Genomic DNA, 1,115,905 nt, shown 5'->3' on the forward strand with positions numbered 1-1,115,905 from the left:
GAGGGGGTGAGTATCAAGACTCTGAAGAGTGTTTGTCTAAATGTCCTTGGAGTCAACTGTGTTTCTGCAATCAGCAGATCCAGTGCTCCATCACACATGGGTTAGAGTGTTTGGCTCCTCGCTGTCCATTCACACTCCACCCTGGTTAATATCAGGGATCCTCAGTAGGGAATGAAAGGGCTGGAACAGAAACCCTTTGGCTTCAACCTCCCCAGCTCCAAGAGTAATGGCATCTAGGAGAAGAATGATCAGGGTTAGCTTGAGGCTGTGGCTAAATGGGGCTCAAAGTCCCACTCCTGCACTAGATAGCTCAAAGCATCAAGCTCAAGCATCAAGCATAGAACAGAAATAATAGTTCTAAGCAGAAGGTTTGTGGTGAGAGGCAGAGGGCCAAAGGGTTCAGAGACAGAGCTGCAATGACACGACAAGAGTGGAAGCCTTTGATGGAGTTCCATATACAAATCCGCCAACAAGCAGGGAACTGTTAGTGGCCATGCTGGTTTGTACTTATTGTTTTCTCAGTACCCAAGAATATCAGAATAGGAGGAGAATCTTATAGGATCCCAGACCATGCCCTTCCAAGAGGTTTTTAATTTTTGAGTTGTTTCCCAAAATCAGAATCAGAGAAGCACCGACTTGGCTCTGGGAGGAAAAGAGCACTGATGTGGAAGATGACAAAAATGATATCAAGGCAACATTGGTGATGGCACCAGAAAAAGCCCCAGGGAAGTCAGCAAAAACAGAGACCCGTCTATGGTTCCAGGAGTGGCATCCCCGACTGAGACCAATCAAGGTGAAGCCAGAATAACTCAAATACTTGTACTAATGTGTTGCCTTCACCAAGTAACATAAGTATTTGAGTTACACGAGGCAGACATAAGGCACAGTTTTCTAAAAGAAACAATCAGGATGCTACACTCTCCTGTAGTATGGAAATTCTGTACCTGTGAAGAAACTGCCACAGTTAGATTGGACGGCTACAACTTTCCCTTAAGAAGGAGCATTCATGTGAGAATGGGATTCACCTGGATGCTTCATGCATAGGCAGAGGGGCAGAGGGGCCTTCATTTGTCATCTGCATAAACATTCTTCAGCTATTCATTGAATGACCAGTAGGCACAAGATTTTGTTGTAGGCACTGGTGATAGATAGTAGTGAGTAAAAAAGGTAAAATCTCTATCCACATGGAATTTTCTTTCTACTTGGAGAAAGAGATCAATAAGCAAAATATATTTTTGAGATGGTAGGAAGCACTGTGTAGAAAATATATCAAGAAAGTTGGATAAGGAATGTTGCTTGGGGAGAGTTTACAATTGCAAATAAGGTATCCAGACAAGATCTCACTGAGAAGGTGATATTTGACAGGTGACATCCTCAAGCATTATTTTTTTACCATGAAAATGCATACTATCTTTAAATAAATATGGAGGGCTGTGTAGAAAGATCAAAGAAGAGGAAAGTATGTCACATAGGGGTAAGGTGTCTGCTGAGAATTATATGTGGCAATGGGGGAGGACCTGCAGCAGGTCCAACACTGCAGTATTTATAAGGTACTCGGGAGTTCACTGGGGTTCCCACCTCTTCCTTCAGGAAAAGGGTGCTTTCTGTCCTCTGGGTGCAATCAGAGCCTGTTCTTACTGCTGTTCCTCTTCAGAAGTGGTTCCCTTCCTGCTGGTTTCTTTGTGGGTTGCCCTTCAGGACCAGACCTCTGGTGTGGAGCTCAGAGTGTGACTGGAACCCAGGAGAGGATGTAATGGAATAGGCATCCTTTCCTTTTGCTGCACAAACCTTTTAGCTTCCATAAAAATAACTCACTAGATTGCACAAAGGCAAATTTCTTTTCTAAAGGATTAGTGGAATTTCAGAAGGGAATAAAACAGGCCGAACAAATATTAAAATTTCATCAATCCCAGCACTTTGGGAGGCTGAGGTGGGATCACAAGGTTAGGAGTTCTAGACCAGCCTGGCCAACATAGTGAAACCCTGTCTCTACTAAAAATACAAAAAAATTTAGCTGGGCATGGTGGCAGGTGTCTGTAATCCCAGTCACTTGGGAGGCTGAGACAGGAGAATCTCTTGAACCTGGGAGGCAGAGATCGCAGTGAGCTGAGATCACGCCACTGCACTTCAGGTTGGGTGACAGTGAAAGACTCTGTCTAAAAAAAAAAAAAAACAATAAAAATTAAAATATCAACTTGAACTTCTTCCTTGAGTGTCAAATGCACCTCACAGACACACATCGAGACTTAAACTTTCACAAAGGATGGTCCTGACTTTCCCTAGCTCCAAGTATGTTTCTCTTACTCTCACTTTCTCTCTCTCTTTCACACACACACACACACACACACACACGCACACACACACACACAGACTTATACAACCAACCTTCCCTGCACCACCACCTCCTCACAGATGGCTATTGATGCTAAGGAAAAACAAAAAAACAAACAATGTAAAACAATGCTCTCTGGTTTTTACAGGGTCCTAAATGTCACTTGACTGGTACATACATAAATCCTTCAGTAGTGAGTCTCCAGGATACTTTCTTATTTTTTAATATTTTTTAGTACTATCTGATAGAAGTATCTCTGTATTTACCCTGTTTCCAACCTATAACCAGCCATTTAGTTCCAAAGTCCTAGGGATTCATCCTCCCATCCTTTCCTAAATTGACTCTATTTGAGAAGTAGCTCCAAGCACAAAAGCAATGTAGAAATTCTATCACATGGGAAAAAAATGATTTGAAATAAGAAAATTAACCCAAATTTTCTTCCATACTAGAAAATATAGTTTGAGATTCATCTCTGAAAGTTCTTCTTTGAATGGACATCCAATTGAATAAAGAAAATAAAGTTACCAGTATATCATTTGTTGAACAGCTGTGAATACTCAGAAGAGTGAAGGTTGAATGATTTGCTATTAAATATTTTTGACCTAACAAACTATTATAGAGAAAAAAGGGTCAGTTTAAACATAACCCACACTGGACCATGCCTCAGCATGGGAAACACATCAGTGTGGCCACTCAGATTTGTCAAGGGTCATTTTAATATTTAGTAGAGGAAAATGTGACTATTCTTCTAACATTCAATTAGAGGAATGTCATCTTGGAGAGCTCAGGGCACTCATGTTTTCACCTCCATCTGATTTAATGAGCACTGTCCCTTTTTCTCCCTACAGATTATTTTCCTATAATTTTTTCTGGATAAGATTGCATTTTCATCTAACTAATATTCTCTTTATGCAAATAGATGTTATTTACATACATAAAACTGGTTAAGAAATCAAAATGACATTCAATTGATATTTACAGGCAATTTCATGTGCTTATTTTTCAGTTTCATAGAATTTAAATTTAGCATTTTCTGACTTGGAATCCATTAGGTTGGTATACTTAAGAGTTAAGCTGATTTTCTTTCATTAAAGTTTAGTTTCTGTGGTTTAATCAGTGAACATATAATTGCTTAAAGTATCCACTTTATAAGATTTTTCAATAAATTATCAAGGATGTTTAAATCTAAAAACTGATGCTATTTCTGTACTTGTGGTCATAGATACACAGCACAATTTTTGCAGCTAGTCAGCTTGCTGTACTTTAATCTAATAAGCCAGCTGGAAAATGGTTCTGTTTTCTCCCTGTGGATTCTTTTTCCTATATGAATATGACCATTTCATACTCTATCATTCTGTTTCAAAGGCCATCAAGCTTTATTTTGAATCATTTCTTGATTCATCAGGTATACTTAACATTGATTGAAAGCTTACTACATGCTAAGCACATAGTAATAGATTAACTCATTTGCTCCTCATAACAACCTTAGGAGATATCTAGAAATAATGCTCACCTTCCATGTCTGCCATGTCTTTAACAAGTGCAAGAATATATATGTAAAGCATGTAGCTTTGTGAGGTCTGCCATGTTCTTATTCCATGTGGTGATATATGTGAAGTGTGCAGCATAATATGCAGCATCTTCTTCGCACTGTAAGCATTCAACTAGAGTTATCTCCTGTTGTACTTTCTGTTTGCATTCCCCTATTATAGCAAGTGGCTCACCATGTTCCAATTATGTATTTAGCTAAATGAACTTAAAGTGCTTAACAGCTAGTAAGTAGCATGGCAGGATTCCTACCTAGGCAGTTCTTGCATTGAGTCCTAGCTCTTATTCAGAACAATATAGTGCTAGATAAACAATGAAATATTGGTAATTCCATCAAATCAACATATGTTCCCCCTTACTACACTATTATGAAACACAAGAGATAACCCTATTACCACAGTTACTGAGAATATCATTCATAGTCATATCTAGATGACAATACCATGGGGTAAATACCAAGGGAAAATATAAATATGAAATAAATGCACACAGTAAGAGGTGTAGTCTGTAGTGAGCACTCTATAAAACCTAGTTAAGACTGGGTAGGACAAGAGCATGAGTCACCTAACTCTGAAGAAAAGGGAAAATGCAGAAACCCTGTCCCAAAATAAGAAAGGGATAATGAAGCGTTTCGTTCATGGCCTTTGTCCTGATAAGACTTTTAAGTCAATAAAGAAAGTAGTGAAGTAATTGTAATTTGTAAAACTTTTAAAGATAGCATCATTCTTGCCTGCCACCAGATTGCTCTCTCTGAAACACAAATCCAAGATTCCTTTGCCGAAACCTTGTGGAGGCTGCTCACGACCCACGAGGTCTCCCCTGATCTGGTCCTTTCTCTTGCAGCTGTCTCTCCCTTCCTCACCTTGCATTAACCACTTAATGTGGTGGAGAGAACTTGGGTTTTGAAGCTAGAAAGACACATTGAAATTCCTTACTCCATGACTACAAACTGAGTAATCTAGAGGAATTTACTTAACCTGTCTAACCCTACTGAACCCTAACCTCGTTGATTCCTTCTCTGTAAACTGCAGGTAATTATACATACCTTCAGGGTAATATTATTAGGATTAAATGCAAAACATACATATATATGTGTATGTGTGTGTGTGTATATGTATATATGGCATGTAACATAATGTTCAACATACCATAAGTATTGTAAGCATTCAATTAGCTTTAATCCCATTATATTTCATTTGCATATTTTTCTATTATAGCAAGGCTCACACTATATTCCAATGCTTCCAAGGTCCTTCATTTATTTAGGCCCCATTTTCCTCATCTTCAAAATGGTCATAGGAATACGCATTTACCTAGAAGAATTTTGTGGGAATTAAGGAAAATAAGGAAAGTGAGCTGTGTTGTAATCACTCCACAAATGGTAGCTGTGTTTTATCACTGCTGCTGCTGTCAGCCCATGAGCTTCTCCGGGACAGAACTCTGTGTTCTTTTTATCCTGGTGTCTTACGTAGACAGCATCAAACAGATGCTATGCAGTAGGTGTTCAACAAAATCTCAAAGTGTGAACAAAGGACTTTTATTCACTCTGCCCTGGAGGCAGGATTCCTTGGGATCCTCCAACAACACTGGAATTTACAGAAGGTTCAAATCTCATATTATTAGTCCCATTGGAAATTTCAGAATCCAACTTTATTAGTGAAGGTAAATATCTACAATTGCTATAGCAGGCAACCCCCAAACCTCGATAGTTCAACCCAAAGGGTTTATTTCTTACTCATAGTACAATCTATAGCATGTTGGATTCTCAATGGTTTGTGATGGGGATAAAATTACCCAAAGCTTCTAAGTTCCTGTGGAGTAGGATCAGTGTTGTATAGTATATTTATTTATATATGTGACTTTCTCAATCACCACCACCCCCTTTGTCTATAGATATTAGCACAGTCTCTTGTCCTCTGTAAGAATATTTATTATTTACAAATCAAACTACATAATAAAGTCAGGTTATTGTCCAAATATTTTAGAAAAATGTTATCTTATTAAAGAGAAGAGAACTGGAATATAACTTTAGGCAGCTGAGCTCAGAGCCTGTACTTTTAACCACCTCCTCTACTGTAACTGTAATAAAGCATGGATTGAAGACAAAGAATGTATTTTGGTTTTCAACTACTGTCTTGGTCTTTGCAAAAAACTGTGTAGAAAACCACCTGGGCAAATTGTCATTAGAAACAATATAAGCACAATTGTCTTTTATTATTTTAGCTTTAAAAAAGCTAAAGCTTTAGAATCACCTAAATTGACAGCACTTGAGTTATGATTAGCTTGGGAGCTGCTTTCTTTGATGCCAAAAAGGCACTTGATTTGATGCGGCAAAATAATACAATCCAGTTTTAAGGGTAACATTTGAGCAGAACTCAAGATTTGCTTTTTAAAAAACAATCTGCAATCTTCAGTTACCAATGGCTGATTTCCAGGTTCTATTTTGAAAGTGATAATTAGGCCTGAAATTTTTTTTGCTAACTTTGTTATGTAAATCACACCTTTAGGGGGAAAATTGGACAAAATAACACAATAGCAATAAAAACCATTTTACCCTGAATCATTTTTTAAAATCTATTCAATCAGATGAGATATATGCCAGGCTTTTTGTCACACTCCATGATTTCTAGAGCATTTAAAATTTCAGTCCTCAGTTTAAAAAAGAATGGTCCCTATTTTTGTTTAATCCAACCTCAGATATAATCTGGAGTTCCTTAGGTCTTGAGTCTCCATCACTTGACTAGTTAGAGGCTCATTATAGAATCTCAAATGTTAAACATTTTTCGCTTTTACATCACATTCCCTTCCCCATCCCTCCAACCCCATTTGTAACAACTCTACTCTGGAAAGACTATAAATAAATCTCCTGTTCATAATTTTTCATTTCTATTTCTACACTTTTTAAAAAACTTTGAGATTAAATTACACAACTCCTGAAGACTTTTGTTATTCAAGGCAATGGCCAAGTAAAAACCCTATAGCCTGCATTGCACAACCAATGGGAGGTGGCTTGTTGGGGACAGACAAGAGAAAGAAAGAATAACTGTATCAGTTCTTTAGCTGCAGTGCTGCATCACAGTGGGAGACAAAATAAAAATGGTCCTACTGAATAGCACTGAACATCCAATTCTGACTCCTCAAGAAGCAGTGTCTGGTTTTGATGGGAAAGTCCAATTCCAATGACAGACTCAAGACATCTGCAGAACTAAATATATCTCTAAATACAGCACAGCTTGAAAAACAGACCAGATCTGGTTTCAAAACACTATGTTGTTAACCCTTTTCAAGATGTGGAATTCCTTGAAATGATTATCCTCATAGTTATAGAGAAAAAAAAGTCATAGAAAATCATTTGGATCCAAATATGTGCTTATATCTTAAGATACGGCATTCACATAGTGGCTGCATCCTACCTCAAATTACTTACTGTATGATATCCAGTGACTTACCAATTGCTAAAGCCAAGAACAAAAGCAAATGGATATAATTCTCCCATTCATATGTCGAGGTCAGAACAGAGAGACTGACTCATCATAGAGTCGTTAGCAAGTCATAGTCCTTGCTACTATCAGTTTGTTCATTTGTTATTATGAGCTATTCAGTTGCTGTTTTGCTTTATTCATTCAGGACAGAAACATAAGGTCTAGGCCAGAGAGAGTGGAATCCTTAATGGCTCTTTTCTCTCTCATTTCCCCACTTGACAGAATGGCCAGTTGGCTTACGAAGCCAGTTGGATACAAATGCCTTTGTCATTTCACATCCTCATGTCTTCCTGCATTAATCACTTGCCAGTGTGCTTTTGTCTCTTGTCTGTTGAGAGGGTAGTTTTTCTGAGCACATATGCTCTCTTTGTTGCTAGATATGACATTTATCACAGTACAGTTTAAATTTAATGTGTATTTTAACAACGCACCTACTTTAAGGATGTCACTTTCCCTTAATTGACATTCTTCCCGTTGATGAAGATCCTCCATAAATAAGGGGACCTTGCTTTTTCTAACTCCAGATCCTAGCATATCTAGGTTTCAATAAACATGCTGACTCGAAGAAATTTTCTCTAATATCATAATAATATTTCCCTTTTCTTTCCCTTGGCAGTATTATTTGGAGTACATATTTAGTATCTTATTCTATTCTTTTTTAGTCTTGGCTTGCCTATCAGTGGTTCCCAAACCTGTTGTATATTGGAAATGCTACTCCTGTGCATTCTGACTCAGTAATCCCCGAAAAACTCAGGAATTTGTATTATTTTTAGAGCTCCTACAATTTTTTCTTATTCTTATTCCCACCCACAAAAAGAGATTGTTTGCATTGCACAATGTGAAATAGATTAAGAGAAGCACAATGTCTATGAGGAGGTGATCTGGGAATATACATTTTAAGTTCCATTAATGATTCTCAGGTAGTCTCTGGGCCAGTAATTGAGAATCTTTGTCAGCAACTTAATAGTAGAAATAGGGGATGCTAAAGTGGAGATAGGAATGCAGAGAAGACTAGCGTGGCTGGAGGATACAAGTAGGGACTAAAATGATAGGTTACACTGAATGAATAAGGACCTCAAAATGCTGAGTTAAGGAATGTGGGTATATTTTGTAGATAGCGAAATGCTATCAAAGCTTCCTAGAAAATGGGTGTCAGCCAGGTGTGGTGGCTCACACCTGTAATCTCAGCACTTTGGGAGGCCGAGGCAGGCTGATCCCCTGAAGTCAGGAGTTCAAGACCAGCCTGGCCAGCATGGCAAAACCCCATCTCTACTGAAAACAAACAAACAAAAAAACTAGCCAGGCGTGGTGGCAGGCACCTGTAATTCCAGCTACTCAGGAGGCTGAGGCAGGAGATTTGCTTGAATCCCAGAGGCGGAGGTAGCAGTGAGCCAAGATCATGCCATTGCACTTCAGCCTGGGCAACAAGAGCGAAACTCTGTCTCAAAAAAAAAAAAAAAAAGAAAAAAGAAAAGAAAAAGAAAATGAGTGTCATGATCCAGCCACAATTTTAAAAATATAATTTTGAAAGGATTAGAAGGATGGAGTTGATGAGGGACGAGACTAGAGTCAGGTGAAACCATTAATGGACTAGAGATGAGGAGGGTCTAATTAATGAAGTGGGGGAAAGAAGAAGTAAATGTGAGATGGCAAAGGAAAACTGTCAGGTGTTAACATTAGAGCAAAGATGGAGAGTCAGGTGGTAGGAGGGATTGAAAACGACTCTCAAACCTCAAACTGGATCACAAGAAAGTTTGTAATCCCATCACTTTAAAAAGGAGGCACAGGTTTTGAGGGAACGATGATGACTACAGCAATGTATTTCTTACTTATAAATCAGATTCAACTTAATTTTGGAAAGATTCTCGGTAGCCAGTTGAAAGTTTAGGTTCAGAATTCAGGAGAGAGTTGGAAGCTGGAAAGGTATGTTTAGAGTCATCTACATAGAGGTACTAATTAAAATAGCACACATAACCACTTCTCAGGGCACTAGAATATTGAGAGCGTAAGGAGATTGGGGCCTTAACTTTGAGTGTAGGCTAGCTGCATCTTCTTTCCTGAATCTATCGGCTCTGTGAAGAGACCACTGTGGGGAATGTGAGAAGGAATAAATCAAGGAGGAGTAAAAGATCATCTAGCAGCATCAATGGCCATATCAGGCTTTGCCAACTGTTATCTCAGCCTCCAAAACTCAGTGGCTTAACACAACAATGGTGTATTTCTTATTTATGTCACAGTTCAATGAAGGTTGGTGGTGGCATGGGAGGAGTAAAGGATTAGAGTCAGTGATGTGCTTGACTCTGCTCTGTGCACTCATTCTGGGACCCCAGTTTCTTCACTCTTCAATAGTGGTGTTAAGGCCAACCTTGCATCATCTAACCAGAGGATGGGGAAAAGGCATATTGTGGCAGATTTACAAGACATCTTAGAATTCTGGCCCAGAAGAGATTTATACTGCCTCCATCCACATTCCACTGGTCAGAGTTCAGTTAGATGGTTTCATTCAACTGCAAGAGATGCTGGGAAATATAATTTTGCTGCATGACCAGTGGAAAAGAAGACAGACTTGGTAAGCACATGGAATTGTCTCTGCCCTTCTGGTCTCCACATATCTCTTTCAGCCCCTCCTCCTATACACAGAACAAAATCACACCCTCCCCATGAGAAACAATCCCAGTCCCCATTTAATCACCACATCCAGCCCAAAGACCAGGATCTCTGAGTCATGATCGGATTCTCCATCAAGTCCAGCTAAGGTTCCTCAAGTTCTTACAAACTATGAACTAAAAGAGACACAAATTGTCTGCCCCTCAACACACACACACTCCCGAAATTCAGTGGTAGAATGATCACAGAATGACCATCAAAAAACACCTCCCATCTGGGAAGAGAAAGCAGACATGAGTTAAAGCAGTTCTAAAATTGTGCTGGGCAGGCACTGTGAGGGCCTCCTATCCTGGAATGAGGAAGGGGTGGGGCTAGGAGAAGATTTTATTGTGCAGACCCTGATTCCACTCTTTGGGAGTTGACCATTTTATCCACAGCTACTATCCCTTATCCAACAGCTTCTCTAGCCACGTCTGAAATGGGCACTAGGGAGTATTTCCTTCTTACAGACTGCATAGATTTATAGGCTGCTTCCTGTTAGAGCAACTTGAAAGTCTAAAAATTGTCTTATTGCTTAAACAGTCAAGTTTTGTTTTTTTTTGTTTTTGTTTTTGTTTTATTTTAATACAAGTTTGCAGTGTTTATGGTTCCCTCAAAAGCATAGAATGTTTCTGGTCTACTTTACTCATGTTCATTCCATTAGCTAAATAACCATCTCAAAGTTATTTCTTACATGAAATTCTCAAATGTGCTTTGTTTCTTTTTCTTTCTCACCCTGAGCCTTGCTGTCTCAATTTAATGACAGTTACCTCAAAAAGCCATCAAGCTTCATTGTAAAGCCACATCCTTAATCTGATCTTTGCCAAATGCTTGGATCTTAACTGGTTTTGGAATTTTTTTCAATCTTACTTCCTACTGATAGGAGCTGATAGGAGCCTTTGCCAGCCCATCAAAGCCCCAAATTTCTAGACTCTTACTTTCATTTCTGCTTGCTAAGTGGCCAATTCTTTCCTGATCTGATCTTTTAAAAATATTTTTCAGAATGCAGCCAATAGGAGTCAATACACATGGATACTTTCTTTCCATCCACTTCCTCTAGAGTTATTCGCTCAACAGGGATGTCATCTGCCTCCCAAAATATAAGAGGTGATACTTTTACAAAACCATTTACTACAGTGTAACATGGAGTGCTATCTTTTAGCTTCTAATATCAGTTTACTGTCTGCTCCTTCCCCTGAAAACTGCTAAGCCAATGCCATATATTTTCCCACAAAACATGCCATGAAAAACCCATTTTCTTGTCTTTGCTCATGCTTTTCTTGCCTTTTGGAATGTCAACCCCATCCTTCTCTGCTTATCAAGCTAAGTCCTACGAATTCCTCAAGTCTCTTCCATGTCCTCCTCTGTGGAGTTTTGTAAGTATTGCAGCCCACCTCAATTCTCAAGTACTAGAACTCACTATTTTATAATATTATTTTAGCATACTATCCTTACACACCTTTTATGTAGCTTTTTTCAGTCCCCAATAGACTTAGAATAAAATGTATTTTAAAATATTTTAAATACATTTTATTCTAAGTATTTCTAAACTTCTCGGGCTTTCAAAATTCATTTGGTGGCTAGAATATGTTTGCACGAATTACCTGTTTATTTACTTCTTTCAAAGCCATAAATTGGCAAATCTTTTTTCAGTGTGGTGTCTAGATATGGCCTTCCCTGGTCAAAAGTGTGAAATAGATAATGTTGTGTAGTCTTTCAAAGCTTTTTCCTGCATATTTTTCCTTTAAAAAAAAAAGTGTACTCTCTGCCACCTTCCTACCACTGCCAGGGTATCAAGGGCTGCCTTAATTGCTGAATTGTGTAGTTCTATCTGGGATAGCTCCTATGACCATAGATATTCTTCATTTTTCTCATCTCTTTCCCCTAAAAAATATACTCGTCCTCTCTCCCACCTCCAGGTGTCCAAACTGAATCTGATAAATAATTTTAAAGTAAGGTATAGATGCTCAAGATGGCAGCAGTTTCATGGTTGCAGTTTCATGACATTCAGGATTGTTTGTGCAAATTGTAGGCAGTAAGGTAACACTGGAAGTGGGAGGGCAACGTGTGAAGAACTTTGTATGTCCCTCAAATAACAAACCACATGGGCTAAACTCAGTGGTCCAAGGGTATCCAGTAAAGTATCATCAATGTAAGGGGAAGAAAGTTCCCCTTAAAATCGATTTGAGTAGTAAAACATCATAAAATGAGTACTCTGTAGAAATAATTTTAGTATTGAGGATTTGTATTCTTGTTATAGCTATTGTGGCTGTATATATATTAGTCTACAGTTATAAAACAATTGCATAGAAGCTGAGCAGCTACTTAATATAAAAGCTTATTTTAAAAAATAATCATTTTCTGACTTATAAACATCTAGTAAGAGAGATGTAATAACAAGCAGTGCTTTAGAGAACACCTTTCTGTTTAACAGTAAATTCATCTAATAGAAAAATAATGACTAGATTTAAGCATGAAAATATCTACCTTCTCTGCAAGTCAGCTGGATGGCAGGGCCACAAATATAATGACCCAAGCCCTCCAGACATAGTCAAGCCAGGCACTGACCGCTTCTGAGAGCGAGCTGGAGATGGGCAGGCTCTACTTTTAGATTATGAACCTCATGTACCTGGAGATGACCGTGTCTCATTGATTCTCCTAGAATACTTTTGCATAGTACCATGTGCATTTTTAACACTCAAATTTCCTTCAATGCTGATATCAAAAAGCTTTTCATCTCTGCACAGCAGAGAAACCTTCACCTACACTCAAATGTTCCCATATCATTTAAGGCCCAGCAGCTGAGACGTCTTCCCCCACTCCATCATAAAATATTTTATTATGTCAATTATGGGAAACCCAATCACTCAAATAATTCACAGTGAGCTGGAGCAAAGTACGTGGAGAACCATGGGGAATAGTCATAAAACTGGCAATGGATGTGAGTACCATGGTATAAACGTCTTTCTAATTTCAATGATTCCTGATTCCTAAAAATAAAGGAAATTAATCATTCATTCCTCCCTTTTAAATGCAAACCTAGATATAAATGGATTTAAATAGAGGAGTTAGGTTGAGCATCATAATCACCAATTTTCATTATGGATGAGGTCAATTCAAAGAAAGAAGAAAAAGACAAAAACTAGCAGCATTCTCCTTCTGTTTCTCTCTTTCTCTCTGTATATAGGTAGTTCTCTATATATCTCTAGCGAGAGAGAAATATAAACATACACACACACAGTTATCCCTGGTATCCCCAGGGGATTGGTTTCAAGACCCACAAAGATATCTAAACCCTCTGATGCTTAAATTCTTTACATAAAATGATATAGTGTTTGCATGTAACCTACATATATCCTCCCATATACTTTAAATCATCTCTAGATTACCTATAATGCATAACGCAATGTAAACGCTACATAAGTATTATAATAGTCATTATACTGTATTATTATTTGTGTTATTTTTTATTGTCTTATGATTTTTATTGTTTTTCAAAAATATTTTAATCCTCAGTTAATTGCAGAAACTGCCGATACTGAGGGCCAATTCTGTGTGTGTGTGTGTGTCCGTTAGCAAATCAAGCTTCACATATTTTTATTTGATTTTTGAATAAAAGTTATTTAAGGATCTTCATTATATAACGTCAAAATAGAAGACAGAGTTAATCTCTTCTTTCTTTCTTTCTTCCTTCCTTTCTTTCTTTCTTTCTAGAACAGTCCTAACCATTTATAGGTATTTTAAAGCACATCAAAGGATAAATTGCTAATTATAAAACTAAGGCATACTGATTACCTGTATGTTTCTTAGCTATATTTTTCTTTACCACACAAAACTACTATTTTAGTTTTATTATTCTTTTTGTTTTTCATTTCAACAATTTTGCCACCAACTGAATTAATATTAACATATTTGTGAATTTTACAAACAAACCAACCCCTGTAGAATTAAAAGTCTGCCTAATAGCCTTTTTGTTGTCAGAAATTCTTCTTTTCCACATCTTTGCTGTTACCAAAAAAAAAAAAAAAAAAAGCCAATCCCACATTTTATTATAAATGACAAACATTTTAAAAAGAAAAATTGGTTTCAATGATCCTTTCTCAATTCGTGGTAAAATAATTTCTCTGATACACCAGTGACAATGTCTTGGCACCATTCTTCATGAACACTTTTCTCTGTCCTATAATATCTAACCTCTCTGGCTTCAAATAGCTGAAGGCAGATGCAAAGTTGAAAAGAAGCACACCTTTATGCCTTTACGGAGAGAAAGAATGAAGTTCTGTGGCCACATGGCTTCATCTCTGAATGGGTGATTAGTCAGCTTTCCCTTCCTTGTGTTCTCTCCTCTGCCCTGGAATGTGCACTCACAAATGTAGGTGGTGGAAACAGGTAGGGTGACTGTCACAGGTTCAAACTCCCCTACCCGTGGCTGAGTCAATGGGATCTGTTTATGGCCTCAAACATGTTTGTGATGACAAAAGAAAGGAGAAAATACAAAGAAGGGACTTCTCTACCGTTGGCTATTTGAACACTTAAAGATATCCTGCACCCACCTCCAACAAGTTACTGTTCCTGCAGAGCCCTGTTCAAATTAGAGCTTTCATCTCCAAAGAGTGGCTTTTCTAATGGTCCCAATAGATAACCTACATTCTCACAAGAAAAACACATTCTCATTTATTTAAAAAATGTCTTATGTGCTTGGAACCAAAACACTCTTCTAAACAATATCATGTGGTGAAAAGCGAAAGGAATAAAAGATGTTTTAGTAACTGGGTTTTGTTGTGTTAAATGAAGTTTACATATTTATGTGGGCGTAATGATGTAATCCAATCTCAGAAAACTCATACATTAACAAATCGATGTTGGATTATATGCGTTCCCGAACAGTGACATTAACAATGCATTTATATAAAACGATAAAAACTGTTGACGAAAAAAAAAATTGCCACTGTTAAGAGAAGAAAAATAAAGACAAAGGCCAGCCATTCATATAAAGTATCTTGATCAATTCTCTGTTAGCTTAAAATTGAATTAGCTCAATTTTCTCCTTCCAGTTTAACAGGGTCCAGCAAATTCTCCTTAAGTACTCCTAAACCATCCTGAATCTTCTTTTCCAATTCTTATTTTTTTAATTGTACCCTAAAATTTCCTCTTTTTTAAATCATGTTCTATCGTATATAGCTATCTACATTTTTTTTGAACAATGTGAAAAATACACCCATTCATATATCCTTTCCCCAGTCCCAAGAACAAGATGGCACCTACTCTGCCTTCTTCAGAGGGTCTGTGTCCAAAGCTCACCTCAGAGCTGCCTTGGGAGAATTACTCAGCCCTCGTAGCAGCTCCACTGTTAGCTTCATGTGGTGGACAAGTTTTGCAGGGATGTGTGTGTGAGCATTAAAAATCATCATGTAGAAAGCCTGGCTTGAAGAACATACAGGATCAGATACTGTATGTTAGAGCAGCTACGATTAGACCTAGCTCAATTCTGCCCCTTCTTCCAGGGGACTTCAACAAATTGATCACTCCTTCATGCCCTTTCCCCAATAACACTAAACTCCTAAGTGGGAGGATTATGGCCTCAACGCCCCAACATTCTTTGCATTCCTCTTGCATTTCTTATGACCTCATCCAATCCTGTATACACAATGCAAATATTTGTTGAGCACTTACCATATGCCCAGAACTATTCTACTACCCATTTAACATATATGAGTATTATTGCATTTAGTCACATCAACAACACTATGAAGTAGGGATTAATTTTATCAATGTTTTTTAAAAGATAGAACCAAGGTACAAAGATGTTCAGTAACTTGCCAAAGTACAAATTCACTTTATAAGTAGAAAAGTCAGAATTTGAAGCCAGAGTCTGCACTTTTTTTTTTTTAAAATAAGAGTCTTGCTCTATCACCCAGGCTGGAGTGTAATGGCTCGATCTTGGCTCACTGAAACCTCCACCTCTCAGGTTCAAGCAATTCTCCTGCCTCAATCTCCCAAGTAGTTGGGATTACAGGCACATGCCACCACACCCAGCCAATTTTTGTGTTTTTAGTAGAAGCAGGGTTTCACCATGTTGGCCAGGCTGGCTTCGAACTCCCGACCTCAGGTATCAACCTGCCTCAGCCTTCCAAAGTGCTGGGATTATAGGCATGAGCTACCACGCCCTGCCAAGTCTGCACTCTTGACCGGTAAGCAACCCTTCTTCCTATTAAGCACACTAAGGGTGCTTAATTTTTGTTTGTTTGCTTGCTTAATCAATTTTTGACCTGAAAATGGGTGATTTCAGCAAGCAAGATCATGAAAATGGGAGAAAGCAGTTGAAAGGTCAATTGTTCAAATAGAAAGGTGCCATGGTTTGGCTCCATGTCCCAACCCAAATCTCATCTTGAATCGTAATCCTCACATGTCAAGGGAGGGATCTGGTAGAAGGTGATTGGATCATGGGGATGGTTTCCCCATGCTGTTCTCATGGCAGTGAGTTCTCACAAGAACTGATGGTTTAAAAGTGTTTGGCAGCTCTGCCCTTCCGCTTCCTACTGCCTTGAGAAGAGGGTGCCTGTTTCCCTTGTGCCTGCTGCCATGATTGCAAGTTTCCTGAGGCCTCCCCAGCCAGAAAGAACTATGAGTCAATTAAACCTCTTTTGATTATAAATTACCCAGTCTCAGGTAGTATCTTATAGCAGTGTGAACATGGACTAATACAAAAGAAGAGTATCCTTGATAACTCAGAAGTTCTGCCTTATATCATGTGTTCAGTCACCATGCGATGGCACCTCTTGAGCCAGACTGTGTTGTAGACATGCCATCGCCTAAATAACAACAGAAACTGCCTACCTGGCCTCCTTGTCTCCAGTCTCTCACACTTTCAAACCATGTTCTGTGTTTTTCAAATTGATGATATTAAGGGTTCTAATGTAGATTGGATCAAAATAATTTAGTAAAATTATTTGTATCTCTTATTTGTCTCAGAATTAAAGCTCACTGAGATAGGGACTATATCTTATGATTTTTATGTTTGCTATATTGCCTTTCAAGTAGTAGACCCTCAATAAATGTTGAAATTAGTTTAATGAGAACCTTGTCAGGTTTGGCTACTTTTCAAGGAGCTGAGTAGGGTGATCTTGATTGACAGAATATTCTGGAAAGCAGATACATGTAGATATATACCAAATTATGCCTATATACAGTTTCTTCCTCCAATTCTGTACTGTTAGGAATGTGTTCAGCTTCAAGAAATAGAAAGACTAGCTACATGTTTCAAACGAATAGTTTCTTCTTCTTACATAGCAAGATTAAGGGTAGCAGTTGCCAGGATTAGCTCAGCTGCTCAAGTATACCTGGGGACCCAGGCGCTTTCTATTCTGTCCTTTCATCATACTCAATGTATTGGCTTTTCCTCTGCATAATTTTTATCCTATGTTTGAATGGTGGCTCTGGACATCACATCCATAGTCAGGACAGAAAGAAAGTAAAGGGAAAACACCAGCCATTCCTTTTATCAGGAAAGCAGTACTTTACCAGAAACCTCTATTTCCACCCCAAGTAGGCTATTACTCATGTATCACTGGTCAGCATTCTGTTACATGGCCACCCATCTAAAAGGAAAGCTGAGGCAGTACATTGTCTTTTCCAGTCTTCCTAGTGAAAGGAGACAAGAGAGAAGGGGGATTGGAAATTGCTATGGTTTGGCCAACCAGCAGTGCCTGCCACAGACTCTTCCCTTCCCATCTTCTTTGCCCCCATAAGAACGTCGTCTCGGGGAAATTCAGATATATGTGCTCTTTTCACCACCTCTTACCAGTCTACATATCAAAACTAGTTGTATGGAAAGAATCTGCAACTTAGGGTAAATTCTGAGTGACAATGACAATTCTGGTATTTACACGTTAAAATTAAACCAAAGCCTTAAGCTAGACTCTATCAGTACTTCTCACCATATGCAACATTGACGCACATTGACGCTCGGGATGGGATAGGTCGTTCTGTGTAACTGACTGCTCATGCGTAACTGACTCCTCCTGCAAGATATTCTTCATTGTCCCTGTCCCCCACCCCAACTGACTGTAGTAATCCAAAATGTTTCCTTTTATTTCCAAATGTCTCATAAATGGTTCTCCAGTTGAGAACCATTGAGCTAAAGGAATGGACCTCCAGGGTGTGATGTCAGAAACCAACAGCTGGAGACTGGGTAAGAAATTGGGTTGGGAAAAAGTGTGACAATGACAGTCTAATGAGTCCATAAGACCTCCTCAGAACCCCTGAAAAGCTAATGCCAGCTGGAAAAAAAAAAAAAAAAAAAAAAAAAAAACCTAAATAACTTTTCATTATTGTTTGCCATTAGCTCTTCAGAAAGAAGAGATCATTTGGGATTCTTATCTGACCAACATCACTGCATTCCACAATCCATCAAAGACCATAAATGGAACGAGAACAGAGTTGGTAAAGTAGGTCTGCCACCCAGTTAAGGGAATGGCCAAGGCAGCAGGCATTTACACACACAAACACACACACACACACACACACACAGGCTATGCAGAATTTTTTTTAAAGTTATATTGCAATGTCATCTGCATACCTTACAGTTCACTCACTTAAAAGCATACAATTACAGTTTTCTTTCCAAAGTGGATTTTACTCGTGTCTGAGGACTGAAAGGTTGGGCTCAATGGTCTCTAAGGGATTCTCTCCAGCTTGCTGTGCTCTTCTAATTTTCTTATTTCTGGGAGAATAAAGGATGATGGCAAGAGGATTGCCTAGCCCTGCAATCAGTGTGTGGGCAGAGACTTTTGCTGCTTCACCACCCTGCACCCAGTACACTGGGAATGCCGTGCCACTGAGCAATAATCATAACAGTTATAAATACGTATTTAATAGTACCATCCTGCAAAGAGCTCAAAGATACCATTACATAAATACAGGAGTATTTCTTTTCATGTCTGCATTAAGTAGGTTGGGGTTAAGGATGAATATATTTACTTCACTGACAATGAAAATGAAGGCATTTGTTTTAGGTGGCTTAATCAAAGTTCCATCATTTTTCACTGGGGCAACTGCACTGATATTTCCAGTGAGAGTAATCTACTTTTGGCCAGGAGTGGTGGCTCACGCTTGTAATCCCAGCACTTTGGGAGACCGAGGCAGAAGGATCACCTGAGGTCAGGAGTTCTAGAACAGCCTGGCCAATATGGTGAAACCCTGTCTCTACTAAAAGTACAAAAATTAGCTGGGCATGGTGGCAGGCTTCTGTAATCCCAGCTACTGGGGTGGCTGAGGCAGGAGAATTGCTTGGACCCAGGAGGCGGAGTTTGCAGGGAGTGGATATCACACCACTGCACTCCAGGCTGGGCAACAGAGAGAGATTCTTTCTCAAAAAAAAAAAAAAAAAAAAAAAAAAAGTGCTCTGCTTTTATCTCTTAGGAGAATAAACTTTAATGGCAGTTTTCAACAAAGTTGAAGAGAAAAATTACAATAAAATACAATTTTTGTACAATACGCTTGATGTGCTCTTTCAAACTTGATCTTTTGTTTCTAACAATGAAGACTTATCACTTACGTAGCACTTTTAATCCACAAAGCACTTTTCAAATGTTAACTAATTAAACATCATAAGCACCCTAGGAATGAGAAAGTTTTTATGTTAGAATTATATGCTTTCTGTAACATGTATATTAATTACTTTATTTTGAGTTCATCAGAATATTAGTGACATCGATGAAGGAAATTTCATCTTAACTAATTAGCTGTCTTCTTTACATAAGGCAATAGAAAATGTTATTGAAAGTATTGATTAGATATTCTGAAATTTTCATTTAAATGGAATATATATGGCTTGAGACTCTTAATGTCTATTTGGTGTGACATTGTGAATTGAAAACACAATAAAGTAGCATCATTAACTAGGATTATTTTAAATCAACCATTGAGAGGGTAAAAAAAATCATCAACAATAATAAAAATTGCTAACATTTATCAAGCCTCCTCTATGCCAGATACATTTCTAAGTGGTTTGCATTTATCAGTTTAATCCTGGGAACAACCTTATAATCAAGTATACAATTATTCCCATTGTACCAATGAGGAAACTAAGGAAGAGAGGTTAAATATCCTAAACAAAGTTATGGTTAGGGTCCCAGAATCCATGTTCTATAATTATATAATATATTATTAAATTGTACAATAATATACTATCAGTGTCAGGACTCTGAGAGGCTGAGGTGGGAGGATCGCTTGAGACCAGGAGTTCAAGACCAGCCTGGGCAGTACAGTAAGGTTCCACCTCTAAAACATTTCTTTGTTTAATTAGCTGGACATGGTTGTGCACGCCTGCAGTCCCAGCTACTCAGGAGACTGAGGCAGGTGGATTTCTTGAGCCCAGGAGTTTGAGGCTGCAAATGAGCTATGATCACAGCACCGTACTCCAGCCTTGGCAAAAAAAAAAAAAAAAAATGAGATCCCCATCTCTTCAAAAGAAAAAAAGAAAAAGAAAAAGATTTTGCAATCTTAAAAGGCCCAAAAAGCTACTAGTATAAAATCTGTCCAGGCACCTTAGAAGTCTTAAACGTATTTAATTGTGAATATAGAAAATGAGCTAAAGTTCTGGCAATGTTTCAAATTTGTGGAAAATGATAGGTTTCATATTTTTCGAGATGATTTTAATGCTTAATATTTACTTTAAATGCACATATATTAAAAGTATTCTCCAACACCAACCACAGTTAAATTTTTGAATTTGTAATTTGTCTGTTAACATCTAAAAACAACTGTTAAACCTAACATTGAGTGGAGAAAAAAAGCCATATGTAAAATGTTTCCTGTAGATATGTAAAGTACCTAAAGATGTGTGTGGTTGTGTGTGTGTGTGTTTTACATAATATAAGCTCAGAACAAGTGGAATAAAATACTTATATCAGGAAAGATCCAAATCTAACCTCGGTAAGCATATACTGCTTCAAATACCATAGTAAATTCAGTGGGTATTCAATAAGCATTCTTCATGCATGCATCATCTATTGAGCTTCTGCTGTGAATCTTTGGCAAGGAAGAAGAAATTCTTTTTAAAAAAAATTGTCTAGCATCTTATCTATAATTGAGTATATTACTACAAATATCTTCATAGAAAAAGAAATGCTCACTTGTAGGATTCAATGTGCCAAGATACATGACTTAACATCCAGGTTGAATCAAAATAATGTGTCATCCTGCAGTTGTTTCATTTTACTATGGATTAGATGTATACTTCAATTCAAATAGTGACCTTGAGTTTATCTCACTAAAATGCAGGAAAAAACCTTAAGTTATGAATGTAAATTTCATGTCTTATACCCATGTTATAACAGTGGCTTCATTGTATCATCAATGTTTTAAAAGTCATCTTTGAGAAAGCTACAGAATCCTCACCTCCTTGTTGAACCAACTCAGAGCAAATTCCCCACTCTTTACCACTCCTTTTGCCATCCTTCTCCTACCACAATGCCCTCCCCACCCCTACCCACAGAGTAAGAGGCATACCCCTAAAAAGCCATATATGGTCAAAGACAAAAAAAATAGGTCAAATTTTAAAAAACACTCTAGCTATTATGTCACTTATTTGGAAGATACATGCATTATACCACTTTGTTACTTTTTCTCCCCGTAGCAGTTCCATCACTTCCATATTCCTGGAGGTATAAACATACACTCAAAACAGTTAAAAACAACAAAATTAGTCATGGAGTTTGCAAACCAAACATGTCAATGATATTTTGAAATGCTTGTTAATGTCAGCCTTATTAACCCTCCACTAGGAACAACTCATTTCTTTTTATTTGTCAGAAAGACAATTAACTATTTTAAAGGTATATATCACGATAGCAACAATAAAACTTGTAATGCTTAGATAGTGCATAGAAAATCAATAAGACATTTCACATTTACCTTCAAGACAGGAAAGTTTTTCTTTCACTTTCCCTTTGTTTTTTAACTACAGCTTCAGGAATAAGAAACATTGTACCTAATATGTGTGTTATGTAAGGCCAGTGGAGAAAATGCCCCTCACAGGCACTTGTAAATCTTAAGCAAAGCTTTCTGATTCAAGATATGGAGCCTAACCATCAAACAAATCTTCCACTTAAGAAGTCAATCATTTTGATAAAAAGCACCAAATTTGGTGATGTTAAAAGAAAGTTACAATAAAAAAAAGGAAATGTGACAAAACAGCAGGGCACACTATATTCTAACTTGTCTCACTAGGGAATTAATGTGCTGTAATGTTTGATCACAATCTAGTTGTTAAGCAAAATGATTGTGTAACAAATGAGTGTAACATAAGTGTCGTAAGGACTATCTAGATAGGGAGTGTTTCATGCCTAAGAAGGACAACATCCTATTTTAATAACTCTATGGTAGGAAGGCATTTGTTTAATAAATATTTAGTATTTTTTAACATAAAGGTAATGTTTTCCTTTGTGTGTCCACATAGTTGACATTGTATTCTGTATAGAACTATATTTGTATTATATTTATGAGTATGTATATAGATTTTTTGTCCTGCTTTTTTCATCTTGCATCTAACACCACATTTTCTTAAGAAAGAGTTTCGAAAATATAATTAAGGGATTCCTATTCTGCTACACAGCCTACGTCAAAAGGAAGGAAAAGAAAGAGTGAAAAATGGACAGCTAAAAGCAGGACTTTCATTTACCATCCCCTCAAAAAGATTCTTATCACCATTATTGATCACCTCAGGTTTAGGCATATAAATAAGGGTGTGGTATGTCAATACATCACTCTTTATGTTGCAGATGACAGAAAACCCAACTCAAACTGCCTTCAATAATAAAAGAAATGTATAAGGCTTAAGGAGTTGGTTTTCTCTGGGAAGGCTGGATTTAACAGCTTCATTGATTTTACCAATGAACCAGTTTATCTGTATTTTCTACGTTTTACCTTCCTTGGTGTTGATTTTATCCTTCCACACCATGTATCTGCCCCTAGCGGCTGCATGTGCAGCAGCTGCAAGTCTGACATCTTCAAAACACACCAGCCAAGACAAGAAAGACTTCAAAAGTCAAAGACAAATCTTTGGTTCAGGATCTCCTTGGTCCAGGTTGGGTCACATGCCTGACTCCGAACTAATCATGAGGGCCACAAGGATGAGATATCAATAATGCAATAAAGGCCCAGTCCATGACTGAGAATAGTGTCAAGCTCATCAACCAAACCATTGCCATGGTTTAGAATGGAGGAAGATAGAATGGGAAATGACAAGGATTGTGAGATGGAATAAAACCCAATAATAAAATCGTAAAATATGTACTCTATGCCACACCAGTATTGTTCCACTGTGGTTGCTTCAGATCAGACCTTCTTGGATCCATTGTCTTCAAAAAATAAAATGGGAAATGTTAAAAATGTGCAGATGATTCTTAGATGAACAACAAAAATAACAAAGTATTTGGCCTTCTTAGCCTAAGGAAGGAAAATCTGAAATCTGATCCAACAGATTCCACATGAATTGTTGTTTTAAAAAAGCTACAATCTACTTTGTTTTCCCTTTTGGAAGGACAAAGTTGTTGATCGCTTAGATTTTTCCCCGTGACTGAATTTTTCTTGCTGCTAGACTGCCTATTCTACCACAGAGCCAGGCTAGAATGCTCTATCGCTGTATTATGGCTTAGAGTGGCAGAATTAGCCAGGCCTCTTAGCTAAGCATATTGTCACTCACAAGTGTAACAACCACAACAAGGGCCAACTTCTATTGACTGCTTACTATGAGCTAGACAGTGTGCTAAGAGCTTTACATGCATGCTTTTTAAGGTTCACAACTCTGTCGGGTGGTAACTGTTATTATCCTCATCCTATAGGTGAGGAAACAAAGTTGAGTTTCTTCTTTAAGGTCACATCCTCTAAGTATTATAGAATTCCTTCTCCATGTCCAAATGAAAAGCAACATAATGAACCTATTTATAATAAGCCTATTGCAGGACTCTTGGATAAGGTACTACTTTTTTAAAAGAAGAGACTCACTTTTCTTGAGGATGTAATCATGTACTCTTTGAGGATGGCTACCAAGTTTTACGCTCTTTGAATGACTGTTACAGCTATCCTAGGACAATGACCATAATTGGCCCACATAGACTATATTAGTGGAGGATTAATCTGGTCAAAGATAGTCTTAAACTATTGTTCAAATATATCTCTCTATTTTGCAAAGACACATAGACTTGAGTTTCAAGATTTCTTTTCATACTAAGTCTATAGGTATGGATTTTCTCTTTACAATTAAACCCTTTTGTAACAGATAGCTATTTCTCCTTAACAAACTCCCCCAACACTCAAATCAAAAAAAATATAAGCATTGATTCTTTGTCATGTGTCTATAGGTTAGCTGGAGTGTCTTTGCTTCAGAGTGGACCAGGACTACTCTGCTTCACTGCTGAAGAGGTATGACTACCTGGGGTGTATATTTATCTTGGTGGAGCCAGAAAAGAAAGAAAAATAATCCTAGTATGGAACCATATGCCAAAACTTTGCTCACATCATATTCTCTAACATCCTGTTGGCCAAGGCAAGGTACATGGTCAAGATCCACATCAATGGGATAGGGAAATGTACCTCTTTTATGGAGGCATTTGACGGCGAAGAGACTAAATGTTGTCTGAACAATAATTTGCCACAACTCCTTAAATAAATGAGAAGAAAAGATTAACATGTATTAAGCACATACTCATTTATGCATCAATTTAGAAAATATTAAAGGGTATGTACAATGTAGCAATTTTGTGCTAGATACTGAGGCTGCAGTAATGAACAATAACCTAGTGACAAAACAAATGTTTATTTCCTTGTGAGCCGTAACAGCAATCCCGCTGCTAGACACACAGTCTTCCTTATTTTGCAGCTGAAGAAACTAAGGCATCAAGTGATTAAATAATTTGGCCAAAGCCACACAGATAGGTAGCAAAGGTGGAATATAAAGACTAATCAGCCTGAGTATAAAGCCTTAATTATTTCAACCTCATCAATTTTGTTTTCCAGTAATAGGTAAAATCTTACATGGCTTCAGAAATAAATAATGAAAAATACACCACCATGGGTATGAGTTAGGGTTCAATCAGGTAAGCAGGCCTAATATGAGTGATAGAGAATAAGGAATTCATTTATTAGAGCAATTGGCCCTTACACAGTTGAGGATGTCTGTTGCCTCTAGGTCTGGTGCTGAGCCCAAGGGCCAGCAGTCAGGAGGAGAAGATGGGTATGAAGTAGGAGAGATCAAGGACAAATGGGAACCTTTTAGGAGAAACTAAACATTCACCAAATCACTCATTACCTCAAGTTCCAGTGACTGGGTGACTTGTGGGATAGGCCAGCATCCTTTAGCATAGAGCTGTATGTGCCCAGGACTCTCAGAATCTGAAGGAGTCTAAGGGAGTTGTAGCAGCTGTGGGCCCAGCAGCTGCCCCTTGCCAGCAGCAAATCTGTGATACTGCACACAAACTGCAACTGCACCTGCCTGACAGCAATCTTCAAAACCTAAAAATGGTTCCCCTCCACTTCCAAACCCTGCCCAAATAATTATCATGGCCAACCCTAACCTGAAACCACATAGGAAGGGAATTTGAGGAAATTGACATGGTCCAAAGCCAGCATACTCTGTTAGAGCTCTTACTGTGAATCAATTAAAAGTAGTATTTGAAATAGGAAGATATAAAGTAAAATGATTCACTAGAACTTTCAAGTGCTGTAGTGTGGGAAACACTGAGAGTGATCGGAGAGTTTGCGTCCAGAAGCTTTTCCCCCCGCTTCTCTTTATTGTCACATTTGGGAGTTATTCCTTTTAGGGGTTGGTGACAGATTATGAGTACTTTTCATTTATTTAACATTAAATTTCATGCCTAAGGATTCTTTTTTTTTTTTTTTTTTTTTTTTTTTTTTCCAGACGGAGTCTTGCTCTGTAGCCCAGGCTGGAGTGCAGTGGTGTGATCTCAGCTCACTGTAACCTCTGCCTCCTGGGTGCCGGTTCAAGCAATTCTCCTGCCTCAGCCTCCCAAGTAGCTGGGATTACAGGCATGTGCCGCCATGCCCAGCTAATTTTTGTATTTTTAGTAGAGACAGGGTTTTACCATGTTGGCCAGGATGGTCTTGAACTCCTGACCTCGTGATCCGTCCGCCTCGGCCTCCCAAAGTGCTGGGATTACAGGTGTAATCCACCACGCCCGGCCGCTTAAGGACTCTTAACACTTGTTTTTTGTCAGCATAATTCCTCTCTGATGTATACTATTTTGGCTACAAGTGATAGAACTCCAACTCAAACTTGCTTAAGCAAAAAGGAGAAAATTTATTGGCTCAAATGCCTGGAAATTCAAGGATGACTCTTGCTTCAGGCATAGCCTCAATTCAGGAGTACAAATCGTATCATTAAGGTTAGGCAGTATCCCAACTATGCTAGCCTCTGCTTATAAGTGTGTGTAAGGTTCACATTTTCCTATGCCAAATGGACTCTCTTCGCATGGAAGAAAACCTAAGTGCCCGTATTCCCAAGTGTGCATCTTTATAGCTTGAAATACAAAAAATAAATGAGCCATTTCTCTTCCAACAGATACACACACTGACATTCCTGACAAAAGGACTCTAAGTTGTCCTGTCTGGGTCATACGCCCACCACTTGCATCAAACACTGTAGGCAGAAGGAAGAGATACCATAATCAGACAGGCTTGGGTCTTCTGCCCATTGCTACAGCCACAACCGGCCCTTCACTGAGACTGACATTTCCATCAAAACCCCCGGCATGAGGGAAGAGCAACTCCTTAAAGAATATGAGGGTTCTGGTGAAATTAAAATGACTGGTATCTGATTCAAATGTACTTTAAGGGAAATAATTGTAAGGCCTCCTTTAATTGAGAGAGGGAGGATGTCGACATTTACGTTGTTATTTTCCCTTTTCTAGAAAGCATGGCAGTGGCATAAAGAAGCACCTTTATTAGTTTTCTGATAACAGATGGAATATAAGGAGACAAACACACACTGGCAATAGAACCAAATGCAATTTTCTATAGATAGCACTGGTCTACTACTATCCCAATTTAAAATACTTTCAAAAAATTGCCACCAGATGAACTCTTTATAGCCAGCTTTAACTTTGAGGGAAATAAAAGAAATCTAATGGTCAACTGATATCCCGTAATGGTTTGCTTTTGTTTGGGATTTTTTATTAACAAATAATCATGCATGCAGCTGTTACACATTGGTCATTCACAACTCACATTTTTATATGAATTTTCTCACATTCTTACGTGTGTGTGTCTATGTGAATGGAGAGGCTTCTAACAGTGAAGAACGGCTTCTAATTGTAATGGATTTTACTTTTAGGTAAATTGGTAAAAACTAATTTTTACAGCATGACTTTAAATGATTATTTTTCTTAATGATTTTTTTTCCAGACAGAAGGTGAATCCAGAAGTAACATAGTACTGAAGCCATTTCACAGCTAAAAGTACGAAAGGATTTATCATTCACTCCTTCCTTCACTATGTATTGCGGGGCTACCTTACGTCATGCACTGAGCCAAGAACTAGGGATACTAAAAAGAGTAAGACAGGTCCTTGCCCTGGATAAGCTCACAGAGTGATGGAGGAAAATTCAAGAAACACAGAAAGTGCTGTAAGCCACTTATGTTCAAACGACTATTACAGCACAGAAGAGCAAATATCTACCTTTCCTGAGGGTGTCAGAGAAGTCTTTTTAGATGAGATATTTATGGAAAAATAGTAATTTTGTAATCAGAAGCCTAGAAAAGGGTATTCCAGGAAGAAAAAGCAGTATCCACTACTACAGAGCTCTTTGGACTAACTGGGTTACTGGCAGGACAGGGGACAGTAGGTAGGAGTGCCCAGGAAGCTGATAGGGGTAAGATCAGACAGAATGGGACGAGAACAGTATGTCATGTGAAGGAGTTTGGAAAGATAACTCTGGAAGCAGGGAAAAGGGTTTGTGACAGATGAGAGAGACTGGTCACACTGAGACCTTATAGAGGTTGTAGAGAAGGTTTATAGAAGGTTGTAGACAAGGGGCCTAAAGGAAGACAATGGAAGCCTACAGAGACTTCTCCGATTAGAACGGAAACTAAGTAATGGATTGAAGGAAAGAGCCTAGGAGGAAGAAGGAATGAAAATATTTCTCATGTGTCTAGTTTAGGAGAAACTAGTTGTATGCAGTTACCATTAAATATATTAGGGAAAATGAGAAGAAACAGATGTAGGGGTAGAGACTGGGGCAGCAATGAACTAGAAGAGAGAACAGAGCTATGATTGCCTGTGCTACTAGGCATTAATTTTGTGTTCAGTGCAAAAGCTCATAAAATAATGTATTTTAATCATAACATATTACTCTTTGATATACTTTGATTAATGTCACTTATGAAAGTATTCATCATGTCAATACACGTGTTATTAAATAATAGTATGGATCAAGTCATCTATTTCCATATTCCTAATACTTTTTGAGAAGTAGAATATTTTGAGTAGCAGTACTCTCATAATATATTTAGTATTGTCTTCATAATTAGTATATTTATTATAGATGCTTTGGGGGAGGGAGATACTGTCTATAAGGTATATGACTGCACAATATTTTGAGACGAAAAATTTTTGCTGACCTCAACTGGTGATCTCTTTATTAAAGCTGAGAGCTAATACAGTTCATATTTCCTAAGCTCTATTTTTCATGTACAGATGTTTTCATCTATAAGGGTATAACAAACATTAAACCTTTTCAAATGGCATCTTTTGGTTTAATTTGTGAAACTGGAGGACTACGGATTCTGTTGAACTGGGATTAAACTGTGTGCACCAGAAACAATAATAGCTAATAGTTGTTGAATATACACAGCATTTTTCAATGATGAGAAGCATGCTTACCACTATAGTTTAACTTTCACAGTGATCTTAGATAAGGCAATAAAATGTACTGCAAAAGAGGTAACTAAGATTTTTTTTCTTATCAAATGTCAGGTCGCAGGGGGTGGTTTGGGTGTCTAGTCTTATTTCACAGTGAGTCTTTTTCATTTACTTTTCTTAATGCATTCAAAAGTTGTTAAAGTTTCTTATATAAAAATATGATTGATTGTTACAGTGACAGTAATTGCATTTTAGCAAAAGTAACCATTATAGTAATTTTCTTCAGGGAAGAGAAATCTAACTAACTAAAGTAGCTAGTTACTTCCTCACACATTAACTTTGAAAATTTTTAACATAAAAATACTTTATAAGGGAAGTACAGAGTGAAGAACATAAAATGGCATGCAATATTTATAAAACTACTTCCATTAGGTGGCTCACAATTTTATGTAGCTGTTAATCACAAATTAAGTGAAACAAAATGGAGAGAAAAACTAAAATGTCTTTGCTATTGGGTCAATTAAACTAAGTCCTCAATTGAAGCCTTTTAAAAATGACTCTCATATATTTTTTTTCATTTGTAAACTACAGAAGGTAATGATCTTTTAAACCAAAAAGATTTATTCATATCATGGCCTCAGAAGACTGAATAAAATAACTACATGAAGATACTATGATTGCAAAGAAAAAAACAACTATTATACATGTGCATACACAGGGTAATGTAGCATACAGTAACTTGTACATGTTAAATCACAAATGAAGCAGCATTAGCATTTAATTTTATGTATTCCACTGCACACCTGAATACTAATTAGCAACTAAAATAAGAAATGTGTGGTACTGCATGTATTGATAAAATCTCAGTTTGGTAGTCTTCAGACACCAATTTAATATGAATTGGGTACTAGGAAAAGATAGTTTATCATTTTTACAGTTTTGTTTCTAAAATCATTTTTCATTATTATTGAAAGCAATATACTAATTTCAAAATCAGTTGAAAGTAACTGAAATGCTGGCTAAATCTAATTGCATTTTTAAATATTTATTGTTAACAATGTATAGACAGCAGCTGCCATTAGGAGTACAAAGCAGAAGCTGCAAATTCAGTATGCAAATGCATGAACAGTAATTCAAGATAACTTACATCAATTGAGTCAACTCAAATTTTTCTTTTTTAGTGAGGCACAGAGAACACTGGTACTTTGTCTCTGCCCTTCCTTAACCCTGTTTTTGAAATGGCCCCCAGAACTGCAAAAGAAAGATGTATTTTGGAGACTGAGATACAGGAAAAAGAGTTTAAACTTCATGATTTTCCCCTGGCCGCCTCTATTCATCTCTCTCCATCTCCATTCCTTTGCTAGCCTCTGCATTTAAATTGACCTTTGCACTATCATTTGATTTATTTTTGAAGTTATCGTTATAGAAGAAAATTTCATTCACAAAACCACATTTCTTTAAATTAATACCTTCCTTTATTTTTCTATTATCCCCATAGATTACAGATCCCCTTCCATTCATTTGTACCGTTCTGCCCATCTATTGCATCTATAATGCAAACTAGCACTTATTATATATGTCAGGGAGTTCAGTGGGGGAAATTGCAGGGGTATGTGTGTGTGTGTGTGTGTGTGTGTGTGTGTGTGTGTGTTTGCTTTTGAGTTGCAGTTGCAGTCTAAGGATTTAGTACACAGTTGGCTTATTGTAGTCTTTCAGCAAAGTCCTATTTGCTTAATATATGGCTGGTATCTCATGTATTTATTAGCAGAACACAAAGGTAAAAGGCAATTTTAAAATAATCACAGTAGCAGACATCAAAATAAAATGTTTCAAAGAGAAGGACGCAATAAATATCTACCAAGAAAATCACAAGGACTATATCAGTTAGGATTCTTCTAGTTATAAACAACAGGAAATCCAACTCAAATTTGCATGAATAATGAAGGGAATTTATGGGCTCATATAAGTAATAGTCCAGAAGATGGGAGACTTAGGTGCAAATGATGAGCTCCAGTTCCACTGGGCTGCCATTCTCTCGGTTCTTTCATTCTTTGATTTTTAGGTCTGCCCTTAGGCTACTTTCTTTCCAGGTTGCAAAGCTTTAGCTAGCAGCAACCGGGATCATGTTATTTCTCATTTACATCTCCCAAGAGAAGGCATGTTCTCCTTCGGCCAAAAAAACATCAAAGTCTGAGCTTCATTATGACTGGTCCAATTTAGGTAATTCTTGAGTCATTTGTAGTGGCAAGAAGGAAAGATATATTGGTAGGGACCAACTTCAGCATGTACCTGGCACATGCTGATATAACCCCATAGGTATATAACATATTGAAATGCTTCTGTACCAGACGATAAGTAGCCAGTATTCTAAGTTCCCCTCTCTCTCCGCTAAAGTGTTCCCTGTACCAGCATCCCAGCCTGGAATGCCCCTGACTTCTCTACTATCCAGCAGTTAAACAGTTAATACCTGCAAAGCAAGCATTCATTTGGACCCTGTTACAGCAATGCAGCAGACCCCTCTTCTGCTTGGGTGGATCATGTACCGGTTGTTAGACATCTTGACAGTCATACAAGCCTTCAACTGAGGGCAGGATCAATCAATTATGTTGGTTCCATAGGGCTGCCATAACAAAGTACCACACACTGAGTAGCTCAAAACAATAGAAATTTACTCTCATTATTGTATAGCCCTAGAAGTCCAAAATCTAGGTGTTGGCTGGGCCATGCTCCGCATGAAGGCTCAGGGAAGAATCCCTCCTCATCTCTTCTAGCTTCCAGTTGTTGACGGCAATCCTTGGTGTTCCTTGGCCTGATGCATAACAATTCCAATCTCTGCCTCTGTCTTTACATGGTGCCTTTCTTCTGTGTCTCTGTCTAAATTTCCCTCTTCTTGTGATTCACTTAGGGCCTACTGTAATTCAGCATGACTTCCTCTTGACTTGATCACATCTTCAAAGACCCTATTTCCAAACAAGGTCACATTCACAGGTTCTGAGTGAATATGAATTTGAGGGAGGAACTATTCAACCCAGTACACTCACCCAAGTGGAATGGCTGTTATGCAGCAGAAAAGTAGCAAAGTGATGTTGGGGAAATGACCACAATGTCCACTACAGATACTGGACTCTCTGGGCCTTTGCTCTCCTCACTTACCTAGTTAAAGTCAACAGCTTCATGGTTGAACTGGCATGTCAAGTTTTATTTGTGTAAGACTTTCAGAGCTGGCTCCCATACTACTTAAACTCATTTTTAACTCTAAGGCCTGAATCCATGGACTTCAAAAAGTAGATTAGAGAAGGAGGTTGGCAAAGAGTTCTTAAATCCACATGCTAGTTCACACAACATCAGTAGAGTGAACAAGCAATACATCTCATCTGTGTAAGTACTATTATTTTTCAAGTGTATGTAGTTGTGATTAATTAAATAAAAATTTACTTAAAACCTTCTTGCATTTATAATATCTCATTGTCATTATGTATTTTCTCTATCAACAGATAATAGAGAACAATTGCTACTGTACTTTAGCTCTGGCCTCTATTAGAAGGGCCATGGGATTCAAGTCTAGCCTCTGTAGTGAAAGTGAAAACAACAATGGCTCAAATAAATAGTCATTGATTTCTTTCTTATGTAAGAGCTGGAGGGCTGGACACGGTAGCTCAAGCCTGTAATCCTAGCACTTTGGGAGGCCAAGGTGGGCAGATCACTTGAGGTCAGGAGCTTGAGACCAGCCTGGCCAACGTAAGTCATTTCTAAATGACTTATATGGCTCTGCTCACTGAAAACACTGGCCATCACCTCTCAATGTTGTTCATTACCCCACTTTTCTGCTTTAGATGTATTTGTAAGCCATTTCTAAATTTACTAATCGTTGTTCAAGGCTTGGGGTTTGTTTTATTTTTAGAGACTTTAGTCTCTTCGATATGGAGATAATTTTTTGGTCTACTTTCCATAGAAATTTCCTGAAGTTTTCTGACGTTTTCTGGAGTTCTAAGCTTCTTAACCAATAGATATGCAATATTTGTTATTTCAACGAAGCAAACGTCTCACTCTCTAAAAGTTTGAATTGCGAAGTGAGGTGAATATAGATAGATTTCCTCAAAATACATTCCCCAAATTAAGTTTCATTATGAGCAATGCATGTGCAAGCCAGGTAGTTCCTCCTCATCTCCAGCTTTTCTTCATCCTAATCCTTGGGCTAGTGGGTCTCTTGGCTACGTATATCCATCTTCTGGTATCCACAGTCTACTTATGTGGCTTAAAACCCTAATGAACATTTTCTCTTCTTAGTCTAATAAGCATTTTAATCTCCAATTTAACATACCTAAATCCACACTTCTGATCTGTCCCTCATTCTCATTTCCAAACATGTTAATGTCCCAGTCTTAATCTTTCATTTACCAACGACTCCAGTTTCTTAAGCTAAAATCTTTAGAGTCATCCAGAATTTTATTTGTCTCTTTTTTCTCACACCCTACAAAAATCCTTCAGCCCCTATATGCAAAATATATCCAGATTACAACCCCTTCTGACTGCTTCCTTTGCTACCCACAACTCTGATTCAAGCCACCACCACCACTTGTATGGATCACTACAGTAACCTCCTCATTGATCTTCCCTGCCTCTGTTCTGGTCCTTCTAGCAGTATCTTCTCAACAGAGGAGTCAGACTGCTTTCTGGTTAAACCATAGTCAGATATTATCATTCCTCTGCTCAATCCCCTCCATTCAGAGTAACACCCAAAGTCCTTACACCGCCTCCAAGGTGACACATGATGGGGCCTCTGCTATCTTTCTGGTTGCATCTCCTACTCTCCCCAGACACACCTGCCTCTTTGCTTCAGGATAAAGTACTTGCCATTGTCTCTTCCACCAAGTATTCAAATGGTTCACTCCCTCCTCTCCTTCAAGTCTCTGCTCAAATGTTACCTGCTCCTGGCACAACTTGTTCTCCTACAATGGTGATCATCATTTGATACACTATATATTTCACATGTTTATATTGTTCAATGTTTGTCTTCCCCAGAAGAACATAAATTCTTGTATAAAAGTAATATTTGTTAAATAGTATTGGTTTTTTCATTTTGTTTTTTGGGTTGGTTTGTTTGTTTGTTTGTTTCGAGACAGGGTCTCCCTCTTTCACCCAGGCTGGAGTGCAGTGGCTCGACGATGGCTCACTGCACCTTAACCTCCCGGGCTCAAGTGATTCTCCTGCCTCAGTCTCCTGAGCAGCTGGGACCACAGACATGAGTCACCACACCTGGCTAATTTTTAAATAATTTTTGTGTGTGTGTGCAGATGGGGTCTTACTGTACTCCCCAGCCTAGTCTTGAACTCCTGGATTCAAGTGATTCTCCTGCCTCCACCTTCCAAAGTGCTGAGATTACAGGCACAAGCCACTGTACCTGGCCTATTCTAAGTTTTATTTACTACATATTTTCAGCTTTTAAACCTGTACCTGGCATAAAGAAGAGCACAACAATATTTGATGTATGAATGAAAGTATATTTTTAAAATTTTTTAAACATAAACCTTTTCACAAAAATAAATAGACATGCAAATATCCCAAATAAATTTAAAAGAAACTCATACCTATAGAGTGCCAATCACGTGTCAGGCTCTGGGTAGCACTTTACAAGTATGGAATTTTCATAGCAGGTCCTGTGTGATTGGTCTTATTATAAACACTTACCAACGAGATGTTACATAACTAATTTTAGAAGTGGAAAATGTCAGCACATGCGTAATATGCTCAAAGTCTGACTTATCTGACTCCAGAGTCCATTCTTTTAACATGCCTCTTTGAAAACAAACAAACAAACAAAAAAACGCGATAACAACAGCAATAAAAAAAGATGGGGTGGGGCTGGGTGCGGTGACTCATGCCTGTAATCCCAGCACTTCAGGAGGCTGAGGCGGGTGGATCACTTGAGGTCAGGAGTTCGAGACCAGTCTGGCCAACATGGTGAAACCCCGTCTCACTAAAAATACAAAAATTAGCCTCACATAGTTGTGCATGCCTGTAATTCCAGCTACTCAGGAGACTGAGGCAGGAGAATCCTTTGAACCCAGGAGGCAGAGGTTGCAGTGAGCTGAGATTGTGCCACTGCACTCCAGCCTGAGTAACAGAGCAAGACTCAGTCTCAAAAAACAAAACAAAAAACAAAAAAACAGATGTCATCAAATCTTTGTGTAAAAGAGTACAGCTAAATGCCTAACTGGGATTCCAAGTGTGTGAAAATTAGAAACACAAATTTTGAAAAGGAAAAAAAAAACTCAGTAGGCCGGGCAAGAGACTGAGTGCAGATTGGAATGGAACACCTGTACAGTCAAGCAGATCAAGAGATTCTGGCTAGAGAAAATACTCTGAAAACCCTATCTTCTCTTCTCTTGTGGGGCCATCACAGAAGCAGTAGTAGCCAAAACAAAAGCCAGTCCCTTTGTGACATGTGACCAGAGCAAGAACTGGAAAAGTCATTTCAATGCACTTTCCCACATTCACAAGAAGATTATGTCTTCCCCACTTTCCAAAGAGCTAAGACAGAAACGGAACGTTCAATCCATGTTCATGCAAAACGATGATAATGTACAGGTTGTCCAAGGACACTACAAAGGCCAGGAAATTGGCAAAATAGTCCAGGTTTAGAGGAAGAAATATATGATCTACATTGAACAGATGCAGCGGGAGAAGGCTAATGGCACAACTGTTCCTGTGGGAATTCACCCCAGCAGGATGGTTGCCACTAAGCTAAAACTGGACAAAGAGTGCAAAAATATCCTTGAACCAAAAGGCAAATCTCACTAAGTACAAAAGGGAAAGGACAAATTCGAGGAAGAAACAATTCAGAAGATGCAAGAGGCCAGGTGCAGTGGCTCACGCTTGTAATTACAGCACTTTGGGAGGCCGAGGCAAGGGTTGCTTGAGCCCAGGAGTTCCAGGTCGCAGTGAGCCATGATCATGTCACTGCAGTCTAGCCTGAGCAACAAAATGAACCCTGTCAAGAAAGAAAGAAAAGGAAGAAAGAAAGAAAGAAAGAAAGAAAGAAAGAAAGAAAGAAAGAAAGAAAGAGAGAGAGAGAGAAGGAAGGAAGGAAGGACGGAAGGAAGGAAGGAAGGAAGGAAGGAAGGAAGGAAGGAAGGAAGGAAGGAAAGAAAGAAAGAAAGAAAGAAAGAAAGAAAGAAAGAAAGAAAGAAAGAAAGAAAGAAAGAAAGAAAGAAAGAAGGAAGGAAGGAAGGAAGGAAGGAAGGAAGGAAGGAAGGAAGGAAGGAAGGAAGGAAAGAGAGAAAGAAAGAAAGAAAGAAAGAAAGAAAGAAAGAAAGAAAGAAAGAAAGAAAGAAAGAAAGGAAGGAAGGAAGGAAGGAAGGAAGGAAGGAGAGAGGGAAGGAAGGAAGGAAGAAAAGAAAGGAAGAAGGAAATAATCTTATACACAATTTTTATTAAAAACTGCTAAAATATATTTTTAAAAATCTTAGCCCTATTCCTGTGGTACACCTGCTACCCCACATTCCCACTACTCAAAAGGTAGAGGATGGTTTTAAGTTCTTACTTAGTGATTTGATATCAGTTTGCACCAGAAGAAAGACATAATCAAAGACTTCCAGGAATACAAGTAGGGCCCTCTTTATGAAAGAGTTCTCCTCTCTTTGTCAATTATAAAACAGTAGAAAGGGCACTCCTTTGCCCTGCTGCTGACCATGTGAAGAAACCTGAGCCTGGCTCTACTTCTGTTCTTCTGGAAGTCTTCTTTACTTTGAAAGATGCATTACCTTTGAAAACAACTATGTTTTAAAAATAATCCAAAAAAGGAAAAAGAAAGAGGGCAAATGTAATGGCACACCCTAGATATAAGGAAATGTTCTTGGGAAACATTTGCAAGTAGGTACCTGAAATTTTTTTAAACCACATCAATAAAAGAAGAGATTATATGAATGACTTTTGAATATTGAAACTTCAAGTATGTTGGCAAACAAGAAGGCCCATAAAATAAGACAACACCCTTCCTAACTTCCCCTAAGGTCTCTAGCCCATAAACAGACATTCTACAGGAACATTTATAGAAGTAATTTATATTTGGAGCCAACAGAAGCCTCACAATTGCCAGTATCTCTCAGACAATAAAGACAATAATAAGTGCCTTAAGATTTCAATTCTTTATGTTATCTGATCTGAAGTTTCACTGGTTTAATTTCAGAAGTATTGTCTAGGAGAAAACTAAAATGTATATAAAAATCTGGGATTTTAAAAGCATTTTATACCTTGGCTTTCTTTAGAGAATTTTGTAGAAGACAGATAAAATATTAAAACCATAGCTGAAACAAGGCAATAAGTTTGAATTTACTAAAGTCAGAATTTTAGTACCAATAGTATAAATCTACATATTCACACATTCATTTCTCTATTGTACATATTTTATATTAACTGACACAACTGTCCAATATCCATGCTTATGTTTTCTCTAACAATTAGAAACATGGCTTGAGATGTACTGCAAATGAAAATATTCTTCAACATACTAAATTTCACATTACAACGTCTAGCTCAGTACTAAGACTTGGGTGACAGCTGCAGCTTTTCAGAAGCTAGCATTTAAAGGTAGTAATATTCTAGGAAGCACTTAAAGAAGACACATTGTCCCCATCTAATTTAAGGTAGAGAAATGTATATATAGAAAAAAAAAAAAACTGGCAGAAATTCAGCAAACAGAAGCCTGTGTCTCATAGCAAAAGACAGTTGGACAACTTCTTCAAAAGATAGTAAGATATTATTTAAGTCAAACATTTATTTCTCTACTTACTAGGAAAAATTAGATTATCTCATCAAATCCAGTATGTGCCATTTTTAAAAATTACATGCCCATAATTAAGTGGTTGAGTTCACCTACATATTTGAGCTAACATATCAAACAAAGAAAACAGGCTTGGCCACAAAGTCAATGAAAGTCAAATAAAAGGCCAAACTAAACAGATGAGACACCATGCCCTGAAGATCAACAAAGGAGATCACTGTTAGGTGAGGCAGGTTTAGAAACTTTCGGCAAGGAGGATTTGCTGTGCCCATCACAAGCACAAAGCAACTCATTCAAGCTAGTTAAACACAATCGTACTGCAAGATTGATGGATAGTTGATTGCCTACAACTGAATTTCTTTTTTTTTTTCTTTTTTTTTTTTTCTTTTTTTGAGACAGAGTCTCACTCTGTCACCCAGACTGGAGTGCAGTGATGCTATCCTGGCTCACTGCAAGCTCTGCCTCCCGGGTTCATGCCATTCTCCCGCCTCAGCCTCCCGAGTAGCTAGGACTACAGGTGCCCACCACCACGCCTGGCTTTTTTTTTTTTTTTTTTGTATTTTTTTAGTAGAGACGGGGTTTCACCGTGTTAGCCAGGATGGTCTCGACCTCCTGACCTTGTGATCCGCCTGTCTCGGCCTCCCAAAGTGCAGGGATTACAGGTGTGAGCCACTGCTCCCAGCTGCTAATTTTTCATGTTTTTTAGTAGCAACGAGGTTTTGCCATGTTGGCCAGGCTGGTCTTGAACTCCTGACCTCAGGTGATCTACCCACCTCAGCCTCCCAAAGTGCCGGGATTACAGGCATGTGCCACCGTGCCTGGTTGAATTTCTTTTACCATACTGTACTAAAGTTAAACTCCAATAAGCCTTACATAGACAGCCCAGAGATATTTTTTAAACTTTTGGTAATAACAGAGTAGTAACAAATAGGTAGTTTTGTTTTTGTTAATTTTTTTAAATAAAGAGAGGGAGATATATATATATACACACACACATATATATATATACACACACATATATATATATATGAGATGTGATGGCAAGAATGACGGCTGATGTTAAGATAATAATGCAGTATTCCTGTTTTAATACAATCCTCATTCAGGTGTATCCCTCCTAAAATAACTCTATACCTTTTGAACACCTGTCATCATGTGGTCTAGTCTAGGGTACCAAAGAGTCCATAATATAACCATATTTGCCATTTCTGGGATTTGTCAGAAGAAACCTCCATTCATTAAACTTTGCAAAGCACAATTTCTTCTCCCTCGTGGCATTCATCAGGATTCTTCCTGCAGGTATTACAATCATACACCTAGAAAACTCAATAGACTTGACTAAAAAACCGTTTAGCAAAGTATTAAGGCACAAAATTAATATACAGAACTCAAACAATAAACAGTACGAATATGTAATGGAAGAAAGGACCCACTTACATAGAAAAACAAAATGAAATACAGAAAAGTGTAAGAGACTTTTGAGAGAAATACAAGAAATTTTGAACAAAGGGAAGATGTACCTCTTCAGTGGAGTTAACATCCAAAAAATATCAATTCTTTATCAGCTAATTTATAATTTCAACATGAGACCCATAAGAAAAATATTGACAGTGGGTTTTTGTGAAACTAGGCAAACATCATAGAGTTTATAAAGAAAAATAATTTACCAAAATAAATCAGGAAAACTCTGAGAAAAAGGAGCAGAGAAGGAATTAGCACTATCTGATATTAAAACATATTATAAAAACCTAAATACTTAAAACAGTGTGGTGTTGATTCATCAGTACACAAATTGACCAACAGAACGTTATAGAAAGTCCAGAAATAATTCCAAAAGCATACTTCAATTCAATATATGATGGAGACAGCATTTCAGATCGGTAAGGAAAAGATGAACATTTTAAAAAATGATAATAGACTATCTGAAGGAAGAGATGTCTTTTTTCCTATTTAGATGGGTACTTTCTTCCATTGTATATTCATACTATTTGTTATTTGATTTCTGCATATTAATTTTGTGCCCCAATACTTTGCTAAAGAGTTTTTCTGTCAAGTCTCTTGAATTTTTTAGATATACAATTATAATATCTGACAGGAAGGATTTTAATGGATGCTGAGAGGAGGCATACTCCAGTAAAACCAGTATAAATTTCAAATGAATCAAAGATCTATACATAAAATACAGACAGCATATAAATATTAGAAGAAAGCACAGAATTTCTTTTTAACATTGCAGTGGAGAAGGGAGTTATATTTGTGACTTAAAATTCAGAATTCATAAAATATAATAGTAAATTTAACAAAAAAGCTATGAACAAAGTCAAAAGATAAATGATAAATTGAGAAACCCAAATCATAGACAAATGCTAATCTAACTCATAAAGAGCTACTAGAAACTAATAAGAGCCCAACCATATAATAAGAAAATCAGCAAAAATATGTATATTCAAGTCATAGAAGAGAATGCAAATGACTTGTAAACATAAATAGATGTAAACATACATAGATGATCAAGTTCACTTAAAATAAGATAAATACATGCTGAAACTACACTGGAATACCATTTTTTTCAGATTGGTAATGGTGTAAGAGCTTGATCGTAGGAAAACAGACCCTCTTATACGTTAGGGACAGTTGAAATTAGACAACTCTGATGGAAGGAAATTTTGCAATATTTATTAAAACCAAAATTGCATATACCCATTGATGCTGGATTGTACTTCTAAGGAATTTATACTTACAGATATACTTGCCCACACGTGAAATGACTAATGTGTGCCTGTATCCATGCCAGTATTGTTTGAAATTTAAAACATGTTTTAAATGTTTGAAACAATTTGAAATAACTCAAGTGCCCATCAGTAGGAGAATGGTTAAAAAGTTATTGTACATTTACAGAGTGGAGTACTACACAGTGGTATTTTTTAAAAAAAGAATGAGGAAGCTCCCTAGTATTGAGCCTCAAGATGTATTGTTAAATGTAAAATTAAAAGCGGTGTATAAAATAGTGTATATTTTATGCTGCTTTTTGTAAAAAGTGAAGGAATAAGACTGTATATTCATATTTTCTGGTGTATGTGTAAAGAAACTCTGCAAGAACATTTAAGAAAATAATATTGATCATGGTTGTGTGTGTGTAAGAGAGTTATGCAAATAGTATACAGAGTGAGAGCAACACTTTTCACTGTGCCTTTTAACTTTTTTTTTCAAGTTTGAACTATGTGAATATATGACATTTTAAAGAAGGGGTTTGAGTAGACTGTTTTAGCCAAGAGGAGCTGTTCCATCACAGACTTAGTCACAAGCCAAACCATTTGCTGTTAGGGAGAGTGGGAAGTCAATTAAAACTACCTTCTTCATTGACAGAGGACTCCTTCTAAAAAGTCCACCACTAATGCCACACTTTGGAAAGAGAAGTAACATACATTTTTATTTATTTTTATGGCTTTACCTAAAAGAAAGGGAATTATGACCGAATACAATGTCTTCTCCTTAAAGTTTCTCTTTTTCTTCAACTATTCTTTTTTTGCGGGGGCAGGGGGTGGTGGGACAGAGTCTCTCTCTGTCGCGAGACTGGAGTGCAGTGGTGCGATCTCGGCTCACTGCAACCTCTGCCTCCCAGGTTCCTCGATCTCTTGACCTCGAGATCCACCCGCCTCGGTCTCCCAAAGTCCTGGGATTACAGGCATGAGCCACTGCGCCCAGCCTCTTCAACTATTATTTATTTATTTATTTATTTATTTATTTATTTATTTATTTATTTTGTGACGGAGTCTGGCTCTGTCGCCCAGGCTGGAGTGCAGTGGCGCGATCTCGGCTCCCTGCAAGCTCCGCCTCCCGGGTTTACGCCATTCTCCTGCCTCAGCCTCCCCAGCAGCTGGGACTACAGGCGCCCGCCACCTCGCCCGGCTAATTTTTTTTTGTATTTTTAGTAGAGACGGGGTTTCACCGTGTTAGCCAGGATGGTCTCGATCTCCTGACCTTGTGATCCGCCTGCCTCGGCCCCCCAAAGTGCCAGGATTACAGGCCTGAGCCATCGCACCCTGCCCTCTTCAACTATTCTTAAACGTTTTTTGAAAAACCCACTCCTCACCTTCCTGGTAAGGTTAGTGGTGGTGTTTTGTTTGAAAAGGAGTCTTGCTCTGTCACCCGGTCTGGAGTGCAGTGGTGTGATTTCAGCTCACTGCAACCCCCGCCTCCCAGGTTCAAGTGATTCTCCTGCCTCAGCCTCCCAAGTAGCTGGCATTACAGGCACCCACAACCACAACTGGCTAATTTTTGCATTTTTAGTATAGATGAGGTTTCGCCATGTTGGCCAGGCTGGTCTCGAACTCCTGACCTCAGGTGATCCACCTGCCTCGGCCTCTCAAAGTACTGGAATTACAGGCGTGAGCCACCGCGCCCGGCCGTAATCTTCTTAATGTTATTTTGAAAGCTGAATTTTCGTCTATCTTTGTTGATTTTGCCATTGATGTGGGAAATGATTTCAGTTTGTCTAAAGAACTTTAAAGTTTTCTCATCAAGGTGGAAACATTGTTTAGTACAAACTTGTCAAATGAAAAGTGTAGTGGAAAGGATTGTTTCTCAAACTGAATTTATGTGTTTCTTTGTGCTTAGGCTCACCTTGTATGTGTCGCCTCTGATTTCACACTCTGGTTTCAGACTAACATTTTACCAACTTAATCAAGGTCACTTTTCTCTCCTCTAAGGTATTAATTAACAAGCCACCCAGTTCAGCTCCCTATAACAATATGTTTTGAATTCTTTCATCAGGAAATCAATGAAATATGAAAATAACTACACTCATCACAGCTTTGCACTATCATTTGATTCATTTCCTCTAGAAGCATGGCTGTAACTGACTACTGTTCAGCTGCAAATTTGCCAAATTGTTCAACTACCTAGAAGTGAGGTAAACCAGACTGTACTATTTTAGTTCTTTGAAAGTTTCTTCCCTCTTCTCACAGCTGCTGCAGCTGCTAATACTTCACCATAAGTAGAAATCCTTAGACCTCAACCTGCCTAGATTGAAACTGATCCAATCTTCTGTCCACGGGTTTCACAGAAGAATGCAGCATAGGGTAGCTATGACAACACTAGTTTGATTAAAGAAAAGTAAACTCCAATAATCTAGAATTCCCTTTAGCCATTGTTTCAAAGGGGAATTTATCATACTTTGCATTGCAACTTGGCGTATGTGGTAACAATAATATGAAAGAGCTACTGCTGGAATTAAAAGACTTACATGCAATCCATTTTTCTTTATCTCCCCTCTGCCTCACCACTGTTTTTTCCCCTTGTGTTTCAGTTTGGTTTCAGGACTGTATATAGAATAAAGGGCAGATTGATCTTGGGGGAAAACCATTTTAATACAATATGGTGACCAAAAATGTTTGTTTAAAAAATAAACATAAGCAAGCCAGGCTTGGAGTCTCATGCCTGTAATCCTAGCAATTTGGGAGGCCAAAGTGGGTCAGGAGTTCAAGACCAGCCTGGCCAACATGGTGAAACCAAATCTCTGCAAAAAATACAAAAATTAGCTGGGCATGGTGGCACGCACCTGTAATCCCAGCTTCTCGGGAGGCTGAAGCAGGAGAATCACTTGAACCTGGAAGACAGAGGTTGCAGTGAGCCGAGATGGTGCCACTGCACTCTAGCCTGGGCAACAGAATGAGACTCTGTCTTGGAAACAAAAATAAAAATAAAAACATAGCATATTATAATAATTGTAGTAGCTAGGTGGTAAATCCCTGAAGGTTTAATATACTCTCCCTCAACTTTCGTGTATGTTTAAAAATTCATAACAAAATATTAAAATCAGTAAGCATTAAAGTACATTCTCATTCTCTTTTGCTGTGGTACATCTTATCAGATATCCTCTGAATTACCCTTTGCCTCATTCGCCCAAATTGGATTTAAATCCAGAGACAGGGATTAAAATATAACTGAGGTAAAATGTGCTGTCATTTTATTGTATTTGAGAATATAATGGGGAAAGTACAGAGATAATAGCAAAGTGATAGTGATCCCTGAATGCTAGAAAATAGGGGCCACTCAGGCAAGTTGTTGATGTTGATTCTGTATGTTTAGAGACAGGGAGGAGAGAACATGGTGAGGGGTTACACAGGGTTGCTGTGAGGAAATAAGGGTTTAAAGAAACTCTGAATTCAGACAGTCAAGAACACGAGGGGAAAAAAAAAAAAAAAGAACATGCTCAGAAGGGGCTGGTAACTAAAGGTGGAGCTCAGGAGATCTCCAGATATTTTTACATTTCCGAAATAAAGGAAAGAAGGCTGATCATGAGGTATCTGTGGTTTCAATCCCAGTGGCTCTGGATAGGTTGGACACTCAAATGGCTGCAAGGATTGCTGTTTTAATCTGAAGCTCATCCAGCCAGAAAGGGACCCTGCATCTATAAGATACAGTTTTTTAAAGAAAGGTTTATTTGCCCTTGGCTTGAGAATGGAAGTAGAGTGAACTAGAAAGGAAAGTGATGTCATGAGTTAGGATTCAAGGGGGGAATTGAGATTGCTTAAGAGAGGTAGTTTATGGCTTTCAGGCTGTACTGAGCGAATGAAGCAACATACAGCAGTAACTTACCTCATCTAGCTATAGTTTGTCCCTGAGATTGCCCAAGAGGATAGTAATATAGTTGTGGAATTGTTCAGATTGTGTGTACTATATTTTGGTGAATATAATGGAAAAGTCATGCTCTGGAGAGGACTATCAGTCTGTAGAGAGGTATTTGGAAAAGAGATCCCTCCTGGCTTGAATCTTTAAATGGTTGAAAGGTAAGCTTTTGCTCAAGATGAAGGTCAGATAAAACCTAGGTGAAGTTGCTTTTTGTTTGGGATTTGAGAGTGGTGTTTCATCAAGTGTTTAGAACCTTCTTGCAAAAGTATAAATAAATTTCTCAATTCCCTTATTCTCTTTATAAATAGCAATTTCTCACTTATGTGCTATTCTTCATTTGCCTGAAAAACAAAATAAGGCTTTCTAGTATCTACCCACAAATACTCAGTAGCTTTGTGGGTCCTGCTTTGTTATTCCCATTTGTGATTTCAGAATTTATCTTGAGAATATCCCTTTGAAACTAGCCAAAGATGCAAAGTTGGAATGCCCATTACTTAAGAAAACATGATTAAATTCTAAGTCATCTTCACAAATCTGATTACCTTTAATAGGGGCAAAAGCAGATTAAATCACTTAAAAGAAATAGATGTCATAAATTTATGTAAGAAAGCAGAATATTATCTAGTGTCATGATGTATCAGAAATAAACAAACAAACAGAAACCTCTACATTGACCACTGACCAGGTCTTAATCAGGGTACTGTTTTTCAGGAGAAATCCTTGTAATGTAGATGAAATGACAAGGCAAAGATCTCTTCTGAAAAGGAGAAATTCAACCAATGTGTCAAGGTTTACTAAATGACAGGAGGAAAGCTTAAATGAAGTAGAGAAAAGATCACTAAGTTAAGAATAGAATCTAATAATCTTCAAATATCTAGAAAGGAATCATAGAATTGTGATCAATCATTCTACATTTGAATAGAAGGCAGGGAAAGAGCAAGTTGCAAAAATACTTATTATTATCATGAAATGACTTCCTTATCATAAAAAGTATGTAAGATTGTAGTGAATAAGCATGAAGAAATCTCATCAAAAGACATACTTAAGTTGGGATTAGGCACGGTGGCTTACACCTGTAATCATAACACTTGAGAAGGCTGAGGTGGGAGCATTGCTTGAGGCCAGAAGTTTGAGACCAGCCTGGGAAACATAGCAAGACTCCATTTCTACCAAACAAGCAAACAAACAAACAACAACAACAACAAAAAAAAACTGGGCAGTGGCACGCACCTGTAGTCCTAGCATCTCAAAAGGTGGAGGCAGGAGGATCGCTTGAGCCCAGGAATTTGAGGCTACAGTAAGCTATGATCACACTGCTGGCACTCCAGCCTGGTAACAGAGTATAACGCTGTCTCATAAGGAAAAAAATATATATGTTTAATTTGGATGACAAATACCCTTCTGTCTCACAGAAAGCATTAAAAGGAAGTTCAAAATTCTTTCTATCCCTAAAATCCTGAGATTATCTGTAGAATCAAGAATTAATATTGTTCTTTATGAATGACCTAACAGAGATTCTGAAACCTTGGATACCTATCAAATTTTGATAAGTTGGTGACTAATAATATTCTAAAGAAACTGACATGGCAGTAAGTGTGGTAGAAAAGCATAATAATCCTAGAGCCTTTCGGCTCTCTGATCAGCACCATGGCGGTTGGCAAGAACAAGCACCTTACGAAAGGCAGCAAAAAGGGAGCCAAGAAGAAAGTGGTTGATTCATTTTCTAAGAAAGATTGGTATGATATGAAAGCATCTGCTATGTTCAATATAAGAAATATTGGAAAGACGCTCGTCACCAGGACCCAAAGAACCAAAATTGCATCTGATGGTCTCAAGGGTCGTGTGCTTGAAGTGAGTCTTGCTGATTTGCAGAATGATGAAGTTGCATTTAGAAAATTCAAGCCGATTACTGAAGATGTTCAGGGCAAAAACTGCCTAACTTCCATGGCATGGATCTTACCCGTGACAAAATGTGTTCCATGGTCAAAAAGTGGCAGACAATGATTGAAGCTCATGTTGATGTCAAGACTACCGATGGTTACTTGCTTCGTCTGTTCTGTGTTGGTTTTACTAAAAAACGCAACAATCAGATACGGAAGACCTCTTATGCTCAGCACCAACAGGTCCGCCAAATCCGGAAGAAGATGATGGAAATCATGACCCGAGAGATGCAGACAAATGACTTGAAAGAAGTGGTCAATAAATTGATTCCAGACAGCATTGGAAAAGACATAGAAAAGGCTTGCCAATCTATTTATCCTCTCTATGATGTCTTCGTTAGAAAAGTAAAAATGCTGAAGAAGCCCAAGTTTGAATTGGGAAAGCTCATGGAGCTTCATGGTGAAGGCAGTAGTTCTGGAAAAGCCACTGGGGACGAGACAGGTGCTAAAGTTGAACGAGCTGATGAATATGAACCACCAGTCCAAGAATCTGTTTAAAGTTCAGACTTCAGTTAGTGTCAAATAAAAAGTGCTATTTGTGGGAAAAAAAAAAGAAAGAAAGAAAAGCATAATAATCCTAGAGTAAGACAATCCTGACTCTTTCCTCACAAATCTTATGACTGTCTACATCTGAATCTCCACATTTGGAAACTATTACATTTGAAATCCAACTTCAAGAGTTGTACAAATGATAAGATAATATATGTGAAAAGTTTAAAAACTATAAAGCATTGTAGGCATGTAAGTTTTTGTTAGTAGTAGTAATACTGTTAGAAACAAATCATTCCTATTTCTCAGTGACACATGTGTGAATCTCTGTACTATGAGTACAAAGCCTTTCTCTCGTTGCACAAAACTATGCAAGGGAATTAATCCAAGAATTAAAGAAGGGCCTCAAGGTTAATCATTTACTTTTATTTGTTTTTAAAGTTGTTTTTACAAGAATATACATTCATATAACAAAGTTCACAAAGTGTATTCTCAAATAATTTTAATAAATGAATATACCTGTGCATCCACCATTCAGGTCAAAATATAGAACATCACCAACATCCTAGAATGTTAACTTATGTTAATACCTCCTTCTCAAAGATAACTACTGTTCCGATTTTCATTTTAACTATCTTAGAAGTTCACATAAATAAAATCACACAGTGTGCACTCTTTTGTGCCTGGCTTCCTTGGCTCAACATGTTTCTATGAGATTCATCTATGCTGTTACACGAAGCAGTTGTTCATTCTTTTATTACTATAGGCTGTTTCAATTTAAGAAAACACCTCAATAGAAGCACTTGTGGAATGACAGAGTAAAGACCTCCGAAAATGTCTACCTCTATAAAAGCAAAAAGAACACTAGTAAAAATGGTCACAATTAACTTTTTCAAAAGTCTGGAAAGAAACAAAAAATTTACACCAATCTGAGTAGCATTAATTAAAATCATAACTGGATTTTGGTAAAAACAGTGAGTTTTGTGGCATTTTAACTTGACGTTTTACCATAGTCCTCTTCCCACCCAAATCCAGGGTAGCTTTGAAAATCAGCAGACTTGCATCATGTTTTGTAAAAACCACCTTAGCACTCACTGAAGTGGGAAGAAGGGTTTGGAGTTCCAAATACTCCTCAGTGAGTTGTCAGTATTCGATCTGTCTGGCAGCTCCCTGGAAAAGCTCTTTTCACAAAACTTGTCATTTTTACCTGACTCAAGAGTTCACTCAGCAAGGAGAGCTCTATCCAGAAGACAATTTTCAGAAGCATTCAGTGACAATTGTTTGACATTATAGCTGCCTAGGAATTTTAGCCAAATAAGAGGTTTGCCAAAAAACTTTCAATGGAAAATCTGGAAAAGGAGATATGCATAGTGGATTTTTAAAAACTCCAACACATTCCTTGAAATGTAGAAGGCCACATGCATGCCCCAGAAAGTCCTGGCAAAGCTCTATTCTTTTATCTCTTGCACAATTTGAGGCTCTGTGCAAGTAGGAAGTGAAGGCTGAGGAAGGTTTATAAGACACCTGAACACTGAAGGCATGTTCCAACACAAACACACATAGAGCCTCTGGGCAAAATCTGGGAGATTTACTATTTCAAGGCACTTAAGAAAATCTTCCTCCAATCATTAGCTGACCACTAAGCTAACCAAGCAGAGACTTCAGTGGCTACATGCAACAGAAAATACAAATTTTACAGAATTAGTCCAGGAAAGTCACCAAACAAAAAAGAACAACAACAAGCAGTAACAACATTAAATGCTGGAGGGAGAAATTCTGATTTCTGAAGTTACCACATTATATTATATAAATAGTCCAGTTTTCAAAAATAAAAACATATAAGACATGCAAAGACACAGGAAAGTAGGTCCCATACACAGCGGGGAAAAAGTGATTAATAGAAACTGCCCCTGAAGTATCCCAGATATTAAGCTTTCTAGGCAAAGCATTTAAATCGGCCACTAGAAATATTTTCAAAAAATCAAAGGAAATACGGTTAATGAACTGAGGAAAGCATAAGAAAGGTGTCTTATCAAATAGAGAATATGAAAGATATATAGAAGTTACTTTAAAAAAAAAAAAGAACCAAAGAGAAAATGTGTAATAACTAAACTGAAAAATGTATAATAACTAAATGAAATAACTAAAATGAAAAATTTACCAGAGGAATTCAAGACCAGATTTGAGCTGGCAGAGGAAGAATCAGCAAAATTAAAGAAAGGACAATTAAAGTTGTCAGTTCTGAGAAATAGAATTTTTTATTAAGAAAAATGAACAGAGCCTGTGGAACACACTCAAGAGTACCAAAACGCACCTAATGAAAACTGCAGAAGGAAGAGCGGGAGAGAGAAAGAAAGAAAAATTATTTGAAGAAACAATGGCCAAATACTTCCCACATTTGAAGAAAAACTTTAATCTATAGATCTAGGAAGCTCAACAAACCCAAATGTAATAAACATGAAGAGATGTATCTCTAGATAAATCATAGTCAAACTGCCAAAAAACAAAGAATAGAAATGTAATTTTGTTTATAACACTTTTCTTCTCCTGAATGATTTAAAAGATATCTGTATAAAATAATCATAGAACTCTTTTGATGGGTTTTGATGTATAAAAGTATAATTGGCATGATAAATACAAATAGCACAAAAGAATGGGGAGGGAAGGAGGTACAGTGGAGCAAAGTTTTGGTACATTCTTAAAATTAACTTAGTATTAATCTAACGCAGATCATTTTAACACATCAGTTGCAATCTCCATGGCAACCACTATGAAATTAATTCAAAATAATAGAAGAAACAATAAAGGAATTAAAATGTTACACTAGAAAGTAATACAAAAGCAGGCAGTGACTGAGAAACAAAACACATAAGACATATAGAACACAAATAGCAAAATGGCAGTTGTAAATTCTACCTTATCAGTAACTACATTAAATGTGGATGGATTAAGCACTTGAATCAAAATACAAAGACTGGCAAAATAGATTTTTTAAAATCTAACCTCACTATTGAATCTAAAGTCTTTAAAAGACTTACTTTAGATTCAAAGAACAAAGAGATTGAAATTAAAATAACAGTAAAAATCTCTGGGATTGTTGTAACTAAAGACACTTAGTACTCAAAAGAGACTGTGATTGGCTATATTAATATCAGAAAAATAGAAGTGAGGATTAAAAAAATGCTATTAGAGACAAAAAGAGCATTTTATAACAATAATTGGGCCAATTCATCAAGATGGCTAAACAATTATAAACATATATGCACCTACCAGCGTAGCTCCAAAGACATGAAAAGGTTATAGAATTGAATAAAGAAATAGGCAGTTCAAAAATAATAGTTGGAAATGTCAATATTTCACTTTAAATAATGGATAGAACAAAACAAGAGAAGACTAACAAGAAAATAGAAGACTAGAACAATATAAGCCAACCAGACCTAACAGGCTTCTGTAGAACATTCTCTAATAATAGCAAAATTCACATTTTTCTCAATGGAACATGGAATAATTTTCCAAGACAGACTGTGTGTTAGGCCATAAAACAAGCCTCAATACATTTTATTTTATTTTATTTTATTTTTTTTTTACTTTTTTTTTTTTTTTTTTAATTTATTTATTATTATTAAACTTCAAGTTGTAGGGTACATGTGCACAACGTGCAGGTTTGCTACATATGTATACTTGTGCCATGATGGTGTGTTGCACCCATCAACTCGTCATTTACATCAGGTATAACTCCCAATGCAATCCCTCCCCCCTCCCCCCTCCCCATGATAGGCCCCGGTGTGTGATGTTCCCCTTCCCGAGTCCAAGTGATCTCATTGTTCAGTTCCCACCTACGAGTGAGAACATGCGGTGTTTGGTTTTCTGTTCTTGTGATAGTTTGCTAAGAATGATGGTTTCCAGCTGCATCCATGTCCCTACAAAGGACACAAACTCATCCTTTTTTATGGCTGCATAGTATTCCATGGTGTATATGTGCCACATTTTCTTAATCCAATCTGTCACTGATGGACATTTGGGTTGATTCCAAGTCTTTGCTATTGTGAATAGTGCTGCAATAAACATCCGTGTGCATGTGTCCTTATAGCAGCATAATTTATAATCCTTTGGGTATATACCCAGTAATGGGATGGCTGGGTCATATGGTACATCTAGTTCTAGATCCTTGAGGAATCGCCATACTGTTTTCCATAATGGTTGAACTAGTTTACAATCCCACCAACAGTGTAAAAGTGTTCCTATTTCTCCACATCCTCTCCAGCACCTGTTGTTTCCTGACTTTTGAATGATCGCCATTCTAACTGGTGTGAGATGGTATCTCATTGTGGTTTTGATTTGCATTTCTCTGATGGCCAGTGATGATGAGCATTTTTTCATGTGTCTGTTGGCTGTATGAATGTCTTCTTGTGAGAAATGTCTGTTCATATCCTTTGCCCACTTTTGGATGGGGTTGTTTGTTTTTTTCTTGTAAATTTGTTTGAGTTCTTTGTAGGTTCTAGATATTAGCCCTTTGTCAGATGAGTAGATTGCAAAAATTTTCTCCCATTCTGTAGGTTGCCTGCTCACTCTGATGGTAGTTTCTTTTGCTGTGCAGAAGCTCTTTAGTTTGATGAGATCCCATTTGTCAATTTTGGCTTTTGTTGCCGTTGCTTTTGGTGTTTTTGAAAACTGGCACAAGACAGGGATGCCCTCTCTCACCACTCCTATTCAACATAGTGTTGGAAGTTCTGGCTAGGGCAATCAGGCAAGAGAAAGAAATCAAGGGGATTCAGTTAGGAAAAGAAGAAGTCAAATTGTCCCTGTTTGCAGACGACATGATTGTATATTTAGAAAACCCCATTGTCTCAGCCCAAAATCTCCTTAAGCTGATCAGCAACTTCAGCAAAGTCTCAGGATACAAAATTAATGTGCAAAAATCACAAGCATTCTTATACACCAGTGACAGTCAAACAGAGAGCCAAATCAGGAATGAACTTCCATTCACAATTGCTTCAAAGAGAATAAAATACCTAGGAATCCAACTTACAAGGGATGTAAAGGACCTCTTCAAGGAGAACTACAAACCACTGCTCAGTGAAATAAAAGAGGACACAAACAAATGGAAGAACATACCATGCTCATGGATAGGAAGAATCAATATCGTGAAAATGGCCATACTGCCCAAGGTAATTTATAGATTCAATGCCATCCCCATCAAGCTACCAATGAGCTTCTTCACAGAATTGGAAAAAACTGCTTTAAAGTTCATATGGAACCAAAAAAGAGCCCGCATCTCCAAGACAATCCTAAGTCAAAAGAACAAAGCTGGAGGCATCACGCTACCTGACTTCAAACTATACTACAAGGCTACAGTAACCAAAACAGCATGGTACTGGTACCAAAACAGAGATATAGACCAATGGAACAGAACAGAGTCCTCAGAAATAATACCACACATCTACAGCCATCTGATCTTTGACAAACCTGAGAGAAACAAGAAATGGGGAAAGGATTCCCTATTTAATAAATGGTGCTGGGAAAACTGGCTAGCCATAAGTAGAAAGCTGAAACTGGATCCTTTCCTTACTCCTTATACGAAAATTAATTCAAGATGGATTAGAGACTTAAATGTTAGACCTAATACCATAAAAATCCTAGAGGAAAACCTAGGTAGTACCATTCAGGACATAGGCATGGGCAAAGACTTCATGTCTAAAACACCAAAAGCCTCAATACATTTTAAAAGACTGAAATAATACAAATTATGTTCTCCAACCATAATACAGTGACATTTAAAATTAATAGAAACAATCGAGAAAATATACCAAAAATGTAAGTCATGAAGTAAAAACAGTACTCAGAGAGAAATGTATAATTATCTATATTTAAAAAGAAGAAAGACCTCAAATTAGTAATCTAAACTTCCATGTTAAGAAACTAGAAAGAGAGCAGCAAGTTAAATCTGAAACAAGCAGAAAGAAATTAAGAAATATTAGCCGAGGGAACAAATAAAACAGATAACAGAAAAATCGAGAAAAAACAAAACCAAAAGTTGGTTCTTTGAAAATATCAACACAACTGGTAATCTTTTAGCTATACTGACCCTCTCTGCCCCGTGCCAGAAAACACTGCAAATAGAAGGTTCAAATTAGAAAAATCATAAAGGAAAAATGGACCATTACTATAATCTTACAGAAATATAAAAGATTATAAAAATACATTATAAACACTGTATGGCAACAAATTAAATAAACAAGATGAAATGGACAAATTGATAGAAAGACAAACTATTAAAACTAACTTAAAGAGAAATAGAAAATCTGAATAGACCTATAAAAAGTAAAGAGCTTTAATTAATCATTTGCAAAAAGAAAAGTTCAGGCCCATGTGACTTCACTGGTAAAAATTACCAAATGTTTAGAAAAAAATTACCAATCTCTACAAGCTCTTAAAAAGTTAGAAAAAAGAAAAAAGGAAATCTTCTCAAGTCGTTCTGTGAGGCCAGTATTAACCTGATACCAAACCAGTCATCGCAAGAAAAGAAAACCACAGGCCAATATTCCTTAAAAATATAGATGCAAAATGTTCTCAACAAAATACTAGGAAAGCAAGTCTAGTTACATATAAAAATGATTATATGCCATGACAAAATAAGATTTAACTCAGGAATGCAAGGTTTGCTTAACATTCAAAAATCAATCAATGTGTTACATCCTATTAATAGAATAAAGAATAAAAATCACATTATCATCTTAATAGATACAAAAAAAAAGCATTTGATAAGATACAACACTCCTCTGTTAAAAAACACTCAAATGGCTAGGCATAGATTTCCTAAACCTGATTTAGAGTATCTACAAAATGTACAGTTACCACCATTCATAAAGGTAAAAGACTAAATGCTTCCCCACTAAGGTCAGGAATGAGACAAAGATACCTTCTCTTGCCACTACTGTTCAACATTGTATTGAAAGTTCTAGCCACAGCAATTAGAGAAGAAAAGAATAAAAGACATTCACTTTGCTAAGGAAGAAGTAAAACTATTCATAGTTGCCAATGGCATGATCTTATTATTTATATAGAATATCCTAAGGCATGTGAAAGTGCACTAATACATACATTTAGAAAGATTACATGATACAAGATTAATAAAGTCAACTGTATCTTTATACACTAGCAATGAAATTTCTAAAAATGAATTCAGAAAGACAATTCTATTTACAATAGCATAAAAGGAATAAATACTTAGAAATAAATTTAACAAAAGAAGTGCAGTGCTGGCCGGGCGCGGTGGCTCAAGCCTGTAATCCCAGCACTTTGGGAGGCCGAGACGGGCGGATCACGAGGTCAGGAGATCAAGACCATCCTGGCTAACCCGGTGAAACCCCGTCTCTACTAAAAAATACAAAAATCTAGCCGGGCGAGGTGGCGGGCGCCTGTAGTCCCAGCTACTCGGGAGTCTTGAGGCAGGAGAATGGCGTAAACCCGGGAGGCGGAGCTTGCAGTGAGCTGAGATCCGGCCACTGCACTCCAGCCTGGGCGACAGAGCGAGACTTCCGTCTCAAAAAAAAAAAAAAAAAAAAGAAGTGCAGTGCTAAAACTACAAAACATTGTTTAAAGAAATGAAAGGGATTGGACACGGTGGCTCATGCCTGTAATCCCAGCACTTTGGGAGGCCAAGGAGGGTGGATCACCTGAGGTCAGGAGATTGAGAACAGCCTGAACAACATGGTGAAACCCCATCTCTACTAGAAATACAAAAATTAGCCAGGTACGGTGGCGCACCCCTGTAATCCCAGCTACTAGGGAGACGGAGGCACAAGAATCACTTGAACCCAGGAGGTGGAGGTTGCAGTGAGCTGAGACGGCGCCACTGCACTCCAGCCTGGGTGACAGAGTGAGACTGTGTCTCAAAAAAAAAAATTGTTAAAATAGCAATATTACCAAATTGATTCACAGATTGAACATAGTTTTTATCCAAACCCCAGCTAGCTTTTCTGCAGAAATTAATAACTTTATCTCAAAACTCACAAGGAGGCCGGGTGTGATGGCTCATGTCTGTAACAGCACTTTGGGAGGCCAAGGCAGGTGGATCACCTGAGGTCAGGAGTTTAAGACCAGCCTGGCCAATTTGGTGAAATCCTGCCTCCACTAAAAACACAAAAATTAGCCAGGTGTGGCGGTGCACACCTCTAATTCCAGCTACTCGGGAGGCTGAGGCAGGAGAATAGCTTGAACCCAGGAGGCAGAGGCTGCAGTTAGCCAAGATCACGCCACTGCACTCCAGCCTGGAGGACAGAGCAAGACTCTGTCTCAAAAACAATAACAACAACAACAAAACTCACAAGAAAATGCAGAGGACTCCAAATTGCCAAAATGATCTTAAAAAGCAGGAACCTACTTGGAGGCTAACACTTCCTGATTTGAAAACTTATTACAAAGCTACAATGACAAAAATAGTGTGGTATCGGCATTGAGTTATTGGGAATCCAGATAAACTGTTACACCATCTTTAATTGATTTTAACAAGGTTGCCAAGACAACTCAATAAGGAAAGCTCAGTCTTTTCAGCAGTTTTGAGACCGCTAGATACCCATATGCAAAAGTATGAAGTTGGGCCCCCAACTCATACCATACAGAACAATTAATTCAAAATGCAACAGAGACCTAAATGTAAATGTAAAATTATAAAACTCTTAGTAGAAAACACTGAGTTAGAAAAAAATTGATGAAATGAATTTTATCAAAATTAAAACCCTAGCCGTGCACAGTGGCTCATGCCTATAATCCCAGCACTTTGGGAGGCCGAGGCAGGCAGATCACTTGAGGTCAGGAGTTTGAGACCAGCCTGGCCAACATGGTGAACGCTGTCTCTACTAAAAATACAAAAAATTAGCTAAGAGTGGTGGCACACACCTGTGATCCCACATACCTGAGGTCCTGAGGCAGGAGAATCACTCAAACTTGGCAGGCAGGATCATTTGAACAGTGAGCCAAGATTGTGCCAATGCACTCCAGCCTCAGTGACAGAGCAAGACTCTGTCTCAAAAAAAAAAAAAAAATTTAAAACCCTAAGTACTTCAAAGGAACTCCACGAAGAAACTGAAAGTGACAGCCTACAGAATGTGAGAAAATATTTTTAAATCATATATATATGGGATTACAACTCTTTTTTTTTTTTTTTTTTTTTTTTTTTTGAGACAGAATCTGGCTCTGTCGCCCAGGCTGGAGTGCAGTGGCAAGATCTCGGTTCACTGAAAGCTCTGACTCCAGGGTTCACGCCATTCTCCTGCCTCAACCTCCCGAGTAGCTGGGATTACAGGTGCCCACCACCACGCCCAGCTAATTTTTTGTATTTTTAGTAGAGATGGGGTTTTACCGTGTTAGCCAGGATGGTCTGTCTCCTGACCTCATGATCTGCCCACCTCAGCCTCCCAAAGTGCTGGGATTACAGGCATGAGCCACCATGCCTGGCTTATTACAACTCTCATAACTCGATAATAGAAAGACAAATAACCCGATTTAAAAATAGGGAAATTATTTGAAAAGACATTTTCCAAAGAAGATATTCAAATGGCCAATAAGTTCAAGAAAAGATGCTCGACATCATAAATCATTAATCATTAGGGAAATGCAAATCAAAGCCACAATGAACTATCACTCCACACCAACTAGGATGGCTAAAAAAAAAAAAAAAAAAAAGATAGAAAATAACAAGTGTTGTTAAGGAGGTGGATAAATTGGAACCCTCATATGCTGCTGATAGGATTGTAAAATGGTGCAGCCCCTTTGGAAAATAGCTTGGCAGTTCCTCAAAATGTTAACCATAGTTACCAAATGACTCAGCAATTCTACTCTTAGGTTCATACCCAAGAGAAATGAAAATAAATACTTACACAAAAACTTGAACATATATGTTCATATAGCATTATTCCTAGTAGCCAAAAGGTGGAAACAACCCAAATATCCATCATCTGCTGAATAAACAAATAATATTTATACTACACATACAGTGGAATATTCTTCAGCACTAAAAACATCAATTACTGATATATGCTACTTCTTGGATGAACTGTGAAAGCATTATGCTACATAAAAGTAGCCAGTCAAAAAATACTACGTATTATATGATTCTTTGTATATGAAATGTCTAGAATAGACAAATCCACAGAGACAGAACATAAATTAATGGTTGCTAAGGGATGTAGGGGAAGTTAGGAGTGACTGCTAATGAGCATAGTGCTTCTTTTCGTGGTAATGAAAATGTTATAAAATTAGATAATAGGGATAACTCCACAACTCTGAACAAACTAAAAACCACTGAACTGAACACTACAAAGGTGAATTTTATGAGTCGTAAATTATATCTAAATAAAGTTGTTTTATAATCACATATAGAAAACTGTTATATAGGTATCATTGTATTTATTCATCCTACTGTTTATGGTTGTTTTTAGAATTTTGCTATTGTAGATAAACCTTTATGGACAGTTTTGTACTTGTCATGCATATATGTACCCACTTATCTTGGACATAGAACTAAAATTGTATTTGCTGGGTCGTAAGTTAATCAACTATAGTAGACATGTTAGTAGAAAGTGAAGCAGCTTTCAAAAATGCATGTATCAATTTATGTTTTTGAGAGCAACATATGAGAATTTCAATTGATCTACCTTCTTGCCAACAATTGAGTGGTCATTAAAATAAAATTTTCAGCTTTTCTGGTGGATGTGCATTAATATCTCATTGTGGTTTCAGTAAGCATTTTCACTCCTTACTGATGATGTTACTTTTTCATATGTTTATGAGATATTTGCCCATCTTCTTTTGTGAATTGCTGGTTCAAGAATTTTGCCTGTTTTAAAAAATTAGTCTGAGGAATTCTTTATGTACTCTCTTTAAACAGTGTCTTTGATCACAGAAGTTTTTCATTTTATTAAAATTCAAGCTTTCATTGTTTTTTATGCTTAGGTGGTTTTGTGTTTTGTTTTGGTTATCTTTAAGAAATCTTCACCAACCCTAGGCTCATGAATATATTTGCCTGTGTTATCTTCTAGAAGGTTTGTTGCTAAATATTTCTCATGGAGGTCTATGATATATCAGAAATAGAATATGATTTTTATATATGATGTGAGGTAGGGGACAAGTCTCATTTTTATCTATAAGAATGTCCAGTTTATTCAACTATTTATAGAACATACCAACATTTCTTCACTACATTGCAATGGCACTTTTGTCATAAAACAGGTGACAGTACACATGTGGATATGTTTCTGGACTGTCTGATTTGTTTCTTCAGTTTTTTTTTTTTTTTTTTTAATTATTCTTGAGCCATTACCACACTGTTTTAATTACTGCAGCTTTACAATAAGTCTTAACATCTGGATGTAAGCCTTCTTTGCTCTTCAAGATTTTTTTGAGCATTTCAGACTCTAATTTGTGATTTCATATTTTAAAATTAGCTTGCCTATTTGTATCAATTTTTCTAAATTCTAGCATCACTTTATCCAATTGCCACCAAACTAAAAACAAAAGCACAACCTGTTGTGCTTTTGATTAGCAATGCGTTGAAGCTAGAGATGAATGAAAGGGAATTGAAATCTTTATAACATTATCTATTTCATGAACATGGTATGCCTTTATTTAGATCCTCTTTCATTTCATTCAGTGATATTTTGTAGCTTTCTGTGTAGAGGTATATTATATCTTGCATTAGTTTTAGTCCTAGGTAATGTATTTTTAGATGCTTCTGAAATTGGTGTTCTTTAAACTTTCATTTTCTAATTGTGGCTAGTATGTTGATATACAATTGCAAATTGACTTTTTATCAAGAGACTGCTAAATTCACTTTGTAATTGTAGTGGTTTATTTGTAGATTCTTTTGAATTTCCTATGTTACAATTATGGCATTTGTAAATAGTGAGAACAGTCTTATTTCTTCCTTTCTAATCCTTATTTATTATAATACTAACACATCCAGCATAGTGTTGAATAAAAGCAATGATAGCAGGCATAAGCTTTCCTTCCCAATTTAAGAGTGAAAACTCTCAATATATCATCATTAAGTCTGATGTTAGCTACAGTTTTATTTTGCTTTTGTTTGTTTTGCAGATAGTGTTTATCAGATGAAGAAAGTTCCTTCTAGTCCTAGTTTAATAATTATATTTTTAAGTTACAATCAGGTGTTGAATTGCATTTAATAATTTTTCTGGATCTATTGAAACATATCTATTGAAATCAAGGGGGTTTTTCTTGTTCATTACGCTAATACTGTTAATTACATTTTTTGATGTGAAATTAGCCATTTATTTTTAGAATAAACACAATTTGATTGTGACACATTGCTTCATTAATATATCACTGGATTTTATTTGCAAATTTTTCTATAGGATTTTTCTGTCTCTCCACAAAAGTTATTTTCCTGTGATTTTTCTTTCTTGTAATGTCTTTGTTAGATTTTGGTATCAAGGTTAAATTCTCTGGAAGAGTTTAAGTAATAATAGTGTTATTTTTTCCTGTACTATTTGGAAGAATTCACAGGTGAAATCATGTACACTTGGAGTGTGTGTGTGTGTGTGTGTATGTGTATGTGTGTATGTGAGAGAGAAATGGACTGTGAAAAGTTTCTTATTAAATGTTTTATTTATTTAATAGATATAGGATGATTTAGATTGTCTAGTCATCCTGTGTCCATTTTTCTAAGTTTTCTTTTTTAAGGAATTTTGCAATTTCATCAAAATATTCAAATTTATTAGCAGTTCATGTGATAATATTCTCTAGCCTTTAAAATATCTATAGGGTGATGTCACCTTTTAATTTATAATACTGATAATATTAATTTTTTCTTGATTAGACTTGCTAGGAGATTGCCAATTTTATTAATCATTTCAAACAACCAAGCTTTAAATATTTTCTCTATTTTATATTTTATTGATTCCTGTTTTTAACTTTATCATTTACTTCCTTTTGTTTTCTTGCATTTACTTTGCTGTTCTTTTTTTAGAATCTCGAAATGGAATCTGAGCATGATTTTCAGCATTTATTCTTTACTAAATGCACTTATGACTATACATTTCCTGCTATGCATTTTAGCTGTAAGCACTAGTTTTGGGATGTCACATTTTTGCTAACAGAATTCAAATATTTTCTAATTTCCATTGCAATCTTCACTTTGGTCCATAAGTAATTAAAAAATGTATTGAAAATTTCCTAACATTGGGGATATTTGCTTACTCTTCTGTTAATAGTTTAATAGTTTTTAGCTCAAATCTATTAAGGTCAGAGAATATACTCTGTGTAATTTAAGTGATTTGAAATCTACTGTTACTTGCTCCAATTATATATAGTTGATTTTGAGCAATGTTCCATGAGAATTAGCAATATGCTTACATTCTGCAGTTGTTAGGTATAGTGTTCTTCACCATAATTACTAAAATAGTTATTAAAAAGATCTTCAACTATGGTTCTCTAATTTGTCTATTCAATATTTTATTTCTGTAATGTCTTTCTTCCTGTATTTTAAGGCTATATTATCTTTAAATTTAAGTTTAAAATTCTATCGATCCCTTTATCGTTATGAAACTATTATTTTGTCTACTAATACCTTTTGCTTTAGAATCTACTTTGCCTGATATGAGTACAGCTGCACCATTTTCTTTTGGTTATATTTTTATGTTATGTCTTTCATACTATTACTTTCAACCTTCAAGAGTCCTTGTATTTAAAATGTATCTCTTATAAGCAGCATATTGTTGGGTATTTTTTTTCTTACTTACTCTGACCATCTTTGTCATTTAATTGGAGTATTAATACCACTAGTTTAATGCAATTATTTACATATTGGGATTTATACTATCATCTTACTATTTTCTCTGTTTTTCCATTTTCTGTTTTTCTTTCTATTAGGTTAATCAAAGGTTTATTATTCCATTTACTCTACTAGAGTGTTAGTTATATATTTATTATTTTATTGGTTACCTTAAAATAATAGATTCCAATATTAATCCTCGCTTGTTACAGACTACCTTAGTTAGTGCATTTATTACTCCTTGAATAATGCAAGGACCTTACAACGCTCTAACTTCATGTATTCCTTGTTATGATTCCTTGTAATGTCCATAATGAAATTTGTCTATTGAATCCCTAATCCCTAGCATAATAGTATTTGGAGGTGGGTGCTTCGGGATGAGCCCTGTGATAGAATTAGCGCCCTAATAAGAAGATAAAGAGATCAGAGTCCTTGCTCACTTGCGCACTCATGCCCTCTCTCTCTTCCCATGCAAAGACAGAGCCAGAAGGCAGCTGGCTGGCTGCAAGCCAGCAAGAGGGCCCTCACCAGGAACTGAATCTTTTGGCACCTTGATCTTGGACTTCCCAGCCTCCAGAACCTCGAGAAATAAATGCTTGTTGTTTAAACCACACGATCTATGATATTTTGTAATAGCAGCCTAGACTAAAATACTCTCTTTTTACTTTTTGTGCAATTGCTGTCATGTATTTTAATCTTACATCTATTTTTAAAACCTATAATACATTACTGCTATTGTTTATATTTAGATTTACTCATATATTTACCCTTCCCTGTGTTATTAATTTTTTCTGCAGTTCCATGTTTAAATATGAAAAATTAAGCTTAGGTCTAGAAACTAGAAAAAAAAGGAAACGAAAATAAAAATGAAAAAAATCCTTACATTCTCTTTTAGTGTGAGTCTACTAGCAACAGACTTGCTCCAATTTTGTTTGTCTGAAAATATACTTATTTAACATTCCTTTTTGATGGATATTTTTATGATTATAGAATTCTTGCTTGGCAATTGTATTCTTTCAGAACTTTGAAGATGTCATTCCATTGTTTCCATAGTTTCCATTGGAAAGTCAGCACTAAGTCTTATTTTTACTCCTTTGAAAGTAATGTGTATTTATTCTCTATTGTCAGTATTTCATTTTTATCACTGCTTTTCAGATGTTTGAATACAATGTTCGAGGTGTATTTATAAACAAATTTTCCCGAATGCAGATTGTGGAGCTTCTCAAATTCATGACTAGATTTCTTTATTAGTTTTGTAAAATTAGTTGCCAACAGTTTTTCAAATGCTGCTTTTGTTCAATTAATGCTCTCCTATCCTTCTGGGATTCCAATTACAGATACATCAGAACTTAAATTGTCCTATATATCTCTTATGATCTCTTCTGTATTTTCCATCTTTTTTACTCTCTATCCTTAAATCTGAATATTTGCTACATCCTTCCTCTCAATTCACTATTGTTTTTTCTGTTGTGCTTAATATACTATATACCCATATTTTAATTTATTATAATTCTTCTAATTTTGGTTACAGCATTTCCATTTGGCCCTATGTTTTACGTGGTTGGTAAGTTTTTAATGAATGCTGGGCATTGTGAAAAATTGCAAAAGCTCTCCATTAAGTTATCTTTTTCCAGAAAGAATTTAACTTGCTCCATCAGTCATGTAATGTATGGACTTATCATATCAATTTATATTTGGATTTCAGATTTTAGGGGGCTTATCAATGTCCAGTTTGTCCTAAATCTTAAAGCTTAGCCTTTACTTTGCAAAGAATCATCTTCTTGAGTTCTCATCTGACATCCTGAGGTATTTTACTTGGGCTCTCCCTCCTTGGTGGTCCCCAAATTCCCATCTCTGGTTCCCAAGGTCTCCAAAATTGCCAAAATCTTGGCAAAACTCTTTAACCTCCAGCTTGCTTCTTTACCCTTAATTTCTCTACATTTCACCCTTCATAGCTGAGGAGTCAGCACCTGCCTTGAAGGGATATTGCATAGAATTTTGGACTCCTTCCCTTTTGGTTTTCTCAACTCCTGCACCTTAGTTCCTCAAGTCCTAATCACTTTGGCACCTCAAACTCCAACATCTTTCTCCCCAACCCAGTGAAACTACGTAAGCCCAGACTGCTACTTTCCTCTTAGCGTCTCTTACTTATGCTGTGAATCTGCAAGTACCAAAGTGAAAAGCTTAGGTGAATGTGGGGCTCAATTCATCTCCTCTCTGGGTTCTTTGTCCCCCCAGTACTGTCTTCATTACTTCCTCTCTAGTGGCTTCAAATAGTTGTTGAATAAATTATTTTAAAATAGTTGTTCATAATAGAGAGTTAATGTAATACAAAGTATTCTATCATAGTCAGAAGCAGAAATAGAATTATTTACTTTTAATTTGCAATTTAAAAAGAATCTACTTTCAATAATCTTCTCATTTGTGGTTTTAAAATTACAGAGTCAAAATTGACTGAAAAACAATTATGTACCTGGGTGGACTTGAAATAAGAAAAATGAGTCAGGAAGACATTTATTCAAATATTAAATAAAATTTGTACAATTGCTATTTTTCTATGATTAGCCTAAATAACAAAGGGTAAATTGGATGCCTGAATTATCTTGGTGTTTATCTGATACAGCAAATTCACCATTCTGTGTAACTCAGGTCTAATGACAGCACTGAAAAACAATATCAGAAATTCTTTTGGTTTTATAACTATAAAATTTAGTGCTTTTTTGTAACGGTTATTTTGTATAACTTTTCGAATTGATACCAATTATTTCCTCTTTATCAAAAAGGCATGTTTAACAGTTCTGTGGCCGGGGGGGTGGTTTTATTTGTTTGTTTTTGGTTTTTTGTTGTTTGTTTTTTTAAGTAAGTAAAAGAAGTAGGTCTTTTTACTGTGTTGCATAGGCCTTCTGGATGGGACATGCTCCATTTAGAACTCTGTTTCCTGCTTGAAGGAACAATTAATATGCTTACTACTTGAGAAACAGCATGGCTCATTGGACTAAGCTTTGAGTTAGTAGTTTGGAGTTATAATCCCATTTCTACTACTGATTCAATTTGTGCCCCTGGGCAAGCCATTTAACCTTTGTATTTGTTCACTGGAAAATAGGATAAAATTACTACTTAATTTCAGGAGTAGCTAATAATAACTGCTTTTGAATATAAAGAAATGCACATGATGTATTTTGACCAGTTAAAATCACTGCAAACATTCCTACAATTTAGTTTCTCCTAAAGCTTCAGTATGGCTTTGATTAAAATTATTCTGATTTAAGTTAAAATGAAGCACAATAAAGTGCAGTTAAGTGTTTTGTTTAATTTGCATTCTTAAACAGGTGGGAGAATCCAGTGTAGTGAAGCCTAAGAAAACAAAAATTAAAAGAAAAAAAAAGAAAAACAATCGTTCTTTTCTTTACAGGCTTTAAAAAAGACTGTAAAAAGTACTCTATATTATTCTCTGTCCCCAAAGTGCAAAAATTTACATTCACACCAAAAATATTAAACTTACACCTATTATTTTTCTTTTCTTATTTATAATTCTTTAGAAATACAGAATTAAATAATAATTATTCCTAAAATGTTATGATAATTTTCTCTCAGCACAGATTGACTCATCCAACACCCTGGATGCTTTGATATCCCAATTCTTGGACCACCTCATCACCAGTGACCATTTTTTCTATCACTGCTGTGGTAACTCCCTGGCCATTGTCATTACCAGACACAATTCCTCTCCAAAACCTTGCTAATTTCTAGTCTCTGGCCACAGTTCCCATCCTTCTAGCTCACTTGCTTAAATATCTGCCAAGAAGCAATGGATCCTCCTAATGGTATGAGTCCCCTAATCCAGCGGTCCCCAACCTTTTTGACATCAGGGACCGGTTTTGTGGAAAACAATTTTTCCATGGGGGGATTGGATAATTTCAGGATGAAACCGTTCCACTCAGGTTATCAGGCATTAGAGTCTCATTAGGAGTGCACAATTTATATTCCTCGCATATGTAGTTCACAATAGGGCTCGCAAGAATCTAATGCTGCTGCTGATCTCTGGAGGTGGAGTACAGGTGATAATGCTTGCTAGACTGCTGCTCACCTCCTGCTGTGTGGCCTGGTTCCTAACAGGCCACAGACCAGTACAGGTCTGTGATCTTGGAGTTGGGGACCCCTGATCTAATCCATTCTCCTATCAATTCTTTCTATTCATGTAGCCTCTTCTAGACTGTCCTTTTTGTCCAACTCATATTCTGTGAGTCATTGTTCCAATGGCTCCCATATAATTCCCATAACTTCATTACTCCTCACTTTCTCAAAATCACTTACTTAATAAATCCAGCCATGTAAGAACTCAATCATCTGCCTTCTCCATGCCTGCCAACACCTCTATGTTGCAGAAAATAATCACACAGCTGGGTAGACTGGAGTCACCAATCTCAAATGAGCACTCAACCCTGGCAACTCCACTATAAACCCTCTCTCTCTAGTCTCACTTAGGACTCTTTTGTACCTTTTCATCATGCCCCTTTTACTTTAAGCTTGCTTTATATTTCAGAGAAAAGAAGAGCCCACAACTGGGATTGCCATCATTCTCTAGTGTTCAGTTCTGTAAACTCATCTGCTTTCTGCCTCAAAAGGAGGAGGAGGAAGAGGAGGAGGAGGAAGAAGAAGAGAAAGAGGAAGAGAACAGCTGCTCTCTTCTCAAAGGCCAACCTAACTCTCATGTTCTGAAGCTTGTCCTTTCTTGCCTTCACAAGTATTTTACCCATTCAGTTTTCCTTTCTTCAGCATTTTCAATCTTTCCTCCTATGGCACCATACCTATGAGTTTACATATATAATTTATGATGTCTCCTCTAAAAAGAGAAACAAAATAAAACCCTCTCTTGATTGTGCATTTCCCTTTAGCCACCACCCCATTTATTTGATTTTTTAAAAATAGCCAAATGTCTTTAAGGCTTTGTTCTTTTTGTATTTTGTTTTTATTTATGTATGCATTTATCTACTTATTTTTGAAACTGAGTCTTGCACTATCGCCCGGGCTGGAGTGCAGCGGTGTGATCTCAGGTCTCTGCAGCCTCCGCCTCCCAGGTTCAAGCAATTCTTGTGTCTCAGCCTCCTGAGTATCTGGGACTACAGGCACGCACCGCCACGCCTGGCTGATTTTTGTATTTTTAGTAGAGACGGGGTTTCGCTGTGTTGGTCAGGCTGGGCTTGAACTCCCAACTTCAGGTGATCTGCCCATCTTGGGCTACTAAAGTACTGGGATTACAGGCGTGAGCCACTGTGCCTGCCAAGGCTTTGTTATTTTTGATGTTTCTAAATTTTCATTTACCATTGACTTCAAATATTTCCATCTAGCTTTTGCTGACACTACCGTCAAGGACATTAATTCCTTCCATGATGCCACATCCAATGGCTTACATTTTTGTTTTTCATTTTGCTATATGCCTCTATTGGATTCAACACTGTCCCTATCTTCCTTTTGTAAAAGACGCCCACATGTGACATCCATCGCCCCTGGTTTTTATTTCATCTCTGCCCACCACTTCTTTATTCCCTTTCCTGGCTTTTAATCCTCCACTTGATTGCTACATTTCTTCTTCTCTCTCTCTCTACTCCCTATTTAGATACTCTTATTCATTTCTATGGCCTTAAATACCATTTGTATGGTGACAACTCCCAGATTTATATCTGTAGCATTGCATGTTGCTCCAAACTTCAGTCACGTAGATCCACTTGCTTATGTTATATCTATCTCCATTTGAGTGTCTCACAGGCATCTTAAATATAATATTTTAAAAACTGAGTATTTTCACTATTCATCTTTCCAGTTTCTGCCCTATAATATCTCTTCCCTTTAAATCTTCCCCATCTCAATAAATGACATGACCTCTACTCATTTGCTCAAGAAAAAAAGCAGGAGTCATCCAATCCATCAGCATATCTTCCAGAACATATCTTAAATCTGCCTACTTCTTTCTGTATTAGTTTACAATATTATCGTCTCATGTCTGACTTACTGTAATACCCTTCTAACTAATTTCTCTGCTTGCTTTGGTAATCTCTTGCAACTCACTCTCCGTGTAACAGCCAGAGTGATCTGTTAAACATAAGCCAAAACACACAACTCCCTGACTTAAAACCCTCCAATGGATTGCTACTTCACTTTGACTAAAATCCAAGGACCTTACTTTGGTCCATAGGCTGTTGCATAGACTGGAGCCTATTTTCCTCTCTCTCCTTATTCATACTACTCTCCTCATTGCCATGAGAGCCTTCTTTCAATTTCTTAAATACATCATACATACTGTTTCTTCTTCACTAGCTTCTTTCATGGTTATCTTCTTTTCATCTTCCAGGTTCCAGTTGAAATGTCACATCCTTTGTAAGTCCTTCCTGAATCATTTTCTCTAAATAGATTCCCTCTTCCTATACTATCCCATTGCTCTTTATCTCAGCATTCTGGCTGCTTTTATAAATAATCCTTTCCATTTGGGAATTACTTGTTTACTGACTGTTTTCCTGTCTTCTTCATGATACTGTCAGCTCAGTGATGGTGGAGACTATATTCATTTCATTTGACACTTGTACAACCAAAACCTAGCACAAATTCTGTACCTAATAGTTACTTGTTGAATAAATGAATGCCACAGAGAGTGTAATGAAAATGACTGATCCTTATGCAGACTTGTATTATAGAAAATTTCAGGACTATAACATCAAAGCTTTATTCAAGATTTTAAGCACTTGTCAAAATGGATGAAAGACTTTTTTTTGAGAAAGAATTGTGTATGTAGTCTGCTTTCTACTCCAGTAGGAAATCCACTCTTAGATTCTCTATGATGAATTTCCAATCTATGAGACTTTCGTGAAGTCAAAGTACAATAAAATTGAATCACTAAGAACTTGAGGCCAGGCACAGTGGCTCACACCTGTAATCTGAGCAGTTTGGGAGGCTGAGGTAGGCAGATCACTTGAGCTCAGGAGTTCAAGACTAGCCTGGGCAATATGGCAAAATGCTGTCTCTACAAAAAAATAGAAAAAAAAATTTGCTGGGTATGTTTGGCACATGTCTGTAGTCCCAGTTACTCAGGAAGCTAAAGTAGGAGGATCACCAGAGCCTGGGAAGTCAAGACTGCGGTGAGTGGTAATTGCACCACTGCACACCAGCCTAGGTGACAGAGTGAGACCTATCTCAAAAATAAAAACATAAAGCAAAACTCTTGAAAGTAAAACAATAACAAAATATAAGCTCAATTATTTTATAGTTTCAACAGACATAAATTATTATCAAGTTGCTACAAAATTTCTAAACGATTGTTGTCTATGTCCATGCGTATCTCATTAAATATTAGTAAATCGTTTGAGACCAGCACTGGTTTAAGACATACACTTTGAGTAATGCAGGTTTACTCCATCATCCTTCCATTTGATATTGGTTTAAGGTAATAGATCTCAAATCCTGAACTATTCTTTGTTGGGTATGCTAAATGCCCAACCTCCTGCAGAGTATTTAGCATCCTAGTCCCAGGACACTAAAAACCAGTGCCACCACCCTTACCAGTTATTGTCCAAACCAACACCTTTCCCATCTGCTACCAGCCAATGGGGGAGCATCAGTAATGCCATAATTCAGAACCACTTGGGGGTGTGGGTTCTGACAGTTGCTCAGTAGCGTTAGAGTAGGCACTGTGGTTATCAGCATGGGAAGGAATTGAGTCCTAGTACCCGGTCAAGAAAATTAAGCAACTGTGGTCATGAATTTAAAGTGGAGGGTAGGAAAGAATCGTTGCCAAATTAAGCGTGTTAGTTTTGTTTCCCACACATTTCTTGAATTTTGAAGGGGGTGATAGTGGGGAGAAAAAGTCAAATATTACCTCTGGGACGTTAGAGAGAAATCAATTGGTCTTTGAGATTTATATTACATCACAGTTTCTCTTAACTCTTCTAACTCACTTTCTTCACCTAAAATCTTTTGTCTTAACACTTTTCCCCTTATCCATTCCCACATTCTTATCCTTCTCGATATGTCTTTTTGACCCCCTTGGCACAGTACAGTACTATGTAGATGGACATAAGTAGAAGGGGAGGAATAAATAGCAGCAAAAGCTAGGATGTAGACAATTTTCTTCCCACCTTGGGCACTTAAGGAGAGGGGGTTATTTATAAAAGAGAAATCGATCATTTCTCCCTTCCTTGTACTCACCAAGTTACCAAATTTATTCCCCATGCATTATGCCTTACAGCATTGGCATATAAGAAATTCGTTACTTGTGCCACTTCAAGAATGCCCATGTTATCCGAACACATGAGATTTTTTTTTTTTTTGAGACGGACTCTCACTCTGTCGCCCAGGCTGGAGTGCAGTGGCCGGATCTCAGCTCACTGAAAGCTCTGCCTCCCGGGTTCACGCCATTCTCCTGCCTCAGCTTCCCGAGTAGCTGGGACTACAGGCGTCCGCCACATCGCCCGGCTAGTTTTTTGTATTTTTTTAGTAGAGACGGGGTTTCACCGTGTTAGCCAGGATGGTCTCGATCTCCTGACCTCGTGATCCACCCGTCTCGGCCTCCCAAAGTGCTGGGATTACAGGCTTGAGCCACCGCGCCCGGCCCACATGAGATTTTTATAGTAGCTAGAAAGCAGCTGAAATGCTCCTAAATCCTTCATTTAAGGGGAACTTAACATCCTTCATACTCTAAAGGTTTTCAGTCATCTTCCTGAAGATGAAGGAAAAGAGATTAGACATGTCTTGCTAAAGTGTCTGTTGGTGGGTCCAAAGTCAAGTTCAATTATAACCCAGTTCATTTCCAGCTCTACTTCAGAACTGAAGATTTAAACTTCTTCGTATCTTTTTGAGACATGAGTTTATAACACAAAATCTATTACTCTGGAAGCAGTCTGTGTCACTTATTTACCTCTATCTCCTCATCCAGCCAACACTCTAGATTGAACTGGCTTCTCAAGATTCTTCTACCTGGGAATAATTTTCAGTTCAATTGAACTTGGCAGGACTCTGAACTTCAAATTCTAGCACTGGAGTGGCCACAAGGCTAGGTCTTGGGGTTGAGAAGTGAATGAAGTTAGCTAAAGATGTTTATCTCATAATGTCCGATGCTCTCATCGATTAGAATTCATGTTTCCTTTTCCTTTCCTCTCCTTTCTCATTTTCCTTCCCAAACCAGGTTTTACACCTTGCAGTGTGTTAGGAAGTGGTTGTTGGATTTGTGGATTTAAAAAAGTGATTCTAGAAAACAGGGAGGAAAGAAGGGCAATGGGGTTAGCTGTGGCCACCTCCTTTTAAGCCTTGAAGCTCCAGTGTGAGTCAGTCATAATTCCTTGTCATTTTAGGTTACATTATTTTTGAATTAAAAAAAAGGGGGGGGGGGTAAACGAACACATTTAGGAACAGAATAGCTGCTGTTACTGGTTAATACTTTTCCCATGGGGTTATTTTTTGTCTTTGTTAGAAAGGAATGTCCTAGTGAAGCCTGGCTGCTTCTCTTTAATACTACAGAAAAATATTTTTCATGCTTATTCTTATACTGGCAAATTTAGTTGGTAAGATAAGGAATATATTTTCAAGTTTCAGTTGTATTACTCGCTATTCCAGTTATTCCACTTGCTCTGGTTTCACAATTAAAGAAATATTGAAATGATGCACAGATAAGACAAGAGTGCGGCCTGACCCTGACATGAAATTCTGTAATGAACTTCAAGTGTTTCTAGAGTAAAATATACTCTTCCATTCCAGAACCGTTAGTGCAACTCTTAATTCAACCAGAGAACGGAAGGTTTATACATATTTCTTTGACCAACTCATAAAGATGGGAGTACATGAGATCATTCAGACACCTTTAACACCAACTTGGGACTTTGTAACTGTTGCAAATTTATCAGTCAAATTCTGAGCACCACGATTTGAGAACTGGAAATCTTGGAGAGAGTTTAAAGAGCCACAGTGATTATTAATAACCCTGACAAGTTGTAGAAACGGGCAGATAATTACAGGATGAACTTAATAGACAGATATAGAGAGTAATTTAGAGGAAGTAAACTGCTATAAATATAAGTGAGAAGACTTGGCTTTGTGGGAAAAGGTGGGAATCAGTAAACCACAAGTGAAACATGAATTAGCCATATAGTACAGTTGCTTTATTATTTAAAAACCAAAACTTTGTAGAGTACATTAACAAAGACTGTATTCAAGAGAAAGGCAGTCATCCCTTAGTCATTTAAACAATTATTTATTAAGCACTTATGTGCTAGTTGATACTTCTGGGTGCTGGAATAAAATAAGGAAAAAAATCAAGATCTGTACCTTCACGAAGCTCACTAAAGTGTGGTAAATGATACAGCAACTACCTTCAATAGTCTTTAGTTTGTATTCTGCAGCCAACTACATACAGCAAATACTAAAAGCTACTTGAGGTAGGGAATCCAACCCATTTTTACCTGTTGGATCCCATTCCGTGCCTAGCACACCAGCTTATAAGCAATCAACATGGATTAAGGGGTAAAAACAGGCCCTTAAAGAGCTAAAATTTAAACAAGTAATCACTTGTCTGATCATCAAATATGTCGTTCGAAATTCTCAGTTTTTTCTTCAAATCGCAGTAAACAAATATTTGTGCACCTATTACTTGCAAAACAGTTCTCAATACAATGCTTTGTGTGTAAAAGGAACGGCGGGAATGGATTAAAGTTGTGCATCGTGATAAATGGCGTGAATATCCTGAGCGGGTGGACAGCCCTTCTTCCGTGAGTTTTTTCTTTTTTTTTCTTTTCTTTTCTAGTCACCAAGACAGCACGCGTGTGCAGAAGCTGCAGCGGTGGGACGCAGAGCTAAGTCTGGGGGCGCAGACACCAGCTCGCCGAAGCGAGCTCGCCTGGGCAGCTCGGCGGGCGCGGCGAAACAGCTCCCACGTCTGCCTTCCACCGACTCCTCGGTCTCAGAGCTGACGAGGCGTCCCCCCAGAGGAAAGACTGGGCGCCGCAGACGCCCCTTGAAGTCCCCGGCCACTCGCCCCACCTCGGGGTCCTGTACCCCTAAGCCTTCGGGCGGGCGCTCCAGAGAGGCCCGTAGGACGCGATTTGAAACGGGTCGTGCCCAGCCCAGCCCGCATCTACTCGCCCGGCCACAGCCCAGCCACAGCTTAGGGACTTTGAGGCGCCCGCGCCCCTTTGTCGCGGTATCTCTCGCCCAGGCAGGCCGGACGCCGAGGCCTCGCGGTATCGAGCCTCTGTCCGCCCCGCCTCCTCGCCTTCCACTCGGCCCCGCCCTCGCTCTCTTACCCCTCCCCCTCTCCCGCCTCGCTTCCCCGACAATCTCCTCGCGCTCCCGGCCCGGCACGCGCGCTGCGCCCGGCCGCCGCCGCCGCCGCCGCCGCTGCCGCCGCCGCCGCCGCCGCCGCCGCTGCCGCCGAGCGTTCCTCCGCTGCGCCTGGCTTCCAGCTTCGGGCCGGAACCGGAAGTTTGGGGGGCGGAGCCCGGCGGAGGCCAGGAGACCGAAAACGCGGCCGAGCCCGGAGCCCGGAGCCGGAGCCAGAGCCTGGACCAGAACTTGGCCGCCGCCTGCACCGCCGCCGCCGCTGCCGCCCGCCGCTCCTTCCCCGCGCCGCAGCCGCCTCGCCGCTACCGTCGCGAGCTCGGCCGCCAGTGGTCCTCGGACTTTAGGTGTCCGGGTTGAAGGTCGGTCCGGACGTCGGACCCAGTCGGTTCCCAGACTGTCCGGGCGGCTGCGGACGCCGCCGCCGCCGCCGCCTCCTCGTCGCCTCAGCCTGGCGTTTTGTTCCCAGAGACGGGAGAGGCGAGCGGAGCTGACAGTGATTTTGACAGTGATTTAAACCCGCTTTTGTTGTTGTTGGCTTTTCGTTGTTTGGTTTTGTGTGTTGTGCGTGTGTGTGGCGGTTTTTCCCCCGTGGTGCATTTTATTTTTTATCGTTGTGCTCTTTTTTCTTTTTTTTTAAAAAAAACCCAGTGAACGTTTTTTAAAAAAAATTTTTTAATTTTTTTATTTTTGGTCTGGGCTTCCGAATATGTTTTATGACGGTTGATTTTACACCAGGAGGTTTGTCTCCGAGGAAGACCCAGGGAACTGGATATCTAGCGAGAACTTCCTCCGGATTCCCCGGCGCCTCGGGAAAATGGGAGCTGCTGCAAAGTTGGCGTTTGCCGTCTTTCTTATCTCCTGTTCTTCAGGTAGGTGCAGGGAGCGCGGCGCGGCGGGGCTGCTCCTGCGGCCGCGGCGGCCGCTGCTGGGGGCCGCGGCTCGTGTCGGGTCGGAGAGTCGAGTGAAGCCTAGGGAGGTTGCCCACTCCCTGCGCCCCTCGGCTGCCACCCCCCTCCCAGGTCTGATTGTGATCTGCAAACCTCCATGCATTTTTCTCCTTTTGAGTTGGGTCGGCGAGCCGATAAGAGTGAGTGCTGTGTTGTTGTGGAAGTGAGAAAGTCATGTTTTGTAGCCATAACACTGGATGACAGCGCTGGTTGGGTTGCAATTAAGCCGCAGATACCACAAGTGACAATTTATGCAAAGGTTGAGATCTGGAAGGAGTATTTAGTGTGGGCTCCTCCAAAACAAGGGTTGCTTTTTGTCATCGTTTAATTAGTGCTTCACCGGTGAATATCACGACATAGATCAGGCCAGTTGCTGCTTAATTTTGGCTGTGAGAAACAATACATCCTAACAGCAATTTAATCTGGGTCTCCCCTCACGTTTTCTTCAACTTCAGTGTCCAGCAGTGTTAAAAATAGTTGTAGTGGTTGTTGGAGTGTTAACTATAACCCAGTGCAGAAGAGGTATGCCGCTTGGTGTTGGTAATGTGCTGGCGTTCAACCACCATTTGTATGCTCTTTTGGGGCATAGATTTTGCTTACCTACGGAATACTTACTTTAACCGCTTTGTATTGAAGCATTGTATTCGATTTAGAACAACCCATATGAAATTGATTTTGTTAAATATAGTGGACTCATAAAATAGGTTTTAGCTCAAGGTTGGGGGAATAAACTGGCCATTTTATATTGGAAATTTTGATTTTGTGAGGACATTCTATGGTTGCAACCAGTGGTTGGAAAAACTATCTAGTCTTTTGTATTTGAAATTCTATAAATGAATACAACATCTAGCTCAAAGGTGTGCAGATGTACATAAAAGAGAGTTAGTTCAATAGATGAAACATTTTAAATAAGTCTCATTGGATTTATTTATCGTAAAATTTAATATTCAGTTACGAGCCTGTGGCATAGAATTACAGGGGACTCTTGAGGGGGGGCGAATTGACAGGTTTCATGGCCATGTCTTTATCTCGTTTGCCACAGGAAAATTAAAGGGTGGTAGTCTTCTTTGTGTACCTCTGTGGGGTGTGTGTGTGTGTGTTTGTGTGTGTGTGTGTTTGTGTCCGTCTTCCCCACCCCCCTTTAAATAGAATCTTTTGTAATGTATAGAATTTTGCTGAATGGTACATTTCCTTGTGGTTAATAAATGGATAAAGTCTAGTCTTATGTCTGTAGTGGTATTGATCAGTTCCGGGTGGGCTGAATGTGTTGTGAAATGGCGATCATTGCCAGAGATTAACCAAAAGAATCATGTCTGTTTAAATGGAAGAAGGAACATGCTTAAGGCAGGCTGACAGTTCTTTTTGTGCACGGTTTGGGAAGGAAGCTAAACAATGGTGTGTCTGAAATGAATGAAGGCCTTGATAACACTAAACCTCTTGCTTTTGTGACATGACTTAACCATGTAGTTTTTATCTTTCCAGTAGTACTCTTTTTTTCTCTGCTTCTATATGTTGTGGCTGGTGAACTCCTCCTGTTCAAATCCCTTGTTCTGATCTCTTGCCCTTGAGGAGGGGCATCATGGCCACTGACCAAGGAATTGTGGACATTATTCCCTCCCAAACCCACCTGAGTCACACTAATTGATGAAGGAGGTTATTCTTGAGCAGTCTCAAGGTATTACTTCTTGAAAAGCAGGCTGTCGCTACAGATCTTACAGCTTCCTCTGCTTGGTTTGGTAGTAAAAATAATTGAGCATTAGTTTCTCGTGGGATTATTTTCATTGGGCCAGGATTATTTTCAGTGGGCCAGGAGGTTAATAGCTGTAATTTTGAAATAAAGTGATTTTGTTGCTATAGGGCATATAGATAATTCCACTTATATTAAACTAATACTATGTTGTTGCATAGGCTCTTTAAGATGAACATTCCCAGTTGAACTAAAATATGTGATTCTGTTGAAGATAACTGAAATAATCATAAAGACCTTAATCCATATTTATACATGAAGATTTTGAGTACTTAAAATGTCTGATTTTTAAAAGGCTTTTGTTATGGATCATATGCACTCTAAAAAAGGATTATTGTGTTTCTCCAACTAATTGATTTTTCTACAAAATGTGTAATCTGACATGTTGGAAGCAGGAGGTGACTGTTTTTATGATAATTTTAAAAATTCTCAGGTTGTCAGTTTTTCATTTCTAGATACTTGATTTTTTTTTTTTTTAAATCAAAGTGGGAAACAATAGTAAGGAACAGTTTTGTTCCAGGTATTTAGAAGGAATGTTTACTATTTCGTGGACTCTGATTTTTCAGTTTCCATCCCATGGTATGTATTGTGGAGACTGATTATGCAGACTATTCCTGTTGGATATGGCCAAGTGTATAATTTGCTCCTCTCTCTCATTCCAGGGGAAACATTTCAAATTTTGCCCCTATCCTGGAGTGCCTTCAGATTATCTTTGATTTTGAATTTTTTCATTCCTCTCATACTTCCTCAGATTCTGTTTCAAAACACAAATCTTAGTTTTCTTCTTATAGCCATTGTGGTTAATTTGTATCTTTCCCCACAGTTTGTTAAAGTATGAGAATGACTTTAATACTTGCCTTAGTACTTAGATTTATCATATCTATAGTTATGCAGCTATTGTGGTATTTGAGTTGCATTGAAGTAAGTTGAGAATTCCTTTGGATTTTGTGGGAGCTGGAGCAGTATGGTCAGTGTATTTGATGAAATAGGAAATGGAAATATGGTAATTATGTTTTCTTCAGTTCAGCTAGGCAGTACTGTGTATGTGTGAATGTGTGTGTGGTTGGAGGGGGAGTTGACAGTACAGAGAATCTTTTGGGATTCTCTTGAACTTTGACTAACAAGTGATGGATGTTAAATATTTTGTTTTCTAAAAGGCAGAATCTCTTATAAATGCTGTCTGTGGTCAAATTCAAATATAATATGTTGAAGCATGGAGACCAGAAACAAAATGGAACAAAATTCTCCCTCCATTCATTTTGTATTTTTTTTTTTTTTCCTATTTATGATCTAAGCCAATAGTTCTCAAGCTGGGGTGATTCCCCCTCCCTACTTCTCCAAATCCCCATCCTTGGGACATTTGGAAACATTTTTGGTTGTCACAACAGGGGGCGGGATGTGCTACTGGCATCTAGTTGGGTAGAGGGCAGGGATGCTTCTAATTGTCCTACAATGCACGGTACAGCCTTCCACAACAAAGAGTTATCTGGCTCAGTATGTCACTAGTGTGGAGGTCAAAAAACCCTGTTCTAAGAAAACCAAATACTACATGTTCTCACTTATAAGTAGGAGCAAAATAATGAGAAAACATGAAAACAAAGAACAGAACAGCAGACACTGGAGTCTACTCAAGGATGGAGGGTAGGAGGAGGGAGATGAGCAGAAGAGATAACTATTGGGTACTGAGCTTAATACCTGGGTGATGAAGTAATCTGCACAGCAAACCCCTATGATACGAGTTTACCTATGTAATAGACCTTCACTTGTACCCCCGAACCTAACATACAAATTTTTAAAAAAGGAAAAACTCAGTTCTAAACCCCTAAATTTTAAAAGCATTAGTTTATTAGTAAAAGGGCTCTGCTGTCTTCCCCCTAAAGTTAGTAATCTAAATTTTACAAGTACGTGGTATTGGTGATCTCCAGGGGACCTCGTATTGAAAGTTTTAAATCTTTTCATTATCTTTTAAATTAGAATATGATTAAATTAGAGAAACAGACTATAGATATGCACATTCTTTCATCCTATTATACTATAATAAAAATATTCTGATGACTTATGGATAAACTCTTCTATTACCGATTTTGATAGAGTGCTCATGAAGACTGCATGTTCCTGGACATGATGAATGATTGCTTAAGGTGTCAAGTTTAGTATATTTGCTTTAGATCCAGGATTTTCTTTGCCATGATATGATCTTTAAGGATATTTGCCTTTACTTTATTCTTACTGACATCATTGATTGCCTTATGGTGATATTCGTATGTGTTTAACGTGTTGCCTGAAATATGTTCACTATTACATGTTCCCTGAATAGTTTCTAGGTAGAAATTCCGTTTTTTTAAAAAAGATATTTCCTTTGTCTAGCTAACTTTAATTTCAAGAAACTTTTAGCCTAATCTCTTAATTACATAATTACCTTGAGAATCATTAGCTGGGTTTTGGTTACCGTTAGACTAATTTACGATACAGTAAGTAATATTTTATGATCTATTGCAGATCCTTTCCCTTATTAAGGTTAAATCTTGACCATAATTAATAAAATGCTTACCTTGTTTTGAACTCTGGTTTTAAGGAAGTTAACCCAGCCAACCAAGATAAGAATTACAGTGAAACGCTTAGCAAATTAAGTAGCATTATACCATAGAGAGGAAAATTCTGAAGTAATTCCCGCAAATGGTGTCCAGATGAGCCTCATCCCAGTGTCTCTGTAACACACCTCACCATACCCTTCACTGATACTGACATTTTCACCTTTTGGGTCCACCAGACTCACTGTTCTTAAGAAGTGAAGCGTAACTAAAGAGAATGAGATTTTAGTAATCTCTAAATTGTTTATTTAGATTCTGAGACTCTATTTTGTTGCATTTTGACTTTTTAAAGTGTTACTCTGATTTTCTCATCTTTGTTATCTCATAAGTCCGTGATTACAATTTGTCTTTTCATGGTCTGTTATGTTGCCAGTTGCCATATTGTCTCAGATTATAGGTAAGCTTGGCAACATTTGATACTAGGGTCACTGGTATGCCTTAACTTTTTGCTCACTGCTCTGTAACTCCTTGTTTTTTCCATTCCCTTTCATCATTGTTCCCTTTCCATTTTCCTCCCTTCTTTGTCTACTCCCTTTTCTTCCCCTGACCCTTCTGTACTTCCCTATACTGCTTGCTTGTGGAACCCAGTCATTGCTTAGCATCATGGGTGGCTCAAGAGGGCTTACCCATGGTTTTAATGAAAACGGATTGAATTTAGAATGCTTGAGAATTGACCAGATAGTCTTTTCCACTTTCTTTCATTGGCTGGTTTCTGGACTACCTCACACACCCCCTTGGGAGTAGTGTTACTCTCTTGGAATCAAATGGCTTGAACTTTAGATTGCTCTGATTCTCTTTTTTAATATTCAGGTTTTCCTTAACTCTTTGCTGCTTAAGAAAAAGTTTCACTCATATTACTATTCATTCATCATTTCTGTTTAAGCCAACATTTGACTGGACCCAAGAGTATATTTATTGCTGCTGATAGGACCACATTAGACTTCCTCTGTGGTAGATTTAATTCTGTTAGATTGTAAAATAGTCATGTCTAGACAGAACATTGATTTCAAATTGACTATTGAACATGAAAATTCCAGGAATAGTGTATAGAGGAAGGAGGAGGAGGAGGAGAAATCAAGAAGGTAAGAAAACTACTGTAGATAGCAGTTGACTTTGTCATTCTCCACCTAGATTTCTTTTTAGTCACTTTTGTATACCCAGTGCATCTAGAGGTCAGGCTTTGTTTTAATAAAGAGACTTAAGGGAAATATGTTTTTGTCTCTGAAGTTGGATTTTTTGAACTGTTAGAGTGGTGGGCCTAAGGGAAAAAATTCTAAAGTTCATATGGATAGTGGTCAAGAATGTGGTCATAGAGGTTGGTAGACTTGAGCTCTGGTGTCAGCACTGCCAGTATCTAGCTTATCTATCATTTTCTCTTACTTGATTGTTGTAGCACTTTTCTAACTAAGATTCACCAGTTCCCTATCACTACTTCCTTTTCTTTATAGTCCATCTGCATAGCTGCTGGAGTGATCTTATTAAAAAATAAATCTGAATATGTCGCCTTTGCTTAAAACCTTTCACTGACTGTGGGTCACCTTTATCATAGAATCTGAAGTCTTAGAATGTCATAAAAAATCCTTCATCATTTGGTTCCTGCCTATTTTTTTAACCTCTTGGTATTGGTTAAGAGTATAGACTCTGGATGTAGACTTAATTGGTTTAAATCTTGGTTTCATAACCTAGCCTTGGTCAAGTTACTTCACTTTTGTGTGTCTCAGTTTTCTCATCTACACAATGGGGGGATGTTAATAGTGCCTACCTCAGAGAGTGGTTTGAATATTAAATGCTAGGTATTCTGCTGCAGCTTCTCCTCGGGATGAGTACTATACTATATTCCATCCATACAGACTTGACTTGCAGTTTCTTAAATGTGTCATCCTTTATTATATGTCAGGATGGTGCCTTCGTATATGTTACTCTTCCTCTTCCCTTTTTGGTTTTAAGACTGAGAAGTATCACCTCCTTAGAAACATTTTCTCTGTCACCCAACCCAGATTGAGTTAGTTGCTTTCTGTTCGTCTAACACCTTGTAAATGACCTTGATTTCAGTAATTATTACAAATGTTTACTTGCCTATTTCCACTTTAGACTGTGCAAATGTTTACTTTCCTGTTTCTACTCTTTGAAGACATCTTTCCTTTATCCATACACCCATTTCTAGAACCTGGTACACAATAGGTGCTCAGCAAGTGTTTATTAAATGAATGAGATGAAATTATTTCACTTCTCTCAGCCACAGTTACCCTCTTAATGTATTGAAGTGGTGAACTTGGATTAGATAACCCCTGATTTTTTTTCCTACTCTGAAAACTTTATGATTCTATAATTTTAAGGTTAGAGTTCGGTGGTGACATTAAGAAAAGATTTTGCTGGTTGTTTTGATATCTTTAAGTTATGTTCAAATTTAAATTTTTAAAAATAATTAAAATTATAATTTGAATTATATAGATTTAGAGGGGATCTTAGGTATCTTCATGTTCCATGGCTTTCATACTTTTTTGATTATAATCCACAATAAGAATTACACATTGCATTATGACTTAGTTCCCATGTAGTAGTAGGGGTGTGTGTATATGTGTGTGTATGCATCGGAAATGAAAGTTTCATGAACTGTGTACTCTTAACTATGTGCAGGACACGTATGTATTTTTATGTTATATTTCATTTAAAAATCGTTGATCATGACCCATTAATTGATTCATTGACCCACTAATGGATTGTAAATCCCTAAAACCAGTGACCTGGTTCAACAATCCTTATTTTCTGTATTCAATACTCTTTTAGTGGATAAGGAAGCTACCTACATAAATGTGTGCAATGAAAAATATATGCACTGAAAAATATGGTCATTAATTAATCTACAATGGAGAATGTATGCCTATTTAGAGAATATAGGGAAAACTGGTCTCAAGGGACAGCGTGGCTCTTCCCTGACTAAGCTCTTCTCTTTTTTGGACTAGTCGAATAAACACGAGGGCGCTAAAACAAAATTAGATTGTAATTTTGGGGAGCTGGTATTTTTTAATTTAGGAAAGACTTGCTGGACTTAATACTGGAAAAAATGTCTTAGCAGAAGATTAGGAAGGATATTAATCTTAATATGAAGGAAAAGACGTAAAATAGCATCAGGAACACAGTAGGCATTTGAGAGTAAACTTGACCATGGATGAAGGCAAGGTGGGATGGAGAAATTTTGACTAAATCTGAGGAAGAGATTTGTGCGATGAAGAGAGTTCATAATTGCTTGATGAAGTAGGACAATCTCAGGGGATTAACTCTTAAATTCAGATGAAAACTAATTAAAACTGAGGAGGTAAGAGTGAATGATACATATCCTGATGTATGTCCCAAATACCTCATGCGTGAATATAGGACTGAAAAGCAACTCGAAGACTAAGGTAGGATGGTAGCACTACTAAATGAAATTGGTAAAGAAGTAATGAACCAGAGGAAAATTGAAAGTGCCTTTATAACTAAAAAAGTTTACAGGCAGATATAGTTATAGATGACAAGCATGAAAAAAATAAAGACATATATTTGGAAAAACAAGAGTACGTAATAAAACATGATAGCATATAATATTCTCTTAAAAGGGCAGGCTGTATGATGGATATGTCTTCACTGTGATGTCTAGTTAAAGAATTCTAAGCATTAGTGGCTCAGTATGTTGTTTATGTTTAAATGATGGTCAGATTTCAGTAATTACTCATACTGGTCTTCCAGATTATATTCTTTGAAATCTGTATGAGACCCTACAGTAAAATATACTGTTCTAAAGAAGTAGATTTAGATACTTTTCTGAACTTGGTATACGGTATTCACACTTGAAACCTAAACTTTTCAGTGACCATTCTTTTGGACTAGTTTTTTTCTTTGGTTGGCTGTAGTCACACTGGGAATCACTTTATTCCCTAATATTGCTAAAGAAAATAAATGTAAAGCAAGAAGATAGTTACTACATTAGAAGCACTGGCTACACATGTGGGGAGGGGTTGCCTTTCAAAAGATTTAAAAAATGAATCAAGTCTTTACATATTGTAATAAAAGTAAGCCTATTTATAAAGCTTAGAGGGAGTAGTTTTCCTAGTTATGATTATTAACTTTAAAATTTTTATTTTAAAGGAAAAGTCTACTGTTCTTCACATCTTCATAACTATATGTGATATATCAAGCTTGCTCCAAGGCATTATTTCAAGAGGAAGGGGCATGGACAAGTTATGAGATCTTGGCACATTTCTAAAAATCTGAGATTAACTTTTAAAATTTGTAAACCAAGATGTATTAAATGAATTGATACGCCACATAACACAGTAGCTGGTCCAGAGTAGATCTTACATATTAGTTTTTAATCTATCTTTAAGTCCCATATAAAAGGATATGGTATGTAAAACATCTTTAAAAAGATAGATTTGGTTCTTGGGGGATATTTACATTTGCAGGTTACTTATCAGTTAATGTGCAATAATACTCTGACTGAAGGATACAGCCAAAGAACATATCATTATAGAGAGCCAGATAGCTGCCAATAAATATCTAGAATATTCAAATATCGTGGTTCCTTACAAAGAGTTCTTTAAGGTCTCATTGTTTTAGCATGCATTAAAAAGAAACAATGGAGTAAATTGTCTCTATTTATTAGTGGGAATTTAAAACATCTTTTTTCTTGGGCAACTTCTCTTAAACTTTTTAAGTGTTTTAGAACTTTTCAGTAGAAGTAAAGTTTTGAAAGATTCCCAAGTCTGTTTTTAGGTACCGGCTACTTTAAGCTTTGAAAACACAAAGCTTTTCAATGACTATTCTTTGAGATCAATATTTTGAATGTGGTATAATATTTTGGACTAAAACTTAAGAGTCTGTCATTCAAATTCCTGCTTTCCTACTGACTCTTCTTTGACCTTTGACAGCCATTAAGATTTCACTTTACTCATCCTTAAATTAAAGAGGGTGAAATAGGTATTCATTCACTTAACAAATCAATATTGAACTACATGCTAGACACCATGGTAAGTGCTTGGGATACAGCATTAAATATGAAGACAGATATGATTATGCCTTTCTGGAGCTTATAGTCATAAAGTAAGTAGTCAAATGAATAACATAATTACAAATTGTCATATGTGCTCTGACAGAAACTAACAGGGTGCTGAGAGGATTACTCTTTATTTGCCTTATCACATATCACATCTGTTTACTTTATCTACCTATTTCTCTTTTTTTTTTTTTTTTTTTTTTTTTTTTGAGACTGAGTCTCACTCTGTCGGCCAGGCTGGAGTGCAGTAGTGCGATCTCGGCTCACTGCAACCCCAGCCTTTCAGTTCAAGTGATTCTCCTGCCTCAGCCTCCCGAGTAACTGGGACTATAGGCGTGCGCCACCATGCCTGGCTAATTTTTGTATTTTTGGTAGAGAGGGGATTTAACCATGTTGGCCAGGCTGGTCTCGAACTCCTGTCTCAAGTGATCTGCCCTCCTTGGCCTCCCAAAGTGCTGGGATTACAGGTGTGAGCCACCACGCCTGGCCTATTATTTGTCCTTTCCAATATTAGAGTGTAAGCTCTACTGGGGGTGGGGGAGGGTGTGACTTTTTCTTAATAATTACAGTGCATGGCACAGTTTCTGGCACAGAGGTGAAGCTCTGTAAATATTTAACTAGCTGCCTGAAGCAGTGAATGCAGGGATGGGACTGGAGAGAGAGGGACAGGATCATGCAGGTCTTTGATCTAACAGGGGAAGGAATTAGAATAAAATGCAAAGGGCAGTGTGAAGCAAAGAGTTTTAAGGAAAGCAGATGTGGGTTATGTGTTAAGAGCACTTTGGCAGCTATCTGAAAAACATACTGGAAGAGTATAGGAGTGAAGAGGTGAGAGCAGTTAGGAACCTGTTGCTTCAGTGTAAGCTAGAGAGACTCTGCAAGATCCCTTCCAGCTTTGAACATTCTCTGATTGTATTGTAAAGCTTGCCTACACTCATCAGTCTTCCTTTTGTATCTTATTTTAGTCATCTTATTTTTTTTTCCTGCTTGTCATTGCTTAAAAAAAACCGTGAATGGATAGGCTTCTTGTGAACTTCGAATACAAATTCTCAGAAAAAGAAATAATGAAACACAGACTAGAGGTTATTGAATTTTTGTAACAAATTTCTATCTTTAGAGTTTGTGCATTTGCTAATTTATACTCTTATTTACTTAAACATTCCTATTTCTCTCTGAGACTGACTTTACTCCTTTTCAGGTGCCTATTTTTTTCATAAGCTTACCACCTCTTTATTGTTTCAAATGTCATATACTATATTGTTGGTATGGTTGAAGATTCAGAAGTAGAAACTCTGTGTATTTTATATCTTAATTCTTAGAAATTTGATATCTTTTCAGGTTATCAAGATCTTACAATAAAGGCTGAAAGGATAAATACTTAATACTTTAGGCTATTAGTTTTACTCAGGGCTACAGCCTCTAACTCTAGGTATTCAGCTTGAATGTTTTTATCTGGAAAGATTTCAAGTCTCTCCTGTTGTTGGTAGAGAGGTGGTGCTTGGCACAGGGAAATAAGCTCTTTATTATGGCATAAGTTCAGCTGCAGCATCTTTGCCTAGGAAAAACTGCATTATTACGCACAGGTAAAACCAGAAGAGATGTTAAACTTTACTGAATTAAAAAAATATAATGGGGCCTGCCTCTTTCCATTATTTAATCCATTGGTTTCACTTGGATTTTTTCATTTTGGAAGCAGGTAAAGCTAACCATCTTTGATAAGCCACCTTCTACAAAGTTCAGTTTCACCCTATAAATACTATAGTTCATTTTATTTATTATTACCTTAAGTAAAATAGTTCTAGAAAAAGAACTGGATGCTAGGCCTTTCTTTTACCTGGTAGTGGAGTTTCATACTTTAGGATTAGTAAATACAATTTGCTAATTAATTTTATATAATCTAAGACTTGGAGTGAACTTGTAATAATCACTAAAATTGTATGAGGAGAAACAAAAAGTCAGTGAGTAAATGAGGACGATGATGAATAATGAATAATTGCAAGATAACATAAACAAGGTGAATATGGTAATAGTAAAGTAATTTGATTAGCGGGCATTCAAAGTAGAATAAAACACCTTTCTGAATGGCCAGAAAAATGGTTGAATAGCCGCTGACCACAAGCTTTTACTGCTGGGAGGGCCTAACAAACTGTCAGGTACTTTTTTCTCCAGTAACTACCTTTATAAGAATGATTGTTCGGAAGAATAAAATTCTCAAGCTGATCCTCACTTCTGAAGGATGGAGTAAAAGTAAAAGATTAGGGCCAGAGAAGAAGAGTGGTTATGCTTCATTTTCCTTTTGAATCATTGAAGAGTAGTTTTGACTTTTTACCACCGATCTTATTTTTCACTACTGTAGCCCTAGAATATCCCCATATCAAGAACTGTAGTTCCTAGTTAGTCTAGCAACATATATTTAGCAGTCCTCAATTAGACAGTATTTTTGTAATTAATATCTAGCCTTGCATCTATGATGGAAGGAAATCAGCTCACTAAACCAGAGCACGGAAGACTAGAGGAGCCTACTCTGTTATAGATAATAGAAGCATTGAAACGTTGTATTTGTCAGTTAGGGCTGGTTAATAGAAATAAAAGCTCATATTGTTGATACATATGTAGCTGTTTGTTGGCAAGAATGGTTTTCATTTAAAAAAACCAAAAAACAAAAACCAACCCCTAACACTTGCTTTATCTTCAAATTCAATGCAAGTAGTTAATTATGCAAATTCTTGGGTAGATATAGTAGAAAGAGCAAACATTCTGCCCGGAGAAAACCTGGGTGTTGTGCCTGTCTACCACAGTGTGGGATATCATGTGAACTTGGGAAAATTCCATAAGCTTAGTTTCTGTTTTATAGTACCTACCTCAAAGATTTGAGTAAGGATCAAAGGCTACACACACAAGCCCAAGTGTACTCACATAAAAATATATACATGCAACTTAAAAAAAATTATTTTAAGTTCAGGAGTACATGTACAGGTTTGTTACGTAGGTAAACTTGTGTCATGGGGGTTTGTTTTATGGATTATTTTATCACCTAGGTATTAAGCCTAGTACCCATTAGTTATTTTTCCTGATCCTCTCCCTCCTCCCTCCCATAGGCCCCAGTGTTCCCTTCTACTTGTCCATGTGTTCCCATCATTTAGCTTTCACTTGTAAGTGAGAACATGTGGTATTTGGTTTTCTGTTCTGTGTTAGTTTGCTAAGCATAATGGCCTCCAGCTCCACCCATCTCCCTGCGAAGGACAGGCTCTCATTTGCTTTTGTGGCCGTACGTGCAACTTAAAATTTTCTTCTTCTCTCTGACTTTCTGCTGAACATGCAGCCTTTAAAACTTTGAAATGCTATGGCAAATATTTGTAATTAATACAGTGATGTTTTTCAAGGAGTAGAGAGTAATAGGAAGAATTGAAGGGAATTATACCAGCACTTCGAATTCAGAATTTGTGATGCCTGATGGGTCGACATTTATCTTTAGGCTGTCTGCAAATAAAGGGGTTAATTCCATAAACAACCGAATATTAGATATTAGAGGGTTTATTCCTTACCGTGACCTTAAAGGCTCTGTATAATATGGACCCTTTCCATCCTTATCTTTTGCCATATTGGCCCTCTGGTAGTTCCTACAACACACCAACTGCTTTTTATTCCTCTGAGCTTTTTTTTACTTGTCTTCCGTTAATATTTATGAGAAGGGCCATATCAGACTTACAATGTAGTTTCCTCCATGCCTGGCACATAATAGATGCTTAACAAATATTTATCAATGAACGTTGAATGCTTTTGAGCACTTAGAATGGGGGTCCACAGACTTTTTTGTAAAGGGCCAGATAGTAAGTATTTTCGGCAGTCCCTTTTGCAGTTTCTCAGCTCTGCCAGCTGTAACACAAAAGCAGTCAGACAATATGTAAATAAACCAGTGTCACTGTGTTCCAGTAAAACTTTATTTGTGGGCATTGAAATTTGAATTTCATATAATTTTCATATGTCACAGAGTATTATTCTTTTGATTTTTTTTTCCAGCCATTTAAATGTAAAAACCATTGTTCAGGGGCTGTATACAGACTGGATTTTGACCTGTGGGCTGTAGTTTGCCAATCTCTTGGACATTGTATAGGTGGCACCCCTCCCCCAACTTAGAAATATGTTTAAAAAACTTTGTGCGGGAGCATTTTCGTACAGAATTATTGTTATATATGTGGGTTAAGTTCCTAGGAAGACGAATCCATAAGCCTGTTTTACCTCCAGTGTTTTAATCTAGCAATACAACTTTATTTTACCCCCAAGAATTACTCTGCCTCGCTGGGTACGGTGGCTCATGCCTGTAATCCTAGCACTTGGGGAGGCCGAGGTGGGCGGATCACGAGGTCAGGAGATTGAGACCATCCTGGCTAACACAGTGAAACCCCATCTCTCCTAAAAATACAAAAAAATTAGCTGTGCGTGGTGGCGGGCGCCTGTAATCCAGCTACTCAGGAGACTGAGGCAGGAGAATGGCATGAACTCGGGAGGCGGAGCTTGAAGTGAGCCGAGATGGCTGCACTCCAGCCTGGGTGAAAGTGCGAGACTCCGTCTCAAAAAAAACAAGAAAAAAGAATAACTGTCTCTGAGGGAAAATAGATTTAGTGTTCCTTCTTGGACCAGAGACAGCACGTATTCTCCCCAGCACTCTCACAATTTCCTTCTTCCCTGATCTCTCTTCTACCGCTGGGGTTTGCATCCTAGGAAATCCTCTTCTAGGGGCTCCTGTAGGGTGGAATGGTAACAAAACTAATAAGAGCTTTCTGTGTGTGATTAGGGAGGAGGGCATGGGAGGAGAAAGGTGGAGAGAGAGAAGAGTGCAAAGTAGTTTCTTTTCAAACTGCAGGTTACAACCCACTGGAAGGTTATAAAATCAGTGTAGAGGGTCGCCACAGACCAAAAAGGAAAGAAAAAAAATAGAAAATGTTAGAATGAATCACACATAGCATAGTATTCTTTTGTGAAACTTCAGTTGTGTGTGTGATTGTTTGTGTGTATGTACCAGGTCACAATGAAAAATGTATTTCTTACGGCGCTGTGTGGTCAGAAAAGTTTGAGAGCCTGTGTTCCAAGGGTTTGGGGTACTGATCCTGAGTTTTTTTCCCTTACTGCCTATGAGAGGCATGTGAAAAATGTAAAGGCAGCCTCTTGATTTCTTGCTACAGTACGTTTTTGGTACTCAGTTACCTTATGAGGTGGTTAACTGTTTTACAGATGAGAAAACGGTCATACAGATAAAAAGCTTCACAACTGAGAGTGAAACAGAAGCTCACCAGAAGCTCACCTTATTTTAGAATATGTTCTTCTTCCATTATACCATGTTGTTTTCCTTGTAGGGAAAGGAGTTATGTATGACTTCCTTTGTGTTTCAGAGGACAAAAATCATTCCAGTTGGCCACAGCTCACTGATTTCTTGAGACGAGGCATTGGCTTTAGTAATAGGACAGGGCCACTGAAAGGTGTGAAGAGAGTGGTTAGGAACTCAGTAGAAAGGTTGACCTAGTATCTAAGAAAGGAGGGATTTCGCCTTTATTTTCTTCTTTGCCCTCTGTACTACTGTCCCTGCTCCTTCATTCCTCACCGCCAGTTGGGCTCGTAACTCATGCTAGAAATAGCACGGAATTGAGGATGAGGTTTAGTGAGGAAGGGTAATATAATCATGTCTTTAGCTGAAAGGGGAATGAGGAGGGAAACCTAAGTAGCAGGGCCACCTGGCCACCCAGATGGGTTGGCTGTTCCCAGGTGGCAATTTACAAGTGGGTGTAGGTAAAACGGGGCCTGCTATTAATTGTGTTACAAGCAGAAGTCTTGGCTGTGGAAACTGGTAGCTTTGATATGCTAATTGAAAGTAGTTCTTTTTAAAGTTATATTAAGGGAAAGCGTGTCTTAAGCAACACTTGGTTAGTCCAGAGTCAGTTGCCCGTTTTAAGTACTTAAAAATCATAATACAGATCTTTTAAGAAATCTCTTTCTTAGTTTCTGGTAAAAACTAATTTATGCTGATTTTGATCTCTACCTTGATTTGGAATTGTTTGGGGAATAAAAAGGTTGATGGGAAGGCTGTTCTTCACTAGGAAAGTAACAGAACCATAGCAGACAGGTAGGTTAATTGAACGGAAAGATGAGAGACCCTTACAGAATGTGTTCATCTTCCCCAGGCCGAGTTGGGATTCTTGCTTTTACAATGGAAATTAGTGTTTCATGGGGAATGAGTTTTAACTATGTAGTAGTATCTGAAGACTTCGTATTTTTCAGCCCATCACTCGCCCCTACAATATTGCTTATCATTCTGTATTATAATATCTTGTTAATGTGTCAGACTCCCAGGTGACCTTAAGTTGTTACAGATTTTTCAGTGTAAAGTTAGTGTTCAGCTTAGGTTAAGAGTATTGAAGCCAGATGCCTGGTCCTCATCTGGAAGATGGAGATAATAAGGGTAACCTACTTTGTACAGTTGTTATGAAGTATAAGTGAGTTGATATATGCAAAGTGCTTTGAATGATTTCTCACATGTAGCATTCTAAATAACTCAATAAATATTAGTTGCTGATGCTGGTTGGTATTACCCACCAGTGTCTAGTCTGAACTATTTATTGAATATGAAAAAGTTATAATATAGTGAATGTGTTAATAATATTGAGGACATTCCAGTATATTTAGTGAGAAACTGTACCTTTGTAGATGGCCATGCTGTTTTGTTTAGGGTGCAAGTAGTGTTTGTTTTATTTATAATATTTATATTTATTTGACTGTGATTTAATTCTAGATCATCATCTGGTATTCAGGGAAGATACTAATATTTTCAATTATGTAATTTATTGGTATTGTTTTATGTAAAGATTTTGGGGAGAAACTTTTCAGAAAAGTGTAAAGTAGCATGTCATTCAGTAGTATACAGATTGAGCATGCCAGATCTGAACATCCAAAATTTGAAATTCTTCAAAATTCAGAATGTTTTGTGTGACAGCATGATGCTCAAAGGAAATGCTCACTGGAGCATTTCAGATTTCAGATTTTCAGATTTGGGATGCTCAACTGCTATACCACCAATATTTTGAAATGCAAAAAAAAAAAAAAAATCTGAAATCCAAAACACTTCTGATCCCAAACATTTTGGATAAGGGATATTCAGCCTGTATTCCCGAATGAGAGCACCTGAAAACCTTCTTTCCAAAGTGAGAGCAAGATAAAGCGGTGTGATTGTGTGAGGGGAATAACTGAAATTTCTAAAAGTGTATCTTGTTTTATTTTCTCAGCATCTGAATATTAACATTTCTGGGTAAATAGTTTCTGTGTTTTATAGTTTTTTAAGTGATTTCCTGTCTGTTTCTGTTGATCCTATTTGAGCCTGTTTGAACTAGGTTCTATGTTTTGTTTTAGCTCAAACCCTGAGATAATATGATTTGCCTGAAGTCACTAATCAGCAGAGATAGAACTAAAACCCTGATTTTCAAGTTCAGTGTTCTTTTGTAGTAGCAAAAAATGCTTTCTGGCTTTTAGAGAGTCCTCTTCCACTGTCTCCCACCCTTAGTGTTTGCAGTGATTTATAGAGTTGGTTGCTTTGCAGATAATCTTTGTACCACACTTTGAGATACCCATGTTTAGAGTCTGGGGAGCCAGAAGTAGCAGTATAGCAATAGTAAGCACCAAAGCGAGCTCTTAATTCTAGGGCAGAATTTTTTTTTTTTTTTTTTTTTTTTTGGAGTGGAGTCTTGCTTGGTTAGCTTGATGTTGTAACTGTAAATCCACATATGTTAATTGTTGCCTGAAGTAAATTTCTAGGTAAATCCTGCCATTGATTGCTGCAGATGTGCTTTACTCAATCACTTTTGTTTTTGATTAAGAACATTTAAAATTGTTTTCCTGGGCAGGACGCCATGACTCATGCCTGTAATCCCAGCACTTTGGGAGGCTGAGGTGGGCAGATCACCTGAGGTCAGGAATTTGAGACCAGCCTGGCCAACAGGGTGAAACCCCATCTTTACTAAAAATACGAAAATTAGCCAGGTGTGGTGGTGCATGCCTGTAATCCCAGCTACTCGGGAGGCTGAGGCAGGACAGTTGCTTGAACCCAGGAGACAGAGGTTGCAGTGAGCTGAGATCACGCCACTGCACTCCAGCCTGGGTGACAGAGTGAGACTCCGTCTCCAAAAAAAAAAAAAAAAATTGTTTTTCTAGTGGTCCATTGCTAGATCAGTCTCATTACACATGTGCCAGAATTTTACATTGTTTTCACATTGCTGCATTTCTTGGGACAAAATTGGAACTGGCGAGTTATGTCACAGCACAACCGTTATGTATAACAATAGTATTGCTAATGATTACCATTTGTTAAAACTGTTGTTATTAACCACCACTTATAGCATGCTCCGTGCTAAGTGCTATTAAGTTTTCATGATAATGTGCCTGACTAGCCCTACAAGATAATTGTTATCCCCATTTTATAGATAAGGAAACTGAGACTCAGTGACTTGCCTAAGACTACATAACTAAGTAAGTAGCACAACTTAGGTCTGTAAGGCTTAAATCTATTCTTTGGAATCTACTATGCTAAAATAATGAGTTACCAATTCCAGGACTGTGTGATGTTTTTTGAACCTGTTCTGCCAAGGTTCTATATCCTGCTCATGCTAACAGCAGCTACTGTTGCCAGCACCCCTTGAAACCTATGATGTAAAAACTGCTGACTTATCAAATTTAGGGGAATGATGATCTACTATGTTTCCTGTGGCTGATATAGCAGAGCTTTCTCCACCTCTGAAATGAAAGTACACTTGACCCTTGAACAACGTGAGGATTGGGGGTGTTGACTCCTGTGAGGTTGAAAATCCAGGTATAACTTTTGACTCCACCAGAATTTACCTAATAATACCCTGTTATTGACTGGAAGCCCTACTGATAACATAAACAGTTGATTAACATGTTTTGTATGTTATATGTCTTATACATATACGTACTATTTTGTGTGTTATATTGTGTTCTTACAATAAGGAAGCTAAAGGAAAGAAAATGCTATTAAGAAAAATCATAAGGGAGAGAAAATATTTTTACTCTTCATTAAGTGGAAGTAGATTAGTCTTGCTATCTCAGGGGTGGCAGAGGTAGAAGAAAGTCTGCATACAGGTGGATTCACACGGTTCAGACCCATGTTTGAGGGTTGTTTGAGGGTCAGCTGTAATTGTCCACAGCTGCTTAAAAACTGAATAACAGAAGTTGTTCCTTTTGGTTATATAGTGAGCCAGAATCAGAACTAGGTCAGAAATTGTTTGCTCTGATCACCACTTGAATAATTAGAGAATCAGATGTTCAAAGTAAATGCATCTTCTTAAAATGATTATACCTTGACTCAGAGAAGTTGAAATAATTTAAATTTGCTCATGTAGAAGAAAACAAATCCATGTTGCTTTTGACTCATATTTAGAACATAAGTTAATGTTAGTGGTCATTAATTGCTCATTGGTGCCTATTTCCTATGTAGGGTGAGTGAAGAACAACATGCTAGATAAGTATGAATGGTTCTGGCATTAGGATTTGTGGTTCCTCTCTTCACATTATTTTATAGACAAATTGATTAAATGATGAGCATACTTTGTTTTTCCGAATTGAAGGACCTCAACTTTCTGTTACTGTAACTTATTTTTATTTTATTTCATTTTAATTTTGTTTTGAGATGGAGTCTTACTCTGTTGCCCAGGCTGGAGTACAGTGGTGTGATCTTGGCTCGCTGCAGCCTCCACCTCCCAGGTTCAAGCGATTCTCCTGCATCAGCCTCCTGAGTAGCTGGGATTACACGTGTGTTGTACAACGCCCAGCTAATTTTTTTGTATTTTTTTTAGAGATGAGGTTTCACCATGTTGGCCAAGGTGATCTGAAACTCCTGACCTGGTGATCTGCCTACCTTTTCCTCCCAAAGTGCTGGGATTACAGGTGTGAGCCACCGTGTCCGGCCTGTTACTGTAACTTTTAAAGTATTGACTAGCTTGCAGAAACTGAGATATGAAGAGAATAGGAAGTAAGGGAGATTTCTTATCTGTGTTTTTTAGGCTAGGGAATATGAATAAAAGGTGGCAAAGGAGGAGTAATGAAGACAAGTAACAAATTCCTAGGGACTTGATTTGAATTTAAGGGGTTGAATTTATAGAAAACCAAATATAGCCATAATCCATTTAGTTATAATTTCCATTATAATTAAACAATAATCCATTTAGTTGTTGAAATCAACCAACAATTAAGGGGACCCTAGTATGTTCTTCTTATTGTGCCAGGTACTATGGAGCTTACAAAGAGAGTGTAAAGTGTTTAATTGTCTAAGAAAACAGTCACTTTGGAGTGATAAACCATACGCTCTAAAAATACACATTCTGAAACTAAAAATGCAATATAAAAACACGAGACACATTGATTACTAAAATTAATGATATCTGACACCAAGTGACTTTTTTTTTTTTCTTTTTTGGGAGGCGTGGCTTACCTTTTAGGATTTCACTAGGTGAGGGATGCATTTCAGATTCTACTCCACCTAGTCTGAGTTCTTGCCCTTGTTTCTTTTTGAATTTATTGCTGCTGAAATAAAAGCACCATGAGGATAGGGATTATGGCCCTCATGTTTTTTTACCACAGTCCTGGTGTCCAGTGCTCAATAAATACTGTTGAATAAATTAATATGAAAGTCTTCCTTTTTCTTCTCACTGTCCAGTTTCTTCAAATGGTTCCTCTGTATGTGGCTCCACATCTGTATCTTTGTTCCCTCTTTAACCAACGGTTAATCTAAAGTAAGTGACATAATTCTCTCAAAGATTGAGGATTTTTTAGTAGTGTAATCTAAAGCATTCTTATTATATTTGATTATGAATTGACTTTTCTGTAAGTTTGACGTTATTGTCTGCCTGTTCTTTCTCAAAGTTCTCTTGTTCTATTACGCTCCCAATTCTGTAGCTCCTTGCCACCTCAGTATTCATTCTGCCCATCCTTTTTGTGTTGCTGTTTCTCAGAGTTTAATCCTTAATGGAATTTTGCTCTACATACCCTTCCTGTTGAAGTAATCCCATCTCATCTTCACTTTTTATCTAAGTGTAGGAGATGTCCAGAGTTATCTTGCGGATTCCGATCCCCCTCCTGAGCTCCAAACTTATTTATTAGTCATCTGGGAAACGTTAAGTATATGTCAGAACTGGGAGAAGAGATGCATAAGACACAGTCTTTACCCTAGAGGATTCATAGCCTACTGGGAGGAGAATTATTAGTAAACTAGCATTTATGCAGCACTTGGTATCTATGTTACAGTCCCTTGGGATAGCAGAAGAGGCTTTTGGAGTGGGGTCAGGTAATTTTTCCTACAAGGACACTTGAGGTGATCTTGAAGGATGGATGATTAGGAGTTCACCAGGTAAATAGAGAGGGAGGAATATTTTATGTTTTCACTGTCAGGCCTGGTGAGTTTGCTCCCTGGTGGTGAGACAGCTCAGTATGGACAAGTTTTCCAAGGCCTAAGGACAGTTAGACAGTAGGCCCAGGGGAGCCAATGTCATGGCCAGCAAAATGGTATCAAGCATTAAAGCCAGAGGGTTAGAAGTGACTGAGAAAACAGGGGAGTTAATAACAAACGAAATACATGACTACTCATTCAAAGCAGTGCATGTAAGGGAATGATTTAGACTAAGACTCTTAAAGTGGCGTGTGCTGGGTTTGTCCTTTTCAGTGATACCTATTGTATATTGCCATAGTCATCATGATAGATTAAAGCAGTGATTCTCCAGCTTTAATATGCATAGGAACCACATGGAGATATTGTTAAAATGTAGATTTTGATTTGTTAAGTCTGGACTGGGACCTGAGGTTCCACATTTCCAAGAGGCTCCCAGTGGTTCAGGGACTCTACTTTCAGAAGAAAGAGATTAAAGGAGCCAAGAATGGCCGAATGCAGAGGAAACAATTTATACAGGCACCTGAATAATTGTTATGTGTTTGAGGAATAGAGATTAGTACAGGACACTGACATCTTAAGGCATATATGGGGGATGGAGCGGTGATGGGGGGATGAGTCTGCAGAGGTGGGTTAGGGGTCAGGTCATGAGGGGCTGCATTTGCTAGGGAGTGTTAACTTCATACCAAAGACTGTGGAGGGGCCATTTTGAGCAGAAGAGTTCTATTATCATTAATGCTTTAGAATGAAGAGATGAATTAGGTTTTTAATCAAGTTGAGTTCAAAGTACTTGTGGTCCATTCTGATAGGAATATCAGATAAGTAGTAGAGGTAGATCTAAGCTGGACAGAGAGATTTGAGTATTCAGCCAATAGATGTACAGCATGAAATCAACTAGGCAGAATGGGGAATGAAAAGAGACCAAAGATCTAACTCTGGGGAATACATTTTCAGAGCAGGGAGAGAAGTTAAGGAAGAGCTTGTAGAGAAGACCAAGGTGCGTCCGGAAAGGTAGAAGGAAAACAAGGATTGTTTCATTGTAAAAATTCTAGATGGAGAAAGTATTTAAAAAAATGTCAGATCTAATAAGGTAGAGCCTGAAAAATCACCACTAGATTTGTCAATTAGGAGATTATTTGTAACTTTACCAAGAAACATTTCGGTAAAGTGGTGGAGACAAAAGCCATGTTGTAGGAGACGAGTAGTGAAATGTAGATGAGGAAGTGGTTTCAGCTGTGGTCTATTACTTTTCAAGAAATGTTGGTTAAGAAGGGATATAAAGCGGTGGGGAAGAAAGCCAGAGTCGAGGTGTTTCTGTGCTTGAGAGTTGGGTTCAGGAGAGAGCTTACAGAAAGGGGAAAATTAAAATTGAAACCATTTGGAGCCAGAAACTTGGCTGCCATCTTCAACGTGTTTTTCATACGGTTCTTCAAAATCCAAGCAATTACTAAGTTCTGTCAATTTGACTCTCCGTGTGTTTCTTGAGTCTATACCTGCTTCCTTCCCGTTACCAACGCGTTAGTTCCATCCTTACCAACTTGTGTCTGGACTCTTAAGTGGACCTGTTCCTCCCTTACTCCAGAAACAAAACAAAGCAAACAAAAATGCACCAGAGAAACAGAAAACTTCCCTTCCACACTCTTTGCTAGAAACCGTGGAGATTACAGAAACTAAGGGATCTATGAAAATGTACAGATCTGCCCTTGACAGTTAACTTCTTAAAACCCCTCACTCACTTCTTGTCACTTACAAATGATGAAGGTCAAGTTTTTTAACATGACACGCAGTGCCCCCAGGATTATTCTTTTCCAGCTTCATTTCCTGCTACTCACTGCCTCCCACTTTGATCTTACACTACTAGAAAACTTCTGATCTTTACTACCCTTGTGCCTTGTGCCTCTACACTCCACTGATTTTGTACTTCCTGCAATTCCTGTGGGACACCTCTATCTCACCTCTTCCCTAGCAAGTTGTTAGGTGCTTCTTTCTGTGTTCCTGTAGCACCTTACTTATTTACTGATTGTTATACTTTCTACATTATTGATATTTTCTCTACTTCTCTCTCTCCACGTTAAGAACTTAACAAGTTTTTCTCATTCATCTCTGTATCCTCCATGAGTGACTCAATGCTGTTGGAATTGGCGCTCAGTTCATGTTCACTGAAATGTGAAAAGAGTTATACAAGGAGGTAGTGGCATTTGACTGGACCTTGGAAGAATGATAGAATGTCACCAAGTTCCCTTTGATGGGGAAGAGGATTCTATAGAGAGTGGCTAGCATACGCAAGAGCTTTGAGGCAGTCAAGATGATAATATTTATAGATAATGCTGAATACTCCTTTTGGACAGGAGAGAAGAGGTAGAAAATGTAATGGCACGTAACGTTAGAAAAATAAGTTGGGCACAGATGAAATGGAGCCTGGGATGCCATGTTTTAAGATTTTTCTTTCCTTTTTTCCACTGTAGCAATGGGCAACCTTTGTGTATTGTTAAAAAGTAGAAAGTAACACCAACTCTTGAATTTTGAGGAAAGGTTCTGTATTTTCTGTAAGTATCTGATGTGGATAATCTTTTTTTTTTTTTTTCCCCAAGATTTTAATCATTTCGGTGTCTGTTATATTTAATTTCATTTATTTATTTTGAGACAGGGTCTCCTTCTGTAGCCTAGGCTGGAGTGCAGTGATGGGAACATGACTTACTACAGCCTCCACCTCCCAGGCCCAAGCGATCCTCTCACCTCAGCCTCCTGAGAAGCTAGGACCACAGGCATGCCACCACACCTGGCTAATTTTTAAATTTTTTTGTAGAAATAGGGGTCTTGCCATGTTGCCCAGGCTGATCTCCACCTCCTAGGCTCAAGCAGTCCTCCTGTCTTGGTCTCTCAAAGTGCTGGGATTAGAGATGTGAGGCACCATGCCCAGCCTTTATTTTTTTTCAGTTTCCTTCCTAAAGATAAGATGTTTTGTGTTTGTTTTTTCAGTTCTCTTCCTAAAGATTATAGCATGTTGCCCATTTTGGGTATGAGTACTTTCTGTCATTGTTCTTTCATATCTTTAAAAGCAGTCCTTGACAACTTCTAGATTTCTCTCAGAGATAATTATTTAATCATGTACCTTGCATTATTTTTTCTTTAATATTAGAAAATATTCTAATACTCTACTTTAATATTCCTTAGAGAACTTTCTACATTTGTTTCCTTTCTACTTTTGTTTCCTTTTGGCTGGTAACTTGGTGTTCAGAATTGCTTGTTGAAATTGGTAAACCTGGAGGTGTTGCTATACATATGCTTTTCCAGGTTATTTGTGAAAGTGTTGAAATTGATTTTGCATCATTCTCAAGGGAGACTGACTATTCTTCCTTGATGTTTGCTTATTCCCTTAAGCCAATATCTAGTTTATGATTGCAAGACCCTCGCAATTGTGTTTGGGTGTGTTTAAATGTGGTGTCATGAAGTTGTGGAAGGAAATCCAGGGATTGAATGTGTTTGGGGAACTGTTCGACAAGATTAGGTTAAATAGGGGAATAACATATAGGGTGACAGCCATTGAAAAGCAGTGTGCCTTTTATTTTGTCGCTGTGGAGAAAACAGAAAGCTGTGGCCTATGCTTATGCTCTAGTTGAAGGGAGAATTCTATATATAAATCAACAGTAAATGTTACAATATAGTTTATATTTAAATGCAAAATTGCATGAGAAACCAGATGAATACCAGCTGAGTAACTAAGAAATCCAGGACAAAGAAAAATCAAGAGGCAAAGTAGGCTGGAAAGCTTCATGAAGGAAATGGGACTTCAGTGATCCTTGAAAGATGAGTTAAAATCTATATAGCTGGAAAAGTGGTTGTGGTAGGGGATAAGAAGTTGCGGGGAAGGCAAGGGAAAGGGCATGGACTAAGATAGGGTGGGACAGTGAGAACAGTATGTTTGCAGTGTAGGGTTTAGAACTGGGTTGGGAGGGTAAATTATTGCTAGGTTATTTATGTAGGTCCTTGAATGTCACAGTAAAAGAGTTGGAAAGGTGTTTGGGGCTGTATGAAGGAGTATAGGCAGGTGTTAGGGGTATATGGGAGGATGTATGAGGAGGGGGGATATGAGGTATGTGGGGGATGTGAAGGTGTTGTCAGGTGTGTGAGAGGGTCTTAATGTGGTATATTCTCTAAAGCAAAAGAAAAAAATTAGTAGAGTGAAAAATGTCTGACCTATAAGAAAACCTTCTCTACCATAAATGCCTATTAGTCATTGTGATTAGCATAACATTATATTAAGTATTGGCCTATTTTTTCCTCTCTTTAATATTCTACTTGGTCATCTTTACTTGTTATTAATTTAATAAAAAATGCTACTTTCAATCTGAAATAACTCTGTGTATCTGCCCTTTTTTGATTTAGTCTTTGGGTGAAGTATACCTTGCCAGAATGCTGAATTTAACATGCCACTTCTGATTTTTCTTGTTAGAGTGTTTGAGTCTTGAGAGCAGATGTCACATTTCGTACAATTCTTTGGCCTGTCTAGTACCCTGTGGGCTGCCCAGTATGGAGTTGGCACTAAATATTGGAGATCTATGCGTTAACCCTTACGTCTTCAGGCTTGGTAACCTATAAAGTCAGTATGCAGTAACTCTGAATATCATAGATAATTGTCGTGAGTCTTTTAGTTGCCAGAACTGTTTACCCTGATTTATCTCATTTCATTCTCCTGTTTAATCCACTGACTATATCGTGAAGACGACCCCATTTTTCCTTCTTCCCTTTTAATGAGTTTCCTTTTTCATTACTTCTCAGTACAGACTGCTTTCTGCATATGTGCCATTCTTTTCCCTGAGTACCCTCTTCCTTCTTTATATACTTCTTTTTATACTTTCCAAATATAGCTAGAATCTTTTTCATATACTGCTTCTATGAAGCCTTTTTTAATTAATCTTTTTTATCCCTTTTAGTCTTTCTTCACATTCCTCATGTATTTGGTTTGCCAATAAGCTATAAATTATTTTCAATAAATTTCTAAATTCTTGATATGTTTGATATTCAGGATGAATTGCAGATTCCCCAAGGGCAGAAAAAGACTCTTCTATTTCTTTTGGTGTGTTTCCATAATGTTTTGCATATTCTGAGCATTTAGATATGGTTATTGTTACAAGCTCAGTCTCCTCTCCTGTGCCCAGAGCTCATGTGTGGAAAGGTGCCTCCCCTGCTATATTAAAAGTCCTCTGGTTCTCAGACTTGATTTTTTTTTTTTTAATAATATACATTTACTAGGAAGAAATTGTTTTTCCTTTCTCTTTGTCAATGTTGAGTAAATGCCAATGAGTTAATATATTAATACTACTTAAATTAGTAGTTGAATACGCTTTATTCTGCACCTAGCTCCTGCTAATAATTTTCTTTGCATTTTAATACCTAAATTCTAAGAACCCGAAGGGACATCAAGAAATAATTTAATTTGATCTGCTTTTAGGTCGTGGTTTTATTCAAATAAGAAAATTTGCAGAATATCTAGCCTAGATGCCTCTGCATTTATGTAGATGTGATGTATAAAATTGTAAGTACCTTTTTATTATCAGATATATCAATATTTTGTGAAGAAAAAATAAAAAGAAAGAACATGCTATTTTCTGTATGTTTTAGCAAGCAAAAGTGTAGAATAGCTGCTCTTATGCCTTGCACTGCCTTTTCAGTTTCAGTGGAATTGAGCAGATACATATTGAAAAACTCATTGTATGATATTCTGAGGACTAAGTCCCCTTGTTAGCCATCTGTTAAGATTTCATTTTAAAGACAAACTTGCCTTCTAGTCTTTGGGGTCACCTAGAGAGCTACTTAAATTTCCATCTTCTTGCTCTTCTTCTTTTAATTTACATCTTGTTAATTTTTCTGCTCATTCTGTTCTCTTGTTTCCTTCTCCCCTTTGCATTCCATATGACTTGATTTCATTTGTTTGTTGGTCTTTGACATGAGTAGAAGAAAAATAATTTGTTGAATGCCTACTGTATTAGAGATTTTTATTTATGAAGATTGCTTGTTCTCCGATGCAAGTTATTTTACCCAACATAGTGACAGACCTGATCACGTATTTTCCATTTTCTCCTTTCAGTTAGCATTGAAAATATGGAGCCCGTGGTTTGATACATATTTATTTTACCACAGCAAAATTTTAATGATTGATAGCTGACTTCTTAAGTGTGTTCCACCTGCCACTTTTGCATCTACCAAAAAAAGTCATACATTATTTTTTCCACATTAGCCATAGTATGTAAAGCCCAATTAAAAGTAAGCCATGCCTTGTTGCAAAAAGCTTATTACGTCTTAATGGAAAGTTAGTATCATGGATATTCACTGTGTTGTGTAATTGATTTAAAGCATTGATAACTCACCTTATGTTGTGCTTCATATTTTCAGAATACTTTTCAACAGAAATTTCTCTCTCTTGCCCTTTTTTTAGTCTCGCAGCAACAGACTGCAGTGGTTTTTTTATTTGATGTTTTGGTTTATCACTGCCACTTGTGAAAATTCAAGAAAGTTGTCATTGATGTATTTCTTGGCCCATACAATTAAAGAAGTATTGGCTTGATCTCTTCCTTTGACATACATGTTACTAGATGACCGTGGTAGAAGTCTGTGGTCCCTGAGTCATTTTTGTTGAGCAGGATTCGTGGTAGATGTTTAAATGCATCCTTTCTGAAAATTACGATGATTTTTTTTTCTTAATAACACTCTTTTAACTCCCAGCATTTTATATGCATTTAGTTTTACATATAGACATTTTATGAGTAGAAGTTATACTTGTCTTTCTGTAGTTTCCAGGATTTTCTTTTTCCTTTGTTGGAAGTAGCCATTACTTTACCTTCCTGGAGGCACATTTTAAGTACACGGGAGAGAAAGCAATAAGAAAAGTTCCAGAAATTACTCCAGAGAGTAATTTCCAAGTACAGAATAAGACTATTTCTAGGGTAGGCAAGGTGGTTTATGTGTTCATTTGTTTGACATTTGCATTGGAGACATTCATGGTAGCTTATAGTTTTCCTTGAAATGTCCACGTATATTATTTGTGATGAGACATCTTTTTAGATTTTTTAATTGGATGAACTAGTTGGTACAGCATTGAGGAAATGGTTGAACAGATAGAGTGGCTGTGTTCTAAGAATGCCTCATATGGCATGGGTTATAATGAGGTCATTGGGACAATCAGTTGGAGTGTCTAGAGTGGTGCTACAAAAGAAATGCAATGCAAGCAGCAAATATGAGCCAAAAAAATGAAATTTCAGATTTTCTAGTAACCACATTAAATGTTTTTAAAATAAAATTAATTTTAGTCATGTATTTTATTTAACACAGTGTATTCAGAATATCATTTCAACGTATAATCAGTATGAACATGATTAATGTGGGGTTTTTTGTACTCATTTTTTGGAATCCAATGTGTATCTTGTACTTGTGGCACATCTCAATTCAGATTAGCCACTTTTCTAGGGCTCTGTGACTATACATGGCTAATGACTACTGTATTGGACAGCTAAAGTCTAGAGCATTTAGTGAAATTGTGATGATGCCAGGAAATTGGGGAAAGCATAAGAGGAGCAAATATGAATCTCTAAGGTAGACCTTGTGCAGGAAATTCTATGTGAAATGATATCTATATACTTTTGGGAGAGAGTCAGAAACTGATGTGAGATGAAACTTTGATGATGGTGAAACCATTTGGAAGATGAGAATGACAGAGATTCAAAAGAAAATGAAAATAGGAAATGGCAGAACTTGACAATGGTTAATATTCTGTAACAAGGCCAAAATATAATAGTTGGTTATCTTTTTAAGAAAAACATCTTTTTCATCCAAGGGCTTTTTAGCTTAGGTTGTGTCTACATAGCGTGGAGGAGAGAGGTAGTTATTCATGAAACACAAGAGAAACCATTGAGATCAGCAGATAAAATTGATTGCAGAGGAATAATGTGGCTAGCAGGGTGGCATGGAGGATGATTTATACTAATATAGTAGAGAGGAAGAGTCTGAGGTAAATGATTGATTTTTATAAACTAAGAACTGGACAAAGTTCTTGGTGACTTAAGAGCAAATGAAAGATTAGGCAGAATACTGTATCAGAATTTATTGCTTTGACAGTGAAATAAGAGGACCTAGTGATAGGGACTTTGGTCACAGTATATAAGTGGTTAAGAGCTCATGAACTTAACTTTAATCCAATCTTGACCACCTAACTATATTTCTTTGCAAGTTACAATTATCCAAGTCTCAGTTTTTTCATCCATAAAATGGGCAGAAACATCTGCTTCATAGAATTACGTGGATTAAATGAGATTATATATGTAGCGACTTTGACTAGTATGACACATCTTCCTGTTATTTCTCTTAGTTTAGGATGTTCAGAGGGGAAAAAAAGAGTTACCATCGTGTTTTCTTGGAATACATGTTTATACCACATCTTCTAAGCTGTTACCCGTTAAAGCAGTTTTCAGAGTTCAGCATGGTGAAATCTCTTGATTAGTAGTTGATGAAATTTCCTTATACATAATTCCTATTAGGTGAAGAAAGAAGTTTCTAAGTCTCATTTTGTGATTGATGTTGATAACGAAAATGAGGACAGACGTCTGGGATTGAATCTCAGCTCCACCATATAATGACCTAATCACTTCATCTGTGTAGGTCTTAGTAGGACTTGAATTGAGTATTTCTCCAACTGTGGTGTGAGGACCTCTGGCATTAGAATCGTTTTGGTTGTTAGATAAAAATTCAGATTCTTGAGCTTCACCTTAGGGCTGCTGAATCAATCTCTGAGAGTGGAGCCAAGGAAGTTTTATTTAACACTGAAATATAGCTGTTGCATATCACATCCAATTGGAGAGCCACTAGAATGGATGATTCTAAGATCTGATTTGGTTCAAGATGAATCTACTACTCACTGTATTAATCTAGAGTAGGAGTTGGGTAGGAATAATAATACCTATTCCTGTTTACAACGTAGGATTGTTGTAGGGATCAAATAAAGTATTTTTAAGTTTGCAAAAGTAGGATTAAGTTAAAAGATATTTGAAGTTTAGACTCCTGTAGATTGTAACATCTAAAGGGCAGTGACTTTTCTGTACTAGGTGAATCTAGGTGGATCATAGTTCCATTAAGTAGTTTTTAATGACAAATTTCCTGTCTACCAGATTATGAGCTTATTTTTATCTCTTTCATCCACATTTAATTTTTTCCTTCTTTTAGGTGTATAGAGGTGAAACAGGATTATAGATGTTGAAACCAGATGGATATATAATTTGAAATATTAATATCTGTTCTAATTTTTAAATTTAGAGGTTTAGAGTGTGTCAGTATTATAAATTCTTTTCTCACAATCTCTGTAACTCATTAATCATTCAAGGTAGATTGTTCTGTTTAAGGATTATCTGTAATCTACCCATAATACTCTTTTTCCATCAGTTAACCCCTTCTGCTCTCAATTAAAAATAAAACCAACCCAGAACAAAAAGCCACCCTACCATGGGTGTACTTTATGGGGATAAAATACAGTCTCCCATTTTCTCCATTTCCAGAGAGATATATATGCTCTCTTATTGAGCAGTGTAACTACTTTGTATTCATTACAGTGTTTCATGCTTTAAAAATTTTTGTTTAATCCTACACATAACTAATAGAATCTCTTTTTTCCCCCATGGAAATAAAAAAGCTGCTTATTAAAAATGCAGAGCCCCAGATAAACAATACACTTAGAGATAATTTCAGTGGGTCTGGAATAGGCCTGGAAGTCAGCATTTTGATGATTTTGATGGAGGTTGTACACTGTGAGAAACGTTGCTCTGTTTCTTATTACCTCCAGAGGCATAAATATATGGGTACTGGCTACATAAAATAAATTAGGAATGGTATGTTTCCAGATTGAAATGAACAAATAAATTGTACATCAGAACTCTATGTATGTTGGTGTATGTTTTCCATAGGAACTGAAGATGATATTAGCACAGATGTCAAATGAAGGGACAAACCTACCATCCACAGGTTACAAATGTTTAGTATTACAGAAAACATTTTTATAAAAAGGAAGATCATAGGACACTTAACCTCTCAAAGTTTATACTTCTCAGCCTTCCCTTTTAGGTTAGCTTCAAGGATCTAGAAACATTATCATCCATTACAGAAAACTGTTAAAGATTATGTGGCACAGTAAAGGGGGAAGCAGAAGTAGAATAGACAGTGTGTTTCTGTTAAGAAAAGTACTTATATTAAGAAAAACTATTGAGCTTTATTGTATACGGAGTACTGTGCTCTTGCAAGCATCTTCTACAGCACTAGTGTTCACCTCTTAAAAGCATTAAATGATACTGGCATTGTCTTCATTCCCTTCAGTCCTCAGTTTTTGGTCCTCTTTCCTCTTCCTCACTTAAACAGTCTACTCACTGTTATTCTGTTTTTGTAATTTGTCTCATGTTTTGACTTCGCTGACTTCTTGCTTTTTTTTTTATTGTATAATTTCAAAATGAATAAAATAACTTCTAAAAGAAAATTTAAAATATATATCAAAAGTGAGCAAAAAAATTAAATTTGGTTTAATAAAACCCATTTTCTTTATGCCAGTGTTTCTGTTTTTTCTGTTAGGTATTTACCCCAAAATTATGCCTTGAGGCATAGCCGTAAATTGCTTATTTATATTTTTAAAATGCTAATATTAAAGGCTGAGATCTTGGACTGTGTGGTACCTAGGGACATAATTCTCATCAGCCTATCACTGTCATTCACTTCATCAGACTTAAACAAGGGCTTTTAACATCTGTAGATATGTAAGTTCCTCTTGGACTTTTTCATTGCAGTTGTTTCCTCTTCTTAATTTGTTTTTAAAAAGCAGAAATGTTCTTCATTAGAAATTGGGGCAGGTGGATGAAAGTGATAAACAAGAAGAGGATATGTGAGTTCCACTAGGAATTGGTCTTCAAATTTAGTGGAAGGCCAGGGATTAGAATTGGTGACCCCTGACTCATCTGCCAGCCAGCTGCTTAAATTGAGAGCAGTTCTGATAGATACAGTTGTTCCTTCTGTCCTTTCAACTGCATTTTGTCTCCTTTTCTTCTGTGTGTTGCTCCTGTCCCTTCTCCATGTCCCCAGTGCACAGATACGCCACTGAGTTTGAAAAGGGGTAACTGGTAACCTTATTAGTAAAGATGCTGTGTCTCTCTATTCTTTTGTTTTCTTCTACACATGTCTTGATCACAGAATTTTATGCTCTGGGTAGACCTGAACCTAAAAGTTGGACAACTGTGGCCTTACTTAGTTTTTGGCATTCCAAAAGTAACTTTTAACGTGGAGAAAAGTGCCCTATTATTTGAACTTTTTTGAATCCTCTTTTGGTATATTTCAGTGGCCCACTAGTAAGAATTTTTTTGTCTTATGTTTAAATGTTTCACTAATAGAAGACTGGGAACAGTTCCTAATAATTATTATGGTTCTGTGGATCTCTGTTTTTTAAGAAAATGATGGATGTAAACATTTCTCTGTGGAAAGAAACGGGGGAATGACATTCAGGATAGACTAACAAAAGTCACAACGTTTTTTTCAAGACATTTGTTTTATTAAAACATAAGCAAGGTGCATGCTTTGGCAGCACATATACTAATATTGGAATGATAGAGAAAACATTAGCATGGCCCCTGGTCAAGATGCCATACAAATTCATGAAGAACATAAGCAAAGATATATCACCTTCTTAATTTAACTCTTCCACTATTGAATTTAAAGTAAGGAGTTTAACTGTATTCTTTAGTTCTACTTTTCCTGAACAAAAAATTTCTTTGACTCTTTGCTTAGTAAACAGTTTTTCTTGTTTTATTAGTTCACACAGATAGTAAAACTTATCAGTCATTGATTATTGTTGAAGTAAACATGACTTTTCAAGCGAAAGTTGTATTAGTGAAGTTGATAAAATTTGTAAACTAAATGTGAATAATAGGCTTTGCAGATGTTTATATGAAAGCTTTCTGTTTCTGTAGGGGGCTAGTCTAGACTATGTTGTCCATGTTCTGTGGCTGTGTCTTATCTATGTTCTGCTGTAACGTTGATCCTTTCTTTAAACTTTACATTTATCATGCTGCTTTTTTTACTCTTTTAAAACTATATTTCTCAATTACTGACTATACAGAGAAATATGAATGCTTATAATAAAAGCTGTTATCTGTTGTGTGTGATTTTTTTTTCCGTTAAATTATGAGGGCAAAATCTATAGAGCTACTATTAAAATAATTCTTTGTGATAATTAACACAGGACAGAACTGTCTTTTTGTTAGATTTTAGGCAGTGTTAATATAGCAAGACTATAAAAGTGTCAAAGAAAAAATTTTTATTTTGGTTTACAAGACAGAATTAAGCCGGATTTGGAGGAAATATTTTAAATTGTAAACATGAAAGATTAAATATACTTTGGAATATTAAACAAAAACGTGTGTGTGAATCTGATTTTATTATTCCTGCTACTCCTTTTTTATAGTACTTATGTAAGCCAGTATCGAAAACAATTTTGGTGATTGTTGAAAGGTGTTGGGTTGAGGTATTTACCTTTAAAGTGGACAGACATGACTTTTACAAATAAGACTTTTTTTTTTTTTTTTTTTTTTTAATTAAGAGGCCAGGAACTATGAACTGGATTTAGATATTTATCTGATTTAGAATGTTTATCTGAAATTTTTGGTTGCCTTTTCTCTGAGTTTGAGGGGAAGACTGCCCTTGTTTTGTGTTACAGTGACTTAGGGATTTTTAGAGAAAGGTTATTAAAGTTTTTCCTGGGCTGGGCATGGCGGCGCATACCTGTAATTCCAGCACTTCAGGAGGCTGAGGTTGGTGGATTGCTTGAGCCCAGAAGTTTGAGACTAGCCTGGGCAACATGGCAAAACCCTGTCTCTACAAAAAAATTAGCTGGTATGGTGGCAGCCACCTGTAGTCCCAGCTGTTTGGGAGGCTGGGGTGGGAAGATCAATTGAGCCCAGCAGGTTAAGGCTGCAGTGAACTGTTGCCATGCCACTGCACTCCAGCCTGTGTGACAGAAAGAGACCTGTCAAAAAAAAAAAAAAAAAAAAAAAAGAGTCTTGTCTCTTTTTGGAGGAAAAGGTAATAGTTATAGAAAAATCATATAAGCTTAACTGATTATTTTAATTTTTTAAGAGTTTAGAGATTAGTATAATAGTTTTTTGGGAGTGGACCATATGGTAAATGTATGTTTTTCAAACTTACTAAATGTAATCAAACTGTTTTCAGTTAAGAAGTATTTGCAGATTAGAGATGATATTTTGCTTTTTTCCATTTGATTTCATGAACTGATAACTGTTTTTCAACTTTGCCTTACTCTGTTTTGTGTTGCTATTACAGAATACCTGAGAGGAGGTAATGTATAAAGAACAGAAATTTCTTCTCTTATATTTCTGGAGACTGGGAAGTCCAAGATCAAGGCAAAGGCATCTGGTGTGGGTCTTTTTACTGTGTCCTCACAGGGCAGAGGGCGGAAGGACAAGAGACAGCCCACTCCTTAAAAGCCCTTTTTATAATGGCATTAATCTCTGACCTAAACACCACCCATTAGGCCCCACCTCTCAATACCAGTACACTGGCAGTTAAATTTTGGAAGGGATAAACATTTAAAAACATAGCAAACTTTTTCAAGCATTTTCTCAATGTTTTACTCCACTCCATTATCTCACCTATTAAAAGGAAGTTAGGGATGGGGAGAAAGTGGTAGAAAGAATGTATCAATGCCTGAGATAGTTTGATGTTCAAAGAGTGTCCACTTGTCTGATGTGAGTTGAGGCTAAAGAAGAGCAAAACTGTGGAAAGCCCTGTAGGATTTGTTAAAGATTTTTATTTTAAGGCCAAGGGTAGTGGGAAGCTGTTGATTGGCTTTAAGTTGAGATAGTGATTTGATTTTGTTTGCTTTAGTAAATTGACTTCTGGATGAAGAACTGATTGGATGGGATAAAATGGAAGCTGGGAGACCAGTTAAAGAGGCTGTGGCTATAGTCCAGGGAGAGATGTTGGTGACTTGCAGTAATAACCTTCCAGTGATACTCACATTCTTTACAAAACTAACTTAGATTTTCTAATTCTGGTGCTTATGCCTTAAACCTCTTCCCTCATGTTCTTTTTTTGTTGTTGTTTCAATTATCTGTAAATTCTCATTTGGCAAGCTAGATAATATGGTTTTATTGTTGTACTGATTAAGAGAGCTAGTGTGAATGGGTGATTTCTTTATGAGCAGTATGAATTCCTTTATACAGGGTTTATTTACTTTCTAACGTATCATTACTACCTACCAACAAGAAGCTGTTACAGTTACTGCTTTGTATTATCAATCAGTGATGACTAGTAAGCATTTTTTAATTTAAAAAAAAATTTTTATAGCAGATTCTTGCTATGTTGCTTAGGCTGATGTTGAACTCCTGGGCATAATTCTCACACCTCTGCCTTCCAAAGTATTGGGATTACAGGCGTGAGCCCCTGTGCCTGGCCCCAGTAAACATTTTTTAATGTCAACTCAGGATACTTCACTCATTTTTAAAATACTTCTTTATTAATCTTTTTATTTTCTAAAGTCAGTTTTAAGACAAAAATCTACTCTTTCCAGAGGTATTAACATTATTTTAAAAATAATAAAGAACATTGATAAAGATGTATACTTGAAATTCTCTGTCTTTATGATCTTCTGGTTACTTACCTATCATTCCTTCCTTCCTTCTCTCTTACCTTGCAGGATAAATTAAAATAGGCCTGAGTTTGCTGTGCAGAAGCTCTTTAGTTTAATGAGAACCCATTTGTCAATTTTCGCTTTTGCTGCCGTTTCTTTTGGTGTTTTAGACAGGAAGTCTTTGCCCATGCCTATGTCCTGAATGGTACTACCTAGGTTTTCTTCTAGGATTTTTGTGTCCTTTGTAGGGACATGGATGCAGCTGGAAACCATCATTCTTAGCAAACTATCACAAGAACAGAAAACCAAACACTGCATGTTCTCACTCATAGGTGGGAACTGAACAATGAGATCATTTGGACTCCGGAAGGGGAACATCACACACCGGGGCCTATCATGGGGAGGGGGGAGGGGGGGAGGGGGGAGGGATTGCATTGGGAGTTATACCTGATGTAAATGACGAGTTGATGGGTGCTGACGAGTTGATGGGTGCAGCACACCAACATGGCACAAGTACACATATGTAACAAACCTGCACGTTATGCACATGTACCCTAGAACTTAAAGGATAATAATAATAATTAAAAAAAAAATAGGCCTTAGTTGAGTTTTAGAAGTATTGAAAGATTTGTGAATTCTTTTACTTTCTACTTTTAGTGTCTTTTGAAAATTGAGCTCATTTTTCTCTTCCTTTCAAGAAGTTAACGATTTCTTCAACTTTGGAATTAGTTTTTTACTATTTCTGCTTAATACCAAGGTATTAAGGCTGCAACTAGTATGCCAGCATTAGATATTTATTGAATGCATAAGATGCTGTACCTGTGTGAAAGACATAGTGTCCTCTAAGATTTCTTATAGCATGTCACCAGAATAGATTTCAAAGTGTCCTGCCCAGGGGTGGAAGGGCTAGAAAGGGTAAAAGTTTCTCATCCTGAAAGGAAATCATTGGGCTCCTATTTTTCCCTTTTTGTTTAATGGAACTCTATTCCTTGTATAATGTTATAAGAAGCTTACTTATATTGATTAAAATGAGAAAAAAGCAGATCTTTTCTTAAAACCGTTTCCCCTACCCCCTTTTTAATTATTAAAAAGGCACAGGGAAGTTGAGGTCTGGAACATTTCCAGGCTTTCTTGGCCTATCCTAGCAAAGCGGTCCTAAATGTGGTCCCAGGTGCTATTTAGTTGAATGATAAATCCGAAGGTTTGTGATTTGCTCTTTTCCTGGTTCCTGTTATTCTCTATATACTTTTTGTATTTAGGAAAATGAAGTTTTTTGTTAGTTGATTTTAAAATCAGTGTCTTTGTTCTGGGCTACCAACCAAATAATAACAATTTGAAGTATATTTCTTGCCCACAAGGTGTCATTTCTTAAGAGTGTTAGAACAGTTACCTTTAAAGATGAAATGCTTCTTTGTTCTGATGCCTTCATATTGATTTTTTCTGCCTGTACATCAGTGTGTCTGTATCTGTGCCTTGAATTTTTTTTTCTTTCCTTTAGGTCTTTTTGGAGAAAACATTATAATGGATGTCTAGTTATTTAGTAATTGAATGCAGGTTAGTTAGCATCCTTTTTTTTCTCCTCCTCTCTAGAAGAAGGTGCGTAGTTGTTTTTGTGTGTGTGTGTGTGTGTGTGTGTGTGTTTTAAATTGACAGGGCCTAAAATGTTGCATTGCCAGTACATAAATTTTATTTGAAAATTTATTCTTTTTTCATATATCTAACTTGCTTATCAAAAGTCTTAAGTTTGTGAGAGGATAGGAAAAAAAGATGCTAACTAACGTACATTCAATTACTAAACTAACAACAAGCCCTGTGTACAGTATCTTCTGTATCTAGAGAAAGGTTTAAGAAATGAAGTCCTCTAAAAATGTTGTTAATACAAAAATGTACCGTTTGTATTGAACTGGATCTACAATTTAAGTGAATTAAGAAATAAACTATAAAGAATTCTTTTAAAAGGGCAGCTGCTTGTGTCTTTTATGAAAGGAAATTCTACCATTAGAAATTTGCCACTCTCTTTGGGACTCTAAAACTTTTATGTTGAGGCATTTTAAGACAGAGATTTGAGAAATTGATGGAATTACTCAAATTTTGGTCTGTATCCAGGTAGATGTGTATTTATTTGGAGCCATCTGTGTGGGGATAATTAGTCATTTAAGTGTTAACAATATCAAAATACATTTTAGGTGCTTGCCTTTGTAATTTGTCAGGAATTAACATTGGAAGCCCTTAAATAAGGCTGGATGCAGTTGCTCAGGACTATAATCCCAGCACTTTGGGAGGCCCAGTGGGATGGATCACTTGAGGTCAGGAGTTCGAGACCAGCCTGGCCAACATGATGAAACTCTGTCTCTACCAAAAATACAAAAATTAGCTGGGTGTGGTAGCAGGCGCCTGTAATCCCAGCCACTTGGGAGTTTGAGGCAGGAGAATCGCTTGAACCTGGGAGGCGGAGGTTGCAGTGAGCTGCTAAGATTGGGCCACTGCACTCCAACCTGAAACAACAGAGTGAGACTCTGTCTCAAAGGAAAACAACAACAACAGAAAGAAGTCCCTAAGTAGTGATTAAATGTTGACTTCCAAGTATTTTTACTCTCCTTCTTACACATGCCACATGCACATTGTCTGATGCCACAGCATACAATGTTTATATTTTTAGTTTATTCTGTGCTAGTTGTGCTTTTAGTTTAGTAATAGAAATATATTACTTTAGTTAGATGGATGGAATCTTGTAATGTTTTGTCAGACTGATAGTAAGTACTAAGTATGGGATATTACAGAGAAGAGGCAAAAAATTTCTGGGAAGAATGCCAGACAATGTTTGTGTTTTCTTTTAGAAGTGATTGTTCGGTGGTGGGAAGGGGCTTAGTTTAAAAAAAAAAAAACAAAATTAAATTGACAGGGCCTAAAGTGTTGTATGGCCAATGCAGAAATTTTATTTGAAAATTTATTTTCTTTCTTCATTTATCTAACTTGTCTATCAAAAGTCTTTTGGGACATTTTGGACTTTCTGCTAGCTTTTGAACAGTGTTACTTTTCATAATGCTTAAAAGCAACCCAGGGCAGCCAAGTAGGAGAGGTGACTGCCTCTAGGATGTGTATCAATACAGAAGAGAAAGGCTATCAAAAAACTCAATGTGTTTATAATTGTATGGAAACAAAGTAGTAAAATGAGTTTTTTTTTTGTTTTGTTTTGTTTTTTTGAGATGGAGTTTTGCTCTTGTTGCTCAGGCTGGAGTGCAATGGCATGATCTCGGCTCACCGCAACCTCTGCCTCTCGGGTTCAAGCAATTCTCCTACCTCAGCCTCCTGAGTAGCTGGGATTACAGGCGTCCACCACCACACCCACCTAATTTTTGTATTTTTAGTAGAGACGGGATTTCACCATGTTGGCCAGGCTGGTCTCGAACTCCTGACCTCAGGTTATCTGCCTGCCTCGGCCTCCCAAAGTGCTAGGATTACAGGCATGAGCCACTGCGCCTGGCAAAATGAGTTTTCAAGTAGGAAAGAAACTACGTAATACACAAAAGTAATACACAAGAATTTTAGATTTTTTTTTAATACTCATAATCTTGCTTCTTAAAAGTTGAAGCGACATAATTATGAAAAAAACTGTTGGTGATTATGGCCTGTTAAATGATTCTGTATCCATTGTTATTTAAGGTCATTATGAATTATCAGTTTACCATCTTTTACTGTATTTAAAGCTACTCTTAATACGTGTTGTTAATTTTCTTTATTAGCTGGTTTTAAATGACCAAATATTGCTTTGATGGAAATGTTTGTGATGAGGTTTTTGTGCTTTGTTTTATTTTTGTTCAGATTTCTCACTCTTAACATTGCTGGTTCCTCAAAGGTGATTTCACATTATCTTCATAGCAAGCAGAAGTGATCCATTTTTACTCTTTCTGTGACAGACCGATGTTTTATTAAAAAGAGGGCCTGCATCTTCCCAAGTAAGATAAAGCACTAAAAAAAACCTTAATGTAGGTAGTGTCTTTTCAGTGTAATTGACACTTTTAGGTTGGATTTAGTGCGAACTAGTAGGAACTACTGTGTGCATGTTTGTTTCCTTAATCTGTCTATTTTAGGAGCTCTGTTCTGACTTTGAGAATTTACCTTTTACCTCGTATTCTTCTAAATTTCTGCCTGGTTTTGGTTTTTGTGCATTCAAAAAAATAGCCTATAAATTCTGATTCAAGTATTGGCCTCTAGCTGCAGTCACCATTATCCCTTCTCCCCGCAAAGAAGAACATCTAATATTAGAAATCTGTTTTGCACAGTCTCGGTAAAACTTGTATTTACTTGTACCTGTTTTGATGGAATGCATCTTATGAGTTGGGGCCAGAGAACTGCGTAGAACTATTTTGATCTGAAAACCTGGGCATTTGTAGATACTGTACACATTTTGTGGCTGTAGGCAAAAATAATTTTCTGTTGTGTGTTAGGTATCTTTGAAGATATCTAACTTATTCTGGGCAATATACAGTATATTTTTCGTGATAGTAAGACTAAAATATTGGGAAAAAATTACCAATGAAGTGAAACATAGGATAAATATGTATAGAAGCAAGCTTTGTTTTCTCAGAAGTTTGTAAGATAAGACATTTAGAAACAGCTAACTACCCAACCCAATAAACCAAATCATTTTTATCTTTTGCTTTCTTATGCTTAGGGAAAACAAATAAGGGACTGTGAAAAGCAAAAGTTCTCTGTATTCTAATTTGACAATCCTTTTAATACCTGTGGCCATTTAATCAGCATAGATATTGTATACCTCTTGTTTTTATTTATATTTATTTATGTATTTATTTATATTGATTTATTTATAGTGTCCTGAGTTTTGTTCTGTTCCAACGCAGTTTACTCATTAATCTTTAAAATACTACCTCTGTTCTTTTGATGACTTTGAAACCTCTCCTGGCTATACCCAATACTACAGAATATAGAATGCTCTAGTCCAGTGAGGGCAGTCTTGTCAAACACTCTGGTTATTCACAACCCTGTTTATTTGGTCTTCATCTTCCCTACCTCTGTTCAACTTATAGTTCTGTGTCTCCTTAGTAGCCCTGCTTTAGTTTCATTTTCTCTGTAAAGCCCTCTTTTTTCTTACTATTCTAGGCCTTGTGAATTGTTGATTTAGTGCAAATTTAATTTAATTCCTATACTGTGCTAGGCACTGATGATACTTCATCTGTATACGTCCAGTATTAAGCAAAGTTTTCTCTAAAAAAAAAAGTCATCTTATATTTGAATCCTTACAAAATTTTTCATATTTTGAGCTCTCTCTCAATTATTTTGAATAGAAGTATAGTATTTGGAGAAGATAGATGAGCTTGAAATGATGCCAGTCAGTACTAGTTTTAAAAGTCTGTATAGGTTTCCTGAGGGAATAGATATAAGGGTATAGTAAAAAGTTTAAACAAATTAGAAATTGTTTGTGGGCAGGGAGTTAACACTCTTATAATTTGTTGTGAAAAAAAGCCTTTAAAATAACTTTTAAAAGAGATATGTAAGAAGTTACATTGTGAAGATCATAGTATGTACCTGTAGAACAATTAAAAAACCAACCATCTTAAAATCATGTGAATGGATATTTGTGGCTTGGAAAAACATTTTCAATGATGGTATTATGACTTCCAAAAGTATTGTTTCTCAGAACGACTTAAGTGGAAGTAAAGATCATTCACTTCATGATACAGATTTCTCAGAAAGTAATGAATGATACTTCTGGAAGATGTAGATAAAGTTTGAATAAAGTTATTTTGTAAAATTTATGTGCTTTGTGATTTTAAAACATTCATAAGACTAAATTAATAAAATTATATATTGGACTGTGTGATATACATGGAAAGGTTTGTATATTTCAAATTGGTAAAAATTTAAAAAAAGAACTTTTTATTGGGGAAAATTGGGAAATCCTTTGTGTTGAGGTTTGCCTGATACTCATTTATTTATGGTAGCTTGCAAGTTTCTGGGCAGTAGGATGATTATTAAGCGTAGTGAGAGAGTGTTAAATAATACTTACTGAACTAATAAAATTCTGTATACATTTACTTATTGATGCCACGAAAGATTATACTATACCAGAATTTTTCAATTACCTAAAATTCTTTTGTGTAGTATTTTTAATACTTAAAAAAATTTATACTGTGAGATGTTTTGGATTAAAACCTCATTCAATTTAATTCACCTTCTATAGCTGATTCCTTGGACTTGTGGTTTGTCCCCAGAGTGGCAGGAGCAATGACATGTGAAAGGGAAACAAGAATTGCTTTGTAAGTTGGATTTATTACATTTGAAACTTCATTAACTCTTCCCAGAGGACTAAGTTGCCTGTGGTAGGCACAAGTGTTGGAAAGAGATTGTTTCATACCTCTTTATACTATATCTCAATGAGTTTTTGATGGTTTCAGACAGCATTAGAATATTTTTCTAGAAATTCCTCAAATTTATAAGTTCCCAGAACAATTCTTATTTTTCTGCTTAACATTGGTTGCATACATAGGAGAATTGTGATAGGTGAGCTAGTCACAGGGCTGTGAAAGACATTGTCATCTTAATCAGAAAAAAGTGTAGTGAAATTGATAATTGTAAAAGATTTGAATTTCTTCCACCTGTTTCAAAGAGTAGAGGGAAAACAGTAGTAGTTGGTTGGTTTTTATTCAATTGTTGTAATGTGTTTTTGCATTTTATCATTTGTTAAGTACTGTTTGTGTTTAGAACTCAAGTAAGATGGATAAGTCTTAGACCCTAGTGGCATTCTTTTTTTTTTTTTCTTTTTGGAACATTTGTTTTACATTGATTTAATTCAAAGCTGCAGACCACAAAAACTTCTTAATGCCAATGATAAAATTGTTAGATATTTCATCATATTGAGAATGACACATTCTAAGCAACTGTAACTGTATACTACAAGAAGACAAGGCTGAGTGCTTGGCTCACACTTGTAATCCCAGCACTTTGGGAGTCAGAGGCAGGAAGATCTGTTGAGGCCAGGAGTTCAAGACCAGTCTGGGCAAAATAGCAAGACCTTATCTATACAAAAAATAAAAATAATTAGCAATGTGTGGTGGCACATACCTGTTGTCCTAGTTACTTAGGAGGCTGAGGCAGGAGGATCGCTTGAGCCCAGGAGCTCAAGGCTATAGTAGGCTATGATTGCACCACTGCATTCCAGCCTGGGCTATAGAGTGAGATCTTGTCTCAAAAAAAAAAAAAAAAAAGAAAAAGAAAAAGTTTAAAGAAGGGAAACTAGTGAAAATGTGATTAAAGAATGTAATAGATGGAAGAGTTTAGGAAAAAAAATGTTTAATTTTATGTTAAGCTACATCAAGATATTTTTTGATTGACTACATCTATTTGACAATTTACCAAATATTAATTGAATGCCTTCTGAGTTTCAAGAATTGTGCTAGATATTAGGGATTCAGTCATGAAAATATTACACCATTTGCTTGCAAGAAACTGACAGTCTGGTGAAGGACATGCCATTCTATCACCACCTTCTATCTTCTGTCTAAATAAAGACATGTCAGTTTAGGTCATTCTAACTCATATATCTTCTCTGGTCCTTAAATCAGGTGTCCATCATTATTTTTATAAATTAATTTTTAATTGACAAATAAGAATTGTGTATATTTATTATCAACATGGTTTGAAATACGTATATGTTGTGGGATGGCTAAATCAAACAAATTAACATATGTATTACCTCATATATGCAGTACTTATTTTTTATGGTGAGAGCACTTAAAATCTAACCCCAGTGGAATTCTCACATGTAGAAGAACGTATATAGATAACTGATTTAAAAATCAGTGAGTAAATATAAAACAGTTACATTGGATTGCAAGAAGTGTGCACTTTGGGAGAAAGAGGAGTCCTGATTATAAGATTTTTAGGATTTTATTATGAGAAAACTTGGAAATTGTCACCATATGAGAGGTTTTCCTGGGAGGCTTTCTACAAGAGCTGGGCTTTCCGGAACTACTGGAATAATAGAGTGACAACATTCAAAATGTATTTGCCTGAACCATGTCTGACTGCTCCAGCTCCATTTATTGGAAAAGCTATCCCGTTTCCATTGAATTGCCTTTGCTTATTTGTCAAAAACGAATTAGACTTATTTGTGTGTGGTTCTCTTTCTGGGTCCTGTATCTTTTTCACTGATCTATGTTTCTGTCCCTCTGTCAGTACCTTGCTGTCTTTATTATTGCAGCTACGCTGTAAGCCTTAATGTCGGGAAAGTGGGGATTGATTTCTCCCACTTTATTATTATTTTTCAAAAAAGTTTAGAATATACTTGTTTATATCTACAGTGAAACTTGCTGAGATTTTGATATGAATCACATACCTATATATCAATTTAGGGAGAATTGACATCTTTACGTTCAGTCTTCCAATCCATGAACAGTTTGTCTTTCCAAATGTTTAGGTTTTATTTGACTTCTTTCATCAGCATTTTAAAATTTTAATCATAGGGATCCTATACATGTTTTGTTAAATTATACCTCAGGATTTTATTTTTCTTCAGAGCAACTGTAACTGGTATTGCATTTTTAATTTTAGTTTCACTTGTTCATTGTCACCAAATACAAATGCAATTGATTTTTGTGTCTTGTTCATCTATCCCGTGACCTTACTTAATTCACTTATTAGTTCGGGGCTGCTGCTGCTGCTGCTTTTTTTTTTTTTAAAGATTGCTTTGGAATTCCTCCATATACCAGCATGTCATCTGCAAATAGAGATGGTTTTATTTTTTCTTTTCTAGACAGTAAGCCCTTAAGTTCTTTTCCTTGCCTTATTGTAGTAGTTACAACTTGCAGTACTGTGTTTCAGTTCAGTGTTAGAGTGGTGAGAGTGAAATTGTTGACTTGTTTCTGAGCTCACTGAAAACATTTGTTCTTTCACCATTAAGTATGACGTCATCAACTGTAGGTTTTTTGGTAGGTGCTTTTTATGACATTAAGTTCCATTCTATTCCTAGTGTACTGATAGTTTTTTTTTTAATTATTATGAATGGTATTCAATTTTATCTAGTGTTTTTTCTGCAACCACTGATATGACCATATGATTTTTCACTTTTAGTCTGTTGATTTGTTAGATTGTGTGGTTGATTTTTGAATCTTGAGAGAGCCATGTATGTCTGGAGCAGATCCCACTTTGCTGTGATATAATACTTTTTCTTTTTAAAAATATATTGTTGGATTCTCTTTGCTAAAATATTGTCTAGGACTTTTGCACCTGGGTTAATGAGAGATACTGGTCTGTGTTTTTCTTTTGGTGCTTTGTTTTTGGTACTGAGATAATACTGGTCTCATAAAATGAGTTGGGAAGTCTCTTTTATTTCTGGAAGAGGTAGTATAAAATTGGTGTTGATATATTAATCATGTTTTTAAAAAACAAAACTTGAATTGTCCTCAGATACAGTTGCTTGAGGTGGAAAGTTTCTCATAGAAGTAGACTTCTGGCCAGGCGCGGTGGTGGCTCACACCTGTAATCCCAGCACTTGGGGAGGCCAAGGCGGGCGGATCGTGAGGTCAGGAGATTGAGACCATCCTGTTTAACACGGTGAAACCCCATCTCTACTAAAAATACAAAAAAATATTAGCCAGACTTGGTGGCGGGTGCCTGTAGTCCCAGCTACTTGGGAGGCTGAGGCAGGAGAATGGTGTGAACCCAGGAGGCGGAGGTTTCAGTGAGCCGAGTTTGCGCCACTGCACTCCAGCCTGGGCGACAGAGCGAGACTCCGTCTCAAAAAAAAAAAAAGAAGTAGACTTTTGCAGAGTTATGGAAAACATTCTACCACATTTCAGGTTCTGTGTATTGCTATTTTTTTTTAATGGTAGGAAGAATGAAGCAGTCAGTACTAGTCATTAAATCATAAGCAGTATGTTGAATATAGAACTATTATATAAATTAACTCATACTAGATTATGTGATTAGACTTACTGATTTACTGTAACTAAACTGAGTGTGAATTACGGTTCTGGAAAAGAATTTGGAAATTGAATCAATCTGCTTGATTTTACAGATGTGGAAACAAGGTAGTGAGGGATTTGGTACCTTGTCCAAGGTCACAGTTTGTGAAATAGATTCCAGATTCAGGCCACGGTCTATTAAGCCAGTGGGTTTTACCTAGGGAGGAACATTAGATTACCAGTGGGTCCTTCCAGAAAAACAAAAACAACAAAAAACTCCACACATGGGCATATACTATATTCTCTATACGTAGAAGTAGCAGCCCTTCTTTTATAGAATATAGTTGAGACAGATTACCAGAGGAGTTTGCAGTATGTCAGTTCATGCTATTTTTTCTTCCGTAGTTGAGAGGAAGTCCATGGCACAATTAGTATAGTGTGTGTGTGTGTGTGTGTATACACATACGTGTACTCTCTCTATATAGTAGCGTGTATATACGTAGTGTATGTATGTGTATATTTTTATATATACTCAAAATAAACTTTTCACCTGCCTATTCCCAGGACCTACATAATGGCACTCAGATATATGAATGTGAGAAAATATAGAGGGGATTGTGATGCACATCATTGGTTAAGAACTGCTGTACTAAACCCTGCCTGCAAACCTTTTATGCTTACATTTTTTGAAAATGTCAATAGTAACTACTTAGAGTTACTTTGATAGAATAAACCTATGGGTAGAGATTTGAAGTTTCAGAAAGTTTTAAATTGGGAGATGTTGCTAAAATTTAATATACGTAAATAACCGTGCCATCCTTTTTAGAACTATACCTTTAAAGTTGTAATGTAAGCTTAAGAATATAAAAATACATATAATTTACTTATTTTTATAATCATTATGTTACTATATTGAGTTCTTTTAGACACTTGATGGGATAGAGACTGATTGCAGAATCAGCTTGAGGAGGGGTGGGGAAATTGTCACAGCATTCCCCATAAGCCATTTTCTTTCTACTTATGAAAAATATCACTCTAGTTTAGATGTAGAAAACCATCCTGAATCCTATTTACCTTTAAAAAATGGTGGAAATATCTTTTTATTAAGGAAAATGGCCCTTTGTTTATCTTTTATGTAGACTAGGATGGCAAATACAAGACACTAATGCTGCTCCCCTTCCCTTCCAACACTGTAAAATCCTCTCCAAAAATATTCTCACAATCTTCCGTGGTGTAGTGCCCCAGGCAGCCATTATTAATGCTGATTACAGTCGACACTGAAGGTAAAACCTATTTGGCATTTTTGCTCTGGGCAGTGTTCAATTTTTTTGCCAGTTTTGTTTAGTTTTAGGGGTGTTCCTATGCCTGAGTGGGATTCTTCTTTTGGAAACTGGAAATAGTTGCATAGTGGTTTTTAACATGAATGAAATGGGTGATAATTCACAGAGCCCCCTTTTCCAACAAAATAAACAAAAGTTAGGTTAGACAGACTATTGGGATTAGAACGTTATTTTAAGCCAGGAGGTAGCAGACCGCACAACCTATGGGCCAAATCCATCTTGGAGCTAAGAATGATTTTTATATTTTTGGATGGTAGCAAAAAAAGAAGTCCAAAAAAAAGAATAATATTTTGTGAGTTGTAAAAACTACATGAAATCCAATTTTCAGTATCCATAAATAAAGTTTTAATGCAACATAATCATGTTCATTCATGTATTGTCCATGGATGCTTTTGTGCTACAAGGGCAGAGTTAAGTAGTTGTGGCAGACCACGTGGCCTGTAAAGCCTGAAATATTTACTGTCTGGATCTTTACATAGAAAAATTGCTATCCCTGTTTTAAGACAACAATGGGGCATTGAATATTGCTTTTGTATTATTTGGTAAAGGAGGAAACTTACATTGCTCATATTTTCAACACGTTTCTGAAAATAATTTAGAAAGTGCCTATTGTTTGCATACAGGTAAATGGTGGTAGCAGCCTTTTTTCTTTCTTTCTTTTTTTTTTTTTTTTTGAGACAGTCTCTTTCTGTTGCCCAGGCTGGCGTGCAGTGGCACGATCTCGGCTCACTGCAGCCTCCATCTCCTGGGTTCAAGGGGTTCTTCTGCCTCAGCCTCCTGAGTAGCTGGAATCAGAAGTGTGCGCCACCATGCCCAGCTAATTTTTGTATTTTTAACAGAGAAGGGGTTTCACCATGTTGGCCAGGCTGATTTTGAACTCCTGACCTCATTATCCGCCTGCCTTGGTCTCCCAAAGTGCCAGGATTACAGGAGTGAGCCACCATGCTGGGCCTATTCTTTTATACACAGTTGAGGTAGAGTTACCAGAACATAGTTTGCACTATCAGTTCATGCTATAATTTCTTCCACAGTTGAGAGGAAGTCCATGGCACCATTACTGCCCACAAATACTGGCAACTTATAACTACATCGCTGTGCTAGTATATTGTAGAACTACTGTTCTCAAACTTTTTAGTCTCAGGACTTCTTTAGAGCTCTTAAAAATTAAAGACCCCAAAACTTTAAAAAATATGAGTGATATATATCAATATTTACCATATCAGAAATTAAAGAAAATGTTTAAATATTAACTTATTTAAAATAGCAGTAATCCGTTATGTTAGTAAAGAACAAGTTTTTATGAAAAATATTTTCCGAAATAAAATAATTAGTAAAATTTTTACAATCTCTTAATGATTGTTGTAGTAGAAGAATTATTGTATCTGTTTCTCCATTCAGTTTGTTGTGATATGTTATTTTGATTGAAGCATATGAAGGAAATCTGGTCATACACAGATACATAGTTAGAAAAAAAGTAATAGTATTTTAATAATGTTTTTTAAGATATGGGTGTGTTTCTTTGATATCATACCATAACTCAAGATATGGCAGTTTCTTTTCTATTTTTTTTTTGAAGTCAATTTTATTTACATACAATAAAATGTGCTTTTTTAGATATACAGTTCCATAAGTTTTGATGAAAATATATGAAACATACATATTATACAATCATAATACACTCCAGTCAAGGCGTGGTGTTCCCATTTCCTTCATCCCACAAAGTTTCCTCATGCCCTTTTGTAATCACCTCCCTTTCCCTCACTCCCAGCTTCTGGCAATCTCTGAACTGATTTCTGTCCCTATATTTGTGCCTTTTCCAGAATATCGTGTAAATAGAATCCTACAGGGCAGCCTTTTGAGTGTGTCTGCTTTCACTTAGCATAATGTTTGAGATTCATCCATTTTGTTGTAGGTATCACTAGTTCTTTCCTTTTTTATTGTATGGATGTTTGCCTATCTATTCATCATTGATGGACGTCGGAGTGTTTTTAGTTTTCGGAGATTATCAGTAAAGCCACTGTGAACAGTCATGTACAGATTTTTACATGGACTTATGTTTTTATCTCTTACGTGGGTATCTACACGTGTGATTGCTGGGTAGTAGGGCAGGTGTGTGTTTTAACTTTAAGAAGCTGTAAAGCTGTTTTCCAAAGTGGCTGGGCCATTTTGCTCTACCACCACTAATATGTGAAAGTTCTAGTTGCTCACATGTTCAGCAATACTTGATATTGTCCGTTTGTGTTTTTGTTTTGTTTTAGTCATTCGAGTTAGTGTTAGTATTTCATTGTAGTTTTAGTTTGCTTTTCCCTGATGATTCATAATATTGAGTAGCTTTTTTCAAAAAAAAAAAATTTATTCTTTGCTCTTTGGCAAAGGACCTATTTGAATCTTTTGCCCATTTAAATAATTGGACAGTGTTTTTTCCTGTGATTGACTTGTAAGAGGCTTTATATTTTCTGAGTATCAGTCCTTTTTTAGAAATGTGTTTTGCAAGTATTTTCTTCCAGTCTGTGACTTTTTTCGTCCCCTTAGCCTTCAAAGAGTAGTTTTCATTTTAGTGAGATTCAGTTTATCAGTTCTTTCTTTTGTAGGTCATATGTGTTGTTCTAAGAAATCTTTGATAATTCAAAGTCACAAAGATTATTCATTTTTTCTTTTGAAAGTTTAATAGTTTTAGGTATTATTTTAGGTCTATGATATGTTTAGAATTAATTTTTGTATATGGTGTGATATATGGGTTGAAGCTTTTTGTTTTTTCTTTCTGCATATGGATATTCAGTTGCTCCAGCATCTGTGGTTGCCATGACTATCATTTTTCTATTGAATTACCTTGACATCTTTTCTCTACATCAATTGACCATTTATATGTGGGACTATTTCTGGATTCTCTGTTCTGTCCCATTGATACATGTATCTGTCTTTTCACTATAACCATACTGTTTTTATTCCTGAAGTTTTATAGTAAGTCTTAAAATCAGTAAGTATGAATTCTCCTTTGTACTTTTTCAGAATTATTTTGGGTATTCCAGTTTTCTTGTTTTTGAGATAAGACATAATTTTGTAAATGCTAGTTGCAGTGGGGAAGTTGAAACCATTGATGAACTTTTCGTCTTTTGTAACATTAAAATCTGCTTTGTCATGCACATTGAGTGGATTTTTTTTTAACCCATGAATACTTTTGTAATATCACAATTTATTTGGAAAATATTGTTTCTCTGAATTATGTAGACTTTCTGAATACTGTCACATTTCATTATTCAATATTTAAAAGTCACATTTGTTAATATCACCACTGATCTCATCAGAAAATTCTTTGACTATTGGAAAGGTTGACACCATCGCCTACTGCTGATGGTAGTAGATAAAAATTTTCAAAATTTTAATTTTTGCTTGAAAACTTAAATTTTATCATTGGAAATGCATACTTGTTAGTTGCTTTTCTTGGAGTCACAGGTTCACTTGGTTTACTTTTGAGAACATGCCTGTCAGATACCCAAGTCTAAACAGCCATAGTTTGTTAGTTTACAATTCAGTCATACGTGGGCTTTTTCTTGAGGCAACCATTGTATAGTTGATCCTTGAATAACAAGGGTCTTAATTGTGTGAGTCTACACATATGTGGATTTTTTTCAATAAATATGTTGAAAAAGACTTTGGAGATTTGGGACAATTTGAAAAAACTCACAAATGAACTTTGTAGCCTAGAAGTATTGAAAAAATTAAGAAAAAGTTAGATATATGTCATGAATGCATAAAATATATGTATAAACCAGTCTTTTATCATTTACTACCATAAAATATACACAAATCTATTATAAAAAGTTAAAATATATCAAAAAACTTACACACACGCACTTACAGACCATACATGGCACAGTTTGCAGTTGAGAGAATTGTAAACAAATGTAAAGATACAGTATTAAATTATAATTGCATAAAATTAACTATAGTACACACTGTACTACTGTAATAATTTCATAGCCGCCTCCTGTTGCTGTTGCGGTGAGCTCAAGTGTTGCGAATATCTACTTAAAACACCATATGATGCTAATCATCTCAGCTTGAGCAGTTTGTCTCTCCAGTAAATTGTATATCGCAGTCAAAAGTGATCTCTTGCGGTTCTAGCATATTTTTCATTGTGTTTAGCGCAGTACCGTGAACTTTGAATAACACCATGGGACCCATACAGAGTGCCACTGGTGATATTGGAATTGATCCTAAGAAGAGAAAACTCTTGACATTACAAGAAAAAGTGGAATTGTTTGATACATACCATAGATTGAGGTCTGCAGCTGTGGTTGCCATTTGTGATTTATTTTGTGAACAGAAGACATAAACTTATGGTATTGATAAATATAGTTCAGTACAATAAATGTATTTTCTCATGATTTATTTTGTGAACAGAAGATGTAAACTTATGGTCTCGATAAGCACAGTTCAGTACTGTAAATGTGTTTTCTCTTCCTTATTTTTAAAATAACCTTGTCTTTTCTTTAGCTTACTTTAGTGTAAGAATACAGTAGATAATATTATAACATAGATAATATGTGTTAATCGACTGTTGATGCTATTGGTAAAGCTCCTGGTTAACGGTAGTCTATTGGGAAAGTTTTTGGGGAGTCACAAGTTACACACTGATTTTTATTTGTGTGCAAAGTCGGTGGTCCTTACTCCTGAGTTGTTGGGGGTCAGCTGTATTCACTATGCAGCAGAGTTATGTTTGCTTGGTTTTTGTCCCATACAGTATTAAAAAGTAGTCTGCTCAAGGGCCAAGGTTTAATAAAATTATTAATTTCAGTGGCTTTTCATCAAGGACATTCTCAAGTGAAGTGAAACTGGTGTTCAGAGAAATATTGTGATATGTATGGTTATTTCCTATTATATAATGGCTATTTTTATATTTAAAGTACAGGGATTAACCTGTAAACCTAAACCCAAAGTTATAAGTGGGAAGACAGTAAATTATTGACACTTTAGGAATACCTGAAGTTGCTATCTTGGGAAACAGTCTTTTATTTTAAGAGCTAATGTGGTTATATTGTTGTTTTTATTATCTTATAGGTGCTATACTTGGTAGATCAGAAACTCAGGAGTGTCTTTTCTTTAATGCTAATTGGGAAAAAGACAGAACCAATCAAACTGGTGTTGAACCGTGTTATGGTGACAAAGATAAACGGCGGCATTGTTTTGCTACCTGGAAGAATATTTCTGGTTCCATTGAAATAGTGAAACAAGGTTGTTGGCTGGATGATATCAACTGCTATGACAGGTAAGAACGCATTTAAGATTTTATGGTAGTACTGAGTAATTTTCATCCTTCCCCCCTTTTTGGAAGGGGAAAGATCAGTGCATGAATTTTCCCTTAAATATGTCTTGCTTTTTTAAAAATGGGAGTATAAAGAATATTATAACATGCTCTAATGACAGTATATTTTAAAGTAATAAAATAAACATGGCATATTTATGTTTTATCTTTGATATATTTTGAATAATCTACCAGGTAGTGAGAACTCTGAAATAAAAACCATTTTCCCCAATGGTGTTAGGATTGTAAATTTTTAAAATGCTAGTTTTTTAAGGAAAACATTTAAAAAATTACTTTAAAAGAGTTTATCTGTTGAAAATCTATCCTCAAGAAGAATAAAACTTAATCATGTGTTTAATTTTCTTTCAGTTTCCTTCTTTATGTATCTGGAAGAAATTTATCTTTCTACATTTTTTTCCTTTTTTTTTCTTGCAAAGTAGGCCCTTCGCTCTTTACCCTAAGAGACTTTTTTTTTTTTTTTCGGAGACGGAGTTTTGCTCTTGTTGCCCAGGCTGGAGTGCAATGGCACAATCTTAGCTCACCGCGACCTTCGCCTCCCGGATTCAAGTGATTCTCCTGCCTCAGACTCCCAAGCAGCTGGTATTACAGGCATCCGCCACCATGCCCGGCTAGTTGTGTATTTTTAGTAGAGACAGGGTTTCTCCATGTTGGTCAGGCAGGTCTCGCACTCCTGATCTCAGGTTATCCACCTGCCTCGGCCTCCCAAAGTGCTGGGATTACAGATGTAAGCCACCATGCGTGGTCTACCCCAAGAGACTTTTTAACTTGACATTCAAAATTTCATCAGAACTAACACAGTCCTCAAACTACATACTTGTTTAAATTGCTTTACTCTGTACTGGAAGTAAAATAAAGTGGTCATGTTATTGACTGCCTGTGATCTTTCTGTATGGCGTCCCATAGCAGTTAGGGTGATCCGTTCACTGCCTGGGCCACAGGATTTCTGCTGTGGGTAGGTGCTGAAGACAGGCAGAAGCTGTAAAGTCCCAGATAAACAGACATTTTGGAGCCAGAGAGTACTGCTGTATACAGTGAACACTAGATACTTCTGGATCACTTTTGGGAGCCTCAGTTGATAACCTGGAATCTGTGTTTGATTAGCTATATGTGACTAAGAGCAAAATGCATTGAATAAGCCCTTGAAAATTAGGTTAACTACACTTTTCATGAGAAATTACAACACAGTCATTTAGATTTAGATATATATTTCATATTTAGGATGTCCTTCTAAGTATGTGAATTTTCCAGGGATTATTTCTATGTACTTATATGTTTTAGCTGCGTTTCTGATTATCAACCTCTACTAACAGAAGTGGTCGAGTGATATGTGCTGTTATGAAAAGTAAACAGGAAGAAATTGGGGAAAAAAGTTTGGGAATCATCTTTATCCCAAACTGTTTTTTATCATTTAGTTGGAATCAGAGATTCCTATTCTTTTTTGTAGTAGAAAACTACTTTGCTCTTTATCTAAAGACAATACTCCAGCTACGTGAGACTCGATAGTGCCAAAAAGAGTAGTGAGCCATTTTCACTGGAGTCTGCAAGTGTGTTATTCATTGCAAATACTTGCTCTTGGAATGGTAATTAGTATACTACCTTTGTGTCTGGAGGTTAAATGCTAATTTTAAACTATAAAATTTTTGTTTTTATACTCTAAATTTGATTGAAAACAAATAGGATAGTAAGAGAAGTAAGAGGAAAAGAAGATTGAAGAATTGTCAAAGTGTGGAAGAAAAGAAAATGATAAAAGAAGAATGAATGGTGAAAAGTAACTTTATTGAATTAATTAGGCTAAGTAATCATGTTAATCTGTTGTAATTTGAGACATGATTTTAAATATCAGTTTTTAAATTTATATATTTCTCTTTATAAATTGTTAACATTTAGCTTTCATTCGTCTTTAAAAAACCTCCTGCCAAATAGATGTTGATGTTGAGTATATTTTAGTTTGATTTTGTTAAACCTCCTATCTCCCTGAAATTTCTTCAGCTTTTCACTTAAGAATTAAATTCTACATTATTATTCTGACAACTATCAGAAAAGTTCAGTTTGTTTTTAAGATACACTGTAAGTTCATCTGATGTTGATTTTTTAAAAATAGGTTTAGCTGTTTATTACCCTAAGTGGGTGATTAGGATTTGTTCTAAAGGCTAAATCCAGGTCTTTTCATGACTTAAGCTCCTATGTAGAAGGCTACTTTAGTTTTATTTTTTTGGTGTAATTCTAATCAGTTTGAGTTAGTAGGTGCTATATAATTATTGTTACATGTTTTTTTTCTACTTACTGCTCATCTCAACCCTGTTCATTGCATTTAGGGAATTTAAATCTACACTCTAAAGAACAATGACAGTATTAATTCCTCAGCCTAGTTGGGGTTTCTGATGTTGAAATGTTTCACCCATGAGATATGAGCTTTCATTTTATCATTTTATATATAGTTTTCAGTTTTTGTATTCACAAAATGGGAACGCTATATTTCCTGTGAGCAAAAGCGCTCTTAGACCAAATTGCCTCATTGACTTTATGTCCTCTTCAAGCTTTTCTAATAATTAAAAAAATAAAAAAAGATGCTTGCCTTAGGTTGCTCATTAAAAACCAAATTACAGCGATAGTCTCTAGTAGTCAATGTGATTGTTATAAAGTCAGTCGTTGATTTTTTTTTTTTCTAAAGAGATTTAGTAACAGGAATCCAGGAATATTTTTGGTTTTTAAGAATTACTAGATATTAATATGAATCTTGAAGTTGAATATAAATGACTAATTTATTTTATTGCAGAATAAAAACACCTGTTGTAGGGTCAGTATAATAATATTGATTTTAATTATTTTTTTCTCTGCTTATTTATAGGACTGATTGTGTAGAAAAAAAAGACAGCCCTGAAGTATATTTTTGTTGCTGTGAGGGCAATATGTGTAATGAAAAGTTTTCTTATTTTCCAGAGATGGAAGTCACACAGCGTAAGTTCACAGGGAAAATACATAGGTTTGCTTAACTGTAGATTGGAAACAAAATATATTTGTGTTGATGGAATAATTTACCCCTACCTCTTCATATTCTTTTTTTCCCCCAAAATTTGAGACTATGACAAATATTTATTATAGAATTTTGTAGACCAAATCTGAGTTATTTTTCCCCCCCTTTTCCACAGCCACTTCAAATCCAGTTACACCTAAGCCACCCTATTACAACATCCTGCTCTATTCCTTGGTGCCACTTATGTTAATTGCGGGGATTGTCATTTGTGCATTTTGGGTGTACAGGCATCACAAGATGGCCTACCCTCCCGTACTTGTTCCAACTCAAGTAAGTTATTGTCCTGTACTTTGTAGTGTTTTAAATTTTATATTTTTGAGAAATATTACTGTGGTGAAACCCATTAACTTATTACCAATTATTTTCCTTTGGAGTTAATTTTTTAATGTTTATTGTCATGAGAAGTCTAGCTAACTTTGCAAGCTTATTAATGTACCATGTCCTAAACTTTTCTCACTTTAGGGTTGAGGTCTAGTAGAATGAAGGGGTATTTGCATTTCTGTTCCTCTTTGGAGAGTTTTACTTTCATGCTAATACTTTTCAGTATTAACCTGCTTTGCTTCTTTAGAAGTCGTTTATGATGGAGAAGTTAAATCATAACCCTGTCTTTGCCCTCTGTCCCCTCCCCCATTTCTAAATTTCTGTGTCTTTTTCAAGACCACTTGGCAAAACATTTTATCCATGGGGATAGACCCAGGAAGGTAACCAAAAAAGTATAGAAAAGAGAGGTTTCATAAAGGCTTCAGGAAGATACATCCATAAAGATGTTTTTTTAGGGAAGGGGAGCAGAAAAGTAACCTTTCTTACCATGTGTTGTTGGTAGATCAAGTAGTTTTGTAGATCAAGTATTTTTTTTGGTTGCCTCATATCAAGTGTGTACTGAAGATTAAAAACTTTTTTAAGGCTCTTGATTGTCACACACCACACCCCAAATATTTCTGGAAATATAGGTGTGGAGGGTAATCAGATTAAATTCATTAAATTTTCTGCATTCTCTTATCATGTAGACACTTTGTGCAGGTGTGGTATTTATAAGGACTTTTCATGGAAGTAGTTAGGATTCTACAGGCCTATGAAAGCTGATAACTTTCGGTTTTACTTGCTTGAGACATCTCTGAATTCTAGTAGTTACTGTGTTTCTTTCAACTCTTAAGATCACATTACCTCAGCCTTCTGGATCTCTTGGTGTAACTTTGCTTCTTTAATACCAGAAGGATTAATGGTTAAAACTTGATAAAAGAAAATGGTAAAGTACTATAATTTAATGACCAAAATAACTCCTTCCCTCTAAGCTTTGTTTATATAACACACTTATTTCTCAGTGCTTGCAGCAATCTGTTAGCATTAGATCATGGATTCCCATAATCTTTGTAAGATGTGTATATAGAGAAATAAACCCAAAGGTAAAATACCGTGTTTGGTAATTAGGTAAACATTATTTTGTACACCTTGAGTATTTTAACTTTTTTTTTTAAACATTAGTAACTAAGTTTGTGTTCATTAAGAATCATTTCCTAAAAGTGTTTTAAAATAAAAAGTTTTAGTACATAGTCTATGTAGTTTACTCCCAATGACCATAGGATACACTCTTACCTTCTGTCAGTGATAACTTCTAAAAAAATTTGCTTTAGTATCAACATTTAGAAGAGAGATTATTCATTATTATAATAGTTTCCTGAATTTACCAGATCTGTGATATGATAGAAACAAGCTGGAAACCACATTTATAAATAAATTTGTTATGGTTTTTATAGAAGGAGTTTTAAAATGTAATCTTATAGATAACACTGATTTGTATACAGTATTGTTGCAAAAATGTGCTTAAGGCTTTTCTTAAAGGGCTTTATATCCTATGTATGTGGTCAGTTTTTAAGAAATACTAAATAATTTAAGGGTTTGGGCTTTTAAAAAGGATTGATGTTATTCATAAATAAGAACCAGGGATTTCCTGTGAGTATTCGTACATCTCTGTGGGGTTTAGCTGTTTGTTATGGTTAAAGTTACTGTACACATTTATTTAGTACTTACATGCTCTGTCATGAGTTTATATGAATTTGTATGAATTTCTGAAAAATAAGGAAGAAATGTAAAGATTTTGTGATAGAGTGACCTGGTGTGATCAAGCTTTGGTATGAAAAATACAAGACAGGCCTGACTTTCTGCTTTCCTTCTGTCATAAACTATGTTGTGGAAAAGGGGCGTTGTCATCAGTCTGAAACTTCACTTTTGTCATCTCTCGCAGTCTCTGAAGCAGTATGGTTTCGTGCTTCAAGTCTTGTTTTTGCTGAGAGGTTTATGCGAACTGTTCTGCAAGACCACTTCGTGGCCATGATGTTACAAAAGGCTTAGTTTTATCTCCTATTTCAAAATAATAATTACATAAAGCACTTATTGAACATTTTACAGTGTGCTAGGGCGCTGTTACGTTATACATAAAGATGTAAATTATATAGGAACATATAAAAAGCACAAAATATTTTTTTTTCAGTGATTTCCAAGTTGTAAGACTGATACCATCTTTGGAGTTTGTTAAAAAATACAAATTTTGGGACCACACTCCTGAAAGTATGGAATGGGGCATGGGATGGTATGTTTTTAATAAGCTTCCCAGGTGATTCTGGTGACCAGCCGGGTATGGAAAACACTAATTTACTTTTATCTCACAGACTTGTTTATGTAGTAAAATCTCCATTTTATAGATAGAAAAATCTGACCCAAGGACTCTTTGACACTAAAGCTTTGTTATTATTACTTATGCTGTTCTGCTTCTTTTTTCAGAAAGCAAATGCCTTTTGTTTCATATAATTCAGTCAACTTTTCTGCTATCTCAAAATCATCCTGTAGGCTAATTTATTTTCCTACTTTTGGATATTGAATAGTTTGTATGACTACTAAAGTGAGGAATAACATCTTATATTAACATTGTCTCACATAGGACAAAAAGAGAAGTAAAGAAGTCATAGATGTATAGAAGGGCATATTCATGTGTTTTCCATTAAAAATTTCCAAAAATTCTAAAGTACATTTTGGAATAGGGTTGATGACCATTTTTAGAATAGAGTTTATAAACGTGATTGGATTGTAGATAAAAATTTCTGTGCTCGAGTTGATACTGCCAATTCCTATTAAGACTTTTTCAAAGGGTAGGAGAAGTAGGAGAGAGAGATTCGAAGTCTTAAGGTGACTTCTGTATTTCACCCCATATTCATGTCCCCATATTTCAACTTTAATTCCATACCAGTTAGGAAAAGATCTTACAGTCTTGCCATAGAGTTTTGAAACATTCTTCCTCTGGATTCTTTAAGTGCTTTTAGACAGTGCCATAACATTTGCCATTCTTTTTCTTAGGGAGACTTTTCCTCAAAGCTTTGGCTAAAGGATGGTTTGTAAATGAACTGGTCTGTTGTAAGACATTGTTCTCATTACTAGTAAGCTGGTTCTGGCAGTTAGGTGAGGGATTCTTTATCTCTATGACATTAAATTGTTTAGATTTTTTCCTGGTTGTGTTAGTATTTTATCCTGAAGAAGTGCTGTAGGGGTTTAAGTACTTTAAAATCTGGTCTTTCATTATGGTTCCTAATAACCAATAAAAATACAAATTCTGGAATAAATTTAGCACAGTTGAAGGCATAGAGAAAAGCAGTTTGCTGGTGGTTGTTTTTTTTTCTAAGTCCTATATTTCTATCATAGTTGCATGGTATCACTTTATTCTTGTTCATCCTGGATGAAAGTCTTGAAGACAACTATTCTTGCCTCTGTCATTTACCAAATCCTGTTCATTTGCCTTTTCATCCTGATTGATCCTATTGTAGTTCAGGACATTATTACTCCTAAGGCTAAGATTATTTCTATAATCTCATAGTTGGGTTTCTTGCTTCCATTTCTCTCCCTTCATCTGTACTATTGCCAAAATAGCATTTTACATGTTTGATTATGTTACTTATGTGCTTAAAATATGTGTGGACTCTCAGTGAGCCACAGCAAAGAATACCAAGTTTGGAGCATGACATGTGGTCTTCCATACTGTCTTTGTCTTTTGGTACTTTCTTACCATTACACCCCAAGACATCTGTCATATGCATCTAGCATTGTATTCGTTGTAATCCATCCTCGAAAGATTTGAGAAAATAGTGCTTGGGTCCTTCTTTCATTTGTCATTCAGATAAATAACCCCAGTTGAGAAGGGCTGATAATGTGTTTTGTTCTCCCAGTAGATTGTAAGACTCTTGAAGATGAGGTATATATTGTAATTACTGCTGTGTGTTACACAGTATTTGTATGTAATAATCATTCAGTAAGTGCTGAATTGCTGAATTGAGTTTGTTGCATTTGGAATTATACTGAGATGATAATGTAGTATGTCCAGGGATTCCTTTAATAAACATTCAGGTGCTTTAGGGCTTTGCCTTGAGAGAAATCTTGAGGCCATGATTTTGCCGGGGGCTGTAAAGTAAGTTGAAGTATTTCAGGCATTTATAAGAGAATGACATTATTTAGTTCTTTCTGTAATCACAGACAAAGCATCCTATCTGTTTTCATTACCCAGGTCAGTTTTCTTTTGCCTGTGCTGAAACTATCTTCCCACTTATAGGAAGATGCTTTTATAATATGCATTGAGTAAACTGAATGCAAACTGGTTTTTCTAGTGACAGTGAGTCATGAATATGAGGGAATTGATAGACTCTATTATTAAAAAGTCTTATTGTGGTTAGAGCTAATGCAGTTTCAGTAAAATGGCGCCACTTTCATAACCGTACGTGAGCTTGTTTCCTGCTTATAAGATCTATATTTGTGCTGATAAAATACCACTTGATAAGAAAAAGAATTTTAATGGTTAGAAATGACCTGCCTTTAACAAGGCACGATGTTAGCTTCTTGTTTACTTTTAAAGGCTATATAAGTAGTGCTTCAGTATTGAAAATTAATTCTTTCTTAAATAACATCAGCCTGTTCAATCCTTACTTTATGATAGTTTGTCTAGGTGTGGGTCTGATAAAGACTAAAGCTTTGGGATACCTAATTTAGGCATGCAAAATAATCCTTTTGACCTTAACATTAAAGTAATAATAGGTTGTCATTTCATGCTATGTCAGATTACTATCCACTGAGAAACCAAGCCATCTGTGAAAATGCTTTGTAGGATTTTCTTCTTGAACATGAGTTTATGTATTTAAAATTAATAAGAATCTGAAAGGGTAGGAAAACATTTTTCTGCCAAGTTAATTTAGGAGAGTATGCTGCTTCCTTATTGCGGGAGGGTGCCGGAGAAATTTACTAAATTTATTTAGTATTTAATATGCTAATAACAAGTTATACTTACAAAATAAATATTACATTCATAGAAACACGTCTTGAAATAGGTTGACTACTGATCGGAGTTTATGAACACATCTCTCTTCTGCTTTTTCTCTCATTTAAAATTCTCTTCTAATTAAAAAATTAGTTACAAATACATGTTTGTGGTATCAAGACAAACTGTACAGAAAGAAGTATGAAAAAATAGAATCATTTTCTCCTCTTCCCTTTTTCTGTCACTTTTCTGAAGTAATCATTTTTAACAGATTGGTGTGTATACCTTGGTACCTTTCTGTAACCTTATATTTTTGAGTATGTATGTTTTCTTTTTTATAAACTATAAACTATTCCACAACTGGCTTCTTTTAATTTAACAGTATATGGAGGACAGCTTTTCAGATTGATATTATTAATCTTTTGGTTTATTAAATTTTGTGTTTTTAAGTGAAATGTAGTGGAGTTTTATTATATGCTTATGAAATACCAAAATTTGATTTTTTGGTAAAAATGGTATATATTTAAGGTGTACAGTGTATTTTTTTAAGCTTAAAGTTTGTATTAAGTTTCTAAGAGATAGAACTCATATCTCACAAATATTTGCAACTTTTTTTTTAGTATGTTTAAAATATGACATAATGCTATTGTCTTATGCGTGAACATTCTTTCGTATGTGTGTGGGTGTGTGTATGTGTATGTCTGAGAAATAGTGTAGGGCTACTATAGATGTTGTTCTGTGTCCTGCCTTGGTGTGTGATTATTTTTGTATTGGTAACCTAAATTACAACTTACTTTAATATATACTTTTAATTGTGGGGAGAAGTGTCATAAGTTATCTTGACATGCAGCTTGACAAAAGAAATTACTGTCATCAAGCATATATAATTTATTCCACTTACAAATGCTCAGACAAGGCCAGTTGGAGATTGTCTAAAATTCTGTGTCCAAAAGCAAAAAGGGAGGAAGGGGAGAAGGTAAAAAATTTTAAACCTTTATCAATAACTTAAAATAAGGTAAAGTTGCACATTAAAATTAATTAATGCACCTTATTTCTAAAAGTGACTTCTGTTTAAATTTTGAAATCTTGAATTCAGGTTTTCTTTGGCTTGTACAGGGTCTCGTCTGTCAATTTACAAATGGGATTGGTGCATATGGACCAGATTATGTAATTTATCCTCCTTCTCTGGCAAGGAGATGTGTATTTAGGAGGAAGTGTGTTTGTTTTTTTCCTGTGTTCTTCATTTCCTGGACCTCATCCTAGACCTTGTTCTTTCATTCCTAGTTACTTCATTGCTGTCAAATATATATATATTTAATTAAGATAATAGACGTGAAAAACGTCCCATTGTTAGCTAAAGCTGCTTGTAGCAGATGAACTAGAAATTGTTCAGGGTTTTCGTTTTTGCTTAACTGCTCACCCAATGTTTGATTGCCTGTGGTGTGCCAGGCACCATGCTGTGTATATGGTAAAAGTGGCACGAGGACAGTACTTGTTTCCCCTTCTGGGGCCTATAGTTAATATGTAGGTGAAGTAACACAGGATGATTGTTTGATTGTAGCCTGGAAATGGAGGGTAAATAGTATAAGAAGTGAGTTACTTCAGCAATTTTAGGCAAAGACTGGAGGAAGGGAGGAAAAATGTCTGATTCCAGATCTGTACTGATTGGGAGAGGAGCCACATGTGGGTGCCTAGCTAACGCTAAGTGCTCAGTAAGTATTCACTGTTATTGGTATTAGAGTAACGACTTCAAAATTGAACTCAAACAGAATCGTTTTTACTGAAATTATTGTTGATATATGTTAATACTTTGAAATTAACTTAGTGCAATAAAAGATTCATTTTATTATGTCAGGCACTATACAGATCACATGACACATATTAACTCATTTAATTTGTTAGTACCATGGGGTTCTGTCCTATTTATCAAGTCCATTTTATTTTAGTTTTTTTTTTGTTTTTTTTTTAACTTTAAATTCTGGGATACATGTACAGAACATGCAGGTTTGTTACGTAGGTATGTGCATGCCATGGTGGTATGCTGCATCCATCAACCCGGCAACTAGGTTTTAAGCCCCACATGCATTAGTTATTTGTCCTGATGCTCCCCTTCCCTTGTTCCGCTGCCCCTTGACAGGCCCCAGTGTATGTTGTTCCCCTCGCTGTGTCCATGTGTTCTCATTGTTCTACTCCCACTTATGAGTGAGAGCATGTGGTGTTTGGGTTTCTGTTCCTGGGTTAGCTTGCTGAGGATTATGGCTTCCAGCTTCATCCATGTCCCTGCAGAAGACATGATCTCATTCCTTTTTATGGCTGCATAGTATTCCATGTGTATATATGAACCACATTTTCTTTATCCGGTCTGTCATTGATGGGCATTTGGGTTGGTTTCATGTCTTTGCTGTTGTGAGTAGTGCTGCAGTAAACATATGTGTGCACGTGTCTTTATAATAGAATGATATATATTCCTTTGGGTATATACCCAGTAATGGGATTGCTGGGTCAAGTGGTGTTTCTGGTTCTAGATCTTGAGGAATCACCACACTGTCTTCCACTATGGTTGAACTAATTTACATTCCCACCAACAGTGTAAAAGCATTCCTATTTCTCCGCAGCCTTGCCAGCACCTGTTGTTTCTTGACTTTGTAATAATCAGCCATTCTGACTGGTGTGAGATGGTATCTCATTGTAGTTTTGAAGTCCGTTTTATAGATAAGAAAATTGAGGCACTCATAGATGAAGTGACTTGGCTTAGAGTCACCCTAGTGGGTGGCAAAGCCTGGGCATTTATATCCAAGGATTATTGCCCATTGATTGAATGGCTTAATAAATAATTAAGTGGAGTCCATTAAAAAAACCAAAGCAGGGGCTGGGTGTGGTGGCTCACACCTGTAATCCCAGCACTTTAGCAGGCCGAGGTGGGCGGATCAAGTGAGGTCAGGAGTTTTAGACCAGCCTTGCCAACGTGGGAAATCAACATGGGGAAACCCCATCTCTACTAAAAATACAAAAATTAGCCAGGCATGGTGGTGCACACCTGTAATCCCAGCTACTTGGGAGGCTGAGGCGGGAAATCGCTTGAACCTGGGAGGCGGAGCTTGCAGTGAGCCGAGACCGTGCCACTGCATTCCAGCCTGGGTGACAGAGCGAGACTCTGTTTCAAAAAGAAAAAAAAAAAGCAAAGTAGGATAAAGAGATCAGAGTATATAAACTACATTTAAAATAGTTTTCATAGTGACTATATGTGGCATTGTAGGTAAACGACCATTTTACTATCTCACAATTTATTCATGTGTAACATGATCTCCTTTCTGTTTTTTTCAGCTACACTTGCAGAATACAGATATGAAAATAAATCAAAATAAACTTCTGTAGCCAGTCATAAACCTGATTCTTTTAAGCAGCAACCCCGAAAGGAAAATGGGCATGCCTGCATTTCTTTCAGACTTTTAACTCCAGTGCTGGCTACCTTGGGGTGCTCTACTTCTTAGGGAACATATCCAGAATCTTCATTTCACCTGCCTTGGCCTTTCTTTGCTTTCCTTTCAAGAGGAGTAGGATGAGAGAAACTGTAGGAAGTAGGAGTTAATCACAGAGGAATTTTGATGACCTAATAGGATGGAATCATTACTGTGCAATTGACATGTCAATATTGTTGAATCTCTTAATGTATGTCTGGCTTTCCTTAGTTCAGAAACATCGTCCTCGCATATACTGTATTATTTATAAATTCTGTTTCTATTCTGCTTGGCAGGATACTCTTTAAAATTTAAAATGGTAAAATTTCTTAGAATGTAAAATAATTAGTTGATATTAAGAGGAAACAAATTCAAAATTTGTCAGTTTTCACATAGTTGGGTAAGAGGACCTTCATTCGTCTTGGTAGTCCTAAAAAGTTGTTGAGTGAGGTATCTCCACCCCCAGAAAAAAGTCAGTTTCTCTCTCTCTAGATACAGAGATACAGATATTTCTTGGAATGGTTTGACTAGTAAGTAAAAGAAAACTTACAGTACATGTCATACATGTTTTAAAAATCTCTATTTTCTAGAAAGATTTTTTTTTTGGTATTCCAGATCTGTGTATCTGTTTGCTAAATATCTCCATTTATATGTCTCCAGGCACTTACCATTCACAGGTAATGATTGTCTCTCACAAACCTGGTTCTCAGTAAATGGAACCACTGTCCATTTGGTTGCATAAGCCAGGAAGCTAAGATGTCTCAACTCTGTTTTTCACCTTAGCTGCTTCCCCCTAGTACTTACTCCATTTCTCAAGGGTCTTCTCCACAGGGAAATCTTCTCACACTTTACCTGCCATTATAAGTCAGGTTTCTCTTCACAGATGTTGAAGGTACTGAATTCCTTTTTATTAGTGTGAATTGTTGGTTAGGCCTGCCCTGCACTACTGCAAGCTTCATGAGAGCTTGGCTAGTCAGTGCCTGGCACAGACTAGTTACTCAGTAAAATTTGTGGATGAATGAATGAATGAATAAACTATTCTTCATTCTTTTCTGATATTTGGCAGGTTTTTTTCCCCCCCACCTCAGGGGTAAGCAACAAGTCTTTCTCTCATCTACAAACCTAATAACTTGATATTAACATGCAGATTTGATTTTCACCATTACCTACAGTGATAGTATGTAATATCAAGCTACATTTTCTATGTTGTGAATCCAAAGAGTTTGTTTGCTTTTTGCTTAGTTGTATATTTCAGTGCATTTTATTTTACTTTATTTTTATTTTTGGAGAGGAGGTATCGCTCTGTCACCCAGGCTGGAATGCAGTGGCCTGATTTCAGCCCACTGCAGCCTCAGCCTCCCAGGCTCAAGATGTCTTCCCTCCTCAGACATCCGAGGAGCTGGGACCACAGGCATGTGCAGCCATGCCCAGCTCATTTTTAAAAAAGTTTTTGTAGAGAAGGGATCTCTCTATGTTTCCTAGACTGATCTCGAACTCCTGAGTTCAAAGATCCTCCTGCCTTGGCCTCCCAAAATGCTGAGATTATAGGTATGAGCTATCACGCCTGACCATGTAAAAAAATTTTGCTTTACCCCTCTTATTTTGTCATGTAGTTTATACATTCAGGACTGTCACTGGTGTCTCTGTTTATTCTAATCCTCATTTATTGAGAAGTGTATTAAGCAAACGTATATGTGGTTATTTTGTATTTATTCGTGTACTTCAGTGAGTGTTTTTTAAAATTCTGTTTTTACCGTTCATATTTTGTTGCATAGTTAATATTTTGAGGCTTGTTCTTGGTGTCAGTTTGGGTTATTTTATAGCTTACCCTAATGTTCATTTCTTGGGAAATGTATTGAGCAGAGACATACTTTTTGGTAAGATGTATGGATAGCACCTACTTGCACAGTGCTAGTATGGTGGCATCTTTATCTCTGAAAACACCTGTATTTAAACAAGATCTGAGAGATCCTTGAGCCTTTGGAAACCATATTCTAGTTATTCAGTTGGCATGTATTTCTTTCAAGGGATTAATTTTACTCTGGATACTGATAAGATGTTTTGATAGTAGGATTATCTCAGCCTTTTGGATGAATTATAAATACTCTTGAATCATTATCACAGGAATGAAATCTAGAAGGAAGAAAACTAGTTAAGCAACTGGTACAGATAAATGAGTTGTCAGTTCTGTTTTGTCAGTGCTATTGTTCTCTATAGAACTGTTGGAAACTGGGGAACATAACCATCATCCATTGGAGGAATTCACAGCTTCCCTACCACTGGTGATGGTATTTCTTTTAATTTTAAATTTAGACCTTAACCTGTTTGGGGATGACTGGAAAAATGAAAATCGTGTTCTCTGACAGTGTCTGAATGTCTTTAGAATGTGAGATGTGTGATTACTTGTTCCCAGGGCTACCACTGCTTAAGTGCTTCACCTTGATGTGCTGGGCAATTTGGTTTGATAATACTCTGTCACTATGTTTTACTTAATTCTGATGATCTTGTTTTCCTGTCTTAGTTTCTTGCCATGGTGTATTATGGTGCACGCACATAGCTACCAAAAACATTTTTCTGTCTCACCATTATGATTCTGTCTTCCATGAAAGGGAAGTGAGGCAGTTCAGGAAATTCTAGAGGTTCTTAAGACAACTGTCAGAAAGTCTGAGAAACTGATTCTAGCTATATATATAAATTTTTAGGGCTGCTAACTGGTTTTTGCTAAAGGCAGTACTGCCCTCTAGTGTCCAGAAGGCAATTCCAATTTGTAAATTTCTTGTTTTATGGTTTAGACTCTAGCGGCTCTTAGAAAAATAAATAATCATTGTTTAAGACTTGGTTTAGTTTGTTTGCAGGCATGAAGTCATTGGATCAGTTAACTTGGGATTATACTGGAGTCAAGAATATGTTTACTACCTATCTCTCATATCTAAGGGGTTCTTTTTGATATTACTTTCCTCTGTTTATAAGGAAAGTGTTCCCTATCTTTAAACAATGTAAAACATTGGATCATTGCCAACTTTTAAAATACTAAACCATTATTCTCTTTCCTTCACTTTTGTAACTGATGTGTCATTTTTCATTTCATTCTGGATATGAATCGTAATTTCTTTTGCCTGTGTTTTTTCTTCACAAGCACGCCTTTCATATAATGATAGAGGTAAGATGCATTGATGTTTGTTTTATGGTTGTGGAACTTTCTGTGGATGCATACTAAACATTTTGTTCTTAGATTTTTGTTGCTGTTACTGCTTTACTGTGCATCCTCTGTAACTTATACATTTATGTCATGAAGGGTTCTCCCCCACCCAGCTTTTATTATTAAAACATGATTGATTTGACTTAGTTATGGCTTTTAGTTTTAAGGGACTAACAGTATTTATATTTATTTAAGGTAGGATGTGGAAAAAACTATTTTACTTGATTAGAAGTTAACACTAATGACTCCATTAGTCTCAAAAACCTTGTATTGGTTAATTTTTATAATATGTCATTAGCTTAAATGTCAGCATGTGTTCATTTTTAACAGGGGTCGATTTTCTAATCCAGCCCGTTGTATTTAAATGTGAAATAGATATTTTTAGATAGCTTCATCTTTGGCATCTTTAGTAAATGAACTAGCTACAGGAGTATAACTTTTGATGATATATTGCTATCTGAGGTTTAAGCGTTTAATTAGATTAAAATTCATCCTTCAAATGGAGAACTCAGAATAAGTAAAATGATCAGAGATGACTTTGTAGCTTCCCACCTCTAATAATTTATTCCACTGTTGGTTATAGTAATGATAATTGGGTAGAGGTTTGGGGGCAGGGGATTACTTTTTACAGGTTATCATTTCAGTATGTCTTCTCAACCTGATGTCTTCTGATACCATAATTTTCATATACAAATGAGTAAAGATGAAATGTAACCAGAACCATGTTCTAATGCATATCTTTTTAGTTTTGCAAAATAGCATGGATGTTGTAAGAGAACTGGACATTTAGGGAAGGTTTTAGGAATTCTGAAATCCTTATAGTTGCCTCTCTGCTCCCCATTGGTTTCTCTGTGTAGCCAGGTAAAGCCATATTTTGTGGATGACATCAGAAATTGCTTGTCATTTATGAAATTGGTGTCTACATTTGTCTTCCCAGGGGCTTATATATTTTAAAGGTATACATTTTTATTTTTAGAATCAAGTATTGCTTTTTTTTGTGAGTAAATTACTATAATGATGCCAATTAATTAAAAATCATTTCTAATATTCTTAGATTATAGGATGAGTAAAACTTAGAGATGAATTTAAAGTTTCATTCTAGTAATTTTTTATTTAAAAAGGCTTAGAGATTTTATAATCTGTGCTACAGTTACTCATTTTTGAACCCAGTCCTTTGAGTATTAAAGAATATTATTTAAAATTCCATTGAAAAGCTCATGCCATTACTAAAGGTTTTGAGATTCTACCCCATGAAGACCTTGTAGACCTTTTTCTCACCCTTTCAAAATTGACCAGTATTCTTTTTAATTGAAGCTTTTACGTTTTAAGTCATTTTGACAATAATTTTTTTTCTGGCTGTTACTATACAGTATTGAATAAATTATGGTAAAAGGGTGAACTAAGATTATTTCTTCCTGAAATAATGCTAGCTTAGAAACTTGTTAAACAGAGCCTTGGGAATGTATGGGAACTTGAAGTATATACATTTGGAAAATGCATAATGAACTTTTTTTTCTAAATTTAGATATTGAAAATTATTATGTTTTCTAAAATGTTATACTAAAATCGTAGTTTGAATTGCTAACATATTAATTGTGGATTAAAAAATCTATATCTTATTTTATAGAGTGAATCATATTCGTGTTGTTGGTATCCTTTAGAACAAAGAGTGGGTAATGTGTAGATTAACTATGGAGACATTGCTAGTCAATATACATAAAAGCTATTAAAAATCTTAATATTGAATTTAGCGCTGTATTCCCTCTACCTAGTTATTTTTCCTCTTCAGCTTTCAGCCATTTTCTGCATACTTTAGTTTTTAGTTTTTGGCATCCTCTCTGGTTTGAAACATAACTCTCTACCTTACAAACATTTTCTATTTAGTTTAAGTATGTCTTTATGCAGTTACACAATAACTCTTTGCCCTTGAGGACTGAATGGTTTCCTTTCCTCTAGAAGAGCAGTTTTCAAGCTTTTTTTCCTCCTTTCTCCACATTCATATAAGCAGTTTGCTCCAATCAGTAGAATCTCTCAGACAGAGATGATCACTTGAAGAATGAGGGAGGGAGGGTATAGTTTTTAATACAAATTCTCTAGAGGTTCTTGTGTCCCCTCCACTGAGAATCACATTTGAGAGCCTATCCTTCCTATAAGATTTATATCTGACTTCCTTGACCCGTCACTCTACTAAACAGAAACGTTCTTTCATGTTTTGAATGTGGAAAGGACAAGCAACTTTGTAGACAAAAAAAAAAAAGTCTGAGTTTGAAATGAGTCACAAGAAGTCTTCTGTTTTATCTTACTGTTTAAATAAGAATTCTAAAGCCGTTTTATAAAGATGGTCTCATTTAGAAGAAGAAATTGCATGTTTTTCCTATATAACACCTTGCAATGTTTCTGTTGCTGAGGTTCTTTCTAGTACACAGTACACTTTTAAAACTCCTGAGTGGCACCAGTGAGCGGAGGAGTGATGCCTAAAGAAAGCACTAACTGTCTTTGAGGCATTAGAAGAAGAGAAAAAAGAAAGGCAGAGAGAGATGCATTGATCTGGGATCACATAACATTTCCAAGTGTCTGAGGTGCCACCCAGTGTCATCATATCAGTTGCTTTTGCCACAGAAATTTTAGTTCCTCTTCAAAATACTCATTATGCAGCCCTCCAAACCCTTCTGTTGCTTTTCTCTGGAAGCTTTCCAAAAGGCTTCCTGCGTCTTGCTTTAGTTGCAGATAGGGAACTGAGAGAATGCTTTCAATGAAGGGTTGCATTCTGCTTTGATAGGATTCCCTTGTGATTTGTAGATGCTATATTCCTATTTATATATTATGTTTGCTCTATTTTGAAAAATCTATAGCAGTGCACGTTTCTTTCATATACCATATCCTGTTATCTACTGTGATGACCACTTCTTTTCTGGATTTTTATTTGTACTTCTTTGCCAGTCAGTTCCAGAACACAGATAATTTTTTTATCTCAGATCAAAGGGATGAATTGTTAATATGTTTAAAATTAGAATGAACCAAACAGTTTGGTTAAAGAAATATTTACTTATTTCCTGTGTGTGCTTTGTATTTGATATACCTATCTACAATGTGTTTAAGAATGACTGTGGGTATCTCTGAGATTAATGAAGAAAAAATTTAAACAGTCACTGGAGAAAGTAATAGATCTTAAGGAGAGGTTTTTGCTGATACATAGTCATAATTTGCTGTTTCTGGCACCTTTCAAATCATCCTCCTCGAAGTACACACTGGATGAAACAAATGAAATATTGTTAGGAGTATTCATAGTTAACAGAAAATCTTAGTGGGAAAAATTAGTGAGACTGGATCAGAAAGATTTTAGATCTTTTCTCCTGTGGTACATATAAAGCAATAATGCTGAACGTTATTATGAAAGCTCTTAATTCAGGTTGCCTGCCTTGTGATCACTATAGATAATTAGTAATCTAATTATGGCAAAATTGAAGTTAATGTCATCCATATGTGTTTACTGTTTCTGTCAGTTGACTTTTCAGTATACTCACTTTTTTTCTCATTTCCAGAGTTGATATGTGTCATATTCTGCTTATTTATAGTATTATTATTATTTATCTGTAGGACCCAGGACCACCCCCACCTTCTCCATTACTAGGTTTGAAACCACTGCAGTTATTAGAAGTGAAAGCAAGGGGAAGATTTGGTTGTGTCTGGAAAGCCCAGTTGCTTAATGAATATGTGGCTGTCAAAATATTTCCAATACAGGTATGTTTATTGCAGTTTTGTCATCTTACATATATGTTTTATGGCTAGGTCATCATAACTCAGAAATAGTCTCAAAACAGAAGCCATACGTTCCAAGGTGGTTCTTTGTGATACTGGGGAAAGCAGTTAGCTCTTTTAATGCCTGCCTTTGCATCTGAGAGATTGAATTGTTAGTATAACAATCATTATGTTTGTCTGGAGTGGTGGAATTAAATGAATCCGTAGGAGATCTTTTGCCAATGAAAATTCTATAGAAATGTTAAATAAAGATAAGGATTCCAATAAACAAGTCTAATTGAGTGGTTAAATTTTAATATCCCCCTACATTGTCAGAAAAAGCAAGCAGAAAAACAAAAGAGTAGTATATTTTGTTTTGGAATTGGTATTTGGAGGTATATTACCAGACTTGACTTACTTTCATTCTACTTTGAGTGTTTAATTATTTCAGTTTTTGTTTGATGCATTTTCAGAGGCAATCAAGACTTCAGATAATTGGTTTATTGTTGAATTGTTTTTATTTTAAAGGTTGGCCGGACTTCTCATAAGACTCTGATCTAATGTACCTCTGAGCTATTCTTGTGTTTTGTTTTGTTCTGTTGGTGGTATAGATTTATGATGATTCTGTCTTCCCCGTCTCTTATATACCCTGGCGTCTCATGATATCCTTGGTACTGATGTGTTGGTTGGATTTGGTGTTACAGGCTCTACCACTACACTTAGAGAGTGGATCTTTCTTTTTCCAAAGTTGTCACATAAGCAATTTCTTTGTCTTAATATACCTAGATTTTAAGCTTTTTACCTCCTCTGTTCAGTCTTACCTCCTCTGTTCAGTCTATGAACTGTATTACATAGAGTTTGTGAACTGTATTACATTTTTTTTTGGTAGCTATAAACCACAGTTTAGTTTTCAGAGAGAAAGTGTATTCTATTGTGCCAAGATTCGTAAGTGAGATTAAGGGAAGAAATTATTTCCATGTGTAAGGAAGCATAAGGATCAGAGAAAGGCATTTGGATGATACTAACTTAAGCCCAACAACAGCAACAGCAGTAGCTAACATTTGATTGTATGTTTTTATTGGGTCAGGTAGGGGTGTTTTACATATGTGAGTGCTCACTAATATGTGTACATATATTGCCCACATGTATGTAAAATGCAACATATAATACAACAATTCTATAAGACAGACACTACAATGCCTGTTCTACTTGATGAGGACACTGAAGGATTATGTAACTTGCTAGAGGTTAGTGGGAGAGCCAGGATTTAAGTTTGAACAGTTTGGATGCAGAGGATTTCTAAGGGTTTCTAACCATTATGCTGTGGTACCTCTCACTATTACTGTCTTTTAGCAGTGAAAAGAAACTAATCTTTTATAAGAAGATACTTAGTAGACATGGATCGCTTGCAGGCACAAATGAATATATGGTGTCTTAAATTATTGCATTGCTTATCTATGCCCTTTGCTTTCTCATTGACTTTGCAGGGTATGCTAAACATTTTTTGAAGGATGTTTGATATTATGTTAGTTTTTGAAAAGAAGTTTTCTATTTAGAGGAAGTCATTCTGCCTGAATTTCATCTTTCAAGGAGATTATTCTGAATAGTACCACAAGTAGCTTCACACCGTGATGAAATTACAATGTAATACTTGCAGTAACTTATGTGTTGCCATTGTAAGATACAGAATGCAGCATTTCAGATCAACTTCTGTGTTTGTAAACTAGAAACACAGAAAAGTACGTTTTGAGGGAATGGACAGGGCAGGCATTTCATATAAATTTGTTAACCTATTGTCAGAGCTTTTTTCTTATTACAAAACAGCAAAAATTTTTTAAAATACTTTTTTGTTTTGTTTTGTTTTACTTTGGAACTTATTTGAGTAATCTCTTAGACATGGTTTATTTACCCGTATTCCTTGTGTTCTTACTATTCTTTCTTTTTGACTCTAGGACAAACAGTCATGGCAAAATGAATATGAAGTCTACAGTTTGCCTGGAATGAAGCATGAGAACATATTACAGTTCATTGGTGCAGAAAAACGAGGCACCAGTGTTGATGTGGATCTTTGGCTAATCACAGCATTTCATGAAAAGGTAAAACTATTTAACGTTTTACTTTAGTAAAGTCTGAATTGGCCTGCGTACCTAATGTTGGCTATAAATCCCTCAGAGTTATTTTTCGAGACATGTTATAGTTGATTAATATTTAACCTGAAAATAAAAATCATTCTTGAATAAAAATATTTTAAAAGGTAGTTTATTTTAATAAAAGAGCAAAGATGGCAAATTTTTAACTTAAAACCCTACTCATATAAACCACCCTTTTGTTCCTTATTTCTCGTGCTGTAATTACTCTTACAAACATTTATTTTAGTATAGGTAATGCTTAGTAATTTTCACTTACCATTTACAATTCATTTTGATTACATGAATCATTTTTTTCAGTTTTAATCAGTCTTGCTTAGTGACAAAACCAGAGTCAGGAAATTTATCTCATCTTTGATCTGTCACTAACTTGCAGGGTAATTATCACCAACACATAATTGCTAGTTTTCCTCATTTTTTCTGCTTTTAGAGTCAGTGTGAAAGTACCATTAATGAAGTAGGAAATTATGTTTTTGGTAATTGGTTTCATCATTGTGAAATGTAAGTGGTTCTTTTACTTCTGTTAATTCTTGACCTAAAGGACAACAATAATCTCTAGAAGAATATTCTGTATATTAGTAGTTGTTTTATGTTGTTACTTTGTATTCTGCTAGTCCCATGGTGTAAGAACTCTATAGTCAGGATATTTTAACTTTTAAAATATCTTCTAGAACCTTAGATATTCAGCTAGTGTTTAAAACAAAAAACTTGTCTTATGGATTGGTGGAAATTGACTATTCTTGTAACAAAAGTTTAAAGCTCTGGTATTTCTTTCTGGTCAAATGTTTATTAATGTGAAATGGAAGGAAATTTTAACCATTCCAGAAAGATTGTTTCTTGGATATTATTTTTCCCTGAAAGGAAAGATATGCTGCCTTCCACAACCTCTTATAGGTAAAAAGAAAAGTCTCCTTATATATACGGCCTTTGTCAAGAATGTAAGTTTCTATTTTTCCGTCTTTTTTTAGGGTTCACTGTCAGACTTTCTTAAGGCTAATGTGGTCTCTTGGAATGAACTATGTCATATTGCAGAAACCATGGCTAGAGGATTGGCATATTTACATGAGGATATACCTGGCCTAAAAGATGGCCACAAACCTGCCATATCTCACAGGTAGACTATATTTGTATTGTTTTCCCAGGTAATTGAGTATACATTTACTAAACTTTTAAGCCCGTGGGTAAATTTTAATTTTTCCTTTGTTATTCAGTCATGCTTTACAAGACAGTTGGTTTTCATTTGTTTTTTAAAGTTAACTTTGAGATTGGCCAGGAAGTATTTTGGATAATGTGTATGTTAACATTATTGGTAAAGTTTAATGATCTACTTCATCTCATTTCTGAAAGCATGATTGAAAATAAACTATATTTTCTCAATCTCAAAGGAAAAAGACATTTGTTTTACCTCAAAACATGATATACTTTAAAGATGATTATAAATAGGGATTATTATCCAAGGGCATGTAATGAAGGAGAGACTTTGAATGTCTCCCTTGCTTGTTTTTTGAATGACCTTATTATCTTTACCCTGAGCCAAGGTAGAGGGAGGCATCACTTAAACAGTTGTCCAGTGAAGAAATAGTTCTTAAACCCAACACTTGTCGTGCCCGCAAAAGGAAAAATGATTGCGTGTTAAACATGGAATTCAGTTTGCCATGTATTGTATTTTCTTGAACGTGGGATTCAATTTGTCGTCTTGTGTTCAATTTAAAGATGGTTGTTTGAAAAGTAGGCATTAACTGATTCATGGAACAGATACTTAGCTGAGTGCCACCAGGTGATGTTTTAGGTTGCTGGGAGCCATTATTGTAAGTCAGCCTCTAATTTAAGTTCCGATTTTGCAAACTTTAAATGACGTCTACCTCAGAAATAACTCTTTCTTCTCACTTTCTTACATGCAGTCTATTGGCCTCTTCTTGGATTTTCCCTTGCCCTACCTGGCCACATAGGGAATTAATCCTTAAGAATCCCCAGAGTTATTAAGAAAAGGTCCTGAAAGTCTTTTGAAACTAAGATTGATTGGCTTTTATAGCATTTGGGAGTGTCTACTCATGCTTTCAATATCCCATTCTTGGTCTGTGTATCTGTACGTAAATTTAACCACTAGTCATGGCATAGATGTATTTAATTAGGGTATGGTAATCTCTAGGATGAGCCAGTTGAGACAGGTGTGTAGAAGAGGATATCTTATTGCCTTAAAACTGTTACCCTTTTCAGAACACCAGGATCTAGCTAGAGCAGTGTATGTTTATGGTAAAAAGTTTCTATTTATCCATGCCGTAAGATGCTTTTCTACAACCAGGTGGAAGAATATAAGAACCTCTATAATAAGGGATTATTCTAAAATGTAGGTGTGTACCAATAAACAGAAGGCCTCAATTCAGCTATATTTTAAAAATTTCTTCATTTTGGTTTAAATTTCAGTTTCTATGGGAGTTTGCAAGTAAGAACTCTAAAATATTATCTTAGAAAACAGTAGTTTTATGATTGGTAGGTGGGTGACATAGGTAACATATCTTTTTGACATGGCAAATGTTTATATAACTGCTTTATAGATAGGATTTCTTCTTATTGTCCATGTTATGAATAGGGGTTTGTCACTGTGCTCTTGTGTTAAAGGCTACATGGGGGCTCTGAGCTTTTTCTTTCTCCCTTTCTCTGCATTTCATAATTTTAAGTAACTATTTTTTCATAGTGTACATATTCCCCCTCTTTTCTGCTTTCAATAAAAAATTTAAAAGGTAACTTGTCTAAACGTAATTTGAATACTCTTTTTATTTGTAAGGGACATCAAAAGTAAAAATGTGCTGTTGAAAAACAACCTGACAGCTTGCATTGCTGACTTTGGGTTGGCCTTAAAATTTGAGGCTGGCAAGTCTGCAGGCGATACCCATGGACAGGTAAGGATGATGATTATAAAATATAAGAAGAAATAAACTTGTCCCATATTTTCTTAGAATGGCATGTCAGGACTGAATTAGTCTAAATTTGTTGTGGTGTTTAAATCAGAATCTAACAGTGTTATGTGTTAAAGTTTCTGAGGAAGACATTTTCATATGATGGTAGAGGACTCAGGTGGTTTAGATTAAGCACTTCATAAAACAATAACTTAGACACATGTCATAGGATCGTTTTGAAAAATCGATCAAAGAATAATCCAACACCTTTTAATAGACCTCATTCTTAGGGAATTCTTCGTATGAACGCAGTAGTTTTAGTCTGTTAGTTCTTTCACCATCTTAAGAAGAGTGGAAGAATAATTAGTCACTATCCTTACTACAGTGTATTAAGATTCCCTGTCCATTTTCCCACGCAATAATAGTTTATTGCTTCTTGTTGTTTATGGCTTCATTCATTTCTTTAATCAACTTGATGGCTTTTCTCCAAATTCTCTCCAGAGTTCAGAGCACTTGTAAACCCCTGAATTAGGTAACTCTGACACCTCTGTATGCCTCTATGCCTCTATGTGCACAGAGATCTTAGTAATAGGAACCTCTAGGAAGGCCAGAAGGGAAAAGAATTTTATTCTCAGAAACTTTGAGGCTGGAAAAGATGTTTTCATTCCTACAAGGTCACCTTTCTTTATGTATGTATGTATGTATGTATGTATGTATGTATTTATTTATGTATTTATTTTTGAGATAGAGTCTCGCTCTGTCACCCAGGCTGGAGTGCAGTGGCATGATCTTGGCTCACTGCAGCCTCTGCCTCCCGAGTTCAAGTGATTCTCCTGGCTCAGCTTCCCGAGTAGCTGGGATTACACGCATGCGCCACCATGTCCAGCTAATGTTTGTATTTTTAGTGGAGACAGGGTTTCATCAAGTTGGCCAGACTTGTATTGAGCTCCTGACCTCAAGTGGTCCTCCCACCTTGGCCTCCCAAAGTGCTGGGATTATAGGCATGAGCCACCACGCCCAGCCAAGATCACCTTTTAAATCAGGGAAGCCAGTTCAACCTAAAAGGTGACATTTTCTACAAAGCTAAATGATTCAGGCCTTTGACATTATCATTTCTTCACCTTTCATATCATGTAAATTATTTGACCAACTAATTCTTAGCTTTCTTTTCCCTAGCATATCCTATTGATTCCTGAGGACACATTTTTTTAAGCAGTCATGGCATCACAATTTTTGGCAATATTGACTAACGGTTTAAGAATGTAGTTTGGGGTAATGGTCAGTAGCCATATAGCTCTAGAAAAGTTGACTGCAAATGTATATGGGAATGGAGGCAATTTTGTGGAGAATACTACCAAGGTTGTATAGGAAGCCTGAGGACAAACTTCTAAGCTAATTGAATGATTGACTATCATAAGACTAAATTCTGGGAACATATTCTTAATTTGGTACCTCATAAGCCCTCCTTCCCCTGTTTTTTGAGAAAAAAATTTGTGACTCATTCATGTCATATTTTAACTCCTTCACAATTGGGTTCTATGATTAGTTAAAAATTAATTGCTTACAGTAATGACTCCTCGACTTTAGATTTCATGGACCAGAAAATTTCAAAAATATCTGGAGGGACTTGCATGTTATTGCACATTTTATATAGTACAAAGAACACATATAAAAGAGGTGACATTTTATGTCAACATGGTAAATAAACCATAATCTTGTAATAAAAGAGGTAGGTACTTTGGATGGCATACATTTACCTTTAAGAGAAAAGTAGGTTTTAGGGAAACAGTCACTGATAGCACAATTAAAATAATTATTCAGAGTAGTAAATTTTTTAAAAGTAGAGCCACTTTTCCCTTTAATGTGTTCTCCTTGAATTTTAGTGACCTGTCTTTATTCTTAAAACAATCTCTGTTACATGTATATTTGCATAAATTGCCCAACTTTTAATCTAGAGTAGAGATTATAGCCACCTAAGGATGGACTTTATGGACGTACCAATATCTAGACTGTTCTCTAGTTCTGATATATTGCAAGTATGTTGTGATGTACCCAGCTATCTCACAAATATTTTTAAGCATTCATATATGAATGTTGTCAAGCACCAACCAAAGCTAGCTGTACTAGCTTAGTAACCATAGTTACAGTACTAAGAAATACCAAATTGTTGGGGACAGATATAAATAAAGGACTCCAAGACAGAAGAATTTATGAATAAACAAATACATAGATTTTGTACAGATAGAACTTTGTAATGTCAATGTGTCCTTTACTTAGCTAATTCTTTTTACAACATTAGTTTTTTTTTTTTAATACAGAGAAAAGGCCTCAAGAAAGTTTTTTTTTTTTTTTTAAAGCTACGTTTCAAACAGTATGCAAAGGTAAAATTGAAAAGTATGCAGCATCCTTCTCCCAGCTGACCATTGGTTCAGTTTCTTGTGATTACATCCAGAAAGGGGAACATAAAAACTTCTAAGTCTGTACCAGCATAATGTCTGTTTGATGTATTCTTTAAGTATACGCAGAAAGGATCTTACTATTTATACGCTATAGTCTGGTATACCTTACCCTGGTAATAGACCATATTTGGTTTTGATTCATCTTACAAAATCATACAGTGTTAGTTCATAAAGTTAATGAATGAGTACTCTTTGCTTTTAACATCTTTTTCAGGTTGGTACCCGGAGGTATATGGCTCCAGAGGTATTAGAGGGTGCTATAAACTTCCAAAGGGATGCATTTTTGAGGATAGATATGTACGCCATGGGATTAGTCCTATGGGAACTGGCTTCTCGCTGTACTGCTGCAGATGGTAAGGGAAAAAATATTTTTAAAAAAGATATATATGCCTACCACACATGTATGAAAAGGGATGATACACTCCAAGGTAATATTTTAAAGTACAGGTTTTTTTTTTTTTAATTGACTCCAAGAGGTGGTAGAGAATTCAGGAGGCAGAGGAGCAGAGTGTGGGGTAGGACAGGAAAGGAATTGCTATGTATTGATCCTTTACTAGCTATGTTACTGGACACTTCACATACCTTAAGGTTATTTCCTAAAAGAGCTTCAGAGACAGTTATTATGCTTTACATATGAGGAAATTGAGATGCAGAGAAATTAAGTAGTTTGCCTACTTTAGCCTCAAACTGGTGAATGATGAAACCTAGATTTGAAACTCTGATCCAGACATAGAGAGAGGTCTGCTTTAAGGTCGTATGGGTCCTGCCCCCCAGGTTAAAGGGTTTCTATTACTTGTTCTTGTTATTGAAGCCCATGTTAAGTCTTACAGATATTTGCTTTTATTTATTTATTTTTCTGGGTAAACTTTCAGACGATATTCCTAGTGTGACAGGACTATAGTGTTTCAAGCACTCTCTCTTTAGTATTCCTTCATAAGGTCTTTACTCTGTCTTCAAGTATGTTGCGGCATTTTTTGTTTTGAATAATATAAGGCAAACTTGCTGACGGCTGAACTCCTAAACAGATGTAAATGAGCTCGATCTGTTTATTAAGTTTTAATTTATAATTGTCTAAAGCCTTCCTGTGATTGTCAAAGACCATAGGAAAATTGTGAATATTTTAAGTTATAACCAACGTAACCTATGTAAAGTTACTAACAATATTTTATTTTCTGAGTACTGTAATAGGTTCTCATTGTAGGGCAGATTGCCACTGGAATATGAAATTCAATATGGGGTACTAGTAAAGGGAATTTAGTAGAGTGCTCAGAAATGGGCACATAGTCTATAGGCATCTTCCGGGATTGAGGGATTGGCTTGGGAGTCAGTGCTAAACTTACGAAAAGTTGAAGCAATTTGGGAATGATTTTAGAAGTCTTTAGGAAGAAGAGTAAGAATTCAGAGTATTTTGACTCAAAATGGAAGAGGAATTACATTTATGATGTGCATTTATGGAAGCAGAAGTAGGTTAGATGGCAGATATTATAGGAAAACATATTTTATAAGAACTTGATTAATATGAACTCTCCATAGCAAATCATTGGATTAAGTAATTTAGGAGACACAAGACCCTGTTCTCAAGTAACATACGGTTTAGTTAGGGCAATAAAGTATATCCTGGACAATTAAATCTAGAGCAAGCTAAGTGTGAGTTGTCTAGCCCATTCCCCGGTACTTAGGTATTCAGTAAATGTTTCTGGATGAGTGCAGTACTTAAGAAATACAAGCATGTGTTTTAGGAGTTTAGGGGAGAAATTGCTTTGTTTATGGGGAAGAGGAGTTATCCGAGAAGTTCTTTTGGAAAAAGAAAAGGCTAGATACTGACTTTTCTTAAATACCATGAAATAATTTCAGAGTCAGGCATTTCTGACTCTTATGTCAGAACCCAACTCTTTAGTCAGAAATTGGGGTAGAGAGGATAGTGTGAGCATTAATTGCTAAAGTAGGTGCTTTCACATTTGTTGATGGTTACTTTTTTGTTAAATGAAGTAGTTCTCAAACTTTAATGTGTCATACCAGATTCTTAGGAATCTTGTTAACATTTAGATTCTGACTCAGTAGGTCTGGGTTGAAGCCTGAGTCTACATTTCTTAAAAACTAAGCTACCAGTTGATGGCAGTGTTGCTGCCTGTAGACCACATGAGTGTTGGTTGAATAGACACCTTAGAATGTCAGTACTCTGTCACTGGAAGTGCTCAAGCAGAGACCAACTGTCCAGCCATAAAGAATTCTTATATTTGAAGAGGGGTAAGTTAGATGACCCCTTTATGATTCATTGTATTCTATCCAGGAGTATTTACTGCATTTCAAGAGCTTCACAAAATTTGTGTTTATGCACACATATAGCTGGTCACTGATATTGCTCAGTGGTGACCTGTGTCTGTCAAAGGAAGGCAATCCAGCAATTAAAACCACAGACTTCAGAGTTATTCAGAGAGTTGGGTTCAATTCCAGCTCTACCATTTAACAGCTGTATGTCTTTGTGCAAATTATGTAACTTTTCTGAGCTGCTTGAAAGGTAAATAGAGGTAGTGCCATCTTAACCCTGTGAAGTAAGTAATATATGTAAAGTTCCTGATCAGGATAGGTGCTCACTGGATATTAGTTATTATTAACTCCTAAATACAGTTTTCTATTTATCTGAGTAGGCCTAAGAAAAAAGGAATTATTTATATTGTTTAATCTTGTCTATGAAGGCACATCCTGACTTGTTGGAACCCCTAGTTGGAGAGCCTGTTTGTGATTTTCTAAAAAATAAACGTACTTTTTGGCAGCTGTTGTGAGGGAGTATAGAGAAGAGGTATGACTCTGAGGTGCATAATTCCTCATGTGGGGCATGCAGGGGGGTTGGATATGCCATAGAATAAGCATGGTTATAATACATTGAACCTAGAGCCTCCAGAGATGGAAGCACCACTGTTAACATTCTGATCTGAACTGTAAGGATTGAGTACCCTAAAGGGATATTATATAACCTTAATTTACAAATACTGATTGTTCCTTATGTCCTCTATGCAGATGGAAATAGGCATCCTTTATACCTAGATAAGAAAACTCCTTATACAATCTTTAAGGAAATTACATGCCAAATTATAGACCTTTTCATTTCTCATATGTTTGGTCACACTATGGTATAAGTACAGTTGAGAATCTGTTTCTCTTCTGTCCTCATAGCATGTAAACAGTTGGGAAAAGGTGACAGAGTATATTTTAGAAAGTTTTTACCAGTTTGAAAGTCAGGAGGATTTTAATGAAAATGATTTATTTTTCTTTTCTTACTTTTCAGGACCTGTAGATGAATACATGTTGCCATTTGAGGAGGAAATTGGCCAGCATCCATCTCTTGAAGACATGCAGGAAGTTGTTGTGCATAAAAAAAAGAGGCCTGTTTTAAGAGATTATTGGCAGAAACATGCTGTAAGTTATCCAGTTAGCTTTTCATTTGAAATTCCAATAAAACACTTTTCAGAGGAATTATTTATCTCCGCACATTTCTCTTTCTTCAAGTATTTTCTGGGAGGTGATCTTCACACAGGATATTCTAGAGTTCTGGATGCAGAATTAGGGCTATGTCTGTATACCCCTGAAGGTGATTGTAAACTTACAGAGCTTTAGAGGGCTTTTGTCTCAATGGTCCTGCACAGAAGAGTGTGTCATCTAGTTTCCCAGGGAAAAGGCATGCCAGACTCGGAACCTGTGGATAGTTGGATAACTTTGCTGGTGACCACTTCCAATATGATAACATTTTAGAAAGTGTATGAAGCACCAGGTTTTTTCCTCTCTATGGGAGTTTGTTGTAGCCTTTTGATTTCAGCTTAGAGAAGACTTTCAAGTCTTAAGAGTGCTTTAAAACTAGAGACCAGGCACACAGCAGTATTGCCTGGTTATTTTGGTCTAAATACAACTAGAAACATGGCTAAAACCAGGCAGATGCATCTCAAAAGGGGCTTTCTGCTCTTCTGTTTAATTGTAAGATAGAAATGCTGATATTAACTAAGAAAACAATAAAAATGATTAGGTCCCCCTTTATCCTTGATTTTTGAGTCAATTTGAAGGGTTAGCATTGAAATGACCTGGTTTGTGAACAAGGGAGAGTTTTTTTTTTTTTTTGGGGGGGGGGAGTTAAAAAAAAAATTCCTGTTGTGATAATCTCATGCTTAAAAAGAAAAAAAAAGTTCTCTTTATGCTTTTCTTCATGATTCTGCACATGGTATTCAATAAAAGTGAATGTTGACAGAAACTTCTTTGACCCAGAAAACTAGCCATTTCTTCATGAAATTTTTATTCTATTTCCTAATAGAAAACAAAACTTGCTGTGGCGTTTGAGTATGTTTTTCTCCTTTTAGGGAATGGCAATGCTCTGTGAAACCATTGAAGAATGTTGGGATCACGACGCAGAAGCCAGGTTATCAGCCGGATGTGTAGGTGAAAGAATTACCCAGATGCAGAGACTAACAAATATTATTACCACAGAGGACATTGTAACAGTGGTCACAATGGTGACAAATGTTGACTTTCCTCCCAAAGAATCTAGTCTATGATGGTTGCGCCATCTGTGCACACTAAGAAATGGGACTCTGAACTGGAGCTGCTAAGCTAACGAAACTGCTTACAGTTTATTCTGTGTAAAATGAGTAGGATGTCTCTTGGAAATGTTAAGAAAGAAGACCCTTTGTTGAAAAACGTTGCTCTGGGAGACTTAATGCATTGCCGACAGCACAGATGTGAAGGACAGGAGACTAAGAGAAACCTTGCAAACTCTATAAAGAAACTTTTGAAAACGTGTACATGAAGAATGTAGCCCTCTCCAAATCAAGGATCTTTTGGACCTGGCTAATGGAGTGTTTGAAAACTGACATCAGATTTCTTAATGTCTGTCAGAAGACACTAATTCCTTAAATGAACTACTGCTATTTTTTTTAAATCAAAAACTTTTCATTTCAGATTTTAAAAAGGGTAACTTGTTTTTATTGCATTTGCTGTTGTTGTTTCTATAAATGACTATTGTAATGCCAATATGACACAGCTTGTGAATGTTTAGTGTGCTGCTGTTCTGTGTACATAAAGTCATCAAAGTGGGGTACAGTAAAGAGGCTTCCAAGCATTACTTTAACCTCCCTCAACAAGGTATACCTCAGTTCCACGGTTGCTAAATTATAAAATTGAAAACACTAACAAAATTTGAATAATAAATCAATCCATGTTTTGTAACAATTTCACTGTGTTATTTAAGGGAAAAAAGGTAAGCTATGCTTAGTGCCAACAGTAAGTGGCCATTCGTAAAGCAGTGTTTTAGCATTTCTTGTGCTGGCTTGTAATGTAGGGAAAAAAAGTGCTGTTTTTTGAAAAGATGGTGTCATTTCCCCCTTCTTCCCATGTTTTAAAGCCCCATCTTATATCCAGTTCCCAAAATTTGCATACTTACCTAAGTATTTTTTTTTAGGTGTGCTGTGTTTGGGGAATATTTGAAAATTTAAAGCATGATGTAAAATTTTTTTAAGTGAGCTGTGACACTGGAAAGCTCTTCATTTTGTCTTTTAAAATAGAGTTTTTTCTATTTATATATGTAAAATTGTAGTGTATTTCTTTTCACCAAACAGTGTGTGGGACATTCTTTATCACTGTTTAGGATCACCTCAGGAAGTGTCGTTACCCAGAATTCCTCACTGTCTGCTTTGAGACTTGTAACTTTATCACTATACTTCTGCTTGGTGCCATCTTGTCAGAGTAATATTTGATGTCTGTGATATGTAAAGAATTATCCTAGGATAGAGATATTAAACTTTAAGCAGATTTCAGATGTTACTGCTTTAAAACAAATCAGGGATAACAAATTAAACATATAACTTAAAATATGCAATGACATTTAGAGGTAACCAATGTTGATATAGGTAACATAGCCTAGCCACCGCCCCAAAATTGCTTTTACAACTAACACTGATATTAATTTAGGATAGTTCATGCCTTATCCTTGCTAAGAAAATGGAATTGATGGTAGGCAGGTGCCAAAGTGCTTTTCAAAACCATATTACGTTAGAATACAATTGGATTCTTCCTCAGATTTATACAGGCCAAAGTAAAAACATTAATTTCCTGAATTTCCAGATTACCAATCAACAAATAGCCAGTATTATGCCATGTTATTTCTGTCAGGTCATTTTAAAATCCATACGTTAATTTTATAAAAGAATTTTTTACATGTCACTGTCAGGAGCTCACTGTGAATGTGTTGTCTTAAAATCGTTATTTAACCACACAGTACACTACATTTTACATATATGTATGTAATCTCTGGGAATAGTAAATTATGTTATTTATAAAAAATACATAGGTCAACAGACTTTAAGCAGGGAGGAAAAGAAGAGTAATAGCGTCTGTGTGCCACAGACCATTCAGAACTGTCATGCGTGTCCCCATGGTCTCATTGTATTCCTAGCAATTCCATTTTCAATGTTGAGTTCACCTCTATTTCATAGAGTACTTGGTCTCTCAGTTTCTTGATCTGGCTTTGCTTCCATTTAAAAACTAATCAAGAAGGGAAAATATTGAGAATGTGCATACAAGAAAATCATTAATTTCCTGAAGATGAATTTCTACCTGTTGTGAACATTCAACTTTCTTTTTAAAAGTTAAAATCAAAACAAAAATAAACAAGGGATATTATGATGAATGTTTGGCTTATGTGAGTACTAGAGATAAATTTTTTTAAAACCAGTTATTCACAATATAAAATGTTTTCAAGTTAGAAAAAATTTTTAGAAATCCTGGTTGTTGTATTTAACTGTAGCTAACCAATTTTAAAACTTGTATTCTTTTGAGAACTATGATTAATAGAAAAACTTTTTTATAAGCAGTAAAATAAGAATGTTCCAGTGACTACCTGTCCTTATACCTAGTCTTGTTAAAACTTTCTTTTGCAGGGTATTTAGTGTTTGGTTTACAGTCAGTGCAGAGTGGGCAAGTTAACAGAAAGTTTGAGCTAGAGATACTGGAAAAAAAGAAAGATCAAAGAATGAGAAAAATGGTGATCCATTTTGGGGCAAACTGAAACCCCCCAAATAACTCTTTCCTCATGTGTATGGTGCTCCTCATGACTCGTCTTGTATTTTGCCTTTCTGATACCCATCAGAACTGCTGCTGCTCTAACTTATACTCTTTACCTTGCCCAGATCTCCGCGTAAGGAATGCTTTATGATCAACTTGCCATAGGACTGATGGATTAACCAGTATTCGGCTTTATTTGAAGTCTATGCCCTGCACAGCTCTTGTATGTATTTTAGATGCTAGAAGTTTTTTTTAGCATGTGATGTGTGATTCTTGTTTGAATTCTAGGTACCTTGTGAATTCCAGAAAAAGAGACTGTGCCTCATGATTGTTAGTCCCATGAACTTGCACTATCTTTCATGGCGATGTTTTGAAAATACAATCAGGAAAAAAACCAACACCTTTGGAATTTAAAATAGAATCATATCATGAAATTTAAAAAGAATCTCTTTGGTCGCGTTTCCTCACCTCTAAGTAACAGCTACATTTAAGTAAAATGCAGGTGGTAGGGAAAAAAACCATGGCCAGATGGTGGTTTAGTGGAATAAACTGATTACTGGTCTTTTTTTTTTTTTTTTTTTTAAAGAAAGAAGCTTCATCACAGATACTTTCCAGTTTCTCTTTTTTACTTTTTTGAAAGATTACTTTTTAGGAACATTTGGTATGATATGCATAAAATTATTTATCAATTTGTGGGCAAAATGATACAAGTAGCATCTTGATTGAACATCATTTACCTCAGATATTCAACCAGCAGTACGTTTTTTATGCAGTCTCAACCCATATCCCATTTGTTACCTCTCAGAATATTGGTAAGCAGTTATTTTCGCTTTACTCTGTATTTCTTGTGTTTTGGGCACAGGTTATTGTACTACTGTCAAATCGTACTTGCTATTTTTTCTGCAAGTATTTAACAGAAAGCTTAAAATCCCCATAAAACCCCACCTTGGATAAGTGATTGTTAAATATTGTACAAATAAAATGTATGCTATTCCCATTCCATCCCCAAGTTAAATAAAAAAAAAATGAATATGGTATGATTTGCATATGCAGTTTTTATTTAGCTATGTGTTCTTAAAGAGGGGAGTGGTAGCTTTGTAACTTATAGTGAGGCTTACACCTTGACAACAGCAAGAATGAGGATAGTGGTGAGTGAAGGGAGATCTGTTAATTATGGTATTTCCCTCTATTATCGTCTAAACAGATTATATTCCCACTCAAGTATGTGTGTTGGTCCTGCCAGTATTAGGAAGCAGAGGCTTGTTGGCATTGTGTCACACAGTAGACACCAATGGATTCTCAGATTTTCTAGGGTAAAGGTGAAGGACGGGGCAGCACTTAGATTATGGTGGTTTGAAAGAAACAGAATTGCTTTCTAAACCAGATGAGGCCGAGAATGCGAACCATGGTGAAATATGCATGGAAACTCTACAGAAAATACTGAAGTGTTTCTTACAGTGTTTTCTGCAAAACAGTGATTCGTTAGGACATTAATAGGTATTATGTTTTCAACATGTACAGCATTATGATACAGTAAGTTTGGACCAAACAGGCATTCATTCCCCAGAGTCTTTCACGTGCATGAGAATCAGTCATTTTAACAAGAATTCTGTTTCTGGTGGGCCACTTGGAGGGAACACAGATGTAAAAAACACACTGAAATATTCCTCCTTCACCTGCTTTTCAGTCTGAGGTAGTCAGATTAAAAAGCAGTTTGTGCTTTTTTGGTTCTATTTTTCCTCCTCTAGTAAATGAAGAAAATATCTTGAAGCTATATGTGTAAGTTTACATTATTCTTGAACCGCTTTTTAAACTAGGGTTTTTCAGGCTTGTTTTTATTGATGACAGTTTAAGCAATTTAAGAGATGAAGTTAGCTCAAAACTCTTGCAAATAGACTTTAGCTTTTTTGTATGAGAGAATATGGAAAGGCCAACAATCAACACTGCTCCTCCCCACAAAAATGCTTTGGGAATGTAATAGGCATATGCTTCATTTGTGTAACTTTTCCTAATGTATTTTTTGAATTTGCTTTTAACTGTTTCATGTTTACCTCAATTGGTACTTAGTCTTAAAATCTGTATACTTGGTTATTGATAGATCTTCTGTAGCTCTTACGTAGCCAGTGAGACAGATGAGGGCTGCCAGCTTTTAAGTGACATCTTAAGCTAGTAAGAAATTGCAATCCTCAAGTCATTTCATGAGGCTGTTACCCTTTAAGACAAATAATACTTTCCTCAAATAGTTTAGAAAATTTTAAAAAGGGTCAGTTAGAGCATAAGTGTAAAATTCTTGCTTCTAGTATATAATAGTGATGTTACCATGTTAAGTATTTTGGTGAAATATCCCCTAAAAATGTGTAGACTATGGCACAGAATCAGTATGCAAGCCTTAGCCTGAATGAGACTGCTGAAAAGTAAATGACAGGGATCTGAATACTTAGAAGGTTTAACTTTTTGCAGGGAAGGAAAGGCTATGTATGCAAAAGAATATGTTGTAACTACTGAAGAGCTACTTTTATACACAGAAATTTTTTATTCCACTTTGTATCCAAGATTTCATTAAAACATTGTGCCTTAGAGCATACTTTAAAAACTATTTGGTAAGGAATCCACTGTCGAACTTCAGGTTTTAATAGCACTGCCTTTGGTGTTAAACTGAGTTGAATTCCAAGCCTGCTGGCTATTCCCAGCATTGCCACTGCTTTGTTAGTTTTCTAATCTGTAAATAACAGTACCTACATCTCACAGGGCCTCTAACAGTTAAATGGATTGTAAGCTGCACAAGCATAGGGACAGTCTGTCTTTTGTTAACCTCCCATGCACACAGTAGGCAAATATTCTTGAACAAATGAAGTCACTTAAGTGCTTATTAAATTTCATTTTAAATATATGCCTCTGTTAATTCATGGATCTTGGAACTTACTTAAAAGACAATGCTTTTACTGACATTTCCACATTCCTCAGGGATTTACTGTTTGATACAGGTTCAGTTAACATTGCCATACATGTCTCATTACTTTTGGGAGTGCTTTTCCAGAAATCTCTGGTACAGTCACGTCACTTCATGATGGGGCTGTTCTGAGAAATGTGTCTCTGGGTGATTTCATCATTGGATGAACATCAGAGAGTGTACTTACACAAACCCTGATGGTATATAGCCTGTTACACACCTAGGCTATACATACAGCCTAGCCTATTACTCTTAAGCTACAATGCTGTACAGAATGTTACTGTAATACTGTAGGCAACTGTAACACACTGGTAAACATTTGTATATTCAAACATAGAAAAGGTACAGTAAAAATATGGTATAGTCTTACGAGACCACCCTCATATATACAATGTCACGGACCAAAATGTTATGTGGTGCCATGACTATACTTGTTAAGAAGGCAAATTCCAATCCTTTTGACCTATGGTAAGCTCAACAATCTGTAATTTTAGAAAATCTTACAAGGGATTCTGATGTGGGTGGTATGAGTACCACATTTTGAGATATCTAGAAGAAAAATCTCCAAACTCCTTGGCCTTTTCCTTCCATGTGAACCATCTTCTGACTAAGCTGGTTAGTCTCCTGAACTAGAAAACCTGAGTCTGGGATAGAATCCAAAATTTGCTTGTGGACAGAAAAAAACCCTGCAGCAAACCTACTGTACCAAAGGTTACTTATACTTCAGTTGTTACGATTGTTTTTTCACTCCTTTGGTTTAAGGTTTGTAAAGACATCTAGCTGTTAGGTTGAAGTGAGCTCTTCAAATAGACCATTATATATATAAGTGTTAAAAAAGCACATGGTCTAGTCCCTAAAACAGTCATATTTTATTCTTCTGAACTGCTACTTACAAAGTAATCTCAATTACTGAAATTACAAATCATGTAACTGTTCATGATTAAAAGGCAAGACACAGCCAAGACAGTAGACATGCAAGTCTCACATAAATACAAAAATATTTATAGAATGTTCAGTATTATCATGTTAAAGGACAATAGTTTTTCGTTCTCTACAGAAGTATGAATGAAATGCCAAAGTTGAAGTCACTGGTTATATTCATAACCAGCTCAGTGAGGATGTTGCCCACTGCCTCACATCTGTAGGACAGTTGGGATATTTCTGCAGAGCATTCATAATTTGAGTATTATCCAAAAGCAGTTTCATCAGCTGGTACTCTCTCTGTGAATTTCCTGAAGTTCTTTCCATGGGCTTTATTAATTCTAATTGTTGCAAGTGTTCAAAAGCCTGAAAGATGAAAGAAATAGTTTAGGCTGAACAGGAGAGGAGAGTAACAACTCTCCTGGTCTCTCCCAGAGAACAGTTAGTGTTTTGGTCAGCTGCAGAACAGAGTACTGGGAAACAAACTAACAACTATCACCAGGACTAAAAAAACTCTCACAACCCCATAAAAAACTCTATTATCAGGTAAAACAGTCTCAATGCACACTTACTTGTCCATATATTGTTGAATGTAAACATGGCAAACTTTAATTCAATACATACAATAACGGTTTTCTTCCTGGCCTCATTCTCTATCATAGTTCCTCCTAGTACTTCAATTAATAAAGTGTTTCCAGTTCTCTGTAAAAACCTAAGAATCAGATAAGACTTTCTGATCGATTACCTAAGCTACTCAGATTTGCATTTATATTTTGTCTGTCTCTACCTTTGCTTTGCTATGTAAAAAGTTAACAACTGTAACAAAGAGGGAGGCAGAAAAAGACCCTTGAGTCAACTAGGCATATTCAGCTGATCCTGTAAGTAAAGGATTCAACAGGGTGGTATGGACATGGAGAGGGGACAGGCTCCTGTTTCCTCTAAGAAGTCAGACTGAGACTGTCACAACATTCTTCCATTTTCCCCATCTTAATAGGGCTCTTTCCTGTCTGCTTCCTCTTATCCTTAATATTCACATATTGTATCTTTGCTGACCTTCAGTGTTGTGTTAGGTATGTTATTAGGGTATGAAAAAATCTGAAACCATTAAATCATGATATACTAACCATTAAATAACGATACACTGAAATAGATTCCTGAGGATTCTATTATATTCTTACAACTCACTGTAAAAAACATCACTGGAGCATATTCTCTATGTATCACATAAATTCTTCTGATAGAGAAACAGCTCAGATACCTTCATATCTGCAAATGAGAAAATACTGGAGGCTGCAGGTGTTAGAGCTGAATAGAACTGTGCAGATTTAAAACATTTCTAAATAGCAAAATACTTCATTATTGAAAATTCAGAAATGAGCAGCTACAAATTATTGAGAATTTAAATGCAGGCCGGGCACAGTGGCTTAAGGCTGTAATCCCAGCACTTTGGGAGGCCGAGGTGGGCAGATCACAAGGTCAGGAGTTAGAGACCAGCCTGACCAACATGGTGAAACCCTGTCTCTACTAAGAATGCAAAAATTAGCTGGGTATGGTGGTGCACGCCTGTAATCCCAGCTATTCAGGAAGCCGAGGCAGGAGAATCGCTTAACTTGGGAGGCAGAGGTTGCAGTGAGCCAAGATTGCACCCACCACTGTACTGCAGCCTGGGTAACAGAAGGAGACTCCATCTCAAAAAACGAAAAACAAACAAACAAAAACCCCCAAAATTTAAATACTTGGGTAACCTTTCCATTTTCACAACTCTCACAGAATAAGACTATTAGGGGAAAAAAACCATCCAGTATTGTAAAATACTTTTCCTGTTTCTTTGAAGAAATGGCAATGCTCTGTGCTCATTTTTGTTGCTACAGGAAATGGAATTCTGATTACTGCGGCCGACAAGGGATGCCAGTGGACTTGGGGATCCACTGTTTTACAAAAGTTTCTTTCCTTAAAATCCTCAAGAGCTGCACTGTCCACACTAGGCTACTCAGCACTTCAATGGTGACTCAATTTTTATTTAAACTTAAAAATGGATATTTAATTCTATTAAAAAATTCTGAGCATGTTTAGCACAATTTCAAAATGTAAATTTACTTTCTCAGCTATAAATTTTATGGAATCTAAACAGCAAGAATTTCCAGTGAATATTTAGGTCACTGAGATGTGCTTTGTAAGTATAAATGTACACCAAATGTTAAAGACTTAATTCAAAAGAATGTAAAATACTTTGTTTTTCTATGATTATAGAATGACACATTTTTGATATGTTGAATTAAATATAATATATAATTAAAATTACACCTTTTTTTTTACAGGTACTAGAAAATCTAAAACTACATTACATGGCTCACATTATCTTTGTAGTGGACAATGGTAATCTACATGAAGTCCTGAAGTTGTAAAACTCATGACTCAGCCCCCAAATAACACTTTGTCTGTATCCCCTCACAGGCCAGTGAGATTTTGTCTTTTAAGTTTCTTAATGGCTCTTATTTGCATTTTTTTTCTTTTACTGCTGCGATTATAAAAGCCAATCAATCCTTGGGTTGGAAAGGGAAAGGTTGTATCTAACACACTATACTGAATAGTTGTTTTCAGGATGCAAGTGCTATGAAGAGACAGCAGAGGGCAGTATACCTCCACAAACTAAAACAACTGGTCACTTCCTCAGATTTTTTCAAAATATTTCATTTTTAGATAATTGTTTTTAAAAAAAATCTATAACACTTAATATTTAAAAATGAAAGTGCAATTTTAATACATAATCAAATTGGATGTAAAAAATATACTTGTCTGTAGAAAAATAGCAAACTAAGTCTTACCTTCATGACAACAGGTTTTTCAAAATTATAAACAGAATGTGCTTTCCTTTGAACAAACTTCTGAAACTCTGGGTAGAAAGCAATGACAACATTATACCTTCAAATAAGCAGTGGGGAAGAGTCAGAAAAAATCTACTTAAGTCTCATCTCACCATTATAGACCATTTGAAAATTAAATGGCTCTTCCTCATAGATGTCATTTAAATGTTTCATTGCTATTATAAGACAGATTTCCAAGACTGATAGACCTATAGTAAAAGGGAAAAAAACTATCAGTTTAGTGACACATAAGACTGAAATAACTGTTCTCCAAATAGCAAAATACTTCATTATTGAAAATTCAAAAATGAGCAGCTACAAATTATTGAGAATTTAAATATAGTGAAAGATCTATGGTTTTGAGGGGTGAAGAAGGTCAAGATACTAGATTTCAAATGTGTTCCAATCACTATTATCTATATAAATTTAAGTTACTTAACCTCCCTGTGCTTAGTTTTCCATATCTGCAAAATAAGGATATTTTTAAACTTTTAGAAATGTCACAAAGATTAGCGACAATATTATTAAGCACTCACCATATGGCCCACAGTAAACAAAATAAACTTCAATTTTTATGTGACTTTAAATCACACAGGGCCTTTGGATAGGATTTATCCAGAGACTTCCTAAACTGGAAATTATATCCAAATATGTGTATTCCTTTTTTCCCCTGGAGAGGAAAAGGTTCATTACGTTTGCAAAAGGAAATAACGAACCCAAAATGGCTGAAACCCAGCGAATGCTCTTCAGTAGCTCTTGATACAATGATAACATCAGCAACGTAGTCTTACCTGGATTTCCAATGTGGCAAAAGAGGCAGAGCGTCAAATTTTTTTTTCACTTTAAATGGGAGTGATAGTACCTTCAAAAGGACTAAGTTAAAGGCTATATGGATAGAAAAGTATTTTATAAAGTATTATGCCCATGTTTATTGTAATTTTAAAAACATTCCATTATCTAAATTCAAAGTTTTAAAAACCACAATTTAAAAAATAAGGCTGGGCTCTTACCATGTACAATATTTGCTTTTGAGTCCATGCTACACAGTTGACTTGCTTCCATTAGATCTATGGCAGTCATAAATGGGTGTGATGCTGTTACTCGATTTAAAGTAAGCATCTAGGGAAATGTGGATCAGAAAAACAATTACATATTTACATGGGCATTTTGGAGATACTACTGTGCAAAACTTCTTAATTTGTATAGTCAATTCTTAAGGGAGAGTAAATATTAATGCTGAGGAAGGTATTCTCAAATTCAGTTCTATTAAAATACAGTATTTCAATTTGTGTGTCACATGACTGCAGATGTAAAGCATAAAAAAAGTTTTTGCTGCTCTCTCTAGCCCATCCCACTTGCATAACTTGTTTACTTAATGCTCGGAAGAACAATATTTAAAGAGGAGTAGGTCAAGGAGAAGAAACTGAAAATAATTAAGAATACATACTAATAAAAGCCCCAAACACAAGTCCAAAAGGCAGATCTATGCCTTGTTAACTTTTTCACCACCTAATCATCCAGCCAGGTTAGTGTTAATTGAGATAGAAGTTAGCTGTTTTATGTTCAATTATACAAAAGAGAAAAAAAATAGCACATTTATACTCAGGAATAACTCCCCTTGAAAGCAGAGTCTACTTCTCTTGTGCTGCTTCTTTAGTTTCCAAAAATGAACAGAGGTCCTGGAGCAGAGCTGCTACTCAAGTATTTGAAGATTTCCTTTCTTCCTTATTTGTATTTTTCATAAAAGTTAAATTTGGTCATTTAGGGTTAGAAGATTTACTAGACAAAAATGCATGACCTCTCCTTAAATTTCAATTTCAAATAAACAAGTTTCTTAGTATAAGTATGTGCCATGCAATATTTGGTATATAATTATCCAAGAAACTCTCTCCTCCACCTTAACCAGGGCGCAAGGCGCCAATTGATTAGCTGGGCAAAGAGTCTGGCAATCCTTGTCCTTCATTCTCCTACTGGTTGGGACCTAGATTGCCAGTGCTCCCTCTCTTTCTCTCTCCTTTCCTTTTTCCTTTAATTATGAATTTTGTTTAATTTTTATTTTTTAATTTCATTTTTCCATAAGTTATTGTCATACGCGTGGTATGGTATTTGGTTACATGAGTAAGTTGTTTAGTGGTGATTTGTGAGACTGGTGCACATATCACTCGAGCAGTATTCACTGCATCATATTTGTAGTCTTTTATCCCTCGCCCCACTGGAAAACAATGTGGAGATTCCTTAAAGAACTAAAAGTAGAAATACCATTTGATACAGCAATCACACTACAGGGCATCTACTCAGAGGAAAAGAGGTCATTATGTGAAAAAGATACTTGCACACTCATGTTTATAGCAGCACAAGTCACAACTGCAAAATCGTAGAACCAACCCAAATGCCCATCAATCAACGAGTGGATAAAGAAACTGTGATATATATATACTGCGGAATACTACAGAGTCATAAAAAGGAATGAACTAACAGCATTTGCAATGACCTGGATGAAACTGGAGACTATTATTCTAAGTGAAGTAACTCAGGAATGGAAAACCAAACATCGTATGTTTTCACTGATATGTGGGAGCTAAGCTATGAGGACGCAAAGGCATAAGAAAATTTTTTTTTAACATATACAAAGGCAACAGAGAATAATAAATTAAATATCCATGACTACTTTCCCTGCTTAAGAAAATGATCTTAGAGTCCATCTCCTCCGGATTGGACTCTACTCTTCCCCACATAAAACAACCAAGCATGTCTATACTATTAGGTTGGTGCAAAATTAATTGCCATTTTTGGCACTGAAAGTAATGGTAACTTTTCACTAACCTAATACTGTATACTTCTACATATACATGTATTATACAACAGAGTAATTTTCAACTTTTATATAAATATACTTTCACAACTCTCTTCACTGTGAGGTTTTATCCATGTTGAGGCAGTATCAATTCTGGTTTATTCATTTTTTTGTTGTATTTCTTTGTATATACCCACAATTATTCATTTGCTAATTTCCTATTGACAGACATCTGTCATTTCTTTTTTTTCCCCAATTATAAACAAAACTGCAATAAACAACCTTGGACACGTCTTCCTGTGCATTAGGTAACTAGAGTTTCTCTAGTATAAGTATGTTTCTCTAGTTAACTAATTTGCTAAATTGCTCTCCAAAGCACTTACACATATTTATGTTGGCAGCAGTGATAAATATTAAGTCACAGTCACGATACCATCAAGCATAACCTTTAACCCTGCCACTAGATTGGCAAGAAAAAAAGTTTAATTGTAGTATTTCTCTGGTTACTGGAGAGGCCGAAAATCTGTAATCTATAATGAGCTTCCACAGTAAGACAATGACAACCAATAATGGGATGAGCTAAGAATATGAGTAAGCAGCCCTCAAAGTAGAATCCCATATGACAAAAAACAAGCCATTATTTAATTAATTACCAGGAATTAAAAATTAATAGAAAAATGGCAGAACAATGGTCATTAATATTGACAATATTGAGGCAGAGATATTTTCCAGGATGGAGATACATATATCTACACACATACCTCCTCTAAAAATTACTAGTCCTCAAATTCCTTCATGATAAAGACAGTTGTTGCTGAAAATGGCAGTATGCTTTTGACAATAGAGGGAAAGTAAATAGGGATAAAAAGACTTAACTTTCCTCAGCAAAAACAGCAATGAGGAAAGAAAACTTGTATGTAAACATGGATGAACCATACAGCCAAGTAGGACACAAACTTGAAGCCAGAGAGCTTTGGATTAAGTCCTGGCTTTGTTATCTACTAGTAATGTGACATTGGGCAAGGTATTAAGCTTTAAGGAGCCTCAATTTCTTTAGGGGTAAGAATAAAAAATAAGATTATTCCAATGGTCAGACATAATATAGGTACTACTAGTATCTACAATACTTGGCTCATGTGCTGGTCAATAAATGGTAGCTACTATCATTATTATTCTATTATTATTTTTAAAAATGACTTTTCTGTGAAACCAAAACTATCTTCTCTTTCAAAGGTATCTGCCATAATTTTCTAGAAATATTAGACTAAAACCAAATTACTCTTAGTGAAGAAAGTTAATTTTCAGAACAATTAAGTACTTCTTGTTTGATACTGGTATTATGTAAGCTTAAGACATAATTACTTGGCAAAACATCATAACCAAGTAGGATTTATTCCAGGTATATAAGGCTGGTTCAACACTCAAAAAATAATGTAATCAAATATATCAACAGGTTAAAGAGAAATATGATCATGTGAAACAATCAAGAACAAGCACTTGACAAAATCCAACACCCATGTATAATAAACTCTCAGCAAGTTACAAACAGATGAGGATTACCTCAACCTGATAATGAACATGTATTAAAAACCTATAGCTAACATCATACTTAATGGTAAAAGTTTGAATCCTTTCTTCCTAAGACTGGGAACAAGAAAGGATGTCCTCTCTCACTGTTCTAATTCAGCATAACACTGGAAATTCTAGTCATTGCAAAAAAGCAAGGAAAGCAATAAAAGGCATACAGATTGGAAAGAAAAAAAAAGTCTCCATTTGTGAAAAATGTAATGCTCTACATCAAAAGTCCCAGGAATCTATTAAAAAACCTCCTAGAATAAGTGAGTTCAGCATAGACTATAAGATCAACACACAAAAGTCAATCACATTTCTATATATTAAAGTGTATATATGTAATCAATCACATATTCTGTATGTAATGAATATGTGGGAAACCAAAACTTCAAAACACCATTTACAATTGTTCTAACAAATTAAATACTGGCATACACATTAAATAACTACATCATCTGTGTAGTAAGAGCTATAAAATGCTGATGAAAGTAATCAAATAAGAAATCAAATAAAAGGAGATATGAACCCTATTCAGAGATTGGAACACTCAATGTAGTGTTCCAATGCATGTCGATTCTCCCAAAATTCACCTACAGGTTTAATCAATTCCCATAAAAACTTAATTATCTAGTGAAAGACAGAAAATGATAAAAGTAGGCTGGGCACAGTGGCTGATGCCGGTAATGTCAGCACTTAGGGAGGCAGAGGTGGGAGGATGGCTTAAGGCCAGGAGTTCACAACCAGTCTGGGCAACAAAGTGAGACCCCGTCACTATCAAAAACAAAAACAAAAACAAAGAAACAAGCAATAAAACTAATACAAACCAATAGCATGTGTAATGACCGCAGGTTTTTGCTGATATTGAAATGCTTCTGTAGTACTTCTTGCACACTTCTATCTTCTGAGAGATACTAAGGGGGGGTGGGGGGGGGGGAGGAAAAGCCAAAATTGAGGAAAGATGTAGTTTAAAACCCAAATATAATCCTGTGCCTTACTGGTTGGTGTGCCTTATTAACGCTATCTAATATTAATTCATTATTAAATAGATGTTGGTCTTATTTGTAGAACATTAAAACCAAAACAAAGTTTCCAGTCTACTGATTTCCTTATCCTGTTCTTTACATTAATTCAATAAACACAATGATAAAACAATCCTTGCTAACCCCAAATTCCTACTTGAATAAAGGAAACTACAGTAATACCAGTGAAATGAACAAAATGCAGCACAAAAACACAAGCGCACGAGTTACTGTACCTAGGGAAACAAGGTAAAGCACTACAAATAATGCTTAAACTGGATGAGACAAGAGATTTAAAAAAGAAGGAAAAACATTCCAGTTACAGGGAACAGCATGAGTAGTAGGAAAATCATCACATATTGGCAGAAAATGAGTAGTCACATACTGGAGTTTCAGTTACTGGCAAAGTGAATGTACAAAAAGACAAAGGCAGAAAAACCTAATTGGAGGTAGCTGTCCAGACAAGAGGTAAGGAGGGTCTGAACTATCTGAGTGGTAATGAAGACAAAAGAGAATTAAGACACTTACAGGAGATATATCTGGTAGAGAATTAACTGGTAGCAGAAGAGAAGGAAGGGTTTGAAAGGTAGAAGATAAAAATCAAAGATAATCTATGGGAAACAAAATGGCCTGTGAAAAGTGAAAAGTGGTCAAGAAATGAATCTTGGATTATCAATATTTAAGTAGTAGGTGGGAAAAGAGAAAAACTAAGAAAGTAAGAAAAATACCAAAGACTGGAAGAGAATCTAAGACACAGCAGAGATCTAGAAAACAAGGGAAGAAAGTTTTAAGAGAGAAGTGGGGTTCAACAATATGAACTACTTTGTAAAATTAAGATATATTTGAGAAGAGGCTAATGGCTTTAGAAATTCAAAGGTCACCAGGGCCTTTTGAGAAAGCAGCATCTAAAGAGGCAAGTGACTGCAGTATGTTAGGGTTGAATGGAAGGTGAGGAACATTGGCATTGAAGAAAGGATTAGATGAAAAGAGAGTAAATTCAGAGGTAGCAGAGCCAAGAAAGGCCTGGAAAAGATCGACATAATTTTTCAAAAATTATCTGCATGGAATAAGAATTCTTTTTTCTTAAAAAAACAAACAAACAAAAAAAACCCAGAAAACTAAGCATTTCTGTATTTTCTAGAGCTGTAATTACATGTCTTTACTTTGTCCACTCTAAGAAGACCAGATTCAGAAGTAAGTTCTAGTCTACTGGAATGAAATTTTATACTCTCAGGAAATATATTATTAATTATAGTTCCAACTCCCTTGCTATTGTTTCTAGTCTTCTCTTTGTATTTTAAAGGACTTCTGGTTACTATATATATCTTTTTCTATCACAAACAGGGTAGAATTTCCTTGGAAGAACACAGGGTGAACATAAAAAAAAATAACTTTTGGAAATTAAAAAAAAAATTTGTTTAGCTTTTCTACAGTTTTAAAATTGAAATATGGAAGATATGTGGCTAAATATCACAGGCAAACTATAGTCTTTGCTTCTGTAATCTGTAAATTGTAAAAGTTGATGTGGTAAAATCGAAGCACTTAGGAAAACTAAAGAAAATCCACCTGGGACAAAATTGATTTAAGAAATTTTCTCTGCAAGAATCAATTATTTTTAAAACCTGTATTTGCCTCTTTTTGACATGATGCTTCAAAGGTTAATCTTCTATACTCCATCTTCCTACTTTATCTCTTTATTATTAGTGGTTTGACTCCAGTCCCCCCTCTTTCTAAAAGCTATCACCTTCTTGCTTCTATAATTACTTACTCTGCTTTTTGAAATGCCTACCTTATCTACATGAGCCATTTAAACAAAAAAAAAAATTGTCTAACATCGTTTATTACATTTTTAAATCCATCTTGATTCAAACACTATACCCTATTTGAGGATAAGGCTATTATCAACAACCATATGAGCTACAGTACTTTGATTTCATTTGAGGAGAATAAGGTATGATTCTTTTAAATGTTCTTTTTTAAAGGATCCCTCTTATACTGCCATGCTAAGATAGAGTCTACTCTGCTTACTTATTTGACTCATTTGAAGTAGGGCTAAAACAAACCTTCAAATTAGGCAGGATATCAAGGTTCCATCTTATCCTGAAGATATTTTGTGGTGAGATTCCATGTGTGACCTGTTATCTGTATCACTGCTATTGGCTTAATCTTGCCATTAAAAATAACTTCCTGGATAATCAGCACTAAGAGAAAGAATAGCTCCCTTAATGCAGCTACCACCCTACTCCACAAGGCAGGGACTCTGACCATGGTGCTGACAGATTTTTCAAGTGAAGCTTATTTTATTCACATACCAAAGAGAGGCATAAGATAATCAAGATAGGGGAAGAAAATATTGGAACTCAGAGACGCAAACACCAGTGATGCTGCTTCTACTTAATGAAATGGACTATTAAGACTGTCAAAAAGATGACAGGATAGTGCTCACATTCAGGGGATTTAAGGTCTGCAACAAAAGTCCAGAAAGTAGAGTAGTTACACTATTAACATATAGTTATCATTTCCTAAGTCATGCAGAGTTATACTTCTTCACCAGTAACTCCCAGCATCCTCTTTATTTACAGACCCACTTTGAGATGCTCAGAATGCAATACAGTTGGGAAGGACAGTGGATGGAAAATGGCACAATGCAACCTGGACCATGTAGTTACCTTAGGAAGATTGTGAGCAGGTATGGAAAAAATAAGAGCCCATGTAAAGTACAGAAATGTAAATACTATGAAAGACTACATTTGAATCTCTAAAACAGTCAGAAAAATATACTAGTGGAATAAGACAATCAGTTCAGGAGTTGTAGAAGATGAAAGTCTGTGAAGCACTAAAAAGTAGATCTAAAAGCTGAAGATCCAGAGGGCTGGTCCATACCAGACCCCGGTAAGAGGGGACAATGTGGGAGTACCAACTACAAAGAAAGTGCTCCTATAGATGGAATCCTATAATTAGAAATAGTATCAAAGACACTTGGCTCAGGTAATTGAACTATCCAAGTCTCAGGAATGATTAATTTGAGTAGAAGGGAGGATCATACCTAATTATATCCAGGCATATATCTGAATTTTAAAGATAATGTCAGCTATTTTTACATACAATTATGTATAGTTGTATTAAGAAAAAGAACAAGGAATTATCAGTTATAACAATGGGAAAAAGTAATATAAACATATGTAGGCTTTGAGTCCTTTATGTAAAAACAATATATTTAGCATGTATGTAAACTCTGCAATGTTATAGACCAAATAATTACTCCATAGTAGAAGGAAGGAGAATTGATATAGTCTTATGGGAAACTTCCACTGTTTATCATGTATTTTTTTTGCACTGATTACATTTTGTTCAATAAACTTTTATGACTTTTTTAAAAAATGAATTGTGTCAAAATTAATAGTGCTTACATGAGCAGACTATATTTTATAATCAAAACAATAATCATTTAAAGAACAAACTAAATGCAAAATGCTTCCAATTTAGTATTAGTATGTAAGAATTCATGGTAAAAATACAATCTACTTGAGGTCGGGCGTGGTGGCTCACGCCAATCCCAGCACTTTGGGTGGCTGAGGCAGGCGGATGACAAGGTCAGGAGATCGAGACCATTCTGGCTAACACGATGAAACCCTGTCTCTACTAAAAATACAAAAAATTAGCTGGGCATGGTGGCAGGCGCCTGTAGTCCCAGCTACTCAGGAGGCTGAGGCAGGAGAATGGCGTGAACCTGGGAGGCGGAGCTTGCAGTGAGCCGAGATTGCGCCACTGCACCCCAGCCTGGGCAACAGAGCAAGACTCCGTCTCAAAAAAAAAAAAAAAAAAATACAATCTACCACTACTGCTTTAAAATAAATCTTTTTTATAGAGTCACTGACTATAGACTATGTAATTCTATTCAAAGATCTAATTATCCGTACCAGTATTTTAATATTATCAATCAATTTTTCCCAATTCCTTTAGAGCCAAGGACTCTATATTATTTTCCACTCTCATGAGGCCAATATTTTTTGAGATTCTACCATAAGGGACTTATTCATTAACAATGTTTTTCAATTATGTTATTAAATACACATACACATGCATACTTCCTCCTTTCTCTTTGCCAACTGAAACTTCTTGACAGCATAAGATTAAAATGCTAGTGTGTTGAGAATATTTTAAGCACAGGTAAATTTATAGTCTCAAAGGTGTGGCAAATCTTTAAAACAACATATGAACCTGCCTTTGTATCTAAGATTCTCAGGTCTCCAGGGACTGAGAGATGTGATCAACTAATAGATAGTATAACCAGAGGTGCCACAGTCTGTACTGCCTCTTAAGGCCCAACAAAATGAAAGCTGAAGTTGCTAATGAAAACTGGAAGAAAAAAAATCCACACAGAATAGGTATGAATCACTAACATTTATTTATTATTATTTACTATTTATTATTATTGCTAAATATGTAAAATATATATAGTAAATTATGCAAATTCATTAATAAAATTATCTGAAATATAAACCACATAGATAAAACTAAAGCCTCATTAAAATTTACTTCAAACTAATAACATAAATCCTAAAGCTTAACTGTAATGTTCTTTTAAGATAGAACTTAGCAGATACGACATTTCAACTGTTACAAGAAAATTTTAAAAAAGCATATAATTTGTATTCCTGTAGCTTTATCCCTCAGCAATATTAGAAACTTTGTGTTAATTTACTAATTTCTAAAATTTGTGTTTTAATTGCTTTAAATCATATAGCAAGGAACATTTAGCTTTATTGCCTTTAAGCTACCTGAACATTTTCATTCCACTTCTCAGCAAAAAGCTTGTCTGGAAATTCTGCAGGTAGAGATAACTGTTCTTTAAATATTTTAACATACTGTGGAAAACCAAATGAATTCATTAAGTGTATCTGCCGGTGAGAAAATCTTGACTTCACTCTTTTTTCTAAGAGTTCCAAAATATCCTTAAAAACAAACAGAAATCTCTATAAGCAAGATGAATGTTTAAAAAAAAAAAAAACAGTACCAACATTAGAGATATAAGTACACTATCACCTATAATTAGTAATGTTTAGTCTATAACACATAATTAAACATTTAAAACATTTTATGCAAACTAAATAATCCCCCTCCAGGCATCTGCTGGCCTGGTGATGTCATGCCTTTTTCCTACCATGTTACTCTCAGCTAATCTGTAACATTCCAAGACCCACTATGATTGTTTAAAAAAACTGACTATATTAAATAGCTATATGTCACAGTAACAACAAGAGTGTCAGTAAGGAATTCTGTACATTCTATGAAGAACTGAGATTAAAAAATTAATAGCATGATAGGTAGCAGAAACCAACTTTAGGAGAGGAAAGTGCCAGAAATGCAACATGGCATTTGTAAGTTATCTTCCGGCTTTTTATTTTTTATAGTAATGCTTTTAGACTTTATTTGTATTTGTACTATTTTTCCTTAGGAAGAAATCAGGAATCAAATTTACCATCAAAGAACACTAAAAACCAAAGGATAACTAATATGTACTGCTTGTAAGGACATACGAAGTGTTCTTAAATGGAGAAAATACTTGCACAAAACTGATAGGCATTCAAACTATCCAAGATATCAAAAGCACAATAGGTAAGTTGTCTTCCTAAGTCACATAAATTGCAGGAACTGTCATTCCTAAATCTCTTTTTAATATTGAACTTGAGCAATTTTTCAAAATATATTATAGTACACAGTATAATGTATATAATATATATAATTTATATATGTATATATACATCTACATATATAGTATAGTGTAATATATATTATTTAAGTTACACTCCAAGGTATACAACCAAGACAAATGAAACCAGGTAACTACAAAAAAAGTGTATGTGAATGTTTGCAGCAGTACTATTTTTAATAGCTTCAGAAATGTAAACAACCCAAATGTCCATCAACTGATGAATGGATAAACAAAGTGTGGTATATCTATACAACAGAATATTATTTGGCAATAGAAAGGAATAAAGGGCTGATATATGCTGTAACACAGATCAACCCTGAAAACATGTTAAAGAAGCCAGTCACACAAAACTATACGTTGTATGATTCAAAAATTACTATACAGTCAGAAAGTGGATTAGTAGATTAGTGGTTGCATAGGGCTGTGGAGGGAACAGGGGATTTGGGGTGATTGCTAAAAGGTATGTGGCTCTTAAATTGTGGTGATAAATGCACAACTCTATAAATAAAAACCCTGTTAACTGTATAATTTAAATGAGTGAACTGTATGCTATAAATTACATCTCAATAAAGCTGTTTTAAAAAGCCCCCACCCCCAAATATGAACATGATGTCACTGCTGTTTACATTTCTTAAGCTATTAAAAAATAATACTGCTGCAAACAGTCACATACACTTTTTTTGTAGTTCCCTGGTTTCATTTGTCTTGGTTGTATACCTTGGAGTGTAACTTAAATAATACATATTATTTAAGGAATTACAGCTAATATAACAATTATATTAGGGAAATATATTTTTAGAGAGCCCTTATTTCCTAAAAATACATTCTAAAACACTTACTGATAAAATGATATAATGCCTAGTTTTTGCCTCAGAATAATACAGGAATTAAGGGAGATATTGAGGATAAATAAAACTAGTCTATAGTAATTGAATCTTGGCAAGGAGTGGAGAAGGGAATTCAGGGCTTATTATTTATTCTTTCCTATGTATATTGTTAAAATGTTATAGAATAAAGTTTTTTAAAAGGGGAGTAGTTTAAGCCCAGAACTATACATTTCCACATCTAGCCAGATGACTCTCATAATACCTAGGTCAAGAAATCATGATATAGAGGAAAGAATTCAAGTGATCAAAATGGGATCATGGTTAGTCTGGGAAGGAGGACAAGAAAGACTAACAGCCTGAGGTAGGAGGCGCGAGGGTGAATAAAAAATTTTGAATGTTTTTATGAGGTCAAAGAAAAGTATAGTGCCAGCATGAGAATTAAAAGAGAAGAAAGGTTATATTCAAAGATTCAGATATTGCACATTTATTTTCTATTAAGAAAGAGTTCTAGGTCACCCATATAGGTAGACAGTAGAAGTAATATCAATACAAGCAACAATTTGGGAATGAAAAGAGATGGAAGTAAATAATGTCTTTGTAGTAGGCAGTAATGACAGAAGTTGGCAATGTGGGCATAAAGGAACTAGTAAAAACAAAACAAAACCAAAAAACAAAAATGGAATTACTCCCAATGGGGAAGAAGATGCTTGCTGGCAAAGTCACTACTCCCTCTATATATCTCTCCCTATAAACATGGATACACAGATAAAATTATACTTAAGGCCAGGTGCAGTGGCTCACACCTGTAATCCCAGCACTTTGGGAGGCCGAGGGGGGCGGATCACAAGGTCAGGAGTTTTGAGAGCAGCCTGGACAACATGGTGAAACCCCGTCCCTACCAAAACTACAAAAATTAGCCAGGCATGGTGGTGTGTGGCTGTAATCCCAGCTAGTCAGGAGGCTAAGGCAGGAGAATTGCTTGAACCCGGAAGGTGGAGGTTGCAGTGAGCTGAGATCATGCCACTGCACTCCAGCCTTGGCGACAGAGCAAGACTCCATCTCAAAAAAAAAAAAAAAAGAAAGAAAGAAAGAAAAAAGATTACTTCAAAGAACTACACAGTTGGAGAATTATATATATACACAATAAAAAAAGAACATCTGATAACACTGCTAAGAAGTTACTGGCATTTTATTTGGTTCTTCATCGGGTCAACAACACTTGCCACAGCCACTTCTACCCAAAGGAAGATTTTTATTTTTTTTTTTTTTGGGTAAGCAGGAGGGTGCTTCTTTGATCCTTGTCATAGCCTGCTGCTTTTGGCAAGGAGGAATAAAGATATGTGGAGCACCAACCAGTGATGTATGAGGGGAGTTTATACTAAAGCCATACATCATAAGCTCTAGAGCACAGGGAAGGAGGGGAAAATGACAGTGACTCTATAGAGAAACAGCACTGGAAGGAGGACTGTTAAAATATGAATTAGTAAAAAGTTTCACTTTTCTGAAAAACGAAAAGGGCTGTATGAAAGGAGATGTGAATGTATACATGTGCCTGAATATGTCTGTGGAGAATGGAGGAGGAAGAGGATGGCAAGCAAGCTATGGAGGCACAGCAGTTATAGCATGAGAAAAGAGATAACTGTGCTATGGTATGGACGTGGTTTGTCCCCACCAAATCTCATGTTGAAATTTAATTGCCAGTGCAATAGTGGGAGGTCACTGGAGTGGACCCTCATGAATAGATTTAATGCCCTCTTACTGGACTGAGTTCTTGTTCTCATGGGGATAGATTAGTTCTTGAGACAGCGAGTTGTTATAAATTGAGGTTCCAACTCCCATCTGGTTTGTTTTTGCACATATCTGCTCCCCATTTGACCTTCCACCATGTCATGCAGCATGAAAGCCCTTGCAACAAATCCAGTGCCATGCCCTTGAATTTCTCAGCCTGCACAGCTGTGAGATAAATAAACCTCTTTTCTTTAAAAATTACCCGTCTCAGGTACTATGTTATAGCAACACAAAATGGGCCAAGGCACTCTTCAATGCCAGTTTATCTGAATTCAGTAAGGAAGTTCATGCTACAAGTGTGTAAGAAGGTAAACACAAAAAGGCCTGTATAGCTGTCCAAAGGTACACATGGTTCAATATGTACAGAGCCTTCACAAAGCAAAGTGATAGTGATATTGAGATTATAGTTAAAAACATTCTAAAATATCCCATGGAATGAAAAAGCCACTATCTACTGTCAGTGCTTGGTAGAATCTTTTCCATTTCTGGAGACGTGTACTTTGAAAGTTGGAATAGTATTATTTAGAGTTGATTTCAGTCCTTTTCAAAATATGGAAAAAAATCTTACAACAAAAACTATTACCAAGTTTTCTCAAATACTGGTGGGATTACTTAACTGCCTCATTACTTGATAATGTAGAAATTATATTTATTAGCATAATCTGATTTCATACTTTTTTCTTCAGTGATTTCACTGGGGGGAGGGAGGTATTCATTAATGGGCTAAGGTAACCATTAACCTGTTTTCCTAAATTTGAGTTGAAAAGCAGGATAAATACACCAGGCACTGCTGAAACAAAATTTTTAAAATGCCTAACATAATGACCTAAATAAGTGAAAAAAGACTAGTAGTGTCAGCAATTAAGCTTGAATTTTAAAATATTATAATCAACTTTTTTAATGAAGAAAAAGACTTACCAATCTACATGTAAGGCCAATAACTGCTATTGGGGTCTGTGCAGACTGAGAAATGTCAAAAAGATTATAGAGAAGTGTCTGGTTTTTATGATGAGCAAAAAGATCAAATTCATCTAATATGAAGATCACTGGGCAACTGCTAGTTCGGTCACCTAAGATAAAATAAGAGCATTACATTATCAAGAAATTATATCCACCTTTCCTAAATTTCCAAACTATTTACTGTATTTCAGTTTTTAAAACTCAATTCTACAAACATACTGATAGCCTACTTTGGGTAGGGGATTTACTGATGCATATATGTTCATTCAACAGAAAAAAATTATTCAAAGGACAAAGACAGCCCCGACTGCTCTCAAGAAGTTCAGTCTAGGCTGGGCGTGGTGGCTCACGCCTGTAATTATAGCACTTTGGGAGGCCGAGGCGGGTGGATCACCTGAGGTTGGGAGTTCGAGACCAGCCTGACCAACATGGAGAAATCCCATCTCCACTAAAAACACAAAATTAGCTGGGTGTGGTGGTGCATGCCTGTAATCCCAGCTACTCGGGAGGCTGAGGTAGGAGAATTGCTTGAATCCGGGAGGGAGAGGTTGTGGTGAGCCAAGATCGTGCCACTGCACTCCAGCCTCGGCAACGAGAGTGAAACTCCATCTCAAAAAAAATGGTTCAGTCTAGGCCGGGCATGGTGGCTCACGCCTGTAATCCCAGCACTTTGGGAGGCTGAGGTGGGTGGATCACCTAAGGTCATGGGTTTGCGACCAGCCTGGCCAACATGGTAAAATCCCATTTCTGCTAAAAAAAAAAAAAAAAAAAAAAAAAAAAAAAAAAATTGCTACTTGGGAGGCTGAGGTAGGAGAATCTCTTGAACTGGGGAGGCAGAGGTTGCAGTGAGTCAAGATCACACCATTGCATTCTAGCCTGGGCAAGAAGAGTGAAACTCCGTCTCCAAAAAATAAAAAGTTCAGTCTAGTTCCTAGACTCTAGTAGAGTTTGTTGAAAAATGTCAAAAATCATTTAAATTACTAAAGACTATTATTTTTATAATTATGTGAATATAATTCTTATTTAATGATTATAAAATTGAGAAAGAGTTTTCTATATTTGCACAGAACGAAAACACTTTAGGATTAAAATATAAGAGGAGTTATTAATTAATGAACAAAACTAATGCTTTAAAAGAGAGTTGTTTAGTAGAAATACAAGGTACATTTCTTGTAGAAATACTTGTTATAAACAAACTTTTAGATTATAAAGTTCAACTAAAGCCACTTAAACTCCCTTTATGCACAACTTTTAGCATTTCAACTATAATGCTTTTCATTGGGAAAGTTCCACATCACCCTCTGGTTAAATTTTTCTCACTTCAATGATGGAAACAACTTTAGTAGAAGAATCCCTTTTACCTTAGGCTTAATGCCTTTACGTTTGTGTTAAAAGGTAAAACAAATATCTGATAAAAGACAGACTTATTTCACACAAATAAATACAGTAGCCTAAATGATTTAATACTGGTATAAAACCAAAGGGATTACTCAAGTCTAGAAAGAGACCTATGTACTAATACAGAATTTTAGTATTTGATAAAACATTGCATTATACATCAGTGGGGAAAATTAGTCTATTCAAAGTTAGATCCCTACTTTACAGGTAAAATCAGAATACATTCCAAACAAATTATAAATTATAAATATATATATTAAATAAAAAGATGGATCAGTGTTTTTATAATCTGAAGGAGAGAAAAAACTTTCTAGATAAACTTAACTACGTGGAAAACGTAAAACTTTAGATCATCAGAAAAGTCCAAACCAAACTTAAGGGAAGAGAAAAATAAAACACAAAAATTCCGATAAATAAGTATAAGATAAACATCACCACAATAGGTCAAAGACCCAACAGGAAATACAGTCGTGTGTCCCTTAACGACAGAGATACGTTCTGAGAAATGTATTGTTTGGTGATTGCATCATTGTACAAGCATCCTAAGAGTGTACTTACACAAGCCTAACTGGTGTAGCCTACTAGACACCTAGGCTGTATGGCATAGCCTATCACTCCTAGGTTATGAACCTATGAGCATGTGATAGTGTAGGCAACTGTAACACAATGGAAAGTATTTGTGTATCTAAACATATCTAAACATACGAAATGTACAGTAAAAATATGGTTTTATAATCTAATAGGACCACTGTCACATATGTGGTCTATCATTGAATTAAAGGTTGTTATGTGGCACATGACTGTACATAAACCAGGAAATTTCAAAGGTCAATAAAAATATGAAATGACAAGCATCACCACTAACAGAATTATGCAAATTAAACAAAGAACAAAATTATTCAAATTAAACTAAGAGATGAAAGTTTTTCTATTATATGGGCAAACATAAAAATAATTGTTTTTGAGGTTGTGAAGAAAAAGGTATTATCAAATATTTTTACAAAGTAAACTTTTAGTTTTTAAATGTCTTTTAAAGACGGTGCCTTTCAACCCAGAATTCTACCCACAGAAATTTACTCCAGGAAATATCTGGATGATCATCTAAGTATCTCTTCTTAATTATAAAAAATTAGAAACACAAGTCCATAATTGGTGATTAATAAATAACACCTTATAAAACAAGATGAGAACCATAAAAATGATGCAGATCAAAATTTGCTGATTACAAAATGATAGGTAAAATAATTTTATTGTAAAAAGTTACATTTATCTCCATCAATAATATACTGATATAAACATCATCAGTATATACAGTATATTATACTGTATATATTATTGAATAAAGAAACCAAATGCTAATTGAGATAATCACTGTTACAGTGGTGGGAATACAGTGATCATTGTTTTTAATGTTTCTGTATTTTGAGAGTTTTTCTTTTGGCAAAAGCTTGTATTACCTTTATAATCAAGGAAAAAATAAAAGTTAAAACATATCTTCTGAAATGGCTGAATATGTTAATATTTACCTTTTTTTAAAGCTTCCAGAAGAAATGAAAGGTTTTCAGCAAAGCTTCCCTGAACAACAAAATGAGATAAAATGATTAAAAGTTTAGTGAAATAAAGAATAAAAGAGGGCTGATTCTCAGATTTTGTATAAACACTGTATATCTTCTAGTTATTAGAGTCACTGCCCAGACTTTGCTGAGAGTCTCTATACTTCCTATCTAAAACTTAAATACTTAAGCAAAGACGGCACAACACTGAAAATGGCAATTACAATGTCATGCTTGAAATTTTATTTCAAGCAATTATTTCAATTACAATGTCATGGTAGAAATCTGAAGGTAGTTTTGTAGAGTTGCCATATTCTAAATATTGTTTGAGACCTAGAAATGGATTCTATTTTGTGTCTTCAAACACAGTGGGGTCTTGCAAGTCTCAAATTAATTTGTACTGGTAAAGAAATAACCATAAATTTAAATGAGATACAAAAACAAAAGGCTTTTTTGAAACATTAGATACTATAACAGTGTTTGTCTATTCAAGAGTATACTGAAGAATTTTTTTATTTTTATTTATTTTTTTTGAGACAGAGTCTCGCTCTGTCGCCTAAGCTGGAGTGCAGTGGTGCGATCTCTGCTTGCTGCAAGCTCCGCCTCCCAGGTTCACGCCATTCTCCTGCCTCAGCCTCCCGAGTAGCTGGGACTACAGGCGCCCGCCGCAACGCCCGCCCGGCTAATTTTTTGTATTTTTTAGTAGAGATGGGATTTCACCGTGTTAGCCAGGATGGCCTCAAAATCCTGACCTCGTGATCCACCCGCCTCGGCATCCCAAAGTGCTGGGATTGCAGGTGTGAGCCACTGCGTCCGGCCAAGAGTATATTGAAGAGTTTATGTATATCATATCATGTTTGGCTATGTTTACTTGTAATATAGCCAAAACGTTTTTGGATACAATTAAATATTCTTGATGAAACTTAACGTAGTAGATGCCTTATCTAGGTGCTTCAGATTGTGGGTAGAAGCCCCATTAAAATATTTTTTTCATTAAAGTTATTAATTTTTATTTCATTCAGAGTTCATAATTAAAAGAAACAGCCAACTTTAAATTTGAGGAGATATAAAGGAGAAAAGAAACGCACTTATTCGTTTTCCAGTTGAGAGATCTAACATAAAAATAGCATACAGTTTTTTAAACTTTCACATATTGTGATGTTGTTATGCTATTTCCAAGGTAGGCAGACCAAGAGGTGTTATCCATAATTTATCATAATATAACAAATCCTCAAAGAGACAATCTGTTGGGAAATCAGTAGTCAGTTACTCAAAGGTAGTTTGTCTTTCAGGCTTTTTGTTTAAAAGATTATTATATCTGATACTAAGTATATGCTTCTTTTTTTTTTTTTTTCTGAGACGGAGTCTCGCTCTGTGGTCGCCCAGGCTGGAGTGCAGTGGCGCGATCTCGGCTCACTGCAAGCTCCGCTGCCTCCCAGGTTCACGCCATTCTCCTGCCTCAGCCTCCCTAGAAGCTGGAACTACAGGCGCCTGCCACCACGCCCGGCTAATTTTTCTGTATTTTTAGTAGAGACGAGGTTTCACCGTGCTCACCAGGATGGTCTCGATCTCCTGACCTCATGATCCGTCCACCTCAGCCTCCCAAAGTACTGGGATTACAGGCGTGAGCCACCGTGCCCGGCCCTAAGTATATACTTCTATAAATATGTATTTGTGCATGTATAATATACATATATATGTCTGCTTATATCAAACCAGAAAAGCTGTGGGTTGCATTGACTTAGGTTCTTATAATGTCTAGCCTCTGCCATTTTATGACCTTTGGCAACCTAATTATGCTCTCTGAGAAGAAACCAAATGTATATAATGGAATAAACTAATAATTACTATACCAGTATTTCTCTATTCAAGAGTATATTGAAGAATTTATGTATATCATATCATGAATGGCTATGCTTACTTGGAACACAGCCAAAACATTTTAGGATACAACTTAAACTAATAATCTCTATATGTGATGATAATAGCGAAGATTAGAACAGAATGATAACAAATTGTGTTTATTATTTCACATAAAACCAATATGAATATGTAACATTTAAAAATGTCAGAAACACCTATCCAGATCAACTGGGAACCAAAAGCCAAACGGAACATACTTAATAGGAACTGCCTTTGGCTCAGTATATGCCACTAGCTTCAACATCACATTTAAACAGGAGGTAGAATATTAGATTTATAGAAGGGGCATTTTGAAATTACACTTCAAAGACCTATAGACTACGGAAGGGACAAATTTACTCAACCTTTTAGATTATTAGATTAGTATTTTTATTATGTTAATATTTTCATAGATCAATATATTTATTATATTAATTTATAGATTATATAATCTATAATTATATATAATCTATTACATAATTATATAGATATAACCTATTATAGATTTATATAGATTATATAATTATATAGATTTATAGATTAATTTTCTAGATTACTGTTAATAGTAATCTATATTTTATAGATTAATTTTCTAGATTTTATAATTAATAATAATTTTATAGATTAATTATTAAAGAAAACTCATAAATGCTAGGAGTCTTACACAACTATGGCGGTATCACTGCAGCACAAAGCACACAGTTCAGAAATTACAGTGGTGCCACTGCATGGTCACCAGTAACCAGAAAATGAAGTTGGAATGTATATAATCCACTCCAACTGCATAAGCAGTATGAGGCTAGGTAATTTCATCATGAAAATTCAGCTGCAAAATTAAATTATCATGTTTTCCTTAGGCCCTATATATTAAGTGAAAGGTAAAAGTTTAAAACATTTCAAGTCAGTTTCTTTTACTGATGTTCACTGTCCTGAGACTATAAGATATGATAATGATATATGAATAAATTTCTGAAAACAGAATAACTGACATTTGTACAGCACATTACCATCCAGCAAATTATTTTTTAAGTTAAATGATGTGTAATGTTTTCTTTCTTCTTCAAAATAATCCTGTGAAGTATGGATAATAAAATAATGCCCAATTAACATGTAAAGAATCTGAATTCAGAGATACTTGTTAGCTCTGGATTATCAGGTAGTCAAAGGGTTGTAAGGCATGACTGAAACCCACCTATTGCAGCTTCAAATTTAGCACATTTTCTACTATAGGCAGGCTACTCAAGTCTCAAAAAAGTAGAAATAGGCTGCTGGAGCATGGTATTTTAAAAAATGTGTTTATCTCCAGAGATAGAGAACCAAAGTATTCACCTTACAGAAAAAGAAATAAACTCAGAATATCTACATAAACTTGGGTTTCTTAGCTATTTTACAGCTAGTATAACCTACTATAAAAAAATCCAAATATTGTAGAGACTTAATGACTAAATGTATCCTACACATTACACATTTTTATGAAAGAATCTTATATATTTCAATTTAGAATTTCTGAACCTCTCCCTACCATTCCAGAAATATAAAAATATATATGGTATAAAGACATTACCTTAAAGCCTATTTAATAAAATAACTGAAATTATACTTACAAAAACTTTATCTCCAACTACATTTTCCAGATTTAACTGCCTCGTGATTTCCTTTAGGGCAATTTTGTCATTGATCTGCAGCAGTCCTAAAATAAAGTCCATTTAAAAGTATTTAATTAAAACGAAACATGTATTTGATATAGCAGGTTGTTTTCCAGTTAAGTAAATCTTCCCAGTCAAAGCCTGTTAGTTCACATCACTTTCTTTTTAAAACTTAGCAATAAAGACATTCTGTAGAATCAAAAAATAATCCTCCTTGGGATTAGAATGATTTAAAAAAAAAGAAAAAAACCAGAGTACTTCTGAGACTCCTTCATTATTAGTATTTTAATTTCTAAAAATACTGCATATGGTGTGCTAAGTAAAACATGGATCTAGTTTTCAAAATCCATTAAAATGAATTTGAAATATACAAATGAATTCAGTTTCATCATATAAAAACCCCACAAAGTTTATGTAATCTCCAATGGCAAAATAATGGAATACTTACCATTTAAGTGAACTTGTAATACATTTTCACTCACTTCTTCTATTTCCATGAGTTCTTTCAAAGCATGATTTATTAACTAAATATGAAAAGTTTATGAGATAATAATAGGTAAAAGATAAAAAAAGTCCATATTCTTTTTTAAACTACAAGCGGTAAGAAGAGAATATAAATAAATTGACCTCTTTAACAAATAAGTTTTCAAATTCTTTACAGATAAAAGGTTTAACTAGAACATCTCATATCTGACTCTTTTTAAGAAACAAGAGCCAGGACTGATACAATATTCTCTCAATCACCTACCCAAACTTTTAATACAAATTTAGAAACAACCAAGTTTTAAAACAAATATATCTCTATATGTCACATTAAACATGTGACATGGCCCTTATAAACTTCATGTCTCAGTTAGTACATTACACATCTCTCTGACAATTACTAAATATCATTGTAATCAGTTAAAAGCCTATTGAATTAAAGGTTTCTATGCAGCATACTTTTTTTTATAACACTGTACTGCTCTCGTACTGTGATATCATATATATCTCTTCATATTACCAATGCATTCATTTGTTTAAAGAATTTGAAAGTGAACAGAATTAAGAAAAGCCAAAAATCTTTTTAAAGAGTAAAGATGGATTGTTCCTTCCAATATTAAAATATAGGTACTATCATAAAATAAGTGAACTGGGAAAAGCAGTTGTATATACAAAATATTAGTAGAGATGGCATTAAAACTTAGGACAAAAAGGATTACTCAACAAAGGCACTGGGACAACTGGTAAACTATTTTCCAAAACAAAATACTATTTGTATTTGCAATATGCTACTTATTTGTCATTGCAATACCTTATCCAAAAGGAAAAAAGCAAATATGATCCTCATTTTAAATTATATATGTTTCACAACAAGATACCAAAAATAAAAAAATTTTCCTGGTATACCTGCATGGTTTTTAAAGCATAAGGAATTCTAGGTCCTCTGAAAAGGAGACAATCTCAAGATATCACCTGTCATACTGTAATAGCCCAACTGAGAAGTGACATTTAATGAGAAGTAACATTGAAGGACTGTATAGAGGTACTTCTTCACCTCTGGATCAGGTCAGACACTATAATAAGAGTACATCCCCAGATGATATACGGTTGGTCTCTCAAAACAGTGCTTTCAGCAACCTTTTTTTTTTTTTTTTTTTTTTTTTTTTAAGCAATCCATGGTATTTTCTTTCCTCCATCTCTTGATATTTTGCTTAATATATTTTTTCCTAGGTTATGTTTTATGTTTTGATGAATTATTCAAAATTTCAAATCCTTTGCTAAAATGAATAGGGATTTTAATAATATCTTCCATTTTATATATGTATAAGGAGAGTTGTAACAGGTTTACAGCTTTCTTTCCACTCAACTTACTTTAAACACCAACTTATGCTTTGCTTGGATCAGCCCACTAATATTTTATGGGTTGTGTGTATGGTTTGAAATGATAAATATATTAGCAAGTGATCTTCAAACAATGTTACTTCTAATCTGGGTATTGCTAAAATTTACTGTGTAGTTTAGGCAATCAACCATTTAAGTTAGCTTTTTTCTTGAATATGTCGTCATCATTTCAAATATTTAAACTACATTATACACTAAAAATATTTAGTTGGTTATTAATGTCACACTGACCAACATAACCAAATTTGGTAATCTCCTTTCTACATTCTTTGTGCCTAAAATTTAATATTACAAACATACCAGGATAATTTTCTTAGATCTCCCCACATTCAGTAATTTTTATGCTCACCAATGATTATACTATTTCTAAATATTATAATAAACACAGGTTTCACCAATATGCAACTAGGAGAAATATCCTATTTAACCATCTAGGAAATCTGTCTACAGTAAATTCCATGTGTAAGAGCATTTCCTAAGGGTCGGTACAGTGGCTCACACCTGTAATCTGAGTGCTTTGGGAGGCAGAGGCAGGAGGACTGCCTGAGCCCAGGAGGTTGAGGCTTCAGTGAGCTATGATTGAGCCACTGGGCTCCAGCATGGGTGACGGAGTGAGAGCCTGTCTCTTAAAATCAAAAGGTATTTTCTAGGGCTCAATCTGTCACTTGAAGCTATATCAATTTTTTAAAAATAAAATGCTTGTAATATTATAAGCCACACTATTGCCTTTTTCAATTAACTATAGAGTTAGAATTTTTGTATTTCAGACAGTTTGGCCAAGTATAGTGTTTTAAATATACTATAATCTCGGGGTTAGGATTAGGGTTTAAAACAAACATAAGACTACAGGTCTTATGTTTTAAAATTTGAATTTGTATAATTATACTAATGAGGTTAGGCACAGTGGCTCATGCCTGTAATCTCGGCATTTTGGGAGGCCAAGGTGGGTGGATCACTTGAGCCCAGCAGTTCCAGACCAACCTGGAAAACATGGTGAAACCCTGTCTCACTAAACATAAAAAACTTATTAGCTGGGTGTGGTGGCACATGCCTGTCCCAGCTACTCAGGAGGCAGAGGTGGGAGGATCGCTTGAGCCTGGGAGGAGGAGGTTGCAGTGAGCCTAGGTCGTGCCACTGCACTCCAGCCTGGGCAACAGAGTGAGACCCTGTCAAAAAAAAAAATAAAGAAAGAAAGAAAAGAAAAAAATAAAAGAAAAAGAAAAAAATTATACCATTGACAGTTCTTGTATAAAAATAAATTGTATCTGACAATTTATTCAATCCATATTTTCTCTCAGGATACTCCCACACATACAACAAATTACAAAAGTACCAGAAGTCAAACAATGTTCATCTCTTCAACCTGCCAACATCAGAGTACATCAGGAATACATGAAACTATATCAAAATGGAATGCCAGGCAAGGGACTCTTCCAGATTCCACTGTAGTGAAACCCAATAAATGACTGCAAAACACCATAATAGGGCTCTGGTTTAAGAAGCAAAAAGTAGATAAACTGTCAGTGTGGCCAAGAATAACCAATCCATTTTTTTAAACTGATAAATACTATGACTTAATGCTTTCGCCTTTAAATTTCAGTACATTGATTAAACCTATAGGGGTTTATGAAAAGGTGCTGTAACATGGAAGGAAGGGAACAACAAGCAGATTAAAAAGCTTAAGCGCAGATTTAAAATACTAAGCAAGATGGCTGATTAGACACTCCTGGTGCTCGTACCCCGCACAAGAAAGGACCACAGCAATGAATGAACAGCTAAGATTTGACTGGCATGTTGAAGGGAGAGTGCTGGAGTACAGCAGGGAAGGGGAAACACACATGTAGTGACTGAAAATCCAGGAGGGTAGTGTGCAGGCACCTGGCCTCTGCAGCTACATCTCCTGCACCCGGATCAAATCTTCCCGTAGTCAGGAGGGACTTCCCATTTTGGGGAAAAGGTAAGCAGAAGATCCCCACCAGTCCTCACTGACACCATAAACACCTACAGTCCTTACCACAGGAGAATGCCATAGTCCTAGCAAGCCCTAAGTCAAGGTGGAGAGCTGCTGGGAATTCAAGCAGTTGCATTGCTCCAGATCATGAGAATAAAGTACGCACTCTCCATCCCTCACCCACCTGTAGGCCAACCTGCTGCAGCATGGCACTGTTGAGGCCAAAGCCACTTCTGTTGTGCGCCCTGCTCCGCGGGCCAGTAGCCACTGCACCTTTCCAGTACTAGGGGTCCATCTTCATTCCACCAAGCCCACATAGGTGGTTGAATACCACAACTCTAGCTGCATGGAGACTGAGCCTATAATTGGTTATGACTCTGGTCCTACACAGCAGGGAAACTAACCTCTTGCTGCCACACTTCCGGCCAGAGGACCAATCTGGCAGTCCCACCCAGGACAAACTCTTGCTTGAGCTGACCAAACCAGTGTGGAGCTCTCTCTCAAGAAGGACAGGCCCCCGAGCATCCAAGCAGCTGATACACCCCTTGTGCTCGTAGAGTGGCTATGCACCCATACTCAGAACCTGAGAAACAGCCCCACAATACCCTGCGCCCCTCACTCCTGCAGACATACCTCTGGCTTGCCCAGTGGTCCTGTGCCCACAATCAGGGCCTGAAAAATAGACCAGAAGGTTACCCCTGGCAGGCATGCCTCCAGCCCAGCCGAGCAGCCGTGAGCCATGACCTGTACCTGAGAGACAGCCCCGTGGGCCACCCATGGTGAATACACCTCCCAAAGGGTGGCCAGGCATCCTTGTGAACACATACTAGGCCTGAGAAGTAGCCCTTCAGGCCATTCTTGAGCCTGCCAAGCAGTCTTATACTCACCTCCCAAACCTGACAAACAGCACAGCCTTCCTATAACCCATCAGACATGCCCCAGGACCAGCCAACCAATCGTGTGCCCACGTCCCTAACCTGAGAAGTACACTAGCCAACTGCCCCTAACAGACACATTACCCTGGCTGGCTGAGCAGCATTACACCCTAGGTCTACAAATCAGCCTTGAGGGTTGCCTCTGGCAGACACTCTTTTGGGCCAGTCAAGCAGCCCTGCTCCTACTTCCCAGGTCTACAAAATGGTCCAGTGGGCCATCGCTGCTGAAAAGTTCCCAGGCCAGCCAAGCAGCAGTGTCACAGGCCTGAGAAACAGCCTCACGGGATGCTCCTAGTGGGCATGCCCATAAGCCAGCTGAATAGCCTTGTGACTGCATCCTGAACCTGAGAAACAATCCTGTGGAACCCCTCAGCAGATATGGCCCCAAGCCATTCGAGGAACTGTATCCCTACACCTCTGTTGGGATCAAGCATCCTTGTACCTGGATCCCAGGCATCTCCTGGGCCTGAGAAACAAACCAGTGAGTTGCTACTGGCAAAATTCACCAAGGCCAGCTGAGCAACTGCATGACTATGCTCCTGGCCACATTAATAGCCCCATCTGCCAGTGTGTCAGATCCCAAGGTGGTTGACCCACCATATGCATGCACATGCCCCTAAACTGAGAATCAGCCCAGCAAACCCACCCCTTGCAAAGCTGTACAGCTACCACCAGAAACTCTCAGCCTAGGCCACTGAGACACTTGTAAATGACACTAGTGTGGATTACAGCTAAAAAAAACTACACAAAGACCACATGACTGTATACAACTAGAACCAAGGGCAATGAATCACACCAAACTGACACCTCAAGACACATTCACACAAGTAAGTACTTCCTTATGACATCAATTCTGTCAGATTGGAAAAGGCAATTTTACTTTTCTACCTGAGACATACCAATCAACATAGGGACACATTAAACATTAAACATAAAAAAGCAAGAAAACATGACACTTCCAAAGGAAAACAATAACCCCTCTAGTAACAGACAAGAATCATATGGAAGTACAGAAAATGCCAGAAGAATTATTTAAAGTAATAATCTTGACAACACTCAGTGAAATTAAAGAGAATACAGATAGAAAATTAAACAAAATCAGAAAAACAATTTGTGATTGAATAAGAAATTATCAGAGATACCATAAAAAACAAACAGAAATCCTACAGCTGAAGAAGTTAATTAATGAAACAGAAAATATAATTGAGACCTTCAACAACAAACTACACCAAGCATAAGGATTTCTTAAATTGAAGACAAATTGTTTGAAATAACACAGGCAGATAAGAAAAAAAAATAGAAAGAATGAATAAAGTCTACACGATTTATGAGGCTTCAGTAAGTGAACAAATATTTGTATTATTGTCCTTTCAGGAGGAGAAAAGAAGGAAAAGGTGAGAAAAACATATTTAATAAAACAGTAGTTGAAAACTTCCCAGTTCTTGAGAGAGGAATGGACATCCAAAGGAAGCTCAAAACTCCAAACAGACCCAACACAAACAGAAGGTCTTCTCTGAGGCATATTATAGTCAAATTGTCAAAAGTCACAGACAAATAATTAAAGCAGCAAGAGTAAAGTGTCAAGTCACTATAAGGGAATCCCTATTATACTAACAGTAGGTATCTTCTTCTTTATAGCAGATTTTTCTAATTAAAAATTTTAAACTCTTTATCATTTCTAAAAATGATATTTTAAAACATCTTTCATCCTTCTTCTTTACATTTTAGCTGATTGTCAGAATATACAACAGCAGATTTCTTAAGAGAAACCTGACAGGCCAGAGGGGAATGGGATGATACACTCAAAGCTCAGACTGAAAGAACTGTCAGCTAAGAATATAATACCCAGCAGCTTCAGAAATAAACGAGAAATAAAATGTTTCACAGACAAGCAAAAACTAAAGCAATCTGTCATCACTAGACCAGACTTAAATGAAATGTTCATGGGAGCCTTACATCCATAAATGAAAAGATGATAACCACCATTATGAAAACAGGGGAAACTATAAAACTCACTGGTAGTGCAGATACATAAAGGAGAAAGAGAAGCACCCAACTGGAAAAATAAATGAGAGGAAATAAGAAACAAAGGATATACAAAACAACCAGAAAACAATCACTAAAATGACAGGGTAAGTCCTCACTTATCAATAATAATCTTGAATATAAACCAATTAAGTTTCCCATTTAAAAAATATAGAACAGATAAAAAAATGAAACTCAATTATATGCTGCTACAAGAAACTCACCTCACCTGTACAGACACACAGACTTTTTAAAGGTATGAAAAATTATCCTAGGAAAATGGAAAATAAAAGTGATACGAAAGTTGTAAAAACAAAGAACATTATATAATAAAAAAAAGGATCAATTCAACAACAGAATATAACAGTTGTACATGTAAATGTACCCAACACTGAAACACTCAGATGTATAAAGCAAGTATTATTAGATCTAAAGAGAGATAGATTGCAATAAAATAATAGGAACTTCAACACCTTATTCTCAGCACTGGACAGATAATTTAGACAGAAAATCAATAAAGAGAGACTGAATTTGAACTTCACCATAGACCAAATGGACCTAAAAGACATTTATAGAACATTTCACCCAACAACTGCAGAATGTATATTCTTCTCATCAGCACACAGAAGATTCTTCAGGACTGACCTTATGTTAGGATACAACAGAAGTCTTAAACATTTTTTTTTAAAAAAGCAAAATCATATCAAGTATCTGATCTGGCCACAGTGGAATAAAACTAGGTATCAATAATAAAAAGAACTGGCTAGGTGTGGTGGCTCACACTTGTAATCCCAACACTTTGGGAGGCCAAGGTGGGAGGATCCCTTGAGCCCAGGAGTTTGAGACCAGCCTGGGCAACACAGGGAGACCCTGCCTATATATTTTTTAAAGTAGTAAGAGGAACATTAGAAACTATACAAAAATACAGAAATTAGACAACATGCCCCTGAACAATGGGCAACAGAAATTAAGAATATTACAGATTCCTAGAAACAAATGAAAATAGAAACACAACACACTAAAACTTAAGGAACACAGCAAAAGCAGTATTAAGAGGTAAGTTTATACCAATATATACCTACACCAAAAAACTAGAAAAATTTCAAATAAAGAATCTAACAATGCAATCCAAAAAATTAGAAAAATTTTAAATAAAAAATCTAACAGTGTATTCCAAAGAGCTAGAAAAGAACAAACCAAACCCCAAATTGGTCAAAGGAAATAATAAATATCAGAGAAGGAACAAAATTGAAACAAAAATTGCTTAGATAGACTAAGAAAGACCAAACTAAATAAATGAGAAAAGAAAAAAGAGACATCACACTGAATATCACAGAAATAAAAAGGATCATTACAGACTACTATGAAGAACTATACATCGATTAATTACAAAACCTAAAGGAAATGGTTAAGTTCCTGGACACATAAAACTGCTCAATATTGAAGCAAGAAGAAACAGAAAACCTGGAGAGACCAATAACAAATAATGAGGTAGAATCAGGAAAAAAAAGTCTTCCAACAAAGGAAAATCCAGTACTGGATGGCTTCACTGCTGAATTCTACTAAACCCTTAAGGAATTAATGCCAATTCTTCTAAAACTACTCCAAAAAACTTAAGCACAGGAAATCTTTCCTAATTCATTCTATGAGGCCAGCATAACCCTGACAGCAAAACTAGACAAGGACAAAACAGCAACAAAAACTACAGGTCAATATCTCTGATGAATATAGATGCAAAAGTCTTCAACAATGTATTAGTAAGCTGAATGCAAAAAGATCATTCACCATGATCAAGTGGGATTTATCCCAGGGATGCAAGGATGGTTTAACATACGCAAATCAATGAACATCACATAGCACATCAATAGAATGGAGGCTAAAAACTATAACATCCCAATGGATGCAGAAAAAAATGTGATAAAATCCAACATCCCTTCATGATAGAAACTGTCAATAAATAGGTACAGAAAAAAAGCACCACAACATAGTAAAAGCCATATATGACAAACCCAAAACCAACATCATACTGAATAGGGAAAAACTAAAAGTTTCTCCTGTAAGAACTGGAATACAAGGATGTTCACTCTCCCCATTCTTACTCAACACAGTACTAGATATTCAAGCCGAAGCAATTGGAAAGGAAGAAGTCAATTCTTTCCTTTTTGCAGATGACATAATCTTACATATAGAAAAATCTAGAGACTCTACCAAAAAACTCTTAGAATTTCAGTAAAGTTGAAGGCTACAAAATCAATATACAATAACCAGTAATGTTTGTATATACTAACAACAAACTAGCTGGAAAAAAAAAAATCAAGAAGGCAATCCCATTTATAAGAGCTACCAAAAAAACTGAAGTACTGAGGAATAAATTCAGTCAAGGAAGTAAAGGTATAGTTTTGTACAAGGAAAACTACAAAGCACTGAAGAAAGAAATTAAGAGGATACAAACAAATGAAAAGACACCCATACTCACAGACAGAAAGAATGAATATTGTTAAAATTACTATATTACCAGAAGCAATCTACAGTTTCAATGATATTCCTATCAAAACACCAATGATATTCTTCACAGAGACAGAAAAAAAAAATCCTAAAATTCATATGAAACAACAAAAAATGCCAAATCGCTAAAGCAATCCTGAGCACAAGGAATTAAGGCTGGAGTCAACGTATTACCTAACTTCAAATATACTACAAAGCTGTAGTAACCAAAACAGCATGGTACTGGCATAAGAGGAGACATGTAGATCAATAGAACAAAATAGAGAACCCAGAAATTAATCTGCTTATCAATAGCAAACTGATTTTTACAAAGGCCAAGAACACTCATTAGGGAAATGGCAATTTCTTCAAAAAATGGTGCTGAGAAAACTGGATACGCAGAAGAATTAAACTAGATTCCCATCTCCCATCGTACACAAAAATCAATTCATAATGGATCCAAGACCTCAATGTTATAAAACTACTAGAAGAAAATATAGGGGTAATACTTCAGGATACTAGTCTAGGAAAATATCCCATGAGTAAGAACTCCAAATCACAGACAACATAAAAAATAGACAAATCCGATGACATCAAACTCAAAAGCTTCTGCATAGCAAGGGAAACAATCAATACCATGAAAAGACAACCTACAGAATACATGACAATATCTGCAAACTATTCATCTGATAGGGATTCATATCCAGATTACACAAGGAACTCCAGTATCTCAAGAGCAAAAAACTGATTTGCTTAAAAAACAGGCAAATTATCTGAACAGACATTTCTGAAAAGACATACATATAGCCAACAAATACATGAAGAAATGCTTAACATTATTAATTATCAGGGAAATGCAAATAGAAACCACAGTGAGGTATCATCTCACCCCAGTTAGGATGCCTATTTTCAGAAAAACAAAAAATAATAAATGCTGGTGAGGATGCAAAAAAAAGGGAACTTTTATACACCATTGGTGGGAATGTAAACTCGTATAGCCAATATTGAAAACAGTACAAAGGTTCCCCCCAAAACACTACAATTAGAACTACCATATGGTCCAGCAATCACACTACTGAGAATTTATATAAAGGAAAGGAAATCATTAGATCAGAGAGACATCTGCACCCTGTATTTATTGTTGTACTATTCACAATAGCCATGATATGGATCAACCTAGTTGTCCAACAACAGATGAATGGATAAAGAATATGTGTATACACACACAATGGAATACTGTTCAGCCATTAAAAAAAGAAATGAAATCCTGTCATTCACAGCAACATGGATGAAACTGGAAGAAGTTATATTAAATGAAATAAGACAGGAAAAGAAAGTTAAATACCATGCGTTTTCATTCATCTATGGAAGCCAGGGAAAGTAAATACTATAGAAGTCAAAAGTAGAAGAGAAGATAGGGTAGGAAGGGTAGGAGGAAAGGAGGGATAGGGGAGAGATTCAATCACGAATACAAAATTACAGCAAGATAGGAGGAGTAAGTTACAGTGTTGTACTATCAGTGTTCTGTAACTATAGGATGACTATAATTAACAATAATATTGTCCAATAGCTAGAAGGATACTGGATGTTCCCCACACAAATAAATGATTAATGTTTGAGATGACTGATATGCTAATTATTCTGATTTGATCACTATACATTCTATGTATCAAAACATCACTATATATCCCATCAAAGTGTATAATTATTATGAGTCAATTTAAAAATAAACTATAAAAATGTTAATTACTATTTAAAATGACTATTTTATGAAATAAATGTTTTGAGCTATTTAAGCCAGACTTAGACAAGAAGGAAAGACTCTTAGAAAACTGAAATGCAATATCAGATTAGAAGAAGCAAAAGACAGCACTGGCAGTAAAAAAAATCACATTGGCCATATGATAGAATGCTGAGAGGGGGGAAAAAAAAACATGAAAAAGATGGTAGACACAGAAAAATGAAAACAAAGATTTAAGAACTGAATATTCTAATATTGGATATTCATTTTTTTCCTAATCCTAAGAAAAAATGAAAGAGGATATTCAAAAATAAAAGAATATTATTCTTTAGTGAACAATACCCTCTAAATTTATACTAAAACAGTATGCAGAATATTAGTGAATTTTATGATCAACTGTTAGACATAGTCAATGAACAACTAATGCAATAAGAGAAGAAAAGGAATAAAAGGTATGGAGATAGGGAAGGAATAATTAAAAGTGTCTGCTGACAGATAACATAACTGAGTAAAAAATCTCAAAGAATTGACAAAAAAACTAATGGAATTGAGAAGCGATTATAGCAAGGTTGCAGAAAACAAGGTAATATACAAAAGCCAACTGTTTAGCTATCTCCCAGCAATGAAGACTTAGAAAAGGAAATTAAAAACACAGCACTCTTCACACTAGCACCAAAAAAAAATGAAAAATTAGGTATAAATCTAACAAAACATGTATAATATCTTTATTAAGAAAACTACAAAAACTGACAAAATTCCTAAATACATAGATACTCCATGAATGGGGAAGACTTTCCTAATGTGATGTATAAAGTCAACACAAAATCCCAGCAATTCAATACAAAGATTCCCAGAATTTTGTGGGTATGTATAAAGTGATTCTAAAGTTAATACGAAAAGGCAAAGTATGCAGACAGCCAACACAATACTGCAGAAGAACAAGGTCAGACAACTGACAGTACTTACCTTAAAGACTCACTAAAAGTCTACAGTAATCAAAACAATGTGATATTGGCAAAAGAACAGACAAAGCAAGGGAACAGAAAGAGAACCTAAAAATACACCCACATAAACATAGTCAGCTGATCTTTGACAAAGAAGCAAAGGCAATTCAATGGATAAAAGACAGTCTTTCTCCAATTCAGCATTCATTTCCAAAAAAAAAAAAAAAGGAATCTAAACACAGACCTTACACCTTTCACAAAAATTAACTCAAAATGAATCACAGACCTAGACATAAAATGCACAACTATAAAGTTTGTAGAAGATACATAGGAAAAAATCTAGATGACCTTTGGTTTGGTGATGAAGCTTCAGACATAACACCAAAATCATAACTCATGATAGAAAAAACTGACAAATTAGATTACTAAGATCAAAGACTTCAGTTGGGCACAGTGGCTCCTGTCTGTAATCCCAGCACTTTGGAAAGCTGACGCAGGATTGCTTGAGCTCAGGAGTTCAGGACCAGCCTGGGAAACATAGGGAGACCTTGTCTCTAAACAAAATTAAAAAACACATCAGGTGTGATGGTGCATGCTTGTAGCCCCAGGTACTCAGGAGGCTGAGGTGGAAGGACTGCTTGAGGCCAAGCAGTCCTCTTGAGCCCAAGAGGCCGAGGCTACAGTGAGCTGTGATCAGGCCACTGCACTATTTTCTAAGTAAGTAAATAAATAAAAACTACTCTACCGAACATACTGTTAAAAGTATGTTTGACATAGCAAATAGTATGTTTTGTATGTATACATAGCAAAATAGTATGTTTGACAAGCAATAGTATGCTTGACTTTGACATAGCAATAGTATGAAAGACATAGCAAGATCCTGTCTCAAAAATAAAAATAAAAATAAAATATTCTGCTCTGCCAAAAGACAATGTTAATATTAATAGTATGAAAAGAAAAGCCACAAACTGTAAGAAAATACTTGCAAAACAAAACTGAAAATCAGAAATATAAAGGACTCTTAAAACCTATCAATAAGAAAACAACCCAAATTAAAAATGGACATAAGACACCTCACCAAACATATACAGATGAAAAAGAAGTGTATGAAAAGATGCTCAACAGCATGTCATTAGAGAATTACAAGTACAATGAGACACCAATCTACACCTATTAGAATGGTTAAAAAGTTTCTTAAATTTAAAAATTTAAAAATTTGAAATTTAAAAACATTTCACAGAGTTCTCTTGTGAAAACCACCCAAAATAATAGTGAATTCAAATGCAAAGAAAAACCATAATAAAAAACTCAAGAATAAAGAAATAGTGATTTATAGAAGCTGAGTATGAGGACTAAAACAAATTAAACATAGATTTGAAACCTAAAAATTACTGTAAATATGATTATAAATGTGAAAATTTGTGAACTATTAAAAGAAATTACCTAGATCTAAATTCTCAATTTACATACTTTAAACAATACTTGAGATGAGTGATAACAGTAAAATCCTAACATATTCATCATAATAAATTTCAATATATATTGCTTAAAATGTTAAAAAATTTTTACTTATCCATTTTTTAAAGTACATTAGTAAAAAATTTAAATTTATTGTATATAATACATGAGAACAGATTTTACACAGACTACTTAGCATTGAAATTAATTACTTTCAAAAGTTAACACCCATAATTTGTCTCCTATATTGCATAAAGGATATGAAAGAAATGCTCAAGGGGAAATAAGTAAGAATATCTTTTTGAGGTAACTAAGTAAATACAATAAAGAGGAAAAGGAGACAGGAATGATATAAGATGTGAGCATGCATCTTATGTAAAACTATGTAAATTAGGGTTAAACAATAAATAGTAATAATGTAGGAAAAATAAAAAGAATGCATGATATGATAGTACTCTAACCTATAACAAAGGGAAAAACCCTACCTTGCAGCACTGATGTAAAGAATAAATGAGAGAACATAATAAAAAGACACATAGTACATGCTCAATAAATGCTATTTTCTTTTTCCACTGGAAATCTCTACTTCTTCAAGGACAAAAGACCATGTTGGAACAAACATCAATTGACAATTTGTCACTAGGAGGACAAATGAGGGGAAAAAAGGTCTGCTACACTCAAATATACCACCCTAACTTTATAAAGTTTTACATGTCTTCCATGATTAAAAAAAAAAAGGTAAAATGTTACAAAATAATGAAATGAAAAATATTTTCAGTATTATATAAAATAAGAATCATCATATGCCAACAAACACCAGAAATGAACAGCTTTTACCATAGTTTTTCCTGATCCTCGGGGTCCGATAATGAGGACAGAGTTACTCTCTCCATGGAGAGCGGTCCTTTTTAGCAGCTCACTTAAGTGTCTAAAATGATATAAATAGGACAAAATTTTAAAAATGAAGCTGGAATACTTTGTTAGGTTGTAGTTTTTTAAAGGGCATATTTGAATATGCATAGAAATTTCCTCTCTTCTCTCCCTCTGGGCACTTGGACTAGCCTCTGAATGGTCCTAAACAGAAAAATACAAAAGAAATAGGAGGGTAGTATAGACTCTGAAATCTTCAGGTGGAAATGTATCAGATTGGAATATATTCATTTGTATGATCGTGGGGACAGCAGTGGCAACTCTCAGGACTCTTGGATTCAAATCTCTTTTCCTACTAATACTCTGAACTTTCACTCCATAGTTGGCTGCTGGGTATTAAGGGCAAGATGGTTAGAATTCTCTCCACAGTATTAGATAACATAAACAAAACAAGATTGAACATTAAAGTGCTATTGCATTATGGAAATATTTGTATCTGCTCCTGCTTCACGCTATGTGGTGTTTCTATTCACAAAGCAAAATTTTTTACTACTATAAAAGTGTTTGTTAGGTTTATTTAATATCAAACTTGTTACATAATTTTTGCAAGACCTGGAAGGCACCTGTAAGTTGGTCCGTAACAGTCAAAAGGACAGCTAGACTTACTTGTATTGTACTTGCACTCCAAATAGGTTACTATGTGGACTCTGATGACAAAATCTTTCACGTAAAATTCTTTGTACCTGATGAAAATAAAGTGAATAAATATAAAAATATTACACATGCAATAAAAAATGATTAAGAAAGCACATTTACAATAGCCAGAATTAGTTATTAATGAATCAATTCAACCCTCCCTAAATTCTTATCCTCTAGAGTTATGGCACCATAAGTTAAAATATTAATGGTGTTCTTATCTATCTCAAGTCCCACAGGAAGAATGAGAATTTAGTTGTGAAGGTTTCAGAAAAGGGAGAATCACTGACTTTAGTTACGTTAGCAACTCAAGGGCTGTTTCAATGCATGTGAACGAGTTCAGAAAAAAATTCTTACAAGGAGCTATATTTTGAGTTCACCTTAGAAAAAGGGCCTTAGACTTAGTCATGAAAAATTATGTCAGATAATCTACCATACTCTTTAAAAAGATGGACCATTAAAGTCATTCCTTTTTGGATCTGCAGCTAATAACAGAGGTCTTTCAAGGACAACCTTAGGGTGCTATCTCAGATTTGGCCCCATGAACTGGAATAAAAAACCTCCAAAAATATTTGCTTCTCCTAGACTGACGGCATGGAACTAATCCTTCATGTATCAAAGAAATAAATCTGAGTTCTTGTTCCATGTACAGAGGCTAAGCAAAGAAAATGATTCACTAGGGACAAAATGATACATACTTGTTCATTATAGAGGAAGTTAGAGTAAGGACACTGGCACCAGAAGAGGCTACTATATGAATTTTAAAAGGTTAAGTCTGTTCTAAATTTTAATTTCTTTATCTATAAAATAGGGACAATAACACCTTGTTGCAGGCCTGTTTTAAAGATTAAAAAAGGCGGGTGGCCGCGATGGCTCACATCTGTAATCCCAACACTTTGGGAGGTCGAGATGGGTGGATTGCTTGAGGTTAGGAGTTCAAGACCAGCCTGGCCAACATGGTTGAAATCCCTTCTCTACTAAATATTCAAAAATTAGCCAGACGTGGCAGATGCCTGTAATACCAGCTACTTGGGAGGCTGAGGCAGGAGAATTGCTTGAACTCAGGAGGCAGAGGTTGCAGTAAGCTGAGATTGTACCACTGCACTCCAGCTGGGGCAACAGAGCAAGACTTGGTCTCAAAAAAAAAAAAAAAAAAAATTTAAAAAGGCAAAAGGCAATTATCTGTAACACAAATAGGCTTTGTACAGGTAATAGCTAATATCTATAAAAATACATAAAAGAACATATATATGCACTCAACTAGTCATAATGTGTATTCCTCTACCTAGATGAGATCAAAAGAAAAAACTCAATCCCTTCCTTAAAAAAAAAAAAAGATCAAAACAAAACAAAAAACCAAAACTTCATTAAAATCTCTTAGAGGCAGTAATGGGGTGTAAAACATAAGCTAGATAAAGCTGCAGTGACTAGTTAGAAGGTTCACAAATCCCAAAGTGATCTGGCATGGAAGTTAAACACGTATATACATGTATTGAAATTAATTCAGCTGTACATGCAGGATTCGTGCACTTTACATATAAAGGTACGTAAAGCATATTTCAGTGAAATTTTTTTTTTTAGAAATAGAGTTAAACAACTTCCTTCAAAAAGAAAGCCAAGTCTTATGAAGGAATACCAGTAACATTTAATTTTTATTTAAAAACTACATGTAGTTCAGGTCAAGCTAGATACATACAAACATAGAAATACCATGCTCATTTCCCTACTAGACTATAAGCTTCTTAAGGAAGAGATATACAGATAGATGTTCAGCACTTGGAATACAGTATGCACTTCTGATAACGTTCATTATAAAAACACTCGATAAACGAGGAACGTTAACGGAACTTCCTCAACTTAATAAAGGGCATCTAAAAAAATCCTACAGCTAATATCACATATAATAGTGAAAGACTGAATGCTGTCTCTCTAAGATGAAAACAAAGACAAGAATGTCCATTCTTCCCATTCCTGTTCAGCATTTGTTCAAGCCAGGGCAATTAAGGAAGAAAAGGGGGGAAAAAAAGGTATCTAGATTAGAAAGAAAAAAGTAAAAGCTTGAATTCTGACTACCCGGACTTAATAAGGATAAAATTAAATTACAGTATAAAACATTAATATTAAAAAAAATATATGAACTCACAAAAAGGATAGAGAACAATCATAACAACAAGAAAATCTGTTGGTCCACATTTAATTTTTACAGAGTCTGGAAAATTTTGCTTCCAGATGATAATGTTCTTACGACCTTGTACTGATATCTCAAGGTCTTGTACTGACATCTCCTGAAGGTTAGAAACAGTGATTCTTCTTATACGCTAAAGGGAAAATTCAAGTTAAGAAGATAACTATTTCTCTCAACACTTTTATAGGGTAAAAGGTCTTGAGGTTAATGAAAATACATACTAACCTGTGAAAGGCACTCTGCGTGAATTAAGCTGTTACTCTTTGATTTACGACTGCTCATTTCAACAAATTCAAATCCTTAAAAAAATTGGCATAAATATTATAAACGTAGTGACTTGAAGAGATAATACCTAAGAATTTACTGTTCTACAATTAAATACAAGTTTTTAAAAGTAAAAAATGCTCAAACCCTAAGACCTTCAAAATCTTTGATGGCTTCATTTTGTCCAAGTACAGGTTTATTCAACACTCTCATACCATACTTTAGGTACACTTGGTTTTATTGTGCTTTGCAGACAGTGCATTTTTTTAAGTAAATTGAAGGTTTATAGCAACTCTGTGTCCAACAAGTCGATAGGTACCATTTTTCAAACACTATGTCCCCATTTTGTCTGTCAGCATTTTTCAGCAATAAGGTATTTTAAAATTAAGGGATGTACATTTTTTAGACATAATACTACTGCACACTTAATGGACTAGTATACTGTAAATATACATTTTATATGTACTGAGAAAAGTTTTGGGTGATTTACTTTATTGTGATATTTGCTTCACCGCAATGGTCTGGAACTGAACCTGTAATAATACCTCCAGGCCTGTATGTGGTTCTTAACAGCTACTCCTCCCTTTCCATTAAATCTTCTATTCACCTTCCCTTTCTTCCTTTTTCTTTAACTTATATGCTTCCTTTATGATTATCCCACCCATCCATCCCACAGGATCATCCTTCATAGAAAACCTTCCTTTCTTGCTCCACTCACCAACCATACACAAATAATCATTACAGACTAGGTTAAATGCCTCTTCTTTAAATACTTATAAGTGCCTGTATTTCTCTTTATTATTTAATTATTTTAAACAAAATTATCTGTTTATTTGCTAGTGTTTCCAAATTGAGATTTTTTATATTCCAAGCATTGTAGCACAATACTCAAAACAAAGTTGGCAATGAATAAATGGAATGAAAAAAAATTAATGAAAAATGTATAATTCTTGTAAAATTCTCCTCAAGTTACCATACTCATAGACAAATACCTTTGACTAAAAGACCTAATTTTCTTAGCACTGATTTCCTATAGGACTACTTTAACAGTTAGACAGTAACAGCTTAAGCAGTGTTTACTTAGGTATCAGGAATTGTTACAAATAATTTGCATTTATCAACTCATTTAATCCTCAAAACTACCCTATGGGATAACTACTATTATAATCCTCTTTTAAGGTTAGAAGACACAGATAGGCTAACTATGTTGACCAAAATCAAACAGTACGTAAATGGAAGAGCCAGGATTTGGATCCAACCAAGTTAACCGCTTTTTTAAAAAAGTGTATTCTGGTCTCATCTAGTCTCCAGAAGAAACACAGCTTTGCTGACACCCTGAATTTTGCCCAGTGAAAGACATTTTGGAACTTTTTTACTGCCAGAACTCATAAAACTCAAGAAAAGCTCACCTATCATCAAATCACCAATGATTAACATTATAATAACGTGAGAATGACGGCAGCAAGATGAAATAGGAGGCCCTTCAGCTTGCATTCCCAAATAGCAACAATAATTTCACAGCCACCCACGGACAAAAGTGTCTTTGTGTTAGCCTTGAGATGCAGGCAGGCGTCTGTGAAACCCCAGTGGGGCCCAAGACCTGGGAAAGTCAATTTGAGGGCAGATCTTCATTCACATGACAGGTTCCCCAACTGTGGTCCAGGCTTCAGACTTGGAAAGGGCCCTGTCCTCCTGAGGGCTTAGCTAAAGCCTGATAGGACCTTGTTACCAGGGGCTGTAGCAGGATATGAACCCTATCTGGTGGTGGACTGGACTTTTTCTAGGACATTGGTCTGTACAGAGGATGAAGATATGCAGAGAAAAGACCTGTTACCAGGTGTGTGGATGGTGTGGCTTTCTCTGGGAACCTGGGAGGGCTCCTACTGAGTAGATAACCTGAGCAGGCACTACTGCCATAGTCCCCAGCTGAGTGGGGCTGGAACTAAGTCACAGGGTTGATTCAGGGCCTACAGTCAAGACTTAGGTCTTCAGGCCTGTCTAAGGTGTCATGAACCTGCATGCCTCCCTTCAGGTTCTTAGGTTGGTGGGCCTGCTCTCAAGCTGTACTGAGAGGGGCTGGAGCCACTTTTAAGGGGTGTTTCAGGGACTGATGAGGGACCTGGGTCAGGTGGCCTGTTGGCAGGGCTATGGACAGCCCCATCTCCCTCCAGGATGCTGGGTAGGCAGAACTGCTCTCTCACCATAGCTGAGCGGGGCTTATGCCAAGATTCAGGGTTGTTTCAGGACCTGCTGTGGGACTGATATCTGCCTGCCTGTCCTGAGGACACGGAAGGATGTATCTCCTGACTACAGGAGAATTTCTGTGCAGGATTTCTGTAAGACTGTGGCTAAGATGTGCTGGATTCCCAATTCATAGCTTTTTCAGCATATGCTACAGGACAGAGACTGGCAAGTCTGTACTGATGGCATAGACATATGAGTCTCCTAGCAGTTCCTTGTGCAGGCAGGGTTGCTCTCAGGCTGCAACCAAGAGTGGCAGGAGATGAGCTTCAGGGCTGTTTCAGGATATAATGTAGGACCAAGTTCAGAAAGCTTGACCCAGGGATTCATACCGTTTTGTCTTCTTGTGGGTCCTTGAACTGATCTCAGACCACAGACAAGTTAAAGTGTCTTATCAGGGTCCACAGTTGAGACTAAGGATAGTGGACTTATTTTCTGAGGTACCAGTGTGCATGACCTTTCCTGGGCCTCTTGGTGAATAGTTTTGGTAGCAGGCTAATATCCTTGATGAATATAGGTACAAAAATCCTCAACAAATATTGGCAAATCTAATTCAACAGCACATTAGATCAATTAACATGATCAAGTGGTATTTATCTTTGGGATGCAAAAGTGGTTCAACATATGTAAAAAAATATGTAAATGCCATAATGTATTAACAGAATGAAGGACAAAAATCACATGACTGACTCAACAGATAAAGAAAAAGCTTCTAACAGAACTCAATATTCCTTCAGGATGAAAACTCTCAATACATTAGGTATAAAAGGAATATACTTCAACACAATAAAGGCCATACATAACAAACTCACAGCTAACATTGCACCCAAAGGTAAAAAGTTGGAAGCTTTTCCTCTAAGATCAAGAACAGGACAAGAATGCCCACCTTGGCTATTTATATTCAATACAGTTCTGCAAATCCTAGCCAAAGGAATTAGATAAGAAAATTAAATAAAAGGCATCCAAGTCAAAAAAGAGAAAGTTAAATGATCTGTTTGCAGATGACATGAATTTTATATAGAGAAAACCCTTAAGACTCTACCAAAAAACTGTTAGTACTAATACATACAGTAAAGTGGCAGGATACAAAATCAACATACAAAAATCAATAAGATTTCTCCACACTAATAACTATTTGAAAAAATTAAAAACCAGTCCTAATTACAATAGCATCAAAAACAAATTAGAAAGAAATGCAACAAAGGAGGCGAAAGGTCTGTCATTGAAAACTATACAATATTGATGAAAGAAAGTGAAGACACAAATAAATGGAAAGACACTCCATGCTCACGGATTTAAAGAATCAATGTTATTAAAATTTCCCTACTACTGGAAGTGAAGGTCAAAGTAATCTACATCAAAATTCTAATGACATTTTTCAAAGAAATAGAAAAAACCCTTAAAATTCATATGGACCCACAAAGACATTTAATAGCTAAGACAATCATGAGCAAAAGAACAACGCTGGAGGTATCAGACTACCTGATTTCAATACCTAGTGCAAAATAAAGATAATTCAAAACAACATGATTCTGGCATAAAAACAAACATACACACCACCAGAATAGAGAGTCGAGAAATAAATCCATACTTTTATAGTCGACTTATGTTCAACAAAAGTGCCAAGAACACACCATGGAGAAAGGACAGTCTCTTCAAGAAATGGTGTTAGGAAAACTGGATATCCACAGGCAGAATAATGAAATTGAACCCTTATCTCACATCATATACAAAAATCAACTAAAAACAGATTAAAGACAAATGTAAGACCTGAAACATAGGGAAATAAAACACAGGGGAAAAGCTTTTTGTCACTGGACTTGGCAAAGGTTTTTTTGGATATGACTCCAAAAGCACAAGCAAGAATAATGAAAACAGACATAAAACTAAAAAGCTCCTACAAAGCAATCAATCAACAGAATGAAGAGACAACCTACAGAATAGGTGAAAATATTTGCAAATGTTACATCTGACAGCAGGTTAAAACCCAAAATATGTAGTCGGTCCTCATTAGCAGATTCAACCAACTTAAGAGAGAGAAAATTTAGAGGGGGAAAAAATGCAACAATAAAAATTAATACAAATTTAAAAAACAATACATTATAATGGCTATTTACAAAGCACTTACATTGTATTAGAAGTTATAAGTAATCTAGAGATGATTTAAAGCATATGGGATGGTATGTGTAGGTTATATGTAAATACCATGTCAATTTATAGAAGAACCTTGAGCATCTACAGATTTTAGTATCTGAGGGGGGTCCTGGAACCAGTTTCCTGTGGATACAGAGGGATGACTGTATAAGGAACTAAGAAAAAATAGCAAGGAAACAACCCAATTTAAAAAATAGTCAAAAAGATTTCTCACAGGACATAAAAATGTCAAATAGGTATTTGAGAAAATTCTCAGTGTTACTAATTTTCAGGGAAGTACAAACAAAACCACAATGAGATAACATTTCACACCTGCTAGGAAGGCTATTTGTTAAAAAAAGACAAAAGATGATGAGTGTTGTTGAGGATTATGAAAAAAAAGGAAACCCTGAAACACTGTTGATAAAAATGTAAATTAGTATAATCATTATGGAAAACAGTATGGAGGTTCTTGAAAAAATTAAAAGTCAAATTATATAATCCAGTAATCCCACTGAATATCCATCCATATATACAAAGGAAATGATTAATACATCAAAGATATATCCTCACTCCATATATACTGCAGCATTATTCACAGCCAAAATACGGAATCAACCTAAGTGTCCATCAATGGATGAAAAGATAAAGACGACGTGGTGTATATATACACAATGGAACACTAACTCAGCCTTAAACAAAAAAGAAATCCTGTCATTTGCAACAACATAGATGCATCTGGAAGATATTATGTTAGCTGAAATAAGCCAGGCACAGAAAGACAAACACCACATAATCTAATTTATACAGTAGTCTCTCCTTATCCATGGGAGATGAATTCCAAGGCACCCCTCAGATGCCTGAAATCATGGATAGTACAAAACTCTCTCTCTATACTATGTTCTTTTAATCTGGTAACCTAGATGGCTACTGAGTGATTAAAGGATACATAGTATCAGGGGAATCTGCCCCCAATATTTCAACATCAGTTCTATTTTCCGTAAATGTTGTCTGGCTGAGAAAGAGTACAAAGAGGAATTTTACAGCTGGGCTGCCAGGGGTGACATCACATATTGGTAGGACTATGATGCCCAACTAAGCCTCAAATCAGCAAGTTGTTTATTAAGGGTTTTAAAAGGAGAGGGAGTGTAAGAACAGGCAGTAGATCACATGCTTCAAAGGGCAAAAAGGAGAACTACTGACAAGGGTCTATGTTCAGCAGTGCATGTATTGTCTTGATAAACATCTTAAACAACAGAAAACAGGGTTCAAGAGCAGAGAACTGGTCTGACCACAAATTTACCAGGGCGGAGTTTTTCCCCACCCTAATAACACTGAGGGTACTGCAGGAGACCAGAGCGTATTTCAGTCCTAATCTCAGCCGCATAAGACAGACACTCCCAGAGCAGCCGTTTATGGACCTCCCCCCAGGAATGCATTCCTTTCCCAGGGTATTAATATTAATATTCCTTGCTAGGAAAATAATTTAGCGATATCTTCCCTACTTGCACATCCATTTATAGGCTCCCTGCAAGAAGAAAAATATGGCTCTTTTTGCCCAACTCCGCAGGCAGTCAGACCTTATGGTTGTCTTCCCTAGTTCCCTAAAAATCGCTGTTATTCTGTTCTTTCTCAAGGTGCACTGATTTCATATTGTTCAAACACACATGTTTTACAAACAAGTTGTACAGTTAACACAATTATCACAGTGATCCTGAGGTGATGCACACTGTCAGCTTACAAAGATAACAGGATTAAGAGATTAAAGTAAAGACAGGCATAAGAAAATATAAAAGTATTATCTGGGAACTGATAAAAGTCCATGAAATTTTCACAATCATGTTCCTCTGCCACGGCTTCAGCCAGTCCCTTGGTTCAGGGTCCCTGACTTCCTGCAACAATGTAGCATATACAGCATGGATATGCTGGACAAAGAAATTATGTATGTCCCAGGCAAGATGGAGCAGGACACTGCAAGATTTCATCACACTACTCAGAGTGGCATGCAATTTAAAGCTAATAAATTGTTTACTTCTGAAATTTTCCATTTAATATTTTGGAACCTCAGCTGACCAAAGGTAACTGAAACAATGGAAAGTGAAACTGAGGATAAGGGGGGGACTACAGTAGGTGGAACCTCTAACAGGGGAACTCACAGAATGAAAGCAGATTTTAAATTTTCTTGTTACAAAAAAAATGGTATGTGAGGTAACAGATATGTTAATAGGCTTAATTTTGTCATTCTACAATGTATACATATATTAAAACATCATGCTGTATACTATAAATGGATAACAATTTTATTCATCAATTAGAAAAAAAATACATATAAAATACATATCAAAAAGCGACTAAGTGGCAGAGCCAGGATTTGAACCCAAATAAGTTATACTCTTATTCAATTGTTACTTATTTAGCCAACTGTTTAAAAAAAGAAGTACAAACACATTTCAATAACCTGAAGGAAGATCAGCCAATATATTTTACATTCACATTTATTAATTTCATATAGTGGCAATTAGAAAGCAAACCATGGTAATGCTGTTTTCTTCTCTAGAAATGTTAACAGGTCCTTAGCTGAGCCAGGCCTTGACAGACAGACCAGCAAGCAAATCTGTGTCCTCCTTAATGTGTAAGCCAGGTAACTAACGCCTCAGCCAGCAAAAGTCCTCTGGCTCCAGGCTTCCTAACTGAAAATTAAATAACAGAGTACTCGATTATTGTCTTGACCCTTAAGCATCTTCTTTCTTAGAAGAAAAGTGGTCTTCTCAGTTGTCTTAAGATACCTTCTAGCAGTCTTTTATGTCTAAAGTTTTATCTTATTCTATTTAAGTTTTTATTTTCCCTAATAACTATTATGAGAGGGAAAAACCTTTGTAGCTACATTTTATAGTCTCAACTCTGGTTTATGATGCTCTTGACTATCTCTCAGCCAAAATCTAAAATCACAAGGAACTATGTGATAATTGTCTCCTAGATTATAAGGCTAATTAAAATGTAAAAAGGAGAAAGGGTTTTGCAGTATGTTTTATTCTGTAGAACTACATTAGCTATCTTACAGTATTCTTAGAAGTAAAAGATTTTTTTTTGCCCACTTCATGAATTAAGAAAGAATTACTCAGAAAAATGAAATAAATGTCCACAGTTCCAAGGTAGGTATCTAATCTGCCTCTTTGCATCTTATATAAATCAAGTATGCTATTAAGATCATTTTTTCTTCATTTGGGGCCAGCATTCAGAAAAGAAACAACAAACACACCACTATGGTATCTACCTTATAACCTACATAAATTTTGACTGTAAATAAAGTTTTAGTCCAAAGGTTATTTTGACATCTTGCCCCTTCATGTAATGCTCAAATATCTACTACATAATAAAGAATATTTCAAAGACAATTCTAATAGTACAGATGAGACAAGCTTCAGATGGGAGAAAACACTTGCAAACCGCATATCTGACAAAATATCTGTATCTAAAGAATCCTCAAAACTCAGTAATAAAAAAAGAAGCAATCCAATTAGAAAATAGGCAAAACACACACGTAGACATTTCACCAAAGATATACAGGTGGCAAATAAGCATATGCAAAGATGTTTAATATCATTATCCACTAGGAAAATGCAAATTAAAACCATAGTAAGATATCACTACACACCGATTAGGAGAGCTAAAATAACTCAAAGATGGTGAGAATGTAGAGAAAATGAATCCTTCATTTAACCACTGGTGGGAATGTTTCTTGACATGGTTACTCTGAAAAGTTTCTTGTCAGCAGTTACACTTACCAGGCCACATAGCAATTGCACTCTTGGGTACTTACCTGACAGAAAAACTTATGTTCACACAAAAACCTGTAAAATGTATGTTCATAATAAATTTACTTGTAATAGCCAAAACACTGGAACCAATTCACTCAATGAGCCAATGGGGTTAATGAATTAGTTCCACTGATGCTTTTTCACTGAAGTCAGGAAGTACCCAGACAGTAAGGGACTGCCTTTTAAAGTTCTTCTGATATTGGACAATGCCCCTGGCTACCCAGAATCCCAAGAGTTCAACACCGAAGGTTTTTGTCCAAATAGTCCACTGGTCCCCAAACACAAAGTCTCTAATTCAACCTGTAGATCAGGTCATAAGGACCTTTAAGGTTCATTACACACAGAACTCTATGGAAAGGAATGTCAACACTATGGAAAAACCTCCACAGAAAGAACACGATGAAAGTCTGGGGGGATTATCCCACTGAAGATGCCCTGTTGTCACAGAAAAGGCCGTGAAAGCCAACAAGCCTGAAACAAATTCCTGCTGGAGAAATCTATGTCCAGATGTTGTGCATGACTTCATAGGATTTATTACAAAGCCAATCAAGAAAATCATGAAAGAGATTGCAGATATGGCAAAAAGGGTGGGGAGTGATGGGTTTCAAGATACGGGTCTTAGAGAAATTCAAGAGCTAACAGATACCGCATCAGAGGAATTAACAGAAGACAAGTGGAGACAGATGCTTCTGAACCACTGCCAGACAGTGAGAAAGATGCAGAAGTTAACAGTGCCAGAAAACAAACTGACATTAGACAAACTGGCAGAACAGTTCTGAATATAAAAGACTGCTCTTGATTTCTTCACAACATGGACCCTTCTATGATACAGGTACTGGAATCAAAGCAAATGGTTGAGGAAAGGTTGATACTGTATAGAAACTTTTTAAAACAAATTAGAAATCAAAAGAGATAGACACAAATTACAATGTGTTTCTGTAGTTACACCCAGTGTGCCTACCTGTCTTGTCTCCCCTTCTACTTCCTCCACCTCTTCTACCCCTAGGCAACAAGATTAACCCCTCCTCTTCCTCCTCAGCCTACTCAACATGAAGACGAGTAGGATGCAGACCTTTACAATGAGCCACTTCAATTTAATGAATAGTAAACATATTTTCTTTATAGAGTAGATATATTTTCTTTCTAAATATTTTTTCTTTAGCTTACTTTATTATAATACAATATGTAATACATATATAAAATATATATTAATTGACTATGTTACCAGTAAGACTTCTAGTCAAGCAGACTATTAGCAGTTAAGTTTTTGGGGAGGCAAAGGTTACATGCAGATTTTCAACTGCTTTGGGTAGGGAGGGGGTGTTTTGACCCCTAACCCTTACATTGTTCAAGAGTCAATTGCATATGGAGGAAATTCTCATTACTGCAATTCCAGAGCACTACTATATTATACATCAGAGAGCTGCTGACCATTTTAAATTTATTTCTGTATTGACAAAGTACAAAAATTATAGGAATTGTAAAAATGTGTCATCTAAAGCTGTCTGCTCTCTGAATGGCCTATGCGCATTTCCCCATGACAGTAAGTCCCCTACAATCTATACCTTTACAAAGGAAGAGATGAATTCTGAAATATCTTCACTGACCACTACTTACTGTATCTGTATTTGAAATTTTATAGTTACATGCTAACCAAAGCAGGATGACTAAATAAGCTCAAGACTCAATCACGTGTATATTCACACTTCCCATTTTTCAACTGAGGTGGCTTATTTGTCGTAATTCTCCATTCCTATGCTTTCCAAGGGTTGCTTGTTGATAAATTCTAAAAATTATGAAGTACATCCTTTACTGCTCTTGAGATTTCATGAGTACTTATAACTCTTCTTTCTCATTATGCCTTCCTCAGATCCAAACCCTCACTCAGTGCCTCTATGTCTACCTCACCAATTCTGCATAATGTATTTTAGACTAACTGTTTGGCCAACAACAATGATAACTGTTTAGTAAACTCTCTTAACATCTAAAGACAGAATTAGAAAATAGCTGACACTAATAACTTATTCCTACATATAGCTCAATAGCCATTCAGATGTCAAATGTTTTCCTACCTTAGAAATAGAATATAAAAGCCCTCCATTTAGTTTGCACAACTAACTTAAGCTCCTCATCTTAGGTTAGTTCTAATCACTGTTTTATAGACTAACATAATCCTAAACTTTGTGGGAGAAGCAACCTGGATGAATTCCTGGTGACAGTCCTTCATGTCAAATTTGAAGTTTGGTCAATTTACCAAATACTTCTCTGCTTGCTGACTAGCAAAGGTATACAACTTCTATCTATATTATGAGCAGATTACAACTAACTTAGAATAGCTTCTTAAAAGAATTCAGAATTATCAAATCTTACAAGGGCACACACATGAGACTTGCTTTGGGATACTCCACCAACTCCATTTGAAAATAAGTTGCTCAATAAATTACTGCTGAATGAATACGTTGCAAATATAAGTTTCAAAGTATATTAATATATGTTGAATATGTTAACTAATTAATACAAAATATGTTTTCAATAGATTATTGCTTCACCTAAATAATACTGTTGTCATAAGTCACTCACAAGTCCTTTCATGCAACAGACTGTATGCACTCAACTTGCTACTGTCAGCAATGTAAATAAGATATAAATTTTCTGATGATGCTGAGTTAAGCTATGATAACAATTCATGATTAGTGAAATATGACCAAGCACCACAGATTGGCATTATCTGCTCAATTTCCATATGTGTGTTTCAGTATGGGTAATAGATATTCATATATAAATGAGTTCATGGTTTTAGTTTCCAGCATTGCTTAAAGATGTATTTTCACTAAACTGAAAGACAAATTTTTACTGGAATGACATTACAAATGATCTAGAAAATGAGCACATTTTGAAAAACGATTAAATAAAATGTTTAATCTACATAAACTGTAGTTAATAAGACAACCAAGTAGCTACAAGTCAATGCCAGACCTTCTCAATCAATTTAACCTAACATTTTAGTGTTTACTTATTACAAGGCTCTGTGACAAGCATTATGGGAAAGATGAGAAATATAAAATTTGGTCTCTAAACAAAACTTAGAATCTTGTTGGAATAATATATATGTGTATATGTATGTGTACATATGTATCTCCCACTGATAAGGCAGTATCCGCATAAAATGAGGGATACACTCATAGGGTTAGTAAAGAAAGGGACCTCAAAAAACACATAGTACTACCTATAGAAGTGAAAACAAACACAGAGATTTTAAATGACCTGCCCAAGATGACATAGCTTACTTAACAGCAGCAGTAGCTGTTAGGTCTATTGACTCCCAGAGGTTGGTTAGTCTCAACTGGCATGAAAAAAACCCTGCAAACATCAGAAAAGTCATCAAAATAATCGTTGTGCTTTTCTTTAGGAGACAAAACATAGCACGGTAATACATTGTGAAAGAACACGGTTACTATAATAGATGTTCAATACCACCAATTCACTTCTCTTTGAAGGTCTATGTGTACAATTTGTATTTTCTTCTGTAGACATTTTCATTTACAGATCATAAACTTTCTTCCCGTCACTAAAAAGGAATACATGTTTCATACAGAAACTTTAGAATTTTAACAAGGAATTGTGCAGATAAAATGGTAAAAAATGGAATCAGAGAATCTTTCTCCTCTATCTAATAAAGCAAAACAAAAGTTGTTAAACAGAAGTACCTTAGCAGTAACTAAAGAGACAGTTAATAATAAACAAGCCTAGAAAATTCTATAGGAGTTCTCCATAGCTCCTAACTTTAACCTCACTCTTAAAAGTTATACTGGCATCAATAAAATCTCCTAAATTCTCATCAATATTTCAAATATGAAAAGAAGAAAATTGATGAAAATTGTAATTCAATTATTAAATTTCAAGCCAAAAAAAAGAATTCACTGGGACCCCAGGATGAAAAACACCTACAAGGGAGGAAAAAATGCTAAAATATGGTGTCATAATATCTACAAAGTTCTGAGAGAGAAACCAAGACTCATACGTAGCAAAGATGTCACTCACATATAAAGGTAACAGGTATAGCCTTATCAAATAAGAATGAACTCATTTAGTACACAGAGCCAATAAAGCCTTGTGTTGTGGCGGGATATGGGGAACTCAACAACAAAATCCAGCCAACTAAAGCATAATTAAAAACACAATTTTACACACACACACATATACACACACACACAATAGTGACCTGTGAGTCCACTAAAATAAAAAACTAAAATCAAAAAAAGGTAAATAAATAGTAGCAGGTGGAAACATAAGCCTTCACAGAGTGAAAATAATCATTCAACCAAAAAAAAAAAAAAAAAAAGAAAAGAGTGGCATGAATGCATAAGGTTGCTAATTTCATTTTTCAGAGTAGAAAGATAATAATGTCTAAACTTAAAACATGAAGTGCAAAAAAGAAACTAAAAACAATGTTTTTTTTAAGACCCAGGGTCTCACTATATTGCACAAGCTTGATTTGAATTCCTGGGCTCAAGAGATCCTTCTGCCTCAGTCTCCTAAGTACCTGGGTACACACCTTGACCAGCTTGAAACTTTTTTTAACCTAAGATTGAGATCTTTTAAAAAAGGAACCTCTTGGGTTTAATAAATATCTGAAGTCCAGCAATTCCTATAATTTGTATTAGGTTAAAAATGTGGCATGCCTACACACACACAAACATTTTTAACCAAAATGGATGCTATTTCATATTTGTCACTTAAAAGAACACGAACCTTCCATAATTTATATATGTATGTGTGTGTATGTGTAATATATATACGTATATGTAATATACGTATATATCACATGTATTATATATGTATGTATCACATATACATATATGTATCTATGTACATATGTAACATATGCAATATATGCATACATATACATTTGTATATGTATGTGTAATATATACATATATTGATATAAGTATATATTACATATATTAATACATGCATATATGTATATATACATATATGCTTCCCTATACATATACTAATATATAAACATATGTATATATTACATATATACATATATACGTGCATACGCATACTTTACATATACACGTTATATATGTGTATATGTGTATTATATATGCATGTATGTACATATGTAATATATATGCATATATGTATGTTATATATGCATATATGTAATATATATGTGTATACATTACACATACACGCACAAAGTAACATATTTTAAATTATTTTTTCTACAGCTGCCTTAAGGTAAAAAACCAAAAATAAGAATTGTTTAAGAAAAAGAACCATGTACCTCAGCTGGATAATCAAAAGTACTTTAGTGTTATGAGCATCTTACTAGCAAGATGAGCAGGAGCTGTAACACTGTGTACCAAAAAAAGCATTTACAAGAGATAACAGGTGTGAACATGTCCTACTTATTTAGTTGCAAAGTTGTCCAAGTGCAGGTCAAAGAGGCAACAGATAAACAATTTTTCCTATATTTCATATCAATGGTCAGTAAGGTGGCTGGCACAAAATAACCCTCTGGAATAAGAAAGTATTGTAGGCCGGGCATGGTGGTTCACACCTGTAATCTCAGCACTTTGGGAGGCCAAGGCAGGTGGATCACCTGAGGTCAGGAGTTCGAGGTCATCCTGGCTAACATGGTGAAACCCCATCGCTACTAAAAATACAAAAAATTAGCCAAGTGTGGTGACGGGCGCCTGTAATCCCAGCTACTTGGGAGGCTGAAGCAGGAGAATGGTGTGAACCTGGGAGGCGGAGCTTGCAGTGAGCCAAGATAGCACCACTGTACTTAGCCTGGGTGACAGAGCGAGACTCCGTCTCAAAAAAAAAAAAAAAAGAAAGAAAATATTGTAATATGTTTACCTATAAATATTTATCTAAAAAATAATACTAAATTAAGCTTAACTAGTAAATATATAAATTGACATATTTTTACTTGGTCTTGTATCAGCAGGTCAAGTCATGTTACCAAGAGCAACCCAGAAGCCCTAAGGAAAGAGTTCAAGATCAATAACAAGAAGGGGTTCCGAGTGGCACCATCACATATTCATTTACTTTCAGCTCATTAATACACAATGTAGGTATATGAATCCAGTTTCGAGACATTACTAAATCCAGCTGACTTGTTGAATTTTTTTTTTTTTTTTTTTTGAGACAGAATCTCACTCTGTTGCCCCGGTGGGAGTGCAGTGTTGCAATCTTGGGTCACTACAACTTCTGCCTTCTGGGTTCAAGCAATTCTCCTGCCTCAGAAGACAGTAGCTGGGACTACAGGCATGTGCCACCACGCCTGGCTAATTTTTGTATTTTTAGTAGAGATGGGGGTTTCACCATGTTGGCCAGGCTGGTCTCGAACTCCTGACCTCAGGTGATCTACCTGCCTTGGCCTCACTTGGGATTACAGGCCTGAATCACCACACCCAGCCTCACTTGTTGAATTTAAAGATGTTATTATTTTTAAAATGTAAGCGAAATATTCTCAGCTGTTCCAACCACAGCTTTTTCCTGGAATGAAAAATGACTGCCTGTCAACAGCATTCTGCTTAGTAAATAAAAAACAAAAAGCAAAAAAAAAATAGATTTACTTCATCTGGAATTTTAAAATAAAAGTAGGAAAGAAACTGCTTTTTAAAAGCAATTTGTGTTATAGGACATTTTGAAAATATTTCCAACACTGATTTTATCGCCAAAAAATTAGGTATTACCTATAAAAATTCTCACATCTATACACTTAAAATAGTTATAAACAGAACTTTTTATTCTACTCACAAATATTTCTGTAAATAATATAAGTAAGTTTTATATGTGTTGACCTAAAAGGAAATTGAGGCAAAATTAATAACATACACAGAGACTGCATCTGGACCAAGATTGAGGGTTGCAACCAAGGAGCATAGATTCAAGTTGCCCTGAATATATGCTCATTAGCAGCAGTTACAAGTAGATTTTTAAAGAGAAAAAGAAATATAAAAAGGCAGGTTCGGAGTGTTCACCAAGAATCTACATTAATATAACATTAACTATCCATTGGCTACAGATCGTCAGGGGGTAGGGAGTTGGGGGTTGAGTATGGGGGCATAACTGAAGTCCCATACTACTCACATCTCTCTGGGCCAGCATAACTCAGAGCTCAGACTGCTCTCAGCATTTTTTGTTTTCTCATACCCATTTGTTAAAAATATAAAAACATACCACTTTTTGGCTGGACGCAGTGGCTCACGCCTGTAATCCCAGTACTTTGGGAGACTGAGTTGGGTAGATCACTTGAGGTCAGGAGTTTGGGACCAGCCTGGCCAACATGGTGAAACCCCATCTCTACTAAAAATACAAAAACTAGCCAGATGTGGTGGTGCGTCCTGTAACCCCAGCTACTCGGGAGACTTGAAGCAGGAGAACTGCTTGAACCCAGGAGGCAGAGGTTGCAGTAAGCACTCCCACCGGGGCAAAAGACCAAGACTCCCATCACAAAAACAACAACAGCAGCAACAACAACAACAAACAAAAACTATGCACCACTTTCCAAGAACAACTAATTTATATCAAGTTTTTCTTAGTTTGGAAGAATAACACATCAAGAGCAGATGAAATTGGCTAACAATTCCTACAAAAACCTTGGTAAAATTGGTGGATGAGACTGGAAAATATAATCCAAAAATACACAAATGATCATGTATTATTTTCTTTAACAGCCTTATTTTGAGGTAAAACCTTACAGCTCCAGCAGATGGGGGCATTACTTTGTAAAGAGAACTCTTAGTAAATTAAAAAGATGTTTAATACTACTCTGTTTCCAGATGGTGGCAGAAGAAAACACTGAAAACAATACCACTACTCCCCTCCCTTTATCAGAAAAAAGTTAAAATACAAACTCTATTACTGTTTACCTAGGACCTAACTTTATATGGCTGACATTTTTCAAAGACAGGAAAGTATGGACAAAAGGTCAGAACTTTGCCTCTTTTCAGTTAGATATAATGTTCTTGATTTGCTTACTAAACAGTCAAATAACGTAAAATGAAAGGTATTTAAGGAGAAATTTGTAGGTGGTTTCCATGTTTTGTTACTGTCCTTTGAGATGAAACTGAGACAAGAAAAATACATTTAAGCTGTTTTTCAGCCCATCAGAATTAGTTTTCATTCTTCTTCTTTTCCCAGTTGGATTGTTTGTACACAGGTAAAGATTAAAAGATAGTTAAAAGAATGGTTGAGGGTGGGGAGAAATAAGGGCCAATAGTGATATAAATTCCAAGTTAGAAAGTAAGTAAACTCTGTTAGCTCTTCCTAAAGAGATCAGCTCAAAAATGTTATCTATATCAAGTTGGGGCACAGCCTCTGGTGAGAAGTTTCCTTGAGTTCTCCAAAGGTGAAGAATCATTCCACACAAATCAACTTTTGGACCACGGGTGAATAAACCATGGTAATTACTGACAGTTTTGTAAAATCATTTTTTTTTCCTCATTTGTTGCCAGTGAATATAAAAGGACACAATTTACTTAAGGACACATTCAGATCAAATGATTCCAAGGTTTGATAATCTTCAGTCAAGTAATATGATGCCATGATATTTTCTCATTGATATTAAAATGAAGAAAAATATTTTACAATGTCTCGGTACTTAAACTGATTAAATAATTGAAAAGACTTGCAATTCTCCAGAAAAGCCATGTTCTCTCTAACCTCTGAATTTCAGTAGTCTTCACAAGTACATGGCAGCATGTCTGGAATCATATATACACAGACACAACCACATATACGTAATATATACACACATGAATATAAACATATATACATATATACACACACACACATATATATATATATATATTTTTTTTTTGAGCTGGACTTTTGCTCTGTTGCCCAGCTGGAATGCAGTGGCACCATCTCGGCTCACTGCAACCTCTGCCTCCCGGGTTCAAGCGATTCTCCTGCCTCAGTGTCCTGAGTAGCTGGAATTACAGGCATGCGACACCACGCTCGGCTAATTTTTGTATTTTTAGTATAGACGGGGTTTCACCATATTAGCCAGGCTGGTCTCGAACTCCTGCCTTGTGATCCACTCACCTCAGCCTCCCAAAGTGCTGAGATTACAGGCGTGAGCCACCACGCCTGGTACATATATTATCTTTTAATAAGTGCACTTACTTTATAAAGTACCTATTACAGCCTTGATATTCATGAATAAGACAATAAAGTTGTTTTCAAGAACATGGAAGGTCAATAGTTACAAAATAAACAACTCCCAGAATGATAATCACAGAGTTAATACTATGATATCTTCAGTAAAGAAAGACATTTCAAAATCACTACAGTTGGCTGGGCATGGTGGCTCACGCCTGTAATCCCAGCACTTTGGGAGGCTGAGGCGGGTGAATCACCTGAGTTCAGGAGTTTGAGACCAGCCTAGACAACATGGTGAAACTCCATCTCTACTAAAAATACAAAATTAGCCAGGTGTCGTGGTGCGCACCTGTAATCCCAGCTACTCGGGAAGCTGAGACAGGAGAATTGCTTGAACCTGGGAGGCGGAGGCTGCAGTGAGCAGAGAACACACCACCGCACTCCAGTCTGGGCAAGACAGAGCGAGACTCCGTCTCAAAAAAAGAAAAAAAGATATTACTACAGTTGTTTTGATTATTAACCATGGAATACACCTTGTAAATGATACAAAGTATCAATTCTGCGGTAGTGTTGATGAAGGAAGGAACAAAAAAGAAATACTAGTTGGAGGACTTCTATAAAATATATGTCTTAAAATAAAATGCATTTAGTTCTAAATTATATAGGCTAACAAAAGAACTAACACAAATTTGCAACCTATCTAGAAATCCTTTAGAAGCTTTGGAAATGCATTATATGATTTTGCTGGCAGTGACATAACTACCATACATCTTAAATATTATAGTGATCAACAGTAGTCTATGTTCTCTGAGTACATGGAAGTAGGCTACCTTCTCTGACTAAAAACATGCTGAAGAGGAGGAGGATTTAAGCTCGTGAATCCAAGCTAATGTGTTTACTTGTATGGATAAATAGTATAAGGGCAACAGACAATTGAATCAACAAAAACTTTTTTTTTTTTTTTGGTTTGTTTTAAGAGATGGAGCCTTCCTCTGTCAACTAGTGCAGTGGCATGATAATGGCTCACTGAAGTCTCCAACTCCTGGCCTCAAGCAATCCTCCTGACTCAGCCTCCTGAATAGCTGGGATTACAGGTGTGAGGTACTACACCTGACAAAAATATCATTTTTGTGAAGGATGGTTGCATTATATGGGACACAAGATTTAAGACTAGGGCACTAAAATTGGTGGGTGAGAAGGCACATGTAGACAAATTTTCCTTGAAAAGTCCCAAACTACCCATAAATTACAGAACTGTACTTTCCTGCAATACCAATTACTTCAGGGTATATGTTCATTTGAGAATAATAATGAATACAGTACTATCCACTATTCAAATAAGTTTTTCCTTTGCCGTGTTTACAGACTTGAGTTTACTTAAATGTAAGTATGATATTGTTAGGGCTCAGGAAATGATACTCCAAAATAAAGTCCTCTGAAGCAGCTCTCTCTGACCATCTCCTAACTTCCTGTCTCTGGCCTCTCATTCTCCTGAGACTAGCCACTGAAACCACAATCCCTCTTCCCCAAGGCAGTTCACAGAAACCAGAACCCCCTTTCCCCAAAGCCAGCCACAGAACCTAAATACATTACTCTAATGTTCCCTGCCCTCATCTTTCTGTGTAAAAACTAACCATAAAAAAAATGTGACCTATTCTGTTTGATTGTAGGTCATACGACCCCCATTCCAGAAATGGTGCTGTACCATACCCAGAAGGAAAGAATGCTGCACAGAGAGGCCAAGAAGAATCCATACAGGCAGGCCTTGCTGGGTTTCCCCACTCAGTACATGGCTGTCCAGACTTTGCTAAACCTAAGCATACCAATGGACAGTTTTTGCCTTTATCTTTAGGTCTTTATTCTGAAGGCTCCCATGTCATGTAAAACCATGATCAAATGAAATCATATGCCCTTCCTCCTATTAATCTGTCTTTTTTCAGCTGATTTTCAAAGGACCTTCAGAGGGTGAAGGGAAGTTTGTTCTTGGCCTCTACAATATGCTACAACGCCAATAAATTATTTAGTAAATATTAAACTATTTTTGGAAGGAAAAAAACTGAATATAACATTGCTTTAGAGATAAATTATTTAAGAATTGCTAAAAATTACCCTAGAAATTATCCTAGAAAAATCTTAAAATTTTTCCTAAAAACTTTTAGGAATAATACATCGTTTCTAATGAGACCCTTCAGCTTATGCAGAAAGCATAGCAGACCAAATTCTAGAGTCAATGAAATGATATTCTCCAATTCTGTTTTACTAATGAATATGTTGTCCACCCCCTCCATTAGCATGCTTAGGTAATTTTGCAAGAATAAATGGAAATGTCAGTTGGCATTTAAAATGAAATAGGATTTTTAGACAGTTGTGTTTTTTGGGTTGGAAAAGGACAGCTAACAGTTTGGGGTGGGGGGGGTGCTTAAAAAAGACAGTATTATATGGCTTAGAACTTTGGTACTCTACCTTCATCCTTTTCTGCAATCCCGTTTACTCCCCAAAGTTAAAAGGCTATCAATGGGACAATAACTGATGACCAACTATGAATAGGCTCAAATACACTGTTTTATTATATTTTTATCATTCTTTATATACCTTTTCTCATCATTCTTTGTCCCAATAATATGCTATGATTATGCATGTAGAAAATCCCAAAATAACAACAACAAAATCACTGGAACTAATAAACTACTGTAGTAAGGTTGCAGGATACAAGGTTAATATACAAATTGTCAACTTCTTTCCTATATATCAGTAATGAACAATTGAAATTAGAAATTAAAATAATACCATATATATTAGGAACAACAACAAAAAACACTCACCTAAAATGTAGATATAAATCTAACAAAATATGTACAAGATCTCTATGAGGATAACTATAAAACTCTGATTCAAGAAATCAAAGAAAGTCTAAATAAATGAGATCATTCAAGAGCAGAAAAAATTCATATTGTTAAATGTCACTTCTTCCAACCTTGATCTATAGATTCAACGCAATCCCAATCAAAATCATAGATAGTTATTTTGTGGATATGACAAACTGATTTTAAAGTATACACAAAAAGAAAGACCCAGAAGAGCCAACACGATACTGAAGGAGAACAAAACCTACCCAACTTCAAGATATTATAAAACTATACTAATCAATACAGTGGGGTAATGGTGAAAGAACAGACAAATCAAGGGAACAAAACAGAGTCCAGAAACAGGCCCACATAAACATAGTCAGTTATGCTTTTAGAAATAAGAAAAGGCAATTCAATGGAGAAAAGAACAATCTTTGCAACAAATGGTAATGGAAAAACTAGACATAAACGTCCCAAAACATGAATTGACACAGACCTTACAACTTTCACACAAAGAAAACTCAAAATGGATCACAGACCTAAACATAAAATGCAAAACTATAAAACTCCAAAAATGGCCAGGCACAGTAGCTCACGCCTGTAATCCCAGCACTGTGGGACACCAAGACAGGTGGATCACCTGAGTTCAGGAGTTCGAAACCAGCCTGACCAACATGGTGAAACCCTGTCTCTACTAAAAATACAAAAATTAGCCGGGCGTGGTGGCGGGCGCCTGTAACCCCAGCTATTTGCTGAGAGGTAAAGCCGCTGGACTTCCTGGGTTGAGTGGGGACTTGGAGAACTTTTCTGTCTAGCTAGAGGATTGTAAATGTACCAATCAGCACTCTATAAAAACGTACCAATCAGCACTCTGTGTCTAGCTAAAGGATTGTAAAAGCACCAATCAGCGCTCTGTGTCTAGCTAAAGGATTGTAAATGCACCAATCAGCACTCTGTAAAATGGACCAATCAGTGCTCTGTAAAATGAATCAATCAGCAGGATGTGGGTGGCGACAAATAAGGGAATAAAAGCTGGCCACCCAAGACAGCAGCGGCAATCCGCTCGGGTCCCCTTCCATGCTGTGGAAGCTTTGTTCCTTCGCTCTTCACAATAAATCTTGCTGCTGCTCACTCTTTGGGTCCGCACTACCTTTATGAGCTGTAACACTCACAGCGAGGGTCTGCAGCTTCACTCCTGAAGTCAGCGAGACATAACTCCACTGGGAGGAACAAACAACTCCAGACGTGCCACCTTTAAGAGCTGTAACATTCACTGCGAAGGTCTGCAGCTTCACTCCTGAAGTCAGCAAGACCACAAACCCATCAGAAGGAAGAAACTCCAGACACATCTGAACATCTGAAGGAAGAAACTCCGGACACGCCATCTTTAAGAGCTGTAACACTCACCCCGAGGGTTCACAGCTTCATTCTTGAAGTCAGCAAGACCAAGAACCCACTGGAAGAAATAAATTCTGAACACATTGCAAGGCTGAGGCAAGAGAATCACTTGAACCCAGGAGGCGGAAGTTACAGTGAGCTGAGATCCCACCACCGCACTCTAGCCTAGGCAACACAGCAAGACTCCATCTCCAAAAAAAACAAAAAAAACAAAAAAAAACGGCCAGGCATGGTGGCTCCTGTCTGTGATCCCATGTAATCCCAGTGCTTTGGGAGGCAGAGGTTGGTGGACCACAAGGTCAAGAGATCCGAGACCATCCTGGCCAACATGGTGAAACCCCGGCTCTACTAAAAATTCAAAAATTAGCTGGGCATGGTGGTGCGTGCCTGTAGTCCCAGCTATTTGGGAGGCTAAGGCAGGAGAATCACTTGAACCCAGGAGGCGGAGGTTGCAGTGAGCCAAGATCGTGCCACTGCACTCAAGTCTGGTGACAGAGTGAGACTCCATCTCAAAAAACAAACAAACAAACAAAACTCCAAAAATGTAACACAAAAGAAAATCTAGGGGACCTTGGTTATGGCCATGTGTTTTTAGATACAACACCAAAAGTACAATCCATGAAAGAAAATAAAAAATTGATTTAGACTTCATTAAAATTAAAAACTTCTGCTCTACAAATGGCACTATTAAGAAAATTAAAACACAAAATACACATGGGGATAAAATATGTGAAAAACACTTACTTTGTTACAATATACACATAACTCACCAAGAAAATAAACAACCCAGTTTAAAATTGGCATCAAAATAAACATCTCACCAAATAAGATATGCAGGTGGAAATAAGCCTATGAAAAGATGCTCAACATCGTATGTCAATAGGGAATTACATAATCAAACAATGAGATACTTATTACCATTGCACACTTATTACAATGGTTAAATCCAAAAACAATGACAATACCAACCAAGTACTAGTGAGAAGGTAGAGCAATGGAAACTCTCATTCATGGCTGATGGGAAAGCAAAATGGTACAGTGACTTTGGAAAACAGTCTGGAAGTTTATTATGAAACTTAACATATTCGTTTTACACAATCTAGAAATCATGTACTCTGGTTACCCAAATGAGTTGAAGACAGGTTCACATAAAGACCTGTATCTTCCTGTTTATAGCAGCTTTACTTATAATTGCCAAAACTTGGAAGTAAGCAAGAGTGTTCTTCAATAAGTGAACAGATAAACAAACTGTGGTACATCCATGAAATGGAATCTTACTCAGCATGTAAAAGAAACAAAGCCATGAAAAGACATGAAGGAAATTTAGATGTATATTGCTAAGTGAAAGAAGCCAATCTGAAGAGACTACCTACTGGATGTTTCCAACTGTATAATATTCTGGAATAGGCACAACTACAGAAACAGATCTTTTAGTGATCAGTGGTTGTCAGTACGGAACACGAGAGTTTTAGGGCAACGAAACTATTCTGTATGATACTGTAATGATAGATCATTATATATTTATCACAATCCACAGAATGTACAAAACAAAGAATGAATTCATTCATATGTTTGTTTATAAAGAAATAAGACATTTCAATAACATTTATATACCAAAGTAAGCAAATTTTTTATATCTTATTTTTCTTTGTCAACACCAATCATCACACTATTCAAGAGCATAATTCCTAATGGTTGGGAAGAGACTCTCGCAATATAAAGGAAACAAACATATTGTTATTTTATAAGTATTTAATATAATAAAAAGATGTTATCTATGATTATTTCTTCTCAAAGTACCTGACAAAGCTCTGTGATCCCATGCTGCTATTAAATGTATAAAAACATAGTTTAAAAAGACTAATATTATACATATTAGCATCTTGGAATTATTTCTGGGTGCAAAGGTTACAGGTAATTTTCATTTTTTAATCACTTTCATACTGAATGTATATTACTTATTTTTGTAACTTTAAAAATTTTCTTGCACATTTAAATCAAATCCTGTACTTTACAATTTGAACATATAAATTTCTAAGTGTAAATTACGATGCTAAAATTCTATTTTAACTTTTAAACATATGTTACAAACATAAAATGTGTTTTACCATAAATTTTTACAAACACGATGCTCACCAGATATTGCAGCAGTGTTGGTATAACATGTTGGACATAATAAAAAAAACCACGAAAGTCTAATGGGTATTAGCTGAAACCCAGCTTTTCAGGGAAAATAGTTTTGGTATTTACTCATTATAAAGTAAGTTGACTGAGACACATACAAACCATACAAGTGGTCATATTAAGAGTGCGTTTAAGACCGACATTTCTGGGTTATCTATATTAGAAAATGTATATTTTTTGTAAACAATACAAAAAAGAAACAAGGAGAAAGTGAAACTGTGCAAGTGAAAAGTCAATAGATCGGAACTTAATTTTTGAAAAGTCTGACCTCAACTCTTTGGTCATGCTATAATTTGGATATGGTTTCTTTATCACCACCAAAGCTAATGTGGAAATTTGAACCCCACTGTGGCAATATTGAAAGGTGAGGCCTAGAGGGAGGTATCTGGGTTCTAGGGGTAGATGCCTTATAAATGGCTTAGCACAATTCTGGAGTTAGTGTGTTCTGGCTCTCATGAGACTGGATTAGTTCTCTGGCGAATGGCTTAGTTCCTTCCCACAAAGAGTGGGTTGTTATAAGGCCACTATGCACTCCTCAGATTTTCCTCTTTGAATGTTTCTTTTTCTCCTTTGACTTTGTCCACCATGTTGTGAAGTAGGAAGTATGAAAACCCTTCCAGAAGCTAGGTCTATGTTCTTGAACTTCTCAGTCTGCAGAACTGTGAGCTATAAGACCTCATATCTTTATAAATTACCCAGTCTTAGGTATTCTTTTATAGCAATACAAAGGCAGGTCAAAATTTTACACTATTCTCAATTCCCCTATTAATCAAGAAAGTAGTATAGGACTAAGAATTTGCTATGTTTTATTGGAGGTGAGGAGAGACATGGGAGAATATAAGATAAAGGGTAAAAAGAGATTAGGAAAAGGTAGCAACCCCAAAATACGTTTAAGATCAGCACTTTGGGCAAGATCTGGAAAGAAAAGAGAGAATAAAACAGAAATGAAAGGATGGGAACAGCTGTCAATTCCAGGTTTCATCTGCCTTTTGGTTTATAATCTTCAACTCATATCTTATTTTTCTACTTATGCATTTAGTAAAATATACAAAGCCATCCAGTCTCATCAGCTAATACTCTAAATAATATAAACATACAACAAGTTCACTTAATAACCGGTCTTTTAATTTGGGCTAGAATTCAATGAAAAAAACATTCCTAAAAGACTTGCAGTGCTAACATGGTTTAAATTAAACAGAAGCCTCTAACCCACTTCATCAGAGGCCATGAGGCTTACTTTCTATAGAGGGTAAGACAGAAATCTACCCTAGGGACACAAGACACAGCAGAAGATGAGGGTATCAGACAAAAAAGTTTTGAGGGGGAGGAGAGGATTAAGATAGTGTTTATATATTGAATATTGAGGCTCTCCAGCTACCTTCTTTCACATAGTTCTCATAGCACTGGCAATCAGACTTATATCTTAAAGCAGGGTTTCTCTGGATAACATTTTAAACTTGATTGTTCTTCATTGTTGGAGCTGTCCTATGCACTGTAGGATGTAACAAGACCCCCAGATTCTATGTATCAGTTTTCAGTAGCAACCTATCTGTGGCAATCAAATAAGTGTCTAGACACTGCTGAATTTCTTTTAAGAGGCCAAATTGTCCCACTTGAGAATCACTGACCGAGAGGTAGAAGATTGGAGAACTCTTCTTATTACTCTTATTAGGCTTCCAAACCTAAAGATAATGACACCAGGGGTTTCCATCCAAAAATGTCCAGCCATATTCACAGAACTCTAAAATAGCTTTCTAATGCCCTTGACATAAATCTGAACATACAATCAAAGATTGCTACATAGCTGATGAAAGCTTCAAGATTAAAAAGACCAAAACATATTAACAGAAAGAATAATCTGGAAAAAAACAGAGAAAGCAGGAAGCAATAAATTTCAAAACAAAGCAACAATAATTTTAATTAAATTCATAGAAAGAGAAAATAACAGAATATAATAAGAAAATTATACAGAGATCAAAAAAGGTCTTTTGGAAATTAAAAGTATGATAGCAGAAATGAAAGTCTCAAAAGTTTGAAAAAGGTAAATTTTCCATAAAGTATGCAGAAAAAAAAAAATGACAGAAAAAAAAATAGTCCCAGGAGGTAGAATGTTTAATTAGAGTTCTAGTACCAAAAACAAAGGCAAGAAAATTAAAGAAAAAATATGAGGAACTTTCCCAGAGTTGATGGACACAAAATGTCAAACTGAAAGGATCCATAAAATGCATGGCAAAATGAATGACTATAGACTCATAATAAGTCACATCGCTGTGACATTACAGAACTCTAGATACAACAAAGAGAAACATTTGATAAGCTTAAAAATGAGATTGTATAATCTTCCCGAGAGGAGATAAAAGTGATCAGAAGAGCGATGGAAGTAAGAAGGGCTTCTAATTTTACAATAGATGCTATGAATACCTTCAGAGCTCTTAAGAACAATTTCACTTTTATAATTTGAAAGCCAGCTAAACTAATAGTTGGAGTAAAATAAAGACACTTACATAAATATAATACCACAGAACATTTGCCTTTCAGAAAGCTACTAGAAAATGGAATAAAACAAGAGAGTACACAAGCCAAAGGATTAAATAGGATATAGGAAACAGAGGAACCAGCATAGGATAGAGACTGCACCAGCAGCAACTCTACAAAGCAATGGGCCAAAACTGCAGTACATCAGAATGGTCTGGGAGAAATTTCTTGATAATGGATAAACTGATAAAAATACTTGATACCTCTGAATACATGGAGAGGCTATTTTGACAAGCAGCAGATAGTTTGGGTCTAAATGAATAATAAATATTTAGAACTATACAAATGCTAAATGGTTGTATATGAAAAATTAAGCTATCAATGGGAAGGGGGGGGCAGTGGATGGGATGCTTGTGGAAAAAGGCTAAATCTATATCACCTACAGTAAGTCAAGAGATAATGCCTAAAACCAAAAAGACAGGAGGTAGCAAAGTAAAATGTTATTTAGAGATACAGAAGTATATACCAGAAGAATAAGCCAAAAAAAGTTTCAAAAGTATTTGCCTCTAGATGGGAAAACTGGGGTAGTAACAGCCACCTCATCCAACATCATAGCCTTCCTGGGATTGAGCAAATAAGGTAATAAAGGCCCGAACATTTTGTTGCACCATGGTATCAATCTGAAGGAAAATATTCTGGAGAATCTAACCTATGACAAAGAAGTGAGAACTGTTTTTAATAATAAGCCATGGACAAGCAGTTAAAAATGTAAGCATGTGTTCTCTTATCTCTGCAAGAGTTAAAAGAAAAAGAGAAAGAGAAGAAACACGCTGCTTAAAAATATTTTCTAATTTCATTAACTTGGCTTCTTATACTGCAGAGCCAAATGTTATTTTAGAAATCTGAAACCCATCAGACTAACTACGGATCTCTCTGCAGGAACCCTAAAAGCCAGAAGACAATGGGGGTCAATATTCAACATTCTTAAAGAAAAGAATCTTCAACCCACAATTTCATATCCAGCCAAACTAAGCTTCATAAGTGAAGGATAAACAAAGTCCTTTACAGACAAGCAAATGCTGAGAGATTTTGTCACCACCAGGCCCGCCTTACAGGAGCTCCTGAAGGAAGCACTAAAAATGGAAATGAAAAACTGGTAGCAGCCACTGCAAAAACATACCAAATCGTAAAGACCATCGACACTATGAAGAAACAACATCAAATAACGGGCAAAATAACCATCTAGCATCAAAATGATAGAATCAAATTCACACAAAACAATATTAACCTTCAATGTAAATGGGCTAACTGGCCCAATTAAACAACACAGACTTGCAAATTGGATAAAGAGTCAAGACCCATTGGTGTGCTAAATTCAGGAGACCCCTCTCACTTGCAAAGACACAAACAGGCTCAAAATAAAGGGACGGAGGAATATTTACCAAGCAAATGGAAAGCGAAAAAAAGCAAGGGTTGCAGTCCTAGTCTCTGATAAAACAGACTTTAAACCATCAAAGATTAAAAAAGACAAAGAAGGGCATTACATAATGGTAAAGGGATCAATGCAAAAAGAAGAGCTAACTATCCTAAATATATATGCACCCAGTACAGGAGCAACCAGATTTATAAGGCAAGTTCTTAGAGATCTACAAAGAGACTTAGACACCCACACAACAATAGTAGTGGGAGACTTTAACACCCCACTGTCAATATTAGATCAACAAGACAGAAAATTAACAAGGACACTCAAGACTTGAACTCAGCTATGGACCAAGTGGACCTAATAGACACCTATAGAACTCTCCACCCCAAATCAACAGTATATATGTTTTTCTCAGCACAACATCACACTTATTCTGAAACTGACCACATAATTGGAAGTAAAACACTCCACAACAGATGCAAAAGAATGGAAATCATAAAACACAGTCTCTCAGACCAGAGTGCAATCAAATTAGAACTCAGGATTAAGAAACTCGCTCAAAACTGCACAACAACATGGAAACTGAACAACCTGCTCCTGAATGACTACTGGGTAAACAACAAAATTAGGGTAGAAATAAATAAGTTCTTTGAAACCAATGAGAACAAAGACACAATGTACCAGAATATCTGGGACACAGCTAAAGCAGTGTGTAGAGGGAAGTTTATAGCCCATAGGAGAAAGCAGGAAAGATCGGAAACCAATATCCCGACATCACAATTTAAAAAACTAGAGAAGCAAGAGCAAACAAATTCAAAAGCCAGCAGAAGACAAGAAATAACTAAGACCAGAGCAGAACTGAAGGACATAGAGACACAAAAACACTCTCAAAAAAAAAAAAAAAAAAAAAAAAAAAAAGAATCCAGGGGCTGCTTTTCCAAAAATATTAACAAAATAGATACACCGCTAGCCAGACTAATAAAGAAGAAAAGAGAGAAGAATCAAATAGACACAAAAAAATGATAAAGGGGATATCACCACTGATTCCACAGAAATACAAACTACCATCAGAGAATACTATAAACACCTCTACACAAATAAACTAGAAAATCTAGAAGAAATGGATGAATTCCTGGACACACACATCCTCCCAAGACTAAATCAGGAAGAAGTCAAATCCCTGAACAGACCAATAACAAGTTCGGAAATTAAGGCAGTAATTAATAGCCTACCAACTAAGAAAAGCCCAGGACCAGATGGATTCACAGACGAATTCTACCAGACGTACAAACAGGAGCTGGTACCATTCCTTCTGAAACTATTCCAAATAAGAGAAAAAGAAGGACTCCTCCCTAACTCATTTTAAGGGCCCAGCATCATCCTGATACCAAAACTCTGGCAGAAACACAACAAAAAAAGAGAATTTTAGACCAATATCCCTGATGAACATCGATGCAAAAATCCTCAATAAAATGCTGGCAAACCGAATAGCAGCACATCAAAAACCTTATCCACCATGATCAAGGCGGCTTCATCCCTGTGATGCAAGGCTGGTTCAACATACACAAATCAATAAATGTAATCCATCACATAAACAGAACCGATGACAAAAACCACGATTATCCCAACAGATGTAGAAAAGACCTTCGACAAAATTCAACACGCTTTCATGCTAAAAACTCTCAATAAACTAAGTATCGATGGAACGTATCTCAAAATAATTAGAGCTATTTATGACAAACCCACAGCCAATATCACACTGAATGGGCAAAAATGGGAAGCATTCCCTTTGAAAACTGGCACAAGAAAAGGATGCCCTCTCTCACCACTCCTATTCAACATGATATTGGAAATTCTGGCCAGGGCAATCAGGCAAGAGAAAGAAATAAAAGGTATTCAAATAGGAAGACAGGAAGTCAAATTGTCTCTGTTTGCAGATGACATGATTGTATATTTAGAAAACCCTATTGTCTCAGCCCAAAATCTCCTTAAGCTGATAAACAATTTCAGCAAAGTCTCAGGATACAAAATCAACGTGCAAAAATAACAAGCATTCCTATACACCAATAATAGACAAACAGAGAGTCAAGTCATGAGTGAACTCCCATTCACAATTGCTACAAAGAGAATAAAATACATAGGAATACAACTTACAAGGGATGTGAAGCACCGCTTCAATGAGAACTACAAACAAATGCTCAACAAAATAAGAGAGGACACAAACAAGGAAAAACATTCCATGTGCATGGATAGGAAGAATCAATATCATGAAAATGGTCATACTGCCCAAAGTCATTTATAGATTCAATGCTATCCCATTCAAGCTACCATTGACTTTCTTCACAGAATTAGAAAAAACTATTTTAAATTTCATATGGAACCAAAAAAGAGCCCGCATAAACCAAGATAATCTAAGCAAAAAAGTCAAAGCTGGCGGCATCACGCTACCTGACTTCAAACTATACTACAAGGCTACAGTAACCAAAGCAGCATGGTACTGGTACCAAAACAGATATATAGACCAATGGAACAGAACAGAGTCCTCAGAAATAACACCATACATCATCAACAACATCTGATCTTTGAAAAACCTGATGAAAACAAGCAATGGGGAAAGGATTCTCTATTTAATAAATGGTGTTGGGACAACAGGCTAGCCATATGGAGAAAACTGAAACTGGGCCCCTTCCTTACACCTTATACAAAAATTAACTCATGATGGATTAAAGACTTAAACATAAGACCTAAAACCATAAAAACCCTAGAAGAAAACGTAGGCGATGTCATTCAGGACATAGGCATGGGCAAAAATTTCATGACTAAAAAACACCAAAAGCAATGGCAACAAAAGGATATGAACAGACACTTCTCAAAAGACGACATTTATGCAGCCAACCAACATGTGGAAAAAAGCTCATCATTACTGGTCATGAGAGAAATGCAAATCAAAACCATAATGAGATACCATCTCACACCAGTTGGAATGGCAATCTTTAAAAAGTCAAAAACAATAGACGCTGGAGAGGATGTGGAAAAACAGGAACGCTTTTACACTGTTGGTGGGAGCATAAATTAGTTCAACTATTGTGGAAGACAGTGTGGCAATTCCTCAAGGATCTAGAACCAGAACTACCATTTTACCCAGCAATCCCATTACTGGGTATATATCCAAAGATTTATAAATCATTCTACTGTAAAGACACATGCATATGTATGTTTACTGCAGCACTGTTCACAGCAGCAAAGACTTAGAAACAACCCAAATGCCCTCCAATGATAGACTGGATAAAGAAAATGTGGCACATACACGTCAGAATATTATGCAGCCATAAAAAAGGATGAGTTCATGTCCTCTGTAGGGACATGGATGAAGCTGGAAACCATCATTCTCAGCAAACTAACACAGGAACAGAAAACCAAACACCGTACGTTCTCATAAGCGGGAGCTGAATAATGAGGACACATGGTCACAGGGAGGGGAACATCACACACAGGGGCCTACTGGCGGATGGGGGGATAGGGGAGGGATAGCATTAGGAAAAATACCTAATGTAGATGACAGGTTAATGGCACGTGTATACCTGTGTAACAAACCTACATGTTCTGCACACGCATTCCAGAACTTAAATTATAATAAAAAAGAAAAATTTAAAATAGATGTCTTTTTCCTCGCAGAAGAGGCAGAACAAGATTGCCGAAGAGAATCCCCCAGGAATCATCCCCCAGCAGGAACACCAAACTGAACAATTATCCATGCAAAAAAAAAAATTAAAAAAAAAAACCAAAAAACAAAACACCTTCATAAGAATCAGCTGGGCACAGTGGTACATACCCGTAATCCCAGCACTTTGGAAGGCAAAGACGAGTGGATCATTTGATCTCGGTTCAAGACCAGCCTGGGCAACCTGATGAAACCCTGTCTTTACAAAATGTGAAAAAATTAGCCGGGCATGGTGGCATGCGCTTGCAGTGCCAACTACTCGGGAGGCTGAGGTGGGAGGATCACTTGAGTTCAGGAGGTCGGTCGAGGTTGCAATGAGTTGAGATCACACCACTGCACTCCAGCCTGGGTGACAGAGTGAGACCCAGCCTCAAAACAAACAAACAAACACACAAAGAAACAAATAAACAAAAAATCCAAAATCAAGTGAGCAATCATGACCCCTGGTTTTAACCAGGAAAGAGGCACTGAAGAGGGCAGAAAAGACAGTCTTGCACTGACTACACCACCCCTCCGCCAACCCCAGGCAGCACAACACTGAGATAGAATCTGTGTGCTTGGAAGACAGAGCGAAAGTAAGTGTGGGACTTTGCACTGGAACTCAGTGCTGCTCTGTAACAGCAGAATATAACACAGGGCATTGTGCTGGTGCCCACAGAAGCAGCATTTAGCTCAGTCCTAGGCCAGAGAGAAATCCTCCACTCCAGAGGAAGTAATTGGCCTTCACCACATTCTGACTAAAGTGGTCTATGGCCCGGAATAAATTGGAGTGACAGGCCACAAGGACTGCATCCTTTGGCAAGCCTTGGTACTGCACTGGCCTTGGAGGTAATGGACTTGAGTTAAAACACAGTGCAACACCACCCGTGGCAGCTAAGGGAATCCCTGAGGCACCCCTCCCCAACCCCTTCAGCTCGGGGTAAGGAGAAGGAAGAGTACAGAGAACTTTGCTTTGCAACTAGAGTATTGGTTCAGTCACAGTAAAATAAAGCAAAAAGACAGATTTCTGAAGCTTTTGATAGCAAGCTGTTGCTCTGGGATGGCATTTACAGATTCACCATAGGCAGGAAGGGAATGACTGCCCTGATGGGATGGACTCAGTCTTGAAAGAATTCACCACCTGCTGACTAAAGTGGCCTTTGGCCTTGAATAACCAGTGACAGTCATGCAGGATTGGCCGTGGCCCTTGGGTGAGCCCCAATACTGTGCTGGTCTGCGAGGCTTCAGAGGCAACTCAGCACAGTTCCAACTGTGGTGGCTACAAAAGTGCCTGTATCATCCCCCACCAACACTGGGCAGGCCAGTACAGAGAAAGACTCCTGAATGAAGGAAAGGGAAGGTAGAGAGCAAGAGACTCTGCCTAGTAACCCAGGGAATTCTCCCAATTATCTTCCCAAGTCCATCAGAACTGTGTATGTAGGAGTCTGCAAGAGTCACAGCGCTCCTGTGCTTTGGACGCTCTTTAATACCAAAATGGCTGCAGTGACTACAGGCTTGGGTCACAACACTCAATCTGCTTTGATTTCTTGGAAAGCCCCCCTGGAGAGTGACAGGAACAAACAAACCCAAACTGTGAAGACTAGCTCTTCCATGCCTAGATATCAATGAATGTCCACAATTACCAAGAACATCTAGGAAAACAGGACCTCACCAAACAGACTAATCCCGGAGCAGTAAAGATATGTGACCTTTTAGATGGGAAATTCAAAATAGTGGTCTTGAGAAAGCTCAATTTAATTCAAGATAAAAGAGATAAAAAATTCAGAATTATGTAAGAGAAACTTAACAAAGAGACTGAAATGATAAAAAAACAAGCAGAAATTCTGAAGCTGGAAAATTCAACGGCTGAAAATGCATCAGTCTCTCAACAGCAGAAGAATGAATTAGTGAGCTTGAAGACAGGTTATCTGAAAATACAGTCATAAGAGAAAAAAATAATAAAAAACAATGAAGTATGCCTACAAGATCTGGAAAACAGCTCTCAAAAGGCATAATCAAAAAGTTACTGGCCTTAAAGAGGGTGTAGAGAAAGAGACTGAGGTAGAAAGTTTTTTCAAAGAAATAGCGGAGTACTTTTCAAACTTAGAGAAGCCAGAAGAGAGTAGGATGACAAACTTTAGCAGAAACCCTGCAAGCCAGAAGAGAGTAGAATAGTATTAGGTTGGTGCAAAAGTAACCACGGTTTTTGCAATTACTTTTCATGGCAATTAATATTGTGGCAAAAACCATGATAACTTTTGCACCAAACTAATACATCTACTGAAATTATCCTTGAAACATGAGGGAGACATGAAGATTCTCCCAGACTAACAAAAGCTGAGGGATTTAATCAACACCAGACTCATCTTTCAAAAAATGCTAAAGGGAAGTTCTCCAATCTGAAAGAAAAGGACATTAACAAGCAACAAGAAATCATCTGAAGGTATAAAACTCACTGGTAAAAGTAAGTGCACAGATAAATACAGAATACTCTAACCGCTCATATCTTTAGTAGGAAGATTAAAAGATAATCCTATTGTTAGGTATGTGTTCTAACCTCCACCTTATCTGGAGAAGCTTCTTCTTTTAGAAAATCCAGCAAAATAACTAAGCCAAGACACCTTAAAAAAAGTTTGAGGCCGGGCACGGTGGCTCACGCCTGTAATCCCAGCACTTTGGGAGGCCAAGATGGGAGGATCACGAAGTCAGGAGATCAAGACCATCCTGGCCAACACGGTGAAACCCCTTCTCTACTAAAAATACAAAAAAAATTAGCTGGGCGTAGTGGTGGGCGCCTGTAGTCCCAGCTACTCAGGAGTCTAAGGCAGGAGAATGGCGTGAACTCGGGAGGCAGAGCTTGCAGTGAGCCGAGATGGTGTCACTGCACTCCAGCCTGGGGGACAGAGTGAGACTCCATCTCAAAAAAAGAAAAAAAAAGTTTGAAAAGAAAGTTGTAAGGAAATACAAGGGGAGGGATTGTTAGATATGAGTTCTAAATTTCTTTTCAAAGAATATGTCAGTATGTTCAATTCTTTGCCTTCTACTTTTAAACTTAACTTCCTCGTAAAGCAACCTTTTTCGATTATCTACTCCACCCTGACTCATTCTGATCACCTGCTCCACCCTACATTCCAATCACCTGCTCCACCCTAACTCATTCCAATTATCTGCTACCTGCTCTGCCCTGACTCCCACCAAAGCGCTCACCCCGTCATTCTCTTTAAATTAGCCAATCGGAATTAGTTTAGCCTGTGAGGGCTAACTAAAGTCAACAGGGGAACGACAAAGCAGCAGGGGCTACATGCATCAGGGATAAGAACCCTCCCTTGTCCAAATGTGCACTCACCATTGTTCCATCTGTAAGGGCGCACCTTTCTATATAGAAGTAACTTGCCTTGCTGAGAATTAAAAAGAAAGTTTTATATTCGAGTGCTATTTCTTTTGTGGCACCGAAACTTTATATATAACATTATCAAAAACAAACAAACAAACAAACAAAAAAAACCAAAACTACTTCAAAACTTAAAAGATAATATAAAAATATATAGAGACAAAACGTCAAAAAGTAAAGGGATGGAGTAAAAGTGTACAGGTTTTAAATTTTTTTCTGTGCATTTTTTCTCTTCTTTGCAATCAGAGTTGTCATCAGTTGCAAATAATTGGCTATAAGTTGTTATTTGCTAACCTCATAGTAACCACAAAACAAAAACCTCTAATAGGTACACAAAAAATAAAAAGCAAGAAATTAAAACACTACCAAAAAATAACTTTAGCACAAAGGAAGACAAGGAAAAAAGAAAGGGGGAAAAGCCCAAGAAAAGAACCAGAACAACAATAAAAAGGCAGTAGTAAGTTCTTACCTATCAATAATAATACTGAATGTAAATGAACTAAATTCTTCACTATAAAAACACAGACTAACAACAAAAAGATTGAAAAAGATACTGCATGTGAAGAGCCCAAGTAGCTTTGTATCTATTTTCAGATAAAATAGATTTCAACACAAAAACTGTGAAGAGAGAAAAAAGGTTATCATACAATACAAAAGGTTTTAATTCAGCAAGAGGATATAAAAATGATAAATACATATCTATCCAAAACAGAAGCACTTAAGATATATAAAGTCAAGTGTATTAGAGTTAAGGAGACAGAACCCAATACAGTAATGACTTGGGACTTCAACAGCCCACTTTCACCATTGGACAAATCATCTAGACAGAAAAAAAGTAATGAATTTAATCTGCACTATAGATTAAATGAACCTAATCGATATTTACAGAAGCCGTCATACAACAGCTGCAAAATACACATTCTTCTCCTCAGCACATGGAGCATTTCTCAAGGATGGATCCTAAATTCTCCAATCAAAAGAGAGGAGCTGAAGGACTAAACAAAACAAGGCCCTAGTACCTGCTACATATAAGAAACTCACTTCATTTATAAAAACATAGATAGACCAAAAGATGGAAAGAGATATTGCATGCAAACAGAAACCCAAAAAGAGCACCATCATGTTAGGCCGCAAAACGAGTCTGATAAAAATTATAAAGTATCTTTTCTAACCACAATGGAATAAAAGTAGAAATAAATAACAAGTGGAACTTTGGAAACTATACAAACACGTAAGAATTAAACAATACGTGCCTGAACAACCAATGAAGTAATTAAGAAGGAAATTTAAAAAATTTCTTGAAACAAATGAAAATGGAAACATAACCTACTAAAGCTATGAGACACAGTTAAAGCTAACACTAAAGAGAACGTTTATAGCGATAAATGTGCAAATCAAACAGTAGAAAACCAAGAAATAAACAATCTAGTAATGCATCTTAAAGAACTAGAAAAGCAAGAGCATACCAAGCCCCAAATTAAGAAATAATAAAACAAGAAAATTAATTAAAAACAGAAATAAAATTAAGACTAAAAAAAAAATAGAAAAGATCAATGAAATGAAAAGGGTTGTTTGGAAAGATAGACAAAATCAATGAACCTTTACCCAGACTAAGAAAAAGAAAAAGAAGATCCAAATAAAATCAGAGACAAAAAAGGTGACATTACAACTGATATCACAAAAATTCAAAGGATCATTGGAGACCATCATGAACAACCGCATGCCAATAAATCGGAAAACCTAGAAGAAATGAATAAATTCCTAGGCACATACAGCCTAATAAGAGTGAAACATGAAGAAAACCAAAATCTAAATAGAACAATAAGTTTCAAGATACAAACAATAATAAAAAGTCCCCCATCACAGAAAAGGCCAGGACTTCATGGCTTCACCAAATTCCACCAAACATTTAAAGAAGAGCTAACATCAGTCCTACTCAAATCATTCTCCAAAATCATGGAGGATCTCCAATTTCATTTTATGAGGCCAGATTTATTTATTTATTTATTTATTTATTTATTTTGAGACACAGTCTCACTTTGTTCCCCAGGCGATCTGCAACCTCTGCCTCCTGGGTTCAAGCGATTCTCCTGCCTCAGCCTCCTGAGTAGCTGGGATTACAGGCATGAGTCACCACACCCACCTAATTTTTGTATTTTTTGTAGAGATGGGGTTTCACCATGTCAGCCAGGCTGCTCTCAAAATATCTGCCTGCCTCAGCCTTCCAAAGTGCTGGGATTACAGGAGTAAGCTACCATGCCCAGCCCCAGATTTATTCTGATACCAAAACCAAACAAAGATACAACAACAACAAAAAAGAAACTACAGGCCAGTGTCTCTGATGAAAACAGATATAAAAATCCTTAACAAAACAGAGCAAACCAAATTCAACAGCGCATTAAAAAGATCATCATAATTAACCGGGATTCATCCCAGGGATGCAAGGATGGTTCAACACATATAAATCAATCAGTGTGACACATCATATCAACAGAATGAAGGACACAAAGCGTATTGTCATTTCAATAGATGCCAACAAAATCCTTTTTGATAAAATTCAATAACCCTTCATAAAATCTCTCAGCAAACTGGGGACAGAAGGATCATACCTCAACACGATTAAGCCATATACAACAAACCCACAGTTAGTATCAGACTGAATGGGGGAAAAACTGAAAGCCTTTCTTCTAGGATCTAGAAGAAGGATGGGCATTTTCACCACTATTACTCAAGTTAGTAATAGAAGTCCTAGCCAGAGTAAACAGACAAGAGAATGAAATAAAGGACATTTAAATTGGAAAGGAGAAAGTAAAATTATCATTGTTTGCAGCTGATGTGATCTTATATTTGAAAAACCTAAAGACTCCAACAAACTATTAGAACTAACAAACAAATTCAGTAACATTGCAGGATACAAAATCAACATTCAAAAATCCATAGAATTTCTCTATGCCAACAGTGACAACCTATCTGAAAAAGAAATCAAGAAGGTGATCCCATTTACAATAGCTACAAATAACATTAACTAGGAATAAACTTAACCAACTACAATGCAAACTATAAAACATTGATGAAATTAATTGAAGATATAAACAAATGAAAAGACATCCCATGTTCATGGGTTGAAAAAAAAAAAATGTTAAAATGACAATACTCCCCACAGCAATCCACAGATTCAAAGCCATCCCTATCAAGAGCAATGACATTCTTCACAGAAATAGAAAAAAAACATCCTAAAATTGTATGGAACCACAAAAGATCCCAAATAGCCAAAACAATCCTGACTAAAAAGAACAAAGCTGGTAACTGGTAGCGTTATCACACTACAAGACCTCAAAATATACTACAACGCTGTAGTAACCAAAATAGCATGGTACCAGCATAAAAACAGACACGTAGAACAACAGAACAGAACAGAGAGTCCAGAAATGAATCCGTATATTTAAAGCCAATTAGTTTTTTACTAAGGTGCCAAAAACACTCATTGGGGAAAGGACAGTCTCTTCAACAAATGGTGTTGGGAAAACTGGATGCCCACATTCAGAAGAACAAAAGTAGACCCCTAACTCTTGCCATATACAAAAATCAAAGAAAAATGCATTAAAGACTTAAATCTATGAAACTACTAAAGGAAATCATTGGACAAAAACTCCAGGACATTGGTCTACGCAAAGACTTCTTAAATAAGACCTCAAAAACACAAGAAACTAAAGCAATAAGATAAAATAAAATATCAACAAATGGGATCTCTCCAAGCCAAAAAGCTTCTGCACAGCAATGAAAACAATAAAATGAAGATATAACAGGTAGAATGGGAGAAAATATTTCAAACTAATATCTGACAAAAGATGAATAACCAGAATACATAAGAATCTTGAATGAATGACTCAATAGGAAAAAAAATTCTGATTTTAATATGGTCAAAAGATCTGAGGAGACATTTCTCAAGAAGACATACAAATGGCCAACAGGTATATGAAAAAATGCTCCATATTATTAATAATCAGAGAAATACAAATCAAAACTATAATGAGGTATCATCTCACCCCAGTTAAAACGGCTTTTATCAAAAAGACAGTCAATATCAGATGCTGGTGAGAATGTGGAGAAAGGGGAACCCTTGCACACTGTTGGTGGAAATGTAAACTGGCACAGTCACAACAGAGAACAGTATGGAGCTCCGAAAAACACAACAAATAGAACTATAATCCAGCAATCCCACTACTGGGTATATACCCAAAAGAAAGGAAATGGCAAAGGATGGATAAAGAAATGTGGTACATATACACAATGGAATGTTATTCAGCCATTAAAAAAAAGAATGAAATTCTGTCATTTTCAACAACATGGATGCGACTGGCAGACATTATAAGGGAAAGAATCCAGATATAGAAAGGCAAGTATCACATGTTCTTACCCATATGGGGAAGCTTCAAAAAAATTGAAGTCATAGAGATAGTGAGTAAAAAGATGTTACTACAGACTGGGAAGGGTAGTGTTGAGAGGAGAATCAAGAGGAGATGGTTGATGGGTAGAAAAATATAGTTAGATAGAAGGACTAAAATATAGTGTTCAGTAGCATAATATAGTAATTACAGCTAAAAATAATTTAGTGTATGTTTTAGAACAATTAAAGGAGTGGAAATGAAGTGTCTCTAACACAAAGAAATGATAAATGCTTGAGGTAATGGATATCTCAATTACTTGATCATTACACATTGTATTTTTGTATCAAATATCACATACTCCCCATATTATGTATCCATAATAATTAAAAATTAAAAAAAATTTAAACAAATATATGAGTTAAGGTAAAAAATTTTTGGCTCAAAGTATAAATATCTTAAAATCAAATCTCAGAAGTAAAAAAGAAAGATAACTAGATTTTATTTATGGTAGTGGCAGACAGGACCAAACTTTCTGCTGAGGCCAACAAAAAAACTAAATAATAATGAATGAAATAAGGTAATGTGAAATTTCATACCAAATTCCACGTGAAGGTAAGCCAGAAACAAACCATACACCAAGTAACTTTTGTTCTGAGGACATTTTCCTATCTAGAAGAAAAGGCTGAGAAAAAAGGCTGAGCTAATGGAAGATGTGCAGGTCTGTGGTAAAAAAAAAATCAAAGCACAAGGCCAGGAGTGGTGGCTCATGCCTGTAATCCTACCCTTTGACAGGCCAAGGCAGAAGGATCGCCTGAGCCCAGGAATTTAGGATCATTGTGCGCAATAGTGAGACCTCATTTAAAATAAAATAAATAAATACAAAAAATCAAAATCAAAAATAAAAATAAAAGCACATGGCCCGCCAAAGCTGGGAACTCAGATAAGCTACCTAATTTACGTTCAGAGTTTAAAGACAACATCATTAGGATAAGAGCAAATTGAAGGAAAGTAGAATTCATGATCTTAAAATCTTGCTTAACAACTGTAGAATGGTCGACGTTGAGTTCTTATGTTGAGTTCTTCAGCAACTTCTCCTGTAATTGTAAGAGGATCAATCTGCTTCAATGATTGCTCTCAGTTGGTTGTTGTCAACTTCCAATGGCCTACCACTACACTCCTCATCCTCAAGACTCTGGTATCCTTTGCAAAACTTCTTGAACCACCACTGTACTGTGCGTTCATTAGCGTTCATTAAGGAATTCCAATTACTGAACATGAATAAAGCGACTTAGGACTGACAGCACTCCTAGAGATCTTTCCTAGAAAAATGTACCTTCTTAAGAGAGAGACTATTATTCTAGGGCTCATATTCCTGTAATTTTTTAAATACAACTGGTATCAAGGCACACAAGAAAAAATATCATGAGCTAGCAGACACAGACTTAGAAATTTAGAAACTGGAATTATCTCCAACAAACAACAAATGAACTACGAATATAGGCGGCCCTTCATAGCCACAGATTCACTCAACCAAGGATTAAAAATATATGTATATTTTTAAAAATATGATGATAAAAAATAATAGAAATTTTAAAAAAGTCGTGACAGTATAACAATATTCACATAGTATCTACATTGTATTAGGTACCATAAGTAGTCTAGAGATTATTTAAAATGTGTGGGAGGATGTGTGTAGGTTGTATGCAAACATTATGGCATGTTATATAAGGAATTTGAGCTGCCTGTGGATTGTGGTATCTGCATGGGGTTCTGAAACCAATCTCCGGCAGATACTAAGGAGCAACTATGCTAAGCCAACAAAAGCAAGATTGTAATTTTCAGCAGGTAACTAGAAACAGCAAGAATATCACCAACATCTTTAGAAAGATACTGATGCATTGATTTAATAATCTTGATGAATACAGGGCAAGATAAAGAATTCCACACGATGATTTAACATTTCCTCTACCCCCACAACCACACTTGACTAGGAGAAAAAAAAAAAGAAAAGAATTCCACACAAAAACATCAGAGTGAAACAGCAGAAAAATTACAACCAAAAAAAAAAAAACAGAAAAAAAAATTCTAAAAGACAGATTTCCTTCAAAGCAGCACGAATTATTAGGTTGGTACAAAATTAATTGTGGATTTTGCATTGTTGGAATTTGCCATTTGATACTGGAATACATTTCTAAATGTGGTTATGTTATATATCATTTTAATGGGCATTTCTCACTTTATGTTTTTTTGCTAATGACTTATTACTTGCTGTTTGTATTTATTTTGGACTATGGAAATGATGCTAGACAAAAATCACTCATAAGAGTGATTTTCTTATTCAAGTTCAAAATGTATCGTAAAACAGCAGAGACGACTCACAACATCAACAATGCATTTGGCCCAGGAATTGCTAATGAACGTACAGTGCAGTGGTGGTTCAAGAAGTTTTGCAAAGGATACCAGAGTCTTGAGGATGAGGAGTGCAGTGGTAGGCCACTGGAAGTTGACAACAACCAACTGAGAGCAATCACTGAAGCAGACTGATCCTCTTACAATTACAGGAGAAGCTGCGGAAGAACTCAACATAAGAACTCAACGTCGACCATTCTACAGTTGTTCAGCATTTGAAGCAAATAGGAAAGGTGAAAAAGCTTGACAAGTGGGTGCCTCATGAGCTGAGCAAAAATTTAAAATAACACCATTTTAAGTGTTGTCTTCTCATACTCTCCACAACAATGACCCATTTCTCAATCAGACTGTGAGGTGCAACAAAAAGTCGATTTTATATGACAACCAGCAATGACCAGCTCAGTGGCTGGACCGAGAAGAAGCTCCAAAGCACTTCCCAAAGCCAAACTTGCACCAAAAAAAGGCCATGGTAACTGTTTGGTGGTCTGCTGCCGGTCTGATCCACTACAGCTTTCTGAATCCTGGAGACACCATTACATCTGAAAAGTATGCTCAGTAAATCAATGAGATGCACTTAAAACTGTGATGCCTGCAGCCAGCATGGATCAACAGAAAGGGCCCAATTTTCCACAATAACACCCAACAGCACATTGCACAACCAACACTTCAAAAGTTGAACGAACAGGGCCAAAAGTTTTGCCTCAACTGCCATATTCACCTGACCTCTCATCAACTGACTACCACTTCTTCAAGCATCTCCACAACTTTTTTCAGGGAAAATGATTCCACAACCAGCAGGATGCAGGAAAAGGCTTTCCAAGTTTGTGGAATCCTGAAGCATGGGTGGATCACTTGAGGTCAGGCGTTTGAGACCAGCCTAGCCAAAATGGTAAAACTTCACCTCTACTAAAAATAAAAATATTAGCCAGGCATGGTGGCACATGCTTGTAATCCCAGCTACTTGGGAGGCTGAGGCAGGAGATCACTTGAATTTGGGAGGCAGAGGTTGCAGTGAGCCAAGATCATGCCACTGGATTCCAGCCTGGGCTACAGAGTGAGACTCCATTTCGCGGCGGGGAGCGGGGAGAGGCGGAATCTTCAAAAATCAAAAATAATAATTTAATAATTTGAGGTTAAGAAAGGTTTATGTATCTGAGTTGTTCCAAATATAAAGGTTTCACAGTAACTGAATCAAGTGTCAGTTTTTAAACTTAATTGAACACTAAACGAAACTAAAAATTCAGTTCCTCAGTCACACTAGCCACATTTCAAGTGCTCAAAAGCCACACGCAGCTTGTAGCTACTATAATGAACAGCACAAGCATAGAACTTGTTACCTGGAGTTTAAACTACATATAAAATTCAAAGAACAATGATAGCATATAAGACCTACATGAAGATAAAGTTGCCATCCCAGAAGAGAATAATGCTCCAAGCACAGAGAAGATACTGGCCATACTGCTAGAAATCCCTGAGTAAAACAGACAACCCAATTAAAACACCAAACAAACAAACAAACAAAAAAACAAACCTCCACAAAAGATTTAAAAAGACAATGCACAAAAGATTTAAGAATTAAAAAGACAATTCTAGAAAGAGGAAATCCAAATAGCCGGTAAGTTTTTGAAAAAGTGTTCAAACTCTTTAGTATCCTGGGCAGAGTAAATTAAAACAACAATAAGATAAAGCCACATTCCTCAATTTGGGAAAAAGGAAAAATAACTCTTGGTGAGACAGTAAAAGTAAAAGGATCTACCATATACTGTTGTCAGGGTATACACTGGTGTATCTACTTTGGAAAAGGCATAACTAGTGAATTTGAAGATAAACATACATACTCTACAAAAATCCATGGTAATGTACGTAAGAATACATGTACAAGAACATTCATAATAGTGTTGTTCATAACTGCTAAAAACGAAACAATCCAAATGTTTATTAATATTAGACTAAACTGTGGCTCATTTCCATTAAGACTTTTTATACTATACTTTTTATACTATAGATTACTATAATCCAATATAAGAACTAGAGCTAAATGTACTAATAGAGTTAAATCTTAGCTGTATGAAAGAAAAAGATACATAATGATATGTAATATATAATTCACTTACAATTAAGAAACAGGCAAAACGAATCTAAATTGCTTAGGAATGCTGACATAGGTGGTTAAGAAATCCTAAGAAAGAAAGCAGTAAATAATTGCCATAAAAATCAGGATAGTGTTAACCTCTGAAAGAACTGAGGAAGGGGATGATCAGGAATAGAATATACAGGGCAGCTTCTCAGGGGCCACAAACATTTTAATTCTTGACTGTGGTAGCGGTTACATAGAGTTCACACTTTATAGCTATTCATTATACTATGTATTGATGTTTGCATGCTTAAATACTAAATGTATGGAAAAAGACACAAAAGATTTAAAATTGTATCTAAGGCACATTAATTGCCTTGCTGTATTATTATTATTTTTTTCATTACAAAGTGGCAGACAATTGGTTACACTATAAAGAAAATTTTAAAGCACAGGAGTCTACTTTTGATTCCATCGGACATGATTACCGTACACAATACAAAAGATAGTAAGGGCTAAGCAATGGTGCACAAATGGGGTCCACTATCCAAATTTACAGAAAGTAAGATGTGGAAAATTAGTAACTTTAACTGAGAGTGTACCCCTAAAGAAACTACACCGGCCGGGCGCGGTGGCTCACACCTGTAATCCCAGCACTTTGGGAGGCCGAGGTGGGTAGATCACTTGAGGTCAGGAGTTCGAGACCAGCCTGACCAACATGGTGAAACCCCCGTCTCTACTAAAAACACAAAAAAATTAGCCAGGCGTGGTGGCACATGCCTGTAGTCTCAGCTACTTGGGAGGCTGAAGCAGGAGAATTGTTTGAATCCAGGAGACAAAGTTGCAGTGAGCCCAGATCGCGCCACTGCGCTCACTGGGAGACAGCAAGACTCTGTCTCAAAAAAAAAAAAAAAAAAAAAAAAAGAAAGAAAGAAGAAAAAAGAAAAAAGAAAAAAAGAACCTACCCAACAGAATTAAATACCAACATAATAAATATGAAGGATTTTAGATTCTTGGTTTTTGAAAAACGTACAAAGATGATATTCCTTCAAAATACCTTTACAAAACAACTGAGACTGTAATGGTTTATATTGATTGTATGAAAACAATGTGAAAAAGAACCAGTACTATTTCACTATAAAAGCTTTACTAATGTAAATTTATAAATCCTTTCTTAAATACTTGAATTCTAATTTTATGATAGAAATTCATTATTTTCATCAAAAACAGCTGGCATTTGGGAAACCAAAGGCCCAAAAACTAAGAATAGTAACCAGAGAAGACGAAACGGTCCTTTTAAAACTCATCATCTACACTACAACGGGAAACTTTGATCACGTCCTTTCTCTTCATTAATCGTAAAACTCAACATTAAGGACTACACAATCCCACATCCCTCTCTGAGAGAAAGCAAAGGCTTTGTGTTGTAGCAACAATGCAAGACACGGAGGGAAGCTCCACTCAAGACTTCCCTGCCTGCTCCTTCCCCAAAGCCACTCCAGAATACCAGGGAGGGTTAAGAGGTAAGGCATGAAGAGCGCAATATCCAAAACAAGCAACGCGTCTGATGCATCTGGTCAAAATGCATACAGAGGACTTGTTTCTGTCCCTAGATACAGGTCTCCCGTTCTGCAGTCATGAGGGTCAGCTGCTGAGACTTCACAGTTCCCTTCTCGGACCGTCACGCTCCTCACTTACCACCCCGATGCAGAGCTAGTCTCAGGACTCCCTGCACGTGTCAAGGATTCGTCGGCAGGCTCACGGGGGTGCCAAATGACAGAGCTCGCCTGGTCCTGGCCTTCCCGGCCTATACAAGCCTGCCCCCTTCCCAATTTCCAGTCTCCACAGCCTTCCATCCTCCCCCTTTCGATTCACCTTTCGCCACCGACGCCCCTGGCCTTCGTTTGCAGCAAGTTTACCCCACCATTACCTCTCGCATAAAAGCCTGCCTTTACCAGGGCAAAGGGGGGAACCAACGCCTGCAGGAATTGCTTCACCGGATCGGCTGGACGCGTCCTCTGCTAGGCTTCACCTGCTGTTGGCGACAGTACACAACCACTCCCAGCATGCCCCGCGCACGCACCACCTCTCCCACCCCGCCCCTCTCCCGCCCAAACACGTGACCCCCTTTCGTCTCCGTCCACGCCCACTTCCGTTCCTCCACTTTCCCTTAGGAAGGAGGAGGGAGCTGGGGGTGTTAAAAGCGTAGCGACTTCCTCCTCTTCCCCGCCCCCGCCCCTGTACCCCTTGCTACAATATCTTCCGGGTCGCGAGCGCCTCTGCGCCTTCTGGGAAAATAGCTCATTTCCTCCCCTCCCCCTCCTCCTGCCTTCAACCAACCAGCCACCCGTCAGAGAGGGACATGCGCAGTGAGTGCCTCCCGTCTCTTCTACCCGAACCCCCCTCCCCCCCAAGCAGAGAGACCCCAGCAGCAGCAGCAGCTGATGATGAAGAGAGAGGCAGTGGCAGAGGGGGGGCACCTTTTATTTCTATTTTTAAAGGGACAGGACACTAATTCTATCCCACATCAACCTTGAATTGTGGGGGGTGGGGGGAAGGCGGCTGAGTTCCTTCCCCCACCCTCCAGCCCTGAGCCCTGAGAGGGGGATTGAGCCTGAGAGAGGAGGAGAAGGAGTTTCTTCTTCTTCGAAAACCCCCATCCACGACTCCTACCCCCTCACCCCTCCAACTCGCCTCCCTCCCGAGCCCCCTCCACCCTCCTCCTCTTTGGCCGTGAGAGGAGGAGAGAAAGAAACCAAAAGCCTCTTAGCAACACAGACCCTTTGCTGCTGCTGCTGCTGCTGCTGTTGCTGCTGCTGCTGCTGCTACTGCTGCTGCTGCTACTGCTGCTGCTTGGCCCTGGCTGGAGACATCTCACTACACCCAGGAGCAGCCACTTCCCCAGCTCTCCTCCTCCTCCTTCGCCTCCTCCTCCTCCACTCCCCCCCTTTATTACCCTTTGTGTCATCCTCCACAGCTCCAGGGAAGGCACTCAAAAGTGGGGGGCAGGAAAGGTAAGTGTGTCTGTGGGGGCTTCATTGCCTTCCTCTGGCTCTGACTTTCACTCCGGGGCAACAGTAGCACCAAACCACATACGCAGTGGAGCTCCGGGGTGAGGAGGGGGTGGTGCTGGGGGGGTGGTGAAGGAGGGGTTGGAGTAGGGAGGGGTGTGTGAGATGGGGTGCCCATCCTGGCAGGGGAGGAAGGGCACTTTTATTTTTATTTGCTGTTGTCAAAAGTGGTTTCTCTTCTCCAGCTAACATCTGATTGTGTCTTGCTCCAGTGGGGGAGAATACAAAAACAACCCCCTCCTTCCTCCAATGAGGCGCCAGGGAAAGAGACAGAAAGAGGCACACTTTCTAGATGTCACTTAAAAAAAATTCATTGGAGAGCTCTTTTTCCCCAGGAAAAGCTTCACTGCATTTGTTTCTGAGTGGGAAAATGTCGGGATCTGGATTGTATTGGAACTGCTTATCCATTTGTAGACCTGAGTGTTTTCCCCTTTTTGGTCCTGTATGAGATTTGGATATTGACTTTAGTGTTGGAAGACTTGATTGGTTTTTGCTTTAGGGGTTTCATTTTCCATTTTTTCGTTTTGTCTGACTTCCATGGAAAATTTCAAATTTTTAGTTGGTAGAGGCCTTTGGTTAGGTTTTGACTTGCATTATTGCTTTTTTTTTTTTTTTTTTTTTGTTAAATGTCTGTTTCATATATCAGTATATAAAGTCCAAAGCTCTAAAACGCTTAAAGTTTAAATGCCACTAGTATTGTCTGTTCCCATATATGTTCTTGATACTTATTTTCCATATGATGAGAATATTAGCTATTTTATAATTAATCTGGGTATTTTTGTAATCTTTGTAACTTGTCTGAACAAGTAGTCCCCATTGAAAACTTTATGTTGTTCTGGCTGCATGGAAGGCCAAACCTCTCCATCAATAGTTTGCTGGATTGGTACCACTTTCAGTTTTAGCTGAATTATTTATTTACTGTTGAAAATTGAGATGAGCTTTTCATCTCAATTTCTCTTGGGGTTCTGAACCAAATTGCTCACTATATGTAAAAGGACACAAATTTCTAAAATATGTTTTGATGAGTCAAAGCAATCATGAACTTATAGTTAGTATATTAATTTCGGTTAGCTATAAATTGAAAGGTAAATCCAGATTTAAGTTTATGGAATAACAGTATTGATAAAAATCACTATTCATTTTTCTATAATATGTTCTTAGTGCATAGCTTTAAAATCCAGTGCTGTATTTTATTTCACAAATGCTAGAAAGTATGTTTCTGATGTAGGCCTTTTACTAGGGCTTATATTGGAAAGTGTTATTTTGTTTCATATATACATTTCTTTATTCTCTCCTTGAAGATGGATGCACACATGCATATACACACACTCTGTCGCTCTCGCTCTCTCTCCCTCACACCCTTTTTTTTTTTTTTTTTGTAACTGCATTGGTATCTCTGATCCCATAATTTATGTCAGCAAAAAATATTCTTCTGTAAAGCAGCAATTTTGTGATCAGACTGGCAATATGAAAACAGCAATTTGATCAACTAGAAAGGATTGAAGAAATACAAATCTAGAAGTATATTTGGCATAAATATTATAAAGACATGATAATACTTCTAATTTTTTATTTGCTTGATGGTTAAAGTTAAAACATAATATACTCCTATTTTAGTGACAGTAAAGCATTGCATATGTAGAAACTTGTTCTGTAAAATTTTAATTATCAACTGTGTGCAAAAGTAGACATTTACATACCGAAATAAAAAAGCTTTATAGCAGTAAACAATATGATCTTATTTCCCTTCTGTTATAAATTTGAACAATTTTTTACCTTTCTCTGAGATGTAATTAGTGTGCTTAAGCAGAAATCTGTGTCAAGTTCAAGTTTTTCTCCCAACATCAATACTGCAATTCCAAGTCCTTGTAAGGTTTCTTGTTCTCACCTTAAAACCTCAGCAACCTTAAAGGTAAGAGAGAGACAGTAGAACTTACTGAAGAAATTAATTTTAAGTAAGCAAATTATGTAGGTAATTGGGGTGGTAGTTGCCCAGTAGGCAGCTGAGTGAAAATTTAGTCCTGAGTTTAATGTCTTTCCTTATTTTGTTTTTTTTTTTTTTTTTAACATTTTTTATCACACCCCTCACCCTCACCCCCATGATCCTTTTGGTTAGAAGATTCCAGACTTTATCTGAGTTGGATAATGATTTATGTTTGGAAAAACCTTGTTAAGTATTAAGAACTGTTGATTCTTTAGGATTGTAATTGTTCAACTGGGTGATATCTTGGAGGTCACTTTATCCAACTCTATATATTGCTGAAGTTCTGAGAACTCGAACTTACCTGAGTTCCAAGGCCTGTAAGTGGCAGAGCAGGGAGCAGAGAACTCAGGTCTCCTGATGCTCACTATGCTGCACCACCTCATTTCCTTTGTCAGAAGTGAAACTATTATGTACAGTTCTGGGTATACCACTTGAGGGTTTCATATGGGGGCATATTATTGTACGAGTATTAAGGTGAATAGCTTTAAAGCTATTATTTTGTCTACTTAAATTCAGTAATTTGTTAATTTTTTAAAGAAGTACTAATTGTACCTATTGTAGGTTATTACTATTTTGAAGATAATTTCAGCTTTCTCTAATACTTATTTTCCTCCTGCACTTAAAATTAATCAGTAAATATACTTACTGTTGTATTAAGGACCCATACTTAAAAGAATAAATGGAATGCATATTCTATTGTAAATGCTTACTTGTGAGTCTTGCCCTATGTACTGCCTAAAAACAAACATTTTTATTTTGTTAACACATCCTTCTACTCTCAGCACAATATCTGGTACACAGTAGGTCCTACTGGTAGCTTGTCATAATCCGTGTTAGTTTTAGAGTTAGGCATATTTGAATTTCTTTACTTCCATATGTGGAATTCGTTTCCTCTCCTTTTCTTGTCCTCCCTTGCCACAATTTTCACTACCATGAACGTTTTTTCTTTATCCCTACTGTGGCTCTCATTTTATCTAATTAACAGCCAAAGTAAATACTATTAACTATATGGTACTCATAGTAACAAGACATATTCCCTTCTTATACCGGAAAAAATTTGGCAAAAGTGATTTATTATGAATAAGCAACAATGATCTAACACATTCTAGTTAAAAATATGCTTGTAAAAATTGTTCAGGATGCACTTAAATTTTGTTTCATTGACCGGCACAATAGGTTGTTGGAATGATTAGGCCGCTTTTACCAGCTCTATAAAACAAGTGCTACTTAGGTGACATGTTTCCCTGACTTTGTTTTTTTGGTCCTTACCCAGACAATTATCAACTTTCCAGTTTTCTATGGATATGAAGATATACTCCTAGTCATCAGTGGGACCCCCATGAAGTCAGCCAGAAAGCCTATATCCAACTTATGTACCTTTGCAAACTTGTCTGGATTTTGACTGTATGTGCAAAACAGATTGTATTTAGCGATTCATTAAACATCTTTTGATCATCTGCTGTCTGCCAGGCACTGTGCTAGGCATCTGAAAAACAAAGATGGTCCCTGCAGTTTAATGTGAAGAGCTATCTTAATTGTATTCCACAAGTGTATTGGTCATATCTTTGTTTTGGTGTTTCTACCTAAATAAATTTTATATTAACTAAACGGATACTGTTAGGTGGAAAAATGCATGTCTAAGAAGAATATTGCTGTTATTTTATTAAAATACAAATATATAAAGAAAAATTTTCCACTTAATACTGTATTCTAGGGATTTATATTCTGTAAATAGTTAACACATTTTAGACAATGAAAATAGTCTTATGTGGCTGCCTTTGCTGGATTTTTATTGCTAACCGTAATTCTTTTAAGATGACCAACAATGTTCATTAAATTATCTCATTAAATTTTTCCGGAAAAAACACCCCAAACTCTCTAAACTTAAATCTTTTTTTCAAAAGTAACTTTTTTCTTTTTTACCTCATATAACAGATTATCATTCGTGATTCATTGGAAGACATTGTACATTTTCATTTTGAGTTTTCAGATATTTTCTACCATATTTTAGCAAATCTAACAGCATGATTTAATTATTCTGCAGTAATTAGTGTGCACTATTTAGGAGTTTTGGAACTTTTAGTATGTAGTAGAAATATCATTGCAAAATCCTCATAAGAAACTTCCCAATTCTAGTTCTAAATCAGTTGTAATTTTTACTCTTTATTAAGTGGTATAGTTTCTATAGCTTTAGTAAAATGAATTAGAATTTTCTTTGTAGATGGATGTTTCAAAAACAAAGAATCTTATCTCAGTTCCTGTCATGGCTTTCATGTGTAATCGAAAAGTGTATTAGAGAGAAAAAGTACTGGATTCAATTTGTCCTTGTTAAAGTATACCTTTTACAAAAGTTATGATTAGCAGTTAAAAAGAAGGTGGAGATGCCCCTGCTGGTGCAGTATCTTGTGAAGATAAATAGACTCCTGAGTGGTGAATTCTGATCTCTTTCACATTCATTCTTAAATTTCTGTTTTAGTAATAATCATAGTTACCATTTATTATAAGTACCCAGCACTGTGATAAATTCAATTCACATTACATTTATTACACTTTCTAATTCAAAACACAGTCACGGTAGAGTTTTTATCAATCTGTACACTGGTAAGCGATGGTAAATTATGGCTCTGATAGCTTGACAGACTAATGGAAAATTTCTGAACGTTTACAAGGATAGAAAAACAAAGAAAAAAAACCCAGTCTTTTATAAGAAATGCAGATATAGACCATTGTACAATTTAAAATATACATAATGTCAGTCTTTTCTTTGTATGGCAAAAATGTATGGCAAGAATAGAAAAACAGAAAAAAAAACCCAGTCTTCTATAAGGAATGTAGATACAGACCATTGTACAATTTAAAATATACGTAATGGCAGTCTTTTCTTTGTATGGCAAAAATGACATCTGGGAGCTGCTCATGGTGGCTCAACACTTGTAATGTAATCCCAGCTACTCCGAGGCTGAGGCGGGAGGATTATTTGAGCCCTGGATTTTGAGGCTGCAGTGAACTATGTTCACATCACTGCAATCCAACCTAGGCCACAGAGCGGGACCTTGTCTCTAAAAATAAAAAATAAGGTCAGGTGGAATAGCTCAAGCCTATAATTCCAACAAGTGGGAGGTGAGGTAGGAGGATTTATCACTTGAGGCTAGTAGTTCAGGATAAGCCTGTGCAATATAGTGAGACCTGATCTCTACAAAATCAAAATAGTAGCTGAGCTTGGTGTGGTGCAGACTGTAGTCCCAGCTACTCAGGAGGCTGAGGTGAGAGGATCTCTTGAACTCAGGTTGAGGCCGCAGTGAGCCATGATCATGCCACTGGACTCTATGCTGAGCAACAGAGTGAGACCCTGTCTTTAAATAAATAAATAAACATAAAAATAAACAGTAAAAAAAAGTTCAGTTCAATCCTTCTCTCTATTAAACTTCCTATAACTTGCATGGAGTTACATTTAATATTTTCTTATATGAAGTTAAAGGGTTGTAACAATTTCTGATCCAATGAATATTTACTATAAAATTTTTAATATAAATGTGTTGATGGTGTAAAAGCCCATAAAAAATGGGAAGTTTGTATTGTCTTGTGCTTTGATGTATGGATACACATTATCTTCTGGACTCTATCATACATTTTCATAATTACTACATTACATATATAGGATTAAGTTTAATGTACTCTTTTTAGTATTAAAGTCAGAAATAGTATAAGAATGATCAACTTGTTGGGTTCTCTAGGTGCCTAAATTATTTCATATTTGTACTTAAAAAAAGCTACTGAATTAAAATACTTTATGATACAGCTCTCTTTGGATAGTTGAGTTTTACATCCTTTACTTTTCAGAGAAAACAATTTTTTTTCGTATTTTTATTACTTAAGTAACTTTTGTGTCTCTAAGTAAATACATGTTCATATTATAAATTTATACAGGTTGAGTATCTCTAATCCAGAATTCCAAAAGCCAAAATGCTTCAAAATCTGAAACTTTTTCAGCACTGACATGATGCTCAAAGAAAATGCTCAGTGAAGCATCTTGGATTTTGGATTTTGAGGTTAGGGATGTTCAATAGATATATAATGCAAATATTCCCAAATCTGTAAAAATCCAAAATTCTGAATACTTCTGGTCCACAAAACCTTTTGAATAAGGGATATCAGCTTGTATTGACTCTATCATCCTACAAATATTATGCCAGTACATAATGACCTGCAGAGTTTGGAAATATTTTTAAATGCTAAAGAAATATTCTCTATCATCTGTTACACATTAGAAAAAAAAGTTTATTGCAAATGTTTTTTTGCTTATAAGAATAATCTGAATAATCAGTAGTATGATCTTAAGTAATTTCTTTAAACAACCCAAAGATAATTCAGTTAAAAGTAAATATTCTAAGTCTTACACACTTAGAGTATTTCTGTTTGAAGTATTTCTATGTCATGTAAGATGTCAGAAGCTGCAATGACTCACTATAACTCACTGTAACTCTTCAAAGAGACAGTGAGATCCAGGCTTAACTTACATTAAGGTATAATTTATTCAAAGTTGGATATGACAGATTTTGATTTGCGTCCTTATTTCAGTTGACCTATATAACCTTTTATTAGAGAATTTGTAATTAAATTCAGTGTCATTGAGTAGATTATTAGAACACATTGTTTTAAAGGACTAGTATGAGTTATGTAAATCAGTCACCAACCTTGAAATGGTGAAAAGTTTGTGTACACACATGCTTCACTGAATTCTTTTGCTAACCAATCAAGATCCTAGCAATGAGAGGAAAATTTTCTGTGTGGTGCTAATGTTAAAACTTAAGTTCATGTGTAGCTTTTTAAAAAAAAATTTTAATGTCTGTATCTCAGAAGTTAGAAGTAATCCCAAAGTGTTTTTTAAGATTGACTGTGTGCTAAATTACATTTAAGGTTATCCTTGTATTCACAACTGCTGTTTTTTATACGCCATGAGTCCAAAAGTATCTACTAATCTGTTGGCCATCAACTAACTTAATACATACATTCTTAATATTATTAGGATCTAAAAATAATAATTTAGACTGTATAAGTACATTTACTGATGTTGGGGGAGGGAAATATTCCACATTCAATAAAAGCAAATATTGATTTTTAAATAGCTTTGTTACTTGGGATATACTGACCTAAAAAGAGTTCGCTGTGTAAGATATAAAGGATTCTTATTTGAAAAGTTATAAAGTATCATTAATGAGTATTAAATAACATAAAAATATTTAGGAAATCAAATACGTGCTCCTCTAATATTCAGAGGCTATTTTTTTAGTGTTATTCCAAAATCATTTTCCTTCTATATTTGTCACACTGGAGTTTGTGCTGAAGGATTTCTTGGCCATTTTAGACAATGTAATCTAGTTAAAAGGTTTGTTTATGCTTCCCATCTCTGTTCTGCTGTTGGTATTAGAATGCAGGCCAGAGCCAGACATCTAACTGTTTATAACATTCAAACTTCAATTAAAGCTACAGTGTTCAGTTTACTATGTATCAGAAAGCTCTTACTAGCTACAAATATCACTAATAGTGATGACAGTGATGTTGATTAGCCATAAGCTTTCCTAAATCATACCACTCCTTAAAAATACTTTTTTAAAAATTTAAGTGTTAACCTTTAATTCTTTCATAGAAGTGTAAAATTAAGCTTTTTTTTTTTTACTAGAATTAATATAGTCTTTTCCTTTGACACTTTTTATAATAAAACCTAACAGCGTATATTATTGCATGTATTATTTAAATGGTCTACCTTAGTTGTTTTGAAATTAATAAATTCTGTAGAAGGTGTTACTTTGCTGTTCAATTTATTCAAATTTTCTTCCCAGCTTGAAAAATATAGCAATATGTTGCCCACTAGAAAATAAATCTAACAGTCACATTAGTCAGGTGTTCTTATATGTATGAAAGGAGTCTAGTCCCACATAACACAGATTTTAATTTAACATTATATAGCTTTTCTGGGCTGCTGCTGTTATTGTTTTAAGTATTTTGGTAAATTGTTTTAGAAGGGTTTTTTATTTTTAAAAATTATTAGGAATTATTTAAAACCATTTTTTCAACAGGTTCTGTTTTTGTGCAGTTTACCTGGGCCAGTCAGAAAAAGGACTTGAATTTTATGTGTGTTTAATTTTTCTAATTAGTAGGCAAATTTGCTATATTACATTGGTTTTTTTTTTTTTTTACAAAACCAAAGTTTAGTTTTTATTAATTTTAGACCTTGAATGACTAAATCTATACATTCTTTATGTATGTACATGTATTTTTTGTTGACATCCAAGTTTATAAGAGGTATAAGCAACAGATCATTTAGGAAAGATGAAAAATCATATTAAATCTAATGAATTGCTGGTAAAATGCTTTTAATTAAGAAATACTATGATGGAGATATTAAAATAAACTATTTTAAGTAATATAAAATGTTAGGGGTTGGGTATGGTGGCTCACTCCTGTAACTCCAGCATTTTGGGAGGCCGAGGTGGGTGGATTGCTTGAGATCAGGAGTTCTCGACCAGCCTGACCAACATGGTAAAACCCCATCTCTATTAAAAATAAAAAAGTTAGCCAGGCGTGATGGCATATGCCTGTAATCCCAGCTACTCGGGAGGCTGAGGCACAGGTTGCCTCCTGAGTGCAGAGATCATGCCACTGCACTTCAGCCTGGGTAACAGAGTAAGACTCTGTCTCAAAAGAAAAAAAAAAAAGTTGGGAAATACTATCAAGTGTATCTGAAGATAAGAACGAAAAACAATCATGCAAAATTTAGATTTATAGTTTAAATCCATGGAAAGATCTCTAAGATAAGCTAGGTTGAAAAGCACATCACAAAATAATATATGCACTATGATTTCATTTATGTAAAAAATGTACAGAATAATATGTAATGTTTACGAATGTATACGTTTACATCCATACAATATGTATTTTATACTATCTATACCATAAAGACATACAGTATATGCCATATAAAAATACTTCAATACATTAAGAAAAGATCTGGAAGATAGGTATCAAATTACATGCTTTGTATATAGAAAGTATATATATGGGATGTAGGAAGGTTGAAGAATTCTTTTTATGTAATCTTTAGCATTACTTGAATTTATTTGTAGCAATAAGCTTATATTCATGTAATGATTTTGTGATGAGAAAATACACTTATGTATTAAAGAAATAAAAAATGACCCAGGAAAATTGCAGATCTAGTCTAAATAGTCACATGAATATATCCCTAGAATATCTTGAAGAGAATGTAGTATTGGCTAACAGTCATCATTGCTTGATAGAGAATAAAGTCTGTCAGACTTATCTAATCTTATCTAACAGGGTGAAAAGCCTAGTCAATTGAGGAAGGAACAATGGATATAATGTAGTTTTTAAATATTTTGCTTCTTACCGAAAAATGTACTTCTCACTGTCCTGGAAAAAATATAGACTGGACTGCTGGTGATAAAGGATGTCAGTTATGAAGTGGTAGACAATTTCAATCTGAGATAAGATACAATATATGGGAATAAAATGAACTTTATTATTTTAATCAGTGATCCAAATTATTATATGTTCACTCAAAATACAGATAGTATAATCATGTACTATTTTTGTAATGTTTTCTATAATCAGGTACTGGTTTGAATAGAGGACAAAAATAAAACAGAAGGTTTGAAGACTAAGTACTTTTTTTTAAGTGACTGAAACGTGTACTTGAAAAACACTTTAAGAACCTTTGTAAAATAACATTAAACTGAGTGTGTAAATATGCCTTGTAAAAAAAAAAAGCAATTAGAATTCTGTAGAGTTAATCACAGTGTGCTTTTGGGGAGGACCTGAGTTAATCAGGGTTTAGGTAGAGTTTAGATACTAGTTTGTCACAGAAGAGGGTAATTCAGGTAAAGACAAAGCTTCCAATGAGATGAGAGGATTGGGAAGCTTATTTTTACTAGTTTGAAAGCTGGGATTAAAATTCAGAGTAGCCTGGTAAATTAGGGAAATGCTTAGAAATATACAGTACCTTTACTTTTATGGTTCTAAAATTTTATTTCCCTGAATGTAGTTTTGAAAAGAAAGAAGTAGAGAAGGGGAAAATCATTTGCACAAAAAATAAGGAAATGAATAGGTCTTCGCAGTTATGACTGGAAAGTCCATTTGAGTCTGAAGTAAGTGTTTTCTGAATATGAGTTGGAAATGAAAACACTGTAGTTAAGGCAGCAAACATGGAAGAATACTAACTGTGGTTCTTTTTTCTTTCATAAATAAAATTTTTACCCAGGTTGATCCCTAGGATCAATAGTAAATAGTACACAGTTACAACTATAAATCATATATAAATGCTAAAAGTAACAAAGGATACAGCTTATGTTTTCTCCATTTTCTTTATAAGTTTTGTTTGCGTCTACTTTATTTCCAGGTACACTTATAATGTAAATTACCATCTAGTCTTCACTTACACCCAGAAATTGAACTTTTTTATTTCTTCTGAAAGTTTAAAGAGCTCTTTCTAATATGGCTCTGTATTTTTTTTAGCTGAAAAGTCATAGTGAATTTCTTTAAACGGTAGTTATTGTTGACTAAGTGTTTATCTCTTTTTCACAAAGGGTTTGCCAGAGTCTTTCTTTGACAAACATATGTTGTTACTATTATGTGCTCAGTGGGATAGTGAGCAAAAATAGACATAGGTCTTGATCTCCCGGAACTTATATCTAAAGATAGAAAAGGATATTAGTGAAATAATCATACAAATAAATGCAAAGTTGGAACTGTTTCAATTGTTGTAAAGAGGTACATAATATTTAATATGAAGGCTTTCAGAAGGAGAATTTACTCAGTGGGATCAAGAGGAATTTTTTTTTTTGGAGGAAGTGTTTATTTAGCTGAGATCTCAAGTAAGTTAATTTGATCAAGATGAAGAAAAGAGTTTTCTGGGAAGAAGGAGTAGCATATACAGAGGTTCTAAGGTGGGAGGGAGCATAGTAACAAATATTAAACAAAGGTCAGTGTGGCAGAATTCTAGAGCAAGAGGTTGCATGGTAAGTGATGATGCTAGGGAGTTAGATAGGAGCCAAACTGCAGAACTTTGTGTAGGCCAAGCTTTTCTTTATCCTTAGGGTTAATATTTAAACTTAGACTAATGTTCCTTAGGTTTAACAAGAAAAACCTACTATTAGTTATAAAAGGTTTGTATTATAGAAGTTCATTTTTATTTCAGTTTAAAACCAATAATGCTTTTTCCCATAGAATCATGGTTACAGTGACAGATCTCATAAGAAACCCGTTTAACAGAAATGACATGGGAAACCAGTCAACATAGTGTCATAAATATAACCAGGTAGAAGTCAGAAAAGAAAAGGAAGGAGATTAAAAATTACGTCTATATGTATTCAAAAGAGAATGCCCTAGGTATGATTGACTAAGCTGTGAATAATGAAGAAAAAAAGCCTTACTTCAAGTGCATTAGACTGATGCAAGAGATCCTAACAAATGATGGTGAGGGACACATTCAGCTGGACAGCTTAGAAGATCCTCAGCTGGCACCTCCTTATAGAACAGTGTGATGATGTCAAGCAAACCAAGGTGGAAGGAGAGTAGAAGTATCACATTCATAATTTGTTATGAATCTAGCACATATTTGTGTCAGTTGTTAGAATATAAACATTTAAAAATTTATATACTGGTAAGAAATGCAGAGCTACCAAATGTCAGCAATACAGATGCCAACTTTATTTTGATTATGTTTAGAGTGATTTCATACTGTTAGAAGTGATTATAAATTGCTCAGTTGTACTAAGTATTTTAGGCCATAATGTTAGCTTTGAATATCTTAGTGTGTATCACTTGGAGTGATACTTTAAAGAGGAAGTTGAAGAAATTTAATTTTTTAATTCTTATTTTTCTTTTAACTTATAACATTGTCAATAAATTATCTTCATTTCATGTTGATCTTAAGTTTTAAGCCTTTTTGGACACCAGTTTCTGTCTGTATTAAGTAATTAACAATCTAATAACTGAAGATTCAAGAAATGTCCAAAATATTAAGAGCATTATAAAAAAATAATTGGTTAAGCCACTTGTATTAAGAAGAAAATGTCACAAAGATGTAATAAATTGTAAGAGAAAAGGAAGATATGTACAAGTCTTCTTTAAATAAACAGCATATCATGTAACAGTTGGTTGATGAATTCTGCCAATGCATGAAGTTGAAAATTGATGAATGTACTTCATCAGGTGATCTTGAACTTAATTTTCTCGCATTCTCAGGTACAGCAGACCATGCTTTTATAGCAGATTGGCATCTAAAAATAACTATAGAATTTGGAGCTTATTTATTTGTTTACTTATATTTAAAACATTCTAATTGAGACAATACCAGCATTGATTCATTTTCCATGCAATAGCTAGCAGACTAATTTTAATTAATAGACCAACAATGTTTGGAAAGCTTATTAGAATGTTTGACAGCCTGGGCACCATGGTAAAACCTCATCTCTGCAAAAAATGCGAAAAATTAGCCAGGCATGGGACAAGTGCCTGTAGTCCCAGGTCCTTAGGAGGCCGAGGTAGGAGGATCACTTAAGCCTGAGAGGTCAAGGCTGCAGGGAGCCATGATCATGCCACTGCACTCCGGCCTGGGTGACACAGTAAGACCCTGTCTCAAAACAAAAGAATATTTGAAAAGGCAGTTTACTTAATTTAGCTAATAATTCTAAGAGGTCAGTGTACCTCTTAAGTAGAAATGAAGTTTCACTTGTGCATTTTTTAGGGATTGATAAATTTCTTCTATTTTACAGCTTTCTACTGTCATTTAGCAAAGTATATTCCAAGGTCCTCAAGTTCTGTGATAACTTAGTAGGTATGATTATTTTTGCGCCTGAAAAAACCCAAAAGGCTGCTTTATCAAATAAGGTTTTAAAACCATGATTATGATTAATGAATGCTGGATAAAGATTTTTACCGCAGTATTTTTTTCAAGAGGTCTTCATATGTAATTCTTCTGAACTTCTAATAATGGTCACTAACATTTATTGAGTACTTAACTTTGCACCACTCATTGCACTAAACATTTTATAGACATTATCTTATTTCATCATTGTAACAAACATTCTGAGGAACATACTTAAGGAAGTGTTTCTTCATATTTCACTGCTTATAAACACCCATCCAAAAACTTATGTGTAGAATACAAAAGTGAGACGAACATCATTTTCTTTTGTTGCATCCTTAACGGCTTTGAGAAAGAAAGGTCATGAAAATTATTTTTAAAGTTAAGTGCTGAGCTTATCAATATGTTTTTACACTCTTCTAATTACCGTTACTTACAGATGACCAATGATAAACATTATACCCTTTTTATTAATAGGCGACAACCTGTAGAGCTTTCAGAGACCTTCCTGGGTTTGAACACTGGCTGCATAGACTGAATACTACAATATAGAACCTTTAATGAACTGTTAAGGTTCTGAACTTTAGTTTCTTCATCAGTGAAATAAGAATGCATATCTCAGAGTTGTCGTGACTCTGAAAGATAGAGTATGAAGTCCTAGCATGTTGTGGACATTTACTAAATTTTTTCATTTTCCTTCTCTCCTATTACTTATAGCATCTACTACCATAGTAGATGAAAAAAAATGAAAAAGAAAAAAAGGATTAAGTTACCTTTATTAAGAACAAAATATCACAAAGATGTAATAAATTGTAAGAGAGGAGATATGTACAAGTCTTCATTGAATAAACAGGGTGCACTATTAGTAATAGTAGAAGGCAAAAATGAAAATAAAATTATATTACTATTAATAACTTTTAGGATCTTTATATTATGCATTAATAATTTTTTCTTTTTTTCTTCTTAGCAATAAAATTATCTGTTAATCTTAAAGCTATTTTAAAGCTTTCTTGAACTCCTACATTTTTCTGAGGACCTGATATACTTTATTGTGGGTCTGTTCTGCACTTTGCCAACAAAGTGGACATCTGTAAATGTGAAACTCAGATGGTAGAGAAATTTGAATAAATGCTCCCCAACTTGGTTAATGTAAATATTCAACTCATAACTTACAGCATTGGTTTTCGTGATTGTTGCTAAGTGAACAAATATGTGAATATATTTTCTTTTCTTGTCTTTGTTTCCTCACATTAGGTGGGCAATATTGCAAAAATGTTAAGAGCATGGACCCTAGAGCCAGACTGTCTGGATTCAAATCCCTGCTCCACCACTTAACTAGCTATGGGATATTCTGTGCCTCAGTCTGTTCATTAGTAAAATGGGCCTAGTCAGTTGTGTCCACCTTAGGGTTATTTAGTGATTTTAGATATAAACAATGCTTTAGATGTATACAATGTTTTAAAAATGCCTGGTACATGCTAAATGACACAAAAGTGTTAACTGTTATAGTGATTATCTGTGTTGTCTTTATATTACTTGTACTACAGAAAATAGTGACTATTATGGTAAAGCTTTAACTTGGTAATATTTCATTTGGTACAATAAAACAAATTCTATTTATAGTTCTTTGAAAAGTATACCAGACTTTTATGTGTCTTTTTACATTTGCCAGATTCTTTACATTATTTTTTAACTTCTTGTTGAGGGAGATAGTGGGAAAAAGATCTTTGTTGTTTCTCATAAGGAAACAGACATACAGAATGTTTAGGACCTTTTAAAGTATAGCAATAAGAAAGTCAGTGGACAGACTAAAATTAGAACCCAACATATTCCATGTGCCAATGTGTTGAGCCAAGCTATCTGTTCTCCTTATTGAGAATTCAAACAACAAAACTATTAGCTGGCATTCTCCTTATTGAGAATTCAAACAGTAAAACCATTAGTTGGCAAAGTAAATGTAAAGATAGGTTATTCTATTCTTTAAAAATTGTATTAACTTGTGTCTGCTTTAGATATATCCTGTTACTTAAGGTTGGTTCACTCAAAGATTACTTGAAAAGTTTGATTTAAATGGGTGTAGACAATTAAAGTATTGGGCTAGCTATCCCTTAGGACTTTTAAGGGCTAAATATCTTTTATAGCCATCAACTGGCTTTTTCTCCATCTTTGATGAACTAGGTCAAAAACTGCTATTTCCCATAGTCAGTACTCTAGTACTATATATGGGCTTAGTGTGCTCTTGTGAGCCATCCTAGAAACTTAACTGTCATTCTTAATGTTTCATTTCTATTATGTGATTCCAAGTTTCAGGGAATAAATTAGTGAGCAGTAAGGTTTTGAACAGCACTAGATTTATAAGGTGAACAGTATCTATATTTTAATTTACATATTAAAGAACATTTTAAATAGGTTTTTATTTTTTCTTAAATATTACAGTGTCTATAATTCATAAGTTTAAGAAAGTGATGAACAGTTTGGTTGGGGGACCCAGAAAATAATAAATATTGGCAATCAAAGCATTCAGAAGCACTTTTTAAAGATAATTATGAATGGTTGCATAGATAACAAAAAGTGTCTAATTTCAAATTTATAATTTATGCTCATAATTGCTTAAGACGTAGGGTTTTTATGTAAAGGCAGAATGAATTTTCTCTTCCAAAATAACCACACTTAACATTTAGTATACTACTCTAAAAATTGCAAACACTTAATAGAGATTTTCACATAAAGGCCACTTTTATTCTAGAAAACTAAACAAAGATAATTTTTTTCAAATAACCAAGTATAGACTGGATTCTGGTACACAATATCCCTGGTATTTTTCATACAAAATATTGCTTAAATGTTATAAACAAGTTCTACAAAATGTTCTAAAATCTTTTGTGGTATTTTCATATATTCATTCTGCATAGAATCAGGAAACCTAATCATCACCCAGTAACCCAGTTTGAAAACTCATATTATTTTGTAAATCCTGATGTAATTAAACTACTTTAACTTTCTGCTAAAAAAAATCAAGTTATATTTAAATATGCTTTTTTAAAGTTATGCCTTGTGAAAAATATTATTATCTTTAAATGAGACAGTTATAGACATCTTAGACAATTAAGGTTAACGTCAACTGCTAAGAGACATCAAATCCTGATTCAAGAGAATAGTAATACTTTCATAAGCAGAAATTTTTCTCAAAGAGAAAACACATAGAATGTGCAATGTATTCACATTATAAATACAGTTAGGAAAAATGTATTTACAGAAAGTCCTAGGACTTGAGAAGCAAGCTCAGGTTTTTCATAGTGATGTAGAGAAGCATAAACGTTCATTAATTCAGTTACTCATTCTAAAAATATTAAGTACTTGCTGTATGCCAGGTATTCACCTATGAATAAGACAGGCAAGGACTATGGAGCTTATAGGCTTTCCATTGAAGACCAATAATAAGGAAATATTTATGAGTGATATACATTACAAAAGAACAAACAGTTCTTTCAGCTATTTGGAGAATGCAGATACAAGTTGAGTTGTAAGGCAAACTTTTCTAGGTGATAATAATAGAAGCATGTAATTTTTCATTCTCTCAATGTTTTGGATAAGGAAAAAGAGACCCAGAAAAGGTCTCTTATCCAAGGTTATATAACAACTGATATATCTGGTACCTCGGTCCCCTGCCTCCTGTTGCATTAATATCTGCCATAAGAAATGAAGCAGGAATGTGAAAGAGAAGAAAGTCAGGCAGGATGCCTAGAAAGTTCAACCAGACACTGGATTTCAGTGTAGTCTATATAACAGGAGGAATCACATCTTTAAAACTTTTTTTATGCTTATTTTAATTTTAGTGGAATTTCATTAAATTTCTTTTCAGTTTCTTTTAGCATTTATTAAATCTTTCAGGACTTTGCTAAGTTCCATATATCTACAAAATTTCTAAACAGGAGTCTTATGTCCCTGGAAGCTAACTGTGTTGGTACTATGGTTCCCAAGTCTTGTCTCTACAAAAACTTTTCAGGGTTATATCTTTTTTTTTTTTCTTGGTAAAGAAAGTTGTTTTCTTTAATTACCTTGAATTTAATAAGCTACAGTCTCATCATTGCTGACAAAAAAAAAAAGGAAAAAGAAAACTTGAGGATTTGGGGATATTAAGGACACTTTTTTTTTTCCTGGGGTAGTTTTGAGGTAACACCAGTTTGAAATGCTGTTACTGTGAATTAATCGTCACTGTATCTGATAATAAAAGAGTTTATAATAAGTCAGAAAGCGTATCCCATCAATCACATTTAAGGTTTTGACTAAACTAATGGATAAAGATTTGTAAGAAAGTTAGGTGATTTTATCTTACTGTCCATTGTATTTTTTTTTAGTTTGGTTTTTGATGTTACTGTTTAAATTATCCCAGGTTAACAAAGGGTTTGATTTTTGTTTCAAAAAAATATATTAAATAGAAAAACTGAGTACACATCCTAATTCTTACTTTGACTTGGGGACAGCAAAACACAATTATAGGATCACACTTTGAGAAGTAAATAAACTGTTTGAAAATTGAGTCTGCAAAGCTAGACATAGTAACAACAGGAAACATCCCACCTACAATGCATATGGCAAAGGAGAAAGATAGTGCAGCAGACTACAGACAAAAATAATAGCTGAGAGCTGAAAACAAGTATTCTGCTTTACAACCTTGGATCTATCATCTCAAAAATAGAGATAATCTTTCTTCAAAATATAATATGATGATGTGAGCATATTTTAATTTATAAGAAAAATCTTTTTCTTTAGGTATCCCATTTCATATTTTTGCATTCTTTATAGTTGAGGGTACAATGTCTCCTGTATGTTTTAAGCCTTATTATTTTTCTGGTGTATATTTGTGGCTTTGTCTCCTAGGGACACATACTGTTTTTACTTCATTGTTGTGCCAAATTTTAAGATTTAATACATAAAAAACTGAATATGCAAAGTTTGTAAAGTAAATGGTGAAAAGATTTCACTGAAGAATTGCTTTAAATAGAAAGCTCTTCTGATGTACTTAAGTGTTTGTAAAGTCACTTCCTACCCTCGACTAAAAGAGACACAAGAAAACTTGAGGCTTAAAATGTTGGAAATCACTGTTGCCTGAATAGTAAGCGGAAATGAGGGTAAATCATTTCTGAAATTTTAAGTATAAACTAATGAAAAAATGCTCCGCTATAGAAATTGCATTTTCATCTAATTGTCTGAATATATTCATTTTATTAAGTGGGTTACTACTGTTTATTCTTAAATTTCATTATCTTCAACATTAATTTATGGAGTCTATATGAAAACACCATGTGGAATAGGAGTTATATTTTATAAGGAGTTACTATGTTTTAAGGAGATATATATAAAAAAGACATTATCTGGTGAGTATCAGTTAACCACAAGGGTACTGGCCAGTCAGTTATGTTTCAAAATATCCGTTACTTAGTTTGAGAAAAAGTGTCTTTGGGCACATATCCCTGCTTCTTATTTTGTAAAAGGGAATCCAGTGGTTTGCAATACTATGCTATTGTCTAGTTTGATTCAAAGCACCTACTCTATTCAGCCTGGGCAACATAGTGAGACCGCATGTCTACAAAAAAATTAAAAATTAAGGGTGGGAGGAGGGAGAGGATAAAAAAAACTATGTATTGGGTACTATGCTTATTTCTTGGGTGACAAAATAATCTGTGTACCAAACTCCCGTGACATGCAGTTTACCTGACAAACCTGTACATGTACTCCTGAACCTAAAATAAAAGTTAAAAAGTAGTAACTAAATAAATAACAACTAAGCTGGACATGGTGGCATGAGCCTGTAGTCCCAGGAGGAAGAGGTGGGAAGACCCCTTGGGCCGAGAGGTCAAGACTGCAGTGAGCCCCGATGGTGTGACTGCACTCCAGCCTTTTGCAAAAAAAAAACCCTGCAAACGCACCCTACTGGTAGATAATATCTTCTTTAAAGTTATAAATAATGTCATGTTCATTAAATCTGAGTATGTATACTATATGGACAGAATAGATTATCCAGCCTTTTGATTATTTAATTCCATGTTTCTGTGATCTAATTAAATAAAACTAAGTTACTTTGATGTATATATGGGTATTTATATCATTATTAATTCATAATAATTAGGCAAAATAAATAATTGCTATAAGTGACAATGATAGCTTTTTTAAAAATACGGCCAACATTATTTCTGTTATATTTATTCAAACTCCCAATTTTGATGATAAACACAATTTAATCTTTATCATATATATGTATCCATTAATTTATATTTGGCCCCATCCTTAACAGTTAAACATATTATAGCAGTAGTTTTTGTTTTTGCATGCGTTTTTCTCCTGGGTCTGGAATAATGATTCTTGACCCTGTGGGCACACATTAAAATCATGTAGGACCAGGCCCTAAATTTTAAATCAAAATCTTTGAGGGTGGAGGTCCTGGTGTTTTTTAAAGCCCCTCAAGTGATGGCTTTACAAAATAAGCCACAAAAGCATCTTATTGGTAGATAACATCTACCAGTGCTTTTGTGGGGTTTTGTTTGTTTGTTTGTTTATTTTTAAGGCAGGATCTCCCTCTGTCACCCAGGCTGGAGTGCAGCTGTGTGCGATCATGGGTCACTACAGCCTCGACCTCCAGGCTTAAGGGATCCTCTCACCTCAGCCTCCTTGGACTACAGGTTCATGCCACCATGCCCAGCTTATTTATTGAAGTCCAGCCAGTATTGAGAATTACTGTGCTAGGGCTATGATCCCCTGTGTTAACATTTTCTTACCTTGCTCTTGAAGGATCATAAAACACCAGTTCACAGGGTGTTGGAGGACTGACGACACTACAGAATCTGGACTCTGACTTGTTTTGGGAGTAACAGGAGGGTGTGATGAGGAATTTCTGTGAAGGTGACTTCTGGATCCTCAGCTTCAATTACCGAAACTATGGAGAAACAGATGAAAGCACCCCACCCTGGTTCAGGCCAGGAAAGAATTAGGAGAGGGGACTTCTGACTGGATAGGTGAAATTGAGGAAGGGTTAGAAGTTCAGGAAAGTAATACTTAAAAGTAGCAGATTGTATAGACTTTCATGTTGTGAAGTACCTTGAAATGAATTTGGAGAACCACCACCACGAGGCCATCATGGATGATCTTTCTCAGGAGAAAGATGAGAACCAGTTTACAACAGGCCATCTAGTTTAACAGCATTCACTCTTGTACCTGTGCACACGATACACACTTATGCATACTCATGTACATCATATACACAAACACTCGTTATTCTAAAGCAAGTAAGATGACATGTTTTGATGCAGAGATTGATTACTGGGGCAAAAGAAGTTTCTGCTTTGGTCTTCACTGCCTTTCTTCTACTTTCCACCCACCTTTCCTCTCTCCAAAAACGTAAAAATCCTTTAATACCTATTTGCTTGTACTTGAAATTTTTTTAAGGGGAACAAACTTTCTTCTTAAACAGATAAGAAAGGCTTAACATGGAAATATACACAGAAATCTTCTCAGAGCATTGTATAGTCTTTTAACAGGGTAAAGCCATCTTTATCCTTTCCTTTATTTTAATCTGAGAGAGAGCGATAAGGAGAGAAAAGCTCTGGCCACCTAAAGGGGACTGTCTTCCACTTCGTTGTTTACTATTTACTTTTAATTGTTTAAAAAACATCAAAAGATATGTGCAAAAGTACTTATAGCCTACCAAACCTCTGCTTAGCACTTTAGTTGCAGATACATCATTAGCATATAATACTCTTGCTTTCAAAAGATGTGGAATTTCTCTTTTATAAGAATCTATGTGGATATAAATAGTAAACACTGTAATAATGAGAAGTGTTAGATAGATATTACTATGATACGGAAAAGACATGCTTTTTCTTCCTCTCTTTTCTACATGATAACCATTAAAAAAAAAAAACTAAACATACTGATGATCAAGGCACTCTCACATTAAGAGTTCAATGATGATACATCTCTGTCCTTTCTTGGCAATTTTTCCTACCATTTATTTTTAGTGCCTATATAACATTTTAAAGTTGCATCCTCCTTTTTATGACTGATGAGAAGCATATGCCTCTATGAGGAAGAAAAGGTATTTATGACTTACAGAAAAAACATTTCTCACAGCTATGAGTAAGCTCCAGGGAACTGAAAAGAAGAGGCCAAAGAGCCTTTTTTTTTTTTTTTTTTTTTTTTAAATGGCCTTGGATACATAAAGATATTTAGACCAGCTTTCAAAAATAAGAACAGTTTTTAAAATGTACCATATCAAGCCTCAGCACATTATTCTAAAAAACAGCTTTAAAGTTCCTCTATAATCTACATTAAATGAAGAGTAAAATAAAACTACAAATTTAGGAAGATGAAGGAGGACAAAAAAAGGTGCAAATAAAGTAAATAAGAAAAATTACAAACGTCAAATCTCTTATAAAGAAAATTAGGATATTAATAGTTTCCTTATTCACATTTGGTAATTGTGTAAAGACTGCAGAGTGACTGCCTGTACATCTGAAAAAGGGGAAAAGGAACCTAACTAGTGTTGCTGAAAGAAATTTACAAATAAAGGGATCGATCTGGTAGCTGGTCAGGTTTATTTTTACCTGGGATTTAGGGCTTTCTGAGGCAATGTAGCCTTTACCGTTTTTTAGGTCTTAGCTCCCTTTGAAAATCTGATGAAATCATTAGATTTGGGGGGTAGGATGTCTTGTATGAAAAATTTTTTATGGACTTGTTTATGTATTTCTGGGAGTTTGTGAGTGCTCTGTGAAAACGAATGAGCCCCTAGACCACCTGTATCAGAATCCCCTGAGTTGCATATTAAAATGCAGACTATTGGACTCCACCCTAATCTTATTGTATTAGAATTTCTAGGCCTGGTGCTGTGGTTCACACCTGTAATCCCACCACTTTGGGAGGCCAAGGCGGGTGGTTAATGAGGTCAGGAGATCGAGACCATGCTGGCTAACACAGTGAAACCCTGTCTCTACTAAAAATACAAAAAAAAAAAAAAAAAAATTAGCCAGGCATGGTACGGGGCACCTGTAATTCCAGCTACTCCTGAGGCTGAGGCAGGAGAATCACTTGAACCCAGGTGAGGCAAGATTGCACCACTGCACTCCAGTATGGGCGACAGAGTGAGACCCCGTCTTAAATAAATAAATGAATGAATGAATGAATAAATAAATAAAATAATAGACTTTCTAGTTACTTGGACTCAGGAATCTAGATTTTAACAAGCATTCCCTGATGGTTCCCTGCTCATCACTAAAGTTTGAGAATCACTGCTCTAGAGCTTTATGGATTATACCAGTTCTGCCTTTGGCCTAGAAGCAGGTTTTCTTATTCTCTGCTCAGTGATACTCACCATACTTACCATATGTTGCCTACCAATTTCTTACCTGTGACAAAATCAGGATTGTAAAGAAAGATATTTGTGCTGGGTTGATCATTTTAATTGAAGGAAATAAGTCATTAGAAATACATATTTTAGATCCTGGGTCTGTCAGTACATATGATATGCAAAATAAGTAAATTTAACTTATTTCCAGTCTTTTGTAAAATATTTATTTGCTCTAAAAATGTATCTGCAGTTATTTAAGTGTTTAATATGTCAGACTGTGATTTTCAATTATAGCTACTTGAAAATACTGCTAACTCAGAATAATTGAGGTCGGATCCAGTGTAAATTTTGGGGAAGCATGACTTACAGAATTAAATTAAAAATATATGCAGTTTAACTTCAGATGTACATAGTGATATGAACTGTCTCCAAGAAGAGTAATCTGTATATCTGAATAAAGCTTATTTGTAATGCACATATTAAGTAGTGTTATGTAAATTAATGCTTTTAAGATAATTTAAAAACTGCTTGAAAATAATATGCAAAATTTGACCAAACATTTCCTTGTAAATCTTGTTATGGTCTTAATTTATTTTTGCTGGTTTACTTCATAGATAAATTTAGAATTGAACTTTAGACTAGTAGGGACATGCCATTATTTCATTTCCAATTATTGGATCTGGATTAATGAGTGAGTATACCCATGGGGCTGAACTATTTAGTATTAAGCAGAAACATTTTTATACCATGACACTGAGAACCAGGTTATAAGTCTAGTATTCCTGTGACTTTATTAAACACAGAAGAAAAAAATTCCTAGACAAGGATTATGCCATATATTTTAGTCAACGTTCTCATCAGTTGTGTTGTTGGGAGTCATGGGAGACCAGGTAAAATAATGTAGATGACTCAGTGAAGGATACTTGTTGCTAAGAGGAAATAAATCAATATAAGATGATTAGCGGGTAGGTCAGAAATACCTTTCCTGTATGGGAAAAATATATGCTATTGTTACTATTATTCATTTGTATAATAAAAGTACCTATTAATGTTTATCTGTGTCTTTCTTTCTTAAAAGCACATTAAAATTAGTTCAGTAAATATTATGTAAAATCTGTTATTCCTAAAGTCCTTATTTTGGGAAACTACATGAAAACACCTTATAAAAATTTTTCATGTCTCCTGTGGTCATCCAAATTTATGTAAAAATAGTTTCAGTAGTTACTCTACAAAGATTAAAATTTAGTTGGTGATTTTCCTGCTGCCTCTTATTCCTCAGTAAAAAATCATTTATGTTTTACTATAAGATGATACTGCTATTTATGGTATATTATTTGGTGACTGTTGAATTCAATTTCTTGGTTCCCCTTGACTTTGTCCTCATGTATTCCTCAGTGGCACACACATGCACACATGCACACAAATACGTCATTATGTCTCTGTAATAAGAGGTGTATTATATTTTCCTGTTTGATAAAATCAAAAGAGCTTACTTTTGATAAGCATACTAACTGGTACATAGTAAATACATACTGTGCATGCATTATGTCATTTATATCCACACAGTCACCTTCAAATTCAGTACAGTTTTTATTCCCATTTTACAGATGAGAAAGCATATTTTGGTGAACTCAACCAAGGTTACACAACTAGTAAATTTTAAATGACATTTAATTTTGGTACTTATTAACCACTATGCTTTACTAAATTTGAACATTACTTTAAAATATAACTTCTAAAGTGTTCATATTAGAAACTTGTAAATATACATAGATTTGTCTCCTCTCTTATGAAGAACACATGAAAGAAAGAAAGATACTAATTTGGTTGCTTATCATATGCCAGACATAGATATAGATGCTTGTATGTATGGCATTTAATCCTTATCTGTGAGGTAGGTCTTTTTATGCTTTTCTATAGATTTAAATTAAAGGTTCAGTTTAGTAACTTGCTCGAGGTTATACAGAATGTGGCAGAACTAATATCTGACCCCGTAGTGCTTATGACTGGTAAATAAAAAACAACTTGGATTAGGTCACTTTCTCAAGTGTACTGGAGACTAATTGCTCCAAGATAAAAGGCAGATAGACTGTTACCTACTAGTACATGTAAAGAGGAAATGTCATTTCTCTTTTTTCTTCATTGTCTTTATGCTGCTAAGTATGTTAGAATTTGTTGTATATACCAACCTAGAAATTTTGAAAACTTCCCCTCTTAATCCTAGAATGGATAATAAAATTGTTTCCTAATTTATGTACACAATCATGGTTCACACAAGTCAAACAGTTTACCAAGGGTTTGCTGTTAGTATTGTCTTAATGAAGGGCGTTTTTTTTTTTTGTCTGTTTTGTTTTTTTTGTTTTTTTTTTTGAGACAGAATCTCGCTGTGTCACCAGGCTGGAGCACAGTGGTACAATCGTGGCTCACTGCAACCTCTGCCTCTCAGGTTCAAGCGATTCTCCTGCCTCAGCCTCTCCAATAGCTGGGACTACAGGCGTGTGCCACCATACCCAACTAATTTTTGTATTTTTAGTAGAGTCAGGGTTTCACCATGTTGGCCGGGATGGTCTCGATCTCTTGACCTTGTGATCCGCCCACCTCAGCCTCCCAAAGTGCTGGGATTACAGGCGTGAGCCATTGCACCCAACCTTAATGAAGGCTTTTTATATATTAGTGATGTTATGAAAGAAGTAAAATACAAGATTTTCAAAGATTTTGTGATTGGTTGAGAAATCTACTTAAACACGTTAAAATAATTCAACATATGATTAAGTTGTAGACTGAGTGGTTAGCAGTCCTGAGGTCCTTCAAACTCAGTATTTATATAATTACTCATTAACATCTCCCACAAATCTCTTTTGCCTATATTTACTTTCTAAGATGGTGCCGTCCCTGTCTACCCCAATTCCCCAAGTTAGAAATATCATAGTCCTCTTCCACCCCTTCTTTACCTCCATAGCCTATCACCAAATCATATAGAATTATTTTCCTTCCTAATTCCTAAGTCCACTCAGTTCTATCTTTGTGTTATGCATATTGCTGCTACTTTAGTTCATTCCTTGACTAGAGAATGGCAATAAGTAGTCTCCTTAGCTAATTAATCTGCCTCTGACTTTTCTGTCCTCTGGGCCATATTCTGTCTTTTGCTGAGTTGTTACCAAACATAAACCTGGTTATGTCACTACCCTGATTAAAAACCCTGTGGGTCGTTCCTTTTTCTTGGTTTATATAAAATCCTATTTTCAGTCTGATGTATAAGCCCTTCATCTTTATATCTTATGTCAACTTAGACCTCCAGCCTCACCTCCCATTACTTTTCCCCTTATGATGTCTTTCATTGAAGCTAACCAGTCCACTTCCTCTTCAAGATTATGTTGTGCTCCTTCAGGTCTCCCTGGCTTTGTTCACATGCTGTCTTTTGTACAGTGCCTCTTGCCTTATCCACCCTCTCCCCCAACATAGTTTTACTGCAAATCCCAAATCAGGTGTCACTTCTTAGCAAATCATCGTGGCCATCCTCAGACAATTTTCCCCTTCTTAGTTAATGATGCACTTATTTAACTTTTATGGTCATATAAAAGTTGTCTTTTTACTTTTAGTGTTAATCACCAAGATTACGAAGTTCTTGCTTTGTTTTCTTTTGCACCTTCAAATCTAGCTCAAGCCATAACTAGGACCATGACCTTTACTAAGGGTCATACAAACGTGAATTGAAGTAAGGGCTCTGCAGCGAAAAGAAATGGAGTACGTTTTGTGTGGAGACAGAAGAAGTTTTTAAAAGGATCATGGGCAATGGCAATTCTAGATGCTTTTTACATCCTGCTTGGCCAGAATTAAGCAGATAAAACCTGAATCTACCAGAAGGCCAAATTGGGAGATGTAGAAATTGTTAACTAATATTTTTACCATGTGCCTTGATAAATGTTTGTGTTTGTATAACACAGGCACTAGGGGTACAGAGATGAATAAGAAAGGAACTCTGCCTTTGAAGAAATTTAGAGTGACTGGGGAGACAGAGATGTAAAGAAATGTATAAGGTCATCTAGAGTGTGCATTTAATGAAGTAATTGTAATGAACAGCAAGCAACTACTTACGATGAGAATACCTCCTTTGGCAGAATGGCCCTAAGTTCAAAGTGATACTTTAGCTAAATTTTAAGTTATGAGTTAGAATTCTACAATTGCATAAGATGGTAAGGGCTTCCTAGACTAAGGGAACAGCATGTACAAAGAGACACGAGTTACAAAAGCAGCAAAACTAGAGAAACCATTGTTTGTGAGATCTCATACATAGGGTTGTTTATTTTAGAAAGCCTCGCAAAGAAGCCTCTAGTAAGATACTAGAGATAATTCCCAACTCAAATATGCTGTCTTGAAACAATCCTCTTACATCAATTTATTCATTGTTCTTTGAAGTCTGATGTGGATAGGTGTATAAACTTTGGTGATGATTAATTTAAGTTCAGATCCTGAAATATTCAGTCTCTAAAACATCATTTTACCTGTTCAAAAAAAGGTTATTAACTACCTCCTCGTGGTTTTTTGGAAGATTCAGAGGGATAATGCATACAAAGTTGTTGACAAAATGCCTGGTCCGTCTCAGTAGGACTCGAGAAATGTTAACATATATTAAGCCTCCTGATAGGCCTTTTTTGGTTTCCCACTCATTTATTTAAGAAATGATTTTTAAAATGCTTACTACTTATTAGGTGCTGGAATTACAAAGATGAGTAAAACACAACATCTGCCCTTGAAGAATTTATAGTTTAGTGAGGATATGCACATACCTATGTTGAAAATCAAGAATAATAATACAGCCTGGCAAATGCTTTAGTGGAGAGTTTTGTGAGAAAATAAGAACGGAGAAAAGAAGCTACCAAATCTATTTTGGTACATTAGGGAAGTGTTCTTCAGGGAGGACTGACATGAAGAATGAAGAGCAGTTTGCTGGTTTGGAGTTGGAGAGTAGAGAAGAGTAAGGCTTTCCAGGAATCCGGAAGAACATATTCAAAAGGAGGGTCAAGGTAACATGATTTGTTCAGTAAAAGACAGATGATAAAAAAAAAAAAAAAAAAAAAAAAAAAAAAAAAAAAAAAAACACTAAAAGAGAAAAGAGACTGAAACTGAAGGTACTCAGGAGGAACTCTGTGATTGAAAAGTCCCCCAGATGGCCTGAAGTTACTACTTTGCTCCCTTGAGAAAAGGGAAGTGAATAAATTTCCTAGGGTGGATATGAGATAGGCCTCTCTGTGAAAAATTGCCCTGTCTCATCCTGGGATATTGGAATAGTCTAGTCCACTCTTCTGACATGAATTCTTGTGTAGTCCCAGAAAGCATTGCCATGCTCAAAGGGTGAGGCAGAAAGAGCAAAGAAATAGGGTTTCATTAGTGATGTTGGTGTCTGAGAAGTGGTGCCAGCAAGAGTAGTATTGACCACATCGTGGGAAATGGTAAAAAAAAATAATAATAATAAAAAAATAAAAAATAAAAAAAGCATTTTCCTGTGGTTGCTGGGAGTTTCTGGTAACATATGTGATGGATTGACTAGACTGTGGCCTGACTAGACAGTGGCATCAACCTGTGTATTCACTGGTTCTCAGCTGCCCAGTGGTTGTACCCAGAAATTGGAGAGCACCTTAGCTCTTTAAAAGCTGGAAATCTTGTGGCAAGTAGATTTCGTGTATCATCCATCTCTCACTTTGCTTTGACCCAAGGGAGGAATTTGGATAGCACTAGAAATTTATGGAAATCTGTGAGTGGGAGCTAGCCATAGAATAATTGTTATGTTGTGGTTTTGCACTCCAGCTGTATTTCCAGCTAGTTAGGACTATGGCAATATCTTTTGAACAAGAAAGCAAAGAGGAAAAATAACTGAAATTTGTTGAGTAATTACTGTATACCTAGTACTGTAGTACTTGCTTTCTGTGGAGGAGAGGGGTGGATTTCATTTTTTATTGAGGTAAAGTCCACATAGCATGAAATTCACAATTTAAATCATTTCAGAGCATGCAGTTCCTTGGTTTTCAGCATATTCACATTTTTGTGGAGCCATCACCAAATCTAATTCCAGAATATTTCTATCTCCCTGAAAAGAAACCCTATACCTGTTAGCAGTAACTTCCAAGTACCTCCCTCCTTCCCATATCATCTGGCAACTCTTAGTCTACTTTCTAACTATATAGATTTGCTTATTCTGGACATTTAATATAAATGGAGTTATATAATATGTGGTCTTTTGTGTCTGGCTTCTTTCACTTAGAATAAGGTTTCATTCATATGCTAGTGTGCATCAGTATTTCAGTCTCCTTTATGGCTAAGTAATTTTTCACATGAGGATGTACCACATTTTGTTTATCCGTTCATCAGTATTTGATGATGGACATCTGGGTTGCTTTCACTTTTTGGTTATGCATAATGCTGCTGTAAACATTTGTGTATAAGTTTTTGTGTTAACATATATTTTAACACATTCCTAGGAATGCAATTGCTGGGTGTCATGGTGACTCTATATTTAAAATCCAAGGAACTACCAAACTATTTTTTAAAGTAGCTGCACCATTTTCATTAGCATACAAGGGTTCCAGTTTCTCAACATCCTTACCAACACTTGTTGTGTCTTTTTTGTTATAGCCATCAAGTGAGGTTGAAATTTTATCTCATTTGGTTTTGATTTGCTTTTACTGATGGCTAATGATGTTCCAAATATTTTCATATGCTTATTAGCCATTTGCATACCTTCTTTAGAGAAATGTTTATTCAAATCCTTTTCCATTTTAGAGAAATGTTTATTCAAATCCTTTTCCACTTTTTGGTGTTTGCCTTTTCATTATCTTTTTATTATTGAATTGTAAGAGTTCTTTATACGTTTTGGATACTAGACCCTTATCATACATGATTGCAATATTTTCTCCCATTCTGTGTGCTGTCTTTTCACTCTGTTTATAATGTCATTTGATTCACAAAAATCTTGTCTCATTTATTTTTTTCTTTTGTTACTTTAACTTTTGGTGTTAATTTAATAAATTATTGCCTAATCCAAGGTTATGAAAATTTACATTATATCTTGAAGAGACTATTTCCCCCATTGAATTGCCTTAGCACTCCTGTTAAAAATCTATTAATCAAAGAATATGGGTGTATTTCAGGCTTTCAGTAATATCCTGTTGGTCTGTACGTCTCTCCTTATATCAATACTACACTGTTTTGATTACTGTAGCTTTGTGTAGTAAGTTTTGAAATCAAGGAGTGTGTTTCCTAACTATAGTTTTTTTTTGTTTCTTGCTTTTTCTAAGGTTGTTTTAGCTATTCGGGGTTCCTTATATTTTCATATGAATTTTAAGATTAGCTTGTCCTTTTCTGAAAATGAAAAATAGACTGTTGAAATTTTAATAAGAGATTGTATTGAGTCTGTGGATCAGTTTGGGAATTATTGCCATCTTAACAGTAGTAACTCTTCCAATCCATGAACACAGTATGTCTTTTCATTTCTGTACATTTCCTTTAATTTTTTAAACAGGGTTTTGTAGTTTTCAGTGGACAGGTCTCACACTTCTTGACTAAATGTATTAAGTATTTTATTCCATTTAATGCTATTGTAAACAAAATTGTTTTCTTAATTTTATTTTTGGTTTGTTCATTGCTAGTTTTTAGAAATACAACTGCTCTTTTTGCATATTCATTTTGTATTCTGTACCTTTGCAGAACTTATTAGCTCTACAATATTTTAGTGGATTCTTCCGGGTTTTTTTATGCATAAGATTATGTCATCTGCAAATAGAAATAGTTTTACTTCTAATCTGGATGCCTTTTCATTTCTGTTTTTCTTTTTTTTTCACCCAGTTTTCCTGGCTGGAATGCTTAGTACCACATTGAATAGAAGAGGTGTGAACAGACATCCTTTTTTTGTTCCTGATTACTTAAGGGAAAGCTTTTACTGTCTTACCATTATGTTAGTTTTGAGGTTTTCACAGATGTTCTGTCAGGCTGAGGAAATTTCCTTCTATTCTGTTTCTTGAGTGTGCGAGTGTGTGTGTGTGTGTGTGTGTGTGTGTTATGAAAGGATGTTATATTTTGTCATATGCTTTTTCTACATTTGTTGAGATGATCATATGGTTAATATGATCATTTAATTATGATATAATAATTCTTCTAGATTAAATTTTATAGTGTTTTGTTGAGTATTCTTGAATTTATATTTATAAGAGCTATTGATCTATATAGTTTTCTTGGGATTTCTTTGGCTTTTGTGTCAAGATTTGCTGGTCTTATAGTATGAGTTAAGGTGTATTCTTTCCTCTTCTGTTTTTTTAAAGAGCTTGATAAGGATTGACATTAATTTTCCTTGGATGGTAGAATTCGCCAGTGAAGCCATCTAGTCCTGAGCTTTTTCTTTCTGTAAGGTCAGTAGTGACATTCTTGTTATCATTCCTAATTTTAGCCTTCTGTCTTTTTTTTTCTTGGGTAGTCTAGCTAAAGGTTTGTAAATTTTTTTGATTATTTTAATGAACAAACTTTTGCTTTTGTGGGTTTAGTTTTCTCTTTTGTTCTAGCCTCAGTTTTGTTATCTCTGTTGTAATCTTTATTTTCTTCCTTCTTTGGGTTTAGTTTGCACCTTCTTTTTCTTATGGTATAAGACTGTTATTGAGATTTTTTTTTTTTTTTTTTTTTTTTTTTTGAGACGGAATCTCACTCTTGTTGCCCAGGCTGGAGTGCAATGGCGCAATCTCGGCCCACTGCAACCTCTGCCTCCCAGGTTCAAGTGATTACCCTGCGTCAGCCTCCCAAGTAGCTGGGATTACAGGCATGTGCCACCATACCTGGCTAATTTTGTATTTTCAGTAGAGACGGGGTTTCTCCATGTTGGTCAGGCTGGTCTCGAACTCTTGACCTCAGGTGATCCACCTGCCTTGGCCTCCCAAAGTGCTTGTGTTACAGGCTTGAGCCACCATGCACAGCCCAGATCTTTTTTATTGTAGGCACTTACAGCTATAAATTTCCCTCTTAGCACCGCTTTTTCTGCATACTGTAAGTTTTCATATGTTATATTTTCAACTTAATTTATCTCTAACTTTCCTTCTGATTTGTTCTTTGACCTATTGATTATTTAGGAGTATGTTGTTGAATTTCCACATATTCATGAATTTTCCAAGTTTTCTTCTATTAAATTCTCATTTCATTCCACGTAGTCTGATAAACCCACTTTGTTTGGTTTCAAACTTTAAAAGAATATATTGGTGTTTGTTTTCTATATCATAAACATGTGACTTATCCTGGAAAATGCTGTGTATTTACTTTAGAAGAATGTATATTCTGTCACAAGTCCAGGAGGCAGAGGTTGCAGTGAGCCAGTATCGCACTACTGCACTCCAACTTGGGTGACAGATCAAGAGTTCATCTCAAAAAAAAAAAAAAAGTGTATTCTGCTATTTGGGGTGGGGTCTCCTATAGATGTCTATTAGTTTATAGGGTTGTTCAAGCCTTCTGTTTCCTTGCTCATCTTCTATTAGATTTGTATGTTCATTATCGAAAGGGGAGTGTTGAAGATGCCAGCTGTTATTGTTGAACTCCTGCAATTCTGTGAGTTTTTCCTTTATGTATTTTGGGGCTCTATTGTTAGGTGCACATATGTTGATAACTGTTATATCTTCTTATTGAATTGACCTGTTTTTCATTATATGATGCACTTTTCTTTCATAACAATTGTGTCTCAGTACCACTGTTTTTATAAAATACTTTAGCATTACATTAAAAATTTCATTGCCTAATATTTAATACAAAATAAAATACACAACATGGTAAATTTTGAAGTTTAATAATAAAATAAATATCTATGAACCTGTAATACCATAATAGTGAGACTATAAACATTTTATTATCCTGTGTTGCTCTCTTATCCTATCTCCTTGACTCCTCCCAGAGGTAACTACTAATGTGAATTTTGTGTTTAATCATCTCTTGCTTTTTAAAAAAATAGTTATATTGTCTATTTATCTTTAACAGTATATTTAGTTTGGCCTGGTTATAAAATTTATATAAAGGGACTTACACTGTATGCATTCTCTGGCTTATTTCACCCAGTATTATTATTTGAGATTCACACATATATTGGTATGTGTAGCTATAGTTTGCTCATGTTCAATGATTTGAAGCATTTTATTTAAATGCATTATAATCTATTTATCCATCCTACTAGTGATGGGCATTTGAGTTATTTCAAATTTATTTATTTATTTGCTGTTAGGAATACTGATCCAATGAAGTTTTTTTCTTTTCGCTTTCTTTTTTTTGTATCTTTTTATCTTTCTTTTCTTTTCTTTCTTTTTTGTTTTCTATGACAGGGTTTTGCTTTGTCATCCCAGCCAGAATGCAGTGACACAATCACAGCTCACTGTAGCCTCGACCTCCTGGGCTCAAGTAATTTTCCCACCTCAGCCTGCTCAGTAGCTGGGACTACAGGTGGGCACCAGTACACTTGGCTTATTTTTAGTTTTTGTAGAGACAAGGCCTCCCTGTGTTGCCTAGGCTGGTCTCAAACTCCTAAGCTCAAGGCGATCCTCCTGCCTTGGCCTCCCAAAGTGCTGGAATTACAGACATGAGCCACTGTGCCCAGCGTAATCCAATGAACTTTGATTATGTATAAATTCTCTTGGTGCATATGTTCAAGAATTACTCTGAGGCTGCACTATCTGCAACAGTAGCCGCTAGCCATACATCACTACTTATATTTAAATTTTATTTGATTTAAATGAAATTTTAAAAGTTAGTTATTCATCTCTTTTATTTGTGCTTAATAGCCCACATATGACAGTGGACATAGCGGACAACGTAGATATAGAACATTTCATTTATCACAGTAAGCTCTTTGGATAACACTGCTCTCGCACAATACTTTCTAAAATGTGTCCCATGGATCACAGTGGTGATCTGTAAGCTGTCACTGGTCTGCGACAAAATAGGTACAAATATTGAGACTTTTTAGAAAATTTTACGGCAACTTCATGTTGCTGCAACATGCAAGCGCATGATCACTTTTGCAGTCATTTTAGAAATGTAGTATTCTAGAATTTAGTAATTCATTTTCACTATATTTTTACACAAGTATTAATTAGCAAAAGATTAGAAAGAAAAACAAGAGTTTGCTCACAATGGATGCTTTGAGAAACACTACCCTTGGGTATGTTTAGGTGGAATTGCAAGATCACAGTGTATGCTTATGTAAAACTTTATAGGATAAATTCACTATGTTTTCCAAAATTATCGTGTCAATATTATTATTCCCACCATTAGAGTATGAGAGCTTCCATTGTTTTGCTGTTTCTCTGTCCCTGGCTTTTATGTCCCTCATTTTAGATTTAAATTTTGCCATGTGATGGATGTGAAATGGCATCTTATAATTTTAGTTTACATTTCCCCAATTGCTAGCGAGATAAATATATTTTTATATGTCTATGATGCGTTCATGATTCTACTTTAGATGATTAGGGATTCTTTTTATGTTCTGATACTGATCTGCTTCGTGTGTTGCAAATGTCTTCTCCAAATTTGTGATTTGTGGTGTCTTTGATAAATAGAAATAGTTAATTTCAACTTAGTAGAAATTATCTTATTTTGTGTGTATGTGTGTGTGTGTGTGTGTGTGTGTTATGTTTAAGAAAGTCTCCTAGAATTCTTGTTTGTCTAAGTTTTAAAGCTTTATCTTTCACATCTAGGTCTTTATACCCATCTGCACCTTGATTAAATTTCCCTCCCGTGTTTGGGATAAGGATCTAATTATTTTTGCCTTCTTTGATTGACGATCTCTTCATTGCTTATTGAATAGGTTTCTCTTTTTCTTTTTCTTTTTCTTTTTATTTCTGAGACAGAGTCTCTCTCTGTCGCCCAGGCTGGAGTGCAGGAGTGCAGTGGTGCGATCACGGCTCCCTGCAACCTCCGCCACCCGGGTTCAGGCGATTCTCCTGCCTCAGCCTCCGGAGTAGCTGGGACTACAGGCGCCCACCACCACACCCCGCTAACTTTTTGTATTTTTAGTAGAGATGGGGTTTCACTGTGTTATCCAGGATGGTCCTGATCTCCTGACCTCGTGATCCACCTGCCTCGGCCTCCCAAAGTGCTGGCATTACAGTCGTGAGCCACTGTGCCTGCCTGGCCATTTATTAAATAGGTTTTTCTTTACCATTGATTTTCAGTGTCTCCTTGGTCTTATAGTTTATTTCCACATGTGTGTGGGTCAGCTTCTGAACTGACTATTGTGTTGCATTGGTAAGGTAGTTCTAAAACTTTCCTTAATCGCTGTAAGTTTAGGTAGGTCTTGGTAGTTGATCATGTAAGACATGTCACATGTTAGAAATTTGATAATCAGTTTGGCATGTTCTGTAAGAAATCTTGTGGGGATTTGGATTGGAATTGATCTAATTATTATAATTTAGTTTTATGTCCAAGACCATGGAATACCTCTCCTTATATTTTACTCTACTTTAATGTCTCTTGAAGTTTTGAAATCTTCCTTGTAACTTTCTTATGTGTAGTCTTGGTACTTTAAAATTCATTTTCTACTGCTTGCTTATATAAAGAAATGCAGTTGTCTTTTGTACATTTGTCTTTTATGTATTTGTTTAGAAAGCTTACTAAACATTCTTTTTAAATCTGATAACTTATTTGTGGATTCTTGGGTATTTTTAAAAGAGATGATCATTCTCAGCAAATAATAATGCTTTTGTTTGCTCTTTTCCAAACCTTATGCCTTTTATTTTTTTCTTTTGGCTTTTTGTGGGCTAGAATCTACAGTGCTGATAATGAGCATTTTCTTTCTTTCTTTTTTTTTTTTGAGACGGAGTGTGGCTCTGTCACCCAGGCTGGGGTGCAGTGGCCAGATCTCAGCTCACTGCAAGCTCCGCCTCCCGGGTTTACGCCATTCTCCTGCCTCAGCCTCCGGAGTAGCTGGGACTACAGGCGCCCGCCACCTCGCCCGGCTAGTTTTTTGTATTTTTAGTAGAGACGGGGTTTCACCGTGTTAGCCAGGATGGTCTCGATCTCCTGACCTCGTGATCCGCCCGTCTCGGCCTCCCAAAGTGCTGGGATTACAGGCTTGAGCCAGATAATCAGCATTTTCTTGTAATGTTGCCAATCATAAAAAGAATACATTCCAGGTGTTGCCTTTAATTATTACTCTTTTTTTCTTGTGGATGCCTTTTATTATATTTAGAAAGTTCTAATTTTTGTATAAAAGTTTATATCATACACAAATATTGAGTTATATTAAATGTGTTTATTGAGATGATGACTGTATAGTTTTTTCTCTTTTAATTTGTTAATGTAGTGAATTATATTTATATGATTTCCTAAATTTAACACAAACAGACTTTGTCATGTTATATTTTTTAGACTTTCTGGATTAGTTTAAAAATGTTTAGTTTTGGCATTTTGCATTTCTGTTCAGGAAGTGAGATTGGCCTGTAATTGCCCTTTTTAAAAAATGAATTGAGTTTATACCTTTTTTCTGTTCTCTGGAAGTTTTGTATAAGATTAGAATTGTGTTTCTTGAATGCACAGTGAAATTCATCTATAACCTATCAAGGTTGCTTTTTGTGTGTGAGAGAGCATTTTTAACTTTTGATGTAATTTTTTTTTTAGTTGTCAGAGGATTATTTAGAGTCTCAATTTATTCTGTAGATAATACATTGTATTTTTCTGTGAATTCATCTAAGTCATCTGTGTTTTCACATTCATTGGTATAAAGTTCTTAATATACTCTTATATGTTTAATGTATGCATTATTTGTTGTTTCATTTTAAATATTTAATATTTTTTATTAATGTTTCTCTTGTTCTTGAATAACCCTATAAGATTAGCAGTTTTATTAATCTTTTTGAAAAGGAATCAGTTTTTTTATTACTGACATTTTCTATTGTATGCTATTTACTATTTCATTTATTTTTGTAACTGTCTTTTCTGCCTTCCACATTTTAATTTTGCTTTATTCATTATATATTCTGCTGACTTTTAACTTTTAAATTTATATACTTTCTCATTAATTTTCAGCCTTTTGTCTTTTTAAACTTTTAAGTACTTATGGCCATTAATTATCCTTTTAGTACTGCTTTAGCTATATTTCACAGGCTTTGTTATGTAAGGTTTTTATTTTTTTTATAAGTGTCTTCTAATTTCTATTGTGATTTTTTTTCAGTGACTCCTGAGTTCTTTAGAAGTGTTTTTGCTCCAAGCCTGTGAGGATATCTTTTTTTGTTACTGATTTCTATGTACATTTAATGGCATTGTAGTCATGGAATGTGGACTGTATGAAGACCTTGTTACTTAATTAGTAGAATGATTATAATTCTTAGAAACCCATACTGCAATACTAGGATTAATTTTTTCCAATTTTAAATTCAGTGTGCTAGAAAACCCCACAACGATATGCTTTAGGGTTTATAATTTAACCAAATGAATGTGCAGTACTCTCATTACTTGGGTTTCTTCCCTTGAACCTGAGATCTTAAAGTTTAGCAGCTGCATGCAGAGAATGTCCACAAAATTCTTTTCTTAGTTAAAAACAATAAAGTTAGATTCTAAAAACTTACTGAGTTGTTGCTGTTTTATTGCTGCTTTGTAATTTGTTTGCTTTTGCTTTCTGGGACATGCAATAAGCACTAGTGTAAATCTGGTTCAAGTTTATTGATTTTTAAAGAACAGATATTAAAATCTCCAATGTGATTCATAATTTATTCCAGAAGACATTGTATCAAGAATGATGTTTTTTACCCTGTACATTTGAATACTTTAAACTTCACAATGAATACTGTTTTTATAGTGTGTTTTTCAAAATTTCTCACCTCCCTACCCTTTACCTCATTTTGGGTCTGCATTGTTTTCTTTGTATTTCCCCTTGCCCTTACTTTCTTCTTATAATACGTATTACATTTATGTAGCTTTTAAACTTTCGATGAATACTTTCCCTTGGCACTATTTCTTGGATACTCACAGAAACCCTACAAATTAGGTAATGTCCATCTTTTCCAGATAATAAATCCAGTACTGAAATGTTAAATTGAATTGTTCAATATTCCTTAGCTAGTAAATGGGAAGAGCCGGAATTCAAATCTGTCTCATCGCTTTATACTTAAATTTTTCTTCTGTTAATCTTTTTTCAGTATTTGCGATCTTATTAAGAAGGAAGTTTAGACCATGGGTTGCTTAACGTGCCCTAATAGGTGAATTTTTTTTTTGACTTTCCAGATTGCTTTTATTTATTTGCATTGCAAATGCTTTTTTAAAAAAAGAGGTTTTCTGAGGCTCTTAGTTGTTTACTACTTAATATTCTCCACTGTCATTTCTCTTTAATGACTTCATTAAAAATAATTGAGCAAAGTGTTATAAAGTTTGATTCTATCTCCTATTTTTCCATTATTGCTAACTACTATGTAGGACAGAAAAAGTGCTTGAAGTTTCCTCAAATAGATTTTATTATTTAATTCTGTTGTACTTTAAAAGATTTGCTTTAAAAATGTCTGTTAAGCAAAAAGTATGCTTGAATTACTAATTTAAACACTTCCTGCCAGAATGCATTTTTTTTGCTTATTAAACATGGCATTCCAGAAGAACATAGTGGCCTTATATGAGCTTGATCAGAACTTCTTTTGTACATCTGAGTTTGGAAATTGTCATTGGAACACAATGAAAGTGTTTTATGAAGTGTATTTGATGGATAAGTGAGTACATCAATGAAAAGCTTGCATATAGTTTTTTTTACAATATCTACTTACTTGCACGTGTACCTTTGTGATGTTGCTGATATTTTAGAGGCAACAACAGAACAAAGACTTCTAGATGAAGAACGCTGACAAGTACTTTGTATAAATTGTTTATTGTGATATTATTTGCTTTTATAAAAGTCATGTATCTATTTCTGTAGTTTGCATATAGTCTAACATCATTTATAAATACATATTTAACTGAAGTGTTGGCAATGGCTTTTTTAATATGAAAATATTTTCGAATGTGTGAAAGCTGGTTCTGCCAATTAAAAAAAAAGTTTTCTACTTAGTTTCTACATATACAAGAAATATACACACTTAGTAATTTAGTACTGGTAGCCTGTAAAGAACTTTCCTGTCCTACTGCTATTACCTTTACTGTTAAGTTTATATACAGTAAAACAATTTTACCTCAATGCATTAGTTTACTGGAAATTTACTGTTAAATTAGCCATGTAAATATAGTAGCATAATTAAAATGTTATTTAATAAACTGAATGTAAATACATTTAAAAATTATTTTTCGGCCGGGCGCGGTGGCCCACGCCTGTAATCCCAGCACTTTGGGAGGCCGAGGCGGGCGGATCACAAGGTCAGGAGATCGAGACCATGGTGAAACCCCGTCTTTACTAAAAAATAGAAAAAAATTAGCCGGGCGCAGTGGCGGGCGCCTGTAGTCCCAGCTACTCGGGAGGCTGAGGCAGGAGAATGGCGTGAACCTGGGAGGCGGAGCTTGCAGTGAGCCGAGATTGCTCCACTGCACTCCAGCCTGGGCGACAAAGCGAGACTCCGTCTCAAAAAAAAAAAAAAAAAAAAAAGAAAAAGAAAAAAAGAAATGTCAAAGGAGGTTGGGCATGGTGGCTTAGGCCTTTAATCCCAGCACTTTAGGAGGCCGAGGCGGGCGGATCACGAGGTCAGCAGATTGAGACCATCCTGGCTAACAGGGTGAAACCCCATCTATAGTAAAAATACAAAAAAAAAAAAAAAAAAAAAAAACCATTAGCCAGGCGTGGTGGCGGGCACCTGTAGTCCCAGCTACTCCGGAGGCTGAGGCAGGAGAATGGTGGAAACCCGAGAGGTGGAGCTTGCAGGGAGCCCAGATCGCACCACTCCAGCCTGGGCGACAGAGCGAGACTCCGTCTAAACAAAAAAAAGAAAGAAAGAAAAAAGAAATGTCAAAGGAAATTCTTCTAGTTCCTTTAAGGATTTCTTTAGCACAGGATCGGGGAGAATCTTGGTTATTGGTGACTTGTGAGATTCTTTTGGGTGTTTGGAAGCTTCAAATGCATGGAGTCATGCCTTAAAAATGTCTCACTGGAGGCAGGCATGGTGGCTTACGCCTGTAATCCTTAGGAGGCCGAAGCAGGTGGATAGCTTGAGTGTACTTTGTGAGCACCGTGGGCAACATGGTGAAACCCTGTTTCTACAAAAAGTGCGGAAAAAAAAAAAAAAGCCAGGCATGGTGGTGCAAGCCTATAGTCCCAGATATTTGGGAGTCCTGTGAGGTCAAGGCTGCAATGAGCTTTAAACACACCCATTGCACTCCAGCCTGGGTGACAGAGTGAGACCCTGTCTCAAAGAAAAAAAAAGAAAAGTCTCACTGGAGAGGGATACTTTATGTATCTTTTAATTATATGTTTTGTAAGAAAAACCAGATTTTATCATTCATTCTTGTGACACTTGATAAATTTTCACCATATGTTTCCTTACCACAGTAGTGAAGGTTAATTGTACTTGTCTGCTTTCATGGTTGTATACATTGTAAACTGATTATTTCAGGACCTAACTGAGACATGAACTGCTCTCACATATTCCAAAATATAGTGACATATTTAAACTTAAAAGATATTTACTTTTTTAAGTGTTCTTAAAAATACCCAAAATTTTGTTATAGAATTAAACAGGACTTCACAAGTGAAATGGAAAAAACAATTACTTTCAAGTTTCCTTTTTTTTAATAGTGACTGATAGGGTATGATTATTTTGTTCTGTAAATATATTTTTGCCATTTCTCCCTAAATGCCTTACTTTAGTCAAATCATATGTATGATTTTTACCACTCTTCACAGAGATACTTCTGCTGTTTATCACAACAGAATTAGAGATAATGCTGCTGTTTATCTCATCGCATGACCATTTCACTGTCTGTTCATTAGCTTACCAAAGAGGCTTTATAAGTTTCCAGTAAGATTGTTAAAAAGTTAGATAGGACTAATTCTGGTGCTGATGCTATTTATCCCTTATTTTATTCTTCGTATTCTTTCTCATACATTTTCTTCTCCATTGTAAAAAGTTTTCCCAATCCCAGAGTGAGTCATTTTTTGAAATAGATTTTGCGGTTTCATTCTGTCAAGGTATTTAAAAATCAAATACAAATAATTATTACTGACTTTTTATTTTTCTGAGTTTATAATCAAAGAGGATTTTATTTTGATCATTACTCCTTTACAAAATGTTCTTCCCCTTTATCATAACCCTGCTTTCCTGTTCATGATGTTAAGTCTCAAATAGATAAGATTATTGTAATTACAAGTAATTGGTAATAGCATTCAAATGATCAGTCGCTCAGTGGCCATTTCTTTTTTTCTTTTAGTGTTTCTCTTTTTAAGTCCACTTCATGCTCACTTTAGCAAATCTAGGAAATATTTAAAATTAGAAGAGTTTGGCATGTTTCTTTGTCTTTTCTCTACCCTTCTCCCAACCCTTCCCCCCTACGTAATTGACATATTGTGCATCTAGTTTTTCTTACTCATTTAAAAGGGGAAATCTACCATATCATAAATATATTTTCATGTTATTAAAAGTTGTCAAATGTAATATTTACTTATATGTATACATCATAATTTACTTAGCCATTCCCTTAATTTTGAGCCTTATGTTGTTTACAGTATTTCATTATTATACTACAGCAGTGTGTGTGTGTGTGTGTCTGTATGTCTGTGTGTGTAATACTTTGTCAACATCTCTATTTCCATAGACTAGAATTCTTGAAAATGAAATTCTTGCATCAGTCTATGAAAACTTTTAAAGCTATTGATTCATATCATAAACATAATTTTTAAGAAAAGTGAAGTTGATTTATCTATCCCAGCTGGCAGTATATCAGAATGTCTAGACTGTATCATTGAACGCTTTAGATTTTCTCCTCTTTAAAATCTTTAATTTTAATTTTTTCAGGTCCTCAGGATTTTAAGTATTTCCCATGGGTGTTTTTTTGCATTTTTATTTCCTTTTGTTTGAGTAAAATATATATTCGTGTACTTTGTTTTTTTTACATCTATAGAGGGCTTAAGTTTTTATTCATAAATATGTAAGGATGTATTATATAGTATGCATAGAGAACATTGCATTGTCATGATGTCTGAAAATGTTTTCCCATTTTGTTTACATATTAGATTGAAAGCAGAATTATTATAGAATTGTTCAACTAATTCTCTTTCTGTTGCCATCTTAACCTTAAGATGAATAGATGTAACAATATGTGTATACATACATGTATGTATATACATGTATCATTTTAGCTTTTTTTTTCTGTCAGAGGAAAGCTGCAAGATACTAAACTTTGACAGTAATCCCTAGAATCTTAATTTGTAAAAAGTAAAAAACTACAAGGTTTCTACTTTGAAAACAGTTATAGTCTTTATTCAAAATGTAAATTAATAAGTGTAAAAAGTTTGTAATAGTATCATAATGTATAATAACATAATAGTATAAATGAAGTTGCTTAACATGCTTTTAAAATGTATGTAATTTTATGTATTATATTTGATAACTTAAGCATGATAAGCTCTTAAGCTCTTAACTGTTTATATTCTACAAGCTCAGTATAATGTAAAAAATTTGCTAAAGTCATTTTGTTTTAACTTCAAGTTAACAATGTTTTCTGAATTTTTTTTGGCATATGTGTGATTACTGTTACAGGTGATTAAATATCTTGTTTGAACTTTGATTTAGGAAGTTTTAATAATTGATAGTTTTTGAATCATAAAATCACTCCTGAGTTTCATTAACCATGGTGGTGTGATTCTTTGGATGTTATTTCTCTTTTCTTTGCCAACATACTCTTATATGGATTTCTCAGATTTTACTGCTGTATTTACAACTCTAAAAGAAAGAAAAATCACACTTTTTCTAGAAAGTTTCTTAAAAATGTATATAGTGGTATTAACCAAATGTAAATACAGTTTCTTATATTTCTTGCATAGCTATAACCACCATCCTCATTAACACAATAAAGTACAACCAAGATGAAAAATAATTATAAATTATCTTGGAGAATGCCAAAATTTCTCAGCACATATTTGCAGATTCCTTGAGATCTATGACCCAGTTTGTGAAACAGTTCACTTAACCTCTTTGTTTTAGTATTCAAATAAAAACGTTGTTAATAATGATATCTCCTCTTGAGTATTAATTAATAAAGGAAAACTACAAATGTTTTTCAATAAAGTTGAGGTACATATTCCTTTTATAATTTCCTTTAGGAATTGTGGATGAGTTGAGCACAAATGCAGCTTCATCACAGTTTTAAGTTATTAGTTTTGAATTTGTGTCTTTCCTGAGATTTCAGTATCTTTACTCATTTATTTTCTTCATTTTAGTATAAATTTTGCTTGTGAAAAAATCCAAATTTTAATTGACCTGAGAAATAGAAATAAAATAAATGACAGAGATGGAAGTTGGGGATCCTTAGGATTCTTTCCAGATTATATTACTCTAATGCAGGGGTCAGCACACTTTTTCTGTAAAGGGCCAGATAGTAAACATTTAGACCTTAGGAACCTGGCTCAACTCTGCTTTTTTAGTGCAAAAGCAGCTATTGACAATACATAAATGAATGAGCATTGCTATTTTCACAGAAAACTTTTTTTTAAAATACAAAAACAGGCAGCAGGGCTTAGCTTGCTGACTCCTGTGCTAAGCATATTTTGGATGACACTGCCTATGTGAATAAGGGCTCACTTATTTTTTTAAGTGGAGATCTTAGTGGCCTTCGTATTGGTGGCCCTTCCCCCCACTGTACAATTTACACATCCTGAAAAGCCTGTTAATATACCAGTTATAATATTGCTGCTTTCTTATTTTCCAATATCTAAGCTCTTTGATATTGAAAACCAACAGGTTGGACTCTACCCAACTTGTTCCTGAGTCAAGGTATTTAATAATCCTTTTCTGGGATGGGGATTAATCTGTTTTTAGTCCAGTAATCAGGTGCCTATGTTGAGTCCGTAAGTGCCAACAAGTTGTAGTTTTCTCCTACCATTGCCATCCTGTTTCCTCAGATTGAAGACGGATAATATAATACTAGCAAACTTTTTTTGTCCTGAGTTCTGGTGGGACTATAGCTTCTTACACCCAAGCAGGGAGTCTTTATGCTCTTGCTCTTTCATATATAGGGTGAATCTCAAGGAAACATACTATTCCCACCACCTGTCTTTTTTTTTTGAGACGGAGTCTCGCTCTTTCACCAGGCTGGAGTGCAGTGGCACAATCTCAGCTCACTTCAAGCTCTGCCTCCTGGGTTCATGCCATTCTCCTGCCTCAGCTTCCCCAGTAGCTGGGACTACAGGTACCTGCCACCACGCCCGGCTAATTTTTTTGTATTTTTAATAGAGACGGGGTTTCACCGTGTTAGCCAGGATGGTCTCGATCTCCTGACGTCGTGATCTGCCCGACTCGGCCTCCCAATGTGCTGGGACCACAGGCGTGAGCCACCACGCCTGGCCCCCACCAGCTGTCTTTAAGTACCGCCACTCACAAAAATTCTTTCCATAGTGTGCCTTCTACCAGATTAGATTATCTAGAAACTGGTAGTACCCTGGATCAGAGCTATATTTTTCATAACCCCTTGGATACTCCAATATGGCTGCTAGATACCTCTCTGTGAGGCAAACCAATTCTCCCAGGCCCAACCCTGCCCATTCCCAGCTATTAATTATTTTGCCTAGGGCCCATCAATCCTTACACCTGAAATCAATCTTCTCTTACTCAAGTGACAAATGAATTAAAGGAGCAATAACTTTAAGATAGATTCCCGAAAAATAATTGGAGGCTTTATATTGGCTCATTTTCTTCCCCTTCATTATTTCTTAACTTACTTCTTCCTAACCTTTCTTCTTTACTTCTTCTATTTCTTTAGTAATTGATGTATGAAAAACAGAATACTTACAATCCTGACAGATTTTCTTGTATATAGCCCACTACTTTTTTTTTTTTTTTTTTTTTTTTTTGAGACGGAGTCTCGCTCTGTCGCCCAGGCTGGAGTGCAGTGGCCGGATCTCAGCTCACTGCAAGCTCCGCCTCCCGGGTTTACGCCATTCTCCTGCCTTAGCCTCCTGAGTAGCTAAGGCTACAGTCGCCCGCCACCTCGCCCGGCTAGTTTTTTGTATTTTTTAGTAGAGACGAGGCTTCACCGTGTTAGCCAGGATGGTCTGGATCCCCTGACCTCGTGATCCGCCCGTCTCGGCCTCCCAAAGTGCTGGGATTACAGACTTGAGCCACCGCGCCCGGCCTAGCCCACTACTTTTATATTAATGTATGTCTGATAACATACCTGAGAGCTGAAATTATGTATTACACTCACTTCCTAAAATTATGGTTCCTGCTTGTGTCCTACTTCTTTCAGGCCCCATACACGAGTAGGTAGGGGAGATTCTTCCCTGCTTTGGAGTCTGATAGAGATGGAGTTGCACAGCCAGCATCTGGAGATAATAAATTTATAATTATCACTTTCTAAAAGGAAGATTAGGGGTTTGATAGCTGCTGACTTTATCCACAGTCTTAAATATGTAAGCCCAACCTTCTTGGGTAGTACTCAGGGAAAGGCAAACCATTTCTGCTTTCCTCTGGGCCATGCATCTAGAGGGGCCTAGCAGATGTTTTCAGTCTTTGTGATGAGCCTCTCCTGTCTTCAAATAGCCTGGTATTTCCCAGCATTGTTAAGGTAGGAGGGGGAGGAACATTTTGTGAGAACAGCTTTAATATTGGAGGAGGCTGGACCAGTAGACCTGTGTGAACCATAGGTTCAGTTAGGAGAGCAAACCCATGAGTTTGTGAGATGCTTCTGTGTTCTCCTAGCTTTTGAGCATGCTCTGTCGTGTGGGGAAAACCAGACTATTTCCTTTAACAGTAACAGCTCAGAGGCAGTAATATGAGCATTTGAAATCATCATTCAGCAAAATATGTCAGAAAAATCAAACTCAGAAAAGGAAATTAATATTGGATATCATAGTTTAATGAAAGATCATATGAGTTGCTTCAAAGTTGAATGTGTTGAAGTTAATGACTGCCTATCATGTAAACCATAGATGACATGGAAAGTAGGGAATAGGAACATCACAAAATAAAATGCTGAAGTTTGATATTCTGTGAATTATAGACTTTTCAGTAGAAAATACTAAACTCTGAGCCTCATGTGAACTTTCTTAAAGGTAGGAAGATTATTTATGTTCATTGCCTGGAGTATATACAAAACAAAGCTAAAAAGATGAACTCTACATTTAAATTGATGTGTAGTTAATAAGACATATCTGTAATTTGTATGTTCCAAAATTAAACTTATGATATTATTAAAGTCTCAGGTTGAGGAGGAGACAAGGGACATTTCTAGCATTATTTTCACTGAGTAGATTTATAAGCACTAATTTAAAAATGCCATTGTTGGGCCAGGTGCAGTGACTTCCACCTGTAATCCCAGCACTTAAGGAGGCAGAGGCAGGGGGATCAAGACAAGCCTGGACAATATTATAGTGAGACTTCATGTCTCCAATTTTTTTTTTTTTTTTTTTTTTTTTAAAGAGCCGAGCATGGTGGTGTGTACCTGTCATCGCAGCTACTTGGGAGGCTGAGCCAAGGAGGAGGAGGTAGCAATGAGCTGAGATCACACCATTGCACTCCAAATCCAGCCTGGATGACAGAGCAAGACCCTATCTCAGTCAGTCAATCAATCAATCAATAATAAATGTGTACCATTGTTTTACTAGGTAAATATTTTATATTTATCTCCTGATGAAGCCTCATCTTTTCTTACTTCCTCACTATAGTATTTAGTGTTTTCTTCAGCAATACTAAACTGTTTTTATATCTACCGCATATACCATTTTTTTCTTTTCTTTCTTTTTCTTTTTCTTTTTTTTTTTTTTGAGACAGTGTCTTGCTCTGTCACCCAGGCTGGAGTGCAATGGCATGATCTCAGCTCACTGCAACCTGTGCCTCCCAGTTCTCCTCTCTCAGCCTCCTGAGTATCTGGGCGCATGCCACCACGCCCCGCTAATTTTTTGTATTTTAATACAGACGGGTTTTCACTGTGTTGCCTAGCCTGGTCTTGAACCCCGGAGCTCAGGCAATCCACCTACCTCAGCCTCAAAAGTACTGGGATTACAGGCAAGAGCCTCTGCACCCAGCCACCATGTTTTTTTTCACCTCAACACTTTTGCTCAAGCTCTTTCTTCAATGCAGAATGTACTTCACTTACCTGCGCTTGTCTCATTCTACGTTAGGATTTGGCCTAGACATCCTGTCAGAAAGACTTATTTTCTCATTCTTCAGTGCACCCATCCAATTTTATACTCTCTGTCATTGTATTAGAATTTTGGGAGAAGACCTGGAAAGCAAAAGTGATGTTGCCAGTACCTACAACAGAGCATGGCACATAGAGGTGTTCAGTAAGTATTTGTTGAACTAAGTGTAGATTTAAGGTTAGCTATGTCCATTCTGGTTAATGCTAAGAAACATTAATTGATACTGATAAAGTTTTGATTATATATGTAATGGCTGTGCAAAATGGAATGCAAAAGTACAGTTTCTGAATGTTCATCAATTCAGCACTTCTGTTGAGCACCCACTCTGAACCACACACTGTATTAGACATTGAAATATCTATGACCTTTAAATGTATCTACATCAAAGAACCATTTTGAACTCCAATTTAGAGCTACTCAGCAATTGTTAGTGACAATAATAACTAAGATATTTTTGTCATAATTGATTTTCTTTACAAATTATCATCAGACAGAACAAGCTAAAAAAAACTTTAAGATTTTAGTAAACATTTTATTTGCCAAGACATAAAATTTTCTTAAGTTCTGATACCTCTAAGGCTCAAGAGGTAAATCTGTATTTTATAGTTTCATTATAGATGAATTATTTAAATAAAATATTCTAGGACCTCACTCTAACCACTTGCTTACAAAATAAAAACAATACATTTGGATCTATTTTTATTAAACTGCTACCTAGAATTAAAACAAGTAGAAATAAGATGTTGTTCAGAGTTACAAGAAAATTTTCTTCAATTCATTTCCCTTGCCTTACATTATCCCCAGCTTCCTATTCTCTCCCTACCCATAGCCCCATCCCCTAAGCTGGCTTCTAACATCTCATAGTAACTGAATGGTCATTCTTACCTCAACTCTTACAAATGCTATAAAAAGGCATATTGCCCTGTGTAGGCAAAAGTTTTAACAAAATCTTTTCCTTCAGCATGAGAAGTTGACCTTCTTTTAACTCTAGCTGTGTTTCCTTGGTAATCTGATAAGGGTAGTATGTCAACTATGTTACTAGACAGCATTGCTCATGGTAGAAATGACCCCTAATTGGTAAACTTCATCTGAACTAGTAACATTACAAACACCTGGCAGGAAGCCGTATCTTTGGGCCTCTGTATGTGGTGACTTATAAGTGGACATGTCCCTTGATTCTGGCAATTGTGGCCATTGAGTTGTTACAAGAGATATTGGCTCTGGTGGGGCATGAAGCCTCTAAGTCAGTGTAGCTCCTTCACCTGCTTGATGTAAATCTCAAGTTGTACCTAAGCCATGACTAAGAGGCCAGGAAAAAAGCTCCCAGATAGCTGTGTGAACCACTACTTGGATTTTTGCAGAGACTCCTGCAGAAGAGGAATACCTGATACTGCCCTGTGCCACATGCATTGGTTCTTGTTCTGTAACATTCTGGGTGGACAGGTGCTCAGGATGGCCTATGGTTGTCCCGTGAATTTGCACATTCAGTTGAACCTAAGGAGCCCTCCTAGTGGGCATTGAAGATCTGATTACCTTTTGTTTCTTGGATCTTATTGAGAGAGAGAATGTAATGAAAGAATGAAAGCAAATATTTTTGATTGGTTATTTCACAGTGATGCTGTCTCTGTAATCATAGTACCCATATCTTCTGAATCTAAGAGCTCTTGTCACACTAGATTGTTGAAGGAATGCTTCCAGTAGGTAACTTCATGGCAGAAAGTCTGGTGTGGCTGTACACTACAGTATTTGTGTATTCATCAAATATTCTCCTCATCATGTACTGATAGGTTCCTTTTTTACTGTTTTTATGTTTTAGAGACTATCTTAAGTCAGGAGGTGACTGGTGATAATTGTAACTAATTAGCACTTAGTGGATACCTTATTTCACTCTTCACTATATTATTGTTCTCTGTATCATGTTGATAGATTCTTCTTCTAATTTTACTAATAATTTGATTCTTTTGTTTAAGATTTGACCTTTAAGGTCATTTATAAGGAAGCTATTCAGTCCTTGATTATAATTTTAAGTAATACATTATAACCAATAGGTGAGAGAAAATATCACAGTTTTTTAATAATTGAAAAACACTTAGACTAAAGCCAGTTTTTCTAGTAGTACAAGATTTACTCATTTAAATTTTTGTCTGTATTACAGAAACAATGTGTCTTCTCTTTTGGAAAATTAAAATGTATGGATACATGAGAAAAAAATTCAGAATATCTAATTCCCTTAGAGCTACTCAGTGTTCGCAAGCATGTTTTGCGTTCCAAACCTTTTGTTACTCTGTGTATAAATGGAGAGAAAGGTGAAGGGCAGCAAATAAGACAGAGGAGAGATGTGTTTATTTCTATTGTTTTTGTAATGGAATAAAAATGTGCATAATGTTTTGAATCTTTTTTTCACTTGCTCCATCTTGAATTTGTTTTTATGTCAGTGCTTTTTTCTAGATTTAACATTTATATTAAATATCATTTTATAGTATGTTACTGTGTTTAGAACTATGTCACAATGCTGGGTAATAAGGAGCTTGTGGGGAGCTAGAGCAGGCAGTTTTTGTCTATGCAAACTGCTGTTAAACGAGTTTTCCTTGACCTTTTTAATGTCTTAATTAATTAATTAATTAATTAAAATACTGAGTAAAAGCAAAGGACAAAGGCAGACGACTCTCCCTGAAGACCTCTCTTTACATTGGCATAGCACTCTACTTTGAGAAGCAAGATTGTTAAGCCATTAGTGATTCTTTTTTAATTTTTTAAAGTAATACATAGTATTTGTACCTTTTTATGGGTTACAGGTGGTATTTTTTTTACATACATTGACAGTGTAATGACTAAGTCAGGGTATTCAGTTTAGCCATCATCTTGAGTAGTTATCATGTCAATGTGTTGGGAACATTTCAAGTCCTCTCTTCAAGCTATTTTGAAATATGCAATAATTGTTGTTAGCTGTAGTCACTCTGGTCTGCTGTGGAACATTGGAATGTATTCCTTCTATCCAGCTGTATGTTAAGGCCCATTTACCAACCTCTCTTCATCCTCTCCATTCCCCCACCACAAACAGCCTACTTAGCCTCTGGTTACTATCATTCTACTCTCTACCTCCATGAGGTCAACTTTTTTAGCTCCCACATATGACTGAGAGCATGTCATGTTTCTCTTTCTGTTCCTGGCTTACTTCACTTAACATAATAACCTCCAATTCTATCCATGTTGCTGCAAATAACAGGATTTCATTCTTTTTTAATGCCAAGTAGTATTTTATCATTGGCGCTATGTGATAGTTGACATTTAGTGATTTGATATTGGTAGCATGTTTGCTACTAGTAGGGCAGAGAGCTAATCCCTACTATTTTTTCCAAAAATATTACAACAATTGTTGAAACATAAATCATTAAGAGAGCCACTATAAAAAATAAGTTTAAAAAATTCTTAGGCAAAATGACCGTTTTGTTTTTATCATGGTGGTACCAAGATTACTTAATAGAGAAATTGGTCGGATAAAGGGTATGAAAGTCTGAGGGCCTTATCTCCAGTATATATTTCACTGTTTTGTTCAAAAGTATATGTTGGAAATCTTTGGTTCATTGCTTTGTTAAACTTCATTCCATTCTGATACTACCTGGCACATTTTAGGTTTTTAGAATTATAGAAAAGCCTAGCAACTTCTCTAGTGTGAAAGTTGGAAATACAGAAATAACATTAAGCAGGATCTTAGTACTGTTTTGTTTACACAACAGTCTATTTAAAATGGAAGTGTAAAAATTAACTATAATAATACCATAAATTAAGAATTATACCAAGTTTGTTTTTTTTTTTTTTTTTTTTTTTTGACGGAATCTCGCTCTTGTGGCTCAGGCTAGAGTGCAGTGGTACGATCTCAGCTCACTGCAGCCTCTGCCTCCTGGATTCAAGCATTTCTCCTGCCTCAACCTCCCAAGTAGCTGGGATTACAGGCATCCACCACCATGCCCAGCTAATTTTTGTATTTTTAGTAGAGACAGGATTTCACCATGTTGGCCAGGCTGGTCTCAAACTCCTGGCCTCAGGTCATCCACCTGCCTCCGCCTCCCAAAGTGCTGGGATTACAGATGTGAGCCACCACACCTGACCAAATTATTCCAAGATTTAACAACATAGCAGACATACATTAAAATATTGAGAACCGTTTTGTTCAAAGTCAAAAATCACTAACACTGGCCTTTTACTTTCTCTCTCTGTGTTTAGATATATCTCTGTGTGTGTGTGTGTGTGTGTGTGTGTAGGTATGGGTTTATGCATATGTAAATGTGTGAATAGTTAGCAGGAAGCCACGGTTATTGAGGCAGGTATTATGCTAAGTCACTTTATGTTCTCATTTAATGCTTCTAATAATCTAGTGAGATAACGACTATTTTTATCCTCATTTTTGAGATGAGAAAAGTGACTTCTAGAGAGAGGAAGTAACTTGTGCAGGATTACACGGTCATTAAATTATAGACTTTGGAACTTAGATAAGATCTCTCAGTGCTTTTTGATATTGTAGCTAAGAGATTGCTCAATATGTTTTTACCTGTTGGAGAATTCAGATCATTAAAAGAAGAGATATTTGCTCTCTGATAATTCAGCATTACATTTATCTTAAGTTTTCTCAGGCTTCTCTCTGTCTTTAGAATGCATTCTATGTCTAAACTTTTGAAGAACAAAGCCTATTGCTTTTGTCCTACAAATGTGTCATAGAGGATGCTACATTGGCTATCTCTCTTTTTAAGTTGAAAATAGAATAAGAATTCAACTTTACATAAGAACATAAGAATAAGAATGCTCTAGGTTTTGTAATCATTAAGTTTAGTTTTAAAAAACTGTTCATTGTGAATTATATTTGTAAATTTGAAAGCTTATGTGAAGAAAATGTTAAAAGTTTATTGCACAGTACATTTTAAAAAGTCTGGCATGATCAGACATTCTCATCCTGTAGAGGAAATCATAGCTAAATATACATATCTGTACTTCTTGTTTTAGCCTTTGTATACCAGTGTTTATTCATCTAGAGAATTCAGTATTCTAAATTGAAGATAGATTCTACCCTGCTCATGCTATTCAATATAATAATAGCACTTATTGTCATAGATATACTGGATTGAGACTTGAAATTTGAGTGAAAAAATACCTTTGGGTAATTAAACTACACAAACATATGTGATTACCTGAAATCTACATAGTAAAAATGAATCATCATTTGGTTTAAAATAAATATACTAAATTATAACATCTGACACAATGCCATCCAGTAGGATAACATATTTAAAATGTATGGGCCACAATGTAGACTTTAGTGTTTACAGGTAAGACTTCTATTACAGAAATCATCATCATGGTTTACTTTGTGTCTAAAAACAAATTCTCTACGTATATAAGTTATATAGTGTAAATAATAGTAGTAGATCCTTTTGGGAATTACTTAGGCTTAGAATTTTTTTTTTCTGGGAGTAGAACATATATACCAACCAAAGGTTTGATTCAGCGGTAGGTTGAATGATTTTAGATTTAATATAACATGCCTCTTCAGTTCTTTGGGCACATGTGAATTAATTGTTGCATGCTGAATAAAGTGACACTTGATTGCCCCTGATAATGAGATCCTTACTTTCTGTAAGAGGTTGCTGTGTTGCGAATGCATCAGATTTAGTTATTAACTAAAAAGTTTCATTCCAAATTTTCATGTCCTATGAAGGCTAGATCAATTGGATCTGACTGGGGGTGATATTTCTTTTCAACAGTGGTAAATGTTTATGAATCTTTCCAATAAGCTGTCTAAACCACAGTGATTTGATTGAGAAATACAGATTTCTGGTTGTATTTTGTTAATGTTCTGGAGTACCTATATCCAGCTCTAAAGTTTAGCTTTATAACAAAAAATGATATAGGAGATGAAGTGATAGACAGCTGGAGTGGATATTCCACCTAGGCTTCCTTGAAAACCCAAGGCCTTAGGCACCCTCCGCCCCCACATCACCACCACAGAACTGGCTGAGAATCCTTAGATAGAAATATTTCGGTTTTTTTGTACTGATTTAATATAAATAACTTGCACTTCTTAGAAGTGTGAGTTTCTCGCTGTCATGGTTTTCTATTACTGTATGCCAAGAAGATAGATCAGCTTAAGACCCCCACTGTGGTGATGAAGTCAGTGTGGAAGAGAAAATTCTCACCATTGCCTTAATTCTAGATTTATCATTTGGGGTGGGGGATAGTAGGTATAGGCAATCACACAGCCCAATAAACATTTTCTCCTGATGTACAAATTAAACGCTTGGAGTTAAGCAGTGGGGATATTAATATAAGGGGTGGTTTTGAAGTTGATGTTAAAAGTCAGTGTCATAGTTTTTCATGAATCAAAACTGTATAAATGATTTTATCGCCCTTCCTTGCTCTTACATTTAAAAGCATTGCCTCAGTGGAAACAACTTAAATGTCTATTAGTAGGGGATTATTTAAATATATATGGTACATTCTTATAATGGCATACTGCATAACCATTAAAAATGACTTCTACATACATACAAGTAAAACTTTTAATATTTGTCAAGCACATACACTTAATGTGCTAGACACTATTCTAAGGAATGACCATGGAATGTCTCATTGTATCTACACAACAACCCCATGAGAGAGGTACTATTCTCATCCCTATTTTAAAGATGATTTACTTGAGAGTGAGAAAAATAATTCATCCAAGGTCACACAGCTATCAAGAAGTGCTAAGTTATGGACCTAGGCAGTCTGATTCTATAGCAAGTGTTACTAGCTACTATGCCATGTGCTGTAACTACTATGTGGCTAGTATGAAAATGTGCATTTTTAATAAATCAACAGGTAAAACAGCGTATCATGTATAGCTTGAACTGTTTACATAAAATTGTTGCCGCTGGTTATTTTGGGCTTATAGGATACCAGATAATCTTTTTTTTTCCTTTTAAGATTTTTTAAATCAGTGAATATTTAGGATTTTTCTAATATAAAGATATCAATAAAACTTTTGTATTTTGTAAACAATAAGTAAATCACTGCTCCAACTAATTTCTCCTCCACTTCTCTCAGTTAAGTGTTTCTTCCTTTCCCTATCAATTTTGGTGCTTCGACTTCTGCAAAGCAGCAATGATACTGCTTTGTCTGCTTACCTTCAGCAACACTCTAAGTGTTAAAAGGACCTTCTACATTTGCAATTTGTTTGTATCTTATTTTTAATTCCTTTGGATTCTTTCTCTTTCCTTTGTAAAACTCTATCATATTTAGCTTGGTGTTCATTGGACTTCCAATAAATATTGATGAGGTAAAAACAAACTCTAATGTGAGCATTCTGGTTTAACAGTTTTATAGATTATACTGTTTCCTTTTAGAAAGAGTTTTGGATATAACTGGAAACTAGTAACCTCAAAGGAATAGAATTTTTTTTATTTTTTATTTTTTTTATCTTTTTTTTTTTTTTTTTTTTTTTTTGAGATGGAATCTTGTTCTGTCGCCCAGGCTGGAGTGCCCTGGCGCCATCTCGGCTCACTGCAACCTCTGCCCTCCCCAGGTTCAAGCAATTCTGCCTCAGCCTCCCGAGTAGCTGGAATTACAGGAGCCTGCCACCACGCCTAGCTAATTTTAGAGACAAGGTTTCACCATCTTGGCCAGGCTGGTCTTGAATTCCTGACCTTGGGATCCACCCACCTCGGCCTCCTAAAGTGCTGGGATTACAGGCATGAGCCACCACACCCATCCAGGAATAGAATTTTACATGAGAATATGGCAGTAATGATTTGGAAATGATCATATGTGGCTAGAGGAATGCTGTTCTTCTCTTTCCTCCAAACTCTGTTATAGTGTTATTCTAGGGTCTTGGAGAATAAAGACCTCCTCTAGCAAGGACCACCAGAGAAAAGCATCCTCTGGGTTTCTGTTAAGACAGAGATGTCAAAAAGCATTTTTGAAGACATGAGGCATACAGGATTGTCGATTGTTAATTATGAAATATAGCAGCAGTAATAGAGATGCAGTAGAAAAGCTTTGTGGGAAGAGATTATTGGAAAGATGGCTCAGAGAAGAAGCAGCCCAGAGTAGAATAAGGCAACTAAGCAAGACTATACACTGTGGAAGAGGGGTTTATGTGTCAGTGTGTGGCCAAAGATGACAGGGCTATAAGGGAGAAACGGAGACTTAAATATTCAGTCAGGTTTATTTCTTTGTGTTTTGAGTATCAGAGGCAAAGGTAAAAACATCTTTACTGTTTGAAACCAGAATGAGGGTCTAGAACCCTGCCCGCCATATCTCTTTTCCTTGCCTCTTTTCCATCCTGTGGCCCATCTTACATCAGGTATTAGCCTGAGCTAAGAGAAATGACAATAGTTTTCCTAAAGAAGTTACAGCATCAAGTTATTAAAACACTTTTCATCCATAAATATTTCTGTATGAATATCTAAAAGATAAGGACTCAATTTTAAAATTACTACATTATCACACTTTAAAAAAATTAGAAATACTCCTTAGTTATGAGCATTGCATCAGTTTCAGATTTTTCTGATTGTATTATAAGTGACTTTTTGTGGGTTTTTTTTTTTACAGTTGTTTGTTTGAATCAGGATCCAAATAAGATCCATATGTTACAGTTGGTTAATGTATTCTTTAAGTGTTTCTGAATCTATAGGCTTCTCACTCAGGATTAATAATTGATTAGACTTTTATAAGTGCAGTTCCTCTAACTGTAGTGATTTTAAAAAGTAATAATCTATATTGCAAGAGTTAAATATATCAGAAAGATCTATTCTCAGTATGGGCTTAAATATATTTAAAATTCCACAGCTTGGAATCTTATCTAGTTTTTTATTCAGTGCCCACATAAATGTATTAATGATTAAAATAACTAGTTTGTAAGAAATCAGGAGCCACTAGTAATTGGCCAACTTATTCTATTGTAAATAACATCTATATAGTAATTTTCTTAATTTGTCCTACAATCATGGCCTTAGAAAGTAATATTATCCTGATTTTCCAATGCTAGTTAAAGAAAACATATCACAAAAATTAAATGTTTAGAGATTTTTCCTACTTTACCAACAGGAACTAATTTGAAAACTCAGTCTTTTTTTTTTTTTTTTTTTTTTTCGGAGTGATAAAGATGTTTCTGTCTTTCTGCTTTGTACTATAGCCCAGTATGGGTTTTAAAATAGGCTGCATGTAGCCTGAAGAAGCAATAATGATTGGTAGTATATCAGTCAAGATGGGCTATATTATGAAGTCATGAGAAATAACCACAAAACCTCAGTGGTTTAAAAACAACAAAGGTTTATTTCTTGCTCTCCTTGCATGTCCATCATGGTCAGCAGCATCTCTGCTTATAATAGTCACTTAGGGACTTTATGTAGAAGCCACCGTTTCAATCATTGCTTTCATCATGCTGGAAAGAAAGACCAAAAAAAAGAGGCCTCCAAGGGCTGACATCTGCAATTAAATGTTCCGGCTTAGAAGTCACACATTCAATCACAAGGAAGCTGTGAAGTTAGTCTTCTAGATGCCAGTGAGAGAAAGATCAGCTATTGGTGAGCAGTACAGATAACTAACAGAAGTTATCATTGTAATAATAGGTTAACTGATAATTCTAATTACTAGCTTCTGATGAATATGTTCACTCATTTATTCATTTACTCAGTTATTCATCAAATATTTATTAACTGCTATGTACAAGTCACTGTACTGGACAGTGGGAACATTAAAGTGAATAAAACACATCCATCCCTCCTCTCTATGTTCTCATAGTCTAGCAGAGGCAAAGGGCAAGTAATTTTATATTGGAGACTGGCAAACTATTGCCTACAGGCCACATCTGGCCTGCAGCATGTTTTTGTGTGGCCCATAAGCTAAGAATGTCTTTCACATTTTTAAAGGGTCAGGAAAAGAAATTAATGAAGGGGAATATGCAACAGAGACTGTTATGTGGCCTGCACAGCCTGAAATATTTACTGTCTAATCCTGCACAGAAAAAAGTTTGCACATCTGTACTATAATAACTGTACTTAAATTTGAAGCTCTTCAAACTAATTGCTGTCTAGCCCATTGTCAAATAAAAGTCACACAATTATCTTGTAAGCTCCACATATCTCTTAATAGTGTGCCTTTTGTTTAATCTGATACTTTATTTCATGGAAATATAAATCTTTTCCTGTGTTTTTGGAACGACAATTTTATTGATATCTTGAGTTGTCTTGTTACTGGGCATTGTAGACACAGGTGACTATTTGATTTGTTGCATAGTTAGGTAGCTGTGAGATGGCCAGATTCTTAAATGTCTTTATGCAGATATTAAGTAATGACTTGTTTTGGAACAGGAATTGTAGCAACCAAGAGGATATCTGCTTCCTTAGTTTTAGAAATCAAAATCAGAGAATGGAAGTACGTAAAAGTAGATTTTTATTTTCTCTACTATCAACTGGGTTAAGTGTATTGAGGATGATTTTAAATGCAGTAAGAGACTGTGGTTCAAAGTGTATAGAATGTAAAAACAATATATAATGTCCTGCTCTGTGTGAAGCACTTGGTGGTAATACCTAAGGATGTGGAAGAATCACTCATGGTACTCAAATTCATAATAGAGGAGGAGGGTATTCTGATTCAGACTGAGAGGAGTGGGATTGTATAAAACAAGCCTGGATTGTTTTAAAGCAGTTTTTGAGGAAAAGTCTGCAAAAGATGTGACTTTTACAGCATAAGGGTAGGGTGAGCAACAGGAGAGAAAAGATGCCTTGAACTTATACATAATATATGCTCATATTGACCATCAGAGCTCAGTTTATGATAGAGTTGGGAGACTTGGTAGATTAAAGAAGCCTGCTAAATTCCACACCAGCTTTAGGATTTACTTAAGGTGTAAGGTGTTCTGTCATGTGGAATGTAGAATGTCAATGCCAAAAACACCTGTTTAGCAACAGTTTGTAGAATTCTAGATGGTCTTGGTAAAGGACATTTCCTATGCCGTTGAGTTGCTTATAGGAACTAGATTTTTATAGATTTGGTAAAAATCCTCCTTCAGGTCTATTGCTTCAGAGCTTGTATCCTTAACCATCATTCTGAACTCTTGTAAGGATTAGAATCAATTACCTTAAGAGTGAACAAGTGTATTTTTCCAAGTGATTCCTAAGGTTCTTTCCAGTTTTTTGGCTGACTATGACAGTCAAAAATGACAGCCCTGGCTCAGATCTGTGACTCCAGTAACTCTAACCAGATTCTGAGCTTATATACTAGATGTCCTGTGTATCCAGTGGGTGCTCATTTACTTGTGTGTCAGATTGACATAGTATTTTACCAGCCTTCTATTTGTTGGAGACTACCAGATAGACACAAAATATGCCAGTGCTTACTCTGGATTATATACAGTCCACTTCTCCTGGCTATTGACTGTTGCTATATGTAATTCTGAGATTATCATTTAAAATCTCCTTTCTCTTGTGTAGTCATTTTATTGTTAATTTCCATAAAGTGAACTGCTCGACCACATAGTCCCTGCAAATGTACCATTATATAACAAGGTCGTATGACTGCTCTTTCTACAGTAGCTAAAATTGTGTAGGTATGTATTATCCGTTGGAACATCTAACACACATTCTTTGACCCTTTCAGAGCTGATATCTACATTACAAATATAATATTTTTGTTGATAATTGTGGGCTTCTTTTGGTTAATGATAATTGCAAATGTAACGTCATGTAACTGGATATCATAGCCATAAAGTAATTTGGATTAGCCAATAATCCTGTTTTTATGTTGGAAAATTTAATATTGTAAAAGAATAAGTGTGTTAATTATTTTATTAACTGCCCCATTGTTCATGGAGATGAGTGCTACAGCCTGGAACAAATGACTCCATACCCAACTTTTAAGACATGCTTATAGGAAAATGTTTAATATTGTTCACTCATTTCCCTTATGGTAGTGATCTTCTTGATGCATAGCTTTATAGCTTCCCTGTCTTTATTTTGACTGTCCACTGAAATGTATTTCCAAGTCAAAAACATTACAGTTTTAAAAACAAAATTTAAGTGGTCAAGTGTCTAAAGTTATTCATTGCCACCTAAGCCAGTGCTAATTCATAAAATGCTGACCTGGGATCTCAGCAAAATTGCGAATAGTTTGCTTCTATCTTCCAATTTCAAAACGACTGCATTTGTGTTGGCAATATCCTAAGTACTGGGTTTGGTCTAGCCTCATCCAGCCTGATATCAATGATTTTCAAATGTTTTAGACAGTGATAGTAGTGTTGGCAGCAATCTCAATGGATGAGGATATTGTTATAGTTACAGAATCATAGTCAGTTTTGATAATATAAACTGGAGAAAGTGAAGCTTCATAGAAACTTCTTGGCTAGTGAGCATTCTATTTGTGTCTACTCTCCTCTCTTAAAACTTGCTTTTGGCCTGGCGCGGTGGCTCACGCCTGTAATCCCAGGATTTTGGGAGGCCAAGGCAGGCAGATCACGAGGTCAGGAGTTTGAGATCAGCCTGACCAACATGGTGAAAACCCATCTCTACTAAAAATACCAAAATTAGCCGAGCATGGGGGTGCACACCTGTTAACCCAGCTACTCGAAAAGCTGAGGTAGTAGAATCGCTTGAACCCAGGAGGCGGAGGTTGTAGTGAGCTGAGATCGCACCATTGCACTCCAGCCTAGGCGACAGGTGGAGACTCTGTCTCAAAATCAAACAAACAAACAAAAAAAACTTGCTTTTACCCATTTTCTATAAAGTCCAGAACCCCATGGCTAGTTTAATAAAGAGTGTTGTCATGATATTAATAGGTTCTAATTTATCTCTATTAGTTAAAGACGTTGAATAAAATAGTGACTCTTCTAGAATTATTAAAACAAAATAAAATCAAAACAAATAAACAACAAGAATAATAAAAAACCCTTGGTCTTATTGTGCAAAGGAAGTTTAGGATCAAGGTGAAGGTGATGTCAGAAGGCATGGAAATAGGGGCAGCAGGTTAATCTTTTCCTCAATTATAGCAGGCAGGCATTCGTATACTAAATGTTTGAGTAAGTTGTGGTACAACAGAAGCATTTCTGTCTCGTAATACAAGAAGTATTAAAATCATAATCCTTCAATAAAATTCGTGTATATGAAAATTCATTATATTTTGTATTTAGTTTCAGACACATCTCCTATAGATAGCTAGTTTCCAACTAACTTCAAAAAATGATCTAGGAATATTGAATTGTAAGAAAAACAGAGTTTAATTTGGATAAATATTCTTTTCTTTTAAAAGTATTTTTCTTTAACTTTTGATTTATATGTTTGGTACCTGATATTTTACTACTTGCTAGTGAAATATGTTTTAAAAAGTGATCGCATTAATTTTGTTTGCCCTAGAAACTATTCTGAATGCTAAGGATACAACAACTATTCCTAGCAGACAAGAACCTCACACTATTTTTTTAAGTGATCTTGTTAATTTTATTCAACAGCAAATTTGAAGTACATATTCGTGATAATGTGAAAACAACATTTTGCTCTATATATAATAATGCTTTTTTAAAAAAATCTGACATCCACTTTTGAAACTAGCATTGTTTAGGCTTAAATCTTTTAGTATTGAACCCTAATTTAAAGACTAGTTAGGTTTAAATAGACATTTTATTTCCATTCTTAAAGTTTTTAGATGGCCTAGGGGAAAGATAATACACATTTTGCTGTTTTGCTAATTTGTGAATCTACTAAATTGAAAAGGAAATAAAATTAAGAAGTAGTGAAAAATATATAATATACAACCTAGGTCAAAGGTATTTGAAATTATTATATATTATGGTAGCAACTATGTAAATAATGCAGTGATTTAAACATTTAAAAAGTATTAGAAGCAAATGTATGGAAATTCTGAGTGATTGTATTAAGGTGCTAAGAGCCTTTTTTCTTCTAGATTCTGATTTTTCTGTAATACAGTTGTACTTTTATGATGAGAAGAATAAATATGTTTTAACAAAATGCAATATAGGAAGCTAAGATTAAATATAGAAAAGCATTTGCTGCTTCTAATTATGGAAAATGTTTCAACGGCACTTATATTAAATATAAGAATATTTCATGTACCCAAAAGACCATATTTTCTATAGAGTATATTTCAGCATAAGAAGCAGCTCACAGCTCAAGAGTGTCAGGGTGCTAGGCAATCTTCAAAATTAATGTCCAGTAAATTTTAATGGAAAAGGGTCTAAATAAATGTTAACTTGTTATTGTCTCCTCCAAACTTCCTCATTAGCTCCAACAGTTTGAATAAAAGCTGTACAAAGGTAGGGTTCTTGGCTGTCTTTTAAAATTGTTGTATCTTTAGCATTTATAACAGTTTCTGGAAGAAATTAGGAGCTTAGTGGTATTTGTTGAATGAATGAATAAATAACAGATGAGGGAGATAATGCAATTAACTCCTAATTATATATGCACAGATATTTCCAGTATAAATTAATTATGTTCTCTCACCATGTCTCCTGGTTTCGACTACAAAACTAGAGAAATATTAAACTTTTTACAAGGATTAAAGATACCTTGAACTAGCTGAGAAAGAAGATAGCAACTTGGAGCCAAGCAATACCAGCCGTGGTAAGGAGTTACATCCCATCACTCATATCACCCTGACTGTAATAAGGAATGAGAGTACAGTAGATAGGAAAGAGAGGGAAGAGGAGCATATCGTAAGTCCTGGTCTGCTTTTTTTCAAATGGACCCTGTGTTGCCGCAGAACCCATGGTGCCACCCACTCAGAAGACTTCCTGGATGGCTCTGTGCATGCTTAAGAACTGGTCTACATTTTTTTGGTCCTTCCCCATTCTTATTCCACGTAGTACATACTGCACTGTAACTTGTGCTTTTGTGGGAGAAATTCCAGGTATCTTAGAATACAGAACCATATAAAAGAGCAGTAACTGCTCATTTTGAGAGTGATTGCATTTATTTCATAAGTAATTTAATCTTGCCGATAGCTAATATACTTATTATTTCCTTTTATTCACTTCAGCATGATTCTATATAATTCATTTTTAGGCTCTTCTGAATTATTCTGCTTCCATTCTGTAGCATCATTCTTTTTGGTTGCTGTTTTCTTCAAACTTTTTTCCTCTTTGAGGAAGTACTTCACTCTTCATATGCAAAACCAGAGGCATTTCTCATGAATCCTTTAGATTATGAGAAAGCAAAATTTCTTTTCACAAACCCCACACCTTTCTATAATTTTGGGCTGAAACTGCTCTCTACAAGACCTTCTGAATGCTTATACAACAGAATCTCTTATCTGAACCCTGAGTTTTTCAATTCTTTTCATTTATTCAGTGTCTTCTGTGGTGTCTTTCCTGTTCCAGAGCACTTATCCTTCTCCATCAAGCTTCTTTCAAGTATCTTTATTCCTTTTGGCTCTAACAGGTTCTCTGAACTCTTCAGGTCTATGCCATTTACCCAGTACTACCAGCATCTCAGTCTTTATTATTCATCATCTTAGATGGTCATATTTTCTATTATTCACCTTTTTGTACTTCTGTTTCTTCTCTGATTGGCATTAGCATATTCATTCACTTACTCATCAGATATTTACTGAGTCATTACCATGTACCAGAGCTCTGCTAAATGTTGGAATAAGTGGTAAAAGAAACAGACATCGTCCTAGCCCTTACAGAGTTTGCTATCCACTTGAAGAATAAAACAGTAGGCTTACACATCTACAACTCAGTTATACCTCCATGACTTAATCTGCATGTGATTTCAGAGGAAGGAGTTTTTTTTATTATGGAATTCTCTTGTTTATTTGCAACCCAAAAAGTAGTAAACTAATCTTACCTTTTTGCTGGTGGCCTTGGAACAAATTCAAAATCATCTGGTTTCTTTCCAACAAAATACATAGGTTATCCTCTATAAAAGCATTATTAATAATTATAAACAACATTTATTAGGTATCATCTCATTGTCTTTCTTGCCCTTTGTAAGCACCATCTCCTATAGTCCTTCAATAAACTTGTGACAAAACTGGGACCCAAAGATGTTGGCACTTGCCCAAAGTCATTCAGATACTAAGTGAGATAGGGGATTTAAATCCAAGTCTGTTTGGTCCCAGAATCTGAGCTCTCTTGTCATGTTTGCTGGTTTTCATCACTAGTAAAAGGATTCAAAAGTTGAATGTCTAAAATCTGTGTTCTTCCTTTGTGCTTAGTAACCATCCAATATTCCTGCTATATAAAATGTTAAAGAATCTTCATTGCAAAAATCAGGATATCAATAAAATCCATTCACAAAGCAACTTTATAGATGGTTAATTAGTTTGGCTTATTAATGAGATTATGACTTTTGAAATACTAGAAAATATTTACTATCAAGTGGAAAATACTTTTGTGAAAGGATTGATTTCACTTTAGTGTTATTTATTATTTTAAATCATAGCCTCTGGTTAACTGAAATCAGGGAACATGTTTTCTTTGTTAAAAATGAAATTTTTATTTTATTTATTTATTTCACAAATAGGACTTTTTTATTTGCCATTTTAAACATCTGAGCATTAAACAGATTCTTGGACTGGTGGTTCATATCCATCAGCTCATTCAACTTTAGCACCTGTCTCTTCTCCAGTAGCTTTTCCAGAACTGCTACCTTTGCCATGAAGCTCCATGAGATTTCCCAATTCAAATTTGGTCTTCAGCATTTTTACTTTTCTGATGAAGACATCATTGAGAGAATAAATAGATTGGTAAGCCTTATCTATGTCTTTTCCAGTGCTGTCTGGAATCAGTTTACTGACCACTTCTTTCAAGTCATTTGTTTGTACCTCTCAGATCATGATGTCCATCATCTTCCAGATTTGGCAGACCTGTTGGTGCTGAATGTAAGAGGTCTTCCGGATCTGATTGTTACATTTTTTAGTAAAAGCAACACAGAATAGACAAAACAAGTAGCCATCAGTAGTCTTGACATCAACATGAGCTTCAATCATGTCTGCCATTTTTTGACCGTGGAAAAAAATGAAATTTTTAAAAATTGAGATAAAAAGACGTATACATGGTCTGTCCAAAATATATTATTTTAACTTTATACTATTAACATATTTTATTCAATAACAGGAAATAGAGGATCACAATCAAGGTCCTATAATACACCCTGTCCTTATGCAAATAGTTTCATTTTTTATTTATTTTTATATTATTTTATTTTATTTTTGAGACAGAGTCTTGCTGTGTCACCCAGGGTGGAGTGCAGTTGTGCGATCTTGGCTCACTGCAACCTCTGCCTCCCGGGTTCAAGCGATTCTCCTGCCTCAGCCTCCTGAGTAGCTGGGATTACAGGCACATGCCACCACACCCAGCTACTCTTTGTATTTTTAGTAGAGACGGGGTTTCACTATGTTGCTCAGAATAGTCTCGATCTCCTGACCTCATGATCCACCTGCCTTGGCCTCCCAAAGTGCTGGGATTACAGGCATGAGCCACTGCGCCCGGCCGAATAGTTTTATTTTTATTCTTTGTTTATATAGTTTATTTTAAAAGTATTTTTGTACCCTTCACATTTTCAATACCAGAAGACTTTTGTCCCTCAAGATGTAGTTTACACAAAAAGATTGAAAACTTGATGTAGAAAGTCTCTCTTGTTTTGCTGTTTGCAATTCAAGATGAAGTTTCACGTGGTAGAACACAGATCTGTGTAGTACTTATTGCATTTAAAGTCAAATACTAAGATCTTATGTCACCATTAATATTGGTCAGACCACTTAGCCTTTTCCATGCTTCTGTTCTCCTATGGGGATGCCACCAACTCCTTGTGACATGTCTAGCTAGAAGATTTAATCTTTACATTAGGATTATATTATGTAATTCTGCCCAACTAGAATTAAAAATATTCTAACATGAAGGACATATAAAAGGTATTGTATTATGATTGACGAAATAAAACAATTTTGACAGATCTCAGGTAATATCTATTCTAATTATCTGCCTTTTAAAATATAGTTTAAAAAATACTTCAGTACAATGTTTATTGATTTCCAAGTCATTATTTCAATATAGATTTTTCAGCATTGTTACATTAATCTTTTCATGAAACTTAGGCCAATTAAGACCTTTGCCTCAGAAACAACACAATTATCTTTAATAGGTTCTTTTTTTTTTTTTTTTAGGGCTAAATAATTAATCTGCAGTATGTGAATATCATATACTTTTGGTTATTTACATTTAGTTGATTTTTGCTCCTTTTCATTTTTTTAAAACTTTTCTGGACATTAAAAAGTACATTACCATGAAATTTTTGGGAATCAGCCATTATGTAAATACAGGGTATCATGTAAAATATTTTTGTCATTTTTGTTTAGTGATGGCTGGTTTTTTTAATCCTGAGGCATTTGCCCACATTCTTAAGAAATCCACTTCCCAACTCTGTACCTCTGGCTAATAATATTTCCTTGTTGCCATCATTTTTTCTTAATTCATAAACAATAGAAGGTGGAGTCCAATTTGAAGTCAAATAATTCCGTCAAGGCACAAATGAGTTGACTCCAACTACTGAGATAGAAACTGTCACCAAAAAGGTTAGTAGGAAGAAGAGAGAAGGAAACACCCATGCAGATTGACCCAGAAATAGCATCCCCTGTGCCACATATATGTGTTGGTCTGTGTAAACAACACAGCAGGTTATGACCACTGAAACAAGAGCAGAGGTGAACAACATTGCCCAGGTCCAAGGAGTTTTGCTTGAGTGGGAGGAAACAAGGAATGGTGGGTTTTGTTGGCAGTCTGGGTAAGGCAAGGTTCCCCACATCACTATTATTCTTGTTACTGGTAATTGTGGTTGATTGTTGCTAATTTAAGATTAGAAACTAATTTAAACCTCCTATTTTGAACAATGTCATTTTCTAACATCTAAAACAAGATAAATTTTGTTCTTTTCCCATTACTGAGACTCTTGAAACTTTTACAGGAATCCTTGGGCACCAGAGCAATTACTTCCAGTGCTTTAAAAGCTTTGGAGCTGGTTAGAAAGCCCAAATTTCTCTTTTAATGGTAATCATGCGTCATCCATATAAAGACATTGAGAGAATAGAAATACTGATATAAATGTTCATAGTCCTTTATCTATAATTCTGAACTTTCAAAAAGATCTGGAGGGAAAAATCTACTCTTTTATTTATAAGAAAATTTATGTTAATGTATACGTAAAACACACAGCAAAACCTGACTTGAACTAAACTCTTGGTGGAAGTACAGAGCTCAACTTCCATGAGACTGTTTATGGGCTTTATATTTCCCATATGTAACTATTCTTGTATTTCACTACAGACATACTGATGCGTGTGATTCTCAAGTGCTGCCTCATTTACTTCTGGGCTATTGCATCATATATATAGTATATGTACTATATAGCCTTTCTAAATTTAAATATATATGGTATATATTTTATATGTTTAAAATGTGTTTGTGTGTGTGTGTGTGTGGTTTGTGAAACTTTACTGGCCCCGAGGATTTCTAGAGAGGGATATTTGTGTATCATTAGTAGTATAGTCATGTGACTGTGGAGTCACATATTTTGTAACTGTTAACCATAACAAAGAGTTATACAATACTGAAGAGACAATACAGTCGGTCTCCAATTTGCATATCAGTTTTGTCATTCAGAATCGATTTTCTCATAGAATTTTTTTTACATGGTGGTTATGCATGGTGATACTATGTTTGTTTAATGTACATAAGGCATGATATTAGCAGATCTATGGAACTTATGACAGTGTTTTAATGCAAAATATTTTGAAGTATACCTGTCTCCTTACCTGACCCTGGCTCATCCCCAAACATAAACAAACCCCTATCACAGCCTTCGCATAATTTCTGAGACTCGCTTATCCCACTCATGCAATTAGAGTAGGAATTGGAACAGGCTCAGACCACTGCTAGACTTTCATTTACCCAACAGGATACAGAGTAGGGGTGGGAATCCTTTTGTCTTTCCTATCTTCACTGTTCCCTTCGTTCTTTTCTTCTTTAGATCTTAGGAAGTGCCCTGCCTAAATCCTTTCCGCTCTATGCTACCTGTAGTTCTGGTATTTATTTGGAAGTAAGTGGGAATAGACTTCCATCTCTCTTTACTACCTCACCTTTAAGTTTGAATTACCCATTTAACCCTTCTCTATCTCTCAATCTTCCTTTCATAAGGAAGGCTAATGGTTTTTACCACAATAATGATGTAAAAGAGGAAGCAAAAATACATGATAGGTGATTGCAGTTATAAAAAAAAACCAAGGTCAGAGGTAGAGGGAAGATGACAGACAGGAGACAGGGCTGACCTGCAGCTCCCACTTGGATGAACAGAACAGCATGTAGAGACTCACACCATGGACTTTTGCTCCAGGAACCACCACAGAGTATACCAGAAAAACTGAAAGAAATCACCAATCCTTTGAAAGCAGCAGCAGGCTGCTGCAAATTCCTGGAGACTGGCAAAAAAACTCTGGTGCTCTCTCCAAATTGCCACCTTCTGGCTGGAGGCCAACCAACTCAGGACATTATAGCAACTCATGAACCAATACCCCTGCTCCAAGGAAGGAGAAAACAACAGGGAATTCCACCACCTGCAACATCCTGGCTAACCAGTGATCCTGAGTTTGTCCATGTGACTGTCACTGCTACTATAACCAGCATTCGAGAATGCCAGCACACTAAACACATCTACAACCAAGGACTCTTACAGAGTCTACTTCACTCCCTGCCACCTCCACCAGAGAAGGTTCTGGTATCCATGGCTGGGAGACCTGAGTATGTATTGCATCACAGGATTGTTTGCAGACATTCCCTAGCACCAGCCCAGAGTCTGGTAACCCCACTTGGTGGCTAGACCCAGAAGAGCAATAACAATCACTGCAGTCTGACTCTCAGGAAGCCCTATTCCTAGGACAAAGGGGAATGCACCATATCAAGGGATTGCCCCATGGTACAAAACAATCTCAACAGCAGCACTCTAGTTCCACATTTTTCCGCTAAAATAGTCTACCCAAATGGGAAGGAATCAGAAAATTAGTTCTGGTAATATGACAAAACTAGGTTCTATAACAACCCCAAAGACCACATTAGTTCACTAGCAATGGATCCAAACTAAGAAAAATCTCTGAATTGCCAGATGAAGAATTCAGAAGGTTGATTATTAACCTACTCAAAGAGAAACCAGAGAAAGGTGAAAAGCATTTTAAATAAATATTTAAAAAATACAGGATATGGATGAAGAATGCTCCAGAGAAATAGATATCATAATGAATAAAACAATACGACTTCTGGAACTGAAAGACAGACTTAGAGAAATATAAAATGCACTGGAAATTTCAACAATAGAATCAAACAAATAGAAAGAAGAACTTCACACCTTGAAGATAAGGCTTTTGAATTAACCCAATCAGACAAAGACAGAGAAAAAAGAATTTAAAGAAATAAAGCCTCCAAGAAATTTGGAATTACGTTAAATGGTCAAACTTAAGAATAATTGTTATTCCTGAGGAAAAACATAAATTTAAAAGTTTGGAAAATATATTTGAGGGATTAATTGAGGAAAACTTCCCTGGCCTCACTAGAGATCTAGACATCCAAATATAAGAAGTTAAAAGAACATCTGGGAAATTCATCTCAAAAAGATCATCACCCATGCACATGGTCATCAGTTATTCAAAGTCAAGACAGAGGAAAGAATCTTAAGAACTGTGAGGCTGAAGCATCAGGTAACCTATAAATGAAAACCTATCAGATTAATAACAGATTTCTCAGCGGAAACCCTACAAGCCAAAAGGGATTGGGGTCCTATTTTTAGCCTCCTCAAACAAAATAATTGCCATCCGTTAATTTCATATCCAGCAAAACTAAGCTTCCTAAGTGAGAAAGAAATAAAGTTTTTCAGACAAACAAATACTGAGAGAATTTGCCACTACCAAGTGAACACTACAAGAAATGCTAGAAGTAGTTCTGAATCTTGAAACAGAATATCGAAATGCACCAAAATAGAACCTTCTTAAAGCATAAATCTCACAGGACCTATACAAAATACCACAGTGAAAAAAATCCAAGGTATTCAGGTGACAACTAGTATGATGAAGTACCTCAAATCTCCATACTAACATTGAATGCAAATGGCCTTAATGCTCCACTTCAAAGGTACAGAATGGCAGAATGGATAAAAATCCACCAACTAAGTATCTGTTGTCTTCAAGAGACTCACCTAATGCATAAGGATTCACATAAACTTGAAGTGAAAAGTGGAAAAAGTATTCCATGCAAATGGAAACAAAAAGCAAGCAGGAATATCTGTTCTTATATTTGACAAAACAGACTTTAAAGTAACAACAGTTTAAAAGACAAAGATGTACATTATATAATCATAAAAGGATCAGACCAACAGGGAAATAGTATAGTTGTAAAGATATGTGCACCTAACATGGGAGCTCCCACATTTATAAAATAATTATTACTAGACCTAAGAAATAAGATAAATGGCAACACAATTAATAGTGGGGGACTTCAATACTCCACTGACAGCACTAGACAGGTCATCAAGATGGAATGTCAATAAAGAAACAATGAACTTAAATTACACCCTAGAACAAATGGACTTAACGGATATTTACAGAGCATTATACCTAACAACTACAAAATAGACATTCTTTTCATCACCATATGAAACATTCTCCATGATAGACCATATGATAGGCTGCAAAATAAGTATCAATAAATTTAAGAGAATCAATTATATCAAGTACCCTCTTAGACCACAGTGGAATAAAATTGGAAATTAACTCCAAAAGGAACCCCCAAAATTATACACATGCCTGGAAGTTAAAGAATCTGCTCCTGAATGATCTTTGGGTCAACAATGAAATCGAGATGGAAATAAAAAATTATTTGAACTGAACGATAATAGTGACACAACTTATCTAAACCTCTGGGACACAGGAAAAGTGGTGCTAAGAGGAAAGTTCATAGCATTAAATGCCTACATCAAAAACTCTGAAAGAGCACAAATAGACAATCTAAGGTCAGATCTCAAGGAAATAGGGAAACAAGAACAAACTAAACCCAAACCCAACTGAAGAAAATAAATAACAAAGATCAGAGCAGAACTAAATGAAATTGAAACACAAAACAATACAAAAGAAAATGAAATAAAAAGCTGGTTCTTTGAAAAGATAAACAAAATTGATAGACCATTAGCGAGATTCATGAAGAAAAGAGATGATTCAAATAAGCTCAATTAGAAACAAAATAGGAGATATTACAAACAATACCACAGATATACAAAGATCATTCAAAGCTGCTATGAACACCTTTACATGCACAAAATAGAAAATCTAAAGGAGACGGATAAATTTCTGGCAATATATAAGCCTCCTAGATTAAATGAGGAAGAAGTAGAAACTCTGAACTGAACAATAACAAGTAGCGAGATTGAAACAGTAATTTAAAAATTGGCAACAACAAGTCCAGAACCAAATGGATTCACAGCTGAATTCTATCAAGCATTCAAAGAAGAATTGGTACCAATTTTACTGAAACCATTCCAAAAGACAGAATCTTCCCTAAATCATTCTATGAAGCCAATATCATCCAAATACCAAAACTAGGAAAGGACGTAACAAAAAAATAAAACCATAGACCGATATCTCTAATGAACATAGATGCAAAAATCCTCAACAGAATACTAGCAAACTGAATCCAACAGCATATCAAAATGGTAATACACCATGATTAAGTGGGGTTTCATACCAGGGATGCCAGGATGGTTTAACATAATGCAAGTAAATAAATGTGATACATCACATAAGCCAAATTAAAAACAAAAATTGTATGATTATTTCAATAGATGCAGAAAAAATATTTGACAAAATACAGCATTTTTTTAATGATTAAAATCCTCATCAAAATCAGCATAGAAGGGATATACCTCAAGGTAATAAAATATATCTGTGACAAACCCACAGCCAACATCATACAGAATGGGGAAAAGTTGAAAGCATTCCCCCTGAGAACTGGAACAAGACAAGGATGTCCACTTTCACCACTTCTATTCAACATAGTACTGGAAGTCCTACCCATAACAATCAGACAAGAGAAAGAAGTAAAGGGCATCCAAACTGGTAAAGAGGAAGTCAAATTATCACTATTCACTGATGATATGATTTTATACCTAGGAAACCCTAAAGATTCTTCCAAAAAGATCTGATAAATGAATTCAGTAATGTCTCAGGATACAAAATCGATGTACACACGTCAGTAGCACTGCTATATGCCAACAGCGAACAAGCTGAGAACTCAACTTCTTTTACATCTGCAAAGAAAACAGAATGCTTAGGAATCTATCTAACCAAGGTGTTGAAAGGCCTCTACAAGGAAATAAAACACTGCTGAAAGAAATCGTCAACAATACAAACAAATGGAAACACATCCCATGCTCACAGATGGGTAGAATCAATGTTCTGAAAATGAACTTACTGCCAAAATTAAGCTACAAATTCAGTGCCGTTCCCATCAAAATACCGTCATCATTCTTCACAGAACTAGAAAAAAACAACCCTCAAATTCATATAGAACCAAAAAAGAATCTGCATAGCCAAAGCAAGACTAAGCAAAAAGAACAAATCTGGAGGCGTCACGTTACCCAACTTCAAACTAAACTACAAGGCTATAGTTACCAAAACAACATGGTACTGATATCCAAATAGGCATGTAGACCAATGGAATAGAATAGAGCACCCAGAAATAAAGCCAAATACTGACAACCAACTGATCTTCAACAAAGTAAACAGAAACATAAAGTGGAGAAAGGACACCCTGTTCAAAATATCATGCTAGGATAATTGGCAAGCCACATTTAGAAGAATGAAGCTGGATTCTTATCTCTCACCTTATACAAAAATCCATTCAAGACAGAGCCAAGACTTAAATATAAGACCTGAAACCATAAAAATTCTGGAAGATAACATTGGAGAAACTCTACTAGAGATTGGCTTAGGCAAAGAGTTGATGGCCAAGAACCCAAAAACAAATGCAACAAAAATAAAGATAAACAGATGGTACCTAATTAAACTAAAAGTTTCTGCACAGTAAAAGAAATAATTAGCAGACAACTCAAGAGTATGAGAAAATATTCTGAAACTATGCATCTGACAAAGAACTAATATCCAGAATCTACAAGGAACTCAAACAAATCATCAAGAAAGAAACAGTCCCATCAAAAAGTCGGAAAAGGACATAAATAGACATTTCCCAAAGGAAGACATATAAATGGCCAATAAACATGAAAAAATGCTCAGCATCACTTATTATCAGGGAAATGCAAATAAAAACCATGGTGATATACCACCTTATTCCTGCAAAAGTGGCCATAATTTAAAAATCAAAAAATAACAAACGTTGATATGGATGTGGTGAAAAGGAAACACTTTTACAATGCTGGTGAGAACATAAACTTGTACAACCACTGTGGAAAACAGTGCGGAGATTCCTTAAAGAACTAAAAGTAGAACTACCATTTGACCCGGCCATCCCAGTACTGGGTATCTACCTAGAGGAAAAAGAAGTCATTATATGAAAAAGACACCTGCACATGCGTGTTTATCGCAGCACAATTTGCAATTGCAAAAATATAGAACCAGCCTAAATGTCCATCAGCCAACAAGTGGATAAAGAAAATGTAGTATATATGTGTATACCATGGAGTACTACTCAGCCATAAAAAGGAATGAAATTATGGTATCCACAGCAACCTGGATGGAGTGGGGACCATTATTCTAAATGAAGTAACCATTATTCTAAGTGAGTAACATTGTGTGTTCTCTCTTACAAGTGGGAGATAAGCTATTAGACTGCAAGTGCATGAGAATAATATAATGGACTTTGGGTACTCAGGAGTAAGGGTTGGAGGGTGAGGGATAAAGACTACACATTGGGTACAGTATATACTGCTCAGGTGATAGGTACACCAAAAGCTCAGAAATCTCCACTAAAAACTTTTCTATGTAACCAAACACCACCGGTTCTGCCAAAACTTTTGAAATTAAAAAAATATTGAACAAAACAAAACAAAAACTGAGGCCAGGAAGAAAGAATATTGGAGTACTGTTGCCAAAAACCTAGCTTCGTATCTATCATGACCTTTTATTTATTTATTTATTTATTTTTTTGATGGAATCTTGCTCTGTCACCCAGGCTGGAGTGCAGTGGCGCGATCTTGGCACACTGCAACTTCTGCCTCGTGGGTTCAAGTGATTCTTCTATTTCAGCCTCTCGAGTAGCTGGGATTACGGGCACGCGCTACCACGCCTAGCTGATTTTTGTATTTTTAGTGGAGACAGGGTTTCACCATGTTGGTCAGGCTGGTCTTGAACTCCTGACCTCAAGTGATTCACCCGCCTTGGCCTCCCAAAGTATTAGGATTACAAGAGTGAGCCACTGCGCCTGGCTGGTAGACTGCTTTCAAACTAATGTCCTAGAAACGATCCATGCAAACAGGCAACGTATAAAGTAATCTCATAGGAGGCTATGCGCTTATGTCATTAATGCTGCTTTGCTTAAGCACTGGAAACTCTTAAGGTTGTCTTCAGAGACTTTGCTGTGATTTTGAATGTTATTTGTATTATCAGTCATTTTTTTTGAGGGTTATGTTTCATTTTTACAGACAGCTGTCTTTGGGAGTAATGTCTGATGAGGCAGGTTTTTGATTTTGTGTTTTGTTAGATTTTTGATCAAAAGCAAGTAAAAATTAAAAATGGATTTTTGTGGAGCTTTAAAATTCATTATCATACTGGGTCGAGAAGAGAGTTCAAAGCTATTTTGAATAATTGTAGCCCTGTGATCTAATACTTTAAATGGAGCAACATCTATTTAGTGTATAGGTTTTAATGTATTGATTTAAAATACATGCTCATTATTATTCTTAACTATGTTAGTGTACAAGTGTATTTAAATATTCAGATATTGACACACATATAATATGTATTCATTGAGATGTTCACGCTATGGAAATTTAAGTGTAAAAGAAAGAATTTTCTTAAAAACCTAGCGTGTATCAATCTATCTTCGGTTGTTTTGAGATGATGAATCTATCTGGAAGAGCAGAAGAAACTGAATTGGAATAATATAATTATTATAAGAACTACTTATTAAGTACCCACAAAATAACAGGTAATTTCTGAATATTGTGTATTTGTTATCATATTTCATTTTCGTAACAATTCTTGGAGAAACTTGTGTTCTCTTTTATAGATAAAGAAACTAAGGTGCAAAGAGCTGAAGAGACATGCCCATGATCACATGATTATAAGTGGCAGAGCCTTCCAAGCCTCTTTTTTTAACTGCCCTAAATTTCTTAGACCATGCTTAATGCTACTGGCACTACACTTCAACTAACTGAATGTATATTGTTATTTGTATGATGATACCTTGTTTTTGTAAATACAGTTCCAACAGATTAATTGTAGTGCTCATTATTTGTACTCTACTGGCAGCATTTTAAAGTGTGGTGTATTGGAGCTCTTTCCTTGCATAAGACTGCAAATTATTTACTCTGACCCGAAAGACATGATTGATTTGGCCACCCTCATTTATAATCCAAATTGACCTGCCAATTTTGGACACACCAAGCTTGTTTCCACTTCAGATCATTTACACAAATTGTTCCCTCTGCATGTTCTTAGTTTCAGTCATTCAGTGGCTGGTTCCTGTTAAATCTCAGCTTGAATGTCAGTTCCTAAGAGAAGTTATCATAGAAGACTTGAGAGAAATCATTTTCATAGGTACCCTTTAAGTAGTATTCTACTGTACTTAGTGGTATGACTATATAAAGCAGTTCCAAAAAATGAATGAAGCCAGGGTGGTATCTGTATTGTTATTTTGAAATATTGATGTTTTTCCTACCAGGCACAGTACTAAAATCCTTATTTCTTAAAATCTGGATGAGAATGTTATTAAAAACATATCACAGTTATTTTTCTAAAAGTCTAATTAAATATTTAAGAAAAAGAAAAATGACTCATGGAATGCCAGCTACAAGCCAGGTACATACAACTATACATAGAGATAATAGGTATAGAATCTGCTGCTCAGAGAGTAAGATAAGTGACTTGACTAAGATTCTGTAGGTACTTTGCTGCACAGACAGGATTTAAACCTAGGTGAATCTGATTTCAAAGCTAGTGTTTTTCCTATAGTCAGTGCTACCTCATAACTCCAGTATATAAAAGGCCAGGTGAATCATCCTGAATTATTGGAAGCTAGCAGGGTATAAATAATAAATGAATAAATAAAACTGTGGCAAGTGATTTTACTTTGTTCACTAAATATAGCTAAAAGATTGACATTCCCAGCATATGCCTAATCACTTGGAAATGTTGGATCACTTTTAATAAATCCAGATTCAGCAGCCTTGTTTAACAGGTGGAAAAATGTTACTTGTTGTAAAAATGCTCATTTTCAAATTTCTAAAAGAATACAGTGAATATTCAGATAACATTTTTAAAAGTGCTTGAAAGTGAACAATTTTCCCTTATTCTGTTGCTTAATAATTAAACTACTTCTTTGTGGTATTTCTACATTAGATCTTATAGGAAATATGAAATATAAATCTGGTCAAGAAATGATTTATAGCTGACTACCTCATATTTTGTATTATTTGTTTCATTATTTAATCCCTGTAATATACATGCAATCTGTATGTAAGTAAAAAGTGTATATGATTTACTTAGTATTAAAGTGCTATAGTAATATAGGGTGTATTTTGAAGACTTTATTTTTAGGTGCATAAAACTAATTCCTCTCTTATAAAAGGTGGAAACAGTTAACAATTAGATTTAACATTATATTGTGGGGTGTGCAGAATAACGCAGATGTGTACATTTATATAAATTACTTATGAGCAATATATATCTTTATGTATAATATCTATTTTAAAATTAATTCAGTTACTCTGAGTTAGATTTTTTTTTTTTTTTTTTTACTTTTCTGGCTACCTTCATCAGACTTGAGAAAAATGCTGTGAGTGGGGAGCATTTTGAGATGTTCTGTGTTTGGAATATTAAATGTTAATTGGGATCTCTGAGCTATAAAGCCACCTTAAACCATCTTGTGTGGGGAGAAGGAAGGGAAATTGAGGTACCCTTTTCTCTTAAAAGAGAATATAGGAAAAGTAATTGAAATACTATTGAAAGTTAAAAGAGTGATATTATTAATTTTTAATTTTCTAAGGACAAATCAGTTGCCCTTGTATAATCAATTTAACATTTACATTTTTCCACTTTATTTTTCTGGTATGCTTTTGACCATTTCAAAGCAAATTATAAGAAAGCATGGGAAAAAAAAGGAATGACACAGACTGTAAACATTTAACTGGAAATTTATTAAGCATTCTGGAAGAAAGCTAGCAGATAAGTTGCTAAAATGACAAAGCTATAGAATCATACAGTATTCTTATTCCTTACTGCAAAGCAGCAGTCCGCAACTGGGAGTGATTTTGCCCCTCCAGGCACATTTGGCAATGTTTGGAAATAATTTTGACTGTCCAGACCTGAGTGCTTGGGGTATTGCTACTGGCATCTATTGAATACAGGTCATGGATGCTGCTAAACATCCTACAGTGCACAGGACAGCTCTCAATAACAAAAAAATTATCCAGTCCAAAATGTCAACAATGTGAGGTTAAAAAAACCCTACCATAGAAAGTGATGTACATCTGTCATTTAAAAAATAACAGAAATACAGAGATATGCTTGATGCCATACAACTACTGAGTGAAGTGGCCAACACTTGAACCTGGATCTTCTGACACCAAGCCATTGTGCTTTCCTTGGCTCTCATTGTTCTGAGAATCAAAACCTCAGTTGTCTTTGAAGTACTATGGGGAAAAAAATAAGAGAGAGAAAGAATCATTAAAATCAGTGCTATGTCCCCATTTTTGTTATGTTTCTTTTAATTGTACTGTCATTGGATTTATATTTTGTTCAACGATGTCTTCTTAATACAACACCCAGAAGTACCCTTTGTTTTGAAATTCATAGCTTCATTAAAAATGTAATACATATTATCAATGTTTATTCAATTCAAGGCACCTAGTGAAGCATATTATAGAGGTATAACAATATTAAGACAAAATTCAAACTTTCATGGAAACTGCAGTGTAAAAAAGAAAATGAAACCTTTGAAATATGGGGGTAGTTATTCAAAATGTAAGTTGAACAGGGATAGATACAACCTTGCATTTGAAATTGATTGCAGGAAACTACCTAAATGTCCAAGAGTAGGGAATATTTGGGTAAGTGACAGTATTTCTATAAAAAGGAATATTATATATTTATTACAAATGATATGATAAATTTGTAATAGCAAAGGTATATGTTTATGTTAAGTGAAAAAAATAAGATACAAAGTTTACACAGCTACTTTTAGCTAAGATGAAAAGTTATAGAAAAATACTAGAAGATAAAGTATTTGGTGTACAGTATTACTTATAAGTTCAAAGTGGTGGCACTACTGCATTGTACTAAACAAGGTAACTTATGTTGATCCATTCATTCATATAGTGAATAGTTTCTCAATGCCTTCTGTTTCAAGCACTTGCTGGATCTTTGTAGTCTTATTAGGGAAGACAGGTGAACAACACAGGTGTGTTAAGTCATAAAGAAGTCCTGTGGGAGTGGAAAGCTGAAGCCGTGTATTGTTATTAGTAAGGGTAGGCTAAGCTAAGCTGTAGTGACCAATTAACCCAGAAACCTTCTTAATTTATCACACAAGGTATTTGTTTTTCATTCAAATAATGTCCAATTTGCATTAGGTGGCCGTTATCCATCTTGCAGAAGCATATGGTTTCTTAGGTCGCCAAGAAAGAGGAAGGGAGAGTTTGAGAATCCCACGGGATGTTTTGAAGGACCAGTCTTGTAAGTGGTTTGTAAATCAGCTTTATTTCCTCAACCAAACTGGAAGCCAGCCTGGGCAATGTAGAGGAGGTACATTTGACTATTTGGTAAATACCAACTCTGCCTCTGGTCTTTACCGCAGATTGAACAATTCAGGAAAGGTTTCCCCAGAAGCCATAGCATTTAAATTGAGACCTGAAAAATAAAAAAGTAGTTAGCTAGAGCAGGAAGGAGGTAAAAAGATTCTTTCAAGTAAAAATTTTATGCCAGTGCCTAGAGTAAGAGAAGAATGGTCCCTTCTAGCAACTTCATGAAAGTTTAAAACTTGAACATTGAATGTAGGGGCAGAGCAGGCAGGGGCACAGTCCTGAAGGTCTTTATTAAACTGTGTTAGGGTGTTTAGAAATTATTCTGATGGCAGTGGGAAGTCACTTGCAGGTTTCATGTGTGATAACGTTTGAGTAATGTGAGGAGAGTAATGTGATAAAGTTTGCATTTTAGAACGATCACTCCAGTTGCAGTGAAGAATTTGGATTGGAGGAGAGCAAGATAGCAGGTAGGAGACAAGTTCAGAAGTTCTAGCATCAGTCCAGTTAAGCAGTGGTGGTGACCTGTACGAGGAATGGGAATAGAAAGAAATAGATCAATTGGAGAGATATTTAAGAGGTATAGTTGTTGGAATTTAGTATTCTTTTGGACTGGCAGTATAGGAAAGGTTACAATGAGAGAAAGGGAGTGATTGATTCAGTTTTGGACACATTTGAGTTGGAAACATACAAGATATCAAAATGTTTATATCCAAATGAGACAAGAGATCTTAGCTAAATATATAGATTTTTCAGCATATAAATCCATGCTATATGCTGAAAGCCAAGAGAGTACATGTGTTTGCACAGGGGGAATGCATACTGAGAGAAGAGAAGAGGGTGTATGACAGAGCCCTGTGGACAGTATTTAAGGAAGAGGTTATTAACTTTCACATTGCATCTGAATCACCTGGTAAGCTTTTCAAAAATATCATACTTAGGTTTCTCACTCCAGGAATTGCAAATCAGGTGGTATCCGGTGTGTGCTAAGGTAATCTACTGTTTCAAAAGTCCCGTGGTGATTCTGGTGTATAGCCAAGGTTGAGAACCATTGATGTAAGGGTTAGGCAGGAGACGAAGAGAGGCCTGGTGCAGTGGCTCATGCCTGTATTCCCAGCGCTTTGGGAGGTAGAGACTAGAGGATTGCTTGAACCCAGGAGTTCAAGACAGGCATAGGCAACATGGCGAGACCCTGTCTCTACAATAAATTTTAAAAAGTTAGCCAGGCGTGGTGGGACACACCTGTGGTCCTAGGTACTTGAGAGGCTGATGCAGTTGGATCGCTTGAGCCCGAGAGGTCTAGGCTGCAGTGAGCCGTGATCGTGCCACTCCACTCCAGCCTGGGCAACAGAGCAAGACCTCATCTCAAAAAGTAAAAATAATAAGACAAAGATAATACAAAAAAAACCCTAATGGGAAGTGGCCAGTGGACAGGAGGAAAACTATCTGGTATTTCCAAGCCAAAGAAATAAAAGTTTCAAGGCGTGAATTTTTAGCTGAGTCAAAAGCTGCTAAGGAGTAATGAACTTACTTATAATTAGTACTGAGGAATGGAAGTAAAAACTTACAAGAATTAGAGAAAGTAATCTTGGAATCTTTAGTTAAATGTGCATATTTTATCTCCAAAAAGAAAATTGTGATATACATCTTATAGAAGAATACTTTTGTCAATTCATGAATGTGTTTATATATTTTTATAATGATATTTCTTATAGTTTCAGACTTAATTAATGAAAAGAAAAAAAGCAATTAGTACTGCCTTGAAATGTGCCAAGTGCATGATCTTTGATCTTTTAAGTATGGGACACTTTCAGTGGCAGCTCTGGATAAGTTCGGCAATTTTGGGCATTTTGGAGGTTATCATGAGGTTCTACAGACTAGGGTAATAAAAGAAAAGTGAGAGTCAGGAGAGAAAGGTAAAATGAGCTGAGGGAGAACTGTCTGATATGTAAAATTTTCTAGAACTCAAATGAAACTGTTTTCACCTCTGAAATTCATCAGATCTGATGCCTTTGGTATATTTTGGGTGTTCTTAATTAGAAAGGACTCATTTGGAAGGATGCTAACTCCAGTTTATCTTTGTTAAGTTCTAACCTACTGAATTTCTGAATATCTACTTCCTCCAGTTTTCCAAGGTCTACTTTTTCAGTCCATGTATCTTTCAGCAGGGTATAGGTAGAAAAGATTCATTCACATAAAAATATTAATTCAATTGATATTTATTGATCATCTAGCATTATTTGATGCTAGGTATGAAATGGTAAATAAAAGTCATGCCCTCAAAGAGTTTACAGCCTAGTGGGGTAGACAGATAATTAAACAATTGGAATATAATGTGTTAACTTACTAAAATCTGATAGACAGGGCACCCAAATACATCCCTTAGCAGTTAGATGAATCTTCTGGGAGAATGTGACATTTCAAGTGAGACCTAAGATCTTTAAGGAGAGTAGGAACTTGCCAAGCAAAGGTCAGAGTGAGTGTTGGGTCACTGGGGAGGAAGAATGTGCCCCAGGCTGAAGGAATAGTTAGAGGAGAATGTTCTTGAAGCAAGAGAAAACAAAGAGCCGTATATTGACTATGAAAATTAGATCACGTTAACTTCTCCTTGGCTTCCCTAACTCAGTTATCAGATATACTCAGATTTTCCTATAAGTTCAAACCTCTATTTGTAGCCTTCGAATAATGGCAAATAATAACTGAACCTTCTTTCAGTTATCTCCTGCTGCATAACAAATTACCCCAAATTAGTGGAATAAAATAGCCATTTTATATACTCACAGATTGCAGGTCAGAATTTCAGACAGGGCACAGAAGGGATGGCTTGTCTCAGTTTCATGCTGTTTGGGGTCTCAATTTGAGGACGAGGAGGCTGTGAGGGCTGAAATAATCTGCAACATTGCTTATTCGCGTGTCTAGCAATTGACTGTGGTTGGCTGGGGGGCTCTTTTCTCCAAAAGGGCCTGTGCCATATGGTCTCTCCTCATAGGCTAGTTTATGCCTCTTCACAACAGAGTGATCAGATCCCAAGAACAAGTATTTCAAGAGGAAGGAAGCTAGGTGGAAGCTTTATCCTTTGTATGACCTGTTCTTTGCCATACTCTTTTGGTTGGAGCGTCGTAAGCCTTTACCCACATTCAAGGGATGGGCGCATACAACTTACTTCCCCTCTCAAAGGGGCAGTGTCAGTCACATTGTTAGAAGAGAATGTGGGATAGGATTGATTGATGAATTGGCATCTTTGTAAAGTACAACTTGCACACTCCTCATTTCAGAATGTTTACAAATAACAAATCTATGTTCCACTGCATGGGTAGGTCACTAATTATCATTTTTAGTTTTAGCTAACCTATTGGTTATTCATCCATGATGTCTTTGACCTTACTTTTAAGGTATATTGTAAAATTTTTTGTGACCTCATTCTCTCTTAATATTTGCAAAAATGGAAAGAAGCCTAAAAGTGGTAATAAGAAAAATTAGGTCAGGCACAGTGACTCCTAGTGCTTTGGGAGGCTGAGGCAGGAGGATCACTTGAGGCCAGGAGTTCAAGACCAGCCTGGGCAACACAGTGAGACCCCATTTCTAAATATTAAAATTAGAATTTTAAAAAATTAGCCTGGTGTGGTGGCACATGCCTATATTCCTAGTTATTCAGGTGGCTGAGGCAGGAGGATTGCTTCAGCCCAGGAGTTTGAGGTTACAGTGAGCTATGCTCACTCCATTGTACTTCAGCTTAGGAGATAGAGGAAGACCCTGTCCCTAAAAGAAAAAAAATCATATGGTTCCAATGGAAATCAAAAATACTTTTAATTAAAATAGTGATAAAACTGACTACTGCTTATGTGTTGTCACTTTAGTTGTCACATATAAATAAATGGACTTCAATGAACATTCTTTCAGAAACTGTAGGGATTTTAAGTAGAGGATGTTCAGTACTATTTTATCATCTTTACAAACATGCTAGCTAGTTAGGAAAGTTTTTTTTTTAAACTTCATCTTATTGCACTATGCTGTCTGCTAGCTTCAGATGGTAATATAGGCAGAATATTAAACTAGAAAAATTGTGTTCTCTCAGTAAAAATAGGTGCTAAAATTAAAAACACAATATATTACACTTTATTTGTTTTGTTTTTTGGTTGGCCCTGATATTCTTGTGCATAGAATTGTTTAATATCTATGTCTGTGTGAGATATGTGTATATGTGTGCATGCATGTATATACTTACACACACATATGCTGAACAATTTGAATGTCATACTTGCATATTGAACCATAAGTCTGAAATTAATCCTTTTCTTGTTTCTATCTTAACCCATCACTGACTCTTTTGATTTAAAATGTTCCAGGAAGACCTGGATTAAATTGAAAGGAAATTTTTTAAAACTCATATATCTGTTCCTGATATCAAGTTTGCTGTTCTAATACATCCTATCTGCCCTTCTCCTGCCTCAAAATACTGTAAGAACAAGGTTGAACTGTAAGAAGTTAAACAGGATGTTATTTTCACCTGCTTTGGCCAAATCTCAGAATCACAGACCTGAAAACAGCTTTCCAATTATTTTATCAGTACCTAAGTTAAGATTTTTCAAAGGCGGTTTCAAAAAAACCAAAAAACAAAAAACCTAGTTTAAGAACATGGTAGTGTCCGCTGTTTCTGTCAGGTGCTTCACATTTGTTACCTTATTTAATCTTCACAGTTCATAGGAGTATGTGTTGTTCTTTATTTCACAGAGAAGAAAGCTAAAGCTGGAAGAAATGAAGTAGCTTGTCTGTTACACAGCTGTGACATAGTGATGACTGCAGATTTCTAGGCCAGATCTCCCTAATTCCAAATACTGTGTTCTTTTAGTGGTATCAGTATTGGTTGCTTTTCTGTAATATTTCTCAGTTATTTTGATTTTGAGTTGACATTTATATGAGTCAGAATTAAATTGCTTATTTTACACACACACACACACAGAGAGAGAGAAAGAGAGAGAGAGAGAGAGAGAGAGAGAGAGAGAGATCCAAATCGTTTGTAAAGGGCATTTGTAGAAGCAGTAGAAGACTTAGGAAAGCAGAACATTGGCACTACCAGGATCTCACAGTCTGTTCACTGGCAGATCAAATGTTTTGGGGGGAATTTTTTTAGCTCTTTGTTATGACCAAAAAAGTATACAAAAGAAACTATGAAAAGCATAATTTATAATATGTTGTACAAAACCAGAACATTCTAACTCACCAAGAAAAGATAGATGAAAAAATTTAATCAGAACATATTGAATTGTCTGTAAAATATATATATATAACTAATTCTGTAAGAAATCAGACTGTTGTCTTAGAATAAATTTCTCAGATATCCCTGTAAGCTACATGAGGAAAATTAAATGTGCTTTATCCGCTTGTATTGTGTTTTTCTTTATTGTTCCCAAGCCAAACCTGGCTCCAACTGTGTTGCTACTTACTGATTGATCCTTCTGTTATTTTGCTTTCCATCAATGGCTTTTTTTTTCTCTTCAGGGTAGCATATACTCTAATGCTGGGGTTGCATTTCTAGCAGATCAAAATTAATTGGATTGAAAACATTGCAGCTTTGAAAATATTTTAATATTTACTGTAGTGTCTCCTGGGTAAATATATCTGGGACCATAGAAAAGTTAAGATAAAAGTAGTGGTGTGAGATACTCTCTCTGAAGCTCATCACTGATAGAGGGAGAGCAGGACTGTGGCCTTAGTTTAGGGAACCTTTCCAGGAAGCAACCCAACCTGTTGATGTTGTGATACATGCTACATGCTAAGTAGGCAAATTAGTGCATATAGTTTTGGAACAGCCTCAGAATTCAGTGAAGTGCCCTTTCTTTGCTCTAGACCAGAGATATACCTACCTTTTCCATCCCATCATAGATCCCCTGGATTTTTTCATACAGTTTCTAGCCATACAGTGCATAGAAAACTCAAATAAGATGGATGTGATTTTCTTAAAAAATTTCATTATATTTTAGTCAAACATGAATCTCTGAAGTTTTATTTCAAATTAAATAAAGGTATCTGTGGCAGAGCTAGGAGAATAATTTTAAAATATTGTATAATTCATATTATTAAAACTTGTTTTGGGCAGTATTCAGTAGTAAATTTAAATTCCTACTCCTTATGAAATAATTTTTATACCAAGTACCATGCTTAACCAAGGCAGTATGGCATATGTTTGCATGATGGGGCTGTGAGAATATGAGATTTTGCATCATTAACCTGAGTACTCCTCCCTTTCCTCTAACTCTAATTTCTTCTTTAATAAACAGCTTAGAAGTCATCCTTTCAGGAGATTATCTTTGATCTCTTCATTTTTGATTAGGTATATCTCCCCTGTGAACATCTGTAGTACCCTGTGCTTGCTTCTGTCGTGGTACATCTGTTTATTCTGTCTCCCTCACTGGACAATAAGACCGTTTGTTGCAAACTGACTGTTTTTCATCTTGTATCCTTAGCAGCTAATCTTGTACCTGATACTTGGTAGGTACTAACATCTTTGTTCATTAAATGCATACATGAAAAAAATGAATATGAATAGATTTACAGGTATTTTATGAAGCACAAATTCATAGAAGATTGTGTTTCCAGAGGAAAAGGCCTGAATTCATTACCCATGAAACATTAAACCAGTGTCTTTGTTATGCTTCTTTGTCCCAACCTGCAATATTATTTTTGTTCCTTTGGATCTTTAACCAATTGCATTAAACAAAAAATGATTGTTATTTAAGCTAAATTTAAATTTTACAACTTTGTCCGTAATGTTTTAACACCCAATCTTAACAGTTTAAAAAATGAGTGTTTAAAATTTTTCAGCATTCTCGATTTGCAGTTGTATTGTTAATTTTCTTCCCAAAGAATGTGGCCTTAGTTAGTGCATGCCAGTAGCAAATTAGATTTGCCTTATCATGACAACTTGACTTTTTGTTGGACTCTTTGGAATGTGTCTATGTTTAGAGTTATGGGCTTTCTGATTTAAACCTAAAATTTGGTGAATAATATTTTCAATTTTTATGACATTTTCATGTTTACAAATTGCCTTCATGTACTTTTTAATATAATTCTCAAATAACAAGCTCATGAGATATTTAATGCTTGTGAGTTAATATAATGGGACATTATAATATCCAGTTTTTTGAATAAATAAGCTAAGATTTATAGAGGTTAAATAACATCCTAAATTGTATAGCTACTCTTGGAATTTTATTTGTGGGTAGATTTTTACTGTTGAGCCCATTTATTTTATAGTAGTATTCAGATTTTTCTATTTCATCTTGAGTCAGTTTCAGTAAGCTGTATTTTTCTAGGAATTGGTCCATTTCATCTATGTTTTCAAATATATTGGCATGAATTTCTTTTAATATTTTCTTATTATCTGTTTAATGTCTGCAGCATCTATAGTTATATAGTTAGATTATAACGTTTCTTTTTCTTTCTTTTTTTTTTTCCGAGATGGAATCTCGCTGTGCTGCATAGGCTAGAGTTGAGAGGCGCGATCTCGGCTCACTGCAATCTCCACCTCCCAGGTTCAAGTGATCCTCTAGCCTTAACTTCTCAAGTAGTTGGGACTACAGGCGTGTGCCATCACACTGGTCTAATTTTTGTATTTTTAGTAGAGATGGTGTTTCACCATGTTGACCAGGTTGGTCTTAAACTCCTAACCTCAAGTAATCCACCTGGATCGGCCTCCCAGAGTGCTGGAATTGCAGGCATGAGCCACCACACCCTGCCAGTTATATCGTTTTTCATGTTAGCAATTCTATGCGCCTGCATCTTCCTTCTTCTTATTACTTTTTTGTAAATCTCTCCAAAAGTTGGTCAGTTTTTTAAGACTTTTATCAGGGCCCACTTTTAGCTTTGTTGTCAGTTTCATTTTATTTTTATTTTCTATATAATTAATTTATCTTATTTTGATTATGTCTTTTCCTTTGTTTCATTTTATTTTTCTTATTAAACCTATTCTATTCAATTATCAGATCAGTAACTTTCATCCTTTTCCATATTAAGCATTTAGGGCTATAAAATTAAAATTCTTACCAAATATTGCTTTTGTTATATACCACAAAATTATATTTAGATTTTTGTTTTCATTTTGAGATTTTTTAGAAGTGTGCTGCTTATTTTGAAAACAATTGGATTATTTCTAGTTACATTTTTGTTAATAAATTCTAACGTAATCTCATCATTATTAGAAAATATGGTTTATATGTCAATTATTTGAAAATTGTTCAGTTTTACTTTTTTATCCTAGTACACGATCAAGTCCTGCATATGTTTCATTTTGGAAATATACTTGAAAATAATATGTATTCTATAACTGTTTATGCAATTGTGTATATATATATGTCCTTTATATAAAGATAATTGTTGTTGAGATCTTCTGTATTATGGAATTGTGTTCTTCACCTTTCAATTACTGACCGTCATTAAATATCTTCCATTTTGGGGTGTTCGTATAGTTCTTGTTAAATTTTGACTTAGGTATTTTGAGGTGATGTTATTATATACGTACAAGTAAATAAATTAAATCTTTTATCATTTTTAATGATATTCTTGTATCTAGGAATGCCTTTTTCCTTAGAGTATATTTGCCTTAGACTAATAATAATATAATTTTTGCTGGCCGGGCGCGGTGGCTCAAGCCTGTAATCCCAGCACTTTTGGGAGGCCGACACGGGCGGATTATGAGGTCAGGAGATCCAGACCGTCCTGGCTTAAACCCGGGAGGCGGAGCTTGCAGTGAGCTGAGATCCGGCCACTACACTCCAGCCTCGGCGACAGAGCGAGACTCCGGCTCAAAAAAAAAAAAAAAAAAAAAAATTTTGCTAATAGTTTCCATGAAAATCTTTTTCTGCCTTATACTTTATGTTATGTAATTGTCTCTTTAAAAGAAAAACATATAAATAATTTTAAAAATCCAACCTGACAATTTTTATTTTTTATTTTTTATTTTTTGCTGTATCATATGGTACATTTATATTTATTGTATTTGCTGTTATATTTGAATTTATTTCCACCACTTTATTTTGTGTTTTTATTTTCCTATTACTTTTTACTTTTTTCTCCTTTATTGCCTTCTTTTTGTATTACTTAGTATTCTTCTTATTACTTGTTTTACCTTCTAATAGTTTGGAATTCCTGCACTTTATTTGTAGGTGGTTACTCTAGAAATGTTGTCATGTGTACTTTTTAATTTATCTGCATACTTTTACTATCTAACCAAACAAAACAAACGCCTTAATAGAGAACATTTTGATTACTTTTTTCCAATTTATATATTTCTGTTTTATTCATTTAATTCTGTCATTTTAACAATGTAATAAATAATTATTGTTTTATAATATTTATATTCCTTATGTTTACCAACATATTTATCATGTTTTTCTTACCATTCCTTTGGCATTACAGATCTTCTATTATTATTGTCCTTTTACCTGGAAGGATAACATATCAACTTATCCTACTTACTCTATCTGATATTTTAGTTGTTTTAAGTGGTATTCATCAAATAATATCCTGTGAGGATATTAGAGTAGTAAAACCTCTCAATCCTTATTTATCTGCAAATGACCTTATTTCACTGTGATTCTTAGAAGTTATTTTTGGGGGGTATAGAATTTTGGACTGTGAATGAGCTTCTTTTAGTGTATTGAAGATATTATTTTAGTGTCTTCTGGCTTCTACTATTTCTTTTTTTTTCTTTCTTTTTTTATTATACTTTAAATTCTAGGGTACATGTGCACAACGTGCAGGTTTGTTACATATGTATACATGTGCCATGGTGCTGTGCTGCACCCATTAACTCGTCATTTACATTAGGAATATCGTCTAATACTGTCCCTCCCCACTCCCCCCTCCCCACAATAGGCCCTGATACGTGATGTTCCCCTTCAGTGTCCAAGTGATCTCATTGTTCAATTCCCACCTATGAGTGAAAACATGCAGTGTTTGGTTTTCTGTTCTTGCGATAGTTTGCTGAGAATGATGGTTTCCAGCTTCCTCAATGTCCCTACAGAGGACATGACCTCATCCTCTTTTATGGCTGCACAGTATTCCATGGTATATATATGGCACATTTTCTTAATCCAGTCTGTCACTGATGGACATTCGGGTTGATTCCAAGTCGTTGCTATTGTGAATAGTGCCACAATAAACATACGTGTGTATGTGTCTTTATAGCAGCATGATTTACAATCCTTTGGGTATATCCCCAGTAATGGGATTGCTGGGTCAAATGGTATTTCTAGTTCTAGATCCTTGAGGAATTGCCACACTGTCTTCCACAATGGTTGAACTAGTTTACACTCCCACCAGCTGTGTAAAAGTGTTCCTATTTATCCACATCCTCTCCAGCACCTGTTGTTTCCTGACTTTTTAATGATCGCCATTCTAACTGGCGTGAGATGGTATTTCATTGTGGTTTTGATTTGCATTTCTCTGTTGGTGAGTGATGATGAGCATTTTTTCATGTGTCTGTTGGCTGAATAAATGTTTTCTTTTGAGAAGTGTCTGTTGATATCCTTTGCTCACTTTTTCATGGGGTTTTTTTTTTTTTTTTCTTGTAAATTCATTTGAGTTATTTGTAGGTTCTAGATATTAGCCCTTTGTCAGATGAGTAGATTGCAAAGACTTTCTCTCATTCTGTAGGTTGCCTGTTCACTCTGATGGTAGTTTCTTTTGCTGTGCAGAAGCTCTTTAATTAGATCCCATTTGTCAATTTTGGCTTTTGTTGCCATTGATATTGGTGTTTTAGACATGAAGTCCTTGAGCATGCCTGTGTCCTGAATGGTATTGCCTAGGTTTTCTTCTAGGGTTTTTATGGTTTTAGGTCTAACATTTAAGTCTCTAATTCATCTTGAAGTAATTTTCGTATAAGGAGTAAGGAAAGGATTCAGTTTCAGCTATCTACTTATGGCTAGCCAATTTTCCCAGCACCATTTATTAAATAGGGAATCCTTTCCCCATTTCTTGTTTTTGTCAGGTTTGTCAAAGATCAGATGGCTGTAGATGTGTGGTATTATTTCTGAGGGCTCTGTTCTCTTCCATTGGTCAATATGTCTGTTTTGGTACCAGTACCATGCTGTTTTGGTTACTGTAGCCTATAGTGTAGTTTGAAGTCAGGTAGCATGATGCCCCCAACTTCTTTTGGCGTAGGATTGTCTTGGCAATGCGGGTTCTTTTTTGGTTCCATATGAAATTTAAAGTAGTTTTTTTGATGTGCTGCTGGATTGGGTTTGTCAGTGTTCTATTGAGGATTTTTGCATCAATGTTCATCAGGGATATTGGTCTAAAATTCTCTCTTTTTGTTGTATCTCTGTCAGGCTTTGGTATCAGGATGATGTTGGCCTCGTAAAATGAATCAGGGAGGATTCCCTCTTTTTCTATTGATTGGAATAGTTTCAGAAGCAATGGTACCAACTCCTCCTTGTACCTCTGGTAGAATTTGACTGTGAATCCATCTGGTCCTGGACTTTTTTTGGTTGGTAGGCTATTAATTATTGCCTCAATTTCAGAGCCTGCTATTGGTCTATTCAGGGACTCAACTTCTTCCTGGTTTAGTCTTGGGAGAGTATAAGTGTCTAGGAAATTATCCATTTCTTTTAGGTTTTCTAGTTTATTTGCATAGAGATGTTTATAGTATTCTCTGATGGTAGTTTGTATTTCTGTGGGGTCGGTGGTGATATCCCCTTTATCATTTTTTTATTGCGTCTGTTTGATTCTTCTCTCTTTTCTTCTTTTTTAGTCTTGCTAGTGGCCTATCAATTTTGTTGATCTTTTCAAAAAACCAGCTTCTGGATTCATTGATTTTTTGAAGGGTTTTTGTGTCTCTATCTCCTTCAGTTCTGCTCTGATCTGAGTTATTTCTTGCCTTCTGCTAGCTTTTGAATGTGTTTGCTCTTGCTTCTCTAGTTCTTTTAATTGTGATGTTAGGGTGTCAATTTTAGATCTTTCCTGCTTTCTCTTGTGGGCATTTAGTGCTATAAATTTCCCTCTACACACTGCTTTAAATGTGTCCCAGAGATTCTGGTATGTTGTATCTTTGTTCTCGTTAATTTCAAAGAACATCTTTATTTCTGCCTTCATTTCGTTGTGTACCCAGTAGTCATTCAGGAGCAGGTTGTTCAGTTTCCATGTAGTTGAGCACTTTGAGTTTTCTTAGAAACTCAATCAAATCCTGACGTCTAGTTTGATTGCACTGTGGTGTCAGAGATAGCTTAGCCTGTTATAATTTCTGTTCTTTCACATTTGCTGAGGAGTGCTTTACTTCCAACTATGTGGTGAATTTTGGAATAAGTGCGATGTGGTGCTGAGAAGAATGTATATTCTGTTAATTTGGGGTAGAGAGTTCTGTAGATATCTATTAGGTCCACTTAGTGCAGAGTTGAGTTCAATTCCTGGATGTCCTTTTTAACTTTGTCTCGTTGATCTGTCTAATGTTGACAGTGGGGTGTTAAACTCTCCTATTATTATTGTATGGCAGTTTAAGTCTCTTTGTAAGTCTCTAAGGATTTGCTTTATGAATCTGGGTGCTCCTGTATTGGGTGCATACATATTTAGGATAGTTAGCTCTTCTTGTTGAAATGATCCCTTTACCATTATGTAATGGTGTTCTTTGTCTCTTTTGATCTTTGATGGTTTAAAGATCTGTCTCTGCTTTATCAGAGATAAGGAGTGCAACTCCTGCCTTTTTTTGTTTTCCATTTGCTTGGTAGATCTTCTTCTATCCCTTTGTTTTGAGCCTATGTGTGTGTCTGCATGTGAGATGTGTCTCCTGAATATAGCAAACTGATGGGTTTTGACTCTTCGTCCAATTTGCCAGTCTGTGTCTTTTAACTGAACCATATAATCCATTTACATTTAAGGTTAATATTGTTATGTGTGTGCTTGATCCTGTCATTATGGGATTAGCTGGTTATTTCACTCGTTAGTTGATGCAGTTTCTTCCTAGCATCGAAGGTCTTTACATTCTGGTATGTTTTTCAAATGGCTGGTACTGGTTGCTCCTTTCCATGTTTAGTGCTTCCTTCAGGAGCTCTTGCAGGGCAGGCCTAGTGGTGACAAAATCTCTTAGCATTTGCTTGTCTGTAAAGGATTTTATTTCTCCTTCACTTATGAAACTGAGTTTGGCTGGATATGAAATTCTGGGTTGAAAATTCTTTTCTTTAAGAATGTTGAATATTGGCCCCCACTCTCTTCTGGCTTGAAGAGTTTCTGCCGAGATATCTGCTGTTAGTCTGTTGGGCTTCCCTTTGTTTGTAACCCACCCTTTCTCTCTGGCTGCCCTTAACATTTTTTCCTTCGTTTCAACTTTGGTGAATCTGACAATTATGTGTCTCGGAGTTGCTCTTCTCAAGGAGTATCTTTGTGGCGTTCTCTGTATTTCCTGAATTTGAATGTTGACCTGCCTTGCTAGGTTGGGGAAGTTCTCCTGCATAATATCCTGCAGAGTGTTTTCCAACTTGGTTCCATTCTCCCTGTCACTTTCAGGCACACCAATCAGACGTAGATTTGTTCTTTTCACATAATCCCATATTTCTTGGAGGCTTTGTTCATTTCTTTTTACTCTCTTTTCTCCAAACTTCTCTTCTCACTTCATTTCATTCATTTGATCTTCAATCGCTGATGCTCTTTCTTCCAGTTGTTCGAGTTGGTTACTGAAGCTTGGGCATTTGTCACGTAGTGCTTGTGTCATGATTTTCATCTCTATCAATTCATTTATGGACTACTCTGCATTGGTTATTCTAGTTATCCATTCTTCCATTCTTTGTTCAAGGTTTTTAGTTTCCTTAAGCTGGGTACGTAGTTCCTCCTTTAGGTCTGAGAGGTTTGATCGTCTGAAGCCTTCTTCTCTCAACTCGTCAAAGTCATTCTCCGTCCAGCTTTGTTCTGTTGCTGGCGATAAGCTGCGTTCCTTTGGAGGGGGAGATGTGCTCTGATTTTTTGAATTTCCAGCTTTTCTGCACTGCTTTTCCCCCGTCTTTGTGGTTTTATCTGCCTTTGGTCTTTGATGATGGTGACGTACTGATGGGGTTTTGGTGTGGATGTCCTTTCTGTTTGTTAGCTTTCCTTCTAACAGTCAGGGTCCTCGGCTGTAGGTCTGTTGGAGATTGCTTGAGGTCCACTCCAGACCCTGTTTGCTTGGGTATCAGTAGCGGAGGCTGCAGAAGATAGAATATTGCTGAACAGGGAGTGTTGCTGTCTGATTCTTGCTCTGGAAGCTTCATCTCAGGGGTGTACCCCGCCGTGTGAGGTGTGAGGTGTCAGTCTGCACCTAGTGGGGGATGTCTCCCAGTTAGGCTACTCAGGGGTCAGGGACCCACTTGAGAAGGCAGTCTCTCTGTTCTCAGATCTCAACCTCCATGCTGGGAGATCCACTGCTCTCTTCAAAGCTATCAGACAAGGGCCAAGGTTTCTGCTGTTTTTTGTTTAACTATGCCCTGTCCTCAGAGGAGGAGTCTATAGAGGCAGGCCAGCCTCCTTGAGCTGTGGTGGGCTCTACCCAATTCGTATTTCCCAGCGGCTTTGTTTACCTACTTAAGCCTCAGCAATTGCGGGTGCCCCTCCCCCAGCCTTGCTGCCAGGTTGTAGTTAGATCTCAGACTGCTGTGCTAGCAATAAGGGAGGCTCTGTGGGCATGGGACCCTCTGGGCCAGTTGTGGTATATAATATCCTGGTGTGCTGTTTGCTAAGACCCTTGGTAAAGCGCAGTATTAGGGTGGGAGTTAACTGATTTTCCAGGTATTGTGTGTCTCAGTTTCCCTTGGCTAGGAAAAGGAATTCCCTTCCCCCTTGTGCTTCCCAGGTGAGGCGATGCCTCGCCCTGCTTCAACTCTGGCTGTTTGGGCTGCACCCACTGGCCAGCAGCAACTGTCCAACACGCCCCAGTGAGAGGAACCCGGTACCTCAGTTGAAAATTCAGAAATCACCGTCTTCTGTGTCGCTCATGCTGGGAGCTGGAGGCTGGAGCTCGTCCTATTCGGCCATCTTGGTTGCCCCCCTACTATTTCTTTTGAAAACTCATATATTATTCTTTCAGTCCTTTGAATGTTTCTCTTTGAGATCTTTTATTTTTCCTTGATTTTCTGCAGTTTCACTATGGTATGTACAGTGTGTATTCTTTTTTATTTATCCAAGTTGGGATTCACTGGGTTTCTTGAATTGAATATTTTTATCAGATATGAAAATTATTTCTCCCAGTACAGCCTCTACCTTCTGTCTTTAAATAAATTCAACTTTGATATATTTTACTTCTTGTCATGTTATTTTTCATGCCTCTTCCTCTCAAGACTACATTTGGTATAATTTTTTTATTTCTCCATTCCAGTTTTCTAATTCTCTTTTCAGCTATATTGAAGTTGCTGTTGAACTTATTCATTGACTTTTTTGCTTTAATTATCGTACTTTGCATTTCTAGAAATTGTTTTGTTTTTGAGTTCATGGTTATTTTTGCATTTTTTCTTGAAATATATGAAACAGTTATATTGTATGTATAGTGTGGTAATTCTAATACCTCCATCTTCTTAGAACTGATTCTGTCATATATTTTTGTTTGTATGTTTTACATATAATGTCTTATTTTTTAAATGAATTTAAATGATTTTTTAAGTCTTGAACTACTCGTTTTTTTAACTTTGCCTGTGAAGAGATTGTTTCTCTTTCTGTTAGATGCCTGAGAAGAGTATTAGTACAAGACTATTAATGTAGGATCACTTTAAATTCTTAGCTTGAGGTTTTGTGGATCAAATGAGTAGTGAGGATTCAAACTACAGGCTTCAATGAAGACTGTCAGAATTTGCATTTTGGGTCTAATACTAATTCATACTAATCTATACTAATTAATACTAATTTACCATGAGCAAATTATTTAACCTTTCTGTGCTTCACTGGCTTGACCTCTAAGGTGAGGATTATAATGATACCTTTTTTATAATTTTTGTGAAGATTAAACGAGTTGATATCTTTGACACACTTAAAACATGGTAAGCTTTATAAATGTTTGCTATTGTTATCATAATCAATATTGTGTGTCTAATTTATGCTTGCACTAAATTAGTAGCCTTTTGTGGTCCCAGCATTATGGATAGTTGGCTATTGGACGTCCCACCTTCTGAGGCAAGAAAAAAAAAACAAAAACAAAAAAAGCTAATGCTCAAGTTCAACTGATTCAGCAAATATTCTCAAGGTAAAAACCAATTTAAGTGCTTGCCATACCACTTTCAGTACCAGTCTTCACTTAGTCTTGTCCTCAGTATTTCTTTTTTTGCTAGCTCCTGGGTACATTTAAGAGTTTTTTTTGTTTTTATTTTTGTTTTTTCTTACTCTCTCTGGTATTTTGTTTTAAGTGGTACTCATGTTACAGTAAACAGAAGTCCATCATACAGCTCGTAAATGCCAAAACTAAGGCTAAAATGCCAACTGATTATGAACATGTGCTTCAAAAAATAGCTAGACAAAGAACATATGTAGACACTTCCTAAAGAAGAAGTGTTGCATGGTCATTACATTTGCAGTCACTGGTAATACCAAAACTACCATTTTCTTATCAAATAGGAAAAAAAGGATGGAAGGGAGGGAGAGAGGGAAACAGAATTTGAAACCTATTATTGAACATTCAAGAATTCAAATGACTTCCTGTCTTTTACTAGCAAGAATGCTAATTGCAATAGCTCCTATGCAAAGCAGTTTGGCAATGTATGTCCAAATTGTTAACATACTTATATTTGGCCACAGGCACGGTGGCTAATGCTTATAATCTCAGCACTTTGGGAGGCTGAGGTGGGAGGATCACTTGAGGCCAGGAGGTGGACGCTGCCATGAGCCATGTTTGCACCACTGTACTCTAGCCTGGGCAACAGAGTGAGACGCTGTCTCAAAGAAAAAAAATAATTATATTTGTGACATAAATTTCAAATCTAAGAATTTATAAAAATAAAGATATGTACAAAGCTTTAACCACAGTATGGTCATTGCATCACTTTATAGAAAATTAGAATATTAGAAACATAATTATTTCATCATACAAGAATGGGTTGATTTGACTGCTAAATAGCCATGATATATAGCAATTTTAAAAGATGTCTTTGAAGGATAGGTATGCCATGAAAGAAAGTGCATGATAATTTGTCTACTAGGAAAAGAGATGATTACAAATGAACATATACAAATGCTCAAAATTTTTTTTAAACCATGATTATATATAACCATAATCAAAGAATTTAAAGTATCCAAGCTCATCAAACTGTGTGCATTTAAAATGTGCAGTTTTGTCTGTATCAATTAGAACTCAATAAAGCTATAGGTTTTTGTTTAAATGGTTACAAGTAACAACTCTTGGGACAGTGGCTTGGGATGATTTTCAAAACATTCTCAGTTTGCTTATTTGTATTTTCTACAATGATCTGAACATTATTAAAAATAGATAACATGCCATTTAATAAATTCCTCAATAAGTTATATAGATAAAATTATTTTGTATCTATATTTTATAATCTGCCACTTTGTTGGCATGTTCTAAGTACTTTTCTATGTTTCTTCATGGTTTTGGAATTATCCCCTGATGACTATATCATACTCTATTTCTGTTTTTTTGTTTTTTTGTTTTTTTGTTTTTTTTGAGACGGAGTCTTGCTGTGTTGCCCAGGCTGGGGTGCAGTGGCTGGATCTCAGCTCACTGCAAGCTCCGCCGCCCAGGTTTACGCCATTCTCCTGCCTCAGCCTCCCGAGTAACTGGGACTACAGGCGCCCGCCACCACGCCCGGCTAGTTTTTTGTGTTTTTTAGTAGAGACGGAGTTTCACCGTGTTAGCCAGGATGGTCTTGATGTCCTGACCTCGTGATCCGCCCGTCTCGGCCTCCCAAAGTGCTGGAATTACAGGCTTGAGCCATCGCGCCCGGGCTATACTCTATTTCTTAAAGTACTAAAGTTAATATATTTTCACCACTGGTTTAAATATTTACTTTGTTGTCATTTACTATGAATAGTGTATCAATTAAAATAATTCTGAAGATAATAGTAACAGTTACAATTTACTAAGTACCTTTTTGTTGCTCCACAAAAGTTATCACATTTAATTCTTGGAATAATTCTATGAGTTAGGTATTATTAGCCTCTTATTAAAAATGATGACACTGAGATTCAAAGATGCAAGTGATTGATTAGAGCTAGTGAGAGGGCGAGCCAGAATTCAATCTAGGTTTGTCTTACTGTTTCTTTATTTGTCTAAATCTTTTCTGGTAGTGTTTCTAAAACTGTTTTGTGAATGTCGACAGTCAGTGTGATCAGGAATAAGAGTTAGTTTGCATTAATTCTCTTTTCAGGTTCTCATCTGTATTTCAGAATTTTTAAGACTTGTCTTTTCCTTTAGAGTATTGTTATTAATACTGATACCCTTCAGATTCTCATCTTGTGCATCAGAGCTCTCCTGTTGAATCTCTAGAAGCTTTTAAGATCTTTTTCCTTAGTGTTCTATTCTTTCATAATGATAAACCTTGTTTTTTCTTTTTTCATCCTTTGGCCTAGAAATTAAGTAAACTTCTTCCATTGGGGAATTGTTCATGTTTTGTTTGTTTTTTATACTTTCTTGTCTTCTCATTTTGTTTCTGGTGATGTTGCTGCAGGATCGTTTTTTCGCTCTCATCTTATTTGGATGCTGGCCCTCTCAGGCTGGTCCTCTAATTGTCTTACCTTTTTTTTCCCCCTATAGTTAATTTCTCTATCATTTAGTTCTACCCTGTAAGAGACTTCTTTAGCTTTGTCTTCTAACCCTCTTTTTATAAATTTATGCTATTTTTATCATTTCTCGTGAATCTTTCTTGTTCTCTGAGAGTTTCATTTCTATAGCTTCTGATTCTTGTTTCCTGGATACAACACAGTTTCTTATTTCTATGAGGTTTTTATTTTAAAATTTTTTTGAAGTTTATTCTATTCTCCAGATTTAATTGGGGGATATATTGACTTCTGTTTTCAATTCGTTCATTATTTTTTAATGTAATGACATGCTCAAAAACTGAGGAGTCCAAAGGACTCAGAAGCTAGTTTAAAGGGGATTCCCTCTGGAATATACTCACTAATTGAAAAGGAAAAGATACCTTTAAAATGGAGAAATCTGGCAGATATTGTCTGAGCCAAAAGATTAAATTTCACAGCACCAGTAAAGCACAGCCTGATATCCTGTGCCTTCAACTATGGTAAACTCCAGAAGGAAAAGATGCCACTTTTGTTCCTGCCAATAATGTTTAACCTAAGTCTAACCATGGGGAATTTACCAGACACATTCAAACTGAGGAACAGTCTGCAAAACAACTGACCTGCACTCTTCCAAAATGTTAGTGATGTGAAAAACCGAACAAGATTGTAGAGTTGCTGTGGGTGAAAGGAGAATGAGAGTGAATTAATCCTAAATTGAAGGGGAAAAAAAGCAGAAACAACAAAAGATTGTCTAGGACACTTCACAGGCAAATGGAAAATGCAAATATAGATTATAGATTATATCACATTAAACATAAATGTTAAATGTCCTGAATTTATCATTATGTTATCACTATCATATATGAGAATATCATTGTTCTTAGGAGATATCTACTGAAGTATATATTTTCATGGTGCATGCAACTAATTCTCAAATGGTTCAGCAAAAATTATAGGTATATATACAGATACACAGTAGTCCCACTTTGTCTGTGGGGGATAAGTTCCAAGGTCCCAGTGGATGCCTGAAACCACTGATAGTTCCGAACCCTATATATACTATGTTTTTTCTATATGTATATACCTATGATAAGTTTAATTTATAAATTAGAGACAGTAAGAGATTAGCACAAATAATGGTAAAATAGAAAAATTATAACAATATGCTGTTATAAAAGTTATATGAATGAGGTCTATCTCTCTCTCAAAATATGTTATTGAACTGTACTCACCTATTTTGGGGCTATAGTTGACTTCAGGGAACTGAAACCATGGAAAAGGAGCAGCAACTGTACATATACACAAACACATACCCAGAAATAAGGGAAGGCAAATGTGACAAGAGCCCAGAAATTGCTTAAACGAGATGAAAGGTAAATGTTCTATGGGAATACTGTTATTGGAACTTTTCTTAGGTTTGAAATTTTTCAGAGAATTTATGGTTTTCCTAGCCTATATAAGAAATTATGTGAATATGTGTTTGTGTACACACATGAGTTTTTGAGAACATTTAGGGTATTTACTAAAATCCTATTTCCCAAGGTATCTCCTCAGCATATGTATATTTTATTAGTAGTTCCGGTCTGTCATAAATATCCTGAACTAAAATGCTCTATTCTTCTCTATAAAATTATACCATTTATAAGATTTCTTAAAGTGTTTTCCTAAAATGGCCTAACAAACCTTTGTACCAAATACTTTCTACTTGGTGCAAAATGAATGTCTTTATGAATTTTTAACCCTTTGCAAAATAAAATAAGCATGAAGAATTATCACACGAGCCTCTTTGCAGCTCATGGTTTACAGTACTTAATAAAAATAATCTTAGATGCTATTTCTTCTCTCAACAAATTTAATTTTAAATGCTTATTGTTGAGTCATTATCTCATTTGTTACCCAATTATATTTTATTTAAATCTAATTCCCACCATATTCTGTTAATGGCTTGTCCATCTCCTTTGGTCTACTATGGTGCTGAAATTGGAAAAAAAAAAAAAATTCCATCTGGACTCAGAAATCCCAGGAGTCCCGTTCTGGCACTTACTACTTCTAAAATTCCCTGTTTGATCATCTAAAAATCTCATTGGCCAGGCATGGTGGCTCATGCCTGTGACCAGTACTTTGAAAAGCTGAAGGAGGAGGATTGCTTGAAGCCAGGAGTTTGAGTTTGAGTTCGAGACCAGCTTGGGCAACAAAGCAAGACCCTGTTTCTTAAATAAATAAATATCACATTAGACCAGTTACTCAGATAGCAATCACCAATATTCTACTTTTGCGTACAGTGAGTCAGCCATGTCCCTCATTATATATATATTATGTGGCTTCTACAGCTGTTCACTCAGAAGCTATAGCTAAAACCTTGTTGCTTTTATCACACAAACTCCTAATACTTGAGGTGCAGTTGGCGTTATAAATAGGTGGTATGACCTGCAGTTTCTTCTTACCCTTTGTAATAACTCATTCTATTTTCTAGTGATCAATGCTTCCCTTTTGTTCATAAAGTTAAACTTTTGCATAATGTTAGGTGCATTGTGTTTCATCTCCTGGGAATATTACCTTGTGAAAAACTTATTTTTTAAATAGTACTTGCTCTCTAACTTATACTATTGATATTTTTGGCATTTACTATTAACAGCTTCTAATCTTGCTCACTAAAATGTCGTTGACATCCCCAGTTTTGTTGGAGGACTAGAAGATAGAGGAGCTTAAAATAACATGTGTAGAGAAATCACTTCATTGCTTCTTCTGTTCAAGAGGAATGTGAGTAGTCTCAATATACCTTAATCTGTTATAAACAGCTAATTTTCAGCATGAAAGCAGCTGCTAGGAAAAGTTAATCAGTAGGACAGAATGGTGAAACTGGAAAATGATGTGCCCATCACTTTGCCTTTCAACTCCATTTTCTTCCTCTTTGTAAATAGTCTGAACTATGTCTACTAAGTGGTTAACATAACACACAAATTTGATTCTTTTATATTTTTAAACTAATTTTCTGTTACAAAGTAATATCTTTTTTAGAAAACATAGAAGAAAAAGGAAATAAAAATCACATACAGAGATAATCATTTTAGCCCTCATTCTTCCAGATTTTTGAGGGATTTTTTAAATTTGTTTATGTTATATTGTTACCTAATTCTTTTCATCAACAGTATATTGTGAACATCTTTCTAGGTCATTTAATTCTCTTCTGCACTGTTATTGGCTGTATAATATTGTGTATTTGGCTGTATAATATTGTGTAGTTTTTCTATGATTATTTAAACAGCTTCCCATTATTGGTTCAAATATTTTATATACTAGTGCTCTGATTACATTGATGAAATAAATCTTTGGATACAATTTCTTTTGAATAAAAAATATAATTGCTAGGTAAAGAGTATTCCCATGGCCAGGCGTGGTGACTCACACCTGTAATCCCAGCACTTTTGGGAGGCCAAGGCAAGCGAGATCACAAGGTCAGGAGTTTGAGACCAGCCTGGCCAACATGGTGAAACCCCGTCTCTACTAAAACTACAGAAATTAGCCGGGTGTGGTGGTGTGTGCCTGTAATCCCTGCTACTCATGAGGCTGAGACAGGAGAATCACTTGAACCTGGGAGGCAGAGGTTGCAGTGAGCTGAGATTACACCACTGCACTCTAGCCTGGGCAATAGAGTGAGACTCCATCTCAAAAAAAAAAAAAAAAAGAGCATTCCAATTTTAAAGTTTTTGATATGTAGTGCTGAACTACTTTCTCATAAGGACTCTATACCAAAATGGTTTAATTTAATTGTTAGAGAAAACCAGTAAGGAATGTGGCTGGTTTAAATACTGCCTGAGAATTCCAGATAACCTCTCAGCATGCTGAAAAATTGTTGATGGAAGGTCTGGAGGTGAGAACAAGTTACTTACTGTGTGCTATCATTAGAAATAACATATTAGGAATTACCAGTATAAATTGAAAGGAAGACTTTTGTAACAGCACAGGATATTTTACCAATGTATAAAAACTACGAACCATAAGATAGGTTTGATTAATGTAGTTTCCCCTTCTTTTTTCTTAAATTGTAAAGTCTTTATTTTTTATTCTAATAATGAAAATAATGTGTACGTTGAAAAACAAGTCTACCAGTATACAAATATAAAACAACAGAGAATAGTAATTCCCACCTGTAGCAGTACTCCTTATAGATAAGTACTGTTAAGTTTGTGTGTATGTATATATATGTGTATGCATATGTATAAAGTATCCACATATACATACATATATACAATTATGTATATTTAATTTTTAAAATTTATACAAGTAGGATCATACTCTAATCTCTCTCTATAAGTAGCTTTTTAAATATCTACCAATATACTGGTAACATCTTGTCACATTACTACATATAGATTTATTTCCTAATGATAATCATTTGGATCATTTTTCATTTTTCTTTGTTACAAATAATGGGTGTATTGATTATCATATACAGACATCTGTGTGCTTTATTAGTATTTTCACAAAATAAATATTTCTGCAATGGTGGAATTGTTATTGGTGAGCAGTGATAAGATTCTGATCTCTGCTAAGAGAGCTTGCATCCCAGGCTTCGCTGCCGACATGCTGTGTAATTTAGACAAGCTAATTAACCTCACTATAAAATTGATATGATTCTCGAAGTCACTTTACAGAATTGTTGAGAATTCTGTATTCTTTTTTAACAAGAAAATGCATGTAAGGTATTTAGTATGGGTACCTGGCACATAAGAAATACTAAAATATTCCCTATTGTTAGGAATTTCCTCCTTTAGTGAATTTTCTATTTATTTCTTTCATTTTCTTTTGAATAATTTATGTTTTTTATTGATTACAGGAGAATTTTGCATACTAAGAATAGTTACTATTTTGTGAGCTATAAGTATTTTTCCTAATTTATCTTATCTTTTGCTGCATTTACATTTCGTATTTTTGTTTACTCAAATGTGTCAGTCTTTCATGGTTTTTTGCCTTTGTGTCATGTTAACAAAGAACACCTCTACTGCGGTATTATAAAATATCTTTCTGTATTCTGTTCCAGAGATCTTATCATTTTTATTTTTTACATTTATTCATTGATTTGAGACAGGGTCTCACTGTCACCTAGGCTGGAGTGCAATGGCATAATCATGGCTCACTGCAACCTTGACATCATTTTTATTTTTTACATTTATTCATTGATTTGAGACAGGGTCTCACTGTCGCCTAGGCTGGAGTGCAATGGCATAATCATGGCTCACTGCAACCTTGACATCATTTTTATTTTTACATTTATTCATTGATTTGAGACAGAGTCTCACTGTCGCCTAGGCTGGAGTGCAATGGCATAATCATGGCTCACTGCAACCTTGACATCATTTTTATTTTTTACATTTATTCATTGATTTGAGACAGGGTCTCACTGTCGCCTAGGCTGGAGTGCAGTGGCATAATCATGGCTCACTGCAACCTTGACCTCTCCAGGCTCAGGTTATCCTCCTACCTCAGCCTCCCAAGTAGCTGGGACTACAAGTGGATGCCACCACACCCAGCTAACTTTTGTATTTTTTTGTAGAGGTGGAATTTTGCCATGTTGACCAGGCTGATCCCAAACTCCTAGGCTCAAGCCATCTGCCTGCCTCAACCTCCCAAAGTGCTGAGATTACAGGCATTAGCCACTGCATCTGGCCCCATTTTCTACATTTAAATATTTACATTTACCTACATGTTTTTTAATGTGGCGAGTAGTGTTCCTTCTTCCCTCCACCAAGAGACATATTGGAAATTATAGGGTTCTGTATAGGTTATCACCATGACTGAGAAGTCACTACTGGTATTCATTGCTCAGAAGCCAGAGATGTCTGCCAGAGTCCTGTAGTGCACAGGATTGCCCCTCAACAAAGAATTCCTGAGTCCGGCGTGATGCTGAAACGTCCTGCCAGACCTCAGAATCTTACTATTGCTTTCTGCCAACAACAAACATGTGAAAACTAAGCATCTAAGAATTCTAAGTAACAAACAACGGGATTTTCATCTGTTGCTTCTCAGATTAACTGAGCTTAAAAATAATTATACTTCAGGATGTGGAGGAATTCTAAATTTCATGTACCAGGGTGGGTGTGTAGATTAATTCAACTTTTTTTGGCTGTTTTATTATTGATTGCTCCTTTGCTTTGGTAGTATATTTCTGTTTTATTGACAAAATTCCTCTCCATATAACTGAAAATGAAGTTAGAAAATTTCAGTCACCTCTCCTGATTCTTGCAGTATCTCTCTTCATTGGATACCATTTATACTGATTGCTCACATTGATCTTTCTCTTCTTAGCTGCTGATTCTACTTTTATATCTGGTAATCCTTATTCATGTAAGTCTCCACTAATAGTATTGTTTGCTTTCTTGCCCTTCCACAACACCTAGGTAGGTCTGATTGCAGGGGTTCCCTGGCAGGAGTGGGCTAGGGAACAATGGTTTTAACTACTGATTAAGTGTGTGATGAACTGGTAAAATGGAAGTTCATTCCTTTTCTACATGTTAAGATAGATCAGTCATTCCTTGTTATTTTATATCTTTTGCTTTAATATAGATAATTACAGTAATTTGAGTTTCTGGTGGTAAAAGTTTATTTAAAAACAGTATCTAAAAGGTTGATAAACATATAACTAACAAATAATTTCCCATAATACCATTTCTCTCATCATAATTATCATTATTATGTTTATTAAGTACTTAACTACATGGCAGACAATAATCTATATGCCTTCAATGGATTATCTTATTTAATTCTTGTAGGAATCCAACATAGTACATATTATTATTCCCATTTTACAACTGTAGAAACTGAGACAAAGAGATTTAGGTCACTTGCTCAAAGTCTGATAGCTAGAGTAAGACCTAAACTGGCTGAGTTAAAAATGTATGCTTACAGTATCATCTTCAATAAAAAAAAAAACTCCAGCACATGGGGTAAAAGTTTTGGCTGAGTCCTGGAAATCTGGACTACAAAGCATCATAAAGCATCTTCTCCTGTGCCTTACTAGAGTAGGCATTACCAGTATTCCACTATAGCCCCTAAAGAATGGTCACCACCATTAGCCAGAACTTATCACAGTGCCAAGCTCATAGTTGGTAAGTAGTAAATATTAACAGAGAATGAGAGAATATCTGTAATCATGTTCTCATGAACTGACTAAAATGATGAACAACAGAGTCTCATTCTGCCAAATAAGTTAGTGTCAAAATGTGCCCTCCAAATTGCAAATATGAATTAATTTGCCATAGTAGCTTATTGCTGTAAGTCAATTACATTATTTTTTTATTTTTCATTTTTTATTACACTTTAAGATCTAGGGTACATGTGCACAATGTGCAGGTTTGTTATGTATGTATACATGTGCCATGTTGGTGTGCTGCACCCATAAACTCGTCATTTACATTAGGTATATCTCCTAATGCTATCCCTCCCCCCTCCTCCGTCCCGTCTCCCCACAATAGGCCCTGGTGTGTGATATTCCCCTTCCTGTGTCCAAGTGATCTCATTGTTCAATTCCCACCTATGAGTGAGAACATGCGGTGTTTGGTTTTCTGTTCTTGCGAAAGTTCGCTGAGAATGATGGTTTCCAGCTGCATCCATGTCCCTACAAAGCATATGAATTCAGCCTTCTTTATGGCTGCATAGTATTCCATGTTGTATATGTGCCACATTTTCTTAATCCAGTCTGTCACTGTTGGACATTTGGGTTGATTCCAAGTCTTTGCTATTGTGAATAGTGCCGCAATAAACATACGTGTGCATGTGTCTTTATAGCAGCATGACTTATAATCCTTTGGGTATATCCTCAGTAATGAGATGGCTGGGTCAAATGGTATTTCTAGTTCTAGATCCTTGAGGAATCGCCACACTGTTTTCCACAATGGTTGAACTAGTTTACAGTCCCACCAACAATGTAAAAGTGTTCCTATTTATCCACATCCTCTCCAGCACCTGTTGTTTCCTGATTTTTTTAGTGATTGCCATTCTAACTGGTGTGAGATGGTATCTCATTGTGGTTTTGATTTGCATTTCTCTGATGGTGAGTGATGATGAGCATTTTTTCATGTGTCTGTTGGCTGTATGAATGTCTTCTTTTGAGAAATGTCTGTTCATATCCTTTGCCCACTTTTTGATGGGGCTGTTGTTTTTTTCTTGTAAATTTGATTGAGTTCTTTATAGGTTCTGGATATTAGCCCTTTATCAAAAGAGTAGACTGCAAAAATTTTCTCCCATTCTATAGGTTGCCTGTTCACTCTGACGGTAGTTTCTTTTGCTGTGCAGAAGCTCTTTAGTTTAATTAGATCTCATTTGTCAATTTTGGCTTTTGTTGCCGTTGCTTTTGGTGTTTTACACATGAAGTTCTTGCCCATGCCTACGTCTTGAATGGTATTGCCTAGGTTTTCTTCTAGGGTTTTTATGGTATTAGGTCTAACATTTAAGTCTCTAATCCATCTTGAATTAATTTTCGCATAAGAGGTAAGGAAAGGATTCAGTTCCAGCTTTCTACTTACAGCTAGCCAATTTTCCCAGCACCATTTATTAAATAGGGAATCCTTTCCCCATTTCTTGTTTCTCTCAGGTTTGTCAAAAATCAGATGGCTATAGATGTGTGGTATTATTTCTGAGGGCTCTGTTCTGTTCCATTGGTCTATATCTCTATTTGGGTACCAGTACCATGCTGTTTTGGTTACTGTAACCTTGTAGTATAGTTTGAAGTCAGGTAGCGTGATGCCTCCAGCTTTGTTCTTTTGCCTTAGGATTGTCTTGGCAATGCGGGCTCTTTTTTGGTTCCATATGAACTTTAAAGCAGTTTTTTCCAATTCTGTGAAGAAACTCATTGGTAGCTTGATGGGGATGGTATTAAATCTATAAATTACCTTGGGCAGTATGGCCATTTTCACGATATTGATTCTTCCTATCCATGAGCATGGTATGTTCTTCCATTTGTTTGTGTCCTCTTTTATTTCCCTGAGCAGTGGTTTGTAGTTTTCCTTGAAGAGGTCCTTCACATCCCTTGTAAGTTGGATTCCTAGGTATTTTATTCTGTTTGAAGCTATTGTGAATGGGAGTTCATTCATGATTTGGCTCTCTGTTTGTCTGTTACTGGTGTATAAGAATGCTTGTGATTTTTGCACATTGATTTTGTATCCTGAGACTTTGCTGAAGTTTCTTATCAGCTTAAGGAGATTTTGGGCTGAGACAATGGGGTTTTCTGTTTATAGAATCATGTCATCTGCAAACAGGGACAATTTGACTTCTTCTTTTCCTAACTGAATACCCTTTATTTCTTTTTCTTGCCTGATTGCCCTAGCCAGAACTTCCAACACTATGTTGAATAGGAGTTGTGAGAGAGAGCATCCCTGTCTTGTGCCAGTTTTCAAAGGGAATGCTTTCAGTTTTTGCCCATTCAGTATGATATTGACTGTGCGTTTGTCATAAATAGCTCTTATTATTTTCAGATACATTCCATCAATACCGAATTTATTGACAGTTTTTAGCATGAAAGGCTGTTGAATTTTGTCAAAGGCCTTTTCTGCATCTATTTAGATAATCATGTGGTTTTTGTCTTTGGTTCTGTTTATATATGTTTATATATTATTTAAACATAAACAAATATGATTATGTTTATTGTTTTACGTATGTTGAACCAGCCTTGCATTCCACAGATGAAGCCCACTTGATCAAGTTGGATAAGCTTTTTGATGTGCTGCTGGATTCGGTTTGCCAGTATTTTATTGAGGATTTTTGCATCGATGTTCATCAGGGATATTGGTCTAAAATTCTCTCTTTTTGTTGTATCTCTGTCAGGCTTTGGTATCAGGATGATGTTGGCCTCATAAAATGAATTAGGGAGGATTCCCTCTTTTTCTATTTATTGGAATAGTTTCAGAAGGAATGGTACCAACTCCTCCTTGTACCACTGGTAGAATTTGACTGTGAATCCGTCTGGTCCTGGACTTTTTTTGATTGGTACGCTATGAATTATTGCCTCAATTTCAGAGCCTGCTATTGGTCTATTCAGGGATTCAACTTCTTCCTGGTTTAGTCTTGGGAGAGTGTAAGTGTCCAGGAATTATCCATTTCTTCTAGGTTTTCTACTTTATTTGCGTAGAGGTGTTTATGGTATTCTCTGATGGTAGTTTGTATTTCTGTGGGGTCGGTGGTGATATCCCCTTTATCATTTTTTATTGCATCTATTTGATTCTACTCTCTTTTCTTCTTTATTAGTGTTGCTACCAGTCTATTCATTTTGTTGATCTTTTCAAAAACCCAGCTCCTGGATTCATTGATTTTTTTGGAGGGTTTTTTGTGTCTCTATCTCCTTCAGTTCTGCTCTGATCTTAGTTATTTCTTGCCTTCTGCTAGCTTTTGGAAGTGTTTGCTCTTGCTTCTCTAGTTCTTTTAATTGTGATGTTAGGGTATCAATTTTAGATCTTTCCTGCTTTCTCTTATGGGCATTTAGTGCTATAAATTTCCCTCTACACACTGCTTTAAATGTGTCCCAGAGATTCTAGTATGTTGTATCTTTGTTCTCATTGGTTTCAAAGGATATCTTTATTTCTGCCTTCATTTCATTATGTACCCAGTAGTCATTCAGGAGCAAGTTGTTTAGTTTCGATGTAGTTGAGCGATTTTTATTGAATTTCTTAGTCCTGAGTTCTAGTTTAATTGCACTGTAGTCCGAGAGACAGTTTGTTATAATTTCTGTTCTTTCACATTTGCTGAGGAGTGCTTTACTTCCAACTATATGGTGAATTTTGGAATAAGTGCAATGTGGTGCTGAGAGGAATGTATATTCTGTTGATTTGGGGTGGAGAGTTCTGTAGATGTCTATTAGGTCCACTTAGTGCAGAGTTGAGTTCAATTCCTGGATATCCTTGTTAACTTTCTGTCTCGTTGATCTGTCTAATGTTGACAGTGGGGTGTTAAAATCTCTCATTATTATTTTATGGCAGTCTAAGTCTGTTTGTAAGTCTCTAAGGACTTACTTTATGAATCTGGGTGCTCCTCTATTGGGTGCATATATATTTAGGATAGTTAGCTCTTCCTGATGAATTGATGCCTTTACCATTATGTAATGGCCTTCTTTGTCTCTTTTCATCTTTGATAGTTTAAAGTCTGTTTTATCAGAGACAAGGATTGCAACCCCTGCTTTTTTTTTTTTTTTTTTTTTTTTTTTTTTGGTCTATTTGCTTGGTAGATCTTTCTCCATCCGTTTATTTTGAGCCTATGTGTGTCTCCGCATGTGAGATGGGTCTCCTGAATACGGCAAACTGATGGGTCTCGACTCTTCATCCAATTTGCCAGTCTGTGTCTTTTAATTGGACCATTTAGTCCATTTACATTTAAGGTTAATATTGTTATGTGTGAACTTGATCCAGTCATTATGATAATAGCTGGTTATTTTGCTTGCTCGTTGATGCAGTTTCTTCCTAGCATTGATGAACTTTACATTTGGACATGTTTTTGCAATGGCTGGTACCTGTTGTTCCTTTCCATGTTTAGTGTTTCCTTCAGGATCTCTTTTAGGGCAGGCCTGGTAGTGACAAAATCTCTCAGCATTTGCTTGTCTGTAAAAGATTTTATTTCTCCTTCACTTATGAAACTGAGTTTGGCTAGATATGAAATTCTGGGTTGAAAATTCTTTTCTTTAAGAATGTTGAATATTGGCGCCCACTCTCTTCTGGCTTAGAGAGTGGCTTGGAGAGTTTCTGCCGAGAGATCTGCTGTTAGTCTGATGGGCTTCGCTTTGTGTGTTACCCGACCTTTCTCTCTGGCTGCCCTTAACATTTTTTCCTTCATTTCAACTTTGGTGAATCTGGCAATTATGTGTCTTGGAGTTGCGCTTCTCGAGGAGTATCTTTGTGACGTTCTCTGTATTTCCTGAATTTGAATGTTGGCCTGCCTTACTAGGTTGGGGATGTTCTCCTGGATGATGTCCTGCAGAGCATTTTCCTACTTGGTTCCCTTTTCCCCATCACTTTCAGGCACACCAATCAGACATAGATTTGGTCTTTTCACATAACCCCATACTTCTTGGAGGCTTTGTTCATTTCTTTTTACTGTTTTTTCTCTACACTTCTCTTCTTGCTTCATTTCTTTCATTTGATCTTCATTCGCTGATACTCTTTCTTCTAGTTGATCGAGTCGGTTACTGAAGCTTGGGCATTTGTCACATAGTTCTCATGTTATGGTTTTCATCTCTATCAGTTCTTTTACGGTCTTCTCTGCATTGGTTATTCTAGTTATCCATTCATCCATTCTTTTTTCAAGGTATTTTAGTTTATTTGAGCTGGTTATGTAGTTCCCCTTTTAACTCTGAGAAGTTTGATCGACTGAAGCCTTCTTCTCTCAGCTCGTCAAAGTCATTCTCCTTCCAGCTTTGTTCCATTGCTCTCCTTTGGAGGGGGAGATGCACTCTGACTTTTTGAATTTCCAGCTTTTCTGCACTGCTTTTTTCCCATCTTTGTAGTTTTATCTGCCTTTGGTCTTTGATGATGGTGACATACTGATGGGGTTTTGGTGTGGATGTCCTTTCTGTTTGTTAGTTTTCCTTCTAATAGTCAGGGCCCTCGGCTGTAGGTGTGTTGGTGTTTGCTTGAGGTCCACTCCAGACCCTATTTGCCTGGGTATCAGCAGCGGAGGCTATAGAAGATATTGCTGAACAGGGAGTGTTGCTGTCTGATTCTTGCTCTGGAAGCTTCGTCTCAGGGGTGTACCCTGCCATGTGAGGTGTGAGGTGTCGGTCTGCACCTAGTGGGGGATGTCTCCCAGTTAGGCTACTCAGGGGTCAGGGACCCACTTGAGAAGGCAGTCTGTCTGTTCTCAGATCTCAACCTCCATGCTGGGAGATCCACTGCTCTCTTCAAAGCTGTCAGACAGAGACATTTACCTCTGCCAAGGTTTCCGCTGTTTTTTATTTAACTATGCCCTGTCCTCAGAGGAGGAGTCTACAGAGGCAGGCCAGCCTCCTTGAGCTGTGGTGGGCTCCACCCAATTCGTGCTTCCCAGCGGCTTTGTTTACCTACTTAAGCCTCAGCAATGGTGGGCACCCCTCCCCCAGCCTCGCTGCCACCTTGCAGTTAGATCTCAGACTGCTGTGCTAGCAATGAGGGAGGCTCTGTGGGTGTGGGGCCCTCTAGACCAGGCGTGGGATATAATCTCCTGGTGTGCCGTTTGCTAAGACCCTTGGTAAAGTGCAGTATTAGGGTGGGAGTTACCCGATTTTCCAGGTGTTGTGTGTCTCACTTTCCTTTGGGTAGGAAAAGGAATTCCCTTCCCCCTTGCACTTCCGAGGTGAGGCGATGCCTTGCCCTGCTTCAGCTCTTGCTGGTTGGGCTGCACCCGCGAACCAGCGCCAACTGTCCAACGCGCCCCAGTGAGATGAATCCAGTACCTCAGTTGAAAATGCAGAAACCGCCCGTCTTCTGTGTCGCTCACACTGGGAGCTGGAGGCTGGATCTGTTCCTGTTCGGCCATCTTGGGTGCACCCCCCAGTCGATTACATTATTAAGAATAACTATTAGCCTGGCACAGTGACTCATGCATGCAGTCCCATCTACTTAGGAGTCTGAGAATGGAGAATGGCTTAAGCCCAGGAGTTTGACACCAGTCTGGGCAACATAAAAAAATATATATATATATTTATGTATTCTTTAAATTAGTCTGGAATGGTGGTGTATGCCTCTAGTCCCAGCCACTCGGGAGGCTGAGGTAGGAGAATCTCTTGAGCCCAGGAGTTCAAGGTTACAGTGAACTGTGATTGTGGCTCTACACTCCAGCCTGGGTGAAAAAAAGAAAAAAAGAAACTATTAAAATTCATCATTTTGGCTTGTATTACCTGTCACAAAAACTGTGTTTCCATTAGTGATCACTCCCCAGTCTCCTTTGACCCTACTCCCAGCTCTAGGCAATCACTAATCTGTTGTCTTTCCCTATCGTTTTGCCTATCCTTGACATTTCATGCAAATGGAATCATACAATACATGGTGATTTGTGAGTGGTTTTTTCATTTAGTGTAGTTTTCATGGTTTATCCATGTTTTAGTATATCTCCTAACTTCAGTACTTTTTATTGACAAATAATATTCCATTGTATGAATATATACCACATTTTGTTCACCCATCAGTTGATGGGCATTTAAGTTGTTTCCACCTTTACTTTTATGAGTAATGCTGATGAGAATATTATGTAGAAGTCTTTTTGTGGAGATATATTTTCACTTCTCTCAGGTATATACTTATTAGTGGAATTGTTGGGTAAATTTATATTTAACATTTTGAGGAACTTCTAAAGTATTTTCAAAAAGCAGCTGTACCATTTTACATTTCAAACAACATGATGAACGTTCCAGTTTCTTCATGTTCTCACCAACATTTTTATCTATCTTTTTTAATTGTAGCCATTTTAGTGAATGTGAAATGGTATCTCATTGTGGTTTTGATTCCCATTTCCCTAATGACTAATGATATTTAACATCTTTTTCTGGCCTTATAGGCCACGTTTATAACTTCTTTGGAGAAATGTCTATTTAAGTCCTTTGTGCAAGTTTTAATTGAATTGTCTTTTTATTACTGAGTTTTAAGTGTTATTTATATATGTTGATTATAAGTTTTTAATCCGATGTGATTTACAAATATTTTCTCTTATGCTATGGGTTTTCACCTTCTTGATGGTATTCTATGCTTTTGGTGACATACCTAAAGAGATGGTATCTATGCTTTTAGTGACATACCTAAAGAGTTCTTTACCTAACCTAAGGTCACAGAGATTGATTCCTGTGTTTTCTTTTAAGATTTCATAGTTGTAGCTCTTACATAAAGGTATATGATTCATTTTGAGTTACTTTTTATGTGTGGTGTGAGGAAATGATCAAATGTCATTCTTTTTCATGTATCTCTCCACTTTACCCCGCAACATTTTTTTAAGGTGATTCTTCTGATTGAATGTTCTTAGTACCCTTGTCCAAAGGCAAGGATTTACTTTTGACTCTCTGTTCCATTAATCTTTATGTGTACCCTATACCAGTGCCATCTTGTCTAGATTACTGTAGCTTTGAAATTTGCCTTTTTTTTTTTTTTGGAGACAGGGTCTTACTTTCTCATGCATGCTCAAACATGCTCAAATGCAGTGGCACGAACACAGCTCACTGCAACCTTAATCTCCAGGGCTCAAGCTATCCTTTCATCTCAGCCCCCTAAGTATTTGGGGCTACAGGCACATGCCATCATGCCTGGCTAATCTTTATATTTCTAGAGATGGAGTTTTGCCATGTTGCTCAGGCTGGTCTCAAACTCCTGGGTCCGGGAAATACTTTTGCGTCAGCCTCGTAAAGTCCTGGGATTACAGGTGTGAGCCCCCGCACCTGGCGTGTACACATTTTGAATGGTAAAGCCTGAGTTTTCTAACTTTGTTTCTCTTTTTTAAGATGGTTTTGGTTATTCCTGCATTTCCATGTGAAATTCTAATCAGCTTGTCAGTAGCTGCAAAATCGCCAGCTTGAGTTTTGATAGGGATTACATTGAATCTGTAAATCAGTTTTGGGATTATTGACATTTTAACAATATTAAGTCTTCTAATTCAGAAATGTAACTTGTCTTTTCATTTATTTAGGTTTTCTTTAATGTCATAAAGAAATGTTTTATAGTTTTCTTAGTGTAAGCCTAACACTTTTGATTAAATTTATTCATAAGTATTTTCTTTTCCATGCTATTATAAATGGAATTATTTTCTTAACTTCACTGTCCAACTGTTTATTGCTAGTGTGCTGACATATTGTTAACTTTTGTATATTGGTCTTGAATCTTGCTACCTTACTAAACTCATTTATTACCTCTAATAGATTTTTTGTTGATTTCTTAGAATTTTCTCTACATAAATCATGCCCTCTACAAATGAAGATTGATTTAATTATTCCTTTTAAACCTGGCTGTCTTCTATTTGTTTTTCTTGCCTAATTTTCTTGTCTGGAAATTCCAGTACAATGTTTAATACAGACAGTGAAAGTCTTGTTTCTGATCTTAGAGAGAAAGCATGTAGTGCCTCATCAATAAGCATGATGGCTATGACTTTTTCATAGACACCCTTTATCAGATTGAGGAAGTTTCTTTCTGTTCCTAGTTTGTTGGGTATGCTGTTTAAGTTATTGATTTAAAAATACTCACTGCATTTTTACAATGGATTCAACATTTTATATTTTAGAATCCAGATCAGATGGAGACTAACGTAACTAAAATATCTTTCAACTTTATTAGCAGCATAGTCTGGTGCATCCATTTTCTAGCTATGTTAAATTGGACAATTTTAACTTCTGTCGATCTGAGTTTCCTCATCTGTAAAACAGGGTTTGATTTTAGTGCCTACCTCTTAAAGTTTTGTAAAGATTTACCTATTTACAAGGAAAAGATTTAGAGTAGCAGTTGTCTCTTGCTAGTACTAATATATCTGGGTTGTTATTAAGAATATGCATAATTTATGCATGGATTTCATCCAATATATTTTTCAAATGTATAGCCTTTTTACAAAGGCACGCCTTAAAAAAGTAAGATTTTATTTAAAGCTTTATTTCTATCTTTTGGTTTTGTTTTGTTTTTTTTCTTTTTACAATGGTATGCATTTCAGTAGTAAAATATTCAAGCAAACTTGTCTATGGCTACATATCTAGCACCTACAAAAGCAGGTAATGTAAGATTCAAGAAATCATTACTCAATTATTGGAAACTTTTTAAATCAATTTGGTTTGTTTTTATGCCTTGCCTGTTTTTACAGGCAGCTTCAGTTTTTCAGGTAATTTTTCTTTTAAAAAGCCATACACCATATCTGAAAAGCTTGAGAGACATCGTCCTGATTTTGATATATAGTTAGCTAAGCTGATTCCTTCGAGAACCTGAATGAATGGATATGAAAAGCAACACATCCTGCCATGAGGGGTTAGTTTCACTAAGGAGACCCTAAAAACTGAAAGAACTACATTTGTAGGCTTTTTTATCCACATTTTAAAAAAAATTATTTTGTGCTTAGAGAATTCCTTTGGATATAAGTTAAAGAAACGAGACAGATATTATATTTTCTTATTTTCTATTGTTATGTAGACATATAGGTCTAAGAAGAAATTTTAAAAAGAAGTTCTTTTGATTCTTTGGAGTCAACTCTCAGTTTCAACATGTTAATTTCTTTACATTATGGAAACCCTTGCATATGATTTACTATCATCTGATAAGACTTGCATCCCATTTTTAAATCATTCTTTTAAAACTCTAGATTTAACTGACCTCCGCATTTTTGGTCAGAAATAAATTTTTGCGCACGTGACCATTTGAGCACAACTCCTAATACAGAGGTAAAATAACGTAAAGGTCCAGAGCCCTGCACATAGTTATCACAAAACTCTTGTTAAAGCAGTTCCCTTTCTCTTTAGACCCTCCCTAAATTTATTGACTTTTAACATTCTAATTATCTGGTATATAAAAGTTTAGAAAAAATACCTGATTATAGAGATTTGTGGAAGTGTTTTGGTAGAAAAGAGATGGCCTTAATTAAAAGAGGAATCTAAAAAATGAGACACAAATGACGTGAGAGTGTATCTTAATAGATGTACTAGAGTTTTCCGGTAAAGTTAAAATTATTCTTTGCCTCTCTACTTACGAAGGCAGGGAGATACATGATATGTTTTAGAATGCTTTTCTTCAAAAGTTGTTAAAGTTCTAAAAACGGCGTAAATGAAGTATTTTATTTTCTTAACTTTTTCCTCAAGGTGGCTTGATGAAACTAATGGATACCATTACCCATTCAATAGGTTGACTGTCTTTTGCCTGTAGTTAATAAACTATGCTATGTTGTATTCAAAATGTCCAGTAAACAGTGAATAAGTGAATATGTTAAATGCAGTGGATGTGAAAATAGCCTTTGTAAACTGTGAAATACTTTATAGAGTTAAGTCTTTGACATCTTTATCACCTTCAAAGCTACATTTTATTTTACTTTCACTGTTGCCTTCTTTTGTAAGGGACATAGGATAGTGAATGAGAGGCCATATAAGAGGCCAAATGACTTGGCCAAAGGCAGAAATGACTGAGGATACACAGATTGGGGTGAGCAATGAAGAGCTGGGTGGATGTAATTAGAGCTAAGAACATGTAACTTTGTAGTCTCACCAAGTGCTGCTCTTCCTATCTTTTACCTCCAATCCTAATGGTTTTCTGAAGTCTTTCTCCTGTTTAATCACATATGTGGGCACACAATGAGTGTAATGCGTGTCCGTGTGAAGAGACCACCAAACAGGCTTTGTGTGAGCAACATGGCTGTTTATTTCACCTGGGTGCAGGTGGGCTGAGTCCCAAAAGAGAGTCAGTTAAGGGAGATAAGGGTGGGGCCGTTTTATAGGATTTGGGTAGGTAAAGGAAAATTACAGTCAAAGGGGGGTTGTTCTCTGGCAGGCAGGAGTGGGAGTCAGAAGGTGCTCAGTGGGGGAGCTTTTTGAGCCTGGATGAGCCAGGAAAAGGAATTTCACAAGATAATATCATCACTTAAGGCAGGAACCGGCCATTTTCACTTCTTTTGTGGTGGAATGTCATCATTTAAGGCAAGGCAGGGCATTTGCACTTCTTTTGTGATTCTTCAGTTACTTCAGGCCATCTGGGCATATATGTGCAAGTCACAGGGGATACAATGACTTGACTTGGGCTCAGAGGCCTGACAATGAGTACTTACTAAATATTTGTGAAATTATTAAAAACTGAAGAGTTTGAGCTCTATCATAATGGGAAACTTTTCAAATTTTAAAGTTAGAAATGTCACATGAACAGATATACGTTTTAAGAAAATGACTATGATATGAATTGACATGAAGAGATTAGAAACATAATTTAGAAAGCTATTAAAATCCAAGTATGGGGCCTTGAAAGATGGGGAAATGTTAGAAAACAATATACCACAATGGTGGCATAAATTAAACATTTTTTGGTAACTGTTGACTGAGTTGATTGAGAGCCTTGTAAAAAATATAGTCACAGGTGATTCTGAAATTTGTAGCATGAAAGTTTATGATTTTATTAACCAAGATGTAGAACAAAGGTCAAAGTAGGATGGGGGATGGATAATATACCTTGTGTTTTGAATGTGTTCATTGTGTGTTTAGTATATGATATCTGCCTAGAAATGTTCACCAGACAACTGGAAATTTACCTCTAATATTCATACATGAGAGGTTAGGATTAGTGAACAGATTCTGAATAGATATGAGTTGACACTATTAAAATAGGTGAAGTCCCCAAAGTTAAGTATCTGTGCAGGAAGAAGACTGCTGAGATCTAACACTTGCAGCAACATATGTAAAATTGAGTAGAAGAGTGTCCAGTAAAGGAAATTCCATAGAACACATAGGAAAACAGGAACTCAGAAGAGCAAAGGATCAAACAAGACAAAGGACAGAATACTTCAGTGGTGATGGCAATTAACAAAAATATCTGTAGTGATTTTTTAAAAAGAAACTTTAATTTCAAGAACAACTCATTGTGTTGTTAAAAAATTACTGCAGGCCAGGCATGGTGGCTCACACCTGTAATCCAGCACTTTGGGTGACCAAGGCGGGTGGATCACTTGAGGGCAGGAGTTCGAGACCAGCCTGGCCAACATGACGAACCCCATCTCTACTGAAAAATACAAAAATAGCCAGGTGTGGCAGAACAAGCCTGTAATCCCAGCTACTTGGGAGACTGAGGCACAAGAATCGTTTGAACCCAGGAGGCAGAGGTTGCAGTGAGCTAAGATCGCCCATTGCACTCCAGCCTGGGTGACAGGGCAAAGTTGTCTCAAAAAACAACCAACCAAACAAACAAACACCAAACAAACAAGAAAACACTGAAGGTTGGGCACATTTGCTTACACCTGTAATCCCAGAACTTCGGTAGACCAAAGCAAGAGGATTGCTTGGACCCAAGAGTTCAAGACCTGCCTGGGCAACAGAGGGAGACCCTGTCTCTACAAAAAAATCTAAAAAGTTAGCCAGGCATGGTAGCACATGTCTGTGGCCCCAGCTACTCTTGAGACTGAGGTGGAAGGATTGCCTGAGACCAGTAAGTCAAGATTGCAGTGAGCTGTCATTGTGCTACTGCACTCTAGCCTGGGTGACGGAGCAAGACCCATTTTCAAAAAACAAAAAAAGGAGAATAATTACTGAGGGTTTTAAAAGATAGAAAGTGAAAAATAAGTGTCTCTCTCCTCACTAAGTTCCTGGAGTGTTAAGGTTAGATTTCTTCTGCATATTTTTTAAATCCTTTTTCTTGCATATACAAGCATAACTATTTTCCCTATTTCAAGATGCCAAATTTATTGTATTTTCATATTTCTGAAATCTGGAGTATCCTACAATTGATGTATATATTCAGTTTAATGGAATTTTTCAGAAAGATTGGTATTTAATATGATTTGAGAATCAAGGAATAGTTATACATAAAGAATAAAAATATATGTACATATATTTATAATATATCAAATAAAATATGGTAAATAAGTATAAGCTATACATGATATATATGTAGACAAAATATATATAAAAGTGGGATCAGGAGTATACATATATATTTATTTATATTGATTTTTATTCCAGAACACACTTTTTAAACGTAAGATTTAGTTATATCTAAAATTACTGTATTTCATCAATTCTAAGAGGTACTTTCTTCATGTTTTGACATCTCTGAACTCAGGTTGTATTTAATCATTCCAGCATCTAGATGTGAGGAAAATAGTTGTTAATTCTTTCTCTTTGCTGTATTTTATTCTGTATGAATCTTTCATAATTTTTGTAACCAGTTCTTTATTTAGGAGCTAGGGATTTTTCTGTTTATTATGGTTTTTGGCTTATGTTTTGTTTTTGTTTGTAGCTTTTTACTATTACCAAAAGTGGTTTAGTAAGCATTCTTTGTCTACCTCAAATGTTGTATTTGTTTCATTTTATATAATGCTTACAAGCTAAATTGTTATTTTATATATACATTATGAAAATGGACTCATGGTTAAAATCATTTTTTACTTTTTAAATTTATTCCTCATATTACCTTAGTTGACTTTCTGAAAGATAAATATGATCATAACAAACATATAATTCAGTATATAAATTCTTATGATATTCCCTTTGCTGGAGATGCCCTTCCCAGTTTTTCACTTTCCCATTCATACTTCAGGGCTCATCTTTGGTGTCATCTTGGAAGACTATCTACAACCACTCTCCAGCACAGCCTGATGGCTTCCTATGCTTAACTCCTTTTATACTTACCACTGTGTAGTGCAAATGCATTACTTAATTTTCTGTCTCTCTTACTAGGCTTCCTTGATATCTGGGACTGTGTAGCTAACACAAGGGCTATGGCTGCCACTTAATAGGTCAATAAATATTGAAAGAATGAATCATGCTATAAAGTGTTTTGTTTCTAAATTTTTTTTTAAAGGTGGCCATGAAAAGTTCTTTGCTATGCTGAAAAGGAAAGTAAAAAGAAAGATTTATAGAGTCCCATGACTAGCTTAGAAGGAAGTGAAAAATACATTGGTAGTATAAGTACATGCTTTCTTTTCTAAAAATCCTGCTTTAAAGGAAGCAGCAATTATTAATAAAATAAAGATGTGTTCAAGAGATCTGTTTACTAGCCAGCCAGTGCATCATGGAGAATTGTAGGTCAAGAAGTTGGCCGGGCACAGTGGTTCACACCTGTAATCCCAGCCCTTTGGGAGGCCAAGGCAGGCGGATCACCTGAGGTCAAGAGTTTGAGACTAGCCTGGCCAACATGGTGAAACCTCGTTTCTACTGAAAATACAAAAACAATTAGCTGGGCGTGGTGGCGTGCGCCTGTAGTCCTAGCTACTTGGGGAGGCTGAGGCAGGAGTATCACTTGAACCCAGGAGGCAGATGTTGCAGTGAGCCAAGATCACGCCACTCTATTCCATCATGGGTGACAGAGGGACACTCCATCTCAAACAAACAAACAAACAAACAAAAAACTAGGTGTCTTTACAAAGGAAAGGTTACCAAAGATTTTGGATGAGGAAATACATTTTTAGTTATTAAATGGCTAGATATTACCTTCCAGCATTTGCTGTATATGGTGAGTGTTTTCTCCCAGGTGTTCCCCTTCCATATTCTCCATACACACCAAAAGGGAAAAAGAAAGCAATCCTTGTTCATACTTACATTTTTCAGGATGAGGTATCGTATGAATTATAGTGTTAAGAGGAAGCCCCTAATCTGGGCAATTTGAAGAATAGAATTAATGACAGTAATGCCATCTTTTTCCCCTGGCTCTTTATTCTTAAAAAGCAGTTGGCAATCTCTTATCCAACATGTTAGATAGTAGTCAACACACTGCTTACCCAAAAAAGCATGTCACAATGCACTTTTATTGAGAGAGAATATAATTCATAGTATACTGATAGTGTTGAATCTCTATAAATTAAAAATATGTAAGATGTTTTGCAAACTTCAGCAGTAAATTATTAGTAACAAAGTACTGTTGAGTTTTTGTCTTCAGCTTTTTTTCCTTTATTTATTTTTTTTTTTAGACGGAGTCTCGCTCTGTTGCCCAGGCTGGATGCGGTGATGTAATCTCGGCTCACTGCAAACTCCGCCTCCCGGGTTCAAGCGATTCTCCTGCCGCAGGCTCCTGAGTGGCTGGGACTATGGGCACCCACCACCACGCCTGGCTAATTTTTGTATTTTTAGTAGAGACGGGTTTCACCATGTTACCAGGATGGTCTCGATCTCCTGACCTTGTGGTCTGCCCACCTTGGCCTCCCAATTTTCTTCAGCTTTTATTTCAAGTTCTGGGGTATACCTGTGCAGCATGTGCAGGTTTGTTACATAGGTAAACATGTGCCATGGTGGTTTGCTGCACAGATCATCCTATCACCCAGGTATTAAGCCCAGCATCCACTAGCTATTCTTCCTGATGCTCTGTCTCCCTCCAGCCCATGTCAGGCCACAGTACGTGCTCTTCCCGCCATGTGTCCAAGTGTTCTCATCATTCAGCTCCCATTTATAAGTGAGAACATGTGGTATTTGGTTTTCTTTTCCTGTATTAGTTTGCTGAGGATAACAGCTTCCAGCTCCATGCATGTCCCTGCAAAGGATGTGATCTTCCTTTTTATGCCTGCATCGTGTTCCATGGTATATATGTACCACATTTTCTTTATTTAGTCTATCATTGATGGGTATTTGGATTGATTCCATGTCTTTGCTGTTGTGAATAGTGCTCCAATGTGTATACGCATGCATGTATCTTTATAACAGAATGATTTATGTTCCTTTGGGTATATACTCAGTAATGGGATTCCTGGGTCAAATGGTATTTGCTTCTAAATCTTTGAGGAATCACCCACACTGTCTTTCACAATGGTTGAACTAATTTACACTCCCACCAACAGTGTAAAACAGTTCCCTTTTCTGCACAATCTCACCAGCATCTGTTGTTTCTTGAGTTTTTAATAATCACCATTCTGACTAGTGTGAGATGGTATCTCATTGTGGTTTTAATTTGCATTTCTCTAATGATCAGTGATGATAAGCTTCTTTTCATATGTGTGTTAGCTGCATGAATGTCTTCTTTTGAGAAGTGTCTGTTCATGTCCTTTGCCCATTTTTTAATGGGGTTGTTTATTTTTTTCTTTTGAATTTGTTTAAGTTTCTTGTAGACTCTGGATATTAAACCTTGTCAGATGGGTAGATTGCAAAACTTTCTCCCATCCTGTACATTGTCTGTTCACTCTGACGATAGTTTCTTTTGCTTTGCAGAAGCTCTTTAGTTTAATTAGATCCCATTTGTCAACTTTTGCTTAACAAAGTACTGTTAACTCCCTGGTTAAAAAACCCTACTTTAAAAAGCATGTCTACATATATTACTTTTTATGCATATATGTGTGTGTGTGTGTATATATATATATAATACAGATATGTATTATTGATCCTTTTAATAGCCTTGTACTTTTCATAGAACAGGTTGTAGCATCCTGAACCCAATGACAAACAGTTGTCCAAGGTCACACATTAATTAGAGTTGGAGCAAAAACTAAGTCTCAAGTTTCTTTGTGGGACTGTCTTTTTTTCTTCATACCACATTTTTATGTCATGGACTGTAAATGACAGCACAAAAAAGTAACGCAAAAGTCTCTATACACATATGCATATATACACATATATGCATTCTTTTTATACTTAAAAAGCAGTTAGTAATCTCCAACATGACTATATGGTAGATAGTAGTCACATGTACAATATATGCCTTGCTCAAGAAAGCATGTCAGAATGCATGTATGTATGTATTGCCAGTGAGCCACTCTTTAAGTGTCTGAAAATTGCTCTATCAGCAAACATATAAGGCTTTACTTTTACCTACATCTTAGAAAAAAAAAACTTAGTTAAAAGTACTGGATTTATGTGCATAAAATGTTTATGTTTATTCAGTATATAATGACAATTCTTGTTTCCTTAAGAAAATGATCTAGCATCTGATTGAATGTTTCTATCAGCATAACTGTGCAAAGATCTAGTGCAAAAGTTTGATCTCTAAGAGTTGAAACTTTAGTCTAGTTATTTTAGGCTAGCAATTTCAAATTGCCTTTTGTCTTTTTTATAAGGACATTTAAAATACTATCCAACCCCAATTTTAATTATTTTCGTACTCCCAGGAAATTAAAAGCAACAAAGAACCGTTAGCAGTCTTGACCAAGAAAACAGAACATATGGATGTCTGAGGGAAACTTAAGGAACTTCTTAACCAAAATAGTGACCCAGACCGGGTGCCGTGGCTCATGCCTGTAATATCAAAACTTTGGGAGGCAGAGGCAGGTGGATCACCTGATGTCAGGAGTTTGAGACTAGTCTGGCCAACATGGTGAAACCCTGTCTCTACTAAAAAATACAAAAATTAGCCAGGCATGGTGGTACGTGCCTGTAATCTCAACTACTCGGGAGACTGAGGCAGGAGTAATCTCTTGAACCGGGGAGGCGGAGGTTTCAGTGAGCCAAGATCACACCACTGCACTCCAGACTGGGCAACAGAGTGAGACTCCTTATCAAAAAAAAGAAAAGAAAAGAAAAGAAAAAAGAAAAAAAAGAAAATAGTGACCCAGATATACTCTATCTCTAAAAAGATTGGCTCCATGAAAATACAGCTGATATATTGTACAAAGAAGGTTGTCACTGGCCAGGCGCGGTGGCTCAAGCCTGTAATCCCAGCACTTTGGGAGGCTGAGACGGGCGGATCATGAGGTCAGGAGTTCGAGACCATCCTGGCTAACACAGTGAAACCCCGTCTCTACTAAAAAAATACAAAAAGCTAGCCGGGCAAGGTGGCTGGTGCCTGTAGTCCCAGCTACTCGGGAGGCTGAGGCAGGAGAATGGCGTAAACCCGGGAGGCAGAGCTTGCAGTGAGCTGAGATCCGGCCACTGCACTCCAGCTCGGGCGACAGAGCAAGACTCCGTCTCAAAAAAAAAAAAAAAAAAAAAGAAGGTTGTCACTGTATTGAAAGTGCCACTAAGCATTAAAACAAAAAACATTTTATTGGTGGTAAGTTTTAAGAGTATACCAATTTAGGAAAATGTTGAAAATATGGGGAAGAACTTGTATATCTACTTGCCATTTTGTAGCTATATAATATAATAATTGATAATTCAGACATTACAAATATAGTTCACTGAATAAGTGAATAGACAAAGGTAGAATTTGGTATTCATAATTATTTGTTATTATAGAACATGGGCCTTTAATTTTTTAAACTTTCTGTACTAATTTCCATCTACAGACTACTTAAACAAAATTTATTAGCATTCTGAAATTTGGATTACCTCCCTAAATAACACCATCAAAATGTTTGAATTAATAACATTTTTCTATTGTTCCAATAATTGTGATTCAAATACAGTTTTCAAATTTAAGCAATTTCATGACATGGCAGACATTTAGCTGACCTCTGTAGGCCTTAAAATAACTTCATTATAGAACCATGAATGTAGAAGCAGTCTCTGAACATTTAGGAAAATAATAGCTTCAAGCCCATGCATTTTGTCCTAAAAGAGAAGACTATAACTATCATCATTATTTTGAAGAAATGTTCGTATACATTTTAATTTAATTATTTAAATAAACTTTATCTTCCATTTTCTCCCAACAACTCTCAATTTTTCTTACATAGCAGATTAGAACTACCGTACTTCTCATAGCTGACACAGTATAGCAATGGCCCTGTACACCTCAGATGCCCCTAGAGTATCATTCTTTTATAGAATGGTACAGCAAATGATGAACTGGGTCACTGAAACCATGCAAAATTATTTTTGATATGCTGTTCTTTATGATGGATATTTTTGTTCATTATTATATAAACATGTAGAAACACGCATGTAGAGAATTTTCATTAAGTATGAAACATTTGTATCGGATGGTCTAACAAAATACTGGCTGTGTGATATAAAAAAAATGCACTCTGGGGATCAGAGGAACCTGTCTCACAGACCAGTTAAATTACAATACCAAAGAGGTTCTTACGACTACTTATCAGGAGTGTGTATTAAAACACTGTAGAAGGAAAAAGCAGTCGTGTTAAATATGAGTCTCCAATCAAAGTTCCAAGGATGGATCTGCCAAATTGCAGGTTTGGTTTGCTATCCAGCTGTTTCTCACGTAGCATGCGCCAGAGTTAACAGCAGCAGGAATTTACTCACTTAGTGATGGTTAATGATTCTCCTGGGCAAGGTTGGGGAGATTAGCTAATATGTAATATATTTTTAAAAAGCTCACCAAAGGTGATTAGAATCAAAATAGTTCAGGCACTTAATAAGTGAAGCTTCACTTAACTGAAAACTGCATCCATCCATAACATCTCATTTCCTGATAATACGAGATGAAAGTGGAGTTCTTTGGCATAAAATGTAGTATACAGGTTATTCAAAGGAACATACTTCTTGCTGTTTTTATAAAGAAGAGTTATAGGTCAAGTTATATTTTCAACTAATGCAATGATTAATTGTCCATATTCTAAGATATAAATTAATGAGGGCTTACTAGTTTGACAGCACTTATTTTCCTGTCTTTACAAACATTAGACTCTGAGGTGTTTTTTGTTTTTGTTTGTTTGTTTGTTTGTTTAGTTCAGGGAATATCTCTTGGTCATTTTTATTTTATTGTTACCTCGATATGCTGTATGACATGTAATGAGTGGTCTGTAAATCTTTAATGAATGAATGAATGAATGAATGAATGTCCTTTCATCTTTTCTCACACTCTATTTGGGGTCCTTCTACTTATAAGCCATCACATGCATCTTGTCCTTTTATATCATCACAATGTCATTCTATCTGGAAAGAGATTCCATCTTATTTATGCTAACAAAGTATAAGGCTTAAGTGGACAGTTTGTGATTCCATCCTGTCTGGTAACTGCTCTCTCACTATATAGGATACCCTCTATGTTACTGAGCTGTGTGTCCTAATAATGACCAAAAAAAGCTAATATTTTAGAGAAATTATTTATCAGTCATTTATCACTATATTTAGTCATTATACTTATTGTAAACATAACCAGCATTTAGCATAGTGCTCGGCACCCTAAAAGAGCCACACAACATTTGTTGAATGAGTAGACAGAAGAGAAGAAAAAACTTTATTTTCTATTTTCCCACCCTGCAATTATTTAGGGAATTCTTTTTCAGTGGAGTGAGGGTCATACCACATAGAGATAGGCATGCTTACAGTAACCAACTAATAAGAAGAAATAAGAAGATTACTACAAAAGATTTAAGAGATCAAGAGCATGGTCATCTGAGTCCTATTACAATAAAGGCAAATAGTGGTACACTCTTGACGGCTAAAGTCACCCTTATAATTACAGCATGTTGACTATATTTGTGAACCAGAAGAGTTCACAATTTTCATAAGAACTAGCTTGCATTACCAAAAAAAAAAAGTTATTGGGGGAGTTTGGTGGCTTATGCCTGTAATCCTAGCACTTTGGGGGGCTGAGGAAGGAGGATCACTTGAGGCCAGTAGTTCAAGTCCAGCCTGGGCAACATAACAAGACAGCATCTCTTCAAAAAGATTAAAAAGTTAGGTAGGTATGGTGGCATGCAGCTTCAGTCCTAGCTACTCAGAAGGCTGAGGCAGGAGGATGATGAGCCCAGGAGTTAAAGGGTGCAGTGAGCTATGATTATGCTACTGTGCTCCAGTCTGGGTGACAAAGAGCAAGACCCTGTTTCTAAAACAGGCAAAAAGCTATATTCATTTTTTAAGAAATGAGGAAATTTTTGTATGCATTTAGAAAAATTCTCTTAAATATTTTAAATGGTAAGTAGAGTGCTATATTTTATTCATCTGGAAAAAACCTTGAAAGTTTTTTATTCCTTGATGGTTATAGATGAGTGGGATATTACCATCTTTTCAGTATGATGACTTCTTCACCTAAGGGGTGTCTGTGTTTTCGTGTGTGTGCTTTCTTGAATGCTATTCACTAATAACTGCTTTGCATATAGTCAGCTTAGAGTTAAATGTTTTTGATAAATGACATTTCCATTATTTTAAAAAGCTTTGAAGTCAGACTTGAGCTGCGATTCTGCTCATGTGACCTCTCTAAGTTTGTTTCCTCACTATCAAAATGACAATAATTATGCTTACTGCATAGATCTATTACAAGGCTTAAATGAGATAATCTACTGAGTATAATGCCTGGCACATTGAAAGTGTTTAATAAATAGTCAAAACTATTGTTAGAGGATCACAAAAAGAGAGTTTTATAAGAACTGTGGGTAGTTTTTAAGGATCTGCTCCTTCGCATTTTTATTTTTCTAGAGACCTTCAAGTCTGCTATTGAAAAACTGAAAAAGAAATAATATATATATAGATGATTCATAAATTATCCTCTGTTGCTTTCACCTTATTGTAAACAAAATCTCTCCAGGCTTTCAATAGAAATGAATCTTCAGTGAAGTACATCCATATGGCAATTCTGAAATGTAAAAATGAACTGCTTTTTTAATATTGAATAAGCATAAAAATCAAATTATGTTGCTTAAAAAGGAATCCTCATACATCTTTTCCCATCTTGCATAACACAAAAATAGCTAACTGCTTTGCTCAAATCATATTTGGAGGGTGACTAAGCATGAGACAGTTCCCAAACAAATCTTTGAGAAAGTTATGCAGGAGTGAAAGTGAGATATCAACTGTAATCAGTCTCTTAATCTAGGTTAGCTCAATGAGGGTAGACTGGTAAATTTTTAAATTCATCAATTAATCACACATCATTTTTCAAGATATTTTGGATTTTGCTGAAATACTAAAAATTGATGTGATTTCTTTTAAACCACACCTGGTTTTGTAGGCTATAGCTACTATGTACTTTTGTCTTTACAGGCACATGCACGTATTTTCATAAGAATGTTTATTAATTTACATAAAATGCATTAAACAGTGAAATCTTATCTTAAGGCTGACTTAAAATGTAATATATTATATATTGATTATATAACATATAACATATTATAAAACCTAAAAAGACTTTTTACCTAAAAATAATTGGATGACCCATGTGTAACAAAAACAGTATTTTTATTGAAAAGTGAGTATATTGATAGTACTATAACAGAATGTTAATTTTATTAAAAAATTTACAGTTCATGTCTCAAAACACATAATTTAGAAGGATTATGCAATCACTTTTAGAGGAAGCAAAAAAATCTATCTGCTGTTTCTTAGGTTCAATAGTAGTTTAATTTCTTAAAAGATAATACATATATTTTGAGAGAAATCTTTGTTTAATTTTCTCTTGGAGTTGTTAAATGCCATTTAAGGTATGTTAAGATATTTGGTATTGCAGTTTACCTTAATAAGCCTTAGATTTGTTCTCAGTAGAATATTGAGATATGAATTTGCCCTGGTTTATATCCAACTTGTGATTTCCATTTTATAAACTTTCCTAATTTGAAGCTTCTGCTTTCACTTTGTTTTATTCTTTGTTTTTTTTTGTCATTTTGATTTTCAAATATAGAAAATAGTATGTTTAAGTAAAACCATCCTAGGCTGGGCGTGGTGGCTCACGCCTGTAATCCCTGCACTTTTGGAGGCCAAGGTGGGTGGATTACCTGAGGTCAGGACTTCAAGACCAGCCTGACCAACGTGGTAAAACCCGTCTCTACTAAATACAAAAAATTAGCCGGACATGGTGGCACATGCCTGTAATCCCAGCTACTTGGGAGGCTGAGGCAGGAGAATCACTTGAACCCAGGAGGTGGAGTTTGTGGTGAATTGAGATTGTGCCATTGCATTCCAGCCTGGGCAACAAGAGCAAAACTTGGTCTCAAAAGCATAATAAAATAAAATAAATAAAACCATACTATTTTCAGGAAATAAAACAAGTTACATATACTACTTTTAACTTATTTTGAAAAGTTACTGTTCAAAACTAACATTATATTAGGAAAATTTATTTGCCAGTGTAATGAGAGCAGATATTCATCCAGTCAATTGCTGTGAATTTAATAAATATTCCTAAAAGAAAATATCCAGAATATTCCAGAATATGAAATGTTTTCTCTGCTGATGGCCATGTATTAGCCAGTCTTTGAACTAAATTTGATTTTACTTACTGCTAATAATGCCCAGCTCTTATTTAATTTTCATGATTGATTGATAGATGATTGATAGACAGATGATAGATAGATCGATCTACCTATAGAAAGTAATAGAGATACAGATGTACATACACCCATATATACATATATGTTGAAATTCTTAGTGTTAAAACAATGAAAATATTTAGTACTCTCTTTTCAATGTGTTTTTTAATAAAATATCGCATAGCTGGGCTTTACTTTTTAACCCGATCTGAAACGTTCAATATTGGAGTGGATTATATTTCCTTTGCACATAGATAATAGGGAAATTCTTTGCTTTGTATTCTGATATTCATTACCTAACATGTATTTCTCCACAGTCATCTGAAAAGTATGAACTAAATAAACACCCTACAAGTATACTTTATTCTCTTCTCCTAGATGAAGGCTTAAGAATGTTTAATTCCCTATTCCATTCTTCCCCCCAAATCAGACCTCTAGGATGCTTTTACATTTCTCCACCGTCTTCTAACCCCTCAGTTTTGCTGACGTAGTTCAATACTTTTGGTTCTAGATTTATTAGCTTTTTCCCTTACCATATGTCTCTTCTATTTTAAGAATTCTTACTTAGCTGTTATATTATGAATACCCAGTCACAATTCTTATCCATTTAGTTTTGACGTGTATATTGCAAGGCTTATTGCACTATTTTCTATTCATCTTCATGTGTCTTGAGATTTCTATTCTGATTCATATGTTGTTTGGTTCAAATGCTTCTTGAGTAGTTTCCTCAGACAGGGTATAGGGGTGGTTTTATCTCTCACCTTTGAATATCCACAATTGTCTCTCTTCTAACCTGAAAGATGAATGATAACTTGCTTGGTGGGGCATAGAATGCTTTGCTGGCAGTTATTTTCTCTCTGTCCTCAACAGTACAGTATCTTCCAGCTTCAGGTATTGAAGATGCATGGTAAAATGCCGGTCTGAATTATTTTTCTGCTGTAACTTGTTTTTTCTAGATATTTGAAAGATTTTCTCTTTATCTTTAGAATATGGGAATTTTACCAAAATATGTCCAGTTGTATGACTTGTTTTGATTAATCTACTTGGAACTTAATGAGCCCTTCTATTCACAAATAAAATTCTTCAAACCAGGGAACTTTACTTGTGTTCTTTTTTCCTAATCTCTATTTTTTCCCCCTAAAGATTTCCCTCTCTGCATTTTGCTGCGTATTTTCAGCTGTTTCTTCAATTTGATGTTAAAAGCCAGTTATTGTGGGCTCAAAGACAACATACTTTTTTTAACTCTCTATTTTTAAATTTTAAAAACATATTTTTACATTCTAGAATATGTTTTAAAGTTGCTAATTCTTTTGTATTGCTTGTGTTGAAAATTTTCTTCTATCTTCTCCAGCAAGTTTATTCTAGGAGCCCCCTAGGTTTTAGGGCTCTACTTGTTTTTTCTATCTTTGATTTGTGTCCCCTTGAATACATTATTATTTCCCTTTGCCTAACAATAGGTCTGTATATCCTTTGAGTGGTGAGGGGCCCAGGATTCTTTGCTCTGTGAGCTTTAAACATTGGTAAGCTTATTCACAACTTCTTGAGGCAACAGGATTATTCTTGGTTAAAGTTCTCCTTAGGGATATAGAGCAACTCTGACCATCTTTGTGTCTTTTTGCAAGTCTTCCACAAACACCAGATAGACCTCTTAGGACTACACATGTGGGCAGGCACTTAACTTTCAGCAAAGGCCGAGACCTCTCAGGGCCTTGTAAATTTTGGTCCTACCTTCTGACCCCCAGGCCACAGCACCTCCAATCTCCAGCAGCCTTAGCAGGGAACAAAACTGGTTATCTGATGCTTCCTTCTCGAATTCCAGAATATCCTATGGCCTTGCACGTGTTATAAACTATCTAATCATCAGTCTAGTATTCATAGTGGGAGGTGGCGGGTATCAGAATTGGGAGATTAAAGCATCAGGGACACATTCTAAGGTGACCACATTTCCAACAAGTTAAATGGAAAGAATTTGTTTAATTTCAAAGCACAACTTTTTCAGAGAACTACAAAATCATGCTCTTATATGTACTCTAATTGTGATATCTTGTTTTACAAATGAGGAGCCTGAGACAGGAACTGTATTCTGTGTTTCTGTATATTCAGATTGAATTTATAATCTGGGGAGTAGGAGGAAGAATGGCCATAGACAAGTTGTACATAGGTAAGTTAAAATAGAAAAGAGAGAAGTCAAAATTTTGGCTAAAAGAAGAGAAATTTCAGGAGATTTGATATTGGGAAGGTATACAAATGAACAAATTAAGCAGACTGTGTTGTGACAGTGGTCTCTCTCTGGGTACATTTGTTGTAGCCATCACCAAATATTTGGAATCACTTTCCAGAAAAATCTTTGGTCATGTAGCTGTTTCTTTTAATTCTTTCCTTACTTTTGAAGGCATTAGGTCAATAAAGGAGGTAAACAGTCATTAGGTCAATAAAGTTACTTGACTAAAATGTGAAGTTTCATCAGTTGCCAGTCAAGCTGTAGCTAAATTAGGCAGTACCTGGCTTTACACAGCAATCTTACTTAGAAAATCCTTAATAAAAGAATCTTCTGTCCAGTTTATTAATTATTATTTTTTTTTTTTGAGACAGACTTTCACTCTTGTTGCCCAGGCTGGAGTGCAATGGTGTGATCTCGGCTCACTGCAATCTCCACCTCCCGAGTTCAAGCAATTCTCCTGCCTAATCCTCCTGAGTAGCTGGGATTACAGGCATGTGCCACCATGACTGACTAATTTTGTATTTTTAGTAGAGACATGGTTTCTCCATGTTGGTCAGGCTGGTCTCAAACTTCTGACCTCAGGTGATTAGCCTGCCTCAGCCTCCTAGAGTGCTGAGATTATAGGCGTGAGTCACCGTGCTCAGCCCAATACCTTCTTATTTGAGTCTGTTTATACATTATTATTAGCAACTTGCAGCTCTTCTTAATTTCCTTTATACTCCTTGCCCAAGTTCCCTAAATCTCCTGTTTATAGCCAACAGGTCTGTTCCTCCTGATTTTCTCACTTAACACACAGTATTTCCATATCATACTTGCTAGGCTTAGTCTTCCTGAAACTTTTTCATAATGTTACTCACTACAAGTTTTTCAATGATGACTGGTTCAAAATCAGTCATCACTGACCATTATTTCTATTTTATCCTGAGGTTCATCCAAATTGGGCCACTCTGCCGCTCTCTATACTATCCTTGCATTGCACCACCTCTGTTCCTTTTCTGGTTTCTTCCCTTCTTCTGGAGCATCCTCCTTTTCCATCTTTGCTTATTAAAATCTTACCCATCTGTCCAGGCTTCTTGGCTCACATCTGTAATCCAGCACTTTGGGAGGTTTAAGCAGGAAGATCGCTTGAGGCCAGGAATTCAAGACCAGCCTGGATAACACAGAGAGACCCTGTCTCAGTGATCAGTCAATCGAATCAAGTCGTACCCATCCTTCAAGGTCCATTCTGAACTTTACCTCATAGGATGTGATGGATGAAACTATGGTCATGTGCCACATAACAACATATATGGCAACAATGGAGTGCAAATAGGATTTTGGTCCCATAAGATTAAAATGTTGTAATTTTACTGTATGTTTTCTATGTTTAGATATTTTAGATATGCAAACACTTACCATTGTGTTAAAATTGCCTACATTATTCAGTATAGTAACATGCTTCAGGGGTTTGTAACCTAGGAGCAATGGGCTACGTCATATAGCCTACCTGTGTAGTAGGCTATATCATCTGGGGTTTTTGTAAATATACCCTGTGATGTTTACATGATGAGGAAATTGCCTAACCATGCATTTCTCATAATGTGCCCCTGTCGTTGACACATAACGGTATTTATATATATCAGGTTACAAATTGCAAATTATGTCTTAGATAAAAAAGAAACTTAAATTTCAGGTAACAACAAGGACAAAAATAACAACAGTAAAATGTAGAGCCACTAGCAATAACTATCTTTACTGATGGCCTACTGTGTGAGAGACACTTGCAAAGACCTCATACACAGTGCCACATGAATTATAAAACTTATATGTATTTTTACATATCTTTATCCTTAAGATGATCATATGAGATATTTCTGTTATTCTCATGTTACTGATATAATAAATTAGGTACATGAAAGGTGAAGAAATGTGCTTACAGTCATTGAAATCCAGACAGCCTAGCCATAGATTTCAGGCTTAAATTTCAATTAGTATATGGAGAAAATGTATTTATCAAGGAATTTTGCCAAGATTCATTTGGAATAAATTTTATTCTTCAAAGAGAATGCACACATAACTTTTTAGAATGTAGCAGGTACCACAATGTGACTTACACTTGTATAGAAGAATGTCACCTCAGGAAAGATAATAGGGAAATTGTTATTTATAGGAATCATTATGGAACATAAAATGAAGTGGGGAGATTGGGAAGCTATTATACTAACCTAAGCGAGAGATAGTGTGATTTTAAACTAGTCAAGGCAGTGAGAATGCAAAGAAGAATTTGAATGCTTGAGATAAAGAAATTGAACATATTTGACCTGACATTTGAATGGATATGGGTAGGCAAAGATAATACTTAGGTAACTCAAATCCCCAAATTTTCTGTCTACTGAACTCCACAAGATAAATCCTTTTAGAAAGAACTGCTAAAGCACTGGGGTTTGAATTTTAAAAAGTATTTACCTTGGAAGAATGATTAAACAATTGATTTGAGTTTCAGATCAAGGCAACAGTTCAAATCTATTTCTTCTCAGGAGATGCAAATCTCAGTGAATGCAGTTTCTAGTGTTACGTTTTGTTTCTTTTTGAAAGCTAAATTCATTCTTTGTGACGTTATTAATGTATTTGCAAATTATTTTTATATATTGTCTTAGATAAATTTTTACATTTTTGAGTTTAGCAAATTTTGAAACTATTTTTATGCCCTATTGATTATCTATAATTTATACAGTTAGAGACTGGGCTCAGAGGATGTGTTGGTCCAGAAGAAATGGTCAATTTCCTGAGAATATTGTCCCAAGATGGGTGTTTTTAAACTCTTTTTTTTTTTTTTTTTTGAAACAGAGTTTCGCTCTTACTGCCCAGTCTGGAATGCAGGGGCACAATCTCGGCTCACCGCAACCTCCGCCTCCCGAGTTCAAGCGATTCTTCTGCCTCAGCCTCCCAAGTAGCTGGGATAACAGGCATGCGCCACCACGCCCGGCTAATTTTGTATTTTTAGTAGAGACGGGATTTCTCCATGTTGGTCAAGCTGGTCTCGAAATCCGGACCTCAGGTGATCTGCCCGACTCGGCCTGGGAAAGCGGTGGGATTACAGGCCTGAGCCACCATGCCCAGCCTTCTTGAAACATTTTAAGGCAATATATAGATGTGAAAGTTGTTAAGTCTCTGATGCAAAAACCAAAAAAGCAGTGTGAAATCTAGGCCTTGGTATGTGTAGAGAAATTGTCCATAGATAAGTCTTTTTCATGTCCACTCTCCCCAGACAAGAAAAAGTACAGAACCCATCATTCTCGTACCTTTCTTCCCAGGATGACTTGTCCACTTTTAAGCAATAGCTGCCCCCCTGCACCCATTATCTCTCAATATGTTCACTGGATGTACATGTACGGGTGCATCTCTGAGCTTTGGTTTTGACTTTTCCTGGCTTGGTGGCTGACTTTTCCCCAACATATCTTGTTCACCTCCCAGCCTTTAAGGTCAAGCTGCTGCTCAATAGTAATGGCAGAATGAATGATTGTGACAAAACCTAAGCATCCAAATTGAAACTAAATTCATCACACAAATTATCAACTAGTAAATATTGTTGCTGTGAAAATGATTACATTGAGGTAATTGAACTTTCAGTGATACAGTGGCCTTACTTAAAGATTATCTAGTCTAATGCTTTTATTGAATAGTGGGGAAACCTGAGGCCCAGAGAAATTAAAGGATTTGTCTGTATTTGAAATATTGGTAATGTCCTAGAACACAGATTATTTTATTCCCATTTCAGTGCTCTTTTTACCACATCATATTGGAACTATTATTTAAGTATATATAACTGAAGGCATCTTGTTTTTTTTCATGTATGTTGACAATGGATTTTTGCTTTGAATTTTAGAAAAATAATGCATTTTTAGTGTAACTAAATTGAAAGCACCAAACACTACTACTAATTTTAGTTTTGTTTAAATATTCAAATTTTGTAGGTTGTTTTAGACAAAAGCAGATAAAAAAATATGTTATACATTTACTTTAAATATTTTACCACTTTTTTTGGTAAGTTTATTTGCATTTGGCCATCCCATGTAAAGGTAGTTAACTAGTCACAATTCTCCCATTTAGTTAATCTCTTGAGGAAATTACTCAAATACTGTTTATTATTCTATAAAATAAAATAGATGATGTGGAATGATAGCTTAAAATTCTTTCTAGCTCTATATTTATCTGAGTAAGAGCTATCTAAAACTTGAATTTTAAAATGCTGTCATACAAAGTACTTTTTTCCTAATACATTTTCAGATAAGTAGGATGTATAAAACATTGCTAATATATTGTGAAAATCTTTGGAAATGTCTTAAGTAATGTGAACTTTATTGTTGGTAATGCTGTTCCTTTTTTTTTTTTTTTTTTTTTTTTTTTTCAGCGGTAGGGTCTCATTGTATTGCCCAGGCTGGAGTGCAGGCAGTGATGTGATCTTGGCTTACTGCAACCTTTGCCTCCTGGGCTCAAGCCATGCTCTCACCTCAGCCTCCTGAGAAACTGGGAATATAGGTGTGTGCCGCCTCGCCCAGCTAATTTTTTTATTTTTTGCAGAGATGGGATTTCACCATCATCATGTTGCCCAGGCTGTTCTGGAACTCCTGGGCTCAAGCAATCCATCTGCCTCAGACAACCAAACTGCTGGGATTACAGGTGTCAGCCACCGCACCCAGCTGGTAATGCATTTTAAATTGACAAATTTAAAAGTGTAATCAGAATTAACTATAAAATAATTTTCACAATGTCAGACTAGGTAAATGTATTTATGAAATATCCTTGAGATTGCTATGGGTTTTGGAAAACCTACTCAATGTAAAGTTTCAACTTGTATAGGAAAACAGAGCAAGGAAATGTCACTTCATCATTGAGACAGCTTGAATATTATTCATGCAAGATCTTCAGGTTCTTACAATTGGAGACACTCCTACAAATAGGTCATCTTATCTGATTAACCTGATTAACCCCCAATAAACTCCACCAGTTGACAGGTCCTGCCCACTCACTTCCTTTTGGTGTTTCATTCTTAACATGAATAAATGTCCAACAGTTCATTCCAACAATTTTCTAATAATTGAAGGAAAACCTTTAACATGAAACAAAATGAAACAAATAGTATAATGGAATTTGGAGGAAACTGACAATGAAAGTTGTCAGAAAATTAAAATGCAATAAGGTGATATTTAAAGTTTTCAAATTATATCCACAGGCAGAGCTTTGAAATACAAAATATGATAACATAAGTAAAAACTGAAAGCCAGGCATGGTAATTCATGCCTATGCTCCCAGCTACCCAAGAGGGTAAATTAGGAGGATCGCTTGAGCTCAGGAGTTTGAGGCTGCAGTCAGCTGTAAACATGCCACTGAAGTCCAGCCTAAGTGACAGAGCAAGACCCTGTCTCAAAAAAAAAAAATGTTTTTAATAAAAATGAAAATTCGAGGCTGGGCACAGTGGCTCACACCTGTAATCCCCCATTTTGGGAGGCTGAGGCAGGAGGATCTCTTGAGCCTAGGAATTCAAGGCTGCTGTGACCTATTATTGTGCCACTATGCTCCAGCCTAGGCAACATACCAAGGCACTGTCTCAAAAATAATAATAATAAATAAAATGATTTAGAAGCTTAAATAGGCTGGAAGAAAAACTATGGAGAACTCCTAGAAAAATAGGACAAAAAAATTGAAGTGATAAAAAGGCAGACAAAACCATGAGACTCAAGGCTTAGAAGGCCTATCTTATTGCAAATAGGAGTCCCACAAAGGAAGAACCAAAAAAATCAAGTGAATGAGACATGATCAAAGGAAGAATATGTTAAATTTTCTCAGAACTGAAAGATATGAGTCTGCACATTGAAAAAGCCCACTGAAATATCCAGCATGATAAATAATAAATAACCAAACTCAGGAAAATAATCACAAAATTTAATCATAATGGAGATAAAGAGAAGATTGTGAGGTGCTTCCTAAGGTCAAGGAATGTGGATGGTTCACATTCAGAGTAGTAGAATGGCATTGAACTTCTCAAATAATTTAAATTATGGAAGAGCTTCTTCAAAATTGTAATGGAAACAAATTTTGTTACATAGAATTCTATATCCAGACAAGTCAAGTGTGATGATAGAATAGAGAGAATACTACCCTCACACCCAAAAATACTTTCTGTGTACTATTTCTTGGGAAACAACTGTAAAATGTGATTCATCGAGATGAACGAATAAATCAAGAAAGAGAAACACATAGACAAAACAGGGTCCTACCCAGGAAAGGGGCAAAGAAAAGTACCAGCATGGCTGTTATTCAGCAAACTTAAGAGTGAAACCAAGTCCAGATTGTACCCTAAAAACAGAGCCTTCAGGAAGGAGCTCTCCAGGAAACTAAGGAAATTGATATGTTTGAACATACAAAAAAAAAAATTGATACCCAGACAGCAGTGGTGTTGGAAGAGTATATAAAATTTTTACTAAGTACATATAAACCTAGGTGATTGAAAAAATAATGCAATCAGTAAATCCAGGAGAAATAATAGCCATGTTCCTAGTTCACTTTTGGGCCTATAATATTTATAAGTCATGATAATGTAGACATTGGCCATAAATTTAGCCCAAAATTAAAACATTACTTTGGCATTAGAGATAGGTAGAAATGGCAACTATAGGGATGCAGAAGAGCTAAGTCTTCATATATGATGAGAAGTCAACCAATAGTGTTTAAAAAAATTATTAAGTGAAAAAGTAGAAGTACAGTAAGTCCTCATTTAATATCATTGATAGGTTCTTGGAAAGTGCAACTTTAAACAACCTACAGCAGGTCCTCAAATAATATCCTTTCAGCTGGTTTCACTATACCGGGTTTTGCTTAAAGTCGCAATTTCCAAGAATGTATTGACTATGTTAAGTGAAGACTTACTGTATAAGAATATCATTTAGAAATAGAGAGGCTAATCGCAGATAAAAAAGACACAAGAGTTTAGGATGTTTGCCTCTGGAGACAGAGAGAGTAGAGAGAAATGTAGCAGAAGAATGCTGTTTTTTTCCTACAAGCCTATTAATATTATTTTACTTCATACAGTATATACATTGTATTATCTTGATAAAAATAAAATCAATTTTTTATTATTATACTTTAAGTTCTAGGGTACGTGTGCACAATGTGCAGGTTTGTTACATATGTATACATGTGCCATGTTGGTGTACTTCACCTGTTAACTCATCATTTACATTAGGTATATCTGCTAATGCTATCCCTCCCCCCTTCCCTCACCGCACAACAGGCCCCGGTGTGTAATGTTCCCCACCCTGTGTCCAAGTGTTCTCATTGTTCAGTTCCCACCTGTGAGTGAGAACATGTGCTGTTTGGTTTTCTGTTCTTGAGATAGTTTGCTGAGAATGATGCTTTCCAGCTACATCCATGTCCATACAAAGGACATGAACTCATCCTTTTTTATGGTTGCATAGTATTCCATGGTATATATGTGACACATTTTCTTAATCCAGTCTATCATTGATGGATATTTGCATTGGTTCCAAGTCTTTGCTATTGTGAATAGTGCCACAATAAACATACGTGTGCATGTGTCTTTATAGCAGCATAATTTATAATCCTTTTGGTATATACCCAGTAATGGGATGGCTGAGTCAAATGGTATTTCTAGTTCTAGATCCTTGAGGAATCACCACACTGTCTTCCACAATGGTTGAACTAGTTTACAGTCCCACCAACAGTGTAAAAGTGTTCCTATTTCTCCACATCCTCTCCAGCACCTGTTGTTTCCAGACTTTTTAATGATTGCCATTCTAACTGGTATGAGATAGTATCTCATTGTGGTTTTGATTTGCATTTCTCTGGCCAGTGATGATGAGAATTTTTTCATATGTTTGTTGGCTGCATAATGTTTTCTTTTGAGAAGTGTCTGTTCATATCCTTCACCCACTTTTTGATGCAGTTGTTTGTTTTTTTCTTGTAAATTTGTTTGAGTTCTTTGTAGGTTTTGGATATTAGCCCTTTGTCAGATGAGTAGATTGCAAAACTTTTCTCCCATTCTGTAGGTTGCCTGTTCACTCTGATGGTAGTTTCTTTTGCTGTGCAGAAGCTCTTTAGTTTAATTAGATCCCATTTGTCAATTTTGGCTTTTATTGCCATTGCTTTTGGTGTTTTAAACATGAAGTCTTTGCCCATGCCTGTGACCTGAATGGTATTGCCTAGGTTTTCTTCTAGGGTTTTTATGGTTTTAGGTCTAACATTTAAGTCTCTAATCCATCTTGAATTAATTTTTGTATAAGGTGTAAGCAAGAGATCCAGTATCAGCTTTCTACTTATGGCTACCCAGTTTTCCCAGCACCATTTATTAAATAGGGAATCATTTCCCTGTTTCTTGTTTTTGTCATGTTTGTCAAAGATCAGATGGTTGTAGATGTGTGGTATTATTTCTGAGCACTCTATTCTGTTCCCTTGGTCAATATCTCTGTTTTGGTACCAGTACTATGCTGTTTTGGGTACTGTAGCCTTGTAGTATAATTTGAAGTCAGGTAGCATGATGCTTCCAGCTTTGTTCTTTTGGCTTAGGAGTGTCTTGGCAATCCGGGCTCTTTTTTGGTTTCATATGAACTTTAAACTAATTTTTTCCAATTCTGTGAAGAAAATCATTGGTAGCTTGATGGGGAAGGCATTGAATCTATAAAATACCTTGGGCAGTATGGCCATTTTCACAATATTGATTCTTCCTATCTATGAGCATGGAATGCTCTTCCATTCGTTTGTGTCCTCCTTTATTACATTGAGCAGTGGTTTGTCATTCTCCTTGAAGAGGTCCTTCACATCCCTTGAAAGTTGGATTCCTAGGTATTTTATTCTCTTTGTAGCAATTGTGAGTGGGAGTTCACTCATGATTTGGCTCTCTGTTTGTCTGTTATTGGTGTATAAGAATGCTTGTGATTTTTGCACACTGATTTTGTATCCTGAGACTTTGCTGAAGTTTCTTATCAGCTTAAGGAGATTTTGGGCTTAGATGATGGGGTTTTCTATTTATTTATTTATTTTTTTTTGAGACGGAATCTCACTCTGTCGCCCAGGCTGGAGTGCAATGGTCGGATCTCAGCTCACTGCAAACTCCGCCTCTCGGGTTTACGCCATTCTCCTGCCTCAGCCTCCCAAGTAGCTGGGATTACAGGCGCCCGCCACCTCGCCCGGCTAGTTTTTTGTATTTTTTAGTAGAGACGGGGTTTCATCAGGTTAGCCAGGATGGTCTCGATCTCCTGATCTCGTGATCCGCCCGTCTCGGCCTCCCAAAGTGCTGGGATTACAGGCTTGAGCCACTGCGCCCGGCCGCTGATGGGGTTCTCTAAATATACAATCATGTCATCCGCAAACAGGGACAATTTGACTTCCTCTTTTCCTAATTGAATACCCTTTCTTTCTTTCTTTCTCCTGCCTGATTGCCCTGGCCAGAACTTCCAACACTATGTTGAATAGGAGTGGTGAGAGAGGGCATCCCTGTCTTCTGCCAGTTTTCAGAGGGAATGCTTTCAGTTTTTGTCCATTCAGTGTGATATTTGCTGTGGGTTTGTCATAGGTAGCTCTTATTATTTTGAGATACGGTCCATCAATACCCAGTTTATTGAGAGTTTTTAGCATGAAGGGCTGTTGAATTTTGTCAAAGGCATTTTCTGCATCTATTTAGATAATCATGTGGTTTTTGTCTTTGGTTCTGTTTATATGCTGGAACCAGCCTTGCATCCCAGGGAAGAAGCCCACTTGATCATGGTGGATAAGCTTTTTGATGTGCTACTGGATTCACTGTGCCAGTATTTTATTGAGGATTTTTGCATCGATGTTCATCAGGGATATTGGTCTAAAATTCTCTTTTTTTCTTGTGTCTCTGCCAGGCTTTGGTATCAGGATGTTGGCCTCATAAAATGAGTTAGGGAGGATTCCCTCTTTTTCTATTAATTGGAATAGTTTCACAAGGAATGGTACCAGCTCCTCCCTGTACCTCTGGTAGATTTCAGCTGTGAATCCGTCTGCTCCTAGACTTTTTTTGGTTGGTAGGCTATCAATCATTGCCTCAATTTCAGAGCCTGCTATTGGTCTATTCAGGGATTCAGCTTCTTCCTGGTATAGTCTTGGGTGAGTGTATATGTCCCAGAATTTATCTATTTCTTCTAGATTTTTTAGTTTATTTGCATAGAGGTGTTTATAGTATTTTCTGATGGTAGTTCGTATTTCTGTGGGGTCGGTGGTGATATCCCCTTTACCATTTTTTATTGCGTCTATTTGATTCTTCTCTCTTTTCTTTTTTATTAGTCTTGCTAGCGGTCTATCAATTTTGTTGATCTTTTCAAAAAACGAGCTCCTGGATTCATTGATTTTGTGAAGGGTTTTTTTCTGTCTCTATCTCCTTCAGTTCTGCTCTGATCTTAGTTTTTTCTTGCCTTCTACTAGCTTTTGAATGTGTTTGCTCTTGCTTCTCTAGTTCTTTCAATTGTGATGTTAGGGTGTCAATTTTAGATCTTTCCTGCTTTCTCTTATGGGCATTTAGTGCTATAAATTTCCCTCTACACACTGCTTTAAATGTGTCCCAGAGATTCTGGTATGTTGTATCTTTGTTCTCATTGGTTTCAAAGAACATCTTTATTTCTGCCTTCATTTCGTTATGTACCCAGTAGTCATTCAGGAGCAGGTTGTTCAGTTTCCATGTAATTGAGCAGGTTTGATTGAGTTTCTTAATCCTGAGTTCTAGTTTGATTGCACTGTGGTCTCAGAGACAGTTTGTTATAATTTCTGTTTTTTTACATTTGCTGAGGAGTGCTTTACTTCCAGCTATGTGGTCAATTTTGGATTAAGTGTGATGTGGTGCTGAGAAGAATGTATATTCTGTTGATTTGGGGTGGAGAGTTCTGTAGATGTGTATTAGGTCTGCTTGGTGCAGAGCTGAGTTCAATTCCTGGATATCCTTGTTAACTTTCTGTCTCGTTGATCTGTCTAATGTTGACAATAGGGTGTTAAAGTCTCCCAGTATTATTGCTGGGAGTCTAAATCTCTTTGTAAGTCTCTGAGGATTTGCTTTATGAATCTCGGTGTTCCTGTATTGGTGCCATATATATTTAGGATAGTTAGCTGTTCTTGTTGAATTGATCCCTTTGCCATTATGTAAGGGCCTTCTTTGTCTCTTTCTTTTTTTTTTTTTTTAGAAGGAGTCTCGCTCTGTTGCCCAGCCTGGAGTGCAGTGGCACGATCTTGGCTCACTGCAAGCTCCGCCTCCTTGGTTCACACCATTCTCCTGCCTCAGCCTCCCGAGTAGCTGGGACTACAGGCGCCCACCACCACACTTGGCTAATTTTTTGGGGTGTTAGCCAGGATGGTCTCAATCTCCTGACCTCATGATCCACCTGCCTCAGCCTCCCAAAGTGCTGGGATTACAGGCTTGAACCACCGTGCCTGACCTCTTTGTCTCTTTTGATCTTTGTTGGTTTAAAGTCTGTTTTATCAGAGACTAGGATTGCAACCCCTGCCTTTTTTTGTTTTCCATTTGCTTGGTAGATCTTCCTCTATCCCTTTATTTTGAGCCTATGTGTGTCTCTGCATATGAGATGGGTCTCCTGATTATAGCAACTGATGGCTCTTGACTGTTTATCCAATTTGCCAGTCTGTGTCTTTTAATTGAAGCATTTAGCCCATTTACATTTAAGGTTAATATTGTTATGTATGAACTTGAACCTGTCATTATGATGTTAGCTGGTTATTTTGCTCGTTAGTTGATGCAGTTTCTTCCTACCATCGATGGTCTTTACATATTGGCATTGTTTTTGCAGTGGCTGGTACCAGTTGTTCCTTTCCATGTTTAGTGCTTCCTCCAGGAGCTCTTGCAGGGCAGGCCTGGTGGTGACAAAATCTCTCAGCATTTGCTTGTCTGTAAAGGATTTTATTTCTCCTTCACTTATGAAGCTTCGTTTGGCTGGATATGAATTCTGGGCTGAAAATTTTTTTCTTCAAGAATGTTGAATATTGGCCCCCACTCTCTTCTGGCTTGTAGAGTTTCTGCCAAGAGATCCGCTGTTTGTCTGATGGACTTCCCTTTGTGGGTAACCTGACCTTTCTCTCTGGCTGCCCTTAACATTTTTTTCCTTCATTTCAACTTTGGTGAATCTGACAATTATATGTCTTGGAGTTGGTCTTCTCAAGGAGTATCTTTGTGGCATTCTCTGTATTTCCTGAATTTGAATGTTGTCCTGCCTTGCTAGGTTGGGGAAGTTCTCCTGGATAATATCTTGCAGAGTGTTTTCCAACTTGGTTCCATTCTCCCCATCACTTTCAGGTACACCAATCAGAAATAGATTTGGTCTTTTCACATAGTCCCATATTTCTTGGAGGCTTTGTTCGTTTCTTTTTACTCTTTTTTCTCTAAGCTTCTCTTCTCGCTTCATTTCATTGATTTGATCTTCAATCACTGATACCCTGTCTTCCAGTTGATCAAATCAGCTACTGAAGCTTGTGCATTTGTCAGGTAGTTCTCGTGCCGTGATTTTCAGCTCTATCGGGTCATTGAAGGACTTCTCTACATTGATTATTTTAGTTAGCCATTCGTCAAATCTTTTTTCAAGGTTTTTAGGTTCTTTGCAATGGGTTTGAACTTCCTCCTTACCTTGGAGAAGTTTGATCATCTGAAGCCTTCTTCTCTCAACTCGTCAAAGTCATTCTCCATCCAGCTTTGTTCTATTGCTGGCGAGGAGCTGCATTCCTTCAGAGGGGTGAGGTACTCTGATTTTTAGAATTTCTAGCTTTTCTGCTCTGTTTTTTCCCCATCTTTGTGGTTTTATCTACCTTTGGTCTTTGATGATGGTGATGTACAGATGGAGTTTTGGTGTGGATGTCCTTTCTGTTTGTTAGTTTTCCTTCTAACAGTCAGGACCCTCAGCTGCAGGTCTGTTGGAGTTTGCTGGAGGTCCACTCCAGCCTGGGTATCGGCAACAGAGGCTGCAGAAGAGTGAATATTGCTGAACAGCAAATGTTGCTGCCTGATCATTCCTCTGGAAGCTTCGTCTCAGAGGGGTACCCGGGCCTTTGAGGTGTCAGTCTACCCCTAGTGGTGTATGTCTCCCAGTTAGGCTACTTGGGGATCAGGGACCCACTTGAGGCAGTCTGTCAGTTCTCAGATCTCAGACTCTGTGCTGGGAGAACCACTACTCTCTTCAAAGCTGTCAGGCAGGGACATTTACATCTGGAGAGGTTTCAGCTGCCTTTTGTTTGTCTATGCCCTGTCCCCAGAGGTAGAGTCTACAGATCTACAGAGGCAGGCAGGCCGCCTTGAGTTGCGGTGGGCTTCACCCAGTTTCCAACCTGCTTTGTTTACCTACTCAAACCTCAGTGATGGCGGGTGTCCCTCCCCCAGCCTCGCTGCCACCTTGCAGTTAGATCTCAGTCTGCTCTGCTAGCAATAAGGGAGGCTCCGTGGGCGTCGGACCCTCTGAGCCAGGTGCGGGATATAGTCTCCTGGTGTGCCTTGTGCTAAGACCCTTGGTAAAGTGCATATTAGGGTGGGAGTGACCCCATTTTCCAGGTATTGTGTCAAGGTTTCCCTTGGCTAGGAAAGGAAATTCCCTTCCCCCTTGCCCTTCTTGAGTGAGAGGATGCCTCGCCCTGCTTCGGCTCTCACTCACTGGACTGCACCCACTGTCCTGCACCCACTGTCCGATACGCTTCAGTGAGATGAAGCCTGTACCTCACTTGGAAATGCAGAAATCACCCGTCTTCTGTGTTGCTCACTCTGGGAGCTGGAGGCTGGAGTTGTTCCTAGTTGGCCATCTTGGAACCACCCCCCGTATTTGGGAAATTTTTTAGCTATTTAAAAAAATTATTATTACTGCCCCTTTCTGTTGCTTCTTCTGGGACTCCCTTATGCATTGTGAGGAAGCTGGATGGTGTCCCACAGATATCTGAGGCTCTTTTAATTTTTAAATTTTATTTGCTTTTTGTTTCTCATATAAGATAGTCTCAATCTGTCATTAGTTCATTGTCACCAAGTTTACTGATTCTTTCTTCTGTGTTCTGTGACTTCAAATATACTGCTGGTCAGACATCCTAGTAAATATTTTGTTTCTGTTATTGCCTTTTTCAACTCCAGGATTTCTATTCGTTTCTTCTGAAAGATAATTTCTTTCTGTTTACTGTTATTTTCTATTTGATAATATTTGTTATTTGTTTATATTTTGTTATTTGTATACTTTAATTCATAGGCATAGTTTCTTTTATTTCTTCGAACATATGTATTATAGGTGATTTAACACCTTTATCTAATAAATCTAATATTTTGGTTTCGGTGGGGACAGTTTCAATCAGCTGCTATTTTCCCTGTGTATAAGCCACACTTTCCTTTTTGCATATAATTTGTTGTCAAAACTGAACATTTTATTTATTTATTTTTAATTTTTTTTGGTTTGTTTTTCGTTTTTGTTTTTGTTTTTTCTGAGACAGAGTCTCACATTGTCACCCAGGCTGGAGTGCAGTGGCACGATCTTGGTTCACTGCAACCTCCGCCTCCCAGATTCAAGTGTTTCTGTTGCCTCAGCCTCCCGAGAAGCTGGGACTACAAGCATGCACACCCTGCTAATTTTTGTATTTTTAGTAGAGACGAGGTTTCAAGGTTTCACCATGTTGGCCAGGCTGGTCTCAAACTCCTGAACTCAAGTGATCCCCACCTCAACCTCTCAAAGTGCTGGCATTACAGACATGAGTCACCACTCCTGGCCCAAAACTGAACACTTTAAGTAAATGTTAACTATCAACTCTAAAAATTAGATGACTCCCCCCCCCCCAGTTTGTTGTTATTTGGTTTTGTTGTTGTTGCTATGTGTTTTTTGAGTGAATTTTTCCTTAAAACCTGTATTCTTTGTTGTGTGTGGCCACTAAAATTTCTGCTCTGTTATCTTTATGGCCACTTAATGATTAGTGGGAGATTAAGCCAGTAAGTTTCCCTGCCTTTGTGAAGGGCCTCTGTGTATGTGTTGGGGGATGACCTCAATGCTCCAGCAGACTGTCTACTACTCTGTCTTAGCCTTAGCTTTCACTTTCTGCTTGCACAGAGCCTCAAAGTATCAGAGATGAGAACTTAGAGTTTTCTCAGGTCTTTTGTGATCATGCACAAGTCACCAATATGCATTGCTCTATAGATTCCCAGAAATATGTGAAATATGTTAGACCTTTTTTTAGACCCCTGTGAACATTTTTCTCTACAATTTTTTTTCTTTAATTTTTTTGTAAGCCTCTTGTTAGCTCCAACTATTAAAGCCATCTCCAACACCTGCACTGTTAAACAGTTGCCACTGATTATTTTTGACAAATATTCTGTAGGTAGCACTGGTTGCATAGAGGCAGTTCTGAGTCAGCTGAAGTGAAGACAAGTCCTGAAAATGGAGCTTAGTGAGCTGCCAGATGGGTCAAATGGTGACTATTCTATGAGAATGGACATTTGGGAACTCTTAAAACTGTAGAATGTAGAATTTAAAAAGTGTTCTAACCTCTTAGTGACTATTCAGCTGCTAGTTTACACAGCTACCATAATAGTGAAGCTTTTGGCTTTTGGCCTAGTCTACAACTGGAGAAGAGGATGGGATTAGTGCAAATTAAAATGCCATGAGATTTGCTCTTCATATGGAAATTCAGCCACTTTTCTTGAATAAATATTCTTTGGATTATTTTAAGTTTTTAATTTCCAGAGTTCTGAAAAAGGTGGTTTTGACAATGTAGCCAGTGTTATTACCTCAGAGGTTCTAATCCAATAAATCTGAGTTAGGGCCTGGGAATTATTTTTTCTTCATTAATATTCTCCCAAGTCCTTTGTCTATTCCTTTTTAGATGTTTTTGCTCTTCTTCCTTTGCCTACTCCTTAAATATTTGGTATTTCCCAATTTCTATGGGTTTTATAAATTATCTTGATCCCTTATACATTGTCTATGGATATGACATGCTTGATAGAACCAGCTGAAACATTTCCCTTGAGCACCAGTTTAATGTCTCAGAGACAGCCCCTAATTTAGCATATCTTAAAATGAACTTATCATCTTCTACATTTATTTTTATCTCTATATGCCCATGTGTACAACACTGTTCAGTTCTTCATTGAATAATTAATTAAATAAATATTTATTGAGTGCCTATGAGGTTCTATAGGCCCTGAGGGTACAATAGTGACCTAAACAAACAAATATTTACCTTTCCAGAAAGGTATATTTCTAGTGAAAGAGGCAAAGCAAATAAAATATGTTGCATGTCTGATATTGATAAATTCTTTGGAGAAAAATGAGCAGGGAAGATTGCTAAGGAGAGCCAAGATGAGGATAAAAGTTGCAGTTCTAAGTAGGATGTTTAGGGAAGTCATCACTGAAAAGTCACCATTTAAGCAAAGATCTGAGGAGGCGATGGAGCAAGCCTCGTGGGTATCTGGGGGAAGACTGTTACAGCATGAGGAAACAGCAGCTGCACAGTGTGAGGCAGGAGTGTACCTGGCATTTTGGGAAAATGATGAGGTAGCCATTGTGCCTGGCTTGAGCGATAGGAGAAGGCTCAGACAGGTAATAGGAAATATGATTGTCTTGGTCCTGAATTCCTGTTTTCTTAAAAACTGAGAACTGTCCTTCTGAGATTAACTAATTTCTGTCATTCTTCTCTTTGTCCTTTGTCCTTTACATCTTGCAAGTTATCACATTTTATTGATTCCAACTCCTATGTTACTCTTCTGCCGTGCTCTTCATCCTTGATACTTTTGCCTTCATTTGGACTTTTATTGTGGTCACCCAGCTGGTCTGCTGCCAGGCTTACATGCTATATTCAACACTCATTCACGAGATATTTATTGAATACCTTCTGTGTTCTAGGTCCTGTGGTATGTATTGGAGATATAATGGTTATTAAACTTGAAATGATCATTGCCCTTAGAAAAGTCATAATAACTGGTGTATACAGACTGTTAATGACATAGCAGTGTAATAAGCACTTTGAGAACAAGCACTCTTAGTAGCACATGGGGGGCTGGTAGGTCTGATTTATGAGTGCTAACTCTCCAGAGTAAGCTATACTCCTGTTGCTATCTGAAAGATAAGTGGGAGTTAGACCTTCAGAGAGAGAAGAAACACTGTCCAAACAAAGGGACCACTTGTACAAATGCCCAGAGAATGGAACCGAAAACAGTTTAGTGTTACCAGATACAGCATAGGGGAAAGTGGCTCAAAATCAGCCCGGACAGGTACAAAGGAGCCAGATCATACATGATATCTTTAGGCTCTGTTTAAAGTATTTGGCTGATTAAATGATTTGGTTGACTAAAATGATAATTTTTTTTTTTTTTTTTTTTTTTTTTTGAGGCGGAGTCTTCCTCTGTCGCCCAGGCTGGAGTGCAGTGGCACTATCTCGGCTCACTGCAAGCTCCGCCTCCTGGGTTCACGCCATTCTCCTGCCTCAGCCTCCCGAGTAGCTGGGACTACAGGCGCCTGCCACCACGCCCGGCTAATTTTTTTGTATTTTTAGTAGAGATAGGGTTTCACCGTGTTAGCCAGGATGGTCTCGAGCTCCTGACCTCGTGATCCACCCACCTCGGCCTCCCAAAGTGCTGGGATTACAGGCTTGAGCCACCGCGCCCGGCCCTAAAATGATAATTTTAAACGATCATACAATAATTTATCTCCCAGAATTAAAACCCACCAATGATTCCCTGTTGGCTTTAGGTTAAATTTAAACTGTATAACATAGCACCTGAGGTGCTTTAATCTGGCTTTTGCCTCTTCAACATCAGCTCCCACAGGTGCCACTCGTTTGTTTATACATTAACAGCAAAGAACTGCTTATAACTACTCCCCAGAAGAAACATTTCAAGTCTCCAGGCCACAACAGATTCTAAGAGCGCTCTTTGGTCCTTGCCAACCTCATGAAATCATTTTTGTCCTTCAAAATTAATCTCAGATGTCATCTTCTATAAGAATCGTTTCCTGAAAATTCAAATAGAGCTAATCATTTCCTATTCTGTGGTACCAGCACTTCTGTCTGATCTTTTCTTGCCGTTATCATAATCTGCAAAACCTGTTTACATGTTTAACTTCTCCACTAGTGTGAGCTCTTTGAGGGTCTGTGGATTTTTTTTTTGTTTTTATTTTTAGTTTGTGCATATTTTAGCATAGTGCCTCTCACTTAACTGAACTTAATAAATAGTGAATTTAGTTACTCTAATAGAAGGCTTGGTTTATTTTGACCAAAAACCAATGACAATTATTTATAGGAAAGAACATAAATTTATAGGTCATTTAAATCACAAGACTGTGATAGTGCTCGTCACACTTGTTATTTATTGAATGATAGCCAACTTTATTATAACATAATTTTCATGAGAACAGAAAGCTTATCTGCCTGTTGACTGCTCCTCCTCCACAGCTAGCACAGTTCCTGGCACGTAGAAAGGTATTTCACAAGTACTTGTCCTGATCCCACTTGGTACATTATTATAGTTTATATGCTTTTTCAAATTCTTTACTTTCAATCACATTGCGATATGGTCACCATTAAATATTTAAATAATTTTGTAAGTTGTTATTTGAATCAAAACATCTGTTCATTTTTGTTTTACTTTATTCTTTTTTTCTTCTTATTATACTTTAAGTTCTGGGATACATGTGCAGAATGTGCAGGTTTGTTACATAGGTATACACGTGTCATGGTGGTTTGGTGTACCCATCAACCCATCATCTACATTAGGTATTTCTCCTAAGGCTATCCCTCCCCTATTCCTCAACCCCTGACAGGGCCTGGTGTGTGATGTTCCCCTCTCTGTGTCCATGTGTTTTACTATAATAATGCTTTAAAATTTCGATTTCTGGTTATTGTTTTTTTAAAAGCATAGTATTTTATCATAGACAATAGGTTATCTTCTCCAAAATGAGTACTTAAGTCCTAAAAGCATGAAACTACCTTCTAGGCACTTCAGAGACCGTGAGCAGTATCTCTTATCCAGCCCAAGCTCAGGTATTCCTTACATAGCAGCCTGCAAAGCATCCACCATAAACACTACTACAAATGCCTCACAGATAACATCTCAGAATTATCTCATCACTGGGGGCAGTTCCGAAAAGAAGAAACTTAGATAGCAAGTAAATATTTTTAAAAGATACAGCCTTACTAGTAATCACTGAAATTGAAGAAGTAGGATTTATTAAACCTTTCTCACTATCAAAGTTTTTTTATTTCTTTAATACTAATAATACACATAGAAATACACATAGAAGTAAGGGTGCTGTGAAATGGACTCTCTCAGATGCCACTGGTGAAAGTGTAAATTGGTTTAACTTTTTTATTCCAGAAGACAGTTTAACAGTATATGTTGAAAATATTTAAAATGTTCATATGCATTAATATCTCAAAAATATTCATCACGATGGAAATGTTTTAGAACTAGATAGAGGTGGTGGTTACACAATATTGTGAATGTATTAAATGTCATTGAATTGTGCACTTTAAAATGGTTAATTTTGCATTATGTGAATTTCACCTCATTCTTCTTTAATAATTATCCTAATGAAATAATACACTAACATTAATTAGAATGGTAATTTCAGCATTATTTACAATAGTAAAAATTTAAAAATAAAATAAATGTTTAATAGAATAGTGATTGTATATGATCCATCATATGCTAGAATACTGTGCAACCATTGAAAATAATATTTTAAGGAATTTTTAATGATATGGGGAAGTGCTCAAGAGAAAATGTCATGAAAAATGTTGAATATAAAATTATACAATTAAAGAGTTATGCAAAACAAGCATACACAGCAAAAGACCTAAAGAAAATTATAAGTGTTACTTGAACTCCTTTAAGCACATGAAGCCCTTATCTCAGGGGTTTAAATGGCAGGTTTTTCTTTAGTCTCTTGCTCTTTTTTGGCCATTTGGGACTCTGATTTTGTCAGTGGCCTGCTCATTATACCCAGAGCTTAAACCTTCATGGTACGAAGAGCCAAGACAAGAGAAAATGTTACTAGTATACCAACTTGGGAGGTTATACTTGGCTGTTTATACTGTCATTTAACTATAAATTGGTTAAGTATGATTTGGAGGACTAGCTTGGAGCATCAAAGTTATTGAATATTTACCATGTGTCTGACCATATACTAGATATGTTCACATCCATTATTTCCTGTAATCTTTTTTAAATTTTATTTATTTTATTTATTTTTATTTATTTATTTATTTATTTTTGAGATGGAGTCTCACTCTGTCGCCCAGGCTGGAGTGCAGTGGCACCATCTCAGTTCACTGCAAGTTCCGCCTCCCAGGTTCATACTATTCTCCTGCCTCAGCCTCCCGAGTAGCTGGGACTACAGGCGCCCGCCACCACACTGAGCTAATTTTTTTTGTATTTTTGTAATTTTTTTGTAATTTTGGTAGAGACGGGGTTTCACTGCGTTATCCAGGATGGTCTCGATATCCTTACCTCGTGATCTGCCCGCCTTGGCCTCCCAAAGTGCTGGGATTACGGGCATGAGACACCACGCCCAGCCCCATTATTTCCTGTAATCTTTATAAAAACATCGTAAAGTAAAAAACTGCCTTTTTACCTACTTTACAGATGGAGAAACAAAAATGGCCATTTACTTTCTCTGGGTTACACAGGTAGTTAATCGAGACTCAAACACTAGTATTCTGTTTCCAAATCTATGCTTGTTCTCATATACCACACAGCTGTTATTTCTCTATGCCACACTGGACATCACAACACAAAGCCTCAAATACAAACAGCCCTCAGTTTGCAGATAAGTTGTCTTCTAACTATATTTCTGTTTTGTTGTTGTTGTTATTATTGTTTTGAGACAGGGTTTCTTTCTGTCTCCCAGGCTGGAGTGCAGTGGTGCAGTTGGCTCACTGCAACCTGTACCTCCCAGGCTCAAGCAATCCTCCAGCCTCCCAAGTAGCTGCGACTACAGGCATGTCCCACCATGGCCGGCTGATTTTTTTGTAATTTTTGTAGAGATAGGGTTTCACCATGTTTCCCAGCCTGGTCTTGAGCTCCTGAGCTCAAGCAATCCACCCACCTTGGACTCCCAAAGTGCTGAGTTTACAGGCGTGAGTCACCACACTCTACCCTAACTATATTTCTCAATTAGAAGTATATATATGTAATGCTTTTTCTCATAGGTACAGCATTATACTCATTAAGATTCAACCCCCAAGAGTGTTTCTCAGGTCTGAATTGGCAAATAACTCAAAACTCATAATGCCTCTTCCATGACAATTGCTAATATTTAGTTAAGCTTTCCTTGTGCAGGTACTAACCCTTTTAATCCCCTCAACAACTCTAGTAAACAGGAGCATTATCTCTGTTTTCATAAAAGGAAGCTGAAGTACAAAGTCAGACAGGTAATTAGTACCAAAACCAAGATTTGGATCCAGGCAGTCTGAACTTGCCCTGGCTTTAGTACCCTTCTTAACATGGTGTTTCAGGCAGCAATCGAAATTGGCACTCAAGAAGAAATCTGTGTGCTGTTTAAAATTTGTCTGTGTTCTGAAAGTGTGTGATACACACTGGCTGTCAACCCTGGCTGCACATCAGGGGTTTTCTGGACATACAGAACCCAAACCCAACCATGGAAATCAGTGTTAAGTTGCTCCACAGAGGCCGGGCACGGTGGCTCACACCTGTAATCCTAGCACTTTGGGAGGCTGAGGCCGGCGGATCACGAGGTCAAGAGTCCAAGACTAGCCTGGGCAGCATGGTGAAACCCCGTCTCTACTAAAAATATAAAAATTAGCCAGGCATGGTGGCGGGTGCCTGTAATTCCCAGCTACTTGGGAGGCTGAGGCAGGAGAATCGCTTGCACCCAGGAGGTGGAGGTTGCATTGAGTTGAGATCGCGCCACTGCACTCCAGCCTGGATGACAGAGCAAGACTCCATCTCAAAAAAAAGGAAAAAAAAGGATGCTTCACAGATTATTTTGGTGCGGTATATAAGGGAGTTATGAAAATGTGGAAATGTATCCGGACATTACAATAAATAATGAGTAGTGTGGCCATTACGTGCTATAGAGAACAATCATAGCTTTTGGAATCAGGTGAGAAAGCTTCCTAGAGGTGATGGCATTTTCAGTGGTCATGTGAAATATAATGGGAAACTGTTGAGTAGCATCATTTCAAGGGATAGGATGTACTATAGGAGAAGGATAAGCAGAAAAGATTTATATGTTTTTCATTGAATATTATAATTAGGGATGAACTTGCATCTAAGCTCCTTAGTATTAGATTTTAAATCTTAGTCCACCAAATTTTAATTTGCTTTATATCAGTTCTTTAAGAATTACAAAGGAATTAATAATCCTTCCCTCTTTTTAGCTTGCATGGCATTTTATTTGTACCTCCACTTTTATAGTGATTTGTGTGTATTTGATATCCTCAACTCTGTGTTCTTAAAACATCCAAGTACCTAAAACTTGCTTTGCACGTAGTAGGAGTTCAAAATATTGTTATATTGAATTATAAGAGAAGACTCAGTTATCTTCTGTATTATTAGTTTTATAGAGGAGCTGTGATGTATATATAATGCTAACAATATGGAAGTCTAAATTGGAAACATAAATCCAATTATATGTAATATATGGAAACATATACAATAGAGTTAATAAATTATTTGTGGCTTAGAGAGCCAGGTTTATTAACAAAACAGAAAATATGTTTGGTAAGTGAGCTTTTGTTATTTGTTCAGAGATGTATTTTAGTCATGGTATTTAAATATCATTGTTAAACTGATGATATTTATTTACTATAACTTGTTTGGAGAAGTAATGAAGAAGTAAGCAATACCATATCGAATCTCTATATTTGAAGCATAAAAGAGAGGAAGAAAGGAAGGAAGATAGTTAAGCAGGTAATCAGAGAGGAGAATTTAAAATGTATGTCATTGTAATTTTGTCCCCTCATAAGAGGTTACAGTGACTGGCTTAAAGTAGAGGACCTGGAATGTCAGGTTTTCAGTAAACTACAAAGTACCACACCTACTGAGAAAACCAAAGTATGTGCTGATCAAGAACATGCCATGCAGATGGGACTGAGCCAGTGTGGATTTAAACTTCATTCCCTTTATGTATTTTCCACCACGTCTGTCATTGAAGAGACACGTGAATTTAAGTATTGACAGACACACTGGACATTTTACCCTTTAGCCCAGTTGAGGGGTGTGTCAGTTTTTCACAACAGTGAGGAATTTGTTGTCACAAGGCCCAAAAGCATTTATGGGATAAAAGCCAGGCTAGTAGTAAATCTTGTTATACTGTATACTGTTTTTATATTATGTTAAATAGATACACTTTGCTTTTTTCCAGGAGGAAATTGTGGCTTGAATTCTAATTAATAAATATTTAATTGAAAATATGTGTTCAAATGGGTTTTACAAGGTGTTATTTTGGAAAGGGCTTTTAATCCTTAGAAGTTTGAGTTTTTTATGATTTTTTCTTTTCATTTTCCATATATAATATGACCAAAATTGGGTATTAGTATAACTTGTTGAAGCGAGTTTGCTCTGATTTGAATTAAAATCTCTCTGACAGAAATATGTTAGGAACTGGAAACATCTGTGTAGGTCTCTTCGTCATTGCAGTAGTACTCCCATAGACTTTCTGTGTTACTCCATTAAATAGGAAATAACTAAAAACCCCAAGCCCCAAATTACAGATATATTATTTTTCTTTTGAAATTTTCTGTTTTGGAATTGCGAATACATTTTTACTTACAAAGCTATGTAGTAAATGGATCTAGATTTCTGGGGAAATGTTCCCAAAGATCACACCATCCGGGGCATCTGGGGAGAAGGAGGCATTGACTGATTTCAGATCATTGTTGAGAACACCACCACTGGAAATGAGAGGAGATCATGGGGAAGAAAATTCCAGAGGCAATTCATGCCTTATAACATCCCTGGGCCTCTCATGCAGTTTCTGTTTTGGTAATGATATTTTGAACAAAGCTCTACCTTGATAAAGCAGGTCTTATATATTAAATGTTAGTGTATTATCCATCATCAATAATATATTTTAAACATTCATGTCCTACTGTTCATTCTTAATCTTAAACTTTTGCCACTCATAATTTTCCTTTGAATTACTTTTCTCACTTACTTTTTCGTTTTCTTCCCCTCCCCTGCCCACCTGCAGGGTTTCACTTTGTTACCCAGGCTGGAGTTCAGTGGTGCTGTCTTGGCTCACTGCAACCTCTGCCTCCCAGGCTCAAGCTACCATCTTGCCTCAGCTTCCCAAGTAGCTGGGAGCACAAGTGTATGCCACTGCACCTGGCTAATTTTTTTCTGTATTTTCTTTGTAGAGACAGGATTTCACCATGATTCCCAGGCTGGTCTTGAGTTCCTGAGCTCAGGCGATTCACCCGCCTCAGCCTCCCAAAGTGCTGGGATTACAGGTGTGAGCCACTGCACCTGGCCTTATTTTCATTTTAATATGCGGTGCTGGCATTTTATAAGCTACCTTGATCACTTTGGAATAAAACAGAGACAAATAAATATTTTTAAAATGTGATAAATAATAGTTTTGGCACAACCATAAGCTATTTTCAGAGGAAGCATAAAACAGCATGAAAAGATGACATAGAATACTAGACCTAAGTTCTGGTTCCAACTCTGCCATTTTCCACCAGAGATTTTACTTCTTAGTCTCAGTTTCTCATCTGGTAAATGAGGCTAACACCTGTACTCTAAGATACTTTAAGTACCCTAAGGTACTTAAAGAACATTGTATTTGAAAAGGTATATGGCATAAACCAGAAACTTCGTAGTAAGTATTAGTTGGATCTGGATCAGATTTTCACAGTTTGGGAAAAAGTATTTTCATTTTTATCCCTTCAAAATCTGCCATTCCTATGGCTAAGTTGTTAATGGTTTGTTCCATTCATTAGGAATATGAGTCAGGGCACTTTAAATTCAGAGAATCTGATTCGTTAAGACCTGATAAATGCTGCATTTGTGCTGTATCTGGGGACCTTCTCCTGGAGAGGAAGTATTACTCTATGAGCCTCCATATTGCCTCTTTGCCAGTAGACAGCATCCACTACAAGAGAAAGGTGTTTTTCTAGCCTTCAAAGAAGGAACATAAAGCACATTTTCTTATAGAAGCTGTGCTATAAATAGTATTACTTTTCTTTTCTTTTTTTTTTTTCACCAAAGGCTATTTCACTCTTAACATAATTAAACAGTTGTGCATTTGTGAGAGCATAACTTTGCTCCTACATCTTTTATTGCAAATGGACTTTTCCCTCAGCTGGATGTAGACTAGTCTTGTCAGTTCCATGTTGGCCTTCATTCTAAGCCTGCTTTTTGAAGATTAGAACTTCCTTTAACCTGTTTCACATCCAAGCCAACAAACTCTCTCTCCAGATGATTTGTGAATGAAGTAGGATTATATTGTTACTTAAAAACCTTTTATGGATTAATGAAGAACCTTATGAGTATTCTTTTCACACTTGTATGTTGTTTTGGAGTGGAGTTAAAAACTTAATAAAAACAATAGGCACAGTGGAGGGGGAAAGAAATAAAGTGCTGGGATAATTTTTAAAGATGTTAGAATACCCACTTTTCCCCTTTTCCTCAGTTTGCTTTATTTTAGAATATGGCTTCATCTTTGAGACTGGTGACTTGCTATAAATTTAACAGAATAATTTAGAGTATAAATAGAGTAATTCAGATATATTTCATATTAATGGAATTGCTAAGAATACAGTCAAGGCCTAGTTCTTAATATATAGCCACATACCAACATCTTTTCTCAAGTATTCTCTTAGTAAGAAAATGAATTAAAAGTAGAGATACACAGATTCGAAATATGTTCGTGTTGGGAGGTGGTACAATGCTAATAATACTTCTTGAGGTATTATTTATGTTGAAGGTATTATGTTGTGGAGCTTAAATGAAAAGCTCTTCAAATTGCAAAAAATAAAAAAAAAATACATTAGTAATATTTTTTATTTGTTTGTGAAAAGGACATTTGAAAGAAATGGGGAGAGCTGGATGCTAGCCCTTCTTCTGTCACTGACTATGACCTTCAGCAAATCAGCCTTTTTGCTGTGTGTTCCCTTTATCTGGAAAAGGAAGGCAAACTCTCAGGGATTGCTAAGGTTCGTTTCAGATATACATTTCTGTTTCTATTAAAACGCCTGTAATCCCAGCACTTTGGGAGGCCGAGGCGGGCGGATCACAAGGTCAGGAGATCGAGACCATGGTGAAACCCCGTCTCTACTAAAAAATAGAAAAAAATTAGCCGGGCGCAGTGGCGGGCGCCTGTAGTCCCAGCTACTCGGGAGGCTGAGGTAGGAGAATGGCGTGAACCCGGGAGGCGGAGCTTGCAGTGAGCCGAGATTGCGCCACTGCACTCCAGCCTGGGCGACAGAGCGAGACTCCGTCTCAAAAAAAAAAAAAAAAAAAAAAAAAGAATTTAGTCATATACTACATAAAATGTTGCTTTTCTTGGGAGTTATTTATAGTATCTAATTTTATATTGCAAACAACTCTTTTACAATATACAAAAATTCCACTTTATTCTTTTTTCCTAAATGGTTACTGCTTAATACATTGTATTTCTTGTCCAGATTTTTTCATTTTTAGAAAGAAAATATCTTTTTTTTTTTTAAGGTAAATCTCCCTTCCTTCTCAGTTCCTGCTACCTCTCTCTCTTCACCACCTCACTTCTCCCCAAAAACCTACTCCCACACTTTAAAAGTAACTCTGGCAATCACAGAAACCTACAGAATAATGGCATAGGCACCCTGACAAATTCTGGGGCACTACTCTGCAGTAGCAATAGACCAATGCCTGATGACTATGCTGTGAAAATATAACTCAGAGGAAGCAAACGTATGCATAATTGACCCAAATAATATGATTTTATAGCATAGCATAGTTTAAGGAGAAATGTCATTTCTCCATTTTCTTGCACATACTGCTTTTCACCTTTTCTTCTCTGTACTCTGCAAAAAGTAATCACAACCATGAGTCAGTTTCACAGCTACAAATATTAGTCCTGGTACCAATATATAGTTTACATACACTTAACTTTTTCACTGATGCATTTAGCTTTCAAGAAATTACTACTCTTTAATAAACCCACATCAGTGGGCAGTATGTGACCACAAACACCCCTATCTTTGGGTTAACCATCCAGTCTGTTTTAGTCATCCATTCAGCTGTGAGCTCTAATCCAGAGTGGGACATTGAGCAAAGTGAAGATCCAGAAATAACCCACTGGACTTAGCATCTCATTGACCAAAGAAGCTCTGGCTTTATGGGGATGCTGGGATCTGGACCTGAGCCCTCCTGGTCAGCATCTATTACCTGACCCAAAGGAACACAAATGATGTTGAACAATTCAAAAGAAGGAGGCCCTAAGATTCAAGGCAAAGGACTGTTAATAGGGACCGAGAAAGACTTTAAAGCTAAGGAAAAATTTAAAGCTTAATAAGAAGAATCTTACTTAGATTGAGGAAGTATTATCCACACAGAGAAAGTATTTGCGGATCCTACAAATGACTTTAATCCATACTTGTTTTTTTTCTTAATAGTATCTTCCTTCACATTGCAGTAGGAGTGTAGCCGTTTACTAGGGGAACAGACAGGCTGATTATTTGGGACAATGTTTCACATTCTTGACTCTTGTTCTGGTGGATGTTTGTTCTTCCTATAATTTGGATCATACCAGGAACTGTAAGGAGTATTTCTTGAATGAGTTAGAGCATAGACTGATATTATTATTCTTTGAATTTTTCTGTGTTTCTAGTATCCTGATACCAGGCTCTTATTTTGTTAGCATTTTGAATTGAGAAGTTACACACTACATTACTGTAACAATACTTTGCTATTGTTAGTGTATTTTCAGCTAGTTTGCCAAAATTTCACCATCATTTAGGGCTAAATTTACTTTGTCGGAACTATCACTGTGGTAATTATGGATGCCTAATGGTTTTGCTAATGTAATAAGTAATGTGAGTGGTCTGCTCATATGGTTTGAAATCCCTTGCCATTTTGTGCACATCTGCCTTCCAAAGGCCAGCTCCTGTAAGCCTTTGAGCTTCTAGAAGCCACTAGGGGAAGACCTTAAGCAGTGATTGGCAGGTTTCAGCATACAAACACACTAACTTCTTTGGCCCTTACTTAATCAATTCTAAGGCATGTGCCTATTCTATTTTTCAGAGTTTCCTCTACAGGATTAAGCTTCAGTTGGCCCCTGTGATTGCTATCTTAATATATTAGCTGCCTTCCCTTCTGTTATCATGTTCCCCACTCCCCTGTCCATTTACTGAGACCCTCCCAAATAACTTATCTTCACTCATTCCTTGTCTCAGAGTCAGCTTCTGGAGGAACTCCAACTAAGACAACTACCTAATTAACCCAACAATTAGAATCATTCACATTTAGACTGATGTTAATTTATTTTACACTGTTAGGATAAATTGTTTAGAAAAAATTGACAATTTTTCTAAATTGCTATAAGGGTGATCTGTTTGAATTTATTTGAGATGTAAAATATTTAGGATGACAGATCTCTTTTCATTTTTTTGTGACACAACATTGTTAAAATTGCCGGCTATCAGATACTAATAAAAATTAGCAATAGTGTGTGAGTAAAAGGGTGTTACATGGTCACTGTTTTATTAGCATTCTAAACATAATTTTTAGTAAAATCAATATAAGTAATGAAGTCTTAACACTGATAGAACGAAAAATACACTCTAACAAACAAAAAAGAATATAATTCTAACAAAAAGTTTATATAGATCTATTGTCTAAACTAAAATGAACCTTAATACCTCTAAAATCCTCAAATGTAAATGTTTAGGGGCACCTAAAAATGCCAAAGAACTGAAAACAATAAAAAATGGTAAAGAAATAAGATCCTAAGACACTAAAAACTAATATTCAGAGAACTTAATGTACCAAATAAACTAATAAAATATTTAACAGCCACCTTGATACTAAAAGTAAGATGTAATAAAATACTCAAATGAAAGTATTAAGACAATCCACTTTATATCTCCACCCATCTTATCTGTCTTGGCCTGCTTTTCCTCAAACCACCAGCATGTTAAGATAATTCACTATACTTTTCTTGTTCTTTTGCTTAATTTGACCAGTTTTGTTTATATCACAAGTTGAGAAACTACCACGTATTTTTTCTAAATGTTTTGATTTTTAAAAAATGTTCTTTTATACTTCAAATAACTCCAAAGACATTGCAGTATAATGAATAGGATCATAGGTCTTAGAGCCTAAGCATGGACCTTAGGCCCATTCCTGGGTCCAATCCTGGCTCTGACACTTTCTTGCTAAGTGACCCAAAGCACTTTACTTCTTCTCTTAGCTTTGATTTCATCTGTTAATTTGGGGATGATCAGAGCATACTATCCATAAAGTTGCTTTGAGAATTAAATAACTTCCCCCCCCCTCCCCCCCAAGACGGAGTTTCGCTCTTGTTGCCCAGGCTGGAGTTCAATGGTGTGATCTTGGCTCACTGCAACCTCCGCTTTCCGGGTTTAAGTGATTCTCCTACCTCAGCCTAGCAAGTAGCTGGGATTACGGGCATGTGCCGCCACGCCTGGCTAATTTTGTATTTTTAGTAGAAACGGTGTTTCTCCATGTTAGTCGGGCTTGTCTGGAACTCCCCAGCTCAGGTGATCCATCTGCCTCAGCCTCCCAAAGTGCTGGGATTACAGGCGTGAGCCACCATGCCCGGCCGAGAATTAAATAACTTAAGTGTACAATATATGCCCGGCCGAGAATTAAATAACTTAAGTGTACAATATTTAGAATAGTGCTTGGTATGTATGAATGTTCAATAAATGTTCAATTTTTTTCATGTAGAAACAATGTATTATGGGTGAAATTAGAATTTATAAAGTTGAGTTGAGATAAAAAGTGGTTGACATATATAACCACTTTTATATAATGATTAGTTTGGGGAAAATGCATTCTAATTACCAGACTACTGACTTCAAAAATGAGTGTTTGAAACACAACTCGTTTGTAAAATACTACATTTTTTACTAATTTTTTCATGTAGTGTTACTATTTTTGTAGTAAGGCAAAGGCAAAGTGAATGGTATGCCTTCTGTGTGCAAATCAGCACTTTTATGTCATTGCATGTAATCCACAAACAGTCCTACTAGGTAGCTAGTAAGAACTTCATTTAAAAGGAGGAAGTTGAAATTTTAGAAGGGTCCAGGGATTTACTCAGATAGTAGCCCTGTTGTAATGTAGCCTCTTTAACTCCAAGCTCAAAGCTTCTGCTACTGTCTTCTGTTATTAACAGGAGAGAGGTTTGATACATGTAACAACTATTATGCTACAGGCACCAACTATTCTGGCATCATAGTGGATGCCAGAATACTAGAGGATCCCTGCTGTACCAGGTGTTAACCTTAGGGAATATGGAGGTGTGTTGGTGGGGGTAGGGTCCATAGAGAAGGGGACATTTGGAGAGCTTGGAGCAGTGGCCATTTTCCAACCAATATTTAAGTATTATATTATTTATTATTTCAACAGCTAGTACAGCCACACCTTTCTGACCAAACATTAGCCTTATCAAAATTTTGATATAACTAGTGTTATTATTAAGTATAAGAAAAAATTTAAAGACCACATTAATTTTTGTTTTCATGTTATTTCTACGAGATGTTTTTAGGACCAGGCATAATTGAGAATTTCTTCCTTGTAATTCTTGCTAAACCCTAAGTACATAAATATTTGGTCCTGTTTCACTTACATTGATTGATTAATCACTGGTTGTTTCAGTTCATTTCCTGTTGCCATAGCAGTTGTCATTGACAAGAAAAGATAAATATTTCTTACAGTTCTGAAGGCTAGGAAGTCTAAGACTGAGCAGCCAACATCTGGTGAGGGCCTTCTTGCCTTTATTATTTTCAGCCATTTTTTAAAAACATTATGAACTTGCAGTAATTTAGAGGAAGAAGCTTACATATTAATGTACTCTGTCCAAAATATTTCTTAATCTATTATAAATATCATAAAGGACTTTATTGTTTACTTGTTTTCCAAATGTGAATTTGTCTCATTTATAACTTTCCTCTTGTTACATATTCTTTATCATCAAAGAAGAATAAATAACAATCTACATACTATCTGCTCAAATTTGCTAAAAGATCCAATCTCTTTATTTTGTAATTTGGAAGCAACACAAATCACTGATTATATTTGTTCCTCTTTTATCTTTTTTATGTGGTAGAAAATTTATTTGAATTACAGATGTTACACAGTGAATATATTTTCTTCATTTATATTGTAATATTACATAGAATGTAATTCATTTCATTCTAATGCTTATAGCCTGAACCATATGAAATTACCAATATTCGACATTTTTACCAATAAAAAGGACAATTTCACCAATTCAACCCAATCTAGAAGTATATATTGCCAAAAATATTCAGTACTTTTGAGGTAATCTTTTTATTATTTTCTCCATTTATGAAGTGAATGCTTAATTTTTGTTTCAGTTACTAATGGTTAGTTGTTCTCTGTTGCAACTAGCCAATGAATAGATGTTTTTATATATTTTATATTTTATTTTTCCTGAAAATCATACTAAGATTAATTTACGTGTATTGATTTGCAGTCTTCTGTGCCAATTTAAGATTCTATGTAACGTATTTTTATATAGGGCATATTTTATTATAAATATCTATATCTATATCTGCAACAATATCTACAGCTGTATTCTTAGTGCCATAAAATCACAAGAAAATCATAGCATTATAAAGGTCAGCAACATAGGGAACATTTAATATTTGGTTAGTTCTAAGTAGCAATTGAGGCTATGTGTGAGAGGCAGTATTAAGCCTTAAATCACTCATATGGAGCAAAATGGCTGATAATATTTTGGTTTAAACGTTTGAATAGTTATTTTTCTGCATCGTCATTTCAGTTCATTATAAACAGAGAAGATTCAGCAAGTTTCTGGAAATACTTAACATACTTCACATTTTATTTTATGGCTTTTGAATTGTCACCTATGAAATCTAAAATTATGTTCCATTTATTTTTTTGTGTATCTTAAAAAACTTGACAGGACAATTCTCTGAATGTAAAAAAAAAAAAAAAAAATCTGATAAACAAGAATGACTTAGAAGTTCTTTATGGTTGCACTTGCTCATATTCAGATTTTATTTTTTGATTCACGAATTATCACCAAGTCAATAACGGCCCCATCTTTGTTTACTCCTCTACATAATTTGTATAATCCAGACATCTTTTTTTGCTTATAAGGGTTTTATTTTCATGTCAGTGTGTTATTTTCCCTGTCTAAACTCTTCATTATTTGTCAGATTGGCATAATATTATGCTGCTCTGGGTAGGATTTGAAATATTATTCTCTTCTGGTAAAAGATATCTGTTTCTAGACATGATAAAAATCAGGCATTACTGCTGGCTTACAGAATTCCTTACATAAAATGGTTTCTTTTACTGTTATGAGTGCCTGCACCAAAAATCTGCAGAAACTCAGAGCCTAGTGTTTCTCCCCAGCGCTGGCTGTTTTGATGCTGTAGTCACATTAACTTACCTAGTTTTCCTACATCACTGAGTATGATATGATACTCCCATTCTTCTGTGTATTTGCATTTTCTCTGCCTCTCATTTAATTTTTAAGTATTTTCACATGAGGGTACTTCTCCACCTCCTTGCGCAGAGTTCTGACACCTCTCCCTGCTATGTTTTTTTGTGTGTGTGTGCCTACTGGAAATTGTTGGAATTATTTGGGCCTATTGGAATTTGTTTTAGTTATGTCAGAAATTTTCGTTTTGTTTTGTTTTCTTCTGTATTTCTTTATTTTATAACTTCTTAATTTATTCCTAAGATGTAGCTACTTATTGCATTTTTTTTTCTTTTATCAATTATGCTGGCTGAAGTGTTTTCGCTTGAGGATTAATGAGGATTCTTTATTTGGGGGTTTTGTTTCTGTTTTTTTGATAATTTTTAAAGTCACATAGGCTGAAGTACGCATCATCTAAAAGATTATGCTTTACATTCTCAATGTCATAAATACTGGACAGAGATTGTTTATATAAAGTCTTATAACAAATTTGATCTTTGCATATAAGCAGTTTATTTGCTAATTTTAATCATCTATTGCTGCATTTTGACGCTACTCCTTTAAAACATATCTACAGGAAAAGAATTTTTAGTCTTTATGTCCATTAAATGGTATTTATTTAAAAATTTTTTCTATAAATTAATTCAAATATATCTGCCCTCTGATTCGTTCCCCTCAAATTAGTCTTAATTATCAAATACTGATTCATGAGTCTACCATATCTTATTGTTTAAACTTATATGATTTCCTTTTGTTTTTCTACAGAGAATGTCTTCTAAGAAGATTTTAAGCTCTGATTCAATATTTTCTGCTTTAGCTCCTACAACACCCTAGTGATTTGTTCTGTTGAACATACTGGAGTCACTGTTAGACCTATTCATTTCTTTGCTACTACCATATAAATAAAGGATTGTGGTCTACATTCTGGATTTTTTTTTAAGCATTGAAGAAGATTTATGATAGCTTAATGAAATGTATCTTTATAATAGTGTTTTTCTTGGAATGGTAGTGTGTTACATGTCTAATGCCCAAAAATGTTATCATTGTACCATTAAAATACTAGAAAATATGTGAACGTCCTTTAGGATCTCCTAATTTTTGTTGATAAAGACAACAGCACATCCCTCCGTCCTCTTCCCACTCCAGAGACAGGGACCCATTTTCTATTTTATCACCAACAAGAACGTCATTTTTTTGTTGAGCCAAATCCCAAATCTTTTGCTGTTTTTTATCTGGTGATTTGTTTGTTTGCTTGCTTTATTTTGTTTGTAATGGTGGCCCACCACCAATTTATTATGTTTGTTTTCGCTTTGGGGTTAGTTAAATATGTTAGGTAATGGACTGCTGACTGGTAAAACTAATGCCTATATTTTACCATATTGCTTAAGCCTATATATATACATATACACACACACACATACACACACACTTTAAGTTCTAGGGTGCATGTGCACAACATGCAGGTTTGTTACATATGTATTCATGTGCCATATTGGTGTGCTGCACCCATTAACTAGTCATTTACATTAGGTATATCTCCTAATGCTATCCCTCCCCCTCCCCCTCCCCACAGTAGGCCCCAGTGTGTGATGTTCCCCTTCCTGTGTCCAAGTGATCTCATTGTTCAATTCCCACCAATGATGAGAACATGCGGTGTTTGGTTTTCTGTTCTTGCGATAGTTTGCTGACAATGATGGTTTCCAGCTTCATCCATGTCCCTACAAAGGACACGAACTCATCCCTTTTTATGGCTGCATAGTATCCCATGGTGTACATGTGCCATATTTTATTAATCCAGTCTGTCACTGATGGACATTTGGGTTAATTCCAAGTGTTTGCTATTGTGAATAGTGCCGCAATAAACATGCGTGTGCATGTGTCTTTATAGCAGCATGATTTATAATCCTTTGGGTATGTCCCCAGTAATGGGATGGCTGGGTCAAATGGTGTTTCTAGTTCTAGATCCTTGAGGAATCGCCACACTGTCTTCCACAATGGTTGAACTAGTTTAAGTCCCATCAGCAGTGTAAAAGTGTTCCTATTTCTCCACATCTTCTCCAGCACCTGTTGTTTCCTGACTTTTTAATGATCGCCATTCTAACCGTGTGAGATGGTATCTCATTGGGGTTTTGATTTGCATTTCTCTGATGGCCAGTGATGATGAGCATTTTTTCATGTGTCTGTTGGCTGTATAAATGTCTTCTTTTGAGACGTGTCTGTTCATATCCTTTGCCTGCTTTTTGATGGGGTTGTTTGTTTTTTTCTTGTAAATTTGTTTGAGTTTTTTGTAGGTTCTGGATGTTAGCCCTTTGTTAGATGAGTAGATTGCAAAACTTTTCTCCCATTCTGTAGGCTGCCTGTTCACTCTGATGGTAGTTTCTTTTGCTGTGCAGAAGCTCTTTAGTTTAATGAGATCCTATTTTTCAATTTTGGCTTTTGTTGCCATTGCTATTGGTGTTTTAGGTATGAAGTCCTTGCCCATGCCTATGTCCTGAATGTTATTGCCTAGGTTTTCTTCTAGGATGTTTATGGTTTTAGGTCTAACATTTAAGTCTTTAATCTATCTTGAATTAATTTTTGTATAAGGTGTAAGGAAGGGATCCAGTTTCAGCTTTCTACTTATGGCTAGCCAATTTTCCCAGCACCATTTATTAAATAGGGAATCCTTTCCCCATTTCTTGTTTTTGTCAGGTTTGTCAAAGATCAGATGACTGTAGATGTGTAGTATTATTTCTGAGGACTCTGTTCTGTTCCATTGGTCGATATCTCTGTTTTGTACCATGCTGTTTTGGTTACTGTAACCTTGTAGTATAGTTTAAAGTCAGGTCGCATGATGCCTCCAGCTTTGTTCTTTTGGCTTAGGATTGTCTTGGCAATGCGGGGTCTTTTTTGGTTCCATATGAAGTTTAAAGCAGTTTTTTCCAATTCTGTGAAGAAAGTCATTGGTAGCTCAATGGGTATGGTATTGAATCTGTAAGTTACCTTGGGCAGTATGGCCGTTTTCACAGTATTGATTTTTCCTATCCATGAGCATGGTATGTTCTTCCATTTGTTTGTGTCCTCTTTTATTTCACTGAGCAGTGGTTTGTAGTTCTCCTTGAAGAGGTCCTTCACATCCCTTGTAGTTGGATTCCTAGGTATTTTATTCTCTTTGAAGCTATTGTGAATGGGAGTTCATTCATGATTTGGCTCTCTGTTTGTCTGTTATTGGTGCATAAGAATGCTTGTGATTTTTGCACATTGATTTTGTATCCTGAGATCTTGCTGCAGTTGCTTATCAGCTTAAGGAGATTTTGGACTGAGACGATCGGTTTTTCTAAATATACAATCATGTCGGTACAAGGAGGAGCTGGTACCATTCCTTCTGAAACTATTCCAATCAATAGTAAAAGAGGGAATCCTCCCTAACTCATTTTACGAGGCCAATATCATCCTGATACCAAAGCCTGGCAGAGACACAACAAAAAAAGAGAATTTTAGACCAATATCCCTGATGAACATTGATGCAAAAATCCTCAATAAAATACTGGTAAACCGAATCCATCAGCTTGTCAAAAAGCTTATCCACCTTGATCAAGTGGGCTTCATCCCTGGAATGCAAAGCTAGTTCAACATATGCAAATCAATAAACATAATCCAGCGTATAAACAGAACCAAAGACAAAAACCACATGATTATCTCAATAGATGCAGAAAAGGCCTTTGAAAAAATTCAACAGCCCTTCATGCTAAAAACTCTCAATAAATTAGGTATTGATGGGATGTATGTCAAAATAATAAGAGCTATTTGTGACAAACCCACAGCCAATATTATACTGAATGGGCAAAAACTGGAAGCATTCCCTCTGAAAACTGGCAGAAGACAGGGATGCCCTCTCTCACCACTCCTATTCAACATAGTGTTGGAAGTTCTGGCTAGGGCAATCAGGCAAGTGAAAGAAAAAAAGGGTATTCAATTAGGAAAAGAAGAAGTCAAATTGTCCCTGTTTGCTTTAGACCTTTTTAAAAATCATGATACCCTGTTAAGTACTTATTGGTTTCTTTTGGCTGCATCCAAAAGGGGGCAGTACAACTTTGGTGTTTAATTTGTGAAAGTATTTTTTTCTTGTTTGCTCCTACAAGTTCTAGTGATGGCTAATTCATCAAATCATGGAATTAGAAGAGACTTTCAAGGCTACCATGATGCAGAAGGAATTTAAATATGCCCTCTGGTTAAATTCCTTCTTCAATAGCCCTGTCTCTTATCCAGTAATTCCATCCATATTTTTAGGATAAACCTGAACAGTGAAATCAGCAGTAGTTGTCATTGTTGCATTTCTTCCCTTCCCTTCTTTTTTCTCCTCTATAGAACTTTCTAGTACTGAAAAATAATTTCTGGCATTCTAGAAATGTAGGCAATTCCTGTTGGTGGTCATAATGTGAAAAAGAGGAATATGATATTTGAGAAAAGTAAACGAAGATGATGTCAGTGGTAGTGATTTTTTAAGGAAGTCATGAAAATGATAAAGTGGGAAAGTAAACCTGGGATTTCAAACTGCACTCCATTGGTACCAGTGAGGAGGTATATACTGTTAGAAATGTGTACTCGCTGGGCATGGTGGCACACATCTGGAGTCCAAGCTACTTGGGAGGCCTAGGTGGAAGGATCATTTGAGCCTAAGAAGTCAAGGCTGTGGTGAGCCACAATTGCACTATTACAGTCCAGCCTGGGTGCCAGAGCAAAACCCTGTCTCAAATTAAAAAATAAGAAATGTGTCAGAGAGACCACTGAGTAAGGACTCAGTGCAGCAAGAAACAGAACCTGAGAAGATATAAAGAGAAGTTAGTATAAACATACTAGTCATAAATTTCTAAAAGTGCCAATATTTGGATGGAAGCAGACAGTAAGGTTGTGTGTGTGTGTGTGTGTGTGTGTGTGTATATATATATATGTATATGTATATATTCCAAAAGTAAAGTAGCTTCATAAGCATTTCTATAACACTTCCCAGAGGACGTTCTTGAAAGGTACTAGCAAGAATGGAAAAATAAATGGAAATTATCCCTAAAGTTAAAATATGTGAATTGTCATTGATCATATCTTTAGTTTGCTATCCTTTTAAAAATTTTGTTTTAGTGACTGTACGCCTATTGACATAGACTTTCATGTTCACATGATCTTAATCACCTAATTCTGTTTTTCTTCACAATATATTAGTTTTCTCAACCTTGAGTTCTTGATCCAGAGAGATTTTCAAGAAACTTTATTTTTGAAGTCAGGGAGAAACTATATAGAATTAGAGTAATGAATGAGCTTCCAGCTCATTCACTGAGTTCCAGCCTTATTAGATCATTAATGTCAACAAGCCCAATATATTGATAAGGTACATGTTCTTGGAACTATATTTGATAAAACATTGTACTTCTTTCTCTCAGAAAAAGCTCTCAAGATGTTTGCATACAAGTTACACAAAAATCACTCACTGGTCTTCCCCAAGTAATGGATATAATAAAGGTGGGCTCTCAGAACCAAATTGCTTACTTATTCCAGCTGAAGAGATACCCTGTGTGGATCTGATAGACATTCTTAGGAAATGCTTGTGAGGAAAAAAGGAGTGTTTCTTTTTAAATCTCTAATGAAAATATTTCATTTAATGTTAATACTCTGAATAGCCTGGTTATTATGAACTTTCACAGATATATTTTATTTCTTTTTACTTTTTTTCAGTGAGCTCACATTCTACTGAAGCCATATTGTCTGGGCAAGTTGCAAGAGGGGTAAACACAAAGTTTAATTTGGTGAACAGGATTTAGAATTACCTTTGGTTCTTTGTTTCTGAAAATGACCTGCTCATACCCAATAAGGGATTCTTCTTCTCTTTGCAACAAAAGGATAATAGTTGCATTAAAATCATTTTAAAGTAATTTAAGGCCCACTAAGAGAGTAATCTGGAATAAACCTACTAATAGTCTGAATTAGTACTAAGTAGTGGCTGAAATATGCTTAGGCTAAAATCATTCTCTGTGATAAATACAGTAAAAACAATTGATAAAACAAATCTTCTGTGGATTGCATGATTAGAGCTATGGTTATACTGAAGAAATTTGGAATATTTTAAAAAGCAAATATAAGCTAAAAAGATTTTTAATTCTTTGAATATTTGATTCCTGTTGAAATGAAAGATTCTTTGCAGTTTTATTTTATTTTATAACTTCTTGCTATGATCGGTTTCCATTCAACCATGTATGATATTTGTGCATTAGAATTTTTTTTTAAAGTCACCTATCAAATCAAAATGACTGGGATCTTGAAGGCTATGAGAAAGTTGCATAATACTAATACTATGAAAACAATCACTTACAAAAGTTTATGATTTGATATAATCAAATATGCTCAGGGAAGTAGAAAGCATATTTTATTTCTATATGAATTGCCATGTTTTAAAACTAGAATGAAATTTTATTGGAATGAAATGAAAGAGAAGACATTACAACTGATTCTACAAAAAGAGAATGGATTGTAAGGGACGACTATGAACAATTCTACACCAACCAATTAGATAATCTACAAGTGGCTAAATGCCTAGACATATGCAGCCTGTGAAGACTGAATATGAAGAAACAGAAAATCTAAACATACCGATGACAAGTAAGGAGATGGAATTAGTAATCAAAATCTCTCATCAAAGAAAAGCCCAGGACCTGATGGCTTACAGCTAAATTCTATCAAACATTTAAAGTAGAACTAATACCAGTCCTTCTCAAACTCTTCCAAAAAATCAAAGAGGAGATAATACTTTCAAACTCTTTTTATGAGGCTATCATTACTCTGATACCAAAGCCAGACAAGGACATTACAAAAAAAGAAAATTACAGACCAGTATCCTTATGTGTATATTATGCAAATATCCTCAACAAAATACTAGCAAACCAAATTCAACAACGCATTAAAAGTATCATCCACGGCCAGGCGCGGTGGCTCAAGCCTGTAATCCCAGCACTTTGGGAGGCCGAGAAGGGCGGATCACGAGGTCAGGAGATCCAGACCATCCTGGCTAACACGGTGAAACCCCGTCTCTACTAAAAAATACAAAAAAACTAGCCAGGCGAGGTGGCGGGCCCCTGTAGTCCCAGCTACTTGGGAGGCTGAGGCAGGAGAATGGCGTGAACCCGGGAGGCGGAGCTTGCAGTGAGCTGAGATCTGGCCACTGCACTCCAGCCTGGGCGACAGAGCAAGACTCCGTCTCAAAAAAATAAAAATAAAAAAAAAATAAAAAAAATAAAAATCATCCACTATGATCCAGTGTTATTTAACCCTGGGATGCAGGAATAGTTCAAAATATACAAATCAATAAATGTGATACATCACCTTAACAGAGTGAAGGACATATCATCTCATATGGATGAAAAAAAAAAAATACTTGACAAAATTCAACATATTTTCATGATAAAAAACTGTCACCAAATTAGGTATAGCAGGAATGTACCTCAACACAATAAAGACTATGTATGACATTCAGCTAACATCGTACTGAATGGGAAAAGCTGAAACTTTCCCTCTAAGAACCAGAAAAGGACAAACATACCCACTGTTACCTGTCCTTCTCATTATAGTACTGGAAGTCCTGGCCAGCACAATTAGTCAAGAGAAAGAAATATAAAGCATCCAGATGGGAAAAGAAGAAGTAAAACTGTCTCTGTTTGCTGATAACATGATCTTATGTATAAAAAACCCTACAGATTCTACCAAAAAACTATTAGGATAAACAAGTACAGTAAAGTTGCAGGATACAAAAAATCAACATACAGAAATCAGTAGCGTTTCTATTCACTAAGTGAACTCCCCAAGAATCAAGAAAATAATCCCATTTACAATAGCTACAAAATATTTAAGAATAAATTTGCCTAGGCACTGTGACTCACACCTATAATCTGAGCACTTTGGGAGGCTGAGATGGGAGGATCGCTTGACACCAGGAGTTCATGACCAGCCTGGACAGCATAGCAAGACTCCATCTCTATAAAGAATTTTGAAAGTTAGCCAGGTGCAGTGGCATGTTCCTGTAAATCGCAGCTACTCAGGAGGCTGAGGTGTGAGTGATGTCTGTGATGGCCTGTCTGGAACTGCCCTTGCAAAGAATACAGCTGCAGTGGGGGAGGTACAGCCAAAGCTGGGTGCTCTGAGGAGCCTACAGGAACCAGGAACAGCAGTGCCCCACCCTCCTGGGTGCACCTGCAGCCACCCAGCAGTGGCTGCAGACCCTGGCATCCCTGCGCTCTCAGGGGCCTGGGAAGCCCACCCTGCCCCTGGAAGCTCCAAAACACCTGCTCCTGCTGCCTGGCCTCTCCTTGCTCTGGGTGCCTGCTCCCATTTCAGAACAAGGTTGAAGGCGAGCCGAGGCACTGTTGTGACCCAGTCAAGTGTGCACATGCTTGGGGCTGTGCAGACATTCCAACTCCCCCTGCCACCTCAGCCTCCTCTGAAACTTTGGGAGGGAGGCCTGGGGTTGGGGAAGGCAGAGGGTGGTTGGGGCAGGCCTGTAAGCACCCCTCCACAGGAATAGCCTGGGTGCCCTGGTTGACAGGATTGATGGCAGCAGGAGGCAGACAGGCTCCTGGGTGGAAAGGGGCAGGTCCCTGGTGAAGCCCCACCTTCAGACTAGGGACAGCCTGAAGCATGGGGGCTAGGCTGTCAGTTCCAGATGGAGCCCGCCAGCCACAGTGAGAACTTAGGGTGCTTTTTCCAGACCCGCCATGGCTGCCCATGGACCAGTCACCATGTACTTCCTCCCTTCTGAAGCCCATAAAAACTCTGAACTCAGTCAGACTCATACAGACCGTTGGGACTACCAGCTGCGAGAAGGAGCTACCCATTTCAGGTTTCCTTGACTCTTCAAATTACCAGCCTGCAGAAAGCAGCCACCCACCATGGGTCTCTCCACTGAGAGCTGGATACTCATTCGGACGACCTGCCTGCAGAAAAGAGCTACCCACTTCAGATCTCCTGAGAGCCGCTCTGTTGCTCAGTGAAGCTCCTCTCTGCCTTGCTCACCCTCCAGTTGTCGGCATACCTCATTCTTGCTGGATGTTGGGACAAGAACTTGGGACCCGCCGAATGGCACGACTGAAAGAGCAGTAACAAACAGGGCTAAAACACGCGCCCCACTCACCACAATGCGGGCGACGAGAAAGAGAGAGGAGCTGTGGCCCTTCTGGGAGCCCAGACGAGGGCCAGTGCTGTGACACCCTCTTTGGGGCTCTGTGTATCCTAGCGTCTCCAAGCTTCCAGGCTCCACTGTGTTCCCAGGTGTCTGCGGTGGAAACTGCTTGCGGTATGCCTGGTTCAGCCATAGCCTTGCACGGAGCTGGCACCTGTGCCACTGCCTGGGGCAGCCCACCCTGCTGCAGCCAGCATGCCTGGCTCTACGCAGCAGTCGGCCCCCACGCTTGCTCATACACCCGTTGCCACTCCGTGCCAGGCTCACCCTTGGCAAGTGTGGGATCTGGGCCGGTATCATGAGCTGAACTCAATCTGCATGTGCAAGTGGGCAGAATGAGCCCAGTGGGCCTGAGCAAAATTCAGGAAAAGGCGCCACTAGCCACAGAGGTTTCTGGCTGGCAAAGTGACATCCCGAGGATCCCATGATAGGAGGTTTGCTTGTGCCCAGCAGTAAAGAGGCTACAGTGAGCTATGATCCTACTCCTGCACTCCAGCTTAGGTGACAAAGCAAGACTCTGTCTCATAAATAAATAAATAAATCTAACTACACAGGTACACTGAAAACTAAAACATTGATGAAAGAAATTGAAGAAGACATAAATAAATGGAAAGATATCCTATGTTTATGCATTGAAGAAACTAATATTCTTAAAATGCTCCTATTACCCAAAATTATCTACAGATTCAATGCAAGCCATATCAAAATTCCAACATCATTTTTCATAGAAATAGATCAAGAAATCCTAAAATTTATATGGAGCCACAACAAAAACTTGCATAGCCAAAGCAATCATGAGCAAAAGAATCAAGCTGGAGGCATCACACTGCCTGAATTCAAATTGTACTACAAACCTATAATAATTAAAAATACTGTAGTACTGGAAAAAAAAAATTAAAATTAAAATGAACACATCCCCAATGGACTGGAATAGAGAGCTTAGAAATGAGTCCAAGCATGTATAGTCAATTGATTTATGACAAAGATGTCAACAATAAGCAATGGCAAAGGTTAGTCTCTTGAATAAATGATGTTGGGGAAAGCTGGATATTCACATATAGAAGAATGAAATTGGACCGTTATCACTCCATATGCAAAAGTCAACTCAAAATGCATTAAAGACTTAAGTGTTAAGACTAGAAACTGTAAAACTACTAGAAGAAAACTTAGGGGGGAAACTGCAAAATTGGTGTGGGTATTGATTTTTTGGACTTAGACCCCAAAACTGCAGGCAACAAAAACAAAAATAGATAAAGGGATTATATCAAATGAAAAAGCTTCTGTACAGCAAAGGAAACAATGTGCAGAGACAGCCTACAGATTGGGAGAAAATATTTTCAAGTCATACATTGGATAAGAGGTTAATGTCCAAAATATATAATAAGCTCAAACATCTGAATAGCAAGAAAATTAAAAAATAATAATAATTTAAAAAAACATTAAAAATGAGAAAAGGACCTGAATATACATTATTCAAAAAAAGACATACAAAAGTCCAACTGATATATGAAAAACTTCTCAACATTGCTAATCATTCAGGAAATACAAATTAAATCTGCAATGATATATAATTTCACACCTCTCAGAATGACCATTACCAAAAAAAAAAAAATACAAAAGATAACAAATGTTGACAACGATGTAAAGAAAAGGAAACCTTTGTACATTGTTGGTGGAAATGTACACGTGTGGAAAACTATGTGACACTTCCTCGAAAAACTAAAAATAGGATTATCTTATGATTCAGCAATCCCATTTGTGGATATTCACCCAAAACATTTTAAATTAGTCTGTTTTAAGAAATGTCTGCACTTCCATGTTCTCTGCAGAACTGTTCACAATAGCCAAGTTACAGAATCAAACTAAGATGATGAATGGATAAAGAAAAAGTGGAGTATGGTAAAATTCAACATTGCTAAGAGAGTAAATTTCAAATATTCTCACCACAAAGAATATTAAATATTTGAGGGGCACATGTTTACTGGCTTCATTTAGGTTTTTTGCATCATAATTATAAATCATAACTTCACTTTGTATTTTATAAATATATATAGCTATTGTGAAAATACAATAAAACATTGAGATTGCAGTCATAGTTTAAAAAGGTATAATTTTTATAAGAGAATTGAAAATGTTTTAAAACCACAAATTTATATCTCAGTATTGAACCATACTTAATGATCTTAATGTGATTAGGCACATAGAATATTACATTTAGAAGCAAGACCAAGGTTTTAAGAAAACTCTTTGTATCATAGAGACCTTATTATTTAGATTGCACAGGAATAATAGAATGCATGTAGAGCTAAGTGGAGCTTAGTAATCATCTTTTTTGTGAGGAAGAGGAAAAGTTCCTCACATGGTAAGTGGAGCACCATGGCATTCTGTTTGCAGATGGAAAACCTGACAAAAGATATCTTCATATTAATTTCTGAGGCTTCCAGAGTTGTTGGAGATTTTAGGTTACTGGATGGGACCTTCAGGAAATACCATAGTTAATTGTAGACTGCTGGAGTTTGAAATCCAGTTCTTCCAGTTATTAGCTATGGAACCTTGGATAAGTTACGTGATCTATGTTCCTCACTTTCTTTATCTGTAAAATATAGATGATAATAGCACTTCTTTATTTTCTACTTTTTAAGAACATAAGCACTTCTTAAGATTGTTGTGAGAATTAACTATACTACTTATAATTTAGAACTCAGTAAATGTTAGCTATTATTTACTATATTTAAAAGCAAGAAATAAGTTTTAGTAATTTATATGACAAATGTTAGTGATACTTAACAATGCCTATTATCTGGAAACTTGTATTTTTAATAGAGATTAATATGATTGAATTATTTTGTGATATAGACTATTTGTGATTTACAGAGCTATTGGTTCTTATTAAAATATGTTGGAAAAGATAAACTGCAATGATAAACTGTCGATTGATTTGAATTTGTAGAAAATCTGAAATCTTTAGCATTACATGCATGTAAAAAGAATACTTTATTAAGAGTTCTTCAAACTAGGTAAGGAAGATAAGAGCTAAAGTATAGTTTTCCTTTTGGTTTAGTAGTTTTTAAGGTCTCCATCCTTGTTATGTATAACAAAGACTCAGATAATTAATTACCTCTGTTTTATTAGAGTTTTTTTTAGAAAAAGAAAAATCATAAATGGTATATGTGTATGAATGTATTTTTATTGCAAAGTATTTGGGGACCTGTTTATAAGAATTTTCTTTCTTTCTTTTCTTTCTTCTTTTTTTTTTTTTTTTGAGACAGAGTCTTGCTGTGTTGCCCAGGCTAGATTGTAGTGGCATGATCTCGGCTCACTGCATCCTCTGCCTCCTGGGTTCAAGAGATCGATTCTCCCATCTCAGCCTCCTGAGTAGCTGGGATTGTAGGCGCACACACCACACTCAGTTAATTTTTGTATTGTTAGTAGAGACAGGGTTTCACCATGTTGACCAGGCTGTTCTCAAACTCCTGACCTCAGGTGATCCACCTGCCTCGGCCTCCCAAAGTGCTGGGATTACAGGCGTGAGCCACTATGCCCAGCAACAATTTTCAAAACTAAAACATTAACAGCCTATTTCATGTTATTTTTAGTAGCTGTGTGTGTGTGTGTGTGTGTGTGAGAGAGAGAGAGAGACAGAGAGACTATTCAAGACTTTCTTTATAAAATTTTTGACTTTGTATTTAAACAGAAAATGAAGCTAGAAGTGCTTCTCCCCAGCCCGCCACCCCCACTAACTTAAGGAAGAAAAAAAAAAATTTAATTCTGAGCCATGAAGGGAATGTTTCTAGTTATATGTGAGGTTTTCAGTAAAATTTTCATTACGGAATATAACATTTCTCTCTTTTTTTGCCACCGTATTTTATTGATTGTCTACCTACACAGTTTACCTAAGAGGATAGCAAAGCTTACAAAAGATATAATCCATAAACATTATTTTAATATGTCTACATTGATTTATTGCTGAAGTCCTATTTACTCTATGTTCAAAGTTCCTAAGCCAGTGGATCTCGGGATTATCTTTAACGATTAGAAATATAATCTTAGAGGCCGGGCGCGGTGGCTCAAGCCTGTAATCCCAGCACTTTGGGAGGCCGAGACGGGCGGATCACGAGGTCAGGAGATCGAGACCATCCTGGCTAACACGGTGAAACCCCGTCTCTACTAAAAAGTACAAAAACCTAGCCGTGCGAGGTGGCGGGCGCCTGTAATCCCAGCTACTCCGGAGGCTGAGGCAGGAGAATGGCGTAAACCCGGGAGGCGGAGCTTGCGGTGAGCAGAGATCCGGGCACTGCACTCCAGCCTGGGTGACAGAGCCACACTCCATCTCAAAAAAAAAAAAAAAAAAAAAAAAAAGAAATATAATCTTAGAAAACTCAAGAAGTATTTACATAAATGCTAATAATGAGAGTCTAGTAATAGCATTCATATGTGTGCTTTACATCACAATTCTACATGAACTGTAGATCTACGTTATAATCAAGATGCCTATAAAAAATAGAGAATCTGCCTCAGCCTACTTCTGAACCAGAACTGTGGGCAAGCACCTGGGGTTCTATATTTTAAAGTACTACTTTGGTCCTTAAGTGCATTACAGTTAGAGATTCACTTCAGCTACCAATTACATCATGCTTGCATCCTTGCATCTAAGATGTTACATGGTCATTGAGGTATGTTTGTGTGTATCATGGAAGCTTTCAAATCATTTTGACATTTAGTATTTGTATTAGAAGTAACTCAGTATTTTTCATAGACATCTGTCAATAGTATTTTTGGAAGTTGATGTCTTATTAATATGTAGAAACTAAGCTAAATAGTTGCAGTGAAATTGTTTCTCAACTGGAGAAAAAGATATCCTTCCTTCATGCTTTTTAAAAATACCTGAGCCCTGGCCCTACCTCATACTAATTAAATGATAATATGTAAAGAATATGCTGAGTGTGAATATATTTTATTTTATTATTATTTTTTTTGGTGTCCAGAGTAACTTGTTGGTTTTATTTTTCATTTTCAACATAAATATCAACTGCCACTGTGTAATTGAATCACAAACATATTTGAATTCAGGAATTTTTATACTGAAATATTTCTCTGTGAGCAAATCCCATCTCACCAAACAGAAAGCTTTTGTTACTGTTTGTGTGTTCTAAAAGCGAGAAAGCCTTATGTTATATAATTCTCTGTTGGGTATTTTATGTATCTGTATACTTTTTTGTTCCACTCCCCTCTCATTTTTGTATTCCTCAAAATATCTAGGACAGCATTTCTGCATGCTTGTATACATTTAAGAATATAGCATAGTGGTTAAAAACTTGGCTTCTGCAACCAGACTGCTTAGGTTCAAATCTTGGCTCCATAATCTTTAGTGCTATGATCTTTGCGATTCACTCAAACCTCCTGTGCCTTGGATTTCTCATCTGTAAACTGGAAGGTGGATTAACTGTTGTGGATTAAATGAGTCAGCACATGTAGAGCACTTCAAGTAGTAGCTGTTACATATCAGACTCTTAGTAAACATTAGCTATTATTATTTTTAACAAGTACTTATTAAACACCTGTTACACTGAAACTGTGCTATGGATGCTGGGAATGCCACGATGAACAAGATAGTCATCTTTACTTCTATCATAGAATTTAAAGTTTCGTGAAATATTCAGGCAGACACACGGGTCATTGTAATACAGTATGATAACTGCTATCATAGGGTAGTGTGTGCTGCCACAATTGCCTAATGGAGGACACCTTACCAGAATAAGGGTATCAGGAAAGTTTTTCTGGTCTAAGCAGTGTCTAAGCTGAGATCTGAAGGATGGTGAGATAGCTTGTACCCTCCAAATCTCACGTTGAAATTTGATCCCCAGTGTTGAAAGTGGGGTCCAGTGGGAGGTGTTTGGGTTATGGAGGTGGATCCCTCATGAATGGCTTTGTCATTCTTGTGGTACTGAGTGAGTTCACACTCTTATTCCCGTGAGTTCTTGGTGTTAAAAAGAATCTGCCACCTTCCTCCCACCACTTCTTTATTATTATTTTTTTAAAGATTCCCTCCTTCTTTTTTTTTAAAGGATTTTTATTATTTTTTATTTTTTTAATTATACTTTAAGTTCTAGAGTACATGTGCACAACGTGCAGGTTTGTTACATATGTGTACATGTGCCATGTTAATGGGTGCTGCACCCATTAACTCGTCATTTACATTAGATATATCTCCTAATGCTATCCCTCCCGCTGCCCCCACCCCACAAAAGGCCCCACCCGGTGTGTGATGTTCCCCACCCTGTGTCCAAGTGTTCTCATTGTTCAGTTCTCACCTATGAGTGAGAACATGCAGTGTTTGGTTTTTTGTCCTTGCGATACTTTGCTGAGAATGATGGTTTCCAGCTTCATCCATGTCCCTACAAAGGACATAACCTCATCCTTTTTATGGCTGCATAGTATTCCATGGTATATATATACCACATTTTCTTAATCCAGTCTATGATTGATAGACATTTGGGTTGGTTCCAAGTCTTTGCTGTTGTGAATAGTGCCGCAATAAACGTACGTGTGCATGTGTCTTTATAGCAGCATGATTTATTTTTTTTTGGTTTTTTTTGTTTTTGTTTTTTTGTTTTTGAGACGGAGTCTCTCTCTGTCGCCCAGGCTGGAGTGCAGTGGCGCGATCTCGGCTCACTGCAAGCTCCACCTCCCGGGTTCACGCCATTCTCCTGCCTCAGCCTCCCAGTAGCTGGGACTACAGGCGCCTGCCACCACGCCCGGCTAATTTTTGTGTTTTTAGTAGAGACGGGGTTTCACCGTGTTAGCCAGGATGGTCTCAATCTCCTGACCTCGTGATCCGCCCGCCTCTGCCTCCCAAAGTGTTGGGATTACAGGCGTGAGCCACCGCGCCCGACAAGCAGCATGATTTATAATCCTTTGGGTATATGCCCAGTAATGGGATGGCTGGGTCAAATGGTATTTCTAGTTCTAGATCCTTGAGGAATCATCATACTGTCTTCCACAATGGTTGAACTAGTTTGCAGTCCCACCAACAGTGTAAAAGCATTTCTATTTCTCCACATCCTCTCCAGCACCTGTTGTTTCCTGACTTTTTAATGATTGCCATTCTAACTGGTGTGAGATGGTATCTCATTGTGGTTTTGATTTGCATTTCTCTGGTGGCCAGTGATGATGAGCATTTTTTCATGTGTCTGCTGATATTTTAAAAGCGTTTCAAGTGTTTGAATTTACAGCTGCAACTGAAAAACCGACATCTGCTCTAATGACCAAAAGGAGCAATGATATTGCTAATCCAAAAATAATTTATGTTTGGCTTGAGAATCTCCAGTACTCAAAACCACTTACTTGCCACTGCACTCCAGCCTGGGCGACAGAGCGAAACTCCGCCTCAAAAAAAAAAAAAAAAAAAACCACTTACTTGGGAGGATAAGATAGGAGGATCTGTTGAGCTCAGGAGCCTAAGACCAGCCTGAGCAACATAGGGAGACCTTATCTCAAAACAAAACAAAAACAAAAACTACATACTAAAAGTATGGCACTGTAGCATCCAAATCCTGTTTCCCTAACTGCATTGTCAAGGAATTCACAATCAAGTTCTTTAGGCAAAAAACACTCTCTCTGGATAATTGTGTTTGTCTGTCAGAGGGAATTTTATTTAAAGGGCTTCTTTTTAATGCTAAGTTTAGCAGGTTGGTGTAAAGTACGATTGGGGAGGTTTAAGTAATAAGAGGAATAGAATTTTGAATTTTTCATGAGGACAGAACACTGAACTAATTGATTTCTATGATTTTGGCTTTTATAAGCAACTCAAGTGCAATTAAGAATATTTTTGTAATAATTTTGTGCAGGGAAACTGTTTTCTAGAATGGGGCTCTGTTCATGTAGGACATCAGAATTTATGTATTTTAAATTATATAAAAATTTTGCATAGAAACTAGGTAGCCAGATCAAATTAATATTATAGAAAGTACTCAACTCTGTGACATGGATCATAACATGTGTTCCACAAAATATTCTGATTCTTCTAAAGGGTAAATCCTAATGTTATTGCTATTTGTATACATAAAATATGTCCTATAATACCCACATCCCTTTGCCCAGGCTTATTATAGAAAGTCATGGAGAATAATTTCAATTTTTTTATATTTAAAATAAGTGAAGCAATATCTATAATCTCAAACTCATATTTTCTTATGCTTCTCTTTTAGATGTACATTGAAGATGTCAGTTTCTACATGTGGGAAGTAGACATTGAAGGCTTTATGGTTTACAGACAAGATCTTTAGGAGTTAAGCACTAAAGGTAAATAGTAACTATAGCCCCATATATAATTTCATGTAAATGGTTAGGGTTGTCACATTATAATTTGATTTGTTAAACTTGTTTACTTTTTATCACTGCCCCTAAGTTACCTCACAACTGCATTCATTCATAGTCAGACACAAATTTTTATTCTGTAATATCATCTTGACAGAAAGTATCAGATTTCATTTGTAATAAGCTGTTGATTAAAAAATGATAAATTGTAATGCTCAAGTGCAAACCAGCTAAGAATAAAGAATAAAAAAAGTCACTTCTGGCCAGGTATGGTGACTCACGCCTGTGATCCCAGCACTTTGGGAGGCCGAAGCAGTTGGATCATGAGGTCAGGAGATCAAGACCATCCTGGCTAACACGGTGAAACCCCGTCTCTACTAAAAATACAAAAAAATTAGCCAGGCATGGTGGCGTGCGCCTGTAGTCCCAGCTATGTGGGAGGCTGAGGCAAGAGAATGGCATGAAACTGGGAAGCGGAGCTTGCAGTGAGCTGAGATCGCGCCACTGCACTGTAGCCTGGGCAACAGAGCAAGACTGCATCTCAAAAAATAAAAAATAAAAAAGTAACTGCTATCAGACCTGTGAATACAACTCAGTGAATTTAATGTGAAAAAATAATTAAACAGAAAAACTATCATCCATTGCAATGTTTTCTTTTCATGTATTTATTAGTCAGCCCCTTTAACAAGTTAAGAGCTTGTTCTTTATCCACTCCAAAACACTCTGTCATAGTTTCATATACTCATAGCATTTTAACCCCTGAATACCAAACCCCTTTTCATTTTGTCATGGCTCCTCAAAAATTTCTCTTTACCTGGCATACTCTTTCACGTAGCACGTTCTGTTCATGCCTCCCATGACTGCTTACATACTTACATGACTAAGTAAATTTCTAACCACATTTTGTTAAAATCTCAAGTGAGATACAAGTGGAATAAACCTCCAAAAACAATATTTTCATGTTGCTTGCCAAATGGGGACAATGGAAGCCTGGAGAGTGTGTGACCTGTAAACAGGATGCTCCTATTCAGTTCTAGGATCCTTGCTAAATGGAAATGAGATGCTGTAAAAATCAATTCTCAGTAGTTTTTTTAAAGAACAGAAATAGATTTGAAAAATCCTTATTTTTAAATATCAGCATAAAATATTTTCTTTGAAAAAAAGTCTACTTTTGCTACTACATAAGCCAAATAAAACAGTTTACAGCCCCTAGTGCAGGAGTGTTTTTTCTTTTTCCTATTTTTCTTTATTATTTTAGAGTGCAAGTATTTAGAGTCTATTTTTTCTCCTTACTTTGTGGTTAACTGTTTAATGATTTTTGCCAGTTTTCTATGATGAATATTATTGTCAGAAATGACTTCTCTTGAAAACATAAGTGATATTACTTATTTCTAATTCATTTACGTAGTTATATATGGTGACTTAGTTACTTGGAAGAGCTATTCAATTGTTTTTTGAATTATAATGATTAGATAACTATTTTTATGGTTCCTTTTTCTCCACAGTCTAAATCAGATGCTTCTAGTAAAAAAAAATTATATATATATAATTTTATATATAATACATAAATTTTATTATATATAAATACATCATTATATAGATATATAATAAATTTATTATATATAATAAATGATGTTATAATTGTGTATAATATAAATAAAAGATATATATATATATATCTTTATTTTAAGAGATGTAGTCTCTTTAAGTTGCTCAGACTAGATTTGAGCTCCCGGGCTCAAGCAATCCTCCCACCTCAGCCTCTCAAGCAGCTAGGACTACAGGTGTGCATTAACCATCCCGGGAATTTTCTGTTTTTTGATGTTGTTGTGTGTGTGTTTGTTTGTTTTGAGACAGGGTCTTATTCTGTTGCCCAGACCTCCTAGGCTCAAGCCATCTTCCTACCACAGCCTCCCAAAGTGATGGGATTACATGCATGTGCCACCTCGCCTGGCATCTTTTTTTTTTTTTTTAAAGACTTTTTACACAAAGAGAAAGCAGAGTTAATCACACTCCTGGGTTCATGGGGCACAGTCATTACTGGTTCATGCAAAGCACTTCTTGTTTTATTTATTTATACATTTTCCAGTCTCATTCTCCTGCCCTTGACCCATAGGAAATCATTCTAATATTATGATATTCTAAAATAATATCTATTATACTGTTCTATTTTGTTTATATTTTCATAATGAGTATTGTTTTGTATGCATAAATTTTAAAATTTTTTTACGAGAAGTTTCAATAAATAAAAAGGAAAGGGAGAATATTATGAACCACCATGTGTCTATATGTCAGCTTCAACAGTTATCATCTTATGGTACAATTTGTTTTACCTCTGACCTCTCCTTGCCCTGACTTATATACATGAAATTTAAATAAGCGTAAGTGATATCATGCTGTGTATCTTATTGTGATTCTTACTATTTTATTTCATGTAACCTTAAGTTTTAAACTTTATTTATGTTGCCATGTTTTTACTGCTTCTTACTGCTACAAGGTAATCCATAGTATACGGTGGCCATATTTTCACTGCCCATTTTCCTCAGTGTTTGCCATCCAAATTGCTTTCAGTTTCCTTTTACCACAAACATCATAATGAACATCCTCATGTTCATCATGTCCTATCATGGAACTTTGCAAGGATTTCTTTAGAGTATATACACAGGAGCAGAATTGCTGGGTGACAGAATATATGTTTATGATTAATTTAACCAATGTCTATCAGATGCTCCCCCACATAAATACTTTGGTCTTACAGCCTCCAGCAATAACCTTCTCATCATCCATGCCAACCCTTAATATTGTCCAGCTTACTCATGTTTTCAGCTTAATGTGTGTAATTTTATAGATCATTGTTTTAATTTGGGTTTTTTAAAATCACTATTGAGTTTGAGTATCTCATCATATACTTGTTGGCCTTTTGATTTCCCTCTTCTGAACTTGCTTCTACATATTCTCTATATATTTTTTCATTTGGGTCCAGTTGTTTCATAGGAATTTGTTGTATATGCTCGATATTAATTTCTATCAGTTTAGATATTATAAAATATCTGCTTCCATTCTTTCAACTTTTAAATGTTATGCATGATGTTCTTTAAATAGACATTCAGATTTTAAATATTCCATTAAAAATATTTTCTTGATGTTTATTGCTGGAGTACATGAGTGCTACTGATTTTTTTAAAAGTTTGTCTTTGTTCTAACTATATTGCTAAACCCTCTTATTCTTAACAGATTGTTCTTTTTTTGGAAATAGATGATTATAATCATTTGAAATTAATGATGATATTATTTCCATTCTTCCTCTCTTTATATTTAAACTTCTTTCTTCTTTCCTATATCTTTGGATAGTTCCTCTGGAACTATGTTAAAGAGTATTAGTGACATTGGCCGTCTCATGTCTGATCATAAAGGAGGTGAACCTAAAGTTTCTCAATTAATACTTACAAAATGTTTTTAATATATAACATTTACCAAATTAAGAAAGGTTCTTCTATTTTTAGTTTGCTAAGCAGTCTTATAAAAAGCTATTACACCTTATCAGTGCTTTTTATGATGTGTATGTTAAAATAATCATTTGGTATTCATCCTGTAGTATATTAATGTCATGTATTATGTGTATAGAATTTCTAATATTAAACCATCCATGCATTCATAGTTTGCATCATAAAGTATTACCTAATCGTGATGTATTATTCTTTAATACACTGTTGTGTTTGGTTAGCAAATATCTTATTGAAGATTTTGGAATCTATATTATTAAGTGAATGCAGTGTAATTTTCTTATTTTCCTTGTTTGGTTTTATAATTAAGATTACACTAGCCTTCTAAAATGAGATGTGCACGTTTGCTCCTTTTAAGAAAGGAATTTACTGTTTCTTTAATATGTACTAAACTCATATATAAAACTATCTGGTTCTGGGGATTTTTGTGAGGACATATCTTTGACAATTATATACATTTTTAATGCTTTTTGGTCAATTCAGGTTTCCTTCTCAGCTTCTTCCACTCGCCTTCCAGTGGCTTTTGATGGCAGCTGGTATTCTTCTCACCCTCAGGTAGACCCCAGACTGAGTTTCCTTTGAGTCAGGAAATACTGAGCTAATCTCAGTGCCCACATTCAACTGAGTCATGTAATGGTCACCCCACTTTTGTACTGACTGGGAATTGATTGTCCTAACCCTGATCACTGGTCTCTGATCTGCCTGATCTTCAGTTAAACTCCCTCTGCCATATACCTAAATTAATCCTGCACTACAACAGTATCCTGCTTTTGCATAACTAGAAATTTCGGTTAATAATGCCCTGAATTGACTTCCTTATAGCTCTTAAAACTTCTGGTTACATGTGTCAAGATGAATATTTTGATAAAAGAATAAGTAAAGCATCATGTTCAGGAAGGTAAGTGTTGCAGAAGAAATGAGCAACTATATGGTCTGATGTCCTCTACATTTGATATATAGTATGTATCTAATTGTAGTTAACTCCAGGAGATTTTCCCCTTATCTTAGAGTTTGAACCATATAGTGACCATGTATTATCAGAAGAAAAATGAAGGGTATTTCCCCTTACAAAGGAAAAAGGAGTAAAGATCATACGCAGGAAGTTCATGTACACACTAACAAAAATAAATGAAATAGTCAGTAAACATATTATAATTGTTTATACATTACCGTGTGTTTCACCATTTTTGATGTTTAAGTTTTTCCCATACTTTGAATGTTTTCTGAATTTATTTTGAATCTTTTCTTACAAAAAAAAAATTGGACGTATATGTATCTCTCCTACAAAGAATCTTGTACATTCTGACATCCCTTTGTCTCTTCATCTTCTCCTACCCCATCATTTGCTACTATCTACTTTAAATCCTAAACCATTATGCTCCTATGTTCTCCTTTTCTTAGCTGTTGGCTGTTTTAAAAAAACAACAAATTTTGCCAGGATATTTTATCAGCATTACTTCACACATCTTTTAATTATCTTTCATATTTGTTTCTATTTAAGCATTTTATCAGAAACTGTCTTCTGAGGCTTTGTATGCTTGGAAATAAATGTCATCATAGCCTCATATTTGAATGACTGCATTGCCATATGTAAAAATCTAGGTTTTAAGATTTTTCCTTCAATACTTTGAAAATCCATGATCTTCCCTAGTCACCATTGTAAAAAAAAAAAAAAAAAAAAAAAAAAAAATTAAAATTAACTTAAAAAATAAAATCCATGATTTTTTTTGTCCTGTTCAAGTCCATTATTCCTTCAACTACATCCTTGTTAATTTTTTTTTTTTTTTTTTTTTTTTTTTAAGACAGAGTCTGACTCTGTCACCTGGGCTGGAGTGCAGTGGCACAATCTCGACTCAACCTCCTCCTCGTGGACTCAAGTGATTCTCCCACCTCAGCCTCCTGAATAGCTGGGACTGCAGACACACGCCACTATGCCACTAATTTTTGTATTTTTTGGTAGAGATGGGGTTTTGCCATGTTAGCCAGGCTGGTCTTGAACTTCTGGCCTCAAGTGGTCGTCCTGCCTTGGCTTCCTATAGTGCTGGGATTATAGGTGTGAGCCACCACACCCAGCCTATTTTTCTTTCTGAGTCTCCTGTTATTCAGATGTTAGCACTGTCAATCCCTTAGCCTTTCTTTTATATTTTCTATATCCTTGTTCTTAGGTTTGAAGATTGCCTCAAACTGATCTCCAGATTCATTAATTTACTCCTCATTTAAATTCTATTATTTATCCAGTCTATATACTTCAAGTATTATATTTTTGTACCTAATATTTCTGCTTGCTTCTTTGTTCTCTTGTTCTTCTTATATGCTGCTAATATCTTCCCTTATCTCTTTTAGTATGTTTACTAGGATCATTTTAAGTTCTTGGGTTATCATATCTAATATTTCTGCTTCTCTTAGAATCTGTATGTATGCCAATATTTTATTTTTCTTTGAAAACAGTTATGCTTCTTCAATGTCTTGATATGTTGACCTGTAAGATAATTTTTCTTTGGGGATATTGGCTACTATGACATCACATGTGGGAAGAGACTAGCACTCAGTCTGTGTCATTTTCAGTGAGCTCAGAGGATGGAAGGTAGGTAGAAAAGCCCCAGGCTACTTGAGAAATCACAGTTAATTTATCAAGTCTACAAAATGACACCTCAGATCTCTGCTTCACCATCTCTCCCCTCCTCCCTGATCCCACCAGGGAGAACAGCAGTCAAAGCTATTGGTTGTAATTTACCAGCTTTATGGTTTAGTGGGAAAGGGCAGAGAAATTACTGCCTACGGTTAGTTAGTCTCCACTTGTTTTCCTCAGCTTTTTATAAGTACGGTTTACTTCTGAGGGCATTTGGTCTGTAGTCTGAGTCCCTGTAGATACAGGAACAGTAAGTTTTTTACTCAAGTCATGGAATAATCAAAAGCAGAACTCCAATAGTTCATTTCCTGTTTTATCCTCCCACATCTTTGAAGAACTGCCTCCTGCCCCAGATCCAAGGCCCAAGCCACCAGCTAGCACACTTACCAGTTCCAAATTATCCTTTTTCACCCCCTTTATTCCCTGGGAGTTTTCAGGTTTTTTTATTTCCTGGTTTTTTTTTTCTTTATATTTCCTATAGGAGTTGGTCTTTGGAGAGGGAACTAGACATTGTACTATTCCAACATCTTGGTATTATTTTTCTGAAAGAAACTCAAACAAAAGCTATACATATGTATGTGTGCACCCTTTGACCCAGAGACTACATTTCTAGAAATTTCTCCAAAATGTATTATCAAGAACTATTTAATCATGATATTGGAAAACAATTTAAATATCCAAAAGTGTGGGGTGAAATAGATATACATTCATGGAATAAACTATTCTGAGTAATATACTACTCATTTCTGTTTTATAAAAAATTGATGTTCAGGTGTGGTGGCTCATGCCTATAATCCCAACACTTTGGGAGACTAAGGTGAGAGGATCACTTGAGCTAAGGAGCTCAAGACCAGCCTGCACAACATAAGTAGAGAGGCCTCCTCTCTACTAAAACATATAAAAAGTAAAAATTAAATATATATATATATATATAAAGTAAAATATATATATATATAAAGTAAAATATCAGCCAGGCATGGTAGTACATGCCTATAGTTCCAGCTATTCAAGAGGATTGCTTGAGCCTAGGAGACCTTGATCTGTTTCTAATGACTGTCTTTTCTCTTGTTTTAGGTCACATTTTGCTACCTTTTAAAATGTCTTGTAATTCTTGAACTGATGGGTTTGCATAGGGTGGTTTTTAAATGTGGATATTTAGCATGATTTGCATATGTCTATTAAAGTACTTCTCAAACTGTAATTATTTCTTTACCTCTGTAACACATAGAATGTTAGGACTGAGAAAAGGATGACTGGAGCTGGCAGTTGAATTGCTGGTTTAGTTTCAATATAGTACTAGAATGAAAGTCAAAAAATTAATAAAGAATGAGTAATATGGTTTGGCTGTGTCACCACTCACATCTCATCTTGAATTCCTACGTGTTGTGTGAGGGACCCAATGAGAGGTAATTGAATCATGGAGGTGGATCTTTCATGTGCTGTTCTCTCTAGTGGTAGTAAGTAAGTCTCACGAGTCTTACGGTTTTAAAAACGGGAGTTTCATAGCACAAGCTCTTCCTTTGCCGTCCGGCATGATTGTGAGGCCTCCCCAGCCATGTAACACTGTAAGTCCATTAAACCGCTTTTTCTTCCCAGTCTTGGGTATGTCTTTATCAGCAGCGTGAAAACAGACTACTAATAGGAAACAAAGAAGAAGCAGTCACAATCCTTTCATGTAATTTGTCAACAAGAGGGTAGATGCAGCATCGTGGAGGAAACACTTTACAGTGCCTTGAATATTACCAAAATCAAATTGCCCTTAAAAGAGTAAAGAGAAATTAAAACAGTCATGCAGAAAAGAGCCTCAAATTAAGATAGAGACTTATGATTATTTAACAGCAGGACATTTTGCCATTGTGATTTGGAGAATGTTTTTCCTTATAGTTTTTAACCAAGTTGAGAGGAGACACAAAGAGCCAGATGGGAAGACAACTAAATCTAAACATTTTACAAAACGCTGATAGTGATCAGCATCTAGCCAAGAATGATAAGACATGAAAAAGTAGTAAAATGTAACCCCAAACAAAGAGAATAGACAATCAGTAGAAACAGAGCAAGAAATGACAGCAATAATGTAAACAGCAAAGACTTAAAAACATCTAATTGTACATATATACAAGGATATAAAGTAAAACATTAAAATAATGAAGAGAGTCTTAGAAAATATATTTTTTAGCTCTAGGAATTCCTGCATCTGAATGAAATATCCACTGGATGGGTTTCTCAATGCAATAAACATCGCCAATAAAAAAGATAAATAGACTTGAAGAATATGAAAATCTGAACCACTGCTGGGTACAGTGGCACATGCCTATAGTCCTACCTACTCAGGAGGCTGAAGTGGAAGAATACCTTGAGTACAGGAATTTCAGGCTGTAGTGATCACATGTGTGGATAGCCACTGCACTCCAGCCTGGACATCCTAGCCAGTCCTCAAGTCTTTAAAAAGTAAGTAAAGTAAAATAAAAACTGAATCAGAGAGTAAGAAAACTGAACCCTCCCCCCTCCTCTGTACCAAATAAAAACCCCCAGCACCTAAGTGTCCTGGTACCATGAGGTATAACAAATATGGAATTGGAGTTGCAGAAGGGGTGAGGGCAGAAAAAATATTTGAAAAAATAATGGCCAAAATTGTTCCACATTGTATGAAAAATAGAAACATAAAAATCCAAGTTCATTTAACTTCAAATAGAGAAGAAAACCACACCAACACATATCATTTCTCAAACCAGTGATAAAGAGAAAAGTCATAAAAGTAAATGAAAAAAAAAGGCACATCACAAACAAAATGCAAGATAAAAATGAACTGACTTCACATCAGAAACAATGCAAACCAGAAGATAATGGAATGAGATCGGTATAAAAAGATGAAGACTTATAAGCCTTAAATTCTGTATCCAGGAAGAAACATCTAAAATGATGACATTTTGAGAAAAAAAAAAATCTCTTCTTGTTACAAGAAATGTTAAATAAAGTCTTAAGGCAGAAGAAAAATTATACTAGATGGAAACTCTATCTCTGCAGAGGAATGAAGAGCCCTAGAAATTGTAAATATATGGGTAAACATAAATTTAAACATAAATATATAAACATAAATTGTTTATATATTTAAAAAGATAACTGCTTAAGTAAAAAACACTGAAAAATAAGAATGAATATGTTGTTATCACATATGCAGAAGTAAAATATATGACAACACTGCGAAGATTGGGAGGGAGAAATGGTAGTACAGGCGGAATATTCCTAATCCCAGAATCCAAATTGCTCCAAAATTCAAAACTTTCTGAGTGCCAACCCGATGCTCAAAGGAAATGATCATTGGAGCATTTCAGATTTTGAATTTTTAGATTAGGGAGTCTCAATCTGTTTAACATAAATATTCCAAAATTTGAAAACATTCAAAATTTAAATGAATTCTGGTCCCAGACATTTCAGATATTGTGTCTTAAGGTCATTATATTATTAGGTAATTATAAGCAATTATTTAAAATTAGGCTGTGATAAGTTAAAGATGCATATTTAAACCCTAGAGCAATCACCAAAGATATAAAACAAAGAAATATAGCTGATAAATCAATAGAGGAGATGAAATAGAATACTAGAGAATTGACCAGGCATGATGGCCAATGCCTGTAAGTAAACACTTTGGGAGGCCAAGGGAGGAGGATCACTTGAACCCAGGAGTTTGAGACCAGCCTGGGCAACATAATGAGACCCTGTATCTACAAAAAAATTAAAAATTAGCCAGGCATAATGGTGTAAACCTGTAGTCCCATAGGCTGAGGCTGAAATGGGAGGATAACGAGCCCAGGAGGTTGAGGCTGTGGTGAGCCATGATTGCACGACTGTGCTGTAGCCTGAGCAACAGTGTGATACCCTGTCTCCAAAAAAAAAAAAAAAAAAAAAAAAAAAATCGATCATTTCAAAAGAAGACAACATTAAAAATGAAAGAACAGGTGGAATAAGTAGAACACAAATAGCAAGGTTCTAAACTTAGAACCAACTATATCATCATTGTATTCAGTATAAATTGTCAAAAGACTCAGATTAAAAGGCTTTTTTTTTTCATCAGACCGATAAAAACCCAATAAACAACTCCAGGGGTTGGCAAACTTTTTATTAAAAGGACACATTGTAAATATTTTAGGATTAAGGTTCATACTGTTTCTGTCACAACTGCTCAACTCTCTTATCAGAGGTCAAAATGTAAACAAGTAGGTATGTCTATGTTCCAGTAAAGCTTTATTTACTGAAACATAGACATAGACAAAATAAGCAATTGGCTTTTTGTAGGGGGGTAGATATAGGGAGTAGACTCCTGCTATACTAAATCGAAGGAGTGGATTTTAAATATAAAAACACAGGTAGGTTAAAAGTTGAAGGATGTGTTAAATATACCATGCAAACACTAATAATCAGAAAGTCAAGATGGCTAAAATAATTTTAGACAAAATGGGTCTGGACAAGTGTTTCAACAGATATAAAGAGGAAATTTTATACTAAGTATTCTACTTATTTATTGATTTTACAGCTATATTTGTTTTATATCTTTGGTGATCGCTCTAGGGTTTAAATATGCATCTTTAACTTATCACAGCCTAATTTTAAATAATATTTTAAATATATATTATATATATTATGATATCATAATATATAAAGGACAATAAATAAGTCTAGGTTTTCTCCTATAGATGAGTTACAGTGATTTTACATGTTTTTGTAGTAAGTTCATCATATATATTAGATATACGCACTTTGTTTTATTTTTTCATTGTCATTTTTCTTCTTATCTTTTGATTTCATTGCATAGAAGTCATAAATGTTTATTCCTGGAAGAAATGGCAAGAAAAAAAGCTTATAAATGTTCATATGATAATTTCTTCTGCTTCTTAATGGTTAAAAGTACCTTCCATCTACCTATGAAATTAAAACATTCGTTTATAAATTATTCCATCAAGAATGCATCATGCTATGAGCTATATTAAACACAGGGATCATAAGAAGACATGATGACTTTACTAGAGTAGCTTCTAATCTAGTCTAAGAGGAGGATTGTATTGTTCAGGGTTCTCCAGAGAAACAGAATCAGTAGGGGGGAATATATATATATGTATGTGTATATGTATATATCTGTGTATATTGTATATATGTCAATATATCATATATGTATTTATCCATGTTTATGTACATTTACAGAAGTTTATTTCAAGAAATTGGCTTAAGCAACTAAGGGGCTGACAAGTATTTAATTTGTAAGGAGGCCAACGGGCTGAAAACTCTCGGGCCACACTGTACTCTTGAAGCAAAATTTCTTCTTCAAGTATATCTCAGCTTTGCTCTTAAGGCTTTTCAACTGATTGGATGAGGCTCATTCAGATTGTGAAGATAATGTCCTTTACCTAAAGTCAACTGATTGTAGGTATTAACCCCAGTATTGTTTAACTGAATAACTGGGTACTATAGCCTATCCAATTGAGGCAGAAAACTAACCATCACAAAGGCAAATAGTGTGGCAGACTTTTGACAGTAATTTTCATATTAACACATTTCAGCACTTCAATATTAAGTCATTCTTTAAATTGTGGCCTTTAATAAATAAACAAATAAAGTGAATGAACTAATATGTTGAAAGGAAAAAGATGGTCAGGCACGGTGGCTCACGCCTATAATCTAACCACTTTGGGAGGCCGAGGTGGATGGATCATTTGAGGCCAGGAGTTCGAGACCAGCCTGGGCATGATGGTGAAACCTCATCTCTACAAAAAATTAGCTTGGCATTGTGGCTTATACCTATGGTCCCAATTACCCTAGTGGCTGAGGTGAGAGGATCACTTAAGCCCAGGAAGTTGAGGCTGCAGTGAGCCAAGATCGCGCCACTGTACTCCAGCCTGGGTGACAGAGTAAGACCCTGTCTCAAAAAAAAAAAAAAAAAAAATAGGAAAAGATTTGTTTCCAATATAGATGTCATGAATTTCTGTATTATCCCAGCTCTCTATAACATGTATCCTATGAGTCTCTCTCTACAAAAAGAAACCATCATATGCAGTATACAAAGTGTGACTAAGAAATAAAGTGATTTCACTTTTAAACTACTACATCATGCCATCCAAATAAATGCTAAGTCTTCCAAAATAATCATCTTAGGAAGCTGTACATTTCTCTTATGATAGAAAAATTCCTTAATCGTTTGCATATCCTCTTTTAAAATTACCTCCTCAATCTGAAGTGCATTATTTTGACTATATTGATAGTTTCCTCACCTTCTTTAAACTTTCGCTCAAATGTTACTTCCTCAGTAAGGATTACTCTGACCATTCTATTTTAAATTGCAGCCCCCGCCCCTTACCTTGCTTTCTTTTTCCCCCCTAACATTTAAAATTTCTAATGCATGTGTAATCTACATATTTATTGTCTGCCCACACTAGAAACTACATAACACCGAGGCAGGGTTTTTGCAATCTAATAGAGATACTTTCTCAAAGAGTTTGTAGATATACAATCCCAGTTTTTATAAAAATGTAACACTTAAAAGCAAGTGTAATTCAGACTTAAGTTGTTTTCAAACAGAAATGTGATCTGGGGCTGGGCGCGGTGGCTCACATCTGTAATCCCAGCACCTTGGGAGACTGAGTCGGGCGGATCACGAGGTCAGGAGATTGAGACCATCCTGGCTAACACAGTGAAACCCCGTCTCTACTAAAACTACAGAAAAATTAGCCAGGCGCGGTGGCGGGCTCCTGTTGTCCCAGCTACTGGGCAGGCTGAGGCGGGAGAATGGCATGAGCCCAGGACGGGGAGCTTACAGTGAGCCGAGACTGCGCCACTGCGCTCCAACCTGGGTGACAGAGCGAGACTCTGTCTCAAAAAAAAAAAAAAAAAAAAAAAGAGAGAAATGTAATCTGGTTTCAAAATAGAAAAAAAAAAAAATGACATCATACGTATACTGACGACTTTTAAAAATACTTCGCGGCCGGGCGCGGTGGCTCAAGCCTGTAATCCCAGCACTTTGGGAGGCCGAGACGGGCGGATCACGAGGTCAGGAGATCCAGACCATCCTGGCTAACACGGTGAAACCCCGTCTCTACTAAAAAATACAAAAAACTAGCCGGGCGTGGTGGCAGCGCCTGTAGTCCCAGCTACTCGGGAGGCTGAGGCAGGAGAATGGCGTAAACCCGGGAGGCGGAGCTTGCAGTGAGCTGAGATCCGGCCACTGCACTCCAGCCTGGGCGACAGAGCCAGACTCCGTCTCAAAAAAAAAAAAAAAAAAAAAACTTCGCACATCATTAAGGAACACTTTAAATGTAAGAACTTCTAAAGAAGTTCTTCTAATCTAAATAGTTGGCCTTTGTATACTTTATTTTAACCTATTAAGGCAATTTTTCTAAAAGTTACTTTAAAACTTTTTTAACATTCATCATTGAAAACATCATCCATTTATTTATTTGTTAATTCATTCATTTAAAAATAAAGCAAAGTTGTGTACCAACCATCTGCCAGAGATTATTCTAGGGATACAGGATTTTTCTTGATTACTTTGCCAACCAGAGACCTCTGGCCAACGATGCCCCTCCCCAGGCCTTGCTCAGGCCTGGCTTGCCACAGGAGATGCCCTGTTTACTTGACCCGCCAGACCACGCCTGTCTTGCACTCCAGCATGGATCCCACGGCTGCCGCAACTGCATGCTCAGTCCCTGGCAGGAGCGGATGTGTGCGCCCCTGAATGCAGGGTCTGGCTGGCCATTCCAAGTGCCCGCACAAGATTGGGCTCCACATGGGGCTTGTTCCTGGACCAGGTGTGTTGCAAGCGACTTCCACAGTGGGCTCTGGTCTCCAGACGAGGGGAACACAGGGGCACCCAGGTAGGGGTGCCCACGACCCTGAAGCCCTAGAGGGGCTTGATACAACATACTAATGAGCTCTTTTGGTCCCATTGTCTGCAGCCAGACAGACAGAGGCGCCTTAACAACTCTGTCAGTCCGGTTGCCCTGCTCTAGCCTGCGCCTCCAGGGCTGCCTTGGCCTTGCTGCTGCTTCCTGTCATGTGGGATATGGCCCCTCTGCCAGCAGAGGGCCACAGTGTTACAGCCTTCTGTGTACCCGCCTTCAGTGGGTCCCAAGTTCTTGTCCTGCATCCAAGAAGAATGAGGTTATACTGACAATCAAAGGGTGAGAAGGGTGGAGAAAATTTTTATTAAGCAACGAAACAGCTCTCAGTGGAGAGGAGCTGCAGCAGTGGTCCCCCACCTGAAGTTGGGTGGTTTCTCTCTCAATGTGGCTAGGTCTGGGACTTTTATGGGCTCAGAACTGGGAAGTGTGTGCTGATTGGTTTGTGAGTACGCAAAAAAGGCTAAAACAAAGGCTCGAGGGGCACAACAGTGTAGAAAACAAATTAGGAAAGGGTAGGTACATGTAAAATAAGTGAAGGGTAGGGATGAATCAGAGGAAAGCATGCCACACAGGAAGAGAGGTTCTCAGTCGAGTCTGTGGATTTACCAGAGATTTGTAGCTAGGCTTTAAACTGTCATCGGCTTGAAGGTCGGGTTTCACTGGAGACCTGCCCCTATCTGCCTAGGCATTTGACTGCCTCCTGACACTATCACTAGGAGCTGGCATAAACAGTGAAGGAGATGGAGTCCTTGCCTGCATGGAGCTTACTACCTTATTAGGGAAGACAAACAATAAACAAGTAAATAATTACATAATATAATTTCAAAATGTGATATGTTCTAAAGAGAAAAATAAAGCATGGTAAGTAGACAGAAGGTAATTGGGTTTGGAATTGGAAGTCCTATTTTGATAAAGTGGTCAGGGAAGCCTTCCTTGAGGTAATGATATTCAAGCAAAAACTTCCAAGGTGATAGAAGTGGTGGGCAATGTCTAGAAGAGTGACCTAGGCAGCAAAATGAAACAGCAAATGAAAAGACTGTTGCTTCAGCAGAAACAATTGTACTTGAGGCTTAGCAAGAAATCTAGTCTGCTCCTATGGAGAAAGTGGGAGAGAGAGTGGTTTGAAATGAGGTTGAAGGGATTACAAGGCCAGAAATGTAAGGGGCTTATAGATCATATTAAAGAATTTAAAATTTAAGTTTAATTTTAATCATGAAGAGAAACTATTAGTGAGTTTTGCACTTGGGATTGATGTGATCTGAGAAATTTAAAACATCTTTGGAACATATATTGGATTTTTTTAGAGATAAGTTTGATGATAAATAACTTTTTTGTTTAAAAATCTGTTCTTCAGGCCAGGTGTGGTGGCGTATACATGTAATCCCACCACTTTGATAGACTGAGGTGGGAGGATCACTTGAGGTCAGGAGTTCAAGATCAACCTGGCCAACATACCGAGAGCCCATCTCTTAAATAAATAATAAAAAGCAACTATTTAAAAGCTGTAAAATAGACTGGCCAACATAGTGAAACCAGTCTCTACTAGAAATATAAAAAAATTAGCCAGACGTGGTGTCAGGCACCTGTAATCCGAGGTACTCGGGAGGCTGAAGCAGGAGAATTGCTTGAACTTGGGAGGTGGAGGTTGCACTAAGCCAAGATCGCACCATTGCACTCCAGCCCAGGCAACAGCATGAGACTCCGTCTTAAAAAAAAAAAAAAAAAAAAAAAAAAAGAGCTGTAAAATAATGAATTTTTAATTTTTTACCATAACAATTTTTAATAATTAGGAAAGTTAGCAAATGAAATTAAAAGGAAAGCTAGGAACTAATACTTGGTAGATGCAACAAGGAAGATGCTGATTTTCTTTTTTCTTTTTTTTTTTCCATTTATTTTTCTTTTTTTTTTATTATTATTATTATTATACTTTAAGTTCTAGGGTACATGTGCATAACGTGCAGGTTTGTTACATATGTGTACATGTGCCATGTTGGTGTGCTGTACCCATTAACTCATCATTTACATTCGGTATATCTCCTAATGCTATCCTTCCCCCAGGCCCTCGCCACAGTAGGACCCGGTGTGTGATGTTCCCCCTCCTGTGTCCAAGTGATCTCATTGTTCAGTTTCCACTTATGAGTGACAACATGCGGTGTTTGGTTTTCTGTTCTTGCAATAGTTTGCTGAGAATGATGGTTTCCAGCTGCATCCATGTCCCTACAAAGGACACAAACTCATCCTTTTTTATGGCTGCATAGTATTCCATGGTGTATATGTGCCACATTTTCTTAATCCAGTCTGTCACTAATGGACATTTGGGTTAATTCCAAGTCTTTGCTATTGTGAATAGTGCCGCAATAAACATACGTGTGCATGTGTCTTTATAGCAGCATGACTTATAATCCTTTGGGTATATCCCCAGTAATGGGATGGCTGGATCAAATGGTACTTCTAGTTCTAGATCCTTGAGGAATCGCCATACTGTTTTCCATAATGGTTGAACTAGTTTACAGTCCCACCAACAGTGTAAAAGTGTTCCTATTTCTCCACATCGTCTCCAGCACCTGTTGTTTCCTGACTTTTTAATGATCGCCATTCTAACTGGTGTGAGATGGTATCTCATTGGAGTTTTGATTTGCATTTCTCTGATGGCCAGTGATGATGAGCATTTTTTCATTTGTCTGTTGGCTGTATGAATGTCTTCTTTTCAGAAATGTCTGTTCATATCCTTTGCCCACTTTTTGATGGTGATGTTTGTTTTTTTCTTGTCAATTTTTTGAGTTCTTTGTAGGTTCTGGATATTAGCCTTTTGTCAGATGAGTAGATTGCAAAAATTTTCTCCCATTCTGTAGGCTGCCTGCTCACTATGATGGTAGTTTCTTTTGCTGTGCAGAAGCTCTTTAGTTTACTTAGATCCCATTTGTCAATTTTGGCTTTTGTTACCATTGCTTTTGGTGTTTTACACATGAAGTCCTTGCCCATGCCTATGTCCTGAATGGTATTACCTAGGTTTTCTTCTAGGGTTTTTATGGTATTAGGTCTAACATTTAAGTCTCTAATCCATCTTGAATTAATTTTCGTATAAGGAGTAAGGAAAGGATCCAGTTTCAGCTTTCTACTTATGGCTAGCCAATTTTCCCAGCACCATTCATTAAATAGGGAATCCTTTCCCCATTTCTTGTTTTTGTCAGGTTAGTCAAAGATCAGATAGCTGTAGATGTGTGGCATTATTTCTGAGGACTCTGTTCTGTTCCGTTGGTCTATATCTCTGTTTTGGTACCAGTACCATGCTGTTTTGGTTACTGTAGCCTTGTAGTATAGTTTGAAGTCAGGTAGCGTGATGCCTCCAGCTGTATTCCTTTGACTTAGGATTCTCTTGGCAATGCGGGCTCTTTTTTGGTTCCATGTGAACTTTAAAGCAGTTTTTTCCAATTCTGTGAAGAAACTCATTGGTAGCTTGATGGGGATGGCATTGAATCTATAAATTACCTTGGGCAGTATGGCCATTTTCACGATATTGATTCTTCCTATCCATGAGCATGGTATATTCTTCCATTTGTTTGTGTCTTATTTTATTTCACTGAGCAGTGGTTTGTAGTTCTCCTTGAAGAGGTCCTTTACATCCCTTGAAAGTTGGATTCCTAGGTATTTTATTCTCTTTCAAGCAATTGTGAATGGAAGTTCATTCCTGATTTGGCTCTCTGTTTGTCTGTTACTGGTGTATAAGAATGCTTTTGATTTTTGCACATTAATTTTGTATCCTGAGACTTTGCTGAAGTTTCTTATCAGCTTAAGGAGATTTTGGGCTGAGACAATGGGGTTTTCTAAATATACAACCATGTCATCTGCAAACAGGGACAATTTGACTTCTTCTTTTCCTAACTGAATTCCCTTTCTTTCTTTCTCTTGCCTGATTGCCCTAGCCGGAACTTCCAATACTATGTTGAGTAGGAGTGATGAGAGAGGGCATCCCTGTCTTGTGCCATTTTTCAAAGGGAGTTTTTCCAGTTTTTGCCCATTCAGTATGATATTGGCTGTGGGTTTGTCACAAATAGCTGTTATTATTTTGAGATACATTCCATCAATACCAAATTTATTGAGCGTTTTTAGCATGAAGGGCTGTTGAATTTTGTCAAAGGCCTTTTCTGCATCTATTGAGATAATCATGTGGTTTTTGTCTTTGGTTCTGTTTATATGCTGGATTATGTTTATTGATTTGCGTATGTTGAACCAGCCTTGCATCCCAGGGATGAAGCCCACTTGATCATGGTGGATAAGCTTTTTGATGTGCTGCTGGATCCGGTTTGCCAGTATTTTATTGAGGATTTTTGCATTGATGTTCATCAGGTATATTGGTCTAAAATTCTCTTTTTTTCTTGTGTCTCTACCAGGCTTTGGTATCAGGATGCTGTTGGCCTCATAAAATGAGTTAGGGAGGATTCCCTCTTTTTCTATTGATTGGAATAGTTTCAGAAGGAATGGTATCTGCTCCTCCTTGTACCTCTGGTAGAATTCAACTGTGAATCCATCTGGTCCTGGACTTTTTTTGGCTGGTAGGCTATTAATTATTGCCTCAATTTCAGAGCCTGCTATTGGTCTATTCAGGGATTCAGCTTCTTCCTGGTTTAGTCTTGGGAGAGTGTAAGTGTCCAGGAAATTATCCCTTTCTTCTAGATTTTCTAGTTTATTTGCGTAGAGGTGTTTATAGTATTCTCTGATGGTAGTTTGTATTTCTGTGGGGTCGGTGGTAATATCCCCTTTATCATTTTTTATTGCATCTATTTGATTCTTCTCTCTTTTCTTCTTTATTAGTCTTGCTAGTGGTCTGTCAATTTTGTTGACCTTTTCAAAAAACCAACTCCTGGATTCATTGATTTTTTGGAGGGTTTTTTGTGTCTCTATCTCCTTCAGTTCTGCTCTGATCATAGTTATTTCTTGCCTTCTGCCTGCTTTTGAATGTGTTTGCTCTTGCTTCTCTAGTTCTTTTAATTGTGATGTTAGAGTGTCAATTTTAGATCTTTCCAGCTTTCTCTTGTGGGCATTTAGTGCTATAAATTTCCCTCTACACACTGCTTTAAATGTGTCCCAGAGATTCTGGTATGTTGTATCTTTGTTCTCATTGGTTTCAAAGAACATCTTTATTTCTGCCTTCATTTCATTATGTACCCAGTAGTCATTCAGGAGCAGGTTATTCAGTTTCCATGTAGTTGAGTGGTTTTGATTGAGTTTCTTAGTCCTGAGTTCTAGTTTGATTGCACTGTGGTCTGAGAGACAGTTTGTTATAATTTCTGTTCTTGTACATTTGCTGAGGAGTGCTTTACTTCCAATTATGTGGTCACTTTGGAATATGTGTGATGTGGTGCTGAAAAGAATGTATATTCTGTTGATTTGAGGTGGAGAGTTCTGTAGATGTGTATTAGGTCTGCTTGGTGCAGAGCTGAGTTCAATTCCTGGATATCCTTGTTAACTTTCTGTCTCGTTGATCTGTCTAATATTGACAGTGGAGTGTTGAAGTCTCCCATTTTTATTGTATGGGAGTCTAAGTCTCTTTGTAAGTCTCTAAGGACTTGCTTTATGAATCTGGGTGCTCCTGTATTGGGTGCATATATATTTAAGATAGTTAGCTCTTCCTGTTGAATTGATTCCTTTACCATTATGTAATGGCCTTCTTTGTCTCTTTTGATCTTTGATGGTTTAAAGTCTGTTTAATCAGAGACTAGTATTGCAACCCCTGCTTTTTTTTGTTCTCCATTTGCTTGGTAGATCTTCCTCCATCCCTTTATTTTGAGCCTATGTATGTCTCTGCATGTGAGATGGGTCTCCTGAGTACAGCAAACTCATGGGTCTTGACTCTTTATCCAGTTTGCCAGTCTGTGTCTTTTAATTGTACCATTTTAATTGGACCATTCCATTTACATTTAAGGTTAATATTGTTATGTGTGAACTTGATCCTGCCATTATGATATTAACTGGTTATTTTGCTCGTTAGTTGATGCAGTTTCTTCCTAGCCTCGATGGTCTTTACATTTTGGCATGTTTTTGCAATGGCTGGTACCGGTTGTTCCTTTCCATGTTTAGTGTTTCCTTCAGGGTCTCTTGTAAGGCAGGCTTAGTGGTGACAAAATCTCTAAGCATTTGCTTATCTGTTAAGGATTTTATTTCTCCTTCACTTATGAAACTTAGTTTGGCTGGATATGAAATTCTGGGTTGAAAATTCTTTTCTTTAAGAATATTGAACATTGGCCCCCACTCTCTTCTGGCTTGTAGAGTTTCTGCCGAGAGATCTGCTGTTAGTCTGTTGGGCTTCCCTTTGTGGGTAACCTGACCTTTCTCTCTGGCTGCCCTTAAGATTTTTTCCTTCATTTCAACTTTGGTGAATCTGGCAATTGTGTGTCTTGGAGTTGCTCTTCTCAAGGAGTATCTTTGTGGCATTCTCTGTATTTCCTGAATTTGAATGTTGGCCTGCCCTACTAGGTTGTGGAAGTTCTCCTGGTTGATATCCTGAAAAGTGTTTTCCAACTTGGTTCCATTTTCCCCCTCATTTTCAGGCACCCCAATCAGACGTAGATTTGGTCTTTTTACATAATCCCATACTTCTTTCAGGCTTTGTTCATTTCTTTTTCTTCTTTTTTCTTTAGATTTCTCTTCTCACTTCATTTCATTCATTTGATCCTCAGTCGCTGATACTCTTTCTTCTAGTTGATTGAGTCAGTTACTGAAGCTTGGGCATTTGTCACGTATTTCTCGTGTCATGGTTTTCATCTCTGTCAGTTCGTTTATGGCCTTCTCTGCATTAATTGTTCTAGTTATCAATTCTTCCACTCTTTTTTCAAGATTTTTAGTTTCTTTGCTCTGGGTTCGTAATTCCTCCTTTAGCTCTGAGAAGTTTGATGGACTGAAGCCTTCTTCTCTCATCTTGTCAAAGTCATTCTCCATCCAGCTTTGATCCGTTGCTGGCGATGAGCTGCGTTCCTTTGGAGGGGGAGATGTGCTCTTATTTTTTGAATTTCCAGCTTTTCTGCCCTGCTTTTTCCCTATCTTTGTGGTTTTATCTGCCTCTGGTCTTTGATGATGGTGACCTCCTGATGGGGTTTTGGTGTGGGTGTCCTTCCTGTTTGTTAGTTTTCCTTCTAACAGTCAGGACCCTTAGTTGTAGGTCTGTTGGAGATTGCTTGAGGTCCACTCCAGACCCTGTTTGCTTGGGTATCAGCAGCAGAGGCTGCAGAAGATAGAATATTGCTGAACAGCAGGTGTACCTGTCTGATTCTTGCTTTAGAAGCTTCCTCTCAGGGGTGTACTCCACTGTGTGAGGTGTGGAGTGTCGGTCTGCCCCTAGTGGGGGATGTCTCCCAGTTAGGCTACTCAGGGGTCAGGGACCCACTTAAGCAGGCAGTCTGTCCGTTCTCAGATCTCAACCTCCATGTTGGGAGATCCACTGCTCTCTTCAAAGCTGTCAGACAGAGTTGTTTGCATCTGCAGAGGTTTCTGCTGCTTTTTGTTGTTGTTGTTGTTGTTGTTGTTTAGCTGTGCCCTGTCCCCAAAGGTGGAGTCTACAGAGACAGGCAGGCCTCCTTGAGCTGCTGTGAGCTCCACCCAGTTTGAGCTTCCCGGCGGCTTTGTTTACCTACTTAATCCTCAGCAATGGTGGGTGCCTCTCCCCCAGTCTCGCTGCTGCCTTGCAGTTAGATCGCAGACTGCTGTGCTAGCAATGAGGGAGGCTCCGTGGGCGTGGGACCCTCCCGGCCAGGTGTGGGATATAATCTCCTGGTGTGCTCGTTTGCTAAGACCCTTGGTAAAGCGCAGTATTGGGGTGAGAGTTACCCGATTTTCCAGGTGTTGTGTGTCTCAGTTTCCCTGGCTAGGAAAAGGGATTCCTTTCCCCTTTGCGCTTCCCAGGTGAGGTGATGCCTTGCCCTGCTTCAGCTCTCGCTGGTTGGGCTGCAGCAGCTGACCAGCACCAGTTGTCTGGCACTCCCTAGTGAGATGAACCCAGTACCTCAGTTGAAAATGCAGAAATCACCTGTCTTCTGTGTCACTCGCACTGGGAGCTGGAGACTGGAGCTGTTCCTATTCGGCCATCTTTCTAATGTTTCTGATTTTCTTAATATGCAAAGAGTTGTAACAATTAAATATGGGAAAGACAGTCTATTTGCATAAAAGACCCAAAAATGCAGTTTATCAAAGAAGAAATGCAAATGGCTAATAAACCTATAAAAATAATTTTCCAACCATTCCCTTGCACTCTGATGACATTTTTCTAGTGCTTGCTCGATGTCTGTGTGTTTTGCTATTCTTTTTATTCTTTTCCTGAATTATCTTTGTTATTACTACCGTTCTTCTATTGCTCATGACAGAATATAATGGTTTTACCTGGCTACCTATTTTCAAGAGGTGTGTGTGCATTAGGAAGGAGGGTCAAGGTAAGGGTGGGTTGACATTATTGTTGCAATTTTGCAAGTCTTCACAAGAAGGTAATCTCTGCTGCAACAGAAACAAAATACTTCCTATAAGAATGGCTTGTCTGTGGATCCTTTGTGTAGCCCTATCTTTTACACTTCTCTAAAGCTGAGTCTAGCAGGATTCTCCAGACAACTCGTCTCACCTTTGTTCCCGTACTTGTGATTATAAGCAATACCTGTAGCAACATAGTATGTTATATATATGATCAAAGAATAGACTGTGGACATCATTTTTTTGGATCTACACTGCAGAGCCCTTTTCCACAGATAAATTTCTCAAAGACTGCTTCTGTTCATGTATTTTCATGTGGCTCCTCCTAATTTTGCATCCCCTTTTGCCTATTTTAGAGAACAAGGGTCAAACCTGAACTCTAATTTTGCTGAAAATATAATGTTTAGCTTTCTTCAGGAAGAAAGAAAAGGAGAGAGGGAAGGAATGGGAGAAAAGAGAAGAGAGAAAATGAATAAAGCAATCACCTTTGTCAGAAAAACCTACAATCCAGAAAGCAAGGACTCTGGAAAAGACATCATGAAACAATAGTAGAAGATGAATTATGAGCTGGCCAAACTTAGGAAAGGAGGATTTATTTCAAATATGAAATCGGAAGGAGCACAAGAAAGGCTAGACATCATAGAAAGCACCTTAAGGAATATTGTGGATTAAAATGTGAAGAATGAATAAAATAACCCAAAGGAAAAAAAGATTAAAAATAAAATTTTGTGAATGTATATGGATAGACTGAGATAAAGACACAAAAGAAAACCAAAAGAGTAGAAAAGAATGAATATTTAGAGATAGGGCTCAATAATAATAATTTAAAATATAATTTTGATCTACATATTGAAAGAGCATCCCATGAACCAGGGAAAATTGACCTAGAACTGTCAATACTGAGACATGTCCTCATAAAATTGCTGTACATTAAACATGAAGAAAGAATAGTCAGGTCAATAATGGGAGGGGAAAAAGTCAGACTTGTCTCTGTCTTATCCACATCAACATTTAGTACCAGTTGGCAGTGGAGTAATAGCTACAGGATCTTATAGAAAGGAAAGTGTTTAATATTTCAAATGTAGCCCAAATGTCTTCAAGTTTAAATGCTAAAGACAGCTTTGAACTCAACGAATATAAAGACAGTTTTGAACTCAAGAAATACTTTTTGAAAACATTCTTAGAAAATAAGTTACAATAGAAGGACTGTTAGCAAGCATTGAAAGGATTTAACTGTAAAAGAAAGACTAAAATGTGGGAATTAAAGCTAAAGAACAAAATGTAGACACCATATATAAATATAGATATAAAATGTTTCCTAAAATTCCCTAAAAATAGAATATGTTCCCTAAAAATATACCACTTCTACCTGTTTTCTCCAGTTTTTTTCCCCAGCCTTTACAATTGTCTTATTTTTATTTATTTGTTTATTTTTTTTTTTTGAGACGAGTCTCTCTGTCACCCTGGCTGGAGTACAGTACCGTGATCTTGACTCACTGCAACCTCCACTTCCCAGGTTCAAGTGATTCTCCTGCCTCAGCCTCCCAAGTAGCTGAGATTACAGGCACCGTCCAGCATACCTGGCTAATTTATTTATTTATTTTTTGTATTTTTAGTAGAGACGGGGTTTCACCCCGTTAGCTAGTCTGGTCTCGAACTCCTGACCTCAGGTGATCCGCCCACCTCGGCTTCCCAAAGTGCTGGGATTACAGGTGTGAACTAATTTTCTCATCTTTAATACTTGGAAGTCAAAGAATATCAATTAAAGCTGACAAAAAATAAAAGTATCAACATAATTTAACAATACAAGGAAAAATAGTGAGTAACATTAACTGAAATATGACGGATGAAAGAAAAAGGACAGAGTAATAGAAAGTATGCCAGTATTATAATTGCTTATAACAGTGAACTAATAGATTTTGAATACAGAAATAAGGACAGAGATATAAATTACATGTTTATTTGTAAAAACAAAGTTGCATAAAATTATAAACATAACCACTGGAACAAAGATACAGAGAAATTACCCATGGAGAAAAATAGGATAAACAGTACCAATGATATTTTTGTTTAAAAAATATGTAGAAAATAGGCCGGCTGCAGTGGCTCATGCCTGTAATCCCAGCACTGTTGGAGGCCAAGGCAGATGTATCCCTTGAGCCCAGGAGTTTGAGACCACCCTGGGCAACGTGGCGAAACCCCACCTCTACAAAATATACAAAAATTAGGCCGTGGACCAGTAACTTGGGAGGCTGAGGTTGGGAGGATTGATTGAGCCTGTGAGGTGGCGGTTGCAGCAAGCCAAGATCGCGCCACTGCACTCCAGCCTGTGCAACAGAGTGAGACCCTGTCTCAAAAAAAAAAAAAAATTATATATATGTATGTGTGTGTGTGTATGTGTGTGTGTGTATAGAGACAGAGACACACATACTTATATATGTAAACATATATATTATATGCACACATATATGTATGTATACAGAGAAAAAACAGCAGAATGAAAACAGTTCTTTTTGTTAGATGTCCACTGTCACATTATCATTTAACATTTTACTAAGGGGAATCAGCCAAGAGAAAAATTAATGTAAGTGGGGAAACATAATTATACATATTTATGGGGTACATATGATGTTTTGATACATGTATACAGTGAATAATGATCAAATCAGGGTAATTGAGATATCCACCACACCAAATGTTTACCATTTCTTTGGGTTAGAAACATTCCATACCTTCCCTTCTAGCTATTTTGAAATGTACAACAAAATATTCCTATTTTGCTATTGAACCCTAGAACTTATTCTTTATATCTAATGGTATTTTTGTACCCATTAACCAGCCTCTCTCCATCTCCCTTCCCCACAACCTTCCCAGCCTCTCACTTTTTAAAAAGTAGATTTCTGACCAAATCACAGAGCACTCTATTCTCTGATATGTTTAAAAGATACAATAAAGTATCTTATAAATGTCAAAACGTAAAGATGAAAAGCCAGATAAAGGTAAGCAAGGTATTTATATTAGACCAGAGAAATTCAGTCAACAAAAACATTAGGTGAGATGAACACAGTCTCATTGTGAACACACATGAGGTTGAAGCAGTTATGAATATCTGCAGATTAAATAGCATGGCATCACTAATTGGAAAGACAATGTAGGTACCACTGAAAATAAAAACAATGAATACAGGTTCAGCTGCTTCCTGCTTGCAAAACCAAATAACAAGGACAAAGTTCAGTGGAAGAAAAGTGACTTTATTTCCAAACTAGCAGTGGGGAAATAGTCTAGACTTCCTGCCTTAAAGAAACCATTTCAAATTTTTGGCGAGAATACAATAATTTAAAAGTGAAATTTGGTATGAAGGATGTGCAGGAGGGGCAAGGAGGTGCAGGACCACATAACTTGCTTCAGTGCTTTATTCTGCGCTATTGTCTGATCTGGTAAATGGGCTGGCACTATGTTGAGCATATATAAGTTGTAAATTAACTGTACATTCACATAATCTCTTGTTGGGAGAAAATTGCATAGGTACCTGGATTGTCTCAAGATTCAGTCACAGAAACTTCTAAGCAGACATATAATTAGATAAGTGAGCAGTGCAAGGGCGTGCCTGCGGGAAAGAAGAGTAAAGGTCATTATTTTATTATTAACAAGGAACAGGCACCAAATAAGGGAGAGAAGGAAAAAAGAAAAAAGGACAAAAAAAAAAAAAAAAAAGCCCTTAAAAATAGGTTACTTGGTTACACCACCACTAGATTTGGAAAAGTTACTAATTGTCCCCTCAGTCCATAACAGATCATTCAGGGGTGGGGGATGGTGGAGGAATGAGGAAACACTGGAAGCATTTGTGCAAAAGTCAGGAACATTGCAAAGATGCCCACTGGCGTGACTATTATTTCACATTGTACTAAAGGGAGCCAGCTGAGAGAGGTATTAGAAATTAGAGGAAAAAAAAAAGTTAAACCCCCTGGGTGTAGATGACACGATTAGATACCTGCATTCACCACCCAAAATAAAATCAACTAACTATCACAATAAATTCCCTAAGATATATGGCACAACAATAATGTATGTTCATATACATAACTTTTCATGTATACCAAAATAACTTTCAGTTAAACCCTAGCCCCCTAAAGCATATTGTTTGTGTATTAATGTCCTATGGCTTCTGTAACAAATTACCACAAACCTGGTGTCTTAATGCAAAAAATAATTATTTTCTCATAGTTCTAGGGGCCAAGATTCTGAAATCAGTATCACTGGACCCAAATCCAGTGGGTCCAGTGTGTTGGCAGGGCCATTCTCCCTCTAAATAATAAGTCGTTTCTTACCTCTTCCAGCTTCTGCTGGATGCTGCTGGGGAATTATTATTAAGATTAATTAGTTAATCAATTGATTTTATGTAGTTTGTATATTATTCAATCTAGAAAACATGGAATAAGGACACTCTACCTTGTATTTGTTTCCCCTATATACCTACTTTTATTTTATTTTACTTTATTTCATTTTATTTTTTGAAAACGAAATAAATTACTCTGTTGCCCAGGCTGGAGTGCAGTGGCATGATCTCAGCTCACTGCAACCCCCACCTCCTGGGTTCTAGTGAGATTCTGGTGTCTCAGCCTTCCAAGTAGCTGGGACTACAAGCACATGCCCCAACGCTGGGCCAATTTTATTTTAATTTTTATTAGAGATGGAGTTTCACCATGTTGGCCAGGCTGATCTCGAACTCCTGACCTCAAGTGATCTGCCTGCCTCGGCCTCCCAAAGTGCTGAGATTACAGGTGTAAGCCACCACGCCAGGCTATACCTACTTTATATGACTGCTCATCTCTTTTAGGTGAAATGTGTGACTGGAAACAATTTTGTGATCTTGCTGCCTTTTTCATTTTTGGTTATCTGTTCTGTTTTTTTTTCCCCCAAGGTTGCCTGTAAACATCACTTGACTATTACAATTATTTTTATAGATTACTTTTACCTGTTGGTTACTTTAAGGGACTTTTCATTCCCCATTCCCCAGCTTTTCTCTTCTCTTTAACTACTTATTTTTTTAGAGACTTTAACTTTTATAGCAAAGCAAATATTTCCACGAATTATAAAATGAATAGAAATAGTATCATCAAATGCCTCTGTTCTATAAATTGTAATCAAAGGAATTTACTTGAAGCAAATGGTATTTTAATTGTCTCTAGTTATGTTTTCACATGGTATTGATGAAACACCTTTGTATGTGATACTAATTTTTTTCAAATCCAAATATTATTTTTAACCTTCATTATTACTTCCGTCTTTTCATTGGCATTGGCATAATATATTATAACTTTTTCATTTTGAATTTACCATGAATAGATAGTTTTTAAATTACATTCTAAAACTGATTGTGTTGACATAGAAGCATACAGCTAAATTTGCTGCATATGATCATTTTATTATATATCTCATTGTGTTATTTGAGATTTGTAGTTTTGTGTATTACTTAGTGCTCTAGTCAGAATATTTCTGTCTATGTTGAAAATTCATATGTTGAAATCTAATTCCCAACTTTGAGGAGCCAATTAGATAATGAGGGCAGATCCCTCCTGATGGGATTAGTGCCATTATAAAAGTGTCCCAAGGAAATTTGTTCTGCCATTTGAGGACACATAAAAGGCACCGCATATGAAGAAGAGGCTCTTGCCAGACACAAAATCTACCAGTTCCTTGATCCTGGGCCTCCCATTCCCCAGAACTGTGAGCAATAAACTTTTTTTTTTTTTTTAATAAATTACCCAGTCTAAGGTACTTTGTTATAGAAGCTCAGACTAAGACACTGTGTTAGGTTATTTTTGCATTACTATAAAGGAATAATGAGACTGGCATTTATACAGGAAAGCGATTTAATTGGCTCACAGTTCTGCAGGCTGTATAAGCATGGCATCAAGATCTGCTTGGCTTCTTATGAGGGCCTCAGGAAGCATACAACCATAGTGAAAGGCAAAACAGGAGTGGGTGTGTCACATGGTGAGGGGAGGAGCAAAAGAGAGAGAGAGGGGAGGTGCTACATACTTTTAAACAACCATATTTCACATGAACTCAGAGTGAGAACTCACTTGTCACCAAGGGGGTGGCACTAAGCCACTCATGAGCTATTCGTCCCCATGATCCAAACACTTTCCACCAGGCCCCACCTTCAACGGTGAGGATTACATTTCAACATGAGATTTTTGAGAGGACAAATATCCAAACACATCAAACACAAATATAAAATAGAAACTACTACCTCTTTGAGGAAGCCATTTGTTTTTCATTGCTTTTTAGTTCCAACTAAAATTCTAATGTGAACTTTAGGAAGCCTAACAAATACTTTTTGATCACAGTATGTTACATAATAGATCTTAATTTTATTTTCATTTCACAAAGAAAAGCCATAAAACTACTTATTTAGAGCTGCAAGCATTAGCCTAATTCCTACATTTTAAATAAGACCTACAGGCTGATTTTCATACAAACCAGTCGCTACTAGTAAATTATCTTCATTTATGTATACCCTACCCCTTTCTACCTCCGATGTTAAGGATGTACCATTTAGAAAAAACTGCTTACTTCTTTTTTTTTGAATACCTCAAACGTACCTCATTTATTATATTGTTCAAGACATAATAAGTCTTATAAAATGACTGGCAAGCTCATATTTTGCTAAATTACCCAGATGCAATTATATTTTATATTTTTTTAATATTGTTAAACTTTTTAAATAATATTAAACTTATATTATCTTAATAGCCCAAAACAATAACAATTTTTAAAAATTGTGATTTACCACGTATTAGGGTAAATATTGGGAGCTGCTTAAATTTAGCTCATGTCATATGCTAGAATCTAGTAATCATCTTATGATATTATAAATCAAAGTTTACCCATTTATTTTACTTATATTGCTTAACCTGAAGAACACACACAAATTATAAAAAATAACTTAGATGACTAAATAAACATTGGTAATATAAAAATTTTATCTTGTTAATTTATTTTCTATGAATATTAAAGAAAGTATGCTGAATTTTTGTTACATGTAGACTTTTTTCACTTCTACTGAACTTTCAGTTGTATCTAATTTTGATTATTTAAGATCTTAAAAAATCGTGTCTTTAGATAGTTCCCTTTTTATATGTATATACAATAGAAGATTATGTGATGGTAAATTCAGTGTAGATTTTCCCAATCTGCTGAAGTAAATTTTTCTCCTTATCCATTGCTAACCAGCTGTAATCCGCCAGTGGAAGGGATAGCATATTTTCATACGTGAATCGACAAACCAATTTGTAAGTTTTATTGAGTAATATTTCATACATAAGCCTAATAGAACATCAGTCTAGGACCCAAATGAATTTAGATAGATTTAGGGGGACTTTGCTGTCCCCTTCTTTCTTCGTTTCTTTTTTTCTCTATGAATTATCCTTTATATGTTAAAGCTGAAGGTTGTTCAAAGTTAGTTTCCAGTTTCTTCATTCTTTCATTTTTCTAGTTGAATCTTCAAATTCACATTTTCTTCAGTTTTCAGAAGCCATAGTTCACAGTGATCCTATTGTAGTGGATTCAAATTCATTTACAAACATTCCTAACCTCATTTGGTGTAAAAAGAATGTAAACTTTGGACTCAGAGAAAACTACTTTCAGCATTTGATTGAAATTTTCTATTTTTGTTATTTTTTTGGAATAAGGACACTGTAGGCCAGCCTTGTTGTTATTTCATTATTTTCCTATGTTTATTTATTCATACTAATTATAGATGTTCCATGATTATATTTATTTTAAAATGTGAAGTATCTGAAGAACTCTTTTACAATTTTTTTTTTCCAGTGGATCTTACAAGATCCATGTGGCTACTCAAAGTCACAAACAAGTATGTCCCTGTGATAATTCATCTTGACAGCCTATTTTAAATACTTTAAAATGTGCATGTTCACAAGATTAAAAAAATATGAATTTCTTTTTTGAATCAGGGTCTCGCTGTGTCATCCAGGCTGGAGGACAGTGGTGTAATCATGGCTCAGTGCAGCCTCAACCTCCCGGGCACAAGTGATCCTCCCACCTCAGCCTCCCAAGTGGCTGGACTACAGGGGTGTGCCACCATGCCCAGAAAATTTTTTTTCTGTATTTTTTGTAGAGACAGGGTCTTACTGTGTTGCTCAGGTTGGTCTCAACCTTCTGGACTCAAGCAGTCTTCCTGCCTCAGCCTCCCAGAGTGCTACAATTACAGGCGTGAGTTACCATGCCCAGCCCATTGTTTTTTAAAGAAAAAATAACAGCTTTATTGAGATATAATTCATGTCATAAAGTTCAAAATTTTAAATTGTACGATCCAGTGCTTCTTAGTATATTCACAGTGTTGTATATCATTCACTAGTGTTCAATTCTAGAACATTTCCTCACTCCAAAAAAAAACGCTGTACCCACTTCCTACTCCATTTCCCTCCACTCCCAGTCCTGGCAAACACTAGTCTACTTTCTGTCTCTTTGGATTTGCGTATTCTGAACATTTCATATGAGCGGAATCATACAATACATGGCCTTTTCTTTCTTTCACTCATGGTAATGTTTTCAAGGTTCATCTGTGTTGTAGTGTATATCAGAATTCCATTCCTTTTTATAGCCAAATAATATTCTATTATGTAGATATATGGTACTGCATTTTATTTATTCTTTGAGTCATTATCATTCGTCAATGATAAAAAGCCTGAAATTATAGTTTGGTATAGAGCAATCTTTGATGTATATTTTAGACATTAAAACGGTGTGTGTATGTGTATGTGTGTATGTTTTAATTTTTATATGTCTTAATCTTACCTTTCAAAACTCTAAAAAATCCTTAGTTCTAAAACACTGTCATTTTCCAAAGGTTTTGGATGGGGGATTTTTTATAATAACTTGAATTAAGAAGGAAGAGGATTTGGTCATCGGTAGAGGAAAATTTTTAGCATATCCCTTTTTTCTAGGTAAACATTCACTAGACCCTTTCTTTCTTCTCCTTATATCTCTAAATATAAGGCATCTCCTTGACAACAATTTTAATTATTTATTTTTCTTCCCTCATCTAATTGGTCAGGATACCCAGTGTGTTCTACCTTACCAATAATTCCCATTTGTTCTTTCTTTTCTGTTCTCACCACCAAAAACTGAGTTCATCTTTATTCTACGTGATAACAGAGTGGCTTACTTTACCTGTATCAGAGAACTTACCAATCTTTGTACTTGTCTCCTTCCAGCCACCAGCCAGTAAGCTCTTTGAAAGCAGGAGCTGTTATTTTTCTCTTGGCTTTCTTCCACAGTGGCTGGCAAAGAGTTTGTACTCATCTGTTTGCTGAAAAAATAATGATGAACAAGTGGTATGAATAATATTATCACTTAATTTTTTCCCTCTTCTTTTTTTTTTTTATTATACTTTAAGTTCTAGGGTACATGTGCACAATGTGCAGGTTTGTTACATATGTATACATGTGCCATGTTAGTATGCTGTACCCATTAACTCGTCATTTACATTAGGTATATCTCCTAATGCTATCCCTCCCCCCGGCCCTCGCCACAGTAGGACCCAGTGTGTGATGTTCCCCTTCCTGTGTCCAAGTGATCTCATTGTTCAATTTCCACCTATGAGTGAGAACATGTGGTGTTTGGTTTTCTGTTCTTGCGATAGTTTGCTGAGAATGATGGTTTCCAGCTGCATCCATGTCCCTACAAAGGACACAAACTCATCCTTTTTTATGGCTGCATAGTATTCCATGGTGTATATGTGCCACATTTTCTTAATCCAGTCTGTCACTGATGGACATTTGGGTTAATTCCAAGTGTTTGCTATTGTGAATAGTGCCACAATAAACATACGTGTGCATGTGTCTTTATAGCAGCATGACTTATAATCCTTTGGGTATATCCCCAGTAATGGGATGGCTGGATCAAATGGTATTTCTAGTTCTAGATCCTTGAGGAATCGTCACACTGTTTTCCACAATGGTTGAACTAGTTTACCTTCCCACCAACAATGTAAAAGTGTTCCTATTTCTCCACATCGTCTCCAGCACCTGTTGTTTCCTGATTTTTTAATGATTGCCATTCTAACTGGTGTAAGATGGTATCTCATTGTGGTTTTGATTTGCATTTCTCTGATGGCCAGTGATGATGAGCATTTTTTCATTTGTCTGTTGGCTGTATGAATGTCTTCTTTTGAGAAGTGTCTGTTCATATCCTTTGCCCACTTTTTGATGAGGTTATTTGTTTTTTTCTTGTAAATTTGATTAAGTTCTTTATAGGTTCTAGATATTAGCCCTTTGTCAGATGAGTAGATTGCAAAAATTTTCTCCCATTCTGTAGGTTGCCAGTTCACTGTGATGGTAGTTTCTTTTGCTGTGCAGAATCTCTTTAGTTTAATTTGATCCCATTTGTCAATTTTGGTTTTGTTGCCGTTGCTTTTGGTGTTTTTGACTTGAAGTCCTTGCCCATGCCTATGTCCTGAATGGTATTACCTAGGTTTTAATCTCCTGGTGTGCTGTTTGCTAAGACCCTTGGTACAAGCGCAGTATTAGGGTGGGAGTTACCTGATTTTCCAGGTGTTGTGTGTCTCAATTTCCTTTGGCTAAGAAAAGGAATTCCCTTCCCCCTTGCGCTTCCCAGGTGAGGCAATGCCTCACCCTGCTTCAGCTCTCGGGCTACACCCGCGGACCAGCACCAACTGTCCGACACGCCCCAGTGAGATGAACCCAGTACCTCAGTTGAAAATGCAGAAATCACCCATCTTCTGTGTCACTCACGCTGGGAGCTGGAGGCTGTAGCTGTTCCTATTCAACCATCTTGGACGTGCCCCTTCCCTCTTCTTTAGGATAGTGTTCCTCAATGTTTCTTAGCAGGTAAACCTTAAGATTTTCGAAAAAGGATATTATTATTTTTGAGTTACAAAAATTTCAGAAACTATATTGTTAAGAATTATATCATTAAATTTATTTTAAATATAAACTAATATTATGCATAATAAAGACATTAAAACATTTTCACTTTTAGTAAATGATCTGCTTTTATTTTACTTTAAATTATGTGTGGGGCAGGCAGTGGGGAATAGGAGGACTTACCAACAGTAACTATAAAAGTCAGATGATACTTAAACAGTATTTAACTTTGAGGCCGAACTAGTATTTAGGTGGATATTGAAAAGTAAATTTAAGTTGCCGCATCAAAAGCACATGCAAAACTGTGTTTATGATGCTACATTTTAGAGTTTTTTATATTTTATGCTTTCTAAATCAACTGATTTTAATTTCTAAACAAGAAAATTTAAGATTTGATCATCACCAAATTTCTTTTAACACAGACTTTTAACGTATTTGAGACTTACCTCTTTTAACTACATAAATACAACTTTTTGATGTGGTGATGATCATCTTGAGGCAAATTTATAGACATCAAAGAATGTTTTTGCTTCTCGTTAATTATATGTCACCAAGTGTTTTTTTATTCTGTCTTTAGCCAGCAATCTATGAGTCAGTAAATTATAAAATGTCAGACTGAGAGTTAAATAATTTAAACCTGTGTATTAATTAAAAATACCATGGTGTCTAGAGGTCATCCAAGTGATCAACTGAGTGGCTAAGATGCAAGCATGCTTCTTAGGCCCCTAGGATATTCATTCATATGACTCAGGTGCTTTCAAATCACTCCATTTTAAAGGGAAGAAATATTTAAATAACTATGCATTTACTCATTTTTAAAATTATAAGTTAAACAGATGTTATTACTGCCTTTAACATTAACTCTGTGACCTTCTGGATGAGAGGCCAACAAATTTTTTCTGCAAAGGGCCAGATGGTAATATTTTAGGACTTAAGAGCCAGGTCTTTGTGGAGCTACTCAACTTGGCTTTTGTAGTGTGAAAGCAGCCATAGGCAATACATAAATAAGGATGGTGGTGTTTCAACTGTATTTATAGACACCGAAACTTGAATTTATGTAACTTTTTGCTGTCAAATATCTTTCCTCTTTTAACATTTTTTGAACCATTTAAAAATGTAAAACCATTCTCACAGGCAATATAAAAACAGGTAGCAGATTGGACTTACTCCGTGGGCTGAAGTTTGCCAACTTCTGCACTAAATGGTTAAATTCATTGGTTGGAAAAATCTACTTTTGTAATTCATTCTTAAATTTCCCCAGTATCACATCTATCATACCACCCCGAAGTTCTTGCTAATGTGAGCTTATGCCTGGTAACGAAAAGTGTTCAATTTGTTACCAGTAGCTCCTATATGGCCCATGTTATGTTGCTTCTCTGCCCCATGTCACAAGTAGATTATGGAAGTAAATAAGAAATTGCAACACTGTCTGCTGTGAAACTTGTCTTTGCTTGTGATGATGTAATGTAGTATAAAGAAAATAAAACCAGGAGATGTGAAAACTAGGCTATATTCCTGGTTCTACCGCTAATCAAAGTGGTCAAGTTTGGTGAGCCTCTAAGGCTCCATTTTCTCACCTGCCCATCCTGACAGAATATTAAGAAGTTATAATAGCACATATGAAATTACTGGTAAGGTAACCTTAGCATTGCTATTTATCTTTATTGTCACTGTGGTAGTTAGTAGTTGTACTTTATTACTGTTCTTAAACTTGACTATGGCAGGGCTCCCTTCATATGTTAATATATCACTTAAAACTAGATATAGGTTAAGGATTGCACATTAATTTCCTCCAAGCATTTTGTGGTTCTTACCCTCACATTTTAAACTGCTCTAATCTCATTGTGGTACTTGTGCCAGGTTCATTACTAACAGTATTGTGAAATTTTATATTCTGCATATTCTTTCTTACCACTACTCTGTGAGGGCAAAGACTGTCTGTTTTGTCCCTGCTACATCGCCAGCACCCGAAATAGTGTCTGGAATATATTTGAGCACTTCTGAGTAAATCAGTGACATAGATAATCCCATATGTTCACTTGCTTTGCATTATCAAAAGGAGTAAACAAAGCTCAATAGAAGTAAAATGTTTTAATGCATAAAATACATAAGATTACAAAGGATATCTACTTTGTTCAGTTTCACTGATATATAGTTTATCCACAGACTCCTTCGGGCCCATGGACCCTGTTTTTTTATTTGTTTGTTTTTTGTTTTTTGGTTTTTTTTTTTTTTGAGTGGGCGGGTTGTGGGCAGGGTTTTTTTTTGAGACAAGGTCTTAGTCTGTCACCCCGGCACTGTTATATCTCAATGCAGCCTGGAACTCCAGGTCTCAAGTGATCCTTCCACCTCAGCCTCCCAAATAGCTAGGAATGCAGGTGTGCAACGTCATGCCCGGCTAAATTTTTTTAATTATATTTTTATAGAAACAAAGTCTTGCTATGTTGCTGATCTCAAACTCCTGGCTTCAAGTGATTTTCCCACCTTAGCCTCCCAAAGTGCCAGAATTTCAGGCATAATCCACCATGCCCAGCCAGACCTTGGTTTTTGAAAATATGGAAGAATATTTAACAAATATCAGGGGACACATTGTCCATAACTATAAATTGCAAAGCTACTTTGATAGGATATAAAATAAATGCAAGCTTTATTTGGTCTTGTCTTTAAGAAATCCTCCCTCTGCACTTCTAAATTATAACAGAAAAAAGCAATGGATTTTTTAAACTTGTTTTGGTTAAATTTCTTAAGATTACAAGAAGAAAAACAAATTTTGGCAAGCTTATACACAAAGGGTATTTTCTGGGGAAATGCTGGAGTTTCTTATGCAATTGACAGGTGGGAAGGAAGGGAACAAAGATAGCTCTGGGGACAGCAGCTTTCTCCAGAGTGGAGCCAATGATAGAGGTGCTCAGTTATGGGTCCAAATCTGAAAATATTAGAGGCGAAACTTGGGCTGATCAAGCTTAGATCACAGATGCAAGCCTCCATTGGTCAGCCAGAGCCAGAGAAGAATCTGCAGTAGATCTGTTAGCAGTGTGGGCCATTATTTGGTATGGGAATGAGCTGGGAAACTACCCCAAGAGATGTCTATAATGTAGTTCTTATTAATCTGACTCCAGAAAGCAGTGCATTTATTTTATATTATTGATGTCTCAAGATAAAATACATTTTACTCCAAATTGCAAGACAGCTTTGTCCATTTACATATAGACAATATAGACAAAATTATGAATTTTAATATGTGCCAGATCACTCACTAGCATATTAATACATAATTTAATATCATACAATCTAGCCAGTATAGTGTAGTGACAATATAGCATGGGACTTAGGAGTATAAGCCCTTGACCAGACTTGCATGGCTTAATATCCTAGCCCTAACGCTTAACTAGCTGTGCAGAGTTTGTGCAAGTTTCTCAATCTCTGCCCCCCATTTTCATTACCTGAAAAAAACAGAAGGAGGTTGCCACAATACAAACAACCAAAAAATCTCTCTGGTGTACCACAGTAAGCATTTAGTTCTTCCACAGAAGTTTGTGTGTAAGCTGGATAGGTCTCATCCAGGCTGGGCTCACCTGGACTTGGTTCTTGGTAGAGGGTAAGTCTAGGTTTGTATCACATACCTCTCATCTTCCTTGGATCAACAGATACCTGAAGCTTTTTTTTTTTTTTTTTTTTTTTTTTTTTTTTTTTTTTTTGTCAGTATGAAGAGCAGGATTGCAAGGGAACAGGCTACTCTGCATAAGCATATTTCAAAGTTCTACTTAGGTAATGTCTGCTATTATTCAGTTAGCTAAGAGAAGTTACATAGCCAAGCCCAAAGTCAAAGCACAGAGAGGTGCACACTTTCTGTGGAGGTATGATAGTGAAACAGATGGCAATCTACTCTACCACAGGGGATAATACAGTCATGCATCGCTTAATGACAGGAGTACTTTCTGTATTGTTAGGCAATTTCCTCATTGTGTGAACAGCATAGAGTGTACCTACACAAATCCAGATGGTATAGCCTACTAGATATTTACCCTATAGGGTATAGCCTATTGCTCCTAGGTTACAAACCTGTACAGCATATTACTGTACTGAATACTGTAGAGAATTACAGCATAATGGTATTTGTCTATCTAAACAAAAAAGGTACAATAAAAGTAAGATATAAAAGATAAAAACTGGTACATCTGTATAGAGGATTTACCACGAATGGAGCGTGCGGGACTGGAAGTTGCTCTGGGTGAGTCAGTGAGTGAGTAGTGAGTGAATGCAAAGGCCTAGGACATTACTGTGTACTACTGTAGATATTACAAATAATGTAGACTTAGGCTACACTAAATTTATTTTTAAAGTTTTTTTCTACGATAATAAATTAACCTCAGTTTATTGTAACTTTTACTTTATAAACTTTAAATTGTGTAACTTCTTGATGCTTTTATAATAACACTTGGCTTAAAACACAAAGCACAATCATGTTGTACAACTGTGCAAAAATATTCTCTATCCTTATCCTATAAGCCTGTTTCTATTAATTTTTATTTTCTTTTTAACTTTTTTGTTAAAAACTAACACACAAGCACACACATTAGGCTACGCTTACCCAGAGTTAGGATCATCAATATCACTTTCCTCTACCTCCATATCTTGTCTCACTGGAAGGATCTCAGGGGCAGTAACCCACATGGAGCTGTCATTTGCTGTGAAAACCTTGCTTTCTTCTGGAATACCTCCTGAAGGGCCTGCCTGAGGCTGTTTTACAGTTAACTTTTTTTTTTAATAAGTAGAAGAAGTACACTCTACTATAACAATTAAAACATATAGTAAATACTAGGCAATAGGAATTTTTCGACTTCATTATAATCTTATGGGAGCACTGTGATATATGCAGTCAATAGTTGACCAAAACAACATTATACAGCACATGACTAATAGAGAGTTGTAAGGTTAATGTATGTGAAAAGCTTAAAGTAGTTTCTGGTGCATAAAAAATGTTCAGTAAACATTTGCTATTATTAGGCATACAGAAACACACAAAAATTCAGTATTGTGTAACTGTTACATAAAATACATATTTGGCGAATGTGTCACTAAATGACACTTTTTGCTATCCTGAGCAAAATGAACAAAACTGGGGATATCACATTACGTAACTTCACATTATCCTACAAAGCTATAGTAACATTTAAACAAACAAACATGCTTAAATTTAATTGAAAAGCTAGTGTGAGCCAACTTCTAGGATAGTCAAATATTATCCAATTATTTACTGTTAGCAGAATCAGAGAACGGCTGAAGATCACCAAGTTTTATCCACTCATTTGACAGATAATGAATTGAGCCAAAATGGTGAGATATTTAAGTCAAAGAGGAAGAAGTGGATGAATGGAGGATGGATAGGTCAATAATAAATAGGCAAATAGTTAATAGAAAAAGGAAAGGGATGAAATCAACCTAGATCTCTAGAACTCTAGTTGAGAACTCTTCCCACTATATTACACAGACCAGGTGTTGTTTCCTGTAGTTTATATACTGTTTATCACATTTTTTCTATCCTTCTGCCTTTCAATGAGCCTTAAAAGGAGAAATAATTTTAATAATATTTTTAAAAGTTCAACTATTGCTTCAATTGAGAGATGACTGTAGGACAGGATTTACTTAAAATGTAAAAATAACACAAAGCTAATCCTTACAGAGGCCTTGATTTGTCCACTTAACTAATATTTATTCAGTCATTATTATCTGTTAGGCACTGGACTACAGAGCAAAAACAAAACAAATCTTTGTTCTTGTGAACATGCATTATGTGGAAGAGACAAGCAATTAACAAATTAATTAGTAGTATGTTCCACAATCCCTTATCTGCAATTCTAAAATCAAAAAGCTTGGGAAACTGGAAAATTTTACAACTCGAATAGTGGTAAAAGCTGAATCAGACTCATTTAGTAGTAAAGCTGATATGAGACTAGTCATAGTCTTTTTTATTTTTCATCTTAATTTTTGTGGGTACTTATGTGTATATATTTGTAGGATATATGAAATGTTTTGATACAGGCATGCAACATGTAACAATCACATCATGTAAAATGGGGTATTCATCACCTCAAGCATTTATCTTTTGTGTTACAAACAATCCAATTATACTTTTAGATTTTTTTCTAAGATATCTTGTTATAAACAATTTTTACTTATTTTTAAATATACAATTAAATTACTATCAACTATAGTCACCCTGTTGTGCTATCAAATACTAGGACTTAATTCATTCTTTTTGGGAGTTTTGTACCCGTTAACCATCCCCACTTACCCCCCGACCCTCCATCTACCCTTCCCAACATCTGGTAACCATCCTTCTATTCTCTATCTCCATGAGTTCAATAGTTTTGATTTTTAGATCTCACACATAAGTGAAAACGTGCTTTGTCTTTCTGTCCCTGGCTTAACTTAGCATAATGACCTCCAGTTCCATTCATGTTGTTGCAGATGACAACATCTTATTGTTTTTGATGGCTGAATAGTACTTTATCGTGTATCATTACCACACTTTGTTTTATTCATCTGTTGATGAACACTTAGGTTGCTTCCAAATTTTGGCTATTGTGAGCAGTGCTGCAACAAACATGGGATTGCAGATAACTCTTCGATATGCTGATTTCCTTTCTTTTGGGTATATACCCAGCAGTGAGATTACTGAATCATGTGGTAGCTCTATTTTTAGGTTTTTGAGGAACCTCTAACTGTTCTCCATAGTGCTTTTAGTAATTTACATTCCTACCAAGAGTGGGGTTCCCTTTTTACCACATCCTTGCCAGCATTTGTTATTATTGCCTTTCTTTTGACTAAAAGCCATTTTAACTGAGGTGAGATGATATCTCATTGTAGTTTGGATTTGTATTTCTCTGATTATCAGTGATGTTGAGCACTTTTTCATATGCCTGTTTGCCATTTCCATGGCTTCTTTTGAGAAATATTTATTCAAATCTTTTGCCCATTTTTAAATCAGATTATCAGATTTTTTCCCACAGAGTTGAGCTCCTTGTATATTCTGGCTATTAACCCCTTGTCCAATGGGTAGTTTGCAAATATTTTCTCTGATTCTTTGTGTTGCCTCTTCACTTTGTTGTTTCCTTCGGTGTGCAGCAACTTCTTAACTTGATATGATCCCATTTGTCTATTTTTGTTTTGATTGCCTGTGCTTGTAAGGTATTACTCAATAAATTTTTGTCCAGACCCATGTCTTGGAGATTTTTCCCCAATGTTTTCTTGTAGTAAATTTATAATTTGAGGGTCTTATATTTAAATATTTAATGTATTTCTATGTGATGTTTCTATATGGCTTGAAATAGTGATCTAATTTCATTCTTCTGCATGTAGATATTCATTTTCCCCAGCACCATTTTTGAAGACTGTCTTTTCCACAGTGTATGTTCTTGGCACGTTTGTTGAAAATGAATTTGCTGTAGGTGTGTGAATTTGTTTCTGGGTTCTCTATGCTGTTCCATTGGTCTATATGTGTGTTTTTATGCCAATACCATGCTGTTTTGGTTATTATAGCTCTGTAGTATAATTTGAAGTCAGGTAATGTGATTTTCTCAGTTTTGTTCTTTTTACTTAGAATAGCTTCGACTATTTTGAATTTTTTGTGGTTCCATATAAATTTTACAAAATTTATATATGTGTATTTGAAGAATGTCATTGGTATTTTGATAGGGATAGCACTGAATCTGTAAATTGCACTGGGCAGTATGGACATTTTAATAATATTGATTCTTCCAATCCATGGACATGGAGTATCTTTCTGGTTTCTTTTGGTGTCCTCTTCAATTTCTTTCATCAGCATTTTATAATTTTCACCATAGAGATCTTTCACTTCTTTCATTAAGTTAGTTCCTAGGTATTTGTGGCTACTGTAAATAGGATTCCTTTTTTAATTTGTTTTTCAGATTGTTCACTGTTGCATTTTGAAATGCTACTGTTTTTTGTATGTGGATTTTATATCCTGCAACTTTACTAAATTTGTTTATCAGTTTGAATAGTTGTGTGTGTGTGTGTGTGTGTGTAGTCTTTCGTTTTTTCCAAGTATAATATTATGTCATCTGCAAACAAAGATAATTTGACTTCTTTCCTTCCAATTTAGATGCCCCTTATTTCTTTCTCTTGTCTGATTTTCTAGCTAGGACTTCCAGTACTTTGTGGAGTAACAGTGGTAAAAGTGGCCATCCTTTTCATCTTCCAGATCTTATACAAAAGGCTTTCAGTTTTTCCACATTCAGTATGATACTAGCTGTGAGTCTGTCATATATGGTTTTTCTGATGCTAATGTATATTCTATATCTAGTTTTTTAAGGGTGTATTATAAAGGAGTGTTGAATTTCATCAACTGCTTTTTCACCATCAATTGAAGTGATCATATGGTTTTTGTCTTTCATTCTATTGATATGGTGTGTCACATTGATTAATTTGTATATATTGAACCATCCTTGCATCCCAGGGATAAATCCCACCTGATCATGATGAATAATCTTTCTAACGTACTGTTGAATTTGGTTTTCTAGTATTTTGTTGTTGAGGATTTTTGCATCAATATTCATCAAAAATACTGATCTGTGATCTTCTTTTTTTAATGTGTATTTGTCTATTTTTGATATAAGGGTAATACTGGACTTATACAATAAGTTTGGAAGTATTCCCTTTTCTGTTTTTTTGGAGTAGTTAGATTAGTATTGGTATTCGTTTTTTAAATATTTGGTAGAATTCAGCAGTGAAGCCATCAGTTTCTGGACTTTTCTTTACTGGGAGACTTTTTAATACAGCTTCAATCTCATTACTTGATACTGGTTTGTTCAGGTTTTGGATTTCTTATGGTCTAATCTTGGTAGGTTGTATTTTTCTAGGAATTTGTCCATTTCTTCTAGATTTTCCAATTTATTGGTATATGGTTGCTCATAGTAGCAATTAATGATCATTTGAATTTCTGTGGTATCATTTGTAATGTCTCCATCTTCATCTCTGACTTTATTTATTTGGATCCTTTCTCTTTTTTTCCTAGTCTGGCCAAAAGTTTGTTAATTTTGCTTAACTTTTTAAAAAACTATCTTGTTTATTTCAATTTTATTTATTTATGCTCTGATCTTTATTTATTTTTTCTTTCATTTATTTAGGGTTTGGTTTGCTCTTGCTTTTCTAGTTCTTTAAGATGCATTTTTTGTTTGTTTATTTGAAGTTTTTCTTATTTTTTGATGTCGGCACTTATGACCATAAACTTCCCTCTTAGTACTACTTTTGCTATATTCCATAGGTTTTGCTTGTTGTGTTTCCATTATCATTTGTTTCAATAGATGTTTCAATTTCCTTTTTGATTTCTTCATTGACCCACTGGTCATTCAGGAGCATATTGTTTAATTTCCATGTATTTGTACAGTTTCCAAAATTCCTCTTGTTATTGATTACGAGTTTTATTCCACTTTGGTCAGAGAAGATGCTTGATATTATTTTACTTTTTTGAATGTTTTAAGACTTGTTTTGTGACCTAATTTCTTCCCTTGAGAATCATCCATGTGCTGAGGAAAAAAGTGTGTATTCTGCAGCCATTGGATGAACTGTTCTGTAAATGTCTATTAGGTCTATCTGGACTATAGTGTAGATTGTCCAGTGTTGCTTTGTTGCTTTGTTGATTTTTCCATCTGGACAATCTGTTCTATCTGATGCTGAAAGTGTGGTGATGAAGCCTCTAGCTTTCTTTTTTTTGTTTTTTAGTAGAGATGTGGTTTCACCATGTTGCCCAGGCTGGTCTCGAACTCCTGAGCTCAGACAATCCGCCCGCCTTGACCTCCCAAAGTGCTAGGATTACAGGCGTGAGCCACTGTACCTGGCTGCCTCTAGCTATTAGTGTATTGGGGCTCATCTCTCTCTTTAGCTCTAATAATATTTGCTTTATAAATCTGGGTGTGTCAGTGTTGGGTGCATATGTATTTAAAATTGTGGGTTTTATTTTTTCTGAATTGACCCCTTTTATCATAATATAGTGACCAGTTTTGTCTCTCTTACAGTTTTTGACTATAAATCTATTTTTTCTGATAAAAGTATGGCTACTCCTGCTCTTTTGGTTTCCATTGGTATGGAATATTTTTTTCCATCCCATTGCTTTCAGTCTATGTGTATATTTATAGGTGAAGTGTATTTCTCATAGGCAACAGATCACTGGGTCTTGTCTTTTTTGTATCCATTCAGCAACTCAGTGTCTTTTGATTCGAGACGTTAGTCCACTTACAGTCAGTGTCTTTATTGGTAAGTAAGGACTTACTTCTGGCGTTTTGTTATTTGTTTTCTGGTTATTTTGTGGTCTTGTTTCCTTCCTGTCTTCCCTTCAGTGAAGTTGATTTTCTTGGGTCTTGCTTTTTATGTTTTGTGTATTAGTTGTATGTTTTTTTTGGTTTGAGGTTACCATGAGGTTTGCAAATACTACCTTATAACCCATTATTTTAAGCTGATAACAACTTAACACTGTTTATGTAAACAAACAAAAAACTGATAAACACTCTATGCCTTAACTTCATCTCCCTGTTGTTTTGACTTTTTGTTGTTTCCATTTATATTTTATTGTATTGTTTATGTCTTGAAAACTTGTTATGGTTTTTTATTGGTTAATTGTTTAGTTTTTCTATTTAAGATAGGAGTAGTCTACACACCACAGTTACAGTGTTATAATATTCTGTGTTTTCCTGTGTACTTGCTATTACCAGTAAGTTTTGTACTTTCCATGATTTATTGCTTATTAATGTCCTTTTCTTTCTGATCAAAATACTCCCTTTAGCATTTCTTGCAGAAAGTTCTGGTGTTGATAAAATCCCTAAGCTTTTGTTTGTCTGGGAAAGCCTTTATTTCATATTCATGTTTGAAGGATATTTTCACTGAATATACTATTCTAAAATAAAAGTTTTTTCCTTTAGCACTTTAAATATGTCATGCCATTCTTCTCTCCTGGCCTGTGAAGTTTGCACTGAAAATTCTGCTGTCAGACATATTGGAGCTCCATTGTATGCAATTTCTTTTTTCTTGCTGCTTAGGATCCTTTCTTTATCCTTGACCTTTGGGAGTTCAATTATTAAATGCTTTGGGGTAGTCTTCTTTGGATTAATTCTGCATGGTGTTCTATAACCTTCTTGTACTTGGATATTGATATCTTTTATAGGTTTGGGAAATTCTCTGTTATTATTCATTTGAGTAAACTTTCTACCCCTATCTCTTTCTGTACCTTCTCTTTAAGTCCAAAAACTCTTAGATTTGCCATTTTGAGGCTATTTTCTAGCCTGCTTTGCTTCATTGTTTTTTCTTTTCTTTTTCTTTTTTCTTTTTTTTTTTTCCTTGTCATTTCTGTGTGTTTTCAAACAGCCTGTCTTCACGCTCACTAAATCTTTATTCAGCTTGATTACGTCTGCTATTAAAGGACTTTGATGCATTTTTCAGTATGGCAAATTGCATTTTTCAGCTCCAGAATTTCTGCTTGATTCTTTCTAATTATTTCAATCTCTTTGTTAAGTTAATCGGATAGAATTCTGAATTCCTTCTCTATATTATCTTGAATTTCTTTGAGTTTCCTCAACACAGCTATTTTGAATTATCTGTCTGAAAAGTCACATATCTCTGTTTCTCGAGAATTGGTCCCTGGTGCCTTATTTATTTCATTTGGTGAGGTCATGTTTTTCAGGATGGTGTTGATTCTAGTAGATGTTCTTTGATGTCTGGGCATTTAAGTGTTAAGTATTTACTGTAGTCTTCACTTTCTGGACTGACTTGTAGCTGTCCTTCTTGGGAAGGCTTTCCAGATATTCAGAAGGACTTGATTGTTGTGATCTAAGTGTTGTGATCTAAGCTGTATCTGCTTTAGGGGCACCCGAAGCCTGGTAATGCTGTAGTTCTTACAGACTCATAAAGGTACTGCCTTGATGGTCCTGTACAGCATCCAGAAGGATTCTCTGGATTACCAGGCATAGACTCTTGTTCTCTTTCCTCACGTTCTCCAAATGAATGGAGTCCGTCTGTCCCACCCCAACCCCGTCTCTGTCTCTGCCTCTTTCTCTGTTCTAGGCCATCTGGAGCTGGGGATATTGTGACATAAGCACCTCTGTGGCCATCACCACTAAAACTGTACTGGGTCAGACCTGAAGCCAGCACAGCACTGGGTCTCACCTGAGGCTTGCTGTAACCACTTCCTGGCTTCAGCCTGTGTTCACTCAAGGCTTTGGGGCTCTACAATCCGCAGGTGACAAAGCCAGCCATGCCTGTATCCTTCACTTCAGAGTGGCAGGTTCCCCCAGGCCCTGGGCATGTCCTGAGATGCCACTCAGGAGCCAGGGACTAGAGTAAAAAATCTTAGAAGTCTACCTGGTATTCTATTGTACTGTGGCTGAGCTGGCACTGAACTCAAAAGACGTAGTCCTCCCCACTCTTCCCTCCCCTATTTAAAAGCAGAGGAGCCTCACCCTGTGGCTCCCGCTACCACATCTCCATGCGGATTACTGTACCACTGATGTTCCCTTAAGGCCCAAGGGCTCTTCAGTCAGCTTGTGTTGAATGCTGCCTGGCCTGAGACTAACCCTTCAGAGCAGCACGTTCTCCTCTGACCCAGAGCAGATCCAGAAATTCTATTCAATAGCCAAGTCCTGGAACCTAGGACCCCAAGAACCTGCTTGGTGCTCTAACCCCTGTGACTGAGCTGGTAACTAAGGTACAAAACAAAGTTCCCTCTGCTTTTCCCTTTGATTTTCTCAAGTAGAAGGAGTCTCACCCTGTACCCACCACAGCTAGGAATGTGCTTAGTCTCACCTGAAGCCAACAAGTCTCAGAGTCTCACCCAAGGCCCTCAATGTAGTTCCTGGGTATTACTGCTGGTTGTTTAGGGCCCAAGGTCTCTTCAGTTAGAAGGTGATGAATGCTACCAGGACTGGGTTCTTTCCTTCAAGGCAGCAGTTTGCCTTCTGGCCCAGGGTGTATCTAGAAATGTCATTCAGTAGCAGGATCTGGAAAGGGGGCTTCATAACTCTAACTGGTGCTCTACCCAACTGTGGCTGAGCTGGTATCCAAGATCCCAGACAGAGTCCTCTTTATTCTTCCATCTTCTTTCCTCAAGTGGAGTGGACGGGTCTTTTTCAGAGCCGTGAGCTCTACAGCCTGTGGTTAGGAGGAAGTGATGCCAACACTCCCTTCCCCACCCTGGCTGGTGTCTCAGTAAGTCACATTCCCCCGCTCCCCCAGTCCACTGTCTCTGGACCAAGTTCAATACTAGGACTTGCCTTGGAGTTGCAGTCCTTATGGCCTAGCCTGCCTTTCCAGTTTATTTTGGGCTCCAGAACACTTTAGCCTGCACTGATGAGTCTTACAGGGACTCAAGTTTGGACCACTGGGATCAGCAATTCCTTTCTGGCTAAACAGGCCCAGTTAAAATGCTCACTTTTTGGATGGACATCAGCTGCGTTTGGTCTAGTTTTGTTTTCTGTTATAATAGGGCAGCACTGAGCTCAGTGCCTCATAAATGCTACAATCTCTCTCTCTCCAGCACACCAAACATTCTCCACACCATGCTTCTGCTGCCGGAGAGGTGGCATCAGCTATTTAAGACTGTTTTTCCTGTTCAGTGCCTCATGTAGTGATAGGAAGTTAAAGCCACGTACTGTGAGTGCTCACCTGATTTTAGAGTCTTATGAATGTACTTTTTTTGATAGTTATTGAATTGATGTCCTTGCCTGGGGGGACAATCAGTGGAGATTTCCATTCTGCCATCTTGCTCTGCCCCTAGTTATAGTCTTTGAAAAATCTCACTTAGAATGAATATATGTTTTACTGCAAGGTTATTAACATATTTGACTTCACGGTGCCTTCCCAGACCTCTTGGATGGAAGGGGAGAAGAGTAGAAGATGTCGCATAATTATAGTACATGTACTATATTACCTTAAAAATACCAAAAATACTTAATTCCAAATGACATCTGGCTTCACCGGGATGGTGGGGCTACATAATATCTAGGAATTATAAATACTGTGAATGGAAATGAAGCAGGTATGGATATAGAGAATAAGGGCCAATGGCGAAAAGGGTAAAAGTCAGAGGCGGAGGTTTTTTAGCTAGACTGGTGAGAGAATCCTCTCTGGGAAGTGATATTTGAGTAGATCCAGAAACATTCCAGGAACTTTCAAGGAAAAAGAGTGCTTTAGTCAGTGGGAACGGACATGTGGTTATCTAAAGAGACATTCCAATCTGAGAGAAGACAAAGGTCAAAGACTTAAATCAAGAGCGTGCTTAGCATGTTTGAAGAATGTGAAAGCCACTAAGGCTATAGAACACGAAACAAGAGGAAGAGTCATCAGATAGGCTTTCAGAAAGGTAACCAGGATCCAAGTCCTTGCCTTAGATGTTATGGAAAGTCTTTGGGGAATTTTGAACAAGGGAGTCTGAAATTCAGTTTTCTTTTTAAAACTGTCATTCTGTTTCTCTATAGATAATTTTTAAAAATCACTCGACTTTTGTGGATAGTAGAGTAGTAGATGTTTGCAGTGGTGAGGATTGGAAAAGGTAAGTGATCATGACAATGGATAAAACTCAGAAATTTGATGATGTGTGATCATATAGATACTTTTTTTTTTTTCAAGAAAGCATCTCGCTGTTACCTAGTTGGAGTGCAATGGCATGATTGTAGTGCATTGCAGCTTCGACCTCCTGGCCTCAAGTGATCGTCCTGGTTGAGGCTCCCGAGTAGCTAGGACTATAGGCATGCAACACCATATCTCACTTTTTGTTTCTTTCTTTCTTTCTTTCTTTCTTTTTTGGTAGAGACATAGTCTCACTGTGTTGCCAACACTGTATAGATACTTTTTAATAAAATAATGTCCTAGTTATATTTTAACAAAATAATATCTTTTAGGTATCTGTTGAGTGAATGGTGTGCTATGAATTGATAATCTAAATATTATGCTATCATGCTTTTTGGGTTTTGTTCTAGATTTTTCCCTAAGTATTAGGGCTAAGAAATGAGCTTGGTCATTATAGTGCTCTTACCAGCCTGCCTCTCTTTTCTCAAAGAGGGAAAGAGCCCCAGCTCAAGGAAAGAGCCCCCAAACTTGGAGTAAAAAGAACTGTTTTCTTATGTCCAATGTGCCACTAACTGACTATAACATGGTTTATTTAACCTCTTTTGATTTTGGTTTTCTATACTGTAAAGTGGATTGAATTACCTGATTGATAATAGCTCTGTTTGAATCTTCAGTCTTAAATTTAACAAGCCCTTTCAGTTAGATTCTGCAATTCTATGATTTTTAAATGAGACTGCATAAAAATCTCAAAACTTCCTTAAATGTGAATGTAAAAGAATACAGAATAACTGGATGTGTTCAAAATTGGTAAATTTACCCTGGTATCCTTTTTAACAGGACCAAGAAAATAAATACCAGAAATCAACAAGAACACAGACTGTTTCCTTTCATCAATCCATAGAACCCTAATACTTCTTTAGTTCCATCAAACACAGAGGAATGACCACCATGGCAGATGGCGACAGAGGATGTCAACAATTTTTTGGAGGCAAGCAATGAAATATTTCTACTATGAGTTTTCTGTTATTAATCATGTAGAAGCAAGTAGAATTATATTGGGTTTTAGTTTAAAATGAAAAGTATTATTTACTGTAGGAATTTATGTATGCATAGCTATTTCTTTATTTTCTTTTTTTCCTCTTTTAACACTATTGCATGTCAGAAGTTACATTAAGATGCATTTGCCCTTACCTCCAGAGTAACAGATAGAGTAAGACTATCTTAAATCCTTAAATACAGAACAAGGATTTAAATAACCGAAATTAAGTACCTATATTTGAAAACAGGACTTTTTCACATCTATCCTGGACACATATATAACTGTAAGTACTAAATAAAATTGGAAATTATAATTATTTTAATTATTTTCTATTTATTTTAGAGTTATTCATACTATTTGTGAATTTTATGTAGTTAAAGGTATCCCAGCATTTTTCCTCCCTTTTCTTTAACAGCTAATATAAAGTGCTCCAAAATCTTGGGAAGCCATCCCTTTACAACTCTCACAGCTTTACATTTTGTGAAAATTCCATATCAAAATATTTACTTGAACTTTTAGTTAATTCTATGACAGCTCCTATTGCTCCCAAAAGAGCATTTGGGCAAGGATTGTGGATCACAATGCCACCTTCAAATTTCAAATTAATTACATTACCTTTAAAAGAAAAGCTTGCTTGGAAAGAAATTGACCATATATATTTTTAAATGTATAAGGAATCTGGCTTTTCTTCATTCATGAAAAATGAAGACTTAAGTAGATGAAAATAAAGTGAAACAAAAATATACACTTTAAAAAATTTAAGTAGAATTCTCTAAAATGTAATCTTTCAAGGGATTTTATACAAAGAAACTATATATATGCTTAGAATTTTTTATTTAGTGTTAATTCAACTCATCAACCTAAGGTCATCCATAAAAACGTGTCTGCTTTTAAGTTTCACATAAGAGGAATGCTTTCTCTAAATAAAGAAGATGATAAATGTTTAAAAATCCCAGTGTAGAGATTCTGAGTTTTCTTTCAGTAACTAGAGTCAAAATTAATTCTTGCTTTTCTGTTGGGGAAAATTTCATCTAATTACATTCAATTTATTCTGCAACTTTTTGGACAGCAAATCCTGATCACCAAAGAAAAAGCAGCTGTGTTGCCCTTGCCTCACAATTATAACAATAGTATTATTATGCAGTCACCAGAGTTTATGGAACCATGAGGTGGTTATAGCCACTGGCTGTTTTCTGACAGAGACACACCTAAACCTTTCTGAATTGCTGATAATGTATGCCTTCTATTTGTAAGGATCTTCAAAGAAATAGATTCCACTGCTTCCTTCAGCAAGCCAATTTAGTATAACAGCTCTCAGAAGCAGAAAATTCTTTCTTATAACCCTTTATGCACTTTCATCAACTGTTTCTAAAACTCATTTTCCTAGAATTGCATTTTTAATATTATTTAAATATTTTCTTAGTTTGGTATAATTCACTTAAGTATTTTTTAAAACTACTAAAAATTGACCATTGTTTAATTCGTAGAAATATTCCTATAAACCACGCTTCCTCATAAGCAGTGTACATTTCTCCCTCAGTATCTGCAGGGGATTGACTCCAGAACCCCCTATGAATACCAAAAGCCAGGGATGTTCAAGTCCCTTATATGAAACGGTGCAGTTTTTGCATATAACTCACACATATCCTCCTTATACTTTAAATCATCTCTATATTACTTATACTACCGAATACAACCTAAATTCTAGGTAAATAGCTGTTATATTTTTTACTCTGATTATTTTTTATTGTTGTCATGTAATTTTTATTGTCTTTTTTCTGAATATATTTGATCCAAGATTGCTTGAATTTTTAGATGCAAAACTTGTGAATACAGAAGACTGACTATACTATCAAATTTCTTTTTCTTTTTATTTATTTATTTATTTATTTATTATTATTATACTTTAAGTTGTAGGGTACATGTGCACAACGTGCAGGTTTGTTACATATGTATACTTGTGCCATGTTGGTGTGCTGCACCCATCAACTCGTCATTTACATCAGGTATAACTCCCAATGCAATCCCTCCCCCCTACCCCTCCCCATGATAGGCCCCGGTGTGTGATGTTCCCCTCCCCGAGTCCAAGTGATCTCATTGTTCAGTTCCCACCTATGAGTGAGAACATGCGGTGTTTGGTTTTCTGTTCTTGTGATAGTTTGCTAAGAATGATGGTTTCCAGCTGCATCCATGTCCCTACAAAGGACACAAACTCATCCTTTTTTATGGCTGCATAGTATTCCATGGTGTATATGTGCCACATTTTCTTAATCCAATCTGTCACTGATGGACATTTGGGTTGATTCCAAGTCTTTGCTATTGTGAATAGTGCTGCAATAAACATACGTGTGCATGTGTCCTTATAGCAGCATAATTTATAATCCTTTGGGTATATACCCAGTAATGGGATGGCTGGGTCATATGGTACATCTAGTTCTAGATCCTTGAGGAATCGCCATACTGTTTTCCATAATGGTTGAACTAGTTTACAATCCCACCAACAGTGTAAAAGTGTTCCTATTTCTCCACATCCTCTCCAGCACCTGTTGTTTCCTGACTTTTGAATGATCGCCATTCTAACTGGTGTGAGATGGTATCTCATTGTGGTTTTGATTTGCATTTCTCTGATGGCCAGTGATGATGAGCATTTTTTCATTTGTCTGTTGGCTGTATGAATGTCTTCTTTTGAGAAATGTCTGTTCATATCCTTTGCCCACTTTTGGATGGGGTTGTTTGTTTTTTTCTTGTAAATTTGCTTGAGTTCTTTGTAGGTTCTGGATATTAGCCCTTTGTCAGATGAGTAGATTGCAAAAATTTTCTCCCATTGGGTAGGTTGCCTGTTCACTCTGATGGTAGTTTCTTTTGCTGTGCAGAAGCTCTTTAGTTTAATGAGATCCCATTTGTCAATTTTGGCTTTTGCTGCCGTTGCTTATATAGACCAATGGAACAGAACAGAGTCCTCAGAAATAATACCACACATCTACAGCCATCTGATCTTTGACAAACCTGAGAGAAACAAGAAATGGGGAAAGGATTCCCTATTTAATAAATGGTGCTGGGAAAATTGGCTAGCCATAAGTAGAAAGCTGAAACTGGATCCTTTCCTTACTCCTTATACGAAAATTAATTCAAGATGGATTAGAGACTTAAATGTTAGACCTAATACCATAAAAATCCTAGAGGAAAACCTAGGTAGTACCATTCAGGACATAGGCATGGGCAAAGACTTCATGTCTAAAACATCAAATTTCTTTTTCTTACGTTTCCTTTTCTAACTCATCCACATACATCTTATTTTGAACTTCAGTTATTCTTTAACCATCAGACTGTATCAATGGTATATAGCTTTAACTTATTAAGAATCAAGCCCTTTGTTCTTTATTAATTTCATTCTATTTGTGACCAAGTAATTAATAAGCCATAGATATTTATAATTCTAATCCTAGGTGCTATTTCATTTATTTTCCACATTTTTAGGGAAAGTTATACTGGTAAAAACTTTTAGAGGTTAGAAAGGCAGTTGAACATAGTAGGTATGATTTATAAGAATGCTACAGGAATACCTCAGAGATATTGCATGTTTGGTTCCAGACTACCACAATAAAGCAAGCCACACATTTTTTTCCCAGTGCATATACAAGTTATCTTTGCACTATACTATAATCTATTCAGTGTGTAATTGCATTATGTCTTTAAAAAACAATGCACATTTCTTAATTTTAAAATAGTTTTCTAAAAATGGGGGGGTGCTTTGGGGGGTTGGGAGGACAGGGTCTCACTCTCTCTTCCAAGCTGGAGTCCAGTGGTGCAATCATGGCTCACTGCTGCCTTGACTTCCTGGACTCAAGTGATTCTCCCACCTCGCCTCTCAAATAGCTGAGAATACAGGAATGCACTATCACACCAGGCTAATTGTTATATTTTTTTGTAGAGACAGGGTTTTGCCCTGTTGCCCAGGCTGGTCTTGAACTCCTGGGCTCAAGCGATCTGCCTGCCCTGGCCTCCCAAAGTACTGGGATTACAGGCATAAGCCACCATGCTGGCCTCCTTTTGATAGTGAAAGGTCTTACCTGGGTGTTGATGGTTGCTAACTGGTCACAGTCATGGTGACCAGTCAGCAGCCATCAACATCCAGGCAAGACCCTTTATTATGCCTGAAGATTGGGATGGCTATGGCAATATATTGAAATAAGACAGCAATGAATATTGCCACATCAATTGACTTGACAAAGTAAATTGGTTTTCAATTTACTTTGCCCAGATCCGTCAGAGGATTCGCTATCTGTATTTGTAAGGCAGATACTATTTGTAAGGCAGATACAGCCTTACAAAATACATTTCTTAAGTAGTCTTGAAAGTAGATGGGCTTTTCAAGTTAGAAGAGTTGATCCATGGGCTACAGAAGGAATGTTATGTTACCAAGCATGAGAACAGCATGAATGTCCTTGTATATCTTAATCACAGCTCTTGGGTGACTAGGTATACTGTTAGTGAGTAGTAATTTTTCCAAAGGAGTATTTTTTTTTTTTTTTTTTTTTCTGAGCAGTAGGTCTCAACAGCAAGCTTAAAATAGTCAGCAAATCATGCTGCAAACAGATGTCCTCTAGGCTTTGTTGTTTCATTTACAGAGCACAGGCAGAGTAGATTTAGCATAATTCTTAAGGGCGCTGAATTATTTGAATGGTAAATGAACATTGGCTGGAACCTAAAGTCACCAACTGCATTAGTCTCTAACAAGAGAATCAGTGGCTCCTCTGAAGCTTTAAAGGGGGGCATTGACTTTTCCTCTAGTTATGAAAATCCCAGGTGGCATCTTCTTCCAATTGAAGGCTCTTTTATCTACACTGAAAATCTGTTATTTAGCATAGCCACCTTCATCAGTGATTTTAGCTAGAGCTTCTAGATAACTTGCTGCAGCTTCTCCATCAGTGTTTGCTGCTTCACTTTGCACTTCTATGTTGTGTAGACAGCTTCTTTCCTTAAACCTCATGAATCAACTTGCTCTGCTGGTGTCAAACCTTTCTTCTGCAGCTTCCTCACCTCTCTCAGCCTTCATAGAACTGAAGAGAGTTAGGGCCTTTCTCTGGATTCAGCTTTGGCTTAAAGAAATGTTGTAGTCAGTTTGATTTTCTATCCAGACCTCTAAAAGTTTGTCTGTATCAGCAACAAGGCTGTTTTTCTTTCTTATCATTTGTGTATTCACTGGAATAGCACTTTTAACTTGCTTCAAGAGCTTTTCCTTTGCATTCACAATTTGGCTAACTGTTGGACGCAAGAGGCCTGGCTTTCAACTTGTCTTGGCTTTTGACATGTCTTCCTTACTGTGCTTCATTCTTTCTAGCCTTTGATTCGAACTGAGAGACATGTGACTCTTCCTCTCATGTGAACACTTAGAGACAATTATAGGTTATTACTTAGCCTCATTTCCGTATTGTATTTTGGGGGATTGGGAGCCCAAGGAGAGGGAGAGAGACAGGGAAACAGCCAGGCAGTGGAGTATTCAGAACACACAACATTGATCAGTTAAGTTTGCCCTCTTATATTGGGGAAGTTCATGATGCCCCAAAATAATTACAGTGGAAACATCAAAGATCACTGATCACAGATCACCATAACAGATATTATAATGAAAAAGTTTGAAATATGGTGACAGTTATGAAAATGTGACTCAGAGTCATGAAGTGAGCATATGCTGTGTGTGAAAATGGCAATGATGGACTTGCTTAGTGCAGAGCTGTCACAAAACTTCCATTTGCAAAGCACAATAAAGCAAAGCGCAATAAAATGAGGTATGCCTACATACAAGAACACAAATCCACAGACCTGATTAAGGCTGATTTATTAACCACAACCATGCATTCTACCAGCTGTGTGACCACGGGCAAATTGTTGATTTTTTTCACCCCCAATTTGTAAGTCTTTAAAATTTGGGTGCTAATAATAATGTAATGTGGGGATTAAATGGAATAGATAATATAAGTAATAAGCTTAGGTTCTTAGCACTGCATAACATGTAATTCAATAAACAGATGACATAGTTATCCCACTCTGCAAAATAATTGAAAACAGGTTTCTTCATAGCAAGCTCAATTCTTAAAAAAGAACAATGATTCTTTTTATGCCAAACTTGTTTTACATCACTATATCTGTTTTACTGCTGCTAAATTTTGTTCACATTGAAGTGTCCAAACAAGCAGTTTAAAGTTCATGTTTAAAACTATGAAAATGTGATTTATCCAGAAACCACATTAGAAAAAATTATACCAACAGTTATTAACCTGAGTCTCATAGAAACTGTGTACATTCCAAATTTTGTTTAAAAATGTAGACAGCATGGACTGTTCTAAAATTTTAACTGAAGTCAACCACTATTATTTGGAGAAATATTCCATTTGTAGGACAGAGTGATTTGAGGAATCTTCTTGGGATTAAATCTCTTTATGTATATGTTGATCAGATGTTTATTTGGTCTGAAAAACTGATTCAATATTTCCACTGGAAAAGCAAAAAGAAACAGACAATTTTGTTCTATTAATATTAGTGTTCTGGGTCTACTGTAACAAATTACCATAAATTATGTAGCTTAAAATAACAAAAGTTTATTCTCTCACAGTTCTGGAGTCTAGAAGTCCAAAACTAAGTTGTTGGCAGAGCCTTGCTTTTTGAAGGCTGGTGGGGAGAATTCGTTCCTTTTGCTTGGCTCTGGGGTTGCCAGCAATTTTTGGCATTCCATGGCTTGTAGACATATTACTTCAATCTTTGTGTTCATCATCACATGGCATTCTCCCTGTGTGTCTGTTTCTCTTCTGCTCTTCTTATAAGGATTGAATTAGGGCCTACCCTAATTCAGTACAACCTCATCTTAATTACATCTATAAAGACTGTATTTCCCAATAAGTTCACATTCATAGGTACTAGAGGATAGGACTTGAACATATCTTTGGGGGAACATATATATGTATATATATGATAGAGTATACATATATAGATAGAGTATATAGATATAGATATATAACTGAGAATAGAATTAGAAAAGAAAAATGAATTTTGAAAACAAATTTCTTTTGTTCAGCCTCTGAAAAGAGGTTATTTCACTTGTGATAAGACATGATCTATGACTAGATCTACATGTTTTGCTTAGTAATATTTGACACCACCATTTCTTAGACATCGACAGTTCCTCGATCATTCATTTTCCTATCTACTCTCTAGCTTTATTTATTAAAATTTAAAGCAATAGCTATCATTTTGCTTGCTTTGTTTACTTGATGTCAGAGTTCAAACAATAGGTTTACAGATTCAAGACCACAGGATACAAACTACATGCATCAACAAATGAAATGCCCTACGACTTTAGAGATGGTATACCATTTATATTTATAATCATACTTATAGTTATACTTTGTAAATGAACTTAGGTCAGATTTCCTTTTCCATATTCGCTTAAACCAGGGCCACCTTTTATTATTATGGGTAAGAAATTAAGAAAAATTGTTGACATTTATGGGTAATGTTTATGGATAAGGCTTATGGGTTATATTATGGGTAAGAAACTAAGAAAAATTATTGACATTTCAAAATGAACAAGTTTATTTTATTTACTTACACAAACACACACACACACACACACACACACACACACACACACATATTGAGATAGGGTCTTGCATTGTAACCCAGGCTAGAGTGCAGTGGAATGAACGTGGCTCAGTGCAGCCTTAACCTCCTGGGCTCAAGTGATCCTCCCATATCAGCCTCCTGAGTAGCTAGGACCACAGCTGCATGCTACCATGCCCAGCTAATTTTTGGATTTTTTGTAGAAATGGGATCTTGCCCATTCATCCCATTACTGGGTATATACCAAAAGGATTCTAAATCATGCTGCTATAAAGACACATACACACGTATGTTATTTTGGCACTATTCACAATAGCAAAGGCTTGGAACCAACCCAAATGTCCATCAATGATAGACTGGATTAAGAAAACTTGGCACATATACACCATGGAATACTATGCAGCCATAATAAAAAGATGAGTTCATGTCCTTTATAGGGACATGGATGAAGCTGGAAACCATCATTCCGAGCAAACTATCGCGAGGACAGAAAACCAAGCACCGCATGTTCTCATTCATAGGTGGGAATTAAACAATGAGAACACTTGGACACAGGGTGAGGAACACTACACACCAGAGCCTGTTGTGGGGTGGGAGAAGGAGGGAGGGATAGCATTAGGAGATATACCTAATGTAAATGACAAGTTAATGGGTGCAGCACACCAACATGGCATATGTATACATGTGTAACAAACCTGCACGTTGTGCGCATGTACCCTAGAACTTAAAGTATAAAAAGAAAAAAAAAAGAAAGAAACGGGTCTTGCCATGTTTCTCAGGCTGGTCTCGAACTCTTGGGTTCAAGCAATCCTCTTATTTCAGCCACCCAAAGTGCTGGGATTATAGGCATGAGCCACTGCACCCAACCTCATTATGAATTGTTAACATTAATTCAATGGCTTATTCTAGTAAAGCTCATTCTAGTGAAGGCTCTTTCTAATCATTACTACATTTTTAGTATTACGTCTTCTTTTTGGTCATGTCCCATATAGTATTCAGGCAATTGTCACAGATATTTCATGTAATAAAACTTACACAGAACTATTCTTTAGAAATTTCTCTGTTTCTTCAAGTTCACTGGCTGGTTGCTCTGCCATGTCCAATGTGCTGTTAAGCCTATCCAGTGAATTTTTCATTTTGATACTATACTTTTTAGTTTCATAATTTGCATGTGATGCTTTTGAAAAATATTTGTTATGGTAAAATATATATAATATAAAATTTTATCCATTTTTAGGTATACTTGGTTCTTTTTTATTGGTTTTATTTCTCTGCTGAAATGCTATTTGGGCATTTATTATGATGATCTTTTTCTTTATGTTCTCAGTAACAGCTGCCATAAGGTACATGTGTGAATCATCTCAGAGTCTGTTCCATTGGCTGCTTTTTCTGTGGACTTTGGTTTGTATTTTTCTGTTTCTTTACATTTCTAAGAAATTTTTTATTGTATATTAGATATAGATGACACACTGTAGAGACTCTAGATTCTGTTATCTTCTTCTGAAGAGTATTGACCTTTTTTCTAACAGTTAAATCAGTAGCTGCTCACATTTATCTAGTGAAAGTTTGGTTTGATGTTTTGTTAGAGAGTGGATCTATTTTGGTTTTGTTCGTAATCCTTGGGTGACTTCCTTAGTATAGGGATATAATATTTACTCCTAAAACGTGGTCCTTTATGGATTTCTGTGGAAAGCCTGAGGTGTTATAATCTGCTTTTATTTGATGGGATTCAAATGTGAAACTCTTTGTCTCATGTAATGGGCAGTAGAAGAAATCCTTATTTTTGCTTTCCAGCTGTTACTTTCCATTGGGTTTTTGGAGTCTTCCCCATGCATGCATGTACAGTTTAGGTGCCAGCCTAGGTGGGAATTGATATATAAATATTGTATACTCCTCCTCTGTATTTTCTTCCTTTCTGTACTCCCCCTCCCCAACCCTTGATTTTCAGCCATTCTCTCAACCCTGAATTCTGCCCTCTGATACCTCAAGCAAGTAAGACTGTGGCTTTCTGCTTAAGTTCTACTTGCTCATATACCATTGTACCTCAGGAGAGCCATATAAATGTAGAATTATATGTTGCCCAGTGATGTTATCTTCTTTCAAGGGTCAAATCCTCACTCTTTCTATTTCTGCCTACATTTGGTCACTCTGTAGTATGTCTTCAAATAATTGTGTTTTGCTTATTGGCTTTAGTATTTTTTCACAGTTTATGGTTGTTATCAATGGGAGAATTAGTGTGATTTAAGTTACTTGGCATTACTTGAATTGGAATTACTGGGTCTTTTCACTTTCATATTTACCTGTTCGCTTTATTATTTCATCTCATCATTAGTGTAGTCACTTTGACCTAGGTTTGATTCCTGGTTCTGCTGTTTATTACTGTGTTACTTCAAACTTCTGATCTTCAGTGTTCCTGTATGTAAAGTGGAAATGATCATATGTATCTCAGAGTTGCTTTAAAATATTAAATGTGAAAATATACGTAAAGCCTGTGACACGTAACATAGAAGTTAATTGACACCTGTAAATGCTACTTCCCTTTATTACCATAATTATTTTATAAGGTTGGAAGGTCAAATATTACTATATGGGATGGATTGCTTAAGATCTTACTACTAGATACCAGAAGTATGGTTTAATTATATTAAATATATAAGGTAAATTTATGCCTACCAGTGATTCATTTCTGCTATCTATCTATCTATCTATATATATATATATATATTCATTTCTATATTATTACATCAAGAAGAATTACCTGCGATTTTGAGGAAAAATAGAAAAACAAGGGTTAATAACAGTAAGGCATTATCGCATGCCAGTGTTCTGGGCTGTGTCCTTTTTCTCTTCTGGGTACACTTAAAGCCAGCCCACTGTCAGGTTGCCAGAAGATATTACTGCAGTATTTCTTTTCTATCAAAGAAGAACGAGTCCAAGGAAGTTTGTGATTTTAGAGCCAGACGGAATTTGCAGTGAGAAATCAGGCCCAGTGAAATAAATACGTGTGTATGTGATCAGTGAAGAATATATTAAAAAATATACCACTATATAACAAGCTATTCTATCATCAGAGTTTCCTTATGACTAAAAAATGAATGAGTTGTACCCTTGCTAAACACGTAATTTTAGAAACTGCTTATTGAATGGTCTTTGCCACGAAGGAGTAGTTAACATAAGTGTCTGTCCTGCCTATTAGAATCATGTTTTGAATGTGTGTATGTATAGATTGTTTTGTGTTATTTTTAAGCAATGCATAGGATTTTATGTGTGGATTTCAAAAACATTTTGCTATAGTGGAAGTAATATTATGGTGAAGATAACAGGGGAAACTGGTTGAGGTTGCATTAACTCTCTCTGTAAGCATTATTACAGTTGCCATTCACATTTGTGCCTGTTCAAATAGAAACCCATCAATCATGTAAACTTAGGGCCAGATTCTGATCTCTAATGCACAGCATGAATTGCCACATATCTTTTTTCCACCAAAAAAAAAAAAAAAAAGTGCTCAGTCACATCTGAGATTAAAATTTGTCCTTTCAAATTGATTTTATTTTTATCTAGACTAAGAAGCAAAGTATAGTGTCAGTCCTGTCAGGATGTGATTTCTTTTTTTACATATAATTCCTACAGAATCAAGTGTTTATGTATTTCTGTAATCATAATTGCTCTGAGAAATATAGAAAAATTATTGTTGTACTTTTTAAAATGGAATCTTTTTATCCCTACGTGATCACATGTGCTAATGTGGATTGTAGGGAAAAGCTGTATTATTAAAAATAAATTACCTAAGGTTATAATATATGAAATGCAAACAAAACCTGTTTACATAGATTATTTTGTTTATAAGAATATATTTTATATTTTCCATTAAAATTTAACAATCGTATTCAACCTTACCAATAAAGTAAAATATTTAAAATAATAAAGTTACCTTGTTTTGGCATTTGTGTGAGAGTTTTTTTAAAAGTTGTGAGATAATTGACAAAAAGTTGGAAGATAACATTTTTATTTGAATTTTTTCTTATCCAAGGAAAATTAGTTCAATTTATGTGTATTTTTATATTTAGCTGTGTATATTGAAAGCTTCTTATGACCAAAGCACCAGGCTAGACCTTTTTTGGGGACCCAAAAAGATGAATCTGATATCACCCTGCCTCAAAGAAGCATATGGTTTAGTAGGACAAACAAAAGCACACATATCACACATAGATAAGTATAGAGTGGAGAAACTTTCAGACTGTACTTCTCAGCACTATGATTCTATAGAAGAATCTGGGTATGTGCCCTTTTTTTGTATGTATTTCTGAATTACAAGTGATCTTTAAGGGAACCTAGCATAGTGCCTGGAACATAATAGGTGTTCAAAAATGTTGAAAGAGTGGGCGAATATTCTCTAGTGCCTGGGATAAGACAACATGCTAGATGTAATTTGAGCCTATGTATGTGTGTTAACTGTCTCTGCTGGAAAACAAGGTATTTTCGAGTTAAACTGATTTTATCTGGCTTTCACCATTTTGTAGAACAAAATAGGCAAATTATTTCTTCGAACTCCAGTTTCTTCATCTGTAAAGTGTGGTGACAATACCTATCTTATAAGTTTGTTATGAAGAGTGAATGAGATAATGTATATAAAGCTTATATTTTTATGGTGGCTATAAGAGTTTAGGTTAGAAATTAGTGTTACAGTTACTATTACTATTATTTTTACTAATAAAGAGTGGGTAAAAGTACCACATTATGAGACAGTAGTTAAACCATAACATTGACTTTGCACGTCTGTAAGAAGCAGAATTTTTATTTCGAATGGGTAGCCCTTCATTCAATCTATATTACGTGATTTTTTTAAATTAAGGAAATATGTCATTAGCTTTAAAATTAACATTATTTTACTTTGTACTGTATCATTTTGTCTTTGTATATTGAAAACTCAAATAAATACTTAGGAATTAGTATTTACTTTTTAAAAATGTATTCATTCAACAAATATTTACTAAGTGCTATTTGCCGAGCATTGTGGTGGGCACTGATGACACAGCAATGAACAAGGCTGACAAAGTCTCTGCCCTCAGAAAGTTTACGTTTTCTGTTTCATTTTTAATGGCCCTGGATTTGCGATCTGGCCCTTCAAAACTGGTTCACAGATGGTTAATGGTGTCCTAAACAGTGTGCTTGAGATGTAGGGAGTAGTTATCATAGGAGTGAGACATGTGAGGTTTTTTTTCCTATGACCCATGAATCATAATCAGGCCAGATACCAAGTGTAAAAAGTTACTACATTCAAGCCCACATTCCTGGAAGTTATATGTAATTGTTCTCCTTTGTCATCTTAAAGTAAAGATAAATTTTAGAGCATGCTTTACAAAATTATGAGGGCCTAGGTACAAATGAATAACAGAGTTAGGTAAGGAAGGCACATGATCACTATTAAATCTAACTTGTTAGCAGTATTTTACTTTAAAGTTGAGCACTGTGGCTCACGCCTGTAATCCCAGCAGTTTGGAAGACCGAGGCAGGAGGATGGCTTGAGCTTAGGATTCAAAACCAGCCTAGGAAACATAGTGATACCCTGTCTCTACAAAAATTTTATTTTTATTTTTTGAGACAGAGTCTCGCTCTGTCACCCAGGCTGGAGTGCAGTGGCACTATCTCAGCTCACTGCAACCTCTACCTCCCGGGTTCAAGCGATTCTCCTGCCTCAGCCTCCCGAGTAGCTGAGATTGCAGGCGCCCGCCACCATGCCTAGCTATTTTTTTGTATTTTTCATAAAGACAGGGCAAAAAAAACTTTTTTTTTTAAATTAGCTGAGTGTGGTGGTGCGTGCCGGCTTGTGCCTGTGATCCTAGCTATTCAGGAGGCTGCTGTGGGAAGACGGGTTGAGCCCTGGAGGCTGAGGCTGCAGTGAGCTCTGATTGTGCCACTGCATTCCATCCTGGGTGACAGAGTGAAACCCTGTTTCAAAAAATATATGTCTATATATATTACTTTCAGTATAAAGAATTAAGTTTCTTTTTATCTTTTGAGTATTAGAAAACCTTGGGCTTTGGGCTGGTACCTAGATTCACAGTTATTTTCTGTTTGGAAATTTTATTCTATCTCCCCCACCATTAATCACCTTATAGCTAAGTTTACTGGTTAAAACATTCTACTAAGCAGAATAGACTATCACTTCTAATTTTCTATGCTTTCCTGTTTGTTTACATCAGACATTAAGTAAACTAAGAGTATACAGTTTTGTTGCTAATTTAATTTCTTACTAATAGGAGAATTTGGGCAAGTTCATCTTTTTTTGCTTCACTGTAAAGTATAGATGATAACATTTAACTGATTGGTATGTGATTCAGATTTCAAAATGAAAATGAAGTCATAGGATACACGAGGTTTCATGTAGTTATTATTGGCAAGAAGAGAGATAATGATTAATGATAGAAATTGCTGTTAATTGAGCATTTTTAAGTGCCCTATGCTACATATAGATTATAGTTTGGCCTCAAAATAAATCTGCATGATAGGAATCATTATTTCTAGATTCTATATAAAGGAATATACTCTAAAAAACATTAACTGACTTGCTCAAGGAGTTTTAAGTTAGTCAGTTAGTGAGCCAGAATTCAAATTGGGATTTGTGTGTATCAGAATCCAGCACTCATGACATCACATTGCCTTTCTTGGGTGCTAAAACACAAGGTCGAGTGAAAATGCATATGCATCGTTAGATTCTCTATTATGACCTTACTCTTTTCTCCTTTTAAAATTTTTATTCATGTATTATGTGTACATGTTAAATAGTACTGAGTGCCCCAACCCTTGGAGTTCATCTGCAGATAACTGCTTTTAATTGTTTGCTACTAGCCAGGCATGGTGGCTCACACCTGTAATCTCAGCACTTTGGGAGGCTGAGGCAGGTGGATCATGAGGTCAGGAGTTGAAGACCAGCCTGGCCAAGATGGTGAAACCCCACCTCTACTAAAAATACAAAAATTAGCGTGATGGCAGGCACCTATAATTCCAGCTACTCAGGAGGCTTAGGCAGGAGAATTGTTTGAACCCGGGGTGCACAGGTGGCTGCAGTGAGCCGAGATCATGCCACTGCACTCCAGCCTGGGTGACAGTGAGACTCCATCTCAAAAAAAAAGTTGTTTTCTACTGTTCAGGTACCTGTTCCTAAATATGTTTCTTTTTTAACTGCTAGCTCTAGGTTTGCAATATGAGACGTTATAGAAAGAAGTTATAGATCATTTGTCTATTATCACGAAAGATGACTTAGCATACTTCTACCACCTAGTACTTCTTTGTTATCCCATCCTTGAAATATAGTTAGTTAAACCAAAAACAAATATTTTCCTTATTGATGTTATATAAATATTCTCTACAACACCAAATAGTTATAATTACATTTCCTTTCTTGTAAAGCTTTTTTTTAATCTTCTAGTTTTTCTCTCATTCTGCATTCAGCTTTTTATAATATAGAAAAAAAAAATGTCTTCCGCCTATTTATTTTCCTGTCTTTATCACTATTTCTTGAAACCATGGTTGATATAAATATTACTTTTTATTCAGTTTGTTTCTTGAATAAATTTTGCAGCAGATTTTCTTGCAGACTCTATGACTTACCTCTGTCAGAAATTAATTTTAGTTTTTAAAGAGCCTCTGTCCTTGTTTCCAAAAGTTTACCAAAAACTACATTTGAGCCATTTTTGAATAAAATACACAAGCTTTAAAACAAACATTGGCAGTCTTTTTTCACATCAAATAACCTTTATGGTAGGAGGAATGTTTTAACCAGGCCATCCCTTAAATAAGTTACCACAGGTTTTCAGCACATAGCCAGAGAAAATGGTAGCCCAAAGCCAGTTCATATATTGAGTTCCTTTAACAAGCATTAACAGCTACATAGGGGCATTCTAAATTTAAGCTTGTACAGCATATTGAGTGGTGGCATACAGTGGTAAGTCCACTGAGCCTAACAATTTATAAAATTATAAATATTATATAAGAGCCAACAATTAACAGTGTCTTTTCCTTGGGGTTATGTGGAGGGAGGGATGGGGGCTACAACTCTTTACTTTCATACTTCCATACCATTTGAATTTTGTTCAAAATGAGTATTTGTTACTTTTTGAAACCAGAAAGAAAAAGGATTAAAGACATTCTAAAAGAAATAAGGTAAAGGATAAAGCCGAGGGGAAAAAAATAAAATTTAAACTTTATGTCTTGTTAGTATGGTGAACTTAGGTACCCTGATATTTCATGATAAACAACTAAAAATAATGTGAAATATAAAAATAGTGTTTATATGCAACTATGAACTGGAAAGATGGCAAATACTAAGAGGCTAAAACAAACAAACACAAACCCTACATAAAAAATAGTGTTCAGAGAGGTAAGCCTTAAGGATACTTGCTGAACCTGGTAAATTCTGGGTTACAATTTTGTTTTCATGGCCTCCTATTGAAAGAGGAACAGGAGACAGTCAAAATCCTGGACACATCCAAGGTAGAGTCTATTCTTAAGGTTCCCTCAGTATGGACGTCCAAATATCTACATCTTTATTGGAAGGGTACCTACTAAAATCAGCTATCATTTCCCATGACACTGCAAGGAAAATTGGTTGATTTAAACCTTGACATTGCGCATAGGAATGAAATATCTCTTTGATCATTTGAATATCAAGCTGGTATTGTGGGTTTGCTACTGAAGTTCACACTACATAAGTGATACCAAAAAACAAAACAAAACAAAAAACAAAAATTAAAGCCAAGAACTTAAGGTAGTCCCACATAGCTGGCAGAAGCAAACATAAATTTTTGTTGAAGGAATCTGCCTTCAAAATTTCCACAGGTAAAATTCCCCCAAAATATGAATTTACTGTCAAAAATTATAAAACAAGGCATCATGAATGAGTGTCAGAAACCATATTCTAAAGAAAGACTCATATTTTATATATTAAAAATTATCAGGGAGAATATAAAATAAGTCTGTTTAATAAAGAAATATGAGATTAAAGATAATGATATGACATTCCTGAGGAAGAAGAACAAAGTGGGGAGACTTATATGAAGATTTAATATAACGCTATAGTGATTAGTAGAGTGTGATACTGGTGAAAGATAGACAGATTGACCAGTGGAACAAAATAGACTGCTTAGAAACATCTATCTATAGGTGGTAAGTTGGTATATAAAAGAGCTAGCATTAGGATAAGGGTTGACTTTTCAATAAGTGATACTGGGATCGTTGATTATCCATTAAGAGGAAAATGAAATTTGACCCCTACTTTATATCATATGTAAATATCAGCTCTAAGTGGAGTAGAGACTTAAATATGAAAAGCAAAACTATACAAATTTTAGGAGAGTATCTTTCGAGTAGAGAGAAAATGAAATTTGACCCCTACTTTATATCATATGTAAATATCAGCTCTAAGTGGAGTAGAGACTTAAATATGAAAAGCAAAACTATACAAATTTTAGGAGAGTATCTTTCGAGTAGAGAGAAAATGAAAAAGCCATTAAGGAAAATGTTGTTAAAGTGTATTGCATTACAATTGTGATATTCTTTTCATCGAGAGTCACCTTAAAAAGAATGAAAAGACAAGTTGCAAATTAGAGAAGACATTCACAGTACATCTAATTGAAAAAGAATTATTGCAAGTTAATATAAAAAAGACAGAATTGGAAGTTGGCAAAGACTTTTTGTGTCTTAATCTGACTTTGCTTTCCAATAACCCTTTATTTCTGATCATCTCAACCTGTTTGACCACCTGCCTACCCATAAAAGGGGCAAAATCCACTGCCATGAGTTCTTCGGTTATTGTTTTGGAAAAAACAATAAATAAAATAATTAAAAGGAAAATTTTAATCAGCATACTGAAAAAGTTACTCTTGAGCTTACTCACTTTCATATCTTTTTCTCTACCCCCACACAATTCATTTTTCCCTTCTCTCAGCTTCTGACCTTTGACACAGTTCATTGCATTGCATTCATTCTTCTTGTATAGTATCAGGTATATACTGTATTATATACTGGAGAATTATACTGATAGTTTTCCTCTGACATGATTTATATAAATATATATCGTTTTTGCATTGACAAGTCTTTTAAAATTGTGCTTCTTTTTAATTGTGAATTTTGTGGGCAGTATTATTACTTACCTCACTCTTTTTCCTCCTGCCTTCTATTACCATCTAAATCAGTGGTTCTCATCCAGGGGAATTTCGCCCCCTAAAGGAACATTTGACAATATCTGGAGACATTCTCAATTGATATTACTGGTGGGGTTTGACTGCAGGCCAGGGATGCTGCTTTGCATCCGACAGTGCACAGGATAACCCTCCACAGCAAAGTATTATATAAAATGTAAATAGTGCCACAGTTGGAAACTCAGCTCTGTAACTTTTTTTTGCTCCTTTCTTATTATGCTTGTCTTCTGTTTTCGGCTCTACCTGTCATAACTACCCTAGTAGACCCACTCATCTTCCTAATACAATAAAGAATACGTTCTCATTTGGCTACTACAATTAATATATAGCCATAAGATACAACTTTTTCAAACAAGATCATGTCTTTTGTGGGAACATGGATGGAGCTGGAGGCCATTATCCTTAGCAAACTAATGCAGGAACAGAAAACCAAATACCACATGTTCTTACTTATAAGTGGGCACTAAATGAGAACTCATGAACACAAAGAGGGTAACAACATAAACTAGGGCCTACTTGAGGGCGGAGGAGGGAGAGGATCAGAAAAAAATAACTACTGGGTGACAATAATCTGTACAACAAATCCCTGTGACACAAGTTTACCTATGTAACAAACCTGCACATGTACCCCTGAACCTTTTTGTTTGCTGGGCCGCACAGAATAGTACTGAAAGTGGAGAATGGATTGGCAGAAACAGGTTTAATTGAAGACAACTAGGGCTTTTCTGCTGTTGAAGATCAGGGCTTTTTCTGCACAGAGATTATGAAATTTTGACCAGTTAACTTAACATGATGAAAAACTTCACCAGATAGTAATCCTACCTTGTTTTTCATTTCTGGGCTTTATGGACAAGAAACATTTAATGAGTGGCTGGTTTTATGTGCCAGTCATACTATGGTGGTGATTTCAGAGAGCTAGCTTTTTAATTCCCAGAACAACTCTAAGAGAAATGTTATTATTCTTATTTCACAGAAAAGAAAGCTGGGACTTAAAAGAGAAGTAGATCTAAATGCCTTGCCCAATGTCACTCGGAGGAGCCTGATCCCAAGTTTTCTAACTCAAGTTTAGTGTTCTTTCTGCCGCCCTACTTTGCCATTTTATCACTTGCAGCATGCATGCCTGTTTCATCTAGTTCTTTTTAAAGCTTTTGCTCTCTGGAAAATAAATTATTTCTTAAATAGAGGGTTTTTTAACGTGTTTTTTTGTTGTTGTTGTTGTTTTGTTTTTTGGGTTTTTTTGCTTTTTTCATTTTTTACCCTGACACAATTCAGAGTGCCTAGTATAGTGCTATAGGTACTAAAATAATGCATAATAAATATTCTTTAAAAATAAAAAAGGGTGTTGGGCAAAAGGGTACAAAGAGGAAAGGCAGAAGTGCCTGACCTCTTTAGAACAGTGCAAGAAGTCTGCCAGAGCAGTTATTTTATAACAAAAAAGCTTAGATTTTTCAGTCTAAATGAGGACTTAATTAACATTTCCATTCGACTCGAGAAATACTGTACTTCAGAAGCCCTTGTTACTTGATGTATTTGAATTGTTTATTTCACTGATTTTTTTCTGGTTGCAGTGAGGTTAAATGTTATAATAAGAAAAGCAAGAATTCCCGTGTATTATGGGCTTACCTGTGGCTTACCATTCTTATCATCAAAATACAACATGATTCGTCTTCATTTTCATAATTTTGTTTTACAATGAGAAAAAAGCAATTGAAAGTATTTAATACCCACTTATGATATTAAAAGTAAAGTTCTCAGTAACTTATACCTCATAAGCCAAAGTAGAATGGCTAACATAAATTTATTCAAAGTATACATTTTGCATAATTCCTGTTCAATTGAAAATACCTCTTGGTCATAATTCTTGAAGAGTTGTTATTTTTCAGAGTCATTCCTTCATATTTTAAGGAGTTCCAAAGTCTGCATATTTAGCTTAAATCTTAGTATGTGTAAAAATGGTTCAAAGATAACACTTAGCAAATGTACGTATGGTCAACAATTAATGCAATTGTTGACTTTTCTAACATTTGATTGCTGTATGTTCAAAATGACAGGTCATTTTGAGAGGGGAAGAAGTAATCTTTGCAATTTCCCTGCCTTGCTATCATGAGTGAGATATCAGCAGCAAAATAATAATTGTATTAGATAAATGAGTACATTTTAGAAGTTACGTGAATGATCCAATTCAAAATTATTCTCAGCCAAGTGTGGTAAATTTTGTTTTCCCACACCTCACTCCTGCCAGAGACAGTTTAGAAATGTGTAGAGGCATTGTTGGCTGCCACAGTGATTGGAGAGAGAGAACTATCAAGAGGGTCCAGGAATATAAAATTTCCAGTGGATCAGGGGATAGTTCCACATAACAAAGACTTTTGCTGTCCAGAATATCTGAAGTGTCCTTATTAAGAAACACTGGTCACGGTGACTCACGCCTGTAATCCCAGCACTTTGGTTGGGTGAGGTGGGCCAATTGCTTGAGCCCAGGAGTTCAAGACCAGCCTGAACATAGCTAGACACCCTGTCTACAAAATACCAAAAAAAAATAAAAAAAATAAAAAAAGCCAGGCATGGTGGTGTGCACCTCTAGTCCCAGCTACTGGGGAGACTGAGATGGGAGGATCACCTGATCCCGGAGAAGTTAAGGTTGCAGTGAACCCAGATCATGCCACTGCACTCCAGCCTGGGTAAAAGAGTGAGACCCTGTCTCAAAAGGGAAAAAAAGAAATACTGAAAGATACAGACTCATATTCTAGTTATGAATAGGTGTGAAATACCAGATACCAGGTATCTTTATGGAAAACCTCTGCGAGTTAGTGGATCTTTAAGGGGAAAAATAAAAAACAAAAACACTTTGTTTGTTTTGTTTTTTTTCAAGACAGAGTCTCACTCTGTCTCCCAGGCCCGAGTGCAATGGTGCAATCATGGCTCATTGCAGCCTCAACCTCCCAGGCTCAGGTAATCCTCCTACCTCAGTCTCCCATGTAGCTGGGACTGCAGGCATGCACCATGATGCCCAGCTAATTTTTGTATTTTTTGTAGAGACAGGGTCTCGCCATGTTAGCCCAGCTGGTCTCAGACTCCTGAGCTCAAGCAATTTGCCTGCCTCGGCCTCCCAAAGTGCTGGGATTGCAATAATGAGCCACTGCACCCAGTCTGGAAAATATTTTAAATTTAACAAATCTCTAGCCATGAGCATGTTTATTGGAAGAATCGCGTTTACCCGTGTCATCATGGCATTGTAGTGTCTGAAGAATGTATCTTGAACTATTGTTATGGACATTTTTCTCTAGTGTTCACTTTTTAAAAGAAGGCCCAGAAATGGAAATAGGGACTTAATCTCCTATTATGAGGAGATTATTGGGGTTTGGATTCTGAAACTGAACAGTAAAAATTGGCTTTCATCTACATAAAAAGACTCACCTAATGGCCTGGTACTTCATGCAGAAAGTCAAAATAAAAAGTAGAGGGAACTTTACTAGGAGATTGTAACACCATCATCTTCACCGCAGACTGAGAAAATGGAAATATATTGACCCCTTACTCTTTCCTAGGCATTGAGAAAAGACCTTTATATGTAGTTATCCATTTATTTGTACAATAAAATTTCACTGTAATGTACAATAGGAAAACTGCTGGGGAAATATATAGCTCTTACAATCCGGGGACATCAAGTATGGTGATGGAGACAGAGAAACAGTCAGTTGTAACTACATATGGCAAATGCTATAATATGTAATACATATTGGTTGCAGTGGGGGCATATACAGGCATACCTCAGAGATACTGCAGGTTCGGTTTCAGACCACTCCAATGAAGCAAATGTTGCAATAAAGGGAGCCATAGGATTTGTTTTGTTTTCCCAATGCATATAAAAGTTATCTTTATTCTATACTGTAGTCTAATAAGTATGCAATCTCATTATATCTTTAAAAACTATTGTCAGGTTCTAACTGAAGTCCAAGGGGAGTCAATGAGTGAGTGGCGGGTAGCTGGAAATCACTCAAGGAATTGTAGACAGTTTCAACGTGGCTTTACTCTTTCTCTGGGCACGAGCAAGCCATATGTACAACATTAGCAGGGTAATTATACCTTTTACAGACAATAGTGGCTCCAAGGCAAGCACAAGCTCATGTGGGTGATCACCTAATGTGACTCACGTGACATGGTTACATAAATGTGTGGGGTTGTGCGCCTGCGCTCCAAACCTGCTGAGTCATGATGCACTGGAAGTCTACCCCAGCCTACTCCTGACTAAAGCACAGCCATTTCCCTTACTTTCCACCCTTTAGGCCAGGGACATCCCCTGGGCAGCGACACATACCCATAGGGTAGAGCCCTGAATCCATAACTCACAACAACAATACGGAGAGCAGTAGCTCACTACTAGGATCCCAGCTCTGCTACTCATAACTATTAGGGCCCAGCATAGGCCAGAGCCTAGGATGCCCACCCTCTCTGCAGGGGTTCATCAGCAAGGCTCTTGACCACCTTAATCTCCCATAACACCCCTTGCAGGGCTGCTGTTATGTTCTGCTGATTGTTAGGGATAAAGGTACAACGTTGTGTTCGTAAAAGGGCACAGGTGCCTCCTTAGGCAGCAGTTACTATGTCTAAGGCCATTTGGTTTTGCAACACCACCTTTCTGATCTAATCAACCTCATCCATTAACAGGAGGAGTGTCACTCAGGTGGAATTCAGAATCTGAGTGGTGTGCTGTGCAAGAGCAGTAACTTGTACTTCTACAGTTATGACACCTGCTCCAGGGATAGTCATTGTCAAGGGGTAGAACCACCAGGGGGCTTATCGCACTCACAAAAGCTAAGAGCATAGCACCTCCCATTTATGCAGGCATCTGGGCAACATGGGGAGAACAGTGGCAGGTACATAAGGTCACCCCCAGGTACAGCATCCAATTCAGTCCACTGGTAGGTAAGGCCACCCTGTGTCCCCACAGACCCATAAACTCCCAGAGGGGCACAAAATCCATCAGGGACCAATCTTGGTGGGACCGCTTTTCCACCATATGTTCAGTGTGATGACATGTGTTATGTTTACACAGGCTGTGACGGATATCCATCCCACACAGTGGTGTTACCCCAATGTAGCTCTCTGCACCGCGGTGCTTGGGCTGGGGGTACTACATGTTCCCCCACTAGCCAGCTCCACCCATCATAAACACTATAGGCCAGCCAGGGGGCAGGCGTGCTGTGGGTCTTGCAGTGTCCTTTGTCCAAAGCTTGCTGCATCGTGTTCCAGGCATTGGCCATGGAACCCCAAGTCTCCAGCCATGTCCAGTTCTCCACAGATGCTGAATGCATGTGCCAAGGCCAGCCGTCTTCAGCTGCTGCTGGAAGGGTGGTACAGAACCAACAGTTGGAAACACTGGTCATCTCAGCATAGGTGTGGGCCCAGTCCACAATGCAGTTGGAGCCTGTTAACCTATGGTCAAAATGACAGAGCAGGCACAGGTACTAACAAAGGTAGACCATGTCCCTCAGGCAACACAGAGGCTAACTTTTCATCCCTAGATAACAATGCAGCTGCCAAGGTCTTCTGCCGTGGGCGATGGTACCACACCTCCTCAGCTCCCCATGGTTCCTTTGGGTCTTGTATCTGTGCCAAAGTCACAGGGGAGCTCTTAATAGGCCACACAGACAGTACATGTGTCCCCCGGAGGAGGGTTCTTTCCCTGGCCATTCCCCTATGAGCAGTCAACCACGGGGACCATGTATTGAATACCCAAGGAATCACATGCAAGTCATATTGTAGGCCCTCCACCCAGGGAGCTACAATGGCCAACCACTGGCAATGGGGGGATTGGAGGGTCAATGGCCACAGCCAGGTTTTCTGTTCCCCTGCCTTCAGGTGCACTGGGTCAGGCAACAACAGGTTACCATTCATCATCATACCTGGTAGGAGGAGGTCATCCTTAGTGTGTATCTGCGACTGAATGGAGTTGGCAGCCTGTTGTAACAAAGCCTCCACCAGGGCCGGGCTGCCTTTCCATGGCCATTCATTAGAGGTTTAGAGCACCAGGTCCAGCCTGGAACTCCAGCCCTACAAAGACAGGAGTGTGACATGCAAGTATAACCCCTTCTTCCAGAGCCCATTATATTGCTCAATCATACTTGCAGCTTGTGGGTTGTATGGCACACAGAATCTCCACTTTATGTCCTTTTGTTGTGCCCAGTGTTGTAAGTGTCGTCCAGTGAAACGTGTTCTCCTATCAGTCTCAATGGCCAGAGGGCGACCATACAGGGGACATAAGTGTTTCAAGGCCTGGATGGTGTTCTGTTGGTCAGCCACCCTGCAAGGGTAGGTGAACAACAGGCCTGTGGCTGTGTCCACATCTGTTAGCACATGCATATACCCTTGTGACTTTGGCAGCGGCCCGATGTAGTCTGCTTTCTACCTGGTCAAGGGCACTCGCCCTGTCATTACTTGTTGCATAACATTGGACAGGTGCCTCTGTCTGTTTAGGGCATGCCTGAGCACATGCCGGGCACTTCTGAAAAGCCTCCCAAATGTCTTGTATGGGCAGGGACAGACCCCAACGCTTAGTGACCTGTTGTATCAGTTTATCCCCTGCATGTCCCAGTTTCCAGCGTAGCCACAAGGCCACATCTCATGTAGGTGCCAACTCTAACCATTGGGCCTTGGCCAAGGCATCTGCCTCATCATTGCCAGGGGTGGCCAAAGGCATATGGCCTGACACATAGTAAACAGTTACCTGTTTCTGATGACCCATTTCCCAGAGGTCTTGCCACATGGCTCGACCCCAAATGGGTTAGTGGCTGACTAGCAACTTCTGTATTTTCCAGGTAGTTAACCACAAAGTTAAGCCTCGGTAGACCACCCAGCTATTGGTGCAGATTACCATCAGAGGGGTGCCACCACTTCTAAATCTGCAAGAGAATCAGTGTCACCTCCTTGGTGATCACCATCCACACTGCTCTAAGTTCAGCCCATTGGCTACTTTGTCCACACCCGGTTTCAAACCATATGGTATCAGTACTAGGTTGGACTGCAACAGCGGTCCAAGCAGTTATAGCACCTCGACTAGACCCATCTGTGTACCATGGCCTATCGAGAATGGGGGGATACCCTCCCTTAAACGCTGAAGGCTCAGGGTCTAGGGGTGCCTTAGGCCCCATGACCTTATCTTGTGTTAGGACTATAGGTCCCAAGACCTCTTGCAGCTCTGCTGCTAAGGGACTTGTACTCAGTGCACTCCACTGCTCCAAGTAGTCACTCTACTTTGCCAAAGTGGATATCTGTGCGATCCCAGTCCAGGGGGTCGTTATCCATGAACACACCCATCCTGCTATCGGCTAAGTCATCCACACGACGACTGCACCCTGTCCTGTCACACTCTCCCAAGCCTGAAGGGTGGCATATATAGCTGCTAGCTGTTTCTCTCTCAAGGAATATCCCCATAGTTGGGACCAAAAGCCCATGGTGTCCTCAAGTGCTCTGTGCACTGCCACAGGGCCCAAACAAAACTATCTGTGTTCATCTGTGGTCACATGCACATCCAGCTCAAATAGGTGCCCCTGGTCCAATACCCATAGGGCTTATGCTTGCTGAATAGCCCACTTGGCTGCCAGGAAGGCAGTCTCAGCTGCATCATTCCAATCCCAGGTAGCTCCCTTCTTTGATAAATGATGGAACAGTTTTACCATTTGAGCTAAATGGGGCATAAATGCCCACCAGTATCCCAGGAGGCCCACAAAAATTTGCAGCTGCTTCATTGTGGTTGGCTGGAGATATGCCTGAATCTTATCAACGATAGCCTCTGGGATGGCCTTTGTCTTACCCGACCAGATAACTCTCAAGAATTTGACAAATGAACCAGGCCTTTGGACCTTAGATTTGTTGACGGCCCAACTGCATGCTGCCAAATGTCGCCACAAGAGGGGTGCCACCACTTCTAAATCTGCAAGAGAATCAGAGGTTAACATATCATCAATATAATGGAATAGGTGGACCCCTTCTGGCATTGGCCAGGCAGCTAAATCCATGGTAACTAGACCATGACATATGGTGGGGCTATGCACATAGCCCTGCAACAACACTGTAAAAGTTCGTTGTCACCTGTCCCATGTGAAGGCAAACTGTTCTTGGCTCTTTGGAGCGATGTTGATGGAGAAAAATACATTGTCTAAGTCCACTACATAGTGATACTGTCCCGCTTCCATCATCAAACGGTCCATCAAATCCATGATTGACGATACAGCTTCATGCAAAGGGGGTGTTACTTTTTTCAGTTCCCAGTAGTCCACCATCATCTGCCAGTTTCTATCAGGCTTTCTAACTGGCCACATTGGAGAATTGTAGGGGCTATGGGTGCCATGCGCTATCGGCACCTCTTCCAGCTTTTTGTCTCAGTTATCTATGTATGTCCACCCGGCAAGCAGTATTGATGGGTGGAAGTAACCCATCGGGGTTGTGGCAGAACCTGAGGCTGGTGATGCATATGTCTGTGCAGCACCAGCTTCACCACATGCACTTGGAGTTTGAATTCACTGGCTGTGGTTTGTAATGCCAGGCCATGTAAAATGTCCACCCCCAGAATGTATTCAGGTATGGGAGAAACACACACAGTATATAAACAGAGAGCCACACAACTGATGGCAAGATACAGAGATACAGGTTTCACGTTCACTGACTGGCTTTCATAACCATCAAGGTAAGCAGGTTTGCCCAGATACTTATTCAGGTTCCGATAAAGAAGGCTGCAATCTGCACCAGTATCCACCAGTGCCAGCACCTGCACCCACTGTACATTGGTGGGGAACGAGTGGATCGCTAATTCCGCATGTGGCCTCCGATCATCCAGTGTCCCCCCAAACTGGGCATCTCGGCCAGTTCCCTAATCAAGCAGAAACAGCTCTACATTTCCACCTGGCTGCAGCAAGTAGTCTTTGAGCTAAAGCACCTGGGTGGGACCAGGTGGTGCAGCAGTGTCTTTCTCTCCCTTGGGCATTTTCTGGAATTGCTGCTCCGGAGACAACTGTCTCTACAAAGCTAAGAGTACTTCATTGGGCTGCTTCTTGATTTTCTCTTGGTCAACCCCAGCCAAAATCAAATCTATCCACATCCATGTCTGTGTCACTTGTTGAGGCCCCCTTTTCTCATGGAGACCCCCCTTTGGGCAGGGCATTTTCCCCTTCTTTAAGGCGCAGACCCATTGGTCCTGCCAGTGGCCTTCTGCTTACCCGAGAGCCGCCATAGCAGTGGTCACTTCATGTCTGTGTCACCCTATGTACAGGGTGGGTACAGCAGCTAGGGAGCCAAAGGCACTCGAGTGCAGAACCCAACATGAGACTCCTCATGTGGGAGGTGAAATGTTCATCATCTGGCCTCTGGGTATTCAGGTCAGACATAGCCTGCTGCATACCCATCTCCTGGATGACTTGCACCAAGTCAGCATATGACTGCCATTTACTCACAGTTTCAGGTATTTCACCAGTGTCATTCCACACAGTCCATATGGCTGCACATAGCCACTCAGTCAGGGTGTGATCACCTTGCCCTTGTGCCAACTGCTCGCCTCAGGGACTGGATATGTAGTTCTCGTAGTGCAGTCAAAATGCCCATCTAACTCTGCAAGCAAAGACTCGTTCATTCTCAGTGCTCTGTGCTTCCAGCTGCTTCAGCATCTTCTCCATGCTCGCTCGGGACCCATCTACCTCTGCCCATGTTTCCATCAGAGCCCATCCAAGCAGCACAGCTGCCACCGGGTATCACAACCCATGTTGTGGACACATGGCCGACCCGGAATTAGTGGAATCAGTGGGCTCACTCACCTCAGGAACGTATTTGTGATGCCAATTTTCAGTTCTAACTGAGGTCCAAGGGGAGTTGGTGGGTGAGTGGCGGGTAGCTGGAAAAACACTCAAGGAATTGTAGACCGTTTCAACATGGCTTTACTCTCTCTCTGGTGCAAATGAACCATATGTGCAGCGTTAGCAGGGTAATTATACCTTTTACAGACAATAGTGACTCTGAGCCAAGCATGAGCTCACATAGGTCATCAACTAATGCTCCTCACGTGGTGTGTTGTGTACCTGCACCTCAAACTCACCGAGTTATGCTGCACCAGAAGGCCACCTCAGCCTACTCCTGACTGAAGCGCAGCCATTTCCCTCACAGTTATATAAATACCTTGATTTAAAAATAGTTTATTGCTAACAATAACAACAAAAAAGCTACTGATCACCTGAGCCTTCAGCAAGTAATAATCTTTTTGCTAGTGAAGGGTTTAGCCTCAATGTCGACATCTGCTGACTGGTCAGGGTAATAGTTGCTGAATGTTGGGTTGTCTGTGGCAATTCTTTAAAATAAGACAATGAAGTTTGCCACATTGGTCGACTCTTCCTTTCATGTAAGATTTCTCTAGCATACGATGCTGTTTGATAGAATTTTACCCACAGTAGAACTACTTTCAAAACTGGAATCAATTCTCTCAAACCTTGCTGCTCTTTTAGCTACTAAGTTTCTGTAATATTCTAAATCTTTTGTTATCATTTCAACAATGTTCACAGCATCTTCACCAAGAGTAGATTCCTCCTCCAGAAGCCACTTACTTTCTAAGCCATAAGAAGCAGCTGCTCATCTGTTCAAGTTTTATCATGACATTGTAGCAATTCAGTCACATCTGCAGGCTCCACTTCTAATTAGAGATCTCTTGCTCTTTCCACAACATCTGTGATATTTCCGCCACTGAAGTTTTGAACCCATCAAAGTCATCCATGAGGGTTGGAATTCACCCCTTCCAAGTTCTTGTTAATATTGATATTCTGACCTCTTCCCATGAATCAAGAATATTCTTCTCTCCTGTCCCCATATTTTCCACACATGAACCAGGCATGGGTACAGACCAAAGGCCAAGGGATAAACAAGGGATTGCTGTATTGCTGGCTGATATGAGATGGGCACCACCAAGCAGATGCTGCTCTACCCAGGTCAGAGATAATGAATATTCCTAATGGCATCTAGATTGGTAAATCCTTTCCAAAAGTTTTTCTATCTGCTTTGCCCAGATGCATCAAGGAAACACTGTGTATGGCAGGTATAGCCTTACAAAATGTATTTCTTAATTAAAAGGACTTTAAAGTTGATGCATTTTCAAGTTGAAAGACTTGATCCATGGGCTACAGAATGGATATTGTGTTGGCAAGCATGAAAACAACATTAATCTCTTTGTACATCTCCATCACAGCTCTTGGATGACTAGGTGCACTGTCAATGAGCAGTAATATTTTGAAAGGAGTATTTTTTTCTCAGCAGTAGGTCTCTCAACGGTGACCTTAAAATAGTCAGCAAATCATGCTGCAAACAGATGTGCTATCCTCTAGGTTTTGTTATTCCACTTATAGAGCACAGGCAGAGTAGATTTAGCATAATTTTTGAGGACCCTAGGCTTTTTGGAATGGTTAGTGACCATTGGCTTCAACCTAAAATCACCAACTGCATTAGCCTCTAGCAAGAGAATCAGTAGGTCCTTTGAAGCTTTGAAGTTGAACATTGACTTCTCCTCTAGCTGTGAAAGTCCTAGATGGCATCTTCTAATAGATAGATGGCTGTTTCATCTACACTGAAAATCTGTTGTTTGTTCATCAATGATCTTAGCTAGAGTTTCTAGATAACTTGCTGCAGCTTCTCCATCAGAACTTACTGCTTCACTTCACACTTTTATGTTGTGGAGATGGCTTCTTTTCTTAAACTTCAGGAACCACCTTGCTTTTCTAGGGTCATACTTTTCTTCTGCAGCTTCCTCACCTCTCTCAGCCTTCAGAGAATTGAAGAGAGTTAGGGCCTTGCTCTGGATTAGACTTAGGTTTAAGGAAATGTGGCTGGTTTGATCTTCTCCCCAAACCACTAAAACTTTTTATCAGCAAAAAGGCTATTTCACAGCAAAAAGGCTGTTTTGCTTTCTTATTTGTGTATTAACTGAAGTAGCACTTTTAATTTGCTTCAATAACTTTCCTTTACAATCACAACTTGGCTACCTGTTCAGCACAAGAAGCCTAGCTGTCAGCCTGACATGTCTTCCTTACTAAGCTTAATTATTTCTAGCTTTTGATTTGAATTGAGATATGTGATTCTTCCTTTCACCTGAACACTTAAAGGCCATTGAAGGGTCATTACTTGGCCTAGTTTGAATATTGTTGTGTCTTAGGGGAGAGGGAGAGAGATGGGGGAACAGCTGGATTCTGGGGTAGTCAGAACACACACAACAGTTATCAATTGAATTTGCCTTTTTATATGGATATGTGTTATGGCACCCCAAAATAGTTACAGTAGAAACATCCAAGGTCACTGATCACAGATCACTATGTTAGATGTAATAATAATGAAAAAGTTTGAACTATTGCAAGAATTACCAAAATGTGACACAGACACATGAAGTGGGCACATGCTGTGGGAAAAAAAGGCACCCATAGACTTGCTGAATGCAGGGTTGTTGCAAACCTTCCATTTGTAAAAAACACAATAGCTGTGAAGAGCAAAAAAAACAAGGTATGCCTATACATTTATTCCTACACTGTGGAAATGGGAGATCAAGGAATGTTTACCAGAGGATGACATATAACATTAATCTCTTTTATCATCTAAGGTCAAAAAAAATGTGTCATACATATTATTCCTATTTGTAGAGGAGGAAGAGACTGAAGTCCAGAAAGGTTATACATTCTATGTAAGGCCATATAATAATAGCATACGTTTATATGGCTGTCACTCTACAAGAGCTTTATGTTCATTCATGTAACCCTCACAGCCACCCTATAATACAGATGCTTTTGTCATTTCAGTTTTATAAAAAAAAAACGAGCCCTGTGGAAATAAATAAATAGAAAGAAGGGGAAAAAATTGAGCCTTGTGGGGTTAAGTAATTTGTCCAAGGTCATATATGAAAAGGCAATGCTGGATTTGAACCAAGGCAGACAGACTGTAGTGTCTATGTGCTTAACAACTATGGCATACACTGTCTCTTCTTCCTAGTTGGTCATTAAGCCTGATTGAAAACTCAACAGTCAGACTGGAGAACCCATATAGTTAAGTAACAGAATGCCATTGGCATTTTAGATAGATTGTTTTGACTATAGTAAAAACAATAGACTTAGGTGAGACTGATCTGGAGGTGGGAAGACCAAATAGAGGAAAGCATGGATGCTAGTCTGACCTAAGCTAATTGCAACGAATATCAAGAGATACTTAGCAAATTCAACAATCAACTTCCTGGTTCATGAACACTGAGTGTGATTCAAAGGAAAAGGTCAGGAATCACTCCTTCTTTGACTGACGAGATGAAAAGTTGATATTTGGGTGGAGAATACAAGAAAGAGACAATTTAGGGGAAAAGTTGATGAGTTTTTTATTCTCCATAAATTTCATATTTGAAACGACCATAGGGTGCTCATATGAAGATATCCAGAAGGCTGTGGAATTTGTGAACTGAGCTCAGAAGAAATATCTGGGCTGAGAAATAGAGAAAAGGACTAATCAGGGAAATGTAGGATTGCTGAGCATTTTTAAAGACACAGTGGAGTTTTTAGATCAAAATATATCGTGGCACAAATGTACACAGTTGTGGTATGTGCATTGGGAGGCAGAGACAGAGAGGGAGATGAAGAGAGGAGGAAACTTCTTGTAAGCCATGGGAGAAGATAAAAGATTATTAATACTTAAAAGTTTATAAGTCGTTCCCTGTTTCCTGCTCAAATTAAGGGCCAATTTTTGGTACTGTTTTAGGTACTAGGAAGGGAGGAAACTTGAAAGAAGCCAATAAAACTGGAATCACTTACATTAGTAAGTTTGAGGGAGAATATAATCAATCTCGAAAGACCAGAAAAGTGGATGTATTGAAGGAAAAAGTCATATTGGGTGGAGGATAGAGTTTGAGGAATATTTCGGGGTGTGAAATAAGATCCCGGGACAGCTGCCCTGCTGCACAATTAAGGGAGAAGACAAAAGAATCTAATTATCTTTTACTATGCATTAGCAATGGAATCCTACATTAGTGTATCTTCATGAGAGTTCATTAATGATTTAAGTTGTTTTTCATTTTTCAATGATTTTTACATATAGGCTCCTGTTTTATTTGTTTTTAATCTGAACATAGTTTTATGAGTCTGGCCAAAAGCCATCTTGGCTTTTTATGGGTTACTTCTAATTTCTCTAGCAGTACTCCAGCAACCTATGTATTGAAGAAAGCAGACATTTGCATTTATTTGTAAGAGTTTATAGTTTATCCATTTAGTTTATAACCTAGTGAGACAGAAAGAGTTGATAGTATTGACAAGTAGTGTTAAAGATAATGGAGATATATACATCATTTCAAAGTGCACATGTAGATGTGGACCCTGAAATACCAGAAGAAATTTAAGAATTTGAGATAAATATGAAAGATGCAAAATGTTAACGTTGTTGGATGATCAAAAATAGTTTACAGGCTCAGTAGGATGACTCATACCTGTAATTCCATCACTTTGGGAGGCCTATGTGGTACGATCGCGTAAGTCCAGGAGTTTGAGACCAGCCTGAGCAGCATCGTGAGACCTTGTCTCTACTAAAGAAGGAGAAGGAGAGAAGAAATGATAATAATAATAATAATTTACAGATGAAGAAATTAAGACTGAGAGAGGTTAGGTCTATTGTCTAAGGTCACACACAACTGGTAATTATAGTAGCTGGTATTCAAACCTGCTCAGTCTGGCTTCACTGCATTCTCTTTCTAGTATGCTTTTGAACTACCTAGAAAAATAGTGGCAGTTTCTGAAATGGAAGACTATGATTCATGATAGTTGCTAGGCATCGTACCAATCAGAATTCTTAGTTTTAAACAACAGAAGCCAGCTTTGTCTAAAGCAGAAAAGGAATATTTGGTAATATCGTAGAGCCCACAGAATCTTTAGGGGTGCTGCAGAACTAGACTTAAGAAACTAGTAGAAATGAGGAAAGGTAAAGCCCTACCAGTGCCATACCATAGGAAAATTCTGCTTTGAAATCTGCTGCTGATACAGTTTCCACTGGACAATCTTTAACATGCCGCTGGGTTCTGCTGCCTTTGGCCACTCATTGAAGTTTGCTGTTTCAGTGTGACCGCAGCTTCCTTGAGTAATCTCTGATGGTCTTCTACACCTCTGCCTCCCTCTCACAAAATTCAAAGTCCTGGGTGGGAGCATTAGTTTGGTTAACAAAGGTAACATGACTGATGATCAATAACCAAATAACTAGGAAAGGGACTACCCCAGACTTTTTGAGATTTCCCAAAATGAAAAATGTGTTCAGACACTGGGCAGCCATCAACAGACCGTCATTTACATATATGTGTGCATGTACACACACGCATACGCAAACACACATATTTGATGATTACTTCCCAGTGCCCGAGATTTCTCATTAAATTGGTAACAGCATGGTGTTCACATACTTTTCTTTTTAAATTTATGTTTTGTTACCTAAAACATAATGTTTCATGGTCTAAAGAAGGAAAAACACAAGGAAAAGAAAAGAAAAACTTTTAAAATTCCATTACCTGATGAAAACAACAGCAACATTTTTGTGTATATTTTTCCAGGCTTTGTTCAATTCATAGAAATGAACTCTTCAGCCAAAGTAGGATGATACTACATATTATATTAGGACCATCTTTTTAAAATTCACAATGTATTCTAAACATGTATCTATGGCAATTTTAGAAGGACATACTATTCTGTTCTATGGATGTATCATAATTTGATGAAAAATCACAGATTATTGAACAGTTAGGTTATTTAGATTTTTGTCATAAGCAATGCTTTTATAAAAAATATTTTTCATCCCTTTTCACATTATTGAATTACTTCAGAAAAATAAATTGCTAGAAATGCACTTGCTTCATGAAAAGATAGCACATTTTAAAGGCTTTTAGTTGTTACCTTCAACTTACTCTTTCAAAACATTATATTAATATATGCATACCTATGTACATTTTGCAATATGGATATTATAAGTTTTTGTATTGCTAATTTGATAGATGAAAAGTAGGATTTCATTTCTTTTATTTATTCAAAAAGTATTTTTGAGACTCTGCTATATGCTTAACACAGACTTCATTTCTGGAAATAGACAAGCTGCTTACTTTTGTGGAGTTTACATTCTAGGGAGTATGTGAGGTGGCAGGCTGGGGAGAAAGAACAAGTTCAAGAAAGAGAAAAAATAAATGCTTAAATAAATTTGAAAAGAAAGGGAGGATTAAGAGGATAATCCAAATGGTGACTTAGGTTAGTGTGGAGAGGGAGAGAAGTGTTTCAAGAAAAGAGGGAAAGCTTCTCTTTTGATTTTAATATCTAAATCAGGCAAAGATAATACAAGAAAGAAAAATTATAGGACAGTCTCACATGGAAACTTCAATGCAGAAACACTAAATAAAATACTGATAAATCAAAGTGAGTTGTTTGTGTTGGTATCTCCTGACCACGAGGGCTTTATTTGAGGAATTCAAAAATGGTTCAATGTTTTTCTTTTTTAAAATCTATCAGTGTAATCTGTAACATTGAACAAATTAAAGGAGAAAAACCATATGGTCATCCCAATAGATACATTAAAAGCATTCAATAAAATTGAACAATAATTATAAGAAAAACTCTTAGCACATTAGGAATAGGAGGTCAATTTCTTAACATGATAAAAAGGTATTTACAAAAAATAAGGAAAAAAACATTTTAAGAATAGCAAGCATGCCACTTTAAAGTGTGAAAGAAAAGGTTACCTGTTGTCATGCAAAACTTTTCAATATTATACTAGAAGTTCTACCCAATGCAGTAAGAAAAAGAGAAATAAGAGAAATAGAAGGTTGACTAGCAAGACAGAACTGTTATTTGCACATGTTACTATTGCCTATGTAGAATTAATAGAAAATGTCTGCAAATATACTAGACTAAAAATTACTTTGTAAATTAGTAACTCCCCTATCAATAATCAATTAATAAAAAGAAAAAGCTTACCAGTAATAATAACAAAACCTATAGAATAACAAGGATTAACATAACAGGCACTTATAAACAATTTATCTGAAGAAAACTATAAAACTTTTCTGAGAGACATTTAAACAAATAGACTGGTAAGACTAGCACAATAAAATTCAAATTTATTCCACATTAGTCTGTAAATATAATCCTAGGTTTTCAGGTGTTTTGTTTTGTTGATTAAAAGAAAAACAGAAGAACAGATACTTATTCAGTGATTACTGTATGTCACACTCTACGGAGGCTGTTGGGATACAGCAAAGAATGAAACAAGCTTTATCAGGAATCACTGAAGATCTTCTAACTTTTAATCTGAATGCCATAAAGAACAAAAAACATGCAGGAGGTATGAGGCTAATGTTGATCTGAGAGGTGAAGGGTGTGAGTAGAAGAGGAGTTATGCAGGCTTTGACATCTATCCATTTAAAAATGTATTATAAGGGGTATTGAGACCACAGTAGACAGATAAAAAAAGAATTAAAAAGATAGAAATAGATCTGAGTATAGAGATAGTTACAGTTTGTTTTAAGTGGCATTTCAAATTAAAATAGAGAAAGGATGAATTGTTCAATAGAGTTGTGAAATTTGGGATAAAATGAGTACACTAATCTCACAATTTAGCATCAGCCCAAATAAAGATCAGATGGATTAAAGATGTTTACATTTTTCTGATTTTACTTTTCCTTATGAAATATTTTGAACATATTTAAAAGTACAGAAAATAATGACATTGGTAACTTTTAATCAAATGACATCGCATTGGTTCTGTTTTCTCTCCCACTTTTTTAAAGAAATAATATATTACTGACAAAGCTAAAGCCAATCTCCATTCCTTCCCCTTGCCTCCCTCTCCAGAGGTAACCATTATCCTGAAATCAATGTGTTCATAGTGTTCATATGAATGGATATTTTTATATTTTTACTAAATATACATTATTGTTCAATAATATATAGTGTTCTTTAAGTTTTTAAAATGTTGTTTGCTTTTATGTGTAAGTCTTTAATCCACCTGGTTTTGTTTTATGTATGACTTGGGGTAGGTATCTAATTTGATTTTTTCCATATGAATTACCTATCCTGCAGAAAAACCAATCCTACTCCCACTGATTCTAATAATACATCTTCTGTTTTATTTATTCCAGGTCTGTCCAGGTCTATATATTCTGGGTTGCTATTGTGAACTATTTTTTTTTTCTTCCTCTCTCTCTTTTTTTTTTTTGAGACAGGTTCTCACTTTTTCACCCAGACTGGAGCGCAGTGGTGTGATCTCGTCTCACTTTGACCTCTGCCTTACAGGCTCAATCAGTTCCCCATCTTGGCCTCCAGAGTAGCTGGGACCACAGGCATGCACCACCAAGCCCAGCTAGTTTTTGTAAAGCTGTAGTTTCACCATATTGCCCCGGCTGATCACGAACTCTGAGGCTCAAGGGATCTGCCTGCCTTGGCCTTCCAAAGTGCTGGAATCAGCTGGGATGAGTGCACCCTTCCTTCTTTTTTCTTTTGTACAGCCTTGTCTCCCTAAACGGCCCCCAGGCTGGTCTTGAATTCCTAATCTCAGGCGATCCCCCCACCTAGGCCTCCCAAAGTGCTGGGATTACAGGCTTGAACCACAGCATCCCCCTCTCTTTTCTTTCTGTTATACTTTATGTTATCTTTCTATTTATACGAGGCTCTCCTTGTTTTCATTTTTATTGTATATATATTTTTTAAAAGCCCATCTTTCTGAACTGTTTTATTAATTTAGTTGGTAGGCTGAGGGTTTTTTCCATGTCGATTATTTTATCATTAGTAGTTAATTGTAATTCTAAATCTTTGCCATTATTTATATATAATATCATATTCTTATCTGGTTGCGTTGGCTAATTCTTACAAAATAATGTTAAATAAATGTACCATGTACAGCTTCTAATTTGCTAGGAGTATTTTAAATAAAAGTGGATATTGAACATTATCAAATAACTTGAGGCATTTATAGTGATAGTCATTTGGTTTTTGTTTTTTAGCCTATTATTATAATGATATATTTTATTAAATTTCCCAACATAGACATTTCATATTCTCCATTTAAACTCTACTTCATCATGTATTTGGTTTGCTTATTTTTAAAATCTAATATCCATAGAGGTGGGTGGGGATTTCTATTTTTATTTACTTATTTTTATTTATCCTTCATGCCTGGTACAGTGCTTGGCATAGAATAGACACTCAGTAAATGTTTACTGAATGAATGAATAAGTGAGATTGGTTTTCAGGTTTTATTTTGTCTTGTCATTGTCATGTTTTGTAGTAAACTACACTAGTTTGATAAATAAAATTAAAGACTTTCTTTCTCTAAGATCATTGAAAGCATTGAAATATCACTAGAATCATTTGTTGTATTCATCTTTAAAAGGGAGCAGCTTTTGTTGCAGTTGTTCAAGTCTGCCTTTCTGGTTTTTGTTTCATTTATTTGTATTTATCTTTATTCATCTCTTATTTTTTTCTGTTTCTTTAGGTTCATATTTTCCTTCTTTTCAGTTTTTTTGAATTCAATGCTTGGTTTACATTTTTCAATTTTTTTAATAAACAGGTTTAAAGCGCCAAGTTTTCTTCTCAGATCAATCCAAAAAAGTCTGTAATTTATTATAGATTTCTTCTTTAATAGAGGTATTAAAGGATACATAGGAGATAAAATTTTAAGTCCTTGTATTTCTAGAAAATTTTTATTTTACTTTTGTATTTGAGAACTGCTTTCCCTAGATATATGAGTTTAAAATCATTTTTTCTCGCAACTTTTAAGACATTGTTTCACTTCCTCCAGTGATGTTGATCATATAATTGATGTGTGACCTGTTTCTATCTAGAAGCCTTTAAGATCTCCTTATCTAGTGGTCCAAAATTTTATAGAGATATATCTAGTTGTGAGTTTTTTGAGGTTTTTTTTGTTGTTGTTTTGTTTTGTTTTGTTTTTGTTTTTGTTTTTTTAGTGTAGTATACTTGGCATACAAGGACTTTCAGTCTGAAGTCTTATACCCTTTTTTGCCTCTAAAAAATTATCTTCAATTATATCTATGATTATTTTCTCCTCTATATTTCCCTACATATTCTCATTCTGGGATTCCTTTTAGTTGAACGTCAACCCTTTAGAATCAATCTTCTATAACTGTTAACTTTCTCATATTTTACCCACCTAGTGCTTATATTCCACTTATTGAAGATTTTTCTCAACTTAGATTTCCAAATCACTTATTGAATTTAGCAAGCATATATTCAATTTCCAAGACCTCTTTCATATTTGATGCTTATTCTTTCTTTAAGATATCCTCCTCTTGTTCATGGATACAGTGTATTAGAAGTTTTTCAAAGTTATTTTTGTATTTTATAAATATTCTCCCTTTTCTCAGTGGTTGATATCCCGCCCCCCATTTGTTGTCTTTCTTTTTCTCTTCATTGTGGTAGATGTGATTCATGTGTCTGATGCCTGTTTACTTTTTAAATAAAGTAATAGGAAAGCTTGAATCTCTCTGTGTGTGAACAGACTAGTGTATTGGTTGGCTTGTCTTGGATAAGGTATGCATAATGTTAGCCTTATATTTTGCAGCCACTAAATATGAAAGCTGATGTCTCTGATAGAGAGCATTGCCTCTCATTCTAGCCATCCTTGTTCTCAGCAAAATTGTGTTCAATATTTTGGAGAAGAGACCTCCATTACTTCCTTTCTATTTCTTTTTTCTTTCTTTCTTTTTTTTTTTTTTTTCAGAGTTTAACTCTGTCACCCAGACTGGAGTGCAGTGTCACCATCTCGGCTCACTGCAACCTCAGCCTTCAGGGTTCAAGCGATTCTCCTGCCTTAGCCTCTGGAATAACTGGGATTACAGGCATGCACCACCATACCTGGCTAATTTTTGTGCTTTTGGTAGAGACGGGGTTTCACCATGTTGACCAGACTGTTCTTGAACTCCTGACCTCAAGCAATCCTCCTGCCTTGACCTTCCAAAGTGCTGGCATTGCAGGTGTCAGCCACCATGCTCGGCTGTCTTCTGACTTTCAATTTTTTTTTGTTTTCAGCCTCATAGGTCTCTACTAAAGTTCATTGTATTTTGTGTTTCCAATTTCCCTGCCTTTCTTGGATTCCTACAGCAGGTTGGCCCCTTCCTCACCTTTTGTCCCTTCCTCTACTGCTCTTCTTTATCCCTCACCACTCCTTCTGATTTCCTTCTTTCTGCAATTTTTAAATTCCCTTTTCCACAAACAGATAGCCCTTTATTCCTTTTCCTTATTGTTTTCTATCCCTTTAAAAATGTATTTATTTACCAGTATTTTAAGGAGATCTCAAGAGAGAAAAGATAGGAATATGAGCTCAGCCTCATATCTCATATCTCACTCTCATAACAAAGACCCATCTTAAGAGCTTTTGCTGCCTTTATTTTTATTGTTAAAATATGGAGTCTGTAATTGATGTTTCAGTTTCATCTTTAGAGAATGATTTTTAGGCTCTAGGTAATTTTATTTACGTTCTTTATCTTTAGTCAGTTGTTTCTAGTTTTATTACCCTATGATTAGTGGCTGGCCTATAAAATTTTTAATTTTTGGAGTTCAGTGATGTTTTCTTTGTAGTACGGAATATAATCAATTTTGGTAAACATTCTCTGGACATTTGAAGAGAATTACATTCTCTGTTATATACAAGGTTAGGTACATCTGTTATGTTGGTTAATTCTTTAATTTACTTGTGGACGTTTGGTTTGTAAATGACTTTTTGAAAGAAGTTATTTTCCCAAAACAATTATTTCCATCTCTTCGTGTTCTCCTTGAATTTCAAATAGCTTTTATTTTGTATTTCAGCACTATGTTATTTCTAGTATAAAAGTTCGTAAAGTACATATCCTCATTGTGGATCTATACTTTTTAATCACTTTAAAATAATTCGTTTTGCCTATATAATACATTTTGCTCTAATTTCCATCGGTATGCTATTGATGTTTCCACTCTGCCTTTTATTATTTCTACTTTTTTAATTGACAAAGAAAAATTGTATATATTTATGGTTTTGAAATATGTATACATTGTGAAATGGCTAAATCAAGCTAGTTAGCATATGCATTACCTCCATTTTTACCATTTTGTGTGATGAGAACATTTAATATCTACTTAGCAATCATCATTGTGTCATAATACACAATACATTTGTATTAACCACAATTGCCATATTATGCAATAGGTCCCTTGGACTTATTTTTCCTGTCCAGCTGAAATTCTGTACCCATTGACCAGCATCTCCCCCATGCCCTCCTCCCCTCCAGTCTGTGGTAACCACATTCTATTCTCTGCTACTATGAGTTTGACTTTTTTAGATTCCACATGTAAATAAAATCATGCAGTATTTGTCTTTCTGTGCCTAGCTTATTTCACTTAACATAATCCCTCCAGGTTCATCCATGTTTTCACAAGTAACAGGATTTCCTTCATTTTAAGGCTAAGTAGTATTGTCTTATGTGTTCATACACCATGTTTTCTTTACCTGTTCAACTGTTGATGGACACTGAGGTTGATTCCATATCTTGACTATTAGTTGTATAATGCTACAGTGATCACTGGAATGCAGATATATCTTTGAAAGACTTATTTCATTTCCTCTGGATAATACCCACTAGTGGGATCATGTACTAGTTGTTTTAAAGTTTTTTGAGGAACTTCCGTACTGTTTTCCATAATTACTGTATTAATTCACATTTCTACTTACAGTGTACAAGTGTTCTCATGTCTCTACATCCTTGCCAATACTTATCTTTTTTTTTTTTTTTTGTAATAGCTATTCTGACAAGTGTGTAGTGATATTTCATTGCAGCTTTAATTTGCTTTTCTTTGATGATTAGTGATGTTGAGCATTTTTCCATATACTTATTCACCATTTGTATGTCTTCTTTTGAGAAATGTCTATTCAGGTGCTTTGCGTACTTTTTAATCAAGTTATTTGTTTGCCTCTTGTTGAGTTTTTTGTGTTCTGTATATATTTTAGATATTAACTCCTTATCAATTGTATGGTTCACATATATTTTCTTACATTCTATAGATTGTCTCTTCACTCTATTGATTGTTTCTTTTGCTCTACAGAAGTGCTTTTTAGTTTGATATAATTCCATTTATCTATTTTTACTTTTTGTTGTCTGTGCTTTTTGTTTGCATTTGCCTGATATATCTTTACATGTCTTTGTATTTTCCTTTAGTTTTAACCTTTGCCTAGAAATTGCTAAGGTGCAAGTATTATAAGCACGTAAAATTACATTTTGTTTCCTAGACAAGGCTAAAAGTAATATATTTCTAGACAAAGAACTGAATGATTTCACTGTTATTGTGCAAAAAAAACCATATTCTCATTTTATGCTATTTTTTACACTTCTTTTTAGAAAACATTTCTCTTTCTTTCTTTATTGTCTCATCTCCTACTGAAATCACCTTTGCAAAAATTATGACAATGAGAGAAATCTGACAGAGCTGACTCCATCATGCTTCCAACCTCACAAAATGCCTTTGCTCATTCCTGGGCATCAGTCAAACTGTGCACTAACTCTGGGAGGAATTTAGTTTACAGTTTAACTTTAAAACAAAGATGATTAACAGTCTCTCCCTGAAGCTAACCCCCACTTTGCTTGGGGATTGAAACTGCATTTGTAAAATTAGCAAATTGGCCACACAGTTAAAACTATGGTTCAAGAGTCATGTAGCTGGAGGTCACAAGATTTGTAACTCCACACTTGTTTCTGTATATAACATCATTATGGTAAAACTTAAGACTGGTGTTTGAGGTATTTTTCAGACCTTGCATTCTGATGGATGAGCTGGCACCATCCTGACCAGTAACCCCTACCAAGAAACTGACTCAGCAGGTTGTGACGCCCCCACCCTCAGGAATAGAAACAGCACAAGAATACAGCTTCGACCCCGTGTGATTTCATCCCCAACCCAACCCATCAGCATTCCACATTCTCTAGCCTCCTACCCACCAAACTCCTTGAAAAACCCTAGCCACCAAATTCTCCCAGGAGGCAGGCTTGACAATTATCTCCTGTCCTGCCACTGGCCTGCCTTGTGATAATTAAACTCTGTCTTTGCTTCAACACTTCTGCTGTTCTCATTATATTGGCATTTTTGGGCAGCAGGGAAGAACCTAGCTGGGCAATAACAATACATGTACTGGAAAGTGAGAATGCTTGGATTTTCCTGTGTCCCTTATTGATATGGGAAGTCCACTTTCATCGTTTGTACTTTTCGATGCCAGATAATACTTCTTTGCTATTTTATTTTTCTCTTCCTTTATTCTGCTATATCCATCAAATTTTTCTTAATCTTTTTCTATTCTGGTTCTCATTTGGAAGTTTTATATCATATTCTTATTCTACTAGTGCTTCATTTCTCTTTCAGTGTCAAGAGCAAAATTGTCTAATACTTTCCCATGTGTACAATGAGACATTTAACATGATTTTGCTTTCTCCTATTCTTATCCTCACCCCCGACACCACCACACAGACACACCACTGTTTTAAAAAAATGATACTCTAAGTTCTGGGGTACATGTGCAGAACGTGCAGTTTTGTTACATAGGTATATGCTTGCCATGGTGGTTTACTGCACCCATCAACCCGTCACCTACATTAGGTATTTCTCCTAATGCTATCCCTCCCCAGCTCCCCGCCCCCTGACAGGCCCTGGTCACACATCACTTTTTTGTTGAAGTAATCTCGACTTTTAACTTTGGATTAATGTTGCTTATTGTTTTACACTATGTAAATTTTGTTATTTGAACTTAGGCATAACCCGAAATTTTACTGATTTTGTTGCTAATACTCCTTCATAGTTAAAACATTTTGCATTTCTTAAAGTCCTAATTTTTTAAGAAGGATGGTAAAATTTCTGGGTCCTTGCATGACTATGAAATACTTAGTGTCTTTGGAAATGAACGATAAAGCTAGGCTGGGTTTAGAATTCTTTTATAAAAACAGTTTACAGTTAAAAATTATGGTTAAAAAAATACAGTAAAAAAAAGTGAGTGTTTTTCTTTTTGTTTTTCTTTTTGTTTTGTTTTTTTTTTTTTGATGGAGTTTCTCTCTTGTTGCTGAGGCTGGAGTGCAATGGCATGATCTTGGCTCACTGCAACCTTCACCTTCTGGGTTCAAGCAATTCTCCTGCCTCAGCCTCCCAAGTAGCTGAGATTACAGGTGTGCACCACCACACCTGGCTAATTTTTGTATTTTTAGTAGAGATGGGGTTTCACAATGTTAGCCAGACTGGTCTTGAGCTCCTCAGGTGTTGACCTCAGGTGATCCACCAGACTTGGCCTCCCAAAGTGTTGGGATTACAGGCGTGAACCACTGCACCTGGCCTGTTTTCTTACATGTGGTTGTGTGAGAGAAATCTGATGTTAATCTGATTATTTTTTTGTTTTAGATTATGTGTTTTCTTATGCAACCCATATGATTTTGTTTTCCTTTATTCTTTAAATTCGTTAAATTTATAAGCATCACTAGGTTATTCTAGTTGTCTTTTTTGACTGCATTTGAATAAGCCCTTTGAGTAGGAAAATTTATATTTTTCTTTATTTCAGGAAAATTCCCAGTATTAGTTCTTTGATTATTGCTTCCCCTCCATCCATTATCTTCTCATCTTCTCACATTTTTATTACTGGACTCCTGGATTTGTCTCTCTATTAATCAGGGTTCTCCAGAGAAACAAAATTAGTGAGATGTATGTAGAGAGAGGGATTTATTTTAAGGAATTGTCTCACAGGAGTGTGGGGTGGACAAGTCTAACCTACAGAGCAGGCCAGCAAGCTGTAAATTTCTGCAGGAGGGGATGTTAAAGTCTTGTATCCCAAAGCAGTCTAGGGAAAATTTCTTCACAAAAGACCTCACTCTTTTCTCTAAAGACCTTCAAGTGATTGGATGAGGCTCATCCACTTTACGAGAGTAATATGCTTTATTCAAAGTCTACTGATTTAACCTTTAATCACATCTAAAAATTACCTTCACAGCAACATCTAGACTGGTGTTTGAGCAAGGAACTGTGTACCATAGCCTAGCTGAATTGATGTATAAAGTTAACCATCACAGCCTAGAAATCACTTTTTTTTGGCCCTTTTTTCTTTATTATCTTAGTATGAGTTCTAGGAGAATTTGTCAAAACAGTCTTCTAAAATCACCTGTTTGCTGCTTACAGCATTTATTGCTTGCTATAAATTTGTTAATTTTTATTTAAAAGTAATATTTTCTGATTTTATATTTTTATAGTTCAAAGTTTTCTCATATTTTATTGAAAAAATGTTTTAATTTGAAATGTTTTTTGGATATTTATATTTTTGTTTTGACTATTTTTTAAACCTTGGCCAAGCATGGTGACTCATGCCTGTATTCCCAGCACTTTGGGAGTCCAAGACAGGGGGATCACCTGATGCCAGGAGTTTGAGACTAGCCTAGACACCAAAGCAAGACTCTGTCTCTACCAAAAAACAAAAAAACAAAAAGTTAGCCAAATGTGATGGTGCATGGCTGTAGTCCTAGCCACTTGGGAGGCTGAGGCAAGAGAATAGCCTGAGCCTGGGAGTTGGAGGCTGCAGTAAGCTATGATCATGCCACTGCACTCCAGCCTAAGTGACAGAGTGAGACCCTATCTAAAATAAATAAATAAAAATAGAATTTTATTTAGAAAAATGTCAAAACTGTAGAATATTTTTATGCATACTGTAATTAATATTATTCCACTTTTCACTTAATCAATTACCATTTGTCATAATTGGTTTATCTCTCACCATACGCATACATCACTTATTTTGCTAAACTATTTAAGAGTAAATTGCCGACCTTATAAACTTTTACTTAAATACTTAAGCATGTATCTCTGAACAAGGCCATTCATTTACATTATTTAAAATAGTTGTGAAATTCAGAAAATTTAACATTGATACAATATTAATAATAGTCTATGTTTAAATTTTTCCAGTTATTTCAGTAATGTCTTTTTATAACAATTTTTTCTCCAATCTGGGTTCCAGTTGAGAGTTATACATTGCCTTTAGTTATCATGTAAGAGATTTTTTGAAGTAATTTGCTCTTTCTTGACATAAATCTGTTTCACAAATATTTGATGTGACTCCTTAGAATGTGCCTCTTCTTTTTATATGTATGATGACTTTATTACCTTTAAAGAGTAGTTCTGCATGTTTAGTATCAAGATTTGAAAATTTGGGGTAAAAATTCTATTGGTTCTTATTTTTAAAAATTAAATGCAAAGGAGAAGAGAAAGTTTGTATTTTCTCTCATTTTGGTATACTCAGTTGTGGTACTTTTGGCTCTGTGGCTTCGGAGAACAATTGTGTCTCCCTTTCTTCAACATCACTCTTAAGGGGCAATTTTCAGTTGTCCACAGTATTTATAAAGTGTTATGTTAAGTCCAGTTGAGAATACAAAGTGTGTGATCTGGTTCAATGAATAATAATTATTAAGGTAAGGCAAGTAAAGAGCATTTATGAGACATGGTAAGAATTTATGGAAAGTTCAAAGCCTTGAGTCTAAAAATATGAATAATATTTGGGTATAGGGGAAACATTCCTGATAAGAGTTTAGGATAAATATAGATCATTAAAATTTGGTCTTAGTGTAACACTAGGAAGCATATTATAGAATTCACTCCTTTATTTAAATTTTACCAGAGAAAACAAAAACTTAAATATGTAGCTAATATACATTATGCATATAATACAAATATAAATATATGTATAAATTGTTCAGTTCATCTAAGCTGTCAAATGTTTCCTAAAGTTGTTTTTAATATTCTGTAACTTATTTTTTAGAGACAGGGTCTCACTCTGTTGCCCAAGCTAGTCTATTGAACTCTTGGCCTCTAGCAATGTAGTTTTTCGTCTCTACTTTACTTGTAATTACTTAAGCAATGTAGTTTTTTGTGTCTACTTTATCAGTATTATGTACTGTTTTTCATTCATAATGCCTTATATTTGTGCCTGTTTCATTTTCTTCATCAGTCCTGCTAGAGATTGGTCTATATTATCATTATTGTCCTCTTTCTTCTTTCTTACATTTACTCTTATTTCTTTTCTCACTTATTTGATTGGGACATGATTAGCTTTTGATCTTTGTTTTTCTAATTTAATAAATGCATTGAGGAAATGCTTTTTATTGTTTTAACTAATTGAACAGTTTTAATATCAGGTTAATTAAGACATAATTTGCATAAAGTCAAATCACCTTCTTAGTGTATAGTTCTGAGTTTTGGCATGTGTACACATTCATTTAACCACCACCATAGTCAAGACACAGAACCTCCGTCACCCACGAACATTTTCTTGGGTCCCTTTGTAGTAAATCCCTCTCCCAGCTTCAGCCCTTGGCAATCAATGGTTTGTTTTCTGTTCCTGTAGTTTTACTTTTTCCAGAATGTCATCTAAACATAATTACACCGTATGTAGCCTTTGATTCTATCTTCTTTCACTTAATATAATGTATTCGAGGTTCATCCGTATTGTTATGATATTGTGATCAGAGGGCTGGTTTATATGATTCTGATTCTTTGGCACTTATTTGGGCTTATTTTGAGGTTTAGCGTGTTATCTGTTTTCATGACTGGTCTGTGTGTGTGTTTGAAAGGGATTCTCTCTTTTTTAGTACAGGGTTGTATATATAGCTGATAGAGATGCTTGTTGATTGTGTTGTTCAAATCTATTTTTACTAACTTTTATCCTTATAATCCATCAGGTTTTGATAGGGTTGTGTATGTGTATGTGAAAATCTCTCACTGTATCTGTAGATTTTTCCATTTCTTTGGGTAATTTGTATGTTTTTAAGTATATTAAGGCCATCATTTTAAAATCTTCATACATTTTTTAATGCCACTTTTTTCTCATTTAATGTTTATTTGCCCTAAATTCTATTTTTTAAATTTATTTGTTTTAGTCAGGGTTCTCCAGAGACAGAACCAGTAGGATATATCTAGAGGTATGTGAAAGGGATTTATTAGGGGAATTGGCTCACTTGATTATGGAGGCAGAGAAGTCCCATGATAGACTGCAAGCTAGAGAACCAGGAAAGCCGATAGACTCGCTCAGTCCAAGTATGAAGGCCTAAGAGCCCAGTAGGCCACTGGTATCAGTCCTGGAGTTCAAAGGTTGGAGAACGTGGAGTTCTGAAGTCCAAAGTCAGGAGAAGAGTGTCGTGACTCCAGGAGAGAAGTGGTGAAAAATTGCCCTTCCTGCACTTTTTTGTTCCATATGGTTCCCCAAGTGACTGGATGGTGCCTACCCACATTGAGGGTGGATATTTTCCACCCACTCCACCAACTCACATGCCAGTCTCCGCTGGGAACACCATCACAGACACACTGGGGCAGCCTAGTCATCCTAATCAAAAGTGAAGCCATCAAGTTGTCGTAGCTCACACCTGTAATCCCAACATTGGAAGGCAAGGTGGGAGGATCACTTGAGGCCAGAAGTTCAAAACCAACCTGGGCAACATAGTGAGATCCCATTTCTAAAAAATGGGAAAAGTTATCTGGGTGTGGTGGCACGAGCCTACAGTCCTAGCTACTAGGGAGGTCGAGTCGGGAGGATCGTTTAAGCACAACAGTTCGAGGATGCAGTGAGCTATGGTTGTACAACTGCACTACAGCCTGGGCAACAAGCAAGACCCTGTCTGTAACAAATAAAAATAAAGCAAAATAAAGCAAAGCCATCTGAATTTCTCTTTCAGCAGAAAAAGGTCAGGCACAGTGCCTACTGAAACACTGAGAGTAATTAATGGTTTACCAGCTGTCTGAGTATCCCTTCATCCAGTCAAGATGACACCCACAATCCACTATCACAGTATTGCTTTGCTACTTTTCTTTTGGCTAGTATTTACTTGGAATATAATTTCCATTCTTCTTTATTTTCATTTAGCTCTAGATGTATCTCATCTGAGCATCATAAAGCTGGATTTATTTTTCTAATTCCATTCTGATAGTATTTTTCCTATAAGAAGTTAATTTAATTTATTATAGTTACACATTTGGACTCTTTCTTTTTTAAGAAGTGAGATGTCTCTGTGTTGGACAGGTGGAGTGCAGTGGCTATTCACAGGTGCAGTCATAGTGTACTGCAGCCTCAAACTTCATAGGCTCAAGTAATCCTCCTGCCTCAACCTCCCCAGTAGCACATACCACCACACTTGGCTTTGGGCTCATTTTAACCATTTTATTGTGGTTTTGTTTAGTTAATTTTTCTTCACTTTTTTCCTTCTTTCATGACATCTGTTGAACTGATATTTCTCTTGGTTGCTTCTGCTTTTTTCTTTTTTCTCATTTCCTGTTTTGGAAACTACAGATTTGTATTTCTATTCTTTTAAAAACTAACTGCAAAAAAAAAAAAGAAACAAAAAAATTAACCACCAATTTTAATGTACATGTGGACTATATTATATTTCTCAGAGTCTAAAATCATTTACTGTATCCTTTAGTTAAACAATCCTTGCACATTTTATCTGCTGTCTTTCTTTACAGGTTTTCTAGAACTTAATTCACCTTTGTATTTTGTGGACTTTATTTTAAAAGGGACAGTAGTTTGATTTCCATCCTCACAGTTACTTCTTATGTCCCTTGCCTTCCCTCAATGTTCAGTTTTCTTTTTCTCTGCTTTTTGTTTCATTTTTCTTGAGGTGAGTATCTCACTCTGTCACCCAGGCTGAAGTGCAGTGGCACGATCACAGCTCACTGCAGCCTTGATCACCCATCCTTCCACCTCAGCCTTCCGAGTAGCTGGGACCTCAGGTGCGCACTTCCCGCCCAGCTTATTTCTGTATTTTTGGTAGAGAGGGGTTTTGCCATGTTGCCCAGGCTGGCCTCAAACTCCTGCACTCAAGTAATCCACTCATCTCAGCCTCCCAAAGTGCTGGGTTTACAAGCATGAGCCACCACACCTGGCCTAAAATTGTTTTCTTGCTGTGAAAAGTAGTTATTTCGGCAAGCACATGTAGCAGGTAAACTACTTTTTGTAGTTCTGAAAATATCTTTATTTTGGCCTCTCTAATTAATGGTAATTTAGCTAATTTTAAGTGTTTAGGTTACAGTTATTTTTACCTCAGCAATGTGAAGATCAGACTCTAATATCTTTCAGTATCTTTTGAGAGAAAAGAAATCTCCCATTTAACTGTTGTTACCTTACAGATCATCTTTTTCTGTCTGATAGCATTAAGACTTCTTATTAACCTTGATTTTGTACTTGCTCTGTGGTGGATTGAGGTGTGGATATATTTTTATGGATTTTATCTTCTCTGGATTTGATGATAATGATGCTTTTAATCTAAGGTATTCTACTGACCTTTAGTACTAGGGATATCTTAGACATTATCTGTGCAAACATTCTTATCTGCCATGGCTTCTATATTCTATTTCTAAAATTTGTTCTGTGTTAAGGCTTGTATCCTCCATGACTTTTAACGCTGTTTCAGTTTTCATCTCTCTGTATCTCTGTATCACATTCTCAGTGAATTGCTCAATCCTGTTTTCCAGTTTACTATGTGCCTTTTCTACTATATCCTTTTCTAATATATCCTCTCTACTAGGATTTTTCTTTTTCAAATAATTAATTTCAATTTCCAAGAATTTTTGTCATTTTTTTGTGTACATCAATTCTTATATTTTCTTTTGATTTTGTTTTCAAAATTTCTTATTCTTTTTTAAGATATTTCTTCCTTAACTTCTGTATGAATCGTCAACTCTTATTTTTATGTTTTATTTTGATTGCTCTGTAAATATATTTCCTCTTGCATTTTTTAAAAAAATTCATGCTCTTTCAATTGTGTTTGTTGACTTTCTTAGCTTTAGTTTTCCTCAAGTGCTTTGGAAATCATTTTGCAGGTTCATCCTGACAGTGACTTTTTTTTCTCTCTATCTCTATCTCCTTCTGTTTATCCCAATCACTGAGTCAGTGGGTGGGATTGGCTTAAGTTTTAGGAGCTAGGATTTGTCTGCCTCCTCTGTCTTCCTGGTTTTATATAATGGTTTATCTCCAAAAGCTTTTTTCAGCTTCTTTTCACAGTTTGGGGAATCACATCTTAGTGCCATTTTTATGCACTGAGACTTGCTCAAGTCTTTTGCCAGGTGGTTCTTTTTAATCTCCACTAACGTGCAATATTAACCCTTGGTGCATCTAACTGCTACTAGACCTGGAGCTTAACTATTCTATAATGTCAGCCTTGCATACTACTTTGTATTCGGTTACACAGTGACTTTTACTTTTAGTATGGCAGTATCTTGATTTTTTCTTTGCTATATCTCTTATACTTTATTCTGTTATACTTTGTCAATAATGTATCTTATACTTTATCTGTAATTGCTGAGTACTGTTTTAAATAGAGAAGTCTCTAAAGTGTCTATTGCCAGTACCATCTTGACCAGAAATCCTGTCAAAACAGCTTGCACATACGTATTTGGAAATTAGGATGTGACCTAATTTCTTTGGCATATATGTGATTCATTCTATTTATTTGTTTAATGCATAGATATGCTACAGCAAAACAAGAATAAGAATACGAATTCATGTTCTCAGGGCATGACTTCCAGACTCAAATTGGGTGGATTCAAATCTGTTATTGATACTTGCTTCCTGCATGACTCATCTTTTCAATACCTTTGTTTCCTCATCTGTATTTATGACATATCTACTTCATAGACATCTTGAAAGGATTAAATAAAATCTCAAAAACTCATGTTGTTCAAGGTTAAAAAATATATATGTATATAATGTGTGTGCATATATATGTATAATTAGCATAGCTGTGTGAACCCTCAATGAATGTTAGCCATTATTTGTACAGTGGAGTTGCATGATATACATGTTTAATGTATAAATTCATTTATAGCCATTCTCTTTTGTAAAATACATGTAGCATAATATATTTTAGACATATATATTACTATATATGATATATTAAATTGTACTTTAAAATGAAATATTATCAAGGTTGTTAAACTTCCCCTACACTGTATTTCTGTACTTTCTGGGTCATTTAAATGATCCTCAAAAGTAACTTTGACTACTGGATATTTTTTCCATATAGACTGACTTTTAAGACTTAAACCACCGCTCCCCCCCATCAGATGCAATTATTAGTTGTCTCTATACTCGTCAGTGTATTTTTATGTCAGGCATTGGCAATTATATAAAGCTGTACAGTACTGAAAAATCATTTGGGCTCAAAATCAGAAGATCTAGGTTCAAGTCTGGCCTCTTCCATTATCCAGTCACCTCACCTTTCTTGATGTCAGTTTCTTCACTTATAAAACAGAGATGATAACACCCACACATCAGTGTGTGTGTAAAGATTAAATGCAATAAGGTGTGAGAATGCAATCTATAAACTGTGAATCACTAGATAGTAGCTATGATTGCATGTCTTTGTTACAGCAGCTTCCTTCCATATTTACATAGTCCTATGGAAAGTAGGTAACCCTGAGCCTGGAAAGTTATTGGATCTCCAATCCATCGTGGACTTTTTGCAGTAAGGAAAAACTCTCAGTGAGAGTTTTATGAATAATGATTCTTTGGGGATGGGAGTGAAGTAGATATACATTATCTGGTATTTGTATTTGACAGCTTTAACTGCTAAGACCAAAGTATTAGAATCCTTTGCTCTTTCAGCCACAGCATACAATATTTAGCTTTTAGCAATTGGAAGCAGAAATAGGAAACCTAATTTTAGTCCTGAGGTAAGTAGAGCAGGCATTTCCTTTCCTATTCAGATAAAATTATTACATACCTGTAGTGGAATATGCCGAACAAATCTAAGAACTAAGCCATTTATCCTTCACTGATGGCCCTATTTTAAGTCACAAGAAATGTGCTCTCCACCAAAGTCCCTAATACAGTTTTCTCCTCCTCCTTCACACGCAAACATAGCCAAAAGTACTCTAAATGGATCATATCTATGCTTCCTAGAGCAGTGCAAAGGTTAAAGTAAAATTTCTGCTTCTGGGAGCCCAGAAAAAGGTTAGCACACGAACATAGCCACACTCAGCTGCTTTATAAACCCTTTCTTTCTTAGCTATCTTCCTAACTTGCCACATTTGATTCAAAAATCAAAACAATATTAGAAGGTATACACTGTGTATCCTGCTTTTACCCCGTTCGGCCCCCACTACCACCCACTTCTGGTCACTGTTACATCACTAGTTTCTTTTGTACTCTTCTGGTGTTTGTTTATATAAACATAAATATAACAATATAGATACAGATGTATTTTCCCTCTTCTTACACAAAAGGTAGCATACTGTATATACTATTTTGTCCTTGCATTTTTTACTGAATAATTTATATTGGAGTTTCGGGGATTAAATCTCCACACATGGAGAGCTTCTTCATTTCTCTTTAGAGTTGCATCTTATTACATTAGAAGTATATGCCATTGCTTATTTAACCAGCCCCTCATAAAGGAACACTTTTTTTTTCAATCTTTTGCTGATGTAAAATCAGCACAGTAAATAACCTTAAATACTGTCATTTTGTATATACACAGGATATCTCTAAGGTACATTTCCAAAGGTATGATTACTGAGTCAAAGAGTGAATACATTTTTTAAGAATTTTCCATTATTTCAATCACCTCAAAACAACAGATAATAAGGGCGTCAGGGAAGGAGCCTGGTGGCTGTGGTGTGCAGGCAGACTTGCCTTTGATCTGGGTTTCATCCTTGACTTGGTCATGGCTTTGGGCAAGTTACCTCCCATTTCATGGAGCCTTGGTATCACCCTCTATCGAAAGTGGGGGCTGGTCCCTATCTCAGTGGAGTAATTATAAAATTAGAAGAGATAATGGCTGGATCTTGTCTGTACTGCCACCTTTAAGATGCTGGGATTATTAACCAAAAAATGGCTACAAACCTGATGCCAGGCTCACTTGCTTTTTTTTCTTTCTTTTTTGTTTTTAAATTATCAGATTGTAAAATGACTTTTTCTTTCTTTTGATGTACTATTCTATCCATTTTAATATATACATAGATTTGTGTAACTACTCAGAATCAGAATACAAAATAGTAAATGTATTTTCAATTTGGATAGATACGGGCTAGTTGCTCTCCATAAAGGTTGTCTACCCACACTGCACTCTCCCCAACAATATATGAGTGACTTTTTCCTCACAGCCTTGGCAAATGATAGAGTTGGTTATTTGTTTGCTGTCTGTTATTGTAGCCTTCCCCATGCAGAAACATAGCAGCAGACTAGGGCCACAGCAGCTGTCTGGTCCTTCTTCCCTTGATTAAAGTTCCTTAAGCCACAAATCTGAAGCTTAAAAAGAAAAATAAATACTAAACAGAGGCCTCATATTTTAATCACATTTCAGAGCAGCTACTTTCCCCATCTGCTCCTCAAACAGACAGCTTACTTTACAGCCCTCTGTTATTCTGAATAACTGAAAGATAACTGAAAGAGAGTAGAAAAAGTCATCTCAATGACAGTTGTATACCTTTGACATGGTAACTGTTCTTGTTCACAAGTTCCAGTGCACATACAACCTCTTTTTTCTCATCTGCCTCCTACCTAATGTCAACACATTAGAAATAAAAGCTGATTAAGATCTTATCGTGTTGAATTTTGTAAACATACTAAAAGAAAGAATGATATTAATAGAATTGACATGAGAAAATTGGACTAAACTGTTTGAAACATCTACTTTCTTTGTTGTAGATGTAAATTAACCAAACTTAACCAAAATATTAGATTTACAAATCTCTGGCTTATGGGCCAGATTCAGCCAACAGGCTTGTATCGCTGGCCTCACATAATCTTTCAAAATTAGGAAATATTACATTAAAATCCAGATTTTCCTGAATAATGAGAATATCTGAGAATAATATGCCCATATTATCATATCACCACTGTTAGTTGGGGCATACACTCTAAATCACCACATTTTTTTTTTTTTTTTTTAAATAGAGACAAGCTGTCACCATGTTGCCTAGGCTGGTCTGGAACTCCTGAGCTCAAGCCATCCGCCCACCTCGGCCTCTCAAAGTGCTGGGATTACAGGTGTGAGCCACTGTGCCTGGCTTCTAATTCATTACGTTTTTATACGTGATCACTTTATTCATTTTTTTCTACTTATTCTTCAGAATACTGTATAATTTAATAAAAATTTTAAAAAGTTTTAACAGCAGCAAGCACTTCTTTTTGTTATTAGTATTTTCAGATGTCCATATAGTATTTAGCAATAATATTTCAGTTGAAAGAATTTACAGTTATTATGACTAAAGTGTTTGTTCTTACAGACATGAAATCTGCCATTTGATTTAGTAGTTGGATTATTTAATATAAAGCTTTTTTCCCCTTTTAATACGTGAACATATTTTCTTACCATTTTGGGAAACTGATTTTTATTACTTTCTGAATGATTCTTGCTTTTTATCATCTGATATATTGATTATTTCATAATCATGTATGTCATTTGACTTTTAATATATATCTTTTAAAAACTTTAGTTGCTGAGAAATGTTGGGCCAAGGTTCATCAGAGTTATGATCATATTTCTTCTGCATTTCGATCCCCGAGCTGACAAGCAGACTTACCATATAACTTCTCATTGATTTTAATTTTCCAGACTTTGCAGACCCCTGTTTATTTAGGTGAGCTGTAATCACTTTCTTACCCTACTCCCTACACTCTCTGCATTGAAATCTATCATTTTATAAACAAAGATTGCAGATGATGGACATTGCTTTCTTTGTTAACACTGTACCAGAACTATGAATGCTTTGTTTATGAGCAAATTAATTAAGGTTTGCCTCTGTTTTAAAAAAGGAATTCATTTAATCTGGTTGTACTCATTTTTAAGAAGCAAAATTATTTTTATGACTTGTTCTTTGTTATTATCATTGTTGTTATCTAAGAATAATTGCTGCCAGAACAAGGAATCTAAATGAAATAGGAACCAAAGACTTATAGTAAAGGAACCAAAGATTTATGGTAAATAGTAGTGGTATGTTTAGTGGGACTTAATTATGAAAAATATTTAACAGAAGGCTATTTAAATGCAAGTTATAATTTTAACTGTGGGAATAATGAAGAGCAACAAAGGATAAATGACACTTTAATTTTCATTTTTGTAATTTCTAACAAAGTTGATGGTAATGCAATATGACATCTTGCCCTTATTGTTTATCTTTCTATTATGGTTTTTAAAGAGGTTCTTGTTTTTTGCAAAAATATTCAGAGGGTTTTTTAGTTTTCCTAAAGGTGTCTCCAGTCACTAATGTTTATATTATTCTCCTTTCAAACACCCATCGAATCATGATCCTTGCTTATTTTCTTTATTTCACTATTCAACTGCTCTTACTGGCTTTGTGATGTGAGTAGTGTTCAAATATAATTTTCATTAACTCCATGAAATCCCACATCTTTCCCAATATTGACTTTGAGTAAATTTGCATATTTTTATAGGCATAGATAGCATCCCAAAAGAACAGACATGTTTACACCATCCAATGATTAGAGAAAGACTGACCAACAAAACTTTTGTCATGAAGAGTAAGAACAGGCTCTTTAGTGTTGAGTAGGGAAGGATATTTGAGAAGGGCCCAATTAGTGAGTGATGCATGTATCAGTCAGTTTTTTATGTTGTTAGAACTTTTGATTGGGTAAAGAATATTCAGGTAATGGGACCTCTCTCCTGTTTTGCCTTCAGTCTTCCAAATATGGGAATTGTCTTAGTCCATTTTGTGTTGCTATAACAGAATACCACAGATTGCATAATTTATAAAGAAAAATGTATTTCTCATGGTCCTGCAGACTGGGAAGTCCAAGGTCAAGGGGCCTACATCTGTTGAGGACCCACTTGCCACATCATCCCAATGGCCAAAAGCAGAAGAGCAATAGAGCATGTGTATAAGATAGAACAAGAGAGGGTCAAACTCACTTTTATAACAAACTCACTCTCACAATAATGAACCCAGTCCTATGATAACCACATTAATTCATTTATGAGGGCAGAGCCCTCATAACCTAATCACCTCTTGAAACTCCCACTTCTCAACGTTGTTGCATTGGGGATTATGTTTGCAACGCAGGAACTCTGGAGGACACATTCAATCTATAGCACAAACGGTGAATTTCTGGATAGCAAGATTCTGAAGCTTTTCAAGTTTATTATAAATGCTTTCTCATCTCAAATAACTCATCAACTATGGCATTTTTTAAGTACCATAAAAGTGTGTGTTATGTTGGTGTGTGCATGTGTATAAACTTCAGACCTTTAAAAAAGTGATTTCTTCACAGTAATAAGATGGAAATTCATGCATAGCATTGACTAAAGTGGGCTGCCAGTGTTGATAGTAACATTTATTTAGCATGAATAATATTCTACTATCCAAGAAGGATATTTTGCTATGTCATAGATATGAAACAAAAGAACCTAGCGCCAATGGATTCACCATTATATTATAATAGATGCTCCAAAAAAAAAAAAAATGCATACCAAGGGAAAAAAGCCCCGATAATTGGACTAGGTGAACCATAGGTGCAAGTAACTACTCAAAGCAGGGGTTTGTTTAGTGTAATCTATTACAAGATACTTTGTTAGAAGTAGGTCTCGAAGTAGAAATAATAAAAGGAAAAAAAACAGTAATCTAAAAATGAAATGATTAAATGTTATAAACACTAAACAGAATTTTTTAAAGGCTGATGCTTATGGTTCAAAGACTTTTGAATAATTAAAGACCAAGACTTTTCTATGTTTTCTATATGTTTAGTAAGTTCTGTAATTAATAAATCTTATCCTAACCTGAAATGATCTCTCGCATCTGAATTTCCAGAAGCTTCATTTTTCTGTATTATATCTTTGACAAATAATTTTGTGCAGACCCTGAACAACTCTTCTGCTGTTTTCTGAAACTATTTGTTTAAATCTCATATGGTTATTGAACTACTTTTGTGCTAACAACTTCCCAAACAAACTATAAGCTTCCTATAATCCTTCATATTTCCTAAAATTCATGACAGTGCCTTGCTAATAGCAGAAATGGCCAAAATAGTTTTTTGATTTGAATCAAGCTGATACAAACTCATTCTTTTACACAATAAGAAAAATTAACTTTACTCTTATTTAATGTATAGTACATTTATCTCATAAAGCTATGCAAAGTCTTTATAGCAAATATTAACAATTTCTGCTTTTATGAAACTTATAATTTCTTCTTTCAATATAGGTTATGAGTGGAATTTCAGATTCATGTTCTAGAGATTTGCTAAGACAATAGTGCTCATGAGGTAACATGACATGTTTGTGAAAATGTCCAGAAACAGGTATTTTCTTACACTGTGGGTAGGTATAAATTAGTACAACTCTTGGTAAACAACTGATCTATGTATGTATACCATACCTAAAGATGTTATTATCCTTTCACCCAGTGTCTAAAAATCTGTTTTAAGGAAGCATAGAAAAAGCATTATCCACAGGAAACTTTACAACAGTATTTTTAACCAAATTTGGAAACAACCTAAATGATAAACAATAGTGAATGGTAATGAAAAAATTACGATGCAATGATGTCTTGTTATTTTACATAATTTTTTCAAATAATTTGCTTAAATGTGGACTTTCTTTTTAAAAATATACGAAATTTAGTATTATCACTACTTTGCAAAAAATGAAAGCAGAAAAAAAGTCTGAGAAAGACATGCAAAGATATCAACAGTTTAATAGTTATTTGGTTTTAAATAATAGGTCTGTTTTCATTCTTACACTTATTTGTATTCTTTAATAATCCTGTAAAAATCATGTATTACCTTTTTTTTTTTTTTTTTTTTTTTTTTTGAGATAGAGTCTCACTGTGTCATCCAGGCTGGAGTGCAGTAGCACAATCTCAGCTCACTGCAACCTCTACCTCCTGAGCTCAAGCAATTATCCTGCCTCAGCTTCCCAAGTAGCTGGGATTACAGGTGCCCACCACCACATCCAGCTAATTTTTTTGTATTTTTAGTAGAGACAGTGTTTCGCCATGTTGGCCAGGCTGATCTTGAACACCTGACCTCAGGTGACACACCTGCCTCAGCCTGCCAAAGTCCTGGGATTATAGGCATGAGTCACTGCACCCAGCCAAAAATCATGTATTACTTTTTAAATGAATGGAAAACTTAGCTGCTTTTTTTAAATCTAAGAAACAATAATCATTAAATCAAACTTAAATCATTCTCTTGGGAAACATATATTTCTTTTTTTTTAGTTTTTTAGTTTTATGTGTATATATACACACACACACACACAAACACACACATTTAAGTCCTAGGGTACATATGCACAATGTGCAGGTTTGTTACATATATACACATGTGCCATGTTGGTGTGCTGCACCCATTAACTCATCATTTACATTAGGTATATCTCCTAATGCTATCACTCCCCACTCTGCTCACCCCACGACAGGCCCCAGTGTGTGATGCTCCCCTTGCTGTGTCCAAGTGTTCTCATTGTTCAATTCCCATTGATGAGTGAGAACATGCGGTGTTCGGTTTTTTGTCCTTGCGATAATTTGCTGAGAATGATGGTTTCCAGCTTCATCCATGTCCCTACAAAGGACATGAACTCATCCTTTTTTATGACTGCATAGTATTCCATGAGGTATATGTGTTGCATTTTCGTAATCCAGTCTATCATTGATGGACATTTGGGTTGGTCCCAAGTCTTTGCTATTGTGAATAGTGCCGCAATAAACATACGTGTGCATGTGTCTTTATAGCAGCATGATTTAGAATCCTTTGGGTATATACCCAGTAATGGGATCGCTGGGTCAAATGGTATTTTTAGTTCTAGATCCTTGAGGAATCACCACACTGTCTTCCACAATGGTTGAACTAGTTTACAGTCCCACCAACAGTGTAAAAGTGTTCCTATTTCTCCACATCCTCTCCAGCACCTGTTGTTTGCTGACTTTTTAATGATCACCATTCTAACTGTGTGAGATGGTATCTCATTGGGGTTTTGATTTGCATTTCTCTGATGGCCAGTGATGATGAGCATGTTTTCATGTGTCTGTTGGCTGCATAAATGTCTTCTTTCGAGAAGTGTCTGTTCATATCCTTTGCCCACTTTTTGATGGGGTTGTTTGCTCTTTTCTTGTAAATTTGTTTGAGTTCTTTGTAGATTCTGGATATTAACCCTTTGTCAGATGAGTAGATTGCAAAACTTTCCTCCCATTCTGTAGGTTGCCTGTTCATTCTGATGGTAGTTTCTTTTGCTGTGCAGAAACTCTTTAGTTTAATTAGATCCCATTTGTGAATTTTGTCTTTTGTTGCCATTGCTTTTCATGTTTTAGACATGAGTCCTTGCCCATGCCTATGTCCTGAATGGTATTGCCTAGGTTTTCTTCTAGGGTTTTTATGGTTTTCGGTCTAACATTTAAGTCTTTAATCCATCTTGAATTACTTTTTGTATAAGGCATATGGAAGGGATCCAGTTTCAGCTTTCTACATATGGCTAGCCAGTTTTCCCAGCACCATTTATTAAATAGGGAATCCTTTCCCCATTTCTTGTTTTTGTCAGGTTTGTCAAAGATCAGATGGTTGTAGATGTGTGGTATTATTTCTGAGTGGTATTAGCTCTGTTCTGTTCCATTGGTCTATATCTCTGTTTTGGTACCAGTACCGTGCTGTTTTGGTTACTGTAACCTTGTAGTATAGTTTGAAGTCAAGTAGCATGATGCCTCCAGCTTTGTTCTTTTGGCTTAGGATTGTCATGGCAATGCGGGCTCTTTTTTTTTCCCATATGAACTTTAAAGTAGTTTTTTCCAATTCGGTGAAGAAAGTCATTGGTAGCTTGATGGGGATGGCATTGAATCTATAAATTACCTTGGGCAGTATGGCCATTTTCATGATATTGATTCTTCTTATCCATGAGCATGGAATGTTCTTCCATTTGTTTGTGTCCTCTTTTACTTCATTGGTTTGTAGTTCTCCTTGAAGAGGTCCTTCACATCCCTTGTAAGTTGGAGTCCTAGGTATGTTATTCTCTTTGAAGCAATTGTGAATGGGAGTTCACTCATGATTTGACTCTCTGTTTGTTATTGGTGTATAAGAATGCTAGTGACTTTTGCACATTGATTTTGTATCCTGAGACTTTGCTGAAGTTGCTTGTCAGCTTAAGGAGATTTTGGGCTGAGACGATGGGGTTTTCTAAATATACAATCATGTCATCTGCAAACAGGGACAATTTGACTTCCTCTTTTCCTAATTGAATACCCTTTATTTCTTTCTCTTGCCTGATCGCCCTGGCCAGAACTTCCAACACTATGTTGAATAGGAGTGGTGAGAGAGGGCATCCCTGTCTTGTGCCAGTTTTGAAGGGGAATGCTTCCAGTTTTTGCCCATTCAGTATGATATTGGCTGTGGGTTTGTCATAAATAGCTCTTATTATTTTAAGACACGTTCCATCAATACCGAAGTTATTGAGAGTTTTTAGCATGAAGGGCTGTTGAATTTTGTCAAAGGCCTTTTCTGCATCTATTGAGATAATCATGTGGTTTTTGTCTTTGGTTCTGCTTATATGCTGGATTACGTTTATTGATTTGCATATGTTGAACTAGCCTTGCATCCCAGGAATGAAGTCCACTTGATCATGATGGATAAACTTTTTGATGTGCTGCTGGATTTGGTTTCCCAGTATTTTATTGAGGATTTTTGCATCGATGTTCATCAGGTATATTGGTCTAAAATTCTCTTTTTTTGTTGTGTCTCTGCCAGGCTTTGGTATCAGGATGATGTTGGCCTCATAAAATGAATTAGGGAGGATTCCCTCTTTTTCTATTGACTGGAATAATTTCAGAAGGAATGGTACCAGCTCCTCCTTGTACCTCTGGTAGAATTCGGCTGTGAATCTCTCTGGTCCTGGACTTTTTTTTGGTTGGTAGGCTATTAATTATTGCCTCAATTTCAGAGGCTGTTATTGGTCTATTCAGGGATTCAACTTCTTCCTGATTCTTAATAATGAGATTCCTGGCTTTTAACAGGTTTTAGGAACTTCAGAATAAAAAAGGGGAGCTAGAGCAGTTTAAAGTACTGGGCATCTGATCGAATTCACCGTTACACTGCCATGACTCTTTATCCTTCTAGATGAAACAGGCCTCAATACAAATTATCAGTCTCCTCATACCTTTACTGACCTTCTCTTGGCTTATCAATACTAAGCCTAATGACTGTATGTTTTCAGTGTGACCACCCCAGGCTCTTCCCTGCTCATTATTTTCTCATTTCCTTCTTTTACTTAGTACAGTATTTTTAATGTTCATCAGTATTGTAGCATGTATCAGTAATTTTTTCTTTTATATTACCAAATAATATTTCAGTTATGAATATACCACCTTTTATTCATCTATTGATGAATATTTGAGTTGTTTCTACTTTTTAGCTATTGTGAATAATAATACTATAAATATTTGTGTACAAGTTTTTATGTAAATATATATTTTCATTGCTCTTTGTTACATATCTAGGCATAGAATTACTGACTCATATGTTAACTTTATGTTTAACATTTGAGAGACTGTTAGGCTGTTTTCCAAAACAGCTGCACCATTTACAGTCCTACCAAGAGTGTATGAGGGTTTCAGTTTCTCCACATCTTTGTCAATACATGCTGTTATTTATCTGTCATGTCTGTTCCCTTGATCTGTACGTGTCTATCTTTTTGTAGGTACCACACTATCTTAATTACTGTAGCTTTGATATGTTTGAAATAAGGAAGTAAGAGTCCTCCAATTTTGTTCCTGTTTTTTAAAATGGTGTGTTTGGGCTATTCTACGTTCCATCAATTTCCATGTGAATTTTAAGATCAACTTACCAATTTTAGCAATGAAGTCAGCTGGGATTTTGATAGAGATTATATTGAATCAGTAGATCAATTTGGAGAATTTTATCATCTTAACAACAGTAGAGCTGAGATCCATGAACCTGAGATGTCTTTGTATTCACTTAAGTCTTTAATTTCTTTCACTGATATTTTGTAGTTTTTAAAATGTAATTTTACTCTTCCTTTGTTAAATTTATTCACAAATATTTTAATTTTTAATACAATTTTAGATGGAATTGTTTTATTATTTCATTTCAGATTATTCATTGCAGTTTAGAGAAAACAACCAATTTTTTTAACACTGAGTCAATGCCAAAAGAAAATGATTGATTTTTGTATATTGATCTTGTATCCTGCAATCTTGCTGAACTTGTTAATTTTTGTAGATTTTTAGAACATTCCTTTGGCTTTCTTATGTATAAAATCAGTGTAATGCCTATCAAAATACCAGTGACATCCTTCACAGAAATAGAAAAAACAATCCTAAAATTTATATGGAATCACAGAAAATCCAAAATAACCAAAGCTGTTCTAAGCAAAAGAACAAAACTGGAGAAATCACATTACCTGACTTCAAATATACTACAGATTTATAGTAACCCAAAACAGCATGGTATTGGCATAAAAACAGACACACAGACCAATGGAACAGAATTGAAAAACCTCGAAACAAATCCATACACATACAGTGAACTCATTTTTGACAAAAGTACCAGAAGCATACGCTGGGGGAAGAGATAGTCTTTTCAATAATTGGTGCTGGGAAAACTCAATATTCATATGCAAAGAATGAAACTAGACCCCCTTCTCTCACCATAAACAAAAACCAAATCAAAATACATTAAAGACTTACACCTAAGACCTCAAACTATGAAATTACTACAAGAAAACATTGGAGCAGCTCTCTAAGACATTGATCTGGGCAAATATTTCTTGAGCAACATTCCATGAGCACAGGCAGCCATAGCAAAAATGGACAAATGGGATCACATTAAGTTAAAAAGCTTCTGCACAGCAAAGGAAACAGTCAAGAAAGTGAAGAGACAACAAACAATGTGAGAAAATATTTGCAAACTACCTATCTGACAAAGGTTCAATAACCAGAATATGTAAGGAGCTCAGAAACTTTACAGGACAAAATCTAACAATCCAATTTAAAAATGGGCAAAAGATTTGATTGAATAGACATTTCTCAAAAGAAGACATACAAATAGCAAACAGGTATATGAAAGCGTGCTCTATCATTAATCATCAGAAATGCAAATCAAGACTACAATGAGATATCCTCTCACCCCAATTAAAATGGCTTATATCCAAAGATAGGCAATAACAAATGCTAGCCAGGATGTGGAAAAAAGGGAACCCTCCTACAATGTTGGTGGGAGTGCAAGTTAGTACAACCACTATGTACAACAGTCTAGAGGTTCCTTTAAAAACTAAAAATAGAGCTGCCATTATGCTAAGTGAAATAAGCCAGACGTAGAGAGACAAACAATGCATGCTCTCACTCATTTGCGGAATCAAACGAAACAATTGGCCGGGTACAGTGTGGCTCATGACTCTAATCCCAACACTTTGAGAAGCTGAGGTCAGGCAGATCAGTTGAGCCCAGGAGTTCGAGACCAGCCTGGGCAACATAGTGAAACTTTGCCTCACAAAACAAAAAACAAAAAAAAAAAAAAAAAAGCCAGGCATAGTGGCACATGTCTGTAGTCCCAACTACCCGGGAGGCTATGGTTGTCAGAGGCTGGGAAGGGTAGTAGGGGGATTGGGGAAGAGGTGGGGATGGCTAATGGGTACAAAAACTATAAAGAATGAATAAAATCTATAGTCACAATAGAGTGACTATAGTTAATAATAACTTAATTGTATATTTTGTACTTAAAGAATGTAATGGTTTATATCTCAAAGGATAAATGCCTGAGGGGATGGATATCCCAGTCTCCATGATGGGCTTATTTCACATTGCATGTCTGTATCAAAACATCTCATGTACCCCGTAAATACATACACCTACTATGTACCTAGAAAAATTCTTTTTAAAAAGATCATATCATCTTAAATAGAGGTAGTCTTACCTCTGTCTTACTCTTTCCCAATCTGTGTGCCTTTTATTTCATTTTCTTGTCTAGTTTCTTTGGCTAGAACTTCCAGCATAATGTTGAATAGAAGTGGCAAGACTAGATATTTTTTGTTCCTGATCTGGGGGGAAAACATGCATTCATTCACCATTAAGTATGATATGAACTGTGGATTTTCCATAACCGCCCTTTCATGGGTGAGAAAGTGCTCTTCTACTTCTTGTTTGTTGAATATTTTTAACATGAAGAGGTGTTAGATTTTGTCACATGCTTATTCTGTGCTCCTTTATGTTATTCTTGTCAAATATATTTATATATGTGATAGGCCCAGCAGTACTTTATCCTACAATATTGTTTTGTACAATTTCTTTTTCAGTCAAGGAAAGAAGGAGACGAAGTATGCATTCGTTGTATCTTTTATAATTACTTTTACTTGTGCTGCCCCTTTTCGTTTTCTTGATGTCAAATTATCAACTGGATTCTTGAAGAAGTTTCTTTAGTGTTTCTTATAATGTAGATAGATGTGTTATCAATAAATTTTCTCAGTTTCAGTTTCCTTGGGAACGTACTTATTTCACCTTCCTTTTTGAAATAGAGTTTTGCCAGAATGAATTTTTTTTTTTTTTTTTTTTTTTTTTTTTAAGATACAGCTGGCTCCATCACCCAGGCTGGAGTGCAGCAGTGTGATCTCGGCTCACTGCAACCTCCACCTCCTGGGTTCAAGGGATTCTAATGCCTCAGCCTCCCAGGTAGCTGATATTACAGCCACATACCACCCGACCCAGATGATTTTTTTGTATTTTTAGTAGAGACAGGGTTTCACTATGTTGCCCAAGCTGGTCTTGAACTCCTGGCCTCCAGTGATCCACACACCTCGGCCTCCCAACGTGTTGGGATTACAGACGTGAGCCACCATGTCCAGCCCAGAATTAAAATTTTTAAGTAACAAGTTTTGGGGTTTTGTTTTCCCGTCAGCACTTTGTTTATATCATCCCACTGCCTTCTGGTCTCCATTGTTTCTGATGAGAAGTCAGCCACTGATCTTTTTGAGCTTCCCTTGTATGTGAAGAAGTATTTTTCTCTTACTGCATTCAAAATTTTCTCTCCCTTGAACATTTTCACTTTGATGTGTCTGAGTATGATTCTCTCTGTCCTCATCCTACTAGGAATTTGTTGAGCTTCTTCAATAGGTCAATTAATGAATTTTCATCAAATTTTGGAAGTTTCCAGCCATTCTTTCTTTGAGTATTATTTTGTTTCTTTCTCTCATCTCCTTCTAGTACCCCTCTTATGCATATGCTGCTGTGTTTAGTGGTGTCCCATATTTCTCTGAGGCTCTGTTGTTTACTACATTCTTTTTTCTGTGTTTTCATTACATAATCTCTATCAATCTGTCATCGTGTTCACTGATTCTTTATTCTGCCAACTGAAATCTATGACCGCGCCCCTCTAGTGAATTTCTTACTTAATTATATTATATATTTATTTCCATCCAGAATTTCCACCTTTCTCTTTTTTCAAAATCCATATCATCAAAATACTTTGCTTTATTGTGTGCAAAGAGTATTAGTGGCTTTTGACCTTCCTGCATTTTTATTTTCTTGAAAAATTAGTGATTGATTCTCTCCAAAATAACCAGGGGAGAAATAAGGCAGAAAGTATGTCCTGCTCACGGTCTCCACTCAGTTCCGAGACTAATAGAACAGAATGTAACCAGACTCTGAGTTCTTTGCGATATCTGAGGTCAATATATAGAATTCTTCAGTAATTTGTACATTCATTTTTTTCTACAGTGTCATCAAAGGACAAGCAGAAATCTTGATTCTTAAGTAGTACAATATAATGGCCTCACCTGTGACCACTTCCACAGTGAATCATAATAGCAACAAGGTCATGCATTCTGTCTGGATTGGTTGCATCCTCTGAAGTGTTACACAGACAAAGTTCCAAACAAAAAACTACCTAGTAAGAAAATTTCGTACATCCGTGAATTTAATCCATATATTTAAATCTTTTCAGATGTAGAGCTATAATCATGGGTGGTTTTTAAACTTTCATTCATGTGCTTCCTGTTTGCTACAACATTCTTCACAGTAATGTTTGTATTCACTTCATAGAGTTTCTGTGTTGCTAAAAACCCTTAAACAGTGAATAATTGATGTATTTTGTTCTACATCACAGGAAGTTCTTTAAAATCTTCATCTTTGCTCCTGTAGTTTCACAAGTAATACATCTGGTTTCATTAGTTAATGTTTTCTGAAAAATTTCATGAACTACATTGGGTCTGGTGTGCTGTTGTTATTTTCTGTATCAATATTACCATTTGGTAAGTGACCATTTTGTTTATCCTACCTTCTCTCTTCTTATGAAATATCAGCAATTGTATTTAGTAGGTAATTTAAGAACCCATGGGCATCTTGTTGCATGCGGAAAAGCTCATTTTCTTTCTGTAATCTTGTTTTGAACTTCTCGGGAGATATTACTTCAACCTTTTCCTTCTGTGTGGCTACACTGTGGAAGAAAGTTGCTGAGCACATTAAAATTTTCCTTCTTCCTAGGTTGTCTTGTATGCTAGAACTTTTTCCTGAAATGGATGACAAAAATAAAGCGTATGAAGTACTGAATTCCCAAAATTGCACATATTCCCCAAATTGACTAACCCAAAAGTGCCCACTGCAGGTATTCCCAAAATTGACTAACCCAAAATAGTGCTCATTGACTGGAAACCATTCTGGGCCAATCTCTTTCTCTAATGCTGAAGCACTGGCACTCGTGATCCAGATGGAGGCAGGGGAGGAGAGAAGCCAGGCCACCCACTTGCATTGCAAAGCACACAAACCCACACACCACACCTGGCCAGCCACAACTGCCTGATTTTTTTTTAATAATTTCTGTCTCTTTATTAATATTATATATCTGTTAAAATTTTATAATCATACTTTCCTTTTGTTCTTTAAGCATAGTTTGCTTTAGTTCTTCAAATATATCATATTTATAATGGCTCCTTTAAAATCTTTGTTTAGTCTGAAATCTGGGTCCTCTCACAGGCAGTTTGTGTTCACTATTTTTTTCCTGTGTATGAGCTGAACTTTCTTGTTTCTTTGCATGTCTCTCTCTCTCTCTCTCTCTTTTTTTTTTTTGGAGATGGAGTCTCGCTCTGTCGCCCAGGCTGGACTGGAGTACAGCGGCACAGTCTCGGCTCACTGCAACCTCCACATCCCGGGTTCAAGCAATTCTTGTGCCTCAGCCTCCCAAATAGCTGGGATTACAGGCACCTGCCACCACGCCCAACTAATTATTTTTATTTTTTGTACTTTTAGTAGAAACAGGGTTTCACCATGTTGGCCAGGCTGGTCTGGAACTCCTGACTTCAAGTGATCTGCCCACCTTAGCCTCCCAATGTGCTGGGATTTACAGGCGTGAGTTACCGTGTCTGGCCTCTTTGCATATCTTATAATATTTTATTGAAAACTGGACTTTCTAGATAGCATATTGTAGCAATTCTGAATATTAGTCCTCAGTACTCATTGTTGTTGACCTGTTTATTCATTTAATGACTTCCCTGGACTATTTTAACAAAGTCTATTCACCACCTATGTGAAGCTTCTGATGTCTCTCTTCAGAGCACAAGCGTTTCCCATGCATATAGTCCTCCTGGGATGACAGTAGCTATGACAGACTCCCTTTGACTGTCTATTTCCCTGATCTGTTATGCTGTTTGCTGCTATTGGTATCATACCTACCCGTTAAGCTCTAGTAATTGCTGGAGTAATGCTCTGTTGTTTCCAATAATACCCCAGGGAACAAATTGCTGTACAGTCTGTTCCAATTAAATTCTGTCCCCTATACTGAACTAATTTTGAGGCCATTCTTTGAAGTTTATTCTGAAGCCAGGAGGATTGTTCTTAGCTGTCTCTTTGATTCTCTCTGGCAAATACCTTCATGTTCTTGGGCGTGTTTTTCTGTTTTGTTTAATAACTGATATCCAGTCATTTCCTATTGTTCACTGAAATGACCTACTACTTAGCTTATTTCTCTCATGGAGATACTAGCCTCCTCTTGCTTACCATCAAAATCTTCATTGTTCAAGCACTCTTGGGCTTGAACTCTCCCACACTCTATTCTCGATAAAGTCAGTTCTCTTGGGGAGAGCTTTGGAGTTCTCTGTTCTTATGACATTCTCCTCCCCCTGGGCAAAATCTTGGAACTACTAGCGGTTAGGAACAGCAGCCCACTTTTCATGCAGTGGTAAACCTGTTTTATGAGCAGAGCAGTGTGCAGAGGAGTAGCCTCTAATCTCTTGACTTGCTTCTCCCAGCATGGGACCTGTGCCCTAAGGGTGAGCTGGGGCATGGATGCTCCAGTGTTCTTAGTCTACCTCACCTGGAGCAGAAGAACTTTTGCTCTACAGATAAGGTCTTGGTACAGAAAGGGAACCCCTGGCCTCTCAACTGTACTTGAGTGGAATTTTACATCTGCAATACATAGCTGGGTTCATGAGAAATGCTGATGGCTTGCCTCTCTGTGGAAGATATCAGAGCCCTTGGCTGGGAGGTGGGGAGAAGGGGAGCCCTGTAATCTTGACCACACCTGCCTGTAGTGGAGCCTCTGTCCTGCTGAACTGGTGAGTGGGAGTGAGGAAGAGAGTGGGTTGTGACTCAAGTGCCAGTGATTCTCATTGTTCTTCCCAAGAGTTAGGAAATTGTCTTGCATAAATGTTTCCTCATTGGCTGTGTGCCCTTGAGACAATTTTCAGAGATTTTAAATGATTGTATTTTTATAATTTTTTTACCAGTTATGGTTGTTTCACTGGGGAGCTCCTCACTCCGCGTCCATTCCAGAAGTGAGTCTGGGCTATTATCTTTTGGACATTATCCCATAAACCTCTCTTCTTCTTCTCAGAAGGAACTTTATTACTGTGTGATTTATAATTTATCAATATATTACTTGTAGCTCTAGAAATCGGCATCATGCCATAAACCACTTTGTACACTGCATGTCAATAAATTACAACATCCTCATATATCAATATTGTATGTATAGACTTAGTGCCAACATGTATGAATAGGTACAACCTAACATAAGTACACCTGTTTATATACGTGGCATTCTGTAGGTCATATACAAGGAAAGAGAATAAGCAATTCTGGGTTACAGTCAATCTCAGTTGTAGTCATGCTACTGCCTCCAAACCCAGTGTGACAAAGCAAGGATGGGGAAACTTTCTCCTTTCCCCATCCTTGATGGTCCCCCAGTTAACTCAGGATATGCCGGGCCACGCCAGGCCCTTTTTCTTCTCTAGCAGTTTCTTCCCAGAACCTCCCGGCAGAAGGTGGGCTTTGTTTTGTCCTCTGTTTAAAGAACTTTTTCTTTTTTTTTTTTTTGGAAACAGAGTCTTGCTCTGTCACCCAGGCTGGAGTGCAGTGGCATGATCTAGCTCTCTGCAACCTCTGCCTCCCGGGTTCAAGCGATTCTTCTGCTTCAGGCTCCTGAGTAGCTGGGATTCCAGGCATGCACCACCACACCTGGCTAATTTCTGTATTTTTAGTAGAGACAGGATTTCTCCATGTTGGTCAGAATGGCCTTGAACTCCTGGCCTCATGTGATCCACCTGCCTCATGTGATCCAGCCTCCCAAAGTGCTGGGATTACAGGAATGAGCCACCATGCCTGGCCTAAAGAACTTTCTTTAAAGAACTTTGTCTAAAGTTGTTTGGAACTTTAAGAGTTCTTCTTTGCTCCTGCAACCCTCTATTCTGTCCAAATGTTCACTGACTACTAATGCTCTATTCTAATTTACCTGAAAAAATGAAGGACCGACCTTCTGGATCTATTGCTTGATTAAGCCTTCAGGTACCTGCATACAAGATATATAAAAGGCTCAGTTTTATTCCATTTCCTTGGGTATTTTGTTTTGTTTTAATAACTGATATCTAGTCGTTTCCTATTTTGTTCACTGAAGTGTCGTGTTATGTTTTACCCACATGCAGAGTTAACAAGTTTCTATTATGTGTGATCTCCATTTTCAAAAATGTCTGAGGGCCTGTAAAATACACTTTAAATGCTTCAGGAAGTCAATCATAACCTTTTATATTTGCCATAGTTTGCTTTCTTGCCTCATCTCTGATCTCCCTGAGCGCCACTTATACTTACTGCTTTCTCTTAAGCAGACCATCTATTTTATGTGTCAGTGCTTTTGCTTTTCAGATACTTAATCAAATGATTGTCATAGAATATCCTGATAGTAATATGAGATATCAGAGATATCAGGGACCCACTCCACACCTATAAAATAAGTGACTACATTTCGGGTTTGTTTTGTTTGTTCTTTTTTTTAAGATAGAGTTTCACTCTTGTTGCCCAGGCTGGAGTGCAGTGGCACGATCTCAGCTCACTATAACCTCCGCCTCCCAGGTTCAAGCAATTCTCCCGCCTCAGCTTCCCAAGTAGCTGGGATTACAGGTGCCCATCACCACGCCCAGCTAATTTTTTGTATTTTTTAGTAGAGACAGCGTTTCATCATGTTGTCTAGGCTCGTCTGAAACTCCTGACATACGATCTACCCGCCTTCGCCTCCCAAAGTGGTGGGATTACAGACATGAGCCATTGCACTGGCCATGGGGATTGTTTTTTATAAAGCTCTTCATTTGATTCTAAAGTTGCTTAAGAACCAATGCTATTCTCTCTTCTTTTCCTGCAGTGGCCTCCCTATCATCAAGACTTTGCTTGGCAAAGTCTTGCTTAACAAAAAGTAGGAAAAAAAAAAAAAAAAACCTAGACACAACTAAAATATTACCTTCCTTGAAAAGTTTTTCTCAATTCTGTCTGTATTCCTCAGCTAGCGGATATTTGTTATTCTTGGATAATTAGTATTAGAGCTCTCTTTCTGGGTTTAGGGAGTACCCTACATTCTGAATCAGAGATATTTTCTATCTTACAAGCTTAAAATGCCTACTACTTACTCTCCCAGCCTCTCTTACACATTGGGCATAAGTCCATAGACAGGACTGCCAATCAGGCATACTCACCACAGACTTTGAAACAAAAATTAGAGACATGACAAAAACGTAGACTACAGACTCCATTTCTGGAGTCTTCATTTCTGAAGCAGCAGTAGCAGCTACTTCCAGTTTCCAAATATAACAGAAAAGTTATTATAGTGGCAACATATATCTTGCAGCTTCCAGACAGTAGCATTGCATGCTGCACGCTCCTTTCCTGGTTGGGTAACTTCCAAAGCTGTTTCTATAGCATCCTGAAGAATTCTGTGAGGTGCTTCATATCCTTTAATAAATGTATTTTCTGCTGAAATTACAAGTTGGGTTCTATTGCTGGTAACTAAGATGGAGGGACACCTCTGTACCCCCAAAGCACTTCATTCATAAGCCAATATCGCAATAAACCAAACTATCTTATCGTTAATTGCCAGTAGAATGTCAGTGAACTGAGTCAAGAAGGAAAGAAAGCACATTCTAGCCAGAAAAGCATAGCAGGAGCCTGTGTAGCTGGAAGGGACATAGAAGGTACCAGGGACTAAAGGGATAGTGTGTCTGGAAGATCAAGTGAAGTAACTGGTGAAGAGTGTCCATGGATAGGAAGTTGTTAGAAGAATTAAGTAACTGAATCATACTGTTAGCAGTGGTGAATCTGTATGGGTTTGCAACAACCTCAGTTCTTACCTCCTCAGAAAAAAGAATTCAGCAGGGCAGAGTGAGAGACTGAGGCAAGTTTTAGAGCAGGAGTGAAAGTTTATTAAACAACTTTCGAGTAGGAAGGAAACGAAGTAAAGTACACTTGGAAGCGGGCCACGCAGGTGATTTGACAGATCAAGTGCATGGTTTGACCTTTGACTTGGGATTTTATATGTTGGCATGTTTCTGGGGGAATTACGTCCCTTTTCCCCTGATTCTTCCCTTGGGGTGGGCTGTCCTCCTGAGCAGTGGCCTACCAGCACTTGGGAGGGGCTGTATGCGTAGTGTATTTACCAGAGTTGTACATGTGCTCACTTGAGGCATTCTTTCCTTACCTATCTAGTGTTCTTAGAAGAAGGTCATATACCAGTTAAACTCCGCCATTTTGCCTCTTAGTGTATATGCTTGCCCCCACTTGCCTAACTCCTGAGATCTTACCAGAAAGCTGCTGATCACCAGTTTCAGGTGTTTTTATCTATTGGGAGACTGCCTTTCCCTGGCACCAGCTGTGACCAATTATTATTGGTCTGACATAACCTGATGGTTGCCTGACATTCTTGGTTGGGGGTGGGGGCCCTCTCCTGCCCTGCTTGTGTCTGACTAGCTACCTACTGTAACAATACTAGCTGTATAAGACCATGTGAATATATTTTTAAGTTCAAGAATAACATAAAGCTATTGAGTCTTTATAAATGGCAGATACTATGCTCAGATTCATATTTTGAAAAAATCCTCTTGCTGTGGGCATGAAGAATAGATTGGAGGTGGGAAAATACTGGTCATTTTAGTTGGATTTGTGATTTGCTCATAGTGTTAAGTTCTGTATTATTGTTCCAAGTGATCACTGCCTCCAGACCATATCTTTCTATGAATGCTCACTTTTTCCTTTTGGAGCAATCTGGAATGAAGACTTTCCCTTCCCATCAAAAAGCCTTTCATTTTAACCTTTAAAGCTACCTAAGACACAGAACAGGCTAGAGCAATATTTTCTCCATGCTTCTTGCTGTTATTAATAGCTCTTGCTAATAGAGACTTAATTTTTTAAAGTCAGTGTTCTGCTGAAGAGACTTAAACTTATATCAAGTCCATTTAATTACATATAGATGTGTGACTTAGATTGGATTATTTTTCTATCCATATATTAAAGCAATTCTGTTTTGGGTTTTTGTTCGTTTGTTTTTTGGGGTTTTCTGGAGACACGGTCTTACTCTGTCACCCAAGCTAGTGTGCAGTGGTGCTGTCATGGCTCACTGCAGCCTCAACCTCCTGGTTTCAAGTGATCCGCTTCAGCCTCCTGAGTAGCTGGGGCTACAATGTACACCACCCTACCTGGCTAATTTTTTTTTAACTTTTTTAGAAATGGGGTCTCACTATCTTGCCCAGGCTTCTGTTTTATTTTGAAAGCATGGTTGCTTTCATCTTACTCTTTTCAAACTAAAGTGAAAAGTAAAATGATACACCACACTAAAATGTATATGTTTCATTATATCATATATACATTATATGTTATACATTATTATATATATTATATCTTTAAAGAGCTATTCAAAAATAAAATTTGAAGATATTATTTATATTTTTAGTTGGTCTCAGAAAGTGAAATAATGATTGCAGATCACCAGATTGCAGATGACCAGCAAAATAATTGGAGCTGCTATTGGTTTTTAGTAAGTGGAACCTTCTGAATTTTAGCAAATCCAGCAAATCATTACAAAAGGCATTGAGCAGTAAATCAGACAAACAATTTGGTGTTTCGTTAATTAGTATATTCAAGCCATTTAAGCTTCTGAAGAATAAGGTTGCCCTGCCAGAAAATCTTTCCAAGCATACTTAAAAAGCAATATTCTAAACAAAGGCACAGCATTTGGTTGCTAATATATGCAAAGTTGGTAGGGAAAAAGTCTGTGTGGCTACATGTCAGACCAGCCGGCTTACCACAACATCACAGCAGGGAGCAAGGGAAAGTATTAGAGGTTAAAGGCAAAGACAAAGAGGAGATTACCAGTTCCAGAGTGTTATTTCATATAAGAATAATTTTGTTTGCTGTTGTTGACCTTATCTGTCCACATCATTTCTTAGTTATTTTAACTGACAAAAAAAGAAAAGTGTAGAATATGAATAAGAAAAAATAAAAGCATATATTCTTTGTCTAAAGTAAATTTCAGGAAATACTAGGTTTAACAATTTGAAAAGATCTGTCATTTTTGTGAGTCAAAAATGATTGATTATGGGCAATTTCATGTGGTTCAACCTAATCAAACCTACCAGTGGATTGTAATATATCACAATATACAGCATGTTGCAAATACAGTTTGCTCACTCTGAATAGATTTGGATATCTTTTTCTTTTTTTGTTATCAAAAATTATTTGTAACAGAAAATATTTATACTTTTATCTAATGAATTAATTTTATTAGGTGTCAGAAACACTTGATGTGGACATTTTAAATAGAGATTATCAAGCTCAAAAGAAACCTTTAAAGTACTGAGGGGGCAATAGAGTACAAATGACCTCAAAGCCTAATGCTGATGAACTGAGCCAACCTATAATGCCCTCATCAATCTCTCAGCTGATATTCCAGGATTCAGAGATTTTCCACAGCCATATATCCACACTGCAGATCTCCCTGATTTCTAGGAGTCTGAAATCTCAGGAAAGATAAGAGTCAATGTAAGTAGTAATAATAATAATAGCAGCTAACAGCTAAATAGTATTTACTCTACACAGGCACTGTTTTAAGTGTTTTACATATATTAATTCATTTAATCCTCAAAGCAATCCAATTAAATAGGTAATATTAACATCAACAAATAGGTGAGGAAATGCAGGCACACAATAGTTAAGCAATTTGCCCAAAAGTGCCACAGTAAGTAAGTACCTGAGCCAAAATTTAATCCCAGACTTTCTGGCACAAGAGTCAGTACTTAACCAGCAGCAAATTGCTTCTCAATATTAAAAAAGTCTAGCATCACTGAATCAATTCTAGTACATTGTGGGTTGCAAAATTAGTTGAAATACCAACATCCTTAATAAAGCTTTTCAAGCTTCTTTTCATTCTAATAGCTAGTATTTTGGACTACATTAAAGAAAAAATTATGGATGACATTTGATGAGACAATAAAGAAGACTTTGTTCAGGGACGACTGCACTGGGGGCTGCAGTGGGAGAGAGAAATTGGGCCCAACTCTAACTCCAATAAGGGCAGTGGGTATCTATAGCCAAGGAGCAGAATGGGTGTCAGTGGATGGAAAATTCCTGAAAGGAAACATCAGAGGTAAGGAGAATTCTAGCTACACTGACTTGACAGGGTTATTTTAAAAGGCAGGCCATTTGATCAGATACCAAGGGTGGGAGATTTTTGCTAAACTGATCCAGCAGGATACTTGCTTAAAGTGGACTAAACAGGCAGAGTCCCTAGACTAAGGATGGATCCCAAGATTGAAGCCTTGTTGAGAGGAGGACTCAGAGGAGCCTAACTAATGTTTAGTCAAAGGAGGGAGTTTCTGTCAATCCTCCCTGTGGTTCAAAGGAAAGAAGAGTCGATCTTCTTTCCTTTGAATAATACAAGTCTATTCCTCGTTTGGTAGAGGATATCTGCCAGATGTATGAACAATCAGGCATTTAATGAGGGGCATTTCTATGAAACAGGAAAAGAAAAACCAAGATTAATGTCTACAAACCCAGTTTCTGTGTCCAGAAGGCAGCCAGTCAAGAACATTTCTGGATATTGGGCTCAAAGCATCTTTAAATGGTCGACTGAGGGTGAGAGAAGCAACCCAAGAAATTTCCTGGTTTGCAATTTGAATGTGTTTAGCGATGACATCGGGTGAACTTTCTGAGGGGCCCAAACAGCAGCAGCATGATGGTCGCCTGCACACAATCTGTTATGGTAATTTGTTTGAAGTTCGTGTCAAGTTGTCCAGCTTCAGCTTGCAGAGCTTTGGGAAAATGGCAGTTTTAGTTCGTAGTGATGCCAAAGCAGAAGGATGGGAGAAAAAATTAGAATGTTAGTTTGGACACTTATAGCCAGATATCAAAGGAAACTAGAATTGTGGATCCTGTCCAGTTTACCAGTTTACAAGAATATAATGAAACCTCAAAGACAATGAACAGAGCTAGAATCTAATAATAGGTCCACTATAGTTTTCCACTGAAACAAAATTTTTTACAATCTCCCCCCTTTTTAATTTTGTTTTACAAAATAAATCTAGTGTCATTAGATTTGGCCTTATTATTTAAATAAGCATAGCAAGAATGTTAATCGATCACATAGGCCTTTTAAAATTTGCTTTGTTTGAACTTTTCATAAGGAATCTCAGATTAAACTTTTAAAACCCAGGCTAGGATACCAAGCCAAGAACTCACCATCAGATTTTGCCACCTATTATGCCTACAGATTTGAGTGAATTCCTCTCTTCTCTAGGTCGCTAAGGTATCCAGAGTTTCCTGGGCCTCCCAAGAAGAGACTTCTGTATTCAATTTTAAGAATGGGAACCCTGTAAGCCAGATACCAGACTGGTATCTCAAGAGGGCTTTATAAGCAATGATTTATAAAGTTGACTCTAGTTTCTTAAATCTGTTTAGTCATATCTGATTCTGTGTACTTCATTCTAAAATATGCCATTTCAGTCAAAGCCTTGGTAATATAATCAATGTTTCCAGCTCTGTCCTGCTATAATAAAGACATATTTTTATTGAGCTTGTACGAATAACTATATTGTCATAAAAATAATAGTCAATAATAGTATCCATATTTTGGAGCGATTAGGCAGAGAGAAAAAAATAAATGTTTCATTTTGTTTACAAAGGCATAATCTGTAAGATTGCTGTAAGCTATAGATAGTTTAAGAGAAAAACATTTCTTTAAATATGGAAAACAAAACAATAAAGAACCAGCAATGTTCCAAACAAAAACTACTAAAAATTAGTTCATTCAGTCTCATGTAATTAATTTTTGTTCTGCTTGATCTTGAATTAATAGTTTTGTTAGCCCATCAACTTCTAAGGATCTGATAACAGTTTATTTGAAAAGAGAATTTGGTTGTTTCTGTGACACACAACAATAATAACTGGAAAGAGGGTTTTGACAAAGTCCTATGAATGTCATGCAATTTCTGGAATATTTATATCAAAATTCCAAATTTATTCCAAACTTCTGTAAATTTATATCAATGACATACACTCATACAAATAGAAAATAAATAAGCTTAAACATCACATTTTTTTTATTTTATTTTATTTTATTTATTTATTTATTTATTATTATTAAACTTCAAGTTGTAGGGTACATGTGCACAACGTGCAGGTTTGCTACATATGTATACTTGTGCCATGTTGGTGTGCTGCACCCATCAACTCGTCATTTACATCAGGTATAACTCCCAATGCAATCCCTCCCCCCTCCCCCCTCCCCATGATAGGCCCCGGTGTGTGATGTTCCCCTTCCCGAGTCCAAGTGATCTCATTGTTCAGTTCCCACCTACGAGTGAGAACATGCGGTGTTTGATTTTCTGTTCTTGTGATAGTTTGCTAAGAATGATGGTTTCCAGCTGCATCCATGTCCCTACAAAGGACACAAACTCATCCTTTTTTATGGCTGCATAGTATTCCATGGTGTATATGTGCCACATTTTCTTAATCCAATCTGTCACTGATGGACATTTGGGTTGATTCCAAGTCTTTGCTATTGTGAATAGTGCTGCAATAAACATACGTGTGCATGTGTCCTTATAGCAGCATAATTTATAATCCTTTGGGTATATACCCAGTAATGGGATGGCTGGGTCATATGGTACATCTAGTTCTAGATCCTTGAGGAATCGCCATACTGTTTTCCATAATGGTTGAACTAGTTTACAATCCCACCAACAGTGTAAAAGTGTTCCTATTTCTCCACATCCTCTCCAGCACCTGTTGTTTCCTGACTTTTGAATGATCGCCATTCTAACTGGTGTGAGATGGTATCTCATTGTGGTTTTGATTTGCATTTCTCTGATGGCCAGTGATGATGAGCATTTTTTCATGTGTCTGTTGGCTGTATGAATGTCTTCTTTTGAGAAATGTCTGTTCATATCCTTTGCCCACTTTTGGATGGGGTTGTTTGTTTTTTTCTTGTAAATTTGTTTGAGTTCTTTGTAGGTTCTGGATATTAGCCCTTTGTCAGATGAGTAGATTGCAAAAATTTTCTCCCATTCTGTAGGTTGCCTGCTCACTCTGATGGTAGTTTCTTTTGCTGTGCAGAAGCTCTTTAGTTTGATGAGATCCCATTTGTCAATTTTGGCTTTTGCTGCCGTTGCTTTTGGTGTTTTAGACATGAAGTCTTTGCCCATGCCTATGTCCTGAATGGTACTACCTAGGTTTTCCTCTAGGATTTTTATGGTATTAGGTCTAACATTTAAGTCTCTAATCCATCTTGAATTAATTTTCATATAAGGAGTAAGGAAAGGATCCAGTTTCAGCTTTCTACTTATGGCTAGCCAGTTTTCCCAGCACCATTTATTAAATAGGGAATCCTTTCCCCATTTCTTGTTTCTCTCAGGTTTGTCAAAGACCAGATGGCTGTAGATGTGTGGTATTATTTCTGAGGACTCTGTTCTGTTCCATTGGTCTAGATCTCTGTTTTGGTACCAGTACCATGCTGTTTTGGTTACTGTAGCCTTGTAGTATAGTTTGAAGTCAGGTAGCGTGATGCCTCCAGCTTTGTTCTTTTGATTTAGGATTGTCTTGGAGATGCGGGCTCTTTTTTGGTTCCATATGAACTTTAAAGCAGTTTTTTCCAATTCTGTGAAGAAGCTCATTGGTAGCTTGATGGGGATGGCATTGAATCTATAAATTACCTTGGGCAGTATGGCCATTTTCACGATATTGATTCTTCCTATCCATGAGCATGGTATGTTCTTCCATTTGTTTGTGTCCTCTTTTATTTCACTGAGCAGTGGTTTGTAGTTCTCCTTGAAGAGGTCCTTTACATCCCTTGTAAGTTGGATTCCTAGGTATTTTATTCTCTTTGAAGCAATTGTGAATGGAAGTTCATTCCTGATTTGGCTCTCTGTTTGACTGTCACTGGTGTATAAGAATGCTTGTGATTTTTGCACATTAATTTTGTATCCTGAGACTTTGCTGAAGTTGCTGATCAGCTTAAGGAGATTTTGGGCTGAGACAATGGGGTTTTCTAAATATACAATCATGTCGTCTGCAAACAGGGACAATTTGACTTCTTCTTTTCCTAACTGAATCCCCTTGATTTCTTTCTCTTGCCTGATTGCCCTAGCCAGAACTTCCAACACTATGTTGAATAGGAGTGGTGAGAGAGGGCATCCCTGTCTTGTGCCAGTTTTCAAAGGGAATTTTTCCAGTTTTTGCCCATTCAGTATGATATTGGCTGTGGGTTTGTCATAAATAGCTCTTATGATTTTGAGGTACGTTCCATCAATACCGAATTTATTGAGCGTTTTTAGCATGAAGGGCTGTTGAATTTTGTCAAAAGCCTTTTCTGCATCTATTGAGATAATGATGTGGTTCTTGTCTTTGGTTCTGTTTATATGCTGGATTATGTTTATTGATTTGCGAATGTTGAACCAGCCTTGCATCCCAGGGATGAAGCCCACTTGATCATGGTGGATAAGCTTTTTGATGTGCTGCTGAATCCAGTTTGCCAGTATTTTATTGAGGATTTTTGCATCGATGTTCATCAGGGATATTGGTCTAAAATTCTCTTTTTTTGTTGTGTCTCTGCCAGGCTTTGGTATCAGGATGATGTTGGCCTCATAAAATGAGTTAGGGAGGATTCCCTCTTTTTCTATTGATTGGAATAGTTTCAGAAGGAATGGTACCAGCTCCTCCTTGTACCTCTGGTAGAATTCAGCTGTGAATCCATCTGGTCCTGGACTTTTTTTGGTTGGTAGGCTATTAATTATTGCCTCAATTTCAGAGCCTACTATTGGTCTATTCAGGGATTCAACTTCTTCCTGGTTTAGTCTTGGAAGAGTGTAAGTGTCCAGGAAATTATCCATTTCTTCTAGATTTTCCAGTTTATTTGTGTAGAGGTGTTTATAGTATTCTCTGATGGTAGTTTGTATTTCTGTGGGGTCGGTGGTGATATCCCCTTTATCATTTTTAATTGCGTCGATTTGATTCTTCTCTCTTTTCTTCTTTATTAGTCTTGCTAGTGGTCTGTCAATTTTGTTGATCTTTTCAAAAAACCAACTCCTGGATTCATTGATTTTTTGGAGGGTTTTTTGTGTCTCTATCTCCTTCAGTTCTGCTCTGATCTTAGTTATTTCTTGCCTTCTGCTAGCTTTCGAATGTGTTTGCTCTTGCTTCTCTAGTTCTTTTAATTGCGATGTTAGAGTGTCAATTTTAGATCTTTCCTGCTTTCTCTTGTGGGCATTTAGTGCTATAAATTTCCCTCTACACACTGCTTTAAATGTGTCCCAGAGATTCTGGTATGTTGTATCTTTGTTCTCATTGGTTTCAAAGAACATCTTTATTTCTGCCTTCATTTCGTTATGTACCCAGTAGTCATTCAGGAGCAGGTTGTTCAGTTTCCATGTAGTTGAGCGGTTTTGATTGAGTTTCTTAGTCCTGAGTTCTAATTTGATTGCACTGTGGTCTGAGAGACAGTTTGTTATAATTTCTGTTCTTGTACATTTGCTGAGGAGTGCTTTACTTCCAATTACGTGGTCAATTTTAGAGTAAGTACGATGTGGTGCTGAGAAGAATGTATATTCTGTTGATTTGGGGTGGAGAGTTCTATAGATGTCTACTAGGTCTGCTTGCTGCAGAGATGAGTTCAATTCCTGGATATCCTTGTTAACTTTCTGTCTCGTTGATCTGTCTAATGTTGACAGTGGAGTGTTGAAGTCTCCCATTATTATTGTATGGGAGTCTAAGTCTCTTTGTAAGTCTCTAAGGACTTGCTTTATGAATCTGGGTGCTCCTGTATTGGGTGCATATATATTTAGGATAGTTAGCTCTTCCTGTTGAATTGATCCCTTTACCATTATGTAATGGCCTTCTTTGTCTCTTTTGATCTTTGATGGTTTAAAGTCTGTTTTATCAGAGACTAGTATTGCAACCCCCGCTTTTTTGTGTTCTCCATTTGCTTGGTAAATCTTCCTCCATCCCTTTATTTTGAGCCTATGTATGTCTCTGCGTGTGAGATGGGTCTCCTGAATACAGCAGACTGATGGGTCTTGACTGTTTATCCAGTTTGCCAGTCTGTGTCTTTTAATTGGAGCATTTAGTCCATTTACATTTAAGGTTAAGATTGTTATGTGTGAACTTGATCCTGCCATTATGATATTAACTGGTTATTTTGCTCGTTAGTTGATGCAGTTTCTTCCTAGCCTTGATGGTCTTTACATTTTGGCATGTTTTTGCAATGGCTGGTACCGGTTGTTCCTTTCCATGTTTAGTGCTTCCTTCAGGGTCTCTTGTAAGGCAGGCCTAGTGGTGACAAAATCTCTAAGCATTTGCTTATCTGTAAAGGATTTTATTTCTCCTTCACTTATGAAACTTAGTTTGGCTGGATATAAAATTCTGGGTTTAAAATTCTTTTCTTTAAGAATGTTGAATATTGGCCCCCACTCTCTTCTGGCTTGAAGAGTTTCTGCCGAGAGATCTGCTGTTAGTCTGATGGGCTTCCCTTTGTGGGTAACCCGACCTTTCTCTCTGGCTGCCCTTAAGATTTTTTCCTTCATTTCAATTTTGGTGAATCTGGCAATTATGTGTCTTGGAGTTGCTCTTCTCGAGGAGTATCTTTGTGGCGTTCTCTGTATTTCCTGGATTTGAATGTTGGCCTGCCCTACTAGGTTGGGGAAGTTCTCCTGGATGATATCCTGAAGAGTGTTTTCCAACTTGGTTCCATTTTCCCCCTCACTTTCAGGCACCCCAATCAGACGTAGATTTGGTCTTTTTACATAATCCCATACTTCTTGCAGGCTTTGTTCATTTCTTTTTCTTCTTTTTTCTTTTGGTTTCTCTTCTCGCTTCATTTCATTCATTTGATCCTCCATCGCTGACATTCTTTCTTCCAGTTGATCGAGACGGTTACTGAAGCTTGTGCATTTGTCACGTATTTCTCGTGCCATGGTTTTCGTCTCTTTCATTTCGTTTGTGAGCTTCTCTGCATTAATTACTCTAGCCATCAATTCTTCCACTTTTTTTTCAAGATTTTTAGTTTCTTTGCACTGGGTACGTAATTCCTCCTTTAGCTCTGAGAAATTTGATGGACTGAAGCCTTCTTCTCTCATCTCGTTGAAGTCATTCTCCGTCCAGCTTTGATCCGTTGCTGGCGATGACTGCGCTCCTTTGCCGGGGGAGATGTGCTTTTATTTTTTGAATTTCCAGCTTTTCTGCCCTGCTTTTTCCCCATCTTTGTGGTTTTATCTGCCTCTGGTCTTTGATGATGGTGATGTACTGATGGGGTTTTGGTGTAGGTGTCCTTCCTGTTTGATAGCTTTCCTTCTAACAGTCAGGATCCTCAGCTGTAGGTTGTAGCTGTAGGAGATTGCTTGAGGTCCACTCCAGACCCTGTTTGCCTGGGTATCAGCAGCAGAGGCTGCAGAAGATAGAATATTTCTGAACAGCGAGTGTACCTGTCTGATTCTTGCTTTGGAATCTTCCTCTCAGGGGTGTACTCCACCCTGTGAGGTGTGGGGTGTCAGACTGCCCCTAGTGGGGGATGTCTCCCAGTTAGGCTACTCAGGGGTCAGGGACCCACTTGAGCAGGGAGTCTGTCCCTTCTCAGATCTCAACCTCCGTGTTGGGAGATCCACTGCTCTCTTCAAAGCTGTCAGACAGAGTCGTTTGCGTCTGCAGAGCTGCTGCGTTTGTTATTATTTACTGTGCCCTGTCCCCAGAGGTGGAGTCTACAGAGACAGGCAGGTTTCCTTGAGCTGCTGTGAGCTCCACCCAGTTCGAGCTTCCCAGCAGCTTTGTTTACCTACTTAAGCCTCAGCAATGGCGGGCGCCCCTCCCCCAGCCTCGCTGCTGCCTTGTCGGTAGATCACAGACTGCTGTGCTAGCAATGAGGGAGGCTCCGTGGGTGTGGGACACTCCCGGCCAGGTGTGGGATATGATCTCCTGGTGTGCCTGTCTGCTTAAAGCGCAGTATTGGGGTGGGAGTTACCCGATTTTCCAGGTGTTGTGTGTCTCAGTTCCCCTGGCTAGGAAAAGGGATTCCCTTCCCCCTTGCGCTTTCCAGGTGAGGCAATGCCTCGCCCTGCTTCAGCTCTCGCTGGTCGGGCTGCAGCAGCTGACCAGCACCGATCGTCTGGCACTCCCCAGTGAGATGAACCCAGTACCTCAGTTGAAAATGCAGAAATCGCTGGTCTTCTGTGTCACTCGCACTGGGAGTTGGAGACTGGAGCTGTTCCTATTCGGCCATCTTGCTCTGCCCCCGATAATACTAAACATCACATTTTATTTGACAGTGCTTCCTATGTAATTTAACATGTCAAATACACCAATGTAGGGTAACATCCTTTTTTTTTTTTAATTATACGTTAAGTTCTAGGGTACAAGTGCACAACGTGCAGGTTTGTTACATATGTATACATGTGCCATGTTGGTGTGCTGCACCCATTAACTCATCATTTACATTAGGTATATCTCCTAATGCTATCCCTCCCCAACCCCATGATAGGCCCCAGTATGTGATGTTCCCCTTGCTGTGTCCAAGTGTTCTCATTGTTCAATTCCCACCTATGAGTGAGAACATGCGGTGTTTGGTTTTTTGTCCTTGCCGTAGTTTGCTGAGAATAATGGTTTCCAGCGTCATCCATGTCCCTACAAAGGACATGAACTCATACTTTTTTATCGCTATTCCATGGTGTATATGAGCAATATTTTCTTTATCCAGTCTATAATTGATGGACATTGGGTTGGTTCCAAGTCTTTACTATTGTGAATTGTGCTGCAATAAACATACGTGTGCATGTGTCTTTATAGCAGCATATACCTTTGGGTATATACCCAGTAATGGGATGGCTGGGTCAAATGGTATTTCTAGTTCTAGATCCTTGAGGAATCACCACACTGTCTTCCACAATGGTTGAACTAGTTTACAGTCCCACCAACAGTGTAAAAGTGTTCCTATTTCTCCACATCCTCTCCAGCACCTGTTGTTTGCTGACTTTTTAATGGTCGCCATTCTAACTGGTGTGAGATGGTATCTCATTGGGGTTTTGATTTGCATTTCTCTGATGGCCAGAGATGATGAGCATGTTTTCATGTGTCTGTTGGCTGCCTAAATGTCCTCTTTTGAGAAGTGTCTGTTCATATCCTTTGCCCACTTTTTGATGGGGTTGTTTGCTTTTTTCTTGTAAATTTATTTGAGTTCTTTGTAGATTCTGGATATTAACCCTTTGTCAGATGAGTAGATTGCAAAAACTTTCTCCCATTCTGTAGGTTGCCTGTTCGTTCTGATGGTAGTTTCTTTTGCTGTGCAGAAACTCTTTAGTTTAATTAGATCCCATTTGTGAATTTTGTCTTTTGTTGCCATTGCTTTTCGTGTTTTAGACATGAGTCCTTGCCCATGCCTATGTCCTGAATGGTATTGCCTAGGTTTTCTTCTAGGGTTTTTATGGTTTTCAGTCTAACGTTTCAGTCTTTAATCCATCTTGAATTACTTTTTGTATAAGGCGTAAGGAAGGGATCCAGTTTCAGCTTTCTAGATATGGCTAGCCAGTTTTCCCAGCACCATTTATTATATAGGGAATCCTTTCCCCATTTCTTGTTTTTGTCAGGTTTGTCAAAGATCAGATGGCTGTAGATGTGTGGTATTATTTCTGAGTGGTATTAGCTCTGTTCTGTTCCATTGGTCTATATCTCTGTTTTGGTACCAGTACCATGCTGTTTTGGTTACTGTAACCTTGTAGTATAGTTTGAAGTCAGGTAGCATGATGCCTCCAGCTTTGTTCTTTTGGCTTAGGATTGTCTTGGCAACGCGGGCTCTTTTTTGTTTCCATATGAACTTTAAAGTAGTTTTTTCCAATTTTTTCCAATTCGGTTAAGAAAGTCATTGGTAGCTTGATGGGGATGGCATTGAATCTATAAATTACCTTGGGTAGTATGGCCATTTTCATGATATTGATTCTTCTTATCCATGAGCATGGAATGTTCTTCCATTTGTTTGTGTCCTCTTTTACTTCATTGAGCAGTGGTTTGCAGTTCTCCTTGAAGAGGTCCTTCACATTCCTTGTAAGTTGGATTCCTAGGTATTTTATTCTCTTCAAAGCACTTGTGAATGGAAGTTCACTCATGATTTGGCTCTCTGTTTGTCTGTTATTGATGTATAAGAATGCTAGTGACTTTTGCACATTGATTTTGTATCCTGAGACTTTGCTGAAGTTGCTGATCAGCTTAAGGAGATTTTGGGCTGAGACGATGGGGTTTTCTAAATATACAATCATGTCATCTGCAAACAGGGACAATTTGACTTCCCCTTTTCCTAATTGAATACCCTTTATTTCTTTCTCCTGCCTGCTTGCCCTGGCCAGAACTTCCAACACTATGTTGAATAGGAGTGGTGAGAGAGGGCATCCCTGTCTTCTGCCAGTTTTCAAAGGGAATGCTTCCAGTTTTTGCCCATTCAGTATGATATTGGCTGTGGGTTTGTCATAAATAGCTCTTATTATTTTGAGATACATCCCATGAATACCTAATTTATTGAGAGTTTTTAGCTTGAAGAGTTCTTGAATTTTGTCAAAGGCCTTTTCTGCATCTGTTGAGATAATCATGTGGTTTTTGTCTTTGGTTCTGTTTATATGCTGGATTACATTTATTGATTTGCATATGTTGAACCAGCCTTGCATCCCAGGGATGAAGCCCACTTGCTCAAGTTGGGTAAGCTTTTTGATGTGCTGCTGGATTCAGTTTACCAGTATTTTATTGAGGATTTTCACATCAATGTTCATCAGGGATATTGACCTGAAATTTTCTTATTTTGTTGTGTTTCTGCCAGGTTTTGGTATCAGGATGATGCTGGTCTCATAAAATGAGTTAGGGAGGATTCCCTCTTTTTCTGTTGATTGGAATAGTTTCAGAAGGAATGGTACCAGCTCCGCCTTGTACCTCTGGTAGAATTAGGCTGCGAATCCGTCTACTCCTGGACTTTTTTTGGTTGGTAGGCTATTAATTATTGCCTCAATTTCAGAGGCTGTTATTGGTCTATTCAGGGATTCAGCTTCTTCCTGGTTTAGTCTTGGGAGGGTGTATGTGTCCAGGAATTTATCCATTTCTTCTAGATTTTCTATTTTATTTGCGTAGAGGTGTTTTAGAGTGTTCTCTGATGGTAGTTTGTATATCTGTGGGATCGGTGGTGATATCCCCTTTATCATTTTTTATTGTGTCTATTTTATTCTTCTCTCTTTTCTTCTTTATTAGTCTTGCTAGCAGTCTATCAGTTTTGTTGATCTCTTCAAAAAATCAGCTCCTGGATTCATTGATTTTTTTGAAGAGTTTTTTGTGTCTCTATCTCCTTCAGCTCTGCTCCAGTCTTAGTCATTTCTTGCCTTCTGCTAGCTTTTGCATGTGTTCGCTCTTGCTTCTCTAGTTCTTTTAATTGTGATGTTAGGGTGTCAATTTTAGATCTTTCCTGCTTTCTCTTGTGGGCACTTAGTGCTATAAATTTCCCTCTACACACTGCTTTAAATGTGTCCCAGAGATTCTGGTATGTTGTATCTTTGTTCTCATTGGATTCAAAGGACATCTTTATTTCTGCCTTCATTTCGTTATGTACCCAGTAGTCATTCGGGAGCAGAACATCCTTCTTTTTACAAGGTTAGAGCATTTAGGATTTGATTGGGGAACTTTGTCAAAAATGTTAAGAGTTGTAACACTTGATTAAATGGGATCACAGGTCACTGTGAAACAATACTTAGTTGTTTCTTTAACCATAGTAATTATAAAAGGTTTTGCAGGCAAATACAAAAATTTACATAATTGTAAAAAGGAAACCTTAGGTCTTTTAAAATTGATAAGACTTAGGTTTTTTAAGTAATTGAAAATGGACTAGAAAACTTTATTCTTTTAACAAAGAGAAAATTCAATTGTAGCTTTTCATCAGTAAATTATGAGCTCTATTTTTTTTAAAGAACTTTCTAAGTAAATCCATCCAATCTTAGCAACTTCACTATACAAAATTTCTTTTTCACAAAGAACCTTTTACAACCATTTTATATCCATTCAGTTTTTATCGTACTCTTTTCCTTTTTCACATCCTAAAACAACAGTCATCTTACTTTAGTAGAAAACTATCCCTTTTTCCTCAATGAAAACACATTTTTAAATCTTTTATACTAATTCTCACTAAAAACACATCTTCCTTTTCTTACACACTTTGCACACAAAGTTGTTTCCCTTTACCTTTATTATTTCTACTAGTTTAAATTAAACATATTGGTTATACTTTTTTATTATACTTTACGTTCTGGGATACGTGTGCAGAACATGCACGTTTATTACGTAAGTATACACGTGCCATGGTGGTTTGCTGTACCCATCAACCCATCATCTACATTAGTTATTTCTCCTAATGCTATTCCTCCCCTAGCCTCCCACCCCCTGACAGACCCAGGTGTGTGATATTCCCCTCCCTGTGACCATGTGTTCTCATTGTTCAGTTCCCACTTATGAGTGAGAACATGTGATGTTTGGTTTTCTGTTCCTGTGTTACTTTGCTGAGAGTGATGATTTCCAGCTTCATCCATGTCCCTGCAAAGGACATTAGCTCATTTTTTTTTTTTTTACAGCTGCATAGTATTCCATGGTGTATATATGCCATAATTTCTTTATCTAATCTATCACTGACGAGCATTTGACTTGGTTCCCAGTCTTTGCTATTGTGAGCAGTGCTGCAATAAACATATGTGTGCATGTGTTTTTATAGCAGAGTGATTTATAATCCTTTGGGTATATACCCAGTAATGGGATTGCTGGGTCAAATGGTGTTTCTAGTTCTAGATCCTTGAGGAATCACTGCACTGTTTTCCACAATGGTTGAACTAGTCTACACTCCCACCAACAGTGTAAAAGCATTCCTATTTTTCCGCATCCTCTCCAGCATCTGTTGTTTCCTAACTTTTTAATGCTCACCATTCCAATTGGCATGAGATGGTATCTCATTGTGGTTTTGATTTGCATTTCTCTAATGACCAGTTATAATGAGTTTTTTTTTCATATGTTTGTTGCCCTTATAAATGTCTTCTTTTGAGAAGTATCTGATCATATACTTCACCCAGTTTTTGATGGGGTTGTTTCTTGTTTTCCTGTAAATTTGTTTAAGTTCCTTGTAGATTCTGAATATTAACCCTTTGTCAGATGGATAGGTTGCAAACATTTTCTCACATTCTGTAGGTGGCCTGTTCACTCTGATGATAGTTTCTTTTACTGTGCAAAACTCTTTAGTTTAAATAGATCCCATTTGTCAATTTTGGCTTGTTTGGCATTGCTTTTGGTATTTTAGTCTTGAAGTCTTTGCCCATACCTATGCCCTGAATGGTATGGCCTAGATTTTCTTCTAGGGTTTTTGTAGTTTTAGGTCTTATGTTCAAGACTTTAATTCATCCTAAGTTAATTTTTCTATAAAGTGTAAGGAAGGGGTCCAGTTTCAGTTTTCTGCATATGGTTAGCCAGTTTTCCCAATAACATTTATTAAATAGGGAATCCTTTCCCCATTGCTTGTTTTTGTCAGCTTTGTCAAAGATCAGATACTTGTAGATGTGTGGCATTATTTCTGAGGCCTCTGTTCTGTTTCATTAGTCTATATATCTGTTTTAGTACCAGTATCATGCTGTTTTGGTTAGTGTAGCCTTGTTGTATAGTTTGAAGTCAGGTAGCATGATGCCTACAGCTTTGTTCTTTTTGCTAAGGATTGTCTTGGGTATACAGGCTCTTTTTTGGTTCCACATGAAATTTAAAGTAGTTTTTTCTAATTCTGTGAAGAAAGTCAATGGCAGATTGATGGGGATAACATTGAATCTATAAATTACTTTGGGCAGTATGGCCATTTTCACGATATTGATTCTTCCTATCCATGGACTTAGAATGTTTTTCCGTTTGCTTGTCTCCTGTTTTATTTCCTTCAGCAGTGCTTTGTAGTTCCCCTTGAAGAGGTCCTTCACATCCCTTGTAAGTTGTATTCCTAGGTATTTTATTCTCTTTGTAGCAATTGTGAATGGGAGTTCACTCATGATTTGGCTCTCTGTTTGTCTGTTATTGGTGTATAGGGTGATTTTTGCACATTGATTTCGTATCTTGACACTTTGCTGAAGTTGCTTATCAGCTTGAGATTTTGGGCTGAGATGATGGGGTTTTCTAAGTATGAAATCATGGCATCTACAAACAGACAATTTGACTTCCTCTGTTTCTATTTGAATACTCTTTATTTCTTTCTCTTGCCTGATTGCCCTGGCCAGAACTTCAAATACTATGTTGAATAGGAATGGAGAGAGAGGGCTTCATTCTCTTGTGTCGGTTTTCAAAGGGAATTCTTCCAGCTTTTGCCCATTCAGTATGATATTGGCTGTAGGTTTGTCATAAATAGCTCTCATTATTTTGAGATATGTTCCATCAATACCTAGTTTATTGAGAGTTTTTAGCATGAAGGGGTGTTGAATTTTATCAAAGGCCTTTTCTGCATCTATTGAGATAATCATGTGGTTTTTGTCATTGGTTCTGTTTAAGTGATGGATTATGTTTATTGATTTACATATGTTGAACCAGCCTTGCATCCCATGGATAAAGTCAACTTGATCGTGGTGGATAAGCTTTTTGATGTGTTGCTTGACTCGGTTTGCCAGTATTTTATTGAGAAATTTTGCATCGATGTTCATTAGGGATTTTGGCCTGAAGTTTTCCTTTTTTGTTATGTCTTTGCCAGGTTTTGGTATCAGAATGATTCTGCCCTCATGAAATGAGTTAAGAAGGAGTCCTTCCTTTTCTGTTGTTTGGAATAGTTTCACAAGGAATGATACCAGCTCCTCTTTGTACCTTTGGTAGAATTCGACTGTCAATCCATCTGTTCCTGGGCTTTTTTTGGTTGGTAAGCTATTAATTACTGCCTCAATTTCAGAACTTGTTATTGCTCTATTCAGGGATTCGACTTCTTCCTAATTTAGTCTTGGGAAGGTGTATGTGTCCAGGAATTTATCAATGTCTTCTAGATTTTTCTAGTTTATTTGTGTAGAGGTGTTTATGGTATTCCCTGATGGTAGTTTGTATTTCTGTGGGAACAGTGGTGATATCCCCTTTATCATTTTTTATTGTGTCTATTTGATTCTTCTCTCTTTTCTTCTTTATTAGTCTGGCTAGTGGTCTATGTATTTTGTTAATCTCTTCAAAAACCCAGCTCCTAGATTCATTGATTTTTTGAAGGGTTTTTCATGTCTCTGTCTCCTTCAGTTCTGCTCTGATCTTAGTTATTTCTTGTCTTCTGCTAGCTTTTGAATTTGTTTGCTCTTACTTCTCTAGTTCTTTTAATCGTGATGTTAGGGTGTCAATTTTAGATCTTTCCTGCTTTTTCCTGTGGGCATTTAGTGCTATAAATTTCCCTCTAAACACTGCTTTAGCTGTGTCCCAGAGATTCTGGTATGTTGTATCTTTGTTCTCATTGGTTTCAAAGAACATCTTTGTGTCTGCCTTGATTTCATTATTTACCCAGTAGTCATTCAGGAGCAGGTTGTTCAGTTTTTATGTAGTTGTGCAGTTTTGAGTGAGTTTCTTAATCCTGACTTCTAATTTGATTGCACTGTGGTCTGAGAGACTGTTTGTTACAATTTCTGTTCTTTTGCATTTGCTGAGGAGTGTTTTACTTCCAATTATGTAGTCAATTTTAGAATAAGTGCTATGCGATGCTGGGAAGAATGTGTGTTCTGTTGATTTGGGGTGGAGAGTTCTGTACATGTCTATTAGGTCAGCTTGGTCCAGAGCTGAGTTCAAGTCCTGAATGTCCTTGTTAATTTTCTGTCTAGTTGATCTGTCTAATGTTGACAGTGGGGCGTTAAAGTCTCCCACTATTATTATGTGGGAGTCTAAGTCTCTTTGTAGGTCTCTAAGAACTTGCATTATGAATCTCTCAGTGCTTCTGTATTAGGTGCATATATATTAGGTTAGTTACCTCTTCTTGTCGCATTGATCCTTTTACCATTATGTAAAGCCCTTCTTTGTCTTTTTTTACCTTTGTTGGTTTAAAGTCTGTTTTATCAGAGACTAGGATTGCAACCCCTGCTTTTTATTGCTTTCTATTTGCTTGGTAAATATTCTCCATCCCTTTATTTTGAACCTATGTGTGCCTTTGCATGTGAGATAGGTCTCCTGAATATAGCACACTGATCGGTCCTGACTCTCTCCAATTTGCCAGTCTGTGTCTTTTAATTGGGGTATTTAGCTGGTTTACATTTAAGGGTAATATTGTTATGTCTGAATTTGATCCTGTCATTATGATGCTGGCTGGTTATTCTGCCTGTTAGTTGATGCAGTTTCTTCATAGTGTCAACAGACTTTACAATTTGTTATGTTTATGCAGTGGCTGATACCGGTTTTTCCTTTCCATTTTTAGTGCTTCCTTCAGGAGCTCTTGTAAGGCAGGCCTGGTGGTGACAGAATCTCTCAGCATTTACTTGTCTGTAAAGGATTTTATTTCTCCTTCGCTTATGAAGCTTAGTTTGGTTGCATATGAAATTTTGGGTTGAAAATTCTTTTCTTTAAGAATGTTGAATATTGGTCCCTACTCTCTTCTGGCCTCTTCTGCAGACAGAGCTGCTATTAATCTGATTGGATTCCCTTTATGGGTAACCTGACCTTTCACTCTGGCTGCTCTTAACATTTTTTCCTTCATTTCAACCTTGGTAAATCTGCGTGGTTGCTCTTCTCAAGGAATATCTTTGTGTTCTTCTCTGCATTTCCTGAATTTGAATGTTGACCTGTCTTGCTAGGTTGGGGATGTTCTCCTGGATAATATACTGAAGAGTGTTTTCCAACTTGGTTGCATTCTCCCCATCATTTTCAGGTACACAAATCAAATGCAGGTTTGGTCTTTTCACATAGTCCCATATTTCTTCGAGACTTTGTTCATTCCTTTTCATTCTTTTTTGTCCAATCTTGTCTTCACACTTTATTTCATTAAGTTGATCTTCAATCTCTGATATCCTTTCTTCCACTTGATCGATTCTGCTATTGATACTTGTGTATACTTCACGAAGTTGTTGTGCTGTGTTTTTCAGCTCCATCAGGTCATTAATGTTCTTCTCTAAACTGGCTATTCTACTTAGCAATTCCTGTAACCTTTTTTCAAGGTCCTTAGCTTTTTTGCATTGAGTTAGAACATGCTCCTTTAGCTCAGAGGAGTTTGTTATTACCCACCTTCTGAAGCCTACTTTTGTCAATTTGTCAGACTCATTCTCTGTTCAGCTTTGTTCCCTTGCTGGCAAGGAGTTGTGATCCTTTGGAGGAGAAGCATTCTGGTTTTTGGAATTTTCAGCCTTTTTGAGCTGGTTTTTCCTCATCTTCCTGGATTTATCTACCTTTGGTCTTTAATGTTGGTGACCTTCAAATGGGGTTTCTGTGTGGATGTCCTTTTTGTTGATGTTGATGCTATTTCTTTCTGTTTATTAGTTTTCCTTCTAACAGTCAGGCTTCTCTGCTGTGGGTCTGCTGGAGGTCCACTCCAAACCCTGTTTCCCTGGGTATCACCAGCGCAGACTTCAAAACAGCAAAGATTGCTGCCTGTTCCTTCCTCTGGAAGGTTCGTCCCAGAGTGGCACCCGCTAGATGCCACCTGGAGCCCTCCTGTATGAGGTGTCTGTCGACCCCTGCTGGGAGGTGTCTCCTAGTCATGAGGCACAGAGGTCAGGAACACATTTGAGGAGGCAGTCCATCCCTTAGCAGAACTCAAGCACTGTGCCGGGAGATCTGCTGCTCTCTTCAGAGGTGGCAGGCAGGAGCATTTGCGTCCACTGAAGCTGTGCCCACAGCTGCCCCCTTCCCCCTGGTGCTCTGTCCCAGGGAGTTGGGAGTTCTATGTATAAGCCCCTCACTGGGATTGCTGCCTTTCTTTCAGAGATGCCATTCCCAGAGAGGAGGAATCTAGAGAGGCAGTCTGGCTACAGTGGCTTTGCCCAGCTGTGGTGGGCTCCGCCCAATTCAAACTTCCCAGCGGCTTTGTTTACACTGTGAGGGTAAAACCACCTACCGAAGCCTCAGTAATGGCAGACACCCTTCCCCGCTCCAAGCTGGAGCCTCCCAGGTCGACTTCAGACTGCTCTGCTGGCCGCAAGAATTTCAAGTCAGTGGATCTTAGCTTACTGGGTTCTGTGGGTGTGGGATCCGCTGAGCTAGACCGCTTGGCTCCCTGGCTTCAGCCCCCTTTCCAGGGGAGTGAACAATTCTCTCTCACTGGCGTTCTAGGTGCCACTGGGGTATTAACAAAATTTCCTGCAGCAAGCTCAGTGTCTACGCAAACGACTGCTCCGTTTTTGCTTGAAACCCAGGGCCCTAGTGGCATAGGCATCCGAGGGAATCTCCTGATCTGAAGGTTGTGAAGACCATGGGAAAAGCAGAATATCTGGGCTAGAACATCAGAATATCTGGGCTGTTCCTAATGGCACAGTCCCTCAGTACTTCCCTTGGCTAGGGGAGGGAGGTCCCTGACCCCTTGTGCTTCCCGGGTGAGGCAACGCCCCACCCTGCTTCTGCTTGCCCTCCATGGGCTGTACCCACTGTCTGACCAGTCCCAGTGAGATAAGCTGGGTACCTAAGTTGGAAATGCAGAAATCACCCACCTTCTGCGTTCATCTCACTGGGAGCTGCAGATCGGAGCTGTTCCTATTTGGTCATCTTGCCAGCCACCCTGCTTGTACTTTTTAGCCATCAGTAGTCTTTTCCTTACAGAGAAAACTAGGAAGTAGAAAACTGTAAACTGTCTGTCATAGATCAGCATTTTATAAACATACCATCTCACAGTTCCTACAGACATACACTTCCTCATACTATAGTTTTTCATGTGGCAAAAGGACTTTTTTTACAGACCTAGATATCTTAACTTCTTTATATTGTATGAAAACAAGATGCCAAAAGTTGATAAACTTATGTTCAGCAATTAATGTTTCAGTGTTATGGTTTTTGTTTTTGTTTTTAAGACAGAGACTCACTCTGTCACCCAGGCTGCACTGCAGTGGTGCCATCTTGGCTCACTGCAACCTCCACCTCCCAGATTCAAGCGATTCTCCTCTCTCAGCCTCCCGAGTAGCTGGGATTACTGGTGGTGCCACCACGCCCAGCTAATTTTCTGTATTTTTAGTAGAGACGGGGTTTCACCATGTTGGCCAGGCTGGTCTCAAACTCCTGGCCTCAGGTGATCCGCCCACCTTGGCCCCTCAAAGTGCTGGGATTACAGACGAGACTGGGCGCGTTCAAGGTGGTATGGCCATAGGCAAGTGCTGGGATTACAGATGTGAGCTATGGTGCTCAGCCTGTTTCAGTAGTTTTATCTTTCTTAGAAATTATTTAGATATTCAGTAACTATCTCTTACTCAACATAGCATAACTCTAAAGTTTCCAGTTACCAAAAAGATTTTGGCAACTGTTTTTAGGCATATATATATATATACACACACACACACATATGGTTATTTTAGGGATGGTTATTACTGAAAAGCTCATTTATAAGCTTTTATTGACTTATATCCATTCAATTCACTTGTTTGTAACAACTGTGTATTGTTCATGGATATGAGACATTAAACAAAGCTAGCCATTATCTTTTTTTCTTTCTTTTCTTTTTCTGAGGAGAGGGGAACTAAGAACAGAGCCCAAGATTGGAGCCTAGTTAAAAAGAGGACTTAGAGGAGCTTGATTAAAATTTTGTCAGAGGAACTTTTTCCATAGTTCTTTAGCTAGGTTACAGATTGCTCATCTCCATATTCTAGACCAACCTGCATCCTGCTGCTACATTAGTATAAGTAAATCATCACTTTAATCCTGTTGCTACCTTGCTCAAATCCCTCTTATGGTCCCACATATCCACTGCCAGAAAAGGATTTAAACAAAGGTAGCATAGCTGAAAGCACCTCCCCACAAGCTCAATATTTCCTTGAAGTCTCTTGTTTTACATTAAAAATTCACATGTTTTACATTTCACTCCAAAATACACCTGTTTGTCTTAATATAAAAAGAATGTTTTAAATTAGGTATCACTTAAATTTCTTCACTTAATTCTTCAAATGTTCAAGTAAAATTGAAGAGTCGAGAAGATGCTTCATGTTTATCCTGGGCCTTCCAGTGGACCATGAGGTATATATTTCTACTTGAAAAGCCCAAGTATACAGAGTACATTTTAAGTGACTTTGCTTCATTTTTAAGACCCTCAATTATCTGGCCCCAGTCCAACCTTCCCATCTTGCTGTTTCCCTTCATTAATCCTCTGATAAATCCATTCATCTACTCATCTACAGTTATTTACAACATGCTCACCACATACCAGGCACTGCTTTCTGAAGATGTCTTATAATGTATACCACCCATATATCTTTGCTTTTGTCCTTTCTCCTTACTTAGAATATCTTTCCTCTTTACTTCTGTCTACTAAAGTGCTAATCTTTAAGACTAATTTTAACACTAGTTGTATTAATCCGTTCTCACGTTACTGTAAAGAACTGCCTAAGACTGGGTACTTTATAAAGAAAAGTGGTTTAATTGACTCACAGTTCCATAAACTGTACAGGAAGCATGGCTGGGGAAGCCTCATGAAACTTAAAATCATTGGTGAAGGGGAAGCAGGCACGTGTTTTATGGCCAGAGTAGGAGGAAGAGAGCAAAGAGGCTAGTGCTGCATACTTTTCAACAATGAGATCTCATGAGAACTCACTCTTTATCATGAGAACAGCCAGAGGAAAATCTACCCCCATGATCCAATCACCTCCCACCAGGGCACTCCTCCAATACTGAGGATTACAATTTGACATGAGATTTGGCCAGGGACACAAATCCAAATCACAACACCTGCTTTTCCTGACTACCCCAATCAGGACTCTGAATTCCTATAAAACTTACTTGATACTTATTATATAATAGCCTATATTTTTGATATTTGTATGAGTAGGTCTTATAAATTTTTTAAGGAAGAGTTCATCATGCAGAGAAGCATGTAGATTACATTTGGGTATATAAGATGAAAGTAAACATGTATTTATAGTTTCTTATTTATTATTTGCAATCTCATATCCTCAGCTTGCTACCAAATTAGTGGGCACTTAGGAGTTGTTGTTCCCACCAGTAATATAACATTGTAACACTTGAAATAGACCCATTCAGTGACTCAAGATTTAAGTTACAGTGTAGTGATACCTTACATTTCTTAAATAAAATCATCGTATTTCTTAAAAAAATTCAACCCAGAATCTAGCATAGTACTTGGTTCATAGTTGATATTAAATAAATACTTCTTACAATAATAAATGAATGGATGAACAAATTGAAAAACATGAAGTTGATGGTTAATAATAAAAATATTTTTAAAAGGAAAAAGGAGGAAAATTGTACATAAAAGATAGAAGCTTATTTTACATCAGAGTGTTTGGTAGTAAGAAAAGTGAAGAATATGCAGAAGATTAAGTTGATTAGTCTTTCAGACCAGGTCAGTTTTTGTGTTGAGCTTGTGCTTTGTTATTTTTTGTTTTGAGGTTTTAAAAGCATTTAGATGGAACTACAGTTACACATCTTCAGTTAATGGGAAAAGCATCAGGGTACTTGAAAACTTAGACAATTTTCTTCACAACTTAAACCATGCTTAAAAAGGGACTAAATAATACCCCAAAACTTGAGCATACAGTGGCTCACACCTGTAATCCCAGCACTTTTGGAGGCCAAGGTGGGCAGATCACCTGAAGTCGAGAGTTCAAGACCAGCCTGACCAACACTGAGAAACCCCGTCTCTACTTAAAAAAAAAAAAAAAAAAAAAAAAAAAAAAAAAAAAATTAGCCAGGCATGGTTCATGCCTGTAATCCCAGTTACTCGGGAGGCTGAGGCAGGAGAATCGCTTGAAACTGAGAGGCAGAGGTTGCAGTGAGCCAAGATCATGCCATTGGACTCCAGCCTGTGCAACAAGAGCGAAACTCCGCCTCAAAAAACAAATTATTCAAGTTAGCCACATGTAAAGAACCATGTTTAAATCCTTTGAAGTAATAGATGAGGCCAAAGTAATTCTTCAAAAAAATTCTTTTAATTTTTGTATATTTAGTGGATACAAGTACAGACTTTTACATACATGTATTGTGTAGTGGTAAAGTCTGGGCTTTTATTGTACTTGTCACCTGAATAATGAACAATGTACCCAATAGGTAATGTTTCAACTCTCACCCCTTCCCATCCTCCCACCTTTTGTTGTCTCCAGGGTCTATTATTCCACTCTGTATGTCCAGGTGTTTCCATCATTTACTCCTCGCTTGTGTGAAAACATGCAGTATTTTACTTTCTCTTTCCAAGTTATTTCACTTAGCTATAATGACCCCCAGTTCCACCCACGTTGCTGCAAAAGACACAATTTCATTCTTTTTTTATGGCTGAGTAGTCTTCCATGGCATATATATACCACATTTTCTTTATCCAGTCCTCTGTTGATGGACACTTAAGTTGATTCCACATCTTTGCTTTTGTGAATAGTGCTGCAGTGAACGTGAATGCAAGTATCTTTTTGGTATAAGGATTTCTTTCCCATTGGGTACATACTCAAGTGGTGGGATTGCTGGATCGAATTTTGTTCTATTTTTAGTTCTTGAAGAAATTTCCCTACTGTTTTCCATAAAGGTTGTACTAATTTACATTCCTACCAATGGTGTATACATATTTTTATTATCCCCATCCTCTGCAACATCTGTTGTTTTTTCACTTTTTAATAATAGTGCTTCTGACTGGTGTCAGATGGCATCTCATTGTGGTTTTAATTTTTATTTCTCTGATGATTAGTGATGTTGTGCATTTTTTCATGTGTTTGTTAGCCACTTGTGTGTCTGCTTTTGAATAATGTCTGCTCATTTACTTTGCTTACTTTTTAATGTTTTTGTTGTTGTTGTTGTTGAGTTGTTGGAGTTCCTTGTAGATTCTGGATATTAGCCCTTTATTTGGATGCAGAGTTTACAAAATTTTTTCCCATTCTATAGATTGTCTGTTTTTTCTGTTAATTGTTTCTTTTGCTGTGCAGAATCTTTTTAGTTTAATTTAGTCATATTTGTCTATTTTTGTTTTTCTGGCATTTGTCTTTGAGAACTTACTCATAAATTCTTTGTCTAGATCAGTGTTCAAAAGAGATTTCCTAGGTTTTCTTCTAGGATTTTGTAGTTCCCAATCTTACATTTAGGTATGTAATCCATCTTGAGTTAATTTTTGTATATGGTGATATACAAAAATTCTTATGCATATGGCTATCCAATTTTCCCAGTACCCCTATTGAATAGGATGTACTTTCTCCAGTGTATTTTGGTTTTTTCCTTGAGACAGAATCTCACTCTTTCCCAGGCTGAAGTGCAGTGGTGAAATTTCGGATCACTGCAACCTCTGCCTCTTGCGTTCAAGCATTCTCGTGCCTCAACCACCCTAGTAGCTGGGATTACAGACATGCACCACCATGCCCGGCTAATTCATTTATTTGTAGTAGAGATAGGGTTTCACTGTGTTGGCCAGGGTGGTCTGGAACTCCTGGCCTCAAGTGATCTGCTAGTCTCGGCCTCCCAAAGTGCTGGGATTACAGGTGTGAGCCACTGCACCCAGCCTCTCAGTGTATATTTTTGTTGACTTTGTTGGACATCAGTTGGTTATATGTATATGGCTTTATTTCTGGGTTCTCTATTCGGATCCATTGATCGTTGTGTCTGTTTTCATACCAGTACCATGCTATTTTGGTTACTATAGCCTTGTAGTGTAAACTGGAGTCAGGTTATGTGATGTCTCCAGCTTCTTTTTTTTTGCTTACAATTAATTTGGCTATTTGGGGTCTTATTTTTTAGATCCATATTAATTTTAGGATTGTTTTTTCTAATTCTGTGAAAAATGGTGCTGCTAATTTGATAGGGATTGTGTTGAATCTGTAGATTGCTTTGGGCAATATGGTCGTTTTAACAATACTGATTCTTCCAATCCATGAGCATAGGATGTTTTTCCATTTGTTTGTGTCATCAACGATTTTTTCATCAGTGTTTTGTAGTTCTGTTTATAGAGATATCTCACCTTGGTTAAATATATTTCTAGGGTTTTGGGTGGTTTTCTGTAGCTATTGTCAATGAGATTGCCTTCTTCATTTGGTCCTTTACTATATCGTTATTGGCATATAGAAATGCTACTGATATCTGTGTGGTAATTTTGTATCCTGAAACTTTACTGGATTCATTGATCAAATCTAAGAGGTTTTTGGTGGAGTCTTTAGAATTTTCTGGATATAAGATCATATCATCAGTGAACAGGGATAATTTGACTTTCTCTTTTCCAATTCAGATACCTTTTATTTTTTTATCTTGCCTGATTGTTGTGGCAAGGACTTCCATTACTGTGTGGAATAAGAATGGTGAATGTGGGCATCCTTATCTTGTTTCAGTTCTTAGAGGCAATTCTTTCAGCTTTTCCCCACCAAGTCTGATGTTGGCTGTAGGATTGTCATATATGGCCTTTATTATTTGGAAGCATGTTTCTTCTGTGCCTAGTTTGTTGAGGATTTTTATCATGAAGGAATGCTGAATTTTATTGAATGCTTTTTCTGCATCTATTAAGATGATCATATGATTTTTGTCCTTAGTTCTGTTTTGTGATGTATTACATTTATTGATTTGTGTATGTTGAATCATCTTTGCATAAATCCTATCTCATCATGTGTTATGTTTTTGATGTGCTGTTGGAATTCCATTTGCTAGTATTTTGTGGAAGATGTTTGCATCTATCTTCATCAGGAATATTAGTCTTAATTTTGTTGTTGTTGTGTCCTTGTCTGGTTTTGGTGCCATACGGACCTCATAGAATGAGTTAGATAAAATTACCTCCTCCTTGATTTTCATCTGCTCCTGCACTTTTGTTTTATTGGGAGTTTGGGGTTGTTTTTTGTTTGTTTGTTTGCTTGCTTTGGGTTTTTGTTTTGTTTTGTTTTTCTATTTTTTTTTTTTGACAGAATCTCACTCTGTCACTCAGGCTAGAGTGACAGCCTGAGTTATGGTTCACTGCAGCCTTGACCTCTCAGGCTCAGGTGATCCTCCCATTTCACCCCTCTCAAGTAGCTGGGACTATAGGTGCATATGTCACCACACCCAGCTAATTTTTGTATTTTTTGTAGAGACAGGGTTTCACTATATTCACTATATTGCCCAGGCTGGTCTCAAACTCCTGGGCTTAAGCATTCCATCTGCCTTGGCCTCCCAAAGTGCTGGGACTATAGGCATGAGCCACCACACCCAGCCCTGTTGGGACTTTTTTTAATTACTGACTTAATCTTGCTGTTCATTGTTAATCTGTTCAAGGGCTCTATTTCTTCCTGGTTCAACCTCAGGGGGTTGTGTGTTTCTAGGAATGTATCCATCCCTCTAAGTTTTCTAGTTTTTGAGCATATAGTTGTTCATAATAGTTGATAATCTTTTGTATTTCTGTGATATCAGTTGTAATGTCTCCCTTTTCATTTCTTATTGTGTTTATTTGGATCTTCTCTCCTCTTTTCCTAGTCTATCTAATGGTTTATCAATTTTGTTTGCCTTTCAGAGAAACAACTTTTCATTTCATTGTTCCTTTGTATTTTTTTTCTCTATTTGATACCTTACATTTTAAATAAAGGGAAACTAAAAAAAAGTTTCAAATCAAAATGCCAATAAGAATTTTATAACCAAAGAGTTCTGTGGTCAAATTAATTTGGTAAAATATACTGGATTGAACTGCATTCTGCAAGCATGTATTGCATTTCTGTAGATGTATATTGTTCAATGAAATATAACTTAGTAAACAGTTACATTATTCCAAATTATTATAGACCAAGGGTGTCCAATCTCTTTGGCATCCCTGGATCACACTGGAAGAAGAATTGTCATGGGCCACACATAAAATACACTAATACTAATGATAGATGATGAACTAAAAAAATTGGCCAAAAATCATATAAAGTTTTAAGAAAGTTTATGAATTTGTGTTGGGCTGCATTCAAAGCCATCCTGGGTCTCATGCAGACTGCATGTTGAACAGGCTTGTTATAGACATTTGAATTATGTCCTGTCATGCAGATAGGTTCCCAAGGGCCATTTTTGTGGTACCTGTTTTTGTCCCCTAAGTATGCAGATCTGGGAAAGCAGACCCACTCAGATCCCTACTAACTTGCCTAGGAGAAACATGTAGACTAACCCTCAAGATACTACTAATACATCTATCAATCAATCACAAAAGCCTGGAATTCTGAAAATACTAGATTATAAATATTTTTAAAGCATCCCCAGTACTTTTTTACCTTTGTGCTTTTGCAAACCTTTCCCATTCCATTTACCTATTCTCTGTTTCCTCTATTTCTATATATTAAAATCCCAACTCTTTTTTTAAGAGATGAAGTCTCACTGTGTTACCCAGGCTGGTCTTGAACTCTTGACCTAAAGCAACCCTCCTACCTTGGACTCCCAGAGTGCTGGGATTACAGGTATGAGCTGCCACCCCCAGCCTCAATTTTTTAAAAATGCTATACTGTCTTTGAACCTTTCTTCAAGCTCTCCAATGGGAATTAAACTATTCCTTGTTTGGTTTACTCATTCTCACTTTGCATTTATTTCACTGATAGCACATCTAACAATCTGCTTTATTGATCGATACAATTATTGTGCATGTATGCTACGCTAGACTCCGTAATATGACCTCTAATTCTTCCTCACTCTAGAGAAGCTCATAGGCTAGCCGAGAAGGCAGATACATAACCAAATTTCTACAGTGTAAAGTGATATGTATTCATAAAGGTATACAACACTGATGGTAATCAGATTGACCTGGGAAAATATGGACTAAAGTATTTGAATGTAAATTGGCTTATACAACGGAGCTTTTAGCTTCATTTATAACGTTCAAGTCTAAAGTAGAATGTTGTCATTCTTATTGTATGTAACTTACTATTCAACAGCTTGTAAGTGCCTTGAGGACCTGACCTGTGTATTATTCATTTTTCTATTTCCTATTGTACCTAGTACTACTTCAGTCACCTAGAATACACTCAATAAATGTTTGTTAAGTTTCATTAGTTTCTAGGAGTTGCTCTTTTTTATGAAATTTGATCTTAATCTGCAGTTTAATTTATCTTCATATTCAGACTCCTATTTTTTCCTACTTTAAAATGTAATTGTAGGGAAGGAGACAACACACAAAACTTACATACTTGGATTATTATTTGACTTTCTCAGTAGCAGTTTGGAAACTGTAGACTTACTCCGTGGGCATTGCATTTGCACAAAATATTTATGGAATTGCTTTTTTTTCCACACTATTTTGAACACACATGTTAGTTAAATCAGAATTCTTAGTCCAACTCAATGTCATCTAAAACTAAGTTTAGTGGGTCAAAAGTTATGTATATATGTATATAACTTTTATATATAAAAACGTGATGAAGATAGATGCAAAAGTTATATATACCTTTTTAGATCAGAAACAACAGGGGCATCTTTAATTAAAGTTATCTTTAATTCAAAAACATCATTCTTGTTTCATTATTTTCTTTTAAAAAAGTCATTGTAGCTCAATTTTTAAATTCTTAATTGAATATTTTTAATTGAGAAAATGTATACTTACATGCTCATGATGATGATTTTTGCATTATTACATTCACTGTCATTAGGTAATGATAATGGATGTGCGACAAAAATCGGCCTCATTAGCTGATTATCTGAACCTTTACCTAAAGGAGCCTAACCTGGAGATAAAACCAAGGATATATCAGATGGAGCAAATACTGTAAAACAACAATTATTTCAACTGCACTTACTCAGTTTCTGAGAAATCAAACAGTAGTTGAGCTGAAGTTTACCTCTCCTTTAGCCAGAAAGAAAAGAAGTGCCAGTCAAATCAATCCTATAGACATAAATAGATAGATACATTTAAGAAAACAAATGCTTTTTTAAAGCCTATGAGCTCATTTGGAATATCCATTTACTTCCAATTTTTATTCTGACTTCAAAATATTTTATTTTATAAGTTTATGAAATCATCTTTTTAAAAATATGGACTAGGTACCTTTTTTCAATTTCCCCTTAATTAATGTTTTATTTATAAGTAATAAAGCAATTGTACTTCTCCAGACTGTACTAATTAAGCCTGGCAAAATTCACTTGTAAGTAATTAGTACAAAATACATATTTTCATAAGGGTTCAAATAGGTTTATGGAGCATAAATATCACAGGGTAAAAATAGAGGTTTGAGGGGTACTAGGTTAACCTTTTATGTTTGATGTATCAGAAAGGCAAATGAGCTACTGTCAGAGGCATAACCTGGAGTGATTTGAGCAACAATTGCACATTGTTATATTTTATACAAAATACATATTCACAAATAATATCCAACATGTCCAGACTTTTAACAGGGTACTTTGGTTTTTATAAAAATTATTTAGAACTGTTACAAGGCATACCTTGCTTTGTGTGGGCATTAGGCTTGTTTTATAAAAAATTATGTTAATAATAACAGTTACCATTTGCATGCTGCTTTGAGTTTACCAAATATTTTTATATTTATCATGTCAGTTAATCCCAGAAACGTTGGAGATAATACCTATAAGGTAGGCAAGAGTTAAGACTCCTTTGGTTGTAAGTAAGAACATTCCCCCCACCATACACACACACTGCCTTAAGCCCTCCTGCCATGCACACATACACACACACACACACACACACACGCTCGCTCTCTCTCTACCTTAGGCCAAAAAAGGGTATGTTGGGTCATAGGATGGAATGTTCAGATAGGCTGATATGAGACTCCCAGCTGTTTCTCTCTGGATTAGCGGCATTGTTAACTCCAGTCTTGGTAGCCCTGACAGTTTTGAGTATCACTGGCCGTGACTTGGCTAAATGCCAATCTCTGGACCCATCACTGTAGACAGAGAGAGAGAAGGATATGCTGATTGACTTTGGCAGCTAGATACATCTCTAGAGCTGGGATAAAATTTCCAAAGCAAAATCCATATACGGCTACCAGAAGTAGCAGGAAAGAATGGTGAGAAGTCAAACAACAAACATCCACTCCAGCAGATGCAATCATCTCCACTTTACAGATGAGAAAATGGATGCTCAGGCTGAATGACCTACTCAAACCTAGGTCTTCTCATTACAAATCCTGCTGTAGATTCCTTAAAGGAAAACAGGGATGGAAAAGAAAAGAGACGTGGTTTCAGGTATGACATCTATTTCTAGTCTATGTTTTGTAGTTAATCAGGCATGATTGTCTTTAGGGAGATAAGTGAGTTTGATCTATGTGGGGTGGTTGAACAAGACATTGTGTGAAATAAAATGTCCCAAGATGAGTGTGGAGGAGTAGGAAGAGGTGCAGTGGACATGATCCTTATGATCCCAAGTTAGGAATTTTGGAATACTAAATAAAAATAGCTAACAAGTATTAGCTACTTACTGTGTCTCAGGCATTTTGCTAATTACTGTTCATGTATCATTTGACAATCACCACATTCCTATGAAATGAAGATTTTACAGATAAGGGAGCTTAAGCAAAAAGAGGTTTAATATCTTATCAAGGATTATATAACTAGAAAGAAATAGAGCCAGGATTTGAATCTAGTCTAGAACCTATGCTCCTGCCCACAGTAGTGCCTGTTTTTATCATGGTTACCAAGTAAAGTAGTGATGTTTACATATCTGCCATATGCTGGCTTCCATGGCAGATACTTGTCTGGTACAATACCTGTTTTCTAGAAATTTCTCCTCTGAAGTTGTATGACACAGCAATTCATATGCAGCACACTTAAGAATTTATAAATGCCTACTAAATTTCCACAGACTATTAAAATTAATTGTATGCTTTTTTAATTTATCAATGTTACACATCACATTATTTTAAAAATTAAGTAGTCATACAAGATTTACAAGAGCAGTCTCCTAGCAGTCTCCTGCTCTAAACTTCCTTCCATCATTTTCCAATCCCCAGATGCAATCATTTTCTTTTTTCTTTTTTTTTTTTTTTTTTTTGGTAATTTAAGATTTGCTTTTGTAAAACCATGTGGACAAAGATTAAATGTTATGCTTGCATTTTGAACATTATAAATACGAAACACAAAACAGCCAATGTTAAATACTGATTGCTCATGCCTGATGTGGATTTAGATATTGAGTATTTCCCATTTTATAGAAGGAAACGTTCAAAGTTTTGTCAATGCTTAAAGTATGTACTGTTATTCCTCACCAAAATCTTCATGAAATTTAAAAGGCTGATATTAAAAGTAGTTTTTTTCTTAAATATGCTAAGACATGTGAGTTTGGATCAACCCTCAGATTTTCAAGGCATGAAAGATATACAAATAGAGTGCCCAAGAATATGTTTTAACACATTTAGGATAAGTTTGTTTACAGTTGTGGCAGGAATGCCTTTTACTTTTAGACATTGAAAAAAAAAATACCCTAAGCAAACATACAGGGTGTTTTGGGTCAAGTTACTTCTTAGTACAAATAATACATTGTAGCAATCAATTTTTAAGTCAAATTCTTAAAATCACTCAAAAAATACTTGCATTTTATAATTGTCAAACAATGCATTTATGTAATAGAAGATACAACAAAATCTAGAAATAAAAAATCTCACACTATATTCCAAGTACCAAAATAAGAAAGAAGAAATTTGCAAATTGTTTTTTAACTGTGTCTTTTGGTAATTATAAAACAGAATATCTCTAAATCACATGATTATGTTTCTACTTCTTGATTTTTTTTTCAGTTTCACAGATAATCTACTAAATCCTTACTATGCAAGCTGTAAACTTAGATCTCTTTATGATCTCCTACCCTACTGCCACAAGCACACCGTCATTTCTATATAGTTATATAAAGATTTTGGTAAGTTTAGTATTCAATTGTGCATGTTATTATAATGATATAAACTCAGTTTGTAGCTGAACCGTATCGTGTATCTAACTCTGCTTTTCCTAAACTTAATAATTGTCTTGTCATTTACTTGGTTCCCTATGTACTTATTTCTGATTTGGTTGAAAACTGTGTCCCACATTGTACAGATCCCTTTTCACTATCAACTTGAGGCTTATTTTTGTCCCTGTTTTGAGTTGGATCTCCCAGTTTTCATGTCTTTTCCTTGTTGAGTTGGTCTTCCCTGTCTGAATATGTCTTTACTGTTTACTGACATTTGATTGATATTGTGCCTGAGTATGGGATTCTGGTTTGTAATTCATTTTCTTTTGGACTTTTTATGGCTTCCCTCCATTGTCATTTAGCTTCCAGTGTTGAAAAGTTGAAAGATATTCTGATTTCTGTTTTACCTATTTTTTGTTTCTAGAAGCTATTAAGATTTTCTATTTCTATCAGAGATTTGAAATTTTATTAGGATATGCCCTTTTGGAGACCTATTTTCATTCATTCAGCCCGGTACTAGTGAGCCCTATTAATCTGAAAATTCATCTTCTTTAGCGCAGGAAAATTTTTATAAATTATTTTTTTGAATTTTTTTCTTTTCATTTTCTTGGTTCTCTCCTTCTATTATTTGGATGTTGAACCTCCCAGACTAATTTTCTAATATTCATGCCCTTTCTCTCCTATGTTCGTTTTCTTAGTGTCTTTACTTGCTGGGAGATCTGACCTTTCTATTGAGTTCTTCAATTTTATCATCATTTTGTCTCTCAGCAGTACTTTCTTGTTCCCTGAATGTTCTTTTGTTTTTGTTTAGACCATCTATTCTTCTTTCATGGATGTAGTTCTTCTCTTACATGTTAGAAACTTCTTTGAAATTTTATGTCCCTAAGGAGTCTTATTTTCTGTTTGTTTTACCCTCCATCTTTCCTGTTAAGGGCTTTCCTCAGAAGTCTAGTGGTCCTTGACTGACACCTTATAGTTAAGGTAGTAAGGAAGTGGATACCTCAATAACACATAATTGGGGCTTAATGACTATGAATTTCCTAGATCTGACTGCTGTTTTATCCAGGAACCTAATGTTTTATTGAACTTCTTTCTTTCGGGCCTGTTAGATTCACCAAAGAAGTATCTTCCACTTTCCTACCTAGAGGCTATAAGATGGGCTGCTAGCATTGTGTGAACCAAGTAGAAGAGGACTTAGAGTCTCAATATTCAGCAAATAAAATTTCATTCAGTTTTCCCCTTTTCAACAGAGTACCCTACAAAATTCCTCAGTTCAAGGCTGGGCACGGTGGCTCACACCTGTAATCCCAGCACTTTGGGAGGCTGAGGCAGGTGGATCACTTGAGGTCAAGAGTTCAAGATCAGCCCAGCCAACATGGTGAAACACCATCTCTACTGAAAAAAATATATATATAAATTGGCCAGATATGGTGGTGCATACCTTTGATCCCAGCTACTTGGGAGGCTGAGGTGGGAGGATCACTTGAGCCCAGGAGGCAGAGGTTGCAGTGAGCTGAGATCACACCACTGCACTCCAGCCTGGACAACAGAGCAAGATGCCATCTCAAAAATAAAAAAATTCCCCAGTTCAAGACTATTTTACTCATGCCAAAGAGTGAACTTTTGGTCTTCTGCTAGGATGAGAGAGGGAAAAGTACTTGGCTGGTTGTGAATGGTGGCAGTTAATTAGAAAGCATCTAATTCTTTTTAGTTTCTTCTTTGTTTGTTTGTTTGTTTGTTTGTTTGTTTGTTTTTGCTACCTATTCTTTTATTCCTCTAAAGAAAGTATCTAATTCTTAAATAAATTTCTAACCAAGTTTTTTATAGTCTTATCTTTATCTTACTTTCATAAGCACTGGCTGTCACCAATTCCTAAGTCTTTTGGAAATTGTAGTACAAAATTGCTCCCTAGCTTATCATTACCAACTGCTGGTTTAGGAACCAGCTTGCTTGGGTCTGCTAAGTCAGTTTGCAGTAGTCCTGCTTTCTAGCTTCCAAACTGTGGTTACTGTCACTCATCTCTCATTCTCCTTTTTCTTATTTGTTTTGGTTTTTTTTTAAGAGACAAGGTCTCATTCTGTCACCAGGCTGAAGTGTAGTGGTGCTAACATAGCTCATTACAACCTGGAACCCTTGGGCTCAAGTGATCCTCCTGCCTCAGCCCCACAAGCATTTGAGACAACATGTGTGTGCCACTAAACCTGACTCCTTTTTTTTTACGTTTTATAGAGGCAAGGTCTTGCTATGTTGCCCAGGCTGGCCTCAAGCTCCTGGCCTCGAGTGATCCCCTTACCTTGACTTTCCAAAGCACTGGGATTACAGACATGAGCCATTGTACCCAGTCTTGTTTCTGCTTTTTAATAAAATATTTAACATAAAATTGTATTTTAGTTTGGTTTTGGAAAGGGATAGATTTAAGTACATATGTTCAATCTACCATCTTTAATGAATAATAGATACTGTTGATTTTTATTATCTGTTGTGAAGTTTCTTCTTTTTAAAATTTGTTGGATTTGAGGCAAATACCTTTTAAAATGACAATATCTATTTGGAGAAAGTGGAAAATTATATATCCAACCCTTGTACTCAGTCTCGGGGTAAGACTTGAGGAGATTTCTGTTTATGTATCATATATTTTATATTTAAATGTTTATATATTTAAATGCTTATATTATACTTCCTTCACTGCATGTAAGGGTGTTTATTACTCAGTAAACCAGGAGCGATAACTAGGAGTCATATATTACAGAGTTTAATCTCTTTTAGTTAGGACATATGATAAGATGATCAAATATTCCAAATCAAAAGCTAGGCAACTGACCAGGTGCAGTAGCTCATGCCTGTAATCCTAGCACCTTGATAGGCCAAGGCAGGCAGATCACTTGAGCTCAGAAGTTCAAGACAAGCCTAGGCAACAAAGTGAGACCCCATCTCTACAAATATTATCCAGGTGTGGTGGCACATGCCACCTAGCTACTCAGGAGGCTTAGGTGAGAAGGTGGCTTGAGCCTGGGAGGCAGAGATTGCAGTGAGCTGAGATCCCAGTACTACACTCCAGCCTAGGGGACAGAGTGAGACCCTGTCTCAAAAAATTAATTAATTAATTTTAAAAGCTAGGCAACATAGTTTAAACTTTAAAGGAAGGCTGAGCATGCCTGTAATCCTAGCACTTTAGGAGGCAGAGGCAGGAGGATGGCTTGAACCCAGGAATTTGAGACCAAGGATAACATGGCAAGCCCTCTTCTCTACCAAAAATAAACAAAATTAGCTGAGCGTGGTGACTCTCACCTGTGGTCATGGCTACTTAGGAGCCTGAAGTGGGAGGATCACTTGAGCCCAGAGGTCAAAGTTGAAGTGAGCCATGATCGCACCACTGCTCTCCAGCCTAGGTGACACAGTGAGACCCTGTCTTGAAAAAGAATAATAATAATAAAATACTAAATAAATAAATAAACTTTAGGGAAAGAAGATAGGTCCACCAACCATGAACCAGACAATGTGCTTTGTATGTTTTATTGTCTTACATAATACATGTATGAAATGATTTTTGACTTCTATATTTTATGGATGAAGACTCAAAGATTCAGAGAAGTTGTTTCCCCAAATTCATACAGCTAGTGCATGACAAAAGTCGAATTCAAATTCAAGATTCATTTATTTCAAAGTTAATGCTCTTTGGAAGTAAGTCTGTATAAGATAAGGTGGAAGGTATGGGTTCTACATATGGGACTACAATAAATGTCCCAAAACTTGGAGAAAAGTCAAAGAAAAGTTACTATCAGAAATTGTAATCAGAAAATCACACCATTCTATTTTCTCACACCCATGTCATTGAATCCTTGTAACACCCCTAAGAGCTGGCTGTGTAAGTTTAAGTTTTGTAGTTATTGATCTTTTTTTTTTTTTTTTTAAGATGGAGTCTCACTGCGTCACCCAGGCTGGAGTGCAGTGGTGTGATCTCGGCTCACTGCAAGCTCCGCCTCCTGGGTTCACACCATTCTCCTGCCTCAGCCTCCTGAGTAGCTGGGATTACAGGCACCTGCCACCACACCCAGCTAATTTTTTGTATTTTTTAGTAGAGATGGGGTTTCACCGTCTTAGCCAGGATGGTCTCAATCTCCCGACCTCGTGATCCACCTGCCTTGGCCTCCCAAAGTGCTGGGATTACAGGCTTGAGCCACCGTGCCTGGCCATAGTTATTGATCTTAAATCTGTAAAACATTATTTGCCTATATTAAAAAATTGATTGATCTCAGTGTCTTTTCCTGGTACTCCCACCAATAACATTTCCACAGATAAATTTGAAGTTACTTGGTCATTTCTGAATTAAAATTGATTTCAGCTTTAAACTAAGATTCTACCCCTCTCTCCTATTTGTATCACTTCTACTCTTCTTTTCTTTCTGTTCTTTTGAGACAGGGTCTGGCTCTGTTGCCCAGACAGAAGTACAAAGGCTCAATCCTGGCTCCCTGCAACCTCCATCTCCTGGACTCAAATCATCCTCCCATGTCAGCCTCCGTTGTAGCTGGGACTACAGGCGTGCACCACTACACATGGCTAATTTTTGTATTTTTGGTAGAGGTAGGGTTTTGCCATGTCACCTAGGCTGGTGTCGAACTCCTGGACTCAAGCAGTTCTCCCACCTCAGCCTCCCAAAGGGCTGGGATTACAAACGTGAGCCACCGTAGCTGGCCTCTTCTTCCCTTTCATTCTTCCTCAAGTTCCTGAGGAAGACTGACAAATCATAAGGCATCATCAACATTTATGGGTTTGCATATTCTTTTCTGTCCTTGCTGGCCTCTGTTGAGTAACTGCTTGGCCCTTGGCCTTTTGGTACCATGTGCCAGCATCTACTTATGTCAGTTCCACTTGCTTGACCTCCGAACTTCATTTAGTGGATCCACTGCCATAGTCCTTGCTGTAATTTCCAATTGTGAGAACCATGTATTCCTTACCCTTCTCCTTTATGTCTTCCAGTCTCCTTTATGTCTTCCAGCTTAGTCTTAGCCACTTTTGCACCCCTCTCATGATAGAAGCTTCAATAACTTTTCACATGCTCTGCCACAATACAATGGAATGTTTAGGATTCAAAAATGTCTTCAGACAAATCTTCCCATCTACCTTTCTTAGCCTTTGTCTTTGGTACCCAATGCTCAGATACCTTAATCACAGCCCCTCCAAACTCCTCCCTGCCCAGCAGCCAGTACCTTATTTATTTGCATGAGAAAACATCTAATACATTCTCTCACATTCTTGTGTAGTCTGTGTTTTTAATGGTACTCTAAGTTTTTAGTGGTATATTTTTATATAAAGAATACAGCCATATTCTTTATATAAAATAAAATGGTTATATCCTCTTGCATTTTTATCTACTCTATGGTTTTTATCATGTAAGCTTTATACAATGATGCTCTTAAAATAACAAGGCAGCTTTGTATGTGCTGATATGATCAGTTGACAAAACATCTTACATGAAGAAAGCAAGGTATAGAACAGTATGCATAACCTGCTTCATTTGTGGAAATGTATGTGTAGTATGGCAATGCATTGAACATCTCTGGAAGGACATATGAAAGTGGTAATGGGGTTGCCTCTGGGGAGTGAAGAAAACAGATGGCTGGGGGACAAGACTAGGAGAGAGATTTTTTACTCTCTTTTTGTATCTTTAAAATTCTATGTCATGTGAATAACCTATTCAAAAAATAGATACAAGATAATTGTGAAGCATTTGTAATTTGGCTTCTTCACTCTTACTAATGTCCAGATCTCCTATTCTCAGCCACGGATAAAAAGTAGCTTTATTGGCAAAGACATCTTTTTTTCCTTCACTGCTTCCTGACCTTCCATTCTTTCTTGTAGGACTTTACTGAAGGCTGCATAAAGCAGCCAACCTGCTCCAACAATCTGAATTTTTCCCTTCCATTAGAAGGGAAAATACTTCAGTAGGCAGATGGTCTGAGTCCTGAAATGTAACAGATGATGGTTTAGTTATTTTGCTAACTTGCCAGACTGAGATAGAGGGGTCCTCACTACCCTTCACCTGACCCTTTTGGCCAAGCCAAGTCTGTATTTTAGGTTCTGTTACTTACAAGAATTTTTACCTGCAGGGTTATTACACTGAATAGGTACTTAATATTATTATAAATGCATGAATGAATAATTTTATCTAAAGAAATAAACGACCTAAGATAGTTTTCAATGTGTTTTTGACAGAGATTCTTTTAATCAATATTTAAGATTTCCCAGTTGTCCATTAATTATAGCTGTCTTTTTCCTCCTGATCTAAGGTCCTGTCAAGGTTCATATATTGTATTTAGTTGTTATATCTGCTTAATCTCTTTTAATTTAAAAAAAAAAATCCCAGTCTTTTATGTCTGTCATGTTGTTGACATTTTTTTAACTCATTTAAAACATTTATTGGCCACCTATGAAATGGCAGGCATGGTGTCAGGTTCTAGGCATTTGTACATAATAATCAGTAAAATGTTATAAATACTATGATAAAGACCATATAAAGTCCAGAAGGAGCACAAAAGAGGCAGATGTCTGTCCTCTCTCAGATTCAGGAAAGACATGTCAGTGGGGAAATGACATTTCAGCTAACTTGAAAGATAAGCAGACAAAAAAGGGAAAGCAGAAATCATCATATGAGCAAAATATATGTATTACTTTTTATGTTTTTGCAAAGCACACAGTTTAGAGATCTGAGTCACCTGTGAGGATATTACCATGAAACATGAGTCAGGAGAAACACACAGGAGCAGGCCTTTGTATGCTGGATCAATGTATCTGGACTTCCTCCTGTGTTTCAGAATTCAAAAGCTTTAAGGGACAGGCAGAAAACAAACACAAACATATGATGTGAAATGATAGACCTGTGGCAAACTGAATTGTATGAGTTCTGCCTAAAGACATTCAAATTTGGGCTGACCAAACCATGCCAATGGGCTGGATTCCACAGACAGGACCCAGTGAGGACTTTTGAGCAGGCACTCGTGACAATGTGGAGAGGAGCTAAGTTGGGGATGATGGGGACAGGAGACAGATCACAGGTTGGATATAGACACCCCAGTGTGAAGGAGGACAGACACCTCATGCCTATCAGGTCTCTGTGATGACTGTTAAAATCTCAAGCTCATTCTTGGCACTGGACATACATAGCATTCTGAAGGCAGAGGTGCTTCCATCCCCTTTTCTGCTGTGTCTTCCTCTGGATGAAACACATTCCTCACTACCATCTCAATACGTGATCTAAAAAAATTTTGTTTTTTTCACAAAAAGGATATGGTAGGCTGTTCCTTCCCCTTTCCTAGCTTTCTTTCACCCACATGGGTAAAAGTGAGAGGCCCTCAAGTCTCCAAAGTGAGTGGCCTTGCTTTGCCCCTATGTCCTTCAAGTTTCTCACCCAGGAGTTTTCATTATCTTTGACTATGTTTTCCACATTTCTTCTCAAAGTATCATTTATTTCTGTATAAATAAGCAAGAAAATGGAGCAGAGTTTGATGAATCTCAGTGAACTCATCTGTCATTTTCACATGAGCTTCAGACCACATCATGCCTCCAGATTAACAACAGTACAATACACGTCAACTCTGGCCACTCAGCAGAAGGCCATCCAAGCACTGCCCTGTCTCCCTCATCCCTAAGAGCAGGAACAAATGTCCTAGTACCTACCAACACCTGAAAGTCTTTCTTTCGTTCCTGTGAACAATGATCACCAAACATTTTGGTCACATACTGTATAAAAACAATAATAATAAATAAAATTTAAAATTTATTGTCTATCCTCAATAAAAATATACTTTAAAGGTACTAGTGTTAATCTATATTATTTATATAATCTTTTTTTTTTATTTTTATAGAAAACAGGTAAGTACTGATATTTCCTCCCCACATCAGCAGATTATTTGTGCATAACTATACCTGCTGTGTAATTCCCAGAGACCGTGTAATTCCCAGAGACTGTGTAATTCCCAGAGACTGTGTAATTCCCAGGGTTCAGAGTTTTTTCTCCTCCCCTTTTTTCTCTGTATCAGTTCTTCTACTCACCAACATCTCAACACTGATTTGAGTCCCTCTCTCCCTTCAGAATCCTTTATTCCCTGGCTGTTTATTCTCAGCAACTCCGTCCATTCTGCCTAAAAACTCTTTTAAAATCTTTAACAAAGTAACAAACAGTCCTTAGGACAAGCCAGGGTTCTCAAGTGAAATTTCAAATCTCTGTGAGGCTTCCCAATACCGTCATGCCAGAAGGTAAACACATTACTTGCCTATCCCCAGTGGGACATGAAGTTCTAGCCTTTGGGCTCTAATCTCATTGACTTTTTTTTTATTAGCCTGGGCCAATTGTTTGCAAGATGTCACTTTAGTTTAGATAGTTCTGAAATTTTTTATTGTTAAATTTAGGTTAAATATTCTTCATGAAAATACTACACTGGTGATGGTGTGCCTTCTCAAGATATCATATCATGTAAAAGGAAATTTTTAACACAGTAGACAAGCAGACTACTATGGCTTGATGGGAGGTCTAATTTGAATTTTCAATTCTCCGTGTTTTAATTTTATAGTAATGAAGTAATTTCTTGGTGGTTTGGCACTTAAGATAGACTTGATATCGATAAATAGTGTTTTATCCAATTCATTGGCTATCATTTTGGAACAACAACAAAAAAAATTTCCCTTTTAAGTTGATGAGTTTCTAATGATTGGAGGAGTTGCTAAAATCAAGTTTCTGCCTTTTGAAGCTAAAAGCCAGCTGGCAATAATATCTACCTCATAGGGTTGAAGTGAGGATTACTTGAGATGTTAACAGACATAAAATATAACTGAGAGTAATATGTTTCATGAAAGGGCTCTGTTAATATAATTAACCCCACTCAGATACTTATTTTAAACCACACATACACACACACACACACACACACACACACATATATAGCATTTATTATTGAAAATGATACCTTAGGTACTTTGTGAATGTTAATCCTTATAACACCTCTATTAGTTGGATACTGTTATTATCCTCATTTATAGATAGGAAACTGTAGCCCAGAGAAGATAAGTAACTTTCCTAAGGTCATAAGCAAGGAAGTGGTAGTATTTCCTGCTATTTTTCTGTGAGACCCCTCTTGAAAGTAAGCAGCCTGTGTAGCTACAATCTGTATTTGAGGATGATTTTCATTCAGCTTCTCCTCCTAGTTAGTTGCTTTGCCCTGTCATCCTCCTCCCACCACAGTACTCTTTTACCAGATAATGATGGGTGTTTGAATGGCAGTACCACAGTCCATACAGGTGTGTGACACTGTGTGTTTTGCATGTGTATGCATACATCAGGCGGCTTAAATGAGTTGTTTTTCTTACTTCTTTGTTGCTTTCTTCATTTTAATGTAAGTTTTTCTTTTCTTATTCTCCTTTTGAGATTTTTAAGCATTAGAATTAGGCAGACCCAGATTTAAGGTGAACATTTGTAAGACAGTGTTCTCATCTACAAAATGGTAGTACTAACACCTATATCATGAGATTGAGTGAGGATTAAATTAGGTGATATTGCCAATTATAAAGGCTATATATAGGTATTTTTCTATATATTTTATACTACATTTAGATGAGTTGTTGGGGATTTTTTGGTATTTTTTGATATTTTCCATTTTAACTTAAAAAGTTTGGAGTTTGTTTAGTGGTGATGGTGATAAGACTAGCAAACTCCTTTTAATTGGGCTATAATAGAAAGAGTAGGTTTGAAGTTAAGCTATTTAATATTAAATCCCAGAGCCTCAATTACCTCATTTTAAAGTGGGAATGTTAATGACTATCTTGTATCATGATAGTGATCACCATTATATCTCCAGTGTTTCCCGCAGTACCTGGCACAGAGCAATAAATATTGTTGAATAAATATCAAATAAAAAGATGTTGAGAGGATTAAATGAGATATAAAGGATCTAGCATTGTGTCTGGTAGATAGTAGATATACAAAATTATACTACTATTTTTATCAATGATTTTTAATTTATTAAATATATTTCTTCTGGTTATATTATTAAACATATGAAAATAAAGTATATAACATTTGCTTTAATTATTTCTGGTAGTTAATCACAGTATTTCTGAAGGATGAAGATACTAATACCTTGATTCTCTCTAGTTCTTTGGCAAACATCCATTGATGTTTGGAAGTGAAAAAATGCCAACAATACTGTTATTGATTTTGAAAACCAGCCTTTAAATAAATGTGTGTACTCAATGTTATTTCTGTTCCAGAGAGAAGAGGTACTCCCTTATAGGGACTTGTAAAGACATAGAGCATCTGGAAATTAACCGCCTCCATTACGCTGCTGAGTCACACACAACGCTTGTTATGTTTTCGTCACTTCTCTCCAGAAGGTAGGCATCATGGTTTCTCTTCATAGATTCTTCATACAATTGTAGTTTTTGTCTGCAGACTTAGTTTTTATTAAATATGGAAAGTGCCTGACATCTATAGATTAAAATGCTGTATTTCTCCAAAATTAGTATGCTTAAACACGTTGCCTCTAAAAATTATTTCTATTGGAAAATTAATACATGTTTACTATTTTTTTTAAAAAAAAAGGTAATACAGAAAAATATAGTTATCCTACTACCTTGAGGTAACTATTCTTCATATTTTGTTATATCTTCCTAAATTTATTTTTATATATGTGTATTATGTATAATATGTGGATTTATATAGTTACAATAATTATGACTAGACACCATAGGGCTTAAATGGTGTTTCCCTATCCTGCTTCTTTTACTTAGCAGTTTATTTCAGCCTTTTAAAAAATTTTATTTATTTTTTCTCCTCCACTTTTATTTTAGATTCAGTGGGTACATGTGCAGATTTGTTAACTGGGTATACTGCGTGATGCTGAAGTTTATGGTATAGATGATCTCTTCACGCAGGTACTGAGCATAGTGCCTAGCAGTCAGTTTTTCAACTCTTGCTCCCCCTTCCACCCTTTCCCTCTAGTAGTCCCTGTTGTCTATTGTTGCTATCTTTATGGCCATGAGTACCTGATGTTTAACTCCCACTTCTATGTGAGAACATGCAATAATTGGTTTTCTGTTCCTGTGTTAATTTGCTTAGGATAATGGTCTCCAGCTGCATCCAGATTGCTGCAGAGACATGAGTTCATTCTTTTTTTATGGCTGCATGATATTCCATGGTGTATATGTACCACATTTTCTTTATCCAATCCACCATTGATGGGTACCTATGTAGATTCCATGACTTTACTATTAAGAATAGTGCTTAATATTGTGAATGCATGTGTCTTTTTGGTAGAACAATTTGTTTGCTTTTGGATGTGTACCAAGTAATGTGATTACTGGGTTGAATGGTAATTCTGTTTTAAGTTCTTTAAGAAATCTCCAAACTGCTTTCCACAGTGGCTGAACTAATTTGAATTCCCACCAACAGTATATAAGCATTCCCTTTTCTCCACAGGCTCACCAACATCTGTTGTTTTTTGACTTTTTAATAATAGCCATTCTGACTGGTGTGAGAAGGTATCTAATTATGGTTTTGATTTGCATTTCTCTGATGATTAGTGATGATGAGCACTTTTTCTTATGTTTGTTGGCCTCTTGTATATCTTCTTTTGAAAAGTGTCTGTTCATGCCTTTTGCCCAATTTTTAATGGGGCTGTTAGTTTTTTGCTTGTTCAATTGTTTAAGTTCCTTATAGATTCTGGATATAAGACAATTGTTGGTTGCATAGTTTGCAAATATTTTAGCCCATTCTGTGAATTGCCTATTTACTCTGTTGATAATTTCTTCTGCCATGCAGAAGCTATTTAGTTTAATTAGGTCCCATTGCCAATTTTTGTTTTGTTGCAGTTGCTTTTGAGAACTTGGTCATAAATTCTTTCCTAAGGCCTATGCTCAGAATGGTGTTTACTAGTTTTTTTTTTCCTACCATTCTTATAGTTTGAGGTCTTACATCTAAATCTTTAATCCATTTTTAGTTAATTTTTGTATATGGTGAAAGGTAGTGATCCAATTTCATTCTTCTGCATGTGGCTAGCAAGCTATTGAATAGGGAGTCCTTTCCCCATTGCTTAATTTTGTCAACTTTGTCAAAGATTAGATGGCTGTAGGTGTGTGGCTTTATTTCTGGGTTATCTATTCTGTTCCATTGGTCTATGCATCTGTTTTTGCACCAGTACCATGCTCTTTTGGTTACAGAAGCATTATAGTATGGTTTGAAGTTGAGTAACGTGATGCTTTCAGCTTTGTTCTTTTTGCTTTGGATTTGCATTGGCTACTCAGGCTCTTTTTTTGGTTCCATATGAATTTTAGAATAGTTTTTTTCCAATTCTGTGAAAAATGACATTGATAGTTTGATAGCAATAGCATTTAATCTGTATACTGCTTTGAGCAGTATGGCCCTTTTAACAATATTGATTTTTCCAATCCATGAGCATGTAATGTTTTTTCATTTGTTTGTGTCATCTGTGATTCCTAGCAGTGCTTTGTAGTTCCCCTTGTAGATATCTTTCACCTCCTTAGTTAGATGTATTCCCAGGTTTGTGAATGTGTGTGTGACTATTGTAAATGGGATTATGTTCTTCATTTGGCTCTCAGCTTGAACATTATTGGTGTACAGAAATGCTACTGATTTTTGTATACTGAAACTGTGCTAAAGTCATTTATAACTTCCAGGAGCCTTTTCGTGGAGTATTTAGTGTTTTCAAGGTATAGAATATATCATCCTATTGCAGCAACTTTTATGCCAGTAAATATCATCTACCTTAAATTCCAGTTTAAGGTTATAACATGAATCATGTAACCACCTTCCTCTTATTAAATATATAGAATACTTCCAGTTTTCGTGCTCACTTCGGCAGCACATATACTAGAATACTTCCAGTTTTCTTTGTGTTAAACATGACTTAAGTGATATGTACTCATATCTGATGATTTTTTAAGATAATTTCTAAAAGTAAGTGTTATAGAGCATAAGGAAAGACTTATTCACTATCTTAGAGATGTATGTCCTAGTGTATAGTATTATCGTATACCAAGGTTGTAGAAATCAAACTTATTTAACCATGGAATGCATTCTTAAGATAACATATGCCTTCAAGATGTTGATAGTGAGGGAGGCAGTGTGGAGATGATTTAGTCAGCGTTCTCTTAGAGAAACAGAACTAATAGGATATATATATGTCTATTGTCTATGATTCCTAGCAGTGTTTTGTGTATACACACACACACACACACACACATATATTTGTTTCTATCGTCTATGATTCCTAGCAGTGTTTTGTGTATATATACACAGATATATACGTATCTATGTATATCTATATATGTATATCTATGTATATAGATATGTATATATGGATATGTATATATAGATACATCTATGTATAGATATATGATATATATATGTATATATACATATCTATATACATATATGTGTGTGTGTGTATATAGATACACACATAAAGGGAAGTTTATTAAGTATTAACTTGCAGGATCACAAGGTTCCACAGTAGGCTGTCTGCAAGCTGAGAAGCAAGGAGAGCCAGTCTGAGTCCCAAAACTGAAGAACTTGAAGTCCAATGTTCGAGGGCAGGAAGCATCCAGCACAGGAGAAAGATGTAGGCCTGGAGGCTAGGCCTGTCTCTCCTTTTCACATTTTTCTGCCTGCTTTTACATTTGCTGGAAGCTGATGAGATTGTGCCCATCCAGATTAAGGGTGGATATGCCTTCTCCAGCCCACTGACTCAGATGTTAATCTCTTTTGGCAACACCACACAGACACACCCAGGATTAATACTTCGTATTCTTCAATCCAATCAAGTTGATACTCAGTATTAACCATCACAGGAGGCAAGGGGTATATGGGAGTCTCTGTACTTTCCACTCCATTTTGCTATGAAACTAAAACTGCTCTGAAAAATAAACTCTATTAAAAAAAAAAAAAGCAGCAGCAGCAGCAGCAACAGAAAAACTTTAAAAAGGGAAATTTTTTAAATGACATTTGATAAATTTACATTTAAAATTAAGTTTACACTTACACAAACACAAATAACATCTATCAACATCCCACTATACACTTTGGAAAATGCTAGATTATGATATATTCTTAAGAATGGAATTGGTAGATCAAATAGTAAATAAATTGAGAGGTTATACCAATTTACATTTCTACCAACAGTGTTTGACAGAATGAGAATGTCACTTTCTCTATAGTTTTGTCAACATTTGACATTAACTTTGTTTTTTACAAAATCTGATACAAGAAAAGTATATGGCATTTTAATTTTCATATGTGTGATTACTACTGAGCATGAGTATCTTTTTATATTTTTATTTGAATTTTAAGTTCTTTTATGAATGTCCCATTCATGAGCCATGCCAAATTTTTCTTGTGGGTGGGGTCTTTGAATTTTTTCTAGATTGATAAGAATCATAATCATATTAAGAATATTAAATCTATAAATTGCATATATCACAATTATGTCTTCTTTTTTATTTTTAATGTTTTGTGTCTTTATTTTTGTTATATAATGTTATCATTTTTATGAGCTTAAACCTGTCATCTTTATCAAAACCCATGACTTTTGGGTTTTGATGTTTCTTTATACCTTGGCTTTATTTTTAAATAAAAACTATTATGGAAAGCCAGAAACAGAGGAGTTGACAGGATAATAAAATGAACCCCTATGTACCTCAAGTCTGGCTTCATTAATTGAGAATTCATGGCTAATCTTGTTTCGTTTATACTTCCTGTATTATTCTGAAGCAAATCCCAGACATTATATGATTTTCTCTGTCACTATTTCAGTGTATATACTGACTTTAGATGAAATTTTGCCTAACCCATTTCTTTACATCTACCATAGTTTGGCTGAAATCACTGACTTCCATTACAATGTACTTATGTTATATCAAACATCAGCATTAAACCTGGGCAACATAGAGCCTGTCTCTGAAAAGAAAAATTAACTGGGCATTGTGGTGTGTGCCTATAATTCTAGCTATTCAGAGGCTAAGATGGGCAGATGGCTTGAGCTGAGGAGTTTAGGCTGTAGTGAGCCATGACTGCACCATTGCATTCCAGTCTGGGCAACAGAGTGAGATCTTGTCTTTAAAAAAGAAAATCAGCATTGGATCAGTGTTATTTAATTTACTATTTTAAAATGGCCTCTATAAGAATTCAATTATTTTAATATGGCATGCCTCACCAACCTCCCTCGTGACATCCTCTCCTGCTCTCCCTGCTCTAGCCTTTTAATACCCTGAGCAAGTAAGCCCCTAGAAACTTCTCTATATGCTATTCTCTCTATCCAAAATGTTCTTGGCCCAAACTTCCCCACCTCCTATGCCGACTTATCCAAAAGGCACAGTAAGCACAGTGCCTAGGGTTCACAAAATTTTAAGGGGTCCACAAAAATGTTTAAATTTATTTTAAAATCAGAAAACAAAGGACTTCTAGGTAAAAGAAAACATTTCAATATACAGTATTAACTAACATATTCATCTTTTTTCAAGCAAGTTGCAAAATATAATTTTTAGTTTTATTTTTTATGTTAGAAGGGGCCCATGATGGCAGAAGTACCTATGACCCATCCCTCAGGTTTCAATGAAAATGCCCCTTGTTCAGGGAAGCTTTATCTTATTCTTCCAGATTATGTGAAATCCCCTGATATATGCAAGCTCATCACCTTGTACTATGAATATAAAATAAGTAATTGTATAATTCTGTATTTAAGGAAATCAGGAACTGAGCCTACCTCGTTTAACACTGTATCCCCAGCACAAAGCACAATGCCTTGTAGGGAGTGAAATTAGACCCTGGAGGACTGGTCATCTTTCACTGTGACTCTCTCATGCCCTTTTATCCAGTGGTTGTTCCTCCCCAAACCTTTTTGCACACAACTTCAGCTTGTACCTGTTCCTCTCCTTCCCTCTTGATAAAATCTAGATTGCACAAACAGTGGCTACCAATTGGCAAAGACAATTCCTCCCTCTTGCAAGAGCTATCCCTGGTTAACTCTTCCTCAAACTAGTTGGACTTTGGCTGATCCTCCTATACATTTCAACTCACTTTAAATTAGAATACACCTTTGAAGCCTTCTCATGTCCAGTATTTTCAAATAAAGGTTTATATGCCCTGGCTAATTTTGTTACACAGTGGCCATTCAATGAAGTCATACAGAATAAATTGCTGCTGCATAAATTATAGGCTTGGTGTCTTGGAATAATTAAGAAAGTTTTTGAGAGTAGTCTTGCAAATCTAAACATACTAAGTAATAGCTAACATGGCAGTGATAAATAGTTCTAATAAGAATTTCAATTTAAGTAAATTCAATTGTTTTTATTTGTGTTAACAGAAGGGGTTGCTGGTATAGATATTCCAACACTGTGAGCAATATCCACATAGCTCTGTTGTAGGTTTTTTGTTCTTGCATTCGAACTTGGGTTTTACATTTTGGGGAGACTTTAGAAGTCACCAGAAAGTTGTCCAGTTTTCCTGTGTTGCTCACAGTTCAGAACTGGTTTGCTTTCAGTGTCCATAACAGCCCCTGGAATAATGTTTGACAAACAGTAGGGCTTCAATAATTATTTGCTGAATTAACAGAATGAATATCATTTCAAACTAGTCAGGCTCAACTAGAAACAGGAGGAAGGAGGGGTAGCTTAAAAAAAAATCTGAGCCCTATATTATTGTTTTGATTTATTTTGTTATTATATTTAATTTATTCTAAAAATGAAATAGAAACCATGAGATTTTATGTTTTATCAAGGAAAATAGAAGAATAGATTTCAAAGGGTTAAAAAAAGGTCTCAGTGGTTAAAAAGCATTGCTCTAAATTCTAGGTTTCTGTAAGTAGGGTACGTATTAGTCCAATTTTCTGATCCTAGATTTACCGATGCTATTTAATCTCATTGAGTTTCTTATTGACTCAGTTTCTCATTTGTAAAATGGGGATAATGGATAATGATGGAATTATGAATTAATATACGAGTCAGAATAGTGTTGGTATACAGTAAGCCCTATTTAAAGCCTATTCTTCATATTATCAGATCATTACTACTGCACTACTATTTTTATTACTATCATCATCATCATCATCATCGTCGTCGTTACTCTATAAATTGAGTGAGTTAAGTAAATGTTTTGATTTGTTAAATTCCCCCCCTTTACTATTTATTATGTAAATATGTTTTTAAAAAGTGGGTGTCATTCACACAACTTAAGTCACAACATTTTAATGACAGAGAAGAAAACAGCATTAATATAATGACAGCAGGAAACTGAGGTTCTGGTAAATAAAAATACATAATTACCCATGAATTCAAGACTTCAGGGCTTTCAAAATAGCCACACTAACCAGTTCATAATTTTGCATGATTAGATCTGGCTAAAAGAATATTTTTGGCAATACACAATAAATCAGGATTCTCTGAAATTCAAATTTGCCATGAAAATCTAATAAAAATGAGAGGGAAAATTTATTCTCTTAAATCTTATCTTACTTGCCTTGAATAGGCACTTAACATAGTAGAACACAATTTTCAATAGTGATTTTGGGGTTACAATTTTCACATGTAATTTTTTCTGCAGGTAAATAAAAATATAAACCCAGAACAGTAAAAATAACATAAGGTAACAGTAAAAGCCTACCAAGGCTTTTGTTTACGTAAACATTTATCGTAACACTAGAGCTTCAGAATCCTGAGAAGACCCTTGGGAAAAAGTGACAGACACAGGTTTGATTCTTCCTGGTATTTCAAACAACGCCCCCACAACCTAAGGACCATTTTTTGAGGATCAATGACTGGCTCTGAGCACCAATGTCCTCAGGCCTTGCTTGGGGCCTATAATATCACCTAATCATTATTCACTCTCCCCCAGAAAAGCCTCAAGCTAAAATTGTGATTGCTATTTAGAACTCAACTTGCAAATTCATTTTTGAACATCCGTTCTTCTGCCCTCATGACTTCATTTTTTAATTCATGTGCACCATTACATAGCAGCTGCACTAAGCATTAAAACCTACAGCAACAGTCAATGTGTTCTGAGTGCTGGCCTTCTTCACTCATTTATAAAAAGATATTCTGATAACAAAAATGCCTAAGGATTACATTGAATAATTCATGCAACTGGATATATAGTCATTGAAGGGGATAGGAAATGCAGTGATAGTGGGCAATAGTTCAGTAAACTCAGAATTTTGCAATACAGTTTTTATAAGCCAGCTTTTACTTGAAAAATCAAAATAATTTTTATAAGTGCAAAAATAAGTTTAGAATGCAATGGTCTCAGAAAACCAAGGGTAAGCTAGAGTCAAATCAGGCTGCAAATTTCCTTAATGAGACCTTTCAGTTTTTCTTACATGGGCTGTAAAATATATTATTTCTTAGCCTCTATCCTGCTAAAACTTCCCATTTTTGCTTTGCTTCTAGGATTGAGCATTGCAGTCCTTTCCCTGTTCTTCCAGTAACTCTCTCTGCTTCAGTTGATAGTGAGATACAATTTCTTACTGATTATCACATTTAAGTCTCCTTTATCTCTTTTTATATGCAATGCTATTCTTTTTCCCGTTGAGGCTAACTTTGTTTTTCTTTCTTTCCTCATTGAATAAGAACCACAACTGACAATATTGTGAACTCTTTCTGGCATTAGTTATTATGCAATATTTTCCAATTTCCTATGATGAGCTATTACAGTCACTATCAAACCTTAACATTAGACCTTAAGGTATTCCTTTCTTTTAATTTTTCATACCTTAAAAACTAATCAGATATTCATCACATATAATAACACGTGAAATTTTGTATTCTATTTAATCCAAGGACTTTTTTTCATTTCAAATATACAGTTTAATATTTTTTACAATTTGGAGTTGTGCACCCATCCTCACAGTTAATTTCAGACCATTTTCATCAATCCAAAAAGAAACTGTATAAACATTAGCATTCACTTTTTCCACAAATCCTCCAGTCCCAGGCAACCACTAATCTACTACCTCTGTGGATTTGCCTGCTCTAGACATTTCAGATAAATGTTATCATAAAATATGTGGCCGCCTGTGACTGACTTGTTTTACTTAATATAATATTTTTAAGGTTCATCCATACCGTACAGGAATCAGCACATCATCTCTTTCTATTGCTAAATAATATTCCATTGTATGCACATACCACATTTTATTTATCCATTCATCAGCTGGTGGACATTTGGGTTGTTTCCACTTTTTGGCTACTATAAGTAATGCTGCTGCACACACTTGTTTACAAATATTAGTGTATTTATGTATTTTTATTTCTCTATGAGTAGAACTGATGCGTCATCAATCTGGTAAGTTCTTAAGGAATAAGGGTGTAAAAATAGACAAAAGATAAATACTCCTGATGTCTGAAACCCTTTCAAGTAAAAGCACCTCGACCCTAATCCCACACTTGTTGCCAATATGTGTCTTCCTTCTCAATGTAGAGTGCCTCCCAAGGTTCTGCTATGTAAGAACTGGGGCGTTTATCACTACTTCCCTCTACCCTTCATGTCCTTCATGTCAGATAACAGATGATCCTGGCACTGAAGTCTAAAAGTATAATCTCTGACTCTTGGTTCTGCAACCTATGTGTTTAGCGTAGAGATCCTATCTGCCGTTTGTACCCTGTCTGGCTTCCTTTTGAGGTTGTCATTAGATACTGGCAGGTTTGGTATCCACAGAAATAATAGGAGCTTGGGTAACTTTTGGAGTCAAACCCTAATGAGTGGGGCCTTAAAAAGATTTGTGTGTCTTTGCTTGACTGGTTCTCAGTTTTCTTGCTCTTACAAAGCAGAGAAAGGCTCTGGAGAACGTAGCTTTGATATCAGAGTGGCTTGATAAAGCCGTCTCCCTCTCCATGTGTCTTTCCTCCTTTGCTTGAAGGTCTGAATTACCACCACCCCACCTTCTTGCTACCAATGGAGAACAATTCATATTTTTATAATACGTATCAGCTTTTTTTCCAAATTAAACTTTTTATTTTGAAATAATTATATATTCACATGCAGTTGCAGGAAATAATACAGACATATGGTGTACCCTTTACCCAGTGTCCCCCATTGGTAATATCTGTCAAATTATAGCACAATGTAACAACCAAGTTACTGACATGGATGCAGTCAAGATAAAGAACATTTCCATCACCACAAGGGTCCCTCATGTTGCTCTTTTATAGCACACCCATTTCCCTTCCCTCACCACCTGTTTAATCCTCACAACTCCCTAATCTATTCTCCATTCCTATAATGTCATTTGAAAAAATATTTTATAAGTAGAATCACATGGTATGTAAACTTTGGGGATTGACTATTTTCACCTAGCATAATTTTCTGGAGACTCATGCAGCTTCCTGAGTGTATCAGTAGTTTGTTCCTTTTTATTGCTTAGTAGTGCAAGCTGAGTATCCATATTACGGAATGCTTGGAACCAAAAGTGTTTCAGATTTCAGTTTTTTGAAAGTTTTGGAATATTTGCATTATCAAACCCCACAGAAGACCCTAATAAGGTATTGCTGTCTTTTGAAGTGATAACATAAAAACTAATCAGATATTGATCACATATAATAACATGTAAAATTTTATATTCTATCTACCCAAGGATTTTTTGAAAAATCAAAACTGTCATGTTTCTGCAGAAAGCATATGTAAAATTTTACTCAAAAGACTTGTGAAATTCTATCATAGTATTCTCAATTTAGTACAATACCTCCTGAGGATAGAGAAATAAAGTTTATATAATGATGGAGAGAAGAGCTATAGTTTCCAACAAAATATTACTTTAGTAAAGAAGGAAACTGAGGTTTTTTCTGTATGTTAAAGGTTCTGCTTTTAACATGAGAGATAAAAAACACTTTTTTGTCACAAGTATTTAGTATAATTCTTATAGAGGCCATATTTGGGATTCTGACCTTTATGCTAAGAGTGATGGAAAACCTCTGAAGGGTGTATATGTGAGCAGATGTGTGTGTTTAAATCAGATTAAAACATGTGCATGGTTAAAATAAATGGTCCTTTGGCCCAGATTTTTCCACGTAAGCCTCGCTTCTCTTTCCACTTTTCCTTTGGTACGTACCTCTATTTTTTCAGGTAAAAGTAATTTGCTTCCACCTGAAAATTTTTGTTAGTCATTTTTAAGACATTATATATTAATAACACACACACAAACACGTAAAGGAGGCATTTTACACTAACTCACTCAACCCTACCTCCACTTTTCCTGTCTCTATCATTCAGCATTTAGTTTGTTGGTGGTGTTTTGAGACATGGTCTCACTCTATCACCCAGGTTGGAGTATAGTAGCATAATTGTGACTCATTGCAACTTCCGCCTCCCAGGCTCAAGTGATCCTCCCACCTCAGCCTCCCAAGTACCTGAGACTACAGGTGTGTGCCAGCAGGTGCAGCTAATTTTTGTATTTTTTTGTAGAGCCAGGGTTTCACTGTGTTGCCCAGACTGGTCTCAAACTCCTAACCTCAAGTGATCTGCCTGCCTCCGCCTCCCAGAGTTCTGGGATTACAGGTGTGAGCCACCATGCCCATCCTCCATTTAGTTTTATCTCTATTTTTAGTTTCTCTGTTGTAACTATAATACCTTTCTTTTTCTGTTCCCTTCACTACAGATACTTCTTTGTGATTGCCCTCATCAGATGAGGATATTAGTGCACCCACCTTCTCCTTCAACTCTTCTTCTTCCTGATTTCATTATCAGGTCTTTCATTTTTGTATTTCTAAAATTAATGCCAGTTACATATTTAAATTTTTTTTTTTATTTTACTTTAAGTTCTGGAATACATATGCAGAACATGCAGCTATGCTATGTAGGTATACATGTGCCATGGTGGTTTGCTGCACCTATCAACCCGTCATCTAAGTTTTAAGCCCTGCATGCATTAGGTATTTGTCCTAATGCTCTCCCTCCCCTAGCCCTCCACCCTCCACCAACAGGCCCCAGTGTGTGATGTTCCCCTCCCTGTGTCCATGTGTTCTCATTGTTCAACTCACACTTATGAGTGAGAACATGTGGTGTTTGGTCTTCTGTTCTCATGTTAGTTTGTTGAGAATGATGGCTTCCAGCTTTATCCATGTCTCTGCAAAGGATGTGAACTCATTCTTTTTTATGGCTGCATAGTATTCCATAGTGTGTACGTGCCACATTTTCTTTATCCAGTCTATCACTGATGGACATTTGGCTTGGTTCCAAGTCTTTGCTATTGTGAATAGTGCTGCAATAAACATACATGTGCATGTGTCTTTATAGTAGAATGATTTATAATCCTTTGGGTATGTACCCAGTAATGGGATTGCTGGGTCAAATGGCATTTCCAATTCTAGATCCTTGAGGAATCACCACACTGTCTTCCACAGTGGTTGAACTAATTTACACTCCAACCAACATGTAAAAGCATTTCTATTTCTCCACCGCCTCACCAGCATCTGTTGTTTCCTGACTTTTTAATAATTGCCATTGTAACTAGTGTGAGATGGTATCTCATTGTGGTTTTGATTTGCATTTCTCTATGAGCTTTTTTTCATATGTTTGTTGGCCGCATAAATGTCTTCTTTTGAGAAGTGTCTGTTCACATCCTTTGCTCACTTTTTGATGGGCTTTTTAATAATTGCCATTTTAGCTGGTGTGAGATGGTATATCATTGTGGTTTTTATTTGCATTTCTCTAATGACCAATGATGATGTGCATGTTTTCATATGTTTCTTGGCCACATAAATGTCTTCTTTTAAGAAGTGTCTGTTCATATCCTTTGCCCACTTTTTGATGGGGTTGTTTTTTCTTCTAAATTTGTTTAAGTTCCTTATAGATGCTGGATATTAGACCTTTGTCAGATGGGTAGATTGCAAAAATTTTCGCCCATTCTGTAGGTTGCCTGTTCGCTCTGATGATAGTTTCTTTTGCTATGCAGAAGCTCTTTAGTTTAATTAGATCCCATTTGTCAATTTTGGCTTTTTTTTTTTGGCCATTGCTTTTGGTGTTTTAGTCATGAAGTCTTTGGCCCTGCCTATATCCTGAATGGTATTGCCCAGGTTTTCTTCTAGGGTTTTTATAGTTTTAGGTTTTACATTTAAGTCTGTAATTCATCTGGAGTTCATTTTTGTATGAGGTGTAAGGAAGGGGTCCAGTTTCTGTTTTCTGCATATGGTTAGCCAGTTTTCCTGGCAGCATTTATTAAATAGGGAATCCTTTCCCCATTGCTTGTTTTTTCCAGTTTTGTCAAAGATCAGATGGTTGTAGATGTGTGATATTATTTCTGAGGTCTCTGTTCTGTTCCATTTGTCTATATATCTATTTTGGTACCAGTACCATGCTGTTTTGGTTACTGTAGCCTTGTAATATAGTTTGAAGTCCAGTAGTGTGATGCCTCCAGCTTTGTTATTTTAGCTAAGGATTGTCTTAGCTATACAGGCTCTTTTTAGGTTTCATATGAAATTTAAAGTAGTTTTTTCTAATTCTGTGAAGAAAGTCAGTGTTAGCTTGGTGGGAACAGCATTTGAATAGCATTGAATCTGTAGAGTACTTTGCAATAGCATTGAATCTATAAAGTACTTTGGGCAGTATGGCCATTTTCACGGTACTGATTCTTCCTATCTATGAGCATGGAATGTTTTTCCATTTGTTTGTGTCCTCTCTCACTTCGTTGAGCAGTGGTTTGTAGTTCTACTTGAAGAGGTCCTTAACATCCCTTGTAAGTTGTATTCCTAAGTATTTTTTTCTCCTTGTAGCAATTGTGAATGAGAGTTCACTCATGATTTGGCTCTTTGCTTGTCTATTATTATTATTTTACAACCATAATTAACCATGTACATTATTGTGTGAAAAGGGCTTTTGCATTTGATGTTCCCTCTACCTGCAACATAAATTCACTGAGATGACCATTTAATCTCTCTTTTTCTTAAGTTATTGACGATAATGGTAGCTGATCAGTAGGGCCTCCCTTGCCATACTTATTTTAAATAGCAACTTCCCATGCCTGAAATTTTTGCTCTGGTTTCCTTATTTTTTCTTCTTCATAGCTCTCATTGTTAATACAAATTATATATTTTATTTTTCTTAATTTTTCAAACTACTGTCACTCTCCCCCACTGGACTGTAAGCTTCAAGAAGGCAGATAATCTATTCTAACTAATTTAATTCATTTTTTAATTCATTACTTTCCCCATCATTACTGTATTCCTAGTAACTAAAACAATGCTATATAACCAGCTGACACTAAATATTAGCTTAATTAGTGATTAATTACAGTGCCAAGTAGTCTTCTTTGATTATATATATGTGTGTGTGTGTGTGTATGTGTGTATATATATAATATATATATATATATATTTTTTTTTTTTTTTTTTTTTTTGAGACAGAGTCTTGCTCTGTCGCCCTGGCTGGAGTCCAGTGGCACCATCTTGGCTCACTGCAAGCTCCGCCTCCCAGGTTCACGCCATTCTCCTGCCTCAGCCTTCCAAGTAGCTGGAACTACAGGCGCCCGCCACCACGCGCGGCTGATTTTTTGTATTTTTAGTAGAGACAGGGTTTTACCATGTAAGCCAGGATGGTCTCGATCTCCTGACCTCGTGATCCACCCACCTTGGCCTCCCAAAGTGCTGGGATTACAGGCGTGAGCCAGTGCACCCGGCCCTTTGGTTATATTTTCTTAAGCCATTTTTCAGTTTTCTTAGAATTTCTAATTCCCTTTTGTTTTTCTTGTATTATTTTTCTTTATCATATTCCCAGTTCTTTCCAACTCTCCATTATATAAAACATTCTGGTGTATCTCTTTCCTTTTCTTCCCCCTTTTCCTTGGGAACTGCTCTTCCAGAGTCTTGACATCCTCTGGCTGCGCAACTGTCATCCTGAGACTCCCCTTTCCTGATCTTCTGGGTGGTGCTATTTCAACCCCCATTTTTTCTCTTTTCATTTCTTCTTTTTTTTTTTTTTTTTAATTCTGCTATGATGAAGCATATCCCTTAGCAACTCCTAAGAGCAAGTGTATGGATAATCAATTTTTAAAATTTTTATGTTTGAATTTTTTCTTATTTTATTCTCACAAATTATCCACGTTCTAACATTAGAAGATGCAAGCCTAGGGGCAGAGCCTGACAGGTGGCAGGGGAAAGGAGAGAAGTAGTGAGTGTATGCATCCACATTAGAAAAGGAGAAAACACATTTAAAAGGTGCTATTTTTGGCCACCTGCTCTACATGAGACACTGTTTAAAACTGACATTTTGTACCACCTTTACTAACTGTTTTTTATAATATTCTTAACAATTCATCATGTTAAAAGTTGTAGAACAGGCACATCTTTAAAGACTGTGGTGAGAAGAAGGAGAAGAAGCAATTACTATCCATTTTAATTGTTTGCCATGTTAATTCTAGTTTATCTTGGACTCTAGGTTACAAATCTTCCCTCTGAACTTGGAAGGTAATGCTCCACTCTCTTCAAACATTCATTTTGTCCTTTGTAGGTCATCTGCTTTTTTCTTCTGACTTTTAGGATTTACTCTTTTTTTTTTTTTCTTGGTACTTTGCAATTCCTGATACGTCTAGGTGTAGGCCTTTTAAAATTCATGTTGTACTTGAATTTTAAGTGGGTACTCTCTTCTGAGGAGTTGTGTCCTTCATATCTAGAAAATTATCTTGCATTATTTTCTTATAATTCTCCCCACCTTTTTTTCTTGTTCTTTCGTTCTATAACTTTTATTATTCTATGATGGTCCACATGGGCTGATCACGTTTTTATTTCTTGAGTCTTTCATATTCTCTGTGGTCTCTGTGTGTCATTATTCATTATACAAATATTCAGTAAATCTCCCCATTTTCAGCCCTATTTCTCCCTGCTGTCTTCTTACCAGGCATCTCAGAGCCCCTGAACCTCCCTGTGGATCTACAGATCAATGGGTCCTGTATACTGTAGGCTGAGGTTTCCTGTCCCCACTTCAGCAGTTCCTATCAGTTTTCCTGCTCACATTAATATATTGAAATCTCACATCTGTTAATGGCCTATCCTCTACCTACTGTGGTGTTACTTATTTTTTATTTCTGTATTGTCATTTTATTGGGCCTTAAAAGAAGTAAAAACATGCGTGGTCCACCTGCTATCTTTAACTAGAAGTCATTGAACGTTTGTAGGCAAAAAAAATGACCAGAGGAAATGCCATTTTACAAAGATCACTCCTGATAAAGTTTGAGTTATAGCAGCATAAACTAGCAGATGAGGTTACCCTGCATGTAATTATGTGAGGCTTATAACACAGCCCGAGATATAGGTAATAGGGCTACTTATTAAAATAATATAGGAGGGATAGAATTAGTATATTTTTACATATAAAGAAATAGGTGCATTAATATTTAAAGGAATGCAACCACCTAGGAACAAGTTAAATACAATACTTTCTCCTATTATAAAGCAAAATAGGCTGGGTGCAGTGGCTCACACCTGTAATCCCAGCACTTTGGTGAGGCTGAGACAAGTGGATCACTTGAGCTGCGGAGTTCCAGACCAGCCTGGGCAACAGGTGAAATCTCCATTAAAAATACAAAAAAATAGCTGGGTGTGGTAGTGCATGTCTGTGGTCTCAGCTACTCGGGAGGCTGAGGGCAGCAGATCGCTTGAGGTGGGGATTGGAGATGGGTGGATGAAGGTTGCAGTGAGCGTCATGCCACTGCAGTGAGCGGGTGACAAGAGAGAGACCCTGTCTTAAAAAAATAAAAAGGTAAAATACAATTTATTCCCCGGGGCAAAACTGAAGTGACTCTTTTCAGAAATAATATAATCTCTACCTACTCTATCAGTGCTTTCTATCACTTGATTTCAGTGTTATTTTTGCATAGAGTAGCAGTAAGTTAGCTTTATACCAGCCTTGGACTTCTAGAGATTTATTGTCTGTTGACTGGGTGTGGTGACTCATGCCTGTAATCACAGCACTTTGGGAGGCCGAGGCATGTGGGTCACCTGAGGTCAGGAGTTCAACACCAGCCTGGTCAACATGGTGAAACTCCATCTCTAATAAAAACACAAAAATTAGCCAGGCTTGGTGGCACCCCCCATGCCTGTATTCCCAGCTATTCGGGAGACTGAGGCATGAGAATCACTTGAACCTGGAGGAGGAGGTTGCAGTGAGGCGATATCACACCACTGCACTCCAGCCTTGATGACAGAGTAAGGATCTGTCTCAAAAAAAAAAAAAACTGTAGTCTTTTATTTTCAGTTAACAGCAATAAGGATCAAAATGCTATTTCATAGGGTAGTAATGATGAATAAAATGAGATAAAACATATCATGTTCATTTTTGCCCTTTGTTTGTACCATATACCCATTTTTAAACCACCTCTAGAATATCTCCATAACTATAGTAAATTCTCTAATATCAAAATCCTCCTACTATATGAAAATTTTGGTTCTTTAAAAGGGCACTATTGCCAAATAATGGAGTGTGATATGTAAAAAGCATTTTTCTTGCCTTCTTAAGTCTTAAGAAAGGCTTTGCAGTCTTAAGCAGCTCCTTTGTGTACTCAATTGAAAGATCCTTGTAAGCTTTAGTACCATTAAAAAAAATACATTGTTTATAGCCAGTTCTATAGATCTTTTTGATAATAAGAATAAACTCTTTATCAAAGCACGATCTCTATGAATCCTAGTCATTTAAATGTGGTTTTTCAGTGTTACTCATCTTAATTGTTGTGCTGACATATGTGACTGCTCTTTATGTATTGCCTTTCAAATAGATTAAGAAAAATTCACTTAAAAAGTTGTTTTCATTTCCATCTCCCTTTAAAAGAAGTATACATATATAAAAGTCATATGTGATAGCAATTTTATTATAGATTATTAGGGACTCTCATTTTGCTGAGTGACATGTTTACTTCCTGTCCTTCACATAAAAGCTTGGAAAAGTGGGGGAGAAATTTTAAATCTATAACTGAATAAATTCAGTAGATTTCAAGGAAAATAATAAAATTATAGTAAAGATCATTTCAGGTTTCAAATATCTGTAACTCTATATTATTGTGGCTGAAAGAAATTGCAAATGCAGTGTGCATTTTTCATAATCAAAATGTATTATAAACCCTCCATGTCTCTTTCATATAAATAAAAAGGATTATAATTTCAAATATCATTATTATCATATCTGTTTGCCTTTATTGTAAGTGGAAGCTATAGTTTCTGATTACCGCTAACTACTGCTGGATTTTTCCCTAAAGTGCATATGCTTTTTGGATTAACAACACATTTATTTTTAGAATATGTTCTTTTTACCTGCTCCTGACCATTCAGTGTGCACATATGCACACACATCTCAGAGAACAGGAAAAACAAAAGACATTTTATTAAGTAAATAATACTCTACAAAGGTTTTACTTGGTTTACATAATAGATGAAAAGTTCCTTTTTAGGGCACTGTCTTCTATTTTATGTAGGAATTATTTTTAAAACCATGGTATCCTAGGGTTTTGTTTTTTTTTTTTTTTTGCATGTTATGATTTTCTGGTGGCTATACAGAAATCTTCCGGCTTTTTTTCCTCTATTCACAGTATTCAAAGTAGTCCATGTGACCCAGATATTGAAAATCTAGGTAGAGTGTGCTGCATTGCTGATATTTACTGTGAAGTGTTAGAAACATTCTGGTACCACATGCTGGAATTACAGGGTGCACACTGTTTAATGTTGCTGGTATTTTTGTGATAGTCTATATGATCATTTTTTAAGCTGTTATTAAAATTGTTGAAAAATATTCAAAAACAAATAAAAAGTAATGTTTTTATATTTCAGTTAAAATGCACATATAATCAATGTTCATTTTAAAATTTTAGCTCAGACTAGGTAAGTTTTATTATGAGTTTTCCCACCATTATTTACCTTGTATTTGGAATTATCATAATCGGCTACCTACAGAAATCTTCCCTCCCCTCCTCTCCTCTCCTCTCCTTCCATGTTTTTACTGGGAAGAAAAATAAGAAAAAAAGTGTTGGGTTGGGGCCCGGCGTGGTGGCTCACGCCTATAATGCCAACACTTTGGGAGGCCGAGGCGGCCAGATCAAAAGATCAGGGGTTCGAGACCAGCCAGCCTGACCAACATTGTGAAACCCAATCTCTACTAAAAATATAAAAATTAGCCGGATGAGGTGGCACGTGCCTGTAATCCTAGCTACTGGGGAGGCTGAGGGAGGAGAATCTCTTGAACCCAGGAGGCTAAAGTTGCAGTGAGCCGAGATCGCACGCACAACTGCACTCCAGCCTGGGTGACAGAGCGAAACTCTGTCTCAAAAACACAAACAAAACAAAAAAAAAGTGTTGGATTTACAGGCTTCTTTTCAGGACATGTTCTTCTGAACATCAGTTGGGACCCTGACTCCCCTGTTTCATTAGTATTTCCAAACAGAAATCTGTTGCAGAGCCATTTTTAAAAGGTAGGGTATAAGTTGAATGGCAGGCTTAATAATTTGTCCAATATAACTAATGTAACCTTTTGCAACATTGCTGAGGATCGAGGCTATGAAACAAGAAGGGCTCACATCATCTATATAGTCAGAAAAATAGGAACTTAACAACAGTTATTTTTAAAGACACATTGCCAATCCCGTAGTTTGGACAACAATCACTAGACGTTAATAAGAGCATCAAAATGGTAGTGGCTGCCAAGATGGCTGAATAGGAACAGCCCCAGTCTGCAGCTCCCAGCGAGATCAATGCAGAAGGCAGGTGACTTCTACATTTCCAGCTGAGGTACCCAGCTCATCTCATTGGAACTGGTTAGACAGTGGGTGCAGCCCACCCCACCTGGGAAGCACAAGGGGTTGGGGAACTCCCTCCCATAGCCAAGGGAAGACAGGAAAGACTGTGCCATGCGCAACAGTGGACTCTGGCCCAGATACTATGCTATTCCCATGGTCTTTGCAACCACAAATCAAGAGATTCCCTCAGGTGCCTACACCACCAGGGCCCTGGGTTTCCAGCACAAAACTGGGTGGCCATTTGGGCAGACACCGAGCTAGCTGCCGAAATTTTTCATACCCCAGTGGCGCCTGGAATGCCAGCAAGACAAAACCATTCACTCCCCTCGAGAGGGGGCGGAAGCCAGGGAGCCAAGTGGTCTAGCTCAGCGGATCCCAGCCCCACGGAGCGCAGCAAGCTGAGATCCTCTGACTTGAAATTCTCACTTCCAGCACAGCAGCCTGAAGTGCACCTGAGACTTCTTGTCTCAGGTTAGACAGGTAGAGCTTGTCTCAGGTAGAGCTTCTTGTGGGGAGGGGCGTCCACCATTACTGAGGCTTGAGTAGGTGGTTTTCCCCTCAACAGTGTAAACAAAGCTACCGGGAAGTTCGAACTGGGCAGAGATCACCACAGCTTGGCCATGCCGCTATTGCCAGACTGCCTCTCTAGATTCCTCCTCTCTGGGCAGGGTATCTCTAAAAGAAAGGCAGCAGCCCCAGTCAGGGGCTTACAGATAAAACAACCATTTCCCTGAGACAGAGCAACAGGGGGAAGGGGCAGCTGTGTGCACAGCTTCAGCCAGCTTAAATGTTCCTGCCTACTGGCTCTGAAGAGAGCAGCAGACCTCCCAGCACAGCGCTCGAGCTCTGCTAAGGGACAGACTACCTCTTCAGGTGGGTCCCCGACTCCCGTGCCTCCTGACTGGGAGACACTTCCCAGGAGGGGTCGACAGACACCTCATACAGGAGAACTCCAGCTGGCATCTAGTGGGTGCTACTCTAGGACAAAGATTCCAGAGGAAGGAATAGGCAGCAATCTTTGCTGTTCTGCAGCCTCGGCTGGTGATACCCAGGGAAACAGGGTCTGGAGTGGACCTCCAGCAAACTCCAGCAGACCCAATGAAAGGAAGCTAAGAACCTTTTTTTTTTTTTTTTTTTTTTTGAGATAGTCTCACTCTGTCGCCCAGGCTGGAGTAAAGGGGAAAGGTGTTGTCAAAATAAAGAGGACATCTATCTTGAGTGACTGTATCTTCCTGGGACACCTTTTTTTCTTGAGACAGGATCACACTCTGTCGCCCAGACTGGAGTGCAGTGGCGCAATATCAGCTCACCACAACCTCTACCTCCCAGGCTCAAGCAATTCTCCTGCCTCAGCCTCCCAAGTAGCTGAGATTACAGGCGGGTGCCACCACGCCGAGATAATTTTTTATTTTTACTAGAGACAGGGTTTCGCCACATTGACCAGGCTGGTCTCAAACTCCAGACCTCACAGACCTCAAATGATCCACCCGCCTTGGCCTCCCAAAGTGCTGGGATTGCAGGCGTGAGCCACCATGCCTGGCCTTCCTGGGACACTTTTACAGGTAGGAGAGTGGTTTACTTGTCTAGGAAAGTTCTGCTGAAAGGGAACAGCATTGTAGAAGCCCTTTCTGGTTCTCCCCTTAGAGCCCAAGTTTTCTGGATCTACAACTGAGAGTGTTTCCTAGATGAATTCCACTGTCCATGAGGCCACACACAGAAATGGATCAGGGCAGAGTCAGAATTGGTATAATTCAAGAACTTCTAACCTTCAGCCTGAGTGAAGCTGGAACCAGCTCTATAAATAAATAAATAGCTCAGGACTCGAAAAGTATAAACAACCTAAAATCAGTCCAATCAAGGAATGCAGAGTTCAGTACAGGGAAAAGTATATTTTTAACTTGAGAGACTGAAATTTGGGGGCTTAGATCTTGCCACTGACTGGCTCTGTGATCTGTGATTTGCTACAAGTCACTGAAAAGATCCTGGAGCCAGACTCCTAGAGTGTGGATCCAGTCATTTCAGGAGCTGTGTGACTTCAGGCAAATTCCCCTGCCTTAGTTTTACTAACCTAAAAAATTGGGATAATAGAACCTACCCCATAACATTATGTGAGGATTGCATAAATGAATACAGATGAAACACTTAGAAGGGTGTCCTCTATATAGTAAGTGCTATGTAAGTTAGGTTATTGTTACTATTATTACTGTTTTGTTTTGTTTTATTTCATTTTGTTTTGTTTTGTTTTGTTTGAGACGGAGTCTCGCTGTGTCACCCAGGCTGGAGTGCAGTGGCGCAATCTCGGCTCACTGCCAGCTCCGCCTCCTGGGTTCACGCCATTCTCCTGCCACAACCTCCTGAGTAGCTGGGACTACAAGCACCTGCCACCGTGCCCAGCTAATTTTTTTGTATTTTTAGTGGGATGGGGTTCACCTTGTTAGCCAGGATGGTCTCTATCTTCTGACCTCGTGATCCACCTGCTTCAGCCCACCAAAGTGCTGGGATTACAGACATGAGCCACTGCACCAGGCCACTAAGAACCTTGAAAAAATGTTAGACAAATTGCTAACTAGAATAACTAGTTAAGAAAAGACCTGTTCTGCAGCCTCCACTGGTGATACCCAGGCAAACAGGATCTGGGGTGGACCTCCAGACCTGATGGAGCTTAAAAACACAGCATGAGAACTTCATGAAGCATACACAAATATCAATAGCTGAATCAATCAAGTGGAAAAAAGGAGGATATCAGAGATTGAAGATGAACTTAATGAAATAAAGCGTGAAGACAAGATTAGAGAAAAAGAATGAAAAGGAACGAACAAACCCTCCAAGAAATATGGGACTATGTGAAGAGACCAAACCTATGTTTGATTGGTGTACCTGAAAGTGACGGGGAGAATGGAACCAAGTTGGAAAATACTCTTCAGGACATTATTCAGGAGAACTTCCTCAACCAAGCAAGACAGGCCAACATTCAAATTCAGGAAATACAGAGAAACCACAAAGATCCTCCTTAAGAAGAGCAACCCAAGACACATGATCGACAGATTCACCAAGGTTGAAATGAAAGAAAAAATGTTAAGGGCGGCAGAGAGAAAGGTCGGGTTACCCACAAAGGGAAACCCATCAGGCTAACAGCGGATCTCTCGGTAGAAACCCTACAAGCCAGAAGAGAATGGGGGCTAATATTCAAAATTCTTAAATAAAAGAATTTTCAACCCAGAATTTCGTATCCAGCCAAACTAAGCTTCATAAGTGAAGGATAATAAAATCCTTTACAGACAAGCAAAGGCTGAGAGATTTTGTCACCACCAGGCCTGCCTTACAAGAGCTCCTGAAGGAAGCCCTAAATATGGAAAGGAAAAACTGGTACCAGTCACTGCGAAAACATACCAAATTGTAAAGACCATTGACATTATGAAGAAACTGCATCAACTAATGGACAAAATAACCAGCTAGCATCATAATGACAGGATCAAATTCGCACATAACAGTATTAACCTTTAATGTAAATGGGTTAAATGCCCCAGTTAGACACAGACTGGCAAGTTGGATAAAGGGTCAAGACCCATTAGTGTGCTGTGTTCAGGAGTCCCATCTCATGCAAAGACACACATAGACTCAGAATAAAGGGATGGAGGTATATTTACCAAGCAAATGGAAAGCAATAAAAAGCAGGGGTTGCAATCCTAGTCTCTGATAAAAGAGACTTTAAACCAACAGAGATCAAAAGAGACAAGGGCTTTACATAATAGTAAAGGGATCAATACAACAAGAAGAGCTAACTATCCTAAATATATACACACCCAATACGGGAGCACCCAGATTCATAAAGCAAGTTCTTAAAGAGACCCACAAAGAGATTTAAACTCCCACACAATAATAGTGGGAGACTTTAACACCCAACTGTCAATATTAGATCAACAAGACAGAAAATTAACAAGGATATTCAGGACGTGAACTCAGCTCTGGACCAAGCAGACCTAATAGACATCTACAGAACTCTCTACCCCAAATCAACAGAATATACATTCTTCTCAGCACCATGTCACACTTATTCTAAAATTGACCACATAATTGAAAGTAAAGCACTCCTCAGCAAATGCAGAATAGAAATCTTAACAAACAGTCTCTCAGACCACCGTGCAATCAAATTAGAACTCAGCATTATGAAACTCACTCAAAACTGCAAAAATATATGGGAACTGAACAACCTGCCCCTGAATAACTACTGGGTTAATAACAAAATTAGCACAGAAATAAATAAGTTCTTTGAAACCAATGAGAACAAAGACACAACATACCGGAATCTCTGGGACACAGCCAAAGCAGTCTTAGAGGGAAATTTATAGCACCAAATGCCCACGGGAGAAAGCAAGAAAGATCTAAAATTGACACCCTAACATCACAATTAAAAGAACTAGAAAAGCAAGAGCAAACAAATTCAAAAGCTAGCAGAAGACAAGAAATAAACAAGATCAGAGCAGAACTGAAGGAGCTAAACCCTTTAAAAAATCAAGGAATCGAGGAGCTGATTTTTTGAAAAGATTAACAAAATACATAGACCACTAGTGAGACCAATAAAAAAGAAAAGAGAGAAGAATCAAATAGACACAATAAAAAATGATAAAGGAGATATCACCGCTGATCCCACCAAAATACAAGCTGCCATCAGAGAATACTATAAATCCCTCTATGCAAATAAACTAGAAAATATAGAGGAAATGGATAAATTCCTAGACACATGCACCCTCTTACAACTAAGCCAGGAAGAAGTCGAATCGCTGAATAGACCAATAACAAGTTCTGAAGTTGAGATAGTAATTAATACTCTACCAACAAAAAAAGTCCAGGACCAGATGGATTCCCAGCTGAATTCTACCAGAAGTACAAAGAGGAGCTGGTACCATTCCTTCTGAAACTATTCCAAACAAAGGAAAAAGAGGGAATCCTCCCTAACTCATTTTATGAGGCCAGCATCATCCTGATGCCAAAAGCTAGCAGAGACACAACAAAAATTCTAAATCTCAAGCCAATATCCTTGATGAATATCGATGCAAAAATCCTCAATAAAATGCTGGCAGACAGAATCCAGCAGCACATCAGAAAGCTCATCCACCATGATCAGGTCGACTTCACACCTGGGATGCAAGGCTGGTTCAACATATGCAGATCAATAAATGTAATCCATCACATAAACAGAACAAATGACAAAAACCACATGATTATCTCAATAGATGCAAAAAAAGGCCTCCGATAAAATTCAACACCCCTTCATGCTAAAAACTATCAACAAACTTGGTATTAATGGAAAGTATCTCAAAATAATAAAAGCTGTTTGTGACAAACCCACAGCCAATATCATACCAAATGGCAAAAGCTGGAAGCATTCCCTTTGAAAACCAGCACAAGACAAGGATGCCTTCTGTCACCATTCCTATTCAACATAGTATTGGAAGTTCTGGCCAGGGCAGTTAGGCAAGAGAAAGAAATAAAGGTATTCAGATAAGAAAAGACAAAGTCAACTTGTCCCTGTTTGCAGATGCCATGATTGTATATTTAGAAAACCCCATTGTCTCAGCCCAGAATCTCCTTAAGCTGATAAGCAACTTCAGCAGAGTCTCAGAATACAAAATCAATGTGCAGAAATCACAAGCATTCCTATACACCAATGATAAACAGAGAGCCAAATCATGAGTGAACTCCATTTACAATTGCTACGAAGAGAATAAAATACCTAGGAATACAACTTACAAGGGATGTGAAGGACCTTCTCAAGGAGAACTACAGACCACTGCTGAAGGAAATAAGAGAGAACACAAACAAATGGAAAAACATTCCATGCTTATGCATAGGAAGAATCAATATCGTGAAAATGGCCATAGTGCGCAAAGTAATTTATAGATTTACTGTTATCCCCATCAAGCCACCATTGACTTTCCTCACAGAATTGGAAAATCCTACTTTAAATTTCATATGGAACTAAAGAAGAGCCCATATAGCCAAGACAATTCTAAGCAAAAAGAACAAAGCTGGAGGCATCACACTACCTGACTTCAAATTATACTACAAGGCTATAGTAACAAAAACAGCATGATACTGGTACCAAAACAGATTTATAGACCAATGGAACAGAATAGAGGCCTCAGAAATAACACCACACATCGACAACCATCTAATCTTTGACAAACCTGACAAAAACAAGCAATGGGGAAAGATTCCCTGTTTAATAAATGGCATTGGGAATACTGGCTAGCCATATGCAGACAACAGAAACTGGACCCCTTCCTTACACTTTATACAAAAATGAACTCAAGATGGATTAAAGACTTAAACATAAGACTAAAACCATAAAAACCCTAGGAGAAAACCTAGGCAATACCATTCAGGACGTACACATGGGCAAAGACTTCACAATCAAAACACCAAAAGCAACGGCACCAAAAGCCAAAATTGACAAATGGGGTCTAATTAAACTAAAGAGCTTCTGCACAGCAAAAGAAACTATCATCAGAGTGAGCAGACAACCTACAGAATGCTCACTGAGAAAATTTTTGCAATCTACCTATCTAGCAAAGGGCTAATATCCAGAATGTACAAGGAACTTAAGCAAATTTACAAAAAAAAAATAACCATTACAAAATGGGCAAAGGATATGAACAGATGCTTCTCAAAAGAAGACATTTATGCGGCCAATAAACATATGAACAAAGGCTCTTTATCACTGGTCATTAGAGAAATGCAAATTAAAACCACAATGAGATACCATCTCACACCAGTTAGAATGGCGATCATTAAACAGTCAGGAAATGACAGATTCTGGAGAGGTTGGGGAGAAATAGGAACACTTTTACACTATTGGTGGGAGTGTAAATTACTTCAACCATTGTGGAAGACAGTGTGGCGATTCCTCAAGGATCTACAACCAGAAATACCATTTGACCCAGCCATCCTATTACTGGGTATATATCCAAAGGATTATAAATCATTCTATTATAAAGACACATGCTCACGTATGTTTATTGCAGCACTATTCACAATAGCAGAGACTTGGAACCAACCCAAATGCTCATCAGTGATAGACTGGATTAGGAAAATGTGACACCATGGAATACTATGCAGCCATAAAAAAGGATGAGTTCATGTCCTCTGCAGGGTCATGGATGAAGCTAGAAGCCATCATTCTCAGTAAACTAACACAGAAACAGAAAACCAACACTGCACGTTCTCACTCATAAATGGGAGTTGATCAATGAGAACACATGGACACAGAGAGGGGAACATCACACACTGGGGCCTGTCAGGGGTTGGGGGGCTAGGGGAGGGATAGCATTAGGAGAAATATCTAATGTAGATGATGGGTTGATGGGTGCAGCAAACCACCATGGCATGTGTATACCTATGTAACAAACCTGCACATTCTGTGCATGTATTCCAGAACTTAAAGTATTAAAAAAATAAATTTTAATAAATAAAAACAAAAAATATTTTAAAAGAGCATCAAAATGTGTTTCACAATAGTTACTTTCTGCTCTTACTAATTCTTGGTAAAGGGACTCCAACTGAAGCAGTACCAAGGTAGTCTTGTGTTAATGTAGTCCCAGCAGCCAAATGTGGGGCAATTTGAGCATTAAAATAAACAATGATAATAATGATTTATAACACACTGTATAAAATGAGAATCTTATCAATCCAGACCAATATAAATGAATACATAAATGAAGGAGAACAGAAAATTCTTTCTTACATCAGAATGCCAACTAATAGAAGGGATAATAGAGTTATAAAATCATTTTCTAACTCTATTATCCCTTCTATTAGATGCTAAAATTAGCAAGTAAAATTTTATATTAGTTTCAAAATATTCAAAATTTAATTATAAAGGAAACCTACTAATTTGGCAGTGGAGAAACCAACGGATATCACATTAACGAAGTGATCATAGTTACCACCACCAGTATTGTAATAAACTTTCATTTCATGTGTCTCCTGATACGATGCATGGAGAAGGACACAGCATCACCTCTGTAACATTCCCACTAAAATGCATGACCTAAATTGAATTATGAGGAAACCTCAGACAAATGCAACATGCAGTAAAAATTTTTAACAAAATGACTGGCCTACATTCTTCAAAAGTGCCAGAGTCATGAAAAAGAAAGACTAAGTAGTGGTTCCATTTTTTAAAAAAACTTAAAAAAAAAAAAAGGGCGGGAAACTGAAGACACTTAGCAACTAAATGTCATGTGATAATTGATTGGTTCTTGGCCTAGGGTGTTTTTTTAAATCTATAAAATCCCCCAAAGGGCATTATTGGGACAATTATAAAAATTGAATAGGGTATGTTGATTAGATACGTTACATTTTTTAATTTGATCATTGTAATTATGCAAGAGAATATCCATGTTCTAAGGAAACGAAGTATTTAGAGGTAAATTGGAACATTGCTCCAGTTTACTCTCAAAGATTCCAGAAGTACAAATTAAGCAGATAGATACTAAGATGACAAATTAAATAGAGAAAAATGTAAATCGTTGAGGAATCTGGATAAAGACTTACAAGAGTCCCTCAGCCTATTCTTGCAGCTTTTCTATGTGTTTGAATATATACTGAAATAAAAAGTTGTAATACTTTTTCTTTTTGTTGTAATACTTTTCCTTTTTGTTGTGATTGGTTTTATTTCAATAGCTTTTGCGATACTCCTGTGTTCAAATCAATAAAATTATGAAGCAAAATTACAGTGAGTAATCTGCCTTCCTCTAGAAAAGATAGTTTATGTTATATTTGTGAGCCATGTTAAATTCTTTATGTTAAATGTACCATTTGAATTCAGGATATTAATATTTTAAGTGAATGCACTTAGGGGATGTATAATAAATAGCTATTTCAAAACACATAAAACTGCTACATCCAGTCTCTTCCAATCCCCACCCCACCTACCATACATTTACTCATTCTTTATTCCCCACTTTACCTGGCTAATTGAAGTGTAACAAAAGCTTCATCCAGGAATATTTTTCTTCCTCTGTATTTTCTTTTTTTTTTTTTTTTTTTTTTTTTTGAGACGGAGTCTTGCTGTCGCGCAGGCTGGAGTGCAGTGGCCGGATCTCAGCTCACTGCAAGCTCCGCCTCCCGGGTTTACGCCATTCTCCTGCCTCAGCCTCCCGAGTAGCTGGGAGTACAGGCGCCCGCCACCTCGCCCGGCTAGTTTTTTGTATTTTTTAGTAGAGACGGGGTTTCACCGTGTTAGCCAGGATGGTCTGGATCTCCTGACCTCGTGATCCGCCCGTCTCGGCCTCCCAAAGTGCTGGGATTACAGGCTTGAGCCACCGCGCCTGGTCTCCTCTGTATTTTCTACTCAAGCATTGTCATCACTTTATAAACGTGATAGATTACATATGAAATTGAGAAACATGTGTTGTTAAAAAAGACTTTGTACAAGAAATTGCCTAGTTGTTGATACTTGCTTTGCATCATAAATTACCATAATATGTTTATATTTTTAAAATGGGACAATTATCAAAATATCCTCAATTTTAAATATTTTGCATGCATCATAGTTTTTAAAAACCTGGAACGATATATTTACAATATATTTTCTTACTTTAATGTAAATTCTGCCTTCATTGTCCTAATGAGCTACCTGGTCTGTATTACCAGAAATGTGGTATTATACCTTTCTATTCAGAAGTTAAATATTAGTGTTTGGTGGTTTTTTGACAATGAGAGTTAGTAAATTCAAAGTAAAATGTAGACAACTAAATTGCACCATATCCTATTTATTTATTTATTTACTTACTTATTTATTTTGAGATGGAGTCTCACTCAGGCTGGAGTGCAGTGGTGCGATCTCGGCTCACTGCAACCTCTGCCCACTGGGTTCAAGTGATCCTCCTGCCTCAGCCTCCCAAGTAGCTGGGACCATGGATGTGCACCACTACATTTGGCTAAGTGTATGTATTTTTGGTAGAGACAGGGTTTCACTGTGTTGCCCACGCTGGTCTCGAACTCCTCAGCCCAAGAGATCCGCCTGCCTCGGCCTCCCAGATTACTGGGATTACAGTCATGAGTCACCATACAGGCATGAGTCACCCTCCTGGCTGACAGCCTAATTTTTTTAAAGATATTTACCATGTAATAGGAAATTAGGAGAAAAAGACTGTTACAGATTCAGATATTACCTGCTTTAATTTTTTTAATCTAAGAGTCCAAACCAAAGCAAGAACATAGATGAGGGATAACTAGGAACCAAGTATTTCCGAATATATGAGTATATTTGAAGCAGGATTTTAATATTGTTTTGGTGTTTCTGTTTAAGAAGGAATATTATTATTCTCAACATTATAAACATTAAGAGAGAAAGGATTGTCTTCTCATGGAAAATTTAGTAGCTTTCTAAGGATAGATATATGTATAAGCATTTTAACAAATTATTTTTATTTTCTGCTGTTCCTTAGTTTTTTTTTAATTCCATCAAGAATTTTAAAGTCTACATTTAAGTTGTACTGCATAAAACATGTTAATACTCTTGCCCTTTTAATGACCATATAATTTCTATGAGAAAATGGTCATGTGTCATCATGTAAATGATTTTATAGAATTAAATCTTGGAGCTCTTATTTACAACAGAAAGAATTCCGCACCAATGTTGACCTACTTTTTTTTCCTCTCAATTAGATGTTTTTTAGCAAGAGAATAACTGTCTCACACCGGGATATGAAGCCAGAATTCTTATTGTAACATATTAAAAAAAGAAAAACTCTTTCTTGCTGTGTTTCTGTAATCTGAATATAAAGTAACACTGTATCAACAACCAACAGATGGAGAAAAAGAACACTCTAGGAAACTAGGCTATAAATACTACGTTAATTTCAGAACTTCCAAGATTTTCTAGATTTTGCTAAAGCATCCCTAAACTGTGTGATCTTTTAGTAAGAAATTAATAACTTAGGGTGGAAAAGAAGGGCACAGAATTTCAAGTCAAGGCCTGTTTATTGCATCAGGCGGGTTTCATCATCTTCTTATACTTAATGTGAGAGCCATTTTTGGTTCTGAATTCGTAACTTGTAGGAGTTCAAAATAATAACTCCATCAGGAATTTAAAACTGACTTTTTTCCTCCGTCAGTGTTGTGATTCTCTTGTACATATGGTGACCTTCCTATAAAAACATCAGCATATTAAATTCACCCTTGATACTGGTGATTGAATACACTATTGAAAAACCTGCTTTGGCTTATATTCATTTAGCTTATATCATATACATATGTACCAAGTAGTGTGGTTGAGCTAAAGCTGTAGACATAGAAGATACAGTCCCCATTCTGAACTTGTTTAAAATAAGCAAACTGGACCATGATAAGGTAATATAATAGATATAAAAGTAAGTAAAACACTCTACAGAGGTATGTAGTAAGAGCTGCTAACCCATATGGGGTAGTTATGAATGTCAGTGATTTTAATTAGCAAAGTTACGAATAGAAAACTATAAATGAATTTTGGATCCAAATCACATTATTTAAAGATAAATAGCAGTCTTAATAACATTACCAATACATTGAATGTCTAGGATATGCTAAGCGTTAACAACAAAAACAATCTTATCATCTACATTAGAGATCTAAAATAATAATAATGAAGATTTTTTTCCTAAGAAAATATTTGTCTTATTTCTTCTGATTGTTGGGCTCTTTATCGTTAATTGGTGTACAGCAATTCAAGCCACACAATCTCGTCATACCCTTTCAGAGGGACCTTTTCAGAGTGACACAGGGAAAAGAATATGGGTTTATTAATGAAAATCCATGCTTTACCACTAGAAACACAAGTCAAATTCATGGCCTACTAATGATTGTGAGATCATGAGGTTCATCCTTATGTAAAGGACAGTAACTCATGATTACACCATGAGCCCTCACCGGTGGGAAAAGCATTATGATATGTTGTTTGAGAGAGACAGTAGTGGTGAATTAGGAGAAATGGCCTTGGACAAAGAGGGAGATTGCCAAATATAAGAAAAAGTGTGAATATAGAATTAAGATGAAAGGCAAGAGCTTGAGAAAGGTTAGCAAAGAGAATGTGAGTGTAAGCGAAGTAAATGGAAGAGAGTATAGTGGGCTCAAGAAACTCGAAGTGTTTGATAGCTACATATCATGAAAAAAAGACTTAGTGGAAAGTAACTTCTACTTGAACCTGGAATGTTGGGCAGTCATTGTTATTCTCTATAATTTTTCCTCTGATTTTCCACCAACTCTGCTAGCAAGGCAACTGATTTAGCCTTTGAGCAATTATTCTAATTAGCTCTCTGTAGTATATTAAAGACCTACATCTTTTGGTTACATGCTATAATAAACACATAGTTTAGCTGTAGATAGTCTTTACCTTTTTTTAAAGAATTATGTTTTGATATGGCTACAAAATTGAATTTTAACTTTGGTGAATAAATAGATTTTAATGAAAAATGGAAAGTCAGTTCTATTTTACCACAGGAAAGCAAGAAGGCCTGTTTTTGAATAGGTTTCAATACTCAAAGCTTTCAGAGAACAGAGGGAAAGGGTATCTTTGATAAGATTTTGTTTATTTAAATTTTATTTCCACTTATGATTTTGGTAGATTTCCATCAATTCTGGATATAATACTCTTGTTCATTGGTAGCATTGCATTACAGTGAGAAGTGCATATTGAATAACCAGATAATGATCTAACACAGTAATGAACCTTGCTGATTTGGATTGATTATAGGGAAAAATACAAATATGTTCTTCTATATTTGTTATTGGAAGGACAAGTTTTACAAATACCATTTTAGCTTTCACTTATCATATATCATATGCATTATCCATCCAATGATAGATAAACCATAAGGCTTTCTAGAGCATGCTATTTTAGAGCCTTTAAGATTTTCAAAATTTCAAATTAATAGTACATATGTGGCATAAATATTGATGAATTTAATCTAAATTTAAAAAACCACCTCTCTATATGCAAATTACCTTTTTTAGAGACTCTTGAGATGAGTAACATTTATTAGAAGATGGTTAATGAAAACACAAACCGAATAAGCTACTCTCAGTGATCAGGTGACTATAATACTTTTAAAAATGTTTGTTGATTAGAATTATTCATAATACTTTAATTTACTTTGTGGCTTTCCTCTGTCCTCTGTCCTTATTTAGTGTGTTTCTTTTAGTGATGAATACAGGCTTACCTGATATCAGCAGTAACATAATACAGGCTGGGCATCCATAACCCAAAAATCTAAAATGCCCCAAAATCAGAGACTTAGCACCAACATAAGGCTCAAAGGAAATGCTCATTGGAGCATTTTGGATTTCAGATTTTCAGATTAGGGATGCTGAACTGATAAGTATAATGCAAATATTCCAAAATTCTTCTGGTCCCAAGCATTTTGGATAAGGGGTACTCAGCCTATATACCAAAATGTTTGATTGGGTTATAGTGACTTACTAGATGCCGATTTGCCAAACCCAGAACGTTGCTTAGCTTTGTACATTGCACACAAGGCCCATTTACTTATTCCAAACTAAATATGTTTATACATACACACACACACACAGACACACACACACACGAACATGCATATGCCCATGTATTTTCTTACTACAAAGTCAGAGGGTCTAACAATTCTGAATGTATATGTAGATATTTAACAGTCCTCAATTACCATATTGTCTCTTACAATGCAAAAGACCCTTGAGCAAGATTAAACAATATGCGACCTGCTTCTATTTTTCCTGTTACAAGTCTTACTAAGATGTCCAGTTGTTGTTTTTTTATAACTTCCATAAATTATAGTTAGTTGGCAAGTACTTATTGAATGCTTTCTAAGTGTAATGTAGAATTTAAAGTGATATTAAAGAAAATTAAGGCCTAGCACCTGTTCACCGTCTGTTTTAAGTTTTTCTCCACAGTAGGTGGGCCTGAAGGTGACCCATATGCTCCCTCACCCTGAGGTTAAGGTGCAAAAGACAAAGTACCTCGTCTCAGGACTCTGGGATGCAGAAGATGGTCTCTCAGGCAGATGTGCAAATTGGTACAGTACATACAAAATAATCATAGTACAGATTATACTATCCTCTTGAATTGTCATGTCTAGCTTCCTTTCTACCACACATGCGTATGACTATACTTATATTTTAAATTATTTTTACTCCTGTGTGTGCTTTTTTCTTAAAATTAGAAAACAATGCTTTTAAAATACTTGATCGCTTATCCAACTTAGTGATATTATTTCAAATTCATTTAAGTTCTTAGCTAACATTGTTTAATACCTGGTATGTATAACATTATGTTAAATATCTATCCTGAATGCTACAGTCTCAGACTTCTCATATTTTAGCATCTTCTCCAAAGTATAATACAAGTCATCAGTGAAAATACAGTAAGCATCCCAGCACTTTGGGAGGCCGAGACGGGTGGATCACGAGGTCAGGAGATCAAGACCATCCTGGCTAACCCGGTGAAACCCCGTCTCTACTAAAAAATACAAAAATCTAGCCGGGCGAAGTGGCGGGCGCCTGTAGTCCCAGCTACTCGGGAGTCTTGAGGCAGGAGAATGGCGTGAACCCGGGAGGCGGAGCTTGCAGTGAGCTGAGATCCGGCCACTGCACTCCAGCCTGGGCGACAGAGCGAGACTCCGCCTCAAAAAAAAAAAAAAAAAAAAAAAAAGAAAATACAGTAAGCACCAGATTCAAAACACTATGGTTTGATAGCATATCATAGGCCTCCTAACTGCTGACTCTTCAGTAACTTTTTACAAAAGAATTTAGAAAAGAAATATTTTTTACATTTTACACTTTTCTACCAGTCAGTATTCTTTATTGCAAACCACATAATCCTCACTGACCAGTATAACAGCAAAAGGAACGTGTTAAAAGATTGACAATGTTGCTAACAGATATCAGCAAGACAAGAGAGCTGGCTTTGGAGTTGTCTAATCAGTAATGTTGTGCAAGCACATTCCAGGAGCTTGATCCACTGCACACAGCACTTACAATGCACAAATCTGAACACCACTCTCATCCCCAAGAAACCTGATGACTCTTCCAACAAATCAATTCCCTCAGGAAGATTTGCATCCCCAGTTCCTTTGCTTCCAATTTCAAATCATATCTGTGGATTTCATTGCTGGGATATGGCATACTTGCCTTGCTGTTAGAAGTCTGGAAATGCTAGTTTTCTGATTTCTGCCTTAAGATTGGAGCCATTTCATAGAAAATTACCAAAATATAAGGAAAGCGTTCAAAATTTGAGGGCTGTCACAGGTGATAAATGTCCACCAATACCAATGAACTAGATTAATTTTCATCTTAAATCTTCATTGCATTATTTGAAATTTTTAGGGGTCAGATATTTCTTTGGGAAATTTACCCCTATTTTTGCCTTCAGTAATCATCCAAATTATTTTCTCAGTAAATCACTCCCACCAAATGTTAGCTGCTCTAACTATCATCATCCGTGCTTGAGTGAAAGAGAGAAGCACATCTGGGGTTGTAGTACAGAATTTTTTATCCTTAGCACTATTGACATTTGTAAATGAATAAGTTTTTGTTATTGGGGCTTTCTTGTGCATTGTAGGATGTTTAGCAGCATCCCTGACCTCTGCCTACTAGATTCCCATAGCATACATACACATACTCAGAATGATCAACAAGATTGTCTTCCCTTGAGGGGTCCTAAAGGAAATTTCCAAGGTTCTGGTTCTCTGTCTTATTTGACCTGATGCTGATTACATGGGTGTGTTCACTTTGTAAAAATTTGTTAAGCTCTACAGGTATGATTTGTATACTTTTAAAATATTCATATTGTATTGCAATAAAATGTACTTAGTATTTATGAAGAAAAAAATTGTCTTCATACGTTGACAAATACTAGATTAGGGTACTGTATTGGTCAGGGTTCTCTAGAGGGACAGAACTAATAGGATATAGATAGATAGATAGATAGATAGATAGATAGATAGATAGATATGAGTGTATATATTTATATATAGTTAGTTAGCAAGTACTTATTGAATGCTTTCTAAGTGTAATGTAGCATTTAAAGGATATATATATATAGAGAGAGAGGAAATATATATAGGATGTATATATGAGATATATATACATATATGGGATATATATAGGATATATATATCCTATTAGTTCTATCCCTATATATATAAAGGGGCGTTTATTAAGTAGATTAACTCACATGATCACAAGGTCCCACAATAGGCCATCTGCAAGCTGAGGAGCAAGGAAGCCAGTCCAAGTCCCAAAGCTGAAGAACCTGGAGTCGGATATTCAAAGCCAGGAATCATCCAGCACGGGAAAAGGATGTAGGCTGGGAGGCTAAGTCAGTCTAACCTTTCCACATTTTTCTGCTTGCTTTATATCCTGGCCATGCTGACAGCTGATTAGATGGTGTCTACCCAGATTAAGGGTGGGTCTGCCTTTCCCAGCCCACTGACTCAAATGTTAATCTCCTTTGGCAGCACCCTCATAGACACACCTAGAATGAATACTTTGCATCCTTCAATCCAATCAAGTTGATACTCAGTATTAACCATCACAGATAGTAAATTATTGCTGGTTGAGAACCAGTAAGGGACTGCTATGTCTTTGCTTCATGGGCAACTAAGCAAACAAATAGACACCTTGTATAACTATTACACTTTCTCTGCATTTCTTACAGTTTGACCACTGATGTTGTGATTATGTCTCTCTCACTGCTTCCTCTAAATTATTTTCATCAAAACATAAGAAATTATATAAATCTAAAGAGGAGGCTGAAAATTGTCTCTACTGTGGAGGCCTTCAATAGCTCACTCTGCTTCCTCCAATACTTCTTGTTTGTCCTCTGCCCCTTATGGACAGACAGTCTAAGTATTCTCCATCCCCTTCCTTCTTCTAGGGTATCCTTGACAATAGAAATCTACAAAAAGGTAAAGAAGAGAAGGATAGTTAGTTCATACTTTGAATTTGAACTTTGTACTTAAGAAATTTGGTTAGTTGGGTGAGTACATATTTCTTAAGGTTATCATGGGAGCAAATTAAATAAAAGTATCCATTTTTTCATTGCATTAATTTTGCATGAAAAAGTGTTCCCTCTTAATAGAAATTAGCTATTATGTAGCTAAGATTTGGGACTGAAGCTATAAACCAGTAACTTTCCTGTATTTCCTTTTGTAATTCAGAGTATATGCAGGAAACTGTAGATAAGCTGTATGAATTGCCTTTTTCTTTTAATGCATTCTACAGTATTCATTAATTTATACATATTTTCACTCCTTAAAAATGATACTGTCTGTGAGTAAAATGGTTTTATATGTTAATCCATAACTATTCTAAGCAAAGATAAAATACTAAAAAAAATCAGTTTAATGACATTTGGTTTCCCGATAAATTTCAAAGTTGGCCTGAGTCATATTGCTGCTTTTTCACATTAACCTCCAAAATTTCTAACCTGTTTTAAGAGTTTAGGAGCCTGCCTTTTCAAAACTGAAAAGTAATATTTCATTTCCTTACTTTAAGCATTTCTTTTACTGCCTAATAAGTTATAGCTCTGCAACTATGAGGACATGATTAAATTTTTTCCTCTCACTTTTAAGTAGAATAAATCAGTTTTTTGTCAGAGTAGTTTTAGTTTTATACTATATCATAAATAGCTCATCAGTTGTGTTTGAGAGAACTTTTTTCTCACGAGAAATACTCAGTTTCTCTACTATTAAAAAAGATACAAAATGTTTATCTTCTTATGTCTTAAATCATTAATTGTAATCAATTTTTTAAAAATATTCATTTGGCTAGCTTTGTCTTGATCTGTTTATGTAGCACCCATATTCTAATTAAAATTCACTTAGAATTTGGTATAGCTTCAATATATTTTAATAATATATGTAGAAAAATGCATATTTACAAATATGCGATTAGATAATTACAAACGTATAGTTATTGCTTTCCATTGACCAGTTTGGAAAGTAACAAATGTCTTGTGGCTTGAATCTTCCTATTTTTATATTTAGATACAGGTGAAGAGACAATTGGTGGATTGAGAGAGTTTTTTTAAATGACACAGAACATAGCATAGAAAGAAAAATACATGAAGTATATGAAAGGGAGAGATTTGTAGACTAAAATGTGAAAGTCTGAGACTAGTAAAAGATTCACAAAGACAAGATAGAGCAAATGAAAGAAAGATAATATTTAAAGAGCTCATGGCTAATGATTTTCCAAAAACAGTAAAGAACAGGGGTCTACAGATAGTGAAAACAGTGTATAACAAACAAGAAATAAAAAGAAATCCATACCTTGAGATAATATGGCAAAGCTGCAGGTCATCAAATACAAAAAAGATGCTAAAGCAGCTTAAGGGGGAAAAAACACAGATAACCTGAAAAGAAACAATGAAATTTACCACAGACTTCTCAACAGCAATAATGGAAGCTAGAAATCAATGGAATAATATTTTCAAAGTGCTGAGAGAAAATACTTGTCAACCTAAGAATGAATGCCTACCAAAACTTTCCTTCAAGCCAAAGATGAAAAAAAGATAATCAAAAACAGAGAGTGTACTATCAAAAGGCATAAACTAAAGAAACCTCTGAAAGATAATGGTTAGAAAAAATTCAGTAACTGAATTTTTATATATACATAAAATGTATATATAAAAAGGGAAAAATAATTTCAAAGGAGAATCTGAGATGCCAGAAGGAACACTGAGTGAAAAAATTGGCAAATGTGAGTAAATCCAATAAAATCTTTATAAAACACCATTGCTGCTGCTATTAATACTACTAATAGGTATTATTATCTTATCTAGTTTCAGAGATTGATAAAAAGGACAAAAATAAAATGTTAGACAAAAATAGCATGAAAGCCAGGGGAGGAGGGGGTATAGCAGGAACCATCAGTATACCTAGTAAAATGTCCAAGGTAACCCACTAAGAGATTATAATCCCATAAAGGATTGCAATCCAATAGGGGGAGGAAATGAAATAAATACAGTTTCAAACAAATAAATATAAATTTTGTAAGTCTATTTTTAAGACAATAAGTGAGATTTTAAGCATAGAAGAAGTGGCACAAACAGAAAGCAAAAAGTAAGACACTGAAAACAAGTCTAAGAACATTATACTCTGCAACATAAAAATGTGAAAAGATTGAAAATGAATCAATAGCAAAAAGTTATGCCAGGCAAACACCAACCAAAACAAAACTGGGCATCGATTTTAATGCAACGAATATGACTAGAGATAAGGAAGGTCACTGCATAATAATGAAAGGTACTACTCAGTAGAAAAATATATTTGTAAGCCTCTTTATCCACTTAATATCATAACCTCTGAATATATAAAATTCAATTAAATTAAAGGAAGAAAATGGCAAATTCAGTATTATAATAAATCTTAATATACACTTGTCTGTGTTGAACTGTGTGCCCAACAATTAGAGAATATACATTCTTCTCGAGTGATTAATCATTTACAAAAACTGCCATAGTTTTACCACAAAGTCTCAGCAAATTTCAAAGAATTGTCTCATAGACCACATTCTCTGACAAATAAAAGTCCATATCAAAAAGATAAATTTAAAATTTATTACACATTTAGAAACGTTTTAAATCTTTGAATAACTGTTTAACCAAAGAAGAAGTACTTTTAACTGGGCAAAAACTAAACATGTAAAATTTATAGATACACAGTCTCAACCACTTACATTAGAAAAAAAAGAGGCCACAAATGAATGACCTAGGTTTTCAATTTATTGAGTTAGAAAATGAACAACAGCTTTAAAAAAAAAGTAAGAATGAGATAATAAAGAACAGAAACTAATGAAATAAAAACATACCTTCAGCCAGTGGGGTCTACAAAACCTGAAATTACTTATTTTGAGAGACCCATAAAATTGACAAACCTGTGGAAGTTTATTTAGTTAAAATTTAAGAAGAAAAAACAGAGATAAGTGATGTGCGTAAAAAAGGGAAGCACACATCTCTGTGAATAGACATTTAAAAGATAAGAAGATATTTTATGCCAATAAACATATGGTATATGTTTTTATATGCCAATAAACTGTGAAATCTGAGATGAACTGTACCTACTCCTAAGAATTATACCTTACCAGAAGTGACTTAAGAAAATATTGAAAGCTAAAATGGTCCTGTAAATATTAAAGAATCAAATATTTAGTTAAAAACTTCTCATTAAAAAAATAAAAAGCTCTAGGCCTACATGGCTATAACTGACCCCTAGCCTTTCAAATGAAGGTCATTTTAAACTTACACATTCCTCCAGAGAATAGAAAAAGATGGACTATCTCTAAACTCAGCAATGTGCATCTCTATCAAACCCTTAATAGCCAAACCAGCCAAAGACACCAAGAGAAAGTAAAAGCACAAGGCATTCTCACTCATGAACTTTAATACAAAATCCTAAACAAAACATTAGCCAACTGAATATAATAATGTATATATAAAAAAGAAAATACATCATGACCAAGGAAGGCATCCAAAGAATACAAGTATGGTTTGACATTAGAGAGGAAAATTATTTAACGTATTAACAGATTAATAGAGAAAAAAAACATGATCATCTCAATAGATTGTTTTAATTCAACTGACTCATTCATGGGAAGAATGAAAGAAAAAAACCTCTTTGCAAAATAGAAAGGAAGTCCTTAAACATAATGAAGATTGTCTGTGAGAACATACAGCAAGTATCTTTCTTCCCAATGAAGTACTAGAAGCATTTACTTTAAAATCAGAGCAATATGATTGAACATTTTAGTGGAGGTCAGAGTTCTCACAGCAAGAACAGAAAGTAAACACAAAGTATAAGCATTAAAAAGAAAGAAAGAAAACTGCCTTCATTTGTCTGAAGGGCATGACAAATGAAAATTAAATTATTAGATTTAATAAATAATTAGAAATAGGAAAATTATTAAAAATAGGAGAATTTAGCTGCCATTTATTTGACTGTAAAATCAGTTTACAAAAATAAGTTGCATTTCTAATACAAAAAAGTTAGAAAAGATAATATTTACTATAGTAACAAAGATATAAAGTACACAGAAATGAAAATAACAAAAATGTGTGTGATCTCTATGGAAAAACCATAAACTTTATTGAGCAACATTAAACATCTAAATGGAGCTTATACTAATATATTAGATCCAATATAATCAAGATGTCAGTTCTCTCCAAATTGATTCATAAATTAATTTGATTCCAGTGAAAAATCCTAACAGGGTTTTCGAGGAATCTAAACTTCATATGAAAAAGCAAAGAGCATGGAAAATCTCTTCCTCAACAAGAGATGAGGAAAATAGGATGGAATTTGCTCTGTCAGAAAATGAGATTTGTTGTAAAGCTGTAGGATTTAAGAAAGTGCTTTATTGGTGGAGAAGAAGACAACTTGACCAAAGGAACAAAACATATTGTTTTGCGCTACCTAAATATGTGGTAAAAGTTTTTTTCCACAGCAAAGGAATGACGAATATAAAATTTAGAATAATGCAATTGAAAAATATGTTCAAAGTTGGATTTTGTAAATTAGTTAAGGGAGAATTGTTGATTCCGACGTACAGATAATTTAGAGAAGGCTTCGGTGACTTATATATGAAATCATTGTGGATATAAACTATTAAAAATGTTACTTTTGAACCATTTTATTTAAGAGAATTCAATGTTTTCCTGGAAAAATAATTAGGATAATAATTACTTCTGGGGCAGGGAGTTTGAGATTAGAGTTAGTATGGATTTGTAAGCATGTGTTATTATGCTTCATAGCTCCCATATATGTGTATATATATTTTATACATCATATAATTATATTCATTTTCTAGGGCTGCCTAAGAAAATACCACAGACTGGGTTGCTTAAACAACAAATATTTTATATTCTCACAGATCTGGAGGTTGGAAGTCCAGGATCAAGGTGCTGGCAGGTTTAGTTTCTACTGAGGCCTCTCTCCTTGGCTTGAAGACAGCTGCCTTCTTGCTGTCTTCTCACATGACCTTTTCTCTGTGCATGCACATCTGTGTTGTCGCTTCCCTTTTTTATAAGGACACCAATCCTTCTGGATTGGAACCATGCCATTATGACCTCATCTTTCAAAATTATTATAATTTCAGGGGATACATGCATAGGTTTGTTCAATGAGTATATTATGTAATGCTGGGGTTTGGCCTTCTAGTGAATCCATTACCCAAATAGTGAACGTAGTACCCAATAGGTAGTTTTTCAACCCTTACCTCCCACTTCTTACCCCTCTTTTGGAGTCCTTAATGTCTATTATTTCCATCTTTATGTCCCATTGTTTAGCTCCCACTTTTAAGTGTGAACATGCAATATTGAATTTTCTGTTTCTGATTTATTTCACGTAGGATAATGGCCTCCTGCTCCATCCATGTTGCTGCAGGGACATAATTTCATTCTTTTTATGGCTCCATAGTATTCCATGGTGTGTGTGTGTGTGTGTGTGTGTAATGTGATATAAATAGGAAAAAATATATATACATACATACATATACATATATGTATATATGTATATCTCCAACCAAACCCACCATTGATGGACACTTAGCTTGATTCCATGATTTTTGCTATTGTGAATAGTATTGCAATAAACATAAGAGTGCAGGTGTTTTTTGAGGAAATGATTTATTTTCCTTTGGATATACACCCAGTAGTGAGATTGCTGGATAGAATGGTAGTTCTATTTTTAGTTCTTTGAGAAATCTCCACATCATTTTCTATAGGGATTGAACTAATTTGCATTCCCAGTAACAGTATATAAGCATTCCCTTTCCTCCACATCCTCACCAACGTCTGTTATTTGTTGACTTTTTAATAATAGCCATTCTGACTGGTGTGAGATGGGATCTAATTGTGGTTTTGATTTGTATCTCCCTGATGATTAGTGATATTGAGTATTTTTTCACATGTTTGTTGGCCATTTGTATGTCTTCTTTTGAGAAGTGTCTGTTCATTTCTTTGGGCCACTTTTTAATGGAGTTATTCACTTTTTTCTTGTTGATTTGTGAATTTCCTTATAGATTCTGGATATTAGACCTCTGTGGGATGCATAGTTTGCAAATATTTTCTCCCATTCTGTAGGTTGTGTCTTTGTTGATTTTTTCTTTTACTATGCAGAGCTCTTTACTTTAAGTCTTATCTGTCTGTTTTTGTTTTTGTTGCATTTGCCTTTGGTCTTAGTTAAAAATTGTTTGTGTAAGCCAGTGTCCGGAAAAGTTTTTCCTAGGTTTTCTTCTAGAATTTCTAGTTTCAGGTCTTACATTTAAGTCTTTAATACATCTTGAGTTAATTTTTTAATATAGTGAGAGGTAGGAGTCCAGTTTCAGTCTTCAGCATATGGCTAGCCAGTTTTCTCAGCACCATTTATTGAATAGGGAATCCTTTACCTGTTGCATGTTTTTGTTGTCTTTGTCTAATATCAGCTGGTTGTAGGTGTGTAGCTTTACTCTTGGTTTCTCTGTTCTGTTCCATTGATCTGTGTGTCTATTTTTGTACCAGTAGCATGCTGTTTTGATTATTACATTATGACTTATTTAATCTTAATTACCTCCTTAAAGGCCATATTTCTATATGCAGTCACTTTAGGTGTTAGAGCATCAACATTTGAATGTTCAGTCTATAATAATAATTATATGTATATATATACTTTTTGAGATGGAGTCTCACTCTGTCGCCCAGGCTGGAGCACAATGGCATGATCTCAGCTCACTGTAACCTCGACCTTCTGGGCTCAGGTAATCCTCCCACCTCATCCTCCCAAATAGCTGGGATTACAGGCATGCACCACACTCAGCTAATTTTTGGTATTTTTTGTAGAGACGGGGTTTCACCATGTTGCCCTGGTCTCGAACTCCTGGGCTCAAGTGAACCTCCCACCTCGGCCTCCCAAAGTGCTGGGAAATCAGGCGCAAGCCACCGTGCCTGGCCTATAGTAATAATTGTTAATTAAAATTTTTAAATAAAATATACATCCTATGCACATCATTTTTGGTGTTGAGAAGTTCTTAATAATATTAATCCCTTTTGGAATTTCTTTTCATATTTCTCTAAGGAATTCAATTTCAAAGGTCTACATAGGATAGGAATGATTACAGCCTTTAACAGGCGCATTCACAAATCACTCTGCAAAGTTCAAAGTCTACATTTCAAGCCAATAAATTCAAACTCCCAAGACTCTTTAATAAACCTAGTAACCGATGAGACAAGAGAAGAAAATGTCCTGAGGTTTCTGAATATTTTATTTAATCAAGTCATGTTTCAGGGTTATTTGTTTCCTCCGTTAACGGCTTACAAAGATGCTGATTATTTTTAGATGTTTTAGAATACAGCGTTAAAGAACAGTATTTACTAGGGAAAATCCATAGCTAAAAATAATTTTATCATATTCGTATATATTTTAGCACGAACAGAAAAATTTACAGGTTTAATTTGCAGCTATATTTTTGACATTTTATTGCTTCACTCAGACTAAATGACTCAATGACTTACTATTTCTCTGCACTGCATACTAGGGATTTTAGCAAATACCAGGATGATTTGATGTAATTTATATTATTTAAATCTTTTTCCCGCCTGAATGTAATGTTTGACTTTATAATGTTTTTCTTTTGACATTATATATTTCACAAGTAATATACTTTGGGGTCACCTAAAACAAGGAATGGATTTCTTATCAGCAGACAACATTCCTGTCTAATATGTTCATCTTCCTGAGTTTAGAAGGTATATAAATAAAAATTAATGGAAGCTTCCAGATGTTTTTACAATAGGCACATTTTTTCAATTATTCTGTATCTCGTCAAAGATACAGAAAGCTAATAGATATATTGATGAAGTTATCAGATAAAAGCAAATATTTACAAATCATCATTCTGAAAACAGATAAGTTAATATTCTTAGGTTTTGCATCTGTTCATCAAGGAATAAAGATATACAACATGTATTTCTACAAAAGGATATTTCCCTTGACCCTTATATGTGTTCACTATTTTTTCCTGTTCTTTCTTCTTGTATTGCATTATTGTAAAACTTCATAATTTTTTGTTGTAGCTTGCCTCCAAGCCTAGTATAGCACATTATGTACATTTTTGTTTTTCTTTTTTCTCACAAAGTAGAAATTAGTTCATTGGGTTTTTTTCCTGCATATAACAGTGATACTATTTATTACAAACATCTGTTTTTCTAATAATGTAGACAAAATTCATATTAGACTATGGGTTTTGGAAGACATGATTATCACATTTCATTATTGCTATAGTTTTCTATAATAAACAATGTAAACAGTGACATAGCATGAATCCAAATTTCAAATCTTTGTTATGGGTTTTGATTGGCTTTTATTAACAAAAATAAACTGGGGAACTGCCAAATACTCTTATTTCTTTATGATATTATAGATCAGTGTTTTTCAGTTTGTTGTGTCTAGACTTTCACTTCTATAAAAATTACCTGGAGTTGCTCATTAAAAATACAGATGCCAAAATGCTACCCTAGTCTTCTCAATCTGGTATCTTCAGTTTGGCCTGGAGTTCTGAATTTTCACACACAATGCTGGTGATTCTTAATTATGCTGCAGTTTGAGAGCCACTTATGTACACCATGGCCTGAGTACTGTACAAGCTTTGTTCCCTGACTTTTTTGGTGTGTTTATTTTTCCAAATTACTTCTTGAGAATATTTTATCTGTCTGACAGTTATTTTATGCCTTTGTTTAAATCAAACAGTAACTTAAACCAAGGAGAGCCAGCCTCAGCTCCAGCTCTGTGCTAAAAGGCCTCCCCTACTCCAGTTTACCTGAGGAACTTCTCTTCATTCATCCTTTACTTACTGGTCTGTGTTCGCCTTCATCAGGCCTGGAGTATAGAGAGCATTCGTAAAATCGGACCCATTCTTTCTTAATACAGTGAGCTTAGGAATTATTTTCTCTTTATTTATTTAAATAAATATTTAGTCCATTGTTAACTTAGAGAATAATGGTTACAATGAAAGATTTATTTTCATTTCTTTATTTAATGTCATTGCAAATTGGAAACATTTGTAAAAACTCACTGCCCTTCAACCTCTTAAATATAGCCTGTAATCCTCTGCTAGGGGTTACAATATATTTCTTTTCTGTATTTCCAGGATTTAGTTAGTCCTAGAAATATTATAGGCCATAGGACGTTTAATATTGTTTTTGTTATAGAGAGGCCAAGGGAGTTAAAGATGAAGGCCTTCTAAAATTATTAAGTTCTCACTCCTGTGTGAGTATCTGGATAAAGGAAAACAAGAAATTACCAGCATGTTTTAGAGAATTGAGAAGTTTGGCAATCCTGTGGGAAAGTATTTCCATGTAATTTTTTAAATTTATGCCCACCCAATCTGTTTTCCATAGGTTTCAGAATCTCCTCTTCAACCTACAATGAAGAGATAAATCACCTCCAACAGTCAAAAGTCTGAAATTAAGGAAAGTAAACAGTATATTACCCAGACTAGTTAAAATAACAAGACAGTAAGTGGCACAGTCTATGATTGACATCTCCTTTTCCAAGGACATCTCTCACAGACATAATCTTCACAGGTTGGCAGGGAGTTGATGTTGAAACCATACCAAGAAACAGATTGTGCACCCCCAGAATAAAAAAGAACAAAAAAAAAATTGATCCCTGTGCATCAACGTTATAAACCAGTGCTTCTAAATTGTCTAAATTGTCCTAATTCAGGTTAACCAGATACACCAAATTTGAGTGTCAGCAGCAAACATCTCCTTGTCCTTGTCCATTACCCTGGTCTCTTCTCACTTTACCCTGGTTTTGGATTTTAGCCTCTAGTTTTCCAACTTTGATAGATACAGAAAGCACAGCCTCCTTTCAGATAAATTGCAGGCAGAACAGATATTCTTGGTGTTCACGTTCAACTCTAATTCACCTGAAGGATTAGTAGCAGTAACACAACACAGTGGCATGGGAGGGGAAGTTGGTACGTTGAGGGTAATAGGAGTTATTGAGAGTCACTGAGGATATATTGAAATTTTGAATTGAAAAGGAAAGGTCATGCTTATAACTAGGGTAGACATTTAGACAATGTTACCTTATTGCTATCTAGTGTTATTTGTAATTTTTACTGCTTTATGTTACAAATGTTCTAAGATATACAAATAGCAAATGCATTTTTGCACCCATAAATATGTGGGGTCCTATTGTTTTCTGACATCCTGAATTCACTGTGTGGCTATATTGTTTTTTTCTTTCGTGGCATTATTTTAACCTTATATTGGAGTCAAGTTTATAATAGCCTCATAAATAATAACTTGAGTAGCTTTTGCTCTTTCTATGTTTTCTGGAACAACTTAAAATAGGAATTCACTATACCTTGAAAATTTGGTAGAATCTACAGTTATTTTACTCTGGGGTTTCCTGAGAAGGGTGGTCTTTGATTGTCACTTTAATTTCTTTATTTCTTATTCAAGCTCTATATTATAACAATTTGGATATTCTATATTTTTCTGGGAATTCATATATTTCATTTCTTTTTTCAAATATTTTAGTATATAGCTGTTCATAATAACCGTTCTTACGTTTCTTAATCTCTGTGGTGTCTCCAGTTAGTTCCCTTTTTTCGTTCTATACTTTGTTTTTGTTTTTGTTTTTTCATTTTTTGTTCATTCCATACCTTATTTGAACATTCTGTCTTTTGTCTCTTTTTAATCTCAACAAAAGTGTGCTTATGTTATTAATACTTTCAAGTAATCAGCTTTTGGTTTGCTATTTTTTCTTGTTATTATTTTGTTAATGCCGTTCTCAATGTCGTTCTATTTTTATATTTGTTATTTCCTTCTTTGTTTCTTTGCATTTGCTCTGTGCCTCTCTTCTAACTTCTTTGGTTAGATGCTTAACTCATTTAATTTAAACGCATTTTGTTACATGATAAATATATTAGAGCTATGAACTTTCTTCTGACTCCTGTATCAATACCTTTTCTTACTTTCTTCCTAAGATCAATGAAGTGTAGGTTTTTCATTCCTGTTTGAGGCCAACCATTTCCACATTGACTTTTCCTTTCTTATCTCCTCCATGGCTTTGTTTTTAGTCTTTGTCTTGGTGTTGGAGTTCAGGATGTGGAACAGAAAACCCGTTCATGCTAAGAGAAAAGGTGAGTTAGTATAAGGATACCAGTGGACCATACCTGGAAAGCTATGAGATATCAATGCAGTTCACTGTCTCCCCTTAAGGGATATAGTTTCTCACGGAGCCTCTGCTTCTCTCTATTCATCTTTGGCCTGTTCTGCTTTCTTTAAAAGCTAGTGTTCTCATGTTCTACTTCACAGATGTTTCCTTTAGCAATTTACGGATTTTGTTTCATCTAACTTCAGCTTTAACATGGCTCATTACTGCTGCACCATCCTTTCTTTTTACACCACTACCCTTTCATCTGAGTTTCTAGCACTATTCAGCCAATTATTTCCATATTTCTTAGTTTATACTCCTAATAAAGAGAATCCATTGGTCCAACTTTTTTTTTTTTTTTTTTTTTTTTTTGACGGAATCTTGCTCTGTTGCCCAGGCTGAAGTGCAGTGGCGTGATTTGGCTCACTGCAACCTCTGCCTCCCAGGTTCAAGCAATTCTCCTGCTTCAGCCTCCCGAGTAGCCGGAATCACAGGCATGCACCACTACACCCGGCTAATTTTTGTATTTTTAGTAGACACAGGGTTTCACCATGTTGGCCAGGCTGGTCTCAAACTCCTGACCCCAGGTGATCCGCCCTCCTTGGCCTCCCAAAGTGCAGGGATTACAGGTGTGAGCCACCGCGCCCGGCCCCAACTCATCTTTTCATAATAGATAACAGGTCACTAACCAACATGTATGCCTAATGTTAGTCAGTCACCTATATTGATGAGGAATCACACCATATAAGCCACGCTGTCATGGGCAAGGACTGTGGGCAGGGCATTTCCCCCGCATGATGTACCAGTGAACAAGCTCCAGCAATCTCTAATAGCCCTCCAATTCTTATACATTCAGTTTTACTCCATTAGTTTTTTTTCAGCTTATACCTTAATGTTATTTGTCTTGTCACTCTAAAAAATATTCTCTTTTGATGTTGTTTTTTTCTAGCTGTGTTCAACTCATTCTTCTTTTCCCCTCATCCATTGTTCTCAAAAGTATAGAGTTTGCTGTGTTCACATTCTCATCCCTCATTAACTTTTTATCCCATTAAAACTGAGCTTCGTCTTCTATTACATTCCTGGAACTGCTCTCACTAAGGGCAACAGTGATCTTCTAGTTGTCATATCCAGGGGATATAGAGGCAGTCAACTGTGTAGGAGCCTGGTATGGAGACCTCCTTACTTACCCCTCCTTCAGCTAGAGCTTAGTGAGCTAGAGCCAGAGCTGGTGTTAGAGAGCAATGGCAGCATGGTGACCATGCACAGCGGCAGCTACAAACACAGTTCCACTGCCCTGTTTTCAATATCTAACATTCATGGCAGCTATCTTCCACAAATTTTCTACTCCCTTGATTTCCATGAAATCTACACTTCCACAGTACTGCTCATAACCTCTGGATATTCTTTCTTTTTTCCCTTTTGTAGATTCCATGTTCCCCTACTACTCTTTTTATTCTGTGTACTCTCCACTTTTGTAGATTCGAGTATCACAGATAAGCTGCTGATTCCAAAATTCACATTTCCAACCTAGACTTATTCTCCACCTTGCTCTTTGTGCAGTCACCTTTATGACTACGTCAAAGAGCTTTCTTGCCTTCTGGCTTCCAATTGGGTATGGCCCAATGGAAGGCATTTGGAAAAGATCAGAAGGTGGGAAGGGAGTGAGATTGGGGTATTCTTACAAGGTTGCCACGAGTTAGCTACATCCATTTACTGAAGGGCACAACTCCTGTCAACACCCAGGAAGTGCCCTTTTCTGACTTAGATATGCTAATGGGTCTCCAATATTGCCTGTGTCAGTTCCCCTAAATCTTACCCATGTCTTTGTAGATAAATTTTTCTGCAAATTACACTTTTGAGTGTACTGTCTTGTTTTCCACCAGGACCCTGACTTATATAACAAATGAGTTATAACTCATATGTTATAATTTATTTATCACACCTTTCCTAAACTCCTTACATTGTCCTCAGGCCCCAGCAGTCATATAATTACTAAGACTTGCTGATTTCAGATGCCAAATATTATTCAAGTACATACCTTTTCTCTCTTTTCACTCTTAAAATCCTAGAGGGTCTCAATACATCTATATGAAATTGTTTTAAGTGTGAGATAGAAAAGGCTTGATTAAGGTAAACTGTGTAGTAAAAATTGTCAACCCCCAGCAAACTGCTTATATGATCAACTTGATTATATTTGGCTTTATTATTCTCTAGCTAATACATGAATGTGCATCTTGTGGCCCCAGTGTTTCTGTCTTCTGATCCTTATATTTTAAAAGATCATTGAATTGTTTCAGTTTCGTTTTATTTATAAACATAGAATGCTTTTATCTAATGGAATGTTGACAGAATCCTTTTTTTAACTTTTTCTTTTTTACTTTTTTTAAATTCTTTTTTTTTTTTTTTTCAGTAACATGGTATTCCACAGAAAGAACCCTAATATACAAAATAAATTAAAGTGGAGCTGGTTCTAGCTAAAGCAGGGTTAGCACCTAAGACACAGCAGGAATGTTACTTCTTTATTACCAGTGCTTGTTAAGTATTTGTCTTCTCCCAGTTATTTTCTTCAACTCTAACTCTATTGCCATCCTGGCCCTGGGCTGAAACTCTTATTCACTGACATAATCAGAAACTGGTTATAATGAGATCCTAACTCCTATTCCATCTGGGCAGGATGATTTTTCAACAAAGACTCTTGTTTCAAAGGTATTTGGAATCTCCGTCCAGCGTGAAGATTGATTTATTCTTTTTTTATATAGGAATTAAAGAACTTGATGAATGAAATATGGAAAAACTTTCAGTAAATCAGAAGAGTTCCCCATTGTAACATAAGCTCTGAATATCACTTTCTGATAATTATGATCCTATTAACCCTATTACTAACTATATTGTATGAGTAGACTTACCAAACTTGCAGTTAGCCAAATGTCTTTTTTATGTCATATACTATAAATTATATCTCTTCCATTTTATCTTATATTTAAGGTGATTTTTTACCTTTTTAAGGATATTTGGATTCTACTTCTGTTCTGCATTCATTCTTGTTGATATTGTGTTCATCCTAGTTAATGGAAAATAATGTTTATTTGAATAGAACTGCAGAGAAAGCCTTTTGATCTACCAATAGAGAACTCTCTAAGAGGAAATTGAGTCATAAATCTGTGGATGGTTGTTTAGTCAATAATAAGTATATCTGACTTTTGAGACATCATCTAGCTCTTGTTTTGCCATCTGGTCCGTAAGGAGATTTTGAATGGCTTTGCCAAATACCTTCTTAAAATCAAATTAACTATGTCTAGAGCATTTTTCATATCTGCCAACCAAGTAATACTTTCAGAAAATGATTAAGATTAGTCTGACATGTCTTGTTCTTGATGAAGCCAAGCTTGCTTTCACTGCCTTCCTTTCTAAACATGTATAAAACTATCTGTTCATTAATTCCTTCAAGAAATTTTGCAGAGTTCAGCAGCATGGCTTAAAGCCTGGCTGGTTAATAATTTGAGGCCTCCACATTCTTTTCCTTTAAAAAAAAAATGGAAACAGTTTTATTCTCTAGTCTTCCAGCATGACTTTTATCTTTATAGTGCTTCAAAGATTACCATCATCAATCCAGTCATTTCATCTCCAGTTTCTTGTATTCATTTCTTCCAGGAAATCATGTGGGTCAGAATGCTTGCCCTAATTTAAAGCAGGTGAAAGATCTGCTACTATTTCTTCATCTGTCTGAGCTTATGATTTATTCTGTTTTTTAAAAAAATTATTTTGAAATTATTTTAGAGTTCAGGAAGCATTTAAAAATTGTGCAGAACATTCCCATATACCCTTTAACTAAACCCTGTAATGTTAATATCCTGCCTAACCATAATGTAATTATTAAAACTAAGACATTAACATTGGTATGGTATTGTTAGCTAAAGGTTTTCTTCTCATTTCACCAGTTATTCCATTAATATACTTTATCTTTTTCAGGATCCAATCCAGGATCCCGTATTACATTTAGTTTTCATGTCTCCATCATCTCCTCCAATCTGTTAGAATTCTTCAGTCTCTCCTTATCTTTCATGACCTTGACACTTCCAGTACTATTCAGGCATTTTGTAGAGTGCCCCTCAATTTGGGTTCTTCTAATATTTCCTCCTTAGTAGATTAAGATTATGCATTTTGATCGAGACCATCCTGGCTAACACGGTGAAACCCCGTCTCTACTAAAAATACAAAAAACTAGCCGGGCGAGGTGGCGGACGCCTGTAGTCCCAGCTACTCGGGAGGCTGAGGCGGGAGAATGGCGTGAACCCGGGAGGCGGAGCTTGCAGTGAGCTGAGATCCGGCCACTGCACTCCAGCCTGGGCGACAGAGCGAGACTCCGTCTCAAAAAAAAAAAAAAAAAAAAAAAAAAAAAAGATTATGCATTTTGAGGACAAATACTTGGAAGTGATATGCCCTTCTCAGTGCTTCATAGTAGGGTCACATGATGTTGATTACATCTTATTATTGATGAGACTAACCTTATTGCTTGGTTTAGAGGTTTACGTCAGGCTTCTGCACTGTAAAGTTGCTATTTTCCCCCTTTGTAATTAATAACTATGTGGAAAGAGATACTTTGAGATTATACAAATATCCTCTGTCTTCTTAAACTTTCACTTACTATTTTTAGCATTAATTGTGATGGATCATGCCTGCTGTAATTATTACTAAGGTGGTCATTATAATAGAGTTTTTTTTTTTATTTCCTTAGTTTCTTCTACTTTTATTAAGTGAAATTCTTCAGTAAAGAAGAGCTGTTTCTTCTTTTATTTATTTTTAACAGCCTTTTGAGATATAATTGACAATAAAACAGCACATATTTAAAGAGTACATTTTACTGTTTTAACACACGTAAAACATCACAATCAAGATAATGAAAACACAACCACCAGCAGTTTTCTTATATTTCCTTCTAATTCCTCCCTCCTACTTCTCCCCATCTTCCATGCTGTCCCCAAACACTGTACTGCTTTCTGTCACTATAGATTAGTTTACGTTTTCTGGAATTGTATATACATGGAATAATGCAGTATATACTCTTGTCAATTGGCATCTTTCACTCGGGATAATTATTTTTATATTTATTCTTGCTATTACATAAATCAATAGTCCTTTTTTCTGAGTTATGTTCTACTATATGGATATACTACAACCAGTTTATTGACTTCTTGATGGATATTTGGGTGTTTTTTGTTTTGATTATCACAAATGGCTATTCTGGCTTTCTTTTGATTAGTGTTAACAGAAGTTATCAGATAGTTGTGTTGTTTTTTTTGTTGTTTTTTTTTTTCTTAAGTCTAGGTGCTGGAGATAGAATCAGGTAGCAGAGTTATCAGGCCACTGATAATTCTGTTCATTTTATTTTCAGTTTCATTTCTCCCTCTGTTTCATTTTGGATAGTTTCTGTTGTTATATCTTCAAGTTCACTAATCTTTTCTTCTGCAATGTCTAATCTGCTATTAACCTCATCTAGTGTATTTTTTATCTCAGACATAGTTTTTATCTCTAGAAGTTCAATTTGGCTTTTTTTAAAAATAGCTTTTATATCTCTTTATCTCTTTAAACATATGGAATACAATTATAATAACTATATTAATGTTCTTTTTTTTGAGACAGGGTCTCACTCTGTCACCCAGGCTGGAGTGCAGTGGCATGATCTCAGCTCACTGCAACCTCCACTCCCCAGGTTCAAGTGATTCTTGTGTCTCAGCCTCCCGAATAGCTGGGATTACAGGCACGCACCACCACACTCAGCTAATTTTTGTACTCTTAGTAGAGACAGGGTTTCACCATGTTGGCCAGGCTGGTCTCAAGTTCCTGACCTCATGTGATCCACCCTCCTTGGTCTCCCAAGGTGCTGGGATTATAGGAGTGAACCACCAAGCCCAGCCATAATAACTGTATTAATGTTCCTGTTGCTAATTCTAAAAACCTATGTCAGTTCTGATGTTTCCATTGATTTCTAACTAAAAATTTAATGGATTTAATTGTAGATTTGCATGCAATTTTAAGAAATAATACAGAGAAATCCTGTGTGCCCTTTGTCAAATTTCCTTCAATGGCAACATCTGGTAAAATTGTAGTAAAAAATCACAACCAGAATATATCGATACAATACACTGATCTTGCTCAGATTTTCCCAATTCTACCTGCACTCTATCTATATGTGTGTGTATTTAGTTCAATACAATTCTGTCCCATGTGCAGACTCATGGATCTACCTTCACAGGCAAGGTACAGATTTGTGCCATGACCAAAAAGATCACTTATGTTGCCTTTTTATAACCATACCCACCTCTCTCTTGTCTCAACCCTCACCCCCATTCCTAACCCCTGCAACAACTAATTTGTTCCCCATTTCTAAAAGTTTGTCATTTCAAAAATGTTATATAAGTGAAATTATAGAGTATATAAATTTTGGGTATTGGCTTTTTCATTCAACATAATTGCCTGGAGGTTCATACAAGATTGATTAATTTTTCTCCTCATTATGTGTTATGTGTTCCTGCTTCTGTGCATGCCTGATCATTTTTATTGGGTGCTAGCATTGTGGGGTTTTGTGTTGTTTTTTTTTTTTTTTCCTGTTGGGTCCTGGGTATTTGTTTATGCCTTTAAATATTCTTCAGCTATGTTCCAGGATGCAGTTAAATTACTTGGAAAAAACCATTTGATCTTTTTAGGTTTTGCCTTTAAGACTCGTTAGATGTTACTACAACAGTATCAGTCTAGGTCCTCTTATTCTCCACTGCTGAGAAAGATACTTCTGAGTATTCTAGCTTATGCCTACGAGTTACGAAGTATTTTAGTTCTGAGCCCTGTGTGACTATCTTTCTTTCAAGCAATTATTTTCTCAGCCTCAGATATCCCCTCACATGCTGAATACTCAAAAGGAACCTTCAATAGATCCCTGCATTTCTCTCCCAGTGTGTTTCTCTATTCTCCAGCATTCTGTTCTGTAAACTCACACTGCATTGGTCTCCCTTGACTCTTCAGATAAGCTTCCTCTACTTAGGATTTCTGCTGAGCTCCAGCTAGGTTTAACCTCTTTGCATGCAGCCTGGAAACTCTCTCAAGACAATAAGCTAGGGAAGTTCTAGGGATCATTTCATTTGTTTACTATTTCTGAGGGATTGCTCCTTCATTGCCTGCTGTCCATTGTCTTAAAAACCATTGTTTCATATATTTTGCCTGTTTTATTTTTGGTTGTTTCAGGCAAGAGGGCAAATCTGACCCTTATTTTTCCATGTTGATTTAAAGCCAGAGTCATTACTTATTATTTTACAGTTTATTACTTATTTTTGATCTAATTTGTTTTATCACTTTGATATAAGGTTGAAAATTGAAATATAATTTTATTTTTATTTTATTATTGCATTATTCATCTAAGTAAAAGTCTTTTCCATACTATTCTTGTTGTTCTGAACATAACTTTAAAGATTTCTTTCTGTATCTTTAGGCGTTTAGTTTGTTCTGGACTTGATAAACTTTTTGATATTTTTCTCACATAGCTTTTCATTTTTTCTCCCTTTTCTTTCTACCTTTATTCCTTCTTTCTATTCAATAAATATATTTTTGAGCATGTATAATGTTCTAGATGCTGTGCTAAGCACTGGAAATAATGTCATGAAAAGGATAGAAAAAATCCTTGATCTCTTGCTTAAATTCTAGTGATGGGAGAAAGGAAATAGACACATAAATAAAATTATTTTATTTCAGAATATGTGCTATGTAGAAAATAACGTGCTTTCCAAGGCGATATTTGAGCTAAAACAGTAGCAAGTACCACACCAGTGTTTAGAATAAGTCTGCTTACTTCCCACAACTAAGTAAGATACTTCTGAGTATTCCACCCTATGCCCCATGAATTATGAAGTGATGAGCAAGAGCACTTATCAGAAGAGCTGGAAGAGCATTCCAGGAAAATGGAACAGAACCTGCCAAAGCCCAAAGTCAAGAATAAGTTTGACATGTTCAAGGAACAGAAAGAGGAACAGCATGACTGGAGGGTCATCCAGGAAGAAGGAGTGCTACAAAATGAGGTCAGGAAAGTATTCAGAAGTCAAAGCACATAAGCGCTAAAGGACTGAATCTTAGATTTTGTACCTTGCCTTTTACTCTTGAAATATGACTTCATTATACCTGAGCCACTTAGAAAAATCCCTGTACAACCATTTGAGCCTGTACAGCGCTCTCTTTAGGCTTGTATATTCACAGAGTCATTTTTTTTTAAAAAAAAAAAAAAGTAAATTAATAACTTCAAGACCTTCTTTGTCTTCCACATAACAGTTGCTGGTAGCTGGGCACAGTGGCTCCTGCCTATAATCTCAGCACTTTGGGATACTGAGGCAGATGGATCACTTGAGCCCAGGAGTTTGAGACCAGCCTGGGCAGCATAGTGAAATACAAAAATTAGCCAGGGTAGTTTTGTTTAGTGTGCTGGTTATATACTAAGTTAATTTAAATAAATAAATAATAAATAAATAAAAATTAGCCAGGGGTGGTGGTGCATTCCTGTAATCCCAGCTACTCTAGAGGCTGAGGTGGGACAATCACTTGAGCCATGAGGCAGAGGTTGCAGTAAACCAAGATTGTGCCACTGCTCTCCAGCGTGGGCAACAGAGTGAAACCCTGTCTCAATAAGAACAACAAACATAATTGCTGACCATGTACTTTTTTCTGGCTTTGAATACTTTGAAATACAGTTGTCCAATGTCTAAAATAACTGTAACACTCCCATGGTACACTTCTTAGGCTGTTATAATCTCCAAGAAAACATGACCCATTATTCCCATTATGCCTATTATTATCGGTCAGAGTTAACTACAGAGAAGCAGCTTGAAGAGACAGCTATAAACAAGGCATCCAAAATTTCATCAGATTGTCAGCTTTTATCACAAAGACTTCCAGCAGATTGCTTCTTCCAGTCAATTCTCAACATAGCATTAAGAGATACCTTCCTAAAGAGCAAATAAGGTTTTGTCACTCCTCTGCTTATATTCTTACAATGGCTTCTCATTGCAATTGAAATAAAAAGCAAAACATGATGATGGCTAATAAGTCCATACATGATTCCCTGCCTGCCTATTTTTCCAACCTCATCTCATGCCAGTCCCACTTTCCTCATTACACTCAAGTTACACTTCATTACAGTGAATTCTTCCTTCAGCTTCTAAAACATACCTACCCAGCTTTTGTCCAGCTCTGTAGTTTTTTGTATCCTGTTTCTGTTGCCTGGAATACTTTTCCCCTGATTCTCTTCTTATGGTCAGCTTGTTTACTCATCCTTTAGCTCTTGTTGAAATGCCACCCTCTTAGAAGAGACTTCCCATTTATCTAAAGCCGGTCTTTCCTACCCATATGCTCTCTTGAACCCTTATTTCTTTCATAACATCACCTGCAATTATTTTACTTATGTAGTTGGTTGTTGGTTGTTGATCTGTATGCACCATTACAATGTAAACTTCAGGAGAGCAGGGTCCAGATCTCTGTTCTTCCTTACAGAATCCCCAGTGCCTAGAATTATGTCTGATACATAAAATCCAGTAAGGGAAAAAGGACATTTAGGTGTTGTAAAATCCTCATTATCCAAATATTACTGATTCAGTATGACCTAATAACTCTTATGAATCTATTGTTGAACAAGATGAAAAAGATGAACATAAATGTTATTGTCTCATAACATGCGTTTTTACTAAGTATAATTTCATTTTTAGTTGTTTATGACAAATCTTCCACTTGTACTTTGTAAGACTAATGAAGACTTGATAATGTGGAATTTCCCAGTGGCTTTCTGAACGTGTATGTGCGTGCGTGCATGTGTGTGTGTGTGTGTGTGTGTGTGTGTCTCTGTCTGTGTCTGTATGTATGTATCCTTGAAGTAGATTGAGGCTGCCAGAAATTTCTTCAAAAAACGTAATTTATATAGTAGTAAGATGTTTGACAATGCCTGATGTAAAACTATGGTTGAAAATACAAATCAGCATGGGATTTTATCTCTGTCATTCAGCATCAGTCACTTAATACTGTTAAATTATAGCACTCATATTACAATATCCTGGATTTCTTTCTCAAAAATAATATTATCTTGTTGAAGTGTTCATGCCTGAAACACTAGAATTATCATTGCAAACACATCTATAGATTCAATTGTTTAATCTGAGTAAGAAATGAGTGGACGGTCTAAATTTAAAGTTTATTAGAGGGTTTCAGGGCTGTTTTCCTATACATTTGTTGGAATTCTTTCATTTGTCCCTCTTGTTTTTAGTGTAAAAATTCAAGGTACTTTTCCAGGTTGCCCACTGTGTTTAATAGATGACTTATATGTCAACATCTGTTTTCTGATTCCATTTTGTATATTTTTCTGACAAAAATAGCCAATCAATAGCTGGTAATACTGCTTAGCCATGAACTAGAATTAATACATGCTCCCAAACATTACATAACCTATTTCGGAGAGTGACTGTGTAGATCATTAGAGGATAGTTTATTAGCTGATTGAGTAGTCAGACTCATCAGTGTCCATCTTGAGAATCATAAAAATAAAGATTTTAAAGCATCCCAATTGATGTTAAAAAAGAAAAAGCTGCAATAAAGAATAAAATCTTCAAATGGTACCTTCTGTTCAAAATAAAGAAATCTTTATATTTTATTATGCACCTTTGCTTCTGTATCAGGTTGCCATGGAAATTTTTTCATTAACATTAGATTGATTTGCCTAGAGATAAAATTGCTTGCATCATTTTGTCTTTTAATGTTCCTGAAGCCTCCTAAGCCATCTTCAGTGTTTTAACCTCCAGGTCGTTCCAGATTCCCAAGAGTTTCTGCCATGCTGAGTATTTTTGAAACTCAAACACAGCACATTGATGTCTTCAATGTTAGCATCAACGTTGCTGTCATGTTTTCATTCTGTATGGATGCAAAAATCATTTTAAGCATTTTGTGCCATCAAATAAAAATCTTGGATTATAATCTGTAGAATTCCAAGGACATTTACATAATAAGTATAAAGAAACAAAGTCAAATGCTTGTATAAAGGCTTCTGTTTAATGTTCTAGCCTTTTCTGCTGTAAAATATTAAAATCCATGTTAATGAGCATAAAAAATAGTACGTAATTTGGGTAATTGGGCTTCATACACTCCTATTTATGTGTTAAAATTTGTGATTGAAAGGAAATATAATTGGCTCTCTGTTTCTGAGGATTCTACATCCATGGAATTAACTAACCATGGATCAAAAATATTTGGAAAAGAAAATTACATCTGTACTGAACATGTACAGGCTTTTTTTTCCTCGTCGTTATTCCATAAACAATGCAGTATAGCAATCAGTCACATAGCATTTACATTGTATTAGATATTATAAATAATCTAGAGATGATTTAAAGGATTTAGGAGCATGGACATAGCTTATAGGCAAATACTATGTCATTTTATATCAGGGACTTGAGCAGCCATGGATTTTGTTATTCATGAGAGGTTCCAAAACCAGTCCCCCATAGATACTAAGGGATGATTGTATTCAATTTGTGTATATTGTCTAAAATAAACATAATTTTGGCTGGGTGTGGTGACTCATGCCTATAATCCTAGCACTTGGGGAGGTTGAAATGGGTGGATCACTTGAGCCCAGAAGTTTGAGACCAGTCTGGGCAACATAGTGAGACCCTGTCTCTACAAAAAAAAAAAAAAAAAATTAGCCAGGCATCGTGGTACGTGCCTGTAGCCCTAGCTACTCGGGAAGCTGAGGTGGGAGAATCACTTGAGCCCAGGAGGTAGAGGATGCAGTAAGACATGATCATGCACTCTAGCCTGATGACAGAGCAAGACCTGTCTCAAAAAAAAAAAAGAAAGAAAGAAAGAAAGAAAGAAAGAAAGACAGAAGGAGAGAGAGAGAGGGAGGGAGGGAGGCAGGGAGGCAGGGAAGCAGGGAGGGAGAAAGGGAGGAAGGGAGGAAGGATTGATTTTGTTCTAAGTACTGTGATTGCTTCATGCTACTTAAGTGTAGCTCTGAAGTGGTTTCTAAAAGCTATTCCACAGATTTTGAGGGAACATACCATGTATTATTTCTCTTTTGAACACCTAGACATATATATAAGTAGATGCTCCTACATGTTTTATGCACTAACATTTAATTTTAGTTTCTAAAAATGAAGATACGAAGAATAGTTTTACTAAGGCCAACCAGGGAAGAAAAAGTTGAAATCTCAAGATATTTTGTGTTAAAGGAACTGAATTTCATCATCTGTAGATACTCAAATACTATATGTGTGATATTTAAATGTCAATATTTTTACACTCAACATGTTCTTTGACTCACTTTTCTTCACTTGACAGTATGTATGGGAAGTCTTTCAATATCACTATAGAACTAGCTTTTTTAAGTGTTGTGTTCTCCCTATAGTATGAATGTTTTATAGATCATTCATTCCCCAATTAATAGGAATTTAAGGTTTTTTGTATTTTTTACTGTAATGTTCAATGCTACCAAGAATATCATTTTATGTAACTTATGCACATGTTTATTTCTTCAGACCTGTTGAAGAAGAACAATTGTTCTTCCAAACGATATGCACATTTAAAATTCTTGTAGATAATGATACATTACCTTCCCAGAAGAATATAAGTTTGTCCTTTTACTAGTTGTTTATAACACTACTTTCTCATATCTTTGATAAAACTTCATATTAGCAATCATTTTAAAATGTTTACAAATTTTGTGAGTAAAAAGCAATACTTCTTTATTACTGTATTTTGTATTTTATGATTACTTCTAAGATTGAGCATCATTTATTATGCTTACTGGCCTTTTGCAATTTCTCTTCTTAGTCTGTCCATATGTACTGTCCGTTTTACTTTGGGGCTCTCTATCTTTTTCTTATTGGTTTGTAGGTGTTCTTTATACATTCTGGATTTTTTTTTTTTTTTTTTTTTTTTTTGAGAGAGAGAGAGACAGAGAGAGAGAGAGGGTCTCACTCTGTCACCCAGGCTGGAGTGCAGTGGCGTGATCTCAGCTCACCACAGCCTGGACCACTCTGGCTCAAGCAGTCTTCCTGCCTCATTCCCACTGAGCGGCTAGGACTACAGGCGCGCACCACCACAGCTAGCTAACTTTGGTATTTTTTGTAGTAACGGAATTTTTCTACACTGCCCAGGCTGGTCTTGAACTCCTGAACTCCAAGTGATTCATCTGCCTCGTCTCAGGAAAGTGCTGGTATTACAGGCAGTGCTGGGGTTACAGACATGAGCCACTGTACCCAGCCAGGATATTAATATTTCAACTCTTGAATATGTCGCAAATATTTTCCCCAGGCTATCAGTTGAATTTTAAGGTTTTTTTTATAGTTCTTTTGCAGAAGAGAAGTTTTCATTTTTTTAACTTTTATTTTAGATTCGGGGTACATGTGCAGGTTTGTTATACAGGTAAATTGCATGTTACAGGGAGTTGGTGTACAGATTATTTCATCAGCCAGGTAATACGCATAGTAACCAATAGGTAGTTTTTTTGACCTTCACCTTCCTCCCACCCTCCACGCTTAAGTGGGTCCTAGTGTCTGTTGTTCCCTTCTTTGTGTCCCTGTGTACTCAGTGTTTAGCTCTCACTTATAAGTAAAAACATGCAATATTTGACTTTCTGTTCCTGCATTAATTTGCTTAAGATAATGGCTTTAAGCTCTACCCATGTTGCTGCAATGACACACTCTTGTTCTTTCTTGTGGTGTCATAGTATTCCATTGTGTATGTATGCCACATTTTTCTTAATCCAGTCTACTATTGATGGGTATTTGGTTGATTTCATGCCCTAATTCTGCAATGGTCATATGTGTGCATGTGTCTTTATGATAGAATGATTTATATTCCTTTGGATATATACCCAAAAATGGGATCGCTGGGTTGAGTGGCAGTTCTGCTTTATGTTCTTTGAGAAGTCACCAAACTGCTTTCCACAATGACTGAACCAGTTTGCAGTGCCACCAGCAGCGTGTAAGCATTCACTTTTCTCCCGGAACTCACCAGCATCTGTTCTTTTTTTTTTTTTCTTTGTAGTAATTGCCATTCTGACTGATATCAGATGCTATCTCCTTGTGGTTTTGATTTGCACTTCACTGAAAATTCGTGATGTTAAACATTTTTTTAATGCTTGGATGTCTTCTTTTGCAAAATGTCTCTTAATGTCCTTTGCCAACTTTTTAATGGGGTGTTTGTTTCTTGTTCATTTGTTTAAGTTCCTTATAGATTCTGGATATTAGAACTTTTTCAGATGAATAGTTTGCAAATATTCTCTTGCATTCTGTAGGTTGTCTGTTTACTCTTGATAGTTTCTTTTACTTTTCAGAAGCTGTTTATTTTAATATTGAGTTCCATTTCTCACTTTTTGCTTTGGTTACAATTCCTTTTGGCATCTTCATCATGAAATATTTCCCAGGGCCTTTATCTAGAACAATATTTCCTAGGTTATTGGTTCTCTTCCAGGGTTTTTATAGTTTTAAGTTTTACATGTAAATCTTTCATTTATCTTGAGTTTGTTTTTCTATATGGTATAAAGAAGGGACTCAATATCAATTTTCTGCATATGACTAGCCAGTTATCCCATCAACATTTATTGAATGGGGAGTACTCTCCTCATTGCTTGTTTGTGTTGACTTTGTTGAAGATCGGATGGTAGGTGTGCAGCTTTATTTCTGGCCTGTCTATTCTATTCCATTGGTCTATGTGTCTGTCTTGGTACCAGTACCATACTGTTTTGGTTACTGTAGCCTTATAGTATAGTTGTGTGTGTGTGTGTGTGCGCGCGTGTGTGTGTGTGTAGAGAGAGAGAGAAAATATAGATAGAGATAGAGAGAGAGTCAGATAATGTGATGTTTCCACCTTTGTTCGTTTTACTTAGGATTGCTTTGGCTGTTTGGGTGCTTTTTTGGTTTCGTATGAATTTTAAAATAGTCTTTTCTAATTCTGTGAAGACTGTCATTGGTAGTTTTATAAGAATAGCATTGAATCTGTAAACTGTTTTTAGTAGTATGGCCATCTTAATGATATTGATTCTTCCTATCCATGGGCATGGAAGTTTCTTCCATTTGTTGTGTCACATCTGATCTCTTTGAGCAGTGTTTTGTAGTTTTCCTTGTAGAGATCTTTCACCTCCCTAGTTAGCTGTATTCCTAGGTATTTTATTCTTTTTGTGGCAAATGTGAATGGAATTGTGTTCCTGATTTGGCCTCAGCTTGGATGTTGATGTGTAGGAATGCTACTGACTTTTGTACATTGATTTTGTGTCCTGAAACTTTGCTAAAGTTTTTTTTGTTTTGTTTTGTTTTTAATGAGATCTAGGAGGTCTTCGGCAGAGACTATGGATTTTTGTAGATATAGAATCATATCTTCTGCAAACAGATAGTTTGGCTTCGTCTCTTTCTGTTTCAATGACTTATTTCTTTCTCTTGCCTGATTGCTTTGGCCAGGGCTTCCAGTACTGTGATGAATAGGAGTGGTGAGAATAGACATCCATGTCTTATTCTGGTTTTCAAGGATGAGGCTTTCAGATTTTGCTCATTAAGTGTGATGTTAGCTGTGCATCTGTCATAGATGGTTCTTATTATTTTGAGGTTTGGTATGTCCCTTCAATGCCTAGTTTGTTGAGGGTTTTTAACATAAAGGATGTTAAATTTTATCAGAAGCCTATTCTGCATCTATTAACATGATCATGTGAGTTTTGTTTTTAGTTCTGTTCATATGATAAATCACATTTATTAATTTGCATATGTTGAAGTAATCTTATATCCCAGGAATAAATAAATCTTAGTTTATCATGGTGGATTAGCTTTTTGTTGTGCTTCTGGATTCAGTTTGCTAGGATTTTGTTGAGGATTTTTGCATTGACGTTCATCAAGGAGATTGGCCTGAAGTATTCTTTTTTTGTTGTGTCTGCCAGCTTTTGGTATCAAGATAATGCCGGCTTCATAGAATGAATTAGGGAAGAGTCCCTCCTCGCCCACTTTCTTTTTTTGGGGGGGGGGGGGCGGTAATTTCAGTAGAGATGGTACCACGTATTCTTTATACACCTGGTAGAATTCAGCTGTGAATCCATCTGGTCCTGGTTTTTTCCTGTTTGGTAGGATTTTTATTACTGATTCAATTTCAGAACTCATTATTGATCTGTTCAGGGATTCAGTTTCTTCCTGGTTTAGTCTTGGGAGGTTGTATGTTTCAAGGAATGTATCAGTTTCTTCTAGGTTTTCTAGTTATGTGCATAGAGGTATTCATAGTAATATCTGAGAGTTTTTGAATTTCTGTGGAGTTGGTGGTAATGTCTCTGTGTCATTTCTGTTTGTGTTTATTTGAATCTTCTTTCTTTTTTTCTTTATTAGTCTAGCTATCAATCTTATTTATTTTCCCAAAAAAAGCAACCTTAGGGTTTGTTGATCTTTGATCTGACTTTTTGCCTCTTAATTTATTTCATATGATTTTGGTTATTTGTCTTCTGCTGGCATTGGAGTTGGTTTGCTGCTGTTTTTCTAGTTCTTCTAAGTGTGATATGCTGTTAATTTGAGATCTTTCTAACTTTTTGATGTGGGCATTTAGTGCTATAAACATTTCTCTATACAGTGCTTTAGTTGTGCCCCAGAGATTCTAGTATGTTGTATGTTTGTTCTCATTAATTTCAAAGAGTTTCTGGATTTTGGCCTTAATTTCATTATTTACGCAAAAGTCATCCAGAAGCAATTAATTTCCATGAAATTTTATGATTTCAAGTGATTTTCTTAATATTGATTTCGATTTTTATTGCACTGTGGTCCAAGAGTGTGTTGATATGATTTCAGTTTTTTTGAAGTCACTGAGAATTCTCTTACAGCCAAATGTGTACTCAGTTTTAGAGTTTGTGCCATGTGCATATGAGAAGAATGTATATTCTGTTGTTTTCAGTGGAGAGTTCTGTAGATGTCTCTTAAGTCCATTTTGTCAAGCGTCCAGTTCAGTCCCAGATATCTTTATTAGTTTCCTCTTTGGTTATCTGTCTAGTACTGTTAGTGGGATGTTGAAGTCTCCCACCATTATGCTGTGGGAATCTACATCTCTCTGTACATCTCTAAGAACTTATTTTATGAATCTGGGTACTCCTCTATTGGTGCATATGTTTTTAGGATAATTTGGTCTTCTCGTTTAATGGAACCCCTTACCACTATGTAATGCTCTTCTTTGTCTTTTTTGATCATTGGTAGATTTTTTTCCATCCCTTTAATTTGAGCTTACGGGTGTCATTGCTTGTGAGATGGGTCTCTTGATGACAGCATACTTTTGTGTCTTGCTTCTTTATTCAACTTGCCACTCTGTGCCTTTTAATTGGGGGATTTAACCCATTTATATTCAAGGTCAGTATTGATGTGTGAGAATTGGATCCTGTTATATTGTTAGCTGGTTATTATGCAGATTTGATTGTGTAGTTGCTCTATAGTGTCAATGGTCTATCTACTTGAGTGTGTTTTTGTGGTGGCCAGTAACAGTCATACCTTTCCATATTTAGGACCTCTTTTAAGGCAGATGAGATGGTAGTGAATTCCCTTAGCATTCACTTATCTGAAAAAGGTCTTATTACTCCTATATTTATCAAGCTTAGTTTAACTGGATATGAAATTCTTTCTTGGAATTTCTTTTTTTTAAGGATCCTGAATGTAAGCCCCCAGTCTCTTCTGGCCTTTACGGTTTCTGCTGAAAGGTCCACTGTTAGCCTGTTGGGGTTTCCTTTGTAGATGGCCTGCCTCTTCTCTCTTGCTGCCTTTAACATTTCTTCCCTCATTTAAACCCTGGAGAATCTGAGACTGTGTGTTGAGGATGTTCATCTTGTATAGTGTCTTGCAGGTGTTCTTGGCATTTCCTGAATTTGAATGTTGGCCTCTCTAGCGAGGTTTGGGAAATTTTCATGGCTGATATTACCAAACATGTTTTCCAGGTTGCTTGCTTTCTCTCCCTCTCATTCAGGGATGCTAATGAGTCATAGATTTGATCTCTTTACACAATTCTGTATTTCTTGGAGGTTTTGCCCATTCTTTATTATTCCTTTTTATTTTTGTCTGACTGAGTTATTTAACAGAACCGGTCTGCAAGCTCTGAGATTCTTTCATCAGCTTGTTCTATTCTGATGTTAATACTTGTGCTGGTATTATAAAATTCTTGTAGTGTGTTTTTCAACTCTATCAGATCAGTTTGGTTCTTTCAAAAAATGATCATTACATCTTTCAGCTCTTGTATCATTTTATTTAATTCCTTAGATTCCTTGGATTGCATCTCAACTTCTCCTGAATCTCAATGATATTTGTTCTGGGTCATATTCTGATCTCTATTTCTGTCATTTCAGCCATTCCAGCCTGGTTAAAAACCAGTGTTAGGGAACGAGTGCCATCATTTGGAGGTAAGAAGACGCTCTGGTGTTTTTTTTTTTTTCTTCTTCTTCTTCTTTTGAATTACCAAAGTTCTTGCACTGGCTTATCAGTGTGGCTTGATGTTCCTTCAGTCCTTGAAGTTACTGTCCTCTGGATAGGATTGCTTTGCTTTTGTCTTCCTTCATGCTTTTGCATTTGATTGTGGTCTAAGGTGGGTTCAGTTGATTGACTTTGTTTCTGGAAGATTCTAGGGGGCCAAGGCTCAGCCCAGCACTCACGGCCTGCATGCTGTAACTTTAAGGGGCTGGTACTGGGCCCCCAGCTTTGTTCTCTAGCTCCTTAAAGTTAGAAACCTGCTGCACCAGAGGGGCCAAGGTGTACCAAATCCACTGGCCACAGTGCTCCAATGGATGGTGCCAGCCAAAGCAGTTCATTAGGGCAGTGGCTGCAGAATCCATGCTCACACACATGCCAGCAACCATGGCAGGCAGCAGGTTGCACACATATCAGCTGGGGCCAGGCACTTGTGGGAGTGGAATTGCCAGTATCTGTGCATGTGTTTGCACAGGTACTATAAATATTTATGTAGTCAAATTAACCAATCTTTTGTTTTAGGACATTTGCTTTTTAGTTTTTTATATATTTAATTTTTTTATATCAATAGCTCTAGGGGCACAAGTTGTTTTTTGTTACATGGATGAATTGTATGGTGGTGAAGTCTGGGATATTAGTGTACCCATAACCCAAGTAGTATACATTGTACTCCAGTAGCTAGTTTTTCATCCCTCATAGACCCCCACCCTCCCTCATCTGAGTATCCAATGTTCTTTATACCACACTGTATGCCTTCGCATACCAATAGCTTAGCTCCTATTTAAAAGTGAGAACATGTGGTATTTTGTTGAGTTTTTTTCTTATGTTTTTTGGCCATTTGTATATCTTCTTTTGAGAAACGTTTATTCAAGCCATTTGCCCACTTTTTAATGGGTTGGATTTTTCTTGGGGGGGGTTGTTTTTTGTTTGTTTGTTTGTTTGGAGACAGGGCCTCACACTGTTACCCATTCTGGAATACAGTGGAGCGATCTTGGCTCATTGCAACCTCCACCTCCTGAGCTCAAGCGATCCTCCCACCTCAGCCTCACGAGTAGCTGAGAATACAGGCGCCCACCACCATGTGCAAATAATTTCTTTATTTTCCGTGGAGACAAGGTTTCACCATGTTGCCCAGGCTGGTTGAACTCCTGAGCTCAAGCAATACCCCCGTCTCAGCCTCCCACAGTGCTAGGATTACAGGTGTGAGCCACCATGCCCAGCCTTATTTGTTTTTTTTCTTGCTTCTTTGAGTTCCTTGTAGAGTCTGAATATTAATCCTTTTTCAGATGCATAGTTTGCAAATATTTTCTCCTATTCTGTGGGTTGTCTGTTTACTCTGATGATTATTTCTTTTGCTGTGCAGAAGTGTTTTAGTTTAACTAGGCCCCAGTTATTTATTTTTTGTTTTGTTGCATTTGCTTTTGGGGTTTTCACCATAAATTCTTTGCCAGAGAAATCAAGAAAGAGAAAGAAATAAAGGGTATTCAAAATGAAAAAGAGGAAGTTAAACTATCTCTGTTTGCCAATGATGTGATCTGATCTGATACCTAGAAAATGCTAAAGAATCCTCTGAAAGACTCCTAGATTTAAAAAATGTATTTAGTAAAGTCTCAGGTTACAAAATCAATATATACAAATCAGTAGCATTGGTATAAACCAAAAACAACCAAGCTGAGGATCAAATTGAGAATTCAGTCCCTTTTACAATAGCTACAAAAAAAAAATAAAATATTTAGGCATATACTTATCCAAGAAGGTGAAAGATGTCTACAAGGAGAACTGTAAAACACTGCTGAAAGAAATTATAGATGACACAAACAAATGGAAATATATCCTATGTTCATGGACTGAAAAAAACAATATCATGAAAATGACCATAGTGCCCCAAACAGTCTACAGATTTAATGCAACTCTTATCAAAATACCAATGTCATTCTTTATAGAATTAGAAAAAAAAAATTCTGAAATTCATATGGAACTAAAAAAGAGCCAGAATAGCCAAAGCAATTCTAACCAAAAAGAACAAATCTGGAGACATCACATTACCTGACTTCAGATTATGCTATTATACAAGGCTATAGTAATCAAAACAGCATGGTACGGGTATAAAAGTAGATACGCAGACCAATGGAACAGAATAGAGAACCCAGAATTAAAACCAAGTACTTACAACCAATTGATTTTCTAGAAAGAGTACAGTAATATGACTTGGGGAAAGGACACCCAATTCAATAAATGGTGCTGGCAAAATTGGATAGCCACATGTAGAAGAATGAAACTGGATCCCTATCTCTTGCCATATGCAAAAATGAACTGAAGATGGATTAAAGACTTAACTCTAAGACCTGATAACCATACAAATTTCAGAAGAAACCCTAGGAAAAACTCTGTTGGACATACACCTAGGCATTTGCTTTTTATATCTTTTAGAAGGCCATCATAAATATGGCACAAATACACAAATTCTTCTATACTTTTTAAAAAACACATATATTTTACTTTGGTTTAGTTTTTAAGTCCTGAGTCATCTGGAATGCATTTTTGTGAATTTTATGAGTTATGAAAATAACTTACTTTTTTTCAAATGGGTATTCAGTTTCTCCAGTATCATGTATTGAATTAGCCAGCCTTTTTTCAGTGGTTTAAAATGCCACCAGTGTCATAACTAAATTTGCATATTATGTGATTTTGTGGCCACTCTCTTGTTACACTATTTGCCTATTTCTGCACCAGTACTATGGCTTTTAAAGTATATTTTACTATTTGGTAAGGTAATTTACCTTGCTTTTTATATGTTAGTACTATACCCATCCACCCTACCTACCTTTCTCATTGGTTCTCATAATTTTTCAGTTTGGGTTTTCTAGGTAACTGATCCTATAGTCTTCAACTACTGACAATTTTATCTCTTTATTTCTATTAATCATACCCCATATAAGAGTTATGTATTTTCCCAAACATTTAAGATCAATCTAATTCCAGATTAACACCTGTGGAGGAACTCATTTCTATCAACTTCCCCAGAATTTTTTCTTCCTTCCTATCCATTCCTTAGCCAAATTTAGTCCTCCTCTATTCATCCAAGGTGGATTTCAGTTATTTTTCCCAATTACTTTAAGCTTGAGTTATTCTAAGCCATATGTAAGCCTGAGGGAGGTAAGGAAGAGATTCAAAAGTGAAATATCCCATTATGATGTTAACCTTTTCTGACCTGATATAGAATTGTTTTGAATTGTTTTTCCCCTTCATATGAGCATTTTATGACTTTTTTGTTATACTTTTCATGAGTCTGTGTTTGTCTCCCCAGCATTTTGTCTCTTTCCCGCCAGACTGTTCATCTTGCTTGTTATATGTCCAAAATTACTTTCCTTCTTCCCTTATACCCATACGGCAACTTCTTTAACTTCATGTAAACATTTATTATGGCTTAGAGTCTATTTTCCATATTTTCAGTAACACAGTTAGCATATCTCAAACTTTATTACCCCTCTGTCTTTTGTCCCCCAACTTCAAAACCAATCTATTTCATTTTTGTATTTTTCTTATATTTTAAAAACTTTATTTTTGAAATAATTTAACAATGACAGAGAAGTTGGAATAATTCAGAGTTCAACACAAATTCAGCAATTATTAACATTTTCCCACATTCTCTTTATTATTCTTCTCTGCCTCACCTCTGTGTATTTGTGTTTATGGTTTTAGAACAGTTTGATACTGTATTGCAAGCATCACATGATCTGTTTTGTTTTTGCTTTTTCTGTCACTATACTCAACAAGCCAGGTCCAGCTCTACCCATATTACCCTCTTGTCTGATAAGTCATGTTTTGTTTTGTTTTGTTTTGTTTTGTTTTGTTTTGTTTTGTTTTGTGACAAGGTCTCACTCCGTTGCTCAGGCTGGGAGTATGGTGGTGCTATCTCTGCTCACTGCAACCTCCTGCCTCCCAGGCTCAAGAGATCCCCCACCTTAGCCTCCCAAGTAGCTGGGACCACAGGAACACACCACCACACCCAGCTAACGTTTTTGTATTTTTGGTAGTGACAGGGTTTTGCTGTTTTACCGAGGCTGGTCTTGAACTCCTGGGCTCAAGTGATCCACCTGTCTTGGCCTCCCAAAATGCTGGGATCACGGGCATGAGCCACCACACCCATGAAAAGTGATGTTCTGCTAGATAAAGTCACACTTTGAATTCTGCTACAAATTTGTGATCATTATCCTCAAATTGCCTGTTAATACTGCCTGTGAGAGGTTTAAGCTCAAGGTGGCTGAATAGGAACACCTCCGGTCTGCAGCTCCGAGCAAGATGGACGCAGAAGGCGAGTGATTTCTGCATTTCCAACTGAACTACCTGGTTCATCTCATTGGGACTAGCTGGACAGTGGGTGCAGCCCATGGAGGGTGAGCCAAAGCAGGGTGGGGCATCACCTCACCGGGGAAGCACCACAGGTCGCGATTTCCCTCCCCTAACCAAGGGAAGCCTTGTGAGGGGCTGTGCCATGAGGAACGGTGACCTCTGGCAGATATTGCACTTTTCCCACGGTCTTTGCAACTGCAGACCAGGAGATTCCCTCAGTACTACACCAACAGGGTCCTGGGTTTCAAGCACAAAACTGGGCGGCCGTTTGGGCAGACACCAAGCTAGCTGCAGGAGTTTTTTTTCATACCCCAGTGGTGCCTGAAACGCCAGTGAGACAGAACCGTTCACTCCCTTGGAAAGGGGGCTGAAGCCAGGCAGCCAAGTGGTCTAGCTCAGTGGATCCCACCACCAGGGAGCCCAGCAAGCTAAGATCCGCTGGCTTGAAATTCTCGCTACCAGCACAGCAGTCTGAGGTCCACCTAGGACACTGGAGCTTGGTGGGGGAGGGACATCCACCGCTGCTGACGCTTGAGTAGGCAGTTTTACCCTCATAGTGTAAACAAAGCTGCCAGGAAGTTCAAACTGGGTGGAGCCCACTGCAGCTCAGCAAGGCTGCTGCGGCCAGACAACCTCTCTAGATTCCTTCTCTCTGGACAGGGCATCTCTGAAAGAAAGGCAGTGGCCCCAGTCAGGGGCTTATAGATAAAAATCCCATCACCCTGGGACACAGCACCTGGGGGAAGGGGCGGTTGTGGGTGCAGCTTCAGCAGACTTAAACATCCATGCCTGACAGCTCTGAAGAGAGCAGTGTATCTCCCAGCACAGCGTTTGAGCTCTGATAAGGGTCAGACTGCCTCCTCAAGTGGGTCCCTGACCCCCGTGTATCCTGACTGGGAGACACCTTTCAGTAGGGGCCAACAGACACCTCATACAGAAGAGCTCTGGCAGGCATCTGACAAGTGCCCCTCTGGGAAGAAGCTTCCAGAGGAAGGAATAGGCAGCAATCTTTGCTGTTCTGAAGCCTCTACTGGTGATACCCAGCAAACAGGGTCTGGAGTGGACCTCTAGCAAGATCCAGCAGACCTGCAGCAGAGGGGCCTGTTACAAGGAAGACTAACAAACAGAAAGGAATAGTATCAACATCAACAAAAAGGATGTCCACTCAGAGACCCCATCCAGTGGTCACCAACATCAAAGACCAAAGGTAGATAAGTCCATGAAGATGGGGAGAAACCAGTGCAAAAAGGCTGAAAATTCCAAAACCCAGAATACCTCTTCTCCTTCAAAGGATCACAACTCCTCACCAGCAAGGGAAGAAAACTGGACAGTGAATGAATTTGACAAATTGACAGAAGTAGGCTTCAGAAGGTGGTTAATAACAAACTCCTCCGAGCTAACGGAGCATGTTCTAATCCAATGCAAGGAAGCTAAGAACCTTGAAAAAAGGTTAGACAAATGGCTAACTAGAACAACCACTTTAAAGAACATAAATGACCTGATGGAGCTGAAAAACACACTACAAGAACTTCGTGAAGCATACACAAGTATCAATAGATGAAATGATCAAGTGGAAGAAAGGATATCAGAGACTGAAGATCAATTTAATGAAATAAAGTGAGAAGACAAGATTAGAGAAAAAAGAATGAAAAGAATTAAGGCCTCCAAGAAATATGGGACTATGTGAAAAGACCAAATCTATGTTTGATTAGCGTACCTGAAAGTGACGGGGAGAATGGAACCAAGCTGGAAAACACTCTTTAGGATATTATCCAGGAGAACTTCCCCAACCTAGCAAGACAGGCCAACATTCAAATTCAGGAAATAGAGAGAACACCAAAAAGGTACTCCTCGAGAAGAGCAATCCCAAGACACATAATTGTCAGATTCACTAAGGTTGAAATGATGGAAAAAATGTTAAGGGCAACCAGAGAGAAGGGTCAGGTTACCCACAAAGGGAAGCCCATCAGACTAACAGCAGATCTCTCTGCAGAAACCCTGCAGGCCAGAAGAAAGTGGAAACCAATATTCAACATTCTTAAAGAATTTTCCACCCAGAATTTCATATCCAGCTGAAGCTTCATAAGCGAAGGAGAAATAAAATCCTTCACAGACAAGCAAATGCTAAGAGAGTTTGTCACCACCAGGCCTGCCTTACAAGAGCTCCTGAAGGAAGCACTAAACATAGAAATGAAGAACCGATACCAGCCACTGCAAATACATACCAAATTGTAAAGACCATCGACAGTATGAAGAAATTGCATCAACTAATGGGCAAAATAATCAGCTAGCATCATAATGACAGGATCAGTTTCAGACATAACAATATTACCCTTAAATGTAAACAGGCTAAATGCCCCAATTAAAAGACACAGACTGGCAAATTGGATAAAGAGTCAAGACCCATCAGTGTGCTGTATTCAGGAGACCCAGCTTGTGTGCAAGGACATACATAGGTTCAAAATAAAGGGATAGGGCAATACTTACCAAGCAATTGGAAAGCAATAAAATGCAGGGATTGCAGTCCTAGTCTCTGATAAAACAGACTTTAAACCAACAAAGATCAAAAGAGACAAAGAAGGGCATTACATAATGGTTAAGGGATCAATGCAACAAGAAGAGCTAACTGTCCTAAATATATAGGCATCCAATACAGGAGCACTCGGATTTGTAAAGCAAGTTCTTAGGAACCTACAAAGAGACTTAGACTCCCACACAATAATACTGGGAGACTTTAACACCTCACTGTCAACAGTAGACAGACCAATGAGACAGAAAATTAACGAGGATATTCAGGCAACTCTGGACCAAGCAGACTTTATAGACATCTACAGAACTCTCCACCCCAAGTCAACAGAATATATATTCTTCTCACCACCACATCACACTTATTCTAAAATTAACGACATAATTGGAAATAAAACACTCCTCAGCAAATGCAAAAGAACAGAAATCATAACTAACAGTCTCTCAGACCACAGTGCAATCAAATTGGAACTCAGGATTAAGAAACTCACTCAAAGCCATACAACTACATGAAAATTGAACAACCTGCTCCTGAATGAATACTGGGTACATAACGAAATTAAGGTAGAAACAAAAATGTTGTTTGAAACCAGTGAGAACAAAGACACAATGTAACAGAATCTCTGGGACACATTTAAAGCAGTATTGAGAGGGAAATTTATAGCACTAAATTCCCACAAGAGAAAGCAGGAAAGATCTAAAATCAACACGCTAACATCACATTTTTTAAAAGCTAGAGAAGCAAGAGCAAGGAATTTCAAAAGCTAGCAGAAGACAAGAAATAACTAAGATCAGAGGAGAACTGAAGGAGATAGAGCTGCAAAAAACCCTTCAAAAAATCAATGAATCCAGGAGCTGGTTTATTGAAGAGATCAACAAAATAGATAGACCGCTAGCCAGACTAATAAAGAAAAGAGAGAGAAATCACCTGGATGCAATAAAAAAATGATAAAGAGAATATCACATTGATCCCACAGATATACAAACCACCATCAGAGAATACTATAAACATCTCTAAGCAAATAAGCTAGAAAATCTAAAAGAAATGAATAAATTCCTGGGCACATACACCCTCCCAAGACTAAACCAGGAAGAAGTCGAATCCCTGAGTAGACCAATAACAACTTCTGAAATTGAGGCAGTAATTAATAGCTTTCCAAAAAAAAGTCCAGGACCAGACAGATTCACAGCCAAATTCTACCAGAGGTACAAAGTGGAGCTGATACCATTGTTTCTGAAACTATTCCAAACAATAGAAAAAGAGGAAATCCTCCCTAACTCATTTTATGAAACCAGCATCATCCTGATACCAAAACCTGGCAGAAACACAACAAAAAAGGAAAATTTCAGGCCAATATCCCTGATGAACATTGATGCAAAAATCCTCAATAAAATACTGGCAAACCAAATCCAGCATCACATCAAAAAGCTTATCCACCACGATCAAGTCAGCTTCATCACAGGAATGCAAGGCTGGTTCAACATATGCAATTCAGTAAACAAAATCCATTACATAAACAGAACAAGTGACAAAAACCACATGATTATCTCAATAGAGGCAGAAAAGACCTTTGATAAAATTCAACACCCCTTCATGCTAAAAACTATCAATAAACTAGGTATTGATTGAATGTATCTCAAAATAATAAGAGTTGTATATGACAGATTCACAGCCAATATCATACTGAATGTGCAAAAACTGGAAGCATTCGCTTTGAAAACCAGCACAAGACAAGGATGCCCTCTCTCACCACTCCGATTCAACATAGTATTGGAAGTGTTAGCCAGGGACATTAAGCAAGAGAAAGAAATAAAGGTATTCAAATAGGAAGAGAGGAAGTCAAATTGTCTCTGTTTGCAGATGACATGATTCTATATTTAGAAAACCCCATCATCTCAGCCCAAAATCTCCGTAAGCAGATAAGCAACTTCAGCAAAGTCTCAGGATACAAAATCAATGTGCAAAAATCACAAGCATTCCTATACACCAATAACAGACAGAGAGCCAAATCATGAGTGAACTCCCATTCACAATTGCTACAAAGAAAATAAAATACTTAGGAATACAACTTACAAGGGAAGTGAAGGACTTCTTCAAGGAGAACTACAAACCACTGCTCAAGGAAATAAGAGAAGATGCAAAGAAATGGAAAAACATTCCATGCTCATAGATCAGAAGAATCAGTATCATGAAAATGGCCATACTGCCCAAAGTAATTTATAGATTCAATGCTATCCCCATCAAGCTACCATTGAGTTTATTCAAAGAACTAGAAAAGCTACCTTAAATTTCATGTGGAACCAAAAAAGAGTCCATATAACCAAGACAACCCTAAGGAAAAAGAGCAAATCTGCAGGCATCACACTACCTGACTTAAAACTATACTACAAGGCTACAGTAACCAAAACAGCATGGTACTGGTACCAAAACAGAGATATAGACCAATGGAACAGAACAGAGGACTCAGAAATAGCACCACACATCTATAACCATCTGATCTTTGACAATCCTGACAAAAACAAGCAATGGTGAAAGGATTCCCTATTCAATAAGTGGTGTTGAGAAAACTAGCTAGCCATGTGCAGATAACAGACACTGTACCCCTTTCCTCACACCTTATGCAAAAATGAACTCAGGATGAATTAAAGACTTAAATGTAAAACCTAAAACCGTAAACACCCTAGAAGAAAACCTGGGCAATACCATTTAAGACAAAAGCATAGAAAAAAACCTGGGCAATACCATTCAAGACATAAGCATGGGCAAAGCCTTCATGACCAAAACACCAAAAGCTATAACAACAAAAGCCAAAATTGACAAATGGGATCCAATTAAACTAAAAAGCTTCTGCACAGCAAAAGAAACTGTCATCAAAGCAAACAGGCCACCTACAGAATGGGAGAAAATTTTTGCAATCTATCCATCTGACAAAGGGCTAATATCCAGAATCTACAAAAAAGTTAAACAAATTTACAAGAAATAAAGAAACAATCCCATCAAAAAATGGGAGCAGAATATGAGCAGATACTTCTCAAAAGAAGACATTTATGCAGCCAACAAACATATGAAAGAAAAGCTCATCATCACTGGTCATTAGAGAAATGCAAATCAAAACCACAATGAGATACCATCTCATGCCAGTTAGAATGGTGATCATTAACAATTCAGGAAACCACAGATGCTGGGGAGAATGTGGAGACATAGGAATGCTTTTATACTGTTGGTGGGAGTGTAAATTAGTTCAACCATTGTGGAAGAGTGTGTGGCAATTCCTCAAGGATCTAGAACTAGAACTACCATATATACCTAAAGAATTATAAATCATTCTACCATTCTACTATAAAGACAGACACATGCACACATGTGTTTATTGCAATACTGGTCACAATAGCAAAGACTTGGAACCAACCGATATACTCATCAATGATAGACTGGATAAAGAAAATTTGGCACATATAGACCATGGAATACTATGCAGCCATGAAAAAGGATGAGTTCATGTCCTTTGCAGGGACATAGATGAAGCTGGAAACCATCATTCTCAGCAAACTAACATAAGAACAGAAAACCAAACACCACAGGTTCTCACTCGTAAGTGGGAGTTAAACAATGAAAACACATAGTCAGAGGGAGGGGAACATCACACACTGGGGCCTGTTGCAGGGTAGGTGGCTAGGGGAGGGATAGCATTAAGAGGAATACCTGATGGAGATGACAGGTTGATGGGTGCAGCAAACCACCATGGCACATGTATACCTATGTAACAAATATGCACATTCTGCACATGTACCCCAGAACTTAAAGTATAATTTTTAAAAATGCTGCCTTATATTGATGACTATTTTAAAAATTTGCAAACGTATCGGTTTTTGGCAATAACATTTTCTTATGGCATTTTATTTTTATGAGAATTTGATCAGAGGATACATTCTGTGTGATTGTAGTTGTCTGGAATCATTGAGATTTCCCTTGTGGCTAACTATTTATTTACAATTAATGAATTTAGTGCTTACTATTTAATGCTTACTTAGTGCCAGGCACTAAGCCCTTTGCAAATCTTCCTTTATTCCATTTTCTGGACAACCTATTATCTTCATTTGGCAGATAAGGAAACTAAGGGTTAGGGAAGTAACTGTCACTAAATCTCACAGCAAGTAGCAGACTAAGATGTAATCCTAGCAGTCTGGATCCAGAAATTATGCTCTTAACCAACATACTGTGCTAATTTTTTTAATTTCATATGTTGTTTTTAAAAAAAAAAATGTATCTATAATTCCTGTAAATTTATGTCATTCCCTGTGTGTTTCTAATAGATTGAGCACACTGGTTTATTATAGTTTAGATCTTGTATATCTTCATTAATTTCTTGCCTATTTTATTTATCCATTTTTGAGAAATATTTGCTGACTGACTGTTAATCAACTTCTCATTGTAATTCTATCATTTACAAATGTCAGTTGTTTTTGGGCTATTGTTAGGTATATTTATTTTCAGAGATTTTATATCTAATAGATATTTCCACTTAATATTACATACTATGTTCTTTATCTGTATGTTTTTCAAAATAATAAGAGAATAAAATAAAAAATCAACCTTAAACTCTATACAACTTCATCTCAACATGAAATTCAGATTCTCGCAATTAAGTATTACTTTTGCAACAGTAAGAAAAGACCTCTTACCCAACACAATCTGAACCAATAGTTGGTTAATTGAAAAGATTTGTTTAAACAGATAATTATCTAAAATTACTTATAATTAAACATTTTGTTTTATCTTGAATAAATTTATACTGGCTTTGTATGAGTTTACTGATTGGAGTACAGTCTGTCTTTACACATAATGTAACATAAAACACTTTCCTTTTTCCTCCCCCACTTTGGAGAGGAACAATAACTCAAAGCCACTTGCAAGGTGATCTGAGTACAGAATTATTCCAGATTTTTAGGATTCCTTTCCCTATAATTCTCCTCTCTCTCATTTCATTCAACCTTATTTTTTAAGAGGCTGGTGTTAAAACTTTGCTTTCAACTTATTTTTCATGGAAACATTCACTTTTTATATTTATATTTCATCAGTTTACAAAATATTTTATTAAATTTCCAAATTAGACCAATAAATATTATTGGCTTATAACACTTTGGAAACAACTCATGTTGGAAACCATACAACCAGTAAGAGCAGAGGTAAACATTCTGTCTGAGTTTTAACATTTATTTTAGGTTTGGTGTACATGTGCAGGTTTGTTATATAGGTAAACTGCGTGTCACAGGGATTTGGTGTACAGACAATTTCATCACCCAGGTAATAAGCATACTACCTGATGGGTATTTTTTCTGATCCTCTCTCTCCCCCAACCTCCACTCTCAAGTAGGCGTCAGTGTCTGTTGTTCTCCTTCTGTTATCCATGTGTTCTCGTTGTTTAGCTTGCACTTACAAGTGAGAACATGCGGCATTTGGTTTTCTGTTTCTGTGTTTGTTTAGGATAATGGCCTGCAGCTCCATCCGTGTCTCTTCAAAGGACACGATCTTATTCTTTTCTATGGCTTCATAGTATTCTATGGTGTATATGTGCCACATTTTCTTTATCCAGTCTACCATTGGTGGACATTTAGGTTAATTCCATGTATATCCTATTTTGAATAGCACTGCAGTGGACATACACATGCATGTGTCTTTATGATAGAATGATTTATATTCCTTTGGGTATATACCCCAAAATGGAATTGCTGGGTCGAATGGTAATTCTGTTTTAAGCTCTTTGAGAAATCAACAAACTGCTTTCCACCATGGCTGAACCAACTTACACTCCCGTTAAACACTCACTTTTCTCCAGAACCTCACCAGCATCTTTTTTTTTTTTTTTTTTTTACTTTTTAATAGTAGCCATTCTAATTGGTGTCAGATGGTATCTCCTTGTGGTTTTGATTTGCATTTCTCTGATGATTAGTGATGTTAAGCATTTTTTCATATGCTTGTTGGCTGCATATATGTCTTCTTCTGCGAAGTGTCCCTTAATGTCCTTTGCCCACTTTTTAGTGGGGTTGTTTGTTTCTTGTTCATTTGTTTAAGTTTCTTATAAATTCTGGATATTAGAGGCTTGTCAGATGCATAGTTTGCAACTATGCATACTTTCTCCCATTCTGTAGGTTGTCTCTTTGCTCTATAGATAGTTACTTTTTCTGTGCAGGAGCTCGTTAGTTTAATTAGATCCCATTTGTCAATTTTGGTTTTTTGTTGCAGTGGCTTCTGCTGTGTTCATCATGAAATCTTTGCTAAGTCCTATATTCAGAATAGTATTTCCTAGGTTATCTTTCAGGAATTTTATAGTTTTAGGTTTTATATTTAAGTCTTTCATCCATCTTGAGTTGATTTTTGTGTGTGGTGTAAGGTAGGGGTCCAGTTTCAATCTTCTGCACATGGCTAGGCAATTATCCCATCAACATTTATTGAATGGGGAATTCTTTCTCCATTGCTTGTTTTTGTCAACTTTGTTGGAGATCAGATGGTTGTAGGTGTGCAGCTTTATTTCTGGGCTCTCTATTCTATTCCGTTGGTCTATGTGTCTGTCTTGGTACCCGTACCATGCTCTTTTGGTTACTGTAGCCTCATAGTATAGTTTGAAGTTGGATAATGTGATGCTTTCGCCTTTGTTCTTTTTCCTTAGGAGTGCTTTGGCTATTTGGGTGCTGTTTTGGTTTCATATGAATTTTAAAATAGGTTTTCTAATTCTGTGAAGAATGTCATTGGTAGTTTGATAGGAATAGCATTGAATCTGTAAATTGTTTTCAGTAGTATGGCCATTTTAACGATATTGAGTCTTCCTATCCATGAGCATGGAATTTTTTTTATTTGTCTGTATTGTCTCTGATTTCTCTGAGCAGTGTTTTGTAATTCTTGTTGTAGAGATCTTTCACATCCCTGGTTAGCTATATTCTTAGGTATTTTTTTCTTTTTTTGGCAGTTGTAAACGGGATTGTGTTCCTGATTTGACCTCGGCTTTGATATTGTTGGTGTATGGGAATGCTACTGATTTTTGTTCTTTGATTTTGTATTCTGAAACTTAGCTTAATTTGTATCAGATTAAAGGAAGGGACTATGAAGTTTTCTAGATATAAAATCATGTCATCTGCAAACAAGGGTAGTTTGAATTCCCCTCTATTTGGATGCCTTTTATTTCTTTCTCTTTACTGATTGCCCTGGCCAGGACTTCCAGTACTATGTTGAATAGGAGTGGTAAGAGAGGGCATCCTTGTCTTGTGCTGGTTTTCAAGGGGAATTCTCTCAGCATTTGCCAAGTCAGTATGATGTTGGCTGTGGGTTTGTCATAGATGGCTCTTATTACTTTGAAGTATGTTCCTTGAATGCCTAGTTTATTGATGGTTTTTAACATGAAGAGAAGTTGAATTTTATTAAAAGCCTTTTCTGCATCTATTGAGATGATCATGTAGTTTTTGTATTTAGTTCTGTTTATGTGATGACTCACATTTATTGACTTGCATATGTGGAACCAACCTGGCATCCCAGGGATGGACCTTACTTGATCGTGGTGGATTAGCTTTTTGTGTGCTTCTGTATTCAATTTGCTAGTATTTTGTTGAGGATTTTTGCACTGATATTCATCAAGGAGATTGGCCTGAAGTTTTCTTTTTTTGTTGTGTGTCTGCCAACTTTGTTATCAGGATGACGCTGGTTTCATAGAATGAGTTAGGGAGGAGTCCCTCCTCCCCATTTGTGTTGTTGTTTGTTTTCTTTTTTTTTTTTAATAGTTTCAGTAAAAATGGTACCAAATCTTCTTTATACACCTGGTAGAATGGTAGAATTCAGCTGTGAATCCATCTGGTCCTGGTTTTTTTCCTGGTTGGTAGGCTTTTTATTACTGATTCAATTTCAGAACTCATTATTGATCTGTTCAGGGATTCAGTTTCATTCTGGTTCAGTCTTGAGAGGTTATATATTTCCAGAGTTTATACATTTCTTCTAGATTTTCTTGTTTGTGTTCACAGTGGTGGCCGATGGTTTTTTTGTTTTTTTGCGGCATCAGTAGTAACATACCCTTTGTCATTTCTAATTGTGTTCATTCAGATCTTCTTTTTTCTTTATTTGTCTAGCAACTGGTCTATCTATCCTATTCACTTTTTCAAAGAAATGAATTCTGGATTCGTTCATATTTTGTGTGGGTTTTCCTGGCTCAATTTCCCTCAGTTCAGCTCTGATTTTTGTTATTTCTTGTCTTTTGCTAGCTTTGGGGTTACTTTTGTCTTGCTTTTCTACTGCTTCTAGTTGTGATGTCAGGTTGTTAATTTGAGAGTTTTCCCACTTTTTGATTTGATTATTTAATGCTATAAACTTTGCTTTTAACACTGCCTTAGCTATGTCCAAGAGATTCTGGTATGTTGTAGCTTTTTTCTCATCAGTTTCAATGAGTTTCTGGATTTCAGTCTTAATTTCATTATTTACCTAAAAGTCATTCAGGAGCAGGTTGTTTAATTTCCATGTACTTGTATGGTTTTGAGTGATTATCTTACTGTTGATTTCTGTTTTTATTGTGCTGTGGTCCAGGAGTGGAGTTGGTTGATTTTGGTGCTTTGCATTTGCAAAGGATTGTCTTATGTTCAAATGTGTGATCCATTTTAGAGTATGTGTCATGTGGTGATGAGAAGAATGTATATTCTGGTGTTTTGGGGTAGAGAATTCTGTAGATGTCTATTATGTCCGTTTGGTCAAGAGTCCAGTTCAAGTCCTGAATAGCATTTTTAGTTTTCTGCCTTGATGATCTGTCTAACACTGTCAGTACGGTGTTGAAGTCTCCCACTATTATTGTGTGGGAATCTATACCTCTTCATAGGTCTCTAAGAACTTGTTTTATGAATCTGGGTGCTCCTCTGTTGGGTGCATATATATTTAGATAGTTAGGTCTTCTTGTTGAATTGAACCCTTTGTCATTTACATAATGGTAAGCATTACATGTGCTCTTCATTGTCTTTTTTGATCATTATTGGTTTAAAATCTGTTTGTCTGAAATTAGAGTAGCAACCTCTGCTTTTTTCTATTTTCTTGGTAGAGTTTTCTCCATCCCTTTACTTTGAGCCCATGGGTGTCATTGAATGTGAGATGGATCACTTGAAGACAGCATACCTTTGAGTCTTGCTTCTTTTTCTAGCTTGCTATTCTATGCCTTTTAATTGGGGCATTTCATCCACTTACATTCATAGTTAGGATCAAATCTGTACATATCAATAATGTCATTATTTGGTTAGCTGGTTTTGCAGATTTGTTTCTGTGGTTGCTTTATAGTGTCACTCATCTGTGCACTTTTTCTGAAGTGACTGGTAACAGTCTTTCCTTTCCATATTGAGGGAACTCTTATACGGCAGGTCTGGTAGTAATGAATTCTCTTAGCATTTGCTTGTCTGAAAAGGATCTTATTTCTCCTTCACTTGTGAAGCTTAGTTTGCCTGGATATGAAATGCTTGGATGGACATTTTTTTCTTCAAGAATGCTGAATATAGGGCCCCAGTCTCTTCTGGCTTGTAGGGTTTCTGCTGAAAGGTCTGCTATTAGCCTGAAGAGATTTCCTTTGTAGATGACCTGCCCCTTCTCTCTAGCTGCCTTTAACATTTTTTTCTTTCATTTCAACCTTGAAAAATCTGATGATTATGTCTTAGGAGTGGTCTTCTCGTGTAATATCTTGCAGGGATTCTCTGCATTTCTTGAATTTGAATGTTGGCCTCTCTAGTGAGATTGGGAAAGTTTTCATAGACAATATCCTCAAATATGTTTTCCAGGTGGCTTGCTTTCTTCCTGTCTCTTTCCATTCTGTCTGTGTCCAAAAGGAAATGCAATTTTGATTAATTCAGTGATTTGTTTAAATAGAAGTCAGTTAAGAGAGTTTCCTCTATAGTTCAAATCAGAATATATTCTTCAAGTAAATGAAGGCAAATTCAGTGAAAAGATATTCTACATCTGACAGATGTTATCAAAAAATAGCTACATAGGAATGAAATTGCATTTGTAAGTTAAGATACCTATAGACCAGCAATATTTCTGTTTATAAGGTGTCATGGATTTATGATACCAAGCTGTTTTTAGTTTATCTGTGTAGGGAATCTGCCTGTTTTAGGAAGATTGACATGTTTTCTTAAATGTAATATTTCTTGATACTCCCTAACACAAGTTCTCTACTTCTGTCTGATCAGGCTCTTTCTTCTCCCATGAGTGTCTAATCTCAGTAAATTTGTACAAGATTTATTTGAAGAAATCAAAAAAACTTTATAAATTATTTCTTGTGTTTTTTTGTTTTTGTTTTTGTTTTTGTTTTTGTTTTTTGGAGGCATAGTCTTGCTCTGTTGCCCAGGCTGGAATGCAGTGGTACAATCTCGGCTCACTGCAACCTCCACCTCCTGAGTTCAAGCGATTCTCTTGCCTCAGCCTCCCAAGTAGCTGAGACTACAGGCATGCACCACCACACCAGGCTAATTTTGTATTTTTAGTAGAGACGGGGTTTCTCCATGTTGGTCAGGCTGGTCTCGAACTCCCGACCTCAGGTGATCCACCTGTCTCAGCCTCCCAAAGTGCTGAGATCACAGGCGTGAGCCACCACATCTGGCCCTTGCTTTTCTAGATTATGTAGAAATGATAGAATTGAAAGGACTAGAAAGAATATCCAGTTCACAGGAGGTTCTTCAAGGTTTTCCAAATGTTGGCTGCAACATTTAAATATTTTAAACGTATTAAATAATTTAAGACTGTAATAAAAATAACATGCACACTCAGATGTGTTTTACCAAAGTGTAACACATTAGGGATCACAAAATAAAACTGAGCTACCCTATTAGTTTATATTTTTATGGACTGCCAATTAAAGCTTCCCTACTAATTTTTATGTAGGTATTTGAACTTCCTATGAATATATGTTTTTATTTATTTTTTATATGTTCGCTCTGTCACCCAGGCTGGAGTGCAGTGGTGCGATCTTGGCTCACTGCAACCTCCACCTCCTGGGTTCAAGCTATTCTCTTGCCTTAGCCTCCCAAGTAGCTGGGACTATAGACACATGCCACCGCGCCTGGCTAATGTTTTGTATTTTCAGTAGAGACAGGGTTTCACCATATTAGCCAGGATGGTCTCGATCTCCTGACCTTGTCATCCACCCACCTCGGCCTCCCAAAGTGCTGAGATTACAGGTGTGAGCCACCACGCCCAGCCCATATGTTTTTATTTTTAAGTTTATAGCTGGCCTTTTTAAATCTCGGGTGCAATATTACATATCCAAATCAAATTATACAAGCAAGACCACTGCTGCAGCATATGTATGCCATAGATTTGGGCCATAATCCCAAAAGCCACAATCCTGAAGCTATAATCCCAAATATTGAAATCCTGAAACATCAAATTCCCTAATGTCTAAAATCTTGAAAGTTACTATCTCAAAAGATCAAAATCTCAAAAATGTTATTCTGGAAAAAGTAATTTTAAAAACTCTTTAAAGACTTTTATTTACACTTTGAAAACAAAATCTATTTGATAAACATAAAAACATGTCACAACACTTCACAGGCCACTTTACACAATGAAATAGGAAATAATAACATTCATATTTTTACAAGCAGAAACAGGTGTACTAATGACAGTCACATAGGTGAAACAGTTATGAGCAGATGAACCATATTCATGAAGAAATAGGCCAAAAAGTGAAATATATAAGCACATGTTACTACAGTTGGTAATTGTTTGCACCCAGCTTTATGATTGCAATCATCTGAAATACCATGACAGACAACCTAAGTCTTTTGATGAGATTAATCAAAAGCCTTAATGGGTCACCACCACATATGCCCAAAGAGCCAAGATCACGAGAATTTTAGTTTTTATCTTTTAGAAATGCAGATATACGAAAAGGACCTCTCTTGATTTATTGAGGAAGTTTCAACATTTTATATACACCCACAATGCTTTCACACAAAGTCAACTTGTGATAATGTACTTTCGTGAAGTCAAATTTGCAATAAATGCATAAAATGAATTAGAACTCTCTGAAAGTCTTACACATTTTGTACATCCAGTATTGGAAATGATGCAAAGATGAAATACATAGTATATCATATTGGTGCTATATGTGAAGCTACAAAGTCATACACAACTAATAATTTGGTAGGAAAGATTTTTTGTATTTTTCGTCTGCCTTTTCACTTCTGTGATCTTCAAAACACTCACTGCACTTGTATTTGGAGAGTCATAGTGGTCTACACATTTTGTAAGTAAATGCTGTCACTTGAAAGTCTGGTTACTGCCCAGACATTTCAATTAAGCAATTTTCTGCTTTCACACACCAATAATAATTAGCTTTTAAACTTTGTATCTGTCATTATTAAGCAGCCTTGTACACTTACCTGATCACAGCTCTTTTGCAACAGAACAATTTCACAGATCTCTTCCATAGTGTTGTGAGGAATACAGTAAGAAGGAAGGATATTTGGCTTCTTGATACAAAATCTATATTAGACAGAGTTGACCAGAGAGAGAGAACCAAGAGAATATGTATATAGATATATGAGGGGAGATTTATTAGGGGACTTGGCTCATGCTATTATGATGGCTGAAAAGTCCCATTGCAGGCCATCTGCAAGCTGGAGACCCTGGGATGCCACTGCTGTAAGTCCTGGAGTCCAAAGCCCAGCAGCCTGTAGTTCTGATGTCCAAAGCAACAAAAGAAATGTGTGTCCAAGTTTTCAAAGAGACCAGTTTGCCTTCTGTATTACTTCTCTCTAGGCCCGCATCAGATTGGATGGTGCCTGCCAACATTGAGAGAAGAACTTTCCCAGTTAGTTCACTCAGACTCACACTCCTGGAAACACCATCACAGATACACTAAAAATAATGTTTTACTAGGTATTACTTAACCTAGTCAAGTTAACACCTAAACTTAAGCCCACCAGTCCACCTCTTATGAACCTGACATCCAAACACATCCCCTTAAACCACACTTAACTTCCAATAAAGACAAGAACAAAGTAATCGTTCCACCTAACATGATCCAACTGTCTCGTGTACAAGTGAAAATCACTAATCCCTTCCTCAATATTTGGCTTTCAGGATTTCAGCATTTGAAATTTTAAGTTTTTGGGATTCTGATTTTCAAGATTTTAGACTTTAAGGATTTTGATCTTCTGGGATTTCAGCATTCAGGATTAGGGTGTTCAGGATTGTGTCTTTCGAGGTTATGATTGGCACTAGGATGGCATATTAAGTACAAACAGAAGTAGGGGTATCTTTCTGTCATGTGTACTTTGGCACTTTAGTTTGCAATGATAAGTTAATATGATAATACTACATTAAAGAAAGTTTTCTTGCTTAATTTAAGTTTTGGGTGGTTCTTGTCTATTTTTTATATTTGTGACCAGAAATATGAATGATGATTATAGTCCCTCAGTTTTGAAAACAAAATTTTCTATACTCCTCATTCAAGCCGCTGGACCATTTTAATTGCAGAAATCTTAATATTGCCAAATTATTTTTTTAATAACTGTTACCATTTGTAATAGTGTATTTGTGGTAATCAGAATTGTATCAACATTTTAAAACCAAAACAAAATACAGAAAATGGCACTGCTGATGAGGATAATTTAAAATTGTAGTTGTCACCTGTGTTCATTTTTTTTTTTTTTTTTTAAGAGATGCACTTTAGCCCTGTTGCCCAAACTGAAGTGCAGTGGCATGATCATAGTTTATTGCAGCCTCAAACTCCTGAGCTCAAGCAGTCCTCCTGCCTCAGTCTCCCAGGTAGCTGGGACTACAGGCAGGCACCACCATGCCCAACTAATTTGTAAAAATTTTTTGTAGAGACAGGGTTCTGCTATGTTGCCCAGGCTGATCTCAAGCTCCTGGCCTCAAGCAGACCTCCCACCTTGGCATCCCAAAGTGCTAGGATTACAGGAGTGAGCCACTGCACCCGGCCCATTCTTAATAATGAATTTAAATAAGTAGTATCATAACTTGATCTTATGAATTTTTACTAATGAATCTTTTCTGTTTTATTTAATGGCAGTTCCATTTACATTTCATTCAACAATGGAGACTTCTGGTAAAATAATTTGAAAACTAGCCTAATCTATTATTTTTACAAATTAAGAAGTTAAAGATCAGTTTAAATGTTTCTTGCTCAAAGCTATAAAACTAGAAAATGGCAGATACCAAACTTTCTACTCCTTAGTTCACTGTTTTTCTGATTTGTTACTTTATTTCTGAGTTCCTATAATACATCTAGTTTATGAAATGTTGTTTAGCATTTAATGACATGGTTTTTATGCAAGCATTCATTTATTTATTCAACAAGTCATTTTCTGTGTGCCAGGCACTCTTCTAGGCACTGGTGATATCCCCTGAAGGTGGAATTGTGCTGAAAATAAAATAAGAAAAGTAGATTCAGCCTCCACTCAGTTTTGATTGAATATATACCTGCAGTTAGCATCTATCTGTGTGTATGTATTTACCACTGGGTGATTTTAATATATTATTAAGAAGAACTTTTCTATCTATGGTTCTATTTTAGGAGAGTAAAAAAGAAAGTTTTTTAGTATTTTGAAAGGAGAGAAAAATGAGTAATTAAACTTGAAGCACATTGTTTGCATACTATGTACCTGACAATTTGTTTGGAAACCAGGAACACAAAGGTAAATAAGACAAGTAATGTGTGTATATTAAAACAGAGTTTGCCAAGTGCTGTAACGTACATGTAACACATGTAGGATGAAAGAGGAATAAGCAGGTAACTCTAGGCAGGATAATAAAAGGTTACTTTAAAGAAAATGGGGGGAAGTTTTTCTATGCCCAGAGAGCAACATATGCGAAGGCTCAGAGTTGTAAACACATTGTTCAGGCATTTACAAGAAAGTTTAGCGCAACAGAATACAATGGTATCTTGGGAGGAGCTATGAGTAGGCATTTTGAAACATTGTTAGATGATTGAGAATGGAATTATTGACATGTGAGGACTTCTTTTATGCCCTTGGTATTCCTCATGTTTCTTTCTATTTCATGCTTCATCCCTAGCTCTATTCCTAAGTGTTATTTTAAATCAGAGACTGTATTTTGTACTTCCTTATCTTACGGCGACTAGTTCAGTGCTGAGGGCTTGGTATATGCCTACTAATTAATAGTGTTCATCACTCACTCAGCAAGTATTTTTGGTTTCAGTACGTGCAAGGCTTGTACTTTGTGCTATGGGGGAAGAAGTGATACAAAGCCAACCTTCAAGGAGCTAGTGAACCCAAAACAAAAATTAGCAGGGATTTTTGTCTGCTATGATGACTGCTATATCCCATGTGCTCACAGAGCTTACATTCTTGTCAGAGGAGACAGACAATAATAAGATAAATTGTAAAAAAATAGACTATGTTAGATAGTAATAAATACTAAGGAGAAATGAAAGTAGAAAAAATGATAATTACCAGAGAAAGAAAGATAGTACATTTACGTAATTTCTCATCCCATTTCCATAACTCTAGAACAGAAAAAATAAAAGCATTGCCTTATACAATTGCGATAAGGATTAAATGAGCTTGGATATCCATATATAAAAGATTGAAACTAGACCCCTATCTCTTGCAATATACAAAAATCAAATCAAAACGGATCAAAGACTCAGATATCTAAGACCTCAAACTATGAAACTACTACAAGAAAACGTTGGAGAAACTCTCCAGGACATTGGAGTGGGCAAAAATTTCTTGAGTAATACAAGCACAGACAACAAAAGCAAAAATGGACAAACAGGACCACATCAAGTTGAAAAGCTTCTATACAACCAAGAAAACAATCAACAAAGTGAAGAGGCAACCCACAGAATGGGAGAAAATATTTACAAACTACCTATCTGACAGAGATCAATAACCAGAATATACAAGGAGCTCAAACAGCTCTATAGGAAAAAAATCTAATAATCTGATTTAATAATGGACAAAAGATCTGAACAGACATTTCTCAAAAGAAGTCATATAAATGGCAAACAGGCATATGAAAAGGTGCTCAACATCACTGATCATCAGAGAAATGCAAACAAAACTAAACTACAGTGAGATACCATCTCACCCCAGTTAAAATGGCTTTTATGCAAAAATCAGGCAATGAATGCTGGTGATGATGTGGAGAAAAGGGAACCTTTGTACATTGTTGGTGGAAATGTAAATTGGGAATGTAAAGAGAGAACAGTTTGGAGGTTCCTCAAAAAACTAAAAATGGAGCTACCATACGATCCAGCAGTCCCACTCCTAGGTAGATACCCAAAAGAATGGAAATCTGTATCAGATATCTGCACTCTCATGTTTATTGCAGCACCATTCACAATAGCCAAGATTTGGAAGCAACCTATGTGTCCATCAACAGATGAATGGATAAAGAAAATGTAGTATATATACAATGGAGTACTATTCAGCCAAAAGAAGAATGAGATCCTATCATTTGAAACAGCATGGTTGGAATTGGAGGTCATTATGTGAAATGAAATAAGCCAAGTGCACAAAGACAAACTTCACATGTTCTCACTTATTTGTGGGAGCTAAAAACTAAAATAATTGAACTCATAGAAATAGAAAGTAGAAGGATGGTTACCAGAGGCTGGGAAGGGTAGTGGGGGTTTGTGGGGAGAAGTGGAGATGGCTAATGAGTACAAAAAATAGAAAGAATGAATAAGACAGAGTATTTGCTAGCACAACAGGGTGACTATTGTCAAAAATAATTTAGTTGTACATTTTAAAATAACTGAAAGAGTATAATTGGGTTGTTCATAACACAAAGGATAAATGCTTGACATGATAGATACCCCACTTATCCTAATGTGATTATTATGTATTGCAGGCCTATATGAAAATATCTCATGTAACTCATACATATATATACCTACTGTGTACCCACAAAAATTAAAAACAAATTTAAAGGATTAAATGAGCTAATTTGTGTATATATAAAGTGTTCAGTGCAGTTCCTGGAAGTGGATAAGATAAATGGAAATATTATTTATTCATTTGGCTAAAATAACTTTAGCACCATAGCCATCTTCTTCTCATAAGTTATAGACTTCTTTTATTAAAGGATGCACATTTCAGTGGTTTTAAACTACTTTATCTAAGGCTAATACTTTCTCACCCATGTGTTGCTCTTTTTGTCTTCTGAAGCAGATGCACTCACATCTAATATTCCTTTCTTATTGAAGCAAATCATCATTCTTTCATAATACTTTGTCAAAAAAACAGCATTTGCTTATCTAAATGTCTGGTCATCATTTTCTATTTCAGGCATCAGGCAGGGATCCACATCTTCCTTTGGAAAATATTTATTACTGCTTCATCACTTACCACATCTCAAGGTTAAAAAGTCTGACAAAATGATACCTCTATGTTTGTTTACCAGCTAAAAATGAATACGATATTAGAAATGTTATTAACAGACAGAAATATAAAATCTTCAGTATTAATCTTCCGGAAATAAGATCACTTGCAAAGATTAGGTGAAGTTTCAGGTCTCCTACTAACCTTTTCTTTGCCCATCTAAGCTCCATGCAGCCCTAGATGTCTCCTGCCCACACCTACCAATTCTTGAAAACTAGATTAACTCTCTCTTTAGGCTTAATTAGCACGCCATACTTAGCCCTATCATAACAACTATCATTCAGTGTTATGCCCCACTTCCCACCCCTCCGCTCCCCAGACAGTAAGCTCCTTAAGGTGAGGACTACGTTCTCTTCATGTTTGGATTCCCAGCATCCATCACAGTGCCTCACATAGAGTTGATGTCCAATACTTGCAACATTAATTATAATGCCTGGAGGCATTTATTATATCAGGATTATATAATAGAAATGCCAGTTGACCTTGTTTCCACATCCCTTGGTTGCTCCTTTGTCTCTCTTGGCTGCTATCTGAGAAACAGCACCACCCAAGCATGTTGCCACACCCTGTCCTACACTTCCCTTGTCCTGCTCTGGTTCAAAATCATTCCCTAGTTTTTCTAGTAATGATGTAGTTAGAGGAAGGTGGTATCCAAACACAAACAAACGAACACAACAATAGTCTGGATATGAAGGGAAGACCTCAATGGTGGGAGTACCCTATGGAGTAACTGTGGTCCAGGGTAGCTCTTCCAGATTAAAAACTTGATTTTGTTCTTGTTCTCAAGAGTGATGAGCCTGGCCTGTGGGATCTAACACAGACTATCAATATTTACAAGAAATTAATTTGTATACCAGATTACCTATGTGTGTGTATGTATGTATTTAATGTATTTATTTGTGTGTGTGTGTGTGTGTGTGTGTGTGTGTGTGTGTGTGTGTGACTGAAATACTTGAGCTTGCTATCCGAGTAAGTAACTGAATTATATCAGAGCACCTATGAAATCCATCAGATAATCAGAAGGTTATCCAGTGGTGGCCATGGAAATAGAACAAAATAATTTAGACTGTTCCAAGGATTATTTTACCCAGGCTGAGAAAGAGCCTTGTCACACAGAATATAGTAATATCTTCCTGATGACTAAGAGAAAGTAAACAGGTTGTAAGATCTCAAGTATACCTTTGAAAGACTTGATAAATTTTTTTATTTGCTAAAAGAAAACAATTTTTTAATCCAGAAAAAATTCAGTGGCATTTTATATATCCTAAAATAAGTAATTGTACAATTCGATTCCATAATTATTTGATTCCCAAGATAAGTTCCTGAGATAATGATAATGTGATATTGCCAATGATGGTGGAAAGAAAGAAAGAGAAAGAAAGAATTGAAGGAAGGAAGGAAGGAAGGAAGGAAGGAAGGAAGGAAGGAAGGAAGGAAGGAAGGGAGGGAGGGAGGGAGGGAGGGAGGGAGGGAGGGAGGGAGGGAGGAAGGAAAGAAGGAAGGGAGGAAGGGGGGAGGGAGGGAGGAAGGGAGAGAGGGAGGGAAGGGAAGGAATGAAAGTAGAGGATTGAAATTGGATGGTTCTCTGTATCCTTTACTTCCTCTAAGTCAATAATCACCACAGTCTCAATTTCCTTAGGAAAGTTACCTGTGTGCTTATGGTTTTAGCTGGCTTACTGGCCCTCCTACACACATTGGTAGTGCATAATGATCTACTAAGAATTCGTCATTTACCCTTTTGAAGAAACTACGAAATGTAGGATAAATGGCTATGTAGCAAAATAAGTTGTACCTCTTGTTAAGGGCTACAGTGAAACCTTCAGCCTTATCTCAAGGTACTTTCTATTCCAGAAGTTGGAAACCCAAATGCCTATAGAGGCCAGGCTGATGGGAATGAAGCAGGAAGTTATTGCAGTGAACTGGAGAGCCAAGTTGTTTCTGGAGGAGCAGCCGCTGCTCTGTTCCAGATAATTGTTGTAAGGCAGGAATGTTGGCCTAGTGTTACCATATTGTCTAGTTTCTCAGGTAAAGCAGGAAATAGAATTGTTATGTGAAATCTTTTGATTTAAATATTGTCAATTAATTTACTTATATTATTATTCTTAAACCATGTGCAAGCCAAACACTTCTGTAGGTGGGGTTTGACCCAAAGTCCTCCTGTGTATGACTGCTCTTACATTTTGCTTGTCTGTTTGTTAAATTAGAGACTTTTACAGTTTTTGCTTTTTTCAGAACATCCTCTAAAACACTGTATGCCTCATTTGGTTATATTGAAACTCCCTCCCTCTCCAACCTGAGTACTTTGTGCATAAGTTTTCTGTGGCCGCTACATTTTCTCTGCCATCCTCATCATTCCAATGAACAGTCAGTCAAGTACTGAATGGAGTCTCCTTGAGACACTTTTCATATGAGGCCATTAAACATCCATGGGTTTTACTACTTGTTTCATTCCTGATATGTGAGCCACAGAAATACAATAAAAGATCACTTATTTCATGGGACTTAGAGATTATATGCTCTTTGGGCTCCCTTTTCTAAAATCTGCACAGAAATAATCTTCCTCCTCTTGTTTTTTGAAAGACCTTACCAGATACTTTACTAGACTGTAGTTATCTTGAACATGTAATAACATTTGCTGGAGAGACTTATTGGACTTGGGTGTTCCTAGATACATATTCAGACACAGTGTCTTTGGGTATGTTTCTTCAGTGGGTGAGGAGTTGTCTTATTTTTCCTTTGAGTAACCTGATTTTCAAGGTTACTAGGGGACTAGTAGGGTGTTACTTTACCTCTGTTTGGTATTGATTTATTTATGTTTATTTATATACTTTATATAAAGTATAAATTACTTTACCTCTGTTTGGTATTGATTAATCCAAGTAGGAACTTGGCAGCCACTGTTAAATGAATTGAAGAGTACTAAATATTTTTATAGTAAAAGTGTATGTAAATATTAGTGTATATATGAATACACCATTTGGTGTGTTGCAAACCCTCAAATAGATATAATTTACATTATTGTATTCTCATCGTACAGGTTTGGGAATAAACAAAATTGATATACATCATTTTTCAGCAAAGATTTGACATTCATATATTAAGCTGCATCCTGAGTAGACAAAATACTAGTAATGCACAGATAAGATGTGAAAATTACCCCCCAAACCTTGTTCGTGTACTCTTAAATAGATTATGTAAATGCAGCCAAGTTTTTTTATCGGTATTCCTTATGAGAAATCACCATATTACAGAAAAGCAAAAAGTAACCGCTGTGCTGACAGCTAACATACAGGAATAAATCATAAATAATTTTTCCTTGAGAATTATAGTGAGTTTATCGTTTTGTTCATAGATGTTCTGGTATAACTTGTTACTATTCTTTAAAACAATTCCCTACATTCCTTAAGTACATTCCTAGGTGGGTTTGCATAAAATATAAAAGATAAATTTTTTTTAAAGATATGTATTTGAGAGCTGGTAATTGTTCACTTTTGGCTTTAATGAAAGGAAGTGTTTCATAGTAAGTATTTTCCATATATGCATACAGACCTTCACTTCCCATCTCATTATATATTTTCAAAGGCACAAAGTGAAGCTTTAACCTGAACTTCTTTGTCTCAACTGCTTTTTCTTTTGCAATATTGTAGGATGTCAAGGGCGAAGAGAAAGCTCAGTTGTTTGTAATAACTTCTGTGAAGCAAAAGAACTGTATATTATATGGGAGAATTACAAGGGGAACCTAGTTTAAAGACTCGGAAAGTTAAGTAAAGATTAGGGAGATGAGGGAAGACTTCTCTGAGAAAGTGACATTTAAACTGAGATAAATGGGCACTATTCAGTGAAGAACAAGAGGGTGAGATGGGAGACAATATTCCAAGTAGAAAAGTGAGCATGACACCCGGAGGCATTTTAGAACCAATCTAAAGGACAGCCTTAATTTTTACTTGCAGTATGTAGATCATAATAGGTTAATGCAGTATTCTTTCCGACTCTCCATATCTTTTTCTCCTTTTGAATAAAACAGAAAGAGAAATAATAGCATATTACTGGGCATGAAGCTTTCCAATAAAAAGCTTCCCTAATACTTCTAAGGATTAGGGAAACATTAATTAGCTCTTCTACAGATATAACACTTAATTTTTTGAAGATAGTATTTTCCCTGATTACAGAGCTAATATATGTTTATTACAGAAAAATTTGAAAATCCAGAAAGGCAATGAGAAAGTATGTTTATCCATTACCAGAGAACATACAGAGTATAGTGGTGTTCTATTCCTATGTCTATATAAATAGTATCATTTTGTAAATTAAGATGATAATTATATGTATAATTTTATAGTACATTTTTTCACCTAACAAAATCATGGTCTTTTTCCCAGTGCTATTAAAATTTCTGTAATATGACTTTCATAGCTATATATGACTAATAACAATTTGGATACTTACTGTGTGCTAGGCACATCTACATTTACTTACTTTTTTCCCAGAACAATCCTATATGGTTATAATCCCCATTTTATAAGAAATTGTAAAACTTGTGCAAGGTCACAAGTTAATAAAGGGTAGAGCCAAGGTTCAAACCCAGTCAGCTTCTAGCGTCTGCTGTTAACCATTAAGGCTACGTAGCCTGTCAATACTATGATTGGTTTAAGTTAACCCCTATTTTAGGCTTTGTAATTGTTTTCAGTATAGTTTTTGGCTATTTGAAATAATATTTTTCATTCTGTGAGTTGGCAGTTAAGACTGGGCCCAGCTCTAGCAGCTCATCCATATTCCACATGGTGCTGGCTATATTTACTTACAAGTCTAGGGCCTCAGCTGGACTGGCTGGACAGCTAGACTTCTCTCTTCACGTGATCTCTCATCCTCGATGGGGCTAGCTCAGATTGTTCACATGATGATGGCATTCCAAGAAACAAGAGCAAAAGTTATAAGGCCTTTTGAGTTTTAGGTGCAAAACTTGAACAGTATCATATGCATCAAATTCCACTGGTCAAAGCAAATCACAAGGCCTGCCAAGAAGATTCAACGTATGGAGTGATAAATTCATTTCCTGATGGAAGGAACTGCAATTCTGCGGCAACCTACCACACTTAGCATTTTGTTCAATGAAGACTTCTATGTGACTAGAGTGTACAAGTTCCTGAATTTTCGTAGCAAAATATGGCCTGGTATAAATAATCTTATTGACCAAAGATGGGCACAGACAAGCATGCCTGCTACCTTGACTCTGAGGACTGGCCTCATGCTCAGGAGCCTGTCTCTGTACCTTGAGAGCTGATGAAAAATATAACTTTCCTACATCATTATGATCCCTCATCTCAGGTTGTGAACTTTTACACTTTTCTGCACTGAATGGTCAAGGACATCTGAAGCTAGAGAATTTCTCTCTAGTGAGTGGCAAGGGCAAGAGAGATTTGCCTTTCTAGGGTATCCTTGTACAACTATATAAAACAAATGTAAATGTGCTGGGGTAGTTTGAGTGAATAAGTGGAGCCTGGCAGAGGTATTGGATCGCTTACAAAGGATGTATCTGAGAGGTATATTTTGGAAGAAGTGACTGCACAGTGAAGATAAGCAATGCAAAAATAACTAGGCCAAAAATGGGGCTAATCTATTGCACAGTTTAAAAATATGAAAAAGATGTAACTGCAAGATAAGTGTGCTCATAAATAAAAATGCATGTCTTCAATAAATAGGTGAAAGGTGAAACAGATGGAGGAAGGTTGACTGAGGGATTGACTAGGTACTGTGAAGGAACTGTTTGAATAATTGACGTGATGGTGAAAGATAATTAGAACGGGGAAATGTCATTTAGGGTTACTCTAACAAGCATAATTCAGTCACTAACGATGGAAAGATTATGAATATGTTCATTTATTATCCAATAAAATGATAATTATGTTGTAGCCACTCAGACTTCCCTCTCCAAAATAGTAATGTTATTATTTTTAATCCAATCATGTCTGTTGTTACATGTATATATTGTTTTGGAACATAAATATAAAGGCGGGTTTTATGTAGGACTTGTTCTCAATTGGAGAATATGAGGTGTTCACTCTTGCAGATATAGGAATAGAGTGGACTTCTTAATTACCTTTAAATATTTCATGAGCTAAATTTATAATCATAGTATTAAAAGTATAAGCCATGATTTAGATATACCAAATATCTATGTTTTACCTAATGTACATAGTCTCATCTTGATAAATCAATAATTAATTGGGTACTAATTCTGTCCTGTTGTGTCTCCCAGTAGTCCCATCCACTGAGCACAAGATCAATGTGTGATGTCATTATAAATATTTTAATAGAATTTACTCATAATATCACATGACTCAAAAACCAATTCATTATTTTTATCATTAATCATTTAATCAGAAGAATTTGGCATTTGATGTTATTCAGCAAGGTTTATGAAGAATAGCTATTTACTTATTTTCATGGTGTCACTTCATGTTTTTTTGAGTATAACTTAAGAAATTCACATTTGGCCGGGTGCGGTGGCTCATCCCAGCACTTTGGGAGGCCGAGGCGGGTGGATCACGAGGTCAGGAGATCCAGACCATCCTGGCTAACATGGTGAAACCCCGTCTCTACTAAAAATACAAAAAATTAGCCGGGCGTGGTGGCGGGCGCCTGTGGTCCCAGCTACTTGGGAGGCTGAGACAGGAGAATGGTGTGAACCCGGGAGTCAGAGCTTGCAGTGAGCCGAGATTGTGCCACTGCCCTCCAGCCTGGGTGACAGAGTGAGACTCCGTCTCAAAAAAAAAAAAAAAATACACATTTAAGCCAAGCACAGTGGCTCGTACTTGTAATCCTAGCACTTTGGAAGGCCAAGGCAAGAGGATCATTTGAGCTCAGGAGTTCAAGACCAGCCTGGGCAACAAAAAGAGACTCCCATCTCCACGAAAAAAATCAAAAAATTAGCCAGGCCTGGTTTGGGCACCTGTGATCCCACCTATACAGGAGGCTGAGGGAGGAGGATAGCTTGAGCTCAGGAAGTCAAAGCTGCAGTGAGCCGTAATTGTGCCATTGCCCTACAGCCTGGGCAACAGAGCAAGACCTTGTCTCCAAAAAATTAAAGTAAAATAAAATACCCATTCAACACTTCATAAAGTAGTGAGTTTATTCTTAGGTTAACAATAATGTCAGTAAAGCAAAATGAGAAAAAAAAAGGTCTGTTCCATTAATTAGCATCCTGTTGAAACATAAGTTTAATTTTTATTTTGCTGCATTTATTTATTTTAGGGATTCCTTTATTAATCCAATTAAAATGTGTCTGTAAACCACTTAGTAAATAAAACTGTGATTAACTTTATAAATAAAATTTAAAGTTAGCATATTAATTTTCTTAGATGCCCTATCACACTTTTTCAACACAGAAATCATCAAAGATTGGGAGATCATCAGGGAAAAATCTAGAGCAAAATGCTCTTTTGCTGTTTTATCAACATGCATAGTCATTGGCTTCTTTTAAAAACCTGTTTCATTTCAGACACATGTGTTGCTAAAATTTTATAAGCCTACATGGTAAAAAATCAGAATGTAAAATTATATTGACTAATTAGAATATGCACAGTCTTTCAGAAGTATTTAAGCACCTACTGTATGCTAGGGATTATACCAGGAACTGGGAATATGACAAGGTCCTGCTGTTAGACTGTTTACATTCCAATGGGGAGAGCTAGTCAATAAACACACAAATAAATGATAAGCAATAATAATCATCATCAGATAAAAGTATCAGTGAATTAACAAAGTGTGAGAGAGTACCTCTAGAGTTTACATTATGGTCTTTTTGAGGAGATGATGTCTAATTTGAATGCTGAATGGTTAGAAGAAGCCAATGTAAAGAAGAAAATCCAGTTGCTAAAATTCATTCCACCAAAAGCCATTTCCAGAGACTAATTTATTATAGGAATCAGGAAACTGAAAACATTGGTGGAATCGTGGCAGGTATGTCCCTCAGAACATACACACATGCACACACACACACATGCACACAATTTTGCATCTCATTATTATTGCTACAGAACTGTTTGTGAAATAAATATAAATTAAGTCCTAAGTATAAGACCTATTGTGGGTCCTGAGTCTTAGTAAGATGGAGGTACCTTCATATCACAAAATCTTTTATGTTTTGACCTATGCTTATTGGGCTTAAATGAAACCATATAAGCAAGGTGGGTCTTTGGAGAGGTGAGGCAAGATGCTGTGAAATAGATACTTCTAAAAGCATAGTAATATTAAAGTGTTAAATTTGGAAAACAGGAGAAGCTTTAGTTTTCATAATATTATAATTATAAAATTATAAAAGTAAAGCCTGACTACATCTTGGATGAGTCTATATAGAAGGTGAAGTTATCAGAATCATGAAAGCAAGTAGAATCGATTTTAATATTTAGCAAAAGAAGATATGCTTCAGTTTCAAAAGTTTAAGAAACATGGCCTGAAATGATTTCCTAGTTCTACCCTCCTGGCACTTTAAGAAGTATAAGGACCCTAGAATTATGCAATTCTATGTTATCAAATAATTTTAAATGAGTTATCAAGATGGGCGTAGATATATGTACAGGAATATTTTTATCAGATTTATTTGTCATTGTGAAAATTTGGGAGAAAAATCTATGTCCACCAAAGGAAAATTAGTAAAGAAATTATATATATATATTTATGACAAAGTTATACCCAATAATTAAAGATCATGTTTTGGAAAAGTGTTTAACGTCATAGTAAAGTGCCCAGGAAGAAAAAAAAGTGGTAATGATTCAATATTTAAAAGACACACATTTACACATAGAAAATATTTGGAATCAGTACAACTGCTTCAGAGAACAATTTGGCAATATCTGTAAAGTTGAAAATGTGCAGATCCATTAACATGATTATTTACCAATAGATGAATAGTTGTATAATCATATGATAGAATACAATTTTGAGGTTAAAAATTCATGAATTGGAATCCTGTATCTGCAACAGAGATAAATCTATATACCTCAATAGAGATGGCTCTCAAAACATGTTGAATTTTAGAAAAGCAAGTTACAGAATTATATGTACCATATACCAGTATTTATATAAAATTTCAAAATACATATAACAGTAAAATATTGTTTATGTATACATATATAGGAAACAAACATATTAAAACATGACCTGAAAGGATACAGACAAGAATCATAATACTGGTTGCTTCTGGGGTAGAAGGGAGGGGATTGGGCTGAAAAGGAAAATGGGATGGGGGTGGGGGTAGTATTTAACTTCATCTGTAATGTTTTCATCTTATGTTTTAAAATAAGCAAAAATGACAAAATGTTTACATTGTAAATTTAGAGTAGTGGACGTTGTTGTTTACTAAACTTATTTTTTATGTAAGCTTTTAAAACTTTCTAAAAACAAATGATTGAAAAAAGCATATCAATGGTTCCACAGACATTTAGGATTTTTTTGTTTCTGTGAAGAATGTCATTGGTATTTGATACAGATTGCACTGAATCTGTAGATTGCTTAGGGTAGCATTGTCATTTTAGCAATATTAATTCTTCTAATCTATGAGCATGGAATAGCTTTCCATTTGTTTGTATCCTCTTCTATTTCTTTAATTGGAGTTTTATAGTTTTTTTGTATTTTCCATGGTTATTATTCAGCAGTGAGATTACAGTTCAGTATTTATTTTCATCTTCAAACTTCTCTGTATTTTCCAAATTCACAAGATAAATGTTGAGGAAAAAAAAATGCCACTTAACAGATAAATGACAACTATATTGGATTTTTGCTATGAGGGCTTCCTAAGACCCTTACAATTGTGTTGCCTCTGGAAGGCTGAAGTAGCAGCAAAAAAGGGTTGATCCTCCCATACCCCATCCCCAAACCCTGAACAAAAGAAATTAGAGGGCTGGCTGCCTGCAAGATGTAAAGCTGTGAAACCAGCCTTTTCTTGGGAAGAGAGGCAGACGGATTAGGGTGTCAGTCTTGATCAGGCATCAAACTTTGAACAGACATCAGAACAAGAACCTAGAGGGTTTACTAAAAAATAGATTGTCCCCAGAGTTTCTGATTCATTAAGTCTGAGATTGGGCCTGTGAATTTGCATTTTTGACAAGTTCCCTGGTGTTACTGGCAATAATGATGTTTGTCCCAGAACCATGTTAGAGAACTGCTGGTTTAAGCAAAACCCAGCCATCAGATATTGGTATTTTTGATTACTGAAATGTGAGGGAAGCATTTGGCAGCAATCACTGCAATGTTGTTATCTGGCAGATCCACAGATTACTTAATGGAGTGAGCCAGCCAGTCTCAGGGAAGTTAGAGCCACATTTAAGAGCAGGCAGGAAGAAAAAAAGTATCAAACAGAAAGCTGAAAAGTAGGGAAAATGGGAATGGGCCCAGTGTAATGATGAGACCACTGAAGAGATTTCTTTGGAAAAGCAAGGTACTAAAACAGGCATGAAAAGAGACTATAAAAAAACAAGTTTGGTCATCAGAGTCTGTTGCTCTTTGACAAAACTAGGGGTCCAGGATGGCACAAAGTTCATACCACTTTCACAAGCACTAGAAATTCCATGAGGCCACAAACTCCTTGTGAACAGGGATTGACCCATCCTCATCCCTCCCGTCCTCTTTCCTTTCTGTTCTTCCACATTGAGTAGCTCATGAGAGCCAAATATTACACTGGGCTTTGGATAAATAGTATTTTACCGTCTTAATTCAGGCTGCTATAACAAAACACCGTAAACTAGATGGCTTATAAACAACCTAAACTTTTGTATCATAATTCTGGAAGCTGGCAAGATTAAGGCACTGGCAGATCCAGTGTCTGGTAAGGGACTACTTTCTGGTGCATATGGTCTTTTTGCTGTAAACTCACATGTTGGAAGAGAGCTCTTTATGGCCTAATGCCATTCATGATGGCTCTGCCCCCATGACCTAATCATCTCCCAAAGGCTCTATCTCCTAATACCATCACCTTGGGGGTTAGGATTTCAACCTGTGGATTCTGGGGGGAATACAGACATTCAGACCACAGTACTTACCATCTTTGTACTCCCAGCACCTAGCATAGTACCTAGCACATATATTAGCTACTCAGTAACTGTTGAATGAAATGTGAATAAACACAGACATGAACAGCAGGAGTCATGGTCAAAGGTATAGTAAGTGTAAGATGTTATGCCTGCAGGTAGGACATTTCTGTGAGAAGCATAGCACAGTGGACTGGGGCCAGTGATGCAAATTACCAGCTTGAGACCCTATTGGGACTGCTACTACTTGGTACTTTTCTTTATACTCCAAAAGTTTTCCCAGTAAATTTTTGATATTTTCCCCATTGCCTGCCAGTGTTTGCCACGTCCATACCCACAGTTCCTTGCTTTCAGTTGTGAGTAGATGCTTCATTACAACACTCTTAACCTGCCTCAGAGTCAAGGCTGCAAATAAGGCATATACTTGAATATATGATGCCTTTTATATATCAATATACCTGAATATATGATGGCCTTTACCACAAGATGGTCTCCTGCTTTCCTAAGGAGAAATCCAAAACAAGGGTTTGGGCCAACTTAAATACACAGACTTTTAGGAATGTAGTTAAGTAGTTATGTGTCTATTTACAGTGCTTAATTTGTTACTTGCTTAAGTTATACATGCTTATTTGAAATGCATGTTGTCTAAAATAATACATTAGCTTTTTCACTTACATGTTTTGAAATGATTTTAATTTAATACTTTCATATGAATCTCAAGTCATTTAACACAGTTTTTCAGAGTGTATCTTCACTTCCATTTAAATTTTTTGAAATAATAGTACTTTTTGAATCTGTGGACAATGCTGCCACTGAAATATTTATCACAAACCAAAAGTCCCATTCATTCAACAGTATGATAATTGTTTTTCATCCATTCTTTAGTGTAGTTTCATGAATCCCACAATGTAACTATATACAGTATATTAAATTGGTCATAAAAAGGCTTCTTTACAAAAACAAATAATACTAACAACTATGAAGTTGCATTCTCCACAAGACTGGGTACTAAATCTTCTAAAAATTTACTTGCCATGATTTTTTATTTAATAGCTCAATCAAGATAAGCTTTATAAGCATTCCACACTATCATTGATTATGACAGTTTCAAGCTAGTATGTCCTCCTCAAATAGCACCTCGTAACTGAATAAGGGAATTAAAAGAGCACCCCATAATATAAGGAATTTTGTAAACTCTTGACTATAAAGCAGATTCCACTCATGTTCAGTAATATTGGAGGGAAACCGCCTCTTATATTTGGAAAAGTACTATAAATTTATTTCCTTCTAACTTTTTATTTTAAAAAAAAATAAACATTTTCTTTTCTAGACAAAAACCGTATAATGATTAGAAAAGAAAACTGAATCAAATGGTTATATAATATTAAGAAGTTATTAAACTATGATTAGATTAACACACAACTCTGTAGTTTACAGGTCATAAGAAGTGATGGATATATTTTTATGTCAAGTTAGAAGGAGGCCTTATGTGTACGTTTGTATATTTGAGTGTATGTGTATATGTAATGCCATAATTACGGGTCTGTCTCCAGTAATTAGAAAGTTGAATATGCTGAAGAGCAAGTAAATTGGTTTAATTGGAGTAAGTGGACTAAGTTGGAAGAAGGAAACAACTTGAATTTGACATATGATTTTGATAGCAAAGGACATCAACGTCATTGGGTACACTTCATAGTTTATTCTATTTTAAAATTGTAAAGCGTCTCAGTTTTCAACATTAAATATACAAGTTCACATATTTACATATGTTTCAGGCTACATTATTGGAATTTTGAAGTCATGAAAACATCAGATGAACCAACCTGCAACACCTTGGATTCAGATTGGAAGATAAAGAGAAAGTTTAAAGAATGTGGCCTATAAAGGCGGGTACCTGGAAATATTAACCAACTCACACTGTAAAAATGAGACCAGTTTCTAAACAATAGAGATTGTTTTAGTACGACATCAAGGTTCAAGACAAATGTTGAACTAAAAACTTTACACTCCCCACCCCAGTTCACACAGGTACCAGCATTGGTGAATTATGATTTTCCTTAGTCAGAAGCACTCATTTTTACCCATGTAGACCATCCTTAGGAATTAAATATTGGTTATTTAATGTAGATTATAATGGGAAGCTGATTTTTTTCACAATGGCAGATTTCAAGGACTTGGTTCCAAACTGAGCTGAAGCTTCCCAATGAGTTTTGTACAGTCTGGGAAAAACCGTGCTGCACTGGCCCACTGTTGAAGGCCATCATGCTCTGTAATATGAGGATATCATCTTATTGCTGATATCTTTGGAGAGTCCCTAGCAGACACAGAAAATGAATGGAGGCAAAGAGTGTGACGGAGGGGACAAGGAAGGAGGTCTTCCAGCTATACAAGTTCCTGTGGGTTGGCAGCGTCGTGTGGATCAAAATGGAGTGCTTTATGTCAGGTAAGTTCTTATTATTACCTGTGGTACCTGCAAAGTTGCACTCCAAAGACTAAGGAGAGAACCAAACATGGTGACTGATGGCTCCTCATATAAATGTGAATAAGTGACCTTTGTGCTAGAAACATATGAGAGTTTTTAATTACCTTAGATTTCCAGAGAATTTTTGTGCATTACTTGTTTATGTAAGGTGTCGTTCTGCTTATCTCTGTAACAAGAATAAAGAAAAATATGATGATTTCTAAAAGAAACATGCAATCATCATTACCACATTCACAGGAGAATGTAAAATACTTGAAATATCACTTGACTTGAATTACTCTGTCCTTCAGAGTATGTCAGCTGGCTTTTTTGATAAAATTGAATTTTTATCCATAGAAAGTTTCAGTTATTAGACTTCTTAATGCCTTCTGTTAACTAAAAATACATTTCTTTTTTTCTGTATAGTCTTTAATCTATTTCCTTGCACGTAATAGTAAAAGTGAAAAAGTCATGGAGAAGGCTCTGCATCTTACAAGTAAATAGTCATACAAATAAAATGCCTACTCTTTTCAATGTCAGTGCTATACATCTCTTGTAGAACAAGTTGAATGGAATGATTAAACTGTTAAAAAGAAGTTTTAGTCTTACTTACTAAATAGTTGACATCTAAGTTCCCTACTTCATAGTTTTTCTGTAAGTGTATGAAAGAAGATACCATAAATCTTTCTTTGTGAAGTAATGAAAAACTTTCAGAAACAGACTATAACTTTTTAAAAGGTGTCACATTCCATTATTAAATGGATGCTATTACTTTCAGTGTGACTATTTATATCGTAGCTTCAACAGAATTTGCCAGTCCAGCAAGAATGTATTTATAGAAATGAGATATTTTTGGTTATGTAAACACAGACTATTTTATGGCATAATAACTCAGAAAGTCAGTTCAGATTCTGTCTTGAATTTGTTTGCTTGTTGTGTGTAAGGCATTTCTTGAGGTAAATCTAGTTGCCAATTAAAAGCATTTTGTCACATAAATTTTATTTGTATAATATTAAAGATGTGATCCATATTTATTGGGGTGAAGGGATAAGAAAGCAGAGAATATGAAGCTCATCCCATGGTAGATAAGATGAACAAACACACATGAGATAACTTCTTCAGAGTTTCTATTGCCAGTGCTGTTAACAAACTACCAGAAATACTTTGTTATAAATATAATATAGCAAGTTATCTGTGTTATACGTTTATACTTATGTTTGCTCTAGTTTGTAAAGAGCAAATGTATATTCAGCATAGAACAAAAGACTCTAAAATCTGGATAATTTTTTTCACTTCATTTTTATTCCTATGAAAGATAAATGAGCTTTTTCAATTTCTGCAAGCAAAAACCAAATTAAGTCTAGGAGTCAAAAACCAAGTTAAAGTCTAAGAAACTGTCAGTTATCATGTTCATGATTTTCCAAGTCTGACTAGACTTTATACTATCTGATATCCTTGTTAGTATGGGTTCTTCAACTTAAAATCTGTATACTGATAATTATTTTGGAAACAAACTTTCCTAGATTAGGTAAAACACTCTCAAATTAAATTAACCAGTATAGATTTAATTTGTTTGTGTATAACTAAATTACTACTTGAACATGTATAGCTCCTTCTATAGCTCCCTGCTCAATGTGCAGTTTGCTCATAATTTTTAGGTTAGTCTCCAGCTGCTCCTGCCTCAGCGTGGCATTGAGGCTACACATTAAATTTTCCACCTGCTTCCAATCTTCTAAGCTTTATCTATGCTGTAAGTTTTTTAACTATTTTTTTCCATTAATTATTACTCTGAGAAATTAATTAAAGAGATACAACTGAAAGAAAGAACCCAGCTGACTTGTTGAGAGGAAATGTTTTTAAAGCATCTGGAGTACTTTAATAGAATTAAGGAATTCTTGTCTTCAGGTTTAATTTTACAATTAAATTCCTCTAGGATTCAGTCCATGTACTTTCTTCTAAGTTAAAATGTCGGACAGTTCCTTTTCACCAAATTCATGAATGCTTCACATGAAAATTCAACAAGATATTATACTTTTTTTCTTGTTGTTTTTGAGACAGTCTCACACTGTCGCCCAGGCTGGAGTGTAGTGGTGCATCTTGGCTCACTACAACCTCCGCCTCCTGGGTTCAAACATTTCTCGTGCCTCAGCCTCGCGAGTAGCTGGAATTACAAGCACGCACTACCATGCCTGGCTAATGCTTGTATTTTTAGTAGAGATGGGTTTTCACCATGTTGGCCAGGCTGGTCTCAAATTCCTGACCTCAAGGGATCCGCCTGCCTCAGCCTCCCAAAGTGCTGGAGTAATAGGCGTGAGCCACTGCGCTTGGCCTGATTTAATTTTATTGAAATCACCACACCTGCAAAAATATCTTTTTGCCCTTCCCTGCTGTGGTTGAACTCGTCACTAAAATGAGAATTCTCTGCATATCACCTGAAAAAAATTAGCCTAAGTAAATGAGTAATTTGACAAAGTTGAGGATTTTTGTTTAGATTTGCTACATGCTGAAATTACTTTCATAACTGTCCATAAATAAAATATGAATTGCATTTTAAAGCTGGTTCACTTATAGATTTAAAAAAATACTACTTGTGTTTTTGTAGAGAGAGAATAATCTGTGTCCAGTATTGTAATGTTTTGTATATGAAATGGAGATTATTGTTTTTGGATGAACTTGATCAGAGGGCTTAAGTGAAAGTTTGGTAAATAGTCATAAATGAAAGGTATTCTCAAGTGAAAAGTATATAATTTCAAAGCATAATATGTATTTAATTTAAAACATTGACATGTTAATATAGCCCTAAAATGCAGATTGTCCATCTCACATGAAATATAACTCCCATTGTAAATAAAAATCAGAGACATCTCTTGTCATTTGAATTAGTATCTAGTCTGTATTGATGAGTATTCACATATCTTACTGACTTTTGTGATCTGAAACTTAGTAACATTGAAGCACCTACACAATTACTAGCCCAGAGACCTGCAAGGCAACTTTCTGCTGCCTAAAACCCTATTTCCTCAAGTTTCCTATCTTTTGTCAACTCTGCTTAATTTCTCTCTCTCTCTCTCTCTCTCTCTCTCTCTCTCTCTCTCTCTCTTTCTCTCTCTCTGTCTCTCTCTCTGTAGAGTTTGACTCTTCAGTGTATCTTCAGATATAACTGATCTATTATATCTTTAAAGAAACACACGGGTGAGGGGGAGAAAAAAGAAACCTGTTTTTACATAGGGACAACTTGGTTCTAGATTCCAAGATAAACAGGGACTTGTTCACTCCGACTTTTGTGGACTTGCCAACTTTCTGGTTCGAACCTCAGTATGTTTCTAAATTTCAGTTTTTCCTCAAAGAGCTTTAAAAGTAGATATTCTAGTTTAAAATGAGAGTTGTTGCTTTTATGTAGTTTTCTTTTTCTTTGTTCCTTTCTTGTCTGCTTCTGTCCTTAAGAATAGCATTTTTACCACCTTTAGTCTACTCTTGGTTTTCAAAATACTTTTATTTAATTTTCTATGGAGATCTGTATTTTTCTGAGAAATATTTTGGTTCAAAAGAAAGCACAATAGTGTTAAAGGCTATAATTTAGTAGCTAACATAATATTGACAAAGAAAATGCTTTTCCCTAGTGGGAAAATATCCCATAAAGGACAGTAAGACTATAAATTATGCCTTTTTTCATATAATATGTGTAGTCAAAATTATTTCCTGATGTTTTTTAAACTATTTTTACAGTCCCAGTGGGTCTTTGTTATCTTGCTTGGAGCAGGTTAAAACATACCTGCTTACCGATGGAACATGCAAGTGTGGCTTGGAATGTCCTCTTATTCTTCCTAAGGTAACCGTTTCACAATAGATCTACAGCAGTATTTTATTTTTTAGGTATTTTATACATTTGTCTTTCTCATTTTGCATTTTATTTCTTATTACTTCTCCAATCATACATTTTAATTCTTTATCTAATTATCATATTTTGCATGCATTTTGGAATACTTAAAAATTGTGGAAAATAATTCATGTCTGAGAGTCATTTTCAAAGATGTCAAATCTATATTCCTATTAAATATTTCATTAAAACCACCTTTGTATCTTTTCATTAGAGCTATATCTAATATTGCTCAGCATTTAATAGTGCAATATTTTCTTTCATTACTGTAACTACTCAAATCTGCAGTGTTATTGTTAGCACTGGCATTGATAAATCTGCCACATATATTCTCAGAATCACAAAACTGAACCCTCATAGCCAAAATATGAAACTGTTTTACTAATTTGTAAGGTGAAAAGTAAAATCATGTAAAATGGTAAAATATTATTTGCTATAGAAATAGGTCATTATTTTGTGAATGTCTATTATAATGCTAATTTTAAAAGTAAAGTTTAGACAATTTTTCCTTTTCATTTGTGTGTCACCACATTCAAAGAAAAGGATTTACATAATAAATAAATTTTTTAAAAAACAAGTAATAGATTTTCAAAATCAGTGACAGGATAATATTAACATAGTAATAAAATGAAGCCAAGGAAAAAGTTAAATGTAGAAATATCATAGCTTTTTGTTTTGTCTTTTTTAAGTGTATTTCATCTGTTTTTACACTGTTAGAACATCAGGAGGTATCTAAAATTTAGAACATTATCAGATATTATACCTTTTCATATGTTTATCTTGGCTGTCTTAGAATTAGGATAATATTCATTATTTACTTTGCCACTAAAAGCTTGAGTTCAGCAGAAGTACTTACTAAGTTATATAAAGTTGCCTTTCTTAAAAACTTGAGAAAGTTTTATTCAGATTTATGGCTTAATCTATGCACAACTTTTTTTTAAACAAAGGGATCTTTTTATTAAATGTTTTTACAGACATATTCTAAACAAAGGCTGTGCTTTTTCCAGGTGTTTAATTTTGATCCTGGAGCTGCTGTGAAACAGAGAACTGCAGAAGATGTTAAGGCAGATGAAGATGTCACAAAGCTATGCATACATAAAAGAAAAATCATTGCAGTGGCCACACTTCATAAAAGCATGGAAGCCCCACATCCTTCTCTGGTGCTCACCAGTCCTGGAGGAGGAACAAGTATGTAATATGGCGAAAGGTTCAGGAATTCTCCTCTCCCTAGGGAAGGAGTTGCTAGAAATCATTTTGCCAAGCATTTTCTCATTCTACTTTTCAAGCATGCACAATGCTTTCAAAATTCTGTATGTTCTATCATTTTATTACAAATAGCAAACTACTTCTGAAAAAATACAGTGAGGTTATTTCCCAAAATTTCTTATCCAGAGCATTCAGTTAAACAGGCAGAATAAACACTAATTAGTACATACAAATGCTCTGCAAGTGTGTAAAGCTGAGCTAACAAATCTTCCCTTGGTTTTTAAGAAATAAATGTAGCCTTTTTCCCGGGGGTGGATTGGAATGTGTGGTATCACGTCCCCAAAGGCAGTGTTATTCTTTTAGTTATTTGTCAAACACCTACTAAACAGAAATCACCTTGCTGAAAACGTTTTATATCCCCACCGCCACATACGCGCATGCGTGGGGGCTTGCTTTTTTAAAGATTTCAAAGCTGCAGAAAAGTTGCAAGAATAGTTCGTGGAGTATCCTTCATCTAAACTTACATTTTGTTGCAGAAGTTGCAGTTATTGTGACAATTCAACCCTAAATATTTCAGAGTACAAGGGCACACTCCTACGTAAACACAATTTAAAGCTCACATTCAGGAAATTTAACACTGATATAATATTATTATCTAACATGCAATCTATATTCAGATTTCTCCAATTGTCCTAACAGTGTCTCTCATAGTTTCATAGAAATTCAGTCTTGACCAGGTGCAGTAGCTCATGCCTGTAATCTCAGCATTTTGGGAGGCTGAAGTGAGAGGATCGCTTGAGGCTAGGAGTTTGAGACCAGTCTAGGGAACACAGCAAGACCTGTTTCTAAAATAATTTAAAAAGGAAAAAAAAAAAAAAAAAAAAACTAGCCAGGCATGGTGGTGGCTCACACCTTTAGTCTTAGCTACTCGGAAGGCTGAGGTGGGAGATCACTTGAGCCCAGAAGTTGGAGGCTGCAGTGAGCCATGATCACACCACTGTGCTCCAACCTGGGTGATAGAGCAAAACTGTCTCGATTAAAAAAAAAAAAAAAAAGAAGTCAGTCTTTTTAAAGATTTATAATGCAATCAAAGATTGTACACAGCATTTAGTGGTTACATGTCTTTATATCAATTAACAAGTCTTTTTCAATTTTTCGTGACATTGAATTTTTTGAAGAGTCTAGGCCAACTTTGCACAATGTTCCTCAGTTTGGATTTTCCTCATATTTATGTTCAGGCTAAACACATTTTGCTAGAAATACTGTATAGACGATGTTAGCTCCTCATCAGTAGACACATAATGTCGGTTTATCCCATTTTGATAACATTAAGTTTGATTGCTTAGTTAAAACTATGTCCATTTGATTTTCCCATTATTGAAGTACCCTTTTCCCTTTATGATCAATGTGTACTCTATGGAATTACACTTTTTATACTTTGGGACTGAGGAACTTCTCAGACTGAGGGATAGAATGTGAATACTCTCCAAAGTATTATAATCTAATGTTTGAATATTAATTCAGAATAAAATATGGCTAAACACCAAAGCATTTGTTTATGAGGGATTATTGATACTTTCCAACGGAACTCTGAAAAATAGGGATGAAGAGTATAACCTGTAGTTATCAGAGAAGGCTTTATGGCAGAACTCAGATTTGGACCAGCCTTAGAAAATAGTAGGATTTAGACATCTAAGGCGGATAGGAAAAACCTTCTCCATAATGAGTGTAGCATAATAAGGGATGTTGTAGAAACTGACTTGAATAGAAGATTAGACTGATGTAGGTAAATTGGGGCCAAATCACTGATTGCTTTGGATACAAAGAAAAACAGTTGCCATGTCATGCAGGTAATTAAAGATTCACACTTAGAATTCATGTGAAGAGGTGTAACTATGTTTTTGTTTTTGTTTTTGTTTTTGTTTTTTTTGCATACTACCATGGACATACTCTTACCTGTGGTTGCTTTCACATCACATTATATCATATAGTTTTATCCGTTTCTAAAGAGTCTGCTTATTGCCTTTCTAAAGACCCTGTCAGAATCTAGATCTGGCTTCTTTGTCATACCTATATATACAAGTTTAATTATTGAAATTAAAGGTAAATATTTAACTAGCACAGGTAATAATAGGTACACCTCCATTCCCTTTTAAAATGATACTCTTTATGGGACTGATTACTTTTACCAGCTTCAGACATAGCATTTATTTTAGTTTCCTAATTTTAAACTATATTATCATAAGGTTGAGATTTGAATAATTAAAAGTTCAGAAGACTGACTTAGTAGTTTTTCACCTCCCATTATTTAAATACATAAGCATCTGTTTCTGTTTATTCTTATGGAAGGTCTACCTGAATATACATGAAAGCACTTGATGGGTGCCTAGCATTTCCACTTGCCAACTCTGTAACAAAATATCAGCCTTACTTTTGTTTATTTTGTATTTCAATTGTTTTTAAGATGGTAACTATTTTTCCCTAAGTTTTGAAGAAATTTTTTCTGAACCACAGTTATTATCTAAACTCTGTTAGTCGAATATAAAAATTCCAGTGTCTGTATTTTTAATCACTGAACTGTAGATAATTATATAAATACACTGACACCCAAGAAAAAATGCAAGTAGGTTGTTTTGTCACTAGAGAGAACATGGTCGGTCATAGGATAATGCTAATGATATTAGTGTTCTCACTATATGCCAAGCATAGTGCCTAAAATATTAATATTTTTCATTTTATTCCTTTAATTGCAAACTTTAAAAATCTCTTTTTAACAAGAAAATAAGCTGCAGTTGAGTTTACCTACTGTAATTCTCTCATATCATTGGATCTCAACTTTTCATATATTCAGAAATCATTCTATCAAAGAACCTCTACTATGATAAAATGAGACAGTCCACGTTTTCCAAGAAAAACATATGTTCACTGCATTCTCTTACTAGTTGAATGTGCCCTATGTAGATTTATGTGGACCCCAGGTTGAGAACCACTATCTCAGAAATTGTTATGATATGATTTGACCTGTATAGTGTCTAGCAGATAGAATAAATATATTTAATCTTAAATGTGTAATTATCCATTTAAGTAAGCATACCTATGATTGTAGATGAATGTAACTCTACTTGCTAATATAAGTCTCAAAATAGGTATGACAGATGTATAGTTTGAATGGTGCCATTCTCATCTCCTATGCCTGTAACAGACTCATTGGCATTTTCTCATGGAGCCCAGCTAGAGTTCAGCTTCCTTTCCAACACAGCTTTCTAAGCAGCTACCACCAGTTGGTGGGAATTGGCATATGAAACAAATTTTATTTGCCATTTTCATTTTAAAAGGCATAACTTTATAAAATAGTTAGATATCGCAAGGGGCTAAAAAACTGAAATCTAGAATTCTGATGTGATAGAATGAAAATTCTGTATGATGAGTCTGCTTGCTTTTGTTGCCTGTATTCTGTCTGATCTCCAGAAAAACTGAAGGGATTCCGAAAAGCCAGGGAAGGAGAAATGCACTCATGTAAAAAGAGAATATGCAATTGGAACCCAGTACTGAAGGTTTTAGCACTTCAACTAAATTTTACATGAGAAACCTATCCTAATAAAAGAATTGAAGTTTGTGGCCATACCACCCTGAATATGCCCAATTATCTAATGAAAGAATTGCAGTCTTTTACCTAAGTTGAGGTAAAAGGCTGTGGCTGTTTTTATAACAATGACTAATTAAGGGCAAAGAAATCACAGCATTAGAAACATGATGTGAAACTAAGCATGGGTTAGTTCGCAATATCACTGCATTTATTCTTCTTATTACTCCCATTATAAGAGATTTGGAGTCCCATTAGACAGAAATTAAGTCTTACTCTCATAGTGAAAATGTTGGGGTAAAGAAATATTACTATACCTGTTCTGAGAAGGTCGCAGTAAGATAACAGAAACATTTTTTATAAGGGTGAACATTTTGTGGTGAAAATGGCAATTCATTTAAATCACCCAAGAAAATATTATGCCACACAGATCACAATTTTCTATTGTAACTGCATTCTTAAAAATTCTAAATCCAACAAAATAGTAATATCACCATTTCCATCTGGACTGCCAGTCTCGATTTTGCATATTCTAAATATTATTAGAATGGCTAATGTCATTATGTATTGCTTTAGCTGCCCATGCTTTCTCAACAGATAAAAAGTAAATAAGCACAATGAGCAGTTACCGAGCACCTTTGGTCAACAAAGGGAAAATAATGTACATTTTTTAAATCAAAATTTAAAATAGTATTAATATATAGAACTATTTTTAATTGCATAGAATCACAGCTTTTATTTACAGATTCAAATTTCCAGATGTCCTTCCTCCCTCTCCCGTCCTGATTTACTCCATTCCTTCCCTCCCTCCCCCACAAAAGAGTTGAGACTGTTAACAGAATTCTTTTTTTCTCTTTCACATCAGATGCAACTCCAGTAGTACCTTCTCGGGCAGCAACTCCAAGATCAGTAAGAAATAAGTCTCATGAAGGAATTACAAATTCTGTAATGCCTGAATGTAAGAATCCTTTCAAGTTAATGATTGGATCATCAAATGCCGTGGGAAGGCTATATGTACAAGAACTGCCTGGAAGCCAACAACAAGAACTCCACCCTGTCTACCCCCGACAGAGATTGGGCAGCAGTGAACATGGACAGAAATCTCCATTCCGTGGCAGCCATGGAGGCCTGCCTAGCCCAGCGTCATCAGGTTCCCAGATATATGGAGATGGTTCAATCTCTCCAAGGACTGACCCACTTGGAAGTCCTGATGTTTTCACAAGAAATAATCCTGGTTTTCATGGAGCTCCCAATTCTAGTCCTATTCACCTGAATAGGACTCCTCTTTCTCCACCTTCAGTAATGCTACATGGTTCTCCTGTACAGTCATCCTGTGCAATGGCTGGAAGGACTAATATACCTCTTTCCCCAACCTTGACTACAAAGAGTCCAGTAATGAAAAAACCAATGTGTAATTTTTCAACTAATATGGAAATACCACGAGCAATGTTCCACCACAAACCACCCCAAGGCCCACCTCCCCCTCCTCCACCTTCTTGTGCTCTTCAGAAAAAGCCATTAACATCTGAGAAAGATCCACTTGGCATTCTTGACCCTATTCCTAGTAAACCAGTGAATCAGAACCCCGTTATCATTAATCCAACCAGTTTCCATTCAAATGTCCACTCTCAGGTACCTATGATGAATGTAAGCATGCCTCCTGCTGTTGTTCCTTTGCCAAGTAATCTCCCATTGCCAACTGTAAAACCTGGCCACATGAATCATGGGAGTCATGTACAAAGAGTTCAGCATTCAGCTTCAACCTCCCTGTCCCCTTCTCCAGTGACATCCCCAGTGCACATGATGGGGACTGGAATTGGAAGGATTGAGGCATCGCCCCAAAGATCACGCTCATCTTCCACATCATCAGATCATGGAAATTTCATGATGCCACCTATAGGACCCCAGGCCACTTGTAGTGGTATTAAGGTTCCACCCAGGTCACCAAGGTCAACAATAGGGTCCCCAAGGCCATCAATGCCATCAAGCCCTTCTACCAAGTCCGATGGACATCATCAGTACAAGGATATCCCTAACCCATTAATTGCTGGAATAAGTAATGTACTAAATACCCCAAGCAGTGCAGCTTTTCCTACTGCATCTGCCGGAAGTGGTTCTGTAAAGAGTCAGCCTGGTTTGCTGGGAATGCCTTTAAATCAGATCTTGAACCAGCACAATGCTGCCTCCTTTCCAGCAAGTAGTTTACTCTCAGCAGCAGCCAAAGCACAGCTAGCAAATCAAAACAAACTTGCTGGTAACAACAGTAGCAGCAGTAGCAATTCTGGAGCTGTTGCCGGCAGTGGCAACACTGAAGGACATAGCACTTTAAACACCATGTTCCCTCCTACTGCCAACATGCTTCTCCCAACAGGTGAAGGGCAAAGTGGTCGAGCAGCACTAAGAGATAAGCTGATGTCTCAGCAAAAAGACTCACTGCGGAAAAGGAAACAACCACCTACGACAGTGTTGAGTTTGCTCAGACAGTCTCAAATGGATAGTTCTGCAGTTCCTAAACCTGGACCTGACTTGCTAAGGAAGCAGGGTCAGAGTTCATTTCCCATCAGTTCAATGTCTCAGTTACTACAGTCTATGAGTTGTCAAAGCTCTCACTTGAGTAGCAATAGTACCCCGGGTTGTGGGGCCTCAAATACTGCTTTGCCTTGCTCTGCTAACCAGCTGCATTTTACAGATCCCAGTATGAACTCTAGTGTTCTTCAGAATTCACTGACACAGAACATACCTTTAAGAGGGGAAGCCGTGCACTGCCACAATGCAAACACTAACTTTGTTCACAGTAACAGTCCAGTCCCCAACCACCATCTTGCAGGTTTAATAAATCAGATTCAGGCTAGCGGGAACTGTGGGATGCTCAGTCAGTCGGGCATGGCTTTAGGAAATTCCTTACATCCCAATCCACCTCAGTCAAGAATTTCAACGTCCTCCACTCCAGTGATACCAAACAGCATTGTTAGCAGCTATAATCAAACAAGTTCTGAAGCAGGTATGGTTTTATTAGAAAAAAGTACCCAAAGGTACTAAACTTTTCTACTTTTTTAAAAATTTGTACCAAAATATTTATTATGATAAGAAATGATCCTTTCCCCATTGTGAAATTCTCTTCATTTCTTTAGTATTTATAATGTTATTTACAGAATGCTAGGGATTTGTCTATTTGAAAGAGTAACAGCTAAGAGGATTCCATGTGTTTCCATTATTTGTTGTCAATCTGTGTCATTTTGAATATTGTTCGACTTTCACTTGGTTGTATAACCAGTGGACTCCAAAATGCAAAATAAGCCATACAAGGCAGGGTTTCCTGGTTCGTGAGACATGTCCTTGGTCTATGCCAATATAAAAGCCGTCTCCCTAGCTTTCGTTTGTATTCAGGTAAATGAAGTTTATCTTGGAAAATCCAAAAAGGCAAAAATAAATGGATTTTTTTTCTTGCTGCTGAACAGAAGTAGGTGAATGGATAGGAAAAGGTAACTAGAAGTTGTACGAAGTAGAAAGCTGTCTTCTAATGTGTTTTCTTATCCTAGTTTGCTATCCTTTATTATTATTTGTTTGAGAAAACTCAAAAATGGATATTGGCTACTCCGTTCAAAAAAAAAAAAAGCTAATTTAAGTTTTCTAATAAAAAAAAGGCTTGAAAACCTGATTTCCAGAATTTTTAATCTTGAAATTGCTTTTTGATCTTCTTGTAGAACTAAACCATTTTTACCATTGACATTAAGGTTTTGAACCCAAATCTATTGTATCTCTTCATCCACTATTAATTAAGGAAACAAATTTATTTAAAAGCAGGCACATTAGAAAAAGACCTGTGTTTTGTGCAATAGGGTCCTCAGAAATTGTTATAAAAGTTGTACAGAAGCACCTAAGAGGTGCTTAGGCATCAGAAAATTTGACTATGAAAACATTAGAAAAAATATTTAAAATTCAACACTAATGATTGTCAGAAATGACAAGGAGGAAATAAAAAATGATTGTAAAGACATTATTATTCACCATGAAAACAGTGTGCTATAAAAACCAGATTGCTACTGGAAATGAGAAAACTGCTGAGTTTTTAAATAATAAGCTAGTGTGTAGTTATAATACCATCATGCTGGAAAAGCATTCTAACCCACATGTCTTTGTTGCTGATAGTAAAAGCATTTTTCTTCCTGGTGTTGCCACTTACACCTGCCATCCTTCACATCTTGTGTTATGTGTTATGTTTTGATGTCACTATTTAATGAAGAACTATTCAATGACCTCTTATGTTAAATATATATATTTTATATATATATGGTTTAGAAGATATTTGAAATTATTAGTGCCTTCTTGATATTCTTAGTATAAAGAATCTCATGAAACTTTATTTTTTATGTGTCTAACAGTATACTTATCTCATGGGGGCTTCCAACTTTTCACTAACTCATCATATTTCTTTTTAGATAACTCGACACAAATGAAAATTTTATTTTATGTATTTAGCAGAAAAGTTATACAGAGTTCATAACTATTTAAAATACACCATATTTATTGAGCATACCTTAAATAATTTTGATGAGACATTTTTAGTCTCATTGTATTATACAATTTTGATACCCCTTACCTCAGTTTACTTCATTTCAGGTCTAAGTTCATGTGCAAAGTATATGTATTTCATTGATGTATTTCAATTCATCTATAATGGAAAAGACCAACATTTATTTATATTCTTGTTTCTTTTGATGGTCAAGTTTAGACTTATTTAATACTGTTTTGGTCATTTTTGTTTGTTTGTTTCATTGTAAAACATCTGACCTGTACTGTTACTGCTGGGGGTGTCAAAGCATATAGGTTAAAAATTTATTAGTGTCAGAAAAATGTTAGCATATAAATAGCTAAAAAAGATAAGGATACATGTCTAGTAATGATATGGATATGACCAACTAGTGTAAGCTAACAGGAAGTATGTGCTTAATAAATATCTAAGTATGAATTTTTTAAGTGTTAAACCTAATAAAATTAAGTACTAATTAACATTCATAGGTCTGATGTGCAGCTGGTTATGAAAACGGATTGATTTACTAATGAATGTAATTCTTTTGATGAGCTAAATATTGAAGCAGTCTCTGATGCCATGTTTCTTTTTGCCATGTAGTGAACTGTGTCAACTGAATGTACCATCACTGTAATTGCCTAGCCTAAATATCTATTTACACTGACATTTATTCATTCATCAAATAACCATTAAGCCTTAAAGGTAGGCATTCAGAATGAGACAGTAAATGATAGTCACAGCTATCCCTGTAGGAGTATTACTGAGTATTCCTGTGATACCAGAAAGACATTAGAAGAAAACCACATTTTATTCTTAAAATGTTGCTATAGCTATCTATCATCAAGGACCTATTATGTACCAGGTGATTTCCCTGTATTATTTCTAATCTGTGCGGTTTTCTAAAGTATAAAGTATTATTGTTCAATTTTACAGATCAGGAGGCTGAGGCTCAAAAAAAGTAACTGTTCTGTATCAAAACCTCAGGATTTGAACTGAGGTTCATCTGATTCTAAAATCCATTTTCCTCCCAGCTGCATAAATTCTTCATCTGAAACATTTAGTGCTCAAAAATATTGCGTTCCCTTTCAAAATCTTTTAAAATGTTCAATAGATAATGAATTAAATCACCTTAATGCATGTTAAAAGCCACATTTGTTAACTATTGATATACTTCAGATGAAAGTCAGTTATTTTTGCCAATATTATAGCAAGTAATGACTAGAATTTTTATGTCAGTGCAGAAGAAGAAATACCCAAAATGTCAAGAAAACTGCCCCTTATTAGTAAATCACATTTAGTGACTTTTCTTTTAATGAATTATCACCTCACTCAAATTAGAATGGGTTTCCTAGTAGGTGACGTGTCAGTAGGCCTTTAAAAGAGATGCAGATGCTAATCATGTCATCCCAAGCATGGTAGCACAGTGAGGATGAAAGAAACCAGCAGGTAACATGGTCCAGCTGTACTCTGTGGTTACAGAGCTTAGACACAACTCAGGTGACCTCCTGCTAAATCCAGTGCCTTTTTCCACTCTCCTAAGTAAAAGTTCAAAAATATTACATTAAGACATTAACAAGATAATAACTTGCTCTGAAAAATGCTTAGTTCCATTGGTAATCTATTTTTAAATCTTCTTTTAAAGAGAGTTTTCCTATGCAAAACAATCCAAATATTGATTTTTAGGCCTATATGTGAATTCTATGGAGCACATTTAAAACATACAACTAAAGTATGGGAATTGAAGGCAAAGATAGTAACAAAATCCGATAAAAGATATTAAATACTTGGAAGAATTTCTAAAACTTATGAATATACAAGGCTTTATTAATTCTACTTTGTGTTTTCAAGTTGCCTCTCCACTAAAGCTTCAAAATACTTTGCATTTTAAAGTTTACAGATTTCCACTGGCTTTTTAAATATCAAATTACAGATAAAGTTTAATATTTCCATGTAACAGATTTAGAAACTGATCAGTAGGATACTTGGTGACATTCCTCAAGTTGTAAAGCAAATCTCTGTTGGATCTGGCATCCAAACCCCAAAGTTCCCAATTCTCAGTCCAAACACTCAAACTGCCAAATGCAGGTATGTTCTGGAAATCCGTCAGTAGCATACATTTAAAGCAACTTACCATTTTTAAAGAGAGACGAATTTCAGCATGTGAGTGGCTATAGTACATGTCCTATAATATTACAGCTTAAGGAAAACTCCAAAATCAAGTACCCTTGCCTAGCAAACTTCAAAATGCCCAGGCCTCTTTAGTCCTCTGACTACTGCACACGTACTTAACAGATAACAAAAACACATGCCAGTAACCCAAGCCCCTGCAGAGGACTTAGCCCTGTTAGTATCCACACGGTGACCCATCCTTTCCTTTGCCCTGCAGTTTAATCTAAAAAGATTTAGATTATTCTGCCAACATACTTATTAGCAGCCCTGCCTTCTTCCAGTATGATAAAGTCATTAAGTCATTCAACACAACATAACTTTTTTCATCTTAAAATGACTTTTATGTTCTCTTATTTTTTCCTAATTAAAAAAAAAAGTAATCTGCTCTTTTAAACACATGAAAATTTAATTCTCTGAGGGGACACACTATGGGTTTGTGCCAGAAGAGAAAATAATTCAAACATTTATTTGCCTTAACTCTTAAAGATATGCATGACAAGAATATAAATAAGCCTACAAATAAATAAGTGTTCTTGAGTATTTATATACTTATATTTTTTTAACTGCAAAAGTAAGTTTTCTTTCAGCACAAAATACATTTGATTGAAACTCAGGACAGCCATTAATATGGTAGGTATAAGACAATGAAATAGTGAGACCACGAAAGAACTCTTTGGGTAAAAGACTACAAAGTAATGAGTTTGGTTTTTATGTCCTGTTTGTTCATTTGTTCTTGGAACATAGCAGTGAAGAAAATAAAGGGAGTTGTCATCCTGTTTTTTCTAGATGAAGCTACAGGGGCAGAAAGATTAAGGGATAAATTGCTCAAAGGTGGATTATACTATAAAGTATCCTTCTCAGGAGATGAGAGGTTTGTATAGAAATAATTCAGTGTTCCATAGATTAATGTAGACTGAAGAAAGAGGAAGAGCCTCCTTGATGGCTGTGACTGAATAAACATGAGTTGCTAGTGAACGTATTTTCACTCAAATTTTTAAATGCTTAGATTTTATCCCCCATCTGATGCACAAGTTTATAGGTTAAAAATTGTCCTCTGCACTTGTTTTTTAACCAAACAACAGAACTATACTAAATTCTGGATTGTGTGATAAAAATCCATGTCTATTATTTTAGTAAATTTTTGTAAAATGAGCCATTTATTCTTTGCTGTAAGATATTCTTAATATAGTCAATGCCTTGTTGTTTGAAAAGGTCTCCTAATATCAGGGTTACCCCACTTATTTTTTTTACATATTCCAGGTTTAACGTTTCCTTGTATTAAAAAAAAGGAGTTAAAATATGTTCAGCTGTAGACGTTGAGTCTATGTAATCAAAGGTGATGACAGAACTCAGAGTGGTGATGTTTGCTGATTCAGTGATCTGTTTTGTACCTTTCAAGAAATAAATTGTCCCAGTGTGCAAATTGGGAGAATTTTATTCCATTACAATACACTGAGCTCACTTATAAACCCACTAGAAATCCTTCAGTTCTCTAGAAGATGCCTAAGCTATTATTACTAAAATCAAGTGGTCCAAAAAACATTTACACAGTTGCAAAACATACCCAGATTCTACGGAGTAATGTTAATTCTGCAATGTTTGAGTCAAAAAAATAATGCTAAAAAATACTCCTGTGGTGTCATCAAAATGGATTTAGTTTTTTCATGCATGTAGTACTAAATAATACAAATCATAAAATTCTTACCTTCTAGGAACTTCTATCAAACAACATTAATGCCAGCCAAGCCAAGAGTAAAGTAAAAATTATTTCTAAGCCTTATACTACTTGCAAATTCGAAGTAACAACTCACCTTTTTACAGATTAAAAGTGGAACTAGACAACAGAAGTCTGAAGGAGTTGCTGAGGTATTCCTGGGGTTGGAGCTAGTCCAGGGAAGTCCGGAGTATCTATCCAAGACCCATGGGCACAGGTATAAGAGTGAGAATTCATCACAGACATACTAGAGCAGGACTCCAGTGCTGCATAACTCCACAGGGACCCCTTTCTCACTGTAGCCTGATAAATATGCTCCCTGGAGAACAACTCCATAGACCATCTCCTACAGAGTTGAGCAACTCAGAGGCCTGATCCTAAAGCAGTATTTTGCAACTTTTTAAAATTCTTCCCACAATAGGAAATTAACTTACATTACAGTCCATTAGACATACATTTATAATGTGTAACAAAAAGTTTCATGAAACAAATACTTATTACATGTAATAACTTCTTATGTTTTTTTATCCCATTCTATTTTATCTTATTCTATTTGGTATTTTTTAATAACAGCCATGACCCACCGAAATGATTTTAATGACTCACAAAACAGATTATTACCTAGCACTCACGTATATAAGCTAACAGAAAGAGCTTCCACAAAATACCAACCTAGCCATGCAATGTTCTTTACATTTTCTTTTCTATTTCATTGATCAAAAATATACTAGTTGGGGCATACTAAATTGATTTTGAAGCCCACTAATAGATTTCAATACTGTTTTAGAATATCCATGAGGTAATTCAGCAAATATTTGTTGAGCACCTAGGATGTGCTAGGCACTGTTTTAGCACTGCAGGTAAAACAGGGTACAGTAAAAGGATACAAAGCTAAGCATATTCATAATCTAGAAACTCAGCCTACTCTGCTCATTAAACAAAATGAGATAAGACTTCCAGTTGGAAGACTGATGAAGCGTTTTAACTATTAGGTACTGTAGTGCACATTAAAGAACAGAAATTCTACCAGCGAGGGACTTATACTCTTTCTCAACATTTGTTTTCCCACAAATATTGAGACATGTAAGAAAAGAGGCATTAAAAAAAAAAAAAAAAAACCTATGACTTGAGTAAACTGAAAAATCCTAAGCATTTTAAAGTTAATTACAACAGTTTTCAGAGTAATTATAGGTGTTAAGAAAGGGAACAATACATTATTACGGGGGGGGGGAACCTCTTTTTCTGACTCTGACTCCATCACCACCACAAGACTGAAAAGACTGATCCCCTTGATAGTCATAACTACACAGACACCATATTCCAAGACTCAAGCTGCATCCCTTCTACTGCTCTTTTCTCTTCCCCATCCTCTTGGCCCTGTTGAGTGTGGAGAGCATTTCCTCAGATACTGCCATAGCTCCCTTCCCCATCTTCTCTACCTTCTCTTAAGTCCTTTGGTTTGGGACCCCTTCCTCCCTCCCGTGACTAGAACAAAGTAGCCTCTAGTGCCTAAGATTTCCTTTCTGTTGCTGATAAAAGAATGTTAACAATGTACATCAGAATCCAGAGCACAAAGATAGAGATTTGATATGTTTTTGTAAATAGACATTACCATTCCCTCTTACTAAAGCTTGAGAAAATAAAGTCTCCTAGAAAAATGTAGTATTCTCATAAAAGTTATCTTTCAATTTATTATTGTTATCATTAAAAATCGGTCCTTTAAATATAGAGGAGAAAATTTCACTATTTCAATGGGATTGAAAAGTGAATTATATTTATTAGACTCACTAAGCCATGATATTTTCTCTTATCTCTACAAGCATTCATTTTTATTAAGGATTACCATTGTCCCTGTTTGCAATGCAAGTACACTTACCAAAGTAAATGATAAAGGTCAGATGGTGAAGGCATACACATTCTATACGACTTATTTCTTAGGTTCTTGAATTTTATGGATAAAAATCAGTGTTTGGGCATATTAATTTAGAAAAGGCTTCTTAGCATAAAGTAGCATTTGTTCAAAATTACAGCTAAACAAACCGGTATAATGAGGTTTTAAAAATACTTCATTGGTCTTCTTGATATGAGCTTTATATTCTCTGTTGTACACATACAAAGATATGTATAACAATATTATTAATATTTAAGAGACAGCCATATAAGAGTTTAGCACAATACAAACAATGACCAGGAAGAAGAGAAATGAATCAAAAGAGGTAGACATTAACTTTGTTTTGAAAAGTAGTTTTAAAAATAAGACAGATAAAACATGTCAAGGATTAAATTAATATTAGGAAAATATCCTTTAAAATTTACTCATACTATTTCTGTGTACACACACATATGCATATACATATATCATGAATTGTAAGTGTGTGCAGAATACTGTTTACATACAGAAATTTGTCTGGGCCAGGCTCAGTGGCTCACGCCTGTAATCCCAGCACTTTGGGAGGCTGAGGCAGGCAGATTACAAGGTCAGGAGTTTGAGACCAGCCTGGACAATATGGTGAAACCCTGTCTCTACTAAAAATACAAAAGTTAGCCAAGCCTGCCTCAGGAGGCTGAGGCAGGAGAATCACTTGAACCCGGGAGGTGGAGGCTGCAGGGAGCCAAGGTCGTGTCACTGCACTCCATCCTGGGCAACAGAGTGAGACTCCATCTCAAAAAGAAAAAAAAAAAAAAAGAAACCTGTCCTACTGGGCAAGCTACCACTGTCATTTCCTCACCAGACAGACTGTCTTAATCTCTGGGTGTCTAAGCATGAGATCTCACACCAAAGTAAGTTTGGGGGGCTTTCCAGTCTTCTCTCCTACTCTTGAAAAGCAACAGAGACAATGAGAAAAAGAAAGTATGCCAGTTCATGGTGCTGCTGGCCGGTGTGAAATAATCACTTTTTCCCAGTAAAGGACTACTCCAACTTACTAACTTGTTCCAGGATCCCAGCTGCCTTTTGGTTATTTAACTGGTAAACATGTAATGAATAATTTCCTTTTTAAAAATCTCGGCGACTATCCTTTTTATTCGATTAAGCACAAAATACCTTGACTGCAAAAACAAAACAAACAAAAAAAAAACCAGCTTTAACAAAACATTTTTCCTCATGGTTCAACAGACCATAGAGTTTTTGTGCAGAACTATGAAATACGTTCACCAGAGAGTGCCTATTCAAGATTAAGTGGTTCAGAAATAAGCAATTTCCAAATTTCCCTGCATCTATAAAATTTCATACAAATTCAGGGTCCTCTTTGAATGACTGTAAGCGTGAATGAGTAACTTTAAGAACTCAGAGTAATTTGGGATAGACCTCTCCCTCTGTGGGGTGATTTCAACTTCTTGAAATATCTGGAAGCCTTCTTAGGTAATTTGTCATCTTGCACCCATCTCCTTTCCAATGTCCCTTATCTCCTAGCATTGGACTAATACACTGGAGAGTTCATTTTCACTTTCTCCACAAATGGGTGGTATTCTTTCCTTTTGTCCACAAACACACCAACACATAGCATCAAACTACCTACTTCTAAAAGTTGAGTGCAAGTTTTATGATTTTACGATCTTTTTTAATACCAACAAATATTGTTTGAATGCTGATCACATGTCAAAGACTCTGTTAGGTCTTGGAAATACAGCGATAAATAAGAAATGATTTTTGTCTTTAATGGTTTGGAAAGATGATTTCAAATTTCTTCACTGTTTATCTCAGGCAGCAGGTTCAACCATGGGTAGGAGGAGCCAGAAGCATAGGGAAACCTCACAATATTTTCAGTCATATTTCTTTGTTTTGGGGAAACATAGGACTCTTCATTACCTTCCATCTACTTTATTATCACCTTGTCTTTGCTTGTTGTTTTAATCATCTTGCTTCTGCATAGAGGCCCTTTTTATTTTCATTTTCATCTCTCAAATTCCAGATCAAATGTTACACCACTTGACTAGTTTTCCCTGACGTGTTCAGTTTTACAGTGGTCTCCTTGTTATACACCTGTTACACCTCTTAGCATATTGCATTATAGTTATACTAGCAATATAAGAACAAAGCTTTACATTTTTCTAGTTCCTAATAAACTCTGAATAAATATATATTTGAGAGAAGAAAAAGACAGAGAGATTTCTGTGTTTATTTCTTTACCTAAACTCTTAATTCCTTCAGGAAAGAGCAAGGTTTGTTTGTTGTTGTTGTTTTTTGTTTTTTGTTTGTTTGTTTGTTTCTTTTTTCGTAGTTAGTTCTATTCTATTTTCCAGCAGAGTACACCTGTTTGTTGAATAGATTTCTTGAAAATTAAAGAAAAAATTTTAAAACTATACCTTTATCTTCATACTACATTTAAGCAGCTTGTGTGCTTCACCGCTTTCTTGATGGTAAGACAAAAATACACCCAGAGTATCTATACTTCGCTTCTTCTAATTCTTCAAGAATATTTAGATAGAGAGCTTTTATGTTATCCCAAAATGGCTACTTCTTTGAATCGTAAGTGTGGATACTTCTCTGTTGCAAAATAAAGATTAAAAATTATAATAATCTCTAAGGAAAGCCTTCATCTATAAAGCCTTGACATGTACACTCTAGAGCATTTTGAAAATGTGTTCTGCCTTTGGTTAGAGAAATTGTGATCTCTACATCTAAATATGTCATTATTATTTAGCAGAGAGGAAAAATTGCCACAGATATTGCCACAAGTAGTGATTACTAGTAAATAAGACTTTTTATTTAAACTCTTAAAAACATTTGTAAAGGTTTAATAAAAGTTTTTTAAAAATTTTAAAAGATGGTTTCCAAATGAAAATAATCCATCGTATCTATGGAAATAGCAACAAGATTTAAGAAGCAATTAAATGTTTAAGGTTTTGATAATTTTGTAACAAATCTGAATTAGTATTTAAAGAATTGTATACTACATACCTATTTCAGCATTTGGTATGTTTTCTTACCCTACTCTTGGTGAATGTGGTCATTATTTCATAAATATATATTTTCAAAGAGGGGTTTTTAAAATCTCATTATTTAAATAAAACACTGAAAACTAAAAAAAAAAAAAAGGTAGACCATGACAGCCAGGAAAAATGACAAATCCTTGCTATACGGATGTTTTGTAAAGTGTGTTGGATGTGCTGATTTGTACTTACTGCTGTTACCACAGCACCACTACTATGACTACTAATGTCAATAATAATGATAACTCCTTTTATTTTTATAGACTTTCACATATTTCAGAATTTTTGCTTCCCTTTTTTTGGTTCTCAAAATAATCATGCCAGTTATGAAATTTTTTCTACAGAAAAAGTTCAAAGTAGCAAAGTATCACATGTAGAAAGATATTTATCCCTGTATTATCTATAATGATGAAAAATCAAAATATGAATACCAGACTTTATCACATTGGTTCAATAAATATAGTAAATACATACACTACACAGTTAAAATATAAATACAAAGTCTATTTATCAGAAAGGAAAAATCCTTGTGTTATTCTATTAGGTGAAAAGAAAAAGAATATACAATTATATTCATATTACTGTTACAACTATGGAACATTTCTGTGTATTTGGATGAAGCCTCAATGGTAACATGATAAAATGTAAAGTTTTTTAGGATAGCATGGCATAACATCGCCCAAAATGTTGAGTTTATTTTAGATTTTCAGTGACACTGGTGTTGTTCATTATGCCATATATGTGTTTAGTATTTTTAAATAAAACTAAATGTGTACTCTTAAAATAATAAAATATTTGTCAAATGCATGTATTACATAAAACAATGCATTTACAATGGGGAAAGACCATTTACAAAAAAGTGATTATAGGTTCCTTTTCAATAGATGTGGTTTTCACCCTATCTACCTCACCCCTTGTGCATCTGGATCACCAGGGGTGATTTCAAAGAATACTACTGCCCAGGCTGTACCCCGAGAGATGAGTTTTCAACGGGTCTGGGCTAGGGCCCAGGTATTGGTTTGTTTTTGTTTTTCAAATTTCTCCAGATAATTCTGTTGTGCGGCTTGGGTTGAGCATCACAAAAACAGTTATAAATACGTGAAATTTCCTCTTTTCCGATATTAAATTCCCAGAATTTTCATCTCTAGTGTAAGACTTTTAAGAATAAGAATGCTATTTAAGACTGGTCTAATTTAAGAAATCATAAGTCCAAAGTGTCTTTATGCAATAAGAATGGTAAAAATTCTTAATTATTATTTTTATTCATTGTCAAAATTATGATAAATAGAGTATTGGTGAGAGAAATGAGCACTGTCTTCCACTGCTTATAGGAATGTAAACGAAGTGTGTATTGATCAACTTCACAGGAGGGTAGTTTGACAATATGTATTCAAAGCTTCTAAAATATGTAAACCCTTTTGTCCCTGAAATTTCACTTTTAAGAATTTATCCTTAGAAAATAATTAAGTGAACTGGCAAAGAAATATTAATAAGAATATTTGTCATAGTGTTGCTTACAATAGTAAAAGATTGGAAATAATTTAAAAACTTATGACTGGATTGATTAAAGTACAGTATATCGTACATGATACTAATAAAATGGTTCTGTAGCTATATATAAGTTAACATGGAATGATAATCACATTACATTGATAAAGCTACAAAATAACATTATAGCATGATTCCATTTTTTAAAAATATATGTAACATATATATGCATATATATATGCATACCTGCATATGTATAGATACGCAGGTAGAAAAAGCCCAGAAAGCTATAAAGTAAAATATTATCTTCATAGGTAGTTATCTTCATAGGTACTTTTTATTTTCTGCTTTATATTTTTATGTGCATTCTACTTTTGTGGGTTTCTTTTCACTAAAAGGAAGTAGTAGTTTTATAAATAAAGACAAATAACTTTTTTAATGAAAAAAACTTTTTAAATGAAATTATTACTTTTATCTACCAATTGAATGAAGAACACGGATTCTCCCATCTTCAGCTTTCACTAGTTTTCTGCCTGTGAAAAACAAGCCATTTGATAGTCAGGAACACCTATTTCTTTTTTAAATCCCCCACCTCTCCTGCCACCACAACCTACCAGCTATTTCTCAGCAAAACTTCTTCAATATATTTATTTTCAAAAGTGTACATTCTAAACTTAAGTCCCATTAACAGATGTCAAGTGATCTGATTACAATTAATCTAGTAGCAATCAATGAGGGTGCCATGTAACAAATAAATTGGAATTTATGTTAATGCATTTTTATGCCTAGTCTCACATAATATCCATGATTAATAACTAGTTTTTTATTTTTTTTTTTCATTTTAGGCGGTTCAGGACCATCATCCTCCATAGCCATAGCGGGCACCAACCACCCTGCCATCACAAAGACAACATCTGTTCTTCAAGATGGCGTCATAGTCACCACGGCAGCTGGAAACCCACTGCAGAGTCAGCTGCCCATTGGGAGTGATTTTCCTTTTGTTGGCCAGGAGCACGCACTTCATTTTCCATCCAACAGCACTTCAAACAACCATCTTCCACACCCCTTGAACCCCAGCCTCCTCAGTTCTCTACCTATCTCTTTGCCAGTGAATCAACAGCATCTCCTAAACCAGAATCTATTAAATATCCTCCAGCCTTCAGCAGGAGAAGGCAAGTCTGAGATCAACCTCCACCCTTTAGGTTTTCTCGACCCGAATGTAAACGCTGCTTTAGCTTTTCTCTCCAGTGACATGGATGGGCAGGTATTGCAGCCTGTTCACTTTCAGCTCTTAGCAGCCCTGCTTCAGAACCAAGCCCAAGCAGCTGCCATGCTTCCCCTGCCATCTTTCAATCTGACCATCTCAGATCTTTTCCAACAGCAAAATACCCCTTTACCCTCATTAACACAGATGACAGCCCCACCAGACCATTTGCCAAGCAATCAGTCAGACAACAGCCGAGCTGAGACCCTTTTAACCAGCCCCCTGGGGAACCCTTTACCAAGCTTTGCAGGCAGTGACACTACTTTTAACCCCCTGTTCCTCCCAGCTGTCAATGGGGCCTCAGGATTAATGACCTTGAATCCCCAGCTGTTGGGAGGTGTCCTGAACTCGGCATCGGCCAACACCGCTAATCATCCAGAGGTTTCCATAGCAACCTCCTCCCAGGCAACCACTACCACAACCACTACATCATCAGCAGTGGCAGCACTGACTGTCTCAACACTTGGTGGGACAGCAGTGGTGTCAATGGCAGAAACATTGCTGAATATATCTAATAATGCTGGGAATACACCTGGTTCAGCTAAACTCAACAGTAACTCTGTGGTGCCACAGCTACTTAACCCTCTACTGGGGACAGGTCTACTTGGTAAGTTAAATTTATTCACAAATTTTTTACAAAAGAAACGTTTTTCTAATTCTATTTTCTCCTTTTTAAAAACTCCATTTTGTCACACTATTTTTAAAAATGTTTTTGTTATGTCACAGCTTGCTTAAGGAACTAAATATAACAACACCCACACACAACCATAGTTATACAAACATGAGTGACTTTTTCCTTTTTCCCCTATTCTAGCAATACTAAATATCACTTTAATCTGCTTTCTCTTCTAATTCTGATGCCACCTAAACCTAACCTACCCATCATCTCTTAAACCAAGTAGAGTCTCATTTTTCAAATAATAAAGCACAGGTACATCTTAAAAATCACTTTCATTTGAATTTTCGTTGGTGTGGCATCACAGGGTTAGTATGAGCAGCTGCACTGTGGATGGAAACAGATTGAGAAAGTGTTTTCCAGGTGAACCCTAAATAAAAAAAACTAAATGCTTGTCTAGCAAAACAAGAAGTGAGACATAAAACCATGCAAAACTAAAGTTTGCCCAAGTTCAAGAGGACAGCCCCTCTAGCTACTACTAGATTTCCTCAGTCAGTATTATTTTTTTGACCTTTGTGGCTTAAAAACAAAGTGTTTCGTCTGTATTATCCTATCACAAAATAGTCAGAAAATAATGCCAGGTATATTTAACTGATGGATATAGGTAACTATAATATAAAGTGTAGGGATGGTGTCCATAAAGTCTGGAAACAGGGAAATGTACATGATGATGTCAATGGCATCTTCCATGTGTAAAAAATAATTTGTTTATTATTTATGTTTTTTTGATTTTATGGATGCCTTTATAATATAGTAAATTTAGTTCTATTTGGCATTGAAATCTTTGTAATTAAATAACCTACAAAGCATATTTCATTTACATATTACAAGTTACAGGACAATTTCTATGACATTGTCCTCAAGAAAATGTCAGAGTAATTTCAGAATAATTTTGAATTTTGAATATAAATTTAGTTATTAATCCTACTCATTATATAATATTTATTTTGAATGATTATGACAATGAATTCTTTTGTGTTGTTAGCTTCTTTTCCATTTTAATTTTAGGTGACCAACCTTCTATCACAAAACAATGCACATTTCTAAACCAAATCAATGATTTGATGTGGTATCTACTGATGATTATGGCTTGAGAACTAAATTTTGTAAACAAGGCCTGATCAGCTCACTTATTTTAATTATCTGGTCAGATACTTACAATTGCTAAAACATTATAGGACTAATTTCAACCTGTAATTTTAGGTCCTCTAAAATAGATCTAAAATCTAAAAATAATAGATCAAGGAATCATATGACACTGCAGCTCAATATATAAGGACTGCCTAATGCATAGAGCAAAGACTAAGTAGCCTTTCCATGATATAAAATTTAAAAACTAATTATAGAAGATAAAACTAAATAATAAAGCTACTCTTTCCTTATCACTTAGTAAGACTTTGAGAAGTAAAAAAGAAAAGCATTACCCAAGTAAGCATAGCACTTAGTTTTTGGTTTTTTTTTTCAGGAATTCTCAGGTACAAAGAAAGGCATAGAATCTCCAAAGAATCACATTTACTTATATTTTATGTTTTTCAAACTGTAGGTGATATGTCATCAATAAACAATACTTTGAATAACCATCAACTGACTCATCTACAGTCGCTGTTAAACAACAATCAGATGTTTCCTCCAAATCAGCAACAGCAGCAACTTCTCCAGGGGTACCAGAATCTCCAGGCGTTCCAAGGACAGCCCACAATTCCTTGCCCAGCTAACAATAACCCCATGGCTTGTCTGTTTCAGAACTTTCAGGTACTCTCCTCCCCTGTGTCACTTTAGAAGAAAACAATGTCTGGGTTTGTTTAAACACTTAATTTGCAGGAAAGGGTGAAAAAAGTAGGTTATGTGCCCTTTCACCTCTATTTAGTGTTATTTCTCAATCATGAGTATTGTTAAACATTCCAGTCTTTTGTGTGAAGGTTTTCTTTTTTTTTTAATTTTGTCTGAAGTATCTCAGCAGTTCTTTTGGAGCTGTTAGTAAAAACTGATCGTGTGACCCTCATAAGCCCTTTCGTCATTTCTCATTGTTCTCATGACTGAGACTCACCTCCCTCGCATGCCCACCTGTCCATCCTCTCCAGCGTCAGCTCTCACCACTCTTCCCCTGGCTTCAGCCACATGGTACTTCTTTAGTTCCACGAAGTGAATAAATCCCTGCTAGATTAAGAAGATAGGTGGAAAGAGTAACACTAAATCCACATGGGAAGAAAATATGGACTTTTTAAAAATAATCTTGGGGTAGAGAAGGCTCTTTCAGCATGACAGAAAACCAAGGCAGTCAAAAGGAAAAGAAACAAATTTGATTACCTAAAAATTTAAAATCTCTGTGTGATCAAGGATATTCTAAACAAAGCTAAAGACAAGTGACAACCTGGCAGAAAATATTTTCCTAATACATACTAAATAACACCTATAATGTAAAAAGAGCTCCTACAAATCAGAAAGAAAAAGGATAATTGATTAGAAAAAGTTAGCAATAGATATGAACAGGTAATTCATAGAATTTGAAACATAAAGTATTAATAAATGTATGAAAATAATCAGAGTTACATAAATTATCACAGTAATGTGTCCATCAGATTGATGATATCCACTGCTGATAAGGGTGCAGAGAAATAGATTCTCTCAGATTACTGGTGGTCTGATTACATGCTGATATAGTCCTTTTAGAGAGTAATTTGATAGCATATCAGATTTTTAAATATCTTTTGACCAGAAGTTCAGCTTCTATGTATTAATATCTCATTTTAGAGAAATCTTCAAATGTGAACAAACAAGCACATATCAAAATGTTCAGTGCAGTATAATTTGTGGTGTCAAAAATTATGAACCACTCCATCAGTAGGGAAATAGTTAAATATATTGTGGTACAGTATATCCATCTACCTCGTGGTTTAGAAAATTAGGTAGACTTACATAATCTGATATGGAAAGATCTGTAAGACTGCAAGACTCCCGTGCTATAGTATTGCAGAACAGTACTTTTAAATCTGGAAACTATGAATATAATCATACGCTAAAGGAAAGACCCAGGAAAGTGGAACATCTTTATGTTCAAGGGATAATAAATAAGGCAGGATCCCTGAGGAGAGGGTGTGGGATCCAGAATCTAGTACCATCCCATTTAGGTTGAAAGAAAGGAGGGAAGCAAGGAAGGGAGGTAAGAAGGATGCACTCCAGTGCTGGTTAGTTCTAAGAAAGGAAATAGGACTGGAGTAGGGTGAGAAACTGTGAGTGTGGGTGAGAAGTAATGATGAAGAAAACTTGTATATTTTTGACATATATATATATAATCCATAGTAAAATAATTCAGAAAGGAAGAGGAAGTGCTCAACCGTGTCACTGAGAAAAAAGGTAAGATAAAGCCTGAAGAGAATCCTTTAGATTTACCAATTAGGACATCATCAGTGACTTAGTGGAATGCAGTTTTGCTGGAGTGGTGGGAGTAGGAGCCAGATGGCAAAAGGGAGGAACAGCGAATGGGAGGTTAGGAATTAAAGAGTATAGATTAAAGAAGTATACTTTAGCTGTTCTTGACAAACACACACACACAACACACACACATACACACAACTATATGAGATGATAGATAGGCTCATTTGTTTCACTATAGTAACCCCTTTACCATCTGTGTATATATTCTATAACATTATGGTGTTAACTTCAAATACACACAACAAAATTTATTTTTGAAAAAAACTTAACTTTGAAGAACGTAAGAGAAATAGGGCAGTGCCCCAGCAGGGGGTCGGGAGTAGATGAATGCAAACTTTCAAATACGTAAGCCATGAACATAATCATGTGCTATAGGAAAGACCCAGAAAAGTGGAAGAGATTGAACGTAAAGAAGGGAAGGGATGCCGGGCACGGTGGCTCACGCCTGTAAATCCCAGCACTTTGGGAGGCTGAGACGGGCGGATCACAAGGTCAGGAGATTGAGACCATCCTGGCTAACACGGTGAAACCCCGTCTCTACTAAAAATGCAAAAAATTAGCTGGGCGTGGTGGTGCGCGCCTGTAGTCACAGCTACTTGGAGGCTGAGGCAGGAGAATGGCGTGAACCCCGGAGGTGGAGCATGCAGTGCCGAGATCACACCACCACACTCCAGCCTGGGCGACAGAGCGAGACTCTGTCTCAAAAAAAAAAAAAAAAAAAAAGAAGGGATAATAAATAAGACAGGATCCTTGAGAAGGGGGCTTGGGATTCAGAACGTAAGTGGAGGGCACACCCTCAGAGAGCAGAAGGGAACCCTCTTATGGGAAGCAGGACAGAATTTAGGACAGGTGTAGTTGCAGAGAAGTCTGCTGCCAGGGGCAGGGAGTATCAGAGTATAAGAAATTGTGAGAATTCTTGCCTGATGGGCTTTATTTTCTCTATTACGTAAGGTCATCTACTAAGAATAGTCTGGGAGATGGTGAAGAAGTTGGTGAAGATTTGAATAGTTGTGGAAAATGAGTGACAACTAACTAGAAGATCTAGGATTGATGGGCAGCAATAAGCCCTCAACTGAAGTTGGAAGCTACAAATTCCTATAGACAAATATTCAGCATCCTCAGTGTAGATGTAGATAAGGCAGGCAGTTGAATTGATCCAAGATTGGGATTTTGCCTGGTAGGTGTAGACAGGGTGATAATAGCAAGAGAGAGGCTGATGTGCTGACAGATCCTAGGTTCTGGATTAGTAGGGAAGGATGTAAAGAAAGGGAGAGATCATTGTGGAAAAAAATCTGAAACTCCAAAGTATCAAGGATCTAGAGCAGTAATTCTTAGATGGCATGGGGGTGGGGGTAAAATTAGAATAACCTTGGACACTTTTTCAAACTGCCCTCATCCTTCCTATATCAGAATTCTGATATGCTCCCCTGGTAAGTATGCTGTCCCTTCACCACTTCCCAATTGAGAATCACTTCTGCAGATAGCCATTGTCACTACTGACAGCATGGGGATATGGCCTGAAAAGGTTGAGGAGAAGGTATTACTACCCCATCTGAAAACTAGTGTCACGTTATTGTTAAGAAAGGAGTTCATATATTTTTATATTTTATATTGTATTTCACTTAGTTAAGTGGAAACATCAGTGAGTTAGAAATCACTTTCAAAATATTTTTCCTTTGATAATTTGATTACCTGTGACTTGACTCTTTTTTGAATCCTAAATTGCAAAGACCTGTAATGACACCGGATAAATGGAATCATCCCAACCTGAGTACGTTTTCTGTCCAACCACGTCAAGTTTAATTTTTCTAGAGAAGGTTTCGCAATGATGATTTTAAAAAATCTGTTGAATGATTTTAACCAAAGAAGCAGCCTGCAAATATAATCAAGACATAAGCTTTCCTATACAAAGTGACTTTTTACTTCATTTTTTGAGTCTTGTTCTTTATATTTCCTTCCTTGTTATATTTGTTTGTCTTTTGGTAAATCTTAAAGTTATAGTCTTTCTCTTTGAGGCCTTTAAAATTATTTCCCTTTCTCTCACTGCTTCCTGTCTATTTCTTCAAGGTGAGAATGCAGGAAGATGCAGCTCTCCTAAACAAAAGAATAAGCACTCAGCCTGGGCTCACAGCACTTCCTGAGAATCCAAACACTACACTTCCACCTTTTCAAGATACACCTTGTGAGTTGCAACCGAGGATTGACCCATCTCTTGGTCAACAGGTGAAGGATGGCCTCGTTGTGGGTGGCCCAGGTGATGCTTCTGTAGATGCCATTTACAAAGCAGTTGTCGATGCAGCCAGCAAGGGAATGCAGGTTGTCATCACCACTGCAGTCAACAGTACAACTCAGATCAGCCCCATTCCAGCTCTGAGTGCCATGAGTGCCTTCACTGCTTCAATTGGTGACCCATTAAATCTCTCCAGTGCTGTCAGTGCGGTCATTCATGGACGGAACATGGGAGGTGTTGATCATGACGGTAGGCTGAGGAATTCAAGAGGGGTTCGGCTGCCCAAGAATCTAGACCATGGGAAAAATGCGAACGAAGGAGATGGGTTTGAATATTTCAAGTCAGCAAGTTGCCACACATCCAAAAAACAGTGGGACGGGGAGCAAAGCCCCAGAGGGGAGCGAAACAGGTGGAAGTACGAGGAATTTTTAGATCATCCAGGCCATATCCACAGTAGTCCTTGTCATGAAAGGTCCAATAATGTCTCTACACTGCCATTTCTGCCTGGGGAACAGCACCCAATACTGTTACCACCAAGAAACTGTCCAGGGGATAAAATTCTAGAGGAAAATTTCAGGTATAATAACTACAAAAGAACTATGATGAGTTTTAAGGAGAGACTAGAGAACACTGTGGAAAGATGTGCACACATTAATGGGAATAGACCTCGACAGAGTCGGGGATTTGGAGAGCTGCTAAGCACTGCAAAGCAAGACCTGGTCCTAGAGGAGCAGTCTCCAAGTTCCTCAAATAGTTTGGAAAATTCTCTGGTCAAAGACTACATCCATTACAATGGAGACTTTAATGCCAAAAGCATTAATGGGTGTGTGCCTAGCCCTTCAGATGCTAAAAGCATTAGTAGTGAAGATGACCTAAGGAATCCAGACTCCCCCTCTTCAAATGAATTGATACATTATAGACCAAGGACGTTCAATGTTGGCGACTTGGTCTGGGGCCAAATCAAAGGACTGACTTCCTGGCCTGGAAAATTAGTAAGAGAAGACGACGTTCACAATTCATGTCAACAAAGCCCAGAGGAAGGGAAGGTATACCAATCTTTATCCATTGTCAAATACTAACCTTTATTCAGATATCAATTATTGGTTTTTGTTATCATCACTTTGGATTCTTTGGATTTGAAATTAGGATTCTTCATGACTCATTGAGGTCTCACAAGCTTCTGGAGCATAAAATGAAGAGGGGATGGTTATAGTCAACAAAATGTCATATCAACAAGGGGTGAGTTGTAAAGCATTTATAGATCACACTAGGGCTCAGGGTGGCTGTAAGCCAGGAACCAGATTTCCAGAATTTGGTCCACTCTGCCTTCCTTCTCTACAGTTACCTAGTTCTTCATTTCATACACTGAGGAGGAAGGCAAGTGTCAATGACTGGGGAAAAAAATCTGATAGCCTTTGGAGGTCCAGGTGTGTGGTAGGGGTAAGGCCCTCCCAGGCAACAGATGCACCAGGGGACGACATCTCCTGCCTGTGCTTACATGTGGCACACAGAGCTGGGAAGGGGGTACAGTCTGGGTGGAGATGCAGCCGTTTCTGGAAGCAGCAGGTAAAGTCTGAAATCAGAATTTCCTGAATACCTTTCAGGAAAAGTTCTGGGCCTTTAAAACATATGGAAATGTTTAACCCCATAGTCTGGTTCTACTTAACACAATTAGATCATATAAATTAAATGAAAACTTCTCCATGAAACTACCATTCAATTTAAAAGAAATTAGTAGGGGTCTTCTGGGCTTTTTTTTTTTTTTTTTTTTCCGGCCCTTACAAAAATGGTGGAATTGGCTCACTAGGCAAGAAATATGCAGAGTGTTTAAAGTAGATAGAAAAATTTATATCTGACCAGGAGGAGATCATTATGCACATTCCCCCATATGATGAAGAAATGTATAATTTTTCATCTTCCTAGGTAATAAAAATTACAGGTATATGTTATTCTCGTAAAGAGTATATTCTATAAAGCAATTTCAACTGTGCTCAAACTTTCACTGGCACTTAGGTTTAATGACAGGAAACCAAAAGCATTTTTGCCAGCACAATAAAAGGATTGTCTTTCTCCAAATGACTAGGAGGTCCTAAAACCTTGCTCATAATGCCTAATATATACTTGTCAGGATACACTCTGGGCATAATGTTTGTACATTTGATAAGGAAATGAATTCCATACCCCTATTCACAAAATATTTTATTCTCTATACTCTCAGAGATCAGACAAACATTCTTTAGGTTGAAAAACCTAAATATTTTTGACGGTTTATTCAAGAAATAATTAGAAACAGAAAAAGTGGGCTTTTATGATATAAATGGAACTGCTACAAATACAAGATGCAGACATTGAACTGTTTTACAATGTCTGTGCAAACGAACTAAGTCTTTTTTATGTGCCATTTTACCAAAAGCTTAACTGAAAAAAAAGATTATGGCCTCCCTTCCCTGGAAACATTCTTCCTGTCCTAAATGCCTTGTCTAAATATCTTTTTATGCCCTTAGGAGAGTAAAGGCATGTACTTTTAACACATTTCACATTAAACAATGGTCTAGATCTTCTGATTAATCTCTGCTCGAAAACTCCTGAGACTGAGGTATTCACTGATGTTAGGGGAGATGTACTTTAAAAAAAAATCGAAGAGTCCAAGAAACACTTATTTTTCTTCACTTAAATAAGCAAAGTAGTATGTAGTATTCATTCCACTATAAAATAATATTTTTAAAATTCAGATTCTTCTTCCTTAATTTTGGCAATAGATGAATTGTAATAGGAAACATAAAACTGTTGCTGTAAATTCACATATTCCTCCTCTCACTGGCTGACCTTGTCATTTTGGATTCTCAAGTAAAAACCTTATATCAAGATATACTATACACTAAAAATATATTTAGTAATTCAGAGAATTTAATTTAAAGCACACATTTAGAGGTGAAAAACTGAAAACATGCAATAAAATATTAATGATAATACATGAAACATTTATCTATCATTTAAAAAGCAAGATATAACAGCCTCAGAAGCTCTAACGACTCAGCATTTTTAAAAACCTCTGGTCTTTTCAGGACCTACCACACTTTTGCACATAAGTAAACTAAGTACTACTTCACAAACATTCTTTTTTCCTCTATAGTTCACAAAACAAGACTTCCCAATACTTTACTTAGTGATGCTCCGTGAGTCAAAGTTCTCATTTTACAACACCAGAAAAGGTAAAATCTCAAACACAGGTCCGACTTCAAGCCAAGTGTCTGATATATTGATGACCCTAGTTCATGAAGAAAAAGTAAAACTATGTTCAATACCTGTATAAGACAAAACATGATGTATTTCAGAGAGATATCTAGTAGAACACTTTTTAAAATTTGTACTCATTCAGGTGAACCAGTTTGGATGTAATTTTATTTATGTAGAACTCCTTAATGCCCAAGAATGTTGGATAATGCCTTGTACATTAATAACTGGACCTCCGCTTCTAAAAAGGTAAGCATTGCCTTAGGTTACCTTCTATACACTATGGCAATGCCTGACATTTTTATAAAGTCTAAAGCAGAAAGGCAGAGACTAGCTCCAACCTTGTTTATTATAGTAAAACCTTTCTAATTCCGCCTTGCTAATGTGGAATGTGGGATCATTTTCCATAATGTTTATCTTTGTAGTGTCTAAGAAGAAAAAATTTGCCAAACTATTTTCCTACATTATCATTTTAAACTTTCTTAGCTTCTCAGCTTTCATAGTATTTCTATGTCCACCAAAGAATCCAAGATTCTGTCGGATCCCACCAGATAAAAATCTATGTTAACTCAAGTTTTAGAATAGATTTATTACCCCTGACTCCACCCCACAACATACCATTTATTATTTTCAGTTACAGGCTTTGTTCTCAGCAAGCCACTCCAAATTCTTTATGGAAGCAGGCGAAATAGAAAATAAAGATAATTAATTGACAGGATAGAAGATTACTATTTCAAAACAAGCTGGGTGCCTCTCCTATTTTTAGGTTGCATGAATGGTCTCTGGTCTAAGGAAGTCAATGCTGTGTGATCAAAGCACTAATAATTGCCAAGGGCTGAGACCTCCCATTGTCAATACATTAATATTTTAGCAGATACCGTTAGTCATAATAGTAACTGACTAGGTCAGCTTATGATCTTAGAAAGGCCTTTTTGGTCTTTGGAGGGATAGTAAATGTAGCAGATTACTGATATGCATTAGACATGTTCTGTAGTTTCTGAGATGATTTCCTAAAAGGTATGGTTTCTAGACATCGAATACTGTATAAACACAGTCTACAGAGAACTGGAGAAAAAGCAGGGTGTAGCATAAAGAGGCATGGGTTTTGGGCACTCTGATGTGAGCCTAATCTTAGCTCTGCTAGTTACCTAAGTGGTCGTACGTAGTAGGTATATTAATGTCCTAGAAGCTGCAGGCTACTCACCTCTTTCAAGTGAGAACATTAATTTAGATTCAAATAGATGCCTTAAGAATTCAATGAAATACTGTAGATTATTATCTGGCACATCAAAGAGGTTCAGTAAACATTAACCTCCTATTCTCTGCCCTTTATGGTAGATAGTCTTATTAATTTAGGTTCCACCATTATGGAATTGTGGTAATTTGACCTTACCTCTGCATTGTCCTAAAGGATTTATTAACCAAGTTGAGAGTAAAGGATTATAAGGATTATATTCAATGAATGAAATAGTTCATAAGTATGTTTACAGCACATATACAAATCAGCATATCTGATTATAAGTTAGTGTTAGCTATTAATTTCAAGCAGGAGTTCTACTTGGAAGCGTTTTAAAGCACTCAGTTTGTTGAGTGAACTTCAAAGTTCCTCTTTCCTCAATGTTTCAAAAAAAAATCAACTCAGGCTTTCTTCCTCTACCTTCCCACATAACTCTCTTTCACACGTAAAACAATATTAATTAGTGGAGATTTTTAACAGCCTATGAAAAGTTGGGATGAATTGCTTGTATGTATTACTTTCCTAAGATTGAAGCTATGTGACAGCACTGGAGGACATTATGTGCCTTGTATTTTACCACTCAGGAAGTACTATATCCTTCCTAATATGTTTTTTCCCTTGGTTAACCATTTGTAATGAAGTACGTTCTGGGCCGGGCACGGTGGCTCACGCCTGTAATCCCAGCACTTTGGGAGGCCGAAGCGGGCGGATCACGAGGTCAGGATATCGAGACCATACTGGCTAACACGGTGAAACCCTGTCTCTGCTAAAAATACAAAAAATTAGCCAGGCGTGGTGGCGAGCACCTGTAGTCCCAGCTGCTCGGGAGGCTGAGGCAGGAGAATGGCGTGTACCCGGGAGGCGGAGCTTGCAGTGAGCAGAGATCGCGCCACTGCACTCCAGCCTGGGCGACAGAGCAACACTCTGTTTCAAAAAAAAAAGAAGTACATTCTGGGAGATAGTTATACTTGTTCTAAATAACTGGTGCAAGTTTCTCTCTGAACCATGAACCCTTTATTGTTCGTGGCTCAGTGACCAGGAATAAGACCTCAGTGTTGTGCTCCAGTACATAGCCAGAACCAGACAGATTCAACTTCCAGATCTTGGCATAATATTAGGGAATTCTTGGTAAGAAAATGGCTACCTCTGACATTACACCTCTATGCCTTAATATGCAAACATTTTTAAGCCTATGCAACTATGGAGGAAATGGTTATCTTTATGTACCTATTTCATTAACTATTTAAATATAAAGAAAATGCTTTTGTTTTCTAAACTATATTTTACAATTGTCATCTGTCATCTTTGATTTTATGTTAACTAGCTTAAAAGTGTTGCCTCTCAAGCAGTAATAATCAAAAACTAAAATTTTTATTTTTTTCAGCATAGATCATTTTTACTTTTTGAACATCCTCCCTTTGGTCTTCATATATCATTGCTCTTACATTTGATGTATATTCTGACCCAAGCCAAATTTAAGAAATAATTTATTACTAGACTGGTACCAAAATGTTTCTTTTCAATGACTGTTGTTGGACAGTTGCAGAAACACCTGATTACCAAAAAAAGTCTACGTCTCTGTTCTACACTACCTGGTTAAATGAAGACATTATTTTCAAAGCATAAGTGGGGTAGGGTGTTCCCTCTTCAAAACTGCTCTTTGACTTTCTTCCACACAGTTATTTCTGGCAAGTAGAGATAAAAACAGCTTTCTGAATAGTCATTCAAAACCGACAAAATTCATCTTTATTAAAACTCATAACCAAATTTATTGGGGGGCAATATATTTTCTGTATGTCCGTTCAGCATCACACGCACACGTGTTTTGACAGCGTGGAGCATAACCAGAGACAACTTACCTGGCATTCTGGGGGTGGGTAACTTAAGAAGTTGAGCCCGGAGAACTAACTTTGGGAGGTGTGCCCTCCTGTGATGTTCAGACATTTTACTTTGAAGAACGTTCTTTGTGTGTTTATCAGTGTTAGCTGTTTGTATTCTTTGGTACTATAATTCTCTGTTGAGAATGTTCTTGGTGTATTCACTTTGCCTTATCTATTTTCTTAACTGCTGTTGGAAATGAATCCTTTTCTCTGTACCACAGCATCCACAATACTTGGGTTGCATTTTGGCTTGTAGTCTGACAGAGGCAATCAATGCCCTGTCAGCACCAGAATCTCCTTGAAAGGGAGCAAAATAGGTTTTCAAAAGTAATAAGAAAGATAAAATCCAGGCCATCAAAGTCAATTCCTGATCAGAATTTGAAAGATAATAAAAATGAAGAACTAGCGAAGACCAAAAATGTGACTATCAAGAAAAAGACTAAGCTGAGTAAAACAACTGTAAACTTTACTATAGTGAATTGTGAAATATTGTGAACTTTTGTCCTGAGCCAGATTAAAGAGGACTAGGAGGCCTGTCTTCATTCACGCAGGTAACTGAGCCCAACGCAGACTACGTGAGCTTGTTCATACAATTTCAGATAGGAAGCAGGAAATAGAATCTCAGGTCTGAGGCAATTACTTGCTTCTGTTATATGAACTTTTAAGTATTGTTTCCTTAGAAATTACAAACTTATCTGAAACATTTAATTCTATCTATGTGTTGTGGATTGATATGCAAATTATTGTCACATTTAGAATGGATTTACCCCCATCCTGTAATGTAGTTCCCCAGTGCTTAGAAACACTGCTATGCAAAGTGAAGAAGAAAGGAAGCACCGAAAAAGGCCTCAGATAATGCCACTGACTAAATTGTGATAAAGAGAATTTGGTTAGTTCATTGGAAAAAGTTGGGATTCATTTAAAGGAATGATTAGTACTCTGCCATGAGAACTTTGTACTACTGTTGGAAAACAATTAGGTTCATCCTTTCTGTCACAGGTGAATCAACTTTTTACCCTAAATTATTTATCATATAATATTAATTCCCAGTCTTTTAAAAATATTGAAATATTGCACTTAAGTTAGCAGGAATTTTTTCAGTTTGAAGATGTTATTTTTAAAAATATATATTATTTTTAATATTTACTGTTTAATAAATGTTTGATAATGAACTTAATAAATGCCTCATATTTGCTTTCTACTTCAGAGCTATATTTCCCAGACTTCAGGTAAAGTTGCATATTACATATATTATTATTTACTTAAATTTTTTCTTTAAATTTATCACTTAATTGATTCATTCAAGAAATATTTATTAGGCACATATGTACTAGGCACTATTCGAGCCACTTTTTAAATTTAAACAACTTTAGTTTTATCCTAGGATATTGTATGTGTAAAATCATAATGGTACTTATATTTTTCTAATGTAAACTTATATGAATAATATAACTATTAAAAATGTGCAAAGGAGGCTGGGCACAGTGGCTCACACCTATAATCCTAGTGCTTTGGGAGTCTGGGATCAGAGGATCACCTGAGGCCAGGAGTTCAAGACTAGCCTGGGCAACATAATGAAACCCCATCTCTACAAAAAATTGTTAAAAATTAGCAGGCATGATGCTGTACACCTATGGTCCCAGCTACATGGGAGGCTAAGGTAAGGTGATCACTTGAGCCCATGAGGTCAAGGCTGCAATGAGCATGCCAGACATGGTGGTGCACCCCTAAAATTTTAGCTACTTGGAAGACTGAGGTGGGAGGATCACTTGAGTTCTGGAATTCAAGGCTACAATGAGCTATCATCACACCACTGCACTCCAGTCTGGGTGACAGAGTGGAGACCTTGTCTCTAAAAAAAAAAAAAAAAACTAAAAAAGAATATTTAAAGGTTTGTCCATGTTTTACCTAAAATAATTTTACATACCACCAGTGGCACTTTGGACTGCCTTGGTGTTCATAAAGCACCTTCATGTTTGTGGTCATTTTAGATCCTTTCACTAACCCGTAAAGATGTGCAGAATTATCCCCATTTTATAGATGGGAGAACTGAAGCTCAGAGAAGTGGCATCCCAAAGAATACAAATCACGGGTAGTTAAGCCGGGTCCCAACCCTGGTCTTCTACTCTAAATTTAGCACTCCTTACATTATGCCATTCCCCAGCAACAGGACTTTAAAGAAATGGAATGGGGAAGTAAAGAATGAAAAGGGGAGCTTGAGGTCAACTCTGTTATGAGATCAATGATGTGGCTAGTGCTCCATTATTCTTTGATGTTTGCACAACAGCTCTGCTTCAGCAATAAGGAGCACCAAAGAATTCACGAAGAGAGGTGTTATCAAGATTAAAGCCTGCAGAAAAATTTAATGTAATCTCCAGTTAACCAGCTGTATGTAAAAGTGATCTAGGATCATTGATCCAGGTTCTTCGTTTTTGTTTGTTTTTTGTTTTGTTTCTGAGATGGAGTCTTACCCTGTCGCCCAGGCTGAAGTGCAATGGTGTGATCTCGGCTCACTGCAACCTCCGCCTTCCGGGTTCAAACAATTCTCCTGCCTCGGCCTCCTGAGTAGCTGCGATTACAGATGCCTGCCGCCACGCCCAGCTATTTTTTGTATTTTTAGTAGAGATGGGGTTTCACCATGTTGGCCAGGCTGGTCTTGAACTCCTGACCTCATGATCCGCCCCCTCAGCCTCCCAAAGTGCTGGGATTACAGGCGTGAGCCACCTTGCCCAGCCAGATCCAGGTTCTTCAAATATGTACTATACCTCTCTTTCGAGGGTTGGTGTACCTCTCTGAAGGGTTTATGTCTTCTTTTGTCAGACTTTAAGTTTCTTCTGAGATACATGAGGTCCCACTGTGCTGACACTAAGTCAAAAACTTAATTAAATTACCAAATGTGTAATATGGGCCTTCTGAACAAAATAAGCAAATAAGCAACCAGAGATTTAGCCTTGTTCAGAAAAACTCTTAATCATCCACCACATAGTAATGTCTGGCTTTATGAATATGTTTCTATCCACACTGAACAAACTGTAAAACTATTTATGTTGAAGAATTATTGTATCTAAACAATTTGAATGAAAGAAGAGTTTTTAATAGTCAAAAAGTATTGGTAGGGCATGGTGGCTCATGCCTTTAATCCTAGCACTTTTGGAGGCCAAGGCAAGCAGATCACTTGAGCCCAGGAGTTTGAGATCAGCTTGGGCAACATAATGAGACCCCTGTTTCCACAAAAAAATTTTAAAAAATTAGCTGGGCATTGTGGCACACACCTGTGGTCCCAGCTACTCAGGAGACTGAGGTGGGATGATTACTTGAAGCCCAGGAGGTCGAGGCTGCAAAGAGCCAAGATCATGCCACTGCATTCCAGCCTGGCCAACAGAGCGAGACCATGTTCAAAAAAAAAAAAAAAAAAAATTAACATTTAACGTATGTGTATATTTATACATTAATAAGTGAACTATGAATACATATAAATTCCAGGTAACTTTATGATTCTTAAATGACATGAGTAAGGAGTTACACCACGATGGCCAGTAGTATTAGCATCATTGCTATCAGCATGAAACTGTGTGGGTAGATGATGAGTAAAGATAAAAAAGATAAAAAAGCCCTCTCCTAAATTCTCACTAAGATAGAGTTAAATAATTTGTGAAACTCCTGGCTTGTGATTGTACAAGAATACAAGATTTTAATTATAGATAAAAGTATTATCTTAAATTACTTGTTCCTTTAGTGTAAGTTTTATAAAAATATTTGTGTGTGTTTAACCTTTTTAATGTTACATTTATGTATTTGATTTCCTTGTATTTTTTAAATTTACAAGTTAGCTAAGTAATTTACAAGGGAGTGTTCATTAAACATGATTTCTATTTAACTAGAAGCTGAATTTATTTTGTTGTTTTCTGATACCATTTTGGGAGGGTATCTTTAAAATTTCTTGAATATTTTTCAAATGTATGAGTATTTCCCCAGAAAAAACATACACTCTTCATATATATTTCACAACACAGTAAAATGCTGAAATCCTGAAACAAACTAAACTTTCTTCTGAATATGTATGATCTTGTTATAGCAGAAATGCACAGCAGTATATATCTTACTTATATTTAATTTCAGAAAGACTATCTTTGCTTTCTTTTTCAAGGTCATTTAATCCTTTATAAATAATATAGTTCATTATAAGAGTATGTTAGAGGCTTAGAGGCAGATTTAAATGAAGAAACCATGGTAGAGTATTAGTTCAGAAAAAATATCCCTGGAAAATTATTCAAGCATAAAAAAATTGAGTATAAATTTGGGCAAGTTGTCATCTAAATTTTGTAGAAATATAATTTTAAATAGTTTGACCTAAATTTTTTAGTGTGCCTGTGTGTGTATTTTATATATGTGTGTGTAATTTTATATATATAAATGCTATATATATATATAAAATGACTATATTTCAATGTACGTTGGAGTTGGTATGGTGGAGAGAAGTTGAGCACGTTGGAGTCAGACCTGAGTTTCAATTCTGGCCATGTTATTTAAATGCACCAAGTCCCATCTGTAATAATATAAAAGTAATACTAGTTTGCAGTAGTATCATATTAAATGATAAAACAGTGCCTTTTTCATAATAAATGCACAAGAAATGTTTTTACTGTCCCTTATTCCATAATTAATTAAAAATAAAAATTGAAGACTTAAAAAAATACTCTGACCTAACTTTGTTTTTTAAATTAAGACCAATGGGGTAAGTTTTAATTGCTGTGTCTTGCTTTGTTTCATTGTGAATCTGATTCTGTGACCAGATTAACCCCTTCTGAGATCCCTCGCTACACCAGTTTAAGTCTAATAGAAGTTTATGTTATATAGCACAACTCCTTTCCTGCTGCCAAGAAGCTTATTTAAATATAAGTGGAATCATTTATTGATTACAAAACTGAAATATGCAAAGCATTTTTCATATCCCCTTCATGTGAGTGAATGCAGGATGGAGGCTCATTTCTAACATGAAATGTGAAAGTGCATCTAGGCACCTTTTTTTTTTTAAACAACACATGGATACATTTAGCTTACTTTTCCAGTGGTGCCAGTAACCCAATAGGACACTTTTCTTTACGTGAAGTGTTATTGGAACAAAGTTGTCTCTTGTGCTGCCACACAGTGAGTTGGGTATGTATGAACTTGTGTATAAGACATTTGTGCGGGCAAAATACAAAAACATGAAAAGGAAAACATTTCCGTTATTTGACTGTTTTTCCCACTGAATATTAGAAATGCTTGTTTCCAGACTTAATAATGAAAACCTCTCGTTAATCATAACTGTGTTCTAGATTTGAAGGGGTCATAGAGAAGTTATTTCTAAAGGACATTCATGAGTCAATCTTGAGGATACAAAGGCAAAAGTTAATAATCATTTCATTGCTTATTAGTGTTTATTTTCTTACCCATGAGGCATTTTGTTTAACTCTGTATTTTTATATAACAGTGGATTGGGGGTTGGAGGAGAAATGGGGGTAAAGTGGCTGGCTTTCACCCCAATTGAATAGCTGAGTTACTTGCCTTGAAACTATGCTTACACAGCAAGCAACACTATTTTTACTTAGATTGTGTGTGTGTGTGTGTGTTTACAGAATAAAAATAGCCATGTTTTTCTAAAAGTGTTTTTATTCCCAAGTCACATACAAGTTTTCCTAATTATTAATTGTTTTTATTGTGGGGAGGTGGCTTCAAGAACCATGATAGAGATTCTTAGGAGTGTGTAGCAAAGGTTGCACGCTCCACACACACACATATCCCCCCACCACCCTTGGTGGCTGACCTCTGTTGACATAGCTGACTACACACAGACTGGCAGGCAGAAAGCAAGATAGGACAAAGGACACACCCACAAGGCATAGCAACACCCTTTTCTCATGCTTGATGGCCTCTGTACACTGCCAAATGTGTACTAGGTCATGATCATTGCTGAATGCTAACATAAGTGTTCAATAGGACTTGTCACATTTTAATTTTCACAGCAGTTCTAGCAGGAAGGTAGGTATTATTGTCCTCATTTTACAGATGAGGAGACTGAGGCTCAGAAAATGTGTTTTACTCCTACAAGGAAGTGAAAAGTAGGATTCAAACTTTGATCTGTTGGCTCCAAAGCCCACTCACTTCATTAACTACCACTCTTGTCTTCCCCTGATACTTATATCACAGTAGTCTGATACTACAGATTTGCAGTTGCTAAGAAAGTGAACCAGGATCTCTGATTTTTATGATTTTGTGAGTTGAAGGTTGTTTAAATTCCAGATTTTATTCCCAAAATATTATTTTCAAAATGTTGACAATTTTAAAGCCAAACAGCTTTTCAGTTCCACTGATGTTGCAGCCTGGAGCCACAGAATCAACCTCTAATGATTGAGTGAGAACAGAAGATTTGACAAGGCAGTGAAGGTTAAGGCTCCCTTCCCCACCAGTGCAGCACCTGCTCGTACGGCAGGAAAGTAAACACCATGTTTAACAATTACAGGTCTGGGTAATGTGGTTTGGTCTTCATACCTTCACTCAGGTGGAGCCCGAGAAGTTGAAGACACTAACGGAAGGTTTGGAAGCCTACAGCCGTGTCCGGAAAAGGAACAGAAAGTAAGCACTTTTTAAAAATTTTACTTTGTTTTTCAAGGATATAATTTACTGTTTGTCCATCAAAGGGACAACGAAATCTCACTGATTCTGTCCATGTTGTGGCCTGCCTAAGTAAAGTTTGTTACCACCAAAGAGGACCGTTATAGACAAGCCAAATTAGCAATTACAGAAAATATCCTCTTAACAATTTATGTTTACACTCTGTGTAATATTTGCCTCTTCATCAGTTCTTTCTTCATTTCCTGCATCTTCATTCCTCTCATTTAGTGGAAAATAAAATATAATTCATATTCTCAACATATAGGAATTAAATAGGCTCTGGAAGTGTAGTGAATCATTCCATTTGCAATTCAAATAATTTGGGGAGTAAATATCCCTCGTTGTACACGTAAATAATTTTGGCAGATTAACTACTAGTCAAAGTGATGCGAAATAAAGATTTTTTTTTGTTGTTGCATGAGGGGTGTGGACTTGAAAGTAAGTTTTTCTTTGGAATTACAACAAGAAGTTGAATTTCAGGCCAGTATTATTAAAGTTTTTCTAAATATTTATTTTCTGAATAAATGTAGTACAGACAAGCAGATAATATTCGAAACACAGTTTTTACTGTGATACAATGTATGTTTATGTATCATAACTATTATTTTGTATTAAGGTAGAGAACTACAAATGTGCTTCTCTATATGTACATAGAAAGCTATTTAAAAATGTGTAATTGATATACCTGTTCCGTTGCTATACTAATTTCCACATTATCAAGCAACCAAGAATTACATATTAATTAATTTTTATTCATTTGCAAAATGATCCTCACATTTCCCCCAAATATTGACACATAGGCTTAATGTGTTTATGTATTATCATCTTCCTAAAAATACCATTTTAACTTCTGTTTGTACATCAAGACTTACAAAGTGGAGATCAGAATGATTCGTAGTGTATCTTGCATAGAAGGCTTATCTAATGATATCAGTAATATCTATTAGAAAGCATTCTCTTTCACTTTATGGTGTTTCCCATAATTCTGGCCAGAGGCATAATTTTAGAAGTCAACAAATCTTAGGAAGACTCTTCACCTCAATAAAAGGTATCTGAAAAGATGACAGCTGCAAGGGGCAAACTCCTATGTCTCTATGTCCTGGACTCCTTTAAAAGGTAGCAAATTGGTATTGGTTGTGTGAAAGGCCAAGTTAATTGCCAGATAACATCCCTCTAAACCTGGTAAGGAAAACAGGGATCAGGGTCCCTTCTACTCTTACTGAAGCACACTTGCTATGCAGAGCTTAGCAACAAGATAAGGCCACTAAAATTAATACAAGGTCTGGATGAAAGGAGGAAAATTGCAAATTACCTACATCACAAATTTGCAGTGGGCCAGTTGCTGTAAACTATTCAACAGTACCCATTTCTTTGGTATAAAAGAGCCCTAAAAATGTTTCCTACAGTGAAACATGCCAGTTACTTGGATTATGCACAAAATAAAGTTAATAACAGAAATAAAATAACTCCTCCAAATATTCAAATACACTGCCTTGAAATAAGCTGAATTTTCCCCATGTATTTGCTATTAAGCAATTTCTGAAAGGTAATAAGTAACAAACTACAATTTTAAAAATTTTTCTTCAAAGCCAGTTTCCTATTTGCAGTAAATTAATGTGAGATCTATCTAAAGGAATTCTCCTCATGATAACCATAAACTTAAAGTACAAATTGGAGAAGTAAAAGTAGAAAATACAAAACTAACACTTATAAAAAGAACTTTATTTACCATACTATTGTCTAAGCAGACAGACTTTCCTTTTCGATGCCTAGTAGAATGCTTTACATTTTGCACATGTAATTGTAAATTCATCATTTTATTCTCCCAGTCACAAGATGGGCCAAAATTACTGAGTCCATTTGCAGATGCGGACACTCAGACTGAAATAGTTTAAATAATTAGTTGAAAGTCCTACAACTGATAAATTATATGTTGAAACAAATCATTTTTTAATTTATGCATTTATTCCCAATTTAAGGAGACAAATTTAGCAAAAAATCTGTGCCAGGAACAGTGCTACAGTCCCTGAAGCTCACTGTTTAGTGAAAGAGACAGATGCAGAAACAAATAATTCAAATGTCAAAATTGCAACAACAGCAATATATATACATACTATATTTTGGGGTCATAGGGAAAGGGCAGATAAAGAAAGGGTTCCTAGAGGGGATGATATGTGGGCCAAGCCTTAAACACTACATAGGCATCAGCTACACAAAGGAAACAAAGACCAAGATGGGGTGGGATAGTGTGTAGATAAGAGCAGCAGTTGGATTTTGAGGACTATAAAGTATCGGATGGGAAGTTATAAGAGGTATAAGCAGGAACCAGATCAAAAAGGGCCTAGTAAGGGCAAATCGGATGTTTTACTGTTTTGGAAGTGCCTAAAGGGGGCAGGTGGTTGCATTTTTCACCTTAGGTATGGCGGTGTAGGAGGACAAATTTTAAGGCAACAATATTGAAGATGAAGAGATTGTTCAGGAGCCACGGCAGAATACAAGGGAGAACGAGGACCCAAACCAGGAGCTGGCGGAGTTGGGGATGAGGATGGAAGAGAAGGAATGTGGTCAAGAAATACTTAGGAGGTAAAATAGAAAGAACATGGGGTGATTGATCAGAATGTAAAGGAAAGGGAACAAAATCAAGGACAGCTCTCAGGTTTTCAGCTTGGGTGACTTGGTAGGTTGTAGATACACTGACTGAAGTGGAGGTTACAGTGGGAAGCTGTTGAGTACAGTTTGGGGTGCCTGTAGGATAGGCTGGACATACATGCCTGAAACTGGGGAGAAATGGTATTTGACAGTGTACAAATGACTGAAGTCACACAAAGATACTTTGACCAATTTGAAGAATAGTAGGCTAAGGATTGAACATGCATTAGAATGAAGAAGATGGGAAGAATGGTCAGTGAGGAGGAGGAGAATCAGGGAAAGTAGATAGAGTCTCAGAAGTCAAAGACTGCTAAAGTGATCAACAGAGGTCCAGTAAGACAGAAACTGAAAAATCTCCATCAGATTGGACAATTTGAAGGTCATTGGTAAACTTAAGTGAGAACAGTTTCCAGTAGAGTGATGCGTATACACACAAAGTGGCTATGGGTTGAAGATTAAATAAGAAGGAAATAGGGAGAGGAGATGTAGATTATTTTCTTCTTTCTACCCATAATGTGAAAATTTTCTGAAAAATAACTAAGAAAGAATTTTTTAAATGACAAAGATTTGACTGCTTTTGTAGACTGAGGGGAAGAAGAAAAGAGGAAAAGGTTGAAAAAGGAAGGTGTCATTTGGAACAAGATAATTAAGAGGTTGGTTTTTTACCTGGACTGAAGTCCTGTTTCTACCACTTCATAGCCGTATGTTCGTAATTTCCCTGAGCCTAAATTTTTCATTTCTAAAATGGACATAATCCTACTTTAGAATTGTTGTAACATAGATAATATAGAGAGAGCCTCAGCACAGTACTTGGCACATGTCATTTAGTAAATAGCTATTTTTCTTATGAAGATACAGGTGAAAGAAAGAAAATTATCTGTTATTTTTACCAGTTGAAACATTCTACCATGATATTAGATGTTTAGAATTTTATGTAGTCGTTTTAATCTTCAGTGTCCTCGAACTATACAACAAATAAATATCTTTAAATGAATGTTCTAATTATATCCTAATAGCAACATATTTATTTAACACATTACTTAGGACAATTTTGTACTTAAAAGCAGAAATAGCTTTATTAAAGAAAAATTCCACAATGTTATGGTTTTCATTTAGGCAAGGAGCAAATCTTCTGTCTATAGGTATACATTTCTTGGGAAACCTGATTTTTTGTGAATCTGGAAAACAGTAAAGTGATTAAATAAATCATACTTTCACTTTAAAACCAAGGAGTGATACTTACCATGTTAAATTTTCTTAGATCTTCATACATTCCCCAGGCATTCGGTTTCAGAGTGCAGGGTTCTTGACTTTTATGTCTCACCCATATTTGTTACGTACTGGATGAAGTGAGTCACTTAAACTCTAAACTGACAGTGAAGAACAACTTGCAATTTCTCATTTCCCTTCTATTTCTTGTACTATTCATAGATGTGTACCTGGCTTTTTTAAAAAAATTAGTGAATTTAAAGATAATATATGACAGTATAGCCAATGAAGTTGAGAAGTGGCAATTATCTCCATTAATAATTAGAAATGTGATTATATGAACATCTGTTACTTAATCAAGTAGGTTTTAGAGTGTCCATTAGTAAAAATGTTTATTATTAAATGTCAGCGGGGAATAGAAAATAGTAGAAGAAACTCCACAGGGAGGCCCTCTGGACTGAAAGACTGAATTTTGACTAATTGTTCATTTCTTGAATTCATAGAGCTTTTTCTTCCTCTTTTAAATTCATTATTCCCTGACCTGACCAGTAGCTGGTCTGCAGATTTGACATCTGGGAGAGTCTCTCTTTATCTCTCGAATCTCATGAGGTATACAAATAATTTCATGCCCCACATCTATGTATTTATTTTCTCTTCCAAAAGTAGTCATTTCTCCCTCTATTAACAACTAAGTTGTGTTAAAGGTGAAACATTATACTAGTTTAACTTGAATTAATGCAAAGTGTTTACAAATATTTTAAATATCTTGAAGAATGAGATGACAAAACTCCTGAAACTTTTTCTCAACAAGTAATGTTGAATCGTTTTTGTGCTTGAATGGTAATTTTTATTGTAATTTTTCATGGTTAGGTAAAAGTTTTTTACCTATGACTATTACTTTTGAAAACTATAGTCAAATATCCGTTTTCTTCATTACAAAATTAGAATTGATTTCACCAATTCTCCTTAAAAAGTCATGAAGTATCACATACAGTTGTCATAATACCTATTCCATCAAATTGTTGTAAGGATTAAATGAGATAATGTATATAGAGTTTTAATACAATACTTGGCATATAGACATTTTAAAATAAATAACAGGTATTTCTTTTACTAAGATTAAAGGTGAGAGAACCAAGGTTCTCTGGAGGTTTTTCGTTAAAACATTGTAACTTCATTTTAAATATTTATAACTTTATATAGTCAATTTTAAACTCCTAAGATAGTCTAATCAAAATTTATAATAAATAAATGTCTTTTAAAACTTATGTTAATACATCAAACTTATGTTCATACAAAAGAAATAGTAAGGATAAAATTATTTAACACATTACACACAGTATGATATTGTCAGGCAACATGGCAATGATAATACTGTCAGAACCCTTGCCAAGCAGCCTCAGCAAACCCCAGGTGGCCTTACAGAGTGCTCCTAGGAGCTTGCTTGGCAGACACCTCATTAGGAAAACAACTGAGACTGACTCCATGAGATGACCAGGGCCCCTTGAAACTGGAATGGGTAGGTAAATGGAAGACAGTACATGCATAATAAAAAAACTTCTTACATAGCAGTTAGAAGGAATGAATAGATTATACAAACTAGATGGTATGTAAAACAGTTATCAGGAGAAAAAAAGTCGAGTTTGTGTATCTGACACCTTTTGTGTGTGTGTATTTTTAAAAACATGCATAAAACAATACTAAAGAATAAAAGCAGACTAAAAGTTGAGGGGGGAAGGTGAGGGAAAATGGGACCAGGATGGATAACAACTGGGGACTCCAGCTTTATTTTTTTAATATAAAAGACTTAAAGGAAATAGGTAATTTATTAACATTTCGTTCCAGGAGAGGAATATGTTAGGTTTATTTTATCCTGTGTACTCCTCTGCATTTTTAAATTTCTAAAAATAAATGACAAAAATATAAAAGCTAAAGACTAGCTTACAGGGCAGCGAAAGGTAGAGGAGAAGTGGTTGATGCCATATTACCCTTATAATTTGGTTAAAACCAATACACTCATTTTTCCTTTCAGTTAAACTGACCTAAGTACATATATTTTTTTTGAAACATAGGACCATCTGGGCCACCTTTGACAACTATTTTTGTTTAGCAAATACATAGAGCATCTATGATATGTCTAGCACTATGGTACTCAGAGGTGGAAAACTCGGAGTTCTCAAAGTGTAGACAGAAACTCAGTGTATACATTGTCCAGTCCTGGTGTGTGAGGATAAAACCTAGTGAAAGCTATGGTAAACTGAACTAAAGTTCAAAAATGTTTCGAAACACCCTGCTAACCAAACTAAATACGCCAGTAAGCCAAATTCTCCCACGACTGCAAATTTCCAGTCTCCATGGTAGATGCTGAGATAGGACTTAACTCATGGAAACGCATGCTAACCGCCTGTTACGAAAACGTTACCTCCAGCAGCTTTTCTAGTAATTGTCATGACAGGATAAATGAAAAAAATCACCTTAGTATTTGGAAAAAATAGGTAATTATTTATTTACGTAAAGGAGGAAAAACAAGTTAACAGGATGGGCAAAGTGGACATAACCACAGGGGTGGGTAGCATGGATTTACCTGATTTTAGTTCAACAGCTTCATAGATTTAAGCTTCAAAAATGGTAGATGCACCGTGTGTGTTATTCAGGCCAAACATGTGTAATGGAATGCTAAGTGGAGAAAAAAGGTCAGAGAAGTGATAGGCACCCTGAGGCTGTCATTCTTTATCTGTTCAAATATTTACATCATTTTGGCTTATGGGAAAATGCGCTGGGCGGTAGGCTGGGAGCCTCAGGTGCGTTAGAGTTAAGCTGTTTTCCACCCAGGAACGGGCCCCGGGATTTCAGCCTTCACTAGCTCAACTCCAGAGCCAGAACGCTCCAGAGAGGGCAGAGGGAGCTCCCTAGTGGCCAGAGCCTGCAGTTCAGCCCCTCCGCCCTTCCTCTGGTCACACAGCCAGGCTGCCTGAGAAAGAAACAAGAAGCAATGCAGGGCCAGCCGGAGCCAGGGAGCATGAGCAGTGTCTCTGGGAGAGGGAACCCGTGGCCCAACTTTCTTCCCAAATCACCAGATTGTGGAAGAAGCATGTGGAAGAGGAAGAAGTCCATCTCCCCCCCCCGACAATCTGTTCAACTTTTCTTTTCAGTAGTTTTGTGACTTTAATCATTAGTATTCAGTGGTAAGAATCCCAGGGTGATGTTTTGTCATCTGAATTTTCCAAACGCGAGTATAAATTGGCTTTCTCTCGTGGAATTGGTACTTTTGTTTTCTGATTAGGAAATTAAATTGAGTTTTGTTTCTTTAATTTTTTAATCTGGTGTGTTGTTTTCATTAATTCCAGAAGTGGAAAGCTAAATAACCATTTAGAAGCTGCTATTCATGAGGCCATGAGTGAACTGGACAAAATGTCTGGGACTGTAAGTTAATTTATTTTTCCATTATACTGTGTTTCTTAGAAAATAAATTATGTTACACTTTTTGGTAAAGTCTCTTGAATATTGTCAAGCAACTCACGTAGCAATACTAAATTACTAGCCTAGAAAAAGAAGACAAATATCAGAAAAGATTCAAAGTCATTTAAGAAAAAAAAAAAAACCTACTGCATTAACTATGTCTTTCTTCCTGAGATAAGTAACTTTTGTTTTGCCACATAACATTCTTTTAAAATATGAGCAGCAAAATATTGATGTTCAAACCACAGCTTTCTGCACTTGACTCTGTGAATGGCCGTGGCCATTACTGTTGCCTATATATTTAGTAATGCAAATTTTGTTCTGTCCTTTGAACCAAAAGACAGTGGGGGTCAAGATCAAGAGTATATAGACCTCTCATATCCCATTTTTATTGAACTGTGCATGTAATAGCATTGAGTGTGAGAAGTTTAATCGTTATCCTCCAGTTCACACATTGACTGATGTAAATACTTAAAATATAATTTTGGTAATCTGTTAAAAATGTGAATTGTCTAGGCTATTTCGCATGAAAAATAATTTATTTTATTTGACCTTATGTTACAAGGTTATCTGAATCCCAACAAACCATCCAATGGCAATTGAATGATGGGATTAGTATGGGTTTTAGAGATTTTGTAATCCAACCAACCCATCATTTCGCAGATGGGTGAATTGAAGCCCTGAGACATTAAATTTCCTGATAAAATTATAGGAAAGATCTAGATTGGGGACTATAAACTCAAATGTTTTCTAGGGCCAGTCAAATAGTAAAGTGGGTCAGGTATGAGAAAACAGCAGTTGGAATGGATGAGAAATGCCAGTGAAGATCCATGGGTTAGGGTAGGCTACCAATCTAGAGGCTCAGCACAGTAAAAGCCATTACTCACCTGAGTCTGGTGCTCGTTGAGGAAGGGGTTGCTCCACACCAGCGCACAGATTCTTTCTTTATCTAGTGACCACCTCTCTTAGGACCTCAGAGTGCTTCATTATATCCTTTGCATTTTGCCTTGAAGGTAAAAGAAAAGAGCATGCTAAGAATACTGCCAGCATAGGTTTATGAGCCAGACCAGTCATTCTGTTGACTTTCCACTGACCTGACCTAATCACATGATCTTCTTAAGTAGAATAGGAAATAGAGCATAGAATGTGCCTGCCCAGGAAAAAGAGAAAATGAGTTTGGCCATCGTCTCTCTAGACTCTGCCTCAGGACATTTGGCCCTGGTGGAAATCAGGTAGTTGAGAGTAGTAAGGGCCGGGGCAACCTAGGAGGCATGTGCTGTCTCCAGAAGGCATTCCGTCCATGCTCCAGCAGATCTTAGACATCTGGGAAATTGTGTTCATGTTGCAAGATCTTTCCATTTTTCATACAAAACTAGAAGTCTAGAGGTAAAATTTCTCATTTTTATGTGTTGACAACTGTTTTAAAAAATATTAAAGTGCCATATGGCTAAACAAAATACCATTTCAGGCCACATTTGGTCCACAGATTACTAGTTTGCAGTCTCAGTTATAAAAAGTTTCTTTCCTCAGTTGTAAAAAGTTTTGGCTCTTTACTACAGACTAGTGGCTTTTAAAAATGTGTATGGAAAAGATTAGGAGGAATAGGCAGATTGAAAAACCCATAAATATTATTTAAAATTTGAAAATATTATTTTTTTAAAAGCATTCTGCATTTGAGTCTGGATAGCATTGCCCTTTGCTGTTGTCTAAACATTATTTTTAAGCATGTAATTGAGCCAACTTGTAGTGGATCTTGAGAGTCAATTGTACTCATCTCTTCCTAACCCTAAGTCCTGTGACATAAGGTTGGCCAGGATAAAAGTTTTATACCACAGAAACTGGCAAAATGCTACAATGGACTTGTGTCCAAATGCTGATAAAGCATTTGCTACACCACTGCCTTGGGTTCATCCCTCCTCTCCTGGGTCTTGGACCTTGCTCCTTCCCACCGATAGCTACAAGACAATTTGATCACTCCCTCCTCCAAATTATATCTGCTATCTAATGCTGCTCAGCCACTGCTCAATCTGATGAACAGCACTAAATGTTGCTAGTTCCTGCATTAGTACATAAAGAAAGGTGAATTGTATTAACTGCTCCTCCCAGACTACACAATTTCAGATCTGCCAACAGATGATAGTGGTATTCTCTTTTCCATTTTGATTCTTCTTATGAACAAACATCCTTAGGCTGAGCTATGTGTGCATGTTCTTGTAATTTGTGACCCTTCCTAGTCATTGTAAAATAAGTAGGGTAACAAAGTGAGGGAAAAAAAGGGGCATGTTTGTTGTGTAATTATTCACTCTTCCAGGCTGTAGTGAAGTTGGTGATCTAGGGTCTCTGACAGGGAAGGCTTTATTTTTGTTTTAAATGGACAATGGGGTAACAACTGCACATTGCATTTGCCATACTTGATTTTGTCCAGTTCATCCTTTGTTTTCCACTGTCTATTGGCACCCCCAGAGTGTTGCACTGCTTATGAGTTTCTAGCATTCTGCATTCTCTGTAGTGACTGTGGGCACACTGACAGCTGGGGTCTTGGTAAACATTTGAAGTGCCTCAGGATATCAGTAATTGAAAGTGAAAGCCAGAGTCTACTCCCTACCCTGTTTCTTTGTCAGAAATTGTATGGTGTTTGTGATTTCATCCTCTGTTGTTGTTGTTTTTTTCCTACCTTTTTATTTCCAGGTACACCAAATCCCACAGGGTGACAGACAAATGAGACCCCCCAAACCCAAGAGGAGGAAGATCTCCAGATAACAGAGACTACTCCACTAATGCGCAGTGTTTAATAAAGGAACATGCACAGATGTATTTGTATATAGGTATTGATATAGCCACTGTTATATCAATATTTAGACTATGGCAGATAGCTACCACCACCACAGGGTGCTAAAAGAAACAGTGATACAAAAGTTTTTTGATCAGGAAGGATAATGAATGCTGGAAAAACCAATCAAAATATCTGTGTGATGAGAGTGATAAATGGTCAAGAGATTACTGAGAAACTCTTTTTCTATAATACTAAATTGTGATTATAAGAAATAGTCCAAATGTTTCTGAAGAATTTTCAATGTTGTATATAGAAAATACAGAATTTCATGGTGATATCAGAAATGTAAATATTGTACAATATTGTCATGTACAAGCGTACCTAATGCACACTTTATCTTTTATTGTACAAAGAAATAGTGTACAAAATTCTTTGGTTTCTATGGAGTACACCTACCAGAGACTACCAGTGTAAAGTGATAAATAAAAATACAATCTAAATGCTTTTCTATGATAATGTAAAAGATGCTGTTTTTGTATTTAACAGCAGAGAAAAGGCATGATGATGTAATATCTGAATTATGACATACACTGCACACCACTGAGTGTCCATTTATATTGTGTGTTTGGAATGAACCTTGCCTGGAAGCACTGGACTCAATTTCGGGTGTCTAGGAAATTGCAACCTTGCAGATTTCTAAAGGGAAGAGGGCTCACAGGTCTAAATTAAGAATTCAGAAACTGCAACCATTTGTTGCATATTTTTTTTACCTAAGTTTTAAAATAGAATAGGTTTTATAAAAAAAAATCTTAGATGGAATATTTTACTCAGTCATTTCTGTAGTTAACGTTTGATAGCCACCTGTTGAAGCAGATAGCTTATACTGACTGCACCATCGCTGGTGCTCAGAATTGAGGGTTTTTTGCAAATGATATCTGACAAGGTAAAACTTTCTATTTCCATACATGGAGGCAAAAGCCCCACTTTGCAACCATTATTAGAGGTAAGGTTGATTATAATTCATTTTTTTTTGTAGTGGCAAAAATAAATATGAATCATCAAAGCAAGTTTCATATCCATTCATCAGTATTACTTAACCCAGAAGTTAAGGTGGCTTACAAAATTATTAGCAATGGTAATTTTTTTATCAGTATTGTGTAACATATCAGATTTATTTTATTTAAAGAATTATTTATACCATTAACAGATTCTTATATATATTAATGTGGCTAAAATGTGCAGGTTAAATCTATTAACCAAATTATTTATATTATATTAAGTAAGAAAAAATGTGAAACAAATGTAGAGAGAAAATACTACATTACAAGTATACAAACCTAAAACTGTGAGCCATTGTAAAGTACAAGGTAATTAATAAGAAATGTAGCACAACGTAATTTTCCGTCTTCTTCTCACAATTTTTGTGGTGGTGGTATTACCATATCTTCTAGGCAGTTAAGCAAAGTTTAGGCTTCCAGCCTGACTTCAGTTGATGGATTGTGAAAAGAAGGGATCTGTTATCCCTTTATTCTTGGAACCACCAGTCCCTGCCCCAAACCCTTAAACCCCTAGAGAGCACTGTCTTGTCCTCTAGCCTGGGGCTCAGGCAACAGTCTGCCACTCAGGCTGCTAGGAGGTTCTCCAATAGTAGGCTCAGCAGCTCAACCTGCCCACCACCTCACCTACTGCTCCTCTCCCACCCACCGCCCAAACTCCTCAGTCCTGTCATGTAGCAGAGTTCCAGTAACTCAGGAAAATGGAGACCAAGGTCATTCCTTGAGTTGGTTTCTTAGGGCCACAGCACAGAGCATGCCACCTGGGCTCGCTTTTGATAGCAACAGCTCTTAGTTATTCCCCTAGGTCTCCTTTGTCTCTCTGTCCCTCTGTTCCACTTTCAACCTACCCCCAAGCCTGACGGAATGCAGCTGGCTACCCTGGGCTTCATGACCTCAAAGTAGGAACCCTTCCTTCAGGGGTAGGTTCATTTTGTCTCTCTTGTAATGGTGGGATTGCCTGCCCAGTTCCTTCATGCAGTCACAGGAAGTAATCTTTTGTGTAGTTTAGTTGACACATGTTTATAAGTTAAAAGTTGATGTGGCTAATATGTTTAAACCATTAATGTCCTTTTTTTTTTTTTTTTTGCGCCAACCTGTTTTTCTACTGTTTTTTTCTACACATTTTTGTTTGTTCACAGACAGACATACATGTGTGTTTGTAGGCTGGGTGTGTCTGTATGTGTGTCTGTGTTGACATGTAGATTTTTTAGCCTTTGCTTTTCTGTCTTTAGGCTGAGTTTGTGTTGACCAAGCCTTCTTTTTGGTATTTTGAGCTAATTCAGTTTGTGCTTCCCTCCCATCGTATACTTTACATCAGTAGACAATGTAAAGTATGTTTGTGCCCATGATTTCACTGGTTGCTCTGGCTTTGATATGGGTGCTAGGTGTAGTAGTTTCAGTCCACGTGGGTTTTTTTCCTCTCTCTTACAATTATATGGTTTTGTGTAAGCCGTTAATGTAAATATTGTTAGCATTACAGGTCATACAGTGCTGTAACATTTTTTAAAATGTTGCACCTACTTTACAATTAAAAAATTGGTCACTCACACTTCAATTTTGCCCATAGAGCCATTTCTTTCTCTTTGTATTGAAGCCAATTCATTTTTTTAAATGAAGGCTAGGCCTTCTATGTTACCAAAATTTTTATTCCCTAAAATAAACTTTTTTTAAGAAACAAATCCAAGAATGGAAACAGATGAAAAAATTTTTCTTCTTTAAAGAACATAATAGTTCCTGCTGGAAAAGGAAATCTAATTTTATTTTGTGTCCCTTAACAGTCTTAGGAAGCACAAGGAGAATAAACTAAACCTCTAAGAAGGTTTTAAAAATTATTTCAAATGAGTGGAAAATTAACTGAGCAGCTTTTGTGTGATTTGTCTTGTTTGTAGCATTAAATGCAAACCAGGGTTTTTATTTATTTAAAGGAACATTTTTGGCTTGTACTTTTTAGTACCATTATGAATGAAAATGCTTTAAGAACATTCATCCCTTGTGATATCATGGGCCACTTTTAGTCTTTTATTTGGACCCTGACTTTGAGTTTTTGCTATGTCTGTTCTTTAAGTAAACACAGCCTTCTTATTGCAACGTAACACTGCAGAATTGCAGGAGGAGAAGAGGGCAGTTATTTCACTTTCTGTAAGTTTTAGGAAGATTCTTATATCCTACGAGGTGACTCATTTTTCATTTTAGACCATGATAGCACATTGTTGTTAACTTTGGTAATCTTCCATGCAGTTTGCAGTGTTCCCTTGCAAGTCACAAGCATATATGCATTAAGATTTTAAAATCTAAGATGCTTAAAATGTTGGTGGCATTGCTCTTTCTGAAAAGAAAGCCAAAAGACTAGGCCTTGCTCAAAATTGGATATCTTGTTTACTTTGCCCATTTATGCCCAAATGGTGTAATGCAAGACTCAAGCCTTTTCAATGTAGTATATCAAATGAGTTGTGCATTGATTCATTTGGGGGACATGAACAAAAATTATCAACCAGCCAGAAGTGTAATATTGAATTAGTTTATCTTTTTCTTTCATTCACTCTATCACATTTGCATTAGCCAAAGAGATAAGAACATTAGTAATTCATATGTGTAAACAACCCAGAAGTGAATATTAAATCAGTGAGCCAAAAAGCAATAAACAACTCAAGCATGGGAAATCCTGCTAACAGTGGGGAGTCTGATATAAAAAAAATATATAAAAAGCATTATCTTCAAATATGAAAGATTAATTTGTATCTACTGTAAATATGTATTACCAGCCTTATCTGCATTTATACACACTGTGTGTGTACCTCAGTGACCTTTTATAAACCGGAAAAATGGTTGATTTAATAATTTGTTATGTAAATACAAAGTTGTCTATAAATTGGAAAATTTGATGCCAGATGGCTTCATAATATACAAATGTGTTTTGTAACATCATGCCTTTATGGATTAAGTATAAATACACTGGATTGTCTATGTAGAAGTGTAGCAGTTTACATTTCACCTGCATTTCACATGGATCTTTTTGTCCAAATGGTTATACTAATAGGAAAAGAAAATGACTTGAACATTTTCAATATGAAAAACAAATATGGTTTTGATTTTACCAAAATTCCTTTCCACACCCAAGAATCTGTTAAGTTCCATGCCAAATGTTTTGCATTATGAGATTTCCACATGAGATTAATTGATCCATGACAGGGATCTACCTAGGAAAACTCTGCAGCTGAATTATTCTTTTTGAGAGACAAGCTACACATCTTTCATTCTAACAGTAGGCAGGGGAAGAGCCCAGCCTCTTATTGCTTTTTAACTTATTCTTGTCTTTGTTTCCACATGTCTTAGAAAGCACCACACAGATGAATGGGGTCTAGCTTTTGTGAGCAAAGGTGGCTACAGAATGTCGCCTCAACTTTGGGCTATTGACTTGGGCAACCTAGGCTTCCCAGCTTAGGTACTGTTGATGTTTTGGGCCAGGTCATTTTTTGTTCTGGAGGCTGGCCCATGCATTATTGGGTATTTGTCAGCATCCATGGCCTCTACTCACTAGATGCCAGTAGAGCCTCCTCCTAAATTGTGACAATCAAAAATAACTCCAGACATTACTCCCAGGGTGAGAGGTGGAGGTGGGGTAGGGGAGGGAGGGCAAAACGAGATTTGAAAACCACTGCCTTGATGGAATCAGTTAGGCTTATGTCTGTGTGAAATATGGGCATATTTGCATGCGGTAATCAACAGGAACCTGATTCCTAGAAGCAGCCAAAATTCATGCCAAATGACTGCTTCTCAGTCCGTAGATAAAGGAGTAAATACATTAATGTCAGATTTGCTTTGAACACCTTTGACACTTTCGATCCTAAGACTCAGGACGATCATGTTTTGAAGACGCTCAAATAGTAGTTTAGTAGAGATACCTAAATACTCATGGCTCAGAGTTTGCAAGAAAACTGATAGCTCTCTTTGGGTAATACAAGGAGTTTCAAGTAATGGAAGACTTCTAGATGATAGTGTAGCTGCCTCCATTAGGCCAAAATGAGGAACTGGGCTAAGGGGAGCATGTTATGTATATATTTTAACAGCTTTCTACAGCAGCCTACTTCAGGTGTCAGTTTTTGTGCAATCCTCTTATAAGTTCTGACAGAAGCAGTTCCGTAGAGCTTGGTGGTATTGTGAATACATTTATTCATTCAATACATTCTTTTTTTTTTTTTTCTTTTTTTGAGACGGAGTCTTGCTCTGTCCCCCAGGCTGGAGTGCAGTGGCCGGATCTCAGCTCACTCCAAGCTCCGCCTCCCGGGTTTACACCATTCTCCTGCCTCAGCCTCCCGAGTGGCTGGGACTACAGGCGCCCGCCACCTCGCCCGGCTAGTTTTTTGTATTTTTTAGTAGCGACGGGGTTTCACCGTGTTAGCCAGGATGGTCTCGATCTCCTGACCTCGTGATCCACCCATCTTGGCCTCCCAAAGTGCTGGGATTACAGGCTTCAGCCACCGCGCCCGGCTCGTTCAATACATTCTTACTGAGTGCGTAGCTGTGGGGATACGATGACAAATAAGACAAGCCCATTCTCTGCCCTTACAGAGCTAACGAAGGAGATGGCCCAACAAACATGTAAGTACAAGAAAGGATGATAAGGGATAGGGGAGCACAGGGCAGGGCTGCTGACTTCGTTTAATAGGGATGGGGGCTTGAACAAGGATCAGAGAAAGAAGAATAGAAAACAGGCAAAGGAAGACTGGCCTCAGGGAGGGTGAAGGACAGTGTGTTTGAGGCAGAGAGAATGGCTCGTGGAAAGGCTTGAAGGTCAGATGAAGCAGGAGAGAAGAATGGCTGTAGAGTCGCAGAGGTCAAGGCAAGTCTTCTCAAGATTTTGCCCTTAACATGGCAGTAATGGGGAACTATTGTAGGTTTGTAAGGAGGGGGTGATAGGATCAGGTTTGTGTTTTGGAAATATTTATTCTGGCTGCAGTGTTAAGAATGGGCAATTGGAGAGGGGTAAGACTGAAAAGCACAAAATACATTTATCTCATTTCAGCACAGCATTGCAAAAAGCACATCCTTCCTCGACAATTAAAATAACAATTCAGACTCACCATAATTCTTCATATTACATTTGCTAAGCAGTTTCCTTCTCACTCTTGAGGTTATTGTAAATATGTGTGTGTGTGTATATATATATATATATGTAAATTCGTGATAGTAGTCATGAAGAAATGTTCTCCAGTACACTGAAACTTACCGCCAACATTATTCCCTATTTCTTCTACACAAATGGGAAAGCAATAATGATCCTACTTTGGTGATTAAAGGTCAGGAACATTTAAAATCCTAGGACATTTTGCTAACATGGTAGGAAGCAAGGCCCACCAAGCAGAGCGCACAGGTAAGTGCAGGCCAGGTATGGGCCTTTGGTTTCTTACACGCCTCCCCCAGGACGCAGGAAGCTGCAGTGGAGAACTCAGGATGCCAGAGGTACCAGGTGAGCCCTGAGGATTATGAAAGCAAAGAAAATCAGGACCACAGGCGGTCAGCACCCAAAACAGGGCCATCTGGCTACCAGGATCTCTGCCCCACAGCAGGGGAGACCACGGTGGCCTTTCATCATCCACTCCAGCCTGTGATTATGTATATGCTCTTCAGAGTATCCCCAGCCGCCCTTACTCACCTCCTATACTCAATAAACAGTGAACTTTAGGGTTTTTTAAGTTAATTATTTTAAAAAAAAAAAAAAAAAAAACAGAGGCAGTGCAATAACAGGCACCCAATCCTACGATCCTGAGGCCAGCCAAGAGCCCCTTCCTCTAGCACAGGGCCCCGTGCACAGAAAATGAACCAACTAAGGGTAGCCCATTGGAACAGTTACAGACTGGGCCCTGAAGGGTCCCAATCTAGATACATTCAAATCTAGACTGTGCCACCAACTAGTTGTTTGATTCGGGGCAAGTTACTTAACCTATCTGTACTTAGCTTTTGACAAAAGAGGGGGTGATAACAGCACTTCCCTCGTGGGATTGATTAAAGATTGAATGAGATAACGTAGATTAGATAAAGTTCTTCATACCTGGCACATGCCAGGCACTCAGGGAACATGTATTATTAAACTGCAGTATGAAAGTTTTAGGTTAGCAAAGGGGAAAGGTGTTGTCAAAATAGAGGAGATCTGTCTAGAGTGACTGTATCTTCCTGGGACACTTTTTTTTTTTTTTTTTTTTTCTTCTTGAGACAGGGTGGCACTCTGTCGCCCAGACTGGAGTGCAGTGGCGCAATATCAACTCACCACAACCTCTACCTCCCAGGCTCAAGCGATTCTCCTGCCTCAGCCTCCCAAGTAGCTGGGATTACAAGCGGGTGCCACCACGCCCAGATAATTTTTTATTTTTACTAGAGACAGGGTTTCGCCATGTTGACCAGGCTGGTCTCAAACTCTGGACCTCAAATGATCCACCGGCCTTGGCCTCCCAAAGTGCTGGGATTGCAGGCGTGAGCCACCATGCCTGGCCTTCCTGGGACACTTTTACAGGTAGGAGAGTGGTTTACTTGTCTAGGAAAGTTCTGCTGAAAGGGAACAGCATTGTAGAAGCCTTTTCTGGTTCTCCCCTTAGAGCCCAAGTTTTCTGGATCTACTACTGAGAGTGTTTCCTAGATGAATTCCACTGTCCATGAGGCCACACACAGAAATGGATCAGGGCAGAGTCAGAATTGGTATAATTCAAGAACTTCTAACCTTCAGCCTGAGTGAAGCTGGAACCAGCTCTATAAATAAATAGCTCAGGACTCGAAAAGTATAAACAACCTAAAATCAGTCCAATCAAGGAATGCAGAGTTCAGTACAGGGAAAAGTATATTTTTAACCTGAGAGACTGAAATTTGGGGGCTTAGATCTTGCCACTGACTGGCTCTGTGATCTGTGATTCAGTACAAATCACTAAAAAGATCCTGGAGCCAGACTCCCAGGGTGTGGATTCAGTCATTTCAGGAGCTGTGTGACTTCAGGCAAATTCCCCTGCCTTAGTTTTACTAACCTAAAAAATTGGGATGATAACAGAATCTACCTCACAAAATTATGTGAGGATTGCATAAATAAATACAGATGAAACACTTAGAAGGGTGTCCTCTATATAGTAAGTGCTATGTGAGTTAGGTTATTGTTACTATTACTACTTTTTGTTTTGTTTTGTTTTGAGACAGAGTCTTGCTCTGTCACCCAGGCTGGAGCGCAGTGGCGCAATCTCGGCTCACTGCAAGCTCCACCTCCCGATTTCACGCCATTCTCCTGCCTCAGCCTCCCAAGTAGCTGGGACTACAGGCACCCGCCACCATGCCTGGCTAATTTTTTTGTATTTTGAGTAGAGACGGGGTTTCACCATGTTAGCCAGGATGGTCTCAATCTTCTGACCTCATGATCCACCATGATCTACCCGCCTTGGCCTCCCAAAGTGCTGGCGTGAGCCAGCGCGCCCAGACTATTACTGTTAATATTAGAGGCTGAGCCTCACTCAGTTTATGGGAGTGACGCAGCCCTCATGTATCTTAGAGAACCAGCGTTCCGTGTGGTGGTCACTTAAGAGGGTCCTGCTGTCCGCATTTAACCATGTAGCTCTCCTCTTTAATTTAAACATGGATAGTCTTGAGAGGAGTAAGATTTTGAACCAATCAAGAGTCAGGAATTTCCCAGAAGATTTGGGAGTAAGAGAGTGGGTGTAAGGGGGTGTTCATAACTATCTTAGGATTGGCTGTACTCAAAATACTACCATAAAAATGAAAAGAGATAATACATGGAAGAATGCTTTTAAAAGGGGAGAAGAAAGAACTAATATACTAAGTGGTAGTATTTTTAAGTGCTATTAAGGATGATTGTTTATTTCTTAATTGGAAGTTCGTGTCTAAATTCTGTACCTAGACTTTTCCAGACTGAAGACTTGGGCATATCTTGCTAAAAGAGTGGGGCAGAATGTGTTCAGCACTGGTAGAAGGGGTAGGTTTAGCTGAGCCTCTGTGAGAGTTTTAGCAGAGCCTCTGTGGGGTTTCCTGTCCTTCCAGCTCCCACTGCAGAACACTGTGTATGAGGAACACAGCCAGAAGGACGGATGGCCCTGAGGCTTTGGTCCCTGAACTGTGGCCAGGTCGCCCCAGAACATAGCTTTCCCTGCCAAGTTAATCTTAAATACCTTTGGTGGTCAGGGAGATAACCTTAGGAAAAATCTCCTGTGACCTTTTACAGATTCTGTCTCCCTTTTCCAATCAAATCAGGATTATTTAGAATCGGTAGATTCCTTTGAATTTCTAAATAAGCATGGAGGTCAGGAGCTTGTGATTTCAGGCTGATTCTCACTGTTCTAGTTTATTTGGCAAAATGGGAAGCAAACATTCACCAGAGCTGGGAGAAAAAAGCATGCAAGAATTGGAATGAAGAGATGCACTGGGCTGCTTCTGGACAAGCTGTCTGTCTAGGTAACAGTCAGCAAAGGCAAGAAGAGACCGTTTCCTCCCCCATTTCTCTTGGTTTCCTGGCTCTTCCCAAATGTCCAGGGGATCCTGAAGGGGGTGAAGTGTCGGGGTGGTAGGGGAAGTGTGTGCCTTGTGCCTTCTAAGGCAACCATGTTGGCCAAAAGAATCAAGCCATGACAATGGCCATCATGAAGAGCCCGCAGCTTTCTGAGCAGAGAACGCTGTGAAAGAGCTGTGTGGTTCCTGTCTCAGAGCATAGCTTTCCTTTCTCTAAGGTAATGGTCTCCAACCTTTTCATCAAGAATTCCTATCAGTAAAAGTAAAATTGAGGACATATTATGTACATATATATATGTGCATATGTACTTTATGTGTGCTACTGAATGCATATATCATATGTGTTGTAAAACACACAAAACAGAAACTAGGAAACACTGAGATGAACTGATAGGTTTATATTTTCCTCTCTTGCCCCAATGGATTGCCTTGCATCGTGCCCAGGGTGTGTGTATTCAACTTTGGCAATCTTGGCCTGAGTGACAGAATATTGTCACTTTGGAACACTGAGAGGCTTAAATAAATCGAGTTAAGTGACTTATGAAAGAATAGGAGATCGAGACCATCGTGGCTAACACGGTGAAACCCCGTCTCTACTAAAAAATACAAAAAACGAGCCGGTCGAGGTGGTGGGTGCCTGTAGTCCCAGCTACTCGGGAGGCTGAGGCAGGAGAATGGCGTGAACCGGGGAGGCGGAGCTTGCAGTGAGCTGAGATCTGGCCACTGCACTCCAGCCTGGGTGACAGAGCGAGACTCCCTCTCAAAAAAAAAGAATAGGAATACAGAAAGGTCCTAATAAGCTTCTCCAGTGAGCATAGGCAGTGATGGAACCAAACCATCAAAAAGAGCTCTTCAAAGAATAACCCAGGTTTTCCTCTTCAGCTGCATATGATCAATTCTAATTAAATGGTAACGGAAAGAAGAATAGAAGGAAAGAATTCTTGAAAATCTGGTAACTAACATGGAAGCTATGCTTTATATTAGGTTATGTGAGTAACCTTGATCTCTCTACAAGCTCAAAGTTTCTACCCAAATATATTTATCTGTATTCGAGGCAGGATCACTGCCAGGCTCTGTCACCTGCTCAGGAGAGTCACCTACCCAGTATGCAGGGAGATAACCACAGGGCACACCAAAGCCATTGCAGAACTTCCCAAGCCTGGGTCAGGCCTCCTGACTCTGCACACGCACGTGTACTCCCCCATTCCCAGCCTCCCAGCTTTCTTGACAAGTACCCAAGGAGGATGGTTCTTGGCAGCTCATTCATAAGGTCATGGTATTGTGGAGCAGGAGCTAACCTGTGTTCTATTTTCAGCTCTGTAGTTAGCTGTGTGAGCTTGGGCAAATGTCTCACCTTCTCTGAACCTGAGTTTTTACATCCGTTTAGGCCCTGATAGTACCCTGCCTACCCCACAGTGTTATCACAAAGTTCACATGAACATGCTTTGCAAACACTGTACAAGTGAAATCATAAGGTATCCTGACTCAGTGCTAAGGCCTTTTCAAGGCACAAGGACACATGTTCCCCAAGGATCCTATAGTTAGCTACCCTGAGGCATTTTCTCTTGAGGAGCCCAGCCCTGAGGGAAACTGGCTTATGGCAGATTTTTAATCTGAACCCAGAGCTCTGGAGGCTTTATAAGCCTAAAGACTAAACCAGGTGAACAACGAAAACATCCATAAAGCAATCTGGGTAAATTTCCATGCTTCCAGGTAATGCCTCGGTTTCTAAGGGGTCACATTTGTTTGTTCAGTCATTCAAGTATTTATAGATCATCTTAACTCTGAGATAAAGTGAAAGAAGAGCTCACGTTCCAGTGGATGAGAAAGACATGGAAACAGTGATTGTAAGACACTGACAGGATCCACAAGCCAGGTATACATTACAAAGGGCTTTGGAACACTGGAGGCTTAAATAAGGCATGGCCAGCAGGGGCTAAAGACACTCAAGAAAGAGGAAAAGAAGTGCAGAGATCAGGGGTGGGGCTGAGGGGTAAGGAGGGGTGGAGAACAGTATGATTTTCTGTGAACTGTAAGGGATTTAATAACTCTTGAATGTAACATAAGGAAGAAGAGGGGTAGACAGTAAGCCTAGAAAGTAAGCAGAAGCCATGATGGAAGTGGGGTGCTGGCAAGCCAGTAGAAAGTGGAAAAGGGCAGGTGCTCTGCCCTCAAACCCACCCCATTTTCCATAGGAGGATCAGGAAGAGATCTGGGGAGAAGAGACTTACCTAAAAGAAAGTTTTTTCTTGGAAAGCCATTTATGCCATGCACTGGGCAACATAAACTCCCCTTGTGCCTCCAAAATTCTTTAGAGAAATTGCAAAAAAAGTTATGATGGGTGTGGTATAATTGCTTTTATTGTTATAGTTAGTTTAGAGGCTGAGTTTTGTATGAAGGATGGCTCAGAATCAGCCCATGCTGATAAAGAAGGAACTGACCTCCGAGTTTTTAAATCATGCCCTGTAATGAATAGTTCATGTTCCTGACAAAGTAATCAAATTCATTAACTAGCTTTAGTCCTAGTAGGAGCCCCTTTTTTTCAGGAATTGACATCAGGCCTAACCTGTTCCAGGAGGAATAAATCTCCTCCATTGAACATATGCTTACCAAATGCCTATCACACTAACCATATACAGACATGAGGAAACTTCAGAAAGACTAAATTCTGTATTGAGGGACTGTTCACCTTTCTTGCCCACTCAGGATACCAGGCATCTATAGGAAGGGTGGGCCCATTCAGTCCAGATTTATAATAACTCCTCAAGGAGTCTGTAAAACCAACTGTACTTGTTGAGACTAAGCCAACATTCTTTGCGGTAAGAACCAGAGAAATTTTATTCTCTGTGCTTAACAACAAAGAACTTCAAGAATTGCTTCTGTCTCTCCTTCATGAGAAAAGTGGCTGGCAATCACTCTTAACCTGTCTAGTTGAAGGCATAGCTCTGGTCTGATCTAGGTCACCACTGGGCTTCCTGTGCTGTCATCTGCTGCCTCTTGCCATAGATTCTTGGTAGTATGTCTCAGCCTTTGCCTACCACAGCTACGAAATACTAAATGCCAATCGTTTCCTATAAACTGCTTTGATTTCCTCCATGAAGCTCTTTTAAAAAAATATCATATTGTGGTATTTATAGTTTCCTGTTTCTGCCACCTACATATTCTGGTGGTGGTTGTGCTTTCTCTTTGGAGATAGATAAACATTCACAGCACCAAAGGGAGCAAGGGCTTTGTACCTCTTTTTATGGCAAGAGTTAGTTATGTTTAGATTGAAGTTATAGCTTAAAAAGAGCCCTCATTGTATAGAAACATGGATGCCATGACACCTCCAGTGCAATATTTTTAAACTTCTCCCTGCCATTGGTCACTTGCATAGTACTGTTTAATCGCTTTGTGGCATATTGTTTCTGTCTTCTAGAAGCTCACAATCTATGTCAGAAGATTAGACACACAAGTGTCTGTTGAAGTAGCTGGAGAGTGAGGCAGGAGGAGCAGAAGGATGGCCAGCAGCATGGAATCCACAAGGGGAGATTTCACAGAGGAGCCTCAATGATGCAGGGGGTCAGGAAGAAAAAGGACCAGACAGTCGTGAATTCCAGGACATGAATAGGGATTTCTAGCAAATACACCCAGGTGAGTGCGTAGAACGGGCAGTCAGATGAAAGGAATTAAAGAGGGAGAGAGGGAGCAAAGCCATGCAGAAAGATTATTCCTTCAGCATGTGCAGTGAAAGAAATCATGGTGAAGGGAAAGTTGGGATTGAGGTTGTTTGGCAGGATGGTGCAGTAGGCATTCTCAGGGGCTTCTGCTCTACCTGCTCTCTCTTCTCACAGTCTACCCCTACCCATGTGCCTGCTGAGTGGAAAGGGAATTGGTTATCCCAACACTTATTCCAATCTCCTGGATGGTTGGACCAAGAGGAGCACCTTTGAGGAGGGCCAAGCTAAGTTTCCAATGACATGTCACCTGACTGACTGGGCTCAAAAAGATGAATATGGAACCATCAGATTCGTTCTCGTAGGAAGTCCACACCAAGAGGCACAGAGAGGAGATGCCCTTCAGGAATGGATCCTTGAGATGAAAATCAAGTTGATGAGAATAAAGTGGCTGTTATCAGGTCGTGTGTATGCATAAGTCATGGGGTACCACAGGAAGTAGCTGGGAAAGAAACAACAACAGATACGGGAAGAAAGTGGAGAAGCCATGAATGAGAAAGAACAATCATCTCTAGCACTTCCTGTATGCCCAGTGCTGCACTAAGTCCTTTACATTAAATTACCTTATTAATTTCTCATAGCAATCTTATGACATGGATGCTATGATTATCCTCATTTTATAGATGAGAAACCGAGACACAAACACAGTGTCCCCAAAATGACTCTCTGGAAAGCCATGATGTAAACTAAATAGGCTGGCTCCCAAGTCCTTGCTTTTAGCCACCATAAATTACCACCTCTCAAAAGGGAGATGAGATAGAAGTGATCCCTGAAGCCACCTGAGATCCAACCCTTCCTAAACTCAGGTACTTAGAGTTATTGGATTTTCCAGAGATCATCTGACCTCATGATCCTGAATGGCTTTCAGTTCCTGGCAACCAAAAGAACCCTAACCCAACTGGATAATGAGATTGAGCATTCTGGATGGGAGAGAATGATGTTAGAAAAAGGATTGTTGATGAAGCTGACCCACCTATGAGGAAGCACAAAGGGATGGGATGCATGGATAGGGAGAGATGTTTCTTCTCCGATAGCCAAGACTATCCAGCTTAGTTTTACCATCAGGCACCCACATGGCCACATGGTAAGTCAACTAGATAACCAAACCTACAGGGAGTGGGACATAACCCAGCAGCAGTGCCCTTCCAGCTGGCTCTGCCACCAGTGCAATGGGTGAGGTTGGTCCTGTTATGCCTCCTCCCTTCCAAGCCTTCATTTCTCTATCAATAAAAAGGGGATGATGACAAAAGATGGAGAGAATTTGACTTACTAGGACTCTGGGGGAGGCTGGGAAAATGCAAATTACCTTGATGGGGTGCCCCCAGGGGCAGCCAGACCCAGGTTTTCCAGAGACGGTCTCACAGAGGGAGATTGGCATGCAAGAAGTTTACCAGGGAAGGTTCTCAGGGTCAGCACATGTGAGGGTAAAGAGGCAGCAGGACATTGAGCAGAGACGAAAGTGGCAGCACAGTCATCTGCCAGTTCCATGGGAAACTGGAACTGGGGTGGCCTTTCACATTGCCCCAAAGGGAGATATAAGGGCTGTGCTTCGTACCCCCCCCCCTCCCATGGAGAAGTCACTGGGTATAGGATGCCCTGTTGGGTGAGGCAGCTCCCTTCAGTCTGGGGCAGTTCCCGGGGAAGGGCTCAGCTGTGAGAGCTTCTAGGGGCAACATCCCATGCAGATAGAAGATGGGCTCCTCGGTCCTGAATGGGAGCTGGGCAGGGCAGCACAGCATCAGCTGCACATGAGAGCAGGGCCGCACTTCCCAGGGGCCAAATAAGCAGGAGAGCACCAGCTCTGGGGAAGATGAGGGACTGAGGGCCAGGAGGAGGTCGCAGAAGTTTGTTACACGCAGATACAATCCTGTTCTGTCTCTACCTGAAACCATCTGGAAGTTAAGTGACCAAGGAAAATGCTGCTTGTGTCTGGGTGTGAGTGTGTGGAGACTGTAAAGGGATGGACTTCTGTAGCTGGTCTGAGGCCAGCAGACCTAACGAACTTAGCAAGGAGTCAGAGAGAAACTGGTGACCAAAAGGTAGGAAACTGTAGGGAGGCTGTAGAATTAAGAGTTTGGGCCAAGTTAACCTAAGCCACTCGTGTCATTAGACAAGGGCACTTTTCCCAGCATTCAGGTGGGTTTTGAGGATTTCAGACCTGAAAGAGCAGAATACATCTATTCCCAGCCCATGCCAGGGGCTGTTGAAAGAGATCCTGAGAACCGTGCCAGGCCTGATTCAGGTAACAGGAAGAGACGTGGGAGAGGATAAGCCTCCGACCAAAACAGCTTCACTTCAGAGAGTTAAGGGAGTTTTATAGACTGAATCATGTCCTCCCCAGAGTCATACACTGAAGCCCTAATTCTAGCATGACCATCTGCAAGCCAAGGAGAGAGGCCTCGGGAGAAACCAACCTTGATGACGCCTTGATCTTGGACTTCCAGCCTCCAGAACTGTTGTTTAAGCCACTCCAGTCTGTGGGATTTTGCTATGGCAGCCTGCGCTAAGACAGGGAGACAGGCCACCCACCAACTGAGAAGGTGGGTGCCAGAAGCAAAGCCAACCCGTGTGTCCTCACCTCCCTCTCCCTGCTCTTTCCTGATCCACAGTCTCTGACTCTGGAGGGGACTGCTCAGTGGCCAGCAGATGCCTGGCAGAGGCACGTCTTTCCCGCTACATGTGAACCCTGGACCCACGTAAAATGCCAGAAATCAGGAGCTCCTGGGTTGCTTTGCACATCTGCAAGCACCAGCTTCTTGTTCAGCTGCATGTACTTGACTTGGAGGGAAAGGAGCAGCTTCACACACGGGCTTCCTCGTCCCCTGCTGTTGGCCTGGTCGTCGCCAATGTCACTGACCTGAATTCAGTTTTCAAAGGAAATGTGATTCTTTTGGTTCCAGCTCAGAACTTGGATAGAAAGTATGCTCCAATTTAAGAAAAATACCCAATTCCCAAATCAAAACTGAAATCTAGAAAGGTGAAAGAGTTGACTCTCTGGGCCTCCTTATCTGAAAAATGAGGCAGTTGCACTAGATTTGTGGGTTTTCTTTAAAAGTTTTTTTTTTTTTAACCACAAGAAAACTTTCTTCAAAGAAATGTTACCAGGAAGCAGAAACAAAAGAGGGGCATAAGGGTTGAGCTGCTTGATCAAAAGGGGAGAGAAAGGTTGAATTCCAGAATTCTGCCCTCCAAGGCAAGGCTTTGCAAAGCAAAGTCTAAAAGGTATTTTACTCTCATCGCCTACATGCTCCTCTAGCTCCTGCCTGAGGATCCACAAAGAGTCTGTATTCCCACACACCCAGCTGTAACCCCACCAGGCACCTTGGAACCAGTCGCTGGGAACTTGGGCCGCCCTAAGAAGGGAGCAGGTGCGGGGCTCAGCAATGGCAAGCAAGCCCGGGTCCAGGTGAGCTTCCTCAGCTCCTTCTCCCAGACTCTCCATCCAGGAGCCAACACTGACCACAGGGAGAGGGAGGGCTGGGTGGGGAGACAGCCAGGGGAAGTAGGCCTACTGAAATTCCTGCACATAAAAACAGGAGGGGTGGGTCCAAAGTGGCACATCCTGTCACAAAGAAGGTGGAAGCAGCAGAGAGAATTTGCTCACCTCCGAAGGCCAAAATCACTTGGAATAAAGAAAATGTGGTACCTACACACCATGGAATACTATGCAGTCATAAAAAAGAATGAGATCATGTCTTTTTCAGGGACATGGATGAAGCCGGAAGCCATCAACCTCAGCAAACTAACACAGGAACAGAAAACCAAAGACTGCATGTTCTCACTCATAAGAGCTGAACAGTGAGAACACGTGGACACAGGGAGGGGAACAATACATACCGGGGCCTGTCGGGGGGCATGGCAAGGGGAGGGAGAGCATCAGGACAAATAGCTAATGCACACTGGGCTTAATACCTAGGTGATGGGTTGACAGATGCAGCAAACCACCGTGGCACACATTTACCTGTGTAACAAACCTGCACGTTCTGCACAGGTATCCCAGGACTTAAAGTAAAATAAAATTTAAAAAAGAAAACACTTGGAGACTCTCCCCAGGGCCACCTCTCCTGCGCACCTTCAGCCTCCCCTTCTCTACCAACCTCTTCTGACCGTCAGGCAAATGTGTCTCTCCTCGTGACAGATCAAACAAAACTCGACAAAAAGACCTTCAGCTCCTTGTTCTCCTCCTTGCTGACAGCTTTTTGAAAGTACAATTGTCTCCATCTCCTCGTCTTGTATTCACTTTCCAAATGTTTTCTGCATGCCCATGTCTTGATTCCTTGCTCTTTTCTGGGTTTGCATGGTCAATTCCCTGTCAATCACTTATTTTTGTGAATGGGTCACTAGAGCAGAGGTCATGACCTTGGGCTTGTGTCTTTGCAGGAAGAAGCTGAGACATCCCTCAGGCTTACACGGAGCCCCCTCCATTGAAACCAAGCACACTAAGCTCACCGCCACCCTTCTTAGTGGGTCCATTAGTGCTCATCTCCTGTTCCCTCTGCTTCACCAGAACCTCAACTCCAGTTGCTCACCAGCTGCCCCTTAAAGGCACCCCTCACTGGCCGCTACCCTGCCAGTGAAGAGCAGCTCCCTCCACCAGAAGGCTTTGCACTCCCTTTCCCCTAAGCCAATCACTGCCTCCCTAACATCTCTCAATTCTCTCCATTCCCACTGCCTCTGTCCAGTTGAGACCACCATCACCTCCAATCTGCATCACTGCTGATGCAGCCGTGACTTCTGAACTGGGCTCTTGGCTCTGGTTCCCTCCTCTCTAATTAAGAATCCACATTGCTGCCAGAGCGAGTAACAGATCTATCAAATCTGTTACTCTGTTGAGTAAAAGTCAAGGGATAAAAATCTCAACTCCTGAGTGTGGCTTGAATTGTGTCCCCCCAAATTCATATGTTGAATTCCTAACCCCCAATATGACTGTTTTTAGAGATGGGGCCTTTCAGGAGGGCATTAAGGTTAAACATAGTGAGATGGGTGAGGTCCCAATCTGACAGGATGGGTGTCATTATAAGAACAGGGTGAAATGCCAGTGGTGTGTTCTGCACAGAGGACACAGTGAGAAGGTGGCCCTTTGCAAACCAAGGAGTGTGGCTTCAGGAAAAAACAACCCTACCAGTCCCTGAATCTTGGACTTTGAGCCTCCAGAGCTGTGAGGAAATAAATGTTGCTTAATTCAGTTGTTATGCCACAGGGTCTGGTATTTTGTAAAGGCGGACGAGCTTCCTGGGATGGAGGCCTTTCATACGCTTTGCGCGCCCCCATCTTGGGCCTGCTCCCTTTCATGCCCATGCTCCAGCCAGATGGAGCTGCAGGCATGTCCTTCAATGTGCCACATCCTCCTCAAATCATGCCCTCACCATTTCCTCCACATGGATGTGTCCACTGAGCTTACCATCTCTACCACCGGGATGGCTTCCACACACATATTAGATGTGGGCTTCAGACAGCTGTCTGGAATTGTCATCTCTGCTTCGCATCCCACTTAACCTGTCTCTTTTATATGAATTAATGATGCTATATTTTTTCTTAATTTTCACTGATGCTTCTTTACAGTTGTATCATTTATTCTTGTGTGTCCGCTGTGCTTTGTATCCTTCTCCTTCAAACTCATGTTAAAACTTGACTACTCCACACCATATGTCCAGACCAGGTGACTGATGCCCACTGATGCCAGAGGGCTCGCAAAGCTCCCTGGACTCCCTAACTCTGCTCTTCATGTGCATCTCTGTGCAGGTGTGTGTATGTGCATGTGTGTGTGTTGTATGTGTGCAGGTGTATGTGTGTGCAGGTGTGTGTCTCTGTGCACGTGTGTGTACGTGTGTTTGTGTACACATGTCTGTGTCGTTGTGCACATGTGCATATATGTATGTGTCTGTGTAAGCATGTACATGTGTCTGTGTGATTGTGTAAGCATGTTCATGTGTCTGTGTACATGTGTGTACATGTCTGTGTCTGTGTGTCCATATGTGCATGTCTGTGTGTGCATGTGTGTGTCTATGTGTCTGTGTATGTACATGTGTGCATGTGCACATTTATGTTTGTGTTTGTGTGGCTATGTGCCTGCATGTATGTGTGTGCATGTGTTTGTGTGTCTGTGTACATGTGTGCATGAGTGCGTGTGTGCACCGCTCCGGATAAGCCCTCCTTCCTGTCAGTGCCCTCTCTCCCACAGCCCAGCTGGATTTGTCTGTCCCGGGAATGCTCCCACAGGGAATGTTGTGCCTGCAGGCTCTTGTTGATATCGAGCTAAAATGCAACTGTTGATGTAATTTTTTAATTTAAGATTAAAAATTTGTTAATTTAAGATTAAACTCTTCTCGCCCTCATGCACACCCTTGCCAGCCAGCTGCCTCCTTCAGTGACCTCTAGAGGTCACAAACAAGCCAGGTTTATTAGCTGCTAGTGCCCTTAGAGAAGGGAGCTTTTCCCAGCTACCCCCAGGTTGGGGTGGGGGGTGTTAATGCAAGAGCAGGAATGAAGTGGGCTAACCACCAGCCGCTGTGAGGGGCCTCTGAGCACCGGGCAGCAGGACTGCTCCCCGCCAAGCCCCAGCCCCAGGACCACATTGTCCACTGGTTCCTCCCAGACAGGCTTAAGGCAGGATAGTGCAACCCTCTGACATCCTATGGTAACATTAAAAATCCGTACATGGGGAGTTCTAACATTTTCCTCCTGAGCTCAGTGGATTGACTTAGGCTTCCCTGGCTTCAGCATCTGCTGGGCACTCAGGGGTGCACAGACGCCTGAGAGGACACGGTATTGTGCCAGAGGCACCGGAAGCCACAATAGACAGGACATGTCTTCATGGAGCATCAGTCGTCCTCAGCTATGAGTGATTCAAAATACTTTAACATAGATACAAACACCGCGGTGTTACGGAGGAGGATGCACCACCCACGCATGTTGTGAAGGTTCAGCAGGAGGGCTCGGAGGAAGCTTCCATGCTCTGGGACATTCTGGAATCTGGGCCAGATCACCAAGAGTGTGTCTTCTTCTGAGATAGGGGCACTAGGCTAAAACATTTCTAAAACAATGTGCTAAGTGGAGGCTGTGAGGCCTGAACGTGAGGAGTTTTAAGAAACTTGGAGTTACTGGGTGGCTGAGTGTTAAATAAGAACATTTGTCCTTTACCTTAAGTGAGCTTTTACTCACTCGCCCATCCATTCATTCAACAGATATTTCCTGAATGCCTACTCCAGTCCAGGCACCACGGAAGATGTTGGGCCAATTATTTGGGAAAAGTCTCATCTTAATAGTATCAGACACAGGGAGAAAGAAAGGACAATTATGTTTGGAAAATAGGAGTAGCAGTTCCTCTAAATCCCAAATACTCTTATGTATCTCTGTTTCCCTAACTGCAATGACGGTTACAGAGAGGATGATAAAGGAGAAATACTTTGAAATGAAAATTGCTATTTATTTGCAAATTAATCTAAATTATGAGCATAATTTATTCCTCTGGAAAATACGAATTGAGCCCCAGTGCATGCCAGGACTTGTGCTGGGCGTGACGGGGAGGACGAAGATGGTCCCGAGGAGAGCTGCCCACACAGGGGAGCTTGGTAAGGAGACAGGAGACGGTGCAGATGAAAAGCCTGGGATGGATCAGTGGGTGCTACCGGACTTCCACATGGGGAGAGGTGGTCTGCATTGTACACTATTAGTGGTGTGGTTACTCCTTTTTCTCCTAAGATTTCACGATGCTTATAAATAAATACAATAAACAGAACAATGGCTATACCGTGAAGGCCTGTGAGCAAGTGGCTGGTTCGCCAATGGTCATCAGCAACAATGTCTCAGCAGCTCAGACTTAGGACCATGACGAGCCTCATCACGCCTGCATGGATGAGGCACAGGCCCTGTCTGAAAAACACAAGCTGCAGGCAAGCGTGTGTCTGTGTGCTGTGCTGGTGTTGCTGGAAATACACTTGGGAAGGTGATGCCCACTGGATTAAACCCGTGATGCAGAGAAGAGTTGTAAGATCTGGTAAATCGGTTAGCTAGAATGGAGGGAACCGAGAAGGTGGGTCGTACATGCGGGTCCTCTCCTCCCCTCTGTTCCTCTCCACAAACTGTTCCCCAGCCTGAAGCATCTGGTGAGCCTCTGCAAGTCCTCAGAGCTAGAAGGATTAGAAAGAGAGAGAGACAGAGATCACATGTGGATGACACCACCGTTATTGAGAAGGGCCTCCAAGCTCACGCCTACTGGGGATGGCCTCGTTGCCATCTCTGGATCCAGAGGGCAAATGATTAGCAGTTCTATTCAGAAAAAGGGCTAGAGAGCAGGGGCAAGAAATCATGCTTGCAGTTGCTCTTGAGGGCAGATGTATTAGCTTGCTAGGGCTGTCATAAGAGTACTACAGGTTAGGTGACTTAAGCAACAGAAATTTCTTTTCTTACAATCCTGGAGGCTAGAAGTCCAAGCTCAAGGTATCAGCAGGGTTGGTTTCTTCTGTGGCCTCCCTCTCTCTTTGGCCATCTTCTCCCTATGTCTTCACGTGGTCTTCCCTCTCTGAGTCTGTGTTCTAATCTCCTCTTTTTAAGGACACCAGTCATATTGTCTTAGGCCCCACCCATATGACCTACTTTCATCACCTTCTTAAAGGCTCTGTCTCCAAATACAGTCACATTCTGAGGTACTGGGGAGTTAGGGCTTCAACATAGGAATTTGGGGGGGACACAATTCAGCCCATAACCAAGTGTCTCCTTACCTTTGGTAAAATGAAGCAATAGGAAAGAATAAAAAAAAAAAAAAAAAAAAAAAAAAAAAAAAAAAAAAACAGGTCTCTGTGCAGAATGCTATAAAGGCCTCGCTGGGTCCTGGTGTAGATGACATGAAGACTGAGCCATCTTGGCCCTTCTTGGCCAGGACCTCGGGAGGGACCGGCTCCTCACAAAGGCCTTCTCTGAAGAAGGGTGGTGAAATTTTAGGAGTTTGTTGACCCAACCACATGCACGAAAAGGGAGACCCTCCTTGATCCCAAATGTGGTTTGGTCTCACGGCCCAGTGGAGTGAAGCCATCTGCACAGACAGCTGTCAGGGCCTGGTCTGAGCTACAGGCAGCACTTCCCAGAGATGAGCCCTGATGTTTCCTCTTCTTTCCCAAGAACATGTCCCCAGATTCACGTTTCCCCACTGGCCCAGGCCAAATCCCCATCTTTTACATGTGGTGTCCCAGGAGGCCGTGTGGTACGGGGTTGAGATCTCTGTCACTGTAGAGGCCTGAGCCTTCAAGAACCTCATGGAGAAGCAGCTCCCCCAGGAGCATCACTTTCCTGTCTGGGGAAGTGTGGGCTTTCCTGGGTGCTGACAGCAGGAGGCATCTGTAATGCTGCTAACAGCGCTGTGTGGCTGTAATCTGGTTTATGCAAACCCAGTCACTTCGCAGCCCACAAGGAAGACTGGAAGGAGGGATCTGCTTTGATCTCTTATCAAAGAAGATTTTGCATTAACGTGAGAATGGCTAATGCTAAAAATATTGCTCTTTGGGAGAAATGGCCCATCCATGCCCTAAATTTATAATTTATAACGATAATGTAGCATCTTGGAACACTTGTCATTAAACAAACAAATGTGAAACTCCTCCTTTATTTTTCACATAAAGACCAAATGACAAGAGAGCAAAGCACCCAAGTGCTCATGCCTGTGTTCAACCCCTGCTCTTGTGCAAGAGTCCTCCACCACCCCGTGCTCCAGTCTGACTGTAGCTTCCAAGACACGGGAAACTGCTTTCCCTGGCCCAAGACTCTGCACAGAAGGGCTGGGCTCCAGCAACTTGGTTTCAGAAGGAAATTTCTTCTCATTCTGATCCAGCCCAAGGAAACAGGATTTAAGTCAGGAGACTGGGTCTGAATCTAAGCTCTGCCACTCACCAGTTGTAAGGGATTCACCTGGGTGAGCTCTTACCTCTGAGTCTGGACTTCCTCATTTGTAAGATGGGAATGATACGATTTGACCTTCCTCCTTCCTCCTTCATGGGGTTTGACCTTCCTTCTTCATGGGGTTTGGTGAGAATCAAATGAATTAGTGTATGTGAAGGTGCTTGTAAGCAATGAAGCTTCATATACATTGCAGGGGACATTTTTTGGTTTCGTCACCCAGCATCTTTTACCTCACCTTCTAGTAACAGTATAATGACTATACTATAACCTAACCTGGACTGTTAGTCCCCAGGCTACTGGTAGACTTGACCTTCCTCTTGTCTCCAGTGGACTTGACCTTTCCCTAGTCCCAGGAGCTGAGTGTCGCTCAAGGCCTGGCAAAGGGAAGCCTCGCCCCCCCCACACCCCGCCCCCGTCCTGCCACAAGCCTCCTCCCGTGGTGGACTGGCTCTCAGAATCCTTTCCAACATCTCTCCAGTTTGCCATCCTGTATTGCAACTTGCAAGAACTGTACAGCTAAAAACTACCTTTTCCTGACTATTCTGTGGGCAATGATCTGAATGTAAATTATTATCCAAAATGTTCCACTCAAGATTTGGAAGACAGGTATGTGACACTTGTGTCTTGGGTTTGAGAAGCAGATGGGTGGCAGTGCTGGCCTCCTGACACCTGAATTACAAATGTGGTATGTGAACTTGAACTCAGTTGTTCCCATGGCAGCCTCCTGATCCCCCATCTTGCCAGGTGTTTCAAAGACCATGCTCCCTGAAGCAGGTCAGTTCTGCTGTGTTCTGGGAGTCATTTCTGAAGATTCCACCTGGAACTCACCCCTTCAGACCACCCAATAATTCTGCAAGCATCCAGTATTGGCATTAAATCCTGCTCTGCTTTCAATATCTAGAGTGACTTATGTGTTCTACAAATGAAACCCGCCTGGTACCAATGAAATGGGCACTTGGAACCTGACTTGGACCCAAAAGTTAGATCACACAACATCATTCAAACAGCTGAGAAATGGAGGCTAAGTTTCTGATGGACTCAGAGGTTATGAGGCCAGAGCAGCTGGCAGCCCTCCAGCCTAGTCTGAGGTAAATAACCAACCTGAGAAGGGCCATGCCTAGAGGAGAGGAGCCCGTTCTTAACAACTTTTGAGTAGCTAAACAAAACAATGTCTTGTGCCAAACCTACCTCTGGACTCTCCAGTTACATGAGCCAACACATTCCTCCAGTCTAAGACAGTTGGCATCAGACTATTCCATCATTTGATCAAAACATAATGTGTGAGGGATGTGATGCTAACAGGAGCGAAACCACATGGCAGCGGTGATCAGATGGTTACAGATCACATATTCTCAGCCAGAGGCTGGGGATCTCCTGGGAGCGTTTTATAGGATACACATGAACAGGTGTGAGCCTGGGCCTTCTGGATCCCATGAGGGACACATGTGAGCAACTGGAAAACCTCACAGGTGAAGGGGGTCCCATATGCACCCCTAGAGATGGGGGCTGCTATGGACAAATGCATAGGGAAAGGAAGGCCAACAATGGATAATTCCTTGGAAACATTTGAATGTTTGAATCCCAGTTTTAGGCACTAACATTATTTTTTACTTAATTTTGATTTTCTTCTTTTAGGGTTAAAAAAAAAAAAAAAAAACCTTTGCATTAAGTCATTCGTATTATAACCAGCAGATGAGAATACTATCGAGTGAAATATTTCAGCCCGGCTTGTGTAAGCTGAAGCAGCTGGGCCATGTTTTTAAAATTGTAATAAATAAGTGAATGCATAATCAATCCCGCGAGTGTCAGCTTTCTGTTCTGTGTGCTCCCAGAGCTGTGCTTTTTCATCTCTATTCTACGCCCCTGAAAAGAAAAGCAACATAGAGGAAAAATGTTCACAGACTGTTCCCTGTGACCTTAGCCAACAGAAAAAGGCTAAATTGTTGATGCTTATTCCAGAAGGTATTTCTACCATGGGCTGGGGTGGGTGCAGATTTAGAATAATGCTTCCTTTTCAGGGATAACTGTTTAATCCCAAAAAGCCACCTGGGAAGAAAAGGCAGATGTTTTGATTTTGGGGGTCTGCTATCTGCAGAACCTAACAGTGTTGGGAACAGCCCTGTGGAGTACAGTGAACAGCCTCAGAAGAAATGTGGATCAGGCATTTTTGAAGTGCCTGGCCGGGGCTTGGATGGCCAAAGATGAACCAGGCATTCGCCATTGGTTCAAGAAATTTACAGTCTACAGAGGAGGCGGCTTGGTGGATGAGCATTTTTTGACAAATGATTTTTATCTTTGGAATCAAACAAAAATTATTCAAAGGCAAAGGTGAAGAATAAATTGGGTGATCAAACCAGGAGACTCCAAAGTATGACTCACAGAATGGCTCTGAAGTCAGTTTTCCAAGATAATTTCTGAAAGTATCATGAGCATTGCTGGAATGCATGGGTAACCTCCTGGGATACTGTTTTGAAGGGGCAAATTCATTCAATATGTAAGTTTCAGTTTGTTTTTTGTTTTTTGTTTGTTTTTGTTTTTAGAACCATCCATGGGCAAAAGGGATCACATGATGAAATGCTTGGTTGATGGCATTTTCCTCTAAGCTGAATTTCCCTAAGCCTTTCCCAGATGTGGATGTTTGTCAGGCCACACAAATATTAACATTAAATTATACTGGGTCATCGCCTCTGCCCTGGCATCACCTTGAGCCCTGCCCCTTCCCCACCTCCCCACCCCCCGCTAGTATTGCTGGGGTCTCCCCTGTGTGAAAAAACAGCTCCCCTCTCAGGATCCTCTGCCTGGATCCCTCACTGATCGCTGTCCAGGATGTCACTCATCGGCATTTTGGCCAGAATCTCCGGGATCGTGGCCATCTTCTTGAGCTCCTACTTACCTGCAGATGTGGGAGAAAAATACTTTCACCCCAATGCTGTGTTGAATTCCAACCTCTGGACCAGGTCTCCAAAGTCCTTACGGCAGGGAGCTCACTGACCTTCTGTCTGTAGCTTCTTTTTAATCCCATCTCTTACCCACAACAGGGGGACAAACACCATCATATCCGCCTCCTTCCCTCCTCCTCATTAGGCTCTGAATGGAAGTCTGCATGGGCTCCTCTCTTCATGAAAACAGATCCCTGAGCACCTGGCTACCAGCTCGGGGCAGCTCCGAGCCGAGAAACTGTGAGATTCAGCCAGGACCTCAGCTACTTAGAAAGTAAGATCAGGCAAGGGCCTTACGAAGTTAGAGTCCCTCCTGTTACTTCTTTTGGTTTCTGATGGAGTTGACATCAGGCCAAAGCTTACATTTGATGAACAAAATGGCAAACAGGCAGGAGGCTGTTCTCTGTGCACAGGGCAAGTCAGTGCAACCAAGACACATGCCACAGACTCTGGAGGGCAGGGATGTTCCACAGTCGGAGGGCTGATGGAAATGAAGATGCCACAGATACTGTTTACCAGGGGCTTCTTTAAGGAGTTAGATTATAGAGGACGTTCACATTCTGCTTTTTAAAAACCTGTAATGTTTTAGTTCTTTCACAGAAAGATATTTCCTCAAAAAAAAAAAAAAAAAAAAAAAAAAAAAAAAAAGCTACCTCATAGGGTTATGGGGAGAATTGAACAAGGTTTCAGATATGAAGGACCAAGTTCTCCCTCCTTTTCCTCGACACCCAGCCCCCTTCTCCCAGCGACTTCCTAGAACTGTATATTCTATTTGAATATTTGAGGAAATGAATATATTTATATTAAAACAAGCATGAATAGATTATGGAGTAAGATGCAAAATTCACATGAATTTTTAAGATAGAACAAGGGACTTAAAAGAAATTTCCTATCTATAGCTCGGGGGCAGGCATTTGCTCTTGTTAGGGACACTTCAGCAGAAAAGTTCGAGAAGTTCTGAGGCGGGCTCTGGGGAGCACAGAGCTGAAACAGAAGCCACTGTGAGGGCAGCATGGCGGCACAGAAGGCGCCGGTCAAGCCACTTGGGCTCAGCCCCCTAGACATAGCTGTGTACGTCTTTTCTTGAATCCATCCAGGCAGCCTTAGAGCTCAGAAATCCACGCACATTCTTTCCAGGTCCACACAACCAGCTCCATGTTATTATACCAAAGAACAGTCGGCCTTGAGGAGGAAGAGCTCGAAGTCACACGGCTACGTCCAAACCTAGGCTGCTGAACTCCGCCACGCTGCAGCGGCTGACACTGTCCCAAGCTTCCCACCCCCTCCCCCACCTATCTCCAATATGGCGGGGACCCCCCGAGCTGCTGTGGCCAGGCCCACCTGTAGGACGCCTTGATTTCTCAGCCATCCTGGCTAGGGCCAGGTGCCGGCCACTGTGCTCTTTGAAATGGAGTTTTGCTCTGTCACCCAGCTGGAGTGCAGTGGCGCAAATTCGGCTCACTGCAACCTTTGCCTCCCGGATTCAAGCGATTCTCCTGCCTCAGCCTCCTGAGTAGCTGGGATTACAGGCGCCCGCCACCATACCCAACTAAATTTTGTATCTTTAGTAGAGATGAGGTTTCACCATGTTGGCCAGGCTGGTCTCGAACTTCTGACCTTGTGATCCACCCACCTTGGCCTCCCAAAGTGTTCAGGTGATCCGCCCCCCTCAGGCTCCCAAAGTGCTGGGATTACAGGCGTGAGCCACCGCACCCAGCCACTGTATTTCCTGGCAGAACAGTCTCCGCTCTTCCACACGAAACTGCAGGATAAAGCAACTCTGATTTTTCCAGAGAGGCACATGGAAATGAGCTTCAGGTGTCTGTGGTTGACTCTGAAGAAAGGGAGTGGAAAGGAGGCTCCCCTCTCCTTGAGAAAGAGGCCAACAGCCATCCATGGAGGAGAAGGTGCGTTCCCCTGCAGCCACATCTCCCTTCAGGAAGTGAGCTACTCTAAGTGTCCATGTCCTTCCAAGGGAAGAAACCAGTGGCTCCCACACATGGGGCCTCATGGGAACCTCACCCCACCCCTGGCATCCCAGCTGTGGTTTCTCCCACCAGACCTCTCTCTGCAGCCCAGGAGAGACACTGACTTGGAACCTCCAAAGTTTCACATACTACTGAGGAGGCAGGAGGGAGACAAGGACGCCCTCTCCCCTGGCGTGTACTGCAGGGGGAACAGGAAATGGTTCCAGCCTTTCTTCCTCTCAGCCTGTGCTTTCTGTTTATCTTTGAGTGACACCAACATTTTACAACAAACAGTAAGAAACAAGTCCACTTGTGTGGAGAATGTCCAGAAATCTAACCAAGACATTTTCTCTCTGGAAGGCAAGGCTTCTCTCTGGAAGCCTTGCTTCCAGGTTCCAAACCGACTCTGTCTACATCCGTTTCTTTCCATGTTCTGTCCCCGCCAGCAGGAACTTCGTAGTTGTGAAGCTCCCTAGATGCTTAATTAAGAGGCCAAAGAGAGTCTCGAGGGGGTAGTTGGGGCCACACCTGATAGGCAGCCAGCCGATATTTATTTACTAATCATTGATTGTGTGCCAGGCACTGTGATAGCTGCTTGCGATGGAGTGTGGAGCACTGTGAACAAAATCTCTAACCTTTTAATTGAATGAGGAAGGTTTCCGTTATATCGAATATTTGAAGGAGACAGGCAAGATATGGTGGGCGCATGTAAAGAGGATGGGACTTAGCTGGAATTGGGAGACAGAGGAAGAAAACTTCTCCTCCAAGAGGTAACATGTAAGATAGAACAGAAAGGACTTGGGACTGTGGAATGAAGGGGCAGGTGGAGAGCTAACAGCTCCAAACCGAGGCATCGGCCTATGTGGAAAGCCTGAGGTGGGAGAATGGGGTGTGTGTGGGGAGTCAAGATGTCCCGGGCGTCTAATGGTGATGGGGGAACAAGGGCGTTAGCGTGGAGAACACCGTGGGCAGTGGGAAGCAATTGGCAGGTTCCAGGAAAGGAAAAGACACTATGAGATTTGCATTTTTGAAGGATCGTTCTGGCTTTTATGGAAAGAACTGAGTAGGCAAGTAGCAGTAATCAATTCAAAGAGACCATTAGGAAATATTGCAATTGTCCGGATGAGAAATAGTGATGATTTGCACCTGGGTGGTGGCAGCGATGGTAGGAAGGACAGGACAATTCATCAGAGACTGAGGAGCTAATAGAGTGAAAAGTTGGGGCTTGGCTGCGTGCAGTAGTCATGAAAGAGAGGAGAGTCCAGGACAACCCCTGCTCTCAGGTTTCCCCAGGTTGTATATTAATTGCTTCCTGAAATGCTCAACACCAGCTCTCACTGGAAACCTAAGGAGAGCTCTCTGCTTTATGAATGACCCCTAAATTCAGCCTTGCTGAGGCTCAGTTCAATGATACCATCCGCTGGATTTCAAGTCTACTTAAGCATGAGACTTGGAGAAGGCGGAAGACCAGCAACTCCATCTCTAATATGGGGGACAAGCCAGAGCCCTTTACAGGCTGCATGCCCTCCCCTGCCACAGGAACTCCTGGTCCAACGGCCAAGCCATAGTACAGCCTCCTGCTCCTGCTAATGACCTTCTCAGCATCTCGTGATAATAAAAATGGATTTGCATCATTTCCATCATGAATATTCTGTCAGGGAAAGGGTGCCGTTAGTATTTGTTATTGAACTGAACAGGGTACACTTACCTGGTGCAGCAAAGCCAAACACTGGTATCAGGATTGCAGCAAGAGAAAGTGAGGCATTTATTGCAAGGCACCAAGCAAGGAGAACTGGGCAGCTAACTCCCTGATGGCTTACAGGTAAGGGTTTTTAAAATCGAAAAGGTGGCCGGGCACGGTGGCTCAAGCCTCTAATCCCAGCACTTTGGGAGGCCGAGACGGGCGGATCACGAGGTCAGGAGATAGAGACCATCCTGGCTAACACAGTGAAACCCCGTCTCTACTAAAAAAATACAAAAAACTAGCCGGGCGCCTGTAGTCCCAGCTACTCCGGAGGCTGAGGCAGTGTAAACCCGGGAGGTGGAGCTTGCAGTGAGCTGAGATCCGGCCACTCACTCCAGCCCGGGCAACAGAACGAGTCTCTGTCTCAAAAAAAAAAAAAAAAAAGCGAAAAGGCAAAGGTTACAGGCAAAGTCATAAATCAGTGCATGGTGGTTATACACTGGTTTGACCTAAAAAGGCTTGACATCTCAAAGAGGGTCATAGGAGGATTCAAAGATTTTCTGATCTGCAAGTGGTTCAGGAGGCAAGGCTTTGTCTAAAAATTTGAGCTCACCAGCCTGGGCAACAAATCAAGACCCTGTCTACACGCACACGCACACACACACACACACACACACAAATTGGTGCAATGGTTCACATTCATAATCCCAGCTTTCAGGAGGTTGAGGCAGGAGGATCGCTTGAACTCAGGAGTCGAAGGCTACAGTGAGTTATGATCACCACTGCCCTCCAGCCTGGACGATAGAGTAAGACCCTATCTAAGATAATAAAATAAAATAATAAAATAAATTTGGGATCAGCAGGAAAGAGTGTTAGTTCTGGCCTGGGGTTGTGACCTCCTCCAGGGCCCCCAGGAAGAAATTGACAGTAGTCAGAGTTCAGTCCTCAGTTCCCCCTTATCTGAGGTCTTCGTACCAGCAGGTGCAAAGTCTGGCAGGAGGCTGGGTGTCTAAAAAACACATGTTAAGATGTGTTCTTTAATTTCTAGAGGGAACCAAACATCCCATGATTCTAGCTTCCCTGGCTATTGTTTTAAGCTACTATTTACCTTCTTGCTTATCAAGTTGCTTGCTTACTTCTCAGGGCCAGCTAGGTGCCTGGAATTCCCGTTAAAGAAACCCAGGAGTTTCCTTTGTTTCCATGCTTTTTGGCAGTGGTGAGGTGCCTGCTAGGCCTCTACGAGGGGTCCCTCCTTCGTCTCATATTCTCACAGCAATCCAAGCAGCAAAAGCCGGGCACAACTTTCCTATCAGCCCCTTGGAAGGTGACACTTAATCTTGTGTCCAGAACTTCAGGTTAATGTCATTCAAAGAAGGATGGTGTGACATTAGGAAAAACTGTCTGGGTCGAAATGGTGCCAGGGTATGCCAATGTTTCCACCTTCTGAGAGACCCTTCGTACCACTGCCTGCCTCCTGCATTCCCAACGACAGGGGTGACTGAAGGATCAGGGACCCCCTCCCTTATCTTTCAAAATAAGGAAACGGAGATCCAAAAAGGTTTAATAGCTCTTTCCACCAGTTACGGAGAGTGGTCACTCAGCCCTGGGTTTGTTAGAATAGTCTTGGTTATTTACAAAGATTTATCTCTTTGTTGTAAAAAAAAAAAAAAAAGTGGCTTGAAGGATATGAAAATTTATGACATGGGAGGCCGAGGCAGGCATATCACTTGAGGTCAGGAGTTTGAGATCAGCCTGGCCAAAATGAGAAAACCCTGTCTCTATGAAAAATACAAACATTAGCCAGGTGTAGTGGTGGGAGCCTGTAGTCCCAGCTACTCAGGAGGCTAAGACAGGAGAATCGCTTGAATCCGGGAGGTGGAGGTTGCAGTGAGCCGAGATTGCACCACTGCACTCTAGTCTAGGCAACAGAGAGAGACTCTGCCTCAAAAAAAAGAAAGAAAGAAAAAGAAGAAAGAATGAAAATGTATGATATCATGTAAAGGGGAACTGAGCAATCAGATGGACTTCAGGGCTGTTGATCCGGCATCTCAGCACTGCTGCCAAGGACTTGGGCTTCTCCGATCTCTCTGCTCTGCTGCTTAGCACATTGGCTTTATCCTGAAGCTGGTTTTCCTCCAGGTTGCAGCATGGTTGCTGGTGGTACCTGAGGCCACCTCCTTCCTCCCTCCTCTTTAGCTGAGTAGGAGAGCAGGGAGAACATTTCTCAGAGACCCACCAAACCTCTCCTTCTATCCCGTGTCCTTCTGGAACTAATCATTGGCAGGAAGGTTGGGCTCACTCTGATGGGCTGAGACTAATCGGGGCTGGAGGTGGGAATGGGTCACCTTCCCTTGAGTCACAGGGCTGTGTGTGAGATGACACCTGCATGAAATCAAGCAGTTATTTTAGGAAACAGCAAAGGAGCAAGAGATGCTGGGTGACCATCCCAGGGCCCAGCACAAGCTCTGACTGCGATGGGCACTACAGGGCTGCAGAAAAAAGATTGTTTTCTTTGTTTTTTAAACATTTTATCATGGAAAGTTTCAAACATATAAAAAGTGGACAAAATAGCATAACAGATCATCCTGTACATATAATCCAGTCTCAATAATTATCAACTCAGAGCCTGTTTTTTAAATCAATTTTCCTACCCATTTTTCTCTCCAATTTATTAAAATCTCAGATATCAGCCTGGCACAGTGGCTCATGCCTATAATCCCAGAACTTCGGGAGGCCAAGGCAGGCAGATTTCTTGAGCCCAGGAGTTCGAGACCAGCTTGGGCAACATGGCAAAACCCCATGTCGACAAAAAAAAAAAAAATTGGCTGGGCATGGCGGCACACACCTGTAGTCCCAGCTACTTGGGAGGCTGAGGTGGGAGGATCACTGCTTGACCCTAGGAGGTCCAGGCTATAGTGAGCCAAGATTGTACCACTGCACTCCAGCCTAGGTGTCAGAGTAAGACCCTGTCTCAAAACAAAACAAAACAAACATCCCAGACATCATGTCATTTCATCCCAAATTATTTCAGCATGTAACTTTAAAGGACAAAGACACTTTTTAAGACAAAATCATAGCTCACCTAAAAAGAGATTAATTAAAAGTAATTTCTTAACATCTTCAAATTATGTGGTCAGTGTTCAAATTTCCAACTGTCTTATATGTGACAAAATTTCTTTCTGCAATGCATTCAAGGGTAAGTTCTTAGAGATCAGTCTTGTCCAACCTTCTTATCTCTCAAAATAAGGAAACAGAGATCCAAAAAGGTTTAATAGCTTACCCCAAGGCCATTAGATTTCTTTTAATTGATCATTTTATCCTGCCTCTTTTCTTAATGTATTTGAGGCAGATCATCACGCAGTGGAAGACCCAAAAATTCATTCATTCATTTAGCAAATGTGAGTTGAGCATCAGCTCTGTGCTTAATTTGGTCAGTGTGGTCAACAGAACTGGGATCTGTAATTAGAAGACCTAAGCTTCTACTCACAGAGTTTCTGCCTATGACCTTAGGCAAGTCTCCCCTATCCATCTGTCTTGGTGCCTGAAATCCCCATGAGAGTCACTCTTTTGAGTTAGGGTGTTGTCTTGGGAGGCCCCCCTTATGAATGTATACACATATTATTTTACTGGACAGTTGTTCTTTTGGGCTGCCCACATTGAACACTCATCCTATTTTGGAGAAATCCTAGAATAGGTGGTGGGATGGGGCAGTGGGGGAGAAAGGGCTCCCCCCTCACTACAGAAACAAATGGATGTGCAATCTTTTCCCATTCCAGGCAGCTACAGAGGGACACTGGGTCAGGGGCTTGCAATCAAGTGCTGCAGCCCAAATCATCAAACTTGAAGGAGTGACACAAAGGCCTGGGGCCACTGAAGATGACCCACGGGTGCCTCTGCCAAGGCCAGTCCAGAGCAGTGGTATTGAGCGTCCAGAGCCACCAGGGTGGCACCAAGATGATGGTCCCCCAGGAGCCACCTCTGCTCAGCCTGGCCTTGTCTGCTTCCACGGCAATGTGGTTCCTTCCCATCTGTCCATGCCATGAGCTGCCTGTCCTTCCAGTAAGTGGTGTTTCTGCTTCAATTGCCTAGAGTCACTTCCTGCAGTTGGCAAGCAACATCTCTGACTAAAGGAGTCCATTGAGAACAATAATCTAGTAACATGTTAGGTCTTTTACAACATTGTTCTGATTGGCTTATCAAGTTCAATAATTGTCATCTATTAAGAAATAAAATAGAACCCAAGGCAGGGCACTTGACTGGACACTGCTGGAAACGTGAGAGGTTCAGAGCTGTGGAGACCCATGGCCAGGACCTGGAAGTCTAGTGTGTTACCCCAGAATGCTGGGGGCCCAGGGGTTGTGGGGGAACCTTCACCTCCTTTCCAAATTTGCCAAGGGATGACCCTGAAGAATGGGCCAGTGTAGAACAAGGATTTATGCCAGTGCTCAGCACTGTGCCTGGAAGGAGGAGACACATGGTTCCCTAGAGCCCCAGACAGAGCAACCTGCTCCACCCACTCCAACCCATTCATTCTCTACTGGACCCACAGCAGAGTCCCCTGGGGGCAGAGATCAGTAGGATGGTCTTGGGGATTATACTTTAGATGGCTGCTGGGAGTGGTGTTTCCTTCTGGATCCAAGGGAGCTTGGAGCTGTACCTGCTTTCCATAGAGGGTCTGGGACACTGTCTAGCCAGGGCCTGGGCTCAGCTCCCAAAGGAATCAGCTCCACACCCCCCAGGCAGTTCTACCAGTCCCCTTGCTGGGGTGTCTGTCAGCCTGGACTTAGGTCCACAGCTCAGGGATGTGGCTCAAAATACCATAACCCTGGCTTCTCCCATGTGCTCATCCACTTCAAAGCCACATGAAGCAAGACCATCAGCTGGCTGAGCAGAACACCCACTGCCCTTCCAACCTCAGGCAGGAAGTTGCTTAAGGAACTCCTAAATAGTTACCCGCAATAACCAGATTTCCTACACAGAGTCTGTGGTTTCCTGCCCTCCAGAAGGTGCTCCCAGCCATCCTCCTCCTTGTTCCTCACTGCCTATGAGTCTCCCTGGGCTCAGGTGCCCCCTCCTTCCCTCAACCTCCCCTCTCCTCATTCTCGCCCTACTTCCTCACTCTTTTCTCTTATTTTCTTCCTAACCTGTGCCTTTATTGTTTGTTTTCTCAGAATATTTCCACTCTCAAGGGATTTCGCAGCCATCCCTGGATCTCCTTCCTGCTAGACTAATAGCTCAGAAGGCATACCCATCTTTAACCCTAACCCCCATTTCTCCCAGATCCAATGATGTTATAGTTGAATGATATCCCCTTAAAAAGATATGTTGACATCCTAATCCCTGGTACCTCAAAGTGTGGTGTTATCTGTAAACAGGGTCTTTGCAGACATAGTTAAGAGTTGTACTGGAGTACCATGGGCCCCTAATCCAATGCAACTAGTGTCCTTGTAAGAAGACAGCCATGTGAGGACACAGGCAGCTGAATAAATGAATGACTGCCTACACAGAGGAACTAAAACTCCTCCACGCTGGCAGGGGCAAGAGAGGGAGTGGCAGGGCTGGAAATAGTAAACACAGTGAGCAAGTGACAGAGAATGAATAAAAGCTAATTTTTCATTTGTCTAATGAATCCAAGTGAGAGCTATAGTGAATGCAAGTCCTCCCTGGGTTCTTTTCCATCTTGTGATCACCATTTCTCTGCTGCTAGAGGACCTCATCTATTTGATTTTCAACTTGGCATAACCAGGTGAGCCCACCCTGGGTGACAGAGTCCACCCAGGTGGTTCCCATCCAGCACTCCGGCCTGGCATCTCCAAGGGCGACCCTAGCCAGCACAACCAATGCATCTGATGGTTCCAGACTGGAACAAGGAGGCTGAACATGAGCCCTGGGGGAGCCGTGGGGCTCATGCGTTGCATGTTTGGAGGCTGAAGTGCTCTCCCTCACACTCTGAGCCTGAGTACTGCGCTCACAATGAAGCTTTACCATTTATGAGGCTCCTGCTACTGCAAGGCATGGCCAAGACTCATCCGTAGACACACATTAGCAACTCTAAGGCAGAAATCAGTGCCATTGAACTGGGCAGTGGGCCACTGGAATTCAGAGAAAGAAGATGTCAGTACTGTGGAGGGCATGGTGGGTAGATGTCAAGAGACCCAGAAGTAGCCCTTGAAGGGAGAGTAGCCCTAGAAGCCCCTTTCCCAAAAGACCCCCCACAGAAGCCCCCATTATAGAAGGCCCCTCTCTAGAAGCCCTCTCCCTAGAAGCCCCCTTTATAGAAGTCCCCTCCCTAGAAGCCCCCTCCCTGGAAGTCCCCTCCCTAGAAGCCCCTTCCCTAGAAGCCCCTCCCTAGAAGCCCCCTCCCTTCAAGGGCGACTTCTTGAGTGGCAGGCATTTCATGGGGGGACAGCAAAGACATGGGTGTGGGGATACGTTTAGAAGACAGTCAGCTCCTGGCCGTACATGAGCAAACAAATAGCTCCAGAACACACAGTGCCAAGGTGGATGGTACCTGGACCTTCCCACCCAGGAACAAATGTGTCCTTGATGCCAAGAGATGCAGAAGGGCTGCTTTCTGAGTTAAAGAGGGAAGCATTGGCCTTTTTTCTATTTGGATGAATAACATCCAGATCGTTTTGGTAACTTCAAATAAAATATAGAGGCAGAGGTAATATAGCATCAGCCAAGTTATTATTAAAAAATAACAGAAGGCAGTCATTGGCAGTGCTGGACCAGAAACGCAATCCCCCTGAGGAGCCGACATCATCCATGGGCTGGTAGAGGGGCCTCTCACTTGCTCTCTGGCTGGTGTGTCCTTGTTTCTCTACTGGCATCTGCAGGCTGGAGGGCTATTCAGGTGACTGACCCAGGGGGATCCCACTGAGTGCTTCCCTATTGGGAAATGGACAGTGAACATTTAATGAAGGGAATGGGATGGGGGAAGAGAAGAGGCAGCGTGTGAATTATCTTCTGACAGTGTTAATATGGAATCAATTTCTACGAAGAGATGAGCATTTACCACCAAGGTTAACATGATGGAATATGTGGATACAAGCCTTCGAGACTTTTAAACCAACCGTGTTCATGGTAGGCAATTGCTTTTCTTTATAATGAGAATTGTAAGCAAATTGATAACATACTGTAGAAGTTATTAATTGATGTTTTAAAAGTTACCGCATGGCAGAAAGTTAGAGAAAATGCGTTGCTGACTTAAGCTTCTTCTCCTGAAGATCATCAAGATCTTGTCCAACGAAGTGCCTTCATTATGTCACACTTAACTCATCCATCTTCATTTTCAACTCAACTGGTTCAGCTGCTGTGTATCTCTGGGTCCCTTCAGCCTTTCCCCAGGACAAGCACCATTTACATACTCACTTGATCATTAGATGTTTAATGGCTGGGACGTTTGCCACTTCTTGGCAGTCTCAGGGCCCTCGTGTGTTAGGAAGTGGGCCAAATGCATCTAAATGGGGAGTGAGGTGAGATGGAGGGGCTTTTGTGTTAACTTCTGTCTGAAAGATGTGCATAGACTGCTTAGTGTGGAACCTGTCACAGAGCAGCAATGGGAATGCTTCTGGCTTGTCTGTCCCCATCAGTCCATCAGTGATCTTTTGCCCCAGGCGAGGAAGTCATAGGGGGTAGGGCTCTTTGCCCCCCCCAGGGCCCAATTCCCACCAGCCTCTCAGTGTGAGCCCTCCACATACAAATATGATTCTTGGGCTTAAAAAAAATACATTTTTTATACAATATGGCTCTTAGATGCAAGCCAACTACACATCCAGTGCTTGACCAAAGCAGTGATCTGTCCTCACTCAGCCAGAAGAAAAACGTGGACTCTGTATCGGCCATTTTGACAGATGGTGCCTTGGTCTCCAGTGTGGCACACAAATACCAACTCTGTGGGCTGAATTCAGGTGTTTTTTTGTTTGTTTTGGTTTTTGTTTTTTTTGAGATGGAGTCTTGCTCTGTCGCCAGGCTGTAGTGAAGTGGCGCAATCTCGGCTCACTGCACCCTCCACCTCCTGGGTTCAAGCGATTCTCCTGCCTCAGCCTCCCAAGAAGCTGGGACTACAGGTGTGCGCCACCACGCCCAGCTAATTTTTGTATTTTTAGTATGGGTTTCACCATGTTGGCCAGGATGGCCTCGATCTCTTGATCTCATGATCTGCCTGCCTTGGCCTCCAGTAATTTGGACCTCATGCAATTTTCATCTTAGGAGCAACCCCTAGTTTAGACATGACGGCCCTGAGGATGGCACTCTAATCAGTCCTAGGTTACTCAGACTACCATTACTGAGTCAACCCCTCGCAGTCCTATGCCCCCATACTAGTGAACTGCAATTCTCCAAACCCGTCTCTATTCTGCATTCCATCTGAAGTAACTGCAGGTCTAGGGAGGATGGCATGATGTGAGGAGGGGCTGATGGAGCAGAGTGTACTGGGAAAAAGGCATTAAGTCTTGCCTTGCTCATCCTTGAGCCCTGGAAGAAGGCATGCCTGGGTTTGCCCCTTTCCACTTGGAACAGGCTTAAAAATTCCAGCTGAATGAGTCTTGGAGAGCAGGCCAGAGGTCTGAGGCAAGGACACTGACAGGGCCACCCTGTCTCAGCTGGAGGGGACCCCGGGGACTGTCCCTTATCTTTCCTCTGTGGCGGGTCTCAGTTGAAGCCAGCAGTGGTAGGCAACTGAGTGCTAAGCCCAGCTTCCACCTTCTCATAGCAGCGGTCTTCAAACTGGGGTCAAGTACACCTGAGGGTGTACAGACCTTTCAGGAGGATAAATGTCCATGAGTGATTTAGAGGAAATCCACTTCCACAGTCTTAATGTCCAAAGCACTGATTTCTAAAATCATCTCATGGAAGTCTCCATGCCGTAGTCACCCATCATGATCGCAACATGCAGCCTTACTCTGGGGTGTAAAAACTTCCTTGAACCAAAAGAGGGGAGATTGATCAATTAGTTTCTGGGGGCTTCTTTAATGATTCATCAAGGCATCTTCCATCCTCAGGGCGCGCTGTCTTTCCCTGTCTTATGTATATTATTTCTGTCAAGGGTGAAGCATGGCCCACATTGAGGTGCTCTAAATTTAGAACAGCTAAGGCAGTATAGGTTAAAGCATTTTAAAATGATTTCTTTCAGATTCAGTCTGCATTATTCAGTAATTAAAACTTACTTTATCAAACCAGCTCATGAGATACTTATTCAAATTATAGTTGGTCCTCATCTTATTTCATCTTATGAAATGTTTAATCTTTTATAGCTCCTAACAAAAATAAACTTTTAAACTAAGGAGGAAGCATTTAGATGTCAACTTTTATTTCTGCAAAGAGATATACAGTTGTTTAAAACTGTTTTAGGGAGCACATGTGCAAAAATGTTTGGATACCATGACTCAAGGGATCTCATGCTCCCCACCCCATATCCCACATGTGCAAGCTCCTCCCAGCCCCTCGCCCCGGCACATCCAGGATGTGGTCACTAGCCACAGATGGCGATTAAAATTTAAGTTAAAAATTTAATTCCTTAATCGTACTAGCTGAAATTTCAAGTGCTAAGTAGACACGTGGGGCTAGCATCTGCTGTACTGGACAGATCAGATACAGAATAGTTCCATTGTCACAGAAAGTTCTCTTGGACAGCCCTGGTCTAGACTATCCTGGGAGCTGACATGGCCAGGAGAAGCTGTGACATCGTCAAAGACATTTGATCATTTAATATTTTTGGAAATGCAGTTCAAGCCCGTGACGAAACATTCAAAAGATGCAAAACGGTCTACAGGGCAAAGTCTCCTCCTGCTCCGGCCTCCAGTCATCCAGTTTCTCCCGGTACCAGCTTCTTGGGATTCCCTCCAAAGATATTCTACTTAAGCTCATGACAATACTGTACAGTATTTATGTTTCTGATATCGCCATGAAATTCTGTATTTTCTATATACAACAATGAAAATTCTTGGCTGTGCGCGGTGACTCACACCTGTAATCCCAATTCTTTGGGAAGCCTAGGCGAGCAGATCACTTGAGGCCAGGAGTTCCAGACCAGCCTGGGTAACATGGTAAAATGCCATCTCTACTAAGAATACACACACACACACACACACACACACACTAGCTGGGCGTGGTTGTGCATACCTGTAATTCCAGCAACCAGAGAGGCTGAGGCACAAGAATCGCCTGATCCCAGGAGGTGGAGGTTGCAGTGAACTGAGATCATGCCACTGCTTGCCAGCCTGGGCAAGAGAGTGAGACATTGTCTCAAAAAAGAACAAAAAAGAAAATTCTTTGGAAATGTTTGGACTATTGTTCAACACAATTTTAGTATTACCTCACATAAGTTGTCTCTGTGGCAGCTTTAAAACATGGCCATAAATCTTCCTGAACATTCCTTCCACAGAGAAGAGAGCTTTGTGCTTTTTTCCCCATTATCTGGGTGAGGTTTTGACTGCTTCCATCATTGCAACAGGGGAGAAGCAACCCTATGTGACTTCCAGGCAAGGTCATAAAAGGCCATGAGACCTCCACCCTGTCTCACTCACTCTTGGAGTCCTGAACTGCGGCGTGAGAAGTCTCACCTCCCCTACCCTGGCCACACTGGAGAGGCCACACACATGCACAGGTGACACTCCCGGCAGAGCTGTTCATTGGTGGTAGCTGGATGATTTGGGGGTGAAGAAGCAGTCTTGAATGGTTACCTGTGACTCAGGAGAGGACTTCTGCAATTTGATTGGAAAGCTTAGCAAAAACTTAGTAATTGATATTTGGAACACTAAGCAATGAGAAAATGAGGTAATTAGTAACTACAAGAAAACCAAAGTTGACCCATAAAAGAATAACAGCCTATACAGTTCAGCTGTGAGTACTTATAGTAATGCTAGCACAGAACATTGATTTAGCCAAAAATGGTACTGTAACGACGTTGGGAGGGTGGGTGGAGGGGAAATATGCACAAGGAGGGTGCAGGAAGGCAATAAGTGTCTAAAATTGAAGAACCTAAAAATAGCTGTATTATTTGGAAGTACAGATATAAATTACAGAAGAAACAGATGGGCAATACTGAAGCAGGTGTGTGTGCCAATGGGAATGATCCAGTAGCAAGGGAGACGCTGATAGGAGGGACTGAATGGATGATAAGAGGCCACTTGGACACAGCTGAGCAGAGGGAAGGGGCAGAGGAGGCCAGCAAGTGTGGCTGTGCTTGTAGGTTTCAAGGTGGGGGAATGTGAGCATTTCCATTGGACAGCGTCTCTTTCCTCAGTCATACATGAGGAGAGTTCATCAGCTGAGACTAAAAAGCAGGGAAGGGCAGTGGGAGTTTTAAGGATAAAAAAGGAATGAAAAAGTAACCTAGAAGAATACGAATGCTGGTTTTAACAGAGAAACACAGCAATATTGCCTAGGAGTTCCAAGTACCCCTTTGAGGTCTGCGATGAACTGAAAGGGAAAGTAGCCTGCTTGTTTGACTTTTCCATAGTAATGTCGAGCTGCTTGAGTGGAGAGATAGATGAGTGGGTTTGCTTAGTGTTTTGTAGGAGACTCCGTGGAAAGGCAAGGGGATTCTGAGGATGAGAGTTTTGGAGAGAAGTGTTTATGATGACGAACCATAAGCCCTAAGCTGGACACGAGGAGTGAACAGAAAGGTGGCTGACAAATTGTAAAAGGTGGTGAAGCCAACAGAAAAGAGATCAAAAGAGTTGAAGAATTGTCACAGGACATGCTTAAGCATGTGTCAAGGACAGATAGCTTATGAGAGAGTGGGGCTTTGGGCTTGCAGCAGAACAGTTTCTGGTGGTGACAAGGTTCAGGCTAGCGCCTTGAGGTGGAGTGGAGGGAGGAAACATCACTAGAGATGAGAAGGTCCAGGAAACTGAGAAGCCAGGCTGCTAGAGGGGACATTGTATGGTTACTTCAATGAAATTGTCAAGAAGGGCTATGCAGAGAAAAAGATGGGGAGCCAGGAGGTGTGGTACAGTGAATGAGTGAATGGATCACATGAATGAGGACATGTGATCGAGTGGTACAGTCAGGAAGCCAGAGCCTTTAATGGGCAGGATATTTTGTAAAAGGTAACAGAGGTTAAGTTCCAGGAGCAATAGTAGAGAACAAGCAGGCACCAACACTCCTTCCAGGCCCTAAGGTTCATGGACTGTAAGATATCAGACAGGCTCTGCCAGAAACAGCTGTGTGAATGTTGTATTCTTGGGACCAACCAGGCTCCAATTAAGGCAAGGAAGAAAGAGGGAAGGCTCTGATGTAGGCTGAGGACAGGTAAAATTGAGAGAGTCAAGGAGTGGGGCTTCCAGAAGGTACAGTGAACGTGTTTGGGAGGAAATGAAGAGAATGGGTGGGAAACTGGACCAAATCAGGTGACGAGCACAGCAGGAAGGGGATGTGAGTCCAGGTGATAGTGGATGATTGGAGAGGTCTGCTCCTCTGGGGATAACAGGAAAATGAACATCAGCTCTTGTCACTCCCCTGCTTAGAATCTTCTGATGGCTTCTATCACACTTCGAGTATAACTGAGCTCCTTACAAGGACCCGCAACACTCTCCATCAGTGGTTCTCCAAGTGCGGTCCTTGGACTTGCAGCATCACCATCACCTGGGCCTTGTCAGAAATGCCAATTCTTGGGCCCCACCCCAGAGCTACTGAGTTAGAAACTCTGGGGTAGGACCCAACAACCTATGTTTTAACAAGCCGTCTCCCAAGTGATTCTGATGCACGCTAAATTTGAGACTCTTTGGTGCACATAATCTGGCCCTTCTCTAGCTCTCTGACCTCAGAGTTTCTTAATTTGCTGAGCTTCAGCCACACCTGTCTCCTTTATCGCTGTTCTCAAGTTCATACTCTCCCTGGGGCCTTTGCTCTCACTGTGCCATCTGCCTGGAATGTTCCTGCCCCAGGTTACCATGTGGCTGCTCTGTCTCCCTGGGCAGGTCTCTATTCAGACTGATGCTGCCTGACCATTGCATCTCACCCTTGACTCCCATTCGTTTGCTAATCCATTAGAAAACTCTTACTTCTTCAGGCACTTGCCACTTCCTGACATCTTTACTTTTAAATGTGTTTATGTCTGTCTTCCCCACTAGAATGTAAGCTGCATGAGAATCAGGACCTTACCTGCCTTTTTAACCACTGTGACCCCAATATCTAGAACAGTGGGGTGTCTAGTGGGGTACCTGATAATTGTTTGTTAATAAATGAATGAGATATGATGAAATGAATATTGGTATTTCTTAGGCTTTGTGCATAAAAATGGCTTGGGGGTCTGTTCAAATGCAGATTCTGCTTTGGGAGGCGGAGGGTGGGGGCGGGGCGGGGCGGGAGGTGGTGGGCGCTCAGATCTTGTATTTCTAACAAGTTCTCAGTGGTACCTGGCTTCTGGCTCACAGAGTTTACTCTGAGTGGCAAAGTTTTACAGTGAGCCCTTGGATCTGCCTCTTGTGGTCTCAAAAACTTGATAGTTTAGTGGTTTCCAGACAATATTCTGAACATGCAGTTACATCTATGATGATTCTATTTGAAACACCTTCCAGCCAGGAAGACTAGCAGTTTTCCTAAACCAGCTCTCCTTGGGGAGATATGATGTTTGGGCTTTTTCCAGAGTACAGGGTAAGGAAAAGGAGCTTATTAAGGAGGCTACTGCTTTAAAGGTTTCTGCTGAGTTGTTCAGCAGAAACCAACTTCCAAGTTTCCAGATTAAAGAGAGCCTAGATAATTACAATCTGTGGCTCATCTGCCAACTCGAAAGTAAGGAATAGCTAAAATCTGTTTCCATCCAAATTGTTTTCTAGGAAAGCCAACAAGAAACAGCTGAGTGTCCAAAACACATTTTTGTCTCTTCTCTTCCCTGCCCAGACACCATGGGTTGGCAATTAGGTGGAGAGATATCAAAAGAAGAAAATATTTGAGGCTATATCATCTTAAAACTTGGTAACAAATACTCTAATGGAAAACTATGAGCATCAAATATGCCTTTCTCAGAATGTATTTTTAACAGGTGATAATATGCACTAAAGAGCTCTTTGACCAAAAATATTTGGGAAACCCCTGGCCTAAATGTACACCAGTCAGAGAAACTTCTTGGAGCCATGAATTTGCTAACTTACTTATGACTCTCTGAGGACTTGCAGTACACAGCATTTCCCAAACTTACTGGACTGCAGAATTTTCTAACAGTATCATGTAGAACCAGTGTTTCATGGAGCAAACCTTTAGAAGCTTGTGGAATGAGGTTGGCCTCCCCTGAGGCATTGCTTCAAAGAAGGCGGCCAAGGAGAAATGGGAAATAAGACCAAGGAAAGAGGTAAAAGTATGTGGCTTGTCTCCAGGCCCCTCACTCAGCCTTCTGCCTGCCAGGGATTTCCCAACTTGAATATCTCACCTGTCCCAGCTTTTCCAAACAATGTTCTCTTAATCCCTCTCTTCTTCATTCCCCCATATTCCCATCTCTCTCGGAGCCCTGATGAAGAACTAAAGGGATCACCCATTGTTGTGAGTTAATTTGATACCCCTGCCAAAGGTGTTAGTATTTTAAAGAGGATTTATGGAGTGAGCCTATCTGACCCAAAAGGAATGGCTCTGCATGGGACTCTCAGGCTGGTGCGAGTGGGTTTTGTTTCAAGAATGTGCCTACACTTACTGAGGGATGTGTTCTTCCTGCTCCTGATATTAAGGGGCAGAGGTCTTGGCTGATAAAGAAATGGCTCTTATGTCAATCTGTTTTATTCTGTGGAGTTTGATGGGAAGGCCTGGGATGCTACTGCTGCCCTGTAAGCCTTCAACCAGTTCTCTTTCAATAGGGTGTCTGGGAAATACCAGCTACAGTTCCAACCACTATTTTACAAGTAGAACATAGTTTTCAGCATTTTGGGGTAACGATCAATTTTTTCCACCCCACTTTGCTTATGTGATATTTCTGAATCAAATTCTTATTTTTCTTCCTTTAAACTGCACTCACTTTGACCTTGTAACTGTATTTGTCACCAAGTATATAATCAACAGCAGTACAGAAAGTGAACATACAAGTGTAGATGAATACTGGATGAACTGTTTTGCATTTATTTTCCACAACTTGGATGAAATATAACCTGGACATTTTTTGGGTTTGGGTTTTTGGTTTGCTGTAGCACAATCATAGCTCACAGCAGCCTCAAACTACTGGACTGACGCGATCCTATATGTCAGCATCCTGAGTAGCCGGGACCACAGGCTCGCGCCACCACTCCTGGCTAATTTTTTTATGTTTTGTTTTTTGTAGAGGCAGGGTCTCACTATGTTGGCCAGGCTGATCTCAAACTCCTAGCCTCAAGTGGTCCTCCCACCTCAACATCCCAAAGTGCTGGGATTACAAGCGTAAACCACTGTGCCCAGCCAGTTTTAAAAATAATATGTAAGCACTTCAAGGAAAATGACCAAGATCTTGTTCCCGTTTATTCCCCAGTGCTGAGTGCCTGGCATATAACAGCTCTGGTAGTTGTTTGCTGATTTGAATATCCCAGTTGTGTTACACAGAATTGTTTTTGTTTCACCTTATTTCTATTGTTACCTTATTGCCATTATTTCAGACCCTCTCCCCATTGAACATGGTAGTTGACTATAAATCTTTACGCATTTTGTTTTGCTGCTATTTTCGACAAAGCCTGAACACATATATATCATGAAAGGTTTTTTCATCAAGATTTTTCAAGTTTTCAAAGTATTTTTAAGATGCTAGGATATTTAAAACAATTCGACCATCTATGCATTAAGGCAATGTAGAACCAATCCAAATCGCCAACATTTACTAGGCTTCTAGCCACTGATAACACCCCAACTCAAATGGAAATAAGCGGTATAGAAATGTATTATCTCACGTGACTGGAAGGCTGGGGTAGGACCACCTTCAGGGCTGGTGGAATCACTGGCTCACCAATGGGCTCAAATTGCAGCAGCTGCAGGCATCATACCCGGACATGCCATGTCCAGGGGAGGAAGAGGGATAGAAGGGCCATCTCTTCCTGTAGCTCTCTCACGGAAGATGGAATTGTCCCAGAAACTCTCCAGATTTCCCTCTGATGTGGCCACATTTTGGACATGTCCATTCTTGGACCACTTGCAAGGGGAATAGGATTACCATAATTGCTTGGAAAAACCAGGAATGACCCCTGGATATAAGGTGGGGTCAGCTTGCCCTGGGGCACAGGTTACCTGTGGGTGAGGCAGACACCCATGTCAGACAGGCTCCTGCAGGAAACAGGTGACTCACGAAAACTGAGTAATGTGAAGAGAGGTTAACAGTGAGACTACGACAGTATGAGCGGTCTAAGGAAAGCAAAACAAAACAAAACAAAAAAACCACTGCACCTGGAAGGCCAGTAACAACAGGGCATACTGTTACCATCTTACCATCTATATTGGTTTCCTGTGGCCACTATAACAAAATAACACAAATTAGGTGGCTTAAAACAACAGAAATTTATTCTTCCACAGTTCTGGAGGCCAGAAGTCTCCAGAGGCCCCAGGTCACACTCCCCTGGGAGGCCTGAGAAAAGAATCACTCTGCCTCCCCAGCCCCCTGCAGCTGTGGGCACTCCTTGGCTTGTGGCTGCATCGCTCCAATCTCTGCCTCCTGACATTGTCTCCTTCTCTGCTGTATGTCAAATCTCCCTCTGCTTCTCTTTTGTAAAGACACTTATTGGATTTAGAGCCCACCCAGATAATCCAGAATAATCTCTTCATCTCAAAATCCTTAATTTAATTACATTGACAGAGACCTTTTTCCAAAAAAGGTCATATTCACAGGTTCTAGGGGTTAGGGTGTTGACATGATTGGCGAGGGGGGGAACCAACACCCAGCCCATTGCACCACCCCAAGGCTGGCAAAGGAAGGTGAGGGTACCACAGACAAAGAGAACCATGTGAAGACAAGCATCCGAGGGAGACATGGCCTTTTGAAGAGGGTCACAGCCAGCCTGCTGGGAGGAAGCCCGAGGGATCAACACCCAGCTTCACATTCCCAACTCCCTTTGATCTCCCACTGGTGTCCCCTACTAGCCAAACCCAGCCAAGGCTTCTGATGTTGTCCATAAAGGTCAGCCTCCCTCCAGGACATAAAGTGGGGAAGAGAGAAGTGGAGAGTGGGTCTGGACGAGTGCATGGAAGTCGCAGAGCACAGCAAAAGAGAGAACTGAAGGAAGGAAGAAGGGGGAATGAATGCTGGCAGGCCAGTAACAGAGCCCACCCAGCCCCTTCTCATTTGCCCACGGCTCCCTGACTCTCTGACCTTTAAATGAAACTAGTTTAAATAGAGCGAGTGCTACCATTTAAATAAACAATTATTGTCCTCTGTTTACAAAAAGTTTGGAGCACAGAGAAAAACATGAAGAAAACAAAGATGTTACCCACAATGCTGCTACACAGAGATAACCAGTTCTGATAACCAGTACCTTCCAAGGCCAGCGGTAGAAGTGGGTGTATTCAGCAGAGTAACTGGACTCCATATCTGTACCTGCTGTTTCTACTGTTAGTAATGCTAGCTTTTTTTTTTTTTTTTTTTTCCTAGTTACAAATATATAATGAAGGCTGGGTGCGGTGACTCACACCTGTAATCCCAGCACTTTGGGAGGCTGAGGCAGGTGGATTGCTTGAGCCTAGGAGTCCAAGACCAGCCTGGGCAACACGGCAAAACCCCATTTCTAGCAAAAATACCAAAAATTAGCTGGGCATGCTGGTGCACACCTGTGGTCCTAGCTACTAAGGAGGCTGAAGTGGGAGGATCACTTGAGCCTGGAAGGTGGAGGTTGCAGTTAGCCAAGATTGTGCCACTGCACTCCAAACTGGGTGACAGATTGAGACCCCATCTCAAAAACAAAAAACAAAAATAAATAAACAAAACAAGAAACAAATATATAATAATTTCCCCATATAAATATTCTTAAAGAATAGCATGATTTTTAATGACTACGTAGTATTCTATTACATAGCTATACTATGCTTGTCTGGGGCTTCAGGTCTGAAATCACCTGGGCCCCACCATGCCCTTGATCCCTGGAGAGGTCAACTGTCAATCTTTCCATAGGCCCCGTTGGATGCCTGGCCCAGCAGCTTAAAATCCAGTCCAGCCCATCAGGGTTGGCTTCCTCTCCAAAATAGCCAGGAACAGATACCTGGGCTTGGGCTGGGCTAACCCATCAGCTTTGAGCCTCCTTTTCTTCCTTTCTCGAGCCTGCCCCTCTTCCCCCTGAAGTGTTCCTGCAGGGATTCTGGTGTACCTCACTGCCTCCTGACTGAAGAGCACCCTACCTGTGGTACCCCTTAACTGAGTGTATAACAATGAACTTGGGGCCTCCCTGTTTATCATCACACCTCTACCCACCATCACTACCTCCTCTGTCCCCGCCTTGCTAGCAGTACCTTGCAGAAGGTCCAAATGTGCATCCTATATTAAGATGTTCTTAGCTTAACATTATCCTCTCCCTGGGTTTTTTGCAGCTGTAAGGAACAATTTCTTCATACACCATAAGAATAAGTATCAGGAGTTTGGAGGAGAAACAAAACACCTCCGTTCCTCTGTTCTGGTGAAGTCCTAGACTCTGTGCACTGAGGCCTGTCCCAAAGATCATTCCTTAAACTCAGGGGCAGATCTCTTGCTTGAGCCCGGCCAAGGGATGGGAGTGACTTCCCAGGTCTCTCTCCTTAGGCAGCCTCAGCCTTTTTCTCCCACTCTTCGTGGAGATTCCCAGGACTGTGGTACAGCCCTGACTGGCACCAACAGCACTGGCTGTGTTCCCAAAAGCGTCCCAGCCGCCTAGTAAATGGCTCAAGTTTCAGAGCATTTTCTTGCCAGAAAATCTGTACTAGCTCAGGACCCTGAACAGCTGGGAGTGATTAAGCAGGAATCAAAGGGGCAGCATCTGGGGGAGGCAGGGCCTCAAGCTAGCCCTTAGCCTCCAGGAGTTGATGAATCTGCCTCCAGGCTGAGATAAGGGCCCCAGTTGGATGTTAACATATGCTCTGAGCAGTGCTGGGCAGGGAAAGGGCAGCCCAGCCTCTAGGACCAGGGTCACTGTGGGTGGCCCTGAAAGGACCGAGCAACTGGCCCTGACGTTCCCCTTCATGCCTAGGGCACTTGCCCTTCTACGGGAATCTAGTCCATCGCCTTGACTTAGAAACCTCACCGAACCTCTCAGGAGTCAAGAGAAAGCGGACCCTAGGACAGGCTCCTAGCAAAATCAGGGCTGGTCAAGAGGTCTCATTCGGTGAGAGCTTGTGCTTCAGGCCAACAGCCAAGCTGCAAAGCCTTTTTCCCAGGGCATCTGTGAGAATTCAGGAGACAGATAAGCCTTCATAGGCCTGTGTATTCTTAAGAAAACGAGGTAATTTCTTGACTCAATTGTAGTTCCCTCACAGCTTGATTGGATGGCTACTATATTAATAGTTCCAGCCTCTCTCTCTGGAATAGCCCTGCTGGAGCCCTCCTCCAGCAGGCCGCCTCCACAGCTGCCTCCAATTCCTTCCTCTCTAACGCTGCCCCAGGCCGGCGTCTCTCCAGCAATCCCGTCCAGCAGCCTGCTCCCTCCCAGGCAGGAGGCTACTGTCTGGGAGGTTCTTTTCACAGATCCGGCTTGAGTGAAGATGGTCGAAGGCCCTTTTTCCCCCAGCTAGGGCTCCTTGAAGCCCCTTAAACTGTGGAAGGACTTCCAGCGGCGGAGAGCAGCTCCTCCTCCCTTCTCCTCGGAGAGAAAACCTGGGAGCGCCAAGAATGTGCTGGGACAGACCAGACTTCCTGCCTCAGGTGCCCTCTGACCTCCGGTAATTACAGCTTTGGAAGTGGTCGGCTCCCCATCTAGACATTGGAGATAATGAGCCCCGACTTCCTGGGGCTGCTGGAGGTTTAATTGGTTCATGGTGGCTAAGTGGTTGGCGATCCTGGCCTGGAATTCCGGGGGACGCTGCTCTGTCCACAAGGTATGGGGCAGCCCGAAGTGGGGACCTGGCTGGCTGCCTGCCAACCGCCTCTCTCAGCCCCAAGTTTCCTCTCCCCAGACATCCTCAAGCTGTTCCTAAGTGTCCTGCTGCTTACTAGAACCTCTGTCTGGCCTGGGTGGTCTATTCCCAGCCCCCTCCTATTGTCCCTTTCCTTACCTGTAATGTCCACTCCATATGTCCTTGCCTCTTGAATTTGAATCATGCCCTGCAGAAATCCCACTGTGCCAGAAGTCTTCACCCTTGATACCAGCCCTGCTTGATTTCTCTTCTATGAAGTCCTATCAACCAGCACTTCTCAAACTCTTGTGTGTAGGAAATCTTACTGAAAGGCAGATCTTGATTCAGAAAGTCTGGGCAGGGGCCGGGGATTCTGCATTTTTGCCAAGCCCTCCATGCTGCCTTTGCTGCTGGTTTGCATGAACACTTGGAGGGGCGGGTCATGGATCTTCCCGTTCCAGTGCCCAGGCCTATTTGTTAGTAGCACAGGCCTTTTCATTTCCCCCAAATGAAAATCAGTATTTCATTCAAATTTATAAGTTTAAGTTTAACATTTACTTGTAAAATCAATTAGACTGTTCAATAGATACAAAAATATGAAATTGAGTGCTGTAGATGACAGTAGTCTTTCATCAGCTTCAGCTTCCAAATTTATTTCTGCATTTTATCTCTTAAACCTGGTACACAGAAATAGTTGGAAATAATGTTTTTTTGTTTTGTTTTTTGTTTTGTTTTTTTTTAAATAACAGCTCATCTGGAAATTTGAGGAGATTCTTCAGAGTGGGTAATCTTGTTAGAAACTCTTCTCCTTTACAGTTGCTGTGCCAGCAAGATTTAGTCCAGGTTCTCCACAAAACCATTTAATCTGACAGCAGCGTTTAATCCTTTGGTGAGTACAATGTGTTAAAATTTAGTATGTAATCTACGCAAATCAATAAACATAATCCATCATAGAAACAGAATCAAAGACAAAAACCACATGATTATCTCAATAGATGCAGAAAAGGCCTTCGAAAAAATTCAACAGCGCTTCATGCTAAAAACTCTCAATAAACTGGGTATTGATGGGACGTATCTCAAAATAATAAGAGCTATTTACGACAAACCCACAGCCAGTATCATACTGAATGGGCAAAAACTGGAAGCATTCCCTTTGAAAACTGGCACAAGACAGGGATACCCTCTCTCTCCACTCCTATTCAACATAGTGTTGGAAGTTCTGGCCAGGACATTCAGGCAGGAGAAAGAAAGAAAGGGTATTCAATTAGGAAAAGAGGAAGTCAAATTGTCCCAGTTTGCAGATAACATGATTGTATGTTTAGAAAACCCCATTATCTCAGCCCAAAATCTCCTTAAGCTGATAAGCAACTTCAGTAAAGTCTCAGGATACAAAATCAATGTGCAAAAGTCACAAGCATTCCTATACACCAATAACAGACAGAGAGCCAAATCATGAGTGAACTCCCATTCACAGTTGCTTCAAAGAGAATAAAATACCTAGGAATCCAACTTGCAAGGGATGTGAGGGACCTCTTCAAAGAGAACTACAAACCACTGCTCAACGAAATAAAAGAGGACACAAACAGATGGAAGAACATTCCATGTTCAGGGATAGGAAGAATCAACATCGTGAAAATGACCATACTGCCCAAGGTAATTTATAGATTCAATGCCATCCCCATCAAGCTACCAATGACTTTCTTCACAGAATTGGAAAAAACTACTTTAAAGTTCATATGGAACCAAAAAAGAGCCCGCATTGCCAAGACAATCCTAAGTCAAAAGAACAAAGCTGGAGGTATCACGCTACCTGACTTCAAACTATGCTACAAGGCTACAGTAACCAAAACAGCATGCTACTGGTACCAAAACAGAGATATAGACCAATGGAACAGAACAGAGCCCTCAGAAATATTACCACACATCTACAACCATCTGATCTTTGACAAACCTGACAAAAACTAGAAATGGGGAAAGGATTTCCTATTTAATAAATGGTGCTGAGAAAATTGGCTAGCCATAAGTAGAAAGCTGAAACTGGATCCCTTCCTTACACCTTATAGAAAAATTAATTCAAGATGGATTAGAGACTTAAATGTTAGACCTAAAACCATAAACACCCTAGAAGAAAACCTAGGCAATACCATTCAGGACATAGGCATGGGCAAGGACTTCATGACTAAAACATCAAAAGCAATGGCAACAAAAGCCAAAATTGACAAATGGGATCTACTTAAACTAAAGAGCTTCTGAACAGCAAAAGAAACTACCATCAGAATGAACAGGGAACCTACAGAATGGGAGAAAAGTTTTACAATCTACCCATCTGACGAAGGCTACAAAGAACTTAAACCAATTTACAAGAAAAAATCAACCCCATCAAAAAGTTGGCAAAGGATATGAACAGACACTTCTCAAGACATTTATGCAACCAACAGACACATGAAAAAATGCTCATCATCACTGGCCATCAGAGAAATGCAAATCAAGACCACAATGAGATACCATCTCACACCAGTTAGAATGGTGATCATTAAAAAGTCAAGAAACAGGTGTTGGAGAGGATGATGTGGAGAAATAGGAACACTTTTACACTGTTGGTGGGAGTGTAAACTAGTTCAATCATTGTGGAAGACAGTATGGCGATTCCTCAAGGATCTAGAACTAGAAATACCATTTGACCCAGCCATCCCATTACTGGGTATATACCCAAAGGATTATAAATCATGCTGCTATAAAGACACATGCACACATATGTTTACTGTGGCACTATTCACAATAGCAAAGACTTAGAACCAACCCAAATGTCCATCAATGATAGACTGGATTAAGAAAATGTAGCACATATACACCATAGAATACTAGGCAGGCATAAAAAAGGATGAGTTCATGTCCTTTGTAGGGACATAGATGCAGCTGGAAACCATCATTCTGAGCAAACTATCGCAAGGACAGAAAACCAAACACTTCATGTTCTCACTCATAGGTGGGAATTTAACAATGAGAACACTTGGACACAGGGTGGGGAACATCGCACACTGAGGCCTGTGGTGGGGTAGGGGGAGGGGGGAGGGATAGCATTAAGAGATATACCTAATGTAAATGATGAGTTAATGGGTGCAGCACACCAACATGGCACATGTATACATATGTAACAAACCTGCACGTTGTGCACATGTACCCTAGAACTTGAAGTATAATAAAAAAATTTTTTTAAAGTAGTATGTAAGCATTTTCAGCATATCTGTTGTTTTATTACTATTTTTAAATAAAGTATAGTTTTAAAAATAAAATCAAGTAATTGTATTACCCTAGAGCAGCTTTCTCAACCTCTCAAAAAGACTGTTGCAATTTTGGGCTGGATAATTCTTTGCTGTGGGTTCTGTCCTATCTATGCATTGCAGGACGCCCAGCAGCATCCCTGCCCTGTGCCTAATAGATGTCAGCAGTGCACACCCTCCAAGGTTGTGAGAATGAAAAATGTCTCCAGACATCACTGTCCCCTAGGGGGCAAAATCATTCCACCCTTTGAGAACCATTACTCTGTAGGAACTAGGATCTGGGGTTTCCAGGGAACGCAGTTTTGAAAATAGTTTACAGCCTTCATTTAGCACTTGGAATATGCACCCCATGTTGCTATGTAGCCCCTATAATGACTCTTTTTTAGACAGTAAAATTCTTGTAAGCAGGACCATAAGGAAAACTTCACGTGAACAGTGACTTGCTCAGTGTGATGCCCAATTATTTGTTGATTGACTGATAGAGATACTAGCATCTACCCTGGCTGCCTTATACAGATATTTTGAGAGTAATCTGAGATAAGGAAAGCATAAAAATATAATAAATGTAAGGTGTTAATAAAACTGCCAGTGTGCATTTGTTCATCCACATGTATCAACCTGTTTTCTCCCAACCAGAAATAGGAACAATGTAAAATTATTTTTTGTTTCCTGAAATTATCTTTTTCTGATAAAGCGGTATCAGCTCTGCCATTTATTAGTTGTAAGACTTTTAGCACATTACTTAATCCTTTTGAATCTCAGTTTGTGCATCTATAAACCAGACACAATATTCATTTCACTACTGTTTTGAGGGTCAAATGCAGTTATATAGGTAAAGACTTTACCCATCCAAAGAAGTCACAAAGGAAGCACGTAGTAAATGTTAGTTCTTTGTTCTGCTTTGGAGTATCTTTATTCTCACTCTAAAGAAGAAAAGAGGTGGCAAAGATAATATAAAATAGCAGAAAAGCTAAACGTCTTTTCCATTTAGCTTTGCAAGGAGCCTTTCACTAACTTCACTCCTTCCACTCATATGTACACATATTTCCCTACACTCAGTCCCTCATCTTCATCCTGCATCAAGTAAGAAAGTTATTGTTCCACTTGCACACCCCTTGTCTCCTGAATCACCATGATCCACTCCAATTACCCAAACCAGAAACCAGGGAGTCATTCCTCCTCCTATCAGTAAGTTCTTCAAGCTCCACTGATTTTGCTTCCATACCTGGATTCCTGGATTCTTCTGCTTTAGCTCAGGCTTTCATCTGTCCTGCTTGAACCACTGCAGGAGGTCCATAACATTTTTCCCACTGTCTAAGCATAGTCCCTTCAAAACCATTCTACACTGTGTTTCTAAGTGGCATTCCCCTGCTCAACACCCTCTGGTGATTTCTTACAGCTCAGAAAAATCAAGTTCAAGTGCCCAGACAGGACACCTGGTGTGCTGATGCAACCCTCACCCTCTAGCCTTATCTCCCTCTCTTTGTACTTTAGGCTCAGGTCATGCTCTAGTGCCTGTGTATTCTGGACTTACCATGCTGTGCCTTGTACTTGGACCGCTAGACACATTCTCCCCACTGAGTGTTATGTCTGCCTCTTCCCTGCTTGTCTGCTTGGAACTTCTTCTTCATCACTCAGTGGCACTCACATCAAGGCATGCCAGATTATCAATAGCAGGAATATAGTCGAATGACATGTGTTCCCGCCCTTTACCCTAACGTTCCTGAGAATATATGAAGTACTGGGTAAATTATCTTCATATTTACATTAAGAAATATAATCAGGCTGGGCGCGGTGGCTCAAGCCTGTAATCTCAGCACTTTAGGAGGCTGAGATGGGTGGATCATCTGAGGTCGGGAGTTTGAGACCAGCCTGGCCAACATGGGGAAACCCCGTCTCTACTAAAAATACAAAAAGTTAGCCGGATGTGGTGGTGGGTGCCTGTAATCCCAGCTATTTGGGAGGCTGAGGCACAAAAATCACTTGAACCCAGGAGGCAGAGGTTGCAATGAGCTGAAATCATACCACTATACTCCATCTTGGGCAACAGAGCAAGACTCTTGTCAAAAAAAAAGAAAAAGAAATACAGGCTGGGTGTGGTGGCTCACACCTGTAATCCCAGCATTTTGGGAGGCTAAGGCAGGCAGATCACGAGGTCAGGAGATTGAGACCATCCTGGCTAACATGGTGAAAACCTGTCTCTACTAAAAATACAAAAAAATTAGCCAGGCATGGTGGCGGGCACCTGTAGTCCCAGCTACTTAGGAGGCTGAGGCAGGAGAATGGCGTGAACCCAGGAGGTGGAGCTTGCAGTGAGCCAAGATCATGCCACTGCACTCCAGCCTGGGTGACAGAGTGAGACTCCATATATATATATAAAAAAATTAATATTCTGTATAACATAACAACACAGATAGCACCTATAACACTCAATATTATATACACAACTGACTTCCTTGGGTGCCATCCATGTTTCCCCCCTGCTGTTAACACTGCATTCACTTCCTGGGCTGGCATGTGAAACTTTGGAGTGTTTATCCTCCAAAGTTATGGCCTTTCTCAGAAATCAAGATACTGCCATTTTGTTTCCCGTGAGCCCCTGGGCAATGCATCTTTTTGGACTGTGTAACTCAGTTCTTCTGCAAGGAGATTCCAACTTGGCACATGGAGGCATGGAGGTGCCTGGGAGACTCCCCATCCACCCAGGGATTTGCCGCCCGTTTCTCCCCTTCTCTTCACTCATCCAGCCCCATCTTTTCTCTTCTCCCCATTCTCTATCTCTTGGGTTTTGCTTTTTCTTCCACTTTTATCCCCATTGGGCAAAATGAAAAGATTCTCATCCCAGGAAGGGTAAAAGCAGATGTTCTGAGGTTGTCTACTAGCTAATTCAGCACTTAATATATACCAGAAACTGTGCTAACAGCTTCACACCTGTTAACTCATTCAATCCTCACAATAAGCTTGCCAGACAGGAACTTGTGTTTCCTCCACTTTTATAGATGAGGAAACCATGACCCAGAGAGGTTAAGTCACTTGCTCAGGGCCCCATAGCTAGCAAGGAGCATAGGCCAAATTTGACCTTGATGTCTGACTGTGGCACCCACACTGAGTCCTGCACCAGTTTTGCAAGCTGTGTCTCAACATCCCACAAAGGTGTCTACTCCATGGGGCTTCTTGACCACCTCTCCTTCAAAGAAAACAATTTTAAGAATAGAGAAAATAAACCAATAGCATTTCTTCCTATATGCTGTTTCTGTCCATGCTTTTATCATTGCATGTGCCACAACTCTGTGGTAGGACTTTAGAACTATGCCTTTTTGGCCATCTTTCTATCTTAAGAGCTTAGTGCACAGAAATTTGTCTGGGTGAAGATATTTTTCTAGAAGCAGCCTAGTCGCAGAGCCACAGTCACCAGCTCATGCCACCACTGCAGTGGTCTTGTTTCATCTCTTCTGTAGGTCAGCTGGTCAAAGCCACAGGACTGAAGCAGATGGCTGAGCCTGCAGATGGTGCAAGGCTTCTGATGGAAGGACCTAGCAATTGAGGTAAAAGTGCAGCAAAATGTTCAAGAAAAATATCTGAGCCCGTGGCAAACCACAGTCATCATTGCCCTTCTGTTAAACCAGAAGGCTTCCGAGCCTGAGAGCGGGCATGTTTGCTTAACCACAGGCTGTCCTCATTGATTAAACAGTTTCTAAATGAAAATGAAATAAGAGCTCTCTGCACTGTAGTAGAAAACATTCCCTGTGGGGCCACTACTGCCCAGACCTTGGAGTGAGTGGGAGACAGCAGCGTGGGTGTGTGCGAGCGTGTCACCTTGGCCGCATGCCACCCTGCACCACTCCACAGTGTGCCGTGGGGTTACTCAGTGTCACCATATCCTGACTCGGCTGGTGCCCGTAGGTGTAATATGGCGCTTCTCTGGGGCTAGCTTGATCAAAGGAGACTCCTGGGCCTTCTTTTCCAAGACCTTCCTTTTCCAAGACCCCCCACACCAAGTCTTGGAAAAGGAGTCAGAGAATAATGTCAGGGAGAAAAATGAGTGGGGGCTGGTGACCTGCCCCCCCAGCCCAGAGGGAGCAGAGGGGACAGCGGAACAGGGCAGGGCTGTGCTCTGCGTGTGCCTGTTCCTGTAACTGAGTTCCAGTCTTGAGATGTGAAGGCATCTGCTGGAGGAAAGTGGGCTAGATGGCTTTGCCCGGGGAATGGTCAGGAAAGAGAAAAGGAAAGTGTGGCCATTAGGATGTCAACCATGCTGCCAACAGGCTGCTGCATCAATGCGTCTTGTGGCAAACTGTCCCTGTAGTGACCTGAAGATCCTCAGGTGACACAGCAGTTTCCATCCTCCAGATCAGTCCTGGCCCTGTGTGCCCCAGAGCCGGGGAATGGCTGAAGTAGCCACTCCTTCAACGCCCACTTGGCTCTCACAATGCCCCCCACCTTCTGCCCAGGAGAAGCCAGGCTGAGGGTAGAGGGAGGGGGGAGGAGAGATCATAACCCAAATCAATGCCAAATCAATGGCAGCCTCCTGTCATCCCATCCTTGGCGTAGGGAGTGGGCACCAGAGAAGGCACTGGGTGCAGGGAGGAGGCAGACAATGCAGCATGCAACCCCACATCTCTGAACCCACTGTGAGATGCGGCCTTTCTCCCCACCTCCCTTTGTAGGATGGTACAAGGCTGGGGAAGAAGCAGCTGCAATCCTTCCTCTACCACTTCTTGTTCATTCTTCTTGCCCTTTGAGTCCTCCTCCAATTCTAACATTCAAACATGCAAACTTAAACATTTGAGACTGGAGAATCTGGCTAGAATGTACACAGTCACATTCTGGCTTTGTGCTGGGACCGAGGACCACAAGGGGACATCATCTGATTCATTCATTGCCTCTTTGACTTTGCTTCTGGTCGGCTCTCAATGTCTTTTTGGTGACCAACTCATGGATTTTGGTTAGGACACATTTTAAAAGGTGAACATTGATGTATTAGTCCATTATCACACTGCTATAAAGAACTGCCCAGAGGGGCTCTGTGGCTCACACCTATAATCCCAGCACTTTGAGAGGCCAAGGCGGGCAGATCAGGAGGTCAAGAGATCGAGACCATCCTGGCCAACATGGTGAAACCCTGTCTTTACTAAAAATACAAAAATTACCTGGGCATGATGGCGCACGCCTATAGTCCCAGCTACTCAGGAAGCTGAGGCAAGAGAACCACTTGAACCCGGGAGGCAGAAGTGGCAGTGAGCCAAGATCACACCACTGCACTCCAGGCTGGTGACAGAATGAGACTCCATCTCAAAAAAAACAAAAACAAAAACAAAAAACTGCCCAAGTCTGGGTCATTTATTATATAAAGAAAAGGTTTAATCGACTCACAGTTCAGCATGGCTAGGGAGGCCTCAGGAAACTTACAATCATGGCACAAGGCGAAGGGGAAAAGAGGACCTTCTTCACAAGGCAGCAGGAAGAAGTGCTGAATGAAGGTGGGGAAAAGCCCCTTATAAAACCATCAGATCTTGTGAGAACTCACTCACTATCACAAGAACAGCATGGGGGAAACTGCCCCCATGATTCAGTTACCTCCACCTAGTCTCTCCCTTGACATGTGGGGATGATGGGGATTTGGGGGATTACAATACAAGATGAGATTCTGGGTGGGAACACAAAACCTAACTATATCAATTGAAATGCAAAGAAATGGTTTTGGGCTTGGTAATGCTTCCTTTCAGATAAAACTACCTTTTCCGGTAGGCTGCAAAAAATATATTTAAAAAGCCGTGTCCTGCCTGGAAAATATCCCTTAGCTTCTCTTTGAGGAGACATTGACAAGCAGGCTGGAAGGAGCACTTTTATTTTCATGCCTGGCTGTCCTTAGCTCCGTCACTAGTTAACAGGAGGTGTCTCGATGCCACTACAGGTAGAATGGAATCTGCCGCAAAAGAGCAATGAGAAGCAGGGTTCTCTGGAGTCCAGCTCTGGGAGAAGCCTTGAGGGAAAAGGAAAATGGCCGAGTCTGTAGAACTCTTGGCTTCTCTCCTGCTGCTGCAGTTGTTCAAAAGAGCCACCCATCAGCCACACATGCAAGGAACGGGGGGATTCCTGGAATTTCTCTGCCACCTTACTGCACTCTCCACCCTCAGTGTCACTTTTGCCTCTTGGGGATGCAGTGGTTGGTATCCACAAAGAAGCAGGTGGAGTCAGCTTCTCAAATGTCTTATCAGCACTATTGTAGTTTGGGTTTCCTGGGAAACAGACTCTGAGATGGATGTTTGCATGCAGGGGGGTTGCTGGGGAGTACGCTCAGGAACAATACTATAAGGGAGTGGAGGAAGCAGGGTGGATGAAAGGAGAACTCGAACTACGATGCAGTTACAAGGCCTCAGTTCTGAAGCTGGGGTGGCCCTCAGAGGTGTCTCAAATTGAAGCAATGGGGTACAGGCCTTTGGGCCTCCACTTCAACTAGACCCTGGCTTACCTAGCAAAGGGCATAGCCTTGGCTGAGGTAGTTCCCTTCAGCCAAGGACAATTTGTGGGGAAGTCTCGACCAAGAACAAAACCATCAGCAAGCCCACTCCTGTACGTATCAACTGGAGGAACGTGTGCCTCAGTCCTGGACCGGGATTCTTGTGTCCACTGCCGTCTACCCCTGGTGTCGCACAGCATACCGCCCTAGCTAGAGAGTAAGTCCCTTGATCTTTGTGATAGTTTTCAGGAGTCTATGTTAGTGGATGGAACATTCTGGAAGCCCTTGGATAGTAGTGCTGGCTGAGACCCTATGGGCAGGAAAGGTGAATCAAAACATGTCACATGTATTCTTTCCAGTCAAGAGGAATCAGTGACCCTCATGGGGTGGGAGGAGTCCAATGTCCTCAGCTTGCCAGCAGTTGGTTCATTGGTCTTCATGAGGGTTGGTGCTTTATAGGGGACTTGGTGTTGGTTTCTGTTGCCAGGACTTTGGTCATTCCGCAGTGGCAGCTCTAGTGAGTGGGAGCACCGATTATCTGTTGTATTACTTGTAAATAATCAGCTTCTGGATTTATTTAGAGTAATTGTACTGTTTTCAGTTCATTTTTTCTTTTATTTTTATTTACTTCTTCTTGCTTCCTCTAGTTTTTGTTTTGTTTTGTTTTTTCTTTGTTTATTTTGTTTTTTGTGACAGAGTCTTTTCTTTGTTGCCCAGGCTGGAGTGCAGTGGTACAATTTCAGCTCATTGTAACCTCTGCCTCCTGGATTGAAGCGACTCTTCTGCCTCAGCCTCCCAAGTAGCTGGGATTACAGGCACACACCACCATGCCCAGCTAAGTTTTGTATTTTTAGTAGAGACAGGGTTTCTATGCTGGCCAGACTGATCTTGAACTTCTGACCTCAGGTGATCCGCCCATCTCGGCCTCCCAAAGTGCTGGGATTTTATGTGTGAGCCACCGCTCCCAGCCTAGTTTTTTGTTGTTGTTGTTGTCGTTTTGTTTTTTTCGTTTTGTTTTTCTTTTTCTTACTTTCCCTGCCTACCCTTATTTTTTCCCCAGCTCATCTCTTGAATGTCACAGAAGGATCTTGGGTCGGGAGTCAGCCAAAGTACTGCAGAGTCCACTGTCCCAAAGGCTCCGAAGTTCATCACTCCTCCCCACCCCTCTGAGGTTAGTACTCTCCCAGGTGACCTGTCTTCATCTTGCTCTAATTTAGGGAGACCAAACACTTTGTTAGGAAGGCATCCAGGTTCCTTGCTAAGGTAAGAAGCCTGTTGTACTTTTTGTGACTTTTTTTTTTTTTCTCAAACCTAAGGAGGAATTTTTCCTTTGTATCTTTGATCCTGCCCTTGGCTTGGAAGGAAAGTAATGGAAACCAAAACGCTGGATCTTCGGCTCCAAGGCACAGCCCTTCCTGTGAACACCACCAAATTGACAGGGGCAGCTCCAGGTTGCCCTCAACACACTTTAAGTTTCTGCAGCTCGGCTGGGAAGGGCTTTCTTTTAACCTGCTTCAGCATCAGTTCCCTGCTCTGTAAAATGCCCTCACTGGTTACTGTGTGGATTAAACAAAATGCCTAGCACAGAGCTTAGCACTCAGTCCTTGCTCAGTAAGTGTTCATTGTAATGGGTAGTACGGATAAGGTATTCCTTATCTGAAATGCTTGGGACCAGAAGTGTTTCAGATTTTGAATACTTTTGGATTTTAGAATATTTCATATACATAATGAGATATCTTGGGGATGAGATCCAAGTCTAAACAGGAAATTTATTTATGTTTCTTATACACCGTTATACACATAGCCTGGGGGTAATTTCATTTTGCCATTGGAGATGCTGAATAAACTGCATGTTGTGCGCCTGCGTTTTGACTGCGACCCATCACATGAGATCAGGTATGGAACTATCCACCTGTGGTGTCATGTCAGCACTCAGAATGTTTTGGGTTTTGTAATGTTTTGGATTTGGGGATTAGGGATGTGCAACCTGTGATGATCTTTGCACTCCTTTCAAGTCTTCCTGAGGGCAGGCAGCTGTCTTAGTCACCTCGTTATCCCCCTGAACTTTGAATATGCTCAATGAATGCTTTGGAGGCTAACAGAAGAGTTTCCATCTGGAAAATGTGGGATCCCTGTAAAAGTGCCCAGGCCTGATTTGTTTTTCCCAATAAGCCTCTTGCATTCCTACTGATTTTTCTACTGCAGCCCATGTCTTGGTGTAGGCATCAGGTCTCTTAATCAAGCACAGCCCTCACACAGCAGCACTTCATAATGATGCTGTTGGTTTGGATTTCCATCACAGTCTCATTTGGCCTGGCCAGGCCAGGTAGATTTGTTTATGATGCAAAAATTCACCCGATGCAGCTTTATTCAATATTGCTCAGCCTTGGAAGGAACTCAGGTGTCCTTCAGTAGGTGAACAGATGAATAAACTGGGGTTGATCCAGATGAAGGAATATTATTCAGTGCTAAAAGGAAATGAGCTATCAAGCCATGAAAAGACATGGCAGTACCTTAAATGCATATTACTAAGTGAAAGAAGCCAATATGAAAAGTCTGCATACTGTATAATTTCAACTGTTTGACGTTCCACAGAAGCTAAAAGTATGGGGACGGTAAACAGAGCAGTGGTTGCCAGGGGTTAGGGGCCGAGTGAGATGCATAGTACACGAGGATTTTTAGGGCAGTGAAAATATTCTGTATGATACTACAATTATGGATACATGTTATTATACATTTATCAAAAAACATGGAAAGTACAACACCAAGAGTGAACCCTGATGTAAACTATAGACTTTGGGTAATAATGATGTGTTCAGGCAGGTTTGTTAATTGTAAAAAAAGTACCATTCTGGTGTAACTGGTGTGGGGTGTTGATAGTGGGGGAGGTTGTGCATGTAGGGAAAAGGAGTAAATGGGAATTTTCTGTACTTTCCTCTTAATTTTACTTTTAACCTAAAACTACTCTGGCAAAAAAAAAAAGAAAAAAAAAGAAAAAGTCTATTGAAAAGAAAAAAGACTGCCAGATGAATGAGTGTGGAATTCTGTGATGGGGATTCTGTGTGGTCTCTGTGATGGGCCATGCATCGTGGGAGTTCGCAGGGAACATGAAAGTCTTTATGACTGGCTATCTTCCCTCATCTTTTCTTGGAAACGACCAATTCAGGAAAAATAATAGTTACAGCCACATCTCTTTTTAATCATTCAAAATGAAAATAGCTCTTTTTGACTCTGATAAGAAGCATTTTCTTACACAGAAGATTACCTATTTTATTGAAAAAAAATGTCAAAAAGAAAATTAGTGTTAGCCTGCCACAGTGGCTTATGCCTGTGATCCCAGCACTTCGGGAGGCTGAGGCAGGAGGATCACTTGAACCCAGGAGTTTAAGTCTGCAGTGAGCTGTGACTGCACCACTGCACTTCAGCCTGGGTGTCAGAGCAAAACCTTGTCGGAAAGAAAGAGACAGGGAGAGAGAGACAGAGAGAAGAAAGGAGAGAAAGATAAAGAAGAAAGAAAAGTGAAGCTGATTTTACTTTTTAATTTTTATTATCTGGTCATGTTTAGAAAGTAGCAACATGGAGGTGGGTATCTACTTTTTTATCCTGAAGTCAGAGAACTGGCTGTTGAAGCTCAGAGGATTACAGCTGGCTTTCTCAGCTCTTGATTGTGCTGGTTGCTGGTGCATGTTCTTGGATCTTATGGAAGCCAGAGCACATACAGGGTGTGGAGGACTGCGAGGAGCCACTGGGAAGCGATGAGCTTCAAGTGGTATTTTGTGAAGATTAATATGTCAGCTGTGATGAGAGTAGATTCAGCCAGGGGAGAAATGGAGGCAGGGAGACCCATTGCATGATGTTATTGCAAAGATGTGAGGTGAACAAGATGCAAATTTTGGTGAGAACCAGAGGACTATAAGAAAGGACTGTGAGCTGTGAGGATAAATGAAAAGTCAAGACATTCATGGGGAGGAGGTGTTGGTCACTGGATGTAGATGTAAGGCCTTCTCCACTGGGGGGTGTGGCATAATACCTAAAATGAAGGCTCCACCATTTTAGAAGGCTGCCTTGACAACTGGTAAAATTGGGAGGGCTGCAAGTGGCCTAATTCCAACTTCCCATCCCCACTCAACTGCCATGGGTAAGGTCCTCCAACCAAACTCCCTGCATTATCAAAGACCCCAGATATAGTTCCTGCTGGCCCTGAACACCAGGTCTTGGTTCCCTGCCAGCCCATGGAACATGTCAAACATGACAATCACATCTTTGCGTGGGAACCAGGGGTCACCTCACCCTCTTGACACTGCCCAGCCCCTGGTTGTTCACTCTGTTCCCAAGTGCAAATCCTGTGTAGCCCTACATGGCATGCAGTGTCTCCTCCCGCAAGCTGTGAGTACATGTGACTAGTGTATACGTATATGTCCACTGCCAGTTGTCCTTCCTTTGGCCATCCCCATTACCATAAGGCAGGAATCCCCCCAGCCCCCTCACTGACAGGGTGGATGGCAAGTGATTAAAACAGGATGTAACATATTTGGGGTGAGGCTGAGGCTAGTTCCACACACAGAGGCAAAGAATTTCAAAGCCAGAGAGCTGGTCTCACACTGTAGATAAGAAAACAGACCTAAAGGGCAGGGTTTCTGATTGTCTATGCCTCGTCCGCGTCTCAAGAAGATGATTTGAAAGCTAAGGGCAGGAGAGATGTATATATAAAGGTAAGTGCCACTGAATAATGGCATGAAAATTATAGATGTTCTAGATGATGTTATCTTCCTCCACAGTAGACTGACTTTTGCTTCTATAGGGCAATTAGAATAGGGCTGTTTGTCTTAATCCAACCTTGAATTGAGCTGATCTGAGGTTAGGTTTCACTCTTCCTGAGACAGAGGTATTTCTGGTTCTTTTTTATTCCTATTGTGTGGCCCTTCAGGGATCCCAACTGAGAACCTGAGGTACTTACCCATGCCCCTTCTACTTGGCTCCAACTTTTATTTCTTCAATCCTGTGAGACTACTGGAAACTCCATTCAGTCTCTCTGTCCCTTAGCCATCTCTTTCTGATTGCATTCTCAGCCTCTCAGCCCCATCTCTCCTATGAATCAAATGCCTGGATGGGATGGGGGGTGAGGGGAGTGGGTCCACTCGGGTCTGCCTCAATGCATTTCCTTTCTTTCCTGGACCTTGCCCCTAATTTATGCCTGCCTTGGTTACTCCATCTGTTTGATGACTTCTAAGAGACGGATCTTTTTAAAAAAATTTAGCCATTCTAGTTGTTTTCAATGGAGAGTTGCTCTAATACAAGTTAAACTTTTGGAGCCAGAGTAGAAATCTAGCTCATGTAGCATTTCTTGAACATTTACTATCTGCTCAGCATTGTGGAGCTTCAGTGCATATAAAAGAGATAAAAACTCATTCCTGATCTGTATCCATTTGGGGAGATAAGACAATATCCAGAATAATTATAGCATACTACAAAGAGTACATAATTGGGTGAGAAATGCAACACTAGAGTGAGCCATAGTAAGTAAAGAAAGTTTCTTTGTTCCTCAACTCCTAATCCAAAACAATAGTAAAGTCTCCCGGTCAATTTGTGAAGATGTGTACGCAGGTAGATGTGCTCCTGTGCACAGAAATGCACATTTGGAAGGAGGGAGCTGGGTCTGGACTGGAGAGCGTGAGGCCAGAGTAGCCTCAAATTAAAACCATGCATGTTGTCCTAGCCTTGCTTTGGCCAGTCTGATGCATCTGAGTAAGATCTGCCTTGCGGTGAAGTTCTAGGTGCAGACAGGTACTCCCACATTAAGCAGTTAGTTTCCTTTTCTTGCTTTGGTTGTCCCTCTTTGCCTGTTCATTCCTTTCTTGCCTTAGAATCAGGACTATATTGAGATATTTCTGTTGAAATAGGCAAGAGAATTTGCCTCCAAATGACCTGTAGAGTCAAAAACATTGTAATTCAGCCTATATTCAGTGACTTAATAGTCACTTTTGAGGTAGGAATCATTTTCCCTGTTTGACAGATTTGAAAGGCAAACATTGAGGTTGAGAGCAGTTAAGTCACATAATTAGTAAGAGACTTCTTTGTTTGTTTGTTTGTTTGTTTGTTTGAGACTGGGTCTTGCTACGTTACCCAGGCTGGACTTGAACTCCTGGGCTCCAGCGATCCATCTCCCTCAGCTTCTCGAGGCCCTCCCACTTCCAGCTGGGGCTATGGTGTGAACCACCAGCCTGGCTGTAAGAGGTGTTTTTACTCCAAAATGGATGCCCCGTCCACCACGCCCATTGGGTTATGCTCCTTGCCAGACACTTCTCAAACAAAATGTGCTTCCTCACTTTGATACCTTCTTGGTGTCCCTGGTTCTCCTGGGAAATAACCCGTTTGGAAATGCTAATACCCAGATGTATTGGGAGATGATTTGGGGTAAGCTTTTCCCAATCTCTGGGAAAACAGCTTACAAAAGTTTCTCAGAGGCAAAATTCCCTTTTATTTTTGTTGATGTCAGAGCATTATGAGGACACAGTGATTGTTACTAGTTTGTTTGCTTTAGTTGCGAGCAAACGAACCAAAAAAACAAAGGAGGCAGCTAAACCACCACTCACCTTTGCAGCTCTATTCCCCGTCTGAGACAGGGTAAAGGGTGTGCTCTCTGTAGCGAGGGAGCCAACAAGAAACATCATGGGCAGGTCAGAAGAGTGAACCTGAGGCTTCAAGCCGAGTTTTCTGGAAGGCTATGTTGACTCTTCCATTTATTTTCTGCTTCATTTCAACTCATTTCCCCACCCCCAGGTGTGGCATTTTCAGCCCATCCCGCTGACCTCTTTACTCACAGATGAGCTTATTGCTCATCTGTGGGTCAGTGATTGTCTCCTCAGTCCGGGCTGCTGAGAGAGACAAAGAGTTCACAGCAGGAAGGCTGGCATCTTGCCTGTTTGAGAAAGAGGCCTAGATAGGTGGCTTCTTTGGCTTTCTGGAAAGCAGCAGGTAGTGACTTAAGCCAGAGTGACTTCTGAGAAGGGTCAGAAGGAAATGTCAAAGGGGGTGACAGCTTGGGAGAAGAGGTGGGGAGTGGGCAGTGGGGAGGGATGAGGAGAAACGGGAACAAAGATATGGAGAGTATGAGTGAGTTTTTGTTCTCCCATAGAGATGATGGGCAGGTTCTTTGAAACCAAGTCACTGCTTTCTCTCTCTAGCAATAGCTATTTCCTTTGAGGAATGATGATACCAAGTGAGACCAATGTCAAGTGGTCAAAAGACAGAATGAAACTGGGAGGAACGGCCCATTGTCTAAGCAAGCCAGCTATTGAGGAAGGAAGACATTTCTCAGTCCAGTCATATACATACAGCACAGAAAAAGGCATCCCTGTTACAGATGGAACTATGTCTCCCCAAAGCCAAAGTCCTAACCCCTAGTATCTCAGAATATAATCTTATTTGGTGATAAGGTCTTTACAGAAGTAATCAGGTTAAAATGAGGTCGTTAGGGTAGGCTCTAATACAATATGACTAGTAGCTTTAGGAAATGAGGATATTTGTCCACAGACACACCCACAGGGAGAATGCCAAGTGAAGATAAAAGCAGAGATCAGGGCGATGCTTCTTCAAGCCAAGGAACACAAAAGATGACCACTCATCCTCCAGAAACCAGGGGAGAGGCACAAAACGGATTCTTCCACACAGCCCTTGCAAGGAACCAACCCTGCCAACACCTTGATCTTGGGTTTGCAGCCTCCAGAACTGTGAAACAATACATTTCTGGTTGTTTAAGCCACCCAGTGTGTAGTACATTGTCATGCAGCTCTAGCTAACTATTATATCACCTTTGGTATCCAGCACTAATTCTCAAACATACTTCCCTACATAATTGTAACTGTTTCCTTTCAGTAAAGAAACGGAGAAATTGAAGAATGTGAAAGGAAAAAAAATACATCAAATTATGAACAATGCAGTCAATCTTTCATAAACAAAACGCCAGGAAAATTTTGTGTCAGGAAAATGAAGGCAATATGGTTAGCACCTCATCTAATTTTCTGCCTAATAATTATTCCCTGTCAGTTAAATATCAATATAGGGAAAGAGATGGCTTGACAAATCAGTGGTTAAAAGCTTTAGAGATGCTGGAACAATAAAAGAAAGACTATTGCAAAATTACAAGAGGAAGGAGTAAAGAAATAGGATGGAAAATAAGTTGATAAAGAGGCAATTTAGCAGCAGGTGAAATGGGGCAAGTTATGATAACAAATGTAACAAAAAGAATGAGATGCTTGGATCTATGTATTTTATATGTTGTATCATATAGATATATGTTTATTTCTTACCTTCTCATTCTAGAAATCAGGTGTATTTTTTAAAGTGATAGGCAGGGCATATTGGCTCGTGCCTGTAATCCTAGCACATTGGGAGGCCGAGGCAGGTGGATCACCTGAGGTCAGGAGTTTGAGACCAGCCTGGCCAACATAGCGAAACTCCATCTCTACTAAAAATACAAAAATTAGCCAGGCGTGGTGGTGACACCTGTATTTCCAGATACTCAGGAGGCTGAGGCAGGAGAATTGCTTGAACCCAGAAGATGGAGGTTGCAGTGAGCTGAGATCGTACCATTGCACTCCAGCCTGGGTGACAGAGTGAGACTCCGTTGAAAGAAAGAAAGAAAGAAAGAAAGAAAGAAAGAAAGAAAGAAAGAAAGAAAGAAAGAAAGAAAGAAAGAAAGAAAGAAAGAAAGAAAGAAAGAAAGGAAGGAAGGAAGGAAGGAAGGAAATCTGATCAAGATCACAAAGTGAAAGTGTGAGTAAGAGCATTCATGAGAGAGAGACCAAGTGAGGAGGAGGGTAATTTTTTTGTAAAATCTTCTTCCTGCAAAGATGCCATTGTACAGAAGTGAACCCTCTCCCTGCCAATGTCCCAATTTCCAAATGATATTGTGGAATGGATCCGCGTGCAGCTCAGTCCCCCAGAATTCCGAGTAACTTGTGCTGCCTCATCAGAGCACACAAGGCTCTTTGCATGTCCCAGTAAGAAATAGTGGGTGCTTCCACTTGAGCCAGCATCTACTCAGGTGACACTCTTGGACACTCTAATTACATTTGCAATGGCTAGTGCTGCAGCAGGTGGCATCCTCCTAGAATAACCTGCGTAGAGCCTTACACACCAGCTACATAGATTAATGTCAAATAGTGAAGACTTCTTTGTCATGCAAGTATTGGAGGATGAGACTAGTATCTATCAAACAGGTGGACTATGACAGAACATGGCATAGTATAAAAATAGCTTATAATATTATATTAGTATAAGCTTCACAAAATAAGCTGGTCTCTAATATATCCAAATATGTGTAATAAAAGGTCTATTGTCTTGGGAAGCTACCATGATAAGAACACAATGTAATACATCTTGTATAGCATGTACCAAGGCAGCAGGATATGCTACATAGATTCTGGTCTCCCAAATTGTTCAAAGGAATTCTTTCATAGAAGGTGACATTTAAATACAACTTAGACTTACAAAAACACCTACACATGCGTAGTATGCCTTGATCATAGGAATTTTGTTCAATATCTGACAGCCCAGTCAGTTGTATCAAAGAGGGCAGAATTTTTCAAAGGTCAAATGGTTGACTCTAAGAAAATAAAGGAGAGTTACTCTCACAGAATTCAGTCCCTGGCTACCCAAGCCTGTGGAACTCTTTCTTCTCTCATGGTGCTAATGTCATGTCTGATTCTCCCACGGAAGGCACTCCTTACCTAATCACACTTTGACCCTGACAATGACAAGCCCCGGATGAAGCAGGGGAGGGTCCAAGGACTTCTACAGCTGCCACAGAGATAGGTTCGTGGAGCTAGTTCACTAGGCCTTCTTTGACTCAGGAAGGCTAATTTCTTTGCCTTCCTTGACTCAAGGAAGTAATGTGGTACTATGGTACCACATCGTCATTCCTTCATTAATTGAAACCTATTTATTTATTTATTTACGAGATGGAATTTTGCCCTTGTCAACCAGGCTGGAGTGCAATGGCGCAATCTCGTCTCACTGCAACCTCCACCTCCCAGGTTCAAGTGATTCTCCTGCCTCAGCCTCCCAAGTGGCTGGGATTGCAGGTGCATGCCACCACACCCCGTTAATTTTTGTAGTTGTAGTAGAGACAGGGTTTCACCATGTTGGCCAGGCTGGCCTTGAACTCCTGCCCTCAGGTGATCCGCCTGCCCCAGCCTCCCAAAGTGTTGGGATTATAGGGATGAGTCACCGTGCCCAGCTTTTTCCATTTATTTTTTATTTCTATTTTTTGTAGAGATGGGGTCTCGCCATGTTGCCCAGGCTGGTCTCAAACTCCTGGCCTCAAGCAATTCTCCTGTCTCAGACTCCCAAAGTGCTGGAATTATAGACATGAGCTACCATAGCTGGCCTCTTTTTTTCTACTTAATAGACATATATTAACCACATGTGATGGGCTAGGTGGTATCAGTATGATGTTGGGAAACTTCCCAATAGTCATCATTAAGATCTTCAACACACATTGAAGATAAGTACTGGAAATATAAGACCTGGCCCATGTTCTCAATAAGCACAAATAAAAATATTCTTTCTATTACACTGAAATCTCAATAAACTTACTACTCTGACATATATGCATGATTTTAATACAATATGATAAAAACATATATTTCAAAGTAGTAGTTCTCAACCTTGGCCCACAGGCTGATCAAATAGAGAACTTCTTAAAAACCCTGATGTCCACTGCCCCACTTCAACCAATTGAATCAAAATCTCTGGGAATGGGGTCCAGGCATTAGTATAAATTTTTAAAGATTCCAAGTGATTCTACTATACTGCCAGGGTTAAGAAGGACTACATCAGAATTTCCGTTTTAGATCCTTAGAGCCAGAAAGAGTACCAAGCACATAGTGGGCTCATCTGTGATGTATTTTAATCTACTGCTTTACCCGACTCTTAGCAGGTACCCAGCAGAATGCCTGGCACAGAGTAGGGGCACAGTAACTGGCCACTGCTTTCCATTCTTCCTCCTTGCTAGACAGTACTTGGAGAAAACTGAAGAACGTGAATATTTAGGATTTGAAATGTGCTTGTCAAAATGTACATGTTGAGGAACGCTTCCTCTCAGATAAATGATGTTACTCTTATTTGTGTGGACTTATCAAAGTCCTTGATTATATATAATTACATGAGATAATGTTCTTCATGTTTGTTTGTTTTGTTTTTGTTTTTTTTTTTTGAGACGGAGTCTCACTCTGTTACCCAGGTTGGAGAGCAGTGGTGCTACCTTGGCTCACTGCAACCTCTGCCTCCTGGGTTCAAGCAATTCTCCTGCCTCAGCCTCCCAGGTAGCTGGGATTACCGGTGTGTACCACCACGCCCGGCTAATAGTTGTATTTTTACTAGAGACGGGGTTTCACCTCGTTGGTCAGGCTGGTCTCAAACTCCTGACCTCAAGTGATCTGCCCATCTTGGCCTCCCAAAGTGCTGGGATTACAGGTGTGAGCCACCAGGCCCGGATGATAATGTTCTAACAATAACCTTTATCACCCCCAACAGCAAATGTTGAGAAGCTAGTTGGGAAAGTTTTTGAATATGCTGAAGAAATACGACACAGAAATGAAATGGTGGCAACACTGGAGCCTAGACTGTTTCGAGTTCAGACTAGAAACCTGGAAACAGGGAATGAATAAGCTAAAAATAGAAGAATTTCCTCTTATATCTAAATATTAGAGTATGGCTCATGCAAAAGGATAGAATCTCCATGGTTAGGAGCAGTCCCCTGGCTTTTGTTTGTTTGTTTGCTTGCTTTCTGATTGGCTCATTTCATTTGGCCATCCTAATATATAATTTCTGCTTAGTCATTAGAATTTTAAGAAATGGTTTTGATTTTATTTTGTTGTTAGGATGGCAGAAGACTATATCAAATAGCCTTTGGCAAAATTCCAGAGATTCCACAGGGGCTGAGAGGAAAAGGGGGCTTTCTGGGTTATTGCCCATGAGGGGAAATGATTTCACTCATTCATTTCTTTAACAAATATGTGTTGAACGTTGACTAAATGAATGAATTAAGGAAGGAACAGGAGTTCTGAGATCAATAAGAGAGCCCTCTGGGCAATGCTTTCCAGATAAGTGTTTCCTCATAAAAACGCCCATGTCGTCTCCATGTAGAGGTAGACATTTCCTTTTTTATGTGAATAAATTAACCCATACATCTTTCACTTCATTTGGATGTTTGCACTTCAGGTGTTCATTTGGAAGCTTGCATTTTGACAACATGTGACAGGTGTGTTTCAGGCCCGTGAGTGCTGGGGTGTGAGTTGGTGAGATCTGGTGGGAAGAGGAGGAAAATGAGTGCTATTTTTATGTTAACCTCAGTGCCTCAGAAGGACCACAAGTTATGGTTTGGGGTTTTGATTTTAGTTTAAATTGGTGTTTATTTTTTCCCCTAAATGAAATAACTTTCACTTCCTAAGTCTTCTGTGTAATGTGGTGTTCCTCATTAGACGGTGGAGAGGAAACACTTGAAAATCTCAAGTTTTTAATCCATCAGGATCCACTGCTTTCCTTGCTTACCTGCCCTGGGATTTGTCTATGAAGGACTATTTTTAGATAAGCCACGGTTAAGGTAGGCTTAGATGGCTTAGAGCAGTGCTTCTCAAACTTTATTATGCATACAAATCACTTGGGGCCAGGAAACATGGCCAATTGGGCCAGATTCCAATTCAGCAGGTCTGCCATTAGTACCCAAGAGCCTACATTTCTAACAAGCTCCAGGCCATGCTCATGTCTACCAATCATACTTTGAGTAGAAAGGGCTTAGAGGACCTCTGGCTGGTTGTCATAAAGGAAACAGCTCGAGTAGTTTCTAAAATCTTTTCTTCTCTAAGAGGCTTTCCCAGATTAATCAGAACAAACCTGTTTTCCTTATTTCCTAACAAAATTCAAAAACAAACTTTTTTGAAGCAAGTATCATATGTGTTTCCAAGTATCAAGAGATTTGAAGCTTTTTGCCAACATAAAGCTAATTACACTTCAAGCTCCAGTACTTTCAACACAATTATCCTTACTTTGCCATGTAAATAGTTAATAGGATTTATTTTTGTGCTTAAAGAATATGTGTCACTGTCCATGTCAGTCTTGACCCTTAGATTTTGAATTTTGGGGCACAGATGGTATATATCTGACTTATAACCACAGAAACACCAAACACAGGAGCTAAGAATATTCCCAGGGGCCAGCTAGTTCCATGTCTTCCCAACATGGCATGGCTCCCACTGTGGGTGAGAGAGATGATTTTAGGTGCAACATGAAAAAACATCTTATAAATTTTTATCATTATGTATGTATCTTAATACATAAAATATATGTTATATGTTAGGGAAAGTTACAACTAGATTTTTAGGGAAAGCTAGCGCATCTTGCCCAGGATTTCATGGATATGATTATGAGGAAAATGCCACATTAACTTACCTTTTAAAAGGGGGTTGCTGTAGAGAACAAATATGATATGAATGTCATTATTATAGCACATACAAATAGCAAAGGTGGTGAGAGTTATTTGCAAATCACTGAGGTTTGGGAAATAGTATTTAATCCACCATTAAAACTCACAACTGAGGAAACAAGCTCAGAAGAATCACCATGTTTCAGATAACTTAAGATGCCATGGATCATAGGATGTGCCTTAATTTCTGAGATGCTAAAATGTGAGGAAATTTCAAGAATAAATGAAATGTGAAAGTAGGTTACTCAAAGTCAAACATCTAAGACTAAGGGTATTTATTTATTTTTATTTATTATCAGTTTTTGAGCCAGAGTCTCACTCTGTCACCCAGGCTGGGGTGCAGTGGCTCACGGCAGCCTCCACCTCCCAGGTTCAAGCGATCCTCCTGCCTCAGCCCCTCAAGTAGCTGGGACTACAGGTGCATGACACCACGCCTGGCTAATTTTTGCCCAGGCTGGTCTCAAACTCCTGGACTCAAGCAATCTACCCACCTTGGTCTCTCAAAGTGCTGTGATTATAGGCATGACCCACCACGCCTTGCTGGATTAAGAGTATTTAAAGGGTAATTTCTTCTCTAAGAACCTTTCTACTTTAATAGGTGATAAGTGTTCACCCAAAGGAATAACATTCTCGGGATGGAATTTCAGGCATTGCCTGTGGTGAAATAGTTTCCGGCAACAGCCCTTCCAAGGTCCCCTGAAGTCATCCTTGTAGAAGCTGCCTGTTCTCCTGCCGGTGTCCTCCAGTCAAATATCACCGGGAACACAGCTGCAAATGAACGAGTTGGGTTTACTACTCATTGCAGTGAGGGAGAACTGTGAAGCATCTCTGCTAGAAGTGTTTGAAAGGACATATGGTAGGATTTGGGCTTGAATTATGTGATTTTGAAAAGGGTTTGAGGAAGCTGGGCCTTGGTCTGGAATAGATGCTGTCAGGTAGCCAAGGCAATTCTGTGATTTGGCGTCCTAATAAATCTTTGCTAGAGGGTGAGAGAAATGCAGGAAAGCTAAAGCTGGGATTAGTAAGGAAACAGCATTCACTCCTATTAGCCAGGGCAAAGGGACATTTGGCTATTTTGGTGGTTTGGACAATGTTCATGTTTTTGTCCATATTCAGACATAAGAGAGTGGTCTCGTCTTTGTGTTGAGCCATCAGGATCACAGAGTGGCCTTATCTGATGTTAATGTTGTATGAAATTGTTTATGTTCAACAGAATGAGACCTGGCTGTGAGTGCCATGTCAACCCCTGGATGTCATCGCTGCTCTTCCTTCTCACACCCAGGCAGCTCTCTCCTAAACTGTCTTGCTCCATTTAGCAGAAGGATGGTTACCAGAGGCTTGGAAGGGTAGTGCGGGCTTGGGGTGGGGAGGTGGAGATGGTTAATGGGTACAAAAAAAAAAAAAAGAAAGAATAAGACCTAATATTTGATAACTTAATTGTACATTTTAAAATAACTAAACAAACGTAATTTGTTTGTAACACAAAGGATAAATGCTTGAGGGGATGGATACCCCGTTCTCCATGACATGCTTATTTCACATTGCATGCCTGTATCAGAACATCTCATGTACCCCATAAATATATACAGCTACTATGTACCCACAAAAATTATACATTTAAATATTTTTAAAAATTTAAATGAAAACAAAATGTCAGATGCAAACTGTCAGCAAGTTAAGAGTTTTGTATAATGCTAATAAATGGAAGATCCAGACTTGGACTTCGTGATGGCAAATGCCTTTGTTTAACTGAAAGTAACGGCCCTGCTATTTTATCTCTTCTAGAGATTGTGATCTTCAGCCATCCATGACAATCAATACTCTACTTCAGTAAAGGCAATAATCTGTGTGCTCATCAGTTCATCCTTCCCCAGCCATCTCATACACACACTCTCTTTTTACATGACAAGGAGTAATTGCCCTACTGAGACTTCCCTGGGATTTCTTTGCTTGGTCAATAGCATTTAGTGGTGGTGGCAGAGCAAGAAAAGTATCTTAGAAACAGAACTCTCTCAAGGCCTGTGATGCTAATGGCTACCACCTCCCAAGGCTAGAGGCATTATTAACTAGAGGAAAGTAGGAGGAAATGAAGGTAGATTAGTAGCTGCCAGGAGCTGGGGGTAGGGAGTTTCTTTAGGGGTAATGAAAGCATTCTGGAATTAGATAGTGGTGATAGTTGCACAACCTTTTGAACATACTAAAAACCACTGAATTGTACACTCAAATGGATACATTCTATTGAATCATATATCAATTAAAAATTTTTTAAAAGAAATTAATAACAAGAGAGATCAAATAACACTTCAGAAAGACTTATCTTATTGGTCATTGTTGGATTTCTTTTTTTTTTTTCCTCAACTTTTAAGTTTAGGGGTCACATGCACGATGTGCAGGTTTGTTTATAGTAAAAAGTATGCAATGGTGATTTGCTGCACAGATCATTCCCTCACCTAGGTATTAAACCCAGCAGCCTTAACTGTTCTTCCTGATGCTCTCCCTCCACTGACCCTCAACCCCCAGTCAGTTCTACTGTGTGTTGTTCCCTCTATGTGACCATGTGTTCTCATCATTCAGCCCCTACTTCTGAGTGAGAGCATGCGGTGTTTGCTTTTCTGTTCCTTCGTTAGTTTGCTGAGGATAGTGGCTTCCAACTCCATCCATGTCCCTGCAAAGGACATAATCTCCTTCTTTTTTATGGCTGTATAGTGTTCCATGGTATATATGTACCAAATTTTTTTTATCCAGTCTATCATTGATGGACATTTAGGTTGATTCCATGTCTTTGCTAGAATTTCATTTTTATTTTTGTCCCCTAAATTGTAGAGTTTTCTAGTTCATCACTAATGTGGCATTTGATGTGATGGATTCATTTAGTAACAGGGTTACTAATAGTAATCACAGCTTTCTTCTCTGGCTAAAGGTAACCAGTAGAATTGGTCATTGCGATTGTGGTTAATTCAGTCTGCTCAGCACAGCACTATCAGAAGTGTAAACTTCCTCTTTGGAATAGTGTAGACTGAACCAGGGTAGTAGATTATATTCTGTTCTTGTAATAGGAAGCTTCATTTTTAAGAAATCAGTCAGTTGTGTTTTCAGAGAGAATCCATACTTGTCTTTTAAAATATTTTGTCATCAATTCTAGCAAAAGTCTAAACCAGTAATTTCTAAAGGATTTCTTTAAAGGCTAAAACTCAACTGAGAGTAATATATTAAGCCATTCTTGCATTGCTGTAAAGAAATACCTGAGACTGGGTGATTTATAAAGAAAAAAGGTTTAATTGGCTCATTGTTCTGCAGGCTGTACAAGCATGGCACCAGCGTTGCTCACCTTCTGGAAGACCTCAGGGAGCTTTTACTCATAGCAGAAGGCAAAACAGGAGCAGGCATATCACACTTATAAATGACCAGATCTCATGTGAATTCAGAGCAAGAGCTCATTTATCACCAAGGAGCTGGCCCATGATCCAAACATCTCTCATTAGGCCTCACGTCCAACACTGGGATTACATTTCAGCATGAGATTTGGACAGGGACAAATATCCAAACCATACAAAGAATTAGAAAAGTAATAGAAAGTATGTCATCCTGCACAGATTTATAATACATACAAGGATACTCTCAGCTCATTCATTCATCTGTGTGCCATGCATTCTGCCAGGCAGTGGGGAATACAAGGGTGAATTGGACATATCACCTGCTGCCAGACAACTTCAAGAGCAGTAGCACAACTAAGTGTGCTTCTTATGTCATCTGGATATATGGCCGGGCTGCATTTTGTTAGTTTGTTTAAGGTATTGTCTTATACTGATTTTATAATAATGGAAATTAAGACCCTGGACTTGGAAATAAAAAAGAGAAAAGATATCTTTATTCATTACTTAGGAAAAAACTCCTCTCAAAGAGGAATCTGGTCCTTCCTTGGGGCCTCTATGAATCCCTGGGATGATATTGTGTCAGTTCTGAGGGAAGGGACAGCTGCCTGGGCCGCTCTGTCTGAGGTCCACTCTGCCATTTCCTCTGGGTAGTATGATGTTAGATAGTATTCTCATGCAGAAAAGAGCTCTCAAGTATTGCAAGCTTCCAAACATTTTTTAATATGAGCAGCCCATTTTTAAAATAAAATAACAAACTTCTACATGATAGTGGTTTAAGTAGCTATTGATTGAGAAAATACATAATAAGTAGGTCAAATGAATGTAGTAATACTTTGACAAGATTGTATATTTCGACAATCACAACAGCATCTGTATACACTTGAAACATAGAATAGCATTTACTCAGTTTACACACAATTCTTCTCAACCATCAGATTTCCAAAAATTTAAAAGTTCTCTGATACTCTGTGTTAGTGAGAGTGTGGCAAACTTCTGTGCCCTGGGTGGGATAGATTGCTTTTTGGAAAGCAATTAGACAATAGCTATCAAAAATTTAAATTTAATTTGATGAGATCCCATTTGTCAATTTTGGCTTTTGCTGCCGTTGCTTTTGGTGTTTTAGACATGAAGTCTTTGCCCATGCCTATGTCCTGAATGGTACTACCTAGGTTTTCCTCTAGGATTTTTATGGTATTAGGTCTAACATTTAAGTCTCTAATCCATCTTGAATTAATTTTCGTATAAGGAGTAAGGAAAGGATCCAGTTTCAGCTTTCTACTTATGGCTAGCCAGTTTTCCCAGCACCATTTATTAAATAGGGAATCCTTTCCCCATTTCTTGTTTCTCTCAGGTTTGTCAAAGATCAGATGGCTGTAGATGTGTGGTATTATTTCTGAGGACTCTGTTCTGTTCCATTGGTCTATATCTCTGTTTTGGTACCAGTACCATGCTGTTTTGGTTACTGTAGCCTTGTAGTATAGTTTGAAGTCAGGTAGCGTGAAGCCTCCAGCTTTGTTCTTTTGACTTAGGATTGTCTTGGAGATGCGGGCTCTTTTTTGGTTCCATATGAACTTTAAAGCAGTTTTTTCCAATTCTGTGAAGAAGCTCATTGGTAGCTTGATGGGGATGGCATTGAATCTATAAATTACCTTGGGCAGTATGGCCATTTTCACGATATTGATTCTTCCTATCCATGAGCATGGTATGTTCTTCCATTTGTTTGTGTCCTCTTTTATTTCACTGAGCAGTGGCTTCTGCACAGCAAAAGAAACTACCATCAGAGTGAGCAGGCAACCTACAGAATGGGAGAAAATTTTTGCAATCTACTCATCTGACAAAGGGCTAATATCCAGAACCTACAAAGAACTCAAACAAATTTACAAGAAAAAAACAAACAACCCCATCCAAAAGTGGGCAAAGGATATGAACAGACATTTCTCAAAAGAAGACATTCATACAGCCAACAGACACATGAAAAAATGCTCATCATCACTGGCCATCAGAGAAATGCAAATCAAAACCACAATGAGATACCATCTCACACCAGTTAGAATGGCGATCATTAAAAAGTCAGGAAACAACAGGTGCTGGAGAGGATGTGGAGAAATAGGAACACTTTTACACTGTTGGTGGGATTGTAAACTAGTTCAACCATTATGGAAAACAGTATGGCGATTCCTCAAGGATCTAGAACTAGATGTACCATATGACCCAGCCATCCCATTACTGGGTATATACCCAAAGGATTATAAATTAGGCTGCTATAAGGACACATGCACACGTATGTTTATTGCAGCACTATTCACAATAGCAAAGACTTGGAATCAACCCAAATGTCCATCAGTGACAGATTGGATTAAGAAAATGTGGCACATATACACCATGGAATACTATGCAGCCATAAAAAAGGATGAGTTTGTGTCCTTTGTAGGGACATGGATGCAGCTGGAAACCATCATTCTTAGCAAACTATCACAAGAACAGAAAACCAAACACCGCATGTTCTCACTCGTAGGTGGGAACTGAACAATGAGATCACTTGGACTCGGGAAGGGGAACATCACACACCGGGGCCTATCATGGGGAGGGGGGAGGGGGGAGGGATTGCATTGGGAGTTATACCTGATGTAAATGACGAGTTGATGGGTGCAGCACACCAACATGGCACAAGTATACATATGTAGCAAACCTGCACGTTGTGCACATGTACCCTACAACTTGAAGTTTAATAATAATAAATAAATAAATAAATAAATAAATAAAAATTTAAATTTAAATGTGCATTCTCTTTGACTCAGCTATTTCACTTTCACTTAAAAAAAACAAAGGTCTGGGACATATTATTAAGAAAGAATTTAAGTTATAGAACAACACAAATGGGATAGTCCCATTAATATAAAATATATTCCTATGTTTAGTCTAAAAGCCCACACAGACACAAGAGACTTTTTTTTTAGCTTATTTGCACTAGGATTTCTCAAATTTGGGTAATGTATTGATCCCACAAAGGGAAACAGTTCTTTGGATACTTACTATTGGCTTAAAATTTTCAATCCTAAATTTTACTTAACTAGGTGTAAGTACTAGAAACCAGTGTTCTCTTTATGTTTTAGCACTGATAGAAATGTAAATCCAAAGATAATTTACAAATTAAATGCCTTAGGAATCTGTGTCATAAAAACCCAAATTCACAGATGATGTGCTAAAAATGAGGTTTCTGATGAAGTTACAATTGTAGAAAGATATACAAGTCTATCCTTAATCTTTTTTCATTTGGCTATACCAGTATTCCTTGTATTGTTATTATGCTAGAAAAACTATGAAAAAACTTGAAATCTATGTTTAAAATTCAAGATAATCAAACCACACTGAACCAAAACTGTAGAGCAGTTTTAATGATATGACTCTTGATAACTCCACATTGGTTTTGGCCTCTTAAAAGTAAGGTTAATGTTGGCCAGGCACGATGGCTCACGCCTGTAATCCCAGCACTTTGGGAGACCGAGGTGGGCAGATCACCTAAGGTCGGGAGTTGGAACAGCCTGGCCAACATGGTGAACCCCATCTCCACCAGCTGGGCGTGGTGGCAGGTGCCTGTAATCCCATCTACTTTCGAGGCTGAGGCAGGAGAATCGCTTGAAACCGAGAGGCAGAGGTTGCAGTGAGCCGAGATTGTACCACAGCATTCCAGCCTAGGCAACAAAAGCGAAACTCTGTCTCGAAAAGTAAATAAAATAAAAAGCAAGGTTAATGTTGTGATTTTTTTTTTCAAGCATTACATATTCTGGGGGAACAGAAAATAGTATCTGAATCTGCTCTATTTTTTGTAGATGTTGAAAAAAAATGCATAGTTTAACACAGAGTTAGCTCATAGTCAAAGTATAGAAAGAAAATGCTAAAAGCTGGAAATGAATCATTTATATCATTTAGAAAATAACAAAAATTCAAATATTATTGTTTCTGTCTTTTCTATAATTGAAATGTTCAAGCTAGTATCAGCATGATGTCCTGTGGCTTTCAGATAGGCCAAATGTATCCTCTTCATATTAATTCTGCTTCTAGACTTTTCTCATTACTCTTGATTAATTAAAGTAGTGCATTACTCATTTTAATTATGTTAATTTTCAGGATGTTAATTTGAATCCTCAACTTATTAAATAATTCTTAAAACTGAAGTCTTTGCATTTGAAAATGTCACTCAATTGTAAATTATCACAGCCAAAGGGAGGCTTTGTCTTGATAACGAGAGAAGAATTCAACGTAAGGGTGACAGTTATCATTTTGATGCTAAGGCGTGCCAACCTTATGGCAGTCAGGCTTGCTTTCTGACTCACAAATGATTAAAAACCAGAGAAGGATGGTCAAAGTGTTTATGGCCTGAGTGGTGGCATTATCCTTTCATGTAGTATCTGAAACTTTGTATATGATAGTGATTGTTTACATAAACTTAAAAGTAAATGATAAATCTAATTTCATTGTGGAAAAAATAAAAAGATAAAATGTTATCATTGTAAGTTTTCATTGACTCCCAAAGATTTTAAACACAAATGAAAATGAGGGCGACAGAATTGGGGTCTAGCCTTAAGTTGAATGTGGTCATCTTCTGGTATCCAGATGGTGAACATTTTCATATTTAATCATTGAGATGGCTATCCAAATGAATAGATAAAATTAAAAATAATTTTGTGGGCAGGGCACTGTGGCTCGTGTCTGTAATCCCAGCACTTTGGGAGACCAAGGCTGGCAGATCAACTGAGTTCAGGAATTCGAGACCAGCCTGGCCAACATGATGAAACCCTGTCTCTACTAAAAATACAAAAAGTAGACTGGTGTGGTAGCTGTAATACCAGCTACTCAGGAGGCTGAGACAGGAGAATCGCTTGAACCTGGGAGGCGGAGGTTGCAGTGAGCCGAGATCGCACCATGCACTCTAGCCTGGGCAACAGAGGGAGACGCTGTCTCAAAATAATAATAATTATTATTATTATTTGTGTAAAGAACTTGTGGGCCTCAGACAATATGTTCAGAATTCCCAGGGATCCTTAGACCTGGCTGAAAAAAATACTTTATATCCTTATGTGTCATTTAAAGTTTTTATAGTAAGCAAGATATAAATAAAGTGTGCTATCTTCTAGTCCCCCACCTTCTTACCTGCTCTCCCGTTTCCATTACAGGGTTCCCTCCCCTTGCGTGTCTACCTAGAACCTCTCCTGGCTCCTTTCAGTTGCTCTTGTCTCACCAAAAAGTGCTTTGATACATGGACAAGACTGCTACAGAAACAGCCAGCTATGCAGCATGTCCAAGACAGAAAGGAACAGACCAAAGACTGAGTGCCACACAGGAAGCCCAATATGCACAGTCCCAGCTAGGATCAAGAGGTGAGAGGGAGCCCGGGGTTTTAAAGCATAAAACTGCAGTTATTGGCTCCATATTGGAAAGCAAAGTCTCTGAGTGCTGCTGATTGGCAACCAGTGTCAAGGCTTGAGGTTGGGGAGCACTGAGTCCCCTGGAGGGTCTCCAGTGTACCTCTGGTGTCCACCCACAATGCCGGGTCCAGCACCTCTGCTGTGTGAGTGATGTACCTGAATTCTGGAGCCCAACCAGGTTTGCAGTTAGGTGCCCTGATTGGGATTAGTTAGCATCTAGAAGATGGTTTAAAGCACGCACTTTACAAGGAGACTTGGAAAGATAGGGGAAAGCTTAAACATTAGCTACTCTGTCTCCTACAAATGGGAGACTACGACTTTAATGGTGCTTATTACTTGCCCAGTGGATCCATTGGAAATAGAATCCAATTATCTTGACTCATCTCAGAACTCTTTGAAATTACAATGCATTGCAAAATCATCTTAAATGAGATAACCACCTTCTCCCTTTCAGAAAAACAAAAACAATGTGGGAAGTGTCCATATTCAGCAAGACATTGTAGGGAGCACCCATTAAGCCAAAGTTTTGTCAGAAAGAGTTGCCTTTTATGAACCTCCCCACTGCTTCCCCTCTCTCAGGCTGGACTCCCCAAAAGAGGACTCTGACAGAGTCAGATGCATGTGCAACCCCAGTGTCAAAGCAAGTGCTTCAGGAAACCCAAAAGGAATGGGGCGAGCAGGATGGGGAAGGGAGAGAATTCAAGCAAGGGTGTGATTCAGGCAAAGTCTAGAGAAAGGGAACTAGCCTGATCCCATAGTGGACATCTGGATTGAAAGTTACACTTCAGAGTTCTGTCCTCACGACTTGAGCAAGAGGATTACATTTCATACCCCACTGTCTTGACCAAAGGCCTGCCTGTGGTAGCTTAAACTTCTGGGTACCTCCAGCTGCTGCACAGGCAGGCAAAGCTGCTCTGAGAGCCCGAGGGCAGGCCTCTGCAGAAAGCCACAGGTGCAGGCCACAGAAGGCACAGGGGCTAGGGGAGGGGCACACAAAACAGGACAGGGAATGTGGGGAGGAGTGGCAGTGTCCACGACATGCCCAGAATCCCACAGTGCAATCTTCTGTCAGAACCTTTCCCTGTTTCTTCTATAAACCAGATTAAACAGATATATAGACTTGAAAAAAAATGCATCATAACAATGAGGCCTCTAGATCAGAGGTCGGTAAACTTTGCCCATAAAGATAGAAAATATTTTAGGCTTTGTGGACCATAAAGTGTCTGTTGCAACTACTCAACTTTGCCAAAGGCGCCACAGACAATACATAAACAAATGGGTGTGGCTGTGTTCCAATAGTACTTTATGGACACTGAAATTTGAATTTCACATCATTTTCACACATCATGAAATATCTTGCTTTTTGAATTTTTCCAAACATTCCAAAGTGTTAAAGTCTTTCTTATCTTTTAGGCCATACAGACAATAGGCAGTGAGCTGATTTTGGCTTGAAGACAGTATTTTGCCAGCCTCGACTCTGGCAAAAATCAGTGGTTTGTGGACTCCTTTGACCATAACTGTAAGCAAAGAATTTAATTTTATATTAAACCTGGAGCATACATAAACACACATACACATATGTGATTAAAGCTGAAGTTTCATAAAACAGTTCTTATGTTTTCTCTGAACTGTAAACTCTGGTATTCTCATTTTCATCCTCCTTGATTTTGTTGTGAAATGCTGTCGTGATCCATTGACTTGTTTCTCCAACCCACCATGGGTCATGCCGCTTCTGGTTGGAAAGCGCTGCTGTGGATCCATTGAAGTCTGTGCTCTTGGTAGTGGCAGGATTGCAGTCACAGTGGCTGTTTTGTATTCATCAGCTCTGACGTTACTTGGAATTTGTCAGTAAATAACATAAAGACCAAAAAAAGATGCTATCACAAACCTGTCAAGGGCAGCATGACCAGATTGCCTGCCTCAACCTGCCTGGCACCAGGTGTTTCAGGAAATTTCAGATGGCTCCCTGTCGTTCTTGATGTGTGATGCATGCATTTCATTTGAACTGAGCAGAATTCAGAGCAAAGAGAGAATTTAAAGTAACTGCAAGTCCCAGCCTGAAACCTCACGTTTGGCAATTTTGAAGGGACGCTGGGCCATTTGCATTATAGCCATGTTTGTCACCAGCTGAGGTATTTGAAAAGTGTGACAATTTCAAATAGCAGCCTCCTGGTATAACTCAGCCAAGTATTAAGGTAGACTAGACCATGGTTGGCTTAAAAAAAAAAAAAAAAAAAAAAAAGTTCACTGTGGTTAGAGGACAAAAGCTCCAAATCCAGGATAGCTTCACACTCCTCCCCTTGCAGTTCAGGGGTCAGGGCTCAGCTCTGGAAAACAGGGACTGGATGGAACTTGCCTTTGTCATTCCTCGTTGTCCATCTCCCTCTTGTCACTCTTCTCTGACCTTATTCTTGTCTTGTCTTCCTATCTAGATTCTACAGGTGTGGTGAGGGAGGCAGGGAGGGAACACTTTGAAATCCTATTAAAAGGCCAGGCACCGTGGCACATGTCTGTAATTCCAGCACTTTGGGAGGCCAAGCTGGGGGGATTACTTGAGGCCAGGATTTTCAGACAAGCCTGGGGAACATAGCAAGACCCCATCTCTGCAAAAAATAAAAAATAGTGAAATTCACCTTTTGCCTCTTTGCACTCCTGACAGCAAGATGGGTCACCAGCAGCTATCACTGGAGCCACCCGTGAAAATTCAGCCAGGGTTCTCGCTCTTATTGCGTCTGTTCAAACGGGCATGGTCTGATCCAGAAATATGGCCTCAATATGTGCTGCCAGTGTTTCTGTCAGTAAGCAAAGGATATCGGTTTCATTAAGTTGGACTAAATGATCTTCCTTCAAAGGATTCTCCAAGGCATCTGTTCAATGAAAACCCATGATAGTTATTTGTACATAAAATAAACATTTGAAAAAATAAATAAATAATGAAATTCTATTAAAAGACTTTATGCTTATTCCTATTTTCACTATTCTCCTCCCATCTCCCATTTCCCCCAACCCCTATGCATGATGATGATGGGGATCTTTCTGCTCCTTTCTCTCCACACCTTCAGTTCAGTTTGGCTTAGAAAATATCTTTTGTGCACATGACCTGTTCTAGACCCTGGGGATGGTAGTTGATGAGATATTGAGCCACTCTAAGAATTTGGGCCTTTATATGCGTGAAATAAGGAAAATGTGCAGGGTTTTGTGGAGGACAGTGGCATGATCTAACTAATGTCTTACAAGGATCATGGATGCTCCTTTAAGAATAGACTGAGGTAGGGCAGGAGTGGAAACGAGGAAACCAGTAAGGAAGCTGTTGTGAAAATTCTCATGAGAGATGATGGGCTAGAGTGTGGCAGTGGAGACAATAAGGGATGATCAGATTCTGGATATACTGAAATGTAAAACCAACATGATTTTCTGATGAATTAAACATGGACTGTAAGAAAAAGACATTAAGGATAAAGCTATATGTAGTAAGTCTCTATTGCTCCATAAAAATTAGCATAAAACTTAGTATCTTAAAACAATATCATAGTTTCTCACAGTTTCAGTGGGTAAAGACTTTGGAAGTGGCTTAGCTGGTGGTTCAGTCATGATATTGCAGTCCAGATGTTGGGCAGGGCTACAGTCATCTGAAAGCTTGACCGGAGTTGTAGGACCCACTTCCAAGATAGCACACTCATATGTGTGGTTAGTTGGTGTTGGCTGTGGGTAAGCACCTCAGTTTCTTGCCATATGAACTTCCCCTTAGGGCTGTTTGTGTGTCTTCATGACATGACAGCTGGCTTTCCCAGAGCAAGTGTTCCAAAAAAGAGCGAAGTGAGTGCAGCTGTTTTTTTTAAGATCTAGTTTCAGCCAGGCGCGATAGCTCACACCTGTAATCCCAGCACTTGGGGAGGCTGAGGCAGGCAGATCACGAGGTCAGGAGTTCAAGACCAGCTTGGTCAACATGGTGAAACCCCATGTCTACTAAAGATACAAAAAAATTAGCTGGGTGTGGTGGCACATGCCTGTAATCCCATCTACTCGGGAGACTGATACAGGGGAATCACTTGAACCTGGGAGGCAGAGGTTGCAGTGAGCTGAGATTGTGCTATTGCACTCCAGCCTGGGTGACAGGGTGAGACTCTGTCTCAATTCACAATTCACAATAGCAAAGACTTGGAACCAACCCAAATGCCCATCAGTGATAGACTGGATAAGGAAAATGTGGCACATATATAACATGGAATACTATGTAGCCATGAAAAAGGATGGGTTCGTGTCCTTTGCAGGGACATGGGTGAAACTGGAAACCATCATTCTCCACAAACTAACACAGGAACAGAAAACCAAACACTGCATGTTCTCACTCATAAGTGAGAGTTGAACAATGAGAACACATGGACACAAGGAGGGGAATATCATACACCACAGCCTGTCAGGGAATGGGGGACTAGGGGAGGGATGGCATTAGGAGAAATACCTAATGTAGATAACGGGTTGATGGATTCAGCAAACCACGTGGCACGTATATACCTATGTAACAAACCTGCATGTTCTACACATGTATCCCAGAACCTAAAGTATAATTAAAAAAAAAACAAAGAAAAGAAGAGATGGTGAGAGGTCTGCTTCTCATTAGCTGCATTGAATGCAGTTTAAGAGAATGCTACTGTGAGGGGATGATCAAGAGAATCACAGAGAACAAATAAACAAAATGTAATATATCTATATATTGGAATATTATTCCACAATTAAAAGATGAAACAAAAATGAGTCATGTACAACATGGATGAACCTTGAAAACTTTATGCTAAGTGAAAGAAGCCAGACAATAAACCCCACGTATTATATGATTTCGTTTATACGAAGTGTCCAGAATAGGCAAATCTAGAGGTAGAGAGTAGATCATTGGTTTTCTAGGGCTAGGAGAGGAGCAGGCGCTTGGGAATGACTGTTAATTGGTATGGGGTTTCTTTGAGGGTTGATGAAAATGTTCTAAAATTAGACTTTGGTAATGGTTGCACCACTCTTTAAATATACTGTAAACTAACCACATACTTGAAAAGAGATTGGCTGGGCACGGTGGCTCACGCCTGTAATCCCAGCACTTTGGGAGACTGAGGCAGGAGGATCACAAGGTCAGGAGTTTGAGGCCAGCCTGTCCAATATGGTGAAACCCCATCTCTACTAAAAATACAAAAAAAATTAGCTGGGCATGGTGGTGCATTCTTGTAATCCCAGCTACTCAGGAGGCTGAGGCAGGAGAATTGCTTGAACCAGGAAGCAGAGGTTGCAGTGAGCCGAGATCATGCCACTGCACTCCAGACTGGGCAAAAGAGTGAGACTCCATCTCAAAAAGAAAAAAAAAAGATCTAGTCTCAGAAGTCACATACCATAATTTATGCAAGTCCTATTAGTTACATAGGTAGGCATATTCAGTATGAGATGGGACAAAAAAGAGAGGAACAGGGACTACTGGTGGCCACTTTGAAGGCTGGCTATCACAGCATGTCCCCAGAGCCCCATTTGTTCATGTCCCCAACATGCATAATATATTTCTTCCTGTCCACACCCTTCCAGAAGTCTCATACCTTTATATCATTGATTCAAAATCCTGCCACCTAAATCATCTAACCATGAATGAATGGAGTGTCATCTGCTGAGATGAGGAAAACTAGAGTAGAAACAAGTTTAGTGAGGAATGTTAAGTGATGATTCAGTTATGTTAAGTATGAGATGTCTGTTGAACTGCAAGTAGAAATTTCAAGTGTACAACTTAATGTGCAAAACATGGGTTCAGAGAAAACACCTGGACTAGATGTATAAATTTTGGAGTTTTTGGTGTATGGGTAACAAAATTTCAATTGGGATAAATTCACCAGGGCAGTGAGTATACATAAAAATGAAAAGAGGCTCTCCAACATTTGGATGTCAAGAAGATGAGGAGGCACAAGAAAAGAAATACGTGATATGATTAAAAAGGAATAAGAATAGTTCCATGGCCAGACGCCGTGGCTCACGCCTGTAATCCTAACACTTTGGGAGGCTGAGGCGGGCGGATCACAAGGTCAGGAGATCAAGACCGTCCTGGCTAACATGGTGAAACCCTGTCTCTACTAAAATACAAAAAAATTAGCTGGATGTGGTGGCACATGCCTGCAGTCCCAGCTTCTCGGGAGGCTGAGGCAGGAGAATTGCTTGAACCCAGGAGGAGGTGGAGGTTACAGTGAGCCGAGATCGTGCCATTGCACTCCAGCCTGGGTGACAGGGTAAGACTCCATCTCAAAAAATAATAATAATAATAATAATAATAATAATTCCATGATGCACTCTTGCAAATCAGTCCCCTTATGTTATACTCCACAATGCTTCCTGTAGTTTCTTTCGTGCTTTTTTTTTTTTTTTTTAAGACAAGGTCTCGCTCTGTTGCCCAGGCTGGAGTGCAGTGGCACGATCTCTGCTCATTGCAAGCTCCACCTCCCTGGTTCACGCCAATCTCCTGCCTCAGCCTCCCGAGTAGCTGGGACTACAGGCGCCCGCCACCATGCCTGGCTAATTTTTTGTATTTTTTTAGTAGAGACGGGGTTTCACCATGTTAGCTAGGATGGTCTCGATCTCCTGACCTGCTAATCCGCCCACCTCAGCCTCCCAAAGTGCTGGGATTGCAGGCATGAGCCATGCGCCAGGCTTGCTTCTTGTAGTTTCTAATGTCACACAACCGTTATGACTGTATTAGCTGCAAATTATATAGCCTCAGCCTAGCTTCTAAAAGGTCCCAGTCTTATCCTAGCTGATTAGGAGTCAGAATCCAGAAGACTGTGCAATCTTCTCCTTGTATTACCATCTGGTCAGTGTCTAGTTCTTGCGCAAACAACAGAGATCCTCTCTCTTTTAGTCTCCCCTCTACTTCCTTTTTCTGTCCCTTTCTCCCCAGGGTCTCTGGCTCATTTTACCTCCACTCTTTTTATTTGCACCAGTCATTCCTGTTTGCTCTTCACACTTTTCTCAGTGGAGCATACTGGGATATTCTTAACTAGAATGACATGTTTTCATTGATGTCACTGCACCTGCCACCATCATGGCAGGCTGTACCTTCAAGGACTTTCCTCTGCATAGCACTCCCTGACAAAATATATCCACCAAAGTCCCTTTGGAACCAGTCATAGGAACCTTCTAACTTTGGAAAAATTCCAACACCACAGAGGCCAGCATGACAGAGGACAGGAAGAGCAGGGCTGGACTCTACAGCAGCTAGCCTTCATAACCAGAGTCATGTCTATGGTCCAACACCCCAGGGCTTGCCTGCTATGTGCCTATGTCACCTATTTGCCTTTCAACCCTTCAGCCTTTCTGGAAGGAGCCAGATCCAGCAAGGGGATGTGTGTAGGCTTGGTTACTCTGACAGCTGCATTGTGTTCCTCCTTTTCCTGTATCTTATCAAAAACAGGATGATGTGAACAAGGCATATGGACATCTTGGCTTCTGTGAGGCTGTGCAATCAACATTCAATGCTGATGGTTTGGGGCATGTACTCAGAGATCCGTGTCGATCCACAGAGCTGCTCTGTCTAGCCTGATGTTTCTCAGTGGGGGCTCTATTAGCAATTTGGGCAAGACAGTTCTTCATTGTGCAAGACTGTCCCAAACACTACAGGATAACTAATATCCCTATCACACTCCCACCAAAACACTAGTTTCACCCATCAATCATTTTGACAACTGGTAGCTACCCTGTACTTCCCTACACTGTCCTGGTCCAAGTAGAGCAGCTCCAGGATGACCTCTCTTTGGCTACTATGGTGCTCCTCTCCTCAGCGTTATTTTTATCTTTGAGAATAAGAAACTCATGCAGTAGGTAGAATTCTAAAGATTCCTATCTCCTGGTTATTAAATCAAATATTTAATCTAGGTTCTGCTTTGGACTTGTGGATGCAATTAAGGCAACTAGCCAGCTGAATTTAGAGTAGGGAGATTATCCTGGATTATCTGAGTGGGCCCAGTGTAATCATGTGAGTCCTTAAAAGCAGCCGCAGAAGGCAGAAGAGTCAGTCAGAGCGATGAGGCAGACGGGGAAGTCAGGGACACTTGAAGCATGAGAAGGACTCAACCTGCCGTTGCTGAACAGGAGATGCATATGGAAAGCATGAGAAGGAAGGTGGCAGCCTCTAGGAGAAAAGATCAGTCCATACTGGCAGCCAGCAAGGAACCAAGCACTTCAGTCCTACACCCACAAGGAACTGAATCTGGCCAACAGTGTGAATGAGCTTGGAAGCAGATTCATCCCCAGAGCCTCTAGAATGGAATCCAGACCTGCCAACACCTTGATTTCAGCCTCATGAGGGTCTAAGCAGAGGAACCAGCAGAACCATGCTCTACTTGGACTTCCAACCCACAGAACTGTGATTTAATAAATGGCTGTTACCTCCCTGTAAGGAAATGTCTCCTTATTTATTGCACTAAGATTTTCACTCTGTTCCTTCCACCATCAGACCTAATTTTATTTCTTGTAGCCATGTAGACTGACACTGCTATAGATTGAAGGCTATATCTGAGCCTTCTCCTCTTTGAACCAAAGATTCCCTGTGCATTCTCCACCCTGGTTACTTTTCTGTAGATGTATTTTATCTGGTTTAGGTCCCTGGATATATATTCTAGATAATGGGGAATTTACTCTAATGACAAAATAAGTTTTCAGAAAGCCCTTACTACTCTGAGGTGTCCTACTCTTGCATTACAAAGAAGAAATTTTCTATCTTTATCACCAAAGAGAAACATCGTTTTCTGGATCATCGACCATTCTATTGTCCATAGTAAAAAGGCATCATTTAGAATGACCTGGAATTGAGGAAAATGAAGTAGAAAATTGTCAGGAAGCTTTCACAAGTATGAATCTGTGTGAACATTATTATAGGTTGTGATACTTAATGAGGATTAAAATTCAGTGCTTAGGAAGTTAAAGAAATTTTGCCGAGTGAAATGAGCTCAGCAAAAAGCAGCAGCATCTGGGAATTAGGATATTGTATTCCATCTGTCCAGCTGGGCTTCTGATTAGAATCAGTTTCCTTGGTTGGTTCTTGGAACATGGGGCAGGACCAAAGGCTTTGCCAAGATATCAGGGAAGGCAGGTGGGGCCGATTATTGCCATGATCCTCAACTGAGAACTCCTGAAAGCTTCCAGCAGCATGATTCATGACTGACTAGAACAAAAATGGACAAAAAGAGAAGCAACAGCCTTATAATGGGAGGAAAACTAACAGGGTGAAGAACACTTGAGTCTTCATTAAAGTTACTGAGTATGCCATAAAAAGTGACTTTAAAGATACGCAGACATAAAGAAATCATGGCTATTGGGAATACTTTGGAAAGTGACCAAACAAACAAACAAAAAACAAAAAAACTAGATTCAATAACTAGGAAATGAGTAATTATATTGTTTACTTTGTATTGCAATTGAACCATTTCCAATTTCATACATACAGGGGTATTATCCTCAATTAAATTTTAGCACTTTTGGAAGAATGGTTACGTCTTATGATTTCTTTGAATAAGATAAATAGCATGTTCTCAGAAACTCTCAATTAATTGAACTGAATGAAATTGCCTGTTGACTGGCTGAATAACGAATAAAATCATTGTTGTTCTAATTAGAATACAAGTCCTTTGGGAGAAAGCTAGTTTGAGTTGGAAGAAACCATATGTTCCCGATTCCTCCATCCTTCTGGCTTAAATGACCTAGAGCCCTGGGGTTTTTTCAAAGTGTGGCTAAAAGACTTCTGCATTACAATTGTCTGGAGATGCTTGCTAAAAATAAAGAATTCTATACCCTACTTCCCTAGACCCACTGAACCTGGAAGAGAGGGGTATTTGCCTTTTTCTAAAATTAAAGCATAATTTACATACAACTAAATGCAGAGATTTTAAGTGCGCTTTTCAATGGGATTCAACAAATGTATGTACTCCACCACCTCAACCAAAACTTCTATCACTCTAGAAAGTTTCCATAGGCCGTTTTCCAGCCAGTCACCCACCCTCCCAGAAGTGACCACTGTTCTGATTTCTATCACATGTGTATACTCTTTTGAGCCAGGCCTCTCACTTAACATAATGGTTTTGAGAGTCATCCATGTTGTTATAGATATTAATTGTTCTTTTTCATTGCTAAGTAATACTCCACTGTGCTACATATGGAATATGCTACAATTTGTTCATACAACCACCTGCTGAGGGGCATTTGGGTGTGTGTTAGTTTTTTAGGCTGTATAACCAGTTATCACAAACATAGCAGCTTAAAACAACATACATTTGCAGGTTGAGTCTCCCTTATCTGAAATGTCTAGGACCAGAGGTGTTTTGAATTTTTGATTTTTTTCAGATTTAGGAATATTTGCATTATACTCACTGGTTAAACATCCCAAATCCAAAATACAAAATGCTCCAGTGAGCATTTCCTTTGAGCATCTTGTCAGTGCTCAAAAAGTTTTGGATTTTGGAGCATTTCAGATTGGATTTTCAGACTTAGGACGTCCAATCTATATTAGCTCACAATTTCCATGGCTTGGAGCTGAGGCATGGCTTAGTCTGGTCTTCTGCCAGGGTCTCGCAAAGCTGCAACCACAGTGTCAGCAGGCTCCATTACTGTCTGGCGCTGGAAGTCCTCTTCCAAGTTCACATGGTTGTTGGTGGAATTCAGGTCTTTTCAGTTGTAGGACTATGGATCTTGGCTTTGTACTGGCTGTCAGCTGGAGGCTGCCCTCTGCGGTTCCCTGCCACATGGCCTTTTCCAAGGGCAGCTTACAATATAGCTGTTTACTTCTTCAAGGCCAGCAGGAAAGTCTCTCTCTCCAGCCTGCTAAAATGGAGTCTTATATATGTAACATAATCATAGGCATATGACATTTCATCACCTTTGCTATATTGGTTAGGAGCAAGTCACAAGTTCCACCCACACTTGAGGGGATTATACAAGGCTGTGGATTTTTGGGAGGCCACCTTATGGTGTGTCCACCGGAAGATGTTTTGCATTCTCAGCAATTATGAATATTAGCACACAACTCTTTGTGTTAACATATGCTTTTACTTATTTTGGGTAAACACCTAGGAATGGAATTGCTTGATCACAGGGTAGGCGTATGTGTAACTTTGTGAGAAAATGCCAAACCGTTTTTCAAAAAGGTTGTACAGTTTCATACCCGTATCAGCAATGGAATAAACGTCTCAGCTGCTCCACATCTTCACCAATATTTGCTGTTGTCTGTCTTTGTCATTTTAGCCACTTTCTACTGATGTGAAATCTGCATTTTTAATATGCTCTGTGGGTGCTTCTTTCACATCCTCCACCACTGCTTTGTAGAAGTGAGTCATAGAGAAACTGCCCGAGACTACTCAGCTCTTGCTATGGGTCCCTCAGAAGTCAGTCCCCAAACCTAACTGATCAACCTGACTCACAGGGAGCATTTGTTAAGAACATGGATTCTGGGGCCTATTCCAGACCTCCTGAATGAGCATCTCCAGGGTATGAATTAGGAATCTATTTTCCAAAAACCCTCAAGGTGATTATTTGAACTCCTGGAGCTTGGAACCATTGCCTTCACTGCTTCAATACCCAAAAGTGTCTCTAGTGTGCTCCTTACACAGAGAAAATGTCCATAAAGTGGGGCTAGGACCCTGCAATGGCACCACAGCTGTCCCTGCTTGCAACATTGAAAAATTGTAAGTTGAACCATTGTACAGAGACCATCTATAAAATTAAATTGTTTCCAGCTTTTTATTCTTGATAACAATGCTGCAGCCAATAGCTTTAAACATTTTCTTTTATGCTGATGTGCATAGGATAATTTCTTAAAAGTCAGATTGCTTATTCAAAGATGTAGGGCTTCCTTAATAACATCCTTTGCATATTAGTGCTTATTTGCTTATTTGTTTCTTCTTATGTTAATGACGCAACTTCGTGGGAGAAAAGAAGTTGGGGGAATTATAGCTCAGGTGTTTCGCTTTGCTAATAAGACTTATATTTCTTATTTTCATCTCCAAATGTAACTCAATCATTGCAGGTCACATTCCCTTTCAATTTTCAGGAAGACATTAAATTAGTTTAAGAAGTAATTCATAGAAAAATACTTGTTGAGTACATATTATGTGCCTATCAGGCCCTGTGACATGATGTGAGCACTAGGTGGAAGCCCAGAAAGAAGACAGACAATAAACCAAGCAATTGCAACCCAGAGTGCTGGGTGCAGAGCCCTCTGGGGGCACACAGCAGGGACACTTAACCTGATGGAGTAGTGATCAAGATTCCCCCAGGATTTTTTTTTTTTTTCTTTTTTTGAGACAGAGTCTCGCTCTGTCACCGAGGCTGGAGTGTAGTGGCGCGATCTCAGCTCGCTGCAAGCTCTGCCTCCTGGGTTCACGCCATTATCCTGCCTCAGTCTCCCGAGTAGCTAGGACTATAGGCGCCCGCCACCACGCCCAGCTAGTTGTTGTTTTTTTTTTTTTTTTTTTTTTTTTTTTTTTTTTTTGTATTTTCAGTAGAGACAGAGTTTCACCATATTAGCCAGGATGGTCTCGATCTCCTGATCTTGTGATCCGCCCGCCTCGGCCTCCCAAAGTGCTGGGATTACAGGCGCGAGCCACCATGCCCGGCCCAGGATTCTTATTCTCTAATCTTCGTTTTGTTAAAAACACATTCATACGAATAGACATTCGTGCATTCCTCTCTGATTAAGTCTTTTCCCCTCAGGCCAGATCCAAGGATGTCTAGGATGAAACATTCGGGAAGACTGCTCAATCCCTTGCTGCCACTGCGGTGAGAAAGATGGAGGATCGGACGAACAGGAGGACAGGGGCATGTGGCCAGCTACATATTTGAATGCCTGTGGTGAACAGTTGATGGGATGTAGAGCAAGAATCAGGAGAGCCCTAGCTGTGCTGCTAGTTGATTTCTCTGGGGTTGCATACCTCTGCCTCTTCCACAGGAAAAAATAAAATATCAGTGTCTCAACAACCTGTAGATGGAGGGTGTCCAAAATGTGTAGGGATGTAAACCTATTTACATAGGTTTACATGCTCAATAGTCTCTCTTCCCAATCTCCAGACAGCTTTTCAAGTAAAATTCTTCTGAATTTCACTATATACTACAGAGGATTCACAAAAGTCTGGACACAGAGAAAACAAGAACTTACTGTATTTTTTCAAATGGACAATTGGACTCATTACTTTAAGTTGAGAAGTTCTTCACCTGAAAAGGTGTCTGGAGAATGAAGAAAAATAGATTGAGCACAGTATTGGAAAATATAACTGACATACTGTTTAAACATAAGTTTGTCCTATGTGGTCCAACTTTTCAAACACCCTGTACATTGTCCATTTAACCCTCAAAGCAAGTATGGTTGCTGAGGTCAGGGAGGTTATACAAGTTGCCCAAGGTCTCCCAAAGACTCAGTAGCAGAATCACGATTGAAACTTCACATATCTGAGGCCTAAGCTCACCTGCTTTCTCCCTGAGGGCATCACCTCTGAATTCAGACCACCACACAGTGTTATTGTAAGACCACGGTACCTTCCTGACACCTTGATTGCTGCCTGATTCTGTTCAGTAACAGGCTCATCTCTTAACATTGTGAGCTTCCGGAACCTTTTTGAGACACAAATGAAAGTTATGGACCCCCCTCTAGACAACTGGAATTTTGCGTTCCATATTAAGGCATGCATAAGACCCCAAACTCTAAACCTAGACCCCCTTGGGGATCACAGACCCAGGTAAAGAATCATTTCTTTTGGCTGTAGAGTTCCTAAAGACAAAGTCTAGACCTTATGTTCAGGTGCCTTAGACACTGTTGGAGGGAATGAAAGGAGCCAGTGAAGCAGAGAGGAAGGAAGAGAAAACCCTTCCAATAATAAGGATGCTATGGAACATCATAAGGCTCAAGAAATGATATTAATAGTTTTCTTCCCTTTCAACAGAGCCATGTAATTATAAAGGACACTCATGAGGCAGTAGCTGTCGGTGCTCCCCTTCTTGTCTGTGTTGCTACCACAGCCTGTGAGCACATGAATGTGTACCTATGCATGCACTCCAACCCGAACCTCTCTTGGAGTTAGAGGCACAAGGAAGGACAGGAACATGTACATTTGGGTCTGTTCCATGGGGTACCCAGGAGGCTTAAAAGCTATTTTCTACCTCCTATATAAATAGAAACTGCCCCTTCTTTGAGCTGCTGGCCATTTTTGATGTCAGAATTTTTTTATATTGTTGAGAATCAGAATGATCTATCATTATGTATAACTTCCTAGGAAAGGCATGCAATATTAAACCAAGCTTCAAAGCACTTTTGGGTATAGAATGTTTACTCCCTTCAAGCTCAAGAAAGATGTTGGGAATGAATTAATTTCCCTCAATTTTTCCTCCTGGGCACTCCTTTTTCCTCCCTCCCTCCGACCACCATCTGGCATCCCCTGCCATGCCCTACGCACCCCATTCTGATGGCTTTATTGCCCCTCTGGGAAGCATTTCTTACAAACAAAAATAAGCAAAGCACTCAGTTCACACAACATCTTCCATCCTTGCATGAAGTTCTCATTCACTAATGAATGCCTCCCTGGGGCTTCACGGGTTATGAAGGCAAACATAGGCCTGGGGACCAAAAAGTGAATTATTGATCACTTGGGCATAAGCATCTTAGTGAAGTGAGAACAAGCAATGAGCCCAACCCTTGGAAAGTCGTTTCCAAGCTGTATTGTCTACCTTTTTAGTACATGTGTTCTGTCCTGTGCCAGGTAAAGTAGATAGCTGCCCACAGAAAGAGATTTCGTGAGACACAAGGAGTGCATTCATTCATTCATTCATTCATTCATTCATTCATTCATTCCATAACTATGAGGACTTATTATGTAGTAGATACTAAGCAAAATGTGGTGGATGCCATGAGCTTATCATTTAATAGAAGACATTTATAAGTGTCTATACTAAAGGGAAACATAAGGGTCCCGGATACAGGACTGCTTCCAGGTAAGATGCCAACAGCTGGGCCAGGGGTTGAAGACCTGTGTGAATTACCTGGAAGTGTCTGTGGGGAAGTGGAGGGCCTTAGAGAGGTCCTCCTATGCAGAAAGAACAGAATGGGTAAAGACTCCAGATGAAGAGGTGTGCTGGAGCCTGTTCGCACTGCTGGGGAAAGGGGATCGTGGCCTTTCCTCCTACCTCCACTTTCATGGATGTCACATTACTAGCTGCAAATCAGTCATGATGAGAGTATTTACACAAAAGAAATTGGCAAATATTGTCAGGGCATTTTTTTGCCCCTGAAGAGCGAGTTGATAAACACTTACCAACATACCACTGCCCAGAGGTGAGGTGACCAAGAGCATGGTAGCCTGGGGCAAACTGCCAGAAGGCCAGCATGTCTGCTGTTAAATACTGAGACTGGTTAGCAGAGACAGGGTGGCTGGGTGTGTCAGCAGGGAGCAGGTCATAGCCACACAAAGGAATTGGGGGTGATGCTATCTTGCCAAGTTTGTTGTTGTTGTTGTTGTTGTTGTTGTGGCGGAGTTTCACTCTTGTTGCCCTGGCTGGAGTGCAATGATGGTATCTCAGCTCACCGCAACCTCTGCCTCCAGGGTTCAAGCAATTCTCCTGCCTCAGCCTTCTGAGAAGCTGGGATTACAGGCATGTGCCACCATACCCGGCTAATTTTGTATTTTTAGTAGAGATGGGGTTTCTCCATGTTTCTCCAGGCTGGTTTCGAACTCCCGACCTCAGGTGATGTACCCTCCTTAGCCTCTCAAAGTGCTGGGATTACAGGCGTGAGCCACCGCGCCCGGCTATCTTGCCATGTTTTTGTGGTGGACATTTGTTGTTTATTCTTGCTCAGCATCTATACCTCTTTCTTCCAGTAAATGCAGTTCAGTTTTCCTCTAAGGAAGCATCCCCTTCTACTTTTAGGTCTTATGGTTTCAGGGGTAGGTTTATAGCCCAACTGTGGGTAATCTAGAAACTCTTATCTATAGTCAGAGAGATGCAATGCGAGCCAGCCTTGGGATTTGTGCTGGGGCTACAAGGAAAGACACATGATTTTTCCACTGGGATGGCTAAGTCTGGAACTGTTGGTGACCATTTTACCACCTTGAGCTGAGAGCCTGCCTGGGACTGAAGCCAATGGTAAAGAAGGAACACCTGAGAGACTGAAAAAGACACATTCCTGATGATATTATTTAAGCACCTTGATTTAGTTGTATTCTAACTGGACTTCATCATATGAGACTAATACATTTTCTTTTCTGCTTCTGCTGGTTTGAATTGTATTGCAGTCTTCTGAAAACAAAAAAGTCCTAAGGTAGTATCTGAAGTCCCAATCCTACTCCTCCCAATTCCTGCACTTTTTTGTTAAACATTATCTCTCTAAGAAGTGCCTCTTAAAATACAACTACCTTATGGGCTTGGTGGTGTGCACCTTAGTCCCAGCCACTCACGAGGCTGAGGTGGGAGGATTGTCTGAGCTCAGGAAGTCAAGACTGCAGTGAGCTAAGGCCATGCCACTGCATTCCAGCCTCATGGAGCAAGAAAAGAAAAGAAAAAAGAAAGAAATCAAAAAATTTTTAAAAATTTAAAATGCAATTACATTAAAAGAGTAAAATAATAAGAATATCATTTTAGCATAGATTGGCTAATCAGCAGAAAGCATGTGTGATAAACACACACATACACATACACATACACACACACACACACACAAGCACACAAATGCATCCAAATCTGAATTAGCAGACTCTAGCATGAACAACCGAATAAATGAGAATGACAAGGAAATTACTGCGTTCTTCATTAATCTTTGTTTAGGGTCTATGCACACCTAAGATAATTACCTAGCTTCAGCATAGCTGAAGCACACACAACCTTATAATGGTCCCTTGGGCCTCAAGAGTGACAAATGGCAAGTTTCTGTGACAGCGACTTTAAGGAAAGAGAAAAGGCTTCCGGGAGATGGCTGGCATGGCCAAGAAGCCATTTCTGCCATTCTCCAAAGAGAAGCTGCCTGTCCTCATTAGAAAAAATCTGCTTAGCTTTGGAATCAGGGCCACACAGGTACGGACATCACAGCACATAATACAGTAAAAAATAATGGGGCTCTCTTGACACCCCAAAAATCGGAAGTCTTGGGACTAAAAACTGCACCAAGACCCAAAGTGACTTAAGTTGCATAATATATTTGTAAGATAAATCAACAATCACAAAGTTCTAGGTAGAGGAAAGCTGTGGATAGAGGCTGCGTTCTAATCTGAGCCCTACTGAGCTGTGGGTCACTGCACGGGTCAGGACCTTAGTTCCCTACCTATAAAATTCTATTTGTTTTTTACTCAATTGGTTCTTCAGTTTCCTCACTTGTAACCTAAAGGGGTGGATCTCACTCTAAGATTTCTGAGGTTCTTTTGAGTTCTAATATATATGATGCTATCTTTCTCAGCATGGCAGTCAGGGTCCCACAGGAAACAGAAGGCATGCTCAGCTGGGGATTTGAAGAGATGTGGGTATAGTTAAGGCAACTAGCAAAGGATGTTGAGTGTATCAGTTATCTACAGCTACCTAACCAACTACACCAAAACTTAGTGGTATATTACTTCTCATGGTTCAGGAGGTTGAATGGGCTCAGCAGGGTGGTTCTCACCAGGGTGTCTCATGCATTTGTAGTCAGACATTGGCTAGAACAAGAATCATCTGAAGGTCACCTATTCACATATCTGCACCTAGACGGGGAGGCTCACACGGGTGGGGCTAGAACAACCAGCGTCCTCAGACAGAGCTCTGTCTCTATGTGGTCTCTCCATATGGTCTCTCCTCAGGGTAACTAGATTTCTTACATGGTGGCTGAAGGCTCTAAATGTGCATGTTTTGAGAAAGCTAGGAGGAAGGTTTACCTAAAGGAGATGACCTAGCCTTGGAAGCTACATTATGTCCCTGCTATTGATTCTATTTGTCAAGGCCAACACAAAATCCATCCCAGGTTCAAGGGGGGCAGAGGGGACAGAGATTCCATCTTTTGATGCAGGAATGTCAAGGTTCTTTAGGAGCAAGTAGGAGAGGAAATTCTGTGATTGTCCTTTTGGAAAAACAATCTGCCACATTGAGGCACCCAGGGCCTAGCAAGCGTGGTATGCTGTTATCACACCCAGCTTGGCCTGAAGGCCAAGGAAAGGAAATAGTGACAGCTGAACCAATGAAAGAGAGCAAACTGATAGGAGCTATAATCCTGAAGGTAAAACCACTGGCTGACCACAGTATCAAGGGCAGGGAGAATGCGGGGTAAGAAATACTCCAACTTCTCTATTCTCTGACTCTGATCTCCTGTAGATGCTTTCCATCAAGAAACTATAGGACAAAATGGGCTTCATGAGGCAGTGTATATGGGTGTACCTCCCCCCTATCCAGAGTGCAGAGAAGGGCAGTGAGGGGTGGAGAACAGATGGAGGAAGGGTGGAGATTAACCACCATATTTGCTGATGCCCTGAAATCACCACAAATATTCACCTGAGAATTTTAAAATACAGCTAACTGATAAAAGCAACAACTCTTACTCTGGCTGATAATTCAAGTACAATTTGAAAAGTGCTGAAGATTCCATCTAAGACTTGCTCCAGACAATAAAAATAAATTGTTTCCCTAGAACTTTCTCAAGTAAGAAAGAAACCATACCCCAAAGGAAAATCAGAGCATAAGCCACTAGTTTGATTACTGCGTGGAAGGAACAGTAAAGGGTTGGAACTGAGGAGGAGGTGAAAGGTAAGAGGCACACATTTATTTACCTAACATATTTACATAGTGCCAACAATATACTAGATGTTCTGAATATCTTTATTAAAGATGTCAATATGTCACAGAAATAACAATTCAAAGCAAAAAATGGAATCTGGATCTAAACATGAAAAAAAAAAAGTCTTTGAAGTAAGTATTGGTATTAGTATTCTTTTAACTGCCAAGGGCAGAAAACAACCCTCTGGTTTTAACAAAAAGAGTATCATTGGCCCATGTATCTGGGAAGTTCTAGTTAGGGCTGGCTTTAAGTATTGCTCAGAGGGCATCACCAACCCCCAGATCTCTGTTTTTCACTTGAAGGGATAACTGTGCAGCCCCTAGGATCTGAATATATGGGAAAACAGCCAAGCTTCATCACTTAGTATCTGTTATCACAATGGGTAGATCAGTTAACTTTCTGTGCCTCAGTTCCTCCTTCTATTAAGTGGGAATTGTAAGAATGCCCTACACATGGAGGGTTGTGAGGATTATCTGCCATAAAGGCTTTCCCCCCACTTTTCAATAAGTTATGTTATTTTATTTTATAAAGTAGCTCAAAAGAATTACATGAGGATATTCTAGGTAAAGAAGCATTTCAATTATGATAGAAGAAAAAGTATCTCTTAACATAAAGTCTTAAATTAGGTCTGCTAGTGAATACGGCAGGTTCAGAAACTCTACCAATTGCCCTGAGAGAGCGTTCCAAGCAATGTAGCTTGCTGGAACTGGAAGAGGATTTGTTACTTTTGATTTGATCAGTACTTTCCAATCTAATTGGGGGCAACAGACTGGTTGACGGCACCTAGTTCATGAACAGTCCTTGGTGACAAATAGAATAAGCTCTAATTATCCAAGTGTTGGCTTCCCCTGTGATTCTGTGTTTGTGTTTGTATTGATTGGGTGGGGAATTGCAAATTGAAGATCTTACAAGTTCAACCACAACAGTGTTTATCAAACTGTTGGACCAGGCTGGGCACGGTGGCTCACGCCTGTAATCCCAGCACTTTGGGAGGCCAAGGCAGGTGGATCACCTGAGGCCAGGAGTTCAAGACCAGCCTGACCAACATGGAAAAAACCCGTCTCTACTAAAAATACAAATATAGTGGGGCGTGGTGGCACATGCCTGTAATCCCAGCTACTTGGGAGGCTGAGGTAGGAGAATCGCTTCAACCCGGGAGGCAGAGGTTGTGGTGAGCCAAGATAGCGCCATTGTATTCCAGCCTGGGCAACAAGAGCGAAACTCCATTTCACAAAAAAGTTGGAACAATCACGTCAGATCACTCAGTGGTTGTTTGCAATGATGAATCCTGGTTTCTATCCTAGAAATGCTTGATGAGAATATTTGCAAGGGATCTGCATTAACAAGTACCAGGTGATTCTTATGTACTTTGGTTTTCTGTTCTTGCGATAGTTTGCTGAGAATGATGGTTTCCAGCTGCATCCGTGTCCCTACAAAGGACATGAACTCATCCTTTTATATGGATGCATAGTATTCCATGGTGTATATGTGACACATTTTCTTAATCCAGTCTGTCATTGATGGACATGTGGGTTGGTTCAAAGTCTTTGCTATTGTGAATAGTGCCACAATAAACTTATGTGTGCATGTGTCTCTATAGCAGCATGATTTATAATCCTTTGGGTATATCCCCAGTAATGGGATGGCTGGGTCAAATGGTATTTCTAGTTATAGAGCCTTGAAGAATCACCACACTGTCTTCCACAATGGTTGAACTAGTTTACAGTCCCACCAGCAGTGTAAAAGTATTTCTATTTCTCCACATCCTCTCCAGCACCTGTTGTTTCCTGATTTTTTAATGATTGCCATTCTAACTGGTGTGAGATAGTATCTCATTGTGGTTTTGATTTGCATTTCTCTGACGGCTAGAGATGATGAACATTTTTTCATGTGTCTGTTGGCTGCCTAAATGTCCTCTTTTGAGAAGTGTCTGTTCATATCCTTTGCCCACTTTTTGATGGGGTTGTTTGCTTTTCTCTTGTAAATTTGAGTTTTTTGTAGATTCTGGATATTAGGCTTTTGTCAGATGAGTAGATTTCAAAGATTTTCTCCCATTCTGTAAGTTGCCTATTCACTCTGATGGTCATTTCTTTTGCTGTGCAGAAGCTCTTTAGTTTGATTAGATCCCATTTGTCAATTTCGGCTTTTGTTGCCATTGCTTTTGGTGTTTTAGACATGAAGTCCTTGCCCATGCCTGTGTCCTGAATGGTATTGCCTAGGTTTTCTTCTAGGGTTTTAATGGTTTTTAGGTCTAACATTTAAGTCTCTAATTCATCTTGAATTAAGTTTTGTATAAGGCATAAGGAAGGGATCCAGTTTCAGCTGTCTACTTATGGCTAGCCAGTTTTCCCAGCACCATTTATTAAATAGGAAATCCTTTCCCCATTTCTTGTTTTTGTCAGGTTTGTCAAAGATCAGATGGTTGTAGATGTGTGGTATAATTTCTGAGGGCTCTGTTCTGTTCCATTGGTCTATATCTCTGTTTTGGTACCAGTACCATGCTGTTTTGGTTACTGTAGCCTTGTAGCATAGTTTGAAGTCAGGTAGCATAATGCCTCCAGCTTTGTTCTTTTGACTTAGGATTGTCTTGGCAATATGGGCTCTTTTTTGGTTCCATATGAACTTTAAAGTAGTTTTTTCCAATTCTGTGAAGAAAGTCATTGGTAGCTTAATGGGGATGGCATTGAATCTGTAAATTACCTTGGGCAGTATGGCCATTTTCACAATATTGATTCTTCCTATCCATGGACATGGAATGTTCTTCCATGTGTTTGTGTCCTCTTTTATTTCATTGAGCAGTGGTTTGTAGTTCTCCTTGAAGAGGTCCTTCACGTCCCTTGTAAGTTGGATTCCTAGGTATTTTATTCTCTTTGAAGCAACTGTGAATGGGAGGTCACTCATGATTTGGCTGTTTATCTGTTATTGGTGTATAAGAATGCTTGTGATTTTTGCACATTGATTTTGTATCCTGAGACTTTACTGAAGTTGCTTATCAGCTTAAGGAGATTTTGGACTGAGACGATGGGGTTTTCTAAATATATAATCATGTCATCTGCAAACAGGGACATTTTGACTTCCTATTTTCCTAAATGAATATCCTTTATTGCTTTCTCTTGCCTGATTGCCCTGGCCAGAACTTCCAACACTATGTTGAATAGGAGGTGTGAGAGATGGCATCCTTGTTTTGTGCCAGTTTTCAAGGGGAATGCTTCCAGTTTTTGCCCATTCAGTATGATATTGACTGTGGGTTTGTCATAAATAGCTCTTATTACTTTGAGATACGTTCCGTCAATACCAGATTTATTGAGAGTTTTTAGCATAAAGAGCTATCGAATTTTGTCAAAGGCCTTTTCTGCATCTATCGAGATAATCATGTGGTTTTTGTCTTTGGTTCTGTTTATATGCTGGTTTACGTTTATTGATTTGCATATGTTGAACCAGCCTTGCATCCCAGGGATGAAGCCCACTTGATCATGGTGGATAAGCTTTTTGATGTGCTGCTGGATTCAGTTTGCCAGTATTTTATTGAAGATTTTTGCATCAATGTTCATCAGGGATATTGGTCTAAAATTCTCTTTTTTTGTTGTCTCTGCCAAGCTTTGGTATCAGGATGATGCTAGCCTCATAAAATGAGTTAGGGAGGATTCCCTCTTTTTCTATAGATTGAAATAATTTCAGAAGGAATGGTACCAGCTCCTCCTTGTACCTCTGGTAGAATTTGGCTGTGAAACCGTCTGATCCTGGACATTTTTTGGTTGGTAGGCTATTAATTATTGCCTCAATTTCAGAGCCTGTTATTGGTCTCTTCAGGGATTCAATTTCTTCCTGGTTTAGTCTTGGGAGAGTGTATGTGTCCAGGAATTTATCCATTTCTTCTAGGTTTTCTAGTTTATTTGCGTTGAAGTGTTTATAGTATTCTCTGATGGTAGTTTGTATTTCTGTGGGGTCAGTGGTGATATCCCCTTTATCATTTTTTATTGCATCTGTTTGATTCTTCTCTCTTTTATTCTTTATTAGTCTTGCTAGTGGCCTATCAATTTTGTTGATCTTTTCAAAAAACCAGCTCCTGGATTCATTGATTTTTTGAAGGGTTTTTTGTGTCTCTATCTCCTTCAGTTCTGCTCTGATCTTAGTTATTTCTTGCCTTCTGCTAGTTTTTGAATGTGTTTGCTCTTGCTTCTCTAGTTCTTTTAATTGTGATGTTAGGGTGTCGATTTTAGATCTTTCCTGCTTTCCCTTGTGAGTATTTAGTGCTGTGAATTTCCCTCTACATACTGCTTTAAATGTGTTGCAGAGATTCTGGTATGTTGTATCTTTGTTCTCATTGGTTTAAAGAACATCTTTATTTCTGCCTTCATTTCGTTATGTACCCAGTAATCATTCAGGAGCAGGTTGTTCAGTTTCCATGTAGTTGAACGGTTTTGATTGAGTTTCTTAGTCTTGAGTTCTAGTTTGATTGCACTGTGGTCTGAGAGACAGTTTGTTATAATTTCTGTTCTTTTACAGTTCTGAGGAGTGCTTTAATTCCAACTATGTGGTCAATTTTAGAATAAGTGTGATGTAGTGCTGAGAAGAATGTATATTCTGTTGATTTGGGGTGGAGAGTTCTGTAGATGTCTATTAGGTCTGCTTGGTGCAGAGTTGAGTTCAATTCCTGGATATCCTTGTTAACTTTCTGTCTCATTGATCTGTCTAATGTTGACAGTGGGGTGTTAAAGTCTCCCATTATTATTGTGTGGGAGTCTAAGTCTCTTTGTAGGTCTCTAAGGACTTGCTTTATGAATCCGGGTGTCCTGTATTGTTGCATATATATTTAGGGTAGTTAGCTCTTCTTGTTGAATTGATCCCTTTACCATTATGTAATGACCTTCTTTGTCTCTTTTGCTCTTTGTTGGTTTAAAGTCTGTTTTATCAGAGACTAGGATTGCAACCCCTGCCTTTTTTTGTTTTCCATTTGCTTGGTAGATCTTCCTCCATCCCTTTATTTTGAGCCTATGTGTGTCTCTGCCCGTGAGATGGGTCTCCTGAATACAGCAATCTGATGTGTCTTGACTCTTTATCCAATTTGCCACAGTCTGTGTCTTTTAATTGGAGCATTTAGCCCATTTACATTTAAGGTTAATATTGTTATGTGTGAATTTGATCCTGTCATTATGATGTTAGTGGTTTATTTTGCCCATTAGTTGATGAAGTTTCTTCCTGGCATCGATGGTCTTTACATTTTTGCATGTTTTTGCAATGGCTTGTACCAGTTGTTCCTTTCCATGTTTAGTGCTTCCTTCAGGAGCTCTTGTAGGGCAGGCCTGGTGGTGACAAAATCTCTCAGTATTTGCTTGTCTGTAAAGGATTTTATTTCTCCTTCACTTATGAAACTTAGTTTGGCTGGATATGAAATTCTGGGCTGAAAGTTCTTTTCTTTAAGAATGTGGAATATTGGCCCCCACTCTGGCTTGTAGAGTTTCTGCCAAGAGATCCGCTCTTAGTCTGATGGGCTTCCCTTTGTGGGTAATCCGACCTTTCTCTCTGGCTGCCCTTAACATTTTTTCCTTCATTTCAACTTTGGTGAATCTGACAATTATGTGTCTTGGAGTTGCTCTTCTCGAGGAGTATCTTTGTGGCATTCTCTGTATTTCCCGAATTTGAATGTTGTCCTGCCTTCCTAGGTTGGGGAAGTTCTCCTGGGTAATATCCTGAAGAATGTTTTCCAACTTGGTTCCATTCTCCCCATCACTTTCAGATACACCAGTCAGACGTAGATTTGATCTTTTCACATAGTCCCATATTTCTTGGAGGCTTTGTTCATTTCTTTTTACTCTTTTTTCTCTAAACTTCTCTTCTTGCTTCATTTCATTTGTTTGATCTTCAGTCACTGATACCCCTTTCTTCCAGTTGATCAAATCAGTTACTGAAGCTTGTGCATTTGTCACATAGTTCTCATGTCTTAGTTTTCATCTCTAGCAGGTCGTTTAAGGACTTCTCTACATTGGTTATTCTAGTTAGCCATTTGTCAAATCTTTTTTTAAGGTTTTTAGTTTCTTTGCACTTGGTTCGTAGTTCCTCCTTTAGCTTGGAGAAGTTTGATCGTCTGAAGCCTTCTCTGAACTCATCAAAGTCATTCTCCATCCAGCTTTGTTCCATTGCTGGTGAGGAGCTGTGTTTCTTTGGATGGGGAGAGGTGCTCTAATTTTTAGAATTTTCAGCTTTTCTGCACTGCTTTTTCCCCATCTTTGTGGTTTTATCTGCCTTTGGTCTTTGATGATGGTGACATACAGATGGGGTTTTGGTGTGGATGTCCTTTCTGTTTGTTAGTTTTCTTTCTAACAGTCAGGACCCTCAGCTGCAGGTCTGTTGGAGTTTGCTCGAGGTCTACTCTAGACCCTACTTGCCTGGGTATCAGCAGCGGAGGCTGCAGAAGAGTGAATATTGCTAAGCAGCAAATGTTGCTGTCTGATTATTCCTCTGGAAGCTTCGTCTCAGAGGTGTACCCGGCCATGTGAGGTGTGAGGTGTCAGTCTGCTCCTAGTGGGGGATGTCTCCCAATTAGGCTACTCGGGGTCAGGGACCCACTTGAGCAGGCAGTCTGACCGTTCTCAGATCTCAAACTCCATGCTGGGAGAACCACTAGTCTCTTCAAAGCTGTCAGACAGGGACATTTACATCTGCAGAGGTTTCTGCTGCCTTTTGTTTGTCTATGCCCTGTCCCCAGAGATGGAGTCTACAGAGGCAGGCAGGCCTCCCTGAGCTGTGATGAGCTCCACCCAGTTCAAGCTTCCCAGTCACTTTGTTTACATACTTAACCCTCAGCAATGGCGGGCACCCCTCCCCCAGCCTTGCTGCCACCTTGCAGTTAGATCTCAGACTGCTGTGCTAGCAATGAGCAAGGCTCCGTGGGGATGGGACCCTCTGAGCCAGCTATGGGATATAATATCCTGGTGTGCCGTTTGCTAAGACCCTTGGTAAAGCACAGTATTAGGGTGGCAGTGACCTGATTTTCCAGCTGTTGTGTGTCACGGTTTCCCTTGGCTAGGAAAGGGAATTCCCTTCCCCCTTGCACTTCCTGGGTGAGGCGATGCCTCGCCCTGCTTCAGCTCTTGCTCATTGGGCTGCACCCACTGTCCTGCACCCACTGTCCAAGATGTCCCAGTGAGATGAACCTGGTACCTCAGTTGGAAATGGAGAAGTCACCCATCTTCTGTGTCGCTAACACTGGGAGCTGGACGCTGGAGCTGTTCCTATTCGGCCATCTCAGCGCCACCTCAGGAATTTTTTTTTTTTTTTTTTTTTTTTTTGAGATGGAGTCTTTCTCTGTTGCCCAGCCTGGAGTGCAGTGGGTGACCTTGGCTTACTACAACCTCCGCCTCCCAGATTCAAGCAATTCTCCTACATCAGCCTCCCAAGTACCTTGGATTACAGGCACCTACCACCATGCTCAGCTAGTTTTTGGATTTTTAGAAGAGGTAGGGTTTCATCAAGTTGGCCAGGCGACCAACTCCTGACCTCAGGTGATCTGCCTGCCCTGGCCTCCCAAGGTGCTGGGACTACAGGCGTGAGCCACTGCACCTGGCCAAGAGGATATTTTAACTACATACTCACACATATACATTAGACATGTCAACCATGGTGCCTACCATTATTAATAGGAACTGCCCCCTTCATTGACTCTAAGTAGGAGACTGCCCAAGACTGCCATGGGTTGGGCATGGTGGGTCACACCTGCAATCCCAGCACTTTTGGAGGCCAAGGCAAGAGGATATCTTGAGGCCAGGAGTTCAAGACCAACCTGGGCAACATACTGAGACCCTATCTCTACTGAAAAATGTTTTTAAAAATTAGCCATGTGTGGTGGTGTACACCTGTCATTCCAGCTACTAGGGAGGTTTAAGAGAGACTATCACTTGAGCCCAGGAGTTGGAGCTTACAGTGAGCTATGAGCTTGCTACTGCACTCCAGCCTGAGCTACAGAAGGAGACTGGTTGTTAAAAACAAACAAACAAACAAAAACGACTGTCATGCTTTGAACCACATGACCTTATTCCTAGTTTACAACTGGCTGTATCCAAGGGCAATCAATCCTCAGGATGGACAGCAGTATAGAAAAAGATAAACAGGACCATCAAATTCTCTCCCAAAAAAAAGGATGAGAAGATACTTGGTGCTATGGTTGGAGATTGTTTGTTTGGTTCTGCCAAGTCCCATGGTGAAATTTGATCCCCAATATTAGAGGTGGGGCCTGATGCGAAGTTTTTGGGTCATGGGGGCTGAATCCTTATGAATGGCTTGGTAATGAGTAAATTCTTGCTCTTGATTCCTGCCGGCACTGATTGTTAAAAGGAGCCTGGTACCTTCCGCACCTCTCTCTTGCTCCCTCTCTCTTGCCACATGACACACCGGCTCCCCTTTGCCTTCTGCCATGAAACAGTCTGAAGTCCTCACCAGAAGCAGATGCTGGCCCTGTGCTTCTTGTACAGTCTGCAGATCCATGAGCCAAATAAGCTTCTGTTTTTTATAAATGACCCAGCCTCAGGTATTCCTTTATAGCAATGCAAATGGATTAAGACACTTGGTGAATGAGGCAAGGAGAAGCAAGTTCTGGGGCTGAAAGGGTATATTGAGAGAAATTGTAATGCACAGTGGATCAACACGTGGCTAGAGAAGCTAAAGGGAAACAGAAACTCTGAGTAAGATGAGGAAGCAAAAACTATGAGAAAGCAAAGATAATGAGGTAGAAGTTCAGGCCCACCAAGCGTAGCTGGTTGTCACATGGATGGCAACCCACCTGTGCGGAGCTGGACAAATTCCTCTTCTCCCTTTTACCTGACTCTACTCCAGTTCCTGTTCTTCCTGTGGCTAGGATATGTGGTTTTCCTGGGTTCCTAAATGTTTTAAATCACCAACAGCAGGAGTAGGAAAAGCACTGCTCTCAGCACACATTTTTTGAGATAACTTGAATGTGTCTCTGTCACTGAAACTATTTATAGTGTTGTTTTGAATGATGTAATTGTAGTGGGATTATTGCTTAAACACACACACACAGACAGACACTCGGTTTTTTTGTGTGCCTGCTTCCTGCATGTGAGGGAAGTGAAGTGGTGTTATGCTTATTCATTTACACATAACTTCTGGAATTCCACTCATACCCCCCAAATACAGGCCATGCCTCAAAAGTGCCCCTGGCACATTCTTGTTTACTTTTCTCGCTAGCAAGTGAACAGGTGAACAGACTTATTTTGTGGGTCTGCAACAGCTTCAAGGGATTTGGAGTTCATTGATCCCAAATAACAAGAATACTTTGCAGTAACTGTCCTCCTAAGTTGATTTTATTCTGATGAACTCTTATCAGTGAGTGGTTTTTCCCTAAAAATAGTTTCTGAAAAGGCTTATACAGTGGCTATCTCCCTAGCAAGAAACAGAATGTATAAATGGAACATGCATCTAATTGTCAGACCCCATCCTCAGTTCTTTTGTGTAATATGAAAAAGAAATGTTTTAAAGCAGTCAAGATATTTAGCTCTAAAAATTAGCCAGTAAGAGGCTACTTGGATAATGTTGAGTATTTTTTTTTTTCCTTTTACAAACCTCCCTTTGAAATAAACCAGACAGAGGTTCCTTTCACTTCCATGGGAGTTTTCAGCAAAAGGAGAAAGGAGGACTTCATAAGCTCTAAACAGCCTTGGAGGTCATTCATAGACTTCCTACCATTCTCTGCCATTTCCCAGTGCTAAGGGCCCTGAATGTAGCTTCTCACTATCGTTACTGTCCCTTTTGGGCACTAGCCTGGCAGCTGAGCTCTCTGAAGCTTATAGGCTTTGGGGTATGGGAAGGAGTTAACAACAGACACAATCACAGGCTACACAGAGAAGAGATGAGCCAGGAACTGGGGCAGTGGGAAGATGAAGAATATAGGCCTATTTTCACACCCTCCTGAATCCCATTTCCTGTTTCCTGTGCCTGCTGCTCCTATAGCAAGTCTGCAAAAGCCCCTGGGGTGAGGGCACTCAGAAACCATCCAGACATGCACAGATTTCTCTACATCTGCCTACAGAAACAAGACCTACCTAGCCTGCTGCTTCTTCAAAATATCCTCCTCATGCTCTGTTGTTGCTAGCATGGCACTGGCTTGGCTTCAAGAATCCTGTCTTTTAGGGGATCGAAGGCAGATTCTGATACCTGGCCAGTATTCCACATGCTAGTTTACTATTTCCTCTGCTAGAAAATCCTCATCCTCTTCAGGTGCCTATTTTCTCACAGGTATGATGGCGTATTCTTTTCAAATTTCATTTCTCTCTTTGAAACGTTAATAGGTATAGCTTTTGCAGTGTCCCACCACCATCTCCACCAAAACTTCTTTTGTTGTTCTGCCATTTCTGAGTGAATTCCCCAGATAACATTTTTGGCAAGCTTTCAAAATAACTCAGGACAAAATGATCCTAAGAGTAATCCTAAAAAGATCCTAACGATATTATACCTAGAGAAATATCCTAAAAGTGGGATCTCAAGATGTCAGTGCACAAATCTCTTTCAGAACTTCAGTAATGTCCATCCCTGCTTGACTCAATTATAATAGCTGAACAAATCCACACAAATCCAGAGGGAAGTCCCCATTCTTTGCCTGTCTTCTCTTCCCCACAATATGGCCCCCAATCTCGGATCTCTATGGTCTTTGAGATTAGAGCTAGGATGGGCTTTATAAGTAGGCTTATTTGAAAAAGAACCCAAAAAGATGGGGTTTTTTTCATCAACTACAAATTTATAATCTGGGAAACTTTGAAAAGACAGCTACATTTGCAATATATTGCCCTCCCTATATCAGATAGGAATACTTTTGAATACAAATCACAGAGATATTATTGCTGTTTAAACCATTATTATTAAAGACAGGCAAGTCCAGAGTTCAATCAGTGGCTCAGTGATGTCACAGAAATAGACACTCTCTACTATTCTGCTCAGATGTCCTCAGGGAGTTGGGTTTTTTCCTCCCTGCCTGCCTGTTGCCTAATGGTCACATGGCATCATATCCTCAAACCAAAGTGAATAGACAGAAAAGGGCTCAAGAGCTTTCTTCTAGTAGGAGTTTGTTTCTTTTATTTGAGAATGAAAGCCAGAACTCACTCATATGTCCATTGCTAGACCAGTCACTGGTGAAGGATACTCACATTCCTGTGACTGACTAGAGCAATCACTATCCATCCCTGGGGCTGGAAATTAGGGTTGGGTCTTACCTTCCCTAAAATCAAGGCATCTAGTTCTTTTATGAGGGAAAAGGGGTAAAGGTGGGTTGGGGGGAATGAGGAATGGTTGTTGAGTAGGCAGCCAAAAATGTCTCCCATAACCACCAAGCTTGCCGATACCTGGAATCCAATCCCATAATTTTTTTCACTGATGCTTTAACTCAACAGAGGCTCTGCCCCAGTGAAAGAACATTCCTTATATTTTTAAAGACATGTATATCCCCAAAATATTTAGTTCATCATATTTTTAGAACAATACCAAATAGGAAATTGAAAGCTAAGAGCAAAACATATATTATCATGAGCAGTGGTAGTGTGCTTGTAAATCTTTAGCCACTAGCTGGGGACGAACCCTGATTTGTGGCTGTTGACTTTTGTGGTATAAATCTTCCCACCACAGTGAGTTTCAAGCTGCCAATGGTTTAGCAGTTGGCTAGCAGAATTCCTGGAAATATAATAATCAGCTCTTGTGCGCTCATACTAATCAACTCCAGCACAGCATTAAGTGAGTCTATTCGATACTAACATGCCGTGCACTTGTTCTGTATACTTTTGTCTGTGTGATGTCTCCTTTATTCTAGCTCTTATAACACTTATGAAGTAGGTACTATCACATTTTACAGATAGGAAACCTGGGCTCAAAGAAGTTGAATCTTTTGCTAGTGGTTGCAGATTACAACCCAGTTCTATTGACTCTAGGTATAGAGGAAGCCAGTGGCAGCTCAAGGCTGAGACAGCCCCAGATGCTAGCAATTTTACCCAAGTACCAAACAAATACTTATTACTAGAATGGTGTGTACTGTCAACTATTAATGACCTTGGAGTAATAAAGACAAAGGCAAAGTGAAAGTCACTAGAAGGCTTTTTTCTTGTTTTGAAGAAAAAAGAAAAGAAAAATGTAAAGATCTCATCAGAAATATCCAAAACAAAATACCTTCTGTTCACATGGTGAATGTTCTGCATTTGAAGGAAAGGTTAGATCCTTCTTGTTTTTCGTGACATCAAAAAGAAAATTTCCAAAAAAGCATTCATATTGGCATGCGTTGCTATCTTTAGCTTTACACCAAGGAAAAGCCTTGTGGCTTCAATATGGGCAGCTTTTACAACTTGTATATTTTGTTATTTTAAAACTATTTCCCGGCCGGTCCGGGTGGCTCACGCCTGTAATCCCAGCATTTTGGAAGGCCAAGGCAGGCGGATCACGAGGTCAAGAGATCAAGATCATCCTGGCCAACACGGTGAAACCCCGTCTCTACTAAAAATACAAAAATTAGCTGGGCGTGGTGGTGGGCACCTGTAGTCCCAGCTACTTGGGAGGCTGAGGCAGGAGAATCGCTTGAACCTGGGAGGCGGAGGTTGCAGTGAGCCGAGATCATGCCATTGCACTCCAGTCTGGCAACAGAGCAAGAGTCTGTCTCAAAAAGAAAAAATATTTCCCAGCATTCCTTCAAACTGTGAGACTCACTCTTCCCTTTGCCTTCCTCATTTGGTTGTAGTGAGTTGTAACTATGGTAATATAAAATGTGAAAATGCTCCATAATGGTAAAGTGCTTTGTAAAATACAAGGCACCATTCTTTTTGTTATAATGAACAGCCTTGGCTTAGGTTGAGCTTTCTTCAATGAGCCTCTCCTCATGAGAAGAAAAACATTCTGGTTCTCTTTCCCTTTCTCCTGTTTCATAATCTTTTCTCTCTTGGCCATTGACACAGCAGATTAGTCACATTCTCTTGATTCCAACTCACCAGACATGGCTTCCAGCAGCGTCCATATCATCCATCATAGCGCAGGAACGTGAGGTAGCTGCTGACCCATTTCTGAAATTCCATCACCATGTCACCCCCAATGATCTGCCTTCACAGTCTCAGAGTAAGGCCTGCCAGTCAGTGACATTCGTCAGTGTTTCAGGCTCACTGGCCTGGTGCTACTGTGAGTTTTTGGTGGATACCTAAAATTCTCAGGGTGGAGTAAGTTCTGCCCAGCAGAACTCTGCCTGAACCATTTAGAGTCAGAGAAGATGCCAAGGAAACTCAGAAAATGTTGTTTTCCCTGACAATAGCCAAGGTGCATGGATGTGATAATTAATATAGCCTGTTATCCTCTGTCTCCCATTTCATCCAGATTCTACCTCCATGGCCCCCTCAGCCAGGCTCCCCAAGCCTAGTGCCAGCCGTGAAAACGCAACATCCTGGTTTGTTCAACATTACACATTGAAAGATGGGCTTACTCCTCTATTCACTGCTCTTGACTGTGAACACAATATGCTTATAGAGAACTGTGCTCCACCCTGAGAACAACTCTATGGCTGCAACATTCTTTAAAGGTGCTTTTCATTTTAAACCTAAAGTCTTGCCCCCCAAATTAATAAAGCTGTCCTCACTCACAAAGTAGTCCTCTCCCAAATGTCATGAGGCATTTATTAATAGCCATGGAATGCTACCATCAGCACCCCAGAGAGAGAGAGAGATGTACTGTAATTAGCCAGAAGTAAGAGCTTAAATTGGACTGGTGATGAGTAGCCAAATTTCTGCCAAAAGGCAAATTCTGGCCTGTAAGACATCTCCTCCCTGAATTCCTCCCTCCTCCTCCTCCTTTTTCCCCTAAAAACCAAACTCATATTCCTGTATATTCTGAGAAACAGGAATTTGTAGAAGGCAGCAAGACATACTGACCATGAATATTGTCACTGAAGCATATCATAGGCAAACTAAGGCAGAGTTTGTCATTCTCATCTGCTAATAAAGACATCATCTGCTAATAAACCTCATCATTCTCATGCTGCTAATAAAGACATACCTGAGACTGGGTAATTTATAAAGAAAAGAGATTTAATTGACTCACAGTTCAGCATGGCTGGGGAGGCCTCAGGAAACTTACAATCATAGTAGAAGGGGAAGCAAACAAGTCCTTCTTCACATGGTGGCAGGAGAGAGAAGAATGACAGCTAAAGGAAGGGGTAAGCCACTTATAAAACCATGAGATCTCGTGAAAACTTACTATCATGAGAATAGCATGGGGGAAAATACCCCCATGATTCAATTACCTCCCACCGTGTCCCTCCCACGACACATGGAGATTATGGGAACTACAATTCAAGATGAGATTTGGGTGGGGACACCCAAACCATATAAGTACATTGTAACAGAAATTGCCAAACCATATCAGATACATTGTAACAAAAATTGCTTATCTTGTCTATAACTGAGTCTCTCCTCTCCCACATTATTTTTCCTCTCCTAGTTCTGAAACCATTTTCCAGTCTCAGACTTATACTGTTTTACAGGGGCATTGTCTGGTCACATGATACTAGAAGACGTGCCTAACTCAGTCAACGGTATTTTCCAAGTGACCAAATACATGACATTACAAAATTACTCCTAAGTCCATTCAAAGTGCAAGATAGAGGAATGAACTTTAATGTAACAGTACAAAAATTTTCTTGATAGGGTTCCCTATTTTATATTGAACTAGCCTTTAAGAACTACCAATTGTCGAATTTTGGTATAGTATCAGAATATCCACAATTATCTAAAAGGGCTATTAAAAAATACTTCTTCTTTTTCCACCCACATATACCAATACTATATGTATATGCTGTATGTGGGTATATATACATACATGTGTGTATATACATGTAGCAAGTATATACACATATGTATGCTATATGTATATATGTATAATATATATACTTCAACCAAAACAATAAATGTTTTAAGATTTTCATTTTTAACTTTCAGTATAGTAAATATCAATAGATATAATTCTTATTACAAACTCTTTGAGGGTCGTCAATAATTTTTTTTTTTTTTTTTGGAGACAGACTCTTGCTCTGTTGCCCAGGCTAGAGCACAGTGGCACAGTCTTGGCTCACTGCAACCTCCATCTCCCAGGTTCAAGTGATTCTCCTGCCTCATCCTCCCGAGTAGCTGGGACTACAGGCACCCACCACCATGCCCGGCTAATTTTTGTATTTTTAGTAGAGATGGGATTTCAAATGTTGGCCAGGCTGGTCTCAAACTCCTGACCTCAGGAGATTCACCCACCTCAGCCTCCCAAAGTGCTGGGATTACAGGCATGAGTCACTGTGCCCAGCCCTCAATAATTAAAGTTATAAAGAGATCCTAAGTTCAAAAGGTGTGAGGACTCTAGGCTAAACAAGCACATGGAAACCCTAATTAGAAAGCAATAAAGTTATTTTAAACAGATGTGCTAGAACTTATTGCAACCAATTGAGTTGCACTCTGTAGACTGTACACTGCTGACTGCTGACATTAGGCAGCCATCAGCACCCCTCTTCTGTAGGCCACACACACACGATCTTATCACTTTATAATCACAAGGCATTTTGAACTGACATTAGGTTATCTGACTGTGACAAACTTGCTCATTGCAAATTGGACCTCAAAAGACTTTTATCTATAAATAAGTAAAACCTACCCTCAGAGGAAAAGAGAGTACTTACTTCTCAGCAGTAAGCAAACAGTGAAAAGCATTTGCCACAGACTAAATAATTTAGGTAGTATATGGAACTTTGGAAGGTTCTAAGATGAGAATACCAGAAGGGAGTCTATTCATTTATTCCTCTATTTGAAAGGTGTGATGTCTACTATGGGTCAGTTGCTGAGATGAGTGTTGGAATATGGTACTGAGCAAAACATACCCAGTCCCATCACTTGCAGAGCAAGACAAGACATTAGACAGTAAACATGCAAAAGAATATTTACTGAGATAAATGCAATGAAGGAGAAGAACAGGATGTATACAAACAGGAGAGACAGTCTAGGCCTCTATGAGTAGGACATATGGAAGCAGACTTGAAGGGCAAGAAGGAGCCCACCATGTACAGCATGAGGGAAGGTGCTCCGGACCAGAAGGCATGGCTTATATGAAGGTCCTGGGTCATCTCCTTTCTGGAGGGTGAGACACATTTTGGGCACATATAGCATAGTGGTTGAATTACAGGCTCAGAAATCTGAATGCCTGGGTTCCAACCCCAGCTCCGCCAGCAGGCTACCTGACCTTATGAAAGTCACTCAACCCTTGTCGTTCTTGGTATTTTCATCTATAAAACAGGAAAGGTAGTTTTCTCTTACATATAGGTATTTCTTCCAGATTGCATGAGATAATTCATGCAAAGTGCTGCGCTTATAGGAAAAAAATCTAATAAATATCAATGATACAATATTGATTTGTAGCAATTTGAGATAGTTGGCCTTGGCCAGGCTGATGTGCTCTTAACTTGGTTTAGCATCAGACCCCAGTCACTTCTGGTAATGATATAGAAATAGTATATATGTAGAGCCAAGATAGTGTCAAGAATTTTGAACAAGATTGGAAGAAATATATTGTTGAGAAAAGCAGTTATCACAACTTGCAATTCACACCCATGCTAGGGCTAGAGTTTGCAGAAGGGGCTCATCAAAGGCACAAACATGTGGAGGCTGAGGTTATGAATGGGAAAGAGTGCCAAGCAGTGAGCAGGACAGATGGGAGCATGGGCAACAGGCCCAGATCAGGACTCAAGAGATGATGGGACAGGCAGAAGCCAAGGCTTGATCTCAGACAGCAAGTACAGTCATCCCTAGTAGTCTTCGTTATCTTGAAAGGGAGTCTATTTGTAAGTGTGGCTGCCAGCCCATTCCTTAAATATTTGAGTCTATTAGTATGTTGAGCTGAGCTGTACTTCTTCACCCATAAACCCTTCATATTGCACTTGATGAATGTGTTTTCTCTTCCTGGAAAATGGGAATGAGGGTAAAAGAGTTTACCTAGCCCTACATTGAGGCTGGCATCTCTGAGTTCCTGTGCTTTTTGTACTTTCCTCCTAGAAAAGGCTCTCTGTCCAGATGGCCATCTGTTCTTTGCTTCTGTAGCCTACATAAAGGCTGGGATAACTTGGGGTCTCTATCCAGTTTCTTCTTCAAATAAAAAACTGGGATGCAATTTAAATCTTTTCTTAGGTGTTTTAGAAAATTCCAAAGGGAAAAGAATGTAATATTGAATGACACATGGTCAAACAACCTAACATTCCTTTTTACTCATCTGCTGCCCCGAGGTCCCTCTCATCCTAACAGCAACTGCTTCTCTTACTCCCTCCCTCCCTGCAAAAAAAAAAAAAAAAAAACAAAGCTCAAACTTTCACTCATACATCAGGCTTTGGCTTTTCTTTACTTCTGCCTCTTCTACTTCCTTCATAGCAAAGTGAAAGAGAAGATTTATGATGGTATTGTGTGATCCTATCACACCCCTAAAGGAGAGAGGTGGTGGTATAGTTTAGTTTTGTTCCTTCAGTCTCTTTCCTGCAGCCATGCTCAAGAGTGTCACAGGGGGGCTTGGAGGTGGGTGCTAGCGTAGTTTTTAGTCTGAGCCAATACAATGGCTAAATTATCAACTCCCTGGGACAGACATGTAGGATTTCTTTATGTCGTATCTACTTTTAACATATATACCATCTCCCAGTAAAAACTCTATGTCCCAAATTCAATGCTATTTTACAAATTGTTGGTGTCAAGCCCGAAATAAGGTTATGGTCCACCCTCTGGAAGTGGTACACAGTGAGACACTGTGCTGGATATTTTCTGCCACCCTCCCCTCTCCTGTTTCCATCCTTCTTCTCCTTTCCTTGGGCCCCCAAGGGACTCATCTTTGTGGACTGAATCAGCAGGCAATTTTGCCTGCTTCAGGATTCGATTGCTACCAATGAGGAGAAATAGCAGATATGGGGGCCGGGGACAGTGAAGAAGTTGGGTGTTGATTTATTTTCTGTGCTGTCTGACTGCCTGTTCACTGCATCCCTCTTCTGAAGGCCACAGCTCATTGCAGGCGGCCCCCTTTATCTATATAGTTCTCTCTCTCTCTCCGTTCTCTCTCTCCCTCCCTCTCTCTCTCTTTCTCTCCCTCCATCTCTCCCTCTCTTTCTCTCTCTCTCCCTCCCTCTCTCCCTCTCTTTCCCTCTGTCTCTCTCCCTCCCTCCCTCTCTCCTTCTCTTTCCCTCTCTCTCTCTCCCTCCCTCCCTCTCTCCCTCTCTTTCCCTCTCTCTCTCTCCCTCCCTCTCTCCCTCTCTTTCCCTCTCTCCCTCTCCCTCCCTCCCTCTCTCCCTCTCTTTCCCTCTCTCTCTCTCCCTCCCTCCCTCTCTCCCTTTCTTTCCCTCTCTCTCTCTCCCTCCCTCCCTCTCTCCCTCTCTTTCCCTCTCTCTCTCTCCCTCCCTCTCTCCCTCTCTTTCCCTCTCTCTCTCTCCCTCCCTCTCTCCCTCTCTTTCCCTCTCTCTCTCTCCCTCCCTCCCTCTCTTTCCCTCTCTCTCTCTCCCTCCCTCTCTCCCTCTCTTTCCCTTTCTCTCTCTCCCTCCCTCTCTCCCTCTCTTTCCCTCTCTCTCTTCCTCCCTCTCTCCCTCTCTTTCTCTCTCTCCCTCCCTCTCTCCCTCTCTTTCCCTCTCTCTCTCCCTCCCTCCCTCTCTCCCTCTCTTTCCCTCTCTCTCTCTTCCTGTCTCTCTCTCTCTCTCTCCCTTTCACTCTCTCCCTCCCCCACTACACCCTGCCAGGCCTAGTGTTGGCCTCACTGTTACCAGACCCTCGATATGGCACAATCCTTGAGGTTTCTCAACACACTCCCTAAACAAAACCATATCAAGCCTATCTTTTTCCTGCCCAGACCCAGCCCTGAAATAAATAAACAAATCAAAACAAACAAACAAGCAAAAATAGAGCAAGAAAATGTGAACGATTTAAGACCCTTGATTTAGGAGGTCTTGACAGCAGATAGATAAGCGGAAATACTTTAGTTCCTGTCTTATTTACATCTTCATAAAGGAAAATCATCTGTTATTCATTCATTAAAGGAAAGACAAATTGTTAATTTTGTTTCAAATTTAGCCACGGATACAGAATGTATCAAAAGCCAGGAGTAGATCCCACAATGCTCCCCTAGCTTGTGCTGGGTTCCCTTAAGGGCCACAGCTACTGCTGCTGTCGTTTTTTCATGCAGGTAGAGTCCTGCCATCTAAACGTGGTATTGGAAAGTCCTTCCTGTAGTCTAGGCATTACATGAGCCTCAGCTCCATGCGGGTGGTAGCCTCCATGGCACAATTCTTGCAGATGCAAACATCTATCTCTGTCTGTCTCTTCGTTCCCCTATAGTGTCTCTCAGAGACTTTCCTCCCACATTAGGTTCATAACTGCTTTCCACTCTCTCCCAATTACATAGGAAGAATATTATTAAAAGCACCCATCCCTTTCAAATGGTATTGCTTCTTAGATATGTCTGGCCCGTGGCTCACATCTACGTTTTCTCTGAATTTTTTAAAGTTTTGCTACTGAGGGAAGAGATTATACCACTTGTTTATGGGATACCTAATATAAGCCAGATACTGTGCTAGGGACAAAGCATACAATAGTGAGCAAAACAGAGCCAGTTTCTACTTTCATGGAGCTTACAGCTTAGGAGAAAAACAGTAAGCATGTTAATAACTGCATAATTGCAAACCTTGATACATGCTATGAGGAAATGTTATATGATATTATGAAAACATTTATGAGATCCCAGCACTTTTGGGGGGCTGAGGTTGGTGGATTGCTTGAGCTCAATAGTTCAGGCAGATTGCCTGAGCTCAAGAGTTCAAGACCAGTCTGTGTAATGTGGTGAGAGTCCATTTCTACAAAACAAAAAAACAAACAAACAAAATAGCCAGGGATGGTGTCATGTGCCTGTCATCCCAGCTACCTGGAATGCTGAGGTGGAAGGATCGCTTGAGCCCAGCAGGAGGAGGTTGCAGTGAGTCAAAATCACACCACTGTACTCCAGCCTGGGTGAGAGAGATTCTGTCTAAAACAAAACAAAACAAAACAAAAACAAATAAAAACAAAACACACACACACACACACACACACACACATAATGAGACATTAGATTTATTCTGAGGGGTCAAGGAAGGCTACCAGCAGGTGATGACATATTAGTTAAAATACGAAAGATGAGCAAGAATCAGCTAGGTCAGTGGTTCTCAGTCAGTTGTGATTTTTGTCCCTCAGGGTACATTTGACAATGTCGGAAGATATTTATGGTTGTCACAACTTGGGGATGCTACTGGCATCTAGTGGGTAGAGGCAAAGGATTCTGTTAACATTGTAAGAAACACTGGAGATCCCCCCAATGACAAAGCATTATGTGGCCGCATATTTCAACTGCACCAAGGTTGAGAAACCTCAACCAGGTCAATGATTCCAGCCAAAGAGAAGAACAGAAGAACATGTGCAAAGATCTAGCCTCACACCTAGCGTGGCACAGAAAGGGCATCAAATATTTGACTAAATTTCTGGTTTAAATTGGTTGGGATCTCATCTCTATTTTTCTTTTTTGTCATTACTTATGTTGGATAAAATCCTGTTTTAAAAGGCAAGGGTAGGAATGAATATAGCAAACCCATTTCTCTTCAAAATGTATGTATAATTGAAAGCTTGACTCATGCAAGACAGTGAAATATAGTTGCTGAATGTGAGGATTTTTCATTTACTCTAGATGAATGTTGCTTGAAAACAGAAAATGACCTCTTCCACTCAATTGGTAAAGTGACTCCCTAAAAGTAGACATTTGTGGATGGGGTCCCCATATGAGTTGAGCTGAAATGGAAATTAGGGTTCTTAGGAAATAAATGGAATACGGGATAGGAGAAAGGGTGAAAGAGAGTTAAGACTTGTGGAGTACTTGCTAAAGTCAGGACCTATAGCTACTCTATTTCTTCATTTAACAAGTATTTATTGGGCTTGACTGTCCTAGATATCAGGACTCGGCAAAATAAAAGACTCAGGATCTAGTGAGGAGACAAATAAGCAAACAAACAATGATAACACAATATGAATAATGCTCCCACAGAGTTAATTTTGCATGAAGTGCTGAGAGTAGGCCTGAATCAATGATGATCAAGGTTGGGGGAGGATGAGAGGGCATCACTGTCAGGGAGTCTTAGCAAAGAAGCAGTTAATACAGATGAGATCTGATGGTGGAATAGGAGGATACTGATCAGAAATTCCAGGGAATAGCATATGGAAAAAGAAGGAAATTGTGAAACAGCATGGTCTGTTTAGAGTGCAGTGGGTGTGTGCTATGATATAAAGGATGTGAATGTTGGGGCTTGGGTTGTGATGGATGGAACAGTGGCGGGGGGTGAGGTTGTGGAGGGCTATATGCCATGCTAAGAAGCAAAGGAAAGGCACAAACAGATTTACATGTTCAGAATGAGTACTCTGGTATCATTGTGGGAACTGGATAGGAGGAAGGCAAGACTGGGAAAGAGTATCTAGTTACGAGACCACTGGTGCTAGACGAGCAGTAGTCCAGGCAAAACCATGTAGACATGGAGAAATGGTGCCACAACTGACAGCAGGCGGTGGGTGGGTCACAGGAATGAAAAGGCTACCACATCACGAGGACTTCATTTTGTCTCATTTTGAATGGTTTTAATTTTGCAAATAATCCATTGTTAGTGGCAATAATTAAATACTTATCTTTAATCAATTAACTGTTTTCACCTGTGTGAAGAGGAAATTAATTTCAATCTGAAATGACTAGTGGCTTCTGTTTCCTAGATCAGGACTGAGTTTATTCTTTAGGGATCAGTGGAGCCGGGAGGAGTGGCCTAGAGTGGGTCTAAGAGTAGTAGTTATAAGAATAAGAAACCTGAAATAGTGGCCACCATATACAGGCCAGAGGACATATCTGTTAGAGTGTAGGAATGGAAAACAGGGAAATTTGAAGGCTGCACTTAAAACTGAATCTGTAGCAAATTGATTTAATGTGAGTTATGAGTGTGTAATTTACCAAATGTGTACACAGCTGGTATACTAGATTATGTTACATTATGTAAAATAAGTAGCTGGATTTCCCCTAGAAGCAATGGGAAGTCTCAGTGTAGGACCTTGCTTGGTCTGATGCAAGTGACTTATTCAAACTCCTTAGCTTGATGTTCAAGCCTTCCATCATTGGGCTCCAACCTACCAATAAGAACTCTATCCTCTTGTGTCTTCATTGGTTTGTGCTGCTATAACACATTGGTTTCGTTGGTTTGTGCTGCTAACACCTGAGACTTAGTAATTTATAAAAAGTAGAAATTTATCACGCCTGTAATCCCAGCACTTTGGGAGGCCGAGGCGGGCGAATCACAAGGTCAGGAGATCGAGACCATCCTGGCTAACACGGTGAAACCCCGTCTCTGCTGAAAAATACGAAAACATAGCCGGGCGTGGTGGCGGGCGCCTGTAGTCCCAGCTACTTGGGAGGCTGAGGCAGGAGAATGGCGTGAACCCGGGAGGCGGAGCTTGCAGTGAGCCGAGATTGCGCCACTGCACTCCAGCCTGGGCAACAGAGCGAGACTCCATCTCAAAAAAGAAAAAAAAAAAACAAAGTAGAAATTTATTTCTCACAGTTCTGGAGGTTGGGAAGTCCAAGATCAAAGTGCTGGCAGGTTTCATGTCTAGTGAGGGCTGCTTTCTGCTTCTAAGATGCCACTGTGTTGCTGCATACTCTGGAGGGAACAAATTCTGTGTCCTCACATGGCAGAACAAACAGAAGGGAACGAATCCACTCTCTTAGGCCTTTTTATAAGGTTCCTAATTCCATCCATGAGGGACCACCCTCCTGACTTAATCATCCCCTAAATGCCCCACCCTTTAATACTATCACACGGGCAATGAAGATGTAACATATGAATTTTAAAGGACATTCAGATCATAGCTATATATATAGCTTTTTGTGGTTTATATAGCATTTTCACACACTTTATTGCATATTCACAATAACACTGTGGGATTGTCAGGTATTCTGTTATTGGCAACAATAAAAACTGAGAATGAGAGAAACTAAGTATTTTGACTAAATAGCCATTAGTAGGCAGAACCAGGACTGGAAGCTTTGTTGATTACATCTTTGCATTTACCATCCCCCATCCTTTGGGTTCCTGATTCTGGAATGCATCCTATCCTTCCTCCCTTTTTGTGTTTGCTTGCACATTTCTTTTTTTTTTTAAATTTATTTCAATAGGTTTTGGGGGAACAGGTGGTGTTTGCTACATGGATAAATTCTTTAGTGGTGATTTCTGAGATTCTGGTGCACCCATTACCTGAGCGGTGTACACTGTACCCAGTGTGTAGTCTTAAACCCTCGTCCCACTCCCACCCTTCCCCCAGAGTCCCCAGAGTCCTCTGTACCACGTTTACGCCTTTGCATCCTCATAGCTTAGCTTCCACTTCTAAGTGAGAATTGATGATGTTTGGTTTTCCATTCCTGAGTTTTCACTTAGAATAATGGTCTCCAATTCCATCCAGGTTGCCATTATTCATTCCTTTTCACAGATGAATAGTATTCATACATATATATATATATATATATATATATCACAATTTCTTGATCCACTCATTGATTGATGGGCATTTGGGGGTGGTTCTGTGTTTCTGAAATTGCAAATTGTGCTACTATAAACATATATGTGCAAGTGTCTTTTTCGTATAATGACTTTTCCTCTGGGCAGATATCCAGTAGCAGGATTCCTGGATCAAATGGTAGATCTACTTTTAGTTCTTTAAGGAATCTTGACACTGTTTTCCATAGTGGTTGTACTAGTTTACATTCCAACCAGCAATATAGAAGTGTTCCCTTTTCACCATATCCATGCCAATATTTTTTTTTCTTTCATTTTTTAATTATGGCCATTCTCGCAGGAGTAAGGTGGTATTGCATTGTAGTTTTAATTTGCATTTCCCTGATAATTAGTGATGTTGAGCCTTTTTTCATGTTTGTTGGCCATTTGTATAGCTTGTTTTGAGACTTGTTCATTCATGCCCTTAGCCCATTTTTTGATGGGATTGTTTTTCTTTCTGCCAAGAATGAACTTCTTGCCCCATTTCCACCTGTTCACATCTTTTTCAAGGACCAGGTAGTATTTCCTCCCTACAGCTTTCTCTGACATATTCCAAAGCCCATCAACCAGTTTCTCTCCCCATAGCATTTTTTTGGTGTGGGTTTCTCTTAAGATAATAATCACTTTCTATGTTGCACCATAGTTAACTGTGTATGTGTTTTGTCTCCTATGCTAGGTAGTATACACTGAGAGTGGATACTTTCTCATCTTTGAACCCTCATAGCACTTAGTTGAAAGCCTACTTACTTAGTAGAAAGTGTGGTAGGCATTACTGAATGTTTGGACGGATGAAGTGAGAAAGGTGAAAGTCCCAGAGGCATGATCTATGGAAAAGAAATGTTTGTAACACTTTCCTCTCTCCCCAATATCGCCTCTTTATTCCAGGGATGAGAGCAGACAAGTACCCTAAAAAGTTCAAAGATGCTTAGCCAGTGTTCTTTCTATTTAATTTTTATGGAGGGTCACCCAATTTCTGACATAAATTCAACCAGGCATAGAGTCTCAAACTTGAGTCAAGATATCTGGTAAACCAGCCAGGCACAATGGCTTATGCCTGTAATACCAGCACTTTGAGAGGCCAAGGTGAAAGGATGGCTTGAGCCCAGGAGTTCAAGACCAGCCCTGGCAACATAGAGAGACCCCATCTCTAAAAAATAAAAAAAAATTTAGCCAGGCGCAGTGGCATGAGCCTGCAGTCCCACCTGCTTGGTAGGCAAAAGTGGGAGGATCACTGGAGCTTGGGAGGTTGAGGCTACAATGAACTGTGATCATGCCACTGCACTCCAACCTGGGTGACAGAGTGAGACCTCGTCTAAAAGAAATTTAAAATAAAAAAATAATAAAAAGGCTGGTAAACCAGTGTTATGGTTAGTCATAACTTTTATCTTCTCTGATTAAGAACAATAACCCTAGGGCCATGAAGTCTTTGCATTTGCCAGTGTTCCTTTCCACCACTTCCTAGTTTCACCTTCCTCAGCACACGGGTGGAAGTTTCACAGAGAAGGCCTATCCAATACTTTACAAAAGAAACGTCCCCATTGACAATTGTATCCTGGCTCTGATAGACAGAAAAAGAAAATATGTACATGCAGTGGGGCATGGAAACTGGGATCAGCTCCACAAAACACCAGAAAATGTATCTCCAATTTACATCTTGGTTTTCTTCTTTATGATTTTTAACGGGTGGTCCCTAAATTCATTTCCTGCTTTTTTATTGGTTACGTTAAATATTCAAACAAAAACAATATGGAATTCAACTTAATAACCACACAAAAAAAATTAAAAATGGGTAAATGACTTGAATAGACATTTCTCCAAAGATATACAAATGGACACCAAGCATACAAAAAGATGCTCAGTATTACTAATCATCAGGGAAATGCAAAACAAAACCACAATGAGATATCACCTCACACTGTTAGTGTGGCCACTATAAAATAACCACACAAAATTTCATGTTGGAGAAGAGGTAGAGAGATTGAAACCCTGTACACTGTTGGTGTGAAGGTAAAGCGGTACAGCTGCTACGGAAAACAGTCTAGCAGTTCCTCAAAAGATTAAAAATAGTATTGTCATATGATCCAGCAATTTCACTTTGGGGTATATCTAAAAGAAGTGAAATCAAGATCTCAAAGAGATATTTGCACACCCATGTTCATAGCAGCACTATTCACGATAGTCAAGAGGTACTAACAGATGAATGGATAAACAGAATATAGATTTTTTTTTTTTTTTTGAGACGGAGTCTCGCTCTGTCGCCCAGGCTGGACTGCAGTGGCGCGATCTCTGCTCACTGCAAGCTCCGCCTCCCGGGTTCACGCCATTCTCCTGCCTCAGCCTCCCAAGTAGCTGGGACTACAGGCGCCCGCCACCACGCCCGGCTATGTTTTCGTATTTTTCAGCAGAGACGGGGTTTCACCGTGTTAGCCAGGATGGTCTTGATCTCCTGACCTCATGATCTGCCTGCCTCGACCTCCCAAAGTGCTGGGATTACGGGCCTGAGCCACTGCGCCCGAAAAGGAAAGTAGAATATTAATCAGCCTTAAAAAGGAAGGAAATTTCGACACATTCTACAAATTGGATGAACTTGGAAAACAATATGCTAAGTAAAATAAACCAGATACAAAAAGACAAACACTGTATAATTCCACTTATATGAGGTATCAAAGTAGTCAAATTCATAGAAAGTGAATAGGGGAAAATGGGGAGTTGTTATTGAATGACTATAGAATTTCAGTTTTGCAAGATTAAAAAAATCTGGAGATTGGTTGTACAATAATGTGACCATATTTAATGATAGGGAACTATATGCTTAAAAATGGTTAAGATGGTAAATTTTATGTTACGTGTATTTGACCAGAAAAAAAAAAAACAAAAAACTAATATTGAACTATGAAATTCAAGGAAATGTCAGGCTGTTGTTAAATTTTCTAATGAAGTTCTCTGTCTGACTAGATGGGAGAAGTGAGAGCCTAATATCGTTAATTTAGTTAATTGAGTACAGGAAGTAATACCTGCTTTGTAGATCCTGAACAGCTCTTTACTCAACAGCACTTAATTCGTCACCAATACCAGGTGTAGGGTAGAAAAGGAAAGTTATGTTTATGTCTTGCAAGGGGTAAGAGGAAACACTGTTTTTTGTTTTTTGTTTTGAGACAGTCTCACTCTGTCGCCCAGGCTGGAGTGCAATGGCGCAATCTCGGCTCGCCGCAACCTCCATCTCCTAGGTTCAAGCAATTCTCCTGCCTCAGCCTCCCAAGTAGCTGCGACTATAGGCATGTGCCACGACACTTGGCTAATTTTTGTACTTTTAGTAGAGATGGGATTTCACCATGTTGGCCGGGCTGATCTCAAATTCCTGAACTCCAGTGATCCACCAACCTCGGCCTCCCGAAGTGCTGGGATTACAGGCAAGAGTCACTACACTGGACCAGAGGAAACATTGTAAATTTCATTAGTTGCAATAAAATACAAAGCAACCTGTGAAAAGAACATAGGTCAATAAGAATGGATTGTTAAAGATCGTTACTGGATTAAATGAGGGCAAAGTCCATGTCTTTCTTGTTCCTCATTCCTTGCTCAGCTCTTAGGTTAGGCATAGCAAGTATTTAATAATTATTTGTTAAATGAATTAGAAGTGTCTAGTATAGTGCCTGGTGATGAGATTGTGCCAAGTGTCAGTTCTTTTCCCCACTGCTCCCTGCGATTTTTCTGTCCCAAGAGCCCTGTATGTCTTAATTCTATATCATAGTCTAATCTTTTTTATAAGCATTAAGAAAATAATTAAAAATATTTTTTTCTCACGTTATTCAAAGGGCATCTAAATATGGGTTGTGGTAATAATAAATTGATGACTTAACCCATTCAAAGTGTTTAATTTCTGGTACTTTCTTTAAAAGATAATCAAGATTTATATATATATTTGAAATAAAGGCTCACTCTGTTGCCCAGTCTGGAGTGCAGTGGTGTGATCTCAGCTCACTGCAACCTCCACCTACCAGGTTCAAGCAATTCTCCTGCTTCAGACTCCCTAATAGCTAGGATTACAGGTGTGCGCTATCACACCCAGCTAATTTTTGTATTTTTAGTAGAGATGGGGCTTCACCATGTCTGCCAGGCTGGTCTTGAATTCCTGACCTCAAGTGATCTGCCTGCCTCAGCCTCCCAAAGTGCTGGTATTACAGGCGTGAGTCACTGCACCCAGCCTAGATAAAAATATATTCTTAATAATAAGGAAATTTAAGAAGCCAGTATTTAAAAAGCCAATTTAAAACATTAGCCTCTTCTTAAGTTTATATTTTACCATGCAGACTACTTTTGATTATGGTCTAAGAGAAGCAGTAGGAAATTTGGCAACCTTTATATTTTGACTCTAGCTTGTTTTAATTTTTTTTAAGGACAAAAAGTCACCTATTCTGGATGCTGAAAACTTGTTATCATTCACATCTGCCCTGTTTATCTTGAAGCAGTACAGAAGAGTAATATGACTTCTTTTGATTCTGTATAATTTTAGAACTAAAATGAACACTGTAGATAACCCCTCTCTTTAACAGTTGAGGACAATGCTACTGGAGAGGTTGCATAACCTAAGATCACAAGGTTGACTAATGCCAGGGCCAGGTGTGGATCCAGGTTTCCTTGCCTCCTGAATTAGGGTTTTTCAAACCATATTGCTGCACCCATGTTCAGTAAATAGTCCATGAAAGAAAACAACAGAAGCAAAAGGCCCATAAATAGATGGAGATTGGGGTCAAGGGCAGAGGGAAGAGATGAGAGCTGGAACTTCAATATTTACAAAGACCATGGGTGGGATTCTAAGACAATAGCTGCTCCAATCCCAGGTTTGCTGTAAGAATTTTAAATGCAGCATATTTTAGTTGGTGGAGAAAAACTTGGACAATTGCAAGCTCCATCTAAGATCCCTGCCCATCTTCTCTTGACTCTGATGACCTCCATCTATAACCATGACTAGAAAATTAGGTGGCATGATCTGTGCGCTACAATTAAAGAGGCACAGGGAATACATAGAGACCTTGTACTGTTTTGGAACATGGCTTGAGGCTTATGAAATTGGCAGGATTTGCTTTCTCCTCTTTTCTTCACAACTGTCCAACCAACCTTCCCATCCCTGTCACCACCCCTCCCCCAGCATCTTCCTACCCCTACCTAGAGAAAAACAGGAAAAAAAAAAAAAAAAATGGAGAAGGATAGAGCCAAAGACAGAAAGGAGACAAAAAAGTATAGGGAGAAGAAAAGAAAGATGAAAATTAGGGGGAAAAAAAAGATGAAGAAGAAAAAAGAACCAATGAGATGAAGTTGTGTAAAATATTCTGATGAAGAATCACCTGGTATATTTGTTAAATGTATATTTCTGGGCCACATTCCAGATCAGCCAAATTGGATTCTATGAGAGTAGTATCATTTAAAAATACATTTATTTTTTGATAAAATAATTTCTTAAAATAAAATAAAATAAAAGCTTTTTGATAAAATAATTTCTCCCTTTTTGTTAATTGATTTCAAACTTGCAAATCCATTTGCTTCTTTAAAACTGGCAAAAAAGAAATACTTCATTTATTTTCCTAAAAGTCTTTTCTTTTGTATTGTACATAACAGTTGATGATGTTACTACACACAAAAAAGTTGGTGTATTTTCACACACATCAAAGCAGCTCAGAGACATACCACCTTCCATCAAAAGGATCTGCTCTCATGAGAGTAGCAGGATAATGTCAAATGTGTTCTTTTCTGCCACAGGCGCTGGTGGTGTGGATGCAGGAAAATCCACACTCAAGCAGTGTGCTCTTTGTCTTTTTCTTCAGGTCCGTTTGTTGTGATGTTTTGTAAATTATAGATCTTTTGTTCATCATTAGGCTTTTTCTTACTGGCACTTGGCTAAACTTAGAATATTGCCTGCCATGTTAGCAGTCCCATTGGGAGGTCCTATCACAGCTTGTCTGCAAGGCCGTATCTGTTTCTGCTATGTCTGCGGTCAAATTTTTCTATGGCAGAGCCTGCTGTGCTAAACAACCTTCTGCAGAGTATCTACACCTGAGTGCACACGTGGAGTTAGTTATAATATAATGTGTCCCCATCAAGCTGTTCTTGCAGGGATGGTGGTTGCATTTCAGTTGCATTCGAGGTGCCTGGTATATTAGTCATGGCCATGTTAGGAATCCATACTGAAAAGGGCATGCTGTGTAGTGATCATGTTGTCTAACCATATTGAACGGTGCCTACTGGGTAAGTGATCATGTTGTGTATCCATATCTAGCTGGGCCTGCTGTGATAGTGATCATGTTGTGTGTAATTGCATGGCCACCCTGGGAATTTATTGCTATAGATCAGGCTAGAGGGCAGAAGAGAAGCCAATAATTGTGCTTGCTCTGGGCTGTTAGCTGTACTATTTAGAGCAGGCATCACCTTCTAGGGTGGGAAACATATCTTTGATTTGGGGATGAAAACAAAGTTTACATTCTCAATTCTAAGCATTTTGGGGTTATTTCCTCTTTTCTATTTCACGTAATGGCAAATTATTTGTAATTTGGGTAAGATTACTCTATAAGTAATAAAATCTATACATTTAAAGGTTACATTAAAGTTAACATATAAGCCAGGTGCAGTGGCTCATGCCTATAATCCTAGAGCCTCAGGAGGCTGAGGTGGGAGGATTGCTTGAGGTCAGAAGTTCAAGACCAGCCTAGGCCATGTGGTGAGACCCCTATCTCTAAATAAATAAATAAATAAATAAATAAATAAATAAATAAATAAGCAAGCTGTGTTTGGTAGTGAGCACCTGTAGTCCTAGCTATTCAGGAGGCTAAGGTGGGAGGATTGCTTGAGCCCAGGAGTTCTATGTTACAGTGAGCCATGATCATGCTACTGCACTCCAGCCTGGGTGACAGAGCAAGACCCTGTCTCTAAAAATAAATAAGTAAAAAAATAAAATTAACATATGAAAAAATCAAGCTTGAGTTAAGCTTATTCACATAGAATGCCTTCAGAACTGTTCATAAATTCATAAAACTAACAAAGAATAAAATATCCTGCCAGAGAACACAAAGTCAAGCAGGATATTTATTATTCTATTTTGGCTAATCTCTTGTTTGGAGAATTTTCTCACCTCTCAGGAGTCAGGAAAGATTAGTAAAACCAAGGCTACCAGCCTGATACTCCAATATTTTTCTCCTTAATTAAATTTTATCAGTGGATAATAAAAAGGAGAGAAGGTCAGTAAGTGATGGGCCCGGTTTAGTAAGCACAGCAATATACATACATCTAGATCAGTATGCTCCTTCAAAGCAAAGACTTGGGTAAACTTACCGCATTTTGGGAACTTTTCTTTTGGAAAGACTTTCAGAGTTAGTTTACAAATCATATAAGCAAACCAGTGTCATTATCTCCTTCTTTTATTACCATAAAAAGAAAGAAAGAAAAGAAAAAAAGAAGAGCATGTACTCAAATGGCTCTGGCTCACTCAGATTTGACTCCAAGAGATGTTGACTCTTTATTAAACCAGTGGATATGTAGATGGGGACACATTAGGATAAATATCTGTTAAAAACAATCAGACAAGCATTTTCAAACATCATTTGTAAATTCTTTGGGAAATCGTCCCACTATGTTATATATGTTGTATAATGACTCCTGCTAATATTCCTTGTGAACACAGTAGCCTTATTTTGCAGGTGAACATAAACTCAGACACAGCCAGTCCATGGATTATGGGGGGATTTTTCATTGGTAAGTAGCCTAGCTCTTTCTGATTTCGAATAGGAGTTAACCATGCTGCTGTTCGGAAAGAAATTTGGACTTTTAAAATTATCTTTAGAATTTCATAAATCAAGAGGAGGATAGAGGGAAGGAAGAAATGGCAAAGGAGACAGGGTAAGAGGGAAGATGGAAGAAAAAGCAGAATCCCTCCCCTCAAATCCAGTCTTAAGGTCATGTGATTCATCTCATTATAGTTATTGAAGAGAATTTTTGCACAATGAGAAACATATCTGACTTTTCAGAGTCGATTAAGTATTTAGATATAAATGTGTCTCTCCAACAAAGATACGATCTTCCCATTTTGAAGGCTCTAATGTCATCTTTTTGGCAGGGCCCTATGGCCACGCCGATTTGAATAATAGTTCCACTCTGTTCTTGGGTAGTTGATGAGCCCCAAACAAAGCTAGGGAATAAAGTGTCAACTGGGAGTGGGGAAGGGTGGGAGGGTGTATCTTCAGTTTACTCTAGTTTTTAAGAATTTAGAATGAACCATAAACTGGAGTAGAAATTCAAGATTTCATTTTTCCTATGTGCTACAGTTCTAATTTTATCTAATTTTAATCACCTCAAGCCATGTAAATAAAAACACAGAGGGAAAAGAATAGAAACAGTAGCTTTAATGTTGATTGGGCCTGTGTGCCTGGCACTGTGTTAGCCAATTTGTATCATGTTATTTCATCTACTTCTCATAAGAAGCCCATGAGATAGGCACATTATACCCATTTCACAAAGTAACAGAGGTTCACAGAGCTGCAATAATTTAACAAGGGTCATAGAACACAGGGAGACCAGCTTTGTCTCTCTCCAAAGCCCACGCCGGCTCTATTACCAGATTGTAATTCGTTTTTTAAAAATTTTTTTAAAATTTTTTTGAGACAGAGTCTTGCTCTGTCGCCCAGGCTGGAGTGCAGGGCACGATCTCGGTTCACTGCAAGCTCCGCCTCCTGTGTTGACACCATTCTCCTGCCTCAGCCTCCCAAGTAGCTGGGACTACAGGCACCCGCCACTATGCCCAGCTAATTTTTTTGTATTTTTAATAGATACGGGGTTTCACCGTGTTATCCAGGATGGTCTCAATCTCCTGACCTCATGATCCTCCCGCCTCGGCCTCCCAAAGTGCTGGGACTACAGGCATGAGCCACCTTGCCTGGCCTACCAGACTGTAATTCTTTAAAATGAGTTTTTAAAACCATCTATCTAGAACAATAACAGATAGGTTTATAAAGTAAAAAGTAAGTATTTCTTTTTATCATCATCCTTTCCTTGCAATCTCATTTCTCTCACTCAGGGGAATATTTTGGTAAAATATTCCAGACTTATCTCTATACCTAAAATAGGTTTCAAATGTTGTTTTCTTTGTTAGTCACTCAGGCACATTTTAAATGACTGGCGTCACTTCATACATGGGCTGGCACATGCTATTTAAGCCATTTCATTCCCATGAAGTAGATAAGTTGTAGGAGAAAAGACCATAAAAGTAGGGCCTTCAGGGACCAAGCTCCAGACCAAGCTATAACCGCCCTCAAACCTAGTAGAAGGCATCAATGTGGTGGTGAAAATTGGTTCTCAAACTGACATCCACTTCTGGAGTCCCTTTGCCCATGCAGATCTCCCAAGATATTCCTAAAATGGCAGGTCTGCATCATCGGTAGCTATGGGCCTATGTACCAGCCCTACAGGGGAACGCACAGTGCTAGAAGAACTGCTGCACTGGTAATGTGAAAGGTGGGGACTTTGTACATAAGTGTCCCGGGACTTAGTACATAAGTGTCCCTTGTATGGCAAGTAGGAGGACCTAATGTACTCCTTTAACAGAGGACACTCTGAAACTCAGTTTCCTTCAAAACCAGCTTTGCACAGTCTGCTGGGCTACAAAAGCTGCCCTCGAGAAGCAGCAGTTACAGACGGGGCAGCTCTCTTTCTAAGTAAGCAGAGGCACAATGTAAGCATTGGAAGCAGCATCCACTGCTAGAAAACAAAGCTTGCAAACAATGGCTATACCAACTAGAGGACAACCTTCACACGGATGCAGTGTGCAAGCACAACCTTTTCCTACCTCCCTACCCACTGATGCCATCTAACCTGAGATAGCAATGCACACCGTGTTTATGCAAAGGTCAAATTACCTCTTGGCTTTGCCAGTGGATACACCCTTAGCTCATTGCAAGAGCGGGACAAGAGCTTTCTATTCAGGCACTGGTTCTTGTTAAGCTTCTTTCTTTCCAGAAAATATCCTCCACAAGACGGTCATTTAAGGCATGTGGGCCTGCCCTTAATTGGGCATTTAGAAGAGCTACACTTCAGGCAATCGTAATAGTGCACAATTTTGAGCTCTCAGCAGCACAGTTTATCAGGAGACAGCTGAGAGAAAAACAATCTTCAGGCAGGATTGCCTGGGGCTGTAGTATCCATTCATACCCCAGATCTGTATGGGGTGGGGCTCATGGCTTCAGACATCCAGCTCCATTCTAACCTCTGCAGAATTGCTTGTGCTGGATTGCATATAATGCCGTCAGTGTATATGGAGGGTCACTATAAGAAACAGCCCTTGGATGCCCCTTTTGTATCTATTGTAAGAATACTGTTGAAATATCTGTTATATCACCTAGTTGCTCTATTTATAAAGACTCTTGGACATTGCAATGAGGACCAGGAATAACTGTAACTCTCCTGAGCAGTCATTTTATCTAATGGATATTGTGAGCTGTGAAGCTGACAAGGTTCCTAATTTCGTGTTACTAGGAAATTTAGAGCCCAAATGCTATCCTAGCGTATTTTAGCATCTCTCAAAAGCCACCTGAAATCCTTTCTGAAACAAGGTGAGAGGTGTGGGTGAGTCAGTAAACTTCCAGGTAATTAGTGTGTTTTAGTTCAATGGTCTCTGTTTCTTTCCCTGCCAAAGTCCCCTTTAATAGCTGAGGAAAGACAAGTAAATCTGTTTTCAAATTTGGAGAAAACAAAGTTGCTTTCCTTTCTACCTCCTAACAAGTCACTGTGGAATTTAGGGGGCTCTCAATATGCTACCATCAGAACCTTTTTCTTAGGAAACAGGTTATTTGTTCTAGGGGACAACAAAGATCAGATCAATAAGGCGTGGCTGTTACTAAATCAATTCACTGATTTTCTTCAATTCAGATTTCCAGCTGCATACGCCATTCACAAATCTGTGGTTATAAACATTTAATCCTTTGTTGGTGGTAGAGACTTACAAAATAGGTGAGAAGAACCACGTTTAGACTAGCAACCCAAGTTTCCTGACAATGGACTCCTCTTAGCTAACTCCTGGACCCCAGTGAACTCAGTGCTCTGAGCCTGCTTGTTGTCTGAGACGGGCCAGCAAAGTCAGTGAGACTAAACTGCCTTCACAGGGATAGAAACAACCTTCCAAGTTACCTTTCAGAGATGCCTCAGGAGAACAGGATGCACCAATGGAGACAGAAGCTGAGAAGAATATACGTTTCAGGAGCCCTAAACCAACAGTGGGTGTGCACCTGTAGCCCCGAAAGCCCCGGGATCGCCACTCCAACACCCTTATGAAAATAATATGAATCATCCAGCTAGTTCCATGAATATAATAGTGGCTTCAGCTGAATGACAGCTGTGCTGAATTTAGAGTGGGTTTCTTCCAAGTGTGGAATTTCTCGAGGGCAAGGTAGCTGGATTGGAAAGGATCCTATTTTTTATCTTCCATGGCCTTGCTCCAACAATTGTATTCCTGTTCTAAATTCAGCCATTTTTAAAACCTCACTATCATCCAATTTTATTAAAATAAGGACTTATTTTTAAAAATAATTATTTTACTTATTTTATTAAAATAAGTAGGCTCATATTTATCAGCTCAATGGAACCTAGTGCCTCTCAAAAATCCAAAGTCCAGGCTGGGTACCGTGGCTTGCTCCTGTAATCCCAGCACTTTGGGAGGCCGAGGCGGACGGATCACGGGGTTAGGAGTTTGAGACCAGCCTGACCAACGTGGCGAAACCCCGTCTCTACTAAAAATACAAAAATTAGCCAGACGTGGTGGCATGTGCCTGTAATCCCAGCTACTCAGGAGACTGTGGCAGGAGAATCGCTTGAACCCAGGAGGCGGAGGTTGCAGTGAGCCAAGATTGCACCACTGCTCTCCAGACTGGGTGACAGAGAAAGACTCCATTTCCAAAAAAAAAAAAAATCCAAAGTTCTAAAATTACATCTACATAGCTTGCTTGCTGTTTGGACACACATAACTGTCCAAGTCAGATTCATTAGCTTCGTCACAAGAGCTTTGCTTATTTCTCTTATCCCCATCCAAAAGCCTGAGTGAGCAGCGTCAATCTATTCCAAATGTGGAGCACTGGGTGTGTTTTACGGTCAGGGGTTGGGCAACAAATGAGACAGCCTGTCAGTGCAATTCAGATTGGGTGTTGTGGACCCTCTGGAGCTGTGTGTTTTCAAATCTGTTTCTTTTTTTCTTAGTTAACAAAATGCAGAGCTTTCAGGCTATTTTGGAGTCTATTTGGATCCTTTGTGGAACTGGGAAGTAAATTGTCAGCTTATACACAAGGTGGCACCCTGTGATTCCAACCAGGTCTGAGAGGAGTGATGCTGCTAAGAAACTGAGCCACAGTCACAAATTTTTATTTACCATCTCCTATTCCCACTGTGGCAAATGCAGAGATAGAAGTAGATGTTTGGCAGGTCACCTCTCAGTGTAGTCTCTGTCCCTACGTCTCAAAGACGCAGAGCTGCCTCAGAAAAGGGCACTGGAACCACGGAACTGATTCCAGTCGATTGTAATGCATACCCCACATTCAGATTACATATGGAAAACAACGAAGCTTTATTAGTACTAGGCTCATTCCTGGGAACGAGGGGTGGAGATGCAGTTCACATACTAACCCAATTAACTTTCAATTGGTTTTGCTGAAACCAGGAGCCAATTAGAAAGAACGTGACATTTACAAACACTCTGAAACAGTTGAATAGCAACTGTGTTTACTAGTTTTAAGAGTCCTTTCAAAAAGTAATTTGTCCATTATTTGGAAGTTGCCTGCCTTGATTATAGTACTGGGAGATGGACACTGGAATGTAATCCTAATTCTAACAGTTATTTGACATTTATTCTAATTTAGACCACATTTAGACAGTGATTTTATTTTGATATGGCTTTAAAACTGGTTTTAATTATTGGGTGCTTATATATTATGCTTGCTGGGCTAAATGCATGTCATTTGGAATTGGTGTAGAGTATATCTGAAGTGGACTGATTTTAGAATGACTGTACTCAGCGCATTGTATGTGGAAATTAAAATAGGCTATTATAAGGCTACACACCCATTTGAAGCAGGTCTTGATAAAAATATTTCATAAGAGAATTTTTTATTTTATAAGATTTTTTTGTTTTTAGCACTAACAATTATATGAGTATTCAACAAATCAGTCAGAAATAAACTTTATGAAAAGTGATATTTGCATAGAAATAAAAGTTATTTTCCAAATGTGAACAGGGGCTTTCTGGTTTGGGCACTGAATTGGAAGCCAAGAAAACACAGGCTGTGTCTCCGTTGAAACGCATATTGTGTTATTCGCCTCAAACGGTTTTATTCCCAGCTCTATAATCATTGCCTACAGGGCAAGAAGAAAATGGAGATTTGGGGAAGAAATCGTTTACGTGGTCAAAGTAAAAGAACAATAAAGAAACAACTACTACAGCAAAAAATCCCTTCCTGTAAATTCCAGGTTTCAAAAAGCTGTTTTTGAATTACATTAATCGGTTCTAAAATTTCTATGCCCAAAGGTAGGAAGCTGGACAACAGGGTAGGCCACAGTAAGATCAAATATTGGCAGCAATAGCTAGGTCAGGTGACAGGCCAGTAAGATATGTGAACTATAAGCTAGAGTGGCATGGGGTCAGTATCAGTGAATTTCTTCATGGAATATCAGTCAACAAATATACTTTAGATGCTTGCCATATGTAAGGCATGGAACTGGGGATACAGTGATTGACAGACAGATGTTGTTCCTGCCCTCCTTAGTCTACTACAACTTTAGACTCTGGCTTATGTGCTCTCTTGGCCGTTGGCTGGAAGGTCTTAGTAATCAACTTTGAATTAGCAGCTCTAGAATGCTGACTGGTCAATAAACTGAGGAGCCTGGATAGCAGGGTAGCACCACTGAGAAAACAAGAGTTTTGGAGTCAGGTCAGACCTGAATGTGAGCCCAGTTCTGCAAATTGTTGGAATTGAAATTTGGCAAATTATCTGATGCTCAGTTTTCTTACTGGTAAAATTATATTTTTTTCATAGAGTTATAATAAGAATTAAGTGGAATTCAACTAGTTGAGATAATATATATAACATGTTGCTACAATGGTTGGTATATTACACATAGTCAATATTTCCTTTTCTGAGAGAAACAGTAAAACTAAACACAGGGACTAGAAGAAAGCTATCCTTTCTGAACCTGAGGAGGGCTGGGCATCCAGATGAAAGCTCTGGATGACTCATTTCTTCAACTATCGCTTTTTTCTTCCCTTTCAGGCTTGAACCCAGTGCTGACCCCCTCCCAAGAACTTCTTGTTCTTGCTTCCAGAGGATTGGAACTGTTCCAGAGGTAGCACTTAGAGAGCAGGACATGCCCATAAGCTTGAGGAAGGTACTGCTTACAAGAAATGAGTCACAGCATCTCCATTGTTTCCAACAACAAAGTGGATGAAAACCCCTGAAGCCCCACTAAACAATACTCGGAGTTTTGCTGGGACAGACTGGTTAGACTATTTGGACACTACCATGAATACTATATCCGCCATTCTGCCTTCAAAGGAGGAGACTGTAGAGAGAAAAGGGAAAGAGGAAGAGGAGGAAAAGGGGGGAGGGGAGGAAGTTAATGGGAAGAAGGACGTAATAGAGGAAGAGATATAGTTTTAACGTCACACAGAAATAACAGTGGGAATCAATTTTTTCACTGTTGGTCTTTAGGAAATCATCTGCCTTTCTCTGAGTTAGGCAGAGTATTGATCGATTATTAGAAAATGGTAAAATGTGTTAAAAACTCTCTTTGTACGGTTTTGTGAGAAATGTGTAATGCTTAAAGACTAACCAAGAGCCTCTTGGCTAAACCAGGTGGATGTCAACAATAGCTAGTACTCATTTGAGTCACCTTGGTTTTCCCTCCTCTTGAGAACTTTCTCTAACCTGTTTAGGCTGCAGTCATGCCTCCTTTCTCTGAACTCTCACAATTATTGCCTAGATCTCGTTTGGTAATTAATCATGTCCTACTTACTGCCTGTGTCATCTCTTGTATTGTTTTCTTAAAATATTTACACTTTTTTTTCGGTTGTCATTTATCTTTCCAGCTGTCATTTTCTTTAACTATTTACATCTCTTACTGTTACTCATCTTTCCAACAGTCCTGGCATTCCATTAAGGTGAAAGCTCTCCGAGGCAGGAACCTTTTCTCAGACTTCTTCGAGTCTTCCACAGCACCCCACATTTGACACACATCTGCTACTTCGCAAATGTGTGCTGCCTTGGTTAAATTTTTAGAAGCTGAACTTTTAGGAAAGCGCCTATTTTTGAACTCAGAGAAATACCTACCATCCATTAAATAGCTGTACCGAAGTTTCGGTGACAGGGAACCTAAGTTCACTTGTTGCATCTGGCAGCCTCAAACCATGAACCCTCACTGCTGCCCTGAGCGTCCTCCTCGCGAAGCCGAGGACTAGCGCGCTGCTGCACCTTGGAGAGCTCTTTCGGACAGGTACGGAGGGGAGGGCGGCGGAGAGGGCTGGCATCAGCAGCGCGGCGCCCCTCGGAGCAGAGTGATGGGAGAGACCTCTCGCACCTCTCCGGGATGAGCGCCTCGGAGGATGCGAATTAGCCTGCGCTCAGGGCGCCTTGGAGGATAAGCGCTGTCCGAGTACAGGCTTGGGTGATGGCTAGTGGGGTCCGGGTCGACATCTTCCCTTCCCGCTTCCGGACTTCTGCATACACGCGCTGCTCGGCGCGGCCGTCTTTGCCCGGCGCCTTCCTGCGGGACACCCAGCGAGAGGGATGGCCGGGCGGCGGAGGCAGAGGCGCACGCTCCCGGGCGCGGGCGAACTTGCGCACCTGGCACCTGCCACACAGCGAAAGCACCGGCCGGCGAGCGGAGGGGCGCTGCAGCCGCCCCCTCTCCCTGGAGCCGACCGAAACCAGCACGCTCCCGCGGGCCGGCAGCGCCGCGTAGAGAGTGGGTGGGCAGGCAAGGGAGGGGAAGGGAGAGGAAGGAGGGAGGGAGGGAGAGGGCGAGGCGCGTTCCCGCGGCGGGGGCGCGCTCTCGCGCGGGCTGCCGGGATCGCTCGCCGCCGCTGTGGTAATGTCCGCCATGTTGGCCATGGCGCAGGGAGCGGATCGGGCGGGCGAGCGGCGGATCTAGTGTGTGGAAGCGGCCGCGGGCGGCGGGGGGCTGTTTTCGGGCGGGGTGGGCGCCCATGCTGTGGCCGGGGGCAGTGAGGAGGAGGAGGAGCGGGCCGGCCGCGCTGCACTGAGGAAGGAGGTGGAGGAGGCGGCGGGAGTCCTCCCCCCCTCCCCGCCCGCCCCGCCGCCGCCGCCCGGGCTGTTCCTGTAAGGCGGGGAGACAATGAGTAAACTCTCCTTCCGAGCGCGGGCGCTGGACGCCGCCAAGCCGCTGCCTATCTACCGCGGCAAGGACATGCCTGATCTCAACGACTGCGTCTCCATCAACCGGGCCGTGCCCCAGATGCCCACCGGGATGGAGAAGGAGGAGGAATCGGTAGGGACTCGAGTGTTTATTACCCCCCTTCCCTCCTCCCCCCTCCCCTTTGTCAGTCGGGCCTCGCCATTCACAGAGCGCTTTACGCTCGCTGGAGGGCGCCGCTGCTGCTGTAACGCACGGGACTCTACGCCGGCGGAGTAGCGTAAACCCTCTCGGCTGGCGTAGCGCCCGCCCGCGGCCGCCATGTTGTTGCGTCCCAGTGTTGTGATTAGCTCGCAGCGCTGCTTACGCTGCCGTAAGGGGGCCTTGCCGTAAGCGGCGGCCGGGAATGGCGCAGGGGATGCGCTGGCCGCACTTGGCGTACGGTCTCTGTTTACCTTCCCACCTCCCTCCCCCAGGCGCGGGGCTAATTAATGGCGGGGTATTATTTGGCTAGGCAAGATGATTATTTTTTCCACTTTTAAATTTTGTATTGGGTTCTCTTTGAAATGACTGTAGAAGGGCGCTTTCAAAACAAACATCTTCCTCCCAGCAGTGTAATCATCCTGGCTTCCCCGCCCGCGACGGTGCAGCGGGATGAGGCGGAACAGCACTGCGGCGGGGGAGGGCGGGGACCACGACTACCGACCGGGTAGTAGCGTCCGAGAGCCGCCCGCCGGCCAGTTCAGCCGACCCGACCCGAGCCGGGCGCGGGGCGGACGGGCTCTGACTGCTTCGCCGAGACGGCCGTGCTCCATGAGCAGTGTTAGAGAGGAGCCGGGGATGCCCCGGAGCGAGCTGCGGGCGTAGCGTTGTCCTCGAGAATTGTCATTGCGAGGTGATCCTTAGAAGTTGAGGACCTAGTGCATCTAAATTGGCAGTTGTAATTTTGATAATACAGCACCTTTTGGGAAAACTGCTGCTTTTCCTCCGATGGGTTAAATTTTGCAGACGGTTGAATATCTGGCTTAACAGAGAGTGTTTATGACTCGAGTGGTGTTACTTGCTTGCGAAGTTCATAGTAACTGCACCCTCAAGAATTTCTTCAATGAACCTGCAGTCCCGCCTTATTGTCAACCTCGGGTGTGTGTGGATTGGTTCTCTTGCTTCTGTGGCTGTCAAAAGGAAGCTCGAGGTTTCCGTGATTGGTTTTCTCTTTTGACTATTAATATTGCAGGAAATGCTTTTATGCCTTTGATTGGCTGGTCGAGTTCTGACCTCACTGTGTTACCCTGTTATTACTACTTTGCTCTGATTTAATCACATTTCTCTTTGATTACTTGAAAGTCTTATATTTTCAGTAGAAAATGAATATGGCCGTAGTATCAGGATGAACTTAACTGTGTGTGTATACAAACGTATATGTAATACATATATATACATGCACATATACATACATATGTGTGTGCATATATATAAATATATATCATCAAAACAGCATTTATCTCTAAGGTTTAGAGCTGTGAGAACTTTTTTTTGTATGTGGGAACTCTTTTATTTGTTTCAAACTTGACTCAGTTTTCCATGGGAAGGAAAATTAAGATAAAATTATATTATGTACAATAGTTAATTGCATTGAACCCTAATAAGCACAACTTTGGATATTTTTGCTATTTTGTGGGTCTTGATCCAAAAGAAAGATGGCCTTAAAAGTACCAGTATTGTGTGTAATTACTTGGATCCTATTATTTTAGAACTTGAGTCAAGAAATCTATTCTAGGCCGGGCGCGGTGGCTCACGCCTGTGATCCCAGCACTTCGGGAGGCCGAGGCCGGCGGATCATGAGATCAGGAGTTCGAGACGAGCCTGGCCAGTATGGTGAAACTCCGTCTCTACTAAAAATTAGTCGGGCGCGGTGGTGCGCGCCTGTTGTCCCAGCTACTCAGGAGGCTGAGGCAGAAGAATTGCTTGAACTCGGGAGGCAGAAGTTGCAGTGAGCAGAGATCATGCCACTGCACTTCAGGCCTGGGCGACAGAGCGAGACTCCATCTCAAAAATAAGGAAATCTGTTCTAGAGTGAACAGTTGACTCCTGGAAGATATCTTACTTTTTGCAATCACCAACATATATGGTCCTTAGTATGCTGCATATGTTTTGGTATTTTATCTTAATTTAGTAAGATTACTTACAGAGTAACTTTTTCATGCTTCATTAAAAATAAAAGTGCTTAACTCGTGTTGCAATTTTTTTGTTTGTTTGTTTTTTGAGATGGAATTTCCCTGTTGTCGCCGAGGCTGGATTGGCGCGATCTCGGCTCACTGCAACCTCTGCCTACTGGGTTCAAGCGACTTTCCTGCCTCAGCCCCGCCGAGTAGCTGAGATTATAGGCGCCCACTGCCTCGCCCAGCTAATTTTTGTATTTTTAGTAGAGTTGGGGTTTCACCATATTGGCCAGGCTGGTCTCAAACTCTTGACCTCAGGTGATCACCCTCCTTGGCCTCCCAAAGTTCTGGGATAATAGGTGTGAGCCACCGCGCCTGGCGGCACCTTGCATATATATATTTTTGATACTGAATCTAACTCTGTCGCCAAACTGGAGTGCAGTGACGCGATCTTGACTCACTGCAGCCTTCACCTCCCGGGTTCAAACGATTCTCCTGCCTCAGCCTCTCAAGTAGTTCGGACTACAGGCACGCGCCACCACGCTCAGCTAATTTTTGTATTTTTAGTAGAGACGGGATTTCATCATGTTGACCAGAATGATCTCGATCTCTTGACCTCGTGATCCACCTGCCTCGGCCTCCCAAAGGGCTGGAATTACAGGTGTGAGCCACCGTGCCCTGCCGCACCTTGCAATTTTTTATTAACTCTTCTAGAAAAAATTATTTTCAAAGTAGAGCATGAGTGCTAAACCTGGATACTTTTCAGTAGCCTACTTCAGTTGCCCAGTTTTAAGGAAGAAGAAATCCAAATTCTGATAAAACGAGAGTTGAAACCCAGAACCTCTGATTAACTTTGTCCTGTCCTTTCTGCCTCTTTAATAAATGCTAAAAGTGGAGGTTCTTAAAATCAATTAAGCAAACCTTAACAGTTAAGATTTATAGTCTGAAGTCTTTTGCTTCCCAGAGTGTCCCAATTGGGGTATCAGTTTTTCTTTTTCTTTCTTTTTTAAATATGTATGTCAGAAGACTTGTGTTTTCATGAGTGACAGCAAATTCATTTCTCTGGTCTTATTTACAGGACTTCTGTTATTAAGGAGAATTATGTATTTATAAAAATGGTTCTGCCTTGATAAATATTTCTAAGCAACAGTAAAATGTCATATGTTTCACAAATGTTTTGTGTTTCACTTGAATTGTATTTTAAGTAACTTTCAATGTCTGGATGTCCTTAACTCCTTATTTTTATAAGATTTTTTCTTTTGAATCAGTAGGCTTGTAACGAACAAACCAACCTTGGCTTACGGATTCACAGTTGTTGCCGGGTGTCTCTGAACTGTGCTGTACTGCTTGGTTGGCAAAATCTTTTGAATCCTTCGTGGATGGCTTTTTCCCCATTCCCTCGCTATCCCCACCCACCCTTAAAATTAAGGCCTGTCTCCTCTGTGTAGCTATTGGACTATCATTAGACTTCGTTTATATAAACAAAGTCATTGACTAGATTTTGAGTTACATTCTGACTGATTACATTCTAACAATGCTTGGATAAGGTGATTAGGTGTTCTTGGGCATTGGTAACATTGTATCGTTGATAATCATGTCATCCTGTGTAGCCTCTTCTTTTGGACATGGAAACATCTTTTACTTATTTTCTTCCCTGTCCTTATTATCATTGTCCTCTGCTGAGAGCTGCCAGTTGGCATCCTCCTTTAACTTGGTCTTTGTAGTTCTCCTCACGACACTTGGTCTAGGTCAAGTACTGTACACTTAGGTTTATTTAGAATTTAGACCAGAAAAATCAGGCAGCCAGCAGTTCTGCCACCTCCCTATGAGAGTTGTATAGTGGTCGTTGATGTTTTTACTAATACCTGCCATTTACTGAATACTTCATATATTCCAGATACTGTGTTAAGGGCTTTACATATATTGTTTCATTTAATCCTTTTTAAAAATAAACTTTCTTTGAGGTATAATTTACGTACGAAAAACGTACCTGTTTACATTGTGGAGTTTGATGAATTTTGACAAATGCATACATGCACGAAAACAAGATATAGAACATTTCCAACATTGGAGAAGTTCCCTTGTGCTCCTTTGCAACTAGTCCCTCTCCACTCATAGTTCCAAGCAACTGTTTATTTGTTTTCTTTTACTGTAGAATAGTTTGCCTTTTCTAGAATTTCATATAAATGGAATCATACATTTTTTTGTGTCTAGCTTACTTTGTTCAGCACGATACATTTAAGATTCATCCTTGTTGTATGAGTCTGTTCCTTTATATTGCTGAGTAGTAGTCCAGTGAATTTGATATGCTATCTTTATGCATTTCTCTGATTTTTGAGTTGTTTCCAGTTTTTGATTATCATTTAATTCTGGTAACAGCCCTATGAGGTATTACTGTTTCTGTTTTATAGAGGAAAAACTGAAAGATCTTGCTGCTAGTGCAGGGCTGAAATTCAGACCCTTGATATTGGTGTCACAAAAGCATATACTCATAGTCACCATGCTTGCATATTCAGGGTTCTTACAGAACCCAGAGTTACCATCTGAACTGTGATTAAGTTTATTATAGTTTTTGTAAATAATATTTTACTTTTTATAATTTCGGAAGGTTTAAAAGTGGCCAATTTGGTTAGACTGTTAAATTATTAGGAAATGTAGTTTTTTCATTACTTAATTTGGTCTGACTTTTGCTCTTGGCTTTTCAGATTTTCTTTTTTTTTTTTCTTAGCAGTTTGTTAACTTTGCTTTCCCCTGTATTGGCACCATTATATTTATCCCCGTGTTTATGTTATCTTAAGCATATAAGAAATTTGTGGGAAACTCTCCCATTTTATTGTTTAGATTTTTCTCCTGCTAGAATATAATGTCTCTAAGGGCAAAGATCTTTGCTTATTTTGTTCATTAATATATTCCAAGTGCCTGGAACTGTGCCTGGCACATAATGCATGCTGAAAAATGTTTGTTGAGTGTTGAATGGGCTTCTATTTCTTTTTTTGTTCGAAGAGCTATATTTGTGTCTCTCCTCCCCCTCCCCCAATATCTATCTATATATAAAATTTATTAGCAGAATTTGATAAATTCTTCCTTCAGGAATTCTTTTTGGTTGCTTACTTTGGTACTATGTATACCTAAATATTATATCCTTGTTTCCTCTTGAGTCAGAGGCCTCTTTAAATATAGAATCTTTTCACACACAGATATGGTTGCAGTATAAATCTTTATCTTGTTTTAAGTAACTCTTATAGGTGTGTGTAGATTTGTGTGAGATACTTTTTCATACCAGAATGTACCAGTCTACATGAATCATGTGGTTCACCTTATTTTTAAAGAAGATCCGTGACTAATTTGAATTGCCATATCTCCTCTCATATGTTGTCTAATTTTTGCCATTATGTTCATATTTTAAGTGATATTTTGAATTGGTAGGGTAGGAATATTATCAGTTTTGATACCTTTTCAGAATTACTATTGGCAGTAATATATTTCATGTTTCATAATGGAGAGGGTATAAAATGCAGTTTTGTAAATTGATACTGTAAAAACATGAAGCATTTCTTCTTTTAACAAAAGCAAATGACATGCCAGTTATTATCTAAATGCCAGTTGTTATCTAAATAAGATATTGGGAAACTAAAGTGTTCTGTATAGCAAAAGTATGTGTAAGGCTGTTTACTGAAATGTTGTTAGGAATAAAAGAAGATGCAGACTTTGATTTCATGGAACTTAAATGAACCATTAAGTCCAAAAACATGTATCTGGAAAGTTAGCAAAAACTACAGGGTTAAGACAACCTGACAGACATCAGAAGAGCATTAGAGAAAGTTAAATGTTAGTGTAGTTGAGAGGCATGAGGTGATTCATTGCGTGTTATAGAGAAGGTTTCTTGGAGAGAGTCGTAACAATTTGGGCTTTCAGGTTTGGTTGTATGGTGTATGTTGAAGCAAATATTTGAGCATAGGAATATCTAAAGCAAGTTCTGAGGATGCTGAGTAGACCAAAGGAAGGTTCTTCCATGGTAGATGTTTTCTGTCAATCATTGCCTATTCTTCCTGTTTAGAAACTTCAGGAGGATAGCACTCTGATGTTGCTGACCGTATCATTCTCCTGTTTTTGTTTGGACATGCAGACATCTTTTACTTCTGTCTTCCCATTCCTTTTATCCCTGTTATATCTTCAGCACTAGAAACTGTTTAAAACATAGAGGCACTCAGTAAATATTTGGTGAATGAAGGAGTAAAAATAGGGGTGGAGATTAGGTTGGAAAAAAGGTAGAATTATACTAAATTATAGATAGTTTTGAATGTTAGGCCTAGAAGTTTCTAGGGTGGTATAGATGAAAGACCACTGAAGTGTGGTTCTGGAGTTTTTGTTTCTAGTTCTGGTTGTCATGGGTTAACCCATTTATGCCTAAATGGGTTAAATGGCCATATAATTTGGGAAGTTGCTTAGCTTTTCTGAGCCTCAGGTTGTTCATCACAGCTAACATTTGAGTGTGTGTTTTTGAGTGTGTTGAGCATGTGCCAGGCACTTTGTTAAACTCAGTAGATGGTTTAGAGCTGATTATAACAGTAGGACATATAGGTGTTACTACTACTTTTTTTTTTTTTTTTTTTTTTTTTTTTTTTTTTTTTTTTTTTTGAGACGGAGTCTCGCTCTGTCGCCCAGGCTGGAGTGCAGTGGCACAATCTCGGCTCGCTGCAAGCTCCACTCCGCCTCCTGGGTTCACGCCATTCTTCTGCCTCAGCTTCCCAAGTAGCTGAGACTACAGGCGCACGCCACCATGCCCAGCTAATTTTTTGTAATTTCAGTAGAGACGGGGTTTCACCATGTTAGCCAGGATGGTCTCGAACTCCTGACCTCGTGATCCACCCGCCTCGGCCTCCCAAAGTGCTGGGATTACAGACGTGAGCCACCGCGCCCGGCACTACTTCTTTTTCAGGGGAAGAAACTGAAACTTTAGAAATTAAGTAACTCGCTTAAGATCATCCATCTAAAAAAGAACATGCTAGAGACAGAATTTGAGCTCAGGCTGATTGACTCTGGGGCTCTTGCTTTACCGTTGTACTGCTTCATCTGTAAAATGGGTTGAGAACTAGAAAATATCTAAGGTCCATTATAGCTTTACTGTTCTATCATTTATTATCCCATTAAAAGTTCAAAATTCCAGATTCTTGAGATAGAGAGCATTATTGGTCTGGCTTGCATCAGGTATCTACCTCCGAATCTGCCATTCAAAGAGCAGGGGAAGTTAGGATACCTGTGTTGAGAAGCATTACCTTCCCAACCTGGGAGCTGCCCTGAGAGATCTGCTACTGATGGTAATATATAGCATGATCAAAAGTTAGGAAGTTAAAGTGTTAAATTATTTTAATCCATGGTTTGTCCCAAGGTGAGTTTGTATACTTAGTGTGTTTTTGCAAACCCTAAATTTGTAAGATATTTTAATGAGCTTAGAATAATTTGTATGTATTATGTTTTAAATGAAATTTGAATCAAAGACTGTAAAAGAAGTCTCCGGTGTCCTTTTAAAGAAAGCAAACTCTTCACACTTAATACTTTTCAAAGTCGTAAGGGATGAGTTTTGTGTGACCTCGTAGAAATTATTTAACCTTCCTGGCCCTTAGTTTTCTCATTTGTGAAATAGAATTGGACTGAGTGACCTTTAAAGTACCTTTGACTCTAAAAGTTACTTGAACCTCTGAAACCACATGTCTATCTACTGGCGTATTGTCCAGGATTATAATTAGATGAAAAGAACCAACAAATGTGACATTAAATATTGGGAAGAAATTAATGCTTAAGGTTTAACTCTACTGCTGAGATGCTGTCAGTTTGGCTTGTTCTTTTATGAGGATCAATTACATTCATTTGCTATATACTATTAATTTTTCCTAGAGCTCAGTAGAGCAGTCCATTCTGTGTGTAAGTTTTGGTTATGATTTCCTTGCTTTCATGAAATTTTCTTCACTATCTTTACTAGGCTTACTTATTGCTGTAAGTATTCTGAAGTTCAGTAGTACTTTTAGTCCTTACCACTTGAGTTTATTTTAATTTTCTAGTATCATTTTTCTCACTTGAGTGTGTGTGTAAGGGTGTGTGTGTGAATTTTATATATGTATGAGAAAGCGTGTGCACGAGAGAGAGTAGACACTTATTTCCCCAACAAGACCAAATGTCTTGAGGAAGGTATCATGTCTGTTTTATTCAGTACCTAAGACAGGCAGGAGAGCAATTCAGGCACTTCTGTCACTTTCTATCTTAAGTGATAAAAAGTTTGTAATACAGGCACTTAGCATGATGCTGGTCACTTGGATTGAGTTTGGTTGTATTGGTAAACAATGCAGCTCTGCATCTTCATTTAATTTTAAGTAGAGTTGACGTAGAAAAACAGTAATAGGTGCATAGAGACAGCATGAGGAGGAGAGGCTGATAGGAATAAGCCATGAAGGAGACCAGTGTAGATGGCAGAAGATCCAGCATGATTATTTGATTTTAACTTAAAGTGAATCATCGATTACTTGCCTTGTCTATACTATTTAAATAGGATAGAACTTTAAATTTACATATTCTATCATGCAGAACTGCTTCTTACAGGGTTAACACTGTGGAGGAAGATGCCAGTCACTTCCAGTTTCTCCTCAGCACTGTTTCATTGTATCTGTCTGCTTTTAGGTTTTTGGTTTTACTGTCAGCTGCTGTTGCTATAAAGACAGAGGAATGCAGAGTGGAGAGTCATCCCTATCTGCTACCTCTCTAACTCCTATCTTTGCTTCCCTGATTGCTTGCTTTTTTTTTTTTTTTTTTTTTTTTTTTAATGGGCTAAGGACAAAGGACTCTTGGTTGGGGAGTCAACAAGCAGCATTCAGTTTTGCTGCTAATTCGGTGCAGTTGTTGGAACTTTGAAATTGTGATTTAGGTTCCAATTCTGGCCTCTGCCACTTTCCTTATAGGTGAGGTAAATTACTTAACCTCATTTAGCCCCATTTCCTCATCTGTTTAATAAGTATCTGAAAAGTTAGTTTTAAAGGTTACTTTTTTTTTTTTTTTTTGAGACGAGTCTCGCTCTGTCGCCCAGGCTGGAGTGCATTGGCGCGGTCTTGGCTCACTGCAACCTCTGCCTCTCTGGTTCAAGTGATTCTCCTGACTTAGCATCCCGAGTAGCTGGGACTATAGGCATGCACTGCCAGGCCCAGCTGATCTTTGTATTTTTAGTAGAGATGGGGTTTCACCATGTTGGCCAGAAAGGTCTCGATCTCTTGACCTCGTCATCTGCCCGCCTCAGCCTCCCAAAGTGCTGGGATTACAGGTGTGAGCTACCATGCCCGGCCAAGATTACATTTTTTTAATAAAAACTTAAGTCTGTGTCTTATAGGCAACACCTATTTTTTTGGTAACAATTTTTCACTTACACAGGGTAACAAATGTGAAAGTTGATGGAAGAGTAGAATATAGAGTATTCCCATACATTATTCTGTGATAGAGTTTCACATTTTTTTCTGATGCCAATTAAACATTTTTACAGCTTGAGGCCAGGAGTTTGAGACTAGCTTGGGCAACGTAGTGTGACTCCATGTCTACAAAAAATAAAAAAATTAGCTGGGTGGAGTGGCATGTACCTGTAGTCTCAGCTACTTAGGAGACTGAAACTGGAGGATTCCTTGAGCCCAGGAATTCAAGGCTGCAGTGAACTATGATAGTGCCACTGCACTCCAGCCTGGATGACAGAGTGAGACTGAGACCCTGTCTCTTAAAAACAAGCAAACAAAAGAGAACGCTTTCAAACATTACAAGTTAATATGTGTGTTTTCCTCCTTCTTTCTCTGTTTTCTGGCACAGCAGTTAACAACCAAATTGATTTTAAAAACTAAAGACCTTGAAAATGTTTTGCTAAGAGATCTAACTCTTCAGTTAATCTATAGAGTAATAATTGGGCCCTGAATAATTAATAAATTTTGTTTTCGTTCTTCAGATTTTTTTTTTTTTTTTGGGTAGATAGTTATGGGGAAGATAAGTTTTAGTGATGAAAATCTATGCAGTGGGTGTTGTACACTAGAGAAGTGAATGAAGAGTGACATTCCAGTATACCATTGAATTCTTGGATGAACACTTTTGTTTGGAAACTTTCAAAAGTATGGTATTGATGAGGGTAGCCATGCCATTTATTTGATTCTTGAGATGTTTCTCAACTGGGGCACTATTAGCGTTCGATTTGTAGTTGGTTGTATGGGATGGTCAAGGCAAAACAAGAAGTTTATTACTAATTTCTGAAACATTCTAGTTGGAATAACCCCAAAATGCTTCCTCCTTTCCAAGTGAAGGGTATTGGCTTCTGATTTGAGAATTATGATCCAGGGCTTCTTAACCTTTTTTTGGTGACATGGACTCTTTTGGCAGTCTGGTGAAACTCCTTAGAATGATGCCATAAATGCATAAAATAAAATCAGATAATTCAATTATATTGAAATATAGTTATCAAAGTAAACAATTTTTAATATATGTGCTTTATTAACACATTAAGTACAGAATCTACAGTGTATCTAGTTATCGTAAATTCAAAATAGTGATAAATATAAACAGTATTTTGACATAATTTGACTTGAAAAGATCTAGAATTTCTGTTGGTATTGCTAGTACTACTGTGGTCTGTTGTCTACATTAGGAATTGAAGGAAATGTTAAATTTGTTAGAAGTTTGTGTTTTCTCATCCAAGTTCATGGACCCCTTAGTTCTTTCTATGGATGTTTTGGGAACCTATGACCTGAGATTCAGAAATCTTCAGGAGAATTTGCACGGCCTAAATGGCAATCTCATTTCTGTGTCGTCTCAAAAGCATACAGGCTGCAGATTTTATTCCCATTACTATACAGGAGATGGTACTGTAGACAGAATTGTCTTATTTTCACGTTTAACACGTTTACTACTAGCTTTTTAAAATTGAAAAATAATAGATCCACATGATTTAAATATAAAAATTTAACAGCACAAAAGCATATACATAAAAAGTAAGTGTCTTCCCTCCCTCAGGTTTACAGATACGCTACAGAGGCAGCTGCTCTTAGCTGTGTGTGTGTGTGTGTGTGTGTGTGTGCGCGCGCGCGCGCATTCTAGAAAATTTCTACACAAAGACTTTTACTTGGTAAAGTAACCAAGTAATTCTCTTGTACTCATTTTGTAAGTGAGTAATATGTGATCTTAAAGTTAGCTTTTTAATCCAGAGTTACAAGGTCAGGCAATTTTGATTTTAAATTCCTTCCCTTTAATATCTTTGAGGAATTGAGAATTAGCAGAATGTAGCTTTCTGTTCATTGTAGTTTGGATAGCAAACCTTAACTCGTCATTCCTAAGTGGTTGTTTGGTTGTCAGCAAAGCCTTGCATTGTGCATAGGACTTTTGCTTGTATTCCTATTTTTATACACACACAAAAAAGAAGTTAGATTAATTATTAAGTGACTTGTCAGTGTTTTTACTGTAATATTTATTTATGGCCTCAAGTAGTAACTTGAGTCAGAAGAGCAACAATAAGATACCCTTTTGAAGAAAGCCATCCTATTCAGGTATCATGTTGGCAAGCCTGATATTTCATATGGACTGCACTGTCTCATACTTTCACTGTAGTTGTTTGTGATGTTTATTCATTCAGTAACTTAGCCCCATAAGCAAAGGGACCTTGTCTTTGTTACCTTTGTATACTCGATCATTTGGTATAGATGGCGTATTGGTATTTGCTCACTAAATATTTGATGATGGAATGTACAGCACCTGCTATGTGCTTTAGACACAGAAAGGAGTAAGATGTGGTACCCATTCACAAGCAGCTTATAGCTTAGTGGGAGAGAAAAGAGTTTTACACAGATGAACACATTTTAATGTGTTAATGTGGAAAATGAAAATGATACTGTGTAAATTTATTTCATGAGGGACATGATTTGAGCCAGAGTTTAAATATCAATTCATGTAATAGCTAATTGACTTTAATATACTATTGAATTCATTTTTACAGATTAGTCTTGAAATGATTCCTGTATGCCAGAACGCCATGAGTTTTTTTTTAGATGCCTATTGTTACACTCATAGAGGGAAGTGTGTGAGACCCAGTAGAGTTATTAAGAGGGTTGAGACAGTTTTGGGATCTAGTGTAGATTCACCTTTTAGGACAGGCAAAATTTTATTATGAACAGTGCCTATTGAACGAGTTTGGAAGAACAGAAACTGTTACGGAGGATGGTAAAGGAACAGTGCTGCTTCGAGTAATGCATAGGTTTTACTTAATTTTGGCTTAAAGTGTCGGGTCACTTTCTGTAAAACCAAGTACTTGGAAGAAGATTGTTTATATATTATAGGTGCTTGGTCAGTAGGAGTTTATTTGAAATAGCCTAACCACCTTGCAGAGTTCATCAAGGCTTTCAAAATACCTCCCCAAAAAATTTCCAAAGATTTAGGTCAGTGATTCTGAAGCTTTAGCATGCTTCAGAATGACCTAGAGGACCTGTTAAAACACAGATCACTGGGTCTTATTCCTGTTAGTGTCTGATTAAGGCTAGAATAGGGCCTGGGAATTTGCATTTTTAAGAAGTTCCCAGATGATCCTGGTGCTGCTTGTCCCAACTTTGAAAACCACTAGTTTAAGAGGTAGTGTTGTGGTTCTTATCTTGGCCACACACCAGAATATCTGGGATGCTTTTATAAAGTACACTTAAAAGCTTTGTCTTAGATCTGCCAACCAAATCACAAGTTAGGCGTGATTCTGGATTCAGTAGAATTGATTTGTCTAGGTAGAAAAAAGGGATTGGTGTGTGTGCCCATGATCCATGCCTTTCTGCCTCACCATTTTACCACACCTTTCAGGGTTTCTTTCCTTGTGATGTAATTCATTGGCTTTCAAATTTTTTTTGACTATGACTAATTGTGTGTGTGCGTGTATGCGTGCGCATGTGTGTGTAACTGAAATAAAGTGCACTTTGACAGACATATCTGTATTATACATATACTAATACAATTGATTTTTATTATTTGAGATAGTTATGTTAGATTGAGCACAGAATTATTTAATACCTAAGCCGTTGCTCCTAGGGGAAGTACATGGTTAAGTTCTTGCTAGACCCTGGTCACAACAGTTTCATTTGCTGATCAGTTTGTAACTTTGTTTTATGTATGTTTCTGTTTTTAAATTATCTATTTAAAATACATTGTTGATTCATGGACATTGAACTCACAGCCAGCAGCACTGTAACTCATGTCTGAGAGAAGCTTATTTAACACATGTATTTTCTCCATAAGGCGCATCACAGTCCTCTTGTGCTGAGGGACACTGGACTACACTTCAGCACCATACTTGGGGGCCCCTTTAGACAGTGAAATTACCCACGAAAGGCATAAAAATGTGAAAAACATGGCACTAAGTAGAACATGAAAAGGATGCTTGTTTACAGTATGAGAGCTGAAACAAGATGTCAGAGTGTCACCTTATTTGACCTCAGCTGGGAATATATGTCAGGTGGGCAACGCAAATATTTCACTGTTCTGCACGTGTCTGCAAGTGACTGAGAAAGTGTCACAAATAAAATTTAGCAAGTAGGCGAATTTGCAAATAAGGAAATTTGCAAGTAATGAAGATTAGTGGTGTGTGTGTGTGTGTGTGTGTGTGTGTATGCATTTTTCCCTTTTCAGTTCTATTTTGTTAAAAATAATTTTGGTCATGAGCTACTAGATTGATTTCATGATTCACTAGTGGTTCAGCTCACAGTTTGAAAAACGCTGCTTTACTTAATTCAGCAGCCTGGGTTATATATTATTTACTACTTATGCAATGATAAGTGATAAATGATATTAAACTATATTTGTGTTATATAGTTTATTTTGTATGATTATAGTTTTATTATTAAAAGATGTATCTTTTAATAATATATAAAAGATACTACTTTGTGTAGTAAACATAGAGTTTAGTCTTAATGAGGAAATTGGGTTTTGCAGGGTACAGCCTCAAGTTTGTATTTGTAATAGATCATTATTAGATGGACTGTGGAGGCAGTGCATGGGTGGTGGCGGTGGCAGAAGACTAGAGACAAAACTAGTTATGAGTGTACTGAACTGTGATTTCTGACTGCATTTTCAGCAAATTTACGACAGAATAAAAACAATTTGGATACTTTGTGTGGATTAAGGAGTTTCATTTAAATCTTCATCTTATGTCAGGGTTTCTTAACTGAGGTCTTTGATACCTAGATAGACCTAATGGGATCTGTGAACTTTCTGGGTTTGTTTTTGTTTTGTTACCACGGTTTCATATGGATGTTTACCACTTCCCTTCCAGAAAATCATCAGACCTAGAGTAAATGACCCTGATGACTCATTAAGGAGGTTAAGAATCGCATTTTAGGTGATAATGCAGATTGCTTTTTTTTAAAAAAAAAAATAGTTAATCTTCATTACATATGAATCACAAAGGTTTAAATTTTCTGAGAAATCTGAGGAGGTATTTTAAAGTTTTAGACTGAATTTATACTGATGTGAAATGCAGAATTTTACTTATTGATTCTTCGTTGTTTGTGGAAACATATTACTGATGAATATAAATATATTGAATATAAAGAATATTATTACTTTTAAGCACTAAAGTAAATCTAGATATTGTGACTAGGCACACTGGCTCATGCTTTTAATCCCAGCCCTTTGGTAGGCTGAGACAGGAAGATCACTTGAGGCCAGGAGTTTGAGACCAGCACAGGCAACATAACAGGTCTCTACACACAAAAAAAATTTTTTTAAATCTGGATACCATTTGCTTGTATTGCAGTGGAATTGTGTTTAGAAACAGTGGCATAAATAAAAGTTGTCCTTTATTTACTGTTAGGACATTAACACAGCATGGGAAGGTGCTGATTCTGTAGCGTGATAAAACAGTACAGATGGTCGTTGCAAATGTGCTCAACCACCTGAGCATATCTTGAGGTAGTTAATTTCTCTGTAAACTAGAAAAATGAAACCCCAGATTGTTCACATTGTATTATTCTGTTTTTGGAAATACTCTTCTGTTATTAGAATATCATGTATGTTCATTTGTAAAAAATTCAGAATATGCAGAAAAAGTGTGAAGAAGAAAACACAAATCCCTTAAACTTCCGCCTCTCTGAGATATCCCTGTGGTTGACCTTTGGGTGAATGTACATCCTTCCATACTTTTTATCTATGTAATATATTTATATGTAAATAGGTATATGTGTGTAAGAGAGAAAAAGAGAAAGAGAGGTTTGTTTTTTAAAATCTACTTGAGATTGAAAAATTTGGGGAAAGAATTTCTTTAGCTCATTTTGAGCCATCCCTTCAATTATTGGATTAGCTTTATTCACTGTAGCCTGAGACATGGGTGGTATAAGAGAATGGCAGCTTGTATTGGGTCACTGGTCTAAAGGGAGTGTGAGAGGAAGGAATAGTCGTTTTCCAAAACAAGGGAATTTTAAATATAGATATAGTCATTAAAGAAATTCCTGTGTGCTGAGCATCAATTCTTATTTTTTATTACTGTAACTAGCTAGTGGTCTGGTGTATATGTTGACTGTAATCTGTTCAGTTCCATATTGAGGGAAATTGATATATCAGTCAAGAGTTTTTTTATTCAGTCCTTAATAAAAAATGTTTCTGGTTTTTGATTTAAAGTTAAGTAGATTTCCCCCTTCAAGTTAATTACCTCATTTTTTCCATAGAACTTGTGTAGTTCTAGTATACACTGCTTTGTAGATCAGTGTATTCGTTCAAGTGGATATCCAGTTGTCTAAACATCATTTAAAAAATATATATTTTCTCCCTGGTATGAGATGCCACCTTCATCATATTTGAATTTTTTAAGGTCATTTGGTGTATATTTTAACTTTTAATTTTGTTCTGTTTAAATTTTCCTTCAAAAATTTTTTCGTGTGCAAAAAAACTTTAAATCATTGTTTTATCTTTTTAAAGATAAGATTATGAATTGTTTATTATCTCATCTTTCATCATTTATTTTTATATCTGGTAGAGCTAGTCACTTCCCCTTACTCATTATTCTGCTTTTTCACAGTTTACTGGCAGTTGTTTCTTATTTTTTTCATATGAACTTTATCATTGTTTTGTCTAACTCCCAAAAATAATGTTGGCAATTTTACTGGGATTCACCATACTTTTATCAATTAGCTTATAGAGAATTGACATCTTTATGATGTTGACTTCCTGTTTTGGAATGTGGCTTGTCTCTTCATTTGTCAAAGTCTACTGTGTATCCTGTTAGAGGGTTGGTTTTGTGCATTTTTTGTTGAGCTTATTCCTAGGAATTTCTAGGAATTTCATCTATTTGGTATTGTAAATGGAATCTTCTCTCTCATTATAACTTATAACTTCTTAAAGCTGTTGATTTCTATATGTTAATTTTATATCCTGCAACTTTATTAAATTGTACTAGTTTTTGCACTGATACTCTTATGTAATTGAGTTAGATACCATATCACCCCCTAGTAGAGATAGTTCACCTCTGCTTTTCCAAATAGTATACTTCTAATTACATTTCCCTGTTCTGTTCACAAATACTTCCAGTTCTGTGTTAAATAGTAGTGGAGATAATGGGCATTTTTGTTTTGTTTCTGAACTTAATGTGAATGTCTCTAGTGTTTCTTTGTTAAATACGTTGTAGATAATTTTGTATTGATTTATAGATGTAGAAAACAATATATTTATAATAGCATATAATACATATGTATGTAATACATAAAAGTATATAACATGTAAAAAATCTTCAGTGTATCTATCATAAATGAGTGTTGAATATTCTCAAATGCTTTTTTGGCATCTGTGGAGATTACCATATGATTTTCCCCTTAGGTGTATTTATAATTAGTGATGAATATTATAATATTGAACCATACTAGCTTTCCTAGAATGAACCCCATTTGGTAATGAGGTGTTACTCTTTAAAAAAATGTCTTTAGTTTTATTATTTGCTTTCCTGCAAAAGGACTTTATAGAACTTTCACATATTCTTAACCAAATGTGGCTACCTCAAAGCTTCTAATTTTATTTTTAATTTAGGCAGCCAGCTTTGGCTGAGAATAGTGATTCAGTCTCATTTTTAAATTTCCAGGAGATGGAATATGATTGGCCTAGTTCCGGTCAAACATCTAGCTCAATAAAGTTAACTGTGGCTGCAATTAGGGTGAGATGATTTACCAGCTTGGCTGATGGCAGCATACTCTTGTGGGAAAGAATGGGAGAGAATGGTAGAGAGTTGATACATGGGACAGACTACTCAAAAGGTGTATCTATTGTGCTTTTGTTTTATTACTTTTATTTATTTATTTATTTATTTATTTATTTATTTATTGAGACGGAGTCTCTCGCCCAGGCTGGAAAGCAGTGATGCAATCTCGGCTCACTGCAAACTCCACCTCCTGGGTTCACGCCATTCTCTTGCCTCAGCCTCCCGAGTAGCTGGGACTACAGGTGCCCGCCACCACGCCTGGCTAATTTTTTGTATTTTTAGTAGAGACGGTGTTTCACCATGTTAGCCACGATGGTCTCAATCTCCTGACCTTGTGATCTGCCCGCCTCAGCCTCCCAAAGTGCTGGGATTACAGGCGTGAGCCATCACGCTTGGCCAAGTTTTTTTTTTTTATTATTATTTAATGCAAAATTTATGGCTGTAGCTAGCAAAATTCCAGTTTTACCGTACAGATTAAGGTTTTTTTGTTTGTTTGTTTTTTTGTAAGAATCTATCTTACCACTGAAGCCTGGATCATCACTGGTTTCTTATTCACTCTATAGCAGTGGTCCCCAACCTTTTTGGCACCAGGGACCAATTTTGTGGAAGATAATTTTTCCATGGATGAGGGTGGGAGATGATGGTTTTGGTATGAAACTGTTTCATCTCACATCATCAGGCATTAGATTTTCATAAGGAATGCACAACCTAGATCCCTTGCATGTGCAGTTCACAATAGGGTTCATACTCCTATGAGAATCTAATGCCGCCACTAATCTGACAGGAGATGGAGCTCAGGGGGTAATGCTTGCTTGCCCTCTGCTCACCTCCTGCTGTGTGGTCCATGGTCCAGGAGTTGGAGACCCCTGCTCTATAGTACATGTTTTCAGTGGTTACTTGGAACTAAGAAAGATCCTAAAGGACTCTGAGTCATCTACTACCCAATTCCCCAAAAGAGGAGGCTCTTACTCTTAGTATAGGCATACTGTTGTGTATTACATGGAATTTTCAAAGAATTAGAGCTTAGTATTTTATGTATAGTGACATTATCTTAGCCAGACTTTTGTGTTTGGAAGATATTGTTAAAAATAATTTTTTAGGCTGGGCACAGTGGCTCATACCTGTAATCCCAGCTGTTTGGGAGGCCGAGGTGGGTGGATTGCTTGAGGCCAGGAGTTTGAGACCGGCCAGGGCAACATGGCTAAACCCTGTCTTCACAAAAAATACAAAAATTAGCCAGGCATGGTGCTGTATGCTACTCGGGAGGCTGAGGTGCAAGGATCACTTGAGCCTGGGAGGTCAAGGTTGCAGTGAGTTGTGATCGCACCACTGTACTCCAGCCAGGGCAACAGAGTGAGTCAATATCTCAAATAAATAAATAAACACAAACATTTATTGAGGTATAATTGACATACAGACTGCACACATTTCAAGTGTGCAATTTGTTGTGTTGACATTTGTGTTACACCTGTTTTCACAGTCAAGATAATCAACATAGCTCATCTCCCAATCCCTCTACCTCCTGGTCTTCAGGCAAACACTCATCTGCTTTCTGTTACTGTAGATTAGTGGTTTGCATTTTCTAGAATTTTATATAAATGGACTCACAGTATATACTCTTCTTTGCTCTAGCTTCTTTCACTCAGCATAAATTTCTTTTTTTAGATTAATACATATTGCAGCTTGTATAAGTAGTTCAGTCCTTTTTGTTGCTGAATAGTATTTCAATTTATGGCTGTATCACAGTTTGTTTATCTTTAGAGTAATGTCTGGCTTTGATCTGTTTTCCTTTGTTTGGGGTAAATAAATACCTGAAGGTGAAATGCCTTCATTGTATAGTAGTTACATTTAAAAGGTTTAACTTTAAAAAGAAAGGATCAAACTGTTCTCCAGAGTGGTTCTACCATAAAGATACTTTGAGACATTTATGTGGTTTAGAACCTTGCTACTTGAGTTTGGTCTGCAGATATGCATTACCTGAGAGCTTGTTAAAATGCTGAACCTCAGGTCCCATTCTAGGCCTGTGAAATCATTCTGTCTTATTCACAACTTCAAATCTAATTCTTGGTTATTTTCATATATAGGTATCTTGGAATAATCTGTATGGGTTATCTGTCTACCCTTAGTATTCAAGGAATGCAAAATAATTTTAGAAATGACTTTGTAAATCAGTAAGTAAATTAACTGAACATCAACTAATGTTTTTAAAAGTCAAATACCAGTAATTTATTCACCTACTGTTTTGAATTATTTTTACTACTGTCATTTCCATTCTCGAGTGAGTATTTAAGCTACATTCATGGTAGTGTCACCTTTCTAAGTTGGTGTTGAAGATCGTGGTCTTACTTATTAGCATTAGGAAATTGTTGGTTGAAAACAAGATTTTCGAAAACCCAACAATTAGATATGGGAACAAAAGAGTAAACATCTGTTGCATTATCGAGTGGTATAAGTTAGCATTTTACGACTTATAATTAAGTTTTCCAAAAGTTGATTTATAGTTCAGATATTCTAGAATTATGATGTTTAGAATAACAGTTTTCTGCACAAGATTGTTTTCACTTTTATATTTCGGTTTAAGATATCAGTTACTCAGTCCGTTAAAGCCCTCCACTCACACCTCTTCTTCATACCCCTCACAGGCAGTTAGATAGAGCAGCTATGAATGATTCAGTTCTTACTCATTTAAAATTTAACACAGCTGTTTTTCAGGAGAAAAAAATCTTTACCCTGTTATTACATTCTAAAAGGAATTTATAGTAAATGGGCACTTACCTGTTTAGGTGATAAATGTCTTTAAATATAGTTTTACAGAAAAAACAAACATCAATAATGCTACTGCTTATTTTATTGATTTTTAGCTAAAGCTGATATGTTTCTTTGGGAGGCAAAGTTAATGAAACTTACGTAATGTTACCTACAAGCCAGTATTTAGAATATTAGTGAATTGGATGGATAGCATGTTCTTTAGGCCATGTTTTTCAAATTGTCTGTGGTGAAAGACCAGTTTTTATGGTGTTATTTTTATTTTTATTTTTTTGAAACAGGGTCTTGCTCTGGGTCAGCCCAGGCTTGAGTGCAATGGCATGATCATGGCTCACTGCGGGCTTCGTCCCCTGAGCTCAAGCCATCCTCCTGCCTCAGCCTCCTGAGTAGCTGGGATTACAGTCATGCTTCACCATACCTGGCTAATTTTTTGACTTTTTTTGTAGAGACGAGGATCTTGCTGTGTGGCCCAGGTTGGTTTTGAACTCAAGTTCAAGTTATCCTCCTGCCTTGGCCTCCCAAAGTGCTGGGATTACAGGCATGGGCCACCACACCAGGCCAGAGGACGAATTTTAAAAAAAACATTTAATTTATTGCATACCAATACTTTTGTCAGGTACAGTAAAAATACAGAAAAAATAAAGATGTAGAAAATACAGTTCACAATTTTTAAATTGTTAGTTTCAGCACATAAAATTACTCTGATTGCTTTAAACTCTCCTAAATGCTTACACTGAATTTTGTACTTCTGGAGAGTTGCAGTCTGAGTAGCACTGCCTTAAACTGGTGGTTCTCAGAATGTAGTCCCAAATGCACAGCGTCATCAAACATCACCTGAAATGCCAGTTGCCTGGTTCCATCCCAGGCCTACTGAATCAGAAATTCTGGTGATTTGGCTCAGCAGTGTGTTGAAACAAGACCTGTAGGTGATTCTGAAGCTGAAACACATGAAACTTTAATAAGCCATTGTTAGACTTTTTTTTTTTTTTCATGCTCAGAAGGTGTTTCCTTCTAAAATGCTGATTATCTGTGCTTTTTTGAGTAGGAGCCAGGAGCTGGATAGCGCTCTTATAAGTCTAAACTGTCTTGGAGTGCCAACTATGTAAATGAAAGACTGAAAGACATGATTGGTTGTAAGTTAAATCTGTCACAGCTTCTTAGAAAGGAAATAATATGTGTAATTGAAGACTGATATGGTTGAAAATATATGTGCTTAATGAAAAGGAAAATTCTGGTGTTTTCAGATACCGGTGGGATGGGCCACGTTATTAAAATTCTGTTGATAGAACTGAGAAGCCTGTCTTTGCTGTTTCATAGATGAATGAAGACTTTGCCAATCAAAACTCTTCATCGTTGTAAGACCTCAGGGTCTCATAGCAACTGAATCAGACAGCCCCAAGTTGGATGCGTGGCGGGTTGTTTCAGTACAAAATAAAAGGAACTAGCACACTGTTATGTTTCAAACCACTGGAGATTGAAATGGGATCTTTACAGAGATTGTCTGGATTCTGTTTTTCACTTCAGTGTCCTGTTGTTTGTAACTAGTATATAGAATTACAGTAGTTTTTTTGTGTGTATATTGATTTTGTATCCTTCAATATTGCTAAACTCACTTTTTCTAGTAGGTTTTTTTCAGAGATTCCATCAGATTTTCTGCATAGAGGATCATGTGGTCTGTGAATAAAGGCAGTGTTACTACTTCCTGTCTCAGTCTGGATGTTTATTCGCTTTGTTTTTTTTGACTCTTCCCCACTGCCTTTCTTTTGTCAGATGATTACACTGACTAGAAACTCTGGTACAGTATTGAATAGAACTGTTGAGAATGGCTATCCTGAGAAAAATAGTTAGTATTTCACTTCTGTGTGATGTTAGTTGTAGTTTTTTTTGTAATGCCCTTTATCAGATTAAAGACATTCTCTTGTAGTTCTGGTTTTCTGTGAATTTTTGGAATGGATGTTGGCTTTTGTCAAATGCTTTTTCTGTATCTGTAGAGATGATTATACAGTTTTGTTGTTGTTGTTGTTGTTTTTGAGATGGTGTCTCACTCTGTTGCCCAGGCTGGAGTGCAGTGGCATGATCTCGGCTCACCACAGCCTCTGCCTCCCAGGTTCAAGCGATTCTCCTGGCTAAGTCTCCCGAGTAGCTGGGAGTACAGGCACACGCCACCATGTCTGGCTAATTTTTTTTAGTTTTAGTAGAGACGGTGTTTCACTATGTTGGCCAGGCTGATCTCGAACTCCTGACCTCGTGATCCACCTGCCTCAGCCTCCCAAAGTGCTGGGATTAAAGGTGTGAGCCACCACGCCTGGTTTCAGTTTTTGTTTGTTTGTTTGTTTTTTTAAACTTATTAATATGGCGAGTTACATTTATTTTGAATGTAAGTCAATCCTGCCTTCCTAGAATAAGCCCCATCTGGTCATGTATTATCCTTTTAATGTATTATTGGATTCTGTTTGCCACATTTTTGTTTAGAGTGATTGCATTTCAGCTCATAAATAGGTATTTATCTGTAGTTTTCTTTCCTTCCAGTATCTTTTTCTAGTTTTAGGATCAGTCATACTGGCTTTGTGGAACGGGTTGGGAAGTATTCCTTCCTCTTCAGTATTTTGGAAAAAATTGTGTAGAGTTGGTATTGTTTTTCTCCTTAAATTTAGTTTGTGAAATTCACCAGTGAAGCCGTCTGTTTCTGGAGTTTTCTTTGTGTGAACTTTTAAAGTACAGTTCGGTTTCTTTAATAGGTATAAGGCTATCAGTTTCTTCCCAAGTGAGCTTTGATTGTTTCATTTCAAGGAATTTGTGCTTTTCAGCTAGTTGTTGAATGTATTGTCATGAAGTTGAGATATTACCTCTTGTTTGTGATATTGGTAATTTGTGTCTTCTCACTTTTTTTTTCCCCCTAATCTGGCTAGAGGTTTATCAATTTTATGAATTTTCTTTTAGAATTAGCTTTTGGTTTTATTGATCTTTCTCCATTGATTTTCTGTTGTATATTTTATTGATTTCTACTTTGATCTTATTTCCTTTCTTTCTTAGAGTTTATTTTGTTCTTCCAGTTTTTTAGGGTAAATGTTAAGACCTTTTTCTGTTCTAATACAGGTGTTTAGTGCTGCAAATTTTTTTCCTGTGTGCTGCTTTATTACATATTACATCCTGTTGTATTTTCATTTAGTTCAAAATAGTTTCTAATTTATTTCTCTTTTGACTTCTTTGAGCCATAGGTTATTTAGAAGTGTGTTACTTGATTTTCATCTCTTGTGTTTCAACCATTTACATTTAATATGATTTTTAATAAGGTTAGGTTTGACTCTGTCTCTTACTAGTAGTTTATTCTGTTTTTTTCTGCCACCTTTTGGATTGAATATTTTTAATGAGTCTCTTCTAATCTCCATTGAATATTACACTGTTGGGTGCTGGATATTTTTGTATTCATATAAGTGTCCATGAGCTTTGTTCTGGGATGTGGTTAAGTTACTTGTAAAGGCTGGGCATGGTGGTTCACACTTGTAATCCCAGCACTTCGAAAGGGCAAGGTGGGAGGATTGCTTGAGGTCAGGAGTTTGAGACCAGCCTGGGCAACCTGGCAAGACGCCGTCTCTACAAAAGAGAAATTTTGAAAATTAGCCAGGTGTGATGGTGCAAACCTGTGGTCCCAGTTACTCATGAGGCTGAGGCAGGAGAATCTCCTGAGCCCAGGAGATCGAGGCTGCAGTGTGCTGTGTTGGCACCAAAACAGTCATCCGAAAGAGTTTGAGGGACTAGTGCCTGTTCCTAGCAAGACTGGAAAAACCTCGAAATTTGTAAAGTTACTTGTAAATAGTTTGATACCTTTGGGTTTTGCTCTTTTAATTTGTTAGGGAGTCTGAAGCACTGGTCATTCTTGGGTTAATTATTCTCCGCTACTGAATCAGTATTATTTGCTGAGTACTGTATCCAGTGCCCTTTAAATTTTGAGGTTTTTCAGTCTTGTTAGGAACAGGCATTGTGTTCCCTCAAACTCTTTTGGATGGTTGTTTCTCCAGCCTCAGGTAGTTTCTTCACACAGCTGTGCTGATCAGTATACTACTAAATACTCCAGGGAGCCCTCTTTAGCGCTCCTGGGTTCTTTCTCCATGCAGTTCTTTTCCTCTTTGGTACTCTGTCTTGTGAACCTTAGCTGCCTTGGTCTTCTGAACTCTGTCTCAACTCATGAAGTCTACTGAGCTTCATGAAGCCTTCTGCCTCAGTTTATTCTCTTGCTCCATACTCTGGGAACTAACTACTGAGGCAGCCATGAAGATCACTGGCCTTCATTGCCTGATGTCCATTGTCTTAAAACCCATTGTTTTATTACTTTGTCAGGGTATTATGTTGGTTGCATCAGGTGGAAGGGTGAATTTGGTCCCTGTTACTTTTTTTTTTTTTCTTTTGTAGTTTTAAAATTGAAAAACAATTCATATAATGTAAAATTCTATATTTTAAAGTATACAAGTGTTTTTTAGTATATTCACAATGTTGTACAACCATTACCACTATTTTGTCTCAGAACATTTCTATCAGCCCCAAAAGAAACCTCTTACCTTAATATGGGTTCATTTATAAAATAGGGTTTATTTTCTGTTTCTTTTTATATTCCCTGTTGAGTTCTTTCTTCCACATCCCTGTTGATTTTGATTTTGATTTTTTGAGCATGTCAAATGTGGTTCTGAAATTTGGGACTTTATAAAGGATATGCTTAGAAAAATTTCCCCTCCTCTCCTCTCCCTTGTCTCTTCTCTCTTCTCCTCTCTGTCCCCTCCCCTCCCCTCAGTCTCACTCTGCTGCCCAGGCTGGAGTACAGTGGCAAGATTTCTACAGCCTCAACTTCCAGGCTCAAGCAGTCCTCCCACATCAGCCTCCCAAATAGCTGGGACTACAGACATGTGCCACCTATTTTTGTTTATTTTTTTGTAGAGACTGGACATCAGTATGTTTCCCAGGCTTGTCTTGAACTCCTAGGCTAAGCAGTCTTTCTTCTTCAGCTTCTGAAAGTGCTGGGATTATGGTGTGAGCCATTGCACCCAGCCCCTGTTCTTTCTTATTCTTAACTAATACATGAACAATTTTTGTGATGGTTTCTTGGGTACTTGGGAAGAAGGGGCCATTTGGGCATAAAGTCTGATATATAGGTGTAAGATCAACCTTATTAAGTTGCTTAGCTGTTCACTTTGATTTGTTTTATGCTGATCGTGGTATATTAAAGTTTGCTATTATTAGTGTGTTTTTATCTATTGGTACTTGCATATCTGGTAGCTTTTGCTTCATAAAATGTTTGCTACTTTACCTGCTATAAAAATAATCATAAATGCTAAATCTCTGTTGTGAATTGTGATTTATTTTTTTTGGTAGCATTAAAAAGTCATCTTTTTGGCTGGGCATGATGGCTCATGCCTGTAATCCCAGCACTTTGGGAAGCCGAGGCAGGCGGATCACTTGAGATGAGGAGTTCGAGACTGGTATGGCCAACATGGTGAAACCCTGTTTCTACTAAAAATATAGAAATTAGTCAGGCGTGGTGGTGTGCACCTGTAATCCCAGCTGCTCGGGCGGCTGAGGCAGGAGAATTGCCTGAACCTGGGAGGTGGAGGTTTCAGCGAGCTGCGATTGTGCCTCTGCATTCCAGCCTGGGCAATAGAGCAAGACCCCGTGCCATCCCCCCAAAAAAGTCATCTTTTCTATGGTCATATTTAATTTTGTTTAGCTTGAATTCTACTTGTCTTATATTAGGATCTGCTTGCATTTCTTATCGTCTCCAGTTACCTGGTAAACTTTGTCCATCCCTTTGTTTTTACCCTTTCTTAACCATCTTTGAGTAAGCTCACAAAAATTCAGCTTACTATTTTTTCCTCTTCCTCCTCGCATTTTTAGTTACATTATTTTCATTTTGAGGAGGATTTTTTTTTATACAGTTTATAGTTGAGCCTTAGGTTACAAGCCAAATTGAAAACCTTTTTGTTTTAGTAGGTGAGTTAAATCCATTCACATTTGTTGATGTGCCTGAATATGTATGGGATATTGGCTTACAGTTTTCTTAAAGTATCTTTGAGTTTGAGAAGGATTTGTGTCCATCCTTCTTGAAATGTTTGATAAAATTCTCCAGTGAAGCCATCTGGTCCTAGGCTTTTCTTTGTTGAGAGGTTTTTTGATTACTGACTCAGTCTTCTCAATTATAAGAAGTAGTTAAGAGTAAGTCTTATAATTGTTATATGCTACTGGTGAATTAACTCATTTGTCTTTATGTATCTTTATGTCTTTTGATGGTTTTTGACTAAAGTCTTTTTTGTCTGATAGAAGTATGGACATCTCTGCTTTCTTTTGGTTACCATTTACGTGGAATATCTTTTTCCATCTTTTCACTTTCAGGCTATGTTTGTCCTTATGTCTAAAGTGAATCTCTTATAAATATCATGTGCTTGGAGTCTTTTTGTTTTTCACTCCATTCATCTACTCTGTGTCTCACATGCTGACTTCCTTTGTGCTTCGTTGATTTTTTTTATAGTGACATATTTTTCTTTCTTAATTTTCTTGAAGATAGTTGTGGTGTGATTATCATGGGGATTACATAAAACATCTTACAGTGGTAACAGTCTAAAAACTTAAAAGCAATTTATTTTCATACACAAAAACTATGCCTTTTGCTCACCACCACTTAATATTATAGTGTCAAAATTACATTTTTTGTGTTTTGTGTACATTAACATAGTTTTATTTTTTAATGCTTTTGTCTTTTAAGTTGTATACCAGATATTAAAATAATTTGCATACCACCATTACAGTAGTATAGGTTCTCTATTTGCCTATATATTTACTTTTACCTAGGTTTTATATTTTTGCATGGTTTCTTGTTGTCTAGCATCCTTTTGTTTCAACTTGAAGGACTCCCTTTAGCAATTTTTATAGGAAGGGTCAATAGCGATGAACTCCCTCAGTTTTCACTTATTTGGGAGGTTTTTATTTGTCTTTCATTTTTGAAGGACATTTTGTCAGATGTATCATTCTTTTCTGGCAGCTTTTTCTCTCAGCCCTTTGGATATATTATCCTGTTTCCTGAACTGTAGCGTTTTTGCTGAGAAATGCACTGATTAATCTGTGAGCTCTCCCTTGTACGTGACAAGTTGTTTTTCTCTGACTTTCAAGATTCTCTGTCTTTGACTTTTGACAACTTGATTATAACTATTATAATGTGTCTCAGTGTGTGTGTGTTGTTGGGCTGTTCTAGTTGGAGTCCTTTGGGCTTCCTGAATTTGGATGTCCATTTTCTTAATTGGATTTGGGAAGTTTTTGGCCATTATTTCTTCAAACAAGCTCTCTGTCTGTTCTCTCTCTAACCTCCTTCTTAAGCTCCTGTAATGTGTGTATTGGTCCACTTGATTGTATCCCATAAGTTCCTTAGGGTTTCTTCATGTTTGTTCATTCTTTATATTCCTCTGCCTCAAAAATTTCAAGACTTGTCTCTGAATGCACTGACAATTTGTTCTGTTTGATCAAGCCTGCTGTTGAACCTCTCTAGTAATGTTTCCAATTAAGTTACATTCTTCAACGTTAGAAGTTCTGTTGGATATTTTAAAAACTAATCTATGTCTTTGTTTATTCTCATTTTGTACCTTAATCATTTTTCTGATTTATTTATTTATTGAGACGGAGTCTCACTCTGTTACCCAGGGTGGAGTGCAGTGGTGTGATCTCAGCTCACTGCAGCCTCTGCCTTTCGGAATTCTCATGCCTCAGCCTCCCAAATATCTGGGATTACAAGTGCGCATCTCCACGCCCGTCTAATATTTTTGTATTTTCAGTAGAGATGGGGTTTTGCTGTGTTGGTCAGGCTGGTCTCGAACTCCTGACCTCAGGTGATCTGCTGGCCTCGGCCTCCCACACCCACAGGTGTGAGCCACCACGCCTGACTTTCTGATTTTATTTACTTGTCTATCATTGTTCTCTTATAGTACGTTGATCCTCTTTGAGACAGTTATTTTGAATTTTTTGTTAGATAATTCATAGATCTTCTTTTAGGTTGTTTTCTTGATTTAGTTTCTTGCTTTATTGGGCTGTTTGCCTGCTTCTTTGTGTGCTTTATTTTTTGCCATGATTTTTGAAAAAACAGGCATCTCTTCCAGTCCTTACAAACTGATTTTGTCTAAGAGAAGACCTTTGCAAATCAGTCCAGCTAGAGATTCTGGAGATACATCTTTGTTGTACTTGTACATGTAATTTCCCAATTAGAGAGGTTTGCTAGTTTCTTTTTCAGGTGTTTGTACTCTCTTGCTCCCTCTTGTCTGTGTGTGTGGTACTGCAGATTCTCTGGTGCTGCAGCAAGCCACTGAGTTCTTTTGTTCTCTACAGCCTCCAGGTTTCCAAAGTATGTTGGTTAAGTCAGTGCTTCAAGTCAGGAAGACAGAATTAGTCCCTTCTACATTCCAAATCAGATGGTCAGAATATTGGATGCATTTTCCACTCTTCCATTTCTTTCCAGAGGGAAAAGCCATGAACTGGACACTTTCTCCTCATCACACCAAGTTGTGCTGTCTTCTACCTGCTGTGGTGCAGGTTCTCTGGTGCTACACAATGTTGCTGAGCCCAATTCTGTTTGGACCCCAGCTATCCAAAGTATACCAGTCCATCAGGCAGACTCCTGAAAAGCCAGAATGTTGGATATAGGTTTCACTCATCTCTTTCTTTCCTGAGGAAGAAGCCATAAGTTGTGCTTTTTCTCCCAATAGTGTTGATGTGTGCTGGCTTGGGGGAAGGGCTTATGGCCTTTTAAACCCATTTCAATGCACATGTTCTTGGCTTTGAGCTTGCCTGGGGTACTACCATTTCTGAACTGCTTTCTGGATTTCTCAAGCCTTTTTGGACTGTATATTGTGCAGTCAGTATGTTTGTGTGGGAATGAGGTATGGGGCTTACTCATCCTCCATCTTGCTCCTTTCATTGGTATGTAACTTCGTAGTCTTTTGTTCCTAGAAGGTTTTCTGGAATATAGTTTTAAATATTAGTTCTGTTGCATTGTTTTGTTCTTTAGGAACTCTAATTATATGACTGTCATTCCTTCTTTGCCTGTTGTACATTCTGCTTACCACCTTCTGTCTTACTCATTTTATTTCTCTTTATCTAATTTTCATTCAGCTGGGTGTTTGACCAGCTTTATACAGCACACTTAAAGGTTTTTTGGGATATAATTTTCATGGGGCTTCTAATAATTGTGGTCTTTATTTTTGAGTTTTTTTTCTTTTTCTTCCATTCATGAGTTTAATCAACTCTTCAAATTTCTTTCTAGGTCTTCCTACCCCTGCCTTTTATGTTCTTATTTTTGGAGATTTTCATATTTCAGGTGATTTTTTTAAATTTTCATATCCCTAAATGCTACTTTTGAGTATGTTAGGTTTGGAGCATTTTTCTTGAACATTTCTTTTTTCTCCCCTCCCCAGAATAAGAGTTGTTCATCAGTAGAGATATAGCTGAATCTTGTCTACTCATTTTAAGATAATTGAATAGATTTATTAAATTTTCTTCTGTTCATTTTTTTGGATTTGAGGTATTCACAACATTCTTAGTTCAGTGGCACCCTTTTCTATCTGTGTAGAATGATGGGCTTTCAGCAAGTAGGCAAGGAAGTGGTTTTCTCATTCTAGCTCTTTCTAGCTGGTGTTCGTAAATCCCTATCATCCCTGATTTTCTGTGGGACAGATGGGCCCAGTATTATACAGCACACTTATAGGTTTTTTGGGGATATAATTTTCATTGGGCTTCTAATAATTGTAGTCTTTATTTCTGAGACTTTTTTTCTTTTTCTTCCATTTCTCCTGCTCTTTTCAATTTTAGTTTCCCAGAATTTTGCTGCACTCTTGTGCTGATGACTTATCTCATTCTCTTTGTCATTGTGGCTTTATACGTTTTTTAGTCCATTACTAATACGTTTACATTATAAGGTGGTAGAGTATATAAGTATAGGCATTCAGTCAGCTATCTTTAGTTGGGAGTTTTAAAATAGCAATGAATAGTCTTTGGTTCTGTATGTATCCTAATTCAGTGGATAAATCCTGAAAGCCAGTAAGTTGGGGCATGAACTTGGTAAGATGGAAAAGCGCCAGACAAGTAAGGATTCAAATTTCATTCTTGTTGATTTCTACCAGTGTGGCCATAGAACCTTAGTTCATTCATCCCCAAAAGAAAAACAACAACAGCAACAACATACTTCTTCTCTGCATCCTGGTGCTCATTGTGTATGACTAAAAATCATGAATTACTTAGTTTCTTTTTTTTTTTTTTAAGTCTGCTTTATTTACCATGTAATTTCATGTTTTCAAGGGAAAATAAAAAGTAGAAAGTGTATAATGTCTTTACAGAAACTCAGAAAAATGCTTAAGCATAATTATAGTAGGTTTCAAAAAGATTTTTCAGAATGTCAAAGTAGCTATAAGAAATGATTTTGTGTATCTTGGTGGAGAGATGTTTCAATTAAAATGCAATATTTTAACAACATAAAAAACTTACAAAAGTAATACAGATTTACTACAGAAGATTTAGAAAATACAAAGGGCACACAGAAAAAAAGAACAATCACTGATTAGTTAGCATTTTGTGGTATATTCTATTCACTAGGCTCCTTTCTCTGCATATATATTTATTTATATTTGCACATGTTATTTTATAACCTGCTTGTTTACTTCATATCCTAGTTATTTTTTTAAGTAGAGATCTAAGTTATGTTGTTTTTTTACTGCTGCCTAAGCAAGAGTTCAATCTTATGTGCATAGTGTGATTTATGTAAGTAATTCCCTCTTCGTTGACATTTAGGGGCTCTCTGTCTCTGCCTTTTTGTCTTATAAGCAGTGCCATGATGACCATTTTTATACAGCCATTATTAGCCACTTTTTGGGGAGGGTGAATTCCATAAATAGAGTTGGTGGGTCAAAGGGGTATCTTTTTAAAGGAAAGAAAATCAAGTAGTGCCTGTGCTTGAGTTTTAGTTATTTTTAAAAGCCTAGTAACCTACCAAAGTATAATGCAGCATGTAACGATGTAACAAGGAATTGATATTACCTCTGTCTACTCTTTCCCCAAAAAAGACAAACCAGAACTCTGGTACCTACTTCCAGGATTCTATGTGTTTACAACTAGTTATATTTATTTTACAAAGCACGGTCCTCTAGAAATGATATTACTGTATTTTCTTGTTTTTGTTTTGTTTTGTTTTGTTTTTGGTTTGAGAGACTGTCTCATAATCTGGTGAAAGAAATGAAGATGAGATTTATTTTTAGATCTAAATTTGGTCTACAAGTTAAATTGAGGGAGGATGTCTTGATCTGGCTCCTTAATTTCTGGTTTCAGCCCCGTCATCTGCCAACTCTGTTAACAAGAAGAGAGTCATCTGTGATCTGTTTAAAAATGTTCTCATTTATAAAATTAAAATAAAATAAGGTCAGCATCCAGCATGCTGGCTCATGCTTGTAATCCCAACACTTTGGGAAGCTGAGGCAGGCTAATTGCTTAAGGCCAGGAGTTCAAGACCAACTCGGGCAACATAGTGAGACTCCATCTTTAAAAAATGTTTAAAATTATCTAGGTGTGGTGGTGTGCACCTGGCTAAGGCGAGAAGACCACTCAAGCCTAGGAATTTGAGGTTACAATGCACTATGATCATGCCACTGCACCCCAGCCTGGGTGACAGAGTGAGACCCTGTCACTAAAACAAAATAATATTGAATCCTCATATATTAAATATATATTTTGATAATTGGGTAGTATCTAAAAATGTTTTGTACTTTGGGGAAAGTGAAGTATGTATCCAGAGAATCTCTTTAAATAAATATGCTGCCATTTAGCTCAGTTTCTTCTTATTACCCATATCTGTAGATCATCAGCATTACCAGGACGGGTTTTTCATCTTTAACACTCTTCTCTAGTAAGGATGGAGTAATTAAAGAACCCTGGAATCAGAGTCTAAATTTGATTATCTTGTAAAATGATGCCATAACTAAGAGCAAATCACTTGTTTCTTGAGTCTCATTTATAAAACAATATAAATATCTACCAATACATCCCAAGATTGTGAGGACCTAATAAGCATATGATTGCAGAGGCTCTCTGAGAACTGTAAAACACTACATAACTGCAAGGTGACATTGTATATTTCATCACTTTCTGTGACCAGCAAGGTGAGATGTGAGAAAAGTATAAGAAAACATGGGCTTAAATCGTTAGGAATTACTGATTCCAGGCTTGGCTTCCTAGTTCCTTGATGTCGTTTGTTGTTGTAGGTGTGTGAATCTCGCCGTCTTAGTGCAAAAGTTTGTTTTTTGAGAGAGAAAGGGTCTTGCTATATCTCCCAGGCTGGAGTGCAGTGGTGCAGTCACAGTTCACTACACCCTCCCGTTCCTGTGCTCAAATGATCGTCTTGTCTCAACCTCCTAAGTAACTAGGACCTCAGATGTGAGCCACCACATCCAGCTAGTTTTTAAATTTTTTATGGAGACGAGGTCTCACCGTGTTGCCCAGGATGGTCTTGATCTCCTAAGCTCAAGGGATCCTCCTGCCTTGCCTCCCAAAGTGTTGGTTTATTATAGACATAAGCCACTGCTCCTGGCAAACGCTTTTACTACTAATAGATTCTAACTAAATTTGTAGTAATACTTGAATGGGAAAATGTATTTGGTGCTCCAACTTGGGATTGTGCCCTATTAAGAAAAACGTATTTCTGCCTGGCACTGGAAGCCCTTTTCTCAAGTACTTGCCTTTTTATTTTTTATTTTATTTTTTACTATTTCTGGACCTTTGTTCATTTTGGACATAATGTTTTCTCTGCCTCGCTTATTTGTTTATTTCCTCTTTTGCCCTGCTAAATCCCTGTTGATCCTAAAAGTCACAGTTTAGATTTTACTTTCTTTGGGCATCTTTCCCTAACCTTCTAAGATGAGTGGTTTGACTAGTTGAGATTGGACGTGCTTGTCAAGTTCAAACATGATTGCATACTTCAATCTCTCTCTCTGACTAGATAAGTTTCTTAATGGCAGAGACTGTTTCTCATTCAACGTTCTCAATAACAGGATAATATCCGGTGTTTAATAGGTGTTCCCAAGCGTATAGAAATGATGCCTACTGATAAATAATTTTTAATTCATGCATTGTAGCATATTCAGCCATCTAGTTTCTTTTACTCTAGTGCACTTCTGTATCTTGAGGCCGGATATTCATTTCGTTTGGAGGTTGAAAAATGTTCACTTAGAAAGCCTCTGTGGTGCTTAAGGACCCTGAAATATTTGTTGAGCCAACTTGGTCACTATAAACGTAGAATGAAATTGACAGAGAAATTGATGGCATTGAGGTAAGATGAGTCATATGAACCATGTATTCTAGGCGTGAGTGAAGAAATGAGAGCTGTAAGGGAATCTGATGAAGAAAATGGAAAGGTCGAGAAGCTGGAGATTTTCATGAATTTGAAGACTAGGCATAGTGAGTGAGAAGATGTGTGTGAACTCAGGGAATAGGAAGTAGAAGTTGTATTCAGAGAGGACCAGTATATAAAGAAACAAAAGCATAAAACAGTATACTGTTACTGGGGAATAGCAAGAAGTTTGCTGTAATTCTAGAGAAGGATGTTTGGGAGGGATATGGTGCTGGAATGATAGGTTGCACTGGTTCAGATGAGACATGTTTGTCAAGCTCAAAAAATGAGACTTTATCCTATAGATGGTGGGCAACCATCTGTAGTACAATGTAGAAGCTCCATGAGCTTAGGGTCTGCCAGGCATTGGGGACAAAGTGGTGTATGCAAAACAGGCACACTGTCTTGCCCCACAGTCCAGTGGAAGAAGAAGGCAGAAATCACATGGTTACAAAAACAGATATGAAGGTTCATGTCTTAGCCTACGCTGGAAAGGTGTTTGTTTCTGAGAACTGATAAAAGGGATTTTTTTTTCCACTTAGGGTGGTCAGATTTCACTGATGAAGTGACATTTTAAATGTGGACCAGAAGGGTTTATTTAGGAGAAGTAGGGGATTGTTATTGAGGGAGGAGGCTGTGTAGAGAGTGGCAGGTAGGAGAAATAGTAATTCATGTTGCTGTTTCAGAGTTTACAAACCTCTCAAAGGCTACATTTGTTTAATTTTGTTACAGGCAATAAGACCTTATCAAAACACAAATGAGTAGTTTGAATATATTAGGGTTTTCTTTAAAAAAGTTTGACTGTGATCGACAATAAAAAACATTTTACAAACATATATGACTGAAATAACTTTCTACATTCAGTACTCTCTGATTTTTTTTCTTTTCTTTTAAAAAAATTGCTGACTGACCTGTTAGTGGGTGCAGTTTGAAAAACATGGGGTAAAATGATGGGTTAGGTTTCTTTTCCCTCCGCTCCCCTCCCCTCCGCTCCCCTCCCCTCCGCTCCCCTCCCCTCTTTCTTTCTTTCCTCTTTCTTTCATTATACTTTAAGTTCTAGGGTATATGTGCACAACGTGCAGGTTTGTTACATAGGTATACATGTGCCATGTTGGTGTGCTGCACCCATTAACTTGTCATTTACATTGGGTATTTCTCTTAATGCTATCTCTCCCCCTACCCTACGACAGGCCCCAGGGTGTGATGTTCCCCATCTTGTGTCCAAGTGATCTCATTATTCAGTTCCCACCTATGAGTGAGAACATGTGGTATTTGGTTTTTTGTCCTTGTGAGTTTGCTCAGAATGATGGTTTCCAGCTGCATCTATGTCCCTGCAAAGGACACAAACTCATCCTTTTTTATGGCTGCCTAGTATTCTATGGTGTATATGTGCTACATTTTCTTAATCCAGTCTATCATTGATGGACATTTGGGTTGGTTCCAGGTCTTTGCTACTGTGAATAGTGCCACAATAAACATACGTGTGCATGTGTCTTTATAGTAGCATGATTTATAATCCTTTGGGTATATACACAGTAATGGGATGGCTGGGTTCAAATGGTATTTCTAGTTCTAGATCCTTGAGGAATCACCACACTGTCTTCCACAATGGTTGAACTAGTTTACAGTCCCACCAACAGTGTAAAAGTGTTCCTGTTTCTCCACATCCTCTCTATCTTGTCATTTTGTGTTTATAAAATTATTACCAGTATTCATAAGCCTTTATCTCCACTAATTAATGAGTTACTGGGGTACTGGGGTTACTGGGGTACGCTGAGTGCACACGGAAACCCTTGTTCAGTTTTAAAACTAAATATGTTTTGAAAACTGTGTAATACATAATCTTATTATTATATAAAGTTGTTTTTTTTTTGGGGAAGAAAGTTGCAGAGAGTCGAGTTATTCATATACCTCAGTTTTATGGTACATTGTTACCATTGGTTTCTAAAAGAGCCTTCTCTTTTCCTCTCCTCCCCTCCTCTCACTCTATTTTCATTTTTATTATGGAATTAAACATACACAAAAGTAGAGAAAATAGTATAATGAATCTCTGTGTGTTCGTCTTCTGCAGTTAATCACATATGGCCAATCTTGTTTTGTCTCTGACACTGCAGTCCAATACGGCCTGAATTTGAAAGAATATTGCCAGACCCCTCTCTGGTTTCCTTTATTTATTCTGTTCTCTCTCTCTTTGCTACTCCCGTTCTCCTCTCTACCTTTTCAGGCAACCAACTAATACGTTTAATGTGTCTCTTCTGGCAAAATCTATACTGTTTTATATACATTTCCTTTTAATTTATAGAAATCACATGTTATATCTGATTCTGTTTCTTATGAGTTTTCTGAATTAACACTGCTTTTTTTTTTCCTTATTCACAAAATATATCACAAGGATCTTAAAAAAATTTTTATTTCAGTAGCTTTGGGGAAACAGGTAGTGTTTGGTTGCTTGGAAAAGTTCTTTAGTGGTGATTTCTGAGATTTTGATGCACCCATCACCTGAGCAATGTACATTGTACCCAGTGTCTAGTCTTTTATCCCCCAATCCCCTCTCATCCTTCCTGCTGAGTCTCCAAAGTCCATTGTATCATTCTTTTTTTTTTTTTTTTGAGATGGAGTCTCACTGTGTTGCGCGAGCTGGAGTGCAGTGGCGTGATCTCGGCTCACTGCAGCCTCTGCCTCCCGGGTTCAAGTGATTCTCCTGCTTCAGCCTCCCAGGTAGCTGGTACTACAGGCATGCACCAACACTGCTGGCTAATTTTTGTAATTTTAGTAGAGATGGGGTTTCACCATGTTAGCCAGGATTGTCTCGATCTCCTGATCTGGTGATCCGCCCGCCTCAGCCTCCCAAAGTGCTGGGATTACAGCTGTGAGCCACCACACCTGGCCCATTATATCATTCTTATGCCTTTGTGTCCTCATAGCTTAGCTCCCACTTATAAATAATAACATGGGATGTTTGGTTTTCCATTCCTGAGTTACTTCATTTAGAATAATGGTCTTCAGCTCCATCCAGGTTGCTGCAAATGTGATTATTTCATTCCTTTTTATGCCTGAGTAGTATTCCATGGTATATATACACCACATTCACTCCTTAGTTGATGAGCATTTGGGCTGGTTTCATATTTTTGCAATTGGGAATTGTACTGCTATAAATGTGTGCAAGTTTCATATAATGACTTCTTTTCCTTTGGGTAGATACCTAGTAGTGGGATTACTGGATCAGATCTAATTTTAGTTCTTTAACGAATCTCCATACTGTTTTTCCATAGAGGTTGTACTAGTTTACATTCCCACCAGCAGTGTAAAAGTGTTCGTTTTTACCACATCCACACCTACATCATTACTTTTTAATTTTTAAATTAACAGCCATTCTTGCAGAGTAAGGTGGTATCTCATTGCAGTTTTGATTTGCATTTCCCTGACAATTAGTGATGTTGAGCATTTTTTCATTGTTTGTTGGCCATTTGTATATCTTCTTTGGACAATTGTCCATTCTTGTCCTTTCCCAACTTTTTGATGGAATTATTTTTTTTCTTGCTGATTTGTTTGAGTTCTTTGTAGATTCTGAATATTAGTTCTTTGTTGGATGCATAGTTTGCAGATATTTTCTCCCACTCTGTGGGTTGTCTCTACCCTGCTGATTATTTCTTTTGCTGTGCAGAATCTTTTTAGTTTAATTAGGTCCCATCGATTTATCTTTGTTGCATTTGCGTTTGGGTTCTTGGTCATGAGCTCTTTGCCTGAGCCAGTGTCTGGAAGAGTTTTTCCGATGTTATGTTCTAGAATTTTTATGGTTTCAGGTCAGTTGGTTTTTGTATAAGTTGAAAGCTGAGGATCCAGCTTCATTCTTCTACATGTAACAGTGCTTCTAAGCTGCATCACATTTTATATGCATCTGGACTGTTGATACCAACTGTTTTGTAATATTCATGGTGAGCATCTACCACATTTTACTTCCCTACTCTCCCACTCATAGATACCCACATTGCCCCAGATTTTCCTCCACAGTAGGTATCATTTCAGTGAATATACCTGGTTACATACCTGTGTGAGGTTTTCTTGGGGTTACATATTTCAAGACAGGAGTTGCAGGTTCATAGATTATGCAGATTCAGTTTGAGTAATTAATCACGTTGCTCTCTGGAGTGGTAGAAAGTCTGTGCTTCCATAGTCATGCATGCAGGAATTTGTATCCTCATATCCTTGCCAACACTTGGCCTTATTTTAGTTTTTTATTTTTGCCAGCTTAATCAGTATAAATCATTGCATAAAAGTTTTTAAACTTGTGTTTTTCTGATTATTAATGAATTTGCACATCTCTTTACATACTTGTTAGCCTTTTGGGTTTTCTCTTCTGTAAATTGCCTATATGTATCTTTTACCCATTCTGTTAGGGTTACTTTTCCTGTTAATTTGCAGGAGTTTCTTATATGTTCTAGATAGTAATCATTTATAGATTTCAGACATTTAAAATAACATACCATTTTGTCATAAATTTATTAACTTTGTCCGTGGTGTCCTTTATTGAACAAAATTTTTAATTTTAATGTAATAGATTTCTTTCTTTTTTTTTTTTTTTTTTGCTTTATTGTTCGTACTTCTGAAGAAGTTCTCTGCTCTTATAGCAGAAAGATATTTCTCTTTGTTTTCTTCTGTCTATGGTTTTACTTAACATGTTTAGATATATACAGATATTGTAGGTTTGGTTCCAGGCCACCACAATAAAGCAAGTGTCACAACAAAGCCAGTTACATGAATATTTTGGTTTCACAGTGCATATAAAAGTTACGCTTATACTATACTGTGGTGTATTTACGTATGCACTAGCACTGTCTAAAATATATACATTCCTTAATTTTAAAATGCCTCATTGCTAAAAAATGCTTGCTAACAGTCATCTGAGCTTTCAGTTATTCGCAATCTTTTTACTGTTGGAGGGTCTTGCCTTGATGTTAATGGCTAGACTGATCAGGGTAATGTTTGCTAAAGGTTAGGTGGCTGTGGAAGTTTCTTATAGTAAGACAATAGTGAAGTTTGCTTCATCAGTTGACTCTTTCATGAAAGAATTTATTGTAGCATGTGATGCTGTTTGATAACATTTTACCCACAGTGGAACTTTTTTCAAAATTGCATTCTCAAACCCTGCTGCTGCTTATCAACTTTGCATAATGTTCGAATCCTTTGTTGTCAGTTCAGCAATGTTCACAGCATCTTCACCTGCAGTAAATTCCATCTCAGGAAACCACTTATTTGCTCATCAATAAGAAACAACTCTTCATCTGTTCAAGTTTTATGAATTTGCTACAATTCAGTCACGTATTCTAAGCAGGCTCCACTTCTAATTCTAGTTTTCTTGCCATTTCCACTACATCTTCAGTTACTTCCTTTACTGAAGTCTTGAACTCCTCAAAGTCATCCATGAGGATTAGAATTCCCTCCTTTCAAACTCCTATTAATGTGGGCATTTTGACCTCTTTCTATGAATCATGAATGTTCTTAATGACATCTAGAATAGTGAATCCTTTTCAGAAGGTTTTCAGTTTACTTTGCTCAGATCCATCAGAGGAATCACTATCTATGGCAGCTATTGCCTTACAAAATGTATTCTTAAATAAAAACTTGGAAGTCAAAATTACTTTTTATCCATGGACTGCAGAATGAATGTTGTCTTAGCAGGCATGAAAATAGCATTAATCTCCTTGTTCATCGCCATCAGACTTCTTGAGTGACCGTATACATTGTTGAGTAGTTGTATTTTTAAAAATATATGTATTTTTTTTTACCCGAGCTACTGCTATGGCAGCTACTGCTCGGGGGAAAAAATAACTTAAATATTCTAAGTTAGCTTAGAATATTTAGTAATTAAGTAATAAAATAACTTAAATAATCTAAGTTAGCTTAGAATATTTAGTAAACCTGTAGAGCACAGGCAGAGTAGATTTACCATATTCATGAGGGCCTTAGGATTTTTGGAATGGTAAGTGAGCATTGGCTGCAATTAACATCGTCAGCTGATTAGCCCCTAACAAGAGTCAGTCTGTTCTTTGAAGCTTTGAACAGGCATTGACTTTTTCTCTCTAGCTATAAAAGTCCTGGATGGCAGCTTCTTCCAGTAGAAAGCTGTTTCACCTACATTGAAAATCTATTGTTCATTGCAGCCACCTTCATCACTGATCATGACTAGATCTTCTGGATCACTTGCTGATGCTTCTCCATCAGCACTTGCTGTCTCACCTTGCGCTTTTATGTTATGGAGATGGATTTTTGCCTTCAATCTCATGAGCCAGTCTCTACCATCTTCTAACTTTTTTCGTGTAGCTTTTTCACCTCTTAGCCTTCATAGAATTGAAGAGAGTTAGTGCCTTGCCCTGGATTAGGCTTTGGCTTATGGGAATGTTGTGGCTGGTTTGATTTTCTATCCAGACCACTGAAACTTTCTCTGCCTCAGCAATAAGGCTGTTTCGCTTCATTATTATTTGTGTGTTCACTAGAGTGGCACTTAGTGAGCTTAAAAAGGAGTAGAAAATGTGGCTTTATAATATTTTGTGATTTCTAGTAGGCAGCTCTCTGTTCTCATGCTACATTTTCTGCTTCTTTTTAAGTTTACTTAGTTATTCCTAGACTTCTGTTCCTTAGCTAAATTTCACAACATTTTTCTTAAATATGCTTGTGCTTTCTTGATTTAACTTAGTCTGACAAAATGCCAAAGAGATACTGACTGTGATGTAGTATAGATGATTATTTGGGGAAAAGCAGGTATGACTTGATTGGATCTGACAAAACTTGATGCTTCTTGTAGGAGTCCCAGTAGCTGCCCTGGCTTACCGTTCACTTGTCTGTGGCATAGAAACTTGTTGGCCCACTTCCTCATATCGTATTTCTTTTCTTTCCCATTTATTTTTATATCTCTGTCTCTCTGCTTTCTTTAACAGTAATTACTGGCAGAAGATCATGAAATTAATGTAATTCTTTTCTCATTATTTGATATCTATCCCCCTCTATCATCTTACCTTCCTTTTAAAGTACTGGTTATAATCAAACTAATCTGTGTATTTTGCATAGAATGGACCTTCAGTTTAATTTTATTTATGTCTTACTGAATGAAACTTTTCTTTTTGGATCACTGCACTAATTCCTTTTGTATAATAATATTTCACATACCCTAAAGGCTTGAATGAAATTAAGAACTTCTAATTTCTTGGACTTTATAGAACTTCCAAAAAAATGGTGTAATATCTTAGGATTAAGAATTTGGCTTTGCATATATATGTATATCCTGGATTGTATTTCTGTTTTGTTACTTAGAGCTGTTTGACCTTCAGCAACTTGTGAAATATCCTTATGCCTCAGTTTCTTTAGGTGTATTTTGCATAGCCTGACATGTAGTAGGAATCCAGTAAAGATTTCATTTATTCATTCAGTTAATGTATATTAAGCAGCTTCTATATTTTGGCCATTGTACTAGGCATTAGGGATAAGAAATTAACAAAGCAAGCAAAAATCATTGTCTTCTTGGAACTTACTTTATGCTAGGGGGAGATGGGCAGTAAACAAATGAGATCTTTACTCTGTTAGACGTTGCATAGTGGTATGGAGGAAAGTAAAACAGGAAAGGTATGGAGGAAAGTAAAACAGGGAAGGAGTGCTAGAGGAGGAGTACTCTTTTAGATTTAAAAAAAAAAGTCACGGAAGGCCTCTCTGCTGAGATAAGACTGGAAGCAATTTTGAAAGCAGACCATTTGGATATATAGAAACAGCAACATCAGTGTGGCTAGAATTAAAGATTGTAGAGGAGAGAGGTCAGAAATGAGATAAGAGAGATACAGAGTCTCATAGGTCATTGAGTGAATTTTTTTTTTTTTTTTTTGAGACGGAGTCTCGCTCAGTTACCCATACTGGAGTCCAGTGGCGCGATCTCGGCTCTCTGCAAGTTCCGCCTTCTGGATTCACGCCGTTCTCCTGCCTCAGCCTCCCGAGTAGCTGGGACTACAGGTGCCCACCACCACACCCAGCTAATTTTTTTGTATTTTTACTAGAGGCGAGGTGTCACCGTGTTAGCCGGGATGATCTCAATCTACTGACCTCGTGATCCACCTGTCTTGGCCTCCCAAAGTGCTGGGATTACAGGCGTGAGCCACCGCGCCCAGCCGTTGAGTGATTTTTAACCTTTACTCTGAATAGGATGGAGATCAGAAATCCTTTATGGGGTGGGTGACATGACACGATTTACCTTCCAAAAGGTAAAACTGCTTTATTGGGAATGGGCCACTGTGGGGCAAGGGAGGAAGGAGGGAAAATTCGATTTAGGAGGCTATTTCAGTAAGTTGCAGAAGTAATGAAGTGATTAGAAACTGGATATATGTTATAGGAACTGTTCATTTAACCTTTATTTAAAAATATTTTCTGCCCTGGTAGTAATAAAATTTGTTGAACGTAATTTTATCTTTCTTTGAATTATTCAGAATTTTGCACTGTTAAAGTTTGAAGTACACAAATGCAGAAGATACTTAAAATCTGTGATATAAATTTATTTCCTGTAACTTGGAATTTTTCTTTCATCTGCTAGTGGTGACAACCACCTCAATTAATTTAGCAAACATTAATTTTTTGTAATTGAAATTTTATATTCTAGTTTCTGAATGTATATTTAATTTTTTTAAAAAAATTCTACTTACGAAAATTGTAATAATCTGAGGTGTTATCAGTATGAGCCACAAGTATTAAGAGAGAATTATGGCAATGTATGTATAGGTCTTTGGCAAAGGAACTATTTATAATTGATTCTTAAAGCACTTTGTGATTATTAAACAAAGTAACTTTTATATAAAATTATGCATTGATTAGTATTACCAAAACAACTTATGTTGCCTACTTTACATTTTCCAGGAACATCATTTACAGCGAGCGATTTCAGCACAGCAAGTGTTTAGAGAAAAAAAAGAGAGTATGGTCATTCCTGTTCCTGAGGCAGAGAGCAACGTCAACTATTACAATCGCTTGTACAAAGGAGAGTTTAAACAGCCAAAACAGTTCATTCATATTCAGCGTAAGTTTGTTAATTCGTTGTTTTCTGTTTGTACTTTAAATTTATCAACCAGTGGAAATCTTTTCTTTTGCCTAAAGAAATTCTGATTTTTAAATTCATACACACTGATTAATAGAAGTGTTAAACATTAAAGAATAAAATCCCTCTGTGCTTACATCTGAATTTGGAAATCATTTTGAGTTTTAAGTAACATTTGGAACATTTGATATTTATGTAGTATAGGGTTTTGTATAGCACTTACACTTTATTACACAGCTAAAAGGTGGTGGATTACTATACCTAGATGAGATTTTCCTTTTGTTTTTTTTTTTTTTTTTTTTTTTTTTTTTGAGACAGAGTCTCTCTGTCACCCAGGCTGGAGTGCAGTGGCCTGATCTTGGCTCACTGCAGTATCTGCCTTCCGGGTTTAAGCAATTCTCCTGCTTCAGCATCCTGAGTAGTTGGGATTACAGGCACGTGCCACCACACCCAGCTAATTTTTGTATTTTTAGTAGAGATGGGGTTTTGCCGTGTTGGCCAGGCTGGTCTCAAACTCCTGACCTCAGTTGATCTGCCTACCTCGGCCTCCCAAAGTGCTGGGATTACAGGTGTGAGCCACCGCGCCCGCCCAAGATTTACTTTTAAAGGCCCAGTGGCTCTAATGCCCAGGAGTAGGGTTAGTCTTCTGGAATTTTTCAGAATTAGATCTAATGCCTTTACTTTCATATAGTTTTTATTAAAGAATTCTGTGTAGTTTTGCCTCCTTAATACTCTTACTTTTCTCCCACTGTTAGTATTTAAATGATCACCACCTCTAGCGTGAAGACTTTTAACAGTCTCCTGTTACATTTACTGTCCTGTATCTCCTGTCCCTGTACTCTTCTAATCTAGCTTCTCTCCACAAAGAACTTCTAGAGTAGGATTTTTCAGCTGATTCCGCAGACATTTGCTAGTGTCTTGTTATCTTGTCAGGTGTGTAAAAAAGAAATGTTGAATAGCTTATTAAAATAGAGATTCCAAGGCTCAACATCCCGCCTACCTGAAGTACCCACCTGTCTGACAACCTACCTGTATGAGAATCTCTGGGTGTGAAGTCTGGTGATTTGTATTTTTAAAGAGTTCCCCATGTAATTCTGAAACATGACCAGCTTTAAGACTGACTATAAGATAGAGTGTTTTTCATTGATTCTAAGATGCACTGTTTTCATCTTTGCAGTGAAATTGCATCTTAAATTGCTGTTGTTCAGGATTGAAGTCTTGTTCTTATAAAGAGAATTTTCATTTGTTTCTGCCAGGCATTTGGGGATACTACCAACCGGAGACCACGTTAAAGTTTTTGCTCGTTTGTTTTGTTTGTTTTTGGACCACAGTGTTAGCTTTAATTTAGGCCGCAGATCTGCTCAAGGTTCAGTTCTCGGGGAAGAATTTTTGCTTCCCCTTTCTACCTAAGGGCAAGTTGAGAAATACAAAATTCCTTGCTTTCCCTTTCTGCATGGCTAATTTATTTCTTTAATCTTACACTGAGGGCATAGCCCTTTGGTAATGTAGCTTTATTCTGTAGTATTCTATTCTAATATTAAGACTCAAACATAAAGTTTTTTTCTTTCTTATGGTGCATATAGTAATGTTGTGTCTTGGCAGTTTAGATTTGATAGAATTCAATAATAGTCATATTCTCTAGTATGAATATTAGGTCCCTTGTAATTTGTTCCCTGCTTTCTCCTTTAATCTCATTTATTTTTGCTTTTCCCTTCACTCTGTGTACCATAGGGACTACAAAAATTACCCACATTGACCTTCTTTCATATTTAACATTTTCTTGCATATGCTATTAAAGTCTTCTTTTCCTTCTTATAGCTCATTAAAGACTTAACTCCCTTATGAAAGCCACCTTGACTTTTCTCACTCTACCTGTCTTCTTTGCTTATCATAGTATCCTTTACATACTTCTGGTAGAGGACTCACCATACTTTATTGCAATTATTTGTAACCATTCTTTCTCTCCCTTCAGACTGTGAGCTCCTTGAGAGCAGGAACTACATATTTTATTTTCTCTTGTGTCTTCAGAGTAAAGTGCTTGGCTTATAGATGATCAATAAATGATGTGTTTGTTGACTGAATTGTTTTAAAATGGCTTTAAAAAGTCTTTTGGTGGTACAGCTGTTTTCCACAGATTTCTTTTCTCTGAAATAGTCTAGAGAAACACACATGCAAAAATTATTTATTTTTTTTCTCCTGTGTAATCTTTGACTTTGAGTCCCGTTAGCTTTTTGAATTTGCCTTTACCTCTATCAGTCAGGAAGGAGATAACTATTCATAGTAGGAATTTTAAGGATCTCTCTTAAGCCAAAGTATCAATTATTTTGTATTTTGATAATATTGAAGTATAAGAACTAAAAATCTAGTGTAACTCATGTGGGTCAGGCCCACTGACTACAATAAACATTATTCTTGTGTTGGTTTTTTTCATTTCATTTTATTCTATTATTGTAAAAAACAGAATAAAAATAATAGAAAGTTACCTTTCATTTTTTCTTTTAGCTTGTCAGTATATACTGCATACTATACAGTATCTTACTGCACACACAATATTCTGCGTTTCTAGTCATATTTTAAGTTTCTCAGATTTTTATATATGGTATTTCATTAAAAATGCATGTACAATTTTCCATCAATTTGATATTTCACAATTTGCTTATTGGACCTAAGATTATCTGTACTAAATTTTAAACTCATAGTGTTACTGATTTTTTTCAAGGAAAGTTAAAAAAAATTTTTTAATGTAACTTTTTGCTATGCCTTTAAGGAGTTTCAGAAAATTTCACTCTGAATTTTTACTTTTCTTCTTTTAATGATAGATTAGAGAGAATCCCCATTCACTTGGCTAGAAAAAAACATTGTAAAATTGCCACAGTAAGGTAGCCTTGTTCAGGTTCATCACATACTTGCCTGGGCTTTGGCAGAAGCCTCCTTATTGCCCTAGTCTTTATACCTTGCAAACCATCATCCACTGCCACTATCGTAGTTACTATCCATTTCAAAATTTTCATTGACTGTTGACTGTAGGATAAAATTTAACTTCTTTGTGTGATGTGTAAGGCACTCCTTTGTGCCTGTCCAGCCATGTTTCCCTATGTGTTCTTCCATTGTGACACCAACCTTATTGAAATGAACTGTTTGAGGGTCTTTTTCCTCCTCCACACTGTAAGCTCCTCGGGAGCAGGGGCTCCATCTCATGGTACTTTAGTATTTTTATTATCTAGTACAGTCCCAGAGTGTAGTCTCAATACACTTTTCCTTCCTAATTTCTCTAACCCATCATGCTTTAAGCTACATTAGTAATGAGGTGTCTGTAGCTCTTTGAGTTATGCCTTATTTTGTTATGTCTTCACGTAGCCTTTTACTTCTTCACTTATTAAAATACAGCTTGCCTCCAGGATTACCTTTAGGAGCCTTTTCCTGACTTCTCTCAGCATTGTTCTTGGCATTGTTTGCCCCATCTCTCCTGTGTCTAGTGCGTACTTTCATTGTGGCACTGACTCACCTTCAGTTGTGATTGTTTGCCCTCTGTTGGGCAAAGTTTACTGAGAGAAGGGACTTTTTTTTTCTCTGAATTTCACTGCCTAGTACAGTACTTACAGCATGTGGTTAGATGTGCAGTTAAATATTTGCTGAATAAATTAATGAGTGAAAGAATTAATGAAATTAGAAGCATATAGTCGATGGCATTTTCGAGCCATCAGTATTTGTTGAACTAAAAATTGTACACAGAATCACATATAAGGCTAAAATTATTAGTGCGTACAGTGAAATTGAGCAACCTGCTGTGTTAGAAATTAAAAGGTGAGTTCTGTTATTCACCGACTGTTAATTTAGGCCAAAAAGTGCCAAGAAGGAATTGGGAGTGGACTCCAATCTGTTATGAAAGTGAGATAAACATTCTTGTTCCTTCCAATCCCTTTCAGTAGCAGTTCTTCATAGTCACCCTTACCAGCTTTATGCAGAACTTACTGAATCATAACACATCGAGCTGTCCTTACCAGGTGGGAAGCATCTTGAAGGCGCATAGTCTTTGATGACCTAAGATGGTAAAACTCTTCAATTGTGTACCACATGCAGAAAAAAATGCTACCTCCGTTTTACTTTTATTAAATCACATTTACTTTGAGTACTTCAACCCAAATGTTATAATTTTCATTCCTCTTGGAGTTCAATAATTTTATTAAATTCAGTACCCAAACTTTTTAAGGAAACAACTTTGTTTACATTTCAATAGTATCTTTATTTGATCTATTACCGGTTTTATTTAATATGTTAACATTTTACAGTTGATACTAAATATCTCAGAATTGTAGAACATGAAGGAACTCAACATTCTTCCCACCCCCAAAACCGCCCCCCTCCGTGAGGGCATCTTCCTCTGTTGCCCAGGCTGGAGTGCAGTGGCACCATCTCTGCTCACCACAACCTCCACCATTCCCCGCCCCCCACCCTGGGTTTAAGCAGTTCCCCTGCCTCAGCCTCCGGAGTAGCTGGGATCACAGGTGCGTGCCACCACGCCCGGGGCTCGTCTTGGACTCCTGACCTCATGATTCACCCACCTTGGCCTCCCAAAGTGTTGCGATTACAGGCGTGAGCCACCACACAGGCCTGACATTGTTTCTTAAATATTCTGAAGTTAATTTGTATCCAGTTTTGAACTCAGTTAAATAGTTCTTGGTAGCAGGACTCTCATTTTTATTTTGAAATGAAAGTTTACTTCCCTCATCTCATTCCCTTAGTTTTACAAACACAAAACAGTAGACTGTCTTGACTGAAAGAAGAGTTCAGGAGAAAGGATAGGTGGAGTAATAACTTCTTATCATCTGTCATGCAGGGAGAGGAATGCACTCAAAGGAAATTGAAATGTACTATTTATGTCTGCTTCCAAGATTTTAAGCCCTGGCAAATGCCTGTTTGTGGACACTGCTGTACACTTCTGTACACTTGAAGCTGACTCCTTCTTAGACTGATAAAGCTGACTGTTGTCAAGTCTACATTGGAAAAGAGAAAAATTACACTTACCAACATAAAGTGGACCTGTGTATACCACTAGGTTTTTCAGCATGGTTAAAATAGATGCTGGCCTAACATCCAACTTCAGTCTCATTATCCTTGGCAATGTAATGTCTTTTGATATTCTCTGCATTATGCAAAAAATGGTAATTGGCCTGTTCTTTCAGGGCAAACATACTTTGATTGGAAAGAGTTGGGAAAGATTCAGAACAAATGAAGAGCATTGTTTTGTTTATACAGTAAGACTTCTTGGTAAAAAGGATGTATTCCAGGAACATCATTTTCTTGGAAAAAGAAAAAAATACTATTGGATGTGTATTAAGAAATTAGGCATAAATTCCGTGAGATGACATCACACATTCAACTAAATAAGGACTGGTAAAACAATGCCATGGGTACAGAAGCAGATTGTGTCAGATTTGTGGAGAACACATTACAGGTGAAGCTGGATCCAAATTTCAGGTGATTAGACAGGGACAGGGAGCAAGGCCAGCCCCTGAGTGCAATCCACATTCAGGTCAGCTAGCTCTAAGGATATTCCTTTCTCCTCAGATTGTGCACTAGCTGCAACCATGTCCTATTCTTGGGCAAAGCTGTGAGTGTGGACACTGAGGCTGAAATGGTAGGGTTGTGTCTGGGTAGGTACTAATCCAGGAAGGAGGAGAAGCCTCCAAACCCAGAAGATGATAGATATGAAAGGAGGCCAGGCACAGTGGCTCACACCTGTAATCCCAGCACTTTGGGAGGCCAGCGTGGGAGAATCACTTGAGCCCAGAAGTTGGAGACTGGCTTGGACAACATAGTGAGACCTTGTCTCTACAGGGGAAGAAAGAAGGTAATGCCAGACATTGTGTGAAAAGCAAACTAATAACTGGATAGTCTGAGGTAAATGAAAGAGAAGCCTGAGTTTAAAGGAGAACGCCCCTTCAGGCTATGTGCATTTATTTATGTCCACTTTTCAAAAAAAAAAGAAAAGAAAAGAAAACGGGATTTGCAGTGACTTAGAGTAAAATACAATGCAATACATTAAAGACCACGGTTAAAGAAATCAGGGAGAGAATAAAGGCACTATAATAAGGTAAATTTGATGTACAGTGGTACATATTTTAGGCATGGTGTAATTACAAAATATAAAAGCAGGATTGGTCATAAAGGGTGCATGGTCCTTGGCCTTCAAGCATTTTGAACCCTCCTATGGGGCTTCCCAAAGAAGATACTCTGAGGTAACTCAGCAGGACTGATTGTGTTAGGAGGAGTTACCAAAGATAGGCCTTCAGCATATTCACCTAGCAACTAACATCTCCGTAAATGATTCTCCAAGGATGCCACACTCCCCTGAGAGTACCTTACAGCATCTTGTTTCCCCTACCTTAAAGGACTAAAGGAAATTTGCCTTCCCGTCTTACCCAGTAACATAATTCCATGGACTGTCTACCTATAAAAATATTTTCTCGTATGTTTATTTCTTGAACATTTTAAAGAAGTCTAAACCTTTCCTTCCACAGTTATGGGTAAAAGATAGTAAAATAACATTTACTGACTTCTGTATTTACATCCTGTTACGGTTTGCATACATTTTTTGTATACTAAGCCAATTATTGCTCAAAGGAGCCTTCTTAGACAGCTAATATATTTCTCCCGTTTTAAACCTAACATTAAAGAGCCCAGGGTGATGCAGCTAGCAAGTAGAAGAGTCAGAATTCCAATCCACGCCATCTGGCTCCGGAGTGTGCCTGTTTAACTATTTTATACTGCTTCTCGGTCATGGTTCATCATTACAAGTTGCAAATATTTCTACACTTTAGACATAGAAATTAATTACCATTCAGAGGGGGTTGGTAATAGAATCAATAATGGATTCTTTTCTTTTTTTTAATGGATAAATTGCAGAGTAGAGGCAGGTTGCCTGCTGATAGAAAAGGTAGATGTATATAACTGTGATGATGTGCTCTTCTCATTTGGCCTGGCAGAGGATTAATGAATGGAAGAGCACTATGAATGGGTCGGAGAAGAGGTGCTAGACAAAGGGAGAAACTTGAAGAAAAGGGACCCATGAGAGTAATACAAGCATGCACTTCATATTTTACTGTATTGCCTAGAGTAGTGAAAAGCTCTATTGAAAGGGAGTGAATTTTAGCTTTTGGGAAAGCCTAAGATTCAACTTTGAAAAGAGCCTTTTGAGTTTTATAAATCAAAGACATTGGAGGGAGAACCACTAAGGCAACAATACAAGCTGTTCGTTAAGTGCTTCCCTTCAAACACATGCATGCATGTGTGCACACATACACTAGAAGAACATAGAATAGGAGGATCAGCCAAGACCTTTGGGTTTTAGGGATTAACTGAGTAGAGCTAGAGAACCCATTGTAGTGCCTGTGGGTATACTGGTTTGCTGCGAGTCCAACCTATCTTTGAAAATAATTCCACAGTTTGAATAAAGAGAGGCCCAAATTGGGAAAGGGTGTGTGGCAGTTACTGATTTCTAAGCTTCCAACTAAGCACTGTGCCTGACAAAAAATAAGATTTGCTTTCAATGAAATTGGACTACGTAGGACCTCAGTCAAGTGGGCTTTATTTTCTCTATATGTTAAAAAAAAAAAAAGGTTACTGTACCTTTCACGGTTTTAGAGGAGGCTAAATTAGGTAATAAGAAATGTAAAGGATGAGAGAATGAAAAGGCAGCCTGTATGATGATGATGTTGCTTTATAAATAAGATCATTTAGTATTAAAAGAATTGTTTTCTCACTAACATTGTTCTTATTAAGAAAATAAAGTTGTAGTGAATACACAATCCTCCCTCCATGGAGTTGAGTAAAGCCACCTCCCTGCCCCTCCACCACCCACAAAATTGGACTTTGTTTGAAAAAGTTTTCTCATTACTGGCTTAAGAATCTCCTGTTTCGGCCGGGCGCGGTGGCTCACGCCTGTAATCCCAGCACTTTGGGAGGCCGAGGCAGGTGGATCACGAAGTCAGGAGATCGAGACCATCCTGGCTAACATGGTGAAACCCTGTCTCTACTAAAAATACAAAAAATTAGCCGGGTGTGGTTGTGGGCGCCTGTAGTCCCAGCTACCCGGGAGGCTGAGGCAGGAGAATGGCGTGAACCGGGGAGGCGGAGCTTGCAGTGAGCCGAGATTGCACCACTGCTCTCCAGTCTGGGAGACACAGCGAGACGCCGTCTCAAAAAAAAAAAAAAAATCTCCTGTTTCAGCTGGGCACGGTGGCTCACGCCTGAAATCCCAGCACTTTGGGAGGCCGAGGTGGGTGGGTCACGAGGTCAGGGGTTCAAGACCAGCCTGGCCAAGATGGTGAAACCCTGTCTCTACTAAAAATACAAAAATTAGCCGACTGTGGTGGTGCACGCCTGTAATCCCAGCTACTCGGGAGGCTGAGGCAGAAGCATTGCTTGAAGCTGGGAGGTGGAGGTTTCAGTGAGCTGAAATCGTGCCATTGTACTCCAGCCTGGGTGACAGCGAGACTCATCTCAAAAACAGAGTCTCCTGTTTCTCTGATAGAAACTAAGAAAATAAGCTTTCTTTTTTTTTTTTTTTTTTTTTTTTTTTTTTTGAGAAGCTGATTTTCATGCTCTGATTATAATGAAAAGTAAAATGTTAATTGCAGAAAAAAATTAATAATTTTGTCTCCCAAAGATAATTAACCCAGATAAATGTTGTATTTTCTTCCCTTTTTTTAAAAAAAGCATTATACTCTGTGTATGCATGTATGTGTTTGTGGCTTTCGCTTTTTTCACTGACTGTCATAGAGTAAGCGTTTTTCCGTTGTAATCAAATAATTTTAATAGTCTTTGGAAGCTGTAAATTATTACAAGGAATTAGTTTTATATCCTTCCATAGTTAATAGGGATCTGTAAGAGGGCCAGTACTGAAGGTTTTTATTTGTTTCTACCTTAATTATTGAGAAGTTTTAGACCCAGATAATTAGTAAACTAGTAATTTGAGTTGGTGAAATATGAATTTGCATCTCAAGGAAAAATAAGATTTTAGGCTTTTTAAAAAACAAACCATATTTTAAGGAACGATTTTAGATTTACAAAAAAGCCAATAACAAAATTTTCATATGCTATCCCTACACACTTTCTGCTACTATTAATATCTTGTATTAGTACATTTGTTACAGCTAATGATGATGTTATTAATTAAAGTTCATAGTTACAGTTTGCTCTTTGTATTGCACAGTTTTACGGATTTTGAAAAATGCATAACATTATGGATCCATTATTACAGTCAGTCAGCCCGTACTGCGAGGTGTCTCCAAGTTAGGCTACACGGGGGTCAGGGATCCACTTGAGGAGGTGGTCTGTCCGTTCTCAGAGTTCAAACACAGTGCTGGGAGAACCACTGCTCTCTTCAGAGCTCAGTTGGAGATGCAGAAATCACCCATCTTCTGCATTGATCATGCTGGGAGCTGTAGACCAGAGCTGTTCCTATTTGGCCATCTTGGAACCGTGAATCTGATATTCTAAAACTTATCATCACTCAATTACTGTTAGTAGGGAAAGTACTTTTAGGAGGGTTTCTTTTTTTTTGTTTTGTTTTGTTTTTTAAATAACTGTGCAGTAGTAAATATATAAAACATAACATCTTACTTAAGGGTTAGAACCTATAGACAGCCCTAAGGTCAGATGTACTATTTGGCCAGTTCACATAAATTAGGTGCTATCAAGGAATTATTATTAATTTTGTTACAATGGTACTGTGGTTATGCTGGGAAAAAGACACAAGTCCTTTTCTTTGAAAGATAAACAATGAAATATTTATGGGTGAAATAGTGTCTGGGATTTGTTTTACAATATATCACCAAAAAAAGTGTGAGGAATAAATAAAATATGAAGCTGATGGTTTGCTGATGGATACACGGGGTTCCCTGTACTATTCATACCTTTACCTTAAAAATAAAAACACTCAAGCGAAATTAGGAAAAAAAAAAAAGAAAAAGAAAAAAGATAATACACATTAAAAATCCTTAATGTCACCAGGACATAGCTGGGAGCCTATGGCCCAGGTTAGAAGCATAAGGCTTTCCGTGGCCACAATATGCAAAGCTAATTTGCCTCCAACTCTAGGCTAAGTTATATCCCTGTTGTTGTTCCAGTTCCTGAAAGGGACAAAAGAACACAACTTACAAATAAAGTTGGGAATATGGGGGAAGGATTCAGAGGCTAAATAAGTAAAAAGTGTTGAGATATTTATCAATTAGTTTGGGGACATGCCACTTGATACTCACTGTGACTCATCAAGAACAGGGATTCTCAAATTTCAGTATATACCTACAATGCATGTTTTTCCTTTTTCATTTTTTATTGTGTTGAAATACATATAACATAAAAGTACCCACAACTGTTTATAAGTGTGCAGTTCAGTGGTATTAAATATATTCATAATGTTGCATAATCACCACTATCTGTCTCCATAACGCTTTTCATCTTGTAAAACTGAAACTCTGTACCTATTAAACAATAACTCGCCATTTCTCCCTCCCCAGTCCCTAGCAACCACCTTTCTACTGTCTGTCTCTATGATTCTGACTATTCTAAGTACCTCAGATAATGACTTATTTCACTTGGCAAATGTCTCAAGGTTCATCCATATTGTAACCATGTGTCACTGCCTTCCTTTTTAAGGCTCAATAATATTCATTCTAAGTATGTGCCACATTTTGCTTAACCATTCATCCAGTAATGAATAACTGTGTTACTTACATGTTTTAGCTTTTGTGAGCAATGCTGCTATGAACATGGGTACACAAATATCTCTTTGAGACCTTCTTTTCATTTGTCTGGGTATATACACAGAAATGGAATTGCTGGACCACATGGTAAGTCTATCTTCAATTTTTTGAGGGATCATCAAACTGTTTTCCATAGTGGCTATACCATTTTACATTCCCAACAGTCCAAAAGAGTTCCAATTTCACCACATCCTTGCCAACACTTGTTATTTTCTGTTTTTGATAGTAGCCATTCTGAAGGGTATGAGGTGGTATGTTAACTGATTTTTGAATGGATTCAGTGGCTCATACCTGTAATCCTAACACTTTGGGGGTCCAAGGCAGGAGGACTGCTTGAACCAAGGTGTTTGAGACCAGCATGGGCAACAAAGTGAGATCCTATGTCTAAAAACATTAAAATAAAATTAGCCAGGCATGGTGGTACACAGCTGAAGTCCCAGCTACTCAGGAGGTTGAGGTGGGAGAAGTGCTAGAGCCTGGGAGGTCAAAGCTGCAGTGAACCATGATCACACCACTGTACTCCAGCCTGAGCAACAAAGTGAGACCCTGTCTCAAATACTACTACTACTACTACTACTAACAAAAGAACAAAAACCCTGATTTTTCAGGCCCCACTCCCAAAGCAAAGGATCCTGAAACATTTTTTGTTTCCTTTCTTTAAAACAAAAAACCCAAACAGGTGATTCGGATACAATATAACTAAAAACAGGCTTTAAAAACTGACGTCACCATCCCAAGGAGTATCAAGGTGACTAAAGCTCCCCAGAACATACTTTTCTAAAAAACACTGCACTATAATCTAAACTGACAGAAATGGAAGAAAACATACAGTTGGGGAAAACATAGGACAGAAGATTTCCTCTAAATAAGGATTAATGACTAATAATTAAAACTTAAGGATGCATTGAAGGTTCACAATTAACAGACTACCAAAAATACTCTAAATGGACAAGGAAAAAAAAATACCAAACACATTTTATTCATTTTGAGATAATGCATGACTGCCTTAAGATAAACAAATAAAATCCTGTATTTTAAGTTCCTTAAAAACAGACTGTGTTTTAACACATGTATCACCCATAGTGCTCTGCACCATTAAATGCTTAATATCAGAAAGTATGATACAGTGGGAAGACTTCAAGCTATCAAAGGACTTAGGGCAGAGGTGTCCAATCTTTTGGCTTCCCTGGGCCACACTGGAAGAAGAATTATTATCTTGGGCCACCCATAAAATACACTAATGATAGCCTGATGAGCTTAAAGAAAAAACTGCAAAAAAAAAAAAAAAATCTCATCATGTTTTAAGAAAGTTTCTGAATTTGTGTTGGACCGCATTCAAAGCTGTCCTGGGCCGCAAGTTAGACCAGCTTAACTTAGGGCTTCATCTAGCTGCTTTCATTCAACAGGTGTGGTCCCTTATACAAGTCATTTAATGTCCTTACCTCTTGTTACTGATGTGTGAAATCATAGTATTGAGTCATCTTCTGTGTAACAGTTCTCACTGCAGGAGACTAGGCTGGTTAAAACTTCACTTGTGTGTATATGCCCAAAATAAGGAAAATTGAATAATTTGTTAGAAGTTCAGATTCCTGGGGCCCAATTCCAGAGATGCTCTTTCATTAGCCCTCAGAGCTGGGGAAGGCCTGCAGGACCTCTTAATTCTGGGTTTGAGAATCACAGCAGGGGTTACACTGAACAATTTCTAAGGTTTATACTGGCTTTGAAATTCCTCTAATCTATGAATATTTGTGAGGGAAAATGAAAGAGAGAGAGAAAAAGGCAAATTTTCATCATCTCCTAATCCCCAGAAAAAGCTATTTTTACATTAGGTAAATTTAACAACACAAGATTTTTATTTTCTACTTTGTTGCTGAAATGACAAATAAAGCTTACCACAACATAAAATCCTTCTACAGCTTTCAAGTTTCTAAAATGAGAAGAAAACAGTTGACAAAAACAAGCCACCTGACTTCTGAAAAGATCAGTAACACTGAATAATCTCTAAGGAAAAAAAAGAAGACAAATGACTAATATCAAAAATGAAATAGGGGTCATCACTACTCATCCAACAGACATTAAAGTGATAATAAAAGTATATTATGATAAGCACAGAATAACTATATGGCCATAAATTGACAACTTACATAAAATGGGCAAAAACACAAACTACCAAAACTGACTAAAGAAGAAACTGAAAATCTATATAGATCTATAATAAGTAAAAAGTCAAATTAAAAAACCTCCCCCAAAAACACCAGGTCCAGATGAGTTCACTGATAAATTCTACCGAACATTTAGGAAAGAAATTATATCAATTTCTCTCATCACTCCCAGAAAACAGAAGCAGAGATAACACTTCCTAACGCATTCTATGAGGTCAGCATCACCCTAATCCTAAAGCAGAAAAAGATATTACAAGAAAGGAAAATGACAGACGAATAGCTCTCATGAACATACATGTAAAAATTCTCAACAAAATATTATTATAGCAAACTGAATCCAACATATAAAAATTATACACCAAGACCAAGTGGGATTTGTTCAGCATTTTTAATTAATTTAATCCACTGCATCAGCTAAAGAAGAAAAATCACATGAGCATATCAATAGATGTAGAAAAAGCATTTGACAAAATCTAACCCTCTTTCATGATAAAACTCTCAGCAAACTAAGAATAGAAAATTTCTTCAACTTGATAAAGAACTTACAGAAAACCTACAGTTAATATCACAATTGTAAAAACTAGATGCTTTCCTACTAAGATCAGGAACAAGGCAAGGATGTTCCTTCTCACCACTTCTATTCAGCATCATCCTGGAAGTCCTGGCTAATGCAATAAGACAAGAAAAGGAAATAAAAAGTTTACAGATTAGGAAGAAATGAACCTGTCTTTGCCTACAGATGACAAGACTGTCTATGTAGAAAATTCCAAAGAATTGACTAAAAAAATTCCTGGAACTAATTAGAGAGTACACTAAGGCTGCAGCATACAAAGTTAATATACAGAAGTCAATTGCTTTCCTACAGACCAAAAATGAACACTCAGTATTTGAAATTAAGGAACAATACCATTTACATTAGAACAACAACAAAAAATGACACTTAAGTATCAATCTAACAAAACATGCAGAGGATCTGTATGAGGAAAATCACAAAAGTCTGATGAAAGAAATTTAAAAATGCAAAGATATTCCATGTTCATGGATAGGAAGACATTATTATGTCAATTCTTCTCAAATGTGATATAGATTCAACAATGTCTCAATGAAAATTCCAGTAAGTTATTTTGTTACAATGATGAATTGTTCATACAGAAAGACAAGAGCCCCAAAGACCCAATGCAAGAACAAAGAAGAAAAAAGGCAGAGGACTTAGGTTCAAAGCAACTGGTGCTAAAAAAAAAAAAAAAAAAAAAAAAAAGGCAGAGGACTGACACTACTTTAAGACTTACTCTGAAGCTATTATAAACAGCATGAATTTAAGAAAAGAGTGGACAAGTAGATCAATGGAACAGAATAGAGAGCCCAGATATAGATCCACACAAATATAGTTTTTGACAAAAGATCTTTGACAAAGGAGCAAAGGCAATTCAACGGGGCGGGGGGAGTGGGGAGTCTTTTCAACAATGAGTGCTAGAACGGTGACATCCCATATGAAAAAAATGAATCTAGATATAGACCTTACACCCTTCACAAAAATTAATTCAAAACGGATCACAGATCTACATATAAAATGCAGTCTACAAAACTTGTAGAAAATAACACTGGAGAAAATCTCAGGGACCTTGGGTTTGATGATGGGCTTTTAGAAATAATACCAAACATGTAATTCATGAAAGCAAAAAAATTGTTAAGCTGGACTTCATTAAAATTAAGAACTTTTACTCTATGAAAGACACTGTTAGGGAATGAAAAGACGAGGCACAGACAGGAAGAAAATATGCAAAATGCATATCTCTATAGGACATGTATCTAAAATATACAAAGAACACTTAAAACTCAACAATAAAACAATCCAATAAAGAAATGGGCAAAAGGTCTGAATAGATACTACACTAAAGAAGATATATAAATAATGTCAATCAAATGAAAAGGCGATCAACATCCTGTATCATCAGGGAACGGCAAATGACAACAGTGACATAACACCTCGCACCTAGTAAAATGGCTAAAATCCAAAAACTGACAAAACCAAATGATAATAAGGATGCAGGGCAACAGAAACTCTCATTTACTGTCAGTGGGAATGCAAAACGGTATGGCCACTTTGGAAGGCAGTTTGGCAATTTCTTATAAAACTAAACATATTTACAGCAATTGTGCTCCTAAGTATATACCCAATTGAGCTGAAAACTCACAGCCACACAAAAACCTACACACAAATGTTTAGAGCAGTTTTATTTATAGCTGTGAAACTAGAGGCAATCAAGATGCCTTTTAATAGGTGAATGGATAAACTGTGATATAGCCATATAATAAAACATTGTTTAATGATAAAAAGAAATGAGCTATCAAGCAACAAAAAGACATGAGAGAATCTGAAAAGGTTATGTGTTATATAATTCCAACTATATGACATTCTGGGAAAGGCAAAACTAAAGAGACAACAAAAAGATCAGTGGTTGCCTGGGATTTGGAAGAATGTACCAGTGAAGTTTGGGGAGTTTTTAGAGTGATGAAACTATTCTGTAGGATACTGTAATAATGGATCCATAATGTTATGCATTTTTCAAAATCCGTAAAACTGTGCAATACGAAGAGCAAACTGTAACTATGAACTTTACTTAATAACAACATCATTAGCTAACTGACACCTCATAAAACTGGGTGCCCCTCTGAGACGAAGCTTCCAGAGGAAGGATCAGACAGCAATATTTGCTGTTCTGCAATAGTTGTTGTTCTGCAGCTTCCGCTGGTGATACCCAGGCAAACAGGGTCTGGAGTGGACCTGCAGCTGAGGGACCTGACTGTTAGAAGGAAGACTAACAAACAGAAAGGAATAGTATCAACATCAACAAAAAGGACATTCACACCAAAACCCTGTCTGTAGGTCACCATCATCAAAGACCGAAGGTAGATAAAACCACAAAGATAGGGAGAAACCAGAGCAGAAAAGCTGAAAAATTCTTTTTTTTTTTTTTTTTTTTTTTTTTTTGAGACGGAGTCTCGCTCTGTTGCCCAGGCTGGAGTGCAGTGGCCGGATCTCAGCTCACTGCAAGCTCCACCTCCCGGGTTTACGCCCTTCTCCTGCCTCAGCCTCCCGAGTAGCTGGGACTACAGGCGCCCGCCACCTCGCCCGGCTAGTTTTTTGTATTTTTTTTAGTAGAGATAGGGTTTCACCGTGTTAGCCAGGATGGTCTTGATCTCCTGACCTCGTGATCCACCCGTCTCGGCCTCCCAAAGTGCTGGGATTACAGGCTTGAGCCACCGCGCCCGGCCAAGCTGAAAAATTCTAAAAACCAGAGCGCCCTTTCTCCTCCAAAGGATCGCAGCTCCTTGCCAGCGACAGAACAAAGCAGGACAGGGAATGACTTTGACAAGTTGACAGAGGTAGGCTTCAGAAAGTCGGTAATAACAAACTTCTCTGAGCTAATGGAGGATGTTTGAACCCATCTCAAGGAAGCTACAAACCTTGAAAAAAGATTAGACAAATGGCTAACTAGAATACACAGTGTAGAGAAGACCTTAAATGACCTGATGGAGCTGAAAACCATGGCACGAGAACTACGTGATGCATGCACAAGTTTCAGTAGCCTATTTGATCAAGTGGAAGAAAGGGTATCAGTGATTGAAGATCAAATGAATGAAATGAAGTGAGAAGTTTAGAGAAAAAAGTAAAAAGAAACTAATAAAGCCTCCAAGAAATACGGGACTGTGTGAAAAGACCAAATCTGTGTTAGATTGGTGTACCTGAAAGTGACGGGGAGAATGGAACCAAGCGGGAAACACTCCTCAGGAAATTATCCAGGAGCACATCCCCAACCTAGCAAGGCAGGCCAACATTCAAATTCAGGAAATACAAAGAACACCACAAGGATACTCCTAAAAAAGAGCAACTCCAAGACATGTAATTGTCAGATTCACAAAGGTTGAAGAAAAAAATGCTAAGGGCAGCCAAAGAGAAAGGTCAGGTTACCCACAAAGGGAAGCCTATCAGACTAACAGCAGATCTCGTGGCAGAAACCCTACAAGCCAGAAGAGAGTGAGAATTCAACATTCTTAAAGAACGAATTTCCAACCCAGAATTTCATATCCAGCCAAACTAAGCTTCATAAGTGAAGGAGAAATAAAATCCTTTACAGACAAGTAAATGCTGAGAGATTTTGTCACCACCAGGCCTGCCTTACAGCCTTACAGGAACTCGTGAAGGAAGCACTAAACATGGAAAGAAGTAACTGGTACAAGCCACTGCAAAAACATGCCAAATTGTAAATATGCTAGGCAGAAACTGCATCAACTAATGGGCAAAATAACCCGCTAACATCATAATGACAGGATCAAATTCACACATAACAATATTAATCTTAAATGTAAATGGGTTAAATGACCTAATTAAAAGACACAGACTGGAAATTGGATAAAGAGTCAAGACCCATCAGTGTTCTTTATTCAGGAGACCCATCTCACATGCAGAGACACACATAGGCTCAAAATAAAGGGATGGAGGAAGATCTACCAAGCAAATGGAAAGTGATAAAAAGCAGGAGTTGCAATCCTAGTCTCTGATAAAACAGACTTTAAACCAACAAAGATCAAAAGAGACAAGGCTATTACATAATGGTAAAGGGATCAATTCAACAAGAAGAGCTAACTATCCTAAATATATATGCACCCAATACAGGAGCACCCAGGTTCATAAAGCAAGTCCTGAGAGACCTAAAAAGAGACTTAGTCTCCCACACAATAATAATGGGAGACTTTAACAACCCACTGTCAATATTAGACAAATCAACGAGACAGAAAGTTAACAAGGATATCCAGAACTTGAACTCCGCTCTGCACCAAGCAGACCTAATAGACATCTACAGAACTCTCCACCCCAAATCAACAGAATATACATTCTTCTCAGCACCACATCACACTTATTCCAAAATTGACCACATAGTTGGAAGTAAAGCAGTCCTCAGCAAATGTAAAAGAACATAAGTCACAACAAACTGTCTCTTGGACCACAGTGCAATCAAATTAGAACTCAGAATTAAGAAACTCACTCATAACCGCATAGCAACATGGAAACTGAACAACCTGCTTCTGAATGACTACTGGGTACATAATGAAATGAAGGCAGAAATAAAGATGTTCTTTGCAACCAGTGAGAACAAAGACACAACGTACCAGAATCTCTGGGACACATTTAAAGCAGTGTGTAGAGGAAAATTCATAGCACTAAATGCCCACAAGAGGAAGCAGGAAAGATCTAAAATCGACACCCTAACATCACAATTAAAAGAATTAGAGAAGCAAGAGCAAAGAAATTCAAAAGCTAGCAGAAGGCAAGAAATAACTAAGATCAGAGCAGAACTGAAGGAGATAGACACACAAAAAACCCTTCAAAAAAAATCAATGAATCCAGGAACTGGTTTTTTTGAAAAGATTAACAAAATTGATAGACTGCTAGCAAGACTAATAAAGAAGAAAAGAGAGAAGAATCAAATAGATGCAGTAAAAAATGATAAAGGGGATATCAACACCAATCCCACAGAAATACAAACTACCATCAGAGAATATTATAAACACCTCTATGCAAGTAAACTAGATAATCTAGAAGAAATTAATAAATTCCTGGATATATACACTCACCCAAGACTAAACCAGGAAGAAGTTGAATCGTTAAATAGACCAATAACAGACTCTGAAATTGAGGCAATAGTTAATAGCCGACCAACCAAAAAAAGTCCAGGACCAGATAGATTCACAGCCGAATTCTGCCAGAGGTACAAGGAGGAGCTGGTACCATCCCTTCTGAAACTATTCCAATCAACAGAAAAAGAGGGAATCCTCTATAACTCATTTTATGAGGCCAGCATCATCCTGATACCAAAGCCTGGTAGAGACACACACACAAAAAGAGAATTTTAGACCAATATCCCTGATGAACGTTGATGTGAAAATCCTCAATAAAGTACTGGCAAACCGAATCCAGCAGCACATCAAAAAGCTTATCCACCAAGATCAAGTTGGCTTCATCCCTGGGATGCAAGGCTGGTTCAACATACGCAAATCAGTAAACGTAATCCAGCATATAAACAGAACCAAAGACAAAAAACATGATTATCTCAGTAGATGCAGAAAAGGCCTTTGACAAAATTCAACAGCCCTTCATGTATAAAAACTCTCTATAAACTAGGTATTGATGGAATGTATCTCAAAATAGTAAGAGCTATTTATGACAAACCCACAGCCAAGCCAGTATCATACTGAATGGACAAAAACTGGAAGCATTCCCTTTGAAAACTGGCACAAGACAGGGATGCCCTCTCTCACCACTCCTATTCAACATAGTGTTGGAAGTTCTGGCCAGGACAATCAGGCAAGAGAAAGAAATAAAGGGTATTCAGTTAGGAAAAGAGAAAGTCAAATTGTCCCTGTTTGCAGATGACATGATTATATATTTAGAAAACCCCATTATCTCAGCCCAAAATCTCCTTAAGCTGATAAGCAACTTCAGCAAAATCAATGTGCAAAAATCACAAGCATTCTTATACACCAATAACAGACAAACAGCCAAATCATGAGTGACCTCCCATTCACAGTTGCTTCAAAGAGAATAAAATACCTAGGAATCCAAATTCCAAGGGATGTGAAGGACCTCTTCAATGAGAACTACAAACCACTGCTCAATGAAATGAAAGAGGACACAAACAAATGAAATAACATTCCATGCTCATGGGTAGGAAGAATCAATATCGTGAAAATGGCCATACTGCCCAGGGTAATTTATAGATTCAATGCCATTCCCATCAAGCTACCAATGACTTTCTTCACAGAATTGGAAAAAAACTACTTTAAAGTTCATGTGGAACCAAAAAAGAGCCTGCATTGCCAAGACAATCCTAAGCCAAAAGAACAAAGCTGGAGGCATCACACTAACTGACTTCAAACTATGCTACAAGGCTACAGTAACCAAAACTGCATGGTCCTGGTACCAAAACAGAGATGTATACCAACAGAAGAGAACAGAGGCCTCACAAATAACACCACACATCTACAACCATCTGATCTTTGACAAACTTGACAAAAACAAGAAGAAATGGGGAAAGGATTCCCTATTTAATAAATGGTGCTGGGTGAACTGACCAGCCGTATATAGAAAGCTGAAACTGGATTCCTTCCTTACATCTTATACAAAAATTAATTCAAGATGGATTAATGACTTAAATGTTAGACCTAAAACCATAAAAACCGTAGAAGAAAACCTACGCAATACCATGTAGGACATAGGCATGGGCAAGGACTTCATGTCTAAAACACCAAAAGCAATGGCAACAAAAGCCAGAATTGGCAAATGGGATCTAATTAAACTAACGAGCTTCTGCACAGCAAAAGAAACTACCATCAGAGTGAACAGGCAACCTACAGAATAGGAGAAGATTTTTGCAATCTACCCATCTTACAAAGGGCTAATATCCAGAATCAACAAAGAACATAATCAAATTTACAAGAAAAAAATCAACCCCATCAAAAAGTGGGCAAAGGATATGAACAGACACTTTTCAAAAGAAGACATTTATGCAGCCAACAGGCACATGAAAAAATGTTCATCACTGGTCATCAGAGAAATGTCAGTCAAAACCACAGTGAGATATCATCTCACACCTGTTAGAATAGCCATCATTAAAAAGTCAGGAAACAACAGGTACTGGAGAGGATGTGGAGAAATAGGAAAGCTTTTACACTGTCGGTGGGAGTTTAAACTAGTTCAACTATTGTGGAAGACAGTGTGGCGATTCCTCAAGGATCTGGAACTAGAAATACCATTTGACCCAGCGATCCCATTACTGAGTATATACCCAAAGGATTATAAATCATGCTACTATAAAGACACATACATACGTATGTTTATTGCGGCACTATTCACAATAGCAAAGACTTGGAACCAACCCAAATGTCCATCAATGATAGACTGGATAAAGAAAGTGTGTCACATATACACCATGGAATAGTATGCATCCATAAAAAAGGATGGGTTCATGTCCCTTGTGGGGACATGGATGAAGCTGGAAACCATCATTCTGAACAAACTATTGCAAGGACAGAAAACCAAACACTGCATGTTCTCACTTATAAGTGGGAATTGAACAATGAGAACACTTGGACACAGAGCGGGGAACATCACACCCTAGTTGTGTTGTGGGGTGGGGGACTGGGGGAGGGATAGCATTAGGAGAAAAACCTAATGTAAATGACAAGTTAATGGGTGCAGCAAACCAACATGGCACATGTGTACATACGTAACAAACCTACATGTTGTGCACATGTACCCTAGAACTTAAAGTATAATAATAATAATATATATATAATTCACTTTTCTCTTTGAAGGGAGGCGTGTAGCAAAGGCAGTTAGTTGATCATTAATATGAGTTCAACTTGGTATTTACAAAAGCAAACGCCTGAGAGGCCTGTGAAAGTAGCTTTAGCTCGAAATCATAGCAAAAAACAAAACAAAACAAAACACTATTTAAACTTAATTATGTAAATTATGTTGAACTGTGTTAAGATATGAAGTTATGAAGGTTAGCAATGAGATTTCATAATTGAAATTTTAGAAGATATTTCCCAGATGTTTGTTCAGATGAGTGTTATTTCTTTCAGAGTAATATCACTGGGCTTATGAGCTGAATGACATTGTAGCTGTAGTGTCTTTGGAGAGATACTTGATTAACCAAATGATGGAATTTTTTTTCTTTCTAGTTTTCATGCGTTATGAAAGTATAATTTTTTAAATTTAAAAGTTAGAGGCTTGAAACAAAAGGATTTCTATTTTCTAAATTTTAAAATTAATACATTTTATTTAATAAATGACATTTTAAATAATTTATTTTAATGTATTTCTGTTTAATGAGTATACTTTTTTGGCACAAATATATATTTGTTTATAGTTAAAATCAGTGTGTATATATAATTTTGAAAAACTAATGTGCTTTATATTTTAGAGCAGCTTTAGGTTTAGCCAAATTAAGCAAAAATTAGAGTGAGATGGTTCACGCATGTAATCTCAGCACAAGTTAGCTGGCCCGTGGTGGTGCATGCTTTGTGGTCCCAGCTACTTGTGAGGCTGCGGCAGGAAGATCACTTGAGCCCAGGAGTTTGAGACTGCAATGAGTTATGGTAGTACCACTGCACTCTAGCCTGGACAACACAGTGAGACCCTATCTCAAAAAATAAAAAGAGAGTTCCCATATACCTCCTGTATCCGTGCATGCGTGCACGTGCGCACGTGCACACACACACATGCTCCTCCACTGACATCCAGGTGTCTTAGACTGGACACACACACACACACACACTCCTCCACTGACATCCAGGTGTCTTAGACTGGACACACACACACACACTCCACTGACATCCAGGTGTCTTAGACTGGACACAGACACAGACACACACACACACACACACACACCTCCACTGACATCCAGGTGTCTTAGACTGGGTAGAGGCTTATTGATTTTATTGATCTTTTTAAATAATCAGCTTTTGGTTTTATTGTTTTTTTTTCTATTGATTTCCTGCTTTCAGTTTGATTAATTTCTCCTCTTTTTTTCTTATTTTGCTTACTTTGGATTTCATTTGCTCTTCTAGTTTTCTAAAATGGAAACTTAGATGATTGATTTTAGATCTTCTTTCCTAATATAGGCAGTCAGTCCTATAAATTTTTCTCTAAGCACTACTTTTCTCTGTCCCACAAATTTTGGTGGTACATTTTTGTTTTCAATCAGTTCAGAATATTTTAAAATTTCTTTTGAGATTTTTTCTTCGATCCGTGTATTATTTTAAATAACATATTTAAAATACTTGGGGTTCTAAGTATTTTGGGATTTTCCAGCTATATTTTTGTTTATTCATTTCTATTTTAGTTCCTTTGTGATCTTAGGACACATTTTATATCATTTCTACTCTCATAAAATTTATTATTTTTTTTGTGGTTCAGAATGTGGTCTTTCTGGTGAATGTTTCCATGTGAGTTTTAGAAAATGTGTGTTCTGCTCTTTTTGTGTGCAGTATTTTATAAATGCCAATTAGATCAGTTGACTGATGCTGTTGAGTTTGAGTATGTCCTTACTGATTTTTTGCTTGCTGTATCCGTCCATTTCTGATAGAAGGCCATTAAAATTTCCGACTACAAAAGCGGATTCATCTGTTTTTCCTAGCAGTTCTATCAATTTTTGCCTCACATAGTTTCTTGCTCTGTTGTTAGGCACATACACATTAAGGATTGTTATATCTTCTTGGAGTATTAACTCTTATCATTATGTAATGTGCCTTTTCATCTGTAATAACTTTCCTTGCTGTGAGGTCTGCTCTGTCTGAAGTGATTATAGCTACTCTGGCTTTGTTTTGATTGGTGTAAGCATGGTGTATCTTTCTCTGTTCCTTTACTTTAATCTGTGTGTGTCTGTATTTTAAGTGGGTTTCTTATAGATAACAGTTTGGGTCTTGTTTTTGTTCCACTCTGATCATCTCTTTCAGTTGGTGTATTTAGACCATTGATATTTAAAGTGATTAATTAATATCTACCATATTTGTTAATGTTTTCTATATGTTGCCCTTGGTCTTTGTTTCTGGTTTTGTCTTCCACACTTTTTGTGCTTTTAATTAAGAATTTTATGCTTCTATTTTCTGTATTTTCTCTCCTTTCTTAGTGTATCTATCATACTGTTTCTTTGTGTGTGTGTGTGTATGTGTGTGCCCTAGAATTTACACTGTACATTTACAGTTAATCCAAGGCCACTTGCAAGTGGCACTATAATGCTTCACAGGTTGTACAAGTACTTCATAATAAAAAATTTCAAATTCCTCCTTTCTGTGCCTCATAATCATTGCTGTCATTCATTTGACACACAGACACACACACAATGTGCCACATAACAATGTTGTGATCAGCGATGAACTACATATACAATTATAATGGAACTGAAAAATTCTTATTGCTTAGTGATGTCATAGCCATTGGAATGTTGTAGGACAGTGCATTACTTAGACGTTTGTGGTGATGCTGGTGTAAATAAATCTGCATTGCCAGTCATATAAAAGTATAGCACGTATAGGCCAGGTGTGGTGGCTCACACCTGTAATCCCAACACTTTGGGAGGTTGAGGCTGGAAGATTGCTTGGGGCCAGGAGTTGGAGACCAGCCTGGGCAGAGACTCCGTCTCTACAAAAAATGGAAACAATAGCCAGGTGTGGTGATATATTCCTATAGTCCTAGCTACCCGGTAGGCTGAAGCAGGAGGATTACTTGAGACTAGGAGTTTGTGGTTACAGTGAAGCGTGATCACGCCACTGTACTCCACTCTGGGCAACATTGTGAGATCCTGTCTAAAAATGGAAAAGGAAAAGTATAGCATACTGGCCAGGTGCCATGGTGGCTCATACCCGTAATCCTAGCACTTTGGGAGGCGTGAGGCAGGAAGGTCCCTTGAGCCAAGGAGTTTGAGACCAGCCTGGGCAACATAGGGAGACCCTGTCTCAATAAATGAATAAATAATGATTATTCACAGTACTAATACTTGATAATGATAATAAATATGTTACTAGCTTATGTATTTACTATTCTATACTTTTTAATCATTATTTTAGAAAGTACTTCTACTTATTAAAAGATGTAAAACAGCCTTAGGTCCTTCAGGAGGTATTTCAGAAGACATTATTATAGGAGATAATAGCTTCATGCAAGTTATTGCCCCTGAAGAGCTTCCAGTGGGACAAGATGTAGACATGGAAGACAGTGATAATGATGATCCTGACCCAGTGTAGGCCTAGGCTAATGGGTGTGTTTATGTCTTAGTTTTTGACACAAAAAATTTACAAATAAGAAAAAGCTTATAGAATAAGAATTTAGAGAAAATATTTTGTACAGCTGTATACTGTTTTAAGCTGTGTTATTAAAGAGACAAAAAGTTGAAAAAGGTAAAAGTTTATAAAGGGAAAAAGTTACAGTAAGCTGTTTAATTTATTATTAAAGAAAAAATATTATTTTAAGTTTAGTGTAGCCTGAGTATAGTCTACAACAGTGTAATGTCCTAAGCCTTTACATTCAGTCACCCCTCAACTTACCCAGGCAACTTGTCATCCTGTAAGCTATATTCATGGTGTGCCCTATACAGTATATACCATTTTTTATCTTTTATATTATAGTTCTACTGTACCTTATCCATGTTTAATGTTTAGATACAAAGATACTTCCCATTAGTTCACAGTTGCCTACACTAGCATGCTCTACATATTTGTAGCCTGGGAACAATAGGCTACAGCATATAGCGTAGGTGTGTAGTAGGTTGTACCATTAGGTTTGTGTAAGTACACTCTGTGATGTTCCCACAATGAATGAAATCATCTGACAGATGCGTTTGTCAGAATGTTTCTTTTTTATTTCTTGATTTTAAGTTCAGGGGTACATGTGCAGGATGTGCAGGTTTCTTACATAGTTAAACACGTGCCATGGTGATTAGCTGCACAGATCATCCCATCACCTGGGTATTAAGCCCAGCATCCATTAGCTATTCTTCCAGATGCTCTCCCTCCTCCCACCCCCATGTGTTCTTATCATTCAGCTCCCACTTCTAAGTGAGAACATGCAGTATTTGATTTTCTGTTCCTGTGTTAGTTTGCTAAAGATAATGGCTTCCAGCTCCATTCATATCCCTGCAGAGGACATGATCTCATTCCTTTTTTTGGCCGCATAATATTCTGTGGTGTACATGTACCACATTTGCGTTAGTCTGTCATCGATGGGCATTTAGGTTGATTCCATGTCTTTGGTATTGTGAATAGCGCTGCAGTGAACATGGATTCATGTATCTTTATAATAGAATGATTTATATTCCTTTGAGTATATACCAAGTAATGGGATTGCTGAGTCAAATGGTAATTCTGTCTCTAGGTCTTTGAGGAATTGCCACACTGTTTTCCACAGTGGTTGAACTAATTTACACTCCCACCAACAGTGTAAAAGCGTTCCTTTTTCTCCACAACCTCGCCAGCATCTGTTGTTTTTTGACATTTTAATAATCGCCATTCTGACTGGTGTGAGATAGTATCTCATTGTGGTTTTGATTTGCATTTCTTTAATGATCAGTGATGTTGAGCTTCTTTTCATGTTTGTTGCCCGCATGAATGTCTTCTTTGGAGAAGTGTCTGTTCATGTCCTTTGATCACTTTTAATGGGGTTGTTTTTTTCTGGTAAATTTGTTTAAGTTCCTTGTGGATGCTGGATATTATATCTTTGTCAGATGGGTAAATTGCAAAAAGTTTCTCGCATTTTGTAGGTTGTCTGTTTACTCTGATGATAGTTTCTTTTGCTGTGCAGAAGCTCTTTAGTTTAATGAGATTCCAGTTGTCAAGTTTGGCTTTTGTGGCAGTTGCTTTTGGTATCTTTATCTTGAAATCTTTGCTCATGCCTATATCCTGAATGGTATTGCATTCTAGGGTTTTTGTAGTTTTGGATTTTCCATTTAAATCTTTAATCATCTTGAATTGATTTTTGTTTTTGGTATAAGGAAGGGGTCCCGTTTCAGTTTTCTGCATATGGCTAGCCAGTTCTCCCAGCACCATTTATTAAATAGGGAATTCTTTCCTCATTGTTTGTTTTTGTCAGGCTTGTTGGAGGTCAGATGGTTGTATGTATGTGATCTTATTTCTGGGTTCTCGTCTGTGTGTCTGTTCTTTTACCAATATCATACTGTTTTGGTTACTGTAGCCTTGTAGCATAGTTTGAAGTCAGGTAGTATGATGCCTCCAGGTTTGTTCTTTATGCTTAGGATTGTCTTGGCTACTCAGGCTCTTTTTTGGTTCCATATGAATTTTAAAATAGTTTCTTCTAATTCTGTGAAGAATGCCAATGATAGTTTAATGGGAATAGCATTGAATCTATAAATTGTTTTGGGCAGTGTGACCATTTTCACAATATTGATTCTTCCCAACCATGAACATGGAATGTTTTTCCATTTATTTGTGTCCTCTCTGATTTCTTTGAGCAGTGGTTTATAGTTCTCCTTGAAGAGGTCCCTCACTTCCCTTATTAGCTGTATTTCCAGGTATTTTTTTTTTTGTGGCGATTGTGAATGTGAGTTCATTCGTGATTTGGCTTTCTGATTGCTTAGTATTGGTGTATAGGAAGGTCAACAATTTTTGCACATTCATTTTATATCATGAAACTTGCTGAAGTTGCTTATAGGCTTAAGAAGCTTTTGGGCTGAGACAATGGGGTTTTCTAGAAATAGAATCATTTTATCTGCAAACAAAAATAATTTTACTTCCTCTCTTTCTATTTGAATACACTTTATTTCTTTCCCTTGCCTGATTGCCCTGGCCAGAACTTCCAATTCTATGTTGAATAGGAGTGGTGAGAGAGGGCATGCAGTCTTTTGTCTGCTGGTTTTCAAGGGGAATGCTTCCAGCTTTTGCCCAATCAGTATGTTAATTGGCTGTGAGTTTGTCATATATGACTCTTACTATTTTGAGGTATGTTCCTTGAATACCTAGTTTATTGAGAGTTTTTATACATGAAGGGATGTTAAATTTTATTGAAGACCTTTTCTCTATCTATTGAGATAATCACGTATTTTTTTGTCTTGAGTTCTGTTTAGGTGATGAACCACATTTATTAATTTGCGTATATTGAACCAGCCTTGCATCCCGGGCATGAAGTCTGCTTGATTGTGGTGGATAAGGTTTTTGATGTGCTGCTGGATTCAGTCTGCCAGTATCTTGTTGAGTTTTGCATCAAGGTTCACCAAAGATGTTAGCCTGAAGTTTTCTTTTTTGTTTTATCTCTGCCAGGTTTTGGTATCAGGATGATGCAAGCCTTATAGAATGAACTAGGGAGGAGTCCCTCCGTTTCAATTTTTTGAAACAGTTTCAGTAGGAATGGTACCAGCTCTTCTTTTTACTTCTGGTATAATTTAGCTGTGAATCCGTCTGGTCCTGGGCTTTTTTTGGTTGATAGACTATTTATTACTGCTTCAACTTTAGAACTCATTATTGGTCTATTTAGGGATTCAGTTTCTTCCTAGTTCAGTCTTTGGAGGGTGTATGTATCCAGGAATGTATCCATTTCTTCTAGATTTTCTAGTTTATGTACATAAAGGTGTTTATAGTGTTCTCTGATGGTTGGTTGTATTTCTGTGGGGTCAGTGGTGATACCCCGCCTATCATTTTTGATTATATTTGTTTGACTGTTCTTTTTTTTTTTTTTTTTCAACCATCAATGGCATTTTATTTTGGAAGTTTCTAGGTATTAACTTCCTTCCTCTCCTACTCCTCCCCACAAAATCCAGAAAGTTATTTTTATACATAAACAACTGAACATATAAAAATCTCGGACATAATTTCTCTAAAGTCTTGGGTTAAAAGAACTTGAGTGGCGCTTCTCCTTTCTGAGAGGACTACTTCTTAAGGAGGATTCATGGTCTGTCCTTTGCTCACTACAGATTTCTCCTCTTCTCTGGGAAAAAGATGGCCAATGCTTCTGCTTCCTTTTAATAAATTAATTTCTTGATTATTATACATTATTATTCCCCACTTGACACCTTCTTAGAAACTTGATTGTTGGATGCATTTTTTATTTGGCAAAAATTCAGTGTGGCTTTGCGTGGGATGTCTGAAGTGTCAGAAACAGCAGTGTTGATGTTCTGGTTTTGAGAGGGAAAATATATATAGAGATGCATACATTTCCTAGAATAACAAATGTAAGACTGAAATAGGGTGTGCACAGAGTTAAAAGGGCTGATAGACACTACTTGGTTTGGAATTCTGTGGCTGTCAACAATCAAGGACTGCAGTATAGGCCAGAATACAAATCTGCTTAGGAAGAAGTTTGGTTAGGCAAAACCACTGAGAAATGACAGTGTCTGCTACATTTTTCGAAGTATATCAGAGCAGACATGCACAAGAAGCAGCATTATGAGTCATGTGTAGTAAGTAGTCACCTAAACAGGGGCATTTGTGCAAATGCTCTGGCAACCTAGGCACTGGGGGAAGAGAAAAGAAGCATCCTATTAAAATGTACTTCCATCTCTAACTCATCCAAGACCCCAGGCCTCCTAAGCTTCATGATTTGCAAAGCCAAAATGAAATTTAGCATTACATGTCATTCTATGTCATTTGGAAGCTGGTCCACTGGGGCTGTCTCAGAAGAGCTGCTCAAGAGGGTAGCAAGTCTACCCAGAAGGGTATGCCTTAGTGATCTTCACATCATCCACAGGGCGGTCCTGGGAGCTTGTTTCTGCCATTCCCACGTGATTCACCATTCCTATGCTCTGGCACACTCGGCCAATAATGGTGTGTTTGCCGTCGAGCCACTGGGTGGGGGCAAGGGTCACAAAGAACTGGCTGCCATTGGTGTCTGGCCCCGCATTGGCCATTGCGAGAATTCCAGTCCCCGTGAATTTCAAGTCTGGATGAAGTTCATCTTCAAACTGTTTGCCATAGATAGATGCACCACCTCGACCTGTCTCTGTTGGGTCACCTCCTTGGATCATGAAGTCTTTGATAAATCTGCGGAATTTTGTGCCATTGTAGTAACCTCGACGAGCCACTTCAGCAAAGTTCTTACAGGTCTTTGGAGCATGCTTCCGGTACAGCTCCAGCACAATGATTCCCATGCTGGTCTCCAAGTAAGGCTGCCAGGAATCTGGGGGAATAACCGCCATAGCAAAGCCAGCGGCGGAATGCTTCTGTTCTCTCTTTATTAGCCTAGCTAGTGGTCTATCTTAATTTCAAAAAAAAAAAACCCAACTCCTGTTTGTTTTTTTTTTTTTTTTTTGGAAGAGTTTTTCTCTCTACTTCAGTTCAGCTCTGATACTATTTCTTGTCTACTACTAGCTTTGGGGTCTGTTTGTCCTTGGTCCTCTAATTCTTTTAGTTATATTGTTAGGTTGTTAACTTGAGATCTTTCTAGCTTCTAGAGGTGGGCATTTAGTGCTATAAATTCCCCGCTTAACACTGCTTTAGCTACATCCCAGAGATTCTGGTACATTGTATCTTTGTTCTCATTAGTTTCAAAGAAATTCTCGATTTCTGCCTTAATTTCATTATTTACCCAAGAGTGATTCTGGAGCAGGTTGTTCAGTTTCCATGTAGTTAGTTGTGTGGTTTTGAGTGAATTTCTTAATCTTGAGTTCTAATTTGGTTGCGCTGTGGTCTGAGAGACTGTTTGTTATTTTTTCAGTTCTTTTGCATTTGCTGAGGAGTGTTTTACTTCCGATTACATGATCAGTTTTACTCAATTAAGTGCCGTGCAGCGATGAGAATAATGTATATTCTGTTGTTTTTGGGTGGAGAGTTCTATAGGTATTTGTCAGGTCTACTTTATCCAGAGCTGAGTTCAGGTCCTGAATATCTTTTAATTGTCTTTCTCTGTGATCTGTCTAATATTTTCAGTAGGGGTGTTGAAGTCTCCCACTATTATTGTGTGGGAGTCTAAGTCTCGTTGAAGATCTCTAAGAACTTGCTTTATGAATCTGGGTGTTCCAGTATTGGGCACATATATATTTAGATTAGTTAGCTGTTCTTGTGGAATTGAATGCTTTACCATTACAGTCATGCCCTTCTTTGTCTTTCTTGATCTTTGTTGGTTTAAAGTCTGTTTTATCGAAAACTAGGATTGCAACCCATGCTTCGTTCTGTTTCCCATTTGCTTAGTAAATTGTCTCCAGTCTCTTTATTTTGAGCCTATGTGTGTCTTTGCATGTGAGATGGGTCCCTTGAAGATAGCATACCAATGGGTCTTGATTCTTTATCCAGCTTGCCATTCTGTGTCTTTTAATTGGGGCAGTTAGTCTATTTACATTTAAAGATAGAATTGTTATGTGTGGATTTGATTCTGTCATCATGCTAGCTGGTTATTTTGCAGACTTGTTTATATGCTTGCTTCATTGGGGCTGGTCTGTGTACTTCAGTGTGTTTTTGTAGCGACTGGTGATTGTTTTTCCTTTCCATATTTAGTGCTTCCTTCAGGAGCTCTTGCAAGGCAGGCCTGATGATGATGAATTCCCTCAGCATTTGCTTGTCTGAAAAGGATCTTATTTCTCCTTTACTTATGAAGCTTAGTTTGGCTCAATATGACATTCTGGGATGGAAATTCTTTTCTTTAAGAATGTTAAATATTGACCCCCAGTCTCTTCTGGTTTGTAGGATTTCCATTGAGGGGTCCGTTAGTCTGATGGGCTTCCCCTTGTAGGTGACCTGGCCTTTCTCTCTGGCTGCTCTTAATATTTTTTCTTTCATTTTGACTTTGGAGAATCTGATGATTATGTGTTTTAGGGATGATCTTCTCATGGAGTATCTTACTGGGGTTCTCTGCATTTCCTGAATTTGGATGTTGGCCTGTTTTGGTAAGTTGGGGAAGTTCTTCTGAATGGTATCCTGAAGTATGTTTTTCAACTCTCCTCATCACTTTTAGGTAACCCAATCAGTTGTAGATTCAGTCTGTTTACATAATCCCATATTTCTCAGAGGTTTTGTTCATTCCATTTCCTTCTTTTTTCTCTAGTCTTGTCTGCTTGTCTTAATTCAGAAAGCTAGTCTTCCAGCTCTGAGATTCTTTCCTCTCCTTGGTCTGTTCTGCTATTAATTCTTGTGATTGCATTGTGAAGTTCTCGTGTCGTGTTTTTTTAACTCCGTCAGGTCATTTGTCTTCCTCTCTAAACTGGCTATTCTGGTTATCACCTCCTGCATAGTTTTACCATGATTCTTAGCTACTTTGCATTGGGTTAAAACATGTTCTTTTAGCTCAGTGAACTTCATTATTACCCACCTTCTGAAGCCTGCTTCTGTCATTTCAGCCATCTCAGTGTCAGCCCAGTTCTGAGCCCTTGCTTGAGAGATGTTGTGGTCATTTGGAGGAAAAGGACACTCTGACTTTTTGAGTTTTCAGTGTTTTTGCATTGATTCTTTCTCATCTTTGTGGGCTTATCTACGTTTGATCTTTGAGGTTGCTGACCTTTGGGTAGGTATTTTGTGGTTTTTCTTTGTTGTTGTTTTCTGTTTGTTTTTCTTTTAATAATCTGGTCACGCTTCTGTAGGGCTGCTGCAGTTTGCTGGAGGTCCACTCCAAACCCCATTTGCTCTGGTTCTTCCTGTACCTGGAGGTATCACCAGTGAAGCCTACAAAACAGCAAAGATGTCTGGAAGCGCCATCCCAGGAAGATACTGACCTATTGCCACCTGAACGTGCCTGTAGGAGGTGGTTGGAGACCCCAGTTGGGAAGTTTCACTCGGTTAGGAGGAATGGGATCAGGGACCCACTTAAAGCAACAGTTTGGCTGCTTTTTGTTATAGCAGCTCTGCTGTGTTGGTGATCCCTTTAGCCACCATTTGATCTGGGCTCTGCAAACCTGCAAACCCCACTGGCTGAACTGACTGAGGAGCCCGAACGGCTAAGGTGGCAGCCTGCCCCACTCCTCAGGCACTCCATCCCAGGGAGACATTGGAGCTCTTTCGGCCCATAGAACATGGGTGGTGACTAGAGGCTCTGGCTGGGAGGACCCGCCCCACAAGGAGGAGTGGATTGGGGGTCCTCCTTACAGAATCAGTCTGGCCATACCTTAAAAAAACGGCTGTGTCATGTTAGGGAACTGCCTCTGCCCAGGTAGCAGCCCTCCCCTCTCCTGGACACTTTGTCCCAGGGACGAGTAAGAAAGGTAAGAGCTCTGTCAGGTCATGGCTGGAGGGCCTGGCTGGGAGGTCCCACCCAGTGAGGAGGAATGGATCTGAGCTCCACTTAAAGAAGCAATCTGGTCACTATCTTGCAAAGCCGCTGTGTTGTGCTACTGGGGGGACCCTTTCTAGTCCAGATCATTTGGACTCTCCAGGGTCTGCAGGCTGTAACAGCTGTGTTGACCAAACAGCAGAGATGGTGTTGGCCTCTCCACACAGCCTGTTGCTGGTGGCTGCTTCGAATTCCAAGCCAGTGGGTCTTATCTTGTGAGGTATCATGGAAGTGGGCCCACAGAACAAGGCTGCTCAACTTTCTGGATTCTACCCCCTCCCTTGGGGTGTATGTGAACCGCCTGCCTTGTCTGAGTTGCAGACACGTTGGTTGGAGATCCCAGGACTGGAGTATGTAAAGCTCCTGGGTCTCTATGCATGCCTAAAGAACTGCTCTGCTGAGACTCCATGCAGCTCAGTGTGTTGGACCCAAGGCCCTGGTGGCGTGGACTCACAAGGGGATCTCCTGATCTCCAGGTTGCAAAGATCCGTGGGAGAAGCGTTGTTTCCCTGGGTCGCATAATCACTCATCACTTCCCTTGGCTGGGGATGGGGGTTCCCTTGACTCGTGTTGCTCCCAGATGGGCCGTCGCGCCACCCTGCTTTTCCTCGTTCCCCGTGGGTCGAGCTGTTTCCCTGATTAGTCCCAATGTGACTACCTGGATTATTTCAGTTGAAGGTGCAGTATTCACTTGCCCCTTTCATTCCTCTCCATGAGCACTGCAGACTGCAGCTGCTTCTAATCGCCTATCTTGGCCCTGTCCCCAGAATGTTTCAACTTCATTAAGCAATGCGTGTCTATATCTGTCTGTATGCTATGTGTAAGTAAAATGCTTATATATGTAAGCATACATAATTGAATATATTGTTCCTATTATTGTTTTGAACAAACTGTTGTCAGTTAGATAATTAACAGTAAGAAAAATAAAAGTTTTTGTTTTATCCTTTCTCCCCAGTACTCTTCCTGTGTTTATGTAGATCTGAGTTTCTAACCAATATCATTTTTCTCCTCTCTAAAGAACTACTTTTAAGATTTCTTATAAGGCAGGTCTACTGGCAACAAAGTCCTCAATTTTTGTTTGAGAAAGTTTTTATTTCTCCTTCACTTTTGAAGGGTAATTTCACAGAGTACAGAATTTTAGGTTTGTAGGTTTTTGTTTGTTTTTTAACTCAACACATGAATTATTTCACTCCATGCTATTCTTTCTTCCATGATTTCTGAGGAGTATCTGATGTGATACTTTATCTTTGCTCCTTTGTAGCTAAGGTGTTTTTCCCCCTTTGACTTCTTTCAAGGTTTTTTCTTTACCTTTGATTTTCTGATGTTTGAATATCATATGCCTAGGTATAGGGTGGTTTTGTTTGTTTTTGTTTTGACTTTTATCCTCCTTGGTGTTGTTTGAGCTTTCTGAATCTGTGGTTTGGTGCCTGACATTAATTTGGAGAAATTCTCAGTCATTGGTACTTCATATATTGCTTCTGTTCCTTTCTCAGAATTTGCATTATGCATATTTAGTAGTATTCTGTTCTGTTTTATTCTTTTTTTTTTTTTTTTTGCTTTACTTTTCAGTCTTGGAAGTTTCTATTGTCATATCATATTCCCAGGCTCCAAGACTCTTCTGTCAGCTGTGTCCAGTCTACTATTGAGCCCTGCAGATGCATTTCTATTATATTAAATAGTAATTTTTATCTTTGTTTCTTTTTCTGTTTTTTGTTTGTTTTAGAATTCTCATCTCTCTTCTTATATTATTCATCTGTTTTTGCATGTTGTGTTTTTTCCATTAAAGCCTTAAGTATATTATAGTTTTCTGAAATTCCTGGTTGGAAAAGCATTTTTGTCATATCTGACTCTGATTCTGATGTTTACTTAGCTGCTTAGTATGTCTTATAATTTTTCTTGAAAGGTGGACATGGTGTAACTGGGTAAAGGGAACTGCACAAATACAGGACTTTAGTGATGCGGTTTTTTGGTGTGTTTTGTGGGGTGAGATTTTATAGTTTCGTGATAAGGTCTGTCTTTTGATGAGCCTATGTCTCTGGACTGTGAACTTCACCAGTGCTTCTCAGTTTTTCCCCCTTAGGGTGAGACAGGCTAGCTAGAGGGGGCTGGAGTTGGGTATTTCTCTTCTCCTTCATGGAAGACTAGAGGCAGCTGGACTCGTCTTTTTCCTTCCCCCAGGTCTGATAGGCTTTGATAAAACCTAAGCAGAGGACATACACACAGCTAACAAGCATATGAAAAAATGCATCACTAATCATTAGAGAAATGGAAATCAAAACCACAATGAGGTACCATCTCACACCAGTCAGAAAGGCTATTATTAAAAAGTCAAAAAATAACAGATACTGGTGAGATGCAGAGAAAAGGGAATGCTCATGCACTGCAGGTGGGAATGTAAATTAGTTCAGCCATTGTGGAAAGCAGTGTAGCGATTTCTCAAAGAACTCAAAAGCAGAATTACCATTCAACCCGGCAGTCCCATTATTGGGTATATACCCAAAGAATTATAATCGTTCTACCATAAATACACATCCACATGTATGTTCATTGCAGCACTATTCACAGCAGCAAAGACATGGAGTCAACCTGAATGTCTATCAACAGTGAACTGGATAAAGAAAATGTGGTACATATACATGATACATATACACATATAGCCATAAAAGAACGAGATCATGTCCTTTGCAGCAACATGGATGGAGCTAGAGGCCATTATCCTAAGTAAACTAAGACAGGAACAGAAAACCGAATACTGCGTGTTCTCACTTATAAGTGGGACCTAAACATTGAGAACACATGGATACAAAGAAGGGAACAAGAGACACTGGGACAGCCTTGAGGGTGGAGGATGGAAGGAGGGAAAGGATCGAAAAACTATCTATTGGGTACTGTGCATATTACCTGAGGGATAAAATAGTCTGTATATCAAACCCCCATGAGATACAATTTACCTAATAACCTACACATTGTAGCCCTGAACCTAAAATAAAAGTTTAAGAAAAAAAGCAGATTATACTCTGATAAAATTGTTTCTCTTGATTGCAGGCATTGTTAAAAACAGAATGCTCTGGCACATTTCAAAATGCTTACCTTTCTGGAAACACAAAGATATTTTTTCCTTAAGTATTCACTGTGAGAACATGGTTGAGTTCTTGAAAGGTGATACTCACAAAAGTGTAAGGGCTTCCCAGTGACTGGGATGCCTGGAGTTTTTAATCTCTCAGAATTAGCCATACTGAGTCAGTTACAGTTTAGGTTTTCCAGCCCTCCTTCCTCTCTCCCATTGGTTTTTAGGAAGGTTTCTGCTAGTGGGTTTCTGTTCCCTTAAATTGTGATTCCGTGTATTCACCTCTGTCTCCAGTTTTGAGTGTGATTTTTTTTTGAGTGTGCCCTGTGACCTCACAGATTTAAGTGTTGTTTATTTTCAGTTTGTTCAGCCTTTTACATGTTGTTAAGATGGGGTGGCAACTTCTAAGTTTCTTACGTGCCTACCTGGAAACCAGAAGTCTTACTTAACAATTTTGTTTTCAGCTTTTTTTCACCCAGTGTTTAGACTTTTTTCCATATCGTTGTCTCTGTAATTTTTTATTGGTTGCGTAATTTTTGAGGTTGATATATAGTAACTTAAATTTCTTCTGATTGAAACAATTGGATTTATAACTTTCTAGAGGATTTATCATTGATAACTCTATTTGCATTTGTAGCTTTGTCTTTTTAATTCTTAGAGATTTATTTTTTAAAAAAACTTCAAAAATCTCTTGTGGAATTTTTAGTGTTTTAAAAATGTCTTCAGTAGTAATATTTGTCTTTTGACAGAATGGACTTTAATTTCAGAAAATCCATTCAGAGCCAAGTATGGTCAATAACTTAGATATTATTTTGGTTTTAAAGAAGTTTTTGACTGTAAAATGTAGGACTCTTTTATGCAATTTATAATCTTATTCTGAAGACAGTTTCAGAGAAGAGTTCCTCAAATGTTTTCTTTATTTTTATTGGAATATGTATGATCCATAAGGATTAAGATAATAACTTATTCATTTATTTTTTAAAAAATAAATTTTTCTCAATTTTTTGTTTTATAATTTTTAACTTTTACAAGTTTTAATAGATATAATGTACATATTTATGGGCTACATTGTGATGTAGTACATATAAATGTTAGTGACCAGATCAGGATAATAACATGTCCACCATCTCAAGCATTTATCATTTCTTTGTGGGGAACATTCAGTTATCCATCAGTGCTATAGAACACTAAGACTTATGCCACCTATCTAGCTGTAACTTTGTATTCGTTAACAAATTAATTTTTCTTTTAAAAAAAAAATCTCGTTTTATCTTCACCTCAGTGAAAGCAAAATGATCTGAGTAGGTTTTGTATTCTGTTCTGAAATATAAACAATTTAAGGCAATAGTTTAAAAAATTGGAGAATATTGCAGCTCATTCGTTCACCAGTGTTAGTTGACCCACTATGTATAAGCTCAGTTTTCATGATATAAAGTCATTTTTTATCTCCAGCCTCAGTCAAGAATTTTATTTTTTGTATAGTAACTGACAGTATTTGGCCACTCTTTTGGGAGATGTTTCTAGTGAATTTTTAGTCGTCGATGATATTGAAGCAGGAACGTTGGTCAAGATGTCGTATGGGGAGTTTGGGAATTTTAGTCCACTGACTGTCGGAACCATTTCTGAAGGATCTAGAATTATAATGTCAGATGGGTTGTTTTGAAGCGAACATGGATAGCACTGGAAGAATAAGGTTATAGTTAAGGAGTGAGACCCTAGCTGCAAATTCACCTCTTCTTTATTGGGTGGTTGGGGGCAGGAAATATTTTTCAGCTCTTTGATTACGTTGGCCTTGTTCTAGTAACATTTGGTATACAGTGTTAAGAGAAATTGAAATACTGATGAATTTTTCTAATTTTTTGGAATACAGAATTCAATCTTTAAGAATCTTTATGTCTTAGAGTTGGTATAGATTTATATTAGAATACAAGAGATAGGTTCTGAGAAAGTTGTGTTTAAGCATTTTGTTTTACTTTTTATTTTGAGAGTATTTTAATTAAATTTTAAAAATTTGACCTTCTTTCCAGTTTATAGAGAAGTTTCAAGAATAATATAATGAATTCTGTCTACTGTTCTCCATGATTCATTAAATATTAACACTTAACAATATTTGCTTTCTGTTTTTTTAACTCTTTCTCTGTGTCACTCCTCTCTGTGTCAGCCTCTTTCTCCTCACCATTATTTTCATTCTGAACCCTTTTAGAGTAAGTTGCAAATGTTATGCTTCTTTACTTCTGAGTACTTCAGTGTATGGTTTTTAAAAACGCAGAATTCTTTTATATAACCACAGCATTGTTATCAAAATCAGTTAGTTGTCATTGATACAGTACAGTAATCTGTTGACCTCATGCGTAATTTAATAATTGTCCGAATAATGTCCTTTGCAGTGAAGGAAAATCCCAAATAATGCATTGCCTTTGCTTACCATGTCTCTTCAGTCTACTGCTGAGTCTTTTTGTTCTTCATGCCACTGACATTTTTAGAGTACAGGCCAGTTATTTTGTCAAAAGTTCCTCAATTTGGGTATACTTGTTTCCTCCTGACATGATTCAGTTTCACATGTGGTTTTTTTAAATGTCTTATTGTGGTAAAATATACATAACATAAATTTACCTTCTTAACAGTTTTTAAATGTACATTACAGGTATATAGTTTAACTATGTCACATTGTTGTACAACAGGTCTCTAAAATTTTTACGTATTGTAAAACTTAAATTATGTATACCCATTGAACAACCTCCTGATACTCTCCAGCCCCTGGCAACCACCTTTCTACTTTTTGTTTTTAAGAATTTGACTACTTTGGATACATCATGTATGTGGAATCATGCAGTATTTTTGTCTCTTTGTGGCTGGCTTATTTCATTTAGCATAATGTCCTCAAGATTCATCCATGTTATAAACAAGATTTCCTTTAAGACTGATAATAGTCTGTTGTGTGTATGTACCATCTTTTTTTTCTTTTACCAGTTAATTGGCCCATGGACATTTGGGTTGCTTCCACTTCTTAGCCATTGTGAATAATGCTGTAATGAACATGGATGTGCACATGTCTCTTCAAGGTCGTGTTTTCAGTTCTTTTGGATATATACCCAGAAGTGAGATTGCTGGATCATATGGTAGTTCTATTTTAAATTTTTTCAGAAACTACTGTTTTTCATAAGGGCTGTAGCATGGACAGTAGTACACTAGTTACATTCTTACCAACAGTGCACAGTTCCACTTTCTCCAGATCCTTGCCAACATGTGTAATTTTCTGTTAGTTTTATAGTGACCATCCTAACAGGTGGGAGTTGATGTCTCATTCTGGTTTTGATTTGCATTTTCCTGATGGTTACTGATGTTGAGCATCTTTTTATATGCCGGCCATTTGTATATCATTGTTGTTTTTTTTAATACTTAAAGAATTTTTTTTTTTCATACCTCAAAAGAGTTGAGTATGTATATCTTCTTTGGAGACCTGTCTCTTTAGATCCTTTGCCCATTTAAAAAATCTTTAAATTTTTGCTTTTGGGTTTTTGTTTTGGGTTTATTTATTTAATTTATTTATTTTTGCATTTTTTGTTTTTGAGTTTTAGGAGTTCTTTATGTATTTGGATATTAATTGTTTATCTACTACATGGTTTTCAAATATTTTTCCCGTTCCGTAAAGTTGCCTTTTCGGTCTGTTGATTGTTTTCTTTGCCCTGAAGAAGTTTTTTAGTTTGATGTAATGTCATTTATCTGTTTTTTCTTTGTTACCGGTGCTTTAGTGTCATATCCAAGAAACCACTGTCAAATTCAATGTCATGAAGTCTTTCTTCCTATATTTTCTTCTAGGAGTTTTATAATTTTGTGTCTTACATTTAGGTGTTTAATCCATTTGAGGTTGATTTTTAAATATAAGGTAAGGATCCAGCTTCATTCTTTTGCATGTGGATCTTCAGTTTCCCCAGCTCATTTGTTGAAGAGACTGTCCTTTTCCCATTGTGTAGTCATGGTATCCTTGTCAATCATTTGACCATATATGTCAGGGTTTATTTCTGGGGTTTCTGTTCTGTTCCGTTGGTTTATATGTCTGTCTGTATGCCAATTCCATACTGTTTAAATCACTGTGGTTTCAAAATCCAAAGACTACTGTTTCAAATATTTCTGATGTCTTCTGTATACTAAGTTTATATCTTCGTCCATTCACTTCCTTGCTAACATTAAAACAACAACTCAGTTAAAAAATAAATACTGTTATTTAACTTTTCAAGATCCTTACCATGTAGTGGCCTATGAAGATACGTTCACTTTCTGTGACGTATTTATTATTTTATACCATTAGATGTTCTTAGTGGAATTTCTTTTTTTGTATATATAATGTTATTTTAACATTAGTTTTTACTGGTTAAGCTAGGGTATTGCCTGAACACAGATGTGTGTAAAACTTCTTGCTTTCATTCTATGCTTGTTGAGAGTGAATGAGAAAGATAGTAGATTTGAACAGAAAATGTGGGAGAATCTCAAATGATACAGAGGGATCGCTGATCCAGAATATTTTTTAAAACCCAAAATTGTCTCTAGATTCACAAAATAACACGATCTTGTTTTATTTAAAAAGATAATGCATTGAAATGATTTCAAAAGAAAAGTGTATAAAAATAAACTCACTCCTATACACTTTCCACTCCAACCACCCCTCCTTTATAAGTGAGCACTTTTATTAGTTCATGTGTTATTTTAGGGTTTCAAGCACATAGGAATTTGTATTCGTTTCTTTTCTCTTTTGAGACAGTCTCACTCATTTCATCACCTAGGCTGGAGTGCAGTGGCATGCTCATGGCTCACTGCAGCCTCAACGTTCTGCACTCAAGTGATCCTCCTGCCTGAGCCTCCCCAACAGCTGGCATCACAGGAGCTTACCATGTTGCTCAGGCTGGTTTTGAACTCCTAGGTTCAAGCAGTCTCCCACCTCAGCCTCCCCAAATACTAGGATTACAGGCAGGAGCCACCACACCCTGCCAAGAAAGTGTATTTTTAAACCTTCTATCTGTGTGCTTTTTAAAAAGCTGTTGTTTGTTTGGGTTTTTCGGGGTTTTTTTCTTTCTTTTTTTTTTTTTTTTTTGCTTAAGAACATAGTCTCAAAATTATCCTATATTAATATGTACATATGTTCTCTTTTGTTTTTTTAATCACTGCATAGTAGTCCATTGTTTAGGTGTGCTCGTTTATTATCCAATTTCCTAGAAAAAGCAAACTTAAGTGCTGGGCACGTAGCTCATACTTGTAATCCCAGCACTTTGGGAGGCCTAGACGTAAGGCCAGAAGTTCAAGACCAGACTGGACAATATAGTGAGACCCCATCTACATAAACTAAAAAGTTAGCCAGGTGTGATGGTGTATGTCTGTAGTCCCAGCTATTTGGGTGGCTGAAATGGAAGGATCACTTGAGCCTAAGATGTCGAGGTTACAGTGAGCCATGATCGTGCTACTGCACTGCAGCCTGGGTGGCAAAGTGAGGCCTTTTCTCTTTTTTATTTTTTAACAAAAGGCCAGACGCGGTGGCTCATGCCTGTAATCCCAACACTTTGGGAGGCCAAGGCAGGCAGATCATGAGGTCAAGAGATAGAGACCATCCTGGCTAACGTGGTGAAACCCCATCTCTACTAAAAATACAAAAAATTAGCCAGATGTGGTGGCAGGCGCCTGTAGTCCTAGCTACTCAGGAGGCTGAGGCAGGAGAATGGCATGAACCCAGAAGGCGGAGCTTGCAGTGAGCCGAGATCATGCCACTGCACTCCAGCCTGGGCCACAGAGCGAGATTCTGTCTCAAAAAAAAAAAAAAAAGGCAAACTTGGATTGTTTTCTTTTTGTTATGTGTTGCAAATAGTTCATGGTGAATAATGGATAACCATGAACAAATAGAATTTTATAGAGGTGTGATGATATCTGTTACAGAAGTTGCCAAATCACTCTATAGGAGTTATACCATTTTGTACTAGCTTGTACAAGAGTACTTGTTTTCCTACACCCTATCAAAAGACTGCTTTTAGTTTTGAAATTTTGCTAATCTGACAGGTGAAAATTATATACCTCAGAGTAGTATTTTTTTAATAAGCCTTTTATTTTGGAAAATTTTTAGATTTACTGAAGAGTCGCAAAGGTAGTGTAGATAGTTCCTGTATCTATACCTCTCATCCAGTTTTAGTTTCCTTTAACGTGACATCTTGCATTACCTTTGTCAGAACTAGGAAATAATGTTGTTACATTATTATTAACTAAACCCAGACTTTATCTGAATTTCTCTCAGGATCATTTTAGTTTAGATTTCATGTTAAGAATGAGGTTGGGTATCTTTTCATCTATTTAGGAGCCATTTGCATTTTTACCTTCTGAACTGTTACTGTCCTTCACCCAGTTTTCTATTTGGTTGTTATAAAGCAACAAGGGATGGAAAATCTGAAGAAAGAAAAAACTAAGAAAATGCAGAGTTAGAGGGAGAATAAAAGGGTCATTATCTTTACACAACTGCCTTTTAAAATAATTAAAAATAATATATATTCTTGTATCCCCTAGGTTCTGTCTAATATCATTAGGTTCTGTCCTCTCTGTAATTATGAAAATCCTTCCCTGAAAGATGTACAGTATCCAGTTGCCCATTCCTACGGCCTGTGATTCTCATAGTTGTCATCATTACCACTAATTTTGGCCAGTAATATTTGTTTATATAAAATGTGAATTTTGCAAAGGAGGAAAGGAGTGTAGTTAGCTAGTCAGCAAAAAGACTAGGAATAATCTTGATTATGGTATGCACCTGGAGCTTTAAAAATGTTAAATTAGTCAATAGTCTTGGATTCCATTACCTTGTAGAATATGGCTTTGAACTTTTCTGCACTTCATTTTCTTGAGTTGTCAATTGGTAGAGGTGGGAGTTGTGCATATGATCTGCAGCCAAGTTTTATAATTCTGGGAAGTCTGGAGGATTCAACATGAAGAGCCCTAGGTGTCAGCATTCAGGATCTTTTAGTACATGTTTAAGCTGAGGTTGGAAGCTAGGTCAGAACTTTGGAGAGCTCCAAACAAAGGAGGTTATGGTGCTTGGGTTGCTTCTGAACTTTTAGATACATTTGCTTTTCATTAGCTATCTTTAAGATTATTGAAGCCTGAGAACCTTAAAGGTTTACAGATTTTTTAAAGTTCAGTGTATTTCACAGTTACCACAAGTAAAGTTTATAATGTTTTAGAGCAAAGACTGTGGGTTTAGAGCAGTATTTCTCTAAACATGATCCAACATCACTTGGGAACATGTTAGAAATGCACATTAACAAGCCCCACCCCAAATCTACTGGATCAGAAACTGATGATCAGGCCCAGTACCCTATGTTTTAACAAACCCTTCAGATGATTCTGGTGAGTGCTAGAGTTTGAGAAACACTGGCTTACAGGTTTTCATGATACTCACATCAAGGAGGGGCATCTGAGTCTTTGTCAGATTCCATGATCTCCTTAGGGTTGAGATATATATAGGCTCTAAGGAAAATATAGTTTTATTTTAAATACTTCTTTGTTCGTATGTCTACCTACTGAGAGCCCATTTTAGTATACTAGGATCCATTTAACTGAAAGATATACAACAGCACTATTGCTAGACTTGTAAACTATTCAATTCTGCTTTCTTTAAATCTAGATTTTATATATGTGCATACAACTTCATTGAACATATGGTCCTGCTTGAAAATTGATTTGTATCATATAGCTTTTATCCAGTCTCGTTTTTGATAATTTTTATCTCTTGCAGTTAAGGATATCCTCTCTGCTTTCCTGTCTTTGTTCCTGCTGCTCTCTTTAGAATGCCCTTGCTTCTACTTTCTCTTTGCCATTTGGTATTAGTACCTAACCTAATTTGGAAGAGACACAATTATACATGTTGTACTTGAGGTACAGTCAGTGTTGCTTGTTACTGGATTCATTGGAGTAGTAAAAATAGTTTTGGAAAGTTATATAAGAAAGGAAATACAGAGTTGGAAGAGGAGGTAGACCAATGAGATTTTAAGTGAATGACACTTCTGCTGAGTGCTGTTGTTAATGCTCAAAATAATCACCTTTAGAAACAAGGTGTGCTTGTGTTTCTGTCTTACTTAGTTGCCTGCTATCAAGAGGTTTAGATATTGACTAATAATTTCCAGAAGTAAACATTTAGGATTTTTTTTTTTTTTTTGAGGCAAAATTTCACTCTTGTCACCCAGGCTGGAGTGCAATGGCACAATCTTTGCTCATGACAACCTCTACCTCCCGGGTTCCAGCCATTCTTCTGTCTCAGCCTCCCGAGTAGCTGGGATTACAGGTGGCCGCCACCACAGCCAGCTAATTTTTGTATTTTTAGTAGAGACGGTTTACCATGTTGACGAGGCTGATCTCAAACTCCTTACTTCAGGTGATCCACCTGCCTTGGCCTCCCAAAGTGCTGGGATTACAAGCATGAGCCACTGCGCCCGGCCAGAAATTTAAAGATGTATGAAAGTAGGGGCTTTGTATAAAGATGGATATTGCTTCTCTTTACATTAAAAAACCCCACCATTGATAATTCATAGATAAATATTGGAAAGCTTAAATGTTTAAGTCTAACAAAAATAATCTTTTGATTTATCTATATCTTTGCTCCCTTTGACAGCCCAAAGAATTTTTCCTTACTGCTATTATGATTAGAAAGGTTCAATTTAGCTTCTGTGTGGTATAGTGGGGAAAGTACTGAGCTCATTGTTCATTTACTGATTGGTGAGATTTATAAACAGTATCTCATTTATTTACAAAAAGCTACCACAGAGAATTTGCAGCCTTTTGTAACAATTGATAAAAAAGAGTGAATGTCAGTACTACATGGAAGTTGTTCTGGCTTTTTTATGGTTTTTCCTCACCAAGGGGAGCTAGTATCAGGAAATAAAGTAAAATCTTCATTGGGAAGGGTCAAAGAGTTCTTTCAATTCTATTATTCTAACAAAATTCAAAATGACTGCCTGTACCTAAGGGGTCCCTTTCCCAGAGAGATATACCCGCAGTCTTGCACAACTCTTATCTAGTGACTGGTTGCATTTTCTCTTGACGCCCTCAAACGGTGCTCTATTGCAGTCTGTTTGTCTCAGCACCACAAGTCAGTGATTCCATTCTGTTATTTTTGTCTTTTTTTTTTTTTTTTGAGATGTGGTCTCACTGTGTTGCCTAGGCTGGAGTGCAGTGGCACGATCTCGGCTCACTGTAGTCTCTGCCTCCCGGGTTCAAGCGATTTTCCTGCCTCAGCCTCCCAAGTAACCGAGACTATAGGCGCGCGCGCTACCGTGCCCAGCTAAATTTTTCTATGTTTCGTAAAGACGGGATTTCACCATGTTTGCCAGGCTGGTCTTGAACTCCTGACCTCAGGTGATCCACCCACCTTGGCCTCCCAAAGTGCTGGGATTACAGGCATGAGCCACTGTGCCTGGCCATTATTGTCTATTTTTAATATCCCTTGAAGTAGTAGCCAGCCACTCTGAGTGGCTTATGTGGTCATCTAAAATAGTATTTATAGTTTGTTTGGAGTCGGACAATAAAATGTAAGTTTTTTTATAAACCTGTATTTTTGTATACAATTTTGCATATAAAGGATTTTTTTTTAGGAATGTCTGTCATGTTATAGCAGACATATTTGTATTTTTCATAATAATGTAAATCAAATTATAGTGGTCAATTCTAAATATAAGTGAATAGCTCTTGGTTTTTTTCAGTTAATAAAAAACAAGAAGCTAACTTCAGATGCCCAGAAATAAATTACTGGCCAAATTCAGACTTGAACTTTTTAGAGCTCGTCAGTCCTTAAGAATGATTTTAATTTTTTAAAGAATAATAGATTTCTCGCTGTTATTCCCTAAGAGTATTCCAATACCCTAAGAGTATTCCAAACAGTGTCTCTTGAAAATATCACATAAGATTGTTTTCTTTGTATACGGATGGTGAAGCTGGAGAGAGGGCCTAGAGAAGAAACTATATCACAAAGAGTGAAATTTTGAAAATTGTACTTCCTTAACAGCCTTTTATTTTCTTTCACATTCCCAGTTTCTCAGAAATACTTTATTTTTCCTAACTAACTTAAACTAGGGATTAGCAAATCTTTTTTGTGTAAAGGGCTAGTTAGTAAATATATTGAGTTCTGGGAGACCACAGTTGATCTCTATAACATATTCTTCTCCTTTTCTCCTCTTCCTTTTTATTATTACCTTTCTCTTTTTCTCTCTGGCTTTTTTTGTTTTGTTTTGTTTTGTTTTTTGATACAGGGTCTTACTCTGTCACTCAGGTGGAAGTGCAGTGGCACCCTCATAGCTCACCGCATCCTTGAGCTCCTGGGCTCCAGCAATCCTCCCACCTCAGCCTCCCAGGTAGCTGGTACTACAGGCTTACGCCACTGCCCCCAGCTGGTTTTTTGTAGTGATGGAGTTTCACCATGTTGCCCAGGCTGGTCTTGAACTCCTGGACTCAAGCAATCTTCCACCATAACCTCCCAAAGTCCTGGGATTACAGCCGTGAGCCACCGCTCCCAAACCTTTTTATTATTACTTTTAAAATTATCCGTTAAAAATGTAAAACAGGTTTGTTTGTTTGTTTGTTTTGTTTTGTTTTACATTTTCACAGCCTTACCAAAAACAAGCTGCAGGCCAGACTTGTCTCACAGGCCATAGTTTGCTGTTCCTTGGGCTAGACTATTTTAACCAAAGAAATAATTGGAATCCACTGGAAAGTAGCTTAGAACCACTTTTCCAAGAAAATGGAAAACATACAGGAAAAGAAATCATTTGTGATATCACTTGTCTTTTACTTAACAAGTCTCCACGCCTGGTTGTTTATTACTTCTTTTTTGCTTTAAATTAGAATTTTATATATATAGACTCACAGAATAATAGAAAAAATTATTCCTACATGTAACCATGATTGGATACATCCCCCGCCTCTTTTTTTTTTTTTTTTTTTTTACTATGAATTAATTTGAAATGTTTCCCCATTGAAGCCCTAGTAACTTTAAGTTTTATAAATCAAAAGCACATTGGGTATACGTTAATCTTTAAAAGAATAAGCCAGAGAAATAGATGTAGCAGCTCATACATGGAAAGTGTTAACCTTCAGAGAGGCAGAAAGAAGTACTTTTTTTGCAATACAATATTATAGTTTCCAGTTATTCATAGTTGAGACTTTAAATTATTTAAACTAAAAACCATGATTTCTGTATACACCAATTATTAAGAACATTAATATTAAAAATACCTATAAAATTGTGTAGTACTTGACTTCCACTTCTGGCTATATTAGAGGATAGTTTGATCTACTAATAATGAAGTTCAGTAGTAATAATTGCTTGACTTTATTGAACACATACTCTGTAGAGGGCAGTATAATATGCACAAATTATTTCATTTAATTTCTACAAGAATCCTACGAGATAGATGCATTTATTGCCCTTGTTTTACAGCAACTAATCTGTTACCCATTTCTATTATTTTGTCATTTCAAGGAATGTTATATAAGTGAAATCTACAGTATGTATATAACCTTTTGGAATTGATTTCTTTTTTATTATTTTTTTTTTACTCAGCCTAATTCCATTGAGATGATCCAAGTTGTTGCATGTGTCAGTAGTTTGATCTTATTTATTGCTGAGTATAATTTCATGTACTACAGTTTGTTTGATTTTTTTATCATTGAGGGACATTTGAATTGTTTCTAATTTTTGGCTATTATGGATAAAGTTGCTATGAACATTCGTGTGCATATTTTTATGTAAACATAGTTTTCATTTCATAAATATGTTTTATAAATATATCTCAGTTTTCCTATTCTTATTGATGGACTTTTTTTGCTTATATGAATATAATGTTATGAATGGCCTTGTGCATGTCATTCTTGTCCACATTTATGAGAGCTTTTCTAGGTAGGATGTGGGCCTAAAAGTAGAATTGCTGAGTTGTATAAAATGTACACGTTTAACTTTAGGTACTGCAGAATTGTTCTTCAAACTGATACCAGTTTATATTTTCACCAGTAGTGTGTGAGAGTTCTTGTTGTCTCATATTTTTATCAACACTTGTTACTGTGAAACTTTACAATTTTAGTCAGTTTCATGGGTGTGAATTGGTATTTGTGGATTTAAATTTGTCTCTTATCAATCACAAGTGAAGTTAAAACATGTTTATGTAGATTACTTTTTCATATCTTTGGGTCCATTTTTCTCTGGGTCATTTTCTTACTGAATTTTTAAAGAGATTCTTTATATATTCTACATATTTAGCTTTTTAAAAATTTTATAGAAAAATTTTAACATTCAGAAGTAAAAATAATAATAATGAACTGCCATGTACTACTGGCCAATATTTTTTTTTTTTTTTTTTTGTTGAGACAGAGTCTCGCTTTGTCACCCAGGCTGGAGTGCAGTGGCCGGATCTCAGCTCACTGCAAGCTCCGCCTCCCGGGTTCACGCCATTCTCCTGCCTCAGCCTCCTGAGTAGCTGGGACTACAGACGCCCGCCACTTCGCCCGGCTAGGTTTTTGTATTTTTTAGTAGAGACGGGGTTTCACCGTGTTAGCCAGGATGGTCTCGATCTCCTGACCTTGTGATCCGCCCGTCTCGGCCTCCCAAAGTGCTGGGATTACAGGCTTGAGCCACCGCGCCCGGCCGCCAATATTGTTTCTCTATACTTATACCTTTTCTTCCACCTCCATGATTTTATAGCCATCCCAACATTATTTGATCTGGGGATGTTAAAGCATAGTTACAATATTATCTAAAAGTATTATAGTAATACTATTAATATTTAATAATACTATTAGAATAATATCACATCTCTCCTTAAAAGAAAAACATCATTTTCTTAATTCGTCAAATATTTAATCAGTGTGCATATTTCTTGACTGTCTTATAAGATAAATGATCTCATTTATCTTACTTATTTTTAACAGTTGATACTTTTGAATTGGGATCCAGAAAATTTCCATATGTTGTAGCTGGTTAGTCAGTCTCTTAAGATTCCTTTAATCAGGAATCAAGCATTTATCTTTCTTTTCTATTAACTGTATTTCAGGATCTCTGAATAATTGAGAAAGAGGAAGGTTCTCTTTATAGAAGTATTCCAGCTAATGTAAATCAAGCAGGAATGATAAAAAATTACTATTTTGCAACCCCTAATGAGTTAATGAATCAAGGTAATTGTCATTAATGGTTGCTGACATCACAAAAGAAAAGAAACAATGAAAAATTATATACTTCCCGATGAAGATTGTTTTTTTTTTAGTACTCTCCAGAAATGATTATGAGAATGTTTGTTTTGTTTTAAAATCTTTATGGATCATGGATTTATACATTTGTATTATATTTCAGTCCATTGAATTTATTATCCTTATTGCTGCTTTTGGCCAGTAGGAACCTATTCAGGTTTGCTCTTGAGGTTTTTTTGAAATGATAATATTATACCAGAAAGCAAGAAAACTAAACTGTGTTAGGGTTACCTTACATGTTTTCTTGGCCCAGATCTGAAGTCAGTCATTTCCACAGGGTGCTCTTGTTTCTTTTAGTGGGAAATTTTATTTGCAGACTGTAAGTTGGGTCCTTGGGGTATTCTTTACTACTGGGTTGACCATGTCTCTAAGATTGATTAGTGGACCTGACCTATGAAATATGCACTTAAAAAAACTTTGAGATAAAGTACATCATGAATTTATATTACTACTTCTCTAATTCAAAACTAAAGGTTTTAACCTTCCACACTTTTTTCTACAGTTACTTTTTTTCCACACTTTTTTTAAATATCACTTCTCAAGGATATCTGCATAATCCCCATGTTTTGTCACAGTAGTCTCAGAATAATAATACCAACTCTTTCACCAACAATATAATTTTACCAAAAAAGTTTCAGGGCTGCACACAGTGGCTCATGCCTGTAGTTTGAGCACTTCGGGAGGCTGAGGCAGGCAGATCGCTTCAGCCCAGGAGTTCAAAAACAACCTGGGGAACATGGTGAAACCCCATCTCTACAAAAAAAAAAAAAAAAAAATTAGCCACACCTAGTGGCATGCATGTGTAGTCCTAGCTACTTGAGAAGCTGAAGTGGGGGAATGACTTGAGCCAAGGAGATCAAAGCTGCAGCCGAGATTGTGCCATTACACTCCAGCCTGTACAACAGAGCAAGACCCTGTCTCAGGAAAGAAAGAAAACTAATTTCAGGGTTTTTCATGTGTTGATCGGTTAGGGTATTCCCACTAGAAATGTACAGTCACTTTACTGTATCTTAAAGACACTTTCCGTAGAACCCAAATGACAGTTGGCTTTACTTGTTCCATTTACTTTTTAATTTTAGAGATTTTTTTTTCAACACGTTATTTCATTTTGTAATTATATAAAATATTTGCATGATACTAAAAGTTCTGTCTATAAAATTAAGAATATTCAAAGAGGTCTAGTTGTTACCTCTATCCCTGCCTCCCCACACAGTCTTATTCCTGGGTGGCTGACAGTATTTTTGTATTTATGGCTAAAGTGGGTGCTGGAGATGGAGGAGTGGGATGGCAGTGGTGGGAGATTCTATGGTTCCATGTGTAGACTTCCACTACTCTCTTTCTCCTTTGGTATGGAGCTTTATACTTGCCCTCAGTGTGCCTGGTGCTTCAGAGTCCACAGGCTCTCTCAAGCAACCTTTGTAGGTCAAACCTTCAGTCTGATACTGTTTGGAAGGAAAAATAGTTGCATAGGTACACTGAATGAGGGAAAGAGTAACTGTTGATTTCAGCCCCCTCAGGGGTGTCTGATCATTTGGCTTCCCTGAGCCACATTGGAAGAAGAAGAATTGCCTTGGTTACACATAATATACACTAACAGTAATGATAGCTGATGAGCTTAAAAAAAAAAGTGCAAAAAAATCTCATAATGTTTTAAGAAAGTTTACAAATCTGTGTTGGGCCACATTCAAAGCTGTCCTGGGCTGCGTGTGGCCCATGGGCCATGGGCTGGAGAAGCCTGCTCTAAGTCTTTAGATGGGGCAGGGCAGGGGGTGGGAGTGGGTCCTGCTTCCTGTTGTCTGTCCCCTGCAGCCATTTTATATTTTAGCATTCTCTTGTCTGCTAATACATGGCATTTATAACTCTGAAAATTTAATTGATGGTTCTCCCTTTGTTTCTGTTATCCCTAAAGATTTATGCCATTTGGAAAAAAAAAAAAAAAAAAAATCCTTTGCTTTTGTTTTAATGGGGTTTTGAGATAAGTATGTGTTCATTTTGCTTTATTTAACCAGAAGCTGTCTCTGCACTCACATTTCTGTTGGAGGAAATTTGGCCCAGGTATGCTTTAAACCCTGGCTGTTTGAGAGCCAATTGCTCATCTGTGATCCCACAGATATCCTGTAGATTGGAGTGTCACGTATCAAACATGGCTGAGGAGGGTTTAGGGACAGGCACACACAGTGATTAACATCTATAAATACAGAGATGGGTTTACATAAAGAGTTCTAAATTCACAGAACTGAGTTAGAAAAATTATTAATGTGGTTTTTGTTGTTATTATAAAGTCTTAAATTTAAAGTACTTTTGATTGGTTTACATTCAGTGTGTTAGAGGGTACTTATGCTATATGTGCAGTTGCATCCTAGTTGTGTAAATAACCAGAGAAAAGAGAGTAAGTGACCTAAATTCTGGGTGTTGAGTGTGTATTGTCAAAAGGCGATATGTGGAGACTGAGTATAGAAAATAGAATGTTTTGGAGTTAGAATAAGTGTAGCCATTTATAAAAATAAATTAGTGAGTTTATAATTTGGAGGCTTTAGGAAGGCAAAAAATAACATTCCTTTCTGTTTTCTGCTTCGAAACTAATTGATAAATAGACATGGACATAAAATTTCAGCTTTATTACTAATAAAAGTGGTGTGGAAGGTGAGATATTTGGCCTTAATGGACATTCTATTAACCCCTGAATTAGACAAACGTATTCTAACACTGGTTGGTCACTGATAGAGCAGGTCTCCCCCTAATAGGAGCAGAGTCAGCCCCTGTACTTAACCATGTAGTGGAGGACTGACTAGAATGCCGCCTCTGTGAAGGAAGGAAGAACAATGGAGAACATGTACCCAGAAGCTGTTGAGCTGATGGGAGGTCCTTCTCCCAGGTTCACAGATCAGTTTCACTCCTTCCTTGGCTGAGGGGAAAATGAACCAGTGAAAAGAAGCTGAAAGTGTGCTTTCTAAACTTTTGCCTCCTGGAGATTTGAATGGAAATATGGAGAATAAATGTTTCCCCTAAATGTGTTACATGTAACAGGTATAGCAGTCATATTCATACTCATAACAGTATTATAAAGTAGTGGGCAGTAATTGGCCCATCATTGCGTGCGCCATTGAATTGCATGCTACTCATTTTATACCATGCTTGGTAAGCCCCCTTTAATCTGAAAATATCTTGCCATTTTTTGGCCCTGGAAAATTTTCTCTTATCATTTCTTCTCCCGGGTTTTTTGTATTTTCATTCCATTAAATAGCTGTGCTTATTAGATACTTAAATATGAATATGGCCAAGTACGAAGGAACTTTGAAAGGTACTTTTAATTAGAAGTAATATTTGCTTTACCAACTAATTTTAGACTAACTATATATATTTTGTAAGCTATAACCAGTCAGTGTGTGAATGCTTTATATATTCAAACAGCAGGTTATACCCACTTTCTTACCTACGCAGAAGCTGTTGCTCTTTTTGCCAGAGAGCAACCAAATTTTCCTGAGCAGTGGTAGCTACCTGATGGCTACTGCAAGGAAATTCTCATCTACTTTCCTTCCTACTTCCTTTCTTCTTCTAATAGTGGTCATGCACCCTCTTAAATTCTCTTATTTTTTTTCTTTTCTCTTTTCCTTTCCTTTTCCTTTTCTTTCCTTTCCTTTCCTTTCCTTCTCGGTTAACTTCACTACAGGAAGTCTTCCATGTACACATAGACACATGCCCTTATTAGCTTTGTCAATATCTTAATTCTGTTACTCTAGTACATCAAGAAGATGTCAAGTGTCCTGTCTGCCCCCACTCTTCTTTATGTTAAGGTGGGAGGTATTATTGTTTTATCTGTTTTGTTTGGTGGACTGACCTATGGAACTAACCCACTATTTGTAAAAGTGGTATTTGTAGCAGGAGAAAGCTATCTGGGTTTCAAAAAGTGAGGTATCAATCAACTTAAAAAATATTCTGCTTATAGTTTAAAAGAATTTCTTTTTATATTTATACATTTTAGAAATGCTATTTTTATTCGGTAGCTTTTAGTATGTCCTTTTTTTCTTTTTTTTTGTTTCTCTAAGTGCCACGTAGGGAGTATACAGGTATGACTAAAGTAATCACTGCTTTTAAAGAATTTATACCCCTCTCTGGTAGAGGAGATAATATAACCTGAGGTAAGGAGAGGTACAGGCAAGCACCTGCACCTGGTTTAAAAGCAACAAAAATCTCCAAAATCTATAATAATTCTTACATGGGTTTTGAGTGAAAGAGAAATGGTAGTATAGAATACTTAGAGTGCTAGTGCAAGTCTTTGCCCTGGTTCTGATTTAACACATTGTCAGATCTCCTATCAATTCTCACTATTAATTTTTCTAAACTATTTCCCAGCTTTTCTTGTTCCTTCCCCTGCCTCACAAGCTGGGGTGCTGGCTTTTGTAAGAATAGAATAAGAAGATAGAGCAGATAGGAGGTGGAGGAACAAGAGGTGAGTAAGATTAGGTAGGTGTATAAAAGATGGTCATGCAAAATTTGTATATATAGCCTTGCCCTTGAACTTTTGAAAACTTCTGTTTAACTTACAGATTCAGTATATTGTGTTAACTCTGCTCCACACTTTCCTAAATCTTTCTCTAAAATGTCTCCTAGCTGTATTGACTACCTGATTTTATTGACTGTTTGTTGTTAGTATGTGGATTAAGGCAGATCATTGGACTGTCATTATGTGCATTTGCAAATACAACATCCTTTGTGAAAGGAAGAGTAATTTTTAGTAATCTATGTAGTTTATGAGCTCTGTGTCATTCTGTCATTGACTTTGATGCAGATCAAATTGACTTTTTAAAAGCATGCTTTTGAATTATTGATTATCATGTAATAAAGACAAGGTTTTACATAAAAGATAAGACAAAAATGCATTTTATTCTCAATAATATTTTAAATGAATCATACTTACAAAATAGTATTTGTCGTTAGTTCACCAATAGCTTTAACTCCTCTGATTTAACTTTAGATTATATCACATACTTAAATACAATAACACTTAAAAATTTTTAAATGTGAGATTCATTGGGAGATAAAATACTACCTACCACATAGGATGGTTGTGACAGTTAATTTAGTATGTTTAAAGCACTTTGAGTACTACCTTGCCCATAGTAAGTGCTATATAAGTTTATAAGTGTTGGCTAACGTTTATTTTTGTTTTTATTATTGTTATCTAGTGGTAAAAATTTCTTGAGTGATGAACTGAAGTCTAGATTTTTGAGATGTAGTCATTGACCGATTATAAAGCAAATGCCTTTAGATATTTTAACTCCATCAGTACGGTCTGCAGTAGGAGGCTGATTTTACTAAAATTATATAATTATATACATCTGTTCCTATTCCTTCGTTAGTACCTTTAAGAATGCAATGCTGAATCTGAGAATGCCAGGACATTTCACGTGGTATGAATGTAGGATACTCATTTACACATCGCTGCACAGACAGCCTTTGTATAATCAATCTGTTGGTTATTGATATCTCTTTTACTGCCTTACTTTACATCTTGTCATGTAATTTCAACACGTAATTTGTGGCACTTTAGTTTTTTTACCCTTTATGGTTTAATAACTTATACGTGTACATGCTTAAAATGTCAAACAATACAAATGGGAACAAAGAGAATTCTTTCACCATCCTTGAACCCCTCCTTTTGTAGTCCCCTTATGCAGAAATAGAGATTACTAGTTTTAAGTATTCTTTCAAAAATATCCCGTGCATTTACAAACACGTGTGTATATATCCATCCTTGTCCTTTTTGAAACACAATATTAGTGCACTATATATACTATTCTACCCCTTAGCTTTTTTCATTTAATATTCATGAAGATCAGTTTCATTCTATGTCAGTATACATGGGTCAGTGTCTTTCTCAGAGCTTCACTCTGTATAGTCCATGTATGTGTAAACTATCATTTATCTAATCCTACACACATTGTTTGTTTTGTACTTTTTACTTCTTGCAATGTCATAACTAATACTCTGTGTATATATCTTTTGTTTCTGTGTACGTTTATGTGTAAGATGAATCCTAGAAATAGAATTACCAAGTTCAGTAGGATATATTTTTAATGAAACTAAATACCAGTTTATAATTGCCTACACACATGGTTTGAGAGGGCTTTTTTCCGCTGTTCTTTCTACAGTAGCATATTATCAGTTTTAGATCTTTGTCTGCTTAGTGAAACCTATTGTCTTATTATTGTATATTTATCTATCACTGAAGTTAAACTTTTTTTATGTTTAAAAGTCATTGACATTTATTCTTAGCTGGACGTGGTGGCTTATGCCTATAATCCCAGCACTTTGGAAGGCTGAGGCAGACAGATCACTTGAGCCCAGGAGTTCCAGACAAGCCTGGGCAACATGGGGAAACCCCATCCCTACCAAAAATGCAAAATTAGCTGGATGTGGTTGTGTGCACCTGTAGTCCCAACTTTGCTTGGGAGACTGAGGTGGGATAATTGCTTGAGCCCAGGAGACAGAGATTGCAGTGAGCAAGATCATGCCATTGTACTATAGCCTGGGCAATAGACAGGATGAGACCTTGCCTCAAAAAAAAAAAAAGTCATTGATATTTATTCTCCGCTAAAATACCAATTCACATCATTTGCCAGTATCTGCTGAGTTACTAGTTTTTTTCTAATTTGCAGGAAATCTTTAAGAAAATCAGCCTTTTGTTTTTTTTTTTTTTTTTTTAAATTTATTTATTATTATTAAACTTCAAGTTGTAGGGTACATGTGCGCAACGTGCAGGTTTGCTACATATGTATACTTGTGCCATGTTGGTGTGCTGCACCCATCAACTCGTCATTTACATCAGGTATAACTCCCAATGCAATCCCTCCCCCCTCCCCCCTCCCCATGATAGGCCCCGGTGTGTGATGTTCCCCTTCCCGAGTCCAAGTGATCTCATTGTTCAGTTCCCACCTACGAGTGAGAACATGCGGTGTTTGGTTTTCTGTTCTTGTGATAGTTTGCTAAGAATGATGGTTTCCAGCTGCATCCATGTCCCTACAAAGGACACAAACTCATCCTTTTTTATGGCTGCATAGTATTCCATGGTGTATATGTGCCACATTTTCTTAATCCAATCTGTCACTGATGGACATTTGGGTTGATTCCAAGTCTTTGCTATTGTGAATAGTGTCGCAATAAACATACGTGTGCATGTGTCCTTATAGCAGCATAATTTATAATCCTTTGGGTATATACCCAGTAATGGGATGGCTGGGTCATATGGTACATCTAGTTCTAGATCCTTGAGGAATCGCCATACTGTTTTCCATAATGGTTGAACTAGTTTACAATCCCACCAACAGTGTAAAAGTGTTCCTATTTCTCCACATCCTCTCCAGCACCTGTTGTTTCCTGACTTTTTAATGATCGCCATTCTAACTGGTGTGAGATGGTATCTCATTGTGGTTTTGATTTGCATTTCTCTGATGGCCAGTGATGATGAGCATTTTTTCATGTGTCTGTTGGCTGTATGAATGTCTTCTTTTGAGAAATGTCTGTTCATATCCTTTGCCCACTTTTGAATGGGGTTGTTTGTTTTTTTCTTGTAAATTTGTTTGAGTTCTTTGTAGGTTCTGGATATTAGCCCTTTGTCAGATGAGTAGATTGCAAAAATTTTCTCCCATTCTGTAGGTTGCCTGCTCACTCTGATGGTAGTTTCTTTTGCTGTGCAGAAGCTCTTTAGTTTGATGAGATCCCATTTGTCAATTTTGGCTTTTGTTGCCGTTGCTTTTGGTGTTTTAGACATGAAGTCTTTGCCCATGCCTATGTCCTGAATGGTACTACCTAGGTTTTCCTCTAGGATTTTTATGGTATTAGGTCTAACATTTAAGTCTCTAATCCATCTTGAATTAATTTTCGTATAAGGAGTAAGGAAAGGATCCAGTTTCAGCTTTCTACTTATGGCTAGCCAGTTTTCCCAGCACCATTTATTATATAGGGAATCCTTTCCCCATTTCTTGTTTCTCTCAGGTTTATCAAAGATCAGATGGCTGTAGATGTGTGGTATTATTTCTGAGGACTCTGTTCTGTTCCATTGGTCTATATCTCTGTTTTGGTACCAGTACCATGCTGTTTTGGTTACTGTAGCCTTGTAGTATAGTTTGAAGTCAGGTAGCGTGATGCCTCCAGCTTTGTTCTTTTGACTTAGGATTGTCTTGGAGATGCGGGCTCTTTTTTGGTTCCATATGAACTTTAAAGCAGTTTTTTCCAATTCTGTGAAGAAGCTCATTGGTAGCTTGATGGGGATGGCATTGAATCTATAAATTACCTTGGGCAGTATGGCCATTTTCACGATATTGATTCTTCCTATCCATGAGCATGGTATGTTCTTCCATTTGTTTGTGTCCTCTTTGATTTCACTGAGCAGTGGTTTGTAGTTCTCCTTGAAGAGGTCCTTTACATCCCTTGTAAGTTGGATTCCTAGGTATTTTATTCTCTTTGAAGCAATTGTGAATGGAAGTTCATTCCTGATTTGGCTCTCTGTTTGACTGTCACTGGTGTATAAGAATGCTTGTGATTTTTGCACATTAATTTTGTATCCTGAGACTTTGCTGAAGTTGCTGATCAGCTTAAGGAGATTTTGGGCTGAGACAATGGGGTTTTCTAAATATACAATCATGTCGTCTGCAAACAGGGACAATTTGACTTCTTCTTTTCCTAACTGAATCCCCTTGATTTCTTTCTCTTGCCTGATTGCCCTAGCCAGAACTTCCAACACTATGTTGAATAGGAGTGGTGAGAGAGGGCATCCCTGTCTTGTGCCAGTTTTCAAAGGGAATTTTTCCAGTTTTTGCCCATTCAGTATGATATTGGCTGTGGGTTTGTCATAAATAGCTCTTATGATTTTGAGGTACGTTCCATCAATACCGAATTTATTGAGCGTTTTTAGCATGAAGGGCTGTTGAATTTTGTCAAAAGCCTTTTCTGCATCTATTGAGATAATGATGTGGTTCTTGTCTTTGGTTCTGTTTATATGCTGGATTATGTTTATTGATTTGCGAATGTTGAACCAGCCTTGCATCCCAGGGATGAAGCCCACTTGATCATGGTGGATAAGCTTTTTGATGTGCTGCTGAATCCGGTTTGCCAGTATTTTATTGAGGATTTTTGCATCGATGTTCATCAGGGATATTGGTCTAAAATTCTCTTTTTTTGTTGTGTCTCTGCCAGGCTTTGGTATCAGGATGATGTTGGCCTCATAAAATGAGTTAGGGAGGATTCCCTCTTTTTCTATTGATTGGAATAGTTTCAGAAGGAATGGTACCAGCTCCTCCTTGTACCTCTGGTAGAATTCAGCTGTGAATCCATCTGGTCCTGGACTTTTTTTGGTTGGTAGGCTATTAATTATTGCCTCAATTTCAGAGCCTACTATTGGTCTATTCAGGGATTCAACTTCTTCCTGGTTTAGTCTTGGAAGAGTGTAAGTGTCCAGGAAATTATCCATTTCTTCTAGATTTTCCAGTTTATTTGCGTAGAGGTGTTTATAATATTCTCTGATGGTAGTTTGTATTTCTGTGGGGTCGGTGGTGATATCCCCTTTATCATTTTTAATTGTGTCGATTTGATTCTTCTCTCTTTTCTTCTTTATTAGTCTTGCTAGTGGTCTGTCAATTTTGTTGATCTTTTCAAAAAACCAACTCCTGGATTCATTGATTTTTTGGAGGGTTTTTTGTGTCTCTATCTCCTTCAGTTCTGCTCTGATCTTAGTTATTTCTTGCCTTCTGCTAGCTTTCGAATGTGTTTGCTCTTGCTTCTCTAGTTCTTTTAATTGCGATGTTAGAGTGTCAATTTTAGATCTTTCCTGCTTTCTCTTGTGGGCATTTAGTGCTATAAATTTCCCTCTACACACTGCTTTAAATGTGTCCCAGAGATTCTGGTATGTTGTATCTTTGTTCTCATTGGTTTCAAAGAACATCTTTATTTCTGCCTTCATTTCGTTATGTACCCAGTAGTCATTCAGGAGCAGGTTGTTCAGTTTCCATGTAGTTGAGTGGTTTTGATTGAGTTTCTTAGTCCTGAGTTCTAATTTGATTGCACTGTGGTCTGAGAGACAGTTTGTTATAATTTCTGTTCTTGTACATTTGCTGAGGAGTGCTTTACTTCCAATTACGTGGTCAATTTTGGAGTAAGTACGATGTGGTGCTGAGAAGAATGTATATTCTGTTGATTTGGGGTGGAGAGTTCTATAGATGTCTATTAGGTCTGCTTGCTGCAGAGATGAGTTCAATTCCTGGATATCCTTGTTAACTTTCTGTCTCGTTGATCTGTCTAATGTTGACAGTGGAGTGTTGAAGTCTCCCATTATTATTGTATGGGAGTCTAAGTCTCTTTGTAAGTCTCTAAGGACTTGCTTTATGAATCTGGGTGCTCCTGTATTGGGTGCATATATATTTAGGATAGTTAGCTCTTCCTGTTGAATTGATCCCTTTACCATTATGTAATGGCCTTCTTTGTCTCTTTTGATCTTTGATGGTTTAAAGTCTGTTTTATCAGAGACTAGTATTGCAACCCCCGCTTTTTTGTGTTCTCCATTTGCTTGGTAAATCTTCCTCCATCCCTTTATTTTGAGCCTATGTATGTCTCTGCGTGTGAGATGGGTCTCCTGAATACAGCAGACTGATGGATCTTGACTCTTTATCCAGTTTGCCAGTCTGTGTCTTTTAATTGGAGCATTTAGTCCATTTACATTTAAGGTTAAGATTGTTATGTGTGAACTTGATCCTGCCATGATGATATTAACTGGTTATTTTGCTCGTTAGTTGATGCAGTTTCTTCCTAGCCTTGATGGTCTTTACATTTTGGCATGTTTTTGCAATGGCTGGTACCGGTTGTTCCTTTCCATGTTTAGTGCTTCCTTCAGGGTCTCTTGTAAGGCAGGCCTAGTGGTGACAAAATCTCTAAGCATTTGCTTATCTGTAAAGGATTTTATTTCTCCTTCACTTATGAAACTTAGTTTGGCTGGATATAAAATTCTGGGTTGAAAATTCTTTTCTTTAAGAATGTTGAATATTGGCCCCCACTCTCTTCTGGCTTGAAGAGTTTCTGCCGAGAGATCTGCTGTTAGTCTGATGGGCTTCCCTTTGTGGGTAACCCGACCTTTCTCTCTGGCTGCCCTTAAGATTTTTTCCTTCATTTCAACTTTGGTGAATCTGGCAATTATGTGTCTTGGAGTTGCTCTTCTCGAGGAGTATCTTTGTGGCGTTCTCTGTATTTCCTGGATTTGAATGTTGGCCTGCCCTACTAGGTTGGGGAGGTTCTCCTGGATGATATCCTGAAGAATGTTTTCCAACTTGGTTCCATTTTCCCCCTCACTTTCAGGCACCCCAATCAGACGTAGATTTGGTCTTTTTACATAATCCCATACTTCTTGCAGGCTTTGTTCATTTCTTTTTCTTCTTTTTTCTTTTGGTTTCTCTTCTCGCTTCATTTCATTCATTTGATCCTCCATCGCTGACATTCTTTCTTCCAGTTGATCGAGACGGTTACTGAAGCTTGTGCATTTGTCACGTATTTCTCGTGCCATGGTTTTCGTCTCTTTCATTTCGTTTGTGAGCTTCTCTGCATTAATTACTCTAGCCATCAATTCTTCCACTTTTTTTTCAAGATTTTTAGTTTCTTTGCGCTGGGTACGTAATTCCTCCTTTAGCTCTGAGAAATTTGATGGACTGAAGCCTTCTTCTCTCATCTCGTCGAAGTCATTCTCCGTCCAGCTTTGATCCGTTGCTGGCGATGAGCTGCGCTCCTTTGCCGGGGGAGATGCGCTCTTATTTTTTGAATTTCCAGCTTTTCTGCCCTGCTTTTTCCCCATCTTTGTGGTTTTATCTGCCTCTGGTCTTTGATGATGGTGATGTACTGATGGGGTTTTGGTGTAGGTGTCCTTCCTGTTTGATAGCTTTCCTTCTAACAGTCAGGATCCTCAGCTGTAGGTTGTAGCTGTAGGAGATTGCTTGAGGTCCACTCCAGACCCTGTTTGCCTGGGTATCAGCAGCAGAGGCTGCAGAAGATAGAATATTTCTGAACAGCGAGTGTACCTGTCTGATTCTTGCTTTGGAATCTTCCTCTCAGGGGTGTACTCCACCCTGTGAGGTGTGGTGTGTCAGACTGCCCCTAGTGGGGGATGTCTCCCAGTTAGGCTACTCAGGGGTCAGGGACCCACTTGAGCAGGGAGTCTGTCCCTTCTCAGATCTCAACCTCCGTGTTGGGAGATCCACTGCTCTCTTCAAAGCTGTCAGACAGAGTCGTTTGCGTCTGCAGAGCTGCTGCGTTTGTTATTATTTACTGTGCCCTGTCCCCAGAGGTGGAGTCTACAGAGACAGGCAGGTTTCCTTGAGCTGCTGTGAGCTCCACCCAGTTCGAGCTTCCCAGCAGCTTTGTTTACCTACTTAAGCCTCAGCAATGGCGGGCGCCCCTCCCCCAGCCTCGCTGCTGCCTTGCCGGTAGATCACAGACTGCTGTGCTAGCAATGAGGGAGGCTCCGTGGGTGTGGGACACTCCCGGCCAGGTGTGGGATATGATCTCCTGGTGTGCCTGTCTGCTTAAAGCGCAGTATTGGGGTGGGAGTTACCCGATTTTCCAGGTGTTGTGTGTCTCAGTTCCCCTGGCTAGGAAAAGGGATTCCCTTCCCCCTTGCGCTTTCCAGGTGAGGCAATGCCTCGCCCTGCTTCAGCTCTCGCTGGTCGGGCTGCAGCAGCTGACCAGCACCGATCGTCTGGCACTCCCCAGTGAGATGAACCCAGTACCTCAGTTGAAAATGCAGAAATCGCCGGTCTTCTGTGTCGCTCGCCCCGGGAGTTGGAGACTGGAGCTGTTCCTATTCGGCCATCTTGCTCCGCCCCTAGCCTTTTGTTTATATAGTACATTTTTTTCTTTTTGTTCTTTGTCTTCTGATTTAAGTTTTCTAAGTCGAAATTTTAAAATTTTATATAGTCAAATCAGTCTATTTTTAATCAGTGTTACAGCTTCTGAGTTTGCTACCCATACTACATTCCTACCCTGTATTTTCTTCTAGTATTTTTATGTGTTTTACTTTTTACCATAAAATTTTGTTGAATATGTCACTTACTGGTGTTAGAAGTAGGGTAGGAATTCAGCTTAATTTTTTTAAGATAACTAGTCTGTTATGCCAACACCTTTTTTTCCCCGTTAGTTATCTGTTTTATCCTCAGTAATTTGAAACGTCGTTTCTATTATACTCTTTGTTCTTGAGCTTGTTTCTCAATTCTTAATTTTGGCAAAGTTGCTCATTATGCTACCAGACTACCATGTCAACATGTACATGTCATCTTTTTTATAGTTGCTATTTTATATTGTTATATATTTTCAAAATAAGATATTTCTTAGCATTTTTACTGTTTAAATTTTAAATCATATATGAAGCAAAATTTTGTTTTTTCTTCCACTATGCAGTAAGTCTCTGAAATTAATTTTAGATACCTGTTCCTGAGCTCCCCTTTAGTCAGTGTACTATAATTTAGAAGCAGTCTGTAGTCAAATATGATGAACACTGTATAATTTCATAATTTCTCCTGAGTTTAAAGAATTTTTCTTTCTTTTCTAGCTTTTAATCTAGACAACGAGCAACCAGATTATGATATGGATTCAGAAGATGAGACTTTATTAAATAGACTTAACAGAAAGATGGAAATTAAGCCTTTGCAATTTGAAATTATGATTGACAGACTTGAAAAAGCCAGTTCTAATCAGGTACTGTACCATGTAAAGATGTCTCTTATCTTCTAGTTAACCGAATTTGCACCTTTATTTTGCCTTTTTTTTTTTAAGACCTGAATGTGTTACATTTTACTGTTTCTTGGATTTCTTTTCCTGACATCCTGGAATTTCTGTTTACTATGTTCCTTGAATAGAGTATTTAAGCACAATTTCCTTGAATAGGAGTATGAAGAGTACTGTTCTGTTTTCCTGTTTGGATAAAAATAATACTAGTTACAATGTTACAATATTTTCTTGATCCTTTCCATATGACTAGTATTGCTGCTTCCATAACTAAATTTGCTTGCTTGGATCTCTAAGGCAGTCATCTTATGTCAAATCTTGCTCAGATATTTAGGTACTTATCATTTTAAATGGATTTTAATTTTAATTACTTATACATTATTTCAGTTTTTCAGTGAGGGAAAAATTATTTACAAAATAATATTCTTTAGTGAGATATTTTATATATGGCACAGGTAACTTAAAATGGTACTGTCTTTCTGGAAAGCAGTTAAGCAGTGTAAATCAGGAGCCTAAAAATGTTTATACACTTTGATTTAATAATTTCATCTCTCAGAATTGTTCACAAGAAAAATAATTAGAAAAAATGTCAGTGATTTTTGAGCAAGAATGTTCAGAATAAATAAGATGTCTCTGGGGTAGACTGTAACACAGCCATTAAAAATCATGATTTTGAAGGATGTCTAGTGCCGTAGGAAATTGTACATTATATAATATCAGATTTAGAAAACAGGATACAGAACTCTTTATGTGGAAAACTTTGAGGTTTGTTTAAATCATTTATATTTATACATGTGCATAGAAAGCAAAAGAATAAGGAAGTTTACAACAAAATGCTAACAATGGTTGTATTTTGGGTGCTGGAATTGTTGGTGATTTTTATGCTCTTTATCCTATTTTTCTATGTTTTCCAAATTTATCATGAGCATGTGTTGATACTGTAATTAGATTTTTAAAATAAACTGTTTTTAAACATAATTTTTGGTGTACCTGTGTAGTATATTAATGTGCTAATTGTTAATCTACTAAGAAGTTAGAATTGCAAATAAACTTTTTACAGTGGATTGTTAAAACTTTTTATTAGTTTACCCATACAAATTCATTATTTTACCCTACAACTTAAATCTTTTAAATCCTAAGGCATTACAAGCTCTTCAGAGCATTTTCCTTTGGAAAATGACTTTGCTGCATATTTAGCCTGTCAGTTTTTTCCCCCATTTTGATGAAAAGTAATATCTACTGTACTATTCAAAGAAGTACATTTTGAAAATTGAATTTTGCAAAATTGATGTTACTGGTTTTTGAGAGATTGTCTTACTTGGTTTTTTGTTGGGATTTCAAAAAAATACCAAATTGATGTTCCTTATAATTGGTGACTTACAGTTTTCCTGGGATTTTAGTCACAGGCATCAGATAGAGTTTCAGTTTTTCTTTAGATGTAAATTTTCTTAGCAGTCCTAGACTGGAACAGCCTTTTGGTATTTTTATGATTTTCTGTGATTGCTCAGAAACTACTCATAGTGGCTGAGATGATATCATCAGAAGCCTTCAGCTCTCTGTTCTGTAATTTGCTTTCTTTCAGTCAGTAAGTAATATTTAGTGTCCGGGTGGACAAGGCAGGTGATAGCAGTAAGACAGATGACAAAAATTCTGCCCTTGTTCAGTGTATTATCCAAGTGGAGACAGGATAAACAAAAAAAGCATGTAAGCAATACAGTTAAGTGTGCACATATAATCAGCCCCATCCTATTTTAGTTCTCTTTGCTCAGGGACAAGTTTCTAGGCTGTGAAACAACTCACCAGGCACAGAGCATGATAGCATCTACTTTCAGCAGTGGAAGTAAAAGTGGAGATTTTGTCATTGGAACAAAATAATGGTCCTGTATTAGAATCAAGGATTAAAGATAACAAAGGGTCATCTTCATTCCATTCCCTAATCTGTTAATTTATGGATCTCTTTACTCTTCCTTTATGGGGACTGGCATAGTACTAGGTCCCAGGACAAGGACAAGGAATCAAGTTTGTGGTTAAACTGCCATTTATTAGGTTAATAGAAAACAACAAAAGATAGACTTAGGCAAACCTGCCTCTGTTATTCTGGGAGACGATTTCAGTGAAGCCATGATTGAAAACTCCTGTTGCCAAATGCTATATTTATTTTCAGTTCCAATCTGTGTATTTGATTTGTGCTCTCATATATTGGAGCTGTCTTTACCTTTTTTAAAAAAATAAAAATACAGTTTATTCCCTCTGGTTTTATTGTTTCTCATGACCATTCCTCCTTTCTTTTGCTTGATCCCTTTCATTCAACTCCTGTAAACATCAGGGTTACTTGAAATTCTGTTCTTGGTGTTCTTATCCTACATATTTTTGTGTAATATCAGCTCCATGAATATTTTTGTAGATATAATAATGTATTACCTTTGGCCTTGACCTCTTTCTCAAACTCCAGGATTTTTCCCCCCTTTTGGTTTTGCCTATTGACATCTTCACATAGATGGTCCATAGTCCTCTCAAGTTTATCCTTTTGAAAACTGAACTTACTGTCTTACCCTACATAATCTTGTAATCTTTATCTCTTCAGTAACTCCCAAACTCAGATCCATCCATTTTTTATCCCTTTGCTTCATTGATAACTAATTCAATTCAGGGTTTGTCAGGTTTTATCAAAGCACTACATGAAGGAAAGAGATTTGACAAACCCCTGAATTGAATGTTATCAAGTTATTTGATTTAATATCTTCTTTCCAACGTGGCAACTAATTGCAGTACCTAACCTGAGAGTGAATCTTGTACTGGATGGGAGTGGGGGGATGTTATTAAGACTATTTTTGAGTCAATTGATGATATTGGAATATAGAGAGTAGATTACTTAATATTTTCAATGTTAAATTTACTGAAGTTGACGGCTGTGATTATGAAAGAAAATATCCCTATTCTTAAGAAATATACACTTAAGTATCTAGGAGTAAAGAGCCATGTAACTTCCTACCCTCAAAAGGATCAGAAAAAAAAATTGTATACACACATACACACGATTAGAGCTTGAATGCACACAGATGTTAAAGCAAATATAAAAGCTAACAATACATGAGTCTTGGTCTAAAGGGATATACAGTGTTCTGTGAAATGTTTTATTTTTACAAGTTTTCTAAATATTTGAGATTAAAGTTAATTTTTAAAAATCACAAGCCATCTTAAATGGCATTCTCTTTTATAGGATTTTCTCTAAAATAAATAATAAAACAGTTTCCAAGAAACTGTTTTAATTTTTCTTTCAATAACCCTCAATGTTTTAATGTATAAACCCTTATCTCATTCCTAAACTATTGAACACCCTATTTTTAGTTACCGATTAACCTTCTATACCCTATTGACCTTTTACTGCTCTCCACTTATCACACATTCCCATAGAAAGACCCCTCCTGCCCAAAACAGAACTCTCCTTCTAACACCCTGGGTAATCATTTTCCATCATTTTCCTTCTTTTCTACCTCCATACTACATTTTATTCTCTTGTAGAAGCATAATTCTACCCTTTCTAACTTCCTTGTGTACCTGTATAGTCCTTGAATATTTTAGTTTCACTTATCTTTTCTCTCATTTCTTCAGTCTTTCTCTCTCTGCCCCAAAAGGTACCCAAGTCCCCATTTCCAGGAGAACCCTTTCGTTTGACCCCATCTTTCTCTGCAAACTACCACCCAATGTCTCTTCTTTTTTTGTCATAATTAAATTTTCAGAAAATTAGCTATACTTGGTGCTTCCTATGTTTACCTTTTACCCACATCACAATTCATTTCAGTTTACTGAAATGGCAGTGTTTAAGGTTACCAGTGGCCTCCTAATTGTCATCAGGAGCCTCTTTTCAACTTGTATACTACTTAATATCCCTGTAGTATTGAATGATGTTGACCAGGACATTTTCCTGATTATTTTATTCTTTCTTCATCTCCTCTTTATCTTCAATGTTGATATTTCGTTTGTTATCTGTCCCCTGCATTTTTTCATTTATCTTAAGCTGCTAACAGTTTTTTGCTGGTTCCCAAATCCATACCTGTACCTACCAAGCTCCAGAGCTGGATTTCTAGTGGAACCTTTCCACCTGAGCAAGTATTTCAAATTTAACATTTCCAGACCTCCTTTGCCTCCCCCAGTTTTGCTCTCTGATATGGTTTAGATTTGTGTCCCTGCTCAAATTCCGTGTCGAATTATGATCTCCAGTGTTTGTGGAGGGCCTGCTGGAGGTGACTGGATCATGAGAGTGGATTTTCTCCTTGCTGTTGTCATGATAGTGAGTTCTCACAAGATTGTTTCACAAGACCGCTTCACAAGATTGTTTCACAAACTTGTTCTCACAAGAATGTTTAAAAGTGTGTAGCACCTCCCCCTTCTCTCTCTTTCTTCTGCTCCCACCACATAAGACGTGCCTGCTTGCCCTTCGCCTTCCACCATGACTGTAAGTTTCTTGAGGCCTCCACAGCCTGTACAGCCTGCAGCACTATAAGCCAATTAAACCTCTCTTCTTTATAAATTACCCAGTCTTAGGTAGTTCTTTATAGCAGTGCAAGAACAGACTAATATACTCTCTTTCTTAATTAATGATATCTTTTTCGTCTTCCATCTAGTTGGCCAGTTTGCACTTTAGTTCTGACTTCTTTAAAATCATCCCAAACATCACTAAATCAAACCAGTTTTTTGTTCCACAATGTTAACGCAGGTTGAGTATACCTTATCCAAAATGTTTAGGACCAGAAGTGTTTTGGGTTTTAGATTATTTCACATTTTGGAATATTTACAGGTATATAATGAGATTTGGGGATGGAACCCAACTCTAAACATGAAATTTATGTATGTTTCATATATACTTTATACACACAATCTAAAGGTAATTCTTTTTACAATATTTTAAATAATTTTGTGCATGAAAGAAAGTTTTGACTGCATTTTGTGACCTGTCAAATAATGTCAGGTGTGGAATTTTACACTTGTAGCATCATGTTGGGACTCAAAAAAAATAGATTTTGGAACGTTTCAGATTTATAGATTAGAGCTGCTCAACCTGTATTTGTTGCCTGTACCCTGTTCCCTTATTTTTATTATTTTTCACCTGGACCACTGCTATTCTGCCACCACCTATTTTATTAAAAATTCATCTTCTTAAAAAAGAAAAACTTCAATAGCGTCCACTGTCTATAAAGTGAAATCCGTACCTCCTGATTCCAGCCATGCTGAACTACTTTCTGGTCCTCTAATGTACCATGCCTTTTATGGCTCTACGTTGTTCCTTCTGTCTGTAATGCCAGGTCCTGTATTTCTAATAGTTTTTAGTAAAATTATCACCTTGGGATATAGACTACATGTTTACTAAGACCATAGTCTTATTTGCTGTTCCAGCTATAGTCCTCGTGCTGGTGGTGTTCATAGTACCAGCGGCAGAGGTTTCCCTACTGGATCAGTTCTGTGACCTGGATTTAGGCATTATGGCTTCCAAGCCTGATTCACCAATACTTCTGAAGATGTAGAACTATCCAGTATCTTGTAAATAAATTCCATCTGTTGCTTGCAAATAGAAACTTTGACTGATACATGTTTTCAACCTTCATTGTACTTATAAAATTCAAATTAAAAGCGCCTAAAACTCAATATAATAATCACATCGTCAGTTTTTTTTCATCATGCAGCATTTTAGTTGTTTACTTGATACTGCATTATTGATTATGCTGTGGCTGGGGCAGACCACAAGAAGATGCACCAAATCAGTGTGGCATTTAGGAAAATGTGGTTCTCATGTGCACTAGGAACAAGTACATTTTTACATGGGAGAGGGTGCCTCCTGTATTTTTTAATTAGTATGTAGCATGTTGAAATGGATATGTTCTTTACTATGATGTTGAAGTATTTGTATATTAAAAATGAAATTTGGTCTAGATCTTTTGAAGCAGTTCCAGTGAACCCCATCACACAAATTTTAAAACTACCACACCATGCTCCAATGTGTGTGTACGTGTATTTTATAATTACGTTATATAAAGTTAATGAGCAGTCAGATTATAAAAGTAATTTGAAATTATGTCTTCCATTTCATCTCATTTAAAGTGTTGTCTTATTCAGATTTGTTTCAACTTTATATTAAAAAATCAGGGGGGTCATTCCTATGACTGCAGAGAAGGTTAGTTTCAGCATTAGCGATCTATCAGTAGGTAGTTAGAATTGTCTCCTAAATGGCAGATTAATAGAATTCTTGACAGTTTTTAAGACCTTAGAAGGTTATTCATGGAATTGAAGAGATCTTTTTTTTGTGTGATCATTTTATCATTCTAATTTCCTTACTCTATTTGTGGTTCAATGTGGGTTGGCACTGTTGAGAATCAGAAAACTATAGTGGAAAATTTAAAGGAAGAAATGAATTGATAAATCCTTCTAAAATAGTCATCTCAAGCATGAAGATCGTAAGTGTTTTAATGGATTAGTATCACCCTTCTGTGGGAGAGAAAAGTATTTTATTTAGCTGTATAGCATTAGCAGTCTTAGAATTTACACAGCTATTTTCTTTTTTGATGTAGACATATGTCCCTTTAAAAAAAAGTAGCACATGATTTATGTTTGAGCACTTACCCGAAGACAGGAGAATTTTATAACTCTACCAGTCTTTGTTGTTGTATTTTCTGGGTCTTTGAAGAAGATAATGTTTTTGCCTTAATTTAATTTATGCAGAATACTTAAAATGTGTAACTATGTATATTTTGATTTCATTGAATGCTGATGTTTTCATTTCAGATTGGCTTGCCGTAATTTTGTGGCATTGTATAAATTAGGGGTCATTTGATAAATAAGATGTTTCCAGTATTATCTGTTTAGAATCATATTATAATTTCACTGTGTTGGTTTTGAGCTGTGGTCATTTATTCTTGAAGAGTGTAAGGTAAAAAGTGGTCATTTAACTCTTTTTGAATTTGATGTAAATGCTTGTTATTTGGAAGCCTGCCTTTGGTAGTATTTAGGCTGTTACACAAATAATAAACCATAGATTTGAAGGAAGTAAAGTGAAAAAAGTTGTGTAGCAAAGAGGTGTTTACTTATCAACCCTGAACACAATATAGGCAGTCCCAGATGGAAATTTGTCCTGCTCTGCCCTGTGTCTTATTATAGTAATGCTCAGTTCCAAAGTTCTCACGTTGTTCTCTTATTAATTAATTTGTGTTTGTCTTACCTTTATTGCCATGTCATAAGTTTCTTTAGGTAGCAAATTCATCTTAAAGTTTTTTCCCTTATCTTCCCCACATTCTATAACCCATTAATGGGCTGATGATAATTTTTAATAACTTCCTAGTTCACTGTTTTGTAAATTAAATTACTGCTTAACTCAATGTTTCATAAATTAAAATACATTAATTTTTACGTATACTTCATTTATGTATTCAAAATATATTTATTGAAATTGCTAGACTACAGATTTTGTTGATTAACAAACTAAGTGGTCCTTGTCCTCATAGAGTAGCCGTCTAGAAGAAAAGCCTATATGGTAGGATACTTTTTTTTAATCTCCCCATCCCTATAATAAGTAAATAATGTAAATCAACTCAGAGCTATCTTGGAAATAATAAATTTACCAGACCCTTTTGCCAGTTAAGTAGCTGGTTTCTACTGCTTTTTAGTGAGTGAAGTACATGCTAAATGATGGAACATTTTTATTTTTAATTTTTTTAGAAGTAGGGGTTCTCAGTATGCTGCCCAGACCGGACTTGAACTCCTGAGCTTAAGTGACTCTCCCGAGTAGCTAGGACTACAGTTGCATGCCACTGCGTCTGGTGCTAAATGACAGAACTTTTTTTGTACTGTATAAAAATAGTGAGGTTGTGATTTCGCAGATTTTTAATCATGTGACATAATAATATGTGACAAGTAGCTCTTCCCCACTCACATTGATGCTGTACCCACAATAGAGATACAGTGATACTAGTTGCCTCAGAGTAGCTAAAGATAATTTTTGCAGAATTATTAAAACCAAGATTACTCATAAAATAGAGTGTTGCTGTATAACAACATACAGCAGTGAACTGAAAAAATAGTTAACACTGGAAAGAAATATCAGAATGTTTAACTGTAAAGTGTGTGTTGAATTCTTATTACTTGTGATATAAAGAGGGCTTTTAACAACACGGCAATACACATTGTAAGCTGGAGCAAGAAGCACCAGAGAAAGAAATCTGAGCAGGTGTTTTAATTTCAACATACCATGCAGGAGCATAGGAAGCAGTGTTAACCTGAGTACTGTTATATAAGAAACTCATTACTGTTCTGCTGATTGGTGGAAAGAGCTCTTATCCTTCTCCCCATTCTGAGGTTACTTTAAGCTCTTGATTTAATAGTGAGGATAACAAAATTTTATCAAAGATGATATGATCAAGAAGCCGAAGCACATGTAACACATCACAGAATTGTTTCCCTTGGCCTCCAGAACACATGAGAACTGCCTGTGATGCTGTCAGCACAAGGTAGAATTTTATTAGATCTAGAAAGCTCTGTTCTTATTCTACCACTGTTGTTGTAGACTGGAGTTGACATCACCATTCTGGAGAACTCCAGCTAACAGTAGAAAGTTATCCACTTAAAGGTGGATGTTTGGAAATGCTGGTTCTTATGAATGTGGTCTTATTTTCCAGACTCTGGCTATCCACTTTAAGGACCAAATGCAGCCTCTCAAATGTAGTTAAGCTACCTCTACTAAGACATTGGGTAACCACAGAATGGCCACTTACTATTTTAATGCACTCAATGTATTGTGACGTGGACTAGAATACTTAAGTTGACATTGTCATTGTATTCTCTTCCTGTGGTCAAACTAGGCAGACAAATTACAGTAAGAAACTGACTAATTAATTCTAGAAATCATCATCATAGCACTTGAAGTCCAGTGATCAGTGCCTTTATTCCATGAAGTTATACCAACACAAGAAATTATGAGAAATTTATTTGGTGAATTTTGACTTCTTCAATAGACTTCATACAACTTACAGGTCAATTTTTGTATTGATCTTATAATTTCAATGAGATAAATTTTCTCTTCATTTCCAAGTACTAGGGAAACATTTCTTGGGAAGTATCTCAGCTTCTGAAAATGAGCCTTCATCTCTAAAATAATACAAGTAAAAAGATTGGGATAGCATCACTTCAGCAAGACTTCCCAGCCCTGAAATGGCATGATCTTTTTCTAATGTTTGCTGTAAATGGATATGTGTAACCCCCATTCCATCCTACTAAAGCCGATTGTCTTATCTGATCTCAAGGTGCAAGGCAACAAATGTGACCAAGCAAATGTTTACAGCCTTAATTTGAAATGTGTCAGCATTATGCTGGCTGCATTGAAAAAGAGGTAGGTCCCTGAAATACCAGCATTAGAGCTCCTAAGGGAACCATCCTAGGGCCACTGTCCCAGGAGATGACATTGTCATTAGCAGAATGTGTTAAGAATAAGGATTTTCTAGTACTTAACACTTGGATAGAGGAATTATTTTATATGTCACTGGTACAAAGAATTCAAAATTGCACAATGTTGAAACTTCTGGAAACATGCTAAGTTTGTTTTTATAATCAATTCCAAAAGAGATATATTATAGTAAGTTGCAATATATTCGAGAATATTCATCTTTTATTTTGGAGGCACATAAAAAGAAATCCCCATACCTTCTACTTTCTATAGGAAAACAAGCTAGTAGACTTGAAAACTGATAGATCCTCAAATGTGTATAATATCAGAATTTTGAAGGATCTTGGATGTCTTCTAGTCCAAGACTTACCTGAGGGATAAATTTATTATAGTCTTCCAAAATATCATTAATCCGGCCTTCTTAAATATTTTCAGTGATACAACTCACTACCTCTCAGGGAAAAATACTAATTTTTAGATAAATCTCCAAATTAATGATTCCTTCATTAAGTTGAGTTGAATTGTGTCTTCACCTACCATAATATTATCTGTTTGTAGTTATTCGAACTGGTCACATTTTTTTCTACAGCCATAATCTAACTTTTATTTCTTTTTGCAAACATTGTAACCAATGACATTTTGTATTTTTCATTTAGCTTGTAACACTTCAAGAAGCAAAACTGCTGCTAAACGAAGATGATTACCTTATTAAAGCTGTATACGACTACTGGGTGAGAAAACGTAAAAACTGCAGGGGGCCATCCCTCATTCCTCAGATAAAACAAGAGAAAAGAGATGGCTCTACCAACAATGACCCTTATGTTGCCTTTCGGAGAAGAACAGAGAAAATGCAAACTCGAAAGGTAATGTGCAAATTAGGTTTCATTGAAGGTCGCTTAATAGTATTTAAGATCAATAGTTTTTTGGTTTTTTTTTTCTAGTAACTTGAATAATTTGAACATAATGGGAGCTAATGGCATTGATGACCTTCTATAAGAAATACTACTTTTCGTCTGACCCGTGGTCAGACGCATTATCCTTTGCACCACTGGCCCACCACAAGAAATCCTACTTTTCAGTAGCTTCTATTGGTCAGTTGTTTATGCTGTTTATCTGCTACCTATGCCTTTTATAAAGGTACTGATCATACCATTTTATGCTTGCAGTTAAAGTGATATGAGGAATTTTGTGTCCTTATGCACCTTGGAAGTTTTGAGCTCTTCAGTAAACTAAATACTCTATCACAGATCTGCTGTGTTTGGGAATCTGATAACTTGAAATAATACTACTATTCCTTGTTGCTCACTTGAGACCTTACAGTTCCTTGGAAACCATATTGTAGTTCTTCCAAGTGAAAATGGACCTTGCTGCCTCTGGCTACTATAGGGTGGTGGGAAGTAGAGAAGGGTTCATTTTCAACCCTGTTCTGCAAACAAAGGTAGCAGTGGAATCTTTCTCCTTTTCTGAGTTGTCAGTTGTGTTAGATTTCAGATTGATGAGCTTGTTCCCATCTGGCTTTCAGAAGCAGTATAAAGCAGAATTTTAAGTAAGAGAAACAGGATCTCATACTGTTAAATGATATGGTATAGAGGAAAGCACTATTCTAAAGGCGTATTCACTGTCCTCCATTTCTCATGATTAATAGTAACCCCACACATAAGTATCAGGAACATATAAATGTAAAATAACGAATTATAATGGAAGCCAAAGCATTTTCTGTGGATTCTTCTAACATTGAAAGCTTGTCCTTGTCAGCTGTTAATAATGTAACAGCTGTGAAGCATGACAGCTGCCAAGGATAGTATATTTTAGGAGAAACTCTCTTCCTGGTTAATAACCAGAATTTCTATAATTCTTGAGGATGTGATTTTTTTAAACATTAGAGGATGGATTTCCCAAGCGTAGATGACATTCCCTGACCCAGACTTGAGTTTTTAATTTGGCATTCTGGTTCTTAGCTAAGGGAATCTGTAATATTTTATGAAGATTTGACACTTTTCTAAGACTGAAATGAGATAAGTTCATAAATACAGTAAGACTTTATAAATGTGGACTATTGGACATGAGGAAAGAGAGGTTTATCTAAATCATTAGAAAAACCTGAACTATAAATCGCTTTTTGAAAGCAGTATACAGTCATGTGTTGTATAACATTTCGGTCACTGATGGACTGCATATATGATCGTGATCCCCTAAGATTATAATACTGTATTTTTACTGTACCTTTTCTATGTTTAGATATGTTAGATACACAAGTACCTACCTTATGTCAGAGTTGTCTACAGTATTCAGTACAGTAACACGCTGTACAGGTTTGTAGCCTAGCAGGAGTAGGCTACACCTTCTAGGTTTATGTAAGTACACTGACATTTGTGTAACAAAGAAATTGCCTAACAACACATTTCTCAGATCTTTGTTCATTTATTTGTTTAAGAGACTGGATCTCACTGTATTGCCCAGACTGGTCTTGAACTCTTGGGCTCAAGCTGTCCTCCCACCTTGGCCTCCCGAAGTGCTGGGATTACAGGCATGAGCCACCACATCCAACCCCTCAGATCTTATCTGTGTCAGTAAGCAATGCATGACTGTAATTAATTTCAGATATATTGCAAAACAGACCATTAGCAATGCCTTTTGAAGGAAAACTATTATTGGACTTCCTTTAGTGAATGGGTATGGAATACTTAACATTAGCAGTATTAATTGGCATATTGACAATATTTTTTGAATGTTAAAATATGTTTTATTCTTCTTTTGTTCTTACCATTAGAGAATTGCTAGTAACTGGTTCTTGTGTTTAGGCATTTCTTTATTTTGTGGTCACTAATACAGGTTTTCCTGACACACTGATTCCTACCCTTTCTCTTGTTTGTTTTTCCATTTTCCTCTGCAAAGAGGTACATTTTCTTTTCTGATGCTCTTTACTTTTTATTCCTTTTGTTTTCAGTGGTAAGACCAAAGACAATTCCCTATCATGCTCACCGTTGCTAGTTAGAAATGTTTATGTGTTTTGAAAGGAGAAACATGGGAAAGCACTCAAATAATGAATACTCCCTAGGTGTTCAGGACGTGGCAAGCATTGGGGTATGCAGAAATGAATACAACTAACAAAGGCTCTCTGTTTTCTATTTCTACAAACTCAGAAACACTTGTGTAGTTGATGCAAAGGGTAAAAGGTCTTCTGAAATATTTGGCTGTCTAGAATTTAATTTTAAGTCGCTGAACCGATATTTAATTAAGGAGCATGTGAATACTTGGGGGCATTCTTAAATGAGATAGTCTTAAGGCACCAGCATGTCTGAATGCACCGATTGAGAAATCCTGGATCAGCATATACATTTAATATATTTAACCACATAGATTCAACTCTTAGTGTCCGTGCCTTCTGTCCTCCCTTTGTAAGGCCCAGAAGAAGTAAGATAGTTAAGAGAGGAAATTCCCAGGGTAGTGGTTGTCAGTTCTAGCTGCTACATAACAGTCACCTGTGAATCATCCTTGGTCGTGAAAAGATGTACAGTTTATTCTGTAGTGTAACAATTTGAGAATCACTTCCCTAGAGATTTGGCAGCAAGTACAGAACTGTAATATGTAACTGTATTAGGGAGAAAGATGGCCCTGAGCAGAGACGGTTGTGAGAAGGAGTAAAGGGGGCAAGCGGATTTGGATACAGGGAAGAGGGCCATTTTATTTTTTTTATTTTTTATTTTTTTTTTAAGAGGGCCATTTTAGAAGGATAGAAAAAATGTCGATATGAACTTGTGATTTTTAATACTGATATAGTTCAAAATAGATACAGATCTGTGCGTATATGTACATACACATATTACATACACGTTTCCTAGTTCTGTTCACCGAGAGTCCCTAGAAGCAGTGACACCCAGTAGAAATGGGCATGCCTGGCATGTAGATGTTGATTTTAAATACTGTTTTTTGGCTGGGCATGGTGGTTCACACCTGTAATCCCAGCACTTTCAGAGGGTGAGGCGGGCGGATCACCTGAGGTCGAGAGTTCAAGATCAGCCTGACCAACATGGAAAAACCTCATCTCTACTAAAAATACAAAATTAGCCCGGTGTGGTGGCGCACACCTGTAATCCCAGCTACTCAGGAGGCTGAGGCAGGAGAATCGCTTGAACCCAGGAGACGAGTTGCAGTGAGCCAAAATTGCACCATTGCACTCCAGCCTGGGCAACAAGAGCGAAACTCTGTCTCAAAAATAATAAAATATATAAAATAAAGTAAAATAATATAATAAAATACTGTATAAAATAAAATAAATCTGTTTTTCATTAAAGGGAACTAGGGCTCCTTAGGAACATTATCCCAGGTCTAGGGCTGGGAAAATACAAAGATAAGCCTGGAACACACATTTTGTTATACAAGAAAATAAGAATATGACTGAAGAACTTTGGAGCCATGCCAGAAGGATGCAGGAGCCAGCTTGAAAGGAGACTCCACTGATAAGAGCTGGGAAAGTTTGAGCATCAAAATAGATTATGAAAGTAATGGATTCCACCCCTTACAGTAACCCATGAGTCCATACTGATGTGGGTGAGTGGGTGGGTATGAATGAATGAATAGACAGCATTTCCTTACAGTAGATTTCCAAACCTGTAAATGTTGGCAGAATGATGGAATTACAATATCAATATTTGGCAACCACCATAATAATACAGATAATGTTTCAGGCAAAAGTTAGAATTAATGGTTATTAAACTTAAGGGGGGAAGTTTGATGATTAAATAGTGTTTCTGTAGTCCTACAACATACTTGTTAATTAATTAATTAATTTTTTAAGATGAAGTCTTGTTCTGTTGCCCAGGCTGGAATGCAGTGGCACAATCTCGCCCCACTGCAACCTCTGCCTCCTGGGTTCAAGTGATTCCCCTACCTCAGCCTCCCAAGTAGCTGGGACTACAGGCACTTGCCACCACACCCAGGTAATTTTTGTATTTTTCATAGAGACAGGGTTTCACTATGTTGGCCAGGCTGGTGTTGAACTCCTGACCTCAAGTGATCTGCCTGCCTCAGCCTCCCGAAATGCTGGGATTGCAGGCGTGAGCCACTGTGCCCGGCCTAACGTACTTGTTAATTTAAAGGGGAAAAATAGTATTTGACTAGGGCAACCTGGGAGATGCCATCTTAATCAGGGATTCGAAGTTAGTATCAGCGGTAATGGAACAAATAGTATCTTTGACCTCCTGATATGAGAGGGATACAATACCACTTTTGTGGTAGTTGTACCAAAAATACGTAACCTGAGTTTAATCATGGAAAAACATTAATGAAACCCAAATTGAGGAATATTCTACAACATAGTCTCTAGTCTTTGAAAATGTTAAGATCGTAATCACTGAAAGATACAAAAGACAAAGATAAGGAGATTAAATTACAGAAGATTAAAGAAACATGACAACCAAATGTGGTTTTTAATATGGAGTCAGATCCTAGACCAGGAAAAAATTTATTATTGTTATTGTTGTTGTTGTTGTTGTTATTATTATTATTATGATGATGATGTTTAAGACGGAGTCTTGCTCTTGTCGTCCAGGCTGGAGTGCAGTGGCCCCATGTCTGCTCACTGCAACCTCTGCCTCCTGGGATCAAGCAATTATCCTGCCTCAGCCTTCCGGGTAGCTGGGATTATAGGCGCCCGTCACCACACCCAGCTAATTTTTGTATTTTTAGTAGAGACTGGGTTTTACCATGTTGGCCAGGCTGGTCTTGAATTCCTGACCTCAGGTGATCCAACCGTCTTGGCCTTCCAAAGTGCTGGGATTACAGGCGTGAGCCACTGCGCCCGGCCAAAAAATGTATTCTTATAATAGAAGTTGTTATCTTACTGATGTCCTTATAACAGTAGCTGTGTTTTTTGCTATAAAGGACATTAGTGGGACAATTGTTAAAATATGAATAAAGTTTATATGTATAAAGAAATTAAGTAATAAGATTATATTAATGTTAATTTCCAGAGTTTAATAATTGTACTGTGGTTATATGTGAATATCATTTTTTTTGAAAATATATATTAAAGTATATAGGGATAAAGGGGCATTTTATATCTTCAGATTCTCTTGAAATTTTTCAAAAATAGTGCTGCTGATACTTTCTAGATGTGTGTGTTTCTATTCATACATTTATATGTATACACATATAGAGAGATAAAGCAAATGTAAAACGTTAACCTTTAGAGAATCTGGATGAAGATATATGAGAATTCTTTATACTGTTTTTGTAACTTTTTTTTAAGTCTGAAACTATTTCTTTTTTTTTTTTTTTTTTTGAGACGGAGTCTCACTCTGTAGCCCAGGCTGGAGTGCAGTGGCCGGATCTCAGCTCACTGCAAGCTCCGCCTCCCGGGTTCACGCCATTCTCCGGCCTCAGCCTCCCGAGTAGCTGGGACTACAGGCGCCCGCCACCTCGCCCGGCTAGTTTTTTTTTTTTGTATTTCTTAGTAGAGACGGGGTTTCACCGTGTTAGCCGGGATGGTCTCGATCTCCTGACCTCGTGGTCCACCTGTCTCGGCCTCCCATAGTGCTGGGATTACAGGCTTGAGCCACCGCGCCCGGCCCGTCTGAAACTATTTCAAAACAAAAAGCGTTTTTGGTTTTTGTTTGTGTGTGTGTTTGTTTCTTTTAAAGGTCAAGACTGGGGAAAGGAAAGTTAGGAACAGTGATTATTTGGGCATAAAGAGAACAGAGGCTGGGAGCAGTGACTCATGCCTGTAATCCCAGCACTTGGGGAGGCCAAAGTGGGCAGATCATTTGAGGTCAGGAGTTTGAGACCAGACTGCTCAACATGATGAAACCCTGTCTCTTCTAAAAATATAAAAAGTAGCTGAGCATGGTGGTGGATTCATGTAATCCCAGCTACTGAGGCTGAGGGAGGAGGGAGGCTGAGGCAGGAGAATCGCTTGAACCTGGGAGGCAGAGGTTGCAGTTAGCTGAGATCACGCCACTGCACTCCAGCCTGGGCAATAGAGTGAGACAGTCTCACATACACATACACACACACACACACACACACAAATGCAAAACAAGATACGAGTAAGACAGGATAGAAGAGAAGTCAATGAGGTACATTTACTGAAGAGGGGAGCTGTATAAAAGGTTCTGGTGCACTTTTGAGTATTACTCGACTGCCAGCTGGTGTGTAACCTCATATTATTATCTGCCTTACGATTCTGTATATCTGTTTTCTGTCTGTCATCCTTACTAGATTCTAAGCCTTTTGAGGGTAAGGGACATGTGCAATACCCTGCACAGTGTAGGCACTTTAATAGTTGCTGTTGATAATACTGATTTTTTTAATTGAAAGGTATTATTGCTGCCTGTTTAAAAAAAATGCTTAAACATATGCTTTAGATTTTACCTTTTGTCATAGTAATGAAGGAGAAAAAGATGAATTTTTTTTAATTACACAAAAGGATGACTTATTTTTAATATTCGATGTGGAGTACCGTAATGGGACCTAGTATAGGTTATTTTTAACATATGACTATTATTTTTCAAATGCAGGAAATTATACACAAAAGAAAAACAGTATAACTTTGACTTTTTCTCAATTGTTATTTTCTCTTTTATAATCCTCCAATATGAAACCTCTGATATTCTTTAGGTTTTTTCTAATGTCATTTCGAATTATTAACTCAAGGAATGAATGATTGCTTAAGTACAGTTCACTCTGGCATAGATTGGAGGGGTGGTAGTGGTCTACTTTTAAACAAATAGTTCCATGCCTAATAGTAAAGTGAGGAATCTGTGGATGTTTGATTTAACAAAATAGTTTACATTAGTAATAATTTTATATGCAAATAGATGCTACTAATTACAAGTGAGCCTTTTCTAGTTATGTAGCAGGGCTTTCACTTTGTATAATAATTAGTTGAAAAGCTAATAAACAGTGTTCTGAAATTCAGTATTTTTGCTAAATCTCTTTTCTATTCAGCAGTGGGGTGTTACATTACATTGAAAAATGACAATCCGATTTCTTCAAATGGTTGTTATCCTAATTCCAGTTTTCTGAGTTTCTGAAGTGAAGCGTTACTGGTCATTGTTCATGTTCACATAGTAGTACAGAGTATCATACCATCCAGCCCCCAGTTACAGAGCTGGTGATGGATGGATGAATGTATGGGGGGACTCATTTTGACTGTTACCTTGATCTGGATAGAACTCTTCCTCTCTGTCATTGGAAAAGACTTTCCTACACGCTGAATGCACTACATTTTCCAATAACAGATTTTGTTTCAGGTGAATATTTTTTGTTTGTTTACGTTGAAATTATCTCCTTATGCCATTCTCCCTTTTCAACAGCTGGCAGCATTTTTTTTCTGAGTATTTATCGAGAGATACTTGCTTGTACTTATGTTTTCAGAGTTAAATAGATAGAGGTTATCTTACATAGGTTGCTGTTCAGATGATTTTTTTTAACATTTTACTTTTATAGGATAAATTCAGGTCTGATAAGAATTTATTGAATAAAGCCGGAAATGTAGATAACTGGGTTGTTTATTCTTCTAAAATTATTATTTTTAATAGAATCGTAAGAATGATGAAGCCTCGTATGAAAAGATGTTGAAACTGAGACGAGAATTTAGTAGAGCCATAACAATTTTGGAAATGATTAAGAGAAGAGAGAAAACAAAACGAGAATTATTGCACTTAACCTTAGAAGTTGTGGAGAAGAGGTAACATTGCGCCTGTTAAAACAGTAAAATGACAACTTTACCAAATGATGGGCAAAATGAACCAAAAGATTTTTAGGGGGGATCAGGTTAAACTTTATGACAGTTGATATTGATTCTGTAAGAATTTATAGTTTTTAAAGATTTGTGGTTACTAGTTTTTCTTTTTATAGATTAAGTTATCAATTTGGATTACAGATTTTGGGAGAGTTTTGTGTATACTGTAGATCCTATACTTAATTTTGTTTTGGCAGAATCATTGAATTTTATTTAGAAAAGAACTCTAGTGATCATTTTGTTTACTTCTCCGTATTAAAGTTTCTATTAAGTAAAATCTGAGGGAAATGAGTATTGATTTTATTTTCTGAGTAGGTAGACATTTTTTGTTTCAACTCCTTTTAGAAATGTGTTCTCTAATATAGTATATTTTCCTACAAAATGAAATAGACTGAATGAAAACAGAATTTTGTGTGATTCCTGAAGTAAGCGTTCTAAACATTTCCTAGTGCTTGATTATATAATATATGTAAGAAATTTGTTTGCTGTGTACCTTGGGCATTTTTTCAGTTTTTTGGTTTGATTTTTGTTTTTACAAAATCCCTGTTTCTTTATTCCTGTAAATTTTATCTTTTAAAAGTAATTTGATTGTTAGCTCTTTTTGACTAGGTGACTTCCAATTAATTGAGGTATCACTTCTTTATTGTTAAACTAGGCAATGTTTTCTTATATGTTGTTACTTTTTCAAGATACCATTTGGGAGACTATGGTGGTGAAATCCTTAATGAAGTGAAAATCAATAGATCAGAAAAAGAGTTATATGCCACTCCAGCATCTCTTCATAATGGAAATCATCACAAAGTTCAAGAATGTAAAACTAAGGTGAATATTGTCTGGGAAGAAGCATGTATGGTAATGTTGATCAGATAATTATTGATTTCTGCTTATATGGTTTGAGTAAGGAAAAGGTAATTAACATGACTTTAGTTCTTACCATGAGCCAAGCACTTTGCTAGGAGTATTTATATACATACTGACCAATTAATCCTCATAACAACCCTTAGAGGTAGTTGTTGCGTCTGTGTGATTTCTAGATAATAGCTAGTAGGTGGCAGATTCAAGGTTTCAATTCGGGTCTAACAGTCCATCACTTAATATGCTATCTGCCTCCCTAGAGAATAAAGGTAATTAGAGTCTAGTTATTATCACTAGCCTTAGCAAACTTTGCATTGTAATGGAAGGAATCAAAACCTCAAATTAAAGCTTTATTCATTGAGACTATTGAAAATTCTTCTTACTGTCATCATCATTTCCAGAGCCAGCATTTATCAATTGTTATCTACCTTGAGTGACTTTGAGAAAGTCCTGTAATTTCTGGGTCACAGTTTCTTCCTAATAAAAGAGCCAGACTCAGTAGTTATTTTAGTCACTTGGACTAGATAACTATATTTATTTGGTCCTCACTTGGTACATTAATTAAAGTATTTAATTGGGAAATATGAAAACTAATAAAGCTTTTAATTTTAAGGAGCATAGATTTAAGTAAGAAACAGGTATTGACTGAAGCTTCTAGACAATAGAGCCTTACTCTGTAGCAAAATTTTTTAAATGACCTAGGGTGTTTGTGGAAAATTCATCTTTTAAAAATGTACACAGTTCTCATTTTTCATGGATTCATTCTTAAAGGTCAAGAAAATGTGTGGAGCAGGAAGACTCCTTCATTCAGCTCATGTCAATTCCAACACTAAAGTTCTTTCTTATTAATCACAGGCATCTAGCCCACCATCCTGATTCTCTCTAAATCTCACTTGCCTCTATAGCCAAAAAAGTTATCAATGCAAATGTCATTTTGTACGTTATTTTTAAAAATCCATTTTGTGTTAATCAGTGCTTTTCCTAGGCATGTGATTGTTAAGCATTGCAGTATGAAAATCTTAACCCATAATTACTGACAGAATCAGCCTTTATTAGATATTGATTCTCATTTTAGACCTCCTCTATGAATAAATACTCAGCCTTCCTAACTACTAACTTTAAGAATTTGGTTACATCCATTGTTGTCCTACTCCATTACACATGGTTAACTTATATATACTTTGTCACGTATCCCACTTTAAAATGTGGGAAGTTTCTGAAAGTTGGGGCTTTGTTTTTGATGTAATAGTTATGCCCATTATATGAAAAATTTTATATCTCACTAAATATAATTTGCCTTTCAAACAATATTTTTATTGTGTGTACTGTTTTTGTCCCTAAAGTAGTTAACATCTGGACTAGATGTGGAAAAGTAAAAATTTTGTAGTTTGTACCTTGGTGCTTGGAACAGTCTTTTCCAGCTTTTAAAGTGGCAGATCCCTTTTTATTAAAAGGAATACCAGTATGTTAAAACAGTAACAGAGCTGCTCTGTTGAGGGGAGGTAGGGGCATTACCCTTTCAGTGAGTGTCTTTGCCAGATGGCCTCTCAGGGACCTCCACAGAAGCCTGGGGGACTTCAGAACAGTTACTGTTCGGTTGCTACAGTAATTATACATTCTAAAAAGTGAGGGTTTTTTTTTTTCCTAGTTAAGCTTATTTTTCTCAAAAGATTTACATCCATAGAACAGACATTTTTAAAAATTGGATCTGAGTGTAGAAATGACAATAAACTCATGATCCAGTTGAAGATATTTAAAAATAAAAATAGTGGTTAATTTTTATCAGTACAGCAGATTTAAATAAAAATTGAATTTAAATACCTTTTAAATACTGAATTACATACTAGAGCAATCCAAAAAATTCCTCACATAGTTTAAAGTAGTAATAATAATGTAAAAAGCAAACTTAATACCATAATTATTTTCATCATAAGTTGCAGAAAGTAAAACATGTTTCAATTTATGAACACAGAATAATTTTTGCATATTAAAAATAATAAAATCACCTCCTGGGTAAAAATGTTTGTTTTTCAAAGAGCAGTATAGTTTTTCATGATTTCTAAAATGATTTTTATTTCTTCCTTTTGGGGGAAAAATCGTCATGTAAACAGCACCCTCATCATTTGTCTTTGAAAGAAGAGGCTTCTGATGTGGTTCGTCAAAAGAAGAAGTACCCAAAGAAGCCTAAAGCAGAGGCTTTGATAACATCTCAACAACCCACTCCAGAGACATTGCCTGTGATCAATAAGAGTGACATTAAGCAATATGACTTTCACAGCTCAGATGAAGATGAATTTCCACAGGTGCTTGTTTTAAAACTATTTTAAAGATATTTCCTGCTAGTATTTTATATTGTTATATTTTTAAAGCAATTGCTATCTTAGAGTTTTTATTCTTGCTTTGTTCCCCTAATGTATGTAGATTAAACATTTCCACATTATTTATGTAGCCACTGAAATGGTATTTACTCTGTATTATCTTTCATCAGTTGTATAGAATTTACTCTCTTGTGGAGCACATGGTTTTCAGTTTTTCCATTTATAAAAATGAACTTAGATCTTTTCCCTCTGTATTTAAAATAGATTCTTAGTAATTGAATTACTAGTTACTAACCAAAAATTATCACTATTTTAAGACAGTTAATATATAATTGCAAATATTGAAAATATCAACAATACTTTCCTTTTTACCACACTCCACCAGCATTGTGTTTTATAACTTTTAATGTAAATTTTGCTAATTTGTTAGGTAATGGCTGTTTGATTCTAAAAAAGACTTAAAGGGACTGATTCAAATTTTAACTCTTTGATAAATATTGCAACAGCTTTATAGAAAAATGTGCGCAATTAAAAAATATTTATTTTTATAAGTGCTGTTTTTAAAATAAGACTTTTACTTTATATATTAAAAGATCCGGCCAGGCGCAGTGGCTCACGCCTGTAATCCTAGCACTTTGGTAGGCCAAGGTGGACAGATCACAAGGTCAGGAGATCGAGACCATCCTGGCTAACATGGTGAAACCCCGTCTCTACTAAAAATACAAAAAATTAGCCAGGCATGGTGGCGGGTGCCTGTAGTCCCAGCTACTCAGGAGGCTGAGGTAGGAGAATGGCATGCACCCGGGAGGCAGAGCTTGCAGTGAGCTGAGATCGTACTACTGCACTCCAGTCTGGGCGACAGAGCAAGACTCTGTCTCAAAAAAACAAACAAACAAAAAGAAAGATCCATTTTTTCAAAAAATATTATGTATCACCTGCTCTAGCAATACCCTCTTTTTAAAAATAGCGTAAGAAACTTAACAGAAAATACTGTAACAAAGACCGAACCTACTGCCAGCTTTATCATATTTTAACTTTTTGACTTGTTTGCTTTAAGGAAACTTTTTTTAAAATACCAACATTATAGATATGTTTGAAAGCAGGACTGTTTATAAAACTCTTCATTGCTATAACCATTTAAAATCTGGAGTTTGCATAAAATGTGTCCCTTTTGGCTGGATTATACTAGTTTTACTCTTTTTTTTCACTGATTAGTTTTTCTACCCAGATAATATTCTGATAGTCATATGGATAGTATCAAATGTGCAAAGATATGCTTAATTTATTCCTTGAGGAGTGCTTAATGAACCCATATATTACTTTTGTCAGAGGATCATCTAGTTTGACTCAGGCAGAGCTTTGAACAGCCATGGGACATTCATCAGATGACCAGTTTGAAGGAATGAGGGATATAGTGCCTTATAAAAGAGTAATTTTCAAGATAGAAAGTGTAGGGAAGGGTTCTAGGCACAACATATTAGAGGGAACTCCTAGCAGTTTAGCATTGCTGGAGCACATAACATAGAAGAGGAAGGAGGGGGTGAAAGGTTTGATGCCTGCAGTAATACCCAGATGTCAGATAGCCTCTATCTACATTATACATAATGGGAAATTATTTAAAATGTTAAGTAAGAAAATGGCATAGTTAGATAACTATATATAAAATAGGCTTTTATTGGTGGTACTAATGAGAGCCTAGAAAGTTTTGCTATATATTCCCAGCCCTTTAAGAATGATGCTGCAGACTGGGCATTGTGGCTCATGCCTGTAATCCCAGCAGTTGGGGAAGCTGAAGCAGGTGGATTGCTTGAGCCCAGGACTTGGAGACCAGCCTGGGCAACATGGTGAAACCCCATCTTTACCAAAAAAACAGAAACAAAAGTACAAAAATTAGCCAGGCGTGGTGACACATGACCGTAGTCCCAGCTACTCTCGGAGGCTGAGATGGGAGATGGATCGCTTGAGCCAGGGAGATGAAGGTTGCAGTGAGCCAAGGTTGCACCATTGTACTCCAGCCTTGGCAACAGAGCAAGACCCTGTTTCAAAAAAAAAAAAAGAATGATACTGTAGGGTGCTATGACCTATAGAAACTTTTATTGGTGGAATTAGTACATCCAGCCTGAAAGTAGAGCTCAGTCAGCATAACTAGTCATGTTTCTCATGCATTAAGGGATCTTCATTTCTGCTCCAAATTCTTGCATTGATTTATATAATAAGTTCCCATACTCACATGAAAATTGCATTTTGAAACTTTTAGGTTGTTCTGATTGTTTATATTAGGTCTTAGACAATCCTCATTAATTTTATGGTATCCCCATATTACTGAAGAGTAAGTATTTACGTTTACCTATATTTGGGCATCATTCAGTGAGGCAGCTATTCAGACTGTACCTCTTATAAAATGAGGATTTTATTGCTGACAGGATCATTAAAGTAATTATACTTTTTCTTTGTCTGATAAACCAAGAACAAGGAATAGGGAGCCTTAAGAGAACAAACATTTTAACCAAACTTATGTCACTGAATTGCAGCTGAACAGAACTAAAACCCTGCCTCTTCTTGATCGTGCTTCCGATTTTCCTAACATTAGCTTTGTCTTCCTATGCCTCAGACTTCTTTTGTCCCCTGGAATCTACCCCTAGGGAATGGTAGTTAGGAGGAAGGGGTGATAGATTTTATGTACAGAATTTCTGAGACTTTGTGACACTTCCTGTGTATATCTTAGCATAGGTACATTATTTGCAAAGGAACCAAAGTGTAAAATTCACATTTGGGATTTCCTTTCAAATTTCAGGTTTGGGGCTTGGTTCCCCACGAAGAAGAATTAGCCCCAGCTCACTGTTTCTGTGTCTGCCCCATAGGGTTGGTGGAGGTATATTGGAACCTCAAACAAATACCTTTCTTCCCTGGATGACCCTGCTCAGTGGTAGTTACCACAGTTTGGAAATAGTATGGAGAAAACATTTTTCCTCTCAAAATAGGAAGAGAGGGATTTGTGAGGTTCAGAAATTTGCAAGTAAATATGGTTGAGCCAGCGTTTGTCAGAAAAAGAGATGTACTACAAAGTGAGAGTGCAAGACAACTGAAACTTAAGTACCAAAACTTTTTTAAAAATTTTAATCATTATGGGTGGAAATTTATCTAAAACATATTATTTCCCTGTCGTCGGTATATTTGTGTATTATTTAATCTGTTTTTATGACATTTATAAAGTGTGCTCTGATAGGTCAATGCTGCTGCCCTAGAAGCCCACTCAATTACCTAGGGATATTTGGCCTGATATGACATGGCCTGGGCAGAGTGCTTTCTAATATGTAACAGCTTTCTGAAAGTCTTTATTCTTTTCCTCTAGCGTTGTGGGCTTATCTCTTCTCTATAACCAATCTGCTTGCTTTAGCAAGTCTTCTTTTCTCTTCTTATTTTCTACTTCTGATCTACTAAGTTTAAAAAGTGATTTTTAAAAAGTGAGTGGGGAGATAGAAGACTTTCCTTTGAATAAAACCTGACCTTTATGGCCTTTGAGGTTTTTTTGTTGTGGTAATTTTTTGGCTATTTATAAGCTGTTTTTATGTCCTAGTTTTTGGCTTTATTACAGAGAGATAAAGTTATTGGATAAAAACACTTACCTATAGGTGAAGTATTACTGTCATTAAATATTTATAGCCACATACATTATTTATAAAATATAATGGGATATATAAAAACTATATTCTAAGTCTTAGCACTTCATGTTTAGAAGCAATTAAGCAATGCCAATGCCATGTATACTTAACCTGAAAGAACTAATCCATTAAAAAGAAGGATTTTTAACCATAGAAAATTTTTGCTAGTCATTTAGTGTTTTGGGGGAATTCAGTACCTACGGTATGTAATATAGAAGTGATTTACTGTTTGTGATCAGATTTAAATTTTAGAGCATTACAAACATTGATCTATTGACTTTTGATAACTCCTAAATGGAATTCCTCTTTTGTCTAGGTATTGTCCCCAGTATCAGAACCGGAAGAAGAAAATGATCCTGATGGTCCCTGTGCTTTCAGAAGGCGGGCAGGATGCCAGTATTATGCTGTAAGAACTTTTGTGTGTGTGTGGTGTTTTTGTGAACTGGAATTAACAGGTAACCCGTGTCAAGATGACTTAGTCTTGATCTAAAAATGGGAAATGCATCAATACTTTTTGTGTAATATCCTTTATGTGAATACTGGTAAAAGATGCTAAAAGGTACTGAGTCCTTTCAAAGGGCATCGGAATCTTCTTCTTGGGAATTGATAATTCCTCACATTTTAGAAATTTAGTTTCATTTTGGGCACTAATTATAGCTTCAGCAGTTGTAAAAATTATTCAGTGTGTCATTACTAGAATTAGGTAAACCCAGAATTTGTAAGTTGGTTCTAGAACGATGGCTACTAGGTGTTTATTGAAATTTATTGTTATGCAAGCCCATCTTGTGCATACATACCAGTAAGTATCAAACAAAATAATAATTTTTAAACTTCCATAATGGCAGTATTTTGCCTAATAATTGTATTCATAACTTTTTGACACACCCGGAAGTTGCTTTATGCTATGAAGTCGCATTATATCACTCTCCAAGGTTCTCAGATAAGGTATAATGTAGCATTGTGAGGATGGTTTTGACTTTCTTATATGGCTTGTAGAGATCATTTATCTTGCTATGTAGTGGTAAACATACACTGACAACTATTTTAGGGTGTGTAAATTTAGGAGAGGTGGAGATTTGTTTACTAATTATGCTGATGAGAGAAGGGAAAATTCTTAATGAAAGGGGACAGACATAGCATGATAAAATGATGAAGGGAATGGGAAGGCAGGGAACAGGCTGTTTCTTTCTATTTATTATTTATTTATTTATTTATTTATTTATTTATTTTAGAGACAGGGTATTGCTCTGTCACCAAGGCTGGAGTGCAGTGATGCAATCATACAGTTCACCGTAACTTCAAACTCCTGGGCTCGAGTAGTCCTCCCACCTCAGCCTCCTGGGATTACAGGCACATACCACCACATGCTGCTAATTTTTGTAATTTTTGTAGAGATAGGGTCTTGCTACATTGCCCAGGCTAGTCTTGAACTCCTGGTCTCTAGTGATCCTCCTGTCTTGGCCTCGTAAAGTACTAGAATTACAGGCATGAGCCACTGCATCCCGCTTGGATATGTGTTTCTTAAAAGTAAAGAGGAAGCTTCAGTTTGACCCTTTAAGAGTTTGAAATGCAATTTTAGTCCAAAAAATTTTATTTCTGGTTTCTCAGTAGGAAGCCTACAAATTACAATGTAATTTCACCATCTCTACTTTGTACACATACGTTAAAAGCTGCATTTTTTTTAAAGATATATTCCTTTTTAAGTATAATGGACGCTAAGTGAATTTATCTTTAGAAACTAAATTCAGTTTGGGTAATCTTGGTGAGTGAACTTTTGATTCAGTTTTGTAAAATTTAACCTGATTGATAGTCAGTGAAGCCCCATTTTTACAGTTTTATGTCTAGATTTTAATTGTTCTGCTAATGTTGCAGTTACTTCATGTTTATCATGATCTAACCTGTCTTCATTTCAAATTTACTCCATGAGTTTTTTGGGTTTTTTTTTTCTTTCTTTCTTTGCAGCCTCGTTTGGACCAAGCTAACCATTCATGTGAAAATTCAGAACTGGCAGATTTGGATAAGTTGAGGTATAGGCATTGCCTTACAACACTTACAGTCCCGAGAAGATGTATAGGATTTGCAAGGAGGCGAATTGGCAGAGGTGGAAGGTGTAGTATTTGTTTTCACTTTTGGTATTTGTTTTTTGGTTTTTGGTTTTTGTTTGCTATCTGGAACAGGAGACAAAGAAAAAATGTTCAGCTGTCTTAGTTAATGTTTGGTTTTATTTTGCTTTTCAGGGTCATAATGGACCGAATATCCACAGAACATGACCCAGTCCTAAAACAGATAGACCCTGAAATGCTGAATAGTTTTTCAAGCTCTTCCCAAACTATAGACTTTTCTTCTAATTTCTCTCGGACCAATGCTTCCAGTAAACATTGTGAAAATAGACTGTCCCTTTCTGAAATATTAAGCAATATCAGATCATGTCGACTACAGTGTTTCCAGCCAAGGCTACTAAATTTACAGGACAGTGATAGTGAAGAATGTACCTCAAGAAAACCAGGGCAGACTGTGAACAATAAAAGAGTTTCTGCAGCATCTGTAGCTTTATTGAACACCAGCAAGAATGGCATATCAGGTAAGCTGTTGCTGTGTTAAAAGTATATCCTGCTATTCTTTTTTACTTAATTTTATTGGGAAAGGAATTTTATCTTAACCTACTGCATTTTTTTCCCCAACCTAAGAAACAAAATTGTACTGTTCTGCCTCACATTTTAACCAAATTGTCCTAACTAGTACTGTAAAACCACTGACATCTATTTCGGGTGTATTCCTGGTGTGGTAAATGTAGGCAGAAAGGCATACAGACTTCCCTACAAGCACACTGCTTATAAGCTGCTACCAGATAATCACAGCACAGTACTATCTACTGCTTATGTTAAAGGTAATTTTCATTTTGGTGCGTAATCTTTGATTAAATGTAACCATTACTCCTTGAGAGTACCTTTGAAAACTCTTTCTGGAAAATGATTTTTAGGAGACTCCCTGTGAATAATTTTTTTTTTTTTTTTTTTTTTAGATGGAGTCTCGCTGTTATCACCCAGTCTGGAGTGCAGTGGCATGATCTCAGCTCACTGCAACCTCTGCCTCCTGGGTTCAAGCGATTCTCCTGTCTCAGCCTCCCAAATAGCTGGGACTACAGGAGCACACCACCATGCCCAGCTAATTTTTGTATTTATTTTTAGTAGAGACAGGGTTTCGCCGTGTTGGCCCGGTTGGTCTCGAAATCCTGACCTCAGGTGATCCACCTGCCTCAGCCTCCCAAAGTGCTAGGATTATAGGCATGAGCCATTGTGCCCAGCCCCTATGAATAATAATTTTTGTCCGATAGCTTACCTCTAGTTAGATCAGGAAGTTTTTTCATTTTTAAGAGATGTATTCAAATTAATGTAATATTTTTATGACAGGTACATTGTAAATAATGTATAATATCTGGAGAATCTAAGGTACAATTTTGATTTGTTTTCTTCTGTGGTCTGTTTATCACATGTATGCAAGTATGTATAATTTATAAATATCTTTATAATGTATACATTGTATATATGCATTGTATCCCAAGACTAACATAGAGACTTACACTGTTGATACCTTTTTTTTTTTTGTATTTCTAAATTACTTCCTGGATGATACATTCTAGGATGTGAAATTATTATATTTAAACTTCCTTACAGTGATCATAAATCACTTTAGCTTGATTGGTCTCAATAATGTTCAGTCTCTTTTAGCTACTGAACTGCCTCTTTTCCAACTTGACTCGTACAATGATTTGTTTAAAGGTTATAATGAAATATTGGATTTGTTTGAATGATTAGAAATTGGCATATCATTTATCCAAATTAGTTGGTTAATTTTCTCCTAAACGAACTTAGGTAAGGAAAATGGCCTCCCATTATATAAAGTTCATGAGTCTGTGAAGTTGAAAGAGTGCTTGAAGCTGAAATGGATAAATGTGTAATACAATTTGAGGCTGCAGGATTATTACAAATCTAAAGATAGTAGAAAGTTGACAAGTATTAAATCAGATCTTTTTTCAGCCAGCTCTAAGACAAAGTTCCAATTTATTTAGCTAAATGGAATTCCTGTACTAAACATTCTCAAAATAATTTTTCCCAAAAAGAGAGTTTAAAACATACCATATAGAGGCATTTATAATTACATTTGACCGTAGGCTGATTGTTTTCTCTGCTGATGTATATACCACATTAAAAAGTGATTTTAATGTCTTCCTTCTCAGCGTGAACATTGTCAGATATTTTCAGCTTCGTACTATACATTCCAGATTAACTCTAGATTTAACTTGACTTTTTTCCAGAAAGTATATATGTGTTGTATATATTGTTATTTTTTTTTTTGAGACGGAGTCTCGCTCTGCCGCCCAGGCTGGAGTGCAGTGGCCAGATCTCAGCTCACTGCAAGCTCCGCCTCCCGGGTTCAGGCCATTCTCCTGACTCAGCCTCCCGAGTAGCTGGGACTACAGGCGCCCGCCACCTCGCCCGGCTAGTTTTTTTTGTATTTTTTAGTAGAGATGGGGTTTCACCGTTTTAGCCAGGATGGTCTCGATCTCCTGACCTCGTGATCCGCCTGTCTCGGCCTCCCAAAGTGCTGGGATTACAGGCTTGAGCCACCGCACCCGGCCTGTATATATTGTTATATCATCAATACGACATATGTATTGGTCCAAAATATAAGTTAATGCGACTTAAATAGTTCCATTATAATCACCTCTATAATCCTATGACACTACCATACAACATAAAATAAGCATTTAAACTGTTACGTTAGGCGTGCATGTACTTCTCAGGGAATTTAAGTCACAAGTAGGCAATGTTAACATCATAGACAACAAGATTTTTTTGTATTTTTATCTTTACCTTACCATTAGAAAAAAAATAATCTTTTTGGTCTGTGTGATTTTTCCTATCTGAAATTTTTTAATACCCTCAACACAGTACCATTTCTTTCCTTAAAAAATTTTAAGACTTAAGCAACAACTAAGGTACATTAGAATTCAGTGTTTTGAAATCATATCTGTCTTATTTAGTAATTTATTCCTAGAGTAAAAGATTTTGTTTGAACTCATTCTTCTTGACTGTGACTCCTCTAGTCACTGGGACCACAAGGTTTTTTGTTTTCAACAGATGTATTTTGTTTTAAAATAATAGGCATGGCAATACAAATACATAATGAAAAAAGTTTTTTAACAGCATTTAAAAAAATAATTGAAAACTTATAATTTAATGATTTGTATCAGTTATATTCATTATATAGATTTCTTAGTTCTGGTTAGATAATAATTTTAAGTGAATTCAGTTATAATTCCATGAATACGGATAGGAATTTCCTCATCTACCTAAATAGAAGGATGAGGGAGTTTTAGAAAACTATATTTTTACTTTTGATGGATGTATCCTCATGTATTTAAGGATACAGCAAAAGAATGGGATCCTCACGTGTTTGGTTTTTTTAATCTATGTGTCTTGAATACTTTTTCCTTCTGCTTGTTCTTAGTGGGCTTGGTCGTGAGAGCACAGTTGTTTTTAAGAGTAACAAGACAAAAAATAAGGGAACAAGACTAACACTGGATTGTACTTTTCCCTGGCAGAGAGTAACACTGAACTAAACAGATTATTAGTACTGAATTGTCCATTTCACAGCTGGGAAATCCCAGCAAATGAGTTTAATGCACTTTATTTATATTGCAAGTTCCTTAGTTCTTAAACAAAAATTAAAAAGAGGGCTGCATCTTATGTGGAATTGAGGGCTAGTGGCAAATAATTTTCTCTTAAATGTTGTTAATAGCCCTGATTAATGTTTTCCAAGTCATAACCCATGTGTCCAAAATATATTCTAGGCCAGGCACGGTGAATCATGCCTGTAATCCCAGCACTTTGGGAGGCTGAGGCAGGTGGATCACTTGAGGCCAGGAGTTCAAGACCAGGCTGGGCAACGTGGCAAAACCCAGTTTCTACTAAAAATACAAAAGTTAGCTGGGTGTGGTGGCACGTGCCTCTAGTCCCAGCTGAGGGGGGAAGATCTCTTGAACCCAGGAAGTAGAGGCTGCAGTGAGCCAAGATCCTGCCACTGCACTCCAGCCTGGGTGACAAAGTAAGACCCTGACTCAAAAAAATAAATATATATATGTGTGTGTGTGTGTGTTATCTTTTATATACTTAAAGGAAAATTGAAAACTGTTTCCTAGGTATTAGAACCAAAACTAAAGACTTCATTTGAAAGCAGAGATGTGTTTTGTTAACCTTTAAGTAAAATAAAGGTATATTCTCTTAATTGAAAAACACTTCTCAAAGAAAAAAAGCAGGATAAAGAATAGATTGATTGTGGTGAATATGACAATTGAATAACCAAGAGAAATTAATTTCATACATCATTTAGTGTCTCTTATATGGGAAACACTGGGTTAAATGTTTAAAAGTTGCAGTTTTACAAGACAATCCTTACCTTCAAGGAACTTAATTAATAGCACATGCAAATTGTAATATGTACATGAAGAATGTAATTTCTTCACATAAACAGGGGATAATCCTTTGAAACTACAGTATTATTCTTTGAGATGATGTTCTTAAATCCAGAACTCAAGAAAATACATTTTGTATCTAAAAGTGCTTTGCTTTTTCAGATTTGAAAGGACAGATTTAATTTACATTTAGTTTTAGTTTTCACTAATGCATGGTTGCAAATTAACATGATACTTTTTTCTTATCTTACCTGTCATAATATACAGAATAGATACCAGCAGCCTTTTTGACAACTTTAAATATCTTAATATTACCAGTTTCTAAAATCATTAAGTTTGTAAAGTTTTCCAAGAGAAATTCCTGATTTTTAATTTCTTCAGTTTCTCTTCCCATTCATTCTTAAATCGTCATAAATGTGTGCAAGTATGATAGTTTTAGGATTGGTATAATGTGATTTAGCATCTAGCTAAGGATTAGGGTTGCTTCCAGAGGTGAGAAATGGATTCAGACCTAAGGGATTAAAATATTTTAGTTAAAGTATAAAAGGAAAGAACGAAGTTTCAATTGCAAATATTTGGCTTGAGTTTCAGAAGTTTAAATGGATTTTTAGTCTTTTTTCATTATCCTCACATCTATTTGTTCTCCATTCCCCAACTCCCCTCACCTTTCCACTCCCCACCCACAAAGACTCAGTTTATTGGTTAGTTTGCCTTTCACTGTAAGAGTTACATTTGTAAGATGTATATAGTCCTGGAAAGGTAATGTCAACCCTCCTGGATATGTTTGTCAGCAGAGTAGCTCCAGTGGTTTATATGAGCTTTCATTTGACTTCCCACTCTAACCCAGAAGATTTGATGTAAGATCCCTCTCTCTACTCTTTAATCATGCCCCAGATCTGTCCTTTAAAACAAACAAAAATTGCATATAGTCAGCATATCTTTGATAAAGCATATACCAAAACTCTTGTAATACTGGATATAGTGACTCACCTCTGTAATCTCAGCACTTTGCGAGGACAAAGTGGGAGGATGGCTTGAGGCCAGGAGTTTGAGACCAGCCTGGGCAACATAGCAAGACCCTGTCTCTCTCTTTTTTTTTTTTTTTTTTTTTTTTTTTTGAGACGAGTGTTGTTCTCTCGCCCACACTGGAGTGCAATGGCATGATTCCGGCTCACTGCAATCTTTGCCTCCCAGGCAAAGCAGTTTTCGTGCATCAGCCTCCCAAGTAGCTGGAATTATAGGCACGAGCCACCACGCCGAGCTAATTTTTTTATTTTTAGCAGAGATGGGGTTTCACCATGTTGCCCAGGCTAGTCTTGAACTCCTGACCTCAGGTGATCCACCTGCCTCAGCCTCCCAAAGTGCTGGGATTACAGACGTGAGCCACTGCACCCAGGCAAAGACCCTGTCTCTTAAAAAAGACAAAAAGAAAAAAAACTTGTAACAAAGACTGACCTGGTAGATGAAGAAATACTAGATAATGTATTCTTTTTGACTTTTAAATAATCTTTACTACCAAATTAGGTATTCTTCATTAAGCTGTGAAAATTTGGTCGAGGCTGGTATTTGAAAAATTCATGGCTTCCCAAGAATCCATCTTAGGCCAGTTTAAGAAACACTGCATTAAAAGTTAAGAGATGATGAAAAAACAAAGGCACAAGCACAAAAATCCTGTGTTCCTACTCTGTTGTGGAATGATCATCCAGAAGATCCAGAGTGTATTTCTGTTTAGATTGTTCTTTTCGTTTGTCAACAAAAATAATACAGAGTTAACAAAGATTTCCCATATACTCAAGAATACCTCTGGGCACAAGCTTAAGAAGCAGGGACCTAAAGCTTTATAATCATTGTGTTAGTGTAAAATCTGTGGAGGTACACAGAGTATGTTTTTAGTTGATCACTAAGAAGTTAACCCTAGGCAGAACACCATACAGGAACTCATTTCATGAGGGATGGCTGGGACCTTTGAAAACAAAGTCTACTTTCCAAGGATGGTGACAGATACCTAAGAAAAGGCATATGGATTTATCTGAGGAATAAAAGTAGACTGGTAATTACAAGATAGGTAATGAATCAGATCTGTAGAAGATAGCCAGAAAGGTGAGGGGCTTTCGTGAAAAACAGATGTTCTGTGTACAACATATCTAGAAATACAAGTATGTTTACTAATGTCCTGAATTACATATTTGGGTATATAAAAGGGAAAATCGTATAACAAGTATGCCGAATGTGTTATATAGAATGTGTTACCCAGGAAGTGTTGCAAAACATTTTACTTAGGGAAAGGAATACTTCTCATCTATCTGGAGTATTGAAATACTCCCGCCTTCACAAAACAATCAGATTTATGGTTACTTTTAAATTGATAAGATTTGTGGGCATGTGATGGGATAGATTTATGACCAGCATGAATTTCACTTTTAAGCTAGCAACTTAAGATCAGCTAGTGAAAAAACTGGGCTTGGCCCTAAGCAAGAGAAGCAGAGATTCTCAATTTCCCTTTTGTACATTCCCACTTGCCCTTGGTGCCACCATCACCTCGCCCAAAGCTGGGTCCCTGTCTTGTGTCTTATTCTGAAACAGATTTGTTCACTCTATAACTATTACTTCTTTCTGATGTACTTTAATGTGTGCCTCTTGGGAATCCAGAGCAATGTAAGAAATCTCTTCTGGATGTATTTCAGTAACTTATGAAAGAAAAAATAATTAGTAGAGAAAGTGCTTTCAGTCAAATTTCTCCTGCCCCTCCCCCCGCCCGCCACCTACCAGTAAGTAAACCCTGAGAACCCTGAGAATTGCAATTCAATATTGTGTCCATGCTATTAAAACTATGCATTTCATACCACTTTTCCTCCACCCCAAAATAATAAAGGAGTTAGAAAGAATATTTTGTATGTGTTCCAATTTTGTGTCATTGATTACTCTTGGCGATTTTTGTCTAAAGTTTTGAAGTAATAATAAATAGTGCTCTAGAAAATTCTGAATGAGGAAAATCAGCTTGTTGCAAGCACAGAATACCTTGCTTAATAATAAAGAGCTAGATGCCAAGAATGGATATAACATACTGAGATTCAGGTGAGGGGGAAAAGAAAAAAATGTAATTTTTTAAAGTATATACATATAGAATTAAATTAAATTTGTGTCAGTGATTCTCAACCAGAAATGGGATCAGAAATGAGAATTTTAGTATCAAAGTCCATCTAGGTTGAAAAAGGTTAAGAAACACTGACCATTAGTCTGAATAACTTGGATTGCGACTAGGTTGTGATTTTCTGAGTTTCCTATGAGGAGAAAAGAATAAGGTTCCTGAGCAAATTAATGGTCTCAAGAAGACAGGACAGTAAATGCAGACACCCAAAAAAAACAGCTAGTTTTATCTGTTTCCGTTTTTAATATGTACACAAATGATCATGTGTTCATAAAAGCAAGTAGAACACAGCTAGTTGGCAATATTTTATCTATGATTTACCAACCCAAAAAATATTTTTGTTGTTGTTAAAAAGTAGCAATTTGGGCTGGTCACAGTGGCTCATGCCTGTAATTCCAACACTTTGGGAGACTGAGGCAGGCAGATCACTTGCAGCCATGAATTGGAGGCCAACCTGGGCAACATAGTGAGACCCTGGGTATACAAAAAATTTAAAAAATTAGCCAGGTGTGATGCCATGCACCTGTAGTTCCAACTACTCACTACTCAGGAGGCTGAGGCGGGAAGATCACTTGAACCCAGGAGTTCAAGGCTGCAGTGAGCTATCATTGTACCACTGCACTCCAGCCTGGGCAATAGAGCAAGACTCTACCTCCAAAAAACAGGAATTTGTTCTTTCTACTAATTTAGATATATACTTTATTCTGAATTAATAAGATTTTATCAGCTGACTTAAAAGATTTTAGAAAGAAGAAAAAATTCTCATTCTTCTCTCTCAATTTTGAAATAGCCACTGAAAGTATATATTCTTATTTGGCTTATTCCTCACTTAATATTAATCATTGTGCCTCTCACCTTTTCACCAGAGCGTAAAGCTCAACTCTGGACACATTTGACACTGGACTTAAGGACTGTTGTAATAATACCAGATTTCAAGTCCATTTCTTTTGAATTGGTGAACTGTACACATAGGACTTAAACAGATTTATTTGGGTTTAATTTAATATTTTTCTTTCTGTCTTTGTATCTAATAAACTATTTTTCATCTCTTTTCCCAAGGTTTTCAAACAGCTGGAAATTCATGAATACTTCACATTTTCATTTGAGTTTGAAGATTATAAATTTAGAATTTAAAAAAAAATTTTTCATTTAAAAATAGAACACTTGCAGTGAATTTAACATGTGCAAAGAAAGACATTTGATTTTGTTGGTAATTCAGTAAGATAACTAATGTGTACTTCAAAAATACAGGTAATTTTAAAATTTTAGAGTGAGCACTGTAATAGCCCCAAGGTTTTGAATCTTTTAAAAATAACATTGCTATCTAAGAACTGTTTTCCCCTCCTAGTCCAATACAAATTTTAATGATAATATTGTGGAATAGAAATGAGAGTATATCCAAAGCTTTGTTCATTTCTGGGGCATAACTCCTTTTTCATAGAAAATAGACTATACTAGGCATAACTTGTTATATGTCTAATTTACCATAAATATTTTTTTTTAATTATTTATGTGTGATCCTACTCAACAGAAAACTTGGGAGAGTTGAGTAAGCTAGATTGAGGCTATAGTTGCCAGTCTAAACTCCTTTAGGTCATATTGATTAGATCACTCAATTACATGTAAAGGTTGATTCATTAATTGGTATTTCTTATGTCTGTCTTTTCCTTCCAACTACATTCCAGGACTTTGTAACAGAGATCCTCTTCTTATTTTCCCCTGTATTCACTGTAACTCTTACTGCAGCATTCGGCATTATAGTAGATAGTAAATATTTGTTGATTGAAATAATTGGGAGAAAGGAAAGCGAGCAGTTAAAAAATAGAGCAAAATTACTCTAAAGTACATTTCTTCTCATGTCATTTAATTTTTCTTGACTCTAATATTGTACTGACTTCCATGGAAATGTCTTTGTGTTCTCTAAATCAATTTATCAATCATTTGCTGATATATCAACGACTGAAATTTTGTTTACATTTCTTTGAGAAAAATGGTTTCTGTAACTTAGCTGATTTTTTCAAAAAATGCAGCTGGTTGGCAATATTTTATCTATGATCTACCAACTCAAAAATATTTTTGTTTTTGTTAAAAACAACAAAATATTTTGTTTTCATTTGAAACACACTTTTAACACAGTTGGTCACAATAGAATTTATTACATCTGAGGATACATATTTCAGTTTTCTGAATACTTGTCTGATTTCTAGCCCATATTTTTATAGATGGATTTACTTTAGACATTGAATCCAATGGCTTAAATTATAGTTTATGGTTATGTTAGATGAATGTTGTTCTCTACTTTGATTTGTAATCAGAGAATAAAATATTTTCACTTCAATATTATATGAAACCAGCAGTAAAAATCATTGACAGTCTTGCAGATGGTCCTGCTTTCTTATTAAGGCTATAACTTAGTGATTATTTTATTATTATTAACATGAATAAATCAAAAGTTTTTCTCATTACTTGCTCGTCATAATGTAGAGAATTAAGAGTGATCTCAAAGATGTTAAGTCTGAATAAATGGTAAAATATTCATGTTAGAACTATATTATTCAACAAAAACTACATTTAGGCACTTTTCTTAGCATGTGATGGAGATCACAGATACAAGCATACACCACACTTGATGAAAGATTTGCCATTTTCATTAGATTATTTTCTGATAATCCATATTGTAGTTTGTTATTGCTTTCATCTTGTGGAGTAAATTTATATTCTGCTTATGTTATTAAAAATCTTTTAAAACGTACTCATTTCCAAAATTCATGTTGTTTACCAGTAACAGGGGGTATCACAGAAGAGCAGTTTCAGACACATCAGCAGCAGTTAGTTCAGATGCAAAGGCAGCAACTTGCCCAGCTTCAGCAGAAACAGCAATCTCAGCATTCCTCGCAACAGACACATCCAAAAGCACAGGTAAACTGCTCTTTTTGTCATAGTTATGTCTGTTTCTTTCATCAATATGTAGTTTTATTCCATTTTAGTCAAGTCAGATACCAAGAAGATAATCTTGGTTTTGCCACTCTTGATTTGGGGGCTCTAACCTGAATTTCTTTTCAGTTAATGTACGTAATTTTAAGTGACTAGCTTATAAACTAGTCTCTTAATACTTTGAGAAGAGTTCTGGAGCCAGATACGGTATTTTAAATTTTTTGAAGGGTTGTTGAGAATTTATAGAAGTAATTATATATGCAGTTGTAAGAATCATTCTCCACCTCTACTTCCCCAAAGAAGATTTTTTTGAAAGATATAACTTTCCTAACCACTTCCTAAACTATGTGTTTAAGTGCCATGTGGATGTGCTTCATAAGCTGGGCAGTAATTCAGTTGAATTGTGCAATATATTAACAGCATAATGCCTTGCCATTGTGAATCACATTTTCCTGTTGAAGAAAATTGCAGCCAGGCATGGTGGCTCACGCCTGTAATCCCAGCACTTTGGGCAGCTGAGGCAGGCAGATCACTTGAGGTCGGAAGTTCGAGATCAGCCTGGCCAACATGGCAAAACCCTGTCTCTACTAAAAATACAAAAATTAACTGGGCATGGTGGTACATACCTGTAAGCCAAGCTACTTGGGAGACTGGAGCATGAGAATCACTTGAACTCTGAAGGGGAAGTTTCAGTGAGCTAAATCTCACCACTGCACTCCAGCCTGGGTGATGGAGTCAGACTGTGTCTCAAAAAAATTAATAATAAATAAAAGTTTTTAAAAATGAAGAAGAAAATTGCCACTAAGGGAAGTTGTTTGTAGACACCACTAAATAAAGATGCTAGAGATAAGAATAAAAATACTTCGTAAAACCATAATTGCCAGAAGGAACCAGCCTTGCCAACACCTTGATTTTAACCCCATAAGCTTCATTGTGGACTTCTGGCCTACAGAACTATATGATAATAAATTTCTATTTTAAGCCACTAAAAACAAAACTAAGAAATCTATTTCAAATTTGAACCACCTGAAAAACATAAACCTTGCATTTTAGGTCTTAAATTTTATTGCTCTATAATTCTAAAACCACTTCTAAAGTAGTAACTGAGATTTACTCAATCTTGGTTATATTTTGTGAGCTCTCAGGCTAGAATCTGCCCGTTGTGGTTCAGCCCATTCTCAAAGGGTCAGTACACTGACTTTAAAGATCCTGACTCCAGTAACATGAGTATCTCAGTGACTTTGGAACCCAACACTCCTGTGACATCCAGGTGTATCTGGGACTTGCTCAAGGACTAGGGCTGTAGGACTTAGTAACCAGTTTTATACAGAATGAAGGAGGAATGGCTATTTAATTTTACTTTCTTTGCTTTTTCTGAATCTCTTGGTTAACCAGCCTGAAGTATTTTCAGCCTGTTTCAGGGTTAGGCCAAGATAGGTTTTCACGTTGTGACAAAAATGTATATTAATTATCTCTCTGATTTCATTTTATCCAAGTATCTAGTTTGTCAAGCATTTTTAAAAGCATTCATTAATATTTACTGGAAAAATTAATAGAACATTAAAGCCTTGGGTTATTTAATCTCTAGTTCTTTCTCAGAAATAACTTCCCAGTTTTTGTTCACTTCCCTGCTTCGTATACCAAAAATCGTCTATGGAATCCTAGATCTCTTAATCTAAACACTTATAATTGTTCAAGGTTAGAAAGGCAACAGCCTCTTGGGTTTGCCCCATCCCTTAATATGTTCATAAAATTACATCTAAAAATTAGAGAATTTATCTTTGTTCATTCTATAGGGCTCAAGCACCTCTGACTGTATGTCTAAAACACTTGACTCAGCAAGCGCCCACTTTGCTGCATCTGCAGTGGTCAGTGCACCTGTTCCAAGTCGCAGTGAGGTAGCCAAGGAACAGAACACTGGCCACAACAACATAAACGGTGTTGTCCAGCCTTCAGGTACAGCTGGGGTTTCACATGGTACCTACTTTCTTGAAGTTGTAACTCAGTAACTGGGAGTATGGTTTTTGTTTTTTTATCCAAGGGGAAAATGTGTATAAGAAGTCCATCAGGACTCTTTAGGATTTCTTTGGAAAGATAGGGAGAAATAGCTAGATGTTTCTAGAATTCACGTAGAATCTACTCCTTGTTTTCTCCCTCATCCATTGAATACATACCTGTGTAACACTCTACCCTTCCTGGTTTCATTCACATGCTGTCAGTTGCCTCACATCTTAGGAAATCTGTTGAGCTAACCATCCCCATTGAATCATCCATGCATTGATAAAAAGGTGAAATATAACCCAGGACAGTAATAAACTGGAAATCAGGTTTGCCCTCCCGCTCTTACATACCACTCATAGGCATACTTCCTCTGGCTCCCCCTCTTTAAATAGAGTATTGCCATGAAACCCTGTCTGCTTCTTAGTACCTTGAGTCCGCAAAAACTTGCTATTCCTATCATCCTTCAGCTACCTCTCAGACCCTAGGATTTTCCAGTTGCTTTTATATATACTCATGAGCCTGATTGTCCATTTTTACTAATATTCATGCGTGTGTGCATTCTTAGGGAAACCCAACTGTCATTTCCATCTGTCCTGTTATACTTAACTCCACAGTTGCCCAGATATAGGCGGCAGAATACTTTGCAAAGCTCTTTTTTGTAGACCAGTAGAAAGAGGATGTTTTGGGGGTTGTAGCAGATTAGTACATTCTACTTAGTGATCAGAAGCTCCCTTTGGAGAGATCAGTGTGTGAAAAGTTAACTTGGCATTCAATTCAAATACAAATATTTGTATTTATTTTTATTAAACTTCTAAAAATAGTTTTATTGATGTCTCATGATACTAATTGAATGACTTTTTTCTTTTTCAGGAACCTCTAAAACATTATACTCCACCAATATGGCTTTATCATCTAGCCCAGGGATTTCAGCTGTACAACTTGTAAGGACAGTTGGCCACACCACTACAAACCACTTAATCCCAGCATTGTGCACAAGCAGTCCTCAGACACTTCCCATGAACAATTCCTGCCTGACAAATGCAGTGCACCTCAATAATGTCAGTGTTGTTTCTCCAGTCAATGTGCATATCAATACACGGACTTCAGCACCATCGCCAACAGCCTTAAAACTTGCCACAGTTGCTGCCAGTATGGACAGAGTGCCAAAGGTTACTCCCAGCAGTGCCATCAGCAGCATAGCAAGGTGTGTGTGTGTTTCAGTGATGAGAACCCTTTGTGCTGGCTGTCCTGTGGGAAGAAAAAGACTTTTTTTTACACTGCTCAAGCAATAGGTGTTTATTGACAGACATGATTTTCAATAGATATTGAAGATCTGTATAAAGTTCTGCGACTTAGTTATTTGTTTAAGGTGCCTAGTAGGATGCTTAAATGCCAACCTAGTAGGATTATTAGAGAAAGGGAGAGTAGTAGTAGAGAGAGAGAAAGGAAAAGAAAGAAAAGGACATCAAATTGTCAAACACATCACAGTCTATGTTAGAAGCTTCAGTTACTTCCCCCCCCCCACCCCACCCCCAAGATGGAGTCTGGCTGTCTTGCCCAGTCTGGAGTGCAGTGGCACAATCTCGGCTCACTGCAAGCTCCGCCTACTGGGTTCAAGCGATTCTCCTGCCTCAGTCTCCCAAGTAGCTGGGACTACAGGCGCTTGCCACCACACCTGGCTAATTTTTGTATTTTTAGTAGAGACGGGGTTTCACTATGTTGGCCAGGATGGTCTTGATCTCCTGACGTGTTGATCCACCCGCCTCAGCCTTCCAAAGTGCTGGGATTACAGGCGTGAAGTTACTCTTGTCTAGTGTTTTATAGTTTAGGCAGTCTGGAAGATGAGAGTTGTTATGATTAACTCCGTGCCAGAGTTTAGGTTTCACATCCAAATTTGTGTTTTCTTTAGCATCATTCACAAAGGGAAAGTAAATTACTTTATGTATGTTAATGAGAATATTCTAGGATTAATGTACATCTATAATATATTTTAGAATGTTTTTATATTTCTGTCTATGACACTAATACAAGGAGAACAGTGAATCAGAAAAAAATTGATTTGCATAGGTTAATACATGATCTTAAGCCTATAGAATTAAACTCTAGTGGAAAATAATTTCAGTAATACTGTGCTCCTAATGATTATTCTTTTTGAGTGTCATATGCTTCATCTCTCAGAAAAAAAAAAAAAGGAAAACTTGGTTTGTCCTGTGATACATACTTCATAAGTAATTTCTCATTGGCTTCTACTGAAATGTTAGGTTAAATTATTATCTTTCCTAAGTAAATAGCTATAATAAAAAAAATTAGGAATTATTGGAATTTCTGAGCTGAAGAAAAATTTTTCTCATTCCTATCTAGAAATCGTAAAAATGGGAATTGTTCTTGTGAAGTCATGTTTAGTTGTAGTTACATAGCAATGTTTTTGTAAATACTAAGTGGTAGCATCAGTGTTCTAGAGAGTATTAATGTTTATTTTATTCTTTGCTTTATCATAGAGAGAACCACGAACCAGAAAGATTGGGCTTAAATGGAATAGCAGAGACAACAGTAGCTATGGAAGTGACATAACCTAAAACATGTGGCTCTGACCTGTGCTGACGGTGTGCAGTCATTCATATTCCAGCTGAATGCAAAAGGCAACACTCTGTGGATCACAGAGTGTAACAATGGACCTAAATGGACTATAGTATATTGGATGTTAAATCCATATATGATGTATATTTTGTAAAATTGGGAAAATCACTACCTTGTAAAATAGTTTATTTGTATCATCAATATTATTTCTGTTACTTGAATAGTAGATATTCATCATCATGCTTTTGCACTTGAATTTGCAACTGAATGGATTTTAAAAAATAATTCTTTAATGGGATCATGAGCATGAAATGGGATCCTGCATCACTTGTTTTAACTATTTATTTTGCCATGTTTACATTTTGTATCTTGTAAAAATAAATCCAACTTTGTGTCTAAAAAGTTAAAGATTCATAGCTAGGAAATGAAATTCTTGTAATTTTTTTCTAAAGGAACTGTAAAGTTTTCACTTGGTTCATTTTGTTTCACAATTTGACTAGATGGACTTTTTGGTAAATACTTTAGTGGCATTTCACTGTCAAATATGAAGTTCAAGGCAAAATAGTATTTTCTATTACTGTGCAGGGGAAAGGGATGGATCGATACATGCAAATTTAATGTAGTAACTCACTTTTCCATGTATTTTGAATGTATATTTCTATTTATAATACCAATTTATAAAAAATAATTACACAAAAAATGGAATAGGAAAAATTATGCGTCTAGCACATTTAAACTGTGCAGATATGAAAATTTTTCGAGGATTACATTTTATCTGAAGGCTGCATATTTTAACTGGCTTTAAAACTGTAACACACCACATAAAAGATACTTTACCAGGTATGTATTGCATTATATCATTGCAATAATTATTGGAAGTCTAGATATCGAGCCATCCCAGGTGTTGGGAGGGGGGAGGGTTGTGGCAAGATTGTCTTTTCAATTTTGGAGAGTTTTCCTGTGGCTACAAGGCAAGTAACGGGTTGGAAAAAGTCTGACTGTAAGCGTTGGACACCTTCATAGTGTAGTGTTTTAGTGACTTTTTTTATACGGTTCTTGTAAATTAGATACGTGTAGTGGTGTTTCAGAATGTTTGTTTATGCACTAGTTCAGACAACTTTCCCTGTTACTTGTTCTTGATAAGTGAAAACTGCAGGGAAATAAAAAATACATATCAAAACATGGACATGCTGCATATGTGTTTATTTCACAATGTGCACACAGTATAAGTGAAAATTTAAGGGAGATGATAGCACTTAACAGCACTTTTCATGTTCACATGCTTTCCAAGCATTAATGAAAAGAACTATAGGAAGCTCATCTGTGGGCTCTATTGGGTTTCCGATAATCCAATATAAACTACCTTTGATATGAAAGTTCGTAAGATATTTTACAGAATGTAAGTAATTTGCAGTATCGCAGTCATTGAAATGTCATAAGTGAGCCTCATTTTATAAATAAAAGTTTAGAGTAGAATTATATTGCAAGGGGGTTTTGTCAAGTAAGTACTGGGAAATGTAAATATTTTTAATGAATACAATTAAAACCATTTCAAACTTACATAATTTTATACTTTACATTTTTTATATCTGCAGTCCTGAAAGTTGTAAATTGATATGTCAGTTGAATTAATGGGCCAAGATTTCTGGTGAAAGTGGTTTTTATTCAGGTCCTAAATGTGTAAAGCAATTTATGATCAAAACCATAGAAAAAATATTAATTTTGTCTTGGTTGTGGCCTGATAGGATCCATGCTCGTTTCTGCCATACTACCTCTGGAGTTACTCATTGCTGATTATATAAAGGAAATAATTTTGGTTTGATATGTATTATGACTGTGTTCATTCTGCTTATAGTTGGATGTATCTCCTTGCTATTAAGAACTTAAAACAACTTTAGTGCCAATTGCAGAGAAAGCTTTTTTCCCCATTTTACTGAAGTAAAGCATGAAGTGAATTTGCCTTATGTGATATATATGTTATAAATAAGTAAAACAAAAGAACTATCCATTTGTACGGTTTCTGGAGGTGGTGGCAAATCCAGAACTTATAAGACTGATGACCAATTGATTTGTTCCTTTTGAAGTAAAATAGAAACATAAGCCTTCCTTATTTTGTTGGTTGTAACTGTTTCATGGATGGCATTTCAGTTACGTACATACACATTTTCCATTGTTTTTCAAAAACTTAAGTGACAAATATTTGTTTTCACTTTATTAAACTGAAGAATAGTTTATTTCTGCACTGGACGGCACTGCTTTCTTAGTTTTCTCAGGAAATTAGTGTCCTCGGAGTCCAGTAAGCTTTCAGAATCCTTGGAGAATGTGTTTCTTTGGAATGGGTGGAGGTGGGTAAGTTTTTAAAAAATAAAACGGGTAACTCTCACATGGTAGGATATTCTTAATTCAACATAGATAAGAACATTTTTAATTGTATTTTTCTTATTTCTCTACCTTCATAAAGAGAGTATACCTCCTTCCTTTCCCAATAATTTAAGGTCATTTTTATGATGTAGCTCTAAGTATATTTGAGGATTTGTTTTGTTTTGCAAAATACCAAGGAAAAAACTAAAAAATGCATAGGGCACATTTTAAAACTATATACATAACACATATACACACGTATATTCTGGCTTTTTAAAAAATAGGAATGTATTTGCAACTGTGCTAGGTGTTTTATTACTAAGGTTGTTTTAAGCGTGAAGTGGGAGAACAAGGAGGACCAACATTTCAGAAACTTCCCTAGTATGTACTGCTGTATTTGAGTATGATGCTACACTTTTCAACAGATTTTGTTGATCAATAATATACTTGTGACAGAAGTGTTTTGTTGTTTCTTAACTGACTTGGCAAACTTCCAAATTTTAAAAGGTAAGGATATCTCAAGGGATTCTGAATATTATATCCTGTAAGATAAGCGATGTTTTTCATTGCTGACAGCAGCATCATAATAGCTAACATCATGGGGCATGTAGTGTTCTCTCTTAATGACTTATTCATTTACTCCTGACAATCCTGTTTAGTAATATTATTTTTGCCATTTTAAAGATCAGGAAGATGAAGTTTAGAGAAGTTAGGTAACTTACTCTGTGTCACATAGCTGTTAAGTTACTGAGGAGTTACACTTAGGAGTCCACACTTCTAACCACTGCCTTCTACCTTTAACATGAAAGAAGCCCTCCACAAAGAAGTATTTATTCTATTTCTCAGTCCACTTGTTAGCAGCATCCGTAGTAGTTCAGAATTTCATTTAGAAGACAGCCTCCCAACTATTACACCGCAAGACTGAGTGAATTATATCTAACTGTGGCTTCTAGCCATCCACTGAGGAAATCCAAATATTCTCTTCTGCCTGCTGGACCTAGCCAGTAAGTGCTAAAGCTCTCAACACAAAGCAATGGGAGCAAGGTCTGGTCCAGGTCTTGGCTGATTTAGCTCTTTCCAGATCTGTTTCCCCACCTATAAGATGAGCAAGTTCTTGAAACTCCATGAAAGAGGCCACACTGAGAAACTTCATGGAAGCGCACATGTGGCCCTGTGTGTCATTGGTTGCTTATTAAGGAAGCAAATTATATGAGCTCTACCCCTGAGCATACAGTTTACAGCATATATATATATAAATATATATACACATATATATACACACATACGTGTATATAATATATATACACTTTTAAGTTCTAGGATACATATGCAGAACATGCAGGTTTGTTACATAGATATACAGATGCCGTGGTGGTTTGCTGCACCTATCGACTCGTTATCTACATTAGGTATTTCTCCTAATGCTACCCCTCCCCTGACCCCCCACCCCCCCAACAGGCCCCAGTGGGTGATGTTCCCCTCCCTGTGTCCATGTGTTCTCATTGATCAACTCTCACTTATGAGTGAAAACATGTGGTGGTTGGTTTTCTGTTCCTGTGTTCATTTGCTGAGAATGATGGTTTCCAGCTTCATCCATGTCCCTGCAAAGACATTAACTCATCCTTTTTTAAGGCTGCATAGTATTCCGTGGTGTATATGTGCCACATTTTCTTTATCCAGTCTATCATTGATGGGCATTGGGTTGGTTCCAAGTCTTTGCTATTGTGAATAGTGTTGCAGTAAACACATGTGTGCATGTGTCTTTATAGTAGCATGATTTATAATCCTTTGAATATATACCCAGTAATGGGATTGCTGGGTCAAATGGTATTTCTGGTTCTAGATCCTTGAGGAATCGCCACACTGTCTTCCACTGAACTAATTTACACTCCCACCAACAGTGTAAAAGTGTTCCTATTTCTCCACATCCTCTCCAGCATCTGTTGTTTCCTAACTTTTTAATGATAGCCATTCTAACTGGTGCGAGATGGTATCTCATTGTGGTTTTGATTTGCATTTCTCTAATGACTAGTGATGATGAGCTTTTTTTCACGTTTATTGGCCGCATAAATGTCTGTTTTTGAGAGGCGTCAGTTTATATCCTTTGCCCACTTTTTGATGGAGTTGTTTTCTTCTTGTAAATTTGTTTAGGTTCCTTGTAGATTCTGGATATTAGCCCTTTGTCAGATAGATAGATTGCAGAAATTTTCTCTCATTCTGTAGGTTGCCTGTTCACTCTGATGATCATTTCTTTTGCTGTGCAGAAGCTCTTTAGTTTAAATAGATCCCATTTGTCAATTTTGGCTTTTGCCATGGCTTTTGGTGTTTTAGTCGTGAAGTCTTTGCCCATGCCTATGTCCTGAAAGGTATTGCCTAGGTTTTCTTCTAGGGTTTTTATGGTTTTAGGTTTCAGTCTTTAATCCACATTGAGTTAATTTTTGTATAAGGTGTAAGGAAGGGGTCCAGTTTCAGTTTTCTGCATATGGCTAGCCAGTTTCCCCAACACCATTTATTAAATAGGGAATCCTTTCCCCATTGCTTGTTTTTCTCAGGTTTGTCAAAGATCAGATGGTTGTAGATGTGTGGTGTTATTTCTGAGGCCTCTGTTCTGTTCTATTGGTTTATATATCTGTTTTGGTACCAGTACCATGCTATTTTGGTTACTGTAGCCTTGTAGTATAGTTTGAAGTCAGGTAACATGATGCCTCCAGCTTTGTTCTTTTTGCTTAGGATTGTCTTGGCTATATGGGCTCTTTTTGGTTCCATATGAAATTTAAAGTAGTTTTTTCTAATTCTGTGAAGAAAGTCACTGGTAGATTGATGGGGATAGCATAGAATCTATAAATTTAGGCAGTATGGCCTTTTTTACGATACTGATTCTTCCTATCCATGAGCATGGAATATTTTTCCATTTGTTTATGTCCTGTTTTATTTCCTTGAGCAACACCCCTTCATGCTAAAAACTATCAACAAACTAAATATTGATGGAACCTATCTCAAAATAATAAGAGCTATTTATGACAAACCCACAGCCAATGTCATACTGAATGAGCAAAACCTGGAAGCATTCCCTTTGAAAACCAGCACAAGACGAAGATGCCCTCTCTCACCACTCCTGTTCAACATAGTATTGGAAGTTCTGGCCAGGGCAATCAGGCAAGAAAAAGAAATAAAGAGTATTCAAATAGGAAAAGAGGAAGTCAAATTGTCTCTGTTTGCAGATAACATGATTGTATATTTAGAAAACCCCATCGTCTCAGCCCAAAATCTCCTTAAGCTGATAAACAACTTCAGCCAAGTCTCAGGATACAAAATCAATGTGCAAAAATTACAAGCATTCTTATACACCAATAACAGACAGAGAGCCAAATCATGAGTGAACTTCCATTCACAATCGCTACAAAGAAAATAAAATACCTAGGAATCCAACTTACAAGGGATGTGAAGGACCCCTTCAAGGAGAACTACAGAGCTCTTTTTTTAAGTCATTAATATCATCAAGGCTGACTATGAACAATTGTATTGGATCAAATAATGTAGCTGATCTTGTGCAGAACTAACCAACTTTAATATTAGACTACAAGTCTCAATTGTATTTTTTTAGAGGGAGGACAGTGGAGAGAACAATTAAGATAGAATGTGGATATTCTATCACAGAAATTCGTTAAGCTGAGTTTTAATCCCTGCTCTGCCATTTAATTGGCTAGTGATTTTCTTGTCTTCCTATCTCTGAGCTTGTATCATGCAATGAATGAATGGAATTGGATAACCTCAAACATCTGTGCCAGATCCAATGCTATAGGAATCTAATCTCCTCACCCCCTACCTCCCTAGGTGGCTATCTTGCTTTCAGAAAAATCGGCTTTTGTCAGTATCCATGGACTTAACAGCACCATTCAAAAGCATCAGTAACAAATCAGACCCTACGCACCCTCCTACTACTACTTTTCCTCTTCCTGTTATCCAAAGACTGCTGATTTCAAACATAACGGCTTTGTTGCTGTTAGTTACTGAGTGCATTATATCCAATTGTGGTTGAAATTTTAGCATAGGGAAGACAAACACTAAGCCACATATTTCTCTAGAAGTAATTTTAGACTTGAAGTTTATGTCATATCAAAATTAAAATGTCCTGTGTGTACTTAAAGATATTGTGTTTTTCACTGGATGCGGTGGCTCACACCTGTAATCCCAGCACTTTGGGAGGCCAAGGCAGGTGGATCATGAGGTCAGGAGATCAAGACCATCCTGGCTAACACGGTGAAGCACCGTCTCTACTAAATGTACAAAAAACTAGCTAGACGTGGTGGTGGGCACCTGTAGTCCCAGCTACTCGGGAGGCTGAGGCAGGAGAACGGTGTGAACCCAGGAGGGGGAGCTTGCAGTGAGCCGAGATCACGCCACTGCACTCCAGTGCTCCAGCCTGGATGACAGAGCAAGACTCCGTCTCAAAAATAATAATAATAATAATAATAATGTGTTTTTCTCATGAAATCTCCCTTACAGTGTTATTGCATATTTGAACAAAACCCTTGTTACACTAGCTGACTCAGTAACATTGCAGAACAAGATGATAACATATTTCTGAACACTGATTCTCCCTCAGTGAACACCTGTTATCCTCAGGAGAGCCTAAGATTCTGCAGTTACTTTTCAGTGCTAAAACAAGAGATCGACTACATTCACAAAAGGAAAATTATTTCACCTTCAGTATACAAATTTGATTTGGTGAACAGCATATTCGAAAGCAATGACATTTTCCTTTTACCAATGTTGAACATGTTCAACAATTATTGTTTAGAAGAACACGGTGTTCTTCCTCTGTTTTAGTTCCAGGGTGAGCAGGGGTCATGGACATACACACACAGCTCCTATCTTACAAATATCTATCTTGTGTGCTCTTCTCACTACCATAAGGAGATTTTGGTCACTGACCAAGTGAACCCAGATTAGGGATCGCCAAGATGTAAGAGTTCTGCTTTTGGCATAGGACATCTGTGTTAGTTATCCGCTGAGTAAAAACTATTACAAATTTAAAACAATAGCACATTATGATGTGAGTCTGGAATCTAGCACAAGGCTGAAATCAAAGTGGTGTCAGGGCTACATTCTCATCCCATGGGCCAAGTAGAGAAGGATCCGCATCCAAGCTCCTCAGATTGTGACAGAATTCTTTCTCTGTGGCTGTAGAATTCGTAACAATTTGAGGCCGGCAATGGAGAGTTTTCACTGCTTGGAGTCTCTTACTTCAGGGAAGATCTTGGCTCTTGGAAAAGGTTCGCCTGATTAGTTCAGGCCCACGCAGTGGGAGCACAGTCTTTGATTAGTTCAGTCAACTTATTAGCGACTTCAATTATATCTGGAAAAGGCTCGTCTGATTAGATCAGGCTCACAAAACACAGTCTTTGATTAGTTCAGTCAATTTATTAGGGACTTCGGTTATCTCTGCAAAATCTCTTCACTTTTACCGTATTTTATTGGTTAGAAGCAGGTCACTGGCCTTCCCCACACTCAAGGGGAGGGAATTACACCAATGGCATAGACACTAAGAGACAGGAATCATAAGGCCACCCAAAGGTGTGTCTGCCACAACAGCTACATGATTGGATTAACCATCCCACCACCACACACTCCAGTCTTCTCCTATCTCAGGACCTGCCTCAATAGATTAACTCATACGTTTATAAAGAAACAATTTAAGGTCCTCTTTAAATTGTTATTTTGTAAATCATAAATGCCACAGTCCTGCATACTGGGCAGGAGGTCAGGTCAAGACCAGAGATAAGACTGGCCTCAGCAACACCAAAGGCTTTGCAGAAACTGGAATGGATGAGATCTGCTAGAAAAGAACAGACTGGGGAAAAGGAAGTGTGACCAGCAGAACCTCAGTATCTATGTGGCCAGGGTGGAGGTGGGAGCAGAGGAAGAGACTGAGTAGCAATGGGGAGGAGGATCTGGTCATTCAGGGCATTCTAATTTCCTTTAGAAGAGCCACACCGAGGTGGAGGACAAGTGGTGGAGGTCAGTGGTTGCTAAGGAAATAGAAGTGATGAGAGTTTAGCAGTGACAAAGTAAAAAATAAAGTATCGAGGACAGATACTCGGGTTTGAAAGCCTGAGTACAAGTCCTATCTGGTGCTTCTGGCTGTCAGAACCACCTGGGTGAGCTTTTATTTTTTTATTTGATTTGTTCTTTATTGACAACCTCTGAAAGAAATAGGCAAACTTTGAAAAATACCAATGTGTGGATCTCACTCGTCCCAGGCTGAATGAATCAGGATCTCCAAAAGTGAGTCGGGATGCTGCTTTTTTGTGTTTGTTTTAGTTTGTTTGTTTGTGTGGTTGGTTGTTGAGTTTTGGTTCATAAACTTACCAGATGATTGCAGCTGAGGTTGGGAATGACAAGTTGTGACTAGACAAGTGACTACACTGTAAACCTCAGAATTTATTTCCTCAACTGTCAAATAAGGGTGATTAAGTTATTTCCCAGTTTCATTCACTCCAAAAAAAAACACAAAAAAACAAAAAAAGAATGCCTCTCACTGAGCAAGCTCCATGGCCACTAGAAATTGTGCTATGAACAATTCCTGTAACAAATGCTTTCCTTTCCTGCCCTTTTAAGATTTTGAGATCATGTGCTTTAAACAAGTCATTCTAGCTTGGGCAACATGGTGTGACCTCGTCTCTACAAAAAAATTTAAAAATTAGACCAGTATGGTGGAGCACACATCAGTTGTCCCAGCTACTTGGAAGGCTGAGGTGGGAGAATTGCCTGAACCTGGAAAGTCAAGGCTGCAGTGAGCTATGATCACGTCACTGTACTCCAGCCTGCATGATGGAGCAAGATCCTGTCTCAAAAATAATCATTCTTTCTTGGCAGTTCATTAGAGATTAAAGGTGGAGTTACTTAAATTTTCTATAGCAATTCTTAAATATCTCCCATACTTTCCCATCTCAAGCTATCTAAGTTCCCAAATCACCTCCAGAACATCATGCTCAGAGAATTGTTCCTCTGTGGTGGTCTAATCACTTTTCAAGTGCTCATTCGTTCCCAGTGCTAGAGGTTTCCAGGCTCCCCAGACCATGGTTGTTAGTTACCCTTTCCAATCATATGACTGTAGTATTTGACTGCAGGGGCAAAGTAGCCGTCCTGAAGCTATGTTTGAAGAATTTTGCTTGCCTAACATTTACATGGCATGTTGGAGCTTCTCAGGGGTTTTTCCTAGGACTTCTGTGCCTCTCTGTGCCATCTTTATCCTGGTGACATCAAAGTGTTATCTTTAGCCCAGAATTCTGTTCCGAATTCCATTCTCCTATATCCAATGCTTTGTTGACACCCCCACTTGGAAGTTTCACAGACATATCCAAACTTACCATGTGCAAAATGGAACAGTTTTTTTCCTGCTTTCTTCCTAACCTGTTTCTACCACCTCTTCATCCTACCCCTGCTCCCTCCAGTCCTTCCCATCTCAGGATATGGCACCACCACCCCAACCCGATTACAACCCATCAACACATCTTTTGATATGCACTGCAAAATATATATTGAATCCATCCATTCTTCTCCTTGTTCAGACTACCACCACCTTCTCCAGACCACTACCCATCTCTTGCACTGCAGCAAGCTCATGACACTTCTCCCTATCTCCATTCTTATCTATTTCTAATCAAGTCACATGGTAGCCAATATGAATCCTCTAACAATCAGAGTTGATCAATTTCCTCCTAAAACCTCTCCCTTCCATTGCTTCCCATTGCACTTAACATCCAAATTCCTACCCTGGCTGTAAGACCTTCCACGGTCTTGTCCTGCCTTTCCCTCCAAACTCATCCATATTACTTCATCTCACCCACCACACTCGAGTCCCACTGGTGTATCTGATCCTCGACTTTAACAAACTATTTCCTGACTCATTGCCTTTGTATGTGGACATTACTTTTGCTGAGAACACTTCTCTGTGTCATCTTATCTTTTAGGGCTTAATCCTGTTCAGAGTTGCTCTCCGGTCCTCCTATCTAAAGTTGCTCTCTGGTCATCCTCTGAATGAATGGGACAGTGACTTTCTGTCTTAGCCCCTTACCTGTGGGTGCCATGAAGGAAATCATCGTACTGATATGATTTCTCCGTTTACTTGTCCTTTCATCTGTCTCATGAGCCTCATGATGGCAAGGACATGTTCTTTGTTGTATCTCGTTGCCCTTGACACAGAGTCTAGCACATGGTAGGTGTTCAAACACTGGTCGAATAAATAAGTGAAGAAATAACAATTAGTGCAATTAAGCAGAGTCGAGAGATTTCCTTTTTATTTTTTATTCTTTTTGTTGTTATTTTAAACCAAAACATATTGATTGTTAAACATAGTTTAAATTCTCTTGAACATATTAGCCAAACAGGTTTGAAATCTAAAATAGGTTATGTTTCCAATGCTGACCTCTCCCTTCAGAAGCTGCTTTTCCTGTGAAGCTTCCTTGTGAGGTTGCTGTCATCTTCTGCAGCTTCCATCGACAGTCTAACAGATGGTTGTGGGTGGAGAGTGGCAGAAAATAGGCTTTGTTTTAAGAGTCCCAAGAGCTATTTTTCTGCTTATATTTATATGGAATTAGCAGTTGTACACAAGTGTAGGAAAATCTGGGAGCAGGTTGGGTAGCCGCTGGTTTTGTCATTGTGTTTGTAAGCTAGAAAAATGTTCTCATTAATGATTTCTGTGAGATTCATGTCTGGGGTCTGTGGATAACCAGTGTTTCTTTTCCTTCCCAAAGCATTGTCCTTTCAGGGTGTATTTTTGTCAAGGATCAGATTTCAACACACTTAGCAGGAATTTAGGGAATTATCAAAGCTTTCCATTTAAACAATTTTGGAGAGAGGATGCTTGCTCACACCAAAAGCCACATCAGATGTTTGTCAAAAAAACTGCAAACGCTGTGTGTACTCAGCTGTCGATGTTTGACACCAGTTCTCTTCTAGATGTGGCTTGACTTGGGGTTAACTTTTTCATCTGAAAACTCTTCTATCTTGGCTGATTTGAAGGGTGCTCTTTGCTCTTCTTCCCCACCCTCGTCACTGGAGGTGACATTTGTTTCAGTGTTTGTGAATGAGGAACAACCCTTTTCTCAAAGGCTTTTGCCTTTCCCCATTCTCTCTTGGTGAATAGATGGCACAGCATTTTTATAACTAAAAAACAGCCCTACCGATGATCTAGTCCATCTCTCACCTAGGACCCAGAGAGAGGAAGGAGCTTGTCCAAATCACAGAGCAAGATGGTGCTGGATCTGGGACTGCTCCTAGGATGCCAGTTCCCATGTGCTTCCCTCCACAAAACCTTCGTCCAACAAATGGTCCTTTCAGTGGTTTCAGCTCTTAGTCATGGTTCTCATTTGGAAAGTGTCAGCCATGTTACACACATTTAGATGGTTGATTTTTATACATTGTATAGGTTAGGAACCCTTCTTGAGTACTACATGCCTTGAAATTAGTATTTTAAATGTTAATTTGCATTTAAGGTAATATTTAAGATAATTACATCTAAGAAGTACATAAAACTACACAATGTTTTAAAAATTGAAAGCCATCTGTTTAGAAATTTTTCATATATTCACTAATTCAGCCTAATTTCTTTGGATTAAAGACACATATTTGCATGTATTTAAAGAAGATCTGTCTTTCAAACTAGTAATTTCACTAGAAAGTGGTAAATTACTGGAATAGTGAGCTCTTGCTAAAGACCCTCAAGAAATCCATAAAGAAGATTGGATGAAAATCTGGACCAGTTGCCTTCTTTTGTTCATTGTATTTATTCCTTTTTCAGAATAATTTGTTTATCATTTTATTCAGTAACTATTGAGTATCCATTGTGTTGAAGACACCCTTGAGCACTAGCAAGGATGTAGAAATGTAAGAGGCATGGCCCCCTGGGGAAAAAATACACAAGTACTCTTGGGGAGGATGGGAACAGAAATCAGCTGACCAAGGTGTGGGTCTCAACTCCTGCTTCTGCCAGGTGTGATGTTTGCATCCTTCTAACGTGGCTCCCAAACTTCAGGCCTTCACACTACTCATCAAATAAAAGCTCAACTCCCCACCTTGGCCGACACCACCCTTCCTGACCCCTTCCCTGCCCACCTCTTAGAACTGACTGATTTCTGCTCCTCCCCTGTGGCCACAGTGGCCTCCTGGTCAATCTGGTACCATCAAGCTTGTTCCTACCACAGACCCTTTGCATACTGCCCCTCTGTCTGGAATGTTCTTTGTTCACTTCTTCACGTGACTGCAGCTCCTTCTTATACAGTTCCCAGCTAAAATGACTCTTTAGGAGGCCTTCCCCAGCCAGTTAAAACTCCCTATCACTTCACCCTGCCTTATCGTCTTCATTGGGTGTGTGAAATGATCTTCTGTATTGGTCCTTTTACTTCCCTGTTGCCTGTTTCTTCTCCCTCTAGACTGCCAGTCTCATTAGAGCTCGGATCTTGCCTGTCTTAGTCCTGACTCTGTCCTCATCACCTCACGCAGCAGCGTGGCATGTAGTAGGTGCTCCACAGAGAGTTCCTGGATAAATAAGTGAACAAATGGTGCTAGGCTGATTACATACGGATTTCTTGAGAAGCTAAAAAAAAAAAAAAAAAAAAAAAAAAAAAAAAAAACCCCAAAACCCAGGCATCTGGGATATACCCTCAGAGATTCTGATTCATTATACAATAAGTCTAGAAATCTGGTTTTAAATCCCCCTACATGTATTCAGGTTTGGGAACCAATATATTAACACCAAGTGGCCCATCCGTCTCCCAAAGTAGCCCATTCCTGTTCCGACTGCTTGAGTAAACAGATCGTCCTGATGCCGAGCTAAAACCTTCACTGAATTCTCACCATTGATCCAAGCGCTACCCTTTAGTTCCACATGGAATATGTCTTATTAATTCATTCATTCATTTAATAAATAAATATCAATTGAACACCTATTTCATATACCAGGGAATGTTGTTTAGGTACAAGGATTCAGTAACTAAAACACTGCATTACAGCCGGGGGTGGTGGCTCATGCCTGTAATCCCAGCACTTTGGGAGGTCGAGGTGGGCAGATCGCTTGACGTCAGGAGTTCAAGACTGGCCTGGCCAACGCAGCAAAACCCCATCTCTACTAAAAATACAAAAATTAGCCAGGCATGGTGGCACACACCTGTAATCCCAGCTACACGGGAGGCTGAGGCACAAGAATAGCTTGAACTCAGGAGGCGAAGTTCGCAGTGAGCCGAGATCACGCCACTGCACTCCAGCCTGGGCAACAGAGTGAGACTCTTGTCTTTTTTTTTCTGAGATGGAGTCTCACTCTGTTGCCCAGGCTGGAGTGCAATGGCACGATCTTGGCTCACTGCAACCTCTGTCTCTCGGTTTTAAGCAATTCTCCTGCCTCAGCCTTCAGAGTAGCTGGGACTACAGGTGCCCGCCACCACACTCGGCTAATTCTTGTATTTTTAGTAGAGATGGGGGGATTTCACCATGTTGGCCAGGTTGGTCTTGAACTCCTGACCTAGTGATCCACCTGCCTCGGCCTCCCAAAGTGCTGGGATTACAGGCTTGAGCCACCGTGCCCAGCCAAGACTCTGTCTTTAAAAACCAAAACAAACCAAACCAAAACCAAACAAACACTGCACTAAGTCTCCTACCACTGTCCCCATTCACCTTTATAGGTATCCATATTTCCATATTTATTAGTTTCTGGTTTGTCCTTCCAGTGGTTCTCAATGCAAATACAACCTAAAAAATGCATACATTACACATATATTCTAATTTTCCTACTTTCTTACACAAAGTGGAGCAATGACATACATTATTTTGTACTTTTTTTCACTTAAAAACATCCTGGAAATCTTCATCAGTGAAATGAGAATTTTTTCATTTTTTAAAAATAGCCTCGTGGAGTTTTATTGTGGGGATATACTATCGATTATTTCCACATTGCTGGACTTTTTGGGTGGTTTCCAATACTTTGTGCCTATAAGTAGTGCTGTAATGCAGGCGATGGCAAATGTTTGCCATAAATAGCCAGATAGTAAATATTTTAGACTTCTTGAGCCAACAGGTACAATTAGGGATATTATGCTGATGCTTACAAAAAAGAAAAAAAATTCACCAAATTTTTATTGGTGAAATTCTAAATTTATATATAAATGCTGAGATTTAAGTTTAATATATTTTCATGTGAGAAAATGTTTCTTATTTGGATTTTATCCAACTATTTATTTATGTATTTATTTTGAGACAGAGTTTCACTCTTGTTGCCCAAGCTAGAGAGCAATGGCATGATCTCGGCTCACTGCAACCTCTGCCTTCTGGGTTCAGGCAATTCTCCTGCCTTAGCCTCCCAAGTAACTGGGTTACAGGCGTGTGCCACCATGCCCAGCTAATTTTTTGTATTTTTAATAGAAACAGGTTTCCACCATGTTAGCCAGACTGGTCTCAAACTCCTAACCTCAGGTGATCTGCCCACCTCAGCCTTCCAAAGTGCTGGGATTACAGGTGTGAGCCACTGTGCCCGGCCTATCCAACCATTTAAAATGTTAATATCGTTCTTAGCTTACAGCCTGTATGAAAACAAACTGCAGGCTAGATGTAGCCAGTAGGCCATTGTTTGCCTACGCCTTCTTAATGAAGCAGATATATCTGGGAAATAGGTTCCCCAAATGGGATTAATGAGTTAGAGGATAAATGTACTTGCAATTCTGCAAAACAGAATGGAGGTGTATTTGTACACTTCACAAATATTTGAGTAACATTTGAGTGTGTGTTCCTGCCCACCCTCCCAACAGAGTGTGGTTTTAAACTTTGGGATTTTTGTCAGTCTGAAAGGTAAAAAATTGTATCAGTGGAGGTTTAATTTCTCTTAAAATGAAAGAGGTTGAGCATCTTTCACATATTTAATGGTCACTTTTATGTCCTTCTATCAATTTTTCTGTTAAATTATTGGTTCTTTTCTTCTCAATTTCTGGAAATGCTTTATAAAATAGAAAAATCAGCACTTTTTCTGGGACAGGGCTTACAAGTATATGTCTTTGGACTTTGCTTATTGAGTTTTTAATCATGCAAATTTTGTTTTTAAAAAATATTTATGTAGTCAAATATATCAAGTTTTCAATGGTTTTGGTTATTGAGTTGTGGTTTAAAAGGCTTTTCCCACTCAAAAATTATAAAGAATTTGCCCCTTGCTATCTTCCAGGGCTTGTATCTTTTCCTTTTCTATATTTAAATATCAATCCATTTGCAGTTTATCCTGGCACTGAGTAAAAGGTGTAGATTCCATTTTTTTTTTACCCAAAGTTGTAGCAAACCTTTGTTAATCAGTCCATTTTTTTCTTCATTGACTTGAGATGCTGCCTTTATCATATTTTAAATTCTTTTACATATTTCGGTCTATTTCCGGATTCTTTTCTGTTCCATTGGTATTATCTATTAATGTGCCAATATCACATTGTTTTAATACTTGGGCTTTATAGTGGAGATGGAGATAGTCTTACATCATTGTTACATTACTCTACTGTCTTCCATTTTTTTTTTTTTGTCTTTGTTCGGGCTGCTATAACAAACTATCATAGGCTGAGTAGTTTACAGACAACACAAATTTATTTTTCACATGTGTAAAGGCTGGAATTTACTTTTCATAGGTCTAGTGTCTGAAAACTCCAAGATCAAGCTGCTCACAGATATGGTGTCTGGTGAGGACCCACCTCCTAGTTCATAGACAGCCATCTCCTCTCTGTGTCCTCATATGGTGGAAAGGGCCATGAAGTTCCTGGGGGTTCTCTCATCAGGGCACTAACCCCATTCATGAGGGCTCCACCCTCATGACCCAACCACCTCCTAAAGGCCCCCCCACCTCCTAACACCATCACATTGGAGATTAGGTTTCAACATATAGATTTTGAGAGAACACAAACATTCTGTTGATAGCAATGTTTCAATATTAACTTTAGGTCATCTTGTTTAGATCATCCTTCTTTGTCTTGTGTAATGACTTTTGTCTAAATTCTACCCTATGTGATATTAAGGCAGGGTCTCCTCTATGTTTGAATTTTCTTGATATACTTTTATTTTATGGAGGTAATATTAACATCACATAAAATTAACTATTTTAAACTGAACAATTCGGTAGTATTTACTACACAATTCACAGGGTTGTGCAACCACCTACTCAATCTAGCTTTAAAACACTTTCAACACCCTAGAAGGAAAGACAACAGTTACTCACCATTTTCCTTCCCCATCAGCCCTGGCAACAATCAGTCTGGTTTCTGTCTCTGAGAATTTTCCTATTCTGGACATTTTGTGCATGAAATCATATGTGACCTTTCCTGTCCGCCTTCTTTCACTTGGCGTAATGTCTTTAAGGTTTATCTGTGTTGCAGTGTGTCAGTACTTCATTCCTTTCTATGACTGTGTTATTAATATTACATCATATGGATATATTACAATTTGTTTATCCATTCATTTGTTGGTGGATGTTTTGGGTTGTTTCTGTCTTTAAACTATTGTGAACAATGCTGCTATGAACATGTTTGGACATATATTGATTTAAGTACCCATTTTTAATGCTTTGGGACATATAATGAGGACTGGAATTTCTAGGTCAATGTTTAACTTTTTGAGGAAGGACCAAACTGTTTAACCACAGTGGCCACATTAGCATTAACCACAGTGGCTAGAGTGTTTGACATTCTATAACAATATATTTGAGTTCCAGTTTCTCCACATCCTCATCAATACTTATTTTCCTTTTTAAAAAAATTATAGCCACGTAGTTTGAATTTGCATCTTCCTAATGACTAAAGAAATTCATTATCTTTTAATGTGCTCATTTGGCTGTTTGTCCCTCTTCTCTGGAGAAATGTCTATTCAAGTCCTTTGCCCATTTTTCATTTGGATTGTTAGCCTTTTTATGTTGAAGTTCCTTATGTATTCTGGAGGCTAGATCCTTATAAGGTTTATGATTCGCAAAGATTTTCTCCCATTCTGTAGCTTGCCTTTTCACTTTCCTGATCATGTTTTTTGATGGATAAAAGTTTTAAATTTTGATAAACTTCAATTTAATTTTTTTGCTAATGCTTTTGGTGTCATATCTAAGAATCCATGAGTATTTAATTCTATATTTTTTACAATAGTTTTTGATTTTTTTTTTTTTTTTTTTGAGACAGAGTTTCACTTTGTTGCCCAGGCTAGAGTGCAGTGGCACGATCTCGGCTCACTGCAACCTCCACCTCCTGGGTTCAAGCTATTCTCCCCACTCAGACTCCTAGCTGGGATTGTAGGCGCCCACCACCATACCTGGCTAATTTTTGTATTTTTTTAGTAGAGATGGGGTTTCACCATGTTGGTCAGGATGGTCTCGAACTCCTGACCTCGGGTGATCCACCCACCTTGGTCTCCCAAAGTGCTGGGATTGCAGGCGTGAGCTACCACGCCAGACCAAGAGTTTTATGATTTTTATCTCTTTTACTTAGCTATTCATCCATTTTGAATTCGTTTTTGTGTAAGGTGTGAGTTAGGGGAACAGCTTCATTATTTTGCATGTGCTATCCAATTGTCCCAGTCCTATTTGTTGAAGAGATTATTCTTCCCATTTTGTGTGATCTCAGCATTCTTGTACAAAATCAATTGGCTATAGATGTCAGGATTTATTTCTGGACTCTGAATTCTATTCTATTGATCTATATGTCTATTCCTATGCTAGTAACACACAGTCTTAATTACCACTGCTTTGTAGTAAGTTTCAAAATTAGGAAGTATGGGTCCTCCAACTTTCATTTTTTTCAAGATTGTTTTGGTAATTTGGGGCCTTTGCATTTCATATGAATTTGGGATCAGCTTTTCCAAATCTGCAAAAAGGCAAATAGAATTTTGTAAGTGTTGCATTAAAACTGTAGATTTATTTGGGTTGTATTGCAATCTGAGCAATATTAAGTTTTCCAGCTCACGAACACAGGTTGTCTTTCCACTGATTTCGGTCTTCTTTAATTTCTTTCAGCAATGTTTTGTAGATTTCAGTAGACAAATCTTTTGCTTCTTTGGCTAAGTTTATTCATAAGTGTTTATTCTTTTTGATGCTGTTGTAAATGGAATTGTTGTCTTAAAGTTTTTAACTTTACTGAATTTTTATTCATTAGCTCTAGTACTTATTTTTGTGGATTCTTTGGGACTTTATAGAGGATTATGTTTATAGAGATAGTTTTACTCTTTCCTTTCCAATTGAGAGAACTTTTCTTTTATTGTCTAATTGCTCTGGCTAGAACTTCCCTTTTAATATTGAATAGCAGTGGTGAAAGCTGGCATTTCATTGCCAATCCCAGGGTTTTGTAACTGATCTTAGGGGGAAAGCTTTCAGTCTTTCACCATTGAGTATGATGTTAGTTGTGAGTTTTTCATAAATGTCCTTATGTTGAGGAAGTTCTTTCTACTTCTCTTTTCTGAGTGCTTTCATCATGAAAGGGTGTTGGATTTTGTCAAATGTGTTTTTAGTGTCAACTGAGATAATCATGTGGTTTTTCTTCTGTAGTTCTATTAATGTGGTATATAACATTGATGGATTTTCTTATGTTGGACCATGCTTCCATTCTTGGAATAAATCCACTTGGTCATAGTGTATAATCCTTTTGATGTGCTGATGAACTTAGTTTGCTAGCATTATGTTGATGATTTTTATATTTATATTCATAAGTTTTCTTATGGTATCTTTGTCTACCTTTGGTATCAGGGTAATACTGGCCTCATGGAATGAATTGGGAAGTTTTTTCTTCTCTTCTACTTCTTGAAATATTTTGAGAAAAATTTGTGTTAATTTTTCAAGTGTTTGGTGTAGTTCACAATGATACTATGGGAATATTTATTTTATTTTTATTTTTTATTTTAGTATTATTATTTTTTGAGATGGAGTCTCGCTCTGGAGGAGTGCGGTGGTGCTATCTTGGCTCACTGCAGCCTCTGCCTCCTGGGTTCAAGAGATTCTCCTACCTCAGCCTCCTGAGTGACTGGGACTACATGTGTGTGCTACCATGCTCAGCTAAATTTTTTTGCATTTTTAGTAGAGATGGGGTTTCACTGTGTTGGCCAGGTTGGTCTCAAACTCCTGACCTCAAGTGATCCACCCGCCTCAGCCTCCCAAAGTGCTGGGATTACCAGTGTGAGCCACCATGCTCAGCCTATGGTAAAGTTTAAGCCATTATTTCTTCAAATGTTTCTTCTTCTTTTCTTCTTCTCCTTCTCCTTCTTTTCCTTCTTCTTCTTTCTTCCACTTCCATTTCTTCTGCTTCTTCTTCTGCTTCCTCCTCTCCTCTCCTTCTAGAATTCTCATTATGCATATGTTGGTACACTTGATGTCCCACAGTCCCTTAGGCTCTGTATTAGGCTGTTCTTGTGTTGCTTTAAAGAAATATCTGAGACTGAGTAATTTATCAAGAAAAAGAAGTTTAATTGGCTCATGGTTTTGCAGGCTGTATAGGAAGCACAGTTCCAGCATCAGCTTCTGGGGAGGCCTGAGGAAGCTTACAATCATGAGGAAAGGCAAAGTGGAAGCAGACACCTCACATGGCGAAAACAGGAGCAAGAGAGAGGGAGGTGCCACATACTTTTAAACACTCAGATCTCATGAGAATTCACTCACTGTCATGAGGACAGCATCAACAGGATAATGCTAAACCATTCATAAGAAATTCACCCACATGATCCAATCACCTCTTACCAGGCCCCAACTCCAATGCTTGGGATTATAATTCAACATGAGATTTGGGTAGGGAAAAATATACAAACTATTATCAAGTCCTGTTTATTTTTCTTCATTCTTTTCTCTTTCTGCTCCTTAGACTCAATTATTTCAATCAATCCATCTTTTGTTTGCTTATTCTTTCTTCTCCTTACTCAGATCTGTTATTAAAGCCCTCTTGTGAGGGGCCAACAAGGTGGCTCATGCCTGTAATCCCAGCACTTTGGGTGGCCGAGATGGGCAGATCTCTTGAGCCCAAGAGTTTGAGACCAGCCTAGGCAATATGGCAAAACCCTGTCTCTACAAAAAATTTTGCAATGATCATGTCACTGCATTCCAGCCTGGGTGACAGAGACCCTGTCTCGGGGGGGGAAAAAAAGCCCTCTAGTGAGTTTTATATTTCAGTTATTGTATTCCCCATCTTCAGAACTTCTATTTGGTTCCTTTTATAATTTCTATCTCTTGATATTCTCTATTTGTTCATACTTTGTTCTAGTTTCCTTTGCTCTTTGTCCATGCTTTCATTTATTTATTTATTTATTTTGAGATACAGTCTCACTCTGTTGCCCAGGCTGAAGTGCAGTGGTGAGATCTTGGTTCACTGCAACTTCAGCCTCCCAGGTTCAAGCAATTGTGCTTCCTCAGCCTCCTAAATAGTTAGGGCTACAGGTGCACATCATTATGCCAGGCTAATTTTTGTATTTTTGTAGAGATGTTGGCCAGGTTGGTCTCAAACTCCTGACCTCAGATGATCCGCCTGCCTTGGCCTCCCAAAGTGCTGGGATTACAGGTGTGAACCACCATGCCCAGCCTCCTTTACCTCTTTGAGTATATTTAAGACAGTTAATTTAAAGTATTTGTCCAATAAATTCAATATCTATGCTTCTTCAGGGAGAGCTTCTGTTAATTTATTCAATTAATGGGCCATATTTTTTCCCCTTGCATGCTTCATCCTTTTTTGTTAAATTATATTTTTCCCTGTCCTCAGGGTTTCTTTCTTGCTATAGGTTGTAGCTATTTGTTTATTTAGTAACTTTTCTAAACTATTTTTGTATTCTTTGTGATGTCTCTGAAGTTTCTATTTCTTTATCTTGCACTAGTGTTTTGAAAGAGATTTCCTCAGTGTCAGGATTCCTCCCACTCTCCACCCACAAATAAAACAAAACAAGGAGAAAGAGAGATAGAGGGGGACTAAAAAGATGAGAAACAAGAAATACAACCTTTCCTCATTCTTTGCAGATTGGCTCTGTGTTGGAGCATGTCTTCAACGTTTGGTCAGGCCATTTACAACTCTACCTTAGCCTTCACTTTCTCCTTGCACTGAGCCTAGAGATCATCCAGAAGTGAAAATGTAGCATCTTCTCGGGTCTTATTATGTGTCCTGCCCTGGGGATGCATCTGGCCTTCTAAATTCCTAAGTATGTAAGGGCCCTTTTGAGTGCCCCAATTTCCCAAAGAAACTCTCTTCCCAGCTTTTTCATTCAGGCTTGTGACACTTCCTCAACTATAATCTTTTGCCCAAAGTGGCTGCAAGTAATTCGGCTTATAATACTTTTAGAGAATGTCAGCCACTTTTCTGCAATGAGTTGGCTCCAAGTTAGGTAAAACAAAAACAAGTACTGTATGTCAGTCCTTTGGTTAACTCCCAGACCGGTTAGAATAGAAAAACACAAATCTCAGTAGTGCACATCTGTAATCCCAGCACTTTGGGAGGCTGAAACAGATAGATCGCTTGAGTTCAGGAGTTCAAGACCAGCCTGGGCAACATGGCGAAACCCCATCTCTACACATACAAAAAAAATTAGCCAGACTTCGTAGCACATGCCTCCAGCTACTCAGAAGGCAGAGGTGGGAGGATCTCCTGAGCCTGCGGGGGTCAAGGCTGCAGTGAGCCATGATCAGGCCACTACACGCCAGCCTGGGTGACAGAGTGAGACCTTGTCTAAAAAAAAAAAGAAAGAGAAGAAAGAAAAAAATTAAAGAGAGAGAGAGGGAGAGAGAAAGAAAGGAAGGAAGGAAGGAAGGAAGGAAGGAAGGAAGGAAAGAAAGAAAGAAAGAAAGAAAGAAAGAAAGAAAGAAAGAAAGAAAGAAAGAAAGAAAGAAAGAAAGAAAGAAAGAAAGAAAGAAAGAGAGAAAGAAAGAGAGAGAGGGAGGGAGGGAGGGAGGGAGGGAGGGAGGGAAAGGAAAGAAAGGAAAGAAAGAAAGAAACGAAAGAAAGAAAAAAGAAAGAAAGAAAGAAAGAAAGAAAGAAAGAAAGAAAGAAAGAAAGAAAGAAAGGGAGAGAAAGAAAGAAAAAAACCCAAATCTTTACAAATAGGGTTTGCTCTATTCCCTCCAGAATGAAAGACTAGAGTCCCACACTCAGAACATGAACCACCACCTTCAAGACCATTGAGGAGCCCTGGAAGTGGATGGGACAAGAGCAATTAAAAACACCACAAAGTTTTCCTATCATTTCTGGGTAGCTTTTTCTTGATACAGGATATGTTTGTTATTGTAAGCCTTTGGCTTTTCTAGAGTTCTGACAAAGTTGATTCTGAAAGTTTTTGCTTGATTTTTAAATGTTTATATGGAGGGATGGACCCTTGGAGCTGCCAACTCCATTTTTTTTTTTTTTTTTGACATTCAGCAGAGACACTCTTGTCCATACTTCTTTTTTATTTGTAATCTTTCCAAGTCACATTGTTTTGGGTATATCTCTGAATATGGCATAGATGGTGTACTGCTTTTGATCAGTCATTTAAATCCATTTTCATTTTTTGATATGAGAGAGATGTTTTGTCTCGGTCCTTTCATATTATTTTGTTTAATGTTTATATTAGTGTTTATGTGTGTGTATACATATTTGTGCATGTGTTTATTTTGCTATGTGGTCTGTTTTCTTTGTTCATTTTTGTTGCTGTTATAGTCATCTTTGTGTTTAGGAAGGTTTGTATTTGCTTTAGTGGTTTCTTTCACATTTCTGTCTATATATAATACCCTTACTTTCTCCTTCCTTTGAACAACATTTATTGGTTCCCTACTATGAGTAGCAATTTAATCTTTTGTCTTCTTTGCTCAAGTGCCCCTCTCTTATCGTCCAGTTTTAGTCAGTAATAACTTGTTTTCACATTTGTATGCTAAAAATCCTCAAGCTTATATTACTATAAGCGGCATCTTTTGATTCCTAGCAATTTTACATGAGACTATCACTGAGGTCATTTTACTTCCCATTTTCTCTCCCGTTATTGTTAGTTTTACTATTTCTACATTGTTAGAATACATAACATTAACGCTTTATTCCTGCCTTTGTTTTAATTACCATAATTTTAATAGTTCTGAATATCTAGTAGATTAAAGATAACATTTTCTAAATAATCTTGCTTATTCTTGAAACTTCTCTTTCCATATACATTTTAGAGATAATTTCTTAGGTGCTAAGGAAAGCTCTGTAGGCAGCTTGTTTGGAATTGTATTAAATCTTGGATAAATTGGATGGGATTTACCCATAAATACCTTTGTATATTTGTTGTTAGTCTTGCTAGGCATGGCTTTTGTCGTTATCATAAATTACTTGGAAACTATGGTTTCTTCATGAATCTATAGCTTGACTTTTCCATAACATGAACACTTTCCTCCCCTTGCTCCTCTCTGCACTGACTGCCAAGTGGTTGCCTGTCTCCTGTTCCTTCAGTATACCTCAATACAGCCGAAGGGGCACAGACATCATTGTCTCATTACACTGACCATCCAGTCAGTCAGTACTGGCCAGAGATCACACTAGCCAATCTCTCATCAGGGCCCAGCTTCTACTTTTCAGTCTATTTTGATTCTTGTGTTTTAATAAGCACCACTGTGGTTTTTTGTTCATTTGTTTGTTTGTTTGAGATGGAGTCTCTCACTATCACCCAGGCCAGAGGGCAACGGTGCGATCTCGGCTCACTGCAACTTCTGCTTCTGGTTCAAGCAATTCTCCTACCTCAGCCTCCTAAGTAGCTGGGATTACTGGTGCACGCCACCATGCCCTGCTAATTTTTTAATGAGGGGGCTATTGTTTTAGTCTAGGCAGTAACTGATGGGACCCTGAGCAGGCAGTGGGAGTGGAGAGAGGGTCAAGACACAAGACAATATGAGATAGAGCTTCCAGTATGTGGCAAGTGGCAAAATGTGGGAAGCCCCCAAGAAAGAGGTGCCATATTTCTCTTCCTTCAGGCTCCTAGGATAGTGTGCCGTGGACCTCCATGCTCTCAGAGAAAGCATACCACAAACTTGCAATGAATGCTGCCTCCCTCAATGTCTTTTTTGCACCTGTTTTGTGGTGGGCAGGCCTAGGCAAACCTACCCCAAAGTCTGAGGAAGCTGATAGGCTGAAGAAAGAGGCTGGCAAATCCAGTTTCTTAGAAACATTTAATAGAAGAAACCATAGTTTCCAAGTAATTTACGAACAGAAGCCATGTCAGTGTCTTGGGCGGCAAGAACACTAGAGGGTGGATCCATGCATTATCTCTCAGACCTAGGGCTTCTATGCCATAGGGGAGGGGTGCTTCAGAAGGGATGTGTAGGATAATTGAAGTACTATGGCATCAAGGTTGTTTGACCTAAGGGCAGGATTTACGGTAAGTACCTGCCTTTACTAAAGGAACAATAGATACACTGGAAATCTTACAGGCTTCCTGGAACTGGGGTTAATCAGAATGCAACATGGCAGATTAGCATCCAAGATGGAGCTGCTTTGGCCCCCCAGTACCTCTCCCTCCTCTCCCCAAATTCTGCAACTCCAAGCCTGCCATCCTCCGGGTTCCCTGGCTATTTGCAGGCCTCTGACAATGAACTCTTGTGCCTGACACACTTTTGATGCCCCAGGAATGCTAAGTGAATACATGAGGGACCGCTATTGTATTTGTTATTGTATTTATTTCTAGAGCAGGTTAGGGTGGTAAAATCATCCCAAAACACATTTGCCACCTGTGTGGCTAATAAATCCACACATTATTGCTGAATGCATTAACTCATGGTGGAACAGCCCTCTCTCGCCTCTGAGCCTTTGTGTGTGCAAATCCCTCAACTGGGAACACTGTCCTCTGCCCTCAGCCTCCCCTGGATTGCCAAAATATACATGCATGTTCTTGTATGTAGAGGCCTTCAGGAGGCCTTCTCTGACCTTTACATGAGGGTACCTTCTCCTTACTTCCCTTTCTCAACACTTATTTTATACACACACACACACACACACACACACACACATATATATATATGTGATGGAGTTTCATTCTTGTTGCCCAGACTGGAGTGCAATGGCATGGTCTCAGCTCACTGCAACCTCCGCCTCCTGGGTTCAAGCGATTCTCCTGCCTCAGGCACCCACCACCACGCCCAGCTAATTTTTCTGTGCATATTTTTAGTAGAGATGGGGGTTTTACCATGTTGGCCAGGCTGGTATCAAACTCTTGACCTCAGGTTATCCACCTGCCTTGGCCTCCTGAAGTGCTGGGATTACAGGCGTGAGCCACTGTGCCCTGCCTGTACTTTAATTTATTACACAGTGACCTCCTCCTCCTCAAAGCTCCTTGAGGGCAGGGAGGGACCACGAGTGCCTTGGACTCCAGTGTCTGGCACATAGTAGGCCTAAAAGAAAGCCTGTCAGACTTAATGAACTAGATTGCCTCTACTGGTGGGAAGAAGAACATTCTTTCCTTCTTCAAGGCAGTCGCTCTTCTAGGCTACATAGATGGCTGTTTCCCAACTTGAGAGCCCCTCCACCAAGGGGTCTCACCCCAAGTTCACTACAGGATGTGACCTAGGATTTCAGATCCTGTTTGCACAGAGATCAGTGCTCCTCACACCCATGACTAAAGTGTGCAGGTGCAGGTGGCTGCCCACTGCAGCACCCCATCCTCTGGTGCTCTGTGAGGTCACTCTTCCAGCCTTGAGCCCCCACCCCTGCCCTGACCAGCCCCAGGGTTTTCATGAGCGAGCCTGGTGACAGCTTTGTCTCTGTCCTTGGAACGGAGTCTTGGCCCCTTCTGCCCCCATCCCCCAAACCACCAGCACCCCAATTAGCTGAGAAGCTTTCCTGCAGCTGACACAGGGCCACGGCTCCTGGATCCCGTGCCAAGAAACCTCTTGTAGTAATTTATAACCACAGTGCCTCCTAAAATCTAACCTTGAGGATCTCTGTGAATCACACGCACTTCACAGGACTGGCAGTCACACAAGAACATGCGGGGGAGAGGGCGTGAGGCCGCTGGAGATGCTTGCTCCGGGCCTGCCCCTTGGCCCTCTTTGCAGTTCTTTGTCTCTGCCAGGGAGTAGTCAGTCTGGGGCAGGAGTGCGGAGCAGAGGTCTGCAGAGCCAGAAATGGGACACATTGCTTCTGGGCTTCATGGCTGTGGCTGGGTTGCAGGAACCGAGGTAGATTTCTCTCTCAAGAAATTGCTTGAGCATGAAGTTTTTGCTTTCAGCCTCATCAACATCTCCTGCCTACCCCAGAGTCTCCCAGATCCTGATGGGCGGCTGTCAATCCCCAGCAAGAAGGATGTCATCCTCCAACACGAGGAAGGCATGGACTGTGCTCTGCTTTGTAAGCACACAAATCTCAGAACAGATTTTAAAGAGCTCCTTAATTTTATTTTATTTTATTTTGAGACAGAGTTTTGCTCGTGTTGCCCAGGCTGGAGTGCAATGGTGCGATCTTGGCTCACCGCAACCTCCGCCTCCCGGGTTCAAGTGATTTTCCTGCCTCAGCCTCCCAAGTAGCTGGGATTACAGGCATGCGCCACCATGCCTAGATAATTTTGTATTTTTAGTAGAAAAATACTTTTTTCCATGTTGGTCAGGCTGGTCTCGAACTCCTGATCTCAGGTGATCCACCCGCCTAAGTGTACCAAAGTGCTGGGATTACAGGCATGAGCCACTGCGCCCAGCTAGAACTCCTTAATTTTAAAAAGCCACCATTTTATTGTTGTTGTTTTAGGATTTTACTTCCAATCACTATTAAGTATAGGCCAGTACTGTTCAGTGAAAAATAATACAAGCACATACGTCATTTTAGGTTTTCTAGAGGCCACATTTTACAAAGAGACACAGATGAAATTAAATTTAATAGTATATTCAATTTATGCACAATATATTCAAAACATTATAATTTCAACATGTCTTCAATATAAAAATGAGATATTTTAGACTCTTATGAAGCCTATTTAACAGAAGACTGGAATAAAAATGTAAAATTCAGTTCCTCAGTCACACTGGCCCTATTTCAAGCCTCCAAGAGCCCCAGGTAGCACAGGTGTGTGCAGATGGTAACAAAGTGGTCAGGTCAATTGAGTAGGCGAGCTTGCAGAATCTTACTTCATTATCCCTGTAGACTAGCCATGCCTTTTGTTTTCTGTAGAGAAGCAAAACCCTGGAGGGGGTGCCCCTGCCAGGATTAGCCAATTTCTAGATACAGTAAACAACTCACGAGGCAGCCTGCCTTTCAAATGCAAACCGAGCAATTCAGAGCCCCAAACCCCAGCCACCTCTGCTATTGGGCTGTCATACTCCCGGTACCAGAGCACTAGGGGCAGCCCCCATGGCTGCGGAAATGATTCAGACGAGCCAAGCTTGAGCCCGCCTACCTTGCCTCATCCGCTCATCCCGTGGAAACCGCAGTAAAGACCATTGTTCTCATTTTCTCCTGGCCCCCTCTGCCTCCTGCCCAGTCTGGGGGTTCCTCCTGTGTCCCCTGGTGTGGTGGGCCATGTCTCCTGCTTCTAGAGAATCTGCGAGTATAATAAACTTCTTCATTCAGCCGGGTGCAGTGGCTCACGTCTGTAATCCCAGCACTTTGGGAAGCCAAGGCGGGAGGATTACTTGAGCTCAGGAGTTCAAGACCAGTCTGGTGGTCTCGAACCTAGTTTCAACATGGTGAACCCCGTCTCTACTAAAAATACAAAAAAGTTAGCCAGGCGTGGTGGCACAGGCCTGTAGTCCCAGCTACTTGGGGGGCGGAGGTGGGAGGATCACCAGAGCCAGGAAGTTGGAGGTTGCAGTGAGCCGAGATTGTGTCAATGCACTCCAGCCTGGGTGACAAAGTGAGACCCTGTCTCAAAACAAACAACAAACCAAAACAACCAAAACACCTTTCTTCCTTCATAATCAAATCACCTTTGTAACACTTGTGACAATGAGAGAAATCTGACAGAGAGAAATGATGACAATGAGAAAAATCTGACCCAAATGACTCTGTCTTGCTTCTAACCTTACAAGCGAACTGCCTTTCCTCCTGGGTGTAGGCTAGGCTAACTAGGAGAGGAATTTAGTTTATAGTTTAACTCTAAAACAAAGATCATAACTGCCCCATCCTGAAACTAACCCCCACCTTGCTCAGGGACCAAAATTGCCTGTGTAAAGCTAATAAAAACTTAGCCACGAGGATAGGATGGGGTTTAGTTGTGTGGCCAGAGGTCACAAGATTTGTAACCTCCTCCAAACGCCTCTGTAGAGAACACCACTGTTGTAAAAACTAAAACTGGTGTCTGAGGTACCTTTCAGAACTTGCATTCTGATAGACCAGCTGGCACCACCCGGACCAGTAACCCATACCATGAAACTGGCTCGACTAGTCTTATGACCCCCACCCCGGAATGGACTCAGCACAAGAAGATAGCTTTGACCCCCGTGATTTCAACCTCCAACTTACCAGTCAGCATTCCTCATTCCTTGGCCGCCTGCCCACCAAATGATCCCTGAAAAACTCTGTCCTCCAAATTCTTGGGGAGATGGATTTAAGAGCTAACTCTCATTCTTCCACTTGGCTGGCCCTGTGATTATTAAACTCTTCCTTTGCTGCAAAAGACAACAAACAAACAAACAAACACAAAACCCTGCTATTCTCAGTGCATTGGCTTTGGCAATTACAATGAGTCATTTCGGTGTCTGTGTGTCTTACCAGACCCAATCAAAACAAATCCCTCAAAACACCTTGTTCTGGAGTTCATCTTCTCTTTCATCTACTGTCCCCCTCAACCCTGGCATTTGCCTTCATGTCTATTCTTTGCTCTGAGGATGAGGCTTCTGTTTGTTTAAGCTCCTGCTTCCTGAGCAGGGCTACCACGCACTGTTGTGCAGGTTGCACACGGCAGCCAGTTAGCGCTGATTTCCAGACTGATCCTAGGTCGTCCCTGTGGCCATCTCACCTCCCTAACTCTATCCCTCCACGGAACCCTTCCAGACACATTTGCAGACCCCATGCCTCTGAAACAGAAGGCAGGAGCCTACTCAGGCAGCTGCTTTTGTCATTGCACTGGGTGGATCCTCCTTCCACAGGGAAGGCAGAAAGATGTGCTCCTCTACCTCCTCAGCCTCTCTGCCTGTGGTGTTCTCACCTTCACCCCCTCCACCCCCACTCCCATCCCCATTTACACTAGGGAGGAAATGACTGCAGAGAGCTTAAAGCAGGGTCCTTCCCTGCCTCCCTCCTGCCTGTAATCCAGCAGGGCTCAAAATTTCCAAGATGATTTCCTAGAGTCCAGACTACATCAATGATTCTCAAACTTTAAATTGAATTAGAATCACCTGGAGGACTTGTTAAAATGCAGATTACTGCCCGCTCCCCCTCCCCCCCACCAAGTTTCTGACTCAGAAAGGCTGAGACAAGGCCTGAGACTCTGCATTTTTACCACATCCCAGGTGATGCTGTTGGCTCAGAGACCACACTTTGAAAACCACTGCTCTAGATGCAGTGCTTCAGGCCTCAGCTGCTACTCGAGGTGCCCCGAACCCTGTCTTCATTCCTGAAACAAGCCTCTCTGTTCTGCAAAGCATGGTGCCTGAGCTTTCTGGGGAGAGATTCTGTTCTGAGGTGGATCATTTTGTTCCCCCTCAGCAATTCTTACATGTTGCTCAATGAAAGCTTGTTGGCCAGGAACAAATATCCAATATTGTTCTACATACTCTGTGGTTTTACAAAATTTTAAATTTTTTTTAGAGACAGGTTCTCGCTTTGTCGCCCACGCTGGAGGAGTGGCACAGTCATAGCTCACTGCAGCTTCCAAATCCTGGGCTCAAACGATCCTCCTGCCTCAGCTTCCCAAGTATCTGAGACTACAGGTGTGTACTATCTCACTAGGTTGATTTTTAAAAATTCTTTGTAGAGACAGGATCTTGCTTTGTTGCCCAGGCTGGTCTTGAGCTACTACTGACTTTGAACATCCTCCTGCCTTAGCTTCCCAAAGTGCTGGGATTGTAGGCGTGAGCCACCATACCTAGGCGTCTGTGTTGTTTTTCATTTGTTTGTTTTTGAGACAAAGTCTCACTCTTGTTCCCCAGGCTGGAGTGCAATGGCATGATCTTGGCTCACTGCAACCTCTGCCTCCCAGGTTCAAGCGATTCTCCTGCCTCAGCCTCCCGAGTAGCTGGGATTACAGGCACCTACCACCACTCCAGGCTAATTTTTGTGGTTTTAGTAGAGACAGGGTTTCACCATGTTGGCCAGGCTGGTCTCGAACTCCTGACCTCAGATGATCCACCCTCCTCGGCCTCCCAAATTGCTGGGATTACAGGCATGAGCCACCAAGCCCGGCCACTGTCTGTGTTTTTGACACTCAAGTGATGAGGGTAATTTTCAAAGACAGAAATACTCATTAAATTCCCCCTACCCTCAACTGAGTGAGACCAGGATTCTGATTCTAGGACAAATTAGGATCTTTGGGGCTGATTGCCATGAGCTATAAATGTCCCAGGGAGAAAAATCAAGAAGGGTCTTATTTTAGAGAAACCTGTCTCTGCCTGGCTCTCTCTCCTTTCCCTCTTGATAAAGATATTGGCTTTTCAGAACTCTCAGCTCAGCTTCTGAAAGCCACAGAGGTATGACTGGAACACTGAAAGGAAAAGCAGGGGCCCCTCCCCCACTTGGTGCCAGGTTTCCTTGGAGAGCGGGGAAGCATCATTAAATGACAGCAAGTTGAAAATTGTCAGTGAGATAGGCTGTTTGCATGCGACATTGAAACCTCTATGCAATCGTCATTTCCGAGTTGTGACTGCCTGTCTGCAAGGACACATTGGATGGTTCCCAGATCACTGCAGCCTCCAAAATTGGACCCGGTTTTATGAGCTGACGTCTGGATATGATGTCTCCTGGGAAAGTGGGGGTGGAGGAGAGAGCAGATTTTAAAGAGCTCCTTAAATTAAAACCCAAAGCATCTCCAGTCTGCACAGTGAGAACTGCGTCAGCCAGGCACGCTTTCTCTTTGCACAGCCTGTAAATGATGCTGAGAGATGGTCTCCGGGACTGCCTGTCATTTAACTCTTTCTGCACTGGGGGACAGGGCAATCTTCTGGAGCCAAACCCTGAGCGATGCAGCAGGGAGCTCAGCACAGTTTGAATCAGAGTTTCTGATCCCTTAGAATCACTTGATGACCTTTTAATTGTTTATGTATGTATCTATCATCTATCTATCTAATTTATACCCCAATTTTGTGATTCCAATGAGCTTTAAAAAGTTCCCCATGTCTGGGCTTCCTCCTCAGACCAATTAAATCGAAATTTCTGAGATTGGAGCCTGGACATTAGTAATTTTTACCTTGCCTGCATTTTAGGTAACTCGAAAGTGCAGCCATTATTGAACACCCTTGCTTAAAGTCTTTCTCTTTCTTACTGGCTGGGTGATATTGGGAGATTGTTTAGCTTAACTTTCCCTGTTGATTCAATGTGGTGACTGTTATTTGCCTCCCAGAATTGTCGTAAGTAGCAGAGGAGGTCAATAGGTATAAAGAGTTTAGCACAGTAGAGGGCTCACAGTAAGTGCTCAATAAATGGTGTATTCTATTTGAGCTTAGGTTAGCAATTGAGGGAAGACCTGGAGTCTAGAAATATAGTGAAAAATAAAATTGAAAACAAAGTCTAAGGAAATGTAATGGCAAGCTGTAGTTTAGAAGAAAATATTTACAATACATATATATGATTTAAAAAAAACCTGGTACCCAGAATATAGAAAGAATCACTATAAATCAGTGATAAAAGGATAAACAACATAGAGTCAAAAGACTTAGACACCTCACAAAATACATGAGATTACCCAATTAAGTGCGTGCAAAGATGTTCAACATCACCAGTTGTGAGGGAAATGCAAATTAAAATCACAACGAGAGATCACTCCACACCCATTGTAACAGCTGAAATTCAAAAGACTGACAATATCAAGTATTGGTTACAACAGGAGTGTAATTCAAGTCAGTCATTCCAATGAATGATTGGAATGCTTATTCATCGTGGGTAGAAGCGTAAAATGGTACAATCATTTTGTAAATCTGTTCAGTAGCTTCTCATAAAGCATATACAATGTCTTTGAGAAGTTCCTGAAAAATGCATATTATGAAAAAACTATGCACAGATTTCAAAAAAAAATTTGCCCCCAAATAAACTCATACTAATTTGTTGTAACTTGTCTGAACAGGATCTAGTTTGAGGCATTTAGAAGGATAAGACATCAGTTCAGAAAGAGCCCCTATTAGAGCAACATCAATTCTGTCAAAATTGAAGAAAGAACAAACATCAAATTGATGGTGAGTCTTAGGTGGAAGAATGGTGAAATCATTGATGTTTCATGAAAAATGTATGGGGATAGTATCCTCAAATAAATCAGTTTACAAATATATAACTAAGAAGGGACAAGATGATGTTGAAGATAAAGCCTGGAATAGCAGACCATCCACATCAATTTGTGAGGGAAAAATTCATCTTGTTTGTGCCCTGATTGCAGAGGATTGATGATTATTAGTACAAACAATAGCCAAGACCATTGACATCTCAATTGGCCCAATGTGCACAATTCTGACTGAAATTAAAGTTGAGCAAACTTTCCACTAGATGAATGCCAAAACTGTTGTTCCCAGATCGACTGCAGACAAGAGCAAAGTGTTCAATGGGAATTTAAAACTAGTGGGGTCAAGGTCCTGAAGTTTTTTTTTTTTTTTTCAGAGCATTGTAGCGAGAGATGAAATGTGACTCTACCAGTGCAATCCTGAAAACAAAGCACAATCAAAGCAATGGATACTAAGGGTGGAAGTGGTCCAGTCAAAGCAAAAGCAGACAGGTCAAGAGCAAAGGATGTGGCAAGAGTTTTTTGGGCAGCTCAAAGACTTTTCTTGTTGACCTCCTGGAGAGACAAAGAGTGACAATATCTGCTTATTCTGATAGTATTGTGAGGAAGTTAGCCACAGCTTTAGAACAAAAACACCTGGAAAATCTTCACTAGAGAGTCCTTCTCCACTACACCAATGCTCCTGCTCATTCCTCTTACAAAACAAGGGCAATTTTGTGAGAGTTTCAGTGGCCTATCATTAGGCATCCACTTTACAGTCCTGATTTGGTTCTTCTGACTTTTCTTTCCTAATTGAAAAATCTTTAAACGGCATCCATTTTTTCCTCAGTTAATAATGTCAAAAAGACTGCATTGACATAGTTAAATTCCCAGGACCTTTAGTTCTTTAGGGATGGACTAAATTGCTGGTATCATCACTTACAAAAGTTTCTTGAATTTGATGGAGTTTATGTTGAGAAATAAAGTTTGTTATTTTAATCTTTTGATTACCATTTTTCTGTGGACTTTTTGAAGTCCTTTTGTATTTAAAATATAACTCAATCCCAACCCAAGAAAAATGAAAACATATGTTTCTAAAACAACTTGTACTTGAATGTTTATAGCCGTTTTATTTATTACAGGCAAAAACTGGAAACAACTCAAATGTTTATCAGTTGGTGAAAGAATTAACAACTTGTGGTGTGCTGCTACTCAGCATTAAAAATGAATGAACTACTGATAGAACAACATGAATAAATCTCAAACACATTATGCTATTAAAAAAAGCCAGATACTGAAGAGTTTGTTCTGTATAGTTTTTATTTATGTCACATCCAAAGTGAACAAATCTTACCTATGTGATAGAAACAAATCAATGGTTATCTGAGGGGATGGGTGGGATTAACCAGAAAGAGGCATATGAAATGTTCCTATGGATTGAGATGTTCTGTTTCTTGTTGTTGGTGATAGATACATGGGTTGTGAATTTGTCAAAATCCATTAGCCTATACGGTTAAACCTGTGCATTTATAAATTATACATCAATAAGAAAGAGTGTTTAGGGAAAATAAATATAATCTCATACCAGAGATTTTCAGTGATTGAGTACAAAGAATGGATATAGGAAGGTACTTGGCTGTCAAGTTCATTGCCAGCTGCTTCTGCCTGAATAATTGGAAGTGTCTGTGCCTGAAAGAAGGCGTGAAGTATATTTATATACTTCATATAAATATAAAATATAATTATATAACTTTATATATAGTGTAATGTTAATCAAGGATGCCCTCCTCAGAGGAGTATGATCTACTTTTTACTCATGTAGTCTTCTTGCCAGGTTAAAAAGCTTTCCATTCTCCAAGATTTGTGCAAATAAAGTCTTTTGACAGTATAAAACCATTCCATGTGGATTTTCAAATTGTATTTTTATCAGTCTAACCTCAGAACATGACATTGTGTTGTCTTGTCTTAACCTAGACAGTACTAAGGAGCAAACCAAAAGGTTCCAGCTGGCTAAAGACTGGGCAATTTGAGCATTGCTGAGGATGATGACTATAGTAGATTGAAGCTATCAATAATGTTTAAATCCATGAGTGTATAATATTAAAATAGCAAGGACAACAAAAATAATTAAATTAGACCAGGTGCGGTGGCTCACGCCTGTAATCCCAGCACTTTGGGAGGCCGAGGCGGGCGGATCACGAGGTCAGGAGATCGAGACCATCCTGGCTAATACGGTGAAATCCCATCTCTACTAAAAAATACAAAAAATTAGCTGGGCGTGGTGGTGCGCGCCTGTAGTCCCAGCTACTTGGAGGCTGAGGCAGGAGAATGGCGTGAACCCGGGAGGTGGAGCTTGCAGTGAGCCGAGATCGCGCCACTGATCTCCAGCCTGGGGGACAAAGCGAGACTCCGTCTCAAAAAAAAAAAAAAAACAAATAATAATAATTAAATTAGTCACCACTGGAGGATTCTGGGGGAACTAAGCCATTCTTTAGAAAACTGGTGAATAACAGGAAAGAGTTAAGTATTTATTCTGTCTTGTCTCTCTTTTTTTTTTTTTTTTTTTTTTTTGAGACGGAATCACTCTGTCTCCAGGGGCTGGAAGAACAATGATATGATCTTGGCTCACTGCAACCTCCACCTCCCAAGTTCAAGCGATTCTTCTGCCTCAGGCTCCCGAGTAGCTGGGATTACAGGTGTCCACCACTATGCCCCACTAATTTTTTTTTTCTTTTGTATTTTCAGTAGAGACGATTTTTCACCATGTTGGCCAGGCTGGCTTCGAACTCCTGACCTCAGATGATCCACCCACCTCGGGCTCCCAAAGTGCTGGGATTACAGGCATGAGCCACCATGCCTGGCCTAAAACTATTTTCTTTTCTTTTGTTTTCTTTTTTTTTGAGATGGAATTTCGCTCTTGTTGCCCAAGCTGGAGTGCAATGATGCAATCTTGGCTCACTGCAACCTCTGCCTCCTGGGTTCAAGGGATTCTCCTGCCTCAGCCTCCTGAGTATCTGGGATTACAGGCACCCGCCACCATGCCCAGCTAACTTTTGTATTTTTAATGGAGACATGGTTTCACCATGTTGGCCAGGCTGGTCTTGAATGCCTCACCTCAGTTGATCTGCCTGCCTCAGCCTCCCAAAGTGCGGGGATTACAGGCATGAGCCACTGTGCCAGCACCACCCCCCCTTTTTTTTTTATCTGAGAAGGCGTCTCGCACTGTCACCCAGACTGGAGTGCAGTGGCATGATCTCGGCTCACTGCAACCTCCACCTACCAGGTTCAAGTGATTCTCCCACCTCAGCCTCCGCAATAGCTGGGACTACAAGCACGCACCACCACACCTGGCTAATTTTTGTATTTTTAGTAGATATGAGGTTTTGCCATGTTGGCCAGGCTGGTTTTGAACCCCTGACCTCAGGTAATTGCCCACCTCGGCCTCCCAAAGTGTTAGGATTACAGGCATGAGCCACTGTGCCCGACCCTGTCTTGTCTTTAACTGTATCACTACTGTAAAACAGTAGAAGATGAGGAGCTTACATTTACTGAAGGATTCCAGCTATTACATGAACAGTGGATTTTGAATATCACAATTTTAGATCTAGGCATTGAGCATGATAAGCCATTAGTATCACAAAAGGAAAGACAGCCAAACATTATGTGTACCTTGATGGAGGCACATGCTATCATCTGTCAAGTATTCTTGTCAAAAATATCTAGCCTGAATCTGATCAAGCCTATAGATCTAACTACCAATACAGATGACAGAGGCACTTATCAAATGGCACCCATGGGATGCAATCAGCAAAATCTAGGTTTTATAAATATAAGCAAGTATGTGAAGTTTATGATGACCACCCATTAAGCTAAGCTGTGCAAGCTCTAATCTTTAGCATATGGACATCATCTAGTACAATAGGACCATACAATCACTGATCGTACATAGCACATGTAGGTCAAATCATTTCTCATCAACATTCTTTTTTTTATTATTATTTTTTGAGATGGAGTTTCACTCTTGTTGCCCAGGCTGGAGTGCAATGGCACGATCTCGGCTCACTGCAACCTCCGCCTCCTGGGTTCAAGCAATTCTCCTGTCTCAGCCTCCCAAGTAGCTGGGATTACAGGCATGTGCAACCACACCCAGCTAATTTTGTATTTTTAGTAGAGATGGGGTTTCATCATGATGGTCAGGCTGGTCTCAAACTCCTGACCTCAGGTGATCCACCTGCCTCGGCCTCCGAAACTGCTGGGATTACAGGCATGAGCCACCATGCTTGGCCTCTCATCAATGTTCTTACCACCTCCAAATAAATTCCTTGACTACCAAGCTTTGAGAAACCAACAACCCACTTGGAAAGTATCCCCCTCCTCACTCAGGGCCTGTAAAACTTTGGGGTTTCTAGACTGAAACTATACCTAGTGTCTAGCTCTTACTTTAAGGCTATATTAATGGCACTATGATCGCCAACTTGTTGCCCTTGAATAAGACATCTTGATGGACTAGTGACTATCTGCTTCATGATCACTCACGGAAGTCCTATATAACTATAGAACAAACAATTTGTTTTTTAACAAATGAATTGTAAGAAAAAAAAGACATGACAAGAAATCTATGTGTTAAGAGATGTTAAAGACTTATTAACCAATTGCAATATGTAGACTTTATTTGAATCCCAATTCAAACAAGCTATAGGAAAAAAATTATAATAATATGTATGACATAATTGGAATTCTGGGTATTTACTAGCTATTATTAATTGATTCTTAGGTGTGATACTGTATTTATATATGTGAAAGGAGCCCTTATATCTTCTTGAGATAGATATTGAAAGATTTACAGATGAAATGATATGATATCTGGGCTATGCTTCAAAATAGTGTGGGAGGAGCAAGTGGATGGGGATGTAAACTTGCCATGAGTTGAGACACATTCCTCATGTTTAAGCTGGTGAGGAGTACAGAGGGATTGATTATAGTCATTGATCTACTCTTGTCTATATTGGAAGCTTTCATAATTAAAAATTTTTTAAAAAGGAATGGGACAAATTTTAATAACAATATTACCCTGTTGGAGTATGAATGTTATGAATGCTGATTAATTCTCAACATTGATAGAAAAAATGCATCAATATCATTGTCAAAATGTAAGTGTAACATCAAATAAATAAAAATAAAATATATACTTTTCAAATAATTAGGAGAGGAAAAGTTCTAAGATCTTCGAAATTCATTTTAAGGAAGAAGGGAAATACAGAAACAACACGATGGGAAAGTTTTCTTGTGCTTAGTTAATTCCAAGTGATTCCATTTGTGTAAAGGAGACCCTATGTGTTTATAAACGCATAGAAGAAAAAATTAGAAGCTCAGACCCTTAACTCCAAGGAGGTTATTGGGATTTTAGAGAGAATAAAGGCAGACTCTCATCTTATTTTACCTACTGGTATGATGGATAACTTTAGGTGTCAACTTGATTGAATTAAGGAATATCTAGATAGCTGGTAAAGCATGATTTTTGGGTGTGTATGTGACAGTGTTTCCAGAGGAGATTAGTGTATTAGTCTGTGGACTGTATGGGGAAGATCCCTTTTAATGTGGGTTGCACAATCCAGTTGACTAGGGTCATGGATACACCAAAAAGTCAAAAGAAAGGCAAATTTACTCTCTTCCTCCTGGAGCTGGGGCACCCTCTTCTCTTGGTCTCAGACATCAGAACTTCAGGTACTCCAGCCTTTGGATTGTGGAACTTGAACCAGCAGTCCTCCTCCTTCGGGTCATTAAGCCTTTGGCCTCAGACTAAGAGTTACACCCCCAGCTTCCCCGGTTCTGAGTCCTTTGGACTTGGACTGAGCCATGCTACTGGCATCCCTGGGTTTCCAGCTTGTAGACAGCCTGTTGCAGGATTTCTCAGCCACCATAATCATATAAGCCAATTACCCTAATAAATGCCTCTTCATCTATGTATGTATGTATTTATCTATCTATTTATCAATTAATCGATCAATCCTGTATTCATCCATCCATCCATTCTATTGTTTCTGTCTCTCTAGAGAACCCTGACTAATACAACATGGTATCTCTTAAATTTTTAATATAAAACTTTGAAAACTTTATTAAAATACCACAAAAAGAGATTATAAATTTCAGTCATACATAGGGACTGGTTGACCTTGTTTTCAAACTCAGTTTTCTGGAGTAGAGGCCCATGTACCACTTTTTAGCTCTACTCTGGTGATTCTATGGAAGTAAACCAGCAATCACACTGGAAGAAATCAAGTTGAGGGGTCACAGAACTTGGCAAGGCTGAGAAGAAGAGTTAGTGGAAATGAGGGAGCAGCAAAAGTGACTGGGTGGCTATTGTGATAGGCAGAGAGAAGAATCCTTTTTTTTTTTAGATAGAGTTTCACTCTTGTTGCCCAGGCTGGAGTACAATGGCATAATCTTGGCTCACTGCAACCTCTGCCTCCCAGGTTCAAACGATTCTCCTGCCTCAGCCTCCCAAGTAGCTGAGATTACAGGCGCCCACCACCATGCCCAGCTAATATTTGTATTTTAGTAGAGACAGGGTTTCACCATGTTGGCCAGGCTGGTCTCGAACTCCCGACCTCAGGTGATCCACCTGCCTTGGCCTCCCAAAGTGCTGGGATTACCAGACGTGAGCCATCACACCTGGCCCAAGATTAACATTTAAGTAGGTACACTGAGTAAAACAGATTGCCCTTCTTAATGTGGATGGGCCTAATCCAATCAGTTAGTGGCCTGAATAGAACAAAAAGACTGACCCTTCCCTTTGTGAGAGGGATTTTTTCCTGTCTTCAGATTCAAACTGAAACATTGGCTCTTCTTGAATTTTGAGCCTTGCTGGCCATCAGCTCTCCTGGTTCTCAGGTCCTTGAACTCAGGCTGGACCTACATCATCAGCCCTTCTGGGTCTCTAGCTTCTTGACTCACCCTGTAGATCTTGGAACTTTCTAGCTTCTACAGTTCTGTGGGCTAATTCTTTTTTTTAATCCTGTGGGGCAGGAGGAAGTTGCACCATTCCTGGAGGTACTGCAATACCAGGTTAATGCATGCAGTGGATGGAACAAGCTCCCATTCTATCTCCCTTCTCCAAAAATTTATTTAATTTATTGTGCTCAAATAGAGGACACAACAGATACTAAACTGATAAGAATAATGATATGGTTTGGCTGTGTCTGCACCCAAATCTCACCTTGAATTGTAGCTCCTATAATTCCCATGTGTTATGAGAGGGAGCCAGTGGGAGGTAATTGAATCATGGGGGCAGGTCTTTCCCATGCTGTTCTTGTGATAGCGAGTAAGTTTCATGGGATTTTATGGTTTTATAAAGGGGAGTTCCTACACAATCTCGCTTGCCTGCCACCATGTAAAACGCGACTTTTCTCCTCCTTTGCCTTCCACCACGATTGTGAGGCCTCCACAGCCATGTGGAACTGTGAGTCAATTAAACCTCTTTCCTTTATAAATTACCCACTCTCAGGTACATCTTTATTAGCAGCGTGAGAACAGATCAATGCAATAGATTCTACACTTACTCCTAGGCAAAAGGCCAAGAAGTGATGCTAAGACTTTTTAATAAATCACCCCCTACCCTGATTGTGATGGGTTCTATTTTTCTGGAGAACCCTGACTAATACAGATTTTAGTACCAAGGAATGAGATGCTTCTGTAACAAGTACCTAAACATGTGGATTGGCTTAGGAACTGGGTGATGGGTGATGAGCAGAAGTTGGAAGAGATTTGAGGTGCCTGCTAGAAAAAGCCTAGATTGCCTTGAAGGAACTATTGGTAGAAATATGAATGTTAATGGTGATTCTAGTGAGTTCTCAGAGGCAAAGAAGGAACACACTATTGGAAACTGGATGAAAGGCCATCTTTGTTATAAAGTGGCAAAAAATCTTAGCTGAATTGTATTGTAGTTTTTGTGGAAGGTACCGCTTATGAGTGACAACACTGAATATTTAGCTGAGGAGGTTTATAAACAAAGTGTTGAAGGTGCATTCTGGATTCTCCTTATTATTTATAATAACGTATAAGAGGAGAGAAATTAATTAAAGAAATTGTTAAGTAAAAAGCAACCAGAACTTGAAGATTTGGAAAATTCTCAGCCATCCATATTGCAAAAAAATGAGAAAGCATGTTCCAGAGTGAACACCAAGGGTGTGGCTTGACAATCAGTCCATCAGGAGATTACCCATGGAGTCAATCAGCTATCTCAGCAGAAACCAGGAATAGAGATAGGCATGTACAAGAGGAGACACTGCCAGTTTGGACCAAGGAGAATGGAGATGGGACAAAACAAAGGAAGACTTTCAGACTTCTGGGATTCTACAGTATGGCACAATAGAGCTATTTGTCTTTATCCTTCAAGAAAAGAGCAGAATGACCCTGAAGTTGATTCAGAGATCATCAGGTCTGCCACTCCCACCACAGGCTGAGGAGGCAAGGCTGTTTTCTCCTTGATTTCACAGAGTGGGGCCCCTTCTTGGTTTCTATAGGCCAGGCTGCATGCACCCAGGGCCTCAAGGGCAGGACCTCTATAAAGAGTTGAGGGGGCAACATGGCAGTGATGCTGCTGCCTCAGTGGGTCAGAAGGCAGAGTTTCCAATCAAAGGGATTTATTCTTGAGCTTTATGATCTCAAGGAATTTGACTTGCTAGGCTTTGGATTTCCTTGGGAACCTGTCACTCCTTTCTCCTTCCCATATTCTCCCTTTCGGAAGGGGGTGTCTATTCTGTGCTTGTCCTGCCACTGTATTTTGGAAACACATAACTTGCCTAGTTTCTCAGGTTCAAAACTAGAGAGGAATTTTGCCTCAAGATGAATCATACCTCAAGTCTCACTCATACCTGATTTAGGTAATATTTAGATGAGATATTGGAATTCAGAGCTGAGGCTGGAATGGGTTAAGACTGCTGGGGCTGTTGACATGGGGTGAATGTATTTTGCATGTAAGGAGGACATGGATTGGGGGCTCCAGAGAGTGGATGTTATGGACTGAATTGGGTCTTCCTCAAAGTCTTATGTTGAAGCCCTAATTGCCAATGTGGCTATTTTCGGAGCTAGGGCATTTAAGGAGGCAATTAAGGCTAAATGAGGTCACGAACATGGAGCCCTACTCCAGTAGGTTTGGTCTCCTTATTGGAAGAAGAGAAGTCAGGGATCTCTCTTTCCTCCATGTGTACACACATGAAAGGCCACATGAGGACACAGAGAGAAGGTGGCTGACTACAAGACAGGAAGGGCAGGCTCACCAGGAAACGAATTTGCGGGCACCTTGATAATAGACTTCCAGCCTCCAGAATTATGAGAAAATTAATTTCTGTTGTTCAATTCACTCATTCTGTGGTATTTTGTTAAAGCAGCCCTAGCTGACTGATACAGTTTTTAAGGTTTTTGTTTTGTTTTCCTTTACATAAAAAGTCTGAGGTCAAAGTCTTTTAATAAGTAATTGAGTTTGGGCCCTCCTGTGTACTTGTTCTGGCATCAAAATTTGGAGTGTTTCTTTTTTTTTAGCTTTACTGAGATGTAATAAACAAACAATAAACTATGTAAGTTTAAGGTGTATAATTTGATACATTTTGATATATGTATATACCCATAAAACCATCACTATAGCTTGGCTGACTTAAAAACAAATCAACGTACAGTACCTGGCCCTTTAAACACACATACGCACGCACACATTCACCTGTAGTGCACACACACTCCAATGCTATATGGCTATACACATAGTAGGAAGGACTAAGCTGGTCAGAATTTACCTTCAGGGAAATAGCACATAGGACACACACTACTCAAAGGTTTGCTAGCTTGTCTATTTTGTTATAATAAACTTGTTTTCTTTTTGAGCCTGGGTCTCACTCTGTCACCCATGCTGGAATGCAGTGGTGTGATCTTGGCTCGCTATAACCTCTGCCTCCTGGGCTCAAGTGATCCTCCTGCCTCAGCCTCCCAGATAGCTGGGACTATAGGCATGCACCACCACACCTGGTTAATTTTTGTATTTTTTTGTAGAGACAGGGTTTCATCATGTTGCCCAGACTGTTCTCAAACTCCTGGCCTCAAGTGATCCGCCTGCCTCGGCCTCCCAAAGTGCTTGGATTACAGGTGTGAACCAAATAAACTTTTAATTCTATTATAGTTTTAGATTTACAGGAAAGTTGCAAAGATAGGATAGAGAGTTCCTGTTTTCTGTGTACACAACACCAAGTTTCCTCTATTGTTAGCATTTTACATTACTTTGGTAGATTCATCATAATTAATGATCCAATATGATACATTATTATTAACTAAGCTCTCATTTAATTCCAGTTTCATTACTTTTAACTTAATGTGCTTTTTCTGTTCCAGGATCCCATTTGGGATACTGCATAACATTTAGTCATCATGTCTCCTTAGACTCTTCTTGGCTATTGCATTTCCCCGACTTCCCTTCTTTTTCAAGACCTTGACATTTTTTAGGAGTATTGACAACGTATTTTCTAAAATGTGCCTCAGTCTGGGCTTGTTTATAGTTTGTGCTTCCTTTATGGTTTGACTTGTGTTATGGGTTTTTGAGAGGAAGACCGCAGAAGTGAAATGCCATTCTTGACACATTGCATCAAGGTATAAACTATCGACATGACATCACTGATGATGTTAAACTTGATGATCAGAGGTGTTTTATACCACATAAATTACCCAGAATATATTTCCAGAAGAGATTCTTACACATATTTATTAGCAGTATGTAGTGCCTTTTTTTTTTTTTTAACAAGACAAAAGTAAATTTAAATATTTCATTAAGTTTGATAGAGGTGCAAACACTCTGTGGCTTCGCAGAGCCTAGTGAAAAGATAGAAGAGCAGCAGCCAACAGCTCAGGCCAGGAGCTCAAACTGACCTGAACTGTTTCCCGTAAGTGTATGTTTTCTTCCCTGATTAGATCATAAAACCCTCCAAGTGGGCATCGTGCCTTTGGATTGGTTTGTCTGCACCTCAGCATTAACCCTAAGCTGCTCAGCATCCTACACACAGTAGGTGGCTGATGTATGCTTGGTAAAAAGCTGAGCAGGTGCTTAACTACTGGTCTGGGATGAGAGAGCCCTGTCTCCCAGCCTGGCTTCCTCCTGGAGACTCCTCTCTGTGCTGTCCAGCACATCTCCACCAGCAGGGGCTCTCAGGGGGAGGGTGAGAAATAACCTACAACAGGATGGAGGTTTTGATTGGGTAATTCAAGGGAGGGTCAAGGATTTGGGACTTTGCTGTGACTTGAATGTTACCAGGAAATGGAGGAATTCTGTGGTGAGGAATCTCGATAAATCTTATCTATAGAAAGGACAGAGTGAAGCGAAGCTAAAGATGTAATTGGTAAAAAAGCAGAAGTCACTCATAGCAGAGAGAAAGAGAGGATGTGTGGGTTGCACAGTGATATTGTTTGGGTGTTTGTCCCCTCCAATCTCCAAATCTCATGTTGAAATGTTGGGGGTTGGGCTGGTGGGAGGTGTTTGGGTCACGGGGGTGGATCCCTCATGAATGTCTTGGTGCTGGCCTCCCAATAATGAGTGATTCTCACTCTCAATACATGTGATATCTGGTTGTTTAAAAATGTGTGGCATCTCCTTTTGCTCGCACTCTCCTAGTGATGCACTGGCACCCTCTTCACCATTTACCGTGATTGTAAGCTCCCTGAGGCCCTCGCCAGAAGCAGATGCCAACAGCACACTTCCTGTACAGCCTGTGGAACTGTGAGCCAAAATAAAGCCTCTTTTCTTGATAAATTACCCAGTCTCAGGTATTCCTTTATAGCAATGTGAGAACGGCCTAACACACAGTGCCCTTGCTTTGGTCCCACTGTATCATGGCATCAGAGTGACCTTGTCTGATGTTGGTGTTCTTGAGGTCCTTTATGTCCAACAGGAGAGCAGTGTGGCCCAGTTGTGAGTGCCAGAGGAGCTTCTAACAACCCAGGGGCCAGCTGTGAGCATCAGACCAGTGGATGGGTGCAAGGCTACTTTTGTTTCTTGGTCACTTGGGTACTGATTTTCTTTTCCAAGAGCTTTACATGATTTATCTCCATGAGTTCTTACAACTGCCCTATAACGTAGGCATTTGTCTTAGTGTGGGCTTTCTAGAATGCAGAACCTGAGACAAGGATGTGACTGGAGCTTGTCTATAGGAAAGTGACCCCAGGAAGCAGGAGGGAGGAAGCAGAGAGAGAGGGGAGTCACTCCAGAGACTGCTACAAAGGTTGCTGCTGTAGGCAAGAGACACTGGACTCCTGGGACTCTAAGGAGCACTCAAAGAGCCCATAGAGTCTGTGGCAAAGAAGAACTCACAACTTCCTTCACCCATGTCGGGTTGCCCAGGAAACCCCCATGGCCTCTTTTGCTGACAGCTTAGAGACTGGTTCCCATTGTTTTTCACCCCACACACCTGCTGATCACCAGTAGTGTCAAACCACACTGGCTACTTGGCCTTGGGCTAATGGTTTTTATCCCTCTGAACTTTATTTACCTTTCTATTTTAGGCCCCAAATGCCCAGATGTCATAGGCCATGTCTGTATCTGTCATAAGTGTCACAGGGAAAGAATCTCACTGAATGACCCTGCAACTGAGTCAACTTTCCTGGGTTGGGTCAAAAGATGAGTGGACGGAGATCGACACCAGGAGAGCTATTTTCCATGCCATGGAGCTGACTACGTATCAATTTGTACACTTGGCTGTATCTTGCTATGTTTTTCAAGGTGTGTCTATTTCATTAGCAGTTTAAGGTGAACGACCACATATTTGTTCTTTCCTCTCTATCCCCCACAATATGACTGATAGTGAGACATGGGTACGTGTGGGTGAGGAGAGAGGTGGCAGCCCTCTGTATCATGGTCATTGGCCAATAAGTTGAACAGGGATGGATTACGTCATGCACTGGGCTTGGACTTGGGCAGCTAGCTGATAGGGGGAAGACTGATGGGCTGAGCAAGGAGGGTTGCCGAAGGAAAGCCCACAAACTTAGAGGAGGATGTGTAAAGCTCTGCAAGTCCAAGGGGCTGAGCTCAGAATCTGAGATCAAGAAGGAGGTAATAGAAAAACATGGAGGGGTCCAGCTGGCAGCTGGACTCAGAATCCAGGAGCACCCCAAAGACAGTCAACCATGAGCAGCATAAAGGAATGGGGGCCTGTGCATAGGCCCAGGGCAGAGGCCCCCTCATTCACACTCCCTTCTTTGCAGAGGTAGGGACAGGCTGTCAGGCATGTGCCTGTAACCAGAAGCAGAATTCTGGGCACATTCTTGACTGTCACAGAGGAGGCAGGGCTGGGCGTGAGGCTCTACAGGCCTTTGATCTTCTTGGCTTCTCCATCTCTTGGTCACCTTAGCCTGGCTGTCACTTCACAGAGACCTCACCAGGGTAAAAGTTCGTCTTGGGTAGTTCACTTGCTTGATGGTGAATGGAATTCACAAGAAGGCAGCTGGTAGGGACACGCAGCTGGTAGAAGCAGAGTGTAGGGGTCGGGGCATGGAGAGATCTAGACACTGGTGCCCAGTTGTGCTCCAGAAACCGTTTTTGCTGATCTTCCAAGGCTCAGCTGCCCAATGTCCATTAGAGCTCAGAGCCAAAGAGCCTTGGCAGTTTCAGCAGTAATAATGGTATTGAGGACATGGAGTCAATGCAAGAAAGTAAATTGCTGGCACACTTACTAACATTCCTGTTAAAGAATTTGGAAAAGCATGAGAGCTGCTGAAGCAGTTGAACACTTTGTAATAGATTTTAAAGAAAAGAGAATCAGAGATTGAAGGCTTGTGGGGCTGCCCCAGGCAAAAGTGCAGGTTTTGTCTTCAGTTTCGCCCTTCTTGCTGAGGCCCCATTCCTTGTGCAGCTCTCTCCCGTCCACTATCATCAGTGATGTTAGCAAAGGTGGATTGAGCACCTACTGTGTATGAGGCACGCATGCAGGCTGTGAAGATGCAAACAAAGAAGTGAGAACATCCTAGCCTGGGCAGATGGGAGTCACAGGCAAGGTGTCAATATCCCTCTTACAATGGAGCCTGGACTAGGGATGGGTGAGGGACCGGGACACCGAAGCTGTCTCTCTACTATCCTTGTTGTGACAGATGGAACAGTGTTAGTTCTCTAATTTCAGTGCTGCCTTTGATTGACAGCTCCCATCATGTGACTACCTTTTCTGGTCACAGCAGCACATTGGACATGATTCTTCATGACGGTCCAAGATGTTGTTAGGAGCGTCGATTCAGGAACACCGAGCAACTTGCTAGTCCTCTCCGGCCCTCAGTTTCCTTATCTGTGAAATGATGCAGTTGAACTTTTGCGTGGACATTTATCAAAGGCCTTCTAAAAACTAAGGAGAACAGTGCTTTCCATATGCTACCGTGCACATGATCATCTGTGCATCCTGTCAAAATGCAGATTCTGGTTCAGTAGGTCTGGGTGGGGCCTGAGAGTCTGCATTTTGAACAAGTTCCTGGGTGCTGCTGGTGCTGCTGGCCCGTGGACCACACTCTAGGTAGCAAGAAAGAAGATCATATCACATGGTGTAAAGGGAAGATCCAAGATTTTCTGTCACATATACCTGGGTTTGAAGTCCAGTGCTGCCATTGTGCAGCCTTGGGCAGGTTTCTTAGCGTTTTGGGGCCTCAATTTCCTCATTTGTAAAATGGGGGCAATACGACCCTACTTGCATGGTGGGGATGAGGGATAAATTAGAGAATGCTTATGAAACGGGTTGCATAATGTTCACATGTAGCAAATACTCAATAATTGACAAACTCTGCCTATTCCTATTTTCCAGAAAGCCCTTGGTGCCTAACCCCACCACCAACAAAAAAAGCCACCTACTTTCTCAGGCCTCTCAGGGGAAAATTGCTGGGGCTGGGTGCATGGGGGGTTGGCATTACATCACTGGGGCTTCTGCAGAGAGGCAGGATCTGCCTGATGCTCCTTTAGATTAGATGTCCCCTTTGCGTCCAGGGTCTACCTTCTCGTGTGTAAAATGAGGCACAGTTGCCATGGTGCTCATTCACTGTCTGTAAACCCTAAACCCTCAGGAGGCCGTCACACACAGGCATGGGGACAGCAACCACTTCTGTGCTCACACTCTGACCACTGCTTTCCAGTGTGATTCCTGAATGTCGCCATTACTTGTCGGTAAGCCTCATGCAGTGATGTTGTGGCTGTGCCTGTGGCTAATTTGTCAATTTGTTTTAAATATATTAGAGCAGGACCAATTTCTTTTCCCTCCCTCCCTTCCTTCCTCCCTCCCTCCCTCCCTCCCTCCCTCCCTCCCTCCCTCCCTTCCTTCCTTCCTTCCTTCCTTCCTTCCTTCCTTCCTCCCTCCCTCCCTTCCTTCCTTCCTTCCTTCCTTCCTTCCTTCCCTCCTTCCTTTCGACGGAGTTTTGCTCTTGTCGTCCAGGCTGGGGTGCAGTGGTGCAGTCTTGGCTCACTGCAACCTCTGCCTCCTGGGTTCAAGCAATTCTCGTACCTCAGCCTCCCGAGTACCTGGCATTACAGGTGCCTGCCACCATGCCTGGCTAATTTTTGTATTTTTAGTAGAGATGGGGTTTCACCACGTTGGCCAGGCTGGCTTCAAACTCCTAACTTCAGGTGATCCACTCGCCTCATCCTCCCAAAGTGCTGTGATTACAGGCGTGAGCCACTGTGCCTGGCCAGGACCAATTTCTTAATGCTGTCCTACAGAAACAGAGGCAAGTACTTGTGGCCTCTGTTACTCTTGTCTTGTTTATTCTTGGGTACATCTCCCAATTCCCCATAACCTCAAGAGATCCCACTGGTTGATCTCTTTCCTTTGACATTCAGAATTCAAAGACTTCTTATTGGTTTTGCAGTTTCTTGCGAAGTGTTCCTCAAGCATGTTCCTCAAGCAGGTTCCTGGCAATGAATTCCTATTTTGTTCCTGCCCCTCAAACCCAAGGTATCCGCAGTTCCTGTCAGCTCTACTTGCAAAATTCAGCAGGCATCTGACAGTGTAGTGATGCCTCCCTGAGACCTGATTCTCTGGTGTGGGCACCTGCACTGGTTTCCCTGAGCCTTGCTTTCCTAGGGCTGCCCTAACAGAGCATCACAAACTGGGTGGCTCCAGCAATGTAAATTCACTTTCTACCAGTTTTGGAGTCCAGAAGTCCAAAATCAGGGTACCAGCAGGATCCTGCTGTAGGACAGGATCCTTTCTTGCCTCTTCCAGCTTCAGGCAGCCCCAGGCTTTCCTTGGATTGCAGGAGCGTAACTGCAGCCTCTGCCTCCATCTTCATGTGGCCGTCTTCCCTCTGTGTCCGTGTCTCTGTGCCTTCACATGACATGCTCCCTGTGTGTCTGTCTGTGTACACATTTCCCTCTGTTTACAAGGACGGTAGTTACATTGAATTAAGGCCCACCCTAATGACCTCATTTTAACTTGATTAAATCTGCAAAGACCCTATTTCCAACTAAGGTCACATCCATAGTTACTGGGAGCTAAGGCTTTAGCACATCTTTACTGGGGGACACAGTTCAACCCATAACACCCTGCTCCCCCACTTCTTAACATCCCCTCCTTTTCCACTCATCTTTCAAAAATTGATACATACTAATTGTTCACATTTATGGGATACATGTGATATTTTGATACATGCAACAATGTGTATTGATCAAATCAGGGTATGAGGATATCCATCATCTCAAACATTTATTATTTCTTTGTGTTGGGAATATTTCAAATATTCTCTTCTGGCTATTTTAAAAAAGCAATAAATTATTACTAACTATAGTCACTCTACTGTGCTATGGAACACTAGAACTTATTCCTTCTATCAAAAGGATTTTTTGTCCCATTAACCAACCTTTCTTTGTCCTCCCCATCCAGCTTCCACTCATCTTTTTATAATGCAAATCAGATCATGTCACTCCTTGTTTAAAACCTTCCCATGGCTTCCCATCACATTTAAAATATACTTGACACTCTTACTGCACCCTTTTACCATGTCCTAAGACCCTCGTGGGTGCTCAGGCCCTGCTGACCTCCTAGTCTTGTCACTCTCTGCCTGGCTTCCTGTGCTCCACTGGCCTTCTCACTGGTCTTCTTGCTCTTCCTCATGCTCTCAACTCCACTCATTGCTCCAACAGCCCCTCTGCCTGAGAGGCTCCCCCACACGTAGTCACCAGGCTCACATCTTCTTGTTTAAGTCTCAACTCCTCCTGTGCCATGCCTTCACAGCAGTCTGCTTCACATGTCCAATCACTAATTTATTTCTTAACCAGCTTCATTTTCTCCCCAGCACTCACCACTGGACCATGCTATATATACAGCTTTGCACACCCATTCATAATCTGCCTTCCCCTACTGAACTGGAAGCTCCATGAAGGCAGTTCTTAAGCACTGCTGTATCTAGGATGTGGATCATGGTAGATGCTCAATCAATATTTGGTGAATGAATTAATAGATTAATGAAGACGCTGCCTCATTTGATGACCTTTTCAGTTTTTCTCACCAGGGCCATCTTTTCCTTTCTTCATAATGGACCCTGCTCTCCTTTCCTAGTACCCTCCCAGTGTTGACAGCCATTTAGTGAATTATTTTAAATACATGGGTTTTGTGTGTGTGTGTGTGTGTGTGTGTGTGTGTGTATGTGGATACTTAAGAGGCATTTTCTCGTACTTCAAGACTTTATTTTTGAAACAGTCTCTAAGCTACTTGTAGTTAATTGACCTTTAAAATTCTGCAAGAGTTGGATTTCTTGTTCTGCAATGACTATTATTTAGCAGTTCATCTTCTATTACCCTCCCTGGCAAAACCAGCATCTTTTTCCTCATCTTGATTTCCATCCTTATTTGTCTCTCCGGTTCAAGTCTTCAGTCTCTTATAGGGACCATTGCAACAGCCCCCACACCTTCAGATTCTATCCATCCAAGTCATTTTTGAAAAAGCAGCTTTATTGAGTTACATGCCTTACATTTACACTATTTAAAATATATAATTTAGTGGCTTTTAGAATATTCACATTGTACAGCCATTATGACAATCAATTTTAGAATATTTTAATTAACCCCAAAAGAAACCTCATACCTATTAACCTTCCCTCCACAAGTCTCCCATTTCCTCACTCCCAGTCCTGGGCAATCAATAGTCTACTTCGTATTTCTCTTTTCTTTTCTTTTCTTTTTCCTTTTCTGTCTTTCCCTTTTTTTTCTTTCTCTCTTTTTTCTCTCCCTTCCTTCCTTCCTTCTCTCTCTCTCTCCCTTTCTTTCTTTGTTTCTTTCTTTCTTTGTTTCTTTCTTTCTTTCTTTCTTTTCTTTCTTTCTTTCTTTCTTTCTTTCTTTCTTTCTCTCTTTTTCCTTCTCTTTCTTTCTTTCTCTCTCTCTCTCTTTCTTCCTCTCTTTCTCTCTCTCTTTCTTTCTCTCTCTCTCTCCCTTCCTTCCTCCTTCCCTCTCTTTCTCTTTCTTTCTCTTTCTCTCTTTCTTTCTTTCTCTCTCTCCCTTCCTTCCTTTCTCTTTCTCTCCCTCCCTTCCTTCCTTCCTTCCTTCCTTCCTTCCTTCCTTCCTTCCTTCCTTCCTTCCTTCCTTCCTTCCTTCCTTCCTTCCTTCCTTCCTCTCTTTCTCTCTTTCTCTCTTTCTTCTTTCGTCAGTTTTGCTCTTCTTGCCCAGGCTGGAGTGCAATGGCGCAATCTCAGCTCACCGCAACCTCCACCTCCCAGGTTCAAGTGATTCTCCTGCTTCAGTCTCCTGAGTAGCTGGGATTACAGGTACCCACCACCACGCCCAGCTATTATTTGTATTATTAGTAGAGACGGGGTTTCACCATGTTGGCCAGGCTGGTCTTGAACTCCTGACCTCAGGTGATCAACCTGCCTGGGCCTCCCAAAGTGCTGGGATTACAGGTGTGAGCCACCAGACTTGGCTTCTACTTTGCATTTCTATAGATTTGTGTATTCTGCACATTTTCTATATATGAAAGCACACTAGATGTGGTCCTTATGACTAGCTTCTTTTATGTGGCATAATGTTTTCAAGGTTAATCCAAGTGGTAGCATTTAACAGTACTTCATTTCTTTTTATTGCTGCTAGTATTCCATTGTGTGGCTCTACTGAAGATTTAAGAAAATTTCTTCTTAGGTCACTTTAAGTAGTTTATGTTTTTATAGGTTGTTCATTTCGTATAAATCAGTTGGTTTACAATTGTCTGTAGTATTACCTTATCTTCTTTTTATTTCTGTAAGATCAGTAGTAATGTCCCTTCTTTCATTTCTGATGTTAGTAATTTTTCTTTCTTTTTTTCCTCGTCAATGTAGTTAAAGGTTGGTCAATTTTGTTTATCTTTTTGAAGAACTAACTTTTGGTTTCATTGATTTTCTCTATTGCTATCCTATTGTCTCATTTATTTCAGCTGTAATTCCTAGGCATTACCATATACATGTTATCAGAATTTACTTGAGTGTTATTCCAACTTAATTCCAGTGAGACGTAGAAATGTTCATTCTAGATAGCTCTATTCCTTCTTCCCTGTTTTAGTGCTATTATTGTTATACATATTATATCTATATAAGTTACAAACCCAGCAATACATTGTTAAAACTATTACTTTATATAATTTTATGTTAATTAAAAGGGCGGACAAAAGAGAGGGAAAGCAAGCATAGTTTTATAGAGGTCGCTTTATTTATCTTCTTATTTATTATTCCCAGTTCTCTTTGTTCCTATGGGTTTGAGTTATCATCTGGTATAATTTCTTCTCTCTTTTTCTTTCTTTAGAGACAGGGTCTTGCACTGTCATTCAGGCTGGAGTACAGTGGTGCTATAACAGCTCAATATAACCTTGAACTTCTCAGCTCAAGTGATCCTCCCACCTCAGCCTTCTGAGAAACTAGAACTACAAGTGTGCGTCATCATGCCTGGCTAATTTTTTAATTTTCTGTAGAGATGGGGTCTCATGGTACGTTGCTCAGGCTGGTCTCCAACTCCTGGCCTCAAGTGGTCATCGTGCCTTGGCCTCTCAAAGCACCGGGATTACAGGCATAATGGTATAATTTCTTACTCCAGTACAACTCTGTTCCCACCCACCTTCTTTGTGTGGTTACTGTCATTCCTATATGTTGTAGGTATGATAATACAGTTATATACATATTATCTTATACAATGACTTTTAAAATCAGAGACAAAAGATGCATTTATACTATCTTTTATAATTACATCATTACCTTTACTGCTGCATTTTGCTCTTTCATGTGAATTTAAAATTTCATCTCAGTTCACTAGCTTTCAGCCCTAGGAACTTCATTTATTTCTTGTAAGAGAGGTCTGCTGGCAATAAAGTCTCTCATTATTTTTTTATTGGGAATTTCTTTATTTCACCTCAATTCTTGAAAGATAGTTTTGCTGATGTAATATTTGTGGCTGGCATTTTTTTCTTTATATTAAATATGTCATTATTTTGCCTTCTAATCTTCATTGCTTCCGCTGAGAAGTCAGATTCTAGTCTTTCTGGGGTTTTCTTGCCTGTGATGAACAGCTTTTCTCTTTATCTTTGACTTTCAGCATTTTTACTATGATGTGTCTAGGTGTGCATCTCTACATTTGTCCTGCTTGAGGTTCATTGAACTTCTTGGATGTGCACGTTGTTTTTCAGCACACTTGGGAAGTTATCAACCATTTTTTCTTTAAATACTTTTCCCGCTCCTTTCTCTTTCTTCTCTTCTTCTAGTACCTCCATTACACATATGTTAGTGTACTTACAGATGTTCTATATTTCTCTGAGGCCCTGCTTATTTTTCTTTATTGTATTGTCTCTCTGTTCCTTTGATTGTATAATCTCTATCAATATATCATTAAATTTGCCCTTTCTTTCTTTTGGCTAGTTCAAATGCTCTGTTGTGCCCCTCTAACAAACTTTTCATTTTGGTTACTGTACTTTTCAACTCCAGAATTTTCATTTTAAAAATTGGCTGGGCATGGTGGCTCTTGCCTGTAATCCCAACACTTTGAGAGGCCAAGGTGGGCAGATAACTTGAGGTCAGGATTTCAAGACTATCCTGCCCTACATGGTGAAACTCTATCTCTACTAAAAATACAAATAAAAGTTAGCTGGCACATGCCTGTAATCCCAGCTACTCAGGAGGCTGAGGCAGGAGAATCTGAATCACTTGAACCCAGGAGGCAGAAGTTGCAGTGAGCTGAGATTGTGCCACTACACTCCAGCCTGGGCGACAGAGCAAGACTCCGTCTCAAAATAAATAAATAAAAATAAAAATAATTTCTATCTGTTTATTGATATTATTTATTTGATGAGACATTGTTTCCTATCTTTCTTCTTTAAGCATGGTTTCCTTTAGTTCTTTGAACCATAATGGCTACTTTAAAGTCTTGTTAAATCTGATATCCAGTCTATCTCACAGACAATTTCTTTTGCCTGTTTTTTCCCCCTGTGCATGGATCATACTTTACTGTTTCTTTGCATGTCTCATATTTTTTGGTTGTTATTGAAAAGTAGAATTTCAGGTAATATACTGCAGCAACTCTGGATATTAATTACCCTCTCCCTTCTTCTGAACTTGATTTATTTGTAGTTTGCTTGTTTCATTATTTTGTGACTTGGCTAAACTGTTTTAGTAAAGTCTATTAACCCTGCAGTGTGAAGCTTTTGGTGTTGTTCCTCAGAGGGCATGGCCTCGGGCATGCACATAGCCAACCTGAAATGAGAGTGGTTTGTTTTTGTTTTTGTTTTTGAGATGGAGTTTCATTCTTGTTGCCCAGGGTGGAGTACAATGGCGCCATTTTGACTCACTGCAACCTCTGCCTCCCGGGTTCAAGAGATTCTTCTGCCTCAGCCTCCCAAATAGCTGGAATTGCAGGCACCCACCACCACACCTGGCTAATTTTTTTGTATTTTCAGTAGAGAAGTATGTACTTTCACCATGTCGGCCAGGCTGATCTCTAACGCCTGACCTCAGGTGATCTGCCTACCTCGGCCTCCCAAAGTGCTGGGATTACAGGCGTGAACAACTGCGCCCAGCCGATAGTAGTTTTATCAGGGCTCTGCCTACTGTCTCTTTTCTTGATCTCTCTTTTGAACTGTGTCATTTGGTATTACATCACTCCGTTAGACTCCATTAATTACTGGCTAACTGCTTTATTGTTTTTGCCATAAATTGCTTAACAGTATGACCCAATTGAATTCTGGCAGGATGAGCTTTAATTTTCTTTCAAGTGTATAGTCCTTTTTATATGAGAGCATACGACCAAATTTATAATATAGTCTCTATATTACATTTGCAAAGTCACCTCTTACAGTGACTATTCTCAACACAGAAAATGATTATCTCGTAATTAATCACCCCATCTACTCTACCCCAATTTTTTATTGTGATAAAGTAAACATAACATACAATTTACTATCTTAACCATTGTAAGTGTGCAGTTCAAAGGTGTTAAGTACATTCATGTTTTTGTGCAACCATTACTGCCATCCATCTCCAGAGCTCTCTTCATTTTGCAAAGCTGAAACTCTGCCCACTAAACATAGCATCTCATTCCTCCCTCTTCCCAGTACCTGGCAACCACGATTCTATTTTCTGTTTCTCTGATTTTGACTACTCTAAGTACCCACTGTAAGTTTCACTTATAGTGGAATCATACAATATTTACCTTTGCGTGAGTGGCTTATTTCACTTAGCATAACGTCTTCAAGGTTCATCCATGTTGTAGCATATGTCAGAATTTCATTCCCTTTTCAGGCTGAATAATATTTCATTATCTGTATATACCACATTTTGCTTCTTTATTAATTTGTTGTTGAACACTCGAATTGCTTTCACATTTTGCTATTGTGAATAATGCTGCTATAAACATGGGTATACCAATTTCTATTTAAGACCCTGATTTCAATTCTTTGGGGTATATAACCAGAAGTGAAATTACTGAATTATATGGTAATTCTATTTTTAATTTTTTGTGAAACTGCCATACTGTTTTCCACAGCAGCTACCTCATTTTACATTCCCACCAGCAATGCACAAAGGTTCCAATTTCTCTACTTCTTTGCCAGCACTTGTTATTTTCTTGTTTATTTGTTTGTTACAGTGACCATCCTAGTGGGTGTGAGGTAGTATCTGTTTGTAATTTTGATTGGCATTTCCCTAATGATTAGTGATGTTAGGCATCTTACTGTGTGTGTACTGACCATTTGCGTATCTTTATTTTTTTGAGACAGAGTCTTGCTCTGTTGCCTCGGCTTGAGTGTAGTGGTGTGATCTCGGCTCACTGCAAGCTCCGCCTCCTGGGTTCACACCATTCTCCTGCCTCAGCCTCCCAAGTAGCTGGGATTACAGGCACCCAACACCATGTCCAGCTAATTTTTTGTATATTTAGTAGAGACGGGGTTTCACTATGTTAGCCAGGATGGTCTCAATCTCCTGACTTTGTGATCCTCCTGCCTCAGCCTCCCAAAGTGCTGAGATTACAAACGTGAGCCACCGTGCCCAGCATTTGCATATCTTTTTTCAAGAAATGTCTACTCAAGTCCTTCGCCTATTTTGAAATTGGGTTGCTTCCTTTTTTGTCACTGAGTTTTAGGGGTTCTCTATATATTCAGACACCCTTATCAGATATATAATTTGCAAATATTTTCTTTTTAAAATTATTTATTTATTTATTTGTCTATCATTTCAACTTGTATTTTAGATTCACAAGGTATATATGGAGGGATGTGTGTGTGTGTGTGTGTGTGTGTGTATTTGTTACACGTGTATATTGCATGATGCTGAGGTTTGGGGTATGAATGATCCTGTTGCCCAGGTGGTGAGCATAGTACACAGTAGGTAGTTTTTCAACCTCTGCTCCCAACCTCTCTCCTCCTCCAGTAGTCCCTAGTGTCTATTGTTCCCATCTTTATGTACATGTGTGCACAATGTTTAGCTCTCACTTATAAGTGAGAACATGCAGTATTTGGTTTCCTGTTCCTGGGTTAATTTGCTTAGGATGATGGCCTCCAGCTGCATCCATGTTGCTGCAAGAGACAGATGCTGTTCTTTTTATGGATGCACAGTGTCCCATGATATGTATGTACTACATTTTCTTTATACAATCCACCATTGTTAGGCACCTGAGTTGATTCCCTGTCTTTGCTCTTGTGAATAGTGTTGTGATGAACATATGAGTGCATGTATCTCTTTGGTAGAACAATTTGTTTTCCTTTCTGTAATGAGATTGCTGGATTGAATAGTAGTTCCATTTTAAGTTCTTTGAAGAATCTCCAAACTGCTTTCCACAGTGGCTGAACTAATTTACATTCCCACCAATAGTGTATGAATGTTCCCTTTTCTCCACAACTTTGCCAGCATCCATTATTTTTTGACTTTTTAATGATAGCTATTCTGACTGGTGTGAGGTGATAGCTCATTGTGGTTTTAATTTGCATTTCTCGGATGATTAGTGACGTTTAGCAGTTTTGTATACAAGTTTGTTGGCCACTTACATATCTTCTTTCGGGAAGTGTCTGCTCGTGTCTTTTGATGGTTTTTTAAATGGGGTTATTTGGTTTTTGTTTGTTGGATTGCTAAGTTCCTTATAGATTCTAGATATTAGACTATTGTCAAATGCATAGTTTACAAATATGGCCTCTCATTTTGTAGGTTTTCTGTTTACTCTTTTGATAGTTTATTTTGCTGTACAGAAGCTTGTTCGTTTAATTGGGTCCCAGTTGTCGATTTTTGTTTTTGTTACAACTGCTTTTGAGGATTTAGCATAGATTCTTTCTCAAGGCCCATGTCCAGAATAGTATTTTCTAGATTTTCTTCTGAGATTTTGGTAGTTTGAGGTCTTACATTTAAGTATTTAATCTATCTTGAGTTAATTTTGGTACATGGTGAAAGGCAGCAGTCCAGTTTCAGTCTTCCGCATATGGCTAGCCAGCTCTCCCACCACCACAGGAAGTTCTTTCCCCATTGTTCATTTTTGTCAACTTCATTGAAAATCAGATGACTGTAGGTGTGTGGCTTTCTTTCTGGGTTAATGTGTCTGTTTTCATACCAGTACCATGCGGTTTTGGTTACTGTAGCCTTAAAGCATAGTTTCAAGCTAGGTAATGTGATGCCTCCAGCTTTGTTCCTTTTGCTTAGGACTGCTTTGCCTATTTGGGCTCTTTTTTGGTTCCACATGAATTTTAGAATTTTCTATTCCTGTGAAAATTGACACTGGTACTTGGATAGGAATAGCATTGAATCTCTATAGATGTATAGATGTATAGATTTTTTGGGGCAGTAGGGCTTTTTTTTTTTTTTTTTTTTTTTGAGACTCTCCTTCTGTCACTCAGGCTGGAGTGCAGTGGTGCGATCTGGGCTCACTGAAACCTCTGCCTCATAGGCCCAATTGATCCTCCCACTTTAGCCTCCTGAGTAGCTAGGACTATAGGTACATGCCACTGTGCCCAGTTAATTTTTGTATTTTTTGCAGAGAAGGGTTTCGCCATGTTGCCCAGGCTGGTCTCAAACTCCTGGGCTCAGGCAATCCACTCGGCTGAGCCTCCCAGAGTTCTGGGACTACAAGTGTGAGCCATGCACCCAGCCCAGTAGGGCCATTTTAATGATACTGATTCTTCTAATCCATGAGCATGGAATATTTTTCCATTTGCTTGTGTTATCTATGATTTTTTTTACTTTTTTTTTTTTTTTTAAACACAGGGTCTCATTCTGTCGCCCAGGCTGAAGTGCAATGGTGTGATCACAGCTTGCTGCAGCTTTGACTTCCCAAGCTCAATCACTCCTCCTGCCTCAGCCTCCTGAGTAGCTGGGAACTATAGGCATGTGCCACTATGCCCGGCTAATTTGTTTACAATTTTGTGTAGAGACAAGGTTTCAACATTTGATACCATGTTGCCCAGCATGGTATCAAACTCCTGGGCTCAAGTCATCTGCCCACCTCAGCCTCCCAAAGTGCTGGGCTATTTATGATTTCTTTCAGCAGTGTTCTGTATTCTCCTTGTAGAGATCTTTCACCTCCTTGGCTCAATGTATTCCTAGGTATTTTTGTGTGTGTGGCTATTGTAAATGGGATTGCATTATTAATTTGGTTCTCAGCTTGAGTGTTATTAGTGTATAGAAATGCTACTGATATTTCTACATTGATTTTGTATCTTGGAACCTTACTAAAGTAGTTTATCTATTCTAGGAGCCTTTGGTTGGAGTCTTGAGGGTTTTCTAGGTATAGAGTCATATCAATAAAGAGAGATAAATTGCCTTCTTTTTTTCCTATTCAGATACAGTTTATTTCTTTCTCTTGACTGATTGCTCTGCGTAGGACTTCCAGTACTATGTTGAATTAGAGTGGTGACAGTGGGCATCCTTGTCTTGTTCCTGTTCTTAAGGGAAATGCTTCCAGCTTTTGCCCAGTCAGTATGATATTGGCTGAGGGTTTGTCATAGATGGCTCTTATTATTTTGAAGTATGTTCCTTCAATGCCTCGTTTGTTGAAAGTTTTTTTTTTTTTATCATGAAAGGATATTAGATTTTATCAAATGCTTTTTCCATATATATTGAGATGATCATATAGCTTTTGTTTTTAATTCTGTTTATGTGGTGAATCACATTTATTAATTTGCATATGTTGAACCAACCTTGCATCCAGGTATGAAGCCTAGTTGATCATGGTGAATTAACTTCTTGAGGTGCTTCTGGATTCAATTTCCTAGCATTTTGTGGAGAATATTTGTGTCTGTGTTCATCAGGGATCTTGGTCTGTAGTTTTCCTTTTTCATTGTTTCTTTGCTAGGTTTTGATATCAGAGTGATGCTGATTTCATAGGATAAGTTAGGGAGGAGTCCCTCCTCCTCCTTCTTTTTTTTTTTTTTTTTCCAGGACAGTTTCAATAGAGTTAGTATCAGCTCTTCTTTGTACATCTGATAGCATTTGGCTGTGAATTTGTCTGGTCCAGGGGTTTTTCTGATTGGTAGGTTTTTTTGACTGATTCAATTTAACTTGATATTGGTCTCTTCAGGGTTTCAACTTCTTCCTGATTCAGTCTTGGGAGGTTGCATATTTCCAGGAATTCATTCATTTCCTCTAGCTTTCCTAGTTTGTGTACATAGAGGTGTTCATAATAGTCTCTGAGGATCTTTTTTGTATTTCAGTGTGATCTGTTGTAATGTTACTTTTGTCATTTCTGATTGCTGACTTGCAAATATTTCCTCTCATTCTGTGGGTTGCCTTTTTACTCTGTTTATAGTGTTTTTAATATATATATATTTTAATATTATGTAGTCAACCTTTATGAAGTCTATTTTTTCTTTGGTTGCCTGAGTCTCTGGTGTTATGTCCAGGTAATCATTGCCAAATCCAATGTTGCGAAGCTTTTCTCTTCTGTTTTCTTCTAAGAGATTTTTAGTTTTAGGTCTTACATTTAGCTCATAGATCCATTTTGAATTAATTTTTCCATATGGTGTTAGGAAAGGGTCCAACTTCATTCCTTTGCATGTTGATATCCAGTTTTCTCAACTCCATTTGTTGAAAAGACTGTCTTTTCCCACATTGGATGGTCTTGGCAGTCTGTTGACAATCATTTGACCATATATACAAGGCTTTATTTCTGGCCTCTCTTTTCTATTCCATTGGTCTACATGTGTCTTTGTGCCAGTACCACACTGTTTTGATTACTGTAGCTTTATGGTAAGTTTTTAAATCAGTAAGTGTAAGTCCTCCAGCATCATTCAAGGCCAGGAGTTCAAGACCAGCCTCACCAACATGGTGAAACTGTCTCTACTGCTGGGCATGGTGGCTCACGCCTGTAATCCCAGCACTTCGGGAGGCCAAGGAGGGCTGATCACAAGGTCAGGAGATCAAGACCATCCTGGCTAATACGGTGAAACCCCATCTCTACTAAAAATACAAAAAAAAAAAAAAAAAAATTCCGGGCGTTCTGGCAGGTGCCTGTAGTCTCAGCTACTCAGGAGGCTGAGGCAGGAGAATGATGTGTACCTTGGAAGCGGAGCTTGCAGTGAGCCCAGATAGCACCACTGCACTCCTGCACTCCAGCCTGGGTGACAGAGCGAGACTCCATCTCAAAAAAAAAAAAAAAAAAAAAAAGAAAAGAAAAAGAAGAAACTCTGTCTCTACTAAAAATACAAAAATTAGTCAGGCGTGGTGGCTCATGCCTGTAATCCCAGCTACTCCGGAGGCTGAGGCAGGAGAATTGCTTGAACCCGGGAGGTGGAAGTTGCAGTGAGCCAAGGTCGCACCATGGCACTCCAGCCTTGGAGAACAAGACTCCATTTAAAAAGAAAAAAAAAAGAGTTTATTGTTTAATTTCTACAAACTTGTGAATATTTTGATTTCTGACTTTATCTCATTGTCAGAGAAGATACTTTGCATAATATCTGTCTTCTAAAATCTATTGAGAGTTAATTTGTGACTTAACATATGGTCTGTCCTGGAAAACGTCCCATATGCACTTGAGAATAATGTGTATTCTGTTGTTTGGTAGGGTGTTCTGTATATTTCTGTTAGATTTAGTTAGTTTGTTGTGCTATTCAAATCTTCTATTTTTTACTTACATTCTGTCTGGTTGTTCTATCCATTATTTAGAGTGGGGTATTGAAGTCTCCAACAATTATTGTAGAACTATTTATTTCTCCCTTCAATTCTGTCACTTTTGCTTCATACATTTCGGTGGTCTTCCATTAAGTACATAAGTGTTTATAATTGTCATTACTTTTTGCCACATTGAAACTTTCGTTAACATATAATGTCATCTTTACCTTTTTTGACTTACAGTCTATTTTGTTTGATACTAGTATAGCTACCCCTGCCCTTCCTCGGTTACTATTTTCATGGAATGTCATTCCATCCTTTTTCTTTCAACCTATCTGTGTCTTTGGATCTTAAGTGTGCTTCTTGTAGATGGGATATACTTAGTTGAATTATGTTTTTTAAATCCATTCTACCAATCCTTGTCTTTTGATTGGAGAGTTTACATTCCATTTGCATTTAAAGAACATAAAAGTATCAGTCAGAAGTACTTTCTGTCATTTTGCTGTTTGTTTTCTATGTGTTATAGCTTTTTTTGTCCCTTATTCTCTATATTACTGTTTTGTGTTTAATTGACTTTTTGGTAGTGAAATATTTAAATTCTTATCTTATAGGTGTGTATTCTTTAGCTATTTTCTTTGTGGTTATTATTGGGGATTACACTGAATATCCCAAAGTTATAATACACTATTTTGAATTTATACCAGCTTAACTTCAATAACATACAAAACTCTGCTCCTTTCATAGATCTGTCTCTACCCCTTTCAGTTGTTGATGTCACACATCTTTATATATTGTATGTCCAAAAACATAATAATAGTTTGTAATACATTAGTCTCTTAGATTATGTAGAAAACAAACTGTGGATTTACAAACCAAAGTTACAATAATACTAGCTTTTAGACTAATAATTGTTTCTTTAAATGCATTAATCCCTAATGTCACCTAGAAAACCAAAAGTGGAGTTACATATCATTGTTAAAATAATACTAATTCCTATAACTGCCAATGTATTTACCTTCACTGAGATCTTTATTTCTTTACACAGCTTCAAGTTACCATCTAGTATTCTTTCATTTCCTATTTTTTTTTTTTTTTTTTTTGAGACAGAGTCTTGCTCTGTTGTACAGACTGGAGTGCAATGGCACATTCTCTGCTCACTGCAACCTCTGCCTCCCGGGTTCAAGCGTTTCTTCTGCCTTGGCCTCCTGAGTAGCTGGGATTACAGGTGTGCCCCACCACGCCTGGCTAATTTTTGTATTATTAGTAGAGACAGGGTTTCTCCATGTTGGTCATGCTGGTCTTGAACTCCTGACCTCGTGATCCGCCCACCTCGGCCTCCCAAAGTGCTGGCATTACAGGCATAAGCCACTACACCTGGCCGTATTCTTTCATTTCAACCTACAGAACTCCTTTTATAATTTTCTTGCAGGGCAGATCTAATTGCAATGAACTCTTTCAGCTTTTGTTTATTGGGAAATGTCTTAATTTTTCCTTCACTTTTGACAGACAGTTGTATCAGATATGGGATTCTTAATTGACAGGTTTCTTTGTATGTATTTTTGTTTTGTTTTGTTTTGTTTTTGTTTTAGCACCTTTAATATATAGGCCCACTTGCCTTCTGTCCTCCAGAGTTTCTGATGAGAAATCTTGCTGCTTTCAAAATTATCTCTTTATCTTGTCTTTCAGCAGCCTGATTATTATGTGCCTCAGTGAGTCTCTTTCAATTTATCCTATTTGGAGTTTGTTAAGCATCTTGGATGTTTATAATCATGTCTTGCATCAAATTTAGAAAGTCATCAGCCATAATTTCTTGAAATAGTCTCTTTTTTCTTTTCTCTCTCTTCTTCTTGGATCCACACGATGAATATGCTGGTGAATGAGTACTTGACGGCATCCTACAGGTCCCTTAGGCTCTGTTTGCTTTTCTTCAATCTTTTGTCTTTCTGTTCCACAGATTTGATTTTTATTGTTCTATCTCCAAATGCACTGATTCTTTCTTCTGCCTGCTCAATCTGCCTTTGAATTCCTCTAGTGAATTTTTTATTTCAGTTATTGTGCTTTCCAGGTCCAGAATTCCTTTTTGGGTTTTCCATTTCTTTATTGATATTTCAATTTTGTTCATACATTGTTTTCTTGATTTTCTCCATGTCTTCTTTTAGTTCTTTGAGCTAATTGTTTTAAAGTCTTTTTCAAGTAGATCCACCATGAGTTATTTTTTTAGAGACAGTTTCTATTGATTTTTTTTTCCTTTGAAAGGGCCATACTTTCCTATGTCTTTGTATACTTTGTAACATTTTTGTTGAAAACTGGACATTTGGATTTTATAATGTGTTGACTCTGGAAATCAGATTCTCCCTTCTCCCCAGGGTTTGCGAGATTTTGGTTTAGTTATTTTATTTTATTTTATTTATTTTTTTGTTGTAGGCTGTCTTTGTGCCAGAGATCAGCTGAAAATGTCAACATAAAGCCTTCTCAGCTGTTTTCCAAGCCTGTGCTTTCCTCTGGCGTGGTGACTTTCTAATTCTTCTATATGTGTGGTTACTCTGGAATATCTCCAGTCTTCAGTGTCTGACTCTCAAAAGGGGAAGAAGAGAGAAATAAAGTGAGGGAAGCACTGACCCTTTCAATCTGTAAGTCACTTTACCTGGAGGGGGAGGGGCCTGCAATACTGGGGTGGTGCATAAACAGCCACTCCTCCTTTGTCTGCATCTCTGTAATCAAATGCAGCAATCAGTGATCAGAGCACAGATCCTGGCAGTTAGAGAACAGTGTCCTTTTGGCCACCTTGGATCCCACTAGCTGTGTGTAAGCTGCTGCTTGAACATGTGCAGGACTCTCTGACATGGGGCTGGGTGTAGTTGATGAGTAGCTACTGACAGCTACTGTGCTTACAGCTGAAATTGGCCAAAATTCACCATGATTTATGTTCCAAGCCATTGGTCCAGAGTTCCAAAATAGTTACAGCAGACATATTCTGTCAGTGTAATTGTTGTCTAGGTGGGGAGACAGATTTCTGGTGCTTCACAATCAATCATCTTCCCAGAATTCTCCCAGGGCTAGCTTTTGAGGCCAGTTTTGAGGCCAGTTTTATCCTGACCCCAAGAGGCACTTCTTTACCTCTCTCTTCCTAATTTTGTTTAGTGAACTAGCTAATCTATGATTTTACTTATTGCTCTTAATTAAAATAAGTTATTGTTATCTAGAGCACCTGTAGGCTTACACTATCCCACACAGTGTTTTAAATGAAGTCAGTTCCTTTGGCCAGACCTTTGAAGTTCTCTTTTTTTTAATGGACTGCCCCTGGGCAGAATCTCTGAACTACTTCTCTAAGCTCTGGGTAGCTGGTGTAGTAGCTTCTAGTCTTGGCTTGCCTCTGTCCTACAGGTGAGCAAATGGATGAGGGTGATCTACAGTCTGGTATTCTTGGTTTTCTATGCCTGGCACAGGTCCTCCATCCTATGGATTAAGTCTGGATGGAAGAATAGAAGAGAGCTCATCAGGAATTTAGCTTCTTCAACTTGCAGTTGGAAGGGATGAGAAATGCTGGTGGCCTGCCTTTTCCAGTGAGATATGATAACCGTTGACTGGGCAGTGAGAGAAGAGGGAGCCCTGCCTTCTTGACCACATCTATTTGCAGTGGAGTTCCCATGGAGCTGAAATGGGGTAGAGAGAGGAAGGGCAACAGGAGACAGTCAAGGCTCAAATGCTACAGATTCTTACCATTCTTACTGAGTTTAACACATTTCTTTCAATAAATATTTCTTTATTTGTTCTATGCCCTTAGAAAAATTTCCAGAGATTTTCAATGGTTGTTTTTTGAAAATAGTTTTCACCAGCTTTGCTTGTTTTGTTGGGGAATGGGTCTGCAGAGCTCTGCATGCTACCAAACTGGAAGTGGCATTTCTGTCCAATCCTCCATTTTATCCTCCACTAATGAGGTGATTTTCTCTAGGGCATTTGGATTGATATTGTTACTTTGTTTAGAAACTTTCAGAATTCCTGCGCCAGGAACCACTAGTTGAGATTTAATATCCATTTTCCCCTTCTTTCTTAAGCACAGAATCTCAGTGTTATTTGGGACAGCAATGTACCCAGCTACAAGACTACAGCAGTGAGGTGTGGCTGTGTAAGTGAGTTCTGGCCAATGAGTTGTAAGTGGAAGTATTGCCTGCATTTTGGAGGGGGCTGCTGAAAGGGAGCTGATTAAGGAAGGATTGTGACCCTTTGCCTTTCTTGTTGCCTAGCACAGGTCTTGAAGGCTGGTGTGCTAGCAGTCATCTCGGACAATGAGGCAACCTTCAAAATGGAGGTTGCTCACTCAGGATGGCAGAGCAAAAATACAGAAAATCTTTTTGCGTTGATTACTAGGTTGTTTGGGGATGCCTGGAGCTGCCATATCCCATATAAGAACATGCCTGGATCTTGTTCTTATAAACAGTATAAATCCTTGTATGTTGGCTGGGTGCGGTGGCTCATGTCTGTAGTCCCAGCACTTTGAGAGGCCGAGGTGGGTGGATCATGAAGTCAGGGGATCGAGACCATCCTGGTTAACACGGTGAAACCCCGTCTCTACTAAAAACACAAAAAATTAGCCAGGCGTGGTGGTGGGCGCCCGTAGTCCCAGCTACTCAGGAGGCTGAGGCAGGAGAATGGTGTGAACCTGGGAGGCAGAGCTTGCAGTGATCCAAGATCACGCCACCGCACTCCAGCCTGGGTGACAGAGCGAGACTCCATCTCAAAAAAAAAAAAAAAAAAAAAAAAAAAAAATCCTTGCATGTTTAAGCCACTATTTTTTCTCAAATGTCACCTCTCCTATGAAGTAATGCCTTATCCCTTGACGGTTAGAAATGGTTCCTTTGGCTTTTGAATTGTCATAAGTTACCTCTAATTCCCTATGGTACTGCTACATAACATTCTCCCTTGTATTAATGCTATTTGGGTTTATGCTGTTAGGGAACCAGACGGCTAGCCTCATAAAATCTAGTGCAGATCCTCCAAGGCTGGCTCTGGGAGAGGAATCACCGAGTAGGGAGTGCTGGCTGGACCTCAAAGCCCTGACTCCTACTCTCAGTAAATGCTCCTACCACCTGGCCTCAGGCTGGCCTCAGGCTTTACTTTTGAAGGTTCAGCCCAAGTACCATAACATATAACTCTTTACTTAATTTGACGCAACTGAGAACAAGCTAGGAGATTATTGAAAACTCAGGGTATGAGAGGGGGAAATAAAGACAGTAAAATAACACTAGGTAATCGATCTTACTAGTCATCTTTGGCTTGGTGTCCCTGCTGCACCCTTTGCTGCTTCCACATAGCAGATCCCTTCTGTGCCTTGTCTAGATTCAGTGGCAGAACTGTTCAGATGAAGCCACCACATTATCTGAAAGCCTTCGGAATATGAAGATAGTGGGCATCTGCATCTGGCATGCCCAAGCTGAAACCTGGATCCTAATACTTTTGAAAACTTGGTCATTAAGAAGACAAAAACAAGCAAACAACTCCTCTCATCTAAACTCTCCCTTCTAGAGGTAATTTATTTGGTCCTGGGATTCCATTCAGGGGGCAATTTTAGTTACGCAAATGTAAAGCAAAGATCCTCTTCTCAATGAAGGTGTTTGAGACTAGTTCCAAGGAGCTAAACTTTCCTAGAATTTAAGATAGTAATGTTGTCTTTGCAGAATGCTGAGTTGTGTCTTTGCAGACTTTTATTGCTTTTGGCGAAAATACTCTGAACTAAGGAGGGGATCAGTAGTGATGGAAAAGCTGGCACAGTGCCTGGGCCTTGGGCTTATACAGAAGCCCTATGTTAATCAAAGGAATGGGAATTAGAAGATAATAGAACTGTTTTCATGGAAGAATTTGTGATACTCAGGGTTTCAGACAATTTTTTAGGGCAGATGACAAAGAGAGAGTTAATAATAGCAATATATAATAATAATAGTATGATGGTTAATACTGAGTGTCAACCTGATTGAATTGAAGGATGCAAAGTATTGATCCTGGGGTGTCTATGAGGGTGTTGCCAAAGGAGATTAACCTTTGAGTCAGTGGACTAGTAAAGGCAGACCCACCCTTAATCTGGGTGTGCACCATCTCATCAGCTGCCAGCGTAGCCAGAATATAAAGCAGACAGAAAAACGTGAAAAGGCCAGACTGGCTTAGCCTCCCAGCCTACTACATCTTTCTCCCATGCTGGATGCTTCCTGCCCTTGAAAGTCGGACTCCAAGTTCTTCAGCTTTGGGATTCATACTGGCTTCCTTGCTCCTCAGCTTGCAGATGGCCTATTGTGGGACCTTGAGATCATGCGAGTTAATACTACTTAATAAACTCATATCTATCTATCTATCTATCTATCTCTATTAGTTCTGTCCCTCTAGAGAACCCTGACTAATACAAGTAGCAAACACTTCTATAGTTCTTCTTCCTTGCCAGGCATACTCTAACACTTCAGGTATATTAGCTCATTAATCCTCATAGTAACTTTGAGGCAGTACAAAAATTATTATCTCTATTTTACAGATGAGCAGAGTGAGGCACAGAGAGCTTAGATAGATTGCCCAAAGTTACTCAGCTGTGAAGAAGCGGATCTGGGATTCAAACCCATGCAGCCTAGCTCCAGAGACTGGGCCTTTACTCTTCTGACTGTTCACTTAAGAAAAGTATCCCTTTCTCTCCACCTCTGTGTGAAACCCTGAGTATCTTAGTTTGTTTTGTTAGCTTCCCGTCATAACAAAATACCATAAACTGGGTGGCTCATAAACAACAGAAATTTATTTCTCATCATTCTAGAGGCCAGAACATCCAAGATAAAGGCACCAGCAGATTTGGTGTCTGGTAAGGGCTTGCTTCCTCAAACACAGTGCCTTCTCTCTGTGTTCTCACACGATACAAGAGGGAAACAAGCTGTCTTGTGCTTATTTTATAAGCACACTAATCCCATTCATAAGTACTCCACTTCCATGACCTAATCACCTCCTAAAGGCCCAATCCTAACAGTATCACCTGGGGATTAGGTTTCAAATATGAATTTTAGGGGGATGCAGACATTCACATCATAGCACTGAGGATTGACAGCTCTTGTCAATGGCATTCCAACTCCCTTATGAATATTCCTGATGAACAGAAAGGCAGATGAAAAATAACAGATGTTATTTTTCATCTGGTCACCTTATTGAAATCTCACATTAATTATATTTGCCTTTCAGCTAACTCTGATTTGGAGTGCTGATGGAGGTAATTGTCTTTCCTGCAATTATACATAATCTGGCTTCCATTTTTTCTATAGCTGTACCTCCCATTTCTGTTTGCTACTTTAGCTCATCAGCTATAATTTATGGAATAATAAAAATGGAATTGGGTTTTCCAGTGGTTCTCAACAGGATAAATATGACATCAGAGAATATGGGGGCAGAGTAAGCAGTGGAGAAGAAATTACAGTAATTTAGGTGTGATGTCATGATGGCTTAGTCTGGTATGATTGCTCAGGGCATAAAAAGGGGGGATATATGGGAAAGATGCTTTAGATAAAGAAATTACTGGACTTGTGATATGGGTGAGCTTTAAAATAAATACATCTTCCCCAAAACCTACTGCTATACTGATGGTGACAATTTGTAACAGATGTTAGTATCCATCGAAAACATATGACTGGTCATCAACAGGAGGTAGGAGGAAGTAAATGAATCACAAGTCACAGTTTATGAGAGTATTAGCACATACATATAATCAAATCTCCATGATGTGTGTGTGTGTGTGTATTTGATATATATATGTGTGTGTGTGTACATATATATATAATAAAATCTCCATGGTTCATTCTTCAATTCTTGAGCTATTCAGTCCCATTCCTCTCTGCCTGCTCCAGACTTAAAATCTTCTCTTTTTTCCTCAAAACCCACTTAGGTCCTTTGTGCATTCTGTTACCTGTTCTTCTCCCCATCTTGGTTTAATGGCCCTAGTTCAGGGAGTCCTAGATTTCTCCAGCTCTTGGACCAGTACCAACGGTATCTCTTAGCATCCTGCACTCTTCTTTCCAAAGTACTCACCACAGTTGCGATTTCTGCCATAGGTCCACTCCTCCAGATATTTGTGTCATTGTGTAATGCCTCTTTCCCTCACTGGGCCATCAGCTCCAGAAGGGCATGGAGCAAGGCCGTATTAGTTTCTGCCATATCCCTCGTGCCCAGTACAGAGCCTAGCATACAGTACATAATCCATAAATGCTTGTTGAATGTACTCATTCAAAAACCTATCTTAAATAATTAGCACTTACATAGTGATTTTCTAGCTTATATACAGTAATATTTTATGTCCGCTATGCCTCACTTGGCCCTGTGCATCAACCGTGTGAAAAGTACAGATATGGGACATCTAACTGATGTCTTATAGGTGTACGGTATTTTCACCTGTGTCATCTCACTTGGTGCTCACTGAGACCCTTGCAATTTACACCCCAGCAGCACTGAGTTCTGAATATGCCATGCTCCTTACACATGTGGGTCCTTTTCTCTGCCAAGCATGTCCCACCATTGCGGATGTCATTGTGCCCCACCCAGACGGCCTTTCCCAGCCTGGCCACCTCTCCCTCAGCTTCTGGGAGCATTGGCTGTTAACAGCTCCTAGCCACTCCCTTCTCTAGAGAATTGTCCCCCTCCAAAGAGCATAGAATGAAGTATCCCACCTGGGAGGGGGCAGCACATAGTCCATGACTGACTGACACAGGGGTACAGAAAGCCATCACTTGGCCTCAAGGAGGTTGCTATGGTTTGAATGTGTCCCCTCCAAAATTCACGTGTTGAGACTTAATCCCCATAGTGGTAGTATTAAGAGATGGGGCCTTTGGGACATGATGAAGTCATAAGGGTTGTGCCCTCATAAATGGATTAGTGCCTGTGAAAGAGCTCAAGGTTGAAGGGATCACCCTCTCGCACTTCTTCCACATGAGGACACAGCATTCACCCCCCTTTCTTTGCCCTTCCATCCCTTCTGTCATGTTGGGACACAGCAAGAAGGCCCTCACCAGACACAAAACCTGCCAGTGCCTTGATCTTGGACTTCCTAGCCTCCACAACTCTAAGAAATGAATTTCTGTTCCTTGTGAATTACTGAGTCTGTGATACTGTGTTTCAGCAGCACAGATGGACTAACACAGAGGGTAGCTTCCTCCTGGGCCTCCTGGAGAGCCCACACCCTCCCTGCCCTCTCCCACACTCCTGCTTCCCTGACTCTCCAATAGATATCTCTGAAGGAATCTCCTTCTCAGCCTTTGCTGCTAGGGAGCCCAACCTAAGACACATTGCCTTGTCCACCTCATGCACCTCTAGCCTCCCTGTAAAGCTTTCCCTGGAGATGTAAGACTGGCAAGTGCAAACAGCATGGGAAGCACCTGTGGCCAAGTGGGTTCCTGCAGTCTGGCAGGTATGGAGGGAGTGCCACAGAGTGGGCATATATGGAAGCCACTCTGCCAGGGCCCAGAGCTGAGGAAGCCCGCTCGTAGCTTTCCCTGGGACACTCAGGCATACACTGCCACTCCTGGGTGAGCTGGCTCTCCTGATGCCAATACTCACTCGTTAGCCTTCCTTCCTTCCTTATAATGCCTGGAGAAAAGTAGGGGGAGCCTTTGGGCTTTGGGTTCAATAGGGGCTTACAACAACAGGGCCTCAGTCTCTCAAGTCCCATTGCCACTGGACCCTTGAAGTTTGGGCTTTTAGAGAGGCCCAGGGAGAAGCTGGAACTTTCTCCCACCTGCCCAAGGCTCACCTCCCTTTCCAGGGTGCTCACAGTAGACATGTATGCCTCCCAACTCCACCACTTCCAGGGGGCACCCTGCAAGTTTCCTGCAAGGTTATGGCTTTACCCTGTGACTGCCACAGGTCCACTTCTCCAGATGTACGTAGGAAAGCACAAAATTCATCTCAGAGATGAACACTTATAATTTTTCCCATCTTTGTTCCTGAACTAGATGGTAAACTCCAGGAAGGCAGGAATCATGTCTTGCTTACCTTAGTAGCTCCCATGGTAGCAAGAATATAATTTATTTTTCTGAATTGGAAGAGTCCTTAGAGAAATGTGGTATAATTTCCTAGGGTAGAGTCTTGTGCTCAATCTTATTAGATGAGTGAAGGCACATTTTCTTTTGAATAGGATCTTGCAATAACTTGAGTCAAAGCACATTAAAGTGGCTTTTTAGAGTCAATTTATATTTGTATGTATATTTTAGGGCAGGGAAGCCTATAGGTATCCTCAAATTCTATTAAATGAGAAGACAACTTTTGATGCTCTGTCTTCCCACTCCTATTCAATATAGTATTGGAAGCCCTGGCCAGAGCAGTCAGGCAAGAGAAAGAAAGCACATCCAAATAGGAAGAGAGGAAGGCAAATTATCCCTGTTTGCAGACGACATGATCCTATATATAGAAAACTCCATAGTCTTGGCCCAAAAACTCCTTAACCTGATAAACAACTTCAGCAAAGTCTCAGAATTAAAAAAAATTGATGCACAAAAATCACTATCATTCCTATACACCAACAATAGTCAAGCCAAAAGCCAAATCAGGAACACAATTCCGTTCATAATTGCCACAAAAAGAATAAAATAGTAGGAATACAGCTAATCAAGGAGGTGAAAGATTTCTACAATGAGGACTACAAAACACTGCTCAAAGAAATCAGGATGCAAACAAAAGGAAAAACATTTCATGTTCATGGATAGGAAGAATCAATATTGTTAAAATGTCCATACTGCCCAAGGCAATTTATAGATTTAATGCTATTATTTTTAAAATACCATTGAGATTCCTCACAGAACTAGAAAAAACTATTTAAAAAATTCATATGCAACCAAAAAAGAGCTTAAATAGCTAAAGAAGTCCTAAGCAAAAGAACAAAGCTAAAGACATCATGTTACCTGACTTTAAACTATGCTACAGGGCTACAGTAACCCAAACAGCATGGTACTGGTATGAAAACTGACATATAGACTAATAGAACGGAATAAAGAGCCCAGAACTAAAGCCACACACCTACAACTATCTGATATTTGACAAATCTGACAAAAACAAGCAATGGGGAAAGCACTCCCTATTCAATAATTGGAGCTGGGATAGCTGGCTTGCCATATGTGGAAGACTGAAGTTGGACCCCTTCCTTACATCATATACAAAAATTAACTCAAGATGGATTAAAGACTTAAATATGAAAACTAAATATATAAAAACCCTGGAAGACAACCTAGGCAATACCATTCTGGACACAGGAATAGGCAAAGATTTCATAATGAAGACACCAAAAGCAATTGCAACAAAAGCAAAAATTGGGATCTAATATTCTCCAAAATTTTGTCTAAAAATTAGACAAATGGGATTTAATTAAGCTAGAGAGCTTCTGCACAGCAAAAGAAACTATCAACAGAATAGACAGAAAACCTACAGAATGGGAGAAAAATTTTGCAAACTATGCATCTGATAAAGGTCTAATATCCAGCATTTATAGGGAACTTAAACAAATTTACAAGGAAAAAAAAACTCTATTGAAAAGTGGGCAAAGAATATGAACTGACACTTCTCAAAAGAAGATACATGTGGCCAATAAGTATATGAAAAAAGCTCAACATCACCAATCATTAGAGAAATGCAAGTCAAGACCATAATGTGATACCATCTCATGCCAGTCAGAATGGCTATTATTAAGTAGTAAAAACAAAAAACAGGTGCTGGCGAGGTTGTGGACAAAAAAGAAACACTTATACACTGTTGGTGGGAATGTAAATTACTTCAACCATTGTGGAAAACAGTGTGGTGATTCCTCAAAGGCCTAAAAGCAGAAATACCATCTGACCCAGCAATCCCATTACTGGGTATATACCCAAAGGAATATCAATCATTCTATCATAAAGACACATCCTCACGTATGTTCATCACAGCACTATTCACAATACTAAAGACCTAAGTCAACCTAAATGTTCATCAGTGGTAGACTGAATAGAGACAATGTGGCACATATATACCATAGAATACTATGCAACCATACAGAAGAATGAGATCATGTCCTTTGCAGGAACACGGATGGAGCTGAAGGACATTATCCTTAGCAAAGTTATGCAGGAACAGAAAACCAAACATTGCATATTCTCACTTATAAATTGGAGCTAAATGATGAGAACACATGAACACATAGAGGGAAACAATACACACTGGGACATTTCAGAGGGTGGAGAATGGGAGGAAGGAGAGAATCAGGAAAAATAACTTATGGGTACTAGGTTTAACCTGGGTGATGAAATAATCTGTACAACAAATGCCCATGGCACAAGTTTACTTATGCACCTGCACCCCTGAATTTAAAAGTTAAATTTTAAAGTTTACATGCACCTGTACCCCTGAACTTAAAAGTTAAAAAAAAAAAAAAAAAAGACATATTTAAAAAAAATCTAGCTGGGCGTGGTGGCTCATGCCTGTAATCCTAGCACTTTGGGAGTCCGAGGTGGGCGGATCACGATGTCAAGAGATTGAGACCATCCTGGCCAACATGGTGAAACCCCATCACTACTAAAAATACAAAAATTAGCTGGGTGTGGTGGCATGTGCCTGTAATCCCAGCTACTTGGGAGGCTGAGGCAGGAGAATTGCTTGAACCCGGGAGGGAGAGGTTGCAGTGAGCTGAGATCACACCACTGCACTCCAGCCTGGTAACAGAATGAGACTCAGTCTCAAAAAAAAAAAAAAAAAAAAAAAAAAAAAAAAAAAAATCTATTACTAAGGCTTGCATGAAATTTTGAGATAGGAAGAGTACTGCAGGCAGAACCAGAACCTTTCACACAAACACCTCCCCACTACCCCTTCCTTTTTCCTTCCTTCCTTCCTTTTTCATTTCTTCCTTCCTTTTTCTTCCTTTTTCTTCCTTCCTTTTTCCTTCCTTCCTTCCTTCCTTCCTTCCTTCCTTCCTTCCTTCCTTCCTTCCTTCCTTCCTTCCTTCCTTCCTTCCTTCGGTACATAGTTTCATGGATGCCTCTTATAAATGGTGTCCATGAGTCCATACCTGTCTTAGTCTGCTCAAATTGACATAACAAAATATTTTGGACTGGGTGGCTTAAACCGCAGGAAGTTATCTTCTTATAGTTCAGGAGGCTGGAAGTCCAAGGTCAAGGTGCCAGCATGGTTAGTTTCTGGGGAGGGCCCTCTTCCTGGCTTCGAGATGGTGCCAGCTCACTGCATGCTCAGCCTGACCCATTCCCTTTTAAGAGGAGAGGCAGTAATTAAATTACCAATGAATTAATTGGTATTGAATCATATGGCAGGGAGAGAGAGAGGGAGGTTTCTTCTTATAAAGCCACAGCCCTATTAGATTAGGGCCCTACCCTTAACTCATTTAACCTCAATTATCTCCCATGGCTTGAAGATTAGGGCTTCAACATATTAATTTTAGAGGGGGAACATAATTTACTCCATAACAACATTCTTTGCCCTAAAACTTTGTGCCTTGATTTGGGCAATGTCAGCAAATGCAAAGCAGAGGTGTGAATGGTACATGCACATTTCCACTTGATCTCCTGCACACTTGGGCCTGTTCACTCCTGCACCTCTACCTTGCCATGGGAACACACCTGGGCCAGCCTCATTGAGTGATGTGAGAGACATGTGGAGAAGAGCCAAGACCATCTGAGAACAAGCTGACGGGCCAGCCAATCCCCTAAAATGTGAGTGAGCCCAGCCAAGGTCACCTTAGCCGGGGCTGCTTCAGCAGAACTGCCCAGCTGACCCATGAATTGGTGAGAACAAAAAAATGGTTGTTTCAGGACACTGAATTTTGGAGTGGTTCATTACACCACAATAGCTAACAAATATCCTTTCTCTGTTCCTTCTTTTTCTTTCTCAAAAAAATTTGTATGTGTCTGTGTACCTTTTTCCTACCTTTCTTTTGTTAGAGTTTAAGGATTGAATCATACCTCCAAATTTCCTTTGATTCCTGACCACCTGAACTAGAATGCTACCTTCCATCCTCTCTAGTCTTTCACCTTTCTTTACTTTTCTTCATGACATTTATTGCTGCTTGACATACTATGTCATGTGCTTATTTGTTCATTGTTTACCTCCTCCAGTAGAATGAAAGTCACATGAGGGCTTGGACCATGTCTGTCTTGTCAGTGTTGCATTCCCTGCCTCTAGAATGTGTCTGGTACTTAGTAGGCACTTTATAGGTATCTGTGGAATGAATGAGTAAATGAGTGAATACATTTTTGGAAACACTAAAACGATATTTATTTGAGATGTGTTTATATATGTTTGTATATGTAAACTGAGTCCTTATGGCATGGATTAAACAGAGTAAAACAGAACGTAGGATTTAAGTTTTGAGGCTGGTGCTAGCATTTTGCTGAGGTACCCAGATGCATGCCAGTAAAAATGGACAAGGAAACAGCACAAACAGTTGGTTTTCACTAACCAGAATGAAGAGGCTGAATGTTGCCAATCTGTGTATTGTAGGAGTAATAAGTCCTTCAAATAG

The 1,115,905-nt window shown here is 37.6% G+C and overlaps 4 protein-coding genes, 2 non-coding genes and 5 pseudogenes across 27 annotated transcripts; 6 read left to right on the forward strand and 5 right to left on the reverse strand.

Annotated features, from left to right (window-relative positions):
• The first annotated feature begins 26,777 nt into the window (after positions 1 to 26,777).
• On the forward strand, positions 26,778 to 35,766 carry LOC119625166 (large ribosomal subunit protein uL24 pseudogene; annotated as a pseudogene).
• A 10,171-nt stretch (positions 35,767 to 45,937) lies between these two features.
• On the forward strand, positions 45,938 to 46,752 carry LOC103217050 (small ribosomal subunit protein eS1-like; annotated as a pseudogene).
• A 25,253-nt stretch (positions 46,753 to 72,005) lies between these two features.
• On the forward strand, positions 72,006 to 160,059 carry ACVR2A (activin A receptor type 2A). Of its 2 annotated transcripts, XM_007964923.3 has the most exons (12): positions 72,006 to 72,195; positions 72,572 to 72,705; positions 124,583 to 124,790; positions 127,696 to 127,805; positions 127,997 to 128,151; positions 143,426 to 143,569; positions 145,519 to 145,662; positions 146,682 to 146,827; positions 148,499 to 148,613; positions 151,284 to 151,422; positions 154,356 to 154,486; positions 155,416 to 160,059. In XM_007964923.3, the coding sequence occupies exons 2-12, from the start codon at positions 72,651 to 72,653 to the stop codon at positions 155,608 to 155,610; spliced, it is 1,542 nt and encodes a 513-aa protein (XP_007963114.1). In that variant the 5' UTR covers positions 72,006 to 72,195; positions 72,572 to 72,650; the 3' UTR covers positions 155,611 to 160,059. The 2 variants fall into 2 exon arrangements, with proteins under 2 accessions (XP_007963114.1, XP_072875771.1); XM_073019670.1 differs by lacking the exons at positions 72,006 to 72,195; positions 72,572 to 72,705 and adding an exon at positions 126,525 to 126,608 and having other exon boundaries at positions 124,689 to 124,790.
• On the forward strand, positions 105,184 to 105,288 carry LOC119625467 (U6 spliceosomal RNA). Its single transcript, XR_005241662.1, has one exon. It is a non-coding gene; the product is annotated as a U6 spliceosomal RNA (small nuclear RNA).
• Positions 160,060 to 161,910: 1,851 nt separating the features above from the next.
• Positions 161,911 to 249,959, reverse strand: ORC4 (origin recognition complex subunit 4). 7 transcript variants are annotated; one of them, XR_012094183.1, is made up of 15 exons: positions 249,850 to 249,953; positions 203,422 to 203,495; positions 200,982 to 201,058; positions 200,283 to 200,373; positions 186,472 to 186,547; positions 185,982 to 186,067; positions 182,449 to 182,497; positions 179,483 to 179,634; positions 175,015 to 175,188; positions 170,039 to 170,125; positions 165,859 to 165,967; positions 165,640 to 165,733; positions 164,962 to 165,057; positions 164,810 to 164,877; positions 161,911 to 162,350 (listed from the first exon to the last, which is right to left on the reverse strand). XR_012094183.1 is itself a non-coding variant. In XM_007964940.3 (15 exons), the coding sequence occupies exons 3-15, from the start codon at positions 203,476 to 203,478 to the stop codon at positions 162,162 to 162,164; spliced, it is 1,311 nt and encodes a 436-aa protein (XP_007963131.1). In that variant the 5' UTR covers positions 203,479 to 203,495; positions 249,025 to 249,104; positions 249,850 to 249,959; the 3' UTR covers positions 161,911 to 162,161. The 7 variants fall into 7 exon arrangements, 6 of the variants coding, with proteins under 6 accessions (XP_007963131.1, XP_007963130.1, XP_072875774.1 ...); XM_007964940.3 differs by lacking the exon at positions 165,640 to 165,733 and adding an exon at positions 249,025 to 249,104 and having other exon boundaries at positions 249,850 to 249,959; XM_007964939.3 differs by lacking the exon at positions 165,640 to 165,733 and adding an exon at positions 249,000 to 249,104 and having other exon boundaries at positions 249,850 to 249,959.
• Positions 249,399 to 754,804, forward strand: MBD5 (methyl-CpG binding domain protein 5). 13 transcript variants are annotated; one of them, XM_073019664.1, is made up of 16 exons: positions 249,966 to 250,083; positions 280,662 to 280,748; positions 281,856 to 281,925; positions 429,205 to 429,298; positions 478,107 to 478,257; positions 594,087 to 594,209; positions 697,309 to 697,976; positions 701,721 to 701,823; positions 702,879 to 703,059; positions 707,526 to 709,661; positions 722,340 to 723,365; positions 724,978 to 725,186; positions 728,937 to 730,145; positions 741,953 to 742,065; positions 749,310 to 749,385; positions 752,110 to 754,804. In XM_073019664.1, the coding sequence occupies exons 7-16, from the start codon at positions 697,864 to 697,866 to the stop codon at positions 752,179 to 752,181; spliced, it is 5,238 nt and encodes a 1,745-aa protein (XP_072875765.1). In that variant the 5' UTR covers positions 249,966 to 250,083; positions 280,662 to 280,748; positions 281,856 to 281,925; positions 429,205 to 429,298; positions 478,107 to 478,257; positions 594,087 to 594,209; positions 697,309 to 697,863; the 3' UTR covers positions 752,182 to 754,804. The 13 variants fall into 13 exon arrangements, with proteins under 13 accessions (XP_072875767.1, XP_072875765.1, XP_072875763.1 ...); XM_073019662.1 differs by lacking the exons at positions 280,662 to 280,748; positions 281,856 to 281,925 and adding an exon at positions 532,086 to 532,178; XM_073019663.1 differs by lacking the exons at positions 280,662 to 280,748; positions 281,856 to 281,925 and adding an exon at positions 660,128 to 660,181.
• Positions 506,967 to 507,098, reverse strand: LOC119625524 (small nucleolar RNA SNORA48). The gene has a single exon (XR_005241717.1). It is a non-coding gene; the product is annotated as a small nucleolar RNA SNORA48 (small nucleolar RNA).
• On the reverse strand, positions 543,746 to 544,704 carry LOC103217054 (ubiquitin carboxyl-terminal hydrolase 12 pseudogene; annotated as a pseudogene).
• Positions 754,805 to 892,411: 137,607 nt separating the features above from the next.
• EPC2 (enhancer of polycomb homolog 2) lies at positions 892,412 to 1,042,063 on the forward strand. Of its 3 annotated transcripts, none has more exons than XM_007964942.3 (14): positions 892,412 to 892,856; positions 935,152 to 935,311; positions 997,926 to 998,071; positions 1,008,185 to 1,008,391; positions 1,016,069 to 1,016,217; positions 1,016,961 to 1,017,093; positions 1,019,238 to 1,019,429; positions 1,023,423 to 1,023,512; positions 1,025,069 to 1,025,214; positions 1,025,344 to 1,025,687; positions 1,035,512 to 1,035,648; positions 1,037,460 to 1,037,619; positions 1,038,535 to 1,038,868; positions 1,040,163 to 1,042,063. In XM_007964942.3, the coding sequence occupies exons 1-14, from the start codon at positions 892,704 to 892,706 to the stop codon at positions 1,040,233 to 1,040,235; spliced, it is 2,424 nt and encodes an 807-aa protein (XP_007963133.1). In that variant the 5' UTR covers positions 892,412 to 892,703; the 3' UTR covers positions 1,040,236 to 1,042,063. The 3 variants fall into 3 exon arrangements, with proteins under 3 accessions (XP_007963133.1, XP_072875776.1, XP_007963134.1); XM_073019675.1 differs by having other exon boundaries at positions 1,035,518 to 1,035,648; XM_007964943.3 differs by lacking the exon at positions 1,019,238 to 1,019,429.
• On the reverse strand, positions 963,491 to 966,416 carry LOC103217057 (peptidyl-prolyl cis-trans isomerase-like 1 pseudogene; annotated as a pseudogene).
• Positions 1,042,064 to 1,079,912: 37,849 nt separating the features above from the next.
• On the reverse strand, positions 1,079,913 to 1,080,075 carry LOC119625579 (U2 spliceosomal RNA; annotated as a pseudogene).
• Positions 1,080,076 to 1,115,905: the final 35,830 nt, after the last annotated feature.

The sequence above is a fragment of the Chlorocebus sabaeus genome, chromosome 10 (genome assembly GCF_047675955.1).
Source record: "Chlorocebus sabaeus isolate Y175 chromosome 10, mChlSab1.0.hap1, whole genome shotgun sequence".
NCBI classification, from domain to species: domain Eukaryota; kingdom Metazoa; phylum Chordata; class Mammalia; order Primates; family Cercopithecidae; genus Chlorocebus; species Chlorocebus sabaeus.

Bases quoted from the DNA above. Each gene is read 5' to 3' on its own strand.
- ACVR2A (XM_007964923.3), top strand. From the start codon at position 72,651: ATGGGAGCTGCTGCAAAGTTGGCGTTTGCCGTCTTTCTTATCTCCTGT. The intron at 72,706-124,582 runs GTAGGTGCAGGG...ATTATCTTATAG, and splicing joins TCTTATCTCCTGTTCTTCAG to GTGCTATACTTGGTAGATCA. The intron at 146,828-148,498 runs GTAGACTATATT...TTTATTTGTAAG, and splicing joins AAACCTGCCATATCTCACAG to GGACATCAAAAGTAAAAATG.
- ORC4 (XM_007964940.3), bottom strand. From the start codon at position 203,478: ATGAGCAGTCGTAAATCAAAGAGTAACAGCTTAATTCACGCAGAGTGC. The intron at 165,058-165,858 runs GTAAGAGCCCAG...CTTTTACTATAG, and splicing joins AAAAGCAAATATTGTACATG to GTCTATCAGTCTTGGAAATC. The intron at 164,878-164,961 runs GTGAGATGAGAC...CTTTCTACCCAG, and splicing joins TTTTCAAATGGTCTATAATG to AGTTTCAGAAGTTTGTTCAA.
- MBD5 (XM_073019666.1), top strand. From the start codon at position 697,864: ATGAATGGAGGCAAAGAGTGTGACGGAGGGGACAAGGAAGGAGGTCTT. The intron at 709,662-722,339 runs GTATGGTTTTAT...TTTTCATTTTAG, and splicing joins TCAAACAAGTTCTGAAGCAG to GCGGTTCAGGACCATCATCC. The intron at 742,066-749,309 runs GTAAGCACTTTT...CATTAATTCCAG, and splicing joins GTCCGGAAAAGGAACAGAAA to AAGTGGAAAGCTAAATAACC.
- EPC2 (XM_007964942.3), top strand. From the start codon at position 892,704: ATGAGTAAACTCTCCTTCCGAGCGCGGGCGCTGGACGCCGCCAAGCCG. The intron at 892,857-935,151 runs GTAGGGACTCGA...TACATTTTCCAG, and splicing joins TGGAGAAGGAGGAGGAATCG to GAACATCATTTACAGCGAGC. The intron at 998,072-1,008,184 runs GTACTGTACCAT...TTTTTCATTTAG, and splicing joins AAAAAGCCAGTTCTAATCAG to CTTGTAACACTTCAAGAAGC.